Source organism: Hemicordylus capensis, chromosome 8, assembly GCF_027244095.1.
Source record: "Hemicordylus capensis ecotype Gifberg chromosome 8, rHemCap1.1.pri, whole genome shotgun sequence".
NCBI classification, from domain to species: Eukaryota; Metazoa; Chordata; class Lepidosauria; order Squamata; family Cordylidae; genus Hemicordylus; species Hemicordylus capensis.
In genome coordinates this window covers 2,756,661-3,819,057 of record NC_069664.1, presented here as the reverse complement: position 1 = coordinate 3,819,057, position 1,062,397 = coordinate 2,756,661, and the positions used below count along the sequence as shown (strand labels likewise).

The following is a 1,062,397-nucleotide window of genomic DNA, read 5'->3' as shown; positions in this document are numbered from 1 at the left end:
GAGTCCTTTGCAAAACCAAAGCTCTGAATTTCAGAGCGGCATATGAAGTTTCATATTTATTTATTTGTTTATTATTTCTCACTTAATATTTTAATTGTGTCTTTTCTACCATCTTGTGGAGTGGGTCCAAAAATCCTGAAGGGACTTCGAGGTAAGTTTGACTGGTGTGTGAATGCACACACTCTCTTCTGAAGGAGCTTGGGGCAGAAGCCCTGTGTGTAAAGCCTCCTCGGAGCTTTTCACACATGGCTCTATGCCTCAGGGTATCTGAAGAGCGAACCTGCTTCGCAGCAGATTGGAGGCATTTCAATTCGAGGGACTAGATGGCTCATTCACAGAGCCATCAGCACCTCCATCAACACCTTTGGAGAAAGCAGAAGCCCCAGAGGTTTTTTCCCAAAAGCTGCTGAAAATTGAGGGGTTTTTTTACCCCCCCCCCCCCACACACACAGACACACACATAACTCGGGCAAAGCCAGAATTTGCAGCCTCCATTTGGGGAGAATCTAAGCCCTGTCTGTCCTGGTCCCTGATAGCCCGCAGGGAGGTCGGATTAAATCCAGCAAATATGTGGACTGTCACTGGCACACTCCAATCAGGATTGGATTCGGGGTGTGTGGGGAGCCCTGTCTGTAAAACCTCCAGCTGGTTTAAATGAGGAGTTAGATCTTGGGGTGAAGGATGAGGATTATTCTCCTTAAGTAACATAGGAACATAGGAAGCTGCCATATACTGAGTCAGAACATTGGTCTATCTTGCTTAGTATTGTCTTCACGGACTGGCACTGGCTTTTCCAAGGTTGCAGGCTGGAATCTCTCTCAGCCCTATCTTGGAGAAGCCAGGGAGGGAACCTGGAACCCTCTGCTCTTCCCAGAGCAGCCCCATCCCATAAGGGGAATATCTTGCAGTGCCCACACTTCTAGTCTCACATTCATATGCAACCAGACCCTGCTTAGCTAAGGGGACAAGTCATGCTTGCTGCCACAAGACCAACTCTCCTCTCCAACAGTAGCATGTTGGTTAGGCAATGTAGCACAGCTGGGTCATTATCTAAGGGTATAAATTTGCTGTTGAATGGAGAAAGGTGATAAGCTCACAACAGAGAGATAGCAGTAAATGGGCTCCATTAGCTTTGGCTACTCAAAGATTTAAGTGTCTAAGATGTAAGTATTTGCACATTGGGTATCAGTGTTATCTTTGCTCGAGTACTGCTTTAGCAAAACTGAGCTTCTATTTTAAATTATTATTTTTTAGAGTGTTACCTGTCTTTGGAGAAGTGTTTTTGTGACAGGATGACATGGGATAATATGTAAGTGTACAATGATTATAGTTTTCATAACAGGTTGTTGTTTTGTTTAAGAGTTTATTGATTGTATATTATAGGAACGTAGGAATCTGCCATATAATGAGTCAGACCATAGATCCATCTAGCTCAGTATTGTCTACACAGACTGGCAGCGGCTACCCCAAAATTGCAGGCAGGAATCTCTTTCAGCCCTATCTTGGAGATGTTGCCAGGGAGAGAACTTGGAACCTTCTGCTCTTCCCAGAGCAGCTCCATCCCCAAAGGGGAATATCTCACAGTGCTCACACACTTCTAGTCTCCCATTCATATGCAACCAGGGTGGACCCTGCTTAGCTAAGGGGACAAGTCATGCTTGCTACCACAAGACCAACTCTCCTCTTAAATCATTTTTAAAATTTCTGTGTTGTTTTGTGTCCTTGTTTGCCCCTGAAGGCGGCTTTGGCAGATCTGTGTTGGGCTTAAATAAACAAGCTTACAGCACCATGGGACTTTTGATTGATTGGTTGGTTGGTTGATTTCTATACCACCCTTCCAAAAATGGCTCAGGGCGGTTTAAACAGAGGAATAATAAATAAATAAAACAATAGGATGGCTGCCTGTCCCCAAAGGGCTCACAATCTAAAAGGAAACTTAAGATAGACACCAGCAACAGTCACTGGAGGTACTGTCCTGGGAGTGGATAGGGCCAGTTCCTCTCCCCCTCCTAAATAAAGAGAATCACCACCCACCAGATGCCGCTAGAAGCCACAGGTAGGAGTTGAGGGCATGCCCTCTCTCCTGCTGTTACTCCTCTGCAACTGGTACTCAGAGGTATCCTGCCTTTGAGGCTGGAGGTGGCCTATAAACCTCCATAAAGTTATCCAAGCCCCTCTTCAAGCCATCCAGTTTGTTGGCTCTCACCACATCTTGGGGCAGAGAATTCCACAAGTTGATTGTGCATTATATGAAAAAGTACCTCCGTTTGCTGGTCCTAAATTTCCTGGCAGTTTCATGGGACGACCCCTGGTTCTAGTGTTATGTGAGAGGGAGAAGAATTTCTCTCTATCCACTTTCTCCACACCATGCATGATTTTATAGACCTCTATCACGTCTCCCCGCAGTCGTATTTTTTTCTAAACCAAATAGCCCCAGGGGGCATCAGAAAACGGTTCACACTGAAATCAGAACACACTTGGGAAGGTGCTCTCATGTAGCCTTTACTAGCTGGCCCCATAAAACAGGATAAGGATGATGAAAGGCAATAAACCTCCCCCTGCCCCCGTCCCGCCAACGGTTATGGGACACAATTGGTGACATTGCACAACTTCCTTATTGATCACGTGGCATGCCTGTTAAGGCATTGGCCTTAGGGTCTAATTTCCCAACTTTGTGGGGCTTGATCCCAAAGGAGATAGTCTTAATTCTGGACTTAAATTTTCAAAGTCCCCCCCCGCCCCCCAATTATCAAATGTCCATGATTTGTGAAAATGAAATTTATTGTTACTGTTGGCAATGCAATCTTCTCTTTTGTGCTGATTCTAATGAAACAGTGAATCTATTATATATTTTGTAGAAGGGGTGGGTGGGTTGGTTTGTGTAAAATAAAGTCATACTTCCCAAGGACCTTCAGATACCAAATTCTGCATACATAATCTTGCCACTGAAAGCACAGTAGATGATGAATACACAATTTTTTACACCGGAATATGCTTGGGGGCAGGGGAATTAAGAAACTATTCTGAACATCATACTTACAGGTTGCCTAGAATTTTTGCATTAAAAATCCTGCCACTGAAAATAGCTGAATAAAGTAAGTTACTTTTTACACTGGGATCTACAGGTGAAACTCGGAAAATTAGAATATCGTGCAAAAGTCCATTAATTTCAGTAATGCAAATTAAAAGGTGAAACTGATATATGAGACAGATGCATTACATGCAAAGTGAGATAAGTCAAACCTTAATTTGTTATAATTGTGATGATCATGGCGTACAGCTCATGAAAACCCCAAATCCACAATCCCAGAAAATTAGAATATTACATGGAACCAAGAAGACAAAGATTGTAGAATAGAACAATATCGGACCTCTGAAAAGTATAAGCATGCATATGTATTCAGTACTTGGTTTGGGCCCCTTTTGCAGCAATTACTGCCTCAATGCGGCGTGGCATGGATGCTATCAGCCTGTGGCACTGATGAGGTATTATGGAAGACCAGGATGCTTCATTAGTGGCCTTCAGCTCTTCTGCATTGTTTGGTCTCATGTCTCTCATCCTTCTCCTGGCAATGCCCCATGGGGGTCATTCTCTATGGGGTCAGGTCAGGCGAGTTTGCAGGCCAATCAAGCACAGTACGCTGTATACTTTTCAGAGGTCCGATATTGTTCTATTCTACAATCCTTATCTTCTTGGTTCCATGTAATATTCTCATTTTCTGGGATTGTGGATTTGGGGTTTTCATGAGCTGTACGCCATGATCATCACAATTATAACAAATTCAGGCTTGACTTATCTTGCTTTGCATGTAATGCGTCTGTCTCATATATCAGTTTCACCTTTTAATTTGCATTACTGAAATGAATGGACTTTTGCACGATATTCTAATTTTCCGAGTTTCACCTGTACTTGGGGAATGGTTTGAATAATTGCTTTTGCATTTTGCAGAAGGAATTCTGAATATCATCCTTCCCAATATCACCTGCAGGGACCAAATTTTGCATCCTTCCACTTAATTTAGCTGCATGAACTACTCTTTGCTTCTGCTAGAGTACTATGTAGCCTTCCATTCCATTATATCACCATGAGGTTTATAAAGGCAATGTAAAAGGCCTGTTTTCTGGTTCACCACCTCCCTGGTAGGAGTGTGCTACTTCCATCTCAGCTACCATAGGTGGTTGCACGGCAGTTGCAGGAGTCACTAGAAACGTGAGCCTGCTTGCAACGGCCTAGGCGGACTTTGGTGACTTGGGGAGTCGGCCCCTCTCACCGCCCTCACCCGAAACCAGCAGCATCCTTACCTCCCTCCTCTCTGCTCCTAGCCCTGCCAGACACCCTCCTGGACATCCTTTCCCTTCAACTAGGCCCTATTTAAAAGAAACCAACTAAACACCCAAAGCACAAAAGATCAACCAAGACTGAAAATAAAATGACACCAAAAGCACTGCAATTAGACCAAACCTGGAAAGCATTTTAAAAACCAGTTAAAAATCCCAACCTAAAACTACACAAAAAGAAAAAGGACAACACTTTCCAAACTCTAAACCTAAAAGAACCAAACTATCCAAGTAATCAGCTTAAAATTACAAAATGAGGTGTGTGTGTGTGTGTGTGTGTGTCTGTGTGTGTCTCACCAATCCGACCTGACTAGGCAGTCCACAGCAAGGAAGGTAATTCAATTAGGGTAATTTTTATTTTATTTTTAAAAGGGCAGGCACAGCAAGGCAATCCCACTAGGGTAGGATAATCCCAAGAAAAAAGGGACACAGCAAGGTAATCCAGAGGGGTCCACAGAAGCAGCAGGGGTGGGGGTGGCAGCAGGTCCACCAGAGCAGAGAGCAGGGTCCACAGCAAAAGCAGCAAGTAAGGCACAGTGACAGCAGCAGCCGGGCAACAAAGCCAGCAAGACAGCCAGAGCTCTTCCTCGGAAGCCAGAGGAAGAGGAAAGGCAGGCAGGCACTGCCTGGCTTTAAAGACATTTTGAAATTCCCTCCTTTTTGCTCCCTCATCCCTCCCTCCCCATCAGCCAATGGGGGCAGAGTTCCCTGACTACCCTCTGATTTTGAATGACAACACGCCAACCAGGAGAGAGGAGATCAGTAGCCAATCAGAAGACAGTGGCAGAAAAGCAATAGCAAGGGCAGGATTCTTGTAAATACGCCCCACAAAATGGCAGCTGCCACGTTCGAACCTTCCAGCTGGATTGAACCGGTTCAATTCAGACTGGGCTAGTTCAGTTGAAACTCGAACTGGTTGAACTGGGCCAGTTCGAGTCGAACCCAGTTTGAAGCAAACCATTTCTGCACACCTCTATTCTGCAGGCAGGGAAGAACTCTGCGGCCAAGGGAATGTCTCCAGGGGTCTAGAGCACCAGCAGCAACAGACTCAGTGGGGATCAATTAGAGGCAATTTTATTTGCTGCTGCTGCCAGCAAGGTAAATCAATGGGCTATTGCTCTGCATTGAAATACAAATTGGTTATAGGTGCATCTTACATTTATACAGACAATCTGAATGATGCTGACACCCTAGACATACTTGGCAACAAAATGGTGGACTAAGTATCTAGTACGCATGCGAATGATTCATTGTTCATCTGGTGATCACTCCTTATTTGGTTACATCCTGTTTTCTAAACTGTCCTGTGAGAACCAAGTTTCTTTAGATACAATTTAGTGGAGAGAGATAATGGCCTTGATCATGTGAGGCCGTGTCCTTGAGCTGGCCTGAGCTGGGCTGGGGTTACTTTAAGTTAGAGTGAGGTATTCTAAGTAAAATGGAGTTACTTTGGTTTTCTAAAACACATCACACCCACCCACCCCACGTGCTGGTTGCCACCCTGGAAGCCTAATATTGTCTTCAGTCGGATTAGAAATTTGTCCAACTGGCTTGTCAAACATGAGCCTTCTCTTCTGGTGAAACACTCATCCGTTGACATTTTTGATTCTGTTCCTCCCCAGGGGCACTTGACCTACAAACTCAAGAAATTGACCAACCCCACCAGAAGGCTTATACTTGGTTCCATTATACAACAACAGCAACATTTATATAACGCTTTTCAACTACAGGTTCCAAAGCAGTTTACATAGAGAAATAATAAATAAATACGATGGATCCCTGTCCCCAAAGGACTCCCAATCTAAAAAGAAACATAAGACAGACACCAGCAACAGTCACTGGAGGTCCTGTGCTGGGGATGGATAGGGCCAGTTACTCTCTCCCTGCTCAATAAAGAGAATCACCATGTTAGAAAGGTGCCTCTTTGCCCAGTTTGCAGGGGTAGCCACATGCAGTTCTGAATCTGTCATTTATTGTATCAAGTATCCCTGTCCTTTGCATTATGAAGGAAAAACAATGAAGGAAAAACAACCAGAACTTAAAAAGAGAGAGCTGGTGAACATTTGCCTAACGACAAACATACAAACTCACACACACACACACATACCACCCCAGTTAAATGTTGGCTGCAACACCAACATTCCATGTCAGGTTTTTCTATGAGGCTTTACAACATAAACCTTCCTGCCAGACAGGCTCCTCCGCCATAAGAGGCCAGATGGACCTTGAGACTATTTGCTGCTCCTAGCGGTCTCCATGAATATTCTCTTGTTACCATAATTATATTAGTTGGTTCATCACAGGGAGGAGAGCTGGTCTTGTGGTAGCAAGCATGAATTGTCCCCTTTGCTAAGCAGAGCTTGACCTGGTTTGCATTTGAATGGGAGACTGCATGTGTGAGCACTGTAAGAGATTCCCTGAGGGGTTGGGGCTGCACCTGTACCTGCATGCTTGCATGTAGAAGGTCCCAGGTTTCTTCCCTGGCATCTCCAGATAGGGCTGAGGGAGAATCCTGCCTGCAGCCTAGGAGAAGTCACTGCCAATCTGTGAGACGATACTAAGCTAGATGGACCAAGGGTCTGACTCAATCAATCAATCAACTGTATTACGGTCAAAGACAAGCATAGTGGTCTAACTCGGATGTGTGCTGGCGCCCTTGCTGTTTAACCTTTTAGTTAATGATATGGTGACCCATCTAGATAGCTGCGATTTCCATCCTCCCAAGCTAGCTGGAAGAAGTATCTCAGTGTTGCTGTATGCGGACGATGCGGCCATTCTGGCCAGAACCCCAGTTGGTCTAAGGAGGGCCTTGGGGGCATTGGCTGTTTATTGTAAGAGAGAACGGCTGAGTATGAACTACCAGAAAACAAAGGTGCTCTCCTTTGCTCGGAGACCCAAGAGATGGGTATGGAAAATCGATGGACAAAGGATAGAGCAGGTCCAAAATTTTGTATACTTGCGGGGTAGCTGTTCACTCATCGGGATCAAGACGAGCCCATGCCTCTCATGTGGCCCAGGCTGCCCCAAACAGCGCCCGAGCTATTTTGCGGTTCTATAGAACCAGGGGAGGGTTTTTTATCCCAGCAGCCTTAAAACATTTTCAAGCGAAATCATTGACACAGTTATTGTACGGTGCCCAATTGGGTCCTTACCCAGATCTGTCCCCCTTAGAAGTGGTGCAGTCTAAGTTCTTAAGAGCAATATTTCAGACACCCAAGTGCACCTCTAATGCGAGGCTCAGATTGGAGGCGGGCCTCATCAAAGTTGAGGCCAGATGTTGGCAAATGGCGCTGTTTTACTGGCTGAGAGTTTTTTCCTCGGACACAGGGCTGAGCCGCTTAGTATTAGAGGATTCTTGTCAGTCGCCCTGGAAGTGCGCTCTGAACTCAAAGATGACCACTTTGGGCCTCGATCAGTCTGCCCTGCTTACGCAAAGTTTGGAGACAGCTAGGAAGTTCATCAAACAGAATTGAGGATATTGAGAGACAACCAGATATAGCAAGGGTACCTGACTTTCAGAGCCAGGAATCAGTCAGATATCGTTTGGCTCCAGCATCCTACCTCACTGTCTTGCAGGTGCCCCCTCTTAGAAGAGTTTTTACCCTGGCAAGATGCAATGCCCAGCCTTCAGCCCTCTTAGAGGGCCGATACAGAGGGATTCCCTACGGGGAGAGGCTCTGCCCATGTGGTGAGGGTCAAGTGGAAACAGTCACCCATGTTCTATTGGAATGTTTGTTCTAGAGAGACCTGCGCCGGGATCTCATTTACCCTTTGATAGCTAAATGCCCAGGTCTCGATCCTCCTCAGATGACTGACAGGCTGTTGGAAGGAAGCATTCCTGCGCTACCAGACGGACAGCTAAATTTGGCAGTGCAGCCCTTCATGTGCGGAAGAACTTAATAATGGGGAAATAGGCGATGGATCTAAGGCCAGAGCAACTTGTATCCATAATCTGGCCAGCTGCAGGTGGGCACGCAGGTACTGGTACCACCTGTATTTCAGCTGTAAATTTAATGACAATATCTTCCAGAGTCTAACCCCCCTCAGATTTAGGAGTCAAGAAGGCAACTGGTTGAGTTTTGATTTTATGTCATAGCCTCATAAGTAGGAAATACTGCTGCCTCTTTTATCTCCAGTTATTGTAGTAGTATTTTCAGTATCCTGTTTTATGCTGAGGGGGACTTTTTAAATTTATTTATTTATTTTAAAATTTATACTGTTATTGTTTGCAATAGAGGTTTGATTGTCCTCTCTTTTACATTTGTTTTAACCTCATGCTGGTCGCTGACCGAAATAAAGAGATTGATCTAACTCAGTATAAGTCAACTTCCTATATTCCTATGTGTAAGAATGCTTTTTGACCCATCTTGAATATCAGGAGGCTGGGATTATCTCTTCTGTCTTTCTGCTCGACTGTTTTTTGTCAGTCTGTAAATCTGTGTCTTAAGGGCACATCTTTATGGCCTTATGGGTGACCTGTTTCACATGCGGCTTCTCCACTCCGTATAACATGGGGAGTGGTTCTTCTTTTCTTGAACTCCTGTTTTGAATCCTCTTTTCTTTCCATTGGCTTTGCACCTTGGCTTGGTTTTGTGCATGTGATATGATCTTCAGTCAATTAATTATAGTCCACGTATACCCTCATTAGTAGTTTGGTAGGCTTTTGATTTGGTGGTTTTGACTGTAACATACCTGTTTAGCCAGGCTTTTAGTTTATAGTTTTAAAGCTTTGGGTTTTAGAGTTTTTATTTGTATTTTTAAATGGTTTTAATTGTGTTCATGTTTTAATGGTTTTTAGATTGTGAACAGGGACTTTTTTGTATGCAGTGGTATAAAAGGGTAATAAATAAATAATTTTAATACATTATCTCATTATGTTGTTTGTTTATTTCGGCCCAAGGCCAGCTTCCAAAAAAAAAACACAAAACCCCACCAAAAAACACAGCAAGAATAAATACATAAAATAGATAAGATACATTTAACATAAAATGGATAAAACATTAATGGCTTCCGATATCGCACATATAGCCAATTCCATTCAAATAAACCAGTCAGTCTAAAGTGCACAACCCAGCATCTTGTGTCTCCATCATCATTATCTCATTATTCATCCAATTCAAGGCCAATTGTATGTAGCCTATTCCCTCATCACTCTGAATATTAAATATGTATCATAGTGCTTTTCTGCATCCCTTATGCATAATTAGTAATATTTTCACATCACTTTTTCCGTTTAATGATTAAGATTATGTTCTGCTGGTTTTGTGTTGAGGATGAGTTTTCACCAAGTTTTTATTAAGCCCATCAGGTTCAAGTATTTTTACGAGAGTTCTTTTACTCAATACATATTCTGATTCTTTTCTATATTTTAAGTCCCCTGAGGAAGAGGTATAGCCTCGGAATGTGCCTGGACTGGTTTTCAGCAAGAAAACGACTGATTTTGTCTTTACCAACTCTGGTATGAACAACCCTGCTTCTGAAATTAGCTGAATACACGACATCTCACACCATAGCTGCTCAGGGAAAGGTTAAATTGTGTTAGTTTGTTTTTTAAAGAAAAAACTCTGAATATAATCAGCAGATTTTAGCTACTGTTCTCAACAGATGTTAACAATCAGATCAATCATTCCAAAATGGCAACATGCCCAAGGGAAGCAGAAGATCTATCACAGTTCCAAATTTACTATGATGCGAATGTACCATGTTTGAAGTCGAAAACCTACCAATTTTAAACTCTTTTCACTTCCTTGTTGCAAGCACATTGAATATTTTATTAATGACATACATTTAATTTCTTAAACATTCCTAAAGTAAAGTGTGCTGTTGAGTCAGTTTCAACTCCTGGGGACCACAGAGCCCTGTGGCTGTCTTTGGTAGATTACAGGAGAGGTTGACCATTGCTATCTCCCACCAGGGGCGTAATAAGGCTGGAGTGGGCCCAGAGACAAAATTTTAAAATGGGCCCCTCGCTGATACACACACACACTTCACAATATATAGTCATGTGACTTGCCTCTGGGGGATCCCTCGAGGCATGGGGGGCCCCAGGCAGCCGCCTCCCCTTGCCTAATAGTAATTATGCCCGTCTCCCGCACAGTATGAGATGATGCCTTTCAGCATCTTCCTATGTCACTGCTGCCCAATATAGCTGTACCAGTGGGGATTCGAACCGGCAACCTCTTGCTTGATAGTCAAGTATTTCCCCGCTGAGCCATTAGCAGTGTACAGAATGACTTTGCCCAGCCAATGACGGGCCTCACCTACTCATTTCTATATATTTCTCCAACAGTTGTCATATATTCTGCATTATATTGAAATCAAATACATAAATAAATACATACATACATTAAATAAAAATATTGCAGATGTTTTGCCAAAGTGGCCCCCATTTGAAAAATAATGCATTTCATGGCCCTATGAAGTCTTCCACTGTAACAATAAAGAATCTACCCCAGCAGAGCAGCCCCCATCCCCTAAGAGGAATATCTTACAGTGCTCACATGTCGTTTCCCACTCAAATGCAAACCAAGACAGAGCCTGCTTAGCAAAGAGGACCATGCAGTGACAGGACAGTTGTGTCCCGGACAATTGTGTCCCTAACCCAAGTATTAATTAAAGAAGCGATTGTTGATTAATACAAGCCCTCGTGAGAAACTTTTTTTGTAGCAGGCATGCAACCCCTCGTAAGAAACTTATGAAACATGCAAACCAATTAGATGTTGTCCAGAGGCAGCAGCCCCACAGGGGAAGCAGGAGCAGGCAGGCAACAGCAGAAGGAGCCCACAGCACTCACCTGGTCTCTCACCCCAGGCAGAACTGGCTGGGAAATGGATGGACTCTCCCTCTCCTCTGCTGGGCTTCTAGCAACCTCAAGCCACAGGCAGTGTTCCTATAAAACCCAAAGCTAAGCAGGTGACCCGAGGAACTGCTGAGTCCAAGATGGTGCATTCAGTATTCCCCGTGTATCTGCTCTTCTACCCAATAAGACGAAGGAAACATATGACCGCCTTTTGTTGCAGACTCACCAACAACTGAATCCCAAATCAGTGCTGACGGACTTTGAGCCGGGAGCAAGAAAGAGTATTGCAGAAACATTTCCTAATGCAACAATAAGCTTGTGCACTTTCCATTTGTCAAAAATCCATCTTTAAGAAAAGATGCAACCTTGGTTTAAGACGACGGTATAATGGAGATCAAGAATTCAATATAAAAATGAGATGTTTCTCTGTGTTAGCTTTCCTTCCAGTAAATGATGTGGTAGCAGGCTTCTTGGATCTGAATGAAGATCACAACTTACCTCCCGAATTAATCACATACTTTGAAGTTACATACATTGGCCAAGCAAGAGGTAGAAGTGGGTGCAAGATTGTAGTGACCTTTCCCATTGAATCTTGGAATGTTCATGATCGAACAATGAACGACTCACTTAGATCTAACAATTCAATTACTTGTCAACACCCCTCGGTTTGGAAATTAATTGATGCGTTAAAGAAAGAGGAAGCCATGACCAAAAAGAAGAAAATTGACTACCAAAGAGGGATTATTGTCCAGCCAAGAAATAAGAATATCGATAAGTGCCTTCAATCATTACTTGCATGTTACAATCCTGAGGACAAAACAAGTTTCTTATGAGGGGTTGCCCACAACATACATACTTTTTTAAGGACTTATTGACTACGGGGTTGTTTGCATGTTACAAAATAAGTTTCTTACGATGGAATGTTTGCATGTTACAAAATAAATTTCTTAAGAGGGGTTAAAAATAAATAATTTTTTAATCAACAATCTCTTTTTTAATTAATAACACTTGGGTTGGGGATGCAATTGACCGTGAGGCAATTGACCGGGACACAAATGCCCTGGTACCGGACCATTCATGCTTGCTACCACAAGACCAGCTCTGCTCCCACTTTCCCTCACCTGTCTATTCCATATCCCCCCACTTCCCTTCGATTTCACATTCCCTAACTAATTCAGTAGGCATTGGACTTGCAAGAGAATCCACTAGCTGCCCCTGCCACACCTCCAAAGTCAGAGTACCAGCAAATGTGTTAGCATTCTGGCGTCACTGTCAGATTGGTCACACTCTGGATAACTTCAACAGCACTTGCTAGCCATAGGCTTTAATGGGGCAGGGAAACTTTTAAAATGCCCCAAACGTTGATCAAAACTTCACTAAACCACTGAAAGGCACTTGTTTTCACTAGACAAGCCTTGTCCTTTTCCTACCTGCCATGACGAAAGGGACCAAACGCTGATCAAGGCAAAACTCTGAAAGCTTCCACAGTGGTCAGAAAGCTTCTGATGAAGCCAAAACTCGGAAAGTCACCACAGTGATCTGTGACCACTTGTTGAAACTTCCGTCAAGGAATGAAGCCTTGGGTGCCGATGATGCAAAATGGTTTACTGCTGTTCCTATGGTAACCTTTCAGGTTGTTGGCAGATGATGAAATATGATGTCATCGTGGGAAGAGAGGGAGCAGACCACTGGCTGCCACTCAGACCAGGGTTGGACCAGAGTTGGATGTTGGTCTACAGTATTCTTAGTTCCCCTCCCTCTTCTCCACTGGTTTGCATAGATTAGCATATATTATGTAATATATTATTCCAGATATGAACCGTGTTGGAGGAGACTTACATGAGTGTTTGGTTGCTTTATTTTATTTTATTTTATTTTGATTTCTATACCGCCCTTCCAAAAATGGCTCAGGGCAGTTTACACAGAAAAATAATAAATAAGATGGATCCCTGTCCCCAAAGGGCTCACAATCGAAAAAGAAACATAAGCATAACACCAGCAACATAACACAAACATAACACCAGCAACAGTCACTGGAGGAATGCTGTGCTGGGGGTGGATAGGGCCAGTTACTCTCCCCCCGGCTAAATAAAAGAGAATCACCACATTAAAAGATGCCCCTTTGCCAAGTTAGCATAATATAATTAATTCACTTATATTATGCATTTGTGTTGTATTAATGATTTGAAATAAAGAAAAGGTTTTTTTGAAAAGGAGTGAGTTGCAATGAGCATCTGAGCTTTCTTGAACGAGCTAGTTGGAGCTTGGGTGAAAGCAAAGGAGATGGCCTCTTGTCACCTGCTGATCTTCAAGGCTTTGAATGAAGTGCCTTCGGAGGGACCTCTAGCAAGTTTGTCCCCCCAGTGAAGACAAAGGCTCCAAGTGAAGGCGCCAAACCAATACTGTAACTTTGGGACTTCTTGCCTCCCCTCACCCTTCTCCAATAGGTCGGAAGCTGAAGAAAAAGGAGAAATCCCCTCAGTGGAAAATGCTGCTGAGGTTAGAGGCAACTCATTGGAGAAGACATCAGCCCCTCGCCCTGGTTATCCCCTCAAGCACACAGGTCACACAGCCCAACCAAGTGTGAGGGCCCCAAGAGAAGATCAAACTGTTGGGGGCTGTAATTTTTGCCCCCAGCAGTAATCAGCAGAGCACTAAGGAAGGCACCCACTCCAGTTACAGAGTAGTTTGCAGAGTTTAGTTGTTGCAGCTATTTAGAGAAAAGACATGGAGATTCTTGTAGCACTCAATACTAAGTATGTATTGGTGAAGCACATTTAGGATTGATTGGTTAAGTGCTGCCAAGTTGATGTCGACTCTTCGCGACCACAGAGAAAGATTCGCTCCAGGGTGATCAGTCTCCCTACCCCTCCCTGCCGCCCTGTTGCCCCCTTTACCAGAAATAACGAGGAATATTCAATGCATCAGGCGCACAATGTGAGCAACGTGCAACACACTTAACGCGCACAGGGACATCAAATACTTCCAGTAAAGGGGGCAATGGGTGGCAGGGAGGTACACTGCCGTCCTGATGGACTCTGAGAAAACTGAGCACCGGCAGGGAGGAGTAAGTGCACCCCCCCCCCACATACACACCTTCGAATGGGCCCAGTTCCGTGCACATCCCTACAAAGTAGGTGTGGCTAGAACCAAGGAAGAATGTGTTGCTTAAGGTAGCGTTTCTAAAACTTGGGTTCCCAGATATTGGACTACAACTCCCATCATCCCCAGCCATTTCCAGATGTGGGTGTTGTAGTCCAGTGGCATCTGAGAATCCCTGGCAAGGCAGCCTGGTGATTTCATGGCAGAAGCTAGATTCAACCAAGGGACTTCCTAGGAGCATAGGAAGCAGCCTTATACCGAGCTAGAACCTGGGTCCATCAAGCTCACTATTGTCTACACTGACTGGCAGCAGCTCTTTGAAGCTTCAGCTGTGCGTCTCTCCCAGCCCTATTATGTGGCAATGTCAGTGATTGAACCAGGGAGCTTTGGCACACAAAGCAGATGCTCTTCCACTGAGCTATGGGCCCCATCCCTTAAGGTGAGTATCTTGCGGGGAGGGGGGATATGAAATATGCGAGCCAGTGCTTGCAGGCAGTTGCCCACCCAAATGCAAACCAAGGTGAACCCTGCTTAGCAAAGGGAGAGTTCCTACTTGCCTCCCACAAAACTGACTCTCTACTCCGCAACTGAACTGGCTCACCACTATTATTATTACATTTATATCCTGCTCTTTCCCCAAGGAGCCCAAAGCGGTGTACTACATAAGTTTCTCTTCACAACCACCCTGTGAAGCAGGTTAGGCTGAGAAGTGACTGGCCCAGAGTCACCCAGCAAGTACCATGGCTGAATGGGGATTTGAACTCGGGTCCCCACGGTCCTGGTCCAGCATTCTAACCACTGCACCACGCTGGCTCTCCACTATGGTGCCCCAACTCTCACAGAGGGCAACTAGAAATATTTCATGAGTGGAGCTCCTCACAGAGAGATGCATGGGCTTCCTTGCCGTTCAGTAAAATACAATCTACTGCAGGGTTTCTTAACCTTGGGCCCCCAGATGTTGTTGGACTACAACTCCCAGAATCCCCTGCCACAGAGGCCTTGTCTGGGGATTCTGGGCGTTGTGGTCCAACAACATCTGGAGTCCCAAGGTTAGGAAACCCTGCTCTACAGGATAGGGCAGGAGGAGGACTTTGCTGAAGAATGAGTCATCTCTACCACATGGTAATCCTACACACACACTTACTTACATAGGAGTAAGCCTCAGAGGCAGGATGCCCCTGAATACCAGTTGTAGGAGAGAAGGCATGCCCTCAACTCCTGCCTTTGGCTCCCGGTGGCATCTAGTGGGCCACTGTGTGAAACAGGATGCTGTTCTTATGTAAGCCCCATTGTACTGTGAGTCTTGCTGAGAAAACAAGCATGGGATGATGCAGAAAGAGGATTTCTCTTTTGAAGCTCACCACACGGTAGCTGCTTCTCATAATGGTGTGAACTCACAAATAAGTCGGAGAACATAGGCTCAAAAATGAAAAAGGAAAACAAAAGACATTCTGATGCTTCTCTCAAATGGATCTTCTCTGCGCTTGTTGTGCAGGGATGCTCCAATCAGTCCAACACAGGGAAAGTGTTGTGAACTATACCTGGTTTCGCACTCTGTACATGCTCAGAGGGAAAGAGGCAAAGTCACATCATACACAAACAGAGTTGGTTCTTGGAGATGATGACCATGTAGGATCTGGGCACGCAAACAGAGATAGAGAGAGACACACTCAGAAAGTTCAATGGGCTTTATCATAAGGAGTTGCTCATTAGGATAAACTAATCCACATCAAAAACATGTTTCCGATTCAAGGTGTAGTGTAATGTGCCTAACTAACATATGTGTGTGCATTAGATCTTCCTAAGGCCTAATACAATTTAGATACAGGCAGACGGGGGGGGGGGAGGTAGGCGGAGGGCTGGCATGGTTGCGGGGGAGATCCAGGAATTAGTAGGGGGACGAGGGGAAGGGAGCAGGAGAAGGGGAAGGGATGAAGGAATCAGGCTTGTAGGAGCAGCATATTTACCAAGATGAGAGAATTGAGAGCGGAGATTTTTTTCAGTTGCAGAAGCCAGGCCTTTGGTAGGAGACAGGAGCCTTCTGCAGTCTGCTCAGGGCACGGCTGAGCGTCCATGGGCAGAGTTCCTGCTTTTCCATGCGGCTTAGCAGCAACCTCTGGGATGGCTTCTGTGAGCAGGATTGCCCGTAGGCACAGAACTGCTAAACTCTCTGTCTAGTGGCCCCCACTCTTGATAGTGTCTTTTCCTTGGATCTATACAAATCTCATCTTTTCCTGGGTTCCCCAGAAGGGGTGACAAGCTGTTACTTTCTGGACAATGTCTTTTAATGATTCAGGATAGTTCAGAGAAATCTGAATCTCATCTTCTGCACACTGTGCACTTGGAAGGGAGCGGGAGGGGGAGCAAGTGTTAGTAGAAAGACTACATCTGCAGGTGTTCGCCTAGGGTGGAATTTCTATAGACAGCAACTGAGTAATTCCCCCTTGGGCATAGCAGGGCCATCATTGACAATGATTAGCATAGATTTCTTGCACAGACATGATCTGATAGTGAGTTACATTTTAGCATATTGATTAGCACAGGAACAGTGTGTTCTCTTAAGTATCCAGTTCACAATGCAATGCTGGAATGCGCCTCTCCCTTTGCAGAGCAGGCAGTTCACCCAGAGTTCAGGTGTGATTTCATTTCTGAATATAAAATGAAATCAGACACAGGCCTATATTCCACAAACTTCTGAGTGGTGCACTACAAAAGACCCCATGGCCGCATTTACCAGGCAGCGACTCAAGCCTGCATATCTCCTCTGAAAGACTAAGAGCTCTTATTCTTATGCATAGTAGTGCCCATCATGTCAGCCCTGTTGTCTTAATGTGGCTGTGTGGTGCGTTGAAGTAGGGATAGGCAACCTTGGCTGTCCAGCTGTTGCTGAACTGCAACTCCCACCATCTCCAGCCACAACTGTGGCTACAACTGATGGCTATCAAATGATGGGAGCGGTCATTCAGAAGCAGCCAGCCAGCCAAGGTTGCCTGCCCCTGCTTTAAGGGCCCGTTGGGTCAAAGCACAGCCTATACATTTTACAATGAAAATTAAAGGGGGGAATCTCGTGTTGTGCCCACATGAACGTAACATCCAACGGGACCTTCATGTGTCTGTGAAACAGAAGCAGCAGCTTCACACACTCTAAACAGGTGGAACACTGCAAGTGCTACATAAAGGCTGCAGCAATCATGGCTCTATGAGTCCAACGAGGTGTATTCATAGGCAGAGGGATGCCTGTTTGTGTGTGATACTGTTTGTCATTGACCTGTATGTCATTTCTTGCAACAAGCGCAGTGTATCTGTTAGAAAAACCCACATCACACGTAGCGTGGAGCCACTCTTAGAGAGGAGGTGGATATTGGGGGGGGGGGGGAGTTAAGTAAAAAAAAGTTAACAGAGTTTTAAAAAGTCAGCTATGCAGGAATTTTATCTTCTCGGAACAGAAAACATGGCTTATGTAACTCGGTTTGAGAGGTGCTGACAAGACTCCTGATTTCTGCCCAGAGCCCAGCTGACTACACAGAAGCCCGATCCTTGGGTCAGCTGTATGAGAGCCCTTTAGAATCGAGGCCAGACCTGTTCAACTTTGGGCCCCAGCTGTTTTCAGACAACTCCCATCATCCCCAGCCACAATGGCCAATTGCTGGGGATTATGGGAGTTGTAGGCCAACATCTGCCGGAGGGCCAAAGTTGAGCAGGCCTGATCTAAACTCTTGTCAAGTAACACGGAAAATGCAGCTTTCCTGTTTTTTCTCAACTTCACTTGCAGACTCACAACCTGTGTCCCACTAAGAGTCAGCGATTCTCCATGCAGAGGACAAAAAACACAGCACAGCCAGATAATTACTGGAAAAACTTAAATACCATTTTTAATTTGACATATTTTACAAAGTGCATAAATTTCCAAAAACCATTTGTGATCTGACCAGCCAAGACCGGCCTCTTCTTATGTCCACCACTACTACGGAGGTTCTCATCCAGAACTTGGTCATCCCAAATGGCACTGCTCAGAACTAGGGCTGCAGGTCTGCTGGGTGAGGCGAGGTGGCGAATGCAGCTGGGGATGAGGAGTGCTGTGGCCAAGAGCATCCAAGAACCCGTTACAGGAAATGCTGACTGTGGGACAGGGGGGAGGCACGGCTGCTTTGCCAGGCACCCCATGACACGGCGAGTCAGCCCTGCACTTGGCGTGTCAACCTGGAGTGTGCCTCCCGACTGCCAGCTGGGCACCCTGCCTCCTGGGCCTCTTTGGCGAGAAGGGACTGCCTGCCTGGGTGGGACGTGCACAGGACAAAGGTTGGTCCCAGCTGCCATAATGGGCTCTCAAGTGGGCGTGTCCCAAAGGCCATTAGAGGTGGGTGTGATAGGGGGATCACTGTGGCTGGGGATCATGGGAGTTGTAGTCCACACAGACCTGGAGATTTTGAAGTTGTGCAGCCCTAACGAAGGTAGACAATGCATTAGATTAGAGTGGTCCAAGTGTGCAGATGGAAACAGCTTTTCACGTGTCTGGCAGAGGCTCACCTGGGGAGAAACTATGCAGCAGGGCTGCTGTGGGGCATGCAGGGCTAATGCCAGAGTGCTAACAGCAGGAGAACAGGAATTACTTGAGGCGGCCGAGCCAGTCTCTCTCTCTCTCCTCTGGGGCGGGCGGGCGAGACTCTCTCTCCTGGGGCCAGAGCTGCTGGTATTTTGTCTGACTGGGGAAGGGGGCACCGACGCGCTCCTTTGACTGCTGCAGCGCTGCTGCACTGAGCAGGAAACATTTGTATTAATAAAAATTTTAATTTTTTTTAAAAAAAATTGGTCATGGCGGCGCCCCCGCACGTGACCAGAAAAGATGGCGCCCGGGGCACGTGCCCCCCCTGCCCCCCGATAGTTATGACTCTGCGTGTGAGTCCCTCCTTGAGCTCTGAAAGAGAGGATTGGAGCGGCCTTGCAAAGGGGCGCCTTTTCGCAGGCTATTCTGAATTGGGAAAGTCAAATACGTGAACGTGCCAGGAAGCACATCTTTTTGCCACGGACAAGTGCATTTTCAGAACCTGAGGAGGGCTGGTCTGGGGGTAGCAAGCAAGCAAGCATGAATTGTCCTCTTTGCTAAGCAGGGTCTACATGTGAGCACTGTAAGATACTCCCCTTCGGGGATGGGGATGCTCTGGGAAGGACATCTAGGTTCCAAGTTCCCTCCCTGGCAGCGTCTCCAAGATGGGGCTGAGAGAGATTCCTGCCTGCAGTCTTGTAGAAGCAGCTAAGGATGTGCCTGAACCACAGTCCGAGCACCTTTGGGGAGCGGTGTGGAGAGGAGAGCAGGTCTTTACCTGCTCTCCGCTGCCCCATGCAGCTTTCTGCTGGGGTGGCACTTGGCCCAAGTACCCCTATGCGGTGCCGGCACACACTTGGCATCTGTGCATGCACAGGCACCACCTGCAGGGTGAGCAACACCATGCTCACCACACAAATGGTGCCTGCACATGTGGATGCCATGTGCCACGCTGGAGCCGCGTGGGGGTACTTGGGCCGAGCACGCCCCGGCAGGAAGCTGCAGGGGAGAGCAAGTAAGGACCGACTCCCCTCTTTCTTAGATCCCCCAGGCTGCACCCAAAAGGTGCTCGGACCACGTTTCAAACCGCTGTTCAGGCACATTCCTAGAAGCCGCTGCCAGTCTGTGTGGACAGTACTGAGCCAGATTGACCAATGGTCCCAGGAACAAAGGAAGCTGCCTTCTACGGAGTCAGATCGCTGGTCCATCTAGCTCAATATCGTCTACCCAGACTGGCAGCGGCTTCTCCAAGGTTGCAGGCAGGAGTCTCTCCCAGCCCTATCTGGAGATGCCACCAGGGAGGGGATCTGGAACCTTCTGACTCTAACATGAGAAGCTGCCTTGCACCAGGTCCAAACTTACCATCACCCAGCTCAGTGCCCCTCCTCACATCCTTCAGCCCTGTTCCTGTTTCTCAGCATCCATAATGCTTCTCTGCACCTCCAGCTTTCCAGCAACGCTTCTCCAATGCGCCAATTTCCCCGAGCCAGTTCAGACCTAACGTTTTGCATCCATGGGATGGCTGGCAGTGTTCCCTCTATGGCGTGCGTGCACTCACACATTTCTTTTGCCTGCTCCGTTCATTTGAGATCCCACTCAGGAAGGCCCCATTCTGAATGCATCTGCGCACACACTGCTTTGATACTGCTGCCCAGACCAAAACTCATTCCGCACACCGATGAAAAGAATTGGAGAGCACACGGATGGCTACAGGAAATCACTGATCGGGGGGGGGGCAAGTGAGTGAGTGTAAGACGACAGGCATTATGTCTGAAAGGATGTTAAGAGGCTGAGGATGGATGTAAATGGACCCTTTGGGAAAAATGAACAGAGACCTCAGGGACGAAGAGTGTGACCTGGGAACTGGATACCCTCATTCCTCCTCCCTCTCTCTCTCTCTCTTTCAGGCAGTCACTTCCCATCTGCCACTTCGATTAAGGCAGGACCCATGCTGCCCCCAACACTTCGAGGCCAAAGGCCCTGCTTGGGTGTGTCACCTGCATCCTCAATGGGACAAGCACCTCAGTCGAGGCCTCGACAAGACTGAGTGCTGAACCACCGACAGCCAGCTGAAAGTGTTACACACCCCCAACTATGAAGAGAGGAGAGTTGGTCTTGTCTCCCTAGATAAGCAGGGTCTGCCTTGCTTGCATTTGAATGGGAGACCACATGAGCACTGTCAGATATTGCCCTGAGGGGATGGGGCCGCTCTGGGAAGAGCCGAAGGTTCCTCCCTGGCAGCATCTCCAAGATGGGGCTGAGAGAGATTCCTGCCTCCAACCTTGGAGAGGCCGCTGCCAGTCTGTGTAGACAATGCTGAGCGAGAGGGGCCAATGGTCTGACTCAGTATACAGCAGCTTTCCATGTTCCTAAAAGCCAGCATGTAGATTTTTAAGCTGGAACTGGGACTTTCTGGATTAAGTGATAGCCCAAAAGGAGCAGAGGGCTGTGTGTGCATGTGTTCGTTACAAAGGAAGCTGCCAGAGCGAGCAGCTTGCCTTGATGAGTAGCCTCATTGCACTCAAGTGGAACAGAGGAAGCAGGCCTGCCTTATACCGAGTCGGACCATCAGTTCATCTAGTTCAGTATTGTCTACACTGACTGGCAACAGCTCTCCAAGGTTTCAGGAAGGACTCGGAGTCTCTCCCAGCCCCACCAGGAGACGCCCGGGATTCAACCGGGAACCTTCTGCATCATGCAAATGCTTTCCCACTGAGCTATGGCCCCATCCCCTAACCTTACAAGCAGACGGTGATCCATCCAAATGCAAGCCAGGGCACACCCTGCTTTGCAAAGGGGACAATTCATGCTCACTTCCTCAAGACCAGCTGCCCCTGATATTCCATCACCAACAGAAATGATGAGGGCTTTTTGGAGCATGCTTAAACCCAATGGTTGATGTTGGGGGGCGGGGAAGAAGGAAGACAGTCTCCAGTCTACCTAAATGCATCCTCTTCCTGCCCTTGTGATGTGGAAGCAGCATGGGCTCAAATTCCACATCCGAAACAATCAGGGTTCAATCCTGTAGGCTACTGGGTCAAACTGCAAAAGGAAGAGAGGGTGTGCATCACATGATTGCCGATATTTATTTGATTTCTATACCACCCCTCCAAAAATGGCTGAGATTTATGACATCTCGTATCCATCTTTTGATCTCCAAGGTGGTTTAGAAACATGCTAAAAACCAATACAGGTTGACTATCCCTAATCCGGACATCCAAAATGCTCCAAAATCCAGAAACCACCATGGGGTGCGCCCGCACCACCGACAAAACATTATTTTCACAGGCAATCTGAATTTCATCTCCACCTAAAATGCCATGTTTGAGTCCAACATGACCAGCAACATTATTGCATGGAAAATTCTTGCAATTAGCTTTCATTACATTTACAGCTACCTATAGTTATTGTAAATTCAATGCTTCTTTGTTTTTATACTTTAAAATAAAACCTAGAAAAATAAAATGCAGTGTAGAGTAACCTTTTGTGTTTAGACTTGGATCTCATGCCCAAGATATCTCATTACAGTATGCAAATATTCCCAAATCTGGAAAAGTCCGAAATCCAGAACACTTCTGGGCCCAAGCAGTTTGGATAAGGGAATATTCAACCTGTATATAAAACTATTGTTTAAAATATACAAGCAAGAGCAGCAGTACACAGAAGAAACCCACTCAATCCCAATTTCGAATCTCAATTTTATCCAAAAGTCATTTGATAAAAAAAATCTAGGAGCAGCATCATAGCAACTTTCTCTGAAGGGTTTTTACAAACAGCCATTGCTTTCAACAGTTCAGCCTTCCTCGAGAGGGTACTGCAGAGTTGTGGCACCACAACTCTAAAGGCATTATCTTGCAGGCTCACCAGCACCACCTCCAACAGCAGGAGAAGGCAGAGCAAGACCTCAAAGGGTGACCCAAGCACATATGGGGATATGTATGGGGAGGAGAGCTTGTCTTGGGGTAGCAAGCATGAATTGTCCCCTTTGCTAAGCAGGGCCCAGCCTGGCTTGCATTTGCGCTTTGCTAGCTGAATGGCTCCTTTCTCACTGCCGAGCTGCATGATAAAATCTGGGCGCACCCAGAAGGTCGGGCAGCCAGGAGATGGCGAAGGGTGACGTGTGAGAAGGAGATGGAGGCTGACCATGCCCTGATGCTGGTGTGGGCGTGGCCAGCAACATCTTGACACGGCCTCCATTCAAGTTTTATTTTACGTATTGGATTTATAAGCCACCTGTTTTAAAATCTATTGGCTAAGCCTATTCTTCTAAACCTATTGGCTGCCAATAGGTTTCCGGACAAAATACAAAGTGCTAGTTATAACTGACAAAGCCCTAAATGGCTTAGGCCCTGGGTATCTATGAGAGCATCTTCTTCACTACGAGCCCCACCGCCCACTGAGGTCATCTGAGGAGGTCCGTCTCCAGTTACTGCCAACCCGTTCGGTGGCTACACAGACGGGCCTTCTCCATCGCTGCCCCAAGATTGTGGAATGTGCTCCCTGCTGAGATATGATCCCCCCATCTCTGGCAATTTTCAAAAAACACCTGAAATCCCATCTTTTCCTCCAAGCTTTCTCAGCTTCCTAAATTTTTTAGGTTTTAATCTCTAGTTTATTTTTAAATTGTTAAATTGTTTTTAAGTTTTTTGTATATATGTTTTTAACTGGTTTTATGCTATTGTTAACCACCCAGAGACAAAAGTTTGGGGCAGTGTACAAATCAGATAGATAGATAGAAAAACACAACACACAACACATCTCCAGGCAGTTTACATAAGAATTTAAAACCATTAAAAGCAGTTTAAAATAGGCCTGCTCAACTTTGGCCCCACAGCTGTTTTGGGACTACAGCTCACTGTGAGGGCTAGAAAAAGCTGTGTTTTGCCTTTAGCATAACTGTAGCCATTTTGCTTCTGTAATACTGCTAAAAGCTGATTAGGAAATAAATGATAGTAAGAAATTGCAAGCAAATCTCTTTTTGGGTGTTGTAAGCATTTCTGAGTTCCAGACAGGACAGGAAGATAACACTTGAGAAATGCTTAAGCTTAGAAACCGCAAGCGGAAAGACAGGAAGCCACCTCTTGATATATGTGACACCATGTCTGGAACGACAACTTATTTGAATATAGCCAATAGCATTGATTCTACAGAAAAGGGGAACTGAGGGAGGGGGCTTGTTGCTTGTCACTGCTTGTTAAGGTATAAAATTGATTGTAACTGTTCCTGCGGGGTGCCATTTCTCTCTTGCATTGAAATGGACACCCTTTACTCAGCTGAATAAAGATACTTAATTCTCCTTTCTGGCTTCTTATTGAATTTGGCTGATTAATCATAAGAGTCCAGAGCCAAAATCCCACCAGACTAGCTGGAGGGCTTTTAGCCTTCCCGGAAAACTGACCCCAACATTTCTTGGTGCATTGGCCGGGAAATTGAAGGCAAAAATTGTGAGGCTGCCATTTGCAGCAAAGGGCGCCTTCAGACTGGTACCTGGGTGAAACCGGAGTTGCCCATTGGTCGTCTCAAAGCGCGCTCCAGCATCCTTTCGCTGGGAGACCACGTTTGAGCAGTTTCTGGCAGATCCCAGCGTTACCACGAACGAATGCAAGGAGATTGGCAGGGAACAAGGAGGTTGATGCTGTGATTGGACCAGAACTTGAGGGGGTAAGTATAAAATTATTATTTGGGGAAAAGGGGGGAGGTGTGTGAATTTTGTGACCCTGTGTGCAAGAGATTTCCATACGGAAGCGTGAAAGAGGAGGGCCAGTACCGCAGTTCTGTCCCTTCGCGAGAAGGCCAGTCGGGAAAAGCCCGAGCGCAAGTGTGTGTGAATGTGAAAAGGGTCCATACTTAGGAGGTTGGCCTGGGAATAGCTGTTCGACCGGGGGGTGAGAGGCCTGACCCCGTTTCTGACCCCACCTGTCCACCACAGCCGGTACGCTTAGGGGGGAACAAAGTGCCCAGAAACCAAGCCCGGGGAGGGGACGGAGTACGTCCCAGAACCCCAGCCCAGTGTTAGTGGAGATAAGGGAGGCAGAGGCGTAAAAACCCGTTAGGCTATTCTTGCAGGGTGGGCTGATCAAGGTTTTAGGTTGGTTAGGTTGGATCAGCGTTACGATGGGAACAGTAAATGGGAAATTGGGAACGAATAGTAAAACTACCCCTCTTCAATGTCTTCTGGACCATTTTAAGCAATTCAAACCTAAGAGCTCTGAAAAACTTACAAAGCGCCAGCTGATAAATTTATGCCAAATTGTGTGGCCCACGTATTTTCTGGGCCAAGATTTACCTCGCTGGCCACCCGAGGGCGCTCTAGATGTGCGAATTAACTATCTTTCCATCTACTTAAGTTTAAACTTTAAAGATAAAGAGTGGCCATATATGGAAATGTTTTTGTCTTTGAGCACCCGACCAGATCTTTGTGAGGGTTGCAAGGCAGGATCCTTGCCCCCTCCAAACCCAGCCCTTGTAACAAAATCCATGGGGAGCCAGATCCACCCTGTGGTGAAGAAACCAGTGCCTCAGGAGGCGGCTGCCTCCGTGTTTCCAGTAACTCCCCCGGCCCCTTCCATACGGAAGGTTGAGGAGGAGGATGATTACCCCTACGATCGTCTTTCTCCTCCCCCACCCTACCCAACTGCCCCGCCTGCGGTTCGGCCTGGAGAGCCATCACAGGGACCGTCAGGGATGCTTTCTCCCGGTTCCCTCGCCAGGCAGACCATACAGTTTGTCCAACAGGTTATGGGAATGTCCCCTACCAGGGACTCCGGGGGTCAGCCATCCACCCCATCTGGGGCATCCACCCTGTCGGGGACAGGGACCTCTCCTGGTTCCCTGGAGACATCGGGGTCGTCCCCTCAGGGCGCCATCACCCCTCCAGAGGAGGAGGAGAGTGATGACTCAGATGCAGGGGACACTGCAGGGTCCACTCCTCAGAGACCAGTCAGGACCACGAGGGGAAGACAGCCTCAGAGATTGGGGGCTGTGCAGTGTCCGCTAAGGGCAGTGCCTATGGGACAAAGACTGGTTTTAGTCCATACCCCCTTTTCCACTTCTGACCTTCATAACTGGAGACAGGGGCTTCCGCCGTATCGGGAAAGCCCCCAGAAGTATGTGGATCTGGTGGGTCAGATAATTTCCACCCACCGGCCCCACGTCCCTGACCTCTTCACTCTCCTTACTGGCCTTCTGAGTGAAGATGAACTCCGCCAGGTGCTGAAGGAGGCCCATGCGTCCTATGCTGCCTGGAGAGGGGAGCAGGTTGCCCAGGGGCGCTATGATGCGGGCAACTTGCCAGAACCTCTGGCATTGATCAGCCCTAACCCACCAGAGCCTGCAACCGACCCTAACAATGAGTTGGGGAATGTCTTGATCATGGCAGCACGAACTGCCGTCTTGGACGGACTCCGGAAAGGAGTCCCAAAAGCTATTAACTTCCATAGAGTGTATGAAGCGATACAGGGACCCCAGGAGTCCCCCACGGAATTCCTGGTGCGTCTGAAGGATGCCTTCCGTCGCTTCACAGACCTGGACCCAGAGGCTCCGGGAAATGAGGCGGCTATAAAAACAGCCTTTATTGGCCAGTCAGCCCCAGACATTCGGAAGAAGTTGCAGAAACTGACAGCCCCATCCGCCCAACCCATGGAAACCCTCATACAGACTGCCTTTCAAGTGTTCCACCAGAGAGGGGAGGTGGAGGAGGTGAGGGAGGACCAGAAGATGCAGAAACAGGCCGCCCTATTGGCAGCAGCCCTGCAGCCCCAGACTGCCCTATTGGCAGCGGCCTTGCAGCCAGTCTTTGGCCAGCCAAGAAGGAATGGTGGGGGCCCCAGACCCCGGCCCCAAAGCCGGTGCTTCTATTGTGGCCAGACAGGCCATTGGAAGAATGAGTGCCCCAATCGGAAAAGGGAGGCCGATGCTGCCTTCTTCCCAAGAGAGGGAAGAGGGAGGGAACAATCAAGCCTCCCCACGGTGGGGGGTAACCGTTACCCCTGCCCAGTCCGTAGAGGAGAAGCCCAACCTGGGAGTGCCAGGCCACAGGGGTCACCCGTGAGGGGACCTCATCCCCTCATGGCAGCAGAAGCTTATGAAGACTGAGGGTGTCCCAGAGGCTCTCCCCTGTTTGCGACCCCTGAGCCTCTAGTGGAACTTTGTGTTTTGGGTCGCCCTCAGAAATTTTTGGTAGATACAGGGGCTACCTATAGTGTGTTGGCTGGACACAGGGACACAGTCCCTGCCCTCACCACTTTCACCACTCCAGTGGTGGGCATTGGTGGGGAACCATCCCAAGCGCCAGTCACTCAACCCGTCCCAATAACCCCATCAGTCAAACATTCCTTTTTGGTACTCCCAAAATGCCCCCTTAATCTTTTGGGAAGAGATCTTTTGTGCAAACTAAGGGCAGACATCCATTGCTGACCAGAGGGACTCTCTTTGTCCTTCCCACCTGAAACTGCTTACATCTGTTATCTGGAACCCACACTTGGTCCCGAGCCCGCGGAGTGGAGGGAGGTAGACCCTGAGGTCTGGTATACAGGGACACCAGGATTGGCCAAATATGCAACCCCTCATCAAGTCCCACTGAAACCAGGGGCATGCCCAATTTCCGTGCGGCAGTACCCTCTCAAAAGGGAGGCCCGCATTGGACTCCAGCCTATAATTCAGGCTTTCTTAGAGGCCGATCTGCTGATGCCAGTGTCCAGCCCATGGTGTACACCCATCCTTCCCGTACCAAAGTCGGATGGATCATGGCGGTTTGTGCAGGACCTTAGGGAAGTAAATGCCCGAACACTCCGACTGCACCCAATGGTAGCCAATCCCCACACCATTTTGACCACCTTAACCAGAGATCAAACTTGGTACGTGGTAGTGGACCTGAAGGATGCTTTTTTCTGTGTTCCCTTGGCCCAGGAGTCACAGCCCATCTTTGCATTTGAATGGTTAGATCCTGATGGTCCCATATCCCATAAAAACCAGTTCTCCTGGAAGAGGATCCCGCAGGGTTACTCTAACTCGCCTTCCGCCTTTCAGCGGGCTCTGTCCGCTGATTTGAGCCATTTCCAGCCACCCGCAGTGACCATCTTGCAATATGTGGATGATCTTTTGGTCGCAGCAAAAACGGCGGACGAAGCGTCCGCACAATCGGTGGCATTATTAAATCACTTGGGTTCCTGTGGGTACAAAGTTTCCAAGTCAAAAATCCAGTGGGTATCCCAAAAGGTCCGGTATTTGGGTTATGTTTTGGAAAAAGGTACTCGGTACCTGCATCCATCCCGTATCCAAGCGTTGAATGATTTAAATCCTCCCCAAAATGTGCAGGAGCTCCGTAGTTTTCTGGGAATTGCAGGATATGGGCGACTGTGGGTCCCCGGGTTCTCTGTCTTGTCAAAGCCTCTGTATGAATTGACAGCCTTAAATATGGCTTGGGAATGGACGGGCACCCACCAAAGGGCGTGGGAAGCTATCCGGTCTGCTCTAGCCTCTGCAGCAGCCCTGGCATTACCCGACCGGACCTTGCCCTTTGAGCTATTTGTACACGAGAAACAAGGAGTGGCCCTGGCTGTTCTTACCCAGACCGTGGGTCCGGCCAGGATGCCAGTAGCCTATTTCTCCAAAAATTTAGACAGCCCAGTCAAGGGGTGGCCAGCCTGCTTGCGGGCCATTGCGGCAGCGGCAACGATGGTTGAAGAGGCTTTAAAAATCTCTGCAGGGAGCCCGATACATGTACAATCCCCTCATTCTGTGGCTGCTCTCCTAGATCAAAAACTACCGGCCTGGGCGACCTCAGCCAGACTTACTCGCTATGTGTCTATTCTCTTGGAAAATGACTCAGTGTCCTTACATAAATCTAACTGCCTCAATCCAGCTACCCTGCTCCCTTTGCCAGCTGTCACCCCTGTCCATGACTGCCTTAGAGTCTTGGCAGAGACGGTGGGTATACGTCCTGATCTCAGGATGGAGCCCATTGTTGATCCAGACCTCTCCCTGTGGACAGATGGGTCTTCTTTTGTCCTCAACGGACAAAGGTATACAGGGTATGCTGTGGTCACTGAGGAACACCCAGTAATCTTAAAAAGACTGCCCCCACAGTGTTCTGCTCAAGTGGCCGAACTTGAAGCCCTGATCGCTGCTGCCACCTACTGCCAGGGAATTCGAGCGAATATCTACACTGACAGCCGATACTCATTCCTGGCCGCACACACCCATGCTTCCTTATGGAAGGCTAGGGGCTTTAGGGGTGCAGATGGAAAAACCTTAAAAATGAAGCCGCTTCTGGAAAGACTTTTCTCGGCCCTTCTGCTGCCCTCAGAAATAGCTGTGATTCACTGCAGGGGGCATCAGACAGATGATGGCCCCGTGACACGGGGAAATCGCCTGGCTGACACCTGTGCCCGACACGCGGCGCAAATGGAAAGGGAGGAGGTCAGAGGACTACACCCAGCTTGGGAACCGAAGGGGACAGCATGTGTGGGAGCCCTAATTCCAGTCACCCCCACCCAGATGCCTTCAATCTATGATGCAAGGGACCACCTAAGCCCAGACGGGAAATGGGTGAACGGGTGGTGGGTGGTGAATGGGCGGATACAACTCCCTAGTGCCCTAGTCCCCCATGTCATTAAGAATATGCATACTAGCACACACCTTGGAGCGTGCACCCTTTACAGGTGGCTGAAGCAGAGGTACAGCAACAAGGGGCTGCGGCAGGCATGCCGAAATGCCTCAAAAACATGTCCAATATGCCAAAGGAACAACCCTAAAACAGGGGTGCCAGTCCCAAGGGGAAGGCTGCGCACTGCCAGGTACCCTGGGGAGGCCTGGCAGGTGGATTTTACTGAAATGCCAAAACAGGGAACCAAACATAACCTCCTAGTGTTTGTGGATCTGTTCAGCGGGTGGCCGGAGGTGTTTCCAACCCGCACCCAAACAGCCCGGGAGGTAGTCATGGCCCTGGTTGAATCCATAATTCCGAGGTTCTCTGTCCCAAGGGGCCTCGAGAGTGACAATGGGCCTCACTTTACCTCAAAGGTGGTTCAGGAGGTTTGCAAATTGTTAGACATCCCGTGGTTTCTGCACTCTGCATATCACCCAGAGTCCTCCGCGAAGGTTGAAAGAATGAACCAAAGCCTGAAGATTAATATTGCCAAGCTGTGTCAGGAAACTAATCTGAAATGGCCTAAGGTCTTACCCTTGGCCTTGACCCGGGTCCGAGCGGCCCCATCCTCTCGACTGGGATTGTCCCCATTCGAGCTGGTGTATGGCCGCCCTTTTGTTGCCTCGGAGCTGATGGACCCTCCCGAAACCACCCAGGCATACCTTAGAAAACTCGTAGGGGATCTGTCTGCTTTATCTCTCCAGGTCTCAGCAGCCTTGCCGGTGCGCCCAGATCTACCCACTACGGTGCACCCGGGGGATTGGGTCCTGGTGAAGGAACTACATCCCAATTGCACTGAGCCCAAGTGGTCAGAGCCAAAGCAGGTCCTTCTCAGCACACCCACAGCAGCAAGGGTCGAAGGGTTGAAAGCCTGGGTCCATATCTCCCGCCTGAAGCCAGTCCCAGCACCAGCAGACGAGTGGGCGTGTGAGCAGTTAGGCCCGTTACGCCTAAAGATCCAGCGCCACACCCAGAGTTCTCCACCCCCAAGAAGTCAGGAGGCGGCAGTCTTGCATACCGGGAGGACCGTTCCTGTCCACACCGACCTCCCTGCAGACCCAGACGAACAACTGGACTTCGTGTATATCGGGGACGGCAAATTCATTGATGTAACTGATGTTGATGGGTGTTGATCTGTGGGACGAGTGGTGGGAGGTGTTGGCTGTACTCTTTGCTGTTTCTGTTGTTGTCCTTGTTGTTTGCTGTTTCCCCCGCACCTTTTGCGGCACACACAGTGATGATTTGTGGTTTGGTCCTAGTGGTCTTAGGGATGCTTGGGATGGGCCGGGGAACGAACGCTACCTCCGACCCTTTGACCCCCAGCCTGTGTATCCGTAACAGTGGCCGATGGACAGTATATTGGGACTGGGTGTATAGGGATGGGAGGGTAAAAACACCTATAGCGTTTAAATGGAACGCAGGTCACTACCCTGGAAGGTGCACACACACCCTCTCAGTGGACCCTAACATCTGGCTGAGTGTCCACAGACATCAGTTGGACCACTGGCCATGGGTTCCCCAGAGGGTCAATCTTTTTGCCCAAGAGCTATACCAACAGTGTGTTGTCTTTCGACATTGGGCACCGGGCACATGCTGGGATGCCGTTTTCACCCTTCATGGAGGTCTACAGGGATCACGGTATGGGTACGCAGGCCCTTACCCCACAGCCATGGCTGTTGACTGTGGGACAAATGGGGAGAGACCTGTGCATTCCCTGAGGGACCTCACTGAGGGGTGGATGGGATTGTGCAGGGTGGGGATTCCCGGGGGGCGGTCACGCCGTCAGGCCCCCTCCACCCAGCCAGCTATGGCTGCCTGCTCTCACTGCGTGACCACTACCCTAAATGGAAGAAACATATCCCAGACCTTGGTCTACCACACTGCATATACATGCAAGGGAAAAACCGGGGAAATTTGCCTCCAAAATAACATAACTTATAAAACCTGCATAGAGAATGGAAAAACGGTATGTCACACGCCAGAGGGAATAAGAAAACAGGTTCGAGTTTGGGTTTATGGATACTCTGCAGGCACGAGGAAACGGCTTTCCCTTCTGGCATCAAATGCGTCAACCTACAGTCAGGAGGGGCCGCTGATAGTCTGCTTCGATGTGTGTAAGGCCATGGATATTGGGCAGGGGCAGGGATGTGGGGGCCTGAGCTGGGAAAGGACATATCGCCAGAACCGCTACTACTTTTATGATACAAATAGGTACACCAGGAGGTGGGGGGCGTTCTTATGGTACACCGACCCCCAAAAACCGGTGGACGGACCCCAGAAAGCATTTCAAATGTCACATGGGACAACCACCGCCCAGTGCAACAGGCATAAGTGTACCCCACTTTGCTTATCCTTTAACAAGGAGGGGGATGGGAACATCGAATGGAGATACAGTCTGGGAATAGATGCTTCAGGTAGCGACCCATATGGACAAGTGAGTATCAAAATCTATAGGGGAAAGGAGCCTACAAAACAACACCAGGTACATACCACATTTTGGAAAGAAATGGGGACAGTAATTGAAATACCCCCAGTTACAAAGAACCTTTTTATAGACTTAGCTGAAAAAGTAGCAGCCAATCTCCAGGTGAAAAACTGTTTTGTCTGTGGGGGAACAAATATGGGTGAGCAATGGCCCTGGGAAGCAAGGGAGCTGGATCTTACAAATATCAGCAGCTCCCCAAACTTAACATGGACCCACACAGGGAGACCGACGAGGTGGATACTCCAAAGCCCAATCTTAGGAGGCAGATGCTTCATTCGCCTCGATTCGGGGGAGTTTAATGTCTCTGTTGGTACCCTGACCTGTGAATCTGGATGGGTCTGTAATGGAACTACCACCACTTATCAGAACTTTGGCAACCAGACAGCCAAGCCACCCAATAACCCCTTTAATAAAGACACACAAGGATTCCTATATAACATCTGGGAGACCCCATGTAATACCAACATGGAATGGAGGGCCCCAGATAACCTATATTGGATTTGCGGAACAGCTGCCTATGCTGTTCTTCCTGGAGAATGGTCAGGAGCTTGTGTATTAGGGACCATCAAACCAAGTTTTTTCCTGCTGCCCATACCAACTGGTGAGCGCTTAGGAGTGCCCGTTTACCAGGAATTAGGAAGAGCAAAAAGAACAGTTAAAATAGGGCAGTGGGAGGATAATGAATGGCCCCCAGAACGCATCATTCAAGTGTATGGCCCAGCTACCTGGGCTCAGGACGGGTCATATGGCTATCGCACTCCAATATACATGCTAAACCGCATTATACGCTTACAAGCTGTCTTAGAAATTATTACTAATGAAACCTCTTTAGCTTTAACTCTCCTAGCAAAAACCAATACTCAGCTTCGAACAGCAGTATATCAAAATCGCTTAGCTTTGGATTATATACTAGCCACTGAAGGGGGGGTATGTGGGAAATTCAATTTAACAAACTGTTGCCTCCAAATAGATGACAATGGAAAGGCAATCGAAGAAATAACAACTCGAATGAGAAAGTTAGCGCATGTTCCTGTCCAACAATGGACAGGAATCCTGGACACCGATGGGTGGTTTGGGGGGATTTTTGGAGATTGGAAACGTGTCCTTTTCATCATAGTACTGGCCTTTGGGGGAATAATGCTATTACCATGCTTGATACCTCTGATCCGGTCAGTGGTGTCTCGCACTATCGAGGGGATGCTAGTGGTAACAGCCAACCCTAGGGACCCTGATACCCCGGCCAGGGCTATGATCTTACGGACAGTGCCCAAGGAGTGTGCACCATTTTTGCTCAAACCAGAATATGAAAGAGAATCTACAGTGTAGGGAGATTCATGAGCAGAAGCTCAGAATCTGAAAATAAAAAGGGAGGAAATGTGAGGGCTAGAAAAAGCTGTGTTTTGCCTTTAGCATAACTGTAGCCATTTTGCTTCTGTAATACTGCTAAAAGCTGATTAGGAAATAAATGATAGTAAGAAATTGCAAGCAAATCTCTTTTTGGGTGTTGTAAGCATTTCTGAGTTCCAGACAGGACAGGAAGATAACACTTGAGAAATGCTTAAGCTTAGAAACCGCAAGCGGAAAGACAGGAAGCCACCTCTTGATATATGTGACACCATGTCTGGAACGACAACTTATTTGAATATAGCCAATAGCATTGATTCTACAGAAAAGGGGAACTGAGGGAGGGGGCTTGTTGCTTGTCACTGCTTGTTAAGGTATAAAATTGATTGTAACTGTTCCTGCGGGGTGCCATTTCTCTCTTGCATTGAAATGGACACCCTTTACTCAGCTGAATAAAGATACTTAATTCTCCTTTCTGGCTTCTTATTGAATTTGGCTGATTAATCATAAGAGTCCAGAGCCAAAATCCCACCAGACTAGCTGGAGGGCTTTTAGCCTTCCCGGAAAACTGACCCCAACATCACAGTGGCAATAGCCAGCGATTAAGGGAGTTGTAGGAGGGCCGAAGTTGAGCAGGCCTGGTTTAAAACAATGACAAAGTTGGTGCAGGTATTAACACATATGTGGCGGCCACTCCATCGACTCCAGCTTGGCCCCGTGAACACTAGCCTGCAACTAGAGTCCCCAGCAAGACCCAGGAGGAGAGGCAAAGTCACTTCACCAGTCTTCTCGCATTTTACCCAAGTCCCAAGTTCTAGGATCGGAAAAGCCAAACTCTGTGTTTAGAACAAAACAGTGGAGGTGGAGTTAAACTGTCAAGGATATTTTGGGCTCCTGCTTGACATTATTTTAATGGGTGCATGCTATCTGGTTCATTGGCTGCAGATCTGGCATGTGCATGGGTCCTGGAGTGGTTAAGGCTGAGGGGAGAGGGAGAGGGGAGCATCAGGGTCAGTGCCTTGCCCTGAGCTCCTGGGAGGCAGGGTGAAAATAAATGATTTTGCTTAAGAAATGGTCAATGGAAGTGTGTCTGCTGAAATTAACAAACAGCAAGAATGAAATAGAAGAATCCCATCCCCCGCACAGATATATGTTGCATCTGACCTGTGGAACTTTCTTCTGTGGCATGCTGTGATGGACAATTCTTTAAAACACAAAATTAAAATTAAAAAGATTGTGATCCCTTTTAGGACAAGGAATTATTTTTGCATATCTTTTGCTATGTCAATTGCCTTGAGAACTTTCATCATCCTTGAAAAGTGGAATGGGGTTTAAGAAGAGATTAATCCAAGCCTATAAATAATATGATCAAAATATTGTGTGTGTGTGTGTGTGTTTTAATCAGTAAGAAAACGACAATTTCTTATAGGCAAATTCAACTCTGCCTTGAGACTCAGAGAAGATTCTCAAGCAATCTCCCTTGTAGCCAGTGGCCAGGTTCAAGCAACTTAAGATTTAAAGGCTCAGATGTTTATAATCACCATCTATAAAAGAACAAGATACCAGGGAAAGGAAAGGAAACAACACCCTACAGAGAGTTCTCACCCATCCATCCCTTCGATTTGGACAAGCCAAATTTGAGAGAGACACGATTTGGCTTGTGGTCAGGGTGCATGCTCTCTTTCAAGTGCTCTTCTTTAACATTAGACTGCTGAAAGCTATCAACAGGGATGAAAATTAACTGGCCATCTGGCATTATCTATGCATAAATAATATTTTTTTTAAACTAGCTTCTGGCCCACATGGTACTCTAGGGAAATGAAGTACTGACCCAGGAAAGATTTTCTGAACAGATCCACAGTAGCTCAGACTGGCCTGGTTCACACAACCATTTGAACCTAGGTTTATTGTACAAATCAATGCCAAGGCGGTATATAACCTGAGATGAAGCAGATTCCTACCTTGGCATGAGGTTCAAACAATCACGCTAATGTCAGTAACCCATTTTAAATCCAGTTTCAAATTATTGTGTGACCCAAACCAGTGTCTTTCCATCACTGGTGCTATTAATGAGAGGCTGGCATATATTATGGGGAAAGGTTAGAAGGCCGCTTGGTTATTTGGGAGGGGGATGTTACCTGCCCCATAACAACATCCAGACGCCGGAAACATGTCTCTTCATCTGTGGCTTTTACAACATTCTCCTGCTTGGCATCTCCACCTTCCCCGGGAGCTGCAAGTGTCTGCCCTTTACAAACCTGTTTATAAATACATATTTTAAAAAATCAAAACGTTTCCTGTAGTCTTCTTTTCAAATGCTGTGCTGGCACAACTGCCTGTCATATCAGGCTGTGCAGAGGGTTCATCTTGCAAAGGTCCCAGTGCAACACAGATACTACCATTTGGCATTTTGACAGTGAAAACAGTCACGCATTTTGTGAACACTCTGGGGGCAGTGACCAGCCCGAACGGTAGTACATTGTATTGGTAAATCTCGCTCCTCATGGTGAAGCGCAGATATTTGCTATGATCCTCCTGAATGCCTATGTGGAAGTACGCATCTTTTAAGTCGAGCGTTGCAATCCAATTCTCCCCATGGAGGAGCGGTCGGATGGCTTGCAACGTTGTCATTCTGAATTTCTGTACCTCGATGTACTGATGTACCGTCATGCTTGGGGATTTGGAAGTAACGAGAATAAAATCCTGTCCGGCTGAAAGCACACCTCACCGGTGATATCGCTCCCTTCAATAAGAGCTTCTGCACCTCCTCCTTCACTATCGGTGTTTCCGGAGTGTATTTCACCCCCAGGAATGGCGGGTACTCCGTGAACTCCAGCGCATAACCCTTGAAACGATGCACAAGACCCACTGGTCCGATGTTATATGGTGCCATGCTTGGGCATGGCTTGCCAGTTTGATGGTTACTCTGGCTGTGTTCAAGGAGATGGTGTTCCTGGCACTGAAGTGCTTGTCGTTGCATGGATGAGGTACTTTGCTTGGTGTTGGTGGGCTCTGTGGCCGATCAGAGCTGCTGCTTTGCTTGTGGTGTTCTCTGATTTTGAGAAGCCTGGTTTGCCCTATTTCTTGGATAATAGGGTCACCTGTTACTGCCATTACGTTGGTAAGGTCATCTGAAATCCCTCCTGTCAGCACGACGATAGGAGCCTTGACGGGGCTTGATACTGACTGTACTGATTGTAAGCTCTGTATTTACTCGTATATTTGGGATGAGTGAAAGACTGAGCTGTAATACAAGATTTCGTCCACTGCTCCATGTTGTCATCTGTCTTGTCAGAGAAGAGATCAGCACCATCAAATGGTCGTATCTCAATCCGATCCTTCATGTCCTGTTGCAGACCCGTTGCATGCAGCCAAGCATGCCTTCTTAGAATCATAGATGAGGTCAGAGTTCGAGACTCGGGTTCAGCCAGGTGCTTTGCGTTTGCCAATTGCTGGCGGGTGGCTGCAGTAGATTTTAGAAAAACCACCTGGAACCTTTGACGAACTCCCCTGGCTCTAATGCAGCACACTGATCATACAATGCCTCCCAGAGGGAATGCGTATACCTTGCCTGGCAGGCTACATCATTAGCTATCTTGAGTGACAAACATGTGGTTGAATAAGTTCGCCTGCCAAGCACATCCAGCTTGCGGCCTTCTTTATCTGCTGGTGTTGTATGTCTCTTGCCGCTCTTAGTAGTTCTTGCACAATCTACCACCAATGAATTTGGAGTGGGATGGTGCATCAGGTAAGCATTTTCTCCTTCCTGTATCCGATACAAAGCTTCTAATCGTTTGGAAGTAGGTGCTGAAGTCTGTAGCACCTCCCATGCCGACTTAGCAGCTCTTGAAATGCAGGGCAGCATAGGCAGGTAAACAGGCTGGAGGCCTGAGGCGGACCACATCATATTATACACGGGGTCTTCAAAGTCAGTTGTCTTTTCTTTCAGGTTTAGATCCAGGATTCGAGCCATTTCTGCCACATGCTGATGGTAACCTTTCATATCCTCATTAGGAGAAATTGATGGAACCGCAGCAACATCCGAATCAGGATCCGGGAGAGAAGGAGCCTCCTCCTCCTCCTCATCGTCTTCCCTAGACGAAACAGGTGAGTTGCCTACAGCTGTAGAGGTCACCTTAACCGGTTCCTTAGTGCGGGTTTTCTGTGTTGCTGCCTGGTGGAGAACGGAGAGCATCGGTTGGGTCGACTTGACTGGCATATCAGTCTGCAACGAAATTCATTGCTGTGTTGGCAATGGGAGACCCAACCTGAGTGGCAAGTATGTCTGAAGCGAAACCGTACGCTGAGTAGATCTCGGTACAGTGGCTTGGATGGCTGTTTCCGCCCGCTGCACAGGAATCATGGTAAATTGCACAGCAGTTTGCATGGCTGCCTCAGTTCTGGTACATTGCACGGCAGTTTGCACGGCTGTCTCAGTTCTTTGTGTTCTTTCGGGGAGAGTACACTCCCATTCCTCTAACCATCTCGTGGAAAGGGAGTAGTCCTCTCGAGAGATTGTTAGGGAATCTCCCCAGCCACCCCTGGGTAGGAGACCCATGACAGGTGTCGCCTTTGTCAAGAGAGAGGGCGTCTTGGGAATAAGCAGAGCATTATAGTCACCTTCATTGAATCCAGTAAAGGTGTAGGTAGAAGGCGTACTCTCCTCCAAGTTAAGCAAACGTGACAGCCTGCAACCGGAAGAAAGCTCTCTTTGCCCTGGTGTGGTCACTGGAGATGCCCCAGACGTAGGGGATCGAATCATCTCTGAATTTCTGTCATCGTAGGACACGACGCCGAGATCGACGTCATGCACAATGTTGGGGTCCATGTCCGGTACGATGTCAAGTTCGGTATCAAGAATAACTGCATCCGTCGACTCTGGAGCAGTAAAGCCTGTAGACACCGGCATCAACGCCGAGTGGTGTCAATGTCGAGAAGTCGGTGTCAAAGGCACTACTGTCTCCTGCCTATTCTCCCTCGATGCCAAGTGGTCTCGATGTGGAACCTGTCGAGACTGTGGAGTCAATGGAGACTGGTGAGGCGTCAGAGCCAGAGATAAGGAAGCCGCTCGCCGCCGAAGGATCACGTAATCCTGAAGACCCGAAGGCGAGTGAGTGTGCTCCGCACTCGGCTCTAGCTGTTTGTGCTTCTTAGGCGGTGACTCCTGCTTCGAAAGCTTTCCCTTGTGTTTCCTCTTGTGGCTTGAATGGCGATCCTCCGGTCGCTTAAAAGGGGCTGATGCGCCCGACGCCAAAGTGGCTGACACTGTAGCTTTCGATGCCGTAGCCTTCGATGTGGAAGCAAGCGACGCCGAAGCCTTTGCAGTCGATTTCGAGGAGCCAGCCTCCGTCGGGGCTTTAGACTGCCCTTTGGAGCAGGACCTGGCAAAGCACCCTCTGTAGCCTTCTTAGGCGTCAGAGACTCCTCAAGTAAATACACCCTAAGGCATGCTGCACGGTTCTTCCAAGTCTGCTGACTACAGGTAACGCAGGCTGAGCAAACTTTCGTGCCGTGCCTCTCTCCCAAACAGAACAAGCAGAGGGCATGGCCGTCCGTTGAGGGGATCTTCCCGCGGCAGTTGGTACACGGCTTAAAGGTTGTTTTATCTTTCCCAGACTTCCCCGAGCCATCTGTCTTACCAGATTTCTCGGTCATTTTAGAAAGAGTAGTCGTCCGTTCCGTCGTCAGAGGGGGAAATCAGAGATCAAAACAAATCCGAAGGAGTGTCCGTGAGGAAAGCCGAGTCCGTATGCAAGTTTCAAGCCAATGTATCCGAAATAATGCCAAGTCCGAAGGCATGTCCAAAGAGTAGTCAAAGTCCCTTTCCAAAGTTCAGAAGCCAAATAAACGAAAAAACAAACAATCTTCGAGGAGCAACTATGTCCGAGTACTGAATGCAATGGCAGTCAGAAAGAAACTGATTGCAGAGACGCCCAACCGCCACTAGAGGCTGCTACAGTCACGTGCGACAGGTGGTTACCGGTATCGCGAGGAGCTAACGAATTCTACCTGAAGCTGATCTGCGCAGGTGCAGAACCCACTATTTATGGATGATGGAACCACTATCCAGATCTTGAGTTATATACTCAATATACTCTACTGAGTATATAATTATCATATATAATTTATATTACAAATTTAAAGAACGGGTTGGGCACAAAAGAAATATATTTACTAATTCAATTATGATATTAAAGGTGAAATTGATAGTAAAAAGCATACCTGATAGCGACACTTGTTCCTCAAAGAGTGCAGGATTTTCATTCTAGGTCCCAAAGGAATTCCCATCTCTTTAAGTTCCTTTTCAGTGCACAAGGCCTGCACAATAAGAATCCCAAACACATGTATATGAGCTGCTACTACAGAAACAGTGACTGACATACAGAGCAGCAATGCACCAGTGCAGCATGGGAACAACCTATCAGAACTTAGGGCAAATACTAACATGTATATACCGCTTTCCAAGAAACGTTCCCAAAGTGGTTTACATACATATAGCCAACCTAGCATGGCTCCCTGTTCCCAAAGGGCTCGCAATCTAAAAAAACAACATAAGATAGACACCAGCAACAGCCACTGGAGGGATGCTTTTCTGGGGATGGATAGGGCCAGTTGCTCTCCCCCTGCTTACTGCACTTTCCAAATAACTGCACCAGTGCAGCAGGAGAGTGGCCATTTTTGATGTCCCCGCTTTGCCAGGAAGCCTGGTGGCACTTGAAAATATGTCCCTGAGGGTTGAGCAGCCCTTGGACGCTCAAGGGCTGCTCAACCCTCGGGGACATATTCTCAGGGGGCACAGAGGGCTTTTTGAGGAAAGTCAGGGCATCAAAAATAGCCACTGCACCAGTGCAGGTAGCTGGGAAGTTCTGTTAAGCTGCTCTCTTGCTGCACCAGTGCATCTTCGCTCTGTTAACTACCGACTCAAACGGAAGGGGACATTGGACTCTTGACAGCTTCTCTTTCACTGTTCTCCTTTGACAAGGGAATACGGTTGGTTAGTAATGCCACAGATTTCACAGGACTGCTTAGCTCTACAGGACCAGGCTTTTTAAATGCAGCTTCAGGACACTCTGAGGCAGAAAATATCCCAGCATCATCACAACCAACAAGACTCACGCAGCAGTTTACCACTATCGCACCCGTAATACGAGAGAAGCAGGAAGCTATTCCTTATTCTTAGGCATCTACTATCCAACTCATATCACAGGTGTATTTCTCACAAATGTTGCCAAGCAAACACTCTTGAAAGGGATTTGCTCATTTCTCGCCCTCCCACCTCAGTTATCAATAAAACATCTTCATGAAGGCGACTCAGTGCTGAAGTAATACACATAGGTGCAAAGCATGCAGCTCAGAAGTTCTAGGCAAGAGCAGATATCCATGCTGGTTGACCAGTGCTCATCTGTCCACTTGCTCCCTCTCAAACACAGAGCAATATCCAGAAAGCTCCAGGTCTTTCAATATGTCATTCACTGACTCAAAGGCTTCTTGACTGGTTGCTAGTGTTTGGGGTGCCTGTGGGGAAGGAGGGTAAAAAAGCAAATTACAGGAGTGTTTTTGTATTTTTTAAAAAGATAGGCTATACTGTGATCAGGGTACTCCTGGAGACATTAGTTGACATCCAGACTAAGTAACTCAATAGTACTACTCAGGAGTTATTCTAAAGGACTACTTAATTTCAATTTCAAGTAAATGAGTCAGGACGTCATCAGCCACTGATTGGACGAGAGCAGGGCAGGCAACCTTGGCTCTCTGCCTGTGCCCGGTGGGGTGGGGGGTTTAAGTACACCCTGCCCTGTCATTTAAGCCACACACACCCCACCACCACCATGGGCTCAAAAGGAGCCAGTTCCGTGCACATCCCTACTGGATGACCCATGACAAGTTAGCTGTTTATCATACACAAGCATACCTCATTTTTATCTTCTTCCTCAGATGTGCTTTTTTGATTTGTGAGGAGATCAAACAATATAAGCGATCCTAAGAAAAGTACATCAATAGGTCAGCTGATTGCAAGTCCCTTTGCTAGAACAAATCATGCACATGCGTTTGGGATGCTGAATTACGGGCTGCATTTTGAAGAAGGACCTGGCATAGCGGGAAGGGGCTGCTTTGCCCTTTCCCTACCAAAAATGCCCCCTGCCCCAACCTTAAGCTACCCTTCCATTTGAAAGGAAAACATCTATTTTCCTAATTGGAGGTAAAAATAGCGGTGGGGTTTTGGTAGGAAGATGGTCCAAGCTTTTTTAAAAGCCCCTCTCCAGCCACGTCAGTGTCTCTCTTCCAATTACAGCCTCATTTTATAAAACAGAGAGCCTTTAAAAAGTAACTCAAAACTACAGAACATGTTGTTCTGCTTTTATACTTGCATTTTACAAGATAACTATAAAGAGGTTCCAGAAAAACATTAAAAAGGAAGCTACTGTGGAAGACTGATTTCTGCACTAGCAAAATTTCCCAGTCCCATGATCCATTAGGCCCTGACCAAAAATGCCCCACAAAACATTTACATTCCAGATTTAGGGGAGTGGGGATTGTAGTGCGAGGTTTTAAAGAAAATACTCAGTACATATATGCAGGGGCGTAGCAAGGTTGGAATGGGCCCAGAGACAAGATTATAAAATGCGCCCCCCCCTCAAAGTCCAGGGCCTCCGCACACCCCAGGCCCCCAAGGATTTAAGTCTGATATTCCAAAATAAGTATGCTGCCTGGAAATACATTCCACTGAATACACACACGCACACGTCACAATATATAGTGATATACATTGAGTACTATACATTTGTATTACTTTTAATGCCTAGAACACACTAGAAAGATGAATGATTAAAATGGGCCCCTTGCTGCAGATTAGCAAAGGAGACTTTCAACCATGCAGGGTGAGCCTATGTTTGTTTTCCCAGAATTCTGAACAAATTCAGTCAAGTTTGATTGCAGGAGGTTTTTCACAGGAGGCTTTTAAAGCCCTTTAACACACATCTCCTCTGGAATGGAGGTGCTGCATTCCCATGTTGGCCAGATTGACCCTGAAGTCCCTGCAAGTTATTGGGGAGCAGTTCACACACAAGAAAAATAAAATAAAATAAAAGCACCACACATGCTTCACAGTTCTCACTCAGACCTTCTGGGCTGCAAAACAATGGAACATAAGTGCATTTATAAATGAATGAATGAATGAATAAAATAAATATAATACTGTTTCTTCCAGAAGTTTTTGTAATTTTCTGCCATGAAACAAGCCACTTATAGGACTTCTTAGATAGTTTTTTTTAAGCCAGCAAATTTTCCAAGCAGTTTAAAAATAAATATTCAGAGACTTCTCAGTCCCTCCCCCCCCATATCAAAGCCCTATGGCAAGCAGATGCCTATATATCCGGGGGGTGGGGGGTGGGAAAGGTAAGCACAAAAAGGAGTTCACACTCTCCCTGGCAAATGCTGGGCTGGGTTAAGCAGGGCAGCAAGGGGTCTTCTGCTGCAGAGAACACTCTGGCTGCCTCCTCCTTCCTGGCTGGCTTGGGCCCTACTTGAGTTCAGGCTTCACTGCGGCCTACACGGAGGCCTCCCTGGAAGCCCCGCCCACCCGCCGATCAGCTGAGAGGCGGGAGAAAAGGAGCTCTTGGCAGCTGGGCTGCTGCCTGGATTGCGGCCAGCAGAACAAGCAGGAGAGACGGCGAAGAGGGCAAGTGGCTGAGAGGCTATGGGGCTGGGCTGGGGGCAATGGGGAGTCACGTGAGGTGCCCCTGGGGGGCCCCTCCAGGCAGTGGGGCCCCCAGACAACTGTCTCTGCGCCTGTGCACTGGCTTTTGCTTGGGGATTCTGGGAGTTGTAGTCAACAACGTCCGGGAATCCCTGTTCGAGGGAACACGGTAGCTGAGCAAAGATTTGAAGCCAGACCTCCTTATTCCTATCTGCTATTGCTATCCAACATATCCATTTGTAGCTCTGTTGCTCCCCCCCCACCCCATTTTGTTTAATGCAGGGGGAAAACCTGAGGCCCCAGCCACGCCAGTGAAAGAAGAGCCTCCTCCCATCAACGTGGGAATGCTGAACGGAGGCCACCGCATTGACTCTGTGCTGCAAGAGAAGCCGGTTGAAAGCTTTAACGAGTATCTGTTTGCACTGCAAGGCCATCTTTGCTACTGGTAAGGAATGGCTTCAGGAAGGCGGGGGTTGCTTCAGGTGAGTTCCTAGCAGACTAGAGCAAGGGTCCTCGAACTTGGGTCCCCAGATGTTAGAGCTGCCCATCATCCCCTGAGGAGAATGGTTGCTGAAGCTCAACATCCTCTGGGGACCCATCTTTGAGAACCTCTGCTTTAGAGGCTGCCACCAAGGTGGTGCCAACCACCAATAGAAAGGTGGCAGATTCCACTCCTGAACTATTAGGATGTGAAAATGGCATATTTTTGTAATAAGAAACCTTGTCAACATTCTTTCAGGTAGCTTGTTGCATAATTTTATACTACTGCTCAGGGCAGCTTCCGACAATCAAACATTAAGAAAAAAGTGAAAAGACCAGGCTAAAACCACAATTACAATGACAAATTGCTTCCTTTAAAAATTAAGTTATCCATTAAAAAGCTGAACACGGAGAAACCTGCCGGATAGAACAAGATTTCTTTTTCCAAAGGGAAACTGTTCCTCGGGGGATCACCCAGTAGCCAACATTAGAACGCTGCACATGGAGGAGCTCTTCCGAGGCTGCTGTGCTAGCGACTTGCGTGTGGTCTGCAGCTTGCATTCTCGACCAGTGTTGTGCTAGCACAAACATGTTTGCACTTGCACCACAGGTGCACAGTCCATGGCACGCCTCATGTGAGGGGCTTGAGAACAAGCTGTGTGTGTGTGTGTGTGTGTGTGTGTGTGTGTGTGTGTGTGTGTTTGAATGACTGAATGCTGTCAGTAGCAGCATATTTATTTATTTATCTATCAAGTTTATATACTGCCTGATATATGTATCCCTAGGCGGTTTCCATAATTTTAAATACAAGTCTAAAATGGAATCAGATGATTGAAACCATTTTACAACATAAAACAAGCAGGTTAAAATTAATGAGTTAACTACAAGCCTGAGAAAAGAGGTGTGTCTCCAGAGTCTTTTTAAAAGCAGCCGGAGATGGAGACGCTCTTGTTTTGACAGGGAGTGTATTCCAGAGCCCTGGGGCAGCCATAGGGAAGGCCTGGTCCTGAGTAGCCACCCAAAGAGTTGGTGGGGCCATACTTGACCTCCCCGGGTGATCTTAAGAGGTGGGAGGGTTCATGACAAAGGAGACGCTCTCTGAAGTACCCTGGAACCAAGTCATTAAGGGCTTTCTAGGTAAGAACCAGCACTTTGAATTCTGTTAGGGACCAATAACTTGTGAACAGAATCCAGCCTACCAAACCTTGCCAGTTTACCCCTGTGGGTGTTTCTGCTGTTTTGAATTAAGAGGGGGGGGGCAACCAGTGGTCCCTGTAAGAGGGATTCCCAGATGTTATTGGACTCCAACTCCCATAATCCCCAGCCCAAGGCCATGGCAGCCAAGGACGCTGGGAATTGTAGGCAACAGCATCTAGGAATGGCCATTACATGGAACACTGGTAGCCACATGGTTTTTCATCCAGATCAGGAGTTCCCAACTTTGGGTCTCCAGATGTTATTGGACTCCAACTCCCGCCATCCCTAGACCAATGGCCTTTGGTCTCCAGCAGCAACTGAGCAAGATTAAAATCCTCTCCCAGTGGTTTGTGAATGCTGCCATTTCTGGTGTCAGATTTGCATACAGACTTGCGTTTTGGGCGGTATATAAACATGCTACATACATACATACGGGCCTGTTTGTCCTATGCCCCTTGGGCGGAGTTGCAGGCATGCTTTTTCTAATAGCCTTAGAATGAATTCTGTATTTATCACTCTAGGGAATCGGAGGACACAGCGCTGCTACTGCTGAAAGAGATTTACCAGACAAAGGGCATCAATATGGACCAGGCTCTCTTATAATGGCAAACTGACGAGCTGCACCGGTCTGGTAAGTCGTCTTGTTCCTTGGACAGCCTCTGCTATTTGAGTGACATTTTCCATTTTTGTTGTTCTGGCTCTAGGCTCACCAGTCAGACAAACTACCAGCAGCTCTGGCCCCAGGAGAGAGAGTCTCGCCCGCCCACCCGCCCCAGAGGAGAGAGAGAGAGACTGGCTCGGCCGCCTCAAGTAATTCCTGTTCTCCTGCTGTTAGCACTCTGGCATTAGCCCTGCATGCCCCACAGCAGCCCTGCTGCATAGTTTCTCCCCCGGTGAGCCTCTGCCAGACACGTGAAAAGCTGTTTCCATCTGCACGTTTGGACCACTCTAATCTAATGCATTATCTACCTTCGTTAGGGCTGCACAACTTCAAAATCTCCAGGTCTGTGTGGACTACAACTCCCATGATCCCCAGCCACAGTGATCCCCCTATCACACCCACCTCGAATGGCCTTCAGGACACGCCCACTTGAGAGCCCATTATGGCAGTTGGGACCAACCTTTGTCCTGTGCACGTCCCACCCAGGCAGGCAGTCCCTTCTCGCCAAAGAGGCCCAGGAGGCAGGGTGCCCAGCTGGCAGTCGGGAGGCACACTCCAGGTTGACACGCCAAGTGCAGGGCTGACTCGCCGTGTCATGGGGTGCCTGGCAAAGCAGCCGTGCCTCCCCCCTGTCCCACAGTCAGCATTTCCTGTAACGGGTTCTTGGATGCTCTTGGCCACAGCACTCCTCATCCCCAGCTGCATTCGCCACCTCGCCTCACCCAGCAGACCTGCAGCCCTAGTTCTGAGCAGTGCCATTTGGGATGACCAAGTTCTGGATGAGAACCTCCGTAGTAGTGGTGGACATAAGAAGAGGCCGGTCTTGGCTGGTCAGATCACAAATGGCTGTTGGAAATTTATGCACTTTGTAAAATGTGTCTATTTAAAAATGGTATTTAAGTTTTTCCAGTAATTATCTGGCTGTGGTGTGTTTTTTGTCCTCTGCATGGAGAATCGCTGACTCTTAGTGGGACACAGGTTGTGAGTCTGCAAGTGAAGTTGAGAAAAAACAGGAAAGCTGCATTTTTCATGTTACTTGACAATAGTTTAGATCAGGCCTGCTCAACTTTGGCCCTCCGGCAGATGTTGGCCTACAACTCCCATAATCCCCAGCAATTGGCCATTGTGGCTGGGGATGATGGGAGTTGTCTGAAAACAGCTGGGGCCCAAAGTTGAACAGGTCTGGCCTCGATTCTAAAGGGCTCTCATACAGCTGACCCAAGGATCGGGCTTCTGTGTAGTCAGCTGGGCTCTGGGCAGAAATCAGGAGTCTTGTCAGCACCTCTCAAACCGAGTTACATAAGCCATGTTTTCTGTTCCGAGAAGATAAAATTCCTGCATAGCTGACTTTTTAAAACTCTTTACTTAACCCCCCCCCCAATATCCACTTCCTCTCTAAGAGTGGCTCCACGCTACGTGTGATGTGGATTTTTCTAACAGGTACACTGCGCTTGTTGCAAGAAATGACATACAGGTCAATGACAAACAGTATCACACACAAACAAGCATCCCTCTGCCTATGAATACACCTCGTTGGACTCATAGAGCCATGATTGCTGCAGCCTTTATGTAGCACTTGCAGTGTTCTACCTGTTTAGAGTGTGTGAAGCTGCTGCTTCTGTTTCACAGACACATGAAGGTCCCGTTGGATGTTACGTTCATGTGGGCACAACACGAGATTCCCCCCTTTAATTTTCATTGTAAAATGTATAGGCTGTGCTTTGACCAACGGGCCCTTAAAGCAGGGGCAGGCAACCTTGGCTGGCTGGCTGCTTCTGAATGACCGCTCCCATCATTTGATAGCCATCAGTTGTAGCCACAGTTGTGGCTGGAGATGGTGGGAGTTGCAGTTCAGCAACAGCTGGACAGCCAAGGTTGCCTATCCCTACTTCAACGCACCACACAGCCACATTAAGACAACAGGGCTGACATGATGGGCACTACTATGCATAAGAATAAGAGCTCTTAGTCTTTCAGAGGAGATATGCAGGCTTGAGTCGCTGCCTGGTAAATGCGGCCATGGGGTCTTTCCCTGTGTTGGACTGATTGGAGCATCCCTGCACAACAAGCGCAGAGAAGATCCATTTGAGAGAAGCATCAGAATGTCTTTTGTTTTCCTTTTTTATTTTTGAGCCTATGTTCTCCGACTTATTTGTGAGTTCACACCATTATGAGAAGCAGCTATCGTGTGGTGAGCTGCCATAGAGAAATCCTCTTTCTGCATCATCCCATGCTTGTTTTCTCAGCAAGACTCACAGTACAATGGGGCTTACATAAGAACAGCATCCTGTTTCACACAGTGGCCCACTAGATGCCACCGGGAACCAAAGGCAGGAGTTGAGGGCATGCCTTCTCTCCTACAACTGGTATTCAGGGGCATCCTGCCTCTGAGGCTTACTCCTATGTAAGTAAGCATGTGTGTAGGATTACCATGTGGCAGAGATGACTCATTCTTCAGCAAAGTCCTCCTCCAGCCCTATCCTGTAGAGCAGGGTTTCTTAACCTTGGGACCCCAGATGTTGTTGGACCACAACTCCCAGAATCCCCAGACAAGGCCTCTGTGGCAGGGGATTCTGGGAGTTGTAGTCCAACAACATCTGGGGGCCCAAGGTTAAGAAACCCTGCAGTAGATTGTATTTTACTGAACTGCAAGGAAGCCCATGCATCTCTCTGTGAGGAGCTCCACTCATGAAATATTTCTAGTTGCCCTCTGTGAGAGTTGGGGCACCATAGTGGAGAGCCAGTGTGGTGCAGTGGTTAGAATGCTGGACCAGGACCGTGGAGACCCGAGTTCAAATCCCCATTCAGCCATGGTACTTGCTGAGCGACTCTGGGTCAGTCACTTCTCAGCCTAACCTACTTCACAGGGTGGTTGTGAAGAGAAACTTATGTAGTACACCGCTTTGGGCTCCTTGGGGAAAGAGCGGGATATAAATGTAATGATAATAGTGGTGAGCCGGTTCAGTTGCGGAGTAGAGAGTCAGTTTTGTGGGAGGCAAGTATGAACTCTCCCATTGCTAAGCAGGGTTCACCTTGGTTTGCATTTGGGTGGGCAACTGCCTGCAAGCACTGGCTCGCATATTTCATATCCCCCCCCCTAAGATACTCACCTTAAGGGATGGGGCCCATAGCTCAGTGGAAGAGCATCTGCTTTGTGTGCCAAAGCTCCCTGGTTCAATCACTGACATTGCCACATAATAGGGCTGGGAGAGACGCACAGCTGAAGCTTCAAAGAGCTGCTGCCAGTCAGTGTAGACAATAGTGAGCTTGATGGGCCCAGGTTCTAGCTCGGTATAAGGCTGCTTCCTATGCTCCTCGGAAGTCCCTTGGTTGAATCTAGCTTCTTCCATGAAATCACCAGGCTGCCTTGCCAGGGATTCTCAGACCTGAGTCCCCAGCTGCCACTGGACTACTACACCCACCATCTGGAAATGGCTGGGGATGATGGGAGTTGTAGTCCAATATCTGGGAACCAAAGTTATAGAAATCCTACCTTAAGCAACACATTCTTCCTTAGTTCTAGCCACACCTACTTTGTAGGGATGTGCACCGAACTTGGCACATTCGAAGGTAGGGGGTGCACTTAGCCCTCCCTGCCGGTGCTCAGTTTTCTCAGAGTCCATCAGGACGGCAGTGTACCTCCCTGCCACCCATTACCCCCTTTGCTGGAAGTATTTGATGTTCCTGTGCGCGTTAACTGTGTGCACGTTGCTCACACTGTGCGCCGGACACATTGAATATTCCTCGTTATTTCTGGTAAAGGGGGCAACAGGGCGGCAGGGAGGGCCAGTTACTCTCCCCCTGCACGATACAGAGAATCACCATGTTGAGAGGTGCCACTTTGCCCAGTTAGCAGGGTTCTGCCTCTTGTCCTCAACTGGGGAGGTACTACTGTGCACTGGGGCTGCTGCATCCGTGCTCTGCCTCTGCAGTGACCCCTTGGGTTGTCATTGAACTTAATGACAGACTTCCTGCAGGAAGCAAACCTTGTCCCAGTACAGAAGAGTTGGGTAACTTTCTGTAACCATTGAGATCCAGTCAGCTCTCCCCTTTGGCTTCCTGGCTAGCTTGAGGTTTTTGGCTCTCTTGTTTTGGTGCCGGATGCTTTTCTTTCCCTCTCCATTTTCTCCCCCTGAGACTGAGACATACCGTGCTCATCCTGTTTTATCTAGGTCAGATGTTGGCAACTTGGATCCCCACTGATTGTGGACTACAACTCCCAGCATCCCTAGCCAAAATTAGGGTGGCTGGGGATGATGGGAGTTGTAGTATAGCATCTTATGGACACCCAAGATTGGGAACCCCTGGCCTAGAGGTTGGAAACCAAACACCAAATTTTTCCAGCATCAGGTGTAATTTTCTTGCGACTTTACTGTCTGCCTGTTGCATCAATCTACTTTCATTCAGGACTAAGATGAGAGCCAGGCAGCTGATATATTTGCCAGGACCCTTCCCAGCAGTGTGTGATTTGACTGGCTTGCTTGAGATGTTTAATCCCGACAGCCTCCCGTATAGGGTTGTAGATATAATGATACAACATATATTTACATACCGCTCTTCAATTAAAGTTTCCAAAGTGGTTTACACAGAACCAAATAAATAAAATGGCTCCCTGTCCCCAAAGGGCTCACAATCTGAAAAGAAGAGAAGAAAGAAACATAAGATAGACACCAGCAACAGCTCCTGGAGGGATGCTGTGCCGGGCATGGATTGGGCCATTTGCTCCCCCCCTGCTAACTAAAGAGAATCACCACTTTTAAAAGATGGCTCTTGGCTAGTTAGCAAAGATGTGTTTATAATGCACTTCACTTCCCCTCAAACTTGCTGTGCTCCCATGCTGAATGTCCCATCCTGAGAAACATTCCTTTAGTGGTGGAAAGGGGTGGGGGGAGCTCTTGAAATACCCCAGACATTGCAAAGGAAATGTGCTGTCGATACAGTGAGGTCTGCATGGCAATCTGTGTAATTTGGAGATTTGCAACCTAAGCCTGTGCTTAGGAAGTTCACTGAACTCAGTGGATCTTGGTTACGAGTAAACACACACACTGGCCTGAGCTGTTAGATCAGGGGTCTCAAACAGTGTTCCCTGTAACAGGGATTCCTAGAAGACCAGAGGAGAGCTGGTCTTGTGGCACCAAGCATGACTTGTCCCCTTAGCTAAGCAGGGTCCACCCTGGTTGCATATGAATGGGAGACTAGAAGTGTAAGCACTGGGAGCGATTCCCTTTAGGGGATGGAGCCACTCTGGGAAGAGCAGAAAGTTTCAAGTTCCCTCCCTGGCATCTCGAAGACAGGTCTGAGAGAGATTCCAGCCTGCAACCTTGGAGAAGCCGCTGCCAGTCTGTGAAGAGAATACTGAGCTAGTTAAACCAATGGTCTGCCTCAGTATATGGCAGCTTCTTATGTTCCTATGTGCCTAAGTTGTGGACTACAACTCCCATAATCACCGGCCAGAGGCCGCTGAGGAATTAAGACCTGGTAAAGCGCCAGGGGAAGATTTTATTCCCCCAGATGTAATTAAAAATAATCCAGAATGGTGGGCACCAATCCTGGCTTCACTTTTCACTTATATAGATAGGACTGGCCAAATCCCCTTTTGATTCTATTTCAAGGGTGAAGCTTTGGGAAAAACTAGGCACTTCCTCCATAGACCGTCGTTTGTTGTGCCTGCTTCAAGTGCTGTATTCGGAGAATTGTCCATCACAGCATGCCACAGAAGTCCGTTCCACAGGTCAGATGCAACATACCGTATATCTGTGCGGGGGGTGGGATTCTTCTATTTCCTTCTTGCTGTTTGTTAATTTCAGCAGACACACTTCCATTGACCATTTCTTAAGCAAAATCATTTACATTTCACCCTGCCTCCCAGGAGCTCAGGGCAAGGCACTGACCCTGATGCTTCCCTCTCTCTCTCCCCTCAGCCTTAACCACTCCAGGACCCATGCACATGCCAAATCTGCAGCCAACGAACCAGATAGCGTGCACCCACTAAAATAATGTCAAGCAGGAGCCCAAAATATCCTTGACAGTTTAACTCCACCTCCACTGTTTTGTTCTAAACACAGAGTTTGGCTTTTCCGATCCTAGAACTTGGGACTTGGGTAAAATGCGAGAAGACTGGTGAAGTGACTTTGCCTTTCCTGTCCTGGGTCTTGCTGGGGACTCTAGTTGCAGGCTAGTGTTCACGGGGCCAAGCTGGAGTTGATGGAGTGGCCGCCACATATGTGTTCATACCTGCACCAACTTTGTCATTGTTTTAAACCAGGCCTGCTCAACTTCGGCCCTCCTACAACACCCTTAATCGCTGGCTATTGCCACTGTGAGCTGTAGTCCCAAAACAGCTGTGGGGCCAAAGTTGAGCAGGCCTATTTTAAACTGCTTTTAATGGTTTTAAATTCTTATGTAAACTGCCTGGAGATGTGTTGTGTGTTGTGTTGTGTTTTTCTATCTATCTATCTATCTATCTATCTATCTATCTATCTATCTGTACACCGCCCCAAACTTTTGTCTCTGGGCGTTTAACAGTAGCATAAAACCAGTTAAAAACATATATACAAAAAATTTAAAAACAATTTAACAATTTAAAAATAAACTAGAGATTAAAACCTAAAAGATTTAGGAAGCTGAGAAAGCTTGGAGGAAAAGATGGGTTTTCGGGTGTTTTTTGAAAATTGCCAGAGATGGGGAGGATCGTATCTCAGCAGGGAGTGCATTCCACAGTTTCCGGGCGGCGGCGGAGAAGGAGCTCATAGTGAAGAAGATGCTCTCATAGATACCCGGGGCCTAAGCCATTTCGGGCTTTGTAAGTTATAACTTGCACTTTGTATTTTGTCCAGAAACCTATTGGCAGGTTATTCATCATCCTCTTCTCCAAGAGAGGCCTGAGAGACTCCTGTCTGCTGCAACCTTGGAGAAGGCGCTGCCAGTCTGTGTAGACAATACTGCGCTAGCTTGACCAAAGGTCTGACTCGGTAGAAGGCAGCTTCCTATGTCCCTATGCGATGCAATGCTGTAGTCACAAATTCATAAGAACAGCCCTGCTGGGTAACGCCCAAGGTCCATCTAGTCCGGCATCCTGGTTCGCACAGTGGCCCAACAGATGCCACTGGGAAGCCCTCAGGCAGGAGTTGAGGGCACGTCCTCTCTCCTGCTGTTACTCCCCTGCAACTGCTACTCAGAGGCATCTTGCCTCGGAGGCTGGAGGTGGCCTATAGCTGTTGATAGACCTCTCCTCCATGAAGTTATCCAAGCCCCCTCAGCCAAGGACAGAAGTCTCTTTTGCCAGAGCGAAAAGAGGCCATTTGCAGAATAGCCCCACCCTCCAATCGCCGTCAGTTGCGTTCATTCATTGGAATGGCTAATTTTTGCCGCCAATGGATTCATGGGTTTGCAGCTTTAGCCCAACCTCTGTATGATGCACTTTCTGGAGGAGAAAATGACAGCTTTATATGGACAGCAGACTGCCAATCTGCTTTCATGGAGATAAAGGCAGCTCTTGCAAGTGCGCCAGCACTTGGACTGCCCGACTACAACAAAGTTTTCTACTTATTTGCTTCTGAGTGTCAGGGAACAGCATCTGGGATACTTACACAAACCCTGGGCAAAGATCATCGCCCAATTGCATATTTTTCTTCCAAACTAGATGGCGTGGCCCAAGGTTGGCCTCCTTGCTTGAGGGCCCTGGCCGCAGCGGCTGTCATTTTGGAAGAAGCTCTGAAATTCACTCTAGGTTCCAAGACTAAACTGTATGTCCCACACTCAGTTCTTACATTGCTGGAGAACAGAGCAAACCAATGGCTGAAACCTGCATGCATGGCTAAGTACCAAGCCATTTTTATCGAATCTCCAGAACTTTCCATTCATCACTGCACTGCATTAAATCCAGCAACCCTTTTACCACAAAACATGTCAGAACCAGACCCTCCTTTGCATGATTGTCAGCAATTTCTGGACTATCATTGCTCAGCCAGACCAGACCTGACTGATATTCCACTATCAGATGCAGATCTCACATTTTATACAGATGGGAGCAGTTTTATGGACAATGGGGTCAGGAGGGCTGGCTACGCCGTTGTTACCATACATGCTACAGTGGAAGCTAACTCATTACCCTCTGGGACCTCAGCTCAGTTGGCAGAACTGATCGCCTTGACTAGAGCTTTGCTGTTAGCCCAGGACCAGAAAGTCAATAACTTCACTGATTCAAAGTATTCCTTCTTGGTAGTACATGCCCACGCCGCCATCTGGCGGGAGAGATGGTTCATTACCGCTGATGGGTCACCAATAAAGCATGGTGGCCAGATTTTGGAACTTCTAGATGCTATACTTATGCCAAGCAAAGTTGCAGTTATGCATTGCCCAGGGCATGAGAGAAAGGACACTGAGATTGCCCAAGGCAATGGCAGAGCAGATCACACAGCTAAAACAGCAGCTCTGCTGCCACCCCCACCCACAGTATCTATGTTACCACTTATTCCAGCTTTCCCTTTGCTTCAACCTCAGGATCACCCTTTCCCAATGACAGGAGAGGACGTGTCTACTTTAAATGACCTTTTGCAAAACCCTGAATGGACTCAGACTGAGAATGGAGCTGTCCATACTTCAGGCCAACAGTTTTTTTCATATGGCACCACCATGGCCTTAGTTAAGCAAGCCCATCTTACGACACACTTGGGAAGGGACAGACTATATGAGCTTTTAGTCACATATTTTTACCACCCTCAATTGAGAGCAATGGTAACCACCACTGTCAATGCATGTGTGGTTTGTATTAAGAACAATCCAGCTCCACCAAGGAGAGCAAGACCACACGGTCTGCTCAGGACAGGAACAGCCCCAGGTGACTCTTGGCAATTAGACTTCACTGACATGCCTAGAGCTGGAATGTATAAACACTTGCTATTGTTTATTGACAATTTCACTGGGTGGTCAGAAAGATTTGCTTGTAAGACAAACAAGACAAAGGAAGTCACCAAGAGGCTTCTACAAGACATTATACCGAGATTTTCACTGCCTAGACATTTAGATTCGGATCAAGGACCACATTTTACCTCTACAGTCATACAGGAGGTAGCCACAGCCTTGGGAATTCGCTATCATTTACATACACCTTGGCGGCCCACTTCTTCCGGGAGAGTAGAGGCCTCAAATCGGATCTTGAAGACACACCTGAGGAAGATATGTCAAGAACTATCGCTAAAATGGCCAGGCGCCTTGCCTCTGGCCCTTTTTCGCATGCGCATCACACCGCGGGGGCTTAGTGGGCTCTCACCATTTGAAGCCCTGTATGGGAGAGTGTGTTCTCTAAATCCTCTATCTGCTGATGTATCTGACTTACATGTCAGGGGAGAAGAATTGCTGAAACAACATGTAGTTGGCATTGCGGCTGCCTTGTCTTCTCTTTCTTCTCATTTACAGGCAACGCAGCGGCCGCCACTAGAGGGACCACAACACCCTTTCCAACCAGGCGATCAGGTGTACCTTGAGAAATGGCAGAAGCCTAACCTTGAGCCACGGTGGACGGGCCCGTTTACAGTGCTCCTAGTGACCCAAACTGCAGTTCGTCTCTCTGGATCAAAGACTTGGACCCATCACACCCGAGTGAGATTCGCGCCTACCCCAGCGAAGGAACCAGAAGACAACAACAACAACTGGGCAGTGACCAAGCGTGGAGACCTGAGACTCACTTTACGCAAACAGCCACCACCAAAACCCCCACCAGAGCCTCTTTCCCTTGAAGATACTCTAGCAGTGTGGGAAGCAATGGATGAAGGACACTTTTAATTTTCCCAAACATTTTTCTTGCAAAGAACAATATTTTTATATTTTTTCCCCCTCTTCTTTTAATTTTTTTCTGTACAAAGGGAGGATGTATCTCTTTTGGTGTTTATCATGTTATTTCTTGTGTACATGGTCAATTCAACACCCACACGCTCCACTTTTACAGACTTTAGCTGACATTGCCAACTTAAATGACTGCTGGCTATGCAGTCACATGGCAAGCACAGAAGGGGATATTTTAAATGTAGTGGCCATTCCAGTCACACTTGGCTGGTGGATTACTTATCCACAAACCACAGAACAGCCCCAATATTTTTCAAATTACACTACATATTGGTCTTGGGGAAAACACAGAGAAACAATTCACTTCCAGGGAAGAAGCATTAGTTATAATCGCTATGGATACACTAAAAGGGAAACTCTCAACAGAAATGCCCTTGGTATCCCGGATATTAAGCTTTCAAGCCACGGCTTACATCCTATCTGCATTGAAAATAGAAATGGTACAGGGAAGTTTTTGGGAGTAAATCCCTACCACAGCTGTACACACATAGTGTCCTTTAACAGCACGGACGGAACATGGTTCTCTCAACACAGAGAGAACGAGCTAGAGTGTTTTCATATTCCACTTGATTTAGGAATACCTACTTCTCTTAGAGAATTTCCTTTTCTTAACTTCACAGACTCAGAGTGGATCACTGTTTCAAAAGCCCTGAACCTTTATAATTCTTCCATATATCTTACAAAAGGTCTTGGCCTTTGTCAACAGGCAAACCAAACTGATCATGTTTGTGAAGGCTCTAGTTTTAACACGCACACGCCTTGGTTTGACATCTGGGTGACTATTGCATGTGCTTATCCAGAGAAAGTGTCAAAAACATGGAAGCATTTGTTTAGCAATACAGGTAAAGACATTGTGGATTTGTGTAGCCATTATGTCAATTTACCTCGTTCAAACAACTTAACTTAATTACAACAACTTAATTGTTGCCTTACCAGCAGACCTTTATTGGGTCTGTGGGAACAGAGCCTATCGTGCATTACCCCCAGGATGGACAGGCAGATGTGCACCAGCCCATTTAGCACCTACCATTTAGGTGAAACCTTCACTTAATGCATCACAAGTTCTTAATCTTGGAAGCTTGTTACACAGAACACAAAGACAAGCCAAAATCAATTATGTTCAAAATCCTTTAGCTAAACGAAACACAAAGTTCCATCAATGGACAAGAACCATACTACCTAGGTTAGGAGTAAATCAACTAGAAAAAGCTATAATAAATATTTCCAGACAAATCGAACTCTCATTTAACCAGACTCTGTTAGCCTTAACTGATATGGGCACAGAGATAAATTCATTAGGAGAAGTAGTCATGCAAAATCGTAGAGCTTTAGATATTCTCACAGCTCAAGAGGGAGGAGCTTGTGCAGTTCTAGGTGAGGTTTGTTGTTTTTATGTCAATGAGACTGGATCTATCGCTGCTCATGTTCAAAATCTTAAAGATCAACTTCAAATATGGCATAACATGGGAAAGGAAAACCCTATGGATATATGGGCATGGCTCACTTCTTGGTTACCCAATTGGGGATTGTGGGCACAGAAGATAATCATAATTATCGTATGTATTTGTCTTTTATTGATAACCACATGTTGCTGCTTGCAATGCATTCCAACTTTAATTCAATTGTTTATGAAAGCTTTTAGACCCTGCCACAGTTTGGGACCTAAATACACATCCGTACCCTTACAAGCGTTAATGAGGGCATCTTGAAGCATCCTGAAGATTCAGGATGATCCAATTGTTTCAGGGGGGAATTGATGTGTTTTAGTAAACCAAAGCTACTCCATTTTGTTAGTAAACCAAAGAAACTCTCTTTTGAAAGCTAAAAAGCTCTAACTCAGAGAAACCTCAGCAAGGCCAAGGACACAGACTCTGCAACATTGCTTTAACAATAGCCATCACTACTCTTATCTCTCTAGCTCGCATAGTAGCAATTGCAATGCTAACCAAGCTAGGTTCCCATGAGAAACGCTTGAAATGCTAACGCTGAAGAAAGAACGGATCTAACCATATTAAGGAAATCACCTGATGGACGATAGTCAAGTCACGCATGCGTGCTTGAAAGGGGTTAGGTCACAGTTGCTATGTGCATTAGGGTCAAGAGCCTTTTTGCATTCATGTTGTTGTTTGTATAAAAGGAACATCTCTAGCTGTAACTCATTGTATTCAATGTAAAGCGTGAGCTGCATTGGATACCTTGCTGTCGCGAAGCAATAAAGCCTCTGATTGATTCCCTTGAGTCTGTTTGATTGGCTAAAATGCGGACCCAAGTCGAGCCGGGTATTCACATCAAAAGCACTGCAAAATCCTGAGCAAATACTCTCTCCTTCTATTGCATTTTTTTTGCTAATCACAGGAAAGGGAAGTGGCTCAAAGTGATGTTAAATGTAAGCACTACACATTAAACAATCATACATGCACGCCAAGTAGAAATGCAAAATGATGTTTTCAAACATTTTGCCTTCCACCTGAGGAAGATTTGTCATAACACTCTGAAAAACTGACTAGTGACTAATTAAATTGTATGGTGCATGGTTTTACTTCAGCCTGGTCATGCGATTCTTTCTTCATTTACTTCTTTCTTCAGTTCTTTCTTCATTTACTTCTTTCTTCAGTTCTTGCTGATTCAGCAAGAATCATAAACATTACATTCACAAGTAAAGTTTTATAGGCTACCTTAAGTGGCGCCGCAGGGAAATGCTTGACTAACAAGCAGAAGGTTGCCTGTTCGAATCCCTGCTGGTACTATATCAGGCAGCAGCGATATAGGAAGATGCTATAAGGCATCATCTCATAGTGCACAGGAGGCGGCAATATATAAACCCCTTCTGTATTCTACCAAAGACAACCACAGGACTCTGTGGGCGCCAGGAGTCGGAATTGACCCGATGGCACACTTTACCTTACCCTATCATTATTTCCTGAATACTTTTAATTGAATGGCGTTTTCTTCCCGTTCTGAATATTTGTGTATCTGCCTTGTCTCTTTTCGGGCGGGTTGGAATTTCAGTTCTCCAGGTATGCACTAGGCCTAGATGCAAATCTTGTGCTTATAGGTGGTTTGGCACACCTGATGAAGTCTCCCTCTCCCTCGCTCTCCTGCCATTCTGATGCAATGCTTAAAGAGCCATCCAGTTGCCTCTTGAAAAAGATTGTTTTGCTGTGCAGAAATGTATAGCATAGATGCAAGTGAATCTGCTTGAATTCAGTAGCTCTCCCTCTCCCCCCCACCCCCGGTTTGCATTGCTTGTGTGTGTGTTTCTAGGGCAGTTGATGGAGCTCTTTAAATGCTTGCTGGTCATATTTGCTGGACAGGTGCATACGTCAGAGAGGGGAGTGTGTGTGTGTGTGTGTGTGTGTGTGTGTGTGTAAAGATTTGGCTTCTGAGTTTTTTGCGGGGGGGGCACGGAGATGTTACTGCTAGTTAATGGCTAATTGGTAGAATACAGGAGCGGTTTACCATTGCCTCCTTCCATGTAGTATGAAATGTTGCCTTTCAGCATCTTCATATATCACTGCTGCCCGATATAGGTGTTTCCATTCGAACCCGCAACCTTTTGCTCCCTAGGCAAGTTACTTCCCTGCTGTGCCATTAGGTGTGGCTTGTATTCCTTGTAAATCTAGTAGGCAGTTGTTGGTGTGTGTGTGTGTGTGTGTGTGTGTAGGATCTTGATTATGGGAGTTGGCTGAGTGTCAGGATGGGACAGGTGTCTTGTGTGAGTGCTGCAGTAGTATTTAGGAACATAGGAAGCTGCCATATACTGAGTCAGATAATTGGTCTATCTAGCTCAGTATTGTCTACCCAGTCTGGCAGCAGCTTCTCCAAGGTTGCAGGCAGGAATCTCTTGCAGCCCTATCTTGGAGATGCTGCCATGGAGGGAACTTGGGACCTAGATGTTCTTCCCAGAGTGGCTCCATCTCCTGAGGGGAATATCTTCCAGTGCTCACACTTCGAGTCTCCTATTCAAATGCAAACCAGGGTGGACCCTGCTTAGCTAAGGGGGCGGCGGGGGGGGGGGGGGCACAATTTCAGTGCTTGCCCCGGGCGCCATTTTCCCTAGTTACGCCTCTGTGATTCAGGTCATTGGGCTTGCCTGCAGTAAACCAGGCGGAGTCCGTTGCCTTGCAGTCAACAAATGGGCTTGCCTTTGGGTCACATCTGTGAGGAGTGTGGTCAGGATTGGGACCAGCTCCTGAGTGACTCAGCAGTTCCTCGGGTCACCTGCTCAGCTTTGGGCTTCATAGGAACGCTGCCCTCCCGCTCTCAAGCCTCCTTCTCTTGCCTGCCTGGGAACGAAAACGCCTCATTGAAGTGGATGTATTTAGAAACGTACTTTATTTCCTTTTAAGCTAGAAATGCCTCGTCGTAGTTAATATGCTTAGTAACATAATAAAATTGCTCTAATCACAATTCCCTTTCCTGTATCCCCCTCCCTCCAATAAATTCTTCTTTTATATTTTAAAGCTATAACCTTGTCTCAGTCCCGTCATTTCTTGAGTCCAAACGTTTGCACAACTTAAAACTATACAATGGCAGCCCCACATAGAGTGCATTACAGTAGTCAAGCCTGGAGGTTACCAGCATCTGTACCACTGTTTTAAGGTCATTCACCTCTAGAAATGGACGTAGCTGACGTATCAACTGAGGCTGATAAAAAACGCTCCTGGCCACCGCCTCAACCTGAAAAACCAGGGAGAGCTTTGGGTCCAGGAGCACTCCCAAGCTACGTACCTGTTCTTGCGGGGGGAGTGTAACCCCATCCAGAACAGGCAGATCTAAACCATCTCTCAGGTCCTGCACCCGCACTGTCAGTACCTCCATCTTATTCGGATTCAACTTCAGTTTGCTATCCCTCATCCAGCCCATTACGGCCTCCAGGCAGGCATTTAGGGAAGATGTGCCGTTTCCTGATGAGGTCAGCATGGAAAAGTAAACCTGGTTGTCATCAGCATATTGGTAACACCCAGCACCAAACCTCCTGATGATCTCTCCCAGCGGTTCCATGTAGGTGTTAAAGAGCATTGGAGACAGGATGGAGCCTTGTGGGACTCCACACTTCAGTTCTTGCTTAGCAGAACAACAGTCTCCAAGCGACACCATCTGGAATCTGCCAGAGAGGTAGGACAGACTAAGACAGTGCCACCAAATCCCACCTCCCCCAGGCGCTCCAGAAGGATACCATGGTTGATGGTATCGAAAGCCGCAGAGAGATCCAAAAGGACCAGCAGTGTCACACTCCCTCTGTCCATAGCCGGTTGGTGATCATCCATCAAGCCGACCAAGGCAGTTTCGACCCCAGAGCACACACGAAAGCCAGTTTGCAATGGGTCTGGATAATCTGCATCATCTAAAACTGTCTGGAGCTGAGAGGCCACCACCCACTCAACCACCTTGCCTAACCATGGAAGGTTAGAAACAGATCTGGATTTAGCTAACTCTGAGGGATCCAGGGTAGCTTTCTTCAAGAGTGGTCTAATAATAGCCTCCTTAAGACAAGCAGGCATTCTGCCCTCCCTCAGAGAAGCCTTTATAATATTAACCAGACCCTCTCTGATAATATGATTATCCGATGCGATAAGCCAAGTTGGGCAAGGGTCAAGAGAACAGGTTGTAGGGCGCACAGTCCGAAGCACTTGGTCCACTTCCTTTAGACAGCAACTCTCTATTACGATATAGACACGTGGCCAGAAAGGTCAGGTGACTGGCCCACCGTATGCCTAGATTGCTGGGCAGTGCAGCACCGGGAGGAATGTGGCTCACTTCATTTCAGACAAGGATCGAGGCCCCTGGAGAGCTCCAGTGGCTTCTTGGACCCCTGTAACATCTGCTGGGTCCACCACACAGGCAAAACTGGAGATCGGGTGTCTAGCACATGTAATTGAAATTCCACACACCCGTTTTGGGGTTAATAAAAACTCCGTTGGGTGCAGTCTTTTTTCCTTTGTCCGCCTTCTTTTCTGTCCCTCTTTTAGAAGAACACAGAAGATCCCTCTTACAGCTTTCTCCACATACATTCTGAAGGAGGAAAAGCCACCATGCCGATCTGGGGAGGCACATGGTCAAGAATGTCTCCTGTGCAACTCAAGGAGACATGACTGGAAGCAGCTGGCACTCCACTGACCTTGCTCCACACCGTCAACTGGCCTTCAGGAGAGTCGCTTTTAAAAACTTCAATTGGATCTCCCTATTCTGTCATTTGTCCAAGCTTTTAGCCATGCACAAGTCTCAAATGCCACTCTACGCTTGGAAACAGGCATGATGAATGTTGAGGCCAGAGTGCGGCTGCTCGTTCTTAACCTCTGGCTTAAACTATCCCTCTACCCTCAGGGCTTGGCCCCTCTGACCCTATCGTTCCATCTCGGCTTTACCCTGCTCCGCTATGGACCGTGACCAGGTGAAAAGAGTCACCAAGCAGAGGATGATGGACTGAGTGCCAGGCTGACCTAGGCAGGGTTCCATCCTTCCTGTCCTTGGAAAGCCTCAGATATTCTGCCTCGCGTACCTGTCACAGCTAGAAATCCCAAGCCACAGAAGGGCTTATACCCTCGCCCGTGGTCATGCCCTTCCCTCCGCTGTCCTGGAAGGCAAATTCAGAAAGGCCCCAATTGCAGAGAGACTTTGTCCCTGTGACGCTGAGGAGGTAGAGACTTCCGTAACACGTACTCCTGTTTTGCCTCTTTTACAGAGACATTCGGACTAAGTTTCTATTTCCGCTATTTCAGAAGCACCCCGGCAACTCCAGCCAAGTTCTGCACGGCAGCATGTAGGACCTGTCGGGTCATGACTGTCAGGCCATTTCCCTGTATCAGCTCTGCATAGTTTTAGACTGCTGTCGATTCTAAATTTTTATACGTTTTTAGTTCGATGTTTTATTTGATATACTCTATTTTAGCCACCGCTTTTGGCATTCTATATTTCCCCCTTTTTATTATGCTTAGAATTTTAATAATTTTATAGCGACCCTCTCTTTTTTAAGGGTAGCAGCCTTTTAGTAATATCTCATGACTTTATAGCAACAGTGTCAAAATTTAAAATAACATAGTTTTATGGTTTCATAATATGTTTGAATCACGCTCTACTGCTCTATCTTATGCTTGTCTTGGACTATAATAAAGATGATTGATTGACTGATAGCCATGCACAATAAAATTCCAATTGATGGATGGATGGATGGAATTGAATGACATAATGAATGCTCAGGCATGCTTGCATGAGGCCAACATTCCTCCAAGCACACAAAGCAATCTAAGTTTGAACAAGAGGACTTCCAAGGACTGGAAGGAAAGGGAAAAGTCGGGCAGTTCACACCATCAGCGTTAGGGTAGGAGAAGCTTCCTACAACCGTCATTGGGGATCCAGATGAGCTCCCTGCTTTTTGACCGTGTATGAAACAGAAACAAGATGGGAGGCTGGGAGCTTGATTGCAAGCAAAGCCCCAGCTGGGCAGGATGATTTCCCCGCCTGCCTTGTTCATCTACCCTATCCAGCTGGGCCCGACTGGGCAAGCTCCCCACCACCAACCATGTTTTTCTCTAACACATGATTAGTGTGTCATGATCAAGGGGGCTTCTCTTGCCCTATAACCCATTGTGTGGACAGCCCTAGTATTTGACTCGCTATGCCAGGACTTACCATCCAGCCATTCTAAAGAAACAGGGACATGAAGGGAATATGGAAGAAGGTGGTCATCAGTTTGCTGCAAGTCAAGAGCAGAATAGATTGCTGGCTGTTTTCATGTCCCCCCCCCCCCCCCATGAATAATACAGACCAAGCTCTCTCCATGGTTAACCAGCAGCAAAATGACCGTATAGTGCCCAAAGATGATGACCCTTGGCACTGACAGGCAGCTGAGAGACACACACTAGGAGTATTTGGCTATTTGGTTCTGTCCGTGGCCTAGGAGTCGTTCCCAGCATCTAGGAGGAGCTCAGTCAAGAAGAGGAGCAGTGTAGGATCCTGTGTTCCAAGGCTGCCTTGCTCCTGGAGCTCTTCAGGGTGCTGAATCGCTGGATGCTCTGGGGTCTTTCCATGGTGCCCTACGCTCAGGGTGCTCCATGGTGCTGAAGCTTCAGACTACCCACTCCAGTTCTCCTGGCTTCGGAGTTCTGCTCAGGTTTCTTTCCACACCGCCCAACGGAATTCTCTCAGCCCAGCCTGCCTAGGCAAAGCTATTGGAAAAGGAAGCAAAACTCTTCTTGAAAGCCACGGAAAGCATTTCCAGTCTTACTAGCAGGACAGTGCAGTGCCTGAGGAGCTGCTGTGACTCTCTGTGCATCTCTTGCCCTATTTCCCACCATACTATGTTACTTTGAGCATGATACTTTCAACACTCTTCTCAGTATCTGGTCCCATTTCAAAACTTTCCCCAGCCTCTACCTAGAAAGACTGGTCAACTCTGAATCAGGAGGAGCTGTCTGGGTTAATGTTGGGAATCTAAGGACCTGCACAGTGCTGCCCCACATGGTGACCAGCTGAACTACAGCAGCCTCCGAGTTCTCAAGTCCTGGAGTGACCACCCCTGGCTAGGCGGTCCCTCGCATCTTCCCAGGACAGGAAGGATGCACAGCTTCCCTGTATGCTCCTGTGAACTTTCATCCACAGTCTGAGCAGTAGCCAGTCTTTTGAATGAGGCCCCCAAGCCCACTGCAATTAAGTACAGATCGGATTCAGGGCCAAAAAACCCCAACCCCGACTCCCATTTTTGAAGGTGGCACAAGAGCCAAAGCCAACCTTTCCTTCATTGGATTAGAGCCCATTGGACTGGAGTCCAAGTATTATGACAGTGGGCAGAAATAATAATGCTCCTCCAAACATGACTATTGTTCCCAGCACATTCAAGCACATTTCTTCTGGATCTCCAAAGGTTATTAAGCAAATTACATCTTCTTTGTGCCCCTGGAACGTTGTGGTTGATAAAAGCAAAGACTGAATGTTTTTACTGTCTTTTTATTTTCTCACAAATACAAATAGAAGAATTTGTCTTCAGTCAAAAACATAAATCTTTTGCATTAGCCAAGGTGGGGGGAGGGGGGAAATACAGTTCTACACCAGAATTACAACAAATGAAAGAAAGGGTTGCATATTATTTGTTCTTAATCTAGAAATTAATGAACTTAATAAAAAGACCCCACTTCAACACAAAACCATCTCGCTGTCTACTTTCCTGCATTTGAATGCCATTCCCAGACTTGCTTTTGTCCAAACAAATTCGAAGAGGAAAAGTCAACCACCTTGCGATGTGAATTTTGGCAGCATATACAGGTATGAACAATAAAAACAACTTATTTTTCCTATCAGGAGCGCAGGAAGAGAGATCTGGGAGAAGATCTGGCACATCACCTCCAGCAACCACATGGTGGTCCAGAGGCTGCTGCTGCCGCCTCCCCTGGTGCCTGGGGCCAGTACCAAGCAGGCCTCACCGGAACCCACCTCTTTGCTTGAGGGCCCAGCTATTCCCAAGAAGAGCTAGTCCTGGGCAGCCACAAGCGGTGTGTCTCCCCCCACCCGCCACCCGCCACCATCTTTCATGGTAAACATACTTAACATTTGCAGTTCTGAAATTCTGAGGCTTGCTTTTGTCCAAGTAAGAATGCAAAGCGTCTATGCAAACCACCTAGAGATTCCTTTTATCATGTAAACCTCCTGGAGATGTGAATTTTGGCAGCATATAAAGCTGAGAAACCACTCGGAATAACTTTCCTTTCCTTTCTTCATGCCTTCTTCATGAGTCTCCCCTTCCCTGCCTGGGAAGGAGGCTGGAGGCTGCGGTGGATCGCGCCAGGATATTAGAGCCCATCCCCAGGAGGAGCCTGGACCTCGGGGAGCCTGGGCGGGACTTCTTCCCAGTGGGGCAGGACCGTCCTCCTGGCCTGTCCAGGGAGCCGGCTCCTCCCCGGGCTTCTTCAACAGCCATCCATCCAGAGGAAGGCGACCCTGACCCCGATGGAACGGCCACATCTCATGGCGGGTGGCAATCAGTTATGATGAGTGAAGCAGATTAGCTTCACTCTGAAGCTTCCAGAACAGGATTAGCATTTGGTCAAGTTGCCAGGAAGCACCTCAACTTGGATCGCCATTTGGACCAGTTCTCCTTCATCTTGGCAGCTAGGAAAATGTCCTCTCCATTTATTTACAAGGCTTTGAAGCCAGGCAAGTTTGAATGGGTCATGGCTGGGGAAGGGGATCAAGGGGGCACGGAACTGCCCCTAAGCGGAGTAGCTAAGCGGAGTAGCAAAGAGAGTTCAGCAAGGGTGCCACAGGCATAGCAAGGTCCAAAGATTAGAACTCTGACCCCGCCCCGCCCCGCTAACTTAATCCAGGTCTATCACATGTTAGGAAGCCTGGGTGGGGCTTCTTCCCACAGGAGCAGGACCATCCTTCCAGGGAGAAGGTTCCTCTCCAGTCCTCTTCAAATACCATCCCGAGGAAGAAGACCCTGACCCCGATGATCTTGGCAGCTGCCATCAGCTCAGCAGAGGCTCGACCCCTTGCCAGAGCTGACCATCCAGACGCTGGGGCCTCCCAAGGCAGAGCCAGACCCAGACATTTCCTTTCTTTTCAGGAGGGGAGATCTGGTGGAAGGAAATCCATCACCTCCAGCAGCCACATGGTGGTCCGGAAGCTGCTGCTGCTTCCCTGGTCCCTGGGGCCAGTACCAGCCAGGTGTCACAGGAATCCAGCCTTGCCCTTGATGGCCCAGCCCTGTGGTTGAACCTTCAGCGGAAAGGGTGAGGACTCTGCCTGATCCTGCCTGATCCTGATCCTCCTCCAAAATCCGGCCATTGTCTGGAGGCTGTGCTACGTCTCTCCTCTTCCTCTTGTCCTGATGTGAGCCACAGTTCCTTAGGACTTCTCTTCACCAACGGTGCCATTGATGACCCTCAGAACGAAATGCTAGAATCACAACACTCAGAGCCTTGGGAAGATCCACAGTCTGATCTGTCCCATTGCTTTGTGGGTGGGGGCCACCCATAGACTGTCCCACCTTCCAGCAGCAATCAGGTCTTCTGCCAGAGAGTCACTGGAGATCTTGCTGGAGAGTCTGCAACAAGAGGGAGGAAAAACCCATCTCCATTAGATGTGGCTGCACCTGGCATCAGTGTCAAGTAGGGGACCTGCAGAAATGACCTCTGAAAGAGGAATGAGAGAGTCATCGCCATCAGTGGGGACTGCCTAAATACCTTATTTAATTGCTGGCTCATTGCACTCTTACTTCAAGAGCCTCCGGAGGGGTTTCCGCTTTGATCTGCTGGCCACACCCATCCGCTTTGACATCCTCTGCAAGCGCAGCACTGCAAACCTCCCCTGCAGAGGTTCAGTCAGTCCGCAGCAGAGGTGCACCTAGGTCATTTCGGAGCCTGGACCTAAAGGTCTTTGGAGGCCCCCCCCCCACTGCAAGTTAAGCATCATTTTTAACATGTAGGTTCTCGAGGGCACAAACCACATCACCCTGGACAGACTAAAGAGGATTTGGGGGGCCCCAGGAGGTGTGGAGGCCCCGGACTTCGACCCCGAAGTCCAGAGGTAAGAGCACTGCTGGTCAGTAGTGGGGAAGCGAAGGAGCCAATTTGGAGCAGAACCCCCAAGATATTACCTCTTGGGAGAGACCAGGCCAATGTCCAAGTCCCTTGGATACGTTTCCAGTTCCTCCAGGGGAGCGACGGAACTAAAAGCAAGAAAAGAGACAGTCATGAAATTCTCTCTCTTGCTGTTGCTTCCCAGCTGCATGGTCCATTAAGGGTGGGGAGTGAAACCCTCCTGCTTCCAGAGTGCTACTGACATCCGGTCATGAGGGAAAGCATCTCTGGTGCTGGCCCTCTGACTGATCTCTTCAGGGATTTGGCTAATGGGGCCTCAACACACTTCTGTTAACAGATGGGCTTTCATTGAGCGTCGTTTCCCCAGCTTTTCTGCTTGGTTACAGCAATCCCACTCCTGGTGGGCTGTGGGGGTGGCGGTGGGTGCTGGGATACAGGAGGACACGTTCTTGAAGCCAAAAAATGGCAAAATAAGTTGCTTCCAGTGATGTCACCCTTATTAGAAATGAAGACATAGATGTCCGGAAATGTGTCCTGTTCAAAAGAATATTGGTGGCATTGAGGAGAAAATTGGATTTCTAAAGGATTTCTACTCAAGGACCTCAAATTTGCCAAAGATCGATTGATTAAAAGGATAGATTGATTAACTTCAGTGAATGATAAATTTTGGTTATTGACAATTATAGAAATAATTCAGTTATAATATCCTGAGTTTAAAATGGCTGCAACTCACTCTTTGGTCACATTTGAGCAGCTGTCTGAAGAGTTATTAGTTAACCCCTGTGGAGCTACCTCAAAATTATATAATATCTTGTTGAATCTTGATGCTTTCTCATTTTTAGGAATAAAACCTTCCTGGGAACAGGATACAGGAAATTGTATAGACTCAATCAATTGGGTTAAGTTAAATAAACCTTTAAAATGGACAAGTTATGTTAGAATATGGGAGCAACAGATTAAAATATTATCTTAATGGCATATGGCCCCAAGGAAGTTGGCGAAGATAAAAAACATCTCTAATGTCAACTGTTGGAGAGGGTGTATGGAATTAGGCTCTTATAAACATATGTGGTGGGATTGTGTCAGAGTTGGGGAGTTGTGGCAGATGGGGAGTGAAGAGGGAGAAGAAGAAAGAAGCCGGAAAAGAGGAAAGCAAGATTAACCTGCAGGACAGAGAGGAGAGGAGAGAAGTCCCAATAGTCTTTGTTTGTGTGGCATGATAGCAAACGAAGGATAGAAGACCATAGGAAATTTTTTCAAGGACTTACCTTCAACCACCAGCCGATGAGGCTTCATTCTTTGGCCAGGCCCCTTCACCATGGCAGGGAGAGTTGGAGAGACCTAGTGGAAGGCCCCCTCCAGCAGCGCGCAGGGTGTATTTGGTGGGACCCTTCCACCGCTGCTGCCCGGCACCGGAGGATCAGGCCGTGCGCGGAGGCCTCGCACCATAAGACACGACCCCAGGGGAGGAGCAGGTGGTGGTCTCTCTCCCCCAGGGTGTGTCTTCGGGCAGGAGCGTGGTGGCGGTGGACGGGCCACAGAGCCGGAGGGGAGCGGCGGAGTCCCCCAGGAGGAAGGGGCTGGCTCTGCCTTGGGGAGCCTCAGCGCTCGGATAGATAGCGCTGGCAACAGGTCGGGCCTCTGCCGAGCCTCTGGCGGATGCCAGGATGATGGTAAGGGCTTCAGCAGAGGCCGGCCCATCGCGGTCAGGGCCTTCTTCCGGGGGTGGTTTTTTAAAGAAGTCTGGGGAGGAACCATCTCCCCGGACAAGCCAGAAGGACGGCCCTTCCCCAGTGGGAAGAAGTCCTTCCCAGGCTCCCCAAGGACCAGGTTCCTCCTGGGGATGGGCTGAAGTATTTTTGCCCGCTCCGCCGCCGCCACCTCCAGCCTCCTTCTGGGGAGACTCCCCTCCCCCAGGTGGGGAAGGAGTTTCTCCCCAGAAGGCACGCTCCCACCCGGGGCTTTGGCCTCCCGCCGAGTGGCCCTGATCCTCCGCGGGAGGGCTGGTGGGCTGCCCTCCCATGCCGGCTCCCCCTGGGTGCTCTGGGCTTCCTGGGGAGGCCTCTTAGTTCTTTTTGGAGGCCTCACCCGTTCCGTTGGTGGTCCAGCCACAGGGGCTGGGCCATCAAGGGAACGGGTGGCCCCAGGCACCACCAGGGGAGGCAGCAGCAGCTTCCGGGCCACATCGCGGCTGCTGGAGGTGATGGCCTTCCTCCCACCAGGTCTCCCCTCCTCTGCTCCTGAAAAGGAAAGGAAAGGAAAGAGAGGTTGTTTGGATTGTTTGGACGATGAACGATGAGGGAGGGAGACCCCCAGCTTGTGGCTGCCCAGGACTAACTAGCCTCGGATCCTTTGACCCAGGGACTTTGACACACACGGCTTTGAGCCTGCATCTCCTCCGGAATGGAGGGTGCGAGTTCACATCTCAGCCGGATTTACCCCCAAGTGGCAGTGGGCTATCAGGGACCAGTTCACAAATGATTCTGGTTTCCCCCCAATTAGGGCTGTGCATCCTAGCTTAACCCGAATTATGACCAGGGTTAAAATATCCTCTATTTTCCGGGGCTTTTTTCCCTCCCCCTGATATACCCTGATATGCCCTGATGCTCTTTGGAACTATTTGCAATTGTGAGCGTTGCAGGGTGGCGGCAGGGGTGAGAAGGGTTTGTGACAGATGGACTAAGTGCCCTTCCACACAGTGTCTGACATCCAGAATCACTTGCGGAAGAGTGCTACTCAGGAGAGCCTCTGAATGTCAAGATGGAGCGGTTCTTCCCCTCTCAGGCCCTGTATTCTCTTGACTGTAGTTTTCATTTTATGGGGTTGTGTTTTAATTATGTTTTAGACTGGTTTGATTGTAACCCGCTCTGAGACCTTAGGGTGCAGGGCAGGCGAGAAATGTAAATAATAATAAATACTTGGTTTCAATACGACTGCTCAGGAATAACTGAGTCTGGCTGTCAGCCACCGAGAATCACTTCTGAGTACGGAATACAGGATGAGGCTGTTCGGGTTCTAAGAGCACTTCCATTTCTCCTCCTTTTTATGCATCCAGCCCCAAACCCACCAAGTCTCCCTTGCCATGGGAGTTGTGCAGGTGAGGCCAAAGAGATTCCCAGCTGCTAATGGTCCCTCTGGGGGACCAGGCTTCTCTCATCAGCAAATAAAATTCTGGCATGGAAACAAACCGGGAGTGTGTGTGTGTGTGGTGGGGGGGGGATGGCAAAGGGGAGCTATATGAACTCTCTTCTCCCCCTCACCCAGGAAAAAGATCCGCAGGGAATGCGGCGAGGAGCCGACCCTAGGTGAACGGTCCATTTAATCCCCCGAATTAATCAGCTGCATATCTGCTGCGAAGCAGATTCGCTCTTCAGATACCCCGCAGCATGAAGCCATGTCTGGAAGAAGAAACCTCCGTGACCCCGTCACACAACCAGCCAGAGAGCCAGGCTCATGCCCTCCCCCGTCCCTCCTGAAGTGCTTTTGAGGCCACTGGGGAGGAGCTGCATCCCCCTAAGGACTGGTATTGTGGCTGAAGCACCACCAAGTGGGGAAATTGGAGCCTGATTGGCAGATGTGCCACGTGATCAGTGAGGATGTGGTGCAACGTCACCGATTGTGCTCGCTTCCCACCTGCCCTCCACGTACCCACACTTGCCCCTGGTCTTTGAGGCCCACCTCAAGATGGGAGGATGGAGTGCTTGGCACCAGCACAGATGCCCCATACTGTCATGGTCCTGTCCTGCCTTCTCGGGCAGCTCAGCTGTCAGGACATGGTTCCTTTCAGGAATATCTGACTAGGCGACTCAGCAAGCTCTCGGTGGAAGCTGAGCTGGCAAACACAGCAGTCCAATCCAGTCCTCTCAGAACCAGAAGGACCACCGGCCATAGAAGACATTCGTGACTCTTGCCTCTTCTATAGCCTATGGGGCTGTGGACAGTTTTTCGCATCTTCTGACTCTACAGTCCCTGACAGAAGAGAGGCAAGCCAGGTATGGGGGCATCAGTTCACCCTGAAGTCAGGACACACTTGGGAAGGTGCTCTCATTTGCAGGCTTGCTCCATCAAACCTCCTCTGTGGGGAGTCAGGATGAGGAAGGGCAATAGAAGAGACCCCCTCCCAGCTGTGGAAGCCTGCCATCCTGCAGACTCATGACATAAGCAACAAAGAGCTACCAGTCGACTCACAGGGGGATTTTCCTAGCAATACAGTCAGGCTCAGATGCTCGATGAGGCCATCCGGGACCAGGGCATTGGGGGGCATCTTTGCTGGTGCCCGGCACTCTCTCATCCCCATCTTGACATGGGCCTCAAAGAGCAAGGAAAGGTGTGGGTGCTGGAGGGCAAGTGGGAAGCAAGCACAAATGGTGTTGTTTCCCAGCATCCTTTACTGATCACGCCGGGGCACGCCTGTTAAGGCATCGGCCTCAGTTTCCAATTTCACAACTTTGCGGCACTTGAACTACAAGGAGATAACCTTAACTCTGGTCTTAAATTTGCAGAGGGTTTTTTAAAAAAATCATAACATTTCTGTGGTTTGTGAGAAAGAAATTTATTGTTACTTTTGGCAATGAAATCGCCTCTTTTGTGCTGAATCTAATGAGACATATATTTTGAGCAATTGGTTGGTTGGTGGGTTAGTTGGTTGGTTTGTGTGAAATCAAGTCATCCTTCCGGACCAGCTTCAGATACCAAATTTTGCTTACACCAGGGGCGTAACTAGGTTGGAATGGGCCCTGAGACAAGATTCTTAAATGGCCCCCCCCCACCCGCCGAGAAATTTTTTAATAATAATAATAATAATTCGATTTCTATACCGCCCTTCCAAAAATGGCTCAGGGCGGTTTACAAAGAGAAAAGGTGCCTCTTTGCCCAGTTAGCAGGGGACTTTTATTCTCACATTTCTGTCCTCATTCAAAACATACAAAAAACAGATGTACAAAACTGAGCAAATGAGAAGACACTAGAAACACTAATTATTAAAATGGGCCCCTTGCTGCAGATTAGCAAAGGAGACTTTCAACCATGCAGGGCGAGCCTATGTTTGTTTTCTCAGAATTCTGAACCAATTCAGTCAAGTTTGATTGCAGGAGGTTTTTCACAAGAGGCTTTTAAAGCCCTTTAACACACCTCTCCTCTGGAATGGAGGTGCTGCATTCACATGTTGGCCAGATTGACCCTAAGGGGGGAAAATATAAAAGCACAACACATGCGTGGACAGTTCTCACTCATGTCTCAGTTCTCACTCAGACCTGGGTTGCAAAACAACTTGAACATAAGTGTATTTATGAATGAATGAATGAATTAATTAATACATAAATAAATTTGTTCCAGAAGTTTTTGTAATTTCCTGCCATGAAACCAGCCACTTACAGGACTTTTTAGAGGGTTTTTTTTAAGCCAGCAAATTTTCCAATCAGTTTAAAATTAAATATTCAGAGACTTCTCAGTCTCCCCCCCACCCATCAAAGCCCTATGGCAAGCAGATCCCTATATAGGGGGTGGGGGGGTGTAACCACAAAAAGGAATTCACATTCTACCTGGCCAAGGCTGAGCTGTCTGGCCTGGGCAGAAGAGGGTCTGCTGCAGGGAGCTGTAGTGGCCGCTCTGACTGCCAGCCTTCTTCCTGGGGCTTGCCAGCCTACTCGAATCCAGGCTTCACGGAGGCCTACACGGAGGCCTCCCTGGAAGCCCCATCGCACACCCGCCGGTCAGCTGAGAGGCGCCCGGGAGAGAAGCAGCTGGCCTGCTGCTGGGATTGCCGACCAGGAGGACCAGCAGGAGAGAGGAGGGCAAAGAGCGCAAGGGCTGAAGGGTCTTGGGGCTGGGCAGGGGGCAATGGGGAGTCATGTGAGGTGTCTCTGGGGGGCCCCTCAAGGCAGTGGGGCCCCCAGACGACTGCCTCCCCCTGCCTAATGGTAGTTACGCCCCTGGCTTACACAATCTTGCCACTGAAAGCCCAGTAGATGAATGCACTACTTTTTACACCAGAATCTGCTCAGTGGGGGAAAAGAAATTCAGAACCAATTCTGAATATCATAGTTCCAAATTATTGGCAGATACCAATTTTGGCATGGACAACTGTGTCGCTAAAAGAGCTGAATAAAGTAAACGGCTTTTTACACCGGGCTCTACTTGGGGGACTTTTAAAGAATTGTTTTTGTGTAGCTTAGAAGCAATTCTGAATATCGTGTTTCCTGACCAGCTGCAGAGACCAAACTTTGCATCCTGACACTTCATCTAGCTGCTTGCACTACTCTCTGCTTCTGTTAGCCTCCTACGCAGCCTTCCATTCCATTAGATCACCACGGGGATCATCAAGGCCATTTTGAAGTGCCGGTTTCTGGTTCACGACCTCCCTGGTAGGAGTGTGCTGCTTCCACCTCAGCCGCCATAGAGGGCCGTGCTGTGGGAGCAGGCGTCACTCCCAATGTGAGCCTGTGCCCCACAGCCTCTAGGGGGACACTGACGACTTGGGGAGTAGGCCCCTCTCACTGCCCACACCGCAAACCAGCATCACCCCCCCCCCTGCCCGCAGCCCTACTCCTAGCCCTGCCCTGCATCCTCCAGGACATTCCTTCCCACAAACGTGGCCCTATTGAAAAGAAACCATAACTATACCCACTAAAAAGACCCAATAAGAAACCAACTAAAAGACCAAAAGCACAACAAACCAACCAAGACTGAAGCTGAAACTACACCGAAGGCCCTTTAACAACCAATTCACCCACTTAAAGCCCTACAAAAACAAACGCACAGAGCTTCCCAAGCAATAAACCCCAAAGAACCAAACTACCAAACTAACCAGCCAAATATCCCAAAATGGGGGGAGGGGAAGAATCACCCAGGGGTGTAGCTATAACTGAGCGGATGGGCTCAAAGAACCCGGGCCCCTCGCTCTTGAGGGCCCCGCCAGGTCCACCCCTCCCTGTTTTCTTCATGATCTCCTTCACTCCGAGGGGCCACCACCAGGGAGAGGGAGAACACGGGGAACCTCTCCCCAGCGAATCTGACGCAAGGAGGCAATCCACAGCAAGGAAGGCAATCCCACGAGGGGAGAAACGCAAAAAGGCTGGCACAGCAAGGTAATCCCATGAGGGTAATTTATTTTTACAAGGCAGGCACAGCAAGGTAATCCACCGGAGGTAATGAAGAAGAGCAGGGACAGCAAGGTGGTCCCATGAGATTGGAGTAACCCACAGAAAAAGGCCCACAGCAAGGCAATCCAGAGGGGTCGGCAGAAGCAGCAGGGGTCGAGGGGGCAGGGGTTGCAGCAGGGCAGAGAGCAGGGTCCTCCGCAAAAGCAACAGGCAAAGCAACCAAGCCAGCAGCACAGCCAGAGCTCTCCCTCGGAAGCCAGAGGATGAGCAAAGGCAGGCAGGCGCGGCCTGGCTTGGAAGACCTTCTGAAACTCCCTCCTTTGTGCTCCCCCTCCCTCGTCCCTCCCCCACCAGCAATGGGACCACACTCTGCTTCGAATGGCAACACGCCAACCAGGAGAAAGGCGACCGCCAGCCAAGCAGAAGACAGTGGCAGAAAACCAACAGCAAGGGCAGGATTTTTGTAAACACGCCCCACAAAATGGCTGCCGCCAGCTCAGAACCTTCGAACTGGTTCAATCCAAGCCGGGCTCAACTCGGTTCGAACCCGGACCGGCCTCCTCTTTTGTGGGGGAAGCAGTCCTGCACACCCTTACTCGGCCGGCAGGGAAGGGCTCCCGGGCTTGTCTAGACCAGCAGCAGCAAGAGAGCAAGGCAGCAAGACAAGCAGGAAGCCGCACCCATGCCGCAAGGAAGGCCCTCTCTTCTTCCAGGAGCCAGAGGCAGAGGGAAATGCACTTGGAAACAACCCTCCTTTTTCCTCCCCCTCCCTTGTCCCTCCCCACCAGCCGTGGGGGCAAAGTTGCCCTGGCAACACTCTGGTTGGAGGGACCACAAGCCAACCAGGATGCAGAAGATGGCTAGCCAACTGGAAGGCAGTGGCAGAAAACCAAGGAGCATCTGAGAAAAACTGTGCACAGAGTGCAGAGGATGGTGGCTGCCTGGCCCTTCGCGCCACTGATTCGGGACAAACCACTTCAACTCGAACTGGGCTCGGTTCGATTCCAAGGCAATATGAGGCTTAGATTGGCGCCCAGGGTGTAGGGGTGTGCAGAACCAGCTGGATCACCAATTGTCACCCCACTTGGGGGGGCCAGGCCAGTTCGAATAGAAGCGGTTCTGCACAGCCCTACACCATGGGGGCCAAGCCAAGCTTAATCTTGCCTCCCATCTCACTAGAATGATGGGCATTCATTCCAACTGGCTTGGCAAAGGTGAGATCTCTCTTCTGGTGAAACACCAGTCCCTTTCCATTTTGGCTTCTGGTCCTCCCCAGGGACACTTTCCCTGTGGGAATTGTCGCTAGACCCTCCAAACTCAAGGAGCTCACCAACCCCATCAGAAGGCTTAGACTTTGTTCCATTTCACCATATGCAATTCTGAATCAGTAATTTATGTCATCAAGTATCCCTGTCCTTTGCACTGGCAAGGAGAAACCTTGAGAACTTAAACGAGAGAGAGCTGGTGAACACTTGCGTAACGTCAAATGTAGAAACTTGAATGCTCCGCTGGTTAAATGTCTCTTGTTGTTCTAATGATATTGGTTGGCTCATCTGGAGGTGGATTACTGGTCGTGGTAGCAACCATGAATTGTCCCCTTTGCTAAGCAGGGCTTGCCCTGCTTTGCATTTGAAAGGGCGGTGACATGTGTGAGCACTGTCAGATATTCCCCCATAGGGGATGGGGCTGGTCTGAGAAGAGCAGCTGCATGCTTGCATGCAGAAGGTCTCAGGGTTCCTCCCTGGCCTCTCCAGAAAGGAGGGTTGAGGGAGAAGTCACTGCCGATCAGTGTAGACAAGTCTGAGCTAGATGGACCAATGGTGTGACTCAGTATAAAGCAGCTTCCTATGCTCCAGTGGGTAAGTCTGGCCTTTGCTTTTGGACCCATGTGGAATATCAGGAGACCTCGTCTGTCTCTCTGCTCTCCTGGCTTTTTGTCAGCCTGTCCACCTGTGTCTTACGGGCACATGTTTAGGGCCTGATGGTTGACCCCTTTCACTTGAGGCTTCGCCACTCCATTTAACATGGGGAGTGATTCTTCTTCTCTTGAACTCATGTTTTAAATCCTCTTTGGCTTGCAGTGGTTTTGCACCTTGGCTTGGTTTTGTGCATGTGATACGCTTCACTGTTACTTAATTATAGTCCACTTATACCCTCATGAGTAGCTTAACCAGTGGCAGGCTTTTTATTTGGTGGTTTTGACTTATCTGATGATTACTCATCCCATTCAAGGTCAATTGTATGTAGCCTATTCCCTCATTATTTTGAATATTACATATTTATCATAATTAGTAATGATTCTTTTCATATCACTCTTCAAGTCGCATTACTTGGTTTATGTTCTGCTGCTTTTGCGTTGATGATTAGTTTTCATCCGGTTTTTATTGATAGCATAGCAATAACACTTACATTTATATACCGCTCTATAGCCTGAGCTCTCTAAGCGGTTTACAATGATTTTTAGCATATTGCCCCCAACATTCTGGGTACTCATTTTACCGACCTCGGAAGGATGGAAGGCTGAGTCAACCTTGAGCCCCTGGTCAGGATTGAACTTGTAACCTTCTGGTTACAGGGCGGCAGTTTTACCACTGCACCACCAGGGGCTCTGATGAAATGAAATGATTCTTAAAACTTAAAATTATTACGTTTTTATGAACAATCCTGCTTCTGAAATTAGCTGAATGTTCGACTTCTCACACCAGAATCTGCTCGGGGAATGGTTTACACTTGGCGGGCGGGGGTGGGAGGTATATTTTTAGAAGAAATTCTGAATATAACCAGCAGGGTTTAGCTGCTGTTCTCAACAGATGTGAACACTCAGTCCTTCCAAAATGGCAGCATGCCCAAAATGGCAGCATGCCCTTTCTCAGTTTCAAATTTACTAGGATTCAAATTCACCACCTTTGAGGTCAAAATCCTACACATTTCAAACTGTTCCTTTCACTTCCTTTTTGCAAGCACGTTAAGAAAGCATTAAATTTCTGAAACATTCCCAGCAGTGCACAGACTAACACAAAATGACTTTGCCCAGCCAATGACAGGCCTCACCGACTAGTTTTCACCTATTTCTCAAACAGTTGTAATATATCCGGCATCATGTTGGAGGTCTTTTGCCCTTGGAAAAATAATGAACTTGATTGCCCACTGAAGTTCTCCTCGGTATCAATAAGCACTCCAGCCACCCCCACCCCCCGGCTAGGCAGTTGTCCCTAGACAAGCCTGAACAAAGGTCATTTTCCTACCTGCCATGATGAAGAGGGCACCGGACTAAAACTGAGAGCCAAAAAGGGTTAGAGTTAGGGTTAACCCTAACCGCCTCCTGTTCTCCCAGTGAAGATTGTCTCCAACCAAACAAACACGACAGGCTGTTGGACCAAACACGACCCAACTTCTGTTAAGGAATGGATTGTTCACTGCTGTTGCTATGGTATCCTTGGGGGTTGTTGGTTGGGGCCAGAAGAATGTCGGAAGCAGGAGGTGATGATGAAGGATGATGTCATGGCAGGGGGAGGAAGAGGAGGAGCAGACCACTGGGCGCCACGCAGGCCAGAGCTGGAGGGACGGGAAACTCTGGCCACCCATCCTGGTAGAGCACCCATCTTCTCAGGATGCCTGCAGACATCAACCCTCATTCTTCTTCAACTTCAAGAGGAAGTATTTTGAAAGCAAGCTGGGGATGGGACCTCCCATTGGCATTCGAATGGAAGCTCCGCATGCGAGGCCTTCTGGTCTCCCAGTTGCCACTTGCATACTGAGAGCAAACCCCTGTTGAATGGAAGGCTCTGAGGCTTTGAATCAGAAATTCCTGGGTTCAAACCTTACCCCTGCTCTGGGCTCACTTGAGGGCCTTCAGGAAACCTCTCCCTCAGCCTCAGCCCCGGCCACAACATGGGAGTCAGAGCAACATTCGGGGCTGTGATCAGGATTACTGCAAGATCATCTGTGTGCAATGCTTGGACACCCGGAGAAGTACTGCATAACTGCAAAGTCTGATTATTTAGTACATTTTCCTCTCACACCCTTTCTGTGCCAGCACCCAGTGCTCAGGGTCCCATGCAGGGCTGAGCTTCAGAGAGGTTCCTGCTTTGCCTGCCTTTCAGACCCTCCTTCGCTGTCCTCCTTGGCAGATCCTCAGGATGGCACTTTCCTCTCCCCCACGTCTCAGGCAGCCCCACTGGACGGATGGCTCCTCCATACACTGTCTCCACGCCAAGTAGAAGAAGAGGAGGAGGAAGATGAAGTTTGTAATGGGAAAGCATCCTAGCCAAGCATTACCCCTGACATGCACGCTTTCTCTCTGGCTAATCAACGAATTGGGATAAGTTGATGCCTTAGGAACATAGGAGGCTGCCATATACTGAGTCAGACCATGGGTCTATCTAGCTCAGGATTGTCTCCACAGACTGGCAGCAGCTCCTCCAAGGTAGCAGGCAGGAATCTCTCTCTCAGCCCTCTCTTGGAGATGCTGCCAGGGAGGGAACTTGGAACCTTCTGCTCTTCCCAGAGTGACCCCATCCCTAAGGGGAATATCTTCCAGAGCTCACACTTCTAGTCTCCCTTTCATATGCAACCAGGGCAGACATTGCTTAGCTAGGGGGACACGTCATGCTTGCTACCACAAGACCAGCTGTTCTTTAGGCTTGAATGACGTTGAATGATGTTGCAGATCATTAGGGAGCCAGAGTGGTGTAGTGGCTAGAGTGCTGGACTAGGTCTGGGGAGACCCGAGTTCAAATCCCCATTCAGCCATGAAATTACCTGGGTGACTTTGGGCCAGTAACTCTCTCTCTCAGCCTAACCTACTTCACAGGGTTGTTGTGAGGAGAAACCTAAGTATGTAGTCTGGGCTCCTTGGAGGAAGAGTGGGATATAACATGTAAAAATAAATAAATAAATAAATAAATAAGGTAAGATAAGATAAGATAAGATAAGATAAGATAAGCCATAGGGCTTCAGATCTCAGATATGGTGCCCAGGATTCTTGGCTTATCTGGGTGCAGCGATGTCTAGGAAAGCATCTCAAAAGATTTACTGAAGATTTTCAAAGTTTCTGTTTCAAAAGAAAAATGATGTGGATAGATGGTTTTTAAGTTTCCTTGAGTATTGCTTAGAATATGAATGTATCCTATATATTGTGAGAGATCATGCCATATTTCTACCTGTTTTGCATTTAAAATGGGTATGCAAATGAGAATTTTCATGGAAAGGGGGTTTAATTCTCCAAATCTCCAAGTATATCACTGGCCTTATATTTTAGTGCCTGTAGTGGGGTGGATCCTAAGCCACCTAATGGCACAGCGGGGAAATGACATGACTAGCAAGCCAGAGGTTGCCGGTTCAAATCCCCGCTGGTATGTTTCCCAGACGATGAGGGACACCTCTATCAAGCAGCAGCGATATAGGAAGATGCTGAAGGGCACCATTTCATACTGCACAGGAGATGACCATGGTCAACCTCTCCTGTCTTCTACCAAAGACAACCACAGGGCTCTGTGGTCACCAGGAGTCGACACCGACTCAATGGCATATTTGACCTTTCGTCGGATGGAATGGGGAAACTCAGGTTTCATCCTGCTTTGATCCCAACTTGTGAGTTATGATGTGGCCTCATTGAAATCTTCAAAGAATCCTAAAAACACTCAAACTGGAACCTCAACTCTACTAGAAAATGTTGACACCAGCAGGGGCGTAGCCACTTTGGGGCAACCGTGTTCAAAGAACCCGGGCCGCCTCCCCTCAGGGGCTGCGCCTAGCAGCCGCAACACTCCCTCCGCTGTGTCTGACGTCACGGGCGGCCTCATTCGGGAGGTGGCTGGCCAGTGCTGCATTTGCATGGTGGCCAGAAGCGACTCTCCCTGCATTTAAGACCATGCCCTTACACCACTGATTGCTGTAAGTGCCTTTGGGAACTGCACTTATTATGGGTTAGCATCCCCTAATGCTTTTTAGATACAGCCATGTCAGCGTTTTTAGTAGGTATATAGGCTGGCATAGGAGTTTTGTGTTCTTAATTTGCACATTTTAGTCCTGTATGGACTTGATGAACTTGTTCCCTCAATGTCTGCTAGGCTCCTGGACCCAATTTAGGGAGGAAACCTTCTGTTGCTCTTATGAAGTAATTCTTTTCTCAAGAAACTCTTTTCCCAATCTCTTACAAACCATTCCGGAACCTACCAGTGGATCCCTACCAGTAGATCCCTGCCAGAGAAAGCTGTAAAGAAAAGTCCATACATATTTGTTCATTTTGTTTTAGAAGGAGACAATTTTGGCAATTTATTTCTTTAGAATAAATACAGTTTATTTAATAGTCAACATGACAGTAAAGAATTAGGGTAAAATACATTGATAGTAGGGGTGTGCACGGAACCACAGAGCTGCGGTCTGGCACTGGGGGGGGGTTCCTTTAAGGGCGGGGGAAGTTTTACTTACCCCTCCCTCCGCTTTCCCTCCTCCAGCGCGCGTATTCTTTGTAGTAATTGGGGCGGCAGGATACCTCCCTGCTGCCCCTTCTCCCGCTTAAGTGCAAAAGGCTTGCCGGACCCTTTTGTGCACACACACGTTGCGCGCGAGCTTCACGTCTCCCCGTTCTGGAGGAGATGCAAGTGAAAGGGCTTCAAAAGCCCCGTGTGTGAAAAATAACTTCCAAGTAAGGGTTGGGGAGAAGAGTTCTCAGCAGTCCAAAGTTTCTCAGCTCCCGCAAGGACCTCAGGCATCCCAGAGGGGTACACAGGTTCTCATTGGCACAGGACGTCCGGACGAGGGAGTCGCATTGCCAACATGTGGCTTCTGCTCAGCTACGCCACCCCTCCAAACGTACAGAGCTGTTAGCAAAAGGTATTGGGTGGGGAGAAGGGAAGGCCGACATGCTATTTTGAGGCGGGCAGTGTGGTGTTTTGGGTTAATCCATTCCTTGGTCCAGGCCCACTTTTGAATGGGGCTTTAGTTACTGGCATTCCAGTCCTGGGCCTTTTCTGGAGTAAGAGATTTGCGCTGGTTAAAGTGTTGAAAAGTGCAACAGTGTGAGGCAGCGGCTTGAAACCACAAGTACAGAGTTTCTTGATGAGTGTTTTAATGCATCAGGATAGGGTTGTGGCTGTTCAAATTGCCTACCACTGCAGTGGGTTTTCCTGGCAGGGGATGTCCATATTCCACCTGAATTGCAGTCACTGACGCCTCCTCCTTCTCCCTCATTTTGGGCCAATGGGGTTGCAGTGGGGAAGATGTGACAAGGGTTTTTTGGACTATTTTTCTCTAAGCGTTTTTGTGCAAAGCCGCCACTAGGGGGAGCACCATGGTGCAAGCCACAATTCTTTGATGGCCTATTGAGCAAGAACCCTAGCAAAAAAATCAAAAAATAAAATCATATATGGAAAGGGGCTCTAGATATCAACAGATCCTTGAACTGCGGGATCAGCCCTCCACACCACATGGCATTGAGTACAGTTTACAGGCTTGCTGGTTAATGATTCAGCATGGGCGTAGTAATAGGGGGGCAGGGGGGGCACGTGCCCCAGGCGCCAGTTTGGGAGGTCACGTGGGGGGCGCCAAAGTGCCCCTGCCGATCGCCTTTGTTTTCCAAAATTTTTATTTTATTGGGGGGGGGGTTACATCGCGCAGGCGCAGCGCTGATTGCGCACAGCGGCAGCAGTCAAGCCGCTCCTCCCCGAGCAGTCCTGGCGCCTCCGCCCGCTCGGCTTCAGCGCCGCCCGCCACTACACACGGGCACCTAAAGTTTGCTGCCACTCAATCATTCATCATCATCATTATCACACTGACTGACTCACGACGAGACGGAGACGGACCTCTCCTCCTGACCTGGGCGGGCTTGCTTGCCTCGCTCCGCCTCCGCTCACTCCCCGCCCCACCGCCAGTCGCGCATGCGTGTCCTCCTCTCGCCACCTGCACATGGACTGCAGAGTTTGGGAGGGACGCACGGAAGCGTTTGTGTTGCTGGCTGGGCCTGGGGGCTGTGCGGGCCGCGGCACAAGGAAAGGACGGATGGACTCAGAGGAAGGATTCAAAAGGAGGGAGGCCGCCTGCCTCATCAAACCAGAGGATAAGGTGTGTGTGTGATGATGAAATAAAATATTTATTTATTTGAAAAATTAACTGCTGGTGTAGACACTAGTGTTGTTAACTTGGGCGGCAGGGGCAGGTGCATTTTGCTTGTTGTCTGTGTCTGTACACCGCAAGTGTCTGTCTCTCCCCCCGTCTCCCATTCGGAGTCCCGCGCGCCGCGCCTGCTGCTGCATGGCCTGGGCGCGGCCGTCCGAACGCCGGGCAGACTCAGGCTGGCCAGGTGAGTTGCCCCTGCGCTAGTGTAGCTAGCTAGCCCCCGCGCTAGTGTAGCTAGCCCCCGGCCCCCGTATCCCCGGCGGCGGCGGTGGCGAGAGCTCGCCAACTGCCAACACCCTGCCCGCTTGCCTCTCTCTGCCCGGCTCGTCTCTCTCTGGTCTCTCCTCTCTCGCCGCGAGAGAGTCTCTCTGACTGAGCCAGGCAGCGCCGCCGCCAAGGGCAGTGCAGCAGGCCCTGGCTGACTGCTGCTAACGTTACAAGACTGCTCAATCATCTTAAAGTACTGCCTCCCTCCAAGCTTTTAGCCCTCCCCATTTGCTTCGTATGGGCGGCTTCCAACCACCGTACCATCTTTACTGGTGCTTCTCTGTGGCAGACAGAAGTTTTAAGGCGCGACTCTCCCTCCTCTCCCATTCCCAGGCAAATAGTTAGCAATAGTCTCAGGGATATGTAAAAATACTAGCGTAATCAGGATACTTGTTTGTTCAGAATTATACGGTTTTAAAAGCTTCACGGGTCGGAAATCAATGAAGAAGTCTTCGGTTTTGCCGTAGCTGCATGTGATTGAGCACTACTAAGCGTTCACTTCACTCCCAAACAAAAAGCAGAAGCAAAGAAACTAGTTCCTTCTCTTTCTAACTCAAGTCTTATTCCGTCCAAACATGTTGATTTTAAATAAGTCTTTGGCACTCACGGAGAATCGTCACCAGTGAGTCTTTTCCATGCTGCTAGAGGTACTGCCTGAGTGCTACTCTAGCTTTTTAATACTTCTATAGATTGTGCTCGTTCCCCCTTCTTCTCGGGCTGTTTCTACAAGCTGCTTCTGATTTGATCAGAATTGTGCTTGTCATGCTAATAGATCCAATCGGTGGGATGGGAGCTTTCCCCGCATGGAGCGGGTGGAGGACTGTCGGTCGCCATAGAAACTGTGCACATCAGTAAAGGAAAAGCGAAGGGTAAGATCCTGTCCTGCTCCTTGCCTTTATCGGTGGATTTTATTGTGCATGTATGTAGCTTGCCCTCTCCCCCTGGGTTATTGGCTTCTGGTTGCCCAAGAAACAAAACCATGCAAGCAGAGAAACTTGTTTTTAAAACGATAAGGAGGCACGCCTTTCATTGAATCCCAAATCACAATATTCTGTGGGTGAGTCTCATTTCCTCCTTTTTACTTTAAAATGTGTGGTAATAAGGATTAAGTATGGTAGCACACAGAAGGCGAGGTGAGGGCATATTAACAGGGGGAGGAATCTTGCTCCAATGTTCGAAGCTTTACTGTGGAAAAGGAACTATTATTGCAATCATTCTGGGGATTTTGAAATTGATGTGTTTTAGTAAACCAAAGCTACTCCATTTTGTTAGTAAACCAAAGAAACTCTCTTTTGAAAGCTAAAAAGCTCTAACTCAGAGAAACCTCAGCAAGGCCAAGGACACAGACTCTGCAACATTGCTTGAACAATAGCCATCACTACTCTTATCTCTCTAGCTCGCATAGTAGCAATTGCAATGCTAACCAAGCTAGGTTCCCATGAGAAACGCTTGAAATGCTAACGCTGAAGAAAGAGAGGATCTAACCATATTAGGGAAATCACCTGATGGACGATAGTCCAGTCACGCATGCGTGCTTGAAAGGGGTTAGGTCACAGTTGCTATGTGCATTAGGGTCAAGAGCCTTTTTGCATTCATGTTGTTGTTTGTATAAAAGGAACATCTCTAGCTGTAACTCATTGTATTCAATGTAAAGCGTGAGCTGCATTGGATACCTTGCTGTCGCGAAGCAATAAAGCCTCTGATTGGTTCCCTTGAGTCTGTTTGATTGGCTAAAAGCGGACCCAAGTCGAGCCGGGTCTTCACATCAATTTGGTGCCGTGACTCGGATGTAACTTGGGTGGACGATTTGGCCCGTCGTGGGACAACGAGGACCAGCGCGCACCACAGCCTTTGTCTGAGGAGGTTTCTCGTGGCCCTGGGACGCGTCAGTCGTTACTACACGCTACATCTGGGAATCGAGGCAAGAGCCTGAGGGAGAGGCAAGAAATCCAGAGACGTCTTTGGTGAGTACCCCAAGCCCAAGTAGGGGAACAAAAGGGGGGGGGAAGCCCAGGGAGGGGCATTCTTTCATCCCGAGAAGAGGGGAGAAAGCAAAATTACCCAAGCAGGGGCAATTTAAGCCAAAATCCCGAGAGGGGGGGGGGCAATTTCAGCCAAAGAGTCTGAAGGAGAGGAGGCTGAGTCAAAAATAAACGACCCAAGCACAAGCAAGCTAGGGGGTGGACCATGGGGAGCAGAAATAGCAAGCACGCGAAATCTGAAAGGATTTCTTGCACACCCTTGGAATGTGTGTTGAAGCATTGGAAGATCCTCACAGGGGAGAGCAATGCTCTTAAAAAATATATGTTGAAAGGTCTCTGTATAGAAGTGTGGCCAACCTATCGGCTTGGCGATGGCACCACCTACTGGCCACGTACAGGAAGTGTTGATCAAGCTTTAATTTTAGAATTGTTGGTATATTGTTCAAAAAATGGAAAGTATGAAGAACACTGTTATGTTCAGCCATTCATGGAATTATGGTGCAGACCTCTGTTGGCCATGGACTGTGGGCTAATGCCTGCAGGGAATTCTTCTGGACTATTTCCCTTACAGTCTTGCCCTTCCACTCCCCTCACCCCTTCCGCACCTCCCCCTCCTCCACCCTATCCCAAGCCCTATGAATGCCCAGAAGATGATTGTGTTCAACCTATTTACCCACCCCCACCCCCACCACAACCTCAACCTATTCCCCAGCCTCAGCTGCATCCAGTTCCCAATGTACCAGATGTACAGAGAGCACCCTCTCCAGGAAGGGGGGGGGCATAGGTTTGGTTGACTTAGAGGGGGGAGATACATTGGGGCCACTTCCTACACCTTTGACGCCTTTGGGAACGGGGGCGGGCATAGGTTTGGTTGATTTGGGAACAACACCATTGCAACGTATAAAGAAAGATTTGGAAGCCTTGGATTTAGCTATTGTGCCCACTAACAGCGGTACCGTTTCCCTTACAAACCCCCAAATCAGCCCCGTTGCCTGGCATACTAGGAGTAAAAGCAGCAGCAGAGTCCCAGTTTTAGCCCCATTGAGGGAAACTTTAACTGCCACAGGAAACCGAACATTAGTCCATGTTCCCTTTTCATCTGCAGATTTAATGAATTGGAAGCTGCAAACTAAATCACTTAGAGAAGACCCAGTAGCCTGCTCTAGTCTCTTTGAGTCTGTGTTTGCTACTCACAAACCTATATGGGCAGATATCCAGCAAATGGCTGGCTCTTTGCTTGCAGCAGAGGAACGACGCCTCCTTTTGCAGAAAGCTACCCAGTTAGCCACTAACATGGGGGCCCGTCAGACACCAGTTGTTGCAGCAGCAGAACTATATCCCTTGCAGGATCCTAACTGGGATCCAAATACTGAAGCTGGGCGTGCCGCTTTGGACACTTTTCGCCAGCTCTTTCTGAACGCTCTCAACACTTGTGTGCCTAGACATACAAATCTGAACAGACTTCATCAGACCTTTCAGGGTCCAAATGAATCACCAGGAGACTTTCTGGAAAGGCTTGAAAAATGCCTTCACCAATTCACGTCCCTGGACCTTAAATCTCCAGAAGCAGAACATATTTTGAGAGCAGCATTTTTGGCTCAGAGTGCACAGGACATTAGAAAGAGAATGAATAAGTTAGATGCACCTTTGACCATGGCTCTCGACTCTTTAGTGGAGGCAGCCTACCGTGTCTATACACAGAGAGAGAACCCAGACCCAGAGTCAGAAAAAGAGAAGGAGAAGGAAAGGGAGAAGGAGAAAGAAAAAGAGAAGGAGAAGGAAAGGGAGAAGGAGAAAGAAAAAGAAAGGGAGAAGGAGAAAGAAAAGGAGAAGGAGAAGGAGAAGAAAGTTGGAGGAAGTAAACCACATATCTTATATGCTGGTCGAGGAAGGGGTGCCCAGCAGGGGCCGGGAAGAACATCCCCTCGACAGGGATCTCCATATTGTTACCATTGCGGAAATCCAAACCATTGGGTCCGGAACTGTCCGACCCGGTTTCAAGGACCGCAGCCATTTCCACAGCAAATGCAGCAAATGCCCTATTGGCAGACAGCCTTGGCTGTCCAGCCACAGCAGCATTTCCAGTCACAGCAGCAGTTCCAATAATTTCAGCCGCAACAACAGTTTCAACCACAACAATTTCAACCCCAGCAGTAGGGGGGCCAGCAGTTCCAATCCCAACAGCAGCCCTACCAGTCTAGTCCCCAGAGTCCCTATCAACAAAGGAACTCCAGATAGGACAGGCCGGGGGAAACAGCTGTATTGGCGACTTGCCGAACACTTTCACCCACAGAACCCCTGGTGGCCTGCAGAGTGGGCTCTGGAGCAAATGCTCAGACTGTTTCAATGTTAGTAGATTCCGACGCCACTCATTCAGTCTTAATTACTCCAAAAGGGGCTACCCCAAGCAGCCGTTCCACCTTTGTGGAAGGAGCCACGGGTGCTTCAGCAAAACATCACTTTTTGGAAGCCATACCCTTTGAATGCGCAGGGTCACAAGGACAACATTCCTTCCTGCACATGCCTCAGTGCCCTGTGAATCTATTGGGCAGAGATTTATTGTGTGCCATGCGGGCTACCTTATCCTTCGCCCCAGACCAAATCACCATGGAAATTCCTGATTCAGAAACCTGGGCAGTTCAAGCTAGAGTGATGGGTCTTTTCCCACCCATGCTTGCACCATTAATTGATTTACAAGTACCAGAGACAGTGTGGGCCAAGGAGGGAGTGCCAGGCAAAGCAAAATATGCCCAACCAGTGACAATTCGATTGAAACCAAACACCCAGCCTGTTGCAATACCACAGTATCCCTTAAGGAAGGGAGGCGCAGAGGGATTAAAACCAATTGTTGATGCCTTCATAGCCAATGGAATCTTAGTTCCCAGCCAAAGCGCATGGAATTCCCCGATCATTACCATTCCAAAACCAGACGGTAGATGGCGCCTGGTACAAGACCTAAGAGCAGTAAATGCCTGTGTGGAACCTCTACACACATTTTTGCCAAATCCACACACTATAATGACAGCTGTGCCACCACAAATGACTACTTTTACTGTTCTGGACTTGAAGGATGCTTTTTTTTGCATATCTTTAGCGCCAGAATCACAACCAATATTTGCACTAGAGCGGCACGACCCGAAAACGCATGTAAAAGTCGGGCTCCAATGGTCTCGTCTGCCACAAGGGTTAAATTCCGCGCCCCATTTGTTCAGCGATGCGTTGAGGGAGGAATTGGGCAGGTGGACACCCCCAGAAGGCGAGGAAGGCAAGGATTTTGTGTTGCTGCAGTTTCTAGACGATTTGTTCCTAGCCACAACCTCAAAGGAGCTCAATTTGATCCTTACCACTTCACTTTTGCTCCATCTAGCGGATGCAGGCTTTCATCCATCAAAATCTAAAGCGCAGGTGGCCTTACCCCAAGTTAAATATATGGGGCTTTTACTCAGCCAAGGACAGAAGTCTCTTTTGCCAGAGCGAAAAGAGGCCATTTGCAGAATAGCCCCACCCTCCAATCGCCGTCAGTTGCGTTCATTCATTGGAATGGCTAATTTTTGCCGCCAATGGATTCATGGGTTTTCAGCTTTAGCCCAACCTCTGTATGATGCACTTTCTGGAGGAGAAAATGACAGCTTTACATGGACAGCAGACTGCCAATCTGCTTTCATGGAGATAAAGGCAGCTCTTGCAAGTGCGCCAGCACTTGGACTGCCCAACGACAACAAAGTTTTCTACTTATTTGCTTCTGAGAGTCAGGGAACAGCATCTGGGATACTTACACAAACCCTGGGCAAAGATCATCGCCCAATTGCATATTTTTCTTCCAAACTAGATGGCGTGGCCCAAGGTTGGCCTCCTTGCTTGAGGGCCCTGGCCGCAGCGGCTGTCATTTTGGAAGAAGCTCTGAAATTCACTCTAGGTTCCAAGACTAAACTGTATGTTCCACACTCAGTTCTTACATTGCTGGAGAACAGAGCAAACCAATGGCTGACACCTGCACGCATGGCTAAGTACCAAGCCATTTTTATCGAATCTCCAGAACTTTCCATTCATCACTGCACTGCATTAAATCCAGCAACCCTTTTACCACAAAACATGTCAGAGCCAGACCCTCCCTTGCATGATTGTCAGCAATTTCTGGGCTATCATTGCTCAGCCAGACCAGACCTGACTGATATTCCACTAACAGATGCAGATCTCACATTTTATACAGATGGGAGCAGTTTTATGGACAATGGGGTCAGGAGGGATGGTTATGCCATTGTTATCATACATGCTACAGTGGAAGCTAACTCATTACCCTCTGGGACCTCAGCTCAGTTGGCAGAACTGATCGCCTTGACTAGAGCTTTGCAGTTAGCCCAGGCCCAGAAGGTCAATATCTTCACTGATTCAAAATATTCCTTCTCGGTGGTACATGCCCACGCCGCCATCTGGCGGGAGAGAGGGTTCATTACCGCTGATGGGTCACCAATAAAGCATGGTGGCCAGATTTTGGAACTTCTAGATGCTATACTTTTGCCAAGCAAAGTTGCAGTTATGCATTGCCCAGGGCATCAGAGAAAGGACACTGAGATTGCCCAAGACAATGGCAGAGCAGATCACGCAGCCAAAACAGCAGCTCTGCTGCCACCCCCACCCACAGTATCTATGTTACCACTTATTCCAGCTTTCCCTTTGCTTCAGCCTCAGGACCACCCTTTCCCAATGACAGGAGAGGACGTGTCTACTTTAAATGACCTTTTGCAAAACCCTGAATGGACTCAGACTGAGAATGGAGCTGTCCATACTTCAGGCCAACAGTTTTTTTCATATGGCACCACCATGGCCTTAGTTAAGCAAGCCCATCTTACGACACACTTGGAAAGGGACAGACTATATGAGCTTTTAGTCACATATTTTTACCACCCTCAATTGAGAGCAATGGTAACCACCACTGTCAATGCATGTGTGGTTTGTATTAAGAACAATCCAGCTCCACCAAGGAGAGCAAGACCACACGGTCTGCTCAGGACAGGAACAGCCCCAGGTGACTCTTGGCAATTAGACTTCACTAATCTGCCTAGAGCTGGAATGTATAAACACTTGCTATTGTTTATTGACAATTTCACTGGGTGGTCAGAAGGATTTGCTTGTAAGACAAACAAGACAAAGGAAGTCACCAAGAGGCTTCTACAAGACATTATACCTAGATTTTCACTGCCTAGACATTTTGATTTGGACCAAGGGCCACACTTCACCTCTACAGTCATGCAAGAGGTAGCCACAGCCTTGGGAATTCGTTACCACCTACATACACCTTGGCGGCCCACTTCTTCCAGGAGAGTAGAGGCCTCAAATCGAATCTTGAAGACGCACCTGAGGAAGATATGTCAAGAACTATAGCTAAAATGGCCAGACGCCTTGCCTCTGTCCCTTTTTTGAATGCGCATCACACCGCGGGGGCGTAGTGGGCTCTCACCATTTGAAGCTCTGTATGGGAGAGTGTGTTCTCTAAATCCTCTATCTGCTGATGTATCTGACTTACATGTCAGGGGAGAAGAATTGCTGAAACAACATGTAGTTGGCATTGCGGCTGCCTTGTCTTCTCTTTCTTCTCATTTACAGGCAACGCAACGGCCGCCACTAGAGGGACCACAACACCCTTTCCAGCCAGGCGATCAGGTGTACCTTGAGAAATGGCAGAAGCCTAACCTCGAGCCACGGTGGATGGGCCCGTTTACAGTGCTCCTAGTGACCCAAACTGCAGTTCGTCTCTCTGGATCAAAGACTTGGACCCATCACACCCGAGTGAGATATTCGCCTACCCCAGCGAAGGAACCAGAAGACAACAACAACAACAACTGGACAGTGACCAAGCGTGGAGACCTGAGACTCACTTTATGCAAACAGCCACCACCAAAACCCCCACCAGAGCCTCTTTCCCTTGAAGATACTCTGGCAGTGTGGGAAGCAATGGATGAAGGACACTTTTAATTTTCTCAAACATTTTTCCTGCAAAGAACAATATCCCCCCCCTTCTTTTAATTTTTCCTGTACAAAGGGAGGATGTATCTCTTTTGGTGTTTATCATGTTATTTCTTGTGTACATGGTCAATTCAACACCCACACGCTCCACTTTTACAGACTTTAGCTGACATTGCCAACTTAAATGACTGCTGGCTATTATGCAGTCACATGGCAAGCACAGAAGGGGATATTTTAAATGTAGTGGCCATTCCAGTCACACTTAGCTGGTGGATTACTTATCCACAAACCACAGAACAGCCCCAGTATTTTTCAAATTACACTACATATTGGTCTTGGGGAAAACACAGAGAAACAATTCACTTCCAGGGAAGAAGCATTAGTTATAATAGCTATGGATACACTAAAAGGGAAACTCTCAACAGAAATGCCCTTGGTATCCCGGATATTAAGCTTTCAAGCCACAGCTTGCATCCTATCTGCATTGAAAATAGAAATGGTACAGGGAAGTTTTTGGGAGTGAATCCCTACCACAGCTGTACACATATAGTGTCCTTTAACAGCACGGACAGAACATGGTTCTCTCAACACAGAGAGAACGAGCTAGAGTGTTTTCATATTCCTTTTGATTTAGGAATACCTACTTCTCTTAGAGAATTTCTTTTTCTTAACTTCACAGACTCAGAGTGGATCACTGTTTCAAAAGCCCTGAACCTTTATAATTCTTCCATATATCTTACAAAAGGTCTTGGCCTTTGTCAACAGGCAAACCAAACTGATCATGTTTGTGAAGGCTCTAGTTTTAACACGCACACGCCTTGGTTTGACATCTGGGTGACTATTGCATGTGCTTATCCAGAGAAAGTGTCAAAAACATGGAAGCATTTGTTTAGCAATGCAGGTAAAGACATTGTGGATTTGTGTAGCCATTATGTCAATCTACCTCGTTCAGGAAACAACTTAATTGTTGCCTTACCAGCAGGCCTTTATTGGGTCTGTGGGAACAGAGCCTATCATGCATTACCCCCAGGATGGACAGGCAGATGTGCACCAGCCCATTCAGCACCTACCATTTATGTGAAACCTTCACTTAATGCATCACAAGTTCTTAATCTTGGAAGCTTGTTACACAGAACACGAAGTGAAGCCAAAATCAATTATGTTCCAAATCCTTTAGCTACACAAAACACAAAGTGCCATCAATGGACAAGAACCATACTACCTAGGTTCGGAATTAATCAACTAGAAAAAGCTATAATTAATATTTCCAGACAAATCGAACTCTCATTTAACCAGACTCTGTTAGCCTTAACTGATATGGGCACAGAGATAAATTCATTAGGAGAAGTAGTCATGCAGAATCGTAGAGCTTTAGATATTCTCACAGCTCAAGAAGGAGGAGCTAGCGCAGTCCTAGGTGAAGTTTGCTGTTTTTATGTCAATGAGACTGGATCCATCACTGCTCATGTTCAAAATCTTAAAGATCAACTTCAAATATGGCATAACATGGGAAAGGAAAACCCTATGGATATATGGGCATGGCTCACTTCTTGGTTACCCAATTGGGGATTGTGGGCACAGAAGATAATCATAATTATCGTATGTATTTTTCTTTTATTGATAATCACATGTTGCTGCTTGCAATGCATTCCAACTTTATTTCAATGGTTTATGAAAGCTTTTAGACCCCATCACAGTTTGGGACCTAAATACACATCCGTACCCTTACAAGCATTGATGAGGGCATCCTGAAGCATCCTGAAGATTCAGGATGATCCAATTGTTTCAGGGGGGAATTGATGTGTTTTAGTAAACCAAAGCTACTCCATTTTGCTTAGTAAACCAAAGAAACTCCTTTTTGCGTAGAAAGCTAAAACGTTCTAACTTAGAGTAACCTCAGCAAAGCCCAAGGACACAAACTCTGCAACATTGCCTTAACAATAGCCACCACTATTCCGATCTCTCTAGCTGGCATAGTAACTATTGAAATGTGAACGAAGTAGCGGATGCAATGCTGAGTTCCCAAGAGAAAGTTGATGTTGAGGGAAAAGCGGACCTAAACCATATTAGGGAAATCACCTGATGAGCAATGGTCAAGTCACGCATGCGTATTAGAAAGGATTAGGTCATTGGTTGAGATGTATATTGAAGCCTGGAGCTTCTCAGCGTTCATTTTGTAGCATGTATAAAAGTGTATTTCGAGCTGTGCCTCGGGGTATTCAATGTGGAGCGTGAGCTGCATTGGGTACCTTGCTATCGCGAAGCAATAAACGCCTCTGATTGATTCCCTTGAGTCTGTTTGATTGGCTAAAAGCGGACCCAAGTCGAGCCGGGTCTTCACATCACTTTGAGGTCTTGCTCTGCCTTCTCCTGCTGTTGGAGGTGGTGCTGGTGAGCCTGCAAGATCATGCCTTTAGAGTTGTGGCGCCACAACTCTGCAGTACCCGCTCGAGGAAGGCTGAACTGTTGAAAGAAAAGGCTGTTTGTAAAAACCCTTCAGAGAAAGTTGCTATGATGCTGCTCCTAGATTTTTTTTATCAAATGTATTCGAAATTGGGATTGAGTGGGTTTCTTCTGCGTACTGCTGCTCTTGCTTGTATATTTTAAACACTTGTGTGAATAGTTTTATATACAGGTTGAATATTCCCTTATCCGAACTGCTTGGGCCCAGAAGTGTTCTGGATTTCAGACTTTTCCAGATTTGGGAATATTTGCATACTGTAATGAGATATCTTGGGCATGAGATCCAAGTCTAAACACAAAAGGTTACTGCACACTGCATTTTATTTTTCTAGGTTTTATTTTAAAGTATAAAAACAAAGAAGCATTGAATTTACAATAACTATAGGTAGCTGTAAATGTAATGAAAGCTAATTACAAGAATTTTCAATGCAATAATGTTGCTGGTCATGTTGGACTCAAACATGGCATTTTAGGTGGAGATGAAATTCTGATTTCATGTGAAAATAATGTTTTGTCGGTGCTGCGGGCGCACCCCCTGTTGGTTTCTGGATTTTGGAGCATTTTGGATGTCCGGATTAGGGATAGTCAACCTGTATTGGTTTTTAGCATGTTTCTAAACCACCTTGGAGATCAAAAGATGGATACGAGATGTCATAAATCTCAGCCATTTTTGGAGGGGTGGTATAGAAATCAAATAAATATCGGCAGTCATGTGATGCACACCCTCTCTTCCTTTTGCAGTTTGACCCAGTAGCCTACAGGATTGAACCCTTGATTGTTTCGGATGTGGAATTTGAGCCCATGCTGCTTCCACATCACAAGGGCAGGAAGAGGATGCATTTAGGTAGACTGGAGACTGTCTTCCTTCTTCCCCGCCCCCCAACATCAACCATTGGGTTTAAGCATGCTCCAAAAAGCCCTCATCATTTCTGTCTGGTGATGGAATATCAGGGGCAGCTGGTCTTCAGGAAGTGAGCATGAATTGTCCCCTTTGCAAAGCAGAGTCTGCCCTGGCTTTGATTTGGATGGATCACTGTCTGCTTGTAAGGTTAGGGGATGGGGCCATAGCTCAGTGGGAAAGCATTTGCATGATGCAGAAGGTTCCCGGTTGAATCCCGGGCGTCTCCTGGTGGGGCTGGGAGAGACTCCGAGTCCTTCCTGACACCTTGGAGAGCTGTTGCCAGTCAGTGTAGACAATACTGAACTAGATGAACTGATGGTCCGACTCGGTACAAGGCAGGCCTGCTTCCTCTGTTCCACTTGAGTGCAATGAGGCTACTCATCAAGGCAAGCTGCTCGCTCTGGCAGCTTCCTTTGTAACGAACACATGCACACACAGCCCTCTGCTCCTTTTGGGCTATCACTTAATCCAGAAAGCCCCAGTTCCAGCTTAAAAATCTACATGCTGGCTTTTAGGAACATAGAAAGCTGCTGTATACTGAGTCAGACCATTGGCCCCTCTCGCTCAGCATTGTCTACACAGACTGGCAGCGGCCTCTCCAAGGTTGGAGGCAGGAATCTCTCTCAGCCCCATCTTGGAGATGCTGCCAGGGAGGAACCTTCGGCTCTTCCCAGAGCGGCCCCATCCCCTCAGGGCAATATCTGACAGTGCTCATGTGGTCTCCCATTCAAATGCAAGCAAGGCAGACCCTGCTTATCTAGGGAGACAAGACCAACTCTCCTCTCTTCATAGTTGGGGGTGTGTAACACTTTCAGCTGGCTGTCGGTGGTTGAGCACTCAGTCTTGTCGAGGCCTCGACTGAGGTGCTTCTCCCATTGAGGATGCAGGTGACACACCCAAGCAGGGCCTTTGGCCTCGAAGTGTTGGGGGCAGCATGGGTCCTGCCTTAATCGAAGTGGCAGATGGGAAGTGACTGCCTGAAAGAGAGAGAGAGAGAGGGAGGAGGAATGAGGGTATCCAGTTCCCAGGTCACACTCTTCGTCCCTGAGGTCTCTGTTCAGTTTTCCCAAAATGGTCCATTTACATCCATCCTCAGCCTCTTAACATCCTTTCAGACATAATGCCTGTCGTCTTACACTCACTCACTTGCACCCCCCCCCCGATCAGTGATTTCCTGTAGCCATCCGTGTGCTCTCCAATTCTTTTCATCGGTGTGCGGAATGAGTTTTGGTCTGGGCGGCAGTATCAAAGCAGTGTGTGCGCAGATGCATTCAGAATGGGGCCTTCCTGAGTGGGATCTCAAATGAACTGAGCAGGCAAAAGAAATGTGTGATTGCACGCACGCCATAGAGGGAACACTGCCAGCCATCCCATGGATGCAAAACGTTAGGTCTGAACTGGCTCGGGGAAATTGGCGCATTGGAGAAGCGTTGCTGGAAAGCTGGAGGTGCAGAGAAGCATTATGGATGCTGAAAAACAGGAACAGGGCTGAAGGATGTGAGGAGGGGCACTGATCTGGGTGATGGTAAGTTCGGGCAAGGGGAGACGGTTGTCTGGGGGCCCCACTGCCTGGAGGGGCCCCCCAGAGCCACGTCATGTGACTCCCCATTGCCCCCTGCCCAGCCCCATAGCCCCTCAGCCACTTGCCCTGTTCGCCGTCTCTCCTGCTTGTTCTGCTGGCCGGCAATGGAGGCAGCAGCCCAGCTGCCAAGAGCTCCTTTTCTCCCGCCTCTCAGCTGATCGGCGGGTGGACAGGGCTTCCAGGGAGGCCTCCGTGTAGGCCTCTGTGAAGCCTGAACTCGAGTAGGGCCCAAGCCAGCCAGGAAGGAGGAGGCAGCCAGAGTGGCCACCACTGGTCTCTGCAGCAGAAGACCCCTTGCTGCCCTGCCCAGCCCAGCCCCGCATTTGCCAGGTAGAGTGTGAACTCCTTTTTGTGGTTACCTCCCCCCCCCCCAGATATATAGGGATCTGCTTGCCATAGGGCTTTGATATGGGGGGTGGGACTGAGAAGTCTCTGAATATTTATTTTTAAACAGCTTTGAAAAATTGCTGGCTTTAAAAAAACTGTCTAAAAAGTCCTATAAGTGGCTTGTTTCATGGCACAAAATTACAAAAACTTCTGGAAGAAACAGTATTATATTTATTTTATTCATTCATTCATTCATTTATAAATGCACATGTTCAAGTTGTTTTGCAACCCAGAAGGTCTGAGTGAGAACTGTGAAGCATGTGTGGTGCTTTTATTTTATTTTTCTTGTGTGTGAACTGCTCCCCAATAACTTGCAGGGACTGCAGGGTACATCTGGCCACAATGTGAATGCAGCACCTCTATTCCAGAGGAGATGTGTGTTAAAGGGCTATAAAAGCCTCCTGTGAAAAATCTCCTGGAATCGAACTTGACTGAATTGGTTCAGAATTCTGAGAAAACAAACATAGGCTCACCCTGCATGGTTGAAAGTCTCCTTTGCTAATCTGCAGCGAGGGGCCCATTTTAATCATTCATCTTTCTAGTGTGTTCTAGGCATTAAAAGTAATACAAATGTATAGTACTCAATGTATATCACTATATATTGTGACGTGTGCGTGTGCGTATTCAGTGAAATGTATTTCCAGGCAGCATACTTATTTTGGAATATCAGACTTAAATCCTTGGGGGCCTGGGGTGTGTGGAGGCCCTGGACTTGGGGGGGGGGCATTTTAAAATCTTGTCTCTGGGCCCATTCCAACCTTGCTATGCCCCTCAGTTTGGACCTGGTACAAGGCAGCTTCTCATGTTAGAGTCAGAAGGTTCCAGGTCCCCTCCCTGGTGGCATCTCCAGATAGGGCTGGGAGAGACTCCTGCCTGCAACCTTGGAGAAGCCGCTGCCAGTCTGGGTTGATGATATTGAGCTAGATGGACCAGCGATCTGACTCCATAGAAGGCAGCTTCCTTTGTTCCTGGGACCATTGGTCAATCTGGCTCAGTACTGTCCACACAGACTGGCAGCGGCTTCTAGGAATGTGCCTGAAGAGCGGTTTGAAACGTGGTCCGAGCACCTTTTGGGTGCAGCCTGGGGGATCTAAGAAAGAGGGGAGTCGGTCCTTACTTGCTCTCCCCTGCAGCTTCCTGCCGGGGCGGTGCTCGGCCCAAGTACCCCCACGCGGCTCCAGCGTGGCACATGGCATCCACATGTGCAGGCACCATTTGTGTGGTGAGCATGGTGTTGCTCACCCTGCAGGTGGTGCCTGTGCATGCACAGATGCCAAGTGTGTGCCGGCACCGCATGAGGGTACTTGGGCCAAGCGCCACCCCAGCAGAAAGCTGCTTGTCCCTTGGGCGGAGTTTCAGGCATGCTTTTTCTAATAGCCTTAGAATGAATTCTGTATTTATCACTCTAGGGAATCGGAGGACACAGCGCTGCTACTGCTGAAAGAGATTTACCAGACAAAGGGCATCAATATGGACCAGGCTCTCTTATAATGGCAAACTGACGAGCTGCACCGGTCTGGTAAGTCGTCTTGTTCCTTGGACAGCCTCTGCTATTTGAGTGACATTTTCCATTTTTGTTGTTCTGGCTCTTGGCTCACCAGTCAGACAAAATACCAGCAGCTCTGGCCCCAGGAGAGAGAGTCTCGCCCGCCCGCCCGCCCCGGAGGAGAGAGAGAGAGACTGGCTCGGCCGCCCCAAGTAATTCCTGTTCTCCTGCTGTTAGCACTCTGGCATTAGCCCTGCATGCCCCACAGCAGCCCTGCTGCATAGTTTCTCCCCAGGTGAGCCTCTGCCAGACACGTGAAAAGCTGTTTCCATCTGCACGTTTGGACCACTCTAATCTAATGCATTGTCTACCTTCGTTAGGGCTGCACAACTTCAAAATCTCCAGGTCTGTGTGGACTACAACTCCCATGATCCCCAGCCACAGTGATCCCCCTATCACACCCACCTCTAATGGCCTTCAGGACACGCCCACTTGAGAGCCCATTATGGCAGTTGGGACCAACCTTTGTCCTGTGCACGTCCCACCCAGGCAGGCAGTCCCTTCTCGCCAAAGAGGCCCAGGAGGCAGGGTGCCCAGCTGGCAGTCGGGAGGCACACTCCAGGTTGACACGCCAAGTGCAGGGCTGACTCGCCGTGTCATGGGGTGCCTGGCAAAGCAGCCGTGCCTCCCCCCTGTCCCACAGTCAGCATTTCCTGTAACGGGTTCTTGGATGCTCTTGGCCACAGCACTCCTCATCCCCAGCTGCATTCGCCACCTCGCCTCACCCACCAGACCTGCAGCCCTAGTTCTGAGCAGTGCCATTTGGGATGACCAAGTTCTGGATGAGAACCTCCGTAGTAGTGGTGGACATAAGAAGAGGCCGGTCTTGGCTGGTCAGATCACAAATGGCTGTTGGAAATTTATGCACTTTGTAAAATATGTCAAATTAAAAATGGTATTTAAGTTTTTCCAGTAATTATCTGGCTGTGCTGTGTTTTTTGTCCTCTGCATGGAGAATCGCTGACTCTTAGTGGGACACAGGTTGTGAGTCTGCAAGTGAAGTTGAGAAAAAACAGGAAAGCTGCATTTTTCGTGTTACTTGACAAGAGTTTAGATCAGGCCTGCTCAACTTTGGCCCTCCGGCAGATGTTGGCCTACAACTCCCATAATCCCCAGCAATTGGCCATTGTGGCTGGGGATGATGGGAGTTGTCTGAAAACAGCTGGGGCCCAAAGTTGAACAGGTCTGGCCTCGATTCTAAAGGGCTCTCATACAGCTGACCCAAGGATCGGGCTTCTGTGTAGTCAGCTGGGCTCTGGGCAGAAATCAGGAGTCTTGTCAGCACCTCTCAAACCGAGTTACATAAGCCATGTTTTCTGTTCCGAGAAGATAAAATTCCTGCATAGCTGACTTTTTAAAACTCTTTACTTAACTCCCCCCCCCCCCAATATCCACCTCCTCTCTAAGAGTGGCTCCACGCTACGTGTGATGTGGGTTTTTCTAACAGGTACACTGCGCTTGTTGCAAGAAATGACATACAGGTCAATGACAAACAGTATCACACACAAACAGGCATCCCTCTGCCTAGGAATACACCTCGTTGGACTCATAGAGCCATGATTGCTGCAGCCTTTATGTAGCACTTGCAGTGTTCCACCTGTTTAGAGTGTGTGAAGCTGCTGCTTCTGTTTCACAGACACATGAAGGTCCCGTTGGATGTTACGTTCATGTTGGCACAACACGAGATTCCCCCCTTTAATTTTCATTGTAAAATGTATAGGCTGTGCTTTGACCCAACGGGCCCTTAAAGCAGGGGCAGGCAACCTTGGCTGGCTGGCTGCTTCTGAATGACCGCTCCCATCATTTGATAGCCATCAGTTGTAGCCACAGTTGTGGCTGGAGATGGTGGGAGTTGCAGTTCAGCAACAGCTGGACAGCCAAGGTTGCCTATCCCTACTTCAACGCACCACACAGCCACATTAAGACAACAGGGCTGACATGATGGGCACTACTATGCATAAGAATAAGAGCTCTTAGTCTTTCAGAGGAGATATGCAGGCTTGAGTCACTGCCTGGTAAATGCGGCCATGGGGTCTTTCCCTGTGTTGGACTGATTGGAGCATCCCTGCACAACAAGCGCAGAGAAGATCCATTTGAGAGAAGCATCAGAATGTCTGTTGTTTTCCTTTTTTATTTTTGAGCCTATGTTCTCCGACTTATTTGTGAGTTCACACCATTATGAGAAGCAGCTATCGTGTGGTGAGCTGCAAAAGAGAAATCCTCTTTCTGCATCATCCCATGCTTGTTTTCTCAGCAAGACTCACAGTACAATGGGGCTTACATAAGAACAGCATCCTGTTTCACACAGTGGCCCACTAGATGCCACCGGGAGCCAAAGGCAGAAGTTGAGGGCATGCCTTCTCTCCTACAACTGGTATTCAGGGGCATCCTGCCTCTGAGGCTTACTCCTATGTAAGTAAGTGTGTGTGTAGGATTACCATGTGGTAGAGATGACTCATTCTTCAGCAAAGTCCTCCTCCTGCCCTGTCCTGTAGAGCAGGGTTTCTTAACCTTGGGACCCCAGATGTTGTTGGACCACAACTCCCAGAATCCCCAGACAAGGCCTCTGTGGCAGGGGATTCTGGGAGTTGTAGTCCAACAACATCTGGGGGCCCAAGGTTAAGAAACTCTGCAGTAGATTGTATTTTACTGAACTGCAAGGAAGCCCATGCATCTCTCTGTGAGGAGCTCCACTCATTAAATATTTCTAGTTGCTCTCTGTGAGAGTTGGGGCACCATAGTGGAGAGCCAGTGTGGTGCAGTGGTTAGAATGCTGGACCAGGACCGTGGAGACCCGAGTTCAAATCCCCATTCAGCCATGGTACTTGCTGGGCGACTCTGGGTCAGTCACTTCTCAGCCTAACCTGCTTCACAGGGTGGTTGTGAAGAGAAACTTATGTAGTATACTGCTTTGGGCTCCTTGGGGAAAGAGCGGGATATAAATGTAATAATAATAGTGGTGAGCTGGTTCAGTTGCGGAGTAGAGAGTCAGTTTTGTGGGAGGCAAGTAGGAACTCTCCCTTTGCTAAGCAGGGTTCACCTTGGTTTGCATTTGGGTGGGCAAGTGCCTGCAAGCACTGGCTTGCATATTTCATATCCCCCCTCCCCGCAAGATACTCACCTTAAGGGATGGGGCCCATAGCTCAGTGGAAGAGCATCTGCTTTGTGTGCCAAAGCTCCCTGGTTCATTCACTGACATTGCCACATAATAGGGCTGGGAGAGATGCACAGCTGAAGCTTCAAAGAGCTGCTGCCAGTCAGTGTAGACAATAGTCAGCTTGATGGGCCCAGGGTCAGGCTCGGTATAAGGCTGCTTCCTATGCTCCTAGGAAGTCCCTTGGTTGAATCTAGCTTCTGCCATGAAATCACCAGGCTGCCTTGCCAGGGATTCTCAGACCTGAGTCCCCAGCTGCCACTGGACTACAACACCCACCATCTGGAAATGGCTGGGGATGATGGGAGTTGTAGTCCAATATCTGGGAACCAAAGTTTCAGAAACGCTACCTTAAGCAACGCATTCTTCCTTGGTTCTAGCCACACCTACTTTGTAGGGATGTGCACGGAACTGGGCCCATTCGAAGGTGTGTGTGTGTGGGGGGGTGCACTTACTCCTCCCTGCCGGTGCTCAGTTTTCTCAGAGTCCATCAGGACGGCAGTGTACCTCCCTGCCACCCATTGCCCCCTTTACTGGAAGTATTTGATGTCCCTGTGCGTGTTAACTGTGTGCACGTTGTTCACACTGTGCGCCTGATGCATTGAATATTCCTCGTTATTTCTGGTAAAGGGGGCAACAGGGCGGCAGGGAGGGGCAGGGAGACTGATCACCCTGGAGCGAATCTCTCTCTGTGGTCACGAAGAGTCGACATCAACTTGGCAGCACTTAACCAATCAATCCTAAATGTGCTTCACCAATACATACTTAGTATTGAGTGCTACAAGAATCTCCATGTCTTTTCTCTAAATAGCTGCAACAACTAAACTCTGCAAACTACTCTGTAACTGGAGTGGGTGCCTTCCTTAGTGCTCTGCTGATTACTGCTGGGGGCAAAAATTACAACCCCCAACAGTTTGATCTTCTCTTGGGGCCCTCACACTTGGTTGGGCTGTGTGACCTGTGTGCTTGAGGGGATAACCAGGGCGAGGGGCTGATGTCTTCTCCAATGAGTTGCCTCTAACCTCAGAAGCATTTTCCACTGAGGGGATTTCTCCTTTTTCTTCAGCTTCCGACCTATTGGAGAAGGGTGAGGGGAGGCAAGAAGTCCCAAAGTGGCAGTATTGGTTTGGCGCCTTCACTTGGAGCCTTTGTCTTCACTGGGGGGACAAACTTGCTAGAGGTCCCTCCGAAGGCACTTCACTCAAAGCCTTGAAGATCAGCAGGTGACAAGAGGCCATCTCCTTTGCTTTCACCCAAGCTCCAACTAGCTGGTTCAAGAAAGCTCAGATGCTCATTGCAACTCACTCCTTTTCAAAAAAAACTTTTCTTTATTTCAAATCATTAATACAACACAAATGCATAATATAAGTGAATTAATTATATTATGCTAACTTGGCAAAGGAGCAGCAAAGGAGCAGCATTCAATGATTTGTTTTCCCGGAGTGAGATGTAGGAGGATAGAGCTCTCCAAAAAATACTTTCGGAGGAAATGGAAGCTTTGCAGCTCTGATGAAGAATGTTCGAAATGGGCTGGAGAATTTCCCAGGTTCGCCCATCAGCTCTGCTTTAGACAGCTCTGCTTTAGACAGACATTTGTGTACAGATTTGCTGACCAGCTATTGCACTTGGAACTTCTGCAATTGGAACTTTTGCAGTTTTTTTCATTGAGAACAAGACTCTCCTGTACCAATTGATTATTTGGATGTTCAGGACCTACGTTCATTATGTACTACTCACACTCATTGTATTTATGCAGTTAAAGTTTAAGTGATTTGTATATCAAAAACCCTTTGAGGTCTTTTTTTTTTTTTTATATAGTCAAAAAAATAATGGATATTTTCACAACATTGAAAGTGTTTGGATTTTGTCACAATGTATAGGTTGGATTCTTCTTATGAACAAGAGTTTTGATAGTGCTGTATGTTTTGGGAGTGTTATCAATTCCTATTGCTATCATTACCATTATTTTTGCACGGTCTCACCCATTTTGCTGCTGTTTTGTCGTGCAATCCCTTATATATTTTTTAACTTGGCAAAGGGGCATCTTTTAATGTGGTGATTCTCTTTTATTTAGCGGGGGGAGAGTAACTGGCCCTATCCACCCCCAGCACAGCATTCCTCCAGTGACTGTTGCTGGTGTTATGTTTGTGTTATGTTGCTGGTGTTATGCTTATGTTTCTTTTTAGATTGTGAGCCCTTTGGGGACAGGGATCCATCTTATTTATTATTCCTCTGTGTAAACTGCCCTGAGCCATTTTTGGAAGGGCGGTATAGAAATCAAAAGAGAATAAAATAAAGCAACCAAACACTCATGTAAGTCTCCTCCAACACGGTTCATATCTGGAATAATATATTACATAATATATGCTAATCCATGCAAACCAGTGGAGAAGAGGGAGGGGAACTAGGAATACCGTAGACCAACATCCATCTCTGGTCCAACCCTGGTCTGAGTGGTGGCCAGTGGTCTGCTCCTTATCTTCCCACTATGACATCATATTTCATCATCACATCCTGCCAACAACCTGAAAGGTAAAACATTTAGCATCATTGGCACCCAAGGCTCCATTCCTTAACGGAAGTTAACAGAAGTGGTCACAGATCACTGTGGTGGCTTGTAGCGTTTTGGCTCGATCAGAGTCGATCAGTGTTTTGGCTCGATCAGAGTCGATCAGCGTTTTGGCTCAATCAGACCCTTTCATCATGGCAGGTAGGAAAAGGACAAAGCTTGTCTATTGAAAAAAAGTGCCTTTCAGTGCTTTAATGAAGTTTTGATCAACGTTTCGGGCATTTTAAAAGTTTCCCTGCCCCATAAAAGCCTATGGCTAGCAAGTGCTGTTGAAGTTATCCAGAGCGTGACCAATCTGACAGTGATGCCAGAATGCTAACACATTTGCTGGTACTCTGACCTTGGAGGTGGGGCAGGGGCAGCTAGCGGAGTCTCTTGCAAGTCCAATGCCTACTGAATTAGTTAGGGAATGTGAAATCGAAGGGAAGGGGGGGGGGATATGGAATAGACAGGTGAGGGAAAGTGGGAGCAGAGCTGGTCTTGTGGTAGCAAGCATGAATGGTCCGGTACCAGGGCATTTGTGTCCTGGTCAATTGCCTCACGGTCAATTGCATCCCCAACCCAAGTGTTATTAATTAAAAAAGAGATTGTTGATTAAAAATTAATTTATTTTTAACCCCTCTTAAGAAATTTATTTTGTAACATGCAAACATTCCATCGTAAGAAACTTATTTTGTAACATGCAAACAACCCCATAGTCAATAAGTCCTTTAAAAAGTATGTATGTTGTGGGCAACCCCTCATAAGAAACTTGTTGGCTGGGTTGTGCACTTTAGATTGACTGGTTTATTTGAATGGAATTGGCTATATGTGCGATATCGGAAGCCATTAATGTTTTATCCATTTTATGTTAAATGTATTTTATCTATTTTATGTATTTATTCTTGCTGTGTTTTTTGGGGGGTATGCTGGCCTTGGGCCGAAATAAAAAAACAACATAATGAGATAATGTATTAAATTTATTTATTTATTACCCTTTTATACCACCGCATACAAAAAAGTCCCTGTTCACAATCTAAAAACCATTAAAACATTAACACAATTAAAACAATTTAAAAATACAAATAAAAACTCTAAAACCCAAAGCTTTAAAACTATAAACTAAAAGCCTGGCTAAACAGGTATGTTACAGTCAAAACCACCAAATCAAAAGCCTACCAAACTACTAATGAGGGTATACGTGGACTATAATTAATTTACTGAACATCAATATCACATGCACAAAACCAAGCCAAGGTGCAAAGCCAATGGAAAGAAAAGAGGATTCAAAACAGGAGTTCAAGAAAAGAAGAACCACTCCCCATGTTATACGGAGTGGAGAAGCCGCATGTGAAACAGGTCACCAGCTGGAAGGTTTGGACGTGGCAGCTGCCATTTTGTGGGGCATATTTACAAGAATCCTGCCCTTGCTATTGCTTTTCTGCTTTCTCCTGGTTGGCTTCTTGTCATTCAAAATCAGAGGGTAGTCAGGGAACTCTGCCCCCATTGGCTGATGGGGAGGGAGGGATGAGGGAGCAAAAAGGAGGGAATTTCAAAATGTCTTTAAAGCCAGGCAGTGCCTGCCTGCCTTTCCTCTTCCTCTGGCTTCCAAGGAAGAGCTCTGGCTGTGTTGCTGGCTTTGTTGCCCGGCTGCTGCTGTCACTGTGCCTTACTTGCTGCTTTTGCTGTGGACCCTGCTCTGGTGGAGCTGCTGCCACCCCCACCCCCCGACCCCTGCTGCTTCTCTGGACCCCTCTGGATTACCTTGCTGTGTCCCTTTTTTCTTGGGATTATCCTACCCTAGTGGGATTGCCTTGCTGTGCCTGCCCTTTTAAAAATAAAATAAAAATTACCCTAATTGAATTACCTTCCTTGCTGTGGACTGCCTAGTCAGGTCGGATTGGTGAGACACACACACACACACAAACACACACACACCTCATTTTGTAATTTTAAGCTGATCACTTGGATAGTTTGGTTCTTTTAGGTTTAGAGTTTGGGAAGTGTTGTCCTTTTTGTTTTTGTGTAGTTTTAAGTTGGGAGTTTTAACTGGTTTTTAAAATGCTTTCCGGGTTTGGTCTAATTTCAGTGCTCTTGGTGTCATTTTAGCTTCAGTCTTGGTTGATCTTTTGTGCTTTGGGTGTTTAGTTGGTTTCTTTTAAATAGGGCCTAGTTGAAGGGAAAGGATGTCCAGGAGGCTGTCTGGCAGGGCTAGGAGCAGAGAGGAGGGAGGTAAGGATGATGCTGCTTTCAGGTGAGGGCGGTGAGAGGGGCCGACTCCCCAAGTCACCAAAGTCCGCCTAGGCCGTTGCAAGCAGGCTCACGTTTCTAGTGACTCCTGCAACTGCCGTGCAACCACCTATGGCAGCTGAGTTGGAAGTAGCACACTCCTACCAGGGAGGTGGTGAACCAGAAAACAGGCCTTTTAAATTGCCTTTATAAACCTCATGGTGATATAATGGAATGGAAGGCTACATAGTACTCTAACAGAAGCAAAGAGTAGTGCATGCAGCTAAATTAAGTGGAAGGATGCAAAATTTGGTCTCTGCAGGTGATATTGGGAAGGATGATATTCAGAATTCCTTCTTCACAATGCAAAAGCAATTATTCAAACCATTCCCCAAGTAAAGGTGAAACTCGTAAAATTAGAATATCATGCAAAAGTCCATTAATTTCAGTAATGCAAATTAAAAGGTGAAACTGACATATGAGACAGACGCATTACATGCAAAGCAAGATAAGTCAAGCCTGAATTTGTTATAATTGTGATGATCATGGCGTACAGCTCATGAAAACCCCAAATCCACAATCCCAGAAAATTAGAATATTACATGGAACCAAGAACACAAGGATTGTAGAATAGAACAATATCGGACCTCTGAAAAGTATACAGCGTACTGTGCTTGATTGGCCAGCAAACTCGCCTGACCTGACCCCATAGAGAATCTATGGGGCATTGCCGAGAGAAGGATGAGAGACATGAGACCAAACAATGCAGAAGAGCTGAAGGCCACTAATGAAACATCCTGGTCTTCCATAATACCTCATCAGTGCCACAGGCTGATAGCATCCATGCCACGCCGCATTGAGGCAGTAATTGCTGCAAAAGGGGCCCAAACCAAGTACTGAATACATATGCATGCTTATACTTTTCAGAGTATGGCCCTATCCACTCCCAGGACAGTACAGTGGTCCCTCTACTTACGAAACTAATCCGTTCCGAATGCACATTTGTAAGTCGAAAAATTCGTAAGTCGAAAAGCGGTTTCCCATAGGAATGCATTGGGAACGGATTAATGCGTTCCGGAGCCTAGAAAAAAGACCCAGACCCCCAGTAAGGCTTGCAAACTGCACAGGAACATTTCTTTTCAAGAATAAACAGGCAGTAAACAGGCAGGCAAGTCAAGGAAACCGCATGTAAAATTTTTAAGTCGAGGAAACCCCATCTAAAAATTTGTAAGTCGAGGAAACCCCATCTAAAAATTTGTAAGTCGAAAAAACCGCATCTAAAACCGGATCTAAAACTGCCGTTTGTAACTCGAAAAATACTTATGTCGAGTAGTTTGTAAGTCGAGGGACCACTGTACCTCCAGTGACTGCTGCTGGTGTCTATCTTAAGTTTCCTTTTAGATTGTGAGCCCTATGGGGACAGAGATCCATCCTATTGTTTTATTTATTTATTATTCCTCTGTGTAAACCGCCCTGAGCCATTTTTGGAAGGGCGGTATAAATCAACCAACCAACCAACTAATCAATCAATCAATCAAAAGTCCCAAGGTGCTGTAAGCTTGTTTATTTAAGCCCAACACAGATCAGGGGCAAACAAGGACACAAAACAACACAGAAATTTTAAAAATGATTTAAGAGGAGAGTTGGTCTTGTGGTAGCAAGCATGACTTGTCCCCTTAGCTAAGCAGGGTCCACCCTGGTTGCATATGAATGGGAGACTAGAAGTGTGTGAGCACTGTGAGATATTCCCCTTTGGGGATGGAGCTGCTCTGGGAAGAGCAGAAGGTTCCAAGTTCTCTCCCTGGCAACATCTCCAAGATAGGGCTGAAAGAGATTCCGCCTGCAATTTTGGGGTAGCCGCTGCCAGTCTGTATAGACAATACTGAGCTAGATGGACCTATGGTCTGACTCATTATATGGCAGATTCCTACGTTCCTATAATATACAATCAATAAACTCTTAAACAAAACAACAACTTGTTATGAAAACTATAATCATTGTACACTTACATATTATCCCATGTCATCCTGTGACAAAAACACTTCTCCAAAGACAGGTAACACTCTAAAAAATAATAATTTAAAATAGAAGCTCAGTTTTGCTAAAGCAGTACTCGAGCAAAGATAACACTGACACCCAATGTGCAAATACTTACATCTTAGACACTTAAATCTTTGAGTAGCCAAAGCTAATGGAGCCCATTTACTGCTATCTCTCTGTTGTGAGCTTATCACCTTTCTCCATTCAACAGCAAATTTATACCCTTAGATAATGACCCAGCTGTGCTACATTGCCTAACCAACATGCTACTGTTGGAGAGGAGAGCTGGTCTTGTGGCAGCAAGCATGACTTGTCCCCTTAGCTAAGCAGGGTCCGCCCTGGTTGCATATGAATGTGAGACTAGAAGTGTGGGCACTGCAAGATATTCCCCTTATGGGATGGGGCTGCTCTGGGAAGAGCAGAGGGTTCCAGGATCCCTCCCTGGCTTCTCCAAGATAGGGCTGAGAGAGATTCCAGCCTGCAACCTTGGAAAAGCCAGTGCCAGTCCATGAAGACAATACTAAGCAAGATAGACCAATGTTCAGACTCAGTATGCGGCAGCTTCCTATGTTACTTAAGGAGAATAATCCTCATCTTTCACCCCAGGATCTAACTCCTCATTTAAACCAGCTGGAGGTTTTACAGACAGGGCTCCCCACACACCCCGAATCCAATCCTGATTGGAATGTGCCAGTGACAGTCCACATATTTGCTGGATTTAATCCGACCTCCCTGCGGGCTATCAGGGACCAGGACAGACAGGGCTTAGATTCTCCCCAAATGGAGGCTGCAAATTCTGGCTTTGCCCGAGTTATGTGTGTGGGGGGTAAAAAAACACTTTATTTTCAGCAGCTTTTGGAAGGGAAAAAAACACCCTCTGGGGCTTCTGCTTTCTCCAAAGGTGTTGATGGAGGTGCTGATGGCTCTGTGAATGATCCATCTAGTCCCTCGAATTGAAATGCCTCCAATCTGCTGCGAAGCAGGTTTGCTCTTCAGATACCCTGAGGCATAGAGCCATGTGTGAAAAGCTCCGAGGAGGCTTTACACACAGGGCTTCTGCCCCAATCTCCTTCAGAAGAGAGTGTGTGCATTCACACACCAGCCAAATTTACCTCGAAGTCCCTTAAAGATTTTTGGACCGACTCCACAAGATGGTAAAAAAGACACAATTAAAATATTAAGTGAGAAATAATAAACAAACAAATAAATATGAAACTTCATATGCCACTCTGAAATTCAGAGCTTTGGTTTTGCAAAGGACTCATGTAAAACACCCAGAGAAGTGACTTTTGGGTGCATATAGAGATGTGACATAAATTTAAAAAATAACATCTCTTTTCTTTTTTTTTCTTCTCTTCTTTTCAGGAGACGAGGAGGGGAGGAAAGTGGGGAGGAAGGCTATTACATCTGACAGCCGGGAGGTGGTCCGGAAGCTGCTGCTGCCACCCCTGGTCAGGTCCACCCTTTCCCTTGGTGACCCAGCCCCTGTGGCTGGGCCATCAACGGAAAGGGTGAGGTCCGCCAAAAAAAGGCGGACTAAAAGCAACCTGGCCAGGGACGCACCGAGCACCCAGGTGAGGCCCCCACGGGAGGGCAGCCCACCAGCCCTCCCACGGAGGATCGAGGCTCGGCGGGGGCCCAAGGCACCAGGTGGGGGCGTGCCTTCTGGGGGGAAACCCCTTCCCCACCAGGAGGAGGGGAGCCCCCCCAGAAGGAGGCCGGAGGCGGCAGCGGCGCTTAAAATCCTTCAACCCGTCCCCAGGAGGAACCTGGAGCTTGGGGAGCCTGGGCGGGACTTCATCCCTCTGGGGCAGGACCGTCTTTCTGGCTTGTCCAGGGAGTCGGTTCCTCCCCAGACTTCTTTAAAAAACCATCCCAGGATGAACGCCCTGACCCCGATGGGCCGGCCTCTGCCGAAGCCGTTACCGTCATCCTGGCATCCGCCAGAGGCTCGGCAGAGGCCCGACCCGTTGCCAGCGCTAACTATTCAAGCGCTGAGGCTCCCCAAGGCAGAGCCAGCCCCTTCCTCCTCGGGGACTCCGCTGCTCCCCTCCGGCTCTGTGGCCCTTCCATCGCCACCATGCCCCCGCCCGAAGGCACGCCCTTGGGGAGAGAGACCGTCACCCATTCCTCCCCAAGGGCCGTGCCTCTTGGTCAGAGGCCTCCGCCTGCTGCGCGATCCTCCGGTGGGGACCCTCTGGGTGCGTGGCAGCAGCGGTGGAAGGACCCCTCCAAACACCCCCTCCCGGCTGCTGCGGCCCCTCCCCTAAATCTCCCCAAATCTCTCCTGCCATGATGGAAGAGGGCCCCCCCGCCCACCCGTCCGCCCGCCTGCTGATGTTTGCAGGTAAGTACAATAGTATTTTATCCTTCTTTTTCTACAATCTAACTAATGGTGGGCGGGGGGGGGGGACTCTTTGAACTTCTCCCTTCTCCTCTCCCTCCTGCAGGTTCCTCATACTTTTCTCTTTCCCAGCTCCTTTCCTCTTCTCACTCTTCACTCCTCCTCTTTTGGACTCCATTTCAGTGCTGCCAGCTTTGGAATCTTCCTTCTCTTTCTCGCCAGCCTTTTCTATCCAGCGCTTGTTGTTTCCAACAGAGAAGAGAATGGTGCCTCCTGTTCTGTATGGCACTTTTCTCCTTGAGACCTGCTGGGCTCTTCTGGGCTCTGCTGTCGTTTCCAGAGCACGTCTGCAGGGGAGGACATTGCGGGTTACGGGGGGGGGGCATTTTCTTGCTGCTAGCCACCATTTGGGCTGTGGTTCCCAGGAAATGGAGCCCGCTGTGGCCCAGGGAGAGGTGACAGGCTCTGCCGAACGGCTGTCCGCGTAGGGACGGCGGTGTCACAACGCAGGAAATGTGGAAGCACACTTCTGAGATATGACGTGACCCCCTCACAGGGTCTAATCTGGAAAGCGCCCGGGCCACAAAGAGAGCACCTGCTGTTAAGATCTGCCCACTGCTGACTTCTAGCCCGACTTTCTAGATCCCGCTACATGGGGCTTCTATGTTGGTGTGCTTTATATGATTGAATTATCAGAATGTAGTTTTTGTATGTACAACTGATCAATGATCATGATAAAGCTCTTCATTCATTCACAAATATCGCACACTTGTGCCCAATTCCCTCAGGGGTGTATGCTGTATCTTTTTTTCTTTTCTTTAGGATGTGAAACAAACTTCATGAAGTCTTGGAATACCAACATGTTGGTTGCCTATGACTGCTCATCTATCATGCACTATAGCAGGTAAGCAAGTCTTTATCCAGGTACTACAGTATCTTGGCTGGAACTTTCTCCAACCCAAACTTCTAGACTGGGAAAGTGACGCTGCACATTCAGAACCGGGTGTCTACAAATACAGTTGCAATAGTCAGCCCTTGTAAGCTGGGCTCAGCTGTGTTTAGATCTTAGCAGGATAGTGAATACTGCTCCCACCCTTAGGAACATAGGAATCTGCCATATACTGAGTCAAACCATTGGTCTATCTAGCTCAGGATTGTCTTCAGACTGGCAATGACTTTTCCAAGGTTGCAGGCAGGAATCTCTCTCAGCCCTATCTTGGAGATGCTGTCAGGGAGGGAACTTGGAACCTAGATGCTCTTCCCAGAGCAGCTCCATCGTCCCCCAAGGGGAATATCTGACAGAGTTCGCGTAACCCAAGTACAGTGTCTCCAGGGGCTCAGAGAAAAGCATACCTTTTGATGTCGGAAGGACTGCCACATAACACCCGGCTCTTGGAAATGGAGACTAAAATGACAGCCAGCACTGCTGCCCAGAAGAGCAGTGAGCCGCAAGCTCTGCAGAACCCAACCCGTGGCTCTGGAGTGCTGAGAATCCAGTCTCCAAGCTACACACAAAGTGGGCAAAGTCCCATTGAAGGAACAAGAGCTAATCCAGGAATTGCACTTGCAGCTTACACTCGTACCAAAAGCACAGTGCCTCCGTTTAGCCTCGGCAAGGGAGCTGCAAGAAGGCTTGATAGGCTGGTGCAGAGCACTCTCCTTTCTGGATCAAGAGCCATGGATGTGGGGCAGATCACAGAACTACCTTCCCCTATGGAGACAGGAATCGATGAGTCTGAAAATGGCACGCCCAGCTCAATCAAGGGGGGACCTTTCACTGTGGTGGAAAACCAAACCAAAGAAGGTATGGATCTCTTCCATCCAGCCACAAGTCACTCTAGAAGCAAAACTGGCCACCTTCAGGATATGTACTCTGTGGAAGGCATACGAGATAAAGCAGTGAGCTCTTCCTACATGACACCCTCTCGGAGAGCCCCTGGAAGTACAGTAGTCCCAAATGCTGGAGCTTCTTCCAATCCCCCAGACAGTGAAGCAAGAAGCCAGGCACTCTTCACTATCAGCAGCCACCGTGGAATAGTGGGAAAGGAAGAAAAAGGCTTCTACAACAAGGAGGCTACTGAGCCAGCTTTCACACTGGCCTCCCATAGTAGGAAACCCTCCGTGGCACAGGAACGAGAATATGGGATGCTTCCTACTGATGGGGATCGAGGCCTTGGAAGTTCACGGGCTCAAAGTCAACATCTTGATAGGCTCAGGGCCCCTACTGGAGAGCCATCCCCTTGGGCAACAACTGCAGGTGATTCGGCTGATTCAAGACAAAAGGAACCTTTCTCTGAGAGCAGTCCAATGGGGTCCACTTCCATAGAAGTGGGCACAATCTTTCCTCTGCCCCTCACTCATCAGACAAGAAAGGGCTACAGACAGGGAGCGTTGGCACATACACCTTTGGGACCAGTCTCTGAGACTGAGCAGGTGATGCACGAGACATGGCCCCTCCTGAGGTCCCATGAGACACCTAGAAGTGCAGCTGCCGAAACAGTGGTGGGAATCCCACCGGTCCAGCTTGAACTCCAGACTGAAAGGGGGCACCTGGAAGGAACCGCATGGCCCATGTCTGAAACTGGGGGAGGGGCAAACACGGAGCTGCCCAGCCAAGCTCCTGTGCAGGAAGAACAGGCTTTACTAGCAACTGAAATGGAGCAAGCCATGCATTCTACAGAGGAGACCTCTCCACTGAAACTCTCTTGGTCTCCAAGCTCTAGGGCAGCTCAGAGGAGACACACAGCTTCATCACTGCAACCAAGAAACATGGAAGGCTATAGCTCTAGTGCCCATGCTGCAGGATGGACTGCAAGGGTGCATGCTGAAGAATCACTAAAGCATGCCACAGAAGCAGCAACTATGGAAAGCCTGTCTCGTGGGCAGAAGGCTAGTGTTGGCCATGAGGAAGAACCTGGAGGCAAAAGGCCTGCAGGAACTGAACTCCCCAAAGAAGCCAAGACCCACAAAAGAGCATCTCTGTGGCAAGTACTGCCCACGGCATCACTTGGGAGCCAAATTCTCAGAAACCCTGAGTGTGGTATGGCAGAAACCAGACAACAGGAACAACCTCCTCCTCCCCACTCAGTTGGAACTAGTATTGCTGGAACAGGAGATGGTGGTCATGGCCAAGCCAAGAATTCTACTGGGCTGAGAACAGTACCCTCTCAAAGCCAATGCAGAGGGAGAGTGGCTGGCTCTTCATACATGAAGCATGCTACCAAGAGGCCAGCTTCCTTGGACATACCGTTGGAAAATGAGGCTACTCAGGAATCCAAGTCAGGTGCAGAAACCAAAGGACACAGCTCTGTCTCAAAAGGGAGCTCTCTCCCAAAAAAGAGTGAGAAGGTATTGTCTGTCCCAGAAACAAGTACTTCTCCCAGCTGGAGGAGAGACACCAAAAATCGAAGAGAGGAAAATGGAATGGGCCATTACCCACAACCTCTGGAAGAGACTTCATTGGCAGTAATGAGTGAACTTACAAAGCCACATAAAAGGACTCCAGAGAGTACTATAGCAAGTGATCAAGGAACTGCTAAAACTACCAGTGCTGGTTCTTCCCACTTCTCCACCACCTTGGCTTTTGGCAACCCAACTCTGCAGGGAGTGCAAGAACCCCGACGTTCTCTTCGTTTAGGAGGAACAGGATCAGAATCTGTACCAAATGATGGGGGGCCACCTGTAAAATATTTGGAATCTGCCACTGAAAGAAAAGGCTCCTCTAGAGAAATAACAAGCCCTTTTGCAGAAGGGAGACTGTCTGAGCCAGCAAATGCAACAGAAAAGTCTTACCATGGGATTAAATGGGCCACAACCCAAGGCTGGAAAGATGCACTTGAAAAAAGTAGGGACACCACTTCTCCCTTATCTGAAGCACAGCCAATGGCCTTGATTCATGGCATTAATGAAGGGACAGCCGTGCCCCTGACCACCCCAGAATCTCCCACACTTCTAAACTATAGAAAGGGGCCTGCTGGTCGCCATTCTACAAAGGAAACTCTACGATCCAGACAAGCCTCTGAAATGCAAACTGTAGTGAATGGAGGAGAAATCACTGTGAGGAGCATGATGGAAGGGAAACCAGAGCAAGATGGTGGTCCCTCTGTCGTCAACCCCAATTTCCTTCATTATATTGACAAGAGGTCTCTGCCAGAGATAATGGCAAGAACCTTGGTACTGGCGTTGCCACAAGAGGAGGACTGCAATTGTGAGCCACTGGGGCTGAATTGCAGGTGTCTAAATCCCAGTAAACCAACAGTGGCTGGTTCTGTGAAGACAAAAGCATTCCTGAAGAAACATGTCCTCAGAACCATGATGGCGGCGGCAGCGGCTCTTGGGAATGGGCACAAGCCTGAAAAAGCTGTAGGGATGTCTGCTTCAAACATTGAATTGCCACATCTTTGTAGGAAGTTGCCTTCTGCAGTGGAAATGGCAGGAAATGACCTGCCGGCCCCTCGAAGAACAATGAAGGCAGCACAGCCCCTCTTCTGTTCCTTTGAGCAAGACTTGTGTGGCTGGGAGCAGAGTAAGGAAGATGACCTGGACTGGATCCTTGAGAAAGAGCAAGAGCAGTCTGTGGATGATCAAGATATTGCAGGAATGCCTTGCAGGGCCTCTGGTGAGTGGCTTTTGTGAAACTCCTTCTCTGGGGCGGGTGTGTGTGACTTGCTAGAGGAGAGTGGTTGGGTTCATTTTCATTCTCTCTCTCTCTCAGTAATGCCCAAAGCTTGCCACCAGAGATGCAAGTGCTTCGCTCTGCCTCATGGTGGGGCCGCCAGCTCCTGTGGAAATCTCTCAAAATACTTAATAGGGCAGTCCTCCATTCTAATTAGGGTAGGAGACACACCCTACCCAAGTTAGGGAGCTGTGGGTGCTCCTGTTTTGATTGCCTATGAGCAAAGCAAGGTGGGGAGCAGGAAGTGATCATCTACTAACCCAGCAACTGGGTTGTGGTTTTGTCCTCCCTTATTAAAGAGCCCTCCAATCCAGCTGCTGCTTAGCAGGCTATCACTTCCTCCCCCCACTTGCTGCTTTCTCACCATTGGAAAATGGGAGGGTGCGCAGCTCCCAAACTTGAGTAGGATGCATCTCTTACCCTAACTAGAGTTGTGTGAAACAGCCCAATACACTTGTCCTATATTTTCATGGGTAAGTTGAAAACTTGTTGGCTGCCCAAGGATTTCTAATGAGCTCATAAGAGAGGCAAATTCAACCCTGGGGCTTCCCAACCTCAGCTCTAGACACATAGGAAACTGCCATATACTGAGTTGGACCATTGGTCTATCTAGCTCAGTATTGTCTTCACAGACTAGCAGCAGCTTCTCCAAGGTTTCAGGCAGGAGTCTCTCTCAGCCCTATATTGGAGATGCTGCCAGGGAGGGAACTTGGAACCTAAATACTCTTCCCAGAGCGGCTCCATCCCGAGGGGACTCTCTTCCAGTGCTCACACTTCTAGTCTCCCTTTCATATGAAACCAGGCCAGACCCTGCTTAGCTAAGGGGACAAGTCATGCTTGCTACCACAAGACCAGCTCTCCTCCTAACCTTGTGAAAGGATGGCAGTGGTATCAAACCAACCATGATCTTGTCCTCTTCACCAGGTGGCTACATCTCCCTGAAGTCTCCGACAATCCAAGTTCCTAGTAAAAAGGCAATTCTGATCAGCCCCGTCCTACATGGCACTCGGTGTCTGAAGTTCTGGTACAGAACAATGGGCTCTGTCGCAGGTAAGTGGCTTCTGTGTGAAAGGGACTGTGGGTATTTGATAACCTGGCTACCCTCTAATCAGAAACAATTCCTCCTGCTAGATAAGAATCCATCACCAGAGTTTTTAGATGATGAAGGAACCCTTTTTCTGCTTCCCATCACCTGGAAAACTTTTGTATACTTGATGCTTTCTTCCCCTGCTCTTTTTGCAGTGTCTTTGATTAGTACTGTGGCTGACTGCATAATTTTAAGGTTGTGAGCCACTGTGTCTTATATTTTTAAAATGTACTGCCTACCTCTGTAGAAAATTGACAGTGTATTAGAGAACAACATTCTTCTCCCCATTCCAGAAAAGAAGCTATCCCTTGATAAGCTGCATATGTATAGATGCGAGCCCTGGACCTATGGGAAGGGGCCGAGGGCAAACAGTTTGCTTCCTATTTGGTAAAATCAAGCTACAATCTAGTGTGAGCCTTTTGTGTCTCTGCCAGGAAGCTGCTTCCACCTTGTGGGGAGAAGCTTAGCTCTTCCTGCCCCCCAACACACTTTGCAGAGAAGGAAGGGTAGCAGACCTAGTTCACTCCATGCTTCCTCCCCTGCTTGCCATTCCTTGCAGAATCCCAGTTGTCACCCCTATACTGGATTTTTGTCTGGTACAGAAGTTCTATTCAGTCATTGGGCATGGAATAAGGTGCTGTAGTGATCAGCCTCCCCTCCCTCTAAAGAGTTAACTGGAAGTGAAGCTCAGCCAGTCAGCATACCAGGTGGGTCTGGGACCTAGAGAGCTGTTGGCAGGAAGAAGAGTTCTTTGTTAGAAGAGAAGCTAGGTGGGAGGTGCACAGGAGGATATGTGGTCATGGAGATTGGCTGCAGGATAATAACTCTGCAGATTCTTGAAAGATAGGTCAGGAAGCTAGAATTCTCAACAGGAGTTTGGTGAAGCCAAGGCTAGTGGCTTCAGAGGTTTAGGGCAGGAGAAAGTGGTTTAAGAGTTTGTAGTAGAATTTCTGTTTCTTTGGTGTGTGCTTTTGCATATTCCTGATACTGTTCTATCATTGTTTACCTGTAACATAATTAAAATAAGGAACACTAGCCCACGCCCATCCTACCTAGGGTGTTGCAAAAGACTCTATAAACACCTTAAGCATACATTAAGGCAACCTATTTTTGTAACCCTACTAAGTATTCTTAAATGTAACTAAAAGCTGAGAGAACCTCAGACAGAAGCAGTCTGTAGTAACGAATAAAACTGATTTTCTTTTTAAAAGCCTCTCAGTGTTGGTTTTTAACTTGGGGAAAACACCAAATTAAGTCTTTTTCTTTCTGGGTTATCCCACCCCAGGCCCAGAGTTTCTGTCAACAAAAGGGGTGGTGGTGGCAGCATTTTGAACCTACTGATAATACAGAATAGTTCTAGGAGAAGTCTAGCCAGGCAGCTCAGCAGGGATGGCTCCCTGTCCCTAAAGGACTCCCCATCTAATAGTGCACATGTGGACACGTGTCAATTCTATTTTCTAATAGACAAAATCAACATCTACATAAAACTCCTGAATTCCTCTGAATGGCACAAAGTCTGGTCTATGAAGGAGGATCAAGGCATGGACTGGTATCCAGTGGCCATACCCATCTCAGAGATTGGCAAGCTACAGGTAAGCACTTGTGGTTGCTTACATGGATAATTAGTTTAAAATGCTTGAAACTTTCTCAAAAATTCTCTGCCTAAACTACACACAATACTGTATACTCTGAGCAATAAAGCAAATGAGGAACATGAAGACTTGAGGTGCATCTTCTGCTAGGAGGTTCTTCAAAGGCCTCATTGAGACAATTGGACTGGGAGCTGTGCAAGAGCATACTGTATTCTTGGACTGCTCCATCTTGCTAATCATAGAAAGCTGCTGCCTTCTGAATCTACACAATTGGAAAGCAACAGCTTTCCAAGGTTTCAGGCTGGGTTCTGAAACCCTAGATGAGGCCTAGCCTTAAGTGGCACAGCAGGGAAATGCTTGACTTGCCAGTTCAAATCCCCGCTGCTACTATATTGGGCAGCAGTGATGTAGAAAGATGCTGAAAGGCATCATCTCATACTGCGCAAGAGAAGGCGATGGGAAACCCCTTCTGTATTCTATCAAAGAAAATCACAGGGCTCTGTGGGCGCCTGGAGTTGAAATTGACTTGACGACACACTTTACCTCTTGACTAGGAGAGCTGGTCTTGTGATAGCAAGCATGACTTTCCCCCTTAGCTAAGCAGGGTCCACCCTGGTTGCATATGAATGGGAAACTAGAAGTGTGAGCTATTTGTAAGATATTCCCTTCAGGGGATGGAGCCGCTCTGGGAAGAGCAGAAGGTTTCATGTTCCCTCCCTGGCAGCATCTCCAAGAAAAGTCTGAGAAAGATTCCTGCCTGCGACCTTAGAGAAGCCGCTGCCAATCTGTGAAAACAATACTGAGCTCGATAGACCAATGGTCTGATTCAGTATATGTCAGCTTCCTGTGTTCTTTCCCAGACATCAGGCTTTACAGAGGATTTTCTGCAAGGCTTTACTGAGAGTTCAAAGTTGCCCCAAAAGACCAACACAGAAAGTGGATTTTTTTTACCCCAGATATAGATCAGCCTACATTCAAACATGTGACGAAAAGCCCAAATTGTGTGTGCCGTACTCCCCAATAGCTTGCAGGGACTTTAGAATTTGGCAGATATGTGAACGCACCCTGTGCATTTTGGAGGAGATGCAAACTAAAAGCTGGGTGTGAAACTTCTAGCCCAGGAAAAGAATCCAAGATCTCTTCCATGCAGATCAAGTGCTGTATTGCCAAACTATGGTCCCATCCCATGGAAGCTTCTATAGAAGTGCTTCCCAGTGGGGCTGCACACTCCTTGGCACTCCATCTCAATATACTCAATCCAGATTTCTCCAAATAATCTGGCTACAACTTTAACAAAAAAAACAAAGCCCCAGTATGGAATCTCAAGTGTGCACCTTTCTTTTGAAGGCTTCCCCCTACAATAGCAGCACTTCAGAACCCAGAAATGTTGAGTGAGTTTAAGCACTCTAAATCCAGAGCTTCAACGAATGTGAGGAGTTAATCATGACTTGGAGGCTTTGCTTCCCCAGGGTGTACTCTCTGGTCCCCCTCTTGCCTCTGGTCAAATGGGGTGTATTTGCAGCCATCTTTACATGAGGGGAAAGTGGGAGATTGTGCACACAACAAGCAACTATTTACTTGTTGAGAAGGTTGTCTCAGTAGCTCAGCGTCCCTTTGAGAGGCCTGCTGCAACTCGCAGAATGAAATATGCCATCTCCTTGATCTCTTTGCAGATGGCTCTGGAAGGCGTGACTGGCCACAACCTGGGGTGTCGTGCTGGAATTGATGACCTCCTTGTCTGTAGAAAGCCATGTTGGGAATGCTATAATACTAAAAGTATTTTGTGTGGGGAAAACAAAATAAACTAAGTGTTGCTTTACTCTCATAGTGAACAGCCTGAATTCATGAGGGGATAGAAGCGGCAAAATGCTCTCTCAGACCTTTCTTGGAGATGCTGCCAGAAACCGCCCTGAGCCCTTTTTGGAAGAAGAAATCAAATAAATAAATAAATAATGGGTTTGCTCTGCCCCTAACCTGGGTAACCTGATCCCTAAGCTGGGATCCAAGGTGATGTCCTCAGATCACATGCATCAAAAGCTTTGAGGAACCTTTTAGTTGATTGCAATTAACTAAAAATGTTAGTGCATTTGGAAAGCACTTGTGTCTTAAGAAGCATTCCCTCCTATATGAGAACTAGGAATACTTCAAAGGTGTGTGTATTTTAGGGGCTTAGAATGATTGCATCGGAGCGGCATTAGGGCTTTAAGGGGGTTTCCAAACAGTCCACTTTTTAAAAAGCTCTTGCTGCTTTTCTGCTTGGCATCCAAATGACACCTTGGCCATCATGTAACTTTTGCAACGTCATCTGTGATGAGAATCAAGACTTTTCAGACAATTCTCAGATGACACTCTGAAACTGTGGGATGGCCAAGGATAGCTGAATGCAGGGTAGAAACGTGGTAAGAACTGGTGTTAAAATAGAGTATTTCTCAATCTGGAAATGCCCCGGATTGATCCCACTTAGGACAGCTACCCCTTCATGCCATTTGGTGGGGTCATGGTTTGCACCAAGGATCATGGAAATCAAGGTTCTGAAAAGTTGCAGGGTATAGAGAAGCCCAGGGGTCCAGCAAAACTCCAATTCCTGGGGTTCCTGGAAGAAAGGGGGACCTGTGAAAGCTGTAGCCCAGTTATGACTACAAGTTTAGCTGATATCATGTAAGCTGTAACAGGTGGAAGAGCTGGCACAACCCTTCATGGTGCCACACAGCTGGGAAAAGGCTTTGCAGGGAGAGATACTGGCCACAATCCAACTGGCTCAGTCTTGGTGTTTAGAGCTCTCTCTTCTTAAAAGTTGTAGTGGAGAGGAATATTGAACTGGACAGAGGCCCTTCTACACCCCTGCATCTCTATCTCAACTCTCTAGCTGTTGAAACTACAACTCCCATCATCCCCAGCCACAACTTGACAGCCATAGTGTGGCAACAGCTGGAGCACCAAGTTTGCCCACCCTTGTCCTAAGGCATCTTGAATGAGAAACACTCTCCAGAAGAGAAAAAGCTGCATTTAACTCCAAAATGCATGTAGGGGTGAATGCCTAGAAAAATGTCCTGCCTTGTGACAGCCAAGCATGGTGCAAGGGTTCTGAGGTGGCGAGTGGGTGGAAGAGCATCGTTCCAGAGCTGAGGAGGGGTTTCTAGGCACTACCTCTCTGGAGCTGTGAAGGGGAAGAGGCTTGTTTGAAAGTGGGTGACGAGAAGACTGAGAGGAGGTAGATGGGATATGTCTCTACAAGATCCCCACCACTCACTCAGATCATCAGGAGGGGTCCATCTGGTACGACCTGGGATCTAGCCTTCTCAGTTGTTACCCCTGGATTATGGAACACATTCCCCATGGATATAAGAGGGTTATCTTCCTTGGAGGCCTTCAGGGCGCTTTCCAGACTAGCTGCTCAAGAGCAGCAAAATGCCTCCATTCAGGCAAGACACATTTGGAATGGAAACAGCAGGGGGAGCAGTCTCACAGCAACTAGCAACCCCCCAAACCAGCAACTCTTGTAGGCTGATAAGGGTAAACACCCCACCCAGGACTGGCATACCATACTAGAATGTGGCAGTCGCACCCTGATAAGCACTCCTCCCATGCTGCGGCAAAATAGAACCAATCCGCTCTTTCCACGCTCTCTCCCTATACATTTGCACCACCTCTTTTGTTCTCTATAAATAAACGCACCCTTCTGATGTTCAGGAGGTCCTGCATTGACACCGTTTCCGCCTTGTTTGTTCCCTCATCTGGTGACCCCGACGTGATCCAGATCCCTCAGCACCCTGCTTACGCGACTGGAACAGTCTTCTTAGTGCACTCAGCTTCGGCTCCCTCGTAAGTATGGGCTCTAGTCTTTCTGTTGATCAGAAACAGCATGCGGAAGAATTGCAAAAAATTATCCGGCAACATTCCGGGGAGGTGGTGCCTGTGCACGATCTCGCTGATCTCTTACGGGAGGTCGATTGTCAATGCCCTTGGTCTCCGTACAAAGGGACATTGAAAGCAGAACATTGGAGAAAGATAGGGACCGAGCTGCAGGCGGAGCCACAAGCTCCAATCCAGCACCTCCTGCTCCTTCCAGCAGAAAGGTGCTGGAAGCAGTCGCGGCTTTTTTCGGTGGGGAGCCTGTGCTCCTGAAATCTGAAGTTGTGGATGCCGCGCCCCCTCCATACCCTGTGTTGCTGCCCGCCGTCACGCCGACGGCCTCGGGGCCCCCGAACGCCAGGGCTCTTAAGGAGAATCTGGGCTTTCAAGGGGTTGTTATGGAGGGACTCCATCATGCCAAAAAGTCCGGACAAATCCTGGTAGATGGGGAAGAATGGGCTGGAGAGAACCCAGCTCTATTCCCAGTGACGCGAGGTCCGGTAGACGGCCAAGGAAACGCCCAAGTGGACTGGGAACCACTTCCGTATTCGGTCCTCCGGGAGTTAAATCGAGCCGTGAAGGACTCAGGACTCCAGTCTACCTTTGTCCAGGGCATTTTGGAAAGTCTTAACAATGGATACCTCATGACCCCGCACGACTGGAAGGCATTGTTTCGTATGATTTTAACGCCTTCACAGTATGTGGTGTGGGATAGCGAATACCAGCAGGCAGCCCGTTTGGGCGCCACAGCGCAGATTACAGCAGAGCAGGTTTATGGTTCTGGGCAGTTCGAGCCTCTGGCCATGCAATGCCAGTTGCCTGATGGACACATTAAGGCGGTTGGAATGTGTGTCCTCCGAGCACTCCGCAGGGTGCCCTCGGCTGGCACCCCGGCTCGCTCCTTTGCAGTAATCAAGCAAGGACCCTCAGAGCCGTACACAAGCTTTGTGAACCGTCTGAAGGTTGCGATCGCTCGGCAGTTGGACAATGTAGAGGCTCAGGGAGAGCTGCTGCAAAAATTGGCATTTGAGAATGCCAACGCGGACAGCAAAAAGGCCTTGCAGGGAGTTATCCACCGTCAGACTTATTCCCTGGCAGACATGATTCAGGCTTGTGCTGAAATCGGCTCAAAATCGTACGATATGGGCCTGTTAGCTATGGCTTTGAAACAATCCAATAAGCCCACGGGGAACTGCTACAACTGCCAGAAGCCTGGCCACTTCCGTGCTGCGTGCCGAGCGCCAGGCGGAGGAGCACATAAATCTGGATCGAACCAGAAGAATGCTGGTCGCCCCTCGAAGAAGTGTCCCAGATGTAGTAAGGGCTACCATTGGGCTAACCAATGCCGTACTAACCCTGTAGGAACAGAGACCTCCCCGGGAAACCGGGGAGCGGGCCTTCCTCAGGCCCCGGAATAAAGAAAGAGGAATCATTGTCAACACCCGGATGTGCTGTCGCGCTTGTGCTTCAAAAGAATGCCACCTCAGTGTTCCCAGGGGAAATTATACTTGTTCCCACATTGCCAGCGACTCCCTTTGAGGGTCCTGAGCCACTGCTTATTTTACCAACGCAAGCAGCGAGCCCCCAAGGGATTTTTGTGGTCCCGGAATTGCTTGACTACATTCCCCAGACATCTATCATGCTTCAGGTTTGGGGGCACATGCCGCTGACCCTTAAGCAGGGAGATTCGTGGGCTCATTGCCTAAGCGTACGGAACCTCACCCCAGTTGTCCCCACAGGTTGCGCTGGTCCAGACGAACATTGCCAGTGGAAAGCCAACTCGTAAGTTTTGGATTCATGGGCACTGCCTAGAAGGGTTGTTGGACACTGGGGCAGATGTGTCGGTCATTACGGTAAAGGAATGGCCGTCTCAGTGGCCTAAGGAGCCCGTCCCCTCTATTTGGGGAGTGGGTGGGGAACAATCTTCTAGCCAGAGCACTGAGTGGTTGGTGGTGAGAGCAAGTCAAGCCGGTCCAGTTATAGCTCACTTTCAACCGGTCATAATAACGCTCCCTTTTAACCTATGGGGACGCGACCTCCTGCAACAGCTGGGAACTCGGATCAACATGCGGGAGTAGCTTCCCCGCACCGAGCATTGGCCCTCACCTGGAAAACTGAAGAACCCATTTGGGTAGAGCAATGGCCTTTGCCAAAAGACAAATTAGAGGCTCTGCTGCACCTGGTAAAGGAGCAGGTGCAAGCTGGACACTTGGAATTTTCCTCTAGCCCTTACAATATCCCTGTTTTTGTGATAAAGAAAAAAACAGGGAAATGGCGACTCTTACATGATTTGAGGGAAGTAAATAAAATTATTGAACCCATGGGCCCCTTGCAATGTGGACTACCTAATCCTAACTTAATACCTGCGGGTTACCAGGTCGCCATCGTAGATTTGAAAGACTGTTTTTACACTATTCCCCTTCAACCTCAAGATAAGAAAAAGTTTGCATTCACGGTACCATTTCTGAATAATGCCCAGCCCACACAAAGATATCATTGGTCGGTATTGCCCCAAGGCATGTTGAACTCCTCTACGCTGTGTCAGCTTTACGTGCATCAAGCATTATTGGAGTTTCGTAAGCGTTATCCGACCCTCCTAGTTATTCATTACATGGATGATATCTTGGTTTCGGGGCCTAGATTACCTCTTAATTGGTTACCTATTCTAACTCAGTCCCTGAGAGAGTTTGGGTTAATAATTGCACCTGAAAAAATCCAGCTCTCCGAGCCCTTTTTGTATCTTGGCCACCGTTTGATGAGCGCCTACGCCATGCCCCAACTACCCGAAATTATTTTGCCACCAAAGCTGACTTATGTACACTTACAACAAATCTTAGGGACCCTTAATTGGGCATGGCCATACTATAAATTGACAACTAATGACCTCCACCCGCTTTTTGAGGCTCTTAAGCAAGGCCGACAACCGGCTGACCTCATTACATTATCTCAGCCTCAGTTAGAAGTGATTAAGAAGGTGAATATCGCCCTAAAAGAGCGTTGGGTAGATCGTGCAATAGAAAATATGCCCCCTGCACTTCTAATCATAGCAACCCGACCTCAGTTCACCGGAGCAATCGCTCAAGTCTCTTCGTCGGAGGTGCATATTTTGGAGTGGCTCCACCTTGCACATACGCCAAAAACCACTGTCTTGACTCAATTGGCTATGCTAGCTTTGATCCTCCGCAAAGGGCACGATCGTTGCTTGGCCCTTTTTGGCATGGATCCTATTCGACTCCACATACCCATCCCCCAAAGCGACTGGGAGTCTGGTTTCCGTTCTTCCTTAGCCTTGCAACTCGCGTTAGCTGATTTTACTGGAGAGGTTGTATACCAGCTTCCCAAGGATGTACGGTTGCAACTTCTCCCCCATTTGCCTATTAGACTCGGCACTTGCCTAAGCCCAGCCCCCCTCCAAGGGGCGTCCACTGTCTTTACTGATGGGTCATCTACCAGAGGTGTGATGACTTGGCAGGTGGACGGCGAATGGAAAGCCCGATATACTACCCCACAAACATCTCCGCAACGTGCAGAGCTTGCTGCGGTAGTCCTGGCTTGCACAGTGTTTGCAGACTCTAGTTTTAATTTAATCACTGACAGCTTGTACATTTATAATGTCCTCACTGTACTTGAAGGAAGTTATGTCTCTCACAATCTAGACAGGAACCTTCTTGGTTTGTTTATTGCGTTGCAACGTCTGCTGGCGCAGCGCCGAACGCTTCTCTTTGCTGCCCATATTCGCAGCCATCAACCCTTTCCAGGCTCGCTGGCAGAGGGAAATGCAAAAGCTGATCAGCTATTACGCGCCTTTCCAGTCTCCCCAGCGCAAAGTCATGCCATGCACCATCAATCTGCCCGCAGCCTCGCCCATAGGTTCTCTATTCCCCTCACAGACGCCCAGGCCATTATTCAACAGTGCCCCCAATGTTCAGGCCAAGCCTCTTATCCGTCCACAGGGGTAAATCCCAGGGGATTGGGAGCCAATGCGTTGTGGCAGATGGATGTAGCGCAGTGCCCCCCATTCGCTCCCTGGCGCTGGCTTCACGTTACAATCGATACTTACTCAGGGTACATTTGGGCCACCCCGCAGAAGGGCGAAAAAACTCGCCATGTCTGCAATCACCTTGTCCGCTGCTTTGCAGTCATGGGACAGCCGTCTGCTTTAAAAACTGATAATGGCCCTGCCTACTGTTCCTCGGCCTTTGCTTCCTTCTGTGCGCGTTGGGACATCCGTCATACTTTCGGCATACCTTACAACTCAACGGGCCAAGCTATCGTTGAACGGGCCAACCGCACTTTGAAGGCTGTTTTGGTTTGACAAGACAGGAAAGGGGGAAGTCCCCTGTCCTTGCCGGACAGGGAGCAACTGCTTGCATCTGTTCTATTTACTATTAATCACTTAAACCTTATTTTCTCTGATTCTCATTATTTATCCTGCGTACAAAAACACTTTCGCACCACCGAGCTGTCCCCCCGGCCCTTGGTGCGTTACAAGAGCCTGCCGGACCCGCAGGGGAAAGGTCCTGTTCCCCTGATCACTTGGGGCCGGGGTTATGCTGCTGTGGATCTCCCAACAGGCCCGTTGTGGGTACCTGCCCGCTGTGTTCGACCAACCCAGGATGTCGTGGCATCAAGGTCTGTCCAACCCGATCCCAAACTTCGGCCTCCACCTGAAGGAGAGCTTCCCGGCACAGCCCCGACAACGAGGCAGCAACAGGAAGAACAACCCGCCAGTGACCTGGGGAATGGTGAAGAATCTGGCAGCGCAGGCAACCGTGCTCCTGGAGCAGGAGGAAAAAGAAAAGACCCCTGAGAACTTTCTGGCAGCCATGTTTGCAGCCCTGAATGCAAATTCTTGCCTTATTCTGTTTTGTTATTTCTTCTGCCTTTTTAATGTACCTATTGAAGCTTTGCCCTTGGCTTCTCTTTCACACCCCAACATGTGGGTCCGTCACACGTATTATGTTTCACACCCATGGAACCAATGTCTCCCTGATATATGAGCACCCTTTATCTGTGTCCCACCTGTCCTTTTTGCCCACCCCCATCAATAGCCCGGAAGTAATTGTAGGCCAGTTGCAGAACCTTAATCGGTCCATGCTATTTTCCGACCCCCCAGGTGAATTGAATGCAACGACGTTCCGTCTTTTACGGTATCGTTGCGCGCTCCCAGGCCTTTGCTTCTGTTGCCATAATTCTGGCACCTGGGATAACAAGTGGAAAGGTCATAAAAAGGTGGGCTATTGGAGAAAAGGCGCAGGCAACTACTCGGGATGTACTGATCGGTTTTATCTGTATGGAACGTATAATAATTCTTACATGTTTAATGTAACAACATTGAATGGCTCTTTAGATGATCTTTACACCGCCTTCCCCATGTTCACACCCAACTTGACTGGCCTCTCTGGGGGCTCCATCTGCAACGGATGGCAAATCAAGGACCCCAACTTATGGTTCTTTTTTAATTCCACTGCCACAAATTATCATCCCGGCCAATACCTGTGCGCGGCAGTGGGCTACCTAACGCTTCCGGTGCAAGTTGTGACACCGGCAGCAACCCGTCCCAGCCCGCAACGAGCCCGTAGGAGGCCATGGGGCCGCAGTGCCAAGATGAGGTCATTGTGGGACCTCAACTCTCTGAGGGCTCTTCGGGAGGGCGGGCCTTAGCAGGTTTGTTTACTGGATTTCTGACTCTTGGCTCCTATCCAGGAATCATAGTGCAGGAAAACCGGTGGTCCATTATTGGTCTCATGTGCCGCTTAGAAAAAACCATCAATGCTACTGGACGCATAGCTCGCGACCTCCAGGAGGAAGTAGCTGGCCTCCACCAAGATCAAATGCAGCTTCGATTTGCAGTAGACTTTCTTTTAGCTAAGAGTGGAGGATTCTGCTCTGTTGTAGGCTCCTCCGGCTGCCAGGTACACTACCATGATTTAAACCGCACAATTGAAGATGAGCTCGCTCATCTGCAATCCCTGATCACAAATAATGTGGCAGGCGCCCAGAATCCCTTCTCCTGGCTTTGGGACTGGTTGCCTGGCCTCCCTTGGCTTCGCTATGTCCTCCTGACTATCGTCGGTGTATTGAGTGTCGGGGTTCTGTTATGTTGCTGTATACAATGTGTCCCCTCCTTTTTTACCCTTCTCCGACCCCACACTCCTACACGCCGAGAGCTTTATTATGCATATCACCGTGTGAAAACAGAAAAGGGGGAGATGTAGGCTGATAAGGGTAAACACCCCACCCAGGACTGGCATACCATACTGGAATGTGGCGGTCGCACCCTGATAAGCACTCCTCCCATGCTGCGGCAAAATAGAACCAATCCGCTCTTTCCACGCTCTCTCCCTATACATTTGCACCACCTCTTTTGTACTCTATAAATAAACGCACCCTTCTGATGTTCAGGAGGTCCTGCATTGACACCGTTTCCGCCTTGTTTGTTCCCTCATCTTCCATGCCAGATGTACAACCATTTCACAGCGATTAAATTCACAACAAGGCATTGGAAATGTGAACAGCATCCTCCTGTCCCCGTAGGGACTGTGGTGTCACGACACAGGAAGTGTGGAAGCACACTTCCGAGATACGTCTTGACCCCATTGCAGGGTCTAGTCTGGAAAGCACCCAGGAGAGTCTTAAAGACCCACCTTTTTAGCCTGGCTTTTAATGATATCTAGTTTTTTAATCTGGTTCAAAAAAAATTTAATTGTGTGAGTTTAATGTAAACTGCCCTGAGCCTCTTTTTTTTTTTTTTAAGAAGGGTGGTATATAAATTGAATACATAAGTGACTTATTGCATATGTTAGGGAGGTAACTTTTAAAGAAGGAGAGGTCTATGGGCTGTCCTCCAAACAAGGAGGGGCCACAGTCTATCCTGGAAACAAATCTCAAATGGAAAAGCTTGCAATGACCCAGTGAAAAGACAAGAATGGAGCAAGAGTGAAACTACCTGCTTAAATTTGGCAGGGTCAGGTACACCTGGAAGCATTTCTGTTGGAGGTATGACTCCATAGGCATCGACTCTTAACCCCAGTAACTCTTATTGTCTACCAGAGACATGAGGAGTGGAGATAGTGTAGGACTGTCCCTTGCTCTCTGTCTCTCTTGTGACTGGTGGGCTGTTCATGGGGCTCTCTTCTTCTTCCTCCCTTTCACCATGAGATAGCTACTGTACAGTTTCTACACTCCTAACTTCTTCAAACAAACCTTGACTGGTTCTGGACATTAAGCAATTGCCTCCCAATCTCCTCCTTAAGCTCTGTTCTCATCAGACTGGGTTTCTCTGCCAAATAAGGGTTGATTCACATTCTCCCCTCCAGTTCCAGGTTTGACTTCTGGTCTAGCATCCATGCATGTGGCTGTTCCTGAGCTCGAAGGAGATGCTTGCCCAACCTAATGCAAATGTGTGTCTCATGCTGGATGGCAGCATCAGCATATTACACAAACACGATGTAATAAATGTGTGTCATGTCTTTCTCGTGCTTGGTTTTTGCAAAAGGTTAAACTCGAGTACTGTAAGTACTTCAAAACAGTACCTGTAAACAAGCTGGGTTCTATCTGAATATAATTTTTGGCTCTTCGCCCCCTCAAATGTTCAGAGAAGGCAGTACTTAAAGCACAGCACATTGAACTGGATGTCAAACTTCAGAAAGCAGCATCCCTCTGCTGCTGAGAGGTCATTGGAGGGAAGCTGTGCAGAGAGGGGCTCCCTCAGCCTTTGCAAGGCTTGTCCTTACCAAAAGGCTCAAAATAGCCCTTGAGGGCGTGGGAAGTGCATGGACAGGTTAGCTCTTGAGTCCTTTTAGAGTTGGACTGCAAGGTAGGCTTGGCGAACATGATGTCAGAGGATCCAGTGTGTTGTAACAGGGCCCTTCAGAAAATGGTGGAGCTTCTGCATAGGATGTATGAAGGTCTAACTGGAGTGGGGCTACTGGTAATAGCTGATGCCATAGAGCAGGGATTCTCAATGTTGGGTCCCAGATGTTATTGGACTTCAACTCCCATAATCCCCAGCCAAAGGCCACTGAGGCTGGGAGTTGAGGTCCAATAACATCTGGGGACCCAACATTGAGAATCCCTGCCATAGAGCATCCATATGCAAATTGAAATATGGCCTTATAGCACTTACATTTATATACCGCTCTATAGCTGGAAGCTCTCTAAGCGGTTTACAATGATTTAGCATATTGCCCCCAACATTCTGGGTACTCATTTTACCGACCTCGGAAGGATGGAAGGCTGAGTCAACCTTGAGGTGAACACTTTTTGTGGTTGCTTATCTTTGAACATTTTCCTAACAAAACATACAGACAAGCTCGTCTAGTACAAGGACTCAGACAATGCTCTGGCAAAAACCCAACATAGACCAGCACTACAGGACTTTGGCAGATATTGGACCACAGCTCCCACCATCCCAGATTATTGGTCACTGTGGAAGGGATGATGGGAGCTGTAGTCCAATGTTCACTGGAGGGCTGAAGTTGTGCTGCCCTGTGCTGTATACAAGGCTGAGCTGACTGAACCAAGAGCCTGTTTGGGATAAGGCAGCTTTCTGGGTTCATGATACAAAGGCGACTAGTGTGGAATATGGCTAAATGTAAAGAAGACTAAACTAAGGTACAGCAACCAGCCTCAGAATTGACAATGAAGACACTGAAGTGGTGGATAGCTTTTTCCTTTTAGGATTGACCGTCAACAGTAAAGGATCCAGCAGTCAATAAATATGCTGCAGACTAGCGCTTGGTAGGGTTGCAATGAAGGCCTTGGAAAGGATATTTAGATGCCGTGATGTGTCTACACCTACAAAGATTAGAATTGTTCGGACAATGGTTTTCCCCATGACACTCTATGGATGCAAAAGCTGGACTTTGAAGAAGCAAGATAGAAAAAGCATTGACGCTTTTGAACTTTGGTGCTGGAGAAGACCTTTGAGGAGACCATGGACAGCTAGGAAAACAAACCAATGGATCATAGAAAAGATCAGTCCAGAATTTTCACTTGAGGCACAAATGACCAGGCTCAAACTATCCTACTTTGGACACATTATGCAAAGACCCAGCTCCCTTGAGAAGTCCATAATGCTGGGGAAAGTTGAAGGAAAGAGAAGAGGATGGACTCGATGACGACAGCAATGAATGCACCACTGAGAGATACTTAAAAGGTCAAGTTGAAGACAGATCATCCTGGAGAAAATCTATCTCTGTGGTAGCTAAGAGTCAACACCGACTTGATGGACTTTGTCAATCAATCAAAGGGATTGGTGGCTCACTAATTCCTTGTCTGCCCACTATTTTTCTGCCCCAAATTTGGCCCCTGCTGCTTTCCCGCTTCTAGGAGAAAGAGAGGCTGATTCTGCATTCCTTCTCCTTGCTCCCTCAGATGAAAACAGCTTGGGAGGGTGTAATTTTGAGCGTGAAAATAGCGGTATGCATGGAAAGGTGTATAAGCAGTCGTATGTACAGTTTAGTTTGGTCCTTGAGCACCTTGGCTACTAAACCCCTGGACCAGCAGAGGGCAGTCTCGCACCAGTATTCTTCCCAGTCAGTCAATTTCTCCCTTCACACCAACTTTCTTCAACCAAAAAGTTTTGATTTGTTTGACATACACACGGGGCGCTGCGAGAAGCAAGACCTTATCAGAATCTCTTTTGGGGGTTTTCCCTCCCCAAGTTAAAATCAGGTAGGGATGCTGTGTGGGGGAGTTCCTACCACCTTGCAACATTTTCCTGATCTCAGTTGGGAGTGGGCAGAAGGTAGATTGTGGAAAGACCCAATAGTTCAGTGGAAGAGCGCCTGCTTTTTCTGCAGAAGACCTCCGGTTCAGTCCAGGCAGGACCTGGAAATACCCGTCTCTGGAACCCTTCAGAGCTACAGGGTGTAGCAGACAATACTGAGCTGGGAGGACCAATGGTCCAACTCTGTGTAATCTTCCTATGTAATCTATGTACTGGTTGATTCGTAGGAACATAGGAAGCTGCCATATACTGAGTCAGACCATTGGTCTATCTAGCTCAGTATTGTCTTCACAGACTAGCAGCAGCTTCTCCCAGGTTGCAGGCAGGAATCTCTCTCAGGCATCTCTTGGAGATGGCGCCAGGGAGGGAACTTGGAACCTTCTGCTCTTCCCAGAGCGGCTCCATCATCCCCTGAGCAGAATCTCTTCCAGTGCTCACACTTCTAGTCTCCCATTCATAGGCAACCAGGGTGGACCCTGCTTAGCTAAGGGGACAAGTCATGCTGGCTACCACCAGACAAGGTCTCCTCTCACAGACTTTGCAACAGGTCAGGACAGGAAGGGTTTCGGATGCCCAACTGTCTAAACGTATCAGCTAAGGCTCTTTTTTTGGCGGCAGCTTCAAATCCCAGTTCAGCTCACTGGTGGCATCTCCAGGTAAGCCTGCAAGAGACGCACACCTCTCCCTCCTTCCAACCCTGCCCCCATTCCTACTGCCAGTCACTATAGACAATACTAGTGAGATGGACCAATGAGCTGACTCAGTAAAAGGCACTTTGTTACGTTTGTTTAAATATGTTCTTAACCCTGTTCCTTTGCTGTAAGCACATGTCTGTCCCCCTGAAGCACAATTTTTCAGATGGCTCTGGGTGGTGGGACTCTTGGGTTCTGGTTTTAAAAAAGCCAGGTAGGTCCCACAGTCTTCCCCACCCCTGCCCCAATCTAAAGCACTCCCCTCAAGCTGCTGCTTGCTCTGGGCAGTGGGAAACAGACAGGTGCGGAAAGGCAAACGAAATCCCCTCCCCTGCTGTTTGGGTAGGAAGGCAGTAATTTTCTCCCCGCCTGCCAATGGGTGGTTTGTGTGTGGGAGCCTGTCCTATTGCCTGAGTCAGCAGGAGGAGTTCTCGTGGGAACATCTGCACCTGCTGTGTACTGAGGCCAGCTATGGATTCCTCTGGTTCCCAGCGAGCCAGCCTGGTGTAGTGGCTAGAGTGCTGGACTAGGACCGGGGAGACCCGAGTTCAAATCCACATTCAGCCAGGATACTCGCTGGGTGACTCTGGGCCAGTCACTTCTCTCTCGGCCTAACCTACTTCACAGGGTTGTTGTGAGGAGAAACTTAAGTATGTAGTACACCGCTCTGGGCTCCTTGGAGGAAGAGCGGGATAGAAAATGTAAATAACAACAACAGCAGCAACTGACTGAATGGCTTTGTTGGCCACATGGAACTTCTTTACTGTTATAACGAGAGAGCTGGATCGAGACCCTCTGGGAGAGCCTAACCGGTGGTGGCTTTGTGCTTTGCAGATGTCAGCTGGAGCATCGGCAGCACCATCCACTTCCTGCTCAAGGAGACCCTCTTCCTACCTCAGTTCTTGCGAGCACAGCTCCAAAAGTGTGCCCAACTCCCCCAGCTGGGTAGGATGCTTGTTCTTCACTCTGAACGATCGTGTAGTGGTTAGAGTGCTGGACTAGGACCGGGGAGACCCGAGTTTGAATCCCCATTCAGCCATGAGACTTGCTGGGTGACTCTGGGCCAGTCACTTCTCTCTCAGCCTAACTTACTTCACAGGGTTGTTGTGAGGAGAAACTTAAGTGTGTAGTACACCGCTCTGGGCTTCTTGGAGGAAGAGTGGGATATAAAATGTGTTAAACAACAACAACAACAAAACCTTAGGTCCCCAGATGTTTTTGGGACTGCAATGCCCACAGTCCCTTCAGCCATTGCAGCTGGGGATCATCGGAGCCCAACATCTGGGGGATCAAGGTTGAGAACTCTGACTGTCAGCAGCTCTCCAAAGAACTTGGCAGAAGAAGGTCTTTCCCTTTTAACTGGAGATGCTAAAGATTGGACCTAGGAGGACCCTCGGTGCACAGAGCAGATGCCAGGGGTGTCGCTGTAACTGAGCGGATGGGTTCAAAGCAGGGGCGTATCTATAGGGGGGCAGGGGGGCACGTGCCCCGGGCGCCACTTGAAGGGGGGGCGCAATTTCTTAAAATTAAATAATTAAAAAAAATGGCCACCAAAAACAAAATGGCCAATGGGCATGCTCAAATGACCTCTGTGAGGCCCTAGGGCATGCCACGCCTTGCAGAGGCCATTTGAGCATGCACAGTGGCCATTTTGTTTTTAGCGGCCATTTTTAAATATATATATATTTTAAAAAATGACCACCGCACATGCTCAGATGGTGCCTGTGAGGCCCTAGAGGCCAGTGGGAGGAGGGGGAAACTTTGCAGACCCCCCGCAGCCTTTAAGATGTCCCCCGAAGGGGCTACAGGTATTTTTTAAAAAAAATAATATAATATGTCACTGTACACATATTCAGATTGGCACTATGTACAGAGAATAAGGGCTTGTGAATACTGAGCTGAAGTTTATGAGCTAAGATTGTATCCATTTGCTCTTACTTTGCTTCTTGTGATAAGTGAGTTAAATGTGATGTCTTTTTACAAGTCTCTGATTAAAGCCAAAAAGGAGGCCCTGAAAGAAAGACAATGGTCAGAACTTATAACGGCCCTTAATAAAAAGGATGAAGCCAGTTTTTGGCGCTCAGTATCCGGGGTTAATTCGTTCCCCAGACAAATTCCAGTGCCAGAGGAAATATGGGTACATCATTTCACCAAAATCTATGCTGCCCCACAAGCACACTTAACCTTTCCATCTCGGCCCAGCATCCCCCCGGAGGAATTGCCTGTATGGCCTCCAGTTACCACTGAAGAAGTAGAGAATCTGATTGGACAGCTAAAGAGAGGCAAATCTCCAGGTAAAGACTACATTCCCCCCGATTTCTTAAGGGCCAATGTTAGCTGGTGGGCTCCGCTCTTAGCCTCCATATTCACTCATATAGACCGAACAACAAATATGCCCAATGGCTGGGGACAGGCAATTGTCGTTCCAATTCACAAAAAAGGCCCGTCTGATGACCCGTCGAATTATAGACCCATAAGTCTATTAAGCGTAATTGGTAAGCTATACGCTAAACATCTAAACTCGAAATTGTTGGACTGGATGGAGAAAGAAAACATTCTAGAACAAGAACAAGCGGGGTTCAGAAAAGGAAGATCTGTGATGGATCACTGTTTGGCCCTCCAGAGTTTAATAGAGAAATACATTGAGGGCAGAAAGGCGCCGTTATATGTCGCCTTTATAGACTTTAAGAGTGCCTTTGACTCAATATCCAGGGATGCTCTGTGGGAGAAATTGGCAAACTCTTCTATCAACAAGAGATTGCTATCTCTAATATATAAACTCTACGAGAACACGAGTCTGAGAGTAAAATGTGACCACAATGGCCAATTATCCAGAGAGATCCCTGTAGAAAGGGGGGTCCGGCAGGGATGCATACTAGCCCCAGCTCTTTTCAATTTCTATGTAAATGGTCTAATCACCCGTCTACGGCAAGTTGAAACTCACGCGCCAAAGATAGGGGACAGGTGTTTACCTATCCTGATGTATGCAGATGACACAGCTTTATTGTCACAGACCAGAGTTGGTCTAAAAAGAGCGTTAGAATGCTTGAGTTTGTTCTGCAATGAGGAATTTCTGGAAATTAACTACACCAAAACTAAAATCGTGAGATTTGCAAAGAAGCAACGGGTTTTTAGATGGTCCATAGCTGGTGCCAGAGTGGAGCAGGTGAAGTCTTACAGATACCTGGGGGTGGTGTTCCAGTTTAATGGTGGTACCTCTACGCACACCAGTGCCGCTAAATTGAATGCCACTCGATCTTCCATGGCAATCAGGAAATTTTTCTGGGCACAAGGTGGTGGCTATATTCCGGCAGCTAATAAAGCCTTTCAGGCTAAAGTGATACCTCAGCTGCTATATGGGATTCAGGTTAGACCACCAAAAGACTTACAAGCTTTAGAAAAAGTACAATCGGGCTTTCTGAGATCACTATTGGGGGTACCAAAATGTGTCCCGAACTCCTTAATACGGCTGGAGATTGGGCTATGGAAATTGGAGACCAGGGCCTGGCTGCTCATAATCCTGTATTGGATTAAGACTTATCTTTACCCGACAGGACTTATACCTCATCTCCTTGCCGCTACCCCACAACCCCGTTGGTGTATGATGGTTGAGGAAAGACTCCGGAAGATGGGCTTCTGCCCAGTACAATTGTTAGAACAGGGCGAGTCAACAGCAAGATCCCTAGTTAAACAAAGGCTTAGGGACATAAATTTCCAGGAGGAAAGGGCCTCCGTAAATAGGCTGCTACAATTCCTAAGCACTAAGAAAGACTGGGTCACAGCCTCTTATTTCTATACAATCTATTCACCAAAGCTGCGCTGGGCGTTTACAAGAGCTCGCTTGAATGCTTTACCCTCAGCGATGCTAGTAGGGAAATTTGAGAGAAAACCCTATGAGGAGAGACTATGCCTTTGCGGAGCTGCTCCCGAAACACTGACACATTCACTGTTACATTGCCCACTTTATACAGATGAAAGAGATTTATTTTTATCTCAGTATCTGAAAGATCTCCAAAGCCACTCAGTGGAGACAATTCTTATATGCTTATTAGAAGACAGGGACCCAACAATATCCCTGGCGGTTGCTAAATTTTGTTATACATTGGCCAAACTAAGAGAAGCTAGAGCACAGCAATCGGTTACTGTCAAAGATTCCTGATTTTATATATTTGATGACATTTTAGACTTTGTTTCCATTATTTTCTTTTTACTGTGTATACTCTGCGTATATTGATGTTTGATCTAAGATCATAAATAAACAACAACAACAGCTCTGAAGGGTTTCAGAGACGGGTATTTCCAGGTCCTGCCTGGACTGAACCGGAGGTCTTCTGCAGAAAAAGCAGGCGCTCTTCCACTGAACTATTGGGTCTTTCCACAATCTACCTTCTGCCCACTCCCAACTGAGATCAGGAAAATGTTGCAAGGTGGTAGGAACTCCCCCCACACAGCATCCCTACCTGATTTTAACTTGGGGAGGGAAAACCCCCAAAAGAGATTCTGATAAGGTCTTGCTTCTCGCAGCGCCCCGTGTGTATGTCAAACAAATCAAAACTTCTTGATTGAAGAAAGTTGGTGTGAAGGGAGAAATTGACTGACTGGGAAGAATACTGGTGCGAGACTGCCCTCTGCTGGTCCAGGGGTTTAGTAGCCAAGGTGCTCAAGGACCAAACTAAACTGTACATACGACTGCTTATACACCTTTCCATGCATACCGCTATTTTCACGCTCAAAATTACACCCTCCCAAGCTGTTTTCATCTGAGGGAGCAAGGAGAAGGAATGCAGAATCAGCCTCTCTTTCTCCTAGAAGCGGGAAAGCAGCAGGGGCCAAATTTGGGGCAGAAAAATAGTGGGCAGACAAGGAATTAGTGAGCCACCAATCCCTTTGATTGATTGACAAAGTCCATCAAGTCGGTGTTGACTCTTAGCTACCACAGAGATAGATTTTCTCCAGGATGATCTGTCTTCAACTTGACCTTTTAAGTATCTCTCAGTGGTGCATTCATTGCTGTCGTCATCGAGTCCATCCTCTTCTCTTTCCTTCAACTTTCCCCAGCATTATGGACTTCTCAAGGGAGCTGGGTCTTTGCATAATGTGTCCAAAGTAGGATAGTTTGAGCCTGGTCATTTGTGCCTCAAGTGAAAATTCTGGACTGATCTTTTCTATGATCCATTGGTTTGTTTTCCTAGCTGTCCATGGTCTCCTCAAAGGTCTTCTCCAGCACCAAAGTTCAAAAGCGTCAATGCTTTTTCTATCTTGCTTCTTCAAAGTCCAGCTTTTGCATCCATAGAGTGTCATGGGGAAAACCATTGTCCGAACAATTCTAATCTTTGTAGGTGTAGACACATCACGGCATCTAAATATCCTTTCCAAGGCCTTCATTGCAACCCTACCAAGCGCTAGTCTGCAGCATATTTATTGACTGCTGGATCCTTTACTGTTGACGGTCAATCCTAAAAGGAAAAAGCTATCCACCACTTCAGTGTCTTCATTGTCAATTCTGAGGCTGGTTGCTGTACCTTAGTTTAGTCTTCTTTACATTTAGCCATATTCCACACTAGTCGCCTTTGTATCATGAACCCAGAAAGCTGCCTTATCCCAAACAGGCTCTTGGTTCAGTCAGCTCAGCCTTGTATACAGCACAGGGCAGCACAACTTCAGCCCTCCAGTGAACATTGGACTACAGCTCCCATCATCCCTTCTACAGTGACCAATAATCTGGGATGGTGGGAGCTGTGGTCCAATATCTGCCAAAGTCGTGTAGTGCTGATCTATGTTGGGTTTTTGCCAGAGCATTGTCTGAGTCCTTGTACTAGACGAGCTTGTCTGTATGTTTTGTTAGGAAAATGTTCAAAGATAAGCAACCACAAAAAGTGTTCACCTCAAGGTTGACTCAGCCTTCCATCCTTCCGAGGTCGGTAAAATGAGTACCCAGAATGTTGGGGGACAATATGCTAAATCATTGTAAGAGAGAGCTTCCAGCTATAGAGCGGTATATAAATGTAAGTGCTATAAGGCCATATTTCAATTTGCATATGGATGCTCTATGGCAGGGATTCTCAATGTTGGGTCCCCAGATGTTATTGGACCTCAACTCCCAGCCTCAGTGGCCTTTGGCTGGGGATTATGGGAGTTGAAGTCCAATAACATCTGGGACCCAACATTGAGAATCCCTGCTCTATGGCATCAGCTATTACCAGTAGCCCCACTCCAGTTAGACCTTCATACATCCTATGCAGAAGCTCCGCCATTTTCTGAAGGGCCCTGTTACAACACACTGGATCCTCTGACATCATGTTCGCCAAGCCTACCTTGCAGTCCAACTCTAAAAGGACTCAAGAGCTAACCTGTCCATGCACTTCCCACGCCCTCAAGGGCTATTTTGAGTCCTTTTGGTAAGGACAAGCCTTGCAAAGGCTGAGGGAGCCCCTCTCTGCACAGCTTCCCTCCAATGACCTCTCAGCAGCAGAGGGATGCTGCTTTCTGAAGTTTGACATCCAGTTCAATGTGCTGTGCTTTAAGTACTGCCTTCTCTGAACATTTGAGGGGGCGAAGAGCCAAAAATTATATTCAGATAGAACCCAGCTTGTTTACAGGTGCTGTTTTGAAGTACTTACAGTACTCGAGTTTAACCTTTTGCAAAAACCAAGCACGAGAGACATGACACACATTTATTACATCGTGTTTGTGTAATATGCTGATGCTGCCATCCAGCATGAGACACACATTTGCATTAGGTTGGGCAAGCATCTCCTTCGAGCTCAGGAACAGCCACATGCATGGATGCTAGACCAGAAGTCAAACCTGGAACTGGAGGGGAGAATGTGAATCAACCCTTATTTGGCAGAGAAACCCAGTCTGATGAGAACAGAGCTTAAGGAGGAGATTGGGAGGCAATTGCTTAATGTCCAGAACCAGTCAAGGTTTGTTTGAAGAAGTTAGGAGTGTAGAAACTGTACAGTAGCTATCTCATGGTGAAAGGGAGGAAGAAGAAGAGAGCCCCATGAACAGCCCACCAGTCACAAGAGAGACAGAGAGCAAGGGACAGTCCTACACTCTATCTCCACTCCTCATGTCTCTGGTAGACAATAGGAGTTACTGGGGTTAAGAGTCAATGCCTATGGAGTCATACCTCCAACAGAAATGCTTCCAGGTGTACCTGACCCTGCCAAATTTAAGCAGGTAGTGTCACTCTTGCTCCATTCTTGTGTTTTCACTGGGTCATTGCAAGCTTTTCCGTTTGAGATTTGTTTCCAGGATAGACTGTGGCCCCTCCTTGTTTGGAGGACAGCCCATAGACCTCTCCTTCTTTAAAAGTTACCTCCCTAACATATGCAATAAGTCACTTATGTATTCAATTTATATACCACCCTTCTTTTAAAAAAAAAGAGGCTCTGGGCAGCTTACATTAAACTCACACAATTAAATTTTTTTTTGAACCAGATTAAAAAACTAGATATCATTAAAAGCCAGGCTAAAAAGGTGGGTCTTTAAGACTCTCCTGGGTGCTTTCCAGACTAGACCCTGCAATGGGGTCAAGACGTATCTCGGAAGTGTGCTTCCACACTTCCTGTGTTGTGACACCACAGTCCCTACAGGGACAGGAGGGTGCTGTTCACATTTCCAATGCCTTGTTGTGAATTTAATCGCTGTGAAATGGTTGTACATCTGGCATGGAAAAGTTGCTGGTTTGGGGGGTTGCTAGTTGCTGTGAGACTGCTCCCCCTGCTGTTTCCATTCCAAATGTGACTTGCCTGAATGGAGGCATTTTGCTGCTCTTGAGCAGCTAGTCTGGAAAGCGCCCTGAAGGCCTCCAAGGAAGATAACCCTCTTATATCCATGGGGAATGTGTTCCATAATCCAGGGGTAACAACTAAGAAGGCTAGATCCCAGGTCGTACCAGATGGACCCCTCCTGATGATCTGAGTGAGTGGTGGGGATCTTGTAGAGACGTATCCCATCTACCTCCTCAGTCTTCTCGTCACCCACTTTCAAACAAGCCTCTTCCCCTTCACAGCTCCAGAGAGGTAGTGCCTAGAAACCCCTCCTCAGCTCTGGAACAATGCTCTTCCACCCACTCGCCACCTCAGAACCCTTGCACCATGCTTGGCTGTCACAAGGCAGGGCATTTTTCTAGGCATTCACCCCTACATGCATTTTGGAGTTAAATGCAGCTTTTTCTCTTCTGGAGAGTGTTTCTCATTCAAGATGCCTTAGGACAAGGGTGGGCAAACTTGGTGCTCCAGCTGTTGCCACACTATGGCTGTCAAGTTGTGGCTGGGGATGATGGGAGTTGTAGTTTCAACAGCTAGAGAGTTGAGATAGAGATGCAGGGGTGTAGAAGGGCCTCTGTCCAGTTCAATATTCCTCTCCACTACAACTTTTAAGAAGAGAGAGCTCTAAACACCAAGACTGAGCCAGTTGGACTGTGGCCAGTATATCTCCCTGCAAAGCCTTTTTCCTGCTGTGTGGCACCATGAAGGGTTGTGCCAGCTCTTCCACCTGTTACAGCTTACATGATATCAGCTAAACTTGTAGTCATAACTGGGCCACAGCTTTCAACGTGTCACAGGTCCCCCTTTCTTCCAGGAACCCCGGAAACTGGAGTTCTGCTGGACCCCTGGGCTTCTCTATACCCTGCAACTTTTCAGAACCTTGATTTCCGTGATCCTTGGTGCAAACCATGACCCCACCAAATGGCATGAAGGGGTAGCTGTCCTAAGTGGGATCAATCCGGGGCATTTCCAGATTGAGAAATACTCTATTTTAACACCAGTTCTTACAGTACCACGTTTCTACCCTGCATTCAGCTATCCTTGGCCATCCCACAGTTTCAGAGTGTCATCTGAGAATTGTCTGAAAAGTCTTGATTCTCATCACAGATGACGTTGCAAAAGTTACATGATGGCCAAGGTGTCATTTGGATGCCAAGCAGAAAAGCAGCAAGAGCTTTTTAAAAAGTGGACTGTTTGGAAACCCCCTTAAAGCCCTAATGCCGCTCCGATGCAATCATTCTAAGCCCCTAAAATACACAGACCTTTGAAGTATTCCTAGTTCTCATATAGGAGGGAATGCTTCTTAAGACACAAGTGCTTTCCAAATGCACTAACATTTTTAGTTAATTGCAATCAACTAAAAGGTTCCTCAAAGCTTTTGATGCATGTGATCTGAGGACATCACCTTGGATCCCAGCTTCTACCGGGTTAGGGGCAGAGCAAACCCATTATTTATTTATTTATTTGATTTCTTCTTCCAAAAAGGGCTCAGGGCGGTTTCTGGCAGCATCTCCAAGAAAGGTCTGAGAGAGCATTTTGCCGCTTCTATCCCCTCATGAATTCAGGCTGTTCACTATGAGAGTAAAGCAACACTTAGTTTATTTTGTTTTCCCCACACAAAATACTTTTAGTATTACAGCATTCCCAACATGGCTTTCTACAGACAAGGAGGTCATCAATTCCAGCACGACTCCCCAGGTTGTGGCCAGTCACGCCTTCCAGAGTCATCTGCAAAGAGATCAAGGAGATGGCATATTTCATTCTGCGAGTTGCAGCAGGCCTCTCAAAGGGACGCTGAGCTACTGAGACAACCTTCTCAACAAGTAAATAGTTGCTGCTTGTGTGCACAATCTCCCACTTTCCCCTCATGTAAAGATGGCTGCAAATACACCCCATTTGACCAGAGGCAAGAGGGGGACCAGAGAGTACACCCTGGGGAAGCAAAGCCTCCAAGTCATGATTAACTCCTCACATTCGTTGAAGCTCTGGATTTAGAGTGCTTAAACTCACTCAACATTTCTGGGTTCTGAAGTGCTGCTATTGTAGGGGGAAGCCTTCAAAAGAAAGGTGCACACTTGAGATTCCATACTGGGGCTTTGTTTTTTTGGTTAAAGTTGTAGCCAGATTATTTGGAGAAATCTGGATTGAGTATATTGAGTGCCAAGGAGTGTGCAACCCCACTGAGAAGCACTTCCATAGAAGCTTCCATGGGATGGGACCATAGTTTGGTAATACAGGACTTGATCTGCATGGAAGAGATCTTGGATTCTGTTCCTAGCCTGGAATTTCACACCCAGCTTTTAGTTTGCATCTCCTCCAAAATGAACAGGGTGCGTTCACATATCTGCCAAATTTGTTCTAAAGTTCCTGCAAGCTATTGGGGAGCACACACACAATTTGGGCTTTTCGTCACATGTTTGAATGTAGCCTGATCTATATCTGTGGTTAAAAAATCCACTTTCTGTGTTGGTCTTTTGGGGCAACTTTGAACTCTCAGTAAAGCCTTGCAGAAAATCCTCTGTAAAGCCTGATGTCTGGGAAAGAACACAGGAAGCTGACATATACTGAATCAGACCATTGGTCTATCTAGCTCAGTATTGTCTTCACAGATTGGCAGCAGCTTCTCCAAGGTCGCAGGCAGGAATCTTTCTCAGACCTTTCTTGGAGATGCTGCCAGGGAGGGAACTTGGAACCTTCTGCTCTTCCCAGAGCGGCTCCATCCCCTGAAGGGAATATCTTACAAATAGCTCACACTTCTAGTTTCCCATTCATATGCAACCAGGGTGGACCCTGCTTAGCTAAGGGGGAAAGTCATGCTTGCTATCACAAGACCAGCTCTCCTAGTCAAGAGGTAAAGTGTGTCATCAAGTCAATTTCAACTCCAGGCGCCCACAGAGCCCTGTGATTTTCTTTGATAGAATACAGAAGGGGTTTCCCATCGCCTTCTCTTGCGCAGTATGAGATGATGCCTTTCAGCATCTTTCTACATCACTGCTGCCCAATATAGTAGCAGCGGGGATTTGAACTGGCAAGTCAAGCATTTCCCTGCTGTGCCACTTAAGGCTAGGCCTCATCTAGGGTTTCAGAACCCAGCCTGAAACCTTGGAAAGCTATTGCTTTCCAATTGTGTAGATTCAGAAGGCAGCAGCTTTCTATGTTAACCAAGACGGAGCGGTCCAAGAATACAGTATGCTCTTGCACAGCTCCCAGTCCAATTGTCTCAATGAAGCCTTTGAAGAACCTCCTAGAGGAAGATGCACCTCAAGTCTTCATGTTCCTCATTTGCTTTATTGCTCAGAGTATACAGTATTGTGTGTAGTTTAGGCAGAGAATTTTTGAGAAAGTTTCAAGCATTTTAAACTAATTATCCATGTAAGCAACCACAAGTGCTTACCTGTAGCTTGCCGATCTCTGAGATGGGTATGGCCACTGGATACCAGTCCATGCCTTGATCCTCCTTCATAGACCAGACTTTGTGCCATTCAGAGGAATTCAGGAGTTTTATGTAGATGTTGATTTTGTCTATTAGAAAATAGAATTGACACGTGTCCACATATGCACTATTAGATGGGGAGTCCTTTAGGGACAGGGATTCATCCCTGCTGAGCTGCCTGGCTAGACTTCTCCTAGAACTATTCGGTATTATCAGTAGGTTCAAAATGCTGCCACCACCACCCCTTTTGTCGACAGAAACTCTGGGCTTGGGGTGGGATAACCCAGAAAGAAAAAGACTTAATTTGGTGTTTTCCCCAAGTTAAAAACCAACACTGAGAGGCTTTTAAAAAGAAAATCAGTTTTATTCGTTGCTACAGACTGCTTCTGTCTGAGGTTCTCTCAGCTTTTAGTTACATTTAAGAATACTTAGTAGGGTTACAAAAATAGGTTGCCTTAATGTATGCTTAAGGTGTTTATAGAGTCTTTTGCAACACCCTAGGTAGGATGGGCGTGGGCTAGTGTTCCTTATTTTAATTATGTTACAGGTAAACAATGATAGAACAGTATCAGGAATATGCAAAAGCACACACCAAAGAAACAGAAATTCTACTACAAACTCTTAAACCACTTTCTCCTGCCCTAAACTTCTGAAGCCACTAGCCTTGGCTTCACCAAACTCCTGTTGAGAATTCTAGCTTCCTGACCTATCTTTCAAGGATCTGCAGAGTTATTATCCTACAGCCAATCTCCATGACCACATATCCTCCTGTGCACCTCCCACCTAGCTTCTCTTCTAACAAAGAACTCTTCTTCCTGCCAACAGCTCTCTAGGTCCCAGACCCACCTGGTATGCTGACTGGCTGAGCTTCACTTCCAGTTAACTCTTTAGAGGGAGGGGAGGCTGATCACTACAGCACCTTATTCCATGCCCAATGACTGAATAGAACTTCTGTACCAGACAAAAATCCAGTATAGGGGTGACAACTGGGATTCTGCAAGGAATGGCAAGCAGGGGAGGAAGCATGGAGTGAACTAGGTCTGCTACCCTTCCTTCTCTGCAAAGTGTGTTGGGGGGCAGGAAGAGCTAAGCTTCTCCCCACAAGGTGGAAGCAGCTTCCTGGCAGAGACACAAAAGGCTCACACTAGATTTAGCTTGATTTTACCAAATAGGAAGCAAACTGTTTGCCCTTGGCCCCTTCCCATAGGTCCAGGGCTCGCATCTATACATATGCAGCTTATCAAGGGATAGCTTCTTTTCTGGAGTGGGGAGAAGAATGTTGTTCTCTAATACACTGTCAATTTTCTACAGAGGTAGGCAGTACATTTTAAAAATATAAGACACAGTGGCTCACAACCTTAAAATTATGCAGTCAGCCACAGTACTAATCAAGGACACTGCAAAAAGAGCAGGGGAAGAAAGCATCAATTATACAAAAGTTTTCCAGGTGATGGGGGCTGATCAGAATTGCCTTTTTACTAGGAACTTGGATTGTCGGAGACTTCAGGGAGATGTAGCCACCTGGTGAAGAGGACAAGATCATGGTTGGTTTGATACCACTGCCATCCTTTCACAAGGTTAGGAGGAGAGTTGGTCTTGTGGTAGCAAGCATGACTTGTCCCCTTAGCTAAGCAGGGTCTGGCCTGGTTTCATATGAAAGGGAGACTAGAAGTGTGAGCACTGGAAGAGAGTCCCCTCAGGGGATGGAGCCGCTCTGGGAAGAGTATTTAGGTTCCAAGTTCCCTCCCTGGCAGCATCTCCAATATAGGGCTGAGAGAGACTCCTGCCTGAAACCTTGGAGAAGCTGCTGCTAGTCTGTGAAGACAATACTGAGCTAGATAGACCAATGGTCAGACTCAGTATATGGCAGTTTCCTATGTGTCTAGAGCTGAGGTTGGGAAGCCCCAGGGTTGAATTTGCCTCTCTTATGAGCTCATTAGAAATCCTTGGGCAGCCAACAAGTTTTCAACTTACCCATGAAAATATAGGACAAGTGTATTGGGCTGTTTCACACAGCTCTAGTTAGGGTAAGAGATGCATCCTACTCAAGTTTGGGAGCTGCGCACCCTCCCATTTTCCAATGGTGAGAAAGCAGCAAGTGGGGGGAGGAAGTGATAGCCTGCTAAGCAGCAGCTGGATTGGAGGGCTCTTTAATAAGGGAGGACAAAACCACAACCCAGTTGCTGGGTTAGTAGATGATCACTTCCTGCTCCCCACCTTGCTTTGCTCATAGGCAATCAAAACAGGAGCACCCACAGCTCCCTAACTTGGGTAGGGTGTGTCTCCTACCCTAATTAGAATGGAGGACTGCCCTATTAAGTATTTTGAGAGATTTCCACAGGAGCTGGCGGCCCCACCATGAGGCAGAGGGAAGCACTTGCATCTCTGGTGGCAAGCTTTGGGCATTACTGAGAGAGAGAGAGAATGAATGAATGAATGAATGAATGAATGAATGAATGAAAATGAACCCAACCACTCTCCTCTAGCAAGTCACACACACCCGCCCCAGAGAAGGAGTTTCACAAAAGCCACTCACCAGAGGCCCTGCAAGGCATTCCTGCAATATCTTGATCATCCACAGACTGCTCTTGCTCTTTCTCAAGGATCCAGTCCAGGTCATCTTCCTTACTCTGCTCCCAGCCACACAAGTCTTGCTCAAAGGAACAGAAGAGGGGCTGTGCTGCCTTCATTGTTCTTCGAGGGGCCGGCAGGTCATTTCCTGCCATTTCCACTGCAGAAGGCAACTTCCTACAAAGATGTGGCAATTCAATGTTTGAAGCAGACATCCCTACAGCTTTTTCAGGCTTGTGCCCATTCCCAAGAGCCGCTGCCGCCGCCATCATGGTTCTGAGGACATGTTTCTTCAGGAATGCTTTTGTCTTCACAGAACCAGCCACTGTTGGTTTACTGGGATTTAGACACCTGCAATTCAGCCCCAGTGGCTCACAATTGCAGTCCTCCTATTGTGGCAACGCCAGTACCAAGGTTCTTGCCATTATCTCTGGCAGAGACCTCTTGTCAATATAATGAAGGAAATTGGGGTTGACGACAGAGGGACCACCATCTTGCTCTGGTTTCCCTTCCATCATGCTGCTCACAGTGATTTCTCCTCCATTCACTACAGTCTGTGTTTCAGAGGCTTGTCTGGATTGAAGAGTTTCCTTTGTAGAATGGCGACCAGCAGGCCCCTTTCTATAGTTTAGAAGTGTGGGAGATTCTGGGGCGGTCAGGGGCACGGCTGTCCCTTCATTAATGCCATGAATCAAGGCCATTGGCTGTGCTTCAGATAAGGGAGAAGTGGTGTCCCTACTTTTTTCAAGTGCATCTTTCCAGCCTTGGGTTGTGGCCCATTTAATCCCATGGTAAGACTTTTCTGTTGCATTTGCTGGCTCAGACAGTCTCCCTTCTGCAAAAGGGCTTGTTATTTCTCTAGAGGAGCCTTTTCTTTCAGTGGCAGATTCCAAATATTTTACAGGTGGCCCCCCATCATTTGGTACAGATTCTGATCCTGTTCCTCCTAAACAAAGAGAACGTCGGGGTTCTTGCACTCCCTGCAGAGTTGGGTTGCCAAAAGCCAAGGTGGTGGAGAAGTGGGAAGAACCAGCACTGGTAGTTTTAGCAGTTCCTTGATCACTTGCTATAGTACTCTCTGGAGTCCTTTTATGTGGCTTTGTAAGTTCACTCATTACTGCCAATGAAGTCTCTTCCAGAGGTTGTGGGTAATGGCCCATTCCATTTTCCTCTCTTCGATTTTTGGTGTCTCTCCTCCAGCTGGGAGAAGTACTTGTTTCTGGGACAGACAATACCTTCTCACTCTCTTTGGGGAGAGATCTCCCTTTTGAGACAGAGCTGTGTCCTTTGGTTTCTGCACCCGACTTGGATTCCTGAGTAGCCTCATTTTCCAACGGTATGTCCAAGGAAGCTGGCCTCTTGGTAGCATGCTTCATGTATGAAGAGCCAGCCACTCTCCCTCTGCATTGGCTTTGAGAGGGTACTGTTCTCAGCCCAGTAGAATTCTTGGCTTGGCCATGACCACCATCTCCTGTTCCAGCAATACTAGTTCCAACTGAGTGGGGAGGAGGAGGTTGTTCCTGTTGTCTGGTTTCTGCCATACCACACTCAGGGTTTCTGGGCATTTGGCTCCCAAGTGATGCCGTGGGCAGTACTTGCCACAGAGATGCTCTTTTGTGGGTCTTGGCTTCTTTGGGGAGTTCAGTTCCTGCAGGCCTTTTGCCTCCAGGTTCTTCCTCATGGCCAACACTAGCCTTCTGCCCACGAGACAGGCTTTCCATAGTTGCTGCTTCTGTGGCATGCTTTAGTGATTCTTCAGCATGCACCCTTGCAGTCCATCCTGCAGCATGGGCACTAGAGCTATAGCCTTCCATGTTTCTTGGTTGCAGTGATGAAGCTGTGTCTCCCCTCTGAGCTGGCCTAGAGCTTGGAGACCAAGAGAGTTTCAGTGGAGAGGTCTCCTCTGTAGAATGCATGGCTTGCTCCATTTCAGTTGCTAGTAAAGCCTGTTCTTCCTGCACAGGAGCTTGGCTGGGCAGCTCCGCGTTTGCCCCTCCCCAGTTTCAGACATGGGCCATGCAGTTCCTTCCAGGTGCCCCCTTTCAGTCTGGAGTTCAAGCTGGACCGGTGGGATTCCCACCACTGTTTCGGCAGCTGCACTTCTAGGTGTCTCATGGGACCTCAGGAGGGGCCATGTCTTGTGCATCACCTGCTCAGTCTCAGAGACTGGTCCCAAAGGTGTATGTGCCAACGCTCCCTGTCTGTAGCCCTTTCTTGCCCGATAAGTGAGGGGCAGAGGAGAGATTGTGCCCACTTCTATGGAAGTGGACCCCATTGGACTGCTCTCAGAAAAAGTTTCCTTTTGTCTTGAATCAGCTGAATCACCTGCAGTTGTTGCCCAAGGGGATGGCTCTCCAGTAGGGGCCCTGAGCCTATCAAGATGTTGACTTTGAGCCCGTGAACTTCCAAGGCCTCGATCCCCATCAGTAGGAAGCATCCCATATTCTCGTTCCTGTGCCACAGAGGGTTTCCTACTATGGGAGGCCAGTGTGAAAGCTGGCTCAGTAGCCTCCTTGTTGTAGAAGCCTTTTTCTTCCTTTCCCACTATTCCACGGTGGCTGCTGATAGTGAAGAGTGCCTGGCTTCTTGCTTCACTGTCTGGGGGATTGGAAGAAGCTCCAGCATTTGGGACTACTGTACTTCCAGGGGCTCTCCGAGAGGGTGTCATGTAGGAAGAGCTCACTGCATTATCTCGTATGCCTTCCACAGAGTGCATATCCTGAAGGTGGCCAGTATTGCTTCTAGAGTGACTTGTGGCTGGATGGAAGAGATCCATACCTTCTTTGGTTTGGTTTTCCACCACAGTGAAAGGTCCCCCCTTGATTGAGCTGGGCGTGCCATTTTCAGACTCATCGATTCCTGTCTCCATAGGGGAAGGTAGTTCTGTGATCTGCCCCACATCCATGGCTCTTGATCCAGAAAGGAGAGTGCTCTGCACCAGCCTATCAAGCCTTCTTGCAGCTCCCTTGCCGAGGCTAAATGGAGGCACTGTGCTTTTGGTACGAGTGTAAGCTGCAAGTGCAATTCCTGGATTAGCTCTTGTTCCTTCAATGGGACTTTGCCCACCTTGTGTGTAGCTTGGAGACTGGATTCTCAGCACTCCAGAGCCACGGGTTGGGTTCTGCAGAGCTTGCGGCTCACTGCTCTTCTGGGCAGCAGTGCTGGCTGTCATTTTAGTCTCCATTTCCAAGAGCCGGGTGTTATGTGGCAGTCCTTCTGACATCATGAGGTATGCTTTGCTCGGAGCCCCTGGAGACACTGTACTTGGGTTACGCCTCTCCATTCCGGGTGCTAGAGTTCTCATCGGGGCTTCTGCAACACTAGAGGCTTCCTCAACACTCCTGTTGGGTGGCAGGGTGGAGCCCACTTGGGCCAGCTCTTGCAGCTCCTGAACAGTCTCGCTGGCAGAACGAGCCTCTTCCGTGGCAGAAGGAACTGAACTCCAGGCAGTAGGGATGTAGTCCTTGCTTTCTGGTTCCATTGAGCTTGGGACAAAACCAGTTACATTCTCAGGTCTTCCATCCGATGTTTCTGAAAACAATGACAGGTGCTAGATGAGAAAATCCTTTTCTAGCCACTCTTGATCTCTGCGGTGTGTGCCATTAACATGATCAGGGCCATGTCATGAACCTAACAGATGCAATGTACTGTATATCCACAAAGTGTTCCTATGTGAAAGCAGCCGTCATGCCTACCATACAAGCTGCCAACCATCCAGTATCCCAAGAGCACACTCTTCTGTTTCTTTTTTAGATTGTTAGCCCTTTGGGGATAGGGAGCCATTTTATATCATAAGAACATAAGAACAGCCCTGCTGGATCAGGCCCAAGGTCCATCTAGTCCAGCATCCTGTTTCACACAGTGGCCCACCAGATGCTGCTGGAAGCCACAGGCAGGAGTTGAGGGCGTTCCCTCTCTCCTGCTGTTACTCCCCTGCAACTGGAACTCAGAGGCATCCTACCTTTGAGGCTGGAGGTGGCCTGTAGCCCTCCAACTAGTAGCCGTTGATAGACCTCTCTTCCATGAAGTTATCCAAACCCCTCTTCAAACCATCCAGGTTTTTGGCTGTCACCACATCTCGTGGCAGAGAATTCCACAAGTTGAGTATGCATTATGTGAAAAAGTACTTCCGTTTGTTGGTCCTAGATTTCCTGGCCATCAATTTCATGGGATGACCCTGGTTCTAGTGTTAAGCGAGAGGGAGAAGAATTTCTCTCTATCCACTTTCTCCACACCATGCATGATTTATAGACCTCTATTATCATCATCATCATCATCATCATCATCATCATCATCATCAATTCGATTTCTATACCACCCTTCCAAAAATGGCTCAGGGCGGTTTACACAGAGAAATAACAATTAAATAAATAAAATGGCCCCCGTTCTCAAAGGGCTCACAGTCTAATCTATCATGTCTCCCCACAGTCTTTTTTCTAAACTAAAAAGCCCCAGGTGTTGTAGCCTTGCCTCATAAGAAAGGTGCTCTAGGCCCTTGTAAACTGCTTGGGAACTTTTGTTGAAGAGCGATTTATAGATATGAGAGAAGCCGTTTCAGAGACCAAGTCATCTGTACACCAGGTAGAGACAGGTTTCTTGCTCGTGGGTCCTATTTTGGTTTTAGCACTCAGGGCCCATCAGAGCTAGGTGCAAAGTTGCGACTCAAGGCAGAGCCCCAAGTTATCCCATGGACAGGACATACTGCTTACTTTCCCCTGTGGGCCACTTCTTGAGATGACCTTCATGGACAAGTTCCCAGATATATTCCACAAATATCAACAGCTCAGTCTAGAAGGCGGCCCTTGCTGCCAACATTACATAGTTGAGACGGTGATTCTAACCTACCAGCAGACTCCAGCCTGCCGTCTTCCCACCCCTGCTTCACACATTCTAAGTTGTTTTGGAAGCCAGCTTAAACTGTAAAAAGCTGCAGGATTTTGCTACCTCAGCTGCTTTTGAACAATCACAGGTTTATTGACCGTTCCGTTCCAGTTTCAAACATAATCGTGCTGCTCTTACTGCTAGCCATCCTGAGCTTTCTGTAATCATCATCATCATCACCACCAAGACCTGGCAATGGCTTAAGAATGGTTACTTGAAGAAAGAAACAGAGGGTTTAATACTGGCTAAACAAGAACAAATGCAATAAGAGCAAAAGTCGAAAAATCCACAACAGCCAGCAAGTGCCGCCTTTGTAAAGAAGCAGATGAAACAGTGGACCACCTGATCAGCTGTTGTAAGAAGATCGCACAGACTGACTACAAACAAAGGCATGACAAGGTAGGAGGGATGATACACTGGAACATCTGCAAAAAATACAAGCTACCTGTAGCCAAAAATTGGGGGGACCATAAAATAGAAAAAGTTGAAGAAAATGAAGATGTAAAAATATTATGGGACTTCCGACTACAAACAGACAAACATCTGCCACATAATACAACAGATATAACTGTAGTCGAGAAGAAAGAAAAACAAGTGAAAATAATCGACATAGCAATACCAGGTGATAGCAGAATAGAAGAAAAAGAAATAGAAAAAATCACCAAATACAAAGATCTACAAATTGAAACTGAAAGGCTGTGGCAGAAAAAGACCAAAATAATCCCAGTGGTAATTGGCGCCCTGGGTGCAGTTCCAAAAGACCTTGAAGAGCACCTCAACACCATAGGGGCCACAGAAATCACCATCAGCCAATTCCAAAAAGCAGCTTTACTGGGAACAGCCTATATTCTGCGACGATATCTATAACAGCAGCAACAACATTGACAATAAAATTCTGGCATCCCAGGTCCTTGGGAAGGGCTCGATGTCTGGATAAAACAAACCAGTCTAACACCTGTCTGACTGTGTAAACAAGAAAAAATAATTCGATTTCTATACCGCCCTTCCAAAAATGGCTCAGGGCGGTTTACACAGGGAAATAACAAACAAATAAGAAGGATCCCTGTCCCCAAAGGGCTCACGTTCTAAAAATAAACATAAGATAGATCCCAGCTACAGTCACTGGAAGTACTGTGCTGGGGGTGGATAGGGCCAGTTACTTTCCCCCTGCTAAATAAAGAGAATCACCACAGTAAAAGGTGCCTCTTTGCCCAGTGAGCAGGGGTAACTGAAGACAGTGACTGGTGCATTCACAGGCCTTAGTGGTCCAGCCTTACCTGGCTGTGCTGCTGCTTGAAAACACTTGTAGAACTTGTTGACTCTGGCAATATCTGAGTTGCTCAGGTTCCATCTTTGTCCAAGGATGATGTAAGAGCTGGAGAGTGGTACAGTTGTGGGCAAGGCGGTCATGCTGAAGGCATTCCTAAGGGGGGAAAGAGGGAGGATTTGTCCATAAGAGCAGCTGTTGGGCAGCTCCACACTAGAGCTTTTTGGTGTGGTAGAGGCACTGTTTTTCCCCTGCTATTAGCTAGAGATGTACATATCAGGCGGTATAAAAATATTTATTTATTTAAAATATTTATACCCCACCCTTCCAGTGCAATACTGCTCGGGGCAGCTTACAACAATAACATAGACACAGATACAAGTAATAAAATTATTTTTTTTAAAAAAAGTCAGATAAAAACAATGTAGGTTCAAATTAAAACTGAAAATTATAAAAAGCTAAAGAAGCTAAAGAACCTACCAGATATAACAAAATAATGATATTTAAAAGCCTCCTTAAAAAGGTGTGTTAAAATATAAGTAAATAAATATCACTTCCAAGAAGATGCCAGTTCTCATGGCTTGAAGGGTAGAGAGGAGAGCTGGTCTGGTGGGAGCAAGCATGATTTGTCTCCTTAGCTAAGCAGGGTCCGCCCTGGTTGCCTATGAATGGGAGACTAGAAATGTGAGCACTGTCAGATATTCCCCTTGGGGGACGATGGAGCTGCTCTGGGAAGAGCATCTAGGTTCCAAGTTCCCTCCCTGACAGCATCTCCAAGATAGGGCTGAGAGAGATTCCTGCCTGCAACCTTGGAAAAGTCGTTGCCAGTCTGAAGACAATCCTGAGCTAGATAGACCAATGGTCTGACTCAGTATATGGCAGATTCCTATGTTCCTAAGGGTGGGAGCAGTATTCACTATCCTGCTAAGATCTAAACACAGCTAAGCCCAGCTTACAAGGGCTGACTATTGCAACTGTATTTGTAGACACCCGGTTCTGAATGTGCAGCGTCACTTTCCCAGTCTAGAAGTTTGGGTTGGAGAAAGTTCCAGCCAAGATACTGTAGTACCTGGATAAAGACTTGCTTACCTGCCATAGTGCATGATAGATGAGCAGTCATAGGCAACCAACATGTTAGTATTCCAAGACTTCATGAAGTTTGTTTCACATCCTAAAGAAAAGAAAAAAAGATACAGCATACACCCCTGAGGGAACTGGGCACAAGTGTGCGATATTTGTGAATGAATGAAGAGCTTTATCATGATCATTGATCAGTTGTACATACAAAAACTACATTCTGATAATTCAATCATATAAAGCACACCAACATAGAAGCCCCATGTAGCGGCATCTAGAAAGTCGGGCTAGAAGTCAGCTGTGGGCAGATCTTAACAGCAGGTGCTCTCTTTGTGGCCCGGGCGCTTTCCAGATTAGACCCTGTGAGGGGGTCACGTCATATCTCAGAAGTGTGCTTCCACATTTCCTGCGTTGTGACACCGCCGTCCCTACGCGGACAGCCGTTCGGCAGAGCCTGTCACCTCTCCCTGGGCCACAGCGGGCTCCATTTCCTGGGAACCACAGCCCAAAGGGTGGCTAACAGCAAGAAAACGACGCCCCCCCCCCCCCGTAACCCGCAATGTCCTCCCCTGCAGACGTGCTCTGGAAACGACAGCAGAGCCCAGAAGAGCCCAGCAGGTCTCAAGGAGAAAAGTGCCATACAGAACAGGAGGCACCATTCTCTTCTCTGTTGGAAACAACAAGCGCTGGATAGAAAAGGCTGGCGAGAAAGAGAAGGAAGATTCCAAAGCTGGCAGCACTGAAATGGAGTCCAAAAGAGGAGGAGTGAAGAGTGAGAAGAGGAAAGGAGCTGGGAAAGAGAAAAGTATGAGGAACCTGCAGGAGGGAGAGGAGAAGGGAGAAGTTCAAATAGTCCCCCCCCCGCCCACCATTAGACTGTAGAAAAAGAAGGATAAAATACTATTGTACTTACCTGCAAACATCAGCAGGCGGGCGGGCGGGTGGGCGGGGCGGGGGGGCCCTCTTCCATCATGGCAGGAGAGAGTTGGGGAGATTTAGGGGAGGGGCCGCAGCAGCCGGGAGGGGGTGTTTGAAGGGGTCCTTCCACCGCTGCTGCCACGCACCCAGAGGGTCCCCACCGGAGGATCGCGCAGCGGGCGGAGGCCTCTGACCACGAGGCACGGCCCTTGGGGAGGAATGGGTGACGGTCTCTCTCCCCAAGGGCGTGCCTTCGGGCGGGGGCGTGGTGGCGATGGAAGGGCCACAGAGCCGGAGGGGAGCGGCGGAGTCCCCCAGGAGGAAGGGGCTGGCTCTGCCTTGGGGAGCCTCAGCGCTTGAATAGTTAGCGCTGGCAACGGGTCGGGCCTCTGCCGAGCCTCTGGCGGATGCCAGGATGATGGTAACGGCTTCGGCAGAGGCCGGCCCATCGGGGTCAGGGCGTTCATCCTGGGATGGTTTTTTAAAGAAGTCTGGGGAGGAACCGACTCCCTGGACAAGCCAGAAAGACGGTCCTGCCCCAGAGGGAGGAAGTCCCGCCCAGGCTCCCCAAGCTCCAGGTTCCTCCTGGGGATGGGTTGGAGGATTTTAACCGCCGCTGCCACCTCCGGCCTCCTTCTGGGGGGGCTCCCCTCCTCCTGGTGGGGAAGGGGTTTCCCCCCAGAAGGCACGCCCCCACCTGGTGCCTTGGGCCCCCGCCGAGCCTCGATCCTCCGTGGGAGGGCTGGTGGGCTGCCCTCCCGTGGGGGCCTCACCTGGGTGCTCGGTGCGTCCCTGGCCAGGTTGCTTTTAGTCCGCCTTTTTTTGGCGGACCTCACCCTTTCCGTTGATGGCCCAGCCACAGGGGCTGGGTCACCAAGGGAAAGGGTGGACCTGACCAGGGGTGGCAGCAGCAGCTTCCGGACCACCTCCCGGCTGTCAGATGTAATAGCCTTCCTCCCCACTTTCCTCCCCTCCTCTTCTCCTGAAAAGAAGAGAAGAAAAGAGAAGAAAAGAGATGTTATTTTTAAATTTTATTTCACATCTCTATATGCACCCAAAAGTCACATCTCTGGGTGTTTTACATGAGTCCTTTGCAAAACCAAAGCTCTGAATTTCAGAGCAGCATATGAAGTTTCATATTTATTTATTTGTTTATTATTTCTCACTGAATATTTTAATTGTGTCTTTTCTACCATCTTGTGGAGTGGGTCCAAAAATCTTTAAGGGACTTCGAGGTAAGTTTGGCTGGTGTGTGAATGCACACACTCTCTTCTGAAGGAGATTGGGGCAGAAGCCCTGTGTGTAAAGCCTCCTCGGAGCTTTTCACACATGGCTCTATGCCTCAGGGTATCTGAAGAGCGAACCTGCTTCGCAGCAGATTGGAGGCATTTCAATTCGAGGGATTAGATGGCTCATTCACAGAGCCATCAGCACCTCCATCAACACCTTTGGAGAAAGCAGAAGCCCCAGAGGTTTTTTTCCAAAAGCTGCTGAAAATTGAGGGGTTTTTTTACCACACACACCCACACACACACACACACATAACTCGGGCAAAGCCAGAATTTGCAGCCTCCATTTGGGGAGAATCTAAGCCCTGTCTGTCCTGGTCCCTGATAGCCCGCAGGGAGGTCGGATTAAATCCAGCAAATATGTGGACTGTCACTGGCACACTCCAATCAGGATTGGATTCGGGGTGTGTGGGGAGCCCTGTCTGTAAAACCTCCAGCTGGTTTAAATGAGGAGTTAGATCTTGGGGTGAAGGATGAGGATTATTCTTCTTAAGTAACATAGGAACATAGGAAGCTGCCGTATACTGAGTCTGAACATTGGTCTATCTTGCTTAGTATTGTCTTCATGGACTGGCACTGGCTTTTCCAAGGTTGCAGGCTGGAATCTCTCTCAGCCCTATCTTGGAGAAGCCAGGGAGGGATCCTGGAACCCTCTGCTCTTCCCAGAGCAGCCCCATCCCATAAGGGGAATATCTTGCAGTGCCCACACTTCTAGTCTCACATTCATATGCAACCAGGGCGGACCCTGCTTAGCTAAGGGGACAAGTCATGCTTGCTGCCACAAGACCAACTCTCCTCTCCAACAGTAGCATGTTGGTTAGGCAATGTAGCACAGCTGGGTCATTATCTAAGGGTATAAATTTGCTGTTGAATGGAGAAAGGTGATAAGCTCACAACAGAGAGATAGCAGTAAATGGGCTCCATTAGCTTTGGCTACTCAAAGATTTAAGTGTCTAAGATGTAAGTATTTGCACATTGGGTGTCAGTGTTATCTTTGCTCGAGTACTGCTTTAGCAAAACTGAGCTTCTATTTTAAATTATTATTTTTTAGAGTGTTACCTGTCTTTGGAGAAGTGTTTTTGTCACAGGATGACATGGGATAATATGTAAGTGTACAATGATTATAGTTTTCATAACAGGTTGTTGTTTTGTTTAAGAGTTTATTGATTGTATATTATAGGAACGTAGGAATCTGCCATATAATGAGTCAGACCATAGATCCATCTAGCTCAGTATTGTCTACACAGACTGGCAGCGGCTACCCCAAAATTGCAGGCAGGAATCTCTTTCAGCCCTATCTTGGAGATGTTGCCAGGGAGAGAACTTGGAACCTTCTGCTCTTCCCAGAGCAGCTCCATCCCCAAAGGGGAATATCTCACAGTGCTCACACACTTCTAGTCTCCCATTCATATGCAACCAGGGTGGACCCTGCTTAGCTAAGGGGACAAGTCATGCTTGCTACCACAAGACCAACTCTCCTCTTAAATCATTTTTAAAATTTCTGTGTTGTTTTGTGTCCTTGTTTGCCCCTGAAGGCGGCTTTGGCAGATCTGTGTTGGGCTTAAAAAAACAAGCTTATAGCACCTTGGGACTTTTGATTGATTGGTTCGTTGGTTGATTTCTATACCACCCTTCCAAAAATGGCTCAGGGCGGTTTAAACAGAGGAATAATAAATAAATAAAACAATAGGATGGCTCCCTGTCCCCAAAGGGCTCACAATCTAAAAGGAAACTTAAGATAGACACCAGCAACAGTCACTGGAGGTACTGTCCTGGGAGTGGATAGGGCCAGTTCCTCTCCCCCTCCTAAATAAAGAGAATCACCACCCACCAGATGCCGCTAGAAGCCACAGGTAGGAGTTGAGGGCATGCCCTCTCTCCTGCTGTTACTCCTCTGCAACTGGTACTCAGAGGTATCCTGCCTTTGAGGCTGGAGGTGGCCTATAAACCTCCATAAAGTTATCCAAGCCCCTCTTCAAGCCATCCAGTTTGTTGGCTCTCACCACATCTTGGGGCAGAGAATTCCACAAGTTGATTGTGCATTATATGAAAAAGTACCTCCGTTTGATGGTCCTAAATTTCCTGGCACTTTCATGGGACGACCCCTGGTTCTAGTGTTATGTGAGAGGGAGAAGAATTTCTCTCTATCCACTTTCTCCACACCATGCATGATTTTATAGACCTCTATCACGTCTCCCCGCAGTCGTATTTTTTTCTAAACCAAATAGCCCCAGGGGGCATCAGAAAACGGTTCACACTGAAATCAGAACACACTTGGGAAGGTGCTCTCATGTAGCCTTTACTAGCTGGCCCCATAAAACAGGATAAGGATGATGAAAGGCAATAAACCTCCCCCTGCCCCCGTCCCGCCAACGGTTATGGGACACAATTGGTGACATTGCACAACTTCCTTATTGATCACGTGGCATGCCTGTTAAGGCATTGGCCTTAGGGTCTAATTTCCCAACTTTGTGGGGCTTGATCCCAAAGGAGATAGTCTTAATTCTGGACTTAAATTTTCAAAGTCCCCCCCCGCCCCCCAATTATCAAATGTCCATGATTTGTGAAAATGAAATTTATTGTTACTGTTGGCAATGCAATCTTCTCTTTTGTGCTGATTCTAATGAAACAGTGAATCTATTATATATTTTGTAGAAGGGGTGGGTGGGTTGGTTTGTGTAAAATAAAGTCATACTTCCCAAGGACCTTCAGATACCAAATTCTGCATACATAATCTTGCCACTGAAAGCACAGTAGATGATGAATACACAATTTTTTACACCGGAATATGCTTGGGGGCAGGGGAATTAAGAAACTATTCTGAACATCATACTTACAGGTTGCCTAGAATTTTTGCATTAAAAATCCTGCCACTGAAAATAGCTGAATAAAGTAAGTTACTTTTTACACTGGGATCTACAGGTGAAACTCGGAAAATTAGAATATCGTGCAAAAGTCCATTAATTTCAGTAATGCAAATTAAAAGGTGAAACTGATATATGAGACAGATGCATTACATGCAAAGCGAGATAAGTCAAACCTTAATTTGTTATAATTGTGATGATCATGGCGTACAGCTCATGAAAACCCCAAATCCACAATCCCAGAAAATTAGAATATTACATGGAACCAAGAAGACAAAGATTGTAGAATAGAACAATATCGGACCTCTGAAAAGTATAAGCATGCATATGTATTCAGTACTTGGTTTGGGCCCCTTTTGCAGCAATTACTGCCTCAATGCGGCGTGGCATGGATGCTATCAGCCTGTGGCACTGATGAGGTATTATGGAAGACCAGGATGCTTCATTAGTGGCCTTCAGCTCTTCTGCATTGTTTGGTCTCATGTCTCTCATCCTTCTCCTGGCAATGCCCCATGGGGGTCATTCTCTATGGGGTCAGGTCAGGCGAGTTTGCAGGCCAATCAAGCACAGTACGCTGTATACTTTTCAGAGGTCCGATATTGTTCTATTCTACAATCCTTATCTTCTTGGTTCCATGTAATATTCTCATTTTCTGGGATTGTGGATTTGGGGTTTTCATGAGCTGTACGCCATGATCATCACAATTATAACAAATTCAGGCTTGACTTATCTTGCTTTGCATGTAATGCGTCTGTCTCATATATCAGTTTCACCTTTTAATTTGCATTACTGAAATGAATGGACTTTTGCACGATATTCTAATTTTCCGAGTTTCACCTGTACTTGGGGAATGGTTTGAATAATTGCTTTTGCATTTTGCAGAAGGAATTCTGAATATCATCCTTCCCAATATCACCTGCAGGGACCAAATTTTGCATCCTTCCACTTAATTTAGCTGCATGCACTACTCTTTGCTTCTGTTAGAGTACTATGTAGCCTTCCATTCCATTATATCATCATGAGGTTTATAAAGGCAATGTAAGAGACCTGTTTTCTGGTTCACCACCTCCGTGGTAGGAGTGTGCTACTTCCATCTCAGCTACCATAGGTGGTTGCACAGCAGTTGCAGGAGTCACTAGAAACGTGAGCCTGCTTGCAACGGCCTAGGCGGACTTTGGTGACTTGGGGAGTCGGCCCCTCTCACCGCCCTCACCCGAAACCAGCGGCATCCTTACCTCCCTCCTCTCTGCTCCTAGCCCTGCCAGACACCCTCCTGGACATCCTTTCCCTTCAACTAGGCCCTATTTAAAAGAAACCAACTAAACACCCAAAGCACAAAAGATCAACCAAGACTGAAAATAAAATGACACCAAAAGCACTGAAATTAGACCAAACCTGGAAAGCATTTTAAAAACCAGTTAAAAATCCCAACCTAAAACTACACAAAAAGAAAAAGGACAACACTTTCCAAACTCTAAACCTAAAAGAACCAAACTATCCAAGTAATCAGCTTAAAATTACAAAATGAGGTAGGTGTGTGTGTGTGTGTGTGTGTGTGTGTGTGTGTGTGTGTGTGTGTGTCACCAATCCGACCTGACTAGGCAGTCCACAGCAAGGAAGGTAATTCAATTAGGGTAATTTTTATTTTATTTTTAAAAGGGCAGGCACAGCAAGGCAATCCCACTAGGGTAGGATAATCCCAAGAAAAAAGGGACACCGCAAGGTAATCCAGAGGGGTCCACAGAAGCAGCAGGGGTGGGGGTGGCAGCAGGTCCACCAGAGCAGAGAGCAGGGTCCACAGCAAAAGCAGCAAGTAAGGCACAGTGACAGCAGCAGCCGGGCAACAAAGCCAGCAAGACAGCCAGAGCTCTTCCTCGGAAGCCAGAGGAAGAGGAAAGGCAGGCAGGCACTGCCTGGCTTTAAAGACATTTTGAAATTCCCTCCTTTTTGCTCCCTCATCCCTCCCTCCCCATCAGCCAATGGGGGCAGAGTTCCCTGACTACCCTCTGATTTTGAATGACAACACGCCAACCAGGAGAGAGGAGATCAGTAGCCAATCAGAAGACAGTGGCAGAAAAGCAATAGCAAGGGCAGGATTCTTGTAAATACGCCCCACAAAATGGCAGCTGCCACGTTCGAACCTTCCAGCTGGATTGAACCGGTTCAATTCAGACTGGGCTAGTTCAGTTGAAACTCGAACTGGTTGAACTGGGCCAGTTCGAGTCGAACCCAGTTTGAAGCAAACCATTTCTGCACACCTCTATTCTGCAGGCAGGGAAGAACTCTGCGGCCAAGGGAATGTCTCCAGGGGTCTAGAGCACCAGCAGCAACAGACTCAGTGGGGATCAATTAGAGGCAATTTTATTTGCTGCTGCTGCCAGCAAGGTAAATCAATGGGCTATTGCTCTGCATTGAAATACAAATTGGTTATAGGTGCATCTTACATTTATACAGACAATCTGAATGATGCTGACACCCTAGACATAGTATACTTGGCAACAAAATGGTGGACTAAGTATCTAGTACGCATGCGAATGATTCATTATTCATCTGGTGATCACTCCTTATTTGGTTACATCCTGTTTTCTAAACTGTCCTGTGGGAACCAAGTTTCTTTAGATACAATTTAGTGGAAAGAGATAATGGCCTTGATCATGTGAGGCCGTGTCCTTGAGCTGGCCTGAGCTGGGCTGGGGTTACTTTAAGTTAGAGTGAGGTATTCTAAGTAAAATGGAGTTACTTTGGTTTTCTAAAACACATCACACCCACCCACCCCACGTGCTGGTTGCCACCCTGGAAGCCTAATATTGTCTTCAGTCGGATTAGAAATTTGTCCAACTGGCTTGTCAAACATGAGCCTTCTCTTCTGGTGAAACACTCATCCATTGACATTTTTGATTCTGTTCCTCCCCAGGGGCACTTGACCTACAAACTCAAGAAATTGACCAACCCCACCAGAAGGCTTATACTTGGTTCCATTATACAACAACAGCAACATTTATATAACGCTTTTCAACTACAGGTTCCAAAGCAGTTTACATAGAGAAATAATAAATAAATACGATGGATCCCTGTCCCCAAAGGACTCCCAATCTAAAAAGAAACATAAGACAGACACCAGCAACAGTCACTGGAGGTCCTGTGCTGGGGATGGATAGGGCCAGTTACTCTCTCCCTGCTCAATAAAGAGAATCACCATGTTAGAAAGGTGCCTCTTTGCCCAGTTTGCAGGGGTAGCCACATGCAGTTCTGAATCTGTCATTTATTGTATCAAGTATCCCTGTCCTTTGCATTATGAAGGAAAAACAATGAAGGAAAAGCAACCAGAACTTAAAAAGAGAGAGCTGGTGAACATTTGCCTAACGACAAACATACACACTCTAACAGACGCACACACACCCCGCCCCAGTTAAATGCTGGCTGCAACACCAACATTCCATGACAGGTTTTTCTATGAGGCTTTACAACATAAACCTTCCTGCCAGACAGGCTCCTTCTGCCATAAGAGGCCAGATGGACCTTGAGACTATTTGCTGCTCCTAGCGGTCTCCATGAATATTCTCTTGTTACCATAATTATATTAGTTGGTTCATCACAGGGAGGAGAGCTGGTCTTGTGGTAGCAAGCATGAATTGTCCCCTTTGCTAAGCAGAGCTTGACCTGGTTTGCATTTGAATGGGAGACTGCATGTGTGAGCACTGTAAGAGATTCCCTGAGGGGTTGGGGCTGCACCTGCACCTGCATGCTTGCATGTAGAAGGTCCCAGGTTTCTTCCCTGGCATCTCCAGATAGGGCTGAGGGAGAATCCTGCCTGCAGCCTAGGAGAAGTCACTGCCAATCTGTGAGACGATACTAAGCTAGATGGACCAAGGGTCTGACTCAATCAATCAATCAACTGTATTACGGTCAAAGACAAGCATAGTGGTCTAACTCGGATGTGTGCTGGCGCCCTTGCTGTTTAACCTTTTAGTTAATGATATGGTGACCCATCTAGATAGCTGCGATTTCCATCCTCCCAAGCTAGCTGGAAGAAGTATCTCAGTGTTGCTGTATGCGGACGATGCGGCCATTCTGGCCAGAACCCCAGTTGGTCTAAGGAGGGCCTTGGGGGCATTGGCTGTTTATTGTAAGAGAGAACGGCTGAGTATGAACTACCAGAAAACAAAGGTGCTCTCCTTTGCTCGGAGACCCAAGAGACGGGTATGGAAAATCGATGGACAAAGGATAGAGCAGGTCCAAAATTTTGTATACTTGGGGGGTAGCTGTTCACTCATCGGGATCAAGACGAGCCCATGCCTCTCATGTGGCCCAGGCTGCCCCAAACAGCGCCCGAGCTATTTTGCGGTTCTATAGAACCAGGGGAGGGTTTTTTATCCCAGCAGCCTTAAAACATTTTCAAGCGAAATCATTGACACAGTTATTGTACGGTGCCCAATTGGGTCCTTACCCAGATCTGTCCCCCTTAGAAGTGGTGCAGTCTAAGTTCTTAAGAGCAATATTTCAGACACCCAAGTGCACCTCTAATGCGAGGCTCAGATTGGAGGCGGGCCTCATCAAAGTTGAGGCCAGATGTTGGCAAATGGCGCTGTTTTACTGGCTGAGAGTTTTTTCCTCGGACACAGGGCTGAGCCGCTTAGTATTAGAGGATTCTTGTCAGTCGCCCTGGAAGTGCGCTCTGAACTCAAAGATGACCACTTTGGGCCTCGATCAGTCTGCCCTGCTTACGCAAAGTTTGGAGACAGCTAGGAAGTTCATCAAACAGAATTGAGGATATTGAGAGACAAACAGATATAGCAAGGGTACCTGACTTTCAGAGCCAGGAATCAGTCAGATATCGTTTGGCTCCAGCATCCTACCTCACTGTCTTGCAGGTGCCCCCTCTTAGAAGAGTTTTTACCCTGGCAAGATGCAATGCCCAGCCTTCAGCCCTCTTAGAGGGCCGATACAGAGGGATTCCCTACGGGGAGAGGCTCTGCCCATGTGGTGAGGGTCAAGTGGAAACAGTCACCCATGTTCTATTGGAATGTTTGTTCTAGAGAGACCTGCGCCGGGATCTCATTTACCCTTTGATAGCTAAATGCCCAGGTCTCGATCCTCCTCAGATGACTGACAGGCTGTTGGAAGGAAGCATTCCTGCGCTACCAGGCGGACAGCTAAATTTGGCAGTGCAGCCCTTCATGTGCGGAAGAACTTAATAATGGGGAAATAGGCGATGGATCTAAGGCCAGAGCAACTTGTATCCATAATCTGGCCAGCTGCAGGTGGGCACGCAGGTACTGGTACCACCTGTATTTCAGCTGTAAATTTAATGACAATATCTTCCAGAGTCTAACCCCCCTCAGATTTAGGAGTCAAGAAGGCAACTGGTTGAGTTTTGATTTTATGTCATAGCCTCATAAGTAGGAAATACTGCTGCCTCTTTTATCTCCAGTTATTGTAGTAGTATTTTCAGTATCCTGTTTTATGCTGAGGGGGACTTTTTAAATTTATTTTAAAATTTATACTGTTATTGTTTGCAATAGAGGTTTGATTGTCCTCTCTTTTACATTTGTTTTAACCTCATGCTGGTCGCTGACCGAAATAAAGAGACTGATCTAACTCAGTATAAGTCAACTTCCTATATTCCTATGTGTAAGAATGCTTTTTGACCCATCTTGAATATCAGGAGGCTGGGATTATCTCTTCTGTCTTTCTGCTCGACTGTTTTTTGTCAGTCTGTAAATCTGTGTCTTAAGGGCACATCTTTATGGCCTTATGGGTGACCTGTTTCACATGCGGCTTCTCCACTCCGTATAACATGGGGAGTGGTTCTTCTTTTCTTGAACTCCTGTTTTGAATCCTCTTTTCTTTCCATTGGCTTTGCACCTTGGCTTGGTTTTGTGCATGTGATATGATCTTCAGTCAATTAATTATAGTCCACGTATACCCTCATTAGTAGTTTGGTAGGCTTTTGATTTGGTGGTTTTGACTGTAACATACCTGTTTAGCCAGGCTTTTAGTTTATAGTTTTAAAGCTTTGGGTTTTAGAGTTTTTATTTGTATTTTTAAATGGTTTTAATTGTGTTAATGTTTTAATGGTTTTTAGATTGTGAACAGGGACTTTTTTGTATGCAGTGGTATAAAAGGGTAATAAATAAATAATTTTAATACATTATCTCATTATGTTGTTTGTTTATTTCGGCCCAAGGCCAGCTTCCAAAAAAAAAAAAAAAACCACCAAAAAACACAGCAAGAATAAATACATAAAATAGATAAGATACATTTAACATAAAATGGATAAAACATTAATGGCTTCCGATATCGCACATATAGCCAATTCCATTCAAATAAACCAGTCAGTCTAAAGTGCACAACCCAGCATCTTGTGTCTCCATCATCATTATCTCATTATTCATCCAATTCAAGGCCAATTGTATGTAGCCTATTCCCTCATCACTCTGAATATTAAATATTTATCATAGTGCTTTTCTGCATCCCTTATGCATAATTAGTAATATTTTCACATCACTTTTTCCGTTTAATGATTAAGATTATGTTCTGCTGGTTTTGTGTTGAGGATGAGTTTTCACCAAGTTTTTATTAAGCCCATCAGGTTCAAGTATTTTTACGAGAGTTCTTTTACTCAATACATATTCTGATTCTTTTCTATATTTTAAGTCCCCTGAGGAAGAGGTATAGCCTCGGAATGTGCCTGGACTGGTTTTCAGCAAGAAAACGACTGATTTTGTCTTTACCAACTCTGGTATGAACAACCCTGCTTCTGAAATTAGCTGAATACACGACATCTCACACCATAGCTGCTCAGGGAAAGGTTAAATTGTGTTAGTTTGTTTTTTAAAGAAAAAACTCTGAATATAATCAGCAGATTTTAGCTACTGTTCTCAACAGATGTTAACAATCAGATCAATCATTCCAAAATGGCAACATGCCCAAGGGAAGCAGAAGATCTATCACAGTTCCAAATTTACTATGATGCGAATGTACCATGTTTGAAGTCGAAATCCTACCAATTTTAAACTCTTTTCACTTCCTTGTTGCAAGCACATTGAATATTTTATTAATGACATACATTTAATTTCTTAAACATTCCTAAAGTAAAGTGTGCTGTTGAGTCAGTTTCAACTCCTGGGGACCACAGAGCCCTGTGGCTGTCTTTGGTAGATTACAGGAGAGGTTGACCATTGCTATCTCCCACCAGGGGCGTAACAAGGCTGGAGTGGGCCCAGAGACAAAATTTTAAAATGGGCCCCTCGCTGATACACACACACACTTCACAATATATAGTCATGTGACTTGCCTCTGGGGGATCCCTCGAGGCATGGGGGGCCCCAGGCAGCCGCCTCCCCTTGCCTAATAGTAATTATGCCCGTCTCCCGCACAGTATGAGATGATGCCTTTCAGCATCTTCCTATGTCACTGCTGCCCAATATAGGTGTACCAGTGGGGATTCGAACCGGCAACCTCTTGCTTGATAGTCAAGTATTTCCCCGCTGAGCCATTAGCAGTGTACAGAATGACTTTGCCCAGCCAATGACGGGCCTCACCTACTCATTTCTATATATTTCTCCAACAGTTGTCATATATTCTGCATTATATTGAAATCAAATACATAAATAAATACATACATACATTAAATAAAAATATTGCAGATGTTTTGCCAAAGTGGCCCCCATTTGAAAAATAATGCATTTCATGGCCCTATGAAGTCTTCCACTGTAACAATAAAGAATCTACCCCAGCAGAGCAGCCCCCATCCCCTAAGAGGAATATCTTACAGTGCTCACATGTCGTTTCCCACTCAAATGCAAACCAAGACAGAGCCTGCTTAGCAAAGAGGACCATGCAGTGACAGGACAGTTGTGTCCCGGACAATTGTGTCCCTAACCCAAGTATTAATTAAAGAAGCGATTGTTGATTAATACAAGCCCTTGTGAGAAACTTTTTTTGTAGCAGGCATGCAACCCCTCGTAAGAAACTTATGAAACATGCAAACCAATTAGATGTTGTCCAGAGGCAGCAGCCCCACAGGGGAAGCAGGAGCAGGCAGGCAACAGCAGAAGGAGCCCACAGCACTCACCTGGTCTCTCACCCCAGGCAGAACTGGCTGGGAAATGGATGGACTCTCCCTCTCCTCTGCTGGGCTTCTAGCAACCTCAAGCCACAGGCAGTGTTCCTATAAAACCCAAAGCTAAGCAGGTGACCCGAGGAACTGCTGAGTCCAAGATGGTGCATTCAGTATTCCCCGTGTATCTGCTCTTCTACCCAATAAGACGAAGGAAACATATGACCGCCTTTTGTTGCAGACTCACCAACAACTGAATCCCAAAGCAGTGCTGACGGACTTTGAGCCAGGAGCAAGAAAGAGTATTGCAGAAACATTTCCTAATGCAACAATAAGCTTGTGCACTTTCCATTTGTCAAAAATCCATCTTTAAGAAAAGATGCAACCTTGGTTTAAGACGACGGTATAATGGAGATCAAGAATTCAATATAAAAATGAGATGTTTCTCTGTGTTAGCTTTCCTTCCAGTAAATGATGTGGTAGCAGGCTTCTTGGATCTGAATGAAGATCACAACTTACCTCCCGAATTAATCACATACTTTGAAGTTACATACATTGGCCAAGCAAGAGGTAGAAGTGGGTGCAAGATTGTAGTGACCTTTCCCATTGAATCTTGGAATGTTCATGATCGAACAATGAACGACTCACTTAGATCTAACAATTCAATTACTTGTCAACACCCCTCGGTTTGGAAATTAATTGATGCGTTGAAGAAAGAGGAAGCCATGACCAAAAAGAAGAAAATTGACTACCAAAGAGGGATTATTGTCCAGCCAAGAAATAAGAATATCGATAAGTGCCTTCAATCATTACTTGCATGTTACAATCCTGAGGACAAAACAAGTTTCTTATGAGGGGTTGCCCACAACATACATACTTTTTTAAGGACTTATTGACTACGGGGTTGTTTGCATGTTACAAAATAAGTTTCTTACGATGGAATGTTTGCATGTTACAAAATAAATTTCTTAAGAGGGGTTAAAAATAAATAAATTTTTAATCAACAATCTCTTTTTTAATTAATAACACTTGGGTTGGGGATGCAATTGACCGTGAGGCAATTGACCGGGACACAAATGCCCTGGTACCGGACCATTCATGCTTGCTACCACAAGACCAGCTCTGCTCCCACTTTCCCTCACCTGTCTATTCCATATCCCCCCACTTCCCTTTGATTTCACATTCCCTAACTAATTCAGTAGGCATTGGACTTGCAAGAGAATCCACTAGCTGCCCCTGCCACACCTCCAAAGTCAGAGTACCAGCAAATGTGTTAGCATTCTGGCGTCACTGTCAGATTGGTCACACTCTGGATAACTTCAACAGCACTTGCTAGCCATAGGCTTTAATGGGGCAGGGAAACTTTTAAAATGCCCCAAACGTTGATCAAAACTTCACTAAACCACTGAAAGGCACTTGTTTTCACTAGACAAGCCTTGTCCTTTTCCTACCTGCCATGACGAAAGGGACCAAACGCTGATCAAGGCAAAACTCGGAAAGCTTCCACAGTGGTCAGAAAGCTTCTGATGAAGCCCAAACTCGGAAAGTCACCACAGTGATCTGTGACCACTTGTTGAAACTTCCGTTAAGAAATGAAGCCTTGGGTGCCGATGATGCAAAATGGTTTACTGCTGTTCCTATGGTAACCTTTCAGGTTGTTGGCAGATGATGAAATATGATGTCATCGTGGGAAGAGAGGGAGCAGACCACTGGCTGCCACTCAGACCAGGGTTGGACCAGAGTTGGATGTTGGTCTACAGTATTCTTAGTTCCCCTCCCTCTTCTCCACTGGTTTGCATAGATTAGCATATATTATGTAATATATTATTCCAGATATGAACCGTGTTGGAGGAGACTTACATGAGTGTTTGGTTGCTTTATTTTATTTTATTTTATTTTGATTTCTATACCGCCCTTCCAAAAATGGCTCAGGGCAGTTTACACAGAGAAATAATAAATAAGATGGATCCCTGTCCCCAAAGGGCTCACAATCGAAAAAGAAACATAAGCATAACACCAGCAACATAACACAAACATAACACCAGCAACAGTCACTGGAGGAATGCTGTGCTGGGGGTGGATAGGGCCAGTTACTCTCCCCCCGGCTAAATAAAAGAGAATCACCACATTAAAAGATGCCCCTTTGCCAAGTTAGCATAATATAATTAATTCACTTATATTATGCATTTGTGTTGTATTAATGATTTGAAATAAAGAAAAGGTTTTTTTGAAAAGGAGTGAGTTGCAATGAGCATCTGAGCTTTCTTGAACGAGCTAGTTGGAGCTTGGGTGAAAGCAAAGGAGATGGCCTCTTGTCACCTGCTGATCTTCAAGGCTTTGAATGAAGTGCCTTCGGAGGGACCTCTAGCAAGTTTGTCCCCCCAGTGAAGACAAAGGCTCCAAGTGAAGGCGCCAAACCATACTGCCACTTTGGGACTTCTTGCCTCCCCTCACCCTTCTCCAATAGGTCGGAAGCTGAAGAAAAAGGAGAAATCCCCTCAGTGGAAAATGCTGCTGAGGTTAGAGGCAACTCATTGGAGAAGACATCAGCCCCTCGCCCTGGTTATCCCCTCAAGCACACAGGTCACACAGCCCAACCAAGTGTGAGGGCCCCAAGAGAAGATCAAACTGTTGGGGGCTGTAATTTTTGCCCCCAGCAGTAAGCAGCAGAGCACTAAGGAAGGCACCCACTCCAGTTACAGAGTAGTTTGCAGAGTTTAGTTGTTGCAGCTATTTAGAGAAAAGACATGGAGATTCTTGTAGCACTCAATACTAAGTATGTATTGGTGAAGCACATTTAGGATTGATTGGTTAAGTGCTGCCAAGTTGATGTCGACTCTTCGCGACCACAGAGAGAGATTCGCTCCAGGGTGATCAGTCTCCCTACCCCTCCCTGCCGCCCTGTTGCCCCCTTTACCAGAAATAACGAGGAATATTCAATGCATCAGGCGCACAATGTGAGCAACGTGCACACAGTTAACGCGCACAGGGACATCAAATACTTCCAGTAAAGGGGGCAATGGGTGGCAGGGAGGTACACTGCCGTCCTGATGGACTCTGAGAAAACTGAGCACCGGCAGGGAGGAGTAAGTGCACCCCCCACACACATACACACCTTCGAATGGGCCCAGTTCCGTGCACATCCCTACAAAGTAGGTGTGGCTAGAACCAAGGAAGAATGTGTTGCTTAAGGTAGCGTTTCTAAAACTTGGGTTCCCAGATATTGGACTACAACTCCCATCATCCCCAGCCATTTCCAGATGTGGGTGTTGTAGTCCAGTGGCATCTGAGAATCCCTGGCAAGGCAGCCTGGTGATTTCATGGCAGAAGCTAGATTCAACCAAGGGACTTCCTAGGAGCATAGGAAGCAGCCTTATACCGAGCCTGACCCTGGGCCCATCAAGCTCACTATTGTCTACACTGACTGGCAGCAGCTCTTTGAAGCTTCAGCTGTGCGTCTCTCCCAGCCCTATTATGTGGCAATGTCAGTGATTGAACCAGGGAGCTTTGGCACACAAAGCAGATGCTCTTCCACTGAGCTATGGGCCCCATCCCTTAAGGTGAGTATCTTGCGGGGAGGGGGGATATGAAATATGCGAGCCAGTGCTTGCAGGCACTTGCCCACCCAAATGCAAACCAAGGTGAACCCTGCTTAGCAAAGGGAGAGTTCCTACTTGCCTCCCACAAAACTGACTCTCTACTCCGCAACTGAACTGGCTCACCACTATTATTATTACATTTATATCCTGCTCTTTCCCCAAGGAGCCCAAAGCGGTGTACTACATAAGTTTCTCTTCACAACCACCCTGTGAAGCAGGTTAGGCTGAGAAGTGACTGGCCCAGAGTCACCCAGCAAGTACCATGGCTGAATGGGGATTTGAACTCGGGTCCCCACGGTCCTGGTCCAGCATTCTAACCACTGCACCACGCTGGCTCTCCACTATGGTGCCCCAACTCTCACAGAGGGCAACTAGAAATATTTCATGAGTGGAGCTCCTCACAGAGAGATGCATGGGCTTCCTTGCCGTTCAGTAAAATACAATCTACTGCAGGGTTTCTTAACCTTGGGCCCCCAGATGTTGTTGGACTACAACTCCCAGAATCCCCTAATCCACATCAAAAACATGTTTCCGATTCAAGGTGTAGTGTAATGTGCCTAACTAACATATGTGTGTGCATTAGATCTTCATAAGGCCTAATACAATTTAGATACAGGCAGACGGGGGGGGGGGAGATAGGCGGAGGGCTGGCATGGTTGGGGGGGAGATCCAGGAATTAGTAGGGGGACGAGGGGAAGGGAGCAGGAGAAGGGGAAGGGATGAAGGAATTCCAGGCTTGTAGGAGCAGCATATTTACCAGGATGAGAGACTTGAGAGCGGAGATTTTTTTCAGTTGCAGAAGCCAGGCCTTTGGTAGGAGACAGGAGCCTTCTGCAGTCTGCTCAGGGCACGGCTGAGCGTCCATGGGCAGAGTTCCTGCTTTTTCCATGCGGCTTAGCAGCAACCTCTGGGATGGCTTCTGTGAGCAGGATTGCCCGTAGGCACAGAACTGCTAAACTCTCTGTCTAGTGGCCCCCACTCTTGATAGTGTCTTTTCCTTGGATCTATACAAATCTCATCTTTTCCTGGGTTCCCCAGAAGGGGTGACAAGCTGTTACTTTCTGGACAATGTCTTTTAATGATTCAGGATAGTTCAGAGAAATCTGAATCTCATCTTCTGCACACTGTGCACTTGGAAGGGAGCGGGAGGGGGAGCAAGTGTTAGTAGAAAGACTACATCTGCAGGTGTTCGCCTAGGGTGGAATTTCTATAGACAGCAACTGAGTAATTCCCCCTTGGGCATAGCAGGGCCATCATTGACAATGATTAGCATAGATTTCTTGCACAGACATGATCTGATAGTGAGTTACATTTTAGCATATTGATTAGCACAGGCCCAGCCCTTTGTGTTCTCTTAAGTATCCAGTTCACAATGCAATGCTGGAATGCGCCTCTCCCTTTGCAGAGCAGGCAGTTCACCCAGAGTTCAGGTGTGATTTCATTTCTGAATATAAAATGAAATCAGACACAGGCCTATATTCCACAAACTTCTGAGTGGTGCACTACAAAAGACCCCATGGCCGCATTTACCAGGCAGCGACTCAAGCCTGCATATCTCCTCTGAAAGACTAAGAGCTCTTATTCTTATGCATAGTAGTGCCCATCATGTCAGCCCTGTTGTCTTAATGTGGCTGTGTGGTGCGTTGAAGTAGGGATAGGCAACCTTGGCTATCCAGCTGTTGCTGAACTGCAACTCCCACCATCTCCAGCCACAACTGTGGCTACAACTGATGGCTATCAAATGATGGGAGCGGTCATTCAGAAGCAGCCAGCCAGCCAAGGTTGCCTGCCCCTGCTTTAAGGGCCCGTTGGTCAAAGCACAGCCTATACATTTTACAATGAAAATTAAAGGGGGGAATCTCGTGTTGTGCCCACATGAACGTAACATCCAACGGGACCTTCATGTGTCTGTGAAACAGAAGCAGCAGCTTCACACACTCTAAACAGGTGGAACACTGCAAGTGCTACATAAAGGCTGCAGCAATCATGGCTCTATGAGTCCAACGAGGTGTATTCATAGGCAGAGGGATGCCTGTTTGTGTGTGATACTGTTTGTCATTGACCTGTATGTCATTTCTTGCAACAAGCGCAGTGTACCTGTTAGAAAAATCCACATCACACGTAGCGTGGAGCCACTCTTAGAGAGGAAGTGGATATTGGGGGGGGGGTTAAGTAAAGAGTTTTTAAAAGTCAGCTATGCAGGAATTTTATCTTATCGGAACAGAAAACATGGCTTATGTAACTCGGTTTGAGAGGTGCTGACAAGACTCCTGATTTCTGCCCAGAGCCCAGCTGACTACACAGAAGCCCGATCCTTGGGTCAGCTGTATGAGAGCCCTTTAGAATCGAGGCCAGACCTGTTCAACTTTGGGCCCCAGCTGTTTTCAGACAACTCCCATCATCCCCAGCCACAATGGCCAATTGCTGGGGATTATGGGAGTTGTAGGCCAACATCTGCCGGAGGGCCAAAGTTGAGCAGGCCTGATCTAAACTCTTGTCAAGTAACACGGAAAATGCAGCTTTCCTGTTTTTTCTCAACTTCACTTGCAGACTCACAACCTGTGTCCCACTAAGAGTCAGCGATTCTCCATGCAGAGGACAAAAAACACACCACAGCCAGATAATTACTGGAAAAACTTAAATACCATTTTTAATTTGACATATTTTACAAAGTGCATAAATTTCCAACAGCCATTTGTGATCTGACCAGCCAAGACCGGCCTCTTCTTATGTCCACCACTACTACGGAGGTTCTCATCCAGAACTTGGTCATCCCAAATGGCACTGCTCAGAACTAGGGCTGCAGGTCTGGTGGGTGAGGCGAGGTGGCGAATGCAGCTGGGGATGAGGAGTGCTGTGGCCAAGAGCATCCAAGAACCCGTTACAGGAAATGCTGACTGTGGGACAGGGGGGAGGCACGGCTGCTTTGCCAGGCACCCCATGACACGGCGAGTCAGCCCTGCACTTGGCGTGTCAACCTGGAGTGTGCCTCCCGACTGCCAGCTGGGCACCCTGCCTCCTGGGCCTCTTTGGCGAGAAGGGACTGCCTGCCTGGGTGGGACGTGCACAGGACAAAGGTTGGTCCCAGCTGCCATAATGGGCTCTCAAGTGGGCGTGTCCCAAAGGCCATTCGAGGTGGGTGTGATCGGCGGATCACTGTGGCTGGGGATCATGGGAGTTGTAGTCCACACAGACCTGGAGATTTTGAAGTTGTGCAGCCCTAACGAAGGTAGACAATGCATTAGATTAGAGTGGTCCAAGTGTGCAGATGGAAACAGCTTTTCACGTGTCTGGCAGAGGCTCACCGGGGGAGAAACTATGCAGCAGGGCTGCTGTGGGGCATGCAGGGCTAATGCCAGAGTGCTAACAGCAGGAGAACAGGAATTATTTGGGGCGGCCGAGCCAGTCTCTCTCTCTCTCCTCTGGGGCGGGCGGGCGAGACTCTCTCTCCTGGGGCCAGAGCTGCTGGTATTTTGTCTGACTGGGGAAGGGGGCACCGACGCGCTCCTTTGACTGCTGCAGCGCTGCTGCACTGAGCAGGAAACATTTGTATTAATAAAAAATTTAATTTTTTTAAAAAAAATTGGTCATGGCGGCGCCCCCGCACGTGACCAGAAAAGATGGCGCCCGGGGCACGTGCCCCCCCTGCCCCCCCGATAGTTATGACTCTGCATGCGAGTCCCTCCTTGAGCTCTGAAAGAGAGGATTGGAGCGGCCTTGCAAAGGGGCGCCTTTTCGCAGGCTATTCTGAATTGGGAAAGTCAAATACGTGAATGTGCCAGGAAGCACATCTTTTTGCCACGGACAAGTGCATTTTCAGAACCTGAGGAGGGCTGGTCTGGGGGTAGCAAGCAAGCAAGCATGAATTGTCCTCTTTGCTAAGCAGGGTCTACATGTGAGCACTGTAAGATACTCCCCTTCGGGGATGGGGATGCTCTGGGAAGGACATCTAGGTTCCAAGTTCCCTCCCTGGCAGCGTCTCCAAGATGGGGCTGGGAGAGATTCCTGCCTGCAGTCATGGAGAAGCAGCTAAGGATGTGCCTGAGCCACAGTCCGAGCACCTTTGGGGAGTGGTGTGGAGAGGAGAGCAGGTCTTTACCTGCTCTCCGCTGCCCCATGCAGCTTTCTGCTGGGGTGGCACTTGGCCCAAGTACCCCCATGGCACACACTTGGCATCTGTGCATGCACAGGCACCACCTGCAGGGTGAGCAACACCATGCTCACCACACAAATGGTGCCTGCACATGTGGATGCCATGTGCCACGCTGGAGCCGCGTGGGGGTACTTGGGCCGAGCACCGCCCCGGCAGGAAGCTGCAGGGGAGAGCAAGTAAGGACCGACTCCCCTCTTTCTTAGATCCCCCAGGCTGCACCCAAAAGGTGCTCGGACCACGTTTCAAACTGCTGTTCAGGCACATTCCTAGAAGCCGCTGCCAGTCTGTGTGGACAGTACTGAGCCAGATTGACCAATGGTCCCAGGAACATAGGAAGCTGCCTTCTACAGAGTCAGATCGCTGGTCCATCTAGCTCAATATCGTCTACCCAGACTGGCAGCGGCTTCTCCAAGGTTGCAGGCAGGAGTCTCTCCCAGCCCTATCTGGAGATGCCACCAGGGAGGGGACCTGGAACCTTCTGACTCTAACATGAGAAGCTGCCTTGCACCAGGTCCAAACTTACCATCACCCAGCTCAGTGCCCCTCCTCACATCCTTCAGCCCTGTTCCTGTTTCTCAGCATCCATAATGCTTCTCTGCACCTCCAGCTTTCCAGCAACGCTTCTCCAATGCTCCAATTTCCCCGAGCCAGTTCAGACCTAACGTTTTGCATCCATGGGATGGCTGGCAGTGTTCCCTCTATGGCGTGCGTGCACTCACACATTTCTTTTGCCTGCTCAGTTCATTTGAGATCCCACTCAGGAAGGCCCCATTCTGAATGCATCTGCGCACACACTGCTTTGATACTGCCGCCCAGACCAAAACTCATTCCGCACACCGATGAAAAGAATTGGAGAGCACACGGATGGCTACAGGAAATCACTGATCAGAGGGGGGGGGTGCAAAAGAAATGTGTGAGTGTAAGACGACAGGCATTATGTCTGAAAGGATGTTAAGAGGCTGAGGATGGATGTAAATGGACCATTTTGGGAAAACTGAACAGAGACCTCAGGGACGAAGAGTGTGACCTGGGAACTGGATACCCTCATTCCTCCTCCCTCTCTCTCTCTCTCTTTCAGGCAGTCACTTCCCATCTGCCACTTCGATTAAGGCAGGACCCATGCTGCCCCCAACACTTCGAGGCCAAAGGCCCTGCTTGGGTGTGTCACCTGCATCCTCAATGGGACAAGCACCTCAGTCGAGGCCTCGACAAGACTGAGTGCTCAACCACCGACAGCCAGCTGAAAGTGTTACACACCCCCAACTATGAAGAGAGGAGAGTTGGTCTTGTCTCCCTAGATAAGCAGGGTCTGCCTTGGTTGCATTTGAATGGGAGACCACATGAGCACTGTCAGATATTGCCCTGAGGGGATGGGGCCGCTCTGGGAAGAGCCGAAGGTTCCTCCCTGGCAGCATCTCCAAGATGGGGCTGAGAGAGATTCCTGCCTCCAACCTTGGAGAGGCCGCTGCCAGTCTGTGTAGACAATGCTGAGCGAGAGGGGCCAATGGTCTGACTCAGTATACAGCAGCTTTCTATGTTCCTAAAAGCCAGCATGTAGATTTTTAAGCTGGAACTGGGACTTTCTGGATTAAGTGATAGCCCAAAAGGAGCAGAGGGCTGTGTGTGCGTGTGTTCGTTACAAAGGAAGCTGCCAGAGCGAGCAGCTTGCCTTGATGAGTAGCCTCATTGCACTCAAGTGGAACAGAGGAAGCAGGCCTGCCTTATACCGAGTCGGACCATCAGTTCATCTAGTTCAGTATTGTCTACACTGACTGGCAACAGCTCTCCAAGGTGTCAGGAAGGACTCGGAGTCTCTCCCAGCCCCACCAGGAGACGCCCGGGATTCAACCGGGAACCTTCTGCATCATGCAAATGCTTTCCCACTGAGCTATGGCCCCATCCCCTAACCTTACAAGCAGACAGTGATCCATCCAAATGCAAGCCAGGGCACACCCTGCTTTGCAAAGGGGACAATTCATGCTCACTTCCTGAAGACCAGCTGCCCCTGATATTCCATCACCAGACAGAAATGATGAGGGCTTTTTGAAGCATGCTTAAACCCAATGGTTGATGTTGGGGGGCGGGGAAGAAGGAAGACAGTCTCCATTCTACCTAAATGCATCCTCTTCCTGCCCTTGTGATGTGGAAGCAGCATGGGCTCAAATTCCACATCCGAAACAATCAAGGGTTCAATCCTGTAGGCTACTGGGTCAAACTGCAAAAGGAAGAGAGGGTGTGCATCACATGATTGCCGATATTTATTTGATTTCTATACCACCCCTCCAAAAATGGCTGAGATTTATGACATCTCGTATCCATCTTTTGATCTCCAAGGTGGTTTAGAAACATGCTAAAAACCAATACAGGTTGACTATCCCTAATCCGGACATCCAAAATGCTCCAAAATCCAGAAACCACCATGGGGTGCGCCCGCAGCACCGACAAAACATTATTTTCACAGGCAATCTGAATTTCATCTCCACCTAAAATGCCATGTTTGAGTCCAACATGACCAGCAACATTATTGCATGGAAAATTCTTGCAATTAGCTTTCATTACATTTACAGCTACCTATAGTTATTGTAAATTCAATGCTTCTTTGTTTTTATACTTTAAAATAAAACCTAGAAAAATAAAATGCAGTGTGCAGTAACCTTTTGTGTTTAGACTTGGATCTCATGCCCAAGATATCTCATTACAGTATGCAAATATTCCAAAATCTGGAAAAGTCCAAAATCCAGAACACTTCTGGGCCCAAGCAGTTCGGATAAGGGAATATTGAAACTGTATATAAAACTATTGTTTAAAATATACAAGCAAGAACAGCAGTACACAGAAGAAACCCACTCAATCCCAATTTCGAATCTCAATTTTATCCAAAAGTCATTTGATTAAAAAAATCTAGGAGCAGCATCATAGCAACTTTCTCTGAAGGGTTTTTACAAACAGCCATTGCTTTCAACAGTTCAGCCTTCCTCGAGAGGGTACTGCAGAGTTGTGGCGCCACAACCCTAAAGGCATGATCTTGCAGGCTCACCAGCACCACCTCCAACAGCAGGAGAAGGCAGAGCAAGACCTCAAAGGGTGACCCAAGTACATATGGGGATATGTATGGGGAGGAGAGCTTGTTTTGGGGTAGCAAGCATGAATTGTCCCCTTTGCTAAGCAGGGCCCAGCCTGGCTTGCATTTGCGCTTTGCTAGCTGAATGGCTCCTTTCTCACTGCCGAGCTGCATGATAAAATCTGGGCGCACCCAGAAGGTCTGGCAGCCAGGAGATGGCGAAGGGTGACGTGTGAGAAGGAGATGGAGGCTGACCATGCCCTGATGTGGGCGTGGCCAGCAACATCTTGACACGGCCTCCATTCAAGTTTTATTTTACGTATTGGATTTATAAGCCACCTGTTTTAAAATCTATTGGCTAAGCCAATCCTTCTAAACCTATTGGCTGCCAATAGGTTTCCGGACAAAATACAAAGTGCTAGTTATAACTGACAAAGCCCTAAATGGCTTATGCCCTGGGTATCTATGAGAACATCTTCTTCACTACGAGCCCCACCGCCCACTGAGGTCATCTGAGGAGGTCCGTCTCCAGTTACTGCCAACCCGTTCGGTGGCTACACAGACGGGCCTTCTCCATCGCTGCCCCGAGATTGTGGAATGTGCTCCCTGCTGAGATATGATCCCCCCCATCTCTGGCAATTTTCAAAAAACACCTGAAAACCCATCTTTTTCTCCAAGCTTTCTCAGCTTCCTAAATTTTTTAGGTTTTAATCTCTAGTTTATTTTTAAATTGTTAAATTGTTTTTAAGTTTTTTGTATATATGTTTTTAACTGGTTTTATGCTATTGTTAACCACCCAGAGACAAAAGTTTGGGGCAGTGTACAAATCAGATAGATAGATAGAAAAACACAACACACAACACATCTCCAGGCAGTTTACATAAGAATTTAAAACCATTAAAAGCAGTTTAAAATAGGCCTGCTAAACTTTGGCCCCACAGCTGTTTTGGGACTACAGCTCACAGTGGCAATAGCCAGCAATTAAGGGAGTTGTAGGAGGGCCGAAGTTGAGCAGGCCTGGTTTAAAACAATGACAAAGTTGGTGCAGGTATTAACACATATGTGGCGGCCACTCCATCAACTCCAGCTTGGCCCCGTGAACACTAGCCTGCAACTAGAGTCCCCAGCAAGACCCAGGAGGAGAGGCAAAGTCACTTCACCAGTCTTCTCGCATTTTACCCAAGTCCCAAGTTCTAGGATCGGAAAAGCCAAACTCTGTGTTTAGAACAAAACAGTGGAGGTGGAGTTAAACTGTCAAGGATATTTTGGGCTCCTGCTTGACATTATTTTAGTGGGTGCACGCTATCTGGTTCGTTGGCTGCAGATCTGGCATGTGCATGGGTCCTGGAGTGGTTAAGGCTGAGGGGAGAGGGAGAGGGGAGCATCAGGGTCAGTGCCTTGCCCTGAGCTCCTGGGAGGCAGGGTGAAAATAAATGATTTTGCTTAAGAAATGGTCAATGGAAGTGTGTCTGCTGAAATTAACAAACAGCAAGAATGAAATAGAAGAATCCCATCCCCCGCACAGATATATGTTGCATCTGACCTGTGGAACTTTCTTCTGTGGCATGCTGTGATGGACAATTCTTTAAAACACAAAATTAAAATTAAAAAGATTGTGATCCCTTTTAGGACAAGGAATTATTTTTGCATATCTTTTGCTATGTCAATTGCCTTGAGAACTTTCATCATCCTTGAAAAGTGGAATGGGGTTTAAGAAGAGATTAATCCAAGCCTATAAATAATATGATCAAAATATTGTGTGTGTGTGTGTGTGTGTGTGTGTGTGTTTTAATCAGTAAGAAAACAACAATTTCTTATAGGCAAATTCAACTCTGCCTTGAGACTCAGAGAAGATTCTCAAGCAATCTCCCTTGTAGCCAGTGGCCAGGTTCAAGCAACTTAAGATTTAAAGGCTCAGATGTTTATAATCACCATCTATAAAAGAACAAGATACCAGGGAAAGGAAAGGAAACAACACCCTACAGAGAGTTCTCACCCATCCATCCCTTCGATTTGGACAAGCCAAATTTGAGAGAGACACGATTTGGCTTGTGGTCAGGGTGCATGCTCTCTTTCAAGTGCTCTTCTTTAACATTAGACTGCTGAAAGCTATCAACAGGGATGAAAATTAACTGGCCATCTGGCATTATCTATGCATAAATAATATTTTTTTAAAACTAGCTTCTGGCCCACATGGTACTCTAGGGAAATGAAGTACTGACCCAGGAAAGATTTTCTGAACAGATCCACAGTAGCTCAGACTGGCCTGGTTCACACAACCATTTGAACCTAGGTTTATTGTACAAATCAATGCCAAGGCGGTTTATAGCCTGAGATGAAATAGATTCCTACCTTGGCATGAGGTTCAAACAATCACGCTAATGTCAGTAACCCATTTTAAATCCAGTTTCAAATTATTGTGTGACCCAAGCCAGTGTCTTTCCATCACTGGTGCTATTAATGAGAGGCTGGCATATATTAGGGGGAAAGGTTAGAAGGCCGCTTGGTTATTTGGGAGGGGGATGTTACCTGCCCCACAACAACATCCAGACGCCGGAAACATGTCTCTTCATCTGTGGCTTTTACAACATTCTCCTGCTTGGCATCTCCACCTTCCCCGGGAGCTGCAAGTGTCTGCCCTTTACAAACCTGTTTATAAATACATATTTTAAAAAATCAAAACGTTTCCTGTAGTCTTCTTTTCAAATGCTGTGCTGGCACAACTGCCTGCCCTATCAGGCTGTGCAGAGGGTTCATCTTGCAAAGGTCCCAGTGCAACACAGATACTACCATTTGGCATTTTGACAGTGAAAACAGTCACGCATTTTGTGAACACTCTGGGGGCAGTGACCAGCCCGAACGGTAGTACATTGTATTGGTAAATCTTGCTCCTCATGGTGAAGCGCAGATATTTGCTATGATCCTCCTGAATGCCTATGTGGAAGTACGCATCTTTTAAGTCGAGCGTTGCAATCCAATTCTCCCCATGGAGGAGCGGTCGGATGGCTTGCAACGTTGTCATTCTGAATTTCTGTACCTCGATGTACTGATGTACCATCACGCTTGGGGATTTGGAAGTAACGAGAATAAAATCCTGTCCGGCTGAAAGCACACCTCACCGGTGATATCGCTCCCTTCAATAAGAGCTTCTGCACCTCCTCCTTCACTATCGGTGTTTCCGGAGTGTATTTCACCCCCAGGAATGGCGGGTACTCCGTGAACTCCAGCGCAGAACCCTTGAAACGATGCACAAGGCCCACTGGTACGATGTTATATGGTGCCATGCTTGGGCATGGCTTGCCAGTTTGATGGTTACTCCAGCTGTGTTCAAGGAGATGGTGTTCCTGGCACTGAAGTGCTTGTCGTTGCATGGATGAGGTACTTTGCTTGGTGTTGGTGGGCTCTGTGGCCGATCAGAGCTGCTGCTTTGCTTGTGGTGTTCTCTGATTTTGAGAAGCCTGGTTTGCCCTATTCCTTGGGTAATAGGGTCACCTGTTACTGCCGTTACGTTGGTAAGGTCGTCTGAAGTCCCTCCTGTCAGCACGACGATAGGAGCCTTGATGGGGCTTGATACTGACTGTACTGATTGTAAGCTCTGTATTTACTCGTATATTTGGGATTAGTGAAAGACTGAGCTGTAATACAAGATTTCATCCACTGCTCCATGTTGTCATCTGTCTTGTCAGAGAAGAGATCAGCACCATCAAATGGTCGTATCTCAATCCGATCCTTCATGTCCTGTTGCAGACCCGTTGCATGCAGCCAAGCATGCCTTCTTAGAATCATAGATGAGGTCAGAGTTCGAGACTCGGGTTCAGCCAGGTGCTTTGCGTTTGCCAATTGCTGGCGGGTGGCTGCAGTAGATTTTAGAAAAACCGCCTGGAACCTTTGATGAACTCCCCTGGCTCTAATGCAGCACACTGATCATACAATGCCTCCCAGAGGGAATGCGTAGACCTTGCCTGGCATGCTACATCATTAGCTATCTTGAGTGACAAACATGTGGTTGAATAAGTTCGCCTGCCAAGCACATCCAGCTGGCGGCCTTCTTTATCTGCTGGTGTTGTATGTCTCTTGCCGCTCTTAGTAGTTCTTGCACAATCTACCACCAATGAATTTGGAGCGGGATGGTGCATCAGGTAAGCATTTTCTCCTTCCTGTATCCGATACAAAGCTTCTAATCGTTTGGAAGTAGGTGCTGAAGTCTGTAGCACCTCCCATGCCGACTTAGCAGCTCTTGAAATGCAGGGCAGCATAGGCAGGTAAACAGGCTGGAGGCCTGAGGCGGACCGCATCATATTATACACGGGGTCTTCAAAGTCAGTTGTCTTTTCTTTCAGGTTTAGATCCAGGATTCGAGCCATTTCTGCCACATACTGATGGTAACCTTTCATATCCTCATTAGGAGAAATTGATGGAACCGCAGCAACATCCGAATCAGGATCCGGGAGAGAAGGAGCCTCCTCCTCCTCCTCATCGTCTTCCCTAGACGAAACAGGTGAGTTGCCTACAGCTGTAGAGTTCACCTTAACCGGTTCCTTAGTGCGGGTTTTCTGTGTTGCTGCCTGGTGGAGAACGGAGAGCATCGGTTGGGTCGACTTGACTGGCATATCAGTCTGCAACGAAATTCATCGCTGTGTTGGCAATGGGAGACCCAACCTGAGTGGCAAGTATGTCTGAAGCGAAACCGTACGCTGAGTAGGTCTCGGTACAGTGGCTTGGATGGCTGTTTCCGCCCGCTGCACAGGAATCATGGTAGATTGCACAGCAGTTTGCATGGCTGTCTCAGTTCTGGTAGACTGCACGGCAGTTTGCACGGCTGTCTCAGTTCTTTGTGTTCTTTCGGGGAGAGTACACTCCCATTCCTCTAACCATCTCGTAGAAAGGGAGTAGTCCTCTTGAGAGATTGTTATGGAATCTCCCCAGCCACCCCTGGGTAGGAGACCCATGACAGGTGTCGCCTTTGTCAAGAGAGAGGGCGTCTTGGGAATAAGCAGAGCATTATAGTCACCTTCATTGAATCCAGTAAAGGTGTAGGTAGAAGGCGTACTCTCCTGCAAGTTAAGCAAACGTGACAGCCTGCAACCGGAAGAAAGCTCTCTTTGCCCTGGTGTGGTCACTGGAGATGCCCCAGACGTAGGGGATCGAATCATCTCTGAATTTCTGTCATCGTAGGACACGACGCCGAGATCGACGTCGTGCACAATGTTGGGGTCCATGTCCGGTACGATGTCAAGTTCGGTATCAAGAATAACTGCATCCGTCGACTCTGGAGCAGTAAAGCCTGTAGACACCGGCATCAACGCCGAGTGGTGTCAATGTCGAGAAGTCGGTGTCAAAGGCACTGCTGTCTCCTGCCTATTCTCCCTCGATGCCAAGTGGTCTCGATGTGGAACCTGTCGAGACTGTGGAGTCAATGGAGACTGGTGAGGCGTCAGAGCCGGAGATAAGGAAGCCGCTCGCCGCCGAAGGATCACGTGATCCTGAAGACCCGAAGGCGAGTGAGTGTGCTCCGCACTCGGCTCTAGCTGTTTGTGCTTCTTAGGCGGTGACTCCTGCTTCGAAAGCTTTCCCTTGTGTTTCCTCTTGTGGCTTGAATGGCGATCCTCCGGTCGCTTAAAAGGGGCTGATGCGCCCGACGCCCAAGTGGCTGACACTGTAGCTTTCGATGCCGTAGCCTTCGATGTGGAAGCAAGCGACGCCGAAGCCTTTGCAGTCGATTTCGAGGAGCCAGCCTCCGTCGGGGCTTTAGACTGCCCTTTGGAGCAGGACCTGGCAAAGCACCCTCTGTAGCCTTCTTAGGCGTCAGAGACTCCTCAAGTAAATACACCCTAAGGCATGCTGCACGGTTCTTCCAAGTCTGCTGACTACAGGTAACGCAGGCTGAGCAAACTTTCGTGCCGTGCCTCTCTCCCAAACAGAACAAGCAGAGGGCATGGCCGTCCGTTGAGGGGATCTTCCCGCGGCAGTTGGTACACTGCTTAAAGGTTGTTTTCTCTTTCCCAGACTTCCCTGAGCCATCTGTCTTACCAGATTTCTCGGTCATTTTAGAAAGAGTAGTCGTCCGTTCCGTCGTCAGAGGGGGAAATCAGAGATCAAAACAAATCCGAAAGGAGTGTCCGTGAGGAAAGCCGAGTCCGTATGCAAGTTTCAAGCCAATGTATCCGAAATAATGCCAAGTCCGAAGGAATGTCCAAAGAGTAGTCAAAGTCCCTTTCCAAAGTTCAGAAGCCAAATAAACGAAAAAACAAACAATCTTTGATGAGCAACTATGTCCGAGTACTGAATGCAATGGCAGTCAGAAAGAAACTGATTGCAGAGACGCCCAACCGCCACTAGAGGCTACTACAGTCACGTGCGACAGGTGGTTGCCGGTATCGCGAGGAGCTAACAAATTCTACCTAAAACTGATCTGCGCAGGTGCAGAACCCACTATTTATGGATGATGGAACCACTATCCAGATCTTGAGTGATATACTCAATATACTCTACTGAGTATATAATTATCATATATAATTTATATTACAAATTTAAAGAACGGGTTGGGCACAAAAGAAATATATTTACTAATTCAATTATGATATTAAAGGCGAAATTGATAGTAAAAAGCATACCTGATAGCGACACTTGTTCCTCAAAGAGTGCAGGATTTTCATTCTAGGTCCCAAAGGAATTCCCATCTCTTTAAGTTCCTTTTCAGTGCACAAGGCCTGCACAAGAAGAATCCCAAACACATGTATATGAGCTGCTACTACAGAAACAGTGACTGACATACAGAGCAGCAATGCACCAGTGCAACATGGGAACAACCTATCAGAACTTAGGGCAAATACTAACATTTATATACCGCTTTCCAACAAACGTTCCCAAAGCGGTTTACATATATATAGCCAACCTAGCATGGCTCCCTGTTCCCAAAGGGCTCGCAATCTAAAAAAGCAACGTAAGATAGACACCAACAACAGCCACTGGAGGGATGCTTTGCTGGGGATGGATAGGGCCAGTTGCTCTCCCCCTGCTTACTGCACTTTCCAAATAACTGCACCAGTGCAGCAGGAGAGTGGCCATTTTTGATGTCCCCGCTTTGCCAGGAAGCCTGGTGGCACTTGAAAATATGTCCCTGAGGGTTGAGCAGCCCTTGGATGCTCAAGGGCTGCTCAACCCTCAGGGACATATTCTCAGGGGGCACAGAGGGCTTTTTGAGGAAAGTCAGGGCATCAAAAATAGCCACTGCACCAGTGCAGGTAGCTGGGAAGTTCTGTTAAGATGCTCTCTTGTTGCACCAGTGCATCTTCGCTCTGTCAACTACCGACTCAAACGGAAGGGGACATTGGACTCTTGACAGCTTCTCTTTCACTGTTCTCCTTTGACAAGGGAATACGGCTGGTTAGTAATGCCACAGATTTCACAGGACTGCTTAGCTCTACAGGACCAGGCTTCTTAAATGCAGCCTCAGGACACTCTGAGGCAGAAAATATCCCAGCATCATCACAACCAACAAGACTCACACAGCAGTTTACCACTATCGCAGTCGCACCCGTAATACGAGAGAAGCAGGAAGCTATTCCTTATTCTTAGGCATCTACTATCCAACTCGTATCACAGGTGTATTTCTCACAAATGTTGCCAAGCAAACACTCTTGAAAGGGATTTGCTCATTTCTCGCCCTCCCACCTCAGTTATCAATAAAACATCTTCATGAAGGCGACTCAGTGCTGAAGTAATACACATAGGTGCAAAGCATGCAGCTCAGAAGTTCTAGGCAAGAGCAGATATCCATGCTGGTTTACCAGTGCTCATCTGTCCACTTGCTCCCTCTCAAACACAGAGCAATATCCAGAAAGCTCCAGGTCTTTCAATATGTCATTCACTGACTCAAAGGCTTCTTGACTGGTTGCTAGTGTTTGGGGTGCCTGTGGGGAAGGAGGGTAAAAAAGCAAATTACAGGAGTGTTTTTGTATTTTTTTTAAAAAATAGGCTATACTGTGGTACTCCAGGGTACTCCTGGAGACATTAGTTGACATCCAGACTAAGTAACTCAATAGTACTACTCAGGAGTTATTCTAAAGGACTACTTAATTTCAATTTCAAGTAAATGAGTCAGGACGTCACCAGCCACTGATTGGATGAGAGCAGGGCAGGCAACCTTGGCTCTCTGCCTGCGCCTGGTGGGGTGGGGGGTTTAAGTACACCCTGCCCTGTCATTTAAGCCACACACCCACCACCACCACCACTGGCTCAAAAGGAGCCAGTTCCGTGCACATCCCTACTGGATGACCCATGACAAGTTAGCTGTTTATCATACACAAGCATACCTCATTTTTATCTTCTTCCTCAGATGTGCTTTTTTGATTTGTGAGGAGATCAAACAATATAAGCGATCCTAAGAAAAGTACATCAATAGGTCAGCTGATTGCAAGTCCCTTTGCTAGAACAAATCATGCACATGCATTTGGGATGCTGAATTACAGGCTGCATTTTGAAGAAGGACCTGGCATAGCGGGAAGGGGCTGCTTTGCCCTTTCCCTACCAAAAATGCCCCCTGCCCCAACCTTAAGCTACCCTTCCATTTGAAAGGAAAACATCTATTTTCCTAATTGGAGGTAAAAATAGCGGTGGGGTTTTGGTAGGAAGATGGTCCAAGCTTTTTTAAAAGCCCCTCTCCAGCCACGTCAGTGTCTCTCTTCCAATTACAGCCTCATTTTATAAAACAGAGAGCCTTTAAAAAGTAACTCAAAACTACAGAACATGTTGTTCTGCTTTTATACTTGCATTTTACAAGATAACTATAAAGAGGTTCCAGAAAAACATTAAAAAGGAAGCCACTGTGGAAGACTGATTTCTGCACTAGCAAAATTTCCCAGTCCCATGATCCATTAGGCCCTGACCAAAAATGCCCCACAAAACATTTACATTCCAGATTTAGGGGAGTGGGGATTGTAGTGCGAGGTTTTAAAGAAAATACTCAGTACATATATGCAGGGGCGTAGCAAGGTTGGAATGGGCCCAGAGACAAGATTTTAAAATGCGCCCCCCCCCCTCAAAGTCCAGGGCCTCCGCACACCCCAGGTCCCCAAGGATTTAAGTCTGATATTCCAAAATAAGTATGCTGCCTGGAAATACATTTCACTGAGTACACACACGCACACGTCACAATATATAGTGATATACATTGAGTACTATACATTTGTATTACTTTTAATGCCTAGAACACACTAGAAAGATGAATGATTAAAATGGGCCCCTCGCTGCAGATTAGCAAATGAGACTTTCAACCATGCAGGGTGAGCCTATGTTTGTTTTCTCAGAATTCTGAACAAATTCAGTCAAGTTTGATTGCAGGAGGTTTTTCACAGGAGGCTTTTAAAGCCCTTTAAGACACATCTCCTCTGGAATGGAGGTGCTGCATTCCCATGTTGGCCAGATTTACCCTGAATTCCCTGCAAGTTATTGGGGAGCAGTTCACACACAAGAAAAATAAAATAAAAGCACCACACATGCTTCACAGTTCTCACTCAGACCTTCTGGGTTGCAAAACAACTTGAACATAAGTGCATTTATAAAGGAATGAATGAATAAATAAAATTAATAAAATACTGTTCCAGAAGTTTTTGCAATTTTCTGCCATGAAACAAGCCACTTATAGGACTTTTTAGATAGTTTTTTTTAAGTCAGCAAATTTTCCAAGCTGTTTCAAAATAAATATTCAGAGACTTCTCGTTCCCTCCCCCCCCCATATCCAAGCCCTATGGCAAGCAGATCCCTATATATGGGGGGGGGGGGCGGGAAAGGTAAGCACAAAAAGGAGTTCACACTCTCCCTGGCAAATGCTGGGCTGGGTTGAGCAGGGCAGCAAGGGGTCTTCTGCTGCAGAGAACACTCTGGCTGCCTCCTCCTTCCTGGCTGGCTTGGGCCCTACTTGAGTTCAGGCTTCACTGCGGCCTACACGGAGGCCTCCCTGGAAGCCCCGCCCACCCGCCGATCAGCTGAGAGGCGGGAGAAAAGCAGCTCTTGGCAGCTGGGCTGCTGCTTCCATTGCCGGCCAGCAGAACAAGCAGGAGAGACGGCGAACAGGGCAAGTGGCTGAGGGGCCTTGGGGCTGGGCAGGGGGCAATGGGGAGTCACCTGAGGTGCCCCGGGGGGGGCCCTCCAGGCAGTGGGGCCCCCAGACAACTGTCTCCCCTTGCCCGATCATTGTTACACGCCTGTGCACTGGCTTTTGCTTGGGGATTCTGGGAGTTGTAGTCAACAACGTCCGGGAATCCCTGTTCGAGGGAACACGGTAGCTGAGCAAAGATTTGAACCCAGACCTCCTTATTCCTATCTGCTATTGCTATCCAACATATCCATTTGTAGCTCTGTTGCTTCCCCCCCACCCCATTTTGCTTAATGCAGAGGGAAAACCTGAGGCCCCAGCCACGCCAGTGACAGAAGAGCCTCCTCCCATCAACGTGGGAATGCTGAACGGAGGCCACCGCATTGACTCTGTGCTGCAAGAGAAGCCGGTTGAAAGCTTTAAGGAGTATCTGTTTGCACTGCAAGGCCATCTTTGCTACTGGTAAGGAATGGCTTCAGGAAGGCGGGGGTTGCTTCAGGTGAGTTCCTAGCAGACTAGAGCAAGGGTCCTCGAACTTGGGTGACCAGATGTTAGAGCTGCCCATCATCCCCTGAGGAGAATGGTTGCTGAAGCTCAACATCCTCTGGGGACCCATCTTTGAGAACCAAAGAGGCCCAGGAGGCAGGGTGCCCAGCTGGCAGTCGGGAGGCACACTCCAGGTTGACACGCCAAGTGCAGGGCTGACTCGCCGTGTCATGGGGTGCCTGGCAAAGCAGCCGTGCCTCCCCCCTGTCCCACAGTCAGCATTTCCTGTAACGGGTTCTTGGATGCTCTTGGCCACAGCACTCCTCATCCCCAGCTGCATTCGCCACCTCGCCTCACCCACCAGACATGCAGCCGTAGTTCTGAGCAGTGCCATTTGGGATGACCAAGTTCTGGATGAGAACCTCTGTAGTAGTGGTGGACATAAGAAGAGGCCGGTCTTGGCTGGTCGGATCACAAATGGCTGTTGGAAATGTATGCACTTTGTAAAATGTGTCTATTTAAAAATGGTATTTAAGTTTTTCCAGTAATTATCTGGCTGTGCTGTGTTTTTTGTCCTCTGCATGGAGAATCGCTGACTCTTAGTGGGACACAGGAAAGCTGCATTTTCCGTGTTACTTGACAAGAGTTTAGATCAGGCCTGCTCAACTTTGGCCCTCCGGCAGATGTTGGCCTACAACTCCCATAATCCCCAGCAATTGGCCATTGTGGCTGGGGATTATGGGAGTTGTCTGAAAACAGCTGGGGCCCAAAGTTGAACAGGTCTGGCCTCGATTCGAAAGGGCTCTCATACAGCTGACCCAAGGATCGGGCTTCTGTGTAGTCAGCTGGGCTCTGGGCAGAAATCAGGAGTATTGTCAGCACCTCTCAAACCGAGTTACATAAGCCATGTTTTCTGTTCCGAGAAGATAAAATTCCTGCATAGCTGACTTTTAAAAACTCTGTTAACTTTTTTTTACTTAACTCCCCCCCCCCCCCCCCATATCCACCTCCTCTCTAAGAGTGGCTCCACACTACGTGTGATGTGGGTTTTTCTAACAGGTACACTGCGCTTGTTGCAAGAAATGACATACAGGTCAATGACAAACAGTATCACACACAAACAGGCATCCCTCTGCCTATGAATACACCTCGTTGGACTCATAGAGCCATGATTGCTGCAGCCTTTATGTAGCACTTGCAGTGTTCTACCTGTTTAGAGTGTGTGAAGCTGCTGCTTCTGTTTCACAGACACATGAAGGTCCCGTTGGATGTTACGTTCATGTGGGCACAACACGAGATTCCCCCCTTTAATTTTCATTGTAAAATGTATAGGCTGTGCTTTGACCCAACGGGCCCTTAAAGCAGGGGCAGGCAACCTTGGCTGGCTGGCTGCTTCTGAATGACCGCTCCCATCATTTGATAGCCATCAGTTGTAGCCACAGTTGTGGCTGGAGATGGTGGGAGTTGCAGTTCAGCAACAGCTGGACAGCCAAGGTTGCCTATCCCTACTTCAACGCACCACACAGCCACATTAAGACAACAGGGCTGACATGATGGGCACTACTATGCATAAGAATAAGAGCTCTTAGTCTTTCAGAGGAGATATGCAGGCTTGAGTCGCTGCCTGGTAAATGCGGCCATGGGGTCTTTCCCTGTGTTGGACTGATTGGAGCATCCCTGCACAACAAGCGCAGAGAAGATCCATTTGAGAGAAGCATCAGAATGTCTTTTGTTTTCCTTTTTTATTTTTGAGCCTATGTTCTCCAACTTATTTGTGAGTTCACACCATTATGAGAAGCAGCTATCGTGTGGTGAGCTGCAAAAGAGAAATCCTCTTTCTGCATCATCCCATGCTTGTTTTCTCAGCAAGACTCACAGTACAATGGGGCTTACATAAGAACAGCATCCTGTTTCACACAGTGGCCCACTAGATGCCACCGGGAGCCAAAGGCAGGAGTTGAGGGCATGCCTTCTCTCCTACAACTGGTATTCAGGGGCATCCTGCCTCTGAGGCTTACTCCTATGTAAGTAAGTGTGTGTGTAGGATTACCATGTGGTAGAGATGACTCATTCTTCAGCAAAGTCCTCCTCCTGCCCTATCCTGTAGAGCAGGGTTTCTTAACCTTGGGACCCCAGATGTTGTTGGACCACAACTCCCAGAATCCCCAGACAAGGCCTCTGTGGCAGGGGATTCTGGGAGTTGTAGTCCAACAACATCTGGGGGCCCAAGGTTAAGAAACCCTGCAGTAGATTGTATTTTACTGAACGGCAAGGAAGCCCATGCATCTCTCTGTGAGGAGCTCCACTCATGAAATATTTCTAGTTGCCCTCTGTGAGAGTTGGGGCACCATAGTGGAGAGCCAGCGTGGTGCCGTGGTTAGAATGCTGGACCAGGACCGTGGAGACCCGAGTTCAAATCCCCATTCAGCCATGGTACTTGCTGGGCGACTCTGGGTCAGTCACTTCTCAGCCTAACCTGCTTCACAGGGTGGTTGTGAAGAGAAACTTATGTAGTACACCGCTTTGGGCTCCTTGGGGAAAGAGCGGGATATAAATGTAATAATAATAGTGGTGAGCCGGTTCAGTTGCGGAGGAGAGAATCAGTTTTGTGGGAGGCAAGTAGGAACTCTCCCTTTGCTAAGCAGGGTTCACCTTGGTTTGCATTTGGGTGGGCAAGTGCCTGCAAGCACTGGCTCGCATATTTCATATCCCCCCTCCCCGCAAGATACTCACCTTAAGGGATGGGGCCCATAGCTCAGTGGAAGAGCATCTGCTTTGTGTGCCAAAGCTCCCTGGTTCAATCACTGACATTGCCACATAATAGGGCTGGGAGAGACGCACAGCTGAAGCTTCAAAGAGCTGCTGCCAGTCAGTGTAGACAATAGTGAGCTTGATGGGCCCAGGGTCAGGCTCGGTATAAGGCTGCTTCCTATGCTCCTAGGAAGTCCCTTGGTTGAATCTAGCTTCTGCCATGAAATCACCAGGCTGCCTTGCCAGGGATTCTCAGATGCCACTGGACTACAACACCCACATCTGGAAATGGCTGGGGATGATGGGAGTTGTAGTCCAATATCTGGGAACCAAAGTTTTAGAAATCCTACCTTAAGCAACACATTCTTCCTTAGTTCTAGCCACACCTACTTTGTAGGGATGTGCACCGAACTTGGCACATTCAAAGGTGGGGGGTGCACTTACCCCTCAGTTTTCTCAGAGTCCATCAGGACGGCAGTGTACCTCCCTGCCACCCATTGCCCCCTTTGCTGGAAGTATTTGATGTTCCTGTGCGCGTAATTGTGTGCACGTTGCTCACACTGTGCGCCGGACACATTGAATATTCCTCGTTATTTCTGGTAAAGGGGGCAACAGGGCGGCAGGGAGGGCCAGTTACTCTCCCCCTGCACAATACAGAGAATCACCACGTTGAAAGGTGCCTCTTTGCCCAGTTAGCAGGGGTCTGCCTCTTGTCCTCGACTGGGGAGGTACTACTCTGCACTGGGGCTGCTGCATCCGTGCTCTGCCTCTGCAGTGACCCCTTGCGTTGTCATTTAATTTAATGACAGACTTCCTGCAGGAAGCAAACCTTGTCCCAGTACAGAAGAGTTGGGTAACTTTCTGTAACCATTGAGATCCAGTCAGCTCTCCCCTTTGGCTTCCTGGCTAGCTTGAGGTTTTTGGCTCTCTTGTTTTGGTGCCGGATGCTTTTCTTTCCCTCTCCATTTTCTCCCCCTGAGACTGAGACATACCGTTCTCATCTTGTTTTATCTAGGTCAGATGTTGGCAACTTGGATCCCCACAGATTGTGGACTACAACTCCCAGCATCACTTGCCAAAATTTAGGGTGGCTGGGGATGGTGGGAGTTGTAGTATAGCATCTTATGGGCACCCAAGATTGGGAACCCCTGGCCTAGAGGTTGGAAACCAAACACCAAATTTTTCCAGCATCAGGTGTAATTTTCTTGCGACTTTACTGTCTGCCTTTTGCATCAACCTGCTTTCGTTCAGGACTAACATGAGAGCCAGGCAGCTGATATATTTCCCAGGACCCTTCCCAGCAGTGTGTGATTTGACTGGCTTGCTTGAGATGTTTAATCCCGACAGCCTCCCGTATAGGGTTGTAGATATAATGATACAACATATATTTATATACCGCTCTTCAATTAAAGTTTCCAAAGCGGTTTACACAGAAATAAATAAATAAATACAATTAAATGGCTCCCTGTCCCCAAAGGGCTCACAATCTGAAAAGAAGAGAAGAAAGAAACATAAGATAGACACCAGCAACAGCTCCTGGAGGGATACATGGATTGGGCCATTTGCTCCCCCCCTGCTAACTAAAGAGAATCACCACTTTTAAAAGATGGCTCTTGGCTAGTTAGCAAAGATCTGTTTATAATGCACTTCACTTCCCCTCAAACTTCCCATGTTGAATGTCCCATCCTGAGAAACATCCCTTTAGTGGTGGAAAGGGGTGGGAGGAGCTCTTGAAATACCCCAGACATTGCAAAGGAAATGTGCTGTCGATACAGTGAGGTCTGCATGGCAGTCTGTGTACTTTGGAGATTTGCAACCTAAGCCTGTGCTTAGGAAGTTCACTGAACTCAGTGGATCTTGGTTACGAGTAAACACACACAGGCCTGAGCTGTTAGATCAGGGGTCTCAAACAGTGTTCCCTGTAACAGGGATTCCTAGAAGACCAGAGGAGAGCTGGTCTTGTGGCACCAAGCATGACTTGTCCCCTTAGCTAAGCAGGGTCCACCCTGGTTGCATATGAATGGGAGACTAGAAGTGTGAGCACTGTAAGATATTCCCTTTAGGGGATGGAGCCACTCTGGGAAGAGCAGAAAGTTTCAAGTTCCCTCCCTGGCATCTCGAAGACAGGTCTGAGAGAGATTCCAGCCTGCAACCTTGGAGAAGCCGTTGCCAGTCTGTGAAGAGAATACTGAGCTAGATAGACCAATGGTCTGCCTCAGTATATGGCAGCTTCCTATGTTCCTATGTGCCTAAGTTGTGGACTACAACTCCCTTAATCACCGGCCAGAGGCCGCTGAGGAATTAAGACCTGGTAAAGCGCCAGGGGAAGATTTTATTCCCCCGGATGTAATTAAAAATAATCCAGAATGGTGGGCACCAATCCTGGCTTCACTTTTCACTTATATAGATAGGTCTGTCCAAATCCCCTTTTGATTCTATTTCAAGGGTGAAGCTTTGGGGAAAACTGGGCACTTCCTCCATAGACCGTCATTTGTTATGCCTGCTTCAAGTGCTGTATTCGGAGAATTGTCCATCACAGCATGCCACAGAAGTCAGTTCCACAGGTCAGATGCAACATACCGTATATCTGTGCGGGGGATGGGATTCTTCTATTTCCTTCTTGCTGTTTGTTAATTTCAGCAGACACACTTCCATTGACCATTTCTTAAGCAAAATCATTTACTTTTCACCCTGCCTCCCAGGAGCTCAGGGCAAGGCACTGACCCTGATGCTCCCCTCTCCCTCTCCCCTCAGCCTTAACCACTCCAGGACCCATGCACATGCCAGATCTGCAGCCAACGAACCAGATAGCGTGCACCCACTAAAATAATGTCAAGCAGGAGCCCAAAATATCCTTGACAGTTTAACTCCACCTCCACTGTTTTGTTCTAAACACAGAGTTTGGCTTTTCCGATCCTAGAACTTGGGACTTGGGAAAATGCGAGAAGACTGGTGAAGTGACTTTGCCTCTCCTCCTGGGTCTTGCTGGGGACTCTAGTTGCAGGCTAGTGTTCACAGGGCCAAGCTGGAGTTGATGGAGTGGCCACATATGTGTTCATATCTGCACCCACTTTGTCATTGTTTTAAACCAGGCCTGCTCAACTTCGGCCCTCCAACAACTCCCTTAATCGCTGGCTATTGCCACTGTGAGCTGTAGTCCCAAAACAGCTGTGGGGCCAAAGTTTAGCAGGCCTATTTTAAACTGCTTTTAATGGTTTTTAAATTTTTATGTAAAGTGCCTGGAGATGTGTTGTGTGTTGTGTGTTGTGTTTTTCTATCTATCTATCTATCTGTACACCGCCCCAAACTTTTGTCTCTGGGCGTTTAACAGTAGCATAAAACCAGTTAAAAACATATATACAAAAAACTTAAAAACAATTTAACAATTTAAAAATAAACCAGAGATTAAAACCTAAAAAAATTAGGAAGCTGAGAAAGCTTGGAGGAAAAGATGGGTTTTCAGGTGTTTTTTGAAAATTGCCAGAGATGGGGAGGATCGTATCTCAGCAGGGAGTGCATTCCACAATTTCCGGGCGGCGGCGGAGAAGGAGCTCGTAGTGAAGAAGATGCTCTCATAGATACCCGGGGCCTAAGCCATTTCGGGCTTTGTAAGTTATAACTCGCACTTTGTCTTTTGTCCAGAAACCTATTGGCAGGTTATTCATCATCCTCTTCTCCAAGAGAGGCCTGAGAGACTCCTGTCTGCTGCAACCTTGGAGAAGGCGCTGCCAGTCTGTGTAGACAATACTGCGCTAGCTTGACCAAAGGTCTGACTCGGTAGAAGGCAGCTTCCAATGTCCCTATGCCATGCCATGCTGTAGTCACAGATTCATAAGAACAGCCCTGCTGGGTAACGCCCAAGGTCCATCTAGTCCGGCATCCTGTTTCGCACAGTGGCCCAACAGATGCCACTGGGAAGCCCTCAGGCAGGAGTTGAGGGCACGTCCTCTCTCCTGCTGTTACTCCCCTGCAACTGCTACTCAGAGGCATCTTGCCTCGGAGGCTGGAGGTGGCCTATAGCTGTTGATAGACCTCTCCTCCATGAAGTTATCCAAGCCCCCTCAGCCAAGGACAGAAGTCTCTTTTGCCAGAGCGAAAAGAGGCCATTTGCAGAATAGCCCCACCCTCCAATCGCCGTCAGTTGCGTTCATTCATTGGAATGGCTAATTTTTGCCGCCAATGGATTCATGGGTTTGCAGCTTTAGCCCAACCTCTGTATGATGCACTTTCTGGAGGAGAAAATGACAGCTTTAAATGGACAGCAGACTGCCAATCTGCTTTCATGGAGATAAAGGCAGCTCTTGCAAGTCCGCCAGAACTTGGACTGCCCGACTACAACAAAGTTTTCTACTTATTTGCTTCTGAGAGTCAGGGAACAGCATCTGGGATACTTACACAAACCCTGGGCAAAGATCATCGCCCAATTGCATATTTTTCTTCCAAACTAGATGGCGTGGCCCAAGGTTGGCCTCCTTGCTTGAGGGCCCTGGCCGCAGCGGCTGTCATTTTGGAAGAAGCTCTGAAATTCACTCTAGGTTCCAAGACTAAACTGTATGTTCCACACTCAGTTCTTACATTGCTGGAGAACAGAGCAAACCAATGGCTGAAACCTGCATGCATGGCTAAGTACCAAGCCATTTTTATTGAATCTCCAGAACTTTCCATTCATCACTGCACTGCATTAAATCCAGCAACCCTTTTACCACAAAACATGTCAGAACCAGACCCTCCTTTGCATGATTGTCAGCAATTTCTGGACTATCATTGCTCAGCCAGACCAGACCTGACTGATATTCCACTATCAGATGCAGATCTCACATTTTATACAGATGGGAGCAGTTTTATGGACATTGGGGTCAGGAGGGCTGGCTAAAGCCGTTGTTACCATACATGCTACAGTGGAAGCTAACTCATTACCCTCTGGGACCTCAGCTCAGTTGGCAGAACTGATCGCCTTGACTAGAGCTTTGCTGTTAGCCCAGGACCAGAAAGTCAATATCTTCACTGATTCAAAGTATTCCTTCTCGGTAGTACATGCCCACGCCGCCATCTGGCGGGAGAGAGGGTTCATTACCGCTGATGGGTCACCAATAAAGCATGGTGGCCAGATTTTGGAACTTCTAGATGCTATACTTTTGCCAAGCAAAGTTGCAGTTATGCATTGCCCAGGGCATCAGAGAAAGGACACTGAGATTGCCCAAGGCAATGCCAGAGCAGATCATGCAGCCAAAACAGCAGCTCTGCTGCCACCCCCACCCACACTATCTATGTTACCACTTATTCCAGCTTTCCCTTTGCTTCAACCTCAGGATCACCCTTTCCCAATGACAGGAGAGGACGTGTCTACTTTAAATGACCTTTTGCAAAACCCTGAATGGACTCAGACTGAGAATGGAGCTGTCCATACTTCAGGCCAACAGTTTTTTTCATATGGCACCACCATGGCCTTAGTGAAGCAAGCCCATCTTACGACACACTTGGGAAGGGACAGACTATATGAGCTTTTAGTCACATATTTTTACCACCCTCAATTGAGAGCAATGGTAACCACCACTGTCAATGCATGTGTGGTTTGTATTAAGAACAATCCAGCTCCACCAAGGAGAGCAAGACCACACGGTCTGCTCAGGACAGGAACAGCCCCAGGTGACTCTTGGCAATTAGACTTCACTGACATGCCTAGAGCTGGAATGTATAAACACTTGCTATTGTTTATTGACAATTTCACTGGGTGGTCAGAAAGATTTGCTTGTAAGACAAACAAGACAAAGGAAGTCACCAAGAGGCTTCTACAAGACATTATACCGAGATTTTCACTGCCTAGACATTTAGATTCGGATCAAGGACCACATTTTACCTCTACAGTCATACAGGAGGTAGCCACAGCCTTGGGAATTCGCTATCATTTACATACACCTTGGCGGCCCACTTCTTCCGGGAGAGTAGAGGCCTCAAATCGGATCTTGAAGACACACCTGAGGAAGATATGTCAAGAACTATCGCTAAAATGGCCAGACGCCTTGCCTCTGGCCCTTTTTCGCATGCGCATCACACCGCGGGGGCTTAGTGGGCTCTCACCATTTGAAGCCCTGTATGGGAGAGTGTGTTCTCTAAATCCTCTATCTGCTGATGTATCTGACTTACATGTCAGGGGAGAAGAATTGCTGAAACAACATGTAGTTGGCATTGCGGCTGCCTTGTCTTCTCTTTCTTCTCATTTACAGGCAACGCAACGGCCGCCACTAGAGGGACCACAACACCCTTTCCAGCCAGGCGATCAGGTGTACCTTGAGAAATGGCAGAAGCCTAACCTTGAGCCACGGTGGATGGGCCCGTTTACAGTGCTCCTAGTGACCCAAACTGCAGTTCGTCTCTCTGGATCAAAGACTTGGACCCATCACACCCGAGTGAGATTCGCGCCTACCCCAGCGAAGGAACCAGAAGACAACAACAACAACTGGGCAGTGACCAAGCGTGGAGACCTGAGACTCACTTTACGCAAACAGCCACCACCAAAACCCCCACCAGAGCCTTTTTCCCTTGAAGATACTCTGGCAGTGTGGGAAGCAATGGATTAAGGACACTTTTAATTTTCCCAAACATTTTTCCTGCAAAGAACAATATTTTTATATTTTCCCCCCTCTTCTTTTAATTTTTTTCTGTACAAAGGGAGGATGTATCTCTTTTGGTGTTTATCATGTTATTTCTTGTCTACATGGTCAATTCAACACCCACACGCTCCACTTTTACAGACTTTAGCTGACATTGCCAACTTAAATGACTGCTGGCTATGCAGTCACATGGCAAGCACAGAAGGGGATATTTTAAATGTAGTGGCCATTCCAGTCACACTTGGCTGGTGGATTACTTATCCACAAACCACAGAACAGCCCCAATATTTTTCAAATTACACTACATATTGGTCTTGGGGAAAACACAGAGAAACAATTCACTTCCAGGGAAGAAGCATTAGTTATAATCGCTATGGATACACTAAAAGGGAAACTCTCAACAGAAATGCCCTTGGTATCCCGGATATTAAGCTTTCAAGCCACGGCTTACATCCTATCTGCATTGAAAATAGAAATGGTACAGGGAAGTTTTTGGGAGTGAATCCCTACCACAGCTGTACACACATAGTGTCCTTTAACAGCACGGACGGAACATGGTTCTCTCAACACAGAGAGAACGAGCTAGAGTGTTTTCATATTCCTCTTGATTTAGGAATACCTACTTCTCTTAGAGAATTTCTTTTTCTTAACTTCACAGACTCAGAGTGGATCACTGTTTCAAAAGCCCTGAACCTTTATAATTCTTCCATATATCTTACAAAAGGTCTTGGCCTTTGTCAACAGGCAAACCAAACTGATCATGTTTGTGAAGGCTCTAGTTTTAACACGCACACGCCTTGGTTTGACATCTGGGTGACTATTGCATGTGCTTATCCAGAGAAAGTGTCAAAAACATGGAAGCATCTGTTTAGCAATACAGGTAAAGACATTGTGGATTTGTGTAGCCATTATGTCAATTTACCTCGTTCAGGAAACAACTTAATTGTTGCCTTACCAGCAGCAGGCCTTTATTGGGTCTGTGGGAACAGAGCCTATCGTGCATTACCCCCAGGATGGACAGGCAGATGTGCACCAGCCCATTTAGCACCTACCATTTAGGTGAAACCTTCACTTAATGCATCACAAGTTCTTAATCTTGGAAGCTTGTTACACAGAACACGAAGACAAGCCAAAATCAATTATGTTCCAAATCCTTTAGCTACACGAAACACAAAGTGCCATCAATGGACAAGAACCATACTACCTAGGTTAGGAGTCAATCAACAAGAAAAAGCTATAATTAATATTTCCAGACAAATCGAACTCTCATTTAACCAGACTCTGTTAGCCTTAACTGATATGGGCACAGAGATAAATTCATTAGGAGAAGTAGTCATGCAAAATCGTAGAGCTTTAGATATTCTCACAGCTCAAGAGGGAGGAGCTTGTGCAGTTCTAGGTGAGGTTTGTTGTTTTTATGTCAATGAGACTGGATCTATCGCTGCTCATGTTCAAAATCTTAAAGATCAACTTCAAATATGGCCTAACATGGGAAAGGAAAACCCTATGGATATATGGGCATGGCTCACTTCTTGGTTACCCAATTGGGGATTGTGGGCACAGAAGATAATCATAATTATCGTATGTATTTGTCTTTTATTGATAATCACATGTTGCTGCTTGCAATGCATTCCAACTTTAATTCAATTGTTTATGAAAGCTTTTAGACCCCTCCACAGTTTGGGACCTAAATACACATCCGTACCCTTACAAGCGTTAATGAGGGCATCCTGAAGCATCCTGAAGATTCAGGATGATCCAATTGTTTCAGGGGGGAATTGATGTGTTTTAGTAAACCAAAGCTACTCCATTTTGTTAGTAAACCAAAGAAACTCTCTTTGAAAGCTAAAAAGCTCTAACTCAGAGAAACCTCAGCAAGGCCAAGGACACAGACTCTGCAACATTGCTTTAACAATAGCCATCACTACTCTTATCTCTCTAGCTCGCATAGTAGCAATTGCAATGCTAACCAAGCTAGGTTCCCATGAGAAACGCTTGAAATGCTAACGCTGAAGAAAGAATGGATCTAACCATATTAGGGAAATCACCTGATGGACGATAGTCAAGTCACGCATGCGTGCTTGAAAGGAGTTAGGTCACAGTTGCTATGTGCATTAGGGTCAAGAGCCTTTTTGCATTCATGTTGTTGTTTGTATAAAAGGAACATCTCTAGCTGTAACTCATTGTATTCAATGTAAAGCGTGAGCTGCATTGGATACCTTGCTGTCGCGAAGCAATAAAGCCTCTGATTGATTCCCTTGAGTCTGTTTGATTGGCTAAAATGCGGACCCAAGTCGAGCCGGGTATTCACATCAAAAGCACTGCAAAATCCTGAGCAAATACTCTCTCCTTCTATTGCATTTTTTTTTCTAATCACAGGAAAGGGAAGTGGCTCAAAGTGATGTTAAATGTAAGCACTACACATTAAACAATCATACATGCACGCCAAGTAGAAATGCAAAATGATGTTTTCAAACATTTTGCCTTCCACCTGAGGAAGATTTGTCATAACACTCTGAAAAACTGACTAGTGACTAATTAAATTGTATGGTGCAAAGGACATGGTTTTACTTCAGCCTGGTCATGCGATTCTTTCTTCATTTCTTTCTTTCTTCAGTTCTTTCTTCATTTACTTCTTTCTTCAGTTCTTGCTGATTCAGCAAGAACTGAAGAAATAAATAAATGAAGAAAGAATCGTGACCAGAGGAAAAATAAACATTACATTCACAAGTAAAGTTTTATAGGCTACCTTAAGTGGCGCCGCAGGGAAATGCTTGACTAACAAGCAGAAGGTTGCCTGTTCGAATCCCTGCTGGTACTATATCAGGCAGCAGCGATATAGGAAGATGCTATAAGGCATCATCTCATAGTGCACAGGAGGCGGCAATATATAAACCCCTTCTGTATTCTACCAAAGACAACCACAGGACTCTGTGGGCGCCAGGAGTCGGAATTGACCCGATGGCACACTTTACCTTACCCTATCATTCTTTCCTGAATACTTTTAATTGAATGGCGTTTTCTTCCCGTTCTGAATATTTGTGTATCTGCCTTGTCTCTTTTCGGGTGGGTTGGAATTTCAGTTCTCCAGGTATGCACTAGGCCTAGATGCAAATCTTGTGCTTATAGGTGGTTTGGCACACCTAATGAAGTCTCCCTCTCCCTCGCTCTCCTGCCATTCTGATGCAATGCTTAAAGAGCCATCCAGTTGCCTCTTGAAAAAGATTGTTTTGCTGTGCAGAAATGTATAGCATAGATGCAGGTGAATCTGCTTGAATTCAGTAGCTCTCCCTCTCTCCCCCACCCCCGGTTTGCATTGCTTGTGTGTGTGTTTCTAGGGCAGTTGATGGAGCTCTTTAAATGCTTGCTGGTCATATTTGCTGGACAGGTGCATACGTCAGAGAGGGGAGTGTGTGTGTGTGTGTGTGTGTGTGTGTGTGTGTGTGTGTGTAAAGATTTGGCTTCTGAGTTTTTTGCGGGGGGGGCACGGAGATGTTACTGCTAGTTAATGGCTAATTGGTAGAATACAGGAGCGGTTTACCATTGCCTCCTTCCATGTAGTATGAAATGTTGCCTTTCAGCATCTTCATATATCACTGCTGCCCGATATAGGTGTTTCCATTCGAACCCGCAACCTTTTGCTCCCTAGGCAAGTTACTTCCCTGCTGTGCCATTAGGTGTGGCTTGTATTCCTTGTAAATCTAGAAGTAGGCAGTTGTTGTGTGTGTGTGTGTGTGTGTGTGTGTGTGTGTGTGTGTGTGTGTAGGATCTTGATTATGGGAGTTGGCTGAGTGTCAGGATGGGACAGGTGTCTTGTGTGAGTGCTGCAGTAGTATTTAGGAACATAGGAAGCTGCCATATACTGAGTCAGATCATTGGTCTATCTAGCTCAGTATTGTCTACCCAGTCTGGCAGCAGCTTCTCCAAGGTTGCAGGCAGGAATCTCTTGCAGCCCTATCTTGGAGATGCTGCCATGGAGGGAACTTGGGACCTAGATGTTCTTCCCAGAGTGGCTCCATCTCCTGAGGGGAATATCTCCCAGTGCTCACACTTTGAGTCTCCTATTCAAATGCAAACCAGGGTGGACCCTGCTTAGCTAAGGGGGCGGCGGGGGGGCGCAATTTCAGTGCTTGCCCTGGGCGCCATTTTCCCTAGTTACGCCTCTGTGATTCAGGTCATTGGGCTTGCCTGCAGTAAACCAGGCGGAGTCCGTTGCCTTGCAGTCAACAAATGGGATTGCCTTGGGGTAACATCTGTGAGGAGTGTGGTCAGGATTGGGACCAGCTCCTGAGTGACTCAGCAGTTCCTCGGGTCACCTGCTCAGCTTTGGGCTTCATAGGAACGCTGCCCTCCCTCTCTCAAGCCTCCTTCTCTTGCCTGCCTGGGAACGAAAACGCCTCATTGAAGTGGATGTATTTAGAAACGTACTTTATTTCCTTTTAAGCTAGAAATGCCTCGTCGTAGTTAATATGCTTAGTAACATAATAAAATTGCTCTAATCACAATTCCCGTGCCTGTATCCCCCTCCCTCCAATAAATTCTTCTTTTATATTTTAAAGCTATAACCTTGTCTCAGTCCCGTCATTTCTTGAGTCCAAACGTTTGCACAAATTAAAACTATACAACGGCAGCCCCACATAGAGTGCATTACAGTAGTCAAGCCTGGAGGTTACCAGCATCTGTACCACTGTTTTAAGGTCAGTCACCTCTAGAAATGGACGTAGCTGACGTATCAACTGAGGCTGATAAAAAGCGCTCCTGGCCACCGCCTCCACCTGAGAAACCAGGGAGAGTTTTGGGTCCAGGAGCACTACCAAGCTACGTACCTGTTCTTGCGGGGGGAGTGTAACCCCATCCAGAACAGGCAGATCTAAACCATCTCTCAGGTCCTGCGCCCGCACTGTCAGTACCTCCATCTTATTCGGATTCAACTTCAGTTTGCTATCCCTCATCCAGCCCATTACGGCCTCCAGGCAGGCATTTAGGGAAGATGTGCCATTTCCTCATGAGGTCGGCATGGAAAAGTAAACCTGGGTGTCATCAGCATATTGGTAACACCCAGCACCAAACCTCCTGATGATCTCTCCCAGCGGTTCCATGTAGGTGTTAAAGAGCATTGGAGACAGGATGGAGCCTTGTGGGACTCCACACTTCAGTTCTTGCTTTGCGGAACAACAGTCTCCAAGCGACACCATCTGGAATCTGCCAGAGAGGTAGGACAGACTAAGACAGTGCCACCAAATCCCACCTCCCGCAGGCGCTCCAGAAGGATACCATGGTTGATGGTATCGAAAGCCGCAGAGAGATCCAAAAGGACCAGCAGTGTCACACTCCCTCTGTCCAATAGCCGGTTGGTGATCATCCATCAAGCCGACCAAGGCAGTTTCGACCCCAGAGCACACACGAAAGCCAGTTTGCAATGGGTCTGGATAATCTGCATCATCTAAAACTGTCTGGAGCTGAGAGGCCACCACCCACTCAACCACCTTGCCCAACCATGGAAGGTTAGAAACAGATCTGGATTTAGCTAACTCTGAGGGATCCAGGGTAGCTTTCTTCAAGAGTGGTCTAATAATAGCCTCCTTAAGACAAGCAGGCATTCTGCCCTCCCTCAGAGAAGCCTTTATAATATTAACCAGACCCTCTCTGATAATATGATTATCCGATGCGATAAGCCAAGTTGGGCAAGGGTCAAGAGAACAGGTTGTAGGGCGCTAGTCCGAAGCACTTGGTCCACTTCCTTTAGACAACAACTCTCTATTACGATATAGACACGTGGCCAGAAAGGTCAGGTGACTGGCCCACCGTATGCCTAGATTGCTGGGCAGTGCAGCACCGTGAGGAATGTGGCTCACTTCATTTCAGACAAGGATCGAGGCCCCTGGAGAGCTCCAGTGGCTTCTTGGACCCCTGTAACATCTGCTGGGTCCACCACACAGGCAAAACTGGAGAGCGGGTGTCTAGCACGTGTAATTGAAATTCCACACACCCGTTTTGGGGTTAATAAACACTTTGTTGGGTGCAGTCTTTTTTCCTTTGTCCGCCTTCTTTTCTGTCCCTCTTTCAGAAGAACACAGAAGATCCCTCTTACAGCTTTCTCCACATACATTCTGAAGGAGGAAAAGCTACCATGCAGATCTGGGGAGGCACATGGTCAAGAATGTCTCCTGTGCAACTCAAGGAGACATGACTGGAAGCAGCTGACACTCCACTGACCTTGCTCCACACCGTCAACTGGCCTTCAGGAGAGTCGCTTTTAAAAACTTCAATTGGATCTCCCTATTCTGTAGCTTGTCCAAGCTTTTAGCCATGCACAAGTCTCAAATGCCACTCTACGCTTGGAAACAGGCATGATGAAGGTTGAGGCCAGAGTGCGGCTGCTCGTTCTTAACCTCTGGCTTAAACTATCCCTCTACCCTCAGGGCTTGGCCCCTCTGACCCTATCGTTCCATCTCGGCTTTACCCTGCTCCGCTATGGACCGTGACCAGGTGAAAAGAGTCACCAAGCAGAGGATGATGGACTGAGTGCCAGGCTGACCTAGGCAGGGTTCCATCCTTCCTGTCCTCGGAAAGCCTCAGATATTCTGCCTCGCGTACCTGTCACAGCTAGAAATCCCAAGCCACAGAAGGGCTTATACCCTCGCCCGTGGTCATGCCCTTCCCTCCGCTGTCCTGGAAGGCAAATTCAGAAAGGCCCCAATTGCAGAGAGACTTTGTCCCTGTGACGCTGAGGAGGTAGAGACTTCTGTAACACGTACTCCTGTTTTGCCTCTTTTACAGAGACATTCGGACTAAGTTTCTATTTCCGCTATTTCAGAAGCACCCCGGCAACTCCAGCCAAGTTCTGAACGGCAGCATGTAGGACCTGTCGGGTCATGACTGTCAGGCCATTTCCCTGTATCCGCTCTGCATAGTTTTAGACTGCTGTCGATTCTAAATTTTTATACGTTTTTAGTTCGATGTTTTATTTTATATACTCTATTTTAGCCACCGCTTTTGGCATTCTATATTTCCCCCTTTTTATTATGCTTAGAATTTTAATAATTTTATAGCGACCCTCTCTTTTTTAAGGGTAGCAGCCTTTTAGTAATATCTCATGACTTTATAGCAACAGTGTCAAAATTTAAAATAACATAGTTTTATGGTTTCATAATATGTTTGAATCACGCTCTACTGCTCTATCTTATGCTGGTCTTGGACTGTAATAAAGATGATTGATTGACTGATAGCCATGCACAATAAAATTCCAATTGATGGATGGATGGATGGAATTGAATGACATAATGAATGCTCAGGCATGCTTGCATGAGGCCAACATTCCTCCAAGCACACAAAGCAATCTAAGTTTGAACAAGAGGACTTCCAAGGACTGGAAGGAAAGGGAAAAGTTGGGCAGTTCACACCATCAGCGTTAGGGTAGGAGAAGCTTCCTACAACCGTCATTGCGGATCCAGATGAGCTCCCTGCTTTTTGACCGTGTATGAAACAGAAACAAGGTGGGAGGCTGGGAGCTTGATTGCAAGCAAAGCCCCAGCTGGGCCGGATGATTTCCCCCCCTGCCTTGTTCATCTACCCTATCCAGCTGGGCCCGACTGGGCAAGCTCCCCACCACCAACCATGTTTTTCTCTAACACATGATTAGTGTGTCATGATCAAGGGGGCTTCTCTTGCCCTATAACCCATTGTGTGGACAGCCCTAGTATTTGACTCGCTATGCCAGGACTTACCACCCAGCCATTCTAAAGAAACAGGGACATGAAGGGAATATGGAAGAAAGTGGTCATCCGTTTGCTGCAAGTCAAGAGCAGAATAGATTGCTGGCTGTTTTCATGTGCCCCCCCCCCCACCCCACGAATAATACAGACCAAGCTCTCTCCATGGTTAACCAGCAGCAAAATGACCGTATAGTGCCCAAAGATGATGACCCTTGGCACTGACAGGCATCTGAGAGACACACACTAGGAGTATTTGGCAATTTGGTTCTGTCCGTGGCCTAGGAGTCGTTCCCAGCATCTAGGAGGAGCTCAGTCAAGAAGAGGAGCAGTGTAGGATCCTGTGTTCCAAGGCTGCCTTGCTCCTGGAGCTCTCCAGGGTGCTGAATCGCTGGATGCTCTGGGGTCTTTCCATGGTGCCCTACGCTCAGGGTGCTCCATGCTGCTGAAGCTTCAGACTGCCGGAGTTCTGCTCAGGTTTCTTTCCACACTGCCCAACGGAATTCTCTCAGCCCAGCCTACCTAGGCAAAGCTATCGGAAAAGGAAGCAAAACTCTTCTTGAAAGCCACGGAAAGCATTTCCAGTCTTACTAGCAGGACAGTGCAGTGCCTCAGGAGCTGCTGTGACTCTCTGTGCATCTCTTGCCCTGTTTCCCACAATACTATGTTACTTTGAGCATGATACTTTCAACACTCTTCTCAGTATCTGGTCCCATTTCAAAACTTTCCCCAGCCTCTACCTAGAAAGACTGATCAACTCTGCATCAGGAGGAGCTGTCTGGGTTAATGTTGGGAATCTAAGGACCTGCACAGTGCTGCCCCACATGGTGACCAGCTGAACTACAGCAGCCTCAGAGTTCTCAAGTCCTGGAGTGACCACCCCTGGCTAGGCGGTCCCTCACTTCTTCCCAGGACAGGAAGGATGCACAGCTTCCCTGTCTGCTCCTGTGAACTTTCATCCACAGTCTGAGCAGTAGCCAGCCTTTAGAATGAGGCCCCCAAGCCCACTGCAATTAAGTACAGATCGGATTCAGGGCCAAAAAACCCCAACCCCGACTCCCATTTTTGAAGGTGGCACAAGAGCCGAAGCCAACCTTTCCTTCATTGGATTAGAGCCCATTGGACTGGAGTCCAAGTATTATGACAGTGGGCAGAAATAATAATGCTCCTCCAAACATGACTATTGTTCCCAGCACATTCAAGCACATTTCTTCTGGATCTCCAAAGGTTATTAAGCAAATTACATCTTCTTTGTGCCCCTGGAACGTTGTGGTTGATAAAAGCAAAGATTGAATGTTTTTACTGTCTTTTTATTTTCTCACAAATACAAATAGAAGAATTTGTCTTCTGTCAAAAACATAAATCTATTGCATTAGCCAAGGTGGGGGGAGGGGGGAAATACAGTTCTACACCAGAATTACAACAAATGAAAGAAAGGGATGCATATTATTTGTTCTTAATCTAGAAATTAATGAACTTAATAAAAAGACCCCACTTCAACACAAAACCATCTCTCTGTCTACTTTCCTGCATTTGAATGCCATTCCCAGACTTGCTTTTGTCCAAACAAATTTGAAGAGGAAAAGTAAACCACCTTGCGATGTGAATTTTGGCAGCATATACAGGTATGAACAATAAAAGCAACTTATTTTTCCTATCAGGAGCGCAGGAAGAGAGATCTGGGAGAAGATCTGGCACATCACCTCCAGCAACCACATGGTGGTCCAGAGGCTGCTGCTGCTGCCTGCCCTGGTGCCTGGGGCCAGTACCAAGCAGGCCTCACCGGAACCCACCTCTTTGCTTGAGGGCCCAGCTATTCCCAAGAAGAGCTAGTTCTGGGCAGCCACAAGCAGTGTGTCTCCCCCCACCCCACACCCCACCCGCCACCATATTTCATGGTAAACATACTTAACATTTGCAGTTCTGAAATTCTGAGGCTTGCTTTTGTCCAAGTAAGAATGCAAAGCGTCTATGCAAACCACCTAGAGATTCCTTTTATCATGTAAACCTCCTGGAGATGTGAATTTTGGCAGCATATAAAGCTGAGAAACCACTCGGAATAACTTTCCTTTCCTTTCTTCATGCCTTCTTCATGAGTCTCCCCTTCCCTGCCTGGGAAGGAGGCTGGAGGCTGCGGTGGATCGCGCCAAGATATTAGAGCCCATCCCCAGGAGGAGCCTGGACCTCGGGGAGCCTGGGCGGGACTTCTTCCCAGTGGGGCAGGACCGTCCTCCTGGCCTGTCCAGGGAGCCGGCTCCTCCCCGGGCTTCTTCAACAGCCATCCATCCAGAGGAAGGCGACCCTGACCCTGATGGGATGGCCACATCTCATGGCGGGTGGCAATCAGTTATGATGAGTGAAGCAGATTAGCTTCACTCTGAAGCTTCCAGAATGAGATGAGCATTTGGTCAAGTTGCCAGGAAGCACCTCAACTTGGATCGCCATTTGGACCAGTTCTCCTTCATCTTGGCAGCTAGGAAAATGTCCTCTCCATTTATTTACAAGGCTTTGAAGCCAGGCAAGTTTGAATGGGTCATGGCTGGGGAAGGGGATCAAGGGGGCACGGAACTGCCCCTAAGCGGAGTAGCTAAGCGGAGTAGCAAAGAGAGTTCAGCAAGGGTGCCACAGGCATAGCAAGGTCCAAAGATTAGAACTCTGACCCCGCCCCGCCCCGCTAACTTAATCCAGGTCTATCACATGTTAGGAAGCCTGGGTGGGGCTTCTTCCCACAGGAGCAGGACCATCCTTCCAGGGAGAAGGTTCCTCTCCAGTCCTCTTCAAATACCATCCCGAGGAAGAAGACCCTGACCCCGATGATCTTGGCAGCTGCCATCAGCTCAGCAGAGGCTCGACCCCTTGCCACAGCTGACCATCCAGACGCTGGGGCCTCCCAAGGCAGAGCCAGACCCAGACATTTCCTTTCTTTTCAGGAGGGGAGATCTGGTGGAAGGAAATCCATCACCTCCAGCAGCCACATGGTGGTCCGGAAGCTGCTGCTGCTGCTGCTTCCCTGGTCCCTGGGGCCAGTACCAGCCAGGTGTCACAGGAATCCAGCCTTGCCCTTGATGGCCCAGCCCTGTGGTTGAACCATCAGCGGAAAGGGAGAGGACTCTGCCTGATCCTGCCTGATCCTGATCCTCCTCCAATATCCGGCCATTGTCTGGAGGCTGTGCTACGTCTCTCCTCTTCTTCTTGTCCTGATGTGAGCCACAGTTCCTTAGGACTTCTCTTCACCAACGCTGCCATTGATGACCCTCAGAACGAAATGCTAGAATCACAACACTCAGAGCCTTGGGAAGATCCACAGTCTGATCTGTCCCATTGCTTTGTGGGCGGGGGCCACCCATAGACTGTCCCACCTTCCAGCAGCAATCGGGTCTTCAGCCAGAGAGTCACTGGAGATCTTGCTGGAGAGTCTGCAACAAGAGGGAGGAAAAACCCATCTCCATTAGATGTGGCTGCACCTGGCATCAGTGTCAAGTAGGGGACCTGCAGAAATGACCTCTGAAAGAGGAATGAGAGAGTCATCGCCATCAGTGGGGACTGCCTAAATACCTTATTTAATTGCTGGCTCATTGCACTGTTACTTCAAGAGCCTCCGGAGGGGTTTCCGCTTTGATCTGCTGGCCACACCCATCCGCTTTGACATCCTCTGCAAGCGCAGCACTGCAAACCTCCCCTGCAGAGGTTCAGTCAGTCCGCAGCAGAGGTGCACCTAGGTCATTTCGGAGCCTGGACCTAAAGGTCTTTGGAGGCCCCCCCCCCCACTGCAAGTTAAGCATCATTTTTAACATGTAGGTTCTTGAGGGCACAAACCACATCACCCTGGACAGACTAAAGAGGATTTGGGGGGCCCCAGGAGGTGTGGAGCCCCCGGACTTCGACCCCGAAGTCCAGAGGTAAGAGCACTGCTGGTCAGTAGTGGGGAAGCGAAGGAGCCAATTTGGAGCAGAACCCCCAAGATATTACCTCTTGGGAGAGACCAGGCCAATGTTCCAGTTCCTCCATGGGAGCGACGGAACTAAAAGCAAGAAAAGAGACAGTCATGAAATTCTCTCTCTTGCTGTTGCTTCCCAGCTGCATGGTCCATTAAGGGTGGGGAGTGAAACCCTCCTGCTTCCAGAGTGCTACTGACATCCGGTCATGAGGGAAAGCATCTCTGGTGCTGGCCCTCTGACTGATCTCTTCAGGGATTTGGCTAATGGGGCCTCAAGACACTTCTGTTAACAGACGGGCTTTCATTGAGCGTCGTTTCCCCAGCTTTTCTGCTTGGTTACAGCAATCCCACTCCTGGTGGGCTGTGGGGGTGGCGGTGGGTGCTGGGATACAGGAGGACACGTTCTTGAAGCCAAAAAATCGCAAAATAAGTTGCTTCCAGTGATGTCACCCTTATTAGAAATGAAGACATATATGTCCGGAAATGTGTCCTGTTCAAAAGAATATTGGTGGCATTGAGGAGAAAATTGGATTTCTAAAGGATTTCTACTCAAGGACCTCAAATTTTCCAAAGATCGATTGATTAAAAGGATAGATTGATTAACTTCAGTGAATGATAAATTTTGGTTATTGACAATTATAGAAATAATTCAGTTATAATATCCTGAGTTTAAAATGGCTGCAACTCACTCTTTGGTCACATTTGAGCAGCTGTCTGAAGAGTTATTAGTTAACCCCTGTGGAGCTACCTCAAAATTATATAATATCTTGTTGAATCTTGATGCTTTCTCATTTTTAGGAATAAAACCATCCTGGGAACAGGATACAGGAAATTGTATAGACTCAATCAATTGGGTTAAGTTAAATAAACCTTTAAAATGGACAAGTTATGTTAGAATATGGGAGCAACAGATTAAAATATTATCTTAATGGCATATGGCCCCAAGGAAGTTGGCGAAGATAAAAAACATCTCTAATGTCAACTGTTGGAGAGGGTGTATGGAATTAGGCTCTTATAAACATATGTGGTGGGATTGTGTCAGAGTTGGGGAGTTGTGTCAGATGGGGAGTGAAGAGGGAGAAGAAGAAAGAAGCCGGAAAAGAGGAAAGCAAGATTAATCTGCAGGACAGAGAGGAGAGGAGAGAAGTCCAAATAGTCTTTGTTTGTGTGGCATGATAGCAAACGAAGGATAGAAGACCATAGGAAATTTTTTCAAGGACTTACCTTCAACCACCAGCCGATGAGGCTTCATTCTTTGGCCAGGCCCCTTCACCATGGCAGGGAGAGTTGGAGAGACCTAGTGGAAGGCCCCCTCCAGCAGCGCGCAGGGTGTGTTTGGTGGGACCCTTCCACCGCTGCTGCCCGGCACCGGAGGATCAGGCCGTGCGCGGAGGCCTCGCACCATAAGACACGACCCCAGGGGAGGAGCAGGTGGTGATCTCTCTCCCCCAGGGCGTGTCTTCGGGCAAGAGCGTGGTGGCGGTGGACGGGCCACAGAGCCGGAGGGGAGCGGCGGAGTCCCCCAGGAGGAAGGGGCTGGCTCTGCCTTGGGGAGCCTCAGCGCTCGGATAGATAGCGCTGGCAACAGGTCGGGCCTCTGCCGAGCCTCTGGCGGATGCCAGGATGATGGTAAGGGCTTCAGCAGAGGCCGGCCCATCGCGGTCAGGGCCTTCTTCCGGGGGTGGTTTTTTAAAGAAGTCTGGGGAGGAACCATCTCCCCGGACAAGCCAGAAGGACGGCCCTTCCCCAGTGGGAAGAAGTCCTTCCCAGGCTCCCCAAGGACCAGGTTCCTCCTGGGGATGGGCTGAAGTATTTTTGCCCGCTCCGCCGCCGCCGCCTCCAGCCTCCTTCTGGGGAGACTCCCCTCCCCCAGCTGGGGAAGGAGTTTCTCCCCAGAAGGCACGCTCTCACCCGGGGCTTTGGCCTCCCGCCGAGTGGCCCTGATCCTCCGCGGGAGGGCTGGTGGGCTGCCCTCCCGTGCTGGCTCCCCCTGGGTGCTCTGGGCTTCCTGGGGAGGCCTCTTAGTTCTTTTTGGAGGCCTCACCCGTTCCGTTGGTGGTCCAGCCACAGGGGCTGGGTCATCAAGGGAACGGGTGGCCCCAGGCACCACCAGGGGAGGCAGCAGCAGCTTCCGGGCCACATCGCGGCTGCTGGAGGTGATGGCCTTCCTCCCACCAGGTCTCCCCTCCTCTGCTCCTGAAAAGGAAAGGAAAGGAAAGAGAGGTTGTTTGGATTGTTTGGACGATGAACGATGAGGGAGGGAGACCCCCAGCTTGTGGCTGCCCAGGACTAACTAGCCTCGGATCCTTTGACCCAGGGACTTTGACACACACGGCTTTGAGCCTGCATCTCCTCCGGAATGGAGGGTGCGAGTTCACATCTCAGCCAGATTTACCCCCAAGTGGCAGTGGGCTATCAGGGACCAGTTCACAAACGATTCTGGTTTCCCCCCAATTAGGGCTGTGCATCCTAGCTTAACCCGAATTATGTCCAGGGTTAAAATATCCTCTATTTTCCGGGGCTTTTTTCCCTCCCCCTGATATACCCTGATATGCCCTGATGATCTTTGGAACTATTTGCAATTGTGAGCGTTGCAGGGTGGCGGCAGGGGTGAGAAGGGTTTGTGACAGATGGACTAAGTGCCCTTCCACACAGTGTCTGACATCCAGAATCACTTGCGGAAGAGTGCTACTCAGGAGAGCCTCTGAATGTCAAGATGGAGCGGTTCTTCCCCTCTCAGGCCCTGTATTCTCTTGACTGTAGTTTTCATTTTATGGGGTTGTGTTTTAATTATGTTTTAGACTGGTTTGATTGTAACCCGCTCTGAGACCTTAGGGTGCAGGGCAGGCGAGAAATGTAAATAATAATAAATACTTGGTTTCAATACGACTGCTCAGGAATAACTGAGTCTGGCTGTCAGCCACCGAGAATCACTTCTGAGTACGGAATACAGGATGAGGCTGTTCGGGTTCTAAGAGCACTTCCATTTCTCCTCCTTTTTATGCATCCAGCCCCAAACCCACCAAGTCTCCCTTGCTATGGGAGTTGTGCAGGTGAGGCCAAAGAGATTCCCAGCTGCTAATGGTCCCTCTGGGGGACCAGGCTTCTCTCATCAGCAAATAAAATTCTGGCATGGAAACAAACTGGGAGTGTGTGTGTGTGGTGGGGGGGGTATGGCAAAGGGGAGCTATATGAACTCTCTTCTCCCCCTCACCCAGGAAAAAGATCCGCAGGGAATGCGGCGAGGAGCCGACCCTAGGTGAACGGTCCATTTAATCCCCTGAATTAATCAGCTGCATATCTGCTGCGAAGCAGATTCGCTCTTCAGATACCCCGCAGCATGAAGCCATGTCTGGAAGAAGAAACCTCCGTGACCCCGTCACACAACCAGCCAGAGAGCCAGGCTAATGCCCTCCCCCGTCCCTCCTGAAGTGCTTTTGAGGCCACTGGGGGAGGAGCTGCATCCCCCTAAGGACTGGTATTGTGGCTGAAGCACCACCAAGTGGGGAAATTGGAGCCTGATTGGCAGATGTGCCACGTGATCAGTGAGGATGTGGTGCAACGTCACCGATTGTGCTCGCTTCGCACCTGCCCTCCACGTACCCACACTTGCCCCTGGTCTTTGAGGCCCACCTCAAGATGGGAGGATGGAGTGCTTGGCACCAGCACAGATGCCCCATACTGTCATGGTCCTGTCCTGCCTTCTCGGGCATCTCAGCTGTCAGGACATGGTTCCTTTCAGGAATATCTGACTAGGCGACTCAGCAAGCTCTCGGTGGAAGCTGAGCTGGCAAACACAGCAGTCCAATCCAGTCCTCTCAGAACCAGAAGGACCACAGGCCATAGAAGACATTCGTGACTCTAGCCTCTTCTATAGCCTATGGGGCTGTGGACAGTTCTTCGCATCTTCTGACTCTACAGTCCCTGACAGAAGAGAGGCAAGCCAGGTATGGGGGCATCAGTTCACCCTGAAGTCAGGACACACTTGGGAAGGTGCTCTCATTTGCAGGCTTGCTCCATCAAACCTCCTCTGTGGGGAGTCAGGATGAGGAAGGGCAATAGAAGAGACCCCCTGACAGCTGTGGAAGCCTGCCATCCTTCAGACTCATGACATAAGCAACAAAGAGCTACCAGTCGACTCACAGGGGGATTTTCCTAGCAATACAGTCAGGCTCAGATGCTCGATGAGGCCATCCGGGACCAGGGCATTGGGGGGCATCTTTGCTGGTGCCCGGCACTCTCTCATCCCCATCTTGACATGGGCCTCAAAGACCAAGGAAAGGTGTGGGTGCTGGAGGGCAAGTGGGAAGCAAGCACAAATGGTGTTGTTTCCCAGCATCCTTTACTGATCACGCCGGGGCACGCCTGTTAAGGCATCGGCCTCAGTTTCCAATTTCACAACTTTGCGGCACTTGAACTACAAGGAGATAACCTTAACTCTGGTCTTAAATTTGCAGAGGGTTTTTTTTAAAAATCATAACATTTCTGTGGTTTGTGAGAAAGAAATTTATTGTTACTTTTGGCAATGAAATCGCCTCTTTTGTGCTGAATCTAATGAGACATATATTTTGAGCAATTGGTTGGTTGGTGGGTTATTTGGTTGGTTTGTGTGAAATCAAGTCATCCTTCCGGACCAGCTTCAGATACCAAATTTTGCTTACACCAGGGGCGTAACTAGGTTGGAATGGGCCCTGAGACAAGATTCTTAAATGGCCCCCCCCCACCCGCCGAGAAATTTTTTAATAATAATAATAATAATTCGATTTCTATACCGCCCTTCCAAAAATGGCTCAGGGCGGTTTACAAAGAGAAAAAGGTGCCTCTTTGCCCAGTTAGCAGGGGACTTTTATTCTCACATTTCTGTCCTCATTCAAAACATACAAAAAACAGATGTACAAAACTGAGCAAATGAGAAGACACTAGAAACACTAATTATTAAAATGGGCCCCTTGCTGCAGATTAGCAAAGGAGACTTTCAACCATGCAGGGCGAGCCTATGTTTGTTTTCTCAGAATTCTGAACCAATTCAGTCAAGTTTGATTGCAGGAGGTTTTTCACAGGAGGCTTTTAAAGCCCTTTAACACACCTCTCCTCTGGAATGGAGGTGCTGCATTCACATGTTGGCCAGATTGACCCTAAGGGGGGAAAATATAAAAGCACAACACATGCGTGGACAGTTCTCACTCATGTCTCAGTTCTCACTCAGACCTGGGTTGCAAAACAACTTGAACATAAGTGTATTTATGAATGAATGAATTAATTAATTAATACATAAATAAATTTGTTCCAGAAGTTTTTGTAATTTCCTGCCATGAAACCAGCCACTTACAGGACTTTTTAGAGGGTTTTTTTTTAAGCCAGCAAATTTTCCAATCAGTTTAAAATTAAATATTCAGAGACTTGTCAGTCTCCCCCCCACCCATCAAAGCCCTATGGCAAGCAGATCCCTATATAGGGGGTGGGGGGGTGTAACCACAAAAAGGAATTCACATTCTACCTGGCCAAGGCTGAGCTGTCTGGCCTGGGCAGAAGAGGGTCTGCTGCAGGGAGCTGTAGTGGCCGCTCTGACTGACTGCCTTCTTCCTGGGGCTTGCCAGCCTACTCGAATCCAGGCTTCACGGAGGCCTACACGGAGGCCTCCCTGGAAGCCCCATCGCACACCCGCCGGTCAGCTGAGAGGCGCCCGGGAGAGAAGCAGCTGGCCTGCTGCTTGGATTGCCGACCAGGAGGACCAGCAGGAGAGAGGAGGGAAAAGAGCGCAAGGGCTGAAGGGTCTTGGGGCTGGGCAGGGGGCAATGGGGAGTCATGTGAGGTGTCTCTGGGGGGCCCCTCAAGGCAGTGGGGCCCCCAGACGACTGCCTCCCCCTGCCTAATGGTAGTTACGCCCCTGGCTTACACAATCTTGCCACTGAAAGCCCAGTAGATGAATGCACTACTTTTTACACCAGAATATGCTCAGTGGGGAGAAAGAAATTCAGAACCAATTCTGAATATCATAGTTCCAAATTATTAGCAGATACCAATTTTGGCATGGACAACTGTGTCGCTAAAAGAGCTGAATAAAGTAAACGGCTTTTTACACCGGGCTCTACTTGGGGAACCTTTAAAGAATTGTTTTTGTGTTGTTTAGAAGCAATTCTGAATATCGTGTTTCCTGACCAGCTGCAGAGACCAAACTTTGCATCCTGACACTTCATCTAGCTGCTTGCACCACTCTCTGCTTCCGTTAGCCTCCTACGCAGCCTTCCATTCCATTAGATCACCACGGGAATCATCAAGGCCATTTTGAAGTGCCGGTTTCTGGTTCACGACCTCCCTGGTAGGAGTGTGCTGCTTCCACCTCAGCCGCCATAGAGGGCCGTGCTGTGGGAGCAGGCGTCACTCCCAATGTGAGCCTGTGCCCCACGGCCTCTAGGGGGACACTGACGACTTGGGGAGTAGGCCCCTCTCACCGCCCACACCGCAAACCAGCATCACCCCCCCCCCTGCCCGCAGCCCTACTCCTAGCCCTGCCCTGCATCCTCCAGGACATTCCTTCCCACAAATGTGGCCCTATTGAAAAGAAACCATAACTATACCCACTAAAAAGACCCAATAAGAAACCAACTAAAAGACCAAAAGCACAACAAACCAGCCAAGACTGAACCTGAAACTACACCGAAGGCCCTTTAACAACCAATTCACCCACTTAAAGCCATACAAAAACAAACGCACAGAGCTTCCCAAGCAATAAACCCCAAACTACCAAACTACCAAACTAACCAGCCAAATATCCCAAAATGGGGGGAGGGGAAAAATCACCCAGGGGTGTAGCTATAACTGAGCGGATGGGCTCAAGGAACCCGGGCCCCTCGCTCTTGAGGGCCCCGCCAGGTCCACCCCTCCCTGTTTTCTTCATGATCTCCTTCACTCCGAGGGGCCACCACCAGGGAGAGGGAGAACACGGGCAACCTCTCCCCAGCGAATCTGACGCAAGGAGGCAATCCACAGCAAGGAAGGCAATCCCACGAGGGGAGAAACGCAAAAAGGCTGGCACAGCAAGGTAATCCCATGAGGGTAATTTATTTTTACAAGGCAGCCACAGCAAGGTAATCCACCGGAGGTAATGAAGAAGAGCAGGGACAGCAAGGGAGTCCCATGAGATTGGAGTAACCCACAGAAAAAGGCCCACAGCAAGGCAATCCAGAGGGGTCGGCAGAAGCAGCAGGGGTCGAGGGGGCAGGGGTTGCAGCAGGGCAGAGAGCAGGGTCCTCCGCAAAAGCAACAGGCAAAGCAACCAAGCCAGCAGCACAGCCAGAGCTCTCCCTCGGAAGCCAGAGGATGAGCAAAGGCAGGCAGGCGCGGCCTGGCTTGGAAGACCTCCTGAAACTCCCTCCTTTGTGCTCCCCCTCCCTCGTCCCTCCCCCACCAGCAATGGGACCACACTCTGCTTCGAATGGCAACCCGCCAACCAGGAGAAAGGCGACCGCCAGCCAAGCAGAAGACAGTGGCCGAAAACCAACAGCAATGGCAGGATTTTTGTAAACACGCCCCACAAAATGGCTGCCGCCAGCTCAGAACCTTCGAACTGGTTCAATCCAAGCCGGGCTCAACTCGGTTCGGACCCGGACCGGCCTCCTCTTTTGTGGGGGAAGCGGTCCTGCACACCCTTACTCGGCCGGCAGGGAAGGGCTCCAGGGCTTGTCTAGACCAGCAGCAGCCACAGAGCAAGGCAGCAAGACAAGCAGGAAGCCGCACCCATGCCGCAAGGAAGGCCCTCTCTTCTTCCAGGAGCCAGAGGCAGAGGGAAATGCACTCTGAAACAACCCTCCTTTTTCCTCCCCCTCCCTTGTCCCTCCCCACCAGCCCTGGGGGCAAAGTTGCCCTGGCAACACTCTGGTTGGAGGGACCACAAGCCAACCAGGATGCAGAAGATGGCTAGCCAACTGGAAGGCAGTGGCAGAAAACCAAGGAGCATCTGAGAAAAACTGGGCACAGAGTGCAGAGGATGGTGGCTGCCTGGCCCTTCGCGCCACTGATTCGGGACAAACCACTTCAACTCGAACTGGGCTCGGTTCGATTCCAAGGCAATATGAGGCTTAGATTGGCGCCCAGGGTGTAGGGGTGTGCAGAACCAGCTGGATCACCAATTGTCACCCCACTTGGGGGGGCCAGGCCAGTTCGAATAGAAGCGGTTCTGCACAGCCCTACACCATGGGGGCCAAGCCAAGCTTAATCTCGCCTCCCATCTCACTAGAATGATGGGCATTCATTCCAACTGGCTTGGCAAAGGTGAGATCTCTCTTCTGGTGAAACACCAGTCCCTTTCCATTTTGGCTTCTGCTCCTCCCCAGGGACACTTTCCCTGTGGGAATTGTCGCTAGACCCTCCAAACTCAAGGAGCTCACCAACCCCATCAGAAGGCTTAGACTTTGTTCCATTTCACCATATGCAATTCTGAATCAGTAATTTATGTCATCAAGTATCCCTGTCCTTTGCACTGGCAAGGAGAAACCTTGAGAACTTAAACGAGAGAGAGCTGGTGAACACTTGCGTAACGTCAAATGTAGAAACTTGAATGCTCCGCTGGTTAAATGTCTCTTGTTGTTCTAATGATATTGGTTGGCTCATCTGGAGGTGGATTACTGGTCGTGGTAGCAACCATGAATTGTCCCCTTTGCTAAGCAGGGCTTGCCCTGCTTTGCATTTGAAAGGGCGGTGACATGTGTGAGCACTGTCAGATATTCCCCCATAGGGGATGGGGCTGGTCTGAGAAGAGCAGCTGCATGCTTGCATGCAGAAGGTCTCAGGGTTCCTCCCTGGCCTCTCCAGAAAGGAGGGTTGAGGGAGAAGTCACTGCCGATCAGTGTAGACAAGTCTGAGCTAGATGGACCAATGGTGTGACTCAGTATAAAGCAGCTTCCTATGCTCCAGTGGGTAAGTCTGGCCTTTGCTTTTGGACCCATGTGGAATATCAGGAGACCTCGTCTGTCTCTCTGCTCTCCTGGCTTTTTGTCAGCCTGTCCACCTGTGTCTTACGGGCACATGTTTAGGGCCTGATGGTTGACCCCTTTCACTTGAGGCTTCGCCACTCCATTTAACATGGGGAGTGATTCTTCTTCTCTTGAACTCATGTTTTAAATCCTCTTTGGCTTGCAGTGGTTTTGCACCTTGGCTTGGTTTTGTGCATGTGATACGCTTCACTGTTACTTAATTATAGTCCACTTATACCCTCATGAGTAGCTTAACCAGTGGCAGGCTTTTTATTTGGTGGTTTTGACTTATCTGATGATTACTCATCCCATTCAAGGTCAATTGTATGTAGCCTATTCCCTCATTATTTTGAATATTACATATTTATCATAATTAGTAATGATTCTTTTCATATCACTCTTCAAGTCGCATTACTTGGTTTATGTTCTGCTGCTTTTGCGTTGATGATTAGTTTTCATCCGGTTTTTATTGATGAAATGAAATGATTCTTAAAACTTAAAATTATTACGTTTTTATGAACAATCCTGCTTCTGAAATTAGCTGAATGTTCGACTTCTCACACCAGAATCTGCTCGGGGAATGGTTTACACTTGGCGGGCGGGGGTGGGAGGTATATTTTTAGAAGAAATTCTGAATATAACCAGCAGGGTTTAGCTGCTGTTCTCAACAGATGTGAACACTCAGTCCTTCCAAAATGGCAGCATGCCCAAAATGGCAGCATGCCCTTTCTCAGTTTCAAATTTACTAGGATTCAAATTCACCACGTTTGAGGTCAAAATCCTACACATTTCAAACTGTTCCTTTCACTTCCTTTTTGCAAGCACGTTAAGAAAGCATTAAATTTCTGAAACATTCCCAGCAGTGCACAGACTAACACAAAATGACTTTGCCCAGCCAATGACAGGCCTCACCGACTAGTTTTCACCTATTTCTCAAACAGTTGTAATATATCCGGCATCATGTTGGAGGTCTTTTGCCCTTGGAAAAATAATGAACTTGATTGCCCACTGAAGTTCTCCTCGGTATCAATAAGCACTCCAGCCACCCCCACCCCCCGGCTAGGCAGTTGTCCCTAGACAAGCCTGAACAAAGGTCATTTTCCTACCTGCCATGATGAAGAGGGCACCGGACCAAAACTGAGAGCCAAAAAGGGTTAGAGTTAGGGTTAACCCTAACCGCCTCCTGTTCTCCCAATGAAGATTTTCTCCAGCCGACCAAACACGACCGGCTCTGCCACCAAACACGACCCAACTTCTGTTAAGGAATGGATTGTTGTTTACTGCTGTTGCTATGGTATCCTTGGGGGTTGTTGGTTGGGGCCAGAAGAATGTCGGAAGCAGGAGGTGATGATGAAGGATGATGTCATGGCAGGGGGAGGAAGAGGAGGAGCAGACCACTGGGCGCCACGCAGGCCAGAGCTGGAGGGACGGGAAACTCTGGCCACCCATCCTGGTAGAGCACCCATCTTCTCAGGATGCCTGCAGACATCAACCCTCATTCTTCTTCAACTTCAAGAGGAAGTATTTTGAAAGCAAGCTGGGGATGGGACCTCCCATTGGCATTCGAATGGAAGCTCCGCATGCGAGGCCTTCTGGTCTCCCAGTTGCCACTTGCATACTGAGAGCAAACCCCTGTTGAATGGAAGGCTCTGAGGCTTTGAATCAGAAAGTCCTGGGTTCAAACCTTACCCCTGCTCTGGGCTCACTTGAGGGCCTTCAGGAAACCTCTCCCTCAGCCTCAGCCCCGGCCACAACATGGGAGTCAGAGCAACATTCGGGGCTGTGATCAGGATTACTGCAAGATCATCTGTGTGCAATGCTTGGACACCCGGAGAAGTACTGCATAACTGCAAAGTCTGATTATTTAGTACATTTTCCTCTCACACCCTTTCTGTGCCAGCACCCAGTGCTCAGGGTCCCATGCAGGGCTGAGCTTCAGAGAGGTTCCTGCTTTGCCTGCCTTTCAGACCCTCCTTCGCTGTCCTCCTTGGCAGATCCTCAGGATGGCACTTTCCTCTCCCCCACGTCTCAGGCAGCCCCACTGGACGGATGGCTCCTCCATACACTGTCTCCACGCCAAGTAGAAGAAGAGGAGGAGGAAGATGAAGTTTGTAATGGGAAAGCATCCTAGCCAAGCATTACCCCTGACATGCACGCTTTCTCTCTGGCTAATCAACGAATTGGGATAAGTTGATGCCTTAGGAACATAGGAGGCTGCCATATACTGAGTCAGACCATGGGTCTATCTAGCTCAGGATTGTCTCCACAGACTGGCAGCAGCTCCTCCAAGGTAGCAGGCAGGAATCTCTCTCTCAGCCCTCTCTTGGAGATGCTGCCAGGGAGGGAACTTGGAACCTTCTGCTCTTCCCAGAGTGACCCCATCCCTAAGGGGAATATCTTCCAGAGCTCACACTTCTAGTCTCCCTTTCATATGCAACCAGGGCAGACATTGCTTAGCTAGGGGGACACGTCATGCTTGCTACCACAAGACCAGCTGTTCTTTAGGCTTGAATGACGTTGAATGATGTTGCAGATCATTAGGGAGCCAGAGTGGTGTAGTGGCTAGAGTGCTGGACTAGGTCTGGGGAGACCCGAGTTCAAATCCCCATTCAGCCATGAAATTACCTGGGTGACTTTGGGCCAGTAACTCTCTCTCTCAGCCTAACCTACTTCACAAGGTTGTTGTGAGGAGAAACCTAAGTATGTAGTCTGGGCTCCTTGGAGGAAGAGTGGGATATAACATGTAAAAATAAATAAATAAATAAATAAATAAATAAATAAATAAGATAAGATAAGATAAGATAAGATAAGATAAGCCATAGGGCTTCAGATCTCAGATATGGTGCCCAGGATTCTTGGCTTATCTGGGTGCAGCGATGTCTAGGAAAGCATCTCAAAAGATTTACTGAAGATTTTCAAAGTTTCTGTTTCAAAAGAAAAATGATGTGGATAGATGGTTTTTAAGTTTCCTTGAGTATTGCTTAGAATATGAATGTATCCTATATATTGTGAGAGATCATGCCATATTTCTACCTGTTTTGCATTTAAAATGGGTATGCAAATGAGAATTTTCATGGAAAGGGGGTTTAATTCTCCAAATCTCCAAGTATATCACTGGCCTTATATTTTAGTGCCTGTAGTGGGGTGGATCCTAAGCCACCTAATGGCACAGCGGGGAAATGACATGACTAGCAAGCCAGAGGTTGCCGGTTCAAATCCCCGCTGGTATGTTTCCCAGACGATGAGGGACACCTCTGTCAAGCAGCAGCGATATAGGAAGATGCTGAAGGGCACCATTTCATACTGCACAGGAGATGACCATGGTCAACCTCTCCTGTCTTCTACCAAAGACAACCACAGGGCTCTGTGGTCACCAGGAGTCGACACCGACTCAATGGCATATTTGACCTTTCGTCGGATGGAATGGGGAAACTCAGGTTTCATCCTGCTTTGATCCCAACTTGTGAGTTATGATGTGGCCTCATTGAAATCTTCAAAGAATCCTAAAAACACTCAAACTGGAACCTCAACTCTACTAGAAAATGTTGACACCAGCAGGGGCGTAGCCACTTTGGGGCAACCGTGTTCAAAGAACCCGGGCCGCCTCCCCTCAGGGGCTGCGCCTAGCAGCCGCAACACTCCCTCCGCTGTGTCTGACGTCACGGGCGGCCTCATTCGGGAGGTGGCTGGCCAGTGCTGCATTTGCATGGTGGCCAGAAGCGACTCTCCCTGCATTTAAGACCATGCCCTTACACCACTGATTGCTGTAAGTGCCTTTGGGAACTGCACTTATTATGGGTTAGCATCCCCTAATGCTTTTTAGATACAGCCATGTCAGCGTTTTCTAGTAGGTATATAGGCTGGCATAGGAGTTTTGTGTTCTTAATTTGCACATTTTAGTCCTGTATGGACTTGATGAACTTGTTCCCTCAATGTCTGCTAGGCTCCTGGACCCAATTTAGGGAGGAAACCTTCTGTTGCTCTTATGAAGTAATTCTTTTCTCAAGAAACTCTTTTCCCAATCTCTTACAAACCATTCCGGAACCTACCAGTGGATCCCTACCAGTAGATCCCTGCCAGAGAAAGCTGTAAAGAAAAGTCCATACATATTTGTTCATTTTGTTTTAGAAGGAGACAATTTTGGCAATTTATTTCTTTAGAATAAATACAGTTTATTTAATAGTCAACATGACAGTAAAGAATTAGGGTAAAATACATTGATAGTAGGGGTGTGCACGGAACCACAGAGCTGCGGTCCGGCACTGGGGGTGTGTGTGTTTCCTTTAAGGGAGGGGGAAGTTTTACTTACCCCTCCCTCCGCTTTCCCTCCTCCAGCGCGCGTATTCTTTGTAGTAATTGGGGCGGCAGGATACCTCCCTGCTGCCCCTTCTCCCGCTTAAGTGCAAAAGGCTTGCCGGACCCTTTTGTGCACACACACGTTGCGCGCGAGCTTCACGTCTCCCCGTTCTGGAGGAGATGCAAGTGAAAGGGCTTCAAAAGCCCCGTGTGTGAAAAATAACTTCCAAGTAAGGGATGGGGAGAAGAGTTCTCAGCAGTCCAAAGTTTCTCAGCTCCCGCAAGGACCTCAGGCATCCCAGAGGGGTACACAGGTTCTCATTGGCACAGGACGTCCGGACGAGGGAGTCGCATTGCCAACATGTGGCTTCTGCTCAGCTACGCCAGCCCTCCAAACGTACAGAGCTGTTAGCAAAAGGTATTGGGTGGGGAGAAGGGAAGGCCGACATGCTATTTTGAGGCAGGCAGTGTGGTGTTTTGGGTTAATCCATTCCTTGTTCCAGGCCCACTTTTGAATGGGGCTTTAGTTACTGGCATTCCAGTCCTGGGCCTTTTCTGGAGTAAGAGATTTGCGCTGGTTAAAGTGTTGAAAAGTGCAACAGTGTGAGGCAGCGGCTTGAAACCACAAGTACAGAGTTTCTTGATGAGTGTTTTAATGCATCAGGATAGGGTTGTGGCTGTTCAAATTGCCTACCACTGCAGTGGGTTTTCCTGGCAGGGGATGTCCATATTCCACCTGAATTGCAGTCACTGACGCCTCCTCCTTCTCCCTCATTTTGGGCCAATGGGGTTGCAGTGGGGAAGATGTGACAAGGGGTTTCTGGACTATTTTTCTCTAAGCGTTTATGTGCAAAGCTGTCACTAGGGGGAGCACCATGGTGCAAGCCACAATTCTTTGATGGCCTATTGAGCAAGAACCCCAGCAAAAAAATCACAAAATAAAATCATATATGGAAAGGGGCTCTAGATATCAACAGATCCTTGAACTGCGGGATCAGCTCTCCACACCGCATGGCATTGAGTACGGTTTACAGGCTTGCTGGTTAATGATTCAGCATGGGCGTAGCTATGGGGGGGGCATTGGGGGCACGTGCCCCAGTCGCCACTTTGGGAGGTCACGTGGGGGGCGCCAAAGTGCCCCTGCCGATCGCCCTTGTTTTCCAAAAATTTTATTATTTTATAATAATAATTATAAAGGGGGGGTTGCATCGCTCAGGCGCAGCGCTGATTGCGCACTGCAGCAGCAGTCAAGCCGCTCCTCCCAGAGCAGTCCTGGCATCGCCGCCCGCTTGGCTCCGGCGCCGCCCGCCACTGCACACGGGCACCTAAAGTTTGCTGCCACTCAATCATTCATCATCATCATTATCACACTGACTGACTCACGACGAGACGGAGACGGACCTCTCCTCCTGACCTGGGCGGGCTTGCTTGCCTCGCTCCGCCTCCGCTCACTCCCCGCCCCACCGCCAGTCGCGCATGCGTGTCCTCCTCTCGCCACCTGCACATGGACTGCAGAGTTTGGGAGGGACGCACGGAAGCGTTTGTGTTTCTGGCTGGGCCTGGGGGCTGTGCGGGCCGCGGCACAAGGAAAGGACGGATGGACTCAGAGGAAGGATTCAAAAGGAGGGAGGCCGCCTGCCTCATCAAACCAGAGGATAAGGTGTGTGTGTGATGATGAAATAAAATATTTATTTATTTGAAAAATTAACTGCTGGTGTAGACACTAGTGTTGTTAACTTGGGCGGCAGGGGCAGGTGCATTTTGCTTGTTGTCTGTGTCTGTACACCGCAAGTGTCTGTCTCTCCCCCCGTCTCCCATTCGGAGTCCCGCGCGCCGCGCCTGCTGCTGCATGGCCTGGGCGCGGCCGTCTGAACGCCGGGCAGACTCAGGCTGGCCAGGTGAGTTGCCCCTGCGCTAGTGTAGCTAGCTAGCCCCCGCGCTAGTGTAGCTAGCCCCCGGCCCCCGTATCCCCGGCGGCGGCGGTGGCGAGAGCTCGCCAACTGCCAACACCCTGCCCGCTTGCCTCTCTCTGCCCGGCTCGTCTCTCTCTGGTCTCTCCTCTCTCGCCGCGAGAGAGTCTCTCTGACTGAGCCAGGCAGCGCCGCCGCCAAGGGCAGTGCAGCAGGCCCTGGCTGACTGCTGCTAACGTTACAAGACTGCTCAATCATCTTAAAGTACCGCCTCCCTCCAAGCTTTTAGCCCTCCCCATTTGCTTCGTATGGGCGGCTTCCAACCACCGTACCATCTTTACTGGTGCTTCTCTGTGGCAGACAGAAGTTTTAAGGCGCGACTGTCCCTCCTCTCCCATTCCCAGGCTAATAGTTAGCAATAGTCTCAGAGATATGTAAAAGTACTAGCGTAATCAGGATACTTGTTTGTTCAGAATTATACGGTTTTAAAAGCTTCACGGGTCGGAAATCAATGAAGAAGTCTTCGGTTTTGCCGTAGCTGCATGTGATTGAGCACTACTAAGCGTTCACTTCACTCCCAAACAAAAAGCAGAAGCAAAGAAACTAGTTCCTTCTCTTTCTAACTCAAGTCTTATTCCGTCCAAACATGTTGATTTTAAATAAGTCTTTGGCACTCACGGAGAATCGTCACCAGTGAGTCTTTTCCATGCTGCTAGAGGTACAGCCTGAGTGCTACTCTAGCTTTTTAATACTTCTATAGATTGTGCTCGTTCCCCCTTCTTCTCGGGCTGTTTCTACAAGCTGCTTCTGATTTGATCAGAATTGTGCTTGTCATGCTAATAGATCCAATCGGTGGGATGGGAGCTTTCCCCGCATGGAGCGGGTGGAGGACTGTCGGTCGCCATAGAAACTGTGCACATCAGTAAAGGAAAAGCGAAGGGTAAGATCCTGTCCTGCTCCTTGCCTTTATCGGTGGATTTTATTGTGCATGTATGTAGCTTGCCCTCTCCCCCTGGGTTATTGGCTTCTGGTTGCCCAAGAAACAAAACCATGCAAGCAGAGAAACTTGTTTTTAAAACGATAAGGAGGCACGCCTTTCATTGAATCCCAAATCACAATATTCTGTGGGTGAGTCTCATTTCCTCCTTTTCACTTTAAAATGTGTGGTAATAAGGATTAAGTATGGTAGCACACAGAAGGCGAGGTGAGGGCATATTAACAAGGAGGGCATATTAACAGGGGGAGGAATCTTGCTCCAATGTTCGAAGCTTTACTGTGGAAAAGGAACTATTATTGCAATCATTCTGGGGATTTTGAAATTGATGTGTTTTAGTAAACCAAAGCTACTCCATTTTGTTAGTAAACCAAAGAAACTCTCTTTTGAAAGCTAAAAAGCTCTAACTCAGAGAAACCTCAGCAAGGCCAAGGACACAGACTCTGCAACATTGCTTTAACAATAGCCATCACTACTCTTATCTCTCTAGCTCGCATAGTAGCAATTGCAATGCTAACCAAGCTAGGTTCCCATGAGAAACGCTTGAAATGCTAACGCTGAAGAAAGAACGGATCTAACCATATTAGGGAAATCACCTGATGGACGATAGTCCAGTCACGCATGCGTGCTTGAAAGGGGTTAGGTCACAGTTGCTATGTGCATTAGGGTCAAGAGCCTTTTTGCATTCATGTTGTTGTTTGTATAAAAGGAACATCTCTAGCTGTAACTCATTGTATTCAATGTAAAGCGTGAGCTGCATTGGATACCTTGCTGTCGCGAAGCAATAAAGCCTCTGATTGATTCCCTTGAGTCTGTTTGATTGGCTAAAAGCGGACCCAAGTCGAGCCGGGTCTTCACATCAATTTGGTGCCGTGACTCGGATGTAACTTGGGTGGACGATTTGGCCCGTCGTGGGACAACGAGGACCAGCGCGCACCACAGCCTTTGTCTGAGGAGGTTTCTCGTGGCCCTGGGACGCGTCAGTCGTTACTACACGCTACATCTGGGAATCGAGGCAAGAGCCTGAGGGAGAGGCAAGAAATCCAGAGACGTCTTTGGTGAGTACCCCAAGCCCAAGTAGGGGAACAAAAGGGGGGGGGGAAAGCCCAGGGAGGGGCATTCTTTCATCCCGAGAAGAGGGGAGAAAGCAAAATTACCCAAGCAGGGGCAATTTAAGCCAAAATCCCGAGAGGGGGGGGCAATTTCAGCCAAAGAGTCTGAAGGAGAGGAGGCTGAGTCAAAAATAAACGACCCAAGCACAAGCAAGCTAGGGGGTGGACCATGGGGAGCAGAAATAGCAAGCACGCGAAATCTGAAAGGATTTCTTGCACACCCTTGGAATGTGTGTTGAAGCATTGGAAGATCCTCACAGGGGAGAGCAATTCTCTTAAAAAATATATGTTGAAAGGTCTCTGTATAGAAGTGTGGCCAACCTATCGGCTTGGCGATGGCACCACCTACTGGCCACGTACAGGAAGTGTTGATCAAGCTTTAATTTTAGAATTGTTGGTATATTGTTCAAAAAATGGAAAGTATGAAGAACACTGTTATGTTCAGCCATTCATGGAATTATGGTGCAGACCTCTGTTGGCCATGGACTGTGGGCTAATGCCTGCAGGGAATTCTTCTGGACTATTTCCCTTACAGTCTTGCCCTTCCACTCCCCTCACCCCTTCCACACCTCCCCCTCCTCCACCCTATCCCAAGCCCTATGAATGCCCAGAAGATGATTGTGTTCAACCTATTTACCCACCCCCACCCCCACCACAACCTCAACCTATTCCCCAGCCTCAGCTGCATCCAGTTCCCAATGTACCAGATGTACAGAGAGCACCCTCTCCAGGAAGGGGGGGGGCATAGGTTTGGTTGACTTAGAGGGGGGAGATACATTGGGGCCACTTCCTACACCTTTGACGCCTTTGGGAACGGGGGCGGGCATAGGTTTGGTTGATTTGGGAACAACACCGTTGCAACCTTTAAAGACAGATTTGGAAGCCTTGGATTTAGCTATTGTGCCTATTAACAGCGGTACCGTCTCACTTACAAACCCCAAAATCAGCCCCGTTGCCTGGCATACTAGGAGTAAAAGCAGCAGCAGAGTCCCAGTTTTAGCCCCATTGAGGGAAACTTTAACTGCCACAGGGGACCGAACATTAGTCCATGTTCCCTTTTCATCTGCAGATTTAATGAATTGGAAGCTGCAAACTAAATCACTTAGAGAAGACCCAGTAGCCTGCTCTAGTCTCTTTGAGTCTGTGTTTGCTACTCACAAGCCTATATGGGCAGATATCCAGCAAATGGCTGGCTCTTTGCTTACAGCAGAGGAACGACGCCTCCTTTTGCAGAAAGCTACCCAGTTAGCCACCAACATGGGGGCCCGTCAGACACCAGTTGTTGCAGCAGCAGAACTATATCCCTTGCAGGATCCTAACTGGGATCCAAATACTGAAGCTGGGCATGCCGCTTTGGACACTTTTCGCCAGCTCTTTCTGAAGGCTCTCAACACTTGTGTGCCTAGACATACAAATCTGAACAGACTTCGTCAGACCTTTCAGGGTCCAAATGACTTTCTGGAAAGGCTTGAAAAATGCCTTCACCAATTCACGTCCCTGGACCTTAAATCTCCAGAAGCAGAACATATTTTGAGAGCAGCATTTTTGGCTCAGAGTGCACAGGACATTAGAAAGAGACTGAATAAGTTAGATGCACCTTTGACCATGGCTCTCGACTCTTTAGTGGAGGCAGCCTACCGTGTCTATACACAGAGAGAGAACCCAGACCCAGAGTCAGAAAAAGAGAAGGAGAAGGAAAGGGAGAAGGAGAAAGAAAAAGAGAAGGAGAAGGAAAGGGAGAAGGAGAAAGAAAAAGAAAGGGAGAAGGAGAAAGAAAAGGAAAAGGAGAAGGAGAAGAAAGTAGGAGGAAGTAAACCACATATCCTATATGCTGGTCGAGGAAAGGGGGCCCAGCAGGGGCCGGGAAGAGCATCCCCTCGACAGGGATCTCCATATTGTTACCATTGCGGAAATCCAAACCATTGGGTCCGGAACTGTCCGACCCGGTTTCAAGGACCGCAGCCATTTCCACAGCAAATGCAGCAAATGCCCTATTGGCAGACAGCCTTGGCTGTCCAGCCACAGCAGCATTTCCAGTCACAGCAGCAGTTCCAACAATTTCAGCCGCAACAGCAGTTTCAACCACAACAATTTCAACGCCAGCAGCAGGGGGGCCAGCAGTTCCAATCCCAATAGCAGCCCTACCAGTCTAGTCCCCAGAGTCCCTATCAACAAAGGAACTCCAGATAGGACAGGCCGGGGGAAACAGCTGTATTGGCGACTTGCCGAACACTTTCACCCACAGAACCCCTGGTGGCCTGCAGAGTGGGCTCTGGAGCAAATGCTCAGACTGTTTCAATGTTAGTAGATTCCGGCGCCACTCATTCAGTCTTAATTACTCCAAAAGGGGCTACCCCAAGCAGCCGTTCCACCTTTGTGGAAGGAGCCACGGGTGCTTCAGCAAAACATCACTTTTTGGAAGCCATACCCTTTGAATGCGCAGGGTCACAAGGACAACATTCCTTCCTGCACATGCCTCAGTGCCCTGTGAATCTATTGGGCAGAGATTTATTGTGTGCCATGCGGGCTACCTTATCTTTCGCCCCAGACCAAATCACCATGGAAATTCCTGATTCAGAAACCTGGGCAGTTCAAGCTAGAGTGATGGGTCTTTTCCCACCCATGCTTGCACCATTAATTGATTTACAAGTACCAGAGACAGTGTGGGCCAAGGAGGGAGTGCCAGGCAAAGCAAAATATGCCCAACCAGTGACAATTCGATTGAAACCAAACACCCAGCCTGTTGCAATACCACAGTATCCCTTAAGGAAGGGAGGCGCAGAGGGATTAAAACCAATTGTTGATGCCTTCATAGCCAATGGAATCTTAGTTCCCAGCCAAAGCGCATGGAATTCCCCGATCATTGCCATTCCAAAACCAGACGGTAGATGGCGCCTGGTACAAGACCTAAGAGCAGTAAATGCCTGTGTGGAACCTCTACACACAATTTTGCCAAATCCACACACTATAATGACAGCTGTGCCACCACAAATGACTAGTTTTACTGTTCTGGACTTGAAGGATGCTTTTTTTTGCATATCTTTAGCGCCAGAATCACAACCAATATTTGCACTAGACAGGCACGACCCGAAAACGCATGTAAAAGTCGGGCTCCAATGGTCTCGTCTGCCACAAGGGTTAAATTCCGCGCCCCATTTGTTCAGCGATGCGTTGAGGGAGGAATTGGGCAGGTGGACACCCCCAGAAGGCGAGGAAGGCAAGGATTTTGTGTTGCTGCAGTTTCTAGACGATTTGTTCCTAGCCACAACCTCAAAGGAGCTCAATTTGATCCTTACCACTTCACTTTTGCTCCATCTAGCGGATGCAGGCTTTCATCCATCAAAATCTAAAGCGCAGGTGGCCTTACCCCAAGTTAAATATATGGGGCTTTTACTCAGCCAAGGACAGAAGTCTCTTTTGCCAGAGCGAAAAGAGGCCATTTGCAGAATAGCCCCACCCTCCAATCGCCGTCAGTTGCGTTCATTCATTGGAATGGCTAATTTTTGCTGCCAATGGATTCATGGGTTTGCAGCTTTAGCCCAACCCCTGTATGATGCACTTTCTGGAGGAGAAAATGACAGCTTTACATGGACAGCAGACTGCCAATCTGCTTTCATGGAAATAAAGGCAGCTCTTGCAAGTGCGCCAGCACTTGGACTGCCCGACTACAACAAAGTTTTCTACTTATTTGCTTCTGAGTGTCAGGGAACAGCATCTGGGATACTTACACAAACCCTGGGCAAAGATCATCGCCCAATTGCATATTTTTCTTCCAAACTAGATGGCGTGGCCCAAGGTTGGCCTCCTTGCTTGAGGGCCCTGGCCGCAGCGGCTGTCATTTTGGAAGAAGATCTGAAATTCACTTTAGGTTCCAAGACTAAACTGTATGTTCCACACTCAGTTCTTACATTGCTGGAGAACAGAGCAAACCAATGGCTGAAACCTGCATGCATGGCTAAGTACCAAGCCATTTTTATCGAATCTCCAGAACTTTCCATTCATCACTGCACTGCATTAAATCCAGCAACCTTTTTACCACAAAACATGTCAGAACCAGACCCTCCTTTGCATGATTGTCAGCAATTTCTGGACTATCATTGCTCAGCCAGACCAGACCTGACTGATATTCCACTATCAGATGCAGATCTCACATTTTATACAGATGGGAGCAGTTTTATGGACAATGGGGTCAGGAGGGCTGGTTATGCCATTGTTACCATACATGCTACAGTGGAAGCTAACTCATTACCCTCTGGGACCTCAGCTCAGTTGGCAGAACTGATCGCCTTGACTAGAGCTTTGCTGTTAGCCCAGGACCAGAAAGTCAATATCTTCACTGATTCAAAGTATTCCTTCTCGGTAGTACATGCCCACGCCGCCATCTGGCGGGAGAGAGGGTTCATTACCGCTGATGGGTCACCAATAAAGCATGGTGGCCAGATTTTGGAACTTCTAGATGCTATACTTTTGCCAAGCAAAGTTGCAGTTATGCATTGCCCAGGGCATGAGAGAAAGGACACTGAGATTGCCCAAGACAATGGCAGAGCAGATCACGCAGCCAAAACAGCAGCTCTGCTGCCACCCCCACCCACACTATCTATGTTACCACTTATTCCAGCTTTCCCTTTGCTTCAGCCTCAGGACCACCCTTTCCCAATGACAGGAGAGGACGTGTCTACTTTAAATGACCTTTTGCAAAACACTGAATGGACTCAGACTGAGAATGGAGCTGTCCATACTTCAGGCCAACAGTTTTTTTCATATGGCACCACCATGGCCTTAGTGAAGCAAGCCCATCTTACGACACACTTGGGAAGGGACAGACTATATGAGCTTTTAGTCACATATTTTTACCACCCTCAATTGAGAGCAATGGTAACCACCACTGTCAATGCATGTGTGGTTTGCATTAAGAACAATCCAGCTCCACCAAGGAGAGCAAGACCACGCGTTCTGCTCAGGACAGGAACAGCCCCAGGTGACTCTTGGCAATTAGACTTCACTGACATGCCTAGAGCTGGAATGTATAAACACTTGCTATTGTTTATTGACAATTTCACTGGGTGCTCAGAAGGATTTGTTTGTAAGACAAACAAGACAAAGGAAGTCACCAAGAGGCTTCTACAAGACATTATACCGAGATTTTCACTGCCTAGACATTTAGATTCGGATCAAGGACCACATTTTACCTCTACAGTCATACAGGAGGTAGCCACAGCCTTGGGAATTCGCTACCATTTACATACACCTTGGCGGCCCACTTCTTCCGGGAGAGTAGAGGCCTCAAATCGGATCTTGAAGACACACCTGAGGAAGATATGTCAAGAACTATCGCTAAAATGGCCAGACGCCTTGCCTCTGGCCCTTTTTCGCATGCGCATCACACCGCGGGGACGTAGTGGGCTCTCACCATTTGAAGCTCTGTACGGGAGAGTGTGTTCTCTAAATCCTCTATCTGCTGATGTATCTGACTTACATGTCAGGGGAGAAGAATTGCTGAAACAACATGTAGTTGGCATTGCGGCTGCCTTGTCTTCTCTTTCTTCTCATTTACAGGCAACGCAACGGCCGCCACTAGAGGGACCACAACACCCTTTCCAACCAGGCGATCAGGTGTACCTTGAGAAATGGCAGAAGCCTAACCTTGATCCACGGTGGACGGGCCCGTTTACAGTGCTCCTAGTGACCCAAACTGCAGTTCGTCTCTCTGGATCAAAGACTTGGACCCATCACACCCGAGTGAGATTCACGCCTACCCCAGCGAAGGAACCAGAAGACAACAACAACAACTGGGCAGTGACCAAGCGTGGAGACCTGAGACTCACTTTACGCAAACAGCCACCACCAAAACCCCCACCGGAGCCTCTTTCCCTTGAAGATACTCTGGCAGTGTGGGAAGCAATGGATGAAGGACACTTTTAATTTTCCCAAACATTTTTCTTGCAAAGAACAATATTTTTATCCCCCCCCCCCTTTTCTTTAATATTTTCTGTACAAAGGGAGGATGTATCTCTTTTGGTGTTTGTCATGTTATTTCTTGTGTACATGGTCAATTCAACACCCACACGCTCCACTTTTACAGACTTTAGCTGACATTGCCAACTTAAATGACTGCTGGCTATGCAGTCACATGGCAAGCACAGAAGGGGATATTTTAAACGTAGTGGCCATTCCAGTCACACTTGGCTGGTGGATTACTTATCCACAAACCACAGAACAGCCCCAATATTTTTCAAATTACACTACATATTGGTCTTGGGGAAAACACAGAGAAACAATTCACTTCCAGGGAAGAAGCATTAGTTATAATCGCTATGGATACACTAAAAGGGAAACTCTCAACAGAAATGCCCTTGGTATCCCGGATATTAAGCTTTCAAGCCACGGCTTACATCCTATCTGCATTGAAAATAGAAATGGTACAGGGAAGTTTTTGGGAGTGAATCCCTACCACAGCTGTACACACATAGTGTCCTTTAACAGCACGGACGGAACATGGTTCTCTCAACACAGAGAGAACGAGCTAGAGTGTTTTCATATTCCTCTTGATTTAGGAATACCTACTTCTCTTAGAGAATTTCTTTTTCTTAACTTCACAGACTCAGAGTGGATCACTGTTTCAAAAGCCCTGAACCTTTATAATTCTTCCATATATCTTACAAAAGGTCTTGGCCTTTGTCAACAGGCAAACCAAACTGATCATGTTTGTGAAGGCTCTAGTTTTAACACGCACATGCCTTGGTTTGACATCTGGGTGACTATTGCATGTGCTTATCCAGAGAAAGGGTCAAAAACATGGAAGCATCTGTTTAGCAATGCAGGTAAAGACATTGTGGGTTTGTGTAGCCATTATGTCAATTTACCTCGTTCAGGAAACAACTTAATTGTTGCCTTACCTGCAGGCCTTTATTGGGTCTGTGGGAACAGAGCCTATCGTGCATTACCCCCAGGATGGACAGGCAGATGTGCACCAGCCCATTTAGCACCTACCATTTATGTGAAACCTTCACTTAATGCATCACAAGTTCTTAATCTTGGAAGCTTGTTACACAGAACACGAAGACAAGCCAAAATCAATTATGTTCCAAATCCTTTAGCTACACGAAACACAAAGTGCCATCAATGGACAAGAACCATACTACCTAGGTTAGGAGTAAATCAACTAGAAAAAGCTATAATAAATATTTCCAGACAAATCGAACTCTCATTTAACCAGACTCTGTTAGCCTTAACTGATATGGGCACAGAGATAAATTCATTAGGAGAAGTAGTCATGCAAAACCGTAGAGCTTTAGATATTCTCACAGCTCAAGAGGGAGGAGCTTGCGCAGTTCTAGGCGAGGTTTGTTGTTTTTATGTCAATGAGACTGGATCCATCGCTGCTCATGTTCAAAATCTTAAAGATCAACTTCAAATATGGCATAACATGGGAAAGGAAAACCCTATGGATATATGGACATGGCTCACTTCTTGGTTACCCATTTGGGGATTGTGGGCACAGAAGATAATCATAATTATCGTATGTATTTGTCTTTTATTGATAATCACATGTTGCTGCTTGCAATGCATTCCAACTTTAATCCACTTGTTTATGAAAGCCTTTAGACCCCATCACAGTTTGGGACCTAAATACACATCTGTACCCTTACAAGCATTAATGAGGGCATCCTGAAGCATCCTGAAGATTCAGGATGATCCAATTGTTTCAGGGGGGAATTGATGTGTTTTAGTAAACCAAAGCTACTCCATTTTGTTAGTAAACCAAAGAAACTCCTTTGCTTAGAAACTTAAAAAGCTCTAACTCAGAGAAACCTCAGCAAGGCCCAAGGACACAAACTCTGCAACATTGCTTTAACAATAGCTGCCACTACTCTTATCTCTCTAGCTCGCATAGTAGCAATTGCAATGCTAACCAAGCTAGGTTCCCATGAGAAACGCTTGAAATGCTAACGCTGAAGAAAGAGCGGATCTAACCATATTAGGGAAATCACCTGATGGACGATAGTCCAGTCACGCATGCGTGCTTGAAAGGGGTTAGGTCACAGTTGCTATGTGCATTAGGATCAAGAGCCTTTTTGCATTCATGTTGTTGTTTGTATAAAAGGAACATCTCTAGCTGTAACTCATTGTATTCAATGTGATGCGTGAGCTACATTGTCTACCTTGCTGTCGCGAAGCAATTAAAAGCCTCTGATTGATTCCCTTGAGTCTGTTTGATTGGCTAATTGAGGACCCAAGTCGAGCCCGGGTATTCACATCAAAGCCATCCAGGTTGTTGGCTGTCACCACATCTTGTGGCAGAGAATTCCACAAGCTGATGATGCTGAATTCCTTTGATAACTCAGAAGTGCAGGTGCACTCCATGACCACCTCCATAGCCACCCCTACCCTGAAAGCCATGCTCCATGGCCACGCCACTCCTCATGGTCATACCCCTCACGTCGATAGATGCAATCATTGGGGTGACTGCTACAAGAAGGCAAGCCGTGCATTTCCGTAGGCATGCCCTGACCTTCATTTTAGGATGCCCAGACACGGGTCCACCATAGGATTGGCGTGCTGACGGTCCCCGGCGCCAATGCCTGGCAGCATCTCCTGCAGGAAGGGCTGGGAAAGACTCCTGCCTGGAACCATGGAGGAGAACCGCTGCCGGTCAGTGTCGGCACTATGGAGGTAACGGGACCAATGGTCTGACTTAGTTGAAGGCCGCTTCCTACGTTGCTCCTGCATGGAACATTGTCTCCATGTAGAAAGCCAGCCAAGCGCTTTGTTGGTATCCCTGCTGAGACACAGGAACACAGGCAGCTGCCACAGACGGAGTCAGACCACGGGTCCATCTATCTCCCTGTTGTCTACCCAGTCTGGCAGCGGCTTCTCCCAGGTTGCCGGCAGGAGTCTCTCTCAGCCCTCTCTGGGAGATGCTGCTGCCAGGGAGGGAACTGGGAACCTCGATGCTCTTCCCAGAGCTGCCCCAGCCGCTGATATGACGATCGTGCCATGCTCACAGACCAAGTCTCCCATTCAAATGCAAACCAGGGCAGACCCTGCTTAGCCAAGAAGACAAGTCACGCTGGCTACCACAAGGCCAGCTCGCCTCTCGGAAACGCGGGGAGGTGGTGCTGGGGCTGCGGCAGCCCTGCCTGTTCTTGCAGCAGCACCACCACCCCGCGGCACCGCAGCAGCAGCCCCCCACGTCCCTGACGCAGTAGGCCGCCTCCCTCCCTCCCCCCTCCCTCCCTCCCTGTGGCTCGAGCTGGGCCCCGCCCCTCCTCCCTCCCCCTCCCTCCCTTGAGTTGGGCCCCGCCCCTCCCCCCTCCCCCCTGTCCAACCCCCCCCCCGCCTAACCGCTCCGCCGTTGGCCGGAGGGAGGAGCGTCGGCCAGGCACTGGCAGCAGGAAGGGGCGGAAGGAGGCGGCGGCAGGCGGGCAGGCAGGCAGGCAGGCAGGCGCCCGCTCCCAGGACCAGCGGGAGACGTCGCAGCCTGGCTGCCCGGGCTCAGGGTGAGGAGGAGAGCGGCCTGGAGCTGGGCGCGGGCCAGGGCGCTCCGGGGCAGCTGAGTTGGCGGGGGGGGCATCCTCCTCCTCCTGCGGGAGGAAAGAGGGAGAGCCTGGGGGGCGGCCGGCCGGCCAACCCTCCCTCCCTCCCGCCCTCCCTGTGCCGGTGATGATGCCTGCCAGGAAGAACGGAGCTGGCAGCCCGCCAAGGAGGGCAGGGGCGCCGGGGGAGCCGCCGTTGCGCGCGTGCCTTGGTCGCGTGGCTACTAGGCGGAGGCGCGGGGATGTCTGCAGCGGCGGCTGGCTGTGCTGGCAAGGTGGACTGCGGGGTTGGCGCGATGGGGAGCGGGGGAGAGGCTGTTCTTGGGGAAGAGGAGGTCCGGGGGGGCGGGGAGCCGGGGGGGGGGCGCGGGGCGCAGTGCCTGGCCTCTACACAGGGGTTGGTTCACTCTCTCGCTCTCACACACCCCCACCCCCCTCTCTAGAAAGACTGGGGCACAGGGAGGTCTCAGTGCCTATGAGTCCATCGTGCCTTGCCTACACTCTCTCACACACCCCTACCCCGCTATGGGGCACAGGGAGGTCTCAGAGCCTATGAGTCCATCATGCCTTGCCTACACTCTCTCACACACCCCTACCCCGCTATGGGGCACTGGGAGGTCTCAGTGCCTATGAGTCCATCATGCCTTGCCTACACTCTCTCACACACCCCTACCCCGCTATGGGGCACAGGGAGGTCTCAGAGCCTGCGACTCCTAGTGCCTTGCCTACACTCTCTCACACACCCCTACCCCGCTATGGGGCACAGGGAGGTCTCAGAGCCTGCGACTCCTAGTGCCTTGCCTACACTCTCTCACACACCCCTACCCCGCTATGGGGCACAGGGAGGTCTCAGTGCCTCTGAGTCCATCGTGCCTTGCCTACACTCTCTCACACAGCCCTACCCCGCTATGGGGCACAGGGAGGTCTCAGTGCCTATGAGTCCCTAGTGCCTTGCCTGTACACAGGTCTTCACCGACACGCACACAAACTCGCATAACCCCCCCCCACACACACACCCCTCTCTAGATATGCTGGGGTTCAGGGAGGTATCAGTCAAAACCATGGGGAGGGAGGGAGGCAGCGAACACTGAGCAGAGGAGGCGGCTGGGACTGGTTAGATGGCAAGGAAAACCAGGAGAGGTCCCTGGGAAGGTGGCGCTGTTCCTGTCGGATGCTCTCAAAGGTTGGCGCCAGGTAAGAGCAATTACCGGGATTACGGAGGGCATGAGGATTGCTAGCAGGTGGCCAGCATTCCGAGGTAAGGGCGATGGAGAAGGTGCTGGGGAAAGTGTGTGCAGCGAACAAGCGTGCCAGTGGGTTACCAGAAGAGGGCACAGCTGTGCTTTGAACGTGGCATCCGTCAGGTCGGCAATGGCTGTGGATAGTTCTGTGAGCCTTTTGTGACGGTTGCTTCTGCAGCGCTTTCCCCCTGGGGTGGCGGGAGAAGCCTGCTGCTGGGATCAGGCAGTGGGATGAAACTGGGAGCAGTATTTAAAGCATGCAGTCAAATGATCTAGTAAGCGAGCTGGTGGGAGGGTATTGGTTTTCTTGACTGGGTCTTGGTGATCCAACCTTATACTTGAAAGGGAAGTGGCATTTCTCCAAAAGGACCCATTTGGCATTGTGCTGCTGACCTTGAAATAACTCCCTGGATTATCAATGTGGAACAGTGTTCATGTGGCTAATTAATTTCTCCCTTCATATTTTGCAATGGCCAGGATCATTTCCTGTCTGTGCATCCCTCTGGTGCTGAAATCAACTGACCAGTTACCACTGGCGTGCATGTCAGAAGCTGTTGGGAGTGCTTTCCATAACACAAGGATTTATCCACATAATGTGTGCTCAAACAATTGTCTCCACTTGAAGTTTCTGGAGAGAGAGAGAGAGAAAGAGAGAGAGAGAGAGAACTTCTGAAGAGCAGTCATATCACTATATCTTAACATGTTCCAGTGGTGCAAAGTCAAAATTGGTGTGAAAGTGAATCTAGGAAGCTAGCTGTAATCTGCAGCAGCAAAAAAATAAAAAATAAAAATATTAGAGGCAAGCTGGTTTACTGACCATGGTGGAGGCACGAAATACATCCTCTATTTCTCTCTGGTGTTTGTGTGTTTTGAGTTGATTTAATGGAGTTTCAAGTCTTCATGTTAGTCATCTTGAGTCTATTGCAAAAGACAGGGTATATAAACTGATATGAAAAACAAAAGTAGCACATAAGCTTGATGAAACTTAACTTGTGATTCATTTCTTAAAATTAAGAGTAAAACATAAATATTATCTTATAGTGATCAGTTAGGATTCGGTGGCTATATGCATCTCTCTTAGACTGTTTTCATGTCCTTAAGGTGGAGATGTTTGTGTTTATTTGGGAGTGATGCTTTTAGAATTGCTCTTGATCTTGAAGTCCTCAGATCAAGAGTGTGAGATTATAGAATTTCAGCGAGTCGTTTGGGAGAGGTTAGAACAGTGCTTTTAGGAAAACTAGGTCCCCCCCTCCCCCAAGTTCTTTGATGTTAGAACGGGGTGGGGGTTATCTTGAATTTAGGGTCCTCTTCCTTTTGGGTAAATAGTGTGACATACATGTAACCAGTGTTCCCTCTAACAGGGATTCCCAGATGTTGACTACAGCTCCCAGAGTCCCCAGCTGTAATGGTTTTTGCTTGGGGATTATGGAGGTTGTAGTCAACAACATCTGGGATTCCTTGTTAGAGAAAACACTGCATGTAACCCATATTTTTGAAGGGGTTTGTCTTAAATTAAGGGCCATCTTCTATTTAGGTAAATATGGTAGCATAAACCTGGGAAAGAGGAAGAAAACTTTCAGGGATGAGGGATTTACTTAACTGTGGGCCTTTAGATGTTTGATCTCAAAATGTTTTCCAGGGATAGTTAAATGTGTTAGCTGTTATATTGTTTTTTAATTGTTCTCTTAACTAGTTGTAAACTGCCCAGAGACTGACATTTGGGATTGTATAACTTAGACTCCAAACCATCATTTGCATTCCACATGAAGAGGCAAGTCATAGTTTGTGCGGCTTCATGTTTTGCTCACTTTCCTTGAGAATCCCTGGATTCTGTTCTGGAGGATACCCTATGCCTCAATAAACTTTCTATGACTCTAGGAGCCAGCCCCAAAATTTAGGAGCCAGACTGCTCTCTGCACCTGTGTGTGTGGATTAGCTGCTTGCCCGAGCAATGCCCTCTACTCCATGATGGGGTAGGCAGCAGTGTTCCCGCTGGTTTTCCCCCATCTCTGTGTGAAATGAGTTTTGTTCTGGGCAGCAGTATCAAGGCAGTGTGTGTGTACATGTGCTTTCAGAGTGGGGTCTTCCTGATTCAACCTGAGCGGGATCTAAAATTCACTGAGCAGACATTCAAAAACAACAACTTGTGAGCGTGTGCACATGCGCACGTCTTAGAGGTTCACACTGGTGGGAACACTCCCCGCCTTGCTTGCTCCTGCCGCCTCCTGGATGTCTCCATCCATCACCCAGCTCAGGCATGGCACTTAAATTTCCAGGTGCCATGGCAAGCTGGTGGTGCCTGGGAACTGCCAAGCCCTGCAGTAACCACTAAAGATGAAACAGCATCCCAAGGCGATAGTGGGTGGGTTCAGATGGACTTGCACAACTTGCACAAACAGTGGGTGACAACATGATCATGGTGTACAGCTCATGAAAACCCCCAAATCCACAATCTCAGAAAATTAGAATATTACATGGAACCAAGAAGACAAGGATTGAAGAAAAGAACAATATCGAACCTCTGAAAAGTATACAGCGTACTGTGCTTGATTGGCCAGCAAACTCGCCTGACCTGACCCCATAGAGAATCTATGGGGCATTGCCAAGAGAAGGATGAGAGACATGAGACCAAACAATGCAGAATTGCTGAAGGCCGCTAATGAAGCATCCTGGTCTTCCATAATACCTCATCAGTGCCACAGGCTGATAGCATCCATGCCATGCCGCATTGAGGCAGTAATTGCTGCAAAAGGGGCCCAAACCAATTACTGAATACATATGCATGCTTATACTTTTCAGAGGTCCGATATTGTTCTATTCTTCAATCCTTGTCTTCTTGTTTCCATGTAATATTCTAATTTTCTGAGATTGTGGATTTGGGGTTTTCATGAGCTGTACGCCATGATCATCACAATTATAACAAATTAAGGCTTGACCTATCTCGCTTTGCATGTAATGCATCTGTCTCATATATCAGTTTCACCTTTTAATTTGCATTACTGAAATTAATGGACTTTTGCACGATATTCTAATTTTCCGAGTTTCACCTGTAAATGTTGTTAAAGGTAAAGCGTGCCGTTGAGTTGGTGTCGACTCCTGGCGACCACAGAGCTCTGTGGTTGTCTTTGGTAGACTACAGGACTGGTTGACCATTGCCTCCTCCCACACAATATGAGATGATGCCTTTCAGCATCTTCCTGTATCACTGCTGCCTGATATAGGTGTTTCCCATAGTCTGGGAAACATACTGGCGGGCATTGGAACTGGCAACCTCTGGCTTGCTAGTTAAATCATTCCCCTGCTGTGCCCTTAGGTGGCTTAAATGTTAGTGAAGAATTAATTGGCTTCAGATCCTGGTCTGTCATTCAGCATTGTAAGCCATGGTTTTGTCAGGTGGTGATAGTTCAGACATCATGAAAAATGATGGTTCGGTTTTACCTCCAAATGATTTTTCAGTCTTTATGCATGTGGAATCTGTAGAAGTAGGAATCAAAGGTACACTGGGGCAAAGCTATATGATGGATAAAATAAAGTCTAAAGCAGAGCGTTAGTCCCTATTTTCTGAACTTTTTTTTTAAGCATCTTGCTTTGTATTTTCTACTTCGTTGGTTGTCAGGCAGGCTGTTCTCTCTCAGGTTATTGACAAATCTTAGTCAGTGACTTTGCTGCCAATGTATCGGATGGTCCCTATCAGATTTAGGGAGTGACCGTTAACTGAGCTAGAAGTGTAGCTGTTCTTTTCATTCCAGCCCAGTTCTAAGCCAGGGGTTCCCCTTGGGTCCCTAAACGTTGTTGGGTTACATCTCTCATCAACCCAGCTACAATGGTCAAAAGGGGGTGATGGGTGTCGTAGTCCAACGTTATCTGGGGATCCAAGACTGGGACCTCTTTTCTAAGCATATTTTCTAAGAATATTCATTGCCTTTCATTGGGAGTTACTTGCTAGTGAGTGCCCTTCATAGTGCAGTCCTTTATCCATGTTTGTGCTCTTGTTTGGTTTGAGAGGCTTGAAAAAGACGAAGCCGTCTGTACAGTTGCCATTTGCTTATCTGTAGCCATTTCCAGTCCCCTCTCTCACGTTTCTTTGGCAATGTTGCTGTCTGGAAAGGGTCACTTCTATTTCTTTTGGCAACTTGATTCAGTGCTAGTAAACAAACGGCAGGTTTTTGTTGTTTAACAACCGTGCTCTGTCCCATCTCCTTGTATTCTTTCAGGCAGGGCAATGTCGGCAGCAGAACAGCGACCGACAGAGGCTTCTCCATCATCAAATTCCTCCGGCTCTTCTGAGGCAGTAGAAACGGAGGCAGGAAACAGATACGAGCCTGTTCCCCCCCGCCACTGGTTTTATTGCAAGGTGGTGGATTCCAGAGAGAAGTGGATCCCCTTCAGCGGACAAGATTCGGAGAAGCTAGAAAATGCCCATCAATCCAGTAAGTTGAATTGCATTGCTGGGATGGAGGCAGGAGAGGGGAGATCCTTCTGGATTCCAGCTTAGGAACCTTCATGGCCAGTGGGTGTTCCTTTCATGAGGCGAGGTGGTGGCAGATTTTGGGCTGCCAGCAGGGCAGCAAGAGGCCCCTGCTGCTGCCTGCAGAGCAGCTCTTCAAGACCCATTTGACGCCTGCAGGATTTGAAAGGAGCATCTCTCCTCAGACTCTTGGCAAAGCTTGCAAGAAACACAAGGAGAGAGGAGGAGGCTACTGGCAGCCGTCCGCCCTCGGCACCACTCGCAAAGCTAGCAAGGGGGCTTTTGAAAAGGGGCTGTGTACCAGCAGGGTCATGGGGCAAGGCAGCATTTGGCCCCTTGTTTCAGGTGCCACAATGGGGCCGCCCCTGGCATCCTATCCTGCATTAGTGGGATTCAGGAGCCTCCCCAGAACTGAACTGGAAAAGTATCTCCCTTCACTTCTTGTCACCCAGCTGTGTGGTCCGTTTCCAAGTGAAATCCTAGAATATTCAAAAGAAATGAAAGAGACACGGCGAGTTCTGAATGTTACCAGTTCAGAAGCCCCGATGGTTGGCCGCTGGCAGCATTAAAAGTGATTCCTGTGGGTCGTCCTGTCTCGTTGCCAAATCGATAGGCCGAGAATTATGCCTATCCACTTGATATTATTGGTAGTAAGGATGTGGGCTTCCTGGAAATGTTTGAATTGGAAATCCTTTTGTGCAATCTTTTTTCTTCATCTGCTTAAAAACGTTCTTAGAAAATTTTACTATGCGGAAAATTTTACTATGCAGTTTTTTTCTGATGCTCTAAATAGATTGTGATCCCACCTGGCATGTTTGACCTCGATACTCGATTTTGAAGGACCTTGATATTCACGGCGATTCCATTCCACAGTATAACCACGGATACGGAAACCACAAATATAGAGGCATTAGGCCAATGGGGAATTGGGCTCTAGGTTCCTTGTTTGAAGAAAATGGTAAAAAAAACCAACATATTTTTTTCGGGGGGGGGGGTTGGTTGTAGGGGAAATCTGCCTACCATCTTAGCTGCTCCTCCCCCCCCGAATTACGATGAACCCCCAAATGCCTCCAAATCAACTGAAAATTGCCAGTTTTTTTCATTAAAAAAACCCAAAACAGACAATTTTCATGGATAATTTTCCACGGAAAAATAAAGTATAGGGCAACTTTCAATTCCACATCTCTGATAGGTAGGGGTGATATTCTCTGCACAGCATGGAAGAAAATGAAATGCAAGCGGTCTATTTGTAAGCCACTCATCTTTGTAGAGCCTGCTTTCAGGTAATCTTGCTTTCAGGTAATCTATGAACCCCCATTGTTAGAGTGTGGCTGGTTCCTCTGTTAATGTCTTCAGTTTAATTCCTGCTTCATCGTAGTCCTTGTGTTGTGCAGGTAAGCACTGTGAGGAGCTGGTGGTTCCAACAGAAGGGGGCCGATATGACGTGCACCTGAAAAAGAGGCTGCGCTATGCCGTTTACTGGGAGGAAGTTGAATCTGAAGTGAAACGCTGCACTTGGTTTTACAAGGGAGACAAGGACAACAAATATATCCCGTATTCGGAAAACTTCAGTGAACAGTTGGAGGTAACAGTGACTGAGGAGGACATCAGGCATGGCCCCTGTTCAGATATTATGTTGTACGAGTGGACTGCTGTCTGTGCCCTCGTACATGTGTTTGTGAATGACTGTATCTGCATTCATTGTAAAAGTGAACCTGGGTACTAGGGATGTGCATGGAACTGGTTCGAAGGGCGGGTGGTTCCACCGGTTCGAAGGCCCGGGCTGCTGCGTTAAGGGTGGGGGAGGGTGCACTTACCCCTCTCGTTGCTCTTCCCTTGCCGGCGCTCAGTTTTTTGAAAGTCCATGGGGCGGCAGCGTACCTCCCTGCCACCCCGTGTGCTGAAACTGAGTGGAAGTATCAGGCTCCAGCCTCCCCGGCCCAGTTCTGTGCACATCCCTAATGGGTACAGCCCCTCAAATACATGGTGTGGACAGGAACTGTACTGCTGTTGAACATAATGTGTGAATTGCACCTGTGTGCAGATCTGTAGCTTGCCCTGTTCATACATTATAAAGAAGAGACTGTACTCATGTACCATCTCTGAAAGCGTGCTGGAAATCCCATCCGGTGGGTCACTCACTCACTCCCCCGCCCCCCAGTGGGTCATTGACACTTACTGTGGTTGTCTGAAGAGGTGACTGCTGTAAGCTTGATGGCAGGCACTTCCATAATCAGCAGTGTGGGGCACACTAGGCTTCCATCATGGAAGCCCCTGCCATAAAACCTACAGGAGTCACCTTCACAGGGCATCTCTTCAAGTGGCGATTCTCTTATATTTAGCAGGGGGAGATCAACTGGCCCTGTCCAACCCCAGAACAGCATCCCTCTTGTGGCTGCTGTTGGTGTCTGCCTTCTGTTCCTTTTTAGACACTTAGCCCTTCAGGGACATCTTCATTAATTTTCTGTGTAAACTGCTTTGGAAACTTTTGTTGAAAAGTGATATCTAAATGGTGGTAGTAGTTCAGATGACCACAGTAACTGTGAGCACCACAGATGGAGTGAGGGTAATTGAGTAAAGGTGACTTCTGTCCCCCGCTTTTGACAGCAGTACATGAATATAGCCTTTTAAAAACAGAACATCTGTATCGGTCTTCAGTTTGGGGTAATCATGAACAGAATTGGACTGTAAATAACTAGAAAATGAAGGTCCTCTTGAAATAAGTTTGACTCCTTACATTTTATTTTTCACCCTCTCAGGAGACGTATATGATTTGTGTCACTCTAGATGAGTGGAAAAAGAAACTGGAGTCTCCGACCAGAGAAATAATCATATTGCATAACCCAAAGGTACAGTGAAATTGACAGCCTTTCCTCCCCGAAAAGTTTGCTGTGTTGCTACTTTCTCAGTTGTTTACAAGCACCGTTTTAACTGCTGATAAACAGTTTTGACTTTATTTCAGGAACTCCAAAGCTCCTGCAAATGAGTATCTTTGCTGTCTAACCAATGAATATTAGAATCTTGACTGTGCATGTGTGTGCTTATGGCAGGCAAATACGCTGGCAACATCCAGCTAGTTAGTGATGACTAAGCACCGTTGAGATTAATGGGACCAAATAATTATGATTAATAGGGATGTGCATGAATTGCGATTCGAAGGGCGATTCGTAACACTTCCCCTGTGCCTTTAAAATGGAGGAGGGTAGTTGCATACCTGTTCCCCCGCTTCTTGCCACCACTTCCTGAATCACCGGCGCTCCTCCCAGCTATCTTGGCATGCTGGCTGTTCCGGCGCAACCAGGGCCTTCATGGTTGTGGCTCCGGAGTTGTGGGATGTATTCTTTTGAGAGCTTCATTTATGTTTCTTGTCGGTCTCTTTATTCCTCCAGGTTTTTGTGAATTAACTGGATTCAGTTGGAAGTTTGTTTTCTTATTATTGCTTGCTTATAACCTGTTTTAAAACCTGTTTTAAAACCTGTTTTCGTTTGAAAACTTGTTTAGCATCTACCAAGTGCCTTGAGAACACTGTGATTGTTAAAAGACAATATATAAATACAGTTCATGAAAACTAAATTGTAACATCACACAGTAAATACATTTTTTTACACTTATATCCCGCATTTTCCTCCAAGGAGCTCAGAGCGGTGTACATGTTTACGTTTATCCTAGGAGGGATCAGTAGCGGGGAAGGTTGCTGCCAGCAGTGTGTGTTCATTCTTTAGGCTTATTTTTTTAGTGAGGGAAGCCTTCGAAATTGCTTATCTCCATTCTGAGACTTTTCCACATCTAACCTGCTTTCTTTTGGTGGTTCTTCCAAGCTGATGGTACATTACCATCCAGTAGCAATCTCGGATGACTGGGGTTCAAGCCCCACAGAGCAAGGCCGGCCGAGAACTGTGAAGAGAGGAGTGGAAAATATTGCTGTTGAAATTCCCAATGGTAACTGCATGTTTTCTTCTCAGTCATTTATTTTGAACTCATCTTTGTTTATGACTTTTACACAGGGCTTCTTCACTGAAACAGTTTATTATTTAAAGCAGGGCTGCACAGCCCCCCCCCCCCCGAGCTGTTTTTGGACTGCAGCTTTCATCATCCTCGGCCACAGTGGCCAATAGCCAGGAATTATGGGAGTTGTAGTCCAGCATCTGCAGGAGGGCTGAAGTTGTGCAACCCTAATTTAAAGTCATGTGACTAAGTCAAAATTAGGGAACAGACTAGTACTTTGTGGGGCAGGGGGAAGGACAGTACAGAATTCTGAAAGACGGCACACTAGAGTTGAAGGGAATGTGGAAATAGCTGTTTCTGCAAGATCTACTATTTATTAATGGTTTCCTTCCCATTACATTTTACAATATGGCATAATTCTTGATCCAAATCTAGTATATCATCCCATCACTTCTTTCTTTTTACATGGAACTTTGGTAACATTTCAATCAGTTCAAAGATCTGCCACACCCATTTGGAAACAGTTTTGACTTCAGGCACTTAAAGCTACTCTCTCTCATTTCAGGAGAGCCTCTGCAGATAGATCATTTGGTTTTTGTTGTTCATGGAATTGGACCAGCCTGGGACATCCGGTTCCGAAGTATTGTGCAATGTGGTAAGCATCAACCAATCAGCGTATTACGATCGGATTGATCATAGACAAACCAGTATTACAGTGCTACAGTAAAACCTAGGTTCCCAGCACCAAAAAACCTTATTCACTCTTAACTGTGACTATTGGTTAGCTGTTGTTAACTGCTGATGGGTTTTGATGGCTGTCACACAGAATTTAACCACATGATGAGTGAAAGCAGGCTTAGTATCTGATAACAAGAGCTTTACATAACATGTATCTTCTTGGCCAGAAAAATTCAAATGTGGTAAGCATGCTGAAGGGAAGATGCTTGTTCTGTGTTCCCAAAAGGTCTGATGTGCATCTGTTGTGCAGGCAGAAAATATGGTTGCGGTGTTTAAGCATGTTAATCCACATCCTGGCAAGTTGCATGACAGAGGAAGGTTGCGAACATAAGGGTAGCTGCTTTCGATGGAGTCAGACCCTTGGTCCATCTAGCTCAATATTGTCTTCAAAGACTGGCAGTGGCTTCTCCAAGGTTTCAGCCAGGAGTCTCTTCCAGCTGTAGCTGGAGATGCTGCCAGGGAGTGAATCTGGGGCCGGTTAACAGACACTGTTGGGATGTCTGCAGGAGTTGGCTCAGGTTCCTTATGCAAGTTGAGTCACCTGGACGAGTATCTCCGTGTATGGTGGTAGTTTGATCGCTCTGATGGAGAACTGAAATTCTCTTTCAGTCAATAATGACTTCCGCAACGTTTCCTTGAGCATGCTGCCTGCACACTTCAAGAAAGCCCAGGAGCAGCAACAGATTGGCCGGGTTGAATTCCTCCCAGTGAACTGGCACAGTACTTTACACACCGGGGTGGACGTGTAAGTGAGTCCTGCCTGTCACTGTCTGCCAATTGGAACATGGTGGCAGGAGTATCTTGATGAACTCCAGACTATTTTGTAAACTGCTGGTGTTGTCCTGGTTTTTGTGATGCCAAATGCAAGGAAGCAGAATGGGAAATGGATATTCTAGTTGCTTGGTGTTCCGCGACGGGCGCATGCGTGCTCGTATTTACGCAACGACAGGGGCAGGGGCGGCAGGGCGGAACACTGCCGCCCCCAAAACTGCAATCCTAAATGCAGCGCCGGAGGGGGAAGAGCGGGGGGAGGGGGAAGTACTACCCCCCGCCCTTCAAGGTAGACCCCCCCTTCAGTGCCGGACCGCGCCGCAGTGGTTCCGTGCACACCACTACTGTCCGCTATTAAAACACCACCACTCTTCCCTCAAAATGCCCTTCTCTGCTTTGTCTCCAGGGACTTGGAAAGAATCGCTTTGCCGAGCATCAACCGCCTGCGTCACTTCGTCAATGACACTATCCTGGACGTCTTCTTTTATAATAGCGCCACTTACTGCCAAACCATTGTTGACACCATTGCTTCAGAAATGTACCGGCTCTACCTGCTCTTCTTGCAGAGGAACCCCAACTTCAAAGGCGGGGTCTCCATAGCAGGGCACAGCTTAGGTATAAACCTCTCATTTCACATTTGGGGATTCAAGTATTGTCTGTGAAGACAGTACTGAGCGAGATAGACCGATGGTCTGACTCCATATATGGCAGCTTCCTATGTTCCTAAATTTGAGAACCTCTGGGGTAAACCATTCTGCTTTTGTTTTGAGATCTGTATTTATTTATTCTGATATTTGTGGGCAGCACAGAGCAGACCACTCGTCACTGAAGAACATACTGTTCCCTTCTCCCGTCCCGCCCCCCCCACCCCCAATTCTTGCATAAACATTTTAATTGAACAGAGTTATTTGTGTCTTAGAATGCAGCATTCCTTGGCCACTTGCAAACGCTGTTCCTTCTTGTTTCTGATCTGCGGTCTCCACCTAAAATACATTTCTCTCCTTAGCACCAAGTTGTCATTCTAGGCAGCCCCCCGCAGTGCTTTTTGCGGCAATCACGGCTAAGTATAGGGAGACCTAAAAAGCCCATTGGGGCAGTAGCATACCTCCCTGCTGTCCCTGTCTGACGTTGTCCGGACGGAGTAGCTGTGTCTCTGCGCATTGCACGCACATGTCACGTGCACGCATCTGATGTGCGCACACCTGAACGCAACACGAGCAGTCGCAGCTACTACTTCCGGTTAATTCCGAATAACGTCGGAGTGGGGCGGCGGGGAGGTACGCTGTGGCACCAACAGGCTTTTGGGGAAACATGCGCCAGCAGAGGAAATGCTGCGGGTAGGGAAGTGCATCCTCCCCCCACTCCGAAAGCCCCCCCGCCCCCCGCATCGAACCCTCGAGCTGGGCAGGGTTCAAGTTGCATCGGAGGCCTGTAAAAGGGCCTCCAAACCTGTTTGTGCACATTCCTAAACTAAACACACCAGCTAGCCTTACAAGCCACCTTACAAGTTTTCTGGTTTTGGCAGGCTGAATTATCTTCAAGGCTCTCTAGAATTCTTTGTTATAATCTGTTCTGAAATCTGCAGTCAGAAACCCCATAATATGGAACTAAGTAACCTGGGCATATATGGACTGAGTATTTTCTTTAAAACCTCGCACTACAATCCCCACTCCCCTAAATCTGGAATGTAAATGTTTTGTGGGGCATTTTTGGTCAGGGCCTAATGGATCATGGGACTGGGAAATTTTGCTAGTGCAGAAATCAGTCTTCCACAGTGGCTTCCTTTTTAATGTTTTTCTGGAACCTCTTTATAGTTATCTTGTAAAATGCAAGTATAAAAGCAGAACAACATGTTCTGTAGTTTTGAGTTACTTTTTAAAGGCTCTCTGTTTTATAAAATGAGGCTATAACTGGAAAAGAGACACTGACGTGGCTGGAGAGGGGCTTTTAAAAAAGCTTGGACCATCTTCCTACCAAAACCCCACCGCTATTTTTACCTCCAATTAGGAAAATATATGTTTTCCTTTCAAATGGAAGTGTAGCTTAAGGTTGGGGCAGGGGGCATTTTTGGTAGGGAAAGGGCAAAGCAGCCCCTTTCGTTATGCCAGGTCCTTCTTCAAAATGCAGCCTGTAATTCAGCATCCCAAATGCATGTGCATGATTTGTTCTAGCAAAGGGACTTGCAATCAGCTGACCTATTGATGTACTTTTCTTAGGATCGCTTATATTGTTTGATCTCCTCACAAATCAAAAAAGCACATCTGAGGAAGAAGATAAAAATGAGGTATGCTTGTGTATGATAAACAGCTAACTTGTCATGGGTCATCCAGTAGGGATGTGCACGGAACTGGCTCCTTTTGAGCCCATGGTGGTGGGGGTGGGGGTGTGGCTTAAATGACAGGGCAGGGTGTACTTAAACCCCCCACCCCACCGGGCACAGGCAGAGAGCCAAGGTTGCCTGCCCTGCTCTCGTCCAATCAGTGGCTGGTGACGTCCTGACTCATTTACTTGAAATTGAAATTAAGTAGTCCTTTAGAATAACTCCTGAGTAGTACTATTGAGTTGCTTAGTCTGGATGTCAACTAATGTCTCCAGGAGTACCCTGGAGTACCACAGTATAGCCTATCTTTTTTAAAAATACAAAAACACTCCTGTAATTTGCTTTTTTACCCTCCTTCCCCACAGGCACCCCAAACACTAGCAACCAGTCAAGAAGCCTTTGGGTCAGTGAATGACATATTGAAAGACCTGGAGCTTTCTGGATATTGCTCTGTGTTTGAGAGGGAGCAAGTGGACAGATGAGCACTGGTAAACCAGCATGGATATCTGCTCTTGCCTAGAACTTCTGAGCTGCATGCTTTGCACCTATGTGTATTACTTCAGCACTGAGTCGCCTTCATGAAGATGTTTTATTGATAACTGAGGTGGGAGGGCGAGAAATGAGCAAATCGCTTTCAAGAGTGTTTGCTTGGCAACATTTGTGAGAAATACACCTGTGATATGAGTTGGATAGTAGATGCCTAAGAATAAGGAATAGCTTCCTGCTTCTCTCGTATTACGGGTGCGATAGTGGTAAACTGGTGCGTGAGTCTTGTTGGTTGTGATGATGCTGGGATATTTTCTGCCTCAGAGTGTCCTGAGGCTGCATTTAAGAAGCCTGGTCCTGTAGAGCTAAGCAGTCCTGTGAAATCTGTGGCATTACTAACCAGCCGTATTCCCTTGTCAAAGGAGAACAGTGAAAGAGAAGCTGTCAAGAGTCCAATGTCCCCTTCCGTTTGAGTCGGTTGACAGAGCGAAGATGCACTGGTGCAACAAGAGAGCAGCTTAACAGAACTTCCCAGCTACCTGCACTGGTGCAGTGGCTATTTTTGATGCCCTGACCTTCCTCAGAAAGAACTCTGTGGTCCCTGAGAATATGTCCCTGAGGGTTTAGCAGCCCTTGAGCGTCCAAGGGCGGCTCAACCCTCAGGGACATATTTTCAAGTGCCACCAGGCTTCCTGGCAAAGCGGGGACATCAAAAATGGCCACTCTCCTGCTGCACTGGTGCAGTTATTTGGAAAGTGCAGTAAGCAGGAGGAGAGCAACTGGCCCTATCCATCCCCAGCACAGCATCCCTCCAGTGGCTGTTGCTGGTGTCTATCTTACGTTGCTTTTTTAGATTGCGAGCCCTTTGGGAACAGGGAGCCATGCTAGGTTGGCTATATATATGTAAACCGCTTTGGGAACGTTTGTTGGAAAGCGGTATATAAATGTTAGTATTTGCCCTAAGTTCTGATAGGTTGTTCCCATGCTGCACTGGTGCATTGCTGCTCTGTATGTCAGTCACTGTTTCTGTAGTAGCAGCTCATATACATGTGTTTGGGATTCTTATTGTGCAGGCCTTGTGCACTGAAAAGGAACTTAAAGAGATGGGAATTCCTTTGGGACCTAGAATGAAAATCCTGCACTCTTTGAGGAACAAGTGTCGCTATCAGGTATGCTTTTTACTATCAATTTCGCCTTTAATATCATAATTGAATTAGTAAATATATTTCTTTTGTGCCCAACCCGTTCTTTAAATTTGTAATATAAATTATATATGATAATTATATACTCAGTAGAGTATATTGAGTATATAACTCAAGATCTGGATAGTGGTTCCATCATCCATAAATAGTGGGTTCTGCACCTGCGCAGATCAGCTTCAGGTAGAATTTGTTAGCTCCTCGCGATACCGGCAACCACCTGTCGCACTTGACTGTAGTAGCCTCTAGTGGCGGTTGGGCGTCTCTGCAATCAGTTTCTTTCTGACTGCCATTGCATTCAGTACTCGGACATAGTTGCTCCTCAAAGATTGTTTGTTTTTTCGTTTATTTGGCTTCTGAACTTTGGAAACGGACTTTGACTACTCTTTGGACATTCCTTCGGACTTGGCATTATTTCGGATACATTGGCTTGAAACTTGCATACGGACTCGGCTTTCCTCACGGACACTCCTTCGGATTTGTTTTGATCTCTGATTTCCCCCTCTGACGACGGAACGGACGATTACTCTTTCTAAAATGACCGAGAAATCTGGTAAGGCAGATGGCTCGGGGAAGTCTGGGAAAGAGAAAACAACCTTTAAGCCGTGTACCAACTGCCGCGGGAAGATCCCCTCAACGGACGGCCATGCCCTCTGCTTGTTCTGTTTGGGAGAGAGGCACGGCACGAAAGTTTGCTCAGTCTGCGTTACCTGTAGTCAGCAGACTTGGAAGAACCGTGCAGCATGCCTTAGGGTGTATTTACTTGAGGAGTCTCTGACGCCTAAGAAGGCTACAGAGGGTGCTTTGCCAGGTCCTGCTCCAAAGGGCAGTCTAAAGCCCCGACGGAGGCTGGCTCCTCGAAATCGACTGCAAAGGCTTCGGCGTCGCTTGCTTCCACATCGAAGGCTACGGCATCGAAAGCTACAGTGTCAGCCACTTCGGCGTCGGGCGCATCAGCCCCTTTTAAGCGACCGGAGGATCGCCATTCAAGCCACAAGAGGAAACACAAGGGAAAGCTTTCGAAGCAGGAGTCACCGCCTAAGAAGCACAAACAGCTAGAGCCGAGTGCGGAGCACACTCACTCGCCTTCGGGTCTTCAGGATCACGTGATCCTTCGGCGGCGAGCGGCTTCCTTATCTCCGGCTCTGACGCCTCACCAGTCTCCATTGACTCCACAGTCTCGACAGGTTCCACATCGAGACCACTTGGCATCGAGGGAGAATAGGCAGGAGACAGTAGTGCCTTTGACACCGACTTCTCGACATTGACACCACTCGGCGTTGACGCCAGTGTCTACAGGCTTTACTGCTCCAGAGTCGACGGTTGCAGTTATTCTTGATACCGAACTTGACATCGTACCGGACATGGACCCCAACATTGTGCACGACGTCGATCTCGGCGTCGTGTCCTACGATGACAGAAATTCAGAGATGATTCGATCCCCTACGTCTGGGGCATCTCCAGTGACCACACCAGGGCAAAGAGAGCTTTCTTCCGGTTGCAGGCTGTCACGTTTGCTTAACTTGCAGGAGAGTACGCCTTCTACCTACACCTTTACTGGATTCAATGAAGGTGACTATAATGCTCTGCTTATTCCCAAGACGCCCTCTCTCTTGACAAAGGCGACACCTGTCATGGGTCTCCTACCCAGGGGTGGCTGGGGAGATTCCGTAACAATCTCTCGAGAGGACTACTCCCTTTCCACGAGATGGTTAGAGGAATGGGAGTGTACTCTCCCCGAAAGAACACAAAGAACTGAGACAGCCGTGCAATCTACCAGAACTGAGATAGCCATGCAAACTGCTGTGCAATCTACCATGATTCCTGTGCAGCGGGCGGAAATCAGCCATCCAAGCCACTGTACCGAGACCTACTCAGCGTACGGTTTCGCTTCAGACATACTTGCCACTCAGGTTGGGTCTCCCATTGCCAACACAGTGATGAATTTCGTTGCAGACTGATATGCCAGTCAAGTCGACCCAACCGATGCTCTCCGTTCTCCACCAGGCAGCAACACAGTAAACCCGGACTAAGGAACCGGTTAAGGTGACCTCTACAGCTGTAGGCAACTCACCTGTTTCATCTAGGGAAGACGATGATGAGGAGGAGGAGGCTCCTTCTCTCCCGGATCCTGATTCGGATGTTGCTGCGGTTCCATCAATTTCTCCTAATAAGGATATGAAAGGTTACCATCAGCATGTGGCAGAAATGGCTCGAATCCTGGATCTAAACCTGAAAGAAAAGACAACTGACTTAGAAGACCCCGTGTATAATATGATGCGGTCCGCCTCAGGCCTCCAGCCTATTTACCTGCCTATGCTGCCCTGCATTTCAAGAGCTGCTAAGTCAGCATGGGAGGTGCTACAGACTTCAGCACCTACTTCCAAACGATTAGAAGCTTTTTATCGGATACAGGAAGGAGAAAATGCTTACCTGATGCACCATCCCGCTCCAAATTCATTGGTGGTAGATTGTGCAAGAACTACTAAGAGCGGCAAGAGACATACAACACCAGCAGATAAAGAAGGCCGCAAGCTGGATGTGCTTGGCAGGCGAACTTATTCAACCACATGTTTGTCACTCAAGATAGCTAATGATGTAGCATGCCAGGCAAGGTATACGCATTCCCTCTGGGAGGCATTGTATGATCAGTGTGCTGCATTAGAGCCAGGGGAGTTCGTCAAAGGTTCCAGGTGGTTTTTCTAAAATCTACTGCAGCCACCCGCCAGCAATTGGCAAACGCAAAGCACCTGGCTGAACCCGAGTCTCGAACTCTGACCTCATCTATGATTCTAAGAAGGCATGCTTGGCTGCATGCAACGGGTCTGCAACAGGACATGAAGGATCGGATTGAGATACTACCATTTGATGGTGCTGATCTCTTCTCTGACAAGACAGATGACAACATGGAGCAGTGGACGAAATCTTGTATTACAGCTCAGTCTTTCACTCATCCCAAATATACTAGTAAATACAGAGCTTACAATCAGTACAGTCAGTATCAAGCCCCCATCAAGGCTCCTATCGTCGTTCTGACAGGAGGGACTTCAGACGACCTTACCAACGTAACGGCAGTAACAGGTGACCCTATTACCCAAGGAATAGGGCAAACCAGGCTTCTCAAAATCAGAGAACACCACAAGCAAAGCAGCAGCTCTGATCGGCCACAGAGCCCACCAACACCAAGCAAAGTACCTCATCCATGCAACGACAAGCACTTCAGTGCCAGGAACACCATCTCCTTGAACACAGCCAGAGTCACCATCAAACTGGCAAGCCATGCCCAAGCATGGCACCATCTAACATCGGACCAGTGGGTCTTGTGCATCGTTTCAAGGGTTCTGCGCTGGAGTTCACGGAGTACCCGCCATTCCTGGGGGTGAAATACACTCCGGAAACACCGATATTGAAGGAGGAGGTGCAGAAGCTCTTATTGAAGGGAGCGATATCACCGGTGAGGTGTGCTTTCAGCCGGACAGGATTTTATTCTCGTTACTTCCAAATCCCCAAGCGTGACGGTACATCAGTACATCGAGGTACAGAAATTCAGAATGACAACGTTGCAAGCCATCCGACCGCTCCTCCATGGGGAGAATTGGATTGCAACGCTCGACTTAAAAGATGCGTACTTCCACATAGGCATTCAGGAGGATCATAGCAAATATCTGCGCTTCACCATGAGGAGCGAGATTTACCAATACAATGTACTACCGTTCGGGCTGGTCACTGCCCCCAGAGTGTTCACAAAATGCGTGACTGTTTTCACTGTCAAAATGCCAAATGGTAGTATCTGTGTTGCACTGGGACCTTTGCAAGATGAACCCTCTGCACAGCCTGATAGGTCAGGCAGTTGTGCCAGCACAGCATTTGAAAAGAAGACTACAGGAAACGTTTTGATTTTTTAAAATATGTATTTATAAACAGGTTTGTAAAGGGCAGACACTTGCAGCTCCCGGGGAAGGTGGAGATGCCAAGCAAGAGAATGTTGTAAAAGCCACAGATGAAGAGACATGTTTCCGGCATCTGGATGTTGTTATGGGGCAGGTAACATCCCCCTCCCAAATAACCAAGCGGCCTTCTAACCTTTCCCCCTAATATATGCCAGCCTCTCATTAATAGCACCAGTGATGGAAAGACACTGGCTTGGGTCACACAATAATTTGAAACTGGATTTAAAATGGGTTACTGACATTAGCGCGATTGTTTGAACCTCATGCCAAGGTAGGAATCTATTTCATCTCAGGCTATAAACCGCCTTGGCATTGATTTGTACAATAAACCTAGGTTCAAATGGTTGTGTGAACCAGGCCAGTCTGAGCTACTGTGGATCTGTTCAGAAAATCTTTCCTGGGTCAGTACTTCATTTCCCTAGAGTACCATGTGGGCCAGAAGCTAGTTTAAAAAAAATATTATTTATGCATAGATAATGCCAGATGGCCAGTTAATTTTCATCCCTGTTGATAGCTTTCAGCAGTCTAATGTTAAAGAAGAGCACTTGAAAGAGAGCATGCACCCTGACCACAAGCCAAATCGTGTCTCTCTCAAATTTGGCTTGTCCAAATCGAAGGGATGGATGGGTGAGAACTCTCTGTAGGGTGTTGTTTCCTTTCCTTTCCCTGGTATCTTGTTCTTTTATAGATGGTGATTATAAACATCTGAGCCTTTAAATCTTAAGTTGCTTGAACCTGGCCACTGGCTACAAGGGAGATTGCTTGAGAATCTTCTCTAAGTCTCAAGGCAGAGTTGAATTTGCCTATAAGAAATTGTCGTTTTCTTACTGATTAAAACACACACACACACACACAAAATAGTTTGATCTTATTATTTATAGGCTTGGATTAATCTCTTCTTAAACCCCATTCCACTTTTCAAGGATGATGAAAGTTCTCAAGGCAATTGACATAGCAAAAGATATGCAAAAATAATTCCTTGTCCTAAAAGGGATCACAATCTTCTTAATTTTAATTTTGTATTTCAAAGAATTGTCCATCACAGCATGCCACAGAAGTAAGTTCCACAGGTCAGATGCAACATATATCTGTGCAGGGGATGGGATTCTTCTATTTCATTCTTGCTGTTTGTTAATTTCAGCAGACACACTTCCATTGAACATTTCTTAAGCAAAATCATTTACTTTTCACCCTGCCTCCCAGGAGCTCAGGGCAAGGCACTGACCCTGATGCTCCCCTCTCTCTCTCCCCTCAGCCTTAACCACTCCAGGACCCATGCACATGCCAAATCTGCAGCCAACGAAAAAGGTAGTGTGCACCCACTAAAATAATGTCAAGCAGGAGCCCAAAATATCCTTGACAGTTTAACTCCACCTCCACTGTTTTGTTCTAAACACAGAGTTTGGCTTTTCCGATCCTAGAACTTGGGACTTGGATAAAATGCAAGAAGACTGGTGAAGTGACTTTGCCTATCCTGGGTCTTGCTGGCAGAGGCGTAACTATAGGGGGGCAGGGGGGGCACCTGCCCTGGACGCCATCTTTTCTGGTCACATGTGGGGTGCCGTCATGACCAATTTTTATTTTTTTTTTTAAATTTTTTGTTAATACAAATGTTTCCTGCTCAGTGCAGCAGTGCTGCAGCAGTCAAGGGAGCGCGTCGGTCCCCCCTTCCCCACGAGCGGTCCCTTCCATGCCGCCTGCGCCCCCCCGCATTGCTTTGCTGGCACCTGGCGGCCAGTCAGTGGCCTGGTTTGGCAGTGGCGGTGGGCGCTTGTGAGGAAAAACCTAGGTATAATGTAGTATGTTGGGGGGGCGGTGGGGGGCGCGGTGGGGGGGTGACATTTCAGTGCTTGCCCCGGGCACCGTTTTCCCTAGTTACGCCTCTGCTTGCTGGGGACTCTAGTTGCAGGCTAGTGTTCACGGGGCCAAGCTGGAGTTGATGGAGTGGCCACCACATATGTGTTAATACCTGCACCAACTTTGTCATTGTTTTAAACCAGGCCTGCTCAACTTCGGCCCTCCTACAACTCCCTTAATCGCTGGCTATTGCCACTGTGAGCTGTAGTCCCAAAATAGCTGTGGGGCCAAAGTTTAGCAGGCCTATTTTAAACTGCTTTTAATGGTTTTTAAATTCTTATGTAAACTGCCTGGAGATGTGTGTTGTGTGTTGTGTTTTTCTATCTATCTATCTGATTTGTACACTGCCCCAAACTTTTGTCTCTGGGTGGTTAACAATAGCATAAAACCAGTTAAAAACATATATACAAAAAACTTAAAAACAATTTAACAATTTAAAAATAAACTAGAGATTAAAACCTAAAAAATTCAGGAAGCTGAGAAAGCTTGGAGGAAAAGATGGGTTTTCGGGTGTTTTTTGAAAATTGCCAGAGATGGGGGGGATCATATCTCAGCAGGGAGCACATTCCACAATCTCGGGGCAGCGATGGAGAAGGCCCGTCTGTGTAGCCACCGAACGGGTTGGCAGTAACTGGAGACGGACCTCCTCAGATGACCTCAGTGGGCGGTGGGGCTCGTAGTGAAGAAGATGCTCTCATAGATACCCAGGGCCTTAGCCATTTAGGGCTTTGTCAGTTATAACTAGCACTTTGTATTTTGTCCGGAAACCTATTGGCAGCCAATAGGTTTAGTAGAATAGGCTTAGCCAATAGATTTTAAAACAGGTGGCTTATAAATCGAATACGTAAAATAAAACTTGAATGGAGGCCGTGTCAAGATGTTGCTGGCCACGCCCACACCAGCATCAGGGCATGGTCAGCCTCCATCTCCTTCTCACACGTCACCCTTCGCCATCTCCTGGCTGCCCGACCTTCTGGGTGCGCCCAGATTTTATCATGCAGCTCGGCAGTGAGAAAGGAGCCATTCAGCTAGCAAAGCTCAAATGCAAGCCAGGCTGGGCCCTGCTTAGCAAAGGGGACAATTCATGCTTGCTACCCCAAGACAAGCTCTCCTCCCCATACATATCCCCATATGTACTTGGGTCACCCTTTGAGGTCTTGCTCTGCCTTCTCCTGCTGTTGGAGGTGGTGCTGGTGAGCCTGCAAGATAATGCCTTTAGAGTTGTGGTGCCACAACTCTGCAGTACCCTCTCGAGGAAGGCTGAACTGTTGAAAGCAATGGCTGTTTGTAAAAACCCTTCAGAGAAAGTTGCTATGATGCTGCTCCAAGATTTTTTTTATCAAATGACTTTTGGATAAAATTGGGATTCGAAATTGGGATTGAGTGGGTTTCTTCTGTGTACTGCTGCTCTTGCTTGTATATTTTAAACAATAGTTTTATATACAGGTTGAATATTCCCTTATCCGAACTGCTTGGGCCCAGAAGTGTTTTGGATTTCGGACTTTTCCAGATTTTGGAATATTTGCATACTGTAATGAGATATCTTGGGCATGAGATCCAAGTCTAAACACAAAAGGTTACTCTACACTGCATTTTATTTTTCTAGGTTTTATTTTAAAGTATAAAAACAAATAAGCATTGAATTTACAATAACTATAGGTAGCTGTAAATGTAATGAAAGCTAATTGCAAGAATTTTCCATGCAATAATGTTGCTGGTCATGTTGGACTCAAACATGGCATTTTAGGTGGAGATGAAATTCAGATTTCCTGTGAAAATAATGTTTTGTCGGTGCTGCAGGTGCACCCCCTGTTGGTTTCTGGATTTTGGAGCATTTCGGATGTCCGGATAAGGGATAACCAGCCTGTATTGGTTTTTAGCATGTGTCTAAACCACCTTTGAGATCAAAAGATGGATACGATATGTCATAAAGCTCAGCCCTTTTTGGAGGTGTGGTATAGAAATCAAATAAATATCGGCAATCATGTGATGCACACCCTCTCTTCCTTTTGCAGTTCGACCCAGTAGCCTACAGGATTGAACCCTTGATTGTTCCAGATGCGGAAAGAAGATTTCAAAGCTAGCAGCACTGAAATGGAGTAAAAGAGGAGGAGTGAAGAGTAAGAAGACGAAAGAAGCTGGGAAAGAGAAAAGTATGATGAACCTGCAGGACGGAGAGGAGAAGAGAGAAGTTCAAATAGTTCCCTCCCGCCCACCATTAGTTAGAATGTATCAAAAGAAGGATAAAATACTATTGTACTTACCTGCAAACATCAGTGGGCGGGGGGGGGGCCCTCTTCATCATGGCAGGAGAGAGTTGGGGAGATTTAGGGGAGGGGCCGCAGCAGCCAGGAGGGGGTGTTTGGAGGGGTCCTTCCACCGCTGCTGCCACGCACCCAGAGGGTCCCCACCGGAGGATCGCGCAGCGGGCGGAGGCCTCTGACCACGAGGCACGGCCCTTGGGGAGGAATGGGTGACGGTCTCTCTCCCCCAGGGCGTGCCTTCGGGCGGGGGCGGGGTGGCGATGGAAGGGCCACAGAGCCGGAGGGGAGCGGCGGAGTCCCCGAGGAGGAAGGGGCTGGCTCTGCCTTGGGGAGCCTCAGCGCTTGAATAGTTAGCGCTGGCAACGGGTCGGGCCTCTGCCGAGCCTCTGGCGGATGCCAGGATGATGGTAACGGCTTCGGCAGAGGCCGGCCCATCGGGGTCAGGGCGTTCATCCTGGGGTGGTTCTTTAAAGAAGTCTGGGGAGGAACCGTCTCCCTGGGCAAGCCAGAAAGACGGTCCTGCCCCAGAGGGACGAAGTCCCGCCCAGGCTCCCCAAGCTCCAGGTTCCTCCTGGGGATGGGTTGGAGGATTTTAACCGCCGCTGCCGCCTCCGGCCTCCTTCTGGGGGGGCTCCCCTCCTCCTGGTGGGGAAGGGGTTTCCCCCCAGAAGGCACGCCCCCACCTGGTGCCTTGGGCCCCCGCCGAGCCTCGATCCTCCGTGGGAGGGCTGGTGGGCTGCCCTCCCGTGGGGGCCTCACCTGGGTGCTCGGTGCGTCCCTGACCAGGTTGCTTTTAGTCCGCCTTTTTTTGGCAGACCTCACCCTTTCCGTTGATGGCCCAGCCACAGGGGCTGGGTCACCAAGGGAAAGGGTGGACCTGACCAGGGGTGGCAGCAGCAGCTTCCGGACCACCTCCCAGCTGTCAGATGTAATAGCCTTCCTCCCCACTTTCCTCCCCTCCTCTTCTCCTGAAAAGAAGAGAAGAAAAGAAAAGAGATGTTATTTTTAAATTTTATTTCACATCTCTATATGCACCCAAAAGTCACTTCTCTGGGTGTTTTACATGAGTCCTTTGCAAAACCAAAGCTCTGAATTTCAGAGCGGCATATGAAGTTTCATATTTATTTATTTGTTTATTATTTCTCACTTAATATTTTAATTGTGTCTTTTTTACCATCTTGTGTTTAAAGTTTTTTGCTATAAACCGCCTTGGGATTATTTAATGAAAGGCGGTATATTAATTGAACAATGAAAGAATGAATGAAAGATGAGGGAGGAAGTCAGTCTGCTTTGGCTGTCCATGACTAGCTAGTCTTGGATCCTTTGACCCAGGGAAAAACCATCCCCAGTGGCCCCGGCACACATCCAGCCAGAGAGTCATCCCCTCCCTCAGCCCCTCCTGAAGCACTTTCAAGGCCACTGGGGGAGGAGCTGCATTCCCCTAAGGATTGCTCTTTTGGGTCCACAAAGTGGTTAAATTGGAACTGATTGACAGACATGTGCCACTAAAGATGTTGTGCAAGGTGACCGATTGTGCTCACTTCCAACCTGCCCTCCATGCACCCACACTTTCCCTTGGTCTTTGAGACCCACCTCAAGATGGGGACAATGAAATGCCTGGCATTAAAACCAGCCTTTTAAAAACCCGGACAAACGTTGAGATAAGCTAGGATTGGCATTACAAAACCCGGTTTGTGTGTACTGGGTTGTACTATTGTACTGCAAATTGTACTGCAACCGGGTTGTACTATTGTACTGCAAATAAAATACTATTGTACTTACCGGCAAACATCAGTGGGAGGGCATGGGGGGCAGCCTCGTGGCAGGAGAGAGTTGGGGAGATCTAGAGGAGGGACCCCAACAGCCCAGATGCTGTGTTAGGAGGTGTCCTTCCACCACTGCTGCCACGCACCCAGAGGGTCCCCAGTGGAGGATCACACAGTGGGCGGAGGCCTCTCACCACGAGGCACGGCCCTTGAGGAGGAATTGGTGACGGTCTCTCTCCCCAAGGGCGTGCCTTCGGGCGGGGGCGGGATGGCGATGGAAGGGCCACAGGGCTGGAGGGGAGCGGCGGATTCCCCGAGGAGGAAGGGTCTGGATCTGCCTTCGGGAGCCTCAGCGCTTGGATAGTTAGCGCTGGCAACGGGTCGGGCCTCTGCCAAGCCTCTGGCGGATGCCAGGATGATGGTAACGGCTTCGGCAGAGGCCGGCCCATCGGGGTCAGGGCGTTCATCCTGGGATGGTTTTTTAAAGAAGTCTGGGGAGGAACCGACTCCCTGGACAAGCCAGAAAGACGGTCCTGCCCCAGAGGGACGAAGTCCCGCCCAGGCTCCCCAAGCTCCAGGTTCCTCCTGGGGACGGGTTGGAGAATTTTAACCGCCGCTGCCGCCTCCGGCCTCCTTCTGGGGGGGCTCCCCTCCTCCTGGTGGGGGTTTCCCCCCAGAAGGCACGCCCCCACCTGGTGCCTTGGGCCCCCGCCGAGCCTCGATCCTCCGTGGGAGGGCTGGTGGGCTGCCCTCCCGTGGGGGCCTCACCTGGGTGCTCGGTACTTCCCTGGCCAGTTTGCTTTTTGCCCGCTTTTTTTTTGCGGACCTCACCCTTTCCGTTGATGGGGTCACCTCCGGCCTCCTTCTGGGGGGTCACCCCCTCCCCCTGGTAGAGAAGGGCTTTCCCCCCAGAAGGCACACCCTTGGGCCCCCGCCCAGCTTCCTTGATCCTCCTTGGGAGGGCTGGTGGGCTGGCATCCCCTGGGTGCTCGGTACTTCCTGGGGCTCTTTGCTCTTTTTCCGCTTTGATCTTTTTGCGGACCTCACCCTTTCCGTTGATGGCCCAGCCACAGGGGCTGGGTCACCAAGGGAAAGGGTGGATCTGACCCCAGGGACCAGGGCTGGCAGCAGCAGCTTCCAGACCACCTCCCGGCTGTTGGAAGTGATGGCCTTCCTCCCCACTTTCCTCCCCTCCTCTTCTCCTGAAAAGAAAAAAAAAAGATGTTATTTTTAAAATTTATTTCACTTCTCTATATGCATCCAAAAGTCACATCTCTGGGTGTTTTACATGAGTCCTTTGCAAAACCAAAGCTCTGAATTTCAGAGCGGCATATGGAGTTTTATATTTATTTATTTGTTTATTATTTCTCACTTAATATTTTAATTGTGTCTTTTTTACCATCTTCTGTTTAAATTTTTTGCTGTAAACTGCCTTGGGATTGTTTAATGAAAGGCGGTATATAAACTGAACAATAAATGAATGAATGAAAGATGAGGGAGGAAGTCAGTCTGCTTTAGCTGCCCACGAAGAGCTAGTCTTGGATCCTTTGACCCAGGGAAAAACCATCCCCAGTGGCCCCGGCACACATCCAGCCAGAGAGTCATCCCCTCCCTCAGCCCCTCCTGAAGCACTTTCAAGGCCACTGGGGGAGGAGCTGCATTCCCCTAAGGATTGCTCTTTTGGGTCCACAAAGTGGTTAAATTGGAACTGATTGACAGACATGTGCCAGTAAAGATGTTGTGCAAGGTGACCAATTGTGCTCACTTCCAACCTGCCCTCCATGCACCCACACTTTCCCTTGGTCTTTGAGACCCACCTCAAGATGGGGACAATGAAATGCCTGGCATTAAAACCAGAAGGAATGGGGTAAAAGACACCGTGCAGAGGTCAATACTCAGAGACCACAAAAATCGCTAATGGTGGCGGCAACTCTGCTAATACTGCAAAAATGGCCCAAACCTTACACCTTTGAGTTTTAAGATCAAAAACATGATTCGCCAGGAATGGCGTATTGTTAAAGATATCCCAGGGTGTGCATTACCACCTATTTTTGCTTTCAGAAGAACCAAAAGTAGTAGAGATCATCTGGTAAAAGCTGATATGTGTGTTACTCCAGTAGTGCATACGTCTTCATTAGGGTTTTATGGCTGTGGCCATTGTGCCGCCTGTGCTTTGGCTGTGGAAATCGATGAAATATATGTTGCCCGGGAAAAACGAATGGTTAAATTATCATTTTTTGCTAATTGTAGCAGTAAAAATATCATTTATATGATCACATGTCCCTGTGGTCTGAAATATGTGGGTAAGAGTACCCGGGCAGTGAGGACTAGAATTCTGGAACATCGCTCCAGAATAAAACATAATGTTTTGGAAGCGCCTCTCATGGAGCATTTTATGCGTTTCCAGCATTCTCCTGAAGATATCAGGTTTAGTGTAATTTTTAAATATCAACCACAGAAACTTGGACATGAGAACATAGACCAATTTCTCTTAAGAATGGAATCCACCTTCATATATAAATTGAACAAAGGTTTCCCAAATGGGCTTAATTCAGCATGTGATTTGGCAGTATTTTTGTAAAAAAATAATTTCATCTGTCTACACGATCATTGTGGACGGCTGGCACTTTATATATCAGCTATTTACAAGAATTTGTTTGTCATCTATCTTTTGTATATGAGAGTTGTCTGATTTTTGATTAAAAAGAAAATGTTACATGCCATATACTACATGCATTATTACTGTATTTCACAACATTTGGCATACTCAATAGACGATTGTCTTTGCGGACAGTGCTTTTTTGAAATAGTCAATGGCAGCACTCTTTCATTAACATGACATACTGGTGTCCTGAAGAGTAGAGTGAATTATGTACAGACACCCTAAAAGCTCCTTAATGGAGGTATTAAGCCCTCCTCTGTCCGTAAAAGACAGGCACTTCTTTCAAATCTGTTTGAAAGCCAGTAATGGATGGGAATTCTCCTTGTCACCGAAATATGAGGCAATGTGGTTTGATGAGCAGAATATGGGTCTGGGAGACAAAAGATCACTTTATCCGTCTTGTGGATGCTGGCAAATCCCCTGTTCTCCCTCCCTGGCCTTTCTGCTCCTGTTGACTCTACATCTGCATGGATGCTGTCTGGGGCAGAGACTCTGTCTTCCAGCGCCTGCACTTTAGAGCACTTAGCACAGCTAAGCTTCAGTTCCTCTTGGGGCCTCTAATGATTATTATTATGATCTTGCTACCCCCGCAAATGGTTTCTCTCTGCTTGGCTGGGGGAGGGGAGAGAACAGTACAACTGACTCTGGTAAAAGGATGTTGATTTTGCTGTCGGATGCCGGACTCCAGCAATTTCAGATACTTTTGAACAATTTACTGCGCCAGAAGGCAGAGGAGTTGCTTTCCTCGCTCCTGAGCGATTGTGACGTTTGCCATGTAAACAGACATCCCTTCCCTAGTGAGCATTTTATCTCCGTCAGCTCAAGGTGAGTGCGCAGGTTGCAGTTCCTCTGTCATGGTTTTAGCAGCTAATTGTTCTTATAAATACACACACACACTACAATGGCGGTGAGGGGGGGCGGGCGGTGAGGAACAGGAAATTCAGCATCCATTTTCAGTGGTTGCATTTCACATGCTTTGTCTGTCAGTTTTGCTGTGTAACACACACTGCATCACGTGTGAGAACATGGAAGGATTACAGGGAGAAATCAAAGGCGAGCAATTCAGAGGCCTTCTCAGTGGCAGCTGAACACAGAGCAGGGTCTTTTGAACTGACAGGTGCACCTCAGCCTTCCTCACATTGGCTGCTTCTGGTCATGTGACCCTCTCCTCTTTCTGCTCCAGCCTCCCTTTTCTCTCCCCATCTGCTGCTCTCTCTGGCATTTCTCCTCTCCCCAAGTGTCCACCTCCTCCCCATCTCCTGCTTCTCCTCTCCCTGCCCATTGGAGCAACTCATGTTGAGGAATAGCGACTCAGCTGAGAGGAGATGCCAAGCATTGCAGGGGTGAGGAAGGCTGAAACCCCACCCCTTGATGAGATTTAGTGCTTAACTTTGGCTGGCTTGTGCTCTTTGACCCCAGAATCTGACCCAGAGTTAGGTGCGTAAGACTGTACAATCGCAGTCTCAAAACTGGATGCACAGCACTCAGTGTGAGCCAAGGAACCAAATTCTCAGTCTCTTCTGCAAAAATACTCTCTGCCCTGGACTACTACTACTTCTTTTTTAAAATTTAAATCCACAACAACAAAGTCTGACCAGACCTCCCCAAATCAAAGTTTCCAGAAAGGTAGAAAAAACACTGCAGAGCCAGGATGGGGGGAAAAGGCCGGCTTCTCTGAGTCACCTGCTTGATCTGCCTAATTTAGTTAAGAGGACCCTGCACAGAAACATACACCCAGGGCTCTAGTATGCTGGCATGGCAAAAAGTTAGACGGAAGACAGACTCCGCTGGACTACTACAGGGACCACATTGAAAGGAGGTGAGTGACCTTTCTGAGGATCAATGGCTACTGATGCATGGTTGGTGTGTGTGTGTGTGTGTGTGTCTCCTGCGCACACCCCTCTTTTGTCTCCTCCCTCCTTTCTCCCCTACTGGAGTCTGACAAGGGGATGGGACAGGAGTGGAGAAGCTGCCTGACGTCGTGTCAGAGATGTGGTGGGGAGAGAGGAATCCTGCTCCTCCTGCTGCTCATTTAAAGAAGCACAGGGAGGCGTGTGGTCTTTCCACAGCAAGGAGAGCGAGAGAGCGAGTGCAGAGCAGAGCTCAGCAGCAGCCTGGCCGTGTGGTTTCGTTCAACTTTCCCAGCAACGGAGAGGCAGTCGGCGAAGAAACTTCTTGGCTGGTTGGGCGCCTGCCGGGCCCCAGGAACCACTGCCCCACTGATCAGCGCTTGCACCTGGGCACCCAAGACGCAGGAGCCAGCTGGGATGGATGCTATAAAGTGCCTGCTGCCACTATGGATAAAAAGGAGCGCCGGTGCTGCAAATTAGCAGATAACTAGCAGCCGGAACACTGTGGCTGGAGGAAGAGATGCTTGTGCTGCTGGCAGAATCCCAGCATGGCAGCAGCGGGGCTGGAGGTTGCGCACCGGCTTCCCTGCCTCTGAATCTTCTGCTGCTCCTCTGGGCCTGAGTGCCGGATGGAGGTTTCTGACCTGTGGACCCTGCAAAGCTGAGAAGGTGGGTCCCCTCTCCACTCAAGCCACTTCTTCGCAATGACGGTGACTGCTATGGGAAGCCATGACGGCTACAACATGCAAGCCACGGCTGCCATTGCTGCTGTCACCACCTTCCTCATCCTCTTCACCATCTTTGGCAATGTCTTGGTGATCATCGCCGTGCTGACCAGCCGGTCCCTAAGAGCCCCGCAGAACCTCTTCCTGGTGTCTCTTGCGGCCGCCGACATCCTGGTGGCCACCCTCATCATCCCCTTTTCCCTCGCAAACGAGCTGATGGGCCGCTGGCAGTTTGGGAGGACCTGGTGCAAGGCCTACCTGGCTTTGGATGTCCTGTTCTGCACAGCCTCCATTGTGCATCTCTGTGCCATAAGCCTGGACCGGTACTGGTCCATCAGCCGGGCCATTGAGTACAACTCCAAGAGGACGCCAAGGAGGATCAAATGTATCATCCTCATCGTGTGGCTGATCGCCGCTATTATCTCTCTGCCCCCGCTGATCCTCAACGAGAAACCGAACAACACACAAGTGGACGAGACGCTGTGCAAGCTGAATGACAACAAGTGGTATATCCTTTCCTCCAGCACTTGTTCGTTCTTTGCTCCCTGCGTCATTATGATCTTGGTGTATCTCAAGATCTACTTCATAGCCAAGCGTCGAAGCAGACACGGGAACAGAGCGAAGGCGGCCAAGGCAAAGAAAGAAGAAGGGATACCCCGAATCATTGCTGGCCCATCCGATGAAATTTCTCCCAAACAGGACCAATTCAACCCTCAAGAAGAAGGGGAGCCCAATGGGCACCAAGTACCCATCCAAGAAGGTGATCAACTGGAGACCCATCATCTCTCTACTGAAAGCTTCTCTCTTGTATGCCAGGAGGTCAAGCACCCTCAGCCAGCAACGGCCACCAGCCCTCCCCCATCCCTGCCAGAGAAGAAGCCAACTTCAGAGTCCAGCCCACCGGAGTGCCCTCCCCATAACAGTCTGAAGCAGAGCAATGGGCCACCACAGAGCCCCCCTAAGGTCATGGACACCTTGGCCACTGTCAGAGGGGAGGTCCTGCTGGTGAAGAGGGTGAAGACCCTCAGCACCAACCCTTGGAAGCGGAAGGCACACCTCAACCGCGAGAAAAGGTTCACTTTTGTTCTCGCTGTAGTGATTGGGGTCTTTGTCATCTGCTGGTTCCCGTTTTTCTTCCTCTACAGCCTTGAGGCCATCTGTCCTGAGAAGTGTCGGGTCCCAGTCAGCACCTTCAAGTTTTTCTTCTGGATTGGCTACTGCAATAGCTCTTTGAACCCTGTCATCTACACCATCTTCAACCAGGACTTCCGGAAAGCTTTCAGGAAGATTCTCTGCAAGCAGTGGACTCAGACTGCCTGGTGAGAGAGATCAGAGACAGAGCGAGCAATTAGGGGTGCCCAGAGAGAGACACCACTGGAAATAGGAACTCGTCGTGCTGTTGAAACAAACAAAAAATGTTCTATTTATTTGCTTGCTTTTGTGTTTGGGGAAAAAAAGATGCGAGCTGGATAGAAACCAGCTCCCTTGAAAGTGGTTTTAGTAATCTCTCTGCTAACTGAGCAAAGACGCTCCTTTTTTAAAGTGGTGATTCTCTTGTATTTAGGAGCGGGAGAGCAACTGACCCTATCCAGCCCCAGCACAGCATCCCTCCAGTGGCTGCTGCTGGTGTCTGCCTTATAGACTGTGAGCCTTTGGGGACAGGGACCCATCTTATTAATTTATTGTTTTCTCTATATAAACCGCTTTGAGAAATTTGTCAAAAAGCGGCATATAATTATTTGTTGTTAGTTTGGGGTCAGCTTATACATTTTCTGCCAAAGGATTCCACATCCCCGCACAAAAGGACTGTGCTAATGCCAAAAACCATTGGATTAATAATTTCATTTGGATGAAATGAAATTGGATGCATTCAATTTCATTGGATGAATGATGTGGGTCAAAAGGACCTTTTCCTTCGGACCCTGTGGCCCAATGAGTGTGGTCCAGGCTAGCCAACTTTGAAGATCGCTGTTGTAGCTATGCTTTTCGCAGTAGCTTGATGGGCAGATGCTGCTGATGCTGTGTTTGTCTCCATACTGTGAAAGGCTTCTTGCAGTGCAGTGCACTGCACACGAGAATGCTGCTAAGGGCAGAGGAGGAGAAACCCTGGACAGTTGGCAACCTTAGCCCTGAGATCTGCCATCCAGGCAAGTTACAGAAAGTAATCCATTGGGGCGAGTCGTAATACAAGCCCATTTCCCCCCCAATATGTTCAAGCTTTTTTGGACTTCTTTGGGAAGAAATAGTGTCTCATAGGAACGTAGGAAGCTGCCTTATACCAAGTCAAAGCTGGAACCTGAATCCTCTGCATACCAATGAGGGGCTTTCGCATTGAACTATGGCCGTTCTTTCTCCCCCTCCCTCCCTCCCTCCCTCCCGAAACCATGGACTGAAAATACTCTTCAGGGAACAAATGGTTAGCTAAGAGGTCTTTATGCTAGGGTTGCCATCTAGCCAGAAAGGAATAGTCTGCATGAATCTCCTGGTGGTAATGCTCAGCACTAAGAAAAACATTGTCCTGCTTGCTAACTGTTGGACATTAAGGTTCTCTTAGAGGTGCAGCTACATGGCGGGTAGGAAGAGTTGGCCATCCCACTTCATACTAAATGGTGGGATTTTCAAAGTGGTGACTTGACTAGGAGCTGAACTTTGCTGCTGTTTGCTTTTGATTGCTACCAGCTGTTGGCAAATGTCCCCACTCTGCTTTTTGATACTGTATGATTGCCACCTTTTTAAATCCGCTCTGCTCCTGCACCTTTAATAGCAGCCCAACTCCCAGTAATGTAGCAGGTGACACTTCCACCCCCCACCCCAGCATTTTCATACTAGGGAAGGCTTCAGCTGCTAATTTTCTGTGCCCCTGACTGCTGTTCAAGGCACAGGAACAGGACTGGTAAAAAAAGATGGCAACCCTATAGACTGTGTTGTGTGTATTGTTCTCCTTTCCTCTGCTGTTGGAATCCTGAGATTCTTCAACTAGAAGGCTAGGCTGCTTCTAGGTTGCACTTATTTCTGAAATGGGAAAGGAAATGCCTTGTGTTCTGGCCTCCTGTTGCATAAATTAATTACTATGTGCGGTTGCCAACCGACTAAGAAATAATGGTCTGCTCTGTTCTTGTGCCTTTAAAACCAGCTTGATCTGCAGAAATTAACCGGGGAAGCTTTTCATGGTTTTGAGATAAGCTTTATCATCTGCTAATCAAGCCACTCAAAGGCATAGCTAATTGAAAACCTGGCCACCGGATGACTGATTACATGGTTGGTTGGTTGTCTCTAAGGGTTTCCTTTCCTTTGTGTAGAGTGTTTTGGCATGCAAAGGTTGTGGGGCAGAGAGCAGGTTCCTCCCTGGGGCTCCAAGTTCAGTTAAACATCAGTCTAAAAACAGTCTAAAAAGACTAAAAAACTGACTAAAAAACAAGACCATCACCCAATTAAATAAATCTTACTGGATTAATTGCATGAGTTTTAGTTAGTTGGTTGACCAGTTAAATTTGTACAGAAGAACCAAGTTCTAAAGAAAAAAGCAAGAGACTTGTTGTTTTTTTAATAGGATGCAGGGATTTATCTCTCTCGCATACAGGAGGGGCTGCCTCTTCTACGGTTTTACGACTCAAATTTAAAACTTTTAGTATAAACATTTTAAGACAATTTTGATACAAATAAAGTTAAATCTGCTGCTGATTTAAATTGGGGACATCCTTTAAAGTGACCAAAGTGTGTTTAATCGATTTTAACATTTAACTTGAATAAATGTTACAGCCTTGCTGAAAAGGTGCCAAGAATAAATAGGCAGCAGCTTTTAAAAGTTATTACCTGTACTAAAAACTTGCACATGGCAAGAATCTTAAGAGGCATTCCTTTTTCTTCTTCTTAGAGAAGGCATTCCCACACAGAGGAGGGAATGCCTCTCCCAGGATAGATGATGCAGAGCCATCTGTCACAGAAACAGTAATAAGACTGCATATTGCTTCCCAAGTATTGATTTTATTCATATGCAAATATAATTAATTGTTAAGAAAACATGAGCCCTGCTGTCTTGGACCAGAAGTCCATCTCAGCAAGATGTTTGTGGGAAGCCCACAAGCAGGATATAAAGGCAACTCGCTGTACTGTCCTGCTGTTGGCCCCCCAACCAGTATCCGGAGATAGACTGCCTTTGAATTTGGAGGTTCTATATACAAGCATGACTTGTCCCCTTAGCTAAGCAGGGTCTGCCCTGGTTGCATATGAAAGGGAGATTTGATGTTTGAGCACTGTCAGATATTCCCCTCAGGGGATAGAGCCACTCTTGGAAGAGCATCTAGGCCCCAAGTACCCCCACTGGCATCTCCAAGACAGGGCTGAGAGAGATTCCTGCCTGCAACCTTGGAGAAGCCGCTGCCCATCTGTGTTGACAATACTGAGCTAGATAGACCATGGTCTGACTCAGTATATGGCAGCTTCCTATGTTCCTAATAATGACTAATAGCCATTGATAGTTCCTGGGTCTGTGTGACAAGCAGAACCCAGCAGAGAAAGTTTTCCCCAGCATTGCAGGTCAGCAAAGAACTCCACTTGCAGGATTTCTTCCTGACACATGATTGATAAAAGCACTAATGACGACTCCAGAGCACTGGAAATCCCAATGCGAAAGATTTGTACTAGTAAATATTTTCAGTAGTTGAAAACTGGAAACTTTTGAGGGGAGGGGGGAGACAGTTTCCTTGTTGTGTTTTTCTCCTGGCTTTTCTTTCCATGGCTCATTGAGGAAAAATCTGAAGAAACCAATTTCCAAAAATGCTTTCTTTCCAGTGAACCCCAAAGTACATTAATTTGCTGGCTGCCTTTTTAAAAAGTGTGCGTTCCTTTTTGCATCCGCGTGATTGCGCCACAGGAGTTCTGTTTGATACTCTTGCTTTCTGACTCCCAAAGACTGGGTTGAGATTGCCAGTATTTCCCAAACATCCTCTCTTCTTCTCCCCCCTAGAAATAAAGGCAAAATTTATTTTTTGAAATTCCATAAATTTCATGTCTCTGATGCAAACAAGACTCTCAAGGAAACAAAACAAAACGGATTGTGAGGAGCTCCAAAAGGATCTCTCCAAACTGGGTGAGTGGGCGACAAAGTGGCAAATGTGGTTCACTGTTGGCAACTGTGAGGTGATGCACATTGGGACGAAAAACCCCAACTTCAAGTATATGCTGATGGGATCTGAGCTGTCGGTGACTGACCAGGAGAGGGATCTTGGGGTCGTGGTGGACAGCTCGTTGAAGGTGTCGACTCTCAATGTGCGGCAACTGTGAAAAAGGCCAATTCCATGCTAGGGATCATTAGGAAGGGGAGTGAAAATAAAATGGCTAATATTCTAATGCCCTTATACAAAACTATGTTATGGCCACACCTGGAGTACTGTGTGCAATTCTAGTCACCACATCTCAAAAAGCACATTGTTGAACTGGAGAAGCTACAGAAGAGGGCAACCAAGATGATCAGGGGCCTAGAGCACCTTTCTTATGAAGCAAGGCTACAACACCTGGGGCTATTTCGTTTAGAAAAAAGGTGACTGTGGGGAGATATGATAGAGGTCTATAAAATCATGCATGGTATGGAGAAAGTAGATAGGGAGAAATTCTTCTCCCTCTCCCATAACACTAGAACCAGGGGTCATCCCATGAAATTCATTGCCAGGAAATCTAGGACCAATAAATAGAGGTACTTTTTCACACAATGCATAATGAACTTGTGGAATTCTCTGACAGCCAACAACCTGGATGGCTTTTAGAGGGGTTTGGATAACTTCATGGAGTAGAGGTCTCTCAATGGCTACTAGTAAGAGGGCTATAGGCCACCTCCAGCCTCAAAGGCAGGATGCCTCTGAGTACCAGTTGCAGGGGAGTAACAGCAGGAGAGAGGGCATGTCCTCAACTCCTGCCTGTAGGCTTCCAGTGGCATCTAGTGGGCTGCTGTGCAAAACAGGATGCTGGACTAGATGGGCCTTGGGCCTGATCCAGCAGGGCTGTTCCTATGTTTTTAAGGAATGAGAGTTTATAGCTCCGTGGTAGATGTTCTCTGAATAACGGTCCATGGGGGGCAAATAGGAAACAGATAAGATGAAATCTCTGTCAGAAATGGATGGTGTGCAAACAGTTCTTTCAGGAATGCTGGAGCTGCTCAGAGGCTTATCAGGATTTCCTGAGTGATAAGAGGTGCTAAATTCTTGAAAAGCAGCTACCCAGGTCGTCTCAGCCTTGGGTCCCAGGTGCTGTTGGACTACAACTCCCATCACTCCCAGCCACCATGGCCACAGGCTGGGGGTGATGGAAGTTTTAGCTCAGCAAGCAGCATCAGGGACCCAAGGCTCAGGGCACTGCACTAAATGGAAATGACTACTCCTTTCTTCTCCTCGTCTAAATTGCTGCCATGGCTGGCTTGGGGGAAAATATGTAAGGAATCCCAAAGACAGAGCTCCCACGTGATGTCTGATTTACCCATGGCATTGCAGAGGGTATTGCTCAATCTGCTCTGCAAGATGCAGAGATTCCACAGCAGATGCTCAGGAATTCCCCAAGTGACCAGTTAATGTGGAAAGGTTTCCTGAGTGTAAAGGTGAAGTGTGCCATCAAGTCGATTTCAACTCCTGGCGCCCACAGAGCCCTGTGGTTGTTTTTGGTAGAATTCAGGAGGGGTTTACTATTGTCTCCTCCCGTGCAGGTGATGCCTTTCGGCATCTTCCTATATTGCTGCTACCCAATATAGTAGCAGCAGGGATTCGAACTGGCAACCTGAGTGTAGGGAGTATTAAAACCACTGTCTTAAACTATTTGTCTGGGTGGGTCGGTGGCTCAACTGCACAGGCAACCTAAAGCAATGGATTTGGGTGACAACATTGCACAGATGCAAAAATAAGCGCCAGCAAGGGACCCGGGAGGTGTATCCCATTCCCAGGATGCCTTGCAGTTCTGCAGAGGTCCCAGGGCAGGGCACAACATAGGCTTGGTCCAAAGGTTGCATCTCCAGCATCCTTTATCTCATGGCTAGTTACCTTGGGTTGCACACTGCAGCAGTACATGGTATGAGCAGTGTCACTGAGATTAGCATGTCAGCTCCCTATTGGGTCACCTTCATAACCTCGATGGTGGGGGGCGGGCACAGTGATCACCCCTAGCAACATAAATACTGTGGGAACCCAGGATTCCAACTGCTGCAGCCACAGATCTGGAGGAGAGAGGGGTAAACTAGCTCGACCTTGACATCGCCTTCCTTCCCTGGAGCTGAGTTCTCCCCACTGATACAGTCAGGGGCGGAGCTATAATTGGGCAGACCTGTTCTGAGGACAAAAGCCGCCCAGCAGCTGGGAGCCATCCCCACTTGCCTCCCTCCCCCTCTGCCACTGGGGAAGGCTGCCCATGCTCTTGCTACGCCACGGAATAAAGCCAATGTGTCCGGCTGCACATATGCCCAGCTCCTGTGAGACTTCCAGAGCTCAGTTGGAGGCCGGACAGGTTGGGCCGAGTAAGCTGCAGTTGCTAAACCCTCAAAGAGCATTTGAGACAATGGCCGAAAGCTTGGCCTTAACTTGTGAAATTGCCATTTAGCGACTCCTCCGAATGTGGTCTCTCCTCCCGAGGGAGCATGTGTTGCGACTGAGAGCCAGGGTGGGTTGGGGATGCTTGTTTATTTATTTCCTTCTCTCACCTACTAAATCTGGGCTTTAGAAGATTTTATCACTGCAAACAGCAGGGGAGTAATTTCCGTTTGGGGATCTCTGCTGTACTTGTAGCAAGATCAGAACCATGCCTCCAGGTCTGCAAATAATGACATTTGGAGCTGAGCCCATGGTAGCAGGTTGTGGTGGTAGCGGGTTGTGGTGCCGTCCTGTCCTAGAGCCATAGAATCCGATGCACTTTACAAAGCTACATTCCTTGTATCAAGGAATGCTTTATATTTTGTATGAAGGAATACTTGCATAAAGCATGTTACTTTATAGAGCAGGGGTTGTTCCCAATCTTGCCCCCCAACACACACAGAGATATTGTTGGACTATAATTCCCATCATCCCCCTGCCACAACAGTAAGTGGCCGGTGTGACAGGGGATGGTGGGTCTAACAACATGGGGTGGGGAGAGATTGGGAACCCCTGCTCTAGAAGGGACAGGTTGGATAAGCAAGGATCATCCAGAACATTTCAGATCCGGAACCAACAGAGGGCCTTGAATTCTGTGCTCAGAATAAGCCACACAGAGAAAGTATTTCCAGACGGACAGCTCTTTTGCAGAGCTGGAGGAAGAGTCAACATGGTTATTATTATTACCCAAGTTCTTGCTCCTTTTTTGTCGGACTCAGACTTTGCTTGGCCTATCAGGAGGGACCGAATCTGGAAGAAACTCTCTGCAGGACACATCCTCCCTGTTGATGGGCTTGGGTTGCTAACGTTTCAGCCAGCATTTGTAGCTGTGCTTTTAATGACAACTTAGTAGATGGGGCTGGCTGAAAGTGGGCAACTCTGTGAGGTCTAGGGGACCACAGCTGGAAGAACTGGATATGCAGATGGCCACTAGCTTAGCCAGCTTTAAAATGGAACTAAACAGGTGTGTGGTGGTGGTGGAGGAGGAGGAGATGGATATGGAGATGGAGATGTGTATCCGTGACAATTCCATAGGAAGCCACCTTCTACTGGGTCAGACCCTTGATCCATCTAGCTCAGTGTTGTCTCCACCAGGGGTGGGCAACCTTGGATCTCCAGCTGTCATTGAACTACAACTCCCATCATCCCCAGCCACAATAAATGTGAGGGTGGCTAGAATAAATTGGGACTAGGGATGATGGGAGTTGTACTTCAACAACAATTGGAATGCCAAAGTTGTCTACCCTGGTCTACACTGACTGGCAGTGGCTTTTCAAGGTTCCAGGCAGGAGTCTTTCCCAGCCCTACGGGGAGATGCTGCCAGAGATGGAAACTTGGACCTCCTGCATGCAAAGCAGGTGCTCTTCCACTGAGCTATGTCCCCACCCACTAAGGCAGGGGTTGTCAAACTTGGGTCCCCAGATTTGCTGGACTACAACTCCCATCATCCCCATCCCCAATGACCTTAGGGGCCATTGAGGCTGGAGATTATGGCCTTTGGGGCTGGGAACTACATTGGAGAGGTAGTCCAGCAACATCTGGGGAACCAGGTTTGACAACCCCTGCCCTAAGGGGAATATCTTACAGCAGACAGTGCTCATGTGTAACCACCATCCATATGCAATCCAAGGCAAACCCTGCTTAACAAAGGAAAAAATTCATACTCTGCAAAACTGGCTTAATCTCCTTAAATTAGTCATGATGGCTGTGTAGAACCTCCTTGTTGAGAGGCAGCCTACCTCTGAATACCAGATGCCAGAGAACAAGTTGTTGCCCTGCTTTTGAGCTTCCCAGAAACATCAGTGCTGGGCTAGATGGACACTTGGCCTGATGCAACATTGCCTCTTCTTACAAGACCTTAGGCCAAGGGTTCTCAACTCTGAGTATGCAAAAAATGTCAAGATTACAAATCCCATCATCCCCAGCCTTTGGCTCCTAATTGCTTTTTGCTTGGGGATTATGGCCAAGGATGATGAGAGTTGTAGTCCAGCAGTGTCTGGAGGCCCAACCTCTGCCTCAGGCGAAACTGGGCTCAGAGAAGAGCTGCTCTCCCATATTACCAATTCAGAACAAGAAAAGTGCGGTATAAGGGGAAAGTGGCTACAGGACTTGTGACTTCAAATCAACCCATCTGGGAAGTTTGGCCTCAATCTTAGCCTCCCTTCTCAATGTGAAAAGCACAGGAAAAGCAGCTGCTGGTCTGTGGAGAGCTTGTGGGCGGCTTCCATGACTCTATGGATTTGCATGCGTTCATGTGTACATAGAGTTCAAGTCTTTAGAGAATGTGGGATATTTTGGGCACATAGCTTGCAGGTTGGACGAACACTGCAATGGGAGCTAGGGTAGCCAGCCTGCAACCCGGAGGTAGCATCTTTACCTTCAACAATGCCTGTGCTGCCAGAGGTTGCCACCAGAGCAAAAAGGCACCTGCAGCAGAGAACTCATTTGTCCTCCTGGAGATGGGGGAAGGAAAGACAAAAGAAATGGGCGTGGACAGACTACCTCATCTGCTTTATTGGTGCACTTACAGGGAAATGAGCACACTGGGTTGCAGCCTGGCAACGCGTACTTTCTGCTGTGAGACAAAGGCCCAGCAGACAGGCAGGAGGGTGAGTGGAGGAACCCAGGCAAGTAACCTCTACTGCTGCATACTACTTGTTCAAGGTCAATGTGCAATCTCCAGGTTGCAACCTGGCAACCCGAATGGGGACCAACCTGCATGGCTCATGTTGTGCAGCTGCACAGTTCTTATCTGTTGTTAACCAAAGGAGACATTGGGTGTCTGTGAACCAAGCACATCTGGAAAAATCACATTGTCATTCAACTTAATTGACCAGCTTCCGGTCTCTGAAAGCAGAAGATTGTTGGGAACTAGAGCAGGCTTTCATCACTGGAGCAGCTTCTGTCCACATCTTGACTGGTGTGTTGGAAATGTGTTGTGCTGGGAATATCTGGAGTGCTCTTTGTCCCCTTTGTGGACTCCATGAATGTGATCTCGCCCACTCCTTTGTATGTACAGAACGATGTTTACTACAAACTGAAAGTCCAATGAGCTATTTTAACAGTAAAGGATATTTTCTAATCAGCAAGTGTGGGACCTTCTTTTGCAAAGATAATGGTGCTTGGTTGCGTATGGCCATTAATGGCTCCCTGGTTTCATTTAACTGGAGGTTTAATGCTCCTGGCCCAGTGTGAGCAGATCTCAAGCCTGTGCAATCTATTTGTTTTTCCCCTAGAATTTCTGCCCACCCCCACCCCCGGTCTAGCAAATGGAGCTAGGTACAAAATAACAGCTTGTGGGGCAGGGCAGGGATGGTGGGTCCGATTTATCCACTGCACCCTGGGAGCCATATGCTGTAATGACTTGCAGCATATGAAGTAAACTCCAGTTTACTTTTATAAACATCAGTTACTGCAGATTGCAGATTCGAACTGCCTGGTATTTTGGGGTGTGTCTCTGTGTGTGGTGTTGCTATCAGGGACAGTTGTTGCTATCAGCCATTGCAATAGCTGAGACTAAGACTGCCACAGAAGATGGGAGCCAACCCCCTTTCAAAGCCAACCCTTGCGAATTTGGAAAGTCCCATGGGAGTGGGGAGGAGGAAAAGTTGCCAGCAGCAGCAGCTCCTCCTCTCCTTGTGCTTCTTGCAAGCTTCATGTAAAGTGTGTGACCCATTCATTTGGGTCAGATCACCCCCAAAGAGCTACTTTGATGGCAGCAGTGGGGGGCATCTTCATGCCCTATTGATGTTCTGATAATCCAGTGCCTGAGACAACTGAGGACTAGGGATGTGCAAACTGATTCGGGTACAAATCGATTTGTACCCGAATCTAGCTGATTCGGGTGATTTGGAGACAAAACAAATCACCCCTGTGATCCATTGGCTAGATTTGGGTACAAATCAAATAGCGCCTGATTTGATTCGAATCGATTCGAGATTTGGATGCCTCCTATTAATTCCCCCAGATTCCCAGCTTTCATTAAAAAAAAAAAAAAGCTAAGCTCTAGTCCTTGTAGAAGTGGAATTATCAAGCAAAATGTGTGGTCACCTATTTTTCAAGTGTTTGGATTCTTTGGTGTATAATAACTTTCCCTCAATGAATCCCTATAAGGATTCATTACACACCTTCATTTCTTCTATTCGACTGTCTTTTCGACAGTGCCAACTGTACCCCACTCCCATCCGCAAGGCAGTGAGGCACTACTCAGTTTATTTTCTAGGATTTTTTCAAGTGTTTAGGCTCTTTAGTGTCTAATAACCTTTCCGCATAATGAATCCCTATGAGGATTCATTACACACCAAAGAGTCTAAACACCTCAAAAAATCCCAAAATAAAAACTGAGTACCCAGTGGCTTGTGGGTTGGGGGGATAGTTGGAACATAGGATGCCACTAATTCCCCACCCCACCTGCAAAGCAGTGGGGTCAAAATGAACAGAAGAAAAGAAGGTGTCTAATGAAGACACCAAAGAATCTAAACACTTCAATATGCCTAAACATTAAAATGAGTACTCCACCGCCTTGCAGGTGTGTGTGTGGGGGGGGGGTATAGTTAGCACATGGCAGTTGACAGTTGGCACTGTCAAAATGAACAGAAGAAATGAAGGTGTGCAATGAATCATCATAGGGATTCATTATGAGGAAAAGTTATTATACACCAAAGAATCCAAACACTTGAAAAATGACTGCACATTTTACTCCATAACTCCACTTCTACAAGGGCTAGAGCTGAGTTGTTGTTGTTGTTTGTTGTTTTTTAATGAAAGCTGGGGATCCATGTTAGGTTTAGGATATGGCAACTTCAAATCCCCATTGTTTCCTATGGCGGAAATGTTCAAAATCAGTAAAAACTAATTTTAAAAAAATCATTAAAATTAGCCAAGTGACCCACTGCCTTGAAACTTGGGTGGTAGGTGGCACCCATGAGAACCTACCCAACCACCCAAATCTGGTGCCCCTAGGACCTTGTTAAGTGGTCCAAATCGGTCTGAATCCAAATAGAATCAAAGCAAATACAAATCGAATATGGGGTGATTTGTGGGGGTAGAGTTGGATACAAAACAAATCAGGGGTGCACATCCCTACTGAGGACTTTGTGCACATCCCTACTGAGGACTTTGCCTCTTGAAAGGAGCATCCCTGGTGGTGGTGGTGTGAAGCCGATAGGATCAGCCACATATTATCAAATGGTCTACTGTGAGATCCCAGTCGATAGCCATCCCTGCTCTATAAGATTGATCTCAGATCTCCACATCTTTATTACAGTCAATGACCAGTAAGCAGAAGTTGCAATGCATACCTCACATCAATAATGCAAATAGTAAATGCATACATACATTATTATAAGATTAATTAATTTTCCAACTTTCAACCTGAAACGTTTTGGACAGGGGACAAAAGAGTAAACCTCCCTTGGCTCACTTTTTCACCAACACTCCCAGTTTTGCTCCTGGTGCTTCTTTGGTAGCAGTTGCTAGGAAAGACTCCATCTCTGACTTCTGAAAACTGCAGAAATTATGTAAAAATTGGGGGAGGGGGTATTTTGGCACGGCCTTAAGAAAGAAAGTCTAAAAAGAGGTCATGTTTTGGATTTGTTTTAAAAATGCAAGTTTATCATCTCCAAATCTGAATTGCTGCCAACATTCCTAAATACAGATGCTGGTGGATTATGGGCTTGGGAGAGGGGGAGAGAAGTTGGCGAAGCTGCTACTTAATAACCATACTTGGCACAAAAAGCCATTGTGGCTGCGGTTGATGGGAGTTGTAGTCCAATGACATCTGAGGACTCGAGTTTAAGACCCTCTGCTTTAGAGAATACAACAGGCTTCACATGCATTGCCACAGAAATCTGTACAACTATTACTACCCCCAGCTGAGTGAGAGAATGTCTTGCTTACAGCCAGCTAGTCAGTTTATAGCCAGGGCAAAGTTTGAACCAGGGATGGACTTCCATAGATCGCACTCTCAGGCCTAAAATGTACAGGCAACAGAATGAAATGGTCGAATCCGGAGGCGGTAGAACAGACTGCACCACTTCTGACTGTATGTGAGGGGTGCCAGCTTTCAATGTTGTAGGGGAACATCAAGGGCATAGTTTGGGATGATGTCATCCACTCCAATTCAAGATGGCAGACGTGTGAATGTTCGAGCCAGAAGTGGGCTCACTTGTGAACCACCTAACCACTTTGGACCAAATCTGGTGCAGTTATAAGGATCCATAGGGACACCTCAATGGCCACGTAGCTTGTGATAATGACATCCAACCCAATTCAAGAGGGCAAACACGTGAACGTTTAAGGTTCAAGTAAGCTAACTTGTGAAGATGGTAATTATAAATCAAGATTAGAGTGAAAGGAAAAGGCAGATTAGTTCTTACCAGAATTTCTTGTTTTTCATTTAGGAGCCATTAAAAATATGAATCCCCCTCCATCCTGCTGTGGCTTAACATTATTGCTGTGAAATTCCTCAGGTTTGCAAGACTTCAGTTCTAACTTTGTACAAAAAGTTCCCCTCATGAAATTGAACTGTGTCTGAAATTCCAAACAAATAACTGCATTGTGAAATGTTCCAGTTTTTGAATCTGTGTGAAAGTTTTCTTCAGCTTGACTCTCTTTCCCCAGTTTATGCAGAGGATATCCTACGCATAAAGAGTAAGGCTAGTTTACATTGTGACAGCTCTGTGCCAGGCAGAAATTCAACAGGGGAGTAGCTTTCTCTTCCATGGAGATACATTGTTTTGGAACGTTGAGGTGTTCAGTTTCTACCTGTTGTACAGCTGTTGACTTGCTTGAGTTCTACTGTTGTGCAGTTGTGTTCTGAGCTACTCTTCGAGGCAGAGATGCAAGCTACCCAAGGAGAAGCTGGCTGTCCAAACTGCTGCTTTTAAGTCTGGCAAGCAAAAATTAAACAGGTGAAGCTTTTTCAGGAAGAGAAGGGAAGTGGAGAGGAAATTGCCTTTGGGAAATTCCCATTATGCAGTTAAAGGCATAGCAGCAGGGCGGGTTAAAAAAAAGTTGGCAACCCTGCTGGTATTATGCTAGATGTGAATGCAACAAGAGTATTTAAGATACTCTTAAATAAATTAAGTTTAACACTCATCTGTGTTAAATATATGTTGATCCTGAAAATGTGCTCCAAGAATGGCCTGGTGGGCCATCCTCTCCTTCCGGTTGGTGTGTTGTAAGGGGCTGCCAGAACCCTGTAGATTTTCTGATAAATCCTGTTTTTATTCTGTGTATTAACAGAGAGCCATATGCTTGGACCATTTTAGCATTGCCTGGCTTGCTCTTCTCCTCTCGATTGGCACAAAATGCAGCTGAATATTGTCCCACTGGCAGGCTAGAGTAGGAAGGCCCCCCCCTCCAGACGTATGAAATATATCAACATTCACACATCCCCACCCTAAACCCTGCATGCGCGCACACACACACACACACACACACAATTACAAGAGATATGTTTATGACGCCATCCAGACCATGAAATAGCAAAAGCAAAAGACAGCTCTCTGCCCCAGGGAGCTTATAGAGCAAATGCCAACCGAGAGGAGATTTCTGTTGGATTTCTGCCTGTCACAACAGAGAGTTGGATTTCTGCCTGTCACAAAGCTGTTGAAGGAGCCCCTGCAGGATGTGGGGAGAAATAAGATGACCCATGGCTCTGAACCTGACTTATTTCCTGACTTTCACTGTGGTTTCCTTGGGCCCTTACTGTTTATTTAAAGATAAGGGCATGCAGTTTCGCTGCCGATAAACAACTCTGAAATCCAACATGGGAAGAGAGCAGTATGCAGAGCTGAGAAGAATGCTTGTGGCAACAACAACAATAATAACGATGTGTGTGTGTGTGTTGTTTTTTAAGGAACAAAATGTTTCCATGGTCAAGTTAAGCTATTTATAGAATTAAGCACTCTGAGCCTCCTGGTTCTTGGACAATCTCAGAATTCAGATCCTCCCAGAAGGACCTTAAAGGGCCCTGCATGTTGCAGGATGAGGCCCCCACATGCCAATTAGCTCTATGATCAGTGCTGCTCATTGTCTGGGGTGGAGAATTCACCATGGAATGTCTGCTTCAGGTTTTGGATTACTGGGGATCTTGGTTTCCTTCCTTTCAAAGGTAAATAAGCATGTTTTTAGACCTCAAGGCCCCCTTGTTTATTTGGGTTTAAGCCCCATGTTTATCACAGAGGCACAGGGTAGACAATAGTGAGTATACATAGCAAAATATTTTTAAAACACATAACAGTTTTGATTGATTGATTAAGTGCTGTCAAGTCGGTGTTGACTCTTAGCGACCACAGAGATAGATTCTCTCCAGGATGATCTGTCTTCAGCTTGGCCTTTTACGTCTCTCTCAGTGGTGCATTCATTGCTGTCGTCATCGAGTCCATCCACCTTGCTGCTGGTCTTCTTCTCCTCTTCCTTTCAACTTTTCCCAGCATGATGGACTTCTCAAGGGAGCTGGGTCTTCGCATAATGTGTCCAAAGTAGGATAGTTTGAGCCTGGTTATTTGTGCCTCGAGTGAAAATTCTGGACTGATCTTTTCTATGATCCATTGGTTTGTTTTCCTAGCTGTCCATGGTCTCCTCAAAGGTCTTCTCCAGCACCAAAGTTCAAAGGTGTCAATGCTTTTTCTGTCTTGCTTCTTCAAAGCCCAGCTTTTGCATCCATAGAGTGTCATGGGGAAAACCATGGTCCGAACGATTCTTATCTTTGTAGGTGTAGACACGTCACGGCATCTAAACATCTTTTCTAAGGCCTATTTCTATTTAACAGAACAGTTAAATGCCCTAATCTCAGCCATGCTATTGCCTCATCTAAATAGAAATGTCTTTAGTGAACCACATTTCCCGAACATGGAACAACCTTGGAGGAGCCTTTGGTATGCTAGTGAGAGTCAATACACATTTCTTTCAGGGTTCCAGCAGAACACAAGGCAGGAGACAGAGGAAAGTCATGTGGTGCTTTAAGATGTTTTGCTGCTACCTGCCTTTCTGATTGAATTGCATACCTTTTTATTGATGATCCCTGTGTTCAAAGTTTCATGTTAAACAGGTTGTCCTTTAAAAGTACCATATAAATACTTTAGATGATGAATTGCTTCAATTTTTGGCACCTGGCTAGAGGAAAGCATCCCTGCCCACCTGCAGATTCTCAGTTGCAAATCTCTGCTCCCCACAAGAGGCTAGTGCCATGTGGGAGAGATCTGGGTTTCCCTCGCAGATCTGTTTGGTCCTGAGTTGGGCTACCATGCCCCAAAATCTGAGATCCAAGAGGCAGGCTTGGTGATGTTACAGGGTGCCCACTTTTAAAAGTCTAAAATCTGATATGTGGCTTGGGGCTGCAGCTCAGCAGAAGATCATCTGCTTTGCATTTGAAGGGCTGGAAATACCCGTCTGTAACCCTGAAGGGCTGCTGCTGGTTAGTGTAGAGTACAATATGGAGCTAGATGGACGAAGGGTCTGACTCGGTAGAAGGCAGAGCAACTAGCGAATGGTGGATTTAAGTCCAGCCTTTGTCTCAGAGCAAGTCCACGTGGGGGAAAGAAAAATGCTGATTCATTCCCTCCATGTTTGCTCAACAAAGACTGTCCCTCTGGTAATCACTGCAACCACACCCAAATTATTACAGAGTTTGCCGCCCCCGCCCGATTTGGGTGAATGTCCAGGGAACTCTCCTCCTCATTTACCAAATGGAAAAAATACAAAAACTTCCCATGTGCGGCCTTGGCGTCATGGGCATAACTATGATTAGACAAGGGGAGACAGTCATCTGGGGGCCCACTGGAACATAGGAACATAGGAAGCTACCATATATGGAGTCAGACCATTGGTCTATCTAGCTCAGTATTGTCTTCACAGACTGGCAGCGGCTTCTCCAAGGTTGCAGGCAGGAGTCTCTTTCAAACCTATCTTGGAGATGCTGCCAGGGAGGGAACTTAGAACCTAGATGCTCTTCCCAGAGCGGCTCCATCCCCTGAGGGGAATATCTGACAGTGCTGACATGTGGTCTCCCATTCACATGCAACCAGGGCGGACCCTGCTTAGCTAGGGAGTCCTAGCTAAGTCATGCTTGCTACCACAAGACCAGGTCTCCTCACTGCCTCGAGGGCCCCTCGGAGACATGACTCCCCATTGCCCACTTACCCACCCAGCCCCAAGGCCCCTCAGCCAGCCCTCCTGGCCAGCAATCTAAGCAGGAGCCTGCAGGCTGATAGTGAGCTCCTTCTCGCCCCGCCTCTCAGCTGATTGGTGGGCGGGGCTTCCAGAGAGGCCTCCATGGAGACTGAACTCTGGTGCCCCAGGCAGGCAGGCAGGCAGCAAGGGAGGGAGGGAGGAGGAGGAGGAGGAGGAGGCGGCGGTGGTGGCGGCAGGGGCAGGGGCAGGCAGGATGACGACGACGATGACCATCACTGGCTGCCCATCACCCACCACAGTTCTCTGCAGACCCTCTGCCCAGCACAGACCAGCCTTTGCCTGCTTAATAATGGAGGTATGATGTGAATTCCTTTTTGTGGTTCTCCCCCCCACACCACCCCACATATATAAGGTTCTGCTTTCCATAGGGCTTTGATATGGGGGTGGGGGGAGAGACTGAGAAGTCTCTGAATATTTGAAACAGATTGGAAAATTTGCTGGCTTTAAATATATATATTTATATATATATATAAAATATATATATATATATATATATATATATATATATATATATATATATATATATAAACCCCTATAAGTGGCTTGTTTCATGGCAGAAAATTACAAAAACTTCTGGAACAGACAATATTTTATTTATTTTTTTATTCATTCATGCATTCATTTATAAATGCACTTATTCAAGTTGTTTTGCAATCTAGAAGGTCTGAGTGAGAACCGTGAAGCATGTGTTGTGTGTTTTGTTTTATTTTTCTTTAGAAATGCCCAGCTGGTTGGGCATGTCCAAAAACCTCACTCACACTATTTACACTGTATGTCATCAGTCAGTATGGTTCTGTAATTATATGAAATGTTAAGGAGGCCCTGCACATGCTGATTTGCCCCCCAGCCCCACACCCCACTAGGGATGACCCTGCTTCTGAGCACCTGCAGAGAGTGTTTTTTATTTCAGAACAGTGAGAGACCACAACCAGCCCTACTTCCACCTTAGGGGGCAGGGAGAATGACTTTTAGGACAGAGGGCGTAACTTCAGGAGCTCCTTGAGCCCTGGCATGTCTCATCTATCTTAAAATGTTACCAAGAAGAGGCAGATTCCTCATTCTCTCCCCCCACAACACCACCTCTTTTTCTCCTGAGGAATGGTGCTAGTTCTTGTTCTTTTCTCTATTTCTCCCCACCTATCTTACTTGCTTCAGTGGGACTTACTGGTTTCCTATAGGGAGCAAAATATGCTGGGAGCACAAACTAGTTTGGTTTGCTTGACATCCCTGAGCATGTGCAATCCTATATGCACTTACCAGGAAAGAATCTCAGACAGCTGAATGCAGTGGAGTTTGTTTTTAAATAGACATGCTTTCCTTGCTAGTAAGTCCTTTAGGTTTCAATGAAATGTACTTCCAGCTAAATGTGGTTAGGTTTGCTGCCTGAGGCTGCAATTCTCAACACACTTACCTGGGACCTTTACACACAGCAGGCTTTACTGCAAAACTGAAGTTGTCCCAAAGAACCAATGCAAAATAGTGGATTTTTTTTAAAACTCCGGATATAAATCAGGCTACACTCTAATGAGCAGTGAAAAACCTGAATTGCGTGTGAACTGCTCCGCAATAACTTGCAGGGACTTCAGAGTAAATCTGGCCAACATGTGAATGCAGCACCTCCATTCCAGAGGAGATGTGTGTTAAAGGGCTTTAAAAGCCTCCTGTGAAAAACCTCCTGGAATCAAACTTTACTGAATTTGTTCAGAATTCTGAGAAGACATACATAGTATCTCACTGCATGTTTGACAGTCTCCTTTGCTAATCTGCAGCAAGGGGCCAGTTTTAATAATTAGTGTTTCTAGTGTGTTCTAGGCATTAAAAGTAGCACAAATATATAGTATTCAATGTATATCATTATATATTGTGAAGTGTGCATGTGTGTATTCAGTAAAATGTATTTCAAGGCAGCATACTTATTTTGAAACATCAGACTTAAATCTTTGGAGCCTGGGGTGTGCGGAGGCCCTGGATGTTGAGGGGGGCGCATTTTAAAATCTTGTCTCTGGGCCCAATCCAACCTTGCTACACCCCTGCTACGCATGGTAAGAAAAACTTGGTAGTGTGAGCTGGTGAGCAATCAAAATTGAGGCATGTTTGCACCAGAATAAGACTCCTTTCCAGCTCCCCCTTTCCTGAGTTGAAACTCCACTCAAAGCGGCTGGTTGAAATTGTAAAGGACCAAAAAGAAAAATAACCTTTATTCAAAATACTACAAACTTCTTCAGTCCGAGGCTGTCTCTCAGCTTCAGTTACAGGTAAGAGCAAACACTCAGTACTTTACAAGATTATTTCCAAGAACACTCCGCTGGTATTTGGAGTCGCACACTTTAAAGATCTTTGTTACTCAGTTGCATAGAACCAGGGTTGCCAGAACCTAAGGGGTATACTCGTGAGTCAAAAGGGCCGTAAGCCAGAATTTGGCTTTTTTCTAGGCATGTGCCCGAAACGTTTCAGAGGCCATTGTAAAGGCCTCCGAAACGTTTCGGCGCTGGGACAGTATTCAGTGCTTCGGCACCGGCGGGGGTAATACTTTAAGGGCAGGGGAGGGTGTACTCACCCCCCCCCCCGCGCGCCACGTTTCCCCCGCCAGCGCTCTGTAAATTCCAAGCCCCTCGGGGCAGCAGCATTCCTCCCTGCCACCCCGTTCCCCCCATCGGCCGGAAGTGGCTGGAAGTTGCGAGCGCGTGTGCGCCCATCTGCCGTGCGCGCGCACGGGGTGTGTGTGAGTACACCCTCCCCCACCCTTAAAGTACTACCCCCGCCGGTGCCGAAGACCATTCGTGCACATCCCTACTTTTAAAAAGCCAAATCTGGCCACCTAGCATAGAACATAAATGCAAGAAAATACAAAAAGAAAACGCCCCCAGTTGTAAGGAACCTTTAAAGGTTACAGAGACTTTTGCAGGGCCTTGGATGGATAAAAAGGGCACAGGTTCAGCATTCTTACATTACAGATAAAACACAATAGAGCAGTTGTAAGGATCTGCAAAGCACTAAAATAAAGAAATCTGACGCCAGCTACCTAATACACGGTTCCCTGGCTAAACCTTTCTCCGAAGCCAAGCTTCTTCCCTGAACTCACCAAAACCATGATAGACTTCAGGCCTCTGCAGAGTTCCTGATTGCTGCCATGGCTTGGCCAGCCAACCTGTTGCTTCCCCTGCCTGGCTCCAACTGCAAAGGACCTCTTCACTTCCTGCCTCAAGGCACTGTGTTCTCGGTGGCTGATCCCTAGAGGTCACTGCCTGACAGACAGGACAGGGTTCACTTCCGGTTAACTCTTTAGGGTAAGGAAGGGCCAAATTGCTATAGCGACATTTTCATTTTTACTAGCCTTGAGCAACCCCAGCCCATCCCAACATACGGAGAAGTAACCAGTGGTGCCTGTGACTTCTTCCAGGAAAGCTGTCCGATTTTGGAGATTAAACACTGGTTGGGATTGTTTTGTTAACTGCAGGCTGTTCCTAGGGTAGAGGTTCTCAAACCAGGGTTTCCAGATGTTGAAGCAGAACTCCCATTCCCCAACCACAATGGGGTTGATGGGAGTTGTAGTCCAACAACCTCTGTGGACCCAAGTTTGAGAACTCCTACCCTAGCAGATTCAGGGTAATGGAGCCTCCATAGTTTGCCTATTGCGGATGGGGCTGTAACTGAGGGGTAGAGCCCCTCCTTTGCACGCAGAAGGTCCCAGGTTCAATCCCTGGCAGCATCTTCAAGTAGGGCTGGGAAAGACTCCTGCCTGCAACCTTGGAGAGTTGCTGCCAGCCAATGTAGACAATACTGAGCTAACGGGACCAAGGGTGTGACTTGGTGTTAAGGCAGCTTCCTATGTTCCTATTAGCCTTCCTTTGTTTGTTGTGGTCAGAAGCCGGCTGGTTCTTTTTGTAGGATTCTCCAGCTGCCCCATTTCCAGCCTCCCAGGGTTCAGGAAAGGGCACACACAGACTTCAGGTATTACTAACAGTGTTTGGGGAGCTTTATTCAAAGTGATGCATTGCCATAGAAATAAGCAACGGGTACATTTTTAGCACAAGATCTTATCCTGTTTAGCGTTCCTGGAAGCAACAAGAAAATGGTGGTGGGAAATCCCTTCTAAGGTCGAACCATTTGGTATGATATGAATTCTTCCTCTTGCACGCTCTGTTTATCAGTTACTTCTGCTTTCCATGGAAGCCACCATTTCATCAGGACGGGCATGCTGTGACGTTTGCCCTTTCTTTGCAAACCAGGAAGTGATCCTGGCTTGCCATTCTGATTTAGAGGGCAAGCCCAAATCACAGTTTGCCGGTTTTTCTGGGCATCAAGACCAGAGCCAGGCTGGTGCTTCTGCACTTGCCTTGTAATCCTCCCACTCTCCTGAGTATCAAAGCAAGGCTGGCTTTCCTCGCCACATCCCACTTGCAGGGAACAGCATCCTGAGGAACACCTAATATCCTCTGCCCAGCTGTGTTTTTCCAGCGCTGATGAATATATGGACATATCTATTTGTAGTAATAACATTCTGAATCTTCACTTTATTAACTTCAGGAAACAGAAATGAGTTATGGCCATCAGGGGACTGAAATGCATCGAGTGGCAGAACAAACACATTTTGTTGTTTTTCTCCGAATCTTCGTGATCTGCGACTTGGCTCTCTTTAACCACTGCTGGAGTTTGTTCTCTGCTCTTTGGCAGCCAGGAAGACAACCTCCCCAGCCCATGCGTGTGGGGCCGTTCTTCTCAGCTACTGAGGACGTGACATTTTACCACCAAGCTTAAGTGATGAAGAGAGACCCTATGCATCTCTCTCTCTCATACACACACTACATAAGCACCAACGTCAAGAGAGGAGATCTGGTCTTGTGGTAGCAAGCATGACTTGCCCCCTTGGCTAAGCAGGGTCTGCCCTGGTTGCATTTGAATGGGAGACTACATGTGAGCTCTGTAAGATATTCCCCTCAGGGGATGGAGCCGCTCTGGGAAGAGCATCTAGGTTCCAAGTTTCCTCCCTGGCTGCATCTCCAAGACAGGGCTGAGAGAGATTCCTGCCCGACACAATCAAAGGCTTTTCTGTAGTCAATAAAGCACATATTGACTTCTTTCATGGTATCCTATGGCTTTCTCAGTTATCCAGTGTGCATCAGCAATGATTGATGTCTCTTGTTCCTTGGCGTTTTCTGAAACTAGCTTGAACATCCTATTTTGTCTATCCATGTGGTTTTCTTGGTAAAATACAGAAGTGGTTTACCATTGCCTTCTGGACTTGGTATGAAATGATGCCTTTGTTGTTGTCACCGAAGTGATCATCCACCTCCAGCACCTTCTTATATCACTGCTGCCCAACATAAGTGCCTGTTTGCTTTAGCTGGGCAGCTGGGATGACCTTCGTGCTTTGGGTGACCCTACTGGGAGTATACCACCTGGCGTACTTCGCTCATCCCTCCCAGGAACACGCCCTCCGCTATGATGAGGCAGCATAGCAGGACTTGTGAGGGTGCGGGGTTGATTTGATGCAGACATATTAATTGCACTCTTCAATTTCCAGTTGCCGCCAAGCCATACTCCAATCGACTGCTCTTGGAGAGACCCTCTTGAGTGCTTCCCAATTAGTGTGCCTGCTGCTAATAAGTGGGAAAGCCATATGCTTAATCATCTGAAAATTTTTTGTCAGGCAGATCAAGAAATCCAGCATCTACTACTAGCCAAGCCAATGAGCCAGGGATTTGAGTCCCAACCCCCAACCCCATGTATTAATTTCATCATCTCTACAGTTCTAGGATCATGCATCATATGGCTTAACACTGGGTGCACACCCTCGGAGTCCTGTGATCCCATTCCCATGGCAAAGGAAGCCAAGTAGAAACAGGTTGCAGGTAAGCTGAAGCATTCAGCACCAGTTCAGGCTGCGCTGTTGTCATGGCCAAAATAGAGTATGGTGGAGGGGACCGCAGGATATGAAACTCTTGCCTGCTCCCCAAGCAGTGAGATGTTCACAACCCTATCCAGGTTTGGTTTGTGGTATGTTTATATATTTACAGAGAGGCCTTCGATTGTGTCGACCATATCAAGCTGTGGAATATCCTTAGGGAAATGGGCATCCCGGAACATCACATTGTTCTCATGAGAAACCTATACACAGGGCAGGAAGTCACAGTCCAGACGGAACATGGTGAAACAGACTCTTTCCAGATCGGCAAAGGAGTAAGACAAGGCTGTATATTTTCTCCCTCTTTATTCAACTTATATGCTGAACATATACTGAGAGAAGCTGGACTGGAAGAAGATGAGCATGGTTTTAAAGTTGTAGGAAGAAACACCAATAACTTGCGCTACACTGATGACACCACTCTGATAGCTGAGAATGCAGATGATCTGCAAGCTCTAGTAATGAAAGCCAAGGAGCACAGTGAAAAAATGGGACTATGACTAAATGTAAAGAAGACTAAACTAATGACAAGGAGTACAGCAACCAGGCTCAGAATTGATAATGAAGACATTGAAGTGGTGGATAACTTCTGCCTTTTAAGATTGACCGTCAACAGTAAAGGATCCAGCAAGCCACAGACTAGCACTTGGTAGGGTTGCGGTGAAGGCCTTGGAAAGGATATTTAGATGCCATGACATGTCTATACCTACAGAGGTAAGAATCGTCAGGGCAATGGTTTTCCCTGTCATGGAAAAATCCATAGAGTGTCACACTCTATGCATACGAAAGCTGGACTTTGAAGAAGCAAGATAGAAAAAGTATTGATGCTTTTGAACTTTGGTGCTGGAGAAGACTTTTGAGGACGCCATGGATAGCCAGGAAAACAAACAAATGGGTCATAGAACAAATCAATCCAGAATTTTCTCTTGAGTCACAAATGACCAGGCTCAAACTATCATTCTTTGGACAAATTATGCAAAAACCCAGCTCCCTGAAGAAGTTCATAATGCTGAGAAAAGTTGAAGGAAAGAGAAGAAGACGACCAGTAGCAAGGTGAATGGACTTGATTATGAGAGCAGTGAATGCACCACTTAAAGACCAAGTTGAAGACAGATCATCCTGGAGATAATCTATCTAATGTGGTCACTAAGAGTTGACACCGACTTGATGGCACTTAATCAATCAATCAATTGGTAGTACTTAAGTCGAGGCCCAACTGTAGCCTCTCCTAGTAGGTAACAGATCTGCTAACTGACTCTTCCCTCTTTCTCTCTGTTTCTGTCTGTTCCCAGACTATTTAGGAACTGTTGTTTCCAAACTGTCTGTCCCCAAATGCTGTTCTGGGATCAGGACAGATCTTCCTCAAGATCCGACGGCTTTCTCATTCCAAACGTTCCAAGAGATCTCTGTACTCAGAGTCCACCTTCTAACCATTAAGTCCTGTAAGGAAACCTCTTCTGACCATTAAGCGGCATTAACCTGCAATCTACCTAAGGAAAGGGATCCGTTGGCCAGTCCTCAACAGAATAGTGGCCAGGTGTCCCTGGGTCATTTCCTCCTCTTGCATGTATTGCTGCTACCACCTCCTGTTCTCATCCCTCCCCCCCATTTGCCCTCTCCTTACTGCCTTTAGGCTTAATTATTAAAACATGTCTGTGATGCCCTGAAGAGTTCATGCTGTGGCCTTGTCGTCCACCCCCTCCCCAGGAATGTGCCTACTCCATGCTGAGATCGGTCACTGATCTTCTGGGGTGCTCTGCACGCCCCTGCTGCATCCTCCTCATTCTTCTGTCTCTGTCCCCTGCCCATTCCTAGAGACATGAGCAAGCTGGAGAACTTGGAACAGATTCCTGGTCTTAAGGGTTTGACTTAGATTAGAGCATGGCTGCATTAACTGTTGCACACACTGAATGGGCTACCCAAACATGTGGATAGAGAAATGTTCAGAGAGAAGTCCTTCTGCAATCCCCGTGACTGCCAGGCATCGGACTCTTCTCTCGTCGCCTCCATTGTTGGAGATTAGGGCCAACCCTAGGGTTCTTGGTGTCCTAGGTGAAGTTTTATTTTGGTGCCCACCCACCCCCGCCCTGTCAAGAAGCATGAAGCCCTGATTTTAACTTGAGTTGTGCAGGCTACTCATTTGAGGTTGAATGTCCAGCCCACATGGATGATCTTGTGGTAGTAAACATGATTCGTCCCCTTTGCTAAGCAGGGTCTGCCCTGGTTTGCATTTGAATGAGAGACTACATGTGTGAGCATAGTAAGATATTCCCTTTAGGAAATGGGGCCGCTCTGGGAAGAGCATTTGCCTGCTTGCATGCAGAAGGTTCCAGATTCCTCCCTGGCATCTCCAAGACAGGGCTGAGAGAGACTCCTGCCTGCTGCAGCCTGGGAGAAGCCATTGCCAGTCTGGTAGACAAGACAGAGCTAGATGGACCAAGGGTCTGACTCGGTGTGTGGCAGCTTCCTATGTTCCTGAATGACTTGCCCGCACTGGTTTGAGGATACAGTGGGAGAGAATTTCTAGTCTATTATGGGGGCAAAACTCTAATACTTCAGAGATTAAAAGATGCTGCTGCTAATTTGGAAGTCCAGCCTGGTACCCTTTCTTTTTGGTAATGACTGCTGAGGCAGGCAATTCACCTTCAAGAGACGGAGTGCGGCTTATGAGGGGGCTGAGGTGCAATGAGCAAAGAAGGCTGTGAGTTTTGGGGTGCAGAATGTTTGTTTGTTCCATTTTTATACCACCTCAAATCAACCGTCTCTAAGTGGTTCACGATCTTAAAATCAACAGTTATAGCGAAGAACTAAAAAAAGAGTTAAAAAAATGAAACAAGGCCATTAGAAACTACCCAAGTCCTGATTTAAAAGATGCATTTTTATGGCCTTCTGTGCCAGGAAGTCAGTGGGTGCAACGGTGCCCTTGCACCAGCCAGAGGAGGAGCCCCTGTTCACCAGGACAAGCAAACCAGGAGGGGGGGAAGTGGGGAGGCCCCACCATGCCTGTGGCCCGCACAAGAGTGGGCTCAGGCTGACCTCTTCTGTCCTTACTGCACCACTGTGCAGGACCTGAGAGGTGCAACCAGAAGGGGTGAATAAGTGGCAATGCCCTATTCTGACACTCTTTCTAGGGATGTCCCTGGAACCGCTCCTCCGCATTCTGGAGGCGGCAGGGGTGCTCCCTTAAGGGCGGGGGAGGATGCACTTACCCCTCCCTCTGCATTTCCCCCGCTGGTGCTCCGTTGTATCAAAGCAGGTCGGAGTGGCAGCACACCTCCCTGCCGCCCCGTTGCCGTCCTCGGCTGGAAGTGGCCGGAAGTACCGGAAGTACCGGGTGTGCGTCCGCCCGTCACGTGTGTGTGCGCACTTGTCTGCCATGCACACACGGGCACACGACAGGCGCACATGCGCCTGGTACTTCCAGCCACTTCCGGCAAAGAACCACGCCCACCGCCTCCAAAATCCGAAATGGCCCCAGTGGCCGAAACGTTTTGGAGGCTTCTATAATGGCAGGGTAGCTACATCCATAAGGCAGCGATCTGGGCAAGAGGAGTGTAGCACTAGCCAAGCAACACCTGAGATCCTTCGAACAGGCCTGGCCACCTTCTCTTTCCTAGTACATGAGCAGAGGCCCCGATCCTTGGGTCAAAACCTTGTCCCTTCCTTGCCCTGGCAGGTGGAGCTCTACTTTCTAATAGTGGTTTCTGTCTGGAGTTGCTGCTAGCTTTGTTCCTGGGCTCCAGGAAGGGTGGCTTGAGAGAGCCCAGGCCTAGGGTATGCGGTCTAGTCCCTGGCTTCAGTGAGGGCCCTCATTCATCGTACCTATGTCAAGGAGCCCCACCCGTGATTCTGTCACCTGCTCCACCCCCCAAATAAGCAACCGACAGATCCTTTAATCTTGCTTCTGGTGGACAAGTGACTCGGGCTCCCCCCACCCACTGCAATCTCTTTCTTTGGTGCCAACAGCTTTGATGTTGGGGTTCCTGAATAGTCGCATTGGCCTCTGGCTCCCTTATTGCTGACCAAGCTAGATCAGAGCAAAGCCGTCTGCAAGACAGCCCAGCTCTTCCAAAAGCCTTGCAGTCCCCCAAATTGCTTGCAAATTGAGTATAATTTCTTTAATGATTTAATAATAGTTTCTATGGCATTTTTAGTGAATGAATGGCTCCACAGCCCTTACGCAATGCTTTGCATTTCCAGCTTTTAATAAGTGGCAATAATTAATACCTACATGACATTGATTGTTGATATTATATAAGCATTTTGGTATTCATTAGTGTTCCTCCGAGTTAGTCTTTCCCTCCTCCTCCTTTCCACTTAAAGATAACTAACCAAGAGCAGGAAACGGCTCACATTCGCTGGCTTGGGAGTACATGGAGTCCTGTCCACAGAGCACTCCTCCCACTGGGCTCCTGTCTTCCAGGGTTCCTGTGTGTATCGCAGAGGTCATGTGAAAAGGAACAGCAATGTTACTAACGACACGCACGTTGATTAACACGCCTGGGCTTTTGCACCCCCACCAAAGCCCAAGCAGGAGGGTGTGTGTGTGTGTGTGTGTGTGTGCGCGTGTGTGCAGGATCAGATCCCAGCCCTGGCCCCAGAGGAGCACATCCGCTGTTGCCAGATAACGTGCTCCCTCTTGTCTCATTAGAGTACTCTGCACTGAGCTCTCCCCACTTCTCACCCCACTCTCCATCCTGTCTCCACTTTCCCCTCCCTCAGTTGTATCTTCCAAACTGATATTGCAGATACACACAAATGATGGGCAAGAAAGAAAAAGAAAAAACACTCTAGAAAGCAAAACAGAAAATGCCATCTATAGCTTCATTCCTAGCCATTGGTTCTTGTTGACATGCCGGGGTGGGCCTTGTGAGGGTGACGGAGTCATCTCCTGTCCAGAACTAACTTGGACCCATCAGATCAGAGCTGCTCAACTTTGGCCCTCCTGTTGCAGATGTTGGCCTACAACTCCCACAATCGCTGGTTATTGACCACTGTGGCTGGGGATTATGGGAGTTGTAGTCCAAAAACAGCTGGGAGGGGCAAAGTTGAGCAGGCCTGCACTAGATTAACCAGCTAGACATCTGGGGAAATAATCTGTTAGGTCCACCCTATTTCTGGGCATATTAGAGAGATTCAGCCAATCCTGATGAGGAAAGTCGGGAGAACTCTATATCTGTATATCTCGCTGTTTGTCCCACTACTGAGCACTAGTGTGACAAAATGATTGTCCGGACATAGCCCAGTTCTAATTAGTATAATAGTATTGCTCTACATGACAAGACTATTCTGCTGATCATATGCAGACAGCCAGAGTGAAAACAAAAACACTTCTTATCTTCATGAATTGCCATTGTGACAAACAGTTGTGTTCCCCCAGATCGCATTTTTCCTTGTGTCAGAATTTCACAGCAAAATAGTTTGTGTTTATCAGCTTGCCATTAATTCAGAGCAAATGCTCTCTGCTGATGTTGAGATGTTATCATAATAGGCTATAGTAATGGCATGCTGGTCATACAAATGCGGTTGGAGTCCCAGATGAACTTTCTGACTCGCACATGAGCAACTAGGAGTCCTATCTATGTGCAGAATTGCTGGAGGCAAGAGTGAGAAGTCCATGGCTGACATCCTGACTAAGTTACTCCATGGAAGTCCCACTGAAATTAAGTGGTCCTTAATTAATGAAGTACTCCTGAGTAGTACTGTTGAGTAATTTAGTCTGGATGTTAACCACTTTTGGGCGCGACTACCAAATTTACTGTGCCTCAGCTGTTGATTTCTGTTCAATAGAAACAGTCTGGTCACATTCCCCAGTGGACCTGCGGTTCTGCTCCCCCCGCCTTGCTCACTCTCCTGTCCGAATTCAGATGTCATGAAGAGCACTCTCCCTGCAGTTAGAGAGACTGCAGAGAAGCGGGGAAACTGGCCGTGTGGGTTGTCCATCACAGGACACAATCATAGCCAGAGGGAGGGAGGAGCTCCCTTCTTCAACTCCGGTCTCAGTGAATGCAGCCTGTGGTTCCAAATTTGGATGATATGTCGGTGTGTGGACCTTGGGTTGTGGTGACGAAACTCCCTACCATCCGAGGGTTCAGATTGCAGTTTCAAAATCGAAACCTCCAGTAATCGCCTCGTGGAACTGGAGGCATTTGGATGTCATGGTTGGTAAACCTCTGCTGCTTAAACTCCTGTTCTGTGTGACATGCGAATGCGGCCATAGTGTCCAAGTTGCTCCCTGTAGCTAGGGGCATAATAGTCTGTTCTCACGTCCTGATTAGGGTAGGAGACTCCTACCCTAGTTCCCTAGTTCAGTCACTGTGTGCACTCCTGTTTTCTGCTCGTCTGTGAATTAAAAACAAAGTCAGAGGCACCAGCGGAAGTGACCATGTGCTAAGCAACAGCCGCGTCGGAGTACATTTCCTCCTACCTCACTAAAGACCTGGCACCCCTGTTAGGTAGGAGGAGGCCCTCTGACCCAGCTTCTGCTTAGCACATGATCTCTCAGGGTGCCTCTGTCTTGTTTTTCATTCTCAGATGAGCAGAAACCGGGAGCATGCACAGCTGATGAACTAGGGTAGGATGGGTCTCTCCTACCCTATTTGTGATTGTGTGAACCGGCCTACTGTGTTCCGGGCCTTTGTTGTGATACCTAAAATGGATTGCAAGGCAGAGGCCTGACCAAGCCTAGCCCAAGTTCAGTGTCCCCAAAGGCGTTAAAAAGGGTAATCAGCTGCAATCCACAGTGTTGAGGTTGACGCTTCAGAGATTCTTCAGTGCAAGTTGCCTTGAGAATCAAGTCATTTGTTTTCCCGCCCCCAGCTCAAGGGTAGGTGGCCTTCTGCTCATCTTGCCACCCATTTGTGTTTAGTGCACAGCCCCATCTTAGTAATGCTGAAACAGGCATGTTTAATTCAGAAAGTGCTTTAGCTGTGAATAACAAATGTCTCCCTGGCCTTTTATCTTGCATTGTTCATGGTGGTTTTGTTATTCAACAATAATTACCCTAAATGGTGCATCTGTTGCCATGACAACATATTAACAATCCATTGGTAAAAACTCCCAACTGCAAGCCCATTTCCCTTGTCTGTCTGTCTGCCTGTCTGTCCGTCCATCCCCCCCCCCCCACCGCCAGTAATATATTCACATCGTTGTATTTATTATGTATCATCTCACCGAGCCATTGCTGGAAACAGAGGTGGCCCTACTACTAGGAAGGGAGGTGAGACGGCCACCGCGGATGATGGATTCTGGATGCCAGAAAGGTGGCTGAGTAGGAGCCTAGCGGATCTGACCCATGGGACACAATCTGCCATGATATTCTCTTGTGCAAGTCCCCAGGGGTGTAGGCAGCTTGGCCATGGCTGGAGGACATCGGACCCAAGGGGGCGGTGCCAATGCCAAGGAGGGGCCCGTCAGAACCAGGAGCGCTCCCCCAGCCTGCGTTTCCAGGAATCACTGACTGGGAGCTCCTTGGCGATTCCATGAACAGCTGACTGGGGGAGCTTTGCCGTTGCTGATGGGACTGAGCTCCTCCTGCATCCTGATATCAGATGCAGGAGCGGGGCCACTGCCTGGGAGAGGGTCCATTTGGACCTTCTCCCATCCTGCCCAGTTTTATGGAAACTCTAGCTGGCTGGGCTCCCACACACCCAGCACAGTGAGTGTTTTCTTGAAACACTGGCTGGGGAGGAGAGAAGTGTGCCTCACGTTCCCAGCCAGTGAGCACTTTGCTCGCTGGCTGAGTGCAGGAGGGGGCAAGGAGTTCCCTGGCCGAAGGCGAGGAGGTGCTTTGGCAGCCCTCCCAGACCCTGGCAACTGGGGGACGGTCATCCTTCCCCCACACACACACACCATGTTCCATGGTCCCTACGCCCCTGCAAGCCCCATTTAAATGAATGCAAGTTGTGCAAGAGGATGGTGGTTCATTTTGGTGAAATTGGCACAGGAGATCTTCCTGGTGGAATGTGGTTCCTTTTAATAGTGTAGGTAGGTGGAAGTTGCTACAGCCACTCTGGTGATGCTAAGCAGGTTTAGGGTTTGATCAGTGCCTGGGTGGTCACCTGGGAACCCTGGAGATGCTGTCTTGAATTTCATGAAGGGAGAAGGGAGAATGCTAATGTAATAAATAAATACCCTTGGATTTTTTGCTAGCGTGTTTTGGGTTGTCATTGGTTGGGACCATGACTGCTGCTTTTAACGTTCCTTCCTTCCTCTATTTTAGTTGTAAAGGAAGAGTGAGGCCTGAAGCTAGTCTAACCTCAGCTGTGGGCTCGGCGGGCCCAAATTCCTTTCTTAAATGGGTTTTCTTGATGCCACCACCAGCCTTATGGAGTGCGACCTCCATAAACACTGTCTGGGCCTCCCACTTTTACAGGGGATGCCCCCCCCCGGGTTAATATGGGATTTCCCTTTTTTGCCCCCAAAGGGGTGACTTTAAAATATATATATATATCTGAACCTTTTCAGTAGCCAAATGGCTGGAGCTGTGCAAACATTACTGAAAGAAGCAGGTTTTTGAAAACCTGCAATTTAGCTGACAAAACTACCCATTTTAAAGCGTTTTCAGCTTCCATTGGGAGGGAGGGAGCCTGGCAAAGCTCTCTGGGGAGGGAATTCTGAAGCCATGGTGCCGCTGCTGAAAAGGCCCTGTCCCTTCCGCATTTCCGTTAGTGAAGCGTTCCAATTAAAGGGTCTATTCATTTTGCTCATTTGTTTAACAAGCAGCAGAAAGCAGGCTGGAAAATCTCACAAAAGGTGACTTTCACTTATTTTCTGCAGCTCCCAGTATTATTATTATTATTACATTTATATCCCGCTCTTCCTCCAAGGTGCCCAGAGCGGTGTACTACATACTTGAGTTTCTCCTCACAACAACCCTGTGAAGTAGGTTAGGCCGAGAGAGAAGTGACTGGCCCAGAGTCACCCAGCCAGGATCCTGGCTGAATGGGGATTTGAACTCGGGTCTCCCCAGTGCTAGTCCAGCACTCTAACCACTACACCACGCTGGCTCACCAGTATCCCCTGAAATCCCCAGTATCTTTCAGTATCCCCTGAAAGTGTCCCGGAGGATTTAAGGAAGCTGGAGAGCAGATTTTTGGAGGGGTCTAAAGGGCACCAGAGGGAAGGGAGGGGTTGGCAGGAATCGCCTTTCTCCTCTTCCACTCGCGGAGCTATGGAGGGGGCTGTTGTTGCCCAGGGTACAGGGTGTGTGTGGCCCATGCAGTGATCCTGGGCATACAGTGGTCCCTCTACTTACGAAATTAATCCGTTCCGAATGCACATTTGTAAGTCAAAAAGTTCGTAAGTCGAAAAGCGGTTTCCCATAGGAATGCATTGGGAACGGATTAATGCGTTCCGGAGCCTAGAAAAAAGACCCAGACCCCCAGTAAGTCTTGCAAACTGCACAGGAACATTTCCTTTCAAGAATAAACAGGCAGTAAACAGGCAGGCAAGTCAAGGAAACCGCATGTAAAATTTGTAAGTCGAAAAAACCGCATCTAAAACCGGATCTAAAACTGCTGTTTGTAACTCGAAAAATACTTATGTCGAGTAGTTCGTAAGTCGAGGGACCACTGTACTAATAGATAGGGTTACTCCTTCCATTGCTGAAATGTTGGAGGGTATACATTAGCATTCCGCGAAAGCAAAGACCAAAACAGCGGCAAGAAAGGACCATTTATTCCAAATGGGTTTCAAAGACCTGCTTTTTGCTGCTTGTTACTACTTTCTCAAACTCCTAAACGGACTGAAGAGTTGGGGAGGGAAGCCTCTTTTCTTGAGTGTTCCTTTGTGGTGATCTGCAGCTGACCCTGGTCCCTCCATGCCAGGTCATGCATCAAAACTCTCCTGAAAGGGGTTGTTATGGACTTGCCACAGCCACAACCGTGCCTCTTTCGCCCACCGTCTTCCAGGCTGGGGTTTATTCAGGGACCTGATGACTGAACCAAAAGCGGTGAGGCAGGTGAGTGGAGGGGGGAGCCCCCGAGGGCTCTGTACGTGCTTGCTTGCCAACAGCAAGGGTCACAAAGCGATCGGAAACATCAGGCATAATGAGGAGCAATGATAAGCCTGGAAGCCTCTTCTCGAGAGGATATGTCGCTTTAATCCCTGCGGTTCGTTACCGGCCGGCTACGTTCGACAAAACTGTCCCCAGCTTTGATTGCAGCAGCAGGAGGACATAACTGTTGTTGAACATGGAGGCCCCTTGTTTGCTGCGCAGCGTTGAGGGGATGTGACCGGCATGCCTTTGTCAGGAGCGGGAACAGAGAGTTTGAATACATGGTTGGAAAATGTTAAGGTGTGTGTGGGGGGGGGGGTGTTGTTTGGTGTTTTTAAAACTACGAGCAGACCACTGAAGAAAATGGGGAGCCTTTGTTAAGCTGTGCAGTGACAGTGCGGTCAACAGGAACAGCTCCTGCCAGCTCTTTCTGTCAGGGCAGGCCATGACATTTTGGTGCCTCCAGTAGAAAATCAAAATAATCTGCTGAAAAGTTCCCCCAGAGCCGTTCTTGTTCATTTCAATGAATCTTGCTTGGGTGTGGGGCGGATTGTATGGCACAATGGCTTGGATGAGATTGGGCAACGGGTGCCCAGCTCTCCCCAAATGATTAGCCTGCCATACAACCCACCCAGACGTCTTCTTGAGCAAGATTTGTTGAAAGGAACAAGACCTGCCCTGGAGGAACCTTCTGGTCGATTGATGGGAGGGGTGTGCCATTTAGTGCCTCGGGTACCAACGATGTCTTGGGTACCATTTTTTGTTACTAACGATAAAACAGCTCCTTACGGTGGGGTAATGAGCAAGCAGTGTGGAATGAATACGAGCTGCACAGCCTCTCAGGCGTCAGGCCTGGCATCGACCTGCGGGGATTTTAGGCAGCCGCCGAGACCTTGGCACTCCGGAAGGGCCCACCTCAAACGTCTGCCCTCCGGTGCCCAGGGCAGTTTAGGCCCAGTCACCAACTGGGAGCTACCGAGGGGAGCCAAAGAGACCCACCACTGTTGTCCTAAAAGCGAAGGGCCCTCTCAAACCTGGATCCTGCCATGCAATCACTATACTGGCTCCCAGTTAGCTTCTAGGCCCACTAAGTGCTGGTGCTCGCCATTAAAGCCCTTGGGGGCCGTGGTCTTTTTGGCCCTTCTCCACCGTGGTGTAGTGGTTAGAGTGCTGGACTAGGACCGGGGAGACCCGAGTTCAAATCCCTATTCAGCCATGATAACTGCTGGGTAACTCTGGGCCGGTCACTTCTCTCTCAGCCTAGCCTACTTCACAGGGTTGTTGTGAGGAGAAACTTAAGTATGTAGTACACCGCTCTGGGCTCCTTGGAGGAAGAGCAGGATATAAAATGTAAATAACAATAGTAATAATAAGCACAGCAAGAGCAAGTCTGCTCCATCTGGCATACTAGTAAGGGAGCAGGTGGAAGAGGGCCTTGTCTCTTGTGACACTCACAACTGCAAACCTTTGCTCCATGATGCTCCCTCCCTGTCATCTTCTAGGTGGGGGGCTGGCCTGGGACCAGGCTGTCTTGCTGGTGGCAGCAGCAGCACCTTTATAGGCTGGCTTGCATCATCATGTCTGGCATAGATTTGTATTCATTGTCTTGTCTCCAGAAATGGGTGGGGTGTTTTTTTTTTTTTTGCTGTTTTGGTGAATGTGTGTGTGTGAGAGAGAGAGAGAGAGAGAGAATTATTCTGAATTGGATGTTGTTTGTTATTACCTGCCTTGTAGCTTTCTTAAATGCAAGGACAGGAGGAGAATGTTTTAATAAACAAGCCAGCAATAAATAAGCAAAACCACGAGCTTAAGTGATCTCTCTGCATCTTGAGCCCCCCTGGTCTCAGTGCCACTCCCAACAGGTCTCCGCAATGGCCGGGCGTCCCCTTTTCAGTGCTCTTTTTCTGCACAGTCCAAGTGGAACTGGAGTTGCTTGAGGTCTGGAACAGACAAAAGGGAGAAGAGAAGCTTTTCCCCTCCCACCCTGCTTGCAGTTGCCTGAGGCCCTTGGAGGTAATATTGTTATCTCCAAGCATGCTACAGAAGTGCCTGGAAAGATATAAATATCCCCAAGGGTCCTGTTTAATTTCAGGGTCGTTCTGTAGCACTGACACTGATAGAGGAAGCGGGCTGTAGGCAGTGGCGGGGGGGCGGGGGGGGCAGACCCTATGGTTTGAACTCTTTGCCCCCACAGGAAAGAAGAAGCCTGGAGTCGCATTCCTTTCCCTCCGTATTTCTCAGCGTGCAACAGAATGTCCTCAGCAGAATGGGACCGTGCACTCATTTCACTCCCTTATGCATTCACGGCATGCGTGGGGAGGGATTGGGGCCACCCCCACTGGCCCTGCCCCTGCCCCTCATGTCAGTGTGCCCCCTGGCTCTGCGCCCTGTTTGGTATTAGTGTGAAAGGGCCTGATGCTCTTAAGCACTGAACTTATGGCCATCAGGAGGCCTGGGCAGGGAGCATGCATGCTGACGTCACCGCTGGGACTTGCAGGCACAGCTCTGCCTGCTCTGGGCAGGGACATTGGCGGGCGGGGGGGGGGGGCGCTTCTGTTCCCTGGTCACAGGCTGAACCATGCAAATACAAGTCAGGGACCCGGCTTTTGAGTTTGGGGCACTTCCCTCCTCCCCAGCCAGTCCTTGCACTGAAGGCAGCTATAGGCAGCCAAGTTCACACTTTCTCTCTCCCGCTCTCCTCGGGGAAGGGCTGCAGAAGCTTCTCTGCAAGCAGAAGGTCCCAAGACCCATCTCTGGCCTCTCCAGGTAGAGCGGGGACAGGCCTCTGCCTGAAAGTACTCTGGAGAGCTGTTGCCAGCCGGTGTACGTAGACAGCACTGAATTAGGGATTCGTTATAAGTTTGGAAAAGAGGCGACTACGGGGAGACATGGTGTCTAAAATTATGCATGGAGTACAGAGAGTGGACAGAGAGAAATCCCTCTTCCTCTCTCACAACGCTAGAACCAGGAGTCACCCCATAAAACTGAAGGCCAGGAAATTTAGGACCAACAAAAGGAAGCACTTTTTCACACAGCGCATTATTAATCCATGGAATGGGATGTGGTGATGGCCACCAGCATGGATGGCTTTAAGAGGGGTTTGGATAAATTCATGGAGGAGAGGTCTATCAGTGGCTGCTAGTCCGAGGGCTATAGGCCACCTCCAGCCTCAGAGGCACGATGCCTCTGAATACCAGTTGCAGGGGAGCAACAGCAGGAGTGGGGAGGGCATGCCCCTCTCACCCCCTGCCTGTGGGCTTCTCGGAGGCTTCTGGTGGGCCACTGTGTGAAGCAGGATGCTGGACTAGATGGGCTTCCTTGGGCCTGATCCAGCAGGGCTGTTCCTATTCTCTTCTGTCATGTTAACATAGGACTGCACAGGGTTGCAACTGCAAACTCCTTGAGTGTGAGAGAGACCTGATTAGGGTTGGGGCCTGAATATGCTCCCATCCTTTTATGTGTACATTTGTTCATAAAGGTGTTAATTGCATTCATCTGATGTTCTCCCCCCCCCCACAAAAAAATTCCTCTTAGAGGAAAAATGTTTAAGAAAGAGTTGCAGATGAAGGGTCAGAAAACCATTAACCTTTAAGCAGAATGGAATTAAAGCACGATACAAATACATTTGTCCTATTAATATTCTTTCGTGTATCAGATCATTCATTTTAGAATGTTCAAAGCGCTCCATAATTTCTGACATTCTTGCAACAGCACTGTTAGGAAGCAGGTCGCTTGCAGGTGAGGGGCTGAGTTTGAGCGGCTCGTGTAACGCCCTTTGGTGGCTGAGGAGAGGTTTGAGCTGGGGTCTTCATGCTCTTCTTACGAACATAGGAAGCTGCCTTATCGCCAGTCAGACCGTTGGTCCCTCTAACTCCGTTAAGGTTTCAGGCAGGAGTCTCTCCCAGTCCCCTGCTAACTGAGCAATTAGGCACCTTCTTTTAAAGTGGTGGATCTCTTTATTGAGCAGGAGGAGGGCGACTGATCCTATCCAGCCCAGTACAACATCCTTCCCAGTGGCTGTTGCTGGTGTCTCTCTTATGTTCTCCACCCCACGAAGGTAAGCCCTTTGGGGACAGGGAACCACTTTATTTTATTTATTTATATCTATGTAAACTGCTTTGGGAACCTTTGTGGGAAAGCAGTATATAAATATTTGTTGTATTCATAGGCTTATCTGGAGATGCTGCCAGGGAGTGAATTATTATTATTTACATTTATATCCCACTCTTCCTCCAAGGAGCCCAGAGCGGTGTACTACATACTTACGTTTCTCCTCGTAACAACCTTGTGAGGTAGGTTAGGCTGAGAGAGAAGTGACTGGCCCAGAGTCACCCAGCTAGCATCATGGCTGAATGGGGATTTGAACTCGGGTCTCCCTGGTCCTAGTCCAGCACTCTAACCACTACACCACGCTGGCTCTGGGACCTTCTGCATGTAAGCAGATGCTCTGCCACTGAGCTATGACCCCATTCCCTAAGGGAAATATTTTGGAGGGTTTACATATGGTCACCCATCAAAATGCAAACCATGGCAGACCTGCTTTTCCTTTCTCTTATGTCACGGAACCTGGAAGATCCCGCACCCAGGTCCCATTCTATCTGGGGTCTTATGGACTCTAACCATTCACCCAAGAATTTACCAGGTCCATCTGAGGTCATGTGGACCTACCTGGCTGGAAAATATAAGGTTTGTTACTAGTGGAGAGAATTCAATTCAGGCTGACAACGGGGAGCCCGAGTGACCAGTTTAATTTCCTTTGCAAAGGAGGGTGTCTGAACTCCAGCAGTCAGAGTCCAGAGACCCTCAACATCACAGCAACAAGGTTTCTTATACTTTTTCAAAAAGCATAGATGCCTACCACATAGCACTCCTACATGCAGTTTTAATTCCCTGTTCTTAAAGTCTAGAACAGGTGTCTTTCATTCTGTCCATTCCGTAGTTTCCTTTTGCTTGATTTCCACTCCCCTTCCCATCAAGGGCTCAAAACGACAACCTTAAATGTTTTTCTACTGAGCTTAGCCCCTGAGACAAAAATATATTTGCATGACAAACCTTTGTCAAGACAGAAAGGCGGTATAAAAATGTAGTAAATAAGTAAGTAAATAAGTAAATAAATAAGTAAATAAATTTTTATTAAACAAAAATGCCATTTTATGCCCTCTTTATCACTGTATTTCTCCAGCTCTTAACATCCCTGTCAGCTAAACATATATAGACTGAAAATTTTCAAGATGACAGTAAGGAGTGCTTCAAGGAGCTGGAGTTGGGGCCTGTTGCTGAGTTCTCCTTCTGCAACATTAGAACATTACCCCATGTTCCAATACCAGAGATGTGGTGCATTTCCCCATCCACACACCACACTATTGGCTGGCGGGGAATCAGGCCACAGGGCAAGTCATTTTGTAAGGAGAGTGAAGAAAACTCATCTATTGTTCTGTTTTCAGAAAAGCAATTTCAGATTTCCTATATCCAGAACCAGTTTAGTTTGAGATGATTGTGCAAGGCCTTTTGGCTAAGATACTGCAGCAGATATGGATTTGCGGTACTTCCCAACTCTCTTCTCTATCGGCTGATCTTAAAGCATTGTCAGGGCTGGGGCACCCTTGCATTCAGCTCCTGATCTCTACAGGGATTCTTCTTCCTCCAACTGATGCCTCTCTCGCTGTGTGGGTTTGGCAAAGCCAGCTGGCGTCAGAGAAGATAGGCATCAGCTACCTGCCTCCCAGCTCTCTGTCTATTGTAAACACACACAGAGATATTAAACTCTGTCCCGGCCAACCAACAAATATATTGGCTTCATTTGTAGAGCGCTGCTTTCTTTATTGTCTGTGCTGCTGCTGTAATCAGTTTAATTTTTACTGGAAGGAAAAGGCCTGATGAGACACGAGCTCTTTGTCTGTTCCCAAGAGAACAGGGAAGGTGATGTTGGTTGTGAGCAGGGGTGTCCCTAGAATTGAGCTAGTGTCCATGCCTGGGCCCCTGGGGGAGAGGGGGCCTCTAGCTGGGTGATAGCTCACTTTTCTATAGCAAAGATACAGGGAGCAGGTGAAGGATTCAGGGGTCCTGGGGGCCCCACTACGACTTTGCTACACCCCTGGTTGTGTGGGAGGGAGGAGTGGCCCATGGGGTCCTGGGATGGGCAATTGATTATCAGTCTCACCAGGAGGCTGAAGTCGAACATCTGGGAAATATTTGAGTGGAATTAGTCTGCCTGCATGTACTAATGTCTGCCCAGTGGGAAAGAACTCCTTAGGGCAGGGGTGGCCGGCTCAAGGCTCTCCAGAAGTTGTGGGACTTCAACGGTTGTCATCCTTGTCTGCAGTTTATCGTAGCCAGGGATGATGGGAGTTGTAGTCCAGCAATTGCTGGAGAGCCTCAAGTTAGGAACATAGGAAGCTGCCTTATACCGAGTTGAAACATTGGCCCATCCAGCTCAGTACTGTCTACCCAGACTGGCAGCGGCTTCTCCGAGGTTGCAGGCAGGAGTCTCTCTCTCAGCCCTATCTTGGAGATGCTGCTGCCAGGGAGGGAATCTGGGACCTTCTGCATGCAATCATGCAGGCTCTCATCCCAGAGTGGCCCCAAAAGTGCTCATGTCTCCCATTCAAATGCAAACCAGGGTGGAACCTGCTTAGCAAAGGGGACAATGCATGCTTGCTACCACAAGACCAGCTCTCTTGCTTAGGGCTGGTTAGGAATTGTGGAAAGGGCCAGTGGGGACTAGGGTTGCCAACTGTCCCTCATTAGGCAGGATGTCCCTCATTTCAGGGAAGAAATGTTGGTCCCTTTAGGGACTGCATTTGTCAGTCATTTATCAGTCATTTATTTAATAGCGTATAATTCAATTGCATATACATCAATGATACTCAGGCTCTTTACCACTGCATACTCCTCCCAGCCTCCCCCCCCCCACCAGCCCCCCCAAACCTGTGCCTCTCATTCTGGAACTTGTGTCCCTCATTCTGACAATGAAATGTTGGCAACCCTAGTGGGGAGCCCACTTCTAGAGAGCATTTGCAGCCCCAGAATGAGAGGCTACAGAGAGGTGAGATGATGTTTGCGATTTGTTGGAGCAGCTGGCAGACAATGCCGAATGGAACTCATTGTATTAAACATAAAAGAAGCTCTTCTGATTTGAAGCCAGGTCTTTGGAGCAAGGATTTGCATATATCCACATTGTTTGGCCCAAAGTTCATTGTTAGTGGGACCTGGGTGAATATTGTCCTACAGTAGATATAGCAGGCATAAGGAAAACATGGTGGAACAATGAGAACCAGTGGGACCCAGTTATCCCTGGTTATATAAACTCTATAGAAAGGACAGGGAGGGGCGCCTTGGAGGTGGAGTAGCACTGTATGTTAGAGAAGAGAGAGAATCTAACAAGCTAGAAAACCTAGGTGGACTGGAGACCTCCACAGAAACCCTGTGGGTGACAATACAAGGCCTGAAAGGGAACGTGCTACTGGGGACGTGCTATCGCCCTCCGGATCAAAACGCTGACAGTGACTGGGAGTTGCAGGAAGAAATCAGGGAGGCGTCAAGGAGAGGCAGGGCAGTAATCATGGGTGACTTCAATTACCCACACACAGACTGGGTAAATTCACAGTCAGATAATGACAAAGAGGTCACATTTCTAGATAGGCTGAATGACTGTCCCCTAGAACAATCGGTCTTGGAATCAACCAGAGAGAAGGCAACCTTGGACTTAATCCTGAGTGGTGCCCAGGACCTGGTGTGAGATGTCAGTGCCGTTGACCCTTTAGGGAAGAGTGACCATAGCGTCATCAAATTCAGCATACATGTGGGGGGAGAGAATCACCAAGGAAGTCTAGCACAGACACTTTTAATTTCAGAAGAGGAAGCTTCTCCAAAATGAGGAGTCCGGTGAAAAGAACATTGAAAAGGAAAATCAGGAGAGTGACTTCGCTCCAGAATGCATGGAGTTGACTAAAAACCACAGTACTAGAAGCTCAGTTAGATTGTATACCCACAAGGAGGAATGGTGCCACCAAGACTGGGAGTATGCCAGTGGGAAGAGAGCTGGTCTTGTGGTAGCAAGCATGACTTGTCCCCTTAAGCTAAGCAGGATCCACCCTGGTTGCATACGAAAGGGAGATTTGAAGTGTGAGCGCTGTAAGATATTCCCCTCAGGGGATGGAGCCGCTCTGGAAAGAGCATCTAGGCTCCAAGTTCCTTCCCTGGCAGCATCTCCAAGATAGGGCTGAGAGAGATTCCTGCCTGCAACCTGGGAGAAGCCGCTGCCAGTCTGGGTCGACAATACTGAGCGGGATGGACCTATGGTCTGACTCAGTATATGGCAGCTTCCTAGGTTCCTATGCCAGCATGGCTAATAGGCAAATATGTGGGGCACAGCCCGCCCACCCATCCATAAATACACTTTGCCCCTTTTATGCCCTTCCTAAGTTCCCCCGCCAGTGCCACCACTGCCTAGCAGCAGCTGACCCAAGTCTCAAGTGGGGATCTTTTCCATCCCCTGCTGCCTCAACTCCTTCTCGCTGGAGATACTGGGCATTGACCCTGGGGTCCTCCTACTTGCAAACCTGTGCTTTACCACGAGCATATGGCCCCTTCAAAAGCTACCACCACCATAGACAAGGACACTCTGAAGTCTCAACATGGAGCTCTTGGACCCTAAGCTAGAACGATGCACCTCTGAACACACCTCATAAAATACTGCCAAAGCACCAGACCAGGCCTGCTCAACTTAGCCCCTCCCCCAGCTGTTTTTGGACTACAACTCCCATAATCCCCAGCCACAGTGGCCAACAGCCAGGGATTATGGGAGTTGTAGGCCAACATCATCAGGAGGGCCCAAGTTGAGTTGCCCTACACCAGACCCTCCAGTTGTGCCATTGGTCGGCAGTTTACTCTGATTGGCAGCAGCCTGCTAAAGCAGGATGGGGCAAACTTGGCCCTACACCTATTGCTGAACTACAACTTCCATTATCCCCAGCTTTTGACTGGGGATGATGGGAGCTGTAGTTCAGCAACATCTGGAGGGCCAGGTTTGCCCAGCCCTCCTCTAGGGTCTTTGGCAGAGGTCTTTCTTATCACCCACAGTCTGACCTTTTAAGTAGAGGTACCAAGATTTAATGGCGGGGGGCTGAACCCGGGACCTTTTGCATGGAAGGCATGTGCCCCTAGCCCATTCGCTTTGGCCCTCCCTCCTTCAGGGCTTTGCCTCTGTTTCCCAGCAGGAGATGCGACTGCTTGGATTACAACAGGCAGGTGTCTTTCAAGGAAATCCTGGGAGGGTGAAATTGTGCGTGCTTCTTTTGTGGGGCAGTGCTTGCTCAGATAATTCCAGCCCACCGAGCTCAGGGCACTCAGCATCCCTTGGGATTAGCCTGAGCTGCAAGAAGTTGTGGCATAAATCCAAGATGAGTCTCAGGTCCATATTAAGGGGCATGTTGTTGATTGCAGGAGCTGGGGAGGCACAGCTGCAGAGAGGAGTGAGGGGCAGAAGTGGCTGAGTCAGCGTGAGAACCCTCGATCACATGTGAAGCATATTATCCAGGGATGATTGGGACTGGGGTGGAAATAACTGTGCTCCTCACAATACAGTTCTCCACTCTCAGCGTTGCAAGCAGATTTCTCAGTATGTGTTTTCAGATCCAGTCATTTTCCACTTGATACCCTTTGACAGCTGAGCCGTTCACACAGTCATAAGCCGAGCAGGAGACGCCTCCAAGCCTAGTTTGGGAGATGGGCACGCTCCTGTGCGTGAGTTAGAGAGAGCCCAACTTGGAGGCACTGTCCATGCTGGTCAGCTCAGCAACAGCTGGCTCCCTTCTACCCAGCAGTTGTACCCAGCCGCCGAATGAGCAGGAGGAAGAGCAGACACGCACAGGCAGCACCACCAGCCTTGGCTGGCAGGTGACTGGCGAACGGAAGTGCGCACAGCTCCCGAATTAGGGTAGGGACTTCTCCTGCCCTGATCGTGATCGTGTGAACTGCCCTAGTATCTGATAGATCAGGGATTCTCAACGGTGGGTCCCCAGATGTTATTGGATTTCAATTCCCATAATCCCCAGCCCCAGTGGCCTTCAGCTGGGGATTATGGGAGTTGAAGTACTAACATCTGGGGACCCAATGTTGAGAATCCCTGTGATAGATGACGTGCAGCAGCCATCTTTGACAGCGAGCAAATGACAGTAGACAATGGCCAACAAGGCAGGCAGCCCTCCATCAACCGGGGGGGGGGACCCACCAGGGCTGCTGGGCAACCTGGAAGTTTGCCCCAGCAGGGTTGTGATGGGACTGCTGCCGAATGATTCCAGAGCACATCTGCGCATTCCCTTTCCTTCTGCCCGGGTTTCTGACTTGCAGTCGCATTTAACAAATCCTTGTGTGGTTGAATGCATGAATGATGCTCAGCCAGGAAACCTTCCCCGAAACGGAGTGAAAATGCCGAACAGTTGTCTTTTGAACTCTGAAATCACATTTAAATTCCAGAACCTGCTAAGTGAGCGTTGGTGTCAGATTCTGAAGCAAAATCTGAGCCATGCAATTACTGAAACGCCCGTGTATTCAAGGTTTCACTTGGGATTCAGGCTGGCCACTGGTTGACTCAGCCTGGGCTCCTGTCAGTACTTGGACTGGTTCAAGTTGCAGCTTTTCTTCTGACAGAATATATGGATTTCCTTTTCACAGAATTTGAGCAGATGCGGTGCAGAGTATGCACTCGGCCCTGCTGATAGCCTATCCCAGGGGTTCCCAACTTTAAGTGGGCCCCTTCTGTAGCAAAGCTTCTCCTCTGATACCCATCGAAATGTGCTCTCTCTTTCTCTCTCCCTCTCCATGCACAAATGTAAATCTTACAGCTATGAGACGAGCTACTACAGTCACTGGCTGACATCCTCGCTAAGTTACCCATAAGCAGTCTCGTTTGTCCTATTAATTTCAATGGGAATACTCAGTACTAGTTTTCCGAAGCCTGTCAGTCAAGCTGAGGGTGGCGTACTCTCAGTTTCCGGACATGGCCATCCAATCAGGAGCAGAGGAGGAAGGTCTTCACTCTCCTCCTTCTGTAACGGACACATAGCTGCAGATGTGTGGGCTTCAAACTGGCCCTCCTCAGACGGAAAACAGATAGTGTGGCTGCAGCGTGGGGAGGTGCAGGAGGGCTCTGAGTACCCCCGCGGGGGCTTTTCAAGTACCCCTTACCAGTCTCCCCTGTGGGGAACCCCTGGCCTATCCGACACTGATTAAGAAATGTTCTGATTTTAAGTTGCCCTTGCAGCCCCACCCCGCCCGGCCCCCAAGCTGTCTGCACTCTTCTGTGTGTGTGGGTCGAGCGTTCCCCACTTGGGCCAGGAATGCATTGGCTGTTCATGGCTATGAAGAACATGTGTACTGGGGGAAGCCACTTATTGGTTGCCTCCATTTTGGTTTTAGGGTAATGTTGTCACACAAAGACTCCTCAACTCCATAAATGGGGAGTTGACAACACTGATGCAGAACAGATTTGACTGTTTTAAATAGCTTGGCATCCCATTTCATGAGAAATATTCTTGGAAGGGCCACAGTGAGTCAAGGCGGCGGCAGGCTGTCAGAGCTGCAAATGCCGTTACGATCTTGGCAAAGTCTACAGGAAGGAAGTTGCCAAGTGCCTTCAGCTGGAAGGAATTTTGAAGCTGAAGTTCTTGTAGAAATGATTTATAGTGTGGGGACAGGAGGATTGACAAATGTCATCAAGTTCGAAACTGCGGAAGATTATTTTCTGAAACCCATTTTATGTTGATCTAGTTTGACTCCTCATTCTAGGCTGAGAATTCAAGTTGTTCTCCCTTTCCTTCAGTGTCTTGCATGTCAGTTCCTCTTTGACTAAAAGTACCACCGGTGAACGCTGCTGGGTCCCATAAACACTATTGTTCAGAAATGTCCAGTCATGTTGATGCGACTTAGCCCTAAAAATGTGTGCACACCTCTGTACATGCATACACTGTACATGCATTAAATACAATGCCCCTTAATATGAATATCATGTTCTTTTTTATAAAAACTGTGCTAATTACTGTTGCTCCTATTTTTATTTTGTTCTTTGCCTTGATCCTTTATATTCTAATTTATTTGTAAGCTGCACTAGGAGCCTTTTGGAATGAAGAAGCAGTATAAATATATACTGAATAAATAAACGGGCAGTACATGAGTTTTTAATTGTTCTCAGCCTTGGGGGCTTTGGGATCTGGGTGCTGTGCCCACATCTCGAGGTCACAGCTGCATCCCAAAGTACTTTCCCCCAATGTAGTCTGCTTGTCTCCAGCCTCAGAGGGGTCTGGGAATATTTCCAATGGTATGGAACAGGGTGACCCAAAGGACCGTTAAGCAGCATCTCCATGAGCCCTGGGAGGGAAGTCAAAGGAGCGTCCAGAGTCTTGCTGTCTGTCTGTGTGGTGTGAAAGTAGCTTCCAGGAGACTGGAAAGGGGAATTTCGGCTGCTGTCAGCAGTCATGTGACTATGACCTCGGAAGATATTGTGGGAAACATTTTCTAATCCCACAACCTCCTGCTTCATGCCTTCCCCAAGGAGGTGGCATCTTCACAAGGCTACATCCAGGCCGCTTCCTAAACATATGAAGCTGCCTCCTCCTAGCAAGCCAGATGAGCCAAGGGCCTGACTCCCTTGAAGGCAGCTTCATGGCTTCCCACCAGTGCAGGGGAGCAGGGGAATTGTAGTATGTGGGGAAAGTCCTTCTCTCTCTCTCCCTGACTCCGGCATGCATCCGATGCCCCAGAATCGCAGACCAGAGAAGAGGAGCTGCAGGCATTCTAGTATTCATTTAAGGTGTAGATCACCATGATAGATAGGGTGGGGGTGGGGATCCAAGGAAAATCCAAAGGAAATCTAAAATATAAACCAATCTCTGCTGCAGCTAAGTTGGCTTTTATTGTACCCCTTTATTGAGTATAACCTCAGAACATTTCCCCCGAGTTACTGAGTGCTTGAAACAGGAGGAAAGAAGAGAAGCTGTCGTGAGTCTTCTATCCCCAAAGGAGACCTTTTATTTTCCAAGTTTGCATTTTCGACTGACCTATTTTCATATGCCTTTTGTTTATTAGTTTAAGTAGAAGAGTTTTCTCTTTTTCTTTGGGGGGTGGCTGTGTGTGTGTGTGTGTGTGTGTGTGCGTGCGTGCGTGCAGCAGAGGCTAAAATATCATTGGGCAAGAACTGCTCTCTGCTGACACCACTTCTCTGGGCTTGGCAGGACCTCTAAGATGTTGCCTTGATCTTCCAGGCCAAGCCTGATCCAGAGACAGCCATGACAAAGAGGGAAGAGTGTATTTTCAGACACCAGCTAAACATGGTGAGAGCATAACCAGCCATTATATAACTTGTAGAATTTCCCTGAAGGAAATATACTGATGGTTGAAGTGTGATGGGAATTTGGGAGGAATTTGGGAATTTGGAAATTTGGGAATTTGGGAGAATTTTAAAAAACGATTGCCCAGTAAATGAGGTTAGGAACATAGAGACATAGGGAGCTGCCATATAATGAGTCATCTAGCTCAGTATTGTCTACACAGACTGGCAGTGGCTTCTCCAAGGTTGGAATCTCTCTCAGCCCTCTCTTGGAGATGCTGCCAGGGAGGGAACTTGGGACCTTCTGCTCTTCCCAGAGCGGCTCCATCCCCTGAGGCAAATATCTTACACTGCTCACACTTCTAGTCTCCCATTCAAATGCAACTAAGGCAGACCCTACTTAGCTAAGGGGGCAAGTCATGCTTGCTACCACAAGACCAGCTCTCCTCTCTAAAGCGTTGGGTGGGCAGGAAGCATGTAGTCATCTTAAATCAAAGGTCCAGTCTCTATATTGGTTTTATTTTAAATTGTTAAAACATTGAACTTTACCAAATGTAAGATGCTAATATTCAACCGAGGATTTCCAGTTTACAGTGAAACGAATCAAAGCAGTCCCTTCCAGGGAGCAAAATCATGTGGATGAACTGCGGCTCCCATTTCTAATTCTTATCTTATCCTGCAGTCTCTATATGCATGATTAAATTCAGCCATGCACACCCTGGATCTACCATGCCTGTTTTTTGTGTACTTAGTTACTTATTTTGTTTTCTATGTACAAATGATTCATTGCTAAGGCTGAAACTGCAAGCGAAAAAGCTAGAGAATGCTCTTATCCCTGTGTGAGATCATGATCTAGTCTAGCATCAGATACACTATTTCCTCAGTAAGCGGGGAATCTGCCTCTCTCTTTTCTGAGAAAGGGTGGCAGTTTGCCTTTGATGCATCTCCCTAATCAAAAGATCCACTGATAAGGAAAGAGACCAGTGATGGTTTCCAAAGCAGCCGCGCCCCTGTTTTAGAATTGAGCCTTCAGTTCGGGCAAGCAAGACTATCATGTAGACAGGATCTTGGGCCTTGAAATTACAAGCCTGGGAAAGGCAGGAATCGTTGCCAGTGCTGTTGCATTCTCCATGAAGGAAAATTACCAGCCAGACAAGGAAAGGACACAGGTGAGCAAACTTGGCCCTCCAGCTGCTGTTGAACTACAATTCCCATCTTCCCTAGCAGTTCAACAATAGCTGGGTGCTTTCCAGATTAGACCCTGCAATGGGGTCACGACGAATCTCTTAGTGTGCTTCCACACTTCCTGTGTCATGACACCACAGTCCCTACGTGGACAGTAGGGTGCCGTACACATCTCCAATGCCTTGTTTTGAATTTAATGATCTATTCTGTTCTGTTCTGTTCTATTTATTTATTCAATTTCTATACCACCCTTCCAAAAAAGGCTCAGGGCGGTTTACACAGAGAAATAATAAATAAAATCAGATGGATCCCTGTCCCCAAAGGGCTTCCAGTCTAAAAAGAAACATGAGACAGACACCAGCAACAGTCACTGGAAAGATGCTGTGCTGGGGGTGGATAGGGCCAGTTACTCTCGCCCTGCTAAATAAAGAGAATCACCACATTAAAAGGTGCCTTTTTGCCAAATTAGCAAGGGTAAATATAGAGCTAGGGCGACTTATATCCAGCATAAAGAAGTTGCTGTTTTTTCAGGTTTTTAGTTTCCACAAGACTTCTCCTCCTGCTGTTTATGTTTCGAATGCGATTTGCCTGAACAGAAGCATTTTGCTGCTGTTGAGCAGCTAATCTGGAAAGCGCCCTGGAGAGCCAAGTTGGCCCACCCTGTACCACACAGCTTCAGCAGTGGGACAATATATTCCATCCTATTATTTATTTACTTGTTGTGTTTATATTTATATTTACACAGTATATTTATATTGTACCGCCTGATATAGGCATCTGATATATTACACATACTTTATCGGTTCCCATGCAAGGGTTTGGGGCTTTCTCTTTGTGCTTTACCTTCTTATCTGCAAAATGGGGGTGCAGCACGCAGCCCACTTATGGCTCACTTCTGGACTCTTACGGAAAGGTCTTCCAGACAGATGTGGCTGAGATGAAGGAAGCCAAGAAGAGTTCAGCTGCTCGCCCAAAGGACAAAGCCAAAGCAGTGCTGAACTTTTCAGCAACGACAGGCAGGCACACGTGACTCTGTCTACCTTTGCCCCCCTCTTCAACCACAATCACTGTTCATTAAGAGCATTAGACAGGAGACAAGTAGCCAGACCCTCAAGCACTGTTATAACTCCATCCGCATCCGAGCTGGAGAGCAAAGGCTCTGGGCCAGCAGTTCAGTGACTCACCCAGCTTGTCGGATCTGGGACCCAGCGCCTGCAAATGGAATTGAGTTGGCCAAGGTTAAGTCCCCAGCTATCTGTGTTTGCTCTCTGGTACCCGAGAGTCTTCCACTGGGGCAAGTTCTTAAGGAGGGCACTTGTGGTTTCTCTCTTCCCGTGGGCTGTGATTACAGTAATACAGTACAGTACAGTAATAGCTCCTGGGGTCTGACGGCGGTAATGTCACTGATATCTGGAGAGAGAGAAAATCTTTATCTTAGCAGGTAATTTCCCAGGGTGTTTTTGTTTTGTCATGCTAGACAGCTGTGTTCTCTCTCTCTCTCTCTCTCTCTCTCTCTCTCTCTCTCTCTCTCTCTCTCTCTCTCTCTCATCACTGCTGACTGGCAATTGAATTACCCTGTTTCTGATGCCCCCCTTTCTTGGTCCTGAGGACTTCAGGGTGTCATCCTGCTTCTGCATGTCTGCACCTTTCAGCCCACAAGGTGTTACTTAGGATAAAAGTTCATAAGGGTGATTATTTCCTGACATAAGCAAGATGTTCATGGATAGCCATGAGAAAGCAACATCTGCAGTGGGTGTGTGGGAGCTCTCAGGAGCTGTGACTCATATGCTAGACCGCACTGATGCTGACTCCTTCCATAAGGACCTTGATCAGGTCCAGAATGTCTCGTAGCCCTAGAACTTGCCAACTTCAAAGAGACTGCGAGTGAAGTCCCTGAAGACACGAGGAGTACATAAGAAGCTGCTGCCTACTGAGTCAGACCCTTGGTCCAGCTAGGTCAGTGTCTTGTCTACACTGACTGGCAGCAGCTCTCTGGGATTTATTCAGGAAGTGGTCTTTTGCAGCCCTACCTGGAGATGCCAGGGATTGAACCTGGGAACTTCTCCGTGCAAGCAAAGCAGGTGCTCTTCCATTGAGCTATGGTCCCTTTCCCAAGTATGTCAGCATATGAAGCTGCCTTCTACTGAGTCGGGAACCCCATCAAAGCAGCATGGGCCATGGCCCACCATGCTTAAGCTACAGGAGGCCCAGCCCCTTTGCCTTTTAGGATGTTAACTAACTTGGCAAGAGGCACCTTTTAACGTGGTGATTCTCTTTATTTAGCGGGGGAGAGTAACTGGCCCTATCCGTCCCCAGTATAGTACCTCCAGTGGCTGTTGCTGGTGTCTCCCTATGTTTCTTTTTAGATTGTGAGCCCTTTGGGGACAAGGATCCATCTTATTTATTTATTATTTATCTGTGTGAACCACCCTGAGCCATTTTTGGAAGGACGGTATAGAAATTGAATAAATAATAATAATTATTAATAATAATTAATAATGTAGTTAATGCTTCTTAGGAGGCTGTAGAAGGAAACAGGCTTTGGGTGAGTGGAGCTTGTGGGTTTTGCTAAGAGCCCTGCCTTTTCTTCCACAATTTGAGCACTTTTAATATGCAGGGGATTTTGTTACCTAGAATGGCCCGCAGATGGAAGTGGGGTGAAAACAGGCCACTGGGCTGCTGCAAGTCTTGTCCTGGGGCCTTTAAAGATGTTGAGAATTCTCTCTGGCAAGAGATACCCTTCTATTACAGCAGAGTGCACAGAGGCAAAACACAGCGGAGTCTGCCTAGGTATGCGTGGATGCTGAGAGCAAAGGAAACTTGGAGCCAGTTCATAGTTTCAGATCAATATGAGGAGTCTTTATTGTAGAACTCCATTCTAGATAGGAAAGTGGAGAGATAGGATCTCTAATCTGCCTAGCTAGCTGGATGCAGAGAGATGTTGCATGCATCTCTGTGCACACATGGTGCAGAGAGAGAGACGAGCATGTGTGACAGGGAGAAGAAGAAGGAAGGGAGGGAGGAAGTAAGTCCCTGAGAGACAGTTGCAATCTACATATCAAAGGGAGAGTGTCAGAGCAGTAGAGAGGAGGAATGCCCAGTGTCTTGACCCCTCTAGCCCTCTGACTCACTAGTCTGTCCCCCTCTGTCATTGAGGCATGAGACAGCGCAGAGTCCTTCACTTCCAACAAAAGCAACACCCCCCCACACCCGGTTTGCCTTTGAGTCAGAGACAGACACCGAGGGCTGGTGGTGGGTCTGTGTGTGTGAACATCTGCTTGGCTCTGAATGCTCTCTGCTTGCTCCTTTGGCGCCAGTGAGTTTTGCACCCGCAGGCAGTTTTGTGAAGTTCTGAAATGGTCGCTTCACGGAGGTGCTGTGGGAACCTTCCGGCTCTGTCTCAGCAGTGACTGGGGGACTGAGAGGTGACAGGCCTCCTTCCTCCACCTGCCAATCACGTTGGTTGCCAGGGAGATTAATATGCTCCCTCCTGTCGGAGATGGCAGCCAACCGGGACACCAGTATTGATCCAGGAAAGAAGGGTGATGAAAACTCAATTAACTTTTAAGGCTCATTGCAATTGGGGTAAACACAGAGATGTGACCTGCTCATTGCAATACAATTACAAATGAAATGCAATTCATCTTAACAAGCCTTGGTGCGAGAGACTACATTCTGGAGGAAGCGGCTGTCTTCTTAAATCATGTGTTTTATCTCTAACAGCCTAGACTGAGTTTTCTTGCGAGGAACGCAAATATTCTTAATTGTGATTCTTTTGAGGCTGGTTTATACACTTGGCAGCATCGAGGGGTAAAGATTTGCTGGACTCTGCCACTTTGGACTGGGGTGCTGTGTATGGAGGAAGAGGCATGCTTAGCGCCCTCCCGTGGATGGGGGCATGGCAAGGTGGGGGTGGGCCCTGGGACAAGAATGAAGATGAGCCCTGCCCTCCTGCCTTCATCTGTGGAGAGAGAGAAACGGGAGAGTGAGGAGCAAGGTGTTGCTCAGCTGATGAGCCCCTTTCCCTTAGGAAGTAATGGCTCATCCTAACCAAGGGCAGGGGGCTCTGAAGGAAGTGAAACAAAAACATAGGTAGCTGCCATATCCTGAGTCAGACCATTGGTCTATCTAGCTCAGTATTGTCTTCACAGACTGGCAGCGGCTTCTCCAAGGTTGCAGGCAGGAGTCTCTCTCAGCCCTATCTTGGAGATGCTGCCAGGGAGGGAACTTGAAACCTAGATGCTCTTCCCAGAGCGGCTCCATCCCCTGAGGGGAATATCTTACAGGGCTGCTCACACTTCTGGTCTCCCATTCATATGCAACCAGGGTGGACCCTGCTTAGCAAAGGGGACAAGTCATGCGGTCTACCACAAGACCAGCTCTCCTCACCAGCAGTGCCACTGCCTCTGCTTTCCGGCAGCAGCCCAGGTTGTTCCTCTCTCTCCTGCGCTGCCTTCAGGCTCACCATTCATCAGGTAGAGCTGCGCGGAATGGCCAGCCTGTAGGCAGCATGGGAGAGGGGAAGCCACCTGAGCTGCCTCCTTGGGTGCCTCCCTGGCTTGTTAGGATGAGCCGTTCCTGCCCTTAAGGGCTCAGGGACATTTCTCCTCCCCTGTTCAGTGATCGCTACGGCCCTGCCCATGAAGATGGTGCTTTGCAAGCAGACAGCTAGCACACCAGGAGGGAGTGCAAATCTTCAGGAAACTGAAATCCCACACACTGTTGCTGTCTGGCAGGGAACACATGTTTGGTATCCAAGGCCTGTATTGTTTAGTATTTGTGAAAGTGGGGTCATGGCGATTACAAACAACAGAGGGGATTGTTACCTGGGAGGCCCAGTTACCACAAACCAAAACAAACAAGGATGATTGAAGGAAGCAATAATCACCGTTTATTTTAACCCAGCGCTGGTGGCTTTTCCCAGTACCTCACGGTAAACCTGAGAATCGCGCGCAGCTGCCTGGGTCACAAGTTTTTATACTTTGGCATAACTACAGAGCTGGGCATCAACATTCAGCCCCAAAGAACCAATTAGTTCATTGGTTAACATCATTGTCCGTCATATTACAAATATTCTAATCATTGCTAGTTAGACAAGCATTCCCTAGTACAAAGAAACATTTCTACTGCCTATTGATAAGCGAAACTGTCTTCCTCAGATGGCCTTGAAGTGTTATTTTACAGGCCTTTGCTTTTTCAAGAGATACAAGGAGAGGGGCGCTCTTCCCCCTCTAGCTTGTCAGCAAATTTATGGCTTTACAGCTCGCAATTTGGCAAGGCAACTTGCAGACTCTATTAACCATTTCTTGACCAGTGCAAACCTGAGTTCTCACACTTTTTGCAAAGACACTTTCCCATTCCATGAGAACAAAGTGATTACAAAGCAGCTTTCAGAAAAGGCATTTCCCCCTCATTCCACAGGATAGTGAGTCCCCTTGGAAAATACCTCTCCTGATGCTAACCTGTCCAAGTGTCTCGCCATTGATTGTACTCCACGTGCTCATTGCTTTTTTAATAAATATCGGAATGTTTTTGCTGACACCAGTTGTTTCTAAACATTTTAGTATCCACGTGTGAGGCAATAAGTCGAAGGCCTTCTTATAGTCAATCCATGCAACACTTAAGATTTGTTTTTCTTTTGCAATTTTCTAAAATCATTTTGTCAATCAGCAGCTGGTCTTTTGTGCCTCTGGTGTTCGTGCAATTTCCTTTCTGCTCAACTGGAAGCTGCTTATTAGTCAATAAGTGTTGCATTTCTTCATCTGCTATTATGCCAGTTAATAATTTGAACATGGCTGACAGGCAGGTTATCGGTCTATAATTATTTGGATCTGCACCTTTTGTTGGGTCTTTCATTATGAGATGAGTTTTGCCAGTTATTAACCATTCTTCAATATCACCTCCTTGCAAAACGTGATTGAATTGTTTTGATAGTTGTTTATGAAGGCCTGTTAGGTGTTTAAGCCAAAAGCCATGCAGTTCATAATCACCTGGTACAGTCCAATTTTTAATTTTCTTTGCTCTTTCACTTATTAATACTGGTGTTATTATTAGATCTTGCATTTGTTGGTTACATTTTTCGACCTCTTTTGCCCAGCCTGCTTTTTTATTGTAATCTTTTGGATTTTCCCATAATTTCCCCCAAAATTGCACTGTTTCTTCTTTATGTGGTATTTCTGTGTTTCTTGCAGTTTCGCCATCTATGCTTTGATAGAAGCGTTTTTGATTCGTCTGGAATTCTGCCTGTCTTGTGCAATTCTGGCTTCGTATCTGCTAATCTTCTTTGACACTGCTATTATTTGCTGCTTTATTATTTCCAGGACTTCTGCAATTTTCTTTGAATCTAGATGGTGTTTTTGGATCAGATACTATTTGGTGTTTTCATTCTTCAGCTTCTTGTCTTTCATATCTTTCAATTTAGTAGCATCTGATCTAAGCCTGGTGGTTTTATTTTCTAATCTAATCTTCCATTTATGTGGTATGCTACTTTCCTTTTTAGCAGGTCCACTGATCTTATACCCAAGCTCTTGTGTTCTTATTGTTGCTGCACTGTACATTAGTTGGTTTGTTTCTTGCAAATTATTGGTTGTTATTTCTACAAGTGCAGCATTTATATCTTTTAAGGCCTGAGCAAGTTGTTTTTTGGCAACTGTTTTAGAGCTGGAAGTTGAACTCTGGTGGTTGTTTGGTTCATATGCTCAGTTATTTTTTGCTTTAGTTCTTGTTGCTTTTCTGTTAAATGGCATTCAGGTTTTTGAGATGAAAGCAAAGGAGAGGGTGCCTGGTTTTGAACTAGAAACGGTTTTGAATTTGGTTTTGAATTTGAATCCTCCACATGCGCCTGAGCAACGTCTTCAGTTGGTGGTGATTCTACTTCCATATTTTGAGCCTGTATTGCTCTTTGCAGTTCTTCCAGTTCAACTTCTGTGAATACTTTATTTCTTGTTATGAATCTTCTCTGGTCTGCTAGCCTTTCTTCTGCTATTTCTGTATCTGGATGTTTCTCTTTCCAAATTTGGTACATTCTTTTTAAATAACCTTTTCTGGTGGGACTAGACTTGTAATAGCAAATCATTATTTCCTTGTTAGTGCTTTTTGTGTAATTTTTTCGGTTAAGCGATGTTTCTTCCAGTAGCCCTGCAATCTCCAGCCTTGGTTGCTCGACTGAAGATCCTGAGTCCTGTAGCCCACTTGCCACCAGATGTCCAGGGACTCCAGCACCTGGCACGGTCCTTGTTAACCCAAGTGATGACCAATTCGGTATAGATTCATTAAATTTATGTCTCACCATATTGTTTATGGGGGAGGCACTCTTTGGCTCCTCTGATGAGACCTGTCCAGTATGGTTGAACCTCTGGCATAGCTTTCAGCTTCCTCAGAGCACGCAAGCCCCACAACCACACCAAGGTAGCGCCTCAATAATAATAATAATTATTATTATTATTATTATTATTATTATTATTATTATTATTATTGGTACTACTACTATTACTACTGCTGCTGCTTTTATTATTATTATTATTATTTATTACTCATCTCGAAACCTCAGGGGTTTCTGGATAATATGACCAGAATGAGTAGCGAGCTGAGTACTGATATCATTGTCATTTTCGGTGGCTGGCCCCAGCATAGTCTCTATAGAGGAACTTGGGGCTGCAGGTGCTGTTTCCTCATCTGAAGGTTGTACGTTCTCGGGTATGACAAGGAGATGTCTGTGATTTCTGTTGAATGTTCCACTACCTGTCTCGATCAAATATGATCTGGGTGTTTCTCTCTTCCTTACAACTGTAGCAAGAGTCTGCCATGACTTTTCTCCATCATGTTTTATATAGACTCTGTTTCCAGGCTCTAAGTTTGGGAGTGGTTGTACTGAATGTCACCTGTTGTAGAGATGGCCATAGATGTCCTTGGCTTTGCGATCTGAAGATGCAACTTTGTGCAGATCTGGCAACTTTGGAGCCAGATTTTTCTCTAGGGTTGGAACTGGTGTTCTGATTTGTCTGCCCATTAACAGTTCTGCTGGGCTATATCCAATAGCTATCTATGATGTGGGACTGTAGCTCAGGAGAGCAAGATGTGGATCATTCTGGTGCAAAATTTTCGTAGCAGTCTGTACTGCCCTCTCTTCTTCCCCATTTGCCTGAGGATAGTGAGGACTCATAGTAACATGGTTAAAGTTAAATGGCGTGCAAAAGAGCTTGAATTCCACTGCTGTAAACTAAGGTGCATTGTCTGTCACAAGATCTTCTGGGATGCCAAAACAGGCAAAGGTGTTCTTCAGTTGTGTAATGACGCTGCTGATAGTGGACAAAGAAAGTATCTGTAGAAGGTTTCGCATGCCCAAACACTGGCTAGGCATTCTTTCTCGATCTGTGCGTAACGTTCTGTTTCTGTGAGAGTCCTAGAGCAGAATGTGACCAGCATCCACTCTGACCTCTGTAATTGGAGTAGAACACCATCCGGTCCATAACTTCTTGCATCAGCACAAACCATTGTAGGCTTGTTAGGATCATAGAGGTGCAAAACTGGGGCATTTGAGATCATGTCCTTTATTTCCATAAAGGCAGCCTCTTGATCTGGCCCCTAGCTCCAGGATGCATCGGATCGTAGTAGCAGAGTTAGTGGCCGTGTCTCTGTGGAGAGCAGGCTCAGACTGGCCCACAGGACAACAGGGCATATTCCCGGTGCACCCCACCCGCGGGGCGCCCCTGTGCCCTGCCATACTTGACAGCAGTGAATTCTCCCATCCTTAAGTACCCATTCTGCTCAAAAACCCACATACATTTCATCGCCCTCTCAGTGCCCCCAGTCCGGCCCTGGTGGAGAGGTCCTGCATGTATCGATTGAGATGATTCACCATTCCTAGAAAGCGTCTCAATTCAGTGACATTTGTAGGTGCTTTTAAGTTTCTAATGGTTTTTACTTTCTCAAGGCATGGCTTCATACTTTGTTCTGTAATCACTTGTCCTAAGAACTCTATTTCAGTTTGGCAGGAAATGCATTTCTCTTTGTTTAGTTTAAGCCCGGACTCCTGGATCAGATTTAGGACAAGGGTTAGAGTTTTATCATGCTCTTCTAGTGATGTGCCATGTACTAAAATGTCATCCATGAAAACAATGACCCCTTTAATGCCCCTAAGGAGTTCTGTCATCTTCCTTTGGAAGATCTCAGGAGCACTGGTGATTCAGAAGGGCAAGTGCTGGAAACAGAATCTTCCAAAGGGTGTTTTAAATGTTGTTAGTCTGGCTCTCTGATCTGTCAGAGGTATTTGCCAGAAGCCAGTTCAAGCATCCAATTTGGAAAATACTTTGGCTCCAGTCACTTTTGGAAGTAGATATTCCTGCGCTGGGAGTACACATACCATGTAGGCACTGTGATTTCTTTAATGATGCCATGTGCCTTCATCCTTTCCAGCTCTATCCACTTTGTGGAGTAAGGGAATGGAAATCCTGTGGGGAGCATGGACACTATATGGCTTAGCATCCTGGCTTAAGACAATGTCCACAGGGTCTCCCTTGAATAGGCCAATGTCCCCAAACACTCCTCCTGTTTCTCCCATCAGTCCCATTCTGGTAGCTACTCCACAACTGAGGTGATTTTCTAGATCAGGGGTTCTCAACGTTGGGTCGCCAGATGTTATTGGACTTCAACTCCCAAAATCCCCAGCCCCAGTGGCCTTTGGTTGGGAATTATGGGAGCTGAAGTCCAATAACATCTGAGGACCCAACGTTGAGAATCCCTGATCTAGACCATGGGCTCTAATCACATACACAGAAAACTCATATTGGTTGCCTTTATGACTGGTTTGTGTTATAAAGTATCCAGTACAGTCTAAGGGACCTCCTGCACTGCATAGAACAGTCTCCGCTTTGTGTCGTGGGGGAGGATTCTGGAGGCTAGCATAGGTCTTCTCTGAGATGACTGAGACATCTGCACCTGAATCTATTTTGAAATTTACAGTCTTGCCATTAGTCATTAAATCAATCCTCCATGCAGGTTCAGTGTCTTTGCAAAAAACTGAGTCTAAGAAAAATTGGTCCTCCACTTCTGTGGTAACTTCTTGTACCATCTGTGTATGATATGCAATTGCAAAGTGCCCTATTTTTGAACATTCCTTGCACTGAACTCATCTAGCAAGACAAATTCCTCGGATGTTATGCATCCTCCCACATCTTGTACATGCAGACTGGGAGTGTATGCCTTTTTGCTGCAGTGTGCTTTTGAATGGCCCTTGCAGCAACAGTCTTGAAATTTGCATTTCCAAAGGAGCTACTCTTTCTGCAGTTAGTGTTTTGTGGGGGAAAGGCTATTTCTTCCAAACTGGTTTCCAGTTTCCTCTGCCAAACTGGTTTCTGGTTTCCTCTGCTCCATGATCTGTGCTTTTATTAACATTGATTGCCTTGCCATTTCAATAGCTTTATGAAGAGTTAGGAAACATCGGAAGCTGCCATATCCTGAGTCAGACCATTGGTCTATCTAGCTCAGTACTGTCTTCACAGACTGGCAGTGGCTTCTCCAAGGTTGCAGGCAGGAATCTCTCTCAGCCCTATCTTGGAGAAGCCAGAGAGGGAACTTGAAACCTTCTGCTGTTCCCAGAGTGGCTCCATCCCCTGAGGGGAATATCTTGCAGTGGTCACACATCAAGTCTCCCTTTCATATGCAACCAGGGCAGACCCTGCATAACTAAGGGGACAAGTCATGCTTGCTACCACAAGACCAGCTCTCCTCCACAGTTAGATCTGTGAGTTGCATTCACTCTGATAGCCCTTTATCTAGAATTCCAAGGACAAGCCTGTCTCTGAGATGTTCTTCCTTCCTGTTTCTGCAAAATCACAGTGTTCAGAGAGTTCATACAGCCCTCTAACAAATGACTCAACTTTCCCCCCCAGACTGCTGTGTCCTTTGATAAAAGCAAGCCCCCTCATAGAGCACATTCCATTTTGGCATGAGATGGGCATCAAATTTAGCCAAGACAGTCTCATAGTCATTCTTCTGACCCTCTTCCTCAAAGGTAAAGGATTTATAGATGCTGCTTGCTTCCTTTCCCATGATATAAAGAAGGGAGAGGAGAGCTGGTCTTGTGGTAGCAAGCATGACTTGTCCCCTTTGCTAAGCATGGACCAAGGGTCTGACTCCATATATGGCAGCTTCCTATGTTCCTATGAACCTAGTTGCCCAATGCCTTCTTCTTGGTGGAACTTTGTTGCTAGTCTGAAGCAACTAATCTTTCTTTTCTTTCTGGCCAAGCAGCAGGATTGTCAGAGATGAAAGCTTCTGGTGCAGGAAAGTGAGCCATTTTCTAGGTTTGGTGGATTCAAACAGATTTCTGACACCATGTTTTGAGAGTGCAGAGGAAGGCAGCCATTATAGGCTAAGACTGCTTGATTGTGTAACAGGAAGAGACCCGTTCAACAAAGGTACAGGCAGGAAGAGGGGAGGAACTCTGCCTCCAGTGAAGATAGTACTTCTCCAATGAAGAAGTAGGTAGCAAATGGTAGTACCACCTACTGACTGGACATATTAGAGCAACATTTCCACACAGTAGGTGTTTCCTTAAGCCAGGACGAGATGCAGCAAGGAAGCAAACTTCTAGAACTTCCCTTGGTACTCATATATGACTTCTGCTCATCTTCTCTCAAACCCGTATGTTTCTGTGGGCAAATATATTCTCCCACTTGGGGAAGCAATCAGCCACAGTCCTACCCATGCAAATAGGATACAATATGCAAATAGATGGAACTCCCCCCACCATCAAAAACTACAAATCCCAAGTTGAGCAGGGGTGTTTCCACCATCCCCATCTGTTCATCTCTAGGTACTAGCTTGAGTTCCCTCCCCTGCCAAATCAGGAGTTCAGGCTGGAGAGCTGAGATGGCAGCCTGAGCCTCTGCTGCATTTGAGTGAAGTCGATCCAACGCCAGCGACAAGGTTTGTGGCTGGCCAGCACATGCTCCCTGGCTTTTGTGTTTAATTTCACGCCTCCAATTATTCACCACTGACTCTGCCATGGCCTCCGCCAAAGAACACGCTTTCTTTGTCTTTCCAAACAATGTCTTGCCAACCTTCAGCTCCCCGGTCCTCTCCCTCACCATCTGGAATCTCGTTAATGCATCATAGTGGGCGAACCTCTTCATTGACTGACTTGTAACAGCACTTCAGGCCAGGGTTTGTGACTGTATCTTATCTGGATCAGGCCTTACATGGGCAGTTTGTGGTTTTGGAAATGTTTTGGAAATGTTTTTTCCCCCTTCTGTAGAAACTAGCATGCCTTGCTGCAATAAACAGAGTGGGGGGCACAGGGGAAAACACACAGGGGGACTTTTTTGCAAAGCATGCCAGAAATGGTTTGGAAGATATTTTTTCAGCATTGCTAGAGATTTTGGGCTAGTGGTTTTGGGTCGACTGTAGTCTAAAGCAGAGGTTCCCTACCTTGGGTTCCCAAATGTTGGTGGACTTCAACTCCCATCACCCTCACCGTTGGCCAGTATGGCAGGGGGTGATGGGAGTTGTAGTCCAACAATATCTGAGGTCCCAATGTTGGGAACCCCTAATCTATGGTGTGGACAAAATGCAATACCTGAAGCCGACCACGCATCACAGACTTGGGACAGGCTGCTATCTGGTGCTTCATTTCCATATCCCCCGCCTCTGCATTCTATCATGGAGAATCTTCAATCGCCTCACTAGCATCCACATAATTTTGCTAATGTTCTAGGTTTTCTTGTACATTGTAAGAATTGCGATGAGGAAAGAATTGCATTAGTGGATTGGTTGTTGGGTTTTCTTTTGGTTTGGGGGCTTTTGTTTTGTTTTGTTTTGTTTTGTTTTTAAAGACCACATGGGGAATCATCAGGTAATCCAATACTGCGGAAAATGTCTGAGCATTAAAGTTGTGCGTCAAGACAAGGTTGCTGTTGTGATTAAAAGCATCTCAATTGTCTTGAAGAGATTCAAGGCCTTTTCCTTGGCATTCTCCAGTTCCTATTTGCTTCTCCCGTCTCTCCCATTGGACGTGGATTTTTCTGCTCATTGAGCCTTGCGTAGAATTTAGCAATTATGTTTGTTGTGTGAGAAATCCGAGGACTAAAGAGGTTCTTTCTGGCTGTTAAGACTATAAAAAGATAAGGAGGCTATTCCCACGATCGCCCAAAAGCGGGCTAAGGGAGCCCAGCCTGCTTTTGGGTGATCGTGTGTTGCAACAGGAGCTGTGCGGCTCCCGGCAGCGAGCTTACTTCAATCTCCCTCCCCTTAAATGAGGTTAACAGAGCGATCACTCAGTTAACCTTGTTTTTTTGCGTGTGTGTCGCCGTGGCACATGGTGAAACACTAGTAGACTCCCGACCGGGAGGCTGCAAGCAACCTCCCGGGCCCGGGGGTTTCTCCAGAATGCCCTGTGCAGGGCATCCTGGAACTTTCACGGGGCGTGCAGCCCCCAATCCCCACAGCCCACGCCGGCTCCGTGATGGAGCCGGCAGTTGCTCGCCTAAGCCCGCTCTCCCCGCAGAACCCCGTCAGGCGCCTCACACGTGAACTAAACAGTCCCAGCACCCTGCTGAATGAGACCCAAGCTGCTGTATTCTAGCATCCTGTTTACAATAGTAGCCAGCTACGGGAAGCCCCCAAGCAGTGCGTAAGGGCAAAGGAAGGGGCACCACCCAGTCCCAGGTTCACAGCCTGGCAGCATCCTCAGGTAGAGCAGAGAAAGGCCCCTCTCTGAAACACGGGTGAGATGCTGCCCGTCAGTGTGGACAATGATCTAGATTAGGGCTGCTCAGCTTGGTCCTCCTGCAGATATTCGCCTCCAACTCCCTTGATCCCTGACTACTGGCCACTGTGGTTGGGGATTATGGGAGTTGTCATCCCAAAACAGCTGGAGGGCAGATGCTGAGCAGCCCTGACCTAGATGGATCAGTTGTGTGACTCAGTAGGAGGCAGACTGCCTCGGGACATGGAGGACCTGTTTACCTAGTAGGGCGAAACCTTTGATCAACCCTTTCCTAGACAGGGTTGATGTTCGATTGTACTGACACTGGGGTGATCGTTCTAGCTGTAACATAGGAAACTGCCATATCCTGAGTCAGACCATTGGTCTATCTAGCTCAGTATTGTCTTCACAGACTGGCAGCGGCTTCTCCAAGGTTGCAGGCAGGAATTTCCCTCAGCCCTATCTTGGAGAAGCCAGGGAGGGAACTTGAAACCTTCTGCGCTTCCCAGAGCGGCTTCATCCCCTGAGGGAAATATCTTGCAGTGCTCACACATCAAGTCTCCCATTCAGATGCAACCAGGGCAGACCCTGCTTAGCTATGAGGACAAGTCATGCTTACTACCACAAGACCAGCTTTCCTGTAGCCTGAGTCCTTACATAGCCAAGCTGACAGAGGAACAGGCCAAGTCTGTTTCTCAACTCTACTACCCACACCCCCAATTCCTTTCCCTTGCTGCAGCTTAAGAGTTCCCAACCTTGTTTTCCCAGATGTTGCTGGACTACAACTCCCATCACTCCCAGCCACGATGGGGATGATGGGAGTTGTAGTCCAGTAGCATCTAGGGAAACAAGGTTGGGAATCCCTGTCCTAGCTTTGGATTTCAGTTGGGGGTTGTGGGGAGAGAGAAAGACAAATGAACAGACGGTGAAGAAGGAACAAGGGTGGTACGGTGGGAAGAAAGAGGGCGGTTGAGTGGCCCAAAAGGCCGCCCTCCCTCTGGAAGATGCTGGTTGCTGCTGCTTATTGAGGTATAATGAGATCTCGAGGGGCAAAAAGTTTCTCTCTTTCACTGTTCCAGATGAGGAAATTCAAGCCCATCAGACAAATGCTTGAAAGCCAGCATTTCTGCTTCTTGTGAATCGCTTTCTGGTCTGCTCCATCCCCGACCTTCTTCTTCACGTAGAAGCTACATTACCCTCCATTCACACAAACCCCTCTCCTCATGAAAGTGAGGTGATGGCATTTAGCGGCATGCTTATTAAACATCTTGAAGTTGACAGGGATTGGTTCTCGATATTTCAGGGAATAGGGCCAGTTCGCACACTACAGTTTTAAGTTTGCCCTTAAAAATGTAAAAATGACAAAGGGACCCATGAGGATGCTTCCTATTCCCCGAAGTTTTGCTGTGTCACGTAATGCATGACTGAAGGCTATTTCTGGACAAATGTTAAAATGTCCTGCCTGGGACCGCCGTTCCATAGATAACAAGATTCTACCAAAAATAAAGTACATTTGTGTTGTGCTTAAGTTGGACAGAAGAGGGGTCAGTTTCCAAACGTTCCCCAGAAAGGTATGTGGCCCAGTCACAAGCGGTGTTCTACAGGTATGGCCACAGGAAGAAGGGCTGGGCCTAAGGGAGCCAGGGCAGAGCTGAAGGGGCATTAACTGGTCCAGACCAAGCCTGCCTGCAGAAGGTGGCTGTCTCTGATACTTGCACAGCTGCTTATACTGGATCTGCCGGAGAGTCTCACTCCTCTGGGTCTTGTCACTCAGCATCTGATGTGCGTCTGACGGGGTCACGGGACGGAGCCGTCTCTGTGGCCTCACCCAGCTTGGGAATTTATTTCTTCCCAAAGGAGGCACGCCTTGCTCCCTCTTTGTCGGCCATTCACTGCCAGGTGAAGAAGACCTTCCTGTTCAGGCAGGCTTCTACCAACCCTGTTCTGTGGTTGCCTTTTCTTCTTTTTCCTCAGTGCTGGTGTGCGTTTGTTTTTTAATCTGCTGTCGCTTTATACTTCTGCGAGGTGATTTTACCTGCTTCTTAGTTTTTAAAGATCAGTTTGACAATGTGTTTTGAGTGGCTTGTTGTTGTTGTTGTTTTGTTTTCTGCCTTGAGCATTTTAAGACAAAAAGCAAGATATGCATATTTATGATGACAAGTAACTTTTGCCGAGTGTGTGAAAGTGTACATACTCCGTGAACCTCCGCCTTGCAGAACAGCTACCATTTCACGGCGGCTTCTCTCCTTCCTGCCATGTTGGAGTGAGAGGAAGGGAAGTCAGAGCAGCTCATTCTCATGAGGCAGCGGTGGGCAGATGCCAAAGGAGGCACGGCCGCCTCTCCTGCCTGGAGCAATGTGTGCGCCTCTGTTTCCCACCCTGCCCCACCCTGGTGTGAACAAGAGCTGCGCTGCCTGCAGAATGGCCTTTCATCAGATAGAGCCCGCACAACTCTACCTGGTGAATGGCCAGCCTGCGAGCAGCACAACTCTCGTTAATGCCAGGGCAAGATGGGAGACAGAGGAGCAAATGAACCTCTGGGAAGGAGAGGCCGCTGTGCCTCCTTGGCATTGTGCCCCACTCCCTGCCCCATGAGGATGAGCCATTCCTGAAGGGAAGGCAGTATGGCTCTAGTTCTCACCGAGGTGGTAGAACCGTGCGTCTGGGCTGTGTGCCACTTCAGCCTGCTGATCAGGATGCTTATGATGGATGTTTCCTGTTTCCTCCCTCTAAAGGAGCATTCCTTGCACATGGAAATTCTCTGACATGTTAGTTTTAGGTGCAGAGATTTATATTACTACAACAACGGCAACAACAAAACAACTGAAATGGCACAGCCCAAGCACAGACTTGCCACCTTGTTGGGAGCTAGGCTGCAACTTAAAGGCAAAGAAGCAGAGCAGGGACATCCATGAGACAGATGGCTGGCTCCTGATCAGAAGGAACGGAAGAAGGTGTTTACACTCTTCTTCCAGGAAAATGCTTTCCATCTGGTTGTGCCATGTGAATATGGAAGAGGCTGCACGGCTGTGTTCTTTACCTGTCTCATGTCTTTTCATTACCTCCGGAGCCACAACAGTTTCTAGACCCTGTATTATTTTTACCCTTTGCCTTTTGTATATTCAAGGCACAGCTCTTAGAGAGCAGGCAGGAATCAGTGCATGGGAGGTGTAAATGCAGATGGAGGGGGAAAGACAGGAACAGAGTTTTTGCGCAGTTCCTAGCAGGAGTCCCTAAACTTCCCTTGTTTTTTTTCTCGTTGTAAAAAAAACCCCTGTTCCGTACGTATGGTTCAAGTCGAATTGGAGAAAAGCAAGTTGTGGTAATATTGGCTAGTGTCTGTGACTTCGCTGCACCTCTCTTCTGCACCCATGATCTGCAGGACAGTCTTGTAACTGATTTTAATTTTTGTTTTAGAGGGATGCATGGCAATTTTGTACCATACAATCTCTGCTTTGTAAGGTACCGAATATTCTATTCCAGACTGAGGCCCATTGGGATACCAGTGAAAGAATCTAGCAAAAGTATTGGCAGGGAAGCAGGACCATGGACAGATCACTGGGCAAAAACAGGCTGAATACAAGGCATCCACAAGCAGCAAGCAAGGATATTGCTCCAGCAATTACCTGGAGCCAGCTGAAGGCTTATAGTCTTGCCATCAGTTTGATTTACATGAAAGCATAAGAACAGCTCTGCTGGATCAGGCCCAAGGCCCGTCTATTCCAACATCCTGGTTCCCACAAGTGGCCCACGAGATGCTTCTGAGAAGCCCTCAGGCAAGAGGTGAGGGCATGCCCTCTCTCCTGCTGCTACTCCCCTGCAACTGGTATTTCGAGCCATCTTGCCCCTGAGGCTGGAGGTGGCCTATAGCTATCAGACTCATTAGACCTGTTCTCTAGGATTTTGTCTAAGCCCCCTTTAAAGCCATCCAAGCAAGTGGCCATCACCACATCCCGTGACAGATAATTCCATAGATTCATTATGTGTTGTGTGAAAACGTACTTCCTTTTGTGGGTCCTAAATGTCATCCTAACCCCATTCTCTGCCTCTTTGCAGAAGCTGTTGGGACTTAAAGCATCCATGCCATAATGATTAACAACCACCACCAGCTCAGCTGGGTGCAGAGGGTGCATTTCTCCCCAACCCCGCTTCTCCCCCCACTGCCTGCAATTTCTGGCTGGCGGGCCGGCCCACACCCAATCTTTCTGTGTCCTTGGAGCCTTCCGCTGCCCATAGGGGGCCTGACTCCTGGGCCATGACATCGCTCTTCCATATTTATCCTCTCTAATAAAACGCTTGGTGTCTGTCCGTGGACAGGCACCAAGCGTGTGTTCGTGCCTCCCTGCCCTGTTCTGCGCCTGCGCGAAGCGCAGGCCCAGAACAGGGCAAGGGAGACACGACCGCCAGCACCCGGCGGACATCTTGGACGGCCACAAGCGGCCGCCCTGAAGAAGCCAGAGAAGCACAGCCGCCGCCTCGCCCAGAAGAGACAGCAACCAAGCTGGGGAGACAGGGGACGGAATGGAGGCCAACGGAGGCCGGCGGGACAGAGCCGACCGTGAAGGGCCCGGGCTGGCCGCGGAGGATGGCAGCGGCGCCTCCAGAGACCGCCCGGCCGGTGATTGAGGGGGGAAGAGGCGGCAGGGGAAGCCTGTCCTCCCGCCACCCGCTCACCCGCCCTCCCAGCTTTCCAAAATCCCCTTCCCCGCTCCTCCCCCCAATTGATTACGGGCCAAAAGGGCCCATGAGAAGGCCGTTGCCCCCGCCTATCGCCCACCCAGCTGCCCGAGCCCACCTTACCCGCTCCAGCCCACGATAGCCGGGCGAAGAAAAAAAAATTATTTGCACAGTGGAAGTGAGGAGCTCAGAAACAGAGCTCCTCTCTGTGCTATGCTGCTGCCCAAACTGCCGCTATGGACGAAAGGACGCAATGCAGCAGCAGGAGCAGCGCAGCGGAACGACCCCCTCCCCGTCCCGCGCACTCGCCCGCTCACTCCCGCCTCAGCGCCAGGCAGCTGGCGGGACAACTGGAGCCCCAACTCGGGACAACAGGCGCCAGCCTCCCTGGCCCCGAGCGACCCAAACCGCCGCCCATCCTCCGCCTCCAAGCTGATGGTGGGGCCCCACGCCCTGCTAGAAGAGTGCCGCCACGGGCAGGCGGGCGGGCCGAGAGTGCCGCCACCAAGAGTGCCGCCCGCCGCTGCTGCCTCTTCCCTCCCCATTCCCCGCTTCTCCTCCGCCTGGCCTGGGAGACAACATGGCCGCCCATGTCTGGGTGGCCGTATCTTTCTCGGACGTCCGCGCATGCCCAGAACGGCCGAGAAAGACATGGGCTGAAGAAAGACACGGGATCACGCTTTAGCTCTTTATTATAGAGGATTGGAGAGGAGGAGGAGGAGTAAAATTAATTTCAGTTAAAAGCCTGAGAAAACCGGTGCGTCTTGAGGGTCTTCCTACAAGCAAACAGAGAAGAGATGCTCTTATTTTGACAGGGTGCATATTCCAAAGCTCTGGGGCAGCCACAGAGAAGGCCTGGTCCCAGGCTGCCACCAAATGAGCTGGTGGCAAGCGTAACTGAACCTCCCTAGATGACCTTAATAGGGGGCAGTGTTCATGACAGAGAAAGTGCTCTCTTAAGTACCCTGGACCCAAGCTGTTGAGGGCTTTATAGGTAATAACCAGCAATAACTGTGCTAATATGTGGTCTGCGTTACCACCAGTACAACTGCCACCCACTCCTTGTCTTCATACAGGTCAAAAGAATGGAAGCTACATCAGCGAGACCCCTCCCACACTCCTACTCTTACCTTGCAACACTGATGGAAAATTGCTCTCTGCCTAACAGTTCTTGGAAAGAGCAGAATTGTCTGAGCTGAAGATTTAAAAACAACAACAACAAAACAGATTTTTAAAAAGAGAACACCCAGCTTCAGGCTTAAGCACAGCATGGGAAACGCCTGGCTGACATTCAGGTTCAGATGTTTGCCCAATGGGAACAGAGAAAATGGAGAGCAGCCCAAAGCTAGGTGGCCAGATTTGGCTTTTAAAAAGCCAAATTCTGGCTTACGGCCCATTTGACCCACGAGTATACCCCTTAGGTTCTGGCAACTCTGGCCCAAAGCAGTAGCCACAGGTCTGGTGGTCATATGTCTGGAATATTGGAGAGATACAGACCAGAGCCACGTCTGAGGGCCCAACTAGAAGATGTCTTAATTTGGGGGCAGAAAATCATCCCAGTCTGGATCAGGACCATGGAACAGAGGAGGGGAGGTTTAACTCTCCTGTCTGTGCTGTTTTGCTCATGAAAATCATCCCTCTGTGGGGCTGCTGTTTGCCCTGGGAGGGAATCATACTTGTGCAAATGTAAACGTGAATAAAGTAGCATCTTCCCTCTTGGGGCAAATAGTTTTGGGAGTGGACTTTCACTGGGGGAATGGTGCATCGGAAACACCCAACACAGCACGGTCCCTACCTAAAATGGAGGGCTCTGCTTTGTCTAGTTTGACCCTCAGTCCTCAATGAAGGAGAGACGTTGAAGCAACATTGCTGCCTCCCTGAGAATTGTCCCAGGGCTACTGTGTGTGCTGCTGACTTGAGTACCTGCTGCTAAAAAATGTGTGAGGTTTCTTTTTTCAGAAAAAAATATGGTTGGGGTAGGGGGTGAAAGAAGTTTATAAAAGTATGCATAGTGCTGAGGAAATGGATAGAGAGATACTTTTCTCTCTTTCCTTCTATCCTAGAACTTGGGGGCATCCAGTTAAATTGTTTAGCAGGAGATTCAGGGTGGACAAAATAATGTACTTTATATCACACGGAGTTAATCCGTGAAGTTCTCTGCTTCAGAATGTGGTGGTGGCTTAGATGAAGCTTAGATGGCTTCAAAAGGAGTATTAGAGTCAGTATAAGCCTGCCAGTGATTAGTCACGCTGCCTGTATGGATACTCCATGTTCAGAAACCGTATATCTGCATACCAGTTGTTGGGGATCAACTGCCTGGGAGAGCTATAAATTCAAGCTCTGTTTGAGGACTTCAGGTTGGTCAGTTTTGGAATCAGGAGGCTGGACAAGTCAGACCCCTGCAACCTCAATCCCACGGATCTCCTTGCTAGTCCTGCTCTGCACCCTCGTCATCTTGCCATATGTTGCTATCTGGTCTCTGCCAAGAAGTGGTATTCAAGACTGTCCATCTTAATTTGAATCTCTTGATTCATGGGCTCAGGTACTGATCCTGTGAGACAGGGCTGTCCTTAGTAGGGCTAGGTGCAAATCAGCATGTGTGGGGGGGCCCCTTAACATTTCAAATAAATAAATAATATACATTTTATGTAAAAACAAGACACAAATATGCACAGTTTAACGCATTTGCATTCCAAACTTGAATTCCAAAATTCAAGTTGGAAAGCAAAGCACCATACCATCATCCATCCAAACTATTCACAGAATGACCACTGCTCCTCCCTTCCAAAAGACAGACATTATCAATTTGGTTTTGACACAATATTTTTTATCTTACATTTCTATCCTGCTCTATTTTATTTATTTATCATATTTTTATACTGCCCAAAACACAAGTGCACGGGGCATCCTGGAGAGCCTCCCGAGCCTCCCGGTCAGGGGTCTACTTGTCTACTCGTCACGGTGGCACACGAGCAAAGAAACTAGGTTAATGGAGCCCTTGCTCCGTTAACCTCATTTAAGGGGAGGGTGTTCTAGGCGGGTGTTCCCACAATCAACGGGAAGCCGGCTAAGCTCCCTTAAGCCCGCTTTCCGTCTATCGTGGGAATAGCCTCTATGTCTAGGACATCAATGGCTCGGACATTAGCAGGGAAGGCACCAAAGGGAGGGAGGGGACCTCAAGGTGCTAGAAGAACCAGCCCACATGGTGCAGTGGTTAGAGTGCTGGACTAGGAATGAGGAGACCCAAGCTCACATCCCTTTTCAGCCGTGAGACTCACTGAATGACACTTATTTGTCGGGGTTGTTGGGAGGATAAACTCAACCCACTTCATGAGGTTATTGGGAGGATAAACATCACCATGTACACCACTCTGGGCTCCTTGGACAAAGTGTGGGATAAAAATGTAAATAAATTATTTATTGCCCAGAGTGTTTCAAGTATTGTAACTCTTCAGTGGGGTGACTCTGATCATGAGGAATACTTGATCAGATTCTGGGGAATCCAGTTTGAAAATCCCCTTAGAGGTAACCAGAAAAGGCACAGGGGAAGGCTATCAAATCTGTTACTCAGCAAGTGAAGAACTGAAATTGCAAACTGATCTTTTATCAATAGGAAGGAAATATGTATATTCTGGAGTGGGGGGAGGATGATCTGATCTCTGTTCATGCCCCATGAAGAGGAAGAACCACTTCTATTGCCAACTTTTAAAATAAAATAAAATAAAACCAAAGAAAAGCTGGGACATCCAGTTGTGTCTTAGTCATGAGTCTTACATAAAGCCTAAGTCCAGAGGCAAACAAAAGAGGAAATGGAGGGCTATTTAAAGAACAATGGCAATAAAATGGTATCATCTCCACCCTATGGAAGGCAGCCAAGACAAAGGAAATTGGTTGGCATGACTCCCAACCTAAAGGAAGCAAAATTTGAGGATGGGGGAAAGCCATTAATTACAACAAATATCTTCAAAGTGTTGCACAGATCTGCTAGGAGAGAAGGGGAAAACTGCATCCAGTTCTAAATTTACCTGGAAGTAAGTAATTCAGATTTGTGTATGATTTATTTCAGAGGAATGTGTACTTTTGATCAATACAGACCTGCCGCTGAAGAAGGGTCACACCATGTCAAGTTCTCCTCCTCTGTGCATGTAGCAAAAGCCTCGCCATGTCTTGATGTCATCACTGTGTGTTTTCTTGACCCTAACTCCACACCATTGGGTGCAGCTGGTGGACGTGGGAAGGGAAATGCGCAGTATATGTGTTGTATACAGGAACAATGATTTAAATATGCCTTGTCCCCTGAAGGCGGGGTTCTCAAACTTGGCTCCCCAGATGTTGGACTTCAACTTCCATCATCTCCAGTTGCAATGGATTATGGGAGGTGTAGCCCAACAATATCTGGGGACCCACGATTGAGAAACCCTCGCTCATGGCATTATGGGGCCTGGTGTGGCACCTGGGAGGTGAGGGAGAGAACTTGGTTTTGCCCGATGCCTCTGGAAGGCACCTCGAGGGCGGAGCATGGAGCAGAAAGAAGGTGTGCCCAGTAGAAAGTAGCCCCGCCCCTTTATTCTGGCCCTCCCCCCCCAGGTCTTAGTCCTTCCCCTGGAGGTGTTAGGGAAGAATGGAGACCCTGAAACTTCAGGTCAAACCTTCATCCAGAGAACAAAGAAGAGACCCTACATAGGAACATAGGAAACTGCCATATACTGAGTCAGACCAGAAGAGGCATGCTTAGCGCTCTCCCGTGGACGGGGGCATGGCAAGGTGGGGGTGGGCCCTGGGACAAGAGTGAAGACGAGCCCTGCCCTCCTGCCTTCATCTGTGGAGAGAGAGAAACGGGAGAGTGAGGAGCAAGGTGTTGCTCAGCTGATGAGCCCCTTTCCCTTAGGAAGTAATGGCTCATCCTAACCAAGGGCAGGGGGCTCTGAAGGAGGTGAAACATAAACATAGGTAGCTGCCATATCCTGAGTCAGACCATTGGTCTATCTAGCTCAGTATTGTCTTCACAGACTGGCAGCGGCTTCTCCAAGGTTGCAGGCAGGAATCTCTCTCAGCCCTATCTGGAGATGCTGCCAGGGAGGAAACTTGGGACCTGAGATGCTCTTCCCAGAGCGGCTCCATCCCCTGAGGGGAATATCTTCCAGTGCTTGCACTTCTAGTCTCCCATTCAGATGGGACCAGCACAGACCCTGCTTAGCAAAGGGGACAAGTCATGCTTGCTACCACCAGACCAGCTCTCCTCACCACGCAGGGCCACCTCCCAACTTCATGCATGTTTCGGCCAGTGAGGGCTTTCTCTGCCAAATGCAATAGCCTACTTGCCACAGCCTACTTGCCAGAGCGCTCCCCTCTCTCCTCCTCCTCCTCCTCCTCCCCACAAACTGTGTCTGCAGGGGCTTCAGGATCTGGGGGCCCCCCCATCCCAGCCAGAGAGCGGGAGCAGCCACAGGCCCCTGACCTCTCTGGATCAGCCCTGGCTTTTATTTCCTCTTGGCCTGGAAGACTCTTTTGGGCACTAACTCATGAAGCCCTTCCTCCCCCACGGTGATCAATCACTGCGAAACTGCCTGTGCGAAGCAGTCACTTATCAAATTGTGCCGGCCAGAGGAGTGTCTGTCTGAAGCAACTGTTCTCATTAGCTGGAGACAAGCAGGAGGTTTTCTTTCCTTTCGCGCTTCCCGGGTTTGGCCTCGTAGATAGAGTCACGAAGAAGAGAGGGTTCAGCAGCCCTTCAGCGTTAGGGAGCCAGCCAGGACTTGTTTCTGACCTGTCGTGTGATCGTCTTGTGTATTGTTTGGGGCTCGACATACAAGATTGTGCAATGCAGCACCCTCAAGAGGTTAATTAAGAGTACGTATTAATCACTCATTGTTTTAATCTGCCAGCACAAATGGTGCAATGTAGCTTTCCCCGCGTGTGTCCTGGGGTCCCTCTGATTCACCCCAATGAGAAATTTTCAAAAAGTCTCTAGGATAGGGGTCAGCAGTTGAAGGCCTCTATGCTACTGCCAGCTTGTTGGAAGTGACACTGGTTTGGTGAAAAGCTGCTGCCAGTCAGTGTAAAGCTGACTGGAAAGCTGCTGCCAGCCAGTGTTCGGTCGACTGGTGACTGACTGGTTGGAAGGCAGCTGTATAAGTCAATCAGGAGCACCCACTGCTCAGCAGTGAGCACACGCTTAATCTTCTACATCTCCCATTTTAAAAAGTCAGATAGACAGGCTGGGAAAATCCTTTCCTCGTGAGCCTGGAGCCGCTGCCAGTCCGTGGCAATACTGGGGTGGATGGGCCAATGTGCCTCAATACACAGGAACGACATAGGAACCTAGGAAGCTGCCATATACTGAGTCAGACCCTTGCTCCATCTAGCTCAGTATTGACTACACAGACTGGCAGCGGCTTCTCCAAGGTGGCAGGCAGGAATCTCAGCTTTCTCTGGGAGAAGCCAGGGAGGGAACTTGGAACCTTCTGCTCTTCCCAGAGCAACTCCATCCCCTGAGAGGAATATCTTACAGGGCTGCTCACACTTCTAGTCTCCCATTCAAATGCAACCAGGGCAGACCCTGCTTAGCTAAGGGGACAAGTCATCCTTGCTACCACAAGACCAGCTCTCCTCCCATAGACCAGTGGAGCCTTCTTAATTCAACCTGAGCAGGATCTAAAATTAACTGAACGGACATCAGAAAACTTGTGAGCATGCACACGTGCGCACACCTTAGAGGGAACAGTGCTCTCAGCCCTATTTTTGGAGAAGCCAGAGAGGGAACTTGAAACCTTCTTCTCCTCCCAGAGCAGCTCCATCCCCTCAGGGGAATAGCTTCCAGTGCTCACACCTCTAGTCTCCCTTTCATATGCAACCAGGGTGGACCCTGCTTAGCTAAGGCAACAAGTCATGCTTGCTACCACAAGACCCCAGCTCAAGGCAAATTCATATATATGGATCAGAAAACTTTGGATTTGGATAACTTTAAGTTTGCAGGGGCAATATAGCATGTTTTGGTATTCTATATGGGTCAGTTTTGTGCTATAAGATAAATGTATCTAAATCTAAACGATTAGGCTTAAATGTCCTATTGTAGAGGAAAAGCAAGAGATTACCCACGTTTTGTAAATTCCGCAGAAGTCTACCCTGTTAAACATCCGAAGATTAAGCACGCTTCTAAAATTAGAAATGTTTGCATTTGATATTATCCACAACTGCTATATAATTTAGAGAGGTCTTTTCGGTTGGAACAGCTATGAACTGCCCAAGCAGCTGCAATCGTGATGAATATAATCCTTGAATTTTTGTTCCGAGTCTTGACTGTCCTCATAATAATGATCCCAAATTATTGGGGGGCTTTTAGAATGGCTTTGAGTTATTTGACCTTGGCTTCAGGCTGTGGGGTAAATGTTGAGCCAAGCCACTTCGAAGGACACTCGCGGCATTGAGGGAAGCAGCCCCTCCCCTCTGCTCTCAGTTTTCTTTTGAAACAAGTCCACATAGCATGCTCCTTGTTTTCCTTCTAGCCAATGAGAGGGTGATGGGGGGTGGGGGAGAGAGAGCTCCTGCAGAGATAGATCTGCATTACGGAAGAGAGCATGCTTCTTACCAGGCTAATGATTCTACATCAATGCCTCTCCCATTTGTTCCAGCGTTTTCAGAAAAAGTAGCTTAAAACTAGCATTAAAATCTGGACATACATCAAGATAAGCTAGAGTATGCATCACAAAGCCCAGTTTGTGTGTGGAGTGGGTTCAAGGATATCTGTGGGAGTTCGAGGTAAGTTTGGCTGGTGTGTGAAAACACACACTATCTTCTGAAGGAGATTCAGGGCAGAAGCCCTGTGTGTAAAGCCTCCTGGTAGAAAGTCAAAAGTGCACTGGAAGATTAAATGGAATTCTGCAATACAGGTAGTTAGCTTATTGTTTTGTTCTTATTAATTGATGATTGGACTTTTTACGAATCACTAGTATTACTCAAACTACTAGTGTCGTTGTGATTTAGGTGTGTAGTTGTGATTTAGTTGTGTAGGCTTCTTTTTTGAATAGGAAAGATGGGGTAAAAATGGTCCAATCAATCTATCAATCAATCAGTCAATCAGAATTTAACTGGAATGGAGAGTTAAGTAATTTCAAACCCAGTGAAAATTTTGTATTTTTAAAGATAAAAACATAAGAACAGCCCTGCTGGATCAGGCCCAAGGCCTATCTAGTCGAGCATCCTGTTTCACACAGTGGCCCACCAGATGCATCTGGGGAGCCCACAGGCAAGAGGTATGTGCATGCCTTCTCTCCTGCTGTTGCTCCCCTGCTGGTATTGAGAGGCATCATGCCTTTGAGGCTGGAGGTGGTCTATAACCATTAGACTAGTAGCCAATGATAGACCTGTCCTCTATCCTCAATCAAACTTTAGTTATGGTCACAGACCAGCATAAAATTACAAGTTAAAAGAAAGTGATACTAAGGGGGCTAATAAAAGGTACAAATTATGTTACATTTTAAAAATAAAGGTGATTCCAAGTACAATGGAAAATATCATGAATCGGTTGAAATTAAAATTAATTGGAATTTAAAGGAGACAAGCTAAAATAGATAAAAATTACATATGTTAATACAAAAAAATTAAAAACTTGCTAAAAATAAAAGAATACTATATCTATTATAGAAAATGCACAGAGAATATAAAATGGTAAAATCCAGTTTAAAAATTAACAGTATCTGACAACGCTATATATGATGGAAGGCTTCGTATCAGAGAGTAGCCAGAAGCTGTAGAATTGACTTGTATGTCTCGGGAACTTATTTAACAATGGGAGAATGAGGGAAGCACAAATGTCTCTATAAAATGAGCAGTATAGGAGGACATGCTCAGTAGTTTCAATCTATCCTGAGCCACAGGGGCATAGTCGCTCAGCAAATGGGATCCTTCTATACCGGCCCTCTAGTGCTGCTGAAGGGAGGCTGTGGCAGCGAGCCAAGGTAAATGCCTTTCTGTGATTTGGGATCTCCAATTGGGTAATATATGCTGCAGGAGAGGCAGTATAGCTAAGTCCCTCACTGATGTAGAATATCAGGACACTACGGAGATCAGTTTGGAGCTCAATGTCCGTAATGCACTGCTTGATGGTTGCTTTTGCTTCATCATAGCCCATATTGAGCAGGGTCGATGGGGAGAGGCCCAGGGTTACTAATTTTGCCCCAATTGAGCCCAACTAGATTGGTAGTCATCATGAAGGGTTGGGGGGGGGGCAAGACCAATTGGGCAAAAGCAAAGTCTGAGCCAGTAGCAAAGAGTGGCCATCCACACCCTAGCCTCAGTCTTGATCTGGCCTGTCTCCAGACGTAGAGTGGCATTGCAGACACATCTTGGTACACAGGTAGGTGGCCAAAAAAGCCAAATTCTGACTTACGGCCCATTTGACTCACGAGTATACCCCTTCGGTTCTGGCAACCCACACAGAGCGCTGCCCTCAGGAACTTAGATTGTACGCGTTCCAGAGTCACAATGTTGGGGAAAGGACCCAATTGAGCACCATAGAGGAGTTGAGCTAATGACTTGTCTTTAAACAGTTCAAGTGCTGTCAGTCTGGGAGTAGGATGCTTCTATCACATCCCCCAGGATCCACACACCTCTCTGCCTCCCTAAACTTCTCCAAGTCAGCCACCTTGGCTCCAAGGAAACTAACCTGTTCCCTGAGAGCCAGGAGCTCTTTGCACCGAGTGCACACCCAGGAATTCTGCCCCTGGGGCAGTTATACATGGAAACACTCTGTACAATACATTGGGAAGCACCCCCTCCCCTGCTGGCATTCTACCTTCATGACTGGTTGTATTGGCTATTTAGAGTATATAGGGCTTGTTCACTTGAAGTTATGTACTGAGTGCAGTTGTCAGTCAGCTAATTAAAGGTTATTAGCTATGTCCTCCAAGAAAATTACAAAAGTCAAATAGTACTCACCTTATTCTTGTGCTGGGTGTCTCCTCTATTATGCAGAGAGACCACTTGTGTGCCTCCCCAATCTCCCTGCCAATCTCCCGTTAAATTCCAGCAAAACCCCTTCGATATCTGTTTGCAAACTCCAGTTCGCAAAGTTCCTCTGGTATGAGCCTTTATTCAAGACCAGCAGATAAACTGACTCTCCACAGGAGTGTGACTCCTCCCATAAGCTGAGGCATTCACCTGGAATAGACTCAGATTCTATAGACTCACCTGGAATAGACTCAGATTCACCAACTCAGACTACTTCTGCCAAACACACAAACCCAGCCAGCCAGAAATCAAACCCTAGAAAATTACCAGCCCTAGCAAACTTAGCTTCTCCTCTCCCTTTGGTTTTCTTGGTGATTTGTTTATTTGTTTGTTTCCTTGCTATGTTCCCTTGCTTGATATCTTCTTTTGGAGAGAAATACAAGCTTGTTGCTTCCTCGTTCTTCAAGACCAGCAGGCAAACTGGTAGTGGACTAAGATAAAGGATTTCTTGAATTATAATAATTATTTCATTAGGAAATCATAATGAAAACTAGCAGTTTGGTATCATTTTTTCTGGTTTGCAGATAAGGCATTGTTTACAAGAGATTATGAGTCACTTTGAAGCTCTTGTAAAATAAAATGCCAACTGGAACATTTTTGCAATAATTTGGAACTCAAGACATTGCATAACTACAAATTTGCAGCAGGCTGGGAACAAGATCTTAAAGGGAAACTGTATTTAAGAATGGGAATAAATACAACACCAAAAAAGAACAGTTTGGAAGAGAATAGGTATGTGCTACAGCCTATGTAGATGGCACTGAACACCAGTTAAGAGTGAACTGCTCAGAGAGATGCTGGAAGTGTAGACATCCATAGGTTGACTTGATTCATTGGTGTTGGTCATTTATTGTTACGCAAAGAGATTGGCTTCAAATTATCTAGCTAATTCATAACAATATAGGTTATGATTTACCATAAACAGCAACCACAGTAGAATATTATTTTCATTAAGGCTGACTAAAATGTCACAAAGTTTGTCTTCAGGCTGGAAGTTAAGCAAAAGAATGGTGAGGTGGAGCGGGGGAGAGTGGTGGGCATATTGCTGAAGTCCCCATAGCTGCAGTTGGTGACAGAGTACAGAGGTGTGGGAGGTGTGAGGCCGACTTAATTAGATTAGACTCTGCTAGGTACAAAATGGATTTCAGATTGCACTGAGGACTGCTGAGATGAAGGAACATCTTGACTCTTCTTCCCCCATTTTTTCAGAAATATAAAATCTTGTTGTGGTCTCCGGCAGGCATGTGGAATATGTAGGTCTCTGGTGAAGCAGAAAGAAGAAGTAAAGAGCAACATCGTCACAAAGCTGAAGATTCATTTTAGGGGATTCACAAGGGAAAAACAGAAGCCGAATTGGGTAGTATTATCCAATGGCTGGAAGATATGCAACATCCCAGAGTTAGGTAGCACCTTGGGAAGATTTTCATCTGCATCCATAACTCTCCTTGGTCTTCTGGGCAGAGTGGCGAGGAATTCGAGCCTGTGCATATGTTAGATTTGTCGTGTCAAAGTAGCCTCCTGTAAGCCAGGCCTTGATTGTAGAGAATATTCTGATGCTCCTCCAGAGCCCAGCAGGGAAGGCTGGAGGGAGCTGCAGACGAGCAGGAGCCTGGTTGCCTTTCTCCATCTGTTGTGAATTCTACTTATCTTATCTCAGCTTTGGTGGTTAATTATTCCTGCTCCCACACCCAACCCGGAGGTGCAATTAGTGCCTCAAGAACAGATAAGATAAGGGCAAGTCTAGTTCCAAGTGCAATTTTCATTCATATCAGGTAGCAAGGTGTTTGGATGCTTTTAAAGTGCTTGAATACAAAAGACATTGGACCAGCAAGAGATGACAGTTTTCTGCAATGATGGGGACCTCCAAGAGGGGAGGGTTGTTGCCTTCAGCTTGTGGCCTTCCCAGAGGCATCTGGTTGGAAGCTGGATGGAGTGATCCAGTGGAACATTTCTGAATGTTCTAGCATCATCATGCTTTCCCCCCAGAGTGGTGAGGGCCCAGCCTCTCTTGCCATCTGTGTCTGCAGACGTCCACCTTCCCTCAGCACCATTAACTCAACCTCCTCGGTCAATTCTCTTGCATCCGAATGCTCTCCTACTTCAAAACACCTTTGATCTGAGCTTCTAAAGTTCTCTTGGCTCTGTGGGGGATGATTCAAATGGCAGGCAGGACTCCACTTTCCATCCCCAGTTGCCTTCAGCTGGTCAGGAATACGTGCATGGAGGCAGGACTCAGCCCTCAGCTGTTAAGTGGGAGAGAGGCAGATTAAAGCTCCCTTTGATCTCTCCCCCCCTCCACATCTTCCCTTCTCCTCCCCACCCCACCCCCACTGCCTTCTCTGCCTCCTTGGATTAACACCGGAGTCCACTGTAAGGTGCTGAGTGCCTTCAGTTCCTAATCATTCTTCAATAGTTTGGTCTGATTTCCAGATCACTAGGAATGTGATGGGGAAAGCAACCACCGTGTAGCCATTGTAAGTCAGTGCAAAACACCAAAATCCAAACACGGGTGATCCAATACAGTTCAATGGCAAGTTATTTCATTTATTTTTTTAAAAAAACATAAAATTACGTGGCAATGAAATTAACAGATACATGCTCAGATGTTTGTCAGGCCACCCAATGCCTGTCTCACTGTTCTTCAGGGGGCGGAGCTGTGACAGGGCGGATAGGTTCCAAGCATCCATTCTGCCCTGCGCCCGAGAGCTGCCAAGCATCTGGAAGGACCCTCTCCCTTCCAGAGTTTCCACCACAGCCGCCACCGGCCACCTGCAGCTGCTACCGCCAGCTGCCTCCTTCTGCGGTCTGGCCGGCTCTGCTGGGCTCCCAGCCGATGAAAGGGGGATGGATGGAGTCGGGCGAGCCTCTGAAAGAGGCGGCAGGCGGCGGCGGGAGCTCAGCAGCCCCTCCCGGTGATGGAGAGTGGCGGGTGTACGGGGGCTGCCCAGGTTCACTATGTAGACATGGCTCCACTCTTCCCTTGCTACACCACTGCTGTTCTTTTCTGTTTTCTCTTGGGAGCATTTTCTTCCCCACTCTTCAGCCAAAAGGTACTTAGGGAAGCTTACATAAAATAAAGTCAACAATAATAAAACAGTTAGGTCTTTTAAGCAATCTTGACCCTGTGGAGTACGGGCTCCCCACCCACCCCGCAAATATGTAATCCGTTCTTTTTGAATTCTTTTAATGCTTTATGTATGCATATATTCTGCGTTGGGCTCACCCTTTACGGTATGGATTTTATCTGCTGTGAGGATTTTTTTTTAACCTTCTCCTTCTGCTTTTCGGTGTGTATGTGCTGTGTGTTTATGACTGCAATACAAGCACTCACAACCAGAGGCTGGAAGCTAGCTTTCCCAAAAGGACAGTTGCAGAGGAAGGGGCAGGGCCAGAAACCTCCTCGAGGGGACCAAGTCCCTCCTGTGGGCCCTGGTTGCATGGCAAGCAGACTGGATGTGCGGCAGGCCCCTTCTGGAAACCTGGGCTTCCCTGTGTTGTTTTCTCCTCTCTGCTGACAGGGCAGGAATATTTAAGAGCCTGTTCGCAGCTGGCCTAGTTCCCCAGCCAGCGATTCCGAGCAGTTTGCAGCTGATATACTGTTGTATACACATCTTGGCACTGGGGGCTCCGGATATGTTGATTCAGTTCCAGAAAGAGTTGGTGTATCTTTCATTAGTGATGGTGTTAGATTTGTCTGCTCTGTTGCACTTGGAAAGCTCCCCTGTTTGCTCTTGGGTGAGTGGGATCAGATCGCTGCATTGAGCACTGATTATTCTGCAAAGCTTTATCATCCGCCAGCGTCCGATATAAGGGGTGATATCGGAGGCTGGGGGCGTGTGCCACCCAAGCCAACCTCTTTCTGTCAGGTTACATGGGAGGCGAGGGGTTGGAGGACTCTGGTGAGGATCATGCAGCAGACCCTCCAGTTATTTCACAACTCATTAAAATTGAATTCAAACTGAATTTCAAAAATTCATTTCTAATTCAAAAATTCGTTTCTAATTTGAATTGAAGCCGAATCTGTTTGGGAGCCTTTTAAAAACTGTTTGTTTGTTTGTTTGTTGGCTTGCATTGTTTGCAAAGGTGCCAAATGGCCCTTGAGTTGATTTCAAATTAGATTTTGAAAATTCTATTCTAATCTGGATCTGATTCTTCTAAGGGGTGATTCGAGTTGGATTCAAATCACTCTAATCACCCAGATTCAATCCGAATAGATTCAAATTGGTTTGGACATCCCTTTTCCCACCTTGGGTCCCCAGTTCTTGTTGGACTGCAACTCTCATGATCATCAGCCACATGGATGCACAGGGCAGCACAGCTTCGTCCCTCCTGCAGATGTTGGCTTACAACTCTCTTCATCCCTGACCATTGGCCACTGTGGCTGGGGATGATGGGATTTGTAGTCCAAAAACCGCATTTGCCCATATGAACCTGCCAGGGCCCTCTGCTCATTATCTCAGGCCCTGCTCATGACCCCGCCACTGACAGAGATCCAGTTGGCAGGGACTAGAGACAGGGCCTTTTCGGTTGTGGCCCCTCGGCTTTGGAACGCCCTCCCTGAAGAGCTTCGCCATGCTCCCTCCTCAGTGTTTTTGAAAAATATCTCAAAACGCAGCTTCTGAAGGAGGCTTTTTAATGCTCCATTATTATTTTGTTATATCTGGTAGGTTCTTTAGCTTCTTTAGCTTTTCATAATTTTCAGCTTTAATTTGAACCTAATAATTGTGGTTTTTAATCTGACTCTTTCTTTTGTTTGTTAATTTTATTACTTTTATTGTATCTGTGTCTATCTTATTGTTGTGAGCCGCCCCAAGCAGTAGTGCACTGGAGGGGCGGGGTATAAATATTTTAAATACATACATACATATCTGGAGATGCTGCCAGGGAGTGATCCTGGGACCTTCTGCGTGCTTGCAGATACTCTCCCACTGGCCCTAAGGGGAATATAGGGTTGTGCAAGAACCGCGGTTCAAAGCATAGTTCGGGAGCTTTAAGGAGGAGGAGAAAGGTCCTTACCTGCCCCATGAAGCTTCCTGCTGGGGTGGCACACCTCTCAAGAAGCCCCGCGCAGCACCACCACTCACATGGCATTGGCAGCTGCCGTCTGCATGGTCAGCAATACGGATGTGCACGGACTGGTTCGGCGGTCATTTTATGGACCACTGAACCAGTTCAGAGGTCTGGCGGTCAGCCCAGTTCGGCAGCGGGGGGGCTTACCTTTAAGGAGTAGGAAGGGTGCCATTGTACACCTGTGCCACTTCCGGTACAATGTTGAAGAGGGCTGCAAGGAGATACACAGCAGCCCCGTGGCCCTGGTTTTGGCGACAGCGCCGGCGGGGGAAATGCGGGGGAGGGGAGGGGCACCCTCCCTGCTCCTTAAAGGTAGCCCCACCACCACCACCAAGCTGGCCAAATGCCGGTTCGTGCACATCCCTAGTCAGCAGCACCATAATGACCACGCAAATCGTGCCCATGGACACCATGTGCATGCTGGCACCATGCGGGGGGTACTTGGGACTAGCGCTGCCCCAGCAAGAACCTGCTCTCCTCCTCCTTAAAGTTCCTCAACTGTGTTCAAACCACACTTTGAACTGTGGTTTGTGCACATCCCTTGGGGAATATCCTACAGTGCTCACACGTAGTCTCCCATCCAAATGCAAATCAAGGCAGACCCGGCTTAGCAAAGGAGACAATTCATGATCACTGCCTAATGGCGCAGTGGGGACATGGAGCCACGGGGCTCTGTGGTCACCAGGAGTCGACACCGACTCGACGGCACACTTTCCCTTCCCACAAGGCCATCCCCATGGGAAATGGGGAAATAGTTATTTACCAGACAAGGTTTAAGGATTGCTAGTCTCTCGCCATTCAGCCACAAAGATACATCAGGGAATATCAGGGATTCTCCACTGCAGTTTTGATGTCAACCATAAATACTTTACCAAGGGTCAGGGTGGGAAGGAGTAACCTGATCGGTAATTGGGAAACTAGAAGTCAAGAGGTCCTGGGACTGGGAAGGAATTAACTGGAAGCAGATGAGATGTGGGTGGATGGTATTTTCGGAATGGGGTCTTCTACGTTGTACTAGTCAACCACAGAGCAATAAGCAAAGTATGCCTAACATGGATAAGGCTTCCTCTGAAGGAGAAACTATGATATAAGTTTTGGGTGGGATCTAAACATGTCGAATGAATGAATGAATGAATGAATGAAATATAAAAAAATTAGAATGCGGGAGGTTGTCACCATACCAGCATTGCACTTCCCTTCTGTGATGTTTTGCTGTCCAATACCAGTGCGGGTTGTTGTTCTCTCTGGATCTGATTTGCAGACTGCTACTTGGAATGGCAAGATACATGATACACTATTAAAATTGCTTTCTGAGTCCTGGTTCATGTTCTAAGCAGGGGGCAATAGCTAGACGAAGGCCCTGACCTTCACAGCTGAGCTCTGGCCAGGCCAGGCTTTTGAAGAGTTAAGACACTGGTAATCAAATATGCCAACAACAACCACACACACACACACACACATACACCAGCTATGAGATAGTCTATTACAATCACTGGCTTGTGGCTTACATCCAGCCTAAGTTACTCAGGAGAGCGCCCATCACAACTGATCTTTGCACAAGATCCACCACCAGGAGTCCCCTGGACTTCTGCCCCTCCTTAAGAGGAGGGTTGGGGGAGCTGCCACAGCCAGCTCCCTCCCTGACAAGAGAGCAGGCAATGGAGGAGAGCTAGTCTTGTGGTTGCGAGCACAAAATGTCCTCTTTGCTAAGCAGCATCCACCTTGGTTTTCATTTGGATGAGCACAGTAAGCTATTCCCGTTCGGGGATGGGGCTGTAGCTCAGTGAGAGACCATCTACATGCTTGTGGAATTCTCTGCCACAAGATGTAATGACAACCAGCAACCTGGATGGCTTTAAGAGGGGTTTGGATGACTTCATGGAGGAGAGGTCTATCATCGGCTACTAGTCGGAGGGCTATAGGCCCCCTCCAGCCTCAAAGGCAGGATGCCTCTGAGTACCAGTTGCAGGGGAGTAATGGCAGGAGGGAGGGCATGCCCTCAACTCCTGCATGTGGCTCCCAGCGGCATCTGGTGGGCCACTGTGTGAAACAGGATGCTGGACTAGATGGGCCTCCTTGGGCCTGATCCAGCAGGGCTGTTCTTACGTCCTTCTGTTCTTAAGGTCCTGGGTTCAACCCCTGGCAACAACTCCAGGTAGGGCTGGAAGAGACTCGTACCGGAAACCTTGGAAAGCCACTGCCAGTCAGTGCAAACAATCCTGAGCTCGATGGAACCTCTGCAGAAGGCAGCTTCCGATGTCCCTAACCAGACTAAGGGGGCCTGGTGGCCCTAATACAGCCTGAGAGCAGCCCCTGGGCTTGTTTTTGAACCTGACTCTTTCTGTCCAGGATGAAATTCAAGTGGGATTTGGCATGCTGACCTTTCTGCTGCAGCTCCCTGGCAAGAAGTCCAGTGGTGCCTGGTGTTTTTGACAGCACCAGTCATTGTTCCTTTCTAAAAGCTTCACTTGTCCGTTATCTGGTGCAGAATGTGAAGGTATTTGCTGAATGTACGCCGGGGAGGTCTGGCACTTCACATTTCCAAAAGCTTTCAAACGGGCAGGCCGTCCAGTGAGTTGGGAACTTCTGTACTGACCACTGCTGATGAGATGAACTTGCCTTTCTTCAGCTCAAATGACAGGGAAGCGTCTTCTGCGTGCCTGTGCCTGTGTCTGTGTCTGTGCTACATGAGTTGAAACTCTGCCTGCTCTCTCCATAGGTCGGTTTCAGCCCACATCGAGGGTTTACTTGCACAGCGCGATAAGGGAATGGTGGGAACGGAGGTTTTCAAACCATGGCTGGATGGCCATTCGCTGTTTCCAAGGGGTAAGTTCCTCTCCAGCTCTATTTTTATTATTATTTATTTATTTATGTACACAGTCAGACAGGTGTTATTGACTGGTTTGTTTTATCCAGACATCGAGTCCTTCCCAAGGACCTGGGATGCCAGAATTTTATTGTCAGTGTTGTTGCTGTTATTATTATAGATATCGTCGCAGAATATAGGCTGTTCCCAGTAAAGTTGCTTTTTGTAATTGGCTGATGGCAACTTTTTTATTATTATTTACATTTATATCCCACTCTTCCTCCAAGGAGCCCAGAGTGGTGTACTACATACTTGAGTTTCTCTTTCACAACAACCCTGTGAAGTAGGTTAGGCTGAGAGAGAAGTGACTGGCCCAGAGTCACCCAGCTAGTTTTATGGCTGAATGGGGATTTGAACTCGGGTCTCCCCGGTCCTAGTCCAGCACTCTAGCCACTACACCACGCTGGTTCTCTAGCATTTGATGATTCTGTGCCATCAGCCGTCTTCTGACCCTTCTGGCAGGAAAAGGATCTATGCCCTGATCAGGAGAACTGCACAACTGGAGTTCCCCCTTTCATGGCTCCTCAGCGCTGCACAACTTTATCCCCCCTGCAGCTGCTGCTGGACTACAACTCCCATCCTCCCCAACCACAGTGGCCAATATTCAGGCATGATGGGAGCTGGAGTCCAATCACTGGAGCTGGAGGACAGCCCGGCCATAGATCCGTCCCCCTATAGACTTGCAGAAGCTGCAGAGGCTGGGGCCTGGTCTCCAGGCCAAGGTCTGGCTTGTGAGTGCTGGCTTGCTTTCCTCTCCACACATTTGGCATGAGGGCAGGGAAGCCACTGGACAGGAATGTTGCTTTGTGGGAATTTCTTCAGCAACCCCCTGAGTCCAGCTTTGAAAGGTGAGCAGCCCTTTGGACTGGAATGGCATCAACGGGGAGACCAACATGCCCTTTGCATGACTGCAGTGTAGACCCAGCTCTGTCCTTTGCAGTCCTCCTGTCTCCTTTTGTTTGCCCGGCTTAACAGGTTTTATTTCATAAGCACTAAATAGGACAATGCAGGGGAATAATGAAGTTGATTATGTTGCTGTGAATGCCGGGTGAATTTAATCAGCTGCAGCACAATGAAGTGTAACTAAGGAGGAGGGAACAAATGTGTAAATCATGTCATTATCTCACCCCAGGGAGTCTGGGGAAAGCAGGGAGACCCAGAGCCAGTTCCCACCTGCACTTGCCCTGCTGCCCATCCTGCAGCAGAAGACGAGGACTTTCCCTGGCTGGAACAGAACTGGGTCATCCCCTGCTCACTGGGCACCTTTTGAAAGTGGTGATTCTCTTTTAGCAGGGAGAGAGCGATGGGCTCTATCCACCCCCAACACAACATCCCTCCAGTGGTGTCTGTCTTATGTTTCTTTTTAGATTGTGAGCCCTTTGGGGACAGGGAACCATCTTACTTACCTACTTATTATTTCTCTGTGTAAACCACTTTGGAAACTTTTGTTGAAAAGCGGTATACAAAGATTTGTTGCAGTAGTAGTAGACTGAAGGATCGTTTGTCCCGTGTTTTGTTTCCCAAACTAGCCAGCCAGATGCTTTGGGGCACCCATAAGGAGGGCATCAGGGGTGTAGCTATAATGGAGCAAATGGGTTCAAAGAGCCCAGGCCACCCAGCTCCACCCCTCCCTATTTTCTTCATCATCTCCCTCACTCCGAGAGGCCTGGAGTGGAAAGAGGGGTGAACATGGCCCCCCTCTCCCCTAGCTACACCCCTAGAGGGCATGGAGGCGATAGCCCCGCCCTGCTCCTTGGCCCTGGGCCTGGTATTCAGGGAGATACTGAGGTCATTCACCCAACTGAAAACTGGGTAGGACAAGTATCTTACCTAGGTTTGAGGGCTCCCAAGTTTTGGTTGTGTGGGTGCAAACCACCAGGTGAGAGGAGAGATTGTGTGGACAAGCTGGATAGGATGGTGCTGTCCTACCCAGCTTTCACACCCAGCATTTGGCCGAGGCAAGAGGAAAAGCTGCCCAACCTACATCATTCACACTCAGTCCCCAAACCTGGGGAGGACCCTTGTTCTACCCAGTTTTTGCTCGTGTGAATGACCTCACTGTCTGTGGATATGGAGGCCCCATTTAGCTCCCATGACTAATAACCCTTATGGTGGTCCGTCCCTTTCTCAAGCTACCTGAACTAGTGGCCTTTCCCATACCTTGCAGCAAGAAAGTCAGGGGTTCTTAAATTGGGATCCCCAGATGTTGCTGGACCACAACTCCCAGGCCATTCGGGTAGTCCAACAACATCTGGGGAACCAGAGTTGAGAAGAACGCTTGATGTGATTTATTTAGGCATGGTGTGAAGAGGGCTTTCCTTTCTTCTGCCCTGCCCCACTTACAACCAATCAAATGCAAGTTCTAATATTAGGGGAGGAGCCATTTCTTCCCACTTGTACTTTCCATGCAATGGCTTCCTGAGCCATTTTTGGAAGGGTGGTATATAAATCAAATTTATTTATTTATTTATTTATTTATTTATTTATTATGTTAGGTGCCTCTGCCATGCCCTCCGTTGATCTTGTCCCTCCTTCCCAGGACACAAGAGAGGGTCAATTTCATGTTGCACTGATCAAAGATGACCAGTGCAGGCCTGATTGCCATGATGGGAAGGGGTGCATTAACATGGAAATCATCACAATCAAATCTGTAGGCTTTGTGCACCATTATTCTACCTTTGCATCCTGTCATCCCCCACCCCCACCCAGCATTCCCCAGTAACCTGCAGTGGTGCCTCTACAATTACTTTTTTGTAGTGCTCCCCAAACCGATTACATTTGTGCAACCAGAGACCACAGCTGGGCCGTCAGAACTGAAGGTGTGCGGTGCAGAAAATAATGCCTCTTTTCATACTGCCTCTCAGTCTTTGAAAGAGTAGTGTTCATAACCTCATGGGAGCATAAGGGAAGCTGACTTCTACTGAGTCAGACCATGGGTCCATCTATCTCCATATTGTCTGCACAGACCGGCAGCGGCTTCTCCAAGGTTGCAGGCCAGAGTCCCTCTCAGTCCTATCTGAAGATGCTGCCAGGGAGGGAACCCGAGTTCTTCTTCATGCAAAGCAGATGCTCCTAGGAAAGGACTAAAATGAATGGCAGGGAATGCCCACTGAAAAGCCCTGGTTCCTTCCAAAGGCCATAGGAATGCACTCCATGGCCATTGGAGCAGAGGTCCAGTATTTTCTACCCAAACTGGCAGCAGCTTCTTCGGGGTTGCAGGCAGGACTCTCTCTCAGCCCAATCTTGGAGATGCTGCCAGGGAGGGAACTTGTAATCTTCCTGGTTTTTTTTAATGCTGGCTTCTCAGTTCCCAAATCACTCTATGCTTCCAGTAAATTGTAGATTCTTCTTCTTCTTCATTGTTGTCAAGTTGCACCAAAAGCAAAGACACTTCCAACTGGGAACTCTTAAGTAGCTGTTAAACTGAAAAACTGAAGCAGGCAGCATTGGATGTTCCATGCAAGGGCGTTCTTTGGATTCCTTCCTCTTTGGCTTTTTGTTCTTGACAACACAGCACTGTTTCTCCAAAGGTACAAAAAGAGAGGTAGGGAAGAGATTTTTTTATGGGATTTTAACCTTTCAGGGCTTCTTTTCATCCAAGGCAGAGAATTGGGGGTTAAAAAAATAAAGGGGGATATCAGATTCATCCGGATTCTCCGTGCACCACCAGCACCAAGAGATCTTTCTTTTTAAAAGTTTCTTAAAGGAGCTCTGCCCCCGTAGAGCAGAACAATGTTTAGGTACCATGCGACTGAACAGAATTGTAAAGCATTTTCCAATAAACCGGTGAATCTGCCGGTTCCTGCAAACATGGGGAGCCATTGTTTGTTCTCTGAAGCTCTCTGACATCTTTAACAAATGCCTTTTGTGTATTCGATTGAATTGCAGATTAAAGTGGAAGAACATTTGCAAAGGAAAAGATTTTTCTTTGAAAAACGCTTTACTAGGCAGATTACTTTTTTCTTGAGGAACTGAAATTGCCCACCAAAGATACTGTTAATGGTGGAATCACAGACGTAACTACTTTATTTCCACTGGAAGGTGAGTCTTCTCACGTATCCCAGGATGGATGTTCTGGTGCATCTCAGTCCTGTGGCCAAGTCGACAGACATTGTAGGCTGCCAAGAAGTCATTATTTGATAGGAACATAGGAAACTGCCATATACTGAGTCATCCCATTGGTCTATCAAGCTCAGGATTTTCTTCACAGACTGGCAGCAGCTTCTCCAAGGTTGCAGGCAGGAATCTCTCTCAGCCCTACCTTGGAGATGCTGCCCGGGAGGGAACCTGGAACTTAGATGCTCTTCCCAGAGCAGCTCCATCCCCTACGGGGAATATCTTCCAGTGCTCACACTTCTAGTCTCCCTTCCATATGCCACCAGGGTGGACCCTGCTTAGCTAAGGGGGCAAGTCATGCTTGCTACCACAAGACCAACTCTCCTCTCCACATTTTTTGACTTGGCTTAAGGAGGTTGCTCAGTTAGAGAAATGAGAAATCCTTTTCTGTAGAGAATAAAGTATGGAACCACCAGGAGCTACAGAATCCACCCACTAACTTCTCTGCTGAGAACCAACTGCACTTTTCAACCCCTGAGATACTTCTGCACCCCCCACCCCGCCCCGCCGGCTTCCATCCCTTCAAAGAGCAGCACAGAATGGTTAACTCATTAAGAGGAAACCTCGTGCTTTTTTTGAGTTGGTGGGGGGGGCATGCTGAGCCACATGCTGGGATTCTTCGTACTGTTTGCTTGCTTCTTTGTGCAGGTGGAATATAATCAAATTGGTTATTTAAGAAAAGAAGAAAAGGGATCGTTTTCTCTCTCTCCCTCCCACCCACTTTGTTATGATCCCTGATAATCAGTTAAATGCCAGCCCTGGCCTTTCATGTGCTCCTGGAGGGTTAGTAATAACCCAGAATTTTTTGGGGGGTGTGTGTGTATTCTCAAATTGCTCAAAATCGTTGTTAAGTTAATGAGGGGCTGTGGTGGGTCATGGTGGGGCTGGGCCAGGGGCGTAACTACCATTAGGCAAGGGGAGGTGGCTGCCTGGGGGCCCCCACGCCTCGAGGGGCCCCCCAGAGGCCCCCAACACCCACAGAGCTTCGGTGCCGTGGAAAAGCCAACCCCAAGTTCGGAGCAAAGGCGGCATGCATGCAGCAAAGTCCTTGTCTGCAGAAGCAACTCTGAGCAGGGAGCGCTCTTCCCCACGGGAGGGTGGAGGGACAGGATGAAAGCAAGGGAGTGGAGTTTTCTAGAGAAGCTGGCATAATGGGGATGTGAGTGTGAGTGCACTATATATTGTGAAGTGTGTGTGTATCAGCGAGGGGCCCATTTTAAAATTTTGTCTCTGGGCCCCCTCCAGCTTTGTTACGCCCCTGGGCTGGGCAGAGGGCATGCTGTGCTTGCCTAACCTTTCCGTTTTTTCCACTTGCAACAATTAGTGATTGACAAGGGGTGGGGTGGGGGACAGGGAATCCCTCATGCCATGAAATGGTTGGACGGGTCTGAATGCTCCAGCCTGCACGTCCCATGCCAGAGGCTGACAATGCCCTGCATAAGTGAAGGATCCAAGCTCCCTCCCTGGCAGCATCTCCAAGATTGGGCTGAGAGAGATTCCTGCCTGCCACCTTGGAGAAGCCGCTGCCAGTCTGGGTAGACAATTCTGAGCTAGACGGACCAAGGGTCTGACTCGGTAGAAGGCAGCTTCCTGGGTTCCTAAGTGATGTGCCTTCGGTTCGTCCGTGGGTCTGCCTTTTAGCCAATCAAACAGACTCAGTGGGAATCATTTAGAGGCGTTTATTGCTACTGCAGTTTAGCAATAGGTAATCAGTGAGCTTACGCTCGCAAACCGATTACAGTTTGGTTACAGGTGCATCTCACATTTATACAAACAATCTGAATGATGCTGACACCCTAGACACAGTATACGTGACAACAAAATGGTGGACTAAGTATCTAGTACGCATGCGAATGATTCACTGTTCATCTGGTGATCACTCCTTATTTGGTTACATCCTGTTTTCTTAACTGTCAGCAAAGAACAGTGAGAACCTTGTGAGAACCAAGTTTCTTAGATACAATTTAGTGGAGAGAGATAGTGACGTTGATCATGAGAGGCCGTGATGGCCCTGAGCTGGGCTGGGGTTACTTTAAGTTAGAATTAGGTTTTCTAAGTAAACATGGAGTTGCTTTGGTTTTCTGCTGAGCTGAAAAGGCCGCCATTCTCCATTAGTGCCTAGTTGTGGTACCAGAAAGAATTATTGGGGAGGTGGGCAGAAGGGGCAAAGTGCATTCTGGGGAAATGAGCTTTGTCTGCCTGTGAGACTTCTCAGGGTTCTTGCGAGCCTCAGAGTTGCTGGGGAGGGAATTGTTCTAGTGCTCTTGTCCTCTGGCCTAGTTCTTGCTCAGCCATTGGCAGGGCTAGCTCTAGGATTTTTGGCCCTGTAGGCAAAGTTTGACTTTGCCCCCTCCTTGAGGTGGGGAGCCCCGGCTTTTATCTAATCTGCTCAGGCTGCTCTTTTGCAGGTGTTCACACACAGATGTTGCCCACACAGGTTTTTAGCAAATGACTAGCCTGTGCTGGTTTGGGGGTACAGTGCATGAGAATCCTTCTCTATTGTGGGGGACAACATTCTAGAACTTCAGAAATGAAAAGATGCTACTGTTAATTTGGAAATCCAGTCTGAAACCATTTCTTTTTAGAAATTAATGCTGAGGCAGGCAATTCACAACCCAGAGAGGGAGTGCAATTTATGAGACTACCAGTTCAATGAGGTCAGAGGTACAATGAGCAAAAAAGACTGTGTATTTGAGGGGTGCAGAACAATCAGGGCGCAGGATTACATCTTACATTCTTACACCGCTGTGCAGTAAGATGGTGTGTATTGCACTTCAGGGCTGCAATACTAGAGAGAGAACAAGATCAACTGGCAGTGCTATATTCTGGTACTGTTTATGCGCCCCTCAAGAACTGGGGCCCTAAGTAGCCACCTAGGTCTGACCAGTGGATGGCCCGGCCCTATTTTCCCTCTGGCGCCTTGAGGGGCTGCTCACTTCGAACTGGGAATCCCCGCTGCTACTATATATCAGGCAGCAGCGATATAGGAAGATGCTGAAAGGCAGCAGCATCTCATACTGCGCGGGAGGAGGCAATGGTAAACCCATCCTGTATTCTACCAAAGACAACCACAGGGCTCTGTGGGCGCCAGGAGTCGAAATCGACTTGACGGCACACTTTACCTTTACCTTACACTGCCTAAAGATGCACGTGTCAGACAGTATATCAATATGATAGATAAATAAATAAAGTAGGGCTGTCCTGTCTCTTTCTGTCCCTGAATCTAAGTGAGGCTGGTTCATGTAGGTCTTGGGGCTTCCCTTCTCCAAATGTAAGCAGGGGCAGTTCTGAGGGGCAGATGTTTAATCCCTTCCTCGCTGACTGATTTTTTTCTTCCACTGCCTCTACCTCTGTTGCTTCCTCTCAGCTTCGAGATGTGTGTTTCTTTCTTTCTTATTATTGATTGAAGTCATTTATGAACCTCCTGTCCTGCGCTCAGGACCGTGCACAGCTAAAAGAAAACGAATGGGTCTGGATCATGCAGGAGGGAATGCAAGCTGGAGAGGCAATTTGAAGTTGTGTGTGTGTTTTTTTAAAAAAAGGCTGGCCAAGAAAGAGTGATGTCCCTCCCCTCTAACACCTCCCTCTCCGGCTCCTCTGCTTAGAATCATCTCCTCTGCAAGCAACTTTCCATTTTTAATAAGAGGGCCTGGGCAGCTTCTTCATTTCACACCTTTGTGTGTCAGATGCGTTTTGCCCTGAAGCTGTGGCCAATTTCCACCTCTGCCTGCTCTGAGTGCTGTCTCTCATTTCTCCTGCCCTGTGACAGGTCTCAGCGTGAGGGGCCGATGGCACCGAACCTTCTCTGGGCCTCACTCCACGGCCACTCGGAGAGCATGCTGCAGAGCCAAAAGGTTCCCCTTGCCTGCATCCGTGGCCATCTTGGCCGGCTGTTGCTGCCAGTTGATTAGGGAGCCTTGAAGAGGCCGCAATTGAATCTTGGCTCCTGTCCCCTGGCAGAAAACGTCGAGGGCTGCTTCCTCAAAGATCTGGGGAAAGGGGTGATTTGATTAGCAGAGGGCTGTACCGCAGTGCAGTCTGGCCTTTCTCGCTCCCCTTTGGAGAGCAAATTGTCTGCTCTGATTCCACCTTCCCAAGGATTGTAATGACACTGGCCTGGGAGCATGGGCTGCATACATCACTTCCATCGGATATGAGCACCGGCAGAGAAAATAGAGAGGTGTTTTCTGCCCTTTGCGGGACCATAATCTCGTCTTCCGAGGCTGTCGAGCCAACGGAAAATTGGGATCTCCAATGGGTGGCTGTTCCAGAAGGAATTTTGCGTATAAGCTTCCCAGTACTGGGGTCAGAGGGTTAAACCCCTCATACCGTTGTCCCAACCCAATTTTTCCCATGGCTGCTATTGAGCGAAGAAAAAATAAGCACATGGCTAAATGTGTGTATAATCTAGTGTGTAGTTTGGCCCTTAGTGATGATGGCGATGTGGATCCTAGCTGGCATTGCGGTAGCAAGCAGGAATCGTCCCCTTTGCTAAGCAGGGTCTGGCCTGGTTTGCATTTGGATGGGGGTTGCATGTGAGCGCTGTCAGCTGTAAGGTATTCCCCTTAGGAGACGGGGCCTTGGTTCAGTGGGAGAGCATCTTCTCCACATGCAGAAGGTCCAGGTTCAGCCCCTGGCACCAAATCCAGAGAGCGGTGGGAGGGACTCCTCCTGGAAAGCTGCTGCCAGTCAGTATAGACAATACTGAAGTGGATGGAACAATGGACTGACTCAGTATAAGGAAGCTTCCTATATTCCTGTGAACCTCCATGTTCAGGGGAATCCTGTCTCTGGATACCAGTTGCTGGGGGACAACATCAGCAGAAGAGGGCTGTAACTTTCATGCCCTGCTTGTAGGCTTCCTTCCTGGCTGGAGACATCTGGCCAGTGGACACCTATCCACTGTGAGAAGCAGGGTGCTGGGTGAGATGGACAATTGGTCTGATTCTGCAGGCATAGGTGCACCCATGTAATTTTGGAGCTCCCCCCCACCGCCCGCTGAAAGTGAAGCATCATCCCCCTACGTGCACACACACACCGTGACACATGCAGTATTTTTAACACGTGGGTTCTTGAGGGCACAAGCAGCAACTCACAAGGTAAGGACATAAGAATATAAAACAGGTACGATCATGAAGATATGCTTTAGCAGAAACATTTCAACACGCAACTTAACATATTCCCATCCCACATATTTCTTTCCCCCCTCTGTCTCTAAAGCACCCGGCACAGGTCATAATCACACTCGGCTGCCCAGCGCAGTGTGGGTCAGCAGTGGCCACACCACCTTGGACAGATTTGGAGGCCCCCCAGACTTTGGCCCCAAAGTCCAGGGGGAAGAGCACCACAGCCTGGAGCACCTCACAGCAATACATTAAACAATACACTAAATTAGCAATCCACTAAGCATTCACGTTCTTGCAATGTGGCACTGAATACAGAGTCGGTCTTCACAGCTAAAAGAATATACTGAACATGAGACTTACAATTCAATATTATAATAAAACTAATATTTCTAGGGCCCAACAATAAATGCAAAGCAGAATCAGGATTAGCAGAAAGAATAATCTGTCAAGAACTTCAAAATACATGCCTCACAATGCTCCCTAAATAAATCGGCCAGGCCAAGCCAAATCACGGTAGCCATTCTTAATGGCAGCCACAGCTCATATAACGTCATATATCTTCAACTACCAGCCCTGCCTGGTGCCCAGATGCCCCCCTTCCACAAAGGTCCCACTCTGGTCTGACAAAAAGAAATATCAGTATACAAGAGGAACTTGGGCCAAGCCCACCACTGGCTTTAAAAGAAACTCTGCTCTCTCTGTGGCCTCATATTCTGAGGCAGAAAAAGGGTGTGCATCTGGAAATGCAGAGAAGTAACCCAGATGCTGGCAACACTTTGGTGGCCGCTCTCAGGAAGGAGAGCTGGATTTGTGGCAGTGAGCATGAATTGTCCCCTTTGCTAAGTAGGATCTGCCCCTGGTGTGCATTTGGATGGGTACGTACATGTGAGTGCTGCTTGCTGCTGAGATTGGAATCCCTTTGGGCATGGGGATGGGTCCATAGCTCATCAACATCTGCTTTGCATGCAGAAGGTCCCAGGTTCAATATCCTTGGCAACATCGCCAGGTAAGGCTGAGAGAGACCCCTATCTGATACCTTGGAGAGTGCCTGCCAGTCTGTGTAGACCAGGGATTCTCAGCGTTGGGTCTCCAGATGTTATTGGACTTCAACTCCCATAATCCCCAGTGGCCTTTGACTGGGGATTATGGGAGTTGAAGTCCAATGACATCTGGGGGCCTAATGTTGAAATCCCTGGTGTGGACAATACTGAATTAGATGGGTCTGACTCAGTGGGGGGCAGCTTCCAATGTCCCTGCTTTCAGTGCCCATGGCAGACTTTGTGAAGTATCCCTCACCCTGGACAGGAAAACAGCCCGTTGTTCTCCAGACGGTATGGGGCCTCCTCATCAGGGCCAGAAGAAGTTCTCTGTTGCTTTTTTCTACCTCTTCGTAGCAAAAGCGCCAGGAAAGGGAGATGGAAAAGTTGCCTCTCGGCAGATGTCTCTATTGCCACGGCTGTCTGAGCTAAGTAAATAAGAGTCATTGTCTGCCGTGTGCTGCCTCCAGCCTGTGTTCAAGAAGTTTGTCATCACCCCATTGTCACTTCAGGTCCCGCTTCAGGGGTCTTCTCCTCCGCCTCTTGTGCCAAGGGCCATCCATCAAGGTCCTGCTATTTGCTGGCAATGCTGCGTCTATCTTTAACCTGGGTGGCATCAACAGCTGATTTTTCAGTTGTGTATATAGACCATTTGCTCAGTGACCCGTTATCCTGTTATTCCAGCCAATTAGTGCTGGTCAGCAGCTGTTCAGCGGGGCTGTTGGCTCTCTGAGTGCTGCCACTTACCACATGGACGCATCCTGCCAAGACATGTGAATGTTAATTACTACTAGCTCTGGTAAGTGGGGAGTACATGACCCCACAGATGGCGGCTCCTGGTTGCGTCTGGAGGATAAGGCTCCATAAGGAGGAGTCTCGTCATCATGATGTGCTCCATTCCTCTGCTTTGCTCTGTTCTGCGATTCACTCCGTCTGAATTCCAGTTTGACTAGGAGAGGATCTTTGCAACATTTAGCAGCTGTGTCAAGGATGATTTTTGGTGGGGAAAGGGTGCCGGTGGGGGGAGCTAATCCCTCCTCCCCACACGCTGCAGCCCCATCCTGCATGGGTCCTCCTCCCTGCCACTCTCTTGTGTGAAAAGAGAGACTCTTCTGACTCTCTTCTGATTCTTCATGAACAAGCACCTTCCTGTGTTCAGGAAATCGTTAGCCCAGGCTCAAAGCTATGACATACAGAGAAGACACCATATAATGATCCCACTGGATGCCATAACATCCTGTCACTGAAACCTAACCTAATTAGGAGGCAGGTTATGAAATGTCTCCCCAGCAAGAGTAACTTGAAGTCCAGGGATGGTAGCCTGCCATTTGCCCGGGTTACAAGACAAACATAAGAACATAAGAACAGCCCTGCGGGATCAGGCCCAAGAAGGCCCATCCAGTCCAGCATCCTGTTTCACACAGTGGCCAACCAGATACCACTTGGAGCCTACAGGGAGGAGTTGAGGGAATGCCCTCCCTCCTGCTGTGACTCCCCTGCAACTGTTACTCAGAGGCATCCTGCCTTTGAGGCTGGAGGTGGCCTTTAGCCCTCCAACTGGTAGCCGTTGAGAGACCTCTCCTCCATGAAGTTATCCAAACCCCTCTTAAAGCCATCCAAGTTGTTGGCTGTCAGCACATCTTGTGGCAGAGAATTCCACAAGTTGATTACTTCCATTTGTTGGTCCTAAATTTCCTGGAAATCAATTTCCTGGGATGATCCCTGGTTCTAGTGTTATGGAAGATTGAGAAAAGTTTCTATCCACTTTCTCAGCACCATGAATGATTTTATAGACCTCTATCATGTCTACCCACAGGTGTCTTTTTTCTGAACTAAAAAGCCCCAGCTGTTGTTGTCTTGCCTCATAATTTATTTATTTAACACATTTTTATACCGCCCAAAACTCAAGTTCCCTGGGTGGTTTACAACAAAACAATACAAACAACCAATAAAAAGAGTAAAACAGTTTAAGTATTAAAATTTGAAATGTTAAAACTATTAAAACACAATTAAAACAATATCTAATTAAAATCATACTGATAACACCCTGCACCAGATCTCCTGATGATCTCTCCCAGCGGTTTCATGTAGATGTTAAACATCATCGGAGACAATATGGAGCCCTGAGGGACACCATACCAAAGTTCGGTTTTTAAAGCCTGGGAGACTCCAATGCCAAACACGAGACCAAGTCCGTCAGCTCAGTTAGGGACTCCATCGGGCAGCAGGGGGAAGGTGCCCTAAGCCCCTGATCATCTTGGTTGCCCTCTTCAGGACCTTTCCCAGTTCTACAATGTCCTTCTTTAGATGTGGTGACCAGAATTGTACACAGTATTCCAAGCTCTAGTAATGAAAGTCAAGGAGCACAGTGAAAAAATTGGACGACGTCTAAATGTCAAGAAGACTAAATGAATGACAACGGGTACAGCAACCAGCCTCAGAATTGACAATGAAGACACTGAAGTGGTGGATAGCTTCTGCCTTTTAGGACTGACCACCAGCAGTAAAGGATCCAGGAGTTAAGAAATACGCTGCAGACTACCTCTTGGTAGGGTTGCAATGAAGGCCTTCGAAAGGATATTTAGATGCCATAGGAACATAGGAAACTGCCATATACTGAGTCAGACCATTGGTCTATCTAGCTCAGTATTGTCTTCACAGACTGGCAGCGGCTTCTCCAAGGTTGCAGGCAGGAATCTCTCTCAGCCCTATCTTGGAGATGCCAGGGAGGGAACTTGAAACCTTCTGCTCTTCCCAGAGCGGCTCCATCCCCAAAGGGGAATATCTTCCATTGCTGCTCACACATCAAGTCTCCCATTCAGATGCAACCAGGGCAGACCCTGCTTAGCTATGAGGACAAGTCATGCTTGCTACCACAAGACTAGCTCTCCTCTCCATGACGTGTCTATACCTACAAAGATTAGAATCATTCGGACCATGGTTTTCCCCATGACACTCATGCCCTCACCTCTTGCCTGAGGTCTTCTCAGAGGCATCTAGTGGGCCACTGTGTGAAACAGAATGCTGGACTAGTTAGGCCTTAGGCTTGATCCAGCAGGGCTGCTCTTATGTTCTTAATTGTCATCAGATGTTTGAAAGAGCATAAAATGTGTTTCCTTTTCTTCACCTGGCCGTGCTGCTGTGATTTTAAGCCTTTTTTTGCCTCCATTTCCCATTAAATTCCATTTTAGGAAACACATGTAGATTATTACACTCTTAGCATCACTTCAGCATCTTTCCATCACTCTCCAAAGAATCCAGCAGTGTAAAATGAGCTTTTATGACACATTATTAAGGCGCAAGGCATTTTCTTCCTGCCCAATATCCGCACATAATGTCCTCATTCTCCTTTTGTAATTGGCTAAGCAGAGAGTGCAAAGTCTGCTGTCAGGAGGGTGACAAGAATTTGGCACCTTGCTTTGGAATAGCAGCAAATTACAGACAAACAAGGAGCCAGTTTGCTGGGTGGGGGGCACACCCACTGTTAAGGCAAGAAAAATGGTGGGGCTGCTGCTTCAGATGGCCTCACCCCAGAAACCAAACGAGAGGCAGTGTGGGAGTTCTGTGGCTGGAACCCCTGCCATCTTTCCCTTTTCCAAAGAGCAATTAGGGGGCAGTTTGGATTGAGGCCATAGTGTGGTGGGTCAGCCTTTTGCCCTATGGATGAGCCCCTGACCTACGTCTCCTCCAAGCTGCTATTAGCCCAGAAAGGGGAAACACAGGCACACAGTTGGACCTGTGTGTTTCCCTTTCCAGACTAACAGCAGCTTGGATTGGGGCAACAGCAATGGAAGCAAAGGGCTTGCTTGGTTGGTTTATCGTATTTCTTTGCTGTCCTATATAAAATCTCTGGTTGAGCTCTCCTGCTGCAGACGCTGCCACAGTCTCTTCCAAGACAAGACTGAGGGATGCCCCAGGCCTTGGACAGCTCCCAGGGCAACAGGTCAGGACCATGGTCAGAGCCAATCGGGAGAGTTCAGGGCTGGGTATTTATTAATTAATATATTTATTGTTACATTTATATACCGCCTTTCATTAAAACAATCCCAAGAATTAACCCTAACCCTAACCCTTACAGCAAAAAATTTAAACACAAGATGGTAAAAAAGACACAATTCAAATCTTAAGTGAAAAATATTAAACAAATCTGATTTAAAAATTTAAAACAAAAGCATCCAAGCAATACAGAGTACAAAGAGCAGCAGCAGAGAATCAAATAAATGCCTGGGCAAAAAACCAAGATTTTACACTCTTTCTAAAAGCTGTGATGGAGACTGAGGAGCGAATGGCCACCGGGAGAACCTTCCAGAGTCTGGGGGCAGCAACAGAGAAGGTCCTGTCCCGCGTGCACGACAACTGAGCCTCCCTCATTGTCGGCACCCAGAGCAGAGCCCCCTCAGATGACCTCGTCAAGTGGGCAGTAACCCTTGGGAGCAGGCAGTCCCTCAGGTATCCCAGGCCCTAACTGGTATCCCAATGGCAGGGGCATAGCGTCCATTGGACAAGGGGTGTGAAAGTCCCTGGGCCCAGACCGGTCAGGCGCCACTTCCTGCCGCAACCCCGTTGCCCACCTCTGCTCTCCACGCTGCTGCTGCCCTCCGCTACTGCCGCTGTCCTGCCACAGCCCACTGCTCATACTGAACATGATCTTCACCATTGGGGGGAGCAGGCCACCCCCTGTGGCAGCTGCAGCCCCACTCCAGGCCGGCCCCCTGCTTCTCTCGGGCCTGTGCACCTGCACACTCTGATTATGGACAGCATCGGAGTGCGCAAGTGCACAGGAGTGCCTGCCCAATGGGAAGTTGCTCCAGGAGTGCCTCATGCTGAACTGCTGCGTTTGGTAGCCAGCTGGCCAGGCTGGGTGACTCGGCCCTGCCCCTTCCAAGAGCGAGCCGCCTTGCCCAGTTTTGCAGGCACCTGGCTGCCCACTCCAACAGCATGACACCCCCAGCAGGGACTGGGTCAGGGATTTGGCCTCCTTTCGGGGAGAGGGAACATGGAAGGCTGATGGTGATCCGACAATAATATCTGGTTTGAGTGCAAATAGAGAAGGAGAGCATAGACAGAGGCAAGCGGCCTGCACACTCCTGCAAGGCAACGGATCTGTCACCTCACTCAAGAGAGGCACCCTGCTTGCACGGTTAGGGCAAGGATGCCCGGGGCTGTCCTTAGAGATCCCTGGCGGGGTGTGGGGCCCAGGGCAGATTAGCCAGTGTGGGGGCCCCTTCCAGTTAATTCTCATGGGGATTAAAAGAGCGGGGCCTGGGGCGGTCGCCCTGCTTGCCATGCCCTAAGGGCAGCCCTGAGGACGCCTCTCAACTCGCTCTCTGTATTTCTGTTTTGTTCTGTCTCCCAAACTGAGACACAGTTTTCACCAGCCTGCTTGGTGCGGGGTGAGGGTGGGGACACATCCTCCAAGCTCTGGTCGGTGTCTAACACTTAATGAAAGAGCTCCAGAAATCTCCCAGATGTGAACTCCTATTAAGAAAACACCCACCAGGCAGCCTGCCTATTAAGCAGTAGGAGTGTGCATGGAAGCGGCTGGCCTGGTTCGGTTTCAGTCCAGACCAGACTCGAACCGGACTAGGCCAGTTCGGTCTGGCACCCCCTTGAAACTCCACCCCCCCCGGGTTTGGTTCAGTCCGTGGGACTTTATTTATTTATTTATTTATTTATTTATTTATTTATTTATTTATTTGAAATTTACCTTAGCCCCTTTGGGGGAGTTGTTGGAGGCAGCGGAGGGGGGGTGTCCGCAGAGGTTCCCCCTCCCCCTGCCAGCCTCCCTTACAGCCCAAACTGGCCCGTTCAGCTGGCTCTTTGGCCTGTTCAGACCTTCCCCCTCAGGTGTGGTGGCCATTTTGGAGGCCGCCGCACCTGCAGTTGGCCTCTGCGTGACCCTTCAGGGATGGTTTGGTTCGGGGATGGTTCAGTTCGACCCCGAACCGTCGAACCGAATAGGTTCGATGTCAAACACATTTGACATCGAACCTGTTTGCAATCCCTATTAAGCAGGAGTCCTTTTGGCAAAATAATATTTGGCCTTCCAGCACATGAGGAGCCATGGTTTATCAGTAACAGGTAACAATATAGCCAATAGTGGCATGGAGAACATATGAATCCTTCCCTGCCCGGTCGCCCCCACTTCTCTGTACCCGAGTGAACCTGTATGAACAAATCCAGTTGCCTTATTCTTCAGGGTCCCCACCGCTTATCAAGATCCTCCGGAGAGGTCTGTCGGCAGCTGCCACCAGCTTGTCTGGTGGCGACTGAGGGCCAGGCCTTTTCTGCAGCTGGCCCATGACACTGTGGTTGCCCCATGAGTTTTGCCATCTCTAGCAGCCTTTAAAAGAGCTCTCAAGACAGACTTGTTTCACCAGGCCTATGATCAGCTGTAGGTGGGCTTAACTGTGGTTGTTTTTATGTTTTAACTGGATTTGGTTTTCATCCGTGATTCATTGTTTTATTTTCCTGTGCACTTCCAGGAGACACTTGTTCCCGGCAGTATAGAAATGTAACGAGCAAACAAAAGCGGTGCAGTGAGCCGGCTTCTATCCGGGGGCAAGCTGGGGAGGGCGCCCTGCGGCACCCGGAAGCGGCCTCCGTCGGCCCAGTGCTCCTTACCTGGCAGCAATGGGTCAGCCGCCACTGCCCCTCCTCATCTGCAAAAGGCAAACATTGCAGGAGGAAGAGTGGTGTGGAGGAAGGGTTAGCGGGCCGGAGCAGAGAAGCACCAGAAGAGCTGGGGACCTTGGGCAGTGGCACCTTGCGGCCTCAAGCACTGGGGGTGGGGGGTGCAGGTCTGCCCTGCTTCTATGGAGCCCGCTGGTCCATCCCGCTCAGCAGCATACAGTCCGCTCGCCTGACTTTGCTGTTAGGATGTAGGCTACAGCACCTTCCTGGGCAAGGAAGGTACTTGAGCATCTCGTGGCTCCAGACATTCTTATTTATTTATTTTATTTTAATACATTTCTGTACCGCCCAAAACGCAAGTTCTCTGGGCGGTTTGCAAAACAATAAAAACAGCCAAGAAAAGATTAAAACATGTCAACAATTAAAATTAAAGAGTTAAAACACAATTAAAACAATTAAAACAGTATCTAATTAAAAGCCTGGGTGAACAGATGTGCCCTTTAAAAAGTTGTCAGAGATGGGGAGGCTCTTATTTCAGCAGGAAGTGTGTTCCAAAGCCTCGGGGCAGCAATGGAGAAGGCCTGTCCCTGAGTAGCACCCAGACGAGCAGGTGGCAACTGCAGACGAACCTCTCTTGGAGGAAATGGACTATCTAGGTCCATTTCAATCAGGCTTCAGGCCCAGCTTTGGAACAGAAACTGCTTTGGAAATGACCTATGTGGAGAGCGAGAGAGACAGGGCGAGTGCAACCCTCTTAATTCTCTTGGATATCTTTCGCTACCATTGACCATGGTATCCTTTTGGCTAGGCTGGCCGAGTTGGGTGTGGGAGGCACTGCTTGGAAGCGGTTCCACTCCTACCTCAAGGCCCATTTCCAAAAGGTGGTTGCTGGGGGACTACTGCTCAACCCCTTGGCAGTTAGAGCCAGCATAGGTGTAGTGGTTAGAGTGTTGGACCAGGACTGGGAAGACCTGAGTTCGAATCCCCATTCAACCATGAAACTCACTGGGTGACTCTGGGCCAGTCATGTATCTCTCAGCCTAACCTACCTCACAGGGTTGTTGTGAGGATAAAAATAACCATGTACCTCTGAGCTCCTTGGAGGAAAAGTGGGATATAAGTGTAGAAATAAATTTTAAAAGTAAGTAAGTAAGTTCCATTCTTTCCCTTATGCTGTTTAACATCTACATGAAACTGCTGGGAGAGGTCATCAGGAGATTTGACTTGAGCTGCCATCAATATGCAGATGACACTCAGTTGTATCTCTCTTTTTCATCAGATGCAGGTGAAGCAGTGACTGGATGAGGGTGAATAAGATGAGACTCAATCCAGACAAGACAGAAGTAATGTTGGTCGGTGGTTCCTCTGTGAGGTTAATGATGAAGATGCCTTTCAGCACCTTCCTATATCGCTGCTGCCCGATATAAGTGTTTCCCATAGTCTGGGGATTCGAACTGGCAACCTCTGGCTTGCTGGTCAAGTCATTTGCCTGCTGCACCATTAGGTGGCCCCATATGTCCCTACCCGTACCTTAAGATCTTCTTCAGAGTCCCTGCTCCGGGTACCCCTGCCAAATGAGGTGAGGTGGGTGGCTACCAGGGAGAAGGCCCTTTTGGTGGTTACACCCTGTTTATGGAATAGCCTCCCCAGTGAGGTTCGCCTGACTTCATCACTTTGTTCTTTTAGATGCCAGGTAAAGACCTTTTTTGTTCACCCAGGCCTTTTAATTTTGGGTTTTCAGGTTTGTTCTGATTTTTACATTTAAAATGAAGGGTCTGTTATTTTTTAAAAAAATAATTTTAAAATGAGTTCCTACGCTGCTTTGTATTGTATTTTGTATTTTCTTTTTACCTTTTTTGTCTGTTATGATTTTATGTGTTATGTGTTTTTATTGTATGTTTTAATCTTCTGTTGTGAGCTGCCCAGAGAACAATTTGTTACGGGGTGGCTAACAAATGAAGCTGTTTTGTTGTTGTTGTTGTTGTTGTTAAGGCTGTATTTCAAAAACAGATTTTGAAAGGAATTTCACCTTTCCTGGTGGATGGATTGTGTATTATTCTAGCCCAGCGTTTCAATTGTGGGTTGGAAATAAGCCAGCTATAATTCTGATGTGTTATTTTTGCAAAAGTAACAAAACCTGGTCATATTTTTCAGCTGGTTTAAAAAAGGAAAAAATTACAAACTGCTGAAAGAAGAAGAAAAGGGGCGGGGGGAACCCACACGTTTTGCAATATGTATATTGGCCAAAAATTTAATTTGTACTGTAGCACCTTCCTGCCCTCTGCAAAATATCTGCTGCGTTGATGAAAATGCGCTCAGTCTGGATATTGGAGAAGAAAGGTGTGAAGCAGAGAGTTGGGGAAGCAGGGCTGCTGGCATCAGCAAAAGGAATCAGCATGTTTTCCCTCTGTTTTGTTTTTAATCCTTGGGAATATGTGCAAATGTGTTCCCCCTCTTCTTCTTTACCACCCAGCATTAATGCAGATTAAATTCAGTGGCAATCTTTTTGCCAGAAAATAAAAATAACAAAAAAACCCACAAAAAAACCCTGCAATATGAGAGCTAATTAACTCTCCAATCTGGCCAGTTTTACACATTTAATATGTATAATAGAGGATTCAAAAGTCATAATGCAGGATTTAAAACAGGCACAGTTGTGCTCTTTTCAGCTTGTAGTTTAGTTACTTGCAGGTTGCATACAAAGGCTCTAGCAGGGCACATCCTGACAACCTGAAGGGGACGCAGGGTTGCCAATTGACTCGGGGAAAAACAAGGGTTGTTTCTGGGTTATCCCCCTTCAGAACCAGTGGCTGCTTTCGGACTTAACGGCAAACCACGGGTCCAACAGACTGGCTCTTGGCCTGCATTCCTCCAATGAGCTCCCAGACGATCGTCCTTTGCAGTCTGGGAGAACGCAGAGGGGGAGCAACTGACTGCCCGGGCTTCCTTCAATGCAAGGAGGACAGCTGCAGCAGCCAATTGTATTTGAGAGGGGGAGGAGCTTACTCCCCTTAACTCCGGTTTGTGCAAGCTGCACAAAGCAGCTAGCACTCTGGAGTCAACGGACCCTCGGTTGTGTGAGAGTAACTCACTACCAACCAAGGATTCATTCCAAGGTTTGCGGGGTGGAATCGGAACCGCGGTTGTGTCCGGGAACTGCAGGTCTGAACATCCGGACCTCACAGGGGGCAAACCTGAGGTGAGTTTGCCTCAGGTTCCCTGGGACGTCCGAAGGCGGCCATAGCTTTCAGTAGCCAGCACACACACACCCCATCCCACATACATGCAGCAGAGTCACCTGCAGAGGAAAAACTGCTCCCTGGTGCATCTCCAAGCTCTTGGGGCTCCTCTTTCTGCCAGTTTTTATCACCCAAGCCACATCAGCATCCTTTGTTATGTCTGGCAGGTTCCCAGCTTGAGACTAGACTGCTTCAAAGAGTGTGGATTCTGACACCAGCTGCATGTTCTGAAGGAGGCTGCAAAGGGAAGAGGCAGGGGCATCTTCTGTCCAGGAAGACTGGTTCGTTCCCCCCCAAAGGCCAAAAGGCTCCTCCGGATGGATTGTTGATGGTTGCCCACAGCTGTTTCACCCCTCTCCCCTTTTTGCAAAGGAGATCTGACTTAACCCTATGAAATAATCATGCAGGCATCCAGCTCTGGCTGTTTGGTGTGTGTTTGCCATCAAAAGACTCTTTGGCATCAAAAGGAAAACCCAGCTTTAAGGGGAGAAAATCATTAACTTGTCAGTGGGAGATTAAGAGGCAAACAGATTAGGCCTGAGTGAGAGATGCTGGGCTTGCAAAGAAAAAAAGAAGGAAGGAAAGAAAGAAAAGAGAAGAAAAATGGAGGGGTAGCTGCTTTGGAAAAAAGGTTCTGGACAGTGGCAAAGAGATACTCTGGTGCTTGCCAGCTGCTGCATATGGATGAGGACCTGGTTGTAACCAGCATTAGGAACATAGGAAGCCGCTTTATCCTAAGTCAGATCACTGGTCCCTCGAGCTCAGTACTGTCCACACTGATTGGCAGCAGCTCTCCCAAGGTTTCAGGCAGGAGTCTCTCCCAGCCCTACCTGGAGATGCTGCCATGGACTGGACCTGGGACCTTCTACATGCAAGCATGAGATGCTCTTCCACTGAGCTACAGCCCCATCACCTAAGGTTGCTTACAGAGCTCACCTGTAGTCACCCATCCAAATGCAAACCAAGGCAGACCATGCTTTGCTAAGTGGACAGTTCATGCTCATTTACAACAAGACCAGCCCCACATGTGACATTATTTTCCTCCAACCAGGTCAGGCATGTCAAACTGAAAAGTTGTGCCAGCCCAAGTGGAGACAGACATTTTGCAAATTGTGCATTCGATATTGAACATAGGAAGCTGCCTCCTAGCTCCTACTGAGTCAGACCAATGTCCACCCATTAGGGATGTGCATGGAACCGGCAGGAGGAAGTTCGAAGGGGGGGGGCCCCTTCGAGTGTCGCCCCAACAGACACTTTTTAAATGGAGCGCCAGTGGGGGAAACGCAGCGGGAGGGGTAAGGGCACCCTCCCCCGCCCTTAAAGTTATGCCCCTCGCCTTTGAACCAAGAGAACCACTGGTTCTGTGCATGTCCCTGCCACCCATTGGTTCAGGGCTGTCTGCACTGACTTGCAATGGCTCTGCAGGGTTCCAGAGTCTTTCTCCCGTATGCATCCTCTCCTGTGTTCTGCTCAGCAGTTGACGCCTGCGCCATATGCCTCCAACAGCTGAAGCTCAGTCAGTGGCGCTGGGAGGCCAGCGCCAGCCCCAGTTCAGCCCGCCCCTAGCAGCCCCCTTAGCCACGCCCCCTGCATCTGACATCAGACGTCAGCGTCTGACATCAGATGCAGGGGGCATGGCTGAGGCGCAAGGCGCGGCCCCTGAGCATGGTGGCCTGGGTTCTTTGAACCCATTTGCGCAGTGATGGCTCTGCCCCTGAGCTCAGTGTGTGGCTTCCGGAGCAAGACCTTTTTGGCTTTGGTGCCTGTTCTGTGGAATGCTTCTCCCAGGGAGGCCTGCCAGGTTCCTACGCTGGTCTTTCAGGCCCCTAGTTGAGAACTGGCTCTTCATGGAAGCCTTTTTGAGCGCGCTTGATTTTTGTATGCCTTTTGTGGGGGTTTTCTCTCTCTCTCTCTCTCCCTCCCTCCCTCCCTCCCTTTCTTTCTGTCTTGATTGTTCAGTTTACAAACGGTACACATTTTTGTATGTGTTTTGCCTGCATTTTGATATTCTGTTGCCTTTTGTAAACGAGTTAGCCTTTTTCTTTAAAAAGCTAGGCAACTTGAAGGGACCAGGTTGTGTGCTGGCTCTTTAAGAGGCAAGACGAGAATACCTCAGGATGAGAAGGCCTCGTGAGAGAACTGGGGGAACAGTTTTGGCTTATCAGCAGAAGTCTGTGGTTGGGCTTGTATGATGATCTCAGCAATCTGGACACTTAGGCCCAGATCGGCTAGAAACTAGGCAGATTCACTCAGATATATTGTGCTTGGTCTTATATTCACTAATCTAATTTTTTATGCCATGGGCTTTCCTAGGGAATAGTTAGCAAGAAAGAGTTGAATTATCAGAAGAGGTCTCATTAAAACCAACCACTCTCTTCATTGCTTGCTCACTCGTTGTGAGTCTGCAGAAAGTGCATTGAACCTGCCTCGAGGTGTTTTTCAAGGCTAGAACTGAAAGGCTGTCTCACTCCTCCAAATTATTTAAAAAAATATTCTCTACAGAGGTTTGTATCAAATATTCTCCAGATGTTCTGTCACCTATTGAAAATTGTCTCTATTTCATATTTGACCTGCGATAATATGTAGTGTTTGATGGTGTTCAACTTGCTGACATGCAGTAGTCATATTGGTAGCTAACATGCAATGGTATGTACTATTACACAGTGTTTTGAAATATTGATATTATGTGTGTGGTATTGATTTTAGGATATATTGATATTATGTGTGTGGTATTGATTTTAGGATATATTGATATTATGTGTGTGGTATTGATTTTAGGATATATTATTTGGATTGTGCTAACTTCATTTCTGTTTGGAATTGTTATTGAATGAAACGAAGTTAACAGATTTGGTGTAACATTTAGATTGTTTCTTGCTATGTTATGCTTTGTTATATTTATTATTTTGACAGTTTATATTTTTTTCTTGTATTGTTAGCTGCATTGGGGTTTCCTTTGGGAAGGAAAAATGGAACACAATTAAGAAACGAAATGAAATTTAAAAATGCCAGCTGAAGAGATCTCATCCTATTTGGTGCCTGCCAAAAGAATCAAGAGATGCCAAGTATAAAGTGCTTGAATTTCAAAATCTGAAGTGAAATTTCACATTCAAAACTCTAATTATAATGTTGGATTTTGCATTCAAAATTTGAGTACGGATCTATATAAAAGGGTGAACTTGAAATACTTGTTTCAACAGCATGGTGGTGTTGCTTTTTAAAACTCCCTGTGTCTGTGTAATGACAGCACACCAACCTGCATTATAAGTGCTCAAAAGTTGTTGCCCTTGTGACCATCAAAACACCGTTTTCTCATGTAGGAGAGGGAGCAGAACTTGCCCCTCATGGACTGTAGCAGAGGTGGCCAATCTGAGGCTCTCCAGCTGTTGCTGGACTACAAGTCCCATCATCCCAAGATGCAATAAATTTGGGGGATGATGGGAGTTGTAGTCCAACAACAACTGAAGACCCTCAGGTTGGCCCCCTGTGGACTAGGGCTACGGGTGATGTGTGTCTGCTGCCATCCAGAACTGGGTCAGCTCTGACTCTGGGATTTTAAAATTCATGTTATATCTCTTGCATCGAAATGGTGTTGCCATTTCCATTGCAGACCAAGTAGAGATTTCTCATCTCTTTTTCTGTTTAAGAGAACAGAAGGAGCCCCTTCTCACATCTTCAAGAGAGTTTATGCAAAGTTGGTTGTTTAAAATAAGTGATGAACTACTCTGTGAAATGCTATGGGTCCTCTTTCTACTACTTACAAATACATATCGATGCCTAAAACGGGAGGGAATTGGAACGTTCCCCTTCTCGTAATCAGGTTAGTAAACTTGTATGTCATTTATGCAATGCTCGTGCATAGGAATAGGGAGGGAAGACGCGACCAAGAGGTTCACGCAGATGAGACAGTAAATCTCTTCTGGAAAAGGTTGTATGGTTATGTGCAAAAAGACAAGAGTATCTCTTCTAAACAGCAATGGGACAAATTGTGGAAATGGACGTCGGACGTAACACCCCCCCCCCCCGATTACCTGATGTGCCTTGTAATCCCCCACCCCCGAGTTATAGTACTACCTGCATATACTTCATAACTTGTGTGTTTCTAAGTCCTTGTGTGTAAATCTTTGTAGATATATCATGTACAAACAACCACTTTGTATATAATTGTGCTTTGGCAACGTACTGTATGCTTTGGTAGTTTGTTGGTTCAATTAAAAAATCTTGTCCTATTTTTTTTTTTAAAAAAATCTTGTCCTAAAACAGGACTGGACTCCATACAAATTCATGCCTAAAACAGGAAAAAGCATGAACTTTCCCCTGCTTGTCTTTGTTTAACTTTGTTTTGACATTTCTTTTTTGCAGCCATAATAAAATATCTTAAGTAGGTGCATGCCTTATTTATTTCTGGTTACAGTTGCTTGTAAGCTTTTCGCAAATTCTGCCTGTGTGGTACTGAAATAAGGGAGGAAGAATTCCATAGGAATATCAGATAAGAAGTCCTGGAAACTGTTTTCTCCTCTGGACATTCTGCAGTATTTGCATTCAAAGAAACCCGAGGGATCCAGGCCAGTTGCCTGCTTCTACCCAAGGCCAGTGAGATGCCTCTGGGAAGCTCGATGGCGAAGGTAACAGCCCTGCCTGTTTGTCCCCAACACAAAATATTCAGATAGACTGCTGCTGAGCCTGGAGGCCCCATTAAGATATTGTGGCCAACAGCCTTTGAAGACACAAATGCAGTCTTTAAAACAAAAGATGTCGCAGCAGATTCTGCTGTGAGCCCAGCTTCTTTCCAGCTTAGCCATTTGCAGGGCAAATGTACCTATCAGTAGATGAAATGCTGTCTCTGTTGCAGCTAGTCTTGGCTCTTCCCCCATGCTGCAAACTGGCTGCTTACATTTTTTTTAAAGTATGTAAAACACCACATGCATTGGTTTATACATTCACCCCATTATTTTAAAAAAGGGAGCCCTCCCCCAGGAATATTTCAAACTGTTCTGGAGAGATGAGGGGAGAGGTGAGTCTATGGCAAATGGGGCACTGGCCAATAGGCACCTACCGCAGACAAAGCTTCCCCATCCAAGCTACCTCCCACTGAAAAACTGAACCACCACATGCCTGCCCTTTTTGTTTGTTTTTAAGCATTCACCCTTGAAGCAGAAGTTCTTGTGTTCACAAAGCAGTGAGACCATTCCACCATGCATGCATCTTCACCCATGCTTAGGCAACAGAGTCAGGGGCCCCCTGAGATCAAGAAGAATATGTTGTGTAGCTTTCTTTAACAGCTGGACATTTGACCTGTTTTGGAACACAGTTTCAGAAATAGGGCCCATTCGGTCCTGAGCGGAAGTCCGTGCTGATGGAAATGGCCTCTGTTAGGCACACGGTAGTCCTTAAAAGCTTCCGTTCCATAAAGAAATGACCCCTTTGAGACCTGCCGTTGTAGCCCTATAAGGAAAATCTGTCACTTCCCAGGAGACGACAACATCAGTGATGTCATTCCTGCCCAAATAGAGCCTGAACCACTGACATCTTTCCGAAGGCTGTCATCTCTGTGGCCAGCTTGCAATTTGGAGACAGCTGCTTCTCCAGGCCAGAGCCCTCTGCTGCTGCTTCCAGCTTAAACGGGGGGGGGGGGGGGCTTCTTGTCTGCAGTTCGATGGAAAGTGCGCAATTGTAGGCATTTTGGCACAGCAGGTGTGGTGAGGAGGAGTGGGTTGTTTGGGAGGTGGAGATGGTCACTCAGGCTGGGCTTCTACCCTCCAAGACAGGCACTCCTAACCTTCCTAAACAAGCGGTGCCCCTTCTGTTGCAAACCTTCAACTATGTGTGTGTATGTATATGTATATATATATATCTCCACATTCACACACAAATTAAAATGTTACAGTTATGAGTAGGGTTGCCAACTGTCCCTCATTATGTAGGGTTGCCAACTGCCCAGGTGTTTTAAATAGTTGTAAGTGATTGATTTTAATGTTGTAACCTGGTTTCCAGGGTTTTTGCATTGTTCTGATGGTTTAATTGCTGTTCTATGAGGTTTTGATTGTTAATTGTTTTATGCTGTTTTATCATTTTTGTTTTAATTGCTAACTGATTCTAATGGTTTTGTTTTGATTGTAAAGCACCCTGAGCCATTTTGGAAGGTTGGTATAAAAATTAAATAAATAAATGTAATAAAGGTAAGTTTTGGGAGGTATAAAAATATGTTAAATAATAAAATAAAATGAATGAATAACGCAAGATATCCCTCATTTCAGGAATGAAATGCTGGTCCCTATAAGGATGGCATTTGTCCCTCATTATAGCATATAATTCAATTACATATACATCAATGATACTCAGGTTCTTGATTACCACTGCATACACTTCCCAGCCCCCGCCCCCCACAGCCAGCCCCCACAAACTTGTGTCCCTCATTCTGGCAATGAAATATTGGCAATCAAATGGTTAAATTAGGAGCGTAGGTAAGAATATTATACGAGTGGAAGGTTTTTATTACTTACAATCTGTTGAGTCTATAATTTCAGGCGAAGTGTGTTTGGAGAAAAGTGTTACAGATGTTGTGATATGTTTTATTTCTGGTCAAGAGCTGGCATTCTTAAAGAAGTATACCATTCTGTGTTTATATATTTGAGATGTGTGAGCGACTTTGACACTGTTTAGTTAGTCCGACTTCATAGGCTTTGCTGTATTATTTCTTTGAAGTTGACTTATAGGTCATGTCAGTGTTTTAAAGACATGTGGGTTTCTATAATTGGACTTACACTGATATGTTCAGGCTACCTGTATTTATGTTCTGGCCCTTCAGCAATGATTTCCTGCCCCCATCCCTGGATACAGGCCAGAGAACAGAGATTATGGAAATACCATCCATCTCCAACACTCTCTTCTCCAAAGCCAGCCTAACCACAAGCTCGGCAACCATCCAGGGTGCCAAAGTTCAAGGGCAAACCCAGAGCAGCATGTTTTGACAGGCACTGAAAAATAGGAGTGGCTAATCAAACCCAGGTACAATCCTGGGATCCTTTGCACCTCATGCATCTGCTTCTTAGTACCTCTTTTGTAGGTAAGAATATTATACGAGTGGAAGGTTTTTATTACTTACAATCTGTTGAGTCTATAATTTCAGGCGAAGTGTGTTTGGAGAAAAGTGTTACAGATGTTGTGATGTGTTTTATTTCTGGTCAAGAGCTGGCGTTCTTAAAGAAGTATACCATTCTATTTGTATATATTTGAGGTGCCACCTCACACGCTCCACTGCAATTCGCTCCGCTACCAGACATGTGCATCAGTGTTTCCCTCAGCAAGAATGGAAAGCATGAATTACAGACACTTCCTTAAACACTCACATCCATGTGTGGCAAAGCCCTGGACCACTCAGAAAGTGCATGCAGTGTGTGTTTGCTGTAGGAAATCCCAGTGCAATATACCAGTGTTCCCATGGCAAATACAGCTGCCATAGAAAATGTGAAGTCGCTTTCTTGTGTCCTTCCAGATGTTGAATGGGGGGTGTGCATGGACCATTGGGCAAAGTTCAGACCAAATTCAGACCAAACTGCAGGGATGCAAACCTATCGGCAAGGTCAGTTGGTTCAACGAACCAGCTCGAAGCTGTTCGAAGTGGTTCACGATCGAACCGGTCGAGCCGGCCCATTTTGTGGCTGCCTGGTTCGCGATTGAACCTGTTATGTACGTCCCTAATGTTTAGAATGTAGGCCACTAGAAACAACACTCACTTTTGTTTTAAAAGATCTTGGCACTCCTGAGTGTCTCTGAGCCTGTGCAGAGTGCTTTTTCCACAGAGAAGAACAATGTCTTGCTCTAAAAAATGGACCCGAGAAGCAACTGTCTCTGCCATACATGTGCTGTAATTCTGCAGCCAGCCAAGAAATGACATACCACATCTGTTTTGTCCCTAAGATCAGGCAATTAAAAAATGGAATTAGATATTTTCAATCGGACAGTTGATTTACGTGACACATCTTTCTTCCTGAGAAAGCTGGATGCAACAGTTTCCTCCAAGCTGTGCTTTTAGCCTCTTGGACCCTGAACTCCCTTGGAGAATTGAAATAAACAATCTTGCTAAGTATCACACGTACCTTGTCTGTGAGACACCCAAAGCCCGCCCCTGCTTGAGCTGTCTGTTGTATTCTGTACAGCACCCTTTTACAGTTTGTTTGGACATTTGGCTTGTGTGGGATCCTGTAGAGAGTTTGGGGGAGCAGAAAGGAAGTGGGGGGAGGAGAAGGAGAAGATGGAGTTGTTGCTGAATAAACCTTGAGTTGAATCGAGAGAAGATTTAGTTGAATCGAGATAAGAATGTGTGTATGAGGGAAGAAGCTATGAAAGACTTCCAGAAGCCTTTGACTGGAAAGTTGGGATTTAGCAAAACTTGGCCTACTCTCCACCAGACTTCCATTCTACCTGCTTGTTTTTAATGACCTGCAGGTGCAAGTAATTAATAGGAATGATTAGAAAGGGTGTGTTCTTCTTGCTCAACAATGCTCGTTTCTGTTATAACAGAGTAATTGCAGCCAGCTCTGCTCCTGCACATCTTGGAACCAGCCAGCTGAATATTCCCCATCTCCAAATATGAGAAACACTATTCTGATGTGAGCTTCCTGTGGAGGAGAAACCCCTGGAACTTTGTGGCATTTTCATAATATTGGCTCTACTTACAGGTAGATCACAAGTGGAGGCAAAGAACATGTGCTGTACTAGGCAGCAGATCTCATACTTCACATCAGATCCCTAGAGAGTGGTACGCTGTACTCCAAAGCGCCTCCAGCTCCCTCTCTGCTGCCTCTTTCTGTTCCTTAGTACATCGGCCTCTGACCTTCACTGGCTTGGGGGTGGATAATCTTTCAATAGTTCTCCCATTCAAAACACTCAGAAACCCTGAAACCCCTCCTGACATTTGGGCCCCTATCCTGGGCCATTAAGAAATGATCTGTCTGACGAAGGGATAGGCACAGGCTGGCCATAACAAGTATATGTCCCAATGTCTTCATTTCATGACTAGCATGGGTCATCCTTAAGTCACCCTCCTGCAAGCCACTCATCTTTGTGGTAATGGCATCTTTGTAATCTGGACTGGTGTAAAGAAACAGATCGAGAATTATCATAAATTCTTTCCACCCTGCGATCCAATTTAAATGCAATAGTCTCATGGAAAATTCATACATTCCTTTATTGAATGTTCTCTCCGTACCATAATCTCATGGATTCTTACAGTGAACCCACTGACACACACATGTGCTACTTTATTGATGGCACACACACACACGTCAGTCACCTTGAATATTAGTTTTACAGAATGTGGTAGAAATTGATTGATTAAATTAAAAAAAAACTATTTTAAAGGTATTTAAACTGTAATTCCTGCTGTAGAGAACCCATCAAGAGAAACATTTATCTGCAGAATGAGATGTATCTGCAGCGACCATGAAGATGCCTTCCATAATGAAAAGAGGTAATTTTCATGTGCCAATTGTAATAAAATGGTTTGAGATGGTACCTCATTATTGGGCATTTTGAATACAGAATGAAGACCATCTCTCTGATGTCAGGAAGGTGATTGAGGAGAATGAAGCAAAGCTATCATACCTATAATGTCCATATATATGCATTATGTGCACATTAAACAGTGGTATCTTAGGGCATCTTCTGGGAATTGATTAAGTGCCGTCAAGTCAGTGTCGACTCTTAGCAACCACAGAGATAGATTCTTTCCAGGATATTCTGTCTTCAACTTGGTCTTTAAGATCTCTCAGTGGTGCATTAATTGTTGTTGTAATCGAGTCCATCCACCTTGCTGTTGGTCATCCTCTTCTTCTCTTTCCTTCCTTCAACTTTCCCCAGCATTATGGACTTCTCAAGGGAGCTGGGTTTTCGCATAATATGTCCGAAGTGTGATAGTCTGAGCCTGGTTATTTGTGCTTCAAGTGAAAAATCCTGGATTGATTTGTTCTATGATCCATTTGTTTGTTTTCCTGGCTGTCCATGGTCTGTCTCCTCAAAAGTCTTCTCCAGCACCAAAGTTCAAAAGTGTCAATACTTTTTCTATCTTGCTTCTTTAAAGTCCAGCTTTCGCATCCATAGAGTGTCATGGGAAAAACCATTGTCCAAATGATTCTAATCTTTGTAGGTCTACACATCATGGCATTTAAATATCCTTTCCAAGGCCTTCATTGCAACCCTACCAAGTGCTAGTCTGCAGTTTATATCTTGACTGCTGGATCCTTTACTGTTGATGGTCGATCCTAAAAGGCAGAAGCTATCCACCACTTCAATGTCTTCATTATCAATTCTGAGCCCGGATGCATTAGTTTAATTCTTTACATTTAGTCGTAGTCCCATTTTTTCACTGTGCTCCTTGACTTTCATTACTAGAGCTTGCAGGTCATCTGCATTCTCAGCTATCAGAGTGGTGCCATCAGCATAGCGCAGGTTATTGATGTTTCTTCCTCAACTTTAAAACCATGCTCATCTTCTTCCAATCCAGTGTCTCTCAGTATATGTTCAGCATATACGTTAAATAAATAAGGAGAAAGTAGATAGCCTTGTCTTACTCCTTGCTAAGCTGTAAGCAGTCTGTTTCACCATTATTTTGCTAGCTTGTGAAATTAAGGATATTGTGCGATGGTTTGCACAATCTGTTAAGTCTCCTTTCTTTGGTATAGGTCTGTAGACTGACCTCTTCCCATCTGTTGGCCACTGTGTCGTTCTTCAAATTTGCTGGCATAGTTTGGTTAGAGCAGGCCTGCTCAACTTAGGCCCCCCAGCTGTTTTTGAACTACAACTCCCATAAGCCCCAGCCACAGGGGCCAATAGCCAAGGATTATGGGAGTTGTAGGCCAACATCTGCAGGATGGCCGAAGTTGAGCAGGCCTGGGTTAGAGCCTTGACTGATTCTTCTTCTGTAGCCTTCCAACTTGGTAATGACAGGAGTGCTGATCTAACTTCATCTTCCTGTACTAGAGGTTTTTGCAATTAGGGAATATCTTCTAGAGTATCTTGGATGTTGATGTCCCTGCTGTACAGATTTTCAGTATACTCCTTCCATCTCTGTTTGATCTTCTCTGAATCAGTTACTATCTGTCCTTTGGCATCCCTTAACATACCAATTCGAGGTTGGAACTTCCCTCTGAGTTCAGAGATCTTTTGGAAAATTCTCCTTGTTTTTCCATGTCTATTTCCACCCTCAAGGTCTTTACAGATCTCCTTGTAATACTGCTCCTTGTTTCTTCTAACACCTTGCTGAAATTCCCTATTAAATTCCTTCCTGAGGTCTTTATCTTTCTTGACTTTGGCTTTTCTCCTCTTCTTGGCAATTTCTGTCGTCTGTTCTGACATCGATTTTGCTTTCTTCTGTTTCTTGGTCTTTGGCAGTCTTCTGGGCATAGCAACAGCAAAAGGCAACCCAGGACATTCTCCTTTAAAAAGTAGGAGGTGATACTATTAAGGAAAAGCCACCATGTTCATCAAAGAAGGGGTTAATTACATAATACTTTTTGAGCTGAGCAAAAGGAAAGGAGGGGAGCGATAAACTGAACAAAGAAGACTCTTCAGATAAAAGTCTGCTAAGAGAAAGAGAGTGGTGCATTTCTTTGTCGGTGTGTCTTCCCAGACTCTGTGGATGTATAAATCCATAAAACTTCTGCTCTCTTAGTACTTCTCACTGCTGCTCACCAAGGAAAAGAGGCGCCTTTGGGGGAAAGCCAATTAGAGCCTCTTTGTGGCACTCTTCCAGGGACAATGGCATTGTCTTTCCTTCCAGGGCCCCCAATGTCTTACATCAAGAACCCATGTGCCTGGCATGAGTATTAGAGTTATCTCCAGATCCTCAGCAAATTTCCCTCCATGGGCCCCCTCCTACCTGAGTCCCCCAAGGGCTGTGGTGGTGTTTGCCTTAGTGGATGGGATGGAAGAGTCAGAATTACGATGGAGCAAGTCTCTCATCCAGAAGTGTCACTCCACCACCACTGCACAAGGATTAGGGCCACAGAGGTGGTCTCAGGGATGGGTGGTGTGGCCCTTCTCTAGACTGTGGGCAGCAGTTGCCAGACAATGCTGATCCCTTTCACCAGTCCAGCTGAGCACCTCTTCACAGAGGGTATCTTTGACTGTTATTACCAACAAAGGCATTGCTAGGACTTAAGAGATCCAGATGCACAGCTCCCCTTTTGAAGATTAAACTGATTAAATTCAATCATATCCCCCCCCTGAAAAATTAGGGATGTTATTTAAAGTGACTAATATTTAGCTATGTTATTTAAAGTGGTTTATATTATTAGAATACTGCAACTATGAAACAGAGAGTTAGGTGTGGTTTTCTGCATTCATGGTTGTAGCCGAGAACGTAACCCCTGCGGAAAACTAGAGCCTCCTGGCTGTATATTTATATACTGCTTTTTTTTTTTTTTTAATTGCAGAATGCAAATAAAAATGCCCTGGATGATGTGTGCTGGTACAGAACCTGCTCCATTTCTGCCCTGTCTGCAGCCACCTGCGAAAGTCACCCTGCCAGCCAAGATGGAGGAGGCAGAGGAGGAGGAGGCTCATGCAGCCAGAGACTGGGAAGTTGGACTGCAATGGAGGAAGGTAAGAGGATGCCACACGGAAGAAAGTCCTCCCCACACACACATTGCGGTGGGGAGCCAGCAGCGGGGCTCCACTCACCCCCTGGAAGCAGTGCAACAGGACGCAGGCAGCAGGGTGTGTGGCAGAGGAGGAGGAGGGGGCCAGCCACAGAGAGCCAAGGGAGGCGAGTTTGTGATGGGTCGAAGACTTAATGGGAGGGAAGGACTCCAGATTTAAAGCAACATTGGAGAAGAGAGGTCTGGGATGAGGCAGGGTAGGTCGCCTAGGGTGAGGCATGTGGGGGTGGTGGCTCAGAGAACAGGGCTCCTGCCCACTTTTCTCCCTCGCAGGGATTTCCAGCTGTTGTTGACGGCAATTCCCATAATCCCCAGCCGAAGGCCATTGCAGCTAGGGATGGATGCCAGAGCTGGGAGTTGTTGTCAACAAAATCCAGGGTCCCTGTTCCAGGGAATACTGCTCTTGAGCTTCCCCTTCTGAGGCTGTTCCCCACAGCACTTTATCTCTAGGGCAGGGATTCTCAAACTTGGGTCCCCAGCTGTTGTTGAACTACAACTCCCATTACACACACACACACACTCTTAAATGTTACAGTTATGAGATGGTCTACTCCAGTCACCGGCAGCTTACAAGCAGACTGAGTACTACTCCCATTGAAATTAATATATTTCCGGGCCCATGTGGCCTTTAAGTTTGTCAGGCATGCCAGTTGGAGTGGGGAGGATTGTCTTAGTTCTCAGCAGAGCAGGAGCACGGGCCACCCAGCTAAGGATGATTCAGTACATGCTCCACAGGATGGAGGAGACCACCTGTTGTTTCTCCCTCCCTCCCTCTGCTGTATCCTCCTCAGTTCCTTTTATCCCTCACTTCATAAAACCACTGAGCATTATTTTGCCATCATGTTGGAACAATGGGCTCTTCACAGGGGAACAATGGGGGGAAATGGATCTGTCAGGAACAAGCACTCAGCCCCCAAACTTCATGAGCTGATGTTTCAATTAGGGTGCTCATTCCCAGCCTCGTGCATTCCGCAGTCAGGAAAAGTTGTATCTAAGCTTGAGCCCGAAACATTGCGGAGGCCATTTATAAAGGCCTCCGAAACATTTCGGCTCCGGGGCGCCGCTTCGGCGCTGGCGGGGGTAGTTCTTTAAGGGCGGGGGAGGGTGCACTCACCCCTCCCGCCGCATTTTCCCCACCGGCGCTCCATTATTTTCAAGCCCCTCGGGGCGGCAGCGTTCCCCCCCTGCCACCCCGTTGTCCTCAGTGGCCGGAAGTGGCCAGAAGTACCGATTGCGCATGTGCCTGGCGCGTGCGCGGCAGACGGGAGGGTTGAGTGCACCCTCCCCCGCCCTTAAAGAACTACCCCTGCCAGCGCCGAAGCAACTTTGGGCACATCCCAAGCTGTACCTTCTCTTGCCTCTGTGCAAGGCACAGAGTCACCCCATTTCCAAACCGCCCCCTTCCTGCCTGTGGCCCCCATTCTGCCAAGTAAATAAGCCGCATTGACATATTATTTATTTTTCTTTGCAAGGTAACTATTAAGGCTTGCAGGAGCATTAAAAAAGCTCCCCACAGCACTTAACTGAAGGCATTTGAATCCCGTCCCACGAGATGGTTAAAACGCCTCCGTGAGTCGGGTGGTAAATTGCTGCCTGATTTTGACGGCATTGCATATCAGAATCCAAACCAGTTGCATTTGCTTTTGCTTTTTCAACCCAACACACCGTTTTTTTCTGAAGGCTCCAATTTTTGTTTTTAAAGACAGCCTCATATTTCTGCAGAATTCCATCTCTCAACTTTATTTCATCTTCCTCACTCTTAAGGAAGGAATGGGTTTCTTATATAATGTACAGTATTTTTAAAATAATATTGTCGGAGCCACTAAATTACAAAGGAAGGAAGGAAGGCCCACCTCTTTATGATTTGAATGCTGGAAGAGAGATCATTCCTTTTCCTCCTTGAATTAAGAAAGGAAGGCAGCTGTGAAGATGGTGTAGATCCATCACCACCCCCGTGTTTTCAAAAGTAAAGGCAGTACTGAGAACCTGTTACTTAAGGTCAGGTGAGCTTAAACTAGCACATGAATTGGAAGTGCCCCCCCCAGCTGTGGGGCCCCTGATTCTGTGCAGGAATGTGGTGCACAGTGAGGTGCTGGTCAGCAGTTTCCAACTCCTCCTCCTGCCCTTCTTGCACTAAAACCCACCTCCGCTCCAAGCATCAATGTGCCAAAGTAGGCAGCTTTCAGTCTCGCTGCAGAACGGACTTCGTTTCCCCCTAGAACTCCAAGGTCCATCCACGAAACCAGATGCAAAATTGTGTGTGTGGGGGGGGTGCAGCCAGATGTGAAAGGGTGGCTTGGGGCAGAGCCAGGTGTTAAGGGGGGGCAGGGCAGTGGGCAAGTTCAGGTGTGAAATGGTGATTCAAGGAGCGGAGCCCCCCAAGAGCCCAGGGCTGTCCTTCGAGAGCCCTGACAGCAAGCAGGACCTGGGGCAAATCAGCCAATTACTTGTCCGGGGGGTTGGGGGGGCTTCCAAGTCATTTCCATGGGGGATGAAAGAGCAGGGACCGGGGCAGTCCTAAGGACACCCCTGCATGAGCCTGGGACAAGCTTGGGACACTGGGATGTCCTCCATCCCAGAACAGATCTATGCCTGAGGTGGGGTGGAAGGAGGCTTTAACCCGTTCCTTCCGCTGAAGGCCCAAGGACCCCTCCAGTTGCCAACTGTCAGCAGTATATTACTCCCAGAACACACACACACACACACACACTTTGCAAATAGGTTGCAAAATCTGGGTTTTAGGAACATAGGAAGCTGCCGTTTACTGAGTCAGACCATTGGTCCGTATTGTCTTTGTCTACCTAGACTGGCAGCGGCTTCTCCAAGGTGGCAGGCAGGAGTCTCTCTCTCAGTCCTATCCTGGAGATGTTGCCAGGGAGGGAACTTGGAACCTTCTGCATGCAAGCACGCAGGTGCTCTTCCCAGAATCCCAGCGCAGCCTGGGATTTGTACCTTTTATCAGCCCTCTTAGTATCACTTCCTTTTAACTTGTAATTTTATGCTGGTCTTTGACCATAATAAAGATTGATTGATTGATTGATGTGCCAGCCAATGGTCAGTTCACCTCCCTCCCGCATGCCATTGGCACTGCACTGAGAAAGAAAGGGGAAAGCAGAATGGTGCAGTGTTGTGGGGGCAGGAAGAGGGTGGGCTGAACCTCTCCCCACTGCTCAGAATTCCTTCCTCTGGCCCCCAGCCTTGGACCGGGCAAGCTGTTCCTTCCTCTCCCCCCCCCCCGCCCCGCATGCTGTGCTCTTCTGCTCCTTTCCCTTTTCTTTCTCAGCACCAGGGGTGTCCCTATAATTGAGCAAATGGGTTCAAAGAACCCAGGCCCCTGAGCTCCTAAGGCCCCCCCCCCCCAGCTCCAGCCCTCCTTGTTTTCTTCCTCCCCACCCCCCGCCGCACCTCTGAAAGCCTCCCTCTTTCTCTCTGCAAGGGAGGGAGGAAGAAAGGAAGGGGGGAGGAGGAGGAGGAAAGAAGGGGGTGGGAGGTGCCCTCCCCACAGGAGTGGTGTGTGCCTGCACTTCTGTACTTGCAACTACAGCACTGTACACACATTATTTTAAACTGGAACACAGCCCAGGACTCAAACCTCAGCCCTGAAGTGGAGCAGGATTCCCACGGTGGTGCCCCCCAGCAGAGATGGCGTTGTCTGTGGCAACTGGATGTCAAACTTACTCTGGGTATGAGAAGCACAGCCAGCTAATGGCACAGCAGGGAAGCAACTTGCCTAGGGAACAAGAGGCTGTGAGTCCGAATCCCTGTTGGTATGTTTCAGCAGCGATATAGGAAGGTGCTGAAAGGCATCATCTCATACTGCGCGGGGGGGAGGCCATGGTCAACCCCTCCTGTATTCTGCCAAGAAGACCACAGGGCTCTGTGGTCGCCAGGAGTCGACACCGATTCGAGGGCACAATCTTTTCTTTCCTATGATAAGCACAGAGAGAGACCATTCTCAACAGTAGCAGTTGCCGCTGAGCGTCTCTTGCTTAAACTCGACACACCAAGGCTTTGTAACTTTGGGTTTCCAGATGCTGTTGGACTACAACTGCCATCATCTCCAGCCACAATGGCCTTTGGCTGAGGGATGATGGGAGTTGTAGTCCAACAGCATCTGGAAACCCAAGTTTGAGAAGCTGCGCTTTGCAATGAAATAGACTATAATCCGGGGGCAGGGGAAGTATGCTGCAATACTGGTGTTAGTCCTTAGAGTGCCAGGAGTGGTTGTTTTCACTACAGCCTCTGGTGAGTCATGTCATGTTCCTTGCAAAGCAGACCAGGCACTTGGGGTGGAAGGGAGCAAGCAAATATTTCTCTGAGATAGCGAGCTGTGCATTGCAAAGATACAGGCCGGGGAAAGCAAAGCTGCAATGCCTTGCACTCGTACTCAGAGCAGTCCCGCTGCCATCAAGGAAACTTGCTTCTGAGTAAACCAGGCTGCAACTGGGAGAATGTGGATCTTGGACTTCGCAATGCAGACGTCCATATGGCTGTTAAGGAGTGGAGAAGGGCTGCTTGCCAAGAGAGGGGAAATTAATGGCCCACATCAACCTCCCAGAGAAAAACATTGTACTCAGGAAATTACAGCACCCTTGAGAAACCACACTGGATGATGGAATGCTTGAGAATAAGGACAGAGGTTAACCTCTCAGCCTAAACGCAAGGCAAGGACCCAGGAGGCAACACAATTGCACAACTCTTTCCATGCGAGGCCCTGTTTGGACAGAGGGAACTGAAGGAGAAGAGCCACTGGAGGCCTTTAGACACCAGAGAGGCACACTCTTGGGCATTCCCCTCTTGTGTCCTCCTGCTGTCCAAAGAAGTAGAAGAGAGGGGAGTGCGGAAAGGAACAGACAGCGAAGAAGGAGTGGGAAAGAAAGGGAAAGAGTGGACCAAGGAGACTTTCACAGGATCAGCTGAGACAGATCTCTCTTCTTGGTCTGCCTGATCTGAAGGCAGTTGAAGTTGCTGTGTCTGCATCAGGAGCAACTGAATGAACCAATCACACCAATGCAGCAACATTTATCCTCTCTCATCAAAGGATGATTGGAGGGACATAAGCTCAGAGCAGCAACTCATGCAGGGACACATTAGGAGTGAGAGAACACCCACTTGCGTCCAGTGTGGTTGGAGCAGAATAGCTGGCTCCCGGAAGAGGTTTAATGAGCATCTCAAGTTGCCTTATACCGAGTCAGACCCTTGGTCCATCTAGCTCAGCATTGTCTGCGCCAGGGCTGCACAACTGAACAGCCCTCCTACAGATGTTACATAGGAACCTAGGAAGCTGGCTTCGACTGAGTCAGTCCATCAGTCCATCTAGCTCAGTATTGTCTACCCAGACTGGCAGCGGCTTCTCCAAGGTTGCAGGCAGGATTCTCTCTCAGCCCTATCTTGGAGATGCTGCCAGGGAAGGAGCTTGGAACTTTCTGCATGCAAGCATGCTGATGCTCTTCCCGGAGCGGCCCCATCCCTTAAGGGGAATGTCTTACAGTGCTCACACATGTATCCCATTCAAATGCAAAGGGTGGACCCTGCTTAGCAAAGGGGACAATTCATGCTTGCTACCACAAGACCAGCTCTCCTCCCGTGTGGACTACAACTCCCATCAAGCCTGGCTTTTGGCCACTGTGGGTGGGAATGATGGGAGTTGTGGTCAAAAAATAGTCGGAGGGCCAACTTTGTGCAGCGTGGACCATCCTTTCCTGCAATTCAGACAGAGGATGGTATATAATTTCACCTTCATGTTCGTTTCTGCACTATTTCACCGCACCTGCAAATGAAATCTTTCTTCCCTGCCATTTATTTAGACAATGTACGCCAGTCCTGGTCCAGGAGTGCTGCTTGCCGGGCAGACAACTGAATCTTTGTCAGCACTTTCCAGAATCTGTCTTCAAGCATCTTTTAACTTAGCTATAATAGACTTGTTCTGTGGATCTTGGCGTGGATAGAGCTGCTATGTCTTTATAAAGCTGTGATGCGAGAAGGCGAGGGAAAGCTGGCTATCACACTTTGGGACACTATTTCAAAATTGATGACTGTGGTGCTGAATTCCAAACACGTCTGGTTTGTGCTTGTTTGGGGTTTTATTTTTATTTTTTTAATGTATATAAAATAAAGAATTGCATTCCTTTAAAAAAAATTTTTTTTTGCTGACGAGGCAAATTGGTAAGATGCTACTGAAGATCTTTAAAAGGGTCACTGCACAAGCCTGCTGTTTCTTCCAAGGGTTTGAAGAAGGACTCTTATCCTTAAAATGTTTGCTTGCTGAACTTGTATGCTGTTCTGGTATAGAGCTTGATCTAGCACTTGCAAAAGTCAATAACTTTTCTGTTGACTTCAAAAGGAAATTGAGCTGTGATGATGCTGACACCCTGGAGTAAATGTGCTTAGTTTCACAGTCTAAAATTGCTTATAACATCCCATCAACCTATATTGTAACAGGCAAAGGAATGTTGAAATAGTAGAGATGACAATGGCTCTGGCAGTGATTGGCGGAACTGAACTGAACCGTCATAGAGGAGCCAGAGCAAGCACTGGGGAGTGTCTTGCAGTGCTCGCACGTTTTGTCTCCCATTCGGATGAGACCAGGGCGGACCCTGCTTAGCAAAAGGGACACTTCATGCTTGCTACCACAAGCTACTTCATGCTTGCTACCACTACCCTCTCTTGGGCATCCACATATCCTATGGCAGCAAATCTCATAAGTTGATTTAAAAACAAAAACAAAAACAAAAAACAAAAACAAAAACAAAAACAAAAACAAAAACCCCTTTTTGTTGCAGCTGGGAAGAGAGCTAGTCTTGTGGTAGCAAGCATGACTTGTCCCCTTAAGCTAAGCAGGATCTGCCCTGGTTGCATATGAATGGGAGACTAGAAGTGTGAGCACTTTAAGATATTCCCCTTAGGGGGTGGAGCCGCTCTGGGAAGAGCATCTAGGCTCCAAGTTCCTTCTCTGGCATCTCCAAGTTAGGGCTGAGAGACACCTGCCTGCAACCTTGGAGAAGCTGCTGCCAGTCTGTGTAGACAATACTGAGCGAGATGGACCAAGGGTCTGACTCAGTAAGATAGCAGCTTCCTGTGTCCCTACGATTATAGGTTATGTGAAGAAATACTAAGGCAGTTCACATGATCAATAGCTGAGTGGGAGAAGCATCCTCTCCAGCTTGGGCAACTGTTTGTGCTCTCAATTTTTGATCTTGGGTTAGCAAAAACCTAGACAGGAGGAGTGGGGAGTGATCATGTGTGAAAGAGGAGTTGGGGAGGATAGCTCCATGCTAGCCAGCACTTGTACTCACCATTTCAGCAAGGCAGGAGTAAAAGCCATCCTACCCTGTTGCTGTCTCACAGACTCTCAGGAGCGCACACTGTTTCTGAAGCTGGGTAGGATGCCTGTCCTACTGAATTAACAATTGTGTGAATGGCCTTATTTGCTTTTGTCTGTCCTGAATCGATTGGTTACCAATTTCATTTGGTGATTCTGTGATTCTGGTACTATAGCGTGGGGCTTATCATGGCAAAATGTTGAAAACCCTCCTCACCTTAACTATACTGGCACAACTGTCAATTTATTTTGGTGATTCTGTGATTCCAGTATTATAGTGCAGGGCTTATAGTGGTGGAATGTTGAAAACACTCATTTCCTCAAAGGCAGGCCTCTGAGTACCAGTTGCAGGGGAGCAACAGCAGGGGAGAGGGCATGCCCTCAACTCCTGCTGTAGGCTTCCAGGGGCCTCTGTGTGAAACAGGATGCTGGACTAGATGGGCCTCCTTGGGCCTGATCCAGCAGGGCTGTTCTTATGTTCTTACAGGGCTATCAGCCAGGCCCCTGAAACATAGTTTAGTGTTTTGTTTTGCTTTCATTAACAATAATCTTAGATCAATGCATGAACATGTTCTATGGGCCTTCAGGTATGAAACCTTTAAGATGTGCACATCTTGCATTTTCAAAACTCTCCTTACCCCTGAAAATTCTAAGAGTTGTAGCGGAAAATTGAACATCTCATTATTGTTGCCTTGAGATATTTGAAACCCTCCTTAAAAATGAGACTTAGCAATACCATCACTTTGATTCGCAGTTCTTTGAAAATTTTATTTAAACTAGCTTATTATACTTTCCGTGGGGCAGAGAATTTAATCAGGCCTTAGGACAGGTGTGGCTGCTGATTTGAGTATAACCCCTAATGGCTAACACAATGCAAATAATAATTATTAGCAGGCTTAATTAATATTTGCAAGAGGCTTAGCAGACAGCTGGAAGGCAACTGACTGCAAACAAAGCTGTTTCTTATTTGAATGATCAGATGCATCTTTTAATTTGCAGGTTTGTAGCTCCTTTCATGATCTTTTGTTCTTGGGAGTTTGGGATGGGCTTCCTTAGGGGTCATGTTTGGGTAGAAGCTTTTGCTTCTAGGAAAGCAAAACCAGGGGTAATTAAAAAGGTGGAGTGAAAGAAAAACAAGGACAGCAGTAGGAAGGAAGCCAGAAAGGGGCAAAGAGAAAAGAAACTATCCTTTGTGTGGTGTGGGAAGTGACTTTTGAAAGGCTGCTGTGTCACCCTTGCTGTGTTTTCTTAGCTGGTGTTGTTCAACTGGTTAGGGCAGGGGTTCTCCAGCTTGGGTCCCCTCCCCAGATGTGGTTGGACTACAACAACCATCATTGGCCATTGTGGCTGGGGATGAGGGGAGTTGTAGTCCAACAATATCTGGGGACCCCAACGTGACAACCCTTGTTTTAAGGCCTTTGCCGTTAATTGTCAGAATGCTCCATTAAGATGCGTGTTTCAACACATGGACTGTGTGTATGCCCCCCTGGATTTGCTTGTCGACACCTTACAGGCTTATTCAGTCTTGATTTTAGCCATTTGCAATGATGTGAAGTCCTGTACCAACCGATCCCTTTCCACGGAATCACTCCAAAAGTTTCTGGACAAGGATGAAAAACTGACCTTTGTCTAAATTACTTAAGACTGCTGCAATTCTGTACTCATTTACTCCGTCCCATTGATGGTAGTGGGTCTTACTTCTGAGTGAACATGCCTTGATTAATTGATTAAGTGCTGTCAAGTCAGTGTCGACTCTGAGCGACCACCTAGATAGATTCTCTCCAGGATGATCTGTCTTCCACTTGGCCTTGAAGGTCTCTCAGTTTACCCCTGATTTCTGTCTGGGGGGGAAAGCCCCACTTTTTGTGTCAGGTTTTGGGGGCAACTTTGAATTTGCAGTAAAGCCGAGCAGAAAACCTGCAGCAAAGCCTGTCTGGGAAAGCTCCGGTTCTTCTAGTGGCCACTCGGGGTAGGCCTTCCTCGTTGCTGCTCTGAGGCTTTGGAGTACTACACTCCCTGCTGAAATAAGAGCCTCCTCAGATCTGACAGCTTTTAAAAAAGACTCTTAAGACACGTTTATTCACCCAAGAGTGTGGCTTTTAACTGTTTCCGTGTTTTAATTTCTTTTATGTGTGTTGTAAACTGTCCAGAGATGTGCACAAATATACTAAATAAATGGAGACAACTTCCCACCCCACCCCACCCCATTAACTGTACACAAGTACATCCTCTCCTGCCAAACCAAGGGACCTGATCATGTGCTAGTTTTCATGGCTAGTTTTCCAGGCACAGACTTCCCCCAAACAGTAGAGTCTATGTAGTCTATGTACAGGAACAGTTTATGTATATAAATGCATACATACTCTGCATTTGCAAGTCCCCATATATTTTAAAAATGCGTGCATGCACAGTCATGTGAACGTGTATGTGCGGGGAGACACCCAGTATGTGTGATGTGTGTACAGCATACTGTGTGAATAGTCCTTTTATGATGAGTGCAAGGAGGTTGGGAGTAGGATTGCAAGCACACGCTCTCTCCATGTATTCCTATAATGCCTGAAAAGGGGTACCTGTTCAAGGGGGCTCTGTTTGCAAAGCAGCCGTGCCAGTACTGCACACCTGGAGGGACAGTCCTTCCCACATACAGCAAGTAAGTAGTAGCAAGTATTTTTTATTTATATCCCGCTCTTCCTTCAAGGAGCCCAGAGCGGTGTACTACATACTTAGGTTTCTCCTCACAACAACCCCGTGATGTAGGTTGGGCTGAGAGAGAAGTGACTGGCCCAGAGACACCCAGCTAGTATCCTGGCTGAATGGGGATTTGAACTCGGGTCTCCCCGGCCCTAGTCCAGCACTCTGACCATTACACCACACTGACTTTCACGCTGACATACAGCGTGCACCCTACCCTGCAACTGCAAAGGGTGCAGCTCCCACACAGGGAGTAACCTTTGGGACCACCTTGAAGGTGGGAGGACAGAAGGCATCCATCCCTACAGGCCTTTAGCCCGAGGAAGTAGCCCAGAACAAGCGTGCGGCCCAAGCCGACTACAAGCCTATACGCAGAAGCAAGAGACCCACTGAGTCCCATGGGGACTACTCCCATGTAAGTGCCCACCGGAGTGAAGCCCAGCCGGAACCGGATCCTGGGCACGTTTACTCTGGAATCAGTGTCTTCCTCTTCCCCACATCCACTCGAATCCGGTGCCGGGATCGCTGGAGCCCGGAGGGGCTGTGCAGGCGGGCGGCTGCTCGAGGCGAGACGTCCTCCCCTGGTCTCGGCGCGGTGAGTTCCGCAGGCGGAGCTAGGGCCGCCGCGCCTGCAGCAGCCGCGCAAGAGCTTCCCGGCGTTGGCCGGTGCAGACGAGCGAGCCTCGAGGGGGGGGGATGGGGGGGCGTCGTCGTCACGTGCTACGCCCCTGCCCCGCCCACTCCCGGGGCGCCGCTTAATCTGCGCGTGCATTTCCTTGCAAGTCGGCGTGCGCGAGAGTGCGGCAGCGGCTTGCTAGTGCAAGCGTGTGCCACGGGGCTCCTCGGGGGTAAGGCTGCTGTTTTGCGGGGGGGGGGAAGCTTGCTTACTCCCTAAGTAAGCGCACCCTGCGCTGGTGGCTTCAGCGGCCCCCTTTGCTGTGCCGCCTCCTGTTGCTTGTGCTCCGAGAACCCCGTCTGGTCTCCAGGTGGGAGGGAAAGTGCAGGTACGGGCCCCCCCCCAATACCCCTGCAGTTGCTGCCGTGGAGCTGCGAAGGAGCCGCCCGTCGCGCCCCGCCGGTGGGGGTCGTCTCTCCTCCTGCCCTGCCTGCCTCGCAGGGGCGTTGTTCGCTTAGCCCCTCTTGCCAAAGTCCCCGTCGGGCCGTTCCAGGGTGTGGAGGAGGAGGAGGAGGAGAGGTGTGTGTCCTCATGGCCTCCACCTGCTTGGCTGCCCGTTATGTTTGTTCATTCATTCATTCATTCGCTTTCTATGCCACCCTTCCAAAAATGGCTCAGGGCGGTTCACACGGAGTAATAATAAACAAATAAGATGGCTCCCCTGTCCCCAAAGGGCTCACAATCTAAAAAGAAATGCAAGATAGACGCCAGCAACAGTCACTGGAGGGATGCTGTGCTGGGGATGGAGAGGGCCAGTTGATCTTCCCTTGCTAAATAAAGAGAATCACCACGTTAAAAAGGTGCCTCTTTGCCCAGTGAGCAGGGGGAGAGTAGGTTAGTTATTCCTACTAATGCCATAGTACATCGGGATTCATGCAGACATGGAATTAAATACTTTGCAGCACTGTGGCCGCTGGGCAATTTTGGGCAATTCCATCCCCAAATCTAAAAGGTCATGTTTAGCCTGATCTTTGGTCCCTCTTTGTGGACAAAGATGTGGGAACTACGTTTTTAGAGAGTGGCAAAAAGACAGTTAATTGATGTCTTCGTGCTGAGTTCTTAAAAAAACGTTTGATTCTTGATTTGGATACCATGTTAGGCACTTATTTTAAGTGGAAAGATGAGATTTAAGTACCAACTTTTAGATGAGCAGATAGGCAGAAATCAAAAGGTTCCTGGTTCGATTCTTGCCTCTGCTTTGAGCTTATTGCTCAAAACCACCTAGAGCCATTGGAGTCAGGTGGTATATAAATAAATTAATTAAATAAACATAAATACTGGGTGCACTTTAGCAAGCTGCATTCTCTCCTTCCCGTGTTCCCCATTTGCTGTTTATGTGAAATTTTATATCCTGTTTTTCTTAAATGTAAAATATGAAACAAGCAAAATAAAGTATCAAACAAAAATGTCAAGAAAATGACATGACAGAGAAAAAAACGCAGCATACAGTAACACAGCAGGAATCCCTAAAGCAACAAACCAGCAAAGTACAACCCGCTACACAGATACATGTGGGGTGCAAGTCATTTTCAAAGCAAAGGCCTTCTCAAAAAGCCAGATTTTGATTTGCTGTCCGAGGGCCCACAGTGTTGGGTCTTGCTTCCGAGGGAGGGCATTCCATAAGCATGGAGCCACAGCTGAGAAGTCCCTGCTCTTAAAACCATGCCACACTTCAGTTGGCAGGGACACACAGGGCCAGGTTCAGTTGTTGAATGCAGTGCACGAGGGGATACCAAGTGGGAGAAAGTGGACTGTAAACTAGCCAAGTCCAAAACTGTTTATGGACTTTCATGGTAAGAACCGGCACTTTTGAACTGAGCCTAGAAACAAACAAGGAATTACTCCAACAAGTAATAGATTTCTGATCAGTATGGAAATAATACTGGTCTGCCTTACAGGGTTCTTGTAAGAACTACAAGAAGATAATGTATGCACTTTGCACCCTCAAAAGTGTTGCATAAAGAATGCATGGACATATTTTATTATTTATTTATTTTATTTATCAAACTTTTCGTCTCTGGGCAGTTAACAATAACATATGAAGCTGCCGTCTACTGAGTCAGACCTTTCGTCCATTCAATGCAATATTGTCCTGGCTAGCAGGATCTCTCTCGGGTACTCTTTCCGAGCCCTGCCTGGAGGAGTTTCCAGGGACTTGAACCTAGGATCGTCTGCATAACAAGTACATATTCTGCCCTAAATGTCCTTCCTCTTAAATTATAACTGAGCAAAGAGGCACCCTTTAAGTTGGGGATTCTCTTACGTTTAGCAGGCAGAGAGTAATTGTCCCTGTCCAATCCCAGCACAGCATCCCTTCAGTGGTTGTTGCTGGTGTCTGCTCTGTGAGTTGTTTTCGACTAAGCCCTTTTGGGACAGGAAACCATCTGTTTGTTTGTTTTTCAATGTAAACTGCTTTGAGCAATTTTTCTGAAAAGCGGCATATAAATGTATGTAGTAGTTAAGCGCCAGCCTTGTTCTCTGGTGCAAGCAGATGGGAAGTGAAGATCTGGTCCAAGGATATGAGTCAGCCAAAGCTGAGCTCCACTGATGTCAATGGGAAGGAATTAAGTGTACCCTTTGGTCCCCTGCCCTATCATGGGGTCTCTTCTTTTGCTGGACCAGGCAGTCTGGTTTTGTGTCTGGAAGAGAGGCACTGCAAACACACAGTAGGTTGGTGCCAGCTTTGCTCCACACTGTCATATAAACCTCAGCTGTAATCGGTTCTCCTTGGCCTTGTTGACTTTAATGGGTAGGTGCAGAAATGCTTGGCTAACAAGCAGAAGGTTGCCGGTCCGAATCCGCACTGGGACTATATTGAGCAGCAGTGATATAGGAAGATGCTGAAAGGCATCATGTCATACTGCGTGGGAGGAGGCAGTGGTCAGCCCCTCCTGTATTCTACCAAAAAGAAAACCACAGGGCTCTGTGGGCGCCAGGAGTTGAAATGGACTTGACGGCACACATTACCTAGCATGGGTCTAGCCTCCTAATGGCGCAGTAGGGAAGTAACTTGCCTAGGGAGCAAGAGGTTGCTGATTCGAATCCCCGCTGGTGTGTTTCCCAGACTATGGGAAACACCTCTATTGGGCAGCAGTGATATAGGAAGATGCTGAAAGGCATCATCTCATACTGCACAGGAGATGGCAATGGGAAACCCCTCCTGTATTCTACCAAAGACAGCCACAGGGCTCTGTGGGCACCAGGAGTCGACACCGACTCGATGGCACAACTTTACTTTTTAGGACCTTTCTGAGCAGGGACAATCTGCTCCCAGCTGAAAAGAAGAGGCCTCCAACCTGTTCTTAAAATGCATCAAACAGGAAGTTTTAAAACCCCAGAGTCTTAAATATTCTGAACAATATAGATTTTTAGAAGCGGCTGCTGGTGTGGAAGGAGCATAGGACAAAGCTGGAATCCTTAATAAGGAAGATCAACAGGATGGTAATGTGAACCTCCTGGAGTCTGTGTGGTATCCTCTGCGTGGTCCCTCCCTGAGTCACTTCAGGAAGAGAACCGTTCCTCTTTTTAGCAAGTTGAATTTCAGCTCTGTGGAATTTTTAATTGTTTAAAACTGACAGAGTGCAGTTAAAAAAAAAAAGTAAAAGGAGTGTTTTAAAATGATATTCATGCTCCGGTCATGTTACAGTATGCTACAGTCACCTGAACCATAACATGCCAAAAGCATATTCAAAAGCACACTTTTTTTAGTTTCCAGTAGTTAGTAAAGGATGCAGCTTCCCACCATAATGCAGACATTATTTGTAGCTTAAAGAAGCCAGAAAGCCAGTCAGGCGGAGCTCAGGTAGGAGAACTTGCTGGGTGGCTGTTCTTCTTTTCCGTCCTCCACCCAGGAGGTAGTTTGCTGTGCAAAAGAGAGTTCTGGCTGTGTGTCCTGCTTCCTCAGGGAGCATCACCCTTTAAACGAGGTTAGATGTGATGGCTAGCTGACGTTGCCTGAGGAGAGAACGGGAAATCATGGAGCAGGAGGAGGCTTATTGTGCTGTGAGGAAAGGGGGAAGGAGGAGGCTGAGGCTGGAGTTTTTCTCTGCCTGGTCCCTGCACAAGAGTTGCGAACAAAACCAGAGAAGGTTTGGACTCCAGCACCAGTTTCAGCCTGATAATTTGGAAATAAAGGCAGTCCTGGGGACAGCCCGAAATACCTAGCATAGGGAGGTGGCTTAAAGACCCTGAAAAATCATCTTGGGATCAACAGACCCCAGACTTCTTGTAAACCGCCCAGAGACGTACGTTTTGGGCGGTATAAAAATGAGTTAAATAAAATTAAATAAACAGAGGTTGTCAGCTGTGTGAAAATTCTGGAACAACAGTTTGGTTGGCTTTATCAGCTTTGTATGCAATCTTTTATTTGGAAGCATTGGTGGCAGAGGAGGTTTCCCCATTTTATCATCACCTTGGTGAGGTGAACTAGGTCAATGATGGTTGCGCGGCGATTTGAACCCGGGTCTCTCTGGTTGTGTGTGTCCAGCACTCTTTATCTGCTACGCCGTCCTGCCCTTTGTGCATCTTGGCTCCTGCTTCTCCATGAAAGACAATGGAAGCTTCTCCTCTAGAATTCTTATGGCCTGCGTGCTCTCTTCTGTTTTAAAAGTTTAATTTTTTGAAGCAGTCATCGTGCTTTACTTGGGACACAATTCTTTGTTACATCGATAAGCACAGGAACATCTATTATGCAGAGGGACCTGCTTGGAATATGTTATGATCTACAGTTGTCCCAGTTGGGTTATGGGAGGATTTGGGGGAGGTTGATGGGCAGGATAGCTGCATTTGATGGAAGTGGAGGAGACTGGAGAGAATATCGGAATTTGTCTACAGAGTTTATGGTATTCAGTCTGGGGTGCCAGGGGTCTGTGATATGATGGATGCTTGCTGTCCCCACATTAGATCAAGGGGCAGCTTGTGTTATCTTTTGACATGGTGGATACAAATTGGGAGTTGTAGAAAGAGGGAAACCCCTTGAAATCAGGGGTGAGAGGAACAGCAGACCTGTTTGAGGTCATTGCTAGGGCTGCCAACATTTCCACTGCCCGAATAAGGAAGCCTGAGTGCTGGATGTATTTTTACCACTTTCAATTTAAACTACAGTATTTAGATTGCTTCTCCTCTCCTTATTGATTTAACCACCGTTAGCCAAACTAGGTGTGACGTAATTTTGTTTTCCAGAAAGAGAAGCATTGTTAGCCAGTAAAAATAGGTTTCACACACAAGCACTCTCTAGTAGTTATTGCTTGCATGATTGAGAATGCTAAGTTAGCCAGTCATTGATGGCTGTTGATGTTTTTGTTAATGGCCCTGATATGGGATTGATGGCAACCTTGCAGCCCACCAGAACCACAGAGTACTCTGGTAGGGAGGGAGAAGGGAAAGGAGATGGAGCTTGTTAATTATTTCCTTATTAGTGAAAATAACTGGTTTGATCTCAGCCATAGGTTCTTCCCATTAGCTGAAAATAAGGGACAAATGGCATCCCATAAGAGACAGACAATTTTGGGCTGAAATAAGGGACGTCTCTGCCAATAAAGGACGGTTGATAGCCCTAGTCACTGTGGTTGCCTGAGGAGAGGAATTGCTGAGCGACATGGTGGCCATTTTACCTCCAAGGCATTTCCTGGAGGCAAAATGGCTGCCAGTTCTGGAGGGGGTGGAGGCTGGAAGTTTTCCTCTCCATTGCCTTGTGTGAGGATCCGTTCTGGTTTTAGACACACACAAAAAGGCCTTTGAGGCTTTGGTATGAAGGCCCAGAAGCAATGACAATGCTGAAGTGATCTGAATCAGCCGGGGATTACTACTACTACTACTACTACTACTACTACTACTACTACTATTATTATTATTATTATTATTATTATTATTACATTTATATCCCGCTCTTCCTCCAAGGAGCCCAGAGCGGTGTACTACATACTTGAGTTTCTCCTCACAACAACCCTGTGAAGTAGGCTCGGCTGAGAGAGAAGTGACTGGCCCAGAGTCACCCAGCTAGTTTCATGCCTGAATGGGGATTTGAACTCGGGTCTCCCTGGTCCTGGTCCAGCACTCTAACCACTACGTCACGCTGGTTGTGAGGGATATGACAATGTGGGGCGCACCATCCTCATGAAAGACCATCCTCATGAGACTTTTGGATTCACTTTTAAGCCCAGTTGGAAGTGTGGTTATCCGTGTGGCTGATGACATGGAAGGTTTGGCTCTCATGGTTACGTGTTTCTTTCTGCAAACTTCAGTAAAAACCTCATAATGTTTTCTTAGCTCTTGCTGTTTCTTCTTGTTATTTTTAATTAAGTTTTCTAGCTGTGCTAGAGCTATACAGCTCTTCTATTTCCCTAATTCTCCTCGTGTCCACCCGCCACACACACTGGTACATAGGAACAACATAGGAACATAGGAAGCTGCCACATACTGAGTCAGACCATTGGTCCCTCTCGCTCACTATTGTCTACCCAGACTGGCACTGGCTTTTCCAAGGTTGCAGGCAGGAATCTCTCTCAGCCCTATCTTGGAGAAGCCAGGGAGGGAACCTGGAACCCTCTGCTCTTCCCAGAGCAGCCCCATCCCATAAGGGGAATATCTTGCAGTGCTCACACATCAAGTCTCCCATTCATATGCAACCAGGGCAGACCCTGCTTAGCTAAGGGGACAAGTCATGCTTGTTACCCCAAGACCAATTCTCCTCTCCTGGTACTTTTGAAAGGGCGTGAAGGGCAAGTTTTAAGTATATTTATTTATTTATTGTTGAATTTCTATACCGCCTTTCATTAAAAGCAACCCCAAGGCGGTTTATAAAAGTTAAAAACATACAATAAAAATGACAATTAAAATATTAAGCTTAAAATATAAAACAAATCTAATTTAAAAACTATAAAATGCAAGCATAAAAACACATAGGCACAAGAATAAAAACACATAGAAGCAGCATAGAAATGGTCATGTAAAAGCCTGGGTAAAAAGCCAAGATTTAAGAAGCTTTCTTATATACTTCCTTAAGTATGTATGTATGTATGTATGTATGTATGTATTTATTGGGGCAAGTTTTAAATATATATATTTTTGTTGTTGTTTACACAGTCAGACAGGTTTTATTGACTGGTTTTTTTATCCAGACATCGAGTCCTTCCCAAGATATTGTCGCAGAATCTAGGTTGTTCCCAGTAAAGTTGCTTTTTGTAACTGGCTGATGGTGATTTCTGTGGCCCTGATGGTGTTGAGGTGCTCGTCAAGGTCTTTTGGAACCGCACCCAGGGCGCCAGTTACCACTGGGATTATTTTGGTCTTTCCACAGCCTTTCAATTTCAATTTGTAGATCTTTGTATTTTGTTATTTTTTCCATTTCTTTTTCTTCTATTCTGCTATCACCTGGTATTGCTATGTCGATTATTTTGACTTGTTTTTCTTTCTTTTCGACTACAGTTATATCTGGTGTATTGTGTGGCAGATATTTGTCTGTTTGTAATCGGAAGTCCCATAATATTTTTGCATCTTCATTTTCAACCACTTTTTCAATTTTATGGTCCCACCAATTTTTGGCTACAGGTAGCTTGCATTATTTGCAGATGTTCCAGTGTATCATCCCTGCTACTTTGTCATGCCTTTGTTTGTAGTCAGTCTGTGCGATCTTTTTACAACAGCTGATGAGGTGGTCCACTGTTTCATCTGCTTCTTTATAAAGGCGGCACTTGCTGTTTGTTGTTGATTTTTTGACATTTGCTCTTATTGCATTTGTTCTTAGTGCCTGTTCTTGTTTAGCCAGTATTAAACCCTCTGTTTCTTTCTTCAAGTTGCCATTCTTAAGCCATTGCCAGGTCTTGGTGATGTCTGATTTTTCCACTTATATTGTGCAAATACTGACCATGCAGTGGCTTCTTTTTCCATTTTTCTGCTCGGTTCTTGACTTGTTCTTTCTTGTAGGCCTGCTTTGTTTCATTGGTGTTGAATAGTTTCTCGTTCTTGACCATTTTAAGTGCATCTTCTTCACTGTCCCTTATATATTCTTCAAGGCCTCTTTTCTCCTCCTCTACTGTTTGATGGACTTGCAGCATTCCTCTTCCACCTGAGCTGCGAGGGAGGTAGAGCCTATCGACATCACTGCAGGGGTGCAGAGCATGATTGATGGTCATGATTTTCCTGGTCTTACGATCTAGAGTCTCTAGCTCTCCCAGGGTCCAGTCTATTATTCCTGCAGTGTATCTGATAATAGGTATAGCCCAGGTGTTTATGGCTTGAATGGTGTTCCCTCCATTGAGTTTGGATTTGAGGATTTTTCTGACTCTCCTGATGTATTCACTTCCAATTTTTCTTTTAACTTCAGTGTGTGCGATGTTATCAGCCTGGAGGATGCCCAAGTATCTTTAATGTTCTTTCTCTTCCCGTTGTTGTTACTGACATGTGGGGCCTTTCCCATGTAGGCCTTTCATTTGCAATTTGTTCCTTTGCTGTTCTGAGAGACTTGGAAGATTGAGAAGATAACTCAAGTTGGTTGAAATGGCCCAAAGTCAAGCCTCAGAACAAAAAGGAAGTTGTGCTCTCAACAGAAGAATAGATGCATGTTCACTCAGGAGTTGTTCCCACTAAGTCAAGGGCATGGCATCATCTGTGCAGAGGGCATACTTCGGTGCCCAGTACTGCTCTTCAGTGGAATTGCTTCACCCAGCTGCCTTTCCTCAGCGCTAGAGAAATCCAGGGATTTAACATGCATGTGGGAACAAGCTTGCACTTGGGCCGGAAGGGTGGCCTTGGTTATGGGTTGCTTGTGCAGGTTAGCAGGCAAAACAGAGGCTTCGCCTATGGGGGCGCAGGTTCGATTTGAGCTGCTGTTTTCTCTTCAAGGACTGGCTTGTCTCTCTGAGCAGGAGGAGGGTGTGGGAGGGAAAAGTCAATTGTAATGATATTGGAGCCCTATTACAGAAAAGAATGAATTCTTCTCCCCCTGAGGGCTTTGGCTGCGTTGGCTGATGGGTTCTTTCTTTCACTTTCTTCCCCTCTTTGTCATGAATGCAGCCTGGAGAACAATTGATTTCTCTGGCAAGGAGCGAAGCCTCTCAAATCCTTCTTCAAATGCCTCTTTCAAAGGCCTCAAGTTGGGAGAGGAGTTTTCCTTTTGCCAGGCCTTGCCCTCTTCTTTTGACTCACTCCCGCTTCTCTTGCCTCTTGGGCTGAGGGTGTAGTAAATATAGGGGATTAGCCCAGAGCCTTTTCTGCCTTGCTTGCTCGCTCCGTGGGTGCTTGCCTGGGGAGCGCTAATGGTGTGTAGGCAGCACGGCACAAAGAGTTGCCTGCCGCTGTTGTGAATAGGAGGGCAGTCCCGTCGTTGGTGACTTGGCCTCCTCAGCGCTCTCGGAGACTTAAGCAGAAAATGAAAACCAAGCATGGGCCGAGAAGGTTTGCCAAGGTGGGTGGGATGGCAACATTCCTCTTTTGTCTTCCAAGGCTGGGATAAACATGATCCACTGATGGACCATTGGCCTGTTTCTGGCAGATTGCCTTGCGCCTGTTGGTTGCTGGGATTCTTGCAAGCAAAGCAGGAGTAGCTGGGCCACGGTCTGCTCTCGCAAGGCACTACCTAGAATGTAACTACTTTTAGAATATAGTTTGTGCTTCAGAATAAGAGAGTGCACCCTTGGTCCCTTTGACTCCAGTGAGATGCCTTTTGTCAGTTTCAAAACAGATCAGTTGATCATGGGGAGTCTGCCTCAGTTTGGTCGGCTTGCAGTGTGGACATCTATTGGAGGACTGGTCTCGGAGATAAAATATTCAGAATACACAAGCACTGCTGTCAACGCTTTCACATTCTAATATGTGGCATCCCAGTTTCCTGGGCTGCATTGTGTACAAACTAAGATGCTCAGGGTTCTGAGTTCCAACAGTGATGTGCTGCCAGCTTGCCTAGTGGGAGATGTTGCTTTGCATTAAGGAGACATTATGTGCCTCTTGGCTTCGTTGGTGAGCAAAGGACTCATCTGGTGGACTTGGATTGGAGTAGCTCTATGTAGCCTGCAGCAGTGCTCTTGTGCTGTCTCCTCCCTTCCTTGTGCTTTCCATCAGGTGTCTTCTGGTCCTTTCTTTCTTGGAATTCTAGGAGATGTTGGTCTAGGTTTGTAAATCTTGGCAAATTGTTGGCGTTGTGGTTTTATGTAATCCCATGATTCTGTCTTGTATGTATGCAGAAGAGAACTTGCCCCTGGCTCTGGCCAGGCTAAGCCATGGATCTGGTTTGTAGAGGCTTGCTTTAGTCCCTTGGACTGAGGACAAGTTTCAGCACCACAGACGTGTATATTATTCTTTAGAATGTGGCTGAACCAAAAGTTTCTGATCTCCTGTGATTTGCAAGGCTGGGACAAAACAACACTGAGGTTAGGTGTTTGCAATCTTTTTGCAGCAATTTCTTCTCAGTGAATATTTTTTGAGAGACTCACTATGCAAGTCAGCATGGGACTTGAAAATTGGTTAGGGATGATGAGATGGGAACGCTTTTCTGCCAAGGCTAGGATAAAGAGGGCACACACACTGTTGTCTGGGCTGTATATACCAAAACACCCCCAAAAATCCCTTGTACCAAGAGCATTCAAGTTCTGCTCCAAGAAAAATTAGATATTGTGGCACATACAAATTGTGGAGTTGAAAGAAACATGCACATTTTTTGCTTGTTTTGAATATTTTTGCTTCTGTCAGTTACAGAAAAGGTCAAGGAATTATGCAGAGCACCAGAGCCCTGAATGCTGCAAATTATAATTAAACACCTCACAGTTCCTCACTGAGGAGGATTTTCTGCCTTGGGGCTGCAAGGAATTCTTCTTTTCTATACCCTTCCTCAAGGCTATTAAACTATTAAGCGAAGTTCAGGGTTAAAATGGATATGAACATCTCAACTGCAGGATATTTACTGCATTTGTGTTTAGAATTGTCTTTGGAAAGACAGGCTGCTGAAGGATTTTGGGAAAACTAGGCACCAGGAATTCCTTTTTTCAGGCAAGTGGTTCAAGCTGTTTGTTTCTTCCTCAGGTAAAGATGCGGCCCATGGACAGGGGACTCAGGTTGGAGGTTGTTGTGCCCTTTTTGGGCAAATACCGTCCTTTTGTTGGGCGCTGCTGCCAAAGGTGTACTCCAAAGAGCTGGGTAAGTAATTGGTGGGAGAGCACTGGAGAAAGATGAGCTCATTGCCAATAATGGGGAAACCCATGGGCCAATCTCCCCTTTTGGTTTGTTTGTTGTTTTGCTTTGTGTAGGCTGCTTATTTTGTTAGCAACCAGTAAGCACACACTTCTTTTTCTAGGGCCCTGCACAGCAAATACTGCTTCTGATCACCCATGACAGAGTGAGAAATGTAGATGGCTGGACTCAGTGGAGAAGGTGCATTGTGGCACTGCCTAAGTCTTTTTAGTTTTGTTTGGGGTGGTTTTTGTTGTAGATATTTTGTTCTTGGCTTTTAAAGTTGGCTTAATCATTTAATAGTTTTGTGCATGGCCTTGAGTGCCCTGCTGCAGGAAGGTTGTATATAAGTTGTACGATAAATATTAAAACAGTGCCATCTAGGTGCCTGGTGATTTACAGAGCACAAGAGGACAGGTCCCTGCCCTGCAGGGTATACAGTCTGTAATTAAATGCATGGGAGGCAACCAAGGAAATGTTGACTCCTGCCTCCATGGAAAGAATGTGCAGTTCTTTCTGTTGTGTGTGCTTATGCTTAGTCATAGTAAATCAGAGCATTTTTATTTTCAGGGGTTTTTTTTGTCCTGGAGAGGCTGTGGTTTCAGGAATTTGGGGTTGCTGGGCAAGTGCATCTGTGATAGATCCCTTTAAGCAGCAAGGGAAGGCGAGGGTGGGAGGCACAAAGAGTTAAGCCCAGTATCCTCTGCCCAGACGACTTATGTGGCAAGTGAAGCCCCGTGCCAAATTTCTTCTTAAAAGATTATCTTTGTACTGATCAGTACTGATTGGGAGCAGTATCGCCTCCTTGGTCTTTTGGGGTTCTTGCACAAGAGTATACCTTCATTGAGCCAGAATAGTACCCTGGATCCTTGTTCCCTCTAAGGTATGGGCTTGTGCGTGCACTCGCATGTTTTTTGATGTCCGCTCAGTTCAATTTGGATCCCACTCAGGTTGAATCAGGAAGGCCCCACTCTGAATGCATGTGCGCACACATGGCCTTGATCCTGCCGCCCAGAACAAAATTCATTCTGCACACCAATGGAAAAAATGAGAGAGAACACTGCCCTGGATCCATGCTTGCAGTCACAAGTGGACTTAAAAGAACAGCAGGGGTGGGCAAACTTGGCCCTCCAGCTGTTGTTGAACTACATCTCCCATCACCCCCGCCACAATTTATTGTGGTTTCAGTGAGCTGCTGAAGGGCTACGTGTGCCCAGTCCTGCTCTTCACTGACTGGCAGTGGCTCTCCGTGGCTTCAGGCAGGACTCAGAGTCTCTTCCCAACCCTACCAGGAGAAGATGCTGCTAAGGATTGAACTGGGGACTTTCTGCATGCCAGGCGGGTGCTCTGCTGATGAACCATGATGGCCCCACCCCCTCCCTTCAGGTGCATTAAAACAACCAAACTCCCTTCATCCTTCTGTGACCCGTTTGTGATGGCTACGACAAGGTGACCCACAGCAAGCCTTGTTTAGGGGGGTCCCGAGGGGCCTAGGGAAGCAAGAGCTAGGCTCTGCCACACAGATAAGAATGTTTCTCCAGGGAGACGTCCTGCACAGACTGCTGGTTTGCATTGCTGCCGCCCAGGCAAGGCGAAAGAGCCCTGCTCCTTCTCTAGGCAAGGCCCTGCTTCTTGAAACGGCTTGCCCGACTTGCGTTGGCTCCAGCCGCACTAGTGGGCCTCTGGTGAGATCGGTCGGCCTCTGAGGACTCCTCTAAGTCAGAGGATGAAGGCAAGGCTGTGTCATTGGGTCATGGAGTGGCTGCTGGTTTGGGGTCCCCTCTTCTTTTAGTGTGGGGAGTCTCAGTGGCATAGGGTCACCCAGGGTCATGACCTTGGGTTGTTCCCATCCCATATCCCCTGAAGTTTCCTCTTGGTCCCCCAGGTGGTGGTGGTGGGGGGGGGGGGACGGATTCTGGATCCATTAACTAAAGAGCTGATGCAAGAATAGTGGCCAAGAATGTGAGCTGTGAACCAAGAAGGCCATCGTTCAAATCCTGCCTCAGCCTTGAATTCACTAAGAAGCAGTAGGCAGACCGTCCTTTTCTCCCCACCTGCAATACAGGGGTAATATTAATGGCCTGTTTATGGAACAGTGTTAAGGGTTGCTGATATAGGGGGGCGGTTCCCATGAGCAGCCCTACCTGGGTACCCTTCCCCCCACTGAGCTGCTCTCATGGCTTGAGAGGCCTTGGTGGGATGAGGCCATTGCTCAGCGGTAGAGCGTCTACGTTGCACTGGAATTCTTGCCTGGAACCTTGGAGAGCTGCTGCCAGTCAGTGTAGACAAGACTGAGCTGGATGGATCAGGGTCTGTATAAGGCAGCTGCCTATGTGCCTGTGCTTTTTTCCTCCGTGCAGCATAGAACCTCCTCAAAAAAGTGCACTTTTCTACTGCTTGGTGGGGCAGGGGGTTGGTGAGAAGCATTGAATTGAAGGCTGCCATGGGAAACATAGGAAGCTGCTTTCTACCGAGTCAGACCACTGGTCCATCGAGCTCAGTATTGTCTACACAGACTGGCAGCGGCTTCTCCCAGGTTGCGGGCAGGAGTCTTTCTCTCAGCCCTATCTTGGAGGTGCTGCCAGGGAGGGAACTTGCCCTGATTTCCAGGGTTTTTAGCTGTTTAATTGGCTTTATTGTGTTTTAATGGTTTGATTTTAATTGTTTTTATTATGCTGTAAACCGCCCTGAGCCATTTTGGAAAGGCGGTATATAAATCTAATAAACAAACAAACTTGGAACATTCTGCATGCAAGCAGAAAAGCTGCAAACAATTAGCAGCAGCAGCAAAAAGGCAGTGGCTTTGGCCCCTGCCCCTTCCATCACCTCTCTAGTGAAAGAGAGAACTCCAATTTGCCCAGCTTTCACATTATTGCCTTGTGCAGGTGCTGCATCTACTCACAAAAATGCCACATCAGTGCTTTTAATGTCACCCTCTAAATGTTCATCCTGTCTGCAACCCAGCAGGTTGCTGATTTGAAAGGGGCTCATAATGCCATGCTATAAAGTTATGGTGTGGCCACGTTTAGAAAACTCTGCACGCTTCTGGAGGGCCCAGCTCCAAAATCATCATACATAAAAGAGGTGCTGCAATGATCAAGGGGACGCAGCATCTTCACCACAAGGCAAAGCTACAATTGCCTGGGGCTTTTTAGGTTAGAACAAAGCAGGCTGAGAAAAAGGGATGGCTGGAGACATGATCGGATTTATAAACTGAAGAGCCCTTTAGAAGAGCGTGGGCAGGAGGAGGTTTTGTTCCTCCTCTGCCATATCACAATTCAGGATCACCTGATGAAGTTGACTGGCAATAGGTGTTGGAAAGACAAAAGGATGTACTTCTCCACGCACTGCACAATTAACGAGAGGAATTTATTATCTCCAGATGTGGTGACGACCATTTAGCTTAGATAACTTTAAAAAAGGATTAGATGCATTCATGAAGGATGTGGAGGGGGCTGTCAATAACTGTGCCTAGATGGGGTGAGCTTTCATAGTCCAAGGCAGGGTATCAGTGATGATCGGACTGTGAACTACTTGGAGGCCTCCGACTGGCCACTCTTGGAGACAGAATGCTGGGCTGCTAGGATTTGGTTTTTGTAATGGGAGAGGGATTTTGACTCCTGCACTGCCATTCTTCTTTCTAGTTGGGACAGGGGGTTGATAAATTGTGATGATGGGATAAAGTGCCCTCACTGCTGGACCTGAACCAGTCCTCTTTCTGTCTGCAGAAATCCTTCTTCCACAAGCACCTCACCTCTCTGGGATTTTGCAATGTAATCAAAATAACAGAAGAAAACACCAGGTAAATAGAGGAGTAGATTCCTAGGTGCTTTGGGGATCCCTTTGGGTTTAATTGTGGGATATGAAATGCCTTAAATAAGCTAGGCTGGGATGGTGGCCAAGTGGCCAGTTAAATATTGCCCATTATTTGGTGCCTAATGAGCCCAGCTGTTTTTAAAGACTGATATCTGTTTGTTAATAATTGCTGTTCATTTTTTTAAAAAAAATTCTGTAACCCTGGTGTTCCAGGGTAAAAGCCAAAGCGAAGAACTGTTAGTGAATCATTTACTTTTGCCTTATCTGACATTGTTATAAATTATAATAATCCTAAATTATAATAATCACACTTTTTAAAAGCTACTTTTTCACCGTAAAGGTTAACTAGTTTGTTCTTGTAATTGGCATCAGTTTCTAATGTGTCCTTTAAAAATTGTTCTGATAAAGTCAATGCTTCAAAAATACTTGATTCCTATTCGTCTGGTCAGTTAACCATATTGACTGGTCAATGCCCAGCCCCGCAATATACACATGGAAAGGTGTCAGGAATATGGCATGGGGAAGAATTCTTAAGCATCACTCTGTGTTGGGCTCCTATTTTTCTAATGTACAAAGGCATCTCAGCTCTGCTTCTGACTCCTTGGGTTTTTGACCTGCTCATTCCATTGCGTGTGTGTTTCTACTGGGGTTTGAGGATGCCCTGTTCTGCTGCAGTCTCCCACATTTCCTTACAGCACAGGATTATTCAGTTGGAGATGTGAGACATCACAAGTGTGGAAACTGTTTGTCCTTCTCAGTTGTGTGAGGATTCTTCTCCCTTTGCTCCTTCCTGGATGGCTATCTTTCTCCTGGTGCATTTCACCTTGGTTTGGCACTGTGCATTCATTGGCAGTTCAGACCAAAAAAACCTCCCGTCCAGTACTAAAACCAGACATTTGGGTGGCTAAAGTGGCAGGTGGTAGACCTGCCTTTGCTCCATAATGATTGGTTTCATTCTTGGGCCCTTAGTCACCATCTGATGAGACCGACCACCCATTGCCCAACCTACCATGGCGAAGGGGCAGCAGTTGACTCAGGTGTTAAGGGCAGCAGAGTGGTCAAATTGGGGCTTCCTGTGTGGCACAATCTATGGGGAGGTTCTTCCACACCAAGCCAGTGTTGCTGCTGGGCAGCTCCAGCTGATTTCCGCAGGGCTCCTGAAGGAGAATCGGAATATAGGAAGCTGCCTTATATCGAGTCAGACCATTGGTCCATCTAGCCCAGTATTGTCTGCACCGACTGGCTGTGGCTTCTCCAAGGTTGCAGGCAGGAATGTCTCTATCTCTATCTCTATCTCTCTCTCTCAGCCCTATCCTGGAGATAGGAACTTAGGAAACTGCCATATACTGTCAGACGATTGGTCTGTCTAGCTCAGTATTGGCTTCACAGACTGGCAGCGGCTTCTCCAAGTTGCAGGCAGGAATCTCTCTCAGCCTTGTCTTGGAGATGCTGCCAGGTGGGGAACTTGGAACCTTCTGCTCTTCCTTGAGTGGCTCCATCCCCTGAGGGGAATATCTTACAGTGTTCACACTTCTAGTCTCCCATTCAAATGCAAACCAGGGCAGACCCTGCTTAGCCAAGGGGACAAGTCATGCTTGCTACCAGAAGACCAGCCACCTAATGGCACAGTGGGGAAATGACTTGCCCAGCAAGCCAGAGGTTGCAGGTTTGAATCCCTGCTGGTATGTTTCCCAGACTATGGGAAACACTGTTGATTGATTGATTGGACAGCAGCAGTATAGGAAGATGTGGAAAGGCATCATCTCATACTGTGTGGGATATGACCATGGTCAACCCCTCCTGTATTCTACCAAAGACAACCACAGGGCTCTGTGGGCACCAGGAGTCAACACCGACTTGATGGCACCCTTTACCTTTACCACCAGACTAGCTCTCCTCCCTTAGAATGTCCTGGCGTCCTGTGCCTGGGGTCCTGGGCAGGCCCTTCCAAGAGTCTTCTGTTGGCTTCCTCATCTACTCTTTGTGCTTGTCTTGATTTTCTTTTCCTTTCTCCCACCCCCATCACTTCCAAATTAAAATGTAGATAACAAAGCTTTCTAGCTCATAGGAATTGTGTGAGGATTAAAGACTTGATTCTCATTAGCCTGATTCCTAATTATTTTAATTGTAGTTTGTAAAGTTCTTTTGAAAACTGAAATCCCCAAAGCACTAAGTGTTGTTAACAGCAGGGAGGAGAGAAAGTACTTGATTGATATCGCAGCCAAAGCAAAGATTCGTGGTTTTTTAAAGTGAAGGGGGAGAAACCCATCACTCTACCAGATGGAGCATGGGGCCTGAGGAGTGGGCTCCAAGTTCACTGTCACCCCATAGATCTCCTTTTCGGGGCTCGCAGAACTCTAGGGCAAAGAAGCCTGAATTCTGTGCCAAGCCAGAACAACGCTGATGAGCCGCATTCTGCAAGATAAAGCTAAATTATGCAAATGTGCCGTTTTTCCATATGGACTTCTTGAGTTGTGTTTAGCTTATTTTAAAAACAGCCAAAGTTGTGAGCATTTGCAAGTTGCATTTTACTGCTATTGAAGCAAAACCTGGTACATAAGATGCAAAATACCAAGAAAGGGAAGCTTACATAAGCATAGTTTATATGTGAATTTATTGAATATACAAGCACACGTGCACACACATGTATGTCTAGATTTTGCAAGCAAAACAGGATGGGCTTCACCCTTGTGCTCCGTTTGTGAGCTTCCGGAAGCATCTGGCTGGGATTCATTTATGGAATTCACTACCCCCAGTTGTGGTGACGGTCACAAGCACCGATGGCGCCATCTGATCCAGGAGTGCTCAAACGGCCTTTGGCCATTGTGATGGGGGATGCTGGGAGGCGTAGTCCAAGAATATTTGGGATGTTGGGCCTCGGTCCAACTCTTAAAAAAAAACGTTCCTGGGTTTGTCATGTGGGGCGGTTCCGATGTAACCATGGTTCGTTGTACCTGGTTGGGAAGTAGAGCTTAGTCTCTTGACGACTGCAGTCTGGGCAGATGCTCCCGCTCTTTCCGCCTGTCGCAGGACTAAGTCTGGCTGGGGGCTCTCCTCTTGACCCTTCGCAATTGTACGAAGTCTCCCTCCACTCCAGGTATAGAGGCTGGCTGGTGAGGAGGCTCTGCTACTTCCTCGCAGTGGCGGACTGGAAGCTTGGTGCGGATACCCACCGCAATCTCCTGGAAAGGATTTTTCACAACAAGAGGTACAGCTGCTCTTAGCCAGAGATCTCAGAGGGGGTGCAGCCGTGGGGAGGCTGGGGGCCGGGCAGCTGTGGGCTTTCTTTTCAGAGCTGTCAAGCTGCTCTGGGTTGCTCAAGCCGTGCCTTGGAAGACTTGATGGAAGGCTGTAAGAGATTCCCCTTAAGGGATGGAGCCACTCTGGGAAGAGCAGAAGGTTCCAAGTCCCCTCCCTGGCAGCATCTCCAAGTTAGGGCTGAGAGAGATTCCTGCCTGCAACCCCGGAGAAGCCGCTGCCCGTCTGTGTAGACAATACTGAGCTAGATGGACCTATGGTCTGACTCCGTATATGGCAGCTTCCTGTGTTCTATCTGCTTTGTGAGGTTTGGTGGGTCACACTTCCCTCTGATGTAAAGGCCAATGAAATTCAACATGATCTGCAGCAGGCAGTGGTTTGTCTGATCTGCTTCTGAGTTGCTGTGATCCCACTAGTATCACAGAAGGGCTCTTCTGGTCGAAAGGGCTCTTCTGGTGAATAGGCAAGGGCTCTCTCCATGTCCAGCTCCCTTGACCTGTACCTACTGGTGGTCACTTTGCTCTCACGGCTGTTCTCTCTCCACTACCCCAGCAAATACTTGCTGTTTATTTCCCGGAAAAGCCGCTTCCTCTTGAAGAGAGAGACTCAGGCAGCCAGTCACCAAAAAAGTGATGTGGCATTCGATATCTGGAGCTGAGGAGAAGAGGGTCAGGCCAGAGGCGTAACTAGGGAAAACGGCGCCCGGGGCAAGCACTGAAATGGCGCCCCCCCCACCGTCCCCGTCCCCCGTCGCCCCCCCAACATACCACATTATACTTAGGTTTTTCCTCACAAGCGCTCGCCGCCGCCACCAAGCCAGGCCACTGGCCGCCAGGCGCCAGCAAAGCAATGGGGGGGGGGGTGCAGGCGGCGCGGAAGGGACCGCTCGTGGGGAAGGGGGCACTGACGCGCTCCCTTGACTGCTGCAGCGCTGCTGCACTGAGCAGGAAACATTTGTATTAACAAAAAAATTTAAATTTTTTTTTAAAAAAATTGGTCATGGCGGCGCCCCCCACGTGACCAGAAAAGATGGCGCCCGGGGCACGTGCCCCCCCTGCCCCCCCTATAGTTACGCCTCTGGGTCAGGCTGTAGGGGTCACTTCATCGGCCCCCAAGCTTGCTGATACCAGAAAGGGGCCTCTAAGAAGGGCTTGTTGCAGCCTGAGATTTCTTCAGACGTGAGCTGCTGGCATCTCTCGGAGACTGAGGGCGTTTTGACAAGTGATGCTGAAAAGACTTTTAAATCTGGATTGTGTCCCTTGTGAATGGTTAATGCACCATAGAAAGTGGGAGAGTGCCTTAAAAAAAAAAAAAAGCAAGCAAGCTTGTGCATTCTAACTAGTATAAGCTTTTTGTTCAAGTTACAAATGTAAAAACCTGGTGGAAAGGGCCTAGCTTCCTGACTGTGGCTTGAGCCCCCTCCTGGCAGTAGCAGTAGGTGGGCAGGCGTGTGGGGTGGGCCACGCTGGGCCACAGGGCCCAGAAGGGCAGATGGACATATGAAGCTGCCTCCTACTGAGTCAGGTTTTGGTTTGCAGGTTTTGCAACTTTTTGTAGTGCTCCAGAAACCTGCACCATCGGTTTGACCAGAGATGAGAGTAGGGCAGAAGGAATAAGTGTACATGATGCCCCAAAGATCTGTCTACCTGCAGCCTCGAAATTGCCGGCAGTTTCATGAACTGGGTTTTTGGGTGGCGAGATCTGTGTGAACTCCAGCTCATTGGCTGCCCCCCAGTATTTTAAATTGCCCAGAGTCTTTGAAGAGGTTTGCAGTCACAATGCCTTTGAAGCCAGTCCCCAGAACATTCATCATACGAATGCTCACTGGTGGGCAGCTTTTGTCCTCCTCTTGACTTTACGTGCATATCTTCCGAAGTTGTTTTCCTTTTTTCTGCTCAGGGTACAGGAGATTGTTTCTCAGAGAGTGTCCCAGGGCAAAGGGGATGCACCGCCAGTGTCCAGAACACAATGGATGAGAAAAATTCAGGGGATCCTCTGCCAGATGCAGTCCTCCCTCTCTCCTTTCCTGTTGAGGTATGGAACTGTGGAGTTGCTGTCTCTCTCTCTGTGTGTGTAACGTAATAGATGTGGCTTGAGGCTGGGATCAGCTGTTGGCCATCTTATCATTATACTGAAGTTGCAGTTTGCAGGGTTTTCCTTCCTTCCAGGGTGTTCTTAAATTCTGCCTCAACTGGCCTGCTGAGGAATGCTGGCACGTCTGCCATGGAACCCACAGTGGAATCTGGGGCTTGCTGGGGAGGACAGTCAATTCTGGTGGTATGCTGGCCCAGTCTTTTGGGCCTTATTGCCTCCTCCTGTGAACAGAGAGTGTGGCGTAGAACGCAGCCAACACTATCCGCAGCCATGGACAATAAGCCTTTCAGGATGCTTGGCTGCCCTTACTGCTCTTCTCATGGAGGAACCCCCAGGTGATCACACGCCTAAGGATCTCCGGAGTTGCCCACAACACAGCTTGCAAACCACTTGACTGTAGGTTTCCATCTGCAAGTCTCAAAGCACTTCCCAAAGGAGGCTCACTGTCATTTTCGCTCCCATCCTCCCACTTCTTTTTAAAAAAATGCAGCCCACAAGTGTGGATTTACTCAGGGCCATGAAAAAGGTCATTTCTATAAAGCGGGGGGGGAGGGAGACTGCTGCTTCACTAACCAGCCATTCCCAACCATTTAAACAAATGATTAATAGTCCCAGATCACTCAATGGGTGGGATAGGCAGGTCAGAAAGATCAATTTTTCTGTTAGTTCTTGACTCCTTCAGCTCATCTTGGGGATTTGTGTATTCAGTGTTTTCTGCAAACGTTAATATTTCATGACTTTTTTTTTTTTAACAGTGACTCTCCTAAGACCCCCATGCATCTGGCAAAATGATCCATTTCAATCGTTCAAATAGTATCTCGTTCCTGATACAGGAGTTGCATTTCCCACATAATGGGGTGTGTGCCCTTTCTAGGCATTCCCTGGGCTTAGGGGTGAGGGGGAGTCCCTAAGGGCCTACAGGAGCCCACCTTGGGAATCTGAGGTTCTCACCCAAGTCAGATCCTGATTTGAACTGCAGCAGAACCCCGGTTCGAGACTGAAGGACAGGACACCGACTCTGTGATTGCAGCCGCACAGAGTGCACCGGAGGAATGCAAGGATGGCGTATTGCCGCCAGCTGCCTCTTTAGGAATGTAGGAGGCTGCCTTCTGCTGAGTTAGGCCCTTGGTCCAGCTAATGTAGTATTGTCTACAATACGCCCAATTCTGGGCCAGGAAGGAAGCAAAGAGGTTGGCCTGGCTCCTGGGAGGCTGGAGGAATCTCCTCCCTCCCTGGCTGCACTGACTTCTGCTGCTTGTTCTGGGCTAGAGGAGGGAGTGAATGATGGAGGAGGCCTTTGGAAACAGCTAATTTTCAAATAAATTATAGTTAATAAGCCACAGGGCCATAATATATGTATTGCCGGACACTTTGCTGCGAAATTCCTGTCTGGTGGATGGGATTGAAAGGGGGAGTGAGGAATCTTTGGTGGGCATCCCTCACCCCTTGGAGTCATCCCCACTTCCACCGAGTGTCCTCAGATTTGCACCGTCCGGCTTTGGAAGGCGTGTTTGTGGATGGACTCCATGCTGGCACACAGCGGCACTGTGGCAGTGCTGAGCTGGAGAACCTAAGATTGAGCTCCAGAGAACTTGGGGTGAATCCACCCCCCCCCCCGCTTTTAAAGCAAGGATGGTGGCATTGTGATTATGCAAGGAGATTTTGGAGCGGTATCTGGGTTATAATTTATCAGCTCATTGGTTGGCAATTACAGCTGGACCCCTTAGTGGTGCCATTGGATGTCTTTGACGCTTCATTTCAAGGAGGAGAGAAATTGCTTATTATGGATCTTTGGCTGGCTGCTAAAACTGTCTTAGCAAGAGATTGGAAAAATACAGGGGGTCCCATATTTGGTTGAAGAGCATCTTGGAGGTAGCAGAAAGAGAGAAACATATAAAGAAGAAATGGCAATAGCATTTCTTTTGTGGGTTAATGGTCTGTATTTACTGGATTATTTTTTTTAAGGAACCCAATTATAGCATCATGGATTTGTAATTTGATAGAGTAGATTTGGGACTATTAATCATTTGTTTAAATGGTTGGGAATGGCTGGTTAGTGAAGCAGCAGTCTCCCCCCCCCGCTTTATAGAAATGACCTTTTTCATGGCCCTGAGTAAATCCACACTTGTGGGCTGCATTTTTAAAAAAAGAAGTGGGAGGATGGGAGTGAAAATGACAGTGAGCCTCCTTTGGGAAGTGCTTTGAGACTTGCAGATGGAAACTGCAGTGAAGAAGAGGATTCTTATTAACCCCGCACCTTTCATCAACTTCAGATTAACACAGGTTAGGAACTAATAGGAGAAGCAGAGGCAGTTAACTTGGAGGGAGAGCTCATTCGCCCTGAATCTCTCCCTCTCCCTCTCCGTCTTGAAAATCCAGGCTGGGGTGGTGATGATGGGGAACCAGTTCCTCGCCAGACTGTGTGTGTGTGTGTGTGTGTGTGTGTGTGTGTGTGGTGGAGATCCCATTTTTTGAGGAGTTTTCCAATAACTTCTCTCCTTTTAAAAACCTTTCTTAAAAACCAAAGAAACTTCTGATTCTGGGAGAGAGTAGGAAAGGCAACGTGGACTTACTGGTGTGCAGTCTGAAGCAGAGAATGGCAAGGGATGACAGCCTAGATCATACAGCAAGGGTTTTCAAACTCTGACCCTCAGGCGTGGGACCACAATGCCCAGCACCCGCTGCCATAATGGCCTTTGACTATTGTGGCAGGGGATGATGGGAGTTGTAGTCCAACATAATCTGGGTGGGGGGCGCAGTTTGAAAACTCCTGTCTTACAGAATTTGCATCTTGAGTAACGGCCAGTGATTGAGGAAGCTGTCTGGTCTGTAGGGTCCTTCTTAGTGGCTCTCTAGTTGAAACATTTTCATTGGTGGCTAGATGCCCTTCACATAGGTTTGGTATGCTCCTTGGGGCAGGGGCCTTTTTTGCGCATGCACTCTCTCTCTCTATGATTATGTTGTAAAGCGCCATGTGTGTGGATGGCAAATATGCATATTTAGTAGTATGTAGATAGTGCTTTACAGAGGATGGGGCCACTGTGGGTGGGTCACATCTAGAAACAGACAACAAACAGAGGAAGGGGAGGGAGATGTAGTTAAGAAAATGTGATTATTGCAGTAATAATGGCTTTGAATGGGAATTCAGAATATGTAGAGGATTCTGGCCCCTGTCCAGCTACGACCAAGTCCCATGGAAATCAGTAGATCACGTTAGGTGAGTGCCGTTGCTTTCAGGCAGACTTAGTCATGACCAGCTGGGTTAGGGTCTTGTGGGAGGAAAGGGTACGCTGACGAATGAGCCGGTGGATGGGTCCCAGTGGACTCAGGCTTATCGCTTGGCAGCTGGGCATGTGCTCTGCATGCAAAAGGGCCTTGGTTCAGTCAGTGACATTTCCAGCTGACAGAAATCGGGGGGGGGGGTGCTGGGCAAGAGGTCTTTTGCCTGAGATCTTGGAGAGCTGCTGCTAGCCAGAGTAGACTGCCCTCGCCTTGATAGACCAAAGGTCTGACTCAGTGGAAGGCAGCTTCCTTTTTAGATGGTCCATAGCTCAGCGATGGAGCCTGTGCCTTGTGTGCAGAAGGTCCCTGGCACCACCAGTGAAATAGCTCTTGGGTCACAGGGCTTGAGAAGTCCTCCTTTGCCTGAGATCCTGGAGAGTCTCTGCTGGTTAGAGCAGGTGAGGGTTCTCAAACTTGGATCTCCAGATGTTGTTGGAGTACAATTCCCATCAGCACAATGGTTGGAGGCCATTGTGGCTGGGGATGGTGGAAGTTGTAGTCCAACAGCATCTGGAGATTGAGAACCCCTGGAGCAGACAGTCCTGGGCCAGATGGACTGGAGGTCTGACTCTGTATTGGTCAGTCTCAGCGGTTCCTAGGAAGCTGCCTTATACTGAGTCAGACCATTGCTCCATCTAGCTCAGTATAGTCTGCACAGACTGGCAGCGGCTTCTCCAAGGTTGCAGGCAGGAGTCTCTCTCAGCCCTGTCTGGAGATGCTGCCAGGGAGGGAACCTGGAAACTTTTACATGGAAGCAGGCAGCTTCTCTTCCCAGAGCGGCCCCATCCCCTAAGGGGAATATCTCACTGTGCTCCCATGTAGCCTCCCATTCAAATGCAAACCAGGGTACATCCTGCTTAGCAAAGGGCAAGGGACAATTCATGCTTTTTCCTATGATGGCCTGCACAGAAGCTTGTTCACAGGTTCTGTGCTTGAGCCCCCCCCAGCAAGACTTGCCTTTCACGAAGCTCTGGCTAGAGGAATAAAGATTCGGATTAAGGAAATACTTTCCCTCAAGCCAGCATCTTAAGCTCCATCTTGGGCAATCTAGGTTATTTTAAGAAGCTCTAATATTTCAACACTGAAAAGGGGGGGAAAGATAGGATACCCAAAAAGGGGGGGAGGGAGAGAAATCAAAGAATTACCTTTAATAGAATAGGAGCCGTTTTAAAAGGCAGTTGAAAGTTTCTCTTGTAGCCTAATTGCGTGTTTGATTGAGCTGTACAATAAAGGAACCCTTCAAAGCACAGAGGGCGGATTATGTTGAGACACGACGCCCCGAAGGATGTGGCAGCAGAAGTTGAAGCTTGCCCTGTAGGTGGGGAGTGTTGTTCGTGGGCTTGGCTTGTTAGACTCTTGGCGTTTGGGTTGCAAGCCATAATTTGGCACATGTTGCTCTGGACTGTCCCTTCCCCGCAGAAGGTTTCCAAACCCAGTACATACAGCAGACCTCTTGCTCTGAATGGGCTTTTTTGGGTCCTCTCTGCAGTCACATCTGTGGGAATTGTGCCTGCATGTTTCCCTCAGTGCAACTGCATAGATGTTCACTCAAAGAGCATCGGTTGCATTTAAGCCAGCTGCTTTTATGGGGATTCAGTGCAATGTTTTTAAAAAGAAATCCCGATTGTGACCATGGTCAGGGACAGTGTTCCCTGTAACTGGGATGCACAGACTCCCAGAATCCCCAGCCAAAGGCTATTGCAGCTCAGGATGCTGGGAGTTGTAGTCAACAGCATCTGGGATTCCCTGTTAAAGGGAAGGCTGTGCTGCTCCCTTCAACTACTTGGATTCAACCATATTTTATTACTCACTCTCCATATTTATGTCCCTCTCCCCTTTTTCCCACTCCTCTCCCCCCAGGTTCTGCCACTGGGTTCTGCTCAAACTTCTCAACCAGATGTTCCTCAGTGTGGTGCTCCACAAAGGGAAGCTGGAGATGGTGCACAAGGCTGCACAGCTGGTAAGGGGAGCTTATGGGGAAGGTGTCCCATACCTGTGAGACTAGTGATGTACTTTGCAGAAAATAATGGATTTGGTAGGAACAAATCCAGTGATGTACTTGTGGAAACCCAAACTGGCTCAGCAGGATGCTGGAAAAGGATTGTTTTTATTATGAATAATTATATGCCGCTTTTCAGCAGAAGTGCATCAAGTGGTTGACTTAGAATAATACAGCAGCTAGGTAAGCTGGTTCCCTGAACCAAAAGGGCTCACAATCTGAAAGGAAATACAAGATAGACATCAGCCACTGGAGGGATGCCGTGCTAGGGTTGGATAGGGCTGGTTGCTCTCCCTCTGCTTAATATAAGAGAATCACCACTTTCCAAGGTGTCTCTTTGCCAGTTACCAGGGAGAAGGAGAGCACCTCTCTTTGATTCCCATGTTGGCTCCTGCTTTGAAAAACGGGGCTGGTTTGCACATGCATCTACAATGATGTCTCATCTCTTGAGTCCTGCAGCTTAATGTGGCTGGTTTTTGGTTTGTGTCTGTTCAGTATTGGGGATTTGTGCCCAGCATTTATTTTGCCCCAAGTGTGTTGCTAATGAGAGATCTGAACTGGGGGCTTCCCGGCCTGGGCCACAGACTTCCTAGCTTCCTAGCCAGTGGCGGCTGGTGGGCATTGGAGGGGCGGGGGCAAGGGAGGACCTGGTCACCGAGGCAGAAGCCCCCCGCCCCCCTGTTTTCCCTCCATACCAGTGGACTTGGGTATTTACCCAAGCCTGCCAGCACTGAGGAAAACAGAAAGAGGGGGGAAAGCAGGGGCAAAAGTAGAAAATTGAAGTGGGGGGGGGGGGCAAAAAGCAGGAAGAAAGCAGGAAGGAAAGGCAAAAGGCAAGTTTTTTGTTTTGTTTTTTTAAAAACATTTTTTATTTTTAGTACTTAATCCTCCGGGGTGCTTCTCCGAGGCCACGGACGGGGTGGGGGTCCTGCAGAGGTTCCCCCTTCCCCCGCTGGCCTTCCTTATGTACAAATGTGCCTGGTTCAGGCGATCTCCAGAGGCAATGGTCCAACCCCTCCTGTATTCTACCAAAAGAAAACCACAGGGCTCTGTGGGCGCCGGAGTCGGAATTGACGTGACATGACCTTTGCCTTACTATGTACCTATATGGAAGAGAGACTGACTCTTATGCAGTCCTCCCTCTGGTTTCCCTTTGAATGTCTCCATGTGCAAGGCAGGACTCCTAATGTAAAATGGGGACAGTTGCTTTGATGCCCAACTCTCTCCAGTGCCCTGCCCCATTTCTTTGCAGTGTTTGAATGAATGAATATATTACAATATAAAATATACAATATACAAAAACAGGAGGTCTAGGACCAACAACCGGAAGTACTTTTTCACACAACACGTGATCCACTTGTGGAACTCTCTGCCACAGGATGTGGTGACAGCCAACAACCTGGATGGCTTTAAGAGGGGTTTGGATGCCTTCATGGAGGAGAGGTCTATCATTGGCTACTAGTCAGAGGGCTGTGGGCCACCTCCAGCCTCAAAGGCAGGATGCCTCTGAGTACCAGTGGCGGGGGAGTAAATGGCAGGAGAGAGGGCATGCCCTCAACTCCTGTCTGTGGCTTCCAGCGGCATCTGGTGGGCCACTGTGCGAAACAGGATGCTGGACTAGATGGGCCTCCTTGGGCCTGATCCAGCTGGGCTGTTCTTATGTTCTTAATAGTATTGCATTGTTTGCTTCTGCGTTCTGTTGAGAACTTGAAGTGGAACTGGAAAAGGTGCAAAAGAGGGCAACCAAGATGATCAGGGGCCTGGAGCACCTTCCTTATGAGGCAAGGCTACAACACCTGGGGCCCTTTAGTTTGGAAAAGAGGCAACTAAGGGGAGACATGATAGAGGTTTATAAAATTATGCATCGAGCAGAGAGTGGACAGAGAGACATCCTTCCCTCCTCCCCCTCTCCCTCCCTCCCTCCCTTCCCCCCCCCCCTCTCTCTCTCTCTCACACACACACACACACACACCCCGACTAGAACCAGGGGCCATCCCATGAAACTGAAGATCGGGAAATTTAGGACCGACAAAGGAAGTACTTTTTCACACAGCACATCATTAATTTATGGAATTCTCTGCCATGGGATGTGGTGATGGCCACTAGCTTGGATGGCTTTAAAAGGGGCTAAGACAAATTCATGGAAGACAGGTCTATCAGTGATGCCTACTCTGCTGGTTATAAGCCACCTCCAGCCTCCGAGGCAAGATGCCTCTAAATGCCAGTTTCAGGGGAGCAACAGCAAGAGAGAGGGCATGCCCTCACCTCTTGCCTATGAGCTTCCCAGAGGCATCTGGTGGGCCACTGTGATGCTGGACTAGATCCAGCAGGGCTGGATCTTATGTTCTTAAGTGTAATTATAGTTTAACGAGTTTGTCACCCATACCATCCCTTGTTTTTTACTGCATTAAATGCCAGTAAAACTTCCTCCAAGAAGTGTACAGGTGTGCCGTTGCTCTTTTAGCCATATCTTCCTCCCTTCCTCGGTCTTATTTCCCCTGTGCTGGAGCTCATCATCAATGGGTTGTGGACTGAGCATGCTCGAGAGACAGGACTGTAATTTTGTAGAGTATTTCTTGCCGCTGGGAGGCGCCCATACCACAGTTCCGGTCCTGTCTCGCTCAAGATTGCAGGTCACGGAGAGAGCTCTCTGCTTATTTCGATATTCTCAGGACTTCTTCCGGCTAGTTCTGTTTTTTTTTTCCTTCATTGGCCTTGCTACTAGCCCCCTCCCTGCTCCTTTCTGTTAGATAGTGTGAGGGTGGGATAGGAGCTGCCTTAGACCTTTCTGCATCAAAATTCTAAACGCCTTGTTTCTTTTCCTTCGATTTGGCTCAACTTGGTATTTGTAGTTGATTTATTTTATTGTAGCTCCCAGTTTTCATTTTCGCTCCCCGCTATGGAGCTTGCTCAAGCGAAGGAATTTTTGAAGGGCCCCCTGTTCCTGCCTCCGAAAGCACCTGTTGGGGCCAAAGCAACCCCTCCTCCTCTGCTCTGCCCCCCTCCCCTTGAGGAAGTGGCAGACCCGCTCACTTCGTCTGCAGCACCTCCAAAAGCCACGAAGAAGATGAAGCACCATACATGGCAGAGACGTAACATCAGCCACGAAGGAAGCAGTGCTCCAACTTAGCAACTCCTCGGAGCAAGATGTGGAAGGAGTGTGATGTCTGGCTTGGAGGGAGCCCCCCTCCAGATATCTGAGGGAGTTCTCCAAGCAAGAGGCTGTATGGCCTTTGGTGTGTTCCGGATCGGATTATTCCTGACGTGCTTTCTTTCAACATTTCTATATGCTTCCTCCTGCATGCGTTCACATTTTTTAAAATGTCCTCTCGGTTCATTTGAGATCCCGCTCAGGCGGAATCAGGAAGGCCCCACTCTGATTGCATGTGCACTGCCTTGAGATTGCCGCCCGGAACCAAACTCCTTCTGCACACAGATGGAAAAAATTAGAGGGAATATTGCGCACTGGTGCCCCATTTGCAGCAGGGGGACTCAGGCTCCCTCCCTGGTCACTGGCCCCCTGGCAGCCGAGGCTGCTGCAAGTAATCTCCACTGTGTTAATCTTCCGCAACTGCTCTCTGTGAGTGCCCTCTTCTCCCGAATGGCAGCAGCACAGCCCTGTTCTGCTCTGAGGCTAAAAGCTGCTGCTGCTGCGCGCTAGAAATATAAGCAAGCCACAGTCCATGCCTTTCTCCAGCTGTGCGGGCTACTCTCTAGGAGTCAGGAATGGCTGCAGACGTCGTGGCTCCAGCCCCCAAGGGATCCTAGGAGATTAGATGCATGGGGCTCTCAGCCTAGTTTGCTGGTGACTGGACAGAATAGCGCTCTTCTGATTGCCCTAGAGCAGGGATTCTCAAACTTGGGTCCTCAGGTGTTATTGGACTTCAACTCCCATAATCCCCAGCCTCAGTGGCCTTTGGTTGGGGATTATGGGAGTTGAAGTCCAATAACACCTGAGGACCCAAGTTTGAGAATCACTGCCTTAGAGCAGTGTCAGTGCCCCCAACAGGAGAACAAAGAAAAAGAGGCACATTCGGACTGGCCTGAGAGGGAAATACTTAGGGCAAGGAGCGTTTAAATAGATTTAAAGGCAAGAAGCCAGAGGAAGCTCCCTCTCTTGGCAAGTGGTGGCATTGCAAGAGAAGTGAGAGCAGATGGTATGTTTGGGGAGACCAGAAACGGGGTGCTGGTAAGGACGGAGTGCCGGCAGAAATGGGGGGCATTGCCCACCCTGCCCCAACTGAGAGTCTTCCCCTGCTTTGGAGAAAGCCTCTGTCTTTCAGCCTCACCTGCCCCACAGGGCTGTGGGGCAGGAGGCTTCAATGGCTGTGAATCCCCAATCGGGCATGAAGGTGAGTGGGTGAGCTTGGGAAGTCTCCTATGCCTCGCCCTTGTTGTGAAGATGAAAGGAAGAGGATGGTGCTGGGGGGTGGGGAGGACAATCCCTTGAAATGAGCCCTCAACTCGCAGCCTAGCTTGGCTTCCATTTCCTAGAGGTGGGGGTGGCGGGGGCATGGGGTTGGGTAGGGGCGCAGTAGTGATGTTCGGGGCGGGGGTCAGCAGAGGAGTGTGGAGGAGGGGTTTGTGAGGTCAGGGAGGGCCTTCTTCTTCCCGACCTGACCTGACCTGCTTGCCTGAAGTGTGCACTCTGGAGCATCTTTCCCAACAAGGAATCTGGGGGAGCACTTTGGGGGGTGGGACCTAGCGGCATCCTCATGTGTCCCCTGCGGACTCTAGGTCTAGGACCACTAGTTTAGGGGAGCAAAGGAGTGGCAAAGAACCCTCTCGGGGGGAGCAGGGCATTGGCTATACATTCAGTTCTTACAGCGGTAAGGAAATTAATCTTGTTTCATTTAATATATTACGTTCTTATAGAGGTGAGGAAATTGATGATGTTAGTTGGCTGATGGGGAAGAGACTAGTCTTGTGGTAGCTAGCATGAATGTGTCACTTTTGCTAAGCAAGGTCTTGGATGGGAGACTGCATGTGAGTGCTGTAAGATGTTCCCCTTAAGCAAGCGGCAGTCCGTCAGCCTTCACTTTCTCTCTGCTGTATAACAGCATCTGCCTAGCACTTTGGCGTGTGCAGAGCACTGCACGGCCCCGTAAGAGGAATAAGTCTTATGACCTCCAAATAGCAGGGGCAGAGTTGGGTCTGAGTGAGAGGGGCTTGCCCAAAGGCCCCCTGAGTGAGTTCATGGCAGAGGGGAGACTTGAACCAGGAAACTCCTGATTCATGGCTCAGTCTCTATGGCAGTCCATTGTGGGGCTAACAATGCAGAGCTGCTCTCTAGAGCTGTTGCAAAGTTGAGTGTTTGTGAAGAGCTTTGGAGCCTTGAGCGTTCTAGATGCAGGCAAACTCCTGCCATTCTCTGGTGATGGAGCGAGCTTGCTTCTTGGCAGGAGAAGGAGAAGGGGAGGGGGGTCTTGAGTTTGATGTCCCATGTGCTCCTTCGGGGCCAGCCCATGGTCACCCCTGGCCTCTGAGTGTTCTCATGGCTCCTCAGTTCTGGGAGACGTTTGTCCAGGGTCCCCTTCAGAACTGTCTCTGTTTGCTGTTGCGAGAATGTAGTCACTCTTGTGTCTGTCTTTTCCCTCCAGCCTGACGTTCCAATGGTCTTTCTGTCAACCCACAAATCTCAACTGGATGGGCTGTTGCTTCCCCTTCTCCTCGCCTCTCAGGGCCTCGGCTTGCCCAGAGTGACTTGGGAGTACAAAGCCTACACCGTAAAGCACAGGTAAGGCTTGCAGCAAGGTTTGCAGGTATGAGGACAGGTGACTTTTTACCATTGCATGGGGTTCCCTCCTCAGATTCTCTCCTCTTCAGTAACCATCTGCCTGATAGAATTCAGAATCCATTCCAGTCTGTTAAGCCTTTCAAATTACTGCTTATGGCAAGAATAAGTCTGAAGACTTTTTCTTTCAGACCTGGGAACCATTTATTCAGTATAATATGTCACAGGGTTTGGTACCTCATCCAAGATTTGGTTTTTCTTTGTAGAGGAATTTAATGCAGACTGTAATTTATAGTATATTAGGACTGTGGGCGCCAGGAGTCGAAATCAACTTGATGGCACGCTTTACCTTAGGAACATCAAATTTGTTACTCTTCAGTTTTGCAATTATCTGCAGTGATTAGAGGACGGGAAGGAAGGGAGAGATGTGTTAGTTGGAAGAATTCGGGTCAATGTATACAGATTGTAATAAGAATCAATGTACTTGCTTTGCCTTATTTTTCTTTGTTTATTTTTCTGTAAAAACAATTATATATGTCTGTTGGTCTGTCTGTCTGTCTGCCTAGCCTTTCTCTCGCTCAGCCTTGCCCCCTGCCCTACCCCTGCCCAACATAATTCATATTATGTGGATAATATGAATCTGCCTTAAAGATTATTGTTAGGATTATGTACATGAATCATTTTGAACACTCCCAAAAGCACTGTATACAGTTGTCCCTTGCCTATTGCGGGGTTTGCCAATCATGGATTTGAGTATCCGCAATTGGAAAATTGTCACCACCCTTGCCAACTGCGATCCAAGTATTTGCAGTTTGGTGCCATTTTTTTAAAACTTTGAGCAGTTTGCGGGGCCAATTTTCAGGGGTCAGGAGGTCAATTCTGGGATCAGGGGATTTTTTTCACTTTGGGGGGTTATTTTTGGTCACTTTCCCTCTTGCTTTCCCCATGCCCGCTGTTTCCCATTAAATTCTATGTCTCACCTCCCGCAAATTCCTCAACCACGAGGGTTTCCAGGAGCGGAACCCTTGCGGTTGACGAGAGACAACTGGCATGTCTGGTATAGCCCCTTAGACTGATGTATAATTTAGTTAGTTTTATTTTAAATATATATATTCTCTTTTTACCAAGGTTCTAATGTGGCTTAGAAAGTACAAAAGATAAAAATAGACAATAAAAGCAACAGTTCCTATACAATAAAATGCCTCAGAATGCTAAAAACATATTAAGAACAATTTCTCAGATAATGCTGATGGGGAAAATTCTGCTGGAAAAGATGCATTCTCAAGAGGTGGCAGTCGAGAGGGGGCCATCTGGGTCTCTCAGAGGAGTGAATTCCATAGGGAGGAGGGGCCCCCAGAGAAGACCCCATCCAACCTGGCTGCCAGATGGATCTTGGATACCTGATGCTTCATTTAGTGTGGTTCTGAGGGGCTTCCAGTGGCCCCAGGGAAGGACTCTTTCACTCCTGGCCCTTGGATGGCTGTCTTCAAGTTTGCCAACAGTTTAGTTCCCCCTGCAAGATTCCTGTTCATACTCTGTCTCGCAATTAGCGTGGGCCTTGAAAAAGCTTTTGATTCTGCTGACGAGTGGCAATTGTGTCTGATGAATCAAATTTCATAAGACTTGTTAAGTGAAATAGCAATATTTGAATAATTTGTGAAATCTGCATAATGCATTCTGCCCACAACACGCTTCAAGAATTTTGCTTTCTGGGTGACCAAATTAGGGGACTCAGCCTCCCCCCACCACTCCGATCCCCCCAACTCTGTATGCTTCAAAAATAAATAACTAGGAAATGTATAAAGAATGAACAAAGATGCCCTACAGGTTGTGCCTTCAAGGGCTTAAAGCCTCACACCTTCATTTTGCCATTTTGGTTCTGCTAAGTTACACAGACCACCGAAGCTGCCCCTTCCTGACCGCTGGGGGACCTCTTGACTTCCTTTTCAGTTGGAGACCTCCCAAGCCCTTCTGCTCATGTTCTCAAGCTTATCTCCATAACCAGAAACCGGCTTTCTTTCCAAAGAAGCAGTATGCGGACTCCTGCCTCACAGACTGTTCAGGCTCGTTCAAGGATATGAACCAAGATCTCCTCCTCTCCCGCTTTGTTCAGGGCTCTGCTGACTCGCTTGGGAGGGGTGTTTCTGCCACCCGGAGTGGAGCAGACATCAGACAGTGAAGTGGGAGCTCTCTCCAGAGCTGTTCTGGCTTCCGTAAGTGGACTTTTATCTCTGGAGGAGAGGGCAGCGCTGGTGCTTGTTGGGGCTGTGAGCTGATGGGGATTGTTGGAGCTTCATTTCACAGCTGCCGGTGGAGGGTGTTGAGGAGGAGGAAGGGGGAGCATCTGGGAAGAAGGGGATGGGCAGAATGTCTGGAAGTCATTTCCAAAAGCACTTAATTCAGGGGGCCAGTTCATCCGAAAGGGTCTTCATCATACTGGGTGCTCTTTCAATGGCATTTGGTATCATGCATCCTGGCCTTGATGCCCAGTTACATGTTGCATCCATTATATTAAAGGTAATCACATGTGTCAGGCCCAAACTCAATGTGATGTGGGGCATCTGTGGTTTGCTCTCCAGGGAAACTCCCCCCTCCCCCCTTTGCTTAAAACTCAGCAATGGGTGGAGAGTGCTTTTTGGGGGAGCCATAATACCAGAGGGACGGGGTTTAACCCTCTTCACCTGCTTTTTCTCCATTCTAAATGGCAAGCCGCCTGAGCCTGCAATTGGCCAAGAAGGTGGAAAATGACAAGTGCATACTGTTCTCTGCCTCCCCCATGCCACCCACAGACATGTGAGTTTCACCTCCTTCAGGTGATTTGAATGGGTGGAACAGTGTGATGGAGCAAAGGGTTAATGTCTCCCTTGCTGCAGCCCCATCAAAACCTGTCCTTTTGAGCAGAGCAAAAGATGCCAGGAGATCATGTCCTGTCTAGTTTGGCCCAAGGCAAACACTGAGAATGCTGAAGCTCCCCAGAGACAGGCAGAGCAGGCTGGGGCTGGAGGCTTTTCTCTGCTTATCTTATCTCTCTCTTCCCCTGAGGTCCCCAGGGAAGGATTGGGATGATAAGCAGTTAAACCAGAGATAAAGGACTGAAAGAGGAAAGCTGATGTTCCGCTGTGTGTTTGCCTAGGATCCCTTTCAGCTGTCCCTGCCTGTCTCTGGGGAAGCTTCAGAAGGCCCCAGACAGACATGATTTTATAGGGATGTACTCCACAGGGGAAGCCCTTACCCCTGCCAGATTTAAAGACACTCTATGCACTGGCCGCTTCATTGCAAACCAGCGCATAACCTGGCCTGCACAGGGGCATAGGGCTGCCATATTTTGTCTCTCCAAATCCGGGCATCTAATTTGCATATTATGCAAATTGGCTTCAAAAGAATTTGCATGTGCAAATTAGCAGCTGCACTTTCCAGTTGATTTGTATTTGCTATGGATATCTAACAACGACAGTGGGGGGAGATATCTTTGCCTGACCATTTTCCTTGACATATGAACAGCAGCAATAGAACAACAACCAAAAAAAGCACAGCTTCTTAATTAAGGCTGCAATTCTGTACACACTTATTTGAGAGAAGAGCTGATTGAAACCAATGGTACTTACTTCTAAGTAGGCATGCACTGAATGTAAAGCCAAGAAAGTCCTTAAACATTACAATACACAGCCTGGTAGGCAGGTAGTGAGTCACATCAAAAGCAAACTAACCACTCAACTGCCCGAAAGAGATTCCCTGCTGATAACAAACAAGGCAACATTCCTCAGGGGGTTACTGTACTTGTGAAAGTGAAACCCTCCCAGCGAGCCTCCTGTGCTCTTGCTCTCTTAATCCAATTCTAGCGGTGGAGCAGAATAGTGACTGCACGTTTTGCTCCATAACTCCACTTCTACAAGGGCTGAAGCTTAGCTTTAAAAAAAGAAAAAAGAAATCTGAAATCTGGGTGAATTCGGGTGGGCTAAGCAATCCAGGTGAGATGCTTAAAATCCAGGTGATAGCCGGAAGAGCATGGCAACCCTAGGGAAGTGCCCATAGGTAAGGGCTTAAAACAGCATGTTTTAAATCAGCACCTGGCTTAAATGTGGCTACAGGGGAGGGGTGTATCAGCAGGCTCAGGCATGAGCTGATTTTGGCTTTTGTAGAAAATAGGCTCTGTGGAGCCATTGAGAGATTGGTGCACTCTGAATACCTCATAGGAACATTGGAAGCTGCCATATACGGAGTCAGACCATTGGTCAGACCAACAGACTGGCAGCGGCTTCTCCAAGGTTGCAGGCAGGAATCTCTCTCAGACCTTTCTTGGAGATGCTGCCAGGGAGGGAACTTGAGGGAGACATTCAAATCCAGTTTAGTGGTTTGTACAGTTTATTTGGCCCCAGATAGGTTGGTCTCTTTAGCAGAAGCCTCAGAGAGCTTGGAGACCTCAGCAGGGGGGATGTAGTCTGTCACCCCTGCTATTAATCTGACTGTGTACCCCACCTCCCATACAATCCAATGCCAGCTTTTTTCCTGGGGCAGGCAGCCGCTGTGCCCCCCCCCCCCGATCACCACTGTGGCAAAGGTGGTTAAATCCTCCTCTCCTGTGCCCGGGCCTGATCCAGGTTGGAGACCCCGACAGCTGCTGCTTTAAATAAGAAGATTGGGACAAATTATTTCAAGTCTCATTTAGCCCTTAATTTTTTCAGCTTTTAAAATGGTTACGGTTCTCGTTCTTGTTTTTAAAATAGTTCACTGCAGATTCCATTGATCCTGACTTTCCTCCCCATCTGCCGCCCCCATAACTGAAGACACATCTACATTATGTTCAAAAGATCTTGGGGGTTGGTGGGGGGGTTGCAATCCAGACATAACAGCAAATGATATCATTTCTACCTATTATCTTTCATTAAAGGTGAAACGATACTTGGTGAATCTGAATCTCTGGGTGGTGTGTGTGTGTGTGTGTGAGAGAGAGCGCTCATTCGATTATGCTTTGCTTTAGTTTGCTTGAGGAGGGGATGGAGGCAAGGGCAGCCACAGAAGGACCACCAGCCTCAAGAGACCTGCGTTGGGGGGGGGGCTCACTTGGGCAGAGTGCCAATCCATTTGTCGTCCTCTTTGACTGGATTGGAATCTTGCATGGCTCACTGCCTCCACCAGGAAATGATAATTGCGTTTGCAAATTGTGCTGATTTCCTTCTCTCCTGCCAGACACCTGATCCAGCCAGGCTCTTCTTCTGACAAGCCACCCACTCAGAGCAGCATCCGCCCTGCCGCATAGCCAGACTCCTGCCGCACCTCATGGGCCTCGGAGTCTTGTGGATGCTGGTTCCACGTGGCAGGCTGGTTGGCCTTGCTGTGTCTGGTGTGGGGCTCCTGGCTGCTTTAGGTTTCTGTGGGCCAAGTCTTTTCCCTTTTGGCTTGGGTGTGTGCAAGAGCTTGTCTCCGAAGCTGCCATATACCCTCGGTCCATCTAGCTCAGGATTGACTTGGCAGCAGCTCTACAAGGTTTCAGGCATGGGTGTTTCTCTGCTCTACCTGCCAGGGGTTGAACCTGGGACCAAGCAGATGAGCCACAGCCCCATCCCCAATCTATTTCTTTTCCATTATAAAACTTTGGATTTGTTTCAATGTAACATTTAAGTGGCATTAAGTGTTTTTATCGAGTCCGTCCCTCCCCACATGTGTTGCTTAGAGAACAGACAAAAGGTCCCCCAAGTTCAGCACTCTTTCCCCCCAGCAGTGGCTTACCCAAGTGCCCCACCTTGCTCTACAAACAGAACAAGGTGGGGGCAGTCCTCCTCTGCTGATTGCCTCAGCAGCTGGTATTTGAAGGTAGACTGCCTCTGAAAATGGAGGTTCCATTGAGCTGTAGTGGCAAATAACTATTGGCAGATTTATCCTCCACAAACTTGTTTAATTGTTTTTAAGCTGGCTAAGCTAGAGGACATCGCCACCTCTTGTTGCCTGAATCTCGTGTCAAGAAAGCATCTGGTGAAGGAAGACTTTCTTTGGTCAGTCCTCAACCTTCTACCAAGCAGTGACTACCTGTGGAAACATTTCCCCTGACTCTTGCTACACCGTTAATGATTTTACACTTCTACAGGTCCCTGGAATCACGGCAAACATACAGCCCTAAACTAGACTGTATTTACACATTTGGATCTTAACCAAGACCAGGGTATTCCTCTCCTCTTAAACGGTCACAGCAAAACTAGGAAGCCAGTGCTTTCAGCAATTGTGGCTTGTGTACACCTGGAACTTGGCATAGAAAGGTCATGACATACTCGACCTTTTGCATTTGGTAGCTATTTTTTCTGTACCATGTATAACTGCCAAGTGAGGGTAGCACTTCATGCATCTGGAGAAGTGGGCTCTGCTCCCGCTGAAAGTTGATGCCACCCTAAATGTGTTGACCCCTGAGGGGTGCTGCAAGGCTCTTGCTGTGTGTGTTGTAGCAGGCTATCTTAACTGCCTTTCTGGAAATACCCCTGACTGTGGGGAAGGCAACTGTTTAGCCTCCCCCAACCAGTGCTGGTTTTGCTGCCAGCAAGTGTGAGCCTGCCCTGTGCTGCCTTGGGGTCCTCATGAGGTCCCACCTCTGCCTCCCCCCCCCCCCGCCCCCAGTATGTCCAGGAGCTGCTTCTGAGCAGGCGAGCGCTGCTGATCTTCTTGGAAGAGCCCTTCTCTGATGTGCCGCTGCAGCGCTCTGCCTCCAGCAGGGAGTGGCTGAGCCTGGTGTTGGACGTTCTCCACGCTGGGGCTGTCCCCGATGTCACGATCGTGCCCGTGGGACTCGCCTACGATGTGGCCCCAGATGCAAATCGGAGGGAACAGAAGGTAAGGGCTGTGGTGGGGGCCGGGTTTTTTTCCTTCTAGATTTCCTAGTTAATTCTGGGAGGAGAATGGGATTTTGCGGGAGGAGACACAGTGAGTGGAGAGCCAGTTTATTTGGAAACTAAATAAGCTGTGTTTGTGCTCAGCATGCGTCTTTGATATTACTCCGATTTATGGCTGATCTAGGCAGGTTATTTGTGGTGGGTTTTTCTGTAGACTAAGAGCATCTGCACAGTAGGCTGAAGGAAGCTGTAGGGTCAGCCCGTAGCTTAGGGTTCCCACTGCAGCAGTCTGAACACTGAGATCAGCAGCAGTACTTAGGGGAGGTTCGGCTCCTCCTTGGTGTCCTTAGTCCACTTCTGGGGGTCTTTAATGAACCAGGAGTCTGTCAGGTGCTGGAGAGCTTGAATCGGGAGCCCCATATCAGGCAAAGGAACCGCAGATAAGTTGAGCTAGGGCGCTTGTACAACCACCCAGAATCCTCCTGGCCTGGGAAGTGAGGTGACCGGAGGGGTCTGGCTGGTTCAGTGCTTCTGGCGGATATGGAAGCTCTCTGGTCTGCTGACTTCCCCAGACTGGGCACCTTAAAAAAAAAGTTGAATAAATAAATAATAAATAAAGGAATGTTTGAAAATTCCAAAACCATGTGGTTTGGGGGGTGAGCTGGGACTGGGTCTCGGAGCCCTCCCTCTGAACAAGTGAATCTACGCTAAGGCACTGCAATCTGACCTCCAGCAGTCAATGCAGTGCTCAACGTTCACGTTGTTTTGACAGAACCGCACCGAGCCCCTTAGTCTCTGGACATTGCTCTGGACCATCTGCCGAGCGGCATGTCGAGGATTTGGCTGTGTCCGGGTCGATTTTGCTCAGCCCTTCTCGCTGCAGGTACTGTGGGTCAGCCTGAGCTCCAGAACGGAGCAAACAAACATCTTGCCAGGATGTTCAGGGTGGTTGTAGACCGGCCGGCGCTTTTGATGGAGGATGGTGGCCCAGGCGTTTCTTTGCAGGCTGGGTCTTGGGGGAGGCTGTGTCTGTTGGGTGCTAGAAGAAATTCCAAGGTCTGCACCAAGAAACACTGAGTTTTGTAACCTTTCTGAATGATGCAGAAATGTGTCTTGGTTTTGTGTAATTGTGCATGATTTAGCCATGCAGAGTGGTAACAAACGAATCCAGGGTATTGGAGTCCTATTCTTGCTTCTGAGCTTGCCTTGAGATGGAGATTGAAAACACACATATTTTCAAGCATTCTTTTGCAGCCATAAGGACTAGAAGCTTGGTGTGTGTGTGTGTTTGCTTGCTTGCTTGTTTTGTTAAATGAAGCCAGTGATTTGCAGCTGGATTTTGTACCCAGTAGTGCATTCTGTGCATGTGTGGAATTCTGGCATGCACAGCCTGGGTGTGGATGGGGATGGGTTTGTAAAAGCGAAGGGGGGTGGGCAGGGCAGTTGCGACCAGGGAAGGACTGATGTGGAATTGGCTGCTGGGCCTGCTCATTTGGGCCAAGTGAGTACGTGTGTTCAGATTCACAGATGCCCCAGTCTGAGCTGGTGTTCCTTTTCTCCCTAGGAGTATATTGCGAATAATCTCTTCAGACACGACCGTTCAGGGAAGCCGCTAGAGGACATCCTCCTTCCGGAACTGCTAGGCAAATGGTAACTCTGCCCGGTTGGTGGCCCACAGAGCCGTCTCCCAGACCGCAGTCCAAGAAAGGCCCTGGTGGCAAGTTGGGGGCTGCTTGGGGGAGCCCCTGTGCTGCAGCCCCAGGAGGCATACGTGGGAGGGCTGCCATTAGCATCTTTTTCGTTCTCAGTGTGGAGGGAGGGGGCTCAGCTCTTTGCCACATGCTGGTTCTGGGACTTGAAGACCCACCTCCAGGAGGGGAATTTTTGTGCTCATAAGATCCCCCCACCGTCAGCTAATAGCGGCTTCAGGGGGCCCCAGTTTGGCAGAACAGATCCAAACCCACCCGCCAACACAACTGCTTCATGAAAAAAAAAAAAAACCAGTCGGAAGTAGTGATCGCGGGATCTGTGCATTGCCTGCAGTGTTCCCTCTGATTTTTTTCATCTGTGTGCGGAAAGTGTTTTGTTCCGGGTGGCAGTCTCAAGGCAGTGTGTGCGCACCATGTGCATTTGGAGTTGGGGCCTTCCCGATTCAATCTGAGTGGGATCCAAAATTGATTGAGCAGACATCAGAAAACGTGTGTGTGTGTGTGTGTGTGTGTGCACACGTGATGGCCTCTCATTTGGCCCTTTCTCTTTAAGGTGCCCCAAGGGTCTTTGTGGTGTCTGCAAGAACAGACTTAACACAGCTGGGAAGGGTTCCATTTCACATTATCGCTCCCCATGTATACCTTTTGATCAGTGCATGACCTCGGGAAAGCTTTTGATTGCTTCACAATAGCTTTTGCAAGAACAGCTAGAATCGCTGTAGCAGACAGGATCCCCAGCTGAAGGAAACTTTGATTAGAACTGAGAATAGACCTTGTATACCTGGCAGAACCTCCAGCTTCAGCATTCTGCAAACCTTTCAGCAGGCATCATTTGAAAACCTCTGCCTTTAGGTCAGAATGTGGCTGGCCAGGTCAGGAGATCACACGCCTTGAATGCCAACTTTCATTTGAATCCAGAGCCTGGATTGAATTGGGGAAGTTACCTTTCCCTTGTTGCACTGTTTTCAGTGATGGCAAATAGAAGTTGGCGGGCGGGGGGGGGGAGGTGGATTGAAAGCCCACCAGGTGGCCAGTCCTGAACCTCCTTGAGAAACTGGGGTAGATCAAATCCACCTTTGAGGTGCTTTGGTGGCATCCTAGGTCCAGAGAGGACCAGGAGCTCAGCTGCAAACCCCCCCCCCCCGAAGGCTGGATTATCCACGGGGCAGCCCCACTGGAGGTGAACCCACACAGTCCAGTTCATGGTGGGCTGCAAGCAGAAAGCAGGCACAGGCAGCGTGCCCAGGTCACAGTGAACCGGCCAGGGAAAGGTGTGTGGACTCGCAGCGGATTGGTAGGCCTGCTGCGGGTGAGCCTGAGGGTTGCCAACATTTCACTGCCAGAATGAGGGACACAAGTTTGTGGGGGCTGGGAGGTGTATGCAGTGGTAATCGGGAGCTTGTGTATCATTGACATATATGTAATTGGATTATAGGCTATTGAATAAATGAGGGACAAATGCCGTCCCTATAAGGACCAACATTTCATCCCTGCGTCAAGAGGGACAGTTGGCAACCCTAGTGAGCCTGTCCGTATCCTAGTCCAGTCCCTGCTAACTGGGCAGAGAGTGAGACACTTTTAAAGTGGTGATTCCCTGTTTTTAGCAGGGGGGAGAACAACTGGCCCCATCAACCCCAGCACAGCATCCCTCCAGTGACTGTTGCTAGAAAGCCGTCATCATCCTATCATTTCTACGTAAATTGCTTTGATTGCTTTTTGGTTGAAGAGTGAGATATAGAAAAAATATATATCATGATGTTGTGCCCGTGCGGCTGTTACAGGCCCATCAGCATAGCGGTCATCTTGGACCCTACTGGCCTTGTGTATGAACGCTGAAAATGGTGGCCAAAGGGAGCAGGTCTGTGGAATATTAGCCTAGAGGCCAAGGAGGCTGCCCTCCACCGAGTCAGACCACTGGTCCAGCTAGCTCAGTCTTGTCTACACTGACTGGCAGCAGCTCTCCAAGGTTCCAGGCAGGAGTCTCTCCCAAGCCTACCTGGGACCTTCTGCAGGCAAAGCCGGTGTTCTTCTGCTGAGCTAATGCCTCTTCCTCTAAGGGAAACATCTGCGGTTGGTTGCAGTATCGGAAGGGCTGTTGTGAGTTCCAGAGGTTTCAAAACGCGGTTGAGGCTCTCTCTTCAGAATGCTGCGAAGGGAGGTGGGGGTCCCAGGCTCCTTCCCTGGCAGCAACTCCAAGAGGGCCGAGAGAGACTCCTGCCTGCAACGCAGAGAAGCTGCCGCCAGCCTTTGTAGACAAGACTGAGCCCGATGGACCAGTGGTCTGATTCGGTAGAGGGTACTTCCCTGGGTCCCTATGGCGGGGCTGAATGTCTTGAGCAGGGGGTGCAGGTCTCAAGCCTGCTCTGGTAACCCCGAGATCTGCTCTGGGGAAAAGTCCGGCTCCTTCATTCCGAGTCTGTGCAGCCAGGCTACAGTTGTGTGGTAGAGGGAGGAAAGGGTGCTCTGCACGTGCTCAGAGGTACTCTCATATCTCTTTAAAAAGGGGGGGGGGTGTATCACATGATGGGAGTGGATGGTGCTGTAAGGGTAAAGTCGGGTAGGGCTACAAGGCCCAGGCTTGTGTGTGGTCGCACTTAGCATATTGGAGCCAGATTATTTATTTACATATTTATATACTTCTACTACTACAACAAATGTTTATATACCGCTTTTCAACAGAAGTTCCCAAAGCGCTTTACATAAATAATGAAAGGAAATGAATCTCTCTCCCCAAAGGGCTCACAGTCTAAAAGACCCATAAGAGAGATCCTGGAGGGATGCTGTGGGCGGACATGGCCAGTCGCTCTCCCCCTGCTCAGTAACGAGAACTGCCACTTTTAAAAGGTGCTGCTTAGCTCAGTGAGCAAGGAAGCCCTTCCTCCTAAGAGCCCAGGGCGGCTGATGGCGAGAGAAAAACCAAATGCCACCCCCTGCGCCGCTCCCATGAAGGAGCTCAGGGATCAGGATGTCGCGGATAGGGACCAGCAGGGCCTGTCTTTGTACGCTGGAAGGAGCCCCTCCTCCTCCTGTCTCCCCCCCTCTGTCTCCTAGCTGCAGCGTGCTGGACTGTGAGAAAGTGGAACGTCGCTCACCAGGGCCCCCAAGTGCCGTGGCGCTGACTGCAGAGCAGCAAACCTTGGTGGACAGTCTGAGCCTGCACGCCTTGAATGGTGGGTGATGGCTTCTTGCTGGCTGGAGGGAGGGGGAGAGTGTGCCTAGGCCACTGCTTGCCACTGCCAAGGGGCCACTGAGAAGTACGATTGAGCCTACCTCTTTGGGCCCCAGCGCCCGTTCACAGAGGAAGCGTGATCCGCTTGTGGAACTCTCTGCCACAGGATGTGGTAACAGCCAACAACCTGGATGGCTTTAAGAGGGGTTTGGATGACTTCATGGAGGAGAGGTCTATCAATGGCTACTAGTTGGAGGGCTGTGGGCCACCTCCAGCCTCAAGGGCAGGGTGCCTCTGAGTACCAGTTGCAGGGGAGTAATGGCAGGAGAGAGGGCATGCCCTCAACTCCTGCCTGTGGCTTCCAGCGGCATCTGGTGGGCCACTGTGCGAAACAGGAGGCTGGACTAGATGGGCCTCCTTGGGCCTGATCCCGCAGGGCTGTTCTTATGTTCTTATGTTATGTTCTTATCTTTTTGGACCCTTTCAGTTGGCCACAGTAGAGTGGGCTGTTCCACTGCATCAGGCTGGGTCATTCAGTCCCTGTCCCGGGGTCTTCCTCTTCTCCCCTGCCCCCCCTGAAAGGCAGGCTGCAGGAGTCCCAACTCTGGGCTCGCCTTCTTCCACCCAGAAGGCACATCAGGATAGTGATTTGTGCAGAAACAAGGGGCTGGTGCTCCTCTAAAGATGGGAATCTTTTGCTCCCTCATGCTGTGAAAGTAAAACCCTTTTGGGTTTAGGGGTGGAGTGGGCCTTCACCCTTTTGGGTGAAACTAAATCCTTCCTGGGGGAAGTGTGTCGGGAGTTTGGGAAACTGACCAGGCTTTGGAGAAGGATCCAGTCCCCCAGGCATGTGGAGATCGGAATCTGCTTTATGCGGAGTCCGACCGTTGGTCCACCTGTTTCAGTATTGTCTGCTCTGACTGGCAGCAGCCCTCCAGACGGGTCTTTCCCAGCCCTCCCTGGAGAGGGCTCGGTCTGCATGCCAAGCAGTTGATCTGCCACTGAGCTGCAACCCCTCCCTTTCCCCCCAGTGGCACCAGGTTAAACAAATGTATTTTCCAAAGGAGGGCTGATGGCACTCAAAGCGCGCGCAGTGCCTGAGTCCCTGCCGTTCCTGAGCAGATACCCAGAGAAGCAGGGAGTGAGTCCAGTCAGCAGCAGGAAGGGCCCTTTGCTTCCCCGGCGTCTTTGCGCAGTGGTGCTTGCGCACGTGGCGAGAATGCGGGGTTTGCCCGGATGGAGGAGAGGATGGGGGTTTTGCCTACACGAGAGCCGCTCGGTCTCTCACAAGGTTCCTTGAGGAGCTGCATCGGATGCAAGTTCAGCTCTCAGAGAGGTCAGTGATGGTGGCAGCTGGTCTGAATCCTACGCTTGGCAGCTCCATGTGGACAGTGGGAGGCAGATCAAAGAAATCACTCAGCAGCAGGATTTTTTTTTTTTTAAAGCAACTCTTCCTCCATGCTGTGGAGAGAGACACACATTTTCGCTGGCCGTGTGGCTATATATTATTTTTTATTTTGAACCTTTCTTGTCCTGGACTTTGACCCAAAGGCTTTTGGACTGGCCGACGTTTAAAAGAATGAAACAGTAAAAACAAGTGGCGCAACCAAGGATGAAAACACAACCGAGGAAGCTAAAAAGCCAACAAACCTGGGTCAAATAGAAGGGTTTCTACCTGGCACCAAAAAGATGGCCGAGACAGCTGTGGGGGCCACATGGAGAAGGCCCTGTCTCTGATCTCCCCCTGCCTTTCCTCTGAAGGACTAGAAGGAAGGAGTAGACTTGAAGGTGGTCCTCTGAGAACGATCTTGCGGTTCCTAGCAGTTTGGATTGTGCCCAGAAATGGGCTGTGACTCATGCCATGGTGTTAAGACTGGCCAAGATGCGGCGATCTTGCTTTAGTAGCCAGCTGCAATGTGTGTGTGTGCCCAGAAGGGAGGGGCAGAGGCTTGTCTCTGGCACCATAGTGAGCTTCGGGGTGTTCTGAGCACCTCCAAAGGGTTGCAGGAGGTCAGGAGTGATGTGCTTCCCCCGGCCTCCTTGGCTGCAAGCTCAGGAGCTCCTTGGGACGGAGCAGCCCTCTGGAGGGGCTTGCCTGGGTCACAGCAGGGACAGTGCTTTGCCCAGCTCCCTGGAGGTGGGTGGTGGGGCTGGTCCCCTGCTGCCTGCACAAGAGGCAGTTCTCTCTCCTCTCTAATCCTGGTAGCGGAAATGTTCCACCGGGGAGGAGATCGCATCAGGCCGCTTCCCACGGCAGTCAGTCGTGGCCTCCCAGTTACATAAACGATGCGACTCACGTGCCAAGGTGTGTGTTTTCGTTCTCCCCAAGTGCGGATGTGACTTTCCAATTATCTGTCATTTTCGAAGGTACCTGAGCTGCTCCGTCTGCGCTAATGCACAGGCAGCGTGACTCTCGGCAGGCGGCTCCCAGCCTTGTTTGTGTGTGTGTGTGTCCCCCCCCCGCCCCGTATGATCTGGAAAGGAGAGAACTTTGCCTGGGAAAGCCTTTGCTCAGGTGCATCCCTTCCCCAAAAAGCAAGTGGTGGGAGCGACTCCATTGGAGGCATTTCTCCAGCCTTTTTTTTAATACCAGCAGCCCGGGCCCTTTTGCAGGCATGGCCTCCCTGCGTGTCCTGCCCGTGGCAGGGCTGGATGGTGCTCTTCTCCTCTTCCTGCTTGCAAAGTTGGTTCTCAGCGGAGAGGGCCTGGGCAGCCTGCAGGGGTGGGATGTGCTCCCTGTGTCTGGCTTTCCAGCGCAGGGCTGCACAACTTCAGCCCTCCAGCTGCTATTGGACTACAACTCCCATCATCCCTGGCTCTTGGCCCCTGTGGCTGGGGATGATGGGAGTCCAGCAACAGCTGAGGGGCTGAAGGTGGGCAGCCCTGTTCTAGCGGTCCATGCACAGTGGGGGTGAAGGCATACGGTGAGTGTGGGTCTCTGCTGCAGGGGCATTGCCCTTCCCCTCTCTGTCTCTCAGACAGGAAGCACCGGAGCCCAAGAGCCACCGAAACGGCCTTCTGTCCCTCCAGCTTAGTGAGGGCAGCCATTCTCCGAGCCCTCCTCGCTTTCCAGGCCCTGCTGCCAGAGACCCTCGGCCAGTTTACATTAAGGGCTGCCCTCTGCTCTGTGAGGCTGCCCAGGCAATCCCCTCTGGGGGCCCTGCTCTCTGGCCTGCCGTGACGAGGGGTGCCACAGACAGGGCCTCCTTGGCTGCAGCCCCACAATTGAGAAGCCCCCTCTCCTCTTCCAAGAGGCTTCTAACTCTGATTCTGCTGTCCAAAATGGTTTTGCCTTTTGCTGTATCCTTAGACACTGCTGCTATCCATGTTTCTCTTTGCAACAGAAATTTATTTATCTATTTTTTAAAAATGTATTTATTTTACACTTATATTCTGCTCTTCCTCCAAGGAGCCCAGAGCAGTGTACTACCTACTTAAATTTTTCCTCACAACAACCCTGTGAAGTAGGTTACGCTGAGAGAGAAGTGACTGGCCCAGAGCCACCCAGCAAGTATCCTGGCTGAATGGGGATTTGAACTCAGGACTCTCCGGTCCTAGTCCAGCACTCTAGCCACTACACCATGCTGGATCTCTCTCTCTCCCTCCCTCCCTCCCTTCCTCTGTTCACTGCCCTTCCACAAATGGCTCAGGTACAATGAAATTGTACCCGTTTTATTGGCTTATCTTTATGCATGTGTCGTGAGCCACCCTGATATATTTCATTGGAAAGTGGCGTATCCATGGATTAAATACATCAATGGAAACGCTGCGGCTTGAAGCTGGGAGCTTCTGCAAGCAAAGCAAGCCCTCTGCCACTGAGCTGCAGCCTTTTCTAGCAACGACTTGGCCCCCGGTGGTTTCAAACTCACTGGGTTGGATGTTAGGCTCAATAGACCCAGCAGGACTACTTGAATGCTGATGTTTCTAGTCCATATTGTTCTGTTGCACAGTTTAAAGCATAAAGGGAGTGAAAGGCTGAATGTTGCCGAAGGAAGAAGCTGTGCGGGGAAAGAATAGGAAGATTTCACTTTTTGAAGCTACAACTGGCTTTGTTTTTTCTCTTTGCAGGTGACCTTTTAACAAAGACTGGGTGCTTTGTTTTGTGCTCTGCCGTCTCCTAAATGTTAGGAGCAGCCTGAGGGCTCTCTCACTGACCTCTCTTTCTCTGACCCTATATCCTCCCGATCTGCCCACCCCTCTTCGTCCTGCCATTTGGATCCCAGGTTGGGGGAGATCTGGCTGATGGGACAACATGGACAATTAGCGGGCAATGAAAGACCTGCCGTCTGAGCCCTGAACTTTCCTGAAGAAGAATCTCCTCCCTGTCAGCCAGGGCTCCCACAGTGCTCGGTTTTAATCTTTGTCTGGCTCGCGGTTTCCATTTTTATCCCTGTCTGTGTGATCCAGTCAGGTCCCCCCACCCCTTCCTACCAGCCAGACGTGGCCGCTTGAGTTCACAGAAGGCAGGTGGGGCTGAAGCATCTTTCTGCTCTGTGGGCCCAAGGAGAGGCTCTTTTGAAGCCTTTCCCCGGCCATCTGGGTAGCTCTTAGGTTGTGGCATTAGGGCCCACAGATACATTGGCACCTATGCCAAATTGCGCAGCCCCCCAAGCCTTTGGGGGTCTCAATCGAGAGAAGGTAAAATTAAGTGCAGGTTTGGGGCACCTTTCAGGGCAGGTGACGGGCAGGTCTGGTGCATCAGAACATAATCCACTGGGAAGTTCCACCTTGTGGGTTTTGCACAACTCTCCTGCATTTCCGCAACTTCCCAGTGAATTTTTGGCCCGTGATATTTGGCCTTCAGGATCTCAGAGCAGTGGGAACATTGCGGTTGCCAAAGCAGAAGATCCAAACACCTTCCCTTGGTAAAAATTGAATCCCATTTACATCATTGAGGCTTCTGCAGGAAAACTTGCTGGTGGGTTGTGCCCTGTGTTTAATTAGAACAACCCAGGATCAGTCTTTGCCTCTTTTTCTCTGTCCAGGGTCAAAATGACTTTCTCAGTTTAAAAAAAAAAAAAAAGATGTGGACACTTGAATTGCCAAAATGAAAAGGAACATAAAGCTAAATGAACCCTCCTCTCACAGGCCAGTATGGGAGTCTTACCTTTGCCCCACTGGGTCAGAGGCCGCCTGTTACTCTAAGCTAGTCTCAAACTTGGGTCCCCAAAGTTGTAGGACTGCCACTCCCACTATCCCTGGCCACAGGGACCAAAGGCCATTCTTGTCCTATCAAAAGGGGCTTAAACAAAATTCATGTGGCTACTAGTCTTGGTGACTATAGGCTACCTCTAGATTCAGAGGCAGAGGAGCAACAGCAGCAGAAGGGCCATGCCTGCATCTCTTGCTTGGGGGCGTCTGGTGGGCCACTCTGGTAAACAGGATGCTGGACTAGATGGTTCCTGGACCTGAACCAGCGAGGCTGTTCTGATGATGGCAGTTGTAGTCTCACAACATTTGTGGACCCAAGGTTGGGAGCCCCTGCCATAAGAGTATAAAAGAGAAACCACCTTGATGGCTCACAGTGTTTATGGCCATTTTGGCTGGGAAATGCACGTTCTGCCCCCAACCCCTGCCTGCCCCACAAAATATCAATCCAGCTAAAATCAAAAGATGCCTCATCTGTGCATTCCTGTAGGAGTGCAGAAGGCCCAGGAAGACATTGAACGCTGCCTTTTTTCCTAAGGATCTCTGCTTTTTAAAGAGCAGGTTCCGTCCCCTTTGTAGTTGTGTTGATCTGCTTGAAATAAATGATGGGAAATTAGCAAGCCTTGCAGAATAAATTATGCAAAATAGATTGCTTAAGAGTGAGCTTAATTAGCATACTGTATGGAGGACGCAAAAATTGGTTACCTTGGTGTGGAATTGCATGCAGCCCCACCTCTTTCCGTTGAGTTTCAGCATGAAACTGAACTCAGAAACTCTGTTGTCTTACATGGTGGTTGGGTCTGGGGCAGAAGCGTTGGTTCTTCACACTGCAGGCCAGAATGAAGGCAACTGTGCTGACCACCGAGTCTCCTGTGTGTGTTTCAGTAGCCCATCACTAGAGGCTAACTTCCCTGGCCACTTCAGGGCGTTTTGAGCTAGACTGGGGACAGTCCAGTGTAACGGGCTTATCAGCTGAGCCCTTGTTTAGAGGCCCAGGCACCTAACCATCGCCGCCCCCTTCTCTCTCCTCCTAGCTGGCGTGTCCTGCTCTCCCATCATGGCCGTGGGGATCATGTCTGCCCTCCTGCTGCACAAACACCGAGAAGTAAGGATGGAGATGTGGGCCGAGGCTCTGGGACCTGCTCTGCCTTCAGGAGGTGTCTTGGAGCCAGACTAGACGTGGTGTCCAACCGAGTGAGGGAGTGTCTAGTCTCTTGAAACACAGAGGCCCAGTCTGGGCTGGAAAAGCAATGTGGAGGCCTGGGTCCACCCACCCACCACCCCCCGCAAACATTTTGCCTCTTTGCTATTTTCTTGCTGAAACCCAGCCACCCCCTCCCCTCACCCCCTTCTTGTTACCATAGCATATGGGTGGGGGGGGGCAGATTTTCAGCAGGATAAAACACCCCACAACCTCCATGCTGTGGTGCCAGTCCAGATCAGGACCCTGCATGGTTGCAACTGCAGATTAAAGCCAAGTCCCAAGTAGATGAGGACCTGTTTATAAAAAGTATGGACGCCTTCTGAACCTGTCTGGTGCCAAGTGCCTCCAGGGTGTCCCTGTGTGCTGCTGATTCTGGGGGGGTTGTGATTTGGGTGTCTTGTTCTTCCTTTCTGGCCACTGCAAGCCGTCTTGGTTTCTCCCTCTTTCCTTCCCGCCCCTGGCCAGGGAGTCTTCCTTTCCCGGCTGATGCAGGACTTTGCTGGGCTCACCGAAGAGATCCTGCTGCACAACTATGACGTGGGCTTCTCCGGGCAGGTGCGGGATGTGGTGCTGCACGCCCTCTTCCTGCTACGGCGCTGCGTCTCCCTCCACCGCCTCTCGCTGGGGGACGTGCTGGTGGCTCCCAAGAGGACCGAGGCCGCCGTGCTGGAGCTCAGCCACCACAGCGCTGCCCTCCTGCCCGTTTTCACCCAGGAAGCTGTGGGGGGTGAGTCGGAAGGGAGGGGGGGTTCCTCAAACTTCCACGGCCCGCAGTCAGAGGGCTGTGTGCTCCTGGATGCAGGCAGGGGATGAATAACGTGAGCAGGGAGAGGCGAAGGGTCTCAGCTTTGGGGGAGAAGAGAGAGAATGAGAGTCCAGAGCCTGGCCGAGCCCAGTTAGTTGCACATAAGAACAGCCCTGCTGGATCAAGGCCCTTCTGGTCCAGCAGCCTGCCTGCCACACTGGCAAGCGCAGACTGGCCCACAGGGCATATTCCCAGGGCGCCCCACCCACGGGGCGCCCCTGTGTCCTGCCGCACTTGGCAGCAGTGAATACTCCCACCCTAAGCACCTATTCTGCTCAAAACCTGGCGCCCCCCCCATACATTCCACCGCCCTCTCAGTGCCCCCAATCCGGCCCTGCCCAGCGGCCCACCAGATAGATGCCTCTGAGGAGCCTGGAGGATGTTCTGTGGCTGAGGGCCTGTCCCCTCGGAGAGCCACTGCCAGTCAGTGTAGACAGTACTGAGCGAGATGGACCAAGGGTCTTGACGGCATAAAGCCGCTTCCTGTGTTCCTCTGTGCATGAGTAAGAGGAGAAGGATGGGTGTGAATGCCATTAAATTTGAAGAGGGTCGTGACCAAAGAGTTTCCTGGTCTTCCTCTACAGTCTGTGCTATCAACGCTCTCCTGGTGGAGCTGCTGCCCTTCCTGGGAAGTCCTGAGCAGCTCCGAGATGTGGTCCTGGTCCAGGAAGAGCTGCACAACAAGGTCCTCACGCTGGTCCAGCTGCTGCCCAGAGACGTCGTCCTGCGCCAGGTAAGGGAGGCCAAGGTGGCTTCTGCCTTTTGCCTGGCAACTCTGAGTCCAAGGGCCTAGAAGGGGCAGAATGGGACGGCCAGGTCATCCACGCCCTGCTTGCTCATTGGGCCCCATGGCCTCCCCACCCCTGCCCCCCCCCTACACACCAACAGAGGAGAGGAACTTCCCAGAGTTCCCGGGTGACGTCTTGAGCATTCTAGCCAAACCAGGGAGGACACACTGAAAAGCGGATACTTCGGGGGAGTGGGACTTGAGGGCCGGATTCTTAGCCCTTAACCTGCTCCCTTGCTCGAGACACCAGCAACTCCCTCCACCCTCAACCGGCTCCAAAGTGTGAGTGTGTGCATCTGAGCCCTGCCCAGCAGCCGCCGTCTTTTGTTTCTGGAGCCCCGAGTGGTGGTTGACACAAGACCCTCTGTCAGCCTGGAGCATGTTCTGTGGCGAGGAGGGGGAGAGGCTGGTGCATTATTCTCTGCTGCTGCAGTCCGAGGGTGTCTCACGTGCAGGTTATGCTCCTCCATGTGACTCTAGAAGGCAGGACCATGCAAATTAAGTCAGGCTTTTTAAGGCTGAGAGGAGCATGAACCACCCCCCACCCCCGGGTTCTTTTGGCTCTAAGGCAGTTTCTCATCAGCTCTTATCGGTTTTCTTGATCTTTTCTTAAGTTCTTTGGCTTTTTCCTCTCTTCTTTCTGTGTCTGTCTGTCTATCAAGCTCCAGTTTGCTGCTTTCACTTTCCTTTCCCCCCTCTGTGCTTCTGTTGTTTTTCTCTGTTCTTTCACTGCATGGAAAGAGCAACCAGGGTACTCTATGTGAGGGTACCAAACGGCAACAGGGCCTCCCAAAGGCCATTAGAGCAGCCGGGAACCTGCCACTGAGGTCCTGTTCACTGGCTTGCTCAGCGGCCCAGGGCGGCTCCGTGGAACGCTCAGCCCCCACCAAACAGCGGACGGGTGGCATTCTGGAGCGAGAAAGAGTAAGAGGGCAGGGAAGCGGCCCAGACACCGACGCTACGCCTACTCTCTTTTAAACTGGTTTTTCTTATTGCTGTTACCTCTGCCCGTAGGGTCTCTGAGGTCAGGGCCTTAAAACCTGTGTATAAAAACCTGTCATCGTCTCCCCCCGCCCCCCGACTTTGTAAAGCTTATTCCAGACCCCTTTTTCGGTCCTAAGGTGGCATCTCCTTTTCATATGTCACACAACAGTATTCTCCCTTCCTTTTGCCCTATGTCGGTTCACCTGGCAGGGAAGGCCTCGGGCATAGCTAGGGGAGAGGGGGCCCGTGTTCATCCCTCTCTCGGGCGGCCCCCCAGAGTGAGGGAGACATGAAGAAAATAGGGAGGGATGGAGCTGGACGGCCCTCAGGAGCTGGGGGCCCGTGTTCTCTGAACCCTTTCGCTCAGTTATAGCTACGCCCCTGGAAGGCCTGGCACAAGCTGGACGTCCGAAGATGCCTTGAAACATATGTAAAACACACAAGATGCATAAGGGCGACTGAATCACTTTTTGTTACCTTTTTACCTTGCACCTGGGCCCAGGCCGTCACCCTTGCCACATTGGCTAGGTGGATAAAGGCATGCATAGCTCTGGCCTATGAGTCCCAGAACCTCAGGGCGCCCACTGAGGTGTTTGCCCGCTCTACCAGGGCTGCAGCTACATCTGCGGCTTTCTCTACAAATGCCCTGGTACAGGATATTTGCAGAGCAGCCACCTGGTGGGCGCATCGACCTTTAGTAAACACTACAAGTGGGATGCCTTTGCTTCTGCCCAAGCATCTTTTGGGAGGTGAGTTCTGCAGAAGGTTCTTCCTTCAGAGTAGGCTCGGGGCTCCCTCTCTGGTTGGACTTGGGGCTGTGGTATGTCCCCACACATGAGATGCACTTGGACTGCATTAGTAGAGAATGGAGCATTGGTTACTCACCATGCAGGGTTCTTCTTGCTGCTGCATCCAAGGGCGTCTCGACCTGTCCTGCAGCACCGCCTACTTTACGGGGATATTCTGAAAGGGTAATCTCTTTTTGCTTTGACCTGCTCCATATTTTATAACTTCTTCGTTCTATCGGAGCCTAGCCTAGACAGGCGCCACCAGACCTTTCCTGTTTACCATAGATAGTTCCAGTTAGTTTGGATTTGTTGGTCTTTAGTTAACATTAGTTAAAATTGGTTTTTTCTTCATAGAGGTGCTCCACCTCTGGTCCTAAAAGAACTGGGGGCGGGGGGAGAGATGTCATGCTCTTCCCAGCCTTAAAAAGCCTCACTTAATTTGCATAGTCATGCCTTCTAGAGTCACATAACCCACAGGTGAGACGGCCTTGGATGCAGCAGCAAGAAGCCTTCATGGTGAGTAACCAGTGCTCCATGTTTAATGCAAGTACTTGATTAAGAAACAACAATGGCAAAGGCATCTTATTGAAAGAATGCTAAGTTGAGTTCTAAGCATTTTTATCCCGTGGCTTTTTGACATGGCTGACAAAACATATAAAATACAAATACAAAATAAAAAGCCGCCCCTGGGAGTTAAACTGACAGGGTGCAATATTAATCGTCTAGGACTGTTATTGCCTCTCTAAATAAAGGTGCTTTTTCTTCTTAATGGATTTTCTTCTTATGTAAATAAATGCAGATTTAAATTGCTCATCCACTAGTATCTATCCAGTAGCCCACGGCAGGGCCAGTGACTTGGAGGGTGGTTGTGCCTGTCCCGTACGGGCGGGGATCTGCTGGGCTGGATAGCAGAGCCTTTTCCTGCCTCTGTTGACGCCTTTGCTTCCCCCCAGCCCTGCCAGTCTGTGTATTGCTACTGCCAGGTGGTCCTGGACAAGCTGATCCAGAGTGGCTTGTTGGTGGCTGAAGAGGTAAGGCTCCCTCTTCCTTGGGGAAGGGGGCGGGAGTGGGGCAGAGACGGGCACATCCTGGCACTTGCTCTCCTTTGTGCCAGCCCTGCTTTGTGGGGCGTCTGGGCTGGGGTTTCCCCTACCTTCTGATAGTTGAGGTACACTTCTTCCACTGCTTGAGTTAAAGTGAAAGGCACGTTTTCATTTTTTTGCCTCAGAAAAGAGCTTATTTTTTAAGAGCGCACAAGCGTTTGTTCAGCCTCAAGGGAGCCTCTCTTGACTCAATGCAGGGCTAACGTGAGCAGCCCTTCCGTCCCAGTTGTGGCCACCCAATTTGCTGGTGGTGGAAGTGGGAGGCCCTGGGACTCTGCTAGAGTTCTGGAGGGAGCTTGCTGCTGGCTGGCAGGCTGGGATGTTCTTTTGTTCTTCCAAGGGAAGTGTGTTGTCCTGATGGGTGGAAGCTTCTGGAGCTCTTCTTGGCATCCAGCTCAAGCTGGCCGCCATCTTGAAATCCCCCCCAAATGACGCTGCATTGTGATGTAGCATCATTCTAAGGGAGGAGAGGGGATGGCATTGCACCGCCCACCCCACCCCCCGTGATCTGAGCATGCTTCTGGTGGGAAGGAGATCAGCTCAGAGCAGGGACTCCGGCAGAGAGGCGCTAGACAGCCTCTTCTGAAGGTGGGTGCTTTTGCTGCATCTCTGCCCTGGGAGGGGTTGACTGACCCAGTTACCCCTGAGGCAAAGAGGCAGCAGGACTGCCCCCACCACTTTCCAGCAGGAGAGCAGGCCAGAGCAGTCAGGCACACAGAGGCACTGCAGGCAGCCTCTTCTGTGAATGGACTCCTTCCTTGGGAGATGCTGGGCGAGGCCTTCTGGCTGCAGCCGGGTGTCCCAGACATGCTCCTTCCCTTGGCGACAGGCAGCTGGCGTCTCTCCTTCCCTCTGTGTGCAGGTGCCCAGTGACCGCTTGGTGTGCGACACAACCCAACGGCGCTTCACCGAGAACCCGCTCTGGAAAGTGATGGACGACTTTGGAGACAGCGACAGCGATGGCGGCGAAGAGGGCAGCAAGCGCTGCTTCAGGGTACTGGGAGAGGCCTTGGAGCTCCCTCCTCTCCTTCTCCTCCAGGGTGGCCGCTCCCCTTGGTCTGAGCAGCTCTTTGCCCTTCCCCTCCAGACTCCGGCTGCAAAGCTCTCCACTGGAGAGAGGCATCCAAGGCCAGGCAGGCTCGGTGCTTGAGGACTGCCTCGAGAGGGGCAGGGTTTTGCAGCCTGGTTACATATATGTAGCGTTTCTGTTTGCTGGTCCTATTGGCCATGAGGGGAAGTGGCAAGGAGCTACCCAGGTAGATTCTCTGCTCCTTTTGCAGCAATTAGGACTTGGAACTTGTGGAATTCTCTGCCACAAGATGTGGTGACAGCCAGCAACCTGGATGGCTTTAAGAGGGGTTTGGATAACTTCATGGAGGAGAGGTCTATCAACGGCTACTAGTCGGAGGGCTATAGGCCACCTTCAGCCTCAAAGGCAGGATGCCTCTGAGTACCAGTTGCAGGGGAGTCACAGCAGGAGGGAGGGCATGCCCACAATGCTTGTGGCTTCCAGCGGCATCTGGTGGGCCACTGTGGGAAACAGGATGCTGGACTAGATGGGCCTTCTTGGGCCTGATCCAGCAGGGCTGTTCTTATGTTCTTAAACTTGCTCTTTGGCAGACAGAACTCTGCGATTCCCAGTATCTGCACTAAAGTTCCAAGAAGCACATGCTTAGAGGCTGAGGCTCCTGCCTGCAACCTTGGAGAAGCCGCTGCCGGTCTGTGTAGAGAGTACTGAGCTGGATGGACCAGTGGTCTGACTCGGTCTGAACTCGGTGTGGGAGACGGTCCTCATCTCTCCTTGCAAGGATGGCATTGGGACCATCCCTTGCAAAGAGTTTCACATGTGTTGGGCAATACTTGGCCACCTTGGCACCTTGAGATCTCCTCCTATGGACTTGCTAGGTGTGTGTCGTCACCACCACCCCCAGCATAGTAGAATCACCCTCTGCCTTTGCCTGGGGCACTTCCTGCACCCCGAACTGCAGCCTGCCTCTCCACAGTAGGACCCGCGCACCCAGAGCCACCAGACACGCTCCCCATGGGAAGCAAGCTGCCAGCTGGGATGCCTGGGCTGCTGGCACCGGAGGGAGGCCTTGATGAGGAGGGCAGGGTTAGCTCCTGGGCCGTCAGGCTCCCCTGCCGCTCTGGGGATGGTCCTCTCTTCCACCCCCCCACTCCCCCCAGGTCTGGCTGCACACGTGAGAAGGAAGCTGCCGCACAGGAGAGGCGGCCTCCCTGCCCAGCCCCCTTGGGAAAGGGAACATCAAATTACTAGATGAATCCCGGCTCCTTTTGTTTCTCTGCGCTCACATGGCACATCCCAAGTTCACAACCTGTCTCTTCAAATGCCAGCTGCGTGGGCTGCAGCGCGACAACCTTTTCTCTGTTCTTTGGGAAGGGGAGCAAAGTTCTCTGCAATTAACCAGCGGCTGGGGCTGAGGGCGGGGCCCTCTGCGCTCCCGGGCTTGATGCGCGGCTGCTGCTTGCCTGGCTCCCTCCCCCCCTCCCTCTCTCCCCCCCCCATCCCACCCAGCAACTGGGGTTGCACAGCGCCATCTCCTGGGCACAGGGAGCCGCCTGCCTTTTCCTCGTTGGGAGGAGGGCCGTGCACAAGGCTTCCTCTCCTTGGGTGAATATTGCTGCCTTGCTGGAAAGTGGGCTTGCATGGACAGCCCCACAGGCGCAGGTGGGGTTTTCTGAGTGATTGGCTCTCTGTCCTAGCCTGAGGGCAGCCTGTTGCACGTAGTGCTGGGACTTGCCTCAGGACAGAAGTGTTGCCCACTTCCCCGCCGTGGGAAGCAGCTGGCACATCATGCGCAACGAATGGATGGGTTTTTTACATTGTTGTTGCTATAGGAACACAGGGTGCTGCCTTCTACTGAGTCAGACCCTTGCTCCATCTAGCCCTGGATTGCCTGCACTGACTGGCAGTGGCTCCCCAAAGTTTCAGGCAGGAGCCCTACCTGGGGATAGGAAACATAGGAAGCTGCCATAGACTGAGTCAGACCACAGGTCCATCTAGCTCAGTATTGTCTACACAGATGGGCAGCGGCTTCTCCGGGGTTGCAGGCAGGAATCTCTCTCAGCCCTATCTTGGAGAGGCTGCCAGGGAGGGAACTTGGAACCTTCTGCTGTTCCCAGAGCGGCTCCATCCCCAGAGGGGAAGATCTTGCAGTGTTCACACATCAAGTCTCCCATTCATATGCAACCAGGGCAGACCCTGCTTAGCTAAGGGTACAAGTCATGCTTGTTACCCCAAGACCAGCTCTCCTCTCCTCAAATGATCCTTCCGCAGGTCCACCTACGGAAACCTTGTTACGACTTTTACTTCCTCTAGATAGTCAAGTTCGACCGTCTTCTCGGCGCTCCGCCAGGGCCGTGTCCGACCCCGGCGGGGCCGATCCGAGGACCTCACTAAACCATCCAATCGGTAGTAGCGACGGGCGGTGTGTACAAAGGGCAGGGACTTAATCAACGCGAGGCTATGACCCGCACTTACTGGGAATTCCTCGTTCATGGGGAATAATTGCAATCCCCGATCCCCATCACGAATGGGGTTCAACGGGTTACCCGCACCTGTCGGCGTAGGGTAGACACACGCTGAGCCAGTCAGTGTAGCGCGCGTGCAGCCCCGGACATCTAAGGGCATCACAGACCTGTTATTGCTCAATCTCGGGTGGCTGAACGCCACTTGTCCCTCTAAGAAGTTGGACGCTGACCACTCGGGGGTCGCATAACTAGTTAGCATGCCAGAGTCTCGTTCGTTATCGGAATTAACCAGACAAATCGCTCCACCAACTAAGAACGGCCATGCACCACCACCCAGGAAGTGAACCTGGGACCTTCTGCAGGCAGAGCAGCTCCCCGAAGGGGAATATCTTGTCGCAGGCAGGGCTTGCATGCAGCCACCCAGCCAGATGCAAACCAAGGTGCTTTGCAGAATCTGCTTCGCCAAAGGGACAAGTTCATGCACACTGCCACCAGGCCAGCTCTGATGTTTTCCTGAATCTCGAATCGCCATTTTGAAACCTGTCACTTCGCTTGGCTTCAAGGATTGAAATGCGGGGCGGGGGGGGAGGGTTTGAAGTGTTCCTCTGCAGCGCTTTGCTGTGGATCCAGGCCCTAATTTGGCGCCACCTTGCAACGCCTGCCCCTGTTGTGCTCGTCCAGGAGTGGGATTCAGCGGGGAGAGCGAGATGGCCTCTTGGTTGCTTCAGCTTTTCATTGCCGATGGCCAAACGAAAACACACACCCGGTGTCCGCCCACAAAGTGGTTGTGCGAACTGGCCTTGGGTTGCCCACCGTGGGGAGAGATTTCCACGAGGTGGGACTTCCAGCCCCCCTCCCTGCTGCCGTGGTTCTCTCTTTGGTGGGTGGCCCATTTGGCGGGCCCTTCCTCTGAGCCTTGGTCTCCCTTCTCCTCCCCCAGGTGAGCCAGACGGAGCCCTGCTCCAGCCTGTTCGTGTTCCTGGGCTGCCTTCTGGGCCCTTTGCCAAAGACCCTGGAGAGAGCCGCTGCCTTCCTCTGGGGGCTGGAGGGGCCTCAGCCAGGTATGTCCCGGGGCGAGGTCCCCTTCCCGTCTCTGACTGCAGCTGTCTGGGAGGAGTTGCTCCCAGCACTGGGAAACGTTTGCTGGGAAAGCGACTTGCTTGTCCATGGACATAGGCTTGCAGAAATGTGAACAGTATTCTGTTCTACAGTATGTATTTATCTATGTATGTATTGGTCTATTTATTACACGTTTGTCTGAAGGAACTCAGGTGGCAAACACGGCCTTATAAGGCAGTTTCAGCTGAGAGAGACTGACTCACCCAAGGTCCCCGTTCCGTCCCCGCCACCGGGTTGGATTTGAATTTGAGCCTCACAGCTCTCTGGTAGATTTATTGGATTTATTTTGGAGCATGTTGGGAGACAATTCCCTTCTATTTAGCAGTGGGGAAGCAGCTGGCCCTATCTGACTCCAGCACAGCATCCCTCCAGTGGCTGTTGCTGGTATCTATCTTATGTCTCTTTTTTAGATTGTGAGCCCTTTGGGGAAAGGGAAGCATTTTTTTTCTTATTTCTTCTGTGTAAACTGCTTTGTGAACTTCTTTGTTGAAAAGAGGTATAGAAATACTCACATCATCATCTATTATTTCAAGTTTACACAGTCAGACAGGTGAGAGCCAGCGTGGTGTAGTGGTTAGGGTGCTGGACTAGGACCAGGGAGACCTGAGTTCAAATCCCCATTCAGCCATAAAACTAGCTGGGTGACTCTGGGTCAGTCAGTTCTCTCTCAGCCTAACCTACATCACAGGGTTGTTGTGAAAGAGAAACGCAAGTATGTATACCGCTCTGGGCTCCTTGGAGAAAGAGCAGGATATAAATGTAATAATAATAATAAATAATGATAATTATTGACTGGTTTGTTTTATCCAGACATCAAGTCCTTCCCAAGGCCCTGGGATGGCTGGATTTTGTTATCAGTGTTGTTGCTGTTATTATAGATATCGTCGCAGAATATAGGCTATTCCCAGTAAAGTTGCTTTTTGTAATTGGCTGATGGTAATTTCTGTGGCTCCTATGGTGTTGAGGTGTTCTTCAAGGTCTTTTGGAACTGCACCCAGGGCGCCAATTACCACTGGGATTATTTGGGTCTTCTTCTGGCACAGCCTTTCAATTTCAATTTGTAGATCTTTGTATTTTGTTGTTTTTTTCTATTTCTTGTTCTTCTGTTCTGCTATACCCCCGGTATCCCCTGGTATAACCAGTCAATAATTAAAATGTCAATCATTTTAACTTGTTTTTCTTTCTTCTCGACTACAGTTATATCTGATGTATTGTGTGGCAGGTGTTTGTAGTCAGAAGTCCCATAATATTTTTACATCTTCGTTTTCTACAATATTATTTTGTTGTTGTTGTTGTTTTATCCAGACATCGAGTCCTTCCCAAGGACCTGGGATGGCTGAATTTTATTATCAATATTGTTGCTCTTATTATTATTTTATTAATTGCATGAACAATTAATATTTGTGGTCTCCCCAATTTGCTTCAAGTTTTTGTGTTGATTTCTGTTCACGGAAAGCCTTTGTGTGCAGCGTGTATGGTTAAATTAATGCCAAAATTGGTTGCGAGATCAGCAGTGTCCCGCTGGGGTACTCAAACAATGTCTTTCAATGTGGAGGCTTCAGATAATGTTTTTCCTCCGACTGGAACCAATTGCAAAGGATTCTGGGGTTCTCGTGTGCACCCAGCAGGATCTCTGGCTGCATCCTACTGGGATGGAGCCTCTGTTGTGGCCCAGGAGGCCTGTCTCTCTTGTAGTTGCGGTCATTTTTCTGTAGCACACTTGTGCTGTTTTTCATTGCCTTCCTACATTACATCATAGCCTAGTATATCATTCTGTCTATTACACCTTCTGTTGTTCCCCTTTGTTCTGCTAAGAGTAAAAGCACAAGATGCAATTAACGGAATGAATGAATGACACTGTAATTTGTAATTTGGATGAGCTTCTTTTCATTTTTGGCTTATTTGTAAACTATGCTGAGACTGTAGGATTAGTTGTGGTTTATTGCGAGAGTGCAGCCTGTGATACTGTGGGGTTTACCACCCCCACCTGGCTGCAGTATCCCACTGCTGGTTCCTATTCAGACTGACTTTCTGTGACCCGTGGGCATTTGGTAAGTGGTGTGAGGAGACCCACCAGATCTGCCCCAGTGTGGACAACATGGCCAAGGCTGGTCTTCTGCTTGGAGGACGACACCTCCAGGTTTCCTGTAGGGGCTGGAGCAGAAAGCTTTCAAGTTCCCTTCTGGCTCTTGATATGCTGTGATTCTAGGACCAACTTCCCCACTTCTGGCTCCTCTAACTGCACACATTCCTTTCTCCTGTAGAGTCCCAGTATTTGGAGAAGCTGCACCAATTCTTGCTGAGGAAGGCAAAAGAGGACTCTTCCTTTGGTGAGTCTTCCACAGGCCCAGGGAGGGTCAGGAGTGATCCTCAGCTCCTGTCAGTCATGTTGATTGGTTGAAATACTTCCCCTCATGTTAGCATTGTTGTTGATGCCACCCCTGGGTAATGTGACCTGAGGGCTTTAACTGTAGCCAGGCACTGCACTCAAGTGCCTTGATTCCCATCCCCAGACCTGCCTTCTCACACCTTCTTTGCAAAAGGAGAGACTTCTCAGTTATCCCTGCTGTGAGGAGATGGTGCTTTTGAGGGGCACGGATGAAATAGTTGAGAAGATGCTGCCTTTTGAGCATTGTCTGTGGGTGAGAAAGCATGGTCCCTTTTGAGTTGCTTGGGATTACTGGCTGAGCAGAATGGGGTGGTTTTTCTTTTGAGTTCCCCAAAAGTTTGATGGCAAGGAACGTAGGGAATGGTTTTGAATTGTTCTAGTTTGGTGTGGAATAAATGGACCCCCACTACAGTTGGGTAGTTGGGCTCCAGTTGGTTATTCTTCAACTATCCCCTTTACTCAAAGAGGGTCTCCGGACACAGGAGCCAAATCAACATTTATGGAGTACACACAACAGGTTAAATTGCATGTCGCTGGCCTCTACTGGGCCCTGACAAGGAGAGAAGAAGGGCATGCTGACGCCATAATGAACTTGAAGGGCTACTTGCTGATCTATTTACTAGTATCTGGAGGATTTCTACCCTGCCTTCTGACCAAATGGCCCTCACGGTGGCTTGCAGTGAATTGCAGTAATAATAATAATAATTATTTATTTAAAAACTCTTAATCTCTCCTTGTCCCGCCAAACACACCCATGTTCATAGCTCAGAAGCTCTTTGTAGAAACACCCTCTGAGGCTAAAGGGTACTTCCCCAGACAGTCGGTGCAGCAGAGCCAATTGGTGGTTCCTTGCAGAGAGGGAGAAAGCAGGTTCCCTGCAGCTGCAGGACCCAGCGGCTCGAACTCCCTGGCTGATGGTGGTTCCCTCCAGACGGCAGTCCCCAGGCAGCTAGGTTTCACTCTGCAAGCCCCGGGGATTGCAGTTCTGTTTGCAGACGAACCTCTCTAAGAGAATCCTTGGCAATCTTGCAGGACTGTGGTTCCCAGGGATGCTTTGGGGAAGCTGCTGCGATAAGACCAATTCTGTGGGTAGTGTAGATGCAGCCGGAATAGTTTGAAACAAAGAGTGGGAAGGAACACGGCTCAATTTTTCCTCCTACCTTACTTCTACACACTCGAAAATTGGGAGCACCCACAGCTCCCAAACCTGGGTAGAAGACTGTTTTTGACTGTGTGAAGGACTTCACTCTTTTGTAATCCAGGGATTCACAAACTTGCATCACCCCCAGCCACAGTGGCCTTGCGCCATTATTATGCCCTGTACATGTCTGACAGTGACTGGTCGGCACTTCCTCAAGGGGATATCACAGCCCACTCTGCTGGGTACAGCGCCGTATCTGCAGCATGGTCTATCTGCAGGCAGACACTTGGACGTCCTTGTCGCCTTTGGTTTGGCACTTTAAGCTGCAGTCCTCGATTTCCTCTGATGCCTCCTTTGAGAGAAGGGTCTTGCAGCAGATGCCTCCTCAGTGCGGGCCTGACTCTGAGCTCCCATTAATTAGGGGAGGCTTTTGCATGTCCTGACCTACGGATACATTCCTCCGAGGGAGAATGAATTGTTGGCACTTACCGGAAAGGTCATGCCCCTCAGTGGTCAGGAGTGTATCCAGCCCGCCGAGTTCAGTGCCAGGTCTGTCTGGGTCTTTGCTTTCTGCTGCCAGGCAGTTTCCTTTCTGGGGTATTGCACTAGTCATAACTCATTCCTTGGCAGTACTCCCTTCCTTTGGTTGTATTGCATTGTCAGTGTTTGGTTTGCCAGTGTTGTGAGTTGTTGGCTGTTGGCACCAAAGCAATTCAGTGGGTTGGATCGGGAGGGCAGTGAGGAGGAGGGCTACATGGGTTATCTGAGCTGCTTTGCTGTTGACCGTGTCTCAGGAGCAGGAAGGAGGTGCAACCCAACCTATGGAGACACTTCTCCGCTGAGGGAGAATTGCCCAGATAACCCATATTGGTGTACCAATATTGGCATGTTGCCAGGGGGGCAACTTCCTGTATTTGTATTTCCCTCCTTGCTATTCTCATCCTTTCTCTATTCTGAGCCATGATTCCTTCTTGCCCGTTTCTGAAAACTACAAAAATGCCCCAGGTTTCTGTACCAAGATTTGCATCCTGTAAGGCCCCCCCTTTCCTTGTACATGTAGATAGATATGCTTGAGAACTGCAAAGAGGCAGAGGTGGGGAACTGCTTTTCCTATTGCTTCTTGGTTTTTTAACCCATCTTTGCTTGCAAGTTTCTGAAAATTGCAAAAGTACTCCAAATTCGTCAATAGTCTGACATTTCGGGGTGAAAACTCCAGCAATAGAGCAGCGCATTTGGATGTGATTTTGGATAATTTTTACAAGAACAGAACTGTGCTAGTTATTTCTTTTCCTTTTTCAGAATGTGCCAACAGGACTCTGGCTGCCATCGCCACCCACATCTTTAGAGACCTGGGGGTAAGAGCATCTTTTTTTGCCACATTCAAGGATAGTGTTCCCTCCATCACCACCACCAACCACATACACCAAAACATACAGACGGACCTAGTTATTGGCAAGGGTCCCATTCCTTGCTTATGATGGTGAGCAATGAAACTGTGAATAACGAGGCATTGTGTCTATGGGAATTAGAGGGTTAGGTTCTGGAGCCTGGAAAATGATCCAAAAAATCAGAAACAAGGATGGAGCACAGCACTGTACTGAGGCCCCGTCAGATCTTCTGCTCTCCCACTCTCTACGATGAATGTTTACATAGAAATAAATACATAAAATGGCTGCCTGTTCCCAAAGTGCTCACAATCTAAAAAGAGAGAGAAAGTAAACACAAGACACCAGCAACAGCATTGCTCTCCCTCTGCTCAATAAAGAGAATCACCACTTTTGAAAGGTGCCTCTTTGCTTATATGGCAGAGGTTTATCTCCTCCAGTAATGCATAGAGTACTGTGGTCATGAAGCTCCCTAACCTGACAGGTGGAGGTCCAGCTCTTTGCAGCACAAACTCCAGTCCTGGCTAGTTGGCAAGTTGGCCCGAGAGGCATCACAGGATTGGAGCCAGTTCAAGTGAACACACCCAGGAGCGCCTTCACCCCCCAACATTCAAGTTCAAAGTGTCAAGTGAAGGTTCCAAGGTCAAAATGAAGTTCAGAACCGCAGATACATAGAACACCTTACTGCAAATATTGAATCTGTGGATACGTGAAACCGCAAATACGGAAACTGCAGTGAACAAGGTCTGCTTGTGTGACGCGACAGCGCTGAGTGTGTTCACCCACTGAATTGGCTGCCACTTGCAGAGGCCAGGTGGAAATTCCTGAAATGTTACCAAATCCTCCTTTCTGCTTCCAGGTGCTGAGAGAACAGCCAGGCCCAGCAGAACCCATCCTCCATCTCTCCGAGGTCTTCATTGCCAGAGAGAACCAAGAGAAACTGGAGAAATTCATCCAGCAGTTTGTCTACCTCTAGGCTCTGGAACCTCCTTGTACTTCAGCCAGAAAGTAGTCGTTCTTACAGCCATGGCAGGGGAGATGCCCTTCTTAAGCCGGCCACTCCACCAGGCTGCCTGTTTTGACAATGTTGTCTTCTTGTTATGACTCTTTTGAAACAACCCCCGCCCCGTTTGCCAGAGCCTTCATGAGAGGCCTTGAGAGAAGGGCCTGTGTCTTGACTGGCTGCTTCAGGATGATGCAGCCAGACGATCTCACTAACAGAGTGGATGAGATTTTGTTCTCAGATGCCCAGACCATGGATAAAAAGTTTGTTTTTTTAGACACTAATATTTTGTGGTAGACATGTTTTTCCTTTAAAACACTCAACATGGCATTCTGCTGAGCAGAGATGGAGAAGAAAGCATTGCTAAGAAGGGAGGTGAGTACTGGAAGCTTTGCATCTCTGTCTCATTGGATGTCCTGCCAGTTTGTGCTGGGAATGTTCCAAATAAGACATTTTGGAGCAGCACATGTGAATGTGATTTTGGATAAGTTTTACAAGAATCTAGAACTGTGCTAGTGGGGAATCTGGAGTTTTCCACTGGGACAATTTTTGCTTCACGGGGGAACTTCTGTAGCGCACATGCCCATTCTGGCCTGGTTGCCCCTTTTGCCTCGTACAGTGAGGCTGTCAGCAGTTAAACGTACAGCAGCTCTGCCCTCTAATCTGTGAAGAGAGACTTTCAGAAATGCAGCTGCTTTCCCCAGGCTAGTATAACAGCAAGAGAAGCTGCATCTCTGCCCCTACAAAAAAAAAGCACAAGGAAGTCAGCGGTTGCTCAAGGATCACAGCTGGGGCCCAGAATTGAGAGTTTTGTGCTAAAGGAAGCTGCAAGTTCTAGGGCTAGTTAATCCAAATCCTCCAAGTGGAGTTGGTGATAGCTGCTTTATTTTGACTGCTCAATCTGGAAGGTATTGATCATTAAAAGAACAGCATTATGTTTTGTATCTACTCTTTACAATCAATTCCCCACCCCCCCTGTCATCTGAAGCCATGCAGCACCAGCGATGAAGCTTTGACCTGTCCTCCCAGGACAGAAGAGGAAAGGTAAGCAAGGCTAAATATGCACCGTTAACTGCACATGTTCAGGAACACTCTCTGTATTCCTTGCTCTTCCTTGAGGGGTCTAGGAATCCTGCGTGCCTTCTTGATCAGCCTCCGATTTGCCTGCCTCTTAACCAGCGGGAGGAGCCCGCCCAGCAGGTCCTTAATCTGGGCTCAGGAGTAGAGTGTGGCTCCTTCACACCACCTTGTTGCAGATCGTTCCCAGCTCCTCGATTTCACATTGCACTTCGTCTCCTCTCTGTGGGGGCACAAGACAATCGTGGCAGCTTGCTTGTTAACTGCATATTTACACAGTGCTTCCTCCCCGCTTCCCTGGGGTCTGCGTGAGCTGCCTCCCTCCCCCTAGAATTTCATGGGCCTCCGTCCCCCAGCATGTTAAATTTACAGAGCAAATCGTTAAACAGCGTTTTTACAGAGCATGAGCAACACTTAAAATGAAGGGGAGTGTGACAGTGGCTGCTGTTGCCTTCCCATGTGGCCTAAAACCCAACTGATTGGTGACCCTGATGATCATGAGTAATGCAGTATGATGATTTTTCAGAGGGGAAACAGACAAGTATGCAGCTTCTGAAGGGCAAAACCTGCCTGCTCATGGAGTTGCCTCTGAGGTGTGACTGCTACAAATGGAAGCAATCATTGCTCCATCTGGCTCAGTATTATCCACGCTGGCCGTGGCCTCCCCCAGGTTTCAGGCAGGAGTCTCTCCCAGCCATCCTGTGCCTAGAGAGCACCCCTTCACCGCAGGCACGGGGGGGGGGTCACAACAGGTTCCTCCCTCCAGATGCTGAATGGCTAACTAAGCATGTTAGGAAACCACCTCCCTCCTACACCAGGACTTGACTATGGCAAACAAACAACCACAGAAAACAGCTGGGTAGGGTGGGGGAAGAAGCCCTTGGCTACCCATCCGTGCTTTAAAGCATGTCCTGGCTATTGTTTTTACAACAGCCCTGCAAAGCCCTACTCCTCTGTTGTAAATGGGGGGGGGGGGCGGCACGATAGAGGATGAGTGAACGGCACAGCTAAGGTCATCAATAGGGGGGCTACAATGAAGAAGAAGAAGACCTTGTTAACCCTGAAGTTGGCCCGGAAACACAAGCACAGGGCTTAAAATAAGAATGCTTAATGCTGATGAGGCCCCTAAGGAAGCATGAAAAGCACTCGCCTTGAGGAACATGGGCGGCTTCCGGAAAACGCCAACCCCTGGCGGGGTCCCCGTGAGAAAGATGTCTCCTGGGTACAGGGTGACAAACCTGCCAAAGACAAGCCATCAAAACTGAGCTTTGGGGAGGGGGGGCAGAGAGGAGGAGGAGGAGGAGGAGGTTTGGTGTTGCCACACTCCTGCACTGGCTCTGTGAGAAAGCAGGCCCTCGTTGTCCTGGCTGGCAAAATGCCTCCAGGAAGCAGGAAAGATTTTAAGGAGGCCCCCCCATGAACAGCCTTGGGAGCCATACAGCACAGGTGTGGCAGCCCCAGTGAACATTTTTGTTACTCAAGGGGGCAGCACTTACTGGGAGACCCATGCCACAAGCGCTTCCGTTTTGAAGATCATCTGGTTGGTGCTGCTGTTCTGGACAAGCTCCCCATTCACACGACAGCGGATGCCCAGGTTGTGGGGGTCTAGATTGCAACAAGAGAGAGAGAGAGACCGACCGAAGTGAGTGCAGAGGGACATGCAGGGCCCTTTGACATTGCCCTTCGCCACAGGTGGGTGCCCCAGCCAAGTCACTGCCTCCCCCACGGCTGCATAATACACTGGATGATACATGCCACAGTCCATACCACTCCTCAGAATTGCAACGCACTACTAAAGCTCAATTTCTTGTTCCTAAACATATGTCAATTTCTCTTCCACTCCAATCAGAAGCGTCCCAGAGAGGCCCCATGATGCTGACAAGCAATGACACAAATGGGATACCATCCGATACCATCTTACTGCAAAGATGTTAGAAGTCTCTGGCCCCGATCTAGCTGCAATCCTACAAGTGCTGGTAACGCTGGATGCGGCTCCCCCCGGCAGCATGCCATCCCAGAAATGCACCTGGTCTGTTCAGTAGCCCTCGGGTGGTCGTCACTAGGTGGGTGGAGCCGTGCGCCCAGAAGCACACAATCCCCCACACGTGAAGTCGCTCTTGCTGGACCGCAGCTCCTGCCCTTGGAGGGCAATATTGTACTACAGGTCCCAAATGCCCTGGGTGCCACTGCGTGGGCCTGTGCCGACAGGGAGCCTCTACAACACTGACCCAGAGAGCTACCCTGTGGAGAAGCCGGCCAAGCCGAGGGCTTAACCAGACCACGAACGCCACTCAAACCGGACCCCAGGTGGTGCTCCCATTGCGGAGAGCATTTCCCCACATTGTTCAAGCCACCCCATTTGCCACTGCATGTGTGTACAAGCACGTGCCGTATGACAAGAAAAACCTGCTGCTCAGGAGTGAGGCATCCAGATGTGGGGCAAGAGGGCTGGAGGGAGAAGAAGCAGCTTGACCCAGTCAGAGAAGCAGTGGGCCTCGCATAGCCCTGGTTTTGCTTCCCTGGCACAGAGGCAGTGTGCAAAAACGGGGCACCACCGAGGCCGCCTAGCTTCCAAACCTGACACGGAGTCCCGGGTGACAAGGGCTGGTCCCAACGGGCAGAAGGTGTCAAAGGTCTTTCCCAGAAGCCACTGCTTCCCGTTCCTTTTCATCTGCCAGTCCCTGGCACTCACATCATGGGCAACGGTGAACCCTGCAACGTGGCTCATGGCATCTGACTCCTGGGGAAGACAGAAGGGGATAAGAACGTGGCCTCCAACTTGAGTGTACATCTGGCCATGAGGTCCAGTTGCGGGAGGCCCAGAATCGGGGTCCGCTTGGGATTGAGGCAAATATTGTTGAAACTGCACTTTCCTCGTACGTGTGCAGAACTCCTCCCCCACCCCAAATGTCCTTGCTACTCCCTCTCTTTCTTATTTTAGCCATTATATTTTTGAGGCAGCTTTGTGCCTCTAAACCAACATGTTCCTGGGGTCCCACCATGTTGGACTTGTGCTTGCCCTGTAAGTGTGGATGCTCTTAATAACCCCAAGGGCAATCTCCTTGCTACTCCTCTCTCTTCTATTTTTAAAACTTCAATTTTTTCTTGCAAAATTCTGAAAATTGCACAGATACCCCAACGCTGTGCCCCAAAATCGGCATGCTGCCAGGGTCCTCTCTTGCTGTACCTGCACTAACTTCATACGTGTGCATGCCCTTAAGAAGCCCAAGAAAAACTTTCTTGCTATTCCTACTTGTTCTGAAGCCATTATTTTGCCTTGCAAATTTTTGAAAACTGCAGAAATACCCCACTTCGTCTACCAAGACCGGCATGTTGCCAGTCCCATTTTATTGTAACGGAATGTGCTTTGTAGGGGTGGATATCCTCAACAACCTCAGGAAATATCTTGGCACTATTCCCACTCCTTCTGTTTTTAAGCCATCATTTCTTCTTGCAAGGTTTTGAAAACTGCAACAATACTCCAGCGTTGTGCACCATGATCAGCATGTTGCAAGGATCCTATCTTGTTGAAACTGCACCTGCAGTTTCAGTGGATTTGTTTAACAAACCCTGCAAAAAAAATTTTGCTAACCCTATTCCATCTTGAGCTTGTGTGTGGCCAAGACCTCCAGTCACAGGGAGCCTGAAATCAGGATCCACTTAGGAACAGGGATGAATTCTCCCCCACTTGCTGCCTCCATTGTATGAAGCTGCCATATGTTGAGTCAAACCATTAGTCCAGCTTGCCCTATATTGTCAACTCTGACTGGCAGTGGCCAGCTCTCCAGCTAAAGAAGAGTCTCTCCCAGCCCTGCTACCCTAACACCCTTTTAATGGACTGTTTACATGTCATGGATTTAAGCCCTCGGAGCATCTGCATGCAAAGTGGGTGTTCTACCACTGGACTATGGTCTGTGCTGCCCACTGCCCAGAACTGCATCTGCAATTAAAGCATCTCAGCAGATGCTGGAGAGAAACCTCAACAGGACCCAAGGGACCTGCTCCAGACAATACTCTAGTTGCTCTCAATTGTGTGGCAATACTGAGCCACATGGACATAGGAAGCTGCCTTCTACTGAGTCAGACCCTTGATCCATCTAGCTCAGTAGTATTGTCTTCACAGACTGGCAGCGGCTTCTCCAAGGTTGCAGGCAGGAATCTCTCTCATCAGTCTTATCTTGGAGATGCTGCCAGGGAGGGAACCTGGAACCTTCTGCATGCAGGTGCTCTTCCCACAGCAGTCCTAGGAAGGCACACCTGGAACCTTGCTGTTGGCTCTCTGGCCCCAAGCAAGGGGGATTCATCACTCCCCCCAGCCTTTTAAATGATCTTTTTAGCTGCTGTTTTAACTAGAGTGTTCTTACTAGTTTGTTGTACTTTAAGATATGCAGGCATTTTCTGGAAAGCTTTCTGAAAACTTTTGTCCTCAGGTTGTTCACAACTTTTAAAAACACAGACAGTACAAAAGTATATAGAGGGTGTGGTCAGAGTCAGATATATTTCCTTTGCCTAGATTTTGCCCTTTAAATCAGGGTTGCACCACTTAGGCCCCCCAGCTGTGGCTGAGCCTCCAAACCCCAGCCACTGTGGCCAGTGAGCAGAGATGAGGGGAGTTCAACCACAGCTGGAGGGCCCAAGTGGGGCAGCGTGGCTTTAAAACCCATATCAATTAAGTTTCTAGGCAGCTCAAAGTGGCTGGCCACATACACCCACCCCTATAAATCATCAGCAACACCAATAAAAGTATTGTGGGGTAAGACAGACGCCTGGAAAAAGGCATCCTAGGACAGACACCTGGGAGAAATCCCAGATGTTATGAGATCAAGTCAAAAGAGGAGACACCAAGTTTGCTTCCCAGCCACCCACTGCTGGATTTGGGCTGACCTGGATATGTTTTCCTTTCTTCCCAATGACAAAGGCCAACTCCACTTCCCAGTCGACTTCCTAGAAGAGGAAACAGGCATCAGGATAGCAAGGCAAGTGGGGAGGAATCAATGCCTTGACAATCTTGTTTACAACCCAAGAAACATCTCCTGGCCAGGGCCTTTTTAAGACGCCGAGAGGCCCTGGGGGATGCATGTTCCTTTGACCGCTCCCCTTTCTTCTCATGGCATCCTGCGTCAAAGCATTTCCCCCACGCAGTTTGAAGAAAAAGTGCTAGATATGCATACAATCTTTTCAATAACCTCCAGATTGACATCAGAAGTAACACAACAGCAGCTTACATGCAGTCCAGCGCACGCCCAGGGCAGAAGGGTGCCTGTTCACAGCTTCTGTAGCAGCCCCAAGAAAAACCTTTTTGCTACTCCTGTTCCCTCTATTATTATTTTTTCTGCCATTATATTTTCTACAAAGACCACGCATATTTATATACCACTTTTTAACCAAGGGTTTCAAAGCAGTTCACTTAGAAAAAATAAATATAAGATGATTCCCTGAGCCCAAAGGGCTCACAATCCTAAACATAAAGCAGACACCACCAGCAGTCAACAACAACAAATATTTATATACCTCTTTTCAACAAAAGTTTTCAAATAACAAATAAATAAATAAGATGTCACTGTCACTGCAGGGATGCTGTGCTGAGGATGGAGAGGGCCAGTTGCTCTCCCCTTGCTAAATATAAAGCGAAAGGCCCCTTGAAGAGGTGCCTACTTGTTCCGTGAGCAGGGATTTACTTCCTTGCACGTTTCTGAAAATGGCAAGAATGCTCCAACCTTGTGCTTCAAAGGTGCCATGTCTCCAGGGTGCACGGAACGAAGTGGGGGGTTGACTTTAAGGGCAGCGGAAGGTGCACTTACCCCTCCATCTGCTCCCCCACTTAGAGTCAAACCCTACCCCTCGGGGCCTCTGAACTCCCCCCGTCCAGTTCCATGCACATCCCAACTCCAGGGTACATCTTCTTGTACCTGTATTTTCTTCATAAGAGTGAATGTGCTTAACCATCCCGAGAAAAATGGCTAGTCCTATTCCTTTGGTTTTTAAGCCACTATCTCTTTTTGTAAGATTCTGCAGAGGGCATAAAACCCACAAATGTGTCCATGAAAATCATAAAGTTGTGAGGGCCCTATTTTCTTGAAAGTGCACTTGCCTTGTAGGTGTGGGTGTGCTTAAGAGCCCCAAGAAAAATGCTCATTGGTGTTCCCATTCATTCCGGTTTTCAGCCATTATTTGGGCGTTGTGGCTGGGAGTGATCCTGAGGACCCCTGCCATAAAGGGCCCTGCTTCCACAGGTTCATGCTAGTCAAGGAATTATCAAGGGCACGGAGAGAAAAGGAGGCCAGTTGTACAGACACAAAGGCTGGTAGCCTTGGCTAGAAGACCAAGGAACTGGGCAGAACACTGAGACGCTGGATTACTGGAATCCCTGTGCTGCCCGCCCTTCCAGCTGGTGGATGCTCTCTCAAGTTTTTCTATGCCTTCTTAAGCAATAGAAGCATTATTTTTTAAAACAAAAGCAGAGAGATTTTGTGGTCCTCTTGTAGCTATACCCCATACACTCAGCCCTTTGTATGCAGGAGCTAGGTGGAGCGAACCATCCCTCCTCCTGCCCATCTGGCTTATTACAGGCCAACTGGGTACCAGCCTATCACTGGCCTTCCCGCTGGCCCAGAAACCCTTTAGCAGGGCAGTAACTCCCTGCTTCCTTGAGAGCCGATCTCTATTGGGGGAAACCACTGGGAAAACTAGACTCACTAACATTGCTCTCTGTTGGATGGATGATCTCATCAAAGGGACCCACGATGGAGCTGGCGAACTTGCTGAAGATGATCGGTTCCTTGGGGATCTTCACGTTCTGCTCCGTGCAGTGATCCACATAGTTCATCCCAACACAGATCACTTTATCCGGGTTAGTGACAGGGGCCAGGAGGGTCACTTCAGCACGGGGCAGGACATGCTTGCCAGACTCTTGTGCCCTGTAGGTAGAGAAAGGAACTGTGAAGATCCTCCAGTGGGACCCCAAGACAGAGGATATGTGCTGGTGTGTCCCCCTCTTGGGCTACAACAGCAGAAAGGCCCAAGGAAAAGAGCAGGGCTGAGTGGAGGGAGAGAGCAGGATGTGGCCCCTATTTGCAGACCCCGCAACATCTCAATTTTGGTGCACAAAGGGTATCATTAGGAATAGCAAAAGTGTTTTTTTATGGGGCTGTTAAGCACATCCACTCTCACAAAGCAAGCACCACTTCAACCTGACAACATACAGATTTTGGTGCACAATTTTAAGACGTATGCAAGAAAAAACAGCTTAAAAATTAAAAGGATAAAAAATAGCAAAAAGGTTCACCCTATGAAGCAAATGTGGTTTCAAGAAGATGGGACCCTGGCAGCATCCTGATTTTGATGCACAAGTCTGGGATATCCTTGCCATTTTGAGAAATTTGCAAGAAATGACAATGGCTTAGGAAAATTAGAAGGAACAAGAATAGCAAGGATATTTTTTCCTTGGGACTGTTCATCACAAAAGACCCAAACACCCTAACATTAATAATGGCTGTTAATCCCAGGATATCAAACCACGTTACTACAGTGTGATGGTTGGGACTGCAGGATTTCATAAGGCCTTTAGCCTGGACTTCGTCTGTGTAGATGCATGGTTGTCAGAACTGCTGTGCTTGTGGCTCTGCAAATCCTTACGTACTTTTTCGCTACAGCTAGTGCTGCATCTCCTTTCTCCAGGAATGTTCTCATGGTCCTAGGCAGAGATGGGTCAAAAGCGCTCAGGTCAATCACATTGCCTCCATCTTTCTCCTCCAGCCCAATCCGGGGCTCTGCTGATGATCCCTTGGCTTGGAACTGAACCAGCCTCATGGCACCAGACAGGCGGGAAAGTGCCCGGGATCCTGATGCCCGCCACCTGTGGCTCCCTGGCCGTATCCAGCTCACCCAGCGACTTCCTGTGTGCAACAGGCCCTGCATCAAAATCTGCAGCAAAACAAAGAAAGCAGGCACTCCTAAGTTGACCACAGATTCAAGGAAAGGACCATCAAAACCCAGGATGACCCAGATGTTGTTGACTACAACTCCCATAATCCCCAAGCAAAAGCCACTGCAGCTGAGCATTCTGGGAGTTGTTGTCAACAACATCTGGGAATACCTGTTAGAGGGACTGCTGTGCAAAAGGTGCACAATTTTCAGACATTGCAGGGATAGAATAATACCTTAAAATCAAAGAATGGGAAGAGCAGAAAGCTGGTGGCTAAGAGTGTGAGCTCTGGTTGAAACCTCAGCATAAATACAAAAAGAAGTTATATACAAAAAGAATTATACTACTGGCCAACTTTATTAGACTTTTTAAAGTCTATGCACAGAAAGAACAGATGGTGGTGACACTGTTCTTGGACTGTGCCACTTTACACTAAGATGACAAGGAGAATGCTCCTCCATTCAAAAATCCTCCAAATTCAATCAGACATCAATTCACCCCAGGAAGCCCAAAACAGATTTACCACTTCACGGGTCAGAAGATTACCAAGATAATGTACAAGATATGAATGTTCAGAACACTAACAAAGGTCCTATTAGGATCTTGCCAGACATCACCTTGAATGCAACACTGTTCAAGAGAGGCAGCCCACAGTTTAGCTGAGAGGCAGAGAGAGACCCGCCCGCAGAGAGAAATCTGGCAAGAGCAGGATTTCACGAGGAGGAGTGCAAAGGTTAGATGCAACACGGAAGGACTGCGCTCTGCAAGAACAAGGGAGGAAAAAAGAAGGTGGAAAAGCAGAAGAGAGCAGCAGGAGCCGTGCCGAGGCTGACGAGGCTCCATTCCATGTCCGAAAGGTGCCCAGAGAGCAGCAACAAGGTGGCTGGGAAGTTTTGACGCAGCTTCAGGAAAAGTCCTGGGCCTGGAGGAAACACAGCAGCAGCCCCCTCCTCGTGCAGGGTGCCAAGCTACAACCAGGGAGACCCGAGTTCTGGCCCTGGGCCAGCTAACCTACCTCACAGGGGTGTTGTGTGGATAAAAAGGGGAGAACAGGAAGAACCCAGCAGGCAGCCCCCCGAGCAACGTGGAGAAAGGGCAGGGACAAAAGGGCAATAAGGAACCTACAGCCCAGTCAGCAAAGAGCCCAAAGCTGAGACCTACAGAGGAGGAGGAGGCTCCAGCCCAAGCCGCCCCCTTCGCTTCTGCCCCCAATCTCTCTTCTCCGCACGCTCCCTACCTTACGCTCCCTGCAGGCTCAGTCGAGGGAACTACAACCCCCAGGAAGCACCGCGGGAAGGAAGGCGACCAATCAGAAGCTGCTGCGGGTGAAGAGGCGGGGCCGAGAGAGGCGATGACTCGGACAGGTCGGCGTGTCCTTTAGACGGAGACTTCCGTTAAAAACGAGGCCCGCCTTGGCTCTCCCTGGCACAGCGACAGATGCACTGCTCTACGCTCGAGATGGCTCTATGATGAAAGCCCTATTCAGTCTAGGACTCCCACTCAGTAGTACCATAGAGATAAAACCAGAGTGGCACGGGCAACCAATAGCTTCCGGTTCTCAATAAAAAGGCGCTCCTTCCGGTCTCGGGAACGCATAGGAAAGGGGGATGGCGCCATTCTGCCACCATCACGTACGGTCTATTTGCCTCATCTGGCGGTGTTCAAGTTGCGACTATGCCATGCAGCGGCCGAGTCCCTGCCTGCCACTCCGGGTCACCGCAGAGCCCGCCACACACCCCTCCGGCTTCTCGTCTTGGCGCCATGGCAATTCGGAGCAGGCTTCTCGTGACGTCACTTCCGCGCCTGCGTACTGATCTACCCCCAAGAATATAGACTTTTCACTAGACTCACACAACGGGCCCGCTCCGGGTTCCTGAGAACTTCTAGTGAGAGCTGCCCGGGTTGACTGGGCCGCCGCCGCCGCCGCCGCCGCCGCTTGTGTCCCGCCCCGGGGCCAAGAGCCCCCAAAGGCCAGCATAGGGAAGGGGGCCCGCCCTGGTCTTCTCCTGCTGCATAAGAGCTTGGAAGCAGCAGGAGATGCATGGAGGTGGGGTATAGTTCTTTAAAATAAAATAAAAATTAACGCTTACCTATGCACACCAGCAGGACGCATGCGCGTTGGCCAAGGTACCATAAGCCACTCTTCCAAGCCAAGCTCAGTCTGGAGTAAGAGCATTGCGACACTGGCCTACCTTGCAGGGCTGTTACAATCACTCAGCCAGGGCCGCAGCCCGAAACCAGGCTAGATTAGACTAGAAAGCAGCAGGACTGTCATAGGAACATAGGAAGCTGCCATATACTGAGTCAGACCATTGATGCATCTCGCTCAGAAATGTCTACACAGACTGGCAGCAGCTTCTCCAAGGTTGTAGGCAGGAAACACTCTCAGCCCGGTCTTGGAGATGCTGCCGGGGAGGAAACTTGGAACCTGAGATGCTCTTCCCAGAGTGGCTCCATCCCCTAAGGGTAATATCTTGCAGTGCTCACACTTCTAGTCTCCCAGTCACATGCAACCAGAGCAGACCCTGCTTAGCCAAGGGGACAAGTCATGCTTGCTACCACAAGACCAGCTCTCCTCCTCCTCGTCAGCCAGAGCTTTAAGCCCTGCCTCCAAACTGTGGTTTGGGGTGGGGGGGGGTGGCGTGGTGACCTGAATTTGCCCCAGCAGAGCTATTTTTAAATCTTTAAGAAGTGTACGTACTCTGCTGTTTGTTGCCCTCCAGCCCAGCTTGTGGTCTTTTCTTCAGGCTCTGGGTGATGAAACACAGATCTCCATCTTAGCTCAAGCCAAGGCGAATGCCTGATACTTCCACTCCAGCCTGAGTGCTCTAAATGGGAGACATTGACGCTCACTTTTTTCACTGAATGAAGACGATCCTTGCTTTTGTGACACAGTCATCAAGGTATATAGTCTTAAAACGCTTTTCCACAATAGGTAACCAGCTCAGATTGGACCTACCTCTAGTCTAGACATGAACGTTCAGATCCATTGAGGAGGAACCTCCAGTCTGGGGGGCAAGTCTGACTTTGAAGTTGCGTCTGAGCCTGGTCAATGGCTTCAGATCACGCTTCAACTGGTGGCAGCCTACCTCGAAGGAGTGGCATGCTCCTGAACTGGGATCAGAGCAATTTCTCTTGTAGATCCCCAAGAAAGCTTGGCATAAGCTCCAGTCTGTCACAATCTGATTGGCCAGTTTTGGAAACGGGATGGCAGAGTAGGTGGTCCTTTGGACTGAACCAGTAGGGCTCTTTCTATGTTCTTAAGCGCACCAGATCCATCGATCCACCCCCACCCATCTCTTTCCACCTCTCAGATGCTCACCTCTCCTGTGGTTTACACACACACACAAACAAACAAACAAACAAACAAACAAACAAACAAACAAACAAACAAACAAACAAGAGAATTCAGCAGTCCTTGTTGATGGATAGAAAAACGGGACAGACAGAAGCTTCTTTGTCTTTTTGAAGTTTATTTTATTAAAATATACAGTGACTGAATATCAAGTAGTTACAGAGAACCGGAACCGCAGCGATGGTCTCCCCAGGTTGTGCTGTGAAAGGAGGTCAAGGGGAGATGCTGGAATAAAAGGCTAGTGAGACATGCGGCCATTCCTTATACTGAACATACGGCAGGAAGCACTGAGTGCAAACTCACAAGTTCCTGAGAGGGGATTGGGGAGTGGATGGGAGAGGACAACCTTGCTTCGTCACCTGGTTGACCATGGAAGACCCTGCCTGGGCCCAGGGCAACTGAGCCAGAGACCAGAGGGGGGAGAGAGAGAGGGAGGCCTGCCTGCTGTTGCCTGGGTCACCAGAGAACCAGGAAAGCAATTGGAAACACAGGCTGCGTTGTCAGTGGACAAACCTGAACAGGTCCTCTTTAAAGCAGAAGGTCTGGTCCAGTGTGAAGTTTTATGGCACAGGACAGTAGTTAGAACTGGGATGCTTATGAAATTCTTCCCAGCGGAATTTCTCCCCAGATGTTGAGTTTCTGAATTACCCAGCCTTTTTTCTGGGGCAGTACCAGGGTGCAGGTAATCGGCCAGGCCTCATTTTTTACTCCTGGACTTTATTTGGGCTACTGCACAAGTGCCGTTTGCCTCAGCATTCAGTCCGTGTCTTTCTTTCCCTTTGAAAATCATGTGTGCAACCGGAGCATACCTGCATTCATTAAACCACAGTGCAGAAAGGAGTCTTGTGACTGTGTCACCACATCAAGACTGGCTGTTTGCACTGCGGTGGACACCTGTGCCGGTGCATTGCCAGAGGGAAAGCCCAGCCTCTTCCTCCTGGTCTCTCTCGCCCTTTCTCCTACTCTCAGATTTTCAGCTGGGAGAATCCAGCAAGTCTGCAAGCAAATGGCGGTTCTTTCCTCATTGTCTTTTGTCTTTATTTTTCCTGGAAATATAAAAAGAGTTTTTGGTTTGGTTTTTCTCAGAAAGACGTGTGTGTGCTTCACAAGAAAGACGGAAGGGTCCGCCTGAGTGCAGGCCAAGGAGGCAAGTGGGCCCAGAGAGACGAGGCAGGATTCCCAGTGTCTTAAATGACATTCTCAAACAGCTGCATGGAGCTCATGATGTTCTCATCCTGAGGCAGAGAGAGAGAGGGAGAAAGAGAGAGAGAAGGCATGGGTCCAGAATACGGAGATTCCAATGGAAAACAACTAGAGTCGCTTTTTTTTATTCATTGATCTGGGTGGGCCTCCAACATAATTTCCAAGCAGTGTGCAACGCAAAAACAAATCAAATGAAATCAAATGATTTCGTGCAGAGCATGCTGGAACTTCCGGGGGCCGCGTGGCCCCTGAATTCCCAAGCTTCCGACGGCTCCGTGATGGAGCCAGCAGTCATGTGGGCGGCCGATCCGGCCGCCCAGAGCTTCCCCTCCAGTCATCTGCGAGGAGAGTGGGCTAAGCCCGCTCTCCCGCAAACCCACTCTGGGCGGGTCTCACTGATCATGAGACTCGCCTCTCTGAATTTAAGATGACCCCCTGATTTCAAACACCAAAGGTCTTGGGAAAAAACCTAGACTTGGATTTGGGTAAATACAGTAGCCCTGTTGGGCTTAGTTTTGCTTTGTCCAACAGCAGGTGGATCAGCCCCCCCCCCCCCCACAACAGAATTGGACCATGCTGGGGAAACTAGGTGGCTTTAAACCTAACCCCTGATAGAGTCTGCTGCTACTATTTATATTCTGCTTTTCAACCCAAACATCCTCAAAACGGTTAAACAGAAAAGAATAAGAATATCGTTCCCTTCCCTGAAGGTCTCGCAACCGAAAGAGAAGCGCAAGGCAAAAACCAGCAACCGCCACTGGACGGATGCTGTGCTGGGGTTGGAAGGGGCCAGGTGCTGCTTTCCCCGTTGCTAAATATAAAGACAGTCCCTACTTTGCCCCGTGAGCATGCTCCCAAGGCAGCGGCCGAGATGAACTCACCTTCTGACAAGTCTCTAGAAACTCCTCAATGGTGACCACGCCATCCTTATTTTTGTCCATTTTCTGAAACGGAAATCGTGCTGCATGAGTGGTGCCCGATCCAGAGGTCCATCCCAAATAAATGCCCCACACACACACACACACAAATACACACACACCTAGTGTTTGCAAATGGCTGGCCGCTTTCTCTGCTAGGTGCCCCCCCCTTGCCTCATTCCTACCTGGAAGAACTTCTCCACGTGCTCGAACGCAGCGTCTTCCCTCAAGATTGGGTAGGTGTAGCGACCCATCATGTCATAGATCGATTTCATGATTGCCAACATCTCCTGGCAAAGAAAGAGAGCAACGTTTTCAGAGCAGATGAGGCTGAGGCAGACCAGGCGTTTTCATCCCCTTGATCACTGGACTTAAGTGACATGATGCAGACTTCTCCCAACAGAACTGGCCTGCAGGCACTTTTTGGAAAGCCAGGAATGTTTGCATTCCTAACCTTTGTCATAGGAACCCAGGAAGCTGCCTTCTACTGAGTCAGACCTTTGGTGCATCTAGCTCAGTATTGTCTGCACTGACTGGCAGAAGCTCTCCAAGGTTGCAGGCAGGAGATACTGCCAGGGAGTGAACCTGGGACCTGCCAGATTTAGGCACAAGCTAATCAAACTACAGCTTAGGGCCTCACATTATCAGGGGACCCCTGGGGGGGAAGGGGAGACTAAATTGTTACACAATGTATTTTCATTTAAAGGACCAAGTTTAGGGCCTCAGCATGTCCTAATCCGGCCCTGCTTTTCCACTGAGCTATGTCCCGTCCCCTAAGGGGAATATTCCCAGATTCTGCCTAATTCGACTCCACCCACTCCTCTTTCTGTCCCTTACACCTTGAACTCCAGACCCACCCACCACCACCCCCGTCCTAAGCACATGTATATGAAATGACTTTATGTTTTCTCCAGTGTATCCCAGTCTCCATTTCCCTTCCTCTTCTCTGTTATTTGGCTTGTGTGTTTTTGGATTGGGAGCCTCTTGGGGCAGAGACCTGACCTTTCACTCTTGTAAAGCAGCATGGACACAGATGGTGCTGTATAACCATCAGCCATGTGCACTTTCAATTTGGTCATCATGAGAATTCTAGAAACCAGGTAGAAGGAGTGGAAAATGTTCTCATTTGCAGGCTGGGTATGGAGGCGGGAGGCACTGGGTGTGCTTTCCCTCCACCCTCACTCTGGAGCTCGGTACGACTTCTGGGCACACCGCTGCCTCCTGCATCTGCACTCAGCTCGCAGACGAGCATTTCTCCCTCCTCCTACAGTACCTGGCTTCTACAATTCTCACGGTGGCCAGCTAGGAGTGGGCACATCTCCCAAGGGTAAAATCAAGGGTAAGAGGCTTCTCCTGTCCTAGTGATCATCATCGTGAGATCGGTCCTTCTGTCTTTCAGACACACAAACACACACACACGCCTACGCCTTAAAAGCTCTTAGAGACAGGTACCTCCTTGGTGATATAGCCATCCTTGTTGATGTCATAGAGGTTGAAGGCCCAGTTCAGCTTCTCATGCACAGTCCCACGCAGAAGGATGGAGAGGCCAATGACGAAATCCTGGAGGAGAGGGTGGCCCAAAGCAAGTGTGACTCATACAGCATGCCGGATGGCACAAGGGACAACAGCCCACCCTCAAACAACCCCTTGATGTCCGATTATCTGAACAACGACCTTGCCCTTCCGAAGAGCAGAGCGGAACGTCACCAATTGTGACGCTCCTTCAGCCATTTCCCCAATAGATCTAGTTTCTAGTTCTAATTTTAGAAGCAGAATTTACTGTTTCTATTTTCTGGATCTATTTTTAGCCTCATCGCACTCTCCTGCAACCCAGCTCCAGCCCAAACAACCGTCAGAACAGCACATAACCGTTCTCGGTGGTCCTCCTAGGAATGTGGTGACTTTATTCATTTCTCCCATAGGATCAGGGTGACTTTGCAGGCTTAATGCTTGCAAAGCCCTAAGGTTTTCTTGGGTGCAGGTCCTACTGAATTCATCGGGGCTTCCTTCTCAATAAATATGCTTAGAACTAAGAGAAAAACCATATTAAAATAGGAAAATAAACTTGCTGCAAGAACTGTGACTCTCGTTTATCTCCAGCAGCCGGCAAAAAATGTCTTTGTGCTAGCAGCAGAAAGTGCTATGGTAGGGCTCTGACTGGCCCAAACCTCTTTAGAGGCAGGCCGTTTGCTTATTTACTAGTCACACAAATACACAGCTTCTTTGTAAGTGCCTTGATTTTAGTGCAAATATTAACAAATGCATTCAAGTCAAAACAGGATTGGTACTTTTATCATAATAAAATCATGATATTTTACAAACAAAAATCCCTGGAGGCTCCCATCTTAAAACAGGGACCCAATCCATCCCTTGCCCTCTCCCTGGGCACATGCACCCAGCTATTACTTTACTAATCACCGGAGAGCTTTTACCTCAGCTTGGCTTAATGTATTGCCATCAGACCTACTGGAAGGGTGAGACCTTCGAAATCCCTTAAGCAGAACAGAATTGCCCTCGCCACTCGGGAGCAACTGAAACCATGGATCATGCTCTGTTAAATTATTGATTCTATAGAGTTCTCTGTCGCCTTTTTAGAACTTCAATTTTAATCAAATTTCCATGTCGATCACCTCCCTTCTCCTCTCGGATTCTAATACTGACTTCGCCTTTAACATGGCAACATTTTGCTCCAGGGCCTGCTTTATTCGGAAATAGGCAGTCAAATCCGTCACTTAAATTTAAGAAGCCTGTTGGGTCTTCTTCAAGGGTGTGCGCAGACCATGAGTGGCAGAGATGCCTGGAGCAGGGGCCATGCTGGTCAGGACCTGCGACGGAGCTTCTAAAGGGCCTCAAACTGCTGGGCTGGCCCACGGTTAATTGCCCAGCTCTACCTGACAAATGGCCAGCCTGCAAGCATCGCAGGTGAGAGGAGCAACCTGAGCTGCCTTCCTGCCCCCCCGCCCCATTTTCTCCTTTGCTCAACAGGTGGGTCTCATTTCCCAAACCTGTTTGGAACAAAGTGATGGTGTAGTCCTGGTCCGGTCCACCCCCCTGCATTTTTGCCACCCTGTCTGCAGGTAGCAATCACGAGGGAGGGCATTTTGTCAGTTTGTGGGGCAGCGGGGGGACACAACATTTTAAGAAATATTTGGGGTGGGGGCCGGGCAATGCACCAGTATGAACAGCGGCAGAATCTGCTTGTCATCTTTCTTCTGCAGAAAATGCTGCATCTCTGCAGGCAGTAGCAGCTGCTCACCATCCCCCCTCCACCATCCCACCCACCCCTCCCGCCCCCATGCACCAGGGTTTAAAACTGTCCATGTATGAGGAAGAGAAGAGTCCCTCTCAAAGCACAGCTCCCTTAAAAGCTATTGCCTGGCCGTTTTTCAGATGGGGCTTTTAAAGTAGGGTTGCCATATTCTGGCTCTCCAAATCTGGGTGCCTAATTTGCAAATTGTGTGAATTGGCTTGCAAATAATTTTGCATGTGCAAATTAGCAGCTGCACTTTCCAGTTGATTTGTATTTGCTCAGGATATCTACCAACAATAGTGGGGGAAGATATCGTTGCCTGACCATTTTCCTTGACAGCAATAGAACAAAAAAATAATAATATGCACAGCTTTTTAATAAAGGCTGAAATTCTGTACACACTTATTCAAGAGAAGATCTGATTGAATCCAACAGTGCTTACTTCTAAGTAAGCATGCACTGAATGTAAAGCCAAGAAAGTCCTTAAACATTACAATACACAGCCTGGTAGGCAGGTAGTGAGTCACATCAAAAGCAAACTATCCACTCAACTGCCCAAAAGAGATTCCCTGCCGATAACAAACAAGGCAACATTCCTCGGGGGGTCACTGTACATGTGAAAGTGAAACCCTCCCAGCGAGCCTCCTGTGCTCTTGCTCTCTTAATCCAAGTCTAGTGGTTGAGAAGAATAGTGACTGCATGTTTTGCTCCATAACTCTGCGTCTACAAGGGCTAGAGCTTAACTTTGTTTTTATTTTATTTTATTCTTTAAAAGTGAAATCTGAACTCTGGGCGAATCCGGGTGGGCTAAGCAATCTGGGTGAGATGCTTAGAATCCAGGTGAAACCTGGAATTCCAGAAGGCATGGCAACTCTATTTTAAAGCCCTTTAACTCACATCTCCTCTGGAATGGAGGAGGTCCATTCACATATCTGCCAGATTTACTCCGAAGTCCCTGTGATTTATCAGGGAGCAGTTCACACACAATTTGGGACTTTCACTGCATCCAAGAGTGCAGACCAATTTATATGCGGGGTAAAATAATGCACTATTTGGGTCGGGTTTTGGGGGACAACTTCGAGTTCGCAGTAAAGCCTCCCAGTAAACTCACCTGCTGTGTGTAAAAGTCTCTGGTGCCCAGTTCCAGCCCTACAACCCCGGGAAGGGACAGAGTGCATTACCTCAAAGCGGATGGCTCCATTCCGGTCCACATCAAAGGCATTGAACAGGAAGTGAGCATACATGGTGGCATCTGGAAAGGTAACAGCAGAAGCTTAGGAACATAGGAAGCTGCCTGGTAACCGAGTCAGACCCTTGGTCCATCTAGCTCAGGATTGTCTACACTGACTGGCAGCAGCTCTCCAAGATTTCAGGCCGGTGTCTTTCCCAGCCCTACCTGGAGATGCTGCCAGGGATTGAACCTGGGACCTTCTGCATGCAGAAGATGCTCCTCCAATGAGCTACAGCCCCATCCCCAGGGGAATATCTTACAGCATTCACATGCAGTCACCCATCCAAATGCAAACCAGGGCATAGCTTTACTTGGCAAAGGCGATAATTCATGCTCACCCCCCACAGGGCCAGCTCTCCACCTGGGAACGAGGAAACCAGCAGGTGGCGTGCAAAGATTTGAGGAGCATGGCTTGCTGGCTCTCCCGATGGCCTGATTCATTAGAACAGCCCCGCTAAATTAGAGCAATTAGTCCAGCATCTGTGATTCCAAGTGGCCAACTAGAAGTCCCTGAGAAGTTCCCAAGCAGGCTGTGAGAGTTAAGAGCCACCCCCAGCTGTCTGTCCCCAGCACCTGCTATTTGGAGGTATACTGCCTCTGTACAGGGAGGCTCCACTCTTGGCAATCAGGGTTAACAGTTGCAGATAAATGCTGAGCATATGAAATCCTTTCCAACGACACAGGAGGAAGAGTTATGCTGTATCAGAACAGCAGGCGTCCTGTTCCCACAGCAGTCAACCCTCGAGAAACTCCTAAGAGATGAAGGCAATATCTCTCCCCTACTGCTGTGCCACCCCCAACCCAAAAACTGGTATTCTTGCTGAAGCTGAGTAGGTCAGTGCTTGCTTGGATGTGGTCGTCCTTGGGAACTCTGGAGCTTCATGATGGAAGGAAATGCAAGGTATCAAACGTAATAAACAAATCAGGCCCCTAGCTCAATGGCAGAGCACCTGTTTTGCGTGAAGAAAGTCTGAGGTTCAAGCTGTGGCAGCACCTCCATGTAGCGCTAGGAAAGACCCCTTTCTGAAATGCTGCCAACCAGTGTGTAGACAATCCTCAGCTAGATGGACCAAGAGTCTGACTCAGCAGACAGCAGCTTTATATGCAAATATTTTATTATGATTTATGATATTTTTATCCTAGCCTTCCTCTAAGGAGTTCAGCACACACGCTTCTTCCCATGTAGCTCTGGAAGTTGGTTAGGCTGAAAAACAAACCCACACAGCAAGCTCCATAGCTAAATAACCAATCCAACCTTCTTCTCCCTGCAGCTATACAGGCTCACTTTTGCCCTCCAGGAATCCATCCAAAATATTTTCTATGCTCACACACCAACATCAGCAGTCCAGGAAGCTCTTCACACGGGGCTTTTAACTCGCATCTCCTCCGGAATGGAGGGGGGTGCGTTCACACAGGCCGACAGGCCAGATTTACCCCCAAGTCCCTGCAAGTTATTGGGAAGCAGTTCGCACACAATTTGGGTTTTTCACTGCGCATTAGAGGATACCCCGATCTATATCCGGGGTAGAAAAATCCACTCTTTGTGTCAATTTTGGGGATAACAAGTTTGCAGTACAGCCTGCTGTGTGTAAAAGTCCCTGGTGGAAGTGTGCTGCTGGCATGGGAAGCTGCCAGTATTTCGGGGCAATGTGCATTGTAAGAAATCGGGAGGCACAGCTGCTTTTGCAGGGAGCGCCATCCTGGGAACAGCTCTGCAGCAGCGACATTCACACAGGGAGGGTAACCTCAGATCTAGCCCAGAGAGCTGCAGAGATGGGGGTGCTAACCAAAGACTCACCTCCCTGGGGGAAGAACTGAGAGTAGATCAGCTTGAAGGTTTCCTCGTCCACCAGGCCGCTGGGACACTCCTATTAAAGCAAGCCACAGGGGGTTACTCCTTCAAGATCTATCCGCTTGGACACTTGGGCGTTTTCCCCACAGGGCTTTTCGCTCACATCTCCTCTGGATTCAGCCAGATTGACCCCGAAGTCCCTGTGAGCCGCTGGGGTTTTCCATGGCATGTTAAAAGGGTAGCCCAATTCACAACCCTGCTAACTGAGCAAAGAGGCACCTTTTAAAAGTGCTGATTCTCTTGACTTATCAGGGAGAGAGCAACTGGCCCTATCCAGCCCCAGCACAGCATCCGTCCAGCGGCTGTTGCCTGCCTTATGTTTCTTTTTAGATTGTGAGCCCTTTGGGGACAGGGGACCATCCAGGTACACTTTTAAAATGAACACATCATTCACACAAACATGTTTACGAGTGTGCAGACATCTGTACACTCATACCGCATAATGTCTGAATCGGGCTTTAGTTACACTCATAACCTGAGTGAAAACATCCATAAGCAGGGCTATCCTGTCTGCTGACCAGTGCAGGAATGGCGAACCTTTCAGCTCTAGGATTCCTACTATCTTTTCACAGTTGTGTAAGGGGGAATTTTGGCAGGTGCATCTTCTCACATCACAGTCTTGCAAGAGGAGAAAAAGCTGTGCCTGGCAGAAGCCTCTCCGTAGGAGCATGAGAACTAAAGTGGGGCAGGGAGCACACTAAGGGAGACCTGGGCAAGCGGGACACGTCGTGGACATCCTTCCAAGGAGATCCATTGCTTTGCTGGTCGGGGATGTGGTTGAAGATTCAAACGCTCTGTAAGAAGCTTCAGTCCCCGCGAGCCATAACTGCAGTGACGGTGAACCAAAAGCAGGAACCCCTGGTTGATTCCCCGGCCCCCTTTCCCCTCCATAAGACATCATCGTGGAAACATTAAATATGTTTGCAGCTTTGACCATCGAAAAATGTGACCTGGCCACAGCTCTGAGACCCAAGATCACGGCGACTGCTCAATCCAGCACCCTGTGCTGCTAGCTGGCCCCAGCACGAGGGAGCAGATCTTGAGGCTCTTCTCACAATCAGGGAGAAGAGCCTGGAGTGGGTTAGCGGGGAGCTCCCAGACTTGGGGAGGACACTTGTCCTACCCAGTTTCTGGTGGTGTGAGCAGCCTCAGTAAAAGCAAGAGCAACTTTAGGCTAGTTCACACAATCGGTAGTTGAGGCCCCCGCTGGGTAGGAGGCCTTGCACACCATCGCTTCCCCTGCCTCCTACCTTGTTTTTTACTCACACACACAAGCACAGAACGGGAGCACTCACAGCTTCCAAACGTGGGTAGGATGCTTGTCCTACCTGATTAAAGACTGTGTGAACAAGCTTGAAGTTGCCCTTGCTTTTACTACGCCATGTTTTAATTCTAGTTTCTATTGTGATTTTTAATGGTTAGCTGCCTCAGTCAAAATTGATTAAAAGGCAGATTTTTTTAAACTCAATTATATCTACACCCCCCCACCCCCAAAGTGTCAGTCAGTAGAGCAGGCATGGAGGGACCACCATGTGGAGGGAGGGGGGGCGCTCAGCAGAAGGTTGCTGCCTCCAAGACTAATCCCACGTTTGCCATCCCATCTGGGTCCAGCTTCAGTCACAAAGCTTATTGTGTGATCTTGGGCAAGCCCTCCCTGTGCTCCATGGGGTCAGGACTGCAGAATTTGGCCCCCAGGTTAAGGAAGGAATCTTTTGGGGGAAACTTGGAATCTACCAAAGGCCACTGCTCATCAAAGAGATTCTTCTTTCCTGTGGTAAGTTCAGCTGAATCCATATTTAATGCGTTCAGAAGTTCAGTGCCAGGTATTCTCCATTCAGCAATATTAAAGAAGTTGGAACGGGAAAGAAGAGCCTAAAAGCAAAGATTTGTTGATTCATCAGTCAGTTCTGGGATGCTCCCTGATGTCAGGAGCAGAGCTGACGCTGTACCAAGAAATGGAATGAAATATTCTCCCAGTGATATAGAAGCGCCAAGAACAGATATTACGGCAAGGAGAGAAAACCAATTAAGAGTCTGAAGGATGGCTTCTTGAAAGCAAGACCAGGCGGACGTCAAACCATCTGACTTCTTGGGCAGATGTAACACACGTATATTGCAAGGTGGTGAACCTGAGGGTCTTCTGCTCTTGTTATACTACAATTCCCATCCTCCCCAGCCACAGAGCTGTCATTCGGATGAACAGCCCATCCCCACACAATAAAGAAACATGTCAGGAGCATGGCAAGAAGTCCACAGAAGACTTCCTGATGGGCGCACTCTCAAGTGCTTTTCCTTTCTAATCACGTGGGCCAGCCAGGTATCATCTGGACCGGTCCAATGAGCCTCCAGGATGCCCTCAGGAATCTACAGCTGCAAGAAAAGGCAAGGCGGAAGCCAAAAGCAGGCAGGCAGGCAGGCAAGGCCGTACTCACGTTCTTGAAGCCCCTGTAGAGGGACTGCAGCTCCTTCTTGGTGAATTTGGTCGAAGCCTGGAGCTGGTCCAGCCCTTCTGGCTGATGCCGGATGGTCGAAAGCTCAAACTCGCTATCACTGCTGTCTGCAAAAAAAGACACACACACACACACACACACTTTGTGACATCCGTTGAGGGCAGTGGCCAGCGTCCCAATGGGTAGTGAGAAACCGGAGGAGCAGTGCGGGTGGGGAACTGGTGGTCCAAGTGTTGTCAACGGATTGGGGGGATGGCATTGCTCAGTGGTAGAGCCCCTGCTTTGCACACAAGAGCTCATGGGCTGAATCTCTGGTGGCATCTCCAGGTAGGGCTGGGAAAGACCCCTGCCCGAAACCTGGGAGAGCTGCTGGCTGCTCCTCTGGGGGCCTCCACTAGAGGCGCCCCCTCTCCCGATCTTTCTGAATTCATTTTTGAGTGGTAGCTCAAAGATGTGTTTAATTTTGAGGATGTTTTTATCGCATTTTATTATTGTTTGTTTTAAACTTGTTACTAATCAGCCTGGGGTCTTAGGATGGAGGGTATATGGTTATGTATAAAAGTATACATAAATACATTAAAATAGTTTAACGATATCTTTTATTGTTTTGGAAGCCACCTTGAACTCTTGGGGAAAGCAGTCAAAACAGATTAAAGAGTCCCGGAGGAAGTGCAGAGTGCATTTATCTTGCTATTGAGTAACTTTAGCTAGTCTTCATGTGCCAGGGATTAGGGGGCAGGGCTTCCAGGTCAGAGGGTGATGTTGTCCCACTGGTTCAGCCCCTGGGAAGCAATCTAGGAAGATGCTGAAAGGCATCATCTCATACTGTGCAGGAAGAGGCAATGGTAAACCCCTCCTACCAAAGAAAACCACAGCGCTTTGTGGGCGCCAGGAGTCAACACCGACTCAAGGGCACAACTTTCATTCACTTTACCTCTTTGTCCAGAAATTAAGTTCTGCCCACACCATCTTTTGCTTCCATTGATCTGCTCTTCCCTCAGCCAAAAAAGAAATTATCTAGGCAAGCCTGTTTTCATTTTCTATTAGTTACAGTCAGGCAAGGAACGATTTTAACCTTCATTTAACAGAGACGGATCAGCTGGAATAATTCCTTAAATAAAAGTCAACCGTCCTTTATAAAAGCCAACCGTCTCCTCCTCCAACTCACATTCTCCAATTCCCTGGTCCCCAATAAGCTAAGGATGGTTAGGCATGTTGTCCTGCCTAAAATTACAAGCCAGGGCTGCAGCATTTCCATATAGTTGTTCATAATTTACTTCTTTTTTTTAAGGAGACACCTGATGAACTTCTTAATGTCATCAGTACACCCCAGCAAAAACGCTTAAAACGAATTCCTTCCAGCAGAAGTCCGAAGGGAGAGACTGCAAAGTCCAGATTAATTGAGCCAAATAAAGAAGGCGGAATTAAAAGCACCAACTAGGCACTAACGAGGCAACAGCAGCTGGGATGCAGATCTGTAAATGGTGCTAATTTTCACTGCAGGAGTCTCAGAGAATGTCACATGGACTCTGACTCAAAGGTCCTTGCATGCGCCAGCAATTTGGGTATGTGCCAATATGTGTAAAGAGCCGGACACCCACTGAATACAAGTTGTGTGTGACCAGTGTTCATGGAACCCGTCTCTTGTTCCAGGGATGAGCAAACACTAGGATGGCACTCCTTCACCTGGGCAACGCAGGGAAATTGTCTCCTTTATACCCTTAGAGCAGCAGCAGTTCCCAACCTCGGGTGCCCAGATGCTGAGGGCTGCAACTCCCATCAACCCTGGCCATTGCGTCCAGCAACATCTGGAGACCCAAGGTGAGGACCCGTGCAATGGAGAGGCAAGAGGAGGAGCAGAGGAAGCTCTTCCTTGGGAACCCCATCGTTTTGTGATGGAAGGAAAGGCCAAGTATAAAACTTAATAGGTAAATCCGGCCCCAAGCTCAATGGCGGAGCCCCTGCTTTGCATGAAGAAGGTCAAGAAGGTTCCATCCCTGGCAGCATCTCCAGGTAGGGCTGGGAGAGACTCCTGCCCGAAACCTTGGAGAAGCCGCTGCCTGTCTGTGTAGACAACCCTGAGCCAGATGGGCCAGGGGTCTGGGTTGGCAAAAGGCAGTTTCCTATGTTCCTATGACAATGCAGGCTTTTGGGAGAGGAGAACTGGCCCTGTGGGTTGTGAGCATGAATTGCCCGCTTTGCTAAGCAGGGTCTTCCCTGGTTTGCATTTGGAGGGGTGATTACATGTCGGCAGTCTGCTGTTACCATGCTCCCCTTAAGGGAAGAGGCTGCAGCTCAGTGGAAGAGAATCTGCTTGCATGCAAGAGGTCCCAGGTTCAGACCCTGGCAACATCTCCAGATAGGGCTGGGGAAAACTCTTGCCAGAAACCTGGGAGAGCCACTGCCAGTCAGTGCAGACAATAACGAGCTAGATGGACCAAGGGTCTGACTCGGTATAAGGCAGCTTCCTATGCCCCTAATGCAGCATTAACTATAACTTCCATTAACCCCTATGGAAGTTGCTGTTACAAGATGCAGGGGTGGCTACCGGCTTAGTTTTATTTATTTTTTTAAGGGAAAGAACAGAATTGGTGGCTATTAGCCATGATGGCTACGTGGAACCTCCATGTCCAGGAGCAGCCTACCTCTGGATACCAGCTACTACTGGCATCCAGTGAAGAAGGGCTGCTGACCTCGTGCCCTGCTTCTTGTGGGCTTCCTGGAGACATTTGGCTGAGCCAGATGGCTCTTTGGGATGGGGCAGAGGCTGTGAAAACGCAGCACCTTATTGTGCCAGGGGAGGCCAAAGGCCCTTCTGGAAATCTAATCTACAGCCAGGGGTGAGGGGAGAGCTGTGATCCAGAGAGGCAGCCTCCAAGGGCCGCTCCAGACAGCCATTTCCTCTTCTGTCATAAGCTCAAGTTTTCAAGGACTTTCCACTGGGGTTCCGGCCAGCCAAGAATTTCAGATCTCCTTCCTAAAAATAGCGGGATCCCACCCATGGACATGGCGAACCAGAGCATCCTCCAGCAAAGCAGGGACATTGGATCACGGAGAGGAAACCACAGCGGAGTCTGAAGCCCTTTCGCTCCCTGCCTGGCCTGGCACCCAGCCCTTGCAAAGATATTATCATCGGTGCTGTGCTGTAGTCAGCACCATATCCTGGCAAAGCCACTCGCAGAGGGTGAAAGGGACTCTTCTGGACAGCAGGTGGCTCTCAGAACACCCATGGTGACCCACTGAAATGGACCGGCAATGAAAAACAATGGGAGGAACTTCTTCGAATGACATGTGGAACTCCTTGCTACAGGATGAGCATCAAGATAAATAGAGGTTCCCCCCCCCCACACACACACAAAAGGAGCCAGCATGGCGTAGTGGTTAGAGTGCTGGACTAGGACCGGGGAGACCCGAGTTCAAATCCCCATTCAGCCATGAGACTGGCTGGGTGACTCTGGGCCAGTCACTTCTCTCTCAGCCTAACCTACTTCACAGGGTTGTTGTGAGGAGAAACTCAAGTATGTAGTACACCGCTCTGGGCTCCTTGGAGGAAGAGCGGGATATAAATGTAATAATAATAATAATAATAATGATAATAAAAAATTACTATTAAATGAAAACATGTGCAGTAGTCAACTAGTCACATTCTCTCTCTGCCTCTTTCGCATGCTCACCTCTCATCTCTCTTGGATGTCTGTTTAGGAATAAAGTCTGCACGAGCCAATGATCGGCTTGTGCAGACAATCGCCAGCAGTGAAGGAGAAGAACTATCCGTCATGTGCTTGCAGACATTTAAGAGAGGAGGCAGGGGTGTGTGTGTGTGTGCGTGTGTAATGACCATCTGCAAGGTGGCTGCTGATTCGGGGGAGCCTGTCTCTGGCTTTTTACTGGGGTAGGAGAAAAAGCCTGCCCGACCCTGCTGCACCTCAAAAGTGGGCGCCAAGGGTGGAAAACTCCCCCTCTGCAGAGGGCTGCTGGGGCAAGGAAGAGCTGACTTTCCACCCCACAAGCAAAATCCAATCTCCCAAGGCAAAGCCTTCCTCAGGGGCTCACTCACACGAAAAATCCCTTAAATGCCTGTAAGAAAGGCAAGGCTTCTCACAGACTTGGGTCCCCAGACGTTGTGGGGCTACAACTCTCATCATCCCCAGCCATGGAGGTGGTGGGAGTTGTCGTCTGGCAACACCGGGGGACTCAGATCTGAGGGCCCCGGTGGGAAGGAATCCAGAGGGACGCGATGAGGAGCCGCTGTGGGACAGGTGGTTGCTCCGCCAGTCCAGTGAGCCGCTGTGGGTCCCGTGGCCTCCCGCCTGCCTGCGCATGGTGTTGATGCTCCACTGAGTGGCTTGGGTTGTCAATGCGCCTGGACCGTCCTCCTGACAGACAGCAGGCCGAGCTTTCTGCTGCTCTCCAGAAGTCCTGAAGGAGGACATAACCAGAGCAGCGGTTCTGCAGTGATCATTTGTGTCAGGGAGGATCTACTCCGGCTCAGAGTCCTGAGGAAAGACTTTTGTGGATGATTAAGTCCTCCTTTCCCATTACTTCTGCTGCGTCTGCAGGATCCAACCTGGGAAGGCCTCCTCATGCATCTCCTGCCCTGTCAACAGCATGGCTCAGAAAGTCCTAATTGCAGAACCTTCTTCACCTCCAACGGTGCCAGAGCCAGAAGCATTGGCAGGCTTGACTTCCCAGCCATTAAAACATCCCTATTAGAAATGTCTGCTCTGCCTTATCATTCCAAAGAGGTCTCAAAGGGGCCTAGAGATCATTCACACCAACCATAAAAGGGCAATCAGCACAATGAAACACAATATATTGACTCTAAGACCGGGGTTCTCAACCTTGGATCTCCGGATGTTGCTAGACTACAACTCCAACCATCCCCAGCCGCAATGACCAAGGCCACTGTGGCTGGGGATGATGGGAGTTGTAGTCCAACAAGTTTTCACCAACTATCTATAAGTCATTAAAGAGCGAGCGTGGCTGATTTCCCATAAAGAGCGACCCCTGAGAAGACCTCGTTCTTTGCAACCAACCACCCAACCTTAAAAGGTGGAGACAGAGTCTCAAAACATGCAGAGAGGAACACAGGGAGGAGGGAGCCATTATGGAGAAATATCCATCTCTGGAAATCATGCAATCCAGAATCACCGAGAAAGGGAAAAAGATTATAAAATTATTATTACTGCACCCTCAGCTTATATGGAGCCTTATAAAGTTATGAAGTTGACATAGATAGGTCCCTGCTTCCAAGGGGCCTACAATCTAAAAGTAGGCTTCGGGGAAACAGTAGTGGGAAGGGATAGATAAGAAGAGGAAGAAAAGAATCTGTAGTAAAGAAGCCTTCACACTCTAAAAGTTTGGTTGCAGTTGGGAATGAGGATCATAAGCCAAGGATCAAGTGGAAAGGGCTGGTTCTGAGCAGGGATCTGAAGGGAGAGAGGGGCACCATGTACAGAGAGGCCGTGGCTGGAGCTGTTTAAGGGAGCAGCAGGAGGACGTCTTTGGCACAGAAAGGCTTCTCACCTTCCCTCCGTCCTCTCCTCGCCCCACTGCACTCAACGCCAGTTCCAACATCCCACATTCAAGACCGAGGAACATCACATTCAGTTCTGCAAGCTAAGGAAGCCCTCAGCTTGGTTCCACCCACCGTGGGATTTGGGTGGGGGGTGGCAAGTCTTGGGTTACTGGCGAGGCCGGACGTTCAAGGTTTTGCAAGACAGGGAGATGATGGGGAGCGCTGCACTTCTCAGCGACCAACCCCAGACTCCCAGAGCATGTCCACACTAGGCGCCTGATGGAAGACGCCACTCCACTTCCGCGTGGCTCCAGGCTGGGCCTTCGGGTCCGTTTCCAGGCCTGGTGCAAAGTGCTGGTACTCTGCCTCAAGCCCTAACTGGCTCAGAACCAGCAGGCTGCAAGGACCGTCCCATCCCACACCAGCCGGCCCATCCATTCAGATCGACAGCCCTGGCCAGGCAAGCTGGGAGGCAGGGCGCATCATCCCGATGACACATATGCCACCAATGGAAACCAGGCCATACAGGGTGTGCACCGCACATGGTTCCGAGTGACTAAAGCCGATGAGCCCAGCCCCGAACCCCCGCCATTTTGCGGAGGAAAAGAGAGATCCACTTGTAACAAGCGAGCCTCATCCCAAAGATGACTGTCCCAAAGCCCCACCACCCACCCATTGCTGAAGACTGGATTCCTCCTGTGCTGAGCACGTTCGCGCATCCCGAAGAGGCAAGAACAGGGACGAGGCTGGTCCCCACAGCCCTCATTGGGCTAGGAAAAGCATCCCTACCTGAGTCCGGGAGCTGTGCTCGCTCTCGTTGTGTGATTGTGTGCGAGTAAAAAGCAAGGCAGGAGAGTGACTGTTTGCAAGGCCCCCACTGGGCGGAGGGCTCCGTCCTACCCAGGGGCTGCACCCGGCTGTTGAATGAGGTACGAGGGAAAGCCCTCCGGCCCAGCAAGAAGAGGCTAGCAAACCATCGCAGCCGGTGTGCACAGCTGCCAAGCCCGAGCAGGACGTTTGCTATGCCCGAATTAGGATCCAGAGAACCAGCCTTCTAAACGGTGGACTGGAGTTAGCAAACAGCACGGATCCGAGATCCCTTGCAAGATCTGGACAAATCTGCCCCTGAGGAAGGCATTTGGCTGGAACGCGCTGGGCTTGTGAAAGATTACAAGCCCCTTGAGACTTGGTCTCTTTCTTTCTTGTGGGGTACTAAATAGGGACAGAGTCCAGAAAGCAGGAAGGGAGCCTCTCTGGTGCTCCTCGGAGGAGGCGCCTGCGTGGGGCCCACGGGAGAGCTTCTTGCTCTCCGGCCCAGCGTGGGCATTTCACCGGCCCGCCCCTCCAACCACCCCACCCTTCCTTGCTCCCTTGAGGGCCAGCCCCGTCCAGCCGATTTATCAGAATTGTGAAGGTTTGTTCCCCCCCCCCACACCCTTCGACAAGGAGCTAAGAAGCAGCAGGCTCCTGTCCCCTTCAGCAAGGTCAGGGCGAGGCTGAAACGTGCCGCAGCAACAGCAAACTCATTTTAAAAATAGGACCCGTGGCAGCGGCGGCAGCGGCAGCAGCAGCAGGGCTCAGCCCACCCCAGCAGAAGCCACGGCCCAAAGTGCTGACTCAGCCAGCCCTGGGATGCTGGGTCCAGGAGGTCCCTGCTGTCACTCAGACAGAGGAGCCTTTGGGGAGGGAGCATCTCTGCCCCCCCTCCTCCTCCTCCTGCCAGGCCCTGCTGGGCTTCTGCCACGGTGCGGAGGGAGGGAGGGAGGGAGGCGCAGGGCAGATGGTCTTGCCCTTCAGGGCTCCGGGGAAGCGATTCCCTTCCCCAGTCCAAGACTCCCTCCTCGGTTAATATTTCATCATTGGCTGCTAAGATGACTTGGTGGTTACCGATACAGGCGGCATGAACAAATATATCTGTGGAGATTCCCCGGGAGAGAGGATTCGCCAGTGGGAAGCCTCTGCCAAGCCCCCTCCACCCACCCACACACACACGCGCCGTGGGGCTGCCCCCTTGCCTGACAAGGATAGCTGGGGTAGTGGAGAGGCTTAGAGCTAGCAAGCCCCCAGTGCAAATCTTCCGCATTGCCCCCGACTAACTGGGGGCCAAAATAGACCGCGGCCTTTTCTGGACACAGTCGCCCGACTCTAGGTTTAATGTGGGTTACTGAGATTAGCGTGACTGTGCGAACCCATGCCAGAGCAGGACTCTCAGATTCTTCTCAGGCCATAAGCCACCTGAACAAGGGTTCAAACAATTGCACAGATGTTGGTTACCGACTTTAAACCTAAATTCAGCTGATGGTGTGGACCAGGCCATTATGTCAAACCCACTGCTGGCGTTGAGGAGTTCACTTTTATTCCAGAAATGACCACCACGGTGGGGGCGGGGGGGATATGGATTGGGACCAGGGTGAAGGAGGGGAGAGTTAACTCTTTGCCCCTCCACAATCCACATCTGGGTCCCACCCTCCATGTTTGCTGAGGGCGGGGGGAGTCCCCATAGCACCAGCTTCCCCCCCATGCCAAATCTGAATCAGGACTGCAGCATGGACAGCAACGTAGGCAGCATTGCCCCAGACACGGTCCCAATCCAGCTTGTGCCCCTGCCCCACAGTTGGCATTTAAAAAAAGAGAATCCCAGCCCGTCAGTACTAACAATGTGTGAATATAACCTTGGCCTGACACATGGCACCACCTCTCAGCTCGGCTTTCTGCAACATAGGGATGATTAACAATGTTGGCCTAAGTCTTGACCTAAGGTAGGTCAGTGCTTTGAACGCTCCAAAAGTGCCATCAGAATTATTATTCTTTCTTGGGTGCCTACACAAACTAGGCACTGTTTGCCTTGGTTTGCATTTGAATGGGGGACTACATGTGAGCGCTGTAAGATATCCCTGCTAAGGGACGGGGCTATAGCTCAGCGGAAGATCATCTACTTTGAATGCGGAAGGTCCCAGGTTCATTCCCTGGCGGCATCTCCAGGTAGGGCTGGGAAAGATTCCAGCCTGAAACCTTGGAGAGCGGCTGCCAGTCAGTGCAGGCAATACTGAGCCAGATGGACCAAGGGCCTGACTCAGTAGGAGGCAGCTTACTGGGGTCCTAGTCCACTAGGATGACCCCACGCATCTGCTCATGTAGGCTCTAGGGAATGTACTAAAATGAATGATAGGGAGCGCCCATTGAAATGCACTGGCTCCTTACAAATGGCCTTAGGAATGCATGGAATTTCCGAATGGCTGTTGGCATTTCATTCAATGGGCATTCCCTGTCATTCATTTTAGGATGTCCTGACACTAGTCCACAGGAGGACTTGCATGCAGAAGGTCCCATGTTCAGTCTCATCCGGCAGCATCTCCAGGTAGGGCTGGGATAGATTCCGGCCTGTCACCTTGGAGAAGTCGCTGCCCGTCCGAGCAGATAATACTGAGCTAGATGGACCGATGGTCTGAACAGAGCTTCCTGTGCTCCTAGTCCACGAGGCTGACACCATGCATCTGATCATCTAGACTCTTAAGGAACGACCAACAGCCGTTTGGAAATGCCATGCATTCCTACGGCCCTTTGGAAGGAACCAGGGCATTTCAGTGGGCATCCCCTGTCATTCATTTTAGGATGTCCTGACACTGGTCCACAGCAGGGCTTGCACGCAGAAGGTCCCAGGATCCATCCCTGGCAGCATCTCCAGGTCGGGCTCAGAGAAACTCCTGCCTGTAACCTTGGAGAAGCAGCTGCCAGTCTGTGAAGACAATACTGAGTGAGGTGGACTCACCAGGAGGCAGCTTTCTATGAGATGCAGCTCCTCTCTGGCAAAAAAAGAAAAAGGGGGTGGGGGTGGGGTGTCGTATACCTCCATACAATCCAGGATGGCTCTTATCTGCCCACGACCCTGCATGAAATACAATGGGGTGGCCAAACTGCCTGAAAGATCCTGCAAGGATCATATGAAGCTCGATTCTGGAATCACAAGATTTCCCAGAAGTTCCCAGTAAGAATATTAGCATTGATTGATATCAGGGGTTGCTAGATGAAAGCGCTCTCCTTGTACTGGTACACACACAGAGATGTGTACTTGAAAAACCAGTGAATTCACCTAAGCTGAGCATCAGAGGGGCTCATTCACACCACCATTTTTAAATAGAGAGATGGAGGCAGAGTGGATTGGGGGTCTTTATCCTCAAGAGGTAGGGACTGGAGACAGAAAACAGGTTTTTTTCCCCCCAGAGAGCTGAAGAATAGTTTTTAAAAGAGATCGAAGCTTTCAGATTTTATTTTATTGTTAGATTAGGCGGTTATTGCACACTTATCCCACTGTTGGCCCTATTAAACAGATCGGGCCGGTTCTCCACAAAATGTCCTGCTAAACCTGTTTGACCAGAGATGATAGAGGTACAAAAGACATTTGGGTGTGCACCATGGGCAGCTAAAACTCCCAGAAACCACATAGAACTCTCTAAACACCCCCTCTCCAGTACTGGGGACATGTGCCTGTTCTGGCATGCGCCATGTTTCAACCACACTAGCACATGATGCAGGTCTGCAGTGACGTGGGCAAATCTAGATGTGGCGAAGCATCAGAACAGCCACTTCACCATACAGTGCCAGATGGCGGGGTGTGGAAGATCGCAATATTCACACAACCCACTTCTCCTCACCATGGTTGTGTGAATCTCTCTCTGACTGGGGTGAGTTGCCAGATCTGTTCCAAGTTGGTATAATCAGAGAAGGAAGGAAAGTCCCTCTTGCCTTCGCTTTACGTTCTGTGCCTTTAGTGTCTCCTGCCCCCCCCCACCCCCCAGCTACACGATAAGACTGCCGCAAGACGTCCAGAACAGCATGGGCTTCCGGAGGGTCCTGTGGCTTCTCCACCCCAGCATGTTTCTGAACAATCCACAGTCTTTCTGCACAAGGGTCTCTGCTCTAAATCTAACCACCCTGCGAGGAGGAGTTTCTTCCATCGCCCTCTTAAGACTTTAACTGCAGACAGAGCCAGGCCCAGAGCTAGCCTTAAAGTTGGGAACGTGTCAAAAAATTGGGGGGGGGGTGTCAGCTTATCTGGCCCCCATCAGCTCTAAGTGCAAACAACACTGAGTTATTTAACAATTATTTGGTTTTTTAAAAAAAAATTAGGGGGTGGAGGTAGAAAAATATTGAGAGGGGGAACAGCTAGGCCTGCCTTAGCCCCGTCCCCACTATGGGTCTGGATAGGGCTCTGCCCTTGATAACAATTCAACCCCCCCCCCCCGAAGATTCTGCCTGAAGAAGAGATCTGTGATTAAACTCAACAGCTTGCAGGGCACCGTGTGCATCAGGGTTGGTCCTAATAAAAATATCTGGTCTTGTAGCCCAGCATTTCAAGGAGGGAGAATTATTCCAGCAAAACCTGGCCTTCTGCCACCACAGACTCTCAGGGCAGCTGAAGATAAAACCAGATTCTGCTGGAGGGTGTACTTTCCTCTTCCCCACCTGAAGGTCCTTCTGGAAATCAGAGATGGGGGAGAGATCACCGTCCTCCAAACCTTCTTAGAAGCCCGGCTGGTGTGGTGCAATTGTTAGAGGGCTGGATCAGGACGGGGAAGACCGGAGTTCGATTCCCCACTCAGGCATGAAACTCTCAGCCGAGCCTACCTTACAGGATGGTTGTGAGAATCAGATGTGTGTGTGTGTGTGTGAGAGAGAGAGAGAGAGAGAGCTCATTGCAAGCCCACCTCTGTGCCCCTTGCTGGAAAGGAGGGAGGGGCATTTATGGGCTGAAGAGAGTCTTTAGAAACCACCACAAAAGAGCTGTTAGGTGAGGCCGAGGGGGTGCCTTCTGTCCAGTGGGAGGGAGTTGGGGGGCCAGAAAGAAAAAGACTTGTGAGCGAGGGGCTTCCTGGCGTCAGAGAATCCGGCAGGGGATGAAGCGCAGGCAGCTGGGGAGGGGGCCGGGCAAAGCGAGAGGGGCAACAAGGCGCGACTGCGAGTTACCTTCCATCGACATGGGCTCCAGGATGCCGAACTGCTTGAGGACCGCGATGAAGAGGAGGATGACCACCGCCACGGCGCACAGCTCCATCCCCTGGATCGCCATGGCATGCCCGGCAGCCGGTCCCGCGGCGGGCGGCACGGCTCGGGGGGCATGCGCCCTGCGGCACCCCCAGGGCCAGCTCAGCTCCCCGGGGGAGCCGAGGCAGGAGGTGCCGGGGGGCCAGCAGCGGAGGAGGAGAGCCCGGCGCCCCCCTCGCCGCTTCTTCCAAGTCCTTCAGCTCTGCCCCATCCCGGGACGGCCCACTGGCAGCGGGGCCGAGGAGGGGCGCAGGAGGAGGCGCGGCGGCGGCGGCGGCGACCAGGCAGGAGAGGCTGCTGCGGGCTGCTTTGGAGCGGGAAGGAAGGCGCAGCCCAGCTGAAACTTTCCGAAGTTGGAGGGCGAAACTTCCCCGCCGGCGCAGCTCCCGCTTCCTCGCAGCAGGGGCGGCAGGAGACGTCACCGCTGGCAAGCCTCTGGCATCCCGCGGGGCTGAGCCCTGGTCCCGGGCAGGCGGCGGCGGCGCCAGGGGTCAGCCGGAGGAGCTCCAGAGGGGCACCCCCCACCCCTGCAACGCCCCGGCGGCGGAGGAGCGGAGAGCACGCCATCGCCCAGGGTGCCGCCATCTCCGCCGTCTGCAATGCCATTGGCTGCGAGGGCAGCGGGCAGGTTAAGAGCAGCCCCTCCCCAAGGAGGGGGGGGAGGGAGGGAGGGATCCAGACGCCTGCGGAACTCCTCTCCTCTTGGGCTCCCCGGGCAGAGCGATCGCGGGCGCAGGGCGGAGGGGCGGCATCACTGAAGACGACAAGCGCCTCTCTCCGCCCAGGGAGGTCTCAGACCCGCGCCAGGCTCGCCTTTTTGCCTCGTCACTTTTCCCGGCTTCCAAACTCTCCATGTGGGGACGGAAGCAGAGCAGGAGCAGCGACGACGCTGGGGAGCAGAGGGCTGAGGCACCGAGACCAAGCCAGCGGGCTCTTGCTTTTTCTTTTTAGGGACTCTCTGGCACCGGGGGATGAGTGCCTCTGACCATGTGCAGAGTGACTTCCCCTGAGCAGAGCAACCTTTGGGTTCTCTTTTTTGTTTTTTGAAAACAGCCCAAGGGCACAATATTCCTGAGAATACAGACTGTCTTTCCTATCAGAAAAGAAGCTACTTTTTTTTTTTTTTTAAAGTCCTCCTCAGGACAAGAGTGCCTTCAAGCGTGTGCAGACATCTCTCCCCTTCTGAAGGGGAGAGATATTTTCTTTATATTACAAAAACTTTCCTTTATATTTTAAAAGAAACCCTTTGAGAATAAAAACAATCTCTCCTTTAAATGAAAGGCTCTTTTCTTTATATTAAAAACAAAACAGACCAACCCTAATTTGTACAGAGCCTAGTGCAGCAACTTAACTCAAGAATGTTTCCTGGCTGTCAATCTGCCGGTGGCCAAGAGGACAGGATTCTGACCATTCTGTGAGCGCCAAAAGAAGGGAGGGGAGGATGGTGCTTCCCTCCCATTCACTGTACATTCCAGATTTTCTTCTTTGGTTTTAGAACCTCATACATGGTCAGCTTATTCCATATTAGCACAAGGTTGCCAGCCAGCCAATACTTTCTGTTTTAGCAGGAAAGCCCTGCTCCATGAAGGTCTGAAAAGTCAAGGCACCGCAGATTATTCCGCTTTCACTCGTACCCTGCAGGCAGCATCCTGTCTCCACCGTCTCTGGCCCACCTGGTTCCTCTGGGCTCCACCCTCTCTGACCTCCTGGATTCTGGACACATGGAGCTGCCTTATTCTGAGTCAAGCCCCTGGTCCACCTCGCTCAGTATTGCCTGCTCTGACCGGCAGTGGCTAGTTTCCAGGATTCCAGGCAGGGGTCTTTCCCAGTCCTGTGTGGAGATGCTGCCAGGGATTGAACCAGGGGGCCAAGCCACTGAGCTTCGCCAGCCCCTGCCGCATCCCCACCTCTGCTGCTGGTTCTTTAAATCCAAAGTTGAATGCACCCTGCCCTGCCATGCAAGCCTCAGTCTTTTTTCCGCTTCTTGCACACGCTCCACAAGTCCTCCTTCCAGAGAGAGCTTTCGGGGCTATTGCATTTTGTACATGGCGGATACAGGTCAAGGCTGTGGCCCAGGGAGAGGTGGGGGTAACCTCTTGCCCCACGCCGAGCCCCCAAACTAAATCACTCTCAAGCTGTCAAGGGCTGCAGAGGGGGAAATCTACGGAAACGGACGCTGCCCATAAGTTTCCTCCTCTGCCGCTAATCACTTTGGAGAAGAAATTTGGATCGGGGCCATGATGTGGGGCAAGGACTTTAAAAAACTCTCTCCCAGACTGCAGCCTCGATCCAAATCCGCACCTTGCGGCTTCCTTTGAAAAGGAAAAAGATGTCACGGGTTCCTAACACAGAGCGCCCATGTCGTGTTCAGTTTGGTCCTCGGCCTGGGTCCAGAAAGGCAGTAGAATGAGTTGTACCTACCGCTACCACCACTTCTGAAGACAAACAAGAACCTCTTCGCAAGCAGAAAGCTAGCACACAAAGGACAAAGATCCCAGTCCAACCCTTTGAGTGCTGTGCTGCTTTTCTATCGGCAGGGGGCTCGTCATACAGAAGAGCATCCCCCAAAAGAGATCTGCCCATCTGCAGCACACTCAGGGGTCCCCTCCATTCCATGACCTCCTCCTGCTGCAGGTACGGGCCAGGCTGAAGAACAAAAGAGCCTGAAAACAGCCCTGCCGGATCAGGCCCAAGAAGGCCTATCTGGTCCAGCATCCTGTTTCCCACAGAAGATGCCTCTGAGTGAGAAGAAGCCCACAGGCAGGGGATGAAGGCCTGCCCTCTCTCCTGCTGCTGCTCCCCGAGCCTGGAGGCTGTCTATAGCTAGCAAGGCTAGTAGCCACGGATTGCCTGTCCTCCACCAATCTGTCTAAGCCCATTTCTAAACCTGTCCAAGCTGATGGCCATCCCCACATCCAGCTTCAGCTGCCTTCCAGGCAGAATCTGTGACTGTTCTGTGTGTGCCATGCAGGACTCTGTTCCTCTTTGCATTGATGCCTACCACTGAGTAATTGTGTTTACTGACAAACATACTTCACTAGCCAGTCAGGTCCTGGCTATAAGTCATGATGGCTAGGTAGAGCCTCCACGTTCAGAGGCAGTGTACCTAATAAATGCCAGGAGTGGGGCTATTGCCTTCCTGCCTTCCTTGTGGGCTGTGTCTGCCTGGCCACTGTGGAAAGCAGGACACTAGACCTGATGAAGCCAATTTGGTCGGGTGACCCAGCAGGGCTGAGAACCTGATCTCATCTTCCTCACAACACACACGCATCCAGCCACAATAATTCAGTACCTCAAATATGCCCATTCTGCTTTTTTTTTTTAACCTTGCCACCTTTTAATGATGGGTACGAATGCAACCGATATTTATACACCGCTTTCCAACATAAGTTCCCAAAGCCGTTTACATAGATATAAACATACAAATAAATGACTCCCTATCCCAAAAGGCTCACACACAATCTAAAAAAGAAACATAAAACAGCCACCAGCAACAGCCACTGGAGGGATGCTATGCTGGGGGTGGATAGGGCCAGTTGCTCTCCCCCTGCTAAATAAAGAAAACCACCACTTTTAAAAAGTTGCCTCTTTGCTCAGTTAGCAGGGGATTGTTTTCTACCTCTTGATTCAGTTTCCTACTTCTTGATTATGGACTGCAAAACTATTAGGGTTCAAAGACACAGAAGCACAGAGCAAATTGTTGTTGTTTTGTTGTTGTTGTTTACACAGTCAGACAGGTGTTGTTGACTGGTTTGTTTTATCCAGACATCGAGTCCTTCCCAAGGACCTGGGATGGCTGGATTTTATTGTCAATTGTTATAGGTATCGTCACAGAATATAGGCTGTTCCCAGTAAAGCTGCTTTTTGTAATTGGCTGATGGTGATTTCTGTGGCCCCGATGGTGTTGAGGTGCTCTTCAAGGTCTTTTGGAACTGCACCCAGGGCGCCAATTACCCCTGGGATTATTTTGGTCTTTTTCTGCCACAGCCTTTCAATTTCAATTGGTAGATCTTTGTATTTGGTGATTTTTTTCCTATTTCTTTTTCTTCTATTCTGCTATCCCCTGGTACTGCTATTTTATATCCCGCTCTTCCTCCAAGGAGCCCAGAGCAGTGTACTCCGTACTTAAGGTTCTGCTCACCACAACCCTGTGAAGTAGGTTAGGCCGAGAGAGAAGTGACTGGCCCAGAGTCACGCAGCAAGTCTCACAGCTGAATGGGGATCTGAACTCAGGACTCCCCGGTCCTAGTCCAGCGCTCTAACCACTACACCACGCTGGTTCACCACCATGGCTCCCACTGCTGTGTTCAACCCGTCTGCAGAAAAGCAACGTAAGAGAGGAAGGCTGAGATCCACCCGCAGGCCCACCCAGTCAGGGGCCTCCCTCATGGAAGCCGCTTGGCTTTCCTGCTCACCGGGGAAGGTGTAAAAAACTCAATAACTCATACCAGGGAGAGCAGAGAACTTCGGTTTATGTCTTGTGGCTCAGAAGGTTTATGCCCCTTATCTATTTCTATTATGCAGTGGTTTTTTAATTATTCATTTTAAGTGCTGACTGACTGAGAGGGAGATGCCAGCCTGTTCCTAACCTCAGCAAACAGGACAGAAGAAATCACATATTCTGTAGTCTTGCAGAACCACCACCAAATCCAGCTCGTTTTAAAAAGAAATCATTTTCTTTCGTGAAAGAAGGAACTCTTCTCCAAATGTGAAATCATGTCGTTCCATAGGACATTTTCACATACAAAATAAGTGGATCGATTCTTTAAATCTTATGCTGTAAAAGTGGGCGGAGGGGTGCATTTTTACAAAAAAAACCAAACCCAAATCTGAAAAAGCTCTCATCTGATAGGCATAAATAAATTTTAAAATACAAATGACATTCTCTGTAATGCAAACATTTTATAATAGTCGTTTATTATTTTATTATCTTGTTCTCTATTAATCTCTTATTCATAGAGACATAGCAGCTGCTGCCTAGTGAGTCAGACCACTGGTCCATCTAGCTCAGTATTGCCAACCCCGACTGGCAGCGGCTTCTCCAAGGTTTCAGGCAGGAGTCTTTCCCAGCCCCACCTAGAGATGCTGCCAGGGAATGAACCTGGGACCTTCTGCATACAAGCCTGCATATGCTCTTATAGGAACATAGGAAGCTGCCATATACTGAGTCAGACCAGTGGTCCATCTAGCTCAGTATTGTCTACACAGACTGGTAGCAGCTTCTCCAAGGTTACATGCAGGAATCTCTCTCAGCCCTACCTTGGAGATGCTGCCAGGGAGGGAACTTGGAACCTTCTGCATGCAAGCCTACAGATGCTCTTCCACTAAGCTATGGTGCCACCCCCTAAAGGGAATATCTCACAGTACTCATATGTCGTCTCCCATCCAAATGCAAACTAGGGTGGACCTTGCTTAGCAAAGAGGACAATTCTTACTCACTACCACAAGACCGGCTGTCCTCCCTCCCCCTCCCTCTCCTGCTCAATAGGGCCCACCAAGGACATCTGGTCTTCCAAGAGGCTGCAGAGCACTCACCAAGAAGTGTGTCCCAGATTCCTTTGCAACATTGCCAGCAGATGCAGAGGCGAATCTCTTGGATCGGACCACACACGCTGCTCCCTTTGCACTGCCACGAGGGGCTACTTATTTCTCTATTGGAAGAAGCAGACTGCACCTACGGAACTTGAGCTGTCATTGCACCAAATAACTTTGGCCTCGGAATACAACTCCCACCATCCCCAACCACAGTGGCCAATAGCCAGCAATGATGGGAGCTGTAGTCCAACATCCGCAGGAGGGCTGGCGTTATATAGCCCTGAAGGCTTGATAATGGAATCATACAGTAAGGTCTTTCACGCAATCATCTGGGGGTGGTCTGTGTGTGTGTGGCGGGCGGGCGGGGGGGGGGGAGAATTCCTACTCTGAGCTCCACAGAGGAGCCGACTGGATCTGCAAACTCACCACCCTGATGATTATTGCAGCCGTGGTCTCCACTGTGGAAAAAGGGAGCGGAGTCCTCCAAGGATCGAGGGAGGTATCCCAGAATGCATTGCATTGCATTCACAGCAGAGAGGCTGCTCTCCTCCGCTTGGACCCTCTGTCTGCAGCACTCAGTGACAAATAGGGCAGCCGGGAGCTGCAGAGAAAAGGAAGTACCAACACACAGACACACAGCGAGGCAGGACAGCTGAGCTCCTGGTAAAAACTCAGCTCCAGGATATGGGCTACCCACATCTGAGCGGGCTGAGTGGGAGGGCTTCCCATAGGCTCTCATGTGTGTGAACAGGCTCTTTCAATAATAATGGTTATAAAAATTGTTCCTGCTCTCATGAGGAACAGAGGAAGCTGCCATATACTGAGTCAGACCCTTCCTTGGTCCATCTGGCTCAGTATTGTCTACACAGACTGGCAGCGGCTTCTCTGAGGTCCTCTCTCAGGAGTCTCCCTCAGCCCTATCTGGAGATGCCAGGAAGAGAACCTGGGACCTTCTGTAGGCAAGCAGGCAGGTGCTCTTCCCAGAGCGGCCCCAGGATCCCCTAAGGGCAATCTCACATATGTACTCACATATGCAGTCTCCTCTCCAAATGCAACCAGGGTGGACCCTGCTTAGCAAAGGGGACCATTCATGCTTGCTACCACAAGATCAGCTCTCCTCCCTCAAATGATTATATTCAATGCGCATCTAGTCTGTGTGCAGGGAATGCGTGCCCAGATCTGTACACCAGTACAGCTATTCACCGGTCATGCCCTATCTGCATCCTGCATTTCAGGGGGCCGGTACCCAGGTCCACTTCTAAAAAGACCAAGCTGCAGTCCTTCACACGAAGTCCGGATGGTTTTCAGGACAAGCTGTGGGGGAGGGACCCCTTACACACACCCAGTGAAAATAATTAAGACCATGTAGATAGACCTCCATGGAGGTACGGCAGGTGTCAATCTTCTTCTGATGTCTTCTTCATGTTGTCCCTTTCCCAGTTTGGGGCCCCCAGGTGCTGCTGGACGACAACTTCCCATTCAGCTCAGGGCTGTCAGGAAGGGGTCTTCCCCAGGTCTACCTGCTGCAGAGACTGCCAGGCACTGAGGATAGAGCATCCCATGCTGGCTTTTGCTCTCTCAACCTCTTGACTCTGAAGAGCGGCTACCTCTTAACATTCTCCTGGTTCACCAATAATCTCCGTGCTCCCACGGTTTACAGACGCTCTCAGGTGGGATGGTTTTTTCCTTTCCGACTCATTCCTTTCCTCTCTCCCTTCCCTTCCCTCCTGGGAATCCAACTTCGGCTGGGCAAGAAGCAGCAGGAGAGGAAAACAAAAAGCTTGACCAATTTCCCCATAAACGCTGCTCTATAAACGAGACATTGATCCCCATTTCTCTCCCTGTAAAATATTAAAGATGTTTAAATGGATAGACGCTCCGGGCCTGCGTTCTTTCAATCCATGGTGCATTAGCAAAAGAGCTGGCCAGTCAGTTTAATGGATGGCAACTGAAAACCTTCGGGGTGGCCGGCCTGTCTGGCTGCCTCCCCCGCTCCCCCTCTGGCTTGGGCCAAAGCCAAAAGGAAGCCCACCACAGTCCCGTAGCCTGCTAAAAATAGGACGCCGAGGCTTCTTCCAATGAAAAATGAGGCAAGGCAAGGGAATTGCCTGGCTTGGTTATCTCCTTGGCATGGGGGTGGCTTAGATCAGGATCGCCGAACCCAGCTGCCCAGAGGGACAGCTGCCCCAGCCACCCCGAATACTGAACTAGGATAGCCAAGCGGCAACCAAACATTTACTGGACTGGCTGGGAAAGTCAAGACCAGGGTCTGAACATACATCACCATTCCGATTCTACCTGGCGTTGTCCAGGAACAGCCAGATCGATTCGAGGAGGGCTCCACCCTCACCCGCACCGTTTTGCCTTAGCTCCGCCCACAACCTGCCCCTGCTAACTGGGCAAAGAGGCACCTTTTACCGTGGTGATTCTCTTTATTTAGCAGGGGGAGAGCAACTGGCCCTATCCACCCCCAGCACAATACCCCTCCAGTGACTGTTGCTGGTGTCTATCTTGTTTTTTGTTCTTAGAATGTGAGCCCTTTGGAGACAGGCAGCCATCTTATTTATTTATTATTTCTCTGTGTAAACCGCCCTGAGCCATTTTTGGAAGGGCGGTATAGAAATCAATCAAATAAATAAATAAATAAATAAATAAATAAATAAATAAATAAATAAAAACCACCTGCCATGCTCTTCTCTGGCTCCACCCAGGCCCCCTAGATCATTCTGGGCTCGCCGGGTTCCAACCCGGCCCCACCCAGGGGGGCTACTGGCCAGTATTTCTGAAACCAAAGGTTGGCCATAGGGTTACTGACTTGGGTTAAAGCTATCCTACGAGATCCACCCCAACCCCCCACACAATATTTTTCACAATTTCAAGCCATTAACACCTCCAGGATTGTTCTCAACAGTCACCCAGAGACTGCAGGTTGGCAACTCTAACTGGTGGACTTCGCTGCCACCCCCAGGACCCATCACCATCCTCTGCACTGTGGCTTTCAGTCACAGAGAAGAGCAGGGTGAAAACGGTCAAAATAATGCATTCTTCCACACCATGCAATCTGCAACACCCACCTGCCACAGGTGATACACCCCAGCCCTACTGCCTGGTTCTGAGGGCAGCAGGCAGCAGTGTTTAAGAGAGCTGAGGATGGAAAGACAGAGCCATGGATGGTCTTAGTAGAGTCATTTTTCTTCGCCACCCCACCTTGCTATCATAGGAAGCAGACTTCCTCAAACCTAGCCTCTGGGTCTTCCCACACAGCAGTGAATTCTTGGGTTCCAAGCATGAGTTTACTCCTCTCCATATACTCCCACAGGCTTCCACTGAGGACCTCTTCACCAGGGAGCAAAGAGGCACCTTTTCAAAGTGGTGATTCTCTTCTGGGTAGCAGGGGGAGAGCCACTGGCCCTATCCAGCCCCAGCACAGCCTCCTTTCAGTGGTTGTTGCTGGTGTCTAGCTTTGTGTTTCCTTTTAGACTGGGAGCCCTTCTGGGGGCAGGGGATCGTCTCGTTGGTTTTTTCCTGCGTAAACCACTTTGAGAACTTTTGCTGAGAACTTTTTGCTTCTTCTCAACTTTTGTTGAGAACTTTGAGAGCTTTTGTCGAAAAGCAGCATATACACAATCATAGCCGTACATATTCATAGTCGTCATCCTGGTGTGACGTTTGCTGCACCAGCTGCCAGCCTTACTTTCGGCAAAGTATTGATCACAGGAGGATAGCAGCGAATGGCAGGGGTCCACCGGTTCGAAGGTGGCGGGGGTCTCTCTTTAAGAGTGGGGGGGAGGGTGCACTTACCCCTCCCGCTGCTTTCCCCTGGCCGGTGTCCGTATTTTGCAAAGCCTATGGGGCGGTAGCGTACCCCGAGCCTCCCCACGGCGGTTCCGTGCACATCCCTAGCGAATGGTATGGAAAGCAAGAGCTGGCCAGCTGGCAAATTCTGATCACAGCGTGAGTTGGTGCCGTGACAGACAATGGAAGCCTTCCTGCAGGACGAATGGAGGGTGATTAAACTCATGCACTGAACAGCGGGATGGACTGCTGCCTGCCTGGAGGGCCCTCCTCCATCTCCGAGCCCCGCTGCTGCTGCAGAGATGTCCCACAAACTAGCTCTTCCCAGCAGACAGCTCAGCAGGAGCAAAGCAAGACAGCAACAGAGCCTGCCTGGAGGAGCCCCCAGCTCCTGGCCAAGGTTTAGAGATACAAGAGAGAAGGGCAGTTCTGCCAAGCGATGGGTCTCTCCACGCCATCAGGCAGTGGGTGGAGAGAGCCGTTGAGAAGAAATGCTTCCTGGCATTCATTTCCCCCCGTCCACACACGGCTTCCCTTCACCACAATCTGCTGGCAGGCGCACAAGGTTGCAGCCACAGGTCAGACAGGCGGCCCACAGGGCAAGCAGGCAGCCAACAACCCATCCGGGGCTTGCCGCGGGTCCTTCGCTCCTCCGCCCGGCTGCGTCCGGGGAGCAGTGCCTTCCGAAGCACACCCCACGGAGCTAGGGAAACGAGTCCAGGAAACCGGGGGCTGCTGGAATGAATTTGCCTCCAGCTCTGCCTTCACATTCTCCCTTGCGCAACTGGATGGGGAATGCTCGGCCTCTCCAAGTAGTCTGCCAAAAGTTGTGGGCTATTGGCTATCAGAGTTTGATATCTGATGGGTCTGACAGCTAAACAGCAGCTAAAGGGAGGCATCGTGGTAAGCATCTCCACATATTGGAAGGGCTGTCACTTGAAAGGAGGAGCGGGCTGGTTCTCTGCTGCTCCTGCTGGGGTCAGGACCTGAACCCAGGGGTTGAAATGACAAGGAAGCCAATTCAGGCTGGCCATTAGGAGGAACTTCCTAGAGCTAGTTGACAGTGAAATAATCTGCCTCCAGCTCTGGCCGGTGGTGGGGAAGCCAGTCTTGCAGTAGCGAGCACCAGCTACTTTGCTAAGCAGGGCCTGCCCTGATTTGCATTTGGATGGGTGACTGCATGTGAGCCCTGTCTGCTGTAAGGGATTCCCTTTAGGGGATGAAGCCCTAGCTCAGTGGAAGAGCATCGGCCTGCTTGCACACATGCAGAAGGGCCCAGGTCCAGCTCCCGGCAGCATCTCCAGGAAGGACTGGGAAAGCCTCCTGCCTGAGACTTTGGAGAGCAGCTGCCAGTCAGTGTAGTCAGTCCTGAGTCAGATGAACCAAGGGTCTGATTCAGTATACGGCAGCTCCCTATAGTAGCTCTTCTTCACTGGAGGTTTGCAGAGGGGGAGACGGGACAGGCATCTTCCAGCCTCCTGCACTGAGTAGAGAGTTGGACAAGAAGACCTCTATGGTCCCTTCCAACAACCTTGTGATTTTATCATTCTGTGCGTTTTTGCACAACACAGTATCCCTCTAGAAGGACAAGGGAAGCAAACGTGGAATGAATGGACGCCGTTTGGCTCTATGTTTGCATGCAAGGACACAGAGGAACTCAGAAGGCCTGTTGGAAGGCAAACGCCACTCTCCAGGGCAGAGTGAGCTCAGCAGGGTTGTGGGCCAGGTGCCCAGAGCCTTCCCGAAGCAGGGGGGCAGGAGGGGTGGGAGTTGCCCTGTGCAAAAAAACAAGGCTCCTCTCTGAAGTGGAAAGTGCATGTCCGTGCTGCTTGGCTGATAGCCACAAATGTTTGTAATCTGATACAATAATAAATACACAGGCCATAAATATTTGTAGTTTGATGCCGCGATAAATATACAACTCAGACGGTGTCAGATTGATCATGCTCGCCCTCAGAAGCTAGCCATTTCCTGCCGCTCCGTGACCAGAGCTAAACTTTAACACGTTCCTTTGAATTTTTTGATTTCATTTGAAACAAGGGTTTGTTAATGCAACTGGTTTTTAAAAAATATATGAAAACAATACATTTTAAATGAGACGTTATAAGGGCGATGAAATACGCATTTCCACACTGCAAAGCTTTTTCAACGACCTTCATTAATGCACATTAAAATTTAAAAGTTTAAAAAACATTCAAAAGTTGAAAACTTAAAAACTAAACCACAGATGTAACAAAATAGCAGACATTTTGATGTAAGGCATCATCCTCATCGTCCTTAAATGTTTAAAATCTCATTTAAATAAAAAATCTGATTTTAAAAAAATTCATCTTGCTCCATTCCATCCTTGTGAACTCCATCCCATACTTTCACACCATTCACTTAATAACATAACAGCAGCCCAGCCCTGCTGGATCAGGCCCAAGGCCTAATTAGTTCAGCATCCTGTTTCACACAGTGGTCCACCAGATGCCTCTGGGAAGCCCACAAGCAAGAGGTATGTGCATGCCCTCTCTCCTGCTGTGTTGATCCCCTGCAACTGGTATTGAGAGGCATCATGTCTCTGAGGCTGGAGATGGCCCACAGCCACCAGACTAGAAGCTATCGATAGACCTGTCCTTCATGAATCTGTCTAAGCCCCTTTTAAAACCATCCAAGCTCGTGGCCATCACCACATCCCATGGCAGAGAATTCCATAGATTAATTAGATGTGTTAAAAAGTACTTGCTTTTGTTGGTCCTAAATTTCCTGGGGTTCAGTTTCATGGAATGACTCCTAGTTCTAATGTGAGAGAGGGAGAAAATTTTCTGTCTACTTTCTGTACTCCATGCATAATTTTATACACCTCTACCATGTCTAACTGAGCAAAGAGGCACCTTTCAAAAGTGGCGATTCTCTTGATTTAGCAGGGAGAGAGCAGTTGGCCCTATCCATCTCCAGCACAGCATCCCTCCAGTGGCTGTTGCTGGTGTCTATCTTATGTTTCTTTTTTAGAAACATAAATATGTGAGCCTTTTGGGGACCAGTGTTCCCTCTAACAGGGATTCCCAGATGTTGTAGTCAACAACATCTGGGAATCTCTGTTAGAGAGAACACTGTTGGGGATAGGGAGCAATTTTTATTTATATCTATGTAAACCGCTTTAGGACCTTTTGTTGAAAAACGGTATATAAATATTTGTCGAATTTGTATTCCCACAGTCAACTCTTTTCCAAAATAAAAAGCCCCAGATTCTGTAGCCTAGCCTCATAAGGAAGTGCTCTAGGCTCCTGATCATCTCAGTTGCCCTCTTCTGCGCCTTTTCCAGTTCTACAATGTCCATCAGAACTGTGCACAGTGCTAGAAATGTGGCCGCAATATAGATTTCTATAAGGGCATTATAATATTAGCATTCTTATTTTCAATCCCCTTCCTAATGATCCCTAGAACTGATTTGGCCTTTTTCACAGCTGCTGCACACTGAGTCGACACTTTCAACGCACTGTCCACTGCGACCCCAAGATCCCTCTCTGAGATCAGTCACCAGCAGCTCAGACCCCGTCAGTGTATATGTGACGTTGGGGTTTTTTGCCCCCAATATGCATCACTTTACACTTGCTGACATTGAACCGCATTTGCCATTTTGTCGCCCACTCCCCCAGTTTTGAGAGCTTGTTGCTCCTCACAATCTGTTGTGGATTTTACTACTCTAAATAGTTTAGTGTCATCTGCAAATCTGGCCACTTGGCTGCTTACCCCCACTTCCAGATCATTTATGAACAAGTTAAAGAGCACTGGTCCCAGTGCAGATCCCCGGGGGACCCCACTTCTTACTTCCCTCCATTGTGAAAACTCTCCATTTATACCTACCCTCTGATTCATGTCCTTCAACCAGTTATCAATCCACACATGAACTTGCCCCCTTATCCCAAGACCGCTAAGTTTCATCAAGAGCCTTGGGTGGGGAACTTTGTCAAAAGCCTTTTGGAAGTCCAAGTAGACTATGCCGACCGGATCACCTTTATCCACTTGCCTGTTGACGCTTGTATAGAATGAGGAAGGAGAGTGCACCGTATGCAAACCCAGGAGGAGAACAAATTTCCCGCCACTCCTCAGAGCCCGTCTCCCTCGATCCCACCTGGAGTTAGGAAGGCCTGCCTGCTGCTGCCCAGATCTCTCCAGACCATGCAACTGAGCAAGGAGCCTGGCCAGTCCGTACCCCACAGGCTCCAGTCCCAGAGGGTCTCAGCATCATGTCCTGCACTGAGCAGGGGGTTGGACTAGAGGACCTCCAAGGTCCCCTTCTGACTCTAAAATTCTACAAACCTACAATCCCCGTCAACACTGCCTAGCCTGAAAGAGCCGCCGGCCACGATGTTGCCACCTGCCCTTTGCTGCCTCCAGAGAAGAACGCCAGAGAGAAGTGGGGATGATTTACAAGGGGGTGTATGGATCATTAAGAAGCTCTGATGGCCAAGCCAGGACAAGCTGTGTACAGCTCCGGTAATGAGCTGAACCGCATCCAAAATGCTCCACACCTCGCTGCCTGCCCTCCTCCAGTTCACCTTCGTGTTCTTCCCAAGCAGCCTGAGATCCTGGGGGGTCACCCAGAGCAGAGGAGAGCTGGTCTTGTGGCAGCCAGTGCGAATGGTCCCCTTTGCTAAGCAGGATCTGCCCTGGTTTGCATTTGGATGGGAGATGTCATGTGTGAGCCCTGGAAGATATTCCCATTAGGGGAGGGGGCTGCTCTGGAAAAAGCCCTTGGATGCTTGCATGCAGAAGGCTCCAAGTTCCCTCCCTGGTAGCATCTCCAGGACAGCGCTGAGAGATACTGCAACCTTGGAGAAGCTGCTGCCAGTCTGTGTAGGCAATACTGAGCTAGATGGACCAGTGGTCTGACTCAGCAGAAGGCAGTTTCTGGGTTCCCAAGTGTATGCACAGGGGCGGATTAAGCTTTTGGCCACCCATAGGCAAAAAGGCTTTTGCCACCCTTATAGCTTAAACAAAAACAGTCTGGCGTTTTGTTTTTAAGGTAAAAGGGGAGACTTTCTCAAAATTTGAGGGGGGGGAATTTGCTGCACCTCGAATTTTGCCGCTGTAGGCAAATGCCTCCTCTGCCTCTCCGTGAATCCGCCACTGTGCATGCACATCTCCGAGGCCTACATTCTTTCTCCTCGCCTGCAAAGGCCTAACCGCCCCCACCCCACCATCAGTCGACTGGGGTGCACAACGTCTGGGAGTCCACCACCTCCCTTCTGCAGCAGCCACTAAGATCAACAGAGAGGGTGGCTTTTAGAATGGTTTCCTGCTTCCCAACTCCCCCTCCATGGAGGGGAAAAGCCGGTTGCCTGATCACTGGCCTCGTGAGAGGAATGTGGTGGACTTTGGTCTGGAGGCTTCTCTGGATGGTGGAGGGATGGTTTGGAGCAGGGGATGCTGCTGGAGGCAGGGGTTTGCGAAAAGGGACTGTTTGGGACCTTGGGGGCAGCGATGGAGTCTTAGGATGTGGGGTGATGATGAATATATTCTTTATGTGGGTTAGATTAGGGCTTCTCCAACTTGGGTCCCCCGAAGTTGTTGGAGCTGGGGATGATGGAAGTTGTAGTCCAACAACTTCTGGAGAAGCAACTCTGGTCCAAGCTGGAGAAGCACTGGGCTGGATCCTTAGCACAGGCAGGTTTAGCAACCTGTTAGATGCCCCAAGGATCCTCAGGGGATGTGGCTGCAGAAGGCTTGAAAAACTGCTCATGCCCGTTGGATCTAGGGGGCTTTCCTCATGGCTGGGGAGTGTCAGTTGGGTCATGCTCAGGGGTTCCCAAATGTCACTGACTACAACTCCCATCATCCCCAGCCAAAGGCCATTGCAGCTGGGGTGATGGGAGTTGTAGTCAACAACGTCTGGGACTCCCTGCTGCAGGGGGCCCTGGCCGGGCTGCCCTCCTTCTCGAGGGTCTCCTCTGAGTCAGAGTTCAGGTGGGCGAGACAGGAGGCAGGGCAAGTCCAGGAGACCTTTGCACCAGGGCCTCCCGCAACCCCAGAGCCACAAGCACCCCTAATCTTCATCTTTGTAATGTTGGAGCACCTGTAGCAGCCACCAGCCATCAACCTCCATCAATGTCCATTTAAGCAAGTGTCATCTCAGCATCACTGCCCATCTGAAGAAAACCCCTTTAGCTCTTCAGCATACCAAACAGAGAGGCATTGTCCTAATGCCAGCCTCCCCTTTTGCACCACACAGGATTCTGCCTCTCTCTAGAAAGGAGGACGCGAGAAGCCCAATTCCTGGGGCGGAGGCTGTCTTGGGTTTGCCTTTGAATAATAATTCATTTGCATCGAGGAAAATAATCTGAGATGAATGGAGAGTGCAGAGATGTAGCAGGTGTCCTCCAGGTGGACAGAGCCGATGTTCTGTTATTCTCAGCTTTTGACCTCATTCAGCCTGGCAGTCAATGAACTGCAGGCAGCTGAGAGATCAGCCTGGACATCTTCAATGCCATGTCTGTCAGTTTGATGCTTTAATATGGGACAGCAAAGGAAGGCAGTGATCAAAGCTGCAGAACAAATAAGGGGCCGGAGTGCAGAGGATCACAGCTGACCAACGTCGGTTAATAAGGGTGTGCATTCACTGGTCAGTGAATAAACCTTATGACTATTACTAATAATAGTGTGCAAGCGTCCAGACATCACAGAGCTCTTCTTCAGCAGAAATGTGAAGGCTGCTGCACAACCTGAAGACGGTTTTAAGATGCATTTAATAATACACACTGATGAATGCCCAAGAAAGCGCTGTCTAGGAACTTATGCCCATGCACCAAAATTACTGTGAGCAAAACCACTACTGGCAAAATAACCAAGAGGAGATTTAATCCGAAATGTTTTTGGTGCCAGACAAAGACCCTTTGGTTTGGCCAGGCCTCCTCTCCCCTTCCTATGAAATCCCCCTTGGTTCCTTCCCTCACAAGAGCCTGGAATGGCACCTCCACCCCTTCTGCTGCAGGCGGCAAGGTAGCGCACAGCCGCGATCATGTCGGTGCCCTTACACAAAATCAATGGGACGCCATCCTCTCCCCCGCCTTCGGTATCCAGTTCTGCCTGTTTCAGCTCAAGAAGGATCTACCCGAAATAAATAAGAACGAGGACTTGAGGATAAAGGTTATCAGAGGCCAGGAAGGAGCCCGTCGCAAGGGTGAAGCACTTGCCCACTCTGAAGATAAATGCCAGAGGGCAGGAAAGTGATTAGCAACGGCATCTGCAGTACTTGGAAGCTTTGCACAAGGTAGGCAGTTTCAGCTCTGAGTTGCCTCAGTGGCTGTAATTCCATATTCCAGCCCCGGCGACACGCTGCAGAATCCTCTATCCAAGGTTCAGATGGAGGAGAAACATCATCCCATTTCTATGGGAGGAGTCTTGTGGTAACGAGCATGAATGGTCCCCTTTGCTAAGCAGGGTCTGCCCTTGTTTACATTTGGATGGGAGACGACATGTGTGAGCCCTGTAAGATATTCCCCTCAGGGGATGGGGCCACTCTAGGAAGAGTACCCACCTGCTTGCATGCAGGAGGTTCCAAGTTCCCTCCGTGGGGTCTCCAGAGAGAGACTCACAAGGCAGCTAGGCCTGAGAGAGACTCACAAGGCAGTTAAGGCCAAGGATCTGACTCTGTATAAGGAAGCCTCCCATGTCCCTACCATCTGGCCCCCTACAGTTGCCCTGCCCCACAGCAGCCTGCAAGATCCTGTGGGCATCCACCAAGGCTCTTCCCTGGGTGCCCCCACCTTCAGGACTGGAGAAGGAGGCTACGCCGACCCACTGCAAAGTCAGAGGCGACAGGAGCATAATCCAAGGGTGGGCCAAGACCCCCTGCAGAGGACCTGGGCAGGGGGTGAGCTGCTCCCCTTCCACTGTTTTGCTCCTGCATGGCTGCGTTTGTCCTTTCTTTCATTTCATGGAGCAGCCAAGCTCCATTGCTCTGAACAGAAGACCAAGAGGAGCCGGAAATCCTTCTCCACTCTGATTTTAATCTGCCAGAAAAGAATCTGGAGGTTAGTGAAGTTCACCCGTGCTTCGAGGTAGGCTTTCAAGAGCCACCACAATCTGTCTCCATGCCTGGCTTGGGAGAATTTCACTGGCGTTCCTAAGATTAATTTAGAAACAGAAGCGTCTCTCAGCATTAGGAAGATGGCGACCTCGGAAGCGGCCTTATACAGAGTCAGTCCAGGGGTCCAACTTGCTCCGCACTGTCTACACTGACTGGAAGCGGCTCTCCCAGCTTTCAGGCTCAGGGGTCTTTCCCAGCAGCCCTACCTGGAGATGCTGCCAGGGGCTGAACCGGGGACCTTCTGCATGCCAAGCAGAGGCTTCGCCAGTGAACTGCGGCCCCCTCCCCACATTCTGGACCACTTTGTGCTAAGGAGATGGACTTCCTGCAGGTTGTTTTCTCCCAACGCCCTCTTGACCCCAACTCAGCAGAAGTGGCTGAGGGACAGAAAAGATTCCCAGCGAGCCCAAGACCTCATGCCTTCTAGGCAGTGTGTCAGATCACCTGCTCCGACCCCTCTTTGCCTTCACCACAACGGGGACTCATCAGTCACTGCTGCTTGCAGAAGCCTCGTAACTCAATTTGTCCACAAGCTGCATGTTCAAGCGAAATTGGAGAGAGGTTTGTCTCAGCCCTGCAGGGCTGGATGTGCCGAGTCAGGGCCCCGGCCAGGATCCAGAGGCACTGCCAGTGACGGGCTAATGGAGTCAAAAGGAATCGGGGCCCTTCCGAGGCTCTCCATCGAGCAGTGGGGGGGTGGGGGTGGCCAGGCAGCAGCAGCTGGCAAGAGGTGGGCAGTGGAAGGACTAGAGAGCCCAGGAAGGATGGGCAGGGTGTGGAGAGGAACTCACTCAGTGGGCATCTTGAAGTTTGCGTCTCTACACAATTAGCGCCATGAATTATTAAAGGCCGAGAAAGGAAAGAGGCTGTTTTTAATAAAGCATGAGTAAGCAGGTATTATTCCACTGTGGTAAAAGCAATCGAAGGCAATCAATCAGCTCCTCTTCTCGATGCCATTTTAATGGCTGGAGATATTTATTTGAGTTTACGGTTGTGTGTTTAGCTGTGTCCCTGGGACTGGGCCAAGCATGTACTTAACACAGACGTTCAATAAACAGCACGGGCCAAATTGGGGTTGGGGGGACGGGGCGGCAGGCGGAGGGGGGCAGCTTCAAATCCGCCCCCACCACTCTTGTCAGACCTGCAAAATGCATGCAGTGGCAGTAAGGATTGCAGATCCCCTCCCCCTCCCGCAATCCCCACCCCTCAATTGTCAACATGTTTGTCCTCCCATAACATTCCTCAGATGTTTAGCCTGTGGAGGGCCATAGGAGCATGGGGAGCTGCCGTTTACGGAGTCAGACCTTTGGTCCATCTAACTGTCTGAAGTATTGTCGGTCTAACTAAAGTATTGTCTGCTCTGACCTGCCGCAGCTCTTCAAGGTTTCAGGCAGGGGTCTCTCCCTGCCTTACCTGGAAGTGCTGCTGGGAATTGAACCTGGGACCTTCTTCTGTGTGCAAATCCTACGATGGGCTAGTGTCAGAAAGTCCTAAAACGAATGGCAGGGAACGCCCACAGCAATGCACAGGTTCCCGCCAGAGGGCCATGGAGTGCACGGAATTTCTGAATGGCCAACGGCCATTGCATGGAATTTCCATTCGGAAATCCCATGCATTCCTATGGCCATTTGGAAGGAACCAGGGTATTTCAGTGTGCATTCCCTGTCATTCATTTCAGCACATTCTCTAGAGATTACATTACAGTCATCCCTCACCAACCGCAGGTTTCCCAATCGCGGATTTGAGTATCCGCAACCGGGAAATTGTGACCGATCTCGACAACTGTGACCTAAGTATCTATGGTTTGGTGAATTTTATTTTTTTTAAAAAAATTGGGGTTGGGGGTTGGAGGGAATTTGGGAGGTCAGGGGGTCATTTCCAGGGGTTGGGGGATTTTTTTCTAATTTTTACTGTATTTTTTGTTCATTTCGCGACCACAATTCCCCTAACCCCGTTTTCAGTTACTTCCTATTGCTTCCCAACGGCTAATTCACCAACTGCAAGGGTTTCCCGGAACGGAACCCTCACAGTTGGCGAGGAACGGCTGTATTGGATGCATGGTGTCAGCCTAGTGGACTCGGAACACAGGAAGCTGCATTAAACAGAGTCAGGCCCTTGGTCCATCCAGTTCACTATTATCGACACTGACTGGCCGTGGATCTCCAAGGTTTCAGGCAAGAATCTTTCCCAGTCCTACCTGGAGATGATGGAGCGGACTGACTAGTTTCAGGACATCCTAAAATGAATGACGGGGAACGCCCACTGAAACACACTGGTTCCTTCCAAATGGCCACCGAGTGCATTGAATTTCCGAATGGCTGACATAGAAAGCTTCAGTCTTTGATCAACAGTTTGAGTCCTCAGTCTCATCTTCCACTCAGCTCTGTTTCTGATCGAAATCTATTTATAAAGGTTTGCCATCTCTTTCCGTTTCTGTGTGCAAAACACTCTCTGGTCCTGTGGACGTTTGCTCTCACAATTACCCCCCTATGGAAGGGTCCCATTTTGCAGACGGGTAAGAGAGGCTGCTAGAAATGAATTTCTCCATACTCCAGCCCGTCACGGCCCAGAAGCAAGCAAGACTTCCTCAAAAGCAACAGCGGCTTCAGCACCATCCTGCTCTTAAGGGAGAGTGGATGGAGCGAGGTCAACCTGGAAACAGCAGGGAGGTGGGGGAAGGGGTGCCTCATGTCCCTGGTAGACGATGCCTATGGAGTCACATCTCCAGTAGGCTCTAGGGCTAAAACGGCAGCAGGGACTGTTACACACAGGGTAACACCCCTGTGCAACTCACAGAGATGTTGTACACAGTCTGCTGCAGCTGTCAAAAGTTAGCTAACTGAAGATAGCACAAGGAAGAGCCATGCTTTTTATGTGGGGCTACTGTGTGTGTGTGTGTGTTTGTGTGTGTGTGTGTGTTGCCCTTGCTGCTGCTGCTGTCTCGGCCGCCAAAAATAACTTTGAAACCCTCGCATGATGCGCGCCTTTGGTACAATCATGGTCGCTAGAACAGATTCAGGGCCAGCCTAGTGTGGTTGCTGTGTGCACCACTGCCCCCTGGTGGGAAAAGCCAAGAATCCAGGGCCAGGGGTCTGAGGCACCTTCTGCTTCTAAAAAGGTATTCATGGGGTTGCAAGGGTCAGTTGGTAGCTTTTTAGCACTTTAATTTTCAAATGAGCTTTTTAGTATTTTTACTAAATCATATGAGCTTCTTTGTCGTATTTTAATTTTCAGGTTTAGAAAATTTAACTTGGAAAGGGTGGTATTTTAATTGAATAATGGGTCAGACTTCCTCTATAACTGTCCTGAAACTTTGGAATGTACTCCCAGCCAGACATTTTTCACACAACAGGCTTTACTACGAGGCTTTACTCAAGTCTGAAATTGCCCCCCAAAACAGATGAAAAAAGTGGATTTTTTTAACCGTATAAAACCAGGCTACACTCTAATGCAGCAGTCAAAAAATACGCCGCAGACTAGCACTTGGTAGCATTGCAATGAAGGCCTTGGAAAGGAAATTTAGATGCTGTGATGTGTCTACACCTACAAAGATTAGAATTGTTCAGACAATGGTTTCCCCCATGACACTCTATGGTTGCGAAAGCTGGACTTTGAAGAAGCAAGATGGAAAAAGCATTGACACTTTTGAACTTTGGTGCTGTATGTTGGAAGTTAAAGGACTTTGCGCTGTCTCTTGTCTCAGACAGTGGAGGACAGACTAGTGAGTCAGAGGGCTAGAGGGTCAAGACATTGGTCACCCCTTCTCCACTGCTCTGACACTATCCCTTTGGATATGTAGATTGCTAATCTCAGGGATTAACTTCCTTCCTCTCTCTCTTCCCTACCTGCCCTTCTACCTTGCAACATGGCAAGCTCCTCTCCCTGCACCATCCAGATAGATTAGAGATCCTAACTCCTCACTTTCCTATCTAGAATGGAGTTCCTTAATAAATGCCTTATATATTGACTTGAAACTATGAATTGGCTCCAAGTTCCTTTACTCTCAGCATGCACGCATGCCTAACTAAATGCCGCTGTGTTGTGCCTCTGTGCACTCTGCTATAATGAGAAAGGGATTCTCTCACCACAGAGAATTTCCAACACTGTAGAAGACTTTTGAGGAGACCATGGACAGCCAGGAAAACAAACAAGTGGATCCTATAACAACTCAATCCAGAATTTTCACTTGAGGCACAAATGACCAGGCTCAAACTATCGTACTTTGGACACATTATGCGAAGACCCAGCTCCCTTGAGAAGTCCATTATGCTGGGGAAAGTTGAAGGAAAGAGAAGAAGAGGACGACCAGCAGCAAGGTGGATGGAGTCGATTATGACAGCAATGAATGCACCACTGAGAGAGACTTAAAAGGCCAAGTGGAAGACAGATCATCCTGGAGAGACTCTATCAATGTGGTCGCTAAGAGTCAACACCGACTTGACGGCACTTAATCAATCATCAATCAATCACACTCTAATGCACGATGAAAAACCTGAATTGTGTGTGCAGTGCTCCCCGATAACTCACTGGGACTTCGGGGTAAATCTGCCCAATATGTGAATGCACCCGCTCTGTTCCGGAGGAGATGCGAGCTAAAAGCCCTGTGTGAAAAATGCCCTGGAATAAGAGCTTCTCCATCCCTGGTGGCTGACAGAAAGATGCCAAGACACACCTTTGTAGCCAGGCTTTAAATGACTTAAGCAGCTTTAAATGGTTTTTGCTTTTAATTATTTTGCTCGCTTTAATATTTGAATTGTGTAAATTGCCAAGGAACACTGGTGGTATACAGGAATTTTAAATAAACATCATTTATTCATTTATTTATACATACCCCACCCCTCCAGGACACTATTGCTCAGGGCGGCTCACATCAATAAAATAGATACAATTTACAATAAAAGTAATAAAATTAACCAAATTAAGTAAACAAGTTAAAAGTCAGGTTAAAAACCACAATCAGTATTAAGTTTCAAATTAAAAGTCATTTTAAAAGCAAAAAATTGACAGTTATAAAAACTAAAAACTAAAGAACCTACCAAAGATGGAACATTAAAAAATCTCTTTTTAAAAAATGTGTTTTAATTGGGCTTTTTTAACGCTGAGGGAGGGAGCATGGCTCTTCAGGGAGGGCGTTCCAAAACCAAGGGGCCACAATCAAAAAGGCCCCGTCTCTATTCCCCGTCAACTGGATCCTTGTTAGTGGCAGGGCCATGAGCAGGGCCTGAGACAATGAGGTTCATCCCAGGGGTTGAACGGAGGCTCATCCCAGGGATTTCATGTAAATGTTAAACAGCATGGAGAACAGAATAGATCCCTGTGGCACCCCATAGGCCAAAGGCCAAGGGGTGGAGCAGGCATCCCCCTGAACCACCTTCTGAGTACGACCCTCCAGGTAGGAGTGGAGCCACCATATAACCGTGCCCCCAAGTCCCAACCCAGAGAGACGTCCCAGAAGGATACCACGGTTGATGGTATCCAAAGCAGCTGCGAGGTCCAGGAGGATCAACAGAGTCACACTCCCTCTGTCTAACTCCCAGCGTAGGTCATCCACCAGGGCGATGAAGGCAGTTTCCGTCCCATCTCCAGGTCGGAAGCCAGACTGGAAAGGGTCTAAGTAATCCATCCAGGGCTGCCTGGAGCTGAGATGCCACAACAGTCTCCCAACACTTTGCCCAAGAAGGGGAGGTTTGAAACTGGTCAGAAGTAATTTAAGTCATCTGGGTCCAATGGGGACTTTTAAAGGAGTGGCCTAATGACTGCCTCCTTCAAGCAGGGGGAACCACCCCCTGCTCTAGAGAGGCATTCACCCCCCACCACCACCCATGGACCCAGTCCCTCCCTAGAAGCCCTCACCAACCATGAAGGGTAAGGGTCAAGGACGCACATGGTAGGCATCAACCTTCCAAGCAGCCAGTCCGCTTCCTCAGGCAACACAGTCTGAAAACCATCCAATATAACAAGTCCAGATGGTGTATTGGCAACTTCCAGTTCTGGCACAATATACATCTTAGCATCCAAGCTTAGCATCCAAGTCAGAACGGATGTGAGCAATTTTATCCGCAAAATGTAACGCAAATTGGTCACAGCGGACTGCCAAAGGTTCTGTTTGATGGTCTTTGGGGTCCTCACCTAGGAGGCCCCCCGAACCACCTGAAAAAGCTCCACTGGATGACATTGAGCAGATGCAATGGTGGCAGAAAAGTAGGGTTTCTTCGCCGCCATCACCGCCATAGAATAGGCCCTAATATGGGCTCTAGTCTGTGTTCGGTCACATTCGTCCTGAGTTTTCCCGCCAACAGTGCTCAAGCTGTCTACCAGCCTGCTTCATTGGCCACAGCTCACCTGTATACCAGGGAGTCACTTGGGCTTAGCGGGCAGGGAGAGGACGCCTAAGCATGACCGTGTCAATCGCCTGGCCCATCTCCTCATACCAAAGGGAGACCAGGCTGACAACAGGATCATCCACTCTCTCAGCAGGAAACTCCCCCAGAGCCGTCAGAAATGCATTAAGATCCATAAGCCTCCGAGGGCAGACCATCCTAACTGGTTCCCCACCCATGCAGAGGTGTATTGGGCCCACTCTCCATTCAGTTTTCATTGGATAGTGATCCGTCTGTGACAACAGCATTGAGGCCTCCTGGACTATCCACAGAGCACCCAAAGACCAAGTCAAGCCTATGGCCTGCCACATGTGTGGGACCAGAAATCAGTTGAGACACGCCCATGGTCATCATGGAGGACATTGAAGACCCGAGCTGCACCAGACAAGGCAGTCTCAGCCTGGACATTAAAGTCCCCCGAGACTAACAGCCGTGGGGTCCTCAACACCACATCTGAGACCACTTCAAGCAGCTCAGGCATGGAGACTGTTAGACAGCAGGGTGGGCCGTATACCAACAGAATCCCAACTTTGTCTCGCAACCCCATCACTGCATGCAGGCACTCAAACTGGTCAGAAAGGCAGACAGTGCATCTGGGGTGGGAGGGGGGATGGTCTCCCGAGGAACAAGGGCAACCCTGCCCACCCTGCCTTGGCTGATGGGAAACCCGGTGGGCACACCTGGGAGAAATCTACATCTCCCCCCTCACCCAACCAGGTCTCCGTAATGCATGCCAGGTCTGCGTGCTCATCCCGAATAACCTCCTGGGTGGCTGTGGTCTTTGCATTTATGGACCTGGCATTTAGTAGCACCAGTTTCAGGCAAGGTGGGTTGCTGGGAGAGTAACTGGGGTCTCCTTGGATGGGAGAAGGACCGGAGGGTCTGATGGCTTCCTTTTTGCCCATGAAGGGCTATCCTGAAACTTCATACTACTCAGGGGAGCGAGGGGAACACAGTGACAGTACTGTAGAGGCCCGCCTCCCAGGGCTGTTGTGAGGCTTTATCAAGAGAATGTGCCTGCTATGCTAAGTGTAATTTCCGGATGGGAGGGGAACGTCAAGAGCAGGAGGCAGGGCGATCCGAGGGTGCAGTTCTCTTCCTGCTGTTGTTGAGAGGGGGCTTCTTTCATGGCCCTACGTAGGTGGCAATGGCCGTGTGTCTGGGCTCTACCACTTTACCTTCAACCCAAAGTGGTGAAGGTAAAGGCACACGTGAATGAAGGCTCCTCCATACACAGTTCCCTGGACCTGGAAAGCTAGTCAGAGCATGGTGGACTACAACTCCCATCATCCCCAGCTACAATTTATTGTAGCTGGGGATGATGGGAGCTGCAGTTCAGCAACATCTGGAGTACCACAGGTTGGGAACCCCTGCCCTAAGGAGAACATCTTACAGTGCACTCATCGAAATGCAAACCAAGGCAGACCCTGCTTAGCAAAAGGGACAATTCATGCTTGCTCTAAGACCAGCTCTCCTCCTCCAGTAAGAACATAAGAACAGCCCTGCTGGATCAGGCCCAAGGAGGCCTATCTAGTCCAGCATTCTGTTTCACACAGTGGCCCACCAGATGCCGCTGGAAGCCACAGGCAAGAGGGGAGGGCATGCCCTCTCCCCTGCTGTTGCTCCCCTGCAATTGGTACTCAGAGGCATCCTGCCTTGGAGGCTGGAGGTGGCCCACAGCCCTCCACAGTCAGCAGAAAACAGCTTCATATGTTCCTATATCTGAGTCTTCCCATCCTCAGGCAGCTTTACTGGGACCCAGGACCAAACCATTTGTGCAGAGCATGCCCCTGGCGAGCATTCAGGGCATCAGCCTCAGAGTCTCACTGGCTTTCAAAGACCTGATTTTGTTATGCGGGGGGCGGGGGGCGGGGAGAGGCTCCACTCCCTTCTGTTCCATCAGTGATCTGTGAAGCAAGCAAAGCAAGCAGCTTCTCTCCTGAAAAATGCATGAGCACCAGAACACCAGGTTCCTGGAACCAGCAGCAGCAGCAGCAGCAGTGGGGTGGTGGGTGGGTCAAAAGTGCCAAGGCGACCAGGTCCAGGGGCTTCGTCACTGCCTCCAGGCTGGCTTTCCTGGAGCCACACTATATTAGCCCCGAAGGGAATCTCACTTATCCCCCTTCTTCGCTCTGCCTGGCAAAAGGACCAGAGGCTTGCAAGCTCTTTAAGTAAGCAAGGACATCAAAAAGAATGAAACGGCTTTGCTGTGGCACTTTAGTTTCAGGATAGGGTGCAAATTCTCCTGGGTTCTTCTGGTCTGTGAACAGTCAGGGTTTGCAGTCCTAATCAGGGCTTAAGGCAGCGGCTCTCAAACTGGGGTTCCCATAACTGAGCGGACGAGCGGGACTTCCGAGATGCATCCTGACCCCGGTGCAGGGTCTAGTCTGGAGAGCGCCCAGGAGTGCCTCTCTTCATGCACCCTGCAACTTCCGCAAGAAGCACGAGGAGAGAAGGAGGCGGCAGTGGGCAACGTGCCCTCCTCCCTGCGCCCCTTTGAAAACTTACAAGGTCCGGCGCAGAGGGCAAAGCTGGCTCTGGTGCCGGACCCGCTGGGGCTGGGCCTGGCTAGGAAGCAGAGCCCGGGGCGAAGGTGGCTCCTCTGGTCTTCCTTCGGCTGCCAGCTTCACTCCGGAAGACGCCTCTGTTCATCACCCCCAGGGAATCTGCCTGCTGACCCGAGATCATTTGCGCATTTGAAAGGGAACATAAGCAGAGAGAAAGAAGAACTTTTGTTCCACATGATGGCCGCTGCAAGATTGATTTGCGCTAAACAGCAGAAACAAAAATGCCAGCAACAAAGGAACGGTTCATAAAATTTTAGGATGCAGCCATTATGAATAAATTAACTAGTTACGTCCAGGCAAGGGAAGGGCAAGGGAAGATGAACCTGTTTGCAAGGAAACGGCTTAGAAATCACTGGAGAAAGAGACCCAGAGGGACTGAAGCAAACAGAGATACTTTGCCTCAAGCCAGAGAGGTCCCTACAGGTAGTTGGACTACAACCCCCATCATCCCCAGCCACAATGGCCTTTCCCGTAAGGCGAGGGTTCTCAAACTTGGGTCCCCAGATATTGCTGGACTACAACTCCCATCATCCTTCGGCCACTGTGGCGGGGAATGATGGGGGTTGTAGTCCAACAACATCTGGGAACCCAAGTCTGAGAACCCCTGCCCTAAGCCCTGATTAGAACTGCAAAGCATGACTGTTCACAAGAGACTGTTCACCTCTGCCAAGCTGGATTCTGCCACTTACTTTGTTTTGGGAAAGAATGGAAAAACAAAGCACCACAAAGCCCTCTCCATCCCTCACCCCGGCAGACCCTTTCAGTTGATTAAAGGAACTAACTTTAGAAGTTAGCAACGCCAGAAGCAAGCCACGCCAGGAGGGCAGAGAGAGCTTTTCTGCTTCCCTTGCAGTTTTCCACTCCACTGGAGTTGCTTGTGCACCTCTCATCTGGGTCATTGCCCTTCCCCATGTGATCGCCAAGGTCCCACCGTTTGTCCCTCCTTCTCCCGAGGGGTTCTGGAGCAAGAGGGACCAGCTGCCAGTGCTGCAGGAAAGGGGTCCTCCCGGGAAGGACAGACCTCGGACTCTCAACAAGACTAACCTATGGACCAAAGAGCACCAGGGAGAATCCTCATCTCCCGCGCTGCATGCAACACTTTTTTTTTTTTAAAGTTGGAAATATTAAAACCACAGAAAGGGCTGGATAACTATTCCCGATTTCTAAGAACTGGCAGAAAACACACCTTGAAACTCAACAAAAGCATTCTACACCGCAGCTTTGCCCAGGCAGGCCTGGATACAAATAGGAATGTGCAGAAAATAAAAACCTCAACATTTCATCAGACTTCTCCAAACCTTTTGGACTCTTCTTGAAACTCCTCTCTGACACAGGAACACAAGAAGCTGAGTCAGACGGCAGATGGGTCCACCTAGCTCAGTATTGTCAACACAGACTGGCAGCGGCTTCTCCAAGACTGCAGGCAGGAGTCTCTCTCGGCCCTCTCTTGGAGATGCTGCCAGGAGGGAACTGGGAACTTCCTGCTTGCAAGCACTTGACCACTGAGCCGTGGCCCCATCCACTAAGGGGAATATCTTGCAGTGCTCACACATGTTGTCTCCCATTCAAAATGCCAACCAGGGTGGACCCTGCTTAGCAAAGTGGGCAACCTCTGATCGCTACCACCAGACCAGCTCTCCTCCCATATAATTTCAACCAAGGAGGAACCTTCCAAGTACTCCGAGTTTTGCCTCCAGAGAAACACAGTTACCTCTTTAGTAAAACACACACAGACACACACCACCTGCTGCCAGGTCTCGGTGGGGGGTCTGCTCCAGGCTGCCCTGTTTTGAGATTCCAGGGAACCAGAGCCAAGAGCGAAACAGGCAGGGCTGTATTCCAGAAAAGGCAAATCATACGGGCCAGAGGCTGGTGCTGAATCAACCACCAGGCAGGGGCCAAGATGCAGAGGAGCAAATTTGGGGAGCAGGAGCCCAGCCGGCGTTCTCACGCCAAGTTGCTAAGAAGCACATGCAGAAAGCACCAGGGCCTGGAGGACAGGGATCGGCTACTCGGAGGCAGCTGATGGAACACGCAGCCAGGTAGGCATTGCAGCCCCAAATTGGCACGCTCAGTACCCGGAGCCCAGTCGGCTGACAGAGTGCTGATGGCCCCGGAGGAGAGAGGGCAGCAGTACAGCCTGACTGCGGCAGGTCCCACCTGAGATGCACCCTTCTGACCTCTTGACCCACCCAAGACATCTCACGAGCTTTAAGGATTCTCTTTTGGCTTCCGCCAGGATTTCTTGGCGGCTCCTGCTCAGCAGAACCCCTCCGATCCACTTCATACTGAAGTTTAGGAAGAACGCCGGGGCAACTCTCAATGCTTTTCCTTCCTAAGTGCTCAAATCAACCTTCTAGGACAGGGAGGGGTGCTCAGTTCCAGCCCTCCAGCTGTCTTTGAACTACAACTCCCATAATCCCCAGCAGCCAAAATTCAGGAATGATGGGAGCTGCAGCCCCACATCTGCAGGAGGGCCAAAGTTGAGCAGCCCTGTTCTAGAGGATGGGATGACCTGGCAGTGCACCTGGGGTTTTTCCAAGACTGCAACAAACATTTTGGCTGGTTGCATTTTGCAATCATATGAGACTCTCGCTCCCTCCCCAAATACCAGCACCTCTGCCCCATCCGACCCCAGCTGCCCCGGGGCCCTCCTCCCCATCTCCGAAGGGCCACCTGCCTGGGAATTTTCTCAGGGCCAAACGTGCCCGGAGAGCTTTGAGTCAGGAAGCAGACAAGGGCTTGCTTTGGCTTTGTGAGGTGCAATTAACCAGCAGGAATTGAAAGCCCTTTGCAAGCACCATTTAACTGAGGACACCGCAGAGAACTTAGGCAGGAGCCCAGAGAGGGGCAGCGGCTTCTCAGATTGCCAGGCAAGGCCAGTCCCTGCTGGCTCTTGTGCCTAAGATTCCACTCAGAGGTCCGCAAACATTGGGGAAGAGGTTGCAAAATCTCCTAGGGTAGGGCAGACGCCTCGGACCCGAGCGCAGCAGCCTGGCCATACACTGGCCACAATGCATGAGCCTGGCTATGCTTGTAAAGGGGAATCCAGGGAGGATTCTCATTTACAAGAAAAGGGGTGGGGGAATCCTTGAAAAGTCTTTTAAAGGGCAGCCGGGGTGGCGTCGGCAAGAGGGTTGGGGTTAGGTTGTTGGATGGAGGTTGGGTTGGGTTGCTAGATTGGCAGCTTGCTGAATGGAGCACTGCGTACTTGGGCTGTGCCAGGGGGCTTCGAGGAGCAGCCACTGCTGCCGGGCCAGTAAGAACCTTAATCTACATTTAAAAGGTGCCCCGGGCCACCCTTTAGAAAACTCTTCAAAGATTCTCCCACCACTTTGCATGTAAAGGGAAATCCTCACTGCATTCCCCTTTTTGCTCCTTGAACTGCTGAACCCGTTCAGTTGAACCGACTGGACTGTCTGGTTGGTTTGACTGAACCAGTTCGCAGACGAGTGGTTTGGTTCAAATTTTATCCGAATTTGAACCAACCCACAATTTGTGCATACCCCTATTAAGGAAGGCCCATTCTTGGTCAGAAGGACAGCATCAGAGGCAGCTGAGAAGGGGTTAACAAAGTCCCCTTGCCATCCCTCCCCTAAAGAGTTAATCAAAAGTGAACCCTGTCCTGACTGACAGGCTGGTGGACTCCAGGGCTCAGCCAATAAGCACACCAGGTGGGTGGGACCTAGAGAGCAATTGGGAGGAAGGAGAGTTTCTTTGTTAGAAGAAGCTGGCTGGGGGTGCAGAGCAGCACATGTGGCCAGGGTGGATGGCTGCTGGAGGATGGCTGCAGATCTTGGAAGATAGGACCGCAGGGGCTTGAATTCTCATCCAGGATTTGTTGAGTTCAAGACAAAGGAAGCCTGACTTTGGATTTGGGAAGTTTAGTCTAGGGAAAGTTTGTTTAGTCAGATTTGGCGTTAGACTTTCTGTTTCTTTGGTGTGTGCTTTGCATATCCCTGAAACTGTTCTATGATTGTTTACCTGTAATGTAACTAACTGAAGAAACACTAGCCTCCACCCATCCAGCCAGGGCGTTGAAAAAAGACAAGGAAGCGATTTCCATGATCAGTAGAAAGCCAGCATGCCTTCAACTCCTGCCTGTGACTTCCAGCGGCATCTGGTGGGCCACTGTGTGAAACAGGAGGCTGGACTAGATGGGCCGCCTTGGGCCTGATCCAGCAGGACTGTTCTTATGTTCTTAACCTAGCCCACTTTCTACTGATGGTCAGAACCACCGGGCTTGCGGGCAAGCCTGGTGGTTCCAAGCCGGCTGGCCCGCCTCATTCCCCCTCCCCTTAAATAAGGTTAACAGAAACTCATTTTTCCAAACTCATAGCAAACTCATTTTTTTGCTTGTGTGCCGCCACAGCACGCAGCAGCAGCATATACCTCTGGAAAGGCCTGTCACAATCTTTAGGCATGGAAGAATGAGCTATTTGAGATAGCCAAAATACCCATTCAGACTGTTTGGGCTACTGGACAAATAATTTGGTATGTCTCACCATTTCTTTGAACAGGAGATTGGCAGAGAGGTTCAATTTCTTACCCCTTGGAGGAATGCATTGTGGGAAAGTTGTATGCAAATGCAAACCTACACACATTTTGCCAGGTCCCCTGACTGGAAACCAACCCCTAGGACAGTTCACAGAATCGACATTATGGTACAAGAAGTCTCCTACCTTTGGATGCTGAGGGCACGCCTGATTTCCGACTGTGCGTTAGAGGAAAATAAGGTCGGAAGTGGGGAGCTCGGTCGCCATCAAGTCCCAGTTGGGTGGGGCGGTTTTCCCTCCAGCCTCCTTCAGAAGCTGGGGACAGAATCTGAGCAGGGCACGCTCATCCTGCCCAGATGGGGCTTGACAGACAATCCAGCTCCCTGCCTCTGTCCTTGTTGTTTTTATCTAACACACGACTGAAAAACTGGGAGTGCCCCCAGCTCCCGAATCAGGGTCGGAAGCTCCCCCTGCCCCAACGCCGATCCTGTGAACTGCCCTGGTTGTCCTGCTGCTGCTGCTGCTGCACACAGCCGGTCCTTCCCTGAACACTCCAGGTGCTCAGAGCATAACACTCTTCCCAGGTCCCCCTGGGCAGGGGCTCTTCCGTGAAGGCAAAATATTGCACGAAACAAACCGGAAAGCCATGCTGCCAGAGCTGCTCTCTGCCTGCTGCTTGCTTTCCACCCCACTTCGGCAGGCCAGACTCCAAGCGAGGCCCGGTCCCGCCTAATCGCACAGAAGCGATGTGCGTGCCGTGCGCTGGCGGAGAGCCTGGCCACATGGCGAGAGGGATGAGCGAGGGGCAGGAGAGGGAGGGGCCGTTCCAAGGTCACCGCCAGCAGCAGATGCACAGAGGCCTCCCGCCTCCATCTTCCGAGCCAAGCGGCCCACCTTGACCTCAGCTGCCGCTCTGCCTAGGCAGGCTCACCCCCAGCTGCTGCAGAGGCCCAGCCAAGCGTAGAGATTCAATCATCACATTTGCGCAGCTCTTCCCCTCAACCTGCCAGTCACCAGAGCCAGGGAGCACCTTCCGCTTCAGTCCAGAACAAGGGGATGAGTCACTCGGCGGCGCCCGCATGACTCAGGGAAATTACTGCCCCTCCTTTGCACACAGGGAGCCTGCAGCACTCCAGCATGCGGCTGCAAAGGGAACAGGTGAGCGGGCCTCTTTGTGCTCTGCCGTGAAGGGCACCCAACACGACTCCGTCGCCTGGCAGGTCCAGAAGCGGCAGCGGTGGCAAAGAACACACTGGGGAGAAACCGGAAAGGGTTCCTGGGAGAAGGAAGATTGCCTTGACTAGGAGATTCTCAGGCTTGGGTCCCCAGATGTTGTTAGACTACAACTCCCATCATCCTTTGTTACAATGGCCTTTGACCACTGCAACTAGGGGTAATGGGAGTTGTAGTCCAACAACAGCCTTTGGCCATTGCAGGATGATGGGAGTTGTAGACCAGCAGAGATGTAGACCAGCAGCGGCAGAGCATTCTAGGAAGGCGGCAAAGAAGTATATAGATTTTGGCCAGATGCCAAGAAGAATTTCCTAACTGTGAGAACTGTTAGACAGCGGAACCATCTGCCTCTTGCAGTGATTGGCCCTCTTGCAATGGAGGTTTTCAAACTGGACAGTAATTCTGACAGAGGCTGGACAGTCAACTGTCAGAGATACTCTAAGTGGTTTCCTGTAATGAGCAGGAGGTTGCACGGAAAGGCCTCCAAAATCCCTTCGAAATCTAACATTCTGTGATTCATCAGTATTGAAATGCCTTGTGTCAGCAAGGCAGCACACTCCAAGGAGTGGTTGGCCTGCCATCCATTGCTCTACAGCACCACCACTGCAGATGGTCAGACAATGATACTGCAACAGCGAATTGAGCAGGGATCAGATGACAAAGAGTCAATAGCATTCTACCTGCTCCCCTAAAACTGCTGGCTCTGCCTTAGCTCCTCAGAATGATCCATTTGCCCCTCAGTCACAGACTGAGCTGTTTTTGGACTGCCTGTTCTTGACTATCTGTTGGCCTCCAGACCATCAGCACACCAGGCCTAGATGAGCCACAGTATCTGCTGGTATTGTACTCTGAACCCATCCCCACAGCACAAAATGAAACTATACAGACATAGGAACATAAGAAGCTGCCATATAAATGAGTCAGACTCTTGGTCCATCTAGCTCAGTATTGTCTTCACAGACTGGCAGCAGCATCTCTGAGATTGCAGGCAGGAGTCTCTCTCAGCCCTATCTTGGAGATGCTGCCAGGGAGAGAACTTGGAACCTTCTGCATGCAAGCATCCAAGTGTTCTTCCCAGAGTGGCCCCCTCCCCTAAGGGAAATATCTTACAGTACTCAGACATGTAGTCTCCCATTCAAATGCAAACCAGGGTGAAGCCTGCTTAGCAGAGGGGAAAATTCATGCTTGCTACAACAAGACCAGCTTTCCTTCCAACAAATACGGACATGCCAAAGACTATTTTTTGAATCAAGGGTAACCCTAATGCTAAAAATCATATGAAACAGATTAAAATTACCATAAATAAAACTTGAAAACATCATAAAAGCCTGATGAAACAGGTGTGTTTTCAAAAGTCATTTAAAAACAATGAGGCATTTAAAAACATCTTTTAAAAACAATAAGGCCCTAATGAGGACAGGGGTCTCCCACCATTTTTCATGTTGAAGATTCCCTCTGGTAGACAGAATGGATCTGGACAGTGTGAACATTTTCAGCTGGGCTCAGTTAAACAGCTGCTGGATTTGCCAAAGAGATCCATTTATAAGTGCAAGGTGGTTATTTTTCCAGTGCTATTTTCAAAGAAGACCATCTCTTTCCGCAGTTGATATGCCCCAATATATTGGATGGTGCAGAGTCTTTGGCTCAAGTGAGAAACTGAGGGGGGTCGGATAAGGGTTAGAAACCACTTCCCCAGTTAACTCTGTTTTTTGCTTCCTCTGACTTTGTGCATTCTGCTTCTCTGAAGCTTAGAACTCTGCGCCTGCCTTCTCGCGGCTTGTTTCGCTGTGTAAAATCCAGAGCCAAATCTATACACTGCTTTGCCGCTTCTCTAGAATGCATATGCGACTGCCATGGGGTATTCTTGTTATGAAAAGAAGTATACACATTTAAAAATAAAAATAAATACACCAATATGGATATGAAAGGGGGAAAACTGAGGGGCTGGACAAGGCTGATAGAGACCTCCTGACTTTGCCAGAAAAGGACCTCCCCTCCACCCCCCAAAAAACCAGCCACTACCACGGGTTGAGGGGAGCAGACGTTGTCCACTACCATTCTGCTGCTGGGCAATACCCCTGATTGGTGGGAGAGGGCAGGCACAAGCCCCCTGGGGACGGGGAGATCCCAGGGAGGGAACTTGGGACTTTTTGCATGCCAACAGGCAGATGCTCTTCCCAGAGTGGCCCCATCCCCTTAAAGGGAATATCTTGCAGTGCTCACACATGTAGTCTCCCATCCAAATGCCAACCAGAGCAGACCTTGCTTAGCAAAGGAGGCAATTCATGCTGGCTACCACAAGACCAGCTGCTGGGATTCTCGGTGGATGATGTGAACTTTGCTGGGATCCAGCAAGGCTACTTCTGGAGGAAGACAGCAGATTCAGGGTTTGATCCCACGTATGCACACACACAAGTCTAAAATTAACCCATCCTCAGCTCAACACATCCAGTATCTGACGAGGGATGCTGCTGAAGTCTGTAGTTACCACTTCGAATATGAATGTGTCCAAGCTCATAACGGGCAGCCGTATTACAAACAGACTGAGTAGTGCCATTTCTATCCGAAGTTCTTCTCTGACTCAGAAAGTCAGAAAAGCCTTGCAAGCCGAGACTTTGAGCAGGCATGTGGGGCTAGCAGCATTCAGCAGACCGACTGCCTTGTGCCTTGTGGGTGCATGCATAAAAGTTGATGATTGTTAAGCCCCTGACTCTCATGGGAGCTCTTAGTGACTGCTGCAGGAGATGTGACCAGAGCATCTGACCAAGCGGCCACTGGGAATCTCTTTTGTGTTTGAGTCAGTTCTTGCAAAATAAATGTGTCAAGGGATTGTTGCCCCCCACTGAGATCTTAACACGTTCTCATTTTCCCAGGTGTATTTGCTTGGGGGTGGGGGGGGGCAGCTGAATGTCCAAGCACCTCCCCACGATAGCTGGTGCTGGGGGTTATGATTCCCAGGAGGAACAACCCAATAAGATTCTTGCACACGGCACTGTCCGTGTAAACAAATCAGCATTACAGGCTAGGAAATAACTCCAGAGAAACAGACAAGTTTTCCTTCCTTCCTTTCTGAACACTTGCCAAGAAAGTGCATAATTACCAAAGCAATTCTGAATCAAGCCGAGGGCAGTTTGCCCTTCACAATCTTGGACTGGTTAGAAACCGCCTCCCTTCCTTCGCCTTGTTCCCCCAAGTGCTAAGCAGTGAAAGAGGGAGGAGGAGGAGGAAGGAAGGGGCTCCCTCCTCCTGCTATAATAATCTCTCCTCCGAGTAATCACCCAACAAAGCCAGTTGTGGGCCAGGACAGAAGCCTCAAGGCACTGCTCCTAAATACACACCGGCCACACACTTAATTCCTACTTCTTGGCAGGGACAGCCAAGGAAAAGCTGCCAGCCATGTGGCCCCGACTGCTGGGAGGAGAGCTGGTCCTGTATCAGTGATGAGCATCAGTAGTTCCCTTTGCTAAGAAGGGTCTCCCTTGCTTTGCATTTGGATGGGAGGCTACATATGAGTGCTGTAAGATATTCCCCTGAGGGGATGGGGCCAGAGCTCAGCAGAAGAGCACCTGCCTGCTTGCATGCAGAAGGCCCCAGGTTCAATCCCTGGCAGGATCTCCAGGCAGGCTGGGAGAGACTCCTGCCCGAAACCTTGGAGAGCAGCTGGCAGTCAGTGCAGACCAGGTCTGCTCAACTTCGGCCCTCCTGCAGATGTCGGCCTACAACTCCCATAATCCCTGGCTATTGGCCACTGTGGCTGGAAATTATGGGAGTTGTAGTCCAAAAACAGTTGGGGGGGGCAAAGTTGAGCAGGCCTGGTGTAGACAATATTGAGCTAGGTGGTGCAAGGGCCTGACAGTGTAAGGCAGCTTCCTGTGTTCCTATAACCCCCTTAAGGAAGAAGAGCCTGGCTCACACCTGCTCATCTCTCTCTTGATGTCCCCGTGCGTGTCTGAATGAGCCACAAAGAGAACTTCCACACTGCCTGGAAAGTGATGGTTTTTCCGTGGAGTCAATTCGCCCACGTGGCTGCCAGGCCTTCAGCTGAACAGCAACCAAGCGTGGAGAACTCAGGCGATGCATATGGACCTCTTAAGCAAGCTCCCTCTCTCGTGAACACCGCCTTGCATCAACTTGCAGCAGGATTAACTAACTTTGCACCTCACTTTGTGCACCACTTTCATCTGCTCATCGACACCAGACATGCCTGGCTGTAGAACATCCGATCAGGAAACACGAAACTCTTCACTGACAGGAGCTACTCCTCCACTCGGGGGTGGGGGTGCTCTCCTGCTGGCAATCAGCTGCTTCTCTGAAACCCTCCATCCTCGGTTCTGGATGCCCCACGACTCCTCCTCCATTTCCCTCTGTGGGATAACTTCAGGGTATAACTTCGGAGTAACCCTTCTGCTATCGGTTCTACAGATATTTCCCATTGCCTGCTCCAGGCATTTGGCTCCTCTTGAAAACGAAAGGTTTCCTGCACGCCCAAGGCTCATCCACATGATGAAAAATAGGGGCGGACAAGCCCCCTCAGGAGCTGTGCACACTCCCGTTTTGTGATTGTGTGTGAGTAAAAAACAAGGCAGGCGGCAGGGGAAGTGATCGTATGCAAGACTCCCGCTGGGTCGGAGCGCCCCATCCTACCCAGCAGCCAGTGGCTGCACCCAGCTGCTGAATGAGGTAGGAGGAAAGGCCTTCTCACCCAGCACAAGGCCAGCAAACCATCACTGCCGGCAGCTCCTTCCTTGTTCTTCGACTAGTACATGATAACATAAGAACAGCCCTGCTGGCTCACGGCCCATCTAGTCCCACCAGATGCTGCTGGGAAGCCCACAGGCAAGAGGACGAAAGGCCTGATTGCAGAAGGCTCCAAGACAGGGGTGAGAGAGACGCCCACCTGCAACCTTGGAGAAGCCGCTGCCAGTCTGTGTAACCAAAACCGATGGTCTGACTCGGCATATGGCAGCTCCCCATGTCCCGATGAAGGCATTCCCCCTTGCAGCTGGTAAACAGAAGCATCTTGAATGCTCCGATCACAGGACGGGAGCACGCACAGTGCCCAAGACTTGGTGGGATGCTTGTTTAACCCCATTCCTCCGCTTCCGAAGTGACAGCCTTTCCCGCATCTTCTGTGGCAGGCTAAGAGAAGTGACCACAACACTAAGCGGAAGACTGGCTGGAAACGCCATGGGCCAGGCACTGGAAATAGCTGGGGCACTGTGACAATGCAGGTCACAATGCACATCCACGCACAAAAGTCCTCCCTTTCCCATGCTGTCCATCCTTGGCCTCAAAGCCAGCTCCTGGGAACCGGAGAGATTTTTGCTCTGAAGCAAACGGGAGGCATCTGATGCCTAGTTGCATTCACTTCTTGCCAGGGCCCCAACACACTTCCCTTCTCTCCCACTACACAAGACACACACATACCCAAAACAGAAGCGGGTTGATTCCAATTGGAAGCCCAGCAGTACACAAATGCCCTCAGGTTAACTGGACTGTTCCCCTATTAGCGGTGGGCAAACAAAGCGCTATCTTCTCCAATAACGCAGCAGGGTGGAAACAAACGCCTAATCTTACAGCCCCACATGGTTCCAACCAACCAACCAACCAACCACCCATACAAGGTGGCAGGAAACAAGGCCCAGGACACAGATAGCCTGCTTGAATTCACATCCAGCTATTAGCGACGTGCTTCTCACTTCCCGGTAGGCAGCAGCAGTACCCCCATGCGTGCTTACCGAGAGTTCAGCGGGATCTATTTCCAAGAAAACCGGCTTAAAACTGGGAAAACAGAGCTGCCATCTTACACATGAGCAGGTTTCAAACGGCCCACTGGGGTTTGGCTTTAAGACGTCCGTCTGCGCAAAAACCCTTCCACCCTCCAGCGTGTCCAGATCCAGGCCATCCCAGAGGGGCCCCCACCAGTCTGCCTCTCGCCGCAACCCGCCTCTGCGGCTTACCTTCAGAGGAGAGGTTGCCGGAGATGAAGCGGAAGAAGCCGCTGATGAGGTTGTACAGCTGCTTCTTGCAGGTGTGCCGGTAGTCCCGGACCTTGATGCGCACCTCCAGGTAGCGGACGGGCTTCCCTGCCGGCTTCGCCTCTCCGTTCTGGGGCAGCCCGCTGTGCCTCTCCGCCTGGCCTCTCCTCAGTTGCAAAGTTGCTGGGGCGTCCTTCGGAGGAAGCGTCATGCCTGACTCTCGCCGCACTGACCTTCTTTCCCTCTCCACCTGCGTCGGCTTCCCCTCTGCCTCCGCCTGACTGCCTCTCCGGGCTTGCTCTCCTCCCGGCCCAGCTCTCCCGGGCTGCCTGCTCTCCATCCCTCCACCTGCCACAGACTCTCTCCTCGCCCTCCCCTAACTTCAGGAGTCGCCCCAAACTCCCCCTCCCTTCCCTCCTGGATGCTCCCTGGGTGCTGGTCTCGCCCTCCCGGCTCTGTGAACGCTCCCCACGGCTGCTCCCCACGGCCCAGGCCTCTGCGGGTGCTCACTCCCATCGGTAGCCAGGTCAGCCTTTTCCTGCCCCAAGTGTCTCAACTGAGCCCCTGACTCCTTGCTTTCCCGCTCTGACTAGGATCCACTTACCACGTAACTCAAACTCAACCCCTGTGTTCTCCAGGGAGAGGGGGGGGGAATTCTCTGTGCATTTTAACCCTCCACCTCCTGCAAGCTTGTGCAACTATCCCCCCCCCACCTGCTGCCTCGGCATTTGCTCTCCTGTGCTACTCCCTCGTCTCCCCTCTGGACCGGCTTCTGTTCTGGCACCGAGAGACAGGACTGATTCCACCCCTGCAAGCTTCCTCCTCCTCCTCCTCCTCCTCCTCCTCCTCCTCCTCCTCCTCTCCAGACTCGGTAGCCATCTGCTGCTTGCCCTGCTGAAGCCAGGTGCCATCTGGCCACAAGCGGGAAGAGCGAATCGGGGGACGAGGCTTTCTCTTCCAAGAGGGCTGCTCTGGGCCATCGTGGCTCCAGGCAACTCTCCAGGCAAGGGGCTACCCTTTGACCACACAACGGCCATTGGCCACGAGCGACAGAGTTTTGCCTTCATTCTTGAACAGCACTGCGCGCACACCCCCGTTGCCGGCCTAGGAACTCCATCTCTTTATGGCTGTAGGAAACTGCCTTATGCCAAGGCAGACGACTGGTCCGTCTAACCCAGTATGGCCCACTTTGACTGGCACCCAGTCTCAGTGGCTTAAAATTCCTTTTGGGGACACAAGGGAATGGGGGTGTCAAGCCGCAGTCCTTGCACGGGGTGTTCCCAGGGGCCCTCTTACCCCTGGACTTCAGGACCAAAGTCCAGGGCCTCCTCTGCTCCTGGGGGCCCCTACATCCTCTTTCGTCTGTAGTCACGGCGTAGTCACGGCGTAGTCACCCGGCCGAGCATGAGGACGCTTAATTTTCAGGAGGGGGGGCCCTCCAAAGGCCTGGAGGTCCAGGCTCCAAAATTACCTAGGTGCACCTCTGGGTGTTCCCTTATGAAGCCTCTGGACTTGTTGGGCTTAGGGAGAATACCAGGAGCCCAGCTGTCTGGCCTGGCCAAGAGAGAAGGATCCTCAGGTTGCTGCAAATCAAGCCCTAGCACGCAAGCCTGCAAGCCTGGCCCTCCAGTGTTGCTGAACTACAACTCACATCATCCCCATCAATTATGGCTGAGGATGATGGGTTGTGGTTCAAAGAACAGTTGGAGGGCCAAGCTGCACACACACCCCGTCGCCTTAGCAGCTGACTACGTTCCAATAACGGGTTGCATCTTCACACACCTTGCAGTGGGGATGTGGGGGCTGCTCTGTAGACCAACATTGTTAAGCATCCGATGCAGAAGTGTCTGGGCTTTAAAAGCTCACCAACACCATCGCAGTTCCCGAGATTCAACGGCAGGCCATCCACAGGCTATGCTGCGCAAGTCAACTGGGCAGAACAGCCAAAGGATCCGGCTCAAGCTTCGTTGATTTGAAGCAAGTTCGAGGGGAAGATTCTCCTGGATTGGAGAACGCCATGATTTTTCCAAAACAAAAAACAATACACACACCAAAAAACACCTTCCGAAAATAAAATAAAATAAAATAAAGAGTGGTGCAAAACTGTTTATTGATGAGAAAGGTCCCTACGCATTTCAAGGAGAATCCTCTTCTTCAGGGGATAGTCTTTATCTTCATGTTTTGTGCTCTGCAGGATAAAGACCATCTCCTGAAGAGGAGGATTCTCCTCGAAACGTGTCGGGACTTTTCTCATCAAACTTTTCTCGTTAATAAACAGTTTTGCTTTTGCACCACTCATTTTTGCATCTTCAGCCTTGCTGTTATGTACCTCCCACCCTGCAATTGTGTATTTTTTTAAAAAAATCTTTTCCAAATTTCTGGGAGCTGAAGACTCCTTTTCCTCCTAAATTAAGCCATACTTCTTCCTTGCATCTGAAAAGGGTAACTCTCCCAAGTTTTGCTTTGTGTGTGTGTAAAAAACCTCCAGAGAAAATTTTCTGAAATTTCTCCTGAAGAGATACCGTGAAATTTCAGTTTCTCCTTGCAAAGAGATCTTCATCAGGTTTCAAATTTCCAGCACTAGACCAGATCTCAAAGAAGCCCCATTCCTTTGGTCTGCAAACAGGAGTCCCTGTTCTGGGTGTAGCTCCTGACAGAGTCATTCAGAAACGCAAGGTGCAGACACACAACAACATAACCTGCCTGTAGAGTTTTCGGTTAATCCATCCCTTGAACCAGGCCAGCTTTTGAATGGAGCTTGAGTTACTTGTGTTCCAGTCCTGGAGTAGAAGTGAGGCTAACAAACAGCCAGCAGCAAGCGCACTGAAGGCAGACTGTAGTCGCTTCTCTGTACACAAGATCTGTCTCATTAAACTGTTAATATTCCTGATTCCGCTCCACTGCCTTGGCTTTGCACACCACAACCCTTTCCTCTGGATTCTACACACTGCCCACAGCAGCCTGAGTCCCGGAAGCCCAGAGATCTGGCAGACTGCCTCTTCTTTGGGTGCTTGGACTCCCAGGAGCTTTTTGATTATTTCTGGGATACAGCTGGTGCACTCCAGAATGGTACAGCAGGAAAATAACGTGCCTAGGGAGCAAGAGGTTGCTGATTCGAATCCCCACTGGTGTGTTTCCCAGGCTATGGGCAGCAGTGATATAGGAAGGTGCTGAAAGGCATCATCTCAGACTGTGCAGGAGACGGCCATGGTCAACCCCTCCTGCATTCTACCAGAGGGCTCTTTGGGTGCCAGGAGTCGACACCAACCCGACGGCACAACTTTACTTTACACGTCCTGAGAACTGCTGCATTTTTATGCACATGGCTGCCAGGAGAGGTGTGTTCACACAGAGGTGTTTCCTGTGCGTGTCAGCCCCTCTCTTTCAGTGGCACTGGGCACATCTGCTTCCCATCGGGGCTGCTTTTTGAAGTGTGCCCACCCTGAATCTCGCCATGGCTCACTGCCATGCACTGCTCTGGAGCTGCCCTGCTGCAGCCCCAGGTGGCCGAAGGCATTCCAAAGACCAGCCCCACACCCCAGACCCACTCAGAAGGCCAACCTCTGTAATTAACGGTTGCCTGAATGGCCCTGGGACCATGCAGACCCGTCTTGAAGCCCAAATGCAGCAGGGAGCTTCTACTGTTTGTTAATCTGGTCTGTGTCCGCATTAAACGTGCTTACTACTACAGCAGGGAGCTCAAAGGAGGCCAAGGTTTCCCAGCCACTGAGTTCTTGGGGCGGTCTTTCCTGCCTCTTTCCAGACCCATTGGAGAAGCCTCTTGGTCCAAGCACAGAACTCTCCCCTAATGAGAGCATTTTCTCCCTCCCAGGCAAAGAGCACAGCCTGCTCAGCTCCTGCTAGGAAGTGCTGTGTCCACAGGCTGCAATCCCAGAGGCAGCAGGTGTGTCAATGGCAGAGCTCACCAGCACTGGACAATTCCTGCTTCACCAGGTGTAATTGGACACCAGCCCCTGAGAGATGCCGAGGTTGGAGCCCAGCGGCCTGAAAACCCTGGGAGCATCGGCCAAGAGAGACAAGGCCCACATTGTCCGCGGAAGGTGCCTCACTGCACAGATGCAGCTTCTTCCAAGTACAGTGTAAGTGGCAAGAAAAGCATCACAGGTGAATTCCTGGGAGCCACGTTGCTGCTAAAGGTGCAGGAGGAACCCCAGGAAAAGAAGCGGCAATTTTACCATGAGCTACTTGAGAAAGAATTGGCTGGTGCCGTTCACTATGCCAGAACAGCAGACCCCTTCCAACAACTCACTCAAAAAGCTGCAACACGCTTAGGTGGAAAAGCAAAGCAGGGATTGCCCCAAAAGAGCCAAGCACAACTGATCTGCAGATCATCTCAAGTGTCTAGTCCATCTGGACCCAAAGACTGTCCAGGCCCCCAAAGGAGACCAGGGACAGCCAACCACTCACACAGGCTCCTGCTGCAAAACTGAAATTGCCCTCCCACTCCTCGTCCACGGCCTTCTCACAAGGCCTTCTGAGTTTGTCTCTTCACGGGCACAACAGCTCACACGATCAAACACTGGGGAGGGCCAGCACCCTAGTCCTACCCATCTTTGGGAGCTGTGCCTGCTCCTGAATTTTGTATGTGAGCAAACAACTAGGTAGGGATAGGTGAGTGATTGTGTGCAAGAGAGGAGCTAGGTAGGGTGACTTTTATTTTTTATTATTATTATTTATTGAATTTTTATACCACCCTTCCTAATTTCGCTTTTCCTCTTGCCTTGTCAAAATGCTGGGTACAATGGTGTCGTTCCACCCACCTCCTCTCTCACACATGTTAACTCTGTACACACACACACACACACACAAACACACACACACACACACACCGTTGTTTGCTCACACACCACTGAAAATCAGGAGCATGCATAGCTCTTGAAGCTGGGGAGGATGCTTGTCCTAAGCAATTTTGTGAACTGCCTTAGTATCTCACTAACAGAGGGATTCTCCTTCCTGTCCGAACTTTAATTACTGATCGACACTGTTTTTATTTCCACTTTAGCAGTCATATCACAAAGACGATTGGTGGGAGGTCCTTGGACATGCACAGTCATGGGTGGGAGACAGGTCAGTTGAAAGCCAGAAGTCAGTTCCCAGCCCTCATGATAACAGATGTGCCTGAAGACATGATAGCAAAACACGGAAGGTACACAGACAACCAGACAAGTTTAGAAACTTAACCAATTCCTTAGGCTTTACAAATGAAGTCCATACAGCAAGAACTTCAGAAGGGATGAATGGTTTTTCCTTCCCCCCGTCCCCCAGAATGGAGAGCTTGCCAGGGGCATAACTACCATTAGGTAAGGGGAGGCAGTCGTCTTGGGGCCCCACTGCCTCGCGGGGCCCCCCAGAGGCACACCCAGAGGCCCCCCAGAGGCCCCCCAGAGGCACGCCCAGAGGCCCCCCAGAGGCATGACTCCCCACCCGCCCATGTTGCACCCCCTATGAATTATGTTGAGTCTCTTGGAGATCGGCAGGAGCAGAGAGTAAAAAAACTAGATTCAATGTGAACTAGATATTCACCGTATTCATAATGGGGATGTGAGTGTGAGTGCACTATATATTGTGAAGTGTGTTTGTGTGTGTATGTCAGCGAAGGGCCCATTTTAAAATCTTGTCTCTGGGCCCCCTCCAACCTTGCTATGCCCCTGGAGCTTGCAGTTTCTGAAGGCGAATGTTGCACAATAAACTCAACACGTCCACCACCTGTAGGTTACAAGCAGCAGCAGTTGGGGGAAATGATATGCAAATTATGGTCATTACGGCCACTCAAGTATGCAAATGGGCTTGAGCACTCTGGCTGATGATGTATCCCTGCTGCGGCCACTGGAGTCACAGGCCGGGGAGGGGGGTTGTTGTCGCTTGTGCTGGTTGCTCATTTTTAAAAACTCATGCAAAGTCCGCCCAAAGCCCTCCAACAGGATGAAGCGCGCTCATTTCTGTGCCCTGTTTTGACTAGACGCGTAAGACGATTCGTAATCATTCTGCAGCAGAGGGCCAAGCAGGACCCAGCAGAGGAGCTCCGTGATGGCAACTCCTGACCTCTTGTTCATATAAAAGGCAGCCAGAAAAGGAGGGTTCGATTCTGCCCTCGGCACCAGCTCCTCAACTTCAGTCCTCTTCTCCCCAAAGCTGCTGTTAGCCACAGAGAGGGAAACTTGTGCCATGGCTAACAATAGCTACGGGGAGGGGGGCAATTTGGACTGGGTCTGCTGCACAGGGCAACGTCCCCAATGGAGAATCTCCGTAAGTTCAACTTATCAAACTCTCTCCTGGTAGGGCTGTCCACATGATGGGGAACTAGGCAGGAGAAGTGCAGTGCTCAGCTGCTTTGGGTCACCCATCAGCAAAAACCTAGGTAGGGGGAGAAGAACTCGGCCATGTGGTAGAGGAGCGCAGATGACCCAAGGACACCCTCTTCCCAGGATGAAATCAGGTGGGGTGGGAAGACCCTGTGTTGCTGGGACACCCCACCCCGCACAACAAGAGAGTTGGTGGGGGGGCTGGAGCCAGCACCCTCACCATGACCCAAGGACACAGCCCTGCTTTTGTCCGGCGACTCCGAGGAGTTCCCCGAGGGAGGAGAGACCCCTCGGCACTTCGAAAATAACCAGAAGCCCTTGGCCTGCCCCGGCTTTATCTGGACCACCCCACGATCCCACAGGAATGGCATTGTGTTTGCAGAGCTGGCTAAAGTCTGAGCACAGGGTGGCTGGAAGAGAGGCAGAGCGGGTGGATCAGAGAAGGGGCCAGAGGATGTGGTGAACACAAGCTGGGGGACTTGCTGTTTACTGAGTCAGACCATTGGTCCATCTAACTCAGCACTGTCTTCACTGACTGGCAGCAGCGCACCAGGGTTTCGGACTCAGGGGTATTTCCCAGCCCGGCCTGGGGATGCTGCCAGGGACTGAGCATGGGGCCTTCTGCATGCAAGTCCTATGGTGGATGAGGATCACCGAATGCCAACGGCCACTCGGAAATCCCATGCATGCCATGGCCACTGGGAAGGAACCAGTGCCTTTCAGTGGGCATTCCCTGTCATTCTTTTTAGTACATCCCCTAAAGTCTACATGATCGCATGCATGGTGTCAGCCTAATGGAAGCTGCCATATACTGAGTCAGACCCTTGGTCCATCTAGCTCGGTATTGTCTACACAGACCGGCAGCAGCCCTCCAGGGTTCCAAGCTCAGTGGCATTTACCAGCCCTTCCTCCCAGCCCTGCCCTGCCCTCTGAGACCCACCCCCACCCTCTAAAACAAAGTGGATAGCGGGGGTCCTTCTCAGCTTTGTCCCACCCCGGGGCCAACCCCCTCCCTTTTTCCCCCACAGGATGAAAACTCTTTTATAATTGCCCTAATGTTGGGATTTTATTGTTGGCTTGTTGGATTGTGGATATTTTTTATTTTATTTTTTTGGCAATTGTATTTTTATAGGATTTTAAAAATGGATTTAAAAGACCACCACTTGGGGAGTTTTCGCTCCAGAACAGCTAATGGGTGCTTTAGATAAATAAATGCATAAACAAAAAAGAGTTCACGGTTCATGCAAAACAAAGTTCCATCAACTACCCTGCAAACCGCCTTGCCAGGCAAGGACCCAAGACTTGAGAGCATGCCTTGAACCTGCAGCCATGCAAATCAAAAAGCTCCCAGCACTTATACACTATTTCTGTCCGGAGACAGTCCCACAGGGAGTTGCACAAGCACACAACTAGCCAGGGAAACAGCCTGCACTGACCTGCTCCGGCAGAAGCATCACCTCTAACCTAGATGGCATTTGAGTGGTCTAAACAGGGTTTTTCACTTGCAGTCGGCATGTTCAAAATTGTGTCTGTTTTGGGACCTTCGGCACCACCTCCTCCTGCTCCCCATCCAGATCAGCCCCTCTTACCCTATAGCTACTTTGATACTGGAAGTCTGAATCCCAAAGCTCCGATTCCGTTTGGCAGTGCAGCAGAGTGACAACAAAAATTGTATTTTTCAGGCAGTAAAGCAATATTAAACAGCGGCCACTAGAGGGAGTCAGCAATCCAAGAATAACTTCTTTGGGAACAAAAAACACGGTTCACCAAAAGAAGCACAACTCATGAGTATATACACCGCCTCCCCAACACACAAACACACACACCCCTACCTTCTTTGGGAGAAGCACAGCAGTAAAAACAAGGTATCTTTCCAGCAGTTAGGGATCTCTTTTCCTGGCATAGTGCTGTGTGTGTACTAAATGTATCTGTGTGTTGTCCTGCCCTTTTAAGGCACGGGAACAAGGCCAGCAAAAAAAGAAAAATGACAACCCTTTGCTTAGCCTTTTAGGCCAGCCATTTTTTTGCTGCAGAGGAACCATCCCCAAGCTCACCACCTGGGGAACTCTCTGCCACATGACACTCCTTACCTGATCCCTGAGGAGCAGCACTGGAAAGGATCCACTTCACCAAGCAACATTTCATCAGCGCCTTGCGAGTCAGCCGCGGCTTCTGCCATTTCACATTATCTTTCCTCCCGGGGGGAGTCTGACCTGGGTCCCCCAACAGGCTGCCATCCGTTTCCTTGCTGTCATCCTGAAACAGAACAGATGCCAGATGCCTTCGATTAACTTTTAGGATACTCTACAATGACTTCCACGTTGATAGGGCAGCCCAGCTCTTGCAAAGCGTATCTAGCTTATCTCAATGGACAGTAACATTGTTGAGAAAGTGCAGTGAAGTTGTAAATCAAGACAAAAGCAAAAGAAACAACGGGGGGGGGGTCACTCAGCCTCAGCAGAAGGAGCACATGCCCCCAAAGAGAGAGTTCACAGATCTAAGGCTCATTCACACAATGATTGCTAAGAAGCTGTGCATGCTTCCGTTTTGTGAGCATGTGTGAGGGGGAAACAAGGCTGAAAGGGGAGGAAGTGATTGTCTTGGAGAGAGGAGCTGGGTTGGAGGGTGTTGCCTCCTCCCTTGGTAAAGTGTTGGGTATGAGAGCTGGGTGGGTGGGACAGTGTTGACCGACCCAGAAGCTCCTCTCTCCCAGATGATCACAACTTCCCCTCCCGACTTTGCTTCTTCCCCCCTTGCACACAATCATAAAGCTTCCTGAACTAGGGTAGGATGTTTATCCTACCCTAATCCTCACCATGTGAATGAGCCTCTAATATGAACAGATCGTATTTACCCAAATACAAAATGACTCTGAATTGAAGATAGCTCTCATTAAAAATAGAAGTTAAATACAGGTTATACCCGTATTAACTCGAAAGGAAAAGGACTCTGGCTTTAAGACACTCCATTTCTAACAGCAAAGAATTTGGGGGGGAAATCTAATCTTGGATCCAGCAGCAATTCCTCCGAGGCCTATCCTGGGTCATGACCCGGTCACACAGGGGCCATTTGCACATGCGTGGCAGCCTCCAAAATGGCCACGGCGCCAGGGAAAGGGCCCGGAAAGGGCCAAAGTCCGCCTGAATCGGGTGATGGCTGTAAGAATGGAGGCTAGAGGTGGGAGGGGAGAGCTCCGCAGACACACACTGCGCCACCTCAAAGAAGCCCCTGGAGGGAGTAAGTTGGGGGGGGATTATTTATTTATTTACTATTTGGTTGGGAAACCCACCGGACCAGGGTGGGTGGGTGGGTTCGAGGGGGTGCTGAACCAAAGTGGCCCAGTCTGGTTTGGGTCCGGTTCAAACTCGAACCGAACCGGGCCAGCCAGTTCCATGCACAGCCCTAGCTCCTGCACCCATACTAAGACCAGAAGTAGTTTGGCGGGAATATCTTCTGACTTTGCAGCCTCTGATCCTAGCCACGGATCAAGGCGGCCAAATTCTGCTGCCAGGCCCAGTGACCAGCCTGCTCCCCTCTCCTGCCCCCGGGGTCTCTGCTTGCAGCTGCTTTCCTGATCTGCTTGTTCCAGCCCAGCCAACTCCTTCCGTCGGGACCAAGGGTGGAGGGGCAAGGCCACAATCCTTCCCTACCCTCCCTTATTATATCCGACCTCCTCAACTTGCCTGCACTGAAACAACACCCCAGCCAGAGGGCAAAGGAGAGTAAGGGGTTATTCGTGCCATCCCCCGCCCTCAAGGCAAGGAAACTCTTTCTGCCTCACTCCATCTCACTGGCCTGTTTGTGCAGACATTTCCAATACAACAAGATTTTAGGAACATAGAAGGCTGCCTTGTACTGAGTCAGACCTTTGGTCCATCTCGCTCAGTATTGTCTGCACTGACTGGCAGCAGCTTCTCTATGGTTTCAGGCAGGCTTCTCTCCCAGCCCTACCTGGAGATGCTGCCTGGGATTGAACCTGGGACCTCCTACCTGCAAAGCAGATGTCCTACCCCTGAGCTATGCCCCATCCCCTGAGGGTAACATCTCACAGCGTTCACATGCAATCCCCCACCCAAATGCAAACCAGGGCCAACCTTGCTTAGCAAAGGGGCCGATCCATGCTTGCTACCGCAAGACCAGCTCTCTCCTTTGGCGAGCCTGCGACTGTGCCAGGTGCCAACGGCACCCTCTTGCAAGCCAGCCAAACATGTCTCTCCCCTCTCACGTGCACCCCACTTTAAAAATAGCCCACAGTGCTGCTGGCATGCCCTGGATTGGAGCGTGCTCGGCTGCAGAGACGCAATGGATGATTCAGCCCTCGGATGTGTTTTCTGCATCCAGCAACAGCAACTGTAATCGCTGGAGTGCAAGCCCAGCTGCTGCAGAGAAGGGGAGAGACGTTCTCCATCCTTTCCGGGGAAAGTGCTTTTTTGCACACATGGAGCGTGGGCCTTTTCACTCTCTTCTTTGGCTGAAGCAGCCACTTAACATTTGGAATTCCAGCCGCAGGGAGCTCATCAAGTCAGGAGGACCGTCTACCCCAGGGGTGCACAACTCCCAGGGCCCCCATGGGCCAGAAAAGAGGCCCTGTCTCTGCTCAGTCAGTGGGGCTCCTGGAGCTCAGGCCAGCCCCGAACCAACGCCAAGTCCTCTCCTCTCCCTAAATCGCTGTTTCAGGTTACAGCCCTAGACATGCTTGCTTGGGATTAAGTCTTACTGGGTACTTTTATCTCCGAGTAAGCGTGCGGAGGGTGGAGGTCTAAGGCAGTGTCCAGAGAGGAGGGGCCCTCTTGGAGAAGAACTGGCCGAAAGAGTGACGCTCTGCATTTCTGGGGTGCTTCCTGCCTGTGCTTGCCGGATGCCAATCAAGCAGCAGCGACTGGCTCATTCAGTCCATCGCTGCCACACGCAGCTCACCTGGTCTCAAGGGCCCAACCCCACTGAGCCTCTGCCGCTGGTCAGTACGACAAGCCCAGAGCTCGTCAGGGCTCCTGCTATTGCTGCCGGATATTCCAACCTGGGAGGGCAGCAAAAAAGCCCTGTGGGCCAGATCTGACCCCTGGGCCTTGTGTCACGTAAGCTTGCTCTGCAAGGGAGCTCTGTTTTGATATGGCAGCTGATGTCTTGCATAGCTCATCTTTAACTTGCAAAGGTCTGGCAGTGGTCCTATATTATTGTAATGGAATAGGGAGTCGTTTTTATCCCGAATGACAATAACTTCTCTAGAACTTTCCAGGTTGAAAATGCTTCCATTGCTCCTCCTGAATTAGACTCTGCACCAGGCCATAGTCTTCATGCTCAGTCACAGTCAACTTCTCAAGAGTCAGTAGGGACTGACCTTGTACGGGCAAGAGACAACCCCCTTTCTTCTTTCTTGCATCTGAATTTTTGCAACATATACAGGGCTCTTTTCAGCCAGGGATGGAAGCCTTGGGCATGCTCGACCACTTAGCTCCGGCCCTATCCCCATTTAAAGTTGGCAATGTGGGATGGGTACATTTCATGGGCAAGTCATATTTGCTAATACCTGTTCTTGGAGGTGACCGGTTGTTTCCTGGAACGTTAACAGGGAGCCTGCAAGCGGACTCCTGGACTCCAAAGCAGGCCCTGTCACCCTCTGAGTAAACTAACCCAGAGCCAACACCCACGTCTCTGCCCTCCCCAAGGAGGGGACCCTGAAGCCTAGTCAGGGGCTTGAAGGACCCGAGATCACCGATGACTCATCCACACGGCCCCAGGCAGGGTGGGAGAAGCACTCAGCCTGGGCCTTTGCAGGCACACAACTGACAACCAGGCCAGACAACGGGGTCAGGGGAACGAGCCCGAGCCGGTCTTCTTGCTCTCTGCGGATGCAACTAACAAAAACAGCCCCTCCCTCCTGGTGGTCCCCCCCTTCCTCTCCCCCATCAATAATTCAGAGTGCCTCCCCTTTTGTTTTCAGCCTCCACTGGCTCTTCATTATTCATTGGTGTTGGGCTAGCTGGCACACCTGTTTCCAGACAATGGCCATGCTGGAAAATAAGCCGGCTCAGCAAGGCAGGCACCGAGTCTGCAAGCATGCCGAGGTATTGCACGGGAGGGGCAGGGCAGAGATGTTTGAGATCAGATAAATCAAGTAGGCCCCCAGGCAGCTTCCATTGTCTAGCCCAAGCACCTGTCTGTCTGTCCGGCTGCCTCTCTCTCTCTCTCTCTCTCTCTCTCTCTCTCTCTCTCTCTCTCTCTCACACACACACACACACACACACAAGCACACAAGCACACAACACAGCAACAACAAATGCCTTCCAGCTGCAAGTCACAACCTTCCAATCACAACCTTGGCCAATCTAGCTTGGTATTGCTTACACCAGGGATTCTCAACGTTGGATCTCCAGATGTTCTTGGACTTCAACTCCCATAATCCCCAACCAAAGGCCACTGGGCTAGGGATCATGGGAGCTGAAGGCCAATAACATCTGGGGACCCAAGTTTGAGAATCCCTGGTCTACACGGACTGGCAGCAGCTCTCCAGGGTTTCAGGCAGGAGTCCTTTCCCAGTCTTCCGCGGAGATGCTGCCAGGGATCGAACCTGGGACCTTCTGCCCGCCAAGGGGGGCTCTGCCACCGAGCCACAACCCTTCCCTTGATGTGACATGGGAAGCGACCTTCTACCCACTCAGACCATTGGTCCACCTTCCTTGCTACAGTCTACCCCAGAGCTGCCCAACTTCAGCCCTCCTGCAGATGCTGACCTGCAACTCCCATTGTCCCTGATTGGCCGCTATGGCTGGGGGTGATGGGAACTGTAGTCCAAAAACAGCTGGAGGGCTGCAGCCGTGCCACCGTCCTGGTCTACCCAGACTGGCAGCGGCTCTCCAAGCTTTCAGGCAGGTGACTCTCCCAGCCCTACCTGGAGATGCTGCCGGGGAGGGGGCTCAAGCAGAAGGACCTGCCTTCATACGGCCACCTCTTGTCTCTGCAGGAGCCACTGTTCTGAGCTTCCCTCCTTCCAGTCGGGAGGTACATAGGAACAGAGGAAGCTGCCATATACTGAGTTAGACCCTTGGTCCATCTAGCTGAGCATTGTCTACCCAGACAGGCAGCGGCATCTCCAAGGTTGCAGGCAGGAATCTCTCCCAGCCCTATCCTGGAGATGCTGCCGGGGAGGGGACTTGGAACCTTCTGCTCTTCCCAGAGCGGCTCCATCCCCTACAGCCAGCTCAGTGGCTCAGCCTCAGAGTGGAATGAGGCGCTTCTGACAGTGGGTCGCTCTTAGACTACCCTTTGGGGGATGTTAAGAATGGTGTCTGACCCCATTTCTCCTCTTCAGGGGAGAAACGTCTCTCCCTTTTAGGTATCATAAATTTAGGCAATACAGGCGTATGGAATCCATCTCTGGGGCACAGAGCTGCTGAATGAAGCCAGGCAGCACCTCACACCCCACAGACCCAAACCACTGCATTGCATCCAATCATGCACTGGCCATTTTAAAAAATTCTCCAGGCTTGTTCACACAGCTGTTTGAATCTAGGTTTAATGTGGGTTACCAACACTGCAGGCATCGATTGAATCCAGGCCAAGGTGGTTTATGGCCCAAGATCCCAACCTTGGCATGGGTTCATACAATCACACTCATGTTGGTAACCCACATGGAACCTAGATTCAAGCAACTGTGTGAACAATGGGAGGAGAGCTGGTCTTGTGGTGGCAAGCATGAACTGTCAGGTTTGCTAAGCAGGATCCCTGCTGGTTTGCATTTGAATGGGCGACTACATGTGTGAGCACTGGAAGATATTCCCCTCGGGGGACGGAGCTGCTCTGGGAAAAGCACCTGCCTGCTTGCATGCAGAAGGTTCCAAGTTCCCTCCCTGGCATCTCCCGACAAGACTAGGGGAGATTCCTGCTTGCAGACTTGGAGAAGCCGCTGCCAGTCAGTGTAGGCAATATTGAGCCAGATGGACCAAGGGTCTGACTCGGTAGAAGGCAGCTTCCTATGTTCCTAAGTCGTCTTTGTCTTCAAGAATAAGGGAGCTTGAGGTACTGGTTTGCCTGGCAGAATGAATCAGCCTTCACTGGTGGGGTGTGTGGATTCTTGGCATTAAGTTAGCTCTCCAGTGTCCCGTCCCCCCCCCCGCCATGTTACATACGTTTTCTTTGGCTCCTTTCCTGAGCAGCCCCATGCAGAGGGAGAGAAAATCGCCTTGGGAAGACGTTGAGGCAGGCACAAGCAGGGGCAAGGAAGAGGAGGCAATCTGTGTGTCCAGACAGTTACATACCAGGGTGCCCTGAAGAGGACAGGGACCATTTGCTCCCAGCAGAAGCAGAGGACACTAGAAAGAGCACTGGGCTTAGATCTGCAGTGATGGGGAATGTAGGTTAAGCATTAAATTAAGACTTGGTCCTTCTCTTTCAAGGGATTTCAAGGAGCTTTCAAACATTAACTGGTTAGATGCTAGCAAACTCCAGAGCTGCAGCTGTCATATTATTAAAGAACGGGGGGGGGGGAGAGAGAGACGACTATGAAGGGGCCAAGCACTGTGTGTGCTCAGCACCAAAGAAATCCCAGAACCAGCAGCCTTGACTCAAGCCGAGGACACAGGCTAATTCGTGCACATTTGCCTGATTCTTTTTTTATTTTGCATCCAAGTTTCCCAGGCTTTGGAACATTTTTGTCCAGAGCTGGAGAGTGGCAGGAAAGAGGACTGCAGAGAAGCAAGCTGCCAAGGCAGGGGGGAACTGGAGAGAGGGAAGGAGCCCCGAAGGCTCGGTCTATAACCACTAGAAAACCAGAATGCCTTCTCCCCTTCACCCTCTTTGGTTTGGAGAGGTTGCCAGATCTTGCCCCCATTTCTGAAGTTTCCTCACCTACCTGCCCCCCAGCTCTGCAGGCTAAACACACAAATATTTTGGTCAATGAAAGCTGAGGTGATCAGAATTCTCTATTAATTGTTGTTATTGTTGTTGTCAGGTACCTGGTTTGTGGTTTCTGGCAAAGAGCCCTGTGGAAAGCTCCTGATCATAGTTCCTGAGAAGAACCCAGGAGACAGCCCTGCAAAATGCGACACTAGCAGACTGAACAGATTGCGCAAACCATCACACAATAGCCTTAATTGCACATGCTAGCAAAATAATGCTCAGGATCATCCAATGCAGATTAGAGCCCTACATGGAAAGGGAAATGCCGGATGTTCAAGCTGGTTTCAGAAAAGGCCGAGGAACAAGAGACATCATTGCTGATGCATGCTGGATAACTGAGAAAGCCAAAGAACACCAGAAAGAAGTCAATATGTGCTTTATTGACTACAGAAAAGCCTTCGGTTGAGTCAACCATGTCAAGTTGTGGAATATCCTTAGGAAAACGGGCATCCCAGAACATCTCATTGTTCTCATGAGGAACCTATACACAGGATAGGAAGCCACAGTCCAGACGGAACATGGTGAAACAGACGGGTTCCAGATCAGCAAAGGAGTAAGACAAGGCTGTATACTTTCTCCCTCTTTATTCAGTTTCTATGCTGAATATATACTGAGAGAAGCTGGATTGGAAGAAGATGAGCATGGTTTTAAAGCTGGAGGAGGAAACATCAATAACTTGCGCTACGCTGATGACACCACTCTGATAGCTGAGAATGCAGATGATCTGCAAGCTCTAGTAATGAAAGCCAAGGAGCACAGTGAAAAAAATGGGACTACGATGAAATGTAAAGACAAAACTGATGGCAATGGGTACAGCAACCAGCCTCAGAACTGACAATGAAGACACTGAAGTGGTGGATAGCTTCTGCCTTTTAGGATTGACTGTTAACAGTAAAGGATCCAGTAGTCAAGAAATATGCCGCAGAGTAGCACTTAGTAGGGTTGCAATGAAGGCCTTGGCAAGGATATTTAGATGCCGTGATGTGTCTACACCTACAAAGATTAGAATCGTTCCAACCATGGTTTTTCCCTTGACACTCTATGGATGTGAAAGCTGGACTTTGAAGAAGCAAGATGGAAAAAGTATTGATGCTTTTGAACTTTGGTGCTGGAGAAGATTTTTGAGGCTACCATGGACAGCGAGGAAAACAAACAAATGGACCATAGAACAAATCAATCCAGAATTTTCACTCAAGGCACAAATGACCAGGCTCAAACTTCATACTTCGGACACATTATGCGAAGACCCAGCATGCTGGGGAAGTCTATAATGCTGGGGAAAGTTAAAACGAAGAGACGAGGACGACCAGCAGCAAGGTGGATGGACTCGATTACAACAACAATGAATGCACCACTGAGAGACCTAAAAGGCCAAATTGAAGACAGATTATCCTGGAGAGAATCTATCTCTGTGGTTGCTAAGAGTTGACTCCGACTTGATGGCACTTAATCAATCAATTAATCGAGTTTGCAGAAACCGGGTGAAAAACATACAACCCGAAGGCCTTACTCCTCCTGTAGAACACAGGTGGGCAGACCTCAAGTTTGCAGGATCTCCTTTGTTTTTTACAACATGCAAAACAGTGGCTCAGTGGGTGAAGCCAGGTACCCCTACACTCCATGAACCATGCACTGGGGTAATACATGAAGCTGATCCTTGACCACAAGAAAGATTCGCACTGGACTAACCTGCACTTCCAAGTTACTATAGATGAGGGACTCCTGCACAAAACTCTTAAAACTGGCCAGCAGAGTTGCAGAAGGACCTGCGCAAAGGCAACCAGCCAAGAGTCCTCTTTTTCAAATGAGGAACACAGATGCTAAAAGAAAAGCAATGAGCACAATGGCAGAAAGGTGGCTCCCCCCCCACCACTTACAATTTTACTTAGGATTCTTAAACTACTGGGAGTTGGGGAATCTCCAGCAGATCTACTGGAAATCACCCAGAGACCTGCCAGTCAGTCCTGATCTACCTTCTGCTTGCTCTGTCATAGAAAGCATATGCAAACAGAGAGCTTCCTTCTTCAGCAGTAGTAAACAGGACCATGGACAGAGTGCACAACCCACTGTGTTGCATTGCTTGCGACAGCGTCCAATGTTTAGGAACCTAGGCAGCTGCCATATACTGAGTCAGACCATTGGTCCATCTAGCTCAATATTGCCTACACTGACTGGCAGTGGCTTATCCAAGGAGGAACGTAGGAGTCTCTCTCATCTCCCATCTTGGAGATGCCAGGGAGGGTGCCTGGAACCTTTTGTATGCAAGCATGCAGATGCTCTTCCCAGATTGGCTCCATCGCCTAAGGGGAAGATCTTCCAGTGCTCACACATGTGGTCACCCATGCAAATGCAAACCAGGGTGGACCCTGCTTAGCAAAGGGGACAATTCATGCTTGCTACCACAAGACCAGCTGTCTTCCCCCCACAAAATCAGCTCTAAGCTTTCTACCTGAGAATGCCATGAGCTTTCCCAGACAGCAAACTTTATTGCAGATTTACTGTCAGGCTTTAACACGAGTTCGAAGTTGCCCCCCAAAATCGACACAAAAAGTGGATTTTTTTAAACCCGATATATAAACTGGGCTACATTCTAACATGCAGTGAAAATCCTGAACGGTGTGTGAAGTGCTCCCTGATAGGACTTCTGAGTACATCCGGCAGAAATGTTAATTCCCTTCTCCTCCATTCTGGAGGAGATAAGGGGCTAAAGCCGGGAGTGGAAAACTTCCATGAGCTTCTATTCTCTCCAATACACAGTGTCCCCCCCCCCCCGCTCCTTTACAAGAAAGTGACACTGCAAGAAAAGCATTGTGATCCCTGGGATAAAAGTGACCACTGGGCTCCAAATGAAAAGCATTAATCAGAGTGAATGAAAGAGCAGAAGGCAATATTGTGATTCATGGGCTTGTGTTTCGTGGAAATTGCGTTTTGCCTTGAAATCATTCTACACTATTTTTAGAAAAATTTCTATTAAGATCATCTGAAGAGGTCCAGTTACGGTTGCCACCGGCTCATTTGGTGGCGACTCGGGACCAGGCCTTCTCGTTGGCTGCCCCGGGGCTTTGGAATATGCTCCCTGTCAAAATAAGAGCATCTCTATCTCTGGTTGCTTTTAGGAAGACCCTCAAGACACACCTGATTTTCTCAGGCTTTGAACTGAAAGTTCTTTTAAACGTTTTAATTGTTTTTATCCCCATGAAGTTAACTTTTTATGCTAGGAAATTGTTTTGTTTTTACTCTGTTTTATATTTGTTTGTGTTTTAAATTGTGTACACTGCCTAGAGATACGCATATCAGGCAGTACATAAATATGATAAAGTAACCATTTTATGAGCCAACCTGTAAGCATAAATTGAGTTCTGGGGAAATGCTGCAGTTGATTCACTTAGTTAATAATGTCACCTTCGTGAAGGCAATGCTGAAACTGGTCTGGTTCTGCTTGGAAAGAAGGTTCCAGGAATTGCATCGTTTGCAGGCTCATGAACAGAGAGGGCAGCCGTTCCAGGCTATGGGTCTGGATTCAAGCACTAGGGCAGTTCACAAGACCATAAACTGTGTAGGAGATCCATCCTATCCAATTTCGGGAGCTGGGCACAGACACTCCCGTTTTGTGCCCATGTGTGAGAGGAAAACAAGGCTGGAGGGGAAGGAGCTGGATTGTCTCTCCAGCTGCGGTTGGTGGGAGGATCTTCCTGCCAACCTTGTTCAGAAGCTGGGGAGAGAATCTGGGCACGTCTGACCCAGCTCAGGCCAGACAGACAATCAAGTCCCCTGCTTCTGACTTTGCTGTTTACAAGCACGTGAGCGCAAAGCGGGAGCACAGCCAGCTACCCAGTCTGGGTAGGACTCCTTTCCTCCCCAGTTTATGGCCCTGTGAACTGGCCTGTCGCTGGTGGCTTATCCCCCTAGATAGCACAACAGAGGCTCAAGGGCAGCTTTGCTTTGGCACCAGAGGTAGAATGTCTGAATGTCACTTACACACACACACACTGCAAGGCCCCTTGACACGAACAGGAGTTGTGCAAGCGCTCTTCCCTCTTCCTGATCACTTCAGTGGGGGCTTGCCCAGGAGAACGTCCTGGCAGATGTGTTCTATGAAGACCAATCTTCCTTCAGGACATCATTCCACACATTACACTAACGCTGCAGCAATCCTAGCTTTGCCACTGAAGGGAGGCAGACTCTACACTAGGCTCACCTAAACAGGATCAGAGGAGTGCCCAGCTAGGGTAGGGCAGCCTTCTGCATTCCTGATCAGCAGCCGTGTGTGTTTGCCAAGATCAAGGCAGGAGGAGCAGAGAGGGACTGTGTGTGGGAGGCAGGAGCTGGGTCAGAGGGACACCCCCAGCCCATATTTGCCCCAAGCATCTTACCAAGGGTGGGTGAAAGACCGCCTTCCCAGTTCCCAGCTCCCCAACCACCACTCTCCCCTCCTCCTCCTCCTCGACACTTGGAGCCACATGGCCACCAGCCAGGAGCCTACCTGGCTTGCCTACCTGTTTAGGGTCATGTGGAGGAGCCTGTGAGGTCATTCACACAATCAGAAACTGTGCTGTACCTGGGTTTGGGAGCTGTGTGCACTCTCAATTTTAGGTTGCGTAGAAAGCAAGGTCATCACCTTAAGTGGCACAGTGGGGAGATGCTTGACTAACAAGCAGAAGGTTGCTGGTTCGAATCCCCGCTGGTCCTCTATCGAGCAGCAGTGATACAGGAAGATGCTGAAAGGCATCATCTCATACTAAGCGGGAAGAGGCAATGGTCAACCCTTCCTGCATTCTACCAAAGACAACCAAAGGGCTCTGGGCACCAGGAGTCAAAATCGACTTGATGGCACACTTTACCTTTAGAAGCAAAGTAAGAGGAAAACCTGGGTAGAAGTGATTGTGTGGAAGCAAGGAAGGAGGGAAAGCTACCCAGTTTTTCCTCCTGCCTTGCTTCCATATAACCATTTCTACCCTGGTCTCCCTCTTACCTTACTTCTACACAACCAAAAATTGGGAGCAGACACAGCTCCCAAGCCCGGATACAACACAGTTTTTGATCCACACAGTTTTTGATTGTGTGAATGGCCTCTTATTACTTGTTGCATACCTGCTGTACATTTTCAGCATGTACACCTAACACAGGCAAGGTGTGAAAAGGCTCCTTCTGTCTCCTGCTCTCGCCCCCCGCCCCCCCCCCGCCCTGCGTCCCGCCGAAAGAGAGAAGCCATCCTTCTCTGCAGAGAAAAGTGAGGGCAATTGGCATAGCAGCTGCTTGGGCCAGCAGCTGTTCTCCGAGATAAGAAAGGCATCAATCGCCTGCTGGTGCCGGATTCACACAAGAAGAGCTTGTGGCAAGGGGGTGGAGGGGAGAAGAATGGCGGAGGCGAGGAGCGGCGATGTCAGAGGTGAAGAGGGAGCTTCGGAGACCGAGGCGAGGAAAAGCGTCGTGCCAAGTATTCTTGCAAAACAGAAAGGGAGCTGCTGGGAGGAAAGAAATCTCAGAGAGGGATCAAGGACCAACTGACACCACCACCACCGTGTTCCCTTCTCAAGGTTAAGAGAGGGCCTCTTGGCATGCAAGGGGCTTTAGAATTTCCATTCTGCCTCCCGTCACAGCAACCCTGTAAGGCGGGTCGCTATTTTTCAAATGTTTACAGATGCAAATCTGAGGGTGAGAGAGGGTTCTCTGCTCATGGGCAGAGAACCTGGGGCTAATAACAATCCTTATTAACATTTCTCATATATATATATTGCCCTACTCATATATTTTCATTTATATCCCACTCTTCCTTCAAGCAGACCAGAGTGGTGTCAATGGTCCATGTTTTCCTCACAAGAACCCTGTGAGGTCAGTTAGGGTAAGAGAGACTGGCCCAGAATCATACACCCAGTGAGTTTCAGGGCTGAGTGGGGATTTGAACTCAGGTTTCCCCAGTCCGAGGCTGAAGAACACCTAGCAAGTTTGTGAGTGACATGGGATCTGAACCGAGGACTTCCGCTCCCCTCTTAAGTGGCAACTGTATGCATGCCATACCTTAGGGCTGCTCAACTTTGGCCCTCCAGATGTTTGTGGACCACAACTCCCATAATCCCCAACCACAGTGGCCAATAGTCAGGGATGATGGGAGTTGTAGGCTTCCCACATCTGCAGGAGGGCCGAAGGTGAGTGGCCCAGCTTTACCTGGAAACAGGGCTCTGCAAATATTTGGCTCTGAACAGCCAAATAGTCCACCCAGCCTTGCTGTCAGCAGCTGTCTCTACTGCTCAGTGGTGTACAGAGCTGCACCAGACCTAGACATCAGGGGAGCCCCTTGAAGGGGAAGAAAACCCCACAGATGTCTGGGGGGGCACCGGAGCCCTGGGAAGTGAAATTCATAGTGCTGTGTGTGCAAGCTGCAGGCAGTGTACACATGCACCATTATTCACAGGTTTCTTTCCACTACTATTATTTATACAGCACTTTTCAGCAAAAAGTTGTCAAAGCAGATTACTGAGTAAAAACGACAACAAAACAACACGAAGAAGGTTCCCTGTCCCCAAAGGGCTCACAATCTAAAAAGAAACACAAGGCAGACACCAGCAACAGCCACGGGAGGGATACGGTGCAGTGCTCTCCCTCTGCGAAAGATAAGAGAATCACCACTTGAGAGGCCCCTCTTTGGCCAGTTAGCAGAGAATGGCTATTTTCAACGTGTGCACAGAAGGACAGACAATCTAGGTGACACATTTTGAGAGTTCCCCACATGGGCTTTTAGAAGAAATGCATGTGATTCACAAGGAAACGTGTATAAGACACCCATGCAATCCATGCATAGAATGCAACGTGCTGCTGAAGTCACGGCTTGCAGGTGTGAATCCAATATCAGAGTCAGAGCTTGCATGTTACCTCAGACAAGAAGTTTAGAAGGGAATGAGGTCATTCACACAATCGAAAACTGTGTTCTACCCAGGTGTGGGAGCTGTGTGTACTCCCAATTTTTGGTCGTGTGGAAGCAAGGTTAGAGGAAAACTTGGGTAGAAGTGATTGTGTGGAAGCAAGGTAGGAGAAAAAGCTACCCAGGTTTTCTCTAACCTTGCTTCCACACAATCACTTCTACCCAGGTTTTCCTCTAACCTTGCTTCCACACGATCAAAAATTGGGAGTACACACAGCTCCCAAACCTGGGTAGAACACAGTTTTCGATTGTGTGAATGACCTCAGTGTGTTCACACATTCAGCTGCCAACAAGGGACAGGCATGTATGAACTAAACCTTCGTATCTGGCTCAGGGCCCCCAAAAGGCAAATCTGGGCAATTTGTAATGACTTGTTTGTTAAGGAAAAGGACTCTCACACAAATGGCAGGCAATTGATTGGTTGGGAGCCAGTGTGGTGTAGTGGTTAGAGTTTTGGACTAGGACGGGAGACACGAGTTCAAATCCCCACTCAGCCACGAAACTCACTGCCAGTCACTTCTCTTTCAGCCTATCCTACTTCACAGGGTTGTTGTGAGGACAAACATACACTGGGCTCCTTGGAGGAGGCTGATGGCTATAGGTCAGCTCTGGCCTTGGAGGCAAGATGCCTCTAAATATAAGTTGTGGGACAGAAACCGCAGGAGAGAGGGCATGCCCTCAGCTCTTGTCCGTGGGATTCTCAGAGGCATCTGGTGGGCCACTGGGGGGAACAGGATGCTGGCCTGGATGGGCCGTGGGCCTGATCCAGCCGGAAGGCTGTTCTTATTATGAGGAAGAGTGGGGTATAAATGTAGTAAATAAATAAAACCAAAGTGAATACGATATGTTGAGAGCAAGCCGAGAGAGAAGAGAACGGGAAAGCAGGGTCTGCACTCTGCCAGAGGATTGGATGCCATCTGCAAGCGGAAACTGAAGGCAGAAAATGGGAAGCAGGCTAGGAGGGGAAACCTCGGGAGGAGCAAGCGCAAAGAGAGACAGCTTCAAGAGGTGCTCAGTGCAAGAAGCCCAGGCCCCGTCAAACTCCAAAGGAAAGCCGTGAGGGCGGGCTTCATCACAAGCCCCCTCCTGGAACTGAACAAAGGGTGTCTATCAAGTCCAGTATCCTGTCTGTCACAGGGAAGCTACAAGCCAGGTATATGGGCAGCAGCCCTCTCTCCTGCTGTTTATTGCCCTTTGCAACTGGCAGACAGAGGTATACTGCCCTGAACATAGGAGGTTCTACATAACCACCATGACCAATAATCAGAGACAGACATCTTCCACGTGTTCGTCTAATTCCAGAGCAGGCGGCAGTCTTTTTCTCTGCAGATTAAGCCAGGAGTTCTCTAACTTGGCCTACAATTCCCATCATCCCCAGCCACAATGCCCAAAAGCTGGGGATGATGGGAGCTGGAGTCCAACAACATCTGGGATGCAAGTTTGAGAGCCACCGTGTCAAGCATTTATAAAGCACTTCACATACATGGCTTAAGTAATATTTACAACAATCCTGTAAGGTTGGCCAGTATGGCTACTAACCCCATACTGTCGTTGCAAGGCAGAGCCTGAGGACAGTGGTTTGCTGAAGACTGAATTCGTGGCAAAGGCAAGATCTGAACCTGAGGCTTTTCGGCTCAGAGTAAGCCCCTAGGCTCCCACATGTTGCTAGCACGCAGCCTAATGTACCCTGCAGAACTGCACTGAAGAAAAATTAGAACTGGAAAGTGCTAGAGAATGGATGGACTGCAAATTAATCAATTAAGGGGATTAATTGGTTAGACTGACTTGAAAAGATTTTCATACTAAAAAAATGTTGTGCACTGCGCAAAGCCTTTGGATGGGCAGTATAGAAATGTAATAAATAAATAAATAAATAAATCATCCCCAATTAATCAGAAAACTATTTCTAACACAAGTCTTTATAATCTGCAGAAGGCAGACACCAAAACAGAAGTTCACACAGGACGAGACGTGGACATGCCTCTTGGGAGATGGTCTGTGGTGGCATCACATGTGTAAGCTAACGATGCAAACCCATTGCCTGAGACATGCAAAAGTATGCAAATTTAATCAATTAAACCTCACTTGATGAATCAACGAAGATTCCTCCGTTAGTAAGGTTACAGCCCTCAATATGGAGAAAACTGCCTCGCCTTTGGAGAAGGAGATGAGAGAGTCTGCACTACCTTCTGGGAATGCAGCTGGGTCATCCTGGGTCTCATTTCTGAACTCTGAATTAATCGGCTTGCCAAGAGGCTCCTGCTGTTCCGAACCTGCTTTGGAGCCCATTGACAAGAAAGGGTCAATTGTGACCGGTCATTCTTAAAAGTGATTTCTCTTACAGAATAGATGGGGGGAAATGTTATGGTTGGTACTGGGGAAAAGGCTACACAATTCCCCAGGAAAGAAAGATCTGCAAGCCGCAAGTTAGACCCCTGGTGGTTCCTGCTCAGCCTTTCCCAGAAAGTCCTCAGGCTGGCTTGTTCTACTTGGATTGGGCTTTGTTCCCAAAGACACTCCAGTGCAAATCAGCAATGTCAGAATCAGCCCCAGAAACCTGTAGGCAATACATTACTTTCCCCCAAGAGAGCAGCGGGGGGGCGGGGGGGGGGGTAGACTTTCCTTGCTAGTCTATGGGAGGAGAGTAGCAAGCATGACTTGTCCGCTGCCTCCCTCGAGGAGGGTCTCTGTCTGGACACCTGTCCAAAAGTGGGACCTTCCTGCGTTCTGCTCAAAGGAGCTCTTGTGAGCTCAGCTCTGGGGAGGAGGACACCCCTCCCTCCCTGCCCCAGAGAGCATCGTCAAAGGGGCAAGGGAGTGAGAGCAGCAGCAGGTCCAGAGGTCAATGCCTGGGTCCAGCCCCCCCACGCCCAGGCACAGCCCTTCTCTCTCCACTTAGCTGGCCTGCCTCGCAGGGTGGGTGGGAGGTGAGAACGAGCCCAGCTCTGCCATTGCATGATGGCCATCCGGGGAGGGATGCAGACACACACACACACACACACACACACACACAGAGCTGACGCCCCCCCCCCACGCCCCCAGACACAAACAATTGCTCAGCACCAGCAGCACCTGTGTCTGGCCAACGAAGGCAGTCGGGATAATTCGAAGCCGCACATTTGCAGAACCCGACTGGCAGCATTTCGTCCTCCGGACTGCCCTCCTCGCCGGGGCGGGGGGGGGGGGCTTGAGAGGGTAGCGGGGGAGGGGGGAGTGGGCCCCCTGCCAGCTGACCGACCCCCGCGGGAGGAAAGCGGGGACGGGGAGAGAAAACTTTCCCTCCTCCCGCGTGGCGTCTCCTCCTTCCAGGGCTCTCGGGGCTCCCTCCCAGGGCGGCTGCCCCCGCCCCGCCGGGCATGCTTGGCGGCCCCCTGGCTGGCTGGCTGCGCCCATTACCTGCATGGCTGGCTTGGCGGAGCCTCCGGAGGCGGAGAGCAGGACGAGGCGGCGGCGGCTCTTGTGGCTCCCGGGTTGCCTGGCCGTGATGTAACTAACGCCGGGCACTCGGCGAGGAGCTGCAGCAGCTGCTGGGCGCCTGCCTGGCTGCTGCCTGCTGCCTGCCCCCTCCCGGGCTGGCAGCGGCGGCGGCGGCGGAGCGCTCCGGAGCACGAGGGCGCGTTAACTCCCTGCGCGCCTCAGCCTCGCCACGCGCCGCCGCGGGGGCTGCGCCCTCGTTCCCGGCGCGAGCCGCACCTGCCCGCAAGCCCCCGACCCGTCATAAGTCTCCACGGGGGGCGGGGGGGGCGCGTCTTGGGGAGGTCCGTGCAGCAGCCCCCCAGGCCAAGAAAGGTCGCCCCCCAGAAGCACTTTCTGCCCCCCACCTTCTCGAATGTTGCTTTTTCTGCCTTGCCTGTTGACAAGAAGCAGCAGCAGCAGCAGCCGCCCCGGCGGGGGGCGTCGAGGGCTTCTTTTTCCTCCCCTGAGGATGACTGCAGCTGCCCCATCCTGCAAACCTGTTTGTGAAATGGGGCGGGTTGTGTTGGCTGCTGTGCCGGCGGCATCACACCTAACCCTTTAATGTCAATTTCAGTGACTGGCATCACAATCCGTTGGTCAAGCCAAAAAGAGTCCCAGCAAGGAGCCAGCGACCGACTTTCTTCTGCCCTTCCTCCAAGGAGCTCAGGGGGGCATTCATAGTCTCCCACCCCCACGCCCATATTTTATGCACACAACAGCCCTGTGAGGTAGGCCAGGCTGAGCGAGACTGAGTGAGTCACCCTGAGCGAGGATTCGAACTTGGGTCCCCAATTGCACTTTCTTTAGGACTACAGCCGAACTGGCAGGAAGCTGAGGAGGAGCACCAGAGTTTCAGGTGCCCGCCCCATGCCTTGTCCATGGCCATCTAATCAGCCCTCCAGGTCATGTGCATGCATGTGAAAACTAGCATAAACAACACAACATGAAGAGCAGCTTGCATAGTTGGAAAGAGGAGAGCTTTAAAATGGTAGCTAAGCAACACATAAAAATACAACGTATCTATAAATAAAAATAAATAAAAATAAATAAGTGGAGGCCTGCATAAATTTGCCAGTGTGCATTTCCGTTTGCATTGCCTTCTCGAAATCCATGATCCCTCACACACATTACTCCATGTGTCCACACACGGCCTAACCACTCACTGACCATTTCATAATGCCGGCTCTATCCCATCCCACCAACATGCAACTCCACTTGTCCCTAGGACTTTTGTGCTGACCTTAAAAACAAAACTCTTGAGCAACTGGACTATACGGTGTACATAAACATCCCAGCAGCTTAGCCAACAGTGAGCAAACACTCATTTGTCAGTCTGCTGAAGACAGAGCCCTTGCAGTTGACAGCTGTGGAGGTTTCAAAGAATGCAGCCCATGTGTACCCCCCGGCCCCCGCAAAAAAACCCACAAGTTTTTGTGATGATATTTATAAAATATTATTTATCCAGGTGCTTCCACCCCACTCTTGGGGCCCTAACGAAGGCTCCCAAAGCAGCAACATACAAAATAAAATCACACAAATCATAATAACAAATACTAGATAAAACAATATTAATAACACACGCAATTGAACGAAAGAACCAGAGACAGAGTAGAACACAAACTCACAGAAACCACTAAATTAAATGCCTTGAAAAACAAAATCAGTGTTAGGTACTGGCAGAAGTCTAGCAGTCAGGCAGAGCTCACAGGGCAAGGAATTCTATAACCTGGGTGCCACAAACCAAAAGGCCCTGCCTGTCATGCATTCCCACAATTGCCACTATTTGCCTGCAAATCCGCATGTTCTGCATTTGATTTGATTCACACTCCTCTCTTTACAAAGACAATACTTGCTTGTACCCTACAAGACTATCCAAAGCTGCCTTTGACTTCCCAAGTAGATAAATAACCACAGAGAACCCAGGCCAGTGATGATCACAGGAATTTTGAGGGCTGGGTAGCTCAGTGCTCGCGCATCTGCTTTGCTTGCAGAAGGTGCCAGGTTCAATCCTTGGCAGTATCTCCAGGTATGGCTAGGAAGGACTCCTGCCTGAAACCTTGGAGACGCTGCTGCCAGTCAGTGTAGATGACAATGCTGAGCTAGATGGATCAGTGGTCTGACCGGCTACAAGGCAATTTTCAATGTTCCTAACCTTACTTCATGCTGCTTTCTCACTTGGGTAGACACATCTGCAAGCTGGGAGAGGGAGAAAGCTGAACGTCAGAGCCCTTGCTTGGAATGCAGAAAGGCCCCAGGTTCAGTTCTGGACCCTGGCAGCATCTCCAAGCCAGACGGGGAAAGATCCCTGCCTGAAACCCTGGATGCTGCAAGTCAGTGGTCTCCCATCAGTGGAGACAATCCTCAATGAGATGGCCCAAGAAAAAGCAGCTTCGTGCGTTCCTGTTCCAGGACGTGCTCTTTTTATTTCACTTGCGCTCTGTAAACAGCTCATAAATAGCTCCTTTCTCCTTCAGTCAAACAGACAATCACGCCTTGGCCCACAGAAAGCCATCAACGCCTGGCTGGTGCTGATTCTGCACTCCACCAAATTGTATCGTGTGCCCCGAGGGCATTCCGTTTGCTTTTGCCTTTCAGATCTTTTTAAAAACTCATCTCAGAGAGCGGAACCCGGTCCCACTGAGAGATCAAATGATCAAACGGCGCAACTTTTAGAAAGCGCCATCCACGCTCCCAGGGAGGATGCTGTGTCCTCCCATTAGCTCCTCTGCGTGTTTCATCTCAGCCTTCTCGTTTCTGAGCTTAGCTGCTATGATCATTTTCATGCCTGCCAGCATTTGACAGGGGAAGGGGAAGGCGGTGGTTTTAGGGGATGTGAACAGAAGGATTCCATGCTTGTTCTCAGATGTAGGGAGCCAGGATTAAGCACCCATGCACAAGCTCACATGGCTGCGCCTGAGTCCTGCAAACCCCAAGTGCTCTGGCTGGTGCCAGGCCCCACCAAAGACGTTTTGAGACGTGACATTCCTTTCATTGAAAACACACCCGGGGCAGTTCGCACGGCCAGGATACAGGCAGGAGAAGCTTCCTGCCCTAAACCAGGAGCTGAGCAGACTCCCGTTTATTTATTATTTATTTATTTTATTTATTTGACATATTTTAATACCGCCCCAAACTTACATCTCTGGGCAGTTTACAAGAAGATAACAACAAAAAACCTTAATTAAAAACAAAAACAATCAATCTAAAAACAATAAATTTAAAACACAATTTAAAATTGTTAAAACAATATTCTAAAAACAACATTAAAACAATCAAAACAATATCAGTTAGAAGCCTGGGTGAAGAGATGTGTCTTTAAAGACTTTTTAAAAAGTTGTCAGAGATGGGGAGGCTCTTATTTCACGAGGAAGCGCATTCCAAAGCCTCGGGGCAGCAACAGAGAAGGCCCATCCCTGAGTAGCCGCCAGACGAGCCGGTGGCAAATGCCAGTCGACTGCAGCTTAAAACCAAAGTTGGATGAGGAGGACGTGGTAGCAGCTGGCGAGGAGAGTAGGGAATGTGCACGAAACATGATTCGGACGCCGATTCGCGGCACACCCCCTGCCCCTTTGACCCGGAGGAGAGCAGGTCCATACTTGCTCCTCCACCACTCGCCATCCGTTCCTTAACCGCAGTGCTCCCCCCACCAGCTATCTTGGCATGCTGGTGGCACCCTCCCACATGGCCACCACGCATGTGCAGAGGTGACACATGGGGGCAGCTGAGGGAGAGCGCCACCAGCGTGCCAAGATAGCTGGGGGGGCGGGGGCGGGAGCAGCACTGCAATTAGGGAAGTGGCAGCAAGCGGCAGCAAGCGGCAGCAGAGAAGCAGATGTGGACCTGCTCTCCTGTCTCCTCCATGTTAAAGGGGCAGGGACTGTGCTGTGAATCGGCGTCCGAATCGCATTGCATGAACATCCTTAGAGGAGAGGTCCCTCCTGCCCAGCAGCTGTACCCAGCTGTTGACAGAAGTAGGATGGAAACTTCTCCAACCTGGTCATGAAAACCTAACCCCAAGGCAGCCCTTCCATGAGGTGGAAGGTAGGTTATTGGGGTGCCACCGTGCCAGCATGGCAGCAAGATACCATCCTGGTCCCTGTTTTTTAAAAAGGGGGTGCATGCATGGAGGGGCATCAGGGGCATAGGAAGCTCACTGGTCAAATACTGTTTTCAAAAGCCATTTCTGCAAGCAGCTGTCACCAAGTGGTAGTGAGTTCCACAAGATCATGATGGGTGATGTGAACAAGTATTTCCATTTCCTGACTCTACTGTCCATCCATTTTATTGGGTAACCCCAATTTCTAATATTCCAGGAAAGAGGGAGGGAGGGATTTCTCCACACCATTCATCATGTAATAAACCTCCATCCTGTCCTTCACAGCATCTTTCCCCCTAAAATGTCCTCAAACAAAACAGCCTTAAACTGTTCTCCTAAGGAAGATGCTCTTTACAAAATGGGCAAAGACTCATTTTTGCTTTCACCCTGTGGTTAGGAGAGGGAAACAGATGAAAATACTATGAATAGGCAATTCATATCTGGCAGCTTGATCACATTTATTTGGACTCTGGGATCTAATTATAATTGCAGTGCATCTCCCTCTCCCTCTCTCTCATTCTCCATCAGCCAGAAGTAGTTGTTTGATTTTGCTAGGGGAGAAAGGCGCAGATGGACATTTTGAAGAGGAGCAAATCCCCATTCAGCATCCAACTGAAGGACAAAGTTGGGCATTGAAGACAGAGGTGATGATGTGGCCCTACAGGATAGCATGTCTGCCATCACTTTGCTCTTTCCACTTTCTCCAGAAATTCTCCTGCACAATCAGCAATACTCCCACACTCAGACAGAGCACCTGCTAGAAGCTCACAGGTTTCTGGAACTGGAATCGGGGCCAGTCTGATTCATTGTGGAAAACCCAAGTGGCATTCTCTTCTTCTCATTTCCTAACATGGTACACATCCCTTGGGGAGTTCTCCTGCACAAACATCATTGTAAAGAATGGAAGCTGTGCAAGAGCACTTCTGTGCTCTTCCAGCACAGTCCGCGTGTCTGAACTGTGCTAGCTCCACCCAGCACCACATGCCACCCCTTGTCCCATACCCCTGCTTTCATAACCGACCTTTGCAAACATGGCACAGGGAGCAGAGAGTAGGGCAGGTTGCCCTCAGCCACAGCCTCCTCCTCTCTCCTTGTGCTTCTTGCAAGCTTTGCATGGAGGGAGCAGAGAGTTACTCATTGCACAGCTTACAAGGGGCAGGTCAGTCTTGAAGAGCTGCTCTGAAGGCATCAAGAGAAGGAAACCTTGTCCCAGTGATCTGGCACCTGAAGCAGCCGCCTTAACTAGCCTCATGGAAGGACCGCCCTGAGATTCTCTCTCCATCCCATAATTTGAGCACTGACCTCCTGCATCTGAGCCAGCAGGGACTGCTAGGCCCTCTGCCATCCCTCCTGCTGGGTCAACCCCACCCCTTTGTCCTGCCCAGGGGTCAGAATCTTTCTCTAAATCTGGACTTTGGGGGCAGAAGATGTGTCTTCAGAGCAGATCTGGACGCCCACATTCCCTTGCTCATAGAAATTCACTTACGATTCCAGATGTCAGACTAACTGGATAAAAGAAATGGTGTAGCATTTCTGCTTCTTATAGCGGGAGGCATGTTTTCTGAATTTCAAAGCCCCCTTCTTGCTTGTTCTTTTTCCTATGAAAATCTCTGTCCTGACAGTTTGACAGGTGCTATGCTCTCAACCGAACTATTTTTGTCTCTCTTTTCCTGCCCGGTTCTAATGCCTAATTTGTTCTCTTCTGTTATGTATTTTTGCCTGACTTGGGCTGACAGCTTTTGAATTGCTTTAACTTTGGGATGGCCACCATTCAGCATGGCATTTGGGCACACAGGACCACTGAGGACATGAGGAGTCCCATCTTGCTCAGATTACTTGCTGATCGTAGTCATGTTGTGGAACGACCCAGAACCTTCCCATGAGGCCAGAGGCTCTCCTGACCTGACCAGGGCAAAGAGAACTGTCTGAGAGTGACTCTGTTCAACATTTCACATCTGGAAACAGAGACAGATTTGTCACATCCCAAGAATCACAACCTACCACCACTGTCCTATTACAAGTGCTGAATGTTCCACTCTGCTCCTTGTATGCACGTATTTTGCAATTGCCTGTCCTCCATCAATTTCAAAGCCAAGGGTTTGTTATTTGGGCTAAAGGAGATAAATTAGAAAATCACAATTAGCTGATTCTCACAAGTGAAAAGCAGGTCAGAGAAGCATTCTCCCTAACTTTGGGAGCTATGTGTGTGCACTCCTGATTTTCAGCCATGTGCTTGCAAAAACCTAGGTAGGAAAGGGGGGCATGATCTTGTGGGGGCCAAGTGCTGAGTCAGACAGGGTGATCTACCCACCACTTGTACCCAGCGTATTCTCAAGGGTGGAGGAAAGGTCATCTGACCTGGCTCTCACCTCCCACATGAGCACTTCCCTCTCTTCCTACCTCAGTTTTTGCAAGCATACAACTGAAAACCAGGAGCACACAGTTCCTGAAGCAGAGTAGGTAGGATGCTTCTCTGACCCACTTTCCGCTCGTGAGAACTGATCTGGCCCCATGGACCAATACATTTTTGCACCTGTAACATGCATGTGCTTGAGAGAGACAAGGTACCTCACTCCTCTTACACTGCTATGTAAGTGGGGAGGGAGCGGGACCCTGAAGGCTGACAGCTTTAGCAAACTGTAGCAAGGGATGCTCAAGGAGAGAGGAAAAATAGGAATGAGATGCAGGCAGTCTTTTACCAAGGACCAACTGCAGAAGGCAGGAACACTTCTTGCCAGACACAGCCTGCATTGGGACACGTGCTGGGTGGATCTTCCTAAATGAGGAAGCCAGGCCAAGATGTCCAGCTGAGCGAAAGATGGAAGCACAAGTCTTTCTTATACACACATACACACAATCACTTAACTATGTTTCAGTCTGATTCACACATGCAAGATGATCTCTGGATGGCTGCAACCTGCTTCAGACATCACATGGTACATCTGTATAAGTGTCTGTACACATGTGCATGTTTGTGTGAATAACTGCACATACATTCATTTTCAGAGTGAACCTGGTATAGGCCCCCCTGAAATGCAGGATACAGATAGGAAGTGTACCATTCTACAGGCACTGAACATAGTGCAGACAACTGTGCATGGTCTGAACGTGTGTTAAACACAATGTGTGAACAGGGCTCGCACAATCAAGTGATGACGTGCATGTGTGAATGGACCATGGCACACCACCACAGATACAACTTTTTCATATCTCCTTAAACAAAAAGCTTCCAGGTGTCTATTCACACATTCAGCTGTCAGTTATAAGAATAGAGAAACCAAGCAATAGGCATGTATGTGTGAACCAGCAATGACCAGCACTCTTACTCCATTGGAAATAACTGCATGTCAAAGGACATGAATGTTTTATGTACAGAACTCTCTGTGATGCATATTCCTGCAGTTTGTTTACAGATACCACTGGAATTAAGAAGAAAACCCAGAATATTCTGGTGAATATTGTAACATCTTCCCTTTCACATTTTGATCAGCAAATTCAGGTCAGAAACCCGCAATGGTTTCTGGTAGCCTGAGAATATGTAAGCATGTCTTCTTATAAGCTCGCAATAAGCTGTGCTTACAAGAAGACATACTTACATATTCTCAGGCTACCAGAACTGTCAGAATGTATTGACCTCTCTATGCCAAACCATCCACATTCCCATGCATGAAACACTTGTGTGAGAAATCCATTATTTCTGCAGCTTTTAAGACCACAAAACCCATGACACTGTGTGACTACAAGCAAAACACACATACTCCCCAGAGCACAAACTGGCCCAGCTGAAATTCAAGCAGGCCATCGATTTCCCCCAGAAATCTTCGCTCCATTGAGGCTTTTTATGCAAATCCACCTGCGAGTTTGACTGGTCGGCACATTCAACTCACCATGTCTTCAAACATCTCTCAGTGAGAAACCGGTGGATAGTTTGCTCAAGCAGCCTGTGGATGAGGAGACCTCCTCCTCCTTCCTTGCTTGCTTCCCTCAGCCAGTCTACAAAATCCAGAGTGCGCCTGGTCTTGCTTGGGACGTCGAAGATATTCCCTGGTGGCGGATGCTCTCCCTGGGCCTGATGAGTTTAGAGAGGTGACGCTGGAGTTAAGGAGAGGCTGCCAAGTGCCTTTGTCCTCGTGGAAACATCCTTGACAAAAGAAAACATCCCTATGCCAAGTTTACCTTTTGAACCATTATTCCTTCTCCGTGGCAGGCAAGATGCCAGCCTACGGCTGCTAGTTTCCATAACAACCGAACCCACAGCGTCCCCCTCCTCTCAGTCGCTCTGGCTTTTGTTTCGCTCTCGTCATGGAACCCGTTCGCTTCACATCTGAACCCCACCGCCACCCCTCCTTTCTAGCCGAGGGGGGGCTTAAAGGGGACACTCCTCATGAAAGATGGATCCAGGCACGGCAATCCCTGGACGCTGCCACCACAGCAGCATGGGGCAGAACCTGGCTCCCCTGGCTTGTGTTTCCGGAGATCCTGACAGGAAAACCGGTCCTGCCAGAAAGCCTGGGACGCTGAGTCGCATTTTCTGAGAAAATCTGTGGCGTGAAGGTTTCAGGAAACAGCAAGCGTCAGTAGAGTGCTGGTGTTTGAATGGTTTGAATGGAGGAATCTTGAGGTTCTTCCGTGAGAAAAGCAGTAATGGTGGACACCAGGGCGGCCTTGACATGAGGCAAGGCGAGGCCTTTGCTTCAGGCAGCAGATTGTTGAGGAGGAAAGACGCCCTCCTGTCCCTGCCTTCAAAGAGGGGAAGAGGGGGAGCATTTGGCCTTCAGGGGCACAGAGGTCTTGAGTGGCCACTGGTGGATATACTTCACCCAAAGACAGATTGCCCACCACTTTTGATGTTCCCGTGGAACATGTAGCCTCAGGGGAAGTGATGGGGGTGGCTGGGGCAGGCTAACTTCAGGCTACTGGGAGCCACTTTTTCCCTAACTGGATCTTCAAGGTCCACCAGCTGAAGCCAGGTGCAAAATGGCGCCTCGGGGGAAAGGGATCTATTGAGGGCTGGTTCGTAGCATATGACCAAGCCTGGTCGCCCGCTGTGTGGTATAACTACGCTTTTTGTTACCACTATTCAGCCTTATTTATTTATTTATCTATCTGACTTGTATACCTCCCAAACTTTCGTCTCTGGGTGGTTAACAATAACATAAAAACAATTAAAACAAATATAGAAGGTTAAAACAGTTTAACAATTTAAAAAACAGTATAAAATTAAAACCTACAAATTAAAAAAGCTGAAAAAGCTTGGGTGAAGAGGCGGGTCTTCAGATGTTTTTTTAAAAATAGTCAGGGATGGGGAGCATCGCATCTCAGCAGGGAGCGCATTCCACAATCTCAGGGCAGCAATCAAGAAGGCCCGTGTCTCCGTGTGGCCACCAGACAAGTTGGCGGTCACTGGAGACGGACCTCCTGGACCTCAATTTAAGATTTCTTTACTTAATGAGCTGAGCTTCAGTGCGGGGGTGGGTGGGGGGGGCGCATTTAAAAATCGTGTCTCTGGGCCCACTCCAATCTTGCTACGCCGAGCTAAATAGACCAATAGTCTGACTCAGTATATGGCAGCTTCCTATGTTCCAGTTCCTACTTGACCTGTAGTCTGCTTGGCTCACTTTGTCAAGCTATCTTTTCTGTGCATATCTTCTTTATTGCCAACTTTCTAATCATGGCACAATTGTAGAATGGTGAAGGGTGGTGTGATCTGTGAGGGTCATATGTGGACGGTATTGCTTGCTGGCAGAGTGGGATGTACATTTAAAAAATAAAATAAAATCGCGGCACATCGTAGCTGGGCAAAATGTTCCCTGTCATTCTCCCCCAGAGGCATATGACATGTGGGCCCTCCTCCTGAGCGCCACCCATCTTATGGGATTATTCCAAGACTCGGCAGCCCTAAAGTGCAGGGGAAACTTTGACGGGAAGAGGAATGTAACCCAAATCCCTGAAGCTGTTTTGAGAGCGGGTTCAGAGATCTGAGCCCCAAATCTGACATCTTGGGTCTTACCCAGAGCTATGCTCTTAGGCTGGTTGGCACACTAGAATCAAGCCAATAAACTTCAAACAAACATATAACTTTTGTAGAACTTCAAACAAACATATATAGCAGAGGCAGATCCGTGCACTCTCAACAGCAAGCAGGAGACAGCCTCATCTCTATTAATGCTCTCCTGCTAACATGCTGTGGCACCCATTTCTTACTGACATCAAAGACCCCATTAGAATAAACACAGTTGCTGGCGCATCCCATCAGAGGCAGTGGAGGTACTCTTCTTCTTCTCCATCTGGAAGCACCTAGTCTCTGGTGAGACTGCTCTTGCTTTTCTGTCAAGACCTCTTGTGCCTCAAGTCTTTCATGTCAGGATCTTGTAGGGGTAGCAGAAAAGGCAGCACTCAGCACCCCTGGTTTGTGTTTAGGGCTGGCTTCCTTCTAGACAAGCTAATCTGCAGGGTAGGCATGGCAGCCAGTGGGCTGTAGTGCGTAGAGTGTTGCACTCGGACCAGGGAGACCTGAGTTCAAATCCACAGAACTCACTGGGTGACTTTGGGCCGGTCACTTTTCTCTCAGTCTAACCTACTTCACAGGGTTGTTATGAAGATCCTTGGAGGAAGAGCAGGCTATAAAAGCGATAGATAGATAGATAGATAGATAGATAGATAGATAGATAGATAGATAGATAGATAGAAACTGGATTCAGCCGAGTTCCTGAAATGGAGGAGCACTGCTAGAAAGAAAAGAGAGAGACTCCCTGCCTTGTATTTCCAATGTTCTTTTGTATTTTGGGGATGGTTCTAGAGTTGCAGCCTCCAATTCTGGAAACACACACACACACGGATGTTTTCCTGCCAGAGAAGCCTCTTCTGTCCAGGATTTGTTTGGAGGCAGCTAGTAAGTCACTGACTACTTATCCATGGGTTCATCATCTCTCCATAGGGGATGGGGCTGTAACTCAGTGGTGGGATCTCTGCTTTGCTTGCAGAAGGTTCAGTCCCTGATGGCTTCTCCAAGTAAGTCTGGGCAAGAGCCCTCTCAGCCTGAAACCTGGGAGAGCCGCTACCACTCGAGAGCAGATGAAATGGAGCTATGCGGACCAATGGTCTGACTCAGTAAAGGGTGCACTTCATCTTCCTGAATCCTAACCCTGCTGCTTTCTCAAGTATCTGCCCTGGGACCAGAGAGAAGCATGTGCCACCTGTGCCTGTAACAGCAACCCCCACCCTGCCCAGCAGCTAAATCCAACTTAATCCCTCCCAGTCAGATTAGAAAGTGAATGTGCGGGGCTTAATCCTCGACTCCACCTCAAAGCACCATCTCTACTCCCTTTTGGGGCTTCCTCCTGCTTTGGTCTCTCACATTTTGCAGCTGCCGGGCATGTGACAATCAAGCTCTCCTTGGTCCTTTTGGCAAACTGTGCCATGCAATCATCCTTCGGCTCATCTTCACCATCACATTTGCTATTTCTTACATGCCGAAGGAACAACTCAATGGACATTGTTAATTTTCACAATGACAAGTCCCTGCCTCCTAAATAGACAGAAGAGGAAGTGGAGGGATGAGGAAAGCAGGCAAGGGACGGAAAGACAACGGGAGGCAGAGTGGCGCTGAGCCAAAATGACAGCAAATTAGGGAAGCCTACGTCCAAATGTGTCTTGAGAGGCTTCTTAAAGGGCAGGAAGGACTGAATTGCACCAAAGTCTGGAGGGAGTGAATTCTGAAGACATGATGCTGCCAAGGAAAAGGGACAAAGACAAGGACAGCCGGTGTAATCCTGGGACTAGCAAAGACATTGTTTTCTGAAGAATGTTCAGCTCTGGGAAGAGACTAAAGAGAAGTTGAAGAAGATTAAAAGGAGCAATGGAATATAAGCATTTAAGACCGAGTAGCAGAGTTTTAAATTGGATGCAGTAAGGGAAAGGAAGCCAGTGCAAAGAAAAAGAAGAAGAGGAGAAACATGGTCATATTTGCAGGCAAGAAAAACAAGAGGAGCTGCAAAATAAGGACTCGATAAGCAGGTTTAGAAGAAAGGGTGACCTAAGGCATGCTACAATAATCAAGTCAAGACCAAATAAGAGAGCAAGCAAGAGTTTCAGTAGCATCTTTAGAACTACTAAATTTTAGAACACATTTTATAGATACTAATGTTAATAACGATATGACTTAGGACCAGAAAAGGGCACGGTCTTAATTCACCCCGGGCTGATTACAGGCAGTTGCCAGGACCCACCCCTGACATCTGCACTCTGATGCCCCAGGAGAGGATTGGTTACAGCCACAACCTGGCTGGCACATTTGTGTCCCACACCACCATGATGGGGACAGTTTGTAGGGAAACACCATGGCAGCGGCCAGCCAGTAGCCATCAAGAGGCACTCTGGAGGCAAAGTAAACACAGAAACGAAAGACTTAAGTATTTAAATATATATATATGATTAAAGACCCACTGCCTCTGCCGCCACCAAGGTAAGCCCCTCTCCATGTACGTTGGGAGGGGGCACCAGAGGGCACTTTTCCAAGAGGCTGCCCTCGACTGTATCCAGTCTTGTGTTCTTCTCCTCACTATCAATGCCACTGTCCTTTTGGGGAGAACATTTGGACCCATTCCAATCAGCTGCTACTTTGGGGTGGGTCAGTGGTAGCTCATTTCAGAGGTATCTGGTGAAATGTCTGCTTGCTCAGGCACCTTCTCAGTGCCTTTGGTCAGCCTCAGAAAGGACAACTCGGGGACCCAGGCATGGGGTTCAACAGCTGTCCTCTCAGCTCACGTCAGAGACTGAAGGGGGAGCCTTTGCAGCCACCAGGCTTGAGCTGAAAAGTCAAGCTTAGGTCTACAAAACAAACATCTCTGCATGAATTGGACACAGAGGGGAAGAGAGTAACGCACACTGCCCCGAGGTCTCCATTTGCATCTCATCCCACGAGTGCCCCTGATCGTAAGAGGATCAGATGGCTCTATTTTTATCCCCAGAATAAACAACGGCTTATTTCATAGCAGAGGTCTTCGCATTTCACACCTCATTGTCCAACGCAGACATTTCAGGCCATGCAATATTTATTAAAGGGCGAAAATAGAGCATCTCGCAAAGACTGTGTGACATGCATGGAAAAATAAATGCAGCCATCATCATGTATTAACTTGCCTTCTACAAATAAATTTATTTTCTTAAAGGGGAAAAAATGTATACAAGATGAGAGAGATGGCATAGGATCAGAGCAGGTCTTGCCGTAGTAAGCATGAATGGTTCCCTTTGCTAGCAGGGTCTGCCCTGGTTTCAATTTGAATGGGAGACTACATGTGTGAGCACTGTCAGATATTCCTCTTAGGGGACGGGGCTGTAGTTCAGTGGAAGAGCATCTCATGCTTGCATGCAGAAGGCTCCAGATTCACTCACTGGCAGCATCTCCAGGTAGGGCTGAGAAAGACTCCTGCCTGGAACCTGGGGGAGCTGCTTCCAGTCAGTGTAGGCAATACTGAGCTAGATGACCAAGGGTCTGACTCAGTAGAAGGCAACTTTCTACCTTCCTGTGGTACAGTGGTTAGAATAGTTCAATCAAGCCAGAACCGAGGAGTCCCAGGCTCAAATCCAAATTCTACCATGAACCTCACTGGGTGACCTTGGGTGGGTCACTTCTTTCAGCTTCACCTATCTATTAACCTTTCCCTGTACAGGGGGAAATGTTGATCCGTTTAAGGTAGGAGGAGGATTTGGGGGTGGCTGAGGGTTGGAGGACAGAACAAAATAGCAGCAAATAAGGGCAGGGGGGGTGGGGGGAGGAAAACAGTGATCTGCTAAAATAGGGTTGTTGGAGAGTGAATAATGAACTTTCCGCACAAAAAGCACTCCTGACATTATTAACAGTAATAACCCATTTGTCAAAAGTAATGAGCAGAATTCAGGCAAACCATTCCAGGGGAGGAAAAACATTTTCATTTGGGCTGCCATTATCCGGCTTCACCAGGAGAGTTATTTATAAATTTTGTGTAATTTCTTTTAGTGTCTTTTTCAAAACTCTTATGGGGGGGGGGGCTGGGACAAAAACGCTGTTAGCTGTCTTGAGCTTAATGGCTTTTGAGGCCCCTTTAGAGCATATTTTTCCAGGTATCAAAAGACCACCTCTCGATAACCCCTCGCCGGATTACAACGCACTGCACGGAAACCTTTGACAGATTATAGCTTTTGCCAGATTTAATCGTGCTAGAGAAAAAACACCCTGCCAGAAGGTAGCTAAATATGATTCTGTTCAGCTGGCTTAAGAAAAAAAAATACATTTAGCACAGTCCCGGGCCTACTGTGAGGGTCAAACTAGAGAGGATGAGAAACGTTTTCATATTTCTGTCTTTTCACTTAGAAGCAAAAACAGAGCAGCTAGAAGGGGCTTGATTTGAATCAGGGAGACACAAACACACACACACACACACCCCTGCTCTGTCATGAGGTGGAAGCTGCTACATGAGCCCATATGTTTTACTGCTACTAAATACTACTAATATTTATATACCACTGTTTAACAGAAGTCCTCTGTGTTCCTCCGAGGGCAAGCTTGTTGCGGGTGTGTGTGTGTGTGTGTGTGTAAGGAAAAGAGCATGAGGGGTAAGCTCATCTCCCTCCTCCTTCAACAGCTGCCCCCAGCAATATCCACTACCTGAGGCAGCCGCCTTACTAGTCCTCATCAGCAGGTTGGGATTGGGGAGGAGAGCTGGTCTTGCATGAATTATCTTCTTTGCTAAGCAAGGTCCGCCCTGGTTTGCATTTGAATGGGGGAGACCACGAGGCTATTCCCACAATCACTGGAAAGCGGGCCAAGGGAGCTTAGCCACCTTTCCAGGGAGCTTAGCCACCTTTCCCGATGCTCCCAAGGCGGCTAGCCCACCTAATCCCCCCCCCCTTAAATGAGGTTAATGGAGCCAGTGCTCAGTTATCCTCATTTTTTTGCTCGTGTGTCACCACAGCACGTGGCGACACACAAGTAGACCCCAGACCGGGCTCGGTTGTCTCTTCAGGATGCCCTGCGCACTCGCAGAGTGGGCAGAGCACCTGCAGGCTTGCATGCAGAAGGTTCCAAGTTCCCTCACTGGCGGCATCTCCAAGATGGAGCCGAGAGAGACTCCTGCCTGCAACCTGGGAGAAGCCGCTGCCAGTCTGGGTAGACAGTACTGAGCTAGATGGACCCAGGGCCTGACTCGGTCGAAGGCAGCTTCTACATGAATCCTAACCCTCCTCTCTGCAGACCCTTGGCTCCGCTAAAGCAGCAGAGGACTGGCATTGCTGGGAGCCAGACAGCGGCCACCATCACCCATGGAAGCCTGCCAGGGCCAGCCCAACAGCTCTACCCAGGTTGGTCCTGATCTCAGCCTCCCCTGCTCTGTGCGGTGGATCTAGGCCCTGGAAGTTTTCCACACCCGGAATGGAGTGGGAGTGTTCACATATTGGGCAGATTTACCCTGAAGTCCCTGTGAGCTATCGGGGAGCACTTCACACACGATTTGGGTTTTTCACTGCTCGTCGGGGTTCAACCTGATTTATATCTGGGATTGTAGTGATCAGTCTTCCCTTCCTCTAAAGAGTTAACAGGAACTGAACCCTTTTCTTGACTGACAGGCTGGTGAACTCCAGGGCTCACCCAATCAGTTCAACAGGTGGGTGGGACATGAGAGCTGCAGTGGGGAATTATGGGAACAAGAAAGGGAATCTTGGCAGAAAGTGTGGACTAGCATGAGGTCGACTGCTTCATGGTGGAGGCTGCAGGATAATTTTTTAGGGTGAGAGATCGGCAGGAGGCTTGATTCTCATGAGGAGTTTGGTGAGTTCAAGGACAAGAAGCAAGGATTTTGGCCTTGGGGATTTAAGCTAGGAAACAGTTTATTTAGTCAGACCATGCATCAAGAATTTATTTTGCTTTTGTATGTGTGCTAGTGATGTGCGGTTCGGTCCGGATCCGGCGGTTCGATCCGGGACCGAATCGGGCCCTTCTGGGACCGATCCGGACCGAATCCGAGTCGGTTCAGCTCCGAACCGGCTCGGGTTTCCCGAACCGGTTCGGGAGTTCAATTGAGTCTCTGGAGTCAGTGGAGTGTCCCTTTAAAGTTTGAAGTGTGTCCTCCATTTTGTGGCTCATTCCTGAAACTTTTGCTCCTAGCATCCATTTTGTGATGCTATTTTCAGGCATTGTATTGGCTGCGCTATTGATCCTTTGATTGGCCAGAATGAGTCCTTTGGTCTGGTAGGCTGCTTGGCTGTTGCACTGTTGAGAGCTGGCACCCTGTTGGCCGTGGGGGGAGTGCAAAGGTGGGGGCTCCCAAAGGAGGGAATTTCAAACCTATATAAACCCAAGCCTCTTCTCTGGAAACTTCTCTTGGCTGCAGTTGTGGGATCATCTCTGAGACCTTGCTTGCTCTTTTGCTGCTGGTGTCTGCTGTGAGTCCCTGCTGACTGTGTGTCACATTAGTGTTTGTCTGTCTCTCTGCTCTCTCTGTGTGTTGTTGTGTGCCACCTTGTCCATCTGCCCTCTGTCTGTCTCTGTCCAAACCTCTTTAATACTTTCCCCTCAACTTTTTCCAACTTTTCCTGTTGTGTTTTCTGTTCTCTTCACCCTTTCTCTCTCAACCCTTCTCCCAAGGTTTTGGCTTTCCCTCCTCCCCCCCACCCCCATCTTCTGCATTGCTTTCCTGTTTTTGTGCCTTGCCTGACTTTTGTTCCACTTTTTGAGTTTCATTCAATTATTGCTTCTGTGTAAATTTATATATTTGCTGATTTTGGTTTTTAATTAATAACTTCTGCTATTGTTATTGCTGGCTGCCTGTCTGAGTTGTGTTTCTGAGGATTTAGTTTATATTATTGCTGCAATTTGATTCCTTGTGTTCTGATTTTGATTGTTAATTTGTTCCCCTCTGGCCCTGCTCCTAGCTTCCCCCCCCTCCCTCCCACCCAGATAAGATTGTTTCCCTCCTGTGCTGCTGCCTGTTGAGCCTTGCATTCTTTGGATTTCTTTGTGGAATTAGGTTCTGGTTTTGGTTTTGCTCCCTGTGTGTGTCCCACCCACTCCCCCAGTCCCTCCCCCTGGTAGTTGTTACCCCCCCCCCCCCGCCCTGAGACTTTCTGGCTGCCCTTTGGTTTCCTTTTTTTAACTTTGTGTATAGATTGTTTTGATTCAAATTTGATTGTTCCCCTGTGTGGTCCTGCTCCTAGCTTACCCCCTCCTTCCCCTCCAGAAACCCACTCCCCCCACTGCCGCCTCCTCCTCCTCCACTCCTGCCCTGCCTGCCCCCTCCCACCCAGACTGAGTGTTGTTCCCCATCCTCCCTGGTGCTGCTGCTGCTGCCTGTTGAGTCCTGTCTTAGTTACTTTGGTTTTTTGTGTGAAATCAATTAGCTTCTTTTGGTTCTGGTTTTGCTGTGTGTGTGTCCCATTCCTCCCTGCTGGTTGTTGTTGGTTCCTCTCCCCCCCCCACCCAGACTTTCTGCCCATTGTTCCCAGGTGTTTGTTTTTTTGGGGACTTTTTTCATATTGTTTGGTTTGCTTTGATTGATTCATTGATTGTTCCCCTCTCTGTGTGGCCCTCTGCTCCCAGCTTCCCCCCTCCCTCCCCTCCAGAAACCCACTCCCCCCACTGCCACCTCCTCCTCCTCCACTCCTGCCCTGCCTGCCCCCTCCCACCCAGATTCATCCCCCTTGACGCATACTAATCCCCCCAAAACACACCCTGCCCTCTGGTCTCTCCCCCTCTTGCCCCCGACTCCCTGCTACATACCCCAGACCCCCTGAAACACACTCCACCCCCCAAACACCCTCTGTTGGTCTCTCCCCCTCTTGCCCCCCTGACTCCCCGCTACATACCCCAGACCCCCTGAAACACACTCCACCTCCCAAACACCCTCTGATCTCTCCCCCTCTTGCCCCCCGACTCCCCGCTACATACCCCAGACCCCCTGAAACACACTCCACCCCCCAAACACCCTCTGTTGGTCTCTCCCCCTCTTGCCCCCCGACTCCCCGCTACATACCCCAGACCCCCTGAAACACACTCCACCTCCCAAACACCCTCTGTTGGTCTCTCCCCCTCTTGCCCCCCGACTCCCCGCTACATACCCCAGACCCCCTGAAACACACTCCACCCCCCAAACACCCTCTGTTGGTCTCTCCCCCTCTTGGGACCGTCACCGCTGCTGCTGCTGTCCTCCTTCCACACCCGAATCCCCCTCCCTGCTGCTACATTACAGCTCCTCCTCTCTTCTTCCTCTCTCTCTCTCTTTCTCTCTCCTCATCCCTTCACTTCTTCTTCCTCCCACAGCTGCAGCCACACAGTATCCTACCTCCGACCTCACCTGGAGGTCCCCGCCATCGGTTATTTTTCTTTTGAAAGTTGTTTTATTTCATTTGTCTCTGCTTGGGGGTGAGTTGAGCAACAACACATAAATAGTGTGGTCTCCTCACTTCTGCCCCTCCATCGTTGAACTACCCCGGTTGCCTGTGCCTCGTGCGGCCGCCCTGTTGTGTCCCAGCCCAGGGGGTTGGCTGTTGGCGGCGCATCCGTGACCAGCAGTGAGCGGCAGGAGAAGGACCGGAAGAAGAGGGGTTAGTGCGTGTGCAATTGTGCACCTTTTGTTGCCCCCTTTCTCTCCCTAGCTGGCGGTTTTAAATAGGGACACCCCTATCTTGAAATGCATTTGGGTGTGGGGAGGAAGGAGAGGAGATGTACCGTTGTAACTTGTGTCTTCATGCCCAATAAAGAAATTGCTGCTGCTGTGTGTTGCGTTGCATTGCATGCGTCTTGCAGGTGGTTTTTGAACAGGTGCCTTCTTCCAGAGTGCTTCCTTGCCTCTGGGGCAGTCTGAGTGGGGTCAGGGGATCGGATGCTGCCACTACATGCTGGGCCAATGCCATGCCAGAGTGCTTCCTTGCCTCTGGGGCAGTCTGAGTGGGGTCAGGGGATCGGATGCTGCCACTACATGCTGGGCCAATGCCATGCCAGAGTGCTTCCTTGCCTCTGGGGCAGTCTGAGTGGGGTCAGGGGATCGGATGCTGCCACTACATGCTGGGCCAATGCCATGCCAGAGTGCTTCCTTGCCTCTGGGGCAGTCTGAGTGGGGTCCTGGGTTCTGATGCTGCCACTACATGCTGGGCCAATACACACATATGATGATGATGTTCAATCCATGATGCTGCCATCAAGTGTTTGCTGCTGCTTGCTTGCCATGGCATTGGGCGGGCAGAGTCACAGAGTGGGTGGGTTCAACCTCTGTTTAGGTGTGACTGGGTTCTGGTTTTGGTTGTGTGCAATTTAGAGTCACTAAATAGGCTGCATTGAGTTTGATGCTCCCCCCACAGGAGCATTACTTGAGAACCACCCCCCAGAACCCACACTTTGTGCTCCAGTTCACTAAATAAGGCTTTCCTCCTTTGATCTGCAGGTTCCCAAGCGTTGACTGCGTCCCTCCCCCACCCCCGGTAGGTGCTGTGCCCTCCCCCCATCCACTCTCCCCCCCAAAAAAGTTAAAAACTTGCCACCCACACCACAACTACTCCACCCACCTGCCCGTGCCACCCACACCAGGGGTCCACCCTTTAACCCCCTATTTTTTAAAAAAACCCTCCCAGACCCATCTCCCCAATTGGCTTGGTTGACTCCCGAGTCCCAAATTCTAAAAGGACACCCTCCCCCTCACTTCAATTGGCTTCCCCCCCCATCAAAAAGTCTTCCTTTCCCCCCAATTGGCTTCCTTTTTTAAAAACAAACTCCCCCCCCCGCCGTCTCCAAATCAGCTGCCTTTTTTTTGGCCCCTAAGCCCCTCCAAATTATTTTTTTGACCCTGTCTCTGGCCTTCCTCCTAAAGTCTCCCTCCTTCTGACCTAGCAGCATGTCTGAGCGCCGTGTGGCGGGCAGGGCTCGCTCAAGGCTGGCAGGCAGAGGTGGGAGAGGCCAGGTGCGGGGTGCGCCTGCGGCACGGGGAGGGAGAGGACGCGGGGAGCCTGAGGACACCCCAGTTCTCCCCATTGGAGAATTCTTTGCTCCAGCCCCATCTTTGGTGCACAGGATTCAGTTCCCCACGCCTGCTGCCGCCAATCGTGGCAGAGGCAGAGGCACCGTTAGGGCTGTGGCGGGTCCCTCCTCGCCGGCGGCACCAGGTGCTGCTGAGCTACCGCCAGTTGTTGAGGTGGAGGAGACTGTGGAGTTGGAAGAGCAGGTAGAGGGCGGTGAGGACCGTGCGGCTGGCAGCGATGCAGCCAGGTTCTCCCTCCCTCTGGGGCCCCTTCCCCCTATCCTTTCGCCGCTCAGTGGGCCCCCCCTCGTGAAGCCCGACACTCTGGTGGAGAGCGGTCTGGCGAGGTGGTGGAGGAGAGGCCTGCCTCTCCGATGCCAGTTCAGCCGGGCCCTTCCTCCACTGTGGAGGGCGGAAGGGGCGGGTTGGGTGGCAGCAGTGGGCAGGCAGCGGCGGCCGCCCCCCCCAGGACTGCAGCCACCCTGCGAGAAACGGCCTAGGACGGCGCCCAGGGCGCAGGAGGCCAAGGGCAGTGGTGCATGGGTGCATTTTGAGGTCCCTCAAGATGACCCATTCCACGCCCGCTGTGTCCACTGCAGGATGCTTGTCAGCCGTGGAAGGGACCCTGCGCACCTGGGTACGACGCCTATGTGGAGACACATAGAGCGTCACCACCCAGGTCTCAGGGGACAGGCTGGCAGCGCTAGTGCGCCTTGTGCATCTGCCACTAGGGCGGGCAGCGGCAGTGTGCCAGCCAGCAGGCAGGCTACACTGCCCGTCCAGCGGTGGACACAGTCCTCGGGCAGCCAGCGTATTGTTCGCGTGGACCATCATCACCTCACCCGCCTCATAGGGGAGATGATTTCCACCGATGACCAGCCGTTTCAGGTGGTCGAGAACAACGGCTTCCGCCGGATTCTCCAATACCTGGCTCCCGAATACGTCATCCCCTCAAGGACCACGTTCAGCCGGAACGTGGTCCCCTCCCTGTACCGCCGGTGCAGGGAACTCGTGTCGGCCGAGCTGCGTGCAGCTCCGGCCGGGACAAGCGTGCATTTCACGACTGACCTTTGGACCAGTGTCAGTGGGATGCACGCTTCTTTCCTGGCCCTCACTGCCCACTGGTGGGGCCCGGAGAGTGAGGGGACCTCCGCGGGCGATGCTTCCGGGTCCGGCGCGGCTCCCGCTGCACTACGGCACAGGTGGGCCGTCCTGCACGTGGAGACGATGGACACGAGGCACACCGCGGAGGAGGTGGCGGCCGTACTCGACCGCCAGATAGAGGAGTGGATTGGCGGGTGTCCACACCTCTCCCGCGGCTTCATTGTCACCGACAATGGAGCCAACGTTACCGCTGCTGTCGAGACAGTCATGGACTGTGTGAACATACGGTGTATGGCACACACGCTCCATCTGACCGTCAGGGACGCCCTTGGCCTTAAGGAGCTGAAGGCGTCCCAGGAGAAGGGGGCCCGCCCCATCCCAGTTGCTGTTGCTGCCACGGCCACGCTTGTGGATAAGTCTCGCAAGCTGGCTGCCCACTTCCACCGCAGCGAGAAGTCCAGGAGACTGCTTCGCCAGAAGCAGGATGACCTTGGCCTTCCTCGCCATCTCATCCCTACGGATGTGGAGACGCGGTGGAACTCCACCTTCCTCCTGTTCCAGCGCCTGTTGGAGCAGGAGAGAGCCCTTGTCGCCCTGGCGAGGGACGAGTCCTTGGATGTCTGCGACTTCTCGAACGCAGAGTGGAAGCAGATGTCCGAGGCGGTGTCGGCACTCGAGCCCTTCCAGCTTGCCACGAAGGGCTTGTGTGGCGACACCACTCCCTTGAGCCAGGCGCTGCCCACAGCTGTTGGTCTCGAGAAGCTGATGGGTGGACTCCATATCTCTCTGACCACGCCAGAGGGTCGTGCTCTGGCTGGGAGGCTAAGGTCTGGGGTTGACAAGCGGCTCGTTGATGTGCTGGGAGACAGGGAGGAGTATGTCCTCGCTTGCCTCTGTCACCCAGCCCTCAAGGGCAATGCCGTGAGTGCCGACGACTTGCCCAGGTGGAAGGGCATCCTGGTCGAGAAGGTTAGGGAGGAGGAGGCCGCTAGGGCCCGCAGAGACCAGGGTGTTGGTAGTGGTGCGGGGGCAGCCCTCGCGGCCCAACCCGCACCCAGCAGCAGCATGGGCGGCCAGCCGGCGTCAGCTTCCCCTTCCCCTCCCTCTTCCCAGTCCAGCAGCGCGGCATCCCAGGCGGCGCCATCGCAGCAGCCATTTGCTACCGACTCGAGATCCGCCCAGTGGTTTCAGCGGTTCTGCTATGGCGCCATGCCTGGTATGCGGGAGGCTCGACCTGCCAGGCCCCCCTCCAGTGCTGAGCAATGCGTTGCGCAGTACTTGGAGGAGCCTGTGGAGGGAGACGGCGTGGACTGCGCACAGTTCTGGGCGAGCCGCCGCCAAGTCTGGCCGGACCTGGCGGTGGTGGCTGTGCGCCTCCTCTCCTGCCCCCCAACCAGTGTCCAGAGCGAGCGGGTGTTTTCACGTGCCGGGGACGTGGTGACACCCTCTCGCTCCCGCTTGGACCCTGGTCTGGTGGAGCAGCTGGTCTTCCTTAAGGTGAACCTCCCCCTGTTGGGCTACCCCAAGCTGGAGTTTGAGCCGGGCGAGTGATTACCGTGGGTTGCCCCATGGTTGGTCACCTGCCTGGCTCGACCTCTGTGCTTATCCCTACCCTCCCCCCTTCCACCTCTAGCTGAGCTGACGTGACAGATGCTGAGCCGTGCCAGCCAGTCGCAGCGTGTAGTGTGCCCACACAGAGATGCAGTTGTAGTAGTAGTTGTAGTGCTGCGACTGGCCAGATGTTTACAATGCCCACGCCCACCTAAAAAGAAACCCAATGCTGACCAGCACAGGCCCTTTATCTATCCACCTGTCAGCATTTGGGGACCTGGCGTGGGCACGGCACACCCCCCCCCAAAGTAGCACAGCCCACAGAGTACTAGACTTAGCGGCAGCGGCGGGTATACGTTCTAAAATGCAGTGTAGATATGTAAATACTGTATGTAAATAAACATGTAAATAAATGTTTCTTTTAAAACCCCATGTTAAAATCAAGCCTCAAAATTATGCAAAAGAAAGAAAAAAAGGTGACAAAGGGAGAACAAAATGATGAATGCCAAATGAATTGATTTTATTGAAAATGTTACCAGAAATCATGTGTGGGGGGCTTGGTTTACATGGAGAAAATGATTGGGTGATTTTTTCAAATGAAACGAATGAATTATTATCATCTTATGTTCATCTTGATTGTGGTCACTGTTGATGTTGGCTGATGGCAAAAAACCCCAAACCATCAGAATAGCAATGAACTGGCTGCCAACACAACATATTGATTGATAACTGTGCAGGGGGGGGATTGGGTCTGTGTGTGTGTGTGTGGTGCAGGCTCAGTCTGTCTCTTCCTGTTGTGTGTCTGTCTGTCTGTCTGTCTGTGTGAATGGATGCCTAGCACTGTCTCTGTGTGTGGATGCTTTCTGTGTGTAGTGTGGTGTGTGTCTGTCTACATGTTTTTTTTCCTCCCCCCCCAACTCCCTCCCCCCCATGCCTCCTTCCATCCTTCCCCTCTCATCCTCTCCCCTTCCTCTTCACCACCTTCCATCCTCCCTCCCTTCCAGCCCACCACCGCCTCACCTGCCCCTAACCCCAGTCTGGCAGATGATGAGAGTCTGGTCTCTCCCACCGAAGCACACACGTGAGCATGTGTGTGCACAAATATGTGGCTGACCAACTCTGAGCCGGACCCTCCCCCCTTCAATCCCCTCTACATCCCTCTCCCCCTCCCCTTTCCTCCCCCCTGCCTCCCTGCCTCCCTCCCTCCCCCCTCCTAGCTAGCAGCGCACACATACACACACAAAACACCTGTGGTGGCAAACACCACCAGCACACATGCACTCACACTGGTGCCACCACCTCTGCCTTGGGCCTCTGTGTCCTTGAGCAGATATGTGGTGGTGGACCAGAGAAGCATTTCTTTCCAGCAAGGCAAAAGGCATGCACTCACTGCACACACACACACACACACACACACACGAAGAGGTGAAAAGACGAGAAGAGGCAACTTCTAGAACCAGCAGCAGCAGGTGAGTGTCGTGTAATTGTGTTGCTTCCCAAGGCCACTGCCCATGCTCAATGCTCAGTCTGCTGAAACTAAAGAACTAGCTACAATCATCCTTCCTCACACGCAGCTCAGCTGCACAGCACACTGACTAACTAGACACTACAGCTGGTGGTAGAAAAAACAGAAGTCTAGATTCTAGAAGATGTCCTGGTGGATTTTAAACTTTCAAATCTGTGCTAGGATTGCCTTGCCTCCTCCTCCTCCTGCTGCCTGTAATTGTGCCCTCTCCCCTTGCAGTTGCGCCATCGTGATGGGTTGGTGATGTGCGTGCGCCGTCTACTTAGCTCTCTCCTCCTCATGTTGGCTGGGCTTGCCAGGCACTGGCTGGCAGCAGCTGTTGGCTGTGTGCTAGGCTCAGGCTGTGGCGCGCGTGACTGGACTGGGAATGTTATTGTAGCGGCAACACTGGTTGTGGTGGTAGCAGTAGTAGCTGTTGTTGTTGCTGGGCTGGTGGCTGCTGGCCTGTGCTGACTCTGCGCACTTGGTCTGGTCTGGTCTGGTCATTTGGATGCAGATGTAGGGTGTGTGTGCATCATCCATGCGGAACATCAGAGCAGAGCAGAGCAGGTTGGCTGGCTTCTGTCTGTCGGGCCTAGTCAGTGGCAGGCACTGAGTGAGGCGGTGGTTTCTTTGGGCATCACGTCACCCATCATGCAGAGCGGCAGGTCTGCTGCTCCGCCTCCTGCTTCTTCTCTGTGTGTGCTGCTCTTGTGCTTAGTGTGCTGCTCCGCTGCTGCTGCTGTGCTGGCAGGCAGCACAGCAGTGGCCTTTTTGTTAGATCAGAGAGTGGGTGTTGTCTCTCTGAGTGTCCTCCTCTTACTTGCTTGGATAGGAGTGGTGGTAGTAGGTAGGCATTAAGATGGACTGACTAGGTGTTACGTGTTAGGGCGCCCAGAGAGAGGGGCCAAAAAGATGGGGTGGCAATTGTTGGGTTGCTCCTAGTATTATTGGTGAATTTCTGAAGAAAAAATTTTTTTCCATTGGCTAGAATGGGGGTTCGGGGCTGCCCCAGACCCGCCTCTGTGGGGTGGCAGCACCGCCAAAGTGGGTCCGGGGCCATGGCAAAAATGCCCTCAGTCCCTCCCAGCAATCCCCGTAGAGATAGGAGTGATGGTTCTGTTGTTTTTCTGAGGTGTTCTGAGTGAGTGTGGATTCTGTGATAGCAAATGAGAGTGGATTCATGGTGTCTCATTGGAAATCTCATTAGCTATCATAGAATCTACACTCAGAACACCTCAGAAAAACAACGGAACCATCACTCCTATCTCTACGGGGATTGCAGGGAGGGACTGAGGGCATTTTTGCCATGGCCCCGGACCCACTTTGGCGGTGCTGCCACCCCACAGAGGTGGGTCTGGGGCAGCCCCAAACCCCCATTCTAGCCAATGGAAAAAAAATTTCTTCAGAAATTCACCAATAATACTAGGAGCCACCAATTGCCTTGGGATTTTTGGGGTGGAGGACACCCATGGGTGGCTACCACCCACCCCAGCTTTTTTGCCCCTAAGGGCTCCACATTGTGAGTTATGGGCAAAAATTTATTTTTTGAAAAAAAATTGTAAAAAATCAGAGGAAGGTCCAATCGACTTGAAATTTGGGTGGCAGGTAGAACACAATGTCCCCTTCAAAACCAGCCACTTTTTGTGATCCAAACCAGTTCGGTTCGGATCCGAACTGGTTCAAAACCGAACCGGACTGGGGGGGTGGTCTGGCAAAACCAAAACCGAACCACCCCGGTCCGGTCCGGACCCGGTTCGGACCCGAACCGAACCGGGAGAACCGGTTTTATGCACATCCCTAATGTGTGCTTTGCATTTTCCTAAATATCTGTTCTTTGCAACTACGATTTTACTGTATGCTGCCCCAGCATCATTCAGAGTGCTTTTGAAGTACTGAAGTATTCTTGTAACTAAGTATTTTTAAGTGTATATAAAAAGCCGAACGCCTCAGATGGAACCAGTCTGTAGTAACTGAATAAAAGTTTTTTTCTCTGTTCTTTTTACAAGCCTTGGAGGGTTGATTATTGACCCAGAAGGAGGAGGGTTTTCTCTGGTGCAAAACACATCTCAAAGACAGCTTGGCCAAATTAACAATTAACTCCACATGCAGGCAGATGCCTGAGAGAACAATTGGTTTTTATACTTGCCTACTGGCAAGGGAAAGCAAAGTGAAACCAGGATTGGTAGTCACCCCAAATCCCATTGGGAAAAACTTTTTATAGAGGTGGCTTGGTGGCAGCACTGTAAACTACCAGGATTTCTGTGTTTACCAGAACCTTTTTCTTAGCTTTCTGTGTTTTGAAAGTTAAAGATTTTTAAACCAGCCAGTCTGCTTCTCAAGCACAAGAAAGGGATGGCTCAGCACTAAAGTCTCCCTCGTTCTGCAAAACTGGTTTAGACTGGTCAGGGAGATTATCCATTAACTTGGCTGGAGGCTGGAAGGAAAGGAAACATTCCTTCCAGCCTACACATCCATTACAGGGGTAAAAATATCTACTTTTTGCATCGGGTTTTTTGGATAGTGTTGAGTTCACAGTAAAGCCTCGCAGGAAATTCATGGTAAAGCCGGCTGTGTGGAGAACTCCCTGGCACAGCTGAAGTGACACAGCTTTTCCTCTTCATACTAGGGAAGATGCTCAACCCCCGGTCCCTTTGGTAATCCTTCCTGGTCCTTTCCCCATCTCTTTTAGTGATCAGAACTGCACACAGTACCCCATATGCAACCACTCCACAGACTCACAAAAAGGCATCAAGATAGTGGTCGTTTTATTTTAAATGCGTTTCCTAATAATCCTTACCGTGACCTTTGCCTTTTTCACCACTTTCACACACCACCTTGATGTTTTCCTTGAGCTATCCACCACAACCCCAAGAACACTTTCCCTGTTTGTCTTCACCAGTTCAGACCCAGTTCTGTCAATTTTTAATTACGCTTTTTATCACAGTCATCTCTAAGGAGGCAAACTTGACAACAACAAGATTAGACACTTTTGATGGCCAGGCCTTTTCAGAGTACCTCTGCTTACTTATTTATAGGCAACCCTTTCCAAAGAGGTCAGGGCAAATGGAAGGATTATTCATACTCAAGATCTCTGTCCCAAGGCTCACAATCTGTGAGGATCTTCCTCTGGGCTTTAAAGGATTTATTTCCTCCCTGTGTGGTACTCCTCACCATGTGGAGAGATGTCTATACAGAAGAGAAATACCCAGTTTGTTTTGAACAACACACCTCCTTTTATAGCACCAGTGAAAAGCAGCATCTGAGATGCTTGTAACTGGCGTGGCGTCCAGAGGAATAGTTCTTTTATGCTTGCACTTCTCTGCACATTAGGAAGGCCATAAGCCATACGCCCCAAGTGGGTATGTCCAGTTAAAGTTGTTTTTAGGTGTCCACCTCTGATGTTTTCATGTAAAGCATGAAGGCAACACACATCTATCTGCAAAAATGTGTGTTGTACATAGACACCTACCAGGGAGCCAGGATTAGCTGCAAATCCCTGTTATACACACACTTGATGGCAAACCTGGAATAGGGATGTGCATAAACGGCTCATGCAGCCACAGGTGGGGCAGGGAGCAGCTCCCTTAAAGAGCAGGTCCTTAACCTGCTCTGCTGCCGCCCCCACCGCTTTTCCAGGAGTGGCGCATGCTCTACCAAAGGCTGTGTGTGGCTGTGGCGCTGTTCCCTGCAGCTTGCGTGTGGCATCGGCACGCACATGGCCACTGCATATGTGCAGCGGCTGTTTGCGTGGCCCGTATGGTGTTGCTGGCCATGGAAATGGCGGCCGCACGCAGGCTGCAGGGAACAGCGCTGCAGCCGCACACGGCCGTTGGTAGAGTGAGTGCCACATCCGGAAAAGCGGTGGGGTGGGAGCTGAGCTGGTAAGGACCTGCTTACCTGCTTTTCAAGGGGACCGGTTCAGCGGTGGGCACCCGAGCCGGTTCGGCACTTCCCAAAGGAGGCGACGAACTGGTTTGTGCACATCTCTGACCTGGAAGTGCTGCCATGTCACATTTCAAATGGCCCTCAGACTGTCTCCAGCGTGAGAGATTTCCTGCACAGGCAGCAATTCCATGAAAGTCTCACATGTGGATTGGCACGTGATGCTTGTGCTCATGATGTCCTGCATTCTGCTAGCTTGGCTCCAGCTCCCCACTTTCCATCTTGTTTTTAACTGACACACAATTGGCAAACAGGAGCACACGCAGCTGCCGAATGTGGGTAGGAGAACCCTACTGCCCTACTGCCCATGACATGGACTGCCCTCTTGCCTGGTAAGGGGGTGCCTGCCGTGCCCTTGAGTCCTGAATGACCTTATTGCTGGATGAAGCAGAAGCCTTGAGCGTCCTGTTGGGGAGAACCCAGCTCTCCTCGAGGATGAAGAAAGGGCCACTGCTGCAACTGTCAGACAATGCCGGCATCTGCGGCTGCAGATGTGAGTGAAATCTTTGGTGTTCGAAACTTCATTCAGTTGGGTCCAGATTGGTGAAGGGGAAGTGTGTGTGTGTGTGTGTGGATTTCCCACGACGACACACCCACAATCAGGGGCACACCAAGACACTTTGCTGCCTACGGTGAAAGACAGATGGACAGAATCTTCGGGCAGTGCTCAGTATTCTTCTCAGGCCATGCTGCCGAGGCAGCAACAATCAAGCAGCTAGGGATGCTTAGAATGAAAGCAAAAGCTGTGGTGAGGAACAAGATGATGATGATGATGACGACGACAATGGGATAAGACAAGCCTGGAGTCTGAGAGAAGCCTCTTTGGCAATGTTGTGTTGTTCAACAAGAGCTCAGCATCAGTCCTGAACAGCGTTAGGACTTGCAGGGGCAGCGACACCGGAGTGTTGGCCATGGAGGGTTGTTGGGTTTGGAAAGGGTTTGGGCACTTCCCCGCAGGCTTCCTGAAGCGGAAAAAGGAGGATTAGGAGTTTGGTGTCAGGAGGTTCCACATACAGACAACTGATATTTCCACTAGACTTAGAGAAGAATATCCACCAATGCATTTAACAGAGTGGACAGAATAATTCTCCGAAATATTCTCTTCAGTTTTAATGAACACATCGGTGAATATTATTTCCCAAGTCTAATTTCCACCTTTCCCCACCAGCTGCCTGGTGATGGTGGGGATGAAACTTGTATTTTATATTTACTGCCTGACTAGTCATTTAATATCACATACAATGTAGCTAAGGTTTGTTCTGCTGCCATGTGAATTCGTCAGCAAATTCTGACGATCAGTTAAGCAGATGGTCAATTAGAGACTAGATTAAATATTAATCTATAGTAGTTGATTAATGTGACGGTTCATTTGTTCTTAAGGAGCATGCTTTGATGGATATGGATTTATGTATTATGTGCATTGTGTTAATACTGGTCAGGGACTGTAATCAAGGAAGTAAACTGAGTTGTAGAGACAATGGGATGAGGCGGGGCTCTCAGCTTGGGTCCCCCGATGTTGCTGGACTGCACCTCCAAAGGCCATTGTGACAGTGGCAAGTTGTAGTTGAACTTCTGGGGACCTGAGTTTCAGAACCCCTGGCCTAAAAGCAAGGCTGCATTAAGGCTCCAAGTATCACTGGGGGCCTCTAGGAGGGTTTATCCTGAGTATGCTCGACATGGCTGTTGCCACCTCACAGGCCCAAATTCAGTTTTGGGACACCAGCAAGGCAGCCAGTGTCAATGGTTAGAGGTGTCATCTAGACAGCAAAACCTCTTCTTCCCATCCAGCTTAAGCACCCACAAATACTATGAAGGGAACCGGTCAGAGAATCCCCAAGGAGATGTAAGTTAGACATTCTGTCCTTGCTTCAGCACTTAATTAAAAATGCTTAATTAAAATCAACCTTCATGAGCATAGACATCTCATCTTAGGATAGGCTTTCCTTGTTGACTTTCCATGAGCTTTGCTTCTGATAGTCCCTGTGACTTGCAACATATTAAGACAGTTCACACAACCAAAAACTGGATGGGACAAGCATCCCAGGATTTTGACAAGGTAAGAAGGAAAACCATCCTCACCAGCTCCTGCCTCACAAACAATCGCTCCCTCCTCCTCCTATCTAGTTATTTGCTCCCACACAACTGAAAATTGGTAACCCGCACAACTCCCATCCTTGGGTAGGATGCTGGTCCTGTCCAGTTTTTGATCTTGTGAGCTGCCTTAAGGACTGCCCCAAGTCCAAAGGGTTGGGTGTGGGACTCCTTTCCCCAGCAAGCCTGAAAATGTTTCCATATTAAGGGATGCAACTCCAGTCCACCCAGAGATTCATTTGGAGCTTTGGGGGAAGTCTGTTTGCTATGGGGCAAAATTACGGTTCCTTTTTCTTTCTTCTCTGACATCATGTGCTTGGGCACAGTGGAGGCTGGTGCCTTCCATCTCAAGCCCTAAATATGGCTTGGGAGGAAACCTTGACACCATGCAAATGCATACACCATCTGCATGTGGCAGAGAGTTTCTTAGAAATAATTACACTGCTTTTGTGTTTTGAACTCCAACTGATCCATTTCCCTAATAATAAATCTATGTTCATCTATTGCACTAATTTGCCTCTGGACTTTCATTTTCTCCACCTACCTATGCACTTAAGTACTCTGTTGTGCTGCACAACGTGCAAACTGAAAACTTAGTCTTATGTGAGAAACTGAGGAACCTTCAAGGCAACAAGGTATTATTTTCTCCTGAATGTTGTCCTGGGAAATTGATGTCTGTGGGCACAAAGCTAAGAGGTTGGCAACCATTCCTGCTTGGCCCAGAGTAGTAATTATGGACCTCAGGTATCTTGTTCTCTACAGCACTGTGGCAGCTTGGTTGTTGGTGGTCCTTTGGCAGAAAGAGGGGAAAGGCACGTGCGCAAACAACCCAGGGAATGCACATGCTCATTAAATCACATCCCCCTCACCTGGTGATCTTGGAGCAGAGAGTTCCTACAACCTCAGAGACGTGACACGTGGAATGTGGAAGGGATAGGTCTCCTCTGATCCAGTAGAACTAGACACAGTAGGGGAGAAATGGGTGAGAGAACAGCCACGTTATCTTCTTCACAAGAAGCAGTGCTAACTTCTACGGTGCTGCTACTCTTTCTTACAAGATTTGGGGATTTGCTGCTAAAGCAGGCTTCCTCATAGGGCAAGGGTGATGATGCTCTGCACTCGAGAGAAGCAAGTCCAAAAGGAATGAGACAAGAAGCTATCGTGGCAGAATTGTAACACCATCAGTAGGAAATCCTAACACTATTAGAGAGGTACCATGATTCATTTTTAGGTTAAGCTGAAAAATGACAGATGAGAGAATATATTCACCCTTCCTATTTCACTCGACTTCACCTTAAGTGGCGCAGTGGGAAAATGCTTGACTAACAAGCAGAAGGTTGCCAGCTCGAATCCCCGCTGGTATGTTTCAGCAGCGATATAGGAAGATGCTGAAAGGCATCATCTCACTCTGCGCAGGAGGAGGCAATGGTAAATCCCTCCTCTATTCTACCAACTGAAACCACAGGGCTCTGTGGGTGCCAGGAGTCGAAATCGGCTTGACAGCACACTTTACTTTACTTTACTTTACTTCACTCTACTCTTCTTCCTATTGTATATCACTAAATTTGGCTATTTAATTTAGTTGCGTGAAGCCAATGCAAACACGAAATGCTGGTTCTCAAGGTTCTACTTTGGGTCGGAGAGGCATCCCGCCCAAGTTCAGGAGTTGCAGGCACTCCTGTTTTCCAGTTGTCTGTGAACAAAAAGCAAGGCAGGGTGAGGAGGAAGCAATCATCTGCTAAGCAGCAGCTGGGTCGGGGCGGGGGGGGATGGGCAGCTGCACCCAGCTCTTGAACCAGGCAGGACGAAACGCCCTCCGGCCCAGCTGATGCTGAGCAGAGCATCCCTTCCTATCCTTGCTGCCTTGTTGTTGTTTTTACTCACAGACGATAATGGAAAACAGGAAAAACATGCACAGCTCCCAAACGTGGGCAGGATGCATCTCCTCCCTAATTAGAATCCCAAGAACAGCCCTAAAACGCGCTCCATATATAGCATTTACATAATAGGTGAACACAAGAAGAGTGGCGCTGGATCAGACCAAAGGGCCATCTGGTCTAGATTCTCACAGAGGCCTGCTGGCAAGCCCACAAGCAGGGCCTTTAGATAGATAGATAGATAGATAGATAGAAATAAAATATTACAGCATAAATTAATAATATAATTTAAAACAACAGAATTAAGGGGGGGGAGTGAATAACTAATATAATATATATCTTTATAAAAGTCTGAGCACAAGCAGGGCCTAAAGTCAACAGCCCCCTCGCCCACCCCATTTACTTCCACCCAAACCAACTGGCACTCAGAGGTACACTGCCTCTGAACATGGAGGCTCTTTTTAGCTAGCTTGGCTGTGAAAGGTGCAGGTATCTTACAGTTAGTGGTGGTTCCTTTTAAACACACAGAGGTGGGGGCCCAGGGCTTTTCCAGGGGCTGCTTCCATGTATTTAAGGAGAAATGGGGCAGTGAGTGCCCTCTGCAGTGGACTCTGGGCACGGGCCTTTTGTCCATGGCCACCAAGTGATAAGTTGCCCTCTGCCACTTACATTAATCGGTGCCTGATGGGACGAAGGTGCCTGGTGGTCTCGATGGCAAAGATGATGCTGAGGATGAGGAAGAAAGCACAGCAGCCCAGGCTGAACCAGAAGGCATTCTGGAAACAAGCAGAGAGGTGCCCACAGTGAGGAAAGCCTCTTTCCACTGGGCAGGCATTGATAATACTATTTTTGACCAGCCCATCATTCAGACAGGTAAGTGGGGTGTGTGTGTGTACATGCGCATGTGTGCTGGGAGGGCTCATTTGCTACAAAGACCTTTGGGGGCACATAGACACACTACACACAGCAGGTCGCTGTGAATGAAGGCTGTGTCACCCAACGTCAGGAGTAGAGGACATGTTTCACCTTCCTCGAAATAATTTCTCTTTTGACCCATAGAAATACATGAACACAATTCTAGCTTAATATTTTAATTGTGGGCTTTTATAGTCTCGTTTTAATCTTTGTGTGAACCTCCTTGGAATTGTTTTAATGAAAGGCGGTATATACATTTAACAATAAATAAATAATCTGGATGAGTTCCGGGAGCTGAAGTGGCAAGGTAAATGATTAGAGCGCAAGTGGAGGAAGATTCAGCATCAGTCTGATCGGGCACAACACAGAGCATATTTGGAGATCTGTGTTCCAGCAGTACGGGCGGCAAAGAAGCAGTTCTTTCCTGCCTGCATTGCTTCTGCAAATTCACGTCCAGCGGAGTTGTCTAGGGTTGTGAGGGGTCAATGTACCCCTCCCCCTTGAATTTAAACTTGGAACCATTGACTTTTTTGCAGATAAAATCTCTCATATTTGGGCCGATCTGGATTCCACAGTTACTGCAGAGTCTACTGTGCAGGTGTCCAGCAACTCCTCTTATGGGATTAGATTGGATCATTTTCAGTTTGTGACTCCTGAGGAAGTGGACAAACTGCTTCGGACTGAGCGTCCTACAACCTGTTCTCTTGACCCTTGCCCGACTTGGCTTATCTCATCTGGTAATCATATTATCAGAGAGGGTCTGGTAAATATTATAAATGCTTATCTGAGGGAGGGCAGGATGCCTCCTTGTCTTAAGGAGGCTATTATTAGACCACTTTTGAAGTGGATCCCTCAGAGCTAGCTAATTAGACCTGTTTCTAATCTTTCATGATTGGGCAAGGTGGCTGAGCAGGTGGGGGCCTTTCAGCTCCAGGCGGTTTTGGATGATGCAGATTATCTAGACCCATTTCAAACTGGCGTTCCTGTGGTATATGGGGTTGAGACTGCCTTGGTCGGCTTGATGGATGATCTCCAACTGGCTAGCGACAGAGGGAGTGTGACTCTGCTGATCCTTTTGGATCTCTCTGTGACTTTCGAAACCATCAACCATGATATTTTTCTGGACCACCTGAGGGAGGTTGGATTGGGTGGCACTGTTTTACGGTGGTTCCGTTCCTACCTCTCTGGCAGATTCCAGATGGTGTCACTTGGAGACTGTTGTTCTGCTAAGCGAGAACTGAAGTGTGGAGTCCCACAAGGCTTCATACTGTCTCCAATGCTTTTTAACATCTACATAAAACCGCTGGGAGAGATCATCAGGAGGTTTGGTGCTGGGTGTTATCAATATGCTGATGACACCCAGATCGACTTCTCCATGCTGACCTCATCAGGAAATGGCATATTTTCCCTAAATGCCTGCCTGGAGGGAGTAATGGGCTGGATGAGGGATAACAAACTAAAGTTGAATCCAAATAAGACAGAGGTACTGACTGTGAGGGTGGGCAGGACCCAAGAGATGGTTTAGATCTGCCTGTTCTGGATGGGGTTACCCCCCACCCCTGAAAGATCAGGTACATAGCTTGGGAGTGCTCCTGGACCCAAAGTTCTCCCTGGTTTCTCAGGTTGAGGCAGTAGCCAGGAGCACTTTTTATCAACTTTGGCTGATCTGTCAGCTACATCAATTTCAAGAGGTGAATGACCTTAAAACATATGCTGGTAACCTCCAGGCTTGACTACCGTAATGCACTCTACGTGGGGCTGCCTTTGTACATAGTCTGGAAGAATATGGCAGCCAGATTGGTCTCTGGGACAACATGAAGGGATCACATAACACCAGTTTTAAAAGAACTGTACTGGCTGACAACATATTTCCGGGCGAAATACAAAGTGCTGGTTATTACCTATGAAGCCCTTAATGGCTTGGGTCCAGGCTATTTGAGAGAGTGCCAACTTTGTCATAAGCCCTGCCGCCTGTTACAATCTTCTGGAGAGGTCCGGTTACGGTTGCCACCGACTCATTTGGTGGCAACCCAGAACCGGGCTTTCTCTGTGGCTGCCCCCCGGGGCTTTGGAAGATGCTCCCTGCTGAAATAAGAGCATCTCCTTCTCTGTTTGTTTTCAGGAAGAACCTTAAGACTCTCCTGTTTTCTCAGGCTTTTAATGAGAATTAATTTTAATAATTTAAAAAACTTGTTTCAATAATTCTGTTGTTTTTATTGTCATGTATTTTAATTTGAATAGAAATAATGAGGAGCTTGTGAAACAGTCACCTCTCCCTTTCAGAGGAGCCGAGTTCATCGGCAAAATGCATCTCTGGAATACCCAGGAGTTCTGTAAGTCCTGGAGAAATGATGTGGGTGAGAACAACAATGCCCTGGGAGATGAAACGCAGTGTTCCTTAAGATCGGGCTCGAAAGATGCAAAGCAAAGAGGGAAGCAACAAGCAGGTGTGTGCATCCATGAAGCAGAAGAACGCCTTCGAGTGCTTACCCAGGGATCTGCAATGCGATCACACAAGATCACCCGGCCATTGTCAAGAGCAGTGGAGAAAGGCTGACATGAAGCAACGTCCTCCATTAACTGCAACAGGAAGGGAGGATTGTTTATTCTTACATTAATATGGACTAAGCGGAGGATGGAGCTGGGATGCTCCCAAGACAAGATACAGATGGGCAGGATTCCAGAAGCCCTTGATATCTCAGCCACGCCCTGAGACACAGGTCTGGTTCACACAACCATTCAACTCTAGGTTTAATGTGGGTTACCAACATTAGCGTGACTGTGTGAACTCACACCAAGGTAGTTTATAATTTCATTATCTGCGATTCTCACTTTGGTGTGGGCTCATACAACCACGCTAATGTTGGTAACCCACATTAAACCTAGAGTTGAATGATTGTGTGAACGAGGCCAGAGTGAGCTAACCATCTAAATCAGGGGTTCCCATCCTGGGGTCCTCCAGATGTTGCTGAGCTACAGCTCCCACCATCCCCAGCCACAATAAATTGTAGCTGGGGATGATGGGAGTTGTAGTTCACCAACATCTGGAGCACCACAGGTTAAGAACCCCTGATCTAAATGAATGAACAATGATATTGTTCAAAGCTGGGGCTTTGGGATAAGCACAAAGACTGGGAGAACCCAGCTTCAACTCATCTTCCAATAATCTACAATGGCCTCCAGGTGAGGTTTGCTTCAGCAAAGTCTTTCCAAACTCATCTGATGGTTCTGTCAGCAGTATACGATTATCCCCAGTATGCATTTCTCACAACTGGCCTGTTGCCCTTCTAGTGATTGATGGATATAAATGTAATTGTTCACAGCCAAAGGCCACCCCCAAGACACTGAGCATCCAATAGGCAGACCAAGAGGCTACAACCATCACCCCAGCAACCCCCGCCCAAAGTTAAAAATAAAACAAAGCAGCCCCGTGACTGCTTCTAAGCCCAAGTATACCGCTAAAATGTTACGTATTACGTACAGTCTTCAGACAAACAAGGCAGTTCAATATCTTGTATGTGTTGGGCTTGAATATTTGGTTGCCAGAGCAAAGCTGGCAACCTTCAAGGTGGTAGACGGAGCCCTGTTTGCAAGAAGAGCACCGATATTTTGCTCTAGAGTCCCTAATTGCGAGGGACTGTACAATGTGGGCCAGAAATCCGTCCCCACCCAGGCCATGGGTTCTCAAACTTCAATCCTCAGATGTTGTTGGACCACAGCTCCCATCACCCCAGCCGTTGGCCACTGTGGTGGGGGATGATAGAAGTTGTAGTCCAACATCATCTGGGGACTCAGGTTTGCTCACCCCTGGCCTAGCCTAATATACGAAGGTCATTTTACTAGATAATGGATAACATCCCCTCCTCTCCCTTCGGATACTTGTGATACACCCTTCTCTGGACAGCACCTTGATCTCCATTGTTACCACACAGATACTGAACAGAAGCCAACACTTACCACAGTCCTCAGCCAGCTCAAGTACTGGGAGACGTACCCCACCTCTTTTCTGACAAAGCAATCCAATTCCTGTGTTTAAAAAAGGAAGATACAGATAGAAGGACTGCACACCCTTTCCAAGGGAGTCATCAAAAACGCCCACATCTGTCCCCCATCCTCTCTAGCTCTCTGCCATTTGGCGTTGCATTGTTCAAGCTGAAGAGGATTCCATGATTGGATCGATGCAAAAATATGTCGCATAGATGGACCGTGTGGACAAACTTGTCACAACGACGAGACATTTCCAATAAACTTGTCAAGAATAGATGGCATGCGCTGCCCTATATCCAGTCATCAAAAAGCAGCACAGTCCGCCAGCCAGAGCTACAGACTTGGGTTCAAATCCCTATCCATTTGTGAATTCGTAAAAGTCACTTTTACAACCCGCACAAGCCCTAGTCAGATGCTAGATGGCTGAGAGCTGTTCACACTTATAGTGCTGAAAGCAGGCAGGATGTCCCGCCTCGATGCTGTCACACATCCGCTGGACCTTGCCGCTCACAATCACAGCTGTGTTTGTCTGCACAGAGAAATGCCACAACCGTGATGGCCGGGGCTTCTGTGATTGGCCCAGGCTGCTGATCACGGTACGATGCTTTCACAGGTACGATGCTTTCCTTTCCACACGGATGCTGCCACTGTAATGCATGTCCCCTTTGCTAAGCAGGATCCACCCTGGTTTGCATTTGAATGGGAGACTACATGTATGAGCACTGGGAGATCTTCCCCTTAGGGGATGGAGCTGCTTTGGGAAGAGCATCTAGGTCCCAAGTTCCCTCCCTGGCTTGTCCGAGATAGGGATAAGAGAGACTCCTGCCTGCAACCTTAGAGAAGCCACTGCCAGTCTGTGTAGACAATACTAAGTTAGATGGACCAATGGTCTGACTCAATATATGGCAGCTTCCTATGTTCCAGAATAATGGCAGCAGCTGATATCCTAGCTAACACAGCACCTATGCAAGGACGTTGCACAAATGCAAAGCTGTTGTACAAGCCAATTTCTCTTAAGTTTTGAATTCCAGACTAGTCTTGTGCTAGAACAAACAGGTTGTGCTTGCACAACAAGGTGCACAACCACCCATGCTTTGCAGGGAACCTTTGAGCAAGAACGCAATTCCAAAGAAACCCCTGTGCCATAGGACAGCAATGCAATCTTCTTGCAGGAGCACATCTTTGTTCATGGTGCCAGGGCAGCTGGTCAGGATGTTGGCCAGCATCTTTCTTCCACTTACTTGTCTCAGGATCCTTTGAGTCTGTAAGGGGAGAATAGCCTCCACAAGGCCTATCTGGTTCTCTGTATTGTTTATTCGAGCCTGGTGAGAAAATAGGAAGGAAGGAGAAGGTGGTTAGCAATCTGGGGAGAGCCCACAGAGTATAAGCCTGGAACCAGAGTTGACAAAGACCTCAACCCCGTCTCAATCTTTGGTCTACCTCCTCTCCTTGTAGTGCAGGGATGCTCAGACTTGAATCCCCATATGATGCTGGGGAGGAGGGCTGGTCTTGTGGGGGCAAGCATGAATTGTCCCCTTGGCTAAGCAGGGTCTGCCCTGGTTTGCATTTGGAGGGGTGACTACACATGAGCATTGCCTGCTGTAAGATATTCCCCTTAGGGGATGGGGCCATCGCTCAGGGGTAGAGCATCTGCTTTGTGTGCAGAAGATCCTAGCTTCAGTCCCTGGCAGCATCTCCAGGTAGGCCTGGGAGAGACGCCTGCCTGAAATCTTGAAGAAGCCGCTGCCAGTCTGGGTAGACAGTACTGAGCTAGATGGACCAATGGTCTGACTCGGAATAAGGCAGCTACAACTCCCTTCATCTCCAGCCAAAATAGCCAATGGGGCCTTCCAAGCTAGTTTGCATAGTTTGCATAGTTTGGAAAATATTTGGAGTGGAACGTCCGTTTCACTTCATTATGAAGTTATTGAAAGAGCTCTCTGAAATGTGTTACTGACTAATTAAGTGGTAGCAAGAGCTTCAGGAGAAGAATGGAATTGGCATCACCTGCATTTTAAGAGGAGATGCATAATCTCAGGAGCAAAAAGCATTTCAGTGGAATTCAACATAGAAAAGTCCATGGGGATTTTTTACGGATGCATGGTCTCATTTGCCGGACACTGAAGGTGCTGGAGGGAGAAAGAGCTAGGAAGACAGGCAGCAAGTCTGCAAAATTAGGAAACCGCACAAGAGAGAACACAATGTATGCTAGAGACGGTGGTGTGTTTATTAGATCTCACACCTTTCACCATCAATAAATTTACCAAGAGCTGCAGCAATACTTAAGCACACCTGCTAGGGAGCACATCTCAGTACTCAGCATGACTTACTCATGAGTAAGCATGCTTACAATTGCTCTATAAGGTTGCAAGCTTTAATTGATTAAATCAGAAGATGAATCCATTGGAGTTTTAATAACAGATTAAAATTCATTTCACAATCACAGTTAATTTGTGGGGCTGAAACAAAAGAGCACATGGTTGTGTGGAGTGCATAGACACCATGTCTCCCTCCTCCCTGCACCAATCTTCATGAAAACGAAACCTAAGCATGGTTTTCCTTTCCAGTTGACACCAAAAGTAGAAGATATTCTGCATTTCAAGGAAAAAATCTATAGGACTTTCCCTGTAGCAATAAGGACCATGGATGACTGAAACTTACACAACTGAACATTAGGGCAATTTATGTTTTGAATCTGGACTGTCTACAATACAGATAGGATTTGAACTTTTGCTTTTAAAACCCAATTTTTGTATGTTTACTTAACAGGGGACATTCCATTTTGTTAGATTCCCAAACAGTTGAAAATCAAAATATTAAGAAAGGCTTTGCCTTAATGAAAATTGTAAGTTATATCACCTTTTAAAAAAGAAAATGCCTCTTTTGGAGGATTCCTCAGAAAAAAAGCACCAAGATGTTGGCAATATGCAAATACACTTAAATAGAAATCAACTGAAAATTAGAGCAAGCCTATTGGGTGGGTCCTGTTAGAGGTCTTAGGAACTTTTCTCTTGAAGGAGCCTGTAGAATTGATCTGAAGACACACAGCAGCCCTACAGTGACCTACTCCCCAGGACTGGGATAATCTGTAGCCACAATACCTGAAATCCCGGCGCCATCGTCGATAAGAACTGGACACTTTCCTTCAGCTTCACCTACAAGACAGTGAACAGAGAAATCACACCTCTTAGACCAAGGGTTCCCAGCTTGGCTTCCCGGATGGTGTTAGACTACAACTCCCATCATCCCTAGCCACAGCGGCCTTTGTGCTGTGGCTAGGGGTGATGGGAGTTGTAGACCAACAACACCTGGGGACCCAAGGCTGGAAATTCTGCCATAGACACTTGCCCTCATGCCCAGGGGAACAAGCTACGTTCCTTTCCATACTAAGAGATTCCGAAATATCCCTTCCATTTCCGCTAATGCCAGCTTGACAGTTTATGATTACAAGTCTCTGCAAATCCAGGACTGGGGATGCTTGCAATGTATTTAACTTTGGATTTCTAATGCACATGGGGCTGGCCAAAGCCACAGAGTCTGGATCTGAGCTGTGACTGAAATTCTCCCTAAAGCAAAATTTGAAGCTCTTGGGTCGGGTGAGGAGGAGAGGAATCCATCTCAGCCAGAACCTCTGAGGGATTTCAAAGGAAGCTGTAAGAGTTTCAGTTTGTATAATGAACTGTCTTAAAGGGTTTCTGCACATCATTGGGTTTTTAATTGTATGTGTTTAAAGTAACTCTAACCTGCCTTCCAGCCTAGAGCACATCAAACCACAGTAGGTGGTTTATTATGAGAAAGAAGATAGAAATCAAAAAAGCTAACAGCCGTTCAATGATTATTCACCCAAAGATAAATTTCAAGTGAATGTGGGGATCCTCAGGCAAAAAACAAAAAACAAACACAATTTCTCAGGGGTTCAGTGCATCCTTCGCTTAGATCCTCAAAGCACAGGGAGTTCACAACCGTGGCACAGGCTGGGATTATTTGCTATGACCCGTTGTATACTCACCACCAGACCTTCCATGGTAAGGACTGTAGAATTCTGAATCCTTCGGAGCTTTTGGGCTTCATCTGCCAGTTGTGCTGCCAGAGTTCTGTCACTCTGCAGGGAACATCAATACCGTTGGCTGATTAGGAAGGGGATTTGAGGAAGAGGGACCACCTCTTCCTTTGTACAGGCATAAGCACAAACAAAGGCAGTTCACACAATCACAATTAGGGTAGGAGCGGAGAAGCCCCTACCCAAGTTCCAGAGCTGTGCACACTCCTGTTTTGTGAACGTCTGCAAGTTAAACACAAGGTTGGAGGTGCCATCCCTGATTGTCTGCTAATCAGCAGCTGGGTCGGAGTGATTTTCCTCCCACCTTGTTAAAGACCTGGGTACAACCGCTGGGCAGGAGGAGCCTTCCAAACCAGCTGCTGCTTAACATGCAATCACAGCCTCCAACCTTGTTTTTAATCCACCCGTAAACTCAGTACAGGAGCGTGCACAGCTCCAGACTAGAGCAGGAAGCTTCCCCAACCCTAATTATGATTATGTGTCCTGTTTGCCTTGAAACACATGAGGATTTGTGAGCTTTTTTTTTCCCCCCAAGTGCTCACATTGGTGCTTTCCAGATTACACCCTAGAACAGCAGTAAAATGCTTCGGCTTGACAGGAATCGTATTGAAAACAAGCCCCCAATTCCCGAACTCCTACAAAGGAAAAATACAGCTATTTTTCTGCAACGGACTTGCAACGTTGTCGCACTAAACCGCCAAGATAAAATCCGAAGTAAGGCAGCGGCAGTGTGAAAGGCACCTTGCTGTCAGCGCAGGGACTTCAGTGTCACAACACAGGGAGTACGGAAGCACACTTTGCAGATCCGTAGTGACGCTGTGGTAAGCTGGAAAGTGCTAAAACCTCAAGGGACTTTGCAAGCACTTGGAAAGAATGCTCACCAATTCCCAGGAATTTTGCTTCCATTAATTTCAACTAGAGGGTTAAAGAGCTTGCTTTCCCAAAAATGGCGGGTGTGGGGTAAGAAGCTGAAGACCTTTGGAGCAAGACGATCGCTGTCCCACCCGCCCACCCCCACCACGTAGCCTCTTTCACTCTCCCTACCGAAATCAACAAAGACACAGTGTGGTAAAGGAAAGGCAAGAGTTTTGCTTTTGTCTCCTTTCCTTTGCTTGTGAAGCGGAGAGGAACAAACTGGCAGGGAGGGAAAGGGTGGGGTGGAAAGCGAGCCCCATTTGTGGTTCAGTCAAAAATGCCAGGTTGGGGGCATTGTGTGAGAGAGGAGATGGTGGGATGGTGCCATGATCCTATCCAGCTGTCCTACCCAGGGCTCTAACAAGGTTGGGGGGAAAGCCGTCCGATCCATCTCCCCCTTTGCAGACGACACTCCCCATTCCCCCCACCTAGGTTTTTGCTAGCAAAACAAAATAATTTCCCCATCGGAAATTGGGATCGTGCACAGCTCCCGAAGCTGGGAAAGACTCTTGTCTGGCCTAGTTTTCAATGGTGTCAACCTGCCTGCTGTCTACCTACCTGAACTTTGCTTAATCTCTCAAGATCCACCGCCAAGCCCTCAACATTTGTCTTCACCACAGGATTGCGCATCTGGAGAAAAGAGCAGCAATTAGATTTAACATTTCTGCAGTATGGTTTTTACAAACGTTTAGTCAGGAAGTCAAAGCAAACCTGAACCTGAACCCGAAAACAAGTCCAGAGAGGGTTTTTTTCAGTGAACTGAACTAAAACCATTTAACATCTCCTGGTTATCTTGAACTTAAACCAAAACTGAACTCTAAACACAAAAATTTATAACCAGTACAAAAGAAGTGGTTTGATTATCAGGCACAATTGCAAGCTGAGTAAAATTAACGTTGCATTTTCCTTTAAAAATTTGTATTATAAATCATATGCATTCCCTTTCCAAAATGCCCCCTTCTGAACAAGGCTGTGTCGGGGGCATTCTAGTGAAAGAATGGCAGCTGCCTATCAGAAGCTTCCTAGAGGAAGGCCCCTTTCCCTCTCACCTCTGCTGGGAAGTCCGCATACTCTATCCGGTCAATCCTGCTGTCCCTGAAGGTCTCCAGGTCTCGCTTCCCTTCTGCACTTAAGAGAGTGATGTCTTCAAAGCTAATGTTAAAGCTGTCAAGCCGCTTCTGGAACTCTTTGGTGTACTGGAGAAACAGGGAGGAAGGGGAGGGTCACTGTTCCACTCCAAAGTGCCAGAAGCCCACAGAGACTTTGACAGAACCAAGGAGGAACCCAGGCATTTTGAGGCCAAAGTGGAAAATACCCAGAGATCTCTCTCTCACACACACACACACACACACACACACACCACACACACACACACGCAACCCAGAGCTGCCTCACTCCTGCTCAAATGGCGAATTACAGCAGGGGTTCTCAGACTTGGGTCCCCAGATGTTGTTGGACCACTCCCATCACCCCGGCTACAACGGCTTAAGGAAAAGGATCTCAGCCGTGATGGGAGTTGCAATCCGAGAACATCTGGGGACCCAAGGCTGGGAATAGGAGTGTGCCTAGGGTTGCCAAATTCAAGCTTCCCAAATCTGGGTGGCCTAATTTGCATATTACGCAAATCATGTGGCAACTAATTTGCATTCTATTTATTTATTTATTTATTTTGACAGGTTTGTATACTTTCCCCTCCTTCTCTGCCCTCCCATGTGATCGGATCCAGAGTAAAATCTGGGCAGCGCATTTGAAATCTGTATAAATCTGAGCGGGATTTAGCAGCCAGGTAGAGGAGCCAAAATCCGGGGGTTACCCTAAATTCCAGGGGACATGGCAACCCTCGGTGTGCACCAACAGTGGTTTGAACTGCAGTTCAAGCCCCTTTCTAGAGTGGGGAAGGGGAACTTTAAGAAAGAGGAGAGCAGGTCCTTACCTGCTCTCTGCCACCCCATGCAGCATCCTGTATCCCCCGTGCGGGTGCCAGCACACCACATGGCATCCACGTATGCATGGGCACCAGTTGTGTCATCAGCCTGCACATGCGTGGATGCCATGTGTGTGCTGGTGCCATGCAGGGGTACTTGGGACGTGCGACACCCCAGCGGAAAGCTGAATGGGGTGACAGACAGCAGCTAAGGACCTGCTCTCCTCTTCCTTAAAGTTTCCACTCCCAAAAGGTGCTCGGACCACAGTTCAAACCACCGTTCGTTCCTCTGTGCAGAAAAGGGGGAGGCAGGGAGAGACTGTTTTATTCTTTCTCCTCTGATCATTTTTTCAGCTCAGAATTACCCTCCCTGCACCTCTTTTCACTCATGGGGGGCAGGGCATACAAGATTCTCCATATCTTGTATGGAGAACATACAAAGACTCCATTTCTGCCCTGAAAGGGTTAAGCAGTCTCTCCCTTATCTGATCCCACCCCCCACTTATACTTGCAGTCAGCCCAGACTTTAAAAAAAAAAAAAGTGGAGGAAAAATCACAGGACTCTGCATAATATGTAATCTGAGTCTAAGCATGATGGGAGTTGTCCTATTGAACCTTAAATCATGAGATTAAGCTAAAATTATGTTTTGCAGCCAATAAACCATAGAAACCTATGCAAGAAGTTCCCCAGATCATTTTTAGCCAAACAAAATAGTGCAATTCACATTTTTATCTTTAAAATAAAAGTGTCTTATTAAAAATATTTTTTTAAAAATCTGAACAAAAAAATTCCAAATGTTGCAACCTCTCTAAAACACTGTGCAGTGATGCACCTTGGAGCAGCAAATCCAATTAGCACGACCGATTCCAGCAGTGTAAACTGGGGCGGGGGGGGATGTGCTAGAACTCTAGATCCGCCCCCACATACACCCACAGCCTACAACTCCAAACAAGTTCCCTGGGGTCATTTTAACGATGCTTCACCCAGACTGGAGCCCTCTGACAGCTGGCACCACCGGCTTGTTCCCTGGCTTTCCCCTCCAGTAGTGTCCGGCTGCTTTGTGCCCCAGCAGAGAGACTAAAGGAAGGTGTGAGCAGGCAGCAGCTGGTCAGCAGCAGGCCCAGCCACCAGGAGGTTTCTGACCTCCTGGCTCTGTCGAGAGTCCCTGCATGAACTGGTGCAGCGCGAGTGGGAGACGGAAGAGCTTCAGCGTCAGCAGAAGGACCTCCTCACCTTGGTGGTGTTGAGATGGTCGTTGAGGCTGTAGTTGTCTTTGAGCTGCAGAACTTCCCAGAGGCCTGCACCGTCCTTACATTGCCTGGAAGAAGAAGGGGAGGAATCAAGTTTGCCTTCCCTCACCTTGCCATGTCCAAGAAGACTGTGGTGAGTTTGGAGCGGTTGGTTGGCCGGCCACGCTTTGTAACTGAACCCCAGCTGACGACTCAGAACAATCCCATGTGGCTCCCATTCTGGAGAAAGATGCCACTGGGAAATATGAGAGAGCCTCACATTTCCTGCTTCCTGGCAGAGAATCAAAGGAAAGTGTAGCGTTACCTGATCCCTGCTCCTGGGGCCACCCCATCCCCAGGCCAGCTGTGTGTGTGTATGAAGTCAGTGTGAAAAGAGCAGGCAAGCTGCTGTGACCCAAAGAGACCAGAGATTTTCGACTAGAATGGAAATAGCTGGGCAGGAGCTGCAGCACCGTCGGATGCCAGGACGCTACTCTGTGGAAAATTGATGCAATTGGCCAGTGACCTCTGAGGATAATCTCTATTTCTTCTCAACTTCCCCCAATGCTCAGCCTGTATATTCGTGTAAATAAACCAAATGTCAGTTTGACGCTAGGCTAGTTCTCACGACCCTCCAGAGGGTAGGAGTTTGGGAACTGTGTGCGGACTCCCATTCTCTGCTTGCATGTGAGTAAGAGACAAGGTAAGAGGCACAAGCCCTGGCTGTGTGTGAGGCTCCCCGCTGGGTAGGAGGGCTTCTCCTCCTCCTCCTCCCTCATTCAGGACGGAGCCCTCCTACCCAGTGGGAGCCCCGCACACCATCACTTCCTCTCCCTGCTCCTACCCTGCTTTTTACCTGCAGAAAACGGGCCCCTTGTCCTACCCTCTTGCTGGCTGTGAGAATGAGCCTACTGTCAGTCTGCAGCAGTTCTCCTTCCAGAGGGAACCAGGGCCCAAGGCACCCACTGCAAACCCCTGGGCACTGTCACTGCTCGGGGAAGTAGGGAGACCACGGCAGGGATACCAGGACTCCTGGCTTCTCCATGGCTCCAGCCCACTCACTCGAGTTCCTAGTTATTGGCCACATCACTGTCTGAAGACATTGAGACCTTCCTTTATCACACCAGAAGCCTACTCAGCTGATTTACAGGCAGGGGCGTAGCTACTATTGGGCGACTGGGTTCAAAGAACCCAGGCCACCACCCCAGCCCCAATGCACACCCCATGTCTGACGTCAGATGCAGCAGGGGCTGGTTTAGCTCCCAAATGGGGCTGCGTAGCCCTATTCAGGAGTTCAATGGCCACTGCTGCATTCACAGCGCGGCCAGGAGTGGCTGTCTTCAGGGAGATCTGCTTCTAGCCGGGCGGCAAATGCAGCACTGGCCTGGATCTAACTCCTGGGCGGGGCTGCGTACAGGAGCTAGACCAAACCCCTGCGTATGACATCAGACACAGGGTGTGTGGCTAACCCCTGCGTCTGATGTCAGACGCAGTGGGCAGGGTGAGTGGGGCTGCCGCCACGGCTGGACATGGGCCGCCACTGGCCTGGCTCCGCTAGTGCTTACAGGCCATTTCACAGCAACACACACTCGGAAAGAGAACCCGTCCATATTTGAACCATAACTTTTCTGTTGTGATGAACCCACCAAATGCCCCAGAAAGCCACAAGTCATTTTTGGGCAATACTCCACAGCCACGATCCTGCTGGCATTCTCATAGTTGTTCCCCAAATGTCTCACATTTGTAAAATGGGAGGAAACATCCTGTCTGCAAAACATGCAGCTATTCAGCAGTTCAGTATTGCTCAAGGAATCTGCTTTAGCTCCATGAGGCCCAAAGCTTTGGCCTGGCCTTGGAAGACTCAGCCTGGTAGGAAGCAGACGGATAATCCAGATTTGTGGGGAAAGGGTGAGGCTGGTCTCATGAGCAGCCCAGGCTAGCGATGGCAAGCTTAGCCTGGGCTTGGCTGCTCATCTAGCACATCGGGATCCATGCAGACCCCGGTGCTCCCGCCCAGCCTAACCCCGCCCCTAAGCCCAGCTCTTAACCGAGGTTAAGGGAGCAAATGCTGCCTTAACCCGGCTGCTGGGCTTGTGTGGCAGAGAGACAGGTGCCTATAGCACCTCTCTGAAAGGGGAATCTCCCAAGGCACTGTGTTCGTTGCATAGTGCCTTGTGGGATATGTGGAGGCCGGGAAAATGAGTCCCGGCCTCTGTTGTGCTGTGCTGCTCCCAGCAGCGCAGGTCATGTGGGCACAGAGCTTGCATGCTGAACGGATTAAGAGCGATCCTCTGGGGTTGAATCCTGCCTTCCTCCCTACCCAGTCACCCCTGCGCATGGTCGTCTGAATAGTCCCCAGCAGGCTACTCACTGATATGTGGAAGTGATGTTGAGGTTCTTCTTCAAGCCAAGGCGCTGGGTGATGTTCATGGAGGGAGGCAGGTTGCCAGGTGTGTCAATGAACTGGAGATTGGAAAGAGGAGAAAGGCATCAGGGGAGTCTGGCTGACGATTGAGACAGTGCAGGAACGGCGTCTGGAAACCCCTGTTTAGTTCTTCTGGTCCAGAGAGAGACAACTGGCTCTCTCTGACTCCTGCTAAGTGAGCAAAGAGGCACCTTTCACAGTGATGATTCTCTTATATTTAGCAGAAGGAGAGCAACTGGCCTCAGTGTTGCCTCAGGTGGCAAAGGTTCGTGGGGAACAGGAGGGTGGCAAAATGTCCTCCACCACCTCACCTGCTTCCCTCTACCACCCCCACCAAGCAAGCAGGCCTCCACTGAGGGGAGTCAGCAGTTGATTGCAGCTGGGGATGATGGGAGTTGTAGTCCCCATTTGGAGAGTTGGATTGCTTCAGATTGGCCACTCCCGGCATATGCTTTCATCATGCTCATAACATACACACTACACTTATTACTCCTGCCTCAGAAACTGGGTTTTCTTTCGTTTGATCTCATTCTCTGGGAGGAAGCCTGTTGGAGCGAGCACCCTGGCAGCGTGGGCTCTCAGCTGCAATGTCCCATAGTGACCCCTGGGGGTGGGGTCTTTTTAGCCTGGCCTTTGGTGATTACGGAAATGATCTTAAACTGGTTTTGATTTTGTGGATTATTGATTTTGTCTATCTGTGTTTATATTTGTTAAGAAGCTAGAGCCATCTGGGTGAGGCAGTATAAACATCTAATTAATTAATTAATTAAAGAAAAAGGCACTATAGGGCAGTCTAGACTGCATTGACAGGCATGGCCCTGAACACCAGGCGCTAAGGAACGCTAACGGGAAGGGGAGGTTGTTCTCTCTCTTCCTCGCTTGTGGGCTTCCCTTATAGAACTAGTTGGCCACTGCCTGGTGAAGCATCCTGCTAACCCTCGTCCTGCTCTAGAAGGGCTTTCCTTATGTTCTTAACCAAGGCAGAAAAGTAGGGACAGGATTGCAGTTACATGCGTTTGCGCTTTCCTATGAATAAAGGATTTTCTGATTTTAGCAGCAGTCTCGGTCAGGCGGACCAAGCTTCAAGGAAGCTAGTGTCTCTCCCTCACTTCATGAGATATTAAAATACACACAGACACACACTTGGATTCCTCCCTCCCTCCCCCTTCACCCATGCTTGCAGTGCAGCTGGCTGAAAAAGAAACTGCAGTGACAGGCATTTCCATTCTAAATGGAGATCAAGTGTTAATTGTTATTTGATGAGATTTAATTAATTCATTGGCATGGCCTCTGTGTGCCAGTTGTGCCTGAGGGCAAATGAATGAAAAGGGCCGGGAGATCATCTAATTGAATCATTCTGCACAGCATGGCAGACACCTTATCCTGGATGACACACAACGAAATGCAAAGCGAGAGGAGAGGTGAATCTCTACCAGGGAAGGCCAAACAGGCCCAACCGGAATCCTGAGCTAATTCTGGAGACACATCAGGAGACAAAAACAGGGTTCCCATCACTGGATGGGGGGTGGCGTCAGTTGCAGGGAAGATCCGGCTGGTGAAGGAAAATCATCCTCCCCCCAGCTCCACAATCACATTACCTTACGAAACACAAGTTCAGGGGCATGCATTGGCGGGCATAATGCATTTTGGCCTTGTTCTCTGAGTACAGGCCCACTGAAGCCCCGATTATTTTATCACAGCTGTGAAAAGATAGCACCCTGGGGAGAGAAGGCAGGATGAGCTCTCCCTTCCTCTCTGTACTGTACTTTCAGAAAGTGGTTCTGTAGAAATTGATACTTGAAGCACCAGATCACCCGAAAGGCCTGTGCAGACAGAAATCTGGGAGGGGAGAGCCAAGGGGACATTGGTAGGAGAAAGTGGAGCCCTCCCCTGAATGAATCAAGAAAAGCCAGACGGCCACCACAGGGGTCAGATTTTGGAGGCTATGAAAAGTAACTGGAGGGAAAGTAGATGGATCGGAGCCAGCCACCACCGGCAAATCCTCCCGCAAAAGAAGATAATCCTGTTCTGCAATACGTGGATTTGGGGGCGGTCCCAGACTCTGCTCTGGGTGCCAACAGTGAGAGAGGCTAGGATGCCATGCATGCAGACACGGCCTTCTCGGTCACGGCCCCCAGGCCTTGGAAGGCTCTTCCAACAGGCATCTGCTCCTGAAGCTCCCTCACGGTTTTTAGAAAGCAGGGAGCAGGCTTGTCCTCACCATTATTATTAGGATAGGTCAAGCATCATGCCCTTGTTCAGGAGCGATGGGAGCTTCCGCTTTCGGATTGTGTGTGTGGAAAACAAGTTAGGAGCTAGCGAGCTTGCTTGCTCGTGTGCCAAGCCCCCACTGGGTAGGACAGTTTTTCCTCCTACCGCATTCCGAAGATTTTCCGGGTGCACAAACTCACCTTGTAGATCTCCTGATTGGCCCAGTGCTTACACATCAGTGTCTGGACGTTCCCGCCCACCAAAAATGTGACACAGACCAAGAGAATCAGTAGCCAGGAAAAGAGGAAACTGAAGCCAACGCCACTGAAACAGAAAGAGAAAGACAACCACATCAGGGATGAAAGCCAGCCTCCAAACCTCCTCAGCCCCTGCCTGTGGAAACTAACAGACTAAGGAGGGCCTGTTTGAGCAGTCTGGCCTCTCTGCTTAGCCTCTAGAGAGGACAAACTACTCGCTTGCTTGCCCCAAGAGGTCACCACCATGCAGGCTTGAGGAACTCACTGGAATACGCTCCTGCCCGGTGAGAACGGAACAGCACCGAATCTGGGCTAAGGAACACAGAGAGAACACTTCTGCGGAGGAGAGGGATGGGGCCAGAGCTCAGTGGGAAAACATCTGCTTTGCATGCAGACAGTCCCAGGCTCAATCCCTGGCAGCATCTCCAAGTGGGGCAGAGAGAGAGAGAGATTTCTGCCTGCAAACTCTCCTGGGAGGAGAGCTGGTGTTATGGTAGCAAGCAGGCCTTTGCTAAGCAGGGTCTGCCTTGATTTGCATTTGAATGGGAGACCACATGTATGAGTTGGAGATTCCCCTTAGGGGATGGGGCCGCTCTGAGAAGAGCACCTGCATGCATGCATGCAGAAGGTCTCAGATTCCTCCCTGGCAGCATCTCCAAGATAGGGCTGAGAGAAACTCCTGCCTGCAACCTTGGAGGAGCTGCTACCAGTCTATGTAGACAATACTGAACTAGATGGACCAAGGGTCTGACTCGGCCTATGGCAGCTTCCACTTTGTAACAGGCGGGCAAGAACTGCAGGCTTTCCCCGCTGTAGATCTAGCAGTGCACCACTGAGTGACCCAAACCTACAGAATTAAGAAGAACCCTGCTGGATCAGGCCAGGGACCCATCTAGTCCAATATCTTGTTCCCCACAGTGGCCCACCAGATGCCTTGGGAAGCCACACAACTAGGAGATGGAGAGATGCCCTCTCTCCTCCTGTTGCTCCCCTGAAACTGGCATTTGCAGGCATCCTGCCTCCGAGCCTGGAAGTAGGCTATAGTTATCAGGATGGGTAGCCACAGACAGACTTGTCCTCCATGAATTTATCTGAGACCCGCTTAAAGCCACCCACATGGCTTGTACTGCAGAGTTCTCTTTACGGGTTTTATTTGCTAGTGCCCTGAGCACTGGAAAGGTGGCCAGTGATATGGTATGAACCATAACCCATATCACCTCAAAATGCAAAGCTTTTCGAACTAGACGCAGCATGCATCACATTGCATGGCTCGGCATTTCTGCCTTTTCAAAACGTAAACCCATGTGAGCAGCAAGGGGGCTTGATCCAGACAGGGCTGCAGGGGGAGGGACTTAAACCCTCCCCTCTGCTGCAGTTCCGATCCAGATGGGGCTCTGCGACCCCAGCGGCTTCCTAGACTCAGAAGGGACGAGCCGGTCTTACGTCAAGAGCAACTTGGCTCCAGCTTCTCCTCTGCTCTCGTAATCACTTGGATCCTCCCGCACGACCAGCCCGTAAGTGCCGAAGAAAAGGCCCAGGATGTTGCAGGAAACAATCAGCAGGACGACGGTACACGTGACAACACCTGCAATCCACCTAGGAAAGGTGCAGAAGGGGTGGGGGTGGGGGGGAGACACCAGCCAGGCTTAGAGTCGCTAGAGAGACAAGCCAGGTATAGACAAGGCTGAGCTAGAGGGACCAAGGGTCTGTCTATCAGGCAGCTTCTTAATGGGAAGGACTGTAGCCAGGGGCGTGAATACAATAGGGCAAGGGGAGACAGTTGTCCGGGGGCCCCACTGCCTTGGGGGGGGCCCAGAGGCAAGTCACATGACTGACTCCCCCAGCCACGCACCCACCCAGGCTTCCTTCACTTGTATTCATCCTCTGAAATTGATGTGAGCGTTAAGACCTGGAGCTACCAGAACCGCATGTCTTTCTCTAGGACCATTAAATGACTTGCATCGTGCACAATTTACAAAACCTTTCTAAAAATAATTTTGGATGATATTCTATTGCAGCACATAGGAGGTGGATAGATGGATGGATGGATGCATGGATGGATAGATAGATAGATAGAAATTTTACTGTGGTTTTTGTTACCACTATTCAGCCTCATTTAAGATTTCTTTACTTCAAGAGCTAAGCTTCGGGGCGGGGGGGGCATTTTAAAATCTTGTCTCTGGGCCCCCTCCAACTTTGCTACGCCCCTGGCTGTAGGGTAGAGCCCCTGCTTGGCTTGCGGAAGGCCCCAGGCTCCATCCCGGTCAGCATCTCCAGGTAGGGCTGGGAAAGGGCCCTCCCTGAAAACCTTGGGGAGCTGCTGCCAGTCAGTGTAGACAAGACTCAGCAGGCTGGACCAAGGGCCCGACTCAGCGGAAGGCAGCTTCCCATCTTCCTGTGATCCTAGGTGACCCTGGGTCAGTCACCCGCACTCACAGGGTTGTTTCAAGGATCAAGGGGGTGTTGCTGCTGCTGCTGCTGCCCTGGGCTACCCGCAGGAAGGACAGGATAAAAGTGGAATAATAAATAATAATAGCAACGTTCAAAGGACAACAGACACTCCCTTTTACCTGTATTTCTCATAATGTTTGGCCGCTTTGAAATAAGGGCGGCTGCTGTTCTCTGCTCTCGCCAGAGCGTCGTTCATGGGACGGGTGTGATCCAAGATGGGGAAACTATCTGCAATGGACTGCACCCTCTCCGTGGCCTTCTCGATTTCCTCCTTTAAGTCTGAAAGGCAAATGCGGGACTGAAGTGGGGAAGCAGGGGCTGCACTGTTGCCTAGCAGAGCTGAGGGGTTCACACATGCCATGAATCACGCAGTGGCTGCCGTTTCCCTTCACATATTCCCGGGCTGGGCACTGACATTAGGAACCGGTTCGGGAGCCAAGCCCTGCCTGCGAGCATCTCCACCGTAGGCAAGAACTGGGCCTGCTGCTCATGCGCGACCCCAGAAGGGGCTAACTCACCTTGAATGACCTCAGCCATCTTCACCACGGCTAGCTCTGGGATAGAGTTGAAACTGCTGTTGGCCTAGAAGGACAGAAATCAAGGTTTACGTCCCCAAACTGGGTCCAAGGTGTGAATGTTGCTAAGGAGGAAGCAGACGCCATCCCTCCTCTCCCACCAAGAGTCCTTTAATTACTAACTTGGTGAATCATTTCTGAGAAGTTGGCCTTTGGGAGCCCATGCAAGGTCTTCAGAACCCTTTCCACTGAAGGCACCTGCGGAGAGAAATAATCAGCATGCAGATCTGAAGACTCCAAAACACATTTGTGTGCACTTCAATTAACAGAGGCAAGGGATTAATCCTGGGGTTCTCAAATTTGGACCCCCAGGATGGCGGCGAACAGCATCACTCCCAACCACAATGGCCTTCAGCCTTTTCCCATACCAGGGGGGGAGGCCAGAACTTCCTAAGCAGTCACCATCACCTTGGTAAAAGAAGATATTTGGGATTGATTCTGTTGAAGCATGCAAGCTTTCAAGTCACACAGAACATGTCACCCAATCTGACAAGGAGTTCTGCATTTCCTCACACTGCATACTCCTATATCAGCCGAAGTGAAATTATTATGCCTCCTTCGCATTCCTCATCAGAAATATACCGAACAGCAGTGGGAAGGCTTTTGGAGGAGGCTTTGGGGTGGAGCCCTTCCCCTTCTCTCCCCTCCGGAGCAGCCTGCTTCTTGGTGAACGTACCTTCCGGAAGTCAGCACCCAACTCCAAGTTCCGAGCTCTGCTCAAGGCGCTAACACAGTAGGTGCATTGTGGATCCTCCAGGAGGGAAATGATGCTTTGTTTCCGGTCTTTCAGGGTTGATTCCAGCTCACTCTGGTACCGGGTCAGTGTGTGGACAGTCTTATTGACAGTCTGTAAATGATGCTGTGAGTTCTGTAGGTCTTAAAGGGAAAGACCACACTGGTTTCAGTATTCTGCTTTAAAGTCATCCCATGCTGGCAAATGCAGCCTCAGCTACTCCTTAGAGTGTGACTGAATTCTTTAAGACCATGATTTTCAGACATAATTACTGTGTGACAATCAGGGAACTAGCCAGTAGCCCCTGACACACCTACCCACAGGCTAGACATCTTTCCCAAAGCAACAGATATGAATGATGGCGTATACAATGACATGTGTGGGGTTTAAAACTGGCCTTGGGCATGTCTGTAAAGAGAGGAGGCCCAGGCCAGAAGTATGACTGCTGCCGCATTGGAAGAGGGAGCACACACACACTGCATAAATCAAGCATGAGCCGCAGTTCTCACTCGATAAACTGACCATGCAGAAGAAGCTGCATGTGGTTGTAGGAATCTGGAAGAAGCCATGAAAAATGCAAGAGCAGCAGCAGACAAGCTTCCCCCATACCTTGCACTCTGTCCTTCATGGCGCCCATGGCAGAATATACGGTCTCCTTGAGCAGGAAATGGATGGTGCTGCCGATGCTCCAGCTGACATCTGCAAAGCACAAAGCCACCAGCGGTTAGGCTCTCCCAGGGGGTCTCGATCCCACTCTCTCGTTACAACGGTAAAGAAATTCCATGTGGCCAACAAAGCCATTCAGTCAGTTGTTGTTATTTACATTTTATATCCCACTCTTCCTCCAAGGAGCCCAGAGCGGTGTACTACATACTTGAGTTCCTCTTTCACAACAACCCTGTGAAGTAGGTTGGGCTGAGAGAGAAGTGACTGGCCCAGAGTCACCCAGCAAGTCTCATGGCTGAATGGGGATCTGAACTCGGGTCTCCCCGGTCCTAGTCCAGCACTCTAGCCACTGCACGATTGTTCAGAGTGAAGGACAAGCATCCTACCCAGCTGGGGGAGTTGGGCACACTTTCGGACCTGTGCTTACAAAAACCGAGGTAGGAGGAGGGGGAAATGAGCACTGGGGAGGAGGGTGCTCTCTTGCACAGTCTGCATCCCCAGCATTTTAATGAACTTGGAGGAAACGCCGCCCTGCCCTGCTCCCGGCCCCAGCTGACCACTCCCCCCTCCTCTAACCTCAGCTCTTGCTAACACACCATGACTGACAATCGGGAACATACCCCTCCCGAAGCTGGGCACGAGACTTGTCCTGCCTCCTTAACAACCATGTGGACTGCTCATCTGTGGCCAAACTGGGTGCTTTCCAGACTAGCTGCTCAACAGCAGCAAAATGCCTCCGTTCAGGCAAGTCGCATTCAAAACATAAATGGCAGTGGGGGGGCAGTCTCGCGGAAACTAACAACCCGAAAAAACAGCAACTTTCTTACACCGGCTATACGGCGTCCTAGCTCTATATTGCTGCGATTAAATTAAATCCGAAACAAGGCATTAGAAATGCGAACGGCACCCTGCTGTCCGTGTAGGGACTGGGGTGTCACGATGCAGGAAGTGTGGAAGCACTCTTCCAAGATACAACGTGACCCCGTTGCAGGGTCTAATCTGGAAAGCGCCCTGCGCAGACACGGAAGGCACTTCCAGGTGGGAAGTTTAGTCTAGGAGTGACTCGCTTTGCTCTGACCTTGTCACCCGTCTACTGTCACCCTGCACTTAAACGGTCACATTGATTAATGGAGTGTTCCTGTCTTTTTTTGAAAACAGCAGTACAGCTGCACAATGACGACACACATGGACAGTTTTTAGCACTTTTGTCCCGTCTCTGTATGTAGACAATAGTTTTTTTGGAGCGTGCCAGAAATGCTAGCACACTGGTGTGGAAGTCATGATGCAATTCCTCTTAGCAGCAACAGGGGGCTCTACCAGGCGCACATCTGAATGTGCCCTTTCCTTCTAAGATCTGCAGGTCCACAACTGGGCGTGGAGGAGGAGGGGGAAGCATATCTTAGGGCAGGAGTTCTCAACCTTGGATCCCCAAGTGTTGTTGGGGAAGATGGGAGTTTTAGTCCAACAACACCTGGCCACTGCAGCTGGGGATGATGGGAGTTGTAACCCAACAACACCTGTCCATTGTGGCTGGGGATGATGGGAGTTGTAGTCCAACACCACCTGGGAACCCAAGTTTGGGAACCAAAGTTTGGGAACCCCAGCCCTAGGAGGCTGGATTTGGCCCAAGAGTTGAAGGTGCTGTGCCCTAATCCTGGAGAATTTAGGCTGGTTTAAGGACTGGCACAGATTACAAAAAACAACATTGATGGAATGGGAAGAGGAGGAGTTGGGAATCAGGTCTGTGGAGACATCTGTCTCAGCAAGCAGCAGCAAGCAGCCCTACCCAAGGAATTCAGAGTCATTCCACATACCATACAGGGGGAAACCCAGGCTTGCTACTCCGCACATGCTCCAGTGGAACTGCAGCCCATCTTTGCTCCCTGACAAGTGTGGCTGTATATGTGTGTTTGCAAACGCATTACAGTTCTAGCTGTGCAGTGCACTTGGAATACCTAGGCTGTGCTAGCTTGGCTGTACCTAGCTGTGCACTCCAAATACCCGGCTGTGGATTGGGTGGGACAAATGTCCTACCCAGTTTTGGGTCCTGTGAGAGAGAAAAGCTAGGTTGGAGGTGGGGCGCATGGCCGCCTGCTCAGCAACCTCCAGCTGGGCGGGATGAGCGCGCCCTGCCCAGATTCCATCGCCAGGTTCTATATGAGGTAGGAGGGGAAGAACGTACCACCAGCGACAGCTGAGTACAGATCAAGATCATTTATGCTCCCCGCCTCTCGTACACTAGCTCACGACTGAAAACCAGGAGCAGGCGCCACTCCCAAACCTGGACAGGATGCTTGTTGAGCCTAATGTGTGAAATGGCCCCAAGACAAAAGGAAGACACCCAGCCGGGAGGGCAACTCACTGTGCAGGTCACTGAGAATGTGTTTCTTGGGGACTGAAAACTCCTCCACAGTCAGCTGAACTCCCTACAAAGCAAAAAGAAGGAGAGTCACTTGGGAAGATCCACAACTTGGCATCTTGTAGGAAAGGTTTGCATCAGCCATCAGATCTCGTCGTCTTCCCTTAGAGTCCTAGGACTCAGAGACATCCAAGGAAACGGATAGGCACTAGGTTAAGGACAGATGAAAGTATGTCCTTCATCACAAAAGTCGTGGTTAATTATCCAATTTGCTCCCAGAAGAGATGGTGACGAGTGACGGCCACTGCTGGAGGCCCAAACTTCACATGGTGTTCATAACGTCACTTGGAGCGTACCAGGGCTATTTTATTTTGAAAGCACCATGAGCATGGGCCCCCGATCTGGAAGGGAACCACTGTGGGAGGCAGGGGGCTGTAACACTTTGTGCCTGGTGTGGTCCTGATCCCACCCGGGCTTCTCCCCTGAATGCTCTTTTTCAAGGAATGCTTGCAACGACGTTAATGTCATGCATAGTTTCGCCTTCCGGTGGTTTTAAAGGGGGATTATACAAATTAATGGAGGAGGCGATTAGAAGTTGTAATGACCAAATGGAGCCTCCAGTTTCGGAGGCAGAAAAGGCTGCAGGTTTGAGGCAGGCTGATGCTCTGCAACTGAGTTACAGCCCCGTCCTCTCGCTTGGACCAGGAGGAGCCTCACGGACTGAGGTTAGGACCAAGACGAGTAAGCTACCCAGCCCTGGGTGTGCCCAGGTCCAGGAGCCCAGCTCTGGCACAGAAAGAACAGAGGCAGCATCACGCCCTTGAACTGGGAACACAGGAGCATCGGAAGCTGCCTTCTAGTGAGTCAGACTATTGCTCCACCTGGCTCAGCATTGCCTCTCCTGGCTGGCGCTGACTCTCCAAGGTATCAGGCAAGAATCTTCCCCAGCCCTTCCTGGAGTTGCTGCCCTGCTGCCACTAAGCTACAGCCCATTCCTCTGCTCAGCAGAAGGGCTCTGTGTCCTTTAGACACAGTTTGCCAGTTGGTGGTGCTCCATTCTCACCTGGCAGGAGGGAACTCCAGCATGTTCCCCAAGCCTACCTGAGCCCCATCCCCAAGTCAGCCAGGTTCTTCTTGAATCAGGGCTCCTCCAGCCCTAGTTGAACACACCAACCATCCACCATGCCACACTGGTTCTAAGTTTACCCTTTTAAGAACAAGTTTTTCTTGCAAGCAGGACAAGCTAATCTGTGCCCTGTGCACGGAAATCACATTGTGCAAGGGCAGCTCCCTGCAGGTGGGAGGGAGAGAGGAGGAGGCGGAGTCCAGGAGGAGGAGAATCCCACACACAGAACAGCACCTGCCTGCAGGACGGGCCGTATCCTCCCCACAGCCTCTGAAAACAGAATCTCTCTCTCTCTCTTGTTTTTTATGAAAGGAATGAATAAAGAAGGAAGAACATGTGAAAGAAATGTTATTGTTTAAGCTGCCAGGCTGCACCAAACAAAATTCAAGATGCAAAAAGAGTATAAATTAAACCACTAAAGCCACAATTATGTTCTTACATAACTACTTTAAGCCGTGAAGGGGGAAAAAATCACATTAAAGTATCTCCCAGATTGCACACAATGTTTTTTCCCGCTTTGCCTTTTCACAACATGTGCATGACATTCAGCTACAGAAGCCACAAATGCCGCCAGCAGAGTAACAAAAACTCTGTCCCATCTGGCAAGCCAAAAATGGGCTGCGACATCCGTCATTGCCAAGTCGAACATTCTCCCTGCATCCCTGCTGCATCTCTTGATAGACTTGTTCGGCCAGGTTCTGGCATCCCCGAGCATTTCTGGATGCTTCCTGTGACTAAAATAACCTCTCTGCCTCTCCAGACAGCACCGCTCTCCAGCTGGGAAATGGCGGCATGGGACAAAGCAGGCGAAGAGGCAATGACCCCCCGCGGCCGGGGGGGGGGGGCCTGCCACTTGCCGTGCCACCCAAAGCCATCGCCTTGCCTCGCCTCATGGGCACGCCACCCCTGCTGGACACCTTGCCTTTCCCTGTAGGCACTTCTGTTCAGCTATTCGAGTGGCCTTTCGGCTGCAGAGAAGTCACGGATGCAGTACATGGCATGATGCGCTTCTCCAACGGGAAATCCTGGCTGCCCCGGAAATGGTTTGGAAATGTACTTACAGCTCTCTTCTCGACTCAGCCGCTCGCCCAGAGAAGCACAGGAAGAAACAACGTTTGTTCGTTTTGCATAGACGTTAATGCATGAGATGGATGGACATTTACATTTGCCAACTGACTCACAGAGGTAGAGCAGAACATGTTTCAGAAAGGCACAACAAACACAAGGCAAAAAATTCAGGCCGGCAGTTCTGAGAAAGGATCCGGAATGTTTCAACTACCGAACAAAATTATAACCACAGGACTCCTTGAGGGAACCAAAAGCTTAAAGGTCAAACCTGAATACCAAATAAACACCGATGAGAATGCAAGACAGGAAGCCTTGAACGTGGCTTAACCTATACCATATACAGATAGGAAATAAACAATTCAATGTGGGTTTAAAAAAAAACACAAAAAACCCTCTTGCCACAGCCCCATTACAATCAGGCCCCCACTCAGCTGCTATTAAGGTTCCTTAATATTAATAATATTAATTGCTATTGACTGTATTATGTTTTAAAGTGAGAACTCCTGAATGTGGACCTGGAAGCCTTTCCTCCAATTCCTGATGGGTGCAGGAGTCTTCATGATTACTCAGTGGTGAGAACACACAACACACTCTGCACTTGCTCAGGAGCCCTTTCATCCATTCTCCCTTGATCTCTTTCAGGGTATGCTCGAGCACTGGCAAAGATGAGGCGGAGCACTGAGAAAATAAACTCCAGTCACTGCTGGGCTCAGTGTTAGCAGACGTGTTTTCAGAAGGGTCGGGATCTTTGGGGGAGATGCATGGAGATCTTGGACTGATTTGTTGATACAGGTAGCTTGCTCATTTAGATTGCTGGTTTATATTATGAATTTGAGCCTATCGGTATGGATTTTGTGTGAATGTTCTTAGACATTGGTGTGCTTTGATTACTTTTTAATATTCAAAATAACATTATGTGAAGTTTAAGAAGGGAATATGCCTGCATAATGTGGAATTGAAAGCAAACAGAAGCAGCCTGTACTCTTTCAGCAAACCTTAGAACAAAGATGTTGGAGGCAGGACAAGGAAGGAGCAAACAGAGGTAGAATTACCGAGGGTAAAATAAGCAACTACAGGCAGCCTTTTGTTTACATGGGCGAGCGAACGAGCGGGCGGGCGGGGGGGGGGCAGCATCCATAACAGCAGCCAAGTCATGTAGAGTCTGAGAAACCCTCGTATTCTTGGTCCCAGAAATCACAGAAGTGCAAAAAAAAAAAAAAAGCATAGTGAAGAATTCATCCAGAAAGCAACATCCACGGAGGAAAAGATATGCATGGGAAATTACAGAATTTGCAGCAATAAATTGTGGAGACAGGGAGATATATAAGTGGGTGATACATAAAGTTGTGCTGTCAAATCTGTGTCGACTCCTGGTGGCCACAGAGCCCTGTGGTTGTCTTTGGTAGGATACAGGAGGGGTTGACCATTGCCTCCTCCTGCGCAGTAGGAGATGATGCCTTTCAGCATCTTCCTAGATTGCTGCTGCCTGATATAGGTGTTTCCCATAGTCTGGGAAACATACCAGCGGAGATTCAGACCAGCAACCTCTTGCTCCCTAGACAAGTTACTTCCCTACGGCACCATTAGGTGGCCTGCAACATGCATAGGCCTGGCTGATGTCAGCACAGCAGGGGAAAGCCACAGAATTTCAGTTAGATGTAACTGGCCAGTTGGTTTCAAGGGACTTCATCATGACGACGACTAAGGAGACCACCCCCACACGTCATCCGAGCTGTGTGGCAGCAGCTTTTTAATGAGCGGCTTCTGCACATCTGGGATACGGTTCAAATGACCCAAGGACATGGGAAGCTGTAGTGGGGTGTTGATTCCATGAGACAGACCCAGGCAGTCAGCTGCTGCCCACATGGCTGTGTGAATGGAAGAGCAAAACGTTTGCACGCAAAAAGTCTCTGCTCAGTTCCTGGCATCTTCAGGCAGAACTGGAAGGGCGGGAGGAAGGATCCTCCTCCGAAACCCTGGGATACGCCTAGCCTCTGCCACAAAGATGATTTGGAAATGTATACGTGCTAAATATGCTTCATGGATGGGTCTCTCACAATAAGTATGCAAATATGCAGATTTACTCATGAGCAGTCTTGTTGACTTCAGTGAGTCTGACCTCCTCCATGTGAGCTGTGTCTGTCTTCCTGGGCGTTTTCCGGACTATGAGATTTGCCATGGGTAAAGCGTTGCAAAGTGTTACGGAATAGTGCAACAGTTTAAAACTGAGAGTAAAGCATTACTCATGCTTCGTTGTAGGCTGGTGGGTGGCCATTCATATTTTCCGTGCCTTGCAACATGTTTTCAAGGCAGGGCTGTCCACATTCTCCTTGAAACGCGTTTATCTGCCCCTCCTCCTGCTGCATTTGGGCCAATGGAGTCGCGGGGGGCGGGGGGACGTGTCGACCACTTTTTTTAAAAAAAATTCGGCTGCCTTTTGAGTTAATCTGCCAGCAGGGGCGAGCGCTGTTCCAAAACAATGTATTTTGTCATTGCAGCCTTGTGCAAGCGATTCTGGCGATTAAAAAAGAAAATTCAATGGCGGAGGCCATAATAACAGGAAAGAGAGGCAGGAGGCAGAGGGGAGGCGACCAGTGAGGGCGAGCAATCTGTAGACGGGGTTGTGGGGAGCGGCAGAACTTTTGAATTCGGCCAAACCGAATCTGAGAACCAAGCCCAGTAGCCTCAAAGTTGCAGGCAGGGACTGCAGCCATCCATCCATGGGGAGAGGAGACTGGGATGGGCTGCACTGGGCTTGCCCCCTGCCCTGCCTGCCTTCCCAGCTCTGGCTGGCCCATCTGGCTGGGCGGCGCTCCATCTCCTTCTGGTGGTGGCAGAGCAGCAAAAGATGGGGGGCAGAAGGGAGGGAGGGAGGGAGGGAGGGAGCAATCAGCCTACTGCGGCCGCTCTCAGCTGTCCTCCTCAGCCCCTTTCCCCGCTTGCTACCAGGTGGACACGGGGCTGGCTTGGCAACCCAGTTGGGGTGGAGCTTCCTGCCACTCTGAGTGCCCCGATTCCCAGCTGGGGGTCAGCTAAGAGGGAGGGGGGTCCACTGCCCTGCCTAGCCAAGCACACCTCTAGCTCTTTCAGCCTCTGCCTGCCCCAAGTACAAGAAGAAAGAGAATTTTTAAAAAAAAAATCATTTTGCATGAGCGGCAACATTATTTCAGGAACGGGCGGGATGGGGCTATAAAAACCGTCACACTGTGATTTGAACCATCCACACCACAAAGCACTACGACGCGTAAAAAACCGGGCAAGCCTCCGAAAAATGGGGAAACACAGCTACTTGCCTGCAACGCATTTACAACGTGTAGGGGTGCAACGCAGCAATAAAATCCAAAACAGGGCATGGGGAATATGAGCGGCACCAGGGGCATAACTAGCATTAGGCAAGGGGAGGCAGCTGCCTGGGGGCCCCCCTGCCTCGAGGGGCCCCCCAGAGGCAAGTCACATGTGAAGTGAGTGTGTGTGTGTATCAGCGAGGGGCCCATTTCAAAATTTTGTCTCTGGGCCCACTCCAGCCTCGTTATGCCCCTGAGCGGCACCCTGCTGACAGCGCAGCGAGCGCAATGTCAAAACACTGGCAATGCAGAGGGGCACTTATGGGGCACGTTGCAAATCTGTGGCAGCGTGTAAACTGGAAAACGCCCCTTTCCAGCGACAGTTCATCATAGGAACACAGGAAGCTGCCTTAGATGGGCCAGACCATTGGCCCATCCAACTCATATCGTCTACGCCAGGGCTGCTCAACTTCGGCCCTCCTGCAGATGTTGGTCTACAATTCCCATAATCCCTGGCTATTGGCCACTGTGGCTGGGGATTATGGGAGTTGTAGTCCAAAAACAGCTGGGGGGGGGGGCTAATTTGAGCAGGCCTGGTCTACGCTGATGTATACCAAGCCAGTTAGTAGGTTTCAGGCAGGAGTCTGTCCCAGCCCTACCTGGAGCTTTCCTAGACAGCAGGCTTTACCGCAGGTATACTGCGAGACTTTACTGCAAGTTCGAAGTTGCAAAGAAAGAAATGGAAAAAGACACAACAAGTGGATTTTTTTTACCCTGAGTATACATCAGGCTACGCTCTAACGCACAATGAAAAACCTGAATCGTGTGTGAAGTGCTCCCTGATAGCTCACAGGGACTTCGGGGTAAACGTGTCAACGCACACCTCCAGTCCGGAGGAGCTGCGAACTAAAAACTGGGTGTGAAAAACCTCCTGGAGATGCTGTCAAGGCTTGAACCTGGGACCTTCTGCATGCAAGCAGATGCTCTTCCAATGAGCTATGGCTCCAACCCCAAAGGGAGATCTCTCACAGCAGGCAGCACTCAAACGCTGGGCTTGGGGATGCTTACCCATCCAAATGTAAACTAGGGCAGGCCCTGCTTAGCAAAGGGGAGAATTCCTGCCCACTGCTGCCAGACCAGCTCTCCTCTCCACTGGACAACAGCCTGTTTCTCTGCATGGTTTGCCTCAGCCTGCCCCCCCCCCCCGCGCGGCCCCTGCCTGTGAGCAGCTCCTCAGCCTTTCCCCCGCTCTGCGCTTGCTAAGGGGACGAGCACGTCACTGGCAGCCATGGGCAATGCTGATGCCACTTGCAGAGTGCCCTGGATGGGCGCCCCCGAGGACAGCCGCCTGCCAGCTCACATCAGCGCAGCGGCCTTTGAGGAGCGGTGGAGCGGCAGCTGCTAGACGAGATGGTGGCCAGGAAGCCGACGCGGCTTCTGCGGAGGCAAGGGTGCCCCTCCACCTGCTCAGCGCGGGACACCTTTGTATCCAGCCCACTCCGGCTTGAAAAAACCCAGCCCTGCTGGGAAAGATCCAGCTCTGCTGCAGCACAGACACACACACACCAATCAGCTTTGTCACCGGCAGTTCTCCCAGGGAACTTCCCAGTGAGCTGAGCCACATGCCTCCCCCAATTTCAACCGGCCACTGAAGGATGCCTCCAACGCCTCCCAGCTCAGCAAACCGGCTTGTTGCAAGTCTTGAGCCGAGATCTCCGGATGTCACAAGCAGAAGAGGAGCCTAGCATCTCCAGATAGGGCTGAGCGAGACTCCTGCCTGCCTGCAACCTTGGAGAAGCCGCTGCCGGTCTGTGAGGACGATGCTGGGCTGGATAGACCAGCGGTCTGACTCGGTATATGGCAGCTTGCTATGTTCCTAACAGGCTTTGCCTGCAGCCTAGTGGCGTCCTTGAGAATACCCTTTTCGTCTCTCTCATATACAGTGTGCAAAAACCGGGCTTTCATCCGCCTAGACCAACGTAAAGGGCTGCCTTTGAGGCAAGCCTCTCTTCCACCTCTCCGACCCAGGTGGTCCAGCCATCCCCAACAGGGCTCCCACAGAGGGCGCAATGCATCTCTGTAAGCACACGGCACTCTGCAGGAGCGTCTCTGCAGTCTGTGGTTATGGACTTGCCTTAAAGCTGCGCCTGATCAGCCAGGCCTGCCTGAGATTTGGCCAAAGGATGCGAATACTCCTTAGTGGTCACTTTGAGGTCTCTCAGGTGGGTGTTAATTGCCAGAAGATAACTTCTGGATGCAGCAATCTCTCTGGAATGTCTCGAATGGGGGAGGCCACTGGGAGTTAGGGAAGGTGACACACCCCACTGCCCTCCAGCTAAGGAGTGGAGTTGAAGGATCTCCGTGAATGAAGAACAAAAGCAGCAGCGCAGACACAGACTCAGACAAAATTGGGGCACTTCACATAATCACAGTTAGGACAGTGAGAAGCCTCCTACCCTGATTCAGGAGCTACCTGGGCTCCCATTTGCTGGTTGTCTGTCAGTTAAAACCAAGGTTGAAGGCGCCACCCAACCTAAGCAGCGGGTGGGTCAAACGGGTTTTCTGCCTACCTCGCTAAAGACCTGGGTACAGCTGCCGGGGAGGAGGGAGCCCTCTGATCCAGCGGCTGATTAGCACACCAGCACGGACAGTGCCTCTGACCCTGATTTTAACTGACAGACAATTGGCAAAGGGCAGTGCTCACAGCTCCCGAATTAGGGTAGGATGCTTCTGACACCCTAATTATGATCGTGTGAACTGCCCTATTCACTCAGAGGAAGTCACAGAGAGAGTGCTGAGAGTTAAGGGCACCTTACACAGGAGCACAGAAAGCTGCCTTGTACCGAGTCAGACCCTTGGTCCATCTAGCTCAGTATCATCTACAGAGACTGGCTTATTGGCAGAAATCTCTCTCAGCCCTCTCTTGGAGATGCTGCCAGGCAGGGAACTTGGAACCTTCTGCATGCAAGCCTGCAGGTGCTCTTCCCTGAGGGGAATACAGTAAAGCACTCACATGTAATCTCCCATTCAAATGCAAACCAGAGCAAACCTTCCTTAGCAAAGGGGACAATTCATGCTTGCTACTGCAAGGCCAGCTACTTTGTGAGTAGGGTCTCTTTGGGGCAGACCTGTGAGGGAGTGAGTCTGGCGGCCTCACAGGAGGACTCCACATTTGCTCAGACATGTATGTATGCTTGTAAACACAGCAAATGTTTTTAAATTGCCATCAGCCAACAGTGCTTTCTCCTCCAAAGGGGCAGTGCTGCCCTTAGAACTTCTCACTGCTCAGGGGAAGGGGCTCCCGCTACACACTCACACAGTAGGGCTGTTCACATGACCCTTAAGTGGGTACCTCAAGCACCCTACCCAGTTTCAGGATCTGTGTGCACTTCCGGTTTCTGATCATGAGCAAGTAAAAACCTAGGTAGGAGGTAGGAGGTGAGGAACGTGATCACCCAGGAGCCTTGCGCTGGTTAGGAGGGTGCCATCCGAGCCAGCACCTGTCCCCAGCTGTTGAATGAAACGGGAGGGAAAGCTGTCCTACCCACTGAGAGGCTCCCACACAACCATTCCTCCCTCCTCCTACCTAGTTGTTTGCTCACACACAATTGAAAATCAAGAGCACACACACAAACCAGGAGAGTCCAAGCTGGGGGCATTTAAGCTTTGGGGCACCACATAGGCCTGATTCCAATGGGGATGAGGGCATAGCTCATCAGTAGAACATCTGCTTTGGGTGCAGAAGGTCCCCGGTTGAATCCCTGGCAGCATCTCCAGATAGGGCTGGGAGAGACTCCTGCCAGGCACCTCGGAGCGCTGCTGCCAGTCAGTGCAGAGAATGCTGAGCTTGAGGGACCAAGGGTCTGACTCAGTATATAGCAGCTTCCTATGCCCATTCCCATCATGTATGTAAACAAAAGCATGTCTCTGCACCACTGACTCCTCATAGCTCAGGAAGCAGCACATGAAGCATCAACTCACCCGGGGAATCCCATTCATGTGCCTCCTCAAAGCCTGCAGGGTGTTGAGCGCATCTCGGGTTCCAGGCTCTATTTCTTCTCTCACCTTCTGGTTGGCAGCAAAAGCACAGATCACGCCACCCCTGCAGAAAAGGGGTACAGAGCCTCAGGACAAGGAATGACTTCCTCCATCTGACACAGTTCACACAATCACAGCAATCCTAGTTAAAGAGTTAAACAGCACCACTGAGCCCGGCAGAGCTGACTGCGGGAACCCAGAATTGCTAGGCAACCCTGGTTTGTGTATTGTTACGCAATGAAGCTATTCCGATAATCGCTGGGCTAGGCGCTTCACCTCGAGGCGCATCACCTCCACCACCTCGAGGCGCTTCACTTTGCTCGTGTGAAGCACCTCATAGTGAGGCTATTCTCACGATCGGCTAAAATCGGGCTAGGGGAGCCTAGCCCGATTTTGGCAGACCGTGAAGAACACTGGGCTCACAGGTGAGCCTGGTTGCCTCACAGCAGGTAACCCGCTTAGGAAGCCCTCCCCTTAGCCCAGGTTAGCGGAGTGAGTGCTAAGCTAACATGGGCGATACAGTCGTGTGTTGCCATGGCATGGCTTCATGCCGCAGCCACTCACGAGGAGACCCTCGACCGGGAGGCTAAAAAGCAGCCTCCCGGCTCGGAGGTTTCTCCAACATACTCTGCGTGCTTGCACAGAGCATGCTGGAACTCCCGGGGGCAACATGGCCCCCGAATTCCCAAGCCCCCACCGGCTTCATGAGGGAGCCGCCTGAACGGAGTTGTGTGGGAGGTCAATCTGGCCGCCTGGGGAGGTCTAACGACCATCTGTGGGGAGAGCGAGCTTAGCCCGCTCTCCCCACAAACCCTCTGGAGGCAGGTCTCACCAATTGTGAGACCCGCCCCAGTTTGTTGCCGTAACCATGGTTAAGATCTCAAATGTACAGTGAAACCACGGTTCAGCTTGCCAAGCTAAACTTAACCCCAGAATGCTTGTATAGGAAGCCACCAGCCAGACCTGCTTGTCACCTTGCAAGCAGAGAGGCTGGAGAGGTAGAGGAAGTGCCTTAACCACAAGATACAGGTGTAACCATGGTTAACGCAAGCCATGGAGGCTATTCCCATGGTCAATGGAAAGGAGCTTCACCCACTATCCGTTGACTGTGGAAACCACCAGGCTCGCAGGCAAGCCTGGTGCTCCCAAGGCAGCTAGCACACCTAAAATACCCCTCCCTTGCAAAATTACTGGACATCCCAGATCTGGGATTGTAATTGCAAAATTAAAGTAATTGCAAAATTACTTGCAAAATGAGAACAGAGCAAGCACTCCATTAACCTCATTTTGTTGCTCGTGTGTTGCCGCAGCACACGGCAACACACGAGTAGACTCCTCAAGGGTCTCTCCAGGATGCCCTGTGTGCTCGCATGGGGCATCCTGGAACTTCCGGAGTCTGGCTGGCTCCCGATCCCCGCCACCCCTGCCGGCTCCGTGACAGAGCTGGCAGTCATCTGGGCGGCCAATCCGGCCACCCAGGGCTCTGGGCAGGATCGTCCATGGAGAAAGTGGGCTTAGCCCGCTCTCCCCATCGACCCGACAGAAGCTCTTCTCGTGGATCGTGAGAAGAGCTTCATGGTTTGCAAACCCACTTCAAACAATGGTTTCACATCCTGAGGCCATTCTCACAAGCAAGCAAAACCGGGCTAAGAGAGCCCAGCCTGGTTTTGCTCACTCATGAGCGCCTGGTGGCTGCATGGCAGCAAGCCCACCTATTCAGCCACCCACTGGCCGTGTGTCTGGCCATGTGTCTGAGGGAGCAACCCTTCCCTCCGCCACCTGACTTCTGCCTCCCAACTTCAGATCTGGGACGTCCAGTGGCAGAGGAAAGTGCTGCTGCTTGGCTGCCTGACGCTGGTGGGCCTAGCCCTGGGGTTCCCAACTGGTGGTCCTCCAGATGTTGCTGAACTATAGCTCCCATCATTCCCAGCCACAGTTGGGCTGGGGCTGATGGGATGATGAGTTTGTAGTTCAGCAACATCTGGAGGACCACCAGTTGGGAACCCCTGCTTTAGACAATATGGAAGGTGGAGAGGTGGAAATTGGGGGTTGTGCCCTCAACCTAATGCTGGCCCTAACTATTTCAGTGAAAAACCACAGCACCTTGAAATGTGCCCAAGAGACAACTGGTAGCCAGTGCAGATGCTGGAGTGCTGCTGGCACCCTGTCCGCCACCAGGGGTTTCACCTTCCGCCCCCTTCAACTAACACCATTCCTCTCAGCTGCTTCCCAACCCGTCCCATCCATCACCTCCTGCTGCCCCTCACTTACAGGATGACCAGGGTGATGAGAAGCAGGCAGAACATGAAGAGGTTGCGTTGACAGAGGAGGGAGCGGCTGTACACCTTGATCCGCCCGGTGCAGCACCTGTTTCTCCTGAAGCAGCAGATGCCCAAGCCGATCAGGGGCATGGCCACAAAATACACAAGCGCAATTGAGGCACAGATGATGTATCCTGTTTGGTAGCGGAGGATCTGGAGGGCAAGGGAAGAAGGGTTCAGAATGCCGCCGCAAGGATGCTCATGGGTGCAAGTCACTTCACGAGTATTACACCCATCCTGCGTCAGCTTCATTGGCTACCGGTCCGCTTCCAGGCTAGATTCAAGGTGCTGGTCTTGACCTTTGAAGCCCTACACGGCTTGGGGCTGGAGTACCTATCGGACCACATTCACCCATATGAACCTGCCAGGGCCCTCTGCTCATCATCTCAGACCCTGCTCATGGCCCCACCACTAACAGAGATCCGGTTGGTGAGGACTAGAGACAGGGCCTTTTCGGCTGTGGCCCCTCCCTCCCTCCCTATTTTTAAAAAACATCTTAAAACACACCTTTTTAAGGAGGCTTTCTAAAGCTCCATTATTATTATTATTTGTTATATCTGGTAGGTTCTTTAGCTTTTTATAATTTTCAGTTTTAATTTGAACCTAATAATGATTGTGGTTTTTAATTTGACACCTCTTTGTTTGTTTAATTTAGTTAGTTTTATTACTTTAATTGTATCTCATGTCTATCTTATTGTTGTGAGCCACCCCGAGCAGTAGTGCACTGGAGGGGCGGGGTATAGATATTTTAAATAAATAATAAAAATAAAGGAAGAGTTCTTCAGGGGAACATTCCTGGGCCTCTGTCCCTTGCCCCTGATCCTAGCCACCCCTAGCACGCTTCAGGGGTCTCCAAGGCATGAGTCTCATTTACTTGCAAAATAGCCCTATAGGAGTGAGGGAAGTGGAAGCTGTAGATACCCTGGGCACCATCTGGACTAGTAAGTCATGACTAAGAAATCCATGAGAGAAGTTCGTCCCATTCATTTCAAGGGTACTTGGTCATGACTAACTTCATTTAGATGGTGTCCTTTGGAGATTGCAAGGACATTTTGCAAATGAGGAACCAAGAATGAGCGAATGTTGCTTGTCTGGGTCTACCCAGAAGGGGCCTGGCTGGGCTGGGATGTGAAGGATTCCTTCCAAGTCCACCATGGGACCTTGTGTATATGCATCCTCCCAACAACATCCTTGGGGCTGCTGCCACTAACCCCAAATCTCAACCTTCCCTTACAACACGCTGTACCCACTGCCAGTGCCAGCCCCCCACCTTCTGCCCCAAAGTTCATTCCTCCATTCCCCATTCCTAGATCCACTAAGACCATGCCTCAGACAACGTCTTCATGAAATCGTGTGGACAGATCAAAAACAGAAGCCCCAAGAGGTGAAATTGTGACCAAGCCAACCTGGGCCCTGAGCTCACAACACACCTCCCTCCCCACCCCCTCCCCACCTCTCACCCCAGGCTGGATTTTCTTCTCTCTCACCTGAGAAGTATTAGCAGATGGTGGGTCTTTCAGGGCATCCCTCAACAACTCTGTGAAATGAGGCACATGACAATTCAAACACTTTTCAGAGTAACAAGATTCAAACAGCTCCACAGACATTAATGTTCTTTTAGAAACCATGTCTATTTTAAAGCATCTTAATTTCTTTAACAAGCACATCATGCGATCTCTCCTGCCAGGGTTTTCACAGTTTCTTCTTCTCTGGACACCTGGAAGGCAACCCCTAAACCCTGCAAAGCTTCCTTGCCAATGTGTGGCCCTTCCAAACTCCCTGGGAAAGGCTTTATTTTGCTTTTGTGCCAGGTTGTAAAACCCAGCAACTCAGAATTCAACGCTGCAGTAAGAACAGCCATCAACTCTCAGTGATGGATAAATAATCTGCCATTCAACCCATCAATGAGGCAAAATAAGAACAACAAAGTTGTTATTGTTGCTGATGTTACTGTCATAATAACCAAGGATCTTCCTGTGACCACAGTCTAATGACAGCTATTTGACTACCATATCCACATCTGGAAAATAGCTGACAGGGGCGCTTTCCAGACTAGCTGCTCAACAGCAGCAGAATGCTTCCGTTCAGGCAAATCGCAAAACATAAACAGGAGGGGGAGCAGTCTCACGAAAACTGAAAAAACAGCAACCTTTTTATACCGGACACACAACATCATAGCACTATATTGCAGTGATTAAATTTGAAACAAGGCATCGGAAATGTGAACGGCACCCTGCTGTCAGAGTAGGGACTGCGGTGTCACAACACAGGAAGTGCGGAAGCACACTTCCGAGATACACCATGACCCCGTTGCAGGGCCTAATCCGGAAAGCACCCAGAGCACTTTCCAAATTAACCCCTACAACAGTGTCACAACCTATCTGCAAAGTGTGCTTCCATACTTCCTGTGTTGTGACACCACAGTCCCTATGTTGTCAGCGGAGTGCCGTTCACATTTTCAATGCCTTGTTTCAAATTTAATCACTGTGATATAGTGCTATGACATTGTATATCCAGTGTAAAAAAGTAGCTGTATTTTCCCGTTGTAGGGAAATGTTCCTGTTGTAGATTCTGGGGATTGTTTTCAATTCGATCCTGCCAAGTTGAAGCATTTTACAACAGTTGCAGCAGGTAATATGGAAAGCACCCAGCACCTATTGGCCACTCTAGCCCAGGGGTAGGCAATCTTGGCTCTCCAGCTGTCACTGAACTACAACTCCCATCAGCCCCACTACCATTTATTGTTGCAAGGTTGCCCACCCCCCCTGCTGTAGCCCCACTTCATTTGCACAGAAAAATGACACCAGGCTAGTGGAAATTGAGGTCCAACTGTTAACAGATGTTAACAGATGCTGTAGATCAGGGGTTCTCAACTTTGTGTGCCCAAATGTCGTTGGACTACAACTCCCATCAACCCCAGGCACAATGGCCTAAGGCTCAGGACCACAGCAGGGAGGGTTTCTATGCCCCTATGCTGTGCCCCCAATCCGAACTGCCACCTTATAATGTGACATTTTAGAATAATATATAGGTCTGAGGTTCTTAGGTACACATTTAAGATTCTACTTTTTTAAAGTCCTGTTTTTCCCCTTTAAAAATCAAGAATTTATCTATTTATTTGAATAGATATTAATTACAATATCTTACAAATTAATTAAAAAACAGCATACCATTAGATATCTGCAACACTAATGTATAATATATACCTGAACATAACTAGTGCTCTTAAACTCTACATGATATAAACTTGAGAAATGTGCTTAGAAAACAAAAGGAAGAAGTGGGGAAGTGTTGGGCATATTTAACTGAGTTAAAATTTGAGAAATTAATATCTTGGGCTAGGAGTGGGGCTGAAAAGAAGTAGTCTGAAACTAAGACTGTATTTCGCTGGGTGTGAGGAGAAGTTAGTATTGGGAAGTGATTGCTACATGGCAGCAGGGACTTGAGGAAAAACTGGGGAAATCTTTTTTTTTTTAATGGACAGTTATATACTACTCTTCAACCAAAAGTTCTCAAAGCGGTTTACATAGAGAAATATAATTAATAAGATAGGTCCCCTGTCCCCAAAGGGCTCACAATCTAAAAAGAAACATAAGGCAGACACTAGCAACAGCCACTGGAGGGATGCTGTGCTGGGGTTGGGTAGGGCCAGTTGCTCTCCCCCTGCTAAATATAAGATAATCACCACTTAAAAGGTGTCTCTTTGCTCAGCATCTTAAGGGTCCCAGGCGAAAACACTGGGAAGGGTCTCCAAGTGGAGACCCATAAGGTCAGATGGCTTTATGGAGTGGAAGAGACGTTTAAGGAGCAGCTGGCTAAGATATGGAATAAACTAGGAATGCTGTTGGTACCTGCTGAGAGTGAAACTCACAGACCCTATTACATGGGACAACGGTCTTACGTTTTGGAACCTAATCCCGGGAGCAGGTGGGGTACCAACCTGGGGTTTTCCCACATTTATCCCAACCCAAAAAGAAATCGGTTGCCCTGGCTTTAGGGCTGCCAGTTTTTTAACCCGCCCCTGCAGCTGCTGTGCATTTTAAACCAGGCTGAACAGCAGGCAGGCATGACCACCAGGTGAGATAAAAGCTTTCCTTGCTGCTGAAAACTTCACCTGCTAATTTCGATCTGCCATGTGGACAGCAGGAAAGGCTCTTTTTTCTGAGCAGCTGGCAACCCTCCGGCTTGCAGCCCACGGGAGGAAGCGGGCTTACCTGTGGGGAAAGGGTTTGGCTGGACCACGTCAAGGAAACTCTGGACGAAGCCGTAGAGGGGATCCATAGATCCAGCGAGGCGATGGTGGACAGGGACCCGCTGGTCAGCACCCACGTCAGCAAACTGGAGGGTCAGCGCAGGGGCCGCCAACGAGCATTGCTGAGGCTGGCCTGGAGCTGGGAGAAGGAAGGCGGAGGCCACCAGCAGGAGCCATGGACACCCCACCCCAGAGCTCCGGGCCCCTCCGAGCCACCGCCAGGCCTGCATGGATTCAGAGAGCAGGCTCGGCCCCAGACGCGATTGTAACTGAGAGGGACGAGTGGCAGGAGCCAGCATGGAGTGGCTCTCCTCCTCCCTCGGACCAGCACGGGGAGAGGTCCTTGCTCTCCCCCTCCTGAGCTGCCCCTCAGAGCCCCCACGCCGCACTGGCAGGGCACAGGACAGGACGGAGAGCCATGGCCTCCTCTCTGGGGCGCTTCTCCCCCTGCAGCTGATCAGCTCTGCCTGCAGCCGAAGTGCCTCCAGAGGGAAGGGAGAGAAAAACCTGCCCGACAAGTTTGGAGCCTCTTGATGACACAGGCTTCTTGCTGCTGCTGCTGCTGCTGTAGCTCCTCGTGGGATGGGGCAGGGTGCGGCAGCCACACTGGGCGGAGGGGAAGGAAAGAGTGGATGCAGAGCTTTCCCCAGGAGCCGTCCAAGGACTGTGCCCAAATCTTACTTATCCCGGCCCCTCTGCTGCCTGAGCCAGCCGGCCACACGCGCTTGGTTGCCGCTGAAGCAGGTGGCAGCAAGAGCTGACACAAGCCGTGCGCAGATTCAGGCAGCCAAGAGGACGTGGTGACTGACTCCTGGGGTGGTGAACTTAGCTGGCGAAGGGCTTTCTGTCTGTGTGGCCACAAGCACCTGGCAGGGTTGGGATTCGACCGGCGAAGGAAAACGCAGAAGGAGCTGTGGTGAACTTAAGACATTTTGGCGCCTGGGGTGAAACGCTAAAATGGCACCACCTGGCTCTAAACTGGGCGAGAACCATCTTTGCTGTAAATGACACCAAGAGAGGAGATGCGGCAGCAGTCAAAGGGCACCTCCAGCAGAAACGGCCACCCCAGGCTCTCTGCTTCTTGTTGCTTCAGGATAAGGCCAGCCCTTGCCAATCACCTTGGCAAGAAAGCCCCCCTCTTGTGGCCTTGTTGGGTTTCTTTTCATGTCAAACTAGGGGCCTTAATTGACTCTAAGGCTGTTCTCACGCGAACCCTAACCCAGGACAGGGAAGCCCAGCCTGGGTTGCACTGCATGTGGGAACTGCTGGGATTGGGCCCGATCCATCCCACTGAGGCAGTGCTGCCTAGCCCTGCTTTGAAACCCAGCTCTTAGTCAGGGTTAAGGGCTTGAGCGAGCCCTTAACTCGGGCTCTGGGATCGGGTGTTCACCGGGGCTGGATTCAGCCCCAGCGGACACAGAGACGGGCGCCTAGAGCACCCGTCTCCTGGGGAATCCCCCAATTCATCATGCATGTTGTGCGGTGCATTGTGGGATATCCGGAGGCCAGGACACGCCACACAGGGTGGATCGTCTGGGAGTATGGTCCGTGCTCCCAGCAAGGTCAAGCACAGGTCTGTGGGGGAAGTGAGTTCAATTAGCCTCCTCCCCTCCCACTCTCCCACCCGCTGCCCTGCCCGCCTGGTCATGTGACCGACCTCTCTGTGTCATGTGCCTCCTCTTAGGGGACTTGTAATTAGTCCAGGGGTTCTCAAAATCGGGTCCCCAGATGTTGTTGGACTACAATTCCCGTCATCCCCAGCTTCCATGGCCTTCACCATTGCAGCAGGAAACTGTAGTCCAACAATATCTGGGGACCCAGGTTTGAGGACCCTTGTATTAAACCCATTCTGGAGTTGAGACCTTCCTGAAAGCCACACTAGCCAGCGGACAGCCTCTTTCCTAATGCCAGAAGCACAGAATAAGCTGTTGGGACTTGGTGGAGAAAAATGGCACTTTGCACATGTTCATAAAGAGTCTCCGAGGCTATTCTCACAGAGCGGGGAAAACAGGCTAAGCCTGGTGGCTCACCTGCCAAAGTAGCCCTCCCCTTAAATGAGGCTAGTGGAGCAAGCTGACCCCGTTTTCTCGATTGTGAGAAGCCGGAGCGCAGCTCCACGCTGCAGCGACTCACAAGGAGACCCCTGACCAGGAGGCCACAATAAGCCTCCTGGCACCGGGAGTCTCCCTAGAACGCCCTGAGCACTTGTGCAGGGCATTCGGGAACTTCCGGGGGCCGGTAACCGTGTGGGGTCCCCAGGGAGAGCGCTTGTGTGGAGAACCTGCTTGTGTGGAGAACCTCTTGGGAGGGTTGGAAGGAAATATCGGCAACTAATGAGGCTCTCCCCACAAGCAGTGTGGTGAGCTGGGTGGGGTTGGGCGGGGATTCAGCCCTCCTTGGGCGGCCGGATCGGCTGCCCACACAATTCTGGGGAGCCTCCCAACGTCGGGGGGCTTGATGTAGCCTCCTGGATGGGGGTCTCCTCGCAAGTCGCTGTGGCACGGAGGCCCACCGTGGCAACTCATGATGCAGAAAATGGGGTTAGCAGCGGAGCGCTCACTCCGCTAACCTCGCTTAACGGGGTGGGGGAGGCAGTTAAGTGGGCTAGCCATGCGGCTCCCGGGGGGTTCACACGCGTGGGGGGAACCTGGGCTGGGTTCCCTTAGCCCAGTTTCCTCCGTGCTGTCAATAGCCTCAATGTGTGATATGGTGTTTTAGATTTCTGGGCTTCTAATACAAATGTCAGGCCTTGCACTTGCAAGTTACAGGTAAAAAGTCAATCCCAGTGATTCTGCTCTTCTTCTGCATGTGACAGTGACCTGGGATGAAAGAAGATACATTCTAGTCTTGTCTTCCAGGTACATAATGGGTCGTCTGGAACAAGGGCTACTTGGGCTTGGGACCATTATGTCTGGATAAAGAAAAATGCATCAAAGCAAATGCTTTTTTCAGTGGCAGCAGCTATTCAACAGTTAAAGCCTAAAAAGCCATTCAATTCTGGAAAAATCTCATGTGTTTTATACTAGTTTTGACCAACATCCAGGCTCAGTGGGAGACAGCAGAGAGCTGGAAACCTGATGGTCAGTTTCACCCCAGAGTTATTTGCTTGAAATGTTTGTAGCGTACACCTTCCAACAACATGCCTTTCTTAAGAAGCTGGCAGTACAAAATTAGGGACAAGGCAACCCGTGTACTATTGAATAGATTTTTCTTGGTGACCCGGAACAAGCAAGTGGGGAGAATGAAAACAGACCTGAAAATGGGACCGCGGAGCTCAGCTGCCTCCCATAAATGGAAGCCTCCTGGGGTGGCAGCCGCCGAGGGAGACGATGCAGGTGAGTCTCCAGCATTCCTAAAGACGAGCCCGGACTTGCCCATCCATTCCTTGCAAACCAAGAGGCCTCCCACAGGATGCCTGCCTAGATAGTTTCACTGTGCCAGCCTTTGGCAACACAACAGTGTGCTCCTAACCACTAATAGACTCAGCCCTGAGATAAGCTGATTTGACTCCCTCGGTTGCATCTGGCTGCCACAGATCATGGGAATTAACACCTTCTCTTCCTTGTTTGCGAATCAAGCAGCATGTCTCACCAATACTTCTCCTTCAGCTGGAAGCTCACAGCAAGAAGCCAAGGCTCCTGAGCTCCTGTCCTAGTTTTGATGCTGATTCTTTCGATACACAAGAATCAGCAGAAAATCCCCACATGGGTCTCATTTATGGCCAAGGCTGTGCGCATTCCACACCACTGCTGGATCAACATCCAGCATACCTTACAAAAAGAAGATGCTGTAAACACACGGAGCGGGTAGATAATGCAGACCTACCAAGAGATGTTTCAAGTGCTAATTAATCGGATGCATCATGTGTTGCTAGAATCCTTGAGCTGCTGTCAGGCTCGGCATAGTCTACTTGCAAATGTCTGCAGCCCCAAATATCCTGCATAATGATCTGCTGTTGCAGTGCTTAGGTATTCCTCATTGTGCTTTGAAACATTAAACAGGAATCCTAAGAGCCATAAACTAAATAGTGTGTTTCTGCCTCACTGCTTTGCTATTTCTGTGGCACGGAAAGAGAATCACTCAGATTTCCAATCCAGTCCAATTTTGGAACCAACCTTAAAAGACCTGGTGGTGATTGCTTTCCACATGCTTTCAGCTGCAGCTCTCTGGCTTCCTCTGCTGGCTAGAAGCAGAAACAATGGAGGAAGAAATGAAGAGATGCCCTGGAAAAGTTAACGAGAAGTAAATGATTACTTTTTGCGCATTATGGATCTGAAATTGCTATCTTTTATAAATCGTGTTCAAATTTTGAACAAAGCTTTAACAACTGGAATTTCAGGTTCCAAATTTCTAAGGGCTGGTTTACACATTATGCCAAATGATGTGAGAATAAAGTCATTGCTTACTGAAGGGGCAGAGAGCATTGTCCCATTCCAGAGAGCTGCAGGTGGGAGAGCATGGCATTTTTTGAATGTCCCCATGTATAAAAATCTCCCTGCAAGTGGAAAACTAGCACAGCAAGGAGTGGTTAGAGGGTTGGCTCTCCTCTGATGTGCTAGCCTTTTTACTTCCAGAAATTTGAATACTTTACATGGAAGAGCATTCAAAAAATGGCATCCCCCACCTGCTCTCAAGTGTGACAATCCTTCGGACCACCTCAGCATTCTGCTCCCTCATTCTGCATGCAGAGACCAGACCTAAGAAAAACTTTCCGGACAGCAGCTCATATGTCATGACCCTGCCCTGAGCAGTAGAGCAGAGAGAAAACTTGAAGAGGAGGAAATCGTTGGGGCTGGAAGAACCAGGCTCGGACCCAGGCCCACCAGCTAGGAGACCCCTGTGTCAGAAACCCCAGAACCAGAGAGAACACCTGGCAGGGAATATCACAGCTGAACAGATATCTGAATCCAGGCCTCCTCAGTGCTGGTTTAAGCATTGCATCACACTGCCTAAAAGACAGAGGTGAAGAGACCAGGAAATTCCTAATTTGAACCTTAAAAGCACTAAATGGCTTAGGCAAGCCACTGGTCTACCTTACAGGACTGTTGTAAGAATTACTGAGATAAGATAAGTGAAGTGCTTTGAACAATCTAAAGTGATATATAAATAGTAAGTATTTCTTGTTGTTATTGATCTTTGAAAAAAATGAGTAACAATTGCATATTTTTAACACAAAAAAGGGTGGAATAGTTTTGTGTCCTGCAGTTGCAAACCTGTGAGACTGTCAGGGATGCAGAATTCTGGAGAGCTCCAACGAAGCAAGAAGGGCCACTTCCAATAAAGTGCAGGATATTCAAAACTGATGTGCAGATTCCAAGCGCGATCTTAATTCCTGTACACATGCTGCTGCAGGCTAAGTCCTAGGACAACACCAAGCAGGGCCTTTGCATGATTTCTGCAGCGCCACCTGCTGACCAGCTCTGCTGTGCTGAGAAGAATTTTGTTTTCCACTTTTGTGGCAACTGGGGATCTTCTTGGGATGCAAGAGTCAGAGAGAAGCAACCCGTACAGGAAATTTGAGGGCTTATAGTTAGGGGGCCAGAGAGAGAGATATGTGCCTCTCTATGGGACATGCTCTGTCAAGAACTGCAAATCCCTCCCAGAGTTTCTTCGATTCTGCAGAAAGAGAAGGAGGGACAGGCAGCAGAAGGGAGGGACAAGCCTTATACGAAGCAGGGACCTTTGAGATGCTTTCAGGAAAACGCCTCAGAATGCATGCAGGTCAAAGAATTAGGCCTCTGGTTTCTAGAGTGCATAGGACAGGGGTGCCCAACCTGTAGTCCTCCAGATGTTGCTTGACTACAACTCCCACCATTCCCCGCCACAATAAATTGTGGCTGGAGACGATGGGCGTTGTAGTTCAGCAACATCTGGAGGACCACAGGTTGGGACCCTCTGAAATAACTGACACTCGATCCCTGAGCCAGGGAACAGCATCTGCCTGTGTCATCTATGGTGGTGTATATGTAATACAAATGAATACATGGCATGCTTTTAGTCCTGGAAATAAATTTAGGGACCCAAGTTTGAGGACACTGCTCTAAGCTATTGCAACAGGACTTCAGCAGAGTAAGTTGGTCAGGACATCTGCCAAGATTACAAATCAGGAAACAGATACTGATGCTCTTCTCACGATCAGCGAGAACAACTTCTGGTGGATCTGTGGGGAAAGCGGGCTTAGCCCACTCTCCCCACAGACGAGCAGCTTCCAAGTCCTGGGTGGCTGATCATGGGAACAGCTTCACTAAAATCACCAAAGGAAAATAAATCAGCATGATCTCAACAGCAGGGAGACTCATACAAACTCAGCGGATTGTGATGAAGTTTCACTGGTCGTGTGAACCTGCACCAATGCGCTTTATGGCCCGAGATGAATCCAAGATTCTCGCCTTGGTGTGGCTTCACACAATCACATTAGTGTTGGCAACCCACACGAAACCTAGGCTCGAACAACTGTGTGGACCAGGTTGTTGCGTGTTTGTTTAGCAGGCTTCCCAGCTGTAGTGCATAACTTGCACAGCAAAAGTGCTATGAAGGTCACGGAGCTCGAGTTGGGGGAATATAATGGAGTCATGACACACAGCGGCACAGTTAATTGCGGGTTGTGCGACTCCGAAGTACATCAAAGCACTCTCTATTTATGTCTGTGTCATGCTCCTATAAATGTCTGAATTTTTCCTTCATAGATTATACGAGTGCAGTCGCTTGTACTTTGGCAAAGCGGGTAGAACAAGGTCGAAAGGACCCGGCTTCACTTTCACAACATTATTTCCCCTCCCTGTAAGCGCAAAGTGACAGTGATGTGCTGTGATCACAATGTGGCCCAGGGCACCGAGCTTACCTCACAGCGCCCAGCCATTGTGACGGTGCTCCAGATTCTCCTGTTGACGAAAGCGGGAGAGAACGCAGTGGTTAAATTTTAATGAATACGCTGAAACGCAAAAATGAAAGGTTTCCTGGTCTTTCAAATTGTAGGCTCAGAGATGGCTTTTAAAACATTAATGAGCTTGAAAGCCTAATTTTGTTTAGCAATAAACAGTGAGAATAAATCAGCTCAGAGTACAGAACTGGGGTGTAGGGTTTTTCTCGTCTCCAGAGCTATTATTTACTGCTTTCAGATGACTCAAGATCCTTGGGTCATCTGGCGGGGACAAACCATAGACACAGCAATACTGGATGGATGCTGTGCTGGGGCTGGATAGGGCCAGTTGCTCTCCCCCTGCTCAATAAAGAGAACCACCACTTTTAAAAGGTGCCTCTTTGCTCAGTTAGCAGGGAAACGAGTAGCCATTGACACATAATGAAATAGTCTTGTCTAAACCCAATCTAAAGCCAGCACCGCATCCTGTAGCAACGAATGCCACAGACTAATTATTTTGTTCGTTTGTACATGTATCCCTCTGCTGGGCCACTCTGAGGAACAGGATGATAGCCTAGATAGGTGTCAGGATGTATTGACTGTGAGGTGTTGTGTGTACAGCTTTAAATGCGAAGTGCAAGTCACTGTGTTACAGCAGGTGGTGTAACTGGCAACATGTGAAGCCCGTTAACAAGTAATAAGGCCCTGAGTAATGGCCTGTGGTGACTGGTCACTACTAGTATAAGAGTCAAAGCTCAAACCAGAGCAACCTGTCCACAGTGGTCAATGCTGCACCACTGTGGTCTACCTGCTGTATATGTGCCTTATGTTGTGTAGCTGGACTTATTGAGACAATACATCTTGTAAGTGTCCTCAACTTCAATATATTCTTTTGTTGAACTTATACCTGTGTGTGGAGTGTTCTTACTCAACCAAGTGGGACACAGGTGATTTACTCTGCAATAGGATGCAGCACCCAACAATAGGTCTTGGCCTGGATCCATCAAAACTGTTTTTATGTTATGCTCTCGTGAGCATGCAGCTTCATTCAGCCAAGATGGAGGCAGAATTCTAATCTTTCCTAGCAGAAAATTGAAATTGTGGCGTATTTCTGTCTTTCCATTCACGTGTGTAACACATAACCACCATTAAGTCACATGTAGATTATTATTATTTTTACATTTTATATCCCGCTCTTCCTCCAAGGAGCCCAGAGAGGTGTACTACATACTTTAAGTTTCTCCTCACAACAACCCTGTGAGGTAGGTTAGGCTGAGAGAGAAGTGACTGGCCCAGAGTCACCCAACAATTCTCATGGCTGAATGGGGATTTGAACGCGGGTCTCCCCAGTGCTAGTCCAGCACTCTAACCACTACACCACGCTGGCTCTGTGAATGGAAGGACAGAAATATTCAAGAAGTTCATGTGTTCAAATTTCTGAGTTGCCAATAAATGAACTGATAGTTAATGAGGTAAGGCTGGGGTTCTCAAACTTGGGTCCCCACATGTTGATGGACTACAACTCCCATCATCCCCAGCCACAAAAGCCTTCAGCCTTTGCCAAGGAAAAGACATTCTGTACATGCTCTGTGGGGGTGTTTGTACATGTATATGTATGTGTGAGTGTGTAATGAAATGCATGGCACACATTTTATTCATCACTGATCTGACTCTGATGAAATGCTCCTTTAATTGTTTGAAATCTGCTGCCCAAATGCTAAGCAAGATGGTTGTCACATTACATTGTGACAAGCAGGGAAATATGACAGAATTTACATACAGGACCCTGGTAACTGGATCTACATTAAGCCCATGAATTTTTTTTTACACTAGACAGAAGTTAAAGGAAGTTGTTCCAGTATCCATCAATCCCTGCGTAGCCTATAGACACCATTAACTCTGGTGGATTCTACTATTTTATACCTCCAATATGGTTTTATATTCAGGTTTTAGAAGATATGAAAGGAAAATAATGTCCAGGTGCTAATGAGCTCCCGAGAGAGCCTTCCTGGCACTGGCTTTTAGAGCTCAGTGATCTCCCTTGGGTGCAGAAAGCAGCAATCTGTAGCTGTGAAAGAAACACTTCAGAAACACCCTTCTGCAGAATGTGCCCTGTATTGGTACCAGTAAGTGCCTCTCATCAGCTTTTTGTCCGTCCCCTCCAGGATTTGAATCTTAAAATGTAGACTGGGCTTAATTACTGGGGAAATCAATTAAGCGGAGTTCAATCTGTCCAATCAAATCTTACTTCAGAGTAAAGACAGAAACAGTGGTGTTGCACATGAAGCAAGAGAGTCGGGAGTTTTTTCAGGACATGGGAAACTGACAAAATTCAGCTGGGTTGAAGGGATCATGGGCCTGGTTCAGATACTACTTCATCTTCCGGTCTGGCCAGAAACAATAAGGATGGGCATATCCTTCCCCTTTTGGTGCACTGGGGTATCTTTCCCTAATCAAATGTGGGGAGCATTTCTTCTTGTTGGAGCTAGGACCCTGACAGCATCAGCTCTCAGATGCAATGTCTCATAGTGACCACTGCGGCGGGGAGCAGTTTAGGGTCATGGATAAAAGTACAGTGATCCCTCCCCAACCACTAGGGTTCGGTTCTGGCAAAACCTGACTGTTGGCAAATTTGGGGTTGGTGAGCATTAAAGTCTATGGGAAACAGGGGGTTAGGGGAACCATGACTACAAAAAGAACGACAATGCTTTAAAATCCTGTACAGGTGAAACTTGGAAAATTAGAATATCGTGCAAAAGTCCATTAATTTCAGTAATGCAAATTAAAAGGTGAAACTGATATATGAGACAGACGCATTACATGCAAAGCGAGATAAGTCAAGCCTTAATTTGTTATAATTGTGATGATCATGGCGTACAGCTCATGAGAACCCCAAATCCACAATCTCAGAAAATTAGAATATTACATGGAACCAAGAAGACAAGGGTTGAAGAATAGAACAATATTGGACCTCTGAAAAGTATACAGTGTACTGTGCTTGATTGGCCAGCATCTGAACAGTGAGATAGAGAAGAGGATGGAAACCATCTGCTTAACCAAAAACAGACAATAAACAATTTACTAGAGGGTTTGGGACTTACAGAGGCCAAAGAAACAAGTACACCTATGGAAACAGGTTACCTAAAACAGGAGGAGGAAAGTGAACTTTCCAGTTCAGTGAAGGACCTCCTTCGACAGAAGAGGAGATACAAACAACTGGTGGCACATAAGAAAAAAGAAGCCATGAAAGACAACTGGACACAACTCATCCAGGCAGTCCAGCCCAGTGACTCAGAGGCATTCTGGTGCATCAACCCGTGTGGCCATAGCAATGGCTTTTGCAACTGGGCTCGCTGTGCTGCTAGAACTTAGTTTCAGCTTTTCATAGATAGTAGGAAACATGGGAAGCTGCCTTCTACCGAGTCAGACCACTGGTCCATCAAGCTCAGTATCATCTACACAGACTGGCAGTGGCTTCTCCAAGATTACAGTCAGGAAGGAATCTCTCTCAGCCCTATCTTGGAGGTACCAGGGAGGGAACTTGGAACCTTCCGAAGATGCTTTTCCCAGAGCGGCCCGATCCCATAAGGTGAATTCCTTACAGTGCTCACATATGTAGTCTCCCATTCAAATGCAAGCTGGGGCAGACCCTGCTTAGCAAAGAGGGAGATTTATGCTTGCTACCACCAGACCAGTTCTCTTCTCATGTAGTACTTGAGGTGCTACTGAAAAGTGCAGTCCTAGTTTGATCAGAGCCATGGAAAGACAGAAGAATGAACATGTAGGTGATGACAGCTCTACAGTCCCATCGACTCTCAAAAGCCCTTTGGCAGAAGGCCAAGAGTTCAGAGGAGTGTGCAGTCAGGGAATTAGTATACAACCCCCCAACAAAACATTTAACGCTCACACATTTCATTTGCATGAAAAAGTATAGTTGTTTGATCTGAACTTCAAACATATTTTGCATTTAATTGCCTGTACTGGTACACTTGACAACAGGTAAATGTACATTCTGATGTCTTAAGAAAAAGCTCAAAGTCTGTCTACTGCTTCTTGAACTCTGGATTATAATATAAGGTTCAACAGCTGCTTCACCAAATTGTGGATCATAGTAACTGAAACAGCAAATGCACTTTTAAAATTCAACATCACCTTTTGGATATTTATTACTAATCTGTATGCATGGTACTTTACACAGAATAAACAGATGCTTCCCTGTTTATATGCACAATGAGAAATATCCGGCTGTCAGCCAATTAAATTATTTTTGTTGATTAATCACCTTCTTTAAGATATTGATTGAAATCTGAGATCAATTACATTTCTAGTAAACAAAACAAAACACTCTTGTTGGAAGGAAGGGTCATAATTAAGATTAGCTATTCTTCTTCTTCATTCCCTCTTATATAGTACCACAAAATCAAAATTGCCTCAGAAAATGTGTGCTAACTCTCGGCCTCTGTGATTAAAACGTGCTTCCCTGAATTAATGAGTGGCCCAATCAAGTGAAGGAGGTCTGTCATGGAAGCAGGTTTCTGCACATGTATTACAGGCTAGAGCAGGAACCATAAAGCACATCTAGATGTGGATATTGTACATCCACATCTAGAAAGCAATGCATATTTCACTGAATGTGTAGCACTGCTTTCAGTGGGACATGCATGTTAAATTAAGTTATCTCCAGGTCCAGAGGCAGGATGCCCCTGAATTTCAAATATTTAGAACAACAAACCAATCATCAAGAGCCTCTTTCTCCCTCCCTTCCCTTCCCCTCCTGCACAACCACCACCCCGGCGGACGGCTCCTGCACATTGTGGTAAATGCATAATGTGCTTCTGAAGGTCTTGTGGCAAAACAGGTCAGTTTCCCATTTTGAAACTCTGTGGGCGTGCTTTTAGTTGTGTCGCTGTGTGCAAGAGACCTTCCTGCGTCTTCCTAGGCTTGCTGCCCATTCTGTATTTCAAAGAGCAGTTCTTTATTTCGCATTAACATGTAGCATGTAGTAAGTTCATCAACCTCAAAAAGAATGCAGTTTGTTCTAGAGGCAGGCCAGTCACGGACTGGAGTGCACATGCCAGGAAGAGGCTGGCTTCCCGGTGCAGGCCTCTAGGGTGCAGAATCCTTCTTCTTCAGCCCTGCAGGCTGGAGAGCAGATTGCACTTGATGTGATGAAGCTTGGTTTTTGAGCCAAAAGTTCCCCTTTGTCCCGGCAGGAGGCGGAGGCTTGTGGACTAGCAGAGAGCAGCCAGCCCTGTGAAGGCGTGGCCCCCTCTGTGCAAAAGTTTCTCCCTAGAGTTGGGCAGCTTAACGGCCTCCTTCCTTCTACGGTCACCTTCCACCCAGCCTCCAGCAAAAAAGGCAGGAGAATGCAAAAATATCGTGAAGGATGGGGAAAGGAGTTCTGCACTTTAGTTGTCTAAGTGCATGATCATGCTTTGAAAGCCCGCTGCTACATATGCAACATAGACGCTTTCGTTTTGCACGATGGAGTGTGTGAGGTAGCAGCAGGCAGCCGGGGAAGGTCACGCTCGCAGCAGTCGAATGAGGGGCCCAAGACAAGCCATATGCAAGTTTCTAATGAATGGAAGTTCATCAGAAGCCCATAAGGTATCTCTTTTTATCATCTCTTGTTGTTTTACCAGTTAAATGAAAGTGCAAGGAATTTGAGGGGTTCTCTCTGGTGACAAAGCTATTCTCGCTTTGTATGGAAAATGTTAAGAACACTAGTCTTTCTTCTGTGCTGCTAATATGTGTAGATTGCTGAGCCTGGATGCTTGCATCCAGCTTCCTTGTTTTATCTATTCAGTAAAACCTTTGTGTCTTGCCTTTCTGGCAAGCTAGTAGGAAGCTGCCTTAAACTGAGTCAGACCCCTGGTCCATCTCTCTCAGTATTGTCTGTACAGACTGGCAGCAGCTTCTCCAAGACTGCAGGCAGGAGTCTCTCTCAGCCTTATCTTGGAGATGCCAGTGAGGAAAGGTGCTCTTACCCCTGGTCTTCGGGGCCGAAGTCCAGGGCCTCTACACCTCCTGGGGGCCCCCAAATCCTTTTAGTCTGTCTTGGGTGGTGTGGTTTATGCCCTCAAGAACCTATGTGTTAAAAATAATGCTTAACTTGCCATGGGGGCAGTGGCAGGGGGTTCCAAAGGCCTTTAGATCCAAAATTACCTAGGTGCACCACTGCCAGTGAGGGAAGTTGGGAACTTCTGCATATGCAGGTGCTCTTCCCAGAGCGGCCCCATCCCTAAGGGGAATATCTTATAGTGCACACATGTAGTGTCCCGTTCAAATGCAAACCAGGGTAGACCCTGCTTAGCAACAGGGACAATGCATGCTTGCTATACCACAAGACCAGCTTTCCTCCCAAGAAGGCAGCTTACTATCCCAAAATTGTAAAAATATGGAGTAACCAAAAATACTGCAAGGAGTAACCAAAAAAACTCATGGAAAAGAAGAGATGCACCCTTAGGGCAAAAAGCAACTTTAATTCAACGTGATATCTGTTTTAAAAGGGTTGAGATTCTTCTGTTATCAGCTATGTAGTTTTCTTATAATGCTGGTTTTCAAAATTGTTATTGTTTATGATGGGGTAGCATTCAGACAAAGTTGCTCATGAGAAGTTATCTTTACTACCTTAAGGCCCATGGAAGTGGAACTCAGTTATTGATTTGATTTGATTTGATTTCTAGACCACCCTTACAGAATAGCTCAGGGTGGTTTGCAAATACCACAAAACAGTTAAAATAAATCAATGATCAAAAACAGAATTTTTTAAAAAATACACTAAGACAGCTAAGATATAAAACAATCAAAACCTTATAAAAACCCAATACATTAAGAACCCTTTAAAACAATTTAAAAACCCTAGAAGGCCAGGTCAAATGCATAGGTCTTTAGGGCTCTCCTAAATGCCAATAAAGAATGCAAATGACGGATTTCTGCAGGGAGTGCATTGCACAGTCTAGGAGTGGCTACAGAGAAAGCTCACCTTTGAGTTGCCACCAGACGAACCGATGGCAGCTGGAGCCGGACCTCCACAGATGATCTCAGCGTGCGGTGGGAATCAGGCCAAAGAAAGTGCTCGCTAAGGTAACCTGGTAACCTATTTAAATATAAAAATATTGGGGCTTGGATTTGCTCTCTCTTGCAAATGCACTATGCCAGGGGCTGTCAAGCTCAAATCTGGTGGTGGGCCAGATTAGATTCTGATGCACCTCTGGGGAGCCACACATAACCTTGCACCCACCTCACACCACCTTCTGTCTTCCTCCTCCTCTCTGCTTTTTCTCTCATTCTCCCCCCTGCCCTGCCACTTAAATTAGCTGAAACTGTTTACACTAAAATGCACTCAGGGAAAGATTTGTTTGTTTATTTGTATTTTTGGAAGAAATTCTGAACATACCTGCCAATACCAGATTTTGCACAGACAATCCTACCACCCTTCCTCTCTCCCTTAACAGAGGAGTTGCTAGGTAGTTAAAAGACCCCGGGCTTGGGCCCACGGCCTCCCCACATTTTGATAATTAAACCCTTTCATGCTCCCTTAAAGACATCCAACACTCTCCTCCCCACTAGTTTAAAGGCAAAGTGTGCTGTCAAGTCAATTTCGACTCCTGGCGCCCACAGAGCCCTGTGGTTTTCTGTTGATAGAATACAGGAGGGGTTGACCATTGCCTCATCCTGCGCAGTGTGAGATGATGCCTTTCAGCATCTTCCTTGATTGCTGTTGCTCAAAATAGTACCAGCAGGGATTCAAACTGGCAACCTTCTGCTTGTTAGTCAAGCATTTCCCTGCTGTGCCACTTAAGGTGACTGGTCTTGTGGTAAAGGTAAAGTGTGCCGTCAAGTCAATTTCGACTCCTGGCACCCACAGAGCCCTGCAGTTTTCTTTGGTAGAATACAGGAGAGGTTTCCCATTGCCTCCTCCTGTGCAGTATGAGATGATGCCTTTCAGCATCTTCCTATATCTCTGCTGCCCAATATAGTACCAGTGGGGATTTGAACCAGCAACCTTCTGCTTGTTAGTCAAGCATTTCCCCGCTGCGCCACTTAAGGTGTTTGCTTCACACTAAAAATGACTCTTTTCCTCCTGCAATCCATACTCACACAGTTGAGAACCAGTGTGGTATAGTGATCAGAGTGTTTAGACTAGGACTGGGGGACTTGTGTTCCCCATTCCGTCATGAAACTCACTGTGGGACTTCAGCTGAGACACTCTCTTGCTCCCCTCCAAACCTTACCCACAGGATTGTTGTGAGGAGGAAGAACATGTACACTACCCTGACCTCTTCGGAGGAAGAATGGGATGTGTGCCATATACATGCACTCCACTCCTAAGCATGTAAACTCGGACGCAAATTCAAATAGCGTTTTTTACACCAATCACAGCAGCATGCAATCCAGTTTGATCTCTTCTATTGACTACATTTCATTTAAGCAAAAAATCATATGCAGCTATAGTGTATGTCTATATACTACAGTATATATGCAATGTATAGAGTATGTCTATACACTATAGAAAGAAAAGCCACCATTTTTATTTCAAATAGGACAGCAGAATGTTATATATGGAGTTACCCCAATTTTGCAGAATTTAAAGGCAACCAATCATTTCATGTGCATGGAAGTTTTAAAAACAAGTTTCTTGTGAACTGATTTGCAAAGCCTTATTTTGAAGCAAGTGTACAAAAATAAACTTTTGGTGGGGAAGCATGTTACAAGCACAAAGCAAAATAAAATAGTAATGTTTAAAAAGGGAAACATGTTAAGTCAACCATTTTCTCATATTTTGCTATTTAAGCCATTTTGAGAACTCTGCTGCTAAAAAAGCAGCATATAAATATTTTTAATAAGGGCGGGGCAGGGGGAGCGAAAGAAACCCACACACAAAGACCAGATTAGAGCTATAAGCAGTGCATCTCCAGGAACAAAAAGATGCATTTTGTCAGAGCATTCCTCCCCACCACCACCACCCCGCTATTCTTTTCAAAGCTTTTAATACTGGCACTGGCTAATTTCCTCACAAGAAGATATACTGTTGGGATGGGTTTTCTTAGAAGTTGGCACTAGAGCAGTTTTGAAAATGGGGTGTTTTTTAAGCTTAAAACTCTCTCTCTCTCTCTCTCTCACACACACACACACACACAGGATAGGACTTCTTTCACATGTACAACACACACACAGATCATGGGGAGCGGGGCGGCGGGGGAGGAGAGCGCAACATGGTAGCTTGACCAAGAGGAACAAATCACATACAAACCAAGCAAACAGCAAAGGGTTGGTTTTTACAAAATGTGTGACTCCCCTTCTTGGAGGGAACCCAACAGCCAGCTTCCTCAGCTCTGCAGTTACATACAAATTCCAAGCAGGAATGGAGCACAAGACTCCAGGAGAACCGATAGGGCTGGGAGAAAAGTCAACCCTTTTTTTACTCTCTGCTACTGGCGATCTCCAAGAGACTCAACATTAATTCACAGGGGATGCAACTACACCCTTGCGCGCACCCCCCCCCTTGATCCACCCATGGGCGTGCTTCCAGTTGTGTCTGAGTGTGCAAGAGCTCTTCCTGCACCTTCCTCTCTGCAGGCGAGTTGTGTGTGGCCTAACCGAAGAGCCCCAGTGCCAGCATGTAGCTCCGGCAGCCATTTTGTCTGTGCTGGTGCTCAAGGGGCAGCCATTTTGTCTGTGCTGGTGCTCAAGGGGCAGCCATTTTGTCTGTGCTGGTGCTCAAGGGGCAGCCATTTTGTCTGTGCTGGTGCTGGAGGGGCAGGCCAAAGCAGAGGGGAGTGACCCACACCCTGGAACCTAGGAGAAGGAACTGCCCCCAACGACTCCCAGCTGTCGGTTAAAGCCACTCATCCTTGCCCTTCTCAAAGCCGAAGCTTATTCCAGAAAAACCCCTGGCTGAGCTCTCTCTCGGGTCCTTTCCCTGCAGCCCCTGCGATGACTACTGAGGTGGGCCTCCTGGTTATTTCTGACGCCGGTTTCATTTCCCTCATCCCACTCAATGGACAGAGCAGCCAAAAACCAAAAAGGAAGGTCCCCCCACCCCTGACCTCCCCCCCAGCCATCTCCCTGAGGCAAAAGTTGGACCTTTCTATAGAAATCAATGGAAAACTGCGCATTTTCACACGTCTGGGACTGCTGGGCAGCTTACTCTCTCGCAGTCAGGGCTTCTTTCCTGTGGAAAATGCACCTTTATTTTTGCATAATAACATCTGCGGCATCCACAGAGAATCCTGGGCTGTGAAGGCTGCAAGGACCTCTCACTAAGGGAAACATCTGAGGAAAAAATCACCCCCCAATTCAGGGTCTCAGGAACGCTGGGATCTGAGTGGGTAGAAAGCTAGCAGTGGGTAGAAAGCTAGAAAACTAGAAAGCTGAGTGGGTAGAAAGCTAGCAGCAAGGGGTATGGAATGGTATGCCCTGGAGATAAGGGGCTGCGGAGGCAGTGGGGCGCTTTTCTTATCTCTGGGGCGCTTTCCAGACTAGCTGCTCACCAGCAGCAAAAGGCCTCCGTTCGGGCAAGTCGCATTTGCCGTAGACAGGATGCGTGCTCCATGGCATGCTGGCCAGGCCTGGCAAGGTGTCTCACCCTGTGTGAACTGATGCCAAGGATAGCCATATTTAAGGGAGGTGGGAATATGGAGGGTTTGTATATTTGTGTGTGTCTGTCTGTTTGTTTATGTATTTGTTGTAGTTTTTCTCAGTATGTAAGTTTTAGTCATAACGATTTACCTGTTATGCTTTGACAGCTGCCTCTGCAGAAGAGCAATGCTTGAAATGTGTCAGGCCTGGGGCCGAGGACCAACAGCAGCAAAGGCTCCAAGGCCACCAAAGCACCTGTGGCTGAAACGTCAAAGAAAGAGGCCCCAAGTGGAGAGCAACCGCTGAAGCCAGGGGAAGAGGAAGCTGCCGTAGGAAGTCAAGATCCCCCAGGCTGGTCTGCATGTGGTCAGCGCATCGAGTGGGAGCGTGCCCTCTAGGTGGAAACCCTTTCCCCCCCAGGGGAGAGGAGCCTCCTCCAAAGGAAAAAGAAGGCTGTGAGGGATCCTACCAGAATATTGAGCCCATCCCCAGGAGAAACCTGGCCCGGGACCATGGGGAGCCTGCGCAGGGCTTCTTCCCAGTGTGGGGGGACCACCTTTGTGGCATGCCCAGAGAGACAGCTCTTTCCCATCCTAGAGAAGAAGACTCCATGGGAAGCCCTCTGCCCAAGCCACTTCCAACCTCACAGCAACATCCATCCGCTCAGCAGATGCTCGACCCATGGCCATTGCTGGCCAAACCACTGAGAAGGTCCAAGCCAGAGGCACTGCCAGCCACTAACTCTCTGACAAAGTCATCGTTGCCACTTTCCCTGCCCAAGCCACCAGCCCCACACCCTTGGGAACAGCAACCATCCGATCCTTCCCAAATGCTGTGGCTTCGGACGCTATGGAACCTATCCACACCTAACATATCAACAACAACACTAACGCCTCCAGTACTAACAATAGTATAGTTACCCCAATACTAACAATACTAATATCTCCATTGTATTTGGCCATTTTGCAGGAAATCAGTCTTCCTGCCATACCAAATGACACGAAAGGTTCCTCTAGCATCTTTTTCCAGCACAGTTCCTGGAAAGGAGATCCTAACCCCAGGGGCAAGGCCTCCACCTAAAGCCACTGCCAGGCCCAATGCAAAGCTCATCATCTAGGCAAGAGCGAACACCAGTGACAAGATTACTGTTAGTTAATAGTATTTATGATTGACTTGATTGATTGATTGATTTATATACCGCCCCTCCAAAAATGGCTCAGCGTGGTTTAATGGTCTTTAATAGTAGTCTATTTATTTATTTTGGTCTAGGGGCAGCTTGATACCGACTTTAATCATTATATTTGGTAGTAGTTGTTAGTAGTAGTTGTTGTTAGTAGTTAACTGTCATGAGATTTTGTGGTTTGGTGATATAGAAATGCAATAAAAACAAACAAACCAGTGGCATGGTCATTGCCAAAGCTCCTTGGCACTGCCTGAACCAGTGCTTAGTGTCAGGCTGAGCTGGGGGCAGCAGCCTCTAGAGAACGCAGGGTTCTGAGCTGGGATTGGGAGAGTCATCCAAGAACCAGGGGCCAGGAGATTAAGTGAGCATCACGTTGCGGGTGGGACAAAGGGCAGACCCACCCTGATGGTGGGTCTTCCAGGGAAGAGAGCTGGTCTTGTGGTAACAAGCATGACTTGTCCCCTTGGCTAAGCAGGGTCTGCCCTGGTTACATATGGAAGGGAGACTAGAAGTGTGAACACTGCAAGATCTTCCCCTCTGGGGATGGAGCTGCTCTGGGAAGAGCAGAAGGTTCCAAGTTTCCTCCCTGGCGGCTTCTCCAAGACAGGGCTGAGAGAGATTCCTGCCTGCAACCTTGGAGAAGCCGCTGCCAGTCTGGGTAGACAATACTGAGCGAGAGGGACCAATGGTCTGACACAGTATATGGCAGCTTCCTATATTCCTGTGGTGCACATCCGTGCTCCTGCGATTGCCTGAGCCCTCTAAGGGGTATCAGACTTCTCCTTTTGGAGTCCACCACCCAGAAGAGATCTGGCTTTCCAGCCCTCCACCAGTAAACAACTGCCAGCCAGCCAGCTTTGTAGGTATGCAGACCTTGCTGCTGCTTTTGGTGTTTCCCCCGTTTTGCCAGAGAGAAGAGCGTGCCAAGCTTTGCTAGAAAACCCAGGTTTATTTGCCTGCCAAATGGACTTGCAGGAAGGTCATTGGGACATGGGCTTAATTTACAGGTTCCCAGCCTAGTTTCCCTCTAGAAGTTCTGCTGCATAAGCCTCCATGAAATGAACAGGAGCTACACAAAAGCACTACAATGCCTTTGTGCAGCTCAGGTATTTTGTGCTGGAGAATGCCCCAGGGAACTGGGCTGTGGGGGTGGGGTAGGGGCAGGCGGGGAGGCAAGAGGGCTAGGGTCCCAGTTCCACTATAATCTAAGCAGACAACAGAAGTGGTCTGATTGGGGTTTTTAAAAAAGAGGGTTTAAGCCTTTGTTTGTCAAACCGAGAAAATACATGGAAGGGTTTTCCCACCACGGGCCACCAATGAACAGGTCAGAGGCAGACAAACCTCTGGGCTACTGGGGGGGGGGGCCTGCCTCACTGGTTACAAGACAGAATAGGCAAGAGAGCGAAACCCCTACTTAAAAGTGGGCAGTTTTGGAAAGAGCCTGCTCTATCTATCCATCTTGCAGTTTTTGCTTGTGCTGGAGTGATGAGATGGGAGATCTGAGGGGAAGCCATGGGCTACTAAGCTCTTGGCTTGCAAGGAACTGAGGGACCCCAAAATAGTGATTTCAGCTCAGAGATTCTTGGCTTGAGGATCTCTTAAGACTCATCCACAAAATTAACATCTGGGTTTTCAGCGGGGTGGATGGCTGAGGCAACGAGGTGAAGCAGCGAGGTGAATTTGCACACTGTTCTGGAATGGTGCTGTACTGTCGATGCTACATCTATGCTAAACCAGTTCTGGTTTGAGGAGCGGGCGGTATATACCCCTTTGAGCATCCAGAAGCTTCTAGGATTTCCCTTTAGGCAGGAATGTCTTCCAATGATCGGGGCTCTCATTTTAGAGGAACCGAATAGCTTAAAGGGAGGTGGTCGCTATGGCTGCAGAAGATCACCCTGTTGAGATGGATACTCTGGTCTTCAACATGCATTGTGCTTAAGTGGTGGGGAAATGGCTTTTACACTTCAATGGGTGGATTGCTCTTTGGAGCCATTTGACTAGGGATTACTTTTAATTTCCTGAGGGAAATTATTTGGGATATCTCACTTTGGCATTTGCCTTTCTCCCCACTCCCACCCCCTTGCTTTTTATGACGCTCTAGCCATAGAGGTGGATGAGAGGGAAGAAAATGGCATCAGAAATAACAAGGAAGCTCCTTGATTGGGCAGAAGGACCATAGAGACAGAGTCCAACAAATATTGATATACCACTTTTCAACAAAAAGTTCCCAAAGCAGTTTGATTGATTGATTATTTAAAGTCGGTGTTGACTCTTAGTGACCACATAGATGGATTCTCTCCAGGATGGTCTGTCTTCAACTTGGCCTTTTAGGTCTCTCAGTGGTGGTCGTTATCTTCTTTTTCCCACTGTTCCTAACATTATGGACTTCTCAAGGGAGCTGGGTTTTTGCATACTGTGTCCGAAGTATGATAGTTTGAGCCTGGTCATTTGTGCCTCGAGTGAAAATTCTGGATTGATTTGTTCTAGGATCCATTAGTTTGTTTTCCTGGCTGTCTATGGCCTCAAAAATCTTCTCCAGCACCAAAATTCAAAGGTGTCAATACTTTTTCTATCTTGCTTCTTCAAAGTCCAGCGTTCCAATCCATAGTGTGTCATGGGAAAAACCATTGTCTGAATGATTCTTATCTTTGTAGGTATAGACACATCATGGTATCTAAATATGCTTTCCAAGACCTTCATTGCAACCCTACCAAGTGCTAGTCTGTGGTGTATTTCTTGACTGCTGGATCCTTTTCTGTTCAGCGTGCAAAACTGGCTGGAAGTCAACCAAAGCATTTGACAGTATAATATGATCAGCTAGTTACAAAGGGCAGCCTGCAGTGAAATTTAAACCACAGACATTGATCAGAGACTGAGCAGAAAAGGATCCAAATACAACCAGCTTGTCAGAATCAAACACCTGCCTAAAGATATTTTCAGGAGGTGGCAAACATGTTTATATTATTATTATTATTATTATTATTATTATTATTATTATTATTATTATTAGAAGTTCTGCTTGCATATTGCAGGAAGTCAGATAATCTATCCTCTCTGCCCAAATTGATTCTTCAAACACACATGCCGGATTAACTGGAGTGCATATTCCATAAGGTGACACTACATCTGTGTGGTAGTGTGCTATTTTCTTATACAAGATGTTGCAAGAGAATTATGCAGATTGTAGGTCCTTTACTTTCAACACTACCGCAGTTTTCCTGGTTTCCAAACAGCTCATTCAGAGCAGCGTCAGGGGGTGCTTAGGAGTCCGTCACAACCCTGGGGCACAATGTTACAGAGGTGTCAAGTTGTGCATCATGTCAGCCCCTGTAATTATGCATGGCGTTATTTCCAAGGGGGTGACTGTATTTGCCTGCAGCTGCAGAAACCTGGCAGGATTTTGTCATCACAGCTCCAACTTTTCTCCCTCACAGACAGCAGGCTTGGTCATGAGTCTTTACTCTTCACCACAGGAAGAGTGGGAGCATTTGGAAGCTTCTCGTCCTTTACCTTCTCCCAAATCTCTTTCTCTTGAACTGTGATTCTTCTGGAACTGAAACCTTGTACTTACAGGGCCTTCGTGGGTGGCCTCCCCTCTCCCTTCACGAGCCCCCACCCCACCTGTGGCAGCATGCTCACATGCAGGGGCACCCCACGCACACAGGTCCACCCACCCTCCTTCCATTGGTGGGGCTCCTGCTGTCCTGTGCCGTCCTGGGCTGGTGGTCAAGTCAAGCAGCAGGGCACAGTTCAGGCAGCAAAGCAAGGCGGAGTTCAGGTGGTGAGGCGAGACCAAGTAAGGTGAGGATCAAGCGCCAAGGGCAGGCCGCAAGCCAGACAGCACCATGGACAGAGCCATGGGACATGTTGTTGACCCAGTAGCAAGCAGAGGCAGCCAGGAGCCCTCAAATACTCCTGAGCCCAGATTACCCCGGCTAGGCAGCCCCCTGGCTTGAAGCCTGGCAGGGTGCCTCGCCTCCTCCTCCTCTCCCGTTTCCTCTGCCTTGGTGGAGGTGGGGTGGTGAGGGCCCTTGAGGTCGTTTCAGAGCCTTCATTTCTAGAGTGGGAGAAAGGCCTTGGTTCCTCCTCTCAAGGAGGACAAGATCGGGAATTAGCTGCAACTTTGTACTTCAGGTCAGATCTCCGTTTTCTAGGAGGGCCCAAGTCTGCGGAATTTCCCTTCTCCTCTAGGGCAGAACAAGTAACACTGGTGGGGGCTTTGGGGTCTGGCCTCTCACAGTTCCCAGTAGGTCTCCAAAACAGACTGGTATCTAAGGCTTCCTCTGCTTGCTCCAGCATTGTGAAGGCCCAGAAGGATCTGGGGTCTAGCATATCAGTCCCTTGGCAGGGGGATGTCAGCACTGGTGTTGGGGGGGGGGGTTGTTGGGGGGTCTGACTGTCCCCCCTGATCCCTTTCCTCCCTGCTCTCCTGATCCCATTTCTCCCATAATTCCTCCCGCTCCTCACACAGGTATTGGTGGGGACGATGGAGGATTGTGGAATGCGCTCCCTGCTGAAATACGATCCTCCCCATCTCTGGCAATTTTTTAAAAACACCTGAAAACCCATCTTTTCGCCCAAGCTTTCTCAGCTTTTTAAAACTGTGTTTTAATTTTATGGTTGATTTTAAACTGTTGATTTGTTTTAACTTTTATGTGTTTTTAATTGTTTTATGCTAACCGCCCAGAGATGAAAGTTTGGGCGGTATATAAGTTTTTAAAATAAATAAAATAAATTTTTTTAAAATGGGCTTGTCTGAAAAATGCAGCCTGGGCCTTGTGTCTCACTGCATTTCATTCTCCTCTTGCTTCACCTCTAACCTGTCTTGCTGGGTTCCCCTCTTACCTGATGATGCATTCACCTTGGATGTTCTGCTGGCCTTATTGACTTCACACCCTCCTGCCTCTTCCGCTGCAACCTCTACTAGACCCTGCTAGGGATCTGACCATGCCAAAGGTGCTTGTGGGAATTGGGCCTGCAAAAGATGCTAGCAGGAGATACCAACAGATATGTATCGATCTTCCGTATAACATGCTCCCAGACTTAGCCAAGGCAAGTCTTGGTTTCTGTCTCTCTTCCATCCGTCAACAATCCGTCGACTTGCTGAACTGGCTCAGAGGCATGGCAGCCCACCACCTTGATTACTGAAAGAGAGTCAAGTCAAGGCACAAGCCCTGAACAGGATCCACAGTGCTGACCCACTCAATCAGGCAACAGCACAGCCACATTAGCCAGGCGGAAGCACAGATACCTGTCTGCTATCCTTGGCAGATTTCTGGTCTTGCAGTAAAAGTGGCTGCAGAAATTAAGCTCCCTTTGTCCTCCCTGCCCTGTTTCCATACGTATCTGTCCTTGGCCCAGCTAGAAGCCACCAGCAAGGCTCACGCAGGAGCTAAGCAATATCTGGGAAATACGGAAAGAAGATAGAGAGGCTGCTGCTAAAGTCACATATATTAGTTGCATATCATCGCAGTGCATTAGTGGCATTATTATCACAAGGGGCCTCTGGCCACAGCTGCTTGGACCTTTTGCACAGGTCCTATGAAAGAGGCCTTCTAGTGTGCACTGAAACTGCGTGGGCCTTCAGACATCCTAGAAAACGTGAGGTTACTTTTTTACAAAAAACAAAACATTTTGATCTATTTCTGCTTGCTTTCTTGTCCCCAGTCTTGTTTCCCATCTTTTGCTTTTATCACCACCGTGTTTTCAAGCAGCTCTGTGCTGCCAAGAGCCAGCAACCCTTCAAATGGAAGCTGCTACAGGTTCCTGTCGGCAGCATGGCTCTCATCAACGCCAGGACAGGATGGGAGAGAGAGGAGCAACCCGAGCTGCTGGGAACCACAGGCAGCAGCACCATAATTAGTGCCCCCCCCCCCCCCCGCCGGCTCTTTGGGACAAGCTGCTACCACATTAGTCACCCCTAATTACCAAAGCCTTGCAGACACAACTGTGCTGTTAAAGGCACAACCAGACCTTCGTGCCGCAAGCAGGTGAGCGTTGTTAGTGGGCAGTGAGGAGATGGGTCTGGGGGAGGGAAATCCATTTTATTTTCCAGTAAGCCAGGCCTTCACCAAGCAGATGGACAGCCTGTGCAGCGTTGGAGGGCGAAATGGTCCGCACGGAGTCAGTCACTTCCCCGCCCTGCCCCTCTGCTCCTAGGCGCTCCCCACTTCCAAAGTGGCTTTTGCTAAGATATAAAGGGGGCACCGGGATATTATTATATGCATTTTTAAAAATGTAACCTGTAGTTTAGATGTGAGAAGTCATCTGATCTCCGAAATCAGAGCCATGTGGATCTGCCCTGATAGCTGGCTTATACAAACAGGTCAAAATTGTAAAACTGTTCCTGGACTCAGCCACTTCCAAATGCCGGAGGGCGTGGCGGGGGGGGGGAGCTGTAAGACATGGTTGAAAGTCCCCCAGATTTAAAACAAACAAACAAACCCTAAACATCTGTGCACATAGAACTCAGTGGTGTTTGCCCTTCCTCTTTCCTGACATGTTTTCCATGTGCAATCTCCCCCTATATGCAGCCTACAGAGCATAGGCTGTGTGCACAGTGTGTGTGTGTACGTACACAAGGCTACATCATCTACTACCTATTACACATATGCCACTAAAGAGGGCGTTTTTCACGGCATCCTTGCACTGTGTGAGACTCTCATTGAGAAGAGAAATTGAGTGCACAACCAACCAGTGTAGGTTTTACCTTAGAGACTAATAAGTCACAAATCAATTTAAAAGTGAAAATGCCCCAAGAGGTTTTCACTGAGAAGGAGATAGAAAAAGGCCAGTTCTAAGGTGAAGTTTCGCATTCTGTGCTGAACTAGAAGCATGAATGGAGCTCTTGACATTGCTTTCTTCTTCCAAAAGTAGCCATGGGGAGGGAGATATCTGGATATGAATGGTTCAAATCCCCCTTCAGCCATGAGACTGACTGGGTGACTCTGGACCAGTCGCTTCTCTCTCAGCCTAACCTACTTCACAGGGTTGTTGTGAGGAGGAACCTAAGTATGTAGTACACTGCTCTGGGCTCCTTGGGGGAAGAGCGGGACATAAAAATGTAAATAAATAAATAAATAATAAATAAAATAGCAACTTCAGCAGGTGAGGGGATTACAGTTAGGGGATTAGTGTGGGGCAAAGGTTAGACCCCTCTCCCCCTGTGCCTTGGCCCCAACCCAACTTCCCCTGCTCTGCAGCTGCATTGGGAGTTTCATCCCAGATCTCACCTGGCACCTCTAGTGTGGCTCTTCGAATGATACAGACATGCATTTGAATTTGCAATTCACATTCTTTCCCCCTCCCACCAGCACAAGCTCATTAGCAAAATGCAATTGGAATAGAGGATTCTGGACCCAGAAGCCAATCTAGAGATGTTACATGGCCCACCAGTTGCCACAGGCACACTCAAAGGGTCGCTTTGGAACATCGTTGCCCATTCCAGCAAGCTTTTGAAGTGTGCGTGAGAGGTGCAGTTGCTCCCCTCCCCCAACTATGGCTACAAGTTCCAAATTTCAGCTGAGGAACTCTAGTCATTTTTGAAATTCACAGATCAGCCTTTCGTCATCAAAACCCCAAAGAGCCCCAAGAGTACCACTTGACACGTATTTTGGGCCTTCCCGATCAGAAATGGAGACACTTATTTCCATGTGGTTATTTGCTGGCTCCTCCAATATTCCCACTGAGAGTTGACGCAAATCTGCAAGTGGGAGGTGAATCTCGTCTGTTCTTGCATTTCAAAACTGCATCTTTAAATCCATACTTCTAGTTTTGGAAAAATCCCCAGCATTTGCACTTAAGCAAAATTTTGTCCCAGCTGTTAGGATATTTTCTTGCATGGATATAGAGGCATGAGATTTAAGAGCGTGTTGTTGCATATAGATCCAAGTCAATAGGGGTAGGTGTGTGTGTGTGTGTGTGTGTGTGTGTGTGTGTGTGTGTGTGTGTGTGTTGCATATTCTGTAGAAGCCTATGCATCTTAGAGCAAGGATGGGAAGAAGGTAGATCAAGTTGAGATCTAGCAATAGCACTTACATTTATATACCGCTCTATAGCCGGAGCTCTCTAAGCGGTTTACAATGATTTCTAGCATATTGCCCCCAACATTCTGGGTACTCATTTTACCGACCTCGGAAGGATGGAAGGCTGAGTCAACCTTGAGCCCCTGGTCAGGATCGAACTTGTAACCTTCTGGTTACAGGGCGGCAGTTTTACCACTACTGGTAGATCCCTAAGTAATGTGCAGTCGATCTACAAACTTTTTGATTCCCAATTAACAATAGCAACAGCAAGACAATTTCCCCCCTTTCTAAACTGGAGTGTTGAAGTGAAGAAAGCTTTGTGGGGAACCAGGAGTGGATCTGCATGTGGAAGGACTGTGAGCTCAGTTCTGGTACTGAAAACAAATTCCTGGGCTGAGCATGTGCTCAGAGGCACCCTGGTCCTTAGTTCTGGGTTTGGGCCGGTCCAATCTACTATTTTGTACCTGGTTCTGCTTGGTGGTTGGGGTCAAAGAAAAAAAACCGGCTGAGCCCGCAACTCTGGCCACATCTGTTATAGGGGACCTGGACCAATCCACCACCCCAAGGAGAGAAGCATAAATGGGGAAAGGAGGCTTGGGGGGACGTGAGGAAGCAGTTTGGCTCCAAGTGATTCTCGTGCTCTGCTGAGGCAACCTCAAGTGGAAGAACGTCTTTGGAGAGAGAGTGAGAGAGAGAGTGAGTGTGTGTGTGTACGTGCAGCATAGACAGTTCCCCTCCTCCCCTACAAGCTAAGGTCTACCACAATATGCTTGTAGACCAGCGTGTTTCCCTTGAAGCTGGGTGCCACTAGGATATCCATACCCTCCAAAGGAATGGGGTGGAAAGCTCGTGGGGCTTGGACAGAGAGTTCTTGGAACTTGGCAAACTTCTGCTTCTCTTCGTCCCAAAGATAGATGTGGGTAAAGGAGAAGTCACTGCCCAGGGCCAAGTACTGGTGCTGAGAGACCCGGAACGGCTGCATGACCATGGAGCCCCGGGAAGGCAAGGTCTGCACCTCCGTGAACCGCTGCCCCTCCCAGCGGACCACCTTGGAGTCTCCAATGTAGCGGCTCAGGCACAGGAAGTTGTCCCGCTTGCTCCGGAAATGCTTGACCATCTGCACGTCCATCACTTCCGCCACGTCCCCCAGATGAGCAAACTGCTTCTGGGCGCGGTTCCACTGGTAGATGATGGGGGCCTGGGAGCTGCTGGAGATGATGAGGCGTGGCTTGCCATCTATCTCCATGTACTCCACATCCGTGTCCCGGTGCCACGAGTGCAGATCCTGGTAAGAGTAGAACCCATTCTGGTTCCAGCGATAGAGGCTGGTGGAGCCAGCTTTGGAGCTGTCGGCGATGACAAAGAACCAAACGCCTTCAATCTGGAAGGCCTCGACGTCGTTGGGTTTGCGGATCTTCTGGCTGTCAATGTCTTGGATTTTAATGAACTTGTCGATGTTGGTGTCCCAGCGGAAGATGTAGGAGCCGCCGAAGAGCTGGGCCACCACGACGTACAGCTGTGACTCAGCCACGATCGGCTTGCAGTAGACAGCGGAGTGAGCTGCAAATGAAGCACAAGGAAGCATCAGCAGAGACACACACTTCTCCCCGAGCGCTTCAGCATCACGAGTTCGTTATGTGCCATGTGGAAGGGATGGAATCATCCAGTTCTGGTCTCCTCCTCCTCTAAGCACTTAATCAGCTTTGACTTTGATAGAGGTAAATTCTTCTCCCTCTCCCATAACACTAGAACCAGGGACAATCCCATTAAATTGATTGCCAGGAAATCTAGGACCAACAAACAGAAGTACTTTTTCACACAACGCATAATCCACTTGTGGAATTCTCTGCCACAAAATGTGGTGACAGCCAACAACCTGGATGGCTTTAAGAGGGGCTTGGATGACTTCATGGAGGAGAGGTCTACCAATGGCTACTAGTCGGAGGACTAAAGGTCACCTCCAGCCTCAAAGGCAGGATGCCTCTGAGTACCAGCTGCAGGGGAGTAACAGCAGGAGAGAGGGCATGCCCCTTTCAGCTCCTGCCTGTGGCTTCCAGCGGCATCTGGTGGGCCACTGTGCGAAACAGGAGGCTGGACTAGATGGGCCTTGGGCCTGATCCAGCAGGGCTGTTCTTATGTTCTTTTGGCTTTCATTATGCCCCCAAACTGAGCCCAGGAACCTGTTTTAAATGGAGGAGATCTAGAATCTTCAATAACAAATAGGTCCAGAACTGGTATGCATATTGGTAGGAGAGGGAAAGAGAAGGTTCAGGACTCAATGTGGGCGATCCTAATGTTGGAGACCTAACTCCGTAAGTGTCGACTCTCAGCACCAATAATTCCTTTTGGCATGGAGGTAGAGAGTGTAGAACTGCCCTGCTTGTACTCTCCCAATTCTGTCTCTCTGCTCCAACTCTTCTGTTATTGGTAGACTGGTACATTTAGGACACTCCCCACTTCTTTGATGTCTCTGTTCTACCTTGTTCCTTCCACCACTAACTAGCACAGGGTACAGGCTTTCTATCTAAGTTTGCAACTTCTTAAAATAAACCTTGACTTGTTTTTTTGACCTAAAGCAATTGTCTCCAGATCTCCGCTATGAGCCCTGTTTTCATCAAACTGGGTTTCTCTGCTAAATAAAGGGTTTACTCAAATTTTCCCTGACACCTAAGCCAATGAGAAGTATCAAAACCTTAATGCAAATAATTTAATTTCTTATTTTAAGGAAACCACTGTTTTGGGGAGATTATTTTTGGTGGGGGAAAATGGTGTGAGGGGAAACCTCTTGCCTGCTGTGACCAGTCACTCCACCTGCTCATGGCTGCTTCTTGCAAAGAAGAGGCTCTCCCAGGTGGAGGCATGCCTCTATACCATGTGTTTATGTGCATGTTTATGCTGACCCTTCCATTTCATTTTTTCACTTCATTATCTCCCCCACTCCCTCACTTTCTAAGTGCATCCTTAGAAAGTAGCACTTGGGTGCTGTAGTCAGAATGGCTTAATTTTAGACACTTCCTGCCGCACTAAAGCCACCCGTCGGGGAAAGCTCCAGGAGAAAGGAGAGATCTTTCCACTCTCTGACACAAGAAGAGAAGCTGGTCTTGTGGTAGCAAGCATGACTTGTCCCCTTAAACTAAGCAGGGTCCACCCTGGTTGTATATGAAAGGGAGACTAGGAGTGTGAGCACTGTGAGATATTCCCCTCAGTGGGTGGAGCCGCTCTGGGAAGAGCATCTCAGGTTCCCAATTCCCTCCCTGGTGGCATCTCCAAGACAGGGCTGAGAGAGACTCCTGCCTGCAACCTTGGAGAAGCCGCTGCCAGTCTGTGTAAACCACACTCAGCTAGATGGACCGAGGGTCTGACTCAGTATATGGCAGCTTCCTATGATCCTAGGACAATGGCGGCTCCTTACCAGGGATGCGGTCGAAGTCCCGCAGCTTGCGCTCAACGTAGTCCCACTTGAGGATGGTGCAGCTGCTGGAGCTGGGCTGGGCCAGCGCCACGTAGAGGTCGCTGGCGTAGGTGAAGGGCTCTGCGGAGACGGACTGGAAAGGCAGGACCTGGTGCACCACAAAGTCTGAGGCAAGAAAGGTCCAAAGTAAGGCCGTGCGGGCCACCAGCGGACGGCGTCCTTGCCAGGTCTGACGCCTCCACCTCTGCTCAGGAGGAGGCAGAAGCTGTCCGGGCTGAAGCTGAACCCAGGCAGGCCCTACTGTTTCCGCCCCATTTCTGTTGCTTTGAAAAGGTCATCCGCATTATCATGATCAGCGGCCCTGTCATGACCCTTCCATGGACCTCAGTCTCCTGCCAGTCAGGGTCTAGATTTGGCCCAGACGCCTCAGAGCAATGGCTCGAGACCTGGCCCACGTTCCTCTCTTTGGGCTTTGTTGCTTCACAGAAGCCCAGCATAAAATGGTGCCGCCTCGAGCCGATTCACAGAGCTGCTGCCAGGCTGAGCTCGGTTTCTGGCCCCTCATCTGGACATTCAGTAGCTCCTGACAGCTGGTACCGTTCCCGCAAGGTCTTGGAAGGGCCCGAGATCTCGCCTGGAAGTCTCGCAAGACTTCCGCGGGATCTCGCAGGTCCTCCCCGACGTCTCGCGTGAGGATGCGATCCAGCCATAATTTGCCTGAGACTTCCCTTTAGGGCCAGGCATCGTCGGGCCAGGCAGGGCAGCTCAGGGGATTGGGGCTCACCAGAGCTTCCTTCAAAGGAGAGGAGCTGCCCAATCTCCACGGTCTCACGCCCGACACCATTTACCAATGGTGGCTACACCCCTAGCACAGGAGACCGGTCCTCTTTTCCCATATGGCAGCCCTATATATGTCAGGTCCCGCTGTACTCCATTCCCTTTCCCAGAGGGCCGTGCAAATACTGTCCCAGTGCTGGCCAACCTGAGCCTCTCCACCGGTTGTTGAACTACAATCCCCATCACCCCCACCCCACAAATTACGGCAGAGGATGATGGTAGTCGTAGTCCAACAAGAGCTCCTGGAGAGCCGTCCCTGTATTAGCCACTCCTACCTGTGGTGACACAATCAAATTCCTTCAAGGGCAGGTCCCGGATCTTCTGGCCTTGGTACTGAGGAGGGCCGCCACAGAAGATGGCGGGGATGGTGGCGTTGGTGCTCTCTATCCACTCTACCAGCCATTTAATGTTGCAGTCGCAGGTCAAGGAATTGCCCCGGAGGTCTCTGTTGGGGAGACACCATGCAGGGAGAATCACTCCGGCAACGGAGCCCATTCAGTGCTCAAGCCCAAGCTGCACAATCCCCGAGCACCTGCCGGAAGTCTAGGTTGAAAATTTGGCCCAGGTATGGAATCCCTACCGCTAATGGAGGCAGGCTAGACAGTTAAGATTGGTGGTTTGTGTCTAACTGGTGAGTGGACCAACGGCCTCATTTCTGCACTCTGAGGGCAGGCCACACCTGGGTTTTCACAGAGGCGTAGATTCACCTCAGATCCTCCCAAAAGCCATATGACCCCTGCATTGGCCTCCACTATTCTAAAGAACAGTCTAGGGCAGGGGTGGGCAAACTTGGCCCTCTGGCTGTGGTTGAACTACAACTCCCATCATATCCAGTCACAATTTACTGTGGTTGGGAATGATGGGAGTTGTAGTTCAACAACAGCTGGAGGGCCAGCCCTGGTCTAGGAGAACAGAAGGCTCACCACAGCCCACTTCGCAAACCTGTACACACCACAACACTACTCTTCCTTCCAGAACATTCTATATTCATGAATAAATGTTTCTGGATTACCTTGTTCTGTCAGTTAAAAGGGGGAGGGTCTGATGCTAAAGGCAAAGTTGTATGGACCCTGAGCCTTGATCCAAAATCAATGTATTCTTTAAAACGGTTTATAGCATGCACTTTTGTTTACAAATGTCGGAACTACCAAGTTTACTGGTGAATTTATTCATTAAGACATGCATACCATTTTTATCCTGTCGGAAAAAGCTCAAGGTGGTTTACAATAACAAATGTTGAAACAACCGATCAAGAACAACAAAACAAGACAAACGAAATGCAACAACAAACCACCACAGGGAAAACACACAGGATGCATGCGCTAGGGGGATGCAAAAACTTTCCTATAAGAGCCAGGACTTGGCCACATGCCAGAAAGCCAGCGGGGAGGTGGCATGGAAAGGCATGCCACAGTTTAGGAGCGGTGACTGCGGTTGTCAAGCAGGGACGTCATGACCCAGGCCACGCAAATGGACAGGGTGCATGCACGACATCTTCCAAAATGGCTGACGCCACTGGAGAAAGGGCCGGAATGGCCGAAAACAGGCCAAAACAGCCCTCAGAAGACCAGGGGGAGTACGGACGGGGGGAAAGGGAAAGACCCCCCACCCCTGATGGCAACACCCCCTGAGGCTGCTGGACCCAACAGTGAGTGTTGGGTTTTTTTTAAAAACACAACAACCACAACTTTAAAACCCCCGATCCGGCTTGAATTCGAGCTGCCTTCTACTGAGTCAGACCCTTGGTCCAAATAGCTCAGTGTTGTCTACCCAGACTGGCAGTGGCTTCTCCAAGATTGCAGGCAGGAATCTCTCTCAGCCCTATGAGATGCCAGGGAGGCAGCTTGGAACCTTCTGCATGCAGATGCTCTTCCCAGAGGAGCCCAGTGCCAAAGGGGAAGATGTGGCCCCCACCCCCTAAGTGCTCTCATGAATTATCCCATTCAAATGCAAACTAGGACACAGACCTTGCTTAGCAAAGGGAAAAATTCAGGATGGCTACCACATGCTTGTCCCCACCACCCATTGCAGAGGAGGAGGAGGAGGAGGAGGAGGAGAGGGGTGAGAAGGAAACTTACAGGTCACTGAGGATGCCCAGGGGCTTCAAGAGGTCTCTGGGCAGCGTCTGCAGGTGGTTGTTGGCCAATGATCTGAAACCAAGGAAGACAGGAGAGTCAGCCTCTGCCAAATATCCCCACTCCTTTCAGTTTTTCGTTTGAAAGTAGTGTTCCTGGGGGAGGGGTTTCCTCAAGAACCTTTACATTCTACACATTGTTTTCAAAACTGTTTGCAGCCAACTGAGGACCACATCCTGGGGTACTCAGGGCCCAGGAACAGGACTAACTGGCAACCCACACCCCTCCCCCTTTACCTTCCCCATTGAAATGAAGGGTTGTGATTCCCTCCTATGGGGAACAGGACTGGAAAATAGGAAGCTGCCATATACCGAGTCAGACCCTTGGTCTATCTAGCTCAGTATTGTCTGCCCAGACTGGCAGCGGCTTCTCCAAGATTGCAGGCAGGAATCTCTCTCAGACCTATCTTGGAGATGCTGCTGCCAGGGAGGGAACTGGGAACCTAGATGCTCTTCCTGGAGTGGCTCCATCCATTAAGGGGAATATCTTCCAGTGCTGCTCACACATCAAGTCTCCCATTCAAATGCCACCAGGGCAGACCCTGCTTAGCTAAGGGGGCAAGTCGTGCTGGCTACCACCAGACCAGCTCTCCTCTAGAGGGGAGATGCTGCTCTGGGGGATGCAGCTGAGGTGACAGCAAACCCTGCAAGCCACATTGACCTAGCATGGCCTGCTGCAAAGTATCTGTGCTCAGAAGCACAGAGACATCCTGCACCTCTCTCGGCACCTTTGCCCATCATCATCATGTTTATTTACGGTCATAGACCAAAATTTAAGGCATACATAATAATACACATATAATATAATAATAATAATAATTAATATATTCAAAGATCCAGTATTCTCTCATCCTGATCAGCAGTTTCCAGTTTACATAATCTGGCTTACCATCTGTTGTCTAACATTCTTAGCTGCCTCCCAGAACTTAGCAGCTTTGCCCTATGCGAGCCCGTCCCGTCCCGTCCCCCCGCCCACCACGGCGGCAAGCCCTCCCTCTGCTTGTTTCTTGGGCTTGCAGGCACGCCCCACACAACCAGGGGAGCACCAGTTCTCTTAGCTCCTACGAGACCCACACTTGGCTCAGCCCCCCACGGCGTGTGCAGTCTGCTTCTGCATGAGGACTTACAGGTGTGTCAGAGACTTGAGTCCTTGAAAGGTGTTCTTGGACAGAGCTTGGATGTCGTTGTTCTCGATGAACCTGAGGAAGGCACAGAACAAGGCACGCTTTTTCCAGCCGCGTGCTGCTTAAGGGGCCGCCCCCCATCCCCTAAGACAGAGGGACGCCTGACCTTGGCTCCTCAGCAGTGCTGCCTGCAACAGGGGCGGCCAGATACTGTGGACTACGATGCCCATAATCCCCAGCCAAAGGCCCCTGCTGCTGAAGATGCTGGGAGCTGTCAACATCCTCTGGGAATCCCTGTTCTAGGGAACACTGATCCTCGGATGCCATTGGACTACAAATCCCAGCATCCCAGCTGGGTCCCCACCCACACATTGTTGGGCTACAACTCTCCGCTTGGGACCCCCTGCTCTGAGGAAACCAAGAAGCCGCCTCCTTCCCCCGTCTCCCACCACCACCGCCAGACAACAGAAGTCCCCTGCCGGCTGAGCCAAGAGGCCCCTTGTAAAGCGGCAATCCCCCTTCTGTGTAGCAGGAGGAGAGCAACTGGCCCAATCCAGCCCCAGCACAGCATCCCTCCTCCAGTGGCGGTTGCCGGTTGTTGCCTTGTGTTTCTTTTAGATTTGTGGGCAGGGGACCATTTTATTTATGCTTATTTGTCTGTGTGAACCTCTTTAAAAAGTGCTTGAAAAGCAGCATATAACTGTGTGCAATAGGAGTGTATGCACTGTCCATATTCTGACACTTTCTAGGCAGGGCTGGCAGGTCAGCGTGGTGGTTCTGGCTCTCTCTCTCAGCCCGGCTATTTCCTTCTAGGGTTCATTCCAGCTCCCTGCACCACCACCAGCTCTCTCCTACCATGGCCAACATCTCCACCACACACCCACTCCTTCCTGGCTTGCACCCCCCTCCTCACACTTCTCTCCTTCGGAAGATATTATGCACCACCTACCTACCTCCCTTGCTAGGGGGCCACCCCATTCTCCCTCTCCTGCCAAAATGACTGCCTTGGACACACCAACGTGCCGAGGCAGGAGCAAAAACAAGGTTGCCCAGAAGCTGCCTGCACAGCACTTGGGACCAATGTCCCATAGGAACATAGGAAGCTGCCATATACTGAGTCAGACCACTGGTCTATCTAGCTCAGTATTGTCTTCACAGACTGGCAGCGGCTTCTCCAAGGCTGCAGGCAGGAATCTCTCTCAGCCCTGTCTTGGAGATGCTGCCAGGGAGGGAACTTGGAACCTAGATGCTCTTCCCAGAGAAGCTCCACCCCCTAAGGGGGAATATCTTGCAGTGCTCACACATCAAGTCTCCCATTCAGATGCAACCAGGGCAGACCCTGCTTAGCTATGGGGACAAGTCATGCTTGCTACCACAAGACCAGCTCTCCTCTCCCTATCTGTCTAAAAGAAGGGATTGCTTGGCTTCTTGGGATGATGCCACCTTCCAGTCCAGCCCGCGATGGCACTTTCTGAACCGACATCAGCCTCGCCTGACCATCTTCTGCCCCCGTTCCCAAAACTGTCTCCCGCTATGAGCTTTGCTCCTTGCAATCCCCATCCCAATCCTTTTTTTTGGGGCGGGGGGGAGGGCTGAAGAAAGGATGCCAATGTGGCCCATACAGGTACTGCAGGTGCGGGAGTCCCATGAACGCATTGTCTCTGATCAGTGTGAACTTGTTGGAATTCAGCAGCCTGCAAAGAAAAAAGAAACAGTGTCAGGAGATTGGATGCTGCTAACCGAGAGACACTAAACTCTGGAAGTTTCGGATTCCCTTTGGAGTGGCATTGGGGAAGATCATTTGCTTCACCCTCAAGATCTACCTGAACGATGAGGATGGAGAGCTGGTCTAGGAGAGGAGAGCCGGTCTTGTGGCAGCAAGCATGAACCCTTTGCTAAGCAGGGTCTGCCCTGGTTTGCATTTGAATGGGAGACCACATGTGAGCACTGGAAGATATTCCCCTTAGGGGACGGAGCTGCTCTGGGAAGAGCACCTGCATGTTTGCATGCAGAACGTTCCCAAGTTTCCTCCCTGGTGGCATTTCCAGATAGGGCTGGGAGAGACTCCTGACTGGAACTTTGGAGAAGCCACTGCCAGTCTGTGTAGACAGTACTGAGCTAGCTGGACCAAGGGTCTGACTCGGTATAAGGGAGCTTCCTATGTTCCTTCCTATTCACTTCCGCAGTGACCCCTGAAGATCTTCTGCCTTCTCCCATAGCAAGAGTGCCAAGAGGCACTTGGGTCCCATCGTTCTTTACTTTTCTACTCTACAAGTTTTACTCAAGGCCCCTCCTGGGGTGGGAAAGATTCCTCTGGTGGTCTCCAGAACACCCAGAAGATCTGATCTTGGGAGAGGAAGCAGCACCTGAAGGACACTTGTCCCTTGCACTAATTAATGTGCACACGTGTCTTACTCTCGTGTCGGGCTAGAAATACAAACCAGGCAGCCAGGAACACCAAGTTGCTGATCAGGTCTCCAATTTTTTTAAAAAAGATGTAGAATAATTGCATTTTTCAATTACTGCACGGGAGATTGTTTTGAGGTATAAATGTTAGAGGAATTGTTCAGTAGATATGTGAACTGCAGAAATGGATTTGGAGGTCCCAGAATCAGACTTTTCAATTATAAAATTGTATTATTATTTTTAGCTTTTAAAAATATTATTCTTAACTCATTTTATATTGTGATTCTCCTCTTTCAAACTAGGCCAATTCCCAACCGTCATTTTATATCGTGAACCTTTTGTTTTAAGTTTTGTAAATGTACTTTTCGTTTTACATGGTGATGACTTTGGTTTTAAGCAACAAAGAACTTGAAACGATAAAGGGGGAGAAGGGAGTCCCCATATTGCAAGTCTGCCCCTTGCTATGTCTGGGCCCGAGGAAAGAAGATCCTTCCCATCGGCTGCTTCAAATGTTGTACCAGGCAGCTACTCCACTGGTGCAGACCTTTGACATGAGCATGGCAGTGCCACTTAGGGAACCAGCACCCCGCCCCCACCTCTGGGCACAAGACACCATCGCAGCTAGCTAGCTAGGCAGAAAGACGTACAGGAACTGCAGGTATGGGAGGTGAGCGAAGGAGGCTTCTTTGATTTCGCTGAAGGCTGCATTTATCAGGGTCCTGCAAGAGAAGAGATGTAAAGAGAGACACTCAGGGGGATCCTTCCAGGCAGAGCGAGGAGGCATTCAGATCTTGCAGGAACGGGCTAGAAAGCCAGCAGTGCTGATTGCCAAGTGCTTCGATTTGAGCTCAGCTGACTCAAATGAGTTCAGGGCTAGTATTTGACAACTTCCCCTCCAATAGTTCACAAGGTGGAGGGAGGGAGGAGAGCTGGTCTTGAGGTAGCAAGCATGGATTGACCCCTTTGCTAAGCAGGGTCCTCCCTGGTTTGCATTTAAATGGGAAACTACATGTATGAGCACTGTAAGGGATGCAGAAGGTTCCACGTTCCCTCCCTGGCAGCCTCTCCAAGATAGGGCTGAGAGAAGCTCTTGCCTGCAACCTTGGAGAAGCCGCTGCCAGTTTGTGTAGACAATACAGAGCTAGATGGACCAAGGGTCTGACTCCGTATATGGCAGCTCCCTATGTTTCTATGTTCCTAAATGAACACAGAGAACTGCTCATATGGGCCCTGTTTTCAGTCCAAAGATCACTGCTGTGACTTTTATAGTGATGCAAAGCTGATCTAGATCTGATCTTGGTCTGTACTGCTGTGTTAATCAGGCCGCACACTTTTGGCTGCATTTCTGTGGCCGAAATGTTTCTAACGCAAGGACATAGTTTGTGTTTACCCTACCTAGTAGCCACCAGTGATCAATGCCTATTGATGCAAGCCACTTCTAGTCGTCAGTTCCCATTAAAGAAATGCCTTTAACGATCAGATATGCCAAAGACTAGGGGGGAAGCCATCCCCTCCTTGACAGCTCTAACTGTATATAGCCCACTTAGTATTAGCCCTCTTCCATCACCCAGAGAATGACGTGTTTTCTTCTCTCCCTCCCTCCCTCAAGAACTTGGGCTGAGCTCAGCGAAGAATTGCAACCACCACGGCAGTCGCACTGCAGGGAGGATGCATTTAAAGATCTCTCCATTTCGCTGTGATTAATGAAGGCTGGTTGGAGAACGGCTGAGAAACCACTTAAACAAATCAATGCAAGCTTCAGCCTTGGCCCACAGACAGAACCGCCCCCATCAATCCAGCAGGATGCTCTGGGAAGCAGCAGAGTCCCAGAAAGTCCGGGGCGGGGGGGGGGGATTGGGGCTGAGCGGCTGCAGCGTTTCCTGGAATCGCTGCCGAACACGAAAAGAAATTCACAGGAGGCTCCTTCTCTGGAAGAGAATCGTCACTCCCTGGAGACGACCGTGCGGCTCTCTCCTGCACCGAGGTGCAAATATGACACATTTGTTTTTTAAAAGAGGGAGGGTCAAGGGCAGGGAGGCCACTGCAAGCCTCACACACACACACACACACACACACACACACACACACACACACGCAATCTCACGTGTGAGGATTTCATGCTCTGCTTACTGACGAGGAAGCCTGCACACCTTGCAGGACATGGCCCATCCCCACCTTGAAGTGCTTCCTGCCATGTACTTGACAAAACCAAACCCACCCACCCCTGCCAAATAGGTTTTTTTCCCATTCCAGCAACAACTGGCTGCCATGTATGGCCAATGGGCTGCATCTGCATGCATGTGTGCACATGCACACACACACACACACACGTTCCACAGGTCTGTACTGACCAGGAGAAGAGAGCTGGTCTTGTGGTAGCCAGCATGACTTGTCCCCTTAGCTAAGCAGGGTCTGCCCTGGTTGCATATGAGTGGGAGACTTGATGTGTGAGCAGCACTGCAAGATGTTCCCCGCAGGGGATGGAGCCGCTCTGGGAAGAGCATTTAGGTTCCAAGTTCCCTCCCTGGCAACATCTCCAAGACAGGGCTGAGAGAGATTCCAGCCTGCAACCTTGGAGAAGCCGCTGCCAGTCTGGGTAGGCAATACTGAGCTAGATAGACCAATGGTCTGACTCAGTATGTGGCAGCTTCCTATGTTCCTATGTAAAGATAGCCCCCTGTTTTCCACTCCTGGCTCTGGCCAGCTCCTGTCACCAATCCCCTCCCCACCCCCACTGAAGCATCCTTTGCCGAAATGTCCAGCATGCTTTGCTGTGTCTCATTCATTCTTCAGGGTCCCTAGAAGCTGGATCTTCTCAGTGCCAAACTTAAAGCGAGGTGGGGGCTCCACGTTGAAGTCTTCATCTTTTTCTCTCTCTAAAAGAGAAAGTTTTTTAAAAAGACCCTTAAGACACACCGGTTTTCTCAGGCTCTTAGTTAACTGGCTAATGCTAAGCTGCTTGTTTTATTTCATAAAATTGCTTTAATCACTTTATCCTGTTTTATATTTGTTGTATTTAAAATTACGTACACTGCCTAGGGACACACATCTCAGGTAGTATATAAAAATGAGGGGTGGGGAGAGAGAGAGGGAGAGGGAGAGAGAGAGAGAGAGAGAGAGTTAGGTGCTCCCATTTTAGTGCTCAATTTACAGCAAGGCCAAAGTGTGTGTGGGGGGGGTCCTCTCCTTCGCCTTCCCCTCACTAGCCCTCAACTTCTAGACTCACGACCTGCTGGTGGAAGAGTGTCCTCCACCATGCAAGGCCATTGTGGCAGGGGATGATGGGACTTGTAGTCCAGTGACATCTGGAGACCCAAGTTTGAGAACCCCTTTCTGCCTTACACAGAATGAAGGGGCAGCATACTGACCTCTACAATGCAACCACTTCAGTCTGCAGGGCTGGGGGTCAGATTCTGAAATGCAGACAGGTCCTTGCATGCAGTAAGTGAGCATATCTGCGAAAGAGCAAGGCAGAGACTTTCTCTCTGGTTGCTACTTCACAGCATGCACGGAGTTGTTTGTCTGTTTTCACATGGGGAGAGCCTTAAAAAATATGGTCCTTCCCTCCTGCTGCCTGAAATGGCACCGTCCACTTCTGCCTACCAGCACATTCTGTGCAGCAGTTCTCAAACTTGAGCCCCCAGGTTGTTGGACTACAGATCCCATCATCCCCAGCTGAAGGCCATTGCGAATGGGGGTGATGGGATCTGTAGTCCAACAACATCGGGCAACCCAAGTTGGAGAACCTCTGGATAATGCCTGGAATAGTTCTTACAGGACTGGCAAGAACCTTGGTGGTTCTCACATATGGACCTTTTAAGGGTTTTCCTAACAGTTTTAAGAGGGAAACTTTTCTATTCTGCTGGAGCTTTTTCACACAGGGCTTTTAGCTTGCAGCTCCTCCAGTATGGAGGCTGTGTGTTCACGTATCAGCCAGATTTACCCCGAAGACCCTGCAAGCTGTCGGGGAGCACCTCACACACGATTCAGGTTTTTCACTGCACATTAGAGTGCAGCCCAATTTATATCCGGGTTTTTTTTTAAAAATTCACTTTTTATGTCAGTTTTTTGGGGCAACTTTGAACTCACAGTAAAGCCTACTGTCTGGAAATGCTCCTGTGCTTTAGAGATTGCTGGAAATTTATTAACTGATTCCTCTTGGATCTACTCAAATCCTTTGCTGTCCATTCTGGTGTCATTCCCTCCCACACACACTTTCAGCCAAGCCTGTGGTCAAAGCCTTTCACATAACACTAGAACCACGGGTCATCCCATGGAATTGATTGCCAGGAAATCTAGGACCAGCAAACAGAGGTACTTTTCCCAACTTGTGGAATTCTCTGCCACAAGATGTGGTGCCAGCCAACAACCTGGATGGCTTTAAGAAGCGTTTGGATAACTTCACGGAGGAGAGGTCTATCAACGGCTACTAGTCAGAGGGCTGTGGGCCACCTCCAGCCTCCAAGACAGGATGCCTCTGAGTACCAGTTGCAGGGGAGTAACAGCAGGAGAGAGGGCATGCCCTCCACTCCTGCCTGTGGCTTCCAGTGGCATCTGGTGGGCCACTGTGTGAAACAGGATGCTGGACTAGATGGGCTTCCTTGGGCCTGATCCAGCAGGGCTCTTCTTATGTTCTAAGGGTTAGGTTGTTTCAGCTTCCTCTGAGGTTTCCCAGCATCCATCACTGTCCCATGCAGTGATACCCCAGGCTCCTCCATTCACACCCCTACAAGTGCCAAGAGTGCTTTGTTTTTGCACACACACACACACACCTGCATACACACAGAGCCAGGAGAAGGGATTGTTTGCTCTAGGCTACCTGTGAAGATTACACCCCAGTGCAACTATGATGAAGCACACATCTTTGCCTCTCAAAACCAGTTCCTGCCAGGCAGGGTGTAGATATCATTGAGCAGATGGGTTCAAAGCGCCCAGCGCCCACCCACCCCACACACACATCTCCTGAGTGCCTCCCCCAGCTCCACCCCTCCCCATTTTCTTCTCCTTGACCCTAAGGGGCCACCAGGGAGAGGGATGAACATGCCCCCCCCCCCGCCCAGCAACGCCCGCGCTTCCTGACAGGGACCCAAGATTCTCCACTCAGCTTGTCAACAACATTTGAAGCTGGGCACAAGTTGGGACCCAGCACAGGAACCAGCGGTTGGCGGATTCAGACAAGCAAGGTCTCCCCTGGGATTCTCTGGTCCCCACCTTGCTTTTGGGTGGGTGGTTGTATGAACCAGCCCTATATAAAGGGGGTCCTGCTCTCCCTTCCTGACACCAATATTTAAAGCTTTCTTGAGAGGCAGTCGGATCACGCCTACATTTCAGGTTTTAGGGTTAGTGAAATACTGTTGAAAGGAGGGTGGGATTCTCGTTCCACACTGCAGCTAGGCCCACCCACCTTCATAGTGGTTTGGGTAACCCCTCCCTCCCCACTCCACAAATCGCCAAATTTGCAACAGTGTCCACTGAAAGGCTTTAATGCCTGGGACTTGAATCATCACAAAATAAAATGCCAGAGAGAGAGGCATTTATAAAGGCTGCGTTCTCACAATCAGTGGATCCGGGTTAGGGCTCCCAAGCGGATGCTTAACCAGGATCTAATCCTAGATGAAATATTCTAGTTAACTCTGCAGAATACAGCTAGGATTGCTGCCACATGTGTGTTCACACAATCACACCAATGTCTGAGAACCCAGCCAAAGTATAACACATAATAATTAAGTGTTATAGTGTAACATTTAACTGCACCCTGGGGGGCTGTCTTGCTTGCCTGCCCCCTATCCTGACACACCCACTGCCTATTTACACACTTACAACACTGCAACATATGCACACACAAATATGCTCAGAGCTCCAGTAATACTAATAAGCATCTCTATAGCCCTTCTGAAAGTTTGGAGCAAGTAATATGCCTTATCTTGGTGATCTTTACAACAACCTTGCAAGGTAGGCTGGGATTATTACCCCCACATCGTAGATGGGTGCGGGATGGAGCAGACTGGAGATCAGTGGCTTGCTGAAAGTGCAACCCCTACCCCACATGGGGCTGAGGTGAGACGTAAAAAGAGCACAAGGCTACCCAGCTCTCAGGTGGAGGTAGAAATAATTTTAAAGGGAGTTAATCACGGCAGGGTAAAACTGTTGCTGCCTGTAGTGTGGGTATGTTCATTTTTTCCTGCCCTGATATTGTCTCTGGTCAATCAGGTTTTTGTTTCCCTTTAAGCACAGAGTAATCAAGTGGCAAACACACGTATGAACCGGCCCTCTACGAAAGGACTGTGACGCATAACATTGGCACCTGTGTGAATTGCGTTAAATTGGCACCTGTACAAATCACTTACAGAGCTCACATATTCTGGATACACAAATTGTACTCGGGGTAAGCAGTTACCTCATTTCTCAGACTGAGCCATTCATGGAGCACCCATTTCCACCACCACCCCAAAAAGTCTCTTCATGTTCTTAAGGACTAGGAGCTTTTTAAAAATGAATATTGAGAGACTGGGTTTTTGTTTTGTTTTTAAAAATGATGCCACATCGCAGATGCAGTGCTTATGGGGCAGTCCTAAGGATGGACACTCAGCCTTCACTTTTCACCACTCTCATGAGTCTGCACACTCTTCTCACACATGGGCAAGAGGTTTCAACATCCAGCATCCATTACCTGATGGTGCCAAAATAGACACAAGGAACCTGGGCCAGAGCTGACCCCCCACCCCACCCCAAGGAATCATAGTTTCCCCCACTGCCACTTGCTAAGCCAGATGCAAGAAGAGTGGTGTCCAGAGGGAGGGCTGGCGGTCCTGCAGGTGGTTTGTGAGTGAGGCCCGCACTTGGGGACGAAGCAGGGCGCTGCTGGATCGCCACCCTCCGGCCCTTCTCCACAAAACCAGCTGCGGACTAGGGAAGCCTGCTTAGCCCTTCAGGGCAAGGCAGGTCCATGCCCGCTCGGTCTGCTGCGGCAGAACTTGCATGCCACCGGTGCCGGGCAGAGACGCAGCTCAGCAAAGGCCAGGTCAGCAACGCAGCATCCGGACAGCCAAGATGTGCTTGAGGAGCAGGCGAGGGGCCGGGGAGGAGGGACTCCAGCATGCACAAAGTTTCCGATGAGCATCTCCTACATACCCCTGCAGGCAGCCTGGCCTCTTCCCCCCACCCCACCCCAAGAAGCAGCCTCGCATCTCTGGAGTCTCTCCTCTCCCTTCCAGGCACCCTCCAACTGTGACACCCACCCACTCCTGCCAAGGCGGCGCCTTCACACCGGGACTCCAACAGATTTGGGAGGGGGGCGCCTCTCGGTGCTGGGTCGGCGGCTGGCCCCAGAGTGCCCCCCTGCCGTGCCCTCCCTCCGCACCCCCACAGATCCCCCCCCCGCCCGCGAGGGGCGCTTACAGGGAGATGACGTCTCTGGGCAGGTTCTTGGGGATCCCCTTGGCGTCCACGCAGAAGGCCGTGTCTCTGGTGCAGGAGCAGCTGGGCGGGCAGGGGGGAGGCCGGGGGGCTCTCCGGGCAGTGGCGGGAGGCACGCAGGCCAGGCCCAGCAGGCAGAGGAGCAGCAGCTGCCTCCCAGCCATCCTTCCCGCGGCGGCTGCTGGCAGCAGAGTCGGCCAGGTGCCGCAAGACCCCCTCGCCGCTGCTGCCTGCCGCTGCCGGTCCTGCTCCCTGCCGCAGAAAGCTGCTGCTGCTGCTGCTGCTGCGCTCCTCTCCGCCCGGCGTGGGGGCGAGAGCGCGCCCGGGGTGGATCGGCAGCCCTGCCTGCTGCTGGGGACCGTCGTCACCCGGGCGGGCTGCGGAGAGGGCGCAGGGGGCGGGCAGGCAGCAGCGGCACGCGGGCCAAGAGGCGGGGGGGGGGGAGCTGGAGGAGCCCGTCGGCGGGAGGGACGCGCCCTCCGCGGGGGCTGGAGGGGAGCCCCCCCCCGACAGAGAGGCAGGCCGCGCCCCAGGCAGGAGCTGGGCGGGGGGCGGCGCTCAGGATGCTCTCCCCCGGGGGCTGGAGGGAGATTTGCTGCCTTCGAGCAGCTGGGGGTGTCAGTCTCTCGTGGAGGTGCGGGGGGCGGGGGGGCGCCTTGGTCTGACTGCTGGGGGTCCCGCAGAGGGAGAGAGAGAGAGGCCCTTCTGGAAGTGGGGGCGGGCGGGAGCAGCTGGCCCGGCAGGGGAGCCCGCCCGCCTTGAGGGTCTTTGGCCCCTTGAGGGTCTTTGGCCTTTCGGTGGGGACAGCAGGGAGCGCGTCCTTATCCTTTGCCTTCGCTCTGAGAAGGTTTTTTTGGACTGAAAAGCACTTTGTAGATGTGCATAAAGGGAAAGTGTGCCGCCAAGTCGGGGTCGACTCCTGGCGCCCACAGAGCCCTGTGGCTTTCTTTTTGGTTGATTGCAGGAGGGGTTGACCATGGCCTCCTCCTGCGCAGTATGAGATGAGGATGCCTTTCAGCATCTTCCTAGATCGCTGCTGCCCGTTATAGTAGCAGCGGGGATTTGAACCGGCAACCTTCTGCTTGCTAGTCAAGCATTTCCCCACCACTGCGCTATTTAAAATTCATACATTAAAATAAATTGATGATGATGATGATGATGATGTAAGAAAATCAAGCAGATTGATTCTAAGGAAAGACACAACAAAGTTGCTGCAATGATCCACTGGAAACATTGCAAGAATTACAAATTGCCAGCAAGCAAGAACAGGTGGAATCATCCGATTGGGAAGGTCTCAGAAAATGAAGAGGCAAAAATCCTTTGGGATTTTTGAATATAAGATGATAGGCATTTTGCACACAACACACCTGATCTGGCAGTCATCAAGAAGAATCAGGTTCTGATAATTGATATTGCAATCCCAAGGGATAGACAAGTTGATGAAAAACAATTGGAGAAAATAACTAAATACAAGAAACTTCAGATTGAGATTGAGCAGCAGGGGCGTATCTAGGGTAGGGCAGGCAGGGCACGTGCCCCGGGCGCCACTTGAAGGGGGGGGTGCCATTTTAAAAAATTATTAAAAAATGTAAAATGGCCACCGAAAACAAAATGGCCACCATGCATGCTCAAATAGCCTCTGTGAGGCCCTAGGCCATGCCAGGCCTTGCAGAGGCCATCTGAGCATGCGCAGTGGCCATTTTGTATTCAGTGGCCATTTTTTAAAAAAAAAAATTATTAAAGATGGCCACCACACATGCTCAAATGGTCCCTGTGAGGCCCTAGAGGCCAGTGGGGGGAGGGGGAACCCTTGCAGACCCCTCACAATGGCCTTTAGGAAGCCCCCTGAAGGGGCTACAGGTATTTTTAAATAATAATAATAATAATAATAATAATAATATAAGTCATTGTACACATATTTAGTTTGGCACTATGTACAGAGAATCAGGGCTTGTGAATACTGAGCTGAAGCTTATGAGCTAGGATTGTATTCATTTGCTCTTACTTTGCTTCTTGTGATAAGTGAGTTAAATGTGATGTCTTAATAATATGGCTATTAATGGTGAGTTTGTCTTTGAATCAGTGTGAAATCCTTAGTATTAAGGCCCACTGGGAGTTTCTTGCTCTCTTGCTGTCATTTTAACTGTCTTTCTGAAATACAAGAATATATTCCAACCAGTGACATAGTTTACTCTGCATATCCTTTAAATTATTTTCAGAATATCTGGGAAACGTCAAATTCTCCATTGTTTTTTAAAACGTATGTAATAGTGATGCTACAATGCATAGTAGAGAATTAGACAGGCACTTGCGTTTAGTTTTCCAAGTACACCTCCACATAGTATCTGGGTATTTCATGAGCCCCAGCATACTGAAATTTGTAGTTTCCCAGCATTTTTTGGTCTGGTTACGTCCACTGCTAAATAGTTTTTGAAATATTAAAAGATTAACAAGCTTGACTTGTATTTTTCAGCTGATATTATGAAAGTTATCTGAAAGATGGGTGTCAGATGTTTGTACAGGGGGCACAATTTCAATGCTTGCCCTAGGCGCTATTTTCCCTAGATACGCCTCTACACCTTGGTCAATGGCTATCTATATCTATAACCCTAACCCCTGCTAACTGGGCGAAGAGGCACCTTTTAGCATGGATTCTCTTTATTTAGCAGGGGGAGAGCAACTGGCCCTATCCACCCCCAGCACAGTACCTCCAGTGACTGTTGCTGGTGTCTATCTGATGTTTCTTTTTAGATTGTGAGCCCTTTGGGGACAGGGGTCCATCTTATTTGTTGGTTGTTTCTCTGTGTAAACCACCCTGAGCCATTTTTTGGAGGGGCGGTATAGGAATTGAATAAATGAATAAATAAATAAATCTATTAACCGTGTAGGAAAGAAATCAGGAACAAATGAAAAATCTGCCAGTTGTCATGTTTTTAGAAACCGGATGTTTAGATTTTAGTGTTCATAGCTTGCAAGATTCCCCCTTTTTAGCCTATGTTCCAGTAGGCTTATGTGCTCACCCATCTCTCTCTCTCTCTCTCTCTCTCTCTCTCCCTCCCTATCAACTTGGCAGTGCCTGGAACAATATGAAACAAATTCATATTGGGGACACCTCGCCAGCGTAATTTGTGATATCAACCACCCCAGTTCAGGATGACGGATGCATACATGTTTGGGGTGCAAGTGGGCTAACTTATGAACTGCCCCAGATGGTATAAAGATATGATAAATAAATACAATATTTTAAAATTTGTATTTTATACTTGTGGTTCTCAGTGCTTTGGGGAAACTACCTGCTTTCTAAGCAAGCCTCACTGATCATTTTCAAACTCTTTGTTCTCTTTCTGACATCGCCCTCTATGACATCACCTAACTGTCCTCTTAACTGTCAACTGCTCAGAAGTTTCTTGGGAGTCAGTTTCTGCTCTTTCTGAAGCAGTTTCTGGGGTCTGGGAGAGGAGCTGCTTCCTCTCTTCTCTGCTTTCCTCTGACAGGGTTAGCAGAACGTTTATTCTCCAGATGCAGTTAAAGGCTTCAAGGACCCCAACGGGCAACTCCTGGGCACTTTCAGCATCCTGCCAGGGGAGTCGTGCTCATCATGAGGGAAGGGGCTTCTCTTCTGTGCTGTGGCCCACTTCATCAAGTGGTGAGTTTCAAGGGAGCCCTGCCCTCCCTCTGTTCCCTTTGGAGGAGACTAAGGGGGTTTCTATAAAAATTTGCCGCTTTATCTGCTAATAGCGGGACCCCTGTTAACCGGGCCTAGAGTTGCCTTTTAATGTTAAGACTCTTCTATTGGGCACATGGAGAGCAATTGTCCCTCTTCAGTCCAGCACAGTCCCCCTTCCAGGGTCTCCCTTATGTCAAAATCAGCCCTGCTGACTGGGCAAAGAGGTACCTTTGTGGGTAGTTTTCATATTTAGTGGTGAGGCAGGTTGGCAGGGAAGCAGCTGTCCCTATTCAACACTTTGGCTGTTGATGGTGTCATGTGTGGGGGTGTAAAGTGTGCCGTCGAGTTGGTTTCTTTGTGGTTGCCTTTGGTAGAATACAGGAGGTGTTTATCATTGCCATCCTCCGTGCAGTGTGAGATGATGCCTTTCAACATCTTCCTATATCACTGCTGCCCAATCTAGGTGTTTCTCCATTAAGTGGCTACTGGGAGTCCTTCTTGTGGCACACAGTTTGGACTTCACCCCTGCCCACTGAGCAAAGCACCACTTTGTAAAGTGGTGACTCTCTTCTGTTTAGCAGGATGGGGAGCAACTGTCCCCTAATCAACCCAACATAGTATCCTTCTGGGGCTATTGCTGGTCTCTCTGCTGTGCTGCTGCATAGATTGTGTCCCAGTTTCCTTCTGGACAGGGAACTCTCTTCTCATTCTTTTGGCAATGTAAATCACATTGAGAATCCCTTTTGGTTGAAAAATAGCCTATCAACATTTGTAATATTTGTGGATCATGAGTGTGACTGGAAAGAGTTACAAAGTCACACAGTCCCTCCTCCCTGCTCATGTGCCAGGCTGCACATCACCCATTCACGGGAACTGTGGGTTAACTGCTTACACAACTATCTGTTTTTTCCTTCTATCTATAGAAAAAGAGGCACCAAAACAGGACCATGAAAGATTTGGGGGACAAGTGGTGTTTCCTTTGACCAACCTGGTGTAAGGTCAAGATGCGTAAAGATAAAGCAGGATCCAGCAAGGAAAGAGCAGACTTTGAAAGAAGGTGTAGTAGTCAAGAAGAGAAGAGGTGTATCCGGGGAGGGGAGCGGGTACAAGAAAAAGAGACCCTAACTGGGTAACAGAAGGGAAAAGACATAGCTGGGTTGTGGGGTGGATGACAAAAGAAGAAAAGCCCACTGCGCAGGAACAGTCAGTGAGGGCTTGGGAGCAACCAAGCCAACGCAGATACTTGCTTAGGAGGGATCTTTACAGCTTCCTCAGAAGTACCACAAACAGCCATTTTCTCTGAGAAGAAGGGAGAACCTCTCCTTCCTCCTGCTGTAGCCTCCTGTCTTCCCTGATAGGTCAGAAAAGGTGCCAGATAAGATATTCTGTCTTCTGGTTGTTTGGGGGCTACTTGATTCTGACCAGGAGCTCCAGGCAGCACTTGGGCCGAGCAGCAACTGGCACTTAACAGCTAGTGGGGTGGGCAGTTGGGCAGCCATCCACCCAAAGACTAAAAGAAAAAGCTTGCAAAATAACATAAATAAATCCTGGAGACACCTGGGGGAAAGAGAGAGCCTGGCAGGTTGGGCAAACACAGCTTACAAAAACAGAAATTGCCCAAGCACACAGCAGCAGACAGCAACGGGGTGCCAAAGGGGAAGGTGGGGAGAACTCTCCGCATCCTTGTTATCAAAGGGCTGTTACATGTCAGAAGTGGGGTGGGGGCACAAAGAAACAGAATTCAAACCCACAGCAGCACCCAGTTAAACCCACTACCACTAGGGCTGCTGGCACAATTTTTAAAATAAGAGTAAAATAAGCAGTTGGTAAGGAAAATAAAAAGAGAGCAAGCCAGACACTGGCACAGTCTCTCTGCCACCACTCTCTGCTCTGCTGCAGCCTTCCTCCTCTGATATCCTCTAAGAGTGTGGCTCTCTCTGTCAAGCAGCCCCTTAAATACACTTTGAAACTCCCTCCTTTTGGCTCCCCCTCCCCCCAGCCAGTGGGAGCACCGACACTTGATTTTGTATGAAAGCAGGCCAACCAAGGAACAAGGAGATCACAAGCCAATTGGAAGGCAATGCCAGAAAACCAACAAGAAAGGGGGAAACACTAAAACAGCCCTCCAAAATGGCACCCACAATCGCTGTCCAAACAGCAAACCCATTTGCCACAAAACCAGTTGGTTATGGGTTGATCTCGAAGAAGACCCCTTTTTGCAGGGTGTTCTCTGGCGAGATTGAACTGCTTGAAATGCCCTGTTTCACAGCAAACCTTTTCCTAGGCGTTCTGAACATCCCTAGTTAAGGTTGAAAGTCATTAAGAAAATAAGTCATTTAAGTAGCAGGTCCACAGATTTAATGCTGACAGTGGTGAGTGAGAGTCCTAGAAAGAGGGACAGTTTTCCCATTGTCTAAGTACTGTAGACCTTTTCTGCTTCATCATTTCAGTTGATATGTTAAATTGTGTAAGTCTGTCCCTAATTGGTTGCTGTTTTATTTTGGTATTTGGTTTTGGTTTTATTTGAGAAACTGCTTAGATTGTAATCATGGATAGTACCTAGATGTAATCAAATGCTTTCTCTGTTTTGTCATTTTCCTGCATATATGCCAGAAGGACCAGGCTGCCCATATTCTACTTCCCTGCCCTGAGGAAAATCCCATTATCCACTTCAAAATGAAATTTGACACCATTGAATAGCACTAGTTCAGAAATAAGAATGGTCTATATATTAACTTTGGTATTTCAGGAGATAATGATGACAGGCTGGCATTTCAGGAGGACCTCCCCCGCCTTCTGCAGCCAACCACAGAACTGTCCGGTACCCACCCCCCTTTCTGCAGCCAGAACCAGGACAGTCCCGCACCCCCCTTCTGCAGCCGGCCCCGGGACAGTCCCGCACCCCCCTTCTGCAGCCGGCCCCGGGACAGTCCCGCACCCCCCTTCTGCAGCCGGCCCCGGGACAGTCCCGCACCCCCCTTCTGCAGCCGGCCCCGGGACAGTCCCGCACCCCCCTTCTGCAGCCGGCCCCGGGACAGTCCCGCACCCCCCTTCTGCAGCCGGCCCCGGGACAGTCCCGCACCCCCCTTCTGCAGCCGGCCCCGGGACAGTCCCGTACCCCCCTTCTGCAGCCGGCCCCGGGACAGTCCCGTACCCCCCTTCTGCAGCCGGCCCCGGGACTGTCCCGTACCCCCCTTCTGCAGCCGGCCCCGGGACTGTCCCGTACCCCCCTTCTGCAGCCGGCCCCGGGACTGTCCCGTACCCCCCTTCTGCAGCCGGCCCCGGGACTGTCCCGTACCCCCCTTCTGCAGCCGGCCCCGGGACTGTCCCGTACCCCCCTTCTGCAGCCGGCCCCGGGACTGTCCCGTACCCCTCTTCTGCAGCCAGAACTGTGGCTGCCCCGCACCCCCTTATGCAGCCAGAACTGTGGCTGTCCCGCACCCCCTTATGCAGCCGGCCCCAGGACAGTGCCGCACCCCCACTTCTGCCCCCCTCCCGGCTCTGGGCCAGTCCTGCCTCCTTCCTGCAACTGGCCACAGTTTAGTCCTGCCCCCTGCCCTTGATTTCCCTCAGGGTAGGGATTAAATGGCTCGCCGAGAAACGAGAACCCCTGTAGAAGTAACTACAGCCAGTGAATGCAAGGGAAATGCAGAATCCCAGGAGGATGGGGCAGCTCTAGATGGAGCATCCCAAGAGTGGAAAATGCTGTTGAGATCAACGCTGTTTTACTCAAGGACTTGCCTCACACCTGAACCAAGGTTAAAGTCAGTATCAGTTACTGGTTTTGTATTTTTGTTTTTGAATTGCTCAGTTCCTTTCCCCATTTGGGTGCAAATTCATGGTGAACCCGATTTGGGAATGGATCCTAAGAAGTCTTGGATGTGGGTGTCTCTAGGGAACAAAGGGGCTATGCAGAAGGGATTGGCTGCATCCCAGCTCTACTTCTGTGGAGGGCTGGAGAAGACAAGAGCTGGACCAAGCCAGGATGGATGGGGAGCTTGGGAGGGGAGAGTGCCAGTGGAGGTGGGGCAGCCCTACTGGACTCCATGGGACACTGGTGTGCTGCCCTCCACTGCTTCCATTTATATATAAGGTGGGGGGTCTTAAGTTGATGGTAAGTCTTTCATTTCATATATATTTAAAATGTTTCTATCTTTTATATTCAAACTGCGCTTTGTTCGGACACTCTGGGGTGGTGTGCAGCCCATCGGACCCCTTGCAGGGTGTGGCGCATTCTTGTAATTCATTTCAGTAGATCCCAGTTATTAATTCCAAAGTGGGACTTCCCCCAGTTTCTGGGAAGATAAAGCACCCCATTCAGTGCCAGTGCAAGCACCTTTCCACTGCTGGGCGCTTTCCCGATTACAGTTACAACCTCCCTAAAATGGAAAGATACTGCAATCTTTTTACCATGTTGCAGGACTGTAATAAAGCAATAAAATCCGAAAGAAGGCATTGGAAATGTGAATGACACCTTGCTGATAGCACAGAGATGGTGATGTCAATGCACAGGCAATACAGAAGCACACTCTGCAGATCCGTAGTGGCGTTGTGATCAGGTTTAATCTGGAAAGCACCCAGGCTGACCTGCGCAACTAACTCCTGGCAGCTGAACAAGCTTGAGCCCTGAGTGTTTTCTTATAGGAAGCACACGGCTAAATCTCTAAACAGAAATACTACCGACCGGGCAAAAGAAGGGGAAAGGGGTGGTGAGGGAGGGGGAGGAAAGAAGGGGAAAAAATCCCCCTGGGCAAGAGAAGGGGGGAAGTGTCTTGTGGGGGGGGGAGGGTACAAGAAAAAGAGAACCTCCCTGGGCAACAGGAGGGGAAAGGCCCACTGGGCAGGAACAGTCCGAAGGGGCTTGAGGGGAGCAACCAAGCCCATGCAGACACTTGCTAAGAAGCAATCCGTACAGCTTCCTCAGAAGAACCACAGACAGCCATTTCCTCTGAGAAGAAGGGAGCTTGCTTCAACCCCTCCTACTGCAGCCTCCTGTCTTCCCCGATTGGCCAGGGAAGATTGGAAGCCGTCTTCTGATTGTTTGGCGGAGTCTGACCGGGAGCTCCAGACGGCACTTGGGAGGAGCAGACACTGGCACTCAACAGCTGGGGGGAGGGCAGGTGGGCATCCCCCCTACCCCAAACGTCAAGCTATCCTGTGTACCCAAGCATTGCCCACCTCCCGGAGGAAAAATGTAAAAGTCAATATCAATCAATCAATCAATCAAATACAGGCGGTGGCAATCAGCCTGGTAGTTGTTTCTCCTGGGGTGAGGGGGTGGGCAATGCTGAGGGGAGTACCGAAACAATCAGACAGGATAGCTTGACTGGCACCTCTTCTGGCCAACCATGGAAGAGAAGCAGCTACAGCTGCAGGGAGAAGGGGCTAAGCAAGTTTTCTTCTCTTCAGAGAAATTGGCACTTTCGCTCTCTTCTGGTTAAGCTATAAGTTTCCCTTCCTAACAAGAGCGTCAGTTTGCGGGGGGAAGGGGGGCACACAGCCTCCATGCCCTTACTTAGCAGCCCCCAGTAAGCACAGCAGACAGCCAAAGCCAGGAGAAAAGCCACAGAGGATCCAAGGAGCTAGTGATGGCCCACCTGAGACTCTCCAGCTGTCGTTGGGACTACAATTCTCATCATCCATAGCTGCTGGTGGAGGGACTACAGCTCCCATCACCCCATCACAAGAAATGGGAGCCGGGGATGATAGAAGCTGTAGTCCAATCATCCCCAGCCACCACGTATTGTGGCAGGAGGTTATTGGAACTGTAGTCCCTACAACAGCAGCAGGGGTGATGGGAGTTGTAGTCCAATGACAGCTAGAGAGCCTCAGGTTGGCCACCCCTGCAATAATTAATATAGTCCACTGGTGCAGAACCCCATGTGTTTATGAAGAAAACCCAACACATTTTGGGCAGCAGCTCTTTGGCAGGGGGTTGGATAAAGACATCAACACGAAATCAAGGTAGTTGAAACTGAAGGTCATTGAGAAAATGACATTTAAGTCATAGCAGATCCGCCAATCTGAAGCTCACACTTGTTATCTTTGCCTTCTCTCTCCATCCTACCAGCAAAGGAGCACTTCCCGGAATCCCACTTGGCATTGTTACTGAGGTAAGTGCAGAAGGCGACCTCAGCCAGGTCAGTACACATCAACACTGACAAATTTCCCCTCGTGGGTGAAGGGAATTGTGGGCAGGAAGAGGTTGAGGAGATCAAGCCCGTACCAGATTCCCATTGCCTTTCTGGCTAGGTCCCCCAAAGCCTCAAGTCTATTCAAGGTGTTGGGAGAAGACCAAAGGGTCCTTCTGTGTGGAAGGGAGGATACTTCTCCATTCGGAGGAGTTTTGCCTTCACCTCTGAGGCAAAAACCACCCCCTTAACAGGGAGGCATGGTTGCACAGCAATGCTTCACCCCAGGACTGGAAGCCACACCTTAGTTTACAGAACTCCTTTCAAACTAGTTTCTATAGTTGTGGCCTGAGTTTGCAACTCTTCGCTCTGCCCCATCTCTTGATTCGGAGCCTGGGTGCAAGACCACATCTGCTAGCACTGCATGCTGTGTGGGGTGCTGGTTTTTTGGATCCATTCCCGGCAGGGTATAAGAAACAAGCCTGGGAAACACAGTGGACCATGCTGTGACAGCGTCCTCGGTAGGGATGTTCCTGAATCGGCACATTTGAACCAGGCAAGTCGTTTCGGTGCCTCTCTAATGAGGCGCCAAAATGATGTGAGCACATCCCTTATCCTCGGTCCATAGGGCCATCCAGAGGGATGAGGACATGCTAATGAGAGCAGTCCCCAACCTCTGCTGGCTTTCTGCAGGAACACCTTGGCATCCGCTCACCCCGCCGGGTGACAGTGTGGGATTAGCTGGCCGCCTTTTGGGGCCGAGTAGGAATTTTCCCCATCCACCCAGATTGGCCTGGAGGTGGCTGGTTTTTTGCCTACTCTACACTGTTGCACTGGTAGGGGTTTTTGATCTGGCCCATGTTAGGAGCGGTGCCTTTAAATAGAGTAGCTCCTTGGTCACCAGCACCATGATGGCAGGTCAGAGGAGGGGATACGGTGCTGCACCCTAGGGTGGCAGCTCCACTGTGGCTTGGCTACATTGCAGCTCTCTGTTGAAACTAGGTTAATAAAGTTATCGCCCTAGTTTTAACCCATTTCCTGTGTCGTGTCATTTATTTGGGGGTATGGGTGCAAAGGAACCTCAAGACAGACCTCTTGCAAGATGTTCTCAAGTAGGCCTGAGTAGGATCTCTAGAGCCACAAAGATAAGCTTTGCAAAGAGGCAGGATGCACAAATCAACGAGAAGCAGGATTGCTCATTCTGCCCTAGCAGCACTCTGGGAGCCAGCCCTACCCTCCAAATCCTCCAAACAGGAGGCTGGTTCATATACTCACACAATCCAGAGGCAAAGCTCTGCATCCAGGCTGCAAGCTGAAGATGGGATTTTAAAATAATAATAATTTTAAGGGAACTCTCTGGGTGTGGAAGCCTAGCATGTTGGGGAGAAGGATCCAACCCAGGTGTGCAGACAGAGGGAAAGCTTGAGGAGCAACTCATTCATTCATTTTGTGAGTAGATATGGGTTGTTAGGTTTGGCAGTGGTGTAGCTTCTCCAAGTTTGCAGGCAGGAATCTCAGTCCTATTTTGGAGATGCTGCCAGGGAGGGAACTTGGAACCTTCTGCTCTTCCCAGAGCGGCTCCATCCCCAGAGGGGAATATCTTCCAGTGCTGCTCACACTTCTAGTCTCCCATTCAAATGCAACCAGGGTAGACCCTGCTTAGCTAAGGGGACAGGTCATACTTGCTACCACAAGACCAACTCTCTCAGGAAGCTCATCTAGTCCAGCATCCTGTTTCACACAGTGGCCCACCAGAAGCCTCTGGGAGCCCACAGGCAGGAGTTGAGGGCTTGTCCTCTCTCCTGCTGTTGCTCCCCTACAACTGGTATTTGGAGGCATCTTGTCTCTGAGGCTGGAGGTAGCCTATAGCCCTCCGACTAGTAGCCATTGATAGGCCTCTCCTCCTTGAAGTTATCCAAACCCCTCTTAAGGCCATCCAGGTTGTTGGCTGTCACCACATCTTGTGGCAGAGAATTCCATCGATTAATAATTACACCACCTAGAGATGGACATATCAGGCAGTATTAAAATATAAAAAATAAAATAAAAACAATATAAAATTCCATGGATTAATAAGTATGATTATCAGTACGATTATTAGAAAAATAGAATTAATTCTGACGGTATACTTATACAGTTCTCTGAGGTCACTCTTTCCCAGTAGTAGCAGTAGTTGTAGCAGTCGTCGTTACCGCTCGCCAGCCAGTCTTCCCCACTGCAGCTGCTGCCCCCTGAGAGCATTTAACTGGAGAAGCCCAAGACTGAGTCCGAGTCCTTCCTTCAGCTGCCAAGCAGGCGCCCACCCACTCATCTATGGTTTCGGCACACAACTGGAAGTGTGGGGTGCGGGATGAAGTGTGTGCTGCACGGGACCATGTTTTCCATATTTGCTTGTGCTTTTCTACAAATGGTAAGCCGCCTTCCCCACTCTCTAAGTGGAAAGGTGGGAGAGAATAAACCCACTAATAAATAAAAGGCACGTCCTGTGTTGGTTTATTTGTGGAGGGGTGCATCAGACAGACACGCTTGGATTGGTATGCATGGGCTGGGGTCAGATGACTGACTGAGCACAGTTTTGTGTCTGAAACTTTAAAAAAAATGAACGTGGTTAATCCATTGTGTTGGAAATAGCGTTTTAATTGGGCTGTATTCACACAGTCACAGCAATCCTGGTTCAAGAGTTAATCAGGATAAACAGGAAGAACTGTTTGTCAGAACCCAGAATTTCAGGGCAATCCTGGTCAAACCGTTGTGGTTAAACTGCATTTAACTAGACAGTTCAGATCCTGGTTATATGTTCTGGTTAAATGCAAGTTAACAGAGGTTTGATTCCGGATTGCCTAGAAATTTTAGCCCTATGAGCACGTTATGCTCCACATTCGTACAACAAGTGTTCAGTGGACACAGGTACAGATCTGGACACAGGTACAGTTATTCACATGTTATGCTGAACACAGAGCTGTACACTCCCTCTCTGTACCCTGCATTTGTGGGACCTGTATCCAGGCTTATTTTTAACATGAACACAGGTACAGTCATACAAAAAAAATGTACGAGTGTACAGACATCTGTACACTCATACACCATCATGTTCCCAAATGGATCTCCTAGGTTCTCATGATCAGCTCTGCAGGCCTCAGCAATCCTGGTTAACCCTTTAACCAGGATCACTGTGATTATGGACATGATTATGGACGCAGCCTTTGAATGACAGCCCTGATATAAATCAATGCATGTAACTTTCCCTTCACATGGGAAATGACAACGACGTTTCTTAGTTGATATGATGCTGACCCTTCAGCTGATCACGTGTGACGCTTCCATCGGTCACACAAGGGTCCCCATCAAAGAGGCTGCAAGGGGGTGCCGGTTCTCTGGGGCAACTCTGGGTAAGACTGTTCTTGGTGACACTGTTGCGGCAGAGGCCAAATCTCCCCTCCACTTGGGGGCTCAGCCCTTGTGGACAGAGACCCCGAGAGCGGCAAGGGGTCTCCGTGCAGGGATGCATTGCACTGCTGGCAGTAGTACTCACGGCTATCCACACAGGCACTGAATGGACCAAGAGGACCGATCAGGTGCATCTATATCTAGATATCTCCACCGGGGTTGTTGATCAGCTCAGCCCGCTACTCCCCCGCCCTGCCTGCCGCCCTGCAGTTCTTTGCGTTCTCTCGTCCCTTTCATCCGCCAGGCTCAAGCTTTCCTCAGACCATTCATGGCCCACGAGCCGCCTGTGAGAGCCGTGTGTGGCACGGTCGAAAACATCTCTCGTTCCAGGCACAGCTGCACCCCAGACAACAAAGGGCCAAGTGTGCAGAAGAAGAAGAAGAAGATGGCCTTCTGTATGCCGGCTATTCTTAGCCACCTCCAGCAGGGCTGAGATGTACACAAACACCCACAGCCGATGGAGGAGAACACTCCCGGGGGGGATCTCTTGGGCAGAGAGACTCCACAGGTCTCGGACAGGATGGGGCACAGAGGGAAGACGACGACCAGCGCATGTAGCCAAAGGGCTCTGTGAATGGGCATCTTTGCCGCGGACAACCTTTTGCTAAGAACTCAGGATGGAACGCAGGAAGCTGCTTCAGACCGAGCCAGACCCTTGGTCCATCTACCTCAGGATTGCCTGCACCAACTGGCAGAAGTTTTGAAGGCTGCAGGCAGGAGTTTTCCCCAGCCATTCTACCTGGAGATGCTGCCAGGGAGTGAACCTGGGACCTTCTGCATGCCAGACAGGGCTCAGCCACTGAGCTGCAGCCCCATCTGTGGACGGCTCTGCAAGTCACAATTCCAAGGCAATATGAGATTGCTCTTCTCATAGCTTTGAGTCTGTGCCTCAAATGGATCATAGAACAAACCAATCCAGAATTTTTGATTGAGGCACAAATGACCAGGCTCAAACTATCATAATTCGGACACATTATGCGAAGACCCAGCTCCCTTGAGAAGTCCATAATGCTGGGGGAAGTTGACGGAAAGAGAAGAAGAGGATGACCAGCACCAAGGTGGATGGACTCGATGACAGCAATGAATGCACCACTGACTGAGAGACCTTAAAGGCCAAGTTGAAGACCGATCATCCTGGAGAGAATCTATCTATGTGGTCACTAAGAGTCAACACCAACTTGACAGCACGTAATCAATCATTCAATGAGATACACTAACTTGGCAAAGAGGCGTAGTGACTCTCTTTAACGTAGTGATTCTCTTTACTGAGCAGGGGGAGAGTAACTGGCCCTCTCCATCCCCAGCACAGCATCCCTCCAGTGATTGTTGCTGGTGTCTTATCATGTTTCTTTTTAGATTGTGAGCCCTTTGGGGACAGGGAGCCATCTTGTTTGTTTATTATTTCTCTGTGTAAAGCACCCTGAGCCATTTTTGGAAGGGCGGTATAGAAATCGGATGAATGAATGCATGAATGCATGAATACATAAATAAATACACCTACCGGTGTGGAAGGCAGCATTACTGGATGGTGAGGGGGGGTCATGTTGCTCTCTCCCTCCCCTTGCCATGCTCTCCAGCCCCCCCCCCCCCGCCCAAGAGGAGGAGTCCTCAGCAGGGATGTAGCTGCCAACGCCGCACTCTCCATGACAGCCCTGCTGGGCTGGCCATGCCCACCTTGACAGCCAGAGAAGCCCCCTTGCTCCATCCCTGCGCATTCCCCCCCCCACTACAGCCCCCTGGTCCTGATCCTGCAAAGAGAGGGCAAAGTGAGTCCATCTGCAACTTCTTCTCAGGGTAGCATGCACGGCCTTCTTTTGTCCCACCTGTAATCCTACCTGTGTGGTCGGCTAGCAGAGCTTTGCCTCGTGTCCAAAGTGGCAACCCAAAGAGCTTCATGGCTGAAGGCAGAAGTGGACATGAGGCAGGACTGAGAGTGGGGGGGCTGCCACCCACTGAAAGCAGCTGCTCCATCTCAAGGTCTCCCCCACACACACACCCCACTCTCCCAATTAGACACACTTACCCAGCTTGGAACACATTTTCCTGCCCATTGGCGGGTGTGCGTGGAGAAACACTCTGGGCAAGCATGCCTAACCGGCACAGGGATGGGAGGGGACATTAGCATGGGCAATGTATAGCTCCATCCTGAAGAGGGATTGGAAGAACTCAGGCCTCCCCAGCACAAAACCCTCTGCCTCTTGCTATAGCATGTGGACTGCCTTGAAACTGGTCTGTTTCAGGAAAGAGACAGGTTTCAAGTCTGGAGGAAATCCTGGTCAGTTCTACCTGCTCAACTGCCAGCCCTGTTGACATCCTAAGGCAAAAACGGAAGGTTTGCTGCCGTGGTGAAGTCTGCGCGGGCAGGTGTGCACAACTGTCAAGGGGCGGCTTCTCCACATTTTGCCTCCAGGCGGATCAAGCTAAGTGGCCGGTGATGTCCCTCCTTGCAGACTGTAGCAGCCCGACTGCAAAGTGAAGTAAAGTGTGCCGTCAAGTTGATTTCAAATCCTGGCATCCACAGAGCCCTGTGGTTGTGTTTGGTAGAATACAGGAGGGGTTGACCATTGCCGCCTCCTGCGCACTATGAGATGATGCCTTTCAGCATCTTCCTAGCTCACTGCTGCCCGATATAGGGGTTTCCCATAGTCTGGGAAACATACCAGCGGGGATTCAAACTGGCAACCTCTAGCTTGCTAAGGTAAGGTAAAGTGTGCCATCAAGTTGATTTCGACTCCTGGCACCCACAGAGCCTTGTGGTTTTCTTTGCTGGAATACAGGAGGGATTGACCATTGTCTCCTCCTGCACAGTGTGAGATGATGCCTTTCAGCACCTTGCTATATCGCTGCTGCCTGATATAGTGGGGATTCGGACCGGCAACCTTCTGCTTGTTAGTCAAGCATTTCCCCGCTGCGCGACTTAAGGTGACTCAAAGGGACACTCAAAGAGTTCTCCACTCAAAGAGTTCTGCTCCCATGCTCCTGCTCTTGCTCATTGCAGGGAGGGTTGCACAGCAGAACCTCTTCCTGGTGCATTGTGCCCTGTGTTGAAGAGTGCTGTGCCATTTAGATTGTAGACACCCGGTGCCAAAACAGCCAGTACATTGGGGTTCTCAACCCTGGGTCCTCAGGTGTTGTTGGACTACAACTCCCATCATCTCCCACGCTGTGGCAGCCCGGCAGCACCTGGGGCCTACAGCTGAGCACCTCTGCTCCAGGCAACCAAAGAAGAAAAACAACACCGAGCACCACACGCCTTCTCGTTGCCGTTGAACCACGGCTCTCTCAGATGGGCTCAATCTCCTTTGGGACATAGGAAGCTCCCTGATCCGGAGTCAGAACACAGATCCATCTCGCCCCAAACTGCCGCTTTGATTTGACTGGCAGCCGTTCTCCGGGGTCTTCGGCAGAATCTTTCCCATTAACTCATGGTTAAAAATGCAACATGGGGTTGAAGATGTAGATCCGGCAGCTACAAATCCACTTGCCAGTGGCTGGTGCCCCTGGCCATCTGGCAAGTGGGACCCTCTTGCAATTGCACAGATCTTGAGGTCTCATTTCCACTGCCGCTTCGGAGCAGCTTAGGAAGAGCAGGGATCCTTCCTGAGCAATAGGACAGGGCTCCTGCTGTTCCTTAGGAAGATAGGGAGCTGCCTTATACTGAATCAGACCATTGGTCCATCTATGTAGCTCAGTAGTATCTACACAGACTGGCAGAGGCTTCTCCCAGGTTGCAGGCAGGAGTCTCTCTCAGCCCTAACTTGGAGATGCTGCCAGGGAGGGAACTTGGAGCCTTCTGCTTGTCCCAGAGCAGCCCCATCCTCTCAGGGGAATATCTTCCAGTGCTCACAGGTAGTGTCCCTCCCATTCAAATACAAACCAGGATGGACCCTGCTTAACGACGAGGACAATTTATGCTTGCTACCATCAGACCAGCTCTCTTCCTCCTTCTCCTACCATCTCCATATCCCTGTGCAGCTGAGAGATTTGGGAGGAGGGAGGAGGTTGGTGGTGGCCACAATTACTGTGGCTAGTGAGCGGATCCCTAAACGTGTGGGTCCCTGCCTGGGCCCTTCTGCATGGAAAGGGTGCACTCTCTGCCTTTGACCCGAGCGGTGTCCTCACTTCACTGCAATCCATGATTCCCTCCACCCTTTTCCCAGCACACTCGCAGTTCTCAGGGCTGACGAGGGGCTCCTTTCGCTCATCAGGCAAACGTGAAAGGAGTTCTCACATTTTCGCTTCAAATGCCTCAACAGATTTCTGGCGCAAATAATCCAAAGTCGCCAGGGACTCCAGCCCTGTGGGAGCCTGCAAAGAGGCCTGGATTTGGCCCTCCAGGGGAACAAGAGGCCATTGGCGGCCGCTCAGGAGGCCCTTGTGCTCCTGGAAAGGTCTCTCCAGAGGCTCTTGAGTGTCGCAAGCCCAAACACCACTTATGGGGCACTTGGCTTGGAAAGGACGCAGGCAGGAGAGAGGTGCCCCAGAACAAGGCCTGGCTGCCAGCCAGCGGGAGCTGCAAAGAGGCTGTCCAACCTGCATGTGACCCACAAGCGACCTATATAAAGGGGGGCTCCCTCCAGCCAGGAAGCAAAGAGGAACGCCAAGCAGCAAGAGACTGACAGGATGCAGACCAGCAGCAAGGAGGCCCTTCTGGCGGAGGCCCCACCGGTAAGTCTGGGGACGCCTGGGTTACTCCTGCAGGTACAGCTCAGAACCCAAGGCCAGGGGTTGGCTCAGGGGCTCCCAGCCTGTGGCACGCCAGATGTTGCTGGCCTACAACTAAACTGCAGCTGGGGGTGATCATAGTACTTCTGCAACATCTGGAGGGCCACCAGTGGGGAACCCCTGGACAAGCTTCCCGATTCTCAAACCTACATCTCCAAATGTTGTTGTTGTTGTTATTATTACATTTATATCCCGCTCTTCCTCCAAGGAGCCCAAAGCGGTGTACTACATACTTCTCTTTCACAACAACCCTGTGAAGTAGGCTAGGCTGAGAGAGAAGTGACTGGCCCAGAGTCACCCAGCTAGTTTCATGGCTGAATGGGGATTTGAACTCGGGTCTCCCCAGTCCTAGTCCAGCACTCTAAACACTACGCCATGCTGGCTCCTATTGTTGGACTACAACTCCCATCATCCCCAACATCTGTGAGCCAGATGGCAGGTAGAAGCTGAGAGGTTGTGTGCATCAGTGCTCTCCACCACCACCCCCATTCCCCTTCCACGCCTCTACCAGGACCCTGCCCCATTCAGCCTGCAGGAGGGGCTTCCATCCATATTTTCACTCCTATTCCAGCACCCTTCCTTCAAGGGCAGTGTGTGCATGGACTGCCCACAACAACCCTGTGAGGCGGTCCCAGCTGGAAAAGATTGACTGGCCCAAGGTCACCCTGTGAGTTTCATGGCTGAGTCAGGATTCAAGCCCAGGCGACCTCCCCAGGCCTCGAACCACCGCAACACATTGGCTCGCATGTTGGCTTGTTGTTTCTCTGAGGCACGCAGGGTGGGGTGGGGGGCTTGCATGTAGAAAACTAGCAGGCCAGGAAGAAGCCTCATCTTCCCCAGAGATGACCGTTTTCTGTGTGCAGACTCTTGCTTGGACAGATGTCCTTTCATGAAAGCTTTCCAGCAAAATGTGGTACAGTCTGGACCAAGATTTGCCACTCCATGAGAACTAGCCTGTGCTTCTAAGCACGGGGGTAGGCCGCCTGTGGCGCTCTAGCTGCTGTTGAACTACAACTCCCATCATCCCCAGCCACATGGCTAGGGATGATGGGAGTTGTAGTTCGTCAACAGCTGGAGAGCCAAGGTGGCCCACCCCTGCACTAAACCACACTTCCTGTCTGGGACAAATAAAATAGGATTCCAGTGTGCACAACTTTTGGGCTCACCTTGTGTTCTCGTCTGCCCCCACAGGATTATTCAGCATCTCCCAGGCTCCCTGGACTGCCTTGCAAGAAGATGCTGATTGTCGTGGTGGTGGTGGTGGTGATCGTTCTGGTTGTCCTGGGATTCCTTCTGATGGGGCTGCATATATCGGAGAAGCATACGGAAACGGTCAGTACTGGGGCCTTGGTGTCCCTCTGGAATATCCAAGATCATTCTCACCATTATGAATAGGGCAGGAGAAGCTGGACACCCGCCCATTTCTTGCTGGTGTGTGAGCTAAAAGCAAGGCCAGAGGCACCAGCAGTGGTCATTGCCCTCAGCTTAATATTTTTGTGTTTGCATTTATCCTCCACGGAGCCCAGAGCCGTATACACGGTTTATGTTTATCCTTACAATAATTCTGGGAGGTACATTAGGCCGAGAGAAGAGAGCTGGTCTTGTGACAGCAAGCATAAATAAGTTAAGCAGGACCCTTTGCTAAGCGGGGACTGCCCTGGTTTGCATTTGAATGGGAGACCACATATTCCCCTTAGGGGATTTGGCCACTCTGGGAAGAACATTTGCTTGCATGCAGAAGGTTTCCAGTTCCGTCCCTGGGAGCATCTCCAAGACAGACTCCTGCCTGCAACCTTGGAGAAGCCACTGCTGCCAGTCTGTGGAGACAATACTTAGCTAGATAGACCAATGGTCTGACTCAGTATATGGCAGCTTCCTCTGACCCTAGAGAAGTGACTGGCTCAGAGTCACCCTGTGAATTTCAGGGCTGAATGGGGATTTGAACCCGAGTCTTCCTGATCCTAGTCCAGTGCAGTGTTCCCTCTAACAGGGATTCCCAGATGCTGTTGACTACAACTCCCATAATCCCCAAGCAAAAGCCATTGCAGCTGAGAGTTGTCGTCAATAACACTGGGAACCCTTATTAGAGGGAACCCTGCTCCAGTGCTCTAACCACCACCACCCCGGTGTGCTAAGCAGCCGCCAGACAGAAGGGCTTTTCCTCCTACCTACCTCTGTAAAGACCTTGCTTCTTACTCACTCGCAGACAGAAAACGGGAGGGCACACCACTCCCTGAGTTGGGCAGGAGGCGTCTCCTACCCTATTCATAATGGTGGGAACAATACGTCGTCTGTCTGTTTACCAATATGCAAGCTGAGCAGGCAAATGCCCAGACAGAACACAGCTAGTAGCTTGTAAGGCAATACTCATTCCGATCCCCTCGCCCATGCAGACAGCATATCCTTGGAGTTATAGGAACTGAAGAAGCTGCCATATACTGAGTCAGACCATTGGTCTATCTAGCTCAGTATTGTCTACACAGGCTGGCAGCAGCTTCTCTGAGGCTGCAGATAGGAGCCTCTCTCAGCCCTACCTAGAGATGCTGCCAGGGAGGGAACTTGGAACCTTCTGCTTGCAAGCGAATGCTCTTTCCAGAACGGCTGCATCCCCTAAAAGGTAATCTTACAGATATCTTACAGTGCTCACACATGTAGTCTCCCATTCAAATGCAAACCAGGGTGGACCCTGCTTAGCAAAGGGGGCAATTCATGCTTGTGACCACAAGACCAGCTCTCCTCCCACTCACCATCAGCTGTAAAAACAACAACCCCAAACTGCAAACCCAGACAACGACTGGCTAGCTACAGCCACCTCCCCAGTTGTTGCTCTCTAACCCCTACCCAAGCAGACGGGATGTGTTCAGTAGTTAGTAGTCACCAGCCGTCAAAAGCCATAAATAGCTAGTTATCTTTTGGCAGCACGACAGCATTTGCCTTTACACGTTTCTTTGCTTTTTAAAACTATAAATATTTATACCTCACTTTTCCATGTTGTCGAAATGCAAAAAAAGGGACATAGAACACATTCAAGTACAACAAAACCAATCGAGAATAACATTCAAAACCACAAATACATCAAAACCAGATGGCATTGTGCAGAAGCTTGTAGCCATCAGCCATGAATGCTTTTTGGAAAAAGTATCTTCTAGAAGTCACCTTAAGTGGTGCAGCGGGGAAATGCTTGACTAACAAACAGAAGGTTGCCGGCCCAAATCCCCGCTGGTACTATATCAGGCAGCAGCAATATAGGAAGATGCTGAAAGGCATCATCTCACACTGCGTGGGAGGAGGCAATGGTCAACCCCTCCTGCATTCTACCAAAGACAGCCATAGGGCTCTGTGGGTGCCAGGAGTCGAAATCAACTTGACGGCACACTTTACCTTTAGAAGTCACAGTGCCCAGTGAGGAGCATCCTATGAGCTGCAAAAAAACTGAAGATGGTTATCTTTGCATTTGATCCAGCACAATAGTACCTTCTGCCTTCCTTCTGTTCCTCACTGCTCTCAACAAGCTCCCCTTTTCACCCACCAGGTCCTGCAAATGACCATTCAAGGTCTGGATGGGAAGACCTCCCCACAACACCTTTCCATGAGCCGGAAGGAACAGGTGGCAACGTTCCAAGTCAACGGGAACCTTAACTCTTCTGCCACGGTGGTGTACGACTACAGTAATGTAAGATCTGCTGAGTCCGGTCTGCAACTTCAAAAGGAAAATCCCTGGAAGGAGAGGGGTGGGGTAGACCTATTTTACATAATGCCTTTGCAAGGCTTTCAGAGCCCTTAATGGAATCCTAAGAGTCTTTTCTCTCTTTGAAAGTATGTCCCTAGTCCTCATAGTTGCAGAGACCATTCTCGGTAAGTTGTTTAAGTTCTTCCAAGTTTGGCCTCTGGAGTGGAACAAGGTCACCCAATGGCAATTCATTTACAGGTGAGAAAGTGAGGGTGCTTAATTGGTTCCATTTGTAGGTGAGAAACAGAGCCAGGGGATTTCTAGGCCTGAGCCCAGGCTTTATAAACCTAAACCCAAGAGGTCCATGCCACATTCTGCTGAGAAACCCTGGCTAAACCCTCCTATGATCCCCTGCTGAGCCAAGAGGCACCCTTTAAAAGTGGTGATTCTCTTTATTTAGCAGGGGGAGAGCAACTGACCCTATCCAGCCCCTGCACAGCATCCCACTACACACACACAGCTGCCTTCTACCGAGTCAGTCCCTTGGTCCATCTAGCTCAGTATAGTCTTCACAGACTGGTAGTGGCTTCTCCAAGGTTGCAGGCAAGAATCTCTCTGAGTCCTATCCTGGAGATGCTGCCAGGGAGGGAACTTGGAACCTACATGCTCTTTCCAGAGCAGCCCCATCCCTAAAGGGGAATGAGCTCACACATGTAGTCTCCCATTCAAATGCAAACCAGGGTGGACCTTGCTTAGCCAATGCTTGTGCTGTCACAAGACCAGCTCTCATACCAGCTCTCCTCCCTGTTATCTGGGAACCTTTGTTGAAAAACGGTGCGTGTGTGTGTGTGTGTGTGTGATAAATAAGACCGTGAGTATCCTGTTTCCCCCCTCCTGAGGTGCCATGGAGGAAGCAGCACTGGGAGAAGCTGCAGAAGCTTAGCATCTCCTCCGGGGTGGGGACAGAACCAGATGTGGGAGAGGCTGGAGGGGCAGAAAAAGTGGCATAGCCCATGCACAGACAGCGTATCTCTCTCAGGGTTCTGAAGGGTGTCCCTGGGCTTTGTCTTGGAGCAGCTCCTGATCGGCTACAGATCCTGGCCAGGACAATCCTGCCACGTCACCAGGATGAACAAGGAGGACATCCAGGGTCTGGAGGCTGTGGCCAAGGTGTTCCAGCAGGCCCAGGTGAGGCAAGACCACGCCTGGCGGAGGCAGAGGGCTGGGCAGCAGACGGACCATCCGCATCCAGGGCCGGCCTGCCTGCCTCTATGCCCGGGGGGGCGGGGGCGGTTATTGAACTGCAACTCCCATGAAAGTGAACTGTGGCTGGGAATGATGGGAGTCGTAGTCCAAGAACAGCAGAAGGGCCAAGGAGGCCCACCCCTGCTTCATACTTCATATGGGCTTCCTGTGCCCATAATCAAGCTGGGGAGCTTCCCATTGCTTGAGGTCTGCCCAGGTCCCTTGGAGGCCGGGAGTGGGCCATGTTGGGTGTGCAGCCAGTGATATATGCTCCGTCGTACTAGAGCCCTGATTTTAATTGGGGAAAGAGAGGAAAGGGAGCGGGGACCATTAGCGATCCGCTTAAGGCAGGGAATTATATGAGCCAGCACGGTCTTCACTTTCTATAACACAGGAGTAAGCCACCTTGGCTCTCCAGCTCTTGCTGAACTGCAACTCCCATCATTATTGTGGCTGGGGGGTGATGGGAGTTGTAGTCCAACGACAGCTGTGGAGAGCCAAGGTGGCCGACCCTGATAAGCAGCCTTCATCCCAGCCCCCCCCCCCCCAAACCAAACAAATGGAAAATCTCATCCGGCACACCCAAAAGAGGAACAATTCTGGCCCTTTGCATGCATAGTTGCATGCAACGCAGAGAAGCAAGGAGTTTCTCTTGGGGATATCATTATTTTATTTCCCCTTGTAGACCAAGCTTCTCAAACCATCCCTCAAACAGAGCGAAGAGGAAGGAGGACACCCTGCGCCACTGGCCGACCGTTCAGCCCTGGGCACCACCCTTAACATCCTTTGCAGCCACCTCCCTGTCTACTGGGCTTAGAGGAGGGGGGTGGCCGAGAGGACCGACAGATGAAATCAGACCAAATGCACCCCTCAGCTGTGATGGGCCGGATTTCCCGAGACAACGATGCTCCTGAGGGGCACAGAGAGATTCCAGCGATGACTTCTGGGAAGCGAGCACAAAATCCCAAATGCAGCACTCAAAGCTTTGGCAGAGCCCCAGCCTCTGGGTCCAGAAGTCATCGCCAGCCAATTTCCAAGCCTCTCCCAGCACCAAGCCAAACACCAGACTCATGCTCTGTATCTGCTGCTGAACTAGAGAGACAGGGTGCCCGAATGTTTTCGTGCATGCGCTCACAGAAGGAGCATCTCTGGGCTCTAAATGCTGCCAGCTTTGCATGTGCAGGAAGTCTTGTTTATACCAGGGACCATTCAGACATCCAACCCATCACCTGTAATATAAAGTGGTATAGTCCAGCAAGGAATGCATTCCCTGAGGCTGAGCTCTAAGGATCAAGCTATACATTGCATTCAGCACAAAGTGTCACCTTGATTGTTTTTAGTTAAATAACAGTGGGGCAGGGTGGGGGTGGGGACAGCTTGACCATGCAGGGAAGGGGTACTGAGCCCTTTCCCTCTGTACCATTGAGGCAGACTCAGGTAGTGGTCAAGAAATGGTTAAAGGGTCTGTGTTACCAAACGGCCTTAATTGCAAATTGCTGAATGCACCGTAAATCTGTCCTCTGCTGGAATGCAAGCAAAGAGGCCCCTTTGGTATCTCCAGATAACAGAGGCGCTGGCTAAGGACACCTTCAAGGCCAATAGCTGAGGGGAGTAGAGGTTGGAACAAGATGAAGGAGGGGAGGAATGCTCGATTATAAGCTAGAGAAATATTGCCTAATTGTAATAATAGCAATGATTATAATAATTGTAAAATGACGATTAAGTGATGCCAACCAATGAGGAATGTATCCACTGAATGTAATTAAGATGGGTATAAGAGCTGAAGCTGGAATGTGATCGGTGCTCAGCTTTTTGGGAATTATCCCACTGAGTCTATTGCTAGCAATAAAGTCTGGTTTCTCTCAACTGCTGGTGTCAATCTCTCACTCTGAACCCGTGGGGGAATTCTGCTACACCATGGTCCCAGTGGAAACTGTCCTGCCACAGATGCTACTGACACCTCGGCTTTGTACAGGCAGAAGTTCGAAACTATGCCTTCAGCTTGCCTCAGTGGCAAAGAAAGAATTTTGCCCTGCCTCTTCACTGCCCTTGGGATGTCAAATTCGGGGTGCGGGGAGTCTTTGCAAACACAACAGCTACCAAACCTCATGATTTGCAGTGGCAGCATTCAGAAATCAGACACAAATGACATGTGCAAAACTAACGATTCAGCTTTGCTGCTTGTTTCCTTTTGGCTTGGTCTCCTTATAGTTTGTTTTGTAATGACCGTTTGTTGGATTGCAACTCCCATCATGCCCTGCTGCAATGCATTGCATCAGGGGGTGATGGGAGTTGTAGTCCAGCGTGGCCACCCCTGACTTATGGTTTTATGCCAATAAAATAGGAGTGCGCTGAACTGCTAGTGGTGCTAATGGAGGCAGCTCAAGGGGCACAATTTGCTTCAGGAGGACCATGCAGGAATGGGTGCAAATACCCCTCCCCCTGCCCCACGGTCTTGACCAGATCTCCTTCCCCAGCTACTATTTAGATTCAGAAACAAGCAAACATGCAAAGCAAACTACACAATGAATGTAACGTGGTGTTTCAAGTGTTCAGGGCAGAAGAAACACAGTTGATTACTACGTGTTTTTCATCTATGTAGAGAATTGTGTCCTGGAGTCATTAGATAGCCGCGGCTAAACCCACTCAGCCTCCAACACGCCTTTTGATCCTCCTCTTGGGCCTCTGCGGGCTTATGCTAGTGATGTGTGTGTTTACGCTTGCTTGACAAGGCTATGATAAATAAAGCATAGGAAAGACAAAACTTGGGCCCATCAGAGAATGCCTTCATTATTTTGCCACCCAAAGACCTGACCTTCTGACTGCCTTCAGATTACGTCAGCTGTGGGCCAGAGGGAAGCCCGTGTGACCCAGACGGACTCTGAGCTCATCACACTGGTCTCCAGCTGAGCGCAGTCTCACAGCATCCCTGTTGGGGCTTCTCTGGTCCTTTCTGCAGCCAAACTGTGAGCAATGCAGAGGCTTACGCCTTCTCTGCGCTGCTGTGCCTTGTGAAGAGGGTTGAACCAAGGAAGCAGCCTGCTGCTGGGTCAGGGAGACCACCAGCCCATCGAGCTTTGTACAGTTTCCACTGACTGCAAGCCGCTTGCCAGGGTCTCAGACAGGGGTGGGGGGTGTTTCTCATCTCCGCCTCCGGCACTGCCAGGAATTGAACCTGGGCCCTCCTGCACAGATGCTCCACCACCAAGCCATAACTAGGAATGGCTCCCTGACAGCAAGGCATTGGAAAACAGGGACGATTCCCAAAGGGGTTGTGGGTGCTTCCCCCCTCCCCAGAGGCGTAACTATAGGGGGGGCAGGGGGGGCATGTGCCCCGGGCGCCATCTTTTCTGGTCACGTGGGGGGCGCCGCCATGACCAAATTTTTTAATTTTTTTTAAAAAATTTTTGTTAATACAAATGTTTCCTGCTCAGTGCAGCAGCGCTGCAGCAGTCAAGGGAGCGCGTCTGTGCCCCCTTCCCCACGAGCGGTCCCTTCCACACCTCCTGAGCCCCCCCATTGCTTTGCTGGCGCCTGGCAGCCAGTCATTGGCCTGGCTTGGCGGCGGCAGCGGGCGCTTGTGAGGAAAAACCTAAGTATAATGTAGTATGTGGGGGGGGGCGGCGGTGGGGGGCGCCATTTCAGTGCTTGCCCCGGGCGCCGTTTTCCTTAGTTACGCCTCTGCCCCTCCCAATTTCTCCACTCCCCCTTTCACTCCCCCATCTGCCCCTAGACTGGAACTGTGCAGCAAAGTGTCAGATGAGAGGAGAGCTGGTCTTGTGGTCGCAAGCATGACTTGTCCCCATAGCTAAGCAGGGTCCGCCCTGGTTGCATATGAAAGGGAGACTTGATGTGTGAGCACTGCAAGAGATTCCCCTCAGGGGATGGAGCCGCTCTGGGAAGAGCATCTAGGTTCCAAGTTCCCTCCCTGGCTTCTCCAAGATAGGGCTGAGAGAGATTCCTGCCTGCAGCCTTGGAGAAGCCGCTGCCAGTCTGTGAAGACAATACTGAGCTAGATAGACCAATGGTCTGACTCAGTACATGGCAGTTTCCTATGTTCCTATGATGCAGTCATCGCATATTATGGTCCTTTAACTTGAATTCATCACTTCCAAAGAACTCTGTTTAAAGAAGCCTCATCCACTCACTTACCTACCCCAGATCAAGCCACACAGAAGCCAACGCGGTCAGGTAGGGAGAGAGAGCCTCTGTCCTCCCAGAAGCCAGGCTGGGGGTGAGACCATGTCTGCAGAGGGGTGCAGGGTCATCTGGCCTGGGACTGACCACTCTCCCCACCCTGGTCTTTCCCCACCACATGGTCTCAGACAGGAAGAGAAAACTAGCCGGGAAAGGTTTGGCCTAATCCAAAGAGACAGCATTTCCAAAAAGGAATCCGCTCCTTTTTCTGAAGATGTTTGAAAAGGTCAAGCAAGCTTCATTCATAAGAAACATCACAAACTAGCAACATTAATCGCCTTCCCTCTATAGGTGTTTAATGGAGAGCAAAATCCTGGCTCCCCTAATCACGTTCTTTGCCACCCCTTTGCTGCTTCCCCAAATAAGTTGTTCGAGAGTCGCTCCTGTTTGAAAAGCATGGGCTGACATGGTAGCCAATTCGTGCCCGGCTTCTCCTCACCTCTCATTTCGCCTCTTACAGTCTGCAAATTGTGTGATATAGAATGAGAGGCAAAGAGCCATCATGGTGAATATTTCCATACCATTAGGGCTGCAGATTTCTAACAGTGATTACTGCCCGAGTCCTAGAAGGTTGCTGATGCTGACTGCAGAACAGCAGAGTTCTCTGAGTGCACAAGGAATATCCTCTTAGTCTTTGTGCTGACACAAGCCCTGGCCACGTGCATAATTTACTGCACTAAATTATAATCCTTCCTTGAATTCACCCACTGTTAAAAGGGTGCATGGGAAGAAATTAACACCCCAGTGATCATCCAGGCAGGCAGCTGACAGCCCAACCAATTATCCCTTCTAACTGGTTTATCCCTGCTTTCCTCAGGACAGGACAGGTGACCATGTTGGGTTCCTCACAACAACCCAGCAATAGAAGTTAGGTAGATACACAACTTACCCACGGACATCTGGTGGGCTGTGTTGTGATTGGAATCCAGATCTCCAGATACAACACCCTGTCCACTATGCAACACTGCCTCTAATCATGAGTAGTGGGGCTTTCAGTTATGAAGAGGCTTGCTGAGCCACAGATGCCTCCAACCAATATAAAGAGGGCTGTGCATCTGCTGTGCCAGAAATAGCCCACCCTGTGTTCAGAGTTATGCAATGCAAGGAAATGTGCATAGATTTGCATCTGCACAGTTTCAAATAATGTGCACATCTGGGGCTGGAGAACTGAGTTTCAATTTATTTATTCATTTATTCGATTTTATTTATTCAATTTCTATACTGCCCTTCCAAAAATGGCTCAGGGTGGTTTATTATCAATCAATCTATCTATCTATCTGGTTTCTATACTGCCCTTCCAAAAATGGCTCAGGGCATTTTACACAGAGAAATAATAAATAAATAAGATGGCTCCCTGTCCCCAAAGGGCTCACAATCTAAAATGAAACACAAGATAGACACCAGCAACAGTCACTGGAGTTGTACTGTAGTGAGGGTGGATAGAGCCAGTTACTCTCCCCCTGCTCAGTAAAGAGAATCACCCCGTGAAAAGGTGCCTCTTTGCCAAGTTAGCAGGGGCAAAGAAATAACAGAGAAATCACAACTATTTAGGGAGTCGTAGCCCAGAAAGAATGGCAGGACAGCTGAAGACCCCTGATGCTCTCCATAATTGTTCATCCCTTTCCTCCTAGGAACAGAGAGAGCTACCTTCTACTGAGTCAAACAGACTCTGCGTCCACCCAGCTCAGCGCTGGCTGTACTGACTGGATGTGGCTCTCCCAGGTTTCAGGCAGGAGTCCTTCCCATCCCTCCCTAGAGTTGGCAGGGATGGGATGGACCCTGGATCCTTCTCCCTGCAAAGCAGAGGCTCTGCCATTGAGCTATGGGCTCATCCCCCTGCATTTTGTGGTTGTGCTGATCTGGGGCAGAGGCCATTCACACCTCAGAGGCTCCTAAAGGAATGGGACACTTCAGCTCAGACTAGGGTGCTACAGGAGGACTCAAGTACTTGACTCTGGGGGCCTCCTTTTTGAGGCAGCAGCTGGTACAACAGGAAAGCAGCCTGGCGCGTTGCCTTTGCGTGGGAGGACACTAGAAACCCACTGCGTCCCTCTAGAATGGATCTATTTACAAATATACGAACGTAAGTGGCGGCAAGCAGCGACTTCCAGAACAAGTAGCACAGCAGCTAGTCCTGCATCAAACAGCAACTTGTGCAGCCCACCCACCCCCACCCGCAAGTGGCAACCCCAGACATCAGCTGACTCCAGCCAGGAACTCTCCGGATGCTGGTTTCTAGTTCACCTCCAAGTTCTGAACTGCAGACTGGCTCCAGTTCATCCCACTCATCCCTCACTGGAAGAGCTTCCCTTTCCCAAAGTCGAATGTGTGCCACCATGTTTCAGAGGCTAGGAACCCTGGTCTTGACCACTCAAGGTGATCCAGATGACCAAACCCACCATGTTATACATGCGAGGCACATTTAAAAGAGACCGATTTTGTAATCAAAAGGCCTTCTGCTATTGCTCCTTCTGCTGCTCTATCTTCTGGACTCTTTGAGTGTTCAGAACCTTCCAAATGATTTTCAAATCCCAATAATATTAAGATGTTAAAAATAGTTCCCATCACCCTATCCCAAGAGTACATATGGATACAGGGCGTGTCTGAAGGTCTATCACTCCATTGCAAGTATTGGCAGTAAAAAGAACCACACTTCCAGACTACAGTTTGTTTGTTTAATTTTCATTGTTTTCTGAATACAAAGGGAGATCCAACTATGCCCCCTAGTACTACTAATGAGCCAGCGTGGTGTAGTGGTTAGAGTGCTGGACTAGGACCAGGGAGACCCAAGTTCAAATCCCCATTCAACCATGATACTAGCTGGGTAACTCTGGCCCAGTCACTTCTCTCTCAGCCTAACCTACTTCACAGGGTTGTTGTGAGGAGAAACTCAAGTATGTAGTACACCGCTCTGGGCTCCTTGGAGGAAAAGCGGGATATAAATGTAATAATAATAATAATAATAATAATAATAATAATATGTCCCCCAGTGAGGCACAATCCAATAGATTATAATAAAAAAGCAGGCTGGATGAAAGAGGTCAAAAAATGTAACCAACAAATGCAAGATCTAATAATAACACCAGAATTAATAAGTGAAAGAGCGAAGAAAATTAAAAACTGGACTGCTCCAGGAGACGCATGACTTTTGGCTTAAACACCTAACAAGCCTTCATAAACAACTATCAAAACAGTTCAATCACATTTTGCAAGAAGGTGATATTGAACAATGGCTAACAACTGGGAAAACTCATCTCATCATGAAAGACCCAGCAAAAGGTGCAGTTCCAAGTAATTATAGACCGATCACCTGCCTGCCAACCATGTTCAAATTATTAACTGGAATAACAGCAGATGAAGTGATGCAACACTTATTAACTAACAAACAGCTTCCAGTTGAACAGAAAGGAAATTGCCCGAACACCAGAGGCACAAAAGACCAGCTGCTGATTGACAAAATAATTTTAGAAAACTGCAAGAGAAGAAAAACAAATCTTAGTGTTGCATGGATTGATTACAAGAAAGCCTTCGATTCATTGCCTCACACATGGATTCTAAAATGTTTAGAAACAACTGGTGTCAGCAAAAACATTCTGATATTTATTTTAAAAAGCAATGAGCACGTGGAGTACACAGTTAACAATCAATGGCGAGACACTTGGACAGGTTAGCATTAGAAGAGGTATTTTCCAAGGGGATTCACTATCCCCTCTGTTTGTAATTGCCATAACCCCACCTTCACAAATACTAAACAAAACAGGCCTCGGATACCAAACATCTAAAACATCAAGTAAAATCAACCATCTGCTGTACATGGACGATCTGAAGTTGTATGGAAAGTCCCAGTCAGAAATCGAATCACTGCTAAACACTGTCCATATATTCAGTAGCGATATAGCAATGGAGTTTGGACTAGACAAGTGTGCTGCATTAATAATGAACAGAGGAAAAATAAGAAAAACAGAAGATGTAGAACTGCCCAATGGAAGCAAGATCAAGAACCTGGAAGAAAAAGAACATTACAAATACTTGGGCATTCTCCAGGCTGATAACATCGCACACACTGAAGTTAAAAGAAAAATTGGAAGTGAATACATCAGGAGAGTTAGAAAAATCCTCAAGTCCAAACTCAATGGCAGGAACACCAGACAAGCCATAAACACCTGGGCTATACCTGTTATCAGATATACTGCAGGAATAATAGACTGGACCCAGGCAGAGCTAGAGACTCTAGATCGTAAGACCATTGTAAGACCATAATAATGACCATCAATCATGCTCTGCACCCCTGCAGTGATGTAGATAGGCTGTACCTCCCTCGCAGCTCAGGTGGAAGAGGAATGCTGCAAGTCCATCAAACAATAAAGGAGGAGAAAATAGGCCTTGAAGAATATATCAAGGACAGTGAAGAAGATGCACTTCAAATGGTCAATAACATGAAACCATTCAACACCAACGAAAGAAAGCAGGCCTACAAGAAAGAACAAGTCAAGAACCGAGCAGAAAAATGGAGATATAAGCCACTGCATGGTCAATATTTGCACAATATAAGTGGAAAATCAGACATCACCTAGACCTGGCAATGGTTTAAGAATGGCAACTTGAAGAAAGAAACAGAGGGTCTAATATTGGCGGCACCAAGAACAAATGCAATCAGAGCCAAAGTCGAAAAATCAACCACAAACAGCAAGTGCCGCCTTTGTAAAGAAGCAGATGAAACAGTGGACCACCTGATCAGCTGTTGTAAAAAGATCGCACAGACTGACTACAAACAAAGGCATGATAAGGTATCAGGGTTGATACACTGGCAGAAGAAGACCCAAATAATCCCAGTGATAATTGGCGCCCTGGGTGCAGTTCCAAAAGACCTTTGAAGAGCACCTCAACACCATCGGGGCCACAGAAATCACCATCAGCCAATTACAGAAAGCAAAATAAATAATACTATGTGCACAATAATATTCGTGCAAAATGACTGCCGACATATTTCCCAGCTGCCTTCTACTGTCAGGCCATTAACCCATCAAACTCTGTACTTCCTGCTGTGATTGGCAGTGGCCCTGCCAGTAAGGTACAGCCCTTCCCTGGCTGTGGGTCGTGGCCCTTTTAAAATTAGGTTAAATGGACTCAAAGTAGAGACAGAAGGAAGAAAGGAGCTCCTGTATATTAGCCCTTATAATGAGTCTGGATTTCACACAAACTAACTTTTGCATAGACAGACTGATGGTCTGGATCGGATGTGTCCTCCTCCTCCTCCTTTAACCTAAACTGGTGTCACTGACAATAGCGAATCTTGGCAGACAAGACAGAGGCACTCTGGCTAACGCACTACAAAGGAAGCTGAGCTGATGGTATAATTTCAGAGGTTCTCCTTCCCCTGGACTTTGGGGCTCTTCCTCCTGGGGGCCCCCAAATCCTCTTTAGTCTGTCCTGGGTGGTGTGGTTTGTTGGTGCCCTCAAGAACCTATGTGGTAAAAATAATGTTTAACTTGCAGGTGGGGGGAAGGGCTCCAAATGCTTTTAGGTCCAGGCTCCAAAATTACCTAGGTGCACCTCTGTGTATAATACGGCATTCTCCTATGCCTGTGCCACAGTGGGAACAAACCTTTCAGTTTGTTGCAGTAGCAAGTCAATTGGGTGCAGGATTAGTCCCAACTCAGAGTCACCTTGCACCATGATCTTGGCATAGCTTGCAAATCTGTTGGCCAAATGATCAGCTGCTTCCATTATGCAAGTGGAGAAAACATACGCTGCTGAAAGAGATGAGAAAGAGGCCTGAAGGACTGAGTGAAGGATCTCCTTGAAGATTATTTCAACTCTTAAAAGTCAAAAATCTGCCAAGGCAAAGAAAACTCAGGCCAGAAACTGCTATCAGAGGTTGGACAAGTATGCATTAGAGAGAGAGTGAGTATGAACACATGCGTGCGCACACACACAAACACAGACCAAATGTATTTTTTAAAGGTGACAATGTGTACCTTTCCTCCCATGGCTTCTCCCCAAGTCCTCGAGATGGAGAACATCAGAGAGAACATTGCTTCAAGGAAATGTGCTGCAAAAGTGCCCAGGTTTGGACTAGTTAGAGGGGCTGTTTCAAGGACACAGAGAAAGGGCCAAGGGTAGCAGATGGAGCAAGGGAGTCAGGACACAGGTGGCATCCCTGGAGCAGATCTGCTGTAGTGTGAAGAAGAAAAGCCACTCAGCATTTCTGGCGATGCATCTCAGGAGAAAGGAGAAACATTGATGACCATGGTCACAGACAATCACTTGAAGAAATACCAAAAGAGAAAGATATTAACCAGCTTCCAAGAACATGAAGGAAACTGCATGGCTAGGATAAGAACATTCTGTCCATGGTAGCTGGTCGGTTATGGGTTGGCAGTATGGGATGGAGCAGGAGCTTAGTAGCAGAGTACCAGCCTTGCATGCAAAAAGGTCCAGGTTCATTCTCTGGCACCTGGGCTGGGCTGGGACCAACAACTCCTGCCTGAAACCTTGGAGAGCTGCTGCCTGTCAGGGCAGACAATACAGGGCCAGATCCACCAATGGCTGCATCCTATGGCAGTAAGGAAACATTATCATGCCGTGGCTCCAGTTACTGTGTGATGTATAGGTTCAGGCAAATCAGCCCAGAGAGCCAGTTCGGCAACCATGTTGATCAAGAGATAACTGCAGCTATTGGCACATTTGGAAGGTGTGAGATGGTTATCAGGGAAGGCAGAGTTATACTAACCCCTGCTAACTAAGCAAAGAGGCACCTTTCAAAGTGGTGGTTCTATTTATCAGGGGGAGAGCAACCGGCCCTATCCAGTCCCAGCACAGCATCCCTCCAGTGGCGGTTGCTGGTATCTACCTTACGTTTCTTTTTTGATTGTGAGTCCTTTGGGGACAGGGGACCATCTTCTTGATTTATCTTTTTCCCCCTATGTAAACCGCTTTGAGAACTTTGGATGATGAGCTGTATATAAATATTGTAGTAGTAGTAGTAAAAGTGATACCGTATTTTACGGACTATAAGACGCTACAGACTATAAGACGCACCTTAATTTTAATCCAGTTTTTCAGAGTTTTAACATATTAAACTGTTAAAACATATAAGACGCTCCTGAATTTTGGAGGATATTTTTCGAGGAAAAAAGTGAGTCTTATAGTCCATAAAATACGGTATCACCTCAACTGATGGTGTGGTGGATTAAGAACTCTGCTGGGGTGCTGGAAGTGGGAATAGCTGTTGGTCCGCTTCAGAGGTTTCCAGACCTGCATCTCTCATGCCCATTGTTCATAACAACCATCCAGACCTGACCCAGGACATATGCAGATGCTGCAGAGAATTATTCTGATTCTCTTGCTTCTATCTCTTTCTTCTCCCCAAAGATTGAGAAGTCATTTCTCCCATCACTTCCTGCATTGGGCTAATGAGTTTCTCCTGGCCTGCTCTATATGTTTATTTTTTCCTATTACATCAGAAAAAGGCCTCACCTGTATTTCCAGCTATACTGTTCATATTCTAGAACACAGTTTGTAAATCTTTGTAGATATATGATGTACAAACAACCACTTTGTATACAATTGTGCTTTGGTAACATACTGTATGCTTTGGTAGTTTGTTGGTCCAATTAAAAAATCTTTTCCTATCTGGAGAAGCTGTCAGGGAGGGAACGTGGAACTTTCTGCCTGCAAGCAGGCAAGAGCTCTTCCCATAATAGCCCCTAAGGGGGATATCTTACGGTGCCCACACATGTTGTCTCCCATTCAAATGCAAACCAAACCCTGCTTAGCAAGGGGGACAATTCCTGCCACCACAAGACCAGCTCTCCTCCATATTCATATGTCTTTCTTCAGAGTGAGGCCACACGGTGGGTACTGCATGGGAGGAGGAGAGGGACTGTTGAAGGACCACTTTGTAGGTTTCAAGTCCTTTGAGGCACAGCTAGTGGTTTTGAAAGGAGGAGGTTTTGAAAGGCCACTTTCCCAGCAGAAGTAGGTCCTCCTCTTGCCATGAGAGCACCTATCATAATGGGCTTACTGTGTTTCTCAGGAGACGAATGTTTGCAGTCCTTGAGATGCCCAGCCTGTTGGGGACAAGTGTCCTCCTCACTGGTCTCTTAAAGGACGTGGTCTAGGCTGAAACCTGAAGGGTTTAGAGAGGGCGTGAAGCACCAGCTTCTTCAAGGACAGGTGCAGATGGAGGGGCTGGCTCCTGTCCAGCTTGGAGGCTGGGTGCACCCACCCACCCCCTCGTTGGCGGCCAGGTTGCCTATAAATGACCCTCTCTAGTGTCCAGGGATCCAGCTGGGAGCAGGCACGGTCCTGCAGAGATGACCGTGGTGATGGAGCTCAATGGGAAGATGGACGCAGCCGCCAAGTATCCGTTGTCACAGGTGAGTCACTGTCCCGTCTCCCCTTGGGAACAGGGATCCCCGTTGAACACAAGGGCAGGAGGTTGTACAGACCTTCTGCCACTTTCCAGCTCTTTCACAGCAGTTCTGAGAGTTGTTAGGGTGGGCTTTGAATAAGCACCAAAGCAAGCTCAGCATCAGGGACCTGTAGAAAATAAGACAAAGAAGACCTCTGCTAATGGTTCATTGCTGAAGAGTAGATTGAGGTCTCCAGATAGATCTCTAGAGAGTTTGCAGAAAGGTTTCTTCTAGAGGGAGAGAGAGAGAGAGGCAGACATCTGTTATGGCAGACCTTGTGATAATCAGTTATCCTCAGTTTCCCTCACCTGTAAAATGGGATTATTTTGGTTGCCTTTGTCCTGGTTTTTATGCAGGCCTGCTGGCTGCTTATAGACCTTCAAACTATATGTTGCAGGCTTTCGGGTTACAGTTGAGTTAGTCCTGTTGAGTGTAGATTTGTCCTTGTGCACGCAACTCATCCCAGTGTACTACTATAACAACTCAATATAGCCCTCTGTCCCCAAAGGGCTCACAGTCTTTAAAACAGAAACATAAGGTAGAGACCAGCAACAGCCACTGGAGGGATGCTGTGTTGGGGATGGATAGGGCCAGTTGCTCCTTCCCTGCCCACCACTAAATAAAGAGAATTGCCACTTTAAGAAGGTGCCTCTTTGCTCAGTTAGCAAGGGGCGGGGGAGAGAGGGTCACGGGCTGCAAGAGGTCACTGGCTCCTCCATCCCTTGGAGCCATCATTTTGCATCAGTCCCACTAACCCTGCCCACTATTGTGCAAGTGGACTTTGGGATTCTATTGGGAAAAAACAGGGCAGAACTTGCCAGCCTGATGTCTACCCCGTTGTGCAGTAGTGAACTCACAGCAGCCCATCCCTGGTCTTGGAGAAGAGAGCAGGAATGGTCTCCTTTGCTAAGCAGGGTCTGCCCTGGCTTGTGTTTGGACGGGTGACTACGTGTGTGTCGGCACTGGCCGCTGTAAGATATTCCCCCTAGGAGATGGGGCTATAGCTCAGTGGAAGAGCACCTGCCTACTTGCATGCAAAAGGACCCAGGTTCATTCCCTGGCGGCAGCTCCAGGGAAGGCTGGGAAAGACTCCTGCCTGAAACCTTGGAGAGCTGCTGCCAGTCAGTGCGGACAAAACTGAGCTAGAGGGACCAAGAGCCTGATTCATTAAGTGGCAGCTTCCGATGTATGGAAAGTGACTCTCCTCTCTGCCCTTCTCTCTTGCTCCCCTGCCCCTGCCCCATAGCACCCCTATGGCCAGGACCCGGAGTTCGGCAGCTGCTGCCCCTGCTGTGACTGCTGCCCCGGCTGCCCCGGCTGCGGCAGCTGCCCGAACCTCTGCTGCTGCTGCCCTAGCTGCTGCTGCCCTCCCAGCTGCGCCTGCTGCTGCCGGCTCTGCTGCTGCCTCCCCCAGCTCCTCTGCAAGCTGCCCAAGTTCGCCGGCTGCCCAATCAACATCAAGAGGCCGCTGATCATCCTGGTGGTCATCGTCCTCGTTGTGGTGATCATCGTGGGAGTTCTGCTCATGGGGCTGCACATCACCCAGGCCCACACGGAGACGGTGAGTGGGGCTGGGGGGGGGCAGTCGCTCCCTGGACTGGACTTCGGGATCAGAAGGAAGGGGGAGATGAAGAGCGTCTGCTCTGCACGCATCAAGGTTCCTCCTAGGAACAAGTTCCGTTCCTCGGAGGATGCGGAGACACCCGCCTGGAGAGTCGCTGCCAGTCAGTGCAGACAGGAATGAGCTGGCTGGACCAAGGGTCTGACTCGCTAGGTGGCAGCTTCCTAGGCTTGGGAAGGATTGTCCCTGAGTGGCAGAGCCCCTGCCCCCAGTTCCGTCCCTGGCAGCATCTCCAGGCAGGGCTGGGAAAGACCCTCTCTGGAACCCTGCAGAGCTGCTGCCAGCCAGGGCTGACAATGAGGAGCCAGATGGCACAATGGCCTGATAAGGGGCTATCCGCATAGACCGTGGGGGTGGGCTGTAGCAGGGGGAGCGCGGCTGCTTTGCACGCAGAAACCATGGAAGAAAGTAATTATCTAGACCAGACCTGCTCAACCTCACCCTCCACACCTGTTTTTGGACTACAACTCCCATAACCCCCAGCCACAGCAGCCACTAGCCAGGGATTATGGGATTTGTAGGCCAACATCTGCAGGAGGGCCGAAGTTGAGCAGCCCAGGTGTAGACCCACTTCAAACTGGCTTTAGGGTGGGCTACGGGGTTGAGATGGCCTTGGTTGGCCTTCGCCAGGGATTGACGGAGGAAGCATGACTCTGCTGGTTCTTTGGGATCTCTCAGCAACTTTCGGTACCATCAAACATGATATCCTTCTCAATTGCCTTGAGGGGTTTGGGGATCGGAGACGCTGTTTTACCGTGGTTCTGCTCCTATGTCTCAGGTAGACTTGGTGACAGTACAAGAGCTACTATATGGAGTCCCTTGTGCTGGTCTTTGACGTAATAAAGACGGATTGATATGGAGTCCCTCAGGGCTCCATTCTGTCACCAGAGCTTTTTAACATCTACATGAAACTGCTGGGTGAGGTGATCAGGGGACTTGGTGCTGGGTGTTCTCAATATGCTGATGACACCCAGATCTATTTCTCCTTGTCATCCATATCAGGAAATGGTATTCGCTTCTGAAAAGCCTGACTACAAGCAGTAATGGGCTGGATGAGGGATAATAACCTGAAGCTGAATCCAAGCAAGACGGAGGTGCTCATTGTTGGGTGGTCATAATCAGCAAGATGGAACTTCCTGTTCTGGATGAGGTTACACTCCCCCTGAAAGAACTGGTTCAGAACTTGAGAGTGCTCTTGAACCCAGTCTCACCCTGGTGCCTCAGGTTGAGGCTGTGGCCAGGAGTCCTTTTTACCAGCCATGACTGACTCGACAACTCTGCCCATTCCTTGAGGAGAATGACCTGAAAACAGTGATGCACCAGCTGGTAACCTCCAGGTTGGACTACTGCAATGTGCTCTATGTAGAGCTGCCTTTGTACGTAGTTTGGAAACTTCAATTAGACAGAAGCCAGATTGGTCTCTGAGGTATCCCAGAGGAACCACATTATGTCTTTTCTCAGATAGTTGCACTGGCTGCTGATATGTTTCTGGGAAAAGTACAAAGTGCTGGTTGTCACCTTTGAAGCTCTAAATGGCTTAGGTCTGAAAGAGCACCTTTCTTTACAAGATCCCCACTGCTCATTAAGATCATCAGGAGGGGTCCGTCTTCGGGTGCCACGGGTTCATCTGGTGCCGACCTGGGGTCGGGCCTTCTCAGTTTGGCCCCTGAGAAGTGGAATGCGCTGCCCGTGGATATGAGAGGCTTATCTTCCTTGGAGGCCTTCAGGAAAACCTGAAAGACCCATCTTTTTAGTCTGGCTTTTAATAAATAGTTTTAGTTTTAATTTTGATCTGGTTTAAATGTTTTTATTAATTATTTTGTTGTATTACGTGTTTTTAATTTTAATGTAAACCGCAGTGAGCCGCTTTAGCAAGGGTGATATATAAATCAGATCATCCCAGCTTCAGTCCCCGACAGCATCTCCGGGTAGGCCGGGACTCTTCTCTGAAACCCGGGAGAGTCTCTGCCAGTCAGTGTAGACAATACTGAGCTAGATGGACCAAGGGTCTGACTCAGTCGAAGGCAGCTTCCTATGTTAGCGATGTAAGAACAGGAAGGAAGAACTGTGTGCAAAAGAGCTGGATCGTTTTGCCCGCTATTGGAGTAGATTGAATCAACTCACCCGAAAGTGTTGGGCCGAGATGATGATGGGTTAAGAAATGGTTCTCTTGGGTGTAGCTTTGTCCTTGGAGATGCAGGTCACCCCAGCCTGGGGTTTGTGGGGTGCAGGAGGCCGCTCTTTTGCCTCCGTCTCCGCCCCACTGCGCTGTGAGACCCTGCAGGGATTGGCACTTCTTTTGCTTCATAAATAAGAAGAGACCAAACCTCTGGCCCCAATCCCTCCTGCTTCCCATGCACAGGTTTTGCAAATGACCATCGACGGCCTGGAAGGGGCTGGGTCCCAGCTGAACCTCGCCATGGAGATGGAAGGAGCAGCCACTTTCCATGTGGAGGATGGTACCAATGACCCGGCCACGGTTATCTATGACTTTAACAGGGTGAGTAGCAAGTGGGGAAGGGAAGGGCCTCCTCAGCCATCCAGGCTGTGCCGTGGTCACTTTCATTCCACACAGATGAAGCTCACTGACACCACCTAGCCCTGAGAAGATCAGGAATCCCATAGTCCTAAATCCACACTACCAGATTACTGCACATAACTACCAACATATATACATGTGAACAAACAAAGCTACCTGCCTGAATCCAACCATTAATCCAGCTAGTTCAGGATTGTCTACTCCGGTGGGCAGCAGATCTCAGGCCAAGAGGGTCTCTCAGGTAGCAGGGCTGGGAAGAGATCCTTTTTGTTGGACTTGGAACCTTTGGCGTGCAAAGCAGGCGCCATGGAACCAGGAGAGTGTATGCTGCCGGGAAACTGCCTGCCGCTTCCCCATATAAGTCCATGCATGCAGTCGGGTTTTTATGATCCTTTTTGCACATGATAGTGTGGAACACAACCAAAAGAAATATTTGCAAATATTCAACATCTACAAGAATCTCCCATTTCAGCACTCAGTGTGAAATTTGGAAATAACAAATTCAAATTCCTATTATGAATGCAAGATTCTGCCTCCCATTTCAACTGATGGAAAAGAAAAAGCTCCAAAATATAAGCTACTCCTCAAGTCTGCTCAAATTTATTTTAATCAGAAATATAGATAAAATTACAAACTAATCACTGTAGATCCACGATCTGTAACTCCACTACGCAAAAAAAAAAAGTATGGCTTAATCATAAATATAACCTAGGTATTCCATATAAAATCAGTTTGAATAAATCACATTCCATTATGAAAATTAAAGCCATCATAGAAATATATCAAAAAATCATTATATTGTGAGATCTTGAGAGAATCCCAAAGGATGTTTCTCGTGTAGTTCTGAAACTTCATGTGCTATATATTTCTATGATGGCTTTGATTTTCATAACTGAGAATGGTGTTGTTTTTTTAAATTGATTGTATATGGAATACCTATATTTGTATATGGAATGCCATACTTTTTACTTTTTCTTTTTCTTGCATAGTGGAGTTATAGATTGTGGATCTACATTGTTTAGTTTGTAATTTTATGTATATTTCTGATTAAATTAAGTTTGAGCAGAAGGATATATTTTGGGGCTCCTTTTCCATCAGTATTATTTTTGGGGCCCTCTAAACCGACTTTTTATTATTTATTTATTTATTTACTTATTGCAGACACAGTCTCCAGTTTCAGAGCATGAGTGTTGTAAGATGCCTGGCATTTCTTGATTATTTTGGTGGGCATCAGATTATGAGATCTCATAATCTGACAGAGCATCAAATATCAGCCATCATTGTACACCTGCTGTCAAACAGACTCAAACATCAAAAACGTCAATCAAAAACTGTCAGATACGAAACAGCACGATACAACTGTCAAATATCAGACAGAAGCACTGAAACCAAATGTTACAAGGTCTCAAACGTCAGTTAAGACGCAGCAAATATTTGCATATTCAGAGAATGCTTGGTGTGTTAGCTTGCTTCAGTTTTACTTTGCTTTTCTACCAAAAAAGGTACTCAAAGCCGTGTTCATACTCAAAGACTGCAATAAACACTGTGCTTTCCTCACACAGCTGCTGATGGCCTACAAGCCCTGGCATAGACAAGCGTGCTACATCGCCAGGATGGACAAGGGAAACATGCCAGGCCTGGATGCTGTCCTCCAGGAATTCCAGGTAAGGGCAGGAAGCTTGCTAGATGCCCAAGTGGTTGCAGGGATACACTGGGAGGTGGTGATACCCAGCAGAACATTTTTGTGTGTTTGCATAGGGGGGAAGCGTATGGGGAATGGGCCAACTCACCGCCCATCCATTGGATGCAGCCAATTCACCGCAGGGGCAACATTGACTGCCATTTCAGTAGTGAGGGACAGTCTAACACCACACCCAATACAAGCATGTTTTGACAATTGTCTGGTTATTCTGAAACCCCAGGGTCTAACAAGAGGCTGTGTTCTATATAAAACCTCAGGAAATGCTGAACCATTCTAATAAAAAAGCATTCCATTGGAAAATGGCCTAGTTTTCCCAAGCTTGGTCCAAAGGGCACACTAGCCTCTGGAAGCAAGTGCCGATGTAGGTAGAGCCCTGGAGTTTCTGGACAATAGAAAGCAAAGCATGAAGTATAGATACAAAGCATCCATCTGTGCAGGAAATCCAGATACACAGGGGTGCAATTCAGCAAGGGAGGCTGCAGCAGTAAGTTGGCCGCAGCGAGTTGGCCATGGCGAGTTGTCATAGACCCAAGCAAATGTGCCATGGCCGTTGATGAGCAGATAACTCTGGGGTCATAGATGCTCACAGGCAGTTTACTGTGCGGTCTCCTCTTCTCGGGCGTCTTTTATGTTTTGCAAGGAATGTAAGGAGAGACACTTACAAAGGTTGCAAGGGTTAGATTGGTCTTGAAGATCTGCTCCCGTGGTGGTGGTGGGGCTATCTTGCCACCCTGCTGGCTCTTGACTGACCTGCCACCTGAGGCAGCCACCTCACGGAAGGGCTGCCCCTGCCTAAGGCTCACTCTTGATGAAGATTCTGCTCTACCTCTTTTGCAGACCAAACTGTCCATCACACCTCCCGTGCTGAGGGAGGAGGAGGCACTCCGTGCATCTGTGGTTGACCGCTCCCTCATGGGGGCCACAATTAACATCCTCTGTAGTCGTGTCCCCATCTTCTGGGCTTAGAGAGGTGAGTGATGAACAAGGATGCTGAGAATGAAAGTGTGGAGCAGATACTGTGTGGGCGCACCGACATCTGAACACAGATACAATGTCATGTCCAAACAGAGCTTATGAAGGGTTTTTCCTCATGTTTCCTACTCTTCCTTGCAGGCTGGCTCACACAAGAGGTCCTGAACTGCTCCCCAATGGAAGGGGAACACTGCATCTGCTTGCACCCTCTCAGCAGAATTTGGGTGGCTTTGTGGGGCACCCAGCTAATGGAGGCTTGGCCTAGGGGAACTGTTCAGCTCATCAAGATTTATTCATGACATGCACAAAAGGAAGAGGAGTCATCTTCCAGGACAACAAGAAGTCCAGGTGGAAGATACAGCCAGTGTTTTAGCATCTCATGAATACACAGAGGTTTACAAAAGCCACACTCTAGTAAAATACAGAGCCATGGAAACACAAAAAAAAACCCATGATGTATTTTAAACCCAATGGAGTCATTGCCAATTCAGAAGTGCAGCCCCCGTGGGGCCATGCCCACCCTAGCAGCCAGAGAAGCTGAGAAGTACCAGCAGTCCGTTCCTCCTCCGCTACACCCCTGCTTGAAACTGACGTTCCACATATATGGCAAACAGTTTGTTTATACATGGAAAGAAACAAGAGCAGACTTTTAGATGTAGCAAAAGATTTCACTTCAGAAGCGGATGTGTGTGTGTGTGTGTAGTTCTGAGATTCTAAAATACATTATTCTGCTTTGCACCTCAACCTCTTCTTGCTTATATTTTCTTTGTTCGTGTTAATGGCATGTGCAAAGCAAGCTGCATGTCCTGTGATTGTGCATATCATTCACAGCCGGAGCCCGTTGCGGCAATCCAGAGGGTGACCATGTCCTTGACTCTTTGGGTCAAAGACTGCCTTTTGGTTATGGGTTTGAGAGGCCATTGCAAACGGCTTGGGCTCTCTCCCCTGGGTCCATGGCTTCCCTCCTTTCTCTGGATCCAACTTTCCTCCTCGCACAACACAAGCTCTCTTGCTGGTGGGTGCCACCGAGGCAGGTCCTGCATCTCCTCACTTGGTCGTACTTAAAGTGGCCCAAATCCCAGGGCCTTTGGGTGACTGCCGTACCATTTCCACAGATAAAAGAGTATCAGGCATCACTAGGTTCTTGTTTAAAATCTTGGAGCACCTAGCTCAGAGAGAGAGAGAGACTCTAGCTATCCCATTTTCCCAGCTTTTTATCACGTCTGGTTGGACTACAGCAAAATGTGAGAGCCCTTCAATAAATAATAGGAGCCCTATTTACATTAACTCAAAGCGGCAGCAAGGCAGTCCCAGAGGGTGGTGAATAATGCATTGAGGGATAGTATCCTTACCGGGGGGTCACGCTTCCTGGCAGGCAGGCAGGCAGATCCCGGAGATGCAGTCAGCACTGAACTGGAAGAGATGAGCAGCTGATGGCCCAGTTCTCTTGCAGGCGAGATGTACCACTTCAGCCCAAAGGGAGGGCGTGTCTTCTGGTGAAACGAACCCCTTAAAACTAAATCCTGCACTTTGGAAATTAGCATACCAAGGAGCAAGGGGTCGAAACTAATTTCCCCCTTGATGTACTAGCTTTCGGCGGGCAGGGATATTTTCTTTTGAATGGAGGAGTATTCCATTCACGTGAGAGTTGCACTCGTCCTCCGGTTGGGAGTGGTACAGCCAAGACCCAGGTTCACCACTTCACGGAGAACTGCTTAGCAAAGACGACAATTCATTATATATAAAGCATGAATTGCCCCCTTTGCCAAGCAGGGTCTGTCCTGGTTTGCATTTGAATGGGAGACGACATGTGTGAGCAACTCTAAGATATTCCCCTTCGGGGATGGGGCTGCTCTGGGAAGAGCACCAGCCTGCTTGCATACAGAAGCATCCAAGTTCCCTCTCTGGCAGCATCTCCAAGATAGACCTGAGAGAGATTCCAGCCTGCAGCCTTGGAGAAGCTGCTGCCAGTCTGTGTGGACTATACTGAGCTAGAGGGACCATTGGTCTGACTCAGTGTCTGGCAGCTTCCTATGTTCCTATGGGCTAAGGGCTGTACACCTTCCTGACCCATGAGCAGTCCAGGGAACCCCAAAGATGGGGCATATACCTCATGGGTTCAGAAGCAGCTCCCTTTCTTGGGTTCCCTAGGAGTCAGGAGCACTTCCTAGTTTGCTTTGGGCTCTCTCGTGATCTAACCTTGAACCTCTCAAAAAAGACAGAACGGAAGCGCCAAGAACAGTTCACGTGCTATAACACTGTGCACAAAACAGTCAGATTCTCTATGTGAATAAATATGATGATTTAAGTGTGGGGGAAATACAGGGGGGCAGCCAATGGGTGATGCCAGAATGAGCCCCTTCTAGAAAGAGGGTCTGGATGAGGCGTGAGAATCCCGTCTAAACACCAGGGCTGGATGTGCCCCGTCATTTGGCATCATTAGCCCAGGACACCAAAAGGAGAGAGAAGGGTCCTTTGGGCTGAATCCTCCTCACGCTGCCAACAGAGGGCACCCTGGTACATAATATGACTTGCTTGGGAAACTGCAGTGGCAAGATTCTGGGACTCCACTTCTAGGACAGACCATTTCTTCTCCTGCAGGCCACTTTTGGGAGTCTGAATTGTCTATCCTGTTCAGATTTCTCTCTGTGTCGGTTCAGTCGTGTCCAACTCTCGGTCACTCTATGGATCACTGCACTCCATGCCATCCTATCTCGGACAGCTTCCTTTAATTCCACCCTGGTCATTCCGGTGTCATTTTTTAAAATATCCAGCCACCGAGTACAAAGCCGTCCCCGTCTCCTTCTCCCGCTGATCATTCCCAGCATAATTGTCTCTTCGAGTGACTCAGCTCGCATGATAGGACCAAAATATGTCAGATTGAAATGTGATTAAATAAGGTGAGAGCTCTTTCAATAAAAAAGCATGAACATTAGCTGACCTGAACAAAGTTGCTTTATTACAGTGTAAAGGACAGGAGTTGTTGTGATCCAACATCTGGGTGTTAGGCTCAACATCGGGTGTTAGGCAACAGTCGCTTGGAAGTCCTGAAGTTTATATGCCTTAGTGGGGGGAGGAGGAGGAGGAGGAGGAGGAGAAGAAAAATATCCTGCGAGGCTTCTTGGCTTCCAGTCCAGCCTCTCCTCCTCTTTTAACCACTTATTATTTTATTTTATACATTCCTATACTGCTCCATTCAAAAACACACACACACCACCCTGGGCGGTTCACAACCTAAGTAAGTTAGACCGTGAACCGCCCAGGGTCCCATAACTGTTCTTACTGCCCCCTCCTATCTTTGAATCTGATATGCCACAACAAAACACCCCCTGAGCATGTGCAGAGTGCCTTTCCTCGCAACTGGCCGACTCACACACTTGGGATTCTGAAGCAGGCCTTTCTTCCAGGGTAGATCTGACAGTAGCTGAGCTCCATCTTGCACCTTCGTCTTTAGAAATCAAGCCTTGCCCACCTTTCTGCCAATGTTGGACTACAACTCCCATCACCCCAGAATGGGATGTGGCTGGGAATGATGGGAGTCCTAGTCCCACAATAGCCGGAGGGCTGAAGTTGGGCAGACCTGCATGTTGTGAACCTAGTATCTATGTTATCTTTTAAACCTCTCAAAGCTTTCTAGTGGTTCTCTAGCGGTACCTAATCTTATGCTGGTTCTCCTAACCTGACCGTACCAGCCGATTGGCTGCCATCACCGAGAAAGATCTAGCGGGGATTGTCAGCCCCTCACAGCAAACCAAAGCCAAGAGCAAAGGGTCCCGTCCTCCGGGCTCTCTCCTCCATCCAGCTGTTGGCTTCAGCCCTGGACCTTCAGGAGGTAAGCGACTCCACACACCACCGGCCAGAAGGTCAGGAGGGTCACCCCGCAGCAGGCGTCCTCCGAGGCTTTGCTGTAGAGCTCGCCCTCCGCCAAGGGGTCTGACCAGTTGGGGTTCTGGAACCCCGGCTGGGCGGGCGGCTTCCCTCCTCCGGAGGTGCTCTGCCCGCCTCGGGAATAGCGAGACCGCCCCAGAGAGCTCAGGCCATAGCCCACCGCCGCACCAGCCATGGCCGCGCCGGCCACCTTCATGCCACGGCTGGAGCTGCCCGCTTGGCGCTGCCCGCTGCTGCTGCTGCTGCCGCTTTTGGGAAGAGAATGGAAGCCTCCTCGGGACGACCCTCCACCTTTGCCTCCGCCTCCACCGCCTCCTCGTCCTCCTCCTCCTCTGCGGCAAGTGGCAGGGCTGCTGAAGAAAGCCAGCAGGAGCATGGCCACCCACCACCACGAGGCCCAGGTTCTCTTCATGGTGCTGCACCTGGAGGAGAAACAGAGGAGGGGGGGGGAGTGGCTTCCTTGAGCTGAGGATACCCACCCTGACCCCCAGCCCCCACGGCCCATTTTCCCCAGGCTAATTCCCCTACCCCACGTTTGCAGTCCTGCTGGGGGTGGGGTCACCATTGGTCTCGGCTGCCCCCCACTCTCTAGCCAACACCAGCTTTTGAGTGGGGCAATTCAAATTGGGCAAATAGGATAGGGGGAGGACGAGGGAGAGAGTGGATCCTTCCCCGCCGAGCTCGATGGGAGAGGAGAGCTGGTCTTGTGGTAGCCAGCATGACTTGTCCCCATAGCTAAGCAGGGTCTGCCCTGGTTGCATCTGAATGGGAGACTTGATGTGTGAGCACTAGAAGATATTCCCCTCAGGGGATGGAGCCACTCTGGGAAGAGCATCAGATGGTTCCAAGTTCCCTCCCTGGCACTATCTCAAGAGACGGCTGAGAGAAATTCCTGCCTGCAACCTTGGAGAAGCCACTGCCAGTCTGTGAAGACAATATTGAGCTAGATAGACCAAGGGTCTGACTCAGTATATGGCAGCTTCCTATGTTCCTATGATGGCTCTAAACCAGGGGTTCTCAATGTTGGGTCTCCAGATGTTATTGGACTTCAGCTCCCATCATCCCCAACCAAAGGCCACTGGGGCGGGGGATTATGGGGGCTGAAGTCCAATAGCATCTGGGGACCCAGCCTGGAGAATCCCTGCAAAAGCACAGGCCCTCTCCCCTCCCTCCAGGAGCTTTGAGGCAAAGAAAAAGGCATCCAGAGATGCCCTCACAAAATGTCTCCTGTTAGGATAGTTGGGCCCCAAAGCCTGGTCCGGAAGCATTTAGAGCCGGGTCAGGGTGGCCCGGCCACTAACGGAGACCTAGGTGGCTGCATAGGGCGTCCATTTTGTGGGGCGTTTGGGGTGCATAAACAGTTCCAGAATATAGCGCTGCCAATTATTTCCCCACTCCCTTTTGTATTGCACCCCTGAAGAACTGCACAGTGGTGCGAGGATAGAATATATCCCCTCACCCTGCTCCCCAAAGGGCCTGCCCACACTGCACCCCAATATACACAGCCTTCTTTGCTCTTTGCATCCCAGCCCCCAATAAACAGCTAGCCCCATGAGCTGCACTCCCTGTCTGGAAGAGGAATGGCCTGCCGCGGCCAAAGAGAAAGCATCTCCGGCTGGATTTCCAAATGAACAGCAGCCGGTTTTCATCTCTGAAGCGTCAGAGCATTGCCCCCATCATAGACAGGGGAACTCTCTCCCACCAGATCCTCAAAGCAGCATGGACTAGTCCGTTGCTGGTTATCCGCACGGGCTGATCATTCGATCTGGCAGGTGAGCAGCCTGTACAGCTCATCTGTGTCTGTGTGTGTCCGAAAGCCAAACTTCATCGAGGGTGCCAAAAACTCTAGGGCCTGCCCTGGTTGGTGAATTGTGTGCTGAAACCTCATAGGAACATAGGATGCTGCCATTGACCCAGCCAGACCAATCTAGCTGAGTATTGTCTACACAGACTGGCAGCAGCTTCTCCAAGGTTGCAGGCAGGAGTCTCTCTCAGCCCTATCTGGAGATGCTGCCAGGGAGGGAACTTGGAACCTTCTCTTCCACTGAGCTATGGCCCCATCATAGGAACACAGGAAGCTGCCATGTATTGAGTCAGACCATTGGTCCATCTTGCTCAATATTGTCTACACAGACTGGCAGCAGCTTCTGCAAGGTTGCAGGAAGGAACCTCTCTCTGCCCCATCTTGGAGATGCTGCCAGGGAGGGAACTTGGAACCTTCTGCTCTTCCCAGAGCGGCCCCATCCCTTAAGGGGAATATCTTACAGTGCTCACACGTCTCCCAATCAAATGCCACCAGGGCAGACCCTGCTTAGCAAAGGGGACAACTCATGCTTGCTACCACAAGACCAGCTCTCCTCCCAACCTCAAGGAATGAGAAAGAGCTTCAAGCCTTCTTTCTGGTTCACCACAAATAAAGAGCTGCACACAGAAGAGGATGCATCCTGGGGTCAGATCCTGAGTCCACCTGATAGAGATTGTCACTAGTTTGGAACATCACAGGCTCCTGGTGGAGCCGGGCAGGATCTGGCATTAAACAGCTTCCTAGCCCAGAGAGTTGGGTGCTCATTTCCACACAGGGGGAGCTTTTGGGGTGTGGGGGCAGCCCTCCCTCTGCTCTGCCTGGACAGTCGTGCTGAATACAGCCCAGGCCTCCTGATGCAGCAGAACCTTCTGGGGACCGCAGGGGAAGAAAGAGTTGGAAACTGCTGAGCCATCTGCCCTCCCGCCCCCCATGCAAGCGGCTCGTGATTTGGAAGAGCTGAAGTCCCAGGAAGCAAACAAAAACCCCACAGAGGCAACATTTGCAGCCGCGGCTAACTCCAGCTCACCGCGGGAGAGTTTCCAACTCAGCATTTCCCCAAAGCAGTGTGCAACCACGAACAAAGCCGGGCCCCTCCTCCTGAAAGCAGGACTGATTCCCAGGATGAGGAGTGGGAGGTCAAAGAAGCGGGGGGGGGGGGGGTCAGACTTGCCTAGCAGTGCCAGGCAACCCAAGCTGCCTACCCCGTTTTAAACACATGAGAGGAGAGCTGGTCTTGTGGTAGCAAGCATGACTTGTCCCCACAGCTAAGCAGGGTCTGCCCTGGTTGCATATGAATGGGAGACTTGATGTGTGAGCAGCACTGCAAGATACTCCCCTCAGGGGATGAAGCTGCTCTGGGAAGAGCAGAAGGTTCCAAGTTCCCTCCCTGGCAGCATCTCCCAGACAGGGCTGAGAGAGATTCCTGCCTGAAACCTTGGAGAAGCCACTGCCAGTCTGTGTAGACAATACTGAGCTAGATAGACCAATGGTCTGACTCAGTATATGGCAGCTTCCTATGTTCCTATGAGTCACCGGGCTGGTGCACCCGGTTCTGAAGAGGGTGGCAGAGTCATTCTATCCTGGTTGTGCACACTCCCATTTTCTGAGAGTCTGCGAGTTCAAAACAAGGCTGGAGACTCCAGCAGCAGTGATGGTCTGCTGAGCAGGAGCTGGGGTGGAGCTCCCCATCCTACCCAGCAGCGGCACCCAGGTCTTTAGCAAGGTAGGACCAGGCAACCTTTAGCAAGGTTGCCTGCTGCTTAGCAGGCAACCAGGGACTGTGCCTCCGGCCTGGTTTTTCACTCACAAACGATCGGCAAACAGGAGCACCGGCAGCTCCTGGCTAAGGCAAGAGGATTTGCCTGCCCTATTCCTAACGGTGAGAACCAGCCTCCTGGATCTTACACAGAGGTGAACCCACCCAAGCTGGAGTTTGGCCATCTGGGGCTGTGCAGGATCCAAGTTCATGGGACCTGGTGCCCACCATGGCCCAAGGCTCACCACCCACTGCAGCCAGGTGCACAACAGACTCACAGGAGGGGCTCCCAATCTGTTGCCCACCAATATTGTTGGACGACAACTCCCAGCGTCCCCAGACACAGTGGTCAAAGGCTGGGGAAGCTGTCGAGAGTGGTGGGTTGTGGTCCAACATTTGGGGACCTAAGGCTGAGAACGTCTTCTGCTGTAGTATTTAACACATCAACATACCGCCCAAAATGCAAGTCTCTTTAGTCTCGGTCTAGTAGACATTTGGAGCCTCAGATTTCGGCCTTAGGCAGCCATGGTTTTCTCAGTCATATATCTCTCTCACACACACACACACACACACACACACACACACACACACACACACTTTTGACTCTGACTCTGTCCTGAGCCACAATTATGCTTCTGGCAAGAGAATTCACCTCCACGACCTTCTTTAAGCAAGTGGGAGACTCCATGTGTGGGCACTGTAGGATAATCCCCTTCGGGGATGGGGCCACTCTGGGAAGAGCACCTGCCCGCTTGCAGGCAGAAAGTCCCAAGGTCCCAGCCTTGACGGGCCAGTTCTGGCCCAAGCAGACAAGAAGCAGAGGCCCCAAGACAGAAGATGTGGATCAGAGATAGGCTGGCTCCCTCCCTGGCAACATCTCCAGAAAGGGCTGAGCGAGACTCCTGCCTGCAACCTGGGAGAAGCCGCTGCCGGTCTGTGAAAACAATGCTCAGCTAGATGGACCAAGGGTCTGACTCAGTATAAGGCAGCTTCCTATGTTCCTATGATTGCTTTGTATTGGAATGTCATCCATAAAGGACATATTAAGGAAGTCTATCAAATCCATACATTTGTCTATGATCTGTCATTTCTGCCAAGTGGGATTTCGTTTCCGATTAGAAAAACCTTGCATTGCAGCAATATGGAGAAAGCCTATTCAGGAGCCGCTTTCGACTTGTTGTGGACAGAGCACCAAGAGGGGCAGGGGGTTGGGGGGGCGTGGATTCTAAAAAGCCCAAACTATACAAAATAATATTTAAAATATGTACACTTATGCAGCCAAGAAACAGAGAAAAGTGCAAACCGGGAGCAAGTTATACCAAAAAGAGAAGCAAAGCAGTTCCTGCAAGAAGAGGATCCACATGAATTCCACCAGGAGTCAGATGGTGGATAAGAATAAGAGCCGAGTCGCGAGTCCAGAAGAGCCCCAAGAAAACCACAGAACACCTCCTCTGCCCACTTACTTGCTTCCAAGCAGCAGCTACCCAGAGACACAACAGGCTGGGGTCCTCATGGAAAAGGCTCTTTGCCTGCAGGAGGCTGTTGGTCTTTGGAACCCTGCAAAGGCAGGCAGTGCAACTGTCTGAGCTTTAGGGCAGGCCTGCCGGGAACAAAAGCCTGCAGCTTCATCACCACCTGACCGGGACCGGGACCCTTTGTTTTTCACAGCAGACCTGCCGAGCTCGAGCTCGTGACCTTCTGGGCCGTGCAGGGTGGAAGGGGGAGCTCCGCAAGCCTCTGTTTTCACAGTCCTGGGCAGCAAAAGGTCCCCGCAGGGTTCCCATACAAGGCTTAATATAGTGCACAAGCAACACAGGCCAGCCAGTGAAGCTTATTTGGGAGGGGGGAAGTGATTATCCGGTGCTATAGGGCAGAGATGGACACCCTGAAGCTCCCAGCTGCGGTTGGACTACAACTCCCATCACCCCCAGTGACAATGGCTGAATGCCATTGCGGCTGGGGATAATAGGAGCTGTAGTACAACACGTGGAGACCCAAGGTCGAGAACCTCCGCTTTCTAATTCCAGGACCCAGATCCAAACCTTATCTGTACTTCACGCCCCAGATCCAAACTATACCCTTAACTCTGCCCTCATTTCCATCCTGCAGCACTGTTTGTTTTATACCCCACTTCCCCCCCAAATGTCCAAACAAATTCCAGTACCAGTGTTCGCATTTCTATTCACAAAGTGCTTTAATTAAAAGAAAATAATCTAGTCATATGTGCTTTATTCTATACTGAACTTACAGAACAATATTAACAATGAGGTGTTATTAAACCTATAGTCAAAATACTTGCATCACATTACAGGTTTGTTTGTTTCCCTGCGGCACAAACCTTGGACAGACCCATGAACAACACTGAGAAGCTTAAAAAAAATAAAAAATAAATCCAAGGGAATTTGGAATATTCAGAGCAATCTGAAGAGGAAACAGCAGCCCAAGTTTTATTGCAAATGAATAATAGATCATGATATTGCTAGTTCAGCTCACAAAACCAACAGATGTTTGAGTTTATGGGGTTTTTTGTGGGGGGGGGATAAACTACACTTATTGCATTTCGTACATTTTGTGCCTTGTCAGTCAAGAGCCTCAGGAACATTTTTTCTTTCTTCCTGAGGAAGATTCCAGCTGACTCTGATGCCTGCACAGTATCCTCAAACCGAAGGAGATGCCTCTAGAGGCCAAAGACCATCGCGTAGTTTTCATTGTGGCTGGGGATTATGGGAGCTGTGGTTACGCACGGTCTGACCATGGTTTCTACATGCATCTCTGAGTTCTAAGATTCTGAGACAGGGAGAGATACTTCTCTCTATTCAGTTTTGCGACACAGTGCAAAACCACAGAACCCTCTGTCATGGCTCCTTTCTATCCCCCTTTTCCTACTAATCCTGCACTTTCAGTTGCCGGGGTGAAGCAGTGAAAAGCCAAGCACAGCACAAATCAGAGCAACGCCAAGCCAGCCCTGCGTTCATCTCAGTGTCTCCGACAGAAACCTTTCTCCATGTACCAAATGGATGCCTCTCAAAAGTGCCCAATCTCCCATCTCGTGCCACTGCCAAACAAAAGACTGGAGCCAGGAACATTAATGGAATGAAAAGGTGCATTGGGGAGGAAAACTGCACAGACAACACTCACAACTGAACCTCGGTTTGTGCCATTTGATCTGCAAAAGACATTCTGCAGAGACCTCCAAAACATATCGCTTGGACTGTTCTTGGGCTGGTACACTTTCAAATCTTTTTTAAAAATAATGTCATCTGTATAAATTATTGCTGCTACATTCCTGTGCATGTGATATTTGGCATAAGTAATAATACTAAAAAGAACAGAAAAAGTTGGGAGCTTTTAAAAATATATATCCACAATCTAGTGCAATTTAGAAGTGAAGGGTGTTATGGGGTTAGCAAGGAGGCAGAGAGAGGGGCAGACCCACAACACCATCCTCAGTGGGTTTATGCAGAAGCAAGACCCCCAGAGTTCAGTGGGACTGGCTCTCTGGGACATGAACAGACACCACCTCGGGGGGGGGGGGGAGGAAGCATTCCAGACGTGGCCTGCAGGAAACAGTCTGCATCATTATCCCTTTTGTAACAAGAAAAATAAAGTCCACAGAGACCATTAAAGGTGGACTGCACGTGAAGACATGTAGCAAAATCCTGAGAGCAGTTAGCACAAAGCTTAGAACAGGGGCTTCTCTCCTATTCAGATGTCACTGGACTACAACAACCATCACCCCAGCCACAATGGGGAGGATGGGAGTTGTAGGTCAACATCTGGGGGCCCAAGGTTGGGAACCCCTGGCTTAAGTGTACACACCCTGCCCGCTTCTCCACTCCAGATCTCCTCCCTGCCTCTCTGGGAGGACAAGTCTGTACACTTGTACATGTGTTTGTGTGAATGACTGTACCTGTGTTCATATTAAAAGTGAGCCTGGTTAGGAGCTGTCCTGCTGTTCCTGCATTCAGCATAACATGTGAATGATTGTACCTGTGTACAGATCTTACCTGGGTACACTGTACACTCATTTTACAAGTGTTCAACAGAATGTCTGAATCGGGCTTCAATCCAGGAGCTCTCAGGATTCTGTCACGTGCGCTGGACGGAGTCCAACACTTGGTTATGACCCAAGAAAAACAATGTCCCAGCATGAACCAAAAGAAGAGAAAAGAAAGAAAACGCTCAACCTTTCCATTACTACCCTAGAGGTGTGCTTCTATAGGCGTCTTCTGCAATATCCCTGGATGTTTCCTCCATATCTGGAGAGCTGGGGGAATGGGGTGGGTGGGAACAGACATCGTTTTAAACACTGGAACCCTGCCTGGAGCAGGGGAAGAGAAGAGACACATTTCAGACTCCAGGGCAGCGGTGGCTCAAGAAATCCGAGTCGGGCCACCAAAACTGTGTGGCTCACACTCGACAAACTTCTCCGTTACAAACTGCAAAAAAGCAGCGCATGGTTACAGCAGGTCCACTGTTGTTGCAGACTGTCTTATACCCAATAGCTGAACGGAGGCTAGCACCACTGGTCAACCACTTGCCCTCTCCTTACAGTTAAGCAAGGAAATGTGTCCCTTTGGCTTGCATATCAAGGACACAGTCCTATTTAATTGTTTATAACTAGGGTTCCCAACCTTGGCTCCCCAGATGTTGGACTACGACTCCCATCATCCCCAGCCACAACGGCTGGGGAGGATAGGATCTGTAGTCCAGCAACATCCAGGGGCCCTAGGCTGGGAACCCTGTCTTACCAGAATTCACACTCGCTGCGTGGAACCATTGAGCTGGCCAGAAACTGGGGTACTCCTGAAGAAGCGTCACATGTGGTATAAAGCATCGATAGACCTGGGATTTGTCTTCCTGTCCTGTGCACTGAACCTACAGACAAACTCAGCCCACACCACACCTTGCGTTTTACACATCCCACATCACTGCCATGGCTATTGGCCAGGGGGCAGGCCATCCGGCAAGTGGCTCAGAAGACTTGGCCTGTCTGTAGCAGCACGACCTGAACCGAGGAGCAAGACACTCGGACTGAGAAGGCACGCTAGAGGCAGCAGTTATGCACAACCACCTGGGTCCTTACTGGCTGCTCTGGTCACCTGATCCCTGCTGGGCCGAAGAACTGCAATACTATCTTCTGGCCATTTGTGAGTGGCGCTGCAGAGCAAGCCAGCAACGTCCTCTACCTGCAGTCTGTCCTGGTAGCACCGGGGGTGGGGCGTGGGCCCAAATGCCAGCACCAACAGCTCACATCTCCCCCTCCGCTAGCGCCTCACCGTCTCTATAAACTTCTTGGCCATGTGCAAACTCAGCCAACGAGCCACTTCTGCAGACTTCCAGCACTGAAGGGCCAAGATTAAAACCTCGCACCCTCTTCTTGGGCTCTGCATCCCTCTGTCCTTCCCAAAGGACTGGGAGGGAAGGAGAGAGGGAGGGACGGAGGGACATAATTGGCACAGAGCACGGCCCAGGAGGGCCTGTGGAAGGAGGGATGGGCAGGTGAGTCAGGCCAAACACGACACACCTGCCCGGGGCAGCAGAGTTTCCCTTCTCCATGTGGCCTAGTCTCAGAGACCCGGGCTCCTTCGGAACAAGAAGGGGCCCTTATTCAGTGAAAGGAGATGGAGGCCAGAGGCCAGGCTCGAGTCTCATGGATGGGAAACAGCCCACTGGGGCTCCTCAAAGCCCTGGCGAGGAAGTCAAAGAGACCACAAGCTCAGCGGAGGGCAGGTGGGCGAGGAGAGGCTGCTAAGACCAAGTCCTCCTAGGGAGGACTTCCATATTTCACCTAGAGCACCAAGACAGCAAAGAACAGGCATCACTCCAGTCCCCAATTATCACGCCTATGCCCGGTTGTTTGGTTTAAAGGGCAGAATGACATTTTGTGGCAAAGATGAAACATCCCAAGCAGCTGAGCCAACAACTTCGAAGCCCCAGGAGACCCTTGCAGGATTAGACCGGGGGTCTATCTAGGTCTGCATTCCATTCCTAACAGCTGGGTGTTGGAAGACCATGCCTTTGCCCCATGGCTCGTTCCCAGAATCAGGAATTCATCTGTCTCTCTATGCAGAGATTCTGCGGAGTAAGCTGTGGAAACCACAGAGTTCAGCTTCTGTAACTGGGAAGGAAGAGGCAGTGGCCAAGCGGGTTCTGTGTTCAGGTTCCGTTCCAGGGAGGAAGTGCCATCCTTGCCTTCTCGTAACACATTCGTCATGTAAACAAGTCTTCTTTTGGAAACGTCTCTTTCAGACACCAGGTGGTGGCAGAGTCCGCCAAAACTAACACTTCACATAGTTGCTGGGCCTTCAGCAACCTCTTCTAATCGTTGCTCGATCATTAACCGCAGGACCGAATACCTTAAAGATAACCCCACAAAAGTGGTCCATTAGCCTGGAGTAACTAAAAGGAAATCGTCAGGTAGTGCCTGAGAGCAGAGATTCCTGAAGTGTTCAGTGAGAAATTCAGCCACTGGGCTGGTTGAGACTCATGCAGAGCCATGGTTAGATCTTGGTTCCCCATGCCATCCCCGACCCTCAGGGGCACCTGGTCCCCATGAGCCCCAGGAGAATTTCCCTTCCGGCTGAGGTGAAAAAGAAGATTGGTCATGACATCCAAAATGACCAATCTTGGCTTATTCCAACCAGCATCCACCAAGTTTCCTCCCTGGCGGCTTCTCCAAGAGAGGGCTGAGAGAGATTCCCGCCTGCAACCTCAGAGAAGCCGCTGCCAGTCTGTGAAGACAATACTGAACTAGATAGACCAAGGGTCTGACTCAGTATATGGCAGCTTCCTAGGTTCCTATGATCATGACCAGTCTTGGCTTGTTCTTAACCTCAGTCACAAGCAGGATTCTGCTGGAGCTCACACGGAGCAGGGAAGCACACACTCCCAAAGCTAGTGATTTCTGAACTGCCCTACTGTGTTGGATGCATCTGGCACTCTCTGCCCTAAGCAAAGAAGATTGGATTCTTGTGCATGCAAATACTCTCATTAAAGGCATTAAAAATATTGTATTCATCTGAACCCAAGACTAGCTTTTTAAGTTTTTTGATATTAAATATCAGGTGGTCATCTGAAACTCAGAGTCCTGTTCCTTTCAAGTTAATATTCAAGTAAATAAGCTGCATTTAACCTCCACTTTTTAAGGGAGTCATCTTAAATTCAGAATAATCTTCAATATGGGTAAGCATAACAGTAAATAATACAACAAACCTATAACAATAAATCTGCCATGCACTAGGTAAAGAGTTCGGGTAAAAACCTAGTTGTACATTTTAAAACTGAAATCCAAATCCAAGAGATATAAAATGCAGCAAACTGAATCACAAAGCCTGGTAAATGAACACCTTCTTACCTGGCTCCAAAAGGGACAGAAGTGTAGAAAGTCCGGCAAATGGAACAAGGCAGGGCATTTCACAAATGAGGCGCCGCCACAGAGAAGGCCTGGCTGCGGTCACCCGCACTCTGCTCTCAGTAGGTGAGGGAAAGGGGATCAGCAGGCAATATGAAGGTGTGGGCAGGTTTGTAGCAGGGCGGGTGGTTCTTGAGATAAGCTATAGAGATGTATGCAGTATGGGACCAGGGTAAAACTACTTGGAAAGGCGTTGAAGTCTTGCTATCACTGGTGAGATGCAACTCATAAGAACCTAAGAAGAGCCCTGCTGGATCAGGCCCAAGAAGGCCCATCTAGTCCAGCCTCCTGTTTCGCACAGTGGCCCACCAGATGCCGCTGGAAGCCACAGGCAGGAGTTGAAAGGGGCAGGCCCTCTCTCCTGCTGTGACTCCCCTGCAGCTGGCACTCAGAGGCATCCTGCCTTTGAGGCTGGAGGTGGCCTGTAGCCCTTCGACTAGTTGCCGTTGATAGACCTCTCCTCCATGAAGTTTTCCAAACTTAAAGCCATCCAGGTTGTTGGCTGTCACCACATCTTGTGGCAGAGAATTCCACAAGTTGATTATGCGTTGTGTGAAAAAATACTTCCATTTGCTGGTCCTACATTTCCCGGCAAACTCACTGGATGGTTCTGGGCCAGTCACTTATCTCTCTGCCTGACCTACCTCCCAGGTTTGTTGTGAGAATACATATAACCTTGTACACTACTCTGGGCTCTTTGGAGAGGGGGGGAAAAGTATAAATAATCAACCCTCACTAGTCAGCATCCCTGCCACTCCATTTTGAACCAACTGCAGTTTCTGAAAAGTCTTCAAGGGCACGGCCACACACAACACTTTGCAGTGGTCAAGCCGGGATGTTACTAGGGCACAGGTAGCTATGACAGGCTGCCTCTGCCCAGGAGGGATAGTTCAAGAGCAATTAAACCTGTGGCCTTGTGCACACTTAACTTGGGAGTAGGCCCATTGAACTCCATTCAAAACAACCACAAAGATTTGTAGGATTGGGCCATAAAAGGCACTTTAAGCATTACTCCTAAAATGCTTCAGGACTGGCGAGGACAAAGGGAAGAAGCAGCTTGCAGTCATCCTTTGAAATACTTAAGCAGCAGCACGTAACGTACTTGCGCCTGAGTTTCTTCACCTCACGGTCTTCTTCTTCTTTGAGTTTCTGGATGAAGCTTTTCAGGACGGGCATTTCAAACTTGATGTACTGAGCAACCTACGTGGACAGAGAGGGGGAACAGCAGAAGAGAGAGCTCTTGAACAACCGTTTCTGCAAGCCAATGGCGGATTACTGCATAGGCAGCTGCCTAGGGCAGCAAATTCTGGGGAGCTGCATCTTGGAGGGAAACGTTATTTCAAAAATTCTTTAAGCTTTATAAATGCCGCTGTGTAGCGGCAGAGGCTCTGCCTGCCTCCTAAACCATCACAGGAGGTGAGGCCGGGCACTGGAGGACGGCGACGAATGAGGTCCATGTGCAGAGGCCCCAAACCGCCCGCTCTGTCTCATTTGCGAGTAAGCTGGGCTTGAGGGAGGAGCGCTTTTGCCACCATCTTCCAGTGCCCGACCTCACCTCCTGTGATGGTTGAGGAGGCAGGCAGAGCCTCCGTTGCTACACAGTGGCATTTTTAGAAGTAAAAGACAGAAATAAGTTTCCCTCCCCTGCAAGCCCCCTTACTCTTGTTCCTGGGGCAGCAAATCTTTGGGCGGCCAAAAGATTAATCTGCCCGTTTTTGCAAGCATTGCATTGCCCAGCAGCAGATGATGCAAAGCTCTTCATCTAAGAGGGCAGAAGAGCTTGGCAAACACTCGACTCTTGGGCACGCCCCGTGGGGCAATGGCCATGTTCTGGCATTTCAAGATATGTCCAGGCCACACGTCACAGGAGTAAATGAAAATCAGGAGGTGGAACGAAAGGTGGCCACCTCACCACGAAGTTCGGTGCACTTGGTCCCCTTGGCAAACGCAAACTCTTGGTCCATCTAAAGCAGGGATGGGGAAACTTGGCCCTCCAGCTGTTTTTGAACTACAACTCTCACCATCCCCAGCTGTTGTAGTTCAGAGTTGTAGTTCAACAACAGCTGGAGGGCCAAGTTTCCCCACCCCTGGTCTAAAGAGTTGAGTAAGAAGAGCCTTGCTGGTTCAGTCCCAAGGAGGCCTATCTAGTGGGAAACACCTCTATCGGGCAGCAGCAATATAAGAAGATTTTGAAAGGCATCATCTCACACTGTATGGGAGGAGGCAATGGTCAACCCCTCCTGCATTCTACTAAAGACAACCACAGAACTCTGTGGCTGCCAGGAGCCGAAACCGACTCAGTGGCACACTTTACTTTACCACAAGACCAGCTCTCCTCCGCCTCATCTCCATCCTCCCCAAAGGTCTATCTCGTCTAACAGAGAGAATCTCACAAGCAGCAGAGAAAGGGGGTGGCCATCCCCAGTGGTCTGTCCCTAGCCTTCAGAGGTACACTGCCTCTACACACGGAGGCTCCATTTACCCATCACGGTTAACAGCCACTGACAGATCCACCCTCCATGAATTTGTTGAGCCCATTTTCAAAGCCATCTAGTCACATTTCTGGGTAGCAAATTCCACAAGCGAAAGCAGACGCTTCCAGCCTTACATCCCCAGATGCTGTTGAATTACAACTTCCATCTTCCAGCTGGTGATGATGGGAATTGTAGTCCAACAACATCTGGGTACATGTTGGGAACCCTTAAGAATACTTCCTGCGCGTAGCCCCAATCCTGCGGTGAATCAGCTACATCCTGCGACCCCAAGTTATATTAAATTATTAAAAGCATGTACCAGGAAAGCCATTCTAGTATTATCACTTTATTTGTATGCTGCCTTCACGCAGATATTGCACTCAAATTCACAAGTAAAGTGACAAAACCAACAGAAATATAAATAGCCACACTATAGCGACATCACACACACACCCATCTTATCAAAGGAGTTAGCAGCCACAGCAACAAATTACATGCAAAAATTGTGAGAACCAGAGCGGGCGGGGAAGCCTCCCTCCTCACTGTTCATGATTTTATAATCCTCTGTCATTTAACCCTCTTATAATTTTATAACCCTCTGTACTCCATCTGCTGCTGTCTTTTTTCTAAACCGAAAAGCCCCAAATGCATTTCATCCCTAGCTCAGCTTTAAAAGAAAACAAGCAAAGCAGAGGCATGTCTCCAACACAGCAAGAGCAGGCCCTGCGAAATCCCTTTGCAGCCCCCAAGACAACGGAACAGCTCTCACTCCACCACCCTGGGGCTGGCTTGGACTGCTGCCAATATTATGCATCGAACTGTTCTGTGGACATGACAATTCACAACCACCTAGTTCCAAATACAAGACCCAAAGCAACACAAAAACCAGACAAACAATTCCGCTTTTTTAAAAAAAAAATTGGTCTGCTTGCAGTGGCATCAATCTAGCCACTGGGTGGCAACAGAAACCTATTTCTCACCACTGCCTCCCTGAGCTTCTGGGGCTCAACAAATGCAAAGCCAAGCTGTGCAGACGCTTGGAACATACAACATTTCTTTGGCTCTTGGAGCCAATATAAAGCGGGGGAAAGTGTAGTCCACTTTGGGAAAGGGACAAAGTGTAAGATTAAAGCATGAAACTTGATCAACTCTGTACCGAAGGTACCCTAATGAAGCTCAGATGAAGACAGAGGCTTGGAAAGAAGCCTCCCCGGGTTCAAAGGGGCTGATCCTCCCCTCCATATGGGGAAGAGCCATCACTCATGGTTGCTTTGGATGCAGGTTCAGTCCCTGGCAGAATCTTCAGGTTGGAAAAGACTCCTGCCTGAAACCTCGGAGAAGATACTGCTGGTCAGTGTAGACCAGGGCTGCTCAACTTCGGCCCTCCTGCAGATGTTGGCCTACAACTCCCATAATCCCTGGCTATTGGCCACTATGGCTGGGGATTGTGGGAGTTGTAGTCCAAAAACAGCTGGGGGGCCTAAGTTGAGCAGGCCTGGTGTAGACGATACCGAGTTAAAGGGACCAATCGTCTGACTCAGTATTAGGGGTGTGCATGGAACCGGCTGGCTTGGTTCGAGTCCAGACCCGACCAGTTCGGTCCGGCACCCCCTCAAACCCCACCTCCGGCTCATTTCGGTCCGCAAACATTTTTTTTTTAGAAGGCCACGCAGAGGCCAATTGCGCAGGTGCAGCGGCCGAACGGGATGGTTCGACCCTGAACCGTCGAACCAAATAGGTTCGACGTCGAACCGGTTTGCACATCCCTACTCAGTATATGGCAACTTCCTATGTTACTAGTCCACAAGGCTGAAGCCTTGCATCTGATCATGTGAAATCTAGGGAATGTCCACTGAGATGCACTAGTTCCTTGCAAATGGCCATGGAAACCATTGCATTTTTGATTGGCCAATGAATTTCCAAACGGCCAATAGCTGTTTAGAAACCCCATGCATTCCTATGGCCATTTGGAAGGAGCCAGTGCATTTCAGTGGGCATTCCCTGTCCAGTGATCCCCCTAAGATGTGTGCACCTGCATCTGCTCACAGATTTTTTGATGTCCGCTCAATTTTAGATCCTGCTCCGGTTGAATCAGGAAGGTCCCATTCTGGATGCACGTGTGCGCACAGACTGCCTTGATACTGCCGCCCAGAACAAAATTCATTCCGCACACAGATGAAAACTATCAGATAGAACACTGTCCCTGTCCAGACAACATTTTAGGTTGTCCTGACTCTGGCCCACCACAGGATTTGTGTGCTGATTGTCCGAGGTTCACTCCCTGGTGGCAGCATCCAGGTTGGGCTGGGAGAGACTCCTGCCTAAGGCCTGGGAGAGATTCTGCTGGCCACAGTAGACAATTCTGAGCAAGATGGACCAAAGGCTTGACTCTGTATAGCAGCCTCATACACATACACCCGGTGAAGTACACTTACCTGGGAACAAATTCAGAGCTACTTCCAGAAAAATCAGGGGTGTGCCTCCCTGTCTCAATTTGCTAATTCTTCCAGCAAGGTTGCTGTACTGCTTTTAGGAATCCCTGTGTTTGTGACTGACTTAGAAGGGCGAAACAGTACGTTACGCTGGATTATGAAAGTGGCACATCAGTGCAAAGCAACTCACGTCATAAGTGACCTCTTCCACCTGGTCCTTCTCCATGAGAAAAACCTTGGACACCTGCTCACAAGGTCCCTGCAGGATCCGAGCAATCAGCGGGTAATCAGTCGCCTTCAGCTTCTGTTTTTCTGCACAGAACAGGGAGCAAAAATGAAGCTTAGGGGGCTCTGGAGAAGAGGGGGGCTCACCCCCAAGCCCATAGCCACCCGAGACTTTTACACTTGTTCACCAGGAAGGTTGACTGGATCTGGCACGAAAGCAGCTCAGTTGCATTTGATTGCAGGGTTTTATGTTTTGTCTTTAAAAAAGAGACCTCGGTGCAGATTTCCAGTACTTCAGATCCTCCCCGCTTTATTACACATCCAAGCCACTGATGCAAAGTTTTTCAATTAAGGAGAAAGGTGGCCAGATTGTGGATGTGCCGGAAAACACGATTCAGACATTATGTTGTACAAGTGTACAGATGTCTGTACACTTGTACATGCATTTGTGTGAATGACTGTACCTGTGCTCATTTTTAAAGTGAAGCTGGATACAGGCCCTTCAAATGCATGGTAGAGATAGGGTATACTTATGTACCCCATTGAGCATAACAGGTGAATGACTGTACCAGTGTACACTTGTTGTACAAGTATTGAACATAATGTGTGCATGGGCCTACTGTGAATGCTCTATGTGAAAAGAAATGGAAAAAGAACAACTCTCTCCCCTGCAAGCAGAAGACTAGCAGAGCAGGACACAGACTGAATTAGACTCTTCTCCTTGCATGCTAGTTCTTTCCTTGCAGGGCGAAGATTTTTGAAGTGAGGAAACATTCAGATATAGCAGTCCCTGCACCAGTGCCCGCACTTGGAAATGGAACAGTCCATTCTACCATTTTGATGTGTTTTAGAAAACCAAAGTAACTCCATTTTACTTAGAATACCTCACTCTAACTTAAAGTAACCCCAGCCCAGCTCAGGCCAGCTCAAGGACACGGCCTCACATGATCAACGTCATTATCTCTCTCCACTAAATTGTATCTAAAGAAACTTGCCTTGGTTCTCACAGGACAGTTTAGAAAACAGGATGCAACCAAATAAGGAGTGATCACCAGATGAACAATGAATCATTCGCATGCGTACTAGATACTTAGTCCACCATTTTGTTGCCAAGTATACTATGTCTAGGGTGTCAACATCATTCAGATTGTCTGTATAAACGTAAGATGCACCTATAACCAACTTGTATTTCAATGCAGAGCAATAGCCCATTGATTTACCTTGCTGGCTGCAGCAGCAAATAAAATTGCCTCTAATTGATCCCCACTAAGTCTGTTTGATTGGCTAAAAGGCGGACCCAGGGACGAACTGGTATTCACATCAATTTCAGGATTCTATTGCCTCCTTGGTGAGGCAGGTGTGAAGCAAAAGGGAAATTGCTTCATTGGCGGCTGCTTGTGGGAGTGAGAAAATTTGGGACACAATGACTTCATGCAAGCTGGCTGCTGTCCTCAATAGCCACGTGGCCCCTAAAATGTCTAGCCCCACCCTAAGGCCATCTTAGTGGGTTTGCAACCAAGGCAGGATTTGAACTGGGGACTTTCTGGCTCACAGCCGAGACTCTTCACCACTGTGCCACACCAGCCCGTCTCCCAAAGCCTCATTCCCCTCAGGACACGCTCACAGCTGACTCACCTCCGCTGGTGTGGACGATGTACAGGGCAAATTCCTCGGCCGAGTTCTCAATCTGGAAACAGAAGAAAGGCACAGGGGAGTGTCAGTCCCTGCGGGCACAACGTTTACTGGGCTGCCTTCTAAAGAGCTGCTGGCGGAAGATCTGCTGGGCTTGGAGAGAGCTGCTAATACATCCAGTGCGCACTCAGGTCCCCCGGGACTGACACTCCAAGGCGGGTGCTGCTATTTGTGCTCTAGGAACCAGCTCTGTCAGACAGAAGATGCTCGGCGACATTAAGGGTGGAGGAATGGGGGACAGATGGGGAACAATCCACTGAGAAGATCTCCTGCAAAACCTCTGCTGAAAGGAGAGGGCACTGCACAAGAGGAGGGCCACCTCAGAGCCTCACCTCAACCATTCCGGTGTTTGTGAACGAGCCACTGAAACCCTCAGGCCCAAAGGCACTCTTACCCCCGGACCTTGGGGCCCCGCTCCGTGGCCTCCAAGGTCTGGGGGGGCCTCGAAATGTCCAGGGGTCCTCCTGCTGCCCACCAAACTACCCACCTTTCCCATAATTCTGGCTGGCATGTGCACGGCTGGCCTCCCTCCCGCCGCCCAAGTGAGGGCAGTGGGCAGAGCGGCCACTGGGCGGTCCGTTTGGCCCAGCAGCCCTTGAGAACTGCGAAGAGCTCCAGCCGGCCTGCAGAGTTTGAACAGATTGTCGCTTGTGAGACAAGATCAGCGGTTTGGTGCAGCGGGCTTCTGGAGCCCCCCCCCCCAAATGCAGGGTCCTTTTCTTTTTTTAAAAAATGATGGGGGGGCCTCAGGCGGGGGGGCTCACGGAAGGGGTGGTCTGGGCACCAAAATAACCTAGATGTCCCCTCCTCCGAGCACAAGGGGAGGAGCCTGATCTGTGGAGCTTTTGCTTCCACCGTTTCCCGTTGCACCTGAACTTGTGGAACTGCGGTTTATTCTAACTACAGTAAGTGCACAGACCAGGAGCTGAAGCCATGATCGGGTCCTTTTTTGTTGTTGTTTTTGTTCCAATTAACTAAAAGTAGAACAAGTTACAGTTTCTCAAGTTCAGAGGTCACAGGAAACAGTGGTTTATTCAGAACCCAAAAGTTGATGCTTTCGGCCTCCTATTATTACAAATATTTTATTATTACAAATATTTGATATACGGCTTTCCAACCAACAACAAGAGTTCACAAAGCAGTTTACACAGAAAAAGAAAGAAGAATAAGATTATTTATTTATTTGACTATCATATTTATATACCGCCCACTATATGCCTCTGTAGGCAGTGGACACAATTCTCCCCCTCCAAGGGAGGGGAGCACACAAGTCTGAGGCTCACCATGGCTCATTCAATCACCTAAACCAGATGTTGCTCTTGGACTACAACCCCCATTGGCCCCAACACAATGCAGTGGATGCCTGGCATTGTAATCTAAGAACCTTAGGAGAGCCAAGGTTGGGAACCCCTGGTCTGAACTACGTTTTGTTTAAGGAGATTGTCCCAAGCAGGTCTAGATATCAAGGCAGATGCTTTATCACAGCAGGCTCATATTAGCTCTTCTTCTTCCTTGAGTAAGAGAATTCCCCAGTGGACTCCACTCCATGCTAGTCAGCAGAGAGAAACACATACCATTGGGATTCTCCACCTGGGACATCCAACGGACTCAGGTCAGTCCCGGCATGATCCATAGTAAAATTAACCAATGAGAAGCATCAAAGGACTCAGGGGGGCAGTGGTGGGGGTGCTCACCTTAAACTTGTTAAGCAGCAGCTTCAGAACTTGAGGCGTCGTCATTGTGCTGTTTATGCGGACATTTGTGACGGAGCCATATGCTGGCGTGAACACCGAAGTCTGGTGAAAAGGAGCAGAGACAGAGTCAGGAGACGAGAAGTCTGGGAGAGATCAACAGGGGAGAAGCGGGGATTTATGGTCAGCAGAGGAAGTTGCATTCGCCAGGCATTGTGGGCAAGGGTACCTTCTTGTAGAAACCAGCCGTGGAAAAAGAAATGGTTATCAGATGCAGAAGCAAGAGGGCTGTGGAGTAAATGAGTTGAGTATCAACCGGGAAAGGCCAGTTTTTGAAACAGTTATGGTGGAACTTTGCAATGGCCAAATTACATATTCTTACTATCAACATTCTGTCCCTTTATGAAATCTGGAACTCCTGCTAAGATACACAACATTTATAAAACCAATTTGCCGGGTGGGGGGAGTATTTTCTGTCTTCTTTTCTCCATCTGCCTTTTCCTTCTTCACTGACATCTATTCACATCCGATTGCAACCCAGCGATCAGGGAGGAGAGCTGGCCTTGTGGCTGCAAGCACCAATTGCCCCCTTTGCTAAGCAGAGTCCACCTTGGCTTGCATTAGGATGGGAGACCAAAACTACATATGAACCCTGTGGATATCTTGTTTATTTGTTTGTTTGTGTTTGTTTAAAATATTTCTATACCTCCCAAAACTTGTGTCTCTGAGCAGTTTACAATTACAATCATTTAAAATGTCAAATCAATTAACAATTAAAAGTCATTTAAAACATTAAAAATATTTAAAACCCAGTATTATTTTTTTTTTAAAAAAAACTTTCAATCTAATTATGATTCTGGGTGAATAGATGTGTCTCCAGTGCCTTTTCAAAAGCTGCCAGAGATGGGGAGGCTCTTATTTCAACAGGGAGCACATTCCAAAGTCCAGAGACAGCAACGGAGAAGGCCTGTTCCTGAGTAACCACCAGATGAGCAGGTGCCAACCGCAGAAGAACCTCTCCAGATGATCCTGACAGGCGGTGGGGCTCATGGCGAAGAAGACGTTCTCTTAAAATACTCAGGGCCGAAGCTGTTTAGGGCTTTATAGGTAACAACCAGCACCTTGTATTTTGCCTGGAAACGTATCAGCAGCCAGTGTAGTTCTTTCAACACAGGAGTGATGTGGTCTCTCTGATATAACCCAGAGACCAACCTGGCTGCTGCATTCTGGACCAGCTACAGCTTCCGGACTATGTACAAAGGCAGCCCCACATAGAGCGCATTGCAGTAGTCCAGCCTAGAGGTTACCAGCAGATGTACCACCACTACATATGTCCCCCTTAGGGACTGTAGCTCCGTGGAAGAGCATCTGCTTTGCATGCAGACGGTCCCAGGTTCAGTCCCTGGCAGCATCTCCAGGTAGAGACTCTTGCCTGTCAACCTGAAGAGTCACTGCCAGTCAGTGCAGACAACACTGGGCTAGATGGACCGATGGCCAGACTCCGTATGAGGCAGCTCCCTATGTGCCGATCACCCTTTGGTTTGGGAGGGGCTTACTTTGTGGTTGTAGAAGTGCCCGTTGATGGAGAAGCGATGGCGCTTGATCCGACGCTGCTCGCTCGGGGTGCGGAGGTTCCCCCTGCGGCGCACACCAACGTCGCTCCGCGTCCGCATCAGCTGAGGCGCCTCTTCTTGCTGCCCCTTGAGATCTTTGGCATCTGAAATGGCAATGAAATCAGAAGGTGGAGGAAAGGAAGCTGAACACAAGGAAAGCGGTCCAAACCCAGAACAACACCGGAAGCTGCCTTACGAGTCAGACTCTTGGTCCATCTAGCTCAGTCTTGTCTACACTGACTGGCAGCAGCTCTCCAAGGGGGTAGGCAGGAGTCTCTCCCACCCACCCATGAGATGCTGGTAGGGATTGAATCTAGGACCTTTGGTGTGCAAGCATATAGAGGCTCTACAGCCCCATACCCCAAGAAAGGGGAAGAGATTCCCTAAGGGAATATCTTACAGCATGCACATGTAGTCTCCCATTCAAAGGCAAACCAAGGTAGACAGTGCTTAGCAAAGGGGACAATTCATGATACTATCTCTGCTTCCCAAAATATTTGCTACAGAGAGGAGAGGCTGAATCCCAGCTAGCGGGCGGGATGAACACACAAGGTAAACCATGCACACACTTCTCCTTTTCTCTCCCTGACTGGTGCTATTGAGAACATCACCACATTAGCCCTGCTGGAGCAGATGGAAGGTCCATCGAGCTTAGCATCCAGCTTCCAACAGAGAGCAGCCCTATGCTTCCAGAAAGCTCACAATCAGGATACTAAGAATCAGGGAAACATGCACAAAACTTCCACCCCCGCCTACTTGTCCTAGGAAGAGGAGCATTAAGGACCACCTTGCAAGCTTCTCCTATGAAGAAAAGCATCTCAGCGTAGGATTACAACAGCTCACAATTTCTACGGAGCCTTCCTTTTCAGGAGCTTTGTCTCCGATGACCAGAAAATGCATTTTGGATGGAGTGTGTCCAGGTTTTCCATTAAAGCAGATTTGTGCATCTGAATTTCAATCTACCAGCAGTTGCAAATATGTGGGTCGAGTGGGGAGATGGAAGGTATGCTGCTGTTGTTTTAAAGTGGGAATAGAGACTGGTAAATTGCTTTATGGAAATACACTCCTCCACTGAGCTGACATTCTGCAAGCAAAGGTACACATTCTTGGTTGAAACTACAAGGTCCCTGAAGGCCAATTCAACTTTGAGGAGGGTTGAGCATGCTGGGTTCTCATGCAGCCAACATTCAGCTGCAATTGTGGCTTTTGTGAGCCGTGTGTTGGAATGCTGCCACTATCCGGAGATAAAAGTCACGGCCAGAGTTTTGACTACCAGACACGCCATTTTCAGGCTTCTCTAGGAATCAGGGTCTCTTGGGTGCCATGTGCAACAAATTACAGCCTTCTACGTCATCTGAGGATTCCTTAACAATGCTGGCACGCCACATACAAAGCCCAGAATCTGTATTTACATTATTGTGGAGAGCGTTATTGTTCTGGTTATTCCCTGCTAACTGGGCAAAGAGACACTTTTAGGAACACAGGAAGCTGCCTTCAACTGAGTCATACCCTTGGTCCATCTAGCTCAGTATTGTCTACACAGACTGGCGGCAGCTTCTTCAAGGTTGCAGCAGGCAGAAGTCTCTTCCAACCCTATCTGGAGATGCCAGAAGGGAATCTGGGACCTTCTGCAAGTGATGATTCTCTTCATATTAAGCAGAGGGAGAGCAACTGTCTCTGTTCCGCCCTAGCATAGCGTCCCTCCAGTGGCTGTTTCTGGTGTCTATCTTGAGTTTCTTTCTAGACCGTAGAACCTTTGGGGACAGGGAACCACCTTCCCCACCTGCCTGCCCCCCGCCCCCCCCCTCGTAAACCACTTTGAGAACTTACTTTTGTTGAAAAGCAGTAAATTACTACTACTGCAAGTAGTAGTACCGTAGTAGTAATTTTTGTCATACCATCTCCGCAAGCTGAAATTTCTGTGCAGGCAGGCAAAGAGCTATTAGAGCAATTAACCAATGGTGACCTGTTGTCCAAGTCTACATCTAAGCATTAAAATAAACTGATTTTTTAATGGCAAGCGGGTTTTTTGCTTACATAAAATTCTTTATATGTTGGTTAGCCATTTTGAGGGTTTTACTGAAAATGGAAAACAGGATATAACAAATGCAAAGAGACTACAAAACTGCTTCTTGCCAACTTGTTGAGGGTTTGAAACAGGAGCTGATGTGGGAAGGCTGTTTCATGGTGCGATCCAAAATCCAAGTGAGAATTTAAGGAGCCCATTAAAAATGGATTAAGAAGGATTTCATTATCTTCTGAGTCCAGGCCAGGCAAGCGACAGGAGTTCTACGCCAAAGGTCAGCTATTCATAGCGCTGCATGTTCCTTTATAAGTCCATGCACAAAGGGACACGGCACTACGAACAAGCCGTTAAAACGAGAATTGTTCACCCTGCCTTTCCTCCAGGGCAGCGTGCTTTAATTTGGCCACTTGAAATCAAGTAAGATGTGAACCCAACACTTGGAGTGGGTTTCACAACTCAGCTGATTTCAAGCAAGTAGGTTAGATAGATCAAGACTGGTCCGTCTGGACATCGCAACCTATCACTGTTCTTGAAGAATTTCTACCAGTTGCATCCGATTGTGCAACAACACATGCAGAATAACTGACAGAAGGCAACGTGGCAGTTTTGTGCGGAGGAAAGGGCAGAGCCAACGAGAAGAGGATGTGGGGAAAAGTCATAAGCGATTATCAGAAGATAGGCAGGATCCATGTCGCTTGGGGGCCTCAACTTAACACTTACTGAATGGTTTCAACCATCAAAGTTCAAAGAGCTTTCTGAAATGACAGGCAAAAACCAAATCTGCCCCTGGTTGTTTCCAGGCTACACACTGCTTTCAATGAGAAGGTTCTCAAAGCAGTTTTCGAGGAGGAGGAGGAGGAGGAGGAGGAGGAGGAGGAGGATTCCTGACCCCAAAGGGTTCACAGTCTAAGAAGGCCCTGCTCTGAGGGCCTCAGCCAAATGAGGTGAGGCAGGTGATTCCTAGGGAGAGGGCCTTTTCAGAGGTGGCACCTCGTCTGTGGAATAGCCTCCACAGTGAGGCTTGCCTGGCATTGTCACTTTGTTCTTCTAGATGCCATTCGAAGACCTCTCTCAAGCTTTTAAAATTTGATTTTAAAACCTTTTTGAAATGTTTTGTACTGCATTTTGTAGTTTCAATTTTGTGTTGTAATTTGTTTGTCGTCTTTTGTGTTTTTATTGGATGATTTTTCCTGTTGTGAGCTGCCCAGAGAACCATTTGTTATGGGGCGGCTAACAAATAAAGATTTTTATTATTATTAGTTCCTGGTCTATGGACTCATGCCACTCTTTCGCACCTGACTCTGGATCGTGGACTTCAGGGTTCTCGTAAAACACACACACAACTAAAGCAATCGGGATGAGGCGAGGGGGCTCTTGTTCCACCCCCCACACCACATCCCCAATCCCAGAATCTGCTATTAGGTGCAGAGGGAGAAAAGAAAGAGCACAAAAACGTGAATGTTTTCACTTCCTCAGCTAAGAGCCGCTTCAGGCGGGGCAGGGTTTAAAGGCAGCAAATTTGCACGGAGAAAAAGTGTCCGCACCTCCTGTGCCCCGATCCAACTCTGGCCCCACAGCTGCTTTTTAAGGCGGGAAATCCCAGAACAAAAACGGGAGTTCGCCCTTGTTCCACAGGACTGATAATTATGCTGCCATGATGATGACCAGAGGGGGCCGGGTGGCTTATCTGGTTACCTACATTTCTGTTTCTAAAAGAAAAGCCGTGACAAAGCTCAGATTGGAGAGAGCTTTGAAGCTCCCCAAACCTGTGTGGTACCTTCTGTTTTCTTAAACAGGAAGACTGAGCTCTGCTCACGCAGCGATGGGGGGAGAGACGACCAGAGCGCCCAGTTTGGAAATGTTTACTTCCCCATGGCAACCCTGCTTAACAATGCTTTCTGTTATTCTCTTTCTGCAGAGGCAAGAGCTGTTGTTGCCAAGGAAAGGGGAAGCAGAGCAAGTTCCTCCACACCACAGTCTGTGCGTTTGGCCAAGGGGAGGGGGAGGCTGGCTCTGTTTCTCATGCTGGTCACATCGTGAACTCGGAGAGGACTCGGAGAGGAAGAAAGTAAGAGCGCCCAAGTTCAGCCAGCGCTGGCAAAAACCACCCAGGCTCCACAAGATCTGTGATGTGCACAGCTCCCTCCCTCCCTCCCGTCCTGTTGAAGCATATCTTTTGGCCCTCCTGGTAAAACAGATTTTAAACCACTTGGTATGGCAGCTTAGAGGTGAATCCTTTGCTTCTATGGGGAGAAGTTACAGAAAAGTAACATTCCTGTTTAAATTTATAGTTTTAAAGCTTTGAATTTTTAAGTTTAAGAATTGTTAAATATATTTTTAAATTGTGCTAATTGTGCTAATGTTTTAATTGTGCTGTTCTAGATTGTGAACCATCCAGAGATTTGCATATGGGGCGGTACAGAAATGTGCAAAACAAACCAACTCCTACTACAAGTACGAATTTTTAGGTACCGCTCTTCAACCCAAGTTCTCCAAGCGGTTTGCATAGAAAAATATGCAATACATAAATAAGATAGTCCCCTGTCCCCAAAGGGCTCACAATCAAAAAAAGAAACACAAGCCAGATACCAGCAACAGCCACTGGAGGGATGCTGTGCTGGGGTTGGAGAGGGCAAATTGCTCTTCCCCTTTTAATTTGTTTGTTTTCCAAAATGGCTCAGGGCGGTTTACAACAGAATAAAAACAAAACAAAATCAAAACTGTAAAAACAGAATAAAACCAATTAAACATTCAAACAGCTAAACAACCCTGGATAATAGAAAAGAATCACCACTTTAAAAGGGTGCCTCTTTGCACAGTTAGCAGGAGTTAGCAAACTAACCAACATTTGGGGACACCAGTGTCTGGTATCAGGTTTTGAACATGTGAAGCCGGACTTGTGGTCGCAAGCATAAATGGACCCCTTTGCTAAGCAGGGTCCACCCTGGTTTTCATTTGAATGGGAGACTTACATGTGTGAGCACTGGAAGATATTCCCCTCGGGATTGGGCCACAGCTCAGTGGAAGAGCCCCTACCTGCTTGCATGTGGAAGATTCTAAGTTCCCTCCCTGGCAGCATCTCCAAGATAGGAGATGAGAGAGACTCCTGCCTGCAGCCTTAGAGAAGCTGCTGCCAGTCTGGGTAGACAATCTTGAGCTAGATGGACCAAGGGTCTGACTCAGTAGAAGGCAGCTCCCTGGGTTCCAGATCATTGATCCATCTAGTTCTGCACAGAGTGCAGAAATCAAATAAATAATAACAACTCTGACTGGCAGCAGCTCTCCAAGGCCTAGGAAGGGCCCCTTCCATCACCTGCTACCTGATCCTTCAACTGGAGGTGCCAGGGATTGAACTGGGGCTTTCTGCATATGTGGAGTAGACATCACCTTATTGAGCTAAGGATTCTTCCCCACCACACAGGAAGCTGCCTGACACCCAGTGGGACTGTCAGTTCCCCTAGCAACGTGTTGCCTGCACTGACAGGGTTTAAAATGTTTAAAACATTTTAGGGTTTTAGAAAGGGATCTTCCTTCGGTCTACCTGGAGCTGCTGCCAGGGATTCAATTGGGGGTCTTCTTTTTAAAGTGTTGATTCTCTTGTACTGAGCAGGGGGAGAGCAACTGGCCCTATCCAGCCCCATCACAGCATCCCTCCAGTGGCTGTCGCTGGGTCTTTTTAGCCTGCGAGCCCTTTGGGGACAGGGGGCCATCTTTACTTATTTTATTTCTCTATGTAAACTGCTCTGGGAACTTTTGTTGAAAAGCAGTATGTAAATATTTATCATTGGTCCTATTTCTTGGCACAGCACAATAGTATACAAGGATTCTGGAAAATTGGCACAGATCATTTATCTAGGATTAGACTATGGGGAAGAGAGTACTGGGGAAATCCATTAATTTTGTTCCCTTTGGCTACTGAATCATTAGACATTCTTGCACAGAGGTGGTGTAGTGGTTAGAATGCCAGACTAGGACCAGAGAGACCCGAGTTCAAATCCCCATTCAGCCATGAGACTGGCTGGGTGACTCTGGACCAGTTGCTTCTCTCTCAGCCTAACCTACTTCACAGGGTTGTTGTGAAAGAGAAACTCAAGTATGTAGTACACCGCTCTGGGCTCCTTGGAGGAAGAGCGGGATAGAAATGTAATAATAATAACTATGCCTTTCAGAAATAATGCAAGTAAAAGCTCCAAGTAGGAGACTCCCAGCTTTACAGTGGCAAGGACCCCAAGCCCCCTGTCAAGACTCTGTGGTTCTCCCCACCCCACCCCACCCCCAGTCTTACCAGCTCCACCATCAGGCCCATCACCGTCAGAAGAGGGTTCGGCGTCTGTTACCTGAATTTCCGGTAAGGTAGCAGGCTTTAGGACAGACCTGATTGTAAAGGAAGCAAAGCGAGAACATTCAAACAAATGTACAGACATTCTCCAGGTCTTCTAGAAACGTGGACTGATGCAACAGATCCTAATTTGAGTTTGCAATCAGTTAAAAAATTGTTGGCTAAATTGGTTAATATATTTGCCTTTCTGAGATAGGGAAGGAAATGCAGGATTAAAAGACTGTAATTTAAGCAAAGTGCCTAATCCAAGTCTCCCATTCAAGAGACACTTCACAGCTATCTGTCTTCAGCAACCTCTGATGATGCTGGTCAATTCACTGGGTCTTTGTGCCCTCAGATTTTAGCTCCGTCAATTAAAATTGGCTTCCACAAAATTGCCCCCCTGTATCTTTTCCCCCAACAAGTGAAAATGTCTGAGGGCCCCAGACAGTTTTAAGGGAGAAGGCAACCAGAGGGAGAGGCAAGCTGGTCTTGGGGTAGCACGCATGACTTGTCCCCTTAGCTAAGCAGGGCTCTGGGAAGAGCAGAAGGTTCCAAGTCCCCTCCCTGGCAGCATCTGCAAGATAGGGCTGAGAGAGATTCCTGCCTGCTACCTTGGAGAAGCTGCTGCCAGTCTGTGTAGACAATACTGAGCTAGATAGACCAATGGTCTGACTCATTATATGGCAGCTTCCTGTGTTCCTATGAGGAAAGAGCTAAAACTTCACCCGACATCTGCCCCTTTTGCTCTGAATGGCCAGACAGCTTTGGGGGAGAATTATATGGAGGAAAGAACCATGGAGCACCATACAGCAGGAGTTCTCAAAGGTTGGTCCCCAGATGTTGTTGGACTACAACTCCCATCATTCCCAGCCACAATAGCCTTCGAGGACCCAAATTTGAGAACCCTGCCATACCATATTTACTTGAGGCTCTAAACACCATTCAACAAGTTATATAGCCAAGCTAGGTGTCAGGGTTAACATTTTTGAATATTTCCCCACAGAAAAAGCTCGTTGCATGTAGCAAACTAAAACAGGGGCAGGCCTAGACGAAACCCATCTCCCTGCAGTGCTAGTTTTCTGCATGCAGGGAGTTCTATGGAAATGAGGCACTGCATTCAAAAATGCAGCTTCCCTCCACATCTACAGTCTGAAGTGGTTCAGTCCAGAATTCTGTCGTCTCATTTGGTGGCAACATCTATGGCAGATCTGTGCCACGTTAGCAGCAGCAGAACTTACCAAATAAGTTCCAAATTATTTGTTTTCGTATCAGAGGCTCCGTTGCCATCCAGACTGTAATTTCCCTCCTGCGCAAACTCTTTTTTATTCTGCATCCTGTCATCACTGAGATTATAGCGTTCCATAAACAGATGGAATCAAGGCCTATCATGCCAGAGATTGTTGAGGTGTGTATTATGCAGTCTCGGCGTTAAAAGTGACTTTGGGGCTAAAGATGACCTGGCCTTTTAGCTGGCTGCGTGCAATTTCCTACTCGAGAAGAGCAGGATGAAACTCCTGGCTGCTCAGTGGTAGAGCATCTGCTCAGCATACAGAAGATGCCCAGTTCCATTCCTGGCAGCATCTCCAGGTAAGGCAGGAAAGACTCCTGCTTGAGACCCTGGAGGGCTGCTACCAGCCTGTGCAGGCAATACTGACCGAGATGAACCAAGAGTCTGACTCAGTAAGAGGCAGCTGCATATATGTTCTCTCCTCCCCATGCCATTTATATAATCAAGACCTCACTTTTCTAAATTAAATTACGATCAAGGCATTTCAAGTATCAACACAAATGCAGTTTAAAACACACACACACACACACTCTCTCTCTCTCTCTCTCTCTCTCTCTCACACACACACACACACACACACACACACACCAAAAAAAATACCAGAACCAAAACAAAATAAAGAGCACATTAAGAGACACCAGATCTTTTTTTAAAAAAACCTCTTGCTTGAAGGCAGCCTTTTCCAATGCCCCCATTGAAGGCAGTGAGTGGGGCCTGGGGTACCTCTCTCGAGAGGCCAGATGCAACGCCAGCCAGCTTTCTTACTGACCCGTGTGCTCCCAGGTTGCAGCCAGAGTGCCAGGAGGAGGACGACGGTGGCGGGCGGATGCGCTGGTTGTCATCCTGCATCTGCAAGCGGATGGGCCTCCGCAGACCCCAGGAGATGTTCAGCAAGCCCTCCACAATGAATTCCCCTTCTTCCTGCAGGACAGAGAGAGAGAGAGAGAGCGCGTACAAAGGGGCACGCCTGTGAGCGGCCAGGAGACACGCCTGCTCAAAGGGTCCTCTGTCCCAGTGGTCCCCAGGCCTGAGTCTCCACATGGGAGGTGTGTTCGCATGACTCCCAGCAAGGTAGGAGATGCCGCCGGCCTGGGAAGGAGAGCCCGGCAGGCTCCTGATTTTCAGTCCTGTGCTTGCACAGTAGGAGGCATGGAGACTGTTAAGAGGGCTGGCTGGGGAGGAGAGCTGGCCTCAGGGTAGGGAGGATGAACTTTGCTAAGCAGGGTCTGCCCTGGTCTGCATTTGAATGGGAGAGTCCATGTGAGAGCAGTGTCAGATATCCCCCTTATGGGGCCACTCTGGGAAGAGCGTCTACATGCTTGCATGCAGAAGGCTCCAAGTTCCCTCCCTGTCTGCATCTCCAGGTAGGGCTGAGAGAGACTCCTGCCTGCAACCTTGGAGAAGCCACTGCCAGTCTGTGTAGACCAGGGCTGCTCAACATTGGCCCCCGCCCAGCAGTTTTTGGACTACAACTCCCATAATCCCCAGCCCCAATAGCCAAGGATTGTGGGAGTTGTAGGCCAACAGCTGCAGGAGGGAACGAGTTCTGGTGTCGACAGTTCTGAGCTAGACGGACCAATGGCCTGACTCTATATTAGGCAGCTCCCTATGGCCCTGTGAGAGTGTGTGAGGTGGCAGCTGGGGAAGACAGACGTATCCTACCCATATTCCACCCTGAGCATTTTCTTGAGGCAGGAGGAAATGCTGCCCTACCCAGCTTCTGCCGCCACCACACACACCTAGGGATGTGCACGAACTGGTCCGGAGGCCATTCTAAAGGCCCCCGAACCGGTTCAAAAGCGGCGCCAGCTTGAAGGTTCAGCGCTGGGGAAGGCTGCCTCTTTAAGGGCGGGGGAGGGTGCACTTACCCCTCCTGCCGCTTTCCCCCCGCCAGCACTCTATTTTTTTGCGAAATCCATGGGCCGGTAGCATACCTCCCTGCCGCACCTTCCCCCGTTCTTGGCTGGAAGTATTGCCTGTGCGTGCGCCCGTTGCATGTGCCCACTGTGCATGGGCGACATGAACGGTGGGTGTACGCACATGCGCCGGGCACATGCACCGGTGATACTTCCAGCCAAGAACGGGGGAAGGGGATAAGTGCACCCTCCCGAAATCCATGGATTTCGCAAAAAACAGAGTGCCGGCCGGGGGGGGGCGGCGGGGGGATGTGCACCCTCCCCCACCCTTAAAGTGGCACACACACACACACACTGGCGTCGAACTGCACCTCTGCGGTTCCGTGCACATCACCACACCCCCCCCATCACTCTCCCCCCTCGTTTCCCCAAACCAGCTCTCCTGCCCTGCCAGCAATTGGATGAACAAGCCTATCGACTACAATGCCCATCATCTGCAGCCACAGGGGCCTTCCGCGAGCACCGCAGGGATTGTTGATTCAGCAGCTACTTTTACCCAATTTCCGCAGCTCATTTTGAACTCCTTACATGGAAGGTTTACCAAACCACATCCCCCTCAGACACTCTGGAGAAGCCACACGCACACAAACCCCCTGGCAACTGCAGCATCTACTGCTTGCTGCATCTATTCAGTTTCCAGACAATCACAGTTTAAAAAAACAAAAACACAAAACACACACATTTGTAGGCCTCATGGGCTACATTTTTGAAAATGTGAGGGCAATTCTCACCAAAACATCTCTCAAAAATCTGAGGAGTGGAGAAATGAGAATTGAGAGTCAACCTTCAAGGTCCTGTACAGTACCTTGTTGAGAACTTGCAGAAACAAAAGTATGCAAAATAGAAAGAAATGCAGAGTAAATTCTACAGAATATACAAAACGTCTGCATAGCTGCTCTTTTTGCATCCTTTAAAGGTCACAGGATTCCTTTAAAAAAAAACACACACAGGAGGGTTTGATGGACAGGGTGCCAATTTGAGTTCTTCTTCCTATTTCTTAGAAATCAAGCTCGCCCTCCTCTGCTAATCTCCCAGGCAGTTCTGGAGAGACCATTTCTCTCTTCTTACCTCTCTGTGCCGGAGCTGTAAATTCTGACCTTCATAGTACAGGTTGTAGGTCTTCAGATGTAACAGCAGGACGTTTCTGGAAGGATGAAAATGGAACATGAAGGAGTAAGAAGGGGGCACTGGGGAAGGGGGGGGGGATCGTGCTAGAGCATGGGTCCCCAGCCTTGTGTCCCCAGATGTAGCTGGACTACAATTCCCATCATCCCCAGCCGCAATGGTTGTAGTCCAACATCATCTGGGGGGCATAAGGCTGGAGAGCCGGCTCTAGAGCATCTTTCTCCATCCAAGATCCGTCTCCGCTCCCCCTGCACAAAGCACAGGCTTAATGACCCAGGAGATTACCATAAATATATTAACAGCTGCAAAGACGGAAGAATCTGTCCGGGAGACGACATGCATCGATGCACCAGGGACCAACTTACTTTGAAATGCATTTGTCTTGTCCGCAAGGAACCAGGGAGGTCTCACTGATGTAGTCCATCCTCAGGAGAGTCATTCATTAGGAAGAGCAGCCTATGTTCAAAATACAAAGAAAAGCGGTTTGAAAGGATGGCCTTTCCCCTGCTTGGATAACTGAAAGGAGCATCCCGATTCAGAGGCGATTTGATGCATTGGCAATTTGCAGACTTCAGATGGATTTTGGAGATAGATAGATAGATAGATAGATAGATAGATAGATAGATAGATAGATAGATATAAAAATCATCAAAAGGGGCAGGAAGATCTTTAGGAGACAGCCCTGATCAGCAACTTATTTTCCTAGAGGGCCAACTCTGAGCCCCTTCACCTCCTAAAGTTCTGTGTACTGCAGACTCCCCCCCCCCACTCTTTGTCCTCCAGGTGAGTAACTAGGGGAGACCAAGAAGCACATCTCATGAGCCTGGCTTTGTGAGGGGTGTGGGGCTCCAGCTGCCAAGCCCCAGGTTATAAAAAGTATGCCAAAAGCAACTCTACGGAAGAGAAGAAAATCCACAGAATGTGGTACCGGAGGCAGAATTCACCCGGGCATCTTTCATCTTCCATTCTCAAAAAAACAACAAAAGAAAAGTTGCTAGTCCTCATGATTGCAGCATGTAAGCAATGACTCATCTGGATTTCAGAGGTGAAGCCATAAGCCTTCGACTGATCTGTCATTTCCAAATTGTGATAAGAGTCAAAAGGAAGTGAACAGTTTGGAAAATTATTTGGATTGCTTTTTTCTGCTTTCAGCTTTGGGAAAAGGGTACATAAACATTTTAAACAATAACAAAGAATGACAATGCATTCAAGTGGGCTTAATTCTCGTAATCTACACTGGTTGTAGAAGCCAGGCTTCCTTGGTACAAAATTTGGACTGCCTGGTCATGAAATTCTATTATTTTATTTTTTACATTTTATATCCCGCTCTTCCTCCAAGGAGCCCAGAGTGGTGTACTACACACTTAAGTTTCTCCTCACAACAACCCTGTGAATTAGGTTAGTAAAAAAACACACACACACACACACACACACAGAACACACCTACAAACTGTGCCAAAAAAAGCTGGGTTCCACAATCTACATGGATTATCAAAATCAAGCACAATTCCCATCATTTTGCACAAATTATTCTGATTTTGCTAGTCACGGAGCAAGGCAAGGGGATATATAGGAGCCTGAAGCCCTATTCTGCTCACCGGAAGCCTTATCTCAGCCCCCACTCTTTAGTCCCTGCCTCTGAAACTATGGCAGGCTTTGCCCACATACTTCCAAGCATACCACTGCAGCCATAAGGACTACAAACTTGACCTCTTTTAAAAGAAAATTGAAACATGAGATTCTCGAATGTTGAATTCCATGCCAAACACGGTACACAGTTTCCATGCTCTCTTGTTATTGCAGCATACACAGAGTCCTGGGTTTAATCTCTTGCAGTAATCCTCTGTTTTGGCCTTCAGAGCCCAACAGGTGTTCAAAGAGAGAGGCCAGCTATTTTCCAAAACACAAAAGCTTTACATGCAGGACACAAAACATCCAAAGGCAGGAAGCTCCGAAGCTTAAGAGCTCCACTCCATCCGCAATGCATTGTTCTCCAAGAAGAAAGGCAAGGGGAGAGAAACCAAACAGAACAGAAGCAAGGAGCAAGTGCTAATAATATCATGGCCTACCAGCAGAACAGCTGTCTAAACTCTGCATTTCCTGACTCCTTTTCCCCCTTAAGCTTGGTTTCATAACCACCCCTACAATGCAGCTGCAACTTATGCCGTTACCTCCTGCATGGCTTCCATGCAGTCCAAGGTGGGTGTCCCCAGTATGGTCCACATGGGTTAGGGTTACGTATGGTCCACACGGATGCATGGATATGCACACCACGTATGGTCCACATGGATATGCACAGATGCATGGTCCACACGGATGCACCGTGGATCCACAGAGATGCCATTACGTATGGTCCACACAGATGCTACGTATGCATGTATGGTCCACACGGAGCACAATCATCACTGTGCTCTTGTGCAGCTCTCATTCGCTTCCGTGAGGGTTGCACAAGAGAACTTCCCAAATGGACTGCACCCCGTGTAGGCTTGTAGGGGCAGGTAACATTTTGAGAAGTGCCCAGTGAAGCAGTATGGGATCAGAGAGGCACACCCCAGGACAGCCCTTGCAGTGGCTCTGTGACTTGTCTGTAAACCCCCAAAAGCCTATAGATGGGCTGCACTTCTGTGATGTCACAGAATGTTCATCAATATTCCAACGGCTGACCAGGAAGAATCACAGAGTCAGACACGGAATGCTGAAAAGCCAGGATGTTTGGATACTAGTTCTGATGTAAATCTTCTGTTATCTGCTTCAAATGATTTAATAACTCTAAATGTTGCCAAGTTCTGTTCAATGGCAAGTGAAGTACATGAAAAGATGGTTGCCTCATTAGAATAGTAAACTCTATAGTAGGGTTATGCATGTAGGTAGGTCATGTTTAATGTCCTCGCCCCCTAGTTATGTTCCCCTAGTTATAGGCTGAGTAGCTCTGGAACATAGGAAGCTGCCTTATACTGAGTCAGACCCTTGGTCCTTCTAGCTCAGTATTGTCCACCCAGATTGGCAGCAGCTTCTCCAAGGTTGCAGGCAGGAATCTCTCCCAGGCCTATCTTGGAGATATCAAGGAGGGAACTTTGAATCTTCTGCATTCAAGCCTGCAGATGCTCTTCCCAGAGCAGCCCCATCCCCTAAGGGGAGTATCTTACAGTGCTCACATGTAGTCTCCCAGTCAAATGCAAGCCAAGGCAGACCCTGCTTAGCAAAGAGGGCAATTCATGCCTGCTACCACCAAACCAGCTCTCCTCCTAAGGCTCTGCTTAGGTATTATGTACTAGATTTAACTGGGGTCTAAATATATGCTTGAAAATGTGTACTTTGTATGTATGTTCCGGTTGATGACCAAAATAAAGATTCATTCCAAATCAGCACAGCTACGGCGAGAGAAGTTGAAGATCATTTTGGCTGGTGGAGGAGAAACACTTCCAAGAAGGTCTAGCAAAAGCAGGAACAGAGTCCCTCAAGGTGATTAGGGGAAAAAAGGGGGCCTGGAAGGTGTGGGGCTGCGGTTCCTTCTATTCACTTCTGCCTCCTTGGGACCCTGAAGGAGGCAGAAGCAAAGAAGGCAAACCTCAGATTTAAGAAGCAGTTAAGAACCAGAGTGACACAGCTAAAATCGGACGCCTTTGGCTTTGCTAATCTGGAAAATTAGGGAAGTGGAAATGAGAGAAGTCTAACCCTTTCTTCCAATAACCTCCTAGAGCTATTATTAGTACAGAGATGGGGAAAGAGGTCTACATGCCCTGTGTAGTGGTTAGAGTGCTGGACTAGGACCGGGAAGACCAGAGTTCAAATCCCCATTCAGCCATGACACCTGCTGGGTAACTCTGGGCCGGTCACTTCTCTCTCAGCCTAACCTACCTCACAGGGTTGTTGTGAGGAGAAACTCAAGTATGTAGTACGCCGCTCTGGGCTCCTTGGAGGAAGAACGGGATATAAAATGTAATCATCATCATCATCATCAATAACTACCCAGAGACATCCGTTTGGGGCGATATACAAATAAAGCAGAGTGGGGTCCAGCGTTGCCTGTAAGAGGGATTCCCAGATGTTGTTGACTACAATTCCCATATTCCCCAGCCAAAGGCCACTGCAGCTGGGGCTTATGGGGGTTGTAGTCAACAACAGCTGGGAATCCCTCTTACAGGGAACACTGGTGAGGTCGTCTGGCTTGTCCTCCTTGGACATGGGAGCAGAGCTGGTCTTGTGGTCGCAAGCATGACTTGTCCCGATAGCTAAGCAGGGTCTGCCCTGGCTGCATATGAATGGGAGACTTGATGTGTGAGCACTGCAAGATATTCCCCTCAGGGGATGAAGCCGCTCTGGGAAGAGCAGAAGGTTCCAAGTTCCCTCCCTGGCAGCATCTCCAAGATAGGGCTGATGAGAGAGACTCCTGCCTGCAGCCTTGGAGAAGCCGCTGCCAGTCTGTGAAGACAATACTGAGCTCGATAGACCAATGGTCTGACTCAGTATATGGCAGTTTCCTATGTTCCTATGACACCAAAACCTTTCGGCCAGGATTAGAATAGAGGCCTGCCTGGCCACATAAGCATCTGTTTCTCTTCTCCCACCCACCCATCACTAGAAGAAGCTCCAGGAAGGGTTGACATGCAAGAGTTAAGCACCCTCACCCAGAGGGTGAACCCCCCCCCCAGTTTCTTGAAAACTCCCCCCAGTTTTCAAATGATTACAATTGTGGGAGACCCAACTCATGGAACACCCCTGCCCTATTTGATGCGGCCCCAAGTTTGGCAGATCGGTGGGGTGGGAAGGAGAGCAGGAAGGCGAGGAGGCTGAACTCCACACATGGACATAAGGAAAGCAGCCAATCTTTGGCTGCAGGCCTCAGAGGCATTATAAATCAAAGCTATCTGCCAGATGGACAGGAGAGAACTTTTGCATTGGAGCATTTGCCCTCCCCAGGCCTTCACTCAGCACTGGTTAGCCAACACCCTGCAGATAAAGGGAGCCTTCTTGGCCACAGAAGGTGTCTCAAGGATCCAGGAATTCCACACTTCTGCATTCCATGGCAAGGGGAGGTTTGGGGTGTGCAAAAGTAGCCTGAGATCCTCGGACAGAATCCCTTAAACACCCACCTACCCCCAGGAAATGCAGCTCACACATTCTACCAGAAAGGCCTCCTTGACGAGAGTTCTCCTGCAATTCCCTTACTTCTCAGGAGAGGCAGCTCAGCTCTTCCAGATGTTCCAGCCAGCCTCCAGGAATGCCTTTGCAATAAAAAGACTTTGAGGAGCCACCTGGGCAGCTAGAAGGAAGCAGCAGAGCCAGCGCCATGTGGGCCAGGATCTCCCCCAAGATCACAACTTGGACCGAGCCAAGTTCAAAACAGACCGACTGCTCAGGAAGGGAAGGGTTCCTGGAGTCCTGCCTCCCGTTTCCAACTGCAGCAGCCACCTGGATGCTCATACGCAGGCCGTAATCGGGACGGAAACCTCCTATTTGTCCCCCAGAGAGGACAGAAAAGGCTGTGTTTTAGATCCTGTTTTAGTCTGTGGTCACTGCCTTAAAAATAAAAAATAAAAAATCACCTTTCATGTTCCAGATCCTTGCTTTTGGTTTCTGTTTATCACCCTGAATGTATTCTACACATAGGAGAGCAGGATATAAAAGAATACTGAACTGATTAGCTCATCCATGAAGCTCACACTAAACTGGGGCGACCTCAGGGCCAGCCAATAGGCTTGTCCACATGACACACACACACACACCCCGGCCGGCAAGGCAGGAGAAGCGTCCACCCTGGGTGGGAGAGAGTGGTGGTCGTGTGCCTGCAAACCTTAAGGAAAGAGGCAGCAGGGAGGACGGCTTTCCCTCCTACCTGGCTAAAAAGCTGGGGGTGGGATGTGGGTGAGGCACACCCGTCTTCCCCAGCTACCACCTCACACACCATCATTTCCCTTGCCTCCACCTTAACGTTTGCAAGCACATGGCTGAAAACTGGGAGTGCGGCCCCAGCTCTCCGACGCAGGCTGGGCGCTTCCCCTATCCGGCCAGCGGCTATGTCAACAAGCCTACTTGAAAGATCTCCTACTTTAGCCTACCTCCTAAGGACAGAAGAGGGATGGAGAACCTCCCACTCTACTGCCCTGAGCTTCTTGGTGGAAGGAAGGGTGGGCAGATGAGAGGAGAGCTGGTCTTGTGGTTACAAGCATGACTTGTCCCCTTAGCTAAGCAGGGTCCACCCTGGTTGCATATGAATGGGAGACTACATGTACAAGCACTGTAAGTTATTCCTCTCAGGGGATGGAGCCGCTCTGGGAAGAGCATCTCAGGTTTCAAGTTCCCTCCCTGGCGGCTTCTCCAAGACCGGGCTGAGAGAGACTCCTGCCTGCAACCTTGGTGCTGCCAGTCTCGCTGCTGCCAGTCTGTGAAGACAATACTGAGCTAGATGGACCAATGGTCTGACTCAGTATATGGCAGCTTCCTATGTTCCTAAAACTGGAGGCATGGGGGGGGCAAAAAGGAGGTGTCTGCAATGAAATAAACATGACATTTGGGGTGGAGCACAAGGTCACCATCTCTCAGATGAGCTACCATCACGGTTGTGGGCTGCAGCTGCCCCCTTGTGCCATGACTGAGCACCAAGCAAAGGGGTCATTTGTACCGCGGCATCAGACAGGAGCGTTGCAGAGCTTATTTGTCACCCTCTGGGATGGCTGTGCCCCCTTCCTAAGCAGTTACTCATCCCCATCTACACTGCACTGCCTTCCTTCACATTTGTCCTTGCTGAATTCCATTTGTCATCAACTCTCCTGTTTACCAAGACACAACACCATCCATCTCCCTGACAGGAGCAGCCCCAGTTACTCAGGGATGAGGGATGAAGGATAAATGAGTGGGGGGCAGGGGGGGAGAGACGACTGTGTTTGCACAGAGACGACTCGGCACACCTTGGCATCACAGTGTAAGAGACACACATCACACACACACAATTCCACAGCTTTGTGTAGTCACCCACCCAAAGGCAAAGCAGGGCAGATCCTGCTGAGCAAAGGGGGCAATTCCTGCTTGCTACTGCAAGACCAGCTCTCTTCCCCTGTAGACATTCTTTGCTGTGGTGGGGGGCCTAATTCAGGGGAGTAGAACTCTCGCTTTGCATGCTCAGAATCCAAAGGGCGATCTCCAGTTAGAAGACTCCAAGGGCAGAGCTGAGAAAGTGTCTCTTCCTGAAACCCTGGAAAGGCACTGCCAGCCACAGTAGCCAACTGAGCTAGATGGACCAGTGGCCTTGCACAGTATCAAGGAGCTTCAGATGTCAGCTTCAGATGTCCACAGTGATCACAGTAAAGCTGGAAGCATTGGTTGAAAACCCCAAATTCTTCACCAGGGAGCCCAGAACAAATTTTAGCTGGCGATAAATTTATGCCACTTTCCAAGATCTAGCCGGCTTTGCAATAGTTTTGGAAGCTTTGACATCTGATCCTGTGTAAAACAGGGGAAAGATGCATATCGAGTATCTGTAGGCTATACGTGGGCAGATAGTTTGAGAAAAAGGAGTCAATATGCCCTAATGCTTGATCATCCAAACCCAGCTCAGCCCTACGTCAACATTTCCCCGGATACAACCTACACATGTTCAAGCTTATCTCCATAACCACAGGGGTTGGCAACTAATTATTCAAAAACAAAACAAAGCACATCACAAAGATTCTCAGCAATGCCACGACCGGCACCAAATACCATCAGCGGATAAACCAGTTCGAGATGATGCAAGAGTCATTCCTTGTCCCTGAAGAAATCTAGGAATTATAGTTCAGAGAATCTGCAGCAAGCACCCATACCAAACTATAATTCCCAGTATTCTTGGGGGGCAGCCATGATGGTTTTATAGCAGCTTCGGTTTGCTGTACAGAGATGCATGAAGAGTCCACGGAATGGATGCAACTCAGATCTAGAAATGTGAAATTAATAACTGTTAAAGATCACGCAGGAGGATCTGAATGGAAGGTCTGGCAGCTGTAACCACACCACATCTTGCTTCCGATTCATATCAGCACTCTCAGGAGACAAGTGACCTCAAAAAGAGAAGGCATAATCCAAACTAAAAATAACACTAAGACCATTTCCCCAATCCCAGCAAACCCATCTGCTGTGCAGTCTGGCAGCTGCTGCACAGAGGAGACAGCAGTGAACCATCGCCTAATCAGAATCGGGTGTCTGTCGGTCCCGTCAGATCAGCGGTGCTGAGCTCTGCCGGTCAGCAGCAGTGCAAGGAAAGAAGGGCATCTCCTGGAGAGCAGTTGAAATGGTGCTAAGCACTGTTCTTGCTGTGCTCAGCACCAATAGTCACATCTACAAGAGCATCTTGGAGCCAGGCGAAGCGGGGTAAATTCTGTATCTTGGAGAAAGTCTGGGACATATATATGAACACAGGAAGCTGCCTTATGCCAAGTCAGACCATTGGTCCATCTAGCTCAGTACTGTTTACCCAGCTTGGCAGCGGCATCTTCAAGGTTACAGGCTAAAATTATGAAGAGCTGCTGCCAGTCAGTGTAGAACGTGCCCGAGGGACCAATCCTCTGGTTTGGTGGACAGCAGCTTCAAACACCACCTTTTATGGTGCTGTTTGGGGCAGGAACTCAGTGAGAGAGTCCCTGCTGTTTTTGCAGAAGGCCCCAGCTTCAGTCCTCTCCAGGTAGGGCCTACAGGTGATCCTCTGAAATCCTGCCAGGCTGGGCAACTAGTATTGGGGAGATGGACCGCTATCTGGATTTTATTTATTTTTAAGTTACTTATTGCTGAATTTATATACCGCCTTTCATTAAAAACAACCCCAAGGCAGTTTACAAAAGTTAAAAAAAAAACATACAATAAAAATGACAATTAAAATATTAAGCTAAAAATATAAAACAAATCTAATTCAAAAACTATAAAATGCAAGCATAAAACTATAAATGAGTAAAAACACATAGAAGCAGCAGTAGAAACAGTCATGTAAAAGCCTGGGTAAAAAGACAAAATTTAAGAAGCTTTCTAAAAACTTGTGATGGAGTCTGAGGAGCGAATGGCCACTGGGAGAACATTCCAAAGTCTGGGGGCAGCAACAGAGATAAGACAGTGCCACATGCTCGGATAACTTCATGCAGACATTTAAGTGAACGCACATAGATCTCTGCTCTGTATGTGCTCACCCATCCCGGAGATGTGGTGACAGCAAGCCGAAGGACGGCTCACAGCACCATGAACTCTTGACGAGTTTCAAGAGCTGGGAGCATGAGGTAAAAACAAGGTCAGAGGCGGGGAGCTTGATAATCAGTCAGGTCCCAGCTGGGTAGAACGGTTTCCTCACCGACCTTGTTCAGAAGTGGAGGATAAAATCTGGGTAGAGCACACTCGCTCCCCTTACCCAGTTGGGCTCGACAAAGATGGTCTTCCCCTTCTCAAGACCTGGCTTTTAGCGGGTGATCGCAGAATGGGTGCTCGCCCTGCTCCTGAAACGGCATACGACTCGGCTACTACCCACTTTACTGCTGTGTGGACTGTTCTCTAGTCTGGAAGTGCTACCTGGGAGGCCACATCCAATCCCAGAGAGTTCTGCCTTTGCAAATAAGACATAGATGTATATGAACAAAGTTCGATATAGTGAGATAACTAAGTAAGACAGCAATACAAAACAGTATTCATGAAATGCAACTAACAATCACAACAAACACAAGTCAAAACAATCACACAAACGAATTCTATTCGATATAGTCCCAAACATTCCTCCTCAACTGAGGTCTTCAAAGAGAGTCACGATCAAAAAGAAATTCCACACTTGCAATCCAATGTTTCAAAGACATTCTGCTGAAATACCGGTTTTGCAAATGGGTAATGTTTGTATTTCAGCTCGGAATAAAACGATGGGTTTACTCATCCCGGCCCCACATTTCCCAATGCCTTTTTTGTAAAAACGGTATCTGTATCCTTCTTCAGGCATTACCGCGTCTTTACTGTGAGCTTGAAATTGCATTTAAAAACTGACATAAAATGTGGATTTTTTTATTTTTTTACCCCAGATATAAATCGGGCTACACTCTAACGCACAATGAGAAACCCAAATCATGTGTCAACTGCTCCCTAATAGCTTGCAGGGACTTTGGGGGAAATCTGGCCAATATTAATTTATTTATCATTCATTTATTTTTTACATTTAGAGCCCACTCTTCCACCAAGGAGCCCACCCACACCCTGCGAAGGAAAAGCTCCAGGAAAAGCTCCGGGCGTCCTTTAGATAAGCAGAGGCAAAGCAGAGGGACCCTCCCCAACATCTCCCCCACCTCTTTGCCACAAGGGGAGCTTCCAAGTGCAAAGCTGTTTAACTCTGCCCTGGCCGCCTGAAGCCACTGCTGCTTAGATCCTGTTCAGCAGCTGGGTTTCCTCCCCCCACATCCCTGGTGAAGCAGCAACGGCAGGTCACTGCAGGAACGACCCCTGAAAACATCCCACTTTGCCCCAAGCGCATGGCTGCTTCTTTTAAAAAAAGAAAAAAGAAAGAAAGCAAATGTTACTTTCAAAAGCCGCAAGCAGCTTGGCTGTGGGGGAGCAGCAAGGGAATTCTGCAACTTCTACAAATTATATAGATCAATCATGTGCACATTTTCTCCTGTTCTGCATAATTTATGCTACAACTTTTGGTGCTATTTGCATAATTTATTCTGCTCCAGGGAGCCATGAGGAAAGCCAGAAGCAGAGAGACACATGGGCACTCAAACCCGCCCCCCTTCAACCACAAGAAATCTCAATCCGCCTGTGCACTTGCATAGCCATAAGGGCTAGAAACTTGACTTGTTAAAAAAAAAAGAGAAACAAGAAAGCAGAGATTCGCTGAATTAGTGCAACTTTCAGCTTTCATCCCCTGCGCTCCTTCATAAGCAATCTGCACACAGCCCAGACTTGTGAATGCCTTCTCACATTGGCTTATGGAGGGAAGGGTTAAGTCAGAAGGGGAAATGAAGGACACTTCAAAAATCCCTCCAAAAAGACAATGCACAAAAAATATTGCTCACTGACCTGTCCCAAAATACAGACATTAATAATTTGTGGCACTTGAAGTCTCTTCCAGTTCAGAGAAATTACCCTCTCTGGTTGCCTGGACCCAGCTTTCACTCGCCAGAGGTGCAGAGAGAACTAAGAGGTCATTTACAAGCTTGAATTTACGACTCTGGACCAAGCCCTTCCATTATACTAGCATGCATAACGAATCAGCTCCATTATTTGTTTTAGATCTCCCATTCCAAAGGTTAGGAAAGGAGCCTGCTTGCGAACAAAGATGCTTCTCTGGGCTCAAGGGACAATGCTTGGTGAAACATTATCAGGATTTCCCAGACACTGTTTAACCATTCCTCTATTGAAAGCCTCTTCTAGGCCTTGTAGTATGTAGTAATAATTAATTCTGCAAACACTGTTTAAATACCAGTGCTTTGCTTTTTTTTCTGCTACAGCTATTTCTGCCTTTTCTCCCATCACAGAATTCCAATCCGTGGGATTCTCAGGTGTTCTCCCATGCAGGAATTGCCCAGACCCAGACCTGCTTAGCTTCACCAAGGGGGCTGTGTCATATGCCTTCAGACCACCGTATTCTTACTTGGCCTAAGATTTCAGAAGTTGGCAAGAATAAATGAATGAATGGAAGTAATCAGAACAAAACAGATTTGTAGATGTGTGTCACTAATTTAGAATGACCCTTGCAGAGTTAGGAATACTTGTAAAAGGGTCTAGAGTTCTCTGGCAAGAAGAGAGTTTGCAGGCTGAAGATCCCAGATTCAATCCTTCTCGTCTTTCAGCTCAAAAAGGATTAAGCAGCCAGTGGTGAGAAAGTCTTTAGTTCTCGACTTCATATATGAAAGTACTTTCCACAACAGATAGAATGGTGAGATTAAGTATGAATGTAGTGCATAGCATCTTGATAATTAAAAAGAAGGCTGAGGATGTGATGGGTTTTTTGCCTCCTGCCCCAAATACACGCAGACAAAGTTTGCTTCGTAACAGGAGCTGGTAAGCTAACTCCTTGAACAAACTACAGGAATTTGGGTCCCCCCAAGCCCAAATACTAGGGAATTTTGTTCATTGTTTGTTTTCTTCTAAAGAATGCATGACCTGCTTTATCTTCCAAAAGAACTCAAATCAAGTTGCAGGAAAGAACATCAACTGGGAAAAACTAAGAAGGAAAAAACCCCAAACAAATACCAAAAACAGAGAGAGAGAACCACACAGCCCACTGCAAGGGTACGAGCAGGCTGGAAAGTTATTGCATAGAAGGGCAAAGATCCCTGTAGACATCTGCCGTGCAAGGAAGTGGAGCAGGACTTCAGATGCTGAATGGAGCACCCAAGAGTTACACCGGGGAGAAAACCATCTTTCCAGCACCCAGGATCCAAGTCAGCAGGCCTTGACAGATTGGATTTGTCTCTAGAAGCCAGCCCAAATGTAGGAGCCAGACTGCTTGCTGCTCCATGAGGGGGGAGGACTTACCTCTGGCCCCCACCACTGCCCCATAGCCCATGGGGGCAGCAGGCTCCCACCTGGCTTGCCTCTCTCTATCTCACTTGCTCACTCCTACTCCAGGTCACATCCATCCATCACCTGGCCCAGGTGTCACGCTTATATCCCCAGGCACCATGTCAGTGGGCCCCTGAGAATGGCCAAGCTCTGCATTAGGGCTTGATAGGCAAGACCCAAGATGAGCCCAGAGACAGTCAGGAAACCAGGGCAGGTGGAAGGCCATCAGAGCCATGCACTCTGACCGACGGTCCCAGTAAAAGCTAGCCAAAGGCACTCCAAGTCCCTTGCCCCGTGGGCAAACACTCAAGCTGCAGTCTGGCATCTAGGACAAGCCAGACACTCAACCCCAGACCAGCCAACTGCGCTGTTAACGGAGCACTTCTGTTTTATCTAGATTAGGTTTCCGCCTGTTGTTCCACACCCAGGCCTGCCTGACCACCAAGTAGGATTCTGGGGCTTTCTACGGTTTTCCTAGGATTAGAGGAAAACCAGAAAGAAAGAGCGAGAGCTGGGCACCGGATCGTGAGGATACCTCCACCCGAGTCCCATGGAAACTGCACCCAGTGGCTTCAAGAGGGTTGAAGAGCAGAAGCAAGACCGAACCCATATAAGCCAGGGGTTCTCAAAGCTTGGTCCCCAGATGTGGTTGGGCTACAACCCTTCTCAGCCCACCACCTCAATGGCCAATGGCCATGAGAACCCCTGGCATAAGCCAATGGCCACAGGGAAGGACCGAAGTCCCCCAGTACCACGCCCAGGGACCAAGCCCCTGCCCAGGAAATACCGGAGCCACATCCATATGGCCCCCCACAATCCCATCACAAGGCAAGTCAAAAAGAGACTGTGGTATTGGACGCTGCTGAGAGATGCAGGAGTATAAACCAGGCCCAGCTCCCTCCCTTCAGCATAAGCCAGCCCCTGTGGAGCTTCAGACCCGAACTGGGCCAAAATCCAAACTGAAAGAGGTCTCAGTACTCAGCTTCATCCAGGAAACTCTGGTGCTGGATACGACGCATGAGATGGGAATTACTCCAACCAGAGGCACCCAAGGGATGCTCAAAAGGGGTGAACCACTGCCTCCTCCCCCAAAAAGCAAGGGTAGATAAGAATACTACTACAGGTGGCCCTCGTTATCCATGGACTCCATAGCCATGGTATCCATAATTAGTATCCACAATTAGGTCTTAGAGACCCAGTTTCATTATCCGCAGGTAGAAAGATAGGCGAAATTCACCTATCCGTGATCTTGAGTGGCTGGAATTGACTTCCAATGTCATTTCCGGCTGCCATTTTCCAACAGGGAGCCATTTTGTGGCTCTTTTTTTTAAAAGATATCTTTTTTGGTGAATATTCAACCATTTGGGGGGGGGTTGGGGGGGCAGGCATTGCTGAAGATCTGGAGAATAAGGTGTGGTCCTTTTCTTATTCCTGCTCCCTTTGCTCTTTTGGCCCTTTTTGTTGTTGTTGTTTAGCTAACCAACCACACACACACCCGCCAATTCCCATTGACTCCAGGTTGTGTTATCCAAGGTTTCTGGATTTGTGCGTACAGGCGAGAACAGAACCCATGCAAATTATGGAGGGCCACCTGAAACAAACAAACAAACAAAACACACACACACACTTTATTTGTTTGCCACGCCATAACAAACTGTCCTCTGGGCAGCTCATAACTCAACATTAAACAACATCCAAAGAAAAACATGACAAATATCACAGCACAAGACAAAAATTACAAAATAAAATACAAAGCGTTTAAAAGACTTAAGAAAACCGCAAAGCCATTATAAAAATCCTGAGCAAACAGAAAGGTCTTCACGTAGCATCTAAAAGAACCAAGTGACACCGCCCGGCAAGCCTCCCTAAACACGCCGTTTCCTGAAGAGGTATCGTAACATCTAGAGAAGGGATGATACTTCTAGAAAGGCAGCCTCAGCATTGCGGCTTGATCAGGCAAGGGCCGCGCCTCTCCAAGAATCCTGCCCACACCTTCCTGAACAGACTGAAAGGGGAGGGGGCCATAGAAGCCAGAAAAGAGGGGCCCACAGACACCTCCAGAGCTGCCTCTGAATACCCGGAGTCCAAGTCAACACCGATGCAGACAACTGCATCCACAAAGTCAGTTGCAACCGGGCTTCCCTCCCGGGTCTCCTCCTCCCCACTCTGGGGCCAAGAGGCAAAAAAGGCTCCCTTGGAACTGCTCCAGCAGCCTGCGTGGAGAAGGTGCCACTGCCTCAGGAAAAGGAGACTTGGCCGCCGGGTTTGACTAGATTTGTAACTAGTCCTCCTCCACTCATGCTAGCATCCTGCTCCACCACAGCTCCAGAGTAAACCAGCAGTGGGTGGGGAGGAGCACTAGTCAGTGGAACGGGGCACTGTGGAGAGATGGTGTCAACTGCCCAGGCTAGGAGTGCTGAAGTTTGGGTCCCCTGATGTTGTGGAATACAAATCCCATCACCCCACAAAGTCCACCATGGCAGGGGATAATGGGGTTTGTAGTCCAACAACATATGGGGACCAGATTTGAGAACCCCTGGCCTAGAGGTCATCTCTGAACTCCAGAGCTTGACCAAGGATGGACGGAACCATCAGTTACGTCAGCACACAGAAGTGGGAGAGTTGAATTCCTCCCTTTCCTGTCCTCCCACTTTTTGGCAATTGATGCCGGGCCAGCAGGCGGACGTCAGAAGGATGGGTTATTTTCCCATTCACTGATCTGCCTTTCACCTGAGCTAGCAAGACCCACTGGGTTACGAGCATGGCAGCCACAGATGGGAGAGGATCAGAAGAACGAACCGAAGACACCTACAGTCAGCCACGTGGGCCACAGAATGGAGCCTGACCCTTCACAGACCCTGGAATGCCCTCCCTGCCGAAACAAGAGCCGCCGCCTCTCTGCCAGCTTTCTGGAAGACTCTTAAGAGGCACTTATTCACCCAAGCTTTTTAACTGGAATTGTGATTTTAAACAGTTTTAACGATCCAAAATTTCTGATGTCTTTTTTATATTTGTTGTAAACCGCCTAGAGACGTGACTTTGGTGCAGTGTACAAATATATTAAATGAATGCATGAATGACTACATACTTTAACCATCCTCATGGAGAAGATTTCTAGGGACAGCTACAAATTATTACCGCTTGTCTACAGTGACAACAAATACTTACGCACTGCTTTTCAACCAAGTGCTTACAGCAGTTTACATGGCGGGGGTGTGTGGAATCAACGATCAAGACGCTTCCCTGCGCTCACAGTCTAAAAAGAAACAGCAGTCACTGGAGGAATGCTGTACTGAGACTGGATAGGGATAGGTGCTCTCCTGCTAAACGCAAGAGAATCCCCACTTTACCAGGTGCCTCTTTGCTCAGACACAGAATGTGCATGACTGAAGAGTCATTCTTTTTTTTAATGGTGTAAACCGCCCAGAGCCTTTTGTGGAAGGGTGGTATATCAACTGAATGAATGAATGAATGATGCTGCCCACCCATGGCCTTAAGGTTAAAGAAAATAGATGCAGAACTCCCCCCCAAAAAAATCTTGCTGAATGAAAAACATCCTATTACCAAGGGCAGACCAAAGTGGAGCAAAGTGCTGACTGTGGACTTTAAAAGTCAGATGCAAACAGATGGGGGGGGGGGAGATACCAGGCAGCTCATTCTGCAACTTCACCCACCCAAATTAAGGTTGCAATGTAATGGTTTTGCCCATACAGGCATTGACAGCCGTTCAGAATCCAGATAGCAGCATCTGCACACAAGCTTGTGAAACTCGGTTTCTTCCGCTTTCAGTCACCCCCCCACCCCACCCCCCGCCTCCCCAGCCACTTCCCCATTGTCTACTGATCAGAAAACCTTAGGCCAGTAGCAGAAAGACACGATCAATTTCCAGGGGGTTAACCAGCGACCGTCCACTGTAATGGTGGGTAAAACATGATGGACATCATAGAGAAATGTGTGTGTGTGTGGGGGGGGGTGTCCCGCAATTAAAGAGGGAAACAACCCCCCAGCCACACCCCGCTTCAGCCCCCAGGCAGGCCGACTTTCTTGAGCAGGCTGTCCTTTCGCTTCACTCCCCCATCCCGTCGCTCCAACAGAACCCAGGAGTTCCGCGGGTCACAAATCTGCTCTCTCTCCAGCAAGGCAGCGGGGCGCGAGGGATCCCCTCAAGATGCCCTTCCCCGGAGCGAAGCACGAAGGAATCCCGAACCGATGGGAAGCTGAAGCTCCCCGTGCACGAGCAGCACCAGCCGCGGAAAGGGGCTCTTGCGCAGCAGCTCCCGCGGGCTTCCGGGGGCACGAGGACTTCCCAACTTCTGGTGGCCAAGAGGCGGACTCCTTCCCTGGCCAGGATGGGGTCCGATCCCCTCCACTGATGCTTCCTCGGGAGCAAATCGCAGGGGAGGCAACACGGGCTGGTTTCGGGGCCAGCCCGAGAAGGAGCCCGAAGAGGAGGCTGGCTGGCTGGCTGGCTTTCAACCCCGTGTGAACATCTGCCCGGGCGAGGAGGAGGCGGAAGGCGCCGCACACGGCACTTGCCCAGGGCAGCCTGGCTCGCTCAGAAGGAGCTTGGAGCCCTTGTGCTCACCGCCACTCCCGCAGAGGGTCTCCCCGGGCAAACCCAGCGAGGATCGGGCGCACAGCAGGTCCCAGTCCGGTTCCCCCCGCCTCGCCACCCCAAATCCTGCTCCAAGGATCCCCCCGCGGCGCTTCACAGCCCGGCTTCCCTCCTTCCTCGGGAGCGGCCGGTCCAAGAGGCAGCGGGCCAAGCCGGGCGTGGGCAGGGAGGGAGGGTCTTCCTTCCCGCCCCCCAGCCAGGCTCGACTGCCCCGGGACGCCCTCCGCCTGCAGGAAGACCGGCTCCGGGGCGGCCCTGCGAGGAGCGGGCTTTGTTGCGCAAACTCCATGCCCCGGCCGGGGGCGCAGCCTCCCCTCCGCGACCCCGGTAGGCAAAGGCAGAACCCGGGCGGGCAAAGCAGCTCCTTCTGCAAAAAATCGAAAATAAAGGGCGCGGGGGGGGCGGGACTCACCGTGCGCGGCGCGGAAAGTGCGCAGCCGGAGGAGCGCAAGGACGGCGCAGCGCCTGCCGGGCCCCGATCCCTCCTCGCAGGCTGGATAACTCCTGCCTGAGCGCAGCAAGAGACAAGCGGCCACCGCCTCGCCCCCACCCACCCCACAGCCCCCTCCCCTCCGAGGATGGAACGCGCGGCGCCACCAATCGCTGCGCAGCTCCCCTCGCCTCCTGCGCTCTCATTGGACGCGCCTCGGCCGAGGGGGCGGCACTGGGGAGCCCAGCCGGACAATGCTGCTGGATGGCTCGTGCTGCGCTTGCCGCGGGATCGGGGCGCCTCCCACCCGTGGCCGGAGCCGGCAGGGCGGGCAGATGCTCGCTCCGCGGAGTCGCGCGGTCTTCCTGTGCCTCTGCTCAAACAGGTCTGGCAGGTTTTGGGCACGGTGACCCAGAAACCTGCCCAATCTACTTGACCAGCGGCGGCAGCCTTGCTTTGCTTTGCTTTGAGTCTTATGGTCATGAGGGCTGGTGTCTTTTTTAGTGACTTTATGTAAACCGCCTTGAGCAGAACGATGGGAAAGCGGGATACACATGCGACATACCCACACACAAGACAAAAAAAAAGAATGTGTATGCACTAGGCAGGACGGCCCTCCAACCCCTCAACTGCCTTAGAAAAGGTTGGCTGCCTCTCGCCTTGCAGCGGGGCGTAGGGGAGCAGAGGTGGAAAATCCAAAAAGACATCCGCTGCGCATCACCATCACCATCATCATCAAACAACATAACACTTTCTCCATGCCGCAGACACATCTGATTGATCCAAGGTTCACAAATCCATGTTAAAGGAATCCCAGGATTCCTTAGAACATGGATTTGTCAAGCTTGGATCAACAACCTGATGTTGGACTACAACTCCCATCATCCACAGGCACGTTAGCTTGCAGGTGGGGCCATAGCTCAGTGGCAGAGCATCTGCTTTGCATGCAGGAGTTGCTGCCAGTTAGTGCGGACAATCCAGCTCTGCCCCTGTAGAAGGCAGCTTCCTCTCTTCTCTGGGGCAGGAAAGGGACCGGAGCACAGAGCTCACACGCCTTTGCCCCCCTCAAGCCAGCTGGTGAACTCATGGTGGAAGCAAGGTACACAAAGCAGAGGTTTCACAGCCCACACGGGCTCAGCCCTCTTCCCACTGCACCAGCTCGCAGATTTTAGCACAAGGCCCAACTGAACAGGAAGTCCTGGGGCGGGGGGGGGGGGAGTTGTGCAAGAGCTTCATGGCACAAGCAGCCTGTCAGTCTCCCATGTTGCTTTACTGAACTGCAAGTCTGCACACCCAACATCTCCTTCTGAAAGCCTCAAACTGCAAACCAGTGGGCCGGGCGTGTCTTCAGTTCTCTTTCCTGTACAGTGGTTGGGACTGGAAGCAATAACAATATTGGAGGAAGAAGAAACAGCTTTGTTACTGAAGGCGCAGGCGCACATGCATGCAGGCGCACACGCACCCCCACAATACCTCATTCCTTGGGTGGGCATTTCAGAAACAAATTGATTTCAGGAAATCCACAGTAGGGAAACAAGGCCCCCCAACTGTAACCATGCCTCAGTTTCTTCCCTCATTAAATATGCATGTTGACATGAATTTTGCACTACTTTGAAGTTGTCACATGCACACTCTTATATGGCACCCTTCAACCACGTTCCTGCAAAGCATTAACAACTGTTATTAATATGCATGCTGGCTGCTATCAATATCCAGTATCTCATTACCAAGGGGGAAATTCCACCTTTTGCTTTTCACCATAAAAGACTGCTTTCCAGTTGTGATTAATTTGGCTTCGTCTTTGCAGCGCAATATTAAACAGTCATAATACATTACTTTATTTGGACAAGCCTCTTCCAGCATCGCGGTTCCAAGCACTAACAAAAGAGCCAGCTAAGTTATTGTGGGTCTTGCAAACTGATCCTAATTACTTACATATATCTATAACTCCACTAATTCTTGCATTATTTAGGGCCTTAGCAGCCAAGAGGAAAGTAAAACAGCTGAATGATCTTGTATGAACAAACAACAGTGAAGTTGGCTGTCTGTCTTGCATCATCAGCACCTGGTGCTCACCTGGCAGACAGCCTGGACAGGTCTAAGGTGAAGCCCATAGAGGTGTTCAGCAGGCAGATGCAAAGGCAGCTCACTCACGCGCACTCTCAGACCCTGGGTCTAGCATCATGGACAGTCAGCCAAATTCCAGATTCTAATTCCCAAAAAGATATAAAGCACACTATCTTTTTCTAACACAACAAAGCAGGATTTGAACTCAAGCCTTGAGAGATGTCAGGTAGGGCACCACCACCAAGCTCTAGCCAAATGAGGACGCAGAACTAGCCGCAAAATCTCTTAGCAGCAATAAGGCACAACAGAACAGGCCATGGGGGTCTCCTTTGCCCTGCTATTAAAAAATCACACCTACTGATCTTAAGCAACAAGGGGACCCAACGGCTCCCATTTCTTGGCACAGATAGTTTTTTGCCATGCTCTTTGGGGCAGAGCTGGATATCATGCAGCAACAAGTTTCTAGTCCTTATGGCAATGTTCAAAATTCATAGAAGCCAGGAGGTGGCTAGATAAGACTCCAGGGAACAAAGAAACATAGGAAGTTGTCTTATACCGAGCCAGACTCTTGGTCCATCTGCACAGTACTGTCTACACTGACTGGCAGGGGTTTTCCAGAGTTCAAGACAGGGGTCTTCCCCAATCCTACCTGGAAATACCAGGAACTGATCCAGGGATCTTCTCCATGCAAAGCAGATACTTGACCACTGAGCTCCAGGCCTATCCCCTAGGGAGAATATCTTACAGCAGATGGTGCCCACATGTGGTCACCCATCAAAATGCAAACCAGGGCAGGCCCTGCTTAAGCAAAGGGAACAATACACATTCATTACCACGAGACAAGCAGGCGAGGTGGCTTAGGGCGGAGCTCCAGTGCCCACAAAACTAGCAACACCAGCATAAATGATGCAACGTAGTAAAAATGGCCAAATAAATTAGGCAAAAACGACAAAATTTGCAGTTTACATACTGTATACAGGTTGCAGAATCCAGCTTTTCTGTGGGTGGATTTTGGATTGCCTGGGTACAGAACTCTTAAAACCAGACATTAGTGTGGAGTACTCAGCCCTACTCAGAGCTCACCAAGGAGAAAAATGAGAACATCATAAAAACAGCCCTGCTGGATCAGGCCCAAGGAGGCCCATCTAGTCCAGCATCCCACTTCATGCAATGGCTTATGGGATGCATCTGGGAAGCCCCCAAGCGGGGGAAAGAGGGCAATGCCCCCTTCCGGTGGGGTGCCATAGCACCTGGTCTTCAGGGGCATGCCCGTTTTGATCCTGATGAAAATATACAGCTTTTGAGACTAGTAACCATGGATTGCCCTGTCCTGCAAGAATTTGACTAATCCTTTTTAAAAAATAACCAACTTGATTGGTGGCCACCCCCTGCTAACTGAGCAGGGAGGCACCTTTTGAAAGTGGTGACTCTCTTTGTTGAGCAGGGGGAGAGCCACTGGCCCTATCCGTCCCCAGCACAGCATCCCTCCAGTGGTGGCTGCTGGGGTCTGCCTTATGTTTCTTTTAAAATCAAGAGCCCTTTGGGGACAGGGAACCATCTCTATTTTTGATTTGTCTATGTAAAGTGCTTTGGGAACTTTTGTTGAAAAGCAGTATATAAATGTCAGTCATCGTCACATCCCACGGCGCTGAATCCCATGTAGAGAAGTACTTCCTTTTGTCTGTCCTGAATCTCCCTGCATTTAGAACAGGAGACATTAATCTCCCAAATATTCTTTCCACTTTAGGGAGCATCAAGGTTGGCTCACACGCAGAGGCCAGCTGCTCTAGACCAATTAGCTTGCTTAATAAAGCAAGGAAAATTTATTCAAAGCTCCGCCTCATGAATTGAGGGAGGCAAATCGGGGAAGAGAAGAATAGGCTTCCTTTGTCTCAGAAAAAGCAACTTCACTTCAGCCTGCAGTTTTGCCAGCCATCAAACACTTCGCTCTGAAAAAGAACAGTTTCATCTGGCCTTTGTTGACCTCCAAGATGTCTAGCACAGTGGGCAGAACCGACACTTGCCTGGGTCCGGGGGTCCCAACCATGGGCCATTGTTGAGCCAAAATTCCCATCACCCCCAGCCACAATGCTCAAAGAAGGATGGGAGTTGTAGTCCAATAACATCTGGGGACCTGAGGTTGGGAATCCCTAATCCCAAACAAGAAACTGGTCTTAGTTTTAGGATCTTTTTTCTCCTTGGGTAGAAAAAGTCTGGTAGAGTTGTCTTTTTAAATTTTTATGTTTTGCATTTTGATTAGCAATCAATCAATCTTTATTATGGTTACAGACCAGCATCAAGTATAAGGGGTGATTCCATGTTAAAAATAAGAGTACATAAAAAGTACACAGGGTGATTACATATGTATGGCACAGTACCTAAGGTTCATAATAATACTAAAAACAATCAAATAGTTAAAAGTACACAAGAAACATGAGAGCATGAAAGTAATAAAAGTCAGGAAAGTGCATAAAAGGCATTAAAAGGGATGTAAAAAGATTACGGACACAAGAAGACAAAAATACATAAAAGCCGAAGTAATGAAACTGGATGACGGCCAGACTATAAGGAGCAGTGAGAAAAAGGGAGGAGCGTTTGTCTTTCTATTGAATCAGTATTGAGTGAGCAAGTGTAGAGCCTGTCCTGAGTCACGGAGGGTCAAACTACGGCAGATAAGTCTCGCTTGCCTACCATCCGCTGACGAATGCTGGTCACTGCTGCACAGAACCTGGCAACGCGATCGGTCAGGCTTGAAGTCAGAAAGCAGCAAAGAGCTGTAGAAATGGCTCGAACTTCCCGGATCCTTGCATAGCAATGGAAGGATGAGGGAGGCGCGGATGTCTCTGTAGAACAAACAGTGGAGAACGTCATGCTCAGTAGTTACGATCTGCCCTGAGCCACAGGGGCATAGTCGCTCTGCAAATGGAGTCCTTCTAGAACGGCCTTCTAGCACTGCTGAAGAGAGGCCCTTCTGTGTTTTGGCCAGTTGGGTGAGGTATGCAGCTGGAGAGGTAGAATTGCTAAGCCCATCACTGATATGGAAGTTCAGGACCCTGCCGAGATCGGTTTGGTGCTCAGTGTCTATAATGCGCTGCTTGATGGTGGCTTTTGCCTGGTCGTAACCCATATGAAACAAGGTCAAGGGGGAAAGATCCAGGGCAGCTATTTCTGTTTCAGTTGTCTGAATCCAACTAGACTGGTAAACATCACGTAAGGTTGGGGGATTTTGGTTAGCAGATACAGACCTTAGCAACATAAAAGGCAAAACATGGAGAAACATGGTGTTCACTGGAAGAGGACTCACTAAACACATGGACTCCAAGATGGAAAGGGCCACCAAAGTGATCAGCAGGTTAGAGCATCTTCACTATGGGAAATAGCATTTGGGGCCTTGTGGGGGGAAAGGGTGCAATGTGGGGAGATGATAGACCAGGGATGGCCAGCCGTAGGTGTTCTAGCTGCTGCTAGACTACAACTCCTATCATCTCCAGTCACAATAAACTGGTTAGGAATGATGGGAATAGTCCGGCAAAAGCTGGGGAGCCTCAGGCTGGCCACCGTATGCTAGAAGTGTATAATATATCCACCATGGGGAAAGGAGGTGGGGGTGGGGAGGTGCTTTTCATTTTCTCTCAAACCACTAGAACTAGGCATCATGATCTCATGAATTGATGGACAATAGATTTAGGTGAGCCAGCTTTTGACTGACACTGGAACATGCTGCCACAAGGTGTGTCCATGGCCACGAGCTCAGAAAGCTTTGCTTTAAAGGGAGACGAGACATGTTCACGGGAGATGGTGTGTCACGATTCAGCACATTGGCTAAATGCAACTTCTGTGTTCAGAGGCAATGATGTCACTGAACTGCCTGGTGTCACTGGAATGGGGTAACAGCAGGGGAGGACTGATTTCCCACCCTGCTTGGGAGTTTCCTGAAGGCCTCTGTGGGAAGTGGGCAAGATGAATCTTGGGTCTGATCCAGCTCCTAAATTCTTACGGCATGTTTAATCCCCAGATTATGCACCATGTAGGGGTTGTGCTCGAAAAGATTCCGTGTAGGAAAGAACTGAGGTTTGCAAGTCCCAAACTGGCACTTGATGGGGTTAAAGGGGTTTAAAGTAAGAGTCAGCTGTCTGTGTTCCTGGCTTCTCCTGAGGTAGCTGTCCAAGGTACTGGAATCAACAGGTATTTTTTTCTTTAAAGGAAAGCTTCACTTCTGTGTTGGGGGAAGCACTGAAAATCAGGAAATCCCCAGGTGGAATCTTTCCTCTGCAACAAACGCCCTGGGTGTCCTCCAGCAAGCCACACTCTCTCCGGTCCTCAGAAACCTGCACTTTGGGGGGTAATAACCTTAAACCAACTTAACCCGGGTGCTGTACAGATGATGAAATATTGTATGGAAAGCAGAGTTGTCCAACGTATTATCTAAATACTGATTACATGAGTTTAGTTCAATTTACACCCTGTGTTTCTGCACATAAGCGACTCGAGGTGGCTTGCATTCAAATAAAAAGGTAATACATTAATAAAAAAACAAAACAACAAAGACACAGCAGAAGGCAAAAAGAGAAAAGTGACACCGGATGTGAAGAACGAAGCGCAAAGGAACACAAACACTGGTCCCTCAAACTCAGTATTGCCGACACTGATAGGCAGGGCTTCTCTAAGATTTCAGGCAGAAGTCTCTCTCAGCCCTACCTGGAGATTGGACCCAGGACCTTCTGAATGCTAAGCAGCTGCTCCAGCTACATACAGCCCCATCCCTACATCAGGTGGTTGCACTCACTTGTAAGTGTAACCAAGTCTCACGGTGACCCTGGAAGGCCTGTACCACGTTTTGAGTGATGTGAAATAACTGGACAAGTTGTATTGGCTTTCCAGTCATCTTTGAGAACAAGAAGGGTGGCAGGCAGGACAGACACATCGTTGTGTGGGCATGGAAGCACTTATCAGAGATCTGTTCTGCCCAAGCATCTTAGAAGCGAGAAATCAGGTTGGAAGTATGGTAAGAGTAACTTTGGGGGTGAGCTGGTGATCCATGCTTCACAGCTGGTTCTTATGCATTTTGTGCTTGTGTCAGTATTAAAATACGTTATTTTTAAAATGGCATGTTATATTGGTATTTATTAAGAGTGGTTTTAGTATCTCTCTATATTAAGCCACCTTGTGTGTTTTGCCATGAAGCTGAAAGACAAAATAGAGATAAAATAATCAGAATGGTCACAGGCATTGCCCCACTCCCCAAAAGTCAGTAACACAGAGCATTAATGCATATCCATGCAAATTTCTATATGTGCCACTGCCATAAAAATCTGAAAAAGGACCACCACAATCCAGTTGCAAAGTTGCATCTATGTCAGCTTTTATTTATACTGAACAGCCTTTAAAAATACAGAATAAAATAGCTTTTATCTACTATTATTCACAACATCTGGTCCAAATATTACATATTTCTTAAATATTTCAACGTTTAATAAAGCAATGTTAGAAAAAACCCAAAAAAACAACAAAATCCATAAAAATATCAGTAAAAGAATTACACATCTCAAAGAAAAAACCCAGCTTGGTATGTACCATGAGATTCTGTAGTCAAAGTCATCCACAAAACTCATGGGGGGAAATAAAATTAAAAGAATGATTTATCCCCACTGTCTAAAAAAAAACAACAGTCAAGCATTTGTTACATCAAAAGTTTTTATGAACAGACCAAAAAACGAACAAAAAGGACACAGTAGTTTGGATTGGCAGCAAGATGGTTCACTTGGAAAGATGACAGGCAACACACAAAGGTAATTCTCTGCTATCAAATATGTACTGATGACTAATCACACCCACTATTAAATCATAACCAGACAGGAATGTTTTGGATGTAGCTGAACATGAATTCTCAATACTTAAAGCAGCCCAGCACGATACGGTGTAGAGACCAATGGGCAGAAGCAAAATACTGGCTAAAGTGTGGCCTCCTCACAGCACAAATGACCAAGGATCAAGCACTACAAAATGTGAAGCCCCCCAACACATCTGCAGTCCTCTGCCCAGACAGGTCGAGAAACTTCCCAATGAGAAGCTAGATATGCGCAACATGCACCATGCAAAGAGAAAACGCAAACCATGAGTCTCTATTTCATGCAGGGACTTCCCCGCACCTCCTTCCGGCGATTGCTAATGGCGGGCTGTTTTGGTTCAAGAAGGCCACTGGAGAACATAAAGCGGGGGGGGGGGCTCATTTTGTGCTGGTCTGTCATGCATATTGAGATGTGAATCCTGTGGCATTGGAATGGAGGCATGTGACCCAAGGGCTGCTTCCTCACCCAACAGTTTAAACATCAAGGGAGTCCTCCCGCCATGAGTCCCTGCTAGTGGGCGCTGCTTGCTCCTCGACAGATGCAGGGCCCCGAGAGAGATGGAGTCGCCTGTGAGGCCATGGCGTGGTATCTAAACAAGGGCAGTGGTGGCCGTGAGCCTTAGGGAGTGGAGAGCCAGGCCTCGTTTTAAAAGCAACCCATTCGAATTTCATCCGTGTGCAGTCCGCCATGCATTCCTGCACGCACCTTCACCAGGCTGTTGCATCTCTCCCAGGCAGGCAAAGCAGCGGAAGTCGGAAGGAGGCACATACTCCTGTTCCTATGCTCAACTTCAGCAGCTGCCTCTTTGGAGCACCACACACACAGAGCTGGCCACAAACCTATGGGTCTAACTCTTTTGATGCCAGGCCTTTCCTATCCCTGTTGTCTCTCAGCTCCCCCATTCCAACATCTCCTAGAAACCCCACACATCACTGATATGGCCAGGATGGGGCTGAAAGAAGCCTCACAAGTCAAGGGTGTGGCCCGTGGGACGGAGACTTCTTGCCCTTTAAACTGCAGTGTGGGAAGCAGCCCCAAATCACACCATTAGAAGTTGGCACTTTGCAGATGGTAGCAGCTCAGAGTCTGATCTGTGCCCCTTGGGAGAAGAAGTGGACATGCTTTGGTCTGAGTGCTGAACCTTCCCATCTGAGCAGCATCCCAAGGGGTAGAGTTTGTTCTCAGCTGGAGCCATCCCAATTCAAAACAGAACCCCCTACGCATGTACAGACTGGCTAACTGGGCATAATCCATGGGGGATTTCTCCTACACATACTGAACTGAAAAAAAATGCTGGAGCATTTGTAAGAGCACAGCTGTGTCCCTGTGCAGCTCCTGTTGAGCTCCAACTAGGCTCTCCAAGGAGAGCATCCCCATGAGTGGTGCCCTCCCTTAGGCCAGGATCTATCCCACCCCGCCACTCTGTCAGGAGGCCAGAATCACCACCTGAGGTGGCCGTGCACCTGGCCGTATGCTCAGAATGGCTCCGTGTTCAACATTTTCTGTCGCAAGTTCTGAAGTTATGTTGCGTGTATCAATGTGTTTTGCCTTTGCTTTAAGAGGGAGGTGATGAATTCCTTTTTGTCTTCTGTTAACATAAGCATGGGTAAATAAAGTATACACAATCGCTAGCAATTCGTCAATGAAGAAATTCTATCACCACATGACATTGTCATGACAATCATCTCACTCCCACCCAGGAAGTCTGTGAGAATTATCCTGGGTGAAAATGTTACTGGTTGGGTTTTTTTTTTTTAAATTTATTTTTTAAAATCTATGGAAATAAAATACTGCATTATTCATGTACAAAGTTGCCATATTGAAAGTTAGTATTAAACGGTGTAAAACAAATTGTGTAAATTTAAAAATGCCTTCCCTGATGCAGCTTTGTCCAATTGAATAATATGTTTTGTCAACCACAGTTAAAATTAACAGTAAAATATAAATGCAAGAGGCATTATTTTATAAGACACATTCAAACATCTTTGCCAGAGTACTTAAATTAACAAAAGAAAATTAATATAGGTTTTTATTTTAAATACAAAAGCAGACCCCCCCCACCCCCCAATTATTTTGCTTTGAATATACTGTTTATACATCTTTGACATGATACAGTGATGTTTTCATCACAAATATTTACTTCTTTTAATGGAAATTTGTCAGTGCTTTCCCTCAGCCTTTCCATTAAGAGTCCTCTCTAGATGATATTATTTAGTTTAGATGGCAGAAAGGAAAGTAGCTACACGTGAAGAGAGAGTCTGAAACGGCCACTGCCCTGGTTTTACTCCTTGCCCATGACCAAGGTCAACAGGACACACGCAGGCATCTGAAACAGCTCTCCACGCTTACATGGCACTGTGGTCAGCTCAGTATAAACACTTTCAAAGCCCGTGAATCAGCAGACAAGGTCCATATACCCTTTTTCTTTCAGGAGGCAACAAGCAACAAAGACACACCCCAAAGCATCCGAAATGAAGTTTACAAGCTTAGGAAGGATCCAGAGAGAGGAGGATCCAGAAGGTTTCTCCACAAATATAAGCACCAGAGCTGGCCTAGACATGTTGGTGGCTGAGGTGGAAACTCCAGATGATTCCTCCCCCCACACCCTAACACCGGGCACAGTCTAGTAGTAGGTTCTTCTGCACAATCCACATTGAACTGAATGGGAGCACAATCTGCACTGAACACTCCCACAACCTTTCAGCTCAAAAGTGCTGGAGTGGGAGAACTCTCCCCTCCAACTCTGCCTCCCTTACGGACAACCCAAGATCTGCCACATGACTTCGCTTCGCCTCACAGCTGACCATTCACATGCTTTGCAACCTGTGCCCAGCAAAACAACTGTCTTCTCAAGACAAAGCAGTGTGCACATTACATTTCTCTCTACCCGTAGCTCAGCTGCAGGTACTTTTAACTGCAATGGCCCACCCAGGCCCTTCAACCCTTTTCTTAAGCAGCAGCATTAATGATGCCCTCTTGTGGTTGCTGAAAACTAAGATCTCGGTCTTAACACGTTGCCCTGCACTCAGAGCAGATCTGTCTTCATCAAAATTTCTGCGGCAGAATTGTTTGGTAAATCAGACTGCAATTGTAAACACTGCAAACTGGCGAGCAATGTTTTCCCCCAACAGCTCTCAGCAATTTCTAGTAAGGGTAGCTGCAGCTAATAAAACATATCAAGACTTTCAAGTTAGCAGAGATTAATAGGGAAACAAAAACGGAATATCTGGTTCCATGCCACTAAAATCATTTTTACATCTTTTGCAAATTTTTAAAACCTACATCGAGGAAGAAATTCTTAAAACTTGAATTTACTCCTGACCACACATTACCGAAGAGGTAAGACAAGAAGCAGGAGTTCCTTGCTTCTGTGCGATGTGCAAACTAGTTCTTCACCTCATGTCTCTTGGAGAGAATTTGCAATGCACACCATCTGGCTAGAAGTCCGGTATCTTCCTCGCTACCGCTGCTAACACATGATTAGGTGCTCGAGATACACCTGTCCTGCCAGATGCCTGCTTGGCGGCTGCATCCCAATACGAGGCACCCTGTTCGGCACAATCCATGGAGGAGTCGCTCCTGTACAAGCTTAATGAAGAGCACAGGGAGTCAGGTTTTGTGGCCTTTTGGTTCTGCATTAACAAGCAATGGGTCCTGAAAGACAGACAGGGCAGGCATTGGCCATGACCCAAACAAGGGTGCGCTGAACTCGGCCAACCTTATCGACACACCATCTCTGCCTTTCCAGTGTGTGCTGAAAAACTGGCTCTGGTATTTTACATATCAGAACCACAGCCAACTAAGGGGGCTGTTTCCTTTCGCCCCACCTTTTCTTTGGTTGCCCATAAAATACAAGATGGAAAACTGAAGAATGCAGCCCTCTCCTCTACAAGCTGACTCAGAAGCAGGTCCCACTGTACTCAATGGAGCCGATTCCCAGTAAGCGTGCCAAGGACTGCAGCCGTAGTGTTATAAACTGGAACTCACCAGTACTTCCTCAAGGGAAGGTCTCTTGTCCTCCAACGACTGCACCCCAGCCCCAAATTAATCTTTTTATTTTAAGACTATTTTTCTTTGGCCGGTTTCCCATGATATCTCGTTTGATTCCAAGACAGCCAACTGCTGAAAGTTCTCCAGGGAAAAGGCTCAGGGTAAAAGTCATCCCGATGCAACAAAGCTGTACGAGGGCAGTGCCACAGGAGTGGCAGGAAAGGTGCCCAAGTACACTCCATCCACTGATCTGTCTTCCTTCCACACTATTTGGTACTGAAACATCAGGGCAACTCAGGGTTTCCCCCAACTCTAACCACTCCAGAGTTCAACAAAGGCTGGCTTGCTTCTCTCTAGTAACCAGTCTTGGCCAACAACAAGTCTTGACCAACAACAAGTATCTGCTTGAAGAAGAAGACCCACAACACACAAGCACCTTGAAGCATACTGGCCTCGAGAGCCTGGTCTTAACGAGCCGGGGCAGGAGGGGGGGCAGCTTGGGTCACTTCTCTCCCTGCCCTGCCCGAGAGCCGCGCTGCCTGCAGGCTGGCTATTCGTCAGGTGGAGCTGTATGGTTCCGGAAGAGAGAAGAGCAACCCGGAGCTGCCTCCTTTGCGACGCCCCCCCCCCCCCTCCGCCCCCGCCAGCTCGTTAGGACCAGCCGCTACTGCTGGAGAGAACACTGACCCTCATGCCTCTCCAACAAATCTTTCCATAGCTTAAAACATTGCCTTTCGGGCCTCATTGGAATAACACAAAGCACGGATTTCTAAAAACTAACTTGCAATAGTAAGGACATTAAACAGGAATAAATTCTTATAATTATGGATGCATGATGAGCATTAACAGCCACGTAACATCAGAGCCGAGACTAGTACAGGAAAACAAAAACAAAAAGTCTGAATGGCACCCACTGTGGGCCCCCAATACCCGTTAAACCATCAAGCGGACAGTGATGTCATACATAGTGTCTCTCCTGTTTGTATATTCTTAAAAAGGTTCCGCATTCAGCTCAGAGAAGGGGGCCGGGGGGGGGGGGGGGACATCAACTATAAGCTGCTTTGGGGACTGGCAGGACTGTTCAGACCTGAACTGTCTGACCAGAGATCAGCACAAATCTGGAGACAAACTGGCCATTCTATCCGAATAATCCTACTGAGGACTAGTGACTTTAGGCGCTTAATAAATATTGTCATTATTACATAAAGGACTGACTAAACGAACTGCTGTTTAGGCATCATCGCCATCAGTTCAGGAACGTGCAACTGAACAACCGCCAGAGGCATGGCAACCCCTCCCACCCACCCCCCACCCCCATCTCTACACAGCTGCTGTGTTAAGAAATGCTCAGCGAGCCACAGAGAGCTCAATGGAAGGGGAAGAAAACCCCACAACTCAGCTATTGCTCTTCGGAGGAGAAACTTGTGCTAAGGCACCACTGTCAGCACTGCAGCTCCATACCCAGTCCTGGAAAGTTCTGCTCTCGTTTGCCAGGACAATATACACAAGTAGCCGCAGGCTTATGAGGGCTTTGAAACGACGACAAAAACAGGAATGTATCGACCGTGCATTGGAACGACGTGGCCTGCTTCAAGTGCCACGTCCACAGAAATGAAATTCTCCAATTTCAGACCTGGATGGAAATTTCCCAAAGAAACAGCAGCTGTGTGAAAAACAAGTCATTCTAAGCGATTTTTTTCCCTCCTTCTTCTAACACACCATGTAACTACAGAGAGACATTATAGATAGCTATCACCATCCACCATAGGAAAGCTATTTTTTATAATCCGTCTCAGCTCTGGTTCCAGAATTTAAGATGCAGATATACAAAAAAATAAAACCAGCAAGGAACTGCAGATGTGTCTGTGACTACAGCTAGAAGGGGGAGGTTTCGCCCAGGGCTATACAGTGGCCTCAGAGTTTTCCTCGGAATTCCTGCAGCTGCTGCTTTTCCTGAACCCTTTCCAGGTATAGCCAATGAAGGTGGGGCTGATGGGCAGGAAACTGAAGCATTTGTACTTCCTGACCACCTCCATGCCAAAAGGCAAGTCGTAGGTTTCCATGCCGTCCATGGCTTTGCTGCCTTTGCCGATGCCTTTCTTCCATTTCCGGATTCCTCTTTCCTCGGGGCTCCCTGAATTTTACAAGGAAGGGGGAAAGGAACATATCAGAAGGCAAGCCCAGGAGACACAGAAAGCAACACTCCTCTCTGCACAAAGGAAAGCAGGTGTAAGCAAAGAGGCCAGTGTGAGGTTTACTGTAAAACAGGGCTCCCCAGCCGTGGGTCCTCAGATGATGTTGGACTACAACACCCATCATCCTCTGCCACAATGGTCAGTGGAGAGTTAGCTGGAGTGGGAGAAGCCAATCAGAGAGGCATCAAAGAGAAACAGAGGTGTCATAATGGGTGACTTCAATTACCCTCACATAGACTGGGTAATTCACTTGCGTGTATTGACAGAGGGGCCAATTTTCTAGACATGCTGAATGCCTGTGCCTTAGAACAGCTGGTCATGAAACCAACCAGAATCCTGAGTGGTGCCCAGGACCTGGTGTGAGAGTTCAGAGTTGTAGAACCACTGGGGAACAGTGACTATAGTGTGATCCAGTTCAGCTGATATGCGAGTGGAGCATTGCCAAAGAAGTCCAACACAGATGTGCTGGACTTCAGAAGAAGAAACTTGAAACTTTGACCAGATGAGTGACTTCAGAAATGGAAACGAATAATCGTTTTTTTAAATGGTTCCAAGAAGATAGCTTACTATCCACAGCTCAATTAATCCACCCATACTGCAAGTTTCAGGTATGCCAGCCTGATGTTCCAACTGAAATGACCCTACCATCAGGCATGGTGAGCTTACAGCCGGCGACAGCAGAGTTGGGGCTCTATTAAAGGGTAGCAGGGGGCAGATCCAATCCACGTGGTGCAATCCCCCAGGAGGTTCTGCTGCATCTGCCCCACTAAAAGGCACGGGGGCCATGCAAGAGGACATAGCTCCCACTCAATCCAATGGAACTCACACAGGATAATTTCCTTGCGGATTATACTGCATGCTAATTTGTGGTGGGGCTCGAGGGGAGATTTTCTGCCTCCAGCACTCAAGTGTCTTTGAGAAGAAAAAGAATGGGGTGGAGTGAGGGAAGAGAGAAAAATAAAAGTCGTCTTGCATGACTAACCTGGAATCGTGTTATCCAAAATGAATGCTACACAACCCCCAACAAACATGGCTGTAGTGAGGAGAACGTTGAGTACTTGATCAATGCTGGCTATTCCTGCAAGAACAGAAGAAAGAAGACTGTACTCCAAGGGGCTGCCATCTTCATCTCTGCCACTTCAGGAACCAGCCTCACACAATCAACGAAGTTCAGATGCTTGGATCTAGCTGTGGTTCACTTAGCAATGCATGTGTGGGCTGATATTCCACATCACCTGAATGGACACCTAGCACAGAATCCCACAGAGCGACTCCGCTCCAGTTCAAGATCTCCCCACCTGAATTGTTCGAGTTGGGGGAGCCAACTTGAACCTGCTCTCAATTATTCCCCTCTTAGACATTATGTGAATCTACCCCCACTGGATGTTTTCCATTCATTACTCTGTGGCGAGATCCATTTTGTGAAGGGTCAAAAATGCATATGGGTCTTAGCCAAATATTCAAGCAAACTTCCAGAGTCAGGCTTGCAAAATGCGCATTGGCAGTAAAAGCAACAGATTTTTAAAAATCCAGTTTTGTGAATTTCAACCAGTTTTTTTTTTAAGTTATGGTTTACTAAACTATGAGTACCTTTATGTGCATCCTGAAGGAAGGTGGCAGTTTTTCTTAGGTGTGAGATAGCATTTGTTATTCCCAGAGGTTCTTTAACTTGGGTCCCCAGATGTTCTTGGACTACATTTCCCATCATCCTCAGGCACAATGGCCAAAGACCAGTGCAGAGTGGGATGGTGCGAGTTCTAGTCCAACGACATCTGGGTGCCCAAGTCTGAAAACCTGTGGTTTATTTTACTGGCAATTTCCTCATAAGATCCAAAACAACTTGAAAAACAGAAATTCAATATCATCAGAATTGTGGAATACCCAGCTTTAAAAAGGGGTTTTGAATAAATATGGTGCAAAAAGTATATCCCAAGTACAGTATGCCACACCTTAGCTGGCAGTTAATGCTTTGAAGCAGGTGTTCCCCAACCTGGGATCCCCAGATGTTGTTGGACAACAACTCCTATCATCCCCAGAGACAATGGCACCCAAGGTTGAAAACCTCTACTTTAAGTTATTAAGTGCACCATCTCCATCTTAACTCAAGCATGTCTGATACTTCCACTCCACCCTGACTGCTCCAAATGGGGGACATTCCGCCCTTTTTGTTACTGAATGAGAGCAATCTTGCCCTTGCACTCGAGTCTTTATCTTTATCCTTTTTTCACAATAGGTAACCAGCTCAAACCAGATCTACCTTCAGACATGTAAGTTAAGACCCATTAAGGAGGAGGAACCTCCAGTTTGGAGGAAAAAACCTCAACCCTGGATTGGTCAGAGAACAGTTTTACATCAGAGATACGCTGGCTCCTTTGATTCGGATCCCAGAGCTGTCTATCTCTGAAAGAGTCTTCTCCCTCTTTAATCATTTTTGAGCTGTTTTGACGCCAGGCACCAGTCATGAGTAAACCCAGTCACCATTGGCTACTGGTGTCCAGAAAGCGAGATGCAGTACAGATTAATGCTCTCTCAGCCAAGGTCCTGCCTACTGCTAGACTAGGGCAGAACACAGTTGTACTTAGCTGGTTAGTTTTTGTATTTTCTTTAGAATTCCTGTGCGGCTTCCTTTACTCCCAATTGCTTATTCTGTATGTGACTATTTGTTCTTTAATAAATTCATATACTTAAAAGTGAGCTTCAGTCTGGTTTGAAAGGATCTGGAAGTTTGACTGAAAAGCTCTTCCCTAAGTGCCTTGCAATGTCATCATACTCCTGAATTATTTGTTCCTAGAAATACTGTATATTCCAGTGGTTCCCAAACTGGGAGCCTCCAGATGTTGCTGAACGACAGTTCCCATTGTAGTTCAGCAACAATTGGAGGCTCCCAGTTTGAGAACCACTGGTATATACTGATTGTCTAGAGCTGGGTTCTGTGGACTCTGGCTGTACAGGGTCAATTAAGTCCCAGACAGTTCTAGGGTGCTGAAGCCATGTCTGAGCATGGTCAGTGGCTTTAGATCAGTCTTCAATTGGAGGTAGCCTACCTTGAAGGAGCAGTGTGCTCCTAAATTGTGATCAGCACAATCTTTCCACTGAGGATAAATCCCAGGAAAGCATAGCACAACCTCCCCTTCTCCACCCACCCACAAATCACACACCAGCCTACTGGTTAACAATTATAGCCTTAATGGGTTAAAAGCTCTATAAGACTCATTTCTACATGGACTGCGCCATATGGTGTTATGAGAAGATGCTTCACAATATATTTATTTATTCTGAATAAGCTATTTCAGCAAAAGCATATTTATTAACACACGTAACAGACTAAGAAAAAAATTGTATACCTGTGACCAACGGGTTTTGTCGGAGATAACTAGGAAGGACAAGTCCAAAGAAGATGGAAAATCCAAGCACAAAAAGATTCCGGGAAGAATTCAGGTCTATGAACTGAAGATTAGAAAGCCCAACTGCAGTAATCATACCTAAAGTAAGAACAAAGACACTTTCATTTTCCAAATGTTAACAATCAGCTTTGTGCGCATATTCAAATTCTAAATATGAAATGTTGAGCACTACTAAATAAAATGAGCATGGAAGTTACTTTCCCCCCAATCACTTACTGGATCCTGAGCTTATAGGAGCTGCTCTAACAGAGCACAGGCTGAGACCCAATACTCCCTTAAGCAGACATGCTCGGGTCCTATTAACACCGATGGGATTTCACTACAGAAATAAAATGCAGACCCTAGAATGCTACACACTATGTAATGCAAGACACTAGGCTGAAGTGAAATATTTTCTAAAGCCTTCCAATTAAAAGGCAAAGGTAAGTTATCCCCCTCAGCCCCAAGTGGGCATGTCGTTAACTGTTTTTCCAATCAGATTTTCTGTCCTGTCTCAGAGCTAGTGGGAAGGGATAACCCATGAGATGTCCCTGGCAACAAGAACCAAGAAGGGAAGTATAGCAACCTTCCTCGCATAATTGTAATGATGACAGAACCGCTTTGCACTGGAGCATTGAAAACTTTCTACAGCATTGTGTGCAAAGTACAGCTTCAGTCCACATCTAACACATGCCCATTCTCCCTTTTCTAAGGCAAACTGGCACAAACCCACGGAATCACGACATCCTGCATGACAATCCTGGCGCATCACAGCTGTGTCAAGTACGGATGGGCTCAATACCAAAAGTGCGTGTGGCCACCCCACTCTCTTCTCTTTTTTTTGCATTTTAAAATTTTATTGGCTTTTACAATAGCTTACAATCAAGTAAATATTGACTTCCCCACTCTCTTCTGTCTGACAAACCTCCGAAATGCAGCGCTTGTTCTTGGAGAGAACAGTCAGCTCTTTTCTGGAGTCCCAACGTGTAGCCCAGGTAAGCACAGACTTCACTGTGAAGTGGCCCGACGTAAAGGACTCTAGGAAACATGCCTGTCTGGGGCACTGCATGGCTTCATATCTGGCACCAGGTAGTGTGAGAGACTGTTTCCCCCGTGGAATCTTGCATTTTCTAAAATACCTTTTGTCCATTTTAATGTGTTACCATCACAAGGTTATGGCAAAGAAGACACCAAAAGGAGAAGCTTCATCCTGAAATTCATCATTCCAAACATGTACACAGCAGAGACCGCCATTCAGCACACATTTCCAAATGATTTCATTTGAAACGTTTCATGAAATAAGCGTTTAAAAGCGTTTATTTCTCATGAAATAAGGTTTCTTAGACCTTGACCCAATCTGATGTTGGGGCAAGGATGGCTTCGAGGCCCTTGTGACATTTAGTTTTCAAAGTATTCGCCTCTTACTTTTAAATGCCACACACTTTCTGATTTCCTTGACCCCACACACTCGAGTCTACTTTCTAAAACTGCAAATCCATGCTTTGTATTTTCCCTGCCACTTACTCATATAACTTCTTTGGCTCAAGTGTACTGGACTGGTCCTTAGACAGCACCAAGGGCTCCTTTTAAACATTTGAAGGCCGAGTTGAAGTGGCGGCAGCAGCCCACCAAGGAGTGAATGGGTTTTTGACGCCTTGGGGCCAGGTAAAGATGGGATGCAGAGTGAAGCGTGGCAAGAGAGCATGGCACTCTTCCCACAGACAAAGGGAGACATGAAGCCCCCTGACACCAAGTCAGACCCACGGTCCAAGTGAGCAGTGATGTGCCCGGACCGGTCCTACAGGCCTCCGGACCGGTCCGGAAATGGGCAGTTCGGATTTGGGTGGGGGGTCCCCTTAAGGGCGGGGGAGGGTTTACTTACCCCTCCCGCCGCTTTCCCCCCTCCTGTGCCCGTATTTCTTCGCGTAATTTCTTTGAGTATTTCTTTGAGCGCCCCTTCTCCGGCGCTCTGCTGCAGCAATTCTTTTAGTAATGGGTGGCAGGATACCTCCCTGCCGCCCCTTCCTCCGCTTTGCTGCAAAAGGCTTGCAGAGGCTTTGGTCGTTCTCGGGGGTGAGGTCCACATCGTGGAGGAAGAGGCAGTTCCATTCCTCGTCCTTCAGGGCCTCCGTCACGCCCACGTTCAGCAGCTTGGCCCGGTTGAAAGTGGCGTTCCCAGCCTGATGCACAACGTAAGGCTTTGCTGCAAAAGGCTTGCAGCAAAGTGGAAGAAGGGGCGGCAGGGAGATATCCTGCCTCTCCGTTTACTCACGAAAATACGTGCGCGCACACACAAAAAGCTTCTTAAAGCCTTTTGCACTGCACGCCAAGCGGGGGAAGGGGCGGCAGGGAGGTATCCTGCCGCCCCATTACTAAAAGAATTGCTGCAGCAGAGCGCCGGAGAAGGGGGCGCTCAAAGAAATACTCCAAGAAATTACTCGAAGAAATATGGGCACAGGAGAGGGGAAAGCGGTGGGAGGGGTAAGTAAACCCTCCCGCGCCTTAAAGGAACCCCCCACCCCAGTGCTGGACCGCAGCTCTGCGGTTCTGTGCACACCCCTACAAGTGAGCCCTGAAGAAGTCCCTTCTGGGGCCAATTCCAGTGCCAAGGAAAAGAGGAGAGTTCTTCGCTGACGTGCCTGCACAGAGACCTTTACCACTAAAAGACAAAAGGTGAGTGAGAAGCTTCCTTACCAAAGAGGGTGCAGAAGAGAGCCCCAAGCACTGGATCAGGGAGAGAGGCAAAGAGGGCGCTGAACTTGCCAACCATCCCAAGCAGCAGCATGAAGGCGGCTCCATACTGGATAACTCGTCGGCTTCCAACCTAAGAAACAAAGAAGAAGGAAGATAAAGTGCAATATCTCAGAGGTGTTCCAGCAGGCTTTCTTCGTTTTTTTTGTCGTCTTAAAGCTTTGTTCAGAGGATAAAAGATTTTTGAAGAGCTCCAGGAAAACATACACATGGATTGTACATTTATTGGATGCAATGTTCCATTTCCTCACACTCCCGAATGCAGACTTAGGGGGCTGAACGCGACTCTGCTTTTTCAAACGAGACCACGCAGCACCTCCACCAACAACAGAGAGCCTCTCTAGGTGCAGGGAGGGGCAGCGTCTTCCAAATCCATGGCACTACAACACTGCCAGCCCAACCATGACCTGGCCATGCCTACTTTGAGCTCTCCCTCAGACAAGTCAACTTAGTGGCAACAGCCAACGAGAATGGGAGAAAGAGTGGCTGCCACAACAGATGGGAAAGAAGCAGACCAGGAACTGGGCCACCAGAAGAATTCAGAACAATGCTGATGATCTGAAGCCCTAGACTTGGGGCGAAAATACCCAGCCCCTCCACCATCTCACTTCCTCCTATTGAGTTAGTGAGAACTGTTGGATGACCTTCGCTTTTTCCTTCTTCCATAACCCCAAGGGTTTGAAACAGTTGAGAAAGTGACAAGGGCGATTCATATGGCCACATTTATCATGAGATCCCTTGAGAGAGTAGAACTGCAGATCAGCTACCACAGAGAGCCTTCTATCATCATGCGGTCCCAGGACTGATCAATAGGAGCTAGCCATAGAAGTGATTAAATGGAAAGCACTTCATACACACCACCTCAACTGACTTACATGACTTGGCATTGAGATTCTCACTTATGAGCATTTCAGTTCAAAGAGATGATTCTTGTCGAGTTACAAAACAGAATGTAACAATCCCCAAACAAAGCACGTCCGTTTCCATAGCTTGAGGCCACACTCTTTGAAGAGCACAACTGAACAACAGGATGCTTCACGCCAAACAAAGGTTCTCATGAGAAGCACTAATCAATTCCTTTTTAAAAAACGCTTTCTGCTGGAAGTTTCACACACAAGCATCAGAGTTCATGTGACAATCACGGTTCATTTGAATCGAGTCACACCCTCCTTGTGGGTAAAGGTCTCTCTCACTGCTTAACCATTTCAATGTTATCTCTTTAGCTGGGAAATATCAAGGACAAAGCCTGAACTGGTGAAATATATATAAACACTGGACTTGACTGGTGGAATATACAGAACACCAAAATCTATTCGTTTTGGCTGCAGCAAAGATGGTGGCTTCCCATCTCGCCGCAGGTGCAAACTAACTTAGTTCAGCCAGAAAGACCACATTTCCACCTATTATTGTTGACATAAATTATCACTGTTCTTTCATACAGAAGAAGCGTCACCCACTGAACGTCTCACATTTTATAGTCATTTGGTCTCACTGTTCACAGGCCTGGGCCCACCTAGGAGATAAAACCATGGTTCCTATCTCAGTATCTGAGTTAACTTTGCACTGCCCAGAAGACCACTTTCTCCACTTTTACTGTTGTAATCACTTACATTTTAAAGTGAATTGTAACTGATTCTACCTCTTTCATCTTACAATCCTCTGACCCCATTTGTACAGTCTGCCAAGTACTGGAATCAACCTTCTGTCCATTTGCAAAACAGGTCTGAATACTGTAGATGTCCCCAGATATTTGCTGAGCAAACCACTGAGAAGTGTGCACAGCACATTAAAAAAAATTGCTGCATATCAGCATGGAAGATCAGACTGTTAAGCCTGGAGCCTCTATCGTTTATTTAGATTTACAAGTGGCATGGATGCACTAAGCACATTCTTTTGGCAGACTTCTGCTTAGGGCTACAATTCACCTTACGCAAGAAGAATCCAATGTACTGCCCAGCACAAGGCTCCTGTACTGCTGCAGGCTGCCAAGGAGGCATCATCAGTATAAAGAACGTGTCAATACCAATACAGTCCACTTGACTGCACACCCTTCTCTTCCATTGATTCCCAATACATAACAATAAAAAGCCCTCCAATATCTTTATGTTTAAACCGACTTTCAGTGGCCAGGATTAGGCTGCGGCTTCAATTGTGTGGCATCCTGGATGCTTTCAGATTGTTTGTTTCTCTCATTTTAGCGGTGTTGTTGTATATAACCAGTTCTGGTCCTTCAGGATCATTAGAGGTAGATCCATATGTATACTGGAATGTCCCCTCCTTAAAATGTGAAATTGGGGCATGAAAATAGAGGTTATGGGTTAGATGGGAGCTTCTTTTCCGAGCGACTGTTCTTCTGTTTATCAATACCATGGAATATGTTCATTTTCTGGAGTGATTCCCGCCCCGCCGCCCTTGAAGTGATCAAGAGATGCATCCAGCAGATGGCAATGTTAGCATTTCAACTTTCAAACACATAACTGCACTACACCCAACAGTAGCACATCTTAAATCACAACTTCTGTCTGACCCAACCATTCCTAAAATGTGGATGGTAGTACTATCCAAAAATGTCAAACAGCATTCTGGGCCTTCTGCATAGCCCCCCACTCCCCCCACCCTAGCCTGCAATCCATCCATCCACCTCCCCCCCCCCCCGACTCGAATACTCAAAGTGAGCCTGGCTGGGGGAGCGGGGAAGGTTTCTATCTTCTCCCCCAAGCCAGAGGCCATCATAAGTAGTTTGGCTCTGCAACAAAGGTTCCTAGCATGTGGTCCTCCAGATGTTGCTGACAACTTCCATCACACCCAACAACAATTTACTCCAGCAATATCTGGAGGACCACAGGTTGGGAACCCCTGCTCTAGAACATCCTAGGACGTTGCATTCCCAAAAGAAAAGGCTGCTTCTTTTATCAAGGTTTCAACAACTGATGTCACAGGGAGACAGGCACCCTTTGTATTCCAATTAACCAGGCATAACCATCCTATTTCATATTCACAACTGACCGCAGTGAGTAGAATTCCACTCAGTCATGCACTGAACGGAAGCAATTCATTCATCCTTTTACTGACTTTTAACCCCCTGACTGCAAGCACAAATGGCAGCTCTCTGCATTAAAAGGCCTTAAGCATGCAAGCTAGAAGCTAAACTGAACTCTAAATGGTTCATTAGAATTCACTCATTCATGCTGGTGTGTCCGTGTGCTTTTGAATGCTCACAGTAGTGGTGCTCTATTGGAACAACTTTGAGACAGCTCTGCTCTCGAAGAATCCCAAAGGATTGTGCCCACTGCAATCAGTCGACAGCAGGGGTCTTCACCTTGGGGTCCCCACAGGTTGCTGGCCATCTTAGCTCCTCTCATCTGCAGTCCCAATGGCTGAAGGCCATTGAGGATGGGAGTTATAGCCCAACCACATCTGGACATGTAAGTTTGGGAACCCTAGGCCTAGGGCACATGACTCAAGGGATGGGACTCGTTTGCTGGACTGGATTTGGTACCTTTGTAATCCCCAAGACGCCAATGTTAGGGCTAGAAGAAGTGGATCCATTCCCGGTGCCAAAGACTCCATCCAAGACGCAGGAAAGGCCTTCGATAAAGATGCCTCTGCAGTTGGAAGAAATATGTTGAAATGAAGGTATGGGACATGTCAAGAAGCAGAAACAGCACAGGCTATTTCTGTCTTGCCATTACTTACCATGGTTACCAATGGCTTCCCCCCGCTCAAATTTAACACCACCAACAAAAGCTCGGTCTGTGAACTTTGACTGGTGATGGTCATTTCTAGCCAATACTCCATCATGAACATACATGTGTGTGCCACAGTTGTGCATAACCAACTGTATTCCGTATGGTTATGTTTTACAGTGTGATAGAAGTTAGCTTTGAGTCCAAGGCAGTATGAGACAAGAGAGACTGAACAGGCAGGTATTGGGGAGAGAGGGGGCGAGGGAATGCAGGCAGGCAGACAGACAGAACAGAGCCTTTCAGAAGACTCACCTGTTTATTGCATGGATTGGTGGTGGAGGAGCACACGATAACCTTGCACAGGCATAGTAATCGCCAATCGATTCAATGATGCTTGCAACCACTGCACTGAGCATTCCAATTACGCCAGCAGCTGAAATTGTTGGTAATCCCCACTGAACTGTGAAGGCAAAGTATCTGAATTATCTGTATTATCTCTTGTTCTATGTAAAACAAGCAACCTTGGAGGTGCAAAATGCTGTCTTACTTCTGTATTCTCTGAGGACCACTCTATTCTCTAGACCAGAGATTCCCAACCTTGGGTCCTCAGATGCTGTTGGATTACAACTTTGTCATCCCCAGCCTTTGCTCATCATGGCTGGAGTTGATGGGAACTGTAGTACAACAACATCTGGGGACCCAGAGTTGCGAAAACCTGGTCTAGCCAGTAGTCTTTGAAGCCAGATGTGTACTTCGCCACAGAAACAGACCATCCAGATGGGGTCAGACCAAGTAATATTTCATTTCATTTCCAGGAAGTAGTGGAAAAACAACTCAGAGCTCAATTTTGATTTCTCACTCCCACAGGCACATGATAGCTAGTAATCTTTCTTTCTTTCTTTCTTTAGGCAAGGTGCAGAAAGTAATTGTAGCAAAAACACAAAACTCTGGGGGTGAAAAAGTCCTGAAACTTGCCAAAGAGACTTACATGGGTAAGGAACCTTGAACCACGGGGCAACCAGAAGCACTCCTTGCCTAGCATCGGTGCGCGCGTAGAATCCATATTTTGTGTTATCAGGGGGAAATACATCTGTCACCGTGAAGATGAAGCACAGCAACCATGATACTAGAATGGCTAGAATGATCTGTAGCGGCAGAGAGAAAGACCATTAAAATACAACAAGTAAAATTGTAAATGCTCAGACCACAAAGGGCATTTCACAACCATTTCTCATGCAAAGAGGAGTTCCTAGAATGGATTTTGTGGGCAATTTCCTTTTTAAACATGAAATTGTTTTTAAAGATATTTTCAGATTCCAGGGCTTTCTTACACTTTAAAAAGCTGGGACTGTCTCCAAACAAGCACTTATGGGATTGCTACTGATCCTTCTAAACCTGAAGACTAAACGCTGTGCATACTGATCAACTCCCAGAGGTCAAACTGGAGAATAAACGGATGAATTCTTGAAGTTACAGTGGCACAGTCTGCAGAGCTCCTAAGGTAGTCAATCCCTAGTGCAGATTATGGGCCAAAGTGCGGGAAGGGGGAATCAACTTCCTGGATCACAACAGCAGCCCAGTGAGCTGACAACTACTCACCACATCTTAGGAGCATGCTCCCAAGATGCTCCTAAGCAGGATGTCAAGCTGATAGCCACCCGCTTTGTTTCCAGAATCAGGTAACTAGGGGTATACTGCTGCTAACGGGACAGACTAAGCGACACTGAAATCAATGAGACAAGGTCATCATGACCATCTCCAATTCCATTAACTTCAATGGAACTTAGACAGGCTGGACAGATTCCAGACTAACTCACAAGGTCTTCATGACAGCTCTGCAACACGGAGATTTCTACTGAGCTATCAGGTGATAGCTGATTGCCATTGGGAGATCTAATGGCTAAATTTGTTGCCTTATTTTAAAAGCCATCAATGTGACGATATGAGCAGCCACCTCACACAGCAATGGACTTCTGCAGCTGAGCACATTAATCTTGAATTTACTGTTAGTCATTTTCACTGAGGATAGGGATGTGCACAAAACCAGTTCCGTGCACTCCCGGGAGGTGCGGGGTGGGGTGGTGGTGTCCTTACCTCCCACACCACGTTTCCCCCACCGGTGGTGCTGCCAAAACTGTCACACATGCACTCCAGCCACTGACTGGGGCGGCAAGAAGGTACTCAGCCACCCCGCGTCAGCAGTTTTTGCTGCAGCAGCGCCGGAGGGGAGGTAAGGACACCCTACCCGCCTCCAAACCGGCTCGTATGCCAGCATTTCAAACTGGTTCATCGCACTCCAGAAATGGAGTGGCGAACCAGTTCCGTGTACATCCCTAACTGAAGGACCCTAATTTTGAGTTTTGAGAGTTGGTAGTTTCACCACTTTCTATATATTTTCATAATTTTTATAAGCCTCTAAAAGGCCCCCTATTAGTTTTTTCTTTAACTAAAAAACCCAGAATCTTAGGGCTTTCATTTGTTGCCTCTTTCTGTACCTTTCCCTCTTCTGAGATATCCTTTTTGAGGTGATGTGAACAGAACTGCACATAGAAGTCCAAATCTGGATACACCACATACTTGCTAATCTATTTTCATTCCATTTCACAATAATTCCTAATAAGAACTGGCTTTTTCATAGCCAACCAGCACAACATGGCCTCTGATTATTTCCAAAGAGGTATGTAATCTAGAAAGAGACAGAAGGTTGAAACCATAAAATAGCAGAGAATGTTCACTCATGTCTTCGTCCTCAGTACTGATTTTGCGGGATGCCTCTAGAAACATCAACTGCAGGATTTTTTTTTGCAAATTCAAAGAAAGCACACACACACACTTGATATAATAACTAGCAGAAGAAAGAGTTTATTAAAAAAAGAAAAGAAAAAGAGCAGTGAAAACCTGAATGGAGAGCTCAGGGGATTACTTACAGGAAACATTTTAAAAAGCTGCAACCGGTATGCGGTCCATCCTTTTTTCGATTTGTAAATTGGTAGAGGGAATTTGACATTTCGGGCATACTGAGAAAATAGCAGCACTAGAAAAATAGTGCTGAGGAAGGGGAGTGGGGGAAGAGAAGGTAGGAGAGAAAATCAATTAATTAATGGTCAGCAATATAAGAGGTAAAAGCTAGCCAGCAGAGATATTTGCAATTAGCAGTGCTTTTGTACCAACTATTACATACTTGTCAATTTAACACCACAGTAGCATAACTGTAGTCAAGCAATTTTAGCATAACATAAAAGCTTTTACCTTTAGTGCCAGGGAAAATAAGAAATTAGCTTTGTATGGAACAATGTTTCATGTTGCCCCTTTTCTAAAACGCAATTTACAAACATGAGCTTAATTTAATTTGTTCAGTTGTCAAGCTTTGAGAACTAAAAACGTCTCAATGAATTTGCCTTTCAGCTTGCAAGAGGAATGCCCATTAAAAAGAGCTATGTTTTGTCTGCAAAAGAAGTCAAGTCACCACTGCAGAAAGCCAGCTTAGGTTTCAGCATTTCCAAGACTTTGGACAAGCCTCCTTTTTGGGAACCAAAGCAGGACAGCACTTATCTTCTTAATTTAGGTTATAAAATGTGATAAAGAAAAGGCAACCGCAGCTATTTTTGTAACTGGAGTAGAAATGTTTACAATAATATATAGCAATATACCTTGTTCTTATACTTGAAAGGTTTTTGTGTCGCATATACATATTTTTGCTTATGCAGGAAACGTAAAGTGGGAACATATATACATGATCACTCAGAGGCATATTACAGTGATGAACCATCACCTCCCTTTTTAGCCAACAGATCCACCATTCTCGCCTTTCCCTTTTCACAATCATAACATCAACAGCTTCTCAACTCCCAACTCCTCCACAGCCTTGCTCCAACCCCGTCTCTGCTCTCAAATTCCAAAGCATCCCTGCCTCCTGTTACCTTCATTCCTCCAGCATTAACAGCCCCAGCTGCCCTGCTCCCTCAGATGACTTTGCACTTTCCCCCTTGCTGCCCCTTCTGCCTGGAACCATGTCCCAGTCACTTCCACCATGCCACTCCTCTTTACATCCCCTCCCCAAATTCTAATAATTGTAAGCCCTTGCCAGGAAGTCCAAGTACATAGAAATGAAATTACTGCAGATGTTCCTCCAATTTAGTTGCTGCCTTTACTTTCCTCCCTTCCTCTACTGTCTTCCTTGAGTCAGTTTTTGTTTGTCAGCGCCTTGGAACAGGGATCTCTGTCTTCTAAATCTTTGTAAAGTGCCACATAAACACACATACCAAACACAACTCCTCACCACCACTACTGTACCACATTTGTACTAATCAATAGAGCTGTGCAAATATGCCTGTCCAGAGCTATGCTAATCTCCCACCAACCCACCCTCCCCCTCCCTCTCTCTCTCTCACACACACACAGAGCAAAATGTCTAAACCCAATTAGGCATTCTTAATTCTGAAAGGTTTTCTAAAGGAATGTTTAAAAGGAATGTTTAAAAGAATGGAATGTTAAAAGGAATGTTTAAAACACATTAGTGACATATGAGCCCCTGGTGGTGCAGTGGTAAAAACTGCCGCCCTGTAATCAGAAGGTTACAAGTTACAAGTTCGATCCTGACCAGGGGCTCAAGGTTGACTCAGCCTTCCATCCTTCCGAGGTCGGTAAAATGAGTACCCAGAATGTTGGGGGCAATATGCTAAATCATTGTATAGAGCGGTATATAAATGTAAGTGCTATTGCTATTAAATATTTGGAGTGTATCAAATCAGCAGGGGCGCTCAGAAGGGAAAGTAAACCCGGGGGGGGGCAACAAGAAGGTGGTGGTCAAGGGGGGCCGAGAAATGTGCCTTGGCAGGCTTAGGCAGACTGCTTCTCTTTCAAGATCAGGGTCAAGCTTTCCACCATGTGTGGGCCTAGGAAGGAATTCCCTCCCAGAAGAGGCTGGCTTTCGCTCAGCCATACGCTGGACTTGTTTTAATACCCAACAGGGGGATGGGCAACACCAACAGAAACGCAGGTGCAGCTCAATGAAGCACAAAGGTTGAAGGCAACCCAGCCCTTCTATTATCACAGAAAGAGAGGAGTGAGAAAAGACAGCAGATAAAACTGTCTGACGCTATCAGCTAGGCAAACATTTGTCGGAAACGCAGCCAACCTGGGCCAACGATCTCTAACTCATTTCAAACTTGGATGTGCACATGATCAAAGAGATCATATCAATGTTCGGATTACTCCAGCTACTGCTCCAAGGGCGTGGAAGGATGCTCTCCCCCACAGAGAGGGGCAGCCCCCTCCCACTTCCCAGCTTGGAGGGGGGGGTTGAAATGTGACTGTTTCCTGTGACCTTCTGCCTTGCTGAGTTTGGGGGATCTTCTCTCTCTCTTTTTCCTGGGCAGCAGTTTCATCTTCTCTGTCTGTTGCTATGTTTATTTTAATTTGTTTTAACAGTTTTGGAGCCTTGGAAAGGCGATACAGAAATGTTTTAAATAAACTGAATGAATATGTATCTGCCTGGGGCAAACAATCCTGTGGTGCACAGCTGATGAACTGGGGGTTAACAAAAGAACAGCCCAGCTGGCCTCTGGCCTTAAAACGGTTCCTCCCCCTGCACTCAACTAGGCTTTGCTAAAAGCAGCAGTTCCGAATTACTAACTTCTCAACAAGCCCAGGACCTCTGATAATGGCAGCAAAATCTCTTGGAGTGCCCAAATCAGCAAAGCTGTGTGCCATTACACACATGAGGACTTTGTGCTGGAACTGGATCGCTGCCTTGATGCTGCATGCCAAATCCCAGCCCTAAGAACCACGAATCCACCAAGAATACAGCTATGTCCTAAATACACTTTCCTGAAATTCTTGGAGGGCAGCTCATATCACAGAACAGGCTGAGGTCAACTTTAGTCCAAAAGAAATAAATCAAGACTTTTGTTCTCTCCCACAGGCTTCTAGCACAAAGATGCGTTCACTATTAAGTACAAGTGGGTCGCAAAGAAAACCTTTCTTGTGCTAAAAGGGGATCTCTCTCTCACACACACTGAATATAGTTTCTTTAATCTTTACGTGAGAAATCTGATCTAGTGCTAGGTTACATTTTCATGTTTGATTTTTGAGGGGGAAGAGCTGCTGCTGTGGGCAGCTTTAAGGTTATAACCTACACTTTCATACTTTTTGTTAAACTTCAAAGGACATCCTCATTGCGTGATCCCAGCCAATCAGCAATCACATAGTAGAAGTAATTACATCACAGTACCATACTGCCAGATTTCACAGCTCGGGGCTGGGCCTTTTCTGTGGCTGCCCCCCAGGGCTTTGGAATGTGCTCCCTGCTGAAATAAGAGCATCTCCTTCTCTGCTTGTTTTTAGGAGGACCCTGAAGATGTACCCGTTTCCCCAGGCTCTTAATTGAAACTAGCTGGGCCAAGTGCAGAGCATCTGCGCCTCCAGTTCGCCACTGTCACTTTCTCCTCCACCCCACCCTACCCTGCTTTTTTTGCCGCCCGCTCCCCCACCCTCACCCTCACCATTCTTTCCCCCGTCCCAGTCACTATCCAGGCAGCTGTCACACATGGGATTAGTGACAGGTACGCCTAAGAGATAGATAGATAAATAAATATCAATTTTAATATGTTTTTATTCACTGAAATTTTTTACCTACTTTATGAATTTTAAGAGTTTTATATTGTTTTTATATTTGTTATGTTTCAACTTGCACACCACCTGAAGATTTCTATATCAGGCAGTACAGAAATATATTAAATGAACCAACCAACCAAACAGGTTGTCACTGGGAACATTCGGCCTCACTCTAAAAGTGGTGGTGGTGGTGGTGGAGGAAGTCCCAAGAGCAAGCAGGCCATGATCCCTCACTGCTATCCAGTTGTGCTGGATAGCAGCGAGGCAGAAGATGCATCAGGCAGCTCATCCAGAGAACAAACCCAGAGAACAATTTGTTATGGGGCAGCCAACAAATAAAGTTTATTATTACTATTCATCCAATATGGAGGCTGACACCCTGCATTCAACAGGAAGTGCAGGTGGCTGCACACCCCAATCCGTGTTCTACTGCTACTAGATTAGGGCAAGCAGGCATTTCCTTCCCCACCTGCCCTAATGCAAACTTGCCCTTTCTGGGAAGGCGTGTGAAAAGCCACAGAAAGAGATGACCATTTTGCAGGGCGGGGAAGTATTTGTGAAATGCAAGCCTGTTTGGCTCACCACCAATATGAGTGTATCCTTTAGTAGACTTGAAATGGTTTCACACCAGGCTGTATCTCCACAAAAGCAACAGGCAGGTCTTAAGATGATGACAAGGATGGTGTAGGTATTGCTTTCCAACAACAAAGTTCTCAAAGCCGTTTACACAACAAAGGGAACGAGAAGATGGTTGCACATCTCAAAGGGGCTCCCAATCCAAGAAACACAAGGGGAAGAACCAGCCACTGAGAAAGACTGCTGGGGGGCACGATCCAGAAATGCTCCTACGTGCAACTAACCAACCCACTTGACATGTACTTAGCCTAGCCAGCCTTCCAGGACTGATGGGAGTCCGCTGGAATCAGCATCAATCCCCTGGTGACAACTGACATCCACAAGTGAGAATCCTGGAGATGTTAATGGCTTGACATTGTGGGGAAATCCCCAAGAACTGCTTCAGTCAAAGTTGGCCACCTGCAGAGTCAGGTGGGCTCCAAATCAGAAAATTCCTAAAAGGGGGCAACAACCTACTGGTCTTGAACCGTGCCTTGAACAAGCTGCCGACAGTTCTGGCAACACTGGGATGTGTGTTAATGTATGACTGACCTACTTAGAATGATCAATGTGCATAATTTACACTCTTGTTTTAAGATCCTGGCCTGAGCGGATAAGAGGTCACGATCGGTAGTGGCCAACACTAATAGCTTCACATATTCAGGTCAGCAAGCAACAGACAGACAACATAAAGAGACAAAGTCACAGCCTCGACGAAGAGGATGGATGGCCAGCCTTGAGGGGCCGCCCAGAATACTTACAGCATGGCTATCCCCCAGTGTTTTCCCGCTCTCTCCCCTGCAGCCTGGAAACCAGACAGGCCAATGAGAGCCACTGTTGGAGTAATGGTCAGAGGCCCAATGTATCTCAGGAGCGCTCCTGGCAAGCCCAGGAATCCAATCACCACTTCTATCAAAGACGACATGATAATAGCACCTTGAATCTGAACACACAGAGGGAAAAAAGGGGTGGCTTAGTTAGATTTCTTTACAGAATGGCTGTCACATTTCTAAGGGTGCTTTGGAATGGGTCATAAACTGCAAGTCAAAGAATTCAATGACTAGGCAGAATTTGGCAATGGTCAGTGTTATTCAACTCAGTGCTTATGCAGTAAGTTCCCCAGGCAAGAGTATCTGCCAGGTTCAGAGGTATCTTCTGCAGAAGTGGTCTCAACAGGAAGATGACCCGCTTTCTCCACTTCTTCTTACTGCTTAGGCACATTGCTCAGGTTTGAATACACAACAAGGTCATTAGACCAGTCTGGAAGTTGTGTCCACAGCACATCACACTGTCATACAGGAAGACCTGGGTTCCAAGCTAACCTTTAAAGCTCTCAGATCGAACCGGCAAGGGCTGGTGGCGCCACGGAGGTGATGCTCTTAGCTCCTAGGGGCAGAGTGTATGATGCATTTGGTCACACGTGCTCTTTAGAAGCTGGCATAGAGCAGCGCAGTGGTCTCAGGAGACTGCCAGCCCCCCCTGGGCTGCAGGCCTCTTGGCAGGATGGAGCTATGGTTTGAAGATGGGGAAGAGAGAGGGGATGTTTTAAATTGAGGAAGAACTGGCAGCCCAAAGCAATGGGATGGGAGAAAAGTTCCATGACACACGTGTGAATTGGGGCAGGGGGTGTCCGTGCTATTTGTTCCTACAGTGAAACAACACTCCTGGGGTTCTTAAGAATAAAGGGCATGTTTATCTGAAGGCCAGGGCATTAGAGGTGGAGGACAAACTGAGCAGCAAGGGTAACAAATGGTTCTGGGTGATCCAGGTGCTGCCAATTGTGCCTGGCTTTCAGAGACAAATTTACAGTAAGATGGAGTGCCGATTCTTCTCTTTGCAAAGCAACTGACTGCATTGCCGAGTAAGAAGATCCAGCGGTCTGATAGCAGCTAATGAATTGTTTGCACCATTACTGGCCAGCACTAATTGTGCAGGTCGCAGATGCAGAATGCCAACTTCCTGACATGACAATCTGTCTTTACCATCACCGTAGTGCAGCTCTTGGGTTTTTTGGGCTTGGCAGCCACAAACACACACAAAGGAAAGGTTAAATTCTGCAGGAAGTGAACACACAGAAAAGGCCACATGCAAAGGGCAGCAAGGAAAGAGGGCCACAATTCTAACAATTCAGAAATAGCCTGAGCTCCGAAACGAGAAGCGCCCACTGAAGGGAGAACACTGCACTGAACACACTGTGCGAGTTACCTCTCGTATCCTGGGATACCAGATATTTTCCGTGTGCAGCAGCTCCGTCGTCCCATTTGTAACCGTTATAGCTTGGAAGGGCAAAACACAAACACTTGTCATTATGGCAACATGAAATAAAAGGATTCAAGGCACAGAAGAGTCCACCTTCTAGTACCGGAGAGTTCTGCCCCGCCCCACCTCCCACAACTAAATTCTGCACAGAGGCAGAGGATCAAAAGGAGGATTCAGCTGGAGTCACTCGAGAGAGAGAGAGGGGATGCTACAGTATCCCCCAACCCTGACCAACTTTTCCTGTAAAGCCTCCAAGGAAGGGGAACTTGCACGGCTTGCAGAAAATCAAGATCCATCAGCTATTAGGAACACACATCTTTTGGACATCCTTTCAAAGGCCTCCCTTCTCATTTTTCCTCTCTCCAGGCCAATCACAGTATTCCGCTTTCCTCACATTTGTTTTAAAAAATAAAAACTTGTTTCTGTTTTTGCAGTGGGCTGTATTTACGGCACTCAAGAGATATTCCTTGAGGGTTAACCACTAATGCCGCATAAGATCCCAGAGTGGGTAGCCCCAATTGCCAAAAGGGAGGATTGCAGAGCACAGAGAGTGTGCCTTTTGCACACTGTCCCCAAAGTTGTCGCCAATCAATTTGACTGGCTAGACTACAACAACAGCTCCTGTCTGACGCCTGCTGAAGGTTAGAAGTGGTCAAGCAAGACAGAACAACGGTTCTTTTCATAAACAAAATGCTCTATATTTACGATTGCTGAGTAATTTCCACATCTTTAGACATGAAGGAATGTAATTATCCTGGCCTATTAAGAGCTGTAGCCAGGCTATTTGACCTAAAATACAGCAGTTCATGTATAATAATAAGGCTCAGTATAATCTATGCCCAGGAGGGTCTCTGAACGTCTACATAAAAGGGACAAAAACAGGTTTCACAACTAGAAAAATCTACATTATGCAGTTCTAGTTGTACAACAAGAATTGTGTATTTTCATCTGTTGGAGGTTTAGTACGATTCTTCTTCTAGAAGAAGCTTTTGAAGCTTTTTGTAAGAGGCGTTTGGAGCACTGTGGAGCAACTGGGACCTATCCCGAGGAACAGACTGCCCTGACGATGCATGAAGCTGCAGATTAGAAGCCAGCCAAGGCAAGTTAGCCAGGAAGAACAAACTTGTGAAAAACAAAACTCCTCACTCATTTAGTATTTCTGAACTACACACTTGCTCAATATGACAATCTCTCTTGCAACTGCAGATACAAAATGAGATTTCTCGGGGAAATGTGTAGAAACAAAACACCACAAGCCAAAGTCTGTCTGTCTGTCCGTCCCCCCAAACCCCAAATTCTACTTAATACCATCCACACAGGATGGCCTCCCCTATGATGCTGCCAAACTCCTTCATTCCAATTGAAACAGAAGGATGGAGCGCATCAAGTTAGACTTGAAGCAGAGCCAAGAGCACAGCTCACTTCTGGTCTACAGAGCTGAGCATGGGCAAGACACTGGGCTTCATTCCCCGGTGTGAAATGGGAACAGCTTTCTCTCAGGATTGTGGTGCAGATGAGGAGCGGGAAATCCCAAAGCACTTTGCACAAAACCGTAAGCTGCCATCTCAAGAGCAGCTTCGGCCCACTCTTTCTTGAGAACTGCTTGCGCTTTCCGGAAACTGGACACATTTTGATAGCAAGGATGCTTCAAAGCAAGCGGCAGCAAGGTTTCTGGAGTCACCAAGGTCTGATCACTCCAGGGCAGGATATCTGCCTACTGCACTTTCCATCAGGCCTTGTCATATCCAGAAACAGAGAGAGAAGCCCAAGCCATCACTTGGCCCTTTCCCAGTCTCAAACTCTTCCTGCTGCTTTCAAACTATGGGAATAACCAAATGTACTCTTTTCCCCAAAATGCCAGCATGAAACACACGGAAGCTCTTGCTACTCTAGTTCTTTGGAATAGCTTCAATTATTGTGAAAGTGCAGTCAGCTGACCACAATGCAAGTCTTCTTAAGGAACAGCTTCCATCCTAGTCTCTACTCAGTCAAATGTGCCACTGGTTTCCAAAACCTTTGCACTGTTTTGTTTGCCTTGTTGAACAAACATAACTAATGTTAAGCGATGCAGAGAGAATAAATGAACACAAAGAAAACTATCCCGGGCATCAGGTGCATTTAGACAACTTCAATCCATCCCAACTCTCAAGCTGCTTATGGAAAGGACGTTTGCTTACCTGTATTGTTGCATTTCCACTTATCCAAGGAGAGAATAGCTCTGGCTGGAGCCAAGAATGCAAAAGCGCTGGCTTGAAACAAAGGTAACCTGAAGGAAGCAAAAGGAAACCGCTTATTCCTTTGTGGCAATGTCACAAACTGACATGAAAGTTTGCTAGGAGTATCAGAAAGAGGCCCTCCTGGGTTATGCTAGTATAGTATATTTTGCCTGACTACTAGAAATGTTGGTGCAAATGCCCCAAGATGGTGAACAGAGTGAGGCAGGGATTCACCCCAGTACCTATGGTCTACAAATTAAGGATACTCCTCTATTACAGCTTAATTTCCTCATCAGTAAAATAGAAATATTATAGTGATCTCTCCAATAATACATAGCAAAGATGAATGAGACAAAAGAAGTAACATTCCTTTAATAACCCCTTTCCTGGAGACAATAGAGCTGCCCAGAGTCATTAATACTCTAGTACTGTAAACTCATAAGTGGACTACTGTAACATGTGAAGTCGCCCTTGAGAAGTGTCCAGAAACTTCGGTTGGTCCAAAATGCTGCTGTTAGACTGGGCAGGATGGACAGAGCATATCCTGTTGATCGGCACTAGTTTGTCTACTCATTTCTAGAGCAGATCAAATAGGTCTAGAGTTATGTCATTCAAAATGTTGGTCGGACTTCAAAGTCCGACCTGGCTTGGGCTCTGGGTACTGTCTCCCATATGTACCCTCCCATCCTTTCCTCTAAATTCTACATGATCACATGAGCAACATCTGAATCTTACTCTTGCCAAGGACAGAAAGAGGTATGCCAAGTGGATGACTCAATATCACAGGGGTTTTATGGGCCATCAGACTGCGCCCCTGGCAAAGGTGCTGCTCCTCTCCATCAAATGCACCTTACTTTGCCCTTTCAAAAGTCCCCTAATTAAGAGTATGCTATTAAAGACATTTTTCAAAAATGAAATCACTGGGTGCTTAAAGCACTAATTTGCAGATTGGGTATGTTCATGCATGTGTGTGAATTATTAAGCAGGCTTTCCTATGACGCATTCTGAGATGTGGCACACTGAATAGAGTTAAGAGAAAAATCTGGACACACACACCCAGCCCCATTTAAGTCTGATGCATGTACCTGGTCTTCGGCCAATTGCTTCTGTTCTGCTAATGCACCAATAAAAACTTGCCCAGTTTTTCCATTTAGCAAGAAAAATGATTAAAATTTCAGCACTTATTTCAACTAATCAGGATGCAAATTATTATAAGTGTAGGCAGACACACTTTACAGGAACAGCCAGGCTTTAGAATTAGAGACACAGTTACTTCAAAAAGGTTGTTTCAGTTACATCTTGGACCTTCCAAACCATGTGAATTGGTAGTTTAACAGAGCAGTCTTATGCTTACTCAGAAGTAAATCCCTGTGTGTTTAACAGAGCTTACTTCCAGGAAACCGTGCACAAGATTGCAGCCATAACCTTTAACAGATTAGGATATGCTAGTGCAAACTGTTTGGATTCCTAGAATCGGAATAGATACTAGATTGTCCAGGCAATTGACTACATCCAGTACTGAAGTAATTTTTGTACCAATGGAATCTGATCACATACAAACCAATTCGAGTTAAAGAGAAAAGATTGGAGGAAAGAACACTGCTCCAGAGGAGGTGAAGACATAGCAATCCTCATTGCCTAATAGTGGTTAAGAAATTAGGAGTGTGATATAGACTCCTGCACGTCCTACTCTCTCCCTCCCCTGTGTATATCAACCATGGGGTAGCATTGCTGGTGTATCAAAGCTAATCATGGTTAACATTAACCAGGACCCCAAAGTTTGAAAATGGCAAACACTGGTTTGAAAACCACAAACATTGTGCCATGGGCACAACCCCCATGTTTAGCCCTGAAAGACATTTAGCCATGCCATAGAGAAAGGAATTTGTGCACACAAAAGAGGGAGGTGTAGGGCTTGGGGGGAACTGCTGAAATAAGAGGGATATAGGGCAGAAGGAATGGAGCGGCAGTTCGAAAAATGATGAAGAAAACTAGTAGAGGCTATGAGAAATTAGGGCTATGCAAGAAGTTCAAGAATGGGGGGCAGGGGGAGAGCCACAATGATAAAGTTGCTGGATTCAGTCAATCACCTAAAAGACCAGTGGGGATTTTTATAGACAGAACAGAAGAGGAGCGCTCGCTCGCTCTGCTTTCACTTTTATGGAGGTGTTTTACATGAGGCTGTTATGAACTATGGCCTGCCTCTGATCTAGGAAGGATGGTTTATACGATTTGATTAGTTTTAATTACAAGGCAGGGCAAGGCAGCTCACAGGGAGAAGAACAGAACAAAAAAGTTGCCCCAGCACATTTGCAAGGAGTATCAGCCACTCTCTCCTTTCTGGGAATTCCAGTTAAGTGACTATATGATCACATTTAGCAAAGAAATAGCAGAAACATTCTTGGCAAGCCAAGAGAAAGTCAAGGACAAAGCATCTTTTCTAAAAGTGGAAGAAAGGCGACAACAGCTTTCTTTCAGAAAGTCTTGTGAAGCAAGACTAGATCAAACACACTTTAGGTCAGGAATCCTGGACGGGTGTTGTGCAAGGCTTAGGGTTTCTTTGGGAGGATCCTCTTCAATAACCTTCACTAATTTCTTTCAACAGGCTTGCCTGCCATATCCTACTGAGCTGCTATCCTCCATCCAAATAGTCTCTTCCATGGGTAAATATGCTGAATACCTTGTTATGGAGGGAAGGACTCCAAAGTTTAATATTACTTGGAAGAACTTGAACCATGGAAGTGCATGACAAGGGCTTAATACAATGATCTTTCCATGTTATTTTTAATTCTTGCTCCATTTTAAGATGGAGATATAGCAAATGTGGGTGTTCACCATACTTTGCCTGCTGGACAGAGGTGAAAAGACGATGCTGCTTTAAACTCAACATTTAGTCTTAAGTACAGTACAGTAGATATCAGGCAGAAATCTCAAATTTTCCAAATAGTTCAGAAATATTAAAATCACTTTGTCCTTTGATAGTTGTGTGAGAATATAATTCCTCTTCTCCTTTACAGTGTCTATTTGGGCTACCCTTAAAACACGGCTCTCTCTCCCTGCTAGCCCATCCTAGTAGTGCCAATACCCTAGCCCATACCAACTTGCCTGGATGCTTATGGAGAAAAAGAGCACCTCCTCACAACTAAACAGAGCAGCAGCTTTTGGAAATGGGGAAGAGGCTGGTTACTGTTTATTCCTTTTGTGGGTGTTTGATGTGCCACAAACGCGCAGGCAGCTGAGAAAGCTGTTCAGAAGTCGAGCTCATACTTTGCACACAGAAAGTCCCCGGTTTCATTCCCAACACCTCCAGTTAAGGGATCTTAAGAAGCAGGGCTGGCAAAGACTTCCGGCTAGAGATTGGAAAACTGCTGTCAGGCAGAGGAGACAATAATGGGCTAGATAGACTCGGTCTAACTCGGTTTAAAGGCAGCTTCATATGCATGCCCAGACAGGTTGGCTAGTTAGTTTTGTGGGCTTGTTTGAAAGGTTGTACTAATTCTTGAATCACCGGTCACAGTTTGGCATGTGGTTTGGAAGAGAGATTGCTCAGTCCCTCCAAACAGTTAACAGATAATTAAGTATCATCCTCAAACTCACCGGCACCCAAAAGTTGTTTGTAACAAAGTTGTGATTCCCACACAAAAGAATATGGTCCCAATCAGCTGGCTGGTAGCCCACTGGTCAAATCCCACACACATGGCATCGGCTAGCAAGAAGGGCACTGCTATGGTACCACTGAAACAGGTCAGGTAGTGCTGTAAATATAAAGGGTTATAGATTATTGCCTTCAATTTGCTAATGCCATTAAAATCAGTCACTTAGCCCAAGACTACATTTGTCCAAATGCAATACATTTTAGTCATATTTAAAAATATTTCCAGTTATCAATTGACTCCTACTTATGCATGCTGGGTTTCAATAGTTTGTACCCAAACCCTAAAACCCTTTAGGAAGAAAATGGCCTATGTTCAAAAATGAATGTGGATACATTCTTGATAACCCTTCAGAGGGAAGCTAATCATGGATTTTCTGCTCCAATTCAACCAATTATTTTTTTAAAGGCAGAGTTTTTAAACTGTGCATACACAAAAGTCACCCAGCAAGTCAGAAGCAGAACTGGTGATGGAACTTGGGACAAAACCAAACAGAAGCTCAACAACTGAGAAATTACACCCCGAGAATATAACCAAACCATCTGTATGATGAGCAACAAACTCCAGCCATCAGAAAAATAACCTCCACCCATGACCAAAGTCTTACTGCATCCCTTCACTTTGACAGACCCCTGTTAAGTATTTTTAAATACCAGTATACAGACTGCGTGTTACACAACCAAGAATCCCTATTGTGACTAATATTATTCTATTCCGCAGGACGGAGATGGAAGACATTGGGAAGGGGGCCCATCGCCTCAGTGGGGTGGCACATGCTTTGCATGCAGACAGGTTCCAGAGTCAGCCCCTCTCATCCCTAGAAACGGCTGGGAGAGACTTATGCTTGAAACCCTGGAGAGCTGTTGCCAGTCTGTGTAGACAAGGCTGAGCTAGATGGACCAGCTGTCTGAGGCCGTATAAGGCACTTTTCTACAGACTGTGATCGAGACCCTGGAGAGGGGCAACCAGTCAAAGTAGTCAGCGCTGGGTTAGATGGACCAGTGGGAGGACTCCATATGAGTCTGCTTCGTAATGGCTTGAAATCAGCCCAACAGCATAAAACCGGCACACAGATATTGATATAAAAAGCAAACTCACAAATGACAGGCAAAACAATATTTAGCCCCAAGGGCTTTTCTCTTGAATTACTCCAACCCGCAGAAAAAGGCCCACCATGCCTATCTAGCGGCCTCCCAAACAGGGCCAGTCCAGAGACGTTTTGGTTCGTAAGACAGAAGATCCAAACAGCATTTGCCTCACACCCATCAATTCCTAGGGCAGAGGAACACCAGGAACATCTCCTGCAGAAACCCCTCTGCAGTAATGCTCTTGCAAAGCCTCCATTCCTTTCAATGCAGTTCATGCAGGAGAAGTTGTCTGTGGATTGTGCCCAGGGGTCAGATCTCTCCATCCCAGCCCCCTCTGCTGTGTTTAATGGTGCTCCAAATCTGCTGCCTGGAAGCCAACTCACCTTGCCTCACAGTTGCTCCACAGACACATGAGGAGTGAAATATTGAGCACCCTGCAGTACAGGGAACCCCAGCACCACCCCTTGGCAGAACAAGGATACAAGAATATGGATGGTGTCATTAGGGCACCTAAATGTGGACACCCTGTGCGTCTATAGCAACAGGACTGGTGAGGCTGGTAGGCTTTTGGGAAGCCTGGAGTTCCTCTGTAAGCCATGCAGAAACTGCCTATTCACGCAGCAGCTACAAATACTTCCTGACTTCTAGCACTCTGGGAGAACTTTCTCCCTATTCTACTCAGGCCCCAATAGACCTATATTTTGTCACCCTGAAGAAACCGGCTTCTCATCCTTCGCACACACATCGGTCATTAAAACTGAGCTAACTGGAACCGAAGATCAAGTTGCTTATAGTCCAAAATACTTACCTGCAATCTTTAATTCCTATGCCACGTTTCCAGCAGAGTAATATTTAAAATAACTGCGAGCACATTATTTTGTTACAAAGATGTTTTTATCTGTACCTGTAAGCCCAAGAATATGCAGAGATACCAGGGAGGGACATCCTCAATTGTGTATATCATGTCCGTTCTTTGTGTGTCTGAGCTCCCACTGCTGTCCAGTGTCTCTGCGAGAGAACTCTGTCAAAAACAAGTCGGGGGGTGGGGGTGGAAATTAACCAACAGCCATTTAATATCAGAGAAGAATGCACAGGATTCAGCATGCTCTGTGACTTGGTTACCAGGATGCCTTGGATGAGATCTGTGTCCTGTTTCAAGGTCATGTCAATAAAGGCAGCTGAGAAAGAACCCCTTCTACCTTTGAAGTGATCGGCTGTACTGAAAGCACAAGAGCGCTACCCTTTCATATAACCCACCCCTTGCCTCTTCATATAAGCAGGGCATTATTCTGTTCTTGTGATATAACCATGGCAGATTATGCCAAAAGGAAGATAATGACAACCTATTCTATTACATAAACAAGGATCACCAAGTCATAGAACAGTCATTAAAGGACATTTCTAAGAAGTGTGACTAAACTTGTATAAGAGGCCAGTACTTCATAATATATGGGTAGTGCTTCTACTTACTAAAACTAACTGCATTTATTATTTCGGTACATATGGCTGAATTGGAGTTGAGGCAGGTTTAAATCAGGATTACAGGTAATAAAGAATGAGATGCAAAGCTAGACCACACACTGTATGGAAGGAAAGAACACCATAACCCCTCTAGAGTCACTACGGGCGTGGTGGGAAGTAGAGATGGAAATGGAGGATTCCGGGCTTCTTCTTCTTCTTCTTTTCAAGGTTTTAGATATTCACGTTTGAATGTGTGATAAAAAAAATGCTAAAGGATCAAACATATGAAATTGAAAAGTTGTTTTTAATTCCAGTTCTCATAACCATCAAGACCATACATCTTTCAGGATTTTACTGAGGTCTTTCACACTAGATAATAACAATTTCAGAAGCCAAGAACATCACTGAGTTGATTTCTCCTCTACTGCACCTTCTACAGCATGGTGTAGTAGTTAGAGTGCTGGACTAGGACTGGGGAGACCCGAGTTCAAATCCCCATTCAGCCATGATACATGCTGCGTGACTCTGGGCCAGTCACTTCTCTCTCTCAGCCTAACCTACTTCACAGGGTTGTTGTGAAGAGAAACTTAAGTATGTAGTACACCGCTCAGGGCTCCTTGGAGGAAGAGCGGGATTTAAAATGTAAAAATAAATAATAAACAATAATACAGAGACAGTTGCACAAAGCTCATTTTGCCTCTACTAACTAAGTGCCCTGGACGTCCAAGCCATTCCTAGACCATGATGCTGCTTTCGGATGAAGATCCGACCCTCATGTATAATGCTGCCAAGTTTTGCGCGGCAGCGAGTAGGATATGCCAGGCCCTGTCAGCCTCCAAGCCTTGCTCCAAGGGCAGCTTGTAATGACATCACAGCCCCAGCATAGCTATGTACAAGTTCTAAACCGGTGTCCGCCTCAGCCTGATTTCAGATTCATGTTTTTAGCCAGTTTTTTAGCTTTGCTTTCACCTCATGTTTATAACATAGCAAATCCTTGCATTTTATACTAACACAGCCTTTTATAACCAGCCTTCATTAATTTTATTAACAGAGTCTTCTCAGATTTTAGATTTCATTTACGTCCTGTTTTGGCAGATTTTTAGTTTTATAGTTTTATTTTCTGCTATTGCCTTTATGGCATTATGATATCCCTCAGACTTTTACAGTTTTATACAGTGCTTTAGTTTTATAGGTTTATAACTTGCTATTGCTTTGGTGATATCCTCTTTTGCTTTGGTTTTATGCTGGTCTAGGACTGTAATAAAGATGATTGATTGCACAGAGTTGAGTCAATTGCAGGATGGCAACAATGTTTATAGGAATGGTAAATATGTGAAAATTCATGAACAAACATAAGAACAATGGGTCATGCCCTCATACTTGTGGCTCATGAAGCCTTTGTGTTCCACCCTCCAGTGATGAAATTGCTCTTCTTATTACAATAAATGCCTGTCAGGGAAAGCTAAAGAATTTGCTTAGGTAACTGCAGTTGACGGTTTGCTACCTAGTCTCACCAAAACATGCGTCTCAAGACAGTTTACTCCAGTTAAAATTCAAAACAAACATTTTTCACACACTTAAAAATACAAACATTTTTAAAACCACTTAAAAACTACTTGAACAACCAAAAGCCTGTCTAAACAGGCTTAAGAGTTTTTCTAAAAGCTACCAGGGATGCTGAAGCTCTAATTCTGGCTGGGAGGCATTCCAAAGCCTGAGGGTGGGTACAGAGAAGACCTCTTGAGCAGAGTTCCCTCTAAGGCATGCACGTGTGTGCATGCACATGCATTTCTTGACATCTGCTCTGTCAATTTTAGATCCTGCTCAGGTTGAATCAGGAAGGTCCCACTCTGGATGCATGTGCGTGCACACTGCTTTGATACTGTTGCCCAGAAAAAAACTCATTCCGCACACAGATGAAAATAATTAGAGAGAACACTGCTCTTGAGGTCTTCTAAGGTGGGCTGCATTGGCAAGTAACACAACCTTCTTTTGAAGAGGGAAGGAGAAAGAGGAACAGAACAAGTAAGGGAGAAAGAGGAGGAAGCGTTTAGATTGACTAAAAAAAAAGGTAAACTTCAAACAAAGTATGCAATAAGTGGGCTCCGTTTACAAATCAGGGCTAAAGGAAGTGCCTTCCGTGGATCTGAAAAGACTGTTCACCCTGGATTGGGCAGCACTGATAGAAGGATATTATGCAGAAGTAGCTTTATGCAGAAGTAGCTTTAAATCTTTGTTAATACTGAGTCAACTTCTAAAAAAATCATTTAAACAGCTTTAAAGCGGTATGAAAACAAAATATTTAACACCCTTTTTTGGCAACAACTCTTGAAAATCAGGACATATTAAGTTTACCATTTCAAATCTTGTAGGGGGGAAAGGGCTTATATAACTACCACACTGACTTAATCCACACTTGGCATCCGAGTGAATGTGTTTGCCTAGAACCTGACAACTTCTTGAGACCCCCAAACTGCACACCTGGCATTTACAATATTTGTCAAATCCTCCTAGTGCTCCCTAATGAAATCTTGTGTTTATCAGAGAGAATAATGAAAATTCAGAACACACACACACACACACACACACACACACACACCCCTCTACAAGTTAAGAGAGAGAGCAATGAAGTGAAAAGGTTTTCAGTTATAAGAGGAGCATGCTTATAATATGCTATCTATGTGGCTGTGACCATTTCAGCCATAGCAACACAGCCTTTTACAACAGCTAGAACTGTATGGGGAGCAGCATCTCTCAAAGAGCTGGTCAAATGGGGATGTGCCCAATTGCTCTAATGCCACAGATTTTCTCAAATGATTAAGTGAGGTGCAGACAATCTTGAGGCCCTGTTGAAAACTGCATAGAGCATCTTTTTCCTTTTGCACTGTGAGCGTTTACCTGTTCTTTCCAGCAAAAAAGACCCCCCTGCCAGGGACAGAGGTCACTGAAGTGAGAGAGGGTTGTGATATTATGCTCTCTCCTAAGAGCCATCTCCAGCTTTTACGTACTGAGAAGATGAACAGAGGTGTGGTCGAATGCAGGTTTCCATGAGTGGGAGACCACAGCTCTGCTTGAAGTTGTTCCAACTTGCAGAGGATCAAACAAGCAGAGCAGAATTTGGGGCCAAGTGAGAGCAGGAGGACCAAGGTGTCTACACAGTCACCTCACTCACAAACAGATTTTGCTGAATGAGTTCATTCTGGAGAAGGCTAACAAGTTCACTCATGAACATGCTGGATTTGTTTCACAGCTGCAGAGTCTTTAGATGAGTGAAGATGACAGTTTTCGTCAGGGATATTATGCCAGTAAGGATTCTGCATTTAAATTTTTTGTTTACCTTATTGCAAAGCCTCAAGACACAAATGTGTGAAAATAAAATAAAATGTCCAAACACTCTCCAGAACTAACCCTCATAACCCTTACTATAAGTAGTAAAAGGCAGCCTAAGCACAGTTTCTTACACCACTTTCAAGAGATGCTCTGAAACCTTGGGTGGGTTTCTGGGATTGTGTGGTTGGCAGACACCAAGGACTCTTCAGCGCTCAAGGACGGAGAACTTGAAAAGAAAAGAGGGAGGAGGATTGCACAGGGCCCACAGGTTGGCTCAGCTCCATGAGAGCTTAAAGCAGCCACAATTCCATGAGGTAAAGGGGATGGGTCCGTCAGCCTCCAGCACTATTAACTGACTCCGTGTGAAAGAGCACACAACCATGGCAATCTTTACCTTAGGGCCCAATCATCTCTCTCTCTCTCTCTCTCTCTCACACACACACACACACACACACACACACACACTGGAGCAAGACAGTAGAAGGGATGAACCCACACCATCCCTAGACACCAGCTGCCACCACAGGCAGTCCGACTCTCACTAAAAGAACCACAACTCTGTTGGGATTTCTGTGGCAATGGGAACATGTGAGAACAGTCTTTGTGGATACAGTATATATAGAGAGCGCATGGGACATAGGAGCACCTTGTTCAAAACCACCATGATTCCTTGCAGAAGGGGCTAGAATCGGTTCTTCTCACTGCCTGAGAGACCACAACGAGCACTGAGGCAGCAGCCACACTGTCAGGATCTAAGTTTGACTGTTTTGTCTCATGAGGCCGAGTGTGTGCAGAACAAGCAAAATTACCACCTGAGGCAGATCAGGCAATCAAACTATATGCCTTGAAATCTGGAGCCCAGTAACCCAGTTGTATAACTTGATCCTGTTAGTTCAACATGCGGCCATTGCTTAATCCCCTTATGATTGCTACCATCTACAATCTTAGAAATAATCTAGGTGGTCGAGGGCTGGCACTGGTTCACTTGCAACTCCTTGACTGCCAAAAGCACTGTAATCTCTGAAACAAAGGTAGCATTAGAGTAGAAATGCTCAAGCACTTTGCCTCCTTGAATACGCTTAGTGTTCACAGCTGGACTCTGGAAAAAAGGTGGTTTTTTTCAGCAACAAGACAATTGCTGATACTGTAAGCCTGAATATCAAATGTTACCTCAGGACATACAATCATGTAAAATGCAGCATGATTCAAACCCAATGGTAAATTATTGTGACCTAAGATATGAAAAGCTCTCTCAGTACAGCCCTTTTAATTGGTCTTTCTAGCCCAAGCATGATCTGTATTCATTTCAAGTCGTACAATCCCATCTCTGTTGGAGTGTGATTTTGTTCTTCATGTAGTGTAAGGGTAGAAGAGCACTGAAATTAAGTCAGTGGAAAAGCAAACTTTTTAGATCATAGGAGATCAGATGGATTCTGAAAGGTCTTGAAGGAATCCTGATAGTATTGGCTCTCATTTTAAAGATGTGGAACAATTCTTTGTTGCAGAAGGACATTTGAAATTGTGATGGCAAAATGTTAACCATACAGAAAAAGTGAGCTCTATGAAATGAAACTTGCTTCCTTGCATTCTAAAGGCCCTGTCCCTGCAGAAGTATTTGCAAAAAACAAAACAAAACACCAAATAAAGCAGTGTAAATTCAGCACATTTACAGCAGACTACACCAACTGCACAAATCATTCTGTAAGCAGAATGTAGGGGGCAAGGATCCCCCTATCTAAAGACCTGGCCTTGTAGCCTTAACAAAGGCATGGGTGATATGAGGAATCTTGGGCAAAGGAGAAGACAAATTTAGCTAGTAGAAATGAGAACACTGTGGGCTTTGAGAGGATTGTCAGGGTCTGTGGTGACATGCTGGTCCTCTCTTCCCTTTCACTGGGGATTTTCCTTTAAGGACTGCCTCGCTGCCACCATCCCAATTCTCTTGAAACAGACTCAAGCTTACTTGCAGCCCCCCTGTGGCTACTGCACTCCTCTCTTTTTATTCCGTTCTCTCCTTAGAGCTTTCTGTCACTCCCACAAGGACATTATCTCTCTCCTCTCAGCCAGTCAGGCTTCCCATTCTTTATACAGTCACCAGTGTCTTCGCCATTGTTCCTTATAAAGCCCCCTTCATTTCTCTCTAACTCACCCTCCTAACAGTCTGTAACTGCCCCTCCATTACTCTCCCCTCCAAACATTCCATCCCATTCTACCAATCCTGCCCAAGAACACACAAGCTCCTCCTCCTCTTATTTATACAACCTTGACACAAATTAACAGCAACCTATTCATCCTGTACAGTCCCTTTCTCAAAAGTGTTTGTGTGTGGGGGGGTCTTAACTTGGGGTCCACAGGGTAGGTCCAGGCAGTCCATGGAAAATCTTTGCAGCACTGACTGTAAGTTGTTTCCTGGTGAGCCAGAATAAAGACCTGGAAAACAACTACCTTTCTTACTTTCTCTCTCTCTCTCTTTTTTAATCTTAGGAAGCCTTAGGCAAATGTATTGAGGTCTACAGGTAATGCTTGGGGATTTGGGAGGTCCATGGGTGCAAGAAGCTTAAGACCCCCTACCATGGGGTCTGCTTACAGGATCTGTCAAGGTGCGGTTACTGAGCCCCGAGTCCCCTCTATGTCAGGGTGGCCACGTTGAGGCTCTCCAACTCCCACAGCTGAAATACTGTGCTGGGGGTGACGGAAGCCGCAGTCCCATAACAGCTGGAGAGCCTCAGGTTGGCCACCCCTGCTAAATATTAAACAGGGACACTCTCTAGCTGTTTGGCAGCAATGTCAACAGATGGCAGTTGCAGATATACAGTAAACAAGGCTTTGCGAATCAGCATTATTGCCCATCGTGATGAACAGTGCGGCTCTATGCTTTTGAAAATCCTTTTATCTCTCTTTGGCAACTACCATCCAGTGTTTCAAGTTAAGCAAGTAAGAATCTTTCCCCACAACTATGTATGCAACCTTCCCTGAACCACTAAGATAGATATCCTGCCCAAAGTCAAAGAGTTGCGTCTTGAATGCCAAGAGCTCTGTTCTTCTATTGCTCAGACGCCTTTCCACCTCCCACATCATCTTCACATACTACTAGCACTCATGCATTCCTTCAGCCAGGCTCCTCGGACATAAATCAAGCAACCTGATGAAGACTGTCTCAGAGCCTCAAGACCATCCCGAGCTGAGCAAGTGAGCAATACATGTTTTTCCCGTTGTGCTAGAGCCCATCTTTAAATCTACTTTGCATTCTTAAAATACCTTTTCTGCAATTCCATTTTCTGTGGTATAAATGGCCATAAGCTCTGTGTCTTCTGTATCTTGATCACCACTGGATGTTGCTCCACCATTTATTACAACCTAAGACAGACACACACACACACAAAAAACAGTTCCTATGAAGTTTAAAATAATAATTCTAAAACAACAACATGTGCATTCCGATATATTGCATTATTTTAGAGAAACTTTCACATCCACAGGCTTCAAAGCAGAAATACTGTCAAAAAAGGACAACACCCACCAGCTGTATAAGGGCAGCAACTACATATGCTTGCTGACTTGCAAGCAGCTCTGCTGTGTTCAGGGGGACTTATTCCCTGGAAAACGTGTGCAGAATTGTCGCCTAAGTTCCCTAAAACATTACGGCTGTTATAGGCAACTAAAGGTGTGCAATCAAAATGGAGGGTGGTTCACAAGACATCTACGATACAGCCTTCAGTGCCAAGTTAACTGCCCATTGAGCACAAGCATTATCGGAATTAAAACAATAATAAGAGTCTAGAAGGACAGGAAGGCACAATTCCAGTGGGACACACGCACACACACATCAGCCATGTCAATTCTCGTTGCAATTTGTTCACATAAGCTCTGGCAAATGCAGTGTTGTTGGTATATGGACAACATTGCTTGCAAATGCAACAGCTTCTTAATATGCTGACCAAATCCTGGTCTTCAGAATGAGGCTAGCACGGCTGCAGCCAGCACGGCTACGTTCTCCAGTGGAGATGGGCCAACGTCAAATCATCCTCAAACAACCCTAGATGAATTAAATTACTTCAGAGCGGTTTTCGATCTGTGGCACAAATGGTCCTTAGCATTAGATGCAATAATTTAAAGCCATCAGTCTTATCGGGTCAATTGCCCTCAATGAGATAAGAGTCCATGAGCTGAGCAATCCAGTCACTGAATACAATGTTGTATCTGTTTTCTGAACAAGAGAAGCCATTCATCAGGAGGAGTTCTCAAATTCATTTCTTAACCATGGCACTATTATCCCTTGAACTCTTCCCCATACTGAAAATACATCTAGCTTTTCCACCTCCTCAGATAGAGACAACTGAGCCTGACAGCTTTTACAACAAACCGCTGCTCCAAACTGAAGCAGCAACAATGCTCAGAGAAAACAAGCAAGCTTTAGAGGAGGGGTGGGCAAGCCTGGCCCTTCAGCTGTGGCTGGGGATGATGGGAGTTGTAGTCCCAACAACAGCTGGAGGACGAAGTTTTCCCACCCCTGCCTTAGAGTGATACGACCAAACCAGTCTGGAACATTTGGGTCAGTGAGGGTACTTTTAATGGAGAGCGCTGCTTCTTATGGGGATCCTGCCCAAACACTAGTAGGGATATCCCTTTTCCCATGAAAGGAAATGGGGCAGGGCTAGCAGTGCTGCCAGGGGGACCTTGCTGCAGGTCAGCAAGTGGCTTGGAGCAGCTTTTTATTTTAAAAAATTGGTACAAAGCACATGGGGTGAGTGCTGGAGAGGGGGAGAAGCCTCCAAAATAAAAGCTTTAACACGCAACATGGGAGCTCCATACCAGCTCACACAGTGCTGGTAAATAAATAATGGTTTCTGTTCTTCACAAGCACTGTAGTTGCAGGCTGTGAGTGTGGCCTGGAGGATGCTCTAGTGGCCACTGGACAGCCCCTGTGAAATCAGCAGGAGGCCCACAAGCATCTCTTCTAGCTGCCCTTGCCATTCCCAAAGCTCTCTCATGTTAAGCTGCCTTTTCCTCCCAATGGAAATGCTAGCTAGGCCTATGGCATTCGGCAGACTTTCCTTTGAGAATCAATATCTGGAAAAGTTTGACTGAGTCATGCAGTTACACTTGCAAACACAATTATTAGAAGTAGAGCAAATATTCTGGCTGAGTCTGTGCTTATAGTGTGTCATAAAAATAGCTCCACAAGTGCTACAGGAAAGCGACATAACTCACCGGCAGTGTGAAGAAAGCAGGATGCTTCGACTCATCCTCATATTTTCCCTCCGTGGGGCTTCCAGTTTCCACCGATTTAGAAGTGGTGTTCTTGCCAATCCCCATGGTTTCCCACAATGCTGAGGGGACTTACACCGTCGCCAAGCTGCCAGTACAGGAGACGGACTTTTCAATACACAGGATGGCACCTCAAAAGTGCACCACAGGCATCAGCAGTGGAGCATCCAGGCCCGCAAGTCAGGTTGGCTTCTAGAGTGCCTGGAAATGAAAACATCAAAACCACTGAAGGTTGGGAGCTTTGTTGTGGTTGGTCGTTCTTGCAACATAACCCCACAAGACACACTTACAGTACTGCGTTATTAAACTGACTGAGAGGCAAGGTGATAGCACATTAATTTCATCAAGAATTTTACTCCATGATCAAGATAGGAGACAGTCTCTTGCAGTCTTCGCCCTTCATAGCAAAAGGTGGAAAATCCCCCAAACCTATTTGGATGTTACACAACCCTGTCAACTAGCTGCTCAAACCCTTTTGAAATGCTCAACTTTTCAGAGAAGCCTCGAATTAGCCCTTCCATCCCTCTCCCTATTGAAACTAAGCCTAAGAACATGGAACAGAACACACAGCCTTCCTCAGCGGCTCTCAACCTCATTTTCCTTCCCTCTGCCGCCTCCCCTGTTGAATTTTAGATTGTTACCTTGAAGCACCATGCCGCGTAATTGCATTACGTAAATCAGGGGTTCCCAACTTCAGGTTCCCAGATGTGGCTGGACTACAACTCCCATCATGCCCAACCACACTGGTCAGTAGTCAGGGGTGATGGGAACTGTAGTCCAACAACAGCTGAACAACCGAAGTTGGGCACCTGGGTTTATATTATATGTAGTAGGTATGCTATATTATAGGTAAGAGGTATGGTGTTCTGGTTGGCGAGGACTTGAGGCAGGGCCTTTTCAGTTGAAGCCCCTCAGCTTTGGAATGCCCTCCCGGAAGAGCTTCATCATGCTCTCAATGTGTTTAAAAAACAAAGACACATCTTCGGAGAGAAGATTTTAAAATGTTTTATCTGCTGCTTATACCGGATAGGATTTTTCATTCTTATGTTTTTAGTTTTCTACTTATAACTTTTAGTTTGTAATTTTAAAAATTTGTAACTTTTAAATGTGGTTTTAGTTTGGTCTTTTAAATTTGTTTCATTTTTAAAATTATTTGTTTTATGTCATATCTATTAATGCTAACTTGGCAAAGAGGCACCTTTTAAAGTGGTGATTCTCTTTATTTAGCAGGGGGAAAGTAACTGGCCCGATCCACCACCAGCACACCATCCCTCCAATGACTGTTGCTGGTGTCTGTCTTACGTTTCTTTTTAGATTGTGGGCCCTTTGGGGACAGGGAGCCATCTTATTTATTTATTACTTCTCTGTGTAAACCGCCTTGAGCCATTTTTGGAAGGGTGGTATAGAAATAGAATAAATAATAATAATTAGTAATAATAATGTTGTGAGCTGTGCCTAGCAGTAGAGTCCTGGAGGGGTGGGGCATGAATATTTTAAATAAAGAAACCACCACCAAGCAAACATACATGCTTGGGTATGGCTGTCCAGAACGACACAATGTTCTTTTCAGTATTTCAAGCCTCCTTACAAGAGAAGTTTCCTTTCATGGGCACTCCTTGCAAAGCAACGCCCAGAGACATTCACCTATACTGATAACTCGCTTCACGTTGCCTTTTGCAAGCCCACATAAACAAAATACTCCATCAACTGCCAGATAGATTGCTATCTAATAAGAGCTCCCAGTGAGGTCAGAGCACAAATAGTAGGCCTGCCTCACTTGCAGTAAACTCGGTTCTAGTTCAATATTGCTGTGAAGGGGAAAGGTTGCAAGAGAAGATTGCCTCCTATTGGGAGATCTTGACAAAAGACATTTAGGATTTATCCCTCTAGAACCTTGTGCGTTAATGTGGCAATCAATGTAGGCAACAAACAAGTCATTTTTAAAAGCGAGGTGCTCAACTCAAGAATGCACCAGAAGCAACCTGGGACAGCTGAGAAAAAGCACCTAACTGTAGCATTACAAAGCTGTCTAAAAGCATATGGGTGGGAACAGCCAGGGGGGAAAGAGAGAAATTGAAGGATGGGAAGATTACCATATCAAAATCCTAGGCTTCCAACTGGGTTTCAGGGCATGGTTTGAGAGCCCACGATACAGACACCTTGCTGAAGCTGAGCTGACCTAGATCTGGCCAGTGCCCAGACAGGTTGAGTTAGCTTGAGTTCCACGATGGAAGAAAAGTGGGATACCAATGATACACTGATTTATTTATTTTTTAAAGGGGACATATTTTGAACGGAGCAAGGGCCAGCTACATCGGCTCTATCCACTGGCTCACTCACAAGCGGAGACACAGGCTAATTCTTTCCAGTCCAGCATGAAGGGCACTCCTATACAATAGCCAAGATATAGGGCAGCTGGGATGCAGAAAGACTAGGATAGACCCATTGCTGCTATTCCCACTAATGATGTATGTTAAAGATGTTTTGCCTGTGTGTTGGGTGTGAGGAGTAAAGGACGTCCTTGAAACGGAAGAGATGCTGGGGGCTGGAAGAGAAAACCTTGAGGGCTGAATGGAGCTCCTCGGGCACCGATTACGTTTCCCTCAGTCTATAACGAACCTTTGCCCTGGAATTAAGATAGCAAGGGTACAAACAATCATTTGTGTGTGTGATGCCAGAGTGTCTCGCTTCCCTCCGTCTCATAGCAAATGGCCAGCCACCAAGCCCTGCTACTTGGCCTGAAATGCCATCAGCAGTACCTGCAGTTAAAAGCACCTAACAAAAGTGGGGCAAGACCCCAGGAAAGAGCATATGATCTGAAACCAGAAACAGTAATGAAGGGGCACTTTATTCAAGAGGCACAGTGAAGAGCAATGCTTGTAAAAGGAAATCAAAAGCATTACACCCATGTTCAGCAGCAAAAAAGCCAGCCTGTGCCATTTTCAGCTGAATTCTTGAGGAGAAAGGCAGTAAATGGCCAAGGAGGAATAATCCCCTTTCATCATACCCAGGGGAGTAACAGCAGGAGGGAGGGCATGCCCTCAACTCCTGCCTGTGGCTTCCAGGGGCATCTGGTGGGCCACTGTGTGAAACAGGATGCTCGACTAGATGGGCTTTCTTGGGCCTGATCCAGCAGGGCTGTTCTGATGTTCAAACATCCTGAACAAAATAAAGACTGTTTTCTGTCTCCTCTTAAAATCTTGCCTAGCAAGAATGATTACATTAGGGGCATATTTAAAAGCTAGAAAGAGGCAGGGAAGGGAGAAAATGGTTGCCGAAAAGCTATTTTCAAAACTGTGCTCAGGGAAGCTCCTTGCAGCCAAGGCACCTAGAGGTGACCCTGCCTGGTAGACACATGGCCAGGAAACAAGACTACACACTGCAGCAGAGTTTTAGGCAGAAGTGCCTGAGAAAGAGGAGGAGGGAGAGAAAGAAAGAGACAGGGAAGAATTTGGAGTCAAAATCAAGTTGGCTGTCAGCAGATGCTTGCAATAAAAGAAGGGGAAGGAGAAACTGGCATCCGTATCAAAGGAGGCCGAGATTGGCCAACAGACCAGGAATCTTTTGAAAGAAATTCACAGACACTGGGCTGTCCTGATTAGCAAAACAAGAATGCTTTTCAGCATTCTAAGTGAGTGAAGCAGATAACTGGGAAACGTTGGCAACTCTCCGATTAGCCAAGAGAGTTTAGATAGCAGAACCAATTCTGGCCAGAGTCCCAATTACGCACAGCAGAATTCCCAACTCATTACAGCAGGCCTTGGCCATTTTGTTTTGGCTCTAAAAGCTAGCCCCAAAATTTAGGAGCCAGACGGCTCTCTGCTCCATGTGGGGGCAGACTCACTTGCCCCCAACAAGACCCTCTGCTCCATGGAGGGAGGGTCAGACAGGACTCACTGTCCTACCCCAGTAGTGCCTTGCACTCAACTGGCGGGGGAGAGACTGACCACCTTGCTTGCCCTCTCCTCCTCCTGGTTGTGTCTGTCTGGCTCAAGCAGGAACAGGGGCCGGTTGCTCCCTCTTCCTCCTGGTCACCCTGGCCCATCGCCTGCCTGAGCCAGACAGATGCAGCCAGGGATTGGAGGAAGCAATCTGCCTCCATCTCATTGCTCCTCCTGGTCATGTCTGTCTACTGCCTGCCTCAGTCAGTCTGAAGGACACACACACACACGAGCGGGCAAGCCAAGCAGGGACAGGTGGCTCCCTCCTCCTCCTGGTCTCATTTGTCTGGCTCAGGCAGGCACTTGTGCTCTGAGATTTGTTTTTATGGTTTGCTGCATGTAACTGTATTTGTGTGTCATCAGTGCTAGGGAGACTGGCAGGAGGGGTAAGCGGTTCACAATGCAATCAGAGAGCATAGTAACAGTGAAATGTCCTATAAATCATTAGTGGAGGTGGGGGAGAATGGCTTAGAATTGGCCAATGTGTTCTATTATCCTGGTTTTAAAAAGAAGCATGCCACCAACTTCCATCATTTTAAATGTTGGATCATCATCATCATCAACATGTCCAATATGGTACATTGCATCTGTGCCATGATCTTTTAATGCACGTAACCACAAAAGATGCACTAAGCAGGAGGTAGGTCCTATGGATAGCAAGCATATCCTCCTATGCCACCTCTCAGTTGCCATTCCATGAAGTAAAAAGGCTAGCCCCCAAACATCATGCTAAGGTAGGTGGCTGAACAGTGGTCCAGTGCCTTCTACATGTTGCACAGGAGGCATGTTTTCGGTCCTACCTGCTCTTCTTGAAGCCCTCCTGTTGCCAATGCTACATCTACAGCTCTGCAGAGACACAGTGAACTTCACTGTGTCTGAAATTACACACAGCGCCAACACCCAGATTATGCTTTCAGAAAACAGTATGTATGTATTTGTTTAGAGTTCGGTTTCTATACTGCCTTTCCTAAAATTTATCCCAAGTGGCTTTTGAGCGAGTTCCTGCCCTCACCCACAGTTGTTTTCACAACAGCCAAAAGAAGCCCATACACAACCAGCTTGCAACTTTTCTATTTAAACGTTGGCTTCAGTAGTTACGTGTTCTTCAGATTATTGCTCCAGTTGGTGTGCAAATCAGTTTTCCATACTAATTGTCCCTTAATTGTTTGGATCACTAATGTTTAACTGACAACAACATTTTTAAAAAACCAGCTATTAAAATGTAATACTCCCCTTCTACAAGAATTGCGCCAGAGGGGCTGAACCAAGGAGTGGCCTTTCAAATTTATTTCAATAAACATTTTTATTTTTTTACATTTCCAAAACTGAAAGTTTTCTTTCCAAGTCCTACTTCATATTTTCTCTACCACATACCGAAGTCTGAGTTTAGCAACATCAACTTGAGTTTCATAAAAAAAAATTCCAAGGCTATGAAATAATCAAATACTACAAGACAATAAGTATATTCATTAGAGTGGTCAAAGCATTTCTTACAAGTTGTAATCCTGAATCAGTATCGGCATAATGCAGATGGGAGGCTGAGGTTCAAAGAATAGCAAGATTCGGATGGGGGATTTCCTGATTTGAAGCTCAGCTTCTTGGGCCACCTTGCTCCGCCACACTTATCAACAGTTTTATAAGACAGTAAAGCTTTCTCTCAGCATACTGAAACCATTTAACTTCTCATTAATGGTAGAGGGGAAATACCCCTTCAGCCTATATATCTGCTATATATGGCATAGCAGCTATAATTTTCAAGATCAAATTCAGCTTGCTATAAAACCTCTCACTACCTTCCCTTTCCATCAGTTCCATCTTTCATTCAATTAACTCTCTTACCTCAAGACACCGGCACTGAAACCAGAGTCCACGCAAAACAGTTCCACTTCCTACCAGCTACTGCCAGCTGAAGACAACATTTAATGGAACACAGACATACTGAATAGGTTTTTTATATTCCAGATATTGTATAACTGTATTTTATCCAATCAGAGTAAGTATTTTACATTACACAACTGCTAAAAATACCAAGACACACCACATGGTCACAAGGTGTTACTACATGCCTCTGACATAACTAGAAAACGTAAGTAAGTATTACAGCAGCAATAATAAATTTGAGCCCGATAGACAAAACAAATGCCAAACACCTATTGTTTACTATATCATCAACAGCTCCATGGCAGATAACCCGGGAACAACCAAACCAAATTTAGCTAGCCAGTTTTGAAGAAGGACAATCACGCCAGCAAGTCCATTTCACCCACTTCTGTCAATTACTGTTATGCAGTTCACTCCCAACATTCCTCCCACCCAGCTTATTGTTTTATCAAGTTTATTGACAAAACCACAGGTCGTCATTCCAACAAATAAAAAATTACAGCCATGAAGTTCTGGAAGTGATTCAAGCAAAATAGCCCATGCCATTGACAATCTATCATGATGTTGGGGGTGGGTGGGTTTAAATGTGATGCTATGTGGCCACAAGAGCAGAAGCAGCCAATTTCTGCAGTTATATTTGTTAGCATTAGCAAAGACACACTTTTCTGCCAGACAGTCTAACTACAAGAGCTCAATTACTTGCTCTAAGATACTAGTAAAGAAATGCACCCCCATCTTGCATGTTTACAGGCATAGGGGTGGGGAATAGGTGCCCACACGCACCTCCCCACAACTTTCAGTGATGGGAACAGCAGCTCTGCACATGCTGTGGATCTTCTGCTGAAGGCTACTTAGGGGTGGGGGTGGGGGTGGAGATAGTGATCATCTCTCCGGCATAGCTCGTTTGCATAGATCATATTATATGTAATAAACCATGCCTGAGCCATTTCTGGATGGGAGGAGGGAGTTCTTACGACAGAATGTTGGGATCAGTGTGCCCTCTAACAGGGATTCCCAAATGTTTATTGACTGATTGATAGTTAAATGTATATACCACCTTTCATTAAATCAATCCCAAGGCGGTTTACAGCAAAATTTAAAAACAAGATTGTAAAAGAGACACAAGTAAAATATTAAGCTAAAAATACAAAACAAATCTGATTAAAAATTTAAAACCCAAGCATAAAAGCAATACAAAGTACAAAAAGCAGCAGCAGAGATAATCATATAAAAGCCTCGGTAAAGAGCCACGATTTAACATGCTTTCTAAAAGCTGTGATAGAGACTGAGGAGTGAATAGCCACCGGGAGAGCAAAAACCATTGCAGCTGGGAATTCTGGGAGCTGTAGTCCACAACATCTGGAAATCCCTGTAAGAGGGAACACTGGTTGGGATACGTGGGGGAGAAGATGCTGGGAGGGAGGAATGTTGGGAGAAGACAGTGCGCTTGCCTGTTCGTGCAGATGGGATGGTGAGGGAGAGGGGTGGGTAGGATTGCAGAATAGGAATCGGTAGGATACTAGGCTATAAGGCCAGGAGTGCCCAACTTTTACCCTCTGTTGCTAGAATGCAGCTGCCCATCCACAATGGTCTTCAGCCACTGTAGCTGGAGATGGCAGGAATTGTAGATCAACTGCACCTGGAGAGGCAAAGTTGGGCACCCGCTACAGGTATATCACGAACCAAGTCCATATACCTATAAATGTAAAAGTAAAGTGTGCCATCGAGTCGGTGTCCACTCCTGGCGCCCACAGAACCCTGTGGCTGTCTTTGGTAGAATACAGGAGGGGTTGACCATTGCCATCTCCCGCACAATATGAGATGATGCCTTTCAGCATCTTCCTATATCACTGCTACCCGATACAGGTATTTCCCATAGTCTAGGAAATATACCAGCAGGGATTCAAATGGGCAGACTTGGTTAAATATAGACTAGACTGATTGGCTACACCCCTATACAGCTACATTCCAAGCCAACATTCATGTACACAAGCACTTTTAATTTACACGTTTTAAGTTATTCTTGTGCAAATAAACTTGAATTTAGTCAAAAATGGAAGTCTGCTTTGAACTTCATGCACTTAGGGTTGAGCACCTCCCCAAAGAGAAGTCTTAAGTTCAGTTAAAAACTAGAGTAGATCCATGACAGACATAGTTTCATAAATAATTCTTTGTGGTATAAATTAAATTATAACAGTTGCATACAAGCTCCAATATAGCTCAAAACACAACTCTAAGTTTGTATTGTGGTATTAGGAAGAGATGGCTCAGTATATTTGAAGTAGATACTTGCAGCTTTGACTTGTAATTTGTTTTCCTTAAAAATAAAATTGCATGTTTGAACCTAGATCTTTAGATTTGCTTTAAAAAAAAACAAAAAAAAAAACACCAACAGTGCCATCTAGCTTTCATGTACAGCATCCATAAATGCTCTTTATCCACCAGTAGCTAACATGGAGAGTACTCACATTTCATCATATGGGAAGACCTAGGCATGCCCATCATCTCTGTATGCCAAATAAGCATTTAAAATATTGGTGTAAGTCCCTCTCTACTCCTCATGTGCATTCACAGATGAACACACCCAAGTTCACTCCCACAAAAGACATATGAAGAAACAAGCAACTGTCTTCCAGTGTGTTTTATAACATGTGTAGCGAACATTGCAATCCAACTATTTCACTTTCTTTAGGGTATACAAGATGTGAGATAAAGCAAATTGCTTTTATTTTCTCTATTGGATTATGGGTTTCACCCACCCCAGAATTGACCACTTTCACAAGTAGCAGGGACAAAGCTTTAGATTATATTAATTCTGCAAAGAAAAAACATCTTTTTTAAAAGGGGGTGCTCTTTAACATTTACAACTTTTAAAATGATATTAACTTAGAATTTAGACAATATAATTAGATGTGACATTTAAAATGCAAAGAGAAAGAATATACCACAATATATGCCAATGATCTTAAGGGGGAAAGCGAAAGAATGCAATCCTCCAAATGTTTACTTCTAGCCCAGTGAAGTTAGCCAAACTGTAAACATATTTTAGAATTGCACACAGTCCAATGTTCAAAATTCATTTTAATGGATAAATATACTCAGACCGTTAGCACTTGAATCTCCTCATATCAGCATCTCAATAAGGGTTTAATTCACTGTGGATTCCATATTCTCCCCTGAACGTGCAATTATACAAGCCCTACACCATAATTAATCCAAATTACAAGCCATGCAGATTTAATTGCTTATTTCAGAAGAATAGCATCAGGGTAAAGGATTTTCATTCTGTTGTTAGAAAAGTCCTGCACATACAAAGTAGTGGCACTTCAAAGCTTGCTTCCTCCCCTCCTCAACACACACACACACACACACGCCATAAATTATGTAAAGACTATTTGCAACACAACTTAGTACAGCATCCATCTACACAAAATGTGCACCAATCAGCTTACGGGCATCTTCAGAACAGGAAGGGGCAAGCATAAGTATAAAAGTCAACAGAATTTGATTTCCCATTTTTTCCCAGGCAGCCAAAACCTTATAGAAATAGCCTTGTGGAGTATATTCACTATTCCAAACCAAATTCCAATATGGTTTAGGGTAGGAGAATGCACCCAAAGCCTGCACACACACTTTCACAGGATGGTGGGATGTATGTTTTGAGTAGATGCTTGGCTGGGACAAAAAAGCACCCAGACAGGAAAAGAAATTGATTTCTGAGGTTGTTTTGTGCCCCGTCTGCCTGATAACCGAACAAAAGCTCTGCTTTGGGGACACTGTCACCTGCACGCTAATAAGCAGTGTCCTAAAAGGATTATATTGCAGAGCCACTTCTGAGGAAAGTCTGAAAAACAAACAAAATAACCACAAAAAGCCGTGTACCAGGCAGTATTCCTGCTAATTTTTTTCAATCTGTGTGCAGAATGAGTTTTGTTCTGGGCAGTAGTATCGAGGCAGTGTGTGCACACCTGCATTCAGAATGGGGCCTTCCTGATTCAACCCAAGCGGGATCTAAAATGAACTGAGCGGACATCCAAAAACTTGTGAGCACACACACACATGCACATGCCTTAGAGGGAACACTGGCACCAGGATTTTACCCGGAGTTGTCTGAGTGAAGTAGTAAATGAAGTACACAGATATTTACTAGAAAACTCACAAAGCCATTTGATAATTGCAGGGAAGCCAAGAACTGTGCTCGAAAGGAGGGGGTGATGTTTCCTAATAACAGAATTTACCCTTTCATTCTTTGCAAGTGTGAGAACTGTCAACATCTTCTGCCTCTTCAGGCTAAACAGTACAATGCACTGTAGCGAAAGGCACATTTCAGCCTCTATCTTACCCAAACAGTTTGAAGCCATGTAAGTGCTTCACTGTCAAAGACTTACATCAAGTTATGTTGAGACTCCAAGCAGTCCCACTCCACGTCTCACACAGCCAGATTCAAACCTTCCGGCTCAAGGTGAAAAGTCACAACATCTGAGGTCACAGATCCGAACATATCTTTGAGACCTTTTGGTCTCTCAGAGCAGGCTTGTAAATAGCAGACTCATAACCGCTTACCTGGGATCCAGCAAGCATTGCTTCTAGAAGTTCAGACAGGGAGTCTTTACTCAAGGATCCCTGCCACCCCCAACCTGGCTTAGGTCACCAATTACTGGCAGAGGGAATGTGTGCCAGATGGGCTAGTGCACTTTTCTTTGTTAGCAAGCAACTTTTGTGAACCCCTTTGCAGGCTGTAACACGGGCAATTTCATAAAGGAATCCGTTAAGAATAATTGTACCACTCAACAATATCAACTGAATGACTCAGAAAGGTAACTCATACGCAGACTGTAGCTTTACTCCATAAAAAGCCAAGAGAACTGATTTTTTCACATAAAGTAATTTGTTCATCAAAATTGCATGCCTCTAAGGGGGAAAAGAGGCGACTAAGGGGAGACATGATTGAAGTGTATAAAATTATGCATAGAGTGGAGAGGGTGGGCAGAGAGAAATCTTTTTCCTCTCTCACAGCACTAGAACCAGGAGTCACCCCATGAAACTGAAGGCTGGGAAATTTAGGACCGACAAGCGGAAGTACCTTTTCACACAGCACATAATTAATCTATGGAATTCCTTGCCATGGGATGTGGTGATGGCCACCAACTTGGATTTAAAAGGAGTTTAGAAAGATTCATGGAGGACAGGTCTATCAATGGCTACTAGTCTGATGGCTGTGGGCCACCTCCAGCCTCAGAGGCACAATGCCTCGCAATACCAGGGGAGCAACAGCAGGAGAGAGGGCATGCACTTACCTCTTGCCTGTGGGCTCCCCAATGGCATCTGGTGGGCCACTGTGTGAAACAGGATGCTGGACTGGATGGGCCAAGTCGTGCCTGATCCAGCAGGGCTGTTCTTATGTTCTCTTTTACTGGTGGCCATTGGTGGTACACTCTTCTGCAGAATCTTCACCTCTTGAACCAAATAAGCCTTAAGCGTGGATAATCTTCTCTGGACTGGGGTACATACACGAGATTTACCACATACAAATGTGATAACGCAGAAATAATCATAAATGTGATAACGCAGAAATAATCATAAATGTGATAACGCAGAAATAATCTTAGAAGTGGCAGACACACACATGCCCATACACGAGATTTACCACATACAAATGTGATATCTCAGAAATAATCTTAGAAGTGGCAGACACACTGACAAGCTTCTTACTTCTAGCTAGCAGCCACTTTCTAGCTTTTATCATCATTGCGACCTCTGTGCTATAAGTCGTTTCTGACCATAAAGTAATAAAGTGCTGAAACAGGACATAAGCCAGTGCTGACAACACATAACAAAGCACACATATTTTATTTATTTATGTTTATATTTCCATGTTGCCTTCCATTTTAAGAGGTTTACAACATATTAAAACAAGCCCAAATAAAAGTGATTTAAAATGCACAGTTATATACTCTACTCTTTAAAATACTAGAAGGTCCTCCCCCACATGCAACACAGAGCAGGGTCCCTACCAGCAGGTAGAATAACTTCAGAGCAAGTAGCCTTGAAGGTACTGGGGTCCCAAGCCATTTAGGGCTGTCAAGGTAATGACTAGAAACCAAAAGGCAGCCAGTGCAGTTCTTTTAAGATCAGAGGAATATGACGGCCCCACACAACCCCAGAAAGCAACCTGCCCACTGCGTTATGCACTAACTGAAGTTTCCGAATACTGTACCCTTCAAGGGCACATAGAGCGGAAATTTTACACAACCAACACATCTTCCATTAACATATGCCCATTGTACACACCTGACGTTTGATTCTCAATCCTATTTTTGCCACCAGTATGCAAAGCAAGGAGGGGGTGTGTGTGTCTGCCTCAGACTCCGCTGGTTTTCTGACTTGACTAGGAAACCTCGTGTTGCAGAGGGAAGGCGGCAGGCCCAGGGAGGGCTCAAGCACTCTCTACCGGTTACTTGCCTGTTGTAGCTGCCTTCCCACACCCTGCATGTCTGAGGCACACGTGGGACTAGGACGTCTGCCTTTGCTTGCTGCTGAGCATCCAGCCTCGGGACCTGCTCTACGCACTACCACATCAGGGAGCATACAGGGCTGCAAACCCACATATTGCACAAATATCCCTGCTTGTTGCAGCCACAGCTCCCAGGATCAAGTATTCACTTGGCATCGATATTTGCCTGTACTGAATGGAAGAAGCACCCCCAAGAGCAATTCGCCTCTTCTCTTCTGCAGCCTGTTAACAGCTCACAGGCAAATCTCTACCCGGCCTGACCGCTAGCATGTCCTGGGGCTTAGCTGCTGTATGCCTCTGTAGCCCTGTATTCTCTCCACAAAAAACCTGCAGCACTTGTTTGCCTTCTCCGCTCTCCATTAAGAGCTCTCGTTCCTTGCAGCTGCTTCACCTCTGAACACAGAAAGAGTAAGCCACGAGGTTGCTATGCCACTCCTTTTCTCTGGCGAGAAAAAGGGCTCTGCTGGATCAGGTCCCAAAGGTCAATCTAGGCCAACACCTTGTTTCCCACAGTGGCCAACCACAAACCCCAGGGCACCCACAAGCAGGGCTCAAAGACAGTTACCAGCTTCCAGCAACTAGTACAGAGATTCAAACTGCCTCCGAACAGGGAAGTTCCAAGCAGCTCTCATGTCTAACAGCCACTGATGCATTTCTCCATGGATTTATCTAAGCTAGTCTTCTAGAAGAGAAGGAAGGGGAAATGTCATTGTTGGCGTTGATCTCCAGGTGGCTCTTTTCTTGCATATTAGCGTACTGCTTCTGCGCTAGAAAGCATCTATTTTTATTTATTATTATTATTTATTTACACAGTCAGACGGGTGTTATTGACTCGTTTGTTTTATCCAGACATCGAGTCCTTCCCAAGGACCCGGGGTGGCTGAATTTTGTCAATGTTGTTGCTGTTATTATTATAGATATCAGCACAGAATATAGGCTGTTCCCAGTAAAGCTGCTTTTTGTAATTGGCTGATGGTGATTTCTGTGGCCCCGATGGTGTTGAGGTGCTCTTCAAGGTCTTTTGGGACTGCACCCAGGGCGCCAATTACCACTGGGATTACTTTGGTCTTTTTCTGCCACAGCCTTTCAATTTCAATTTGTAGATCTTTGTATCTGGTGATTTTCTTCTATTTCTTTTTCTTCTATTCTGCTATCCCCTGGCATTGCTATGTCGATTATTTTGACTTATTATTAATTATTAGCATTTATATCCCACTCTTCCTTCAAGGAGCCCAGAGCAGTGTACTACATACTTAAATTTCTCCTCACAACAACCCTGTGAATTAGGTTAGGCTGAGAGAGAGAAGTGACTGGCCCAGAGTCACCCAGCAAGTATCCTGGCTGCATGGGGATTTGAACTTTGGTCTCCCGGGTCCTAGTCCAGCACTCTAGCCACTACACCACCCTGGCTCATCTAATAATATCTAATAATCTAATAATCCACCACTCTAACAATCCACCAGCAACAAGTGCCCTCAGCCCTCTGGCAAGCAGAACACACAGCCCAACAAAGACCTTTCTCCCAGAGGTCTCATTTCCACTGCCATATTTGAGAAGGTAAGGAAGTGCAGGAATCCTTCCTGAGAAAGAGAGGGCTTCCATGAATGCTCCCATGATTGCTTACCATCTCCGCATCCCAGTGCAAAGGAGAGAAGACCTGGTCCTCTCCTAAACCCTCTGTTTGTATGCCAGAAAAGGATCCGAGGAAAGAGAGGGGAGTGGTGGCGACCTCAAATAATGGCTGGCTAGTGAGCTAAACCTACATTTTTGGATCCCTAGAGGCACACCCCTCCCGCCCTTCTAATACGCTGGATACTAGCCACTGCTCTTTCATGACAGAACCTCAGATGGATGCCTAACCATTGAGAAAATTAAAAGTAAGGGGGAAATGATAAGGATGTGAGAGCTTAACCACTGAGAAAGTGGTTAAGAGAGCGAGCTAGGAATCAAGTCATCTTGATTCTGGCTCTTCTGTGAAGTCTCTGCCAGAGAGAACTCTGCCGCTCTCACTCAGCCACAGTCCCCCATCCACAATATGGGCGTTATTAGTCATGCTGACCTACCTTACAGGTGTGTTGTATGAATGACAAGAAAATGTAGGGTAAGTGTTTTGAACACTCAAAAAGTGCCATGTACATGCCAATTATTATTTGCCTCCGTAACAGAAAGGTTAGCTGTATGAACTCTGCCACAGCTCTGAGGCAGGATTCTCATCCTGCTGCTTGCCCACTAGGATGGGGCTCCTTCCTACTCCGGCTCCTCATTCTACCCCAGGAAGAGAGTGAAGAGGCAAGGGGACGGCATTTCCCCAGACTATGGAAAATGCTGTTTGCTTTGTTGTGGAACAGAAGTAAGTTTAATTGGTTTGCTCTCCCTGCTTAGGCTTTCGCTTTTTTTTTGTTTTGTTTTTGTTTTCTGCTGCCGTTTAGCTTTCCTTGTTTGGCTTTTTTAATGATGCCTATTAGCAAATGGCCCAGGCAGCTAAGAGAGGAAAGGCAGAATATAACCTGCTAAATAAAATAAATATGAACCTTGGGGCTGCAACTTGCTCCATAGCTTCCTCCAGCACAATGAGAAATATAAACCTGCATCTTTCCTGTTTAAAACAAACCTGCATAAGCTCTCTTTTCTCTCCTCCTCCCACTGCTTTACATTTACAGTGTCCTAACCACTTCTCTTCTCTGCTAGCTCTGTGATGGCAGCCATTGTCAGTGCAGCAATTCTGACCTACAACCCCAAATTCAAGTATATGCTGATGCGATCCGAGCTGTCGGTGACTGACCAGGAGAGGGATCTTGGGGTCATGGTGGACAGCTCGCTGAAAGTGTCGACTCAATGTGCGGCAGCTGTGAAAAAGGCAAATTCAATGCTAGGGATCATTAGAAAGGGGATTGAAAATAAAACGGCTAATATTTTAATGCCCTTATACAAAACTATGGTGCGACCACATTTGGAGTACTGTGTACAATTCTGGTCGCCACATCTTAAAAAGGACATTGTTGAACTGGAAAAGGTGCAGAAGAGGGCAACCAAGATGATCAGGGGCTAGAGCAACTTTCTTATGAGGCAAGACTACAACACCTGTAGCTTTTTAGTTTAGAAAAAAGACAACTACGGGGAGACCTGATAGAGGTCTATAAAATCATGCATGGTTTGGAGAAATTGGAGAGAGAGAGAGAAATTCTTTTCCCTCTCACACACTAGAACCAGGGGTCACTCCATGAAATTGATTGCCAGGAGGTCTAGGACCAACAAACAGAAGTATTTTTTCACACAACACGTGATCCACTTGTGGAACTCTCTGCCACAGGATGTGGTGACAGCCAACAACCTGGATGGCTTTAAGAGGGGTTTGGATAACTTCATGGAGGAGAGGTCCATCAATGGCTACTAGTCGGAGGGCTGTGAGCCACCTCTAGTCTCAAAGGCAGGATGGCTCTGAGAACCAGTTGCAGGGTAGTAATGGCAGGAGAGAGGGCACGCCCTCAACTCCTGCCTGCGGCTTCCAGCAGCATCTGGTGGGCCACTGTGAGAAACAGGATGCTGGACTAGATGGGCCTGATCCGGCAGGGCTGTTCTTATGTAATGCTTCATGGAGACAGCAAACAGGGTACTAACAATTTACTTAAGAGGGTCCGTGGGAGTGGCAGGTTCCCTCACTGGCAGCATCTCCAAGATAGGGCTGAGAAAGACTCCTGCCTGAAACCCTGGATAGCTGCAGCCAGTCTGTGTAGACAAGACTGAGCGAGAGGGACCAATGATCCGGCTCAGGAGAAGACAGCTTCCTAGGTTCCTACCATAGTTCAGTGAAGTCAAATGCTCCAGCTCGTACAAGTCACCTTCACTTATTTGTTCATAGCACCCTATGGTCTGCAATGGCACATCTTTAACTGACAGAATAATGTAGTGGAATGAATACAGCTATTCATTCTTGGGTATCACATACCTGCATTAATTATTCTGACAATTTTGTTGAGCATCGTGCCCAATGGTAGATTAAAGTCAAATAATAATTAGTGTGGGTGAGCATAACAAAGGTGGTTTTTGTTTTGTTTCTCGTATGGGATGTGCTCTTACATGCTGAAGATGTGTTTGGAGACGCTCAGGTGCTTGTACAATTTGTGTTGTAATAATAGTTAATGTAAATTTTCATGTAATGCAACAACAGATTTGCATCTGTTTATGTTCAGAGCCCATCTCAGGTAGGAATTTAGGTCAGCTAACAATCATTAGCCTGCTTTTGATCCTGCACACAGTATACATGCCAAAAACCAGTTCAATATATGTGAACTGTTCAATAATCAGATATGCCACTTTCAACTGTATGATTATTTTATTTTCCTGTTTTTTATCCAGCTCTATTTTGTTTGCAAACCCCTTTTTTAAAATTCAAATATAAACTGTTAAAATGTTTAATATTTTTCTCGTTACAGTTATTGTATTGTTTTTATAGAGGTTACACTGCAAGCAAAAAGATGTCTGATATTATTCTGCAGTAAATGCATCTAAAGTGGTACAAAGCATTTGAACCAATAACTAAGCCACTTTTTGAAGTTCGTGTCTGAACCAGAACTTAGCCCAAATTTTTAGTGGTCCGACTCCCTGCATCAGTGTTTAGTCTTATTTATTAAATACTATACTAGGTTTGTGCCAAGCTGCTCAAATACCCAGAGCCAAACACTCTGCACAGCTCCCCCTGGCACCCATGGAAAAGGAACTGGAAAAGACTCCCCAGCATACTTTGCACACCTTTCCAGAAAGTGCAGGGCTCCATTTCTCTTTAAGGGGCCACACCAGTGCTGGGAAAAGCACAGCAGTGCAAGGTAGGAATGCTGCCTTCCTGTGGTGCCAGAGGGGGCTGCATAGAATATTTGGCTTTGGACATCTGAAGCTTTGCAAAGGGTTAGGCGTATTTGCCTACAAGTCAAATACGCAAAATTGAATCCCCAACTGATTTAAGGCATCAGATTTGCGCGCACACACACACACACACACCCCACAATTATCTTTCAGTTAGCAAGATGCAGGATATTCCCAAGGAGTTGCTGGTAAATAACATCATGAAGGTTAAAATCCCCCATAGTAGTCATCTTCAGTAGGTTCCAATCAAGTACTGAACTTTACCACGTCCCCAATTCCTTGCGGTTGGAGGAGCGCAGGACTGCTTTGCTGCCCAGAGCTTGCAGACATCAGACTGGACATTTTGAGCTGAAGCCACACAATGCCATCTGTTTTTACTGCAGAGTAAGCCCAAAAAATCTAACTCGGTTGCTAAGAGAAGAGGTTTGGCCTCAACAGGGAAGCACGTGCAGGCCTCGAGGTACAGCTGCCGCCCTTCTCCAGATGCACTTCTGCTCCAGCAGAAGCCGCCTGCTTCGCATGACTCTCACATGCTCCTCAAAGAAGAACTGAGACTCTGTGTGTGTGTGTGTGTGTGTGTGTGTGTGTGTGTGTGTGTGCTTATGAAAACTGTTCACGACAAAAATAGTGTAAGGAACACCTTTTTGCCACCATAGGATATGGCACTTCCTACGTTCATGAACAGGCATGAAAAATGGCAAAATGAACTGGGGACAGGATAGAGAAAAACCTCTCGGGAGCAGTGTTTCCTCCAAGGCATGCACATGTGCGTGCACTCACATGTTTTTTGATATCTGCTCAGTTAATTTTAGATCCCACTCAGATTGGATCAGGAAGGGTCTCACTCTGAATGCACGTGCGGCACACAATGCTTTGATACTGCTGCCCAAAATAGAACTCATTCTGCACACGGATGAAAAAAAAATGAGAGAACACACTGCCCAGGAGCACAAAGGGAAAGTTATACCCAAAAGCTCCAGAGAATGGGTATCAGGAGCTCTTCAAGGGGAAAGCAAACAAAAGGGATCAAAGCTGCCCAGAAGAGTTACTGACTGGGTTAGAATTCTAATAAATTAATCTGTGGTACCAAACCGTGACACAAGGAGGGAGGGAGGAAAGATCTACCAAACAAAGAGAATACCTGCTGCTGGCATGAAACTTGCCCCATCTGCCTCCCACACCCAAGATGCAGTTCCAAGCCCAAGTGCCCTTTCATCACTGCAACTGCCAACATGACAACTGACTTCAGGGATATAATGCATGAATGTTGCATTAGAAAATGGCCTTCTTCACTTAAACAAAATAGGAAGCACATTCATTAGTGAGTTATGGAGTTAGTTGCTTACTCCAAAATGGGTGTTGCCACCATGGTGGGAATAGTCACATTCTTAGCAAAAGCACCAATGGCATCATGGGAATTGTGTCTCTCACCAGTTGCTTGGTACTGAGCAAAGCAATGGTTGCTGTACTGGCCCCAAAGAATGAGAGACGCACAGCAGGCAAAGCAATTTGTTTTACAGGATAGCTTTCTGTAAATGTGGATGTGTGCAAGCTTTTGAACACCACAGTATTCTTTATCAGATAGATAACATGACCCATTCAAACTGAATTTGAATTCTCTGGACAGGAGAGAGGAGGGATATTCAGCACTTGCCCAATTATGTAATTTGCAGCTACCTGCACACTTTATTTAATGGATTTTGCTCTAATTTCAACATCTGAATGACAGCAATGCGGAATTTGGGGTGTTTGTGAATGACAGGGCAGTTAAGGAATGAAAAGGAGGGATGTGCCACTAAATGGTTAATACATTTATGCTCTCATTTTAGGACCTATTTCAATTTCCTTATATAAGCTGTGGTTAGTAGTTCTCTCCCACAAATACAAGTCAGTTCACTAGCTTACCCTTTTATACAGAAAACCTGTTACTTGAAAAAGCCTTTCTGTATATGGTGCACAAGCGTAACAACAATCGGGCAAGGGGAGACAGTTGTCTGGGGGCCCCACTGCCTGGAGGGGCCCCCCAGAGGCACCTCACGTGACTCCCCATTGCCCCCTGCCCAGCCCCAAGGCCCCTCAGCCACTTGCCCTCTTCGCCGTCTCTCCTGCTTGTTCTGCTGGCCCGCAATGGAAGCAGCAGCCCAGCTGCCAAGAGCTCCTTTTCTCCCGCCTCTCAGCTGATCGGTGGGTGGGCGGGGCTTCCAGGGAGGCCTCCGTGTAGGCCGCAGTGAAGCCTGAACTCGAGTAGGGCCCAAGCCAGCCAGGAAGGAGGAGGCAGCCAGAGTGTTCTCTGCAGCAGAAGACCCCTTGCTGCCCTGCCCAACCCAGCCCAGCATTTGCCAGGGAGAGTGTGAACTCCTTTTTGTGCTTACCTTTCCCGCCCCCCCCGCCCCATATATAGGGATCTGCTTGCCATAGGGCTTGGATATGGGGGTGGGGGAGAGGGACTGAGAAGTCTCTGAATATTTATTTTTAAACAGCTTGGAAAAATTGCTGGCTTAAAAAAAACTGTCTAAAAAGTCCTATAAGTGGCTTGTTTCATGGCAGAAAATTACAAAAACTTCTGGTAGAAACAGTATTATATTTATTTTATGCATTCATTCATTCATTCATTCATTCATAAATACACTTATGTTCAAGTTGTTTTGCAACCCAGAAGGTCTGAGTGAGAACTGTGAAGCATGTGTGGTGCTTTTACTTTATTTTTCTTGTGCGTGAACTGCTCCCCAAGAACTCGCAGGGACTTCAGGGTCAATCTGGCCAACATGTGAATGCAGCACCTCTATTCCAGAGGAGAGGTGTGTTAAAGGGCTTTAAAAGCCTGGTGTGAAAAGACTCCTGGAATCGAACTTTACTGAATTTGTTCAGAATTCTGAGAAAACATACCTAGGCTCACCCTGCATGGTTGAAAGTCTCCTTTGCTAATCTGCAGCAAGGGGCCCATTTTAACAATTTGTCTTTCTAGTGTGTTCTAGGCATTAAAAGTAGCACAGATGTATAGTACTCAATGTCTATCACTATATATTGTGACGTGTGCGTGTGTGTATTCAGTGAAATGTATTTCCAGGCAGCATACTTATTTTGAAACATCAGACTTAAATCCTTGGGGGCCTGGGGTGTGCGGAGGCCCTGGACTTTGAGTGGGGGGGGGGCATTTTAAAATCTCATCTCTGGGCCCACTCCAACCTTGCTACGCCCCTGATATGGTGTCACTCCGCTTACTAAACACACACGGTTTAGCACAGACAGAACCAGAAGCATTACTACCATTATAGGTTAATGAGCTAACATTATTCAGCACACATCTCTTCAAAGCAATTGTGGCATTAATCGTTGCCAATCAAAACACACACCCTTTGCTTGTAAGTTGCCTCAAGCTGCCCACAGTGACAGGGAGCAGTCAGATATCCCTCTCTTTGAAGAGACTCACACTGTGCTGCCTCCCACAGTGATTTTCTGGCCAACAAATCATGAGATGTCACTACAGCTTTCAGAAGAAAATAATTCTGGAATCCAGTTAGTGGACCAACATCAAACACTCCTGATAAGGCAGAAAGAGTGCTTGGCTTCCTCAGCAACAGAAGGTACTGTAAAAGGTGCCACCACACCCACCAAGCATCACTCTGAGAAACAAGCCAGCAATATAGAAGCCTAGGTGAAGCATAAAACGCAGGCGTCAGAAGTCGCCAGCTATAGTGAACTGTTCTGAGCAAAGACTGCCAATGCTTTAACCACCCAATACTCAAATCCCTCCAGAAGCCCCTCTCAACACAGGTTTGTGTTGCCTGTACCACCTAAACTGGATGTTTTCAGAAAGGATGCTTAAGGCTTCCCTTACTAAAACTGAATTTAAGAAAGCCGTCCCAATAATCTCAGCTTCTCCACGGCCAAGACACTTCCCTTCTCAACCTCCCCAGCACTGCCCATCCCTGACACTTGCCCACCATCCCCATCATATCCATTTGCTGTACATTCTATGCCCCTGGACAAGGATAATGGCCACTTGTGTGCTTTATACAGCACTTAGCACACTACTGCTGGCAATAAGTCAACACTCAGCCAGGATCGGTTCCAAGACTTCAATGAAAAGTCAGGCACCTGTAAAAGGAGTAGCCGAAAGGTTAAGCCTAGACCGTAGATCCACATTCCAGTGTTTGAGCCACAAGGAACAGCGGACTGCTACCCCTGAAGCCATAGCGCAGGCCGCATATTGGATACAGTCAAGACTAGAATCCGCCATAAGGGCTGTGGCTTTGGCCAATTTGTTTAAACCTTGGCGTACTTTGGTGAGCTTGGGAGGGACCATAGCAACAAGTTCTTTCATTCAGAGCATAGATGCCCTGGCAAAAATTGAATTTGTGGTGGCTGCTATAACCATGGCTGAGGCAAAATGCGTCTTATGAAGGAACATATCAGCTTTACGATCTTCAGGAGATCTGAATTGTTCCTCGCCTTCCTTGACTACCACTGAGGCTGACACCAATTGAGCCATGGGAGGATCAATCGTGGGCACCGCCAGGAGAGAAGAAATTTCTGGTGGCAGGTTGTAATATTTTTTTAGGAATCAGACCCAAGGCTTCGGAGCAGGCGGGGGTCGCCCTCTCAGCCAGCATAACATCTCTGAAGAGCGGAGGAAAGGGGACTGCAGCCACTGGCATGGAACTGGAAGGAAAAATATTATGATCAAGAGAAAGAGCAGTTCAAGTATTGTCAATCGGAGTTACATCATTAATAGCACGCCTTGCCTTAAGAGAGCATGACCTCAAAATCAGGAGGAAAATAGGCGGTAGGAAGATGGAAGTGGAGTCACAGCATTCTCATCTGAGAGTTCTCCTTCTTCCTTATCTGATTGGGAGGCTCAATCCTTCATCATGGTCAGAGAGAGGGTTGATAGGCTGAGTGGAAGGCAGGTGTGGGTCAGGAAGGACTTCTATTGGTGCAGGAGGTAGGAGCTTAGATGGAAGCACAGACTGCTGGTGCGGTGTAGGGTGCTTGGGAGAGGGGGCCCCATTTGAGGAGGAGGATGAAGGAAATCTGGATCTCTTCTTTCTCCTTGGAACTCCCGAGCCATTTTTGGAAGGGCGGTATAGAAATCGAACTAACAACAACAACAACAACTCTAGGGCGAGGTTGGAATAAGCCCCCTCTTGCACAATACTAGATAGTGAGAAGAAAAAAGGGGATAAAAAGCTAGCCAGCCAAGCTCGAGATCAAAAAAGTTGCAGGAGCAAATGACCCAACCTGTTTGTGGAGCAAAGACAATACCGGAACTGGGGCTGAGTCACCTCCTCCACAGTAAGCTAGCCACACCTTGAGTTCTTTCATTGCTCCTGTCTTTGGAGCATGCTCAGTCCGCAATCCCATACCTTGGAGGACGACCTCCTTGGGCTGTGGAAAAAGTCAACAGCTCTTTTCTAGCCAGCTATTACAACTACCTAGATTACTATTCCTACTACTAAATGCTGATTTAGTATCAGAGTGCAGAGTGAAATTATTCTACTTCATGGCATTTTATTTGCCAAAGCATCAGACACGACATTGAAGGTAATACTGTATTTTATGCCTAACCCAAGAGAGGGTTTGTCAGAGTGACAAACTTCTGACAGACATCAAATTATCTATATTCATGGATACTGCAAGATGTGTGGTTGTGCTTCAGAATATATTTGAATTTTAAAGGGGAGAAATAGCCATGGTGGAGCAAAGCAAGGATGCCACATCCATGGCAGCCTCTCTTCAGCAGAATCCAGCAAATGCAACTTACAGTCAGCTAGCCCTGCTCCAACTGCATTCTAGGACAGCCACCGCCTGCTGCTACTAGTCCCACTCCACTGCTATTAAGAAGCTTGGAGCCTCAATACAGATTATGTTAATGGGATTCCCTCCTACTAAGAACAACTCATGGACATGGACTTAATGCTTGAACTCCAGCAGCCTGGTGGCCATACCAGATTTCTCAAGGTGGCACAGATGTGCTTTTCCCCCACAAACAGAAATATCTTAAATCACTATACAACGGAACAGCAATAGCAGGCATCAGAATACTAGTTGAGAAGAAGACATTTTCTTTACAACTAGAAGCCAGTGAAGCCACCAAATGTGAGTTGAAACAGGTTGTCTTTCCAACCAAGGTTATTTGTGCCCTGGGCTGGAACAGGACGTTTCGCTAAACCTTTGCTGAGATTCATTGGCATGTTAAGTAACCTTGCCCTATTTGCTACCTGCACACATCTTAGGACATGAGGAATTTCAGCAGGATTAAGTAACTTTAATCAGAGTATTATCTCTTCATTGGTCAGTAATGGGTTTGTCCGACTGATCACGTTCACTCTGTGGGTCAGAGGTCAGCAGCTGATTACTGAGCTAACAAAGAGGCAACAGTTTCAGTGAACCACTGAAGGTATATTTCATGTTTTCACTTGTGAGCCCCTTTGAGGTGGAGGACCGTTTTCTTTTGCTATATAAATTTCTTTGAGAACTTTTTTTTTTAGAAAAGCAGTAAATTAAGAAGAAGAAGAACTATAGGGAAGACAGGAAGATTGAACCGTTGTTTCCAGGAATTAAAAAAGTTGTCATATACACAAAAATGGTGATTATCTACCTTAGAATCTTATTGTATTACTATGCTACCACAAAGGCTTTATTAATCGAATTGAGCTGGATGTGACAGTGAGTTTACCTAATGCTGACAAGATGTATATTACGAGTAGTTGGGGAGAAAAAACTTGCTGCCCTCTCATTTGGACTACTGATATTGCATCAAAGCTGACTTATTAATGGAAGGTCTCACTTCAAAATAGAAAAATCTGTTGAACCTTTGACTTTCTGAAATGCTTTGGACCAATAATTGCCAAAATCATTCCACCCATCTACATCTTTCTCTTTGTTAAAATGTATCATAGGAACATAGGAAGCTGCCATATACTGAGTCAGATTGGTCCCTCTAGCTCAGGATTGCCTACACAGACTGGCAGCAGTTTCTCCAAGGTTGCAGGCAGGAGTCTCTCTCAGCCCTACCTTGGAGATGCTGCCAGGTGGGGAACTTGGAAGACCAGCTCTCCTCTATCTGTTTCTTTTTGTCTTCTTTAGCATACAAATGTACATAATTTTTCTAAACTTTTAAATGGTGAGAACCATTTAAGATTCAAAATAGAGAACCAAGAATCACCAAAAAGCTTCTAAAGCCAAGGGTAGTCTCTCCCCCAGCCTCTAGAACTGAAAGCTGAGGGCAACCAGCACCAGGGGCTGTCCAAGAGTGGGTTTGCTTATTTTATCTACAACAAATTGATACCACCCTCCCTCCAAGGTGCTGTGTTTTCTCTCTCTCACGCACACACACTCCTCACACACAAAAACACCCCTTGGACTAGGTTAGGCAGAAAAAGTGAGTGGCCCAAGGGAACCACATGAGCTTATTGACAAGTGGGGCCTTGAACTGAGGTCTCCCATGAATTATACATTTTCTAGAAGTATCTGGAAAGCACATACAACTTGAATACAAATCTATCAGATATTAAGACTTGCTTAATATCCAATGTATCGACTCCTAGACTGTAAGAAAACACACTGTACAGTACAGAATAAGGGATTTTATCCTGTTGCACAATCAGTGGCGCTCTAACCCCTGGACTTTGGGACTGAAGTCCAGGGCCTCCACAACCCCTGGGGGCTCCCCAAATCCTCTTTAGTCTATCCTGGCTGGTGTGGTTGCTGCTGGCTTCTACTGCACCAGGCAGCTGAGTGTGATTATAATGTGTGCCAGGTGCTTTAGAGACAGAAGGGGAAGTGGAAAAAGAAATATGTGGAATGGGAATATGTTAAGTTGCATGTTGAAATGTTTCTGCTACTGCATATTTGCATGAACATACCGGTTTTGATTTTCTTAAATTGTGAGTTCAGTTGCTGATTTTGCCCACAAGAACTCACATGTTAAAAATACTGTGTTTGTCACAGGAAGGGCTGTCCTTAGGGGATGGCAAGCAGGGCGACCGCCCCGGGCCCCGCTCTTTTAACCCCCATTAGAACTAACTGGAAGGGGGGCCCCGCACTGGCTGATTTGCCTCGGGCCCCGCATCCTGCCAGGGCTCTAAGGACAGCCCTGGTCACAGAGATGTGTGTGTGTAGGTGAGATGATGCTTAACTTGCGGGGGGAGGACACCAAAGGCCTTTGGGTCCAAGCTCCAAAACTACCTAGGTGCACCTCTGTGCACAATCCAAACAATAGGTTAATCTAACTACAAATGGACCTTAAGCAGAGTGCTAGATTTAAAGAACAGTCCTTATAACTAATAGATACTCCTCTGAAGATAAGCAAATAATTCAATTATTCTCATCATCAAAGCCAGCCTTAAAGGCTTAGTGCAAAAATAGAAAAGTGGCTACATATACGCCATGACAACACATCTGTACTCTGAACTTACTTCAGCACCACAAATTAGAGCACAACTACAGCAGCATAACATCTATTTTTTTTAATTATTTCTTGTTTACACAGTCAGACAGGTGTTATTGACTGGTTTGTTTTATCCAGACATCGAGTCCTTCCCAAGGACCTGGGATGCCAGAATTTTATTGTCAACGGTTATAGATATCGTCGCAGAATATGGGCTGTTCCCAGTAAAGCTGCTTTTTGTAATTGGCTGGTGGTGATTTCTGTGGCCCCGATGGTGTTGAGGTGCTCTTCAAGGTCTTTTGGGAACTGCACCCAGGGCACCAATTACCACTGGGATTATTTGGGTCTTTTTCTGCCACAGCCTTTCAATTTCAATTTGTAGATCTTTGTATTTGGTGATTTTTTCTATTTATTTTTCTTCTATTCTGCTCTCCCCTGGTATTGCTATGTCAATTATTTTGACTTGTTTTTCTTTCTTCTTGACTACAGTTATATCTGGTGTATTGTGTGGCAGATGTTTGTCTGTTTGTAGTCGGAAGTCCCATAATATTTTTATATCTTCATTTTCTACCACTTTTTCAATTATTATTATTATTATTATTAATTCGATTTCCATACCGCCCTTCCAAAAAATGGCTCAGGGCGGTTTACACAGAGAAATAATAAATAAATAAGATGGATCCCTGTCCCCAAAGGGCTCACAAACTAAAAAGAAACATAAGGTAGACACCAGCAACAGTCACTGGAGGGGTATTGTGCTGGGGGTGGATAGGGCCAGTTACTCTCCCCCTGCTCAATCAAGAGAATCACCACGGTAAAAGGTACCTCTTTGCTCAGTTAGCAGGGGATCTAGCACTTCCATTACTTATTGATCCACATTTCTGAAAGGAACCAGAAAATTTCACCTCGGATCCTAACGTTATGTTTCCATTGAGATGACAAGATCCGTTCCTGCTTGCTACAGAGTTCCTCGCCTTTTACTGAAACAAGAAGTGCCTGGCCCAGATGGCATCAAGGCACCACTTCACAGAAGAAAGACACCGTGCCTTGGGCAGTGTTGCTGCTAATGGGCATCAAGAGAGACGAGTGCACCAGCAATTAAGGCTTATTACCTTGCCACCGGTGGTGTGCAAACTCCTTCAGTTATGGAAATATTTGTCAGTGCCTACCAGAGATTGCCCAGCATATGAGGTTCAAAGTTACATGAGTGCATGAGCAGATTTACGAGGTGAGGCAGACCAGGCTCACCTATATACACACCCACACACATAGAATTAAACAGCCCGCATAGAGGATATAAAAGCTTTTTTTGTAGAAACAAAAACAAAGAAGACCAAGGAGAAAAACAACAACCCTGAATTTGTTTTAAAGAGGTTTCAGCTATGTTAAGCAGCTCAAAATGAGGTTTAAAATAAAGTTTGAACTAATAAGCATGTTAAATTCTACACTTAACCTTTAAAATCTCCAAGACTCCTATCAAATACAGTGAATTAAGAGCCTGTTTTTCTATATAAAAAGAAAAAATGGTGTAATTTTTTCTATCTGAAGGAAGCGATATTATTGTGACAAATCATGATTATCAGTATCAGACTCTCTGTGAAACGTCATGGACACTTACTTTCCATGTCACCGAGAAGCACCGTTTTGCACAAGAAATACTACCACCCATGCTTCTGAAATGTCGTGGGCACTTGGCCCACATGCCAGCCCCTCCAACTTTGTGTTGGATTGTGATCCCTTCAAGATAATCACCTTGATAAATGAACTTCAATCTGAACACAGAGCCCAACAGAAGACACCTAATCATTTCACAGTTGCTTCCCGTAGCTCTCTACTATACTGAGCTATACACACACACACACTCATGAGTGTATGTGTGTGTATATATGTGTGTGTATATATACACACACTCATATGAGTATGTATATGTTGCTGTTTTTTAAAAGTATTTTAATTGGTTTCAAATGGTTTTAATTGTTTTTGAATTGTTTTTATATTGTTTTTAGCATTGTGTTTGAATTGTGGGTTTCATGTCTTTTTAAAAGTTGTTGTATACCACCCAGAGCCTCTGGATGGGGCGGTTTATAAATGTAATAAATAAATAAATTATATATACATACAGAGAGGGGGGGGTACTATAAATTCCTTGAAGACAATGATCTCAGAACTGTGATGTACTCTCTAGTAACCTCTAGGCTTGACTACTGCAACGCAGTCTATGTGGGGCTGCCTTGTACATGGTTTGGAAATTTCAGTTGGTCCAAAATGTGGCGGCCAGATTGGTCTCCAGGGTTTCTTCGAGAGACCATGTTATGCCTGTTTTACATCCTAAGTAGTACAGACTTTATTTAGTTGTGAACCAATATGCTGTAATTGTTATAGCAGCTAACTAATATATACTCTTGTTCTGGAAATGCATGAATTATAAAATGGGAATGCTGATTTAAGTCAATTATTTAAATTTGTCTGTTCATGGCTGTTTACATTGCCTTGATTTAAATCTAGCCTTTTCTGCAAGAAGAGAAAGAAAGGCAACAATCTATCTATCTATCTAAGGCATACCCATGGCTAATCTTGTGTGTGGCAGCTCTCGAGAGAGTTAGCAAGCAGAAGCACCATGGTGATTGGGCAGTAGAGATTCAATATGCAGATAAGGAAGAGGAGCCTGTGAGAGCATTAGCACCGTGGTGATTGGGCAGTGGGGATTCCATATGCAGATGTGGGGAAGGGCCTGTGATGGTTAAGGTTAGGGATGTGCACGGTCCGGAGCAGTCCGGACCGGCACCGAAGGGGGGCCTACTTTAAGGGCGGGGAGGGCTTACTTACCCCTCCCGCCTCTTTGTCCCCTCCAGCGCCCGTATTCAACAGAATAACGGGGCGCTGGAAACCAGCCCCCCCCCGCCCGCCGCGGGCAGATTTGGCCAAAAACTAAAGGTACAAATGCCGTCGCCATCGCCCGCCAGCCCTCCCTCCCTCCCAGCTGCCCGCCCGCCCGCCTGCCCGAGTCCTCACCCGATCTCTTTGAAAAAAACGAGAGGAGCTAGCGAACAAAGCTCCTCTCGTTAGGGAGTCCTGTAGCATACTGAAGAAGCTTTGCGCGCGCACACATACGCACGCCGCAAAGAATGCCAACCACCGGAGGCCCGGTCTACTCCTCTCTACCCCTACTCCTCTCGTTTTTTTCAAAGAGATCGGGTGAGGACTCGGGGGGGCAGGCGAGCAGCTGGGAGGGAGGGAGGGTGGGCGACGGCATTTGTACCTTTAGTTTTTGGCCAAATCTGCCCGCGGTGGGGGGGGGGGGCGGCTGGTTTCCAGCGCCCCGTTATTCTGTTGAATACGGGCGCTGGAGGGGGCAAACAGGCGGGAGGAGTAAGTAAGCCCTCCCTGCCCTTAAAGCAATACCCCCCACCCGGACCCGGACCAGCCAGGGCCGAACCGGTCCGGCAGTTCGGCCATTCTTTAGAATGGCCGCCGGACCGGTTTGGACACACCCCTAGTTAAAGTCAGGTGGAATGCAACTGTTACTGTTTGGAAGATGTTCTTGATTGTAGAGGAGATAGATTCCTCTATGAGAGAGAGAGAGAGAGAGAGAGAGAGAGAGAGAGAGAGGATAGTGGGCAGGGGTCTGCGAAGAAAGGAGTCGTGAGGGAGGTGAGAGCCCCTTCAAGAGGAGGCTGCTGTTCTGTGAATTAGATGAGGAAACAAGATGAACAAGATCTGTTAACTCAGGAAGGGAGAGAGAAAGAGAAAGAAAAAGAAGGGAGGGGAAGAGAAAAAGAAGGAAGGTTGAGGGGCGGGCTCAAGCCTGTCAGCGGCCTGAGTGGAACGAGCAGCCATGGTGGTGCCTATTGGCAGCAAGGAAGAGCCCAGTCAATCACTGCTGCTGTTGGGGCTACCGAGGCTATTGGTGAAGGGAGGCAGGCAGGCAAGGGATGGGCCTGGACCTGTCAGCAGCCTGAGGGGGAACAAGTAGCTGTGGCGGTGGTGGCAGCGAGGAAGGGCCCAATCAACCGCTGCTGCTGCTCCTGTGGAGAGGAGCAGGGCTTGGGTGAGGTCTCTGAGAATAGGGGGCTGCAACTCGTATAATAGGCGCCAGCAATGCTGCAGCCACGGCCAAGAGGGGTAAGGGGGATGGAAGCAATCAGATGGAGGAGGTGAGGGTGGGGAGATCTCAGAGGTGAGGAGGGCTGTGGCAGGGGGTGAGGGGAGCAATCAAGTACTAGCACGCAGATGCTCTGTGCAGGTTAAACTAGTATTTTATATTGCATTTGTTTACCTGATTATTTTCTGCTTTGAGAGTATTATAGATGTTCCAAATAAAAATATGTAGTTACCTCCCAATTTACAATTTTTAAAAAATCATTTACTTGATGAGCACCATTATCAACAATTAGTTCAAATCCATCCATCTATAAATAGCTTGACAATGAGGTTAATTTTAATCCATGTTAAACAATATCACATTAGCAAAGTAACTTTGGGGCACTAGATCAGTAGATTACTTGAGTAGTTGGCACAAAGCTAAGTTTCAAGCAGTTGCAAGCAGATGTGGGCCTATTCAACTTTAGAGAGGTCATAATCAACCCTCCAGATTTTAAACAAAATAATTTATTATTTTATTATTTTCTACAGTGAGTCTATACCAGCAATTCTCAACATTGGGTCCTCAGGTGTTATTGGACTTCAACTACCATAATCCAACAAAGGTTGCAAAGCGGTTTACATAGAAAGAAGATAATTTTAAAAATAAATAAATAGATGACCCCCTGTCCCGGAAGGCTCACAATCTAAAAAGAAACATCAGGTAGACACCAGTAACAGCTACTGGAGGAATATTGTGCTGGGGTTGGAGAGAGCCAGTTGCTCCCCCACTGCTAAACATAAGAGAATCACCACTTTGAAAGGTGTCTCTTTGCTCAGTTAGCAGGAATCATACACAGGTAACATACACGAGAATCTGGAAATACTGAATCCATAAATATAAGCGGGAGTTCTCTTTGACTCAGTCATGTCACAATGGGAAACCTCTTGAAAAATAACCAACAACATGATGTACAGGTTCCCGGTGCCAGAGGGGGTGGGGGGGAGAGAAAGTGATGCATAGACTTTGTTTGCCATTTCTATTGCATGACCCTTCTGCTATTAACACTGCTTTGTATCCAGTCTCTCCAACACCATTCCATACTCATTCATATATAGGTTCTCATTAAGCTGTCATATCCCTAGTTGGACCACATGGATGTCTGGAAGTGGGGGTAGTTCCTCCACCCTCCAACTTTGGGTACAACCCGTTGAGTTTTTATTTCTACTTATATACTCTGTATGTGGTTTTTTGCCATTTTCTGGCCCCTGGAAACAGTCCTGATGCCAGTCCATTTTGCACAGGTTCTTCTATTCTGACAGGCCACAACTCCCCAAGGTCTTTTTGGAAATACTGGAGATTGATCCTGGGAGTTCATGCATTCCAAACATGCTCTATCACTGAGAAAATACACTTTCCATATACAGAGAACTGCCACATCCATCATCTACTCAATGTACCTGTGGATCAGACTATATTACCAAACCTTATTATTATGTTTGCAAGAAGAGCCATAAATCTGGTAATATTTCAGCTCCATGAAACCCATGGAAGCTGTTCAGTCTAGATTCCTTCATGCCATATCCCATGTGCCTAGATGTGTTTCAAATGCCATCCTGAGCTTAGAGGTGGGTCAAACCAGAGTTGAGGCCCAGGGGTGGCTTCACACATTTAATTACTGGCTCAAATTATATTTTTGCCATCAGGGCCTGCTCCCCACCCCCCACCCCGTATTGAAAGATGAGTTCCATTCTAATTAGTGTAAGAACCTTCATGACAAGTTGGGCAGGTATGGCCTATCTCCACAATATCTACTTTCACAGGGACATGACGCCGCCAAAGAAATGATTAAACAACGTATTGTGGATACGGAGATGCGATCTGATGTAAATCATGTTAACCTTAGTAGCATTCCAGGTGGCTTCTCATGCTACCCTCAGCCAGCAGTGTACCTTACAAATTTGACCACTCTAAACCAGAGGAGAGTGTTCTTGCTGGCGTGGTTTAATGCCCTGCCTTCTGCCATTTCAGATGGCAGATCCATGCAGTTCGGGCAATATCGAGTCCATCTCACATGTGCTTTTATACTGTTATAGGGGCATTCGTATTTGCCTGGATTGAACCACTTATAAAAAGCATGCCAGGTCGATCAGAAGAGTATTACACTTCCTTTCTTCTGGCAGACCAGTACACAGCAATTACAGAGAGGGTAGCAAGATTCTGTGTGCAGCATGCAAACGGAGACGGGAGCATAATTGTAAGTGAGACCTCTGTATGTATATCAGAGTTCCCTCTAAGGCGTGCGCATGCTCACACGTTTTTTGATGTCCACTCAGTTAATTTTAGATCCCGCTCACGTTGAATCAGGAAGGCTCCATTCCGAATACATGTGTGCGCACACTGCCTTGATACTGCTGCCCAGAACAAAAATTCATTCCACACACAGATTAAAAAATTAGAGAGAACACTGATGCATATATGTTTTGATACTCTATTACCCAGTCCTGTTTTTTATTTTATTTTACTTTAATTTCATTTTCCATTTTATTTTTTGATTGCTGGTCACCAAATGTAATAAAAAAATCATTCATTCATATTTTAGCTCCAGCGAGCCAAGAAAACGAACTATTGCACAACTACAACATGAAAAGAAACCTGATTCACCTTGATAACATCCCATGGCTGAACTCCAAAGGACAAAAAAACATAAAGCACAGACAAGGCCATGAAAAATAACAACTGTATAGTTCCTGGTAACCCGTCAAGCCAATAATCTATCAACCCCAACAGAAATCTTAGGTTTTGTCATCAAAAGTTTTCAGAAGTTTCAAATCAGTTCAAGAAAACATTTCACATCAGCTCCAGCTTTATCACCATTTGGCTTGCCACGGTGGACAGCGACAACAGAGTAGCTGCAGGAGCCCTTGTGTCAAATATGGCAAATGCAGTATCCCAATATTACTGTTCTAACCAGTCACTCAAATACTCTATTGTCATTTCATTGAAACCTTTCATTGCTAACCATGACACAGTAGTTTTGGCTTGTTATTGAAAAGTAGTGAAAAGAAGATCAAACACTTTCTAGAACAAATATTTAGATTATCCTGTTAAGCCATTAAAAAAAACAGGCACAAGTTCAGAACTATTTTTAAACTCTGTATGAGACTGCAGGGAAAAGATCTGCAATCATATGCCATGCAAGACAGGTCTGTGTCAATAGTACAGTAGGTACCCTGATCATTTAAATTAAAGCACAGGGACATGGTATCCCGTGTCATTAAGCAGTAAAACCCTTGTCATAAATATCTGAATACATGCACAGAAAAGATATTCAGAATATGAATCTGAACATGGATTTCCTTTGGAGAAAAGACTCTTGTGAGGCAGGACTGGCTGCTTCAGATGTATTTGGAATGGTGTTGCCATCCTGACATCCGAGGGGGATTTTTAATCCGTCAAGTCTTCTTACTAACCTTCAAGGTTTCAAAGAGTAATGTCAGAAGAATTTCAGAATGGCTGGAGTTTTGACTCTCTGTCCTTAGAAGAGAGCTGAGTACTACTACAAGGCTCTCACACCTTTACAATTTCACACACAAGGTTGTGACAGAACTTTTACGAATCTTCACAGTATTAAAGATAAGCTCCTGATCAATGCACTTTCTACTTTAACTGCATCACAGCTCCAAAGAGAGCAATGGAACATGGAAAGGAGAGCTGGTCTTGTGGTAGCAAGCATGACCTGTCCCCTTAGCTAAGCAGGGTCTGCCCTGGTTGCATATGAATGGGAGACTAGAAGTGTGAGCACTGTAAGATATTCCCTTTAGGGGATGGAGCCGCTCTGGGAAGAGCAGAGGGTTCCAAGTTCCCTTCTGGCTTCTTCAAGATAGGGCTGAGAGAGACTCCTGCCTGCAACCTTGGAGAAGCTGCTGCCAGTCTGTGTAGACAATACTGAGCTAGATAGACCAATGGTCTGACTCAGTATATGGCAGCTCTCTATGTTCTATGCCATGCAGCTTTAGTTTTTAACGCTTAAGTTCCTCCTACCTTTCACTACATCACAATGGCCACTCCCATACTTAATCGGATTGTAAATATCCTCTTCCTACAAATTCTGAATAAGACAAAATGTACATTTTAACTTCTAGAGAACAGCTTTTCATGGTCAGTTCTTTATTAAACATCATCAGCCATTGCTCAAACACTTTCGGCCAGAAAGTTATCTTAGGGAAATCTCAACATCTTTCATCAGTTTGAGCAGCTCCTGGAATTATATTTACATTTTGTTACAATTGCAAACTCTCCATAAAATTCTGTGGAAGAGGAAATTTCAACAAGTGCAGCTTGCCATGCTTCAGGAGTGTGAAAACCTCCACCTGCCAAAGTCCCCTCATCCACACAGGTGTTAAAGCTATAGGTAAAAGTATACATCTGTGGTGACCAGCTTGAGGTTCTCCTACTGTTTGCTAGATTACAACTTCCCAGCTGCAATCAAATGATGGGGAGGGAGTGGTGGTCCTACAAAAGCTGGAGAACCTCATTTCCCACACCCCACCCCACCTTCACCCACACTGCAATGCCCAGGAATTCTGTCATGCCCCATCTTCAGAGTGTGAGCATTGTGTGTGCGCATGCCCACAAGGAACATAAGAGAGACTGCTGCACTGGCTGAATACCACCCTTACTGTTAATCACTCAACTACTGTTTGTCTTTGGTGTATCGCCATTTCAACTGTCTATATAAGCGACACATCAAAGCCTTTCAATTTCACAGGTAGCAGCAAATCACACATATATGAAGCTTTATATCTTTATCTAATGACAACAAGTTAACCATGATTGTTTCTTGAAGAACCAGTGGAAAACAACTGAGTTTCAACAAAGTTGTAGAGGAACAGGGTAGATACCTCAAGAGGAAAAATTATGTTTGCAGTTAACCTTCCCCAACTCCAAGCAGGGCTACTTGGAAACAAGTGCCACTGAAATCAATTATGTATTTTTGACAAAGTATAGCAATATTTGCATGCATTATGCTGGACAGCATTCAAGAGAACAGGTCCCTGCTCAGACATGCTTCCAAAAGAGAATGATGGGCAGCAAGAACTGTTAGGCGCATAAGAGGACAGAAGAAAAGAACAAGGTGGCCAGATGGGGGGTATATTCCTAGTATTTTGCATTATACTCTATTAACAGTTGCCCTCCTCCCACTTAACCCAAGAATGCAAAGGTGTGACCCATTTCTAGGCTTCAAAATTCAGATGATGCACTTAAATATTTTATCAGAATAAATTTTCCATCAACAGCATTTCAGGATAAGCACACGGCTCTTTAACAACTACTCGACTGGGTTGAAAGGACAGAGACAGACAGGCTTGCAGGATGTTGTACCGATCACAGATGAACGATCCATCCAGTAGTCACCACTTAACTCTTGGAACTGGCAATATCAAGATTATTTTTATATGCTGACCTGCTACCACTGCAGCTAGCGGCAAAACCATCTGTCAAAGGCAATGCTGTAACACAAATTGCTTGGGCCTCATGGTGTGGCAAGATTTTTACCCATTCATTGCCTAAGGCTCTCTTGCCCCTCTCCAACTAGCAGTGTGCTGGTGTGGGCCATCTTGTCACTTGCTCAGCCATCTCTTCCCAAAGTCATTTTATTCTCTTTCACCACCCACAAACACAGAAATGTTGTCACACCACTTATACCGAGGGGGGTGGGGTGTTTTTACTGAGCTTCTGGGCTCTCTCTCTCTTTTTTTTTTTAAAGCACAGTGTTCCTAATCTGGGGAGTTCCTATATTTCCAGTCCTAAATGCACTCTAACCAGTGAAAATCCAGCACACATTGATCCAACACCCTTGGAAGCCAATGCCATTGATTCTGACAGGAGGAACCAATTATGTCAACCATCCAAGGCAAATGCATGGCTAGATTATAGTTCCTATTTATCAGTCTCTTGCTCTTCTAGAAGGACTGAATGCTCAATGCAAACAGAAGGAATAGCTGGGATCAATCAGTAGTGCAAGAACTACAGCATGTAAATAGCAAAGAAAATAATCCAAGCGAAATGTAAAGTGCTGGTTATTACCTATAAAGCCCTTAACAGCTTCGGTCCAGGGTATTTAAGAGAACACTCCCTTTAACATGAACCTTCCCGCCTATTAAGATCATCTGGGGAGGTCCGGTTGCAGTTACCACCAGCTCGTTTGGTGGCTACTCGGGACCAGGCCTTCTCTGTGGCTGACCCAGAGCTCTGGAATGCACCCCGACAAAATCAGAACCTCTCCATCTCCAGCTGTTTTTAAAAAGACCCTTACCTGTTTTCGCAGGCTTTTAAATCATTTTATCCTGATTTATACTTGTATTTTACCTTGTGTACACTGCCTGGGAATACACATCAGGTTGTATATAAATAAAATAAAATAAATAAAATATGATAGACTATGGAATTGCTATGGAATGTGAAAGCACCAGTAAATCCAGACTGATGTTACTGCACTCACAGAACTCCAACTGCTGGGCTGCTTTAAAAATCAATGTAAAGGAAGGAAAGAACACTCTCACTACAGAGCTGATTTCCAGAAACCAATGATCTGATCTAGTTTGCATCAGCCTGATAATTGTGTCCATACTCAAGAACCTTCAGCTGAGTAATTATAACCCTTACACCAGCTACTTGCCTCACAAGTTATGCATGATGATGCTGCCCATGAAAAAAAAAAGCCCGAGGAGCAGATCAAGGTTGTATTAAGAGCTTATCTTTGAAGAGCAGGGGAATCACCCATGTCAGTTCACAATAGAGGGCTGAAAAATAAACATACACTGCACTGTACAGACATATTATAGTTTAAGAATAGATTGTCAAAGTATACCAGGTACCACCTTCTGTTAGTCACCTTTTAGAGAATACAATTCATCTGCAAGCTGGCTAGAGGCTTTAATTGTGTCTTTGATTCCCTGCCCTCCAATACAAATGTTTTAAATATATACAGGAAATGCATATTCTGCTACAAGAGGAAATGCACTTCAAGTCAGTCCTGACCGTATCACGGGAAAGGGATCAGACAGGGAAAGCGGTCCATGACCACAGATGAATTAACCTAAATTCTTCATCCAGTTTACAAGCTTATATGCCTGCCACCCATTTTGTTTCTAAGAAAGATGGACATGCAAGTGCAAGAGTGAAGTTACACCCATCACGGTGTTTTAAAAGCCCCCATTTTTAATCAGATGGAAGGTTCTCGCTGGCACTAACCTATTTCAGTCCCCTTATCCTTTTCAACAGTTAATTTGAAAGCAACAGCCCTGCAGTAATTAGCTAGATGTTTGCTCTCCAATCACAGAGGGAATGGGCAAGGATGCTACTATTAAATATAGAAACAAGGAGGGAGCAAAATGAGGCTAATATCTGCTAGAATACCGAGACATTATCAGAGAGGCAACATAGCAAACACATGGGGAAATGGGGGTGGCGAGACAGACAGAATCTAACATATCATACACAAAATTTTTGATCAAGTACAATTATGGCTAATCAAGCTACATATGCATTAGGCACAAGAAAAGGAGTGTGAGAAGCAGAAACCCAGAATTATCACCAGCTACGGAGATAGTATAAAAAGAGGAACAAGCAACTGCTCATTTTAGAAAATATGCAGTGGGGGCAGTAGGTATACGGCTGGAAAGAATAGGATTTGGCACGAGGACTAAGAAACCTCTCCAGACTGGCATGATCAAGGCCCGGGGAGGGAACGTGGGTGGCAGGAGACATCCAGAGAGGATGGAAGTGAGAGGCAATCGAGAGGAGTGGGGTTGTGGGGGGGGGAGGAAATCATCATTGTCCCCAGATACACTGCCAAGAGGAGGATTTCAAGGGGGGGGGCGGCGGCGTGACAGCGGTATTATCAGAAAGAGCAAGACGTCCAGGCTAGTAGTACACCTGGGGCTGTGAAGCGAAGGGGGGGAGGCGATTGTGGCAGGTCACTGGCCTGGCGGGAGGGGAAGAGGAGGAGGAGGAGGAGGGAGGAGTTCATGCGAAGAGAGCAAGCCCTGCGAAGAGTACCTCCGAAGGGAAGGGAAGAGGGTGCCTTTCTCTTAAAGGCAGCAGGAGGAGGGCAGAAGGAAATCCAGCGCAGACCTCTCCGAGAAGAGGGGAGGGAGAAGGGGACAAGCCAAGGCTTGCCGGAGGAGCAGCAGCAGCAGGACCCCCCCCCCCCACCCCTCGCAGAGCGAGAGCCGCCGAGGCCGCCCCTGCAGCCCGTTCCACAGACCCAGCACAGGAGCAGCAGCACGAGAAGGGCCCAGGCGGCGGGGTGGGCAGCCCTCGGGGCGGGGGCGCTGGTGGCCTGCAGCCGGGAGGAGGACCCGCTGCTGCCGGGGGTGAGGGGCGCGATGCCGGGGAGGCAGGAGGGGGGGATGCCCCAGCCGGGGGGAGTGATGGGGGGGTGCTGCTCTTGCGGCCAGGCGGCGGGGGGGGCGCTCCCGCCCGGGCACGCCTGCCCTGCCGCGCTGCCCCCGGGGAAGGGGAGCGGCGGGCGGGCGGGCGGGCGAAGCGGGCTGGGGACGGGGAGAAGGAGGGGAAGGGAGAGGGAGCTCCGTCCGTCCCCGCCTCACCTGGCTGCCATGGCTGGAAGAAGAAGAAGCGCCTGGAAATGGCGATGGCGAAAGGCGGCCCGTGGCGAGGTGCTGCTGGAGCTGCGCGCCCTCCGAGGAGACTGAGGAGGAGGCGGCGCCGGCGCGGCGGAGAAGACCTGGCGGCGGCGGCGGCGGCATGGAGGAGGAGGAGGAGGAGGAGGAGAGCGGCGGAGGCGATGACGGCAGCAACGGCAGCGGCGGGGGAGGCCGGCCCAAGCGGCCCGAAACAAGCGCCGCCCCTCGGAGGATGCGCTCGGCGCTCCGGGCAGGAGGGGGAGGAGGCTCCAGCCGCTGCGGGTGGGCGATGCGGGGGAGGGGCTCCCAGCCCTTCCCCCTCCTCCCCCCCCCCCGCTCCCCGGCTGGGCTGAGGCTGAGGGGCGCCCAGGTGTGCGCGCGGGGGGGGAGGAGGAATGGGGGCGGGGCTGCCTCGGCCAGCAGCAGGAGACGCCCGGCAGGCCGGTGACTGTTTCTAGGCCGCCTGCAGGTCCAGACCCCTCGCGAGGCGGCTTGTTTCCACCCGAAGGCAGGTCCAGACTGGGGGGGCAGCGTGAGGCGGGGCGGAGCGGATCGGCAGTGGGGCAGCCTGGGCGCCCTGCTGCAGCCCCGCCGCGGATCCATGGGCTGGTGGCCACCACGGGCCTTCCCTCTCTCACAGACGTGCCCCCCAGATGGCTTGGACTACAACTCCCAGAACCCCCAAGCAAAGGCCGTTGCAGCCGCTGGGGATGCTGGGAGCTGTAGTCCGCAACCTCTGGGGATCCCTCTTGGAGGGAACCCTGGTGGTGGCCCCCACTCTGAGGCGGCCCAGCTGCGGTTGGACTACGGCTCCCAGCAGCCCCCCCCACGATAATTTGCCGCTGGGGGTGATGGGAGTTGCAGTCCAACAACAGCTGGGCAGCCTCAAGGGGGCCACTCCTGCTTGACCCCTCTTCTGAGCAGGAGGCTGGACCCCCTTCTGACTCTAAATGTCCTGCGACTCCATCCTTGTTTATTTATTTGAAAACTTACATTCTGTATTTCTGGCTCCCACCCCAAAAGGAAGCACTCTCCAGGGGGTTTAATAAAGAAGGGGAAATTAACAGTTAAGGCAAAACTATTAAGTTAAAAAACATGCCAAAAATGCACCACCCCAAATGGCAGATCGCAAAAAAAAGAAAAAAGGGAAGCTTTGCCAGTCATATTTCTGCCTGTCAAAAAGCTGTTTAAAGGCACAGGCAGGCTGCCATGGGTGTTGTGTCAAGTGGGTGCCTTCTCACCGTGCTGTTTTCACTGGTTGGTGGCTCATTCGGTGTTAAACAGGCCCTTTATAAATAAACAGGCAAAAACAACAACAGTAGGATGTGTTCGAAACACTTGAGGACAATATTTAGAACTGAAACATTGCCAATAGTATAACTTTATTAACCCTTCCCAGCCTAGGACCCATTTGGAACAAAAAACACTCAAACTTGGAAGCAGGGCCTGAAGGCAACAGTCCTCCCCAGTTGTTTGACCCCAACAATATTCAAGTGTGTGCGTGCGTACGCACACATGCACACCTGTGTGTTAAATTATTATCACAATCTATTGATTGCCACCTTGAGGATCTTTTGATTGAAAGGCAGGATATGAATCAAATTGAGACTTGCTCTTGGGGTTCCAGCTTGCTTCTAAGGTAGCAGCCATCAACACATCTTGAGGCTGTGAGTTCCATAGTTTAATTATACACTGTGAAGGAGTGAGCAGTGTCTGACTGGCAGGAGGTAAGTTGACAGGAACCAGCGGTTTCCAGCATGAGCCACAAGTGGTGGGCATTTCGTGTCGTCTGCTGTGTTCCCGAGCGAAATTCCACCCCTCAACCTCTGCCACCCCAACATGGTTACAAATGTTGGATGGTGGGAGGGAAATGCACCCCTCCCAGTCCTGGGAATCAGACGTTGGCAGGTTCATTCTTGGGTCACAAAATGAGCCTAACTTGTGACTTGCCTCAGGAGCATGCACTGGCCAGCACTGGCGGTTCATGCCAGCCATACTTGCAGCAGGTCATCTGAGCCTGCCCAGTATTTCCTTTTGTCTGTCCTAAATCTCCTGCTGGTCCATCTCATTGGACTGACCCCTGGTTCGAATGGTGGGGGGTGGGGGGGGAGAGGGAGAGAGAAGAGCTTATCTTTATCCACTTACATAAGGAGAGCTGGTCTTGTAGTAGCAAGCACGACTTGTTCCCTTAGCTAAGCAGGGTCCACCCTGGTTGCATATGAATGGGAGACTAGAAGTGTGAGCCCTGGAAGAGATTCCCCTCAGGGGATGGAGCCGCTCTGGGAAGAGCATCTAAGTTCCCAGTTCCCTCCCTGGCAGCATCTCCAAGAGAGGGCTAAGAGAGACTCCTGCCTGCAACCTTGGAGAAGCCGCTGCCAGTCTGTGAAAACAATACTGAGCCTTATAGACCAATGGTCTGACTTAGTATATAGCAGCTTTGTATGTTCCTATGTTCTTCCACACACCATGGATTATTACATAAGCCTTTTTTCATGCGTTGTTTATATGTTTTGATATTATTAGCCACCTTAGGCTAGAATTTACTAAAGAAGTGAAAGGCTCGTCAGTTAATAACATTAATAGGCATGAATTAATCATGACGTCTGCAGCCTTATGCACACTTACTTGGGAGTAACCTCCACTGAACTTGGTGGGTCATGCTTCCAAATAAACACGGATAGGATTGGGGCTGTTTTGAAGTCTCTTTTTTGAAGTTCTCATCAGTCATTTGTGGAGAGTGCCTTGTTATCTTTCATCTCATGCTGAAGCTGAATCGGAGCTGCTTCAAACATTTCAGTCTTCATGGAGGAAAAGAGGATCCTGCATGTCACTTGAAGCCTAGTTCCAATGCCCTCCACAGTGCAAGCACACTGATTGGACTCTTCAGAGCTGCGGTTTGCTTCAGCTACTCTCTAAGCACTGCATTTCAAACCAAACTCATGTTCCTACTCAGAGGCTGATTTCTGCAAAAGCGTGGGAGCCTTTGAAGCCACTTCCATAGAAAAAGCAGGACGTTCTCTCAGCCACTGACACCAACTTCAGTCCCTTCTGTCCTTCCACTTGTTGATCTTTCAGTTGAACCACTGCTAATGACTTGCTGTTTGCAGAGGATATTGCAAGGCAGAAGATAGAGAGGTGAGAACCAGTAGGGAGATCTGGGTGACTCGGGCACAGTACCGCTTGGGGGTACCCTAGTTAGTGGGGTTGTACCACGACACTCCTCTGAACCTGTATCTATATATCTGGGGTGCTGTGCAAGCCAATTCCGTGGACAAGGACTGGCAAATATCCTATTAGTCTGGCTAGAATACAAAGGCTATCAGCATGGTTCTGAGCATGTTTACTTGGAGGTCTGTCCCATTGAATTCAGTCGCCTTGCTCCCAAGTAAATGTGCATGCGATTGCAGCCTGTGCTGACTAGTGGATCAGGATGTTGCTGGTGTCCTGCTTCCCTGGGCCACTGATAAAAGGACTGAGCAGAATACAGATGGCTAATCAATACTGACAGGGAGACTCAGGGAAATGCTTACTAGGTCAAATGGTATTAAAAGCTACCGGGTGTGTGAAGAGAAAGAATGGTTTTAGCCAACATGCGGGCAGAGATCCAAAGGTAAGATAAATGCACACTAATCATTTTTAGTTGGTGTTCTTGTTGAATTTTATTGATTGTTTTAACTGTTAATTTTAATATATGTTTTAAATATTGGTATACAGGCGACGCGATACGCATGATAAGATGACTCACAATTTCTCCTTAAGGACCTTCATTTATTGCGTAAAATGAAAAACAGATAAAAATAAACGTTTCGGCGTCAAATACGTCAGCTTCAGTGTTCTTCCAACTCTTTCTGTGGATCACAATTTTATATTGTCTATATATTGTTATATTGTATTCCACTCTAATTACAACCAGGTAGCAATTTCTTAATCAACAAATAAGACAGAGGGGAAAGATGGAGGGATCGGGGTGGGGTGGGGTGGGAGGAAAGTAACATGTGAGCCAAGGGCATGCAGCTCACGTTTTACTTTCCTCTCTCCACCCGTTCCCTCTGTCTTTTCCCTGTATCTATTTTATTAATGTTGTGAGCCACCCCCAGCAGTAGTGTGCTGGAGGGGCAGGGTATCAATATTTCAAATAAATAAATAAATAAATAAATAAGCTTCTTAAAATGGCTTAGCTGTACCATATGGAGGAAGAATTAGACTATATTGCTAGGGATCAGTTAGAATGCAGCTGGATTTATGGACAGAAACAGATGTTTCTCTCCGCTAGAGATATAAACCAAGGAATTGATTAGATAAATAGGCATAATGATGGGTTTGTTTCAGAGAGCATCATGTTTCCGTACTTGATTAATTCTTGCAAACGGATATGTTTGGCCAAGTTTGGGGCCAAGCAATTGTCGCATCACATGGAGAGTGGAATCCAATGTGTTTCCATGGAAGTAAGTCCCACTATGTTCCATGAGGTTTGCTCCCAGGGAAGCCTGCGCAAGATTGCATCCTTGGCCCGTGTATACTTCGTGGAAGTGAGTGCAGCCGTTTCAGTGAAAGTTGCTTCAAGCAACTGAGAATGGTGAAGGCCCCACACCCCGCACTTCTTTCCAAAAAAGCACTGACAGCAGAGTGAGCCGCTTGCTCCTGGGACTTCTGCAGTTACCACGATGCCGTTGGACTTTTCAGTCATTGCATGGTCCAGCGGTATAGCGCATCAGCAGTTTCTTTTGTCAAGAGGAAATCTTTGTCATGAAACAGCTCCAGAGTGTGTGTTCTGCTGCTTCAGCTGGCCGGAGTTGAAGTTCTGCTGCTTCTGCTGGCCAGTACAAAGTTGTTTTGCATGGGGCACGGGAGTATATTTGCTATCCCTTCGTTGGACGAGAGCCAGCTGTTGCCAGAGGGTGTCGTTCCACTGCTCTGGGGACGTCCCCATTTCCTGACTCCCCTCGCTGGCACGAGCGGCAGCAGCTGCTCCAAGGAGCCAGGGGGGCCCCCAAGGAGGCCTCCTGCGCCAGAGGGAAGAGTGTCCCCAGCTACCTCCTGTGGTGGCTCCTGCGCACAGGGTCTGGGGCAGCCCTCCCATGAGGCAGGGGGAAGTTGTTTCCGCGAGCAGAAGATGCTTTGGGCACTAGCAGGGCAGCGAGGAGAGGGGCCCCCCCACGCTGCCCCCAGGGCCAGATTATGACATGCTGGGCCCCTGGAGTAGGTCAAGCTTAAAAGGCCCCATCACATGATCAATACAAGGACAATCAAAACAGAGACCAGAAGACTTTGTTTTTACTTGGCCGAGATGCAACAACGGCTAATAATCGCACAAAAGCAGTTATCTTGTCATAGGCCTGATTGCATGAGAAATGAAAATGCATTGTGTAATACTTGATGTGTGTGTGTGTGTGTGTGTGTGTGTGTGTGATTCAAAGGACCTTCATAATGTCAGGCCCTAAGCTGTAGCTGACTGAGCTTCCGGCGCAGCTTGTCCTAAAGAGCTGGGGGTGCTCCTCCCACCCCACCTCAGAGCCGAGCTGCCTGCAGGCCTGCCATTCCTCAGGTAGAGCCATGCAGTTAGCGGTGCAGAGCCCTGCCCGATGAATGGGGGTGGGAGAAGGAGGACACCCCCCCCCGGAAACTGCCTCATTTGCCGCCCACTGGCTCCTTCGGAGGAGGAGCTCCGGCTGCCAGGCTGCAGGTCCTCACCTGCCACTGTCTCCCACCCGCTCTCCAGCTCCATCCAAGGAGCTCGCCGCTGAGCAGCGCTGCAGGCAAAGAGCTGCTGCTGCCTCCCCTTCCTAGCCACACAGCCTCCCTCGCTCTTGCACCAGGCCAGACGTGAGCAGGGAGGAAAAGCAGAAGAGGAAACGACAGCAGAGTTCAGAACAAGCACTGCGAGGCTTTCTGAGATAATGCACACAGAGTATTTGGCAAGGGTAATGCAAATACCCAAACGGCACTTTACCTGGGAGGGTATTTCATTGCACTCATTGCATAGCCTTGCGCTGAAAGTTTGATTATTACGAATGTTTATTTCACACTTTTTCACACACGGTGCCCAAAAGGTTTCCCAACAGGGAACCGCAATCTAAAATGGAACCCAACCCACGGGAGAGACCCACAACAGCTGCTGGGGAGGGTGCTATGCGGAGAGGAAGAGGGGCAGTTGCTCGGTCTCCGCCTGCTAAAGGTATGAGAGCCACCACTTTAAAAGGTGCCTGTTCACCCAGTCGACAGGAATACTATTTGCAAATCTCCCTGCTGGACATACACATAGCCCATTCACATGACAATATATACCTGGGTACAACCTCTGACCTGGGTATGCATGGTTGTGTGAATGGGCGTGTGACTGCATATCATCACTGCTCTCCAGTGTTATGGGATGCTGCCCATGGTATCATCGCAGTGACAGCCACAAGTGCCTCTTCCCACATCAGAGTTTAAATCCTTTTGCGGCTGAACTCTGTCAAGAGTTCTCAGACTTGGTCCCCCAGGTATTGTTCTACTACAAGTCCAACAACATTTGGGGACCCAGGTTTGAGCACCCCTGCTTTCTGTGTGCGCTGTTGCTCGGCAGCTCTGGAGTGAACAGCTCTCTTAATCTGCAGAAAGAGCCCTGGCAGCATTGTTGTCAACACAAAAATGGTATTTTCTTGGCTTGCCTGGAACATACATGGGAAGCTGCCATATACCAAGTCAGACCCTTGGTCCATCCAGCTCAGTATTGTCTACCCAGACTGGCAGCGGCTTCTCCAAGGTTGCAGGCAGGAGTCTTTCTCAGCCCTATCTTGAAGATGCTGACAGGGAGGGAGCTTGGAACCTTCTGCACGCAAGCAGGCATGTGGTCTTCCAAGAGCGGCCCCATCGCCTAAGGCAGGGGTGCTCAACTTTAGCCCTCCTGTGGATGTTGGCCTACAACTCCCACAGTCCCTGGCTATTGGCCTCTGTGGCTGGGGATGATGGGAGTTGTAGTCAAAAAACAGCTGGGGGGGGGGCTAGGTTGATCAGGCCTGCCCTAAGGGGAACATAGGAAGCTGCCATATACTGAGTCAGACCATTGGTCTATCTAGCTCAGTATTGTCTTCACAGACTGGCAGCAGCTTCTCCAAGGTTGCAGGCAGGAATCTCTCTCAGCCCTAACTTGGAGATGCCACCAGGGAGGGAACTTGGAACCTTCTGCTCTTCCCAGAGTGGTTCCATCCCCTAAGGGGAATATCTTCCAGTTCTCACACTTCTAGTCTCCCATTCATATGCAACCAGGGCGGACCCTGCTTAGCTAAAGGGACAAGTCATGCTTGCTACCACAAGACCAGCTCTCCTGCTGGGAATATCTTACAGTGTTCACGTGTGGTCTCCCATTCAAATGTAAACCAGAGCAGACCCTGCTTAGCAAAGGGGTCAATTTTCATGTTTGCTACCACAAGACCAGCCACCTATGGCTGGGGAAATGACTTGATTAGCAAGCTAGAGGTCACCGGTTTGAATCCCTGCTGCTGTATTTCCCAGACTATGGGAAACACCTATATCTGGCAGTAGTGATATAGGGAAAATGCTGAAAGGCATCATCTCATGCTGCGTGGGAGGAGGCAATGGTCAACCCCTCCTGTATTCTACCAAAGACAACCACAGGGCTCTGCGGACTCTCGATGGCACACTTTACTTACCACAAGATCAGCTGTGCTCCCATAAGAGAGCCTTCAAGAGAAAGTGCAGTCTTGCAAACTGCATGTCTCGCTGGTTTCATTTTGATCACAGGCCAGGGAATCAAGGTCTTCTGAGACTTTCAGAGGATAGTCGTGTTAGACTGTTGCAGCAAAGCCAACAGAAGGGTCTTGTGGCACCTTAAGGACTCACAAAGATTGATTGTGGCACTGGCAGAAGCTTTCATGGACTGATTTTGTGGACTGATAAAACACACTTCATTGGAAACACAAGGGGTTGTCCTCATGTTAGCAGCACTATACATGGGCATAGAGAAAAAACGGTTCCTTAAATGTATGCCAAGTAAGCATCTTGACCATTCACAAGAGAATAATCATTCTAGCTTTGCTATAGCACTTAATGTCTGGAGTGAAATGGAAACCATGCTCTACCAGTATTTCGATTCAAGCCTGGAGGAATAGGAGGTTCCTGGGTTCCAGAATGAGAACTTCTCTTAGAGAGGTGGTTTTGGTCTGCACCTGAAGCTGTTTAAGAATACACTTTACTTTTACTTTAAGAAATGGGGGAAGGAGCCTGAATTCATTATCCCCTCTTTGACAACCTGCAAAGCATGAAGCAATATCTTTCCAGTGTCTCCTTTCTTTCCCTGAAAGCTGTTCTGTTCTCTGGGTTTCTGCCCATAAGAAAGGGGGAGGAAATTGCTTGCATGGACATGCAGATCCTCCAGTGAAGCTGTCCATACAGGGCCACTGCCTGCAACCTGAGACCACTTCTTTGGAAGAAGGTTGCATACAAATCAATGGGACTGGTCCAAGGAAATCTGCCTTAGCACCTTTGTAGGGAAATCCGTAAATCCTCTAAGTTGGGACTGAGAAGATGCACCTTTTTTTAAAAAAAAGCATTATTACAGATTAATTTATATCTCACTTTTCCAACGAAATGCATCCAGTTTCAGTATTAACAACAGAGTGGCATAAAAACATAGCAGCTGTGATTTCAGCCCTGGTTATGGAAACGGACATCTGGAACAGTTCAAACAAAATGGTCAGTTGAAGGGCAGGCAGTGACAGGCTTCCTCTTTGGGGAGGCTGTTCTAAATTTGAGGCACCGCTCCTGAGAAAGCACTTCTGTACTTTCTGCTGGGGACTGGAAGAGGGCTGCCAGCAGGACAGGCTCATGAGACCCAGTGAATGCTGGATTATAACTCCCACCATCAACAGTTCATTGCAGTGGGGAATCATGGGAGTGGTAGTCCACCAACAGCTGGAGATCTCAGGTTGGCCTTACAGCAGGCCTGCTCAACTTTGGCCCTCCTGCAGATGTTGGCCTACAATTCCCATAATCCCTAGCTATTGACCACTGTGGCTGGGAATTATGGGAGTTCTAGTTCAAAAACAGCTGGGGGGCCTAAGTTGAGCAGGCCTGCCTTACAGTTTCTCAAGCGCAGAAGGCACAGGGGGAGAGCTGATGGGGAGCAGCAGCATGATGTAGCAGAGTGCTTTTTTGAAGGGACTCTGGGCCCCAGTAAAGGCAAAGTGACGTGATGGAAGGGTGGGCAGGCTGCAGTGACCCTGTGGTGAGGCTTACCCATGGGCTCTCTCTTTCCTCCTCCTCCTCCTCTTCCTCCTCCAAAACAGACCCCCCTCAGCCACCATGCCAGCAAGCCAGTAGGCTCGTTCACATGACCACCACCAGCAGGTAGGAGGAGTGCCCAGCCTGGGTCGGAGAGGGTGGTGTGCTTGCAAACATGATGGAAGGAGGTGGGGCGAGTGGCCGTGTGCGAAGCGGCTTTTCCTCCTTCCTCGGTAAAATGCTGGGGGTGGCATCTGGATGGGATCTACCCACCCTAGCCAGCTGCCGCCTTGTACACGATCCCTCTCCCTGCCTCAGTCTTTGCAAGCACACGACCACTGATCGGGAGCAAGCCTGGCTCCCCTGCCCAGGTTGTGCGCTCCTCCTCCTCCTCCTAGCCTGCCGGCAGTAGGGTGAACGAGCCTAGTAGAGTTGAGATCCCAAGTTGGCAACCGTGTTTGAATGCGCTCACCCAGAGGCGTATCTAGGGAAAATAGCACCTAAGGCAAGCACTGAAATGGTGCCCCCTATCCAAACATCTGACATCCATCTTTCAGATAACTTTACCATAATATCAGCCGAAAAATACAAGTCAAGCTCCTTAATCTTTTAATATTTTAAAAAATATTTAGCAGTGGATGTAACCAGACCAAAAAATGCCAGAAAACTACAAATTTCAGTATGTGGGGGCTCATGAAATACCCAAATACTATGTGGAGGTGTACTTGGAAAACTAAACAGAAGTGCCTGTCTAATTCTCTACTATGCATTGTAGCATCACTATTACATAAGTTTTAAAAATAATGGAGAATTTGACTTTTCCCAGATACTCTGAAAATAATTAAAGGATATGCAGAGTAAACTATGTCACTGGTTGGAATATATTCTTGTATTTCAGAAAGACAGTTAAAATGAGAGAAAGAGAGCAAGAAACTCCCAGTGGGTCTTAATACTAAGGATTTCACACTGATTCAAAGACAAACTCACCATTAATAGTCATATTATTAAGACATCACATTTAACTCACTTATCACAAGAAGCAAAGTAGAGCAAATGAATACAATCCTAGCTCATAGGCTTCAGCTCAGTATTCACAAACCCTGATTCTCTGTACATAGTGCCAAACTAAATATGTGTACAGTGACTTACATTATATTAATTAAAAAAATTTTTAATCTGTAGCCCCTTCAGGGGGCTTCCTAGAGGCTGTGGGGGGGTGTCTGCAAAAGTTCCCCCTCCCCATGCTGGCCTCTAGAGCCTCGCAGGGACCATTTGAGCATGTGCGGTGGCCATTTTTCAAAATAGTTTTTTTAAATGGCCGCTGAAAACAAAATGGCCACTGTGCATGCTCAAATGGCCTCTGTGAGGCCTGGCATGGCCTAGGGCCTCACAGAGGCCATTAGAGCATGTGTGGTGGCCATTTTGTTTTGGTGGCCATTTATTATTATTTTTTTAATTTTAAAAAATGGTGCCCCCCTTCAAGTGGCGCCCGGGGCACGTGCCCTGTCTGCCCCACCCTAGATACACCCCTGCACTCACCATAAGCAGGGCCTGCACACGGATGGTTTCTTCAAGCACAACTGAGTGAGGAGGGGCTTCAGAAACCTCTGTTTGTTGCCTGCACGGACAACTTACTGCCGCATGCTGAAAGAAGACTCCCATGCCAGGATTTGGAAGGACTATTTGGAGTTATTTGCATATTTCCCTGTGTTTATTTCAAACCAATCATTGTCTTAACCCCTTCATTCTCCCCCTTTTCTGATTGTTTCTGTCTCTTATCCCCACTGTTTTGTGAATGATATGGAAATTTTTGACTAAAACTGTTAAATAGAAGCAGAGGGGGAACAGGGTTGCTAGCCACTTGGCAAACCATGCTGATCCATTGGCCAGCTGCATGTGGCTTGTTGAGTCCCCAGCTGTGCAGGTCAGCTGCCGCTGGACTGTCCTCTCTTGCTCAACTCTTTTCTGGCCTTCACATCCTTGATATTTTAGAATCATGAATTGTGGTGACTTGGCGACATAGGGTCAAGGTTCCTTTGCGATACGGTGGACAGTCTCAACAGCATAAATTAATAGGGTGATATTTTTCTTGGCAAGCCTCTCGGCTGTTTACTCAGTGTTTCCAGTTTCACTTCAAGTCTAGCCAGAACCGGGTTCAAGGCTATTTCCAGACAGGGTTTTTTTTAGTGACAAGTCAGCATGAATATAGAAGGCCCAATCCTAGGGTGGGTGGGTGGGTAGGTGAATTAAGAATCTATGTAGCACTTTAGAGGGTTCAAGTTTTCATGGTACAGCAACTGCTTGCATGCCGAAGGTCTGGGGTTCAATCCCTGGCAGCATCTCCAGGTGGGGCTGGGAAAGACCCCTCTCTGAAACCCTGGAGACCTGCTGCCAGTCAGTGCAGACAATACTGAGCTCGATGACCGAGGGTCTGACTCATTAGGAGGCAGCTTCCTATACCCTATGTAAGCTGGGGAAAGGCATGGGTTACAGGTGATGCTCCGTACCACGCTGGAGGCTGTCCAGGTGACCAAACTCCTGGTGGTATCACTTGTGTGACTTGATCCTGTACTAGCGTCTGCTTTAGTAGATACAGGGATGGTGCTGACAGACAGACACTGCAGTCTGTTTCGGGGCTCCTGCCCCGGCCTTGCAGGTCCAATTCTGGCACGAGCAGACATGGAACAGAGGGCCCAAGACAGAAGGAGGTCGTCAGGCTTGTGGAGCTGCAAGGTGGGACAGTCTCTTGTTAGAAGAAGCCTGGATATCCAGCTGCAGTTCCCGGAGTTTGTACATAATGGGGGCTGCAGTTCTTGAAATGCAAAGCAGAAGCTTTCACTCTCCTCCTCTTCTGTGTGGGAGAGGATATGGGGAGGGCAGAAGTGTGTGGCTCCCACCCTGAGGTTGATTCCCAGAGCTCTAAACCGTGCCAGGGCCAGACTGGGGGCACTGAGAGGGTGGTGGAATGTATGTGGGGAGGGGGCCGGGTTTTGAGCAGAATGGGTCATTAATGGTGGGAGTTGGGGCACAGGGGTGGGGTGGGGTGCACCGGGAATATGCCCTCTTGCCCTAAGGGCAGTCTGAGCCTGCTTCTCATGACCAATCGGAAGGAGAAGAGGTGGGGCTCTCCAAACAGGGAGAGGGGGAAAGGGGATCCGGGCAGCTGGTGTGGGGAGAGCCCAGCGAGCGCAGCAGGGCGCACCAGGTGAGGGTGCACCGGGAAAATGCCCTACTGCCCGGTGAGCCAGTCTGAGCCTGAGCCGTGTACAGCTCAAATGCCTTGGTGGGTAGGAATCAACCATGACTTGGTGTGTGGGGGCCAAGGTTGATTTCAGCACATTAATTATTTACATTTAACTTAATTATTTAAAATATTAATGAAAGGCAGTCGGGGTAGGAGTGAGGGGAAAGAGGGAAGGTGTTAGTATATTAGGCTCCAGCCCAGGGTTGAGGGATATTAGGTCTCCAGTGGCCAACGGCATTGAACCACTGCTGGTGATCATCAGCATAGCAGACCAAGAGCTCTTCATAGCTCCTGCTGTTGCTACAGGATCTTCTCACCTGGGGTCAGCAAAGAGGTCCCCGTGGGCCAGATCTGGGCCCTGGGCCTTACGTTGTGCAGACCTGGTTTAGGGTTATGTCTGAACTGGCCAGAGAGAGGGAACCGGGGAGGAGGAGAAGGCTTCAGCTGGGGGTGAAAGCAGAGTCCCAGTCTCTCATGGCAAATTTATAGTCCCTTTTTAAAAAGCTTTTAAGTAGAGTGACACAATTAGCTTATGAAAATAACTTCTCCATCATATATTATGGATGACAAGGGCTTTGTTAGGTCCAGCAGAGTATGAGGTATAAGAGCAGCTTCAATTACAGTACTGCTAAATAACTCACCATAGAAGGGGCAGAATCCCTCAGGTTGTGGGTCACACTCCATTTGCTAAGCCCTTGATCTCCGAAATCAGTTTCTGCTGGTGGGTCTCTGGGTCCTTTGTTTGGAACATCTGTTATTGGCCTCTGCAGGGGTCAGTCGGTCATGAATCGGATTCAGCATGGCAATGCAAATGAGAAACCCTTCAAAGGACTGCTACAAGACACCTCCTGCTGAAGAAGAATGGCCACTATGACTTGTTCAGTAAGTCCAGACTCGACCTGAAATGGAACAAGCCATGTTTTCAAGACCTGGAGGTGGGTCATACAACTGGGCAGGGCAGCGCACAGGTGCGGGCGAAGGCTGGTTAAACTCACCTTCTCCCCAGACGAGCATTTTGCTGTTGCTGGTAGCATGGACTGTGTCCCAGCTTCCAGATAGCCATTGGAGACCTCCAATGCATCCCGACCTCCAGATATCCCATAATGCACCGGGCGACATGTGCAGTGCATTGGAGGATTCCCCCATGAGATGGGCGCTCTAGGCATCCGTCTCTGTGTCTGCTGGTGCTGAACGTAGCCCCAGTGAACACACAATCCCGGAGCCTGGGTGAAGGGCTCACTCAAGCCCTTAACCCCGGCTATGAGCCAGGTTTCAAAGCGGTACTAGGATCGGGCCCAATGCTGGCTTTTCTCACGTGCAGCCTAACCCAGGCCTTGGTTAGGGTGCGCATGAGAACAGCCTTCTGGTTTTCAACTACAATTTTATAGCAATCATGTCATATTCCTTAATGTTCTTTTAAGGTCATGCGTTCCTATATTCTGGTTCACAATTCAGGCGTCACCTCAGTTTGTCTACCAGTAAAATGGGACAATATATACTTGGCATGCCTCTTCTTCATCCACCCAGATGGTGCCTAGCCGTTGGTGATGCAAGGCTCTGTCCTGCACAGCTATCAGCGGCTCCTTAACTCCCCACCTCTTTGGGTCCCCGATTTGCTGGGATCGCTCAACAGCAGCAGGCAGGCGAGACGGGTCTCCGACTCACAGCCGTGGTGGTGGAAGCAGGACACGAGGTGACACTGGCAGCAGCAACAATGTCACTGTCCCAGTCAGTGACACGGTCCCCTTCTGCTGGGGCACCTGCCTGTAGCAGCAATCCTGCGTTTCTCAGCTGACACCACCAGAGGATGGAATCAGGCTGTTTGGTCTCACCTCCCCAACGGACATGCTGCATCTGTAGACCTCCTGTCTCCTAAACAGGGGCCAACCATGTGCACGATCCCAGATTAAAGCCAGGAAAAGCAGGGTGGCTTTTGCGGTACTGGGAAGCTGGTGGCTGCTGTCTCCCCTATACAGCCCTCTCTTGGGATCGCGTTTTGCCACAAGGCCAGAAGGGCCCTGCTTTCCCCCCGCGGCTCAGCTCCACACTGACGTGGTCAGCTCGGTTGATAAACCTGACTCACCCCCTCTAATTCTATCAGTAGCTGCCTGTCCTCGTGACGACAGTGCCCTGGCCCCATGGCCCACAGCTAAGAACACACAGCTAAGTAAACAGGAAAGGCAAAGAGCAAGCCCTTGCTTACAGTAATGGATTGGCTTCAAGAACCTTTGCTTCAGATGAGTAATGGATTGGCTTCAAGGATCCAGAAATCAGCAATGGATCCAGAATGAATCCAGAATTCAGTAATGGATTGGCTTCAAGAATCTTTGCTTCAGATGAGCAACTGGGCCCCACCAACCCACCCAGAGGGGTAGCCTTGTTAGTCTTTTGAAACACAGACAAGCAAGAGGCTTCTTGTACACAGGAACATAGGAAGCTGCCATATACTGAGTCAGACCCTTGGTCCATCTAGCTCAGTACTGTCTTCACAGACCGGCAGCGGCTTCTCCAAGGTTGCAGGCAGGAATCTCAGCCCTATCTTGGAGATGCTGCCAGGGAGAGAACTTGGAACATTCTTCTTGCAATCATGCAGGTGCTCTTCCCAGTGCAGACCCTATCTCACAGTGCTCACATGTAATCTCCCATTCAAATGCAAACCAGGGCAGACCCTGCTTAGCAAAGAAGACAATTCATGCTTTCTACCACAAGACCAGCATAAAAACAAGTGTTGCTTTGTTCTGGAAAGTTCACTGACCACGCTGATGTCACATATGCAATCTTATCTTGAGGATCAGGCTAAGGGGAGCAAGTTGTGTTATTATTCCAGAGAGCTGTGCAGAGGGCTGATTGGCCAGCACCTGTGACACCAAAAGTACCCTCCCCAGAGCAGCTTTCCAGCTTAAAAACCAACATCTGGAGAGTGGCTGGTGTACACACCTATATACACACAACCCGGCACCATACAGTGATTCAACCATGTCATCATACAAACAGTGCTTGAAACAAACCAATGAAGAAGGCAGACAGTCCACCAGCAGTCTGAATGGTCAAGGAGATCCGTGTCAGGTACAGGGGAGGGTATGCATGTCATGGGAAGAGCATAGGTGGAGGGCGGGGGTGGTGGTGGTGGAATGGTGCTGGCTTGTTTTGATCTGTGTCTGTTTCCACTGAAGATCATAACAGCATGAGCCATATTGAAGAAACCCCTCAAACTCTGCTGTGCTTCCCAGCTCCTTTAAGTGGAGGTGCCAGAGGGTGAACCTGGAACCCTGGCTAGGCAAAGCATGAGTTCTACCACATAGGAACATAGGAAGCTGCCATATACTGAGTCAGACCAGTGGTCTATCTAGCTCAATATTGTCTACACAGACTGGCAGCGGCTTCTCCAAGGTTGCGGGCAGGAATCTCTCTCAGCCCTATCTTGGAGATGCTGCCAGGGAGGGAACTTGGAACCTAGATGCTCTTCCCAGAGCGGCTCCATCCCCTAAGTGGAATATCTTACAGCTTCACTTCTAGCCTCCCTTTCATATGCAACCAGTGTGGATCCTGCTTAGCTTAAAGGGACAAGTCTTGCTTGCTACCACAAGTCCAGCTCTCTTCCCATGGCCACGGAGCAATGACCCCCACCCCACGGCATAATACAGGGCCGGGTCGGATGATTGCCGGCCTCGACACACGACCAGGACAGGGCTGCGATGGGAGTAGTGCCCCTACTCCAATGTGGCCCTTAAAAGACTAAGAGGCCACAGAAGCCAGTGCCACAACAGTCTGTTTGAAGACTAACCGTGCCAAAAGAGAAAACTCGAGACAGATGTACATCTCTAGGGCTGAAAGTAAAAGCTGGGGCTCCTTCAGCGGATGCAGAGCCTGGACCACTTGAAGGATTTCCCTTCCTACATGCCTTTGCAAGGCTCACATTGAGACAAAGTCCCTGGGCATCTTTGACTGAGTCTTGGGTTGGTTGGCAGTTGGCACGATATATAGGGAAATAAATGATAAGTAAGCTGGTTCCCTGCCCCAAAGGGCTCACCATCTAAAAAAGAAGCATAAGACAGGCACCAGCAACAGACGCTGGAGGGATGCTGTGCTGGGGATGGAGAGGGCGGCCAGTTGCTCTCCTCTTGCGAAGTATAAAAAGAATCACCTCTTTTAAAAGTGCCTCTTTGCTCCTTTAGCAGGGCATAGGGGTAGCCCTTTCAAAATGTATCCTATAGTATAGATGTATGCACTGGTGCTTGAAAAATGGATTTGGCAGCCTCTGTCTTCGTTGGGGTTGGTTTGCTGAATAAATAAAATAAAATAAAAAAACTGGAAACAAGAAGCCAGTGGGTGGTTTTTTGTTCTTGAATGGAACAGGACATTCTGAAGCGGGGAGAGAAGTGGTGTGGGGCTGCTGAGGCAACGTCACAGGCATAATTTCCAATCCAGGGGCCTCAGATATTGTCAGACCAGAACTCCCATATTCCCCGGGCACAAATTTAGCAGGTGCCAGTGAAATGATCAGAAAGGCTCTTCCCACAGACATACTAGTTTGATTACAGGTGAGAAGAAGCACCATTTTCAAGGAATAGGATCCCCGGCAATCAGATTGTTTCAAGAGATGCTGGTTCTTTTTCTTTGCAGGACCCAAGTCCGTTCGGGCTAGAAACAGCTATGAGCATCTTCACCTCTCTGCCCCTGAGATCCAGGGAGTGCTGGGATTTTGCTTGAAGCAGCTTTCAAGATGAATCCAAACACCCAGAGGGGTCACTCTGTTGGGTGTTGTTGTATCACAAAGACAAATCAGTCTACTTCTGCATCAGCTCTTGTGGACAATACAACTGATCAAGTACTAAATCCGGATGACAGCTAACAACCCATTTAAAAATGGAATAAGAATTATAGAAAAGTGGCTGCCGACACCAGCCCTGTGATAAACCAGAAGTTTTGCGGGTCGAATGACCGTAACAATAAATATTTGATTTAAACCAGAAGTGTGCGTCCCCATGCCCTGTACATGTTGGGAATTCTCTCTGGTAAGAGATACCTTCTATTACGGCAGGGTGCACAGAGGCACAACACAGCGGAGTCTGCCTAGGTATGCGTGGATGCTGAGAGCAAAGGAAACTTGGAGTCCGTTCATAGTTTCAAATCAATATAAGGAGTATTTATTGGTGAACTCCATTCTAGATAGGAGAGTGGAGAGATAGGATCTCTAATCCATCTAGCCAGCTGGATGCAGAGGGATGGTTTCTGCATCTCTGCACACATGGTGCAGGGAGAGAGGAGCGTGGGTGTTGCAAAGGAGAAGAAAGGGGAAAAGGAAGAGGAAGTGGGAGGAAGGAAGCAGGGGCGTAACTACTATTAGGCAAGGGGAGGCGGCTGCCTGGGGGCCCCCATGCCTCGAGCCCCCCCCCAGAGAGGCAAGTCACATGACTATATATTGTGAAGTGTGTGTGTGTGTGTCAGCGAGGGGCCCATTTTTAAATTTTGTCTCTGGGCCCACTCCAGCCTTGTTACGCCCCTGGAAGGAAGTCCCTGAGAGTAGCAATCTACATAACAAAGGGATAGTGTCAGAGCAGTAGAGAGGAGGAATGACCAATGTTTTGACCCCTCTAGCCCTCTGACTCACTAATCTGTCCCCCTCTGTCAGAGCACAGTCCTTCACTTCCAACAGTACAAACTGCTCAGGCTTGCATTCCCCACCTCCCGAACAAAGCTTGGCGAAGATTGTTCTTGTTAGAGTCCTTCAGGCTCAGGGCTGCTCTGCTTCTCCCCATGATCTTGCTGTCCGTGTCTCACTGGCCACGGCTGGAAAGAGGCTGCTGAATTACATGACAGTATAGTAACGTGTGCCCTCGAGTTGATGTCGACTCCTGGTGACCACAGAGCCCTGTGGTTTTCTTTGGTAGGAGGGGTTGACCATTGCCATCTCCTGTGCAGTATGAGATGATGCCTTTCAGCACCTTCCTATATCCCTGCTGCTGCCTATATAGGTGTTTCCCGTTGGCTGGGAAACAAACCAGCGGGGATTCGAACCGGGAACCTCTGGCTTGCTAGTCGAGCCATTTCCCCGCTGTGCCATTAGGTGGCTCTACATGACAGTGGCAGCATCCAACAATATAGCAATAGCAATAGCAATAGCAATAGCACTTACATTTATATACCGCTCTATAGCCGAAGCTCTCTAAGTGGTTTACAATGATTTAGCATATTGCCCCCAACATTCTGGGTACTCATTTTACCAACCTCGGAAGGATGGAAGGCTGAGTCAACCTTGAGCCCCTGGTCAGGATCGAACTTGTAACCTTCTGGTTACAGGGCGGCAGTTTTTTTACCACTGCGCCACCAGGGGCTCACTCTATATATTGGGTGTGTGCTTTTTGGAAGGGGCAAGGGAGTTCTATCCTGCATTCGATTTTGTAAAGAGAAATAACGGTATATTTCACATTAACACTCCCATGGTAAACAATTTTTTCTTCAGGTCTTGGAGTTGAAATTCTCTCCCCCATCTGCCCACCCTGGGTCCTGTCACCAACAGACGCAGTTCCCCAGGGGCTTACTTTGTATCTAAAATAATGATGGGCAATGCCAAAGAAGCACTTGGAGCAGGGAGAAAGTACCTTTTGTCCAAGAAATCACAGCGGTGCAGGAGGCAGAGCTACTGGTCTGGTAGGCCCCTGACCTTCTGGTCCCATCTCTGGCACCTCTATGCTGAAAGGACCTTCCACCAACACAGATCTGCTTATATGAGGAAGAGCCCCCTTTTTGGCCACCTAGGAGCCACTCCTGGCTAAGAGCTCCCCAAAGCAGCCTCCAGAGCAACCTCTCACAGCCCACTTAGCACGCCTTCTGCAGTGGCATCCCTAAGGCAACTGACGACATGCAGTCAGGCCATTAGGAACCCAGGAAGCTGCCTTCTACCGAGTCAGACCCTGGGTCCATCTAGCTCAGTATTGTCTCCACAGACTGGCAGCGGCTTCTCCAAGGTTGCAGGCAGGAATCTCCCTCAGCCCTATTTGGAAATGCCACCAGAGAGGACACTTGGGAACTTTCTGCATGCAAACATGCAGGTGCTCTTCCCAGAGTGGCTCCGTCCCCTAAGGGGAATATCTTCCAGTGCTTGCACATGTAGTCTCCCATTCACATGCAACCAGGGCAGACCCTGCTTAGCAAAGGGGACAATCCATGCTTGCTACCACAAGACCAGCTTTCCTCCATTGGTCCGTCCATGCCTGGAGTATCCGGGGATACTGGATAGTAGTCAGTCTCCTCTGACTTGCAGTGGCCCATTGGGGGAGTGGAGCGGGGGTGGGGGAGTCTGGACCTGGACTCTTACTAAGTTACCACAAGGAAGGAAAGTTATTGGCTGCAAATGGGTTTTCAAACTCAAACATGATGCTGATGGTGAGATTCAGCGCTACAAAGCCAGATTAGTAGCAAAAGGATATTCACAGAAATATGGAGAAGATTATGATGAAACCTTTGCACCAGTGGTTAAACATACCACAGTAAGGACTCTGTTAAGTATTGCTGCTAGCAAAGGAATGCATGTTGAGCACCTAGACGTGAAAACTGCATTCTTGCATGGCGAACTGGAAGAGGACATTTACATGCAACAACCACCAGGTTTCTTAGAGAAAGGCAAAGAGGACTATGTATGCAAACTGCAAAAGAGCATTTACGGTTTAAAACAGGCTGCCAGAGCATGGAACATAAAACTAAATGATATGCCGCTTCAAGCAAACTTCAAAAGAAGCAACGCGGATCCCTGTCTATACACGAGATGCATAGACGGCAAGTGGACTTACATTTTGGCATATGTTGATGATTTGATTCTTGCCTATGAGAATCCAGATGACAGCAAGGAAATAATGCATCTTCTGAACAGAGATGTGGACTTGGCAACATTGCACACTACTTGGGCATTCAAGTACATAGAGAGAAAGATAGAAGTTTCCTCATCAACCAAGAACAGAAAATTAAAGACTTGATCAACTTGCTCAGACTGGAAAATGCGAATCCTACACCAACTCCAATGGAAGTGAACTACATAAAGCAAGAAGATCAAACTGAGCCACTATCTGACAACCATAGATATCGTGAAGCATTGGGTAAGCTTTTATACATTAGTACACTCACTAGGCCAGATATTAGCACAGCAGTTGGCTTACTTTGCAGAAAGACTGTATCACCAACAATCAAGGACTGGAATGCAATTAAGAGACTTGTTAGGTACCTAAAGGGTACTGCACACTTTAAGCTCAAGCTGCCAGCTAACAGTCAACCAAAACTAGAAGCATACGTAGATGCAGACTGGGGTGGAGACCTAACAGAAAGGAAATCCACCAGCGGTTACATAATTTTCTATGGAGATGGAGCCATAAGCTGGTCAAGCACAAAGCAAGACATAGTAGCATCATCAACCACTGAAGCGGAATATGTATCAGCTGCACAGGGCACTCACGAGATACAATGGCTGTGTCAACTACTGAAGGACCTAGGTACAGAGGTACCACAGCCCATACCAGTGTATGAAGACAACCAAAGCTGCATTCAACTCTCCAAACAAGAAGATGTAAAGAAGAACATATTGATGTGAAGTACCATGTAGTGAGAAGTCTGCAGAAGGATGGACTAATCAAGCTGATCTACTGCCCAGCAAATGAAATGCTTGCAGACATACTCACTAAGCCACTACCAAGACCCCGCTTTGAAAAGCTGAGAGAGAAAATGAATCTTGTGAGCTGAGTCACGAGACATCGAGAGGGGGTGTTGGAAGTTAAAGGACTTTGTGCTGTTTCTTGTCTCAGACAGTGGAGGACAGACTAGTAAGTCAGAGGGCTAGAGGGTCAAGACATTGGTCATCACCTCTCCACTGCTCTGATACTGTCCCTTTGATGTGTAGATTGCTAATCTCAGGGACTAACTTCCTTTCTCTCTCTCTCTTCCCTACCTGCCCTCCTACCTTGCAACATGGCAAGCCTCTCTCCCTGCACCATGTGTGCAGAGAAGATGCAGAATCCATCTGCATCCAGCTAGCTAGATAGATTAGAGATCCTAACTCCTCACTTTCCTATCTAGAATGGAGTTCCTTAATAAATGCCTTATATATTGACTTGAAACTATGAATTGGCTCCAAGTTACTTTATGCTCAGCATACACGCATGCCTAACTAAATTTCCGCTGTGTTGTGCCTCTGTGCACTCTGCTATGAGAAAGGGATTCTCTCACCACAGAGAATTTCCAACATTACAAACATTAGAAGGCAAATCTCTCCCCCAACCCCCCCGCCGCCACCTTCAACATCTTTCTTTTTTGTTTTAAGGCAGTTTGTTTTCTTTTTTGTTCGCCTGAGGTTCTGTCCTCAGTGTTTTGTTTTTCAAACCAGAAGTGGCATGAAGGAGCGTTCTGGGGGCTGTGCTATCCAGCTGGGGCGACAGCAATTGCAGGGGTCCAGCTTGGACGGGAACCATAGTGGGGGCAACAGCTTAAAGCCCCCCCCCCGCCATGGTCTTGAACTGGATCAGGCTCCCCACATGGCCATTTCTGTGAGGAAAATCGAGCCAGTGCAGGACCCCGGCCACACAGCTGTGGCCGAGTTGTCCCCCGGAGAGCCGCCCGGCCTAGCCCGCTTCGCCAGGGTGCAGCATCTCCTCTCAGCCATGAAGCCCAAAACACAGACTCAGAGAGACAGGCGGCCTTCTGAGGCAGGTTGTCAGTCAGGCTAGGTTAAAAGTAGCACAACCTGATGTGACACTCGCTGCCGAATCCGACAATGAGATGTAGCAGAATTGTCACATCCTATCAGATGTATCGGGAGGACGGGCTGTCCGCCTCTTGGAGCCAGGGTGCCAACGGTCCAGAAAAGTGGGATCAAAATTACATTCCCGCCTTTCTAGGGAGAAAAAGAAAAAGAGCTTTTGTCTTCCCACCCTATGCTATGCCTAAGGACCCTTGGGAGCAAGGGGGAAGAGACCCCCCACTTAAATGCCCCTTCGTATTGCTTCTGGGTAGGAAAACAGGCTGAAGGATGGCAGGTTTAGGAGTCAGACAACTCTCCACACATGTTGAATGTGTTTACACTTTGCACGGAAGGCAGACTGTGTTTTGGTGTCAATAAAACTAGGGTTAGTAGCATCCCTAAGCATTCAACAGAAGAAGGAGTGAGTCATTCAACATCATGCAGGAAAGAGTCAGGTGCTGTGAATGAGGCACACTGCATTGTAGTCTCAGTCAGTGTTCCCAACTTCCCCCTAACAGGGATTCCCAGATGTTGTTGACTACAATTCCCATAATCCCCAAGCAAAAGCCATTGCAGCTGGGGAATCTGGGAGCTGTAGTCAGCAACATCTGAGAATCTCTATTAGAGGGAATACGGGTCTCAGGGATTCTGGTGGAGCTGGTCTTGTGGTAGCAAGCATGACTTGTCCCCTTATCTAAGCAGGGTCTGCCCTGATTGCATATGAATGGGAGACCTGAAGGGTGAACAGAACTGTAAGAGATTCCCCTCAGGAGATGGAGCCACTCTGGGAAGAGCATATGAGGTTCCAAGTTCCCTCTTTGGTAGCATCTCCAAGATAAGGCTGAGAGAGATTCCTGCCTGCAACCTTGGAGAAGCCACTGCCAGTCTGTGAAGACAATACTGAGCTAGAGGGACCTATGGTCTGACTCAGTATATAATATGACAGCTTCCTATGTTCCTAAGCACATACCACGCAATTCCACAGTTGAAAGCAGCAAATGAAGCACAGAAGCAAGCAGATCACATTATAAAAACAGGAGCATGCGCCAATAGATTCTATGTACAAATGTGGAGACACGCAAATCCAGATGCATTAGATGTCACATCTGGCTTGGAGCATCAGGGGTGGGGCCTTCTTGATTGTGGCCCCTCGTTATGGCATTCCCTCCTAGGAGGCCTTCAAAAGGCTACCTTCTCTTCTCACCTTGCACGCTTGTTTTATTTCAACAAGGATTTGGCGTCTGATTCTTCTGCTGTTTAACACTGATGTTGCTTTTATGCTGTTGGCTTACAGTGCATTTTTATAATGATTTTAATGGTTTTATTTTATTAATTTTATTGTCTAGCATTTGTACTCCGCTTTGATTGCCCTGCAGAAAAACGGAACGCAGCAGAACGGAGTAAATAAGTAGAGAAGCATGTTAAAAACAAATAAAAGCCAGACTGTGGCTGTCTTCTTCTGTGTATATCCAGTTTTCAGTCCTCCCCTGGTAACCGACAGAAATTGAAACTGGCACGTGTGTAATAAATCAGCACACAGAGAAGTATTACAAATGCAACAAGGAGCAGCAGAGCCTGCACCTGTATCTCTCATTGATGTTATCAGTCTACAGGGAATCTTTCCTCGCACAACCGTGGAAGCCCCCAGAAAGTGTGGTTAATCCACAGTGCCCTTGGAAGCACCACCACAAAGAGCCGAGGAAGGCGGCCTGTCTTGAAACCCAACAAGAAGCGACAGCAGCGGAGTGCCCAGGCATCCTTTCCTGTCCTCCAGGTTTTTCTGTCCACATGTATGCAAAGCCAAATCCAGGCTGGCTATAAAAATAGCAGCGTGCCTCTCAGCCTTTCGATGGCAAACGGAGATTAATATGACTAATCGCCAGCTGCACGCACAAGAGCAAAGGCGCTGCGGCAGCAGCCAGGGTTCACCCCAACTGCCTTTTGCCGAAGATGCCGGAAAAACAGACGCCCCTCCTGGATGCTGGACATGGTGCCTCTTCAGAGCGGAGGATGCAGGGCTTCTGGCTGCCCCACCTTATCGGAGAGAGGCCCGCCGGCAGGCAGCACCGCACGGAGGCCTCCGTCCTGGGGCAACCTCTTGGGTTCCTTGTGGGTTCATTGGAAGCCCTGGAGCTGTGCTCTTCGCTGAAGGGCCTGGGAGTGGCCAGGGCAGCCCCCCTCAACCCCAAGTCTGGCTCCCTGGCCAATGGTTTGTTGGGCCTGTGTGGAGCATCCCCCAAAGCGGAATTCTCTGCACAGTTCCCCTGGCACCCCATGGAGACAGCCGAACCTGCTGTGCTCAGCTCAGCTCAGCACAGCACAGTGGTGGTCCTTAAGGGAAGCGGAGCCCCCTTGAGCCCCGGCACTGTCTTGCAAGGGGTGGGCAGAATGCTGGGAAGAGCCGCCTTTCCCACTGCTTTCCTCCCAGAGCTCTTCAGAGAGGACTCCTCTGTCTCTCCTCAAGGGCCCTCCCAGCCCCGAGAAAAGCCCAGGACCGTGCAGAAGTCAGCATGGTGGGAAACGGCTCTCACCTTGAAGGGTTTTTGCCCAAGTGGCCCCTGCCTGGAAAATAGTGAAGACCACTGCCCTAGGCAAACCCAATCAATCTTGATTACAGTCTTTGACCAACATAAAGTAGCTTCCATGAGATTACATTGGACTGCATATGTATTACTTACATTAAAATGACATTAAAGTGGTGCTTAGAATCTTAAAATCCCCAAATCCTGAAATCTCCGAATGCCCAGATCTATAAAGAAGTAAAACTTTATTACACTCATCATAAAATGCAGGTGAAAATACTAAAGCAGGACTGTAAAACTATGCACTGTGGCAGGCCTGCCTAGGTCTTGGTATCGGTCAGGACCCAACCAATCTTACATGTTGCCACGCAGAACTTGGAAACATCATGCATGGTGGCAGGATTGGAGCCAGAGAGCAGGAGAAAGGTACAGAATTGGCCTGCGTAACCTGGGGATTTGAGTAGTCGTGGGGGGAAGAGAGTGGTACGGATGTCTCTGTAGCATGAGCAAGGGAGGAGGACATGCACAGTTGTTTCCACTTGCCCATAAGAACATAAGAACAGCCCTGCTGGATCAGGCCCAAGGAGGCCCATCTAGTCCAGCACCGTTTTGCACAGTGGCCCACAAGATGCCGCTGGAAGCCACAGACAGGAGTTGAGGGTGTGCCCTCTCTCCTGCCGTTACTCCCCTGCAACTGGTACTCAGAGGCATCCTGCCTCTGAGGCTGGAGCTGGCCTATAGCCCTCAGGCTGGTAGCTGTTGATAGACCTCTCCTCCATGAAGTCATCCAAACCCCTCTTAAAACCATCCATGTTGTTGGCTGTCACCACATCCGGTGGCAGAGAGTTCCACAAGTGGATCACGCATTGTGTGAAAAAGTACTTCCGTTTGTAAGAAGTACTTCCGTTTGCCCAGAGTCGCAGGGGCCCAGGCGTTCCAAGAGGAGAGTCTTCCTGTGTCTGTCTTCGAGCACAGCTATCGGGAGGACACTGCAGCCGGCCAGGGTAAGGGCCCTTCTGTGTTTTGGGCTTTGCAGCTGCATTAGGTACACAGCAGGGGGATGTCCTTCGTTGACGAGGAAGTTCGGGACCGACAGAAATTGAAACGGGCATGTGTGTAATAAATCAGCACACCGAGATGTATTAAACATGAAGCCTGGTCTGCATCTGTGTTGCTCATCAATCTCTATCATGTGCTGTTTGAGAAGTGGCTTTGCCAGTCCATGGCAAGCCATGTCCTTGCCCACTTGCCGTACGCAGGTAGCCTGAAAAATAGTGACCTGGGAGTCCTGCCCCTCTGCAGCCACTTGGACTGAGTGTGGCAATGAGGCAGCCACTGCCGTCCTGCAGATGCCACCCTTCCTGCTGGCCAGGGCCTTCCACTGGAGTTGAAACCATTCCGCTTCACATCAAAGGGCTGGAGCTGAGTGGCAGAACAGGCAGGTGTCTACCGCAGATTCCGTTCCTGGGATCCCAGCAAAAAAAGCAAAGGGCTGCGAAAGACCCGAGAACTTGGGAAGCTGCTGCCAGCTGGAGTGGACAGTACTCAATGCCTCCAACGGAGAAGGTGGCAGCTTTTCATCATGGTACCCTCAGCCCACCACCTTCTGACCGTGTGCCTCTCTCAGGAGGGCTGCGAGAAGCCAACTCCTCTCCCGGCAGGCCTTGTCCAACTGAACACAAAGAGAACTGGCCGGATCTGTCCAAAATGGGTCCATCAAGCCCAGCATCCGGCTTTCCACCACAGCCTTCTAGATCCAGCTTGCACAACCTTGGCCTCCTAGATGTTGGTGGACTGCAATCCCCATAAGCCCTGACTATTGGCCACTGTGACTGGGGATGATGGGAACTGTAGTCTAATACCAACTGAAGGGCAGTCCTGAACTAGATATACTTGTGGGAAGTTCACAAGCCGATCAGGGGGACCAGATCTCTCCTCCACTGCTGCTCCTGAAGCCAGAACTGAAAACAACAGAGATTCTCAAAGGTACACTATGTGCCCAGCAGTGTTGCCTGTAACGGGGACCCAGATGTTGTTGACTATAACTCCCAGAATCCCTAGCTGCAAAGGCATTTGGTCTGGGGATGCTGGGAGTCACAGTCAACAATATCTGGGATTCCCTGTTCCAGAGAACACTGCCCCCCAGATGTTGTTGGACTACAATTCCCATCATCCCTAGCTGCAATGACAGAAAGGTGGTAGGAGCTTATAGTCCAACATTTGGGGGCCCAAGATGCAAACTCGTCATTGCTGAGGTAGCCCTGCAGCTACCTGGAGGTTTAGCGTTGACTTCTTGGTATGGCCAAAATAAGCAAAACGTGATGTGTTAATCTTCTAAAAATACTAAATTAGTCATTATTCAGCCAGTGTCTCTGCCCTGCTGCCTCATCGTGATTCCCAGCATTCCACCTTCCAGCTGCACTTTCCCCCCAAGTCATTCCTCTACTGAAGTGAAAGTTCTGCCTCTGCTCGGAAGCAAGGCGGACAGGACAGGCCAGGACACTGACTCATCCGCTCACATCGGCGGCTCGCTCTCGTGGCCAGCCTCGGCTGTTTTTGCTCATTGAATTTTACAGTCATCCAGCCAATGAAGTCAAGATTGTCTGGGAACTGGCAGGGAGGCTCAGAAAGAGAGTGACATTTGGAACGGGGAAAATAGGTCAGCATGATGCAGCAAAGAGGTGGCCTGCGTCACATTCCTCCTCCATCGGGGCCTGAAACAGCCGAGGGAGAGCAGAGACGCTGCATTTATTTAATTAACTCAGTGAGATGGAGGCAGCATTGGCCAAGGATGCAGTGGATAGACTAATAATCCCCCATCCATCCTCTGGTCTGTTCCAGATGGCACAGGAAGTATTTTCAGACAGAACCAAACCTCTCCTTGTCACCCACACTAGTCTTTAGAACAAGGATGGCCAACTGTTGTTGGGCTACAACTCCCATCATCCCAGCCGCAGCGGCCAGTAGCCAGGAAAGATGGGAGTTGTAGGTCAACAGCAGCAGGACGGACACAGCCCGACACACCTGCTTTAGAGGTTTAAGGTACAAATCTGGCATAATAAACGGCAACATTCAGAAACTCCATTGGGAGAACATTTCAAGTGCCCAGGATATTCTGCTGTGGACCTGAAAGTCACCTTTCCTCCACAAAGGTATTTCGAAGGAAGACTCCTGTGTCAATTTGCCGAATTAGGATTTACAGGAAGTTTGGTTCTATCCATTTAGGCTTGGAGAGAAAGGCTGATTAACACGACCCTCTAAGCTTTGCTAAATTATCACAATGAATTACTGTAGTTGTGAATGATTATTGTGTCTTGCACTTGTATATTTAAGCTTTATGCAGAATTAGCGGAGGCTGGATCTCTATTTTATGGCCCCACTTTTTACTTTTTCCCTCCTCTATGCCCATGTATATATCCACCTAGCAACTGAGGATTATCTTTATGCCTCCAATTAAGCATACTCTAGTGCACAAAAGCTGAAGGTGCAAGAAGTTGGTTATTCTAGTACTGCCCCCCCTCCCGCCCCACTAAGGACTTAAGGGACATCCCAAGCATGAGGAGAGATGCTTCAAGCATCCTCCTCTCCCCAGTTATCCTTTCCCACTTGCACAAATGTGTCCAATTTAACCCCTGCTAACTGTTGGGGGTTGTTAATTTTACCCCCAGTAGTAACCAGCAGAGCACTAAGGAAGAGCACCCACAGAGTAGTTTGCAGAGTTTAGTTGTTGCAGCTATTTAGAGAAAACACATGGAGATTCTTGTAGCACTAAATACTAAGTATTTATTAGTGAAGTACACTTTGGATAGGAAAGTCCTAATCTAGAGAGAGAGAGAGAGAGAGAGAGAGAGAGAGAGAGAGAGATGTTTCCATCTGCTCTCTAGGAGGAAAGGAAGGATTGTGAGTCTCTCAACAGGAAATACCTGTAGAGTCATATCAGGGGTCATCGAGTAGAGAGAGGTAGAACAGTCAGGGAGATCCTTCCTCACTGTCTCTACTCCCAGTGCCCCTAGTGAGCATTAGGATAGTTGGTGCAAAAGGTCGATGCACTGGAACTCCATCTCCAACAGTAACCAGGCAACGAGGCAACTTTTTAAGTGGTGGCTGCCTTACATTCAGCATGGGTGACGGGTGGAAAAGTAACTGTCCCTCTGCACTCCCTGGCAATTAAAAAAAAAAACTTCTGAAAACACATCTCTTCAACCAGGCTTTCTCAGCTTTTTAAAACTTGTTTTTAAATTGTTCTGATTATTTTATTGCTGTTTTACGATGTTTTTAATTGTTAATCATAGTTTTATGCTTTTATAATTTTTAATTATTAACTGATTTTAATGGTGTTTTAATGTAAACTGCCCTGAGCCTTTTGGAAGGGCGGTATAAAAGTTTTAATAAATAAATAATAAAATAGAAGGCTGGCTCATACGGTGATTGATAGGGTAGGAGAAGCCTCCTACCCAAGTTCAAGAGCTGTGCACATTTCCGTCCCCTGTGTGTGCACGAGGTAAAACCAAGGTGGTCAGAGGTGCTGGCGGTGACCGTGTGCCAAGCAGAAGCTCGGCTAGAGGACTCCCTCTACCCAGCAGCTGAATGAGGCAAGAGAAAAAGCCCTCCAACCCAGCGGCTGCTTAGCACTAGAGAAGTAGAGTAACTCTGTAAATGCAGAGGCCTCTTTGGACTGAAGGAAGTCTGTGAAACCAGTGTCATATTCTTTATTCATAAGAAATACATATTCAGCAACTGTAGGTTAATGTTTCATTTATGCTCTTTTACATCCTACAAGTTGAAAATCTAGTCAGTGATCCAGAGACAACTACATAGGTGTTTTTTTTTAAATCACCAAATGAAGAGAGAGAGCACAAGAGAGTGCACGCACGTGTGAGTGCATCTCTGTGTGACATTAAATTACAGAATTCAGGAGCACATCACTGAGAGTGAACAGACAAAGCAGCATCTTTGAATGCTTGGGTCCTATCTGGTGGTGCACACTGAAGAGTCGGGAAACCTTTGCCATGCCATCTGTACCATTAGCCCTGATCTGTTCCGGGTCACTTGGAACGAAAAAGACTAACCTCAATGCATTTGGAATCAACCATAAAGGTGAAGGATGATCCCAAAGATCAATTTGGGTGTGTGTATATGACTGCATGCGTGCAAGTAAATAATATACAGTATGTATGTTTTTCTGTCCATTGAGGGTAGTAGAACCTCAAGAGAGGAATTTTTTTGCTCTTCACATTGAGGAGAGATAGGGAACAGAGGCAGAGTGCGTGTCTCTGGAAAACTGGGATTTCATAGCTAGGGATTTCATGTCTGTGGCTTTCATGATTTAGCCTACGTTTATGTATTACTTAGTTGGGATTGATGTTGGGATGTGCCCTGGACCAATTCCCAAGACAGGACAAATAAGAAACAGCCTTGTGTTCCGACGGACCCCAGTCAGGTCCCGAGTGCTACAAAGCAGCCTGAGGCCCTATCGCAATGCCTCCCTGCTTCAGACCCCACATTTGCTGTCTTAAAATTCTAGGTAAGCAAAATGGTCACATCCTACTTTTTGGGTGGACAACTGCGTGTAGCAAGAGGGTTAGCGAGAACAGGTAACTGCCATCAGCAGAGTTGCTCAGTCAGTTTTGCATTGGAGATGGCATTACAGACGACCCTCATTTATCGTAAGTCTCAATCAATTGCCCCAAAGAGAAGAATTCTCAATCCCTGATCATTTTGCTGCAGCCCAGAGGGGATGTGTCACATGGTCCAGATCTCAGCTTACAAGTGCTCTTCTCCAGAGACTATATGAATTTTTTCATACAGTCATATAGTATTTATATATACATACATATATATATTTTAAAAGATCGAACAAATCTGTATAGACTTCTCACACCAACCACTGCATACATCCTGCTGGCCAGTAGCACAATGTGGCCCATCAAGAACTTCTCTTCTTGAAGGAGAAATGCTTTACCAGGCAGCTGCTCACGTGATCAACTTCATGTGATGTTGCAACCAACCTCCTTGAGTTTAGACAAAGAAAAAGAGAGAGAGAGAGAAATTGTGCAGAAACCCCCAGCCAATTTTTACAATTGCTGCAAAGATATATCACCCAACACTAGAGTTGGTTATCTTAGAGGTTCGGCCTTTTGCTCCTGGGACTCAAATGGCAATCTAGTCCCCACCACACAGAACTTCTGCAGGATCCACACTCTGCAGAACCTTCTAGTCATCAAAATCGGGGATGTCATCATAGGAATAGCCTCTGTAGCCTTTGGAAGCAAAATACGCAATGCGCAGGTGATAGAAGCCAGGAAGGAAGACCAGAATCCCAATGATCAGGACCGGGATAGCTCGATCCGTTTCCTAGAGGACAGAAGAATAAGGGCCAATTCATACATGTCTCTACATCACTAGACAACCTTGACATCTCTAAGTAAGAGAGTGAGAGAGAAACTGGGAGTGGGGTCTGAGCAGTCAGGCATCCGTGCTTTTGTTTCTGTGCTACCAGGACTGTTTCTTCCACAAGTCCAGCAAACTGGGTCCTGGGCTTATAGGGCAGCATCTAGGCCTCAGCCCCAACCTCTAGGCTGCTAAACCCAAGCGCCAATCTCGGTGCAACGGGCCCTATAAAACCCCAACCTTAGACTTAGTTCCTTAGTCAGTAATTTGTTGCTAGCAAGAGGACTAAAGACTGCTCCCTTGAGTCACGGCCCTGCCTGCCTGATCTCACGTCTGCTTCTAGCCTCAGTCAGCATGATGTCAGCTTAGAGTTCTGGGCTAGCGGGACCCGCATTCAAATCCCCATTCAGCCATGAAGCTCACTGGGTGACTCTGGGCCAGTCACTTCTCTCTCAGCTTAGCCTACCTAACAGGGCTGTCACGAGGATAAGCACAACCATGTACATCCTCCAGGCTCCTTGGAGGAAAAGCAGGACAAAAGTGTAAAAACAAAAAGATATTGCTGCCTTGAATCAGGACCCCTGCCTCACTGTGACCACCTTCCTGCCTCTGGCCCTTCCAATTTCTCTCTGACCACCATGGGCCAAGGCCCCAGCTCCGTAAGAAGGAACTCACCCCTTTGCTGATGTATCCTGCGAGGAGGAGGGCGCCGATGATAATGAGGAGCGTGCCAATCAGGAAGAGCACCGTCGCCAGCGCAATTGCCTTGTAGGGGATCTTGGGAGGGCTCTTCTTGAACTAGACGGCAGGGGGAGGGATCAGAAGTCAGATGCCACTGAAGACTTGCCTGCCCTCCTCATTGGCCAGTTCTGGCAACATCAGACACACCGATGGAAGACAGGCCTATCAACAACCATCTGTCCTTACAGATGAATGGAACCTCCAAATGCAGAAAGAGTATACCTCTCCAATTCCCAGATTCTGGGGACAGCCATCACCCTTCACGCCCTGGTTGGGAGTTTCTAGAGGGTTCTGCCAGGAAGCCAAACGCTGAACAGCTTGGGGCTGATCTGGCAATGAAGTTCTTGCCAAAGAGGGACTCCTCCCCCACCATGAATATTGGCTGCAGGGAAACATTTTAAAGGGGAAGCCATGGATCCCACTTCCCTAGATAAATACTGCACAGGACAGCTCTCCAGGGATAGTGATGCAAGCAGAGTGAGGGAGTCTTTGTGAGATGCCCCCAACTCAAGACCAGCTGTAAGGCTCCCCCTTCTTCCCAGGGGGCAGGGACCAAGGCACAGCCACAGGGCACAGGTGATGGACGGAGGAGAGCTCAGGCTCCATCCCCAGCACCTCCAGCTCAACGGTTCTCAAGGGAGCAAGGCTAGGAAAGACCCTTCTCTACCCAAGACCCTGGAGGGCTGCAGGCAGTCAAAGCAGAGCGCTGTGCACTGCAGAGACCACCGACTCAGGATAAGGCAACTTCCTATATTCCTCTCCTCAGTCCAAGAGCTCCACCTTCTTTAAGGAGGAAAGAGGCTGACAGTGCATCGCTATGGCAACCCTGCCTCCTGGTGGCCACACTAGGCTGCATCTTCAAACCAAGAGAGTGCAGCCGAGAGAACACAAACCTAGGAGAGGGTTTTGGAAGCAATGGAAGATTCTGCGTCGGTCCCCCACTCAGACAACCTCCCCCATAATCACATCCGATTTCCACTACACAGGCAACGTCTGCCACTGTTATTTTTTGCTTCCTTTTCAAACCAAGTCTGAAATTACTGCCCACACAAATAGACCTGCCATTTGCATCAGCTTCTTCACTTCCTGCCGTGGCGTGCAGCAAGTAAGAGAAAATGGGGGAAGTTCTGAAAATAGATCTACAGTGTGCAATTATGGGGCTCTCAGAACAGTGCTTTTGAATGCCCTCTTCAGCCCCCAGCACCATCCTGAAAGGCCTGTGCAGAGTGCTGGGAAGCACAGCCTCTCCCAGGGCTTTCCTCCCGGCTCTCTTAAAGGGCCCTCCCAGCATGCAGCAAAGGACAGGGCTGTGCGGTGGGCAGCACAGAAGGAAATGGCTCTCACACAGAATGTTTTTTTGCCAGAAAAATAGTGAAGAGCACTGCATTATTCAGTGCACAGCTTCTGCACATTCCACCACCAAAGAACTGACACACAAGGAGGACATTTCAGCCCGGTCTTCCCCTTTCACCTGCAGGTCAATGTAGCCTTCATCTGTGCTGGCAAGCTTGGAGTATTTCACTTTGCTGCTGGGAACGGAAGTTGTGAGATTTGTCCGAGAAGGCATCTTCACCAGGAGTTAGGGTCAGCACCTACAGCCTGGAACAAAGAAACAAAGCTCTTGAGGGGAACTTGACGAGCAACTTTCCAATTTTAACGCTGCCCTGCCACCAAGGGGGTCCCTTGAATGGTTGAGTGGGAAACTGAACCACTATACCTTCATTAAAATGGGAGAGGAACCAGGGCAAGAGATGAAAACAATCTGTGCAACCAACAGAGGACGCGCAATCTAACTAGGTTTGCAGCCTTCTCTCATAAACAGACTGGACCCTGCCCAAAAGGCCCCAGTCTTACAGCACAAACCTACGTACGTTTACTCATCAAGAAGTTCCATTGAGTTCCTTGGGATTTATGCCCAGGTACGTGAGCACAGGACTGCAGTCTAAGGCCTCATCTACACACGCGCCAGGATCTATGGGAACCAGAGGGGCAAAGAAGTAGCAGAAAATCAAGGCTCTCCTCCCAGAAACCCACTTCCCAGTGACAAGTGCCCCTGGCTCTTGGGCAAGCAGGACACTAGCAGCACACAGATTTCAACAGAGATCTTATCTCCACTGGCATTTCCGAGAAGTTGAGAAACAACAGGAATCCCTTCTAAACAGTCGATTGCCAGAAAAGGATCTGAGGGAAGAGAGGGCACTGGTGGCAACTACAAATAATGCCTGGCTCGTGAGCTAAGCCTGTGCTTTGCTGTATTAAAACTGAAGAGGAGCTAGCCCTTTGATCCTGGGCTATATTTAGTCACATCTCAACGGAAGACTTGCAGTGTCTTCCTGCAGCTAATTGAAATCCTGTGGGTTGTATGCCAGCACCATGACACTGAGCGCTGCATTCCCAGAGGTCATTTGGACCAAGGGCCTCTGTTCTGAGGTCCTGCCTACCCTGAGACTTTGCAAGAGCTCAACTCTGTTCTTGCTTTGCTGCCAGAGCCTTCGGCTGACCACTATAAAGGCAACACTTGAGGACTGCTTTCAACAATACATTTGCAAAACAGAGGTCCACACCTTCCCTCAAAATCACTCCAGTTTCTGAAATTATCTTGTCTAAATGAGCAATTAGCCCAGGAGAGACCCATGGACTGCAGAGCCACCTTCAGAAAAGCAGCAGTCCGTGGGGCTGAGAGCCATGAAGACTGGTGGCGCTGTGTAGTGACCATGAGGGCGAGAGGCTCAAGTCCCCCCACAGCCATGACAAGGCTACTAGGAAAGGTTACGCAAGTTTCTGATTCTCTGTCCACCCACAATATGGGAAGAATAATACTGATGAGGGATATGGTACCGAGATAAAAGGCGTGAAGAACTCGAATTGCTCCGTAAGCATGGTACAAATGCTACACATCATTCCATTTCTAATGCATCTGCAGATGTGGGCACAATTCAGCTCCAATGCAAGAGGCATCCTTCTTTCTCCTCTGCCTCCCACAATGAGAACCACAGGAGCCCAGCCCCTAGGAAAGGGCTCAGGACCAAGTTCCTGCAGCAGAAGAGTCTCGTGCACATGTCATGAGGATCTCTGCAGTACCCAAACTGCTTCAAACCCCTGCTGCACTTCATTCTCAGTGAACCCAAGGGAAAGCTCAGGTTTCCCCCTACTTTAGAAGCACAATGAGAAAAACACTACACTAGCAGCCTCACAAAACACACAGGGATAGCAGTTTCAAAACAAAAGTGAGGAGCTTAATAGGCGTAAAGCATGATGCGTAGATTGCAAGACATTTCAGAGACAGTTTATTGTGGCTGGGGATGCCGAGCTGCAAGTCCAACAACAGCTAGTAAGCGCTCCTGCCCGCATACACAAAACACACACACCGCAAAGCAAGGAGCACAATTAGAGAGGCCGAGGAAGTGAGAAGACGCCACTCAAGTGTATCTAGTCCACAGGATTAAAGCTGTCGCGTCACCCTTCAGAAACAGCCCTTTCCAAACTGGACGGCCTCTCAGCTTACACACACACACACACACACACACACACAATTCTGGTGCCTCCCTGAGACTCTGTTAAACGGAAACATAGCACAAAAATATTTTCAGAGAGAGAGAGAAAGAGAAAGAGAGCGAGCGAGCGCTCAGCAGATCCTTTAGCGGCAACACACGCCTGGTGTCAACGGCGTGCACCTCCTTCCCCGAACAGCCCATTCACACGTGCATGGGGAGCAGCACTCCCTCCTCCTTCTTCAGAGGGACGATCATTAACGGGATCCAGGCTCTCTCAGCTCCAGGCGCGAGGAGGGAGAAGAGCAGCGGTTAGGAGCAGCCCTCCGAGAAGACAGAGTTGCCTCCCGGGGCCTCCGAGCAAGGCTGATTCGCCCACCGAGTGCTGTGCGGTCCCCTCTAGCAGGGATCCCCGGAGGTGGTGGACTACAACTCCCAGCATCCTCAGCTGCAGGGCCCTTGGGCTGGGGGTGATGGGAGGGATAGTCAACCAGCTCTGAGAAGCCCCGCCGTTGGAGGGGGCGCTGCGCCCGGAGCAGCCCGACCCGACTGAGCCGCACACGGGCTGCGAGGAGGAGAAAACCCCTTCACCTGCAGGCCAAGCCCATCCCTTCCGGGAGAGAGACGCCCCGAGCAGCGGCAGCCAAGCGGGACCGGACACTCTGCGCCGGAAGCTCCCACCACTCCGGCGGCGGAAATGTTTTCACCCAGGAAGTTGATGTGCCTCGCCAGGTCCCCTTCCGGGTCGTGGCACTTGGACCCGCCTCCCCCCCCTCTGATTGGGTAGCCGAGACACGGCGACGCCATTGGACAGTTCTCGGGGCAGGCTTCTCCGTGCGAACCCGGCAGCAGCCGTGCGCTCTTCCGCCGGCAGGGGGAGCCGCCGAGGGCAGCTCGCGGTACTCGGGCTGCAGGAATTTGGTGATGCCGGACGGGGCGTGCAGTGTTTGTATTTACACACGAGTAAGCCCCTGTGCTTCAGTGGGTTCTCTGCCGGGTAGGCTTGTCGCCACAGCCGTCCAAACTTTTGTTCCCAATAAAGGTTCTTTCAAGTCCCAGCCCCTTCGAAGGTCATAGGAAGCTGCCTTATACGGAGTCGGAATTAACTTTCCTAGAGAGCGAGGGGCTGTTGGCTCAAATTCTCACTGGTTCCCCAAACTCCTATATGGGGCAGCAGTGATACAGGAAGGTGCTGAAAGGCATCATATCATACTGCACTGGAGATGGCAAGGGTCAACCCCTCCTGTATTCTTTGAACACCACATGGCTCTGTGGTCTCCAGCAGTTGACACCGACTCAACAGCAAAACCACAAGAGCAGCTCGCTCTCCTTGGGGGTCTGGGAACAAGAGGCTTGGTTGACTCTTGCAGTATAGAAAAAAGGCAACTAAGGGGGCATGATTGACACTTGAAGAGGAGAGCTGGTCTTGTAGTAGCAATCATGCATTGGCTCCTTCACCAAGCAGGGTCCACTCTGGTTTGCATTTTAATGGGAGGCTACATGTGCGAGCACATTCCCCTTTAGGGATGGGGGTGCTCTGGGAAGAGCACCTGCATGCACAAAGTTCCAAGTTCCCTCCCAGACATCTCAAAAATGGGGCTGAGACTGCTGCCTGCAACCTTGGAGAAGCTGCCGCCAGTCAGATTAGGCAACTCTGAGCTAGATAGATCAGTGGTCTGACTCAGGACAAGGCAGCTTCTTATGAAGCTTGCAAAAGAATGCATGGTATGAAGTAGAATTTCTCTCTCTCACACCACCTGCCAACCAAGAATAATCCCATGAAACCAATTAACAGGAAATTACTTCTACATATCACACACAATCTTTGGAACTTGTTGCCACAAGATGTGGTGATGGGAACTAGAATTTAAAAGGGGAAGATTAGACCAATTTATGGGTGAAGTCCATCACAATAGTTGATGCATAATGGCCAATTAAAAAGTAACCAATTGTTCTCTGGGCATCTCACAAAGTAAAACCATTGAGTAAAGCATACAATTTATGGCTATATGGAAGCTGCATGTTCGGAGGCAGTATGCCACTAAATATCACTCAAGTTGCAGGGGTGAGTGGGAGCCACAACAGCAAGGCAGAGCTATTGTCTTCATGCCTGGTTGTGTCAAATGCAAGGTAGCCATTCTTGCTGCAGGCAGTTTGGGCGCTAAAGCAAGGTCTAAGCCAAGAGCTCTTGGCTCTCAGCGAACAAGCCTGTCCCAACTCTGCGCTGACCACCCCCTGCACCACAGAATTTTGGAGTCAGAGGGGACCTTGAAATGAAAGTCTCATCCAGCTTGCTGCTAAATACATAATTTTTAGATTGTCTATAGCTTGCTAAGCTTGTCACAGTGAACATGTCACATTTAGTTTTCAAAACCTTGCAACAAAACCACGTCTAATACCAAATACTTTCAGTTATGAATACTTAGCCTGAGCAATGATGTTTGATGCCTGAAAAAATATAGGCTCACACAATTCCAAGCCACAATGAAGCTAGATAAGAAATTGAATATTCTTTATTGACAAATGTTTGTTCCTGTCCGAGAACTTCAGCTTCAAAACAAATCATTTCTCTTAACATTATTCCTTTTATAAGTCAACAGCAATCTCACAGTAGGGAGATTACCATAGAAGTCACTCATCTTGTTTTAAATATTGCACCCCCTTTCCTGCGAAATGGAGTAAAACGTTCAGTAATAAAAACAGGTGCTAAAAGTTTTGGGCAGAAGGTAGTTAGGAAAGAGGTCTTTTTAGAAATGGCATTTACTTAACAAGTGGGAAATTATTTACACAGAAATATCTACAAATCGTGCCTATGAAGTGCAGTTCTGGTAGTTCCATGAACCAACCCTGCCTGGGACACTGGCTTCCAGCCTAGGTTCGTTTGTCACAAAGTCACGGTCTTCCCCGCCAAGTTCTTAAGACTCATCTTGATCTTCAATCTTTGGAGCCAAATAGTATTTCAAGTGCCCCATGTCTGCTATCTTGTATTCCACAACTGGAAGAGAGGAAAGCAAGCAAGTTAGTCAAAATCTGAATTTAAATAGCAAACCAGAGCAGGAGATGGGGCTGTAGCTCAGTGGAAGAGCATCTCCTTTGCATGCAGAAGGTCCCAGGCTCCGACCACACTTGGTCAGCTCCAGGAATTGCTGGAAGGACCCTGCTGCCAGTCAGTGCCGGCAACACTGAGCAAAATGGGCCAATGTTGGGATTACAAGCTAGCTACTTCTGTTCAGCTAGCTAACATGCAGCAACAGCTTTCCAGTGAGACCCAAGACTCTTCTTACCTAGTGGCACATCTGCAGACATGCTTAGTGTGACTGTAGCGGACAATGGTGTGGCTTTGGTGAAGTAGTTCAAGTACCTCAAAGCAAAGGTCAGCTGAACAGGCTCATTCATCTCTATTGTGACCTACAACAAATTAAGTTAGAATTCAACATCCCGCAACATAAACCAGGCCACTGCATTAGTTGCAATTCAATTCCAACTCCCTTGGAGTGTCACAAGATAAGCAAGCTATTCCTCACGTAACGACTGTGGACAGACAAGAGATATCAAAGGACAGACACGTCTTCTCCAGGATCCCCCCCCGTTAAATTCCATTACTTACAGCCTCCTCCTCTTTATCCACATCACTCGTTTGTGATAATTTGATGTTTCCACTTCCTAGCTCTCCAGTAGCAGAAAATTTCACACCATCTTTTGCACAAGTGATTACAACGGCATCTCCAATGTGGCTGAGATCCCGACAGATACGTGCGAATTCTCCTGAAGGCATTTTCACCACACAACTGTATTCTTGTTCCTGTGATAGCAAAAAAGAACCTTGTGAGTTTTAGTTTGATCAAACTCTGCACAACATGCAACTTGCATAGCTAATCTAGACTAAGGCATCTGTTACTTCATTTTAGCATAGCGTTGATTACACAATGTTAGCTGAGTAACTTTAAAACTGAAATACACTTACTGGAATTCCAAGCTGCTCTACATCCAAATCCATCAACTTCATTTCATAGTCTGAGACTTTCTCCTGATCTACAAAAGGAGAGATCTGGCTTAATTATAGTAACATCACTACAACCACCATTCCCAGACAGAATAGTTTCCCAAAGATTCCCAGAGATATTTTCACAGCTGTGTGAATATCCCTGTGCCGTCACAGAGCAAACAGGTACTCTTGGAGAGGGCTAGTTATGAAGGGGCTCACTGCATTGTTATCGTACGTGCCAGTGCATCATTCTAGCAAGTCATCAAGAACAAGGAGTGCTCGTATAGGCACAAAGACACTTGATCCTGAAGTCCATTGGGGGGGGGGGATGCTCTTTCCATCTAGAACAGAGGTAGGTAACCTTGGCTCCCCAGCTGCTGCTGAACTACAAAACCTGGAGAAAAGGGTCCCATCTCAGGCATGTGCATGCACTCACAAATTTTTTGATGTCCACTCAGTTAACTTTAGATTCTGCTCATAAAGGCCCAATTCTGAATGCAGGGGCACACACTGCCTGGATCCTGCCATCCAGAACAAAACTCATTCTGCGCACAGATGAAAGAAGTTAGAGGGAAGACTGCTGGAGAACCAAGGTTGGCTAGTCCTGATCTAGAGTAATGGCTTTCTGCAAATGCTCAAAGGCACTAAGAGGCCTCAATTTCTTTGAGCAATCCTCACCATAGGCCACCTCCCATGGAAGCCTAGCTCTGGGAAAGTGCAAACTTGCAAAGCTGCCTGAACCTAAGAACAAGCACAACCACAGGTTCCCTCCAAGACAAGAATGCACTAGCTAGCAACTGCAAAGAGGCCAGCGTCTTTGAAATATCTCAGTTCAACTCACTTGGCGTCTCAAACACCAGAACCAGCGTATCTGCATTGTCTTCTGCTCTCAGGGTGATTATATCTTCATTACCGGCACATTTCAGTATTTTGGCCATACTAGGAAAAAAGGAATAAAAATATTATGCCTATTCAGCTGCCCCATTAAATACTCTACTACTGCATGTTATGCTAATTAGCTACAATTGGGTTATAAAGGTGTTGCAACCAGTGTTCTCTCTAATTCTTTTCATGTGTGTGGAATAAGTTTTGTTCTGGGTGGCAGTATCAAGGCAAGGTGTGCACACATGTAATCAGAGTGGGGCCTTCCTGATTCAACCTGAGTGGGATCTAAAGTTAACTGAAGAAACATCAAAAAAACTTGTGCAGAAACACTGGTTGCAACTCAGGACAGAAGGAAAGACTACTCATCCCCAAATACTCAGTCTTCTAACTTGCAAATGTGAGGATGACTGGAAGAAAATTTGCATACTCAGAGGTGCATTATTAGTGCAAAATGGTTCAAAAGTGCTCACAAACTGAGCTGCAGGAATGTTGCTGTCCACATATAGAGACATTCAACAGCAAGGATTTTTCCCCTTGCTGTCTCAAGTTGACAGCAGCTTAACCCACACTGCATGTGGGAAAAACACTTCCCAAGACCAAAATCTGAAGAAGCAACATCTGCTATCCTAGGAAATGAAAGTCTGGTAGAACATAGATTTGAATCAACCACAACTGAGTAAGATTATTGTAGTAGATTATTGCCTCAGCCTTCCCATGTATAATACAGGGGGAAACAAAAATCCCAGAGGACTAATGAAAAGATGAAGAGCCTATCCTAGTGCTAACAACAATACTGAGGGCAAAACTAATCCTAGATGCAGACAGTCTGCATCTGGGGAGGCCACCCCGCCAGGATGGGCCTGAAGTCTCCAGGAACCAGCGCCCATCCCCAGATGAAGGAGTCCTGCAGATGCTAAGCGTTTCAGAGGATGGAAGACACAATCTCTCTCCAGCCCCATCGGCATGAGGACAGCAGCTCCAAGCAAGGCCAAAGGGCAGGCGGGGAGAGGGGCAGTAGCAACAGGAGCCGGCGCAGCCCCACACGGGGGGGCTCCTCCTCCGCCCCGCCGGGCCATTATCGGGCTGGCAGCCCGCAAACCTCCCCGTCCGCCTCAGGCCGAAGCCGCGCTAAGCTCAAGTCAGGGGTCCTGTGGGGGCGTGGCTCGGGCGAGCCAATCGGGAGGCGGCGGGGAGGGCCAAGGGAGACCCGTCAGCCAATCCGGGGGCCTGGATCGGGAGAGCGCGCGCGCGCCAAAAGCCTTGACAGGGGGTGGGGGAGAGAGAGAGAAGGGACCGCCTCGCGCTTTTTTCCCGCCGCGTCGCGAAGCGCCGCCGTTACACGTCACAGGCGCGACCGGCATTCGCGCCTCCCCCCCCAAAAGAGAGAGTATGTGTGTGGGGTGGGGGGGTCACCTTCCCCGCCATCCCCTCGTTCCCCCTCACGCGCCCATGACAGGGAAGCGCTCCCTCCCCGCCGCCCGCCCGCCTACCTACCTACCTGGTCAGGTTGACCCCCATGGCGATGTTGCGGTCGCAGCGGTAGGTGTCGAAGCCCTCGGAGCGCAGCGTGAGCTGCACCAGCGAGACGTGCGAGGAGTCCATGCTCTGCAGGCTGATGCCGCCGGAGCCCAGGTCCCAGCAGGCCTCGGTGATGATGTCCTTCAGGGCCTCCAGCACCTTCTTCAGCACCGAGCCCTGGATCAGCCGCGCCTCGAACATCCTGTCGAAAAAGCAAGGCGGCCGCGGGGCGGGCAAGCAAGCGAGAGGGAGGGAGCAGCAGAGACTCAGAATGCTGCAGGACCGCGACTCACGGCTTCGACAGGAAATAGCGACGTCGCGCGCGCGCGCCGGCCCCTTTTATATGCCCTAGTGCCTGGCTCCGCCCCCCCCTCCCGGGGCGCGCCCGCTCTCTGCCAGGGACCAATCGAAAGGGAGCCTTCAAGCCCCGCCCACACAAAAGGGCCGAGGAGTTCTCCCGCGAAATTTTTCCCGCCGAGACCACGCCCCCTCACTTACGTCACGGCCGACAGAGTCAATCGCCGCTGAAATGGTCGGCTTCCGGCTGTAATGAAGAACCAATCAAGGTAAAGGGGCGGGTTTTTTGAGCTTTGCCTGGACATGTCTGGTCACTCTATGGGTTGCTTGCTGCTGAGCTCGGAATTGGATCTGCACGGAGAGAAGGAGCCCAGGAGGGGTGGAGGTCGCCAAGATGGCGGAGGTGGGCCTAGCTGCATGGGGCACAACAACCCTGTGCGTGCTGATGCAGAGCCTGCCCTGCTCTAGCTTAAAGCAGGAATTATTTATTTTATTTATTATTATTATTATTATTCGATTTCTCTACTGTACTTCCAAAAACGGCTCAGGGCAGTTTACACAGAGAAATAACAAATAAGATGGCTCCCTGTCCTCAAAGGGCTCACAATCTAAAAAGAAACACAAGATAGACACCAGCAACCGTCACTGGAGGGATGCTGTGCTGCGGGTGGATAGGGCCAGTTACTCTCCCCTTGCTAAATAAAGAAAATCACCATGTGAAAGGTGCTTCTTTGGCAAGTTAGCAGGGTTTAGAGGCCAGGACCTTCACCCAGGGTGAAGGGTTGCCTCCTTCCTCGGTGGCTTTCTTGCAACAGTTGCTCTGTGAGCTGCCTAGAGTCGCTGGGTGATAATATTTGGCATTTGAATGCACTTTTGAGTAGCAAGCTGCGAGTTCCACATGGAGCATAGAAAAGCTCTCCTGTGCGAGTGTCAACCGAGCTTCAGAAGCCAAAGGAACATAGGAAGCTGCCCATATGCTGTCAGACCCTTGCTCCCTCTAGCTCAGTATTGTCTACCCAGACTGGCAGCAGCTTCTCCAAAGTTGCAAGCAGGAGTCTCTTTCAGCCAGGGAGGGAACTTGGGACATGCTCTTCCCAGGGCGGCCCCATCCCCAAGGGGAATTTATTACAGTGCTCACATGTAGACTCCCATTCACAGGAAATTTGCAGCAGAACCTCTTGGGAAAGGCCGGGTATGTTTGGAAGTGCCTTGGGTTCATTTCTGACCAGATGGTGGCTCTTCCCAAGAGCTGTAAGTGTTGGGATCCTAGCATTTTGTTCTAAGTGACAAGGGTTGGGAAGAGAAGTCCTAAGGGACCAGGTCTCTCACCAGGGCAAGGCAGAAGAGAAGAGACCTAGCAGATGTCCTCCAGACAGAAACCTGGATGCTGGTGTGTTTGCTGTTGCCCTGCAGACTTTGCTCTCTTGCCTCTACGGTGGTGGCAATGGTTTGGTCACAGAGCTGGAGCCTAGCAGTGGATCTACACAGGAGGAAGGGTCTGACTCTGGCTTGGGGCAGGGGTGTATGTGTGTGCCAGTTCTTGGCAAACAATCGCTAGCAAGCAACACACGCTCACTCTCCCTAAACTACTATTAAGGAATGGACCAATATAAGCAAGTAACGGTGTGCTCATAGCTAAGTGTCTTGGCTTCCTTTCTGGTACTAGCCCACATCAACAGTGGGTGTTCTCAGGGGCGTAACTAATGGTAGGGCAGGCAGGGCACGTGCCCTGGGCGCCACTTGGTAGGGGGCGCCAAAAAGTGCCATTAAAAATTATTATTTTTTTAAAAAAATATTTAATGGCAGCGCCAGCGCAGCAGCAGTCTGCCCTTTGCGCAAAGGAGCGCGTGGCGCCCCCTCCCCCATGAACAGTCCCGGCGCCCCCAATTGCCTGGCTCCGGCTGGCTGCTGGGCGCCGCGGGGTCCTTGACTTGCCGCGGCAGATGTAACACAGAGCCTGATGCCGAGGCCTGCCGTTCGGCCCGGCGTTGCTTCTGAACTGCAAGGCGCGCCAAAGCTTGAAACTGCGCAGGCGCGCCTTGCAGTTCAGAAGCGACGCCGGGCCGAACGGCAGGCCTCGGCATCAGGCTCTGTGTTACATCTGCCGCGGGCGCCTAAAGTTTTTTGTCCCTCTGCCTGCTGCTGTGTGTCCTCCGACTCCTCCGAGGCGAGGGATGGCTGTGGGCGGCGCCGGGCCGAACGGCAGGCTTCGGCGTCTGTGTTACATCCACCGCGGCAAGTCAATGACCTTGCTTGCTGCTTGCTCATCCCTGCTCCTGCCCCATCTCAATTGGTTAGCAACGCCGGGCCACACGGCAGACCTCGGCGTTGCTCTGGTGGTGGCTGCCGCTATGGGGACGAGTCCGGACTCCGCTTGCTCCCCCGCCGCCCACAGCCATCCCCTCGCCTCGGAGGACACACATTTGTGGTATTTATTATTATTTTTATTACATTATTATTACTATTATTTTATTTTATACTACTACTATTTTATTACTAGAAAATACTACCACCCTATCCATCCAAAGGCTCTGGGTGCTTGGGGGCGGGGCGGGGGCGCAATTTCAGCATTTGCCCTGGGCGCCGTTTTCCCTAGTTACGCCTCTGGGTGTTCTTCCTTGGAAAATCCAATTCTGATTGTAGGAGCAGCAGAACTAAAAGCAAGAAAAGACCCCTGCTAACTGGGCAAAGAGGCACCTTTTACCGTGGTGATTCTCTTTATTTAGCAGGGGGAGAGTAACTGGCCCTATCCACCCCCAGCACAGTACTTCCAGTGACTGTTGCTGGGGTCTATCTTCTGTTTCTTTTTAGATTGTGAGCCCTTTGGGGACAGGGAGCCATCTTATTTGTTTTATTTCTCTTTGTAAACCGCCCTGAGCCATTTTTGGAAGGGCGGTATAGAAATTGAATTAATAATAATAATAATAATAATAATAATAATAATAATGAGACTGACCGTCATGGAGCGATTTTCCTTGCTGTTACTTTGCCATTCAGTTGTATTTCTTTGTTATAGGTGGGGTGCGAAACCCTCCTGCCTCCACAGTACCTACTGACATCTGGTCAGGATGGAAAGCATCTCTTGAGCTGGTTCACGGACAGATCCCTTCTGAGTGTGGGGCTTGGAGGTCACTTCACGAATGCTGGCTGGGCTCCTCAAGACCCATGAAGCCAAGCACCAAGGATGAGACTGTTCTTCTCAAAGCAGAACCGGTAGGAGTCACAGCAGGGCAGAGTCCATGAGCCCAGCAGGCCAATGGGAAGTCAGGCCAGAAACCAGACCACAGCACCAGGTGAGTGAGCAGGTCTTGGGCAGCTGGACAGAGATCAGTGGAGTGGGAATGAATGGAGGGCTACAGAGCTGCATCTGCCATCGGTATAGGTTCCCACTCTGGCTCCCACCAACCATCTCCTCTGAGCCTCAATGTGGGGTGGGGGGAGCAGCATCCAGTGTCTTTATTCTGGTGGCTGCAGACCTCTCTCTGCATGTTCGTTAAATATGAGGCACATCATGGGTCACCCTGATGCCTGGACTAGATGGGCCTTGGGCCTGATCCAGCAGGGCTCTTCTTATGAGGAGGAGGAGGACATCCGAGCCATGCCCCCTAGACCCAAGGGACACTGAGCATCCAGAGATTGTCTTCTTATTGTCCAGATTATTATCTTCTCCCGAGATAGGCCGCGATGGAGCTGGTTGAGAGAATTCCCAGGAAATCCTGGTCAAACCACTGTGGTTAACCCACATGTAATCAGGACAGAGAACCAGGATCTGGATGGACTCTAAATGCCAAGGGCCTTGATAACATTCCATTGCCTTCAGTCTTCCACCAGCTTTATCCATCACGTTAGCGGCAGGAGGCCTCCAAGTACCAGCTGCAGAGAGAGAGCACCAGTTGCAGCAGGAGAGAGGGCGCCTGCCTGCCTGCCTTTGTCTCTTGGTTGTGGGCTTCCTCCCCGCGAGGCATCTGGCAAGCCACTGTGAGAAGTGCTGGACTGGGACAGTCCTGGGGTGGGTCTCTGGCCCAGCAACAGCCTTCTTATGACCTGCTGAGATTGAATGCAAGGCTGCTGGAGACGGGAAGGGCTCGACCTCTCTTGCAAAAGCTAGGGCACGGAATCCTGAAGGCGCCAGCAGAACCGGCAACTCTCGGGGCACCAGCAGCTGCTCCGCCCTGGAGCGATTCTTTGTCCTGTCCACCGTTCCCTCTAACAGGGATTCCCAAATGTCGTTGACTACAACTCCCATCATCCCCATCCAGCCAGAGGCCATGGCAGCTGGGGCTGGTGAGAGTTGCAGTCCACGACATCTGGGAATCCCTGTTAGTGGGGATGCTGGTCCTGTATAGTTTGCACTCCACCAAGCCAGTCGCTTGGCCACGGGGAGGCCAATGCCTGGAGAGGGCAGCAGCAGGCCAGGAGGACTGGCTGGCGACCCTTGGGAGCCCCACGGACTGCTGCCTGCGCGCCCGCCCCTCCGCGCCAGCAGCAAGGGGGTCACCCACATCCGGGTACCCACTGCGCAGAAGGCCCGCGGGGCGGCGCTTGGGGAAGGCGGCGAGCCGGAGGAAGGGACCCGGCGGCTCCGCCCACTCCCGGGCTCCCGCCTCTGATTGGCCTGGTGCCCTTGGCCCCGCCTTGATTCCCGGGCCCGGCGCTCTGGCTCAGCGGCGCGCGCGGCTGGTGCTGCTGCTGTGCTGAGTCGCTGCGCGGTGTGCAAGAGCGGAAGGCGCGCCCGGCACAGGAGCAGCAGCAGTAGCAGTAGCAGTGACGCCTGTGGGGGACCCAGCATGAGCGAGCTGAGGCAGAGGCTTGCCGGCCGGGATGCCGACGGGCAGCTGGACTCCGAGGAGAAGGTAAAGCCGGTGGTGCGAAAAAATCACATAAGATGAGAGGAGGAGGAGGGTCCGCTTGCAATGGTGGAAAAGGATGTTTGCACAGGATGTTGGGGCGCGCTTTGCGCGGGATGTGTGTGCGCGCAGCGCCGAGGATGGGGAGCGCGGGCCTTGCTGTTGTTGTTGTTGCCGCCGCCGCCTGCGGAGCGAGGTGCTTGTTTTGCAGCGAGAATGTCCCGGAGCTTGCTTCTCCACCTCCCCGGCCCGATCCCCCGCCCCCGGCACGACTGCGTCTGCTTGCAACGGATGCTCGGCCTTCAGTGTCTTTCCAGCAGAATTGGGCGGGCTGTGGCGTCAACAGGCGCGTTGTTGTGGGAGCTCTGTGGCATCTGTCGGACGCTCAAGTCCTCGCTGAGCCAGCTGGCGGAAGGACCCCGAAGGAGACCTGTCTCTGGCTTAAAAAGGAAGAGAGAGACTGTGACCTTATGTTTGTGCCTTTAAGGCTTTCGAGGTGCGGCTGTTCATGGGGGCTAGCAGCAGCAATAAGGACATGAAGCGTCCTCGCTTCTGTCCAGGGCGAGGTGGCTAGTCTGAGGCTCTTCAACTGTTGTTGGACTACAACTCCCATCACTCCAGCTGCAGTTGTAGTTGGGGACAATGGGAGTTGTAGTCCAGTAACAGCTAAGAGCCTCTGGTTGGTAACGCCGTGTTTCAAAGCCTTAAGATCACAAGGCTTGCTACTTGGGAGGAGAAATTCAACAGGGCATTGGGAAATCTTGTTGTCCGGGAGGTTTGTGGCCATCCACGTGTGCTTGCTCAACATGGGCTGGCTTTGCAGTTCTCATTTGCCTTCCCCTTAAATGCTTTTTGAAAATCTCCCTTGGGGAAAAAAAGGTTCCATTAAATCCCACCCACGTTCTGTTCGTTCTCTATGAGGTGCCAGAATCTCCCTCGCAGGCTCTGAGTCTGTTCGTGCTTGCTTGAGAGTAAACCCTGTCAAATCCAGTAGCCTGCCTTGTCTGTGCCTGCTCCTGCCCAGGCTGATGGAGATGCTCTTTGCTGGGGATGCCTTCTCCAAGGAGGCTGGATGTGCCCCCTCTTGCCCTGCTCCACTGCAAGGCGCTTGACAGCCCAGCAACACCCGCCCAGGCAAAGTGTGCAAGGTCCCAAGCTTGCAGAGATGGGCGTAGTGTGAGAAGGGTGTGCAAAATGGGGTTGTAGTCCACATCTTGTCGTCATGTCTTGGCTGATGGGTCTGCCTGGGTGCAGGGCCTGTACTTGGGGACGAACCGGAAGCTTGAAAGCCGTGGCAAAGAGGCTGGCCGGTGCATGGGGAGGCCCTTCTTTGAATCTTGCTGCTGTTATAAATCATAAGGTGGCCGTAAAGAGAAAGTGTGCCATTGTGTTGTTGCCAACTCCTGGTGCCCACAGAGCCCTGTGGCTGTCTTTGGTAGAATACAGGAGGGGTTGGCCATTGCCATCTCCCGCACAGTATGAGATGATGCCTTTCAGCACCTTCCTATATTGCTGCTGCCCAACATAGGGGTTTTTGGAAAACATACCAGCGGGGATTCAGACCAGCAACCTCTGGCTTGGTGGTCAGGTCATTTCCCCCGCTGCGCCATGAAGTGGCTAAGGTGGCCTTAGCTGTGCCATTATCCTCTCTAATTCAGCCTCCCCCCCAACCACACCCCATCTACAGAATGGGAAGAATAATAACCTTTTAGGATAATGGTAAGAATAACAAGCTAATGGGGATAAAGTGCTTTGAATGCTCTATAGCACTATATAAATCAGGGCTTGCCAAACCTCAGGCGCCAGGGAGCCATGGCACCTAGCAATTTAGCCCTGGCAGTGTTCCCTCTAACAGGGATTCCCAGATGTTGTTGACTACAACTCCCAGAATCCCCAGCTGCAATGGCTTTTGCTTGGGGATTCTGGGAGTTGTAGTCAACAGCATCTGGGAATCCCTGTTCGAGGGCGCACTGGCCCCAAGTAGGCTAGGCATGGAAGGAGCCAGTCCCCACGGGGCTGGCATCAGCGCAGTAGACTGCACAACCCACAAGAGGCTGGAAACAGAGCCAGGAGCGTGCCTTGTTCCCAGGGGAGGAGCTGGGGCAGGAAAGCCACAAAGGGAGTCTCTGCTGCATTCGCAGAAGGGAAATGCTGGTCTTGTGGTAGCAAGCATGACTTGTCCTCTTAGCTAAGCAGGGTCTGCCCTGGTTGCATCTGAATGGGAGACTAGACGTGTGAGCACTGTAGGATATTCCCCTCAGGGGATGGAGCTGCTCTGGGAAGAGCATCTAGGAGGTTCCAAGTTCCCTCCCTGGCAGCATCTCCAAGATCGGGCTGAGAGAGATTCCTGCCTGCAACTTTGGAGAAGCCGCTGCCAGTCTGTGTAGACAGTACTGAGCTAGATAGACCAATGGTCTGACTCAGTATATGGCAGCTTCCTCTGTGCCTATGTACTCCTACTCCGATGATGAATATTTATATACTGCTCTTCAACAAAATTCTCAAAGTGGTTAACATAGAAAAATAAATAATACATAAATAAGATGGTCCTCTGTCCCCAAAGGGTTCACAGTTTTAAAAAAAAACAACCTAAGGTAGACACTAGCAACAGCCACCGGAGGGATGCTGTGCTGGGGTTGGGTAGGGCCAGTTGCTCTACCCCTGCTAAATATATGAGAATCACCGCTTTAAAAGGCGTCTCTTTGCTCATTTAGCAGGGGTTAGGGTAGTGAGCTGCATAGAGATGGCCAGGTTCAAACCCTGAGAGGCGGAACGGTACAAAACCACGGCCAAGCGTGCCTTTTGCATAACTTGCTTCCGAAGTGCTCATTGCCGGCCCAGGAGGAAGAGGCAGCGAAGCTCACGCTCCGCTCTTGGGGAGGAGAGCCGGTCTTGCAGAAGCCAGTGTGAATGGTCCCCTCTGCTAAGCAGGGCCTGCCCTGGTTTGCATTTGGATGGGCATCTACATGCCAGCACAGTCTGCGGTAAGCTAAACCCCTGAGGGGATGGGGCTGTGGCTCAGTGGCAGAACATCTGCTTTGCACTCAGAAGATCCTATGTTCAGTCCCTGGCAGCATCTCCAGGTAGAGGTGATTCCTGCCTGAAACCTTGGAGAGCTGCTGCCAGTCAGTGTAGTAGACAATACTGAGTGAGATGGACCGAGGTTCGGTCTCTGTATAAGGCCACTTCCTGTCCCCAAGGGGCTGCACACCTGAGAGCCATGGTGGGTCTCCTCTGTTCTGTTCGGAGAGTGACCTCTGATCACTAACAGGCTGTGGGAAAGATGTGTCTCCACCTGAGACCCTGAAGACCTGCGACCAGTTGGAGTAGACAAGACGAGACGAAAGGGACCAAGGACTAACTCCTTGGTATAAGGCCGCTCTCTGTGTTTCTAGTATCCCTCCAGCTGAAGTGGTATAGTCCAGGAAGGCTTTACCACTTGATTCTTACAAGGCTTCAGACGTGGGAGAGGGCCGCTGAAGTGGCAGTGCAGGCAAAGGTTGCGAAGTCTTGGGCAGCTGGCTGTATACATTGGTGTTGTGGTTAGAGGGTTGGACTAGGACTGGGGAGACCCGGGTTCAAATCCCTGTTCGGCCATGAAACCCACAGGATGACTCTGGGCCAGTCACTGTTCACTCCTCACCAGCCTAACTTCCCTCACAGGGTTGTTGTAGGGATAAACATAATGATGTACACCTCTCTGGGCTCCTTGGAGGAAGAGCGAGAGATAAGCGTAGTAAAGAAACAAAATCCTGGTGCTGAGACCCACCAGGAAAAGGGAGAAGATGGATGCAGAGTGCCTGTTATCGCTCGGTCCTCCTGGGCATGTTTACATGGAAGTTGATCCCAGTAAGTTCAAGGAGGCTCATTCCTTGGGATGTGCGTGTGTTTGCAGCCATACTGCTGGGCGAATGGCACGGTCTGGCAATTAAGCAGTGACATCTTTTGGGAACTGCAGACTAGCTTTAACGCCTGGCAACTTGCGCAAAGTTAAATGATGACTCAACGTTTGCTGATTTGAACTCATCATTGTCACAGCATTTCTGTTAACAAAAAGAGGGGAAAGGTGCCTCCCACACTATCCGCTGGGCTTAGGAACATAGGAAGCTGCCATATGCTGAGTCAGACCCTTGGCCCATCTAGTATTGTCTACCCAGACTGGCAGTGGCTTCTCCAAGGTTGCAGGCAGGAGTCTCTCAGCCCTATCGGGAGAGGCTGCCAGGGAGGGGACTTGGAACCTTCTGCTCCTCCCAGAGGGGAATATCCATCCCCGAAGGGGAATATCTTCCGGTGCTCACACATCGTCTCCCATTCAAATGCAACCAGAGTGGACCCTGCTTAGCTATGGGGACAAGTCATGCTTGCTACCACCAGACCAGCTCTCCTCTAAAGAGGAGGCAAGAAGAGGTGGCCTTCTTGTGGCATGTAAAAGATTGCTTCGCAGAAGCCCTTTGGGGGCCGATGGAGAAGGTAGCTGGTGCTGAGCGTGACTTCACTGGGAAGGGGTGCTTCTTCCGTTGCTCCTCGCTGCAGCCTGTTTTTGTCTGAAGTGGGGAAGCATCCCACCCCACATCCCCGCCACTCTTGCTCTTTCTTTCTTTTGGAAGGGAGGGGAGGAGAGCAAGCATTTAATGTCTCTGGCTCTCTGCAGCCAGCTTTTCCCACAGGGACCTCTGTGAATTAAGCCGGAGTCACACACGGGCGCTTCTGCCCTCTCATTAGGAAAGATCTGGCTTTCCTGAGGCTTTGCTTCCCCGAAAATAACTCAAAACAAACAGTGCAGAAGCCAAGTAATAACCTTGCCGAATTTAGGGATCTGCTTTCTACCGAAACAGCCCGAATCTAGCTCAGAATTGTTGCTGCTGACTGGCTGATTTGGTGGGGGTGGGCAGGGGGCTTTCCCAGCCCTACCTGGAGAAGCTGCCAGGGACTGAGCTTTTGCAGATTAAGCAGGGACTCTGCCACTGAGCTGTGGCCCCATCCCCTAAAATACAATTTTATTATTCAAGACTGGCACATAAGCAGCTGCCTTCTACTGAGTCCTGCCCTTGGTCATCGAGCTCAACCTTGCCTACACTGACTGGTAGCAGCTCTCCAAGGTTCCAGGCAGGAGCCTCTCGCAGCCCTACCTGGAGATGCTGCCAGGGACTGAACCTGGGATCTTTTGAGCACAAAGCAGATGCTCTGCCACTGAGCTATGGCCTCTTCCCCTAAGGAGAATATCTTACAGAAGACAGTGCTCATGTGTCGTCACCCCTCCAAATGCAAACCAGGGCAGACCCTGCTTAGCAAAGGGAACCATTCATGCTCACGACCACAAGGCGAGCGCTTAACCCTGAACGTGTTTTCCAGAACATGGACTGACAATTACAGTATTAAAAGAATAACTGATAGTTCTTTCTTTTGTTTCATGTCTCAGTCTCACCTTTTAACACCAGATTTATTTGCTTTGTAAAGCAGGGCCAAAGTAGATAGAGAACCTTTACATATCAAGCAAAATGTTGATCTTTTTGTGGGAGTGGGCTTAATAATGAAGGGTGAGCTTCTTGGCCAAAGAAACAGTGCTGGCCTAAGCCTTGTCCACGTGTAGGGCTGTCACCCTGGTCTTGTGCAGGATTTAACCATCATGTTTTGCGCGGAAATTGGCTTACTATGGTTCTGCTGTTCTAATCTGCTTTGCGGCCGACTAAAATTAGCTGGGTTTTAGCATGAAACGAGGATCACTGCTCCTGAAAACGAATGCCTGTATAGTGGACATGCATGTCAACATTTGTGGCTTCGGACGGATGTGGGTACTGAATCTTTTAGAGCGGGGCTGAGGCAAGTGGCACATTGGAGAGGAACTGGGGATTGCCTTCCTGCTGCTCCCCCTCACCTCAAAAGGATTAAATCGCCACCGCTCTTTGAAGGGTTGTTCAAGCCTCTGAACATTATAGTTTAACTTGCACCATAATTCTTATAGGGTCTGTCCCAGGTTGTAGCTGAATTAATATTTGCCCTGATGGAAGCTATCTTGCATTTGGTGGTGTTTGGGGGCTTCCCCGGGCCTTGATGCTTGCACTAGTGCCTGGAGGTAGGAACAAGATAAGTGAGTGGAAATTCTGTGCAAAAAGGAAACCCAAATACCCCGTGGAAAGCTGAAAGGGAAACAGATTTCACACATTTAGCTTTATAAATCCCTCAGATGTTACTAGGCCTCAATGTTTTCCACTTGCTTGCTTGCCCATGCAGACTTGTGTGAACATTTCCAGCACCTCGCAAGCCTGAAAGGGAAAAAGAAATGGGCCACCTCTTTGATCCTACAAAAGCTTTCCTGCTTGCTTGTGCAGAGAGGATGCTCACTCACCACAGTCGAGGGCTTACTAGTCACTATTATCTGACTCTGTGTTGGGTTTGGCCTCTGCCAGATATGCGGCTGTGAAGCCTTGTCTTGCTGACTTCGGCAGTCCTGTTTCATGCCCTCCCCACAACGCTTCTGGGATTTCACCAGGCATGGCCCATGCACTTTGAAGTTGTCTTAAGGGAGGAGAGCTGTTCTTGTGGTAGCAAGCATGGATTGTCCCCTTTGCTAAGCAGGGTCTGCCAGGGTTTACATTTAAATGGGAGACTACTGGTGAGCACTGCAAGATATTCCTTTTAGGGCAGGGGTGGGGAAACTTGGCCCTCCAGCTGTTTTTGAACTACAACTCCCACCATCCCCAGCCACAATAATTGTGGCTGGGGGTGGGTGCCACGGGAAAAGCATCTGCATGCAGAAGGCTCCCAGTTCCCTCCCTAGCATCTCCAAGGTAGGACTGAGCGACACTCCTGCTTGCAGCCTTGGAGAAGGAAGCTGCAAGCTTCCTTCTTACTTTCGGGGTAGGTCTTACTTTTGGGGAAACAGGGTAGGTGGACCAGTGGTGGTCTGACTCGGTATAAGGCAGCTTCCTATGTTGCTACGCCTTATCCTCAAGGATTTGGGAACTTTTAAAGACGTTTCAGATGATTCTGTTGATGTTGGATTACAACTCACATTATCCCCAGCCATAATGGCTTTCCTCTCCCGTGCTCGATTTATGTTCTTGTATGATGGTGAAGTTGTGCAATGTACTTAGCCCTGAAAGAGTGGTGTGTGTTGGGTTCTCCCTCTGTCTCCCCATTGGATGCGCCCAAAGCCTTTCAGTGGCCCACCTCTCTCCAGCTGCTGCTCCCATGCAACAGCCAGACATGCCACAGGTACTTCTGGCTGGGAGAGGGCGGAAGTGTTGCTGATGGAAAAGCCTCTCTAGGACCTTGCATCCCACTGACGGTGCCTTCAGACTAGCCTGGAACCAAGAAAGGCTGCTCCAGTAATTGCAAGAGCAGAGAGCTTGTCTTTCCCAGCAAAGATTAAGAGAGCTTGGCTTGGTCGTTCAAAGGCAGCTGGAGAAGAATGTAGCTTCACTTTGCAAATACAGTTAGGGGTAGTCTGATTTAGGGGACAAAAGCGGTTGGCCTTGAAGTTGAAGATCTGTCTTCAGCTTGGCCTTGAAGGTCTCTCAGTGGTGCCTTCATGGCTGTCGTGATCGAGTCCATCCACCTTGCTGCTGGTCGTCCTCTTCTTCTCTTTCCTTCAACTTTCCCCATCATTATGGACTTCTCAAGGTTGCTGAGTCTTCCCATAATGTGTCCGAAGTATGATAGTTTGAGCCTGGTCATTTGTGCCTTGAGTGAAAATTCTGGACTGATCTTTTCTGTGATCCATTGGTTTGTTTTCCTGGCTGTCCATGGTCTCCTCAAAAGTCTTCTCCAGCACCAAAGTTCAAAAGTGTCAATACTTTTTCCATCTTGCTTCTTCGAAGTCCAGGTTTTGCATTCATAGTGTCACAGGAAAAACCATTGTCTGAACGATTCTCATCTTTGTATGTATAGACACGTCATGGCATCTAAATATCCTTGCCAAGGCCTTCATTACAACCCTACCAAGTGCTAGTCTGCGGCATATTTCTTGACTGCTGGATTCTTTACTGTTGATGGTCAATCCTAAAAGGCAGAAGCTATCCACCACTTCAGTGTCTTCATTGTCCTCACTGAGGCTAGTTGCTGCATGCGTTGTCATTAGTTTAGTCTTCTTTACATTTAATTGTAGTCCCTTTTTTCCCACTGTGCTCCTTGACTTCCATTACTAGAGCTTGCAGGTCATCCGCATTCTCAGCTATCAGTGGTGTCATCAACGTAGCGCAAGTTATTGATGTTTTCTCCTCCAACTTTAAAACGATGCTCATCTTCTTCCAATCCAGCTTCTCTCAGTATATATTCAGCATATAAGTTGAATAAAGAAGGAGAAAGTATACAGCCCTTCAAAAAATGGCTCAGGGCGGTATACACAGAGAAATAATAAATAAAAATAAGATGGCTCCCTGTCCCCAAAGGGCTCACAGTCTAAAAGAAACATAAGACAGACACCAGCAACCGTCACTGAAGGTTCAGTGCTGGGGGTGGATAGGGCCAGTTACTCTCCTCCTGCTGCTAAATAAAGAGAATCACCATGTTAAAAGGTTCCTCTTTGCCAAGTTAGCAGGGGTTAGGGTAATGAGCTGTATATATATCCCACCACCCATTGAGGTCATCTGGGGAGGTCTGTCTCCAGTTGCCGCCAGCTCGGCTGGTGGTCACACAGGGACGGGCCTTCTCAGTTGCTGCCCCGACACTGTGGAATGCGCTCCCTACTGAAATATGATCTTCCCCATCTCTGACAATTTTAAAAATCATTTGAAAACCCACCTCTTCACCCAAGCTTTTTCAGCTTTTTAATTTTTTAGGCTTTAATCTGTGGTTGTTTTTAAAATTGTTAAATTGTTTTAAGTTTTTGTATATGTTTTAACTTGTTTCATGCTATTGTTAACCGCCCAGAGACAAAATTTTGGGGCGGTGTACAAATTTGATTGATAGATAGATAGATAAATAATAAGACTGAGAGGGGGGGGGAGGGGGGCGCACAAGAGGCGCAGATGCTCTGGGCCCGGCCCAGCTAGTTGTTTTTATTTCTCTAAAGAGTTACTGAAAAACAGTTTGCTCCTTAAAAGTACTGTGCGTGTTAATTATTTTGCTGCCACCCAAAGGGTTGGTAGCAGATAATTTCCCCAGCATGTTTATCTCTTTCTGACATTGTGTGCAAATTCATCTCCCCAGCCTGCATGTTCAGCGTTTTCCTGCTTAGCTTTTGTGATCAGAATTGCATTTGCCATCAACTCTGTGCTCTAAGAAACACTTCCTTTTAGGGTGGTGTTCATGCTGCTGATCTCTCCTGGGTGCATATGCGCATGTATGTTAAAATAAAGCCAGCCTCTCTCTCTTAATCCTGTGTGATCTAAAAATACAATGAGTTTCTGTACACAATGAAAAGACACTTGTTGCATGTGATGTAGAGAAACTGCACCGAACTGTGTTTTTCCCTGTGTGCCTGAAAATACTCAACAAAGGGGAGAGAGTAGTGTGGAAGACCTGGATGCGTACCTGCATTCTGCAAAGCACTTGCGTAACATGTGGCTTATTGTGGGTGTGAAATACTAGTTGTCATATCCTTGGATCACCGCCGTCTCATCTGCCCCGAGGAAACACCTAACCAGCTGTCATTGTTTGTCTGGGACTAGAAAAGAGGAACAGCCTAGTTTGTAAATAATGGTCCATGGTGACATTTCGTTATGTTCTCTCCACATTGGCCATAAGCGAAGTTTCCAACGTGTCCTGAGTTAGGTAATGGTTGTCAAAGGTCTATGATGCTGGCTTTCAGATTGTTATACATACCTCTGATAAGATAAAGCCCTCTGTGACTTGGCTTACCTTTTTCTTGAGTTAGCTTCCCACCCTGTTTGTGTGTTTGTGTGTGGCTGAAAGCTACCTTTATTCTGAAATATTACTTGTTTAAAATTGTCTGGATACAAAGTGAAAGCTTCTATGTAGGGTTATCAGCTAAAGAACAGAGATGTGGCTTTTCCAGAAGTTTTTCACATGCAATCTCCCCTGATATCTGCATAACAATTGCATTTAAAAAATACTATACAAATTTTCCTGATGCCATAGATAGATTATCTGATTTGGAGTACTTATTTAAACTGTAAAAACAAAAATAAAAAAACACCTCCACCATATTGAATTTCCTTCGCTATGTGTCAAAATGTTTTCCAAGTAGAAATGGAAAACTTTCAATGGAAAAATTAAGTACAATGAAATTTTCCAGCAAATGTTCCCCTCCACGTCTCTGCTAAAGAATATATATAGTTGAATAATCATTGGCATTCTAAACAGTTGATCAACTGGATGTTTACGTCTAAACAAATTTATTACTAAAACTTCAATGTAAATGTCTTTTTGAGATATGCAAGCAATTATGAGAGTGCCCAAGTGCTGTTAAGAAATAGTATATTTAAAATATCTTTTATGTCTGAATTGAAATGGCCTCAAAAATGTGCCCCTTAAGGGATGGGGCCATAGCCCAGTGGGGAGGGGAAGAATTCCTTCTGTAGGAGGAGTTGTTTTTGTGGGCTATCCTGGAATTTCCCTTAAATATGTACACATAGCCTTGAGTCTAGGGCTTGTGAAAGTGCTGGAGGAAGTGGTTGGAGCCCGAGGTGGAGGCGGTTAGTGCGGCCTACCTGTCTTCCTGGCATACTAGCATTCTGTGTGGAAGGACTGCTGACTACCCTGGCGAGAATTAGGGTCCTGCTGCTGTGAAGATGGTGGCAGGTTAGGGTGTGGTCTTGCGGCAGTGGCACATGGGCTTCTTTCCCTTGTCCAGGGGTGGCCTATGCAGGTGTATAGAATTGCATCGTGGCTATTAGGCTGATGTGTTCACGAGATATAGGATGCTAAGATAGTTGTGGTGTAGTGGTTAGTGTGTTGGACCAGGACCGGGGAGACGTGAGTTCAAATCCCCATTCAGACATGAAATGCACAGGATTGACTCTGGGCCAGTCATATATCTCTCAGCCTATCCTACCTCACAGGGTTGTTGTGAGGAGAAACATAACTTTGTACTCTGCTCTGGGCTCCTTGGCGGAAGAGCGGGATATAAATGTTAAAACAAACAAACCTCAAAAACCCTTGGCTCACCCTGTTGTGTCTTAGCAGCATGTCGTTTGCTTTATCACTTTTTGCCTGACAAGGTTGTGGTTCTCTCCCCCTCTGCTTCACATGACTGTACTTGTTTCCCCCCACAATAGAAACTAGATTAAGATTTTTCCCAAGAAGAGCTTGTTTTAATCTATTGTGTGTCTTCTTGGAGATTAACACAGCAGCCGTTGGTTGGGTGGTCAGCCTCAGCCAGACCTCAAATTTGCACCCCTTTTCTTCCCCAAAGAAGTGTTGCCTACCCTTCCCTCTACAGACTTGAGCAGATTTTAATCGATGTAGAGAGCTGGTCCTTCTTGCTAGATGTAGCTGATTGTAATATGCTCCTGAATTGCTGTCTGGAGAATGGAATAGCCTCTGAGAGTACACATACTGGCCATCCCTGCTCTTTGTGACAAGCGAAAATGTGGAGCCCTGGTTGGAAGGATCATAGTAGCTTCGTATCTTGTGAAGGAGAACGATTCCGTCTGTTATACGATGATCTGAGTTGCTCAGAGAAGTTGAAAGAAAGCACAGCTGGTGGTGGGGCTGGCATCCTGGCGTGTGCTTGTTTTCTTCGTTCGAGGGGAACATTTGAGCTTCTTGTGATTTGGAAAAGCCTAGCCTACTTCACAGGGTTGTTGTGAGGAGAAACTCAAATATGTAGTACACCGCTCTGGGCTCCTTGGAGGAAGAGCGGGATATATATATACAAACAAACAAGCAAGCAAGCAACAGTTTGGCCTAATCAGGTTAAAACTGAGCTGACTCTTTGGAGGTTCCAGTTTTATCAAACTTTCTAGTGGTCCAGTTTGGTCCCAGCTTCTCTCGGTGGGTTACTCTGTGGTGGAGCAGGTGAGAAGATGTGGGTGGGGAGGTGGGGTGCAGTGTTCCTTCTAAGATGTGCGTGTGCCCACAAGTTTTTTTTTATGTCTGCTCAGTTAATTTTAGATCCTGGTCAGGCTGAAGCAGGATGGCCCCATTCTGAATGCACGTGTGCACACACTGCCTGGATACTGCTGCCCAGAACAAAACTTGTTCCGTGCACAGATGAAAAAAATTAGAGGGAACACCGGTAGGATGGCTGTGGTCGATAGGAATACCATCTTCCTTACCAGGATCCCAGTTAGAGAATCGGCATATATTGAATGCATGTACCTAAGTCTAGGGAACAAGGATAGACTGGCACTTCTGATGGTGTGCTGATCAGAGTCCCTAACTGAGCTGATGGACCTTAAAGTGGAGTTGGTGTTGGAGTTGCCCAGGCTGTTGATGGTGGGGGACTTCAGTGTTGATTTCGGAACTAGGTTGTCAGGAGTGGCTTAGGAGCTCATAGCGGCCATGCTGACTGTGGGCCTATCCCAACTGGTGGCTATGGGCCTATCCCAACCAACACATGATGCTGGTCACGCATTCAATTTGGTCTTTTGCTCCGATCCATGGGTGGGGACAATCGGGGTGTCCTCTCCCCAATGTCATGGACGGACCATCAACTGGTTAAGGTAAGACTTGCAACCACAGCCCACCTCTGCAGGGGTGAAGGACCTATTAGGTTGGTCCGCCTGAGAAGGTTATTGGATTCAATAGGATTCCAAGAAGCCTTGGAAGGGTTGAGAGCTGGCTCTGCTAGTGATTCTGTTGATGCTCTGGTGCAGACATGGAATAATGAACTCATTAGAGCAGTAGACACAATCGTTCCTAAGCGTTCTCTCCGACCTGCTTCAAAGTCAGCCCCGTGGTATTCGGAAGAACTACGGGAGATGAAGCAGTGAGGTAGACCAGAGTGCAAGTAGAGGAAGATGGGGTTTGAATCTGAAAGATCACAACACAGAGTATATTTGAAGATCTATGCTCTGGCAGTGCAGGCAGAAAAGAAGCAGTTCTTTTCTGCCGGTATTGCTTTTGCAAATTCACATCCAGCGTAGTTGTCTAGGGCTGTGTGGGGGCTAGTATGTGCCCCCTCCCCATTGAATTTGAACTGGAACCAGTGTTCCGTCTAACAGGGATTCCCATATGTTGTTGACTACAATCCCATAATCTCCAAGCAAAAGCCATTGCAGCTGGGGATTCTGAGAGTTGTAGTCAACAACATCTGGGAATCCCTGTTAGGGAAGACTGCTTGGAACCATCATTCACTCACGGAGACCTCTTCAATGATTTTTTTGCAGATAAAGTCTCTCTTATTCAGGGTAAACTGGATTCCACAGTTACTACAGAGTATACTGTGGAAGTGTCCAGCAACTCCTCTTATGGGATTATATTGGATCACTTTCAGTTTGTGATTCCTGAGGAAGTGGACAAACTGCTTCGGACTGTGCGTGCTACATCCTGTTCTCTTGACCCTTGCCCAACTTGGCTTATTTCTTCTGGTCTGGTAAATATTATAAATGCTTCTTTGAGAGAGTGCAGGATGACTCATTGTCTTAAGGAGGCTATTATTAGACCTTATTTGAAGAAACCTGCATCGGATCCCTCAGTGTTAGCTAATTACAGACTCATTTCCAGTCTTCCATGGCTGGGGATTATGGGAGTTGTAGTCAACAACATCTGGGAATCCCTGTTAGAGGGAACACTGATCTAGACCCATTTCAGACTGGCTTTTGAGTGGGCTATGGGGTTGAGACTGCCTTGGTTGGCCTGATAGATGATCTCCAATTGGCTGTCGACAGAGACAGTGTAACCCTGCTGATCATTTTGGATCTCTCAGCAGTTTTCGATACCTTTGAACATGGCATCATTCTGGGTCACCTGAGGGAGGTGGGATTGGGTGGAACTGTTTTACAGTGGTTCCATTCCTACCTCTCTGTGGTTCTATTTCTACCTCTCTGATAGATTCCAGATGGTGTCACTTGGAGACTGCTGCTCTGCAAAGCAGAGCGTTCCACAAGGAGGTCCATACTTTATTCTTTATGGAGTTCCACAAGGCTCCATACAGTCTCCAATGCTCTTTAACATCTACATGAAACCGCTGGTAGAGATCATCAGAAGGTTTGGTACAGGGTGTTATCAATATGCTGATGACACCCAAATCTACTTCTCCACAACCTCACCAGGAAATGGCATATCTTCCCTAAATGCCTACCTGGAGGCAGTAATGGGCTGGATGAGGGATAACAAACTGAAGTTGAATCCAAATAAGAAATAGGTATTGATTGTAGGGGGTTGGGACCCAAGAGATGGTTTAGATCTGCCTGTTCTGGATGGGGTTACACACTCCCCTGAAAGATCTTGGGAGTGCTCCTGGATCCAAAACCTTCTCTGGTTTCTCAGGTAGAGGCAGTGGTCAGGAGCGCTTTTTAGCTGCTTTGGCTGATATGTCAGCTACACCCATTTCTGGAGATAAATGAACTTAAAACAGTGGTGCTCTATCTATCTATCTATCTATCTATCTATCTATCTATCTATCTATCTATCTTTAACACATTTGTATACTGCCCAAAATGCAAGTCTCTGTGTGGTTTACAACAAAACAATAAAAACAACAAATGAAAAGGTTAAAACATTACAACAATTTAAAATTTAAAATGTTAAAACTATTAAAAACACAATTAAAATAGTATCTAATTGAAAGCCTGGGTGAACAAATGTGTCTTGACTGCCTCTTTAAACGTTTTAAGAGATGAAGAGACTCTTATTTCAGTAGGGAGCACATTCCAAAGCTTCGGGGCAGTAACGGAGAAGGCCCTTCCCTGAGTAGCCACCAGACGAGCCGGTGGCAACTGCAGACAAACCTCTCCTGATGATCTCAATGGGTGGCATGGTTCATAGTGAAAAAGACATTCTCTTAAATACCCAGAGCCCAAGTTGTACTTGGGCCTGTATACTGGTAACCTCCAGGCTTGACTACTGTAATGCACTTTACGTGGGGCTACCTTAGTATGTAGTCTGAAAACTACAATTGGTACAGAATACGGCAGCCAGATTGGTCTCTGGGACAGCATGAAGGGACCACATAACACTGGTTTTAAAAGAACTGTGCTGGATGCCGATAAGTTTCCGGGTGAAATACAAAGTGCTGGTTATTACCTATGAAGCCCTCAATGGCTTGGGTCCAGGGTACGTGCCTTCTCTGTTGCCTATTAAGAACATCTGGAGAGGTCAGGTTATAGTTGCTGCCAGCTCGCAAACTGATTTTACCTCTTTTAGAGAATCTTCAGGGAAGACCAATGGATTTTTATGTAACCTGTCTTCTTTCAGATAAGACTGTATTTATTACTTTTTGTGTTGCTAGATTTTGTGCCATTGCATACAAGATTTGTCAAGCAATGGTGAAGGCCCCGCCATCAGTTAGGTAAGGATGTTCCTGATTTGGGTAAACTTCCTCTACCTAAATGCAACTGTGATATCTGACAGACTGCATGATAAAGATAATGAATATTGAATTGCTGCCACAGCTGTTTGGTGGTGGCTTAGAACTAGGCCTTCTTGGTGGCTGCCCCGGGGCTTTGGAATATGCTCCCTGTCAAAATAAGAGCATCTCCATCTCTGGTTGCTTTTAGGAAGACCCTCAAGACACACCTGATTTTCTCAGGCTTTGAACTGAAATTAATTTTCAATTGTTTAATTGTTTTTATTCCCATGAAATTGTTAGCTTTTATTCTGTCAAACTGTTTTAATTGTGTTTACTCTGTTTGATATTGTGTTTTAAATTGTGTACACTACTTAGATATATATACACACATCAGGCAGTATATAAATATGATAGATAAATAAAATAAACTGGAGCACTTGTCAAAATCAGTAGGCAAGCTAAATACATGACACACACACACACACACACACGTTTGTATCTTCTTCTAGCAGCAGCATAAATGTTTTCCATTCAGATATTGTTTGAGTCTTACATCTCATTCCTGGAGGCTGACATGATAACGAGGCGTAAAGGGGCCGTTTCACAAGTTATAAATCTGCAAACTCGATTTGTCATAGAGTGTATACTCCTGACGCCAGCAACAGCCAGAATCGGAGCACTTGTTTGGACATGTGTGCTGGTTGCATTCATGCGTCTTGCTTTCAGATGTACACCTTTGGGTTTTACGGCACACATAGAGACCCACAAATGTAGGCTTCGCTCACTAGCCGCCATTACTTGTGATTGCCACCAAACCCATTTTCAAAACCATCAATTTCAAAAGATTAGATAATGATGTTTCTTCCAGTTGGATACTGGTAAAAGTGTGTGTGTGTGTGTGTGTGTGTGTGTGTGTGTGTGTAATTTCAACTTAACTTGTAAACGCTCTGCCTTGTTTACATTTTCAGGATTGCTAGTTGGTGGGGTTTGTGATTAACCCGACTAGACGGGGGAGAGAGAGAGGGGTGTTTGTGTTTGTGTTTGTTTTTGTGTAGGGTTGGGTTGCAATGTTTCATGTTCACCCCACTGGTATAGGATTGCCAGGGGCCATGTAAGCAAGAGAGTGAGAGGTGGTTACCATAGAAACCTCTCTGCTGGACCAGAGCACATCACATCACATCACAAAGCAGCTAGCTTGCCTTTCTGATCAGCTGCGTAAACCAGTGATTTGAAGAGGGATGGTTACGTCAGGATAGGGCCGGGTAATTGGCACTTTCTTTTCCGCTCATCTTCTCTCCCCCCCCGCCCCCCACCACCATTACTATATTAAGCACACTCCTGCCCTTGTAGAGTTAACAACCTGCACCTGATTCAAGAAATCCGTGCTGGAGAAACTGCGCTGCAGAAGGGATAGTGTGTGGAGAACGCGGTGGGAGAAGGAGGCTGGCTCTCCATTTCATAACGGGGTTAGGAAAGCAGAAATGCTGTGTCTTCACCATCTGGGAGAGCATTTTTTTGAATGCCCTTTCAAAGTGTCAGCTCTGTTTTCAGCCGCACTCTGCACACTAGAAGCAAGCTTGACCAAACACTCAATGGCTGATTGTTCAGGCCCCAAGACACTGTTTGGGGTGGGGGGCAAAGAGTGCAAAGTGCGGGGTAGGCAATACATTGTGCCTGGGGGTGATGGGAGTTGTTGCTTGGCAGCAGCCGGAAAGCCAAGCAGCTGGAAAGCCAACATTTACCCCTGGGTAGTGTTCCCTCCAAGAGGGATTCCCAGATGTTATTGACTACAACTCCCATAATCCCCAAGCAATAGCCACTGCGGCTAGGGATTCTGGGAGTTGTAGTCGGCAGCATCTGGGAATCCCTCTTAGAGGGAACAGTGCCCCTGGGATAAAGGGACTTGAGACCAACTCAAGGAGGCAGTAGAGTAAATTCTGCGGAAGAAGCCAATCTTTGGGCCGTCTGCTTTTCAGCCTTGTCCTGTATATCCTTTGGCACTCTCTATTTATGAGTCCGATGGGATTGTTGTGTTCTTTAACTTTGTAAGCTGCAAAGCTTACAATGGAAACTTTTAAAGGTAGGGGTGTGTGTGTCTGTCTCCTCCCTGACGTTTACAAAAAGCAGTCTTATTGGCCTTAATTATACAGGGCTACATGTTTCATGTCCTGGGACCCTGGCATAAATGGATTGCAGTAAATCCTTGCCTCTCTTTGCATGCAGGAGTCGGAGGTGGAAAACAAGCTGGATGGCGAAACAGCGTCAGACAGCGAATGCAAGTCCGATGTTGCCCCAGCCGCTCCGGTGGATGATACACCAGAAGTGCTCAACAGGGCGCTCTCCAACCTATCCTCAAGGTAGCCCTGGTGGCAAAAATGCTCTCTCTCTCTCTCTCGGGCTTCTTGGCAAAACATTGCATTTCTCCCTGCAGTGGGTGAATTGTGAAGTGCACACCCCACCCAGGGGTGCTGGTGATGTCCCCTTTGCCCCTTACAATGGAGCCTATGCCAGGAATGGGCAGAGAGGTTGGTGGGTCGGAGAAGTGCAGCTCCATTGCCCAGGCCAAGGGGTTCCCAACCTTGGGTCCCTAGCTGCTGTGGGACTAGAACCCGTGTCATCACCAGCTTCAGTGGCTTTCAGAGAGGTGCCCTCTGCTGGCCAAGAGCCTGGCCAATCCCACAAGATGGCTGGAGGGACAGCTTAGCACAGGGCTGTTCCACTCCAGCCCTTCTGCAGATGTTGGCCTACAACTATCATAATCCCTGGCTGTTGGCCACTGCAGCTGGGGATTATGGGAGTTGTAGTCCAAAAACAGCTGGGGGGGCCCTGAAGTTGAGCAGGCCTCGCTTGGCAGAAGTTGTAGTCGCACACCAACTGGGAAGCCAAAGCCCGTAGCCTAGAGCAGGGATTCTCAACCTTGGGCCCCCAGATGTTATTGGACTTCAACTCCCATAATCCCCAGCCCCAGTGGCCTTTGGTTGGGGATTATGGGAGTTGAAGTCCAGCAACATATCGGGGCCCAAGGTTGAGAATCCCTGGCCTAGAGGATGCATTTGCTTGAGGGTGCAAAGCACTGTTCCCTGTAACAGGGATTCTCAGATGTTGACTACAGCTCCCAGCATCCCCGGTTGCAATAGCCTTTGGCTAGGGATTATGGGAATGTAGTCAGCAACTTCTGGGAATCCCTGCTACAAGGAACACTGGTGCCAAGGACTTTCTGCTGTCCCTGATGACCATGAGACCAGGAGCAGGGGGAACAGAAAGTCTTTGCTTCCTTGCTTCTCCAAGTGTTTTCTTAGCACTTCTGCACAGCTCTTCTCTGCTTCTTGCAAGCAGGAAGCAGGTTTGAGCTTTGAGGACTTGGCCTTCCTTTCCAGGATATTAATTTAAGCTCTCAGGGTTGATTGCAGCCGGTTCAAAATCGTTATCTGCTGCTTTCCCAAGGAGTCCACCATTTAATATCCTTCAGTCCTCCATTTCCCCAGCAGAGTTTGGAGTGTGATCTCCTGCAAGCAGACCTCCCCGGGGAATACAGACGTGTTCTTTCAGGAAGCAGCGAGTGCCAGAAATAGCAGCTGCATCTCGCACTTGCTAAAAGTGTGGCAAAACTTCTGGGAGCCATTTGCAGGTTGGCCTTCTCTGGAAAAGCTTGGGGACATGCACACTTTCACAGAGGGAGCTGCTGCTGCTGCTGTTCCCTGCAAAATCTCAGAACCAGACATGGTTGGTGTTGCAGCAGTTCCTGGATTTAATGGATCTGGTGTCTTGATCCACTCTGGGCCCAACCTCAAGTGGATCTGTCTTGTGCACTCTGCTTCCATTTTCCTATTTTACCTGGATGCAGTAGTGGGGAAGGGTCAGAGCAGGCTCCTAGGATTGTGTGCATGCCCAGTAGTGCTCTGCGCATGCTCACTGTGGCACTTCAGGCCAGATGGCGGTCCTGATCAAGTGCTGGCCACAGGTCCTCTCTGCCTTTGCTGGTGCCTCCAGGTACGTTTGAGAGAAAGGAATGAGGAAGACGGGATTCTGTTCTGAGTCTATCAAATCCACCTTGAGGCTTGGATTATGTTACCTGAACATCTAAGGGGTTTTCAACAACATCATCTGGTTCTCCAAATTGCTTCTGGTGCACACTAATGAGGGTGGTATGTGCGTGCACACACACTCACTTGAAATGCATTTTATTTCCCTTTTCCGAACTAATCCAAACCCACATAGCACCTCCCCTTGATCCTGAAAGAAGTAAATGGAGTTTGGAATGGAATGTTTCAATCTCACAATATCAATGGGATGTGATTTTGGCTGAAATTGCCAAAGTATCTTATGATTTGAGGCTTACGTTAGTCCAAGAAAAAATAGTTTTTCAGTCTTATTGGACTCCAGTTAGACTCTGTGAATGTGGGTTGAGCAAATCTGACAAATGTTGGAGAGGTGGGGGTCTTACATCCTTAATTGTAAGGTAATATCTCCATTCTGGAAAAAGGTAAGTGACTATGTCAATCTAGTCATAGCAAGGGAATATCCTCTAGATCCTATTTCAGTTTTGTTGGGATTGCCTTCTGATGTAGAAGGAATAACCGTTAATCAGTGGAAATGGCTTACTAGAGCCTTTCTGGTGGCTAAATAAATTATTCTACAAAACTGGAAACGTAAATACCCTCCAGATACTGGAAAATGGCTCTTCAGTTTACTTTAGCAGCCCATGAATATTCTTTTTTCAATACTAGATCTTGTTTTTCTAAGCATGAGGGGATTTGGTCTGAGTTTTTGGAATTATTAGCATTGTAAGTGGTGTGTGTGTGTGTTTTTGGAGGGAGAATCTTCCCAACTACCCACCTGTTGGGTTAAGTTCTACATTACTTGCTAATTTGGTTTCTGGTAGCAAAACCTCTTTCTGACCCTTTTCTGTTTAGGTTGAGCATGTTTGGACTCAAATTTTGCCCATCCTTTGACTTTCTCTCCTCTCTGATGCAGATGGAAGAACTGGTGGGTCCGAGGCATCCTGACGCTGGCAATGATCGTCTTTTTCTTCATCATCATCTACCTGGGACCCATGGTGTTGATGATGATTGTAAGTGTGTGTGTGTGTGTGTGTGTGTGTGTGTTCTTGTTCGTGTTCATTCTCTCTCCCCCCCCCCCACCCCCCTCTGTAAAACTTTTCTTTTTCTGTTTGCTGTGATCAATGTTAGGCAGAATTTTTTGAAGCTGAATGTTGGGGACGATTCTGAAAATTAAGTTGTTGGTTTTTTAAAAATTTAGGCCTTTGGCATTATTTCACTTGTATGTTGCATTACATAACTTATGTTTTATAAGCTTTATGTATTGCTGTGCAAATAAAAACTATTGGAAATTATCTCTTCCCCCCCTCTTGTGTCTCTCCCTCTCTCTCTCTCTCTCTCTCTCTCTCTCTCTTGCATGTTAATTACAGTGTGATCATACTCTTCTCTTTCCCTGCTTTTTTTCTTCTCCTCCTCCAGTCCTCATCTTTTACTTCACTCCAGTGCTGCTGGCTTTGGAATATTCTTTTTTCTTCCTGTCAGCCTTTTGTTTCAAGTGGCTCTTGTTTAAAGTACAGAAGAGAATCGTGCCTTCTTTTCTGTATGGCATTTTTCTCACTGAGATTTGCTGGGATCCTCTTCACTTGTTCCCCGCTGCTGTGGATCCCAGAGCAAATTTGCATGGGAGGATGGTGGGGGAACCGGTGCAGCATGTTCTCGCTTTTCGCCACCCTGACATTTTGGTCTGAGGTTCCCAGCAAATGGAATCAGCTGCGGGGAGAGAGGAGACAGTCTCCAGACTCTAGGGAGAAGAAATCCTGCCCTCCTCTGACATGACCCGCAGAGAGTCTTGGATCCTGATAATATGCTTCCAGAGAAATGCATCTGGGGAACTGCAGAGGAAGGAGTTGCTCAGTTGAGCCACAGCAGAAAGCTCTGTGGACAAAGGGAGGATTCTCCCATAATTTGGCTTTTGATAGGAGCAACGCTGAGGCAGGAGTTTGGGGAGCATGAGTAAAAGTAAATGAAAGGGCAGTAACTTTTGCTAGGGGGTCTCTCCAACTTGCAAAATTTTTTTTTTCGTGACGCGCTTGATCTGCTCTGTGTCTTTCCAAGGAGCGTAAGAAGCTGCCTTCTTCTGCCTTGGTCTTCTGCATTGTCTCCAATGACCAGCAGTGGTTCTCTGAGATTTCACACTCGGGGGGTCTTTCCCAGACTAACCGGAGCTGCTGCTAGGGAGCAAACCTGGGGCCTTCTGCATGCCAAGCAAATGCTGTAGCACTGAGCCGTGGCCCCCTCCCCTTGGGGGGATATCTTAGAGCAGACCAGGCTCCCATGTAACCACCCATCCAAATGTGAACCAAGGCAGTCCCTTTCTTAGTAAAAGGGATGCTTCTTGCTCACTTCCGCAAGACCAGGTCGCCTCCCTGAACCCTACCATATCCAGTCTGGTAGGCTATAACTGTTGGGAATCCTGCTTTCGGTATATTTGGATGAGCCTGGCCCCGATTGAAGCTGATTATGCTAAATCATTGTAATATGCTAAATCATTGTAAACCGCTTAGAGAGCTTCCAGCTATAGAGCGGTATATAAATGTAAGTGCTATTGCTATTAGTGGGTGGCCATTGTGGTTCTCTGGCTAGAATGGTGGGCTTGGGCTAGTGAGACCAAGATTCCCATGGAACACCGTCCATGTTGCATCCAAGCAAGAAGTCCCCTGTTGGAATCTTGCCCTCCTGTGAACTCCTTAGGTGAGACTGGGCAGAGAGCCAGTCTTGAGATAGTGAGCATGAATTCTCCCCTTTGCTAAGCAAAGTTCACCTTGGTTTGCATTTGGATGGGCGACTGCACGTGAGCAGTATAATACCTCCTCTGATAAGGGAGGTGAGCTGGTCTTGTGGTAGCAAGCATGACTTGTCCCCATGGCTAAGCAGGGTCTGCCCTGGTTGCAAATGAATGGGAGACTAGAAGTAACTCAGGGGTTGTGCATCTGCTTTGCATGCAAAGGTCCCACGTTCACTCCCGGGCAACATCTGACAGTAGGGGTTGGGAACAACTCCTGCCTGAAACCCTGGAGACCCACTCCCAATCAGTGTAGATAATACTCAGCTAGGTAGACCAATGGTCTAATTTAGTATAAGGCCCAGCTTCCGTATGAGCCAGGATCTCTAGGCCTCAGCCTTCCAATCTGCAATGTGGGGGTAATAATATTTACCTTATGGACCTTTGCTACAACCTTGGTCACATGAACCATTTACCAGTTCCATTTTGGAAGTAGTATGCAAATGGTTGCCGAACTGGACTGGGGATTTCATCAGCCAAATGTCTGTGCCTTGCAGGTGATGTGTGTGCAGATAAAGTGTTTCCAGGAGATCATCACGATCGGATACAGCGTCTATCATTCGTATGAGCTCCCGTGGTTCCGAACGCTGAGTTGGTAAGTGGTGCCACGTTTTGTGGCGGCGTCGGCAGCGTAACGTCAAGGGGGTCTGTCTGGCTCCGTTCCCCTTCGGCTCCTCTGTAAAGAGCCAGTTCTGTCTGTGTCTCCAGGTACTTCCTGCTCTGCGTGAACTACTTCTTCTACGGAGAGACGGTCACGGATTATTTCTTTACTCTGGTCCAGCGGGAGGAGCCCTTGAGGATTCTCAGCAAATACCACCGCTTCATTTCCTTTGCCCTCTATTTAACTGGTGAGCAGGACTAGGTTCTCCCGTTGGTTTCCAAGGGCCACTCGGGATTCCCCAAAAGTTCTAGAAAGCTCACCAGCCAGTTTTGCATGCTGGAAGGCAAGGTGCAGTTCTTGCTCCTCGCTGGGCAGTGCACTTCCTTCTGTTCTCCACCTGGCAGGGTGTCTCTAAGATCTAGCTGAGATGGCTCCATTTAAAGCTCACCGGCTGCCTTAGACTGAGTGTGATGAAACAGGGGTGAGTGTGTGCTTTCCTGGAATCTACACCTTGAAGGAGCAGCATGTTCCTTGATTTGGGGTCAGAGCAATCTCTCTACTGAGGGTAGATTCTAGGAAAGCATCGTGTCGCCTCTGTTTCGTCATTCTGAATCAGACCACGGGTCCATCTTGCTCGGTATTGTATTCATTGACTGGCAGGAACTCTCTAAGGTTCAGACTGGGGTCTTCCTCAGCCCTAGCTGGTTGGTCCAGCCCAGGGAAGCGAAGGGACTCCATGAAACGCTTATGCATGAGCAGAGAAGAGGAGAGGCATCGTCCGGGGAAAGGTCGACCTTGAATGTCTCTCTTGTCTCTCCCCAGGCTTCTGCATGTTTGTCTTGAGTCTGGTCAAGAAGCATTATCGGCTCCAGTTTTACATGGTAAGAGAAAGTAAATGGATTTTCTGTGCTCCGAGTTCAATACTTGGGAGGCAGAGCGAGTGTGTAAAAGATAGAGAGGTGGGAATGAACGGGCTGTTCGCTGCTTTGATTTTGAAAAATGCCAGCCTTAAAGCACTCGCCAGTTCCCTCTGTGGTTTGTTATGCCTTAGTAGGCTGAGGGACGGCCACAATTCAAATCCTGGAAGTCGAAACATTCTGAATGTTCCTTTTGCACTGCCCTTCTTTTCCACAGAACTCTTGGGGATTTTTTCCCTTTTGTTCTAGTTGGTCTTTTTTTGCTTCTTCTTTGCTTGCCTTCATTAAACAAACACAGATTTCCAAGAATTGTGAAGCTCCGGGCTGGATAGCCCAGTGCCCAGGTGAGAATACATGTGATGTGGGAATGTAATGTATAATAATAATAATAATAATAATAATAATAATAATAATAATAATAATAATAATTCGATTTCTATACCGCCCTTCCAAAAATGGCTCAGGGCGGTATAGGGAATAGTATGCCAGGGTCAGAGCATCCCTGTGAGATGATGCTAGCTAAAGACATCTGGTGGGATAGATAAAGCCAGTGTGGTGTAGTGGTTAGAGTGTTGGACCAGGACTGGGGGAGACATGAGCTGAAATCCCCCTTCAGCCATGAAACTCACTGGGTGGCTCTGGGCCAGTCACGTATTTCTCAGCCTAATCTACCTCAAAGGGCTGTTGTGAGGAGAAACATAACTGTGTACTGTGCTCCTTAGCGGAAGAGCAGGATATAAGTGTAAAAATAAAATATCAATAAATAAAGAGCCCTAACAAAAATTAAAGCTATTCAGCATTGACCCTGAAAGCTGACACAGAAACTGACATGAAGCTGCCTTTTACTGAGTTGGACCCTTGGGCCATTTACTGGGGGGTTCACCCACCTCGGGGCCCCCAGATGTTGTTGGACTACAACTCCCACATTCCCCAGCCACAATGGCTTTTGGCACTGTGGCAGGGAATGATGGGGGTTGTAGTCCAGCAGCATCTGAGGCCCCACCTGGGTCTGACCCGTTCTGGTAGCAGCTTCATTATTTATTTATTCATCATTATTTATTTATTTATTAGATTTATATGCCGCCCTTCCAAAATGGCTCAGGGTGGTTCACAACATGATAAAACCAATTAAAACCAATTAACAATTAAAATTAAACTATTAAAATACAATAAAGCCAACACTTTCCAGGGTCTCGGGCAGGGATCCTTCCCCAGCCTACCGGGAGCTGCTAGAATTGTACCTGGGACGTTGGTGCTCCACCGCTGAGCTGCGCCCCCCTCCCCCCCCCCCCCCGCTTGCGAGCTGCCCCAGTTCTAAACTCCCGTTAGAGCTTCACCTGTGGAACGAGAGGCTTCGAAAGAGTGAGCCGTGCAGGGGCAGACTCCCCTCGGAGCGACCGTCCAAGGCGCACAAAAGCAAGGATGCTGCACACCCCGCTTCCCACATCTTGCCAGTTGACGCTCCCTGCCTCTCACCCCGCCCTCCCCATCGAGAAGAGTTGCTTGAGCAGCTTGGATCACGACCTCCTCTAAGTACTTTAGTGGCTCCCCTTGGCCTGCAGAAGCTCCCGGATTCAAGGGAAAGACCCCTGCCTGCAACCTTGGAGAGCCGCTGCCCAGCCCGTGTAGAGTGGACCAAAGGTCTGACTTAGCATTCGGCAGCTCCCTGTGTTGCCGTTGCCCCTGGAGAGGACAGGGCTAAAAGACCCTTTGCCGGCATCTCAGCTCATGGGGAGGGGGGGGGGCGAATGGGCAGAGGCCTTCCTCTGTTTGGAACGTAGATGCTGGCCAAGTTCCTGTGAAGTTAACCGTTTCTGGAGTGTTTGGAACTGGCTTGCTTTGCAGATGGGTCCAGCCTTTACCTGTTGCTCTGTCAAGGAAACATGGCAAGTGGGCATAGGAACATAGGAAGCTGCCATATCCTGAGTCAGACCATTGGCCTGTCTAGCTCAGTTTTGTCTTCACAGACTGGCAGCGGCTTCTCCAAGGTTGTCAGCAGGAATCTCTCTCAGCCCGATCTTGCTTTGCAGGCAGAATCTCTCAGGTCCAGCCTGCCACCTCTCCCAATAAAAGAACACCAGGGAGCAGATGCTGGGGAGGGTCTCTGCCTGACTGAGACCCCAGAGAGTTGCTGAGTCAGAGCAGTCCTGGATCAGGTAATCCAAGGCTCCGGCTCAGTAAAAGACAGACTTGTTTTCAGGCAGGCTGTAGCTCAGCAGAAGCCTCACCTGCCCAGGGCTCAGTCCTTGCGAGCATCTCCAGTTAAAAAGATCCCTGTCCAGAGTCCGAGGAAGCTGCTGCCAGCTGAACAGGCAATGCTGGGCGAGCTGGAACAGTGGCCTGACTCAGTGGGAGGCAGCTTCATGAGATTCCAAAATACTGGTGGACACTCTTTGTTTCTTATTTTATTTTATTTATTTTAAAATATTTATATATGCTATTGCTTGGGGGGGTTGCTTACAACATTAATAAAATAGATTGATAAAGATAACCAAGTTAACAGACCAGGCTAAAACCACATTTAAAATGATAAACTTTTTTTAAAGTGTCAAATTAAAAGTTGTTAATAAAAGGCCAAAATCTGAGAACTACAAAGTCGAAAGAACCTTTGTGTTTACTGACTTGTGCCCGACTCCATTGCTGTGGGGGTGCCAGACGCACACCTCCACCTCCCCCCCCCCTCTCTCCTGTGTGTAATGGGCATTTTGGCTTGTTTTTGAGAAGTGATGTTTCCTTTGGGCAAACTGGATGCATGCTGTTTTCTCTTTCCAGTTTGGCTGGACCCATGTGACTTTGCTCATAGTGGTCACCCAGTCGCACCTCATCATTCACAACCTGTTTGAAGGAATGATCTGGTGAGTCATCGTCGCCGCTTGCGGACATTTCTGGGCATGCGCTGCGTAGACCAGGCGCTCGCCTTCATGGGGTAGCGATGAATGGGCCGACCCCCTGGATCTCGCTTCCTGGGCTCTAGATCTAGCATGGAGTTAGTATGGCCCTAGCATTGGGGTCCACATGAAGAGAGCTTCGGAGAGATTTTCCTGGCTGAGGGGAGCAAGAGGTCTGATCCTTACTAAACACAAGACAGGCTAGGGAGGGCCAGCCTGAGACGGGCCAGCTGTTGGACTACAACTCCCATCACCCCCTGCTGCAGTGCACCAGGGTGATGGGAGTTGTATTCCAACCGCTGGACAGCCTCAGGTTGTCCACCCCTGCTCCAGGCTGTTTTGCAGTGTCTGAATACCTACGCACTTTCCCAAATATGAGGTGACTTTTCTTTTGGGTGCCTCAGGGCAATGGCTGTTCCATGTCGAACCCGGAGTAAGGACTCGTTGGGCATTTTCATACATGGGGCTTAAAGATTGGCTTGCTCTTCAGCCAGGCTTGTCATGGCAGCACAAAAGCTACACTGGCCAGAAGGCGCATCTGCATGAGGAATGCCTCTCCTCGGCTTACCTTCTGAATGAATCCTGGCCCAGTTCTGATGTCCGTATGGATTGTGCGCAAGAGGGAAGAGGCTTGGAGGCCATTTCAGCCTCTCACTTGAAAATGCCCCCAGATTTCCTGCAATCCAGACTCACAGCAGCAAACTTGGACTCCTTTTCTCATGTGTTACGGGGCTGCCAAACTCCAGCTCCGTGTGATGGGGTGCCCTTTATGGAACCCTCAGTAGTTCAGAAAATTGTAATACAGGTGCTCCTAACCTGGGGTACTCCAGTTATTGCTGAACTACAACTCCCATCATCCCCAGCCACCATACATTGTAGCTGTGGATGATGGGAGTTGTGCAGTTCAATAACACCTGGAGCGCCACAGATTGGGAACCCCTCTTGTAAGACAGCCTTGGGACATCATGTCTGCTCCAATTAAATCCTGGCCGGACCGGCCCAGCCCAGACGCAGTGAGTGAGGCTGGCTGACACACAAGGCAGGGCCATGGATCTCTCTGCGGTGACGACGGCCTTCACCACTTCTCGTGCGGGGGCCCCTGTGGCAGAAACCTTCAGTGTGAGAGCCACCACAACCCCCATGCTGGCCTCCACACAGTGCTGCGTTGCTCTCCCTGTTGGGGGCTCCTTTAGGAGAAACGGCCTTGTCAGGCTCCGGCGCCATCTTGTTAGCCAGGGCTACACTTTGTTCTAGCCAGGGATGACAGGAGTTGTAGTCCAGCAACATCTGGAAGGCCCCGGGCTGGGAACCACGGTTGTCGTCCCTTCCATTTCTCTCCCTGTAGAGTTCTCTGGAGGCAGTCCTGGGAGGGCCGGCATTTCCCAGCATTCTTTGTGTGCCTTTCAAGATGGCACTGGGGATTGGAAGCGTTCCCATTCCCTTAAAGGAGCCCCGCTGCACCCCAAAGAGCAGCACTGCAGGGTTGGGACAGTTCCCTGGGCACGGTGCCAGGGAGACACGATGTGGAGGATTCCACTTCAGCCGACGGTTTGCCCAGGCCTCCTAACCCATTAGCCAAGGAGCCTGGCTTTGGGCCATGGGCGTGACCTCTGGCTCCCAGACCTTCCCTTGAAGGTAAGGTGACTGTGCTACAGAACACCAGCTCTCACACTGGAACAGGTTAGAATTCATCCTGGCAGCAAAAGGCACACACACACACACACACACACCCTCGGTAATCCATTGACTAACCTGTTCTCACAGCCACAACCTTGGACAATTGCTGGAGTTGCCAAAGATTGGAGTGGGTCAATCCCAGATTTTGCTTGGCCATCAACTCTTAGCAGCAATTAACGAAGCCATGCTGGCAGATAAGAGGACACGGCAAGGTTTTCTCCTGTCTTTTCTCTTTACCATCTGGTAGACACCTACCAGTCCAGGCACCAAGGATGCATTGAGCACCTTGCAGATGCCGTCATCAAGATGACCACCTGCCGTGTGGTTTTGAAAACATATTTGGCATAGCAAATCCAGCACTGCAGCTGCTTGCACTGCTTCCCTTTTTTGTTGTTGGCAAATGATAATGGTTTTTGTTGTGTTTGCAAATTAGAGCAGTGTTCCTGCCCTTGAGGAGGGGAGAGAAGAATTATTCACACACAATTGCAGGAATAGAGCAAAGGCAAAAAGTAAAACGGGATATTCTTCCTCAGTTACTCCCTCTCCACAGCGGAGTGAATGGTAGGGAAGTCATCCTGCTATGCTGGATCGCGGAAGGTGTTTGCTTGCCTTAAGCCAAGGCCAAAGAGGGGCTTTCCTGGGTGAAAATTTGCTCCTAGCATCCAGAATATTACTCCAACCCACACTGGAAGCTTGCCATAAGTACTATGGTGCCGCTTTTTAAACAGCTAGAACAGCAGAGTGCTGAATGTGGCCTCTGCAATCTCATCTTGGTTTCAGTTTTGGCAGCAAATAGAGCAGTTCACACGATCAGGACTGAACTCGACATGATCAAGCATCTTGCCCTGTTTCGGCACATTCTCCCGGTTTTTTTTATTGTGTGCGAGTGTAAAACTAGGGGAGTTTGGTTGTGTGCTGAGCCCCCGCTGGGTTTTTCCTCTGGGGAGGTGATGCTTGTCCTGTCCGGCTGGGAACTCTGCACACGGCTAAGCTCCCCACTGCCAACCTTGTGTTACACTCGCACAGAATGAAAGACGGGGTGCGTGTACAGTTCTGAAAAAGGGCAGGATTCTTGTCCTACCCGAGTCTTGCTCGCATGAAGTGCCCCAATGTCTTGGTGCATGGAAATAATTAATGGCCTGGGGGGTGGGTGGGGGGAAGTATCCATACTTATGAATCCTAGTTGTCGCCGCCTTCCCCTTTTTAAAGCCGAGAGATCTGCTTACCAGACATAAACTGCTTGAGTTTAAACACAATTTAAACTTAACACAATGGCTTAATTTTCTTGGCTTAAACTGCACTTTGGAGTTCTGTCCTCCGACTAATGCTTTAACTTGCAGTAGTAGTTGTCCTTTCCCAAGAGTGAAATGGATTAAACCTGGGTGTCTTACTCCCAGAAGTGGGGTCTCCCCTCCTAGATATTAAACTGCTGGTGCAAACAAATGTATTGGCTGGAAGGAAGACTTACAGGGCTCTGTTCAAAGGAGCAGGTGCAGCTGACCTCGGATATGAGGCTGAGCTGGCTGCCATGCCCCAAAGAGCCACACGGTCTCGGGTGTTTCTCTGAAATCCAGACAGCTCTTCTAAGCAGCTTCTCTGGGTTCTCATTTCCCTCCTCTTGCTCTCTAGGTTCATCGTCCCAATATCCTGCGTCATCTGCAATGACATCATGGCCTACATGTTTGGGTTCTTCTTTGGACGCACCCCACTTATTAAGGTTGGTTCAAGTCCGGAGACCCTAGGAACGTGGCCCTTGGCATCAGGTTAAGAGGGTCCAGTCATGATTGAAGCCACCAGACAGGATGGGAGGCATTCTAGCTGGTAGTGGATGCGGCATTGACTTGTAGTCACTTCTAATTTATGTTGGAAATGGTGTCCCGCTCAAGGTCTCTTGGAATTTATAATAATAATAATAATATTTTCTTGTTTACACAGACAGGTGTTATTGACTGGTTTGTTTTATCCAGACATCGAGTCCTTCCCAAGGACCTGGGGTGGCTGAATTTTATTATCAATATTGTTGTTATAGATATCGTCGTAGAATATAGGCTGTTCCCAGTAAAGCTGCTTTTTGTAATTGGCTGATGGTGATTTCTGTGGCCCCTATGGTGTTGAGGTGCTCTTCAAGGTCTTTTGGGACTGCACCCAGGGCGCCAATTACCACTGGGATTATTTTGGTCTTTTTCTGCCACAGCCTTTCAATTTCAATTTGTAGATCTTTGTATTTTGTTGTTTGTTCTGTTTCTTTTTCTTCTATTCTTCTATCACCTGGTATTGTTATCTCGATTATTTTGACTTGTTTTTCTTTCCTATTGACTACAGTTATATCTGGTATATTGTGTGGCAGATGTTTGTTTGTTGTCAAAAGTCCCATAACATTCTCCTAAAACCATTTAAAAACAAAAACTAAAAAACAAGAATAAGAAACTGTAAATTTAGCAAATAGCACCCTCAGCACACTTTTAGGAAATGGTGAAAGTTGAAATTCACTGGCCAACCAATCTTTAAAAACCTTCCAGAGCAGAGAGGTCTTAACCTGGTGGTGAGAAGGGGACAAGGCAGACCTCCTGAGGAAAGGGATCGTGCAGCCACGGACAAGCCCCCCTCTCCTGTCAGTCTGTCTGTGAGTTATGGTTGGTTGGGAGCGTGGAGGAAATCCTCTTCAAGGGAACTTAACGCCCGCCTCGCCCCCGGCAACTTCATAGGAGAGGAAGCGGCCCTCCCAGGCCTCCAGACCCAAGTTCCTTCGTGGCCTACCTTGGCCCACCCGGCCCTTCCTCCTGAACACTCTTGCCCTCGTCTCTCTGCAGCTCTCCCCAAAGAAGACCTGGGAAGGCTTTATTGGAGGCTTCTTTGCAACCGTCGTTTTTGGCCTGCTGGTGAGTGGCTCTTCTCCAAGGCCTGCATGGGTGGGAGGAGGAAGGCAGCGTCCTTATGCCTGGTCTCTGAATGAGAGGTGGGCCTGCCTGTCTAGCAAGACAGTGGGGCTGGCCACCTGAGGGGGCAGGATTTGAGTAGTAAACTGTGGGGCCCTGTCTGCTGGGCGGTTCTCTTTGCAGGAGTAGAATAGTGGGGGCTTATTCTTACAAGCGCAGTTCATGGACCCAAGGAAAGAGATGGTCAGTATGGAGCCCAAACCCAGCACGATGGGTCCAGAATAGCTGTCTAAGATACATGGCGTTCGTGGGAGGGGAGAGGGAGCAGGGCCAGACTCCAAGGTTTAAAGGAAGACCTAGACCAAGAATGAACTGTGGAGTTGTTGGGTCCCCCTCTCTTCTGTCCTGGGTCTGGGGGTTGGTGATGCCCTGCTGCGCCTGGGGCATGTGGCCTTTGGGAGAGCTGGCCGCAGGCTGCCTGCAGGAAGGGGAAATGGGAGAGAACGCAGCTGCCTGCCTCGGCTAGAGATCGGCATCCCTAGTGGGCCAGACAAGAAGTTTGGCCTGGGAATCTCCATGGGCGCTATCATGTTGGTCCAGGAGAGTGCCTTGAGGCAGGTTCTTGGCGGTGGTTTGCTTGGCAAACCTGGCCTGGAGGTGAAGACGGACCAAGATGAGGATAATGGAGTCTGTATCCCACCTCAAAAGAGGCTCGGCTGTGTTCCCACTTCTCGTAATCCTGTTGTGGACTCTCCGAAATGCCTCTTCACATATAGACCACTTCAGTGCTGCTTTGGTCTTTAAATTGTTAGCGAGTGTTTGGGTGATCTGCTCCCCCTGCCCACCATGTGCTGGGATGGGGGCATTGGCTGTGTGCACTTCTGCACCCCGTATTGCACGGTGGGTGAGGCTGATGAGATGTATCATTCGAAGTGGCCCAGCTTCGAAGCTGTTGGTTGGGTCAACTCAAATGCCTACGTACCGGAGCTGTCTAGCTGTAATTCATGGTTCGGCTTTCTCTGTTTCCCACCACCACCCTCCGACTTGAGCTGTCGTACGTGATGTCTGGCTATCGGTGCTTCACGTGTCCGGTGGAGTTCAACAATGACACCAACAGCTTCACGGTGGACTGCGAGCCTTCGGAGCTGTTCCAGCTACACGAATACAACATCCCGTCCTTATTCCAGTCCGTCATCGGCTGGGTAGGCATCCTCTTCTGATAACTTTGCCTAAAGACCTACAGAGCAGATGTGTGTTGCAGTCAGTTCTTCAGTAATGTGATTCCCTGAATCCTCCCCAAGGAATGGGATTTCTGTGACCAAGTGGAAAAACTGGGGAAATGACTCTAAATATCATCCCATAAGAACAGCCCTGCTGGATCAGGCCCAAGGCCTACCTAGTCCAGCATCCTGTTTCACACAGTGGCCCACCAGATGCCTCTGACAAGCCCACAGGCAGGAGTTGAAAGGGGCATGCCCTCTCTCCTGCTGTTACTCCCCTGCAACTGGTACTTAGAGGCATATTGCCTCTGAGGCTGGAGGTGGCCTATAGCCCTTGAACTAGTAGCCACTGATAGACCGGTCCTCCATGAATTTGTCTAAGCCCCTTATAAAGCCATCCAAGCTGGTGGCCACCACCACATCCCATTCCATAGATTAATAATGCACTGTGTGAAAAAGTGCTTCTTTTTGTTGGTCCTAAATTTCCTGGCCTTCAGTTTCCTGGGATTACACCTGATTCTAGCGTTGTGAGAGAGGAAGATAAATTTCTCTTTGTCCACTTATCTCTAATCCATGCACACCTCGATCATGTCTCCCCGTAGTTGCCTCTTTTCCAAACCAGATGCTGTAGTCTTGCCTCCTAAGGAAGGTGCTCCAGGCCCCTGATCATCTTGCTTGCCCTCTGCTGCACCTCTTCCAGTTCTGCAATATCCTTCTTAAGATATGTTGACCAGAACTGTACACAGTACTCCAGATGTGGCCACACCATAGATTTGTATAAGGGCATTATCATAGTAGCATTTTTATTTTCGGTCCCCTTCTAATGACTCCTAGTATGAAATGAAATTTGCCTTTTTCACAGCTGCTGTGCACTGAGTCAAGACTCTCAGTGAGCAGTCCACCACAACCCCAAGATCTCTTGCTTGGTCAGTCACTGATAGCGCAGACCCCATTAGTGTAAATGTGAAGTTGGTTTTATCCCCCAGTCTAAGTGTACTATGACACCCGGATCATCTTTATCCGTTTGCCTGTTGACATTCTCAAAATACTGACTCCAAAAGGTTAATGAAGCAAGACCTGTCCTTGCAGAAGCCATGCTGGTTTTCCTTCAAGGCCTGCTCTTCTATATGATAACCGTTTTGACCTTAAGTATGCTTTCCATCCATTTGCCTGGCACAGAAGTTAAGCCAACCTGCCTGTACTTTCCCAGATCCCCCCTTGGATTCCTTTAAAAAAATCAGTTTCATTAGCTACTTTCCAGTCCTCTGGTACAGAGCCTGATTGGAGGCACAATTTACATATTTTTGCGAGGAGATCAGCAATTTCACATTTGAGTTCCTTCAGAATTTTTGGATGGATGCCATCTGGCCCCTGGCAATTTGTTTATTTTTAGCTCCTCAAGATAGTTTAGAACATCCTCTCTCATCACCTCAAGCCCAAGAAGCTCAGTTCTGGAGCAGGTACGTGGTCAGTCTCCTCTGCCGTGAAGACAGATTCAAAGAACTCTTTCAGCTTCTCGGCAGTCTCCTTATTAATCCCTTTCACGTCCTCATCATCTAAGGGTCCAACTGCCTCCCTGGCAGGTTTTCTGCTTCTGATATATTTAAAGAAGTTTTTGTTATTCCCATTGATGCTTCTAGCGATATGCTCCTCAAACTTGCTTTTTACGTCCTTTATTGTCTCCTTGCATTTCCTTTGCCAGAGTGTATGTTCCTTCCTGTTCTCTTAATCTGGGCAGGACTTTTATTTTCTGAAGAAAGTTTCCCCCACTATTATAGCTTCCCGGACTCTACTTGTTAGCCACGCTGGACTTGGTGGTACCTCTCCTCCTTCTCGTAACAAATCTTTTCCCGCATCCCTTCTGTTAGCCAAAGCTCTGGTCCTCGTGGGTCACGGAGCCAGGGTAGTGCAGTAGACAGAGGGCCTGGCTGGGCTGTGGCGGAAGTGCAGGTCTGAATCTCCCAAATACCGTGAGACAAACTGGATGGTCCTAAGACACCATCTCTGGGGACAGACGAGATGAGAAGGCGGTGCTTGCACTTCCCATCTCTTTAAAGGCTGGTAAATCGTAGCTGTGTAAGTGTTCTCTCTTGGGGCAAACAGCAGCTTTTTATAGGGGTGCCCCCTCCCCCTGGTAGAGCCATGGTCCAGTCCAGATGGCGGCGGCTGCTTCACCCTCCCAGTGCGGCTGGTGTTTAAAGAGACGAGAGGTCCAGACCCAGGTCTCCATCCTCTCGTTTGGTCCACACAGGGCAGAGAGAAGCTGGCCTTTGTCTTCTGCCTTTTCTGTATCTGTTTACATGTTCAGTGGAATCTCATGGTAAAGCTTTTCCTGAGCTGTAGCAGACCTTATGGGGGACTCCCTGTTTGCCCTTTCTGCTATGACATTGGAGGTGGCTGTATGCCAAGTGAGACCCTTGCTCCTTCTAGCTCAGGGTTGTTTACTCCAATGGGCAGCCGCTGCTCTCTGGGGGTTTCGGGCAGGCGTCTTTCCCCACTCTGCCTGGAGAGGGTGCCCGGACCTTCTGCATGCAAGTTAGGGACTCTACCATTGAGCTATAGGTCCTTGCTCAGTAAAGCTCTTTGTCTGTAGAAAATTAGCATATTGGAAAGAAGAGTTCTGCTTAAAGGCTTTACTTAGTGCAGACGGAGAGAGTGTGTGTGAATAAAGAAAAAGAAAAAAGATTCCCCCACTTGCAACCTGAAGTGATGCAATCCAAGAAGAAGAAGAAATTAAAATCCTTGATTCTGCAGAATGAATAAACTGACTGGCTTCAGGAGTGTATTGATTCGTCTCTTTGCTTTTTCTCCAGAAAACGGTCCGGATGTATCCCTTCCAAGTCCACAGTATTGCGCTCTCCACGTTTGCATCTCTCATTGGTCCCTTTGGAGGATTTTTTGCCAGTGGGTTTAAAAGAGCTTTTAAAATCAAGGTACAGTATAGCTGGAAGGGAACGCAGACGGAAGGCTCACTGTCTGTGTGCTGACAGTGTGATTGTGTGCTCTTTGAGTGTGTCCAGCAGTCTGCCTCTGCTGAAAAATCTCCCCCCACCACCCTCCTTTTTGCCCAGGACTTTGCCAACACCATTCCAGGGCACGGCGGCATCATGGATCGGTTTGACTGCCAATACCTGATGGCCACCTTTGTCAACGTGTACATTGCAAGCTTTATCAGGTACGGTGACGGGTTGGTCCCTCAGGTGTCAAGCTCTGGAAGCCGAGGGTGGGAAGGGGGCCTGTGGAGGCCGCAGTCAAGGGGTTTCTCTCCTGTTGTCGGAGAGCCTGGTGTGGGGTTGGCTAGAAGGAAAGGAAAGAGAAGGCCTGTGCAGGACCCTTATGGCAGATCACACCATCACCGTTGGGGTAGGACAAGTGTCCTACCCTAGTTTGAGAGCAGGGCATGCTCCCGTTTTGTGGGTGGGTGGGGGGAGCAAGGTTGGAGGGGCAGGAAGTGCTCGCCTGGGAGAGAGGAGCTGGGTCGGCTGGCGTGTCTGCCTACCTTGGTAAAGTGCTGGGTAGGAGGACCAGCTCTTCTCTCCCTGGCGACCCCTTCCTCCCACCCGCTCTGCCTTTGCTGTTACCCTTGCACACGACCACAGAATGGGCATGGGAGGCCACACACTTGAGCTGCTCTAACCATAATGGTGCGCACTGCCTTGGTGTTTGCTGTGCGTGCGCTCCAGCAGCAGTGCGAGGGGAAGCAGGGGGCTCTTCCAGGATTGGGAATTCTCTCCTGGAAATCGGCACGACTCTCTTCTGCTTTTCCCTCCACCCCAGGGGTCCCAATCCGAGCAAACTGATCCAGCAGTTCCTCGCTCTGCGGCCAGATCAGCAGCTGCACATCTTCAACACGTTAAAGGCACACCTTGTCGATAAGGGGGTGCTGGCAGTTTCTGAGGACCTGTAGGCACCTGTGCTGTCTGGATGGGACTGAATGCAGGCAAACCCACTCACTGAAGGAAACCCCCCCCCGCCCCGTCCCAGGAGCTTGCCTGATTAAGACAGTAGCCTCTCACCTCTCTCATCTCCCCCCCCCCCTTCTCATTTAAAAAGGTTGCATTTGTGGGATTTTAAAAAAGCAATGTATTTCTAAGGTTTCAAGCGGACAAGTGGGGGCTTTTTAGTTGGGCAGGGGCTGCGGCCTAGAAAGAGAAGCCTATCAAGTGTTTGGGAAGGTCATCGTGCCTCCCCAGATCTGCGTGGTGGTTTTTCCTCCAGAATGTATGGTCAGAAAGCTGCAAGAAAGGTCTTCTCGTTGCTTCTGGAAGAGCGCGTGAAAAGAAGGTGGACGAAGACAGAGAGACTGCACTGAACAGAGTGTTTATTAACCAAAAAAACTGGTGTGTGGCATTTCAGCATATGACACACGTACTAGAGTCCCGCTCTCCAGTTTCGCCTTCATTGTGTGGTGGACCCAGCACGTGTTTACAGGGGGCAGAGAAGCTACTGGAGCCCTCCAGGGGCCTCGATCCGTGTCCGAGAAGAAGTGAGCCACGTTCCCCACCTCCCTGCTGCGTTGGCATATGGCGGGGTCGTCACCTGGCCTTTCGGGCGATGTGTCCATCTCGTAATAGGGGCTAGATCTGCCACAGGCAGCCTGGCCCCATTGTAGGAATCGGTCCTTTCTCTGCCACAATTCCGGTGACCCAGGGTTCTTCACATGGACTCGCAAAGGCAAATGGGGTGCCCTGCAGCTTTCCTGGGGGGCAGCGGCTCAGACTTGTGGGACATTCCTCGGCGGGTTCTAGCAGTAAAACCCCTCGCCTTGCTTCTGCGCGGATTCGGCGATATGGAAGCTGCACAAGCAGAAAGGTGCTGCTGAAAGGTCTCCAGCTGTCTTGGTGAGGTTGGCGCATCTCTGGTGTCACGGAGGTCCAGCCAGAAAAGGGATGTGACACTCAACTGCTGGGCCGTGTGGGGAGGATGGGAAACCCAGAGGAGAGGACTCTCCTTCAAGACCCGAGAGAGAACGTCTCAGATCTTTACTGAACCAGAGTGAGCAAATGGCTGTGGAGAAAACAAGAAGTCTGCTAAAGAAAAGCAAACTATTATTTTTTAAGGATTTTTCTCCCCTCTCCACAAATCCTACTGAATAATGTTTTTAAAATAATCTTTCTTCATTTTACTGGATGAAAAGCAGAAGGGTGTAGTGTGTAAAATATATGCATATTGATGCAGAAAACCTGATTTCTTGGAAGATGAGGAAAAGAGAAATCCTCAGCAGCTGTGTTCCCATGTTGGGAAAACCATTGTCCAGTTTCTCCCAGATATGAGAGTACTATCATATCTGGGAGAAATGATCAGAATTCTAGTCCTCATGGTGATGGTAAACTCCTGTCTGGGCTGTACCACTTGAGATGTCAAGTGGAGGTTGGTGTGACTGAATGCTTCACCTCCCACCAAAAAGGGGTTAAGCTAGAACTCTTCTTCCCAATAAACTGGTTTTCTGTGTGGCGTTGTCCATCCTGACAGACTTCCACAAGCAGTCTGAAGTGGTACAGCCCCAACCTGAGCTGAGGACTAGGCCTTGGAATAAAATGCATACTGGATTGGCGGTTGTGCGTCTGGGAATGCAACAGAAGCTTCTCCACCCGGCGATAGCATCCAGGGATGGTCTTGGCCCCGGCAGCTAGGACTTTTTCTTTGTGAGGGAGGGGAGGGTGAGGCGTCTCCGAGAACACCCTTTGAAGTCGGGAGCTTGTCTCACCAGCAGGGGGAGCCCTTCTCCAAACTGGCACTAGGCAGATCTTTCCAGCCTGGGAGGCTGACACGGCACCGTGTGGCATGGAACTACTGGAGTGGGCATCTTGGAGATATTGTCACACCGTTGGCTGGGAAGAAAAGAAAGAAAGAAAGAATGCCCCCCTCCAAACGCTCTGTGTGAAGAGTGCCCTCCCCCTTTAAACAGCCCTTTGCTGACTCTTCCAGGTTGCTCTTACTCTCTCCCCAGTCTTAGGCGCAAGCTCCAGAAGGGCAAACGTGCATTTGAAGCTGCCTGGCCGGGGTGTGTGTGTGTAACCAAGGGGTGAAGGGCTCCCTCTTGGCTGCTTCTCTGCTCCCTCCCCTAAAGCTGCGCTGCTGTCGTGTCACATGCATGCACGTAGCTTGCAGGGTGGGCCACGTGTGCAGCAATGCCACACACACACGCGCGTGCCCCCCGGATGCCGCTCTCTAGCTTGTAAGCATAATTGGCATAAATGCCCAGCGCCCGTGTCTGGGCGGCTTCCTGGCCTGCAGAGACTCCTGCGAGGGGCAGGTGCCTTCCGAGGAGCAGCCCTCCCGCTTCTGTCTCTGCTCGGGAACATGCTGCAGTTAGCTCCGCGCAAAACCCAACCGGTCTCTGTTCAGGGGGTGGGAGTGCCTCTTCGGAGTGTGATTCAGCTTTGCAGGCAGCCTTCCGTTTCAAGCTGGGCTGCTTTACTTTTGAGTCCAGCTGGGGTGTGCTGGTTCCCCCCCCTTTCTCTTCTGAATGATGGCGGCGTGTTTTTCCTTTGGTATAATTTCCCTTGTTTTCCAAGTGTTCCTTTTCATTTCAGCCCTTCATGCATGCCGTTCTCCCCCCCCCCCCCCCAGTTGATTGAAAAATGTGAATTCGTTTCTAACGATGGAGACTCCCGCGGTTTAAAGCATTGCATTAGTAGTCTAGGCTTTAAGCAGAGCGTGTTTTTAAGCAGAGCGTGTTTTGTTTATTACATCACTGTGGTGGATCTAGAACTCCACCGTATGCAAAGTTGCTGTTCTCTGTGCCCTTCTTACTCTCTTTTCAGCAGAACTACAAAAGCCCAGTTCAATAAAATCAGCAGGATCAAGAAGAAAAGTATTTCCTGGACTCTACCACTTGAGACAGCAGGGGTGCGGGTATGTGATACGCCCTGAATCCTCCTCTTTGAAACAAGCAGCCTGCATTAAAACAGGATTTCTGGGAGAAGGCATCCTAATTTCTGCTATCCCGTTATTCTGTGGGTTCATGGAGGAGTCTTCAAGCACGTAGCCTTCCACCCCTGCTGGAATGGTGAAGGCCAAGAAGTGTTTTATCCCATCTCCTGATTCTTATAAACTGACCTTCATTCAAGCTGTGTTAGAGACTCTCCTTTGTTTCTGACCTCTCGGTTAACCATTGGGGAAAGAGAGACTCACAGCACTATTTATAGATCTCTGAAGGTTTGCTGTCCAAAGCGAGCACACGGAAAGGATTCTTCCAAGCTGGCTAACTTATAGTTCGGTTGAATAAAAGACGTTTTGTCTCCTGTGCTGGGCATTCTCCAGGCGCCTTGGCCTGGGTGGCTCTTTGCAGTGGCCACGGAGCTGCTAAAAGCCAAGTGGGTCACTGGGACAGAGCCGTCGGAGTGTTGATGGACGGGAGGCCAGCTGCCGTTGGAGTGCCCTCTTAGCCAGCGCAGGGAAGGCCGCATGTTGAGTTGGCCGCTTGATTGCTTGAGCTCATTAAAAGGTCGTCTCTTAATTACACGTAGGTCAGGTTCGAATCACTTGGTTAAGGAGAGCCCTTGCCTCTCTCTCAGTGGGACGGACCAGGATCTTGGGCCGCTGAAGCCGGCCTCTGTTTCGGGAGCAGGTTCAAGCCCTGCCGATGGGCATATGGGGCGGGGCTGAGGCTGCCGCTGCCCTGGGCTTGGCAAGCAGCCTGCAAGGTCAGTTCTCTTGGCTCAGCGGAGCATCCTGGTGCGGTGTGTGTCGTATTTACCCAAGCAGCTAGCTCTCCACTGGCAAAGACACAGGAGGGGACGTCAGGAGCCCCCCTCGGCTCCGGCCCGGCTGTAATGCTGACAGCCACTGCGGGTCATTAATACGCTGCGACATTAAAAGATGGCAATCTAGCTGAAAATACAGCATGTGTTTCACCTCTGAGGCAGTCCTAAGAGGAGTATAATGAGGCCACCCGTTGTAATACCAAGCGTGAACACTGGAGGGCGTGTTGGTTCCTCACCCAGATGGAAAGGACTGGTTTTCAGTGATCTTTCATGAAGACACACATCCCACCCCACCCCACCCCCCCACACACAATCCCGTCTTTTGATTTTTGGAGCAGAACATCAGGGAGCAAAAGGCAGTTCGTCGCCAGGATGCAGTGGAAGTGCTCAGGGGGCAGTCCGAAATACAGCTGCAGTATCTGATGGCAAAAAAGCTTTCTCTTCCCACCTTTGTCCAGAAGGACCATCTTCGGTTTTCAGACTCTGTAACCTTCAGACCAGGCATGTCCAATTTCCGAATTAGCCTGCAGGGACTGTGCCCTTTCCTCAGCGGGCTAGCCAGGTGCAGAGGCATACTGCAAAAAGGCTGGTAGCTGGGTGAACATCAGGGGCATCTCTCTGCGCTGCCCAGAGCTCACCTGAGCCCAGGTGGGCCACAGTTGTGGAGGCCTTGAAGAGCAGTGTCAGGGATGCCTCTTTCCCTGCAAGGGCAGAGCTGGGCCCAAGTATTATTCTGCTTTTCTTAGAGCTACGGAAGCCTAAGCCCAGGGGAATGAGAGACATCAATAAGGGGTGTCAATGGGCTGGATCACCAGTTGGGCACCAGAGAGTTGGCAGTGATATTGCAAGTAGGATTTGAAGGGATGACTGAGTGGAGTTCGGAGGAACTGGAGGAATACTGCAAGTCCAGATGGCAGGCTTGGTTTCCTTCCTCTCTTCTCCCCCCCCCCCACCAATCAAAAGGTCTTGTGCTGTTGCTGAGCTTCATAACTAGTGCAAAGTTTTAAGGTGTTGGAAACTTGATGGCGGCTTCATGGCCTGGGCTGCGCATTCAGCAGAAGGATTGGGTGGGAGTTCTGGAAGATGGGCAGCCCCATTTCAGAGGTGGACTATCGCCTTGTGGAATGCCCCCTGATGTGAGAAACAAAGGAGAACTTGCAGGTGGGAAGCTAGCACAACAGGAAACAAGCTGGACTAGATTAGTAGTTTTCTGCTTGCAAGGGGATGGTTTGCTTGGAAGGTCGGTGTGTCGGTTTGCTTGGAAGGTCGGTGTGTCGGTTTGCTTGGGCAGGTCTAGATTAGCAGTTTTTCTGCTTGCAAAGGGGTTGGTTGGTTGTGCTCCTACTTAGAGAAGTCTAAGATGGAAGATGGCCTACTCTACCACCTCCGGATTCTGCTGCAGGTGCAGACCAACACCTCAAGGCTCGGTTGCAAGGGTTTTGAAGAGGGGCTCCAGAATCTCTCCCAGTATGTCTCCCGGGTTTTCCTCAGGGCAGCTCTTGACCCGCGGCAATCAGGACAGCCCCCCACAGAGGTCTGAGCCTAGCAAGACTCCGAAAGGTTTCTGCATTCCATGACTGCCTTTTGACAAGAGGTTTTCCCCAGTGCGTTGAAGCAATCTCCTCTCCATGCTTTGAACTTGCATCATCCATGCGTTTGCATGCTCTCGCCGCCCTCCCCAAAATATCATGTCGGCAGGCTCTTCTCCCCACCTGATACCTTTTGCTAGCAGCTCTGTATGTTTGAAGGGGTGGGTGTAGCTTAGCTAGCAGAACACCTTAGTCAGCAATACTACTCCCTCGTCGGCATGTCCTGTGTCAATGAGAACTTGTGAGCCCCTTGATGCCTGTCACTCTTGCAGGAGCTACGCTCTGTACTGCTGAGAACTCCTCTCTCCCTCCCCAACTTGGTCACTCTTTTTCAGATTAGGTGTATTTATTCTATTCATGCCATTTGCTTATCTCTCTGTGCATTGTGCCCGTGTGGGGGTTGTTTTTTAAAACTTTTGGCAGGTGTGGGGGATGTCAATTTTTTTTGCAAATACACATAGATTTGCCTTTTGGGGGGGGGGTGTTCTCCGACTGTCAGAATGTGAGATAATGTATAAATGTATTTTAACCTATTTATATACTGTAATGTTTACTGTTAAATAAACTCTATCTAAATTGGTGGCTTGTGTGTGCAGCTCTTTAGACCTGGAAGTAAGGTTTTTATGGTTTGCCCAGTTGAACCTGTGTTTGCAGAAAGCTGGGAAGGTTTTCTAAATAAATTGTCTGTCATCTGACAAAGATGACAGAATCTGTTATCTTTTAAAACAAAATGAACAAAAATGGATTGATTTTGCTTGAGCTGCTTGTATCGTTTGGGTTTTACAGCTTTCTCTATGTGTTTTCCCCTGTGTGGAGTGGTCACAGATCTATTAGCAGGTCCTGGCATGGTTTGTAATAGATTGAAAAAAGTTTCTTTAGAAAAGAGTTGCTTTAATAAGAGCAACAGAAGGTTCCCTCCCTAAACTGGGCTACTGAAATGAAGGAGGCTTGGAAGAAAAGCAGGAGAGGAAGGACACAGCTCAATTCCATTAATGGGGGGAGAAAATAATTGTTCTCCATACATGCCCTGTTCTGTAATGCTCAGTTTGTCTGCCCTCTCTCCTACCACTAGTATTTTGTTCTCGGCTCTGATTGTTGGGCTTTGTGGTTCTAGTAGATCCCACAAGTTTGAAGTCTGCTCTGTGTTGCGTGATTGCAACTTTTGGATGGAGTTCGGAGAGCAGATAACTTCTTGTGGCTGGGGATGGCAGGAGCTGTAGCCTACAACACCTGGTGTGCCCGAGTTTGCAGGATATAAAATGTAAAATAATAAATAAATAAAGTGAAACGGTTTTTGATATACCTTTCTCATTGAATAAGTATCAAGTATCTAGTGAAATGGAAGGTCATGGTGTATTTGCATATCGGACAACACTAAGAAGGATTTCTGAAAGCTACGGTTCTCCAGAGATCCTCATGTTGAGGCTCTTTGGTGATTAAAAAAAAATAAAAAAATCTTACAATTATTTGGTTGTAGACTCGGAGGAACAAGTCTGAAATGGATTCACCATTGCAGCCTCTGTGACAAGTCAGACACTCCAGCTGGTGTTGAACTACAACTCCCATTGTCTGTAGCTGCAACACATTTTAGCGGTGGATGATGGGACTTGTAGTCTAACAGGAGAACCTCAAGCTGGCCGTCCCTGCCCTTCGAGATGGTGTGTGATGGTTTCCCCCCTGCTCTTGTATGAGTGGCAAACAGGGCCGTGAGCTCAGAATGAGTGAACAGCCAGACGGCACCGAAGAACAGAGTCAGACCCTTGGTCCATCTAGCTTGTCTGCACTGACTGGCAGGGACTCGCCAAGGTTTCAGGCGGGAGTCTTTCCCAATCCTTCCTGGAGATGCTGCCAGGGATTGAACCTTGACCTTCTGCGTGCAAAGCAGACGCTCTACCACTGAGCTCAAGGCCCATCCCCTGAAGCAAATCTCAGCAGAAAGCGCTCACCTCTGGTTGCCCATCCAAATGCGAACCAGGGGCCCCAGGGCAGACCCTGCTTTGCGGAGGGGCCCATTCCTGCCTGCTGCCACAAGACCAGCTCTCTTCCCTTCCTAGGGAGTCACACCGTTCCCTGATGTGCCTCCCCTCATCGTGTTGCTCAGTCGGGTGTTTCAGGCCCCGTTAGCTGTGCCGGAAAGAAAGGGGAGTGGGGCGGCTGGGGGGCAATGGAGTTTGTGCCCTCAGGGGAGTCCCACTGCTTCTTCACCGTCATTTCCCAAAACCGTGGACTGAACCACATGCAAAAGGGCTCAGAAATCTCTCTCTCGGTGTCTGTGTCTGCTTTTTAAGTGCATCAGCAAGAAAAGCTGGAGGCAACTTCCTCAAAGGCATTGAGACACAGCACCATCTATGCAGTACAGTCACCAAACCCACAAGCTGCTGTTCAGGTCCTCCTCCCCCCCCCCGCCGCCCACCCCCATTTCAAAAATGCTGGCATGGAGCCAGATGCAGCTAGGAGAGCTTGGGGGACCTCAGGGGCTCTCCAGTTCTTGGGGGTCCCAACAAATGGAGCTTTCCGGTGTGTTTGGAAAGTAAAAGAGGCTCTTGCAAAAACAAAGAAGAAAAAGGGAAAAACCAACCCAGGAGGGAAGTCCTTGTATGGGTTTTCTCATCGAGAATCAGACTCTGGGGAGGAGGAAGTTGTTGGCAAACCAACTTCAATCGAGATCTTTTTTTTGTTTCTTTCTTTCCTCCTTCAACCCACCCTAAGAGGAAACTTTAAAAAAAAAAAAACAACCCCAAAAAACTCATGTCGCACAAGATCTGTGGAGGTGCCTAGCATCTGCGGTTCGCACACGGCCCGGAAGATCTCCCCACCCCTGGAACCAAGATGTCTCTCAAACTGCCACGGCGTCGCTGGGATTTCAACCTGAAGATGGACATGTCCAAAATAGGTATGGTGAGTGGTTCCTGTGTGCCTCAAGGCCTACGGAGGCCTTCAGAAGTGAAACTCTGCCTTCTGGCTGCCGGCACGTTTTAACCGCTGACAAAGGCCTCTAAGCTGCTACTCTCAACTGCAGGGCAGTTTAGACCCAGGTTCAGACGGGACGTGTGTGTTTGAATTAGGGTCCCCTGCACAGAGGCGCCCTATTCCAGGTGTGTCGTTATCTTGGCTTCCGTCAGTCTCCCCTTGTAGAGTTCTGCGTCGCTTGTTGCAGAATTTGAGTCCTCGGAACTTCAACTCTGTTGTTTTCAGTGGCAGATTTTTAGCTATTTGTGCTGAGACTGCTGACTTCTTAATTTTAGACAAAAAGGAAGGCTGTGATCAGGATGTTGAATTACTCTGCTCTGAGAAGCTGTTTGGTCCTTCTCCTGCATGATCTTCAGACGTGTTCCTTCACCTCAGCTGCCCTGTTTCTTTCCTCTTCTGCGAGGACATTTAGCGGGGGGCCTGAATGTTTGGTCACATGTCATATAATTCCTTGGGAATCATTCTTCAGCTTCTGCAAGTGCTTCAGAGCATGAGAACGGGATGACATTTGTGCAAAATAGCTATATTGGCATAGTTTTTGCACTCTTTGAGGGGGAAAAATAGCATTTTCTAGGTTCAGGTTCTAGACTCATACTCGTTAGCTCTGCGAATATCTTACAGTGCTCACACATTAAGTCTCCCATTCACATGCAACCAGAGTGGACCCTGCTTAGCTAAGGGGACAAGTCATACTTGCTGCCACAAGACCAGCTCTCCTCTCAAGGAGAACTGCCTCTTTTGGTGTCCCCCCCGCTCATTAGGATAAGCCACTACTGGATTTGGGTTTGTCTAGATGGGTGGACAGATCAACATGTAGATGAGCGATTGGTGTGATTTAGTTCCTTGAGTCTGTGGAACATGTGCTGTGGCTGTGATGGGGCCGGAAAGCTGGAAGCAGACTGAATTCTGCCTCTGGTTATGCAGAGCCACAGAAGACCAAGTCAGCGGAAAAGGCATGGCATTTAAGAATATTCCTGCTGGATCAGACGAAAGGGCCATCGAGTCCAGCATTCTGCTTCCTAAAGTGGCCAATCAAGATATCTAGGAGGAAGCCCACCATTGGGGATGAAGGCAGGCGGCCTCTCCTGCCATTGCTCCCCTGCGACTGGGATTCAGAGTTAGCAAATAGACATTGTCGTCCATGTGCTGGCGGGGGGGTGGGGGGGTGGGCGCAGATGCTCATTGTGAATTTTAAGGTCTAGATGAGAAAGAAGTGAGCGCCTTGCAAGACATCCTGCTTTTAGTGTGCTATGCTTTTATTTTCCTGGCCCGTCGGGCTTACAGTGGCTGAATTTGCAATGGTGTGTTAAAAGCTTTAGAAAGTGTTAAGAACACAAAAACGCCTATAGAATAGGCAGTCCCGAAGGTGCCTGGGCTGAGATTTCCTGGTGTTAAAGGATGAGGGATGTGCAGAACCCCTCTGAGAAATTTCACTTGTCTTGCAGAAACTGCAAGGAAGGAGGCAGCTCTGGTGGAGGAAATGCTGCCCTAGAAAAGAACCCTGCTGCTTTCCTGCAGCATCATTCCACCCATACCCTGAGGGCAGTGCGGTCACTTCTGGCTTCAGTGGCACAGCTCTGAAGGCCCACCAGTGGTCCTTGGGACTAGTGGAAGCTGCGATTGAATGTGTGCTCAGCTCAAAAGAGGGCAGCCAGTGATAGTCACCAAGGCCCTCGCAAGCCCGGCCGGAGGGTAACCGCCTCCCTGTTCCCAGGAGGTGGCCCTCTGGACCAGGGGCATAATTGAAGGGGGGGGACGACACAAATGTCCTTGGGCCCCTGAGGATGCCCCCACCACCACGACACACGCACACTGAGGATGGATGACAGCTTGCTCTTCGCTTTTTACAGATATTCTGCAGCAAGAGACGGGTGGGTGGGGGGGCAAAGGAAGTGGGAAGTGATGTTGGTCATTTTTTTGTCCCAGGGCCCACTCCAAATTCACTATGCCCCCTCCCCCCGCCTCTGAACCAGGCCCAGATGATGACATCTCGAGGTCCTAAACTAGGTTGAGTTTAAGAGGACCCCATCCCATTGTTCACTGCCCCCCACACACACACCAGAAACTACAATGACCATATAAACACAAATGCTAAACACCAACATATATATGTTGAACTTTATGCTGGTCAAAGACCAACATAAAATCACAATGGTGATGCAAAGAAACAGCTGTAAAAATAGAAGAATAATCTAAAACATGTTTTGCAATTTTTGTGTTTGCATTATAAAATAGCTTTACATTAATATTTTGGTCTAATTTCTTAATTAGTAGATACAAAGAATATTTAACTGCAGCAAAAAAATGTATTTAAAATGCACTTCATTATGCATGGATGTGATGTATACATCTATGTAAAAATGTTTCCATTGCACAGTAGCCCGAAGCTTTACATTTGCATGTGTGCCAGGACAAAATCGTAAAAACAGAATAATCTAAAATGCATGTCTTGCAATATGTCTGCATTATAAAATAGTTTCAAATTAATACATCTTGTCTATGGTTTCTTAAGCAGTAGATTTAAAAATGTATCTACAGCCAAAGTAAATTAAAATAAAAGTGCACTTTATTATGTATATAATATGTGATTTAGAACTCTGTGTAAGAATGTTTTCATAGCATGGTTCCTACAATAAAATATTATCTTGCATGCTCAAAATCCACAGAGCAGAAAATCCCAGATTTCTCTCTACACACATACACACACACACCACACACAGCAGGACTGTCTGGGCGTTTGCTTCTCCATTTCCTCCAAGGCTCTTAATTAATCTCAAACACCTCAGTCACACAAAGATAATTTACTAGGAAAAAAGATGGACAGTCAATCAGTCATTAATTTGTTTAGCCATAGCCAAAACAAAGATATTTGACTAAAAAAAAAAAGGTAATTAAAACAATAAGATGATAAAAAATGGTGACTCACAATAGTTCATTCGGAAACATTGACTCACAATAGTTCAGAAGCGTAATCTATAGACAGAGAAAAAGTAGCTTGAATTATAGGCTTTAATAGCCTGTAAACCAAATATGCACGTATTCTGAACATTAACCCGCTAACAAAATAATGTGAACTGTGGATAGTGCATGAGGCAGAAAGTGGTGCGCACACACACTGAAATACACACAGGGCTGTGTGTATTTACAGATTGAAAGAAGAAAACATACAAACAAGAAAAACAACTGTAAAGAGGCACGGTCTGAATCAGCATGCTGGGCATTGATAAAAGGAGATTTTATTGGCAGTGAGATTTGTTTCTGAATTTAAATAAGCAATGAAGGCACAGTCAAAAAGTTACCAGTAGCAGCAGGCCAACAAAAAAGTTTTGGGTTTCTTTTTCAGAAGCCCTGCGCTGTCACTTCATCAGTTCATGTCTTTATCCAACAATCGTAAGAGAAGCTTCTTTGCTGGATTAGACCAAGACTTACCTAGCCTAGCATTGTAACAGTGACCAGCTGGCTTTTTCTGGGAAGCTCACAAGTGAAGCTCCCTTTCCCCCATCTGGCATTTAAGGGTACATTGCTGTTGAACATGGAGGTTCACTTAGCTATAATTGCCACTAGACCTGAGAGGCGAGATGTAGGCTGCCCTCTGCTTCAGCATTTAAGCGACTTCTACATCTTTCTGTGTATAAACAGCAGGATTAAACTCTGCAAAAATTGCACAAAGCTGGGGTTACAGGACACAGATACTAGAGCTTATTGCGTGGTGTTCTGAAGACCCAAAGGCTGCTCTGGCATCCCCTCTCTCCCCGCTCATGCTTTCAAAACATGCAATGGTAACTGACCAGAATATGGACACACGTGTGTCTGGGGCAGGTTTAATTTGCAATATCGATATCTCTTAATTAAAACGGATGCAATAAAAATCAAGGACATCATAGGGGGTGGCCCGTGGGGCACAGGCCCCCAAGGAATGGCTCAGAGGCCTGAATCTGGTCAGCCCCCTCCCTCCTCCATGGCCTCTCCCAGAAAGGAAGCACAGCGGTCGAGGTGCCTGCATGGAGTGGGTGAGGGAGGGAGCTTTTGGGCTCACCCAGTTCTCGGCTGCTTCCCCCTTCATAGGTGCCGTATGCTAATATTAGAGGCCTTAAAAAACAGCAGTGCACACTTATTCTTGGGGGTGGGGGTATAATGATCAGAAAGGGGCGGTGGGCCCAGGGCCTGGGTCTTTTAAGTGCCTCAAATATAACAGATACAGGCTACTACGAAGGAGTCGGGACATCAGAATCGTGTTTTAAAAAAGGAGTAAACTGTATTAATATGCTAAGTGGAAGGAAACAGCACTGATTTCAATCTCTTTCTAAAAGACAGCAGGGAACAAACAGAGGGAGTATGTTCCAGAGGCAGAGGTGCCAAGAATGAGAAAGCCCTGCATCTTCTTAACTTTTTTGCTTCAAAACTTGGAAGCACTCCAGGCAGGAGTGCTCCGAAGACCATCTTCACAGTACGGCAGGTCTGTGGGGGAGTGAGTGACTCCGATAGATAGATAGACAGATAGATAGCCAGGACTTATATATACATGGTGTGCATGTAATGTGCCATTGCCTCCTAAGTACAAGTATGAAGGTGTTCTTCAGATCTGCTGGAATATGTTTCGGCTTTTGCGTATCTCATCTTTGTATCTGAGCATATGTGGGAAACAAGAGCCAGGAAATTTAGCATCAAAGCAGTCCCGAAGGTGCCTGGGCTGAGATTTCCTGGTGTTAAAGGATGGGGGATGTGCAGAAACCCCCTGAGAAATTTCACTTGTCTTGCAGAAACTGATCTGACTTCTCTTGAAAATACTAAGATGTTACTTCCTGGGGGGAACCCTGACTTAAAAAAAAGAAGAAGTCAACTCTACAAAGAGCCGTTAAGCAGGGGATTCTCAAACCTGGGTCCTCAGATGTGGTTCTGACTGGGGATGATGGGAATTGTAGTCCTGCAATATCTGGAATCCCAAGGCTAGAAACGCCTGCCCTAGGACTAGAGGTCTGCCTGAGAATCTGAGACAGCCGCATTTTTGCTCCTTCTGAATTATGGTTTGTTCCTTCTCTTTAGTAGACACTAGTGTCAACCTTTGCCACGTCATGACTTGGGCTACAGATGTGCCAGCATCATGACTTGGTGTAGATCCCAGGAACAAAAACTGTGGTGTGGGAAGTGAACCTTCTCCTCAGTCAGTCTGTAGCAGAGTGAAATGAAGATCAGGACCTTGTAAAACCTGCTAGCTATTAGGCCTGTGCAAATTTGGATTTGAAAATTCAGATTTTATCAGAAATTGCCCCAAATCAGTAAGATCTGAATCCATTTTTTAAAAATGGATATATCAGAATTAATTCTGAAATATCAAAATTAATCTCAGAAATACTCCAGAATTTCTGAATTAGCATAATGGAATAGGATTTTCCCCATACAGGTGGAGGAAAACATCACTGGCTGGTCCTAGAGCCTTGGAACTTGCCACACATATGGGGCAGGAGGTTAGGGTCCCTTGAAGCAAATTTGAAGATAATTGGTCAACACCATGATTATTGGTCAATTTGTTTTCTAAATGGCTAAACATCCCTGGCTTGGTTCAAGCCAGAAATTTACAAAAACATCTGAAACTGAAGATCCCCCTTGGACCATCATTGGAGGAATCTGCCTTCACGAAAAGGGGTAACAGCATGCCCCTTCTCCCCCCCCCCACCTTTATAGTTCCAGAATGGATGGGCATACAGTTATGAAATCTGGTGCATATCCGAATTCTGAATCCGATCCAATATCACGAGAGCCCATAGAATCTGAACTCGATATTGCCAAATTCAAATCGGGTCAACCCCAAATGTAAATTGCCTGAACACACACAGGCCTGCTAGCTAGGCATTCAGTTCAGCTTCTTTTGTCTTCCCACAGCCTGCTCCAGAAATAACCAGCAGAGGGTGCTCATTTGCAAACAAGGATGCAAAACATTACTATGATTTATTTTGCATTCCAATCCCACCCTTCTTCTGAGGAGTTCAGGATGGCGTTCATAGTTCTGCCCCCAACCACTTTATCCTCACAGCGACCCTGTGAGGTAGGTTTGGCAAAGAGAGCATGAGTGGCCTCAAGTCACCTAGTGGGGAATTTGAATCTTCCGCGTTTACAAGACTAGTTCAAGAGCATTCACAGACTTAGCATAGGTTATCTGACTGTCATCTTACAACAGCCCTGCAAGGTAGGTTGCTATCATTCTCCTATATTAGAGATGGGAGGCCAAGGTTGAGGAAGGAAGTCTGAACTAGTGAGTTCAAGGAAAGGTAACGCTTCAACCTGGGATCCTCCTAAGTTTTCCTTCAGTCTTGTAGTCACTTTGCTCCACCATGGTGGTTCTCAGGAGAGCTTTTATTTCCACTTAAAGTGCGATTGCATCACTGCGGCATTTCATCATCCTGCAAAAGCTAAGATTCAAATGGCCTAAATCTGCAGCAGAAACCGGAGGGGAGGAGCTTTAGCTCAATGGCTAAATGGTTCCTCTAGCATTTTGCTTGCTGCACTAGCACTTTCATGAAGGGATCCTGGGTCGACAGGCCAGAAAAGTATCCATGGAGAAGGCAGGGAGCTGGAAGTCCAGGGACCTTGGCCCAGGGGTTCTCCACGTTGGACCCCCAGATGCTGTTGGACTACAAACCCTATCGCCCCCTGCCACAGTGGCACGCAGCCATTGTTGCAGGAGCTGATGGGAGTTGTTGTCCAACATCCTCTGGGGACTCAGATTTGTAAATGGTTGCCTTGTCTCTCTTGTCAGTGGATTCTTTTTAGATTGTGGGGACATGGATCCATCTTATTTATTTATTATTTCCCTATGTAAACCGCTTTGGAACCTTTGTTGAAAAGTGGTATATAAATATTTGTTGTTCTGCATGCAAACCTGCAGGTGCTCTTCCCGGAGTGGCCCCATCCCAAGGGGAATAGCTTACAGTGCTCACAAGTAGTTTCCCGTTCAAATGCAACCAGGGTGAATCCTGCTTAGCAAAGGGGACAATTCATGCTTGCTACCACAAGACCAGCTCTCCTCCCATATGCCCCGACAGGCTAGTCTGGCATTAATTTGTGTAATGGTCTTTTTAACACTATCTAACCTCATGGTTCATGCTACATTTCGTGGCCTATGAGTTACACATGTTAATTCTGCATTGTGTGAAGAAGTATGCTCCCTTACTTGGGGTGAGCCTGTGAGTGGCCTCCTTTCCATATCCTTCCTGGAACCTCACTGATTTTAGGATCCTCACATCATCTAGCAAGACTCCTATTTATTTCAATGAGGCGCCTGCAGGAGATCTTGCTGGAGGATGGTGTCCCCTGCTCATGCATTAATTCCAGGCCTGTACCTTCTCTCTCTGTCTCTCCCCCCCCCCACCGCCCGACCCCCTCCAAAAAGAAAACAAACTCTGCAAAAGTGACTCGGACATCTCAGGCCGCTTTCACACAGGCTTACTGTCCCAGATTTCCTTCAGCAGCTGCTCCAAAGCCACGGACCATCCCTGCTCCTGGACCTATTGAATAACAGAAAAGTCGATGCCCTTGGGGGGTGCTATTTTGGTTTCTTTTCTCATTTGTAAAGAATAACGCCTACGCAGGAAAAAGGAAGTCCATTCGAACAAATAGCTGCGGTAGCTTCCTTTCTGCAAACTCCTCGCCACAGCTGTGGGCCTAGTGCACACACCCGCCCAAAATCTTGCCTGGTCTGAGTGTCACTTTTTTCCTCAGTTCTGCAGAGGAATCCCAGTCGAGGCGATGGCGGACTTCCTCGCCCTCCCAAGGCCTGTCTGAGGGGCTTCTTGGACAGGGGACTTCCTCAAGCCAGCCCTGGCCTGGCTCCAAACGGCGTCTCGCCCCCCCCCCCCGGCCAGCCGCCCGCCTCACTTGGCTTCCTTTCTCTCCCCCCAGTTCGCTCCCAGAGTATGATGGCCGTCGGTCCCAAGGGCTCCAGCAACTGGTCCCATCTTCCTAACCCGCAGGAGCGGCCTCTGAAAGCCGGCTGGCTGAGGAAGCAGCGCTCCATTGTCAAGAACTGGCAGCAGAGGTACTTTGTGCTGAAAGGGCAACACCTGTATTACTACAAGGATGAGGAGGAACTCAAGCCCCAGGTAAGGGTGGGGGTCCTGCCTGGCCTTACGGAGCTGGGGGGTGGGCCGGGGGAAAGGGCATAGGCAGCAGGACAGGCAAGGGGTGCGGACGAGTGTGGATCCAGCGCCCTCAGCGTCAGTGAGGTCCCTTGAGGGACAAGAGAGGGACAAGAGAGGGACAACGCCAGGGGGAGGGAGAGGGGGGCACAGCTGGCACGGGTGAAGGGAAACGGGTTGTGCCCTCTGAGAGCTGGTCTTGTGGCAGCAAGCATGACTTGTCCCCTTTGCTAAGCGGGGTCTGCCCTGGTTGCATATGGATGGGAGACTAGAAGTGTGAGCACTGGAAGGGATTCTCCTCAGGGGATGGAGCCAAAGCCCCATGGAAGAGCACCTGCTTGTTTGCATGCAGAAGGTTCCCAGTTCCCTCCCTGGCAGCATCTCCAGATAGGGCCAAGAGAGACTCCGGCCTGCAACCTTGGAGGAGCCGCTGCCAGTTTGGGTAGACAATACTGAGCTAGGTGGACCAAGGGTCTGACTCAGTAAATGGCAGCTTCTTATGTTCCTAAGAGAGCATCTCTGAGTTCCCTCCACTGCCATGAAGGACAGACCAGACAGTTGGCATCAGCAGCCAAGATGGTGTCCCCAGCTCTGGCTCCCTCCAGCTTCCCAGAGCTGGCAGCAGAGACAAAGGCAACATGCTGCTTCGCTGGGCCTGACCCCTCAGCCAGAACCAGGGCCGGTGCCACTCCCCTCCCCTTGCCGCCTCAAGGCCCAGACGCCACCCGTCTTCCCTCTGCCCCTTCCTTTCTCTTCCACTCTAGCCTCATCCAGAAATTATAAAATTGCCCCACTGTGGCCGTGTACAATGGGGTGAAGGGGGTCCTGCCCCCACCCTGCCAATTGAAAGGGAGCCAGGGGCGTAGCAAGGTTGGAGGGGGCCCAGAGACAAGACGTTTAAATGGGCCCACCCCTCACTGAAGCTCAGCTCATGAAGTAAAGACATCTTAGATGAGGCTGAATAGTGGTAACAAAAAGCAGAGTAAAATTTTGTCTCTGCCGCCTCTGTCTCTGCCGCTGTCACCTCTGTCTCTATATATAACCTATGTGCCACAATAGAACATCATCCTAAATTATTTTTTTGTAAATTGTGGACGATGCAAGTCATGGAATGGTCCTAGAGAAAGACCTGCTGTTCTGGTAGCTCCAGGTCTTAACACTCACATCAGTTTCGGAGGATGAATACAACTGAAGGAAGCCCGGGCGGGTGCGCGGCTGGGGGAGTCAGCCATGTGACTTGCCTCTGGGGGGGCCCCCCAAGGCAGTGGGCCCCAGACAACTGTCTCCCCCTTGCCCTATTATAGTTATGCCCCTGCAGGGAGCCACACTGCTCATGCTTACAGCGGCACAATTTTATAACATTTGAATGAGGCCAGTGTGGGAGAGAAAGCCTCACAGTCATGGAAGAAGTGCCCGCCGCCATCACGCCCTGGGCTTTTCCCTCTTCAGACAAGCCGCGATGTAAGTGTGGGTGGCGGGACGCAGGGGCGAGTGAGGTGGCAGGGCGGGACTTCCTCCCCCTCCGCCCCGCTGTACACGGTTACCGCAGAGCAGCTGTATCATGAGCAAGATCTCCCTTTCTTCAGCACCACGTTTGGGGCGGAAGAGGCGAGGCGGTGGCAGCAGGCAGGTGAGGCACGACCCCTGGGGTGCAGTGGGCGGCCTGTTCCAGATGCCTGAGGCGGTTGGCTCGCCTTGCCCCACAAAGGCCCCGCCTTGGCTTGTTGGGTTGAAAAAAAATTGTACATTTAGAAATACTTGTTGACTAATTGACTTCTGTTGCCTGCCGTTTGAAGAAATATGGCACTGAAAAGATAAGACCATAATGTTTAAAATTGATTTTAAAAGCAGCATGAGAGTGTTTTATACTCAGTCACCTTAAGTGGCACAGCGGGGAAATACTTGGCTAACAAGAAGATTGCTGGTTCGAATCCCCGCTGGGACTATACGCAGCAGTGATATCGGAAGATGCTGAAAGGCATCATCTCAGACTGCGTGGGAGGAGGCAATGGTGAACCCCTCCTGTATTCTACCAAAGAAAACCACAGGGCTCTGTGGGTGCCAGGAGCCAAAATCGATTTGACGGCACACTATACCTTTAGAGAACATTTGGCCCTGCCCTAATTTTATTATTTATTCTGTCTTATTTTTTAAAAAAATAAAAATTAAACCTTGAAAGCTGCCTTGAACAATTTTGGGAATTGGATTTTTGGAAAGGCAGGGTATACATTCTATATACAAATAAATAAGTAAATTAATTAATCTGAACAAGGCACTCCCCAAAAGGTGAACATGGGAGCAGTGATTTACCAGTGACAGTTACCAGAAAATTAGTTACTCGATGGAGCGGGTGGTGTGGTGTGGGGCAGAGACCTCAGCCCCCTGCCAAACTGTTTCTAAAGAACACCTTGCATCATTTATTTTTATTTTTATTTATTTGATTTCTATACCCCCCTTCCAAAAATGGCTCAGAGCGGCTTACACATGGAAATAACAAATAAATAAGATGGCTCCCTGTCCCCAAAGGGCTCACAATCTAAAAGAAACACAAGATCGACACCAGCAACAGTCACTGGAGGTCCTGTGCTGGGGGTGGAGAGGACCAGTTACTCTCCTCCTGCTAAATAAAGAGAATCACCACGTTAAAAAGGTGCCTCTGTGCAAAGTGATGTCCTTGCCACCTGCTACTGAAGGCTATGCACTGGAGTTGCCAACTGACCTGGAACAAATGGCCTGGCCTGCTTTTGTGCAATTAAAAGCAGCTTGACCTACAACAGTCAGCCAGTGTGACTCTTCAAGGCGTGGAGATAACATGACCACCTGCTGGAGTCTGCAGATCAAGCTAATAGAGGCAGAGGGTCTGGTTAAGAAAATGGGCGTTGATGGTGCTTTCCTGAAGAAGCTCCCAGCTGCTCTCCAAATCTGCTTTTAGCTTCCTGCCTTTCTCTTCAGACTCTCCACGCCCTCCCAGGCAGGGAGACTTCCTATTTCACTTCTCTTTCTCACCAGCTCATCTGCGGTCTCTTATCTTTTTGCACCACTCCCGTCTCTGAGCCTTTTGTCACACTCTTTCCTGTGGCAGGATAACCCCTGTTCCCCTCCCCACCACCACGAGGCACTTCTCTCTGCTGCACAGTAAATGAACCCATCTTGGTCAGAGGCGCAATCACGATGAACCCCACTTCACACCTTTAAAGTGTGCAATCTAAGTAAAAATAAAATTGCTCAGAACAGCTTTTTGCCACCTCTGCACTGGTCATGTCATATGAGTGTCCCTTGTGACAGGCCTGATTAATGACGTGGTGTCTAGCTGGCTGTTCCGCTGGCGGAAAGGGAGACAGAGCGTGCCCGCCTCCATGTACACCCACTGAATACAAGGCGGCAGCATCAGCATCCGCCTCACTCATGGCTCAGCTCCACTGCAAACTGCAACGGATATTCATCTGACACCCAAGCCGTGGCTGCCCCACAGAGGCAGAGAAAAAGCAAAAAAGTTCAGTGGGGGCGCAGAAGGGGCCTTCCGAGGGCTTCTCCTTTCCTCAGTGGCTCAGAAAATACAAGGAAGAGAAGAGACTGAAGAAGGCAGAATCCAAACCATTTTGCTTTCGACCATCTATGCTTCTGTTGTGTTAAACAATATTAAGGCTGAAGCGGTTGTGTGTGTCATTAACTACATCCTTCTAGGATCCAGAAACTACTGTCTGAAGACCTGCTTGGCACTTTAACTTCTGTTCTTGCCTGTCCTGTCCGTCCATACTGATGATAAATCATAAAAATAGATACTTTACATTAAGGCCTTGATCTATCACTGAGGATAGATATAGGCCTCCAAAAACAATTTTTTTTTTTGCCCAGTGTTTGGTTGTTTTTAAATGCTTTAATTATTTGACTCGTTTTAATTGTGTTTAGTTGTAAACTACCTAGAGATATTCTTGTTTGTTGGTATAGAAATATAATAAACTAGCTTAACCCGCGCAGAGCATCTGTGTGCTAGTACTTGACTGCTCCCCTGACCCCCTGCCCCAGGCCCCCTCAGCTCAGAGATCTCTCCTCCACCCTCACCTGAGCCCACTCCTGCTCCTCCTCCTCCTCCTCCGCTTCCCTCACCCCTTCTTGGTCACTCCTCCATCCCTTTACTCCACCCCCCTCACCCCTCTTGGTCACAGCTGCAGCGTTGCTGGTGCCTATTGGCCAAGCTGGAGCCCCCTATCCCCAGAGACACCCCCCCCACTCAAGCCCCACTCCTGCTCCTCCCCACAGGAGAAGCAGCGGCAGTGGTTGACCAGGCCCTTCCTCGCTGCTGCCCCCGCCACCATGGCCGCTCGTTCCCCTCAGGCCACTGACAGGCTTGAGCCCGTCCCTCACCCTCCCTCCTTTCTCTCTTCCCCTCCCTTCTTTTTATTTCTTTCTCCTCCACTTGCTCTTCCGCTCTGTCTTTCTTCTCCTCCCTGCTTTTTTCTTTCTTTCTCTTCCTTCCTGAGTTAATGGATCTTGTTCATCTTGCTTCCTCATCTAATTCGCACAACGGCAGCCTCCTTCTCCTGAAGGGGCTCTCACCCCCCTCATGACCCCTCGCTTCGCAGACTTCTGCCTGCCCACTACCCTTTAATATAGAGAGATTCCTCTCCTCTACAATCAAGAACATCTTCCGACCAGGAACAGTTGCATTCCACCTGTCCTTAACCATCACAGGCTCCTCCCCCTATCTGCATATGGAATCCCTGCTGCCCAATCACCATGGTGCTTCTGCTCTTACAGGCTCCTCCCCGCTAATGGAATCCCCACTGCCCAATCAGGTGCTTCTGCTCATGAACCCTCGCAAGAGCTGCCACACACACTATTAGCCACGGGCGCAGAGCATCTGTGCCTCTAGTTCTCCCCCCTTCTCCTTCCCTTGTTCTCGGCCCATTTTGGCCCCACTTTCCTGCTCCCCCCGCTGCCACTTTCCCGTCTCCCCCTGCCACTGCTTTCCCTAGCACCACTTTCTCTTGGCCGGCAGGCCATTAGCCTGCCCGTTTGCTTTCCCCCCGGCAGCTCTCTTGCGAACTCTCGCGAGAGCTGCCACACATGGGATTACCGATGGGTATGTTTAAGATAATTATATAGATAAAAGTATTCTTAGGATGTGAGGTACTTTCAAGTTAATCTTTGGGGGCGCTGGTCCTTCCTTTCTTCCTGCTGGCACTACCAATGCAAATAAGAATTTTCCTCGGAAGATGAGTTGTTCCCCTTCACAGGGATTATCTGGGAAAGAGACGTGACAAACCAGTTTAAGGGCCAAACCAGCTGGGATGCCAACTTTATCCTTTGGGCTTGTGCGTAATGCTTAATTAAAATTCCAGCTGCAGGAGCTGGGAAACCTGATCAAGATGCAGGAAAGGGGCATTTAGCCCTTTCCATTCACACCGTGGCCCTGACAAAACCAGTTCTCCCCAGAAGCAAAGCTTCTGGTGCTGCCAATCCGTCAAACCACCTGGTTTCCTGCATTGCCAAGATTTGTGTGATAGTCACAATTTCAGGATTGTTGTCCTCTTTGGTTCTAGGGCTGCATGCAGCTCCATGGCAGCGCCATCCAGGAGGCTGCTGCCACCTCTGAGGAAGTTGGGAGGTTCATCTTTGAAATAATCCCAGGTAAGCAGCAGCTCAGGGCATTGCACTCCTCCTCGTAACTCTTGTGATGGTTCTTTGCTTCTCCTTTCTCTTGGCTATTCAGGGCTACTGGTTCTACTAGGGGCAGATGCTTGCTTGATTGCCAGGGCCTTCTCCCAGGTGACCTGGGAATTGTAGTTCTGCAAAGAATGATCAGTGGCCTCAGAAGACTCCAGTTCCCACAGTTCCTTGGGTGGAATCATGCCACTGACTGCGTGGGGATTACATCTGTTTCAAGCTTGCAGTGTGACTATGATCATAGAGTAGTGATGGGAGCAGGAATATAGGAAGCTGCCTTGTACTGAGTCCAGCTATTGGTCCATCTAACTCAGTGTTGCCTACTTAGACTGGCAGCAGCTCTTCAAGGTTTCGGGCAGGAGTTCTGCCAGCCTACCTGGAGGTGCTGCAATGGACTGAACCTGGGACCTTCTGCATGCAAGCATGAGATGTTCTTCCACTGAGTTGTGGCCCCTTCCCCTTGTCAGAGTTCCCATGCATTATCACTAAGGGCATTGGGAACAGAGATAGTGAGTAAGGGTCTCTCTAGCTGTTCTACCTGTCTCTACTTTATGACCCCTGATATGGCTCTACACAGGTATTTCCTGTGCTGAGTCAGAATCCCTTCCTTTCCTCTTAGGGAGCAGATGGAAACATCTCTCTCTTCCCCCTATCTATTCATTATGTAGTCCTTTAGATTAGGATTAGGTCTTTCCTATCCAAAGTGCACTTCACCAATAAATACTTAGTATTCAGATCCACAAGAATCTCCATGTGTCTTCTCTAAGCAGCTGCACAACACTGCTTTTATATGATTGTCTCCACTGCTGTTTCTTGTATTTTGTACTGTTTTTTATGCTGTTTTAATTTATTATTATTTTTTTTAATCAGGTGTTTTTATACTTTTTATTTCAATATTTTAATGTGTCTTTTTTATAATCGTGTGTTTAAATTTTATTGTGAGCCGCCTGAAGATTTTCTGAATGAAAGGCAGGGTATAAATTTAAAAATTAAAAATAAAATAAACAACTAAACTCTGCATTCTACTCTGTAACTGGAGTGGGTAGCTTCTTTAGTACTCTGCTAATTAACTGGGGGATAAAACAACCCTCAACACACCTAAGGGGAATGTCTATCAGGAGACAGTACTCACATTTGGATGCACCCATCCAAATGCAAAACAAGGTGAACCCTGTTTAGCAAAGGGGACAATTTATGCTTCCAACCACCAATCTGGGTCTCTACCCAGAGTTAGTGGTTTTGCGTTTCTGAAAATACATCCTCTGTACAAGCCCTTTAACAGCCTTGCTCATGGAGAGATTGAGGGGGTGGATGGTAATGCACTTTGAAAATTAAAAATGATAATATTCTTGATAAATAGTGGTGAGTAGTTTATAGTGCCTCACTCTTAAAAAAAAAAAAGTTGGCTCTAATTAAATTCAAACTAGAAGTGCACTTATTGGTTTTGGCTATGAGGAAATGGCGTCGTAACGCATCCCTGTTAGATGCTGTGCATATTTTACACACAGATAAAAGGCTGCGGGAGAAAGAGGCATCGCTTAGGAGAGAGAGAAATCAATATGTGGCATCTTCCCCCGCCTCACTGTCTCTGTCATTTTGCTTTTCCTTTTTTGTTGTTGTTTCAAACCCCTGCAGGGGTCTCTGGAGACCAGAACAAAACAGGACAAGACTCTTACGTTCTAATGGCCAGTTCGCAATCCGAGATGGAAGAATGGGTTAAATCGCTCCGGAGAGTGGCTGGATCCCCATTAGGAGGTAAAGAAGGGCAGCGGACCTGGCCGCGCTCTTGAACGACACATCGTGTCTCAGCCAGTGTGTAACTGGGAATGGGTTCAATCCCTGGCAGCATCTGCAGGTAGGGCTGGGAGAGACTCCTGCCTGAAACCTTGGAGAGCCCCTGCCAGTCAGAATAGGTTGGACCAATGGCCTGGCTTGGATTAAGGCAACTTCCTAGGTACCTCAGTTCCTATGCGCCTAACATGGTTGTCTTGTGTAGTTCCCAGGCAACGGGATGTATGTTGGAGAAGGTTGCATATGGAAATATGATACTAAGAAGATAAGAACATAGTTTCTTTCTCAAGGACTCTTGAGAAAAACTTAGCAGTCATGGGATAAAGGGATAGGTTCATGTGTGGATTGGTAACTGGTTGAAGGACAGGAAACAGAGGGCAGGAATAAATAGTCAGTTATCACAATGGAGGGAAGCAAGACGTGGGGCCCCCCGAAGGATCTGTATTGGGACCCAGTGCTCTTTAAGTTGTTCATAAATGATCTAGAAGTAGGGGTAAGCAGCAAGGTGGCCAAATTTACAGATGACACCAAACTATTTAGGGTAGCGAAATCCAAAACCGATTGTGAGGAGCTTCAAAAGGATCTCTCCAAAACTGGGGGAGTGGGCAACAAAATGGCAGATGCCTGGGGTTCACTGTAAGGAAGTGTAGCACACAGGGGCAAAACAACAACAACCCCAACTTACATGTACACTTATGGGGTCTGAGCTGTCAGTGACTGACCAGGAAAAAGATCTTGGAGTTGTGGACAACTTGTTGAAAGTGTCGACTCAGTGCATGGCAGCTGTGAAAAAGGCTAATTCCATGCTAGAGATAATTGGGAAGGGGATTGAAAATAAAAATGCTAATATCGTTATGCCCTTATACAAATCTATGGTACGGCCACATTTGGAGCACTGTGTGCAATTCTGATCACCATACATTATAAAACTGGAGAAGGTGCAGAAGAGGGCAACCAGAATAATCAAAGACCTGGAGCACCTTCCTTATGAGGCAAGACTACCACACCTGGGGCTTTTTTGTTGAGAAAAAAGATGACTAAGGGTGTCATGATAGAGGTCCATAGAATTATGCATGGTGTAAGTAGAGAGAAATTTTTCTCCCTCTCACATAACGCTAGAACCAGGGGTCATCCCATGAAACTGAAGGCCAGTAAATTTAGGACCACTAAAAGGAAGTACTTTTTCACACAGCGCATAATTAATCTATGGAATTCTCTGCCACAAGATGTGGTGACAGCCTCTAGCCTGGATGGCTTTAAGAAGGGCTTAGATAAATTCGTGGAGGACAAGTCTATCAATGGCTGCTAGTCTGAGGCCTCTAGGCTACCTCCAGCCTCCGAGGCAAGATGCCTCTAAATACCAGTTGCAGGGGAGCAACCGCAGGAGAGAGGGCATATCCTCAGCCTCTTGCCTGTGGGCTTCTCGGAGGCTGCTGTGCAAAACAGGATGCTGAACTAGATAGGCCGTGGACCTGATCCAGCACGGCTGTTCTTATGAGGGTCCACCAGGCCACGGTGAGTTACCTCCAGATTGGAATACTGTAATGCACTTGATGTGTGGGTGCTTTGAAAGCGGTGCAGAAGCTCCAGCTGGTGAAGAAGAATGGGGCATACCCTAGTTCTGGGAGCATGATTCTACTGTTGTACTGACAACACTGGCTTTTCCGTCTGTTCCTGGGCCCAGTTTAAAGTGCTGGTGATCCGTTTTAAAGGTGTCTGTGGCCGAGGACCTGGATGGTTAAAGAGCTGTGACAGGGTGACCAACTTGAGGCTTTCCACCAGCTGTTGGACTTCTGCTCCCATAATCCCCAGTTGCAGTTTACTGTGGCTGCGTGTGGTAGGAGTTGTAGTCCAGCAATAGCTAGTCACCCCTGAGCTGCCATGCCATTTCTGCATTTCCTTTTCCCTTCTTTCCTTCCCAGAGTTCTCTCTGTTTTCTTACTCCCTTTTTCCTGTGCTTTGGACCATATACCGGAGCCAGCAGCTGAGGGAGGGGGCAGTGGAGTCCCTTGCTGTTTGCTCTGGGAAAGGAGTGGAGTCCCCCCTCCACACACACACACACACAGACACATCCCTCCGTTTCCGTGTTTGCTCCATGTGGGAGAAAACATCAGGAAGCCTGTGAAAGCCCCGAGGAAGCCCCGAGGGGAGGGGCAGTGCTTACCACGTATGTGTGTCTCTTATATGCCACTCTTCCAGCAAATTGTCCCCTCAACGTGGAGCATAAAACCCACCCCCAAACACACACAACTGATAAGAGATTGCTTTGGTCTTGGCCGGCAGGGGCCATCTTTGTAGCTCATACAAGGGGGCCTTGACTGATGTGGTGGCCAGAGACGCACGTGCCTGCCACTGGCAGATGGCTCCCCATTCCCCAGACTACTTTATGAAGAGCCCATTCAGAGATGATCTCCCAGCCAACCGTCGCGGAAGACTCTTAACTAACTGCAGGCGTCCTGGGTTGAAAATGAGCAGAGACGTGTCATGGACACTCCCGGGTTCCCATGGAGAGATGCTTTGGGTTGCCAGCTGCTGAGCCCAGTCATTGTGCAAAGCGGGCTACCTTTGGTCTCTGCCTCACCCCTGTGAGATGGGCTGCCAAGACTCCCTTCCTAGACCATGCAGGGATTTCATGGCAGAGGTGGGGATGGGATGATGCCACCTCCTGGACTGCACCATGCTTGGACAAGAGAACTCGAGGAAGGGACCTCCTCCTTCCGCCTACCGTGTGCCAAGAAAGCAAGGCAGCCTCGACATGGGAGGGCAGCTTTTTGCTAATCAACTTTCATGGTATTAAAAGGAAGTCGTCTGTGAAAGTAATGAGGGGGAGAAAGGAGCCATTTGCTACGTGCCATGACAGGTTTATGATGGCTCCTTAAAAGCCAAAGTGCTCTTTGTGGAAAGGCTTCTCCACTGCTGCAGGACAACCACCACCACCACCACCACCCCTAACAGACCTCTGAGCGGCTGGCGCTGGCTGGTCTGCAAGCTTGCAGAAAGGATGGCTGTGTGAACGGGATGCTGGCTTAGGAAGGGCAGTGCTCTCACCGCTTCCCCCAGATCTGGCAACAGAGACATTGGAGAGAAGCAGCTAACCAAGGCAGAGAAGCGTGCTGGTGTCCGTTGCTGCCAGGGCTGCAGGAGCTGTGACTGGACCTTGCATTTCTCTGCTGTCCTTTCTCTGACTGGACTCCAGATGAAGGGCTGGGAACTGAGTTACTGCTTTCCGGCTCTAGAGATGTTCTTCTGCTGGGAATTCAAGAAGAAAAAGCCCCCGCTCCACAGGAAAGGTACTGCCTCCATCAGCCTTTTGGCGATTGCATTTCTGATCATGGATTTGTGCGATGTACAGCAGTCCCTCCAACTGTGGGCTCCACACCCTCCAGCCTGCGGTGCTTCTGTTTTAACCATGCTGCAGCAAAAGCAGGCAAACCCATCCAGAGTTCTTTGGGTAGCAGGCAAGAGGGCGGCTAATTAACTTGCTAAGTAATGGGAGTCATTGAAAAGCTTTTTGTGTCTAAGGCACTGGAGAAAACTGGCATGAAACTTGGATGCTGTTGCCAAGAGATGGAGATGTGAGCCAGGGAGTCAAATCTCTCTTGTGCCATTTGCTGCTTAGTAGATGGCCTTAGGCAAGCTCCTATTTCCCCCCCACACACACACATATCCCCATCTTGAGTATGGGGGTGATATTAACCTACTTTTAGAGGGTTGTTGGAAGTGTCACTGAGCATATATGTGAAGGACACACTCTAAAGCTCTGTATAAATATGAAGTATTTTTCATATTTTATGTTTTACTAGTAGGGTTGCCGTGTCCTGGCTGTTCAAATCCAGGTGCCTAACTTGTATCATGTAAATTGGCTTGAAAATAATGTTTGAGCAGAATAGTGACTGCACGTTTTGCTCCATAACTCCGCTTCTAGAGCTTAGTTGTTTGTTTGTTTGTTTTTTTAAATGAAAGCTGAAATCCGGATGAATCTAGGTGAGATGCTTAGAATCCAGGTGAAACACGGAGTTTGGGGGTTTACTATTTACTAGACAAAGTGTATTTACTATTTACTAGTAAACTCTATTTACTAGACCAAGTGTCCATCAGAAATAGTGGGCAAGCAGTACTTTTCAGACAATCTACTTTCTCGGTGGGTCTTCTCTGGAGTAAGCAGCCTGAAGGGAAAGTGCTTGCCCCTGCACTCTGAGCTGGGCTCTGCCCTGCTTCTCTTCCCGGCTGTGACCTTGTTGTGCCTCTGAATTCATGACGGTAACAATAAACGTGTGAGGGGGATGTGCTGATTAAATCTCCACAAACAGAACTGGATCTCAAGAGGTGTTTGAGTTTTGCAGGGTTTTTGCTTTGTATTCAATTTGTAACTAACTATTTCTTCTCCACAGGAACTGTGCAGTGTGCTGGTGATACACTAGCAAAGAGATTCTGTTGGTGACTTGTTGGTTTTGTGTGTCATGAGCCTCCCCCCATTTCCCACACACACTGTTGTGGGCAGCTATATTTTTAAGTGTAATTTCTTAGACAACTGGCAGATGTCGCTGGTCTGACATGAGCATTGTGAAAGGAAAGGAGGTGGGAGGGAGCTGGCTACACAGAATAGTAGAATGTTGTTGGCTGCTTGCTGTTCCAGAGTCTTGACCCTCCATTGGGGTTGGGGGAGAAGGGCACTTATTTTAAGGATAATTGAAGGTAATTAGGCTTCTGAGGTGGTGATTTTCTGTTGGGAGATGGAGGATACATCAATTCTGAATGTCCTAAACTCTTAAATATCCCAGAAGGTGAGGAAAAGTTTGGGTTTTGGAGCATGAGCAACCAATCCATGGCACACACTTTAATCAAGTAACATTATTAGTATTTTGAACATTAAAATCACCGTCTCAACGGAGCTTGAGAGGCTGAAAATAACTGGGTAATGTTCAGTTGCAAACCATATGTTGTGAACGGAACTGGTCAATGACCAAATAAACACTACAGCAAAGAGGAATACAGCATAATACAATAACATAAGTAAAAATAAATAAATGAGTCCATGTTGTGTAAATTCTTTTTACTTGTGATGGTTTTCCTGGGGCTGGGTCTAACATACTACTTCAGATTTAAATGCCTCCACTCAGTTCCCAGTCTGGTTCTAGCCTCTTGGCGGATTCGGAATTTATTTATTTATTTTCATTTTCTGCCACTTTCTCTCTTTTTCTTTCCTCTTTCCCCCAGTGGTTTTTGGCCAACAGCTAGTGGAGACCATGGTGTATGAACAGAAGTTTGGCCAGCAGCTCGTGGTCCCCATACTGGTTGAGAAATGTGCAGAGTTCATAAGGAAGCATGGCCTGAAAGAAGAAGGCATCTTCCGGCTCCCTGGCCAAGACAACCTGGTGAAGCAACTGAGGGATGCTTTTGATGCTGGAGAGAGGCCATCGTTTGACAAGTGGGTGTTGCATTTTCCAAGGATATATGAAGAAAGCCACAAGGCTAGATCCTGGCCTCTCTAATGAGAGTGTTTCCTGGTCCCCCCACTTGTAGGCATGTATTAGGACACTTGAAATTAACCAGGGGGTTTACTCACTATAAAGTGGCTCCTCCTTGGGGCACAGATTTTGGGATAGGTGTCTGCTAAAAAGCGAGACTGTGGACCACAGGGACAAAGACTTATTCTAGTGCATGAATGAAAGTCATTAATCCTCTGAAAGCACTCTACTCTGATTCAAAATGAACAAGCAACTAAATAGGCTTAAATCCAAGAACTCTGTGATGACTCTAGCTTGGCAAATTCAAAACTGGTCATAACCGGTTTTGAAGGACACTTTAGGATTGCTGATCATTGTAAATTTAATGCAAACAAGAACACTTTGTGACATCGGAAGCTGCCTTAAACCAAGTCAGACCATTGATCCATTTAGCTCAGTGCCATCTACGCTGACTGGCAACAGCTCTCCAAGGTTTCAGATAGAAGTATTTCCCAGTATTTCCTGGAGGAGATACCACGAAGTGAAGCTGAAGTCCTCTGTATGCAAATCAGATGTTCTTAGGTGCCCCGTCCCCTAAGGCAATGTCTCACAGCATGCATTTGGATGTACCCATCCAAATGTGAACCAGGGCAGATCCTGCTTAGCAAAGGGGACAAATCATTCTTGCTACCATAAGACCAGCTCTCCTCCTTGCTAGCGGTGCCCAAATCTTGTCTCATTTGGGTTTTGTTGGTGAAAGTAGTAGTTTTTGAGAGCCCCAGATTATTTCCTCAAGCCACAGAGAATGCTTGCCTTTGTCCAGTACTACCCAGTCAGGGATCATGTAAGGAAGATGATGCCACAGTATGATGTGATGTACTGACACAATTCAGGGCAAATGAAACTAATTTATAAAATGAGGTCAGTGCATCCTGGACTGATCACATGGGTAATCCTAGCCAACCAGAAAGGTGAGAACAACTTTATTCTGGGCAATGAACACTTTCAGTCCTTTTGCAGAGATCCCCAAAGGATCCCTGAAAGTGGGAAGGGGCACACCTTCCATCGCTCACCAAAGTGTCTGCAAAGATGACCCTCTCTGATGGCTCAACCCTATCACATCACGTCAGATGAATGTTAGTGAGAGAAAGTTATGTGGTACATGTGTTGGAATAAAGTGTTTTAATATTTATTTATTATAAACATTTTAATATGTAATCTCTTTAATTTTCATGTGTGTGCTACATTATGGCCTATGTTTGCAATTTCCTTAAAATCCAAAGCCTGATAGATATTAAATATCACCAGAAAAACTGATGTTCAGTTCTTGATAGCTGTCTGCTCCAAAACTCGCTTTCACATTGTGCACACCTAACCCCCACTTCCTACTTTACAGAGATACAGACGTCCACACAGTGGCTTCTTTGTTTAAACTCTACCTAAGGGAACTTCCTGAACCGCTCATACCTTGGACACAGTACGAGGACTTCCTCTTGTGCGGTCAGCTTCTGACGGCTGATGAAAGAAAGGTATTAATATTCAATCCTACATCTCTTACTAAATGGCTTCCAGTGTTCTCCTAAGCATGTTGACATGGAAGTGAATCCCACTATGTCCAATGGGAAGAGAGCAGAGCTTGCATGAATTGTCGCCTTTGCTAAGCAGGGTTCATCCTGGTTTACATTTGGATGGGTGACTACATGTGAGCTCTGTCAGAGATTCTCCTCAAGGAATGGGGCCATAGCTCAGTGGAAAAGCAAAGCCCCAGGTTCAATCTCCAGGTTTAATCTCCAGGTTCAATCTCCAGGCCGGCTGGGAAGGACATCTGCCTGTAACTTTGGAGAGCTGCTGCCAGTCAGTGTCCAGAGATTCTCAACATAGGGTCCCCCAGATGTTATTGGACTTCAACTCCCATAATGCCCAGCCCCAGTGGCCTTTGGTTGGGGATTATGGGAAATATCCAATAACATCTGGGGACCCAACGTTGAGAATCCTTGGTGTAGACAATACTGAGCTAGATTGACCAAGGGTCTGACTCTATATAAGGCAACTTCCTGTGTTCTAATGAGGCTCACTAGCCACCTAATGGCACAGTGGGGAAATGATTTGATTAGCATGAAAAAATGATTTGATTAGCATGAAAGGCATAATTTCATGCTGCGCAGGAGGAGGCAATGGTCAACCCCTCCTGTATTCTACCAAAGACAACCACAGGACTTTGTGGGTGCCAGGAGTTGACACTGACTTGGTGGCACACTTTACTTTACTCTCTACTAAATGTATTTAGGATTGCAGCCTCCATTGCAAAGTAGCTGGTTCTTACAGGGTTGCAGCTGGGAATGATGGGTGTTGTAGTCCAACAACTGCTAGAGAGCCTCAGGTTGGCTACCCTCGCTCTTTACAATCTGCATCTTGCACAGATTCAATGACTTATGAGTTGTTTTTCTGTTTTAACACAATACTTACCCCAAACGCTATCAGGATCTACAATATAAATTAATACTACATTCTTTAAATAAGTATCCAGGAAGGTTTTTATATTATGCTCTTCCTTTCTGATCAGCATTCTGATATTTCAAGTAGTTGCTAAATTCTGTACAGCAACTTGTAAAATGTTCAAATTGTATGTTAATAACAGCTGTAGTCAATTACACCCTGGCTAACTTGATTGTTAGTAAATAAATTAGTTGTCATATGTTTTGTATGCACAATTTCTTGTTTTGCTGATATTTTTGTATTTACAATTGTTGCTGTTGTTATATAGTGATTATTTACTACATGAAGCTGGTTGTTGACCATAATACAGATTTTATTTGATTACCCCAGACTAACAATTAGGAACATAGGAAGCTGCCATATACTGAGTCAGACCACTGGTCTATCTAGCTCAGGATTGTCTTCACAGACTGGCAGCGGCTTCTTCAAGGCTGCAGGCAGGAATCTCTTTCGCAGCCCTCTCTTGGCGATGCTGCCAGGGAGGGAACTTGGAACCTTCTGCTCTTCCCAGAGCGGCTCCATCCCCAAAGGGGAATAACTTCCAGTGCTCACACATCCAGTCTCCCATGCATATGCAACCAGGGTGGACCCTGCTTAGCTAAGGGGACAAGTCCTGCTTGCTACCACCAGACCAGCTCTCCTCTCACAATTGCTGTGACCTGATCCAGCGGCACCTTGCCCAGCTGACACACAAGCCCCTGCTCCTTCCCACCCATCCCATCTCCTTTTTATCATTTCTTGTCTTGTTCATTTCTTCCCTGCTCACCTGATTGAAAACACAAGACCCGATTTCCAATCATTCCTCGGAGACCCACAAGGCTACAACACAAAGAACACCCTTTAATCAGGAGGGCAGTTTTGCTTGCACATATCCGAAAAGCAGCTGCAACACAGATGATAATGATGGTATTTTATGCTAGCAGCAGATCTTTACGACCACTGAAAAAAACATCTTTATACTTTTCTAGGGTCAGCAGCAGCTAGTGAAGCAACTGGCTTGCTTACCCCAGGACAATTATAACCTCCTCAGTTACATCTGCAGGTAAGTCCTCCTTCCTTGATGCATCTGTAACTCCAGAGGGCTGCTCTCTCACAATGGTTACTAGGGTAGGAGAAGCCTCTCTCCCTCGTCTGCGAGCCATGCGTGCTTCCGACTGGCCATCATGAGAAGGCTAGAAGGAAGGGAGGAGGAAGAGTAAATGGCGGTGACAGCAGTGAGCCCAGAACTTGTACGCAGCTCCAGAGTGAGGGTGGAGGGAAAGGATTCCCTGTGGCCCACCCCTCCCAGCTCACAGACAGCCCTCATGTTAAACTGGGGGACATAAAAGCTTTGGGTCACAGTTGTCGTCCCAGTCTGGGGCATCTACCTGAATCTTCTAGGGGCCAACTGCATGTTTGAGAAATGCCCCCCCCCAATCCTCTGCAGTAGGCTTGGGGTTCCTTCGTGACAGATTCTCAGCAGACAAGTTCATGTGGAGAGGGTTCCCTCAGACTGGATGCCTGACCTGTGTACAGATGGAAGCACTGGCCACCTGGATGGGGTGTCCCCTTCCGGCCCCGACCTCTGGGCATTCAAGGTTTTGTCTGAAAAAAGGAGCTTCACATGTGTACACCTCACAGGTTCTGATCGCACAAGCTGTACATGCAGTTTTTGCAGGGTACATCCAGTGAGGTCGGCGTCTATGCAGGCTGAGCTGTGTGCACATGTCGGCCACAGTGCAGGTGGTACCTGTGGAGGTTGTGACAGGGCCAGCATATGCACCCCCAACCCGTTCACCACCCCACTCATGCACTCAGAGATTAAATATCTGCAGAGAGCTGTAGTTGAACATTGGCACCTGTCTGCCTCTCCCATCCAGTTGCATCCTGTCCGGTTAGATCATCTCAGATGGCCCTTTTGTCGGTCCCTGATTTCCAAGAGGTTCGGGGCTGTAGGGCCTGCAAAAGGGCCTTTTTGGTTGCTGCCCCACTTCTTTGGAACTCTCTTCCCCTTCAGATTTGTCTAGCCCCTACCTTACTGATCTTCAAATCTCTATTGAAGACTTTTCTTTTTCGCCAGGCTTTTGCTCTGTAGTTTACTTCATTTGTTTTTGTTAGTTTAGTTTTTAATTTAGAATGTAATTTTCAATGTTGCCTTGTTTGCATGTTTTTGTGCACTGCCCAGAGTCTTTGGAGTGGGCGATATATTAAATGTTTCTAATAAAGAAACAAACATTGGAAAGGTGCTGTCCTTTAACCGATGCTGGCTTCTCACACTGTCTGTCTTTCACTCTTTGATTCTGGTAGGTTCCTGCATGAAATCCAGCAGAACTCCACCACCAACAAGATGAGTGTGGAGAATTTGGCCACGGTCTTTGGTGTCAATCTCATCAGACCCAAAGTGGAGGATCCTGCATCTATCATGAGAGGTGTGATGGGCAGCTACTGGATAAATGGGGGAGGAGAGCTGGTCTTGTGGTAGTGAGCATGACTTGTCCTCTTAGCACCTGAAAGGGAGACTTGGTGGGTGAGCACTGCAAGATATTCCCCTTCTTAGGGGATGGAGTTGCTCTGGGAAGAGCAGAAGGTTCCAAGTTCCCTCCCTGGATTCTCCAAGAGAGGGCTGAGAGAGACTCCTGCCTGCAACCTTGGAGAAGCCACTGCCAGTCTGTGACAATACTGAGCTAGATGGACCTATGGTCTGACTCAGTATATGGCAGCTTCCGAAGTTCCAAAATGCACATGGTTTTGGAGAGGAGAATTGGTCTTGGGGTAGCAAGCATGACTTGTCCCCTTAGCTAAGCAGGACCTGCCATGGTTGCATATGAAAGGGAGACTAGAAGTGTGAGCACTGTAAGATATTCCCCTTGGGGGATGGGGCCACTCTGGGGAAATCTGCATACTTGCATGCAGAAGGTTCCACGTTCCCTCCTTGGCAGCATTTCCAAGATAGGGCTGAGAGAGATTCCTGCCTGCAACCTTGGAGAAGCCACTGCCAGTCTGTGTAGGCAATACTGAGCTAGATGGACTAGTGGTCTGACTCAGTATATGGCAGCTTCCTATGTCTTGTGGTAGTGAGCAGGACTCGTTCCCTTGGCTAACCAGGTCTGCTTTGGTTTGCATTTGGAGGGTTGACTATGTGAGAGTGTTGTAAGATATTCCTCTTGCGGGAGGATGGGGCCATAGAAGTGCTCAGGTTCACTGACTGGCAGCATCTCCAGTTAGGGCTGGGAGAGACTCCTGCCTGTAACCTTGGAGGAGCCCTGGAAATACCTAGTATAGAAACCTTGGGACCTGCCACAAAAAGCTGCAATAGATGCTCAGCTCCAAAGAATAATGCTGCTTTTAGGGCTCCAAATTGCCAGAAGCAGGAACTCTGATTAAGTGCAGTTCTTGCCTTCTGGAAAAAGGAGGAAGCATATTTCATGCCCCCGCCCCAATACTGTACTGCAACCATAATGCTGAGGTTCAGGCCTGGGGAGCAGCCCCAAATCTTGAGGAGATGGCAAAGAGTACTTCCCTCCCCCCTTCTCACTTCCCTGGGCCTTTTCCCTCCTGCTGTGCCATCTGCCACTAGAGGGTCAAGATTTGGGGCTGCTCCCCAGTCCTAAACCTCAGCATATGGTTGCTGTACAGTACTGGGAGGGCACGAAATATACTTCCCCCTTCCTTCATCAGAAATATCACTGTATAGTGCCAGGAGGAGAGTTTTCCCCCCATGGGTATGCATCCTCTTGACCCTGCCCCAGATATTTACCATGAGTTGTGGATCATCCACTCGCCTGACTTCCAAATATGCTATCATGCAGAGGAGGACCTCTGATGAAGGCCATAATTTGTTAATGAGGGAGGAGACCTGTTATTTTTAATGTGATCCCTTTACTGTTATTCCCATGATCTGGTGCATTCATAACTTGACACTTTGGTGCTTCCTTGTTTCTACAACAGGTACTCCCCAGATCCAGAAGGTCATGACGACGATGATCAGTGACCATGCAAAGCTCTTTCCTGTGTCCAAAGATGTGGCCCTTCCTCCCTCTCTCCAGAAGAGCGACTCCAAGAAGGCCTCCGTGTCCCGCAGCACTGTCGGCTGGGATGCAGCCCCACTTCCACTCATGCCCAGGGCAGAAAACAGAACCCCATGGCAAGCAGTGAGTGGCTGGGTGGCTGGTTCTTTCACCTCTTGTTGATAAAAGTGGAGATACCCAAAACTCTGTGCATGTGCCGGCTCACGTGTGTTGTTATGCACCAATTTATTTCATTGATATCCTGCCTGGAGCTCAGGGTGGTATACATAAGATCCCCCTGCCCCATTTCATTCTCACAACAGCTCTGTCAGCTAAATTAGGCTGACGGAGGAGCCCAATTCAGACATTATCTTGTACGTGGGTGCAGGTGCCTATGCACCTGTCCAGGCTCCTATGTGCATGGTTGTACATAAATTTACTTTGAACATTCACCTGGGAAAAAGCCCCTTCCTCAAATGCAGGGTAGAGACTGGACACTACTCCATGCAACTGAAAGGGGGGCACACTGAGAGCCACGCCCATCTTGGCGTCTTTGTGGACATGCTAAAGTCTCCCAGGCACATATGCCAAGATTAAAAATGGCACCCACCAGGACTGGAAAATAGTGAATCGTCCTGCTATGAAAAATGGCCACACCAAAATGTGAGTTTCTGCTCCCCAAACTGAAGTGCCCCTGCTAACTTGGCAAAGAGGCACCTTTTAATGTGGCGATTCTCTTTGTTTAGCAGGGGGAGAGTAACTAGCCCTCTCCACCCTCAGCACAGTATCCCTCCAGCAGTGACTTGCTGGTGTCTATCTTGTGTTTCTTTTTAGATTGTGAGCCCTTTGGGGACAAGGAGCCATTTTGTTTATCTTATTTATTTGTTTTTTCTCTGTGTGAACCACCCTAAGCCATTTTTGGAAGGGCGGTATAGAAATCGAATAAATAAATAAAAAATAAACTGGGAACTACTTCACTAGGGTTGCTTCTGGCACTCTCCTTCCAGCCTGGCCCACTTCTGGTATTCAAGCCAGGCTGGAGAAAAAAGGAGGACCAGTGGGGAGGGGGGTGAGTCTAGGTGGGAGAGAGGGAAGGATTCACACTTAGTCCCTTCGATGCCCACCTTAGACCCAAGGAAAGGCTGAAGGAACTGGGCCTATTTAGCCTGGAAAAGCGAAGGCTGAGTGGGGGTGTGAGAGCTCTGCAAATACCCAAAGGCCTGTCACGCAGAAGAGGGCAGAGACTTGTGTTCTGCTGCCTCAGAAGCAGAACTAATGGGCTTAAGCTAAGCGAAGGTAGATTTTGACTGAACATTAGGAGAAACTCCTTAAGAGTAAGAGTAGCTTGACAACTGACTCAGTTACCCGCTGGGGTGGAGTGAACTGGACTGCCATCTGTTAGGGATACTCTAGCTCTGGATTTTCTGCATCAAGCAGTGGGTTGGACTAGATGGCCTCTTAGGACCCCCCACTCTAGGATTCTATGCTGATGAGCAGGAATGGGGTTCACATGCACACTTATTTGATCCTCAGATTAGAGACAGACAGGCACACACCCATACAGTGCTTTATATAGAAACAAAATAGACATGGGCCCAACAACTGAAGCCATGCCATCTAGTTTTGCCCTTGCTGTTCGGTGAAGTTGCTTTACTATCTCTGTCTTTGCTTTCAGAAAGATGATCTAGAAGCTTCCAGCCCTGAACTAACTGGCAGGTCAGATCCATCAGCAGAAGATAACGGAGAGCCACTACCCCAAGACGTTCTGGGAATGTGGACGACACAGTCTCGGAAAAGAACTCAGACTCTTCCCAACAGGAAATGCTTCCTGAATGCGTCCCCCACCCAAGGGAAGCAAAGCACTGACGGAACGGACATTTTCAGTAGTGACTTTTGGTTGTCGTCATCACCTTCCATAGTGCAGCCCAGCCCAGCTTCTTCAGCGGGTGGCCATAAAAGGACATTGTCCCAAGGACTTTCTAAGTGGTTCATTTTTCCACAGGCTTCAAACTCTGACAAAATCCGTAGCTCCCCAGTAGAAACTAGGAAACAGACCTGCGAGAGCCCTTTGACCTCAGTTAGTGATATTTCGGGGAAGGGTTTGCTACCTAGTGAAAGTTCCAGCCCTGGGCAAGAGCCAGTTGGAGTGCCAGACCTCAGTCCAGAAGGCAAGAGCTCTCCTCCAGAGGACCCCAAGGCACTTAGGAAGGTTATTATGGAACTGAAAAAAGAGATGGAGACACAGAAAAAGGACTATGAGGAGCAAATTAAGAGGTAATGTGCTGTGTTGTTACAACCGGGCTTGTTTGTTTGTTTGTTTATATTTTTTTTACCCTTTGTCCAAAGACCCCAGGGCAGTTAACAAGATAAAACCAGTAATAAAACTTAATAAACACAAACCGCTAAAACAAAAACACAGCTAGATTAAAAAGAGAGCTGAGGGCCACTCATTGGCCGAATGCCTGTTTAGAAAGGGCGACCTTCAGATTTCCCCAAAAGGCCGGGAGAGAGGGAGCCATGAGTGAGAAGGCCCTGTCCCATCCAGTTGCTGACCCTTTTTCAGACCCTGTGCCAAAATAACCTAGATGTCCAAATAATGACCAAATCTATGGTGCGGCCACACCTGGAGCACTGTGTACTGTGTACAATTCTGGTCACCACATCTAAAAAAGGACATTGTAGAACTGGAAAAGGTGCAGAAGAGGGCAACCAAGATGATCAGGGGCCTAGAGCACCTTTCTTACGAGGCAAGACTACAACACCTGGGGCTATTTCGTTTAGAAAAAAGACGACTGCGGGGTGACATGATAGAGGTCTCTAAAATCATGCATGGTGTGGAGAAAGTGGACAGAGAGAAATTTCTCTCTCACACTCAACACTAGAACCAGGGGTCATCCCATGAAATTGATTGCCAAGAAAATTAGGTCCAACAAACAGAAGTACTTTTTCGCACAACACATAATCAACTTGTGGAATTCTCTGCCACAAGATGTCGTGTTGGCTACTAATTTGGATGGCTTTAAGAGGAGTTTGGATAACTTCATGGAGGAAATGTCTATCAATGGCTACTAATTGGAGGGCTAGAGGCCACCCTCAGAGGCAAGATGCTGCTGAATACCAGTTACAGGGGAGTAACAGCAAGAGAGAGGGCATGCCCTCAGCTCCTGCCTGTGGCTTCCAGCGGTATCTGTTGGGCCACTGTGTGAAACAGGATGCTTCACTAGATGGGCCTTGGGCCTTATCCAGCCAGGCTGTTCTTAGGAACATTGGAAGCTGCTATATACCGAGTCAGATCATTGGTCCATCTAGCTGAGTAATATCTACAGAGACTGGCAGAGACTTTTCCAAGGTTGCAGGCAGGAATCTATCTCAGCCCTATCTTGGAGATGCCAGGGAAGGAACTTGGGACCTTGATGCTCTTCCCAGAGAGGCTCCATCCCCTAAGGAGAATATCTTACAGTCCTCACACTTCTAGTCTCCCATTCATATGCAACCAGGGCAGACCCTGCTTAGCTAAGGGTTGTGCTTGCTACCACAAGACCATCTCTCTTCCCATAATGTTCTTATGTTCTTAATGTCTGCAGATAAATACTGTAATTTGCTTGCTTTTCCATGAAGTTGTTCGGTTTGGATGCTTTTGCACCTATGATCTTCCCAAAATGTCTTGCTACGATTGTGAGGTGGGGCGCTATTGGTGCGAGCAGGTGACGACAACAGTAGGAGTGCTTTGACAGGGGGATTTGACTGGAGACCATGAAAGGGTCATCACACATGGAGGAAAGTACAACTTCCTGGAAACTTCAGCCACCTGCAGGCACTGACAGAATCTTGGCAGTATATCTCACCTAAAGCAGGGCTGGACAGACTTCAGACTTCTATGTTTTGTTAGAACCCTGAGATTCACCAGTTGGAGCCAGATGCAAAATTGTGGCAGGGTGAATAGGTCGATGTATGTTTAGGATTAGGCACCAGGGTCACCCTGGCCACATGCTCAGCTAAAGAACTTGTGTTCAGTACCAGAACTAAGCTCACACAGTCCTTTGAGTATGGATGTGCAAATCGATTCTAATTCAAATTGATTCAACTCAAATCTGGGTGATTTGAGGGATTTGAATTGAATCACCCCTTAAAAAGGCAATTCAATTCAAAATTGAATTTTCAAAATGAGGTTCCAATTTGATTTGAGAGGCGTTTGGTATTATTAATAATAATAATTCAGGCCCCTGATAGGTTAAAAAAGGCACCAAAACAGGGTAAAATCAATTCGCATTGAATTTTTGGACCAAATTTAAATTTGATCTGAATTTGAAAGAATTTTCAGAATTCAATTCAAATTTGTAACAAATAAAAAAAAAATCCTGCTCATCTCTCCTTTTGAGATAACAATCTAGTCCTGATTTGACTACAAGCTTACATTGTTTTAGGAGGCTAATTTAAGTGTGTGTGTGTGTGTGTGTGTGTGTGTGTGTGTATCCATTGTTATTGTTGCCGTTAAACAGTTGAGAGTCAGAAATTCTCGCTGACCTGCAGTATTGCAAATCACACGGAAATCTACCAGTAGATTCCAATATCCCTTCTATCCAATCCTAAACATAAAGGATCATTTCCTCCCATATGAACTTGCCCATGTGCTTAGATCTTCATCTGCCTTATAATAAGTATATTATTACTTACAACTTAACAAGGGGTGAGTCCAGGCTCCTTCTCCAACCCCCCCCGCCCCCCATCCCAATTCAGGGACAACAGAGGCCTGTTCCTGACCCATCTGCTGTCATGTCCTGTTTCTCTTGCAGCCTCGAGAAGGAAAACTATGACGTCTGGGCCAAAGTGGTGAGGCTAAACAAAGAGATTGAGAAAGAAAAGGAAAAAATTGCAGAATTGGAAAGTAAGCTTCAGAACGTCGAGTGTTCCTGTGGTAATGTTGAGGAGAAGAACAAACTTCTAGAGGACTCTCTAAAATCCATGAGCCAGTTGGCAGAAAACCCCAAATAGGGGAGAAAGGATAGCTCTTTGAGGGCAAACCAACAATGCCCCCTGCAGGGGAGGACAGTGGATGCTTCTTCTTTGAAGAACCGGGTCCTCTGGCAGGCCTGGTGGAGTCTGTCTGGTGGGTTCATGAAGCTCCTCCTTTCTCCAATACTGGCCAGCACAAGGTGCTTGAGAGAGGCAGACTCTACAAGAAGGCCACTTGCCATAATCCTGGCACCAAGGGCCGTGATCCTTGCGGACTCCCACTGATTAAAAATACCCCTATGACCACCCGAAATACAAGAGCTGGTCCCTTAGCTTTCTTCTTCTTACTGTGTCCTCATTCCAGATGATATTTATTTTTCTCTGTGCATTGTCAAACCCTTCTTTAAGGCCCCTCAAACTCTTTTCAGCCTGTGATACGGGGAAGGGCAGCAACCTCATGAAGGGGTGGGCAAGAAGAGGTTGGAGTCGATCTTTTCCGGGGGAAAGTGATGGTGGCTGAACGGGAAAGGCTCCAGTTCAGCTCTCAGAAGTTCTTGCAGCCGAGACCTCCCATCACGGTCATCTAGCAAGTCGTCCTCGAGGAAGAGAGCTGAAATTGCAGTAGCAAGCATGAATTGTCCCCTTTGCTAAGCAGGGCCTGCCCTGGTTTGCATTTGGAAGGGTGGCTACATGTGAGCCCTGCCTGCAGTAAGATATTGGGGCTGCAGCTTGTTGCAAGAGCATCTGCTTTGCATGCAGAAGATCCCAGGATTACTCCTTGGCAGCATTTCCAGGTAGGGCTGGGGAAGACTAGCTCCTGAAACTTTGGAGAGCTGCTGCCAGTCAGTGTAGACTATACTTAGGTGCATGGACCAGTGGTCTGACTCAGTATAAGGCAGATTCCTATGTTCCTGATTGTGTGCATGCATTTTTGTGTGTCTTTTGGTCTAGTAGCCCCACCACTCTAGCCACCACCACCTCTGATCAAATCATCAGACTTGCCTGAGGCGAGGATGAATGCTGTGAGTTACACTAGGTCTCCGTGATTGACCTGAAGCTTCAGGGTTTTAGCTTCTCGGCGAGGAGAGACTGAAATCTCTGGATAAGCCTCCAAAATCAGTTCCTTCCTCTCTCAGTGGTCTGAGAATTGTATGCCAATAAAAGCATAGTTACATACATCTATTTAGAATGTATGGGGAAGAGGGTAATAATCCTGCACTAGAGAGCAGTTACAGGAAGGAGAGAGCTGAGCTCTCTTAAAAAAGATCATGAAATGCCACCAGACCTCATCACCTCGTGCTACGACAGACACCTTCCCAGGCATTGCCTACTGAATCTCGGAGTCTGATCCCACACATCTTGGTTCTGTTTTATGCACATCTGAACTACTCCTGTTTCTGCTTGGATGCAACTGGAAATGAGAAGATGAACCTCATTACTGCTCCCTCTCATCAAGCGTGGGAGGCTTGGGGAAACTCTGCATTGGCCCTTTCTGAGCTCCTTGGGGAAATCACAACTGAAGCAATGAAGCTAGGCTGCCATCTTGGGTCCTTTGCTGAGGTCTTCCTGTTGGAGTAGCCATGTGATCAGCAGCACCCAGCAGCATAGTCTAAACAAAGATGCATCAGTTATCCTTAAGGGAAGTCAATGTTTGTTTAAATGATGAGAGAGATTGAATTCCCCATTTTAGAAGCAAATTTAAATACAGAACCACTATGAATGTGTGTGTGTCCTCAAAAGCATTTGGCGTCCATGAAGGTAGTGGCTGCATTCACATTTGATTCGGAACTGTAGAGGCCAGAGGGTGCCAAACCTACATCTAAATGCTTGCAACTCCGTTCCCATTTGTAAAGCGACCTGAGGCTGTTCACCGCAAACTCCAATTTGAATCCTCAGTATGTAGTGAGTTTCGCTGCTCATAATGAGGTTTAAGTTCTGGAGTGTGACGTGCGAATGCAGCACTGGAGAAAGCTCCTCTCTCTCTCTGTCCTTCTTCAAGCAAGATGGAAGCCCACACAGCCAGTTCTCCCTCCTCTCTACAATCTCCCCAATTGCAGAGAGCCCGCTCTCTGTTTTGTCCGAATGTGGACAAGAGAGTGGGGGTGGGGAGTGGAATTGCGGGTCCATTGGACCTACAGTTCTGCATTACGTGCGAGTATTATGACAATACCACTGACAGTATAATGGACTAGCAACTTGAGATAATTTAATAGAAATGGGACGGTGCTTTCTTTTGGGAAGACTTTGCATATCTTCACATTTGAACATTGTGTGCAAAGTTGAAATGAAATGAAATTTTGCCCAGTTCTCAGATTACACCAGTGTTACGTATCTGAACACAGGAAAATGAAACTTAAAATTCAGCTGTCACTGTATTTGGGAGGGTGGGGGATGTTTTTTAAAGCTGGTATCAAAAAGTTAAATGTTGCTACAAATACTGCACTAGCCAGCTGCCTAAAGCACTAAATGATCTGAGGAACATTCGGGTCCTGTGGGAACCCAACAGTAATGTGAACCAGTGAAATCTGTGAAGGGCTCTAACGAATTTGAAAGCACTTTCCTTTTATATCAGGGGAAGATCAAACAGTGAACAAAGGCGTTCTCTCCTATAAGGTTTCATATAATTCACAGCAGAAGAGTTTACAGATGCTGCCATCTAAGGAGCAGCATTTCCAACTACAACTTAGTCACTGCAGGATCACAGCCTCTAGACTGTTTTCCTTTAAAGTGCAAGCAGGACGTTGCTTCCATGCACTTTAACGGAAAGTGTGGCTGTATTTTTAGACCCATGTGAATAATTTTGTTTAAGCCATCAGCATAATGTTTTAGGAGAAACATCAACATAACTGGTTTAAAAAACTGCTCATGCTTTAAATGCTTTCCCTTAATAGACCAAGAGCACGTTTTCCTGAGGCAAGAGAGCTTCACTGGGCAGCAATGCGCTGTGAGATCCTGCCAAGTGGGCGTCCGTTGCAGCATAAACTAAAAGTTTCACTTCCTTTGTAGATAGGCCTGCCTCAGACCACATCTGTTTCCGAAGAACAGCACTAAACTCGTTGAACGATTTCTATCCCCCTCAAAATTCACGGGTTTTAAAAAAAAAATCCTATGTAAAGAGTTTGCTTATTAGACTGGAGGTCAAGGCAAGGGAAATTGCCCTGATAATGGTTGTATTTATAGAGAAGCCATCTCTAGGGCCAATGACCTCACGCAAACATGCACCACCACATCTGGTCCAGGAAATCATGCCTTCCAATGCTCTGGGGTTTTGGATGCGCTGAGCCTGTTTCTTCAGTGAATACTAACAGCTGTTGGCATGCATACAACTTGAGCCTTTATCAGATGCCCCCTAAACCTATCAATTGGACCAGCTTCATCATATTTGCACATCAAGCAGCGTTCCCTAGAAATAGAACAGAATTTTTATTGTGCTCTATTAGGAACAGAGGAAGCTGCCATATACTGAGTCAGGGCCATTGGTCTATGTAGCTCAGTATTGTCTTCACAGACTGGCAGCGGCTTCTCCAAGGTTGCAGGCAGGAATCTCTCTCAGCCCTATCTTGGAGATGCTGCCAGGGAGGGAACTTGGAACCTTCTGCTCTTCCCAGAGCAGCTCCATCTTCTGAGGGAAATATCTGACAGTGCTCACACATCGTCTCCCATTCAAATGCAACCGGGGTGGACGCTGCTTAGCTAAGGGGACAATAGCAATAGCAATAGCAATAGCACTTACATTTATATACCGCTTTATAGCCTGAGCTCTCTAAGCGGTTTACAATGATTTAGCATATTGCCCCCCAACATTCTGGGTACTCATTTTACCGACCTCGGAAGGATGGAAGGCTGAGTCAACCTTGAGCCCCTGGTCAGGATCGAACTTGTAACCTTCTGGTTACAGGGCGGCAGTTTTACCACTGCGCCACCAGGTCATGCTTGCTACCACAAGACCAGCTCTGCTCTCTTGACGAGCAAAATACAAGATGCCTTCCACATGAGGCCAATGAAACAGAATAAATGTAAGAAAAACCTTTTAAAACTTGTAAGAAACATAAACATAACAAACATAAACATAACAAAAGAGGGCTCAAGGTAAAATACAATTAAAATCCTCAAAAAATTCATAAAAACATATAATACGGTTCAGGGTAAACAAAATTCACAAGTCTTTCGGTGCATACAACCAGCAGCAGAGACATCTTTTGCTTTTGGTTATTAACCAATCATGAAATGACAAAAGTTTCCTAGTACGTTTTAGATGCTTAGAATTATGAAATGAGCATTTGGGAGCTAGGTTTATTTGTTTGCTGTTTCCTGCTTGGCAATTTCCACCCCGAAACCCTCTAGCTCCAGGGTTCTAGATCAGATGTACTACAACTCCCATGATCCCCACCCTCAGTGGCCTCTGGCACTTCTTTCTTCTTATGATGATGAACCGTCAAGTGCATGGCCCCTTGCAAGCTGCATAATAAAAAATGACAGGCCCCTGCCTAACATCTTGGAGGAGAGGCACACACGGCAGCACCTGCAGCCAGAAGTGGTACCGTCCAGGAAAAGTTTGACCCCCACCTTTGTGCAAGCTGGCCTGTCTGCCTCTCTGTGTTAGGAACGGCCCAGCGCACTCTCTTATGCACACCAATATCATCTGCAGCAGCTGGCGGAGCTTGTGAAAATTTGACTTATCACGTGTAAAAACATGATGCGATATTTAGGCCCTCTTGACACAATGTACTGATAACGGGAGCTGGGAACAGGGGCTGCTGTGTCTTGAATGGCCTTGCTGTTACCCCAGCCAGAGAGCTATTTTTGACTTTCTCAGGCCAGGCGTGAAGCAGCTGGAGCAGAAAAGCGGGGAATGCGTTTGTTTCTTATTAAAGAAATTAGGACACACGTGTAACAGTTTGGCATCTGCTCCTCACTCACTTTTTCTTCCTCAGACTTCTTAAAGGTAAAGGTAAACATGTCCTTTTAAAAAAAAGTCTTTTCTCTCTTCTACTTACTTTTCCTATCTTTTTCATCCCCTCTTCCTGCTTTCTTTTCTCCATGCCCTGCTTTGCCTCTCTTCCCCCCCTCTTTACTTCTAATCTCTGTTTTGTTTTATTTGTTTTGTTTATTTATTCAGTTTATATACGGCCCTTCCTAAAGTGGCCCAGGGCGGTTGACGTTAAAATAAAAAACACATAATAAAACAATTAAAATCAGAAAACATTGAAACCAGATGAAAGCTCATTAAAATCAAACTCGATGATATTAAAAGCCAGGCTAAAAAGATGGAGCGTTAAGGGTTGTCCTGGGTGTCTTTCACACAGGGCTTTTAGCTCACATCTCCTCTGGGATGGAGAGTGGTGTGCATATGCTGACCTGGTGCCGAGCATCTGCGCCCCTAGTTCTCCCTGTCTCTCCTCCCCATCTTCATTTCTTTATCCCGCCTTAGCCCCATTTCTTTCTCCCCGTCTCCCCAGTGAACTCTCACGAAAGCTGCCATGCATGGGATTAGCGACAGGTACGTTTAAGTAGGGATGTGCACGGAACTGTGGAGGCGCGGTCCGGCACTGGCGGGGGTCTCTCCTTTAAGGGCGGGGGGTTGCAATTACCCCTCCCGCCGCTTTCCCCCTGCTGGTGCTCCATCCGCCACATTCCTCCCTTTTGCCCCCGCTGCCCGGAAATACCGGAAGTAGTGATCGCGCATGCGTTCTCCCGCTGCCGCCACTGTGCATGCCCGCCGCGCACAGCGCATGAGAACGTTGTGCATGCACGGGCACAGGTGCAGCGGCGAGCACACACGTGATGGCTACTTCCAGTGTTTCCGGGCAACAACAGGGGCAGGGGCGGCAGGGAGGAACGCTGCCGCCCCAAAAACATTTCACAAAAATGGAGCGCTGGTGGTAGGAAAGCAGCGGGAGGGGTAAGTGCAACCCCCCTGCCCTTAAAGAACCACACACCCCTGGTGCAGGACCACCAGACCGGGCCACGTTCGAACTGGTTCGGAGGCCTCTATAATGGCCTCCGGACTGGTTTGTGCACATTCCTACGTTTAAGAGAACTAAATATATAGATAGATAATATAACATGGCTGCCTGTCCCCAAGGGGCTCACAGTCTAAAAAAGAGACATAAAAGAGACAGCAGCAACAGCCACTGGCGGGATGCTGTGCTGGGGCTGGATAGGGCCAGCTGCTCTCCCCCTGCTAAATATAAGAGCATCACTACACTACAAGGTGCCTCTCTGCCCAGTGAGCAGCCCATATAGGGTGGCCTGGGAGGGTTCAGGATGGAGTTTGGAGGCTGCTTAGCAACCAGCACTTCCATCTCCTCAGGGAGGCCTTCCTCACACGTTGAGAACAGCCGGGCCTTGTGGAAACGAGATAAGATTGAGTATCAGGCTGTGTTTCTGGTCCGCTAGAACCAAGTGTTGTCGTTACAACGGAGCTAAGCAACACTCTCCAGGACCTTGGGAAGCGGAGGTTTGGAAACTTGCGGGGGACAGAATGAGATGCTTCCACTTGAGTGTGGCCAGGACTCTGGCATGGAGACAAGAACATTGCCCCGAGCTGTGGGGAGCAAACAAACAAACCAAGAACCCCCAAATCTCAGGACGTCACATGATGACTTCGCTCACATTGTATGTTGCCTCTTTCTTCAGAGAGGCAAAACGTGAAGGCCTCACGGGGAGCTGAGGAGAGCATGTGAGGCCCTCATGTTCTGCCTCTGAACAAAAGAGACAAAGAAAGGTGTAAGCGTTGTGTGTGTTGGTCCTACACACGCACCTCTGTGTGTGCGCACGCATGCACCCGTGCAGAGCTCTTTCGGCACAGGGTTCTGTGCCGATCATGTGCAAAGAACCAAGGAGAGTGCATGTGGTCTTGCTCCCCGTCTCCGTGCACTCGACGCAACGTGTTGCGATGCCTCTCATGATCAATGGAGAGCACCTGCCTGGCTGCACCATCCATGTGCCGAGTTCAAATCGTAAGAACGTGCTCTGTGTGTGACATTCCCAGACTGTGTATTTCATCTTTATGGGAACTTGGTGGGACTTGCTTTTGCCTCTCGTTAGGTGGAATAACTTTAATGGAACTGGGTGTTTTCATTATGGGTGTCTTTGTTTTATTTTCAGCGGATGTTAGCTGAACCTTGGAAGCTGCTTTATGCAGAGTTAGGCCTTTGGTTCCTCCAGCTCAATATTGTCTACACTGACTGGCAGTGGCTCTCCAGGGTTTCAAGCAGGCCCCCTTTCCCTGGAAATGTTGCCAGAGATTGAACCTGGGATCTCCTGCGTGCAAAGCAAGGGCTCTACCACTGAGTTACAGGCTCATCCCCTGAACCCCTTCAACAGGGCAGGATAGAAACGGAGCAGCAGCATAGAGAGGCTGGTGGCGCCCTGTGTGCGGTCTGGCCCCGCCCCTATGTCAGACATTAGACACTTGGGCCCAGCTAGCCATGCCCCCACCTCTGATGCCAGACGCGGGGGACGTGTTCTCCCTCCCAAAGGGAGATCGGCCAGCGCTGCGTTGGGACGGAGCAACTCCCTGCCTTAAAGGGTGAGCCATTGCAGCGTGGGTTGATTTCTGTTCCAAGCGGGGCCGCGTGGCTCCGTTTGGGACCGAAATAACGCCCCTCCCTGCATCTGACGTCCGACACGGGGGGCATGTCTGGGGCCGCCCTCGTGGCCCCTGATTGGTGGCAGCCCGGGTTCTTTGAACCCATCCGCTCAATGGTGGCGCTGCCCCTGAATCTGAACTTGAACAACTGTTGTCTTCTATCTTCTTTCTAACCTTTTGTGTTTTGTTGTTTGGAGGTTTGTCCCGGCGGGGGGTGGGATCTTGTAGCGAGTATGGAGGATGGAGTCAGAAAGAGATGGGAGGAGAAGGAGAAAATGGAGTTGCTTCTGAGTTTTAATTTAACCAGCATAAGATTGCTTTGTGTTGACAAGGGAAGCAGATCTAAAACAACCACAAAGCTGGGTTCCGAAGGCTTAGAACATCATTGTTCTGCGACATTATTGTTTACCTGGACAAGCAGCAGCGCTTCAGGGTTTCCGGCAAAGGACTGTTGCAGCCCTGTTGTGTGAGACTGTTTTATTCGGAGACACCCAGGGTCGAGCCAGGGACTGTCTGTGTGCAAGGTTTCTGGTGGAGCAGTCAGAGAGGAAGTTGAAGCAGGGGATGGTTCCTTTTCAACCCGCAGACTAGGGGACTACAATGGGTTTGGACTGTTATAACTTCTGTGATCCAGGTGGGGTGGGAGAGGACAGTTTATTTACTTTACTGGTATTGCTTCTAAAAACTGGGCCATGATATTTCCCGGGGCTTTGATTAAGGAAAATTCAGAAGTGTAGAATGGTATGTGAGTGTAATTCGTGCACATAGCATGCACTTCTATAACACACATCTGTGCACACATCCGTTGTGACTTAGAGTTGCATTCCATGACATTTAGAAGCTTCCACAGAGTGGGAGGAAATCCTCAGAATTGGGAATTTTGACAGCATTGTTTGCAGAAGGATGTTATACTCATTGGTGAAGATTCTGTGGGGGGTAGCAGTAAAGTCTGTGGGAAGCATCTTGGGCAGGGGGAGGAGAAGTGGGTCTGCTTGATCAGGATCTGGGTTCTAGAAGAGCCCAGATGACTCACTTGACTTTCCTCATTATCACCAGTTACTTTTTACATCATTTAACTTCATACGACTTTTGCACGACTTGAATTTTTGAGTTACGCAAATGCTCTTATAGAACTGCTCTTTCCCCTGGAACTGCACACTTTGGTTGCAGATTTTTAAAAAGCCCCGTTATTGGCTGTAGCTGACTTTTTGCTCAATGCAGTTTTATGTATGTGAGTGCTGCATTTCTCGCTTCACAATTTGACTTTGCTTTAGCTGGTGGTGACAGCTCAGGAAATGGATCTCACAATAAATCTTTGCAAGTAGGGATCTAAAATACTCTAATCTCTGCGGAGATAAGGAGTTGCCACAGCAAACGACAACATACACTGCAAAGCAATGGATACTGGGAATGTTTGGCATCTGTTGTCTGTGCTTGGTGCTACTGTGCTTGGTGCTTTAAACCTTCTCATTTAATTCTACATGGAACTTTTCAACACCAGCTTTGGCTCGTGCCCTGCTTAACCTCATCAGCACAACGGCCAGCAAGACTTGTGCTGGGAACTGCAGTGAGAAGGTATTAAAGATGTTGGCCATATTACAGTCTGCAAGCTGTACGTGTCAGGAGCTCTCCGAGGCATTTTGGTGCCTTGGGTAGGAAATCCCAATGACAGCTCCTTGCTGCCTTCGGCTAATTAACATGGGTGAAATCCATTAGGAAATTCTCTTGAGCAAGCTCAATTCGAGTGAACTAGAGCTGTACAAGATCATCACCGGTGTTCCCTCTAAGGCATGTGCATGTGCATGCACTCACAAGTTTTTTTGGTGTTCACTCAGTAAATTTTAGATCCCGCTCAGGTTGATTCAGGAAGGTCCCACTCTGAATGCTTGAGTGCACACACTGCTTAGTACTTCTGCCCAGAATAAAACTCATTCTGCACACAGATGAAAAATATTAGAGGGAACTCATCATGATGCTGTCCCTGGCTGCATTCATAGCTGCATTCATTCATTCCCCCATGACGATGGCCCCTTGTGCTGACTTCTAGGCAGTTAGTTACGATATGCCTTGGTGGGGGGGCTGTTTTTTTAATAGATTGATTGCCTTTTGGATTTTTCCTGTCACTTTCCTGCATTTTGCATTGACTGTGATTGGCTCCCCCCTACATTTCATCTTTGTTGGCCATATTATTGTTGTCAAGGATGTTAGTTGCTTGGATGGTCCCTTGGATGAGACCGACTTGCAGAGGTGCACCTAGGTAATCTTGTAGCCTGGACCGAAAGGCCTTTGGAGGCCCCCCTGCTGCAAGTTAAGCATCATTTTTTAACAAGTAGGTTCTTGAGGGCACAAACCACACCATCCAGGACAGACTAAAGAGGGTTTAGGGGGGGCCCAGGGGGTGTGGCCCCGAAGTCCAGGGGGTAAAAGTACCTCTGCCGACCTGTGGAATATAAAGAGGGCAGGCTTAAACTTTCCTGGGACCCTTGCAAGGTTTGTGGTGGGGTGTACCTTGGCAGATGGGACAGGCTAAAAGAGTCACTCTGTGACTACGAGATCAACAGCTGCTCAGCAATGCTGACCCCTGACATCCATCTTGGATATACACATTTTCAATAATGAAGATAACATCTTGAATATCCAACATACATGAGTGATGGCAGGGCTGGTGTTAGATTGGAACCCCTGAGGATTATAAAAAGTGAGGGCCCTTTGATGGTCCCCGAGAACAGCATCTCTCTGTGCCCAGAAAGGGCTCCTCAGGGTGCTTTTTTAATCTCTTACCATGCACTTTGTCTGTGCCTAATTATGCTGCTGGATGCCCAGCAAAGGCCAGAGGCATCATGTTTGCATTAGGACAGCAGAATGCACTCCACTGCCTAGGCGTTTCCGAGGAGCATTCCTTCCAGTTGGTTACTGACTCTTTCCGTGGGGTGAGGGGGTGGGATCCCCAGCTCTCACAAGTTTGTGCAATGTGCAGAAGTGTGCATGGCTCTCATCTTCTGTCTGTGGGGTTCAAGACCCTAGGCGAGGCAACAAAAAAAGCAACTCGATGCTGGAAGTCACTATATTTTTGCATTACACTGAGAAATAGAAAAATGGAGGGCAGTGATATATTTACAAAGAAAAGGGCCAAGTCAATCCATAACTTTTTTTGCAGCAATGAACGTGAAACTCCCCACATGGGCTTGCCCAAGTGTGTTTACATACAAGCTCAAAAATAAAACATTTTATATTCTACATTATATTACAAGGACAAAGTCAATAAATAGGTCAATAAATAATGGCTGGATGGCAGTAGGTTTGGCTGGCTTGCCGAAGGCCTTGATCTTGTTTTTCGTGTTGATTCCCATGAGGAGTCCCAGTCCTTTCTTTCAAAGACAAGTCTCTTATCTTCCTCAGGGAAGACAGCTTTGCCTTAAAAGTGTAAAACCAGAGGCAGGGGACAGTAGGGTAGGCTGGGGCTGAGGAGGGCAGCAGAGTCAGCGTCAGTTACACTTTCCAAAGAATCTGACCAATTTCCAGCTTAGTATAAATAAAGCACCAGGCCGATTGTTTCCCGGCTCCAACACCTTCTTATCGCAACCCTTTGTTGGAGGAGAGTGGCGGAAACATGACATGTGACCCCATCCTATACCGTTGAAGAGAAGATGGGGGATAAAGAACGGCCTTGTCGATTGACAGCTTCATAAAGGAGAAGCCCCCCCCCGCCCGCCCGCCCGCACCAGCTCCTAGATGATGAAGCACAATCTAATTGTTTCCTTGTTAAGCCTTAATCAAGAATATCAGGCAATGGAGAAGCAGGTTCCTAGAGGCTGGCTTTTTCTTGGTCTGACTCTACGGAGGGTGGTGCGGGGGGGGGCACAGCAGGGGAGTCTCTGCTTGGCATGTGCAGGGTCCACGTTTCAGCCTCTCGGCATCCCCAGGTAGGGCTGGGAACCTTGCTGCCAGTCAATGCAGACAATGCTGAGCGAGATGGATCCGGGGTCCGACTTCATAGAAGGCTGCTCCGCACGTTCACATGAAGCATGTGGGGAGGGGGGGGGTTGCCCAAGAGAAGAAAGAGAGTTCTTGCCAGATGCAGAATGGCACTTCCTAATCCATCACCACTGCAGTCCGAACTTGACCAACTGTGAGAGGTCTGTTGGTCTGTGGACGAGCTTTCCCGAGATCTGCCCTAAACTGACCGTGTGGAACAGTCTTAAAGTGGAGGGGCAAAGCTGATGAGTCCCAGGACTTGTAAGAGGTTGTGTGGAAGGGGGAATTTCGGCGGCCACTTCCTTTCTATGACAAGTGCCACCTGCTCCCCCCATGCCTGGTGCCCCCCTCTTTGATTGATAAAGGTACAGAAGCTCTGCCTTCCTTCCCGTCGCAGAAGCACACCGGTGGGGCGACTTCCCTCCTGATGAAGCTTCTCTCTCTCTTTTAAAATCTTGCTGTCCCCTTCCTCTCGCAGGCCGTTTCTCTTTCACAGTTCGAATGTGACTGCTTCACACGAGGAGTGCATTTGTATATAAATACTGGGCTGGTCCTTCCAGCGGGTCCGAGGAATGAGGTTTTATGTTCTGGAACTGTCTGTATTGGCAGGTCAGACGGAGATTACAGCTCCCTCGACCATTTTGCAGGAATTCTATGGAGAGGGCAGGCTGGGCGGTCACTGGGACAGAGTGGTGTCGGATCACACCAAAGGCCATGTAGTTTGGCCTCCTGTTTCCAGCAGTGACCAGAAAGAGGCCTCTGGGAAGTCCACAGACAAGGCAAGGTAAGCACCAGCCCTCTCCTAGTTTGTCCCCAGCAACAGCTGCTCATCAGCACTCCCGTGGGGCCTAGAGACCTGTAGACCCTGGGCTTGTTGACCCAGCTCCACAACAGGGCTTGTTTCTGAAGTCTCTGGCTCCAGCCAACCCTAGAGTGCAGGGCTTCCTTCCCACCCTTGGGTCCCCAGATGTGGTGTTGGACGGCACTCCGGCCACAATGCCCTGGCCAACAACATCTGGGGACCCAAGGGTGGGAAGGAACCCCTGCTGTAGTGGATGATGCCTGTTTGTCAGTAGGTATGAGCCAGCTACACTCCTCTGCACTCAGAAGGTGCATGAGCATCGCCAGTATTTTGCACAGAAAAAGCAAGTGAAAAAGTGCTGGCACCTGATCCGTCTGCCCTTGTTATAGTGCATTTAGGTTTGAGTTCCCCTTCTTAGTCCCCCTTGAATTGCATGCAGAAGGTCCCTGGCAGCATCTCCAGGGAAGGCTGGGATGAAGACTCCTGCCTGAAACCGGGGAGAGCTGCTGCCGGTCCGTGTAGACAGCACTGATCTAGATGGACCAAGGGCCTGACTCAGTATGAAGCAGCTCGCTATGCTCCTGTGTTCCTGCATTGATTCAGTTCCTGCTCAGCGGTATATTTTAAACTAATATCTATCCCACCCACGATCGTCTGTAAATCCTCCTTTGGGTACCTGTGTGCAGCCCAGCAAGGAGTTGGAACTCCAATGACCCTAGACCTTCTCAATGCTCGGGATGGCGAGTGATCGGAGATGGGGCCAAAGCTCAATGGCAGAGCCCCTGTTTTCAAGTCCAGTCCCTGGCAGCGTCTCCAGGTAGGGCTGGGAAGGATGCCTGTCTGAAACCACGGACAGCTGCTGCCAGTCAGTGTAGGCAATACTGAGCTCCGATCAAGGCTCTGACTCAGCACTGGGCAGCTTCATTTTTTCGTCTCAAATGGCATCTTTGAGAGCTGCCTCTGATCATAGGCAAAAAGTGTGCCGGAACTAGGCAGAACCCTCTGTGACATATTAGTTTTCTGTCCGCAAGGAGATTTATTGTGTGGGGGATATTTGAATATGCAGTGTCCCAGTCCCTGAAGTGCTATGGCCTAGGAAAGTCTGCTGTATCAACTAACTCTTAGTTAAAGCACTGAAGCGCAACCTCCTCTTTCTCTCAAGGCAACCCTGGCAGCAAACGGCCATCCCCTCTCATCTTCTGCCCATTCCTTGGCTCTCAAGATGATCTGTACAAACCTGCTTAAATACGCTAACTCAATCTGTACAAATGAAAACTGTACACATTTACAGCTGGATCAATTAAATACTCGGAGGGCCATCGGTGCCCTCGCAAGAGCCCCCCTGCTACTATCTGCAGCCACATTCCAGAACCGACATGCCTTCGTAGTTTAACTTGAAGGTCACCACCCCTTTCTCTAAGTAGAGCAAAGAGATCGGAGCCAGTTTGGTAGGCACACAACACGCCGGAGAAGCTCTCTGGGGGAATTTGAGGTGAACCAAAGTCCGGGCCATAGCATGAGTGGTTGTCAGGTGATCGTCCAAAGGGAAGGAGCAGGCACCTTTACACTGGTAGGCATCATACTCAACTGGTTGGATGATCCAGGAATCCCAGCCAATCTCCTTGAAGTCCACGTGGAGGGAAGTTCTTTTGCAGTTCCCCCCTTTAGCGTTCCTCCTTATCCGGGATGTTGAGTCGTAGATGATGTTGGACCTGATATGAAGAAGCTTCCCTTGGCTGGGGCTAGAGTGGAAGTCGTCCAAGCCCAGAGTCTGTAGGTCCTGCGTCTCCTCGTGCTCGATCATTTCCTTCAGTTCGCGCCTCTCTTCTCTCTTGGCATGGTTTTGGTCATCCGAAAACACAATTAACAAAGGCTTGTGTTTGGTCTCTGAATTGATGTCAATCTCGACTTTCCCTCCTCGGCTGGGTCCCTCTCTCCCTCTGTTCTCAATCCGCACCTCTAGCCGATGAGTGGTTGAGCCTGAGTGCTGCCACTTCCTGATGGCATCAGTGACCTCAAAGGTTTTCCATTCATTGTCCGTGCTGTGCAGATGCCTGGACGCGAGCACTCTGAGCCTCGTCTCCTCTTCCTCTCTCCCTCCGCCGTGTTCATGCTCCAGCACCTCAAAGATGGTGACCTTTCTGTCCAGGCCTTCGTAGAGCATCCTGTCCTCCTCCACCAGGGTGTAGAGCCTCAGCTCTGCCATGGTTATCTTTTCATGGTGAGGGATGGAGACATTGAAGAGAAGGGGATACCTCCGTATTCCATGAGAGTGGATGGGCAGAGAAGTCAGTTCTGAGAATTTAAAATATAGATAAGTTAACTTCATGCCCTGTAAGTAGCTCAGCAAGTTCACCCAATAATGAGAGTGTGGCTGACATACTGTGCAAGAGTTTCATTAATGTTTCATTACACATGAGTAAGCCCATTGAAAACAGTGGGGTTACTCTTTGCACAACTTACATAAATTGCACAGTTACATTGTGTTTTAATTTATTTAACATTATATCCCGCTGTTCCTCCGAGGAACTCAGAGCATGTTATTTTTACATGTTATTTTTATCCTCACAACAACCCTGTGAGGTAGGTTAGGCTGAGAGATACATGACTGGCCCAGAGTGACCCAATTAGTTTCATGGTTGAATGGGGATTCAAACTCGAGTCTTCCCAGTCCTAGTCCAACCCTCTAACCACTACACTATGCTGGCTCTAGGCTGATAGACCTTTTTACAGTATGTCAACCAATACATCTAAGATACTTCTACAAAATAACAGCATTTAAACCAAATTGAATCCAGTCCAACTATCACCTTAGCATTCTGGGACTTGCGGTTTGATTGGAGTTTCCCAGATCCTTTTTTAAAAGGCCCGCATGAAACTGATATTATTTCTCATGCTTCCCTTGGCCATAAGGGACGCGAAATAAGGCTGATACTAAATGGTGGAGAGAAGGCATCTGAAACCATTTCCGTCTCATTCTCGGCTGAATGCCGGCCAAGTTGTCCTGCTAGCTTCTAGGGAAGGTTCCCGCAAGAAGAAGAAAGCAGTAAACCATTCCTGATGCATAGGAGAATGCCAGGCAGTCAAAAGTTGCAAAGATCTATCATTAGAAACCTCTCAGGCTTGGCATTTGACATGGTCACTGCAGGAGTTACCTGATTCATCATGAAGAACGTATCTAGGTTGTTGAAAGCAGTGATTTTGCCAAGGACTGGATTTTACTAAGGAAAGGGCTAGGCTTTAATATATGTAGGAGTGCATGAGAAGTATCTACTTTCATCAACAGTAATCTTAATTGCTTCTATTATGGTTAGTTAATAGAAGAGTTAGCACAATCTGATCCATGTGACTGTTAAGCCTGAACATTTTAATCATGCATGACCACATTAGCTTTAAATTTAAGTGTTTGGGGTTAACTGGTTATGGACTAGGCTGTTGAAATGCACTTAAGCAAGCACCGTTTGCAAATGCTCTGTTGTTCCAAGCTAGCAGCAAAGTGGGGCACACCCATCTTATTTTAAGAATCTGTTTGTTTTTTTATATGGCTTCCGTGATCAGATCAGTCTAGCTGATGTATTCATTCTCATAAGTTTGCTCTCCGTTGCATCGAATAATACTGCACTTCATTCAGATTTAGAAAGCATACTACATGACCCATATTCTAGGGAATGGTTTCACATTTCACTGACTTGGGTGTTCTTTTAAATGACTTCATTTTTGCAGATGAATAGCCTTCCTGCACCACAACCACAGCACAGTATTCCTTCTTGCACCACAACCAGAGTACAGCACAGCTTTGGACATTCAATTAGATTAGGCCATTGATTCAGGATTTTATACGGAAATATTCTGATGATTATGACTCCCTCCTCTACAGATTATAACGGTATAACAAGTCTCTAAGCTGCATGCATACAATTTCCCTCTAGACCAGTATTAAAAAGAAACTGATGGATTGCGTTAAATGTCATTGTGCAGAGATTTCAGAATCTTGGGACAAAATACTCATTACATTGAAAACATTGGAAACAAATACTCATTACACTGAAAACATTGAAAACTTGGAAGTCCTTCGGTACAAGCTCCAGTGAAATCAATTGGAGCCCTGCAAAGTCATAGCAGTGCTCTTCAGTGAGCATTGATTTCTTCAGTCGCATCAATTTCAGTGAGGGCCCAACAAAGTGAATTGTGCCCATAGTGATTCTTCATGATGAACGCGAAAACTGACTTCCTTAGTCCTGACATGTTAAGTAAGGGTCAGAGTGATGCCTGAAAAACACCATTCCCCCATTTAGATCCCCAAAGAAATGGCCAGATATTCAAAGCCATGATACATATTTAAAAATCCAGTTACACTTGACATAGCCAGAGTTGAGTCATGCAAACACATTCCAAGGGCTTGCAGTGTGAAAGCCAACACCTTTGGAGGGGAAAGATGCAGGGTCTACCATCTAGCAAGTCATCTAGCTAGATGTAAGCCATTGCCTTCCGCCTCATTAATGTATCACCCCTACTCTTCTGCAAATACAGCCCTGATTTAGCCCTTGTGAACGTGGGGATTAAAATGCTTGGTTATATATATGAGGTCTGATCCTATGATGCCTCTTTAGAGAATTCCGAAACTTACCTTCATTCTTGAAGCTTCTAACAATGTTGGCAGATGGCATAGAGGCCTTATTGGTTGCAAATCTGTTATAGAGCTCTAGCATGTATTCTGGAGGGTCCACCTTGGCTTGTTCTTGTAGAGGGACGTCAGAGAGGTTCAGTGCCTTCAGCAATTCATTTTGCCAGTTCTCAAGCAGTGTGTCCTGCTCGTCAAAGAACGGCATCTCTTCCTGCAGGAGAGGCACATCTAGGCTCGTGATGGGGCTACAGACTGCAAGGTGGACCAGAAAACAGAGGCCTGCCCAGACCTGAAAGGCAACAGAATCCATCCCTTCGTTCTAGCCAGCCACAGTGCTCAAGAAAGTTTAGTTCTGGCGCCGTCTAAGTGGCTATTTTATCCCCACCGCAGTGGATATATACGGATTGTGTCACAGTCGGTTGACAAGTTTGGAAGGTCTTTGCGTGGAGCTTGTGATCAGTTTCTCTCTCTCTCTCTCTCTCTCTCTCTCTCTTCCCCCCACCCCTTCCATCCAGGTCTCAGTAATTGGATAATGGCCCTGCTGTGTCTCCTGTGGTAGCTCTCACTCCCTTATCTCCTCTAGTGTAAGCTGTCCACCAGATTTCTCTCCCTATCTCACAGTCGTCCTTTCTCTTAATGAGCATTTTGTAAACATTCCACTCTTGGATGCTATGAAATACAGCAATTTTTTCCCTCTTCTGCAAAATATTTGAAACCCACCCCCCACTCCACCACCATCACCACCACCCCACTGACGTCTTTTGGCTCAGAAAGCCAATTTAAAACTATGAACCTTCGTTTTGTTGCGATTTCAGCGAAACATGTGTAAGGCACAACACCCATGGTCCACGTTACTGCTGGGTTTCTGCTAGCATAGGCTGTGCCCCTACTTAGCAGGATCGGGCGGACCTTCTCAGAAAAGTTTCATGCATCTGCTCCAAGGAAAGAGCTCTACAAGTGATGAATGGAGACAAGCGCTTTGGGCAAATAATATGTTGGGGCACTACAAATGTGACACTATAATGGGAATAATTATTAGTTCAATGTGAACTTTCTGTTTTAGGATGACTTATAGCAGGTGTGCCTTCTGTATTTGCATGCTGATGTCCAAAATCTTGAGGATTTGAGTCTTGAGTTTGGTCGTGGGAGTTGCCAGAATGTTTAGGACGGATTTTAGCTTTTGATGAACCCAAGAATTCGCAAATCTGGATTACAAGGTGCTGTATTGGTGCCTGCCTCCCCCCTCCCCCCCGCCCCAAATACAGCAATCATGTTTCCTTGATCTTAAATGCTATGAGAGTTTAAGCTCTTCAGCTTGATGGAGAACAAAGCTAATATCAGTGCTGGTTAATTTGCTAGCTACCAAGATGAATTTGAGAAGGATGGTCTCAGTTCCCGATCTACGATTTCGCAACATTTTTGGTTTGATTTCAAAAGCTTCTGCGTGTTTTGTTTCAGCTCAAGGAAGAGCTGAGCTAGAATTGATGACACATTTGGTTTATTGGCATAGACACCCCTGATTTCTTGACATTTGATTGCTGAGAAGTCGGGATGTGGCAGAGGAGAAGATGAGGGGGCAGCTGATCGGGGTGGCCCAAGGTATTGCAGCCCTCGGTGGGGGGCAGCCCTCTTTCAAAAGGAGCCCTTGCGAGCTTTGAAAGTGGCACAGGGGATGGTGGCCAGCGGCCGCCTTATCTCTCCTCATGCTTCGTGGCGAGGAGCGTGAGGAGCAGCACTGCAAAGCTTACAAAGGGGTGTGTGTGCTCAGGTGAGTCTTGAAGAGCTGCGCTGATGGAAGGAGCATGGTGCGCCAACACCCTGCTGCCTGAGGCGACTGTCTCACCTGGCCTCATGGAAGGACCCTCATGGCATGTGTGGTGCTGATGAAGAGCTCTCAGAACACGAGAGCTAGCAGGATATTGGCAGAAGATTCGGAGTACAAGATCTGTTGAGATGCCTTGTGTTTCTTGGGAGGACTATCACTGTGGTCGAGGGGAAACAAACTCCGCTATCCTCGAGACCACCCCCCTATTAGTCCAGACACATCTCTGTACTCTTAGAGGAAGCTACGGAGACCTTGCCAAATATCTGGATCATTGTGCAGCAGCAGGGCACTGCTTGTGATGTCAAAGCTATTTCCTGTTTTCTTTTACACAGAATGGGAAGGTTGCACTTTGGAGAGTTAAAAAATTGGGCCGAACAGCCTTAAAATGGAATGATTTCTCCACAGTTAGTACCTTTCCCGCTTTGTTGTGTCTGTTAAGATGGAAACCTTTGCCAGGGAGTGGCCCCTGATTCCGAGTGAATTGAAAGAAAGCAGCACATTTATGTATGTATTTTGAAAATCTATAACTTGCTTTTCGCTCCAAAATTCTCCAACTTTTGTTGTTGTTGTTGCACAATCCAAAGCAAGGTAATGCTTTGATCAGGACCATCCAAATAAATAAATAAATACATTGCAAAGTCCTGCAAAACTCCTCATCAGTCACTCATTACTTCTTCCTAGATGGTAAGTGAAAAGATGGAAGTGGGGAAGGGACAGGCTTGCCTGATCCCTTGCCTTGCTAATCCAGCCCCAAGGCCCCAAAATGAAAGCAACTGTGTTCTTTATTAACTTGAAAAGGAACACTACATTTTAATCCTAAATAAGGAGCAGTTCCTTGAAATAGGGAACAGGTGGCAAGCCTAGGAAGGGGGCATATTGGAGGTGCCCCCAAGAGTTTGCAGTCCGCAGAATCGAAAGATGGGACTCAAGCGATCATTTCAAAGGAGCCTGCCTAGGGGAACATCCTATTGGATTTTTTGTAAGGGTCAGATCTCATTTGGCTCCCATTCTCTCACCCTTAAGGGCACCCCCAATAATCTTACCTTGTGGTAGGGCAGGCCCCAATAATGACTAATCTTCCTGGTATTAAGGAGCAGGAATGGGTTGCAACTTTGCCACTGCATTGGTCACCTGGAGCCAACTTCTGCTCCCTGCCAATGAGTGCCAGCTACAAGACTGGTTGTATAGTTTGGGTGCTCTCTCAGCTCAGACATCAGTGCTACAGGCACCATCTCTAAAGATTCCCATCCTCCCATTGCAATGGCCTATGCCAGGGATGACCTTCTGTTTTTGCAGGAGCCCCTCCGTTCTCCAGGGTAGGGTTCCCACATGTGCAGGACTGGCCTGGACCGTCTAGGAATACGATGTCCTGCCCAGGATGTAGGAGAAGTGTTGTTCTGGGTACTAAATGTCCAGGTATATGAGCAGGGAAATTGCTTTAATGAGGCTTACCGACTTTTGTACTTCTCTCCAAGCATGGTAGCGACATGGTGTCTTTGTCCCTTTTTCAAAGCAGCTATGTAGATTTGGATCCGGGCCATGGAGGCGAGAGGGGATCTAACCTTTGGCCCCCACACCAGTTCTCTGTCTTAAATCACCCCCACCCCAGCTATTGGTCATGGAGGATAAAACAGCCAACAGGTCATGCCCGTTAGTTTTCACTTTGGTGGCTAATGGCAACTTTGGAGGGTTAATCTAGATCTTCAGCATGGAGGGAAAGAATCGGATCTTTCGCCCTCTGATCCGTGGTCCTAATCCCAATCACTCCATGGGTGCTTTCTGAAAAAAATCACCCATGGGGAAGTCACGGAACCCCCATATCATGTCTAGCATGGCCCTTAACATACCACCAGAGGTGCACCGAGGTAATTTGGGAGCCTGGACCTCAAGGCCTTTGGAGCCCCACTCCCTGGCAAATTAAGCATCCTCATGCTCTGACCACACCACCTGGGAGAGACTAAAGAGGATCGGGGGGGGGGGCAGTGGAGGCCCTGGACTTCGACCCCAACATTTCACAGATGAAAAAAAGGGGACATACTTTTAAGGCCCACATTATTATGCCAAGAATTACTGTCCAGATACTCTGAAAGGCTCACTGCTGCCTGTGGGAGCTGTATTCCATTCCTCTGTGCTCTCCTGTCCTCCAGTGATCTAAGAGCCCAGGTGGTGCATGTTCTGTGAGCACTGAAAGACAGAATTGTTCGGAAGTTCAGCCTTGCCATGTGCAGCACATGAAGCCCAAGTGATGCCTTAATATTCGTGTACTGTGTATTCATATTATGTATAGTAAGTAAGTAAAACTTTATTGCGGTCGTAGACCAGAAATGAATGAATGAATGAATGAATGAATAAGCAAGTTGAGAAGACAAGATGCAGGCACCTTTCCCACCCACATATACACATGGAGATTTGACTTCTTGAGACTCTCTGAGAAAACAGCTGAAGAATTTATAGTGCTAGTAATGGACTGTAGCAAAATCTATGAATACGATGAATATATTTATATACCGCTTTTCAACAAAAGTTCCCAAAGCGGTTTACATAGATATTAATAAATAAAATGGCTCCCTGTTCCCAAAGGGCTCACAACCTAAAAAAAGAAGCATAAGATAGACCCCAGCAACAGCCACTGGAGGAATGCTGTGCTGGGGCTGGATAGGGCCAGCTGCTCTCCCCCTGCTAAATATCAGAGAATCACTACGTTACAAGGTGCCTCTTTGCTCAGTTAGAAGTCCCCGGCATCTCCAGGTTGGGCTAGGAAAGCCTCCTGCCTGGAAGCCCAAAGAGCTGCTGTTATCCTGATGTTCCTAGTCAGTGTAGACCGGAGATTCTCATTGTTGGCTCCTCGGATGTTGTTGGACTTCAACTCCCATAATTCCCAACCAAAGACTACTGGGGCTAGGGATCATGGGGGTTGAAGTCCAATAACATCTGGGGACCTGCTGTTGAGAATCCCTGGTGTAGACGATACTGAGCTAGATGGATCAATGGTCTGACCTGGGATAAGGCAGCTTCATATGCTCAGGGAAGGGACTGTAGCTCAGCGGAAGAGCATCTGTTTTGCATGCAAAAGGTCCCAGGTTCAATCCTTGGCTCAGAAGGTGCTGGGTCTCAATCGTCTCTCCAGGGAGGGTTGAGAAAAATTCCTGCCTAAAACCTTGGAGAGCTACTGGAGAGGAGAGCTGGTCTTGTGGTAGCCAGCATGACCCGTCCCCTTAGCTAAGCAGGGTCCGCCCTGGTTGCATATGAATGGGAGACTAGAAGTGTGAGCACTGCAAGATATTCCCCTCAGGGGATGGAGCCACTCTAGGAAGAACATCAGAAGGTTCCAAGTTCCCTCCCTGGCAACATCTCCAAGGTAGGGCTGAGAGAGATTCCTGCCTACAACCTTGGAGAAGCCGCTGTCAGTCTGTGAAGACAATGCTGAGCTAGATAGACCACTGGTCTGACTCAGTATGTGGCATCTTCCTCTGTTCCTGTGTACTGCCAGTCAGTGTAGACAGTGCTGAACTTCATGGACCAACGGTGAGACTCAGTATAAAGTAGCTTCCTATATAGGCAAGTGTGGGGTCTTTCAACTTTTTGAACTTAATGTTCTCTCCTTTATGAGTAAAGCTAGGGGCAAAATTAAACATTCACCCTACCATGATTAATATTTGTTAAGGCTTCTGGGGAACCAGATGATAAAGGTTTTGCTGGACAAATCCCACCCAGGGGACTGCTACAGTATTTGATCATCATCCTTGGCTTTTGCGGTGGTATATTCAGAGATGGCCAGCATATTTGTGCTGTGGTCAGTAGAGTGTTCTCTTTGTCCACCCTTGGGGATCACACGTTAGGTGAAATGATAATATTTGTTTGTTCATTGACATAAACTAGCATTCATACTTGGATGTTCTTCAGGTGTAGATACTCTGAGTGATTTCTGTACTGTTCTGTTCCGCCTTGTCTCAGTATCTTGCAACCTCCAAGCCCTTCTTATGACCTGCCTCATTCCAGAATCCGCTTGAGTTGCATCAGGGCACAATGATGTGATATTACATCCTCTGCCTCGCATCCATGAAGCAGATCTCACATCCTTGACTCCCGGTATCTTCTCTACTGGGGCAGGTATCTATCTTGATTTGCATGCATGAGATCCCTGCCTCAATTCCTGGCATCTCCAGATCAGCTGGGGGAACTTCCTGTCTGAAAGCGTGGAGAGCCCTTGCCCGTCAGTGTAGACAATATGACCAAGCTCTCAAGTCTCTCACTCCCTTTCCTCTTACTACTTCTAAAATCCAAAACCTGTTTCTCTTGTCAGCCTGGAGGGAACTTAATGCAGAAACTCAAGCCAAATTGCCTTCTTGTGGGCTGCAATTCAGTTAACTTGTTAGTCTTATTAACCATTAGTTCCTCTTCCTGTATCCCTGAAAACCCTCAAATAAACCTTCTGTTTTCGAACTTTAACCTCTCTGCTCAGTTCTTTCTGTGATCAAGGCTTTGCACAAAGTTATTCTGAGGTGGGACTGCTCCATCCCAGCTTGCTAATTCCCCCACGCAAGCCCTAAACATAGTCAGGGGCAAGGGCGTATCTAGGGTGGGGCAGGCAGGGCATGTGCCCCGGGCGCCACTTGAAGGAGGGTGCAATTTTTTAAAATTAAAAAATTAAAAAGAAATGGCTGCCAAAAACAAAATGGCCACCACACATTCTCAAATGGCCTCTGTGAGGCCCTAGGCCATGTCAGGCCTCACAGAGGCCATTTGAGCATGCATGGTGGCCATTTTGTTTTCAGCGGCCATTTTTAAAAAACACACAATTATTTTTAAAATGGCCACCACACATGCTCAAATGGTCCCTGTGAGGCCCTAGAGGCCCGCGGGGGGAGGCGTAACCTTCACAGATCCCCCCTCCATGGCCTATAGGAAGCACCCCGAAGGGGCTACAGGTAAAACAATTTTTTAAAAATTTAATATAATATAAATCACTGTACACATATTCAGTTTGGCACTATGTACAGAGAATCAGGGCTTGTGAATACTGAGCTGAAGCTTATGTGCTAGGATAGTATTCATTTGCTCTTTCTTTGCTTCTTGTGTTAAGTGAGTTAAATGTGATGTCTTAATAATATGGCTGTTAATTGTGAGTTTGTCTTTGAATCCGTGTGAAATCCTTAGTATTAAGGCCCATTGGGAGTTTCTTGCTCTCTTGCTCTCATTTTAACTGTCTTTCTGAAATACTAGAATATATTCCAAGCGGTGACACAGTTTACTCTGCATATCCTTTAATTATTTTCAGAGTATCTGGGAAAAGTCAAATTCTCCATTGATTTTTAAAACGTATGTAATAGTGATGCTACAATGCATAGTAGAGAATTAGACGGGCACTTCTGTTTAGTTTTCCAAGTACACCTCCACATGGTATTTGGGTATTTCATGAGCCCCAGCATACTGAAATTTGTAGTTTCCCAGCATTTTTTGGTCTGGCTACGTCCACTGCCAAATAGTTTTTGACATTTTAAAAGATTAATGAGCTTGACTTGTATTTTTCAGCTGATATTATGTTAAAGTTAACTGAAAGATGGGTGTCAGATGTTTGGACAGGGGGCGCAATTTCAGTGCTTGCCCTAGGCGCTATTTTCCCTAAATACGCCTCTGGTCAGGAGGAGTACTTGCCAATTCTCCTGGGAGCAGTTCCATTAACAACCAAGGGGCTGACCTGGTGGAAGGCAGCTCCTATGATAACGGATCGTTCAATGCCCTGCATTTAAGGAAAATCAAATCCATGGTATTAGTAATATTCATTTATGCAAGAATGTGACCGTATTTGTACATACATACTGTAGCCGTATGTTAATGGACAGTAACTTGCCTCTTATGGGAAAATAAACACTTAAAGGGTCCGTGTGGCCCTGAACTGTCCACCCTCAGAGGAGGGTCCCTGTTATGTCTCTATTTTGCTCCAGCCTTCTCTCCTTCCAGCCTCTGGTGGAAACTGCTAAGCCAGCCCCACCTTTACTTCACGTGATTGGAGAATTCAAATATTTTTAATTCAAGGGTGCAGCAGAATGACCTATAAGGAGGCTGCCTGTTGTGTCTCTGAATGAGTGACTGCTCTGAGTTTGCCTTCATCCAACCGGGAAGCACATCCAGAACAGGGATTCATATGGAAACACAGCGGATGAGGTCCTCTGTGAGGGATCGTTTTTCGAAAACCAAACCTCTCAGAGTGTAAGAGTGAAGCCTGCCTCCCGTTGGAATTCACAGCATAAAATAAGGATGCAGTGAAACTTGACTGAAGTTCGGACATTGTTTGGCAGGATGCAAAAGTTCACATTCACGCTTCTCTGTGATAGAATGACGACTCCCACATATGTGCTGCTTTGGAGGAGCCCTGGAAGATGACCCATCATTGCTCAGCTCCTTGAACTATGGGTGGTCGGAAGCTTCAGAAATGTGTGCATGAAATTGAGGAAATTCCCCACAATGGACTTCAGCCGAAGCTGGTTGATGCATGAGGTAACTGTTGGATGTGATAGGGGAGATAAAGGAGTGTGACACTGACAGTGTGATGAGCATGCTGTGGAACATCGAAAAAAAGTTTCCACTCCTGCTTCTCTCCAAGTCTGGCTTCCCATCTGTCGCATCTCAATGCTGTGCTGCGCTCTCCTGTTTCCTTCCCATAAATGGTCCCCTCCCAGATTTCATGCTCTGAAACCTCCTTGTCAAAGGGAAGGGGGCCTTCATTGAAGGCAAGCATGCAAGGGAGTTCTAGTTTAATATTTTTTATTCATTTAATGTATGGTGCTGCCATTGGCATGTCTATGATGCATTCCAGAACAACACAGGCAAAATGGCAAGTTTGTGCCCCAAGGAGCTTGCAATCAACAGCTCTGTGTGGGTGATTGCCCCCAGTTTAGTCAGTGGAGGGGAATGTGTCTCCCCTGCTATCCTTGTCTTAAGGATGGTCTTCACTCATTTCTGTCCTCCACTCCCATATGCTCTGATGGTTTTCTGAGATGTTGCTTCAGGTACCTTTGCCTTCTCAGATGTGGTGTGCATGGCCTTTTCAGTGGTGTCCCCAACATCATGGAATTCCCTCCCCACAGAACTCCAGTTGGCCCCTGCTCTCCAGCCCTTCAGGTGCTATGTTTAAAAAAACCCTCCCCGTCATGCTTTTGGGGGAGGCCTATGCACTGGCTGTTGGTTGAGTGACAACATTTGGACTTAGCTGTGGACTGTGGTTTCAACTGCAGTTTGTCTCTTTATTATGTTTTCTTTATTATTTTGCTGCTCGTTGCATTTTGGTGGTAAGCCACCTTGGGTTGCCACTGGCAAGAAAGGTGAGATACAAATGTCAGTTACAGTACATGATGCTAATGAATTAATTGATGAAACATGAGGTTTCACTGGTGAGAGACAAGAGGACCGTTTAATTTTCCGTTAAGATTAAAGGAAGATGCCTGGGTCAATGGAAGGCATTAGAACAAAGAGACTCTTATGTCCCAAAGAGCAGGGGGAAGTTCTTGTTGGACATTGTTGGAATTCTCTCCCTCCTCAACCCGTTATTTCGCCGCAAGTTTGGTATTCCTTTGGGTGTCAGATAAGGCAAAAAGAGTCTCTCACATGACATTGACAAAAGCAAGATGACCACCCAAAATCTTTTCACCAATTTCCAGCTTCTGCCTTGCTTGGCTGTGGTGCTATTTCAAGCCCTACATTCTTAGCCTTAATGAGCATTCCGGTGGGAAACTCGATGAACCCTTGAGTGTCCAACTTGTATGGGGCCATTTCTGAATGTGCTTCTGTAGCAAAGCATGCGTTTTCTGGAGGCAGCTCAGTGTCTCAACTCCGGGGTTTGGCTCGTCAGTTAATTTATTGGATGCTCTTTGTTTGATGGCGGTGTGTGTGTGTGTGTTGTCTAACCAGAGGTGCACTTAGGTAATTTTGGAGCCTGGACCTAAAAGCCTTTGGAGCCCAGACCCCCGCAAGTTAAGCATCCTCCTCCTTCACACACACACCATGACAAACACAGTATTACACGTGGGGTTCTTGAGGCCACAAACAGCAACTGATCTCACAAGGATGTAAGAATATAAAACAGGTATATTGATGCAAATATGCATTCTCAGAAACATTCCAACACACAACTTAACAGATTCCCATCCCACGTATTTCTCTCCCCACTCTCTCCTCTGTCTCTAAAGCACCCAGCACAGGTCACAATCACACTTGGCGACCACACCACCCAGGATAGACTACAGAGGATTTGGGGGCCCCAGAGGGTGTGGAGGCCCTGAACTTCAGCCCCAAAGTCCAGGGGCAAGAGCACCACTGCGTCTAGCTTCAAAATAAGTTGATGACTACTATGGTCAGTGGCAAATATTTGAAGTAGTAGAGAACTCTTCATTAGAGTAATGACACCCGTGGTAGCGCTTTCTCTGAAGTAAGAGGAAACCCGACCAGAATAACCACATACACTCCAAAACGTCAGTGAGAAAACTAGAGACTTCCTTATAACACTTCTGTTCTCATATCATGGGGGGCATGTTGAGAAGTGGGGAGCGTGAGACCAAATTCCAGACAATGCAATCTGAAATGTCTGCACTATGTTGGCCATTGAAAGAAAGGAGACTGTAGTCGATTGATTTCCAGCTTAATATTTGTAGGAACCACCTATCAATCTAGCAAGCAAAATCTGGAGTAACATTGGGAGGGGGAATACAGATCAATAGAGTGTAAAGCTGTGATTCTCAGTTTCTGGATTCGAGACACATTTGGAAGGCTTGGAGTCCTTGCAGGTGCCTTGCAGTAAATGGGATTTGCCCAGTACGTTCGTGTCTCTGAACAGACATCCCCCCACACCACCTGCCATCTTTCCCTCCACTCCTCTGGAACTTCTGGTTGGTGAAAGCCACAACCAGAAGACAGACGATGAAGCACGCTCTGGACAATCATTCCACTGGCATGATTCTGTGGGCAGAATTTCGTGACTGGCTGTTTGCAGAGCACACACGCTGGCTGGCGGCAGGGCCGACGAATGCGCAGAGGCCCAATTGCGGCCGCCTGCTTGCTGCAGACTTTTTCTCAAGCCTGCTTGGCAGAAGCAAGTGCTCTTGGGAGGTGTGGATGGCAGCTTATCTTGGCAAGTACATGGAACGCCTCCCCACTCCCCCCCCCAGCAGCCCCAGGTGCTAAAAAAGGGCTGGACTTATCTCCAGCTGGTGTCCGAGTGCCTGGCTCAGCGCCCTGAGTGATGCTGCTGGGGACCTCACATCCACGTCTCCGTGTCAAACACCTCAAAACATTCCCAGGGCAATGTGACAGTTCCTGATGTTTCCACTGCAGACTGCTGCACGTGTAATCCCATGACCCACCCTTACAGCAGCCATTAATGGATATGGTTAGATCAGTTTAATTCTAAACAGCAGGCTGCACGTCTCCCCGGGGCAGGTTTTTTGGGGAGATGGCCAAAAACCACCACTCCTGCTCCTGGCTGGGGAGGAGAGCTGGTCTTGTGGTAGCGAGCAGCATGAATTGTCCCCTTGCCAAGCAGGGCCCACCTTGGTTTGCATTTGGATGGGGTGACTACATGTGAGTGCTGTAAGATATGAGGCCATAGCTCCGTGAAAGAGTATCTGCCTGCTTGCATGCAGAAGGTTCCAAGTGCCCTCCCAGGCAGCATCTCCAGGTAGGTCTGGGAGAGACTCCTGCCTGCAACCTTGGATGGCTGCTGCCAGTCAGAGTAGACAGTACTGAGCTAGATGGACCAACTGAGTAGAAGGCAGCTTCCTGTGTTCCCCTGGAGTGTGTGTTGCATGTTTCCTGTGCCCCACCCCCAGGCTCCTGGAGAAGGTGCAAAAGAGGGCAACTAAGATGATCAGGGGCCCAGAGCACCTTCCTTATGAAGCAAGGCTACAACACCTGGGGCTTTTTCGTTTAGAAAAAAGATGACTGCGGGGAGACATGATAGAGGTCGATAAAATCATGCATGGTGTGGAGAAAATGGATAGAGAGAAATTCTTCTCCCTCTCGCATAACACTAGAACCAGGGATTATCCCATGAAATTGATTGCCAGGAAATCTAGAACCAACAAATGGAAATACTTTTCCACACAACACATCACCCACTTGTGGAATTCTCTGCCACAAGATGTGGTGACAGCCAACAACCTGGATGGCTTTAAGAGGGGTTTGGATAACTTCATGGAGGAGAGGTCTACCAATGGCTACTAGTCGGAGGGCTATAGGCCACCTCCAGCCTCAAAGGCAGGATGCCTCTGAGTACCAGTTGCAGGGGAGTAATGGCAGGAGGGAGGGCACACCCTCAACTCCTGCCTGTAGGCTACCAGCGGCATCTGGTGGGCCACTGTGCGAAACAGGAGGCTGGACTAGATGGGTCTCCTTGGGCCTGATCCAGCAGGGTTGTTCTTATGTTCATTAGTCTGGATGTCAGCCAGTGAAGGTAATTCTGCAGCCGGCAGTACCAATTCAGCAAAGGTCAGGGGGTGCAAGGCGGGGCCAATCCATCCCGTCCTATAAAGCTGCTGGTTCTGACCTGTTGACTCTTCAGTCTGAGCAACTCCTTAATCTGCTTCAGGTGGATTTGTGGCTGTCTGCTTGCCTCCAGACCAGCAGGCCCTGACACACCCCACCAGAGTTAAAAGGAGAATGCAGCCATACCTGGGGAAATGTCCCCTTGCTCCAAATTCTGGGAGGGGTGTGCAGTGGCAGAGGGACTGATCCTCTTGCTTTTGTGCTGACCCCCATAGCTACATAGCTAGGAGAGGAGAGCTGGTCTGGTGGTAGCAAGCATGACTTGTCCCCATAGCTAAGCAGGGTCTGCCCTGGTTGCATTTCAATGGGAGACTAGAAGTGTGAGCACGGCAAGATATTCCCCCTCAGTGGATGGAACTGCTCTGGGAAGAGCATCTAGGTCCCAGGTCCCCTCCCTGGAAGCATCTCCAGATAGGGCTGAGAGAGATTCCTGCCTGCAACCTTGGAGAAGCCGCTGCCAGTCTGTGAAGACAATACTGAGCTAGATAGACCAATAGTCTGACTCAGTATATGGCAGCTTCCTATGTTCCTATGTACGGTTTTTAGAAGGCTACGATAGTGGGGGTCATTTGGCTGAAATTGGGGGGAATCAGGTATGGGCTTTGTGGATTCCATTAAGCCCCACTCCAAACTGTCCTAATTTGATCACTGCCTTATTGTTGGGTGAAGAGTCTTTATTATTATTATTATTATTATTATTATTATTTTATTTTACATTTATATCCCGCTCTTCCTCCAAGGAGCCCAGAGCGGTGTACTACATACTTGAGTTTCTCTTTCACAACAACCCTGTGAAGTAGGCTAGGCTGAGAGAGAAGTGACTGGCCCAGAGTCACCCAGCTGAATGGGGATTTGAACTCGGGTCTCCCCGGTCCTAGTCCAGCACTCTAACCACTACACCACGCTGGCTCTCAGATGATTGCAGTGACTCCCCCCCTCCCCAGCTACCCCTCCCCCAGTCTTTTAATCTCATTAAAGACTTGAACCACACTGTTGTCTGACAAACAATGGTGAAAATCTGCCGTGAGAATTGTTTGTGTCTCTTGTATTTACATGGTGCTTCCTGGCCAAAAGAGAGCAGAACTACAAATCAGCTGGAGTGGTGTCATCAGGTTCCCTTCCTCCTGCTGTATTCCCTGCCACCTAGTGGCCACTTCGCTTCGCTGTGGCGTTACTCTGAAGGGTTGCTTAAATTTAGCAGGGCTTCCATTGAGTTATTTCATCTGGATTTCAGCCAGTGAGTTGTGCCAGCCAAAGGGCTCCCAAAGATGACCGCTTCAAGCGATGCAGCATTTGGAATTGCAGTGATGAGATTGTGGGTCATTGATGGGAGGTTGCAACTGGCAAAGATGGGGGGCGGGGGGCTTGCAAAACGCTGTCCCTGGGGGTTGACTGATAGCTTCAGCTAGTCAGGTCTGCACAACATAAGACCCGGGGCCCAGATCCGATCCGCAGGAACATTCTTACTGGCCCCCAGGGTAGAAATGTCGTGCAGCATCATAGAAGCTGGAAACTGCCTTGCAGTGCCATCCTGTGATGGGTGTTTAATTGGAAATACTTCCCACAGCGTACCTAGTAAGGCTTACTTCCCAGTAAGCATGCCTAGATTGCAGCCTGAAAGTCAGGGGCGTAGTGTCCGTTGGACAAGCAGGGACAAATGTCCCTGGGCCCGATGGGTCAGGGGGCCCCCAAGGAGACCTCCCCACCACCGCCCCTGTCCTGTCCCGCTGCGCCGCTGCCACCCCCCCTGATGCTTCTTAACTTGGCCTCCGGCTGTGGGGGAGTGGGAGGGTGATTGAGTGGGACAGGCGGTAGGTGTGGTGGCCCTCTTTATCGACAGAGCTTGACCCTTCCTGGGCGTGGGGTGGAATCCCAGGGAAAACTCTCTTTACTTTGCTATTGGATAAGTACAAAAATCTTCCACGTGTAAGCCTACATGTGGTGAGAAAATTGATAGCTGCTGAACGTTTGAGGACGTGTTTGCCCCAAAGAAATCCCCCTTCAGCCTCTGCCTTTCCTCAGTTAAAAACCAACTCAGAGAGGTTTGTAAAAAGAAAAGATCTTTTTTTTAAACCCCAGTATTATTCAATTACTACAGACTGCTTCCATCTGAGGCTTCTAGATTTCTTAGATACACTCAAAAATACCTAGTAGGTTACAAAAATAGGTTGTCTTAATGCACGCTTATAGAATCTTTTTCAATGCCCTAGGTAGGATGGGCGTGGGCTAGTGTTTCTTATTTTAATTACCTTACAGGTAAACAATAATAGAACAGTATCAGGAATATGCAAAAGCGCACACACTAAAGAAATATAATATCCCTAACACAGTCTGACTAAACAAACTTCTCCCTATGCTAAACTTCCCAAAGCCATAAATCCTGGCTCCTTGCCTTGAACTCACCAAACGCCTGATGAGAATTCAAGCTTCCTGCCATCCTGTCTTTCAAGGATCTGCAGAGTTATTCTCCTGCAGCCAACCTCCATGGCCACATGTCCTTCTCGGCACCTCCAACCTAGCTTCTTCTCTAAGAAAGAACTCCCTTCTTCCTGGCAACAGCTCTCTAGGTCCCACCTACCTGATGTGCTGATTGGCTGAGCCCTGGAGTTCACCAGCCTGTCAGTCAAGATAAGTGTTCACTTCCAGTTAACTCTTTAGAGGGAGGGGAGGTTGATCACTACAAGATGCATTTAATTCTTAAAGCTAAGCTGAGATGATTCTCTTAATGTGTTTCGGATGGCAGGGCTGCCAACACAGATCGCTGTGGATGGAAGTAGGCTTTAAAAGTATATCTCTGGCTTCTATTTCGCACTCTCCCTTGCTGACTGAAGGACACACCTCAAATATTGAACAAGAACTTGCATATATATGTTCTCTGTTAGTTTTCAAGGCAGTGCCGTGCAGCAGATTTGGCTCAGGAATAAGTGCATTATTCATACAAGAAGCCTTAGTGGAAATCTGTCAGGCACATTATTGCATTCCGCAGTATGATGTGGTTTGACTTGAGACAGGTGGATAAAGTGTTCTTGTGCACTCAGGGAGATGGAGACGACACCACTTATCTTGTATTCTTTAGATGTTTACTCATTGCACTGACTGGAAAGGTGTAGTTTTGCTGGTATATAAGTGGAATTGTGTTTCAACTGTGATTGCTAGTTATGCTGCTTGTGTTAGCGTTAAAAGCAATCTGACACTATAATTATCATTATGCAAGACTACGACATCTCCAGAATCCAGGTTCACTTCCTGTTCAAGGGGCTGTTGGAACAATGATAGGCTATGCAGGTGCCTGGTGGACTGTACCCTTTGAGTAGCATTCATGGTTGTCCTTCATCTGGAAGAGGAGTGCCTGCATACTCCAAGGAAAGACCCCTGATCCAGACTAAGGACAACTGTGGAGTGGCCCAATGTTAATGAGCAGGAGGAACTGCCATTGTGGCAGTGTGGTGTAGTGGTTAGAGTGCTGGACTAGGACCGGGGAGACCCGAGTTCAAATCCCCATTCAGCCATGATGTTTGCTGGGTGACTCTGGGCCAGTCACTTCTCTCTCAACCTAACCTACTTCACAGGGTTGTTGTGAGGAGAAACCTAAGTATGTAGTACACTGCTCTGGGCTCTTTGGAGGAAGAGCGGGATATAATATGCAAATAATAATAATAATAATAATAAATAATTTTCTTGTTCTGTCTCATGCTTCAGAATGCCCTGGGTTAGATCTAAGTTATCATGCCAATATTGTAGCTGATTATTGCTGATTATTGCTGTTTCCTGCCTTCAAACAATCTCTAAAACACAGAGTTCCAACTGAGTCCCTTTGTTAGACTAAAGGGAAGGGCCAGGAAACTACATAAAATCTAACAATGAACCACACAACAGTAATGCAATAATCGCCACTGGAATGCTGACTCATACATTGATTTCAATTACTTCAAAGTGATGCAGTTTTTTGTGCTCTCAAATAAAACCTGCAGAAGGTTTCTGCATCAATGGTAACTTGATATGAGCCAGAAGGCAACTGGCAATAAGCATATTGTATTAAAGGGTTTGGGAATAATAGCAATTAACCTGTTATAATGTTATCTATCTATTCACAAGTATTTCACAATCATGAATAGTCTAGAACCTATTCTTTTGTATCGGATGGATGGATGGATTAAGTGCCATCAAGTCAGTGTCGACTCTTAGCAACCACAGAGATAGATTCTCTCCAGGATGATCTGTCTTTAACTTGGCCTTGAAGGTCTCTTGGTGGTGCATTCATTGCTGTCGTAATTGAGTCCATCCACCTTGCTGCTGGTCATCCTCTTCTTCTCTTTCCTTCAACTTTTCCCATCATTATGGACTTCTCAAGGGAGCTGGATCTTCTCATAATGTGTCCAAAGTATGATAGTTTGAGCCTGGTTTGTGCCTCGAGTGAAAACTCTGGATTGAGTTGTCCTAGGATAAATTTGTTTGTTTTCCTGCCTGACCATGGTTTCCTCAAAAGTCTTCTCCGGCACCAAAATGCAAAAGCATCAATGCTTTTTCTATCTTGCTTCTTCAAAGTCCAGCTTTCACATCCATAGAGCGTCACGGGAAAAACCATGGTCTGAACTATTCTAATCTTTGTAGGTGTAGACACGTTATAGCATCTAAATGGATGGATCTAAATCTAATGGATTACCTGCTCATATATGAACTTGCCTAGTCATTGAAATAATCTTTGAAGGTCCTTCTTGGAGTTCCTTACCTTGAGGTTCCTCAGGGCTGTCCAGATATAGGGCTTTTTCTATTGTGACACTCCATTTTTGAAACTTGCTCCCCAGAGAGGCCCACCTGAAACTTTTAAGACTTTGATGCCAGGCCAAAAAAGCTTTAATCTTTAACTTGTGGGAAAAGTTGAAGTTCCATTTATTTCCCTACTATCTTCAATTAGTATCTTCAATTGATTACAATGAATACATCTGATATTGATTAAAATAATCATATGACTGCTACAGGGGACTTATGTGAGCACAGAGATGTTCTTGCATATCAAGTCAAAACACATAAATTGGAAGGATATCATATTTTGTAATTCTACTATTTATTTATTTATTTATTTATTTGATTAGATTTATTTCTTGTTTACACAGTCAGACAGGTGTTATTGACTGGTTTCGTTTATCCAGACATCGAGTCCTTCCCAAGGACCTGGGATGCCAGAATTTTGTCAACTGTTATAGATATCGTCGCAGAATATAGGCTGTTCCCAGTAAAGCTGCTTTTTGTAACTGGCTGATGGTGATTTCTGTGGCCCTAATGGTGTTGAGGTGCTCTTCAAGGTCTTTTGGAACTGCACGCAGGGCGCCAATTACCACTGGGATTATTTGGGTCTTCTTCTGCCACAGCCTTTCAATTTCAATTTGTAGATCTTTGTATTTGGTGATTTTTTTCTATTTCTTTTTCTTCTATTCTGCTATCCCCTGGTATTGCTATGTTGATTATTTTGACTTGTTTTTCTTTCTTCTTGACTACAGTTATATCTGGTGTATTGTGTGGCAGATGTTTGTCTGTTTGTAGTCGGAAGTCCCATAATATTTTTACATCTTCATTTTCTTCAACTTTTTCAATTTTATGGTCCCACCAATTCTTGGCTACAGGTAGCTTGTATTTTTTGCAGATGTTCCAGTGTATCATCCCTGCTACCTTGTCATGCCTTTGTTTGTAGTCAGTCTGTGCGATCTTCTTACAACAGCTGATCAGGTGGTCCACTGTTTCATCTGCTTCTTTACAAAGGCGGCACTTGCTGTTTGTTGTGGATTTTTCGACTTTTGCTCTTATTGCATTTGTTCTTAGTGCCTGTTCTTGTGCAGCCAGTATTAAACCCTCTGTTTCTTTCTTCAAGTTGCCATTCTTAAGCCATTGCCCCCAGTGAGGCACTACCTTGACGTGGTTGTGGGGCTTGCGTGATCTGAGGAAGGTGAGAGCTATGCCAGAGGTCCAACCATACTGGACAGGTCTCACCAGAGGAGCCAGACAAAGAGTGCCTCTCCCATCAACAATATGGTGAGACGTAACTTTAATAAATCTATACCGGATCGGTTGTTGCCCGGGTCAACAAGGACCGCACCAGGTGCTATAGTCCCTGGACATCTGGTGGCAAGTGGGCAACAGGACTCAGGATCTTCAGTTGTGCAACCAGGGCTGGAGACAGCAAAGCTACTGGAAGAAATGTCGCTTAACCAAAAAAAATATACAAAAAATGTCAACAAGGAAATAATGATGATGATGATGATGATTTTACATTTATATCCCGCTCTTCCTCCAAGGAGCCCAGAGCGGTGTACTATACCACCCTTCCAAAATGGCTCAGGGTGGTTTACAATTAAAACAAACCACTAAAACAATAAAGAGCTAAAACAAATTAAAAACAATATAACAACAATTAACAATTTAAAAACAATTAAACAATTACAGTGATTAATGTAATTGGTTTAGTGGTTACCAGTTTTAGTGGTTAGCAGCACAGCTTTCATATTAGGAAGCATGAAGAAAATTGATTAAATACTATAACTGAATGTCTGACCTATACAGAGACCATAAGAAACTATTGACTGGAGAAACCTATAACTTCTTGTTAGATGCTGTAATTGATGGCAATGTTAATCATTTTTGTCATAAATGGGTCAAAGGTAGGACGCTAGATTCCTATTGAAGCCAGCATGACTCTCTTCTACTTTTGGAAATTGGGGGGTGATGGGAGTTGCAGTCCAACTTCATCTGGGGACCTAAGTCTGAGTGCCCTTGAAATAGTTGAACTGAGTTTTGAAATGGGGGAGAACTTGGAACAGCAGCCCTTGATTTGAAGAGCAGCACTCCAGAAAGTGGCGATGGTGCCCATTAGCGGGCGGCGGCAGCTTGGCATTCTTCACTCTCACTTCAGCTGGGGCACGTCAAGGAAACACGCTTTCAATCATCCTGTTTCCACCCTGCCATGCCCAAATCTGCTCCTCTGCTCTTGTGGCTGTCAGCATGACATACTTCACACAGAGGCCTTCTCAGCACTCAAGAACTTGCCTGCCTGGCTCTGTGAGAACCAAACATGCTGCAGGGTGGCATTTCCAAAGCGGCAGAGACTAAACTGCTGCTCCCGTCCATTCAACAGACCCGTGTGTCTCAGCCCAGTTCAGAAGGTTATGAGTCCCCTTTGGCGGAGGACATTGGGCAGTTGTGGAGTTGCGTATTGGCTGGCTTCCAGGTATGGTCTGTTAAGAGCCGGACCTAGTCAGCTCTGAAACCAAGGAACATTTCCGTCTGCCAATGGATCTGTAATATCTTGGTCTGAAAGAGTATTATTGTGTTCGCACAAATCTCCAGTTGCAGTTAAATTAGATTATTCACAAATGTTAATCTGTTCATTGTAATGAGTTGAAGTCAGCCAGGGGATAACTGGGCTCAACCTTGTCTTAGAAGATTAATCAAGACATCCATGTCCTTGTCATGCACCCGCCCACAGCAGGACATGGGGTGGAGAGTTTGGGAGAAGAGCTGGGTTGGATTGGGAAGCAGCACTGACCCAGGTACATGGTGATCCCTGGCCGTTGGGAAGCCCTGCACTGGGTGGGCCAGAAGAACCCCAGAATGCCCCGGAAGTGATCCTATATTGTCACAAAATTTTGCTCTTTGTCGGTGGGCAGGGGGAGATAGCAGCTCTCAGCTGTGTCAGGACCCATCCAGACAGACCCGACTTGGAGGAGCCCCTTGAGGAGGAGGAGGATGTGTGTACACTCGCTCCATCTGAGATGAGAGCCCTCTAGAGCAGGGAGAGGAAACCTTGGGTCTCCAGCTGGGGTTGAACTACAACTCCCATCAGCCTCAGCCACAATAAATTGGAGAGCTAAAGTTTCTTACCCCTGCTCTAGAGCCATCCGACCCTGTGCCATCTGACCTCTCCTTCAGTTGCCCCCCCACACACACACACAAGAACCCTGGGGTCCTGTTGCCTCCAGCAGGGTCCTTGTCCTGTCCCTAGAATCCCCTCCATCCCCCCTGGAAGCCCAGGAGCAGAGGAAACACCATGCCAGGGCTGAGTAACCCCGGAAGCAAGGTGCTCACCTGGATGCCTGGGGTCTCCCTCCAGATGAGCCTCCTCGGGAAGAGGGGGAGGCGAGTTCAGGTGCCTGTTTTGGAACAAGGCCAGCTTGAGCTCCAGAAAGAGGCCGGCTCCTTGCTTCTCCATTGTCCCTCCATTTGCAGCCAGCCTTTGCTGGTTCCACCGCTCCATCTTGGAGCTCCTCTGCCCTCAGCTGCTGTTGCCTTTGCCAGACCTGGCGACGGACAAGCAGGTGAGTCTGCAGCCGCCCTCTCAGTCTTGGCAAAATGGTGGCTGCTGAGAGGACGGCCATTGCTGCTACGACCACCAGGCAATCTGCCCATCACTCCCCCCTTTGCGCCTTCCAAGCTTTTGACTTCTGAGCGTTCCCCGCCCCCCCCCCCCCCGGTTTCTGAAAGTACCAGGTGAAATTTCACACCAGGCCTTACATTGAGGCTGAAGCATTCATGTGAGGAGGTACAGTGGTGGCACAGTGGTAAAACTGCCGCCCTGTAACCAGAAGGTTACAAGTTCGATCCTGACCAGGGGCTCAAGGTTGACTCAGCCTTCCATCCTTCCGAGGTCGGTAAAATGAGTACCCAGAATGTTGGGGGCAATATGCTAAATCATTGTAAACCGCTTAGAGAGCTCCGGCTATAGAGCGGTATATAAATGTAAGTGCTATTGCTATTGCTATTGCTATACATTTCATTCTGTCCAGTGGGAAATACTTGTGAGTCATTATATTCAGGATCAGGTTTGAATCTGTCTAAAACAAAAGATTAGATTATTTATCGGCAACTTTTTCTTGGGATAAATGCCAACCTGGAGCCATTTCAGAGCCACAAATATTTCCTATCGCTCCGGACCTTGGAATTGCTGATATGGAAACCCTATATATATTTATGCATCAAGTCCAAGGTTTTTCTTTCCTGTTTTCTGGAACATCAGACAGGTGGCTGCAATGAAAATCTTGGTAAGTAAAGTTTACAGCTTCAGGATGACGATCCTCCATTTGCAGTGTCTTCAGTGAATGTGATTGTGTCGCAAGAGCAGATATAAGGATTAGATATATTCCTAGACTAACTGCAGCTGTTAATGAAGATCCCAAATAATGCAGATGTCACAGACTGAGACAATATCCCTCTGCATACCAGCTGCCTTGGGGCAGAGAACAGGACCAAACAATTGCCACCAGGTCCTGCTTGTGGCCGCCCAGATTCTGAGCCAGATGTGCCCTGGTCTTCGGAATCAGATACAGAAAATAGTCCATGTTTTGTTAATGTTTCTGAGATGCCATTGAACATGCCATGAATGAGTACTTGATCTCTCCTTCAGGTAGTTGTTGCTGGGTTTCTTGGACTCTTCCAGACTTGGTCTTTAGCCAGTTACGTAAGTTGTCATTTTCCTAAAGGTTCTGCTGGTGGTGGTGGTGGTAAGAGTCTGATAGCATGTGCAGATTTGCCACAGTTTGGGTGGGCCCCATGGCTGAGCCCTGCACAGATGCTTGCCTGTCAGAGATCTAACCAAGGATGCTTTTCATGGTGATGGGAAGAGCTGCACCACTTGCCTTTCTGCCTAGCAGGCATCTGTGAAAGGCACCAGAGCCCTGCCCAAACAAAATGTGGCAACCCTGGGCAGACATAAAACCAGTTTTGAAACAACTGCAGAATTAAAGCAGCAGTGGCCAAGGAAGATGCTTTGTTTAGAAGCTGCACAAGGACTACTTCAAACTGCCTGCCACTCTGGATTCATTCTAGTCTGCTCATATTCTCTTCATAACACGCTCACCCTCACCCATCTGACCATTATTTTATCAAATCAGTCGGCTGCAGTGATCAACCAATGGGAGCAAATGGTTGGGAAATAGATGGCAACCACATTTGAAGGAGATACACATCAGCAGAGCTTGAGAAAGAGCAAGGCACTCCCTGCCTCCTAAGGCAAGGGGCAGAGGTGTGTGTGTGTGTGTGTGTGTGTGTGTGTGTGTGTGTGTGTGTATGCGCACGTGCAGAAAGAGCACCTGGGAAGACGGAGAGGGGACAGGTTTGGATTGATAACTGGCTGAAGGACAAGTAGCAGAGGGTGGGAATAAATGGACAGTCTTCACAAGGGAGGGAAGTAAGAGGTCCCCAGAGAGATCTGTACTGGGACCAATGCTCTTTAACTTGTTCATAAATAATCTAGAAGTTGGAGTAAGCAGCAAAATGGCCAGATTTGCAGATGACACCAAACTATTCAAGGTAGTGAACTCCAAAGCAGATTATGACGAGGAGCTCCAAAAGGATCTCTCCAAACTGGGGGAGTGGGTGACAAAATGGCAAATGCGGTTCAATGTAATCAAGTGTAAAGTGATACATATCGGGGCAAAAAACCCCAACTTCAAATATTTGCTGATGGGGCCTGAGCACTGCAGTCAGTGACTGACCAGGAGGGAGATCTTGAGGTTGTGGTGGACAGCTCATTGAAAGCGTCGACTCAGTGCGTGGCAGCTGTGAAAAAGACACATTCCATGCTAGGGATCATTAGGAAGGGAATAGAAAATAAAAATGCTTTTATACAAATCTGTGATGCAGCCACATTTGGAGTACTGAGTACATTTCTGGTCACTGTATCTTAAGGAGGACATTGTAGAACTGGAAGAGGGCAACCAAGATGATCAGGGGCCTGGAGCAAGGCTACAGCATCTGGGGCTTTTTAATTTGGAAAAGAGGTGTTTATGGGGAGACATGACAAAGTTGTATAAAATGATGCATGGAGTGGAGAGTTTGGACAGAGAGATTTTTCTCCCTCTCTCACAGCACTAGAACCAGGAGTCATCCCATGAAATGGAAGCCCAGGAAATTTAGGACTGAAAAAAGGAAGTACTTTTTAACACATCTAATTAATCTATGGAATTCTCTGCCACGGGATGTGGTGATGGCCACCAGCTTGGATGGCTTTAAAAGGGGCTTGGACAAATTCATGGAGGACAGGTCTATCAATGGGAGGAGAGCTGGTCTTGTGATAGCAAGCATGATGTGTCCCCTTAGCTAAGCAGGGTCCGCCCTGGTTACATATGAATGGGAGACCTGATGTGTGAGCACTGTAAAGTATTACCCTCAGGGGATGGAGCCGCTCTGAGAAGAGCAGAAAGTTCCAAGTTCTCTCCCTGGCAGCATCTCCAAGACAAGGCTGAGAGAGATTCCTGCCTGCAACCTTGGAGAAGCCGCTGCCAGTCTGGGTAGACAATACTGAGCTAGATGGACCAATGGTCTGACTCAGTATATGGCAGCTTCCTATGCTCCCTAAGAATGACTACTATTTTGGCTATAAGCCACCTCCAGCCTCAGAGGTAGGATGCCTCTAAATACCAGTTGTAGGGGAACAGCAGCACCAAGAGAGGTGGTGTTTGCTCACCTCTTGCCTGTGGGTTTCTCAGAGGCATCTGGTGGGCCACTGTGTGAAATGGGATGCTGGATTAGATGGGCCTCCTTGGGCCTGATCCAGAACAGCAGGGCTGTTCTTAGCTGAGGGCTGGAGGTCCCTGGGGGTGCAGCAGGGCTCCTCTCTGGGGACCTGAGATGATCTGACTTTGCAGGCTGAAGCCATACTAGTTAGCCCCTGATAACTGACCTCTTTGAAGTGGTGGCTCTCAATTTTCAATGCCTTTTTTATGATCACAGCTGGTGGCTCTCTGGCACGTAGCCGGAAGAGAGCAGCTGCCCCACTGAGCCCAGCAGAGCATCCCTTCCAGTCGCTGTTGCTGGGGTCCCTCTTGTGTTTCTCTTTGCATTGTGAGCCCCTTTGGGACAGGGAATCATCCTCTCTTTCTTCTCATTCTTTTTGCCGTGTAAACTGCTCTGTGAGCTTTTGCTGAAAAGTGGCTGAAGAATTATAATATTCATATTATTATAAATAATAGTGGCCAACATCCCAACTGTGCACAAAAAACCAAAACAAACCAAAACAAAAAACAAAACATGGGAGAAGCCCCGGTGCTTCTGGAAAGTCCAGCTAACTAACTTCCACTGCGGGCTCAGCTGTGAAGGCAAATCTCAACAACCTCCCCTTCCCCAGAAGTGCTCTGTGCCACCCAGAAATATGCCCCTGAGTGTTGCACAGCCCCCAGGGACATATTTTCAGGTGATGCAGAGGGCTTCCGGGGGAAGGGGAGGTTGTTGACATCCCCCCACACAGATACTAGCAGTGGTGCTGTCTTGGTGTGGAGCTCTTCAGAGGCGCTGGTGCAACATTGGTGCTTCTCCCATTGCCACAGTGCTTCTTGACTCAGGATGTCAGCTGATGCTGATAATACTTATTGAACAGGAATGCCTGCTGTTCCCCCACTTACGCTTGTCCAGTATGTTTGCAAATACCACACAGATGCCATAAGCAAAGGCACCATGGGTTCTTGAGGCTCCCTCATCCAAAAGAAACCAGACCCAAGCAGTGCTTCTCTTAGAACAGGGGTGTCAAACTGTGGCCCCCCAGCTCTTGTTGGCCTACAACTCCCAGCATCCCTCAGTAGCCAGGAAATCTGGGAGTTGTAGGCCAATAACAGCTGCAGGGCCACAGTTGGGCCACCCCTGCCTTAGGCAAGGGACACAACAGCACCCAGCCTGGGCAATGGGCTAGCCCAGGAATTCCCAGTTTGGGCTCTTCGGGTCCTATTGGACTCCAACTCCCCTTATCACCAGCCACAATGGTCAAAGCCTGGGAGTGATGGGAGTTGTAGTCCAACAACATCTGGGCCGCCCAGGTTGAGAGCCCCCGGGGAGCCCAGATATTTGGACACCTGAGCCAGAAAACTGAGAAGGCTGGTGGTGGTGGTGGTGGTGGTAGTAGTAGTAGTAGTCAACAACCCACGAGCTGAGATATGGAAAGGATTCTTCATTTTCTTCGATTCTGTTTTCTTAAACTCAGGTTGCACATGACAGCTACAATAGAAATGTCGGCGACAGCACCCATCAGGTTGTGGCCATCAACCTGCAGGGCCAAATGGCCACTATCCACAACTACAACGGGCGGAATGGATATGACGCTGTCTGGGATTACAGCATGGTAAGAAGCCAGGCATCCCGCGCTGTCCATGCGGTCAAGGCTGGCACGGATGCTGAAAGCCCTGCGGCTGAGACTCTGCTTCCTTGCATTCTCTAGGGCCTGTTTGCCACCAGACTCTTTCAGAAGAGAGTCTGTGTGGTGGCGATGATGGATTGGGAAACGTTCCCCGAGCTGGAGGCCCTTGGCTACTTCAAGGGGCAGAAGGTGAGATGCCAGCAGCGTCGTTGGGCCACAACTTGCCGATTAACCCCCTCGCCTTTAAGCCTGCTGCAGAGTCTCCCAATTCTGCTGGGTCCCTCCCTCACCTGATCGATCCACTTCTCTTCCCCACCTCCTATAAAGAGCGAATCAGGTCTTCAGGGGGACGGGGCCCACAGCTCAATGGCAGAGCACCTGCTTGGCATGCAGGAGACCCCCCGCTTCAGTCCCTGGCCGGGCAGCATCTCCAGGTAAGGCTGGGAGGGAAGCAGATGAAAATGACGATAACAAATATTTATATCCCGCTTTTCAACAAAAGTTCCCAAAGCAGTTTACATAGCTATAAACAAAATGGCTCCCTGTCCCTAAAGGGCTCACAGTCTAAAAGAGAAACATAAGACAGGCACCAGCAACAGGCACTGGAGAGAGACTTCGACCTGCAACTTTGGCGTGCTTGCTGCTGGTCAGAGGAGACAGTACTGAGCTAGCTGGACCGACGTGGTCCATCTTGGTCCGTCTGACTTGGGATGAGGCAGCTTCCTCTGTTCCTTCGCATCTTGGGTCCACAGCTCAGATGCACCTGAGCATCTGCTTGGCAGGCAGAAGGCTCCGTCCCTGGCAGCATCTCCAGGTAGGGCTGAGAGAGAGACGTCTACCTGAAACCTTGGGCGGCTGCTGCCAGTCAGGGTAGACAATACGGAGCTAGACATGGCCAAGGGCTGACTCGCCTTATACCAAGGCAACTTCCTCTGTTCAGATAACATCAGTTAAAACAAAACAAAACAAAACAAAAAAAACACAATAATAATAATTATTTATTATTTATTTATTCAGTTTTTATGCCACCCTTCCAAAATGGCTCGGGGCCATTTTACAATTACAATTTGTTTACAATTAAAACAAAACCACTAAAATCAGTTAACAATTAAAACAGAAATTATAAAACAGCGTAAAACAACAACAATTAACAATTAAAACATCATAAACCAGCCATTAGGCAATCAGAACAATTTAAAAAAAACACACACCTGAAAACCAGGTTACAACATTAAAACCAATTGCAACTATTTAAAAACCCTGGAAGGCCAGGCCAAACAGATAGGTTTTAAGGGCTCTCCTGAAGGCCAATAAAGAATTATAATTTAATGAAAACAAAACATCCAGTTACATTACAATTATTCCGCCAGCAGCTTCACCTTGGCCACGGACCCAGCCCAAAGAAAGGCATAAGCAAGGCCCACCAAGTTTCCATGAGAGAAAGTAGACAGCTTTGGTCTGACTCCGGAAAAGGCGGCTTTCTGCGTCTCTGTATTCCTTTTAGCAGGTGGGGGCTGACGACTGGGGCCCACATTTGTGGCTGAGTGAAAGGTGGGAGAAATGTCGGGCTCCTCTAAGCAAGTGTTTTGCCCAGCTGGTCACGGTGACTTCCCATCAGTGGCTTCTCTCTCTTTTCCCTTTCTCCTTGGTGCAGCTGGCAAAGGACACTCCTCAAGTCCATCACTTAAAATTCTTGATTGGCAAGACCCATGTCCAGAACACCGGTCAGTTTGGAGGCGCAATTGAGCAACTGTGCAGAGGGATCCCCACGTACTATGCTTCCCAGGAAGAAGGTGAGGAGGCATTCTTGGTCCCCTTCAGATGGCGCAGCAAGAAGCAAAGGGGCTAATCAGGAGATGATGAAGATCATAAGCAACCATTCATTACAACAACCAGCAGTTCACATGGCAGAGAGAGGGAGAGTTTCCCAGTCCCAAAGGGGCTGACTGTCTACAAAACGATCATGATGTAGGTTCCTGTCTGGAGCTTTGGTTGGGAATTGTAGTTCAACATTTGGTATTGCCCCTGAAGTATTATTCCAGGATTTTCAGACTGGTTTAAAATGTTAGTGTAGATATGGTTTAAGATGGTCCTGCAAGCAGGAGGGGGCATAGGCTGCTAGAGATGTGGCACTTGTATCCCAGACATTTCCCCCAGCAGAGGGCTGGTTTTAGAGGGGCGGTTTTCAGCCTTGAGTTCCCAGATGTTGTTGGACTACAGCTCCCATCATCCTGGCACAATGGAAATCTATTGTTGCAGTGGAAGATGGGTGTTGTAGTCCAACATCATTTGAGTACCCAAGGTAGAGAAGCCCTGCTCTAGAGGCCACCCATGACTTGATCACCACGGTACCTTCCCGGCTTCTTTCCTGATCCTGGTGTGCTTTTCCTCTTTTTTTTAGGAGCAGACCTGCTTATCCTGAGTTCAACTTGTACCAGTGCTGGGATCCAGCACTACTTGGGCATCTATCTTTGCGGCAATATTCCCAGCTGCTAAGATCTTGACGGTTTCTGCTGCAGTTCTGCACGGCAATTAATTTGTTCTCCCACCACCACCCCTCCTCCAGTTCTCCACACAGTGGCCCTCTTATTTCCCCGAGTCACGCCTTCCATTCACTGTTGGAGTTGCTTTGTTCTGAAGTCCATTCAGGCTTCTGGTAGCTAAATAAGAATTAAAAAAAAGCTTTCACCAAATGAATGGTTCTTGATTTCCATGAACTTGGAGTTTGAAGGAAGCCTTGATAATGGGCCAAAGGTCGGATGGCCCTGTGAGAGAGCACCTTTCCCCCTCTTCAGTGGCTTCTTTTCTAAAATGTGACGGTGGGTGTTGCAATTTGCATCAGGAGACCAGCCGGGGGATGGCCTGACAACCTTCCCCCCTCCCTTGGTGGTTTGTTTTTTCACTGCAGATTGCCAACTCCCACTGGGTTCCAGGGGAACTCCGGAGGGGAGCTAAAGGGGTGTCAGGGCCCCCAAAGATGATAGGAATGTGGGGTTCCCTCCATCCATGCTGTTGCCGTTGATCGCGGCTGCACCCCAAGGAGTCGAGAGGAAAAAGGGCACAGGTGGACTGGGCTGGGCTGATGCCAGGAACCATGCCTGGAACCCTCAGTGGACGGTTAAATGCCTCTGTGGCAGGCCCAGGTCTGACGGAGGGGCAGCACTCCCGGAACCAGAAATGGAGAATCTTGCATGCCAGGCCTGCTTGGGCTTATATAGGGGAGGGTTGGCCAATGCTGAGGAGTGTTCTCTTTCTCCAGTGCTAGGCAAGTTGGGGTCCTCTGGAGAGAAGCCCAACAATGGGGGATGTTTGCGTGGAGGGTAACCCAGGGTGCTGTAACCCCCACCTCCCCAAGAGACTCTGAGGCCAATCAGGACCCCAGGTCCTCACGGGATCGCCCCACGGAGGGGACCCTGAGACACTGACAGGGGGCAAGCAGCCCCCGGAAAAGTAGTTGCCCCCCCTTTCCCGACCATTTCAGAAATCTAAAATGTAGGATCTACACAGCTTGCCCAGCCAGAAATGCACATTGCCCTTTCTGTGTCTCCCACCCCATTCTTGTTCAGGTGCCAACACTGAGCAGGTTTTGGTGGTGGAGGAGGAAATACAGATATAGATAATCCCGAAGATTAAGGGAGGTGCTGAAAATCAGTGCTGTTTAGGGACTGTCCACTGGCCGGGGGCAGGGGACAAATGTCCTTGGGACACACTGGGGAGCCTAGGGGTTGCCAGCATGCCCCTAACCCCACCCCCCCGAGCTGAAGCCATTGTTGCTGCTGGGTGCAATGCCCACTCCCACTGCCATCACCGCTGCTGACCCGCTCTCTCCGCTGTGCATGTGTTACCCCGCGCCAGCCACGCCCTTCTGCCTGCATCCGCATGTCGTTGCAGGGGGCACTGCCAGCACTGGGCATGGGCATGCTACCCATCCATCCAGCGAGTGCTTTCTTTGTTGCCGGGGTGTTTCTTCCCTCTCCGTCATGGAGAAATCTCGAGTTTCTAGTGGAAACCAAAGTTGACCGACAGGGGTTGGCCTCTGACAACCCCAGTTCTAAATGTTGGCAGTGAAGGACTCTGTGCTATCTCATGTCTCAGTGACAGAGGGGGACAGATTAGTGAGTCAGAGGGCTAGAGGGGTCAAGACACTGGTCATCCCTTCTCTACTGCTCTGACACTATCCCTTTGATATGTAGATTTCTACTCTCAGGGACTTCCTGCCTGTCTGCCTCTTCCTCTTTCCATTTTTTCTCCCTTGTAACACATGTGCGCCTCTCTCCCTGCACCATGTGTGCAGAGATGCAGAAACCATCCCTCTGCATCCAGCTAGCTAGCTAGATTAGAGATCCTATCTCTCTACTTTCCTATCTAGAATGGAGTTCTCTAATAAAGACTCCTTATCTTGTTTTGAAACTATAAACTGGCTCCAAGTTTCTCCTACTCTCAGCATCCACGCATGCCTAGGCAGACTCTACTGTGTTGTGCCTCAGTGCACTCTGCTGTAATAGAAGGGTATCTCTTACTAGAGAGAATTCCCAACACTAAATGACTTGCAAAATAAACACCAAGGGACATGCAAAAATTGCTTTTCTTTATTAGCAGCTCTTGGGTGTACAGCATTCAAGCGAAGCACAAACAATCTAGGTCATTTTCAGCTCCACAATGAGGTGGGAAATGGGTTCTTTAGCAAAGAGCATCCCTTTAAGCCCAGGGCTACAGGTTGATGTCACCACAGACGGTAATGCCCAGAATCCCAAGGATCCCTGCCTTGGCACATCCTTTGGCATGGAAGCCTTCTACATGGGGAACAGGAAACACAGGTCAGTTATTCTAAAGTCAGAAACCTTTTCTGTACTCAGGTGCTTGAAACAGGTATCAGTATGGATCTTCGGTCTCTTTCCATCTCTGTATGATGAACTAGGAATGAGTAGACCTTCCTAGGGAGTGGTGGCTCAGCAGGGCCTCTGTGCGCCTGAGCCAGGGTGCCAAACCCCACCCACCCACCTTGTAGATACTGTTTTCCTCCCAGGTAGACAGGCAGGAAGACATGTTGCCAGAGGCGTATCTAGGGAAAATAGCGCCTACGGCAAACACTGAAATTGCGCCCCCTGTCCAAGCATCTGACACCCATCTTTCAGATAACTTTACTATAATATCAGCTGAAAAATACAAGTCAAGCTCATTAATCTTTTAATATTTCAAAAACTATTTAGCAGTGGACTTAGCCAGACCAAAAATGCTGGAAAACTACAAATTTCAGTATGTGGGGGCTCATGAAATACCCACATACTATGTGGAGATGTACTTGGAAAACTAAACAGAAGTGCCTGTCTAATTCTCTACTATGCATTGTAGCATCACCATTACATAAGTTTTAAAAATCAATGGAGAATTTGACTTTTCCCAGATACTCTGTAAATAATTAAAGGATATGCAGAGTAAACTGTGTCACTGCTTGGAATATATTCTAGTCTTTCAGAAAGACAGTTAAAATGAGAGAAAGAGAGCAAGAAACTCCCAGTGGGCCTTAATACTAAGGATTTCACACGGATTCAAAGACAAACTCACCATTAATAGCCATATTAGCAAGACATCACATTTAACTCACTTATCACAAGAAGCAAAGTAAGAGCAAATGAATACAATCCTAGCTCTTAAGCGTCAGCTCAGTATTCACAAGCCCTGATTCTCTGTACATAGTGCCAATCTGAATATGTGTACAGTGTCTTATATTATATTTTATTATTGTTATTTTTACCCATAGCCCCTTTGGGGGGCTTCCTAAAGGCTGGGGGGGGTTTGCAAAGATTCCCACTCAACCCGCTGGCTTCTAGGGCCTCGCAGGGACCATTTGAGCATGTGCAGTGGCTGTTTTTAAAAATAATCTTTTTTTTTAAAGGCCACTGAAAACAAAATGGCTACCGCACATGCTCAAATGGCCTCTGCAAAGCCTGGCATGACCTAGAGCCTCACAGAGGCCATTTGAGCATGCACGGTGGCCATTTTGTTTTTGGCAGCCATTTTTTTTAAAAAAATTACAAAATGGTGCCCCCCTTCAAGTGGCGCCCGGGGCACGTGCCCTGCCTGCCCTACCCCTAGATATGCCCCTGCATGTTGCCACCTCCCTGGTGTCCCAAGAATCTGCTGCTTGAGCTGAACACCTCACCATACCTCATAGAAGGGCCGCCCTATTTCTAGGTCTGCTCTGGCTTATTTTGAGTTCTGGTCCACCCAAAACTCAGATCTGCTTCCTGAGACCCTTTTAACTGGATAAACCTTCTGAACACAAAAGGCCAGCACTTCAATACTATGGCCCCTCCTGTCAGAAAGTCTACCTGTCCATTTACACAAAGCAAACCATTGCTTATGTCCTGAGCAGTCGTTCCAGAAAGACTTTCATTCTGAATAGCAAAGCTGTTGTGCTCTAGTCTAACCCAAGCTCTCACCTCCGACAATAAGGCACTAAGAACTGCAAAAGGACACCATCCCAAATGAAGCATGGTTTGGCTGGGTTCATGAATACTCACCCTCCACTCTTTCAACTTTGTAAACGGGCACGTTCTTGCAGAGCTGCTCAATAGAACTACCAAAGACCAGCCATTCCTTGATTTCTCCAAAGAAAGAGTCGCTGGGCTCATATTTCACCCATACGTTTCTTGGGGATATAATCTTGTGCATCATCTACAAGGAGGTTTTTTTGAAAAGGAAGATGATCAGGGACGGACAAAACCAAGCCATGTAAGGGGTCTGAGGCCCATTGAAACCCTCCTTTAGCCCAAGATGGAACCATGTGAGGCAGTTTGTGCTGCCATCCTAGATGGTTCTTCTTGCACATGCTCAGTTACACTCATCATATGCTCTCCATTCAGGATTCTGATCATTCTGCATTCTGACCATCCTGGCTTCTCATCACTCATCATATGCTCGCCTTTCTAGATTCTTGAGAACAAATGGTGGGGGAAAACTGAGCATGTACAAGAAGATAGTTGGGCCTCAACCACAGAAACCAGCAATTCACCCCATTCCTAAGGATTACTTCCTGAAACCCTAACAGTTTGTCAGGTTATGCCTCGTAGAACGTGTTGTTTGAGTTTGCTTTCAGAAGGTTTCCGTTTTCTTCCCAGACAGGGCGATGCTTGTGAGGGACAGGTTTGGAGCTTGAGATCAACCCTCTAGAATTTGAAGGCTTGGGTGCAGATGCATAGAAGCATGCTACCCCCTGCCTCCCCCACTGTAACAGTCCTGGTTTTGGCCATCTGAATGACCCACGACTGCCTTCTGCCCCAGTCTCTCTCCCTATGGCCTTTCTTTCCCCCCCTCTCATTGCTTCTTTACTACTTCTGCTGATGTTCTGTTTGAATGCACAATAGACTTCAAATCTCTGATACATGGAAGCAAACAGGCTTGGGAACTTGGATCTGGATGACAAACTATTGTTAGCCTTTTCTGACTGTCACTGTAAGGGACCGTTGGGATTGCTGGATTAACCACGCAGCTGCAGCACCAGCACTCAGATTCGTTCTGTGTGGTGACCCCAAGGGGCATATATACTACAGACTTAAACTGATGATGAGATGGTGAGCATATCCTCTTCTCAGGGAACCTCAAGATCTCTCCTCCCGTGAAGAACAACATTCTTGCCAATCGGCAGTTCCCAGGATGCTTTGGGAGGTAGCCATGAGAGTCGTTAGTAAAAAAAAATGATCGGTCTCTGTGCTAGATATAAGTCGGTGGAGACTTCTTGAATGATCCTGCATGTACCTGTTTCTCATAAGCAAGACGTCCAATTTCTTCAAGCTCTGGAATGTAGCCCTTTTCCATCTTCATCACAAAGCAGGCTCGTCGGGAAAAGAGCCGGGTGGCAATGTATCCCTGTCATTCAGAGAAGCGGGTTAGTACCATGGGCTTGAGCAGTGACCGCCAACTGTGGGGTCTGGATGGGTTGCTGAGCTTGGTGGAGCTTCTTACCTTGCTACAAGGCATCAGACCTTTGGGGCTATGTGGTACATTTGACCAACCAATAGTGCAAAGCAGGGATTTAAAGCAGGCCTGAGCCTGGGACCCAAAACTGGTTTATTAGAGAGTTTTTCTCACTGAACCAGAGTTTAACTGAAGCCTAAAATCTCTTGGTTGCCTTAGACCTGAACTGGAAACAAACCCCTGAATACAATAAGCAGCTCAAGATAAGTATAATAACCAGACAGACACTCAGCTTTCAACTGTATAACTAAAATTTTATATTTCTGTTTTTTTATCCTGTTATATGTATTTTGTTTGTAAAAGTCTCCAAAAATGCGACAGTTGAGACCCAAATTTACTCAATAGTAGAACTACTCAGAAATAATTCTAAAGGACAATTTAATTCCAATAGGACTATGCAAGCCAATACTTTAAAATATTTTCTTCAAATCCATGATGGTTGTGTTCATCTTATAGAGCGGTTAGAGTGTTGGACCAGGACCAGAGAGACCTGAGTTCGAATCCCCATTCAGCCATGGAACTCATTGGGTGACTCTGGGCCAGTCACTTCTCTCTCAGCCTAACCTACCTCACAGGGTTGATGTGAGGAGAAAGATAACCATGTACACAGCTCTGGGCTCCTTGGAGGAAGAGCGGGATAGAAATGCAAAAATAAACGAAATAAATAAACATATACAAAGAAAATGGTTTATTATGGTTCTGCATGAAATGGTTCTAAAATGGTTCAAAACTGGTTCAAAATGTCTGAACCGGTTACCAAACATTTTAAAACATTATTATGAACTGGATCTGAGCCACAGAGTTAAAAATTTTTTTCCAAAGAGCCTGATCAGAACTGAACGCGCATGGGCTTGACTCCTAGGAAGCTGACTTATACTGAGTCAGACCCTTGGTTCATCCAGCTCAGTATTGTCTACACTGACTGGCAGAGGCTTTCCCAGCTTTGCCTGAAGGAAGATGCTGTCAGCAGGGCTGTCCTTAGGGCATGGCAAGCAGAGCGACTGCCCGGGCCCCCGCTCTCTTTAACTGGAAGGGGGCCCTGCACTGGCTGATTGGCCCCGGGCCCCGCACCCCATCAGGGCTCTCTAAGGACGGCCCCGGCTCTCAGGGGTTGAACCTGGAAGTCTCTGCCTGTAAAGCAGATGCTGTGCCACTGAGCTGTGGCCCCCTCCCTGCTCCCTGGTGCCGGCCAAGAGAGATCTGAAGAGATGGAGCTTCTCAGTCAACTTACATGTTTGTAGTCAAAAATGGTGTCCGAAGAGCAGAGTCCTCCATACACGTGGATATTGGCCACTTGGTTCTCATTATCTATGGTCACCGTCTGCTGGACATAATCGCCGCTGACGCTTGGGATACTGTAGACCTGAGTGTTTCAAAAGCCCACATTATTTTCCTTTCGTCACCTGTTCTTGCAAATTGAAAAGTGGAGGCTGAGACAAGAATGCTGCCTGTTCTAATAGTGAAGCAGAAGAAGTGTAAGGAGAGCCCTCTGGAAGTCAGCTGGACTGTGACTTAGGACTGTGCATTGACCCTGAAGCAAAGACCTAGTGTAGACTCTGATCCGGAATGTCCCGAAATTTCAATAAGGAAGGGCATGCTAGGTGAAATGCGTAGTAATTTGGCTCTTGTGTGCACTTGGGGTTTCCTGTTATTAAATAATAGCCATGGGACCTGATCTGGATTAGGCCTTCAGCAGAGGTGCGAGGTGGCTATAGACACTGTCTCTTCTTCACCATGGACTCTACTGGATTAGGGAACCCCATGGCTCCTATTTGCCTCCGGAGGGAAGCTGGGAGCTCCCACCCCAGGGGAATTTGTCTCAGCGGAGGCCAATCCAAACTGGGATCCTGGTGAGAGCAAAGGGTTGAAGGGTTAAATCTGAACCGGCAGCCAAGGGCCCAACATCTGCCTTTGGTGCTACCTCTCACATTCAGCTGCAGATGGTCCCTAATGCTGACATTCTGCTGCAAAGAATGTTGACCATGGAGAGGAGAGGAGAGCTGGTCTCGTGGGAGCAAGCATGACTAGTCCCATTAGCTTAGCAGAGTCCACCCTGGCTGCATGTGAATGGGAGACTAGAAGTGTGAACACTGTAAGATATTCCCCTTAAGGGATGGAGCTGCTCTGGGAAGAGCATCTAGTTTCCAAGTTCCCTCTCTGGCAGCATCTCCAAGATAGGGCCGAGAGAGACTCCTGCCTGCAACCTTGGAGAAGCTGCTGCCAGTCTGGGTAGACAATACTGAGCTAGATAGACCAATGGTCTGACTCAGTATATGGCAGCTTCCTATGTCCCTTTGTCACTGTGTTCAAGTCAATGTGTGGTTTGGCACTGAGGCACACTTTCCTTCTAAACTTCAAGGCATTCTTATATCTGGAAAGGCTTACTTTTGAGGTATACAACAATTTGCCCATCCACATAAGAGTTCAGCCCATGTGTTTCTGCATGAGTGCTTATTTTTTGGGAAGAAGGCAAGCCCAGAAAAATGACCCATACAGAGAAGCAACGAGCAGTCTCCTCCTAAAGAGCAAGGCTATCCTGCTGCTCTTATGCATTGGAGGAATCATGGACCAATCCAGTCGCATCCAGTGCAGAGATACAGCAAAGAGAAGAAGAGCCCACCCTTTCTGGCCAAAGAAGCAGCGAACTGTACAGCAACATGTACGATCCTCCTCTGGGTGAATAAGACCTTTGGACTCATGGCGGGAAGAGGCGCCTTTTCCATCTATTTCTTGTGACACCCTAGCATGCTTGAGCCTGCTGTTTGGAAACATCCACCTTCTGTCCCCAAATTTCACAAGGTTCTTTTGTTCGGAGCTGTATTATCACAGTGCAATGGAGCCGATTCGACTTACCTGGAAAGATGCAAATGCAGGACTCCAGAAGAATCCCAGCACAGCGATTACTACCACCTGGAGGGAAAGGAAGACAGGCAGCACATTTCTTGCGTAGTCTGCATATTTGTTTATTTTTATATTTGTATACCATTTTTAAGAAGTGTTTAATAACAATGAGAAACAATAAGAAGGTCAATAAAACAGCACAATTAAAAGCAAATACAACCACCAAAGATTAACAGCAACAGCCAAAGTCAAGGAGCTCCCCAGACATGTCAAAAAAATACCAATCATGCAGATTCAGCAGGTTTTTAACACCTGCCTAAGAGGGAAGGGGCAACTCAGGCTTCCTGGCTAGCAAATCAGGGCTCCAGAACTCCATACCAGTTGCAGGGGAGCAGCAGTAGCAGGAGGGAGAGAAAGTGGGGCATGCCTTCATCTCTTGCCTGTGGGCTTCCCAGAGGTGTCTGGTGGGCCACTGTAGGAAACAGGAAGCTGGACTAGATGGGCTTCCTTGGGCCTGATCCAGCAGGGCTGTTCTTATGTTAATAGTGAGGGTTTCCCTTTGAACCTTTTGCTCCGGTTGGGTGTGTCCTGTGAATTTTGCTCCTACAGTAGCACCAAATGGTGAAGGAAGGGTCCCCAGGACATGCAGGCAGGCACCACTCCTCAATGGGTGATGGCTGTGGTCGAATTCCAGTTTCTAACTCACTGAGAAGATAGATTAGAAGACTGGATGTATGCTACATTTTAGACAAATATTAAACTTTAAAATTGCTGATACAGTCATACATTGAAGTTTCATGACTTTTCTCTCTTTCCGCTTTTCCAGCTTTCTGATTGTTTTCCATGCATACACTTTACAAGCTGGATTCTCCACTGGATTGAAAATCATATGGATTTGAAAAAGAATATTAGATATGTATATTTTACTTTGAGCAGAGCCAGTCATCTCGGGAGGCAAACTGAGGGGGTGGGTTGGGGGCCCCACTAATGGTAATGGAGAGTGGGCAGACAGATTTAAGCCATGGGACACAACCCACCAGGAAGTTATGTTGTGCATTTGTTTTAATTATTTATCATTAAATTTGTATAATGCCTTTTATTAAAACAATCTCAAGGCGGTTTATAAAACATTAAAAATATAAGACTATAAAACAGTTACATAATAAAACTATTAAATTGGAATATAAAAATACAAATCTAATTAAAAGTTTAAAAAGCATACAAAACAGGACCATAAAACTCAGAGAAGCAGCAACAAAAGCAACACTCATATAAAACTACTGTGCTCTTGGGCAGTTCCCGTTGATTTCAATAAGATGCATGCAAGAGAACTTCCTGGTGGATTGTGTTCTGTATCAATAAGTTGGCAAGGAGAGCTGACCCTGTGGTAGCGAGCATGAATTGTCCCCTTTGCTAAGCAGGTCTACCCTGGTTTGCATTCAGATGGGTTACTATATGTGAGCACAGAAAGATACTCTTCTTAGGGGATGGGGTCATAGCTCAGGGGATACACATCTGCATGGTTGCATGCAGAAGATCCCAGGTTCACTCCCTGACATCTTTAGGTAGGGCTGAAATTACTTCTCTGCTAAAACCTTAGAAAGCTGCTGCCAGTCAGTGTCGACAATACTGAGCTGGATAGACCAGTGGTCTGACTCTGGATAGACAGTGTCGACAATGGTCTGAGCTGGATAGACCAAGGGTATACTAAGGCAGTTTCCTATGTTCCTAAGTGGGAGGGTGGTTGCCATTCAGATGTTCTGCCTCCAGAATCAAAATGTCTTGGGTTGATCTTAGCTGAAGGAACACAGAATGTGTTCTTGCTGTAACCTAACTGCCCTGAACGAACTAATCCATTTGTTACAGAAATGAGCTTATTCAAAAGCAACCAACTATGGGAAACTCCCTCAATGACCTTCATGGGATGTAGGTTTGGGGCAGGAAAAGCTGGTTTCCATCCTCTTACTGGACCCCCAAGTGGCTGCTGGCATATGGTTTATCTCCAAAGAGCTCTCGCCCTTACAAAGACTCCTGTGTCTAAGTGTGTTAATTTTTGCTAAAAAGAAGAATGTGTCAAATATACTTACAAGTCTGTTCATTTTTCTTTCAGATAAGAGCAAGAGGCCGAGAAGCAAATGGAATAAAATTCCAGGGGCTTCGAACTTTTATATCTTGACTGTAGGTGTGGGCAACGCTCTGCAGGAATATGTGGGCGCCGTATCTCTCCGTGACGCCATATCTGTGGGACACACCACAGTAAATGTCTTTATCTGAATTTTGGGCTCTGCAGATAACCATGCCCTTGAACATGAGCACATTAGTCAGCGATGCAAGCTGGTCATTTTGCAAATATCAGTTAACCCTTTCTCATAACACCAGGAATAGTGATCTGCTCGCTTGTCTTAAATATTGTGTATTGGTAGCAGCAAGAATAACAGGTGATTATGGAGTGTTATGTGGGATAACTAAGCAGGAATGCATCCAAAATTCCCCCATTTCTCCCTGAATGGTGGAGTCTGAAGTCCCCTGGTCTTGTTTTAAAAGTAGAACCAATGTGTAATCCCAGAGTCCCAGAATATGGGACAGATATGAATCTCCTTTTTCTGAGATATTGGCTAAAGGTCTAAAGCAGGGGCTCTCAACATTGGGTTCCCAAGTGCTGTTGGACTCCAGCTCCCATGACTCTAAGCCACAGTGGTCAAAGGCTATTGAGGCTGGGGATGATGGAAGTTGTAGTCTAACAGCATCTGGGGACTCAAGGCTGATAACCCCAGTTCTGAAGGACATGTTGACTAAAGAGAGAGATGGAAATATTCCAGCAATGTTGCAATCATGCTGGGCATATGTGTGTCAGAAGGGGTGATGATCAAGAGCCAATGTGCAGATTTGCGGTTAAACATCCCAAATGCATACATTCTCTTCTTCTGGGGGTGTCTCTTCATATGAGCACATCTGGGGACTGAGTTTGTTTAAGTTTCAGTTTGTTGCTTTGGCCATAGGCCATTACAAAATGAATTAAAATTTGTGGAAAGAAATTAAATTTAAAATGAGTCAAGCAACAGCAATGTGGACCTCATTATCCATGGGGGTTCTGTTTCCACCAGTTTCCACAGGTAACAAAACTGCAGATAATGAGGCATTAAGTCTATGGCAATTTTTGGGGGGGTTAGCTTCCTTTAGGGCAAAAACAAGGTCAGGAAAATGGTTGAAATGGCAGAAATGATTGAAATAAAGTGCCATACTGTGCTCCGTGGGTCCCCAGCAGTCCAGCAATACCCCACAAAGCTGCAATTCCACAATTTCCCCCACAAAAATTTGTGGTTAAAATCCTCCCTCAAAAAGAGCCACAAAATGGCTCCGTGCTGTATAATGGTGGCTGCAAATGACCTCGGAGGTCATTTCCGGCCACCCCGAAACCATAGATACACAAAATTTAACCTCTTTTTGTCCACATATACCAAGGTCAGGTGTCAATCGCCCAACGGCAGATATGTGGAACCGCAGGTGTTGGGCCCACGAATGGCAATTATATCAGATCCATCTGCTTAAGAAAAACTGGCATTTGTCTTGGATAAAGCCATTAAGAAGGTAGCAACTCTTTTTCATTGTCCTGGAATCTGTATTAAATAATGAAAGCTCAATTTTCTGGAGAATTGGCCAAGAAGTACCTTTAACAGATCAGCTATCGATTTCTCTCTAACAGTCTGGGTCAGTTAAATAGCAGGGCAGTTTACACAAATAGAAAGTGGGTGGGAGGCGAGTCCTACCCAGTTTCAGGGGCTGAGTGTGCTCCCGTTGTGCGATCGTGTGTTAGATAATAACAAGGTCAGAGGCGGGGAGCTGGAGCATCCATCAAGCCAAAGCCGGGTAGGAGATTTCCCGTCTGCCTCATTCAGAAGCTGGAGGCGGAATCTGGGTAGGGCACCCAGTTCCTACCCAGCTGGGCTTGACAGACAGTCAGGTTCTGCACCTCCTACCTTGATTTTAATCTAACAATTGCAAAACAAGAGTGTGCCCAGCTTCCAAAACTGGGTAGGACACGTATCCCACCCACTTTGTGGTCATGTGAACTGCCCTAGTGTGTAAGGAAGATCCTCCATCTTAGGAATTGAGGAATGATGTCTAACTTGGCTGGTCAAAATTAGATGGTTGTATGCTGTAGATGAGAGAGGAGATCTGAGGTCTCCCAGTGGAAATTGGGAGCGTAAGCCCCTTAACCACATCACTTAGGACCCTGATTTCCAGAAGAAGCTCCACTTGACCTTTTGTTCTTATAAGAGTAACTGGAGACTTTTCCTTTTCAAGCTCTGACCAGAACCCAGTGCAAACTGGAATAAGTAGAGCGGAAAAGGTCAATGGGAGGAAACAGCCATGGCTGAAAGCTTATGATGCAACCTGGGGCCTTGGCTCCATCAGTGATCCATTGCTGTGGACAAAGAAGAACCAAGCTGTGTGTTTTGCTCTCGCCCTACTTACTCTCATCACCCACAACATCAACCACAAAGCCACAACAGCCTTTGGCACACTGCAAACTATGATTTGCCCAGAACATGGTCAACTAGGGTAGGGCTGTTCCTTATTTTTGCCAAATGTGTCCCAAATTCCTGAATGGATGTGTGGAACGAACATGTTGGAGTAAAGGCAGCTCCACAGATTTCAAGGGCAGATGATTACCAATACCTCTGCAGAAATAAGGTCTATATCATTTTAAAGAAATGACTTTAAATGTAAGTTGTGAAAAGTCCCGCCAAGTGTGTTCTTTCTGTGATTTCATATCAGTATGTACATTTGCAAGTGCCATGTTTTCCTTGCTAACAGAAGATAGAAGTGGCCACTGCCTTTAGCAAACAGTCTGTGGATAACCTTGGACAATGAATCTATTAATTTAAAGGGAGGAGCTGGGGAAGACGGAGCCGTGCAAGAGGTCCAAGCTACAGTCTTGGTTTGGAGATTCGCAACCTAGGCCTTAGTCTTGCGTGTCCCTCGATATGCATGCTTGTACTCAGCAGAGGCGTAGCAAGGTTGGAGGGGGCCCAGAGACAAGATTTTAAAATGCACCCCCCCTCACTGAAGCTCAGATCATGAAGTAAAGAAATCTTAAAAGAGTCTGAACAGTGGAAACAAAAAGCATATCTATCTATCTATCTATCTATCTATCTATCTATCTATCTATCTATCTATCTCCACCCTATGTGCCACAATAGAACATCATCCTAAATTATTATTTTTTACGTTTTTGTAAATTGTGGACGATGCAAGTCATTTAATGGTACTAGAGAAAGACATGCTGTTCTAGTAGCTCCAGGTCTTAACACTCACATCCATTTCGGAGGATGAATACGACTGAAGGAAGCCCAGGCGGGTGTGTGGCTGGGGGATTCCGTCACGTGACTTGCCTCTGGCCCCCCTGACTCTGTTGCCAGATTTGGCTTTTTTAAAGCCATATTTTGGGTTATGGCCCATTTGACTCACGAGCATACCCCTCAGGTTCTGGCAACCAGGCAACACCCTTGCGCTATAAGAGTTATGACCCTGGGAGCAGCAGGGAAATGCTTGACCAACAAGCAGAAAGTTGCCAGTTCAAATCCCTGCTAGTATGTTTCCCAGGCTATGGGAAACTCATTTATTGGGCAGCAGCAATATAGGAAGATGGCGAAAAGCATCATCTCACACTGCGCGGGAGGAGGCAATGGCCAACCCCACCAGTATTAAAAAAAACCCCACAAACCCACAGGGCTCTGTGTGGGCACCAGGAGTCGAAATCGATTTGATGGCACACTTTACTTCACCACAAGGCTAGCTCTCCTCCAGCTACTAGAGAAAACTGCCAGGCAGGGAGAGCACCCCCCACCGCTGAAGACGGCTTTGCTTCTTCCTCGCCCAGTCCCTCGTCCACTGTGGGGCTCGCAGCCTTACCGCTCTGGAAAGTGCTGCTCACGGCCAACATCAGGAAGAGGAGGAGCGGCGGCAGCAGCCGCGGGGCCGCCACGCAGGGCTCTCGAGGACGCACGCGCCTCATGTTGGGCTTCGCGGGCTGAAGCACGCTGGGAGCAAGTCCATCCCTCGGCGGGTCTTTTATCCCTCCAAGCCCAGGCTGCAGCGGAAGGAAGCCGGGGGCGGGAGCCCTGGGCCACCATTGAGGGGGGAGTCGCCGCCGCCGCTGAGGGCAGAATTGCTGCATTGCCAGGCAAGCACGCGCCGTGCTGGGCGAGGCCAGTTCAGACGTGAGGCGTGTGGGCTGCTGCTGCTGCTGCTGCTGGGGCGCTTGACCGGAAAGGCGGCTTCTACTACATACATTACTGGCAGGATAAGCTTCTTGTCTCCAAAAACAGATGAGTCCCTCTCCCCTCCTTAAATTGAAGGAGCTGCGGCAGGCGCTGGGTGGGGGGAGGCACGTGACATGTCTCTGGAGGGCCCCCCCAGAGGCCAGGGCCCCTAGACAGCTGCCTCCCCTTGCCCGAGCATAGTTACGCCCCTGGTACTCAGGAATGTAAAGGGTGTGCGTGTGTGTGTGTGAAGCCTACATTTTATTGAACTGAACAAGGGCCATGTTGGGATGATGGGGTTGTAACTCAATAGCTCTGCATGGTAATCTATGTGCCAGTCTGTGAAAACAATACTGAGCTAGATAGACCAATGGTCTGACTCAGTATATGGCAGCCACGAAATCATAGATCACAAATCACAACCAGATCTCGGAAACAAACAATGACCTTGTTGAACATTATATTTTACAAAAGGTTCCCAAGTTAATAAAAAGGATTCCGATGGAAAGTTATTCACATAAGCTGAAATTTTAGAAACAGAGGCATAGTCCCATAATTTAATAAACCAATCAGCTAAAGAGGGGATTATAGAAGAATGCCAATTGGCCGCATAAAGAATCCTCTCTGCCTATGTTCTCATGTGAATACAATATCTATGTAAACCGCTTTGGGGACTTTTGTTGAAAAGCAGTATATAAATATTTGTTGTATTCGTATTCCGCATGCATAACATTCCAGGTGCAGTCCCTGGCATATCTGGGAAAGGCTCCTGTCTGGAACCCTGAACAGCTGCTGCCAGTCAGAGTAGACTGTACTGAGCTAGATGGCTCAATAGTCTGACTCAACAGAAAGCCTCTTCCCAAGTTGTTTAATGTACTTTCCCCTGTTATTCACAGTAGTTTTAACAGAGAAATTTCCAATTAGGCAGAACATTTAATTTAAATTAAAAACATCTGATTTTGATTTTAAGGAAACACACATACTGGTTTTTGTCCACCCTGATCAATATATATATTGGTCAAAACAGATTTGGTCCAAGCCCTTGGAATGGATATGGCTGAGGCCATATTTATTTTCTGGGATTAAATTCTGTTTGAATCAAGCTTTTCTTAAAATGACACACTCCATCCATTCCTTCTGTGTCCACATGTTATCAGAAGGTATATGGATCATAACTCTTATCTGCTTCATGGGACTTATCGGTAGGGTGTCACCAAATTTCCTTGTGCACTGTGTACACACATGTCCTAAGAAATACTGTGCTAGCTAGGAGGGGAATAAGTCCAGTGAGATAAGGTGCCATATCTAAATGGTCTCTCCACGCCTAACGTTTGGAAACCTCTGTATATAAAGTAGTAGGAATCGATGCTGGCTGGTCTTGGCGTCTCTTCTGACTACACAATGAAGCTGATTGTGAGTATCGGCATCTTTACTTTTCTTCTCCAGAAGCAGTAAGTAGCCCCTATTCCACCATACTGTGGCCTGCAACGTCTTCTGGCACACATACAATGTGTGCAATTATTAATTTATCTATTAATCTATTAATGCTCTTGGGCTGTAATAATCTAACCAGGAGAAGGGTGCAGTTAAATGCATTGATTTCAAAGGACCAGTCTGCCCAACTTTGTGTTGGAGTTCCGGTTTTAGTCTGTACCAATGAATTGACCTCATATACCAAACATCTACCCTTTTAATATAGTAAAAATGTTGCAAGGATATAACAAGGCTCTTAACACAACTGAAAACTGGGTAGGGCAAGTGCCCAGTCCAGGTAGCTGTGCACGCTCCCAATTTTGGGTTGTGCAGGAGCAAAACAACTAGATAGGAGGAGGGAGAAGTGATTGTGTGGGAGAGAGGAGCTGGGGTGGATAGAGTTGTATTACCCAGCTTTCACACCCAGCATTTGACCAAGGTAGGAGAGAAGGCTGGCCTACTCATCTCCTGTCCCCCACACAATCAGTTCTCCCTCCTCCTCCTCGCTAGTTGCTTGTTCCCACACAACTGAAAATTTGGAGCATTCACAGCTCCCAAACCTGGGGAGGATGGTCGTCCTACTCAGTTTTCAGTTGTGTCAATGGCTTCAGTGTGTGGCAATATGTATTTCAAAATTTAGAATAGTGAGATTTGTTTCTGTCTACATGCAGGTTAGAAATGTAACGCATTGGGAATCCCTCCCCTCAACTCTGTGTCCAGTCCAAAATAACGGAGTTGGTGCTTGAATTGGTCCCTACTTATCCGAAATGAAAAATAACTTGCTTCATTTAGCAAGAAAAACTCTTTAAATCTGCTGTTCTTCTAAAATCCATTTCAGGTCCTGAGCATTGCTCTTCTGGGCGTTTTCCTGGCCCCCATCTTGGCCAGTGATGTAAGTACTGTGTTGAATTATAAACATTGCACTCATCATTACAACATTTGACTTTTTTTTAAAAAAAGACATTTAAAATGGGGGATATCCTGACTTTGCTTTTATATATTATGGAGATCTTAAGAATGGAACTCCACAATACAAGCCAGCCTTGTAACACTATTGTGGGCATATTACTACTACTATGAATATATATTGCTTTTCAACAAAAGTCATCAAAGCAGTTTACACAGAAAAATAAACAAGATGGTTCCCTGTCGCAAAAGGGTTCACAGTCTATTTTTTTCTATTGGGATTGTGGGCATAGAGGGGTACTCCAGGGAAAAACTGGCGCATGGGGTTGACGTACTTGAACCTTCCTGCCCCCACTGCTTCTCCCCTCCAAATGAACTCCCTGGCCTTGTTTTGTTTTGTTTTGTTTTACAGTTTTTCCTAGAGGGGTGCAAAGAAGGGAAATAAGCAGGGGCTGGGAAGGATTAAGCACCCCTGTCTCGCCTCCCAATCTACCCCTGAATTTGGGACAACTACTGGCACATGTTTGGGAATGTTTGTCAGCATAATGTGTGGGTCCACCTTAAAGAATCGGTTGTTTTTCCTTAGTAGTGTTGGAAGTGTTTTACAGGATTCGGGCAGTGTATTTCCACCAGGTCCCACAAACTGTGGGCCTCTCCCCCTACAGTTGTGGCCCTATAGTCCCTTGTTCAGAAATGCTGCGGTCCAGGGCACAAGCAGGGGCGTAGCAAGGTTGGAGTGGGGCCAGAGACAAGATTGTAAAATGGGCCCCCTGTCACTGAAGCTCAGCTCATGAAGTAAAGAAATCGTAAATGAGGCTGAATCGTGGTAACCAAAAGAGTAAAATTTATATATATATATCTCCTATGTGCCACAATAGAACAGCATCCTAAATTATTATTTTTTACGTTTTTGTAAATTGTGGACGATGCAAGTCGTTTTATGGTCCTAGAGAAAGACATGCTGTTCTGGTAGCTCCAGGTCTTAACACTCACATCAGTTTCGGAGGATGAATACGACTGAAGGAAGCCCGGGCGGGTGCGCGGCTGGGGGAGTCAGTCATGTGACTTCCCTGGGGGGGCCCTCAAGGCAGTGGGCCCCCAGACAACTGTCTCCCCTTGCCCTATTATAGTTACGCCCCTGGGCACAAGCATGGAGGAAAGAAATGCACTCCCTCCCATAGTGGCCTCCTCTCTGGCCTGGCTGTTCCCTGTGGTGGTGGCCTCCTTTCGCCAGGTGGTGGCACACAGGCTGAATGCCCACCTCCAGGACCTGCTCCTGCAATTGCATCTCTTTGACTCCCCTTAGAGTCCCCCTCTCTCCTCTCCTTCCTGGCGTCTCCCTCCTCCCCACCTTCATGTGCTCTGGGTGTGCCCAGCCCTCATTCTTCGACCCTGAGCAGACTGGCCCATTTGCCAGATCTGGAAGCGTAGAAAAAAAGTCCATAGCCGTTACCTCTTATTCTAAAGTAAGACTCTCTGTTATCGTTGGAGATCCAGCCGTGTTTATATTCTGTGTATAAGAACAACCTTTTGCGGAACGTTAGAACCCTGGAAGATTTGCATCAGGATCTCATAGGTGTTCTTTGTCTCTCCCACCCAAGAATATCAGTGAAAAGAACCAGGGAAATGTCGGGGGGAATTCCCACCAGTCCGTGAACATCGATAACCAAAAGCAGGTGGTGAACGTCGACAACAACAATGGCTGGCACTCTTGGAACACCCTTTGGGATTACCGCAGTGTAAGGAGCATGCATGCACCTTTATATATGTCTTTTAACAAGGGACACCCACCCCCTACCCCCGGTTCCATTCCTCTATTGTTCCATGTGGGTTTGCTCTCCCCTTCACCCCACTCATCTTGAATTTCAGTTTAACTAGGAGAATGCCTAGAACTGATTTGGGAATCAGAGCATGAGCAGTTTGTCACAGTTTGTATCTCTCCCCCCCCCCCAATCCATGGACAGGTGTACATTGATAAAATGCTGCACAAGAGCAGCCCTGAATTATGATTGCATCAAGACACCTTTTGTCTGGTGTCTGACAGATTTGCACACAACAGAATCTGGATGCAATTATGTGCAATCTCACCCCATCTGCTGTTTTGCACTGTTGTATCAGTGTGCACAGGTGCAGCTGTACCACTCTGCACAAGAAGGAAGATTGCTTTGCTTGCAGTGAGTTAGCTTTGTGCAGGTGTGTGTTGGTGGTGTAGAGGTGGGAGGAAAGACACACAGGGGCAGAGGAGACTAAAGGCTTCAGCAAACTGCACATGCACAGCTAGTCTGCGCACAAAACCAATCGTTTCAACATGGAACAATGGAGATTTCTTAATTTGGAAACAGGACCAAGTAATCTGGGACTCCAAAATCTGAGGATAAATTTGGATGTTGAGAATTTCAGAAAAATCTCTCATTTTAATATGATGTAGGCCAGAGTATGTACCCAAAGGAAAAAATGTACTAAGTGGATTAGTACTAAAAGCTTCTGATGTGTAATTGGAAACAAAAATTATATCCTAGGTAGGGGTGTGCATGAAACCAGCTGGCCTGGTTTGGTTCCAGTGTGAACCGGACCAGAACCAGACCAGGCCAGTTTGAAGGGGGAAAATATGAAGTGGGGAAAACTATCTTTTGCGGACCCCTCCAAATGGCCGGGCGGCGGTGGGGGGAGAAGGGGCTCAGTCCAGTTTCTTCACTATCTCCCTCACTCCGAAGGGGCCTCCGGGGATAGGGGAGAACACGGGCTCCTGCCTCTGCCCTAGCTACGCCAGGTCCACCTATTGTTCTGAGTAGGGAGGCATCCTGCCCGTCCACTCCCTTGCTCAGTAAACCTGGTCTCCGGGGTGACAAAGGTCAGGTCTACCCAGGGCCTCCTGTGCATAGCAGGCAAATGGTCCCCAGATATTGCTGGATTTGCATCTCCGACCACTATGGTCAGAAGCAAGGAAATGAGCAGCAGGCCTCTTCGCAATCATTCCCCCACGTTCCAGCTTCTCTTGGGCATTCTTTACGCTCAGATCACTGCCATTTTGTTTGGACAGGGGTACATGGCGACCCGGATACTCTCCAAGAAAGCCTGCGTGGTTACCCGAATGAATAAGCAGATCATGCCGGATATCACCACTCTTCCACAGGCCATCAGGGAAAAGCAGGTAAAGCAAAGACTATGGATGGATGGATCACTTTTATTGCATGACCATTGCTAACAACTGCTGTAAAAGTAAATTGCAACAAATAAAACCACAGAAGAGAAAACAGCCTAAAACATAAAGAGGAGGAGAAGTGGACTTAGTTATTCCCTAACAAAATCCAGCTTTCTATTATTAATAATTGGGGGTGTAGTGGAGCGGGGACGCGCTGCACAGGGATGGAGAGCTGGTACTCCTTGGCTTCTCTGGCTGGTGGGGTGGGCATGGCCATGGCCATGGGGGCTGTCGTGGAGAACGCCTTCTGCACTTCTGAATTGGCAGCTAAAGGTAAAGTGGGCGCCAGGAGTCAATTTCGACTCCTGGCACCCACAGAGCCCTGTGGTTGTCTTTGATAGAATACAGGAGGGGTTGACCATTGCCTCCTCCCATGCAGTATGAGATGATGCCTTTCAGCATCTTTCTATATCGCTGCTGCCCGATACAGTAACGGCGGGGATTCGAACCGGCAACCTTCTGCTTGTTAGTCAAGCATTTCCCTGCTGTGCGAAATTGGCAACTGTGAATTGTATACCACTGTTAATAATGCTAAAGCAAAATCCTAGCTAAGTCCTCTGCTTCTCCGCCTTTTAATGTTTTAGGCTGTTTTCTCTTCTGTTAAAAAAAAAAACCAGAAGAGTGTTCAGAACAGCTACAAGTTACAGAACAGCTGTAATTTTTTACAGGGTTTTCACATGAATGCCAGCCATGGGATTGCTTGATGGACGTCCATGGCAGGATATATCTCGTCAGGGTGGTGGTCGGCAAGTTTTCTGCCAGTCTTGTTAGCTATCTACTGCAGAACTAGTGCAGAGCTGCCTGCTGCAGAACTAGAAAATCCCTTCCAACTCCAAAATTCTATGACTCAGTTGTGCAATTGTGGGGTTGGGGTTCAGGCTGTGATGTGTGGTAGGAAAATCAGGGTGTGAGATGTTGAGTGGATGCTGTGCACACTGAAACCAGTCTCTAAATGCTTGGCTGCTTTTGTTTTCTCCTCCCTGTGTGTAGAAGGATAATTCGAAAGGACCTGCCCGAAAGGATATCACATATGTGGTCTCTCCCAAGAGGATCACTGATCTGTCCCCATATGGGAAGAGTGTTGAAGCCATGTGCAAGGGCCTTCCGACCTACGCTGCGTATGAAGTTAGAGGTGAGCTTCATTTGTGTGCAGTTCTTCATGAATCCAGAGGCATTTGCAGAATGCAGCTCAGCTATTTCTTCTTTCAGGGCATGTGGCATTTCTGTCCCTCCACTGGTTTTATACACATATAGAACAATTCATCAGAATGAATCCTACTCCCTGCCCCCACAGCTTTATTACCTATATTTAATTTCTTGTGTTTCTTGCATGCCCCAAGAGCTTGAAAGTAACAGAAAACATCAAAATACCAATAAAAATCTTTTGGGGGAAATCAGTATTCTAGAAATATATTAAAATCAGGGGTACAACAAATACCCCTGATTTTTGTTTGGAGGAGCAAAAATTATATATTTATAGCTGTGGATAAATATATTCTTACCTTCTATTGCAACAACTTTAGGAATAGTCTTGGCATATCTGATTCTGGTTAAATGCTGTTTAACAAAGGCATTTTTACTGGGATTGCCTAGAAGTTCTGGGTCCTCGTGTCACACTCTGTAGAAGTGTGCAGGTCTCAGCGATTGTGGTGAACTCTTTAAGTGGTCTGTTTCTCCTTGTGAGAAAGCATCCACTGCTGAGCTTCTTCTAAGTTGCTCTTAATGTCAAATAAAAGGTTTATTTGTAGCCACCCAAGGACACACATCTTGGGTTGTGCCTGGAAGCTAGCTAGTTAGTTAGTTAATTAAAAATATTTATATCCTGTTCCTCTGGGGTGGCTCAGGGTGGCTCACAAGAACAGTGAGGCAAAAAACAAATAAAACAATATAAAATGTTAAATCTTAGCTAAAAACATTAAAGAGTTTGCAGACAGGGAGCCAGTGCTGACTAGCTTGGATGGCTTTAAGAGGGGTTTAGGTAAATTCATGGAGGACAGAGCTATCAATGGCTACTAGTCTGACAGCACCTGCAGCCTCAGAGGCAAGATGCCTCTAAATGCCAGTTGCAGGGGAGCAACAGCAAGAGAATGGGCATCAGTCTCAACCTCTTGAGGAGGTTGGAAGAGAATGGGCATCAACCTCAACCTCTTGCTTGTGGGCTTCTCAGAGGCGTCTGGTGGGCCAATGTGGGAAACAGGATGCGGGGCTAGAGAGGCCTCCGGCCTGACCTGACCCAGCAGGGCTGTTCTTATGTAATGCATATGTAATGCAAACCATTCTTAGGAGGCCAATTGCATTTTGAACAAACCTCCAGGGTGCTTTCCAGACTAGACCCTACTACGGGGTCAGGACATATTTCAGAAGTGTGCTTCCACACTTCCTGCGTCCTCCGCTGTCCTTATGCGGACAGCGGAGTGCCGTTCACATTTCCAATGCCTTGTTGAGAATTTAATAGCTGCAATGTAGAGCAAGGACGTCGTACATCCGGCGTGGGAAAGTTGCTGGTTTTTCGGGTTGTTAGTTGCTGTGAGAGACTGCTCCCCCTGCTGTTTACGTCCCTAATGTGACTTGCCGAATGGAGGCATTTTGCTGCTGTTCCAGCAGTTAGTCTGGAAAGCACCCAGGGCAGGCCCTCACAAAGTTCAAAGTTTCACCCACCGCCTCCGATTTTCATTAGATGTGGGGAGGGGTCAGTATGGGACCCTGCAGGACTGCAAAGGTCACTCACCACCGGCTCTGGGTCATCCCAGCCACCAGAAAAATTCAACCTGCCCCACAGAAGCGTGTTGATATACTCATGAGCTGCAAGATGTAGATGGTTCTGCAGGGGACTGTAGCTCAGGGCTAGTGTAACTGCTTTGCAGACAGACGTTCCAGGTTCCATCCTTGGCGTTTCCAAGTGGCGCTGGGAAAGACCCCTCTCGCAAGCCCTGGTGAGCCGCTACCAGTCCGTGCAGGCGGTCCTGAACCAGAGGGACCAAAATGACTCCCTATGTGGCAGCGTCCTATGTTCATGCTAAGAACTGCAGCCTCATTCTACTTTCCCGCCAAATATCTGTTTGTCTGGTATGACTTTTGTCCCGGCTTCTTTCTTTTTCAGGGAAAAACTTCTTTTACTATAGTGGCTCCTGTTTCAGAGCTAACCTCCTCTGCCTTTTGGGCATCAGCTTCTGTGGCGAAACGGTGGACTATTAATCAGCCTCCAACTGCTCCGACCTGACAACTTGCCCAGTGCTTAGATTAAAAAAAGAAACCTCTTCTGCTCCTGGGTTTTATGCAGCTCTTTTTTCCTGGATGTATAGAAAAACGGCTCGTGTGTGGCTATTAAAAATGCTTCAAATTCTCAAGTCTGCGTTATTTAGTGGCTGTGTTCCTTACTCCCTCCTCCTCCCTCCTCCCCACTGGGCATGACAGGAGTTATCCTTTTTGTAAGCCTGCACGGTAGGTTGGGCCGAGAGAGGATTGCAGTTGCTCCAGGACCAAGGGATATTGTGATATATTTTCATTGGGAGGCATACTGGGGTGGCAGAAGAGATGAGGGAGAAGTCGCCATAAAGTTGTGTTGTTTTTTAAAAGTATATTCTGCTCTTCCTCCAAGGAGCCCAGAGAGGTGTACATGGTTATGTTTATCCTCACAGCAGCCCTGTGAGGTAAGCTAGGCTGAGAGATATGTAACAGGCCCAGAGTCACCCAGTGAGTTTCATGGCTGAACGGGGATTTGAACTCAGGTCTCCCCAGTCCTAGTCCAACTCTCTAACCACTACACCACACTGGCTCTGCAGCCTAAGAGAGCCAATTGTCATGTCGTTCCCAGTGCATTATGGGGTGAGTTGGTTCCCCATAAAGGAGGTTTCTGGCACCACAATGTCATAGGAAGGGGGCGGAATGTTCAAGATTGCAAGGGAAGGGGTTTAACCAGGGTTCCGCAAACTTGAGTCCCCAGCAATGGCTGGGGATTATGGGAGTTGTAGTCCAATGATATCCATGGACCCAAGTTAGAGAAACCCTGGGTTAACCCTTTCTTTCCCTGTACTGCTCCTTGGATGCCAACCCCCCCCCCTTCCGCAAAACTGCTACCAAGGGGGAAACATCCGGTCTCAATATGGGGATCTGACATCATGCTAATTCCCTATAAAAACTGAGTGAATAAAGGAAGGTCAATTCCAGAGCAGGAGCAAAGAGCTACTGGGCAAGCAAGCACCGCTAGCGAAACAAGAATAAGTCTTGGTCATTAATGCTCCTTTCAAATATTTGCTTGGCTTGTAAGGGATCGCCTGAAATGCTGCCCGTAGCCAACACCTCAAAGACAAACACATCTGGATTTCTCTTTCCTCACTGAGCAAATAGTATTTGGAAGGTATTAGGCATGCCATCATTTGAAGTTTAAAATCTGATTTTCCACTGAAGACACAGTAAACATCAACTGCTCCTATTCTCAAGGGCGGCTGCTGTCCCTCTCCTGGTCCTGGCTTTGTTCAGTGTTGTCTCTTCAGGATTCAGCTCCTTCTCCAGGGTCTCTTGAAATCCAGTCTGCAAGTGGGTGGGTGGGTGGATACCCTGTCTCCAGTGCACCTGGATGCCAGTGGGTGCCCAATTTCAAGTAGGGGCCACTTGAGCAAAAAGCCTCCCATGTGAGGGTCATTTCCCACTCTCCTGCTGAGTGCTGACCTCTGCACAGTCCTGAGCTTCTCTCAGTGCTGGGAGGGCCCTTTAAGAGAGACGGAGGAGCCCTCTCTCAAGAGAAGGAAAGCACTGAGAGAGACACTACTTCCCAGCACGCCTTGCAGCCTTCCAAAATGGTGCAGGAGCCCAACAAGGCTCTGTTTCCCTTCATAAGCCTCCCTCCTGTGCCCTGACACGGCACAGTGGGAATGGCCAGGGGCATATCTAGGGTGGGGCAGGCAGGGAACGTGCCCCAGGCACCACTTGCAGGGGGCGCCATTTTTTAAATTAAAAAAAAAAAAAATTAAATGGCCACCGAAAACAAAATGGCAACCACACATGCTGAAATGGCCTCTGTGAGGCCCTAGGCCATGCCAGGCCTCGCAGAGGCCATTTGAGCATGTGCGGTGGCCATTTTGTTTTCAGCTGCCATTTAAAAAAAAAAACAGTTATTTTTAAAAATGGCCACCACATATGCTCAAATGGTCCCTGTGAGGCCCTAGAGGCCAGTGGGGGGAGGGGGAACCTTTGCAGACCCCCCCTGGCCTTTATGAAGCCCCCCGAAGGGGCTACAGGTAAAAAAAATTAAATTTAATATAAATCACTGTACTCATATTCAGTTTGGCACTATGTACAGAGAATCAGGGCTTGTGAAATATTAAAAGATTAACGAGCTTGACTTGTATTTTTCAGCTGATATTATGGTAAAGTTATCTGATGGGTGTCAGATGTTTGGACAGGGGGCGAAATGTCAGTGCTTGCCCTAGGCGCTATTTTCCCTAGATATGCCTCTGGGAATGGCCCTCTCCAGTGGTGCCAGAGGGACTGTGCAGAGTTTGAGAAGATGCAGGCTGGGTTTGTGCGACGTGAAAAACAAGCTCCCCTCCTTTGCTGCCATGAGCGGTGCCAATTGGCAAGACTTCCTGAACTCGGGTCCCCAGAGGTTGTTAGACTACAACTCCCATCATCCCCAGCCATGATGATCCCCCAACGTTCCAACAATGACCTTTGTGGCTGGGGATGATGGGAATTGTACTCCAACAGTTTCTGGGGACCCGAGTGGATGGAAAATGCTGCAAAGGGCCTGAAAATGAGAACTGACTACATGACTGATGCATGGGGCTGTTATTTATTTATTATTATTATTTATTCAATTTCTATACTGCCCTTCAAAAAATGGCTCAAGGCAGTTTACAGAGAGAAATAATAAATAACTAAGATGGCTCCCTGTCCCCAAAGGGCTCACAGTCTAAAAAGAAACATAAGATAGACACCAGCAGCAGTCACTGGAGGGATGGTGTGCTGGGGGTGGATAGGGCCAGATACTCTCCTCCTGCTAAACATAAGAGAATCGCCATTTAAAAAGGTGCCTCTTTGCCAAGTTAGCACTGTTCCCTCTAAGGTGTGCACATGTGCGCGCACTCACACATTTTCTGAAGTCCATTCAGTTAATTTTAGATCCCGCTCAGATTGAATCAGGAAGGCCCCACTCTGAATGCACATGGTGCGCACACACTGCCTTGATTCTGCTGCCCAGAACAAAACTCATTCCGCGCACAGAGGGGAAAAATTAGAGAGAACACTGGTGCTGTCCGCAATCATGTTTGATCATATGAAGAGGAGACGGTGCCGTGGAGGAGAAGGGTACCGCCTTGCCTGATAGGTAAATAGGTAATAAAAATATTTAGCTTTCTCTCAAACTTCCCAGAGATACTTAATGAGAAAAATAAATATTTGATCAGAGAGACTTATATTTGCGTATTCTCGTAGTTGGGTACATAAAGGGCAGCAAGAAGACAAGACCGATTCTTCCACCTTGGCTTTCGGTGTCTGGTCTTTTGGCTCGGAGTCCAAGCTAGCGCCAAGATGAAGATGCTCGTAAGTACTTGTCCATTTCAGAGTTTAAGGTGTTGGCCTCCTCGGCCTGGCTGTTGCTAGGTAGAGGCTGGGACAATCATACTAATGGCAGCAACTCACATTCAACCTAGATCTGCATGTGTCAGGCCTCTAAGCACCCAGGCCGAGAACAAAGGGGGACCCAAGCATGGTATAGACGGGCCTCAGAGGTTTGGCAACACTGCTCTCCTTGAGGTTGGTTGCAGTCACACAACCCCCAAGTCCTGCCCCCTTACTTACACTGAGCCATTGGGCCCTCTTTGGTTACTCGCTCCTCAACATTGGCCAGTCTGTCTTTAAATAGATCTCAACCCCACTCGGAAGCCTGGGTGCCTTTCCCTGCCTGGGCCATTCTTGGCCCAAACCAGCAGCAATGGCGCCATCCCAAATTCGGGACAGTGGGTGGGGTGTGCGGTGCTCTCCCTGGGATCGGGGTCTGTACTCCTCCTTTCTCCTGCCCCTTCCCCCGCCGTTCCCCAACATAATGATTGGGTCACCCAGAGAATTCACTTATAAACTGCACGATTCTATTCAAGCCACTAATGCACAGAGGCTTAGTGTGGAGAAATGCAATGGAATGGAAGGTTACTTAAAGAAAAGCCATTTTAAAATGTACTCTGTTTTATTTCCCTTCCACTCAAGATTTTGACTGCTGGCCTCTTGGGGCTGTTTATGAGCTCGGCTTTTGCAAACGACGTAAGTAGCCCATCTTATGAGCTTCTTAGGAGACTGGTTCCTAGCCTTTGCCTCTGCCTTTTGCCGAAGCTTTGAGGAGGAACACCTCATTCCTCTCAAGGGAGGAGCACTGCCCTTGCTTATCTGTGCAGTATGGATGGGTCCTTGCAAATCACCACTCTGTGATGGAGACCACCAGAACTGCCAAGTGGCCTCCAGCTCATCACACACGGATACAGCAGTCAGTGCTCTGGTGGCAGCACACCAGAGCTCTCTCGGTTTCCCACTCTGTTGCCGTGAAAGGTGGCCAGATCTGCTGCTTGATGCTTCCAGTTTGCCTTGCCTCTTGTGCCTTTGCTGAAGTTTGACCTGGGTGCCCCGTCACCCGAGGAGTGCGCAGCCTGGCTTTGATTTGAGCCATGCAGGCTGCTCATTTGCAAGTCCAAATGACGAGCCTGCTGCTGGTTTGAGGACGCAGTGGGAGAGAATTCCCACTGAGAGAATTCCCATTATGGGGGCCAAGCTCTAAGCAGCATCTTTCCATCTTGGAGGTGTCGATCTGGGAAAGCAACCTGAGACCGTTTCTTTTTGGAAATGAATGCTGAGGCAGGCAGTTCATCTTCAAGTGTATAAGGCTAGCTGTTTTTCGGAGGGGGGGTGGGTTCTGGTACTGTGTATGCACCCCGCAAGAACTGGAGAGGAGAGCTGGTCTTGGGGTAGCAAGCATGACTGGTCACCTTAGCTAAGCAGGGTCCACCCTGGTTGCATTTGAATGGGAGACTTGATGTGTGAGCACTGTAAGATATTCCCCTTAAGGGATGGAGCCACTCTGGGAAGATCAGAAGGTTCCAAGTTCCCTCCCTGGCAGCATCTCCAAGATACGGCTGACAGAGATTCCTGTCTGCAACCTTGGAGAAGCTGCTGCCAGTCTGCATAGACAATACTGAGCTAGACAGACCAATGGCCTGACTCAGTATATGGCAGCTTCCTATGTTCCTAACTGGTGCCTTAGGGACCTCCTAGGTCTTCCTAGTGGATGGGCCAGTCTTGGCCTTCTTTCCCTCTCCCAAGAACCCTTGCTCAGCTTGATGGTGGATCTTTGTTCTCAGTCTATCCAGCTCATAAACAAGGACAATGATGGAGGAACTGTCTACCAGACGGTGAACATCAACAATAAGATCAACGTGGCAACCTTTAACCTTTACTCTGGAACTCACTCAACCAATGCGCTTGTCGACTACAACAGTGTACGTATCAAGCCAAGCAACTTGGTCGGGCCACTGGTTGCTCAGTGGTGGTGGTTGGGAATCTCTTGTGACTAATATTTGCCACGGTGTTTTACAGGGGATCATTCTTTACCACATGCCCTACAAGAGGATATGTGTCGTGTCCAGGATGAACAGGGACAGCTTCCCAAGTATAACGCAACTTGAGAGCATGATCCACGAGGTATTAGCAGAGATATCTATCTATCTATCTATCTATCTATCTATCTATCTATCTATCTATCTATCTATCTATCTATCCGATTTGTACTCCGCCCCAAACTTTTGTCTCTGGGCAGTTAACAACATAAAAACTTTAAACAATTTAGATAATTTAAAATCAAACACAGATTAAAGCCTAAAAATTTAAAAAGCTGAAAAAGCTTGGTGGATTTTCAAACACTTTTAAAAAATTGTCAGAGATGGGGAGGATTATATTTCAGTAGGGAGCGCAGTCCACAATCTCAGGGCTGCAAGCAAGAAGGCCTGCCTGATATACACCTGATTCAGACATTATGCTGTACAAGTGTACAGATGTCTGTACACTCGTACATGTGTTTGTGTGAATGACTGTGCCTGTGTTCATTTTGAAAGTGAACCCGGATACAGGCTCTGCATGGTGCAGATTGGAAGTGTACTTCTCCACCCGTGCTCAGCATAACATGTGAATGACCGTACCTGTGTACACTTATTGAACAAGTATTGAACATAACATGTGAATGGGCCTCTAGAATAAGCTCAAGACATGTTGAAAAACCTAAATGGCACTCCTGTCCCTCTAACTAACAGGGGCCATGATCCAGCAGAATATTTCCCTGCACACCTCTGCACCTCGGAGGGTGGCCCTGGTGTCTTCATCAGAGTCTAGGGCTGGGCATTTGCCTCCAGGTTTTGCCGGAAACAACATCTTAAGGTGAGGGGGGGCGGGCGGTCCCATCTTGGGAGAAACGTCAATAACTTTTTAAAACATGATTTTGATTTTGATTTTATTTTAAAACATTTCTGGTGCCTATAAGTTTCCGGGCAAAATACAAGGGTGCTGTTTATAACCTATAAAGCCCTAAACAGCTTGGGCCCTGGGAATTTAAGAGAATGTCTTCTTACTTATGAACCCCACTGCCCATTGAGATCATCAGGAGAGGTCCGTCTGCAGTTGCCACCGGCTTGTTTGGGGGCTACTCGGGGACAGGCCTTCTCCACTGCTGCCCCAAATCTTTGGAACACGCTTCCTGCTGAAATAAGGGCCTCCCTATCTCTGACAGCTTTTAAACAGTCCTTAAAGAGGCATCTGTTCACCCAGGCTTTTAATTAGATATTGTTTTAACATCATTTTAAAATGTTGTTTTAAAATTTAAATTGTTCTGTTTTAACTTTTACTATTTCATTTATTTTGTTTTAACTACTGTTTTAAGTCCTGTTTTTTGTTTGTTTGGTTTTTGTCATTTATTTTAACTAAATAGTTAAAATAAATAACAAAACTAAAATAAACTTTTAGTTAACTAAAAAGTTTTAACTCTTTGCTTGTTGTAAACCGCCCAGAGATGTGAGTTTGGGGCAGCATAGAAATGTGTTCAATAAATAAATAAATAAATAAATATAAAAATTTCTATCCCACTCTTCCTCCAAGAACCCCAGAGTGGTGCACATAGTTATGTTTATCCTCACAACAACCCTGTGAGGTAGGTTGGGCTGAGAGAGAAGCGACTGGCCCAGAGTCATGGCTGAATGGGGATTTGAACTCAGGTCTCCCTGCTCCTAGGCCTGCAGCCCCACTAGGCCACACACTGGTTAGGAGAAGAAAAAAGAGTTGAGACCTTCTTAGGGGAGTTCTGCATCTCCCTGGCCTGTAACAGCCTTGGGGTTCCCTCTCTGGGCCCTTTAGTCACATCCTGGTGTGCAAACAATCAGGATCTTTTCTCTGTAACTCACCACCTCCTGACATTTGCACCTCACCCTAAGGAGAGGAGAGCTGGTCTTGTGGTAGCAAACATGACTTGTCCCATTAGCTAAGCAGGGTCTACCCTGGTTGAATTTAAATGGGAGACCACATATGAGCACTGTAAGATATCCCCACTGCTCTGGGAAGAGCAGCAGGTTCCAGGTTCCCTCCCTGGCAGCATCTCCAAGGTAGGGCTGAGAAAGACTCCTGCCTGCAACCTTGGAGAAGCCGCTGCCAGTCTGTGTAGACAATACTGAGCTAAATAGACCAATAGTCTGACTCAGTATGTGGCAGCTTCCTATGTGCGTGTCCTTGTAATAGTTTAAAAATACTATTTAAACACCATTTTTAAATTCTACCCTTTCTCCTGAGCCTTTTGACTTCCGTGTCTTTTTCTCTTCCTTTCATGTTCTTTCTTTCCCCTTTTCTCATGACCTTAGCGTATGAACCTGAGAGCTTGATGTTTTTAAAAAACATAGTTCCAGTACAGCCCTAGTTTTTATTAATTATCCTCCTCCTGTGTTGGAATGAGTTTCTTGAGTATCAACTGCCTAATCTTCATCAGGATTATCCAGGGTATACTTGAGGGCATATATATAAATATAGATAGATATATTGAATGCACATAACTAGTGTTCCGCAACTGTGTGTTCTCTCTGTCGTGCAGGGGCATGCCTTGACTTCTCTCCACCGAAGCTATGGCATCTCCCGCAAGGTTGTGAGCCACATGTCTGAGCTCGGAAGGCCCACCCAAGCCATCTGTGAAGGCCTGACCACCTACTGGGCGACTGAGTTCCAAAGTGAGTTTGGCCAGAGTGCCATAACGTTTATGTGGGCAGGGGAAGGATAACCGGTTCCAGTGGATTCGGCAGCCAAGAGGGTAGAGATCCTTGTGCCTCGGAACGGATTGAGAGCCGCTGTGAAGGGGTCAGTGCTGACTGCAGTGCGATTCTCTAGCACGGATCTTTCATCACCGCAGTAGGAATCCCTGTTCATTCACAGCATCCAATTAATCAATAGAAGAGACCGGCCAGGTGGTCAGGAGATGAATGTCGGAGGCCTTCTGCTGAATCAGGCCCTTGGGCCATTAGTACAGGGTCATCTGCACCAGGGGTTCCCAACCTGTGGTACTCCAGATGTTGCTGAACTACAACTCCCATCATCCCCAGCGACAACAAACTAAAGGGGAGTGGGTGGGAGTTGTAGTTCGGCGACATCTGGAGTACCACAGCTTGGGAACCTCTGATCGACACTGACTGGCAGCATCACAGGGGAGGGGAGCTGGTAGCAAACATCAGTTGCCCCCTTTGCTAAGCAAGGTCTGCCTTGGTGCGCATTTGGATGAGTGACTGCTGTAAGATGAGCAGTGTACCACGGTGGGTGGGTGGTTCTCGAGTGGTCCTCTGTCTGTCTCAGCACTGATCACCAGGCCCACCCGCCTTCTCCTCAGAAATGTTACAGCATCCATGCTCCCAAACAGTGTTCATGAGCCCTCAACAGAAAGACTGAGAGAAGCCTGATGTTCTAGACGATGCTGAGTGCTGCTGTTTCTTTAGCCCACAGTGCTTTTCAGACGTAAATTTGGGGCTAAATTAAAGCATCAGAGGGCAGAATTATGGTGGCCGCTCTCTTGATTTACATGTGTTCATTTGATCTCTGTGCCTCTGAAGGGCTCTCAGTCATGTGATAAGAGTGAGACCTTTATGCATACAGCTGTATGAATGGAATTCTAATAGAAATCCCGATACTTCTAATAAATGCATTCTAATAAATTAGGGAAGAGCCTTACCACCACATGTGTTCATGTAATCCCCAAATAGGGTTGCCAACTGTCCCTCATTACGCGGGACAGCCTTCATTTCAGGGATGAAATGTTGGTCCCTATAGGGACAGCATTTGTCCCTCATTTTGGTGGCGGGGCCAGCAGCTTCTTATTTTGAGAAGTTTTTGGTTGAAAAGTGGTATAACTTGAATATGTTCTCAATAATAACAATGCTGGCATTATTCATTAGCATATAATTCATATAGGCTCCTCAGCTCCTCGCCCTTCTGAATAGGTGATTGGTGCTCTCACTGCTGGCAGACCAATCACCTATTCAGAAGGGCGAGGAGCTGAATGTGGGGGAGAAAGGAAAGAGCCCTATATTTAATGACCTTGAGAACACATTGTTCCTTTGGTGAGCAATTTCACATTTGTTAGATTTCTGTTTCCCCTCAGAACAGCATTTCATTTTGGAAATGCAAATTCATTCATTGTTGAAAATGTCTTAGCATCATGTCTGGCTTACATTTTCCTTCATCCACAGGGCCATATCCTTTAGTTGGAGGCAGAGGCTGTGCTGGACTGAATCTCCTCATTCTGAAGGTGAATTTATGTGGAGGCATTTCCCTCTTCTAACCGGGACTGGAAAGACTTCTCCCAACTTCACTGTAAGTGTTGTCATCCCACTGAGTTCAGTGGGACTTACTCCAAGTGAGCGTGCATATGATTGCAGCCTAATTCTATGCTTCAAATTTTAATTTTTTTTTTTTTGCAGACTTACCAAAAATATGCAAAACACATTTCTGATGTGATATCTCCACTGACTGAACATGAAGCTATGACATTTGGTCTGCAGAATCATTCGATATTGCTACATTTCACTTTCAAAAAGAAGCACACTAATTAATGTACTCATCCATTTCTGGGGAGGGTGAATCTGCGGAAAGGCTTGGTAATGTTTGCTTTGGGATATTTGGATTGAATGTTGGGATGGTATTTATGTTACAGTCTTTACGTTCACTGCATAAGTTTCTATTGATTTTTTCCCCTTTTTCTTTTTAAGAATTTTATTAAATTACATACATTACACTTACAATGCAAATAGTTCCAAAAACTCAGACCAAGTCCCTTTATACTTAGAAAAACAAGATCTAGTCTTTTAAAAAGGACATTTGTGGACTGCTAAAGTAAGTAAATCGAAGAGACATTTTTCAGTATCTGGTAGGTACTTCCATTTCCAATTTTGTAGAATAATGCATTTAGCCACTAGAAAGGCCCTAGTAAGCCATTTTCATTGATGAAGGGTTATTCCTTCTACATCACAAAGCCTTCCCAACAAAACTGAAATAGGATCTAGATCAGTGATTCTCAAACTTGGGTCCTCAGGTGTTATTGGACGTCAACTCCCATAATCCTCAAGCAAAGGACAGTGAGGCTGGGGATTATGGGAGTTGAAGTCCAATAACACCTGAGGACCCAAGTTTGAGAATCCCTGATCTAGAGGATATTCCCTTGCTATGACTAGATTGACATAGTCACTTACCTTTTTCCAGAATGGAGATATTACCTTACAATTAAGGAACAGATGTAAGAATTAGCAATATTCAGTGATTCAATATTCAGGTCTTTACATTTGTCGCTTAAGTTTCTATGGAGTTATGGAGTTGCTATGGAATTGAGCAATATTAAATCATCATTCGTCTTACAGTCTTTACATTAATAACGTACGTTGCTGTGGTGTTACAGAAGCAATATTAAACGATCATTTGGTGTTTTCATGAAACTTGGTATGGATATTTGTTGCTCAAGTCTGAATGACCGGAATGAATATATTACATTCTTAGGTTCAAATCTATCTTTCAAGGCTGATGTTAACAAGTTGATGATATTTTCGGTTTGGCCAGTGTTGGTGTGGTACAGTGGTAGTGATATAGCGTGATCAGTTGCAACTATTGGAATAACTTTTGCCGACATGAAAAAACTCAAATGTGACTACTACAGAGACAACAATTGGAGATTCCTATTGGAGACTACTACTGAATACTACGTGAATACGAATATGAATATTAACCTATGGAATTCTCTGCCACAAGATGTGGTGACAAGCACCAGCCACAATGGCTTTAAGAAGGGCTTAGATAAATTCATGGAGGACAAGCCTATCAATGGCTGCCAGTCTGAGGGGAACCTGAGGGGCAGAAGCTGAACACTTTATTCAAATATCTTAATGCTGTCTTCAAGAATTAAGCGGTGGAACGTCAGGGAATAAATCTGATTAAATAAATAAAGATGGTGTGTAATCCTAGCCTGGGGTTCAGTTCATTAACTGGGTCTTCAAAGGGGTTGGCTTTGAATGGTGTGATGACGATGGCAATACTCTCCAGAGAATGTGATTTCAGTGGCCACTTTTCACAAGCCACCCACCCCGTCCACCCTGTGATATCAAAAGCATTCCCTTATAGTGGTGACTTTGAAAGGAAGCACAAGTGAAGGATTCCTCTCACCCTGAACTAGCTCCCTGTACATCAGAGGTGCGGGGCACAAGTTTTAAGACCCTACTTAACAAAACCAAACCAGGACTGGGAAAAGTACCCCACAGTGGAGACGGGCAGCTATTTCCTGCATCCCCCCCTATAGAATTCTTTGCACAGGAGAGGGCCGGGACTGTTTGTATTCTGTGCAGTCGTTTTAATTGTTCTTATTCCACCACTACAAATATTCCTATACTGCTCTTTAACAAAAGTTCTCAAAGCGGTTTACATAGGAAAATGCATACATCAATCAGATGGCCCCTGGTCCCCAAAGGGCCCCCCATCTAAAAAGAAACAGAAGGCAAATACCAGCCCCAGCCCCTGGAGGGAGGCTGTGTGGGGGATGGAGAGGGCCAGCTGCTTTGATACCTGTTGCATTTTAAATTATGTACACCGCCTAAAGGTGCACACATCAGGTGGTGTATGAATAAATCAATATGGTTTGGGCACAGTGGCTGGGGCAGCCCCGCCTTCCACATTGCAAGGGCATTTGCGTTTCTTCGAAGCCTCCTTGCATTTCTTCCTGCTAGTTGTACAGCAGTGGGACTCCAGCAAGGCCGCCAGAGAAAAAGGGGGTGCTCTGCTCAGTCTGTATATGGCACCTCTACATCAAAGGTCCACCGTCACCCTCAGTCCAGAAAGGAGAGGGAGAGGTTTCCTGAGCCCCCGGGAGCCCAACGACCAGTTGGCACCACTCTGCTGCCCGAGAAAAGGGCAAGATGTTGGGACCCTCCGGACACCATGTAGTAGCTACCATGCTTGGAGAGAAGCAAGCACCACAAGAATGGGTGACGTTGGTTGAAGCAAGCTTCCCACTCGGGTTCCTGGACATTTCAGACCCAGGACAACACTTTCCCCACACCCGGGACTGTCCAGGCGAATCCTAGACATATTGCAACCCTAAATGCAGCCCCTTTGGGCCCAGGGGAGCTGCTCCTGAGGAGACTGAGGCGGGGGGAGATTGCAGAGCAGAATATCAATAATAATAATAATAATAATAATAATAATAATAATAATAATAATTATTATTATTATTATTATTATTATTATTATTATTATTATTAAGGAGAGGAGGGGGGTGCTGAAAAGACCGAGAAGGGGACATTCTGAGGAGACTGAAAGGTGGGGTTCTGTTCTGAGGAGATTGAGAAGGGGAAATTGGGAGGAAATTAAGTGAAGGAAATTTTGAGGAGATTGTGAGCTGGGGCCATTCTGAGCAGAGTCAGAGGTTGTGAAGAGGTTGAAGCCCTATCCAGACATTATGCTGCATGTGCGCACAAATGTCTGTACACATTGTTGTTGTTGTTGTTAAAACTTTTATACCGCCCTTCCAAAAGGCTCAGGGTGGTTTGTATATGTATATGTATGCACATGTATATGTTTTTATGTGAATTACTGTACATTACAAGTGCGTTTAAAAAGTGAGCTTGTGCGTAGGTCCCCTCAGATGCATGTTACAGATGAGAAATATCCTGCTGTACATGTGAACAACCGTACGTGCGTACTGTTGTGTATGTGCACACACTGTACATAGACTGTGTGTGCATTGAACATAATGAGTGGATAGGGCTTGGGTGAAGAAGATTCTGAGGAGAAAACGGAGCCTGCCACAACCACTATTCCCCCCCCCCACTTTGCACACTGTGCAAGACCAGTGTGATTATTCCATGCAAAACACTCCTCACATCATTTTGACTGCCTATTTTTGTAGTCCAGTTGAGAAAAGGGTGAGTCAGACACTGACAATCGCTTGGAAAGTGAGACGTGTAGCAAAAATAGGTAACCGTAGACTGTAATTATGTGTCAAGAGGTAGAGCAAGCACCAGGGGGGTCTGGAATTACGTGGCCACATGCAAAAATAATAATAAATCCAGTTTGGGACATGGATTATTCAGGCACCCAACGCAGTCACG

At 48.4% G+C, this 1,062,397-nt stretch overlaps 28 protein-coding genes and 5 long non-coding RNA genes across 104 annotated transcripts; 19 read left to right on the top strand and 14 right to left on the bottom strand.

Moving 5' to 3' along the window:
- Positions 1-18,085: 18,085 nt before the first annotated feature.
- LOC128334023 (uncharacterized) lies at positions 18,086-19,596 on the bottom strand. The gene is made up of 2 exons (XR_008311158.1): positions 18,767-19,596; positions 18,086-18,681 (listed from the first exon to the last, which is right to left on the bottom strand). It is a non-coding gene; the product is annotated as an uncharacterized LOC128334023 (long non-coding RNA).
- Positions 19,597-25,259: 5,663 nt separating this feature from the next.
- Positions 25,260-30,563, top strand: LOC128333809 (uncharacterized). Its single transcript, XM_053269819.1, has 2 exons — positions 25,260-26,480; positions 27,273-30,563. The coding sequence occupies exons 1-2, from the start codon at positions 25,260-25,262 to the stop codon at positions 30,561-30,563; spliced, it is 4,512 nt and encodes a 1,503-aa protein (XP_053125794.1).
- A 12,680-nt stretch (positions 30,564-43,243) lies between these two features.
- LOC128334022 (uncharacterized) lies at positions 43,244-46,207 on the top strand. The gene is made up of 3 exons (XR_008311157.1): positions 43,244-43,401; positions 45,155-45,526; positions 45,612-46,207. It is a non-coding gene; the product is annotated as an uncharacterized LOC128334022 (long non-coding RNA).
- Positions 46,208-73,154: 26,947 nt separating this feature from the next.
- On the top strand, positions 73,155-97,900 carry LOC128333611 (uncharacterized). 2 transcript variants are annotated; one of them, XR_008310994.1, is made up of 3 exons: positions 73,155-73,759; positions 96,848-97,219; positions 97,305-97,900. It is a non-coding gene; the product is annotated as an uncharacterized LOC128333611 (long non-coding RNA). The 2 variants fall into 2 exon arrangements; XR_008310995.1 differs by lacking the exon at positions 73,155-73,759 and adding an exon at positions 95,278-95,381.
- Positions 81,408-92,330, top strand: LOC128333607 (endogenous retroviral envelope protein HEMO-like). Of its 2 annotated transcripts, none has more exons than XM_053269233.1 (4): positions 81,408-81,838; positions 82,932-83,028; positions 83,897-84,123; positions 89,746-92,330. In XM_053269233.1, exon 4 carries the CDS (start codon positions 90,187-90,189, stop codon positions 91,855-91,857), a length of 1,671 nt encoding a protein of 556 aa, XP_053125208.1. In that variant the 5' UTR covers positions 81,408-81,838; positions 82,932-83,028; positions 83,897-84,123; positions 89,746-90,186; the 3' UTR covers positions 91,858-92,330. The 2 variants fall into 2 exon arrangements, with proteins under 2 accessions (XP_053125208.1, XP_053125209.1); XM_053269234.1 differs by having other exon boundaries at positions 82,932-83,216.
- A 15,446-nt stretch (positions 97,901-113,346) lies between the features above and the next one.
- On the top strand, positions 113,347-118,472 carry LOC128333608 (MAM and LDL-receptor class A domain-containing protein 2-like). Of its 2 annotated transcripts, XM_053269235.1 has the most exons (4): positions 113,347-113,917; positions 114,899-115,024; positions 116,526-116,653; positions 118,327-118,472. In XM_053269235.1, the coding sequence occupies exons 1-4, from the start codon at positions 113,365-113,367 to the stop codon at positions 118,459-118,461; spliced, it is 942 nt and encodes a 313-aa protein (XP_053125210.1). In that variant the 5' UTR covers positions 113,347-113,364; the 3' UTR covers positions 118,462-118,472. The 2 variants fall into 2 exon arrangements, with proteins under 2 accessions (XP_053125210.1, XP_053125211.1); XM_053269236.1 differs by lacking the exon at positions 114,899-115,024.
- Positions 118,473-140,290: 21,818 nt separating this feature from the next.
- Positions 140,291-166,650, bottom strand: LOC128333606 (meprin A subunit beta-like). Of its 5 annotated transcripts, none has more exons than XR_008310988.1 (6): positions 166,522-166,650; positions 151,950-152,031; positions 150,871-151,016; positions 144,678-148,243; positions 142,103-142,230; positions 140,291-140,436 (listed from the first exon to the last, which is right to left on the bottom strand). XR_008310988.1 is itself a non-coding variant. In XM_053269232.1 (5 exons), exons 1-5 carry the CDS (start codon positions 152,858-152,860, stop codon positions 140,302-140,304), a joined length of 501 nt encoding a protein of 166 aa, XP_053125207.1. In that variant the 5' UTR covers positions 152,861-154,042; the 3' UTR covers positions 140,291-140,301. The 5 variants fall into 5 exon arrangements, 1 of the variants encoding a protein (XP_053125207.1); XR_008310986.1 differs by lacking the exon at positions 166,522-166,650 and adding an exon at positions 152,851-154,042; XR_008310989.1 differs by lacking the exon at positions 166,522-166,650 and adding an exon at positions 152,580-152,594.
- Positions 166,651-171,293: 4,643 nt separating this feature from the next.
- LOC128333610 (phospholipase DDHD2-like) lies at positions 171,294-185,870 on the bottom strand. 2 transcript variants are annotated; one of them, XR_008310993.1, is made up of 6 exons: positions 184,199-185,867; positions 183,674-183,796; positions 182,498-182,593; positions 178,413-178,532; positions 174,935-175,037; positions 171,294-171,889 (listed from the first exon to the last, which is right to left on the bottom strand). XR_008310993.1 is itself a non-coding variant. In XM_053269239.1 (6 exons), exons 2-6 carry the CDS (start codon positions 183,612-183,614, stop codon positions 171,774-171,776), a joined length of 492 nt encoding a protein of 163 aa, XP_053125214.1. In that variant the 5' UTR covers positions 183,615-183,796; positions 184,199-185,870; the 3' UTR covers positions 171,294-171,773. The 2 variants fall into 2 exon arrangements, 1 of the variants encoding a protein (XP_053125214.1); XM_053269239.1 differs by having other exon boundaries at positions 183,558-183,796; positions 184,199-185,870.
- A 406-nt stretch (positions 185,871-186,276) lies between these two features.
- On the top strand, positions 186,277-187,013 carry LOC128333612 (uncharacterized). The gene is made up of 2 exons (XR_008310996.1): positions 186,277-186,478; positions 186,784-187,013. It is a non-coding gene; the product is annotated as an uncharacterized LOC128333612 (long non-coding RNA).
- A 17,827-nt stretch (positions 187,014-204,840) lies between these two features.
- Positions 204,841-217,677, bottom strand: LOC128333609 (uncharacterized). 4 transcript variants are annotated; one of them, XR_008310992.1, is made up of 4 exons: positions 217,555-217,677; positions 208,701-209,672; positions 207,509-207,560; positions 204,841-206,955 (listed from the first exon to the last, which is right to left on the bottom strand). XR_008310992.1 is itself a non-coding variant. In XM_053269238.1 (2 exons), exons 1-2 carry the CDS (start codon positions 217,559-217,561, stop codon positions 208,774-208,776), a joined length of 906 nt encoding a protein of 301 aa, XP_053125213.1. In that variant the 5' UTR covers positions 217,562-217,677; the 3' UTR covers positions 207,395-208,773. The 4 variants fall into 4 exon arrangements, 1 of the variants encoding a protein (XP_053125213.1); XR_008310990.1 differs by having other exon boundaries at positions 207,509-209,672; XR_008310991.1 differs by lacking the exon at positions 207,509-207,560.
- Positions 217,678-222,021: 4,344 nt separating this feature from the next.
- Positions 222,022-230,687, top strand: LOC128333500 (protein NYNRIN-like). 2 transcript variants are annotated; one of them, XM_053268980.1, is made up of 3 exons: positions 222,022-222,404; positions 223,498-223,782; positions 224,480-230,687. In XM_053268980.1, the coding sequence occupies exon 3, from the start codon at positions 227,059-227,061 to the stop codon at positions 230,680-230,682; it is 3,624 nt and encodes a 1,207-aa protein (XP_053124955.1). In that variant the 5' UTR covers positions 222,022-222,404; positions 223,498-223,782; positions 224,480-227,058; the 3' UTR covers positions 230,683-230,687. The 2 variants fall into 2 exon arrangements, with proteins under 2 accessions (XP_053124955.1, XP_053124954.1); XM_053268979.1 differs by having other exon boundaries at positions 223,498-230,687.
- Positions 230,688-234,389: 3,702 nt separating this feature from the next.
- Positions 234,390-262,026, top strand: LOC128333782 (phospholipase DDHD2-like). Of its 4 annotated transcripts, XM_053269762.1 has the most exons (14): positions 234,399-234,571; positions 239,752-239,967; positions 241,400-241,590; positions 242,765-242,854; positions 243,824-243,944; positions 244,516-244,605; positions 245,298-245,433; positions 245,866-246,074; positions 247,676-247,743; positions 248,145-248,267; positions 249,339-249,434; positions 253,389-253,508; positions 254,670-254,722; positions 257,287-262,026. In XM_053269762.1, the coding sequence occupies exons 1-10, from the start codon at positions 234,424-234,426 to the stop codon at positions 248,259-248,261; spliced, it is 1,386 nt and encodes a 461-aa protein (XP_053125737.1). In that variant the 5' UTR covers positions 234,399-234,423; the 3' UTR covers positions 248,262-248,267; positions 249,339-249,434; positions 253,389-253,508; positions 254,670-254,722; positions 257,287-262,026. The 4 variants fall into 4 exon arrangements, with proteins under 4 accessions (XP_053125739.1, XP_053125737.1, XP_053125736.1 ...); XM_053269761.1 differs by lacking the exon at positions 253,389-253,508; XM_053269760.1 differs by lacking the exons at positions 253,389-253,508; positions 254,670-254,722.
- A 1,947-nt stretch (positions 262,027-263,973) lies between these two features.
- Positions 263,974-275,227, top strand: ADRA2B (adrenoceptor alpha 2B). The gene has a single exon (XM_053270238.1). The coding sequence runs from the start codon at positions 264,518-264,520 to the stop codon at positions 265,859-265,861; it is 1,344 nt and encodes a 447-aa protein (XP_053126213.1). The 5' UTR covers positions 263,974-264,517; the 3' UTR covers positions 265,862-275,227.
- Positions 275,228-348,989: 73,762 nt separating this feature from the next.
- Positions 348,990-457,902, top strand: GPAT2 (glycerol-3-phosphate acyltransferase 2, mitochondrial). Of its 21 annotated transcripts, XM_053269585.1 has the most exons (22): positions 348,990-349,036; positions 381,662-381,830; positions 403,588-403,701; positions 407,463-407,536; positions 410,648-410,758; positions 412,708-412,842; positions 418,045-418,144; positions 423,784-423,920; positions 426,031-426,130; positions 430,521-430,733; positions 431,505-431,615; positions 432,297-432,382; positions 435,493-435,611; positions 441,793-441,863; positions 442,428-442,689; positions 443,352-443,500; positions 446,280-446,357; positions 447,292-447,423; positions 450,862-450,982; positions 453,305-453,370; positions 455,870-455,925; positions 456,815-457,902. In XM_053269585.1, exons 1-22 carry the CDS (start codon positions 349,005-349,007, stop codon positions 456,929-456,931), a joined length of 2,553 nt encoding a protein of 850 aa, XP_053125560.1. In that variant the 5' UTR covers positions 348,990-349,004; the 3' UTR covers positions 456,932-457,902. The 21 variants fall into 21 exon arrangements, with proteins under 21 accessions (XP_053125560.1, XP_053125571.1, XP_053125570.1 ...); XM_053269596.1 differs by lacking the exons at positions 348,990-349,036; positions 381,662-381,830 and adding an exon at positions 392,334-392,493; XM_053269595.1 differs by lacking the exons at positions 348,990-349,036; positions 381,662-381,830 and adding an exon at positions 392,641-392,746.
- On the bottom strand, positions 457,822-467,750 carry LOC128333725 (fumarylacetoacetate hydrolase domain-containing protein 2A-like). Of its 9 annotated transcripts, none has more exons than XM_053269605.1 (9): positions 467,197-467,749; positions 466,577-466,720; positions 465,675-465,958; positions 464,736-464,952; positions 462,920-462,979; positions 460,613-460,775; positions 459,532-459,640; positions 459,186-459,273; positions 457,822-458,258 (listed from the first exon to the last, which is right to left on the bottom strand). In XM_053269605.1, exons 3-9 carry the CDS (start codon positions 465,950-465,952, stop codon positions 458,196-458,198), a joined length of 978 nt encoding a protein of 325 aa, XP_053125580.1. In that variant the 5' UTR covers positions 465,953-465,958; positions 466,577-466,720; positions 467,197-467,749; the 3' UTR covers positions 457,822-458,195. The 9 variants fall into 9 exon arrangements, with proteins under 9 accessions (XP_053125580.1, XP_053125584.1, XP_053125583.1 ...); XM_053269609.1 differs by lacking the exon at positions 467,197-467,749 and adding an exon at positions 467,121-467,181; XM_053269608.1 differs by lacking the exon at positions 467,197-467,749 and adding an exon at positions 467,085-467,164.
- A 1,662-nt stretch (positions 467,751-469,412) lies between these two features.
- Positions 469,413-563,841, bottom strand: KCNIP3 (potassium voltage-gated channel interacting protein 3). Of its 3 annotated transcripts, none has more exons than XM_053270173.1 (9): positions 563,412-563,841; positions 538,249-538,414; positions 480,200-480,324; positions 477,714-477,783; positions 475,866-475,936; positions 472,887-472,994; positions 471,620-471,724; positions 471,399-471,461; positions 469,413-470,549 (listed from the first exon to the last, which is right to left on the bottom strand). In XM_053270173.1, exons 1-9 carry the CDS (start codon positions 563,424-563,426, stop codon positions 470,502-470,504), a joined length of 771 nt encoding a protein of 256 aa, XP_053126148.1. In that variant the 5' UTR covers positions 563,427-563,841; the 3' UTR covers positions 469,413-470,501. The 3 variants fall into 3 exon arrangements, with proteins under 3 accessions (XP_053126148.1, XP_053126149.1, XP_053126151.1); XM_053270174.1 differs by lacking the exon at positions 563,412-563,841 and adding an exon at positions 555,369-555,675; XM_053270176.1 differs by lacking the exons at positions 538,249-538,414; positions 563,412-563,841 and adding an exon at positions 491,700-492,315.
- Positions 563,842-582,414: 18,573 nt separating this feature from the next.
- Positions 582,415-645,272, bottom strand: PROM2 (prominin 2). Of its 7 annotated transcripts, none has more exons than XM_053269711.1 (27): positions 644,485-645,272; positions 642,218-642,331; positions 635,215-635,254; positions 632,489-632,596; positions 625,609-625,658; positions 624,072-624,274; positions 621,744-621,864; positions 612,288-612,351; positions 609,869-609,958; positions 609,203-609,402; positions 608,650-608,724; positions 608,470-608,533; positions 608,071-608,230; positions 606,944-607,096; positions 605,444-605,567; positions 602,979-603,070; positions 600,612-600,696; positions 598,503-598,649; positions 598,012-598,083; positions 596,488-596,580; positions 595,580-595,633; positions 593,720-593,800; positions 592,449-592,517; positions 590,982-591,071; positions 588,246-588,352; positions 586,569-586,657; positions 582,415-584,570 (listed from the first exon to the last, which is right to left on the bottom strand). In XM_053269711.1, exons 6-26 carry the CDS (start codon positions 624,209-624,211, stop codon positions 586,594-586,596), a joined length of 2,145 nt encoding a protein of 714 aa, XP_053125686.1. In that variant the 5' UTR covers positions 624,212-624,274; positions 625,609-625,658; positions 632,489-632,596; positions 635,215-635,254; positions 642,218-642,331; positions 644,485-645,272; the 3' UTR covers positions 582,415-584,570; positions 586,569-586,593. The 7 variants fall into 7 exon arrangements, with proteins under 7 accessions (XP_053125686.1, XP_053125687.1, XP_053125688.1 ...); XM_053269712.1 differs by having other exon boundaries at positions 644,801-645,272; XM_053269713.1 differs by having other exon boundaries at positions 644,836-645,272.
- On the top strand, positions 640,522-647,223 carry LOC128333765 (uncharacterized). Its single transcript, XR_008311065.1, has 3 exons — positions 640,522-640,839; positions 642,174-642,318; positions 645,984-647,223. It is a non-coding gene; the product is annotated as an uncharacterized LOC128333765 (long non-coding RNA).
- A 5,209-nt stretch (positions 647,224-652,432) lies between these two features.
- On the bottom strand, positions 652,433-672,813 carry LGI3 (leucine rich repeat LGI family member 3). Of its 2 annotated transcripts, XM_053269716.1 has the most exons (9): positions 672,335-672,448; positions 667,666-667,812; positions 665,584-665,655; positions 664,153-664,224; positions 662,534-662,605; positions 661,351-661,422; positions 659,548-659,717; positions 658,436-658,600; positions 652,433-656,583 (listed from the first exon to the last, which is right to left on the bottom strand). In XM_053269716.1, the coding sequence occupies exons 2-9, from the start codon at positions 667,716-667,718 to the stop codon at positions 655,766-655,768; spliced, it is 1,494 nt and encodes a 497-aa protein (XP_053125691.1). In that variant the 5' UTR covers positions 667,719-667,812; positions 672,335-672,448; the 3' UTR covers positions 652,433-655,765. The 2 variants fall into 2 exon arrangements, with proteins under 2 accessions (XP_053125691.1, XP_053125690.1); XM_053269715.1 differs by lacking the exon at positions 667,666-667,812 and having other exon boundaries at positions 672,335-672,813.
- Positions 672,814-677,023: 4,210 nt separating this feature from the next.
- LOC128333808 (skin secretory protein xP2-like) lies at positions 677,024-683,184 on the top strand. The gene is made up of 3 exons (XM_053269818.1): positions 677,024-677,122; positions 678,785-679,783; positions 682,090-683,184. Exons 1-2 carry the CDS (start codon positions 677,024-677,026, stop codon positions 679,580-679,582), a joined length of 897 nt encoding a protein of 298 aa, XP_053125793.1. The 3' UTR covers positions 679,583-679,783; positions 682,090-683,184.
- Positions 683,185-690,187: 7,003 nt separating this feature from the next.
- LOC128333929 (pulmonary surfactant-associated protein C-like) lies at positions 690,188-697,063 on the top strand. Of its 2 annotated transcripts, XM_053270035.1 has the most exons (5): positions 690,188-690,265; positions 691,514-691,654; positions 693,855-693,995; positions 695,070-695,180; positions 695,923-697,063. In XM_053270035.1, exons 1-5 carry the CDS (start codon positions 690,221-690,223, stop codon positions 696,052-696,054), a joined length of 570 nt encoding a protein of 189 aa, XP_053126010.1. In that variant the 5' UTR covers positions 690,188-690,220; the 3' UTR covers positions 696,055-697,063. The 2 variants fall into 2 exon arrangements, with proteins under 2 accessions (XP_053126010.1, XP_053126011.1); XM_053270036.1 differs by lacking the exon at positions 695,070-695,180.
- A 10,689-nt stretch (positions 697,064-707,752) lies between these two features.
- LOC128333807 (pulmonary surfactant-associated protein C-like) lies at positions 707,753-715,159 on the top strand. The gene is made up of 6 exons (XM_053269817.1): positions 707,753-707,815; positions 709,098-709,412; positions 711,835-711,972; positions 713,574-713,675; positions 714,551-714,683; positions 714,827-715,159. Exons 1-5 carry the CDS (start codon positions 707,753-707,755, stop codon positions 714,677-714,679), a joined length of 747 nt encoding a protein of 248 aa, XP_053125792.1. The 3' UTR covers positions 714,680-714,683; positions 714,827-715,159.
- A 2,463-nt stretch (positions 715,160-717,622) lies between these two features.
- Positions 717,623-768,010, bottom strand: RASSF2 (Ras association domain family member 2). Of its 2 annotated transcripts, none has more exons than XM_053270038.1 (11): positions 767,876-768,010; positions 750,716-750,806; positions 750,294-750,369; positions 748,079-748,230; positions 745,986-746,074; positions 739,618-739,778; positions 738,065-738,166; positions 736,314-736,365; positions 734,644-734,765; positions 730,650-730,747; positions 717,623-718,995 (listed from the first exon to the last, which is right to left on the bottom strand). In XM_053270038.1, the coding sequence occupies exons 2-11, from the start codon at positions 750,787-750,789 to the stop codon at positions 718,497-718,499; spliced, it is 1,425 nt and encodes a 474-aa protein (XP_053126013.1). In that variant the 5' UTR covers positions 750,790-750,806; positions 767,876-768,010; the 3' UTR covers positions 717,623-718,496. The 2 variants fall into 2 exon arrangements, with proteins under 2 accessions (XP_053126013.1, XP_053126014.1); XM_053270039.1 differs by lacking the exon at positions 717,623-718,995 and adding an exon at positions 724,303-728,492.
- Positions 768,011-775,305: 7,295 nt separating this feature from the next.
- Positions 775,306-857,258, bottom strand: SLC23A2 (solute carrier family 23 member 2). Of its 4 annotated transcripts, XM_053269509.1 has the most exons (17): positions 856,604-857,258; positions 829,439-829,639; positions 818,263-818,520; positions 816,310-816,408; positions 809,165-809,281; positions 807,117-807,274; positions 803,481-803,569; positions 801,250-801,320; positions 799,806-799,987; positions 794,742-794,862; positions 792,803-792,959; positions 792,127-792,274; positions 791,628-791,733; positions 788,072-788,201; positions 785,339-785,476; positions 782,977-783,072; positions 775,306-781,933 (listed from the first exon to the last, which is right to left on the bottom strand). In XM_053269509.1, the coding sequence occupies exons 3-17, from the start codon at positions 818,365-818,367 to the stop codon at positions 781,701-781,703; spliced, it is 1,950 nt and encodes a 649-aa protein (XP_053125484.1). In that variant the 5' UTR covers positions 818,368-818,520; positions 829,439-829,639; positions 856,604-857,258; the 3' UTR covers positions 775,306-781,700. The 4 variants fall into 4 exon arrangements, with proteins under 4 accessions (XP_053125484.1, XP_053125483.1, XP_053125485.1 ...); XM_053269508.1 differs by lacking the exon at positions 829,439-829,639; XM_053269510.1 differs by lacking the exons at positions 829,439-829,639; positions 856,604-857,258 and adding an exon at positions 824,100-824,120.
- A 28,786-nt stretch (positions 857,259-886,044) lies between these two features.
- TMEM230 (transmembrane protein 230) lies at positions 886,045-892,700 on the bottom strand. 2 transcript variants are annotated; one of them, XM_053270155.1, is made up of 4 exons: positions 892,565-892,700; positions 889,954-890,081; positions 888,417-888,539; positions 886,045-887,705 (listed from the first exon to the last, which is right to left on the bottom strand). In XM_053270155.1, the coding sequence occupies exons 2-4, from the start codon at positions 890,047-890,049 to the stop codon at positions 887,565-887,567; spliced, it is 360 nt and encodes a 119-aa protein (XP_053126130.1). In that variant the 5' UTR covers positions 890,050-890,081; positions 892,565-892,700; the 3' UTR covers positions 886,045-887,564. The 2 variants fall into 2 exon arrangements, with proteins under 2 accessions (XP_053126130.1, XP_053126131.1); XM_053270156.1 differs by lacking the exon at positions 892,565-892,700 and adding an exon at positions 892,137-892,537.
- A 1,764-nt stretch (positions 892,701-894,464) lies between these two features.
- Positions 894,465-898,683, bottom strand: PCNA (proliferating cell nuclear antigen). Its single transcript, XM_053269211.1, has 6 exons — positions 898,342-898,683; positions 896,800-896,897; positions 895,938-896,005; positions 895,581-895,775; positions 895,258-895,381; positions 894,465-894,968 (listed from the first exon to the last, which is right to left on the bottom strand). Exons 1-6 carry the CDS (start codon positions 898,560-898,562, stop codon positions 894,889-894,891), a joined length of 786 nt encoding a protein of 261 aa, XP_053125186.1. The 5' UTR covers positions 898,563-898,683; the 3' UTR covers positions 894,465-894,888.
- Positions 898,636-945,759, top strand: CDS2 (CDP-diacylglycerol synthase 2). 3 transcript variants are annotated; one of them, XM_053269210.1, is made up of 14 exons: positions 898,636-898,927; positions 901,675-901,951; positions 921,087-921,220; positions 923,838-923,934; positions 926,201-926,298; positions 926,412-926,551; positions 927,127-927,185; positions 929,994-930,076; positions 933,416-933,503; positions 934,597-934,665; positions 935,712-935,864; positions 938,696-938,815; positions 938,954-939,057; positions 939,660-945,759. In XM_053269210.1, the coding sequence occupies exons 2-14, from the start codon at positions 901,898-901,900 to the stop codon at positions 939,787-939,789; spliced, it is 1,329 nt and encodes a 442-aa protein (XP_053125185.1). In that variant the 5' UTR covers positions 898,636-898,927; positions 901,675-901,897; the 3' UTR covers positions 939,790-945,759. The 3 variants fall into 3 exon arrangements, with proteins under 3 accessions (XP_053125185.1, XP_053125184.1, XP_053125182.1); XM_053269209.1 differs by lacking the exon at positions 898,636-898,927 and adding an exon at positions 898,996-899,061; XM_053269207.1 differs by lacking the exons at positions 898,636-898,927; positions 901,675-901,951 and adding an exon at positions 903,328-903,511.
- A 1,911-nt stretch (positions 945,760-947,670) lies between these two features.
- ARHGAP25 (Rho GTPase activating protein 25) lies at positions 947,671-980,969 on the top strand. Of its 9 annotated transcripts, none has more exons than XM_053269197.1 (11): positions 947,671-948,073; positions 956,047-956,246; positions 961,826-961,913; positions 963,585-963,704; positions 968,958-969,168; positions 970,584-970,716; positions 972,652-972,725; positions 973,970-974,091; positions 975,611-975,813; positions 977,345-977,943; positions 980,463-980,969. In XM_053269197.1, exons 1-11 carry the CDS (start codon positions 948,010-948,012, stop codon positions 980,659-980,661), a joined length of 2,013 nt encoding a protein of 670 aa, XP_053125172.1. In that variant the 5' UTR covers positions 947,671-948,009; the 3' UTR covers positions 980,662-980,969. The 9 variants fall into 9 exon arrangements, with proteins under 9 accessions (XP_053125172.1, XP_053125177.1, XP_053125175.1 ...); XM_053269200.1 differs by lacking the exon at positions 947,671-948,073 and adding an exon at positions 952,496-952,606; XM_053269199.1 differs by lacking the exon at positions 947,671-948,073 and adding an exon at positions 954,144-954,334.
- A 4,510-nt stretch (positions 980,970-985,479) lies between these two features.
- Positions 985,480-1,025,762, top strand: LOC128333535 (gastrokine-1-like). Of its 4 annotated transcripts, none has more exons than XM_053269055.1 (7): positions 985,480-985,567; positions 1,005,778-1,005,940; positions 1,019,370-1,019,423; positions 1,022,937-1,023,074; positions 1,023,171-1,023,278; positions 1,024,744-1,024,882; positions 1,025,491-1,025,762. In XM_053269055.1, the coding sequence occupies exons 2-7, from the start codon at positions 1,005,884-1,005,886 to the stop codon at positions 1,025,583-1,025,585; spliced, it is 591 nt and encodes a 196-aa protein (XP_053125030.1). In that variant the 5' UTR covers positions 985,480-985,567; positions 1,005,778-1,005,883; the 3' UTR covers positions 1,025,586-1,025,762. The 4 variants fall into 4 exon arrangements, with proteins under 4 accessions (XP_053125030.1, XP_053125033.1, XP_053125034.1 ...); XM_053269056.1 differs by lacking the exon at positions 985,480-985,567 and adding an exon at positions 988,039-988,156; XM_053269058.1 differs by lacking the exon at positions 1,019,370-1,019,423.
- On the bottom strand, positions 991,267-997,927 carry BMP10 (bone morphogenetic protein 10). Its single transcript, XM_053269054.1, has 2 exons — positions 997,621-997,927; positions 991,267-995,288 (listed from the first exon to the last, which is right to left on the bottom strand). The coding sequence occupies exons 1-2, from the start codon at positions 997,925-997,927 to the stop codon at positions 994,342-994,344; spliced, it is 1,254 nt and encodes a 417-aa protein (XP_053125029.1). The 3' UTR covers positions 991,267-994,341.
- A 1,898-nt stretch (positions 1,025,763-1,027,660) lies between the features above and the next one.
- Positions 1,027,661-1,047,371, bottom strand: GKN2 (gastrokine 2). The gene is made up of 7 exons (XM_053270052.1): positions 1,047,257-1,047,371; positions 1,035,995-1,036,146; positions 1,033,920-1,033,976; positions 1,032,298-1,032,429; positions 1,030,848-1,030,958; positions 1,029,614-1,029,767; positions 1,027,661-1,027,882 (listed from the first exon to the last, which is right to left on the bottom strand). Exons 2-7 carry the CDS (start codon positions 1,036,004-1,036,006, stop codon positions 1,027,800-1,027,802), a joined length of 549 nt encoding a protein of 182 aa, XP_053126027.1. The 5' UTR covers positions 1,036,007-1,036,146; positions 1,047,257-1,047,371; the 3' UTR covers positions 1,027,661-1,027,799.
- Positions 1,038,896-1,049,000, top strand: LOC128333798 (gastrokine-1-like). Its single transcript, XM_053269792.1, has 7 exons — positions 1,038,896-1,038,928; positions 1,039,792-1,040,094; positions 1,042,485-1,042,538; positions 1,044,154-1,044,291; positions 1,045,593-1,045,703; positions 1,046,745-1,046,886; positions 1,048,855-1,049,000. The coding sequence occupies exons 1-7, from the start codon at positions 1,038,896-1,038,898 to the stop codon at positions 1,048,947-1,048,949; spliced, it is 876 nt and encodes a 291-aa protein (XP_053125767.1). The 3' UTR covers positions 1,048,950-1,049,000.
- Positions 1,049,001-1,050,855: 1,855 nt separating this feature from the next.
- LOC128333940 (gastrokine-1-like) lies at positions 1,050,856-1,059,736 on the top strand. The gene is made up of 8 exons (XM_053270054.1): positions 1,050,856-1,050,991; positions 1,052,187-1,052,294; positions 1,052,955-1,053,008; positions 1,054,097-1,054,234; positions 1,054,332-1,054,436; positions 1,056,859-1,056,991; positions 1,058,498-1,058,621; positions 1,058,729-1,059,736. The coding sequence occupies exons 2-7, from the start codon at positions 1,052,283-1,052,285 to the stop codon at positions 1,058,587-1,058,589; spliced, it is 534 nt and encodes a 177-aa protein (XP_053126029.1). The 5' UTR covers positions 1,050,856-1,050,991; positions 1,052,187-1,052,282; the 3' UTR covers positions 1,058,590-1,058,621; positions 1,058,729-1,059,736.
- Positions 1,059,737-1,062,397: the final 2,661 nt, after the last annotated feature.

Excerpts from the sequence above, each read along its gene's own strand:
- LOC128333929 (XM_053270035.1), top strand. The coding sequence starts at position 690,221 with ATGCAGACCAGCAGCAAGGAGGCCCTTCTGGCGGAGGCCCCACCG. Across the intron at positions 690,266-691,513 it reads TTCTGGCGGAGGCCCCACCG|GATTATTCAGCATCTCCCAG; the intron begins GTAAGTCTGGGG and ends CTGCCCCCACAG. Across the intron at positions 695,181-695,922 it reads AGGTGTTCCAGCAGGCCCAG|ACCAAGCTTCTCAAACCATC; the intron begins GTGAGGCAAGAC and ends TTCCCCTTGTAG.
- RASSF2 (XM_053270038.1), bottom strand. The coding sequence starts at position 750,789 with ATGACTCTCCTGAGGATGGACTACATCAGTGAGACCTCCCTGGTTCCT. Across the intron at positions 739,779-745,985 it reads TGGGCCTGATGGTGGAGCTG|ATGCCAAAGATCTCAAGGGG; the intron begins GTAAGACTGGGG and ends TTGCCATTTCAG. Across the intron at positions 738,167-739,617 it reads GGCACTTCTACAACCACAAA|ACTTCGGTGTTCACGCCAGC; the intron begins GTAAGCCCCTCC and ends CCTTTTCACCAG.
- LOC128333798 (XM_053269792.1), top strand. The coding sequence starts at position 1,038,896 with ATGCATGCTTGTACTCAGCAGAGGCGTAGCAAG. Across the intron at positions 1,038,929-1,039,791 it reads CTCAGCAGAGGCGTAGCAAG|TCCCTCGTCCACTGTGGGGC; the intron begins GTTGGAGGGGGC and ends TTCCTCGCCCAG. Across the intron at positions 1,046,887-1,048,854 it reads CGCTGCGTATGAAGTTAGAG|GGAAAAACTTCTTTTACTAT; the intron begins GTGAGCTTCATT and ends TTTCTTTTTCAG.
- LOC128333610 (XM_053269239.1), bottom strand. The coding sequence starts at position 183,614 with ATGTGTATTACTTCAGCACTGAGTCGCCTTCATGAAGATGTTTTATTG. Across the intron at positions 178,533-182,497 it reads GGAACAAGTGTCGCTATCAG|GTTTGTAAAGGGCAGACACT; the intron begins GTATGCTTTTTA and ends ATTTATAAACAG. Across the intron at positions 175,038-178,412 it reads TGGATGTTGTTGTGGGGCAG|TTTGACCCAGTAGCCTACAG; the intron begins GTAACATCCCCC and ends TTCCTTTTGCAG.
- GKN2 (XM_053270052.1), bottom strand. Across the intron at positions 1,030,959-1,032,297 it reads CCATTTTTGACTACAAACAT|GGATACATTGCCACCCGGCT; the intron begins GTAAGTTGACTG and ends TCTGAATGACAG. Across the intron at positions 1,027,883-1,029,613 it reads CAAAGTTGAAAGAGTGGAGG|AAGGCTTCCATGCCAAAGGA; the intron begins GTGAGTATTCAT and ends TTCCCCATGTAG.
- LOC128333940 (XM_053270054.1), top strand. Across the intron at positions 1,053,009-1,054,096 it reads GCTCGGCTTTTGCAAACGAC|TCTATCCAGCTCATAAACAA; the intron begins GTAAGTAGCCCA and ends CTTTGTTCTCAG. Across the intron at positions 1,054,437-1,056,858 it reads TTGAGAGCATGATCCACGAG|GGGCATGCCTTGACTTCTCT; the intron begins GTATTAGCAGAG and ends TCTGTCGTGCAG.
- LOC128333606 (XM_053269232.1), bottom strand. Across the intron at positions 151,017-151,949 it reads TCTATCATGCACTATGGCAG|GAATGCCTTCAGCATGACCG; the intron begins GTAAGCAAGTCT and ends TTCCCCCCTTAG. Across the intron at positions 140,437-142,102 it reads CAGAGATCGGCAAGCTACAG|ATGACTCTGGAAGGCGTGAC; the intron begins GTAAGCACTTGT and ends ATCTCTTTGCAG.
- LOC128333725 (XM_053269605.1), bottom strand. The coding sequence starts at position 465,952 with ATGCAGGGCCTGTTGCACACAGGAAGTCGCTGGGTGAGCTGGATACGG. Across the intron at positions 459,641-460,612 it reads CACCCGGGACTCCGTGTCAG|ACCCCCACAACCTGGGCATC; the intron begins GTTTGGAAGCTA and ends GTTGCAATCTAG. Across the intron at positions 459,274-459,531 it reads CTTGTGGCATGGGTCTCCCA|GTTTGTCACCCTGTACCCAG; the intron begins GTAAGTGCTGCC and ends TGTCTTTGGCAG.
- ADRA2B (XM_053270238.1), top strand. The coding sequence starts at position 264,518 with ATGACGGTGACTGCTATGGGAAGCCATGACGGCTACAACATGCAAGCC.
- PROM2 (XM_053269708.1), bottom strand. The coding sequence starts at position 628,672 with ATGCTGGCTCCTGCCACTCGTCCCTCTCAGTTACAATCGCGTCTGGGG. Across the intron at positions 600,697-602,978 it reads AACATCACTTCCACATATCA|GCAATGTAAGGACGGTGCAG; the intron begins GTGAGTAGCCTG and ends TTCTTCTTCCAG. Across the intron at positions 598,650-600,611 it reads ACCATCTCAACACCACCAAG|TACACCAAAGAGTTCCAGAA; the intron begins GTGAGGAGGTCC and ends CTGTTTCTCCAG.
- LOC128333535 (XM_053269055.1), top strand. The coding sequence starts at position 1,005,884 with ATGAAATTGAGGAAATTCCCCACAATGGACTTCAGCCGAAGCTGGTTG. Across the intron at positions 1,023,075-1,023,170 it reads CTGTCTGGGATTACAGCATG|GGCCTGTTTGCCACCAGACT; the intron begins GTAAGAAGCCAG and ends TGCATTCTCTAG. Across the intron at positions 1,024,883-1,025,490 it reads CTATGCTTCCCAGGAAGAAG|GAGCAGACCTGCTTATCCTG; the intron begins GTGAGGAGGCAT and ends TCTTTTTTTTAG.
- LOC128333809 (XM_053269819.1), top strand. The coding sequence starts at position 25,260 with ATGGGGAGCCAGATCCACCCTGTGGTGAAGAAACCAGTGCCTCAGGAG. Across the intron at positions 26,481-27,272 it reads AGAGAGGGGAGGTGGAGGAG|CCCGCGGAGTGGAGGGAGGT; the intron begins GTGAGGGAGGAC and ends CTTGGTCCCGAG.
- LGI3 (XM_053269715.1), bottom strand. The coding sequence starts at position 672,516 with ATGGCTGGGAGGCAGCTGCTGCTCCTCTGCCTGCTGGGCCTGGCCTGC. Across the intron at positions 665,656-672,334 it reads CCCAGAGACGTCATCTCCCT|GACCCTGATAAATGCAGCCT; the intron begins GTAAGCGCCCCT and ends CTTCTCTTGCAG. Across the intron at positions 662,606-664,152 it reads CTCCCGCACCTGCAGTACCT|GTTCATCGAGAACAACGACA; the intron begins GTATGGGCCACA and ends TGCCTTCCTCAG.
- CDS2 (XM_053269207.1), top strand. The coding sequence starts at position 903,446 with ATGAGCGAGCTGAGGCAGAGGCTTGCCGGCCGGGATGCCGACGGGCAG. Across the intron at positions 926,299-926,411 it reads TGGTTCCGAACGCTGAGTTG|GTACTTCCTGCTCTGCGTGA; the intron begins GTAAGTGGTGCC and ends CTGTGTCTCCAG. Across the intron at positions 927,186-929,993 it reads ATCGGCTCCAGTTTTACATG|TTTGGCTGGACCCATGTGAC; the intron begins GTAAGAGAAAGT and ends TTCTCTTTCCAG.
- LOC128333782 (XM_053269760.1), top strand. The coding sequence starts at position 234,424 with ATGATGCCTGCCAGGAAGAACGGAGCTGGCAGCCCGCCAAGGAGGGCA. Across the intron at positions 239,968-241,399 it reads AGAAAATGCCCATCAATCCA|GTAAGCACTGTGAGGAGCTG; the intron begins GTAAGTTGAATT and ends TGTGTTGTGCAG. Across the intron at positions 244,606-245,297 it reads CCGAAGTATTGTGCAATGTG|TCAATAATGACTTCCGCAAC; the intron begins GTAAGCATCAAC and ends ATTCTCTTTCAG.
- PCNA (XM_053269211.1), bottom strand. The coding sequence starts at position 898,562 with ATGTTCGAGGCGCGGCTGATCCAGGGCTCGGTGCTGAAGAAGGTGCTG. Across the intron at positions 896,898-898,341 it reads ATGGGGGTCAACCTGACCAG|TATGGCCAAAATACTGAAAT; the intron begins GTAGGTAGGTAG and ends CTTTTTTCCTAG. Across the intron at positions 895,776-895,937 it reads TAGAGCAGCTTGGAATTCCA|GAACAAGAATACAGTTGTGT; the intron begins GTAAGTGTATTT and ends TTGCTATCACAG.
- BMP10 (XM_053269054.1), bottom strand. The coding sequence starts at position 997,927 with ATGGATTCTGTTGCCTTTCAGGTCTGGGCAGGCCTCTGTTTTCTGGTC. Across the intron at positions 995,289-997,620 it reads TAGAAGCTTCAAGAATGAAG|AACTGACTTCTCTGCCCATC; the intron begins GTAAGTTTCGGA and ends TTAAATTCTCAG.
- LOC128333500 (XM_053268980.1), top strand. The coding sequence starts at position 227,059 with ATGTTAGTAGATTCCGGCGCCACTCATTCAGTCTTAATTACTCCAAAA.
- ARHGAP25 (XM_053269197.1), top strand. The coding sequence starts at position 948,010 with ATGTCTCTCAAACTGCCACGGCGTCGCTGGGATTTCAACCTGAAGATG. Across the intron at positions 948,074-956,046 it reads GATGGACATGTCCAAAATAG|TTCGCTCCCAGAGTATGATG; the intron begins GTATGGTGAGTG and ends CTCTCCCCCCAG. Across the intron at positions 974,092-975,610 it reads TCCTGCATCTATCATGAGAG|GTACTCCCCAGATCCAGAAG; the intron begins GTGTGATGGGCA and ends TTTCTACAACAG.
- SLC23A2 (XM_053269509.1), bottom strand. The coding sequence starts at position 818,367 with ATGGGGATTGGCAAGAACACCACTTCTAAATCGGTGGAAACTGGAAGC. Across the intron at positions 799,988-801,249 it reads GGTATCCCAGGATACGAGAG|ATTCAAGGTGCTATTATCAT; the intron begins GTAACTCGCACA and ends CTGTGTGTTCAG. Across the intron at positions 783,073-785,338 it reads ACAAAACCCGTTGGTCACAG|GAATAGCCAGCATTGATCAA; the intron begins GTATACAATTTT and ends CTGTTCTTGCAG.
- KCNIP3 (XM_053270173.1), bottom strand. Across the intron at positions 472,995-475,865 it reads ATGGAGCCATCCGCTTTGAG|GATTTCGTCATTGGCCTCTC; the intron begins GTAATGCACTCT and ends CCTCTCCTCCAG. Across the intron at positions 471,725-472,886 it reads ATGGCTATATCACCAAGGAG|GAGATGTTGGCAATCATGAA; the intron begins GTACCTGTCTCT and ends TTTCTTTGCCAG.
- LOC128333807 (XM_053269817.1), top strand. The coding sequence starts at position 707,753 with ATGACCGTGGTGATGGAGCTCAATGGGAAGATGGACGCAGCCGCCAAG. Across the intron at positions 707,816-709,097 it reads CCAAGTATCCGTTGTCACAG|CACCCCTATGGCCAGGACCC; the intron begins GTGAGTCACTGT and ends CCTGCCCCATAG. Across the intron at positions 709,413-711,834 it reads CCCAGGCCCACACGGAGACG|GTTTTGCAAATGACCATCGA; the intron begins GTGAGTGGGGCT and ends TCCCATGCACAG.
- LOC128333808 (XM_053269818.1), top strand. The coding sequence starts at position 677,024 with ATGCGTAAAGATAAAGCAGGATCCAGCAAGGAAAGAGCAGACTTTGAA. Across the intron at positions 677,123-678,784 it reads GTATCCGGGGAGGGGAGCGG|GCTGGCATTTCAGGAGGACC; the intron begins GTACAAGAAAAA and ends TAATGATGACAG.
- TMEM230 (XM_053270155.1), bottom strand. The coding sequence starts at position 890,049 with ATGCCTTCTCGGACAAATCTCACAACTTCCGTTCCCAGCAGCAAAGTG. Across the intron at positions 888,540-889,953 it reads AAGGCTACATTGACCTGCAG|TTCAAGAAGAGCCCTCCCAA; the intron begins GTGAAAGGGGAA and ends CCTGCCGTCTAG. Across the intron at positions 887,706-888,416 it reads CAGGATACATCAGCAAAGGG|GAAACGGATCGAGCTATCCC; the intron begins GTGAGTTCCTTC and ends TCTGTCCTCTAG.
- LOC128333607 (XM_053269233.1), top strand. The coding sequence starts at position 90,187 with ATGTATCTCTTTTGGTGTTTATCATGTTATTTCTTGTGTACATGGTCA.
- LOC128333608 (XM_053269235.1), top strand. The coding sequence starts at position 113,365 with ATGATGGAAGGGAAACCAGAGCAAGATGGTGGTCCCTCTGTCGTCAAC. Across the intron at positions 113,918-114,898 it reads AATGCCTTGCAGGGCCTCTG|GTGGCTACATCTCCCTGAAG; the intron begins GTGAGTGGCTTT and ends CCTCTTCACCAG. Across the intron at positions 116,654-118,326 it reads CAGAGATTGGCAAGCTACAG|ATGGCTCTGGAAGGCGTGAC; the intron begins GTAAGCACTTGT and ends ATCTCTTTGCAG.
- GPAT2 (XM_053269584.1), top strand. The coding sequence starts at position 401,129 with ATGCATGTTCACTCAGGAGTTGTTCCCACTAAGTCAAGGGCATGGCAT. Across the intron at positions 403,702-407,462 it reads GGTGTACTCCAAAGAGCTGG|AAATCCTTCTTCCACAAGCA; the intron begins GTAAGTAATTGG and ends TTCTGTCTGCAG. Across the intron at positions 442,690-443,351 it reads CACCCAGGAAGCTGTGGGGG|TCTGTGCTATCAACGCTCTC; the intron begins GTGAGTCGGAAG and ends CTTCCTCTACAG.